The sequence below is a fragment of the Ahaetulla prasina genome, chromosome 1, assembly GCF_028640845.1.
Source record: "Ahaetulla prasina isolate Xishuangbanna chromosome 1, ASM2864084v1, whole genome shotgun sequence".
NCBI lineage: Eukaryota > Metazoa > Chordata > Lepidosauria > Squamata > Colubridae > Ahaetulla > Ahaetulla prasina.
Window position 1 is genome coordinate 96217159 of NC_080539.1, and position 966895 is coordinate 97184053.

The 966895-nt window shown below is 38.6% G+C and overlaps 10 protein-coding genes and 4 long non-coding RNA genes across 45 annotated transcripts; 5 read left to right on the plus strand and 9 right to left on the minus strand.

Moving 5' to 3' along the window:
- Positions 1-14128: 14128 nt before the first annotated feature.
- ESR1 (estrogen receptor 1) lies at positions 14129-264200 on the minus strand. 9 transcript variants are annotated; one of them, XM_058169410.1, is made up of 12 exons: positions 264052-264200; positions 252761-252868; positions 214902-215119; positions 166332-166486; positions 164033-164538; positions 115639-115829; positions 87277-87393; positions 68135-68467; positions 35451-35589; positions 26990-27123; positions 21840-22023; positions 17563-20770 (listed from the first exon to the last, which is right to left on the minus strand). In XM_058169410.1, the coding sequence occupies exons 5-12, from the start codon at positions 164464-164466 to the stop codon at positions 20536-20538; spliced, it is 1767 nt and encodes a 588-aa protein (XP_058025393.1). In that variant the 5' UTR covers positions 164467-164538; positions 166332-166486; positions 214902-215119; positions 252761-252868; positions 264052-264200; the 3' UTR covers positions 17563-20535. The 9 variants fall into 9 exon arrangements, with proteins under 9 accessions (XP_058025420.1, XP_058025393.1, XP_058025403.1 ...); XM_058169420.1 differs by lacking the exon at positions 166332-166486 and adding an exon at positions 179576-179627; XM_058169428.1 differs by lacking the exons at positions 166332-166486; positions 214902-215119 and adding an exon at positions 179576-179627.
- A 20375-nt stretch (positions 264201-284575) lies between these two features.
- Positions 284576-356921, minus strand: CCDC170 (coiled-coil domain containing 170). 2 transcript variants are annotated; one of them, XM_058169459.1, is made up of 11 exons: positions 356673-356921; positions 343292-343423; positions 338139-338395; positions 323739-323883; positions 318194-318379; positions 306659-306964; positions 300308-300508; positions 293715-293888; positions 293271-293513; positions 292697-292933; positions 284576-287882 (listed from the first exon to the last, which is right to left on the minus strand). In XM_058169459.1, the coding sequence occupies exons 1-11, from the start codon at positions 356793-356795 to the stop codon at positions 287730-287732; spliced, it is 2157 nt and encodes a 718-aa protein (XP_058025442.1). In that variant the 5' UTR covers positions 356796-356921; the 3' UTR covers positions 284576-287729. The 2 variants fall into 2 exon arrangements, with proteins under 2 accessions (XP_058025442.1, XP_058025434.1); XM_058169451.1 differs by having other exon boundaries at positions 343292-343426.
- Positions 356922-366680: 9759 nt separating this feature from the next.
- Positions 366681-374547, minus strand: ARMT1 (acidic residue methyltransferase 1). The gene is made up of 5 exons (XM_058169470.1): positions 374429-374547; positions 373189-373294; positions 370137-370372; positions 368879-369044; positions 366681-368485 (listed from the first exon to the last, which is right to left on the minus strand). The coding sequence occupies exons 1-5, from the start codon at positions 374491-374493 to the stop codon at positions 367727-367729; spliced, it is 1332 nt and encodes a 443-aa protein (XP_058025453.1). The 5' UTR covers positions 374494-374547; the 3' UTR covers positions 366681-367726.
- A 177-nt stretch (positions 374548-374724) lies between these two features.
- Positions 374725-402339, plus strand: RMND1 (required for meiotic nuclear division 1 homolog). Of its 4 annotated transcripts, none has more exons than XR_009153495.1 (13): positions 374797-374847; positions 377611-377775; positions 380648-381132; positions 383974-384079; positions 385923-385998; positions 387983-388022; positions 389776-389876; positions 390709-390815; positions 392816-392880; positions 394750-394826; positions 395901-396021; positions 399178-399334; positions 401661-401692. XR_009153495.1 is itself a non-coding variant. In XM_058169504.1 (13 exons), the coding sequence occupies exons 3-13, from the start codon at positions 380662-380664 to the stop codon at positions 401691-401693; spliced, it is 1314 nt and encodes a 437-aa protein (XP_058025487.1). In that variant the 5' UTR covers positions 374802-374847; positions 377611-377775; positions 380648-380661; the 3' UTR covers positions 401694-402339. The 4 variants fall into 4 exon arrangements, 3 of the variants coding, with proteins under 3 accessions (XP_058025495.1, XP_058025487.1, XP_058025504.1); XM_058169504.1 differs by having other exon boundaries at positions 374802-374847; positions 399218-399334; positions 401661-402339; XM_058169512.1 differs by lacking the exon at positions 377611-377775 and having other exon boundaries at positions 374725-374847; positions 399218-399334; positions 401661-402339.
- On the minus strand, positions 401632-410272 carry LOC131191423 (uncharacterized). The gene is made up of 2 exons (XR_009153496.1): positions 410175-410272; positions 401632-406989 (listed from the first exon to the last, which is right to left on the minus strand). It is a non-coding gene; the product is annotated as an uncharacterized LOC131191423 (long non-coding RNA).
- On the plus strand, positions 410106-418917 carry ZBTB2 (zinc finger and BTB domain containing 2). 2 transcript variants are annotated; one of them, XM_058169484.1, is made up of 4 exons: positions 410106-410184; positions 410270-411037; positions 413257-413439; positions 416028-418917. In XM_058169484.1, exons 3-4 carry the CDS (start codon positions 413267-413269, stop codon positions 417385-417387), a joined length of 1533 nt encoding a protein of 510 aa, XP_058025467.1. In that variant the 5' UTR covers positions 410106-410184; positions 410270-411037; positions 413257-413266; the 3' UTR covers positions 417388-418917. The 2 variants fall into 2 exon arrangements, with proteins under 2 accessions (XP_058025467.1, XP_058025476.1); XM_058169493.1 differs by lacking the exons at positions 410106-410184; positions 410270-411037 and adding an exon at positions 412629-412764.
- A 6244-nt stretch (positions 418918-425161) lies between these two features.
- LOC131192917 (A-kinase anchor protein 12-like) lies at positions 425162-429516 on the minus strand. The gene is given in 4 exon segments (XM_058172556.1): positions 425162-426202; positions 426356-426390; positions 426393-426644; positions 429339-429516. Coding segments are annotated over 4 exon segments (657 nt in total). The 3' UTR covers positions 425162-426010.
- Positions 429517-431727: 2211 nt separating this feature from the next.
- On the minus strand, positions 431728-497009 carry AKAP12 (A-kinase anchoring protein 12). Its single transcript, XM_058169669.1, is given in 5 exon segments — positions 431728-435190; positions 436943-441489; positions 441491-449229; positions 465264-465378; positions 495301-497009. Coding segments are annotated over 4 exon segments (12534 nt in total). The 5' UTR covers positions 495442-497009; the 3' UTR covers positions 431728-435190; positions 436943-436950.
- A 3458-nt stretch (positions 497010-500467) lies between these two features.
- LOC131191488 (uncharacterized) lies at positions 500468-587401 on the plus strand. 4 transcript variants are annotated; one of them, XR_009153515.1, is made up of 8 exons: positions 500468-500581; positions 500759-500813; positions 544223-544368; positions 544951-545030; positions 545793-545944; positions 564617-565749; positions 586449-586504; positions 586625-587401. It is a non-coding gene; the product is annotated as an uncharacterized LOC131191488 (long non-coding RNA). The 4 variants fall into 4 exon arrangements; XR_009153514.1 differs by having other exon boundaries at positions 586449-587401; XR_009153517.1 differs by lacking the exon at positions 564617-565749 and having other exon boundaries at positions 586449-587401.
- Positions 559415-697532, minus strand: MTHFD1L (methylenetetrahydrofolate dehydrogenase (NADP+ dependent) 1 like). 8 transcript variants are annotated; one of them, XM_058169615.1, is made up of 28 exons: positions 697289-697532; positions 695776-695860; positions 694667-694717; positions 694523-694576; positions 691930-692054; positions 690347-690447; positions 687832-687971; positions 674833-674944; positions 672610-672701; positions 671913-672010; positions 669400-669573; positions 662000-662136; positions 660287-660333; positions 658647-658754; positions 656071-656145; positions 653118-653220; positions 650241-650317; positions 648038-648178; positions 643397-643465; positions 639636-639747; positions 616639-616778; positions 614071-614112; positions 612273-612373; positions 607813-607990; positions 594020-594127; positions 592162-592314; positions 564094-564209; positions 559415-561925 (listed from the first exon to the last, which is right to left on the minus strand). In XM_058169615.1, exons 1-27 carry the CDS (start codon positions 697495-697497, stop codon positions 564120-564122), a joined length of 2922 nt encoding a protein of 973 aa, XP_058025598.1. In that variant the 5' UTR covers positions 697498-697532; the 3' UTR covers positions 559415-561925; positions 564094-564119. The 8 variants fall into 8 exon arrangements, 5 of the variants coding, with proteins under 5 accessions (XP_058025598.1, XP_058025618.1, XP_058025608.1 ...); XR_009153498.1 differs by lacking the exons at positions 559415-561925; positions 564094-564209; positions 592162-592314; positions 594020-594127; positions 607813-607990 and adding an exon at positions 614516-614652 and having other exon boundaries at positions 612282-612373; XM_058169635.1 differs by lacking the exons at positions 559415-561925; positions 564094-564209; positions 592162-592314; ... (2 more) ...; positions 612273-612373; positions 614071-614112 and adding an exon at positions 640156-640315 and having other exon boundaries at positions 616645-616778.
- Positions 697408-721548, plus strand: LOC131191498 (uncharacterized). 2 transcript variants are annotated; one of them, XR_009153519.1, is made up of 4 exons: positions 697408-697533; positions 701477-701606; positions 720165-720371; positions 720892-721548. It is a non-coding gene; the product is annotated as an uncharacterized LOC131191498 (long non-coding RNA). The 2 variants fall into 2 exon arrangements; XR_009153520.1 differs by lacking the exon at positions 697408-697533 and adding an exon at positions 697635-697747.
- Positions 702040-834534, minus strand: PLEKHG1 (pleckstrin homology and RhoGEF domain containing G1). 7 transcript variants are annotated; one of them, XM_058169565.1, is made up of 20 exons: positions 833994-834091; positions 828372-828515; positions 792887-792961; positions 752583-753115; positions 740663-740763; positions 734243-734312; positions 728192-728238; positions 726524-726674; positions 724143-724274; positions 723256-723438; positions 722376-722471; positions 721557-721643; positions 716021-716054; positions 714699-714794; positions 712909-712947; positions 711559-711581; positions 710262-710447; positions 709380-709493; positions 706822-708484; positions 702040-703224 (listed from the first exon to the last, which is right to left on the minus strand). In XM_058169565.1, the coding sequence occupies exons 3-20, from the start codon at positions 792933-792935 to the stop codon at positions 702173-702175; spliced, it is 4656 nt and encodes a 1551-aa protein (XP_058025548.1). In that variant the 5' UTR covers positions 792936-792961; positions 828372-828515; positions 833994-834091; the 3' UTR covers positions 702040-702172. The 7 variants fall into 7 exon arrangements, with proteins under 7 accessions (XP_058025548.1, XP_058025531.1, XP_058025558.1 ...); XM_058169548.1 differs by lacking the exon at positions 828372-828515 and having other exon boundaries at positions 833994-834534; XM_058169575.1 differs by lacking the exons at positions 828372-828515; positions 833994-834091 and adding an exon at positions 834406-834510.
- A 69711-nt stretch (positions 834535-904245) lies between these two features.
- Positions 904246-916429, minus strand: IYD (iodotyrosine deiodinase). 2 transcript variants are annotated; one of them, XM_058163835.1, is made up of 5 exons: positions 916144-916429; positions 911014-911193; positions 909190-909349; positions 907958-908114; positions 904246-904528 (listed from the first exon to the last, which is right to left on the minus strand). In XM_058163835.1, exons 1-5 carry the CDS (start codon positions 916328-916330, stop codon positions 904346-904348), a joined length of 867 nt encoding a protein of 288 aa, XP_058019818.1. In that variant the 5' UTR covers positions 916331-916429; the 3' UTR covers positions 904246-904345. The 2 variants fall into 2 exon arrangements, with proteins under 2 accessions (XP_058019818.1, XP_058019817.1); XM_058163834.1 differs by having other exon boundaries at positions 911014-911196; positions 916144-916427.
- An 11880-nt stretch (positions 916430-928309) lies between these two features.
- LOC131191512 (uncharacterized) lies at positions 928310-941924 on the plus strand. The gene is made up of 2 exons (XR_009153523.1): positions 928310-928533; positions 940804-941924. It is a non-coding gene; the product is annotated as an uncharacterized LOC131191512 (long non-coding RNA).
- The last annotated feature ends 24971 nt before the right edge of the window (positions 941925-966895 follow it).

Below are 966895 nucleotides of genomic sequence, written 5' to 3' on the forward strand. Positions count from 1 at the left end.
TGAGAATAGACAAAGAGGAAATTATAATAAATTTACGTGGGATGCTATTGAAAAGCATTCGAGATTAAGAATTTTAATATATTGCTGTTTATGGTAGCTCTTAAAGGGTTTTTCTTGACAAAGTTTGAATCATAAGGCTTTAAAGATTTCTTTGTTGATAAGATGGGAAGAAGAAACTTTTGTTTTATTTTTAGTCAAGTTATTGTGTTTTAAAAAAGGAAAGAATTATGAAACTGATTTATTTGATTAAGGTCAAAATTTATGTGTTTTTACTTCTGGTAACTCTTAATGGACTTTTGCTTATCAAGATTGAATAATGAAGTTTTATAATTTGTCTATAAATAAGAGATGAACTACAGGAAGAAAAGAACTTTGCTTGAAATGTTAAAGATCGTGAGAAATTGTACTTGTCAACATGAAGGAGAAGTCATTTCTTTGAATAAACTTTCCTCCTTTCTCTTGTATTTTTTTTTTTAATTTCTGTTCTCATTTCTCTGCACTTTTGAATTTCTTTTTTACTTTATATTTTTCTTGTTAGTTTTTTATCTTTGATTTTAAAACTTGTTTTTTTAAAAACCTTTTCTGTAAGCCTTAAAATAGGCACAAGATATCTTAATAAGCAAAGAAACCTAAATAGCTTTACATTTACATACATACAGGAGAGGAAATAGAAAATCCAACTCTGACTACAGCCTCTTCTGCATCTTCTGTACATCAGCCCATGTCTGGGTTGAAAGAAATGATCCTGTCCAGTAAGTTGTACAAAGACACAAAAACCCTGGATTTGTGATATACCAATAGAGGCATTGGTATAACTGTCAGAAATATGGCTTTATCAGGAAGCACGTCATCATCAATTGGCACTTTAGGTAATAAGAAGTTACATCCCCACATGCATGGGTGGGATTCAGCCAGTTCAGACTAGTTTGGGCAAACTGGATACTAATTTTGCATCTGGTTCGCCGTACCGGTAGTTGCAAGGGCTGTCTGGCCCCGCCCCACCCCTCAGGAGTCTTCACGTGGCCCGTTTCGGATGCCAAGTAAGTGCAGGGCCTGCGCAGAAGCTCCGGGAAGGCAAAAAAAGAGGCCTCCCTGAAGTTCCAGAAGTCTGTTAATGGGCCTGTTTCCAACATCTGGAGCTCAGGGGAGGCTGTTTTCGCCCTCCCAGAGGCTCAAGGAAAGTCTCCAGAACTTGGGGAGGGTGAAAAAGAGGCCTTCCAGAAGTCTGAAAACAGGTCTGTTTCCAGCCTCTGGAACCCAGGGGAGGCCATTTTTGCCCTCCCGGAGGCTCAAGGAAAGCCTCCAGAGCCTGGGGAGAGCGAAATGCCCCACCACCACCACCACGGTGCAGGAGGCTGAGTAGGCCACGCCCACCATGGCCACGCCCACCCAGCAACCGGGCAGAGAACCGATTGCTAAAATTTTTGAATCCCACCCCTGCCCATATGGATGATCTAAACATAAATGCCAGCCATCTGTTCCACCTAGTTCATCTTAAAATGCAGATTCATACACACAGATACATTTCTTTCAAGGAACTCTGAACTATAATCAAGATGGCTAAGATGGTTTCACATCTTAAAACTTAATTTTTTATATTTAAAATTGGTTGTATTGGCACTTTTTATTAAGTGGGTTAGATGGTTTTTTTACACACACACACTCATATATATATGCTGTCATTCCCTTTCATGATGGACAAATCAGATTACTGCAGAAAATTCGTGACAGACATAAATGTATCTGAACTTCCGATTATTGCTACAATGGATGTTAGGCTATGTTCTCCTGTTTCTCCATTTGAAAAACTGTGTTACTCGAGTAAAACATTGTAATTCCATTTTTCACACTTCAGATATACACAGGGTGATTATGGGTGTTATAGCTGGAACTCCAACTTTAAAACTGGAGAATTATTTTTTTTTTTTTTTTTTTTTTTTTTTGCAAAAGTTATTCCTGTTTGAATTTTCTTTTAAAAATTGGCACTGCAAAAAATCAATACATTCTACCTTTTGTTTTTGTTAATATATGAAAAGATAAATAGCTATTCACAGCTTTCAGACAGAAATTGGAGAGAAAAAAGCAAGTTGAAAAGTTTGCAGTGGAGACGACTTCCGGTATCCAGCGGCAACGGACGTCTGGAAGGCTTCTCCTGCCTCCAGCGCCCGAATCCGGCCGCCGCCGAGGCCCTCAGGGGCCAGGTGTTCCGAAAAGGACACCTGCCGCACGGACGGCTCGCCAGGGGTCTCCCAGCCGACATACAGGACTGTGGGGACCGATGCTGGCGCGTCCTAGGCTCGGCGGGGTTCGGAGGCCACAGGCCGCGGCCATTATTTTGGTCGCCGCTTGCCGCTGTGCCCGGTGACCCCGGGGCATTGGATTTATAACTGCAGCAGCCTGGTGGTGAACAGGGCACGGAGAAGAATTGAGGAGGAGAAGGGAAGGGAATATCGGTAAACGTGAGTGGACTGCTCCGGAGTGCGGGGGGGTTTTTTCTCCCCTGCGGTTGGAAGGAGCACGAGTTATTCTGGAGAGAGGAGAACTTAAAATAAGAAGATTACCGGTTTTGTGGAGCTCTGGAGAGAAGAGGTGATGGAGAAATTTAGGAGGGAAGGTTTGAGGCCCCTCCTTCTGGGGAACAGTGGTGGCGCCCAGCTTCCGCCTTCACTATGAGAATTTTGATGACATCACTTCCTTCGGCTTCCTGGTTGACTAACTGTACTCTGGACTCGTTGCTCCTGTGAGTGCCCCTGGTGGATCCGGAGGAAATTACAAGGATACCGTGCCTGCCTGAGGATTTTGTATTTTTTTCCTTAATGGCAAAAGGTCAGAGACCAACTGCTGGAGAGATGGAGAGAATTTTGGAAAAGTTATCTAATATGGACAAGAAATTGATGAAATAAGAGCAGAAATTGTGACTATCCAAAAGGATTTAAAGGATACTCAACAAGTTTCAGCAGAAAACAAGCAGAAAGTGGAAGGTTTGGAGGGTGAGATGCGGCCAGTGCAGAAAAGAGAGGAGACGACAGGCAATGCTGTGCTTGGACTACAGATGGATAAAATGTCTTATTTCCTTAGGTTTCAAAATTTGGAAGAAGTGGACCAAGAAGACTTGAGAGATGTTGTGACTAAATTGTTGGGAGAATTTCTTGGGAGAGGTGTTGATTTCATGAATTGGGATGTGGATCGAGTTTATAGAGTTAATTCGCAATATGCACGCACGCATGCAGTTCCCAGAGAGGTTCATGTCAAATTTGTGAGAAGAGAGACGAGAGATGAAATTCTTAGAAAACATAGGAGTGGGGCACTGATTTACAGGGGCAGGAGATAGCCATTCTGAGGCAGATTCCCAGACAGGTACGTGAAAAAGAAAGAAATATTATTTTTGTCAAGCAAATTGTACCAGAAGGAGTGGGCTTCAGATGGCTGATGCCAGAGGGATTGATGATTTTCCGGGAGGGCATTACGAAAAAATCAGTACAATTATGGAGGCTACGGCCTATGTGGAGGAACACAAAGCCTTCCTGGAATCAGATGACCCAGGAATTGAAGAAGGGGAGGTTATAGATCATGGGGCTGAAGCGGCTGCCGCTGTTGCGGCCCTGGAGTTGGGTCAGGCTGAACCCAGAGTTCTGAGATCCAAAACTAGGAAGTGATAAAGATATTTGGGATTGTGTTGGTTTTCCTTATTCTCTTTTGTACGATATTCTGTTTATTCTTGACTCTTCTTTATTACGTATTTAAAATTTGCAAACTTAGCTACTTCGTGTCACCTGCTTGCCTTATGGCTGTTGTATGTGTTAAAAAATTTGAGTAAAATTCTTATTTTAGATAAGAAAAATGAAAATTTACCATACCTGATATGTATTTGTATAAACCTTTTTTGACTAATAAAAACTTTTTGAATAAAAAAAAAAAAAAAAAAAAAAGAAAAGTTTGCAGTAACTTTCTTTATATTCATAGAGAAGAGCAAACGGTAGATTTCTGTCATTAAACTCTATAATAAAAATTGAGTTGATAATCTTCATCTGTCCTCTAGTACTGGGGTCTCCAATCCTGGCAACTTTAAGATTTGTGGACTTCAACTCCCAGAGTTCCTCAGCCAGCTTTGCTGGGAGTTGAAGTCCACAAGTTTTAAAAGTTGCCAAGGTTGGAGACCCCTGTTCTAGTAAAGCCTGGAATTCTTCAAGAAGTTAGAAATCTTTTAATACCAGAATGGCACAAAATTATAAATATTAAGATGGATAGACCTGTTGTAGAAATATATTTTCCAGTGATCTGTGAGCAAAGCCGTATAGAATTCAGCCAATCAAGAGCAGTGAGCAGCATTTCTTCCTTTAAAACAGTCTGATCTTTATGAAAAGACAGTTGTTCGTGGATGCGGCACAATTTTCTACAGTGAGGAACTTTTCTGTAGATACATGAGCTGGATTACTCCAGCATCATGATTCCAGATTATGGGAAATCAAATATGAAGGCTTTTTGACCTACACTTAATAGTAACATTTATAGAGGATGAGCAACGGGGAACAAGTTTCAGACAAAATCATCAGCAGAAGGGAAAAATGCAGTTAGGAAGGCTATAAGAAATTAAGTAAAACAAAATCTGATAAATATTTTGGGGAACCATTTGGAATTTTCAGGACTATATACTATTAGAAAAGCGCTCTAAGCCATAGTTTAAAGAGCTGCCAAGAAAACTAACTGAGCATGTCTTTGTAATTATTGGGCAGCCAATTCAAGGGATGGAAATGAATAGCATTGTGTTTGTGCACAAAAGAAAGAAAGAAAATGAACGAGACAAGCTTGCAATCCCCCATTCCTCCCCTTTCCTCTTGTCACACCAAACAGTTTCTAATTATCATTTCCACATATCAGTGTGGGGGTGTTTACTATTCTTTCTTCCTGCCCAAGAGAACACCACATTTAGCCATCTCAACCATTTTCACTCTAGAAGTGATGGCTTAATGAGCAGAGCCTGAACTTGGGAATCAGACTTTTTGAACTCAGAGATAATATGGAAAATATATGAATCAATCATCAAGTAAGGAAACAGAAACAAAGAACTGAGAGTAAAGGGCAAAATATGAGTGTCTCTGAATAAGATGCAGCTTCAGTGCAATACAATCTATATATAGGGATTCAAAACTCATCACTTCTGATGGGCAGCGAGAGGACAATATAGTCTTGTGTGCATAGAGTTACCCTATAGTTCAGAGGTCTTCAAACTTGGCAGCTTTAAGACCTGTGGACTTCAACTCCCAGAATTCTCCAGCCAGCATAGCATAGCATAGCATAGCATAGCATAGCTGGCTGGAGAATTCTGGGAGTTGAAGTCCTAAAGTCTTAAAGCTGCCAAGTTTGGGGACCCCCTGCTATAGTTGCTTGCAACAAATTGGAAAATGTTTTCTGATTAACACAAAAATGTAAAAATGTCTTTCTCTTCCCTCATCCTTCCACTGGATCTCTCCACTGGTTCAAATGGATCTTCTGCTTCAGATTCAAGAAGTCTGACTCAGACACATGCTTGCCATATGGCTCAAGGAGATTAAAGTACAGGATTAATAAATTCTTCAGGACTAGAAACAAATGAAATGCTCAATTACTTCATCATGTCCAAGGCTTTTTGAATTTATAGTTATTAAACAATATGCCTCAACCCATATATCAAAGTATTTTAGTTGGGGGGGGGGGAATTATAAGGATCCAACATCCTTGGATAAATCACAAATACACTTCTTTTGATCTTGAGTCATATGTTATAATACACTAAAGGATAGTTTCTGTTATCCTTCAACACACATGGTTGATGGTAAACAAGATCGTCTTCATTAATAATTCAATTACATGATTTTAAATGTAAATGCTTCTATTCTAACCATTGCTTAATTATTTTATAACAAAGGGAAATGTTTCAGATGAGACAACATGTCAAGAAAATCTGCATTTAAGAAAAATGCATTTTGTCAAAAACTTATTTGGTAAGGCTGTTCAAGACTGCAGAGTCTTGACGTGGCTGCTTTTAAAGACCACCTCATCACCACAGAAGCAACGCCCTGAACAAGTCCTGCCTCCCGAAGATCCAACATTAAATCTGTTGAAAGGAAAAAGCAAGGCAAGGCAAACCTTGAGCGATTTTTCTTTTATTTGTTTACTTCGAAAGCAAATAATTATAGAACCACTTGACGTTTTTTGGCTTTGCCAAATAAATAATTGTACTCATAAAAAAGTGATAAATTTAATTCATCTGATCACCAGTGAGCTGTTGATACTATGTCTTGTAAAAACTTCAGTGAATCAGTAAAAAAAAAAAAAGAAAGGCAAAGGAGATACAGATCATCATAAACGTCAACCACAACTCACATCAGATCCAGCCAACAACAGGCTGGGGGAAAAAAGCTACTCTAAGGAACAGGATATGTAGTGCTAAAGAGAGCAGTCCATGGGGTTGTTGTGTCTTTGATGTAGTTTTTTGGATCTTAGCAACTGCCTGGACTAATCCCTGCATTCTTCTTAGTAAGAACTCAGAAGTAGCTTGCCCTGGTTTCTTTCTTAGGGCTGAAAATGACTGGCCCAAACTCATCCAGCTGGTTTTGTGCCTAAAGGGGAATTAGAAGTCACAGCCTCCCAGTTTCTAAGCCTGGTAACTTTAATCACTACACCAAGCTGGCTGTCTAGTCCAATGGAGGGGGGGGTGTTTAAAAAGTGACCACTACCATGCATATATAAAATATATACAATACTTGTATACATATCTCTGTACAAGTGAATTATATGTTATAATGCATATAAAATGGGGGTTGGCTTTAATCATGTGGCGGTACTTGCCATCTTGACTTTTTATGACATCCCTATGCTGCTCAGGGATTGTATTGCTCTTTTTTAGGCAAGCAGTCACTTCACTAGCTGAGGATCCTGCAGACAACAACCTTAAGAGATTGGATTCTTCCTCGTGGCACTTCCTTTTTTCAGTGTCGAATCTTTACATTAAAAATATTTCTTGAAGCAGTAAAACTAGAAGATCTGGAGAATTATTCCTGAGGTCATGTAGTCAACGATGACCACCTGCAGCCTGGTCATCATTATTCTTGTATATTTTGAGACTAATCAGAATTGTGAATCAAAATCCTTTTCTTCTCTCTGAGTTGAACATGTTTTTAAAGCGATCCTACCCTCTGAGTTTGTCTGCAGGTTTGAAGAACTGAAATATAGCATGTTCTTCTGTGCTGATCCTTCAAAGATTTCTCTCACTATATATGGTTATATATGCAGCTGTTTTTTTTTCTAATGACCAGCATGACTAGGTTTGCTTTTTAACACACGTAAAATGGAATTAATAATATATGTTGCTGTGGTTTCAGAAGTCAGGTTTGGTCTACTAATCACTTATTTCTGGTAATATCACTGATCTCTGTCGTAAAGGCAGCAGAGCATAAAACAGAAGGCTAGCTTAAAAAGGAGGCTTCTGTTATTTGCTAAGTTTTTTTCATCCTTAGCCATGGTCAGATGCAAGAATATGGCCGGATTGGACAGACAGAATATGGACAGACTATAATATCCGTCCCAACGCATTAGGTAGAATCCTGCATGACAATTATTTTAATCTAGGTATTTATTTGTTGATTGGTAGGTTTATTTATTGCATATTATATGTCATTTCATGCCCTCCAGCTTTTAAATGTCTCTGTTTTTAATGATTTGATTTGATTTCTATAACCGCCCATCTCAACTCTGGGTGGTGTACATCATAAAAAGTTAGCAATACAAAACAATACAAAATAAATATATAGGTTGCTGAGTAAAACTATTGCCATAGATGTTAATATAGCCAGGAAACGGGGTCCTTAATTCACTCTGTTTTACACTGCATTTATCCCAAAAACAAATGAGTATGGAACATTTTTTCCCAAGCTTCCAATTTATGGGGCAATCCCACCCAGACCCAAAACAGGTCTCCCTACTCCAGTGGCAGCCTCTTTTTTCCTGACTTAGAAGTGCAGTCCCTACAATCCAGAAAATGAAAAGGCAAAGAGAAAGGGTTAACCTGCTACAAACAGAACAAGCCACTGCAAAAAGAGAGAGAGAGAAAGAGAGAGAGAGAGAAAGAAAAAGAAAAAGAAAGAAAGAAAGAAAGAAAGAAAGAAAGAAAGAAAGAAAGAAAGAAAGAAAGAAAGAAAGAAAGAAAATTGTTTCAAAGCTGATGTGGAGTTTGGAAACATCAGAGATGATGGCTCAACAGTAGTATTAATACATTGTTTGAAGGAAGGATTCTTGATCTTAATCATGGTTTAGTGATTTGTATACAGTGCTAAAAAAATAAATGACAACCTGATGAAAGCCATCTATTTAGACTGCCAAATATAAAGTTGCTTCAAAGAGATAAATAAACTGACAATGTTGGTAGAAGCCAAACTTTGCTATGCATTGCAAGCAGCAGATAAAAATCAGAATTTTATGAAATGGCTCTTCATCAGAGTAGAAAGAAACATCTTAAAGGAAAACTCAAAGTGCTCTGTGTTGTTTTAATGTATTTTATTTGAAGAACCAAGATGTTAACACCACTATGTTTGTTCTATTAACATCAGTATTCAAAACTGATAGATTCCAGATGGGATGAGCTGGCGCTTTGGGGAGATGGAACAGGTGGCCTTCTGGAGATTGCCAAATGACAAGTCTCAGCATCAGTTCCAGCCAATAGGGATGATGGTGAGGGATGCTGGGAGCTGTTAATTTCATGAATTTTGGAGGGCCAAAGTCTCCCGGTCCAGGGTTATCAATGTGTAGTACCATGAGAGATGAAATTAATGAAATAGGGAAATGATTATCCTAATATGGGACATATCCACATGCAATAACTTGTAAGGTATAAAATATCAACAATTAGTAATGAATAACTGTTAGAAAGCTTTTCTTAGTCACTGGTAGCCTAGGTTATGGAGACAAAAAGCATTTCCTGTATATAGAATAGAATAGAATTTTTTTATTGGCCAAGTGAGATTGGACACACAAGGAATTTGTCTTGGTGCATATTGGTTTGTTCCGAAAAGAAAAGCAGTATGTCTTAAAGTCTCCATTGCTTGGGGGATTGAAAAAGATTCCAGAATCTTTCTACCCATGAAAGATCAGGTACAGCTTCAAAATCGCGCTAGTGTTTGGTCGCTCCGAACCTGACCGAACACTAGCGCGGTCGCATATTCAGACCTACCTAGTGGCGACCAGAGCGGCGAAGCATAATTACTTCTCCGCTCTCATCGCATCGGCAGATAATCGCCCAGCCACCCTGTTTAGGGTAACCCGCTCCTTGCTTAGGCAGGAGGCTTGGGAGGACCCTCTACAGGGGTGTGCTGAGGATTTTGTACAGTATCTGTCTGATAAAATCGCTCGGATTCGGGACAGATTGGACACTGATTGGATAGATCCGGGTGGGATGGCGGGGACAAGTCTTGAGAGTATTATCTGGGCTGAGTTCAATCCTGTGACTCCCGATGACATGGACAGGTTATTGGGCAGGTTGAACCCCACCACATGTTTATTGGATCCGTGTCCCTCCTGGATGGTACTGGCCACACGGGAGGTTACACGAGGCTGGCTCCTGGGAGTTACTAACGCTTCTTTGTTGGGGGACATTTTCCCCGCCGCCTTGAAAGAGGCGGTGGTGCGGCCCCTCCTCAAGAAGCCCTCCCTGGACCCAGCTGTATTAGCGAACTATCATCCAGTCTCCAATCTTCGCTTTCTGGCAAAGGTTGTTGAGAATGTGGTGGCGTTTCAGCTTCCTCAACACCTGGAGGAAACTGTCTATCTGGACCCGGTTCCAGTCCGGTTTCAGACCCGGATACAGCACTGAGACGGCTTTGGTCACGTTGGTGGATGACCTCTGGAGGGCTCGGGACAGGGGATGTTCCTCTGTCCTGGTCCTGTTAGATCTCTCGGCGGCTTTTGATACCATCGACCATGGTATCCTGCTGCGGCGGTTGGAGGGATTGGGGGTGGGAGGCACCGTTCATCAGTGGTTCTCCTCCTATCTCTCTGACCGTTCGCAGACAGTGTTGGCAGGAGGGCAGAGATCGGCCCCAAGGTGCCTCACTTGTGGGGTGCCTCAGGGGTCTGTTCTCTCGCCTCTCCTGTTCAACATCTATATGAAGCCGCTGAGCGAGGTTATCCATGGGTTCGGGGTGGATTACCATCTGTACGCTGATGATACTCAGTTGTACATTTCCACCCCGAACCATCCCAATGAAGCCGTTGAGGTGATGGGCTGGTGTCTTGAAGCCGTGCGGGTCTGGATGGGGAGGAACAGGCTCCAGCTCAACCCTTCCAAGACTGAGTGGCTTTGGGTTCCGGCGTCCCGGTACAGTCAGCTCACACCATCGCTGACTGTTGGGGGAGAAGGTCTGACCCTCAAGGAGGGAGTGCGCAACTTAGGCGTTCTCCTGGACGATTGGCTGTCCTTCGAGGAACATCTGACGGCCGTCGCCAGGGGAGTATTCTATCAGGTTCATCTGATTCACCAGTTGCGCCCTTTCCTTGACCAGGACTCCCTGCGCATGGTCACTCATGCCCTCGTCACTTCCCGCCTGGACTATTGCAATGCTCTCTACATGGGGCTCCCCTTGAAGAGCACCAGGAGGCTCCAGCTAGTCCAGAATGCGGCCGCGTGGGTGATAGAGGGAGCACCGCGTTGCTTCCATATAACACCTATCCTGCGCGGTTTGCACTGGCTGCCGGTAGCCTTCCGGGTGCACTTCAAGGTGTTGGTTACCACCTTTAAAGCGCTCCATGGCTTAAGACCAGGATATTTACGAGACTGCCTTCTGCCACCGTTTGCCTCCCAACGACCTGTGCACTCCCACAGAGCAGGCCTCCTCAGGGTGCCGCCGACCAAACAATGTAGGTTGGCGGCCCCCAGGGGGAGGGCCTTCTCTGTGGCAGCACCAGCTCTATGGAACAAGCTACCTCCGGGGTTACGACAACTTCCCGACCTCCGGGCCTTCAAGCGTGAACTGAAGACCTTATTATTTCATCGAGCTGGACTAGCCTAAAGTATATTTTTAAACGAAATTTTAAATGGTTTTAAAGCGGTCTTTGACCGTTTTTAGTGATTGGGCCATTAATCTATTTGGTTTTAATTGTTTTTAATATTGTTATTTATTACTTTGTATTTATCGTGTATTTTAATATGGCTGTAAACTGCCCTGAGTCCTTCGGGAGATGGTGCGGTATAGAAATTTAATAATAAATAAATAAATAAATAAATAAATAAATAAATAAATAAATAAATAAATAAATAAATAAATAAATAAAATTTGATTAGCCAATTAGAGTGACAGAAAACTAGTCTAAACCACATGGATCACGATGTCATATCACCTACCCATTTCCAAGAAGAGAATATAAATATGGATAGCAGATTCTTGGGTGTGGGTGCAACTAGCTTTTCCGGGACCAGTGGGATGCAATCTTCACTGTCAGGCCAGTCCAACAAGTATTTTTCAAAGGCGAAGAGATTATGTATGGATTCAACCCCCATGAACCTCGGGACTTGAAGTATGGCCAGTCTCTTTTCCGATTTTTCTCCAAATAGTCTTTTTTGTTTCTGTGTGTGAACTTAGACATATGTACATATTCTCCCTCCTACTACAACTACAAACTGAGAATATACAGTAAATGTTAATGTGGTGTCCTTATAGCTAATAAACATGGGCTCTTATTCTGGAAAAAATCTTTATGCACAATGCCATGGATATGGTCACATGTTCTACCCGTCAAATTGTAGCCTAAAAGATAATTCAGAAGACTGCAGTTTTCTCACATAGTTGTTGTTCTGGGGAGAGTATGAAGTGGAAGGAAAAAATATATGTTTGCAGTCTTTAGTTATTTATAAAACAAATATTAAAGATGGGATAGAAAAAAATTATGAAGAGTCACTAATAGATAAAACCAAATTTTCAGTTCAGTTACCCATATCTGAAACAGTGTAGTGAATCTTAAAATCACAACCTTTTGGTTTTATAAAAGTATACAGCTCTGTGATAATCTGATCAGTCATGATCACTAACTCTGACTCAAAAGTTGAAAAAAAAAAACTCATGCAGATTATGTTTTATAACGTTTAAGAGCCTTGTTTGAAAATGGTTCATTTTCATTCAGTAACATAGCAATGCTGAATCCCACTACTACTATAATACTACTATAATATAATAATACTACTATAATATAATAGTACTATTATAATACTATAATAGTAGTATTATACTACTAATTCCAGTAGATTGCCATTCCCTCAGAAATGACTTGAACAACACTTCGATGGCCATTGCTGAGCAGGACACAGGTGTGCAGGTGATTTGCCACAAACCATTATCTTAACTGCTTCACCTGCTGAGTATGGGTGAAGTTGAAGTATCCATGAAGACGACAATGAGGAGAAGTGGGGGGGTGAAGGCACTGATGGTATGCACTGAGCATAGTTGTTGTGAATGGTTGGATTTATTTCATCAAGGCAACCCAAATTGCACCTTGCCTCAGAATTCTTTGAATTTTTGTCTGCTCGGCCCGAGAAAGTGAGAAATGATGCACAAGAACCTTGGCTTTGAATAACAGGCCTTTCACGACCTGCTATGCTAACTGCAGAATACAAACTGCACCACAGTTCGTTTTTCATATTGGAAAGCAGCTCCGAATGTACGGCCCTTACCCAAAGGAGGGACTAATTGAACTGTAAGGCCTTTTTCAGCTGGATTTATGATCACTTGTGTGAATTGACATAATCTTCCTGTTTGCTGAGGGTTTTGTGACTGCAAACTGCCTTGACAAGCTAATCTGAGTAATATACATGCAGCCTGCTAATTTCTAACACTCCCCACATCGTGTGCCTGTCACCTGAACAATCCTCTGTATTCATGCCAGCAGGATACCATAATGAAGGGGAACTGATCAAGGTATGAAGGGCTACAGAAAAAGTATACTTCGGGTGTTAATCGACTTGCATTCATATCCTCCCAGGCCATGGTTAATTTTTTAATGTATGTATTAAATTTATTCGTTAATAGCTTCAATATAAATTTTAGTTAATTTTAAGACAATTTATCTCATCTCCTTGCCCCGATTTCTCTCCTAAAATGCCCTCCCCTTCATTAACTGATCTGGAATTTACTAATGACTATGTTGGTATAGCATCTGAAAACAAAATATTGTTGCGTGTATGGCTAGGGTACCATAAGACAAGCAATAAATGCATCACTAATAGTAATATTTAGTCTAAAATGGGATTTGTTTTCTTCTTCCCATTTTTCTTCTGTCCCAGATGTAATATTAATGGGGGGGATGGGACCATCCTAAAAAGCAATTTTCTACCATGAAGGATGCTTCTGATCCCTTTGAAATAATCCAAGTAAAGCTATGAAAAGATTGTGTGCTCTTGCCTAATTATCTGATTTGGAAAGCATCATTCAACTATACCAGAACCATCCGGGATCAATATTATAGACACCCTAAATTTAACCCCTTCAGGAATAATGTTAATCTCCTCAATATTAGCAAAACGTCTTAAGCCTGCATGCACAAAGGTTAAAATTAGGATATGCCTCACTTTAACATGTTGTCAGTTAATCCAAGAACTCAACTTCTGACCAAGGAGAAGAAACTCACTTGAAACTGGTACATATCTGAACTCCTAAAGACCTCCAATCCTGAACTGTGCTTCTAAATTTTAGGAGTGCTGCAATTTGTTGTTGCACTTACTGATGGAGTAAGGGACAGATGAAGAATGAGCAGTGTGGTCTTGATGTGAGTAACTAGGGGGTGATTAGAGTTTTTGATTGAAATCAGCCCAAGGTTGTATATTTAACAAATCTGCTTTAAGAGGATAAATTTCAAGTTTTTATCTACACTTTAAAGCCATTGGAATTTTTCTTCATTCTGTTTTAATTATTGTTTGTTTGTTTGTTTGTTTGTTGCCTGTTCTTTTCTTCACATCATTAAGCATTCTATAACATTACTTTCGATTCAAAGAGAAATAAATGCAAACTACAGATAAATGAGACAAATGTAAGTGTAAGACAAATGTAAGTTAAGTGATTTAACACCCTCCGAGATAAATTTAAGAAATCCATCGACATATCCCAATGATGTAATTCACTTTTTTATTTCAACATCAAAGCTGAGAAAATCTTGACAGATCAGGTATCCTGCTGATTTTTTTAAAAAGCTGTTTGTAACATTCTTTCAAATGTGCAAAAAAAGAAACAAAAAAAGGATTAAACCTTTTTTTTCCATTTAACGAAACAACTCTAACAAAACAGATACACCAATTATGCTATTATGTGCTTTAGCAAAAGAGCAGAATAATTCAACAAATACATTATGGCACACGAGCCTCATAATAAAGGGAAAACTTTACAATGAAAAGGTAATGTAGTGCACAAAGCTTCATTTAAAAAAAAAAAGTACAATAATGTGGCATAAAGTAGCCTGTTGGGTTTATTTTCTAACTAGCATCTTTTGACTATTAATGTTTATCATAATCCAGCGGGCACTTCAAGATTGAGGAGCAAACAGCTTTGTTTTAAAAGGTGCATTGCAGAATAACATTCCTACTAAAGACAGATTGGCAGCATGGCAGCATATAAATTCAGGCACATCTGAATGCAAAACGAATAGGTTCATTACAAAAATCTATCCAGGACAGTGCAAAATTGTAAAGTCCCTCAAAAGGCAACAATTGTTTACAAAACATCATTCAAGACCGAATTACATCCAGAATTGAATTAAAAGCATTAAAAGTATTTTTGGTACCTCCAAGGTTTATATGACAATTATACTTCAACAATGTTAGGCTGATAGCTTAAAGGCATTGCATGAAGTTCAGATCTTGACTAGTGCTCACTTCAGATCTGAAGGATCACATTATGAAGCCACAGTGCATTTGAAAAGAGCTTTCAGAAGAGCGAGTTTGCAAGGCAGAACAATTGATTCATTTGACTGATTCTGCAAAAAAATATAGCTTGAGATCCAAAAGTCCACTGGCCAAACAGTTGGCTTCTAGCTTAGGTGTTAAAAGCAATAGCATTAAGAACATGTGTATAAAACGAAGGCTCAGGTTCACACCAAAACATATGGCAAACACTAGCACCAATATCCAGCAAGAGTTGGGCACAGGACCACTGTGTGAATGAAGACACTGCAATGCTTATTGAGGTGCCTTTTAAACCAGATGGATGCATTGTTTGATGTAAATAGGAATGCACATTTCAGTTCAGGGTGATTAATAAGGCTGTGATATATACGATAAAGGCATAGCTGATTTTCAGTGGCGCTGAATCCTGATTTTCAGGGCAGGAAGGATATGGCAATTCGGTTTTGTCCACCTTCTGAAATCATAGCAAACATGATTGATTTCAAAAAGTTGGTCTCACAAGGAACCCTCACAATGATTGCCATTTTTTTCACAGAGAAGCAGAGGCTTTGTTGTATAGGGTTATCAGAAAGCTGAATGAGGACAAATAAGGTTAATTGTTTCACTTTCATGGCATCTGTGACAAAAATTACAGGGGGGGGGGAGCCCAAAAAGCTTAAGCCTACATGTACAAGTATATGAAAATATTTTTCCAACATCAGAAAGACTACTTTTTCAATTGCAGAATGTGCTAGTAACTGATTAAGGTCTTGTCAGTTTCAGATAGCAGCCAAACCAGCAGGACGGTATTAGTCAAGGTCACAGTGTGGAGCTTGTTAAGTTGCTGTTAGCACTCGTTAGGGGAGTGCTGCACTCCGGAGAAAAGCTGCTCAAGAAGTGATAGTTTGTAGATACTCAAAAAGCCAACGATATTTGCTTTTTAAGGCTGTGCCTGCCAGGCAGAGGACCTGAAGACATGCCCTCCTTTTGCCAGACAACTGGTAATCTTATATTTGTACTCTGGTTCCACAGCTGCTTAGGAACTTAATCTGTGTCCATCTGAATATCAAAACATCACAAAAGTTGAATGTTTCTTAGCCCGAGCCTAAGAGGACAATCATGGGAGGGACTGTCTTATTTGCGCAAAACAGAGGGCAATCTTGTCACAAGGGCTTAAAGAGCAGAGAAAATCCTGCATGGGATTGCAGCTGTTAATTTGTGTTCTCTCCCTATTTGCCTCTCACTGAGATTCCTTCATGGTGAAGAATTCTCACTAGTCCCCAAAATTACAGATGTATATGTGGCTGAAAAAGCAGAATGGCTGTTGCCGTTTCACTGAAGGGCACAATTCATAACTAAGTCTCTTCATCCAGGAATCAGTGATCAATCTTTTTATAGATGTGTTGCGAGTAATGGGAACTTGACCAGAGGAGACCAGAACTTGACACTTACTTTGTGTCAGTACATCCTGCAGTGCCCCAAAAGAGGAGGGCTGGAGGCAGTAGAGATGGTTGGCAGGAAATCGGCCTGAGCTAGAATCCACAGTGGCACTCAAATTTAAAGAAAGGTTTTGCACACAGAAAAATCACTCTTATAAAAGCCCGAATAAACATTTAAAGCTCCCTCTTTTCTTCTTTGAGCCTCTAAATCAGAGGTGTCCAACTTCGGCAACTTTAAGACTTGTGGATTTCAACTCCCAGAATTTCCCAGCTAGCAAGGTGGGTTGCAAACCCATATTTGCCTACTACCATGTTTTCCCGAAAATAAGACCCTGTCTTATATTTTTTTGAACCTTGAAATAAGCGATTGGCCTTATTGCCATGCACTCCAAAGCCCGATTGGGTTTATTATCAGGGGATGTGTTCTGTCCTCCTTCGCCTCCATCCGAGTGATGGCTTAATTAGCCAGAACTATCAGCCCTGGCAGCAAAATAGCGAGCGTATGCCAAGTGTCTTTGTTATCTCCCTTGACGCTGATGAGTCACCCAGGAACAAACTTCAGCTCTTAGTTAATCAGTTGATTTGCCTGCTACGAAGAGGCACAGCAGCTCGTGCTGCCTTTATATCCTGTGGGGTGTGGCTCCATGACTCAGCACTTCCTAGGTCTGCCCCACCCCTGCTTCTGTTGCTCCCTCCTCTCCTGCCTACGAAACCTAGGGTTCAACCAAGCCTGATTGCCATCAGCTGGGTCTGAAGGCGTGGCCTGGGGGGGGAAAGAGTCAGGGGATGGAGGCCTCGTTATCTCTTCCACCTGGCCTGCCTCTGGCTCCTGGAGCTGAGCCAGGGAAGCTGGTGCTCCCGAGGTAAGTCCTGACGGCCCTTCCCCCTCACTTTCCAAGTCACTTTCTGGCAGGAGGCCCGGCTCCAAGTCACTTTCTGGCAGGAGGCCCGGCTCGGGGAGGGCGCAGACACAACAGGATGTCTTATTTTGGGGAAAACAGGGTATTAGGAACACATTTGAGGCAATGTCCTTTGGATGTGGACAAAAAGCAGAATTAGCTGCCATGAAAGTCCTTTGTTGAAGGACAAGGTTTGTTTGTTTTTGGTGTTTACTCCTAAACCAAGTGAAGACTGTCTTGTCTCTCAAGAATATTAAATTTGATTGATATGCAATAATGATTTTTAACAATCGCTAAGCCTTAGGCACACCTGATTGCATATGAGAGAAGATAACTGAAAAGGGTTTTTTTTTTCTTGTGGTTTTGTTGTATTTTAACCTGTCGTCTGGTTATATAGAAGAGCTACATTCAGTTGTCTGATAGGTGAGCTTTGCATGTGTGTATTATATGCACAGAAACACACACACTGCATTCAGTAAGGTGCTTTCAACAAACAATAGCAATAAGGATAATACAATGCTTCCAGCAAACTAACAATAATGACAACTAGATATTTTTCTTAAGTTTCACACATTTAACAAAAAGCGATTTCAATTCCCAAGCCGGACCTGTCCCAGGTATGCTGGCATTAAAACTAAAAACTTCTTCCCGTGCTAAGGGCCTAGTCCTATCCCTTGCCATTTCTGGCTTCCTTATTTGCATCCCTTTTGCCTGTTAATGTCAAGGCAAAATCAAGGTTTGTTAGGAAAATGGATGTAGTGTAGGTTCCTTAAATAGACTGAGGCCAATTTTAATCCTTTGCACTGTGTGAGGATAGACAGAAACTGAGTTACGGTTACATATATCTACTCAGAAGTCTACCTAATTGGCGTACAAAGGACCTATTGTAGTCCTGTACTTGAAAAGTTCACCATTCACTTGGATGGGAAGGAAAGCTTCCAAGCATTCTTTCTAGGTCTTAGATGGAAGTTCCAATCCAGCAGAAGTGAATTGGGGCCCGGAGGGTTGGGTCGGGTGGGCAACCAAAGCAACAAATACAATGAAATCTTTCTACCCTTAAGGAACCAGTAGAAAAATAGCAAAAGTGTTTCCCTTTATAAAAATAGAAATACTGAATTATATTACTGTAGCCTGATCCTATGCTTGTCTATTCAGAAGTACTGTATGTCCAACAGCTTCTGTGGGGATAAACTCCCAGTTAAAAATATCTAGATTTGCAGTAAAAGGCTGGATATAAATTTGCATTCTTTGATTATGGCCTTACAAGAACTCCTTTTGTTGTTAATAGATCATGCAATATATTACAATATAATATGGACAATGTAATATATTGTATATACAGCATATATACAGTGTGGGCATTTTGTCTTATTTCAAAGGATACAACTGTACCCATTTTTGGCAAGGCACTTCATATCAAATGTCAAAGCAGGACCATTGATTTTTGTTCTTTTTCTGTTTTGAAAATAGGTACTTTATGCTATTAATAAAAAGCAAGGCCATTAGCAACGAAGTTCAGGCTAGATGTGTTGGCAAGAGCACTATAAAAACAAGAGGAGATCCACAACATTTAGGCATATATTTGGGAAGGGAATACATTTTAACAAAAGTGGTTGCTGTCGATCATTTGTAGATTTTGACCTGCCCTGCCCTGGATGTGTGCGTTTCGCTTTGGAAGGTGTCAATATGTGTAGGACCCAAAGGACAGGATGTGATCTCAGCTGCATTGCAAAACGTTCTTGTCCTTTCTTCGTTGTTCTCTTGCCACCAGTTATGACTCAACATAAGGCTCTGTTGTTTTGTGTATAGAGATTCTCAGTCATCCAGATCATGGTTGTCCCAAAGGTGCTTTTTTTCAAGAGGCAACTGAACTTTCTGGTTTCGTTTTGTTTTTTTGAAGAGGTTTCGCTTCTCATCCAAGAAGCTCCTTCAGCTCTTGTCTGGATGCTGGGGAATGGAAGGAGTTGTCTGAGAAGCAAAACGTCTTCAAAGAAAAACCCGGAAAGTCCAGTTGCCTCTTGAAAAAGCACCTTTGGGACTCTGTTGCTTTGGCAGATACTGGGGAGCATCACATGCAAATCCAGGACCTTTCTCAAGGAGACAGATGACTTTCCTATTGTGGAGCGCTGATTGGATTGAATAGACCTGGAATTTTCTGAAAGTTATTTTCAGATACCACCTAAATATGTGCAGGTGCAGCTCTCCCACAAAGTTACCTCCAGTGGAAAGCGAACAAGTAGAATGGGCAGACCATTCCATTCCTGGTAGTTGGCAGCACGGACATAATTTTTCACCTGATCAGTTGGGTGTTCACAGTTCTTATGTGACCTGTCAGTTAAGGTATGAAGTAGATGGTGTACTATGTATAAACTGATCAATTATATTTTCAGATAGAGGTCCTTAGGTGATTCACAATTAATTGATACAATTTCATATTTTAATTGGGCTATGGTCTATTAGCTTTTGTAATGGTTAGCACAGAAATTCACCCTCCAATGGATAAGGGGAGACATCTGTTACGTTTGGACCCTCATTGTGAATTTGGCAGGCCAATGAATTGAGTTATGCCAGTTTTTAAAAATGATAATATTAATTTTCAGTCCACCTGTTTATCTTTACTATGGTAAGCTCTTTAGGGCTGAGCCATCCCCCCTGGGGATACCCCAAGAGTTTAGCATCTCACACTTATCTTAACAAGTTAACTGAGGGGATTTTTTTGCTGAAATAAACTGGACCATTCTACAAAGTTTGAGGGGAAAGATTAATCTATTTGAATATTGTATATGTGTCACTGAAAGGAATGAATCCCAACAAGGAAATCTTAAATTCATATTTTCCCTTCTCTTTTCTCTTAAATTTTTTTTTTAAATGGGAGTCTAACCAAATCTTAGTCTTAATCACCATTGCTTTGTATACTGTCTCTGGTTGGTATACTTTTCTTGTATCCACCAAACAGCCAATAAACATTAAATGTAAACATCATCTACTCAACTCAGCTGGGATTTTTGCCCAATTGATTTAAAAACCAAAGATCATCCAATTTCTCTATATGATACCAGCAAACAGAGTACAGAAATCCTCAGGCTTGTGTTTTACTAACACAAACACACTTTTTTTGTTTATAAAACCACTTATTATGTCCAAAATTATGAATGTTCTGCCATTAATGAAGTTGACCGTCATTGTTTTGGAAATCACCAGTGATCATTGAGTATTGGAGTGCTTAGACATGATACCAGTTCATCTAAGCCTGGCGTTTTTTGATGGGATGCTCAGAATCCTGTAGGCTGTTGGTAATCTAAATTCAGACTGCTTCTTGCACAGGTTCATCTTCCTGTTTGTTCACATAGCAGGGAGGTAAGGAATGCATTGAAGCAGGTGCCATGGCCAGCTGGTTTGAAATCTCCTCTTCATTGTGGGGCGTGTTCCTAGCTGCAGGAGCATGCAGACGGTGAGCATCCAGCATTTCCAGCAATAAATCGTAAAGTGGGACCACATTCTTGCACTTCATGTTATAGAGGTGCTCCATCCCTTTATTGCTAGAGGTTCACATAAAAATAAAATTAAATACCATTATCCCAAGAGATTCTAAGTTTGACTCTACTCTTGTTTGGGGATTTGTTTTGAATGATGCAAAGCATGTTCAAATATATTGATGACTAGCCTGTCTAAGTGGGGCAGTAAAACATAGATTGTGGATTATACTGGAAAATCAGCAACCTGACTATGGAGAATTTATTCATTTAATTAATTAAATTTAGGGTCCATCCATTTACAGATTACTCCAGTGACTGACAGTTTAAATTATAAAAAAAGAACCATGCACATCCAGGAAAAAAATTCAAAATAAAACACCCAACAGGAGCTCAACACACACCCTGTAAGCCGCCCTGAGTCTTCGGAGAAGAGCGGGATATAAATGTAAAAAAAAAAAAAAAAACCTACCCCAAACCTGGGAGAATAACAGGAATTCAAAGACTTCTGGAATTCACTGGGGAGGGAACTGTACAAATTTCAACGGAGGGAGATAGTACTCCAGAGAGAAAGAATCAGGCCAAAGGAGTCATCTGCAAACCTCAGATTAGTACCCCATTTTAGGAACAAAGGTACTATAGCACTTTTTAAAACAAACACAGAATTTTCTAATCCCATTTGACCTTTATAGTGCATTTGAAAATACTTGGACACTGTATATTAGATGGATCCGGAATGAATGAATAAATTGAAAACATACAACAAACAAAAGAATGCAATGACAGAAGTGTAACATGAAGTACATTTGGCTGTCATAATAAAACTAGCACATTTACCATTGCACTATCCAAAGTAACTGAGGCCAAGAGCAAATAAAACTTGAGAACATCTGACACACCTCCCTTTGCCATTTGCAGCGCAAACGAATGCTGAAGTTTAAATGATTTCCAGCATTCTAGTGGCTCTCAAGGGAATTTAAACATTGGCAAAGTTTACCTTGTACTGTCAATTTTCCCATGACTCTTATCATTCCCTTAAGTTTAACCATAATAGTAAATTTCAGGAAGTGGTCTCTTTTACACAGAAGACAGCACCAAGCAGCCATGTGCTAATGCCCGCTTGGAAACCACTCACCTCATGTGCCTGATGTGGGAAAGGATGAGGAGGAGCTGAGCCAAGCGCCTATGTTGCTGCTGTTGGGAAAGACCAGATTTGGCCATTAAATGCATCAAAGTGTCAGTAATCTTATCCAGAACACGATGGATATGCTCTTTTTCCTCCAGGGATTTCAAGGTGCTAGAAAGAAATGTGTAGATCCCTGTGGGAGTAGAGAAGAATTAGAGGAGAGGAGAGGAGAGGAGAGGAGAATTAGAGGAGAGAAGAGGATGCCTAGCATTATCAGTATATTATAGCAGATTTATTGATTAATCTAATGAACATACATTATATAAAATGATAAAACAATATGGTAATATAAAAATATTCATTTAAATAATTAGGTAAGATCATCCCATAGTACGCTGATCACAATCTGATCTAGATAGATAACTCTCAATTGAATGGCTTTAGCTACAAATGTGGCAGTCTTTCTTACTACCCACGTATTTGAACCTTGGGGGAAGTACGATAAGCTTTTTGATGGGGTCCCAATGGGCCGTCCTGTCAATTAGCAACTTTAAATGCTGTTCTATGGCTAAAACATGTAGTTGGCAGTCAAAAAAGAAATGAGTGACAAGGTAAGCTGATTATTACCGAAGTGCAATTTATCTGTTAGAAAGTTGTTGTTGTTTTTTAAACATAGAATACATATTAGCATAGCTGACCAGCACACTGTGCTCACCTTCAGGAGGTTAGACGAGGAAGGTACTACAGACAGAAGCTTAATTTTGTATACCTGTATCTGAGAGTAAGACTCAAAAAAGTCAATGAGTCATCCTTCTCAATAGGAAGAAAGGAACAAATGTTCAAGGCAACCTTCCTCAACCTGGTGCCTGCCAGATGAGATGGGACAACAGCTTCTGGAGTTCTGGAAGCCTGAATCCAGACATATCTGGAGGGCACCAGCTTAGATAAAATTTTCTCAAACTCTTAGTGAGCTAAATAAATGAAAACAAAACACAACAAACTTGAAAAAAATGATTTAACATAAAAATATTATACAAAAATTATATAATTTGAATTGAGGTTCTGATCCTGACATACACATATACAATAGAAGAAAATAAATGTATGACTATTAGCAAGCCTAGAAGTTGAGCACTGATCAAAACATTTTGTGGTAAGATGTATTTATTTGTTTGTTTGCTTGATTTCTAAAGCTGCCCATCTCGGTAAATGACTCTGGGAGGCTTACAATTCAAAGATGGCACAATCTTGCCATAGGACTTTAAAGCGCTCCATAGGAAATAACATCCTTATGTGACTTACTGGTACGTCAGTCTGTCATATTGAATCACAAATGATCAGCCTATGGCTCAACAAAGTGAATAAATCATGATTAAGTTAATCATAAGTTTCTGCATCATGATGGCCATTATGGTAACAAAGCCCTCTTTCAGAAATGGTCATTTTTGAAACAACAAGCCTTTTATTCAGAGCACACACACACACACAAAAAGGAACAGAAAGAAAAGAGACAACCTAACATAAACATTGATCACTCTCACAATAAGAAAGTCACATTGTCACAGGCTACATGCCCCTTTATCAGATCATCAGTATTCTGGCTGTATAGCTCAGACTTTGCAGCTGGGTGCTTGAACTACAAGCTGAAACACATTAACTCCAGAGAATTCCTATAAAAGTCAGTCCATCCCTTTCACAATATAGGAGGGAGCAGACTAGAAGCCAAGTTCTTAGTGCCATCAGTCTAAGTGCTGAGTATATGCATGTTCGTTTTTTATGCCTTTTCTCTAAAGCAAACAATTTGAAGAATACATAAACTTAGGGCTTTGGTTTAATTTTCTGACCTTATTTCCTGGTTTCAAAAGCTCCATTCTAAAGAAAGTTACTTCTGTGGACACATGATAATCAAGTGCAAAGAACATCCTACTGGAGACTTAAATCTAGTGCAAAATACAATAGTTATAAAGCTTCTCAGTATAAAGTATTTATTTTGGGCTGAGTATCTTGCTTATAGCTATAAGGCATGGCACTCAGAAGAGTCCAATGTTATGTTGCAGAGTCACTTTAAAATGAGATGGGCAGCAAACACATTTAATAAATATGACATTTTGTTTTTATGAAAAAGATTACTTTATGTAATTAAATGGGCAGTATTTATGTATAGTAATCAACATCATGTTTGTTACTGAAATGACATCTTGATTATGCCCTTATATCAAGAAGTAAGCTGTTGTCTTAATACCTGGGGAAATTCCACTTGTGTTGTCTTGAATTGCAGAGTATATGTGTAAAAACCTGCCATATACAGTTTGGGATCCACCACATTTAACCCATTTTAATATGTACCCCATGTTTGCCAGATCTCTTCCAGCTCTCTTTCCCCAATTTTTAGTTGGACAGGACTGGGCAAGTCAAAATCAGTGGTGAAATTCAGCCAGTTCTATCCGTCTCAGGCAAACCGGTAGTGCTGATCCACTTGCCCAGACATCATCACGTCCCATTTTTGATCCTCTATGCATGCATAGAAGCCTCTGTGCATGCGTGGAGGGGGTATACGTGCTCACATTTGCAAACTGGTAGCGAACTGAATTTCATCCCTGGTCAAAATACATAGGTGATGAATTGTATTGACCTTCACAAGACATTAATTGTAATGCTACCAGTTCACTCCGGTTCGGGTGAACTGATAGTAATAAAAACTTGGGCGGACTGGTAGTAAAAAAAAGCTACCGGTTTGTCTGAACCGGTATTTCCGACGATTAGCTGTGCCGTGCAATTTAGATTCACTAGAAAGCATGAAATCATGCGAATCTAAATCACGCAGTACAGCTGCTCCCCCCCTCGCTGTTCTACTTACCTTCAAATGGCTCCTTTTTCCACACAAAGCATGCGTTTGGTGTGCACTGCACATGCGCGCTCATGCAGCATGCATTTGGTGCACACTGCACATGCACCCGTGTGCAGCATGCATTTGGTGCACTGTGGATATGCACACGTGCAGTGTGCGCTTGACACGCAGCGCACATGCGCGGGAAGTGAACCAGTGGCAACCCACGAAGGATTTCACCATTGTATAGATCTATAGAGTTTGTTTCACTTGGGACTGTGGGGACTGTGTTATGGACATTTAAGATACAGTAAATATATTATGCATTATACATGATAATTGTATGTTGGATTTAATCCTGCTTTTTTATGAGTTTACAATAATAATATGATAATTAGCCTGGCTATAAGGTAATTTAACTGAAGTGGTGCTATGTTGCTTTTGATTGTCTTAGTCAGAGATAGCCATTCAAAGTTCATTTTCTGCCTCTTGCTCTTGATTTTCTTAATCACAATAACTGCTGTGAATGCTGTATTGTCTTCTAACAAATCTTCCTCTTCAATCAGTTGCTAAAATAAAGTATGCTTCACAGTTCTGTATCTTGTTCTTATTTAACATTAGCATTGCTATCCTATTTTGTATATATTAATGGTGGTTTGGTTTGGTTTGGTTTTGCTTTCTACGAAAACAGAAGTACTTTCTGCATAATCTGTTCAGAATGCTGATGCCACAATAACTTGTGTTGTTGGTTGCTTTGACTACAGAAGTTTCAATCCACAGAGAGTAGGCTAATGAGAATAAAATGACACTCAACAAAAATGAATAACATGCTATCCTGTAAGCACCTAACATCAAAGTGTTAGTTGTAAACAATAAGGGCCAGTTACTATCCTAATAAGATGGACTTGGAGGTAAGAATGTACTATGGGAGTCCCTGTGAATTTTACTCTCTAGTCGTTGCCGACTATAGGGGATGGTGCTCATTTCCATTTCAAGGCCATTGAGCCAGCACTGTCTAAAGATATTACTGCAGTCATGTGGCCAGCATGACACCATAGAATGCTGTTACCTGCCCACCAAAGTGGTACCTATTTATCTAGTCGCATTTGCATGCTTTCGAACTGCTAGGTTGGCAGGAGCTGAGGCTGAAACAGGAATTCACCCCATTGCATGGCATTTGGGTCTCAAACCTGGGCTCCTGGCTTTCCAACTGACAAGTCCACCATCTTAACTGCTAGCCATCGTGCCATCCCAAGAATGCAGTATACAAAACACATTTTTTTGAGTATTGTTACTCTAAAATAAGATGGTTTTACAAAACATTGTCTTGGCTCCAAAGACAAGTCACTGTACTAACAACAATCAAAGAATTACACAGAAGAAAAATCGTTTCTTCCTTCAGTTGTCTCTATGGGATTTCCTATTTTGTTCAGAACAGCCCAAAAATGTACATGGAGTGTTTTTCATGGAGCATGGGTGGCAGTGAGGAAGAGGAGAGAATACAAAACTTTCCATTCTTGAATACCTGAACTACAGTAGCCACTGTCCATGCTACTATGTCAAAGACAAGCCACAAATAAGGTCAACAGCTTAGAAATTCCTTTGCTCTCTTTCACACTTCAGGTAATCTCCTCAGACATATAGAGGTAGTGACAGTTACAGTCATTCTTTTAGTGACTGTTTGAAGTTACAACGGCAGTGAAAAAAGTGACTTATGACCATTTTTCACACTAATGACCATTGCAGCATCCCACCCCAGGGTCAAATGATCAAAATTTGGATGTTTGGTAACTGGCTCATATTTATGATGGTTGCAGTGTCCCAGAGTCCCAGAAGGTTTTGTGACCTTCTGACAAATAAAGTCAATGGGGAAGCCAGATTAACGTAACAGCCTTGTTACTAACTTGACAACTGCAGTGATTTATTTAAGAATTGTTGCAAGAAAGATCGTAAAATGAGACAAAGTTCACTTAACAACTATCTCACTTAGCAACAGAAATTTTGTGCACAGTTGTGGTTGTAAGTTGAGGACAACCTATATATTGTATCAATGATAAAAGGACAGAGAAATAGAACAGAAACTTGACAGGTCCATAGCAGAATGCCAGGGATCAAAGGACCTTCACAGAACCATCTTCTGGAATCAATCTTCCAAATAAGAATGCCCTATAATATGGTGCCACCTAATAATGCCAGGAAGGATACAATGGTTGGTGATATCTAAAGCCACTGAGATATCCAAGAAAAAAATAATTACATTTTTCTATCCTTCTCCTGGAATAAGTCATCTATTAGGCTCAGTTGTAACTTTAAAGACACATGTCTCACTTACCAGAATTGAGTAGGATGATAGATTTAAGGCATACAAATTCTTCCCCCTGGACGTTCATCATTCGAAAGCGAGAAGAAGTGGCCAGCAGCATGTCAAATATTTCTACCATGCCTTCAACGCACTTTCCTTGATTCCTGCAAGAACAAATGCGTGTGCATGAGTGTTCAACAAAGAGAGCTGAAATGGCCATGTGCCATTGTCCATGGCAGGAGTCTCCAAACTTGACAACTTTAAGACTTGTGGACTTCAACTCCCAGAATTCCTCAGCCACCTCCCCGTCCCAGTTCATTCATAACCATTCCCATGCTAACATTTGAATTTGGATACAGATGTTGGGTAAGATAAATACTAGATTACAGAAAACAATGGAATGGTGTATACAAGCAAGCAATTCATAAATGCAACCAATCATTTTAAATTCCCTTGATTCCAATACTGTAATCCAAATACATGTAGTTGAGAAAATTCCATTTTCATTTCAAAATTCCAAACGCTGAATAACATCTATACAAATAACACCAATTTAATGTTTGACTTATTACCTACTCTTCTTATTCTAAACATAAATAGCCCACTGCTGTAGAAACTATCAGATACTTTTTCCTCCAACTATCCTGTCTACAAGACAAGGCTGGAAATTTACAGTCATTGCAAAGCCTTTCAACATATAGCTGTGATAAAGCCGCATGATTTTTAATTCTCAAAAATTCAATTTTTAAAAAAAAAAATGTTCTTATAGATTGCCAGAGGTAGAAGATTGCTTAAAAAGAGTTTCAGCCACATGTCTTGTATTAGTTAGCTTTCCTCTTTTGCATAGCTTTCAAATCTTGGTTCAAAAATTTCTAAGGAGGCCTGTTTGGTGATGTCTCAACACAATACCCACTGTGAGATGGTAAATCACATCATACAGTCAGAGGCAGATATTTCATCCAAGTGACTGAAGGCATTTTCTTATACAAAAGTAAATGGACATATTTTAAGTGTGTGGTTAGAGAAGTTTTACAAATAGTTTCTTTCCAAAAAAAAGTGGGGATGATTAACAGCAATTATTTATGACTGCTGCTTAGACTTCTGAGCAAATATTCAAGTAAGTAGTCAGCCAATATCTTAATGTTCCTGAAAAAAGTACATTTTTTTAAAGACTGAAAACAATCCTTAAAGTAAATCAATCCCTTTGGAAGGTGTTTCTGCTGCTTCAGGGAGTGGCAACGTTTCTATTGAGTCTTACAACTAGGCCTTATTCTGGTAAACGGTATAGAAATTCTGCAAAATATGACCCAAAGCAGGGGTCTCCAACCTTGGCAACTTTAAGCCTGGCAGACTTCAACTTCCAGAACTTCCAGAATTCTGGGAGTTGAAGTCCGCCAGGCTTAAAGTTGCGAAGGTTGGAGACTCCTGATCCAAAGGACAGAGATCGTGCTATGTCTGTATCATCCAGTATCCAGGGAATTGGATTATGGTTTTTCACTCCCTGATCTCTCAAAAGCAATGTGAGTCTGATCCCTGAATAGATTCACTTTTGCCAACTTGGGTGCCTGAGAACAAAGAACAATATAATTCCTTCAATTGGATGGACAGAAGAATGGGGGGGGGGGTGTCCCTGAAAGCATTTAATCGGTGCTCTGCCTTGCCTATCCCCTTAAGGTCTAGTTAAAAAGATGCATGTCAGCAATTTTGCAACAAGATGATTTTTATTATACTGCCACGCCCAGCTGTTTGTTGCTGTTAGGATCAGAGATTGGGTTAATTTAGGATTGGTGGCTTTCACTGCTTTCAAATTCTTGCAATTCTTCCTAAATGCAGGCAAGCCTAGATGTATCAATTTCATGTGTGAAATTGACAGTGATTCATTCGATTTCCTCTACTTTTCAGAGGGGGATCAGCCAGTTGCAAAAGGAGGGTTACTGTTCCGGGTGGGGGTGAGGGTTTCCCTGTGACTCTGGTCCCAAAATGAAGAGAGTAATGGATGCCTTCGTTTCAGAAGCTAAGTGGCAAGACTTCTCACCAACTGGGAAGCCAGACTACCAGCAAATTCAAGATTTCAAATTCTGCAAAAGGAAAGATTGACTTCACTGGGCTTTCAAATATATTGCGGACAAGCATGTAGTTTTTGGGCCTATGTGGAAGCTACTTGGAACTGGGTTCAGTGAGATGCTGCCCACCCATCATGATAATGAGGTTCTCCTCTTGGGAGTATTTGCATTGTCTTGTGCTACAAAAGTGGCAAATACAATTTAAATAAAAATATTAAGCAATGCTAATTGTTTTCAAAAGCAAAAAAAAAAAAAAAACATGGAGAAAAATCAGTAGACTTGCAGACCTCTTTCTGCAAAAAGGGTTTTAGCTGCAATTCCAAGTTCCAAATCCAATAGCGACAGTAGCAATTTCCACATTCCTGCCAATATTGGGATAGCAAATATTATCTCAGAGACTAAACAGGGAGCAGGGAGAGGAAGCATGAGATTTTGTAGAAAGTGATCTACAATGATGGCAGTTGTTTCCTTGCCACAAGAACTGATACAGTCTAGTTTTATTTCTTTGGCAGTTCATATGGACAGCTCATCCCAAATTAAATGGTTCAAATAAAATCTCTCTTCCCCCATGCTGTTTTCATTTTCCTAATAAGCTGTTGGTAAATGGGAGAGCATATTCATTCTCTTCTTTACATTAAGAAATTAAATTAGCAATACGGTGTCCTTTTAAGATTTGGAGACATTTTAGAGTTGGAATTAGGGGCAAGGGTGATACTTTAAAGCAGGAGGCCTCTGGAAGGCAAACATCTCCCATTCCCACTTTAAAGCATCCAAACCTCGTCAGAACAGCCTGAATCTAGGGCACCCCCTCAAAGTGACCATCTTATCAACAAACTTCAGTAGCATGATTTTAGAGTAGAAGGAGGATACAAATGCATGCTGAAGTTGCATGCAGTCCTATAAATCAGGGGTCTCCAACCTTGGCAACTTTTAAGACTTGTGGACTTCAACTCCCAGAAGCTTTGCTGGCTGAGGAGCTCTGGGAGTTGAAGTCCACAAGTCTTAAAGTTGCCAAGGTTGGAGAACCCTGCTATAAATGACTCAGGTGGTCCATGGGTATGTATCTATGTATGTATGTATGTATCCATAGGTGGATATAGTCTTGAGAGACTGCAATTAGTATCTTTCTATACAGGCAGCATAATGAGGTAGATTTACAGCACCAAGAAAACTGATGTGAAATAATATGAGATGTATTGTATTTGATGTTCTCAAATACTGTGTAAATAGTAGATCAATTTATCCAAGTCTCTAATCCAACTAACCATGGCTGGGCAGATAAATATATTAACAGAGCAGTGATAGTCACTTCTCTATCTTTTTAATTCTCTAAGCTTTTGCCTAAATCCAGTGGAATTGTTGGAAGCTACAGATACATTCTCACTCCATTCTTCTCTAGAAAGTCCTAAGTCTTTTGATTTGACTATGAGAAATTTGCTTTTATGAATATATATAGATTTAAAAATGAATCAGTCTTCATAAAAATCTAAATGTTTTAGAGGGAAAAATAAGTATGGTATAATGTGATTAATCTATGCAAACAACAATTTATTAGCATATGATAATGTTGGCATTATGTTAGAAAAACATGAGTTAGGGTCAGTCAGACATCTTACAAAGTTAAAAAGCTCAAAAATAACAGAGATGAATATGTTATCAACGGTCTAGGTAAGAGAATTCCTGGGACTTTTATCCAGTTTGCAGATGACACCCAGCTGGGAGAAGTGGCTAATACGGTAGAAAAAGAAAAAAGAAGATTCAAAAGCATCTAGATCAGAGGTGGGTTTCAGCAGGTTCTGACCAGTTCTGGAGAGCTGGTAGCAGAAATTGTGAATAGTTCGGAGAACCAGTAAATACCACCTCTGACTGGCCCTGCCCCATCTATTCTCTGCCTCCTAATTCCCAGCTGATCAGGAGGAAATGGGGATTTTTGCAGTAACCTTCCCCTGCCGTGCCCACCAAGTCACACCCACCAAGCCATGCCACACCCACCAAGCCACACCCACAGAACCAGTAGTAAAAAATTTTTAAACCCACCACTGATCTAGACTGGCAATCACTGGCATTTAAAAATATACCTATAAAATTCTGCCTTCTAGATATGAAAAACTAAAACCCTAAGTTATAGGTTGGGCGGGGGAAAACAGGCTTTGCAAAGAGTGCATGTGAAAGAGATCTGGGTGTTTTGGTTAGCAAGTTCAATATGATCCAGCAATATGATGCAATTGCTAAAAAGACCAATGCTATTTTGAATACCATTATCAAGAGCACAGAATAGAGGAATTGTTCCACCCTATTCTTTCCTAGACAGATCCCACTTGCTGCATCCAATTCAGAGGAGGGCTATGTATATAATGAAGGCCTTGTTATCTAGCCCTATCAATGGTAAAAAGATTTTTTAATACAATATATGTTTAACTGACAGAAGAACTAACTGATGGAGCAGTTTAAGGGGTTATCACATAGAAGATGGAACTTCTTGATTGCCCTAGATCAGGGCTCTCCAACCTTGGCAACTTTAAGCCTGGTGGACTTCAAATCCCAGAATTCCCCAGCCAGCAAAGCTGCCAAGGTTGGACAGCCCTGCCCTAGATACAGTGGCTTAAACTACAACAAAATTGGTTCAGGGCCAATATGGGGAGAAAAGAACATCCAGAGTGTATGAGTTGTCACCTGGCAGATTGGACTCCCACTTGAGGTGGTAAGCTCTCCTTCCCTGGAGAATTTCAAACAGAAGCTCTGTGGTAGATCTTGCAATGACCAAGAAGTGGGACTAACTGACTTCTAAGATCACACCCAATGAGTCTCCATAAAAGTGTTTAAGGATAAGGATTACATAGCACTGTAATGTTTTTCTATGATTGCAGGATCATTTACACAGAAACAAATCAATGCACCTGATTAGATGGGAAATGGTAGGTAGGAGATTATTACTGATGAACAGCACTGCATTATGGAGCCTTCAGTTCTCTTCATGACTTAACATGGTGTTGCTGTAAATATTTTCTTGGAGTAATCTTGAACAGACCTGCTAGCTGGTACATTCCAGATGTGCTGAGTTTCCAAATTTCCCAACCATACTGGCCAATATTCTGATTGGCTGGGAATTCTAGGAACACTAATCCCCACACATCCAGAAGGCACCAGGGTGGGAAAAGATAATATTTCATTAATGGGATGAATCACTGCAATCTCCCTGTTGTAAATCAGGGTAGCAAGTTTTCAGTGAAATATATAGCAACTTTTGGCATAAATTAAGGGTATCATCATGGAAGGTAGGGAGTAGGTTCAACTACACTAAAGCATGAAAGAAAACAAAAATTGCCGAGAGAGAAATGGCAGGTTGGATCGATAATTTATTTAATCTGATAATTTTTTTTAAAAAACTGTAGAATTGAGGCACTAGTCAAAACAGTCCAGTTTTTCTTTCCATAGAGACGGTAAATTGCTATTCCATCGTTAGAGGCTAAGCCTGGTTATTGCTGACAAAAATATTTCCTTTAGAAATGAGGCAAACATGTGGCAGTTGGTGTCAAGGGATGGGTGGTCCATCACAACATATCATCAGCATTAAAAAATACTGCCTTCTGGCAAGTGTTTCTCATATTGTTCTCATCAATATCACTCTATTTTGTTTTTACTGAATGATGCTTTATAAATAATCCTCAACAAAATTGCCTCAAAATCTAAAATAGCAACTTGGAACAAAGTCAAGGTAGGAAGTGGACTTCTTATACATTGATTCCTGAAGAATTGGTATCGCTGGTCAGAGTTTGGGCAAATGGAAAATTAATAGCCTTGAGTTTTTTAAAATCAATATTTTTCTTCATGTTAAACAGCCAATAGAATATAATTCTGACCATAATATCATGTTTACTCAAAAATAAACATCCCTGTAATCAATATTGCTTAGTTCTTGTTTAGTGTCCTGAAGAACTGCAGTCTGAATATGAACTTAGTCTTCATTTTTTTTTTTTAAAAAGCATTATACCTTGTTTTCAGTGCCAATACACACAGGGGAAAAAAACATCTCAATGGAAAGTTAGGCAAGGTTTAATTTTTCCTGAAAAAATAAATATTTCTGTTCTCTCTCCTGCCTTACTGTCTTTCATATAACTACTATTTCACTAGTAGACAATATTATTTCAGGAATATATTTCAGTCCAATTATCAGGTAGTGATCCAAAAGCAGAAGGATGAAATATTGTTGGCTAAGTAACAATGCAATCATAACTCTATTTGCACAACAGTAAGTTGCACTGATTTCAATTAGATTTGCTGCTCCAGAAATCTGCTTCAGACATTGACCTAGATACTCCAGATGAAAAGTTCTTTCTATTCATTCTGTTCTCCACAAACTTAGGTTCCATTAAAATTAAATCTATAGTGCCAATCCTGGTTACAGACTAGACAAATTTATTATGGTGTAAGTTCTCATAAGCCACAGCTTACATTTAAAATTATCAGATAATATTTCATAGTAATCATCAAAAACATTTGACTTTCCTAGGGTATCATATGAATGACTAACTTATCAAGGGGTAATTCTGAGGAAGAACTGATTATAAAGGCTCTTTCACCCAAAATTACATTCCTTTGAATCCATGCAATATGGTTGTTGTCTTGCCCTTCATGGGAAGTGGCCCCTTACCCATATACATCATGGCAGCTGTAATGAGCAGTAGAAATCACCTTTAGGTACAGAAGGAAGAGTCGCAATCAAGATAATGAACAGATAAAATACATGAAATAAAGGCTCAGCACGTTTCACAGAAGAAACAAATCTCAGAGCAATAAACAGTTTATGCTGTAATTTTTCTAACAAAAATATCCTTGCAAATGATTGTTCTTAGGTGGTGAATTCTTTTCACCAAGCAGGTGGTGTTTTCAACATATCAAATATTGCCAAGTGAAGTTCAAGGACAAATCTCCTATTTTCATAACAAGGCAGCTGACAGACCGATGGATGGCCTTTTAAACTTTCCTTTTAGACATCCACATAAAACCATTTATATTTTTACATAAATCCATCATGTTATGTTTTACATAACATGCTGGATGGGGAAAATTAAGACTATTAGGCGGTAATTTTTATAATAATTTCTGAGTTGGAACTTTTCAAAAAAAAAATTCACAGAATAGAATAATGGCTCCTGACTCATAATTTAGATCATTTGTAGTAATGGGGAAAAGGGTATTGTCAAAAGAGAAAAAACATGGGAGACATTTTTTTTTCTTGCTTGCAAGTCTTTGAGTACTGGCAACACAGAGAAATGGCTTTAAAATATGTAACAAGTAATGTATTGTTGCTGCACTTCCAAGTCAAAAATCCTATCTTTGCTCAGAATCTTATACTTCATACCCAGAGTAAATTTTCTCTGGGGTTTGAACCTTCTTCTTAGCTGCTTTTGATCTCTGCAGTGGAGTCTTCTTGTAAATAACATTTTAAACAATATTAGTTTTTAAGACCTGGGAACCTCATTTTCTTGATTATTTTAATTGGAATTTTTATAGTTTTGAATCGCAAGATGTTTATTAGTATTATGTTTTATGAATCGTATTGAATTCCTTAGCTATCAAATTGCTTTATGCCACATAAACTCAAAATTTGTATCTTTTAATATTGGTTGTAAACTGCCTTGAAAGACTTAACCACTGAAGTGCTGAGAATGGTTGAGACAGAGGATTGGCTAATTTCCCCCCTTCCCATCAGCATTAGTATTCCTACAGTTCAAGAGACCCTGAGTTTAGAACCACTACTGCAATATATATATGAAACTTGAAATTTCAACTTTATTATGGCCAACAACCATTATAAAACATTACAAAATGTCAAAGGTTTTTCAAAAGTCACATGATAAAGAGGCGGAAGCATACAAAACCACTCCGAGTATAGTTGACAACTGCCTTTGCTGGCACTAATAATCAAATAATAACAAGTCAAAGGTATGAGAATACGTAATAGGCAAACTAATCCTAATTATTTAAATATTACGGCTGCCCATACCAATACGCTATGGGCAGTTTACAGCTTCCTCAGAAAGATAGTACATAAAAATAAAGATACAATGTATAGACTCAAAATAAAACTAGACCCATTGTACAATTATCCTATATAACACTTCGTGATGCATAAAACAAGAAAGTTCATCAGTTCATAGAAAGTGAATCTGAAAACCCTGCCACAAAACAAAAATATAAATGTAAGAAGCGATTTACTGTTCCCAAAAAGAGTTATTACAAAGGAGTTTAAGAGGCTTGCATATTTTAGCAGGTGTTTTTTCTTTTTATTACAGTAACCCTTCTCTCCTTTTGGCTATAGGATCTCACCAGTAGCAAAATGGATAGAAGGTCAAAATGGTTGCAATTATATTGCATAGCATGGCATTTATAACAACAGCAATAGTATTACCAAATTGCAGACCAACCTGTCCAACAATAAGTTGGGGGCAAACAGCAGCTTTCCTGGATGCTCCACAGATCTCCACACTAGACCAATCATCAATATCTCTAACCAGGCACATTCTAGTAGATGAACTTGATCATGGAGTGTTAAGTCCACAAAGCCTAAAAAAAATGGAAAGGCAGGATTTGTTCAGTAAAGAGAACAATTTATGAGAATTATGAGGTCTGTGCCAAACTGCAAAGCTTTGGTTGACTCATTCAATTGCACCAGGTTCATGGATCAAAATGAAAATCAGGGGAAGCAAATAATTCATAAATATATATATGGACAAGACTGGTAATTTGACAAGTTGTTGCTTTTCTGTCCTTTAAAAAAGTAGAGAAATAAATCATACATGTTATCCAGCGGTGGGTTTCTACCGGTTGGCCCTGGTTTGGGCGAACCAGCAGTGGCAGTAGGGGCGGCGGTGGGAGGCTCCACCCACCCACCTGGATGTCATCATGGATGTCATCATCTCTGCATGTGCACATTTCCGAACCGGTAGCGAAGGTAATTGGAACCCACTACTTATATTATCACAGAATCATAGAGTTGGAAAGGATCTCAGAGGTCTTTCAGTCCAACCCCCTGTTCAAGGCAGGAGAACTTATGCCATACCAATCAAATGATTGTCCATCTATTTTTGGAAACCTCCAGTGATGAAGAATCCACAACTCTTGAGCGGCAAGCTATTCAACTGATTAATTGTTCTCATGATCAGAAAATGTCTCCTTACTTCTAGGTTGGGTTTCTCTTTAACAAACTTCCATCCATTACTATTTGTCTTGACCTCCTGTGCTTTGGAGAATAAGTCGATCCGTTCTTCTCTGTGATAGCCCTTCAAGTAGTGGAAGACAGTTATGTTTTCCTTAATCTTTCTTGTTGATAGGCTAAACATACCTAGCTCTCTCAACTGTTCATCATATGATTTCACCTACAGACCCTTTATCATCTTTATTGCTCTTCTCTGCACGCTTTCGATGGTTATGATGTAAACATTATAAGGCAAGTTCCTGTTTTTATAATGGAATCCTAAATGAAATGTGTAGTGGAATAATAGTATTTTTACATTTCAGAACTATTATGTTTTACAATGACTTAGCATTCTAATGTCTTAAACCATGTATTTGGAATCAAGCGTGTATTATATGCTAACACGCAAGTGCCCTACGTGGAATTATGTTTGTATGCATGTGCACACATTCATTTACACTACAGGAGTTATGACTTTTATTATTAGACAATCAAAACTAGGGGCCGGAATAGCTCAGGCTATAAGGAGCCTGTTATTAGAACACAATTGCCTGCAATTACTGCAGGTTCAAGCCCGGCCCAAGGTTGACTCAGCCTTCCATCCTTTATAAGGTAGGTAAAATGAGGACCCAGATTGTTGGGGGGGCAATAAGTTGACTTTGTAAATATACAAATAGAATGAGACTATTGCCTTATACACTGTAAGCCGCCCTGAGTCTTCGGAGAAGGGCGGGATATAAATGTAATAAAAAAAAAAACACAAAAAAACCTTATTTTTGAGCTAGGAAAAATATGATTTAAAAAAAAATCTTTCTCTCTGCCCACTTCCTAACAAGATTACATTATTAGTACTAAGATAGTGGTTTTTTTAGACAAAATATTCACTATGTCCTGTTCATATTCTTAAAGAGGAAATTTAGAGATGAAATGATGGACATATTTCCCTATTGCATAACATCTCTTGATTTATCACTGAATGCAGTATAATACTAGCTCCTTAATATTAAATCTAAAAATCTATACCCTTCTCTTTTTAAGGTACTTTTTAAGACACTTTTTTTCAGATTCATTCTCTGTCTCATTAAATTCTCAATTCTTTTGGCCTCAGTCAGCCAACATTTTATCCATAGGGAATGTTTTGCTTTCCACTAGTAACAGAGGTGGGTTTCAGCAGGTTCTGACCAGTTCTGGAGAACCGGTAGTAAAAATTTTGACTGCCTCCCAAGTCCCAGCTGATCAGGAAGAAATGGGGATTTTGCAGTAACCTTCGCCTAGATTGGGGAGGGAATGGAGATTTTACAATATCCTTCCCCTGCCACGCCCACTAAGCCACACCCAAAGAACTGGTAGTAAAAATATTTGAAACCCACCACTGATTAGTAGCACCCCTCCATGTCCACAAGAACTGAGTGGTCTCCAAGTATTGGATTTAACACAATTAAGAATATATTTCACATTCATGGTAGATCCTATCCACAGGTGCTTGAATTAAAAATAATCCGGACATAGAAATGCTCAGGACCTAGAATACAGATACATGTATTCTATGTCCTGAGCAGAAGTTGGATTATTTTGAGCACTGCTATATTTCCCCACAAAAGCTAATTCTCCATGAAGGTAGAACTGTTGTACATACAGTCCTTGTTTAGCAAATGCCTTGTTTAATAAGTTTAATTTGCAGTTAGGACTTCAATGAAACATTTTCACAGGTCTTTAAAACAAAAGAAAGCTGAAGTAAGATCGTAAGCACAGTTACAGTTTCACTAGTGACCGCTTTGCTTAATGACCAAGTTGCTGGTCCCAACTGTGATCACTAAACAAGGACTACCTATGCAAGAACTGAACAAACAAGTTTGTGCAAAAAGAAAAAGAATCTATTTAATGTGAGACACTAAATAGCCCATCCTTACATTATTTGATAATAAAAAGAAAACTTTAAAGGTAAGCCAGAATGTAGCCAAGTCAACAGTATCTCCTATATCTAAGTCTAGTATAGATTTCTGCTGTAGTTTATACTTGAACATTATACTAATTATAAGTTTAATAGGACACCTGTAATTGATTGCTCAAAGCAGTTAGTTGCGCTATTGATTGCTAAAACTCTACATTCTACAATTGATTGCTTAGAACTAGGAACAGGATGCTTCTGATTAGATCTGAGAACTATATGTCTTCTTCCTGAAGCTGGAAACAAAGCATTCTGCTTGAGGATAGGAACTGTTCCTTCTCCTATTGGAGCTTAAACTGATGAAATATTGTTTCAACTAATCTGTCCATTCTGGTATATGTAGATAAAAATACAGGTATTCCTTTTTCTTCTTCCCGTTCTTTGAAATACTGTTTTCTAGTATATCCAGAGAGTACTAACATTATTGACAATGTGAGAAATAACAGCCATTTAAGGAGACTAGTTATTCAAAAATCTACCAATTACCAGTTAGTGATGAAACAAAAGAGTTACCAGTTAAAATATTTGAGGTATCAGACGTGCCTGTTCATATTTCAATCTTTTAAAACATATTTAAATGAAATTGCAATGTATTCATAATGAACTGAATTTGAGGCTTTATTCTAATACTCCTAGCACCTCTGATATGGGATTGGTTATATTTTTGCACAGCTATTCGGGCATTCTTTGCTTTCAGAAGATATCAGCCAGTGCTGATCTAAGCCAGTTTAAGTCATAAATGAACAAAACTCCATTCAGCTTCCTCCAAAACAAAATGAAAGATCTTACTATATCTCAACCTAATGATAATAGATCATCCATGTACTTGTCCCAAATTGCTGCACGTGTGGTGTGTTGGCAGAAAAACCACACAGAGTAGATTTTCAGAGTGGTTGTAAATAAAGTAATATGCTAAGTATATATGATCAAAGGTCTTATGAATGGTAGGGAGCGGGAGATTGACCAAGAAAGAGCTATAAATAATACACAAATACCATTTAAAGAAATGCCCAGTTTCTGAAAATAGCAAATGAACTGTATGAATTTTGAAAACATTATTGAAATTCCATACAGAGATTAAATGACTCTTCACATATTGTACAGCAACTATTCAACAACAAACCCTTCAATCAATGAGCTGTAATAAAACAAATAGCAAGTATTCACTGAATTTTGAATTCAGATTAACATCAGTGAAATCATTGTGCAGTGGTTTTGTAAAATAATGTATGTATTCAGTAGTATAAAATTTAATATCAATTATCAAATTAGTAGCATTCATAAAAGATATTTAAAAAGATTTGGTAGGTTTAATTATCCTACATGAACAATATTTGAAAACAATCCCATATATTTCTGTGTGGTGTAGATGATTCTTGTGCTCAGTCTTAAAAGGGCAGAGATATTATGTACATGGGGTTCTAATAGCTTTTATAATCTACAAGGTACAGATGGTCATAATTTATATACTATTTGGTTAAAGAAAAGTAGAATAAAAGAGAAATAGCCATATTTAAAAATGAAAACATTAGAAAGGTTGCAAAGAAAAAGAAAAAAACAGTTTGGAAAAAGTTAGATTTATATGGGAAATCATTATGTATAATCAATACACATGAAGTTGTTATAAAGATGTTTTAATTAAAGCAAAAGGAAAAGGAAAGAAATGAAGGTAATGTTTATTTATTTAAGAAATTGTATGTGGTTACTCAACTCATTTCAGTGAATCCAGACAGCTTACAAACATAAAAACCTAATATAAAACAATAAAAAGTAATTACCCCCATTGCCCTGGCAACGACAGTTAATCAAACAAACCACTTGATGGGCCCATCCCACTCTGGGTTCCCTAGGCTGCCTAGGCCCATTGGCAAAACCAGGGCCTTATGAAAAACTGTCGAAGTGGGGGAAATAAATTAACAGTACACGTGAAATGGCTTTTCCAGTTTGACTACTGACCTGCAAATGAGGCATAAATACGAATCTGTACTTTTAATCTCTCAAATGTTAGAGCAGATAATATATTTTCTAAGTTGTGGGTCTCTCCTATGTATAAGAAAGGTGTTTTTTTTTTAATAATCTGCTATTGCTTTCCCCAAAGAAAGGTTTCCCTCCCTGTGCCTTGGGTACAGATATGTGAGGCAATATCAAACTCCATTACACGTAGTCCTTGACTTATGACCACAATTTCTGTTACTAAGCGAGACAATTGTTAAGTCACATTTTAAGACCTTTCTTGCCACAGTTCTTAAGTCAATCACTGCAGTTGTTAAGTTAGCGACATGGTTGTTGAATAAATCTGGCTTCCCATCGATTTTACTTGTCAAAAGTTCGCAAAAGATGATGACATGACTCTGGGACACTGCAACCATCATAAACATGAGTCAGTCGCCAAGTGTCTGAATTTTGATTATGTGATCATGGGGATGGGACATAAGTCACTTTTTTCAGTGTCGTTGCAACTTTGAACGGCCACTGAGCGAATTGTTGAATGTCGAGGACTATCTGTATTGTCAGCCCTCCTGGGTAAACCAGACTCAGGATTAGATGATTGGATGAGTATTTTATTGTTTTTACCTTATTGTAAGGCTACATTAACAGAATCATGCAAGTCTGAAGGTACAAACTTCCAGCTACTATTTTAATCACCTGCTCAATTAAGGGTATCAAACTCAACGCCTGTGGGCCGGATCCAGCCTGTGGGGTGCTTAGATCTGGCCTGTGGGGCTGCCCTGGAAACAGCAAAGGACCTTCCGGCAGTGCCTCTGCCAGGGAAAATGGAGCAGGGAGGGCCACGCACAGCCGTCCCGAGCTCTGTTTTCCCTGGCAGAGGGTTTCAGGAGGCCGTCCCACTGAAAACAAAGATTGGGAGCCCATTTTCACTGGGAGAGCACTCGGGCCGCCACAGGCACCCCCAACACAAGTGACATCAAACTGGCCATGCCCATCGTGGCCATGCCTCCCCCCTGCCCTCCGCCCCGAGGTCAAATACAACCCTGATGCGGGTATCAATGAAATTGAGTTTGACATCTCTGAATTAGATTGTAAACTGACCAGAGTTGTACAACAGTGAGATGGCCAGTGAATACATTTAATAAATAAACAAACAAACACATCTATAAAGTGAGTCCTTCCTAAGTTTCTTCCTCTGACTGTTAAGCCCCAAGACTCCCATTCTGTCATCTATTTCCTAAGCAGCATTTCTTCTACTCGTCTCTCAAGATCATTGTTACATAACATTGCATCATAAAGTATAATTATTTGCAAAGGTAGCTTTTCTCTCTAACCCAAAAACTTCTTCCATCACTAACACTTTCTTTGAGTGACAGTGCCCGAAAGTTGACAGCATGATTTGGAACCAGTATCAAGTTGCAAAGGGAATGATGCAGTGCCACTTTGGCTTTAAGAGCTTGGAGCTGCTGGGGAAATTTGGAAGCATGGAATCAACCTAAAGAAGAAAAAAGTTCTTGGTTCTCAAGTTTTGATGCTTGCAGCAACTTTTTCACCCTTTCTTAAATTCTGTGAGGAGAATGTGACCAAAACAAAACAAGCTGTTTTCTGTCTGTTGATGCTCACCCAGATCCATTCAACTTCAACTCTCTTCCCAGCCAGCATTCCCAAAATAAATTGAAGAGCAACATATCTGGAAAGCATCAGATTGAAGAAAGCCTTTCACCATAAAGTAACGTGTTTCTTATCACCAGGAATTAAGGTACATTTTGTTTCCCACCAGTACACTTGACTAGATTAAATAAAATTAAAAAGATCTTTTGAAATGATCTAAATTGCAAAATCAAATGTCAGGATAAACTAGCAAAAATTTAAATAAATGGACTACCAGAGTCTTCTCCTGTTCTAAATGCAGCAGTTCAAATTTTGAAATCATTGCAAAAAATATTTTCTAATTTCAAAAGGAAAAGACAATCGCACTATTTAGAAATCAGATTGATCAATAGTGTGTCTGTGAATCTGTATCTGAATTCATTTGTGTTATTCAGTGTATTTCAGTGTATTCCTCATAGCTTCATAAGGACAGAAGGAGGGCAGAAGGACAGAAGGAGGATAGAATTCCTTAAATTGAATGTAGACTCTGAGAAACCACCACAACATGGCGCAAGGACCATGACTATTCAAATTGTCGCAAGGACCATGACTATTCAAACTATTTTTGGTATGCAAGCAGGGTTGCATCAGTAGCTGATACTTTGGCAACAACAAACCATTCCAGTCATCCATTTACAGTACAACAGTGCTTCTTTCATTTTAAACTCAAATTCAAACTTTTGGATGGGCTACATTTCCAGTCTGTGTTCCAGACCACCAAGAACACAACTTTCCAGGAGAAAACACCACATTGTATAACTGCTGCCTTTTCCCAAATGTGTATTCCCAGTAGTACAGATTTTTCTCAGTTAATTCCTCCAAATGTACAGAAAAGGTTGCATCACCTATCAAAGGGTAGGTACCCTCTTCCAGACTGCATTTAGTGACTACATTCTCGGTAAGATTTAGCTTTCAGTTAATGCACATAGAGTTATTTGCATTGTTGGTTTGCCCAGCAACTATCTTTGGCCTCGAGAGAAAATAAATGATGATCATTCATAAGAGGACATTCAAATGTCCAAGCAAGGCTTCAATTGTTGAATCTTGTGTATCCTTTCCCACTGTGAAAAGTTGAGACCCTCAGTTGGTTGTTTTGGCTGTGGAAATCACTTTGCCAGAAATGACGAACGAAGCTCTGCCTTTATGTACAAGACCCAGAAAGATTTCTTAGCTAAACTAGCTATGGGTTGTTTAAGAGATAAAAATATCGTTGACAGTTTTACTGTGTGTATATTGTTTTCTGAATAGTACAAGCAGAAAAAAATGAGAGATATAGCTTGATGCTATCAGCAAATGCTAAAAAATCCTATTTGTGGAAAATTGTGGAAGATGATTTCTAAATTAGAGATACCCTATCTTAGCTACAAAACTCCTGGTGATTATGTAGACGGCAGTAAAGAGCTACAGAAAACTCTGTCTTATAAGTGACATCTAGCAACCATCCAGAATGTCTGAGTTCTGATAGATGGAAAGCATAATGACTTTATTTTGTACATAAATAGTCTCCTTTTTAAAGTATTGGTACAAAGACTATCTACTATTGACCTCACCCTATTCCTAAGAGGTCTGTAAGGGGCATGCATAAAAGCACCAGCATGCCTACCGTTCCTGTCGTAATGTTCCCTTTGACTGTATCCAATTCATATGGTTATTTCATGTTTATACTTATATATATTGTTGTGTTTGATAAATAAATAAATAAAAATAAATAAAAATGTGTGTGTAAAAGTGTCATCCATGAGTGTTGCAGGAAAAATAGTCTGTTGCAAATTGCTAGCTCCAGAACTCATCACCTTTTTTTAAGATTAAGACAAAAATGATATCCTAAAAAAAAACAAATTGGCTGGGAGTTTGTTTTGGGCCCTTTCCTTTTTCATCACAAAACAAATCTGTGCGTGTAGAATGAAATCCTTTAAGCCTAATTATTTTGTAGCTTGCATTAGAGTCATGGTCCAAGATACCACATCTGGTGTTAATTATTTTAAAGGATCATTTTACATTTGCTATTATGGACTACCCTATATAAAAGTCAGAAGAAAAGCTTTTAAAGGAAAATGGAGATAGTATTTACAATTGTAATTATAGAGATGGCCATAAAAATTGTCAACTTTGCATTAAGTCCTCTATTTTAAAGGACATGACAACCATTTTATCTAAACTGGTCAAAATTATGACTTCAGCGGAAATTTACACTAATCCATCTGTACAGTGTCCAGAGAGACAGAGAGGGAGAGAGCTTCTTTATATAATCACAGAATATAATTAAATGATTGCTCATTTCATCAGGGTCAGTGCTGGGTTTCAAAAATTTTTACTACCAGTTCTGTGAGTGTGGCTTGGTGGGCGTGGCATGGCTTGGTGGGTATGGCTTAGTGGGCGTGGCCGGGGAAGGATACTGTAAAATCTCCATTCCCACCCCAACAACTGGGACTTGGGAGGCAGAGAATAGATGGGAGCGAGGGCAGTCAGAATTTTTACTACCGGTTCTCTGAACTACTCAAAATTTCTGCTACCGGTTCTCCAGAACTGGTCAGAACCAGCTGAAACTCACCTCTGATCAGGGTACTTAAATATAAAGGAAGAAAGGCAGCAGGATCTTTTACAAAGACATAAGCCAAATTTAAGCCAATGTATACTTGTTTTCAATAACTGTTATAGTTGTACAACATTCTTTAGTTTTAATTTTTGTAATTTTGTAATTTTTAACTGTTCCTCTTGAAGAAGATAGATAGACAGGCAAAAGCCAGACAATATTGTCACAGCAGAAAAGAATCTCTTTAATTACAACCATTTATTGTAATATGTTAATTCATATGTACAAGACAGAATTTGGTGTAGTGGTTACGGCACCAGGCTAAAAACTGGGAGACTATGAAATCTGGTCTGCCTTAGGCATGAAGCCAGCAGCGTAACCACGAACCAGTCCCTCTGTCTCAAACCTAGGAAGAAGTTAATGTCAAGCCCTTTCCAAACAGCTTGCCAAGAAAATTGCACAGACTTGTACAGGCGGTTGCCAGGAGTCAACAATAGCTTGAGGCATGAAAAAACAAAAACCCACAAATATATACCTATTATGAACTATAGCAAGAGAACTTTCTTTTATGTTTGTTCAAAGTGACTTCCCCTTTTATTTTATTGGCAAAATAAATCTGGCATTGTCAACCAGATCTAAAAGAGCAAAATCCAAATTACGTTACTTAAATAATATAGGTTGAGAATGTGACCGACATATTCTTTCCTTTGTCTTAACTCTTACCACAGGAGTGCAACCAGTTTAACCTTTTCTTCACAATTTCACATGTAGCTATTTGGATAATTTATTTCTCTCTCTAGAACTTATTGAACTGTGAAAGTAGTGTTACCTAATTTCGACTTCAAAAATCTGAACTATTATTACTGGATGGTAAGATAAAAAATTATATTACTCTGGATTTTTTTATTGCCGTCTGTAGTTGCCTCTATTTTTTCAGCCCTGGTAGCCCAAAGTTATGCATGAAGTGCAAGAACAATGTAAGAAGGGTTGTGCTGGATCAAGCCAAAGGTTTAAAATTTAAAATCATGGCCTCCCAGTTACCAACTAGATAGTTCCCCCTTTTAAATTGTAATAATATTAAATTGTAATAATATATGATAATACCATATACAGCTACTCCTTGACTTACAAGAGTTCATTTAGTGACCGTTCAAAGTTACAGCGACACTGAAAACAGGGACTTATGATCATTTTTCACAGTTAAGACCTTTGCAGCATCCCCATGGTCATGTGATCAAAATTCAAACACTTGGCAACTGGTTCATATTTATGATGGTTGCGGTGTCCCGCAGTCATGTGATCCCCTTTTGCGACTGTCTGACAAGCAAAATCAACAGGGAAACCAGATTTACTTAACAACCGTGTTCTTAATTTAACAACTGCAAAAATTCATTTAACAACTTTGGCAAGAAAAGTTGTAAAATGGAGCAAAACTCACTTAATAAATTTCTCGTCTAGCAACATCAAATCTGGACTCAATTGCGGTCATCAGTCGAGGACTACCTGTAGCGTTCAGGTGGATTAAATAGCAGCCAACTCATATAGACCACAGTTCCCATCTCCGGTTTACATAAATGTCCATGCAGATGGAAATGCATTAATGGATATTTTCCACACCATTATCCATTTCATTATCTTCAAAGCTGGGCATTTATGAAAAGTTCCTATCCAGTATGAATTAACTCAATATTTGTGAAGCAATCTAGACTAGTAGCATTCACATACTTCCATGCTTTGTAAGTGCTTTGTAGGATAAGAGTTTCATAGTTTTGTATTTTGATCCCAGAACAGTATTCCGAAGCATCTCCATTCAAATCCTAACATTATTTCCAGATTTCTTGGTTAATGAAATGGAATCCTGGGCTACAATCAGTCAGCTTCTCTACTGCCACCTTCCTTGGCTTTCCATTTGCCTACAAACATGCTCAAATGTTGTTTCTTTCAAGAAGACCAAATTTTAATCACCTCATTAAGCAGTATGATTAGTAGAAGGCAAGGTTGCTTACACTTCCCTGCCAGAGGAATGTTTCAGACAAGGCACTGTGTTTATTTTTGTAGTTGGTAATAAAACAATATTTGAACAAAATCCTTCATCTTATTATCATTATCTTATCACCCTCTCTACCAGCCGTAAAAGATGACAGCTACTGAACCTCTCCTTCTGGCAGACAGCAACTGCTACCAAGGGCTTCATGGGAACTTTATAATAGACAGATTAGTATCCAGGGAGACACTATTTTGGAATTTCAAACTGGACCCACAGCACAAAAATGCATTTATTCAATATTCCCATGTCCTATTAAGAATCAGTACATTTGTAATACATTATATAGCAGAAATTTAAACGTAGAGGAATACAGTGGTTATTGTGATATACATTAATCCCACTTTTGATAGGTCAGACCTCGTGGGGGAGGATGCCAGCACGTGAGCCAGGTTTCAGTTTCCTTAGAAGGAAGTCAGCGGAGACTGATGCATGTTCCTGGGCTGTAAGGTTTATTTACCCATAAATACAGGCTAAGTATAATATGTGACGCACACTCAAAAGATGCACCCAAAGGTTTTCTTTACCTCAAAAAGAGGGTTCGGGGGTTGGTTGGTTTTTTGACCTCATTACCTCCTTTCCACGGTATGTTACAAGTTGCTTAAGATTCTATTCTATTCTATTCTATTCTATTCTATTCTATTCTATTCTATTCTATTCTATTCTATTCCACTCCACTCCACTCCACTCCACTCCATTCCACTCAATTCAATTCAATTCTACTGTACACTACACTACACTTATCTGTATTTCAACCATGAGAATAGCATAGAAATTTCTTTTAAAGAATTCCCTACACACTATTTCTTTTTCATCAACCTGAATGAAAGTAACTCAGCACACATTTTTATTGCAGAAATAAAACTTTTTCCCCATCTGACTTCTTGAAGGACTTGGACTTTTAGAGGGTTTTAGGGAGAACAAATACATTTTCTCCATCTTTCCTGGCCTCCTTAACAGAGACTGTTCAGTGGCAAGCCAGGATAGTAGCCACCTCTCTTTGGCTGATGGGACACCTCTCATTCAGGTAACTCCTCATCAGAACACCTTGCTTTGATCTTAACACAGATTCAGTTGGCACATTCCTTAAGGTGTGGAGAGATCTCTTTTCACAGATTGAGAAGTAGCCAAATTAAACTTGACTGACCAGTTTCACTACTTTCAAACAATTTCTTTTCAGCAGCACATATTGTAATACTTGTTTCAATCATTCCACATTACCCTATTTTAAAATAAAGAGCTAACTTGCAGGTTTATTTCTCTCACTTCCATTGCAAATACACAGTGGAGGAAGCAAACGGTTCTCCTTCCTATCTTTCCATAAACCTGATTAAGGCTTCAACCTTATTAACTATGAAAAAAAAACCAGTGTCGACCTTACCAAGACTTCTGAATGACACGTGCAGGATACTAACACAGATTTCTGTAGCATTACCTAAACTCGCTGCAAGTTTCTTCCAAGGCTGAAAAACTGTGCTGCCTTTACTATATGTGTTAGTTCACATTTATCTTGTAGACATAAAGGTTTTTGTTTTTTTTAAATATATTTTTTTAAAACAGTGATTCTCTCTCTGTGAGGAACTTAACTTCCGAAACCAACTTGATTACTCCAGCAATAGCAAACTCTTCCACCAATAAGCTTTTCCATCACACATAATTCCTGGAATGTCCCTGTCCCTAGGCTGGGTGATTGTCACACTGACATTCCAGGAAATGATACAGAAGGAGAAGCCTAAAACAAATCACATAAAACAGATGAAGTAGTAAACCAAATGCACCAAAGAATATGGCATTATGACATAGGCTGTATACTACACGAGTCAAAAAGAGAGCTGTGAAAATATTTACAGACCCCTCGCATCCTGGACATAAACTGTTTCAACTTCTACCCTCAAAACGACGCTATAGAGCAGTGCGCACCAGAACAACTAGACACAAGAACAGTTTCTTCCCGAACGCCATCACTCTGTTAAACAAATAATTCCCTCAACACTGTCAAACTAGTTATTAAATCTGCAATACTATTAATCTTTTCATCGTTCCCATCACCCATCTCCTCCCACTTATGACTGTATGACTGTAACTTTGTTGCTGGTATCCTTACAATTTATATTGACTGTTTCCTAATATGATTTGATTGTTTATTTGTTCCCTATGACTATCATTAAGTGTTATACCTTATGATTCTTGATGAATGTATCTCTTCTTTTATGTACACTGAGAGCGTATGCACCAAGACAAATTCCTTGTGTGTCCAATCACACTTGGCCAATAAAGAATTCTTTCTTTCTTTCTTTCTTTCTTTCTTTCTTTCTTTCTTTCTTTCTTTCTTTCTTTCTTTCTTTCTTTCTATCTATCTATCTATCTATCTATCTAGATTGACTTGACAAAATGCTACACAATATTGAAGGACAGTGTTGTGACATGGCAAGTAAATGTCCCCAGAAAGTAAGCACATCCTTGGTAGACAGCTGGTGCTTTTCCAGTAGCCACGACCATTGAAAACGTTGTAGTTGCTGCTATAATGGGAGGAATGAAAATCTTAGAAGTGCTACAACAACTGGAAGGGAAGCAGCTAGATATATAGCAGAATTTTGTCACAGAATTCATAATGAGAAACAATTGAGAGTTCTGTTCACATTAGATTCATGGCCAAACACTAGCTTTCTCAAGGAGAAAAAAAATCAGCATGTAGTAATGGATTGCACATATATTTTCATTCTAGAACAGGGGTGTCAAACTCATGTCATCACGGTGGCGGCACATGACGTATCAGGACTTTTCCTCCCATCGTTAAACCGGGTGTGGGCGTGGCTGGCACATGCCCTCTGACCTGCAGGCCAGGAGTTTGACAGCCCTGTTCTAGAAAGTATCTGAGAAATCTCCTCATTCTTGACTTTTAAAATATATTGCATGTAAATAAAATAAAGTTTTATCTTGGGAAATTGAAATTTTAGTTCCTAATTTCACAAGAAGCATTCATTTCAAAAATAAATATTAAGGAAATGAAAATAACATTTTAGTAGATTTTTTAAAAAAGTAATTAATGCATTTCTGTAACAATCGGTGATTAGTGGCATAGATACAATGTGATCCTTCGGTTTTATAAAAAATGCAGGTCTATCATATACTTGAATGCAGCAGAGCTTGATTTAGAAAACTGAACATACTGTGCTGTACCAAAGAAATGAAGGATATCTTCAGAGTTCATGGCCTGGTTATTTGTTTAAGTCATTGAAAACTAGAATTAGTCTTTGGCAGAGGCATCTGCAGCTCTTTGATATCTCCTTACAAGTTAAACTTAACCTTGGTTTCAGAATAGCTAGTAAATCCTTTGAGCAGAAAAGCCTCTAGTAAATTAGGTGTCTATTGAAACAGTTTTTAAAACATGAAGAATGAACAACTGAATCTGATGTAGCACAGATTCCTGTCTGATTTGGCCTTTTTTGGGTCTATGCCACAGTTAGCTCTATATTTGTGGACATTCTTAAAAGAATTAACTGAGATTTTAAAGTCTTGTGTTTATAAGCAGTCAAAGGAAACAATGAGCCGGAGTGTTGATTTTTTGCAAACCAGGAGCAGGCAATTTTAAAACTCTTAATTAACCTTCTTTTTTCTTAAAATGCAACAATGATTGCATAATAATTGTCTATTATTGTCTTGCTGTTGGAGATATACTACATGAATTGGAGCATTATGCTGCTATTGTCATACTTTTATTGGAAATTCCTAGAATTATTAATTATACTTCTTATGTGTATCCTAACTGTTTGGAATATATCAGGATGACTGGCAGGTAGACAGGATACTGAGAAGATACATCTACAACTGATTTGCAACAGTAGATGGTTGACATGTAATATTCATCAACATTTGAACTGATTCTTTTCTGCTGGAAAAGCAAGAAAGTGTAATTTTTAGAAAGCTGGTCAAATTTTGTTGACTTGTTTGGTACATGATACAAGCTTTCAGACTTCTTTCTCACGTTTCTAATTTTTTTAGGTTTTTTTATCATATACTGAGTTTACACTATTATTTTAAAATTCAGATAATATTCCTTGTGAGTATTTGTAATAACTAAATATACATTTGCCATTTGTATTTTAATTGGTGCAATGATACCATTATTAATCTGTTGGCATTATTAATAAAGCAAAAAAAGTAAACCATACAGCTTACATATTTAAAAGAAACCTATCAGTTTGTGGATTTATAGATGTAAACACAGATGTAGCTGTATTTTTATCATTCCTACATTATTAATTAACTTATTTTTATCTGTACAGAACACTGATAATTTCAGTGGAGTGGACCAATCAAATATTTACAGGGAAAAAAATCTCAACTTATTCTTTTAAAAAACATATTTTAACATGAATATTCTTTATTGTACAAGAGAAGATACAAAGAACTACATAAATCTGTTTTCTTTGGCTTTCAGGATCAAAAGTTATAGAAAGGAAAAAGCAAAGTAAATTTTAGGAATTGCAGGAAGAATTGCAGGAAGAAAATGCTTCCAATGTTCTATGGGAATTTCACAAATGGATGATTTGTGTTAAGGTTATATTATTATTAACTCTTGAAGTTGAATTGATGGTGTCTAATTTTTACTTTATTTCCTTCTTGAAGAATCAGAACCAGCAGTTCCTAAAAATCACTTGGTTATAAAAAACTTGAATTTCTTGTATTAGATTGACAGTTCCTAAAAATCACTTGATTATAAAAAACTTGAATTTCTTGTATTAGATCGACAGTAACAAAAAAAAATCAGAAAGACTTAACATTGCTCTTCTACAATGTCTCTGAGTTCTATTCTTAGCCACATGTAATATGTTCAATGTAATTGTTACATTTCAGGTGTCCAACTTTTTCAAGAAACTTTGGGCAAAGGATATAATCCTGATTTAATGAGTAAGTAATTCTTCGCAATTTGTACAACTGTGCAGGGTTTCAGATTTGAAAGCAAAAAAGGAGCTTGGAGTCCACAGAAATTTAGTTGGTTTAAGGAGCTGCAGATGCAGTAGCTCCTGTCTCCTCTATCATGTATGCTTCAACTAATAAAACCTTTGACTCTAAAGCATTGCCCAACTTCAAGAATTATTACCAGCATCATCATCCATTTATTTAGATGTTTATCTTATGTTGGGGACCCCTGCCTTAGCAAATTCCTTCTGAGTACATGATCTGGCAAATGGCCCCAGGATAATAGTAATATTTTATTTCCCAAATATGACAGCATGACTTGTGACAATCAAGTCAAGACAATCATTCAAGTGGTTCTGCAACTTTGTTCTCTTTATGCTCTTTCAGTATTTGGAAAATAGGAGATTTGCTACAGGCCGCAATCTCGTTGGGATTGCAAAAATAATCTTCCAATTCAAAATCAGCAAAGTCCCCTAGGAGTCTTTTTCTTCTTGGTACTGCCAATAATACAGAAGTTTTGAGGAGTAAAAGCCTCAGTAGAGGTGTGGCGTCTTGGAGGTGGTTAATGAATTAGACGGACCCCCACCTTCTCCCCTTCCGCACTATGCTCCCTTCTTCTCCATCTTGGTTAATTGAATTTTAACTGAAAGTATGATTTTTATTTATTGTTTTAATGTTTTATATTATAGTTTAATTGTTCCTTCTGGTGAGGGTGGTCCTATTTGTACGGTAAGTGGGAGGGGCAGATACGGCGGAAGGGGGGGATCGTATTGTTTTGTAAGGGCGCGCGCTCGATGTTTACAGGCGATTGCACGCCCCGATCCCTCTGACTTATCCCGTTCCCCGGATGGTCAAGACCCTCAGAGCCTGGGCCTTCGGCTTATGTTATGCAACGCACGGTCCGTGGTCAATAAGGCCCCCCTAATACACGATCTTATTGAGGGGGGCGCCGCGGATCTTATAGGCGTTACGGAAACCTGGTTGGGCATAGAAGGGGGCGTGCCCCTTGTTGAAATGTGCCCACCGGGTTTCCGTGCATTCCATCAGCCGAGGGCTCAGGGTAGGGGTGGGGGGGTGGCGGTTGTGATTAGAGAGAGTCTGGAGCCGGGGGAGACCACTGTACCTCAGATTGCCAGTTGTGAATCCCTCTTTGTGAGATGGGGTCATAGGTGTCAGATGGGCTTGCTGGTCGCGTACCTGGCTCCTTGCTGCGTGACAGCTGCCCTGCCCGAGCTCCTGGAGGTGGGGGTGGCGGTTGTGATTAGAGAGAGTCTGAGCCGGGGGAGACCACTGTACCTCAGATTGCCAGTTGTGAATCCCTCTTTGTGAGATGGGGTCATAGGTGTCAGATGGGCTTGCTGGTCGCGTACCTGGCTCCTTGCTGCGTGACAGCTGCCCTGCCCGAGCTCCTGGAGGTGGGGTGGCAGTTGATACCCCCAGACTCTTAGTCATGGGGGACTTTAACTTGCCATCTTCCGGCTCATCATCGACAGCAGCTCGGGAGTTCACGGCTTCCATGACGGCCTTGGACCTGACTCAAGTAGTCGATGGCCCTACTCACACTGGGGGTGGTACACTGGACCTGATTTTTATCTCTGGTCAGTGGTTGAGAGATCTGGACTTGAAGGAAATAGTCATTGAACCTTTGTCATGGTCAGATCACTCTCTCCTTCGCCTGGACTTTCTGACCGCCATCCAACACCGCAGGGAGATGGAACCAATGCGTTGGTTCCGTCCCAGGCACCTGATGGACCCGGAGAGGTTCCGGACGGAGCTTGGGACACTTCCTGAGGGTCTGGCTCATGGCACGGCTGAGGAACTTGTTGCGGCCTGGGAACGGGCCGCGGCGGGGGCCTTAGACCGTGTCGTGCCTTTGCGGCCTCTGACCCGGCGCAGGTCCCAACCGGCTCCTTGGTTCTCCGAGGAGCTGAGGGGGATGAAGCGCCGGAGAAGACGCCTAGAGAGTTTCTGGAGGTCTAGCCGTTCAGAGGCTGATCGGACACTAGTGAAGTCCTATAATAGGGCTTACCTAGTGGCATTGAGGGAAGCGAGGCATTGCTATGCCTCCTCCCTCATTGCGTTGGCAGATAACCGCCCAGCCGCCCTGTTTCGGGTGACTCGTTCCCTCCTTCACCAGGGGGAGCGGGATGACCCGTTGCAGGGACGTGCTGAGGAGTTTAACGGTTATCTATACGATAAAATCATTCAGCTTCGGGATGGTTTGGACCAAAATTGCGGTGACTCAGGTGAGACATCTGAGGATGGTCTTGGTGACATTGTTTGGGATGGGTTTGACCCTGTGGCTCCCGAGGACATGGACAGGTTGTTGGGTAGGTTGAATGCCACCACGTGTTTACTGGACCCGTGCCCCTCCTGGCTGGTGCTGGCCACTCAGGAGGTGACACGAGGCTGGCTCCAGGCGATTACGAGTGCTTCTTTGGTGGAGGGTGTCTTTCCGGCTGCCTTGAAAGAGGCGGTGGTGAGGCCCCTCCTCAAGAAGCCTTCCCTGGACCCGGCTGTTTTAGGTAATTATCGTCCGGTCTTCAACCTTCGCTTCGCGGCGAAGGTTGTAGAGAGTATGGTGGCATATCAGTTTCCCTTACACCTGGATGAAACTGTCTATCTAGACCCGTTCCAGTCCGGTTTCCGGCCCGGTTACAGCACGGAGACGGCTTTGGTCGCGTTGGTGGATGATCTCTGGAGGGCCAGGGATAGGGGTTGTTCCTCTGCCCTGGTCCTATTAGACCTCTCAGCGGCTTTCGATACCATTGACCATGGTATCCTGCTGCGCCGGTTGGAGGGATTGGGAGTGGGAGGCACCGTTTATCGGTGGTTCTCCTCCTATCTCTCCGATCGGTCGCAGACGGTGTTGACAGGGGGGCAGAGGTCGGCTCCGAGGCGCCTCACTTGTGGGGTGCCACAGGGGTCAATTCTCTCGCCCCTTCTGTTCAACATCTATATGAAGCCGCTGGGTGAGATCATCAGTGGCTTCGGTGTGAGGTACCAGCTGTACGCGGATGACACCCAGCTGTACTTTTCCACACCGGGCCACCCCAACGAAGCTATCGAAGTGCTGTCCCGGTGTCTGGAAGCCGTACAGGTCTGGATGGGGAGAAACAGGCTCAAGCTCAATCCCTCCAAGACAGAGTGGCTGTGGATGCCGGCATCCCGGTACAGTCAGCTGAGTCCACGGCTGACTGTTGGAGGCGAGTCATTGCCCCCGATGGAGAGGGTGCGCAACTTGGGCGTCCTCCTGGATGAACGGCTGTCTCTGGAAGATCATTTGACGGCCGTCTCCAGGAGAGCGTTCTACCAGGTTCGCCTGGTGCGCCAGTTGCGCCCCTTTCTAGACCGGGATGCCCTATGCACGGTCACTCACGCCCTCGTGACGTCTCGCCTGGATTACTGCAATGCTCTCTACATGGGGCTCCCCTTGAAGGCCATCCGGAGGCTGCAGTTAGTCCAGAATGCGGCTGCGCGGGTGATAGAGGGAGCCCCTCGTGGCTCCCGTATGACACCTATCCTGCGCAGACTGCACTGGCTACCTGTGGCCTTCCGGGTGCACTTCAAGGTCTTGGTAACCACCTTTAAAGCGCTCCATGGCATAGGGCCGGGTTATTTACAGGACCGCCTACTGCTACCGAATACCTCTCACCGACCCGTCCGCTCTCACAGAGAGGGACTCCTCAGGGTGCCGTCAGCGAGGCAGTGTCGTCTGGCGACGCCCAGGGGAAGGACCTTCTCTGTGGGGGCTCCCACCCTCTGGAACGAACTACCCCCAGGACTTCGTCAACTTCCGGACCTCCGAACCCTCCGTCGCGAGCTTAAAACACACTTATTCATCTGTGCAGGACTGGATTAGATTTTAAATTTATTGGTTTTAAATGGGTTTTATTATTTATACTGTTTTTAAATATTCGGCCTTGTAGAATAAGTTTTTTAATTGTTATTTTAATCTGTATTTATATGTTTTTATTTGCCTGTGAACCGCCCTGAGTCCTTCGGGAGATAGGGCGGTATATAAATGTGATTAATAAATAAATAAATAAATAAATAAATAAATAAATAAATAAATAAATAAATAAAGTATGACTGTAACCACCTAGAGTCAGCTCAGTGATATGGGCAGCATAGAAATTTAATAATTTTAATAATAATAAATTTTAATAATAAATAAATAATTTCTAGGTAGTACAGGAGCTGTCAGACTAAAAACTGCTATGTTTCGTCATGCAGTTTCCTCTTGAGACTTATTTCGTTGGAAATCTGTAAGGAAACAAGGATGAATTCATCCTCTGATTTGGATTCAAATCAGAAGACTCTACATGTAGCATAATTTAAAAACAAATAAAAATATGTAAATTTAATCCCACATGAATATTGTTATCAGGTCTCTATTATTCTAAGCATTGGATCTTTTGAAAGAATCATGCTTGAAACATTTCAAAGAGAGACTGGGGGAATAAACCTGTTTCTCTTCTAATTTCTGCGATAGGCTTTCATTCACTTAGGGATCAGGTTCAGGTAGGAGCACAGATTTTAACTAAAAACAATTTAGGAAAACAACATGATGTTTTTAGGTTCATTCACGGCCAAATCTAGAAAAGATAAAAACAAACAAGTGGCTTAATCTATTGCTTGAATGTAGGGGCATAGGATGATTTCTGAGAAAGAGTAATAGAATGTTCTGTCACTGAGTATGACAGATGTCACTGGATAAAAAATAATGATATGAAGAATGGCTTTTATTTTAGATAATGTACCAGCTAAATAAGATGGAGATAGAAGATCGTCCTACAGGAGCATACAAAGATTAATGTATGGAGATGTTCTCACAACTTTTATACAGGGTGTGTATTTTTTTTAAACATGCATACTTAAGTCCAGAACTAACTATATTACAAAAAAGTTAAGATGTTAGCTTTTAAATCAATTGCTGCCTACCTACAGGGGCCAAATTTGCATTACAACTCTAGAATATTTTTTCTAGCGTAGCAGATAGAAATATGGTCATGCTCTGTCATGCAAAGAAAAGAATGTTCTGGTAATGGAAGAAAATAAACCAGAGAAGACTCATGAGAACAATAGATCTTCAGATTATTAGTAAGGAAAACTCATAAGCAGCTCTGAAATATAACCCAGAAGGAAGCAGCATGGAGTTTCAAAAGTCTATTCCAGGGGTAGTCAGCCTTTTTATACCTACTGCCCACTTTTGTATCTCTGTTAGTAGTAAAATTTTCTAACCACCCACCGGTTCCACAGTAATGGTGATTTATAAAGTAGGTAACTTTATTTTATAAAATTTATAAAGCAAAGTTATAGCAAGTTAAAGTATATAATAATAATTACTTACCAAATACTTTATGTCAGACTTTTGCTAAGTTTGGCAGAAAAAAACTTTAATAATGCTATGAATTTTTTTTTAAAAGTCAATTAAATTAAAAAAAGGGAAAGTGCTTCAGTATCGGACAAAACCCTTACTGCCCACCATGAAAGCTGGAACGCCCACTAGTGGGCGGTAGGGACCAGGTCGACTACCACTGGTCTATTCCAAGAGCAAATTCCACTCAGGATTAACTAGTCCCATTTCATATGTTATACTGGTTCGCACAGTGGCCAACAGAATGTATTTGGGACACTCACAAGAATTGACTGCATCAAAATGAAATCTTTAAGCAGAAAGGAGTTTGAAGGAGTTTGATTCCTTTAATCCTGACCAGCTCAAGGTTGACTCAGCCTTCCATCCTTCTCAGGTCAGTAAAATGAAGAACCAGATTGTTGGGGGAAATATGCTGACTCTGTAAACAGTTTAGAGAGGGCTGTAAAGCACTGTGAAGCTGTATATACTGTAAGTCTAAGTACTATTGCTATATAAAGTAGTCGATAGTGAAGAGGGGCTAAACAGCCAATAGTATTTTAGCAGCCACTGATAGCCTGGCTGTACATAAAACTACTAGGCTCTTTTAAAATTATGCAAATTAATTGCTGTTCCCACAGTTGCTGACAGACAATTTCTTGTGAAGAAGTACATTAAACCTTAATTTAACAGATGGCAGTTTAATGCCCACTAGATAGCTCAGAGACATTTTTCACCTGGACTTCACCCTCATTTTATGGACTGGTACCTGTTAAATCAAGGTTAAATGAAATTGGCACTATTTATGTCAATTAGGTAATTACACAAATGATGTAAATAGACACAAATAATACATATTGAAGTGTAACAGACACTCTCTGCCCCCAGAACAGTCTATTAAATTTAGGTTTTACTGCATTTTGTCTAGCCTGGAACTCTGTACATTCAGTTTCAATGGATGACCTCAAATTGTAACATTATGAAGAGAGGAAAATATCAAGCTGCTATTTAAGAAAAGAAAAGCATTAGTGTAGTTATTTAGAGCTTATTACAACCCTTTGTGTCCAATTGTGAAATTATCTGTATCTTATTACGGAAGTACAATGTTTTTATAAATACATGAGGAGAAGAAAAGAGGGAAGGAAAGAGAGGAGAAAGAACAAGGGAGGGGAGGGGAGGAGAGGAGAGGAGAGGAGATTTACATTCCTAAGTGTAGATTGGAGATATGGAGCATTAGCCTAATTTCAAAATTACACCAAAAGAGAGATTAACTCCAATCTCTGGAGTGATCTGTGTGGTCTCCAGAGTCTGATATACTAAGACAAAGAAAAACAAGCTGTTAAAAAAGATCTCAGAAATAGGAAAAATGTAAAGGAATGGATCCTTTATGGCTCTAGTTCTTCCTGCCACTTTTTTCAGTCCTGCCCAATGCTGGTATGTAGTCAAATCCTTCACAGATGACTCCCATGAAAATGGAGTTCTCAGTCAAGCGAAGTTTCCCACCCATATTCTAGACAATGGGAGAACTAAACCAAATACATTTGCCGAGTTTGCAAAGCAATTTATAAAATTTACTTTTCAGCAGCAAATTGTTAATTCATTTTTCACAATGCCACTGAAAGACATTGACAATAACATTGCTTGAATTTTCATTCTTTATTTCAGCCAGAAATAAATTTTCTGTATTTCTACAAATGTAAACATTTCTCAGCTACCTAGGCTCTGACTGTGCCTAAATGTTCCTTTCACTATGATCTTGTTAAAACCGTCAGCAATTTGGCTTTCACTTACAATTCATTATAAATGGACTTCGCTCCCAAGGGCACTTTTTTCTGGCTCACCTCTCCCCCCTCCCTTCCTCACACACTTTGGAACAACTGGAAATCCTACCACTCATCTCCAGAGCCAAACATAATTCAGCTTTTTTGAAGTTTATCAGTGCTCAGCAACAGACTTTAAACTGTAATAATCTGTATAACAGACCATAAAGTTAATCATAGCTGGGTTTGAAAATCAATAAAAGTCTACATTCAACAGCTGGATTAGGATTATTCAAATTAAGATACAATTAGAGTTAGGATCATAGAACATAAGAAGCATGAACAGACAAAAGCTAACAGTGAAAGATAAAAGGAAATGACTATGAATTGACCTCTTTGGCACCAGCAAATTGAGATGGAATGGGATGGGACATCTTTAATCAGAACATCACAAGACTCAAGACATGAAAAACAAAGAAGAAATCATTTTATACTTACGAAGAGTATAGCAAGAATAGTACTTGACTACATGCATTCAATGACCAAATAATATCTAGTAGACTTTATGGACAATCCTTTTATATGATTTATCATTCAAGTTTATACTCCAACCACTGAAGCAAAGGATGAAAAGGATATTCCTCTATGACCAAGTTCAATTTGAAATCTACAGAACATGTGCTGCTTCTGATTGGAGACTGGAATACCAAAGTTGGAAACAGGAAAATATAGTTGGATTGTATGACTTAGAAAACTGAAATGAAGCAAGTGGCCGGTTTATCAATTTCTGCCACTCCAATGATCCATAGCTAACTAACCCTGTCTTCAAACAAGCAAAATGATTCCTGAGTACATGGAAATCATCAGATGAAGTACATGGAAATTGACTCCGTTACTACTAAAAAGAGGTGGAGGATGTCAATTATAGCGTCAAAGACATGGCCAAATTCTATCTGTGGAACAGGTCATGAACTTCTCATGCGTGGATTACAAATGAAGCTAAAAAGAAGAAGAAAGCCAATCAATTTTCACAATATAATCTTGAATCACCATTTGCAAGGAATTGCTTTGAAGTCTTAACTTCATTGAGGAATTATGGAATGAACTTAAATGAGCCATTATGGATGGATATGAAAAGAAACTGTTCAAAATTAAGAAAAAGAAGAAAGTAAACTGGATATCAGAACAAACCAAGAAAAGAAGAGAATCAAAGCCAAGGAAGACAAACATCTCAGAAAGGAACTTAACAAAAGAATTTCAGAGAGCTGTCAAAAGAGACAAGACAGCATATTACAATACCTATAAAGACACTAAAGATGGAAACAGACATTTAAAAACAAGAAAAGTCTTTGAAAAAATCTCTGAACTCAGAAGGTTGTTCCAATCTCTAATTGGTATACTAAAGCAGGGGTCTCCAACCTTGGTCCCTTTAAGACTTGTGGACTTCAACTCCCAGAGTTCCTCAGCCAGCTTTGCTGGCTGAGGAACTCTGGGAGTTGAAGTCCATAAGTCTTAAAGGGACCAAGGTTGGAGACCCCTGTACTAAAGGATGCCAATGGATATTGAAAGGAAATTAAGGGAAGTTGGAAAGAATATGCTGAAATACTATACAGTAGAGATGTCAATGCCCAAATTATCCAACAAATTATTCCTTACTTTTAAGAGTCTTTAGTATTTGAAGATGAAGTTAGAATAGCACTATCATCATTATCAAGTTGGAAGACTAGGAACTGATGGAATATCTACTGCAAGCAACAGAAGAAGTATCAATCAAGTTTATAACCAAGCTATGCCAGTAAATCTGGAAGATATAAAAATTAAATTATTATTATTATTATTATTATTATTATTATTATTATTATTATTATTATTATTATTATTATTATTATTATTATTATTACACTGGCCAACTGATTAGAAGATCTGCAATCCAATACCAAAAAAAAGAGGTTTAAGAGAGTGTGCAAACAGTTGTACAATATGCTTAACTCCACATGCTAGCAAAATAATGTCTAAGGATTATCCAATGCAGATTGGAGCCTTACATGGAAAAAGAGAACCCAGATGTTTAGGCTGGTTTTAGGAAAGGGGCATTAGATGTTATTGCTAATGCAAAATGGATAATTGAGAAAGCCAAAGAATACCAAATGAAGTCAACATTTGCTTCATTGGTTATATAAAAGCCTCTGATTCTGCAGAAAGTGTTCAGAAAAATGGAAATTTTAGAAATTGTCCTCATGAGAAACTTATGTACAGGTCAGGAAGTCACAGTCTGGACAGAATTTGGTGAAACAGAATGACTCCAGAGAAATGGAGACCACTTTTTTGAATAAATAAGTGTAGAATATTAAGCCATGCCACACTCCAAAGGAATGTGGCATGGCTTAATATTCTACACTTATTTATTCAACCTATATGTGGAATATGTATTAGGGAAAACTGAATTGTAAGAAAATGAGTATGGTTATAAAACTGGAAAAAGAAACATGGTACTACCTTGATAGTTGAATATGCAAAGGATTTGCAAGCCAAATTGCTAAAGATCAAAGAAATGGGGGTGTGGTGGAATGGGACTAAAATTAAATATAAAGAAGACCAAACTAATGACAATAGGTTGAAGAACCAATCTTAGAACTGACAATGAAGATATCGAAGTAGTAGACAGGTTCTGCTTTTTAGGATGAACCATCAACAGTAAAGAAAAAAGCAATCAAGAAATACATTTCATTTTAGTACCCAGAAAAGCAGTCATGAAGATCTTGGAAAAGATCTTCAAATGCCATGATTTATATCTAGAAAGATCTGAATCATACAAGCATAGTGTGACACACTATGGAAGTGGAAGCTGAACTTTAAAGAACCAGGACTCCTGAGAATACTATGAACAGTCAAGAAAACAGACTGATGGATCATTGAACAAATCAACCCAGAGTTTTCACTCAAGGCACAAATGACCATTCTCAACATATTTTATTCTACTGCGGAGACATTATGCAAAGACCCAGCTCTCGGGAAAAGTCCTTAATGCTGGGAAAAGTGGAAGGAAAGAGAAGAACAAGTTCACAGTGGTGATGAGTGGAGAAGACCTATCTATGTGATCACTAGGAATCAAATATGACTTGATGGCACTCAACTAATACAAATTTCTCAGCCTCTAATAAATAATTTTATATCCTACCCAAGGGAATCAGTAATTTTTTCTTCTTTTTTTTAAAAAAGGCAGAATTAATGAGTTTTCTAGCAAACTAAGTAACTGTTATTGAAAGAAATGCAGAACTTTTTGGCACAGTCCTTATTAGAAATGCTTTGGAAATGATTACTTTACTGAAACAGTCTATACTACTGAGTTATGTGCGCTAATACATTCGTTTCAGAGCAGTGAGGGAAAGCAAGAGATAAAGAAACCTTGGCTACAGGGAGAAAGAAAAATCATGGAGAAAAGCAGAAGAAAAGAAATATAGGGGGGAAAAATAAAGGATATACTTATACTGAAAAGAAGTGAGTTCATTACATTACTTTATTTCCTACTAAATGAGAATAAAATCCTCTTAACGAACAGCAGCAGCTACAGGATTAGAGTTTTTCATGAAAATGACAAAAGCAGCATCACACCTTTGTGATAGAGACTCTGTCCCTTTTATTCATGCATGCAAGAACACATGAACAAAAGGAGTTGAACTCCATTGCCCCATAATGATGCCATGTTCATCATTTTGTCATCCTTGACCCTTGACCACCCACCAATGGTTGGTAAAAGAGACTTCTTTCTATCTCCATTATGTATTAACTTCTTTAAAGATCTTGAATTAATTCGGGAGTTACAGGTTCTGGTATCCTCCAGCCTGAAAGGCAATCAATACATCACCCAGACTGAAATTAGAGCTTTGAGCTAGAGTTGTATTCCGTTTTCTTTATTAGAGTTGTGCACTCTTAAAAAAAAACACAATATAGAAGTAATTTGGCCCATAGCACTTCACTGCTACTCATTAAAGCACTCCAACTTCCTTTCAGGCTTCTAGAATAAAGGTGTGGCTGATTTAACAATCAATTCATTAATATTAATGAGACTCTTAAAGTAGTTGTGTAGAAGGCTGAAAAAACTCACACTTTTCTAGAAATAGCACAGATGTGCAGTGCAATGCACAAGGATCATAGCAATTAAAATATTTTCAAACCATGCACACTTCTTCTTTTTTATTTCTTTTAACATCTTTTAGGAAGTTTATGATCAAATCTGCTGTAAACTGTTCCATTGCCATTATCTAACTATAAACACAGCTGCCTGAAGACATAAGGGGGCAATTGGTGAAGAGATGCAAAATTTCAGAAAGAATTTCCACCCAACTAACCAAGAGATGAATTAGTTACACTAATTAGATGGATCCTGAACTATCACCATCTTCCTGGTATGATATAGAAAGAAAAAAATACATTTTTATTCTTAGGTTGTTTTTTTTTTAGCAGAGCTAAGCAAAGCTAAAGTTCAAAGATCAGTTGTTCTCCTCAAATATCGAGAATATTTCTAAATCTCCAGATTCACGTCAAACAGTGTGCCTATGTACATGTGCACAAATATATCACCAAAGATCTACTTGTGGGAGAAATAGCTTGTGTTACATAGGGGTTGGACAGATAGGTTAGTAATCATTTAAAAACCTGGGAAATTTCATTGTGACAGAAAGGAGGACGAAAATGCTTTCTACCATCCTGTCACATGAGTCTCTCTCTCTCTCTCTCTCTCTCTCTCTCTCTCTCTCTCTCTCACACACACACACACACACACACACACACACACACACACACACCATTTGTGCACATGCCTTCAAATCATTCTCGGCTCCTAACAACCGCCTGGACAAATCCCTGCACTTTTTGGGGTCAGATTTTGGAAGAAGTTTGCCGTTGTGTCCTTCCTAGAACTGAGAGAGAATGATTGGCTCAAAGGTTTTGTGGCTAAGGTGAGACTAGAAGTCAGTTGTCTGGTTTCTAGCCTGGTGCTTTAACTATTATATAAAACTGGCTTTTATATAAACTCCACTTCTGTGATAACCTAACACTTCAGAAGACCTGGGGGAAAAAACACCTCAGGTTTTTCCCTGTCAGAGAGAGTCTCTCACGGTGGTGGAATGCAATTTTTTCCCCCCTACTATGGGCGTGGCTTGCTGGTCATGGTGTGGCTTGGTGGGCATGGCAGGGGAAGGATACTGCAAAATCCCCATTCTCACCCTACTCCAGGGGAAGGATACTGCAAAATCCCCATTCCCTCCCCACTCCTGGGGGAAGGATATTACAAAATCTCCATTCCCACCCCACTCTGGGGCCAACCAGGTATTTGCTGGTTCTCCAAACTACTCAATATTTCCGCTACCGGTTCTCCAGAACCTGTCAGAACCTGCTGGATTTCACTCCTGGTCTCTTGGCAGAAGGGGACAGGAGGAATCGATTTGGAGCAGAACTAGAATAGAAATGGCTAGCAAACCAAAATTAAGTACCGTATATACTCGAATATAAGCCGATCCGAGTATAAGCCGAGGTCCCCAATTTTACCCCAAAAAACTGGGGTAAACTGGGGACTCGAGTATAAGCCGAGGGTGGGAAATGAGGCACCTACCGGTCGGCGAAACCCTCCCTCCCTCGGCCGAGAAGGCTGGCGGCTCCCGCCCGCCTCTCACTGCACCGGCAGGGCTTCCCAGCTAAGCAAAAGCCCGCCAAGTTCGCGCCGGTATAATGTGAAAAAAAGAAAAAAAAAAACTCGAGTATAAGCCGTATATACTCGAGTATAAGCCGAGGGGACGTTTTTCAGCACAAAAAACGTGCTGAAAAACTCGGCTTATACTCGAGTATATACGGTAATAGTGGGTTCCTGAACAGATGCAGGTTTCAGGCTGATTTAAGAATTCCCAAAGAGGAGTCTGCATAGAAATCATTATGCCAGGAGGATAACTACATGGTATGGGATCTGTCTCCTGGTACTGAGATTCAGAGGCAGAAGAGGCTCTGGAGATATGAAAAGAAGATCTAGGTTAGGCTATCCAAGAGAGGTTGCCAGCTAAGCTTTATCTGAAAGCTTTGATTCACTCTTTGGGAAATTTTATTATAGCTATATACTTTTAGGATAGGATGCTGTCACATTAGCAGAAGCAATTTGGTTAGGCAGGGCGCTTATCTTGGAACAGAAAATTTCATGGACAATGCAATTAGGTCATAAAGCAATTTACCACATTTCTTTAAAAGCAGAAGCCAGAAAAGGGAGGGGAGCTGAAGTTCTGGTTGTATAATCTTTGTCTAGTTAATTTCCTAAAAAAATTAATCAGAGAAACTAATATTTTATACTCATGAAATATTACAAATAAAAAAAACAAATTGACCTGGTTCACAAGAAGTTTCTTGTGTGCCGTATCTTCTCTGCTCAATCCTAAAAGTTCACAATATTCACAGCAATGTTGAGTATCCAAGCTGAATTCCACCCAGCATCCAAGACAAAAATATTTGTGCTGCTTTAGATCTTTTCCTACCAGGATAATTAAATTATGGCAAGACATATCTTCGGTACTAATTAAGAAGCACACTGTATTGATTCTAATCTAAATATTGTGTGAATTATTTTAAAAAATTGATTCTCGTAATGACATTCTAGCACTGCATTTTAGGCATTGCAACTGGATAATTTAAAAAACTTGTTATAAATGCACTCAAAGAAGTAGTAACTCTCACTAATATTCAAATGACCTAATTCATGTAAGTATCATAGTATCTACTGCAAACCCCTGAGAACAAATATTTAGGGCATTTTTAAATGCAGAAGGATAAAACTGGTTACTGTAGCCCAGAGTCTCTGGGTATTGGATGGCATATATACTTACTAAATTATTATTATTAATATTAAATCCAAGAGGTAATTTTCAATTATGAAATTTTTAAATCAGGATCATTGGTGTCAGATAAAAACATGTCTATTATTGGTTCATCGTAGTGTTCTTAATTTAATAAAACTGATGGTTAATTAAGACAAATTTCAAATGAAACAATGTCTTTAGAAAACCAGCAGCTTTTTTTTTTTTAAAGCCAGGTATTTATCTTTTCGCTTCAGAAAACCACAAAAAATAACTACAATGCTGTGAATAATCTTGAAACTTCAAAGCCTACATGCCCAATGTAATATTTTAAGGTCATTAAACTACAGAGCTACTATAGTGCAAGTCAATAATTACCCAAGCTCTTTAATACCAATGCCAAACATTTTGCTTTTGATTAACAATAACAAACCCCTCCTCACAAATGGAATCCTTTTTTTCAACTTCAATAGCTACTTGTTAGTACCTGAGCTACAACTGAACATTACTGTCTCCCAAAGAAGAGGATGATAGTGTTGCTCTGTGTGCTTCAGAAACAAATTTGGCTTACACATTATAGTTTATATTGGATTCAAGAAAGAGAAACTGTAGGAAGTGAATCTATTTATGTTGCCTTCTCATAGAGAAAGTTCCAGAACTGAATGGATTTTTCTTTCTCCCATAATCCTTGCGCTACCTCCTGTGTTACTGCAAATGTTTCTGAACATCTGACTGGCCAGAGCTGGTGGGAACTGTAGTCCAAATTATATAACAAGGTCAGTTTGCCAACCTCCGAGCTCAATAGATTGCTACCCAAATTCATTTCCCACTTGCTACCCATGGAAACCTCAGTTGAACCAAGAACATTTTCTAACTGAAAGGAAACTGTTAAATATGACCCTATATAAAGTTGCAAAAGACAATTTAGGTTACCTAGAGACCTTTGCTCAGTGCTGCTTTCTTAGTACGAAATTTAGTTGTGAGGCTATTATCTGCAATGACATATAACTAACTCACGGTAGTCAGCTCTTAAGTTACAGTCCACTATCCCAAAATAAGAAGAACCAGATAATAGCAGTGAGCTGCATTTGGAACAAGAGAAAGAATAACAGGAAGAATCTGCATAAAATGACTAACACGCCCCCCCCCCGGCTTCTGGGTAGTAAGAAAAGGGATTTGACATTGCTGAAAGCGAGGAAAGATGGCAACAATCCTAAAAACGGTCCCTAGGATATGCAGCAAAATTAGACTTCTGCCATGCATTCTTCCCTGATCTATCTTGTCAGGCCCAACCTAAGAACAACACAGAACAATCCGGCCAAAATTTAGTTCTTTATTTGCTCTCATCCTATAGACTAAGGACAGTTTTTTCCCGAATGCCATCACTCTGCTAAACAACTAATTCCCACAACACTGTCAAATTATTTACTAAGACTGTATTGCTTTTATTATTCTCATCCTTCCTATTACCTATCTCCTCCCACTTGTGATTATAAACTTGTTGCTTGTATCTCTACTATTTATATTGTTTTGTTTCCCAGTATGATTTGATTGCTTATTTAGTAACCTATGACTATCACTAAGTGTTGTATCTTATGATTCTTGATAAATGTATTTTTTTTTATGTACACTGAGAGTGTATGCACCAAAGACAAATCCCTTGTGTGTCCAATAACACTTGGCCAATAAATTATTCTATTCTATTCTATTCTATTCTATTCTATTCTATTCTATTCTATTCTATTCTATTCTATTCTATTCTATTCTATTCCGGTTTATCCTATCCTATCCTATCCTATCCTATCCTATCCTATCCTATCCTATCCTATCCTATCCTATCCTAACCCAACAAATATACCCTGGGAAATTCTTGGAAATGGTTATGCTAAAACTTTTCCTCAGACTTCAATCCAGCTCTGGGCTGTATTGTCTCTTGTCTCATCCTCCTCCTTGGAATACACTCCTTCCTTCCTGGGAAAGTGCCACTTCATGGTAGTCCATCATGCCACCTCCTCCTTCAGAGACACAATTCATCACAATACAGTCTACAGTGTATAGTTACGTTAAAATGTGGCTGCCTAACTTCTCTCTGCTTCCAATAGATCTTTTAGCAGTTTTAATTGTTGCCATTTAGTTACTGGGTTAACTTCAAAGGGCTTGTTTTAATTTTTGAAGATTTAAGTCCAAAGAGTTGTGGGGGGATTTTCCAAGAATTTCATTGGTTTTGGCTGGATCTGTTGGGAGTTTATAGACATGCCAGGAAATAAAGCAGGTTCAAAACAAGAAGAAACCATGCCAAATATACAGTGAAGTCCATATGCATGGTAAAGTGAGATAGGCCATAGCTAATGGCTGAAAGCAGTATTATGCAAAAACAACTGAAGTTACAATCTTTCTATATCACCTTACCAAGTACACTTGAGGCCTGTTGAGGGCAGCAGTTCCTTAGTTTTCTAATTATTATTGCACAACAATTATATCTATCTTTACCATGTGATTTACCATGCAATATGGATTCCGCTTTACAGACCATAACCCATTTTAATTACTATTGTTGATGCAAAGATGTGAAACAAACATCTTATGCTGCTATATACCATCTTGTGGGGGAAGGCAGAAAGAACATAGTAAAACCTAGTCCCACATTTACAAAACTTTGGTTGCAATAGAAAAAAATTGATCCAGATATCTCCTTGAAGTTATGGACAAGTCAATTGCATGCAAAAGAATTTTGATGTGGCAGTTAAATTAGAATTAATTTCATCTTAATGCTGTAATATCCACAATAATTTACATCATGATGAAATGATATCATTTATAAAACAATATAGTGAACATGTGTCTTTATGTGGTAGCATGTTTTGAAATGTGGAACAATATGAATAGTTGTTTAAATATCTTTTGCTAGTATTCTTACCTGGAACTCTTTTGGCCCAGTTGATCATATGAACCAGTTCTCGATCAGCAAGGTTGGTCAACAACGTCATCATTGAAGCTTCATTGAAGGGTCTGTTAGGATCATATTCTGAATAGACCACAGGAGGTTCTGCCTCTAGCAAAGCAGAAACCATCTGATCTGCAGAGAGGGAGAGGGCTGGACTGTTTTTTTTACTATGTTTGATCATTAGTGGACTTGGCCAGAGATTTGGGCTCCTTGCCTCTGCTACTGTGCCTATGTTTCTGCTATCAAGTTCTTCTCTTTGACGTTTGTGCTTCACTATTCGGCCACCTCTGCGATCTTTTCGAATTCCTGGAAGAAGATATAAATACAAATAATATATATTATCCACTGACTTCTCTAATGTGCCAGTACTGAAACATAAATCTGGAAACTATGCAATGTTTATTTAAGCCATCTTCAGACATGAGACACCCTGCAGTTAACAACAGTCCATTCATAGCATCAAATCTTACAAAACTATCAGCATCTTGATTATAGAATGCAACAAGCATCATGCAGAAATAAAATATAGGGTACTAACCAGTGGTGGGATTCAGCCAGTTCGCACCACTTCGAGAGAACCGGTTGTTAACTTTCTGAGCAGTTTGGCAAACTGGTTGTTGGAAGAAATCATTAGAGCAAAGAACCGGTTGTTAAATTACTGGAATCCCACCACTGGTACTAACCTATATTTGAGCAAAAAGCATTTTATAGGAGAATTGTGACACATTAATTGCAACATTGTAAAGCACTATGAGGAGCCTAATGCATTGCAGGAATAAAATGCCTTAGGCCAGTTCTGAAATAAATTATTTCATACCAGTTATTTATTCGTTCAGTACCTCCTAACAAAGCGTCTGCCCTAAATTTACAAACAATTTCTAGAATATCTGATCAAGTCATATTCTTCTGTAAATAACATGAAACCAGTCATAGACAAGTAAAAATCAATATTCAAATATACTATTACGTATTGGAGATAATTGCTAGTTGAAGGTTTTATCCTGGTTATCTATTGGACCAGGAGGTACTCCACTATCCATGTTTGCCAATCCCCTGGGCCCATCCTTGTCAGTGCTTCCTTTGCTGATCAGACCATCCGCTCAGCCTGACTGTTGCTAGCAGGATGGAATGGTGCAATCATGGCATGACGAATGCCATGACCCGCCAGAACAGCTTGAACTGATTTGATGTGAGCTGTGGCCCGTTATCTGAAACGAGGAGGTCTGGCAGTCCGTGGGTCGCAAACAGCCTTTTAAGGGTCTTGATCATGGCACCCAAGGTGGTTGATGTCATGAATACCACCTCACGCCATTTTGAGTAGGCATCCGCTACCACCATAAAAGTGATATATTTTCTGATTATTTTCAATTTTATAACATTTGGTTTTGAAGTAAGTCTTCTTTCAAATGAGCAAAGCATACAGCTGACAAGGAGTAATTAGGAATTAGAGAACAACCTTTAGGCCTACCTAAATGGGAAAGAATATGGCAGACCCAAACTCTGAAAGAAAAGATTACATTATTATCTTTTTTTTTAGAACAAGTTTTTATTGATTTTTTAGTTTCCGCCGCCCCCCTACACACATACATAATTTATGAACAGAGTATTGGCCATATCATATCTTATACAATTCAATATATTCAAATATATTTTACTTAGTTACAGTTTTTGCCAAAATATTCTTTTTTCATATTTTTTATTGATTTCCTAATATTTCCCTGCTCATTTTATTAAGTCGCACTTCTTTTGCCCTCAAGTTCTAATTTCTCAATTTTTATTCATATTCATTCCCTTTCATTCTTTTTTTTTAACTATTTCAATTTTTATCCTAATATATTCAAATATATTCGGGGTTGTCTTTCTTCCATTTCCTTTTCACAGCAGTCCTTTCTTCTCCTCTCACTCCTTTCCCTCCCTCCTTTCTTCCAATCTCCTTTCTTCTCTTCTCTCCTACTCCTTCTCTACTTCGCCTTCCTTTCTCCCACTCCAACCTACTTCCTCCCTATCTAACCTTCTGTCCTATTCTTATTTCCCCTACCTTACCTCCTCTCCTGTTCCCTTTCTTCTTTCTCTCTCCCTCCTTCTCCCTTTCCATCTCTCTCCTTCTTCTTATCTCTCTCCATTGCTGTATTTATTTTCAATATTTCTGGTGTCCAGACAACCCCGATTTTCTCATTTATTATGCATATCTCAAATCTCCCCTCCTATATTTTAGTTATTAACGTTGTCTTCATCTTGTTCCATTTGTATCATACAATCAATTAATGCAACTTCCCACCTCTTATTTTCTTAACGTTTTTGTTCACAATTCAATACTTATTATTTTCTTCCAATAGTGTACATCATTTACTAACATTTCAATTTTATTCCCTTTTACATCTTAATTTCAATCATTTTCACTTATAAACCATGCTATCTTTCACATTTCATCTGCTGGATTTTCCATTCTTTAATATGTTTAAAATTTATTTCCTTACCATCAACTTTAATTCTCTCTCATTCCATGTATTCTCAAACACAAACAGAAAAAGAAAACATATATCCCATTATATATTCCACATTTAATTTACTTCTCCTTTTCTTTTTTTAATTTCCCTGATTCATTTCAACTTCATTTTTTACTAGCTTTCTACAATAATCCATATATTTCTTCTAATTTCCATTATTTCAGAAATAAAAGAAAAAAAAGAAAAAGTTTCTAACACTATTTTAGTTTCTTTTCTACTATTCATTTTTCTCCTTCTGTTAATCATTTTCTTTCAGTCTCTCCCAGATCTCATCTCTTATATTTTTCTCCCTTTCTCCCATTCTTTCATCTTCTTCTTTCTCCCTTTCTTGCATTCTCTTTTCCACCTTTCTCTGACTTTTACTCTTTTTAATTTTCCCCTCAATCTTTTCTTTTTCTTTTTTCCTTTCTTTTTAAAATATCTTTCTCTCTCTCATTTTATTAAGTCACATCTTCTTTCGCCCTCAAGTTCTAATTTCTCCATTTTTATTCATATTTATTCGCTTTCATTCTTTTTTTTAACTATTTCAATTTTTATCCTAATATAATCAAATATAATCGGGATTGCCTTTCTTCCATTTCCTTTTCACAGCAGTCCTTTCTTCTCCTCTCACTCCTTTCCTCCTCCTTTCTTCCTCCCTCCTTTCTTCTCTCCTCTCCTACTCCTTCTCTACTTCCCCTTCCTTTCTCCCCCTCCACCCCACTTTCTCCCTATCTAACCTTCTCTCCTATTCTTATTTCCCCTACCTTTCCTCCTCTCCTCTTCCCTTTCTTCTTTCTCTCTCCCTCCTTCTCCCTTTCCATCTCTCTCCTTCTTCTTATCTCTCTCCATTGCTGCATTTATTTTCAATATTTCTGGTGTCCAGACAACCCCGATTTTCTCATTTATTATGCATATTTCTCAAACCTCCCCTCCTATATTTTAATTATTAACATTGTCTTCATCTTGTTCCATTTGTATCATACAATCAATTAATGCAACTTCCCACCTCTTATTTTCTTAATGTTTTTGTTCACAATTCAATACTTATTATTTTCTTCCAATAGTGTACATCATTTACTAACATTTCAATTTTATTTCCTTTTACGTCTTAATTTCAATCATTTTCACTTATAAACCATGCTATCCTTCACATTTCATCTGCTGGATTTTCCATTCTTTAATATGTTTAAAATTTATTTCCTTACCATCAACTTTAATTCTCTCTCATTCCATGTATTCTCAAACACAAACAGAAAAAGAAAACATATATCCCATTATATATTCCACATTTAATTTACTTCTCCTTCTCTTTTTTTAATTTCCCTGATTCATTTCAACTTCATTTTTTACTACCTTTCTACAATAATCCATATATTTCTTCTAATTTCCATTACTTCAGAAAGAAAAGAAAACAAAAAAGAAAGTTTCTAGCACTATTTTAGTTTCTTTTCTACTATTCATTTTTCTCCTTCTTTTAACCATTTTCTTTCAGTCTCTCCCAGATCTCATCTCTTAATATTTTTCTTCCTGTCTTCCCTTCTTTCATCTTCTTCTTTCTCCTTTTCTTGCATCCTCTTTTCCACCTTTCTCTGACTTTCACTCTTTTAATTTTCCCCCTCAATCTTTTCTTTTTTTCTTTTTTCCCTTTCTTTTTTAAAATATCTTTCTCTCTCTCCATTTTATTTTTTCACTATCAATCCCAATATGATCATCTATATTATCCTCACTCATTTCTTTTTCAACATTATATTTTTGTTCTTGTTTCCTCATAATTTTTCCTCATTTATTTTTTTTATTTTTAAGCAACAATTCTGCTTGTTTGTTCCCATTAATAGACTCTCGCGCCATTTGAAGCATCTCCCATAATTCCTCCCAATTCTCCATATTTTTGATATGAGGAGAAAAACTTTTTAGATTTATTTATCTTAACTTATATATAGTCCAAATTCAAATTTGTTACCTTGACTTATATATAATCCAAATTTGAGTCCATATAATATCTCTTTTCTTCTTTTCTTCTTTGTTTCTGAAAATGTCCAATTCAAATGTTCCTTTAAGCTATTCCAATTGAAGTCTTTGTCGATTCCACTCCCTTTTTTTACAATCTCGCTGCAGCTGTATAAACAAAGCCTCCTTCTGACTTTCCCGTTGGTCTAAATGATGTGATACTTTCTTTCCTCCAGCAGATATCTCTCTCCAATTCACAAATACTTCAGCAACAAAATGTCACTTGTTAATCCACAAAGTTAATTACTTCCTGTCTTAATTCTTTTGTTAGCAAACGATGTTTTCCTTCAATTTTCTTTTCCTTTTATTATTTTTGGTTTCTTCCAAAGCCAGTTTTAAATTCAGATGGAAAGTTTCCTTTTGGGGGCTTTAATCACAAAGTTCCGCTTTGCTTTTTGCTTTCTTCTCTTTATATTTCCACATGTTAATTAGCCGCTAATTTCAAGTTGAAAACGCCTTTTAAGCTTTAATAAATTTTCTTCTTACCTATGAGTTGGCCAATCACTCACCTGGTAACAATACTCCATTCAATCACTGCTCCTGCTCAAATCTCTTTGTGTGGCCGCCCCAGCTTTTGACAGCTCTAATGGCTGTCTTCCCGTGCCGTTGAATCGAAGGCTAATGTCAGAGCTCCAGGGAATTTGCCACTTCCCTATTCGCGCCAATCTGTGCATCCCTTCTTCGCTGTCTCTACAAGACAGCTATGGTCCATAAAGAACTACCAAATGGCTGGGATATCAGTCTTTCCTCTGGAGCCCTGGGGACTGCCGCCTGCCGCGATGTTGGCCACGCCCCTCTCGATTACATTATTATCTGAGAACTTTCTCACAAGTGAAAATTTTGTCCTGATTTCTTTCTTAAATGTCAAACTAAAAAAACTTGTTTTATGATTCCTGGAGATCAGGCATAACAGTTTTATTCAGGCTTCATATTGTTTAGTTTCCAAGCTTTGGCATTCTTTAAAAGTTTCACAAAGAATTGTTTTCTCCACATTAACAAATGTGCATGAAACTTTGTGAAACATTTAGAAAATATATTTGCAAGAAAACATATCCCCAGGATCAACAATGATTTAACTGACAGTCACAGGAAGAAAAGCTTATATTTACTTATGTTAGAGAAAGCAATTTTAAGCTGTTTGCACACCATCTAGTTGAATCATGAAAGATATAAAGCTCTGAATATCAGCACATATAGAACAGAAGACTGATCAGAATGTTTATACCACTATCATTTTTCATCTGGTGAACAATGAGGCTGAAGATAATTTTTAAAACTTGTGGGAAATTGGAGGTAAAGTGGAAAACAGAGTTTTGTGACTATTTTGATCAGAAGATTAGAAAAATATTGTGACAGATTATTGGGGAAAATAGCAATTATAAGAACAATTTTGGCTTTTTTAGAAAATATTGATGCTGAGTTAAGAAGCTGTATGACAAGAAGGAAATGAGCAAGGATGAAACTCTCCCACTGTTCTGTTTTATTCAAATATGAAGATAAAAACTTTTTTGAATTGAGCTTGATTCCTAGTGATTACATAGATGGGTCCATGTAGTTTTCTTCAGCAATGATACAGAAATGGGCTGGGATAGCTCAGGCTGTTAAGAAGCCTGTTATTAGAACACAGTAGCCTGTAATTACTGCAGGTTCAAGCCCGGCCCAAGGTTGACTCAGCCTTCCATCCTTTATAAGGTAGGTAAAATGAGGACCCAGATTGTTGGGGGGGCAATAAGTTGACTTTGTAAAAAATATACAAATAGAATGAGACTATTGCCTTATACACTGTAAGCCGCCCTGAGTCTTCGGAGAAGGGCGGGATATAAATGTAAAACAAAAAAATAAAAATAAAAAATAGAGTGCAATTGCATTCTGTGGGAAGTTGTTTACTTCCGAGCTCTGGAATTTCTTTCTTAGGAATTGGGGAATAAATAAATGGAATTTATTTACTTCCCTGTTCTTATAAGTCTATCAGCAAAGGTGGTCCACCAGCAAACTACAAAGTAGATCCTGGTCCTGCTTAGATTTCTGATGTCAACCCAGGTTGGCTATGTGTTGTGATCTGCTACTAAGAAGAAATAAAATAGCAGTAAAGAAGCATATTACTTCCAGTCTATGTTTATTTTACTTTTCAATTATTAAATGATCAGACGGAATTCTCTTTTCTTTTTCCTTAGAGCTAAATCTGTTTCACAGCAAGAAAGAGAGACAAACTAGAACTATTTAATTAATTAGCTTTGCTGCCAATGAGTAATTAAGTAAGAATGCTTAGGTACATTTTTTTTTTCATTTGGACTTATTTCCCTAAAAGAATTTCACCAGCAACATAGACTAAAAGACTAATTCATTTCGAACAATGTCAGATTCTTTAACAAGATTAAAAACTCAAATTACTCATAAATAAATGGTATGTACCTTATATTTTAATTACTTTTGGCTTTCCTAGGTAGTGCGTAATCATTAGAAAGGAAATACATAAAGTTTACATATGAGTACAGTAAAATATGCCAATGTGCTGGAAGTTACAATTGTATAATATATCTCTTTTATTTAAAAAACCACTAACTATTGCCAATGAAACACATATCACTGTCTCTGTTTTTCGCTCTAGCAAACAAATAAAAAGTTGCATATACTTATAAATTTGGTAGAAATTTCCCCTGACAGCTTTTTATGTTGTAATTGTGGGCATGATTTATGTATTCTGTTCCATTTACATCAGCAGTGGAAATGTACTGACTTATAGAAATTTGTATATGCATCACTTGCTCATAAGAGATTTATATGATTTTATTTCTAACTCGTTCTCCATTTATCCCATAGAAGGATAGGAAACAAGGAGACAGCATTATTAATTCTCTGGTACTGAAAAGGGAGTATGAATGCCTTTTCCTCTTGAAGGACAAAAAAAAAAAAGAAGCAAAAAAAATGTTCCTATTTTTTTCAGTTCATCAAATTTTGTCATGAATTCCTGATATAATAAAAAGAGATAGAACCTCAGCAGCAGACAAGAACAGATTCCTAAAGCTTCAAGGGGCAACTGCTATGCTAGCATCTGAATGAGTCACTTCTAGTCCATTCTTTTTCAGAACTTTCAAACTACATTATTTTAAAAAGGAAGGAAGGAAGGAAGGAAGCTAGCTTTCCATTTTATTTTTGAAAATTGTAATTACCACATGTTCTACTCTAATTCTGCTACTCTAAAAGAAAAACTATGCAAAACTGTTGACTTTGTTTAGTTCATTTTTTGCTACTTCTAGGTAAATCAGTGTAATTGTTGCACCTAATTGTTGGACCTAATATTTGCAATATGGCTGTTTTCACATTCTTGGTACAGTACTGGAATACGTTATAAAAGGGAATTTAAATATAATAGTACCTCCTCCAGATTTCTTATTCCTGTTGTTCTACTACTACCACCACTAATCAGCCAGATATTTCCAACAATCTGATAAATATGGGATCCAGCTACAGATCCTAGTACAAGCATAGAGAATTGGTATAGTATAATACACTAAACACTAATTTCCCTGCTTCCTCCAAACAGAAAAGACCAATCCCTTCAGAAAATAATTAGCAAATTCCCCAACTGCACATCAGACTAGATAAAACTATGTATTTCTAACTCTTCAAATTACATACATTGTGATAATCCCCTAGACTGATCCATGCAGTATTTGTTTACAACTACCTCTGAAGAAGGAGCAAAATTTTTGAAAGATGTGTTAAAATACATCAACTAGGCAGCAAATATAAGCTGACACCTATAAGATACTTCTTATAACAGTCAAAAATTGATTTCACAATGTGTGTACAAATTGCAAAAGGCAGCAAATTTAAACTGGAGATTATTCATAAAGTATGGTAAATGAGTAATTACAGTTTTGCTTTGCAGACACTTGTCTGAGTTGAAAATGGACAAATTTAGGAGGTGTGGGAATCTTTCAGAACATAAAATACTCAAGATCAAAAGCAGCAAATGTTTTCCTTTGTTACATCAGTATATACCATATAAATGAGACAACATACATCTGAAAAAGAATCTATTATCTCATTATCTCAAATCTCATTTTTTAAAAAAAATTAACTATTAATTAGATCAACAACTAGCATCACCTGTCAACATTTTAGACAACATTTTAAAGTTTACAAATCACTTTCCCTATTTTCAAGCATCCCAGAGATTTTCCATCCTAGCTGCTTTTGTATTGATCCAAATTTTGATGTTTTTTGCTCTGAGTGTATTTGTGCTCTAGACAGTATGTGGTTTTTTCCAGAAAAGTATTTCCTCAAGCTACTATTCCTGTTGTACTACTTAAAATATCACTTAATGCAGCATCTATTTATTTCTATTTCATAAAATATCAAAACTTTTGTTATTGAAGAGAACTTTATATAGCTAGTATATTGTGATTAGTGCTTTCTTTTTGTAACTCAGTGCTTCTAAGATTATTTACACTCTCTGATTTCTTCCATTTACTTTGCATCTTAAATAAGTTCCCTGCTCTTGAATCATGTTATCTAAATTAAGAAATTTTTCTTTTATCTATTATCTATATATGAAAATATGATTGGTCTACTGTGGTCCTTCTTCGCATGCCTCTATATAAATGTCTACTTGGATACAGATCAGTGGTGGGTTTCTACCGGTTCGCCCTGGTAGAAAGTGTGTGAGTGAACCGGTTGTTAAACTGGTTGAAACCCACCACTGATAGACATAGTCGTCGGATTATGCTACTTGTTCAGCAACTGTTCAAAGTTCCAACAACATTGAACAAGGAAGACTTATAACCAACTCTCAGAGTTTCAGGCATTGCACAATCCCTGTGTCATGTGATTGAAATCCAGGCATTCAGTACTTGGACCACAATTACAATGTCACAGTGAGCTGAGATCACATGATCACTATTTCCAGTGTTTCCTGCCAGATTCCCACAAGCAAAATCAAAGGGGAAGCCTGTAGGAAGTCAAAAGTCACTCCCACTGCTTTTTCACATGTCGTGTGCTCCATAACACGTCCTGCACATCCCCTACCCCTTACAACCCCCCTGCACCTACTTGTGATCTGGAGTACCTTCCCATCCTGCCTGTAACTCTCACCCTGCTTGAATGGGACTCCCATCTCTTCACACTTAATAATCCATATAGTCCTGGGGTTATTAAGCAACTAGGACTGCTGGGATTGCAGCTTTGCTGGCTGAGGGATTCTGGGAGTTGAAGTCCGCAAGTCTTAAAGGGACCAAGGTTGGAGACCCCTGCTCTAGAAGATGCAGTCATGTGACATTGGGCTTTATGATTTCTTTGTTTAGAACTGAAATTCCAGGCACAATTGCTGTTGTAACCCAGACTATCCAGTCTAGCTTTGTAGAATGTTGTAGAAAAACAGAAGGATGGCTTTCTATTAAGTCTATCTACTCTTCTTATTTTGGGGAATAATGAGATGAAAAGATTTTCTCACAAACAAGCATTACTTCTATGGATCTCATTTACAACTAATAGGTAATTATACTATAAGTCCTCCAGATAAGAATTGCAGATGATATTAGAATGGAATGATCTTTAGAGTCCTTGGCTGGTTTTCCTAATCAAGGATTTGCAACTTACAGGTCATGGGCTGTATGTAGGCTCCAGAGCTCTTCAAATTTGCATGACAAAGTTTCAGCAATGTGATTTTCTTTTGTCTTATTTTAACTATTTATCTGGTATAAATGCTGTAGTTTTTGGAGTATAAGATGCATCTTTTCCCCCCATAAAAGAGGGTGAAAATCTGGGTGCATCTTATACTCCGAATGTAGCCCACACAGCTTCTTAAACGGAGGTTTCAGGGGCTGAAAGAAGCTTCAGAAAAAAAGCCCCAAACAGAGCTTCAGAAAAAAAGCCTCCAAATAGAGCTTCAGAAAAGAAACTCCCAAATAGAGCTTCAGAGGCTTTTTTTCTGAAGTTCTGTTTTGGAGGCTTTCAGAGGCAGAAAACAACAACAACAACAACAACAAAGCAAGGCACAGAGCTCACAAACAAGGAACCCATTGCTAAAATTCACCTCTGGGAACAGCTGACTGGGGGTATTCTGGGAGGCCAATCCACCTGCCAATCAGGTTTTTTCTTATTTTTCTCTCCAAAAACTAAGGTGCGTCTTATACTCCAAAAAATATGGTAGATATATTTATACCAGATGTCCTGTGCAAATAAGCCAGACAAAATTTATCATGCAAAAACACAAGAAAGGCTTGAAAATTAAGTCTCTTCTAATCCTGTATCAGCTGTCACACCTCCATGGCAAAGCCATGGAAAAAAGTTGTTCACCTCATATAAATCATCTAACTTACTTAAAATGGCAAGAATACATGGATGAAACAATTTTAGAGACTCAGCTAAAATGTACCAACATTTCCTATCCTAAATTTTATATAGTCATACAGAAGTAATTTATTATAAACCTGTATGTAGTTTAAAAGGTTAAGAGAGTTTTTTTCTTGACCATGTTATAGTGCTGTTCATTCATGCTTGAGTTGACAGAGAAATATACTGGCATTAAAATGTTAGGCTAAATGTTAAGTCAGAGCTGCATTCAAAATGAAGAGAGATGCTACATACAGGCCATAAGAATTCAGGCCATTTGACAGAGTAATTTCAAAACAAATCTAATTGTTTAATATTATGACATCCATCTATCACAGGAAGCATTAATATACAAATTCAGGCATATTTACAATCAGCTGTTATTTACTTGCAATAGCATTTTTCCTGTAACCCAGTACAAGCGAGCGTCTGTTATTGTACCTACTTCCCGAACAGTGTGGAAATTGCCAGGAGCCTGGCATTTCACACTTCCCTTCAATGTTCTGCAGCAGTGCTCAGAAGATTTTCTGAGGAAATTCAAAAAAGATGGTTTCAAGGTTGACTGCAGAGATTAATATCCAAATCCTATCCAAAACAACCACAACAAAGGCTGTGATTAGAATTATGATTAAGTATGCTGCCCATGCAGTGGTGAAATCCAAATTTTTTTCTACCAGTTCTATGGGCGTGGCTTGGTGGGTGTGGTGTGGCTTGGTGGGTGTGGTGTGGCTTGGTGGGCATGGCATAGGAAGGATACTGCAGAATCTCCATTCCCACCCCACTCCAGTGGGAAGGATACTGCAAAATCTACATTTCCTCCCCACTCCTGCGGGAAGGATATTGCAGAATCTCCATTCCCACCCTACTCTGGGGCCAGCCAGAGGTGGTATTTGCCGGTTCTCTGAACTCCTCAAAATTTCTGCTACCGGTTCTCCGAACTCGTCAAAATTTCCGGTATCAATTCTACAGAATCCGTCAGAACCTGCCGGATTTCACCCCTGTGCCTATGGCAGAATCTACTTTCATTGCCTGTTCCTTATGTAGAGATTGTTGATGATAAATTCCTTGAGCAATAAGTGGATGACTTATTTTTGTATACACACCAATATGAAAAATAAGTGTGAGTACTAAATGGAAAATATATTTTCTTTTGCACATAGATGAAACAACCCTATTCAAAATATTTTATTGGAATTTTTCATTTTCAGTATTTTTGCTGGGACAAAATTTGGCATTCACTGAGTTCTGTGGTCCATATAGAGCAAAAGCAGGGAGTTTTCAAATGTTCTAGCTACTGGAAACACCGGGAACTCAGAAGAACCCCTTTGCTTATTTATGTTTACTTCACAGCTACAAAAGAAGCTGAATTCTATTCCCTGCTGACTGTTCCTTTACCACCCAACCTATTAATCCCACCATAGAAGGTTAGGATTAGGCAAAAGAATTCTTCCACAAACAACATTAACGTTGTACTGGTAATAGCAGGGGTGAAATCTAAAAATTTTGCCTACCGGTTCTGTGGGCATGGCTTAATTGGTGGGCGTGGCTTGGTGGTCAGATGACTGGGTGGGCATGGCCAATAACAATAAATAATATAAATAATGAACAAAGTATAAAAAACAATAAGAGGTACCAAAAACCAACTTTCACACTTTACACACACACAACACCTCACACACACACACACACACACACACACACACACACAAAATGCCACATACAGCTTTTTGAGATTTTGTGTGCTTGTTTAGTTAGAGTGAAACTCTACAGAAACACACCAAATCTCAGAAAGCTGCACAAATATTTTATTTTATTTTATTTTATTTTATTATTTTATTTTATTGTGGACTTCAATTCCCAGAGTTCCTCAGCCAGCAAAGCCAGCCAGCATTAGCTGATCACTGGGGAAATAGATTAGGTAAGCAATTGATTCTGTCAGGCTGAAAGTGAAACTGGGGCTTTCGGGCTGGAAAAAAAGCCATGCGTTCATCAGTAATCAGATAAGTGCCTTAGAATCTCTACTCTTACTTGTAGAAAACATGTTTTCTACAAGTAAGATTACAAGTAAGGTTCTGCTGATGAGGAACTCAGGTGAGATCGCCAGAGGAGACTTTAATTTTTTTTTAAAGTTTAAAGGCTCTGCCGATCTCAGCTGAGGGGCGGGATCCTCAAAGACTTTTTTTTTACTTTTAAAGGCATGTTTCGGCTGAAGAAAAACCGGCTTTTAAAAGTAAAAAAACAACCCTCTGTTGATGGTGCGGATCAGCAGAGGCAGGGGGGCAGGGCCAGGGATTTTTGCAACCGGTCCTCCGAGCCATTGCTACCGGATCGCGCGAGCCGGTCCAAACCGGGAGCATTTCACCCCTGGGTAATAGCAACAGTTAAGATATTTTATCATTTGTCAGCTCAATAAATCAACAGAATAAACTCTACTTTGGAAATGCAATATCCGCAAGACATAACAGTATTCTGGTTGCCCACTGCATATACATTAAAGCTCAACAAACCAACAACGCCAATATTATAGTCATTGCATTTACAACTTGAAATCTGAAAAGCATAATGATGTTAACAACATTTATGTAATATGCATATTGCAAACAGCCATATTCTTTGCAACTGCCTGATTCTCCTCTGGAAGATCTCTGTACAGGTCAGAACTCTGCATACCACATGCACAATAATACATGAACTCTAAATTCCATTTTGCAAGGATTTAAAATAAAACTAAAGGGCATTACAGCTATTTACTGGGGAGGCAGGGAACTGGGTGATCTTCAGCAGTGCTAATGCTTTGGATTAGCCACCCAGGACAAACTCTGAATGCAAATGCAACACCCTGTCTGGCTCAGGCAGATCAATAGTTGGGATCAGAAAACTACAACTTCTGTCTCTGAGCATTTATTTATTTATCTTGCAGATTCTGTGTCATTCGGTTCCAATAATAAAAAAAATAGAATAAGGAATTATAAAAAGAAAATAGTAACCAAACCCAAAGATAATACATTTGCTCAGTGGTGAAATCCAATTTTTTTTTACTATCGGTTCCGTGGGCGTGGCTTGGTGAGCATGGTGTGGCTTGGTGGGCGTGGCAGGGGAAGGATACTGCAATATCTCCATTCCCACCCCACTCTAGTGGGAAGGATATTGCAAAATCTCCATTCTCACCCCACTCCTGGGGGAAGGATACTGCAAAATCTCCATTCCCACCCCACTCTGGGGCCAGCCAGAGGTGGTGTATGCCAGTTCTCAAAACTGCTCAAAATTTCTGCTACCAGTTCTCTAGAACCTGTCAGAACCTCCTGGATTTCACCCTGGATTTCACCCTGGATTTCACCCTGGACCTGCTGGATTTCACCCTGGATTTCACCATAACAGCAATAGTACCTGCCTGTGCTTAATTACTTTCCTCTCATTCCCTATTCCCTGACCACCTCATCCAGTCTCAGCCAATACTTGTAGGAAGGGAACTGGTTCCTGTTGGCTATTCTTAGATATTGTTTTTTGGGAGGGGAGTAGCCAGTCACAGCACTTGGAACAGAATTAGTTTTTTGAGGTAGACCAGATCAGGAAACTAGGTCCACAGAAAGGTTAGAACTACACTGTATTGAAACTCTTCCCTCCCTAGAAGTCTATGGAGATCATCCAGGTCACAGTTATCCCTAAAGGTGCTTTTTCAGGAGGCAACTGGACTTTCTGGATTTATTTATTTTTTTTGGGGGGGGGGAGGATGTTTCGCTTCTCATGGATGAGAAGCGAAACATCTTCAAAGGAAAAAAAAGAAAGAAAAAGAAGGAAGTCCAGTTGCCTCCCAAAAATGCACCTTTGGGTCTCCCCTCCCTGTTATAACCCAGGGAGTCAAGGAAGAATCATTATGAGCCTTTTCTTAATGCCTTTTCTATTTCCTAGGCTTGATGCATGTTTTTGTACAAGTTGTGACGATCTCCGAGTAGTTTCTCCAAGGTCATCTCTGTGGCTCCTTATAAATATCCAGAACATTAAAAAATAGCTGATTTTTTCCAAAAACAGAACAATGCATTGGGTTCAGAACAAAACCTAGGAACACAATGTTTTATCATGATCTCAAAAGATGTTCAAGTTGCCATTTTGCACCCCCATTTTGCACAACATCTGTGGGAGAAGTTTGCTAGACCATGTATGTGAAGAGTGGCCAAACCTTGCCCTCACCAAGATGAAACAATTGTAAATCGCTCAATAAATACATATTCCAAAGCCAGTCTTTGGTTAGAAACCAAGAAAAGCAGTTCAATTTCTGAAAAATATCAGGGTATAAGTGCGAACTGGTCCAGACGAGAGTTACAGTAAGTAAAAGAGCTGAAGGAATGCCTCTTCCTGCATTCTTCCATCTTTTCACAACAAACCTCTCCAGAGGGCCTACACTGGGTACCTTCACATGCTAAAGTGCAGCAAATAGCTACCAAGAAGGGGCCTTGTCAAGGATAGGCCACTGTCCTGGGAAAGCCATCCCAATTGAGGTACACTTGGGACTATCTTAATTGTCTCTTTTGTGCCTAATAAAAAAATGTTTATTCCTCCCTGACTTTTTAATAATTTGGTAATGCTGTGGGTTTTGTTTTTGTTTTTACGGCTTTTTTTCTTTTATTATTGTTTTACGGTATATTTTATACCCTATGATTATCATTAAGTGTTGTACCTTAGAATTCTTGATGAACATATCTTTTCTTTTATGTACATTGAGAGCATATGCACCAAGACAAATTCCTTGTATGTCCAATCACACTTGGCCAATAAAAAATTCTACTCTATTCTATTCTATTGTTGTTTATTTTATTCTGGGCATTGTACACAATATCCTCTAATCAACTATTTTACTTTCCATTTGAACTATTTGGATGTTATTACAAACCTGTCCTGAAGTTTTCTGAAGGAAGTGGTATGCTAATACTTAGAATGACAGAAGCACAACCCTGCAATCTGTGATTTCTCTGCCATTCATCCCCTCTGTTCCTCCACTTGGAAGTGATGGGTCTTAGAGATCAAGTTAAGAAATTTAAGGTGCAGATCCGTGTGATGATGCAGAGACTGGATCGGATATAGTTCTAAACCTTTGATCAAGACAAGAATCTCAAATTCCATATTTTTATCCTCTGACATCTCCTTATCTGAAGAGGACGATGAAACCCAGGGCATGCATGTAACCAGGGCATATATGTAGCCAGGAAGCCTTCTTATATGGATCCAAAGAGATAGACAACATTTTCTCTGCTTGAGAGAAGATTATTTTTACTTCAGAAGAGACTAAGATACCTTCAGAGAAATCTGTTTCAATTTTACATTTGGCCTTTATTTAAGAAAGGCAAAGATCTCTACTTAGACTTTACCTCCCTATTCACACTTAATCTCCTAGCCAAATTATACTCACAGGGGCCTTGGCCAGAGAAAAGTGAGAAAAGCAAGTTTATAAACACAGAAGAAAAAAACACAAATGAGCTTGATCAGCCAATAGCCTATTTAAAGTAAACAGCTCCCGCAAAATCACTTCTGCATTTAGTATATCCTTTATACCACGGAAAAGTGAAGAGCTGACATAATCATAGATTTTTCACTGTGACGAACATTTAATTAACAAGCACACTGTGTATGCAGAGGATGAACAGTCCTTTGAAGGAAAATTTATTTTGACAATGATGTTTCAACTAACTGGTTCTGCAAATACACAAGTACTAATAAGTGTAATGATGCTCTTCACCTGTACCAGTTTGCATTTGAACAGATTTATTTTGTAGATATTATAGAGAGTCAGTTCAGAGCAATACAAACAGTTTTCTGCACTTTCCCCTTGTATTACAAGTATACTGTAATACTGCAGCATGTAATAATTGAATGACAAATTAGAATTCTTGGAATCAGTTCAGATGATGCATTAAAATAAATGTATCTTTGTTTCTGGGAAAAAAATAAAATAAAACATCTGTTTCCCTTGTTTTATTTGTCATTCAATATAATCTCATCATAATGACAGAAAACAGGGAAAGGATAGATATAAACTTTTGAAGAACTGTTTTCCACAGGGAATACATGTCCATCTTTAAAGACAATCATTGTGAATTATTAGCTAATGGTTTTAATTTAAAACATTTTCACTGAGTTAAATGTGAATCTAGATGTTTCTCTAAAATAATTAATCTCTGCAAGCTTCTTCAGTATGGACTAATAGTAATTTTTTTTTAAAAAAATGTAATTAATTAACTAATAAACAAACCAGCTTCTAAAAGACTGCTTTTAGGAACAGTGCTTAAATTTAGTTGTACTTGGGTAAGATTAAGATTATGATCTTCAAAATGAAAATAAATTATGAGTTTAGTTCTCTCATAGGCTGACATGTCACATAGCCTTTGTTTTAAACTGGAAAATATACTAGAAAAGATAGTGAGATCTAAGGAATGTTTTCTCTTTCTAACCAAAGTTTATAAGAAGCATCAGTTAAATGATTATTTGTAAACACCAACCTATGGGTTAATAATAGCCATTTTACATCTAGGTAATAATCAGTCATGTTTATTTTTCCATTACAGAAATTGTATTTCCAGTTAAGGGAAATCACTACTTACCATGTGTACAACATTACATCATCAAAACCTAAAAGGACTGTGAATTAGTCTTAAGTCATATTCATTTTCACAGCATTTATTGAAAAAGCATTTAATCAAAAGCACTTGTCCATTTAAAGGAAGATGATAATCAACAGCCTCACTCACAATTTGTATCTAGGTGTTACAAAACAGCAGAAATCCTAACATAAATTAAGTCAGATCCAGAATTGATTCTGTGGGGGGAAAAGGAGGGAAGCTTTACCATATATACTCATGTAGAAGCCCATCTATGGATAAGCCGAACCTCAAATTTTAACAAAAATACCATTAAAAATATACCACCCACAGATAAGACAGCCTGTATTTTTCATAGTATTTTGGTTAAAAATTCAAGGGTGAGCTTATTTGCGTATGGGCTTGTACATGAAGATAGATTGGTACTTTTTAAAAGCATTACCATATATGGCAGGGGTGTCCAAACTTGGTCCCTTTAAGACTTTTGGACTTCAACTCCCAGAGTCCCTCAGCCAGCAAAGCTGGCTGAGGAACTCTGGGAGTTGAAGTCCAAAAGTCTTAAAGGGACCAAGTTTGGACACCCCTGCCATATATGCTCACAGATATAGGCAGTCCTCAACTCACAATCACAATGGAGTCCAAATGTTCTGTTGCTAAGCGAGACATTTGTTAACTGAGGTTTATCCCATTTTATAACTTCTTGTCACAATTGTTAAATGAATCAATGCAGTTGTGAAGTTAGTACCATGGTTGTTAAGTGAATCTGGCTTCTCCATTGACTTTGCTTGACAGAAGGTCACAAAAGGGGATCCCATGACCCTGGGTCATTGCAATCGTCATAAATATGAGACAGTTGCCCAGCATCTGAATTCTGATTACTTGACTGTGGGGATGCTGCAATGGTCATATGTGTGGAAAAACGGTCATAAATCACTTGTTTTCAGTGCCATTCTAACTTCAAACGGTCACTAAATGAACTGTTGTAAATCGAGGATTACCTATGTTGAACTTCATTTGGGAGGAAGTATTTTGGCATTAAAAATTCTTGATTTATCCAAAACTATATACAGGTAGTCCTCGACTTACAATAGTTCACTTAGTGACCATTCGAAGTTACAATGGCACTGAAGAAAGTGACTTATGACCATTTTTCACACTTATGACCATCGCAGCATCCCCATGGTCATGTGATTTACTTTCAGATGCTTGATAACTGACTTGTATTTATGATGGTTGCATGTCCTGGAGTCACGTGATCCCCTTTTGTGACCTTCTAACAATCAAAGTCAATGGGGAAACCAGATTCATTTAACAACCATGTTGCTAATTTAACAACTGCAGTGATTCACTTAACAAATATGGCAAGAAAGGTCATAGAATGGGGCAAAACTCACTTAACAAATTTCTCACTTAACAACATAAATTTCGGGCTCAATTTTCATCGTAAATTGAGGACTACCTGTATGCAGTCTTCTTTCTTTCCTTTCAAAGTGAGATTATGTAAAAACTTCAAAAATAGGAATTATGAATTGAAGATAAGCGTTGATTGAGCTATAACCTGTATTCCAATTTACCTGAAGGTAAATATTACAAGATGCAATGTGATTAATTACTGAAAAGTTAGCCACGTAAGGGATTACAGGGGATGAAAAATATTTGTAAACCAGATTAAGATTAATAGCGCAATACATACCACCTTTCATCATTCCAACTTCGTAGCATTTTCGGAGCCTACAAGCCTGGCAGCTTTTTCTTCTATTCTTGTCAATGGTACACTGGTTGGTAGCAGGGCACATGTAGTCATTGTGACCTATAAAATAAGTAGGGGGGAAAAACTATCATTCTTGAATGCATCTGCAGCACCTTCTTGGTTTAGAGTTTGCTGAATAGTTTTCCCTGAAATTCACTACTAAGTTTGTAATATGTTGATTCAGTACCGAATAAACCTTGAATGTGCAATTTTTAAATACCTACAATGTAAACTGGTATAAGTATGATTGCATTAGCATGTTTTTCAGTGCTATAAATGGTTACCACATTTGTTACCCTCTGGAAAAGCCTAACAATGTTAGATTTATTTTTTCTGATTATAAGACCATAGTTTATCCAGGTCCACTTATCTGTACTGCAATTCTTATGACAATGAATGGTGAATCCCCGAAACATGTACTAGCGTTCACTTTATAATACCAGCATTCATTTTATAATAGGACAGATGTGATTCAAATAAAAAGCAACAAACCAATTCTGGTCATAATACCTTCTTCAAATGGCTACATAGCATCACAAAATGTTTTACTTATTGCAGTAATTTTTTAAACTCAGCTGAGCTGTTAAAGATGGCTGGAACTTGACAGAGCCTGAGTCTGAAGCTTGCACTGAAGATTTTCTTACATATTAAGAAACAGAAATTAAAAAATACAGCTATCAGATTATACCAGGAACATCTGCTGACTTGTACCGAATAATGTGAACTTTCTTAGAAAGCTCCATGTAAATATGTAACTTGTGCCACTCCTACTATGCGTGAAAAAGAAACATTCATTGATAACTTTTATAAAGCAGTAACAAAATCTCAGAAATTAACATTTTCTTAATATTTCATTCTTGACTTTGACCTATAGTTGGTCATATACAGCAAAGTATATTTCCCACTTTCAGAGGCACTTCCGGGAAAGTGTAGAGGGAAAAATCAATATGATGGTTGAGCCCATAAAACTGAAGTTTTACTCACATTTATGTAAAAAAGGGAGTGCAGCTTTAATCATATTGTCATAATAGCCTTATTGACTTTCTCCTGGATGGCCCTGCCCACAGTGAAAATCCTTAGAAAAGAGTACTAATACATAATCATTTTTTAAAAATCACTGCACACAATGGTTGGTGGTATTCTCTTATAAATCATAAACTATGGAAAATCACCGATACAAATTCAAAACCAAAAATTATATTCCAGACCTTTTTCATAGGCATTGTGTTTTCCACCAGAAGGAACAGAGATCATACCAGTGATTGTAAAATAAATTTTCATATCATATTCATGGAAAGTTTTTCTACCCAATAATTACCTCTCATTAATTACTGGATGTACCCAGGGGTGGGTTCCACTTACCTTTACTACCAGTTTGCATCGTGCCCGTGCGCTCGTGCTTGCTCCACTCGCACAGGCTCTTCTGCACATGCGCAGAAGCTTCTGTGCATGCGCAGATCACTTTTGATGACGTTCGGGTCAGTGGGTGGGGCCTCCCGCCAGTTTTACTATCAGGTTTTTTTTTATTTAATTTTGTCACAACAGTATACATAAACATTGTCATAGTAAAAAAAAAAAGAAAAACATATCATTATATATATATATATATGTATGTATGTATGTATGTATGTATGTATGTATGTATGTATGTAAAGGATATGCATAGCTATATTAATTAGATATAATAAAGAGAACAATAGGACAGGAACGGTAGGCACTTTTGTGCTCTTATGCACGCCCCTTATAGTCTGAACCGGGGGTAATCTACCACTGGATGTACCTCTCTGAGCCTTTCCAAAATTTGGCATTGGAATTACAATTTGGATTGTAATTCCTAATTATCAAATGAATGCAGAATAGGCACATTTATGGCTTAAGTCTGCTCTTTTAGCAGCGAAGACAATGAAACAACAGAGACAATGTCTTGACATTCCACTGTATTCTTCAATCCAAAATCAGTGAAGGAAGGCCTACTTATGCCCCCAAAAGCTGCTGAGGGAAAGGTAGCTTATGAATCTAATGCCTTGATGATTAAGCATGATTGAATATTTCAATAGAATCGTATTGGGATAAAATGCAGAAGCCCACCTGAATCAATATGCAAATCTACAATAAAAGTTTTTTCATGCAAGGGGAACAAAGACTCCTTGATATACTGGTAAATACAGACCACTTTAAATTCTTCCTATTATGATATGGTCAATCTTCTCCTAACAAGAAATTTACTATTAAAAAAAATAATTACTACTATAGACTGCCATCAATTTCACTTCACAAATCTTCCAAAACAGCATAAAAGAGATCTGCAATCCTTTTCAGTCTTGCTGACATAAAAAACCTGGGAAGAGGCAATGACTACCATCAGCCAAACAACAATCCTTCCAGTTTCCCACGGGACCATAAAGGAATGCAGAGCAACAATCAGTGTGCTGTCCCCTCAGCTCTAAAAGTAATAAAAATGTCCCAATCCTTTCTACATATTTTAAAAAGCAAATAAATTATTAGTGCTTCCCCATCCATTTTTGAAGTACGTATTACATCCAACCAATTATCTGGCTATTGATAAATTAAATTTAAGACCTATCCCAGCACAGCTGTCATTCTTTCATATATTTTTTTTATTTAAAAGCAACAGGAGGCTTTGCAAGTAAAATGATAACTTTGTTGGTATTTCCCAACATGTTTTTAATAATATTTGCTTATTACAGCTGCATTTTTTTTCCCAAACTGTTTGCAGAAATTTGCAATTCTGTGAAGGTGCACAGTTGCCTGGGCTAAGCAAAAAAGTATGAAATCAATAAGAGTTCTACCTGTTTCCTCTGGCTATATCCCAAAGGAGAAAAACAAACTGCAAAATGCAGGCTACTGGTTTGACACCTTGAAAAGACACATTTTGAAGTTGAGACAGTAGAAGAGAAAATAATGGTTGCTCTCAGTTCTAGAGGCAGGACAAGGCAAGAGTTCATGTATTTATTTACTGCTATATTTTTACATCACCATACTCTCCAAGGACTCATGGGAGCACAGTATTAAAGAAGAGTTCCTATCGATTGGAAAACCAAAACTATCTACAAGCCCAGCATTTCACATGTTGCAGAAGAAAACCCAAAGTTTTACTGTGAATGTCTAATATGATGAACATTACCAGTTGTGCTGTCAAGAATCTAGAGCTCTTTTTGAACTGGTGCAAAAATGTGACCTACTTTTAGTAAGATGTCCACTACTGTAGATATGTTCCCAAATGTGCAGGTTTTTTTTTATTAATATTGATTATTATTCACCATCTTGTCAGTTTGCCATTTGGAAAAAAAAATCCATTTGGAATTCTTCACCATTGCCTCCATTACCACTGTTGCCATATCAACACTGAGTTTACTATTTTTATAAAATAAGTTATTGATTTGGATCCATTAAGATTTTTATAGCATCTATCTTTTTTTTCAATTTCAGACAGTTAATAAAAAGGCAACATTTCTTTTCTAGATGACAGTGATACATATCTTTTTCTCAGCCCACAAAATGTTGCTGGTCCAATTGGCCATTGGTGATTCCAATCTCTGGATTTCTGGCTCACAGTTATGATATCTTGTCTCACTCTTCCCATCTGATAGATCACAATTGCTCTCAGTATGTGGCATATGATCAAAATAACAGCTGGCGTATTGGCATAAGAAAACATAATTAATCATTCATTTTCATTTTTCCTACAATCACCCTTGAGATAATCCACATTTTCAAAAACACATATGGCTGAATAATAAGTTTCATAATTAAGCAGACATGTGGATTACTTTTCTTATGTGCTGCAAACGATCATTGATATCTCAATTTTTGAAATGAATTTTGCATAGTGGCAAAACTGTTGATTTTGTTTTGCCATACTGTTGATACGATTGCCTATAAAAGCTTCTCAAATGGTACAAAATAAATTTGAAGGAATTTACTGTTTGCAGATTAAGCTTTCATTAGCCAATACAACAGGAGTGAGTTTTTTTGTGGTAGAAATGACAGGAAAAATACTCTCTGTTTATCTAAGTTATTCATGCATTACAGTTCTGTGGTAGTTGTCACAGAGGCCCTTTACTTCAATCGCAGATTGAGATATTTTTTTAAAAAAAAAAAGATTTATTGTGCCTTCAAGTCAGTTTTTAACTCTTGGCAACTGCCTGGACTACTGTATTCACTGGAGTTCTTTCAGAAATGGTTTGCCACAACCTCTTTTCTCAGACTGAGAGTGACTGCTCCAAGGTCACCCAGCTGCCTCTGTGCCTAAGGTAGGACTAGAACTCTCAGTCTCCTGGTTTCTAGCCTGTGTCTTAACCATTACACCAAACTGGGTATCTGAAAACAAAATTAGCATGGTGAAAACTGACATTGAATTGGAACTACCATTTTAGCTTTTCTTCTTCAGAATCTGTGGCACCATTTTTTCTTGTGCAATTACAATTACTAGTGGTAGGAGAAGCAGGTAGAATAGCTAAAACCCAAATGGTAGTAGTTTGCAAGAGTGGGATGTATTCACACAAACTGCCTACACTGAAACTATCCCAGACCTTTGGACACCTTATTCTCACTACTGTCTCTTGCTCGTAAGCACATGTTGATCAGATTCCTTTTATTCAGCAAAATCATTTTTCAGCAGGAATAGGAAGCTTACACATTGATCATTCAATGTGTAAGGTTCCTATTAATTCAACTTTCATTCATATTATCTTTCTTTCAAGATGTCAGACAAGGATGATAAGCGACAATAGTACACATGCATTTCTTTTTCACATACTGATATACTGTTGTAATCTTAAATACACCGGATTACATTTATGAGAAATACACTATTTGAAAGGCAAGAATTGTATCATAGAATTGCTTTAGTAACAACCAACAGTTGTTTGTTGAGGTAAACTTTATCTTATCAAAGAAAAGTATTTGTTTCCTTTTTGCACAAACAGGACCAAGTATTGAAGTAATGAACAATAATAATCAATCTAAGCATTAGCAACGTTATTTTGCTTAACTGAACTAAAGCCTAAACAAAGCAAAAATTGAGACAAATAATAAACGTAAAACTTCCTATTTCGAAGAACTGAATTAATAAAGCATGTTGATTTCCCTCATTCTGCCTTCAAATCGATACTTTTAGTTGAATCCCTTTTATCAAGCTGTTTCCCTACTGTTTTTCTTACATTGTGCCATAATAATTTGTACAGCTTCTACTACTGTAATTATAATTTGCATAGCTTCTGACTGTTTATAACCGATTTAACTAAAATTCACTATATACTTTTAAGTGAAGCAATTTTATGCATAGCAAATAAACACTCAAATTGACATCTTGCCGAAGAAATATGTAATTTAAAAAGAATAGATGTCAGTACTTACGGGTATCTTAGAGCCAATATGTAGTTTACATTACCCTAAATTAGATAATAACCTGCACCTTCCATGTAGCTGATTGAGTGTGTACAAACTAGAAACAATATAATTATTTTATCATTAAGGAAACAATTCTAATGCCACAAAACTGGAGTCAAGGTGATTCAGGTGGTTAAACTTATAAGAACAATTACAATTATACTGTAATTCAATAAGGAGGCAGAGAGAGTAGCATGTACAATATTTATCCCAGATAAAGCTATGGAATGAAAACTAGTGTGGTGTGGTTAGCAAAGTGCTAAATAATGGGGAGACACAGGTTCTGGACTATCCTTTGACACAGGAATTTGGGATGGTCACTTTTCTAAATCTAAGACTGAGACTAGCATGATATATTATAATCCATAATCTTCAAATGAAGAGGACTTAATCCTGGAGTGTAATGATTCAGTCTCCTCCTCCACCTCCTCCACCTCCTTTTCATCATCATCATCATCAATCTTGTGTCTCATGAGTGTGCATGCCTTTGTTTTAATCTCAATCTTATCTTCATCTGAATATTCACTAATATTCTGCCTTTCCTCTAGCACAGGGGTGTCCAAACTTGGTCCCTTTAAGACTTTTGGACTTCAACTCCCAGAGTCCCTCAGCCAGCAAAGCTGGCTGAGGAACTCTGGGAGTTGAAGTCCAAAAGTCTTAAAGGGACCAAGTTTGGACACCCCTGCTCTAGCAGCTGAAATCAGTGTATACAGTACTGCAATGTCTGATTGTTGCCATCATGACCACCCTGACAAATAGCTTAGACTGAAGAAAATAGCTCTGACACACAATGATTTACTGAATTTCCAGGGCTGAAGATGGATCTGCCCAGTCCTATCCCAGTATATAATGATTGAAGAAGGCTCTGCGCATGCGCAAGTATGGCGGTTTGCTGGAAGAGCTAGAATCGGCGTTGGGGGCTTTTCCCGGAACGATGGACTTCAGGTGACTCACCAGGCTGCTCATGTCCCTCGGCGCGTTGTGTCATCTATCGGGCGGCCGCAGGAGAGGTCTTTTGATCCTCTCGGATTTGCGGCGGCCGAGAACGGGCCGAGGGAAGAGCGGCGGATCGGATGGCGGCCATCTTTGGGGCGCGAGGGAGGCCTGCTGCTTGCTGCAAGCTCCAGCCTCGATTTCGGCCTGACTCCAGCGGCGACGTGTATTCGGCCCGACTCCAGCTGGGGCATGAATTCCGGCCCGTTCGCCTGTTTGTTTGCCCGTCTGTTTCATCGGCGCTTTGTTGCGCCTGGCGAGGCTTCGGTGGGCCGCGAGGCATCTTTTCCAGCGGCGTTCTGTGCTCCGTGGTTCCATCAGCGATGGGCGTGATGAGGCCGCGATGGGAGAGGAGGCTTGAGGCGAGGCTGCGGTTTATTCCCCTCTACTGGCACTTTCCATCATGTTTTTCATCTGACCCTCTATGGAATGGCCTGCCTTCCCCCCCCCCATCGGATTTCTGATCATCGATGGGGCGAAGGTTTGTGTCCTAGCCCATAGTTGTCCGCCCCTGACTTTTGACTACTGAAGGGGTGAAGGTTTTCCCGGCCTGCATTCGCCTCCTCTGCCTATTTTCATCTTTCCGAGCTGGCTCCCTGCCACGTTGAGACCTGTGGCCTTTGGTGTCAGTAGCTGGCTGTGGATAGGTCTTGGCCTAGCAGCCGGCAGCCCGCCCTCGGAATTTTAGCGGGGGGGCTGGTATGACAGGCTTTGGTGGAGAACTTGACAACCGATATCGATGGTGGAGACTGTGATGTCATCCATTTGTATCCACGGGTTTCTGGACTGGACTATGGACAGACTGATAGTAATTTCTACTTTATTAAGATCTTCTTGTAGAAACTTTCTCCATAGGTTTACCATGGAGGCTGTCGGTTTGTTTGTCCTGGTTTTATCATCTCTGTCTGGTTCCAGCTTCTATTTGTCCTCCTTGACAACTGGACATCCGTTGGAGGTTCCATCTTCTGTTAACGTCCTACCACCTGGGATTTTACCATCTTAGCACCCTTCACCGATTCGTACTTTTCTATGCGTTACGCTGCACATGAACTCTTGCGCCTGCGAGGTGCCCCCACCTCGCAGGAATGGCCCGCTTTGTTACTGAGGGCCGGCCTCAATGACGGGTCTTGGGACCCACAGAGGTGGCATGCGAAGAGGAAGAGCCTTTGGGGTTTTTTAGATAGGGCATTTTTAAGGGGTGGGAGGGAAAGGGCGGGTGTTGGGGGAAACCCGTCAGGTGGGGGTCCAGTTCCTGCGTATGCTCATAGCGGTAAGTTAATAGGTCCGAGGGTCATGGGGGGAGTTTGTGTACTACCGGTAGAGGGTGGTCCTATTTCCACGGTAAGGGGGAGGGGCAGATATGGTGGGAGTGGGGGCTCATATCGTTTTATGGGGGCGCGTGCTCGATGCTTGCAGGCGATCGCGCGCCCCGAGCCCCCAGACTCCTCCCGTTCCCCGGATGGTCAAGACCCTCAGAGCCTGGGCCTTCGGCTGATGCTGTGCAACGCACGGTCCGTGGTCAATAAGGCCCCCCTAATTCATGACCTTATTCAGGGGGGTGCCGCGGACTTTATGGGCGTTATGGAGACCTGGTTGGGCGCAGAAGGGGGCGTGCCCCTTGTTCAAATGTGCCCGCCGGGTTTCCGAGCATTCCATCAGCCGAGGGCCCAGGGTAGGGGTGGAGGGGTGGCGGTTGTGATTAGAGAGAGCCTGGAGCCGAGGGAGACCACTGTACCTCAGATTGCCAGGTGTGAATCCCTCTTTGTGAGGTGGGGTCATAGATGTCAGATGGGCTTGTTTGTCACGTACCTGGCTCCTTGCGGCGTGGCAGCAGCCCTGCCCGAGCTCCTGGAGGTGTTGGCTGGAGTGGCGGTGGAGACCCCCAGACTTATAGTCATGGGGGACTTTAACTTGCCATCGACCAGCCTGTCATCTTCAGTTGCTCGGGAGTTCATGGCTTCCATGACGGCCCTGGACCTGACTCAAGTAGTTGATGGCCCTACTCACAGTGGGGGTGGCACTCTGGATTTGATTTTCATCTCTGGACAGTGGTTGAAGGATCTGGACTTGAGGGATTTAGTCATTGAGCCTTTGTCATGGTCAGATCACTTCCTCCTTCGCCTAGACTTTCTGACCGCCACTCAACACCGCAGGGAGACGGAACCAATTCGTTGGTTCCGTCCCAGGCGCCTGATGGACCCGGAGAGGTTCCAGACGGAGCTTGGGCCGTTTCCTGAGGGTCTGGCTCACGGCACGGCCGAGGAACTTGTCATGGCTTGGGAACGAGCCGCGGCGGGGGCCTTGGATCGTGTCGTGCCTTTGCGGCCTCTGACCCGGCGTAGGTCTCAACCAGCTCCCTGGTATTCGGAGGAGCTGAGGGAGATGAAACGCCGGAGAAGACGCCTAGAGAGTTCTTGGAGGTCCAGTCGTTCGGAGGCTGATCGGACACTAGTTAGGTCCTATACTAGGACCTACCTAGTGGCAATGGGGGAAGCGAGACATTGCTACGTCTCCTCCCTCATTGCGTCGGCAGATAACCACCTGGCCGCCCTGTTTCGGGTAACTCGCTCCCTCCTTCAACAGGGGGAGCGGGATGACCCGTTGCAGGGACGTGCTGAGGAGTTTAGTGATTATCTACACGACAAAATCGTTCAGCTTCGGGACGGTCTGGACCAAAATTGGGTAGATCCGGGTGGGATGTCTGAGAGCCGTCTTGTTGAGAGTGTTTGGGATGAGTTTGACCCTGTGGCTCCCAAGGACATGGACAGGTTGCTGGGTAGGCTGAATGCCACCACATGTTTACTGGACCCGTGTCCCTCCTGGTTGGTGCTGGCCGCACAGGATGTGACACGAGGCTGGCTCCAGGGGCTTACAAATGCTTCTTTGTTGGAGGGGGTCTTCCTGGCCGCCTTGAAAGAGGCGGTGGTGAGGCCTCTCCTCAAGAAGCCTTCCCTGGATCCAGCTGTGTTAGGTAATTATCGTCCGGTCTCCAACCCGCCGCGCGAAGGTTGTAGAGAGTGTGGTGGCATGTCAGCTGCCCCGGTACCTGGAGGAAACCGTCTATCTAGACCCGTTCCAGTCCGGCTTCCGGCCCGGTTACAGCACTGAGACGGCTTTGGTCACGTTGGTGGATGATCTCTGGAGGGCCAGGGACAGGGGTTATTCCTCTGCCTTGGTCCTATTAGACCTCTCAGCGGCTTTCGATACCATCGACCATGGTATCCTGCTGCACCGGTTGGAGGGATTGGGAGTGGGAGGCACCGTTTATCGGTGGTTCTCCTCCTATCTCTCCGATCGGTCGCAGACGGTGTTGACGGGGGGGCAGAGGTCGGCCCCGAGACGCCTCACTTGTGGGGTGCCTCAGGGGTCGATTCTCTCGCCCCTCTTGTTCAACATCTATATGAAGCCGCTGGGTGAGATCATCAGTGGTTTCGGTGTGAGGTACCAGCTGTACGCTGACGATACTCAGCTGTACTTTTCCACACCGGACCACCCCAATGAAGCTATCGAGGTGCTGTCCCGGTGTCTGGAGGCCGTACGGGTCTGGATGGGGAGAAACAGGCTCAGGCTCAATCCCTCCAAGACGGCATCCCGGTACAGTCAGCTGCAGCCGCGGCTGACTGTTGGGGGCGAGTCATTGGCCCCAATGGAGAGGGTGAGCAATTTGGGAGTTCTCCTGGATGGACGGCTGTCTTTTGAAGACCATTTGACGGCCGTCTCCAGGAGAGCCTTTCACCAGGTTCGCCTGGTTCGCCAGTTGCGCCCCTTTCTAGACCGGGATGCCTTGTGCACGGTCACTCATGCTCTCGTGACATCTCGGCTGGACTACTGCAATGCTCTCTACATGGGGCTCCCCTTGAGGAGCACCCGGAGACTCCAGGTAGTTCAGAATGCAGCTGCGCGGGTGATAGAGGGAGCCCCTCGTGGCTCCCACATAACACCTCTCCTGCGCAGACTGCACTGGCTACCTGTGGTTTTCCGGGTGCTCTTCAAGGTTTTGGTAATGATCTTCAAAGCGCTCCATGGCATAGGGCCGGGTTACTTACGGGACCGTCTGCTGCCACCGAATGCCTCCCACCGACCCATGCGCTCTCACAGAGAGGGACTCCTCAGGGTGCCGTCGGCCAGGCAGTGCCGACTGGCGATGCCCAGGGGAAGGGCCTTTTCTGTGGGGGCTCCCACCCTCTGGAACGAGCTTCCCCCAGGACTTCGTCAACTTCCTGACCTTCGGACCTTCCGCGGCGAGCTTAAGACACATCTATTCATTTGCGCAGGACTGGACTAGGGTTTTAAATTTTTAATGACTAAATTTTAGCTTTGGTTTTAAATTGGGTTTTACTATTTATATCTGATTTTAAATATTTGGCCTTTATAATAAGTTTTTTAGTTGAATGTTTTATTTTGTATATTTCTGTGTTTTTATATGGCTGTACACCGCCCTGAGTCCTTAGGGAGATAGGGCGGTATAAAAATACGAATAAATAAATAAATAAAATAAATAAATAATTACTACAGTACACCAAGGAGAGTGAACCATTAAGGAAAGTAGAGTAACTACTGCACTTATTGCATTTTATTTCATATTCCAAATATTCCAAACTAACTAACCTTTCTTGAATACAATGAATCTTGACCTCATATATAGTCCTGGAACTAGAAACTGCCCCATTCTCCTCTGCTTTTGAGAACTGTTATATTATTGTAGATTTTTCCCCAAGACTGGGAATTTTTCTTGGAAAAATTGAACAGATGTTTGGTACCATGCTTTTTTTGAGGAGGGGCAGGAACATCAGATAGCAATACCACTAAATCTCCCTAGTCTGAATTCTGTTCTAAAGACCTGTACAATTTAGCTGCAGCAGTGGATAACAAAATGACATAACTGCTATTATGCAAATTCCATATTTCAAACCTGATATACAGTGTTGCTTCAGAGAAATTTAAGAATCTTTTTTTTTTTGGCTGGGAGAGTGGCATGGGAAGAGTCTAATTCAGCCCCTCCCAACGGTGTATATATATATACACCTTAATGCTTTTCTTGATATTCTTTACAAAGTGATGGGATACAGCATCTGTGGAGAAATGTTTGCTTAGCAAGAGAAATGAACAGTGCATTTTTTCCACTCAGTGCATTCATAGCCAAGGTCCGCCCAAAGATACATGATATTTAATAAGGTAAGCATTAAAGAGAAGAGTAAACAAACAAACAATAAAAACTGAACAGAACACTTTTCTGGCTAGTGAATTAAGGACTTATTAATACAAAATATCTCTAAATGGAAAGATATTTACACTTAAGTGAACCAGGACCACACACAATCATGACAAAGCTCTAAGAAACACAATCAAGCCTCTTGATGAATTCCAGTTGCCCACTATAATTGCTTTTTTGAAATATCTTCCATTAAGTCCTATTTATATTTATTGGCCTAATGTTTTGTATCCCATTTATGTAATGACTCTCAGCAAAATATTGCAGTGTTTCAAATTATGTATGTAGCAAACATGAAGAGATCAAAGAAGCGATATATTAAACTTTGCATGAAACATTATATGAACTAAATAGAGGCTTTTTATTCTTTACTTTAAATGCATTTTATTTCCAACTACAAGTTTTTTATACAGATTGCATGCTAAGTGTTGGTCTGTTGATATCTACTTTGAGTACATTTGGATGAGGAGGTTTAATTCCTTTTTCAACTTGCCCAATGTTGAAAAAGAAAAACTGGGAGACTGTGAAGAAAGTCCTAGAGCTATCCAATGCCTCACCACACCACTGACCTAAGGGCTTTGAGAGCTCATCTGAGTAGGTTGCTTTCCTCCCGAGTACCAGGAAAATCCTGACAACCTGAGAGAGAGGAAAACCCCAGTTATGGCTGTTGGATTTCCAAGTAGTTGGACTTGCAAGATTTCTCAAATTTGTACACCCGTTTCGCCATACACACGAATTCCTAATGCCACATTGATGTCAGCACTTGGTCCTGTTCTACCTCAACAAGCTAACACAATTGAGCTTCCTCTCCATCTAAGTAATGCAAGTTCAGGTTACTTTTGGGGAATGATAAGGTTTTCTTTCACCTTACAAACTGTGAATTAAGATCTTCCTGCTCCTTCACAGAGAGGAAAATGAGAAACTCCCCATGGGGTAAGGATGTTTCTGGGGGTTCTAGTTCTATCATGACTGTGCTAGGATATAAGCATGACAGCTAGATCAGGAAGGAGGGCTGAGCTAAAACAAAATCTCCTCATTTCTTCTGCCCTCCTTGCCAAAGTCATATTTCCATGGCACCTCAGCATCATTTCATCACAGCTGTTGAACTGCAGACCTGTGGCACTAACACTGACAAGAGACAGGAGAATGGAGTTGGCTAGAGATATCAGTTTGACTCTCTCTCATTGTCAGCCGGTTGTTCCTAGGAGGATCGAACATTGTAAGCAGCAAGCACTGGGCAAATATTTCTGCAGATTTGGGGACATGAAACCAGTTTCAAACATGCCCTAGGGTTCATTTAACAGCTTCATTTGGTTGGTTCTCTTTCCCCTTTCTTTCTTTTTCAAATTTTTAAAGGCCATTTATTCTCTCCCCCACCCTTCTCTCTTGTATTTATTACAAACATTGGCGTTTACTCAATCATGGCACTATTTGTTTATTATTTTATGTTAATCAAAGCTTAATTGTAAAGCTGTTGACATGGGAAAGATCATCATTCAAGAGAAAGATGAAAAGTGAAAGATTGTAATACTACATGAATTAAATAGAGATTTTTTTAATATATGCCTCTCAGACTAAACTTCAGAAACATTAAATTTACATTAATATATAAAAGTAAAATAAATCATCTTACAAATCAGTTATTGTAAATTAAATATAAGCTGTTGTCAAACAGGAAAATACTTGTTAATTAAAAATTCTTAGAACCTCTAATGTGGGGGGAGGGGGCGGACCCAGAAAACTTTTATCTGCTATTTATTTAATAGAAAACTTTGATTTATTAACGTGAAAGGGATTGTTTTTATGATAGATTTAAATGAGAGGGTATCTCATATGAGTATATAAAATAAGCAATAATTTATGCTAACTGTATTCATGTGAGATGTTGATTACATGTGGATTATAAACAATTCATTTTATGAAGCTGCAATATTATTATACCAAGCATCAATTAAAAGTCATTATGGGTAATTTCTGAGATGAAAATAAGAACATGGCTAGAAATATAGCTATAAGGAAACAAAAAAACCAAAGCTAATAATATTAATTAATATTTAAAGATGTATGTAAAGGATTGTTTAGAAAAGTCAACAGCAGCAGATTTTGGCTTTACAGAAATTTTGGCAAAGCAAATAGTTATTTCATCTGGATCTGGCCTGTTTTGTTTTTAAACACTGACAGAATTACTGACCAAAAAATCTTTCTATTCAAGTAGCTATGCTAAGTGGGCTTTTTGTATATACAGTACAAAATCTTTAGCAAATATCCAAAATTCATAGATTGCAACATTAATGGTTCAAATACGCTGTTTATTTCTCTACAAAGGAGACTTTTACACATGACTTATTTCTTGCAAATGAAAGATCAAATATCATTCTTGGATCCCTTGAAATCAATACAGTAATATAGGTTTTAGTGACTCAGTTGTTAATAATTTATATAAATATTCTTTGGTTTATTTATGGACAAAAAAAAAATTGTAGGCGGGCCACTTCACTGAATTGTTCACTGGCAAACAGAACTTCTATAATAGTTCCACAGGGTGAAATTATTATTACATAATATATATTTTCCCCTAAGATATTTGTCTTAGTTTCATCTTCAAAATGTCTTTGACCCAGAATGAGCTATCATTCTAAGCACTGTAAGGGAAAAATGCCAGCCACCATCCAAAATACAAGGTAGAAAGTTCTGTAGAAATCTTTGTAAACTGGGGGAATAAGAGCAAGTCCAAGAAATATTATCAGAAAAATATATTCTAATCAGTTTTGGCTCAACTCCCGTTCCAGTAGGACCTATACATTCTTCAAATGTATAAAGAAACAATATGGTAATGTAACTGGTTGAATTGTCTGCAGTTTGGCCCCTGTCTGGAAACCAATTTAATTGCGATTAGTTCCAAATACAGAACTATTCAGTTTTAAGAATAGAAGCATTTGTGGACCTCAGTCAGTCATTTGATAGAACACAAATTTAACGAAGCAAAACTCGTAAGAGTAAATTACTTCCTAAAGCAATCTGGTCCATTGTTGAACAACTTGTACCATTAAGAAATTCTTCCCATTGTTTAGTTAAAAGCTGTTTCTTTGTAATGAAAATATATTGCCTCTTGTCTTCTGAATCAACATTCAGCAGGTCTACTCTATCTTCTACATAACATCTCCTCAGATACTTGAAGATATTTCTCTTGTCTCCTTATAGACTTCTATTCTCTATGAAGATGACGAATGAGACTTCGTCGAAACATCGCCAAGACACTTCCAATTTTACACGGGAGAAAACCCGAACAACCAAAGACATATATATATATATATATATATATATATATATATATATATATATATATATATTTATATATATATATATATATATATATATATGAAGGTATATATATATATATATATATATATATATATATATGAAGGTATATATATATATATATATATATATATATATGGTATAGTACAAGCCCTGCAGTTTGCCATTTGACATGGCCATTATTGATATATACTTGTTAAATACACTTTTTGAACCAATCTCTATTTCTTTCAGTCTGGAGAGAGAGAGAGAGAGATGTTCCCAGAGGATGGGCTCCGGCACAAGTCTGAAAGCTTGGAAGTATAACCTCCTGGTGACCAACTCAGAGTGGATCCTGCAGATCTCTATCCATCTAACATTGGCATAACTTAGCCCACATTTTGTTCTAGAAGGATTTCAGGATGTTCGATGCATTTCTGAACTCCATATCCACCACTCTTCTGTGGTCAACTAAACTGGTTTTTCTATCAAAAGAAGGTTAATTTTGATATGACTCGTTTTTTATAACTGCTGTTCACTCCTCATAAGCAAGGCATTTTTCTAATCTAAATGCTTATGAACTGTTTAATAATCTGATCTAGAATTTTGCTGACTCGTGTCATTTTTTTTTCTCTTTTTGAAGACACAATATTTGTCCTTTTCAAGTTTTCTGCTACCAATCTACCTTCTTTTGTAAATAATGAGATCACTATTCGATAATTACACCTACCTTCTATTTCCTGTATGTATTACTTTTAACTTCGCCTCAATCCAAGATTGCTTGTACATCACCCTTATAACATGTGTGACTGTCACATACAACTAAGTGGACTTTTTATGATTAACAGTGGTATGTCTGGGCTTATGAATAATGTACAAAAACAGATGTGGGCTGGAAACAGATGTGGCACCTTCTTAGCTGTGACATCTGTGTTTGCAAGATGATATGGGACTTTCTTTTCCCAATACTTCAGATTACTGGATTCCTGTTGCTCTCATTCTATCAACACAGGACTTGGATCACTGCCCCTGAACTGGAACATCTGAATAACAATCTACTATTGCCTCAAAAGAAAAAGAAAAAAAAAAGGGGGGGGGAATAAATGAGATATCTTTGAAATCTAGTGACAAAATAGCAGGAAATTATGAATACTCTGTGCTTCTTTTTCAGCCAACTGTTTTGATCTATGATTCATTCAGTATATAAAACAATCATTTTTTAATAGATGTTGTTATGTCACATTTACAAAATAGAAAGCTTTTTGCTTTCATAAAATGAATAATCAGTATGTGTTGAGAATATTCTTCATTTTCTGGGCAAAACTTCAACTATGACTCCAGCCGCAAATGTAGTTTTATTTCTTCCAGAAAACTCAGGCTTAAAGAAGAGAAAATCTGTCTAGATCATAGATCAATTAGTCATGCTCCAACATAAGTGGTAGTTATAAACTACAGCAATGGTTTAAGTACTGTTTGTGATGGTTCCTTTTTCCCTAAGTAATTTTTATGCAAAGGAGATTTAACCAAGCAATAAGCCTAAGTGATTTTGCTTTCTGGCTGCTTCATGGAAACAGCAGCTAAAGCTGAAAACAAACAGCTTTTCTAAAAATACAATGAAATGAAAAGAGCAGGAAGGACTAACAAGTGGAATGATGTCTCTAGTTAACTTTGTGGGGCAATAATCAATAGAAACTCAAATTACACAGACTGGCCTTGGGAACAGAGATGCTACTAGGTTTTCACGCATCACCACAACACAGAAAGGTGTTCAATGCAAGAAAACAGTTAAACACGCAGGTACTTTTGACTTTCAGGAGTCACTACAATTAAAAGGGGGAAAGTTGAGCTAGGCATATGTCAGGGAACAAATGTAGCCTAGACTAAGCCCTACACATATTTGAAGCATTGTTTCCTTTCCTGACATTAATATAAATCTCTATTCATCACTGTTCCAGCAAGCAAATTAAATTGGAATCCATGCAAAAATGATTTCCTAGAAAATTCCAACTAAATCATCAGGAATCATTCAGATATACAGAAGAAGCTTGTGGGGCTGATATGATTGTGAGTAATTTGTGAGTAATTCAAATCATAGAATTACACCTCATATATTTCATAGTTATGTTCATAGGAAGCAAAGCTATATAGTCTATATTCCATTGTTCTTTGGAGTAGGAGAAAATATAACTTTTTTAAAATTCCTGTTCATAGCCCAATCATAAATGTCCTAATAAATTTTGCCATGCTTTTGATGTGTGGAAGAGCAAACTTGCTCCCTTCAAATTCCTCTCCAAGCTTTCCACTCTATGAAAGGGGTGGGGGGAGGATCAGGGAAAAGAGAAATTACCTACAGAAATTGCTTGCTATCTCCCCACAAAGCAGAGGGCTTGGAGAAGAAACGTTTGCATAAGCCACCTGCAGCTCCCAAGCTGCTAACAGGATCACATTGCTTTCAATGTGTTCAAGGGTAGATACAGTAAGTAGACACTTAATTATTCCAGAGGGAGAGAAGGAGTAGCTAGAAGAAAACAAAAGCAACGGGCAAAACGGAAGAGTCTTGTCTCTTTACAGCTGGAAAAAATGCAGTCGAGGTCATGTGATTTCCAACTTAGCAACTGCTTTGCTTAGTGGCAGAGTTGCCATTCAACATTAGAGTCATTAAGCAAAGATCACCTGTTTGTATGTTTATTCTTGGGTGTAAGCCACCCAGAGTTTGGTTTAAGATTGGTCGCTCTAAAAATATTTTAGATAAATAAATGGAAAATGGCTAAAAAACCCCACTTCATTATTTATCAATTCGAGGATAAGAGTGATCAAGAGAGAGTCTTTCTGTTTTTATTCCTTTCATTCCTTAACTGAAAGTTGTAAGAAAAGACAAAATACTAGTTCACAAAGCTTGTATAATAAAAATGCCAAGTGAGTTAACAAGTAATTTAAAATCTATTGACTTGGAATAATGGTGCTAAGAAGGACCTTCTTGATTAACAATTTTTATTATTAGCATCTAATGAAGTGAGTTGCAGTACAGACAAGTAATGTAATCCTCATTTCACTGCACGTGTTAAAAGTGTTCGCTTCAGTATATGGTAGATGAAAATAGACTCAGAGTCTGCAAAAGAGTTTTAAAGAATGTGAATGCCAACCTCATCTCTAAGCAGTGCCACCATTCGTATCCCAGCCCTGTTTCTGCAAAGCAAGAATTTACACAGCCTGCATCTTTATACCAAGTTTTGTGTACTTTTCTTTAAAAAAGAAAACAATGAAAGCACACAATTGGCAAAAAAGAAGATATTTTCCCCTTGTGTGGATCATTGCTACTACTGTTTTTAAAAAATAGCTTTCTAGTGTTTAGTATTCTTACTGGACTGTTGTGTTATCCAAGCTGAAAACAACTCGATTTGTAAAAGATTTTACAAAATTAAACAATCTTTTTCACAGAAGAAAAAAACCCTCTTTTCACACCAGTGATGTCCATAACATCTGCGCAACTCAGATAAACAAGTGATGCTCATCATTCAACAAACAATTAAAAAATAAAATAAAAATAATTAAAAAACAATAAATACATACATTAAAAAGAAAACAAACAAACAAAAATCCTCAAAGGACCACTAGGTCTTTTTCTGCCATCATTTTCTTAAGTTTCTAGGTCCTAGTTGGTGTAAGAACTGCATTCAACCAACAGCTTGCTCCATGGCTGTTCCATTTGGTATTTATAGGAAGTAAATTAACAAGCATAATCTAGGAAGCTTCAGTTGATGCTCTATCCCTTTCTATTTAACATCTACATGAGGTCACTGGGCCAGGTCGCCTATCAGTTCAGTTTCAGATATCATCATATGATACTCAAGTATAAATCTTATCCCTGAGCTGACCAACAGATGCTGTTGAAGTCATGTTCCAGGATCTGGAGACTGTAAGAGTTTGGATGGGACTAACAACTTCAATTCAACCCTAGCAAGACTAAGTCCGTGTGAGTGATTGAGCTACCTGGTGCTAGGGACCTTCTCTCTCTATCCCTGAACAGGTTTGTATAGGTCTAGTGCATAATCTGGGGTCCTCTTGGATTTGCAGCTCCTGTTTGAAGAAGACCAAAAGTGCCTTTTCACAGGTTCATCTTATATGTCAGCTGCACCCTTTCTTGAATTAGGAGTTCCTTCTTATTGTCACTTGTGCCTTAGTCACATCACAAATAGACTTTTGCAATGCACTGTAGTTGGAACTACCTTGAAAACCAATTAGAAACTAGAGCTGCTACAGATCACAGTGGCGTGGGTGGTGTTAGGTGGGTCACAAAATGTTCATAGACTACTCCTGTAGGGCCCCAAGTACTGCACTTATTACCAGTTTGCTTCCAAGTACAATTCCAAATGCTGGCTGTTTAAAGCTTACAAAAGCCTAGTTAACTAAGGGTTGTCTCCCATAGGTTCAGCACCCAGTGTAAGATCTGGCAGATGTGGCTTATCTCTGATCCTGTCAAGTGAGCAATTTCATCTAGCAGGACCCAGGAAACAATCTCCACGTTGTTGGCCTTTAAAAGAGCGTGAAATTATGGTTTCTCCCCCAAGATCTTGAGCTAGGGTGTAGAGCAGAGGTCTCCAACTTTGGTCACTTTAAGACTTGTGGACTTCAACTTCCAGAATTCCTCAGCCAGCAAAACTGGCTGAGGAATTCTGGGAGTTGAAGTCCACAAGTCTTAAAGTGACCAAGGTTGGAGACCCCTGGTGTAGAGCATTTCTATAGAACTTTAGAGCCCAGATGGGTGACAGCAGCTAGCCAATCTTGCCTGATCTTGGAAATGAATCAGAACCGGACCATTTGGGACTTGCATGAGAGACAATTAGGAAATACTAGATTGGGAAGCTAAAAAAACAAATAAAAGCAGTGGGAAACAAGAAAACTAAGTTCCCAACATCACCAGAAGTTCAGCTTGATAGATGGTTTAGCTCTACATTTCCCCCAAAATGTACTTGATGGCAAGCACTATTCACGAAATAACTGCTCAGATTGACAATGTCTGGCTTTTGCTACCAACCTGCCTTCCATTGAGGATCTGTATACTGCACAAGTCAAAAAGGGGGCTGTGAAAATATTTACAGATGCCTCACATCCTGGACATAAATTGTTTCGACTCCTACCCTCAAAACGACACTACAAAGCACTGCACACCAGAACAACTAGACTCAAGAACAGTTTCTTCCTGAATGCCATCACTCTGCTAAACAAATAATTCCCTCAACACTGTCAAACTATTTACTAAATCTGCACTACTATTAATCTTCTCATCATTCCCATCACCCATCTCCTTCCACTTATGACTTTGTAACTTTGTTGCTTGTATCCTTATGATTTATATTGATATTATTTCCTGATCGCTTATTTGTACCCTATGACTATCATTAAGTGTTGTACCTTAGAATTCTTGATGAACGTATATTTTCTTTATGAGAGCATATCCACCAAGACAAATTCCTTGTATGTCCAATCACACTTGGCCAATAAAAATTCTATTCTATTCTATTCAGATCTGCACTTAATGGGTTACCTATATGTGCATTAAGTGGAAACGTAATATGAACGCCTATTATTACTTGTAATAATAGTTTGCACTTACATACCACCAAGGCATATTCAGAATACTTCAAATACATTAACCGGTGGCTGTAATCTTAACAATTATGCCATAAATCAGTATTCTAAATATTATCTCCATAATAGGAGGTTTGAGGAGGTGGAGATTGAGAGAAAAGTGGCTTGCTTAAAGTTCCCATTGAACTGGCAACTATCTGATTTTCTGATTATGCCGCAATGGCAGACATTGTTTTCTGTTTTTGCCTCACGATAATCTGAAGCATGGATAAGTGCATATCTAAGTATTCCAGTGAGAGCACTATACATTTGCAACACTTCATTGCTTATTTCTAGCCCTTTGGTTTAATTTGCATCTTTCTGAACCGGACCGAGGAGCCTATTGGTAACCCCAGTGGTTTCAGAACTGAGGTTATCCTTTAATGGCAAGATTAACCTCTCTGCATTGAATCCAAAGATACTGAGACCAGGACCACTAACCAATCAATTCTATCCTACATGTGGAGATCACTTCCGAATAAGGATTGGAAGTTTCTACAAGATACAGCTGTGTCCACAAGCATTACAAAATTCAGAACATTCACACATGCAAGCTAAAAATAAACTAACACTGGTGAGACTTCCCACTGTCATTGGCTCCTTCTCCATTGACAAGGCAAGATACAGTAGCATGACTTAGCAGATGCGGTCTAGTGACATTTGGAATGTATCATCTCTCCCTCCAGGCTTTCGCAGTAAGTTGCATAACTGAGAGACTTGCTTTTATCACCGCCCTTTCTCTCCACGCTTTTTCTTGGAAGACTAGATAATCAAAATAAGTTAACTGACTAGATTTACATATTGGTACAAAATGTCCAATGGAGTGATCTTTGTGCATGACAGAATCTCTCTGGGGTTAAATTGACCGAGTGAATTGACCTCTCCTTTTTTGGTAACCCTCCCAGTTAAATACATTATGGAAAGAAGGCCACTGAATATAAAGCATAGCTGGTTCTAAGAACTTTGAAAAAGAGGGAAGGATACAAACTGGACATTTTACATCTCCAGACTTATCTTACCTAGTTTGTGGCTTTGTAGGTATTCAAGGTTAGCAGCTCTACCTAGCAGAAGAAAGGGATTCCCTTCCAACTATGTTCTTGTCCCACCTGTATGCACCATAAAAAGGAGTTTTCATCTTAAGGAAAACAAGCAGTATAGTTGAAATATCCAGAGGAACAATGCTAATCATTGCCTAGACAAAAGAAAATTACACTTCTTGGTTTGTAATATGCCAGCTATGTGGGGTCAGATGTTAATTGTCAATGGCCATTGCAGTTGATGAGGTCAGCACACAGATTCTGCCCTTATCATCCTTGTGCCATTGACTTTCATTTGTATTCATGCTGCTGGAAAAACAGAAGATGCACTCAGGGAGGCATATGTTCCACATCAATGTGTATTTCTCACCCCACCTCTCTCTCCCTCTCCCACCCCCACTTCTGTCTCTCTCACACATACACTTTTAAAACCTATTTGTTGAGCAGCACTTGAGCCAGGGGTGGGCTTCAAAAATTTCAGCAAAGGGTTCTCTGCCTAGTTGCTTGGTGGGCATGGGCATGGTGAACATGGCCTAGTTGGCCTTCTGCACCATGGTGGAAGGGGCGTTTTTGCTCTCCCCGGGCTCCGGAGGCTTTCCTCGAGCCTCCAGGAGAGCAAAAACAGCCTCCCCAGACTCCAGAGGCTGGAAATGGGCCAGTTTCCAGCCTTCCTGAACTCCCAATAGACCTGTTTTTCACCCTCCCCAAGCCTCTGTGCACGCCCTGCACTTACCTGCATCTAAAACGGGCCACGTGGGGACTCCTGGGAGGGGCAAGGCAGATTGGACAGGGCCACCCAGGAGTGGGATTTAGGGGTTCTCCAAACTGCACAGGATCTTAGCTAGAGGTTCTCCCAAATCCCTGCGAATTCCCAGCGGTTCACCCCTGACCTGAGCTCAACTGCTAACATAGTGTTATTGTTTTAGTAATATAGCATTATTCAAATTATATCAAAATCATGTGATTAAAAAAAGAATGCCATAAATTTCCAATGACCCAATGTTTCACTGCTATAATCTAGGTTCTTCCTAACTAAGAATAAAGGAGAAATTATTTGATTCACATGTTAATAGAAATGAATCTAATTATTTCAACTTCTCTAGATCACAGTGTAAACCAATATATAATTATCTTTTCATGTTATTGCTTCTTTGAATTTTACAATCAACACACAGCAATCATGGCAAAGTATACATCAAGAAATTTTGCTGATTAAAAAAGAAAAAACAAGAAAAAGTGCACAAACAACACCAGGACATCCAAGCGATGCTGTCAAGATTCTAATGGAAGCTATGGCAACCCCAGAAATGCAATACATAAATTGACATTTGTTTATGTGTCCTTCATAAAGCAGAAAAAAGCAACCATAAAAATAACCCTACCTGGATACTCCAGAGGGGAAATTCAGCAGGTTCTGACATGTTCTGGAGAACTGGTAGTGGAAATTTTGAGTAGTTAGGAGAACCAGCAAATACCACCTCTAGCTGGTCCCAGAGTGGGGTGGGAATGGAAATTTTGCAGTATCCTTCCCCTGCCATGCTCTCCAAGCCATGCTCACCAAGCCACATCACACCCACCAAGCCACACTCACAGAAGCGGTAGTAAAAAAAATTGAATTTCACCACTGGGATACTCATACAGCATTGTCTCCTGCAGCAACATCAGAGGCATCCAAATCTTGGCAACAGTGCTCCTCCACAGGGCAGGAGCAATGATAGACAAGGCAAACTTCATTAGTTCCATAAAATGTCCCTGTTTACTAGATGAGATTCTGAGCATTCCAGCCCTGTTGGATCTTGTTGGGTGAGGATAAGTTAAAAAGTTCATCAAATATAGTAATAGCACTTGGACTTATATACCGCTTCACAGTGATTTTACAGCTCTCTCTCTAAGCGGTTTTATACAGTCAGCATATTGCCCCCAACAATCTGGGTCCTCATTTTACCCATTTTGGAAGGATGGAAGGCTGAGTCAATCTTAGCCTGTGAAAGTCGAACTGCCAAATTGCAGGCAGCTGGCAGTCAGCAGAAGTAGCCTGCAGTTCTGTGTTCTAACCACTTCAAATATCCTAGCTGTGTGCCATGAAGATGACAACCAGGTCTTTGAATTACAGGTAGTCCTCAACTTATAACCATTCATTTAATGACTGTTCAAAGTTACAACACTGCTGAAAAAATGGCTTATGACCAATCCTTGTGCTTACAACCATCGCAGCATTCCTGAAATCACATGATCAAAAATTGGAAGCCGCCGTGATAACGTGAGTTTGATACCCCTGGCCTAAAGTCACCCTAAGGTGGAACTAGAACTCATTGCTTCTAGGTTTTCCAGGCTTATGATGATTTGGAGATCACACATCTGTAGAACTGCAAAATAATGTCTCTATTTTATTCAGGATTTGTTGGTTGACTAATTTAGTGACATTGAGTAAAGAAACATTGCCCATTATCAGTCTTCCAGTATGACTCGTGGTATGATAGTTAGAATGACTATTCGCTTCATGAACCTTTTTTGCTATTATTGTACTGATATTAATTCATGTACGTCAATTCTGCAGCCACAAAAAGACATCTCACATGCTGAGTTCTGAAGTCAGCTGAAAAATTGCCAGAATATTGTCTCCATGAGAACTTGAGACATTTTACATAAAGCCTGGGGTGGGAGGAAACAGCCTAATGCGATAGAAAACCAAAATACATTGGGCAGATATTCCATCTTTCCCTCCTTTTAATGACTTTCTCAAGCCAGAAAGACAGAAGTAATAAAAAAAAAACCAGACAGAATAACTAGGTATGAAAGACTACATAGATTCCTTCTCCACACCATTTCTTCTGTGATGAAAGAAGGCAATAATACAGTAAGAATCTCATCCAAAAATTGTTGTGGATGACTTCATGTCTTCAGCTTCATAGCCTTCTCTTCAAAAAGAGCAGAAGCATTCCAAGATAAATTAGAGAGCTTCCAAGGTACTCTTGTTAAGTAACTTTTAAGTAACTTGAATATCCATGTCTTGTGAAAGTTACAATAGTATTGCCTTGAATGATTTCACAAGTTGTAAGAAAATAGGGGAAAAAATATGAAGACCCATCTATTGGAAGTACCTCAAACAACGAATGATTTTCAAGTACTTCAGGACCTGAATAATGACAGCCATGAGAGAGAGATGATTGAATATAATATCAAGAGAATATGATTGAATATAATATCAAAAAATTTCTTCCATGATGGTAAAATTGAAAATTTGAAACCGTGGAGCATACTTCTATGAGGGTGAGGTAATAGAATAATCTAATCCCTTTTCAATTGCTAAAAACTTTCTTTAAACTAAATTTGTGTACGTAGTGACAATTGGTTCACATGAAAGGGTGCTTCTCCACTGTATTCAAAATATTAAGTAGACTATTCATTGTTACTCATTTATTATATGAAAGAAGTGCAGATACACGTTCTAGCTAACTAACGTTCACATACTTTCTGTTTCTATTAAGGAATAAAATAGATGTACATTTAAAAACCTTTCAGAAGAACTGTTTCAATTTTTTCATAAGTCACAATTCCTCTGCTCTGTATTAAAGCACACCTAACTTTTGTCAGGCTTGTGGAAGAGTCTGCAAAAAAGATGCTGCTGTTTTAAAAGTTGGATTCATTACAATACTGTTGTGCTGTAATGCAAACAGCTCAGCTCATGTGGATGCCTGAAAAAAGACATCAGTGCTTTAATGCAGGGGTCTCCAACCTTGGCAACTTTAAGACCTGTGGACTTCAACTCCCAGAATTCCTCAGTAAAGCAAAGCTGGCTGAGGAATTCTGGGAGTTGAAATCCACAAGTCTTAAAAGTTGCCAAGGCTGGAGACCCCTGCTTTATCGAGTGGCAGAAAAGTGCTTTACTCATGTGAGATCCAAAACTTTTCTTCTAAATCATTTTCAGAACGTGCACAGTCCTTTTAAAGGTTTTTATTTTTCTCATGTTCCAGATTTTCAACATGTGCTTCCTGAGCTTTCTCAACTCTATGAACTCAATCATTATTGCTGAGTTTATTGTTGGGGTAGGATAAGATATTGCAGGGTCTGCTGAATTCAGAACTATTCTATTAGTCCAGGAGCCTCAACCTTTGTGAGGAAAGGGGTAAATATATATAAAATAAATGCCGCACATAAACAGGATTGCAATTTTCACTTATCCCGCATTCTTCTATTTTGAGATTGCTCTCTACATGTTGATATGGAAAATCAATAAAGAGCAACATGTACTGACATGAAACAATATTAAGAATACACATGGCACCCCTTAGTGGCAATTGAGAAAAGCTTTTGGATGAAACAGAAAATCTTAAAGCAGCAGTGAAATTATTGTGGGTGTGGGTGAGGGAACTACAGCATAAGGGATGTACTTTTTTTAAAAAAAAGAACATCTCTGTAACCAGATTACAGTTCACTACATGAGAAGTATCACTTTAAAAAGACAGTGGACAGTAATAGACTCAACTGCAGGAAACTTCTCATGAGAAAGGCAAAAGGACTGAGTACTGGAGCAACTGAACGGAACGTTAAGTAGGAACCTAAAGTAATTAATCACAGAAAGGGAGGATTGAGTGTGTTGGCAAAAATTTGTTCATCCCCAAATCAAGAAATGATAGTTGGGCTAGTAAGAGGAGCCAAGAAGAAGAGAAATGCATGTTTTTATTCTTTCATGTATTTACTTTTTCTTCCATATATGTTCTTTGTTTCTGCTTGAAAGACTTTAAGGCTTTCAGTTCTCATTCATATTGAAAGTCTGCCCAGAATGCTTAGAGAAAGCCAAGAAAGAGGGGGGAAAGGGCAACCCACCATCAAGCTGGTAATACATATAGTCCTTGACTTACCAACACAACAGAGCCCAACATTTTGGTTGCTAACCAAGTGAGTTGAATGAATTTTGCCCCATTTTATGACCTTTCATGCCATAGTTGTTAAGAATCACTGCAGTTGTTAAGTTAGCATCACGGTGGTTAAGTGAATCTGGATTCCGCATTGACTTTGCTTGTCAGAAGGTTGCAAAAGGTGATCACATGACCCCAGACACTCATAAATAGGAGACAATTTCCAAGTGTCTGATGAGGATGCTACAATGGTCATAAGTGTTCTCACATAATCTCACAACCCTGAAGTGAGCCTGGCTGAAGCCATCTTCCATGAATGGAATGGAATGGAATGGAATGGAATAGAATAGAATAGAATAGAATAGAATAGAATAGAATAGAATAGAATAGAATAGAATAGAATAGAATAGAATAACAGAGTTGGAAGGGACCTTAGTCCAATTCCCTGATTAGGCAGGAAACCCTATACCACTTCAGACAAATGGTTATCTAATCTCATCTTAAAAGCTGCCAGTGTTGGAGCATTTCAACTTCTGGAGGCAAGTTGTTCCACTGATTAATTGTTCTAACTGTCAGGAAATTTCTCGGTATTTCTAGGTTGCTTCTCTCCTTGATTAATTTACACCCATTGCTTCTTGTCCTGCCCTCAGGTGCTTTGGAGAACAGTTTGACTCCCTCTTCTTTGTGGCAACCTCTGAGATCGGAACACTGCTATTATGTCACCCCCAGTTCTTCTTTTAATAAGACTAGACATATCCAGTTCCAGCAACCGTTCTTTATATGTTTTATCCTCAAGTCCCCTATTGATCTTTGTTGCTTTTCTCTGCACTCTTTCTAGAGCCTCAACATCTTTTTTACATCGTGGCGACCAAAATTGGATGCAGTATTCCAAGTGGTATTAACACCTCCCGTGATCTTGATTCTATCCCTCTGTTTAAGCAGCCTAGAACTGGCAGCTGCAGCACACTGCTGGCTCATATTTAAGTGATTGTCCATTAGGACTCCAAGATCCCTCTCCTAGTCACCACTATTGAGCAAGATACCACATATACTGTACCTGTCAAAACAATCATAAGCCACTTTTTCCAGTGCCGTTGTAACTTTGGTCACTAAACGAACTGTTGTAAATTGAGGACTACATATATTTCAACATAAGAATCTAGTACTTTTAAACATCTGCCTGGCTACCATTAGGACTAAGAATTTTCCAATCAACTAGCTCACATAAGCAGTTGCCTCATTTCAGCAAACAGTTTGGGGACTTCTTGGAAGCTTTTCCTGGTTTTGAGTTGGAGTTGGGATTTGTAGGTGTCTTACATTTTAGGGGACTCAATAAATCAGAGTAGAGCTGGAAGGGACCTTGGAGGTCTTCTAGTCCAACCCCCTGCTCAAGCAGGAGAACCTATACCATACATACATTGACAATCATCTCATGGAAAGTTTCTTTAGGGAGTCCTGTATTTATTTTGTCTATTATATGTCTGTTATATGAACTGTAATAGCAGCATTACACAAAGATAGGGCAGGCAAGTATTGAAACAAGCAAAATGGGTATTTGGGATTAGATGTGTTATTTACAAATCTACAAAATACTTCAATACAGATAATAGTCCAGAGTAGTCTTTTTTTTAAATTTCCAACTCATAGTTACATACTTCAATCTATTCACACTGTATATGTTAAACAGGGACTAAATGTGCATTTTTAATATGGTATGAACTATTTATTTTGTTTATTTCTTTATTCTAAAAGTTTAATTTTATGAGCCAGTTTCAATCTGTTCAGTAATAAACAACACTCTCATTACTTGGTTGGAATGAACATTGAGCAAGATTGTTTCATGCCAGGTATGTCGATGTTATATTACCTTGAATGCTCCTTTTAAAAAAGGCTTTGCAGCCCTCGCAGGACCAAACCCCATAATGGTAGCCAGAGGCATAATCATTGCAAACAGCACAATAGCGGGTTTCCTTGGCAGACTCCATAGACAGGTTTCCCCTTTCACTGGTGCTAGTCATTCGCTCTCTGCCATTGTGACGTCTGGTCTCCGAGCCAGGCCTGTAAAATGAACAATAGTGAGTTCAACAATAGCTCCGGGTGAAAACACTGGGATCTTAGTAACCTACTTTAGTAATGAAATGTTGTAAGAAGAAAACTAAACTCAGCAAACATCAAGGTCCCAAAATTAGGGAGCCGACTGGTGCTACAAGTCAACACATGAAAGCCTCATTGTGGTTGGGAGTAAGAATTCACCAAGCTAATGAAGTATGATCATTCATTACAAGGAACTATCAAATCTGGGCAGGGTAAATTGATGCCAACTACAAACATTAGGGTGTCCCCAGAAGCTGAGTTCATCTCAATTTATTTACATCTGAAATGAACTGTGTACTGAGAACATAATGCAGGCAAGACTATCGGAACCATTTCCCCCTTCATCCATAAGCAGCAAACCTTAGCACTTTTATCATCGCCATTACTCTTACTTCCTAATGGTGCATTTGGCTATGTGCTCCTCCAGCTTTTTCACACTGATTAATATAACCAATGGAACAAATAGCTTGAAGAGAGTCCCATTTCCCAAATGACTAAACAGGAAGCATAGGGAGTCATTTCTTGAATGTTCTGGCCAAAATCAATACATTTAGATGGCACCATCATGATTAAGCTTTAGGTACCACGACAAGAGGGGGGTATTGGCTATACTATCCAAAGGAGTCCTAGACTTATGATCATTCATTTAGCAACTCTTCTACATTACGATGGTGCAGAAAAAAGTGACTTATGGCCAGTCTTACCAGACCACTTATAACTGTCACGGTGTCACTGGGCTTGCATGGTCATGGCTTGGGTGCTTGCAGCCAGCATTCATTTACGGTCGTTGCCGCATTCTAGGGAAATGTGATTGCCACAAACAAAATTGTTGAGGGAAATCAATTCACTTAATGCCCAGGTGAGTTGCTTATCAATCATGGCAAAAAATGGTCATAAAACCATTCATGGTTACATGATGACTCACTTAGCAATTGCATTCCTTAATGACTGAAGTTCTGAAGTGTGGTCAGATGTTGAGGACTACCTGAATAAGAATAACTCTCTTAGATTCTGCAAAATCTATAGAAATAAAATAAAATAAATAAATAAATAAATAAATAAAATCTGTCTAGTCTACTATCTGACCTTACATAGGATTCCAATAGAAGTTTCCATTTCTTGATTAAACATTTCTTGATCCCAAATGCTCAATTTGCAGGGAAGAAATACCAATGGAATGTTGCTTGGACCCAGTTCAAATGAAGATGGGGCTATTTTTTGAATAGCTGATATTTTGTACTAAAAACTTTCTCCTTCATTCCTACCATCTTTTACTCACAGTCAAAATATGAAAGTAATGTGCTAATTTCTTATGGTTATATATCATCCTTGGATATCTAATAACTCAGCTCGGCCAAAATGAGAATTGTTAGTCATTTCCATTAGAATAAAAATGAATTTAGTAATCCCAACTAATTTAAAGAGAGATGCATTGTTAAAGAAATTAAGTACATAATTCTACACATTCCTGGACACAAGTTTCATTGAAATGACTTTGAAGACACATGTTTATAGCTGAATTTCTACTCAGAGAACTCAAATGTAGGGTATAAAAGTTACAAGCTGCCCTCCCTTCTTGTCCCTTTATTCTTTGTGTCAACTTACTGTAAGAACATAAGACAGACATAAGCACACTGCACATCTTTTCACACAAAAAAGGAGGTTGGAGATATTATGGCATTATATCAAGGGTGAAATTCAGCAGGTTCTGGAGAACTGGTAGCAGAAATTTTGAGCTGTTCTGGCTGGCCCCCGAGTGGGGGGAAATGGAGATTTTGCAATACCCTTCCCCCAGGAGTGGGGTGGGAATGGGGATTTTGCAGTATCCTCCCACTGCCATGCCCACCAAGCCACGCCCACAGAACTGGTAGTAAAAAAAATTGGATTTCACCACTGCATTATATGGAACCATATAACGTAAGAGAAAGGAACCTAGGAAAGCATCTAGTCCACCTCCTTGACCACTACAACAGCCAAATATTACAGCATCCCCAAGAGATGGGCCATCATGAAATGATTGAAGGAGGTATTGCGACATGGCAATATTACCCTTGACAATAGTAGTTTTTCTGATCATGCAACTCCAAATCTCAACCAGCAAATGCTCAGTCTTACATATTGGAAAAAAGAACCTAAACACTAAGTACAAGCTTGATGGACATTACCTTACAGATGACCCCCCACCCTGTTAAAGACCTTGGAGTTTTCATATCAAATGATCTAAGTGCCAAAGCCCACTGCAACTATATCGCAAAAAAAAAGCTTTAAGAGTTGTAAACCTAATCTTCTGTAGCTTCTTCTCCAAAAACACTACACTACTAACCAGAGCATATAAAACATTTGCTAGACCAATTCTTGAATACAGCTCGACTGTCTGGAAACCATACTACATTTCAGACATCAATACAATTGAACGTGTCCAGAAATATTTTACAAGAAGAGTTCTCCACTCCTCTGAAAACAACAAAATACCTTATGCCACCAGACTTGAAATCCTGGGTTTAGAAAATTTAGAACTACGCCACCTTCGACATGACCTGAGTTTAACTCATAGAATCATCTATTACAATGTTCTTCCTGTCGAAAACTACTTCAGCTTCAATTGCAACAATACACGAGCACACAATAGATTTAAGCTTAAAGTTAACCATGCCAATCTTGATTGTAGAAAATATGACTTCAGTAACAGAGTTGTTAATACTTGGAATACACTACCTGACTCTGTGGTCTCTTCCCAAAATCCCCAAAGCTTCAACCAAAAACTGTCTACTATTGACCTCACCCCATTCCTAAGAGGCCAGTAAGGGGCGTGCATAAGAGCACAAGCATGCCTACTGTTCCTGTCCTATTGTTTCCTTTCGTTATATCCAATTAATATAGTTATTATATACTCATGCTTATATATATGCTTATGTATTGTTTAGTTATTTCATGCTTATGCTTATATATACTGTGTGACAAAAAAACAACAACCTGAGATCTAAGCAATAGATCCTTCACAGGTCTTTTTAAACCCCCAGAACTACATGAGTCAGAAAGACAGCACATGTTGAACAATTATACCAACTTGGTTGGTATATAACATAACAAACATTTATGTATAATAACAAACATACATTATTCTAATAAAACCATGGCATGAAAATAACTACAAGATTGTTCCAAATGACTTCAAAACTTAACTTTTTGTTGTTTTCGTTCAGTTTTCTTCTGTGAAGGCAAATGAACTTCTTTCTCTCATACTTGAGGAAAAAACAGCAGCGCGTGAATAACTGAATTGCATGGAGACAGCTCGTTCTCAGCCAAAATACCCAGACGTTTCCCTGTTAACTCCTACTCTCAACGCTTTTGAAGAAATATTAGCCTTACTTGCCTAGCTATCTCCTCGTTTCTATCTTCTAAAGTTCCTGGAAAGTTTCCCACTTTTCTGATACTCATATTCCTTTGATGACTGGTTATAGAGTGCTTAAAACGGGCTTTTCCAAGTACAAATTAAAAAAAATAAATAACTTGGAAAGAAGAAAGATGAAAGACAAAAAAAAAAATCATGAAAAGCTGTACAAGAAAACTCAAAAGGTCCTGAATGCTCCTGTTTATGCTATGATACACCTCTTCAGCTAAGAAATTAGAAGAGTAACCCAAGAGCAATTCTAGCATAAAACAGGGGTATGTGAAAACAGAAAGGAATCACATTAGCATGTGAAAGGAGTTAAATGACCCTGTGCCTTGTTTTAATCACTGCCCTTGGTGCTCTCTGACCTTGGTTGATTTCTTGCAGACGTTCAGCACTAGCACTGATGATGTTACCTAGTTTGGGTATGAAATGTCTGCAGAAAAACAAACAAGTTCAGAGAGCACCAAGGACCCCTCATTTCAACCCTGAACTACAAATATTCTCCTTTATTTAATCATTGCAGTAGTATTTTACTCTAAAGAACAGTGAAAACACTTGTGGTTCACGAAAAGATTATTCTGTTTTAAAATGTAAGAATAATACCGATTGTCGTTGCTCAAAATATTATCTCTTCTTTCATGAATAGATAATTATTCAAGGCATGAATGGTTTTTAATAATAAAATATATATTACATTTAAAATCCTTTTGAGTTTGTGACTGATACCTGTATTTTGGAATAAGTCTTTGCTAGTAAGGAATTAATATCTTTTCTCCCATATATGATTTGAATTGGCTTCAAATTTCATCTCAAATCAGTCAACCCAAATATATTAACCCATTGAAAGCTAACATAATTATAAGATAAGGACATAGGTTAATTAGCAAGAGTTAAGCCTCCATTTAATTCTCATTATAATTTGCAGAGTAACGTGATATTACTTCTGGTAGACTGCAACCTTATGACACAATGAAATTTCTTAGAATTATATTGTAATCATTCATTTCATACTGTCAAGTGCTGTTCTATAAAATCTGGAAAGATTTTGATGATTTAATAGGGCTCATTGTTACAGCTTGTGAGAGAAGAAACGTCTTGTTCAACAGGGACCAATCCTGTTGAAAGAAACTAATCAGGGAGTCACAAAAATTATAGTTTCCAAAAGAAACCTGCATTTTCTTAAGTTTCAAATCACTCTATTAAAAATGAATTGTGTCATGTGCGTGAGAAGGAGGAAATCCTTTCATAAAATACATCTATAATTTGATCAGACACATTTTGAATATTGCAGGTTGAAGATTTCTTCCTAATAAGTAAATATATTTGGGGAGGGGACGGAGGAGAAAACTCTCAGAATTCTGGGAAATTATGGTGTTTTTTTCTCAAAAGCGGGAGAAAAAGTTATTGCTACTTCGGCTAATTGTTAGGTTGCATAGGTTGGGTGCCTGAACCTTTCCCTGAAAAATTACTCAGGAAAATATCACACTCAGGAGACTGAATGATAACCCAGGAGGATATGGGGCATAATAGTGAGCTATAAAGTTGTTTAGTTGGGTGCCCTAAGCCTGTTGGATAATTTCTCTGAATAGCATTTTCATCCTTCATGCATTAGAAAATGTGTTGCCCTTCCATAAGAAATAATGTTGCCTGCATAGCAGCCTGGTAGAAATGGGATACAAAAGATTGTGGAGAGATGGTTTGTCAAGAGTTTCTCTTGAAATCCACAGCTGGATATGTTTTAAAATGCAGAGCCCTCTGTTACAAAGTGAATAAAAAGACTCACTTGAAGAGTATGCATTCACCAAATACTATGTCCAGGGGTGAAATTCACTTACCTTCTCTAACGGTTCGCAAATGTGCATGCGCTCGCTTCACTAGCACGCACCGTCTGCCCATGCTCAAAGCCTTCTGTGCGTGCAGAGAGGCTGAAAATTGTCTCAAAAAAAGTGACATCATGACATCTGCGCGGGTGGGTGGAGCCTCCCACATCCGCCGCTACTGGCTTGCCCGAGCCAGATAGAACCAGCTGAATTTCACCCCTGATTATGTTCCAAAGTTGATTCTGAGACTATCTGGTTTAAAGATAGTAAGAAAATAACTACGGTATGTAAGATTGATCACGTTATAAATTTTTCTGTGAATGGTACTATTTCAGACTTCAAATATATGTTGGTTGCATGCAATTAAACGGCTCCATGGCTTTAAGGGACTTACATCCCACTGCAAATGTTCCTGTGGCTAAGGGACGGATTAACTTCCATCATATACATGTCATTTATTTCATGATTCTTGTATATTGTTAGAGGTCTCTATACTTGGTAACAAGCAATTCTTTACTCTTATCCAGCATTGAGTCCGAGTGGGCACAGGCAAGTCCTGACTCCATTCCCCAGTGAGTTTAGACGTGATATGTAGGAGCAGTGACCATTCCTTCCCAGAGGAAGGAAAGCAAGTGAGCAGGAAGATGATAGCAGCTTGTTGTCATTTACCTATTAACTTGGGTTGGTGAGTGACCAAAAAATAGTCTGGTTAAAAAAAAAAAAGCCAGGTTGTCTATGATTCCATAACATAACATAACAACAGAGTTGGAAGGGACCTTGGAGGCCTTCTAATCCAACCCCCTGCCCAGGCAGGAAACCCTACACCATCTCAGTCAGATGGTTATCCAACATTTTCTTAAAAATTTCCAGTGTTGGAGCATTCACAACTTCTGAAGGCAAGTCGTTCCACTTATTAATTGTTCTAACTGTCAGGAAATTTCTCCTTAGTTCTAAGTTGCTTCTTTCTTTGATCAGTTTCCACCCATTGCTTCTTATTCTACCCTCAGGTGCTTTGGAGAACAGCCCGACTCCCTCTTCTTTGTGGCAGCCCCTGAGATATTGGAACACAGCTATCATGTCTCCCCTAGTCCTTCTTTTTATTAAACTAGACATATCCAGTTCCTGCAACCGTTCTTCATATGTTTTAGCCTCCAGTCCCCTAATCATCTTTGTTGCTCTTCTCTGCACTCTTTCTAGAGTCTTAACATCTTTTTTAGATCGTGGCGACCAAAACTGGATGCAATATTCCAAGTGTGGCCTTACCAAGGCATTATAAAGTGGTACTAACACTTCACGTGATCTTGATTCTATCCCTCTGTTTATGCAGCCCAGAACTGTGTTGGCTTTTTTAGCAGCTGCTGCACACTGCTGGTTCATATCTAAATGGTTATCCACTAGGACTCCAAGATCCCTCTCACAGGTACTACTATTGAGCAAGGTACCACATATACGGTACTGGTGCATTTTGTTTTTTTGGCCTAAATGTAGAACCTTACTTTTTTCACTGTTGAATTTCTCTGGGGCAAGAGTGATAAAATCATCATAGATGGAGTTATGGAAAAGTGCTCCCCAAGCTTGATAGTCTCAAACAGAGAATCATGGCCTTCTCCTCATTTGTTGGTATCTCCTTCTCCTTCTTCCCCATAAGGTAAAGGTTCTCCTCGCACATATGTGACAGTCATTCCTTACTCTAGGGGGCGGTGCTTATCTCTGTTTCAAAGCTGGAGAGCCAGCGCTGTCCGAAGACGTCTCCATGGTCATATGGCCGGCATTACTAAATGCCAAAGGTTCATGGAATGCTGTTACCTTCCCACCAAAGATGGTCCCTATTTTTCTACTTGCATTTTTTACATGCTTTCTAACTGCTACGTTAGCAGAAACAGGACAAGTAACGGGAGCTCACCCCGTTACGCAGCACTAGGGATTCAAACCGCTGAACTGCTGACCTTTTCATTGACAAGCTCAGCATCTTAGTCACTGAACCACCATGTCCCACTCCTCATAAGAATGGATATTTCAAAAATTAAGTTTCTCAAAAAAATTAACTTCCCCAAGAATGAAATGGTATGTTTTGAGAATAATCTGTTATTATTATTATTTATATACTGTTTCCAATGTGCTTGGAAATTTACTAAGCATATGTTCTTGCCTAATCCACCTACAGTTTAAAATCCAACCCAAGGAAAGTGGAAAATAGGGAAGTAACAAGTGGTTTTTCTTGGTAATGCTTACTTAGACTTACATGAATAGTCTGTTACAAAACAAGATTGGAACTAAAATTTCATTTATAAAATGGCAAGTATTGTCCACTCTTTAATGGAATGGGGGTACTTATACTGATATCTGAACAGCAGGACCAACTATACAGAGAAAATTGATTGCATACTGCCACATAATCTATTGGTTGTTTAGAGAATCTCTGACTCAGTTATTCCTTGAAATCTTCTATTATGTCTTGCTAAGAAAAGATTAAATTCAGTAAGAAGTAGCCTAGCGGCTTTGGAAGATTGAAATTGCCAGGAAATGCAATTTTCAGACATTGAGACAAACATCCTTGATTTCGTCTACATTTACTTATTAACTCCAATATGTTCCATCCTGGGTTTTCCTTCTTTATTCTTTTAAGATTCCTTCCTCCTTATTAGCAAGAGAGTAGCAGACCAATAGTTATAAAGTACAATTTAAACTTTAAAATCCCAGACATGAAAACAAAAAATGGTGTGTTCATCAAGAAAATATAACCAGAAAGAGAAGTTTCAGAGGGATTTCTCCTTGGGCACCCATTCAGCCTCCTCAAATAGTTTGATAGCTAAAGCTGGATTAACAGAGAAATAATTTTTTGTTCAGTATATTATAGCTTCAAATCTGGTATACCCAGATAACGCTTTTTAATGTCATATGAGCACCAGCACATATATGAACATCATTATCAAAAACCTCTAGTCTCTATGCAAATCTGTCAGTTTTTGCAAAAACAAATCCAGAAAGCACACACAGGCAGACTGATGCAGCAGGATTAATTAACTTCTTTATATATATATATAATAATACATGAAGTAAATTTACAATACCAATAGCATATTCTTCCAATATAGCAGTTACAAGCAAAACTGAGCACAGAGCTTAATACAAAGAGACCCTCCTCTATACAGGGCAGTTAAGCTTCTGCACAGACTCAGTTGCCTAAGCCACGCCTAGACTTCTAGCTTAAGTTTCTGTTTCTAAACAGCTTGCATTGGCTGAACCTGTGGCCATGCCTATTCATTGGCTGACCTTGTTACCATATCTCCATTCATTCTCCATTGGCTGATCTATTTCAGTCCATGAATATTCATACTCTGACAAAATCTCTATTATTTATTTATTTTTTTATTTTTTTATTTTGTCATAACAATATATGTAACTATCATACAGATAGGTTATATAGTATATAAAGGTATAAGCATATATATATGAAGATATATATATGCTTATATATATATAAGCATATATATATGCTTATATATATAAGCATATATATATGAAGAAGAAAAGAAAAACAATAGGACAGGAACGGTAGGCACGTTTGTGCGCTTATGCACGCCCCTTATGGTCCTCTTAGGAATGGGGTGAGGTCAATAGTAGAAAGTTTTTGGTTAAAGCTTTTAGGATTATGAGAAGAGACCACAGAGTCAGGTAAAGTATTCCAAGCACTGATGATTCTGTTACAGAAGTCATATTTTCTGCAATCTAGATTAAAGTGGTTGACATTAAGTTTAAATCTATTGGTTGCTCTAGTATTATTGCAATTAAAGCTGAAGTAGTCTTTGACAGGAAGGACATTACAATAGATGATTCTATGAGTTAAACTTAGGTCTTGTCGAAGGCGACGGAGTTCCAAGTTTTCCAAGCCCAGGATTTCAAGTCTAGTGGGATAAGGTATTTTGTTGTTTACAGAGCCATGGAGAACTCTTCTTGTAAAATATTTCTGGACACGTTCAATTGTATTGATGTCAGAGATATGGTGAGGGTTCCAAACAGGTGAGCTGTATTCTAGAATTGGTCTAGCAAATGTTTTATATGCTCTGGTTAGTAGTGTAGTGTTTTTGGAAAAGAAGCTACGCAAGATTAGGTTTACAACTCTTAGAGCCTTTTTTGCTATGTATTTGCAGTGGGCTTTGGCACTTAGATCATTTGACATGAAAACTCCAAGGTCTTTAATGGGATGGGAGTCATCTGTAACGTAATGTCCATCAAGCGAGTACTTAGTGTTTGGGTTCTTTTTTCCTATATGTAAGACTGAGCATTTGCTGGTTGAGATTTGGAGTTGCCAAGTTTTAGACCAAGCGGTTAGATGATCAAGGTCTTTTTGAATGATAGATGTATTATCAGTGGTGTTAAATAGTTTGACATCGTCAGCAAAGAGAACACAATTACTTGAGATATGGTCACAAAGATCATTAATATATAGTATGAAGAGTGTTGGTCCAAGGACGCTGCCTTGAGGAATGCCACTCTTGACAGGAACAGGATTTGATAGAGCATTGCCAATTTTGACCACTTGTTGTCTGTTAGACAGAAAAGCAGATATCCATTTGTGAAGGGGTCCTGAAATGCCGTAGGATTTTAGTTTTAGGAGAAGTTTATCGTGTACTACTGAGTCAAAAGCTTTGCAGAAGTCTATGTAGATTGCATCTATTGTTTTGCCTTGATCGAGATTTGTAGTCCGTATGTTTTTACAGTAGAGAAGTTGTAAGTTGCATGATAATTTTTTCCTGAAACCAAATTGTTTATTGGAGAGTAGGTTGTTTGCTTCTAAGTGTGAGGTAATGGATTGGTTGATGATTGATTCCATGACTTTGGAGGTGATGCAGCATAGAGAGATTGGTCTGTAGTTTTTGACTGAGCTGGGGTCTCCTTTTTTGAAGATAGGGATGACTGTGGCCAGTAACCAAAGTTTGGGAAAGGAACTGGTAGGGAAAGCTTTATCAAAGATTATGCTTAGGGGTTCTGCTATATTAGTGAAAAGTTTTTTAAGAAGTAGGCACATAGTCCATCGGGTCCAATAGATAGCAATGGTTTTATGTTATGAAGAGCTTTTCCAACATTTTCTTCTGTGAAGTCTATATGAGTTAAGTCATCATGTTCATTGCTGGTATGATTGTGGAATGTCGGATATGTGTCATCGCTGTTAACAAAAACTGAGCCAAAGAATATGTTGAAGAGGTTGGCTTTAACTGTTTCATCATTGCATTCTTTGTTGTTAGAATCTTTTAGTGGTGGGATGAATCTTGTGTCTTTAAGTTTATTGTTAACAAAATTATAAAAGGCACAATTGGAATTTGTGCGCAGAAGGTCCTCTTCTTGTTTGGTGTGGTAATTTGTGCATTCAGTTTTTATTTGGTTGCATATATTTCTGTAGCGGTTTTTGAAATTTGCTACAAAGCCTTTTTTGTTTCTTTTCCAGAGGGATTTTTTTTTTGATTGAAGCTTTTTTATTGATATGGGTAGTTTGCTTTTCCTGATCATGGTTGTCATTTGTGGTACATATAGTTTAATGACTCTATTGATTTCAAGTAGGAAAACTCTATAGTGGTCTTCAGCAGTTATGCAGTTTGCAAACAGATTTTGCCAGTCCAGAAATGAAAGATCGTTGTTTATAAGGTCATTTAATGACTCACATCAATGGTTCTCAACCCATGGTCTGTGGACCACTGGTGGGGGGATGTCATCACAGAGGATCCGCAAAGGCTTGAAGAAATGTTATGATTTAAATCTTTGGTTAGGTGGTCTGTGCCATGGTCCATGACCACAAAAGGTACGTAAGGGAGGTTCATGGTGAAGAAAAGGTTGAGAACCACTGCCCTACATTATTTGGATATCTTCAGCTTTTAGTTACAAAAAATATGGCCATCATTTGCTTTAAAAACTACCAAGAGTAAACAATTTTATTAGCAATAAACAATAGCCTGATAAGCTCAATAGCTTATTTAGACCATGAAAAATGCATGCAATTTGTTCTTAGCTTGCTTGATTTAACCTTTACACATTAACAGAGCTGTTTTCCACTGGAGGCATTATTTCTTCTCATTTCAAGACATAAACTAGTTATAGAATGTACTCTACCTATCAAACATGGGAGTGACAACTTATAATTCTACCACCAGTCTTAGGCACATACTTTATTTTAGGACATCTCCATGTTTTCCATTCCACTGCCAAGCAATAAAACCAAATATTATGTCTAGACTAAATTTGTGCAAACAAATGCCAAAGAGATCTATGCGTGAATAAGAACACCAACCCTAAACACAACTTGGAGCTGTGGTTCAGTTGCATTCAGTAAACCCTTTCTACTGGAACTTCACTACTCTCTCACCTGAAGCGTTTACTAGCCTAACAAACTTTGTAGCTATAGTTACTAAATGAAGCATTACACAGCAATCAAGGTGTTATGTTCTGGGTGAAGAATAGAGGTGAAGCCAGAGTGATTTCTAACAACTCTTTACTCAGTACTGCCTGTGAGGCGACTGTTGCTCCCTGGCTGACAGCTCCTTTTATAGGGAAGCTGATCAGCCCACAACCAATTAGGAGAGAGTATTTTCCCGCTCCAACAGAGGACCAGACTGAGAACTTCAACTGACAACTATATACAATACATAACACAAGGTACATGAGACCCTATATAAACAGAAACTTGAGCATTTTTTGAGAATGTATTTAGGTTATTTAATTCCAAAATCTTAAAAATAGAAATAGTTGGAGACTATGGGGAGGAGGATGGTGAGTAACAAGTGCCTGTTACCACAATAAGCTCTATTACCTTAAAATAGGGGTAAAAATTATCTCTCGGGTTGCCTGCAGCATCCAGTTACGTTTCAGGGTAACTGACAGAGAGAAAGCTTTGAAACATTACAGAATCATAGAACGTTAGACTTGAAGGGGATTTTTTGGACAGGTAGAACAAGTCACAATGTCAGAATAATGATATGTGCATTACCTGTATATTTGCAATTTCGTATTTAGCTCATGATGTCTGATGCAAGTGCAGACACTGCAGGCTGGTGTTAGAATTCATTGATTTGCCTATCCCGAGTATAATTACTCATAGTTATAGTCATTGAATCTCACATTCACATTTAGTTTAGTTTAGGAATCCTCTGCCAATAGTTCTCCATTCAGACCTCCTCTGAAAAGCTCAAGTGAGGGAGAAGCCATCACTTACTGTACTTCCTCATTTATTTATATGATTTATAAAACCACCCATATCACCTATGTAAGCCATTGGTGGCTTACAAGATTTAAGCATACAAACCCACCAATCATATCCCCTGGCAAAGATAAATAGTTGACACCCACTTAAAGTTCATCTACCCCACACCCAAATACCTGGGATGCCTTTATGAAAAGCTAAAGGTTTGGGGCCTTATGAGTCATTGTGGGGGAGATGCTCTTCCACAAGAAAAACCCATTCTTTACATCTTTTCACAAGTAGAAGTTACCCCTAATATTCAGCATGAATTATCTTTTAATTTCAACCTGTTCATTGTCCTAACACAAAGCAAGTTTGCATGTTTTCCACATAACAAGCTTTTAGATATTAGTAGCATATCTTACTTGGTCTTCCCATTGGCCAGATAAATAAATATACTGAGCAACTTGAACCATTTCTTTGTAAACTTCATTTCCAGTTCTGTTTCATCCTGGTATTTCTCCTCCAAACCCAAACTTCTCCATGCCCCTTTTGAAGGTTGGTCTCCAGAATCAGACAGTAATTCTCCAAATACGATCTAGTCAATTCACTGTATGAGATTACTGTATGATATTTGTATTAATGAAGTTGGCCTTTTCAACAGCTTTAATGTCACTCCTTGCTCATGTCCACTTAGTACTTCACTAAAGACCATTAATCCTTCTAACATGTACCATTGGCAGGACTGTTTTCCCCATCATATACCTAGGCATTTAATTTTTCCTACTTAGTACTGGATCTTACTACTGGACCTTGCTGAAGATCACCTGTTGGATTTAGCCCTGTGATCAAGCTAGCTGAGGTCATTCTGAATCATGATTTTTGTCCTCTAAAGTAGGGATTCTCAATTTTGCTCATGGGCCCTTCTGGGCCTCATTTACCACCTCATGTAACCTCCCTCTCATAGTTGCTGTTAACTGGAAAAAGATAACTGCATTATTTATTAATGTCAACTATTTCATATAAAGACAGTGTTTGTGTGATTTAGGAGAAATTCATCTGGCATTTAAATTTAAGCAAACCCCTAAGAAACCTACCGTGGCCCCTTAAAACTATAGAAGAGTCCAGATGAGAACCATTGTTTTAAAGCAGGAGTCCCCAACCACTGGTCCATAGACTGGCACCAGTCCACAGAATGCCAGCAAGCACGCCATGGAAACAAGTGAAGCCCCATCCATGGGATGCAGGCAGCATGCAAAACCACACCTACCCGGTCCACGCAACCAGTCCTTGTGCCCAAAAAGTTGGGGGCACAACTTAACCAGGCCTATTAGATTGATGTCAGTTATAAACCTAGTTCTGTAAGTATCCTTTCCATTCCATCTCTTGGGTCATTTACAAACATATTGAGCAGCACAGGGCTGAGGATAAAAATCTGGGAAATTGGTATTGTTCACCTTGATGCAAAATCATATGTGAATATCAATAAACATGATTATTCAACTAGTGGCAAATCCACTAAACTACATTACCTGCTAGAAACATTTATCATTTTGCCACAAGGATATCATGAGAGGTCTTGTCAAATATACTTTATTGAAATAATAATAATAATAATAATAATAATAATAATAATAATAATAATAATAATAATAATAATAATAATAATAATAATAATAATTATTATTATTATTATTATTATTATTATTATTATTATTATTATTATTATTATTATTATTAAATTTGTATACCGCCCTTCTCCCGAAGGACTCAGGGCGGTTTACAGCCAGGTAAAAATAGCGTACATAAATATAATACAATAAAATCAAACTTAAAAAACTTATTCAAATTGGCTGATAATTAATATAAAATACATAGCAATATAAAACCCCATTAAAATCCAAATAAAACCCATGTTATGCCAGTCCTGCGCGGAAGAATAAATAAGTCTTCAGCTCGCGGCGGAAGGTCCGGAGGTCAGGAAGTTGACGAAGTCCTGGGGGAAGCTCATTCCAGAGGGCAGGTGCCCCCACAGAGAAGGCTCTCGCCCTGGGGGCCGCCAGCCGACATTGTTTGGCTGACGGCACCCTGAGGAGGCCCTCTCTATGGGAGCGCACCGGTTGGTGGGAGGCATGTGGTAGCAGAAGACGGTCCCGTAAGTATCCCGGTCCTAAGCCATGGAGCGCTTTAAAGGTGGTAACCAGCACCTTGAAGTGCACCCGGAAGACCACAGGCAGCCAGTGCAGCTTGTGCAGGAGGGGTGTTATATAAGAGCCACAAGTGGCTCCCTCAATCACCCGCGCAGCTGCATTCTGGACTAACTGGAGCCTCCGGGTGCTCTTCAAGGGAAGCCCCATGTAGAGAGCATTGCAGTAGTCTAGGCGAGAAGTGACGAGGGCATGAGTGACCGTGCATAAGGCATCCCGGTCTAGAAAGGGGCGCAACTGGCGGACCAGGCGAACCTGGTAAAAAGCTCTCCTGGAGATGGTCGCCACATGATCTTCAAAGGACAACCGTCCATCCAGGAGAACACCCAGAATGCGCACCCTCTCCATTGGGGCCAATGATTCACCTCCAACAGTCAGCCGCGGTTGCAGCTGACTGTACCGGGATGCCGGCATCCACAGCCACTCAGTCTTGGAGGGGTTGAGCTTGAGCCTGTTTCTCCCCATCCAGACCCGTACGGCCTCCAAACACCGAGACAACATTTCAACAGCTTCATTGGGGTGGTCAGGGGTGGAAATGTACAGCTGGGTGTCATCCGCGTACAGTTGATAACTCACCCCAAAACCACTGATGACCTCACCCAGCGGCTTTATGTAGATGTTGAACAGAAGAGGCAAGAGAACCAACCCCTGTGGCACCCCATAAAGAAGGCACCTCGAGGTCGATCTCTGCCCCCCTGCCAACACCGCCTGCGATCGGTCGGAGAGATAGGATGAGAACCACCGAAACACGGTGCCTTCCATTCCCAATCCCCCCAACCGCCGCAGCAGGATACCATGGTCGATGGTATCAAAAGCCGCTGAGAGATCTAGGAGAACCAGGGCAGAGGAATAACCCCTGTCCTGGGCCCTCCAGAGGTCATCCACCAATGCGACCAAAGCTGTCTCCGTGCTGTACCCGGGTCGGAAGCCGGACTGGAACGGGTCTAGATAGACAGATTCATCCAGGTACTGGGGTAACTGATGTGCCACCACACTCTCGACAACCTTCGCCACAAAGTGAAGGTTGGAGACTGGACGGTAGTTGCCCAAAACAGCTGGGTCCAGGGAGGGCTTCTTGAGGAGGGGCCTCACCACCGCCTCTTTCAAGGCGGTGGGAACAACACCCTCCCTCAAAGAAGCGTTGACAATCCCCTGGAGCCAGCCTCGTGTAACCTCCTGTGTGGCCAGGACCAACCAGGAGGGACACGGGTCCAAAAAACATGTGGTGGCATTCAGCCATCTCAGCAACCTGTCCATGTCCTCAGGAGCCACAGTATCAAACTCACCCCAGATCGTCTCCATAAGACCAGTCTCTGTCCTCTCACCTGAATCTACCCAATTTTGGTCCAAACCGTCACGAAGCTGAGCGATTTTATCGAACAGATACTTACTAAAGTCCTCAGCACATCCCTGTAAAGGATCATCCCGCACCTCCTGATGTAGAAGAGAGCGGGTCACCCTAAACAGAGAGGCCGGGCGGTTATCTGCCAACGCAATGAGGGTGGAAACATAGGCCCGCTTCGCCTCCCTCAGAGCCACTAGGTAGGTCTGAATATAAGACCTAACAAGTGTCCGGTCAGCTTCAGAACGGCTGGACCTCCAGGCACTCTCTAGGCGTCTTTTCCGGCGTTTCATCTCCCTCAGCTCCTCGGAGAACCAAGGATCAAAATCAAGATACATTTTATCCACAGCATTTCCTTGGCATACCAAACTAATCTTCAATATCTTTCCTTCTCACCCCTCCCTTCTCTCATAAAAAAAGACAAGGTAAGGTTGATACAACATGCTTTTGAGAAACCATACTGGCTCTTGGTATGAGGGGTCTTTGATACTCTCTTAGTTTGGCTGTTTTTCGGCAGACATGTTACTACCCAAACTAGGTAACATAACCAATGCACTGATGATATTACCTAGTTTGGGTAATAAAATGTCTGCAAGAAAACAATCAAGATAGAGAGCACCAAGGACTCCTCATTTTGACCCTAAGTTACAAATATTCTCTTTTATTGGCTCTGGATAATAATAGCACTGTGAGCATTAAAAGTGCTTGCAAACATGCCTGTAGAAGACTGTTCAATTGTCTTGTCCCATATGGCTGATAAACTAAATGTTTTGTTTAGTTCTGTGTTTCCTGATTGCTGGTTCTTCCCCTTTTGAAATACCAGGAGTCTTCAAAGATTATTATAAATGGTTCTGAGAGTTTCAATACATTAGGATGCAGTTTGGTCCTGAAAACTGATATTTATTTAAAGAAACAAAAAGGGCAGTGTCACTATACCTTTTTTCAGTTCTGAAATGTATACTTCTCCTTTCTTCTGTTGTGTTGGAAATCATGTTTTGATAGCTGATGGATGCAAATAAGTTATTCCACCTCTTTTCTATTGCCTATCATTACTTCTCCACATTTCTTACACGGCAGACCAACAGTCTCTTTGACTCTACTGCCCTTCTTATTATATTTGCATTCCTCACCAACCACATCTCATTCAGAGTTTTAGCCTTCCTGACTCTGTCTGTCAAACCATGCCAGGCATGTCAATAAATCTCAGCTCCCAGACATTCAACCCTATATTCAGGAATCAAACTTCCAGCAGGAGCTCACATACATGCCATGACCAGTTTAATCATTTTTTTTTCTTTCTTCACAAAAGTCAGTTTGGTAGACCAAGGAAATTCACAGAAATAAAACTTTATATACTGCATATCCGTTCTAGGGTTTAAATTCTAGGTCTTTTCCAGTCAATGGAAATTTGACCATCATGCTACCATTCTTGTTTATATTGCTCCTTAACCAATGATTTGGTACTGGAAAAATGGTTTTCAAATGCCAGTAAGTCAGATGGAAATGATTAAGACAGCAAGGAAATGCATTAAATGATTGTACCCATGCAACATCCTCCCCTCTAAAATAATGCTATGCTCAGCCTGAAAAATTACTGGTATTTGGTGACATTGAGGGCAACACTGAGTAGACTAATCTCTTGTGACTTCCTCTACTCAGTTAAGAGGTGGTAGAAGTTTAGCTTTGACAATAATTGGGTAGGGTAGGGTAGGGTAGAATAGAAAATAGAACAGAATAGAATAGAATAGAAGAATAGAGTAGAGTAGAGTAGAGTAGAGTAGAGTAGAGTAGAGTAGAGTAGAGTAGAATAGAATAGAATAGAATAGAATAGAATAGAATAGAATAGAATAGAATAGAATAGAATAGAGCTGGAAGGGACCTTGGAGGTCTTCTAGTCCAGCCCCCTACTCAAGCAGGAGAGGCCAAAGGAAAGTACAAATTATTTCTCATTATGTTTGATTCAGGAGTTGCACTCACATGCTGGCAGAACATTATCAAGTTGAAGTGGAACCCTGGCAAAGAAGAGATTGTCAGTGGAAAGTTCCTGAATGTGGACACATGGCAAAGTGTGGACTTTCCCAAGGGTTGTGTAAATTCTCAGCCTATTCTTGCCAATTTGGGCTTCTACTTCCTCAGAAAGTACAAGTAAGTCTTTTAGGAAAGCTCCTAAATTCATGATGTTATTAGAAACTATTACCAACTGCTAAAGTCCACCTTACCTATGATGGATACTTCATTTTTGCTTTACTGTAAATGTGATTTATGTTAGGCTCTTTTTGAGTATGGTCCAGAAGCTGCAGTCTGTGCAAATTCAGCTGCCAATTGGAGACATTGGGCTCTTGGTTATACATACAGTACACCAGTGATGAAACAATCCACTGGTTGGCTACCCAGGTTCAAGGTTTTGCTATTGGAACTTTCTGCCCTAAAACCTCACACTGAAGTTATTTGGCAGATCACCTCTGGGTATATAGTTTAGAGTGACCATTAAGATGATCAGAGGATGTGGGTTTGTTTGTTTTTTGTGATGCAATTTTCGGACTCTTGTTTGGTTCTTACTTGTCCCTTGATATATCTAAATGCCTCCTATGGTGTGTATAAGAGGTCTACCCAATTTTTCCTAGGTAAGTGATATGTGAAAGTAAATTGCAAATGCTTCCTCCTTTTTGTAAAATTTTACTTTACAAGAAAACTATTTTGACTGCCATAATTTAATGTTAGGTTTTTGACATAAGTGATGTACAGCCAATTAAATATTAGATAATGATATACATGATGTATAGAAATGATATACAACTAATTAAATATGAGGTAATATTCACTTTTCCTAACAAAATAAAATTGGCATTCCTTAATATATAAAGCTCTATGCATGTTTATGTAAAAAGAAGGCTCACTATATTCAATAGTTTTAATCTCAAACCAAGCAAAGATTGTAGCCTAAAGAGATTTATCTAGACTAAATTTTATAAGGAAAATGGATTCTTGACAAGGAAAAGGGATATAACACTACTGAGCCCTGATTTACAATATCAGCTTACCTCTGCCCTTTACAAAATACCAAAACTTACACAACGTTTTTCAAACTATACTGAGGTTCACTAATCACTGAAACCTTACATGAAGAGCCAGGGCCAGAGAGAGTGTGTTTATAAACTTGAATTAATCATTGACTGTGGGATTGGTCTGTCATCCAAAACAAATTAAAAATGTATCATCAAATGTGGATTCTCTGCCGATCCAAAAACCGCCAATAGATAAATTGAATACTAACAAACATTTCATATGACAAAAAGACATATTTATGAAGAGTAATCATAAGTGTAGGGAGAAAACCAGGAAAGAAGATAAAAGCAAAAAAATGGTAACTAACCAATAAGTTGCATAAAATAATATGGTATGATATTACAACCGAGTTTTAAAAAATAAGATGATGGGGAAGGGATGAATTCAACCTATTAAAAATTCCAATTTACAATGTTATCATTATTATAACAATTCTGCAGTCATTGTAATTTGGTAAATAATTTGTAAATAATCTTTTATATTTGTAGAATTCTACATTTCATAAAAATTATAGGTACTTGGGAATCCCATTTTATATATAGTATATACTATATATAATATATACCAAGAATGAGGATATACTCTTTAAATTGTTAATATGGTGAAGAGAACCAGAGATCTCATATCAGAGATATCAGTAAAAAAATAGGGTGGTGATACTTATTTATTTATTAGTTGTTAGGCTTATATTACATCTCTTCCCAAGGAGCTCAAGATAGATTACATGGTCTGTCATTTTATCTCCACAATAAGCCTAACTCTGTGAGGTAGGCTGACTGAGAGGGAGAATGACTATCCCAAAGTCATCCCATGAACTCTTGTGGCTAAGGATGGACTTGATCCTGGGACTCGCCAGTCCTAATCCAACATCTAATGCACCTGACAACTTTAAGACCTGCGGACTTGAACTCCCAGAATTCCTCAGCCTGCCTCACCATATCAAGGGGGCGGTTAGAGGTAGAATAAATGATTTTGCAATACCAGTAGTGTCCTGAAAGATCCATTTCATATACCGTATCTGGAAAACTGAACATTTCAAGAGCTTAAATGATTCATTGTGATAATGTAAAAATAACTAAGTAAATAAATTTATTTTCCACATTTCCTCTGCTCTATTCCTATGAAAGACATTGAACTGAACTATAAGCATCTTGGAGCCAAAACTTATCTTCTCATAGTAGCCATCGATAGGACCATAAGAGTTCACTCCTACCATACCTATTTAGAAGGAAACTCCACTGAATACAGTGGAACATCTCCAGAGTTAAGCATGCACAGAACTAAAACTAAAAAAAAAGATGGCATTTTGTAAATGCTTCCAGTAAAATGCAATTAACAGTTATCCAAATCTTGTTAATATCTCAGTACATCTGTCATTCATACATGATGTTAATGTCTCAGTACATCTGTCATTCATACATCTGACAGTTCATTTAGTGACTATTCAAAGTTACAATGGCATTGAAAAAAATGACATATGATCATTTTTCACACTTATGACCATTGCAGCATCTCCACAGTCATGTAAACAACATTCAGACTTACGACCATCGTCCCCATGGTCACATGATCAAAATTCAGATGCTTGGGAATTGATTCATATTTATGACAGCTGCATATCCCTGGGGACATGTGACCACCTTTTGTAATCTTCTGGCAAGCAAATTCAATGGGAAGCCAGATTCACTTAACAACTGGGTCACTAATTTAACAACTGCAGTGATTCACTTAACAACTGTGACAAGATAGGTCATAAAATGGGGCAAAATTCACTTAACAAACGTCTCACTTAGAAACAAAAATTTGGGGCTCGACTATGGTCGTGCGTCAAGGAGTATCTATACTCGTCTTATATGATTTTGATAAGTAAAAGTATCCTTTAAAAGTAGCCTAATATTTTAAAGCATGTTAGACAACATAAAGATGTGGCAGAGAGGAACATGAAAAGTTCTATCCATAAGACTTGGTTGGAACTCCAATTTTATAGTTAGCTTAAAATGAAATCTGGCTGCAGCTAGGGGAAAACGGATTCTCTGTTCCAGGTTGCAAATATTTACATTTATCTGTAATAGATAGAGAGGAATGACTAAATAAACACAAACAAAGTTGTCATTTTAACTGTTAATTTAAAACACAGAGAATACAGAACCCAGGAGGCTGCTAAAATACAAAATAATGATGATGATGATGATGACGACGACTTGGAAAAGTCACCAGATATCAAGATTTGAGAATCGAATTGCAGAGACTCTGGCATAAACCAGTGCAGGTGGTTCCAGTGGTACTCGGCACACTGGGAGTTGTGCCTAAAGACCTAGGCAAGCACTTAAAAGAAATTGGCGCTGACAAGATCACCATTGGTCAGCTGCAGAAAGCCACCTCACTGGGATCTGCTCGCATAATTCGCCGATACATCACGCAGTCCTAAACACTTGGGAAGTGTTCGACTAGTGATCTGTGATACGAAATCCAGCATAGTTATCTCATTTGCTGTGTATATTTTCATTTTGTGTAAATAAAATAATAATAATAACAATAACAATAACAATAATAATATAATAATATTTTTTTTAAAAAATCAGAATTTGCAATCTAGCCCTTAGATTGGTTTTTGAATCTTTAGCACATTTCAATATTTATGACAGATTGCTCTGATATCAGATCATATACCAAAAAACAATTCATGTCTGCTACTATTTACAGGTTGTATTTTAAAAAAAAGAACATTTCCAAAATCTCTTAAACAAGAGGAAAAGTTTCCAAGCCAAGTATTCGGAAGATCAAAGGGCCTATTTTTTGCGCAACTTGCTTCCATGTATTACAGTACACATCTACTGATAGGTAATACACTCCCTACATTCCTTTTGAAATGAGAAAAAAGCTTTTAATTAATAGCACTGCTTTGCAAGCTTTAGTTTGGTGTTTGTTTTTTAAATAAAGAAGGTGCTTCCTGCCCCTCCAAAAAACAGCGGGAAGCAGTTTCTTTAGTGCTTCCTTCCACCCTTTCTTTAAGGATTTGCTTATTACTAGTCTGATCCCAGATAAACCTTTTAGATATTTTTTCTTCTTATTGTAATATAATAAGGCTGCCATTATTATCTGCATATAATGAATATTTTGGTTCCCTCTGAAATCAACTGTTGTTTTCCAGCTGTTCTAGTTAACTGTTTTGCTGAAAATATATTTCATATTTATTTTTAAAAACAATTGATTAAGGAGTGGGGGGGTTGGAAACGATGTACCATTTCTAAATTGATTTGCTAAGGTAGAAGATAGCCATCCATTCTTTATCTCTTTCTGAAAATTAGATGCATATATTCAACAGAGAATTTCTGATCTTTTACAGCACCATCATACCATTGCTTTATTAATTCATGTCTTACAGAAATTGTGTGTGTGTGTGTATATATACATAAATAAATAAATTTAGGCTGATTACCACTTCTGAGGTCAGTAAAATGAGGACCCAGATTGTTGGGGGCAATATGCTGACTCTATAAACCACTTAGAGAGGGCTGTAAAGCACTGTGAAGTGGTATATAAGTCTAAGTGCTATTGCTATTGCTATGAGTTCTGTAAACAATATTTACTGTAAAGGTTCCAAATCTATAGATTTATACCATTACAGACCTATACTATTGTATATGCAAGGTTTTTCAAAATCTTGCCTAACTTTTTCTCACAACTATAGACCTTCCTTCCTGAAAACTGCATTTGGAGGAGTTTCCTGATTTATACAAGAAGAAAGAAAATTAACATCATTGTGTGTAATATTGAATTCAAGTGTCAACTGCTGACAGAATGGAGCCACGGGTGTGGGGGGGGGAAACAGGGGGGAGGGTTTCTACATGATAAGCTACGAAGTTGACAGGAGTATAGAAACATTTGTAAAGAGGAGAATGCCTTCCCACAGGCAGAGATTCTAAGTTTTCATCTTTTGGAATATTTGGAAAGAAAAATGAAAGGGGGTGGGCAGACTGAATGACATACAGAAGGAAGACCCAGTCAAACTAGCCAGAAATATCTTAGAAAATTAAGATACATTGTAAATAATTCTACATGTTTGTTAATAACTGTCCCTAACATGATAAAACATGTGATTTAAGAAATAAAATGAAGCTTTGCTATTATTCTAAATCCTGCCTATTTAATCTCTATTATGACTAAAACCAGAGCTATTTGCATTTTAACTTGAACTGATGTGGAAGGGTCTAAGCATGACCTTAATCTTGTTGTATTTCAGAACAAAGTATCAAAATATGTGATGTTTAAAATGCATTTTCCATATCTTAGATAGACGTTCTACTTCCTAGCAAAGGTGCAATGAGGACATTCACTAATTTTGTGAAGTCATACTTCGTAAGTCATACTTCTTTTTGGCTTTGAATCCATATAATTGGACAAGATAGCTTGGTGGTCACATTGTTTCTGCAATTTATGAAAGTATAAGCACAGCTTATGGAGGCCACACAATTGACTATCTTCATTCATCATCATTTTAGCCATTATCTATCCACTGACTGCAGGATGAAGGCCTCTTCTGCATGTTTCCAACCAATATGGTTTCCAGCTTTTCTTTGCCAGTTGGGCCCACAATACTTGCTGACGTCGTCGCTCCATCTTGTTTTAGGTCTCTTTTGTGGATGCCTTTTATCAAGTGGTAGCCATTCTAACTGACTAAGTATAAACACAGGAAAAGAACAAAAGTCTCACCAAAGCAGCTGACATCTACCTTTAGATCCAACAAGGATTTGCCTGGTGTGAATCTATTAACACACATTAAGAGCAATCGTAGAATGAAATTTTAAAAAGTGGGTAGTGCAGATAAACAATAACATTGACAGAAATTTGGAAAACGATCTCATTTAATGGGTGGGACTGGAATTTAGAAGTAGAGAATTTGAATGAAGAATGAGGAGAGAAGTTGATCAGCCTCATTCCAGCTGCTTTTCTGTTCTCATCTGAAAATTTCATGGTTGCTTTTCATTTTGGGCAGAGAGGGACTCTACTAGGGGAAGGAGGTATACAGTTTTATGTCACGTCTGGTTTAGCTCTGAAAATAAAACAGTTGCTAAAAAGTTTTTGTGGTTATTTGAATTCCACAGAAATGTTGGACAAAGTCCTCCTGGCTTTCAGAAGCAGGAAAAAAAACTGAAGTGGAGTATTTCCTGTACCATTGATATATTACTGCCCTACTTTATTTGCACCAGCACAATTTGAACTGATGTCCCAATACATACTTTCATTTTGCTGTCTGTCAAAATAACATTATATAACTCCGTGCTCCATGTTCAGAGGATACAGGAGATTATACCTTTATTCTGTATCCTGGGTAACAGCCCTGTATTGCATATTTAATACTAATATAATTTTTGTAATGTCATTTTTTGAGTTTGGTGGATGTATTGCACCCAAGGTTGGCAACAAGGTTCTGTAAGCTTCAAGAAATGTCCTGCACCCCAAGAGGCATTCTTCTGGTGACCAGCTGAAATAGTCACACAAGATTGCAAAATCATGGCAGCTTTCTGAGATATCATATGAGATTGGCAAAATTCTCATAAATACAGAAAACTCATAAGTTGTTGGCATTCCATGAGCCCTCACAAAACTTTTAGGGTTTTATTATTATTTTTTAAGATCAGATCATAATCTGAATTTGCATAATAGGGCTTGGGCTACCAATATTGCCATTCTGTGAGAGAATGGATCAGTTGACAAATATATTGTTGAGGTCAGTCATGAAACAGATTCTGTAACCAGGAACCTGCTAGGGTATTTTTTACATTTCTCCTAGCTACAGACTAAGGATTGAAAACCTTGACATTGATGCAAAGGGAAATAAAACAAGTGTTTCCTTTGAGCATTCCTAAAATCTTGGCAAAAAAATCCACGAAAACTGGATTGTGATGAATCTCAACTTAGAAGACCCCCAAGGAATGGTCTTGAAACACAGGAGGAAGAGATGTGGTCAGATAAAAAGGCCCTAAGCCCAGGCCAAGAAAGTAACTTGAAAAAACATCTCAGATAAGCCACTCCTGAGTTCACATAGAGATAAAGGGAGCGACGGGGAAAATACATTCAGACTCACAACATTTTGTTTCTATAGCGTTTACATCCTGACCTATATGGCATTGGTTTCTTAGTCTAGTCTACAGTGTAGGGTTGACATTCAGAAACATTGGAATAGCCATAAGGAAATGCACGCCGCCTCTATTATGAAAAAATAAGGCATTAGGAAAGATGTGCTAAGTGTAATTATAAAATTCTAAAAAGAAGAAGAAAGTCATATTCACTAAACATAAGTAGATATCAAACAAAAAAATGAATTAAACATAAAATAATCCCAGGCTAAAATATATTTTCCTAAGGGAATTTATTTGATTTATTAATAGGGCAGGCATCTTGCAAATGTAATTCTGGGCAGCTAACAACATGTAAAAACAATTTTAAAAAACAGTATTAACAAAGAGTAAAACCTCCCTTATCTCTTTATTGCTCCTGGCCCAATTGCATCAGAATAAAGTTCAGTTGGTATGAGAAACAGTCCACCTAAAATTATGCCACAGGAAACTAGGCATAAATGGAACCAGAGGTTTTGGTTTTCATTCCAGACACAATCAATATTAATGTTTGTCTGTTTGTTTGTTTGTTTAACCACTCATACCACTCAACATTTCTCAGGGATGCATGATTGCTTATCAGTAAAAAGCAGGGGTGCTGTGTACTGTTTCAGATTTAACATTGAAAATGTTCTTCAGAATGTGCAGGGGCATGAATGCAGCCTTCACTGTGGTGTATTAAAATAGCCACATCTTGCTTTTAAGCTGGCTGCTTCACACTAGGATAAAACCAGCCAAAAATAAATGAAATATCAGAAACTGCTTTCATAGAATCTGTTGCTATCTTCCATAAAGACGCCTAAGGAGATATCTGTACTTGAGGGCAAAAAAACCTTTATTTCAAGAATTCAAGATGCTGATTGCCACCTTTAAAGTCCTATATGACTTGGGCCCAGGCTATCTGAAGGACCACCTCTCCCCTATTGCACCTATTGACCCATCAGGATGGGAATGCAGGGCATGTTATTGGTCCCATTGATTAGGGATGTACATTTGATGAGCTCATGAAAAAGGGCCTTCTTAGTGGCAGGCCCTTCTTTATGAACTGTCATTCCCCCAAGGTACAGTTGGCCCCCACCCTGTTTCTCTGCCAAAAGGTCCTTAAAAAAATGTAGATTTGTCAGTAGGCCTGAGGACCACAAATGGAGACAAGAGCCAATTAAGTGTCTGATTTGATTGTGGTGTTGTGTGGATTTCTTTAATAAGTAAATATTAAATAATTCTTTCCTACTTCATCTCTTTTTCCAACAGAATAGAAATTTCTTCCCAAATTTTATTTCAGTAAGGAATAGTGTGTTTCCAATGATCTAAAAACCAGTTCAAAAAAACCCCTTACATTGTAAAGATCACCAGCATCTTAAGATGAGAGACCAGCCAAACCAAAATTTGCCAGATACAAATCAAGATTTTTCTATGATATTCAAATCAGATATATTTATCAAGCAGTTGCACTCGTCTTTTCCCTCTTTCTTGGTCTTTTTTTATGTTTCATTATTTTAGAAAGAAAACTTCCAACAGACAATTTATGTTTCTTAAAAGCAAACATGAAAGGGACAGGCTTTTGAACCAATTTCTCTAGAGTTTATGAGCTCCTCACCAAAATTAGTTTTCTAGGCAAGGCTCTTCAACTTGCTCATGACAATCAGATTCTGAGTAAATCAAAAGAAAATAGTAGATGGTTGGATGAGGGTAATCCCGCCTCAAAGCTACAGGTCTTGTAAGATTTTATACTGTATAAAATCCATTATCTAGGTGTTACATGGCATTACTGAATATACTAACACTTAATTCCGAGATAAACAGAGTTTCCTATATTCTTAGGGACAGCTTAGGGATAGCTTACCAATTCTGCAGAAAAAAACCAAAACATTCAAGAATGATTCCTGAACACTATTATGTTTTTCCAGAAATATCTGGAAAATCTCTGAGTCCAATGCTGCTGGAATCTGTAAAATATATATGAGCAGCATTTATTTACTGTATTTTTTGCACTATAAGATGCTCCGTACCATAAGACGCACCTAGCTTTTGGGGAGGAAAACAAGAAAAAAAAACCTGCCTCTGCCTTCCAGCATCCAGCATCCATTCATCTGGCTAGCATCCTTGCAGCAAACAGCAAACAGCCTGGTCAGCTTCAGCACGTTAGCCTGATTTAGTATGAACAGCTGATTGGTTGTTGGATCAGCCTTCCGGAATACCACCAATCAGCTGTTCTAGGCTGTGGGGATCGCCACCACCCATTGCCACCACCGCCTGTCACCGCCTCTACAAGTTCTGTTTTCAGCCTCCGTGCGCCCCATTTTGGCCTCTGTGTGTCCCGTTTTGGGTCCTGTTCCAGGAGGCGGGGATCGCCTCTGCCTCTGCCACCAATGGCTGCTGATTGCCACCTATCACCACTACCGCCGCTTATCACTGTTGATGGCAGCCACCTATCGCCTCCACCCCCGATGTAAATAGCAGCAATCGGCAGCAATAGGCGGTGGCAGCAGTGATCCCCGCCACCTGGAATGGGCCAAAAATGGGGCACACAAAGGCTGAAAATGGGGCATGAGGAGACCAAAAACGGGGCGCACAGAGACAGAAAACAGGGTACATGGAGGCTGATAATGGCCAAATGGTGTGTGTGTGTGGGGGGGGGGCTTCAGCAACATTCGCTATAAGACCCACAGACATTTCCATCCACCTTTTTTGAGGGGGGGGTGGCAAAGTGCATCTTTTAGTGCGAAAAATACAGTACTTATTTATTTTGAAGATTCTGCCTCACTCCCAAAAATCAACTAAAGTTTTTGTCAATGATTTTTTTCCCTCAGTCTGATTCTTACAATATGTTTTCAGGTGATATATGTTCTCTAGTCATAAAATGGTATAATCCAGGAGCTTCAAACTCAGAACAGCATGTTTCTGACCTTTCTTACATTGTCATAAAATCACATTATAGCAATCTTAGAGGAGCGTTTTTCCCTTGCATTGGGCGACAAACCACTCATACAAGCAATTTTACACACAGCTGAATATGATTTTAATGGTCAGGAATGATGAATGAAAATTCATTGAGGCCTGTATAAACCAATAAAACAATAAACATTTGGCCTTTGATTGTTATTCTCCTCCGTAATCATCATTTTTCAAAGTCCCTTCTATTCCATGGTTATTTTTACTTTCCAAACCTCAAAAGCTATTGCAAGCAGGCCAATCGCTGTGTTCTCTGTCACCAATCAAAAAATTCTGGTAGCAGCACAAGAGGCAATATCATCACCCAATTAGCTGGCCAAGAAGAGGGTATAAAAATGGCATTCAATCATTGTAGTTTACACTTCATGTTGTGGTTGGCATTTGGTGCTTTGCAAAAAAAACAAAAAAACAACAACAACAACCCTAAGCATAAATAGCGGGATAGAATCAAGATCACGTGAAGTGTTAATACCACTTTATAATGCCTTGGTAAGGCCACACTTGGAATATTGCATTCAGTTTTGGTCGCCACGATGTAAAAAAGATGTTGAGACTCTAAAAAGAGTGCAGAGAAGAGCAACAAAGATGATTAGGGGACTGGAGGCGAAAACATATGAAGAACAGTTGCAGGAACTGTGTATGTCTAGTTTAATGAAAAGAAGGACTAGGGGAGACATGATAGCAGCGTTCCAATATCTCAGGGGCTGCCACAAAGAAGAGGGAGTCAAGCTATTCTCCAAAGCACCTGAGGGTAGAACAAGAAGCAATGGGTGGAAACTAATCAAGGAGAGAAGCAACTTAGAACTAAGGAGAAATTTCCTAACAGTTAGAACAATCAATAAGTGGAACAACTTGCCTGCAGAAGTTGTGAATGCTCCAACACTGGAAATTTTTAAGAAAATGTTGGATAGCCATTTGTCTGAAATGGTGTAGAGTTTCCTGCCTGGGCAGGGGGTTGGACTAGAAGACCTCCAAAGTCCCTTCCAACTCTGTTATTATGTTATGTTATTTGGAGGGATGGAAGCCTGCAACACTGACAAGGTGTTCTTTGCTCAAGAAATCATTTACAATAGCTTATATGTCTGGGGAAGAAAGAGGTGTCAGGAGGCAGAATGGGTTCCACCAACTACATTCCACCAATGAGACAATATGAACTTCTGCAGCAGTCCAGGGTTTTCGATGGAAACTGAGTCAGAATAAACCAGGTCAGCTGCTGAATAGAGATGGATATGGAAGCCGTGCAAAGGGTGCTTGTAGAGATGTCTTATGTTAATTGCACATTAGTAGCAATCAAGAAGACGGAAACAGTTCATATGTGTGTATAGGTATTTTACAAACACTTAACAACCCTTGATCCAATCAATATGATACAACTGGGAGTATGTTTTTTCTTTGACTTCAGCATAAAGATATTCTTGCTCTACTTTTTCAAATTCTTTAACTATTTGTTTTTCACGGCTGCATCATGGATTAAGGCAGGGGTGTCAAACTGGATTTCTTTGAGGACTCGATCAGCATTGTAGTTCTCCTCCGTGGGCTGATGGGGGTGGGGCAGATGCCTCCTGCAGCACCCTGCTGGCCAAAATGGGGCACGGGGGTCCATGTGCACCTCGTTTTCACCCTCCATGGCCTCCTGCAGCACTCTGCTGGCCATTTTCAGGCCAGTTTTTCATGGCTAGTTTTCAGCCAGCAGAGTGCTGCAGGAGGCCATGGAGAGTGAAAGCGAGGCGCAGGGGGGCTGCACGCAGCCCGTTTTAGCCACCAAAGGCACCGTGGTCCGATCATTTGATATTTCCAGGCCGGCCCTCAGGCCAGATTTAAGCATCCCATGGGCCAGATTTGGCCCGCAGGCCTTGAGTTTGACACCTCTGGATTAAGGTCACAATATACAAAAGTATTTAAACAAGCATGATTAATTCTCATAATTTAAATTTTTTTTTAAAAAAAGGTCCAGCATTTTTGTAAAAAAATCCATGTTTCTAAACTCTGAATATTTTGGAGCTATAATGAGATCTACTTTTTCTTTCTGCTGTTTCATAAAAACTCTTTTAACATGGATAATCTGTGTAGTGTAATCCACTTAATTAGCCTAATTATGCTTTAATCATTAATTTAATGATCTTTAATCACATTATTTCAATGTATTGTATGATTTTATAGGACATTCAGTATCTAGGTCAATTTTAATGAAAACCAACTTTTGTCCATATTTAATTTAAAAATGTTCTCTTGAGTTTCCCCACTCAAATAGTTTCCCGTTCAACTGATTTATTTCCTGCTGAATCAGAAAAAGGAATGTTTTCTTCAATACGAAATAAATGCTGCTGGTAAATATTAAGTTTAGGGACATTATGAAACATCTGATCATATATAATGAACTGATAGAAGCAAGCAAATGTATCTGCATCTATAGAAAAGAACTTTTCCTAACCTAATTTTCTCAATATCTATTGAACTACAGTTCCATCTATTCAAAATCTAGAAGGACCCTTGACTAGATACCAAGTTGGAGGAGAATTCATTAATCTAAATTCGAGAGAGAGAGAAAAAAAACAGCAAGATTCCCCCCACAAGCTTTACCAAATATTGCTAATAACTGGTAACATCTTTACCCTCTTAAAGTTGAAGAGAAGTAATATTACTTTCAGGCAATTGAAGTTTCTCATAGGATAGTTAATTCCAAATTCCAAAAGCAAAGATATTGTTCTGATGTCTTTATATTGAGATATATTGAAATAGGATATATCTCGTCATTATGGAGTTAAGCAACCTTGTACGATAGATGGATGGATGGGTGTACGGCATGGCCTATTAAAATTCTAGGCCAGTGATGGCAAACCTTTTAGGCACCAAGTGCCAAACTGCGCAATGAAAGGTGTGTGCGCGTGCAAACCTGTGCATGTGTGGACATGTGCGGACGTGCCCGGACATGAGCACATGTGCAGCAGAGACCTGAGGACCAGCTGGCCGGCGGGAGGTGGGGTATCCCAACACAGGCAGCGTGGCAAGAGGTAAGATAAGGTAAGATCTTTTTCTTTCGTGACCTTCTGTTTCATTGTTTACAGGGAAACAGAAGCTCTCAAAAGAAATGCCACAGAGATCTGACCTGGAATATATGGTGCACGAACCAGCAGAGGGGGCTCTGCATGCCACTTCTGGCACGCGTGCCATAGGTACGCCATCACGGCTCTAGGCAATAAAAGAACTGTATATGAGATGTAATGGAGAACTCTGGGTAAGTGAATGTCTAATTAAGCCTGCTGACTTCTTCATTACCTTCATTAAAAAGGACAGCAATTTGGTAGACATTCAGTATGTGTAATAAAAGTGATCACAGGTAATCCTCGATCTACAACCACAACTCAGCGCATTTCCCCAAGGTTGACTCAGCCTTCCATCCTTTATAAGGTAGGTAAAATGAGGACCCAGATTGTTGGGGGGGCAATAAGTTGACTTTGTAAATATACAAATAGAATGAGACTATTGACTTACACACTGTAAGCCGCCCTGAGTCTTCGGAGAAGGGCGGGGTATAAATGTAAATAAATAAATAAATAAATAAATCTGTTACTAAGCGAGACGTTTGTTAAGTGAATTTGGTCCCAGTTTACGACCTTTCATGCCACAGTTGTGAGGTGAATCTCTGCAGTTCTTAAGTTAGTAACATGGTTGTTAAGTGAATCTGGCTTCCCCACTGACTTTGCTTGCCGGAAGGTCACAAAATGTGATCACATGACCCTGGGACACTGCAATCGTCATAAATACAAGTCAGTTGCCAAGCATCCAAGCATCTGAATTTTGATTAAATGACTATGGGGATAATGCAATGGTCACAACTGTGAAAAATAGTGATTAGTCACTTTTTTCAGTGCCATTTAACTTCAAATGGTCACTAAATGAGGACTACCTGAATTAGTACCAATCCCTCCTTTTCAGGTCTGCTATTTCATTGTTTTCTACAATCCATCAGTATTCATTTTTTGCCTTTATTAAAATCAAAGCACTATGTAAACATACAAATTCATGTTTACATTGGGAGTCAATTTTGTCTTAGGGAAAAAAGGGACTTCCGAACACAATACTTTTCAGAATGAAAATGCCAAGGATTCTCTTTTCAGAATTTTCTCTACATTATTTATAATATAAATGAGTAGCTGATTGAGCCCTAGTGGTGCACTGGTTAGAATGCAGTATTGCATGCTAACTCTGCCCACAGCCATGAGTTCGATCTTGATGGGCTCAAGGTTGACTCAGCCTTCCATCCTTCCAAGATCGGTAAAATGAGGACCCAAATTGTTTGGGGCAATACACTGGCATTGTAAACAGCTCTAAAGCACTATCAAGCAGTATATAAATGCTATTGTTATTGCTTTTTTAAATTCCATTGACTCCTTCAATGATTAGTCATGATTCTTTCCACCTTCCCTGCATGAGCATGCACCATGATTTTTGGACTGCAATATACTATAATTTTTTCTTACTGTACACTTGCTAAATGCCTACATAAAAATGTAATGTAGACCAGAACAAATCATATCCATGGTCAAACCGCCTTGTAGGCATGGAGTCTTGCTTAGGACTTGCAATGGAAAACGAAAGCTAAATAAAGTGGTTTTTTTTAAAGGGATTCAATGCTTATGTTAGGATGTGTAACACCTTTCAAGATTAAATATTTCAAACTGGAACCTACACATTTTAGCATGAAATGCTCTATTTTAAATAAAAGCAGCTGTTTTGTGTGCAAAACGGGGTGTTTCAAGCATACGTGAAGTGTTTAGAGCTTGAAACCTCAAACAGCTCACTCGCTGCTTCAAACAACCCACTCACTGCTCAAAACACTATTTTGTCCTGGAAATTGAAGCATCTTATACTCCAAATACAAAATACATATTACAAAATAACAGTGTTGGAAGGGACCTTGTAGATTATCTAGTCAAACTCCCTGCACTAGCAGGAGACCCCATACCAGTGGTGGCGATCCTCTTACTCAATGAGTGCCGAACAGGTACACACTTCGCACCCTTTGCGTATGCCATCCGTGATAATGCGCAGCTCCTCCCTTTGCACTGTGTGTCAACCGCACCATCTGCATATGTGCATGGCTTTTGCGCAGCTCCCTGCGCACTGCACATGCAGTCACACCACCTGCACATACACGTGGTTTTCGTGTGCGCAATGCACACATATGAATGTCATCTGCGCATGCATGTGCAGGGGAGCTCCAAAGACCAGCTGGGTCCCCTGAATTGTACGCTTGTGCACCGGAGGCCCGAACACCAGGTGGGGGGCACGCGCATGCACAGTTACAGGTAAGTTGGGTGAAGGCTCGCGTGCCCGGAAAGATGGCCCTGTGTGCCATGTAGAGCATTTGTGCGATAGGTTTGCCATCATGGCCCTATACCATTTCTGACAAGTGGCTGTCCAGTCTCTTCTTGAAAACCTCCAGTGATGAAGCACCAACTTCTGAAGGCAAGCTGTTTCATTGGTTGATTAGTTGATTGTTCTCATTGTCAAAAAAATTATCCTTATTTCTAGGCTGAATCTTTCCTTGATCAGTTTTCATCCATTGTTTCTTGTTTTGTCTTCAAGTGCTTTGAAAAATAAGTCCTCCCTCCTCTCTGAGACAGCTCCTTAAATATTGGAACACTGCTATCATGTCACCCCTGACCTGTTTTGAATTCAGAACAGTTTTAATGTTTTTCAATTAACTATTTAATTCCAGGCTTTAGAATAAGCAAGCTATATTTCCTGGATGGATCTAGGGACTTGTTTTACTAAAGATTTTGATATGATATTTTGATATGAACAGTAAGCAATCTTTGATGTATTCTGCAGATATGATCTTAGTCCTTACTGCTGTACAATATTGGTCCAATATTACAGTTTGATACTGAAAGATATCAAGCAATACCCAACCAGCCACATTCCATACACAATCAATATGTCAAAACCAAAGAGAAGGAACATCCCTGATACATTAAGGTCCATAGAAAAGGGAAGGCTAAACAAGGTACAGTAGTTTTCTACAGTAGTTTTTTGATGTACTGCATCAAATGTTGTGCCACAATATTTTTTTCAAGGAGTTCCTTTTTAACAGTATAGTTAGGCTCAATAGCCAAACATAATCTTCTTCTATATAGCTATGACATCTAGTCTCAACATGATGTAAAGAATAACATATGCGTTTGATAACATCAAATTCAACGAAGTAAATATTCATAAATAACTTGGGCTTAAAGTTGGCAATAAATTTTTCAACATTTTCAGCATTTCAGAATGATTAGCAAATGATGCCTGGAGATTTTTGCAATCTTTTTTGAACCGGGGGGAGGGAAAGTAAACTGGGCTTATCTCCAAACCAGATAAGTCTTTAGTATCATTTAAATGAGAGTCGAGTATAATATGCAGCACCTCATCAAATGTGGAAGACTGGCATAAGAGGTACAATCCTACATTAGGATCGAACGATGTTCCCAGAGTCATTTGCAGTTAGGGAAAAAAATACATCTGGGGGTGTCCATGGTGGTATGTATATGTATGTGCGCGTGTGAGTGAGTATGTCTCTGTGTTGATAAAGTCAAGATGCTGATTACAATCATGGGATCTAAGCCCTGCCCTCTTTTCCATAGATTAAACTGGACACACCAGAATGAGGCCAACACAGAAGAGAAATTACTGAGTGGGTGGATCATAAGATAATCAACACATTACCACACATAAAACATTATTTTTTAATCAAACTACAATCTATACTTCTCACAAAGTATAGAAAGGATACCACAAGGTGTTCCTTCCATCCATATGCCATTTGCTTAAAAAACAAACAAACTCAAGTGCAGAAATAAGTTTTAATGCCATACTTTTTCATCCCTCAAAATTATGTTGTCTGGCAAGAAATATGACTTGCTTTGAATGAAGCTGCTAAGTTAGATTTATTTCATAACCACCATTCTCGTGTTCAGTTCTGTGCCATGTATGATTTGCCAACATTGCAATGGAAAATACTTCTAATTCCAATCATGTGGCTTTTTTATCTTTTTATACCAGCTGTCATCCAGATACACAAGAGATAGCTGGAAACTTAAAGTCATTTCTAAAATAAAACAAATGTGGATTGTAGTGCTTTATTTCGACTTCCCTACATCAAAAGATTTTTTCCATGTAATATTTTATGCTACTACTAGTTAAAAAAGAAATTTCCTTCTGACAAGTTTATTTCTGAATTCTTTGCAGAGTCCCTTCTAGTTGACATGAAGAAGATGCCAAAATTCTAGATTTTTTTTAGTGCAACTTTTGAAACAGAGCTCTTCATAGTTACTATTTAATATCTGGACATCCCTGAATTATTAATAATAATGTAATAATTTGCTTAGCAAGTGAGGTATATGAACCAGGCTGGATTTGATACTTAACAATTATCTCAAGGTAGAATTTTTCAGTATTTTTTTTTTTAGGAAGTAGGATTGTCATGCCTGAACTTTTTTCTTCACAACATAATTCTTCTGCTCTTTTATGAGAACTGGGGCTGAGTTAAAATAATTTATTACTAGAGATTTCAGAGTTGAGTGTATTCCACAACTAATAAATCTGATGGCCCAAATATGTCATCTAATCACAAAGTAGGATGGGACTATTTGAGGTAGTTATTGGGGAAAGCATTCTTTTTTAACATCACCTCAATGGAACATCTTCTCTAAAGGATTTTTTTTTTTAAAAAACCATTAGTCAAATTTTAGCATTAAAAATATTTGCTCCATATGTGCATGCAATGTACATACACCAGGGTCCTGATTACTGCTGTTTTGAAAGCTTTCATAGAATGATTTCTTACTCTATTTCAATTTTTTTACATATATTTCAAGTTAATACATTGTTTTATAGAATTTTAACATGTGTAGGGCATCCTGATTGAAGTAAAGGGGAAAAGTTTACCCTATTTCCCCCCAAATAAGACATTCCCTGATAATAAGCCCAATCGAGCTTTTGAGCACATGACAATAAGGCCAAGCGCTTATTTCAGGGTTCAAAAAATATAAGACAGGGTCTTATTTTCGGGGAAACACGGGTAGAAATTACATTGTTTTCATATCATTACTTCTATAGCCATTTTTCATATACATTCTTCTATACATCAAAATATTTTATCACCGTTTTCATTACATAGCTACCTTGGAGGTTAAAGTTATTCATGTCATAGGGGAAGCTCTTCAGTTCAATGGGATAAATCCTTAATATCTGAATTCTTAATATTCAGAACAAATGAAGAGTTTGTCAATATAAAAAATATATACAGACTTTTAATTTCTGCTGATAGTTAATTATGATACCTCTCTGGAAACAGATACATGGGAAGAATGGAGAAGAATACTTCTACTGAGCTATGATAATTCCCCATGCATAAGCATTAGTATATCTATGCTTACAGTATCATCTATGCATATGAGATTTTTCATATAATATATTAAAAAGCCTTAACCCTACTGCAAAAACTGAGAGTTTGGGTATAAGCGAGTTATGGGGAAGGAGGAGGAAAAAAGAAGAGGGGGAAAGGTTTTATGTTGTTAAGAGAAGAAAGTAAAAATAAAATGTGTGCCTTTATCTTGTGACAAGTTATTTGATGCTCCGCATATTGTGCAATCTAAACGTAGTGGACTCTGCAAACAAAATTGTGTGTTTGAAATCTTGGCTGAGCAATGCTGTTTCAAGGCCCAAGTGGTGGAACTGGGAACAGGTAAACTACAGTAATATTCATTTTACTAATGGGCACACTATTTAAATATTAATTATCAATTTTGAGTAGCATAATGATAAGCCAAATTTTCTCACAAATGTACCTGTATTGATATTTCAACAAATGGTGGAAATTAGCCCAAACTCCAGCCCAGTTGAGCTCTTTTTAGTCTTATTAGCTTCAGTGGGACAAATGTAAGTAAAACACTGGATTTAAAAATGCTTCATTCTGTTTCAGTTATGTCCAGTAATAAATTTTAAAAATAGATATTTGGCCATTTCAAATTGCATTAAATGTTGCAGAAAACAACATTTCTAAATAAACAAAAGTGATCATATATTTTAAATACAGCAGATTCTTGCCTTGCTTTCACAAATGATAATGTAATATAACTCTTGCCTTGTTTTCACAAATGATAAAGTAATATAATGAACATGCGCTAAATCTAATCCCATTAATTAGAGCTCCATTAAATAAAATACAAATGTAATCACCTATTTTCTGATGGCCAAATTATTCACGCAAATCGTTAAACTCTTGCCACCCTCACCCTCACATTGCTAACATTATTAATTCCAATGTTATTTTTATAGCTAATTATTTGATTAAACTAGGGTACCTATTATTATGACTGAGAACCCAAGACATAGAAGGTATCAGATTTAGGAAAGCTGTGGACAATCTACCGACCCAACAATGGGATAGGATATAAAGACTTCCTGATCTGGTAGAAGGATATAAACAATGGTAGGAATAATGATACACGGTATTAAGGATTTTAATAGTGAATGATCAAAATAGTGATAGCCCTAGCAATAATACTTAGACTTATATATCACTTCATAGTGCTTTATAGCCCTCTCTAAGTGGTTTACTAAGTCAGAATATTGCCCCCAACAATCTGGGTCCTCATTTTACTGATCTCAGAAGGATGGAAGACTGAGTCAATCTTCAGCTGGTCAGAATCAAACTCCTAGCTGTGGGCAGAGTTAGCCTGCAATACTGCATTCTAACCATTGTGCTACCATAACTCTATAATAAATGTTGCTGTCTAAGGCACAAATACTTCTTTGGACTGTTTTTTCATCCATATATTCGAGAGGTACTCCAATTTCTTACAGGAAGCATAACAAATAGCACAAAAGTTAAGTTTTGTGGCTCCAAGAGCCATAGTAGCTGAAGCCACACAGCTGCCAATGATATGGCCAACCATATCTCCTATCTTAGTTATGGCTAAGCTGTCTCTAGAGCAGGGGTCTCCAACCTTGGTCCCTTTAAGACTTGAGGACTTCAACTCCCAGAGTCCCTCAGCCAGCTGCTGAGGGACTCTGGGAGTTGAAGTCCTCAAGTCTTAAAGGGACCAAGGTTGGAGACCCCTGCTCTAGAAAGCTTTCCACAAAAAAGCAGCTATTCAACAAGACCAAATAAAGATTTTTCTAGTTCATCTTCACCTTAGTGAATATTCCCATCCTGAAAGAACAATGAAAGAACAATATGGGGCAGATGTAAAGAACTGAGAAATGCCCTTCTGCGCATGCCCAAGATGGCGGCCGCACCGCTGAACAGCTGATGCGGCGACGGGCCTATTTCGGGCCGGACCGGGTGGGGGGGGTCTTTTTGACAGCTTGGACCCCCCGCCCGGGTAGAAGAGAGTGCGGTGAGTCGGAGGATGGGCGAATTGAGGCGGGGCGTCTCCGGGTTCCCTCAGGAGGAGTCCCGGAGCGCTCTCCCTCCGGCGGCGGTGTGGCCGACAATGGTGGCGGTGGCGGCGGCGGCAGCGGCCCGGCCTTTTCCAGCAGCGGCAGCGGTCCGGCCTTCTCCAGGCCGGGCGGCAGCGGCCTGGCTGGGCGGCAGCGGCCCGGCTTTTCCAGCGGCGGCGGCGGTGGCGGTGGTGGCGGCCGGTTTTTGCCGGCGGTTCTCCGGCGGCGGTGGTCGGCGGCCTGGCTTGGCCCTGCTTCGGGAGGGGCCTTAGAGCCTTTCTCCCCTTTGTCCCCTCCGTCTGCGGTGCAGGTGGTGTGGGCAGCCTGGCCTTTTCCAGCAGTGGCGGCGGCGGCGGCCGAGTTCTTCGGTGGCGGCGGCGGCCTGGCCTGGAGGCTCTTTCCCCCCGGCAGCGGTAGTGTCGGTGGCGGTGGCGGTGGCGGCGGTGGCGGCGGCCTGGTTGGACCGGCTTGGCCATGGCCTAGCCTGTTGGTGGTTGACTGGGCCCGGCGAACTGTGGCATGACCCAGCAAACCCGGCGGGTGAGTGGCCTATTCCAGCTGGCGGCCTGGCTTAGCGGCCACGAAGAGGCCCGATGGTCGCCTTCTTTGCCATCCTGAAGGTTGTCCACGGGTCTAGGGGACGCCCTCCCTACCATCTAGAGGACGTCTATGGACCGTCTATGGGGGCTTTTTGAGTCCTTTGCCCCCCCCCGGACTTTTGGAGAGAGATGTCTCGTCGGTGGAGCAGCTTGGCCCATTAGGCGCGTGTTTCGGCCTCTTTGTCAACCTGAAGGACGATCACGGGCCATGTAGGCACCTTTTTACCATCTTGGAGGATGCCCATGGGCTGGCTGCAAGGGGATCTTCTGAAGACCTTTGGTCCCCAGCTGGGGGAATTGAGGATGGTCCTGGACAATCCTAGCTTGACTATTGTAGGACTATATCCTTCTCCCCCCTTCCGCGCCCATAGACCACCCCTCGGGATTGGAGATGAGGGGTTGGAGCTCTGACTGAATCATGGCGGTTTGTTTATCCACCGCCCAAGACCTATATCCCGTCTGTCTTCCACTCGGAATTACTGGTGCGTCAATTTCCATCTTGACAGGTCCAGGATGGGTCTGTTTGCTGGACTTTTATCATGCGGACATTTACAGCGGCTGACCTTCTTGCCCTGCGAGATTCCCCTCTCTCGCGGGTCTGGCCCCCCACATTATCGAGGGCCCATCTTGAGGACGGGTTTTGGAACCCCGAGAGATGGCATGCCAAAAATAGGAGACTCAGGGGATTTTTAATTAATTATTTTAATCGGGTTTTTAAGGGGAATTTTAATGGGAATTTTAAGGGGAGGGCGGGAACTGACGGGTTTGGGTTGGAGGGGGAGGTAGTGTCGGGGTGGGTGGGAGGGTTAGGGTGGGTATTGGGGGCAGCCCGTCGGGAGGGAAACCAGTCCCTGCGCGTGCTCGTGGCGATTATTTAGTGGGTTCAGAGGTTATGGGGGGGGAATGTGTTCCTTTCCGTGAGGATGGTTCCATTTGCACGGTAAGTGGGAGGGCAGATATGGCGGAAGGGGGGGATCGTATCGGTCTAGGGGGTCACGCGTTCGATGTCTGCAAGCGATCGCGTGCCCCGATCCCTCTGACTTTTCCCGTTCCCCGGATGGTCAAGACCCTCAGAGCCTGGGCCTTCGTCTTATGTTATGCAACGCACGGTCCGTGGCCAATAAGGCCCCCCTAATACACGATCTTATCCAGGGGGGCGCCGCGGATCTTATAGGCGTTACGGAGACCTGGTTGGGCACTGAAGGCGTGCCCTGGTCGAAATGTGCCCACCGGGTTTCCGTGCATTCCATCAGCCGAGGCCCAGGGTAGGGGTGGGGGTGGCGGTTGCTATTAAAGAGAGTCTAGAGCCGAGGAGACCACTGTACCTCAGATCGCCGGGTGTGAATCCTCTTGTGAGATGGGGTCATAGGTATCAGATGGGCTTGCTGGTCACGTACCTGGCTCCTTGCTGCGTGACAGCTGCCCTGCCCGAGCTCCTGGAGGTGCTTGCCGGGTGGCAGTGGAGACCCCCAGACTTTTAGTCATGGGGGACTTTAACTTGCCATCGGCCGGCTCGTCATCGACAGTGGCTCGGGAGTTCATGGCTTCCATGACGGCCTTGGACCTGACTCAAGTAGTGGATGGCCCCACTCACATCGGGGGTGGCACTCTGGATCTTATTTTTATCTCTGGTCAGTGGTTGAAGGATCTGGATTTGAGAGATGTAGTCATAGAACCTTTGTCATGGTCAGATCACTCTCCTTCGCCTGGACTTTCTGACCGCCACTCAACACCGCAGGGAGATGGAGCCACAACGTTGGTTCCGTCCCAGGCGCCTGATGGACCCGGAGAGGTTCCGGACGGAGCTTGGGCCACTTCCTGAGGGTCTGGCTCACGGCACGGCAGAGGAACTAGCCGCAGCCTGGCAACGGGCTGCGGCTGGGGCTTTAGACCGTGTCGTGCCTCTGCGGCCTCTGACCCGGCGCAGATCCCAACCGGCTCCTTGGTTCTCCGAGGAGCTGAGGGGGATGAAACGCCGGAGAAGACGCCTAGAGAGCTCCTGGAGGTCTAGCCGTTTAGAGGCTGATCGGACACTAGTTAGGTCCTATACTAGGACCTACCTGGTGGCACTGAGGGAAGCGAGGCGTTGCTACGCCTCCTCCCTCATTGCGTCGGCAGATAACCGCCCAGCCGCCCTGTTTCGGGTGACCCATTCCCTCCTTCACCAGGGGGAGCGGGATGACCCGTTGCAGGGACGTGCTGAGGAGTTTAACGGTTATCTATACGATAAAATCGTTCAGCTTCGAGACGGTCTAGACCAAAATTGCGACGATTCAGATGAGGCGTCTGAGGGTGGTCTTGGTGACATTTTCTGGGATGAGTTTGACCCTGTGGCTCCCGAGGACATGGACAGGTTGTTGGGTAGGCTGAATGCCACCACGTGTTTACTGGACCCGTGCCCCTCCTGGCTGGTGCTGGCCACTCAGGAGGTGACACGAGGCTGGCTCCAGGCGATTACGAGTGCCTCCTTGTTGGAGGGAGTCTTTCCGGCCGCCTTGAAAGAGGCGGTGGTGAGGCCCCTCCTCAAGAAGCCCTCCCTGGACCCGGCTGTCTTAGGTAATTATCGTCCGGTCTCCAACCCGCCCGGCGAAGGTTGTAGAGAGTATGGTGGCATATCAGTTTCCCCTGCACCTGGATGAAACTGTCTATCTAGTCCGGTTTCCGGCCCGGCTACAGCACGGAGACGGCTTTGGTCGCGTTGGTGGATGATCTCTGGAGGGCCAGGGATAGGGGTTGTTCCTCTGTCCTGGTCCTATTAGACCTCTCAGCGGCTTTCGATACCATCGACCATGGTATCCTGCTGCGCTGGTTGGAGGGATTGGGAGTGGGAGGCACCGTTTATCGGTGGTTCTCCTCCTATCTCTCCGACCGGTCGCAGACGGTGTTGACAGGGGGGCAGAGGTCGGCCCCGCGGCGCGTCACTTGTGGGTGCCGCGGGGTCGATTCTCTCGCCCTTCTGTTCAACATCTATGAAGCCGCTGGGTGAGATCATCAGTGGCTTCGTGTGAGGTACCAGCTGTACGCTGATGACACCCAGCTGTACTTCTCCACACCGGGCCACCCCAATGAAGCTATTGTAGTGCTGTCCCGGTGTTTGGAAGCCGTACGGGTCTGGATGGGGAGAAACAGGCTCATGCTCAATCCTTCCAAGACAGAGTGGCTGTGGATGCGGCCATCCCGGTACAGTCAGCTGAGTCCTCGGCTGACTGTTGGGGGCGAGTCACTGGCCCCGATGGAGAGGGTGCGCAATCTGGGCGTTCTCCTGGATGAACGGCTGTCTTTTGAAGATCATTTGACGGCCGTCTCCAGGAGAGCTTTCCACCAGGTTCGCCTGGTGCGCCAGTTGCGCCCCTTTCTAGACCGGGATGCCTTATGCATGGTCACTCACGCCTCGTGACGTCTCGCCTGGATTATTGCAATGCTCTCTACATGGGGCTCCCTTGAGGGGCATCCGGAGGCTCAGTTAGTCAGAATGCAGCTGCGGGTGATAGAGGAGCCCTCGTGGCTCCCGTGTTACACCTATCCTGCGCAGACTGCACTGGCTACCTGTGGCCTTCCAGGTGCGCTTCAAGGTGCTGGTGACAATCTTTAAAGCGCTCCATGGCATAGGGCCGGGCTATTTACGGGACCGCCTACTGCTACCAAATACCTCTCACCGACCGTGCGCTCTCACAGAGGGACTCCTCAGGGTGCCGTCAGCTAGGCAGTGCCGTCTGGCGACACCCAGGAAGGGCCTTCTCTGTGGGGCTCCCACCTCTGGAACGAACTCCTCCAGGACTTCGTCAACTTCCGGACCTCCGAACCTTTCGTCGCGAGCTTAAAACACACTTATTTATCTGCGCGGGACTGGATTAGATTTTAAAGTTATGGGTTTTAAGGGGTTTTTATTATTTATACTATTTTAAATTTGGGCAATAGAATAAGTTTTTTAATTGTTGTTTTTTAATCTGTATTTATATGTATTTTAACTGCCTGTGAACCGCCCTGAGTCCTTAGGGAGATAGGGCGGTATATAAATTTGAAAAAATAAATAAAATAAAAATAAATCTAGAGATAAATCACCAGGCCAAAATATGAGTAGGAATAATACAGCTGATCAACAGATTAGTACATGGGAGGACAACACTCTAAAAACAAGCAGTGGAAGCAGATGCAAAATGGTGATTCCAGGAGAACAATCCTGTTGGATTCCATGATCCATGTAATACATATTCAAATAAGATCTTCATGTTCCCACAGATTAGGGCAATATTTCTCAACCTTAGGAACTGGTTGGTTTAGGAACAGGATGTCTGGCTGGGGAATTCTGGGAGTTGAAGTCCACACATTTTACAGTTGTCAAGGTTGAAAAACAGTGGATTAGGGATTGGCTGTCTAATTTAGATTGAGATAATTTAACTCTGATAGTTTTTGAACAATTGGGAGACATTTGCTGTTCTACTGCAAATCGCTTAGAGTTCTACCAATAAATCCTGCTCAATTATATGCCCATGACTAGGCTGATAATCTGGACAATGAAACATTGCAAAGCTTCCTCTCAGCTAAGAGGCCACTGAATTGCATGTACCTTCAGATCCAACAACTAGGTGATCAGTGGAAAGTTACAGAAAAGCAATTGTGAGCTGAGGATTCGAGCACATCTGTTTCCATCTCTGTGATTTATTTATGAAACATTCAAAGGTGGAAATAAATGCTCAAGCTTTATTAAACAAAGCTTGATGTCCTAATGTCATCAAAGCTAATGGGAAGATGAGCAGGGAGATTAGAACTAGATTAAAAAGTGAACCCAATCATTATCTGCGCCAGGTGAAAACAGTTGGATACATCTCATGTTTTTTTCCCCATTTTGCAGCCAAGAAAAGAAAAACCTTGTAGAAGACAGAAGATTCTTCTTTGGCTGCCACCATGAGCTAATTCCATAGAGCTGTGTGCAGCAAAAATGAAGGAATGAAGGTAATGAAGTTGAAAAACAGCATTCCTCTACTATCTTTATGATTTCTGCATACTGAAAAAAGTGAATTCAGACTAGGAGAATAGAAAAGTGTCAGTAGCTTATCAATGTTACCAGTGTACATATTTCAAGCAGATGTGATATTTAAAAAACCGTCTACAACTATAACCTTTTATAGAAGCATCTTCATAAGAGACTCCCAGTAAAAAGTATCAGTAGTAACATTGTCTTTTGTTCTCTGTAGACAGCTTTCAGTTACTATATGAAATTTAGAATTAATCATAGGAAAACATTTTTTTCTGCCCAGTTCCTATGCAACTCTATATTGGTCACTTTGTGAATCAAGAATGCAAGGCTAAACTCTCTCTTGTTTTATTATTTCAACAGCCAAAGATAAAAATTAATATTCCAGCTTTATTGTAATAACATCTAGTCATAATATCTATTACACTACTTAATTTGCATTAGACAAAAATTCATAGGCAAAGCACAACCTCTGAACCTGGGAATAATTCATTTCTAGTCATATAATTCAAGGAAGATTGTGAATATACAATCATTTTGGCAAGGCTATAATCAAACAAAATAGAATTTGTTTTCAAATAAACACGATAATAGAGCCATCAATATATATATAAATTTATATATACATATAAAGTTACATTTAAATTTTCCTGAAATGTAAGTGTGTGTATATATGTGTATGTATGTATGTATGTATATATGTATGTATGTATGTATGTATGTATGTATGTATATAAACTTACATTTCAGGGAAATTTATTTCTGAATAAATTATTTCCAGGATGTGTTATATTACCATTACCAAAAATAAAATAAAATGAAAGAAATCTGCAAAAAAGGAAGCCAACGTAGAAGGAAAATACACAAAAGAAATTTCCTGACCACAAACATAATAAATAACACTTTATCAAGACTAAACTATTTCCCTCAAGGCTAATGAAAATTTAGCTTTAAAAAAAACAGCACCAAATATATAAGACACAGATAGATAAACCAGTAGTCATGTCCTCACTCTTTTTGGGAATAAATCTGAAGGCTATTTGGGTTTATTTTTAAATAAACCTATGCAGAAGTGCACTGCGTAATTATTAAAATAATATCACTGACCCATTCAAGACACAGGTGCTACAAGCACTGCATAGCTATTAAAAGCATCTAGATTAACAAATCAGAGCAGTAATTTAACTTAATATCAGTCTTTAAATTTACCAAGAATATTTAATTAAAAAAAATGAACGGATACAAGACTGCAAAATCTTTTGGACCTGAAGAATGTCATAGCAAAAAAACACACCATGCTCCCTATCACTCCTTAGGTCCTAAGACCTTTCAAAATTCACTTATATATTTGCTATATTTGTTAAAATGTTCCCATTGCCTGAATTAGAAAATTACACCAAAAGGAAATATTATGTCGCACTACAAATGGTAAGATCACATTCTAGAATATCAAGTATTTTCCCTTCCCTTTCCCAGTAAAAATGTATTGAGGAAACAGAACTCAGATCCTCAGGTCCAAGTAGTTGTTTGGGCAAAATTAGAATAGCAAACATCTGGGTAACATCAGAGGCAGGTGTTCCTCCTAAATTCCCTGGCTTGTTGAAAGCAAAAATATATGCCCATTTCAATATGTTGACGGTCCAAATCCTTAAAATGGCCTATACAGTTTTCTCCTCCAATGAAGAGAAGCAGTCATCAATTCAGGTGATTCATCCCCTATTGTCCTTAACATCTGCTATAAATATACTGCCTCCTATACATGGAAGGAGAATGGTATCCTTAGGCTCAAACAAAGAAATCTAGTCTTAGCCTTGAGTCCCTTTAAACTGCCCAAAGCAGCCAATGATAGGGATAGCAGTTTCGTATGCTACTTGTCTGGGGACACCCATCATCTTCTGCTACTAGTTTTAAACAAAGTTTCTCAGCAAAATCCCCACTTTTGAGGATTTGGCCTAATGGAATTACAGGCATTGGGCATTCCTCAAATGCAGTATTAATCAAGTGCTGGTTTTTTTTAGGGCTGCTAAAAAGACCATTGCCGAGAGGAAACATGGAGTGCTTTTTTCCCACCCTACAAGTCACCAACATAGATAATCAAGATATGGCCATTCCTCAAAAGCCACGTGTGGCCTCACTACATATGGCACATTTTCCATTCAGGTGAGAAACACTTTCAGATCTATCTTCCTGATTTCAGTCTTTCATCTGGTAAGTTAAAGTAAGTTTTTCTTGTTATCCCTACAAAATGAGTGCATCTGTTGGATCTGTAACTGACTTCTTTTCGAGTAATGAAACATCTTCAAGAAAACAACCAAGGTCAGAGAACACCAAGGATTCCACAGTTTCTATTCCCTTTCTTTTTCCGTAACTGTCATTGGTTTCATTTCTGACCAATATCTAGAAAGAGTATAATTAGCTAAATGTTTAAAATTAGCAAGGTAAGTATTTAACCCAGAGTTCAAGGATTTTTTAAAAAAATATTCTGCGGTATAAATAGGGCACGAAATCAACCACATACCAATTATGGTTTGTAAAGCAGCAGTCACAAATTTTCTAAAATGTCTAGGAATGGAAAGTGAAAAGCAGAATAACCGAACATTTAACATTTAACATAGGTTCATTTCCACCTATGCAAATTAAGCCCATATTTTATTGCAGAACATTAAACAAAATAACAAATGGAGAACATTTATCCCCATTGGGATATTCTTTTCAATAATGCAGACATATTTTTATGCATTTATGTTAAGTTCTGCTGCCTATTCTCTGTGCGGATGTGTGTAAGTATGCACACACACACATTTGTCCCACTGCCTTTTTTCCAAATTCTCATTCAGGAACCAACGGAGGGTCTCTTTGCTTCTCCTTTTTTAATGGATAGTAACTAGGAAGACAAATAGCTACGAGATGAACTTAAAATCTTTACTCTACATGTGGCGGACTTGACCCAGATTAGGAGCCACACATACTTGCTTTTGAATAATTAGAAAGTAAAAGAGCAACTGCGCACTGCAAATATAGCATGATAGGTAGCTTGATCCTAAATCCATTATGCATAGTGCATATATCTGTATGTTTTCATTTTAATTCTGCATTAGCTAATTATAAACCTGACAGAGTGAAACAATGTCTGCTATGTTTTGTTTTTATTATCTTGACACCATTGAAGCAGCCACCTACTTCAAAGACCTCCAGAGCCTCTTTACAGCTGCAGGCCTACTAAAATAATGATCTGGTATACTCCCCCTTGTTTTCCTAAAAGTGTGTGTGTGACTGTTTAAAATTAGGTCTTAACTCTTCGATGAGAATACGAGGAGTTGTAGAGAAAATACATTTGGAAAAAAACTGTTTAAAATCACTTTCTGTGTGCACAAAGAAAGAGCCTTCCATTCCAAAGCCTTAAACATACTTTCCAAAGGCCGTTTTATACTCTCATTATGTCAGTTATGACTGTTTGTGAAGGTTAATCATCAGGTATCCTGAACATTTTATCTAAAAGTCAATCAGTGCAATTTAAAGGAACAAAATATTTCCGACAATGGAGTGCAAATTTAGCTACATAAATTCAGAGCAGGAACAGCCTGGACTGAGAGGAGCCAAAACCTGAAGTTTGCATCGTTCATTTTAACTTCCCGGTGTCTCCACTTTGGGGAGTTTTTGTTTTGCTTCAGTTTATTGTTTTTGTAACTCAGTATTGGGGCTTCTGTTCTGGTTTTTCCCCAGTGCTGCAGATTTTCTGTTGGAAATCTGATTTGTTTTTCATAAGCCCTTCATTTCTAGCATACACAGCAATAGTAGTTGCTTAATAGTCATAACAGAGATTTTTTAATTTTCAAGACGCTAACACAATGTCTAATTATTCAGCAGTGACTCAACTATCCTGAAGGCATACCCATTCTAACATTGAATTTCCCCCTTCCTTGCCTTAACTTTTTATATACTGTATTTTTTTAAAAGAAAGAGAGAGAGAGAGAGAGAGAGAGAGAGAGAGAGAGAGAGAGAGAGAGAAAGAAAGAAAGAAAGAAAGAAAGAAAGAAAGAAAGAAAGAAAGAAAGAAAGAAAGAAAGAAAGAAAGCAATGACAGGATTTACCTGTAGAACGCTGTTGGGGCAGCTTCCCTCATGGCAAAACTGGCTGCTTCATTCTCAAGGTAATAAGGTACCTGTTGGCTGTGGTGATGAATAAAAGGTGAAAGTTGTGGAGCCGACTGTAAAAAGACAACAGGGCTTGGGGGAACATTGTTCAGGGAATGAAATCCTCCCAGGCTGCTGGTGCCAAACGATTCACTGTTAGGGGCATAACTGAGGCTGCTTGAGCTGTACACTGGAGCGGCAGTGGAAAAATCGTAGGCAGCACCGTCTGGGTAGTTAAACCCCCCAGTCTTGCTGCTGTCCACGTACATTTCGCTTATCGGTCGTTCCAGAGGAATCTTCAGCTGTGGTCTGTTGAGAGGCTCTAATTCATTGCCTTGTATTTGGTGCAATAAGGCAACGCCGGAGCTTTTTGTGTGAAGGGTCATGGTCATTATCAGTGGCAGTGAACACGTCGCATTATCTAGGTTCTGAGCTTGAAGAGGAATCAGCAGCCGGCTCTCCACCTGGAAAAGGAGCAGAAATCGAATGGAAACATTTGGCAAAAGTGTGCTCCTCAACCACGTTATGCAACCATGCATGTATCCAGCTAATCCCAGCCCAGAAGAAGACACAAGCAAGGTGAGTGTAAGCACCGGGAGCTCTTTGGCTCTCTCTTTCTGCCTCGGAGTCTAACTTTTCATCTGAGCTAATATGCTTTACAAAGGTGCTGGCATTGAGCCAGGTATTTGCCTTCCCTGACATTGGTTTAAACATCACTCCAAACACAATTGCTTCTGGATCTCTACCAAATAATTGTTCTACTATTCTAGTCATTTAATTTTTTCACTATATGTGGTTCCAGCAGTCAAAAACAGGCACGGGAGAAAAGTCTAGAGCAGCGCCGATTCAAAGCTCTGTCCATTTTACACTGTATTTAGTAATAAGCTGGCTCCAATTTATCTCCGCTTATCTAGACTCCTTGTTTTGTTCATCTTCATGTTTGCTAGAAATATGTAATGTGTACAGTGCAATGACCCTGAGTAGGACTACAGTGTAACAGAGATACAGTATGACAAAGTCTGTTTGTGTGGCTGCACTTGCTCCTGGGTGCAGCCAGCCACAAACCATCAACTTCCAGCAAACAGAAATGAAAGGGTGGACTATATCTATGTAGGAGAAAAGGCACACAAACATACTTGCTTGCTACAGTTATCCTGATTTCTGTTATTTAGCTACAGCCCAGTACTTTTTAAAAAAGAAAAAAAGAAAGAAAAGGAAAAAGAAAGATAAGTTAAACTTGCTGTTGTTTCATATTCATTATCAGCATAAGTCTTTGATGTGAATTTTAAATGAATCCAAATATATAGAAATGAAAACTAAACATGCACTGGTCACATAATTGCACATGAGCTATAAGAAGAAGAGAAATCCAGCAAAAAACAAAACAAAAACTCATTTGGAGTATTTGAGTTTCCCATTACATATTTAGTTTGGAGATTAAAAAATATCATTTTGGAAATATTAACCTAAATAGATTTTGGCACGCTCAAATAAAAAGTAATTAAAAGAGAATTAGAATATTTATTTTACTATATCATATACTTAACTAACTCTATAAAATAATTTATTTGTCCAGCCTATTTTTGCCAATGGATAACTATGTACTTCTACATCATTCATAAATGTCTATAGTAATATAACAGCTGATACAATTTACTTTTTCCCTGATACTAAAATATTCAAATTTTTGTTAGCCAATTTGAATTAACCAGATTAGGTTATTTCAAAGAAAAAAATTTTATTAGGTACTCTAAGTTTTCTTGCTTAATTAGACATATATTATACATGCACAGGACTGAACTGATAATCAGTTCTGATAAGAAATAGTTTAAAACAATGTTATGAATTATGACAAAAATGTCTCTGTTAAGTATGCAACATACATTTGCCAATTCTGCAGGACACAGGTTAACAATATCTGAAATCCAATGAAGTCCTAGATTTTCTCGAAATATAGCAAAGCAATCCCAACATGGCATTGATCATAGCTATAATTTTTCATACAACTGCTAAAACATTTCTAATTATCATGACTGAAAATTATTTCAAGTATTATTCTAAATCTGAAGTCTTGATCTATTTGTGTAGTTTCTACTGCTCTCATCTAGTTTAAATTTGAGGGGGGAAAGAAAGAAAGAAAGAAAGAAAGAAAGAGAAAGAAGAAAGAAAGAAAGAAAGAAAGAAAGAAAGAAAGAAAGAAAGAAAGAAAGAGAAAGAAAGAAAGAAAGAAAGAAAGAAAGAAAGAAAAGTCACATACCTGGCTATAGAGAGGCAGATCCTAGAGAAATTCTACCAATCTGAATACAGTGCAAGCATGCTTCTGAGAACAAGTGAACCGATCAATGGGTAGGTCTGTGTTCATATATTGACAGTTTTCATGAGACAGCAATGAAATTCTCTGCTCACGATCTTCTGAAATTTGAAACGGAATGGCATTGCTACATAAATGCTCTAAGTTAAAGGCTAGCTAATGCATGCAGAAAGTTTATTTGTTCAGCCAATCATGTAATGTAGCAGTATTATACCCTCCTATAGAAGACTAGTTAAACAAACAGATGTTTCAGCTGGCAATTATTTTGAAGCTGGAATCAATCCTGTAGCAGAAAACAGGTTACAGATTACCACAAATGCAATTACATAATCTCTTAACCATTTAAAAAGACCTGTATGATGAATGGTTGGGTTTCTTTTTTTTAAATGCAATTTTATCAAGATACAAGAAAAAAGGCTCACTTTGAAGTCAAGAGCAAACGGGGCATTAAGGTGTCCACGGAATAGGAGTCTAGATGACTGGAAAGCGATTATAAAATAGTTGCAGCTGTGAAAGAGTGGGAAACTCAGGCTCCATAACTAGCATTTAATCATGTACAACATAACAACATACCAACTATGCCAATTTTGCTGAAATTGTCATTCCGGGCAGCATAGTTGAAATGCACGTAGGCATTCATTGAGAGCACAGAGGAAATGGAAGAGGCTACTGAAAGCAAGGGAGCAAAGTAGGATTCGTTTAGTGACTATTTGAAATTGTAGTAACTGCACTGAAAAAAACTGACTTACAACTGTTTTTCACACGACCATTCCAGCATCGCCATGGCCCCCATGATCATAATTCAGATACATAATTCAACTGGCATGTATTTACAATGGTTGCAGTGTCCTGGAGTCATGTGATCACGTTTTGTGACCTTCTGATGAGCAAAATCAGTGGGCAAGCTAGATTTCACTTAATAACCATGTTACTAATTTAATGTAATTGTAATGTTTCACTGAACAACTGTAGCAAGAAAGGCCATAAAATGGGGCAAAACTCACATAACAACTGTCTTTCCTTAGCAGCTGAAATTTTGGGCTCAATTGTAGCCATAAATCGAGGACAACCCGTATACAGAGGAGAAAAAAAAACCCAGAAAAGGGCTAGTACACTTTTTAAACAGGCCCAAAAATCAGAAACTTAATTATGTGGGACTGAGTGCTTCAAACCTCCATAAGACTTATGACAGAAAGAATCCATAGATGTCCTTGAGTTTGCAATCTCCTGTCTGTAAGTAAGTAAATGAGTGACAGAATAGTAGCTAGTATGTAGAAACAATGGTTTGTGCAGACAAGCACATGAGGTAACTTGTTTCATTACCAGTTGGTTTTAATTTGCTATTATTTAAGTTAATATGCATTCTAATTGTTTTGGGGGCTCCTGCCTTTTTTGAGTTTTATGCATATTTGAGTGTACATTTTTGAAAAATACAATGTGTCACATATGCACTTTTGTTTTGGGTATGACCTGGATTGATTGTGGAGGGAGTTGTCTACTGAGCTGAAAAATTAAGGGAACAGGGTAAGCGGCAGTCCTCACTTACTGACAGCAATAGGCACTAGGAACTCTTTTGCTATGTGGCATGGTCATCAAAATTGATGCTATGTGACCACATCAACTTCTGATGACAGTTCCAGCTGTGGCCTTGAAGCAAATTAACCACAGTCATTAAGTGCAAGGTCATGTGACTGTGACTTGGAACCTCCTGCTGGCTTCCCCATCGACTTTGCTTCTTGGAATCCAGCTGTGAAAGTCTCAGAGGTTAATCATATGAATGTGGGATGCTGCAAATATCACAAATGCACACTAGTTGCCCAGCACCCAAATCACCATCACATGACCATGGGGATACTGATGGCCACAACTTTGAGGACCTGAAATACATCTAGTTCTACAGCTAAGTGCCGACTACATGTAATTTATAGGATATTTGAGTGGGTTTGCATTCGTTTTTTTCCACTGTTGTTCTTTGAGAGTCATTCTGAAATTCAGGATCATCTTCCTTTTGGTGGTATATTCTTTCCTGACAGAAATGGTAAGGCTTGGCATCTGTCATTTGCTCAAAGGCTGCTAAGGTTTTTGCAAAATCATTTGTATGATTGGAGCTGAGTCATTTGTTTCAAAAGTTAACGCTACCCAATACCCACAAGTATTTATAAAACCAAATGGATTTAAATATGGCCATAATTTTTAGAACTGTCCATGTATTCATTCAGACATCCACTGCCAGCAAGCTTTTATAAGTAGGTATTTATGCTTATTGCCTTCAAAGCAGTGCAAAAACTCAGCAAGAGCAAACTGCTGAATAAATATATACATAATGGGGGAATAATAACCCACCAGGTATTTAAAGTAAAACAAATGGCTAATGAGCTCTAGTCAAGTTTAAGTAGCTACACTTCTTGAGACAAAGCAGAAAACAAGTGGTTTATGACAGAAAATCAAAACTATCTAAATATATACCTCTCTTGATACATGCAATAATCTACTGAGCCAAAGAGAGTTTCTGTATCCACTTATTCCTTTGCTACCAATGGTGTATTTATTAATAGCATTTGAGATATAAAATATGAAGTAGTGGGACAGCTGAGAAAAATAACCTGGTTGAGGCAGAATGGCTGCCAAAAAGGTTTACTGAGCAACTTGTTCTTCTCTACAAGTCTTTTCAAGAATATCCTTCCTTGTTAAAAATATGTTCTTTCCAAAAACATTCTCTTGAGTAATGTGGTTACGTTTTATGAGCTTCAGAAGATGGGTTTGATTATGTTGCTTATATTTCCATGGGGGCTGTGACTGTAAGAGTATTCAGTCCTCAACTGGTGTTTTTCAAAAGATTACCCACAAGAACCTCATGAAAAATGGAGGTTTAGGAATCAGTCCAGCAGTGTGGGTCTCCAGGAACAGATGTGTTGTTATAAATATCCTGGAAACAATAGGTGACAAGAAACAGGTATTTTTGAATGATGATGGCCTAGTATGGTGAGACTGACTGGAAGCAGCATTGATCAATTCTTCTAGTTCCTTTTTTCCTGTTGATGTGCTCAACTAAACTACGACTTCAGATCTAGACTGCAAAAATCCTGAGGGCTGCTAGAGGACAGCAAAAAATAGAGGAAGCTCTAAAACTGTCATACCATTACAATTTGCCTTTTAAAAAACCCAACAGTCCTAAAGTCTCACTTGAGTTTCATCATATAAATTTGACTTTAATAAATAAATAAATTCTCTGTTGGGTCATCTTATTTAAGGAGGCATAGGAACTAACTAGAAAGTCTTTTAGAAGAAAGTTCAAATGAAGACATGTCTCCTATACGTTTAAGGAAAATGTTCACAGTTAAAGTATTTAACTTATTTTAGCTTTAGAATTTTAAGTTCATCACTGTTTAAAGTAGACAGCTAAAGAAAGAGTTATCATTACTAGAGGATACCGTAATTATGGTAGTCTTCTTTCTACCAAATGAGGAGTCTTGTGAAACCCTAAAGACTTATAACACAATTGCACAAATTGTCATCATAGTCCACTTAATCAGATGCATGGAAAAGGCAATAGTCAATCTGTAGGTTTTTTTTACATGTCACAAAACTCCTAATTGCTTTTACAAGAAAGGAACACTGTTAAGTAACATACCCAGTCATAGACCTTTCTGTGCATTTTCTCATTATCTCTCTCACCTAATGTAGTGGTTTTTTTTAAAAAAATCAACAAATAACTGCACACTAAATAGCATAAATAATTTTTTTCACCTTAACAAACCTGAAAACAACTGATGTGATTACTTAGCTAAACTTTATAATTTCAGAGGTGAGAGAACTATTTTAGGACAAGGCTACAGATGTTTTAAAATAATTTGCTTTAAACCCATTGGGGGCAGGGGAATCACAAGAGTGTTGCTAAGCAAATATTAATATATAGAATGAGAATGAAGCAGACCCTAATTGCCAGCATTTCCACTGGCCCTGAAAAACAAATTATTGAGATTCTACTCTTTCATGTCTGTGTGTTTTATTATATACTACAATGTTCTAGGTAAGGTTGGGATATGAACTTAGTAAATCTGAAAATAACTACATGTACCTTTATTATACATTATATCTTCCAGCTGGGAGAAGAGAAGGAAAAGGAAGGGAACTATCCTGATTTTAACTTACATTTATGCTGGGAAGAAAACATGCTTAAGTATTCTCCAGAGCAAAAAACTTGAAATTTGACATTTTGATATGAATAGAGGATATTTTACACTGAATCATGCTAATGATTTTTGTTCCCTTTTAAAAAAGAATACATTGATTCCAATAATTAAGTAATGATTGCCATGTTTATCCTGCTCCATTAATAACTAAATATCTAATAATTTTTTTTGAAAGAATAGAAAGGTGTAGGATTATAACTCTCCAGTGAAAGGAATAGGCTTTTTCATTTCGTTTCATTTCCATCAAAGGGAAACGGAATCTCAATTGCTTCTCTTTCACTAAAATGACAAAGACTCACATAAATGTCTGTCTCTAACAGAGCAATGCCAAGATGATGAAATGTGTTTTGTAACATGATGGTGCAAGCTCTGCCCTTTCGTACTTGTGTTGCGATGTTGCCTACAAAAAAAGGGACGAGTTGAGTTTGCATTGCAACAACGCAATAAATTTTCTCACTTGCCTCCTATTCTATCCTGCCTGTGGACATCTATAGGGAATTAGGCTTCAGTTCTCGACTATGTGCTATGAAACAGGAGGGAGTTTGCAGCATTAGAATAGGTATTGTGGTCAAATTATTTCTACACTCATCCACTAAAATATCATATGAAATTGCAAGACGAACTATCATAATTTTTTCAGTAGAAAACTGTCACTCATTCAGAGACACATACAGATAGAGAGACCCTCTAGCTTACTAGCCATGATGAGTTATCAAACTGTGCCAGGCAGTTGTCTCCAGTCCCATTCATCATTGGAAGGGAAACCACAAATAAGCAGCTTGAAGTATGCAACAAAACTCTATCATAGTAGTTAGATATAAAATTTGATTAGTCCCAGACTCTGTCTGAATCTCATCTTGCAGATGCTGTCTTTAGAAGAACAGTAATACACAATGCCATTATGAATAAATCCAGTATGAATGAGACAATATAAAGCAAAAAAAAAACTTAAGCTAAGAGGTAGGGAGCAAAACTGAGACCAATGACACTGGTTTGCTGAAGGTACTAAGAGTTGAATTTTCTTTTTTCACTCATACTCGAACTACAAAGTATAGAAAGCTCATTATGTGTGTTTGCTGTTTTCTAGCATTTGCTCCACTTGATAGCAGTTTTGCACTGTGCCCTCTGCCGTTCACACAATGAAGCAATCAATGCACGTTGTGGCAAAGGGTTTTGTTCTCAGCTAGCTGTCACAGAGCCTGACAATATTTAAGGCTTAAAGGGAATGACTGGCTGGCACTAGTGCAAATGATGGGAGACATTAACATTTGGAAGGTTCATAGCTAGAGAGGGAATAATTACATATCCCCTTACACATCCTGTGTGGCCCTGATCTGCTTCAGACAGGGTCACCAAGCTGGCTTCTGGGCCTAAAGGACAGCTAGAACCTGGGTCTTCCCCCTTAAGCTCCCTTCTGGCTTTCAGAAGACCCATATATGTATCCTGAAGAGCACGAGAAATATTTTGGTGGCAACCAGAGGTGGATTTTAGCAGGTTCTGACCAATTCCGGAGAACCGGTAGCGGAAATTTTGAGTAGTTCGGAGAACCAATAGTAAAAATTCTGACTGGCCCCATCTATTCTCCACCTCCCAATTCCCAGCTGATTGGGAAGAAATGGAGATTTTGCAGTAACCTTCCCCTGGATTAGGGAGGGAATGGAGATTTTACAGTATCCTTCCCCTGGAGTGGGGTCGGAATGGAGATTTATTTATTTATTTATTATTCAAATTTTACAGTATCCTGTAATATTTTACAGTATCCTTCCTCTGCCACGCTCACCAAGCCACACCCACCAAGCCACACCCATAGAACCGGTAGTAAAAGTTTTTGAAACCCACCACTGGTGGCAACATCAAGTATCTGAATTTTCTTTCCAACTGAATTACAACTGGTCCGTCTTCTCATCAAGACTGCCTTTTCTTAGAAGTACTAATGGTTCCATGGGGCTCAGGGTCAAAAAGGCAGGCTCTACTAAGTATGTAGTCAGGCCATGCAATGCTTTACAGCAGGGGTGTCCAAACTTGGTCCCTTTAAGACTTTTGGACTTCAACTCCCAGAGTCCCTCAGCCAGCAAAGCTGGCTGAGGAACTCTGGGAGTTGAAGTCCAAAAGTCTTAAAGGGACCAAGTTTGGACACCCCTGCTTTACAGTCTATTAAATACAGTTGGTTCTTTATAGGACTTTCTGTTTTATAAAGTTGTGGATACTGAACCATTGATCCCAAGGGACATACAGCTCATGTCTTTACTGTATGAGAACTGTAACAAGAACTGTAACTATAACAAGAAGGCAGAGTGTTATCTTGGTGAATCTCAGTTGGAAATGCGAACGTTAAGGCAAGTCAATTTTTTCAGCGCATTTCCACAAATGACCACAGGAATGCTGCAAGTGTTAATTTTTGGGCTACAAATACATTTTAACAAATAGGCAGATTTTCAAATACAGAATCTGCAAATAATTATAATAATTCAATACACACACACCATATTTTGAGGCGTTTAGGAATGCAAACATTTAGTTATTTATGGCATTTATGAGATTTATGAGATTTGAGATTGATAAGATGCCCAATTTGCTACAACACCTGGCAGCTGACAAAGTAAAATACAACACACTATAAGCAGAAAATAGATCATCAAAGCATAGTCTAGAGAAAATTAACAGTCAGTTAAAGGACCAACCCACGCTCTGGCTGCCAGGGTCTACTACCCCTTGTAACTAAGTCTGGGGACAAAGCCAGGTTTTAAAGGCTTGGTTTAAACATTGCAAGAGCGGGAGCCAACACAGCACCTGTCTGCAGCTTTTAAAACAGCTAGGTCTTTTCTTGGAATAGCGAACCTTTTTGGCACCAAGTGCCAAAGTGGGAGTGCATGCACATGGGAGCTCTGGAAACTGGAAGAGCAGCTCCCCAGGGCGCACATGCGGGAGTGCTGGATACCAGAAGAGCGGTACCCTGGTGTGAGCTGAGCTTCCAGTTTCCAGCGTGCACATGCACACCAGTCACCTGGTCTTCCGGTTTCCAGCGCTCCCGCACATGCGAAGACTAGCTGGCCGGCGCTGGAACCCAGAAGAGCAACAGGTGACAGCTGGCATGCCTGGAGAGATGGCTCTGCGTGCCACTTCCTATGTACCATAGGTTCGCCATCACAGGCCTATTGGTTTGTAAATGCAAAAGTCAGTTTTGCAGTCTAAACCAAATGGGGATTGTGGCATGTAATATTTTCCTCCCCGTAAGTCCTCTGAAATTTACATACGAACATATACACGAGGAAGTACTAGTAAATCTCTAAGTGCCAGATGGGAGACACTAAATTTGGGACGTTCATAGGTAGAGTGGGAATAATTAAATCTCTCTTTACACATCCTGTGTGGCCCTGATCCACTTCAGCCATTCTCTTTTTAGTATTATTATTATTAAATAAAAAACAGATGCAGATATACAGTGAGGCTTATGTGACCTTCCAACAGCTTTCTCATAATAATACTATATTTTCCTGGTAAGCCTAATAAATTCTTTTCAGTGATGTTGAGTTGTGAAGGCTTGGACTTGAAAATCAGCTTATAAACGTTTCAAAAATATAAATCAGGCATGAATTCATTTAGCTATTATTGGACAAACCACTATTCTTGTCACTCTCTCTCTCTTTCACACACACACACAGCTGTAATATGGTGTAATTCTTTCCAGGGATTCAAGATTATTGTAAAGATTACTAACATGAAGCTTACCAACTACTTCAAAAGGTACAAAAGGACAAGGCCAGCATCTCTAACACAAGATTTTATGTCTTTGAAAGCAGAAGGTTCCAAGAATGTAGTCATTGTTACTGCAACTCCTAATATGACACATTAGTACATGAGCATCACAAACACGATCTGTTTGACTAGATAACTTTAGGGGTTTTTTTCCCCCTGATCCCAGGTGGAAGTAACATTATCTACCTTCTCCAAACACGGGTCTTGCTATGTGCTTGATTTTGGATACTTTAATGAAACTACAATGGCAGATGTCCATTGTTTATTTCAGCTATGTGAGCATACCCCCAATTCCATATGAGGAATTTGGCCTCTGAGACAATACTTTGACAAGCTCACTTGATTGGCCAGGGGCACAAATGTATAACCAAATGTGTTAAGGGCCCTGCTTCTTGTCTTGACAGGTAGTCCTCGACTTACAACAGTTTGTTTAGTAATCATTCAAAGTTACACTGGCTCTGAAAAAAGTGATTTATGCCCACTTTTCACACTTACGACCATTGCAGCATCCCTATGGTCACATGATAAAAATTCAGATGCTTGCCAACTTGTATTATTATTGTTGTTGTTGTTATTGTTATTGTTGTTGTTATTATTAACTTTATTCATTAAACATGAAACTCCGTCAACTGAACATTCAAAAATGCATCACAAATACCATTGACTGGTGCTAATGGTTGATACGGGTTGCTGCCAGCATCCTAGGTATCAACCAAGTACCTTCTTAAGATGTATGATGTTCCAAGTAGCACAGTTTTTTGCAGTTCCGCTGGTGTTATTGCAGGTAGCTGAAATTTGTTAATGTATTTTATAAAATTCTTGGACATGGTACCAAGTGCCCCGATGACAATGGGTATCACAGTTACATGTTTCATCCATAGCCGTGTAGTTTCGATGGCCAGGCATGATATTTCATGATTCTTTTCCAGTTCTTTTTCTTCGACTCTGTCATCTCCTGGTACCGTGATGTGAATAAATTGTACGTTTCAGTTTTCGGCAACTGTAATATCTGGCATGTTGTGTTCCAAGTGACGGTCCATCTGTATTCGAAAGTTCCACAAGATCTTCACCTTCTCATTTTCTATAACTTTTTCCACTTTATGTTCCCATCCCATTTTTGGATACAGGTAAGTTGTATTTTTTACATAATGACCAGAGGATTAATTTAGCAACTCGGTCATGTCTAGCTTTGTAATCAGTTTGTGCGATTTTGCTGCATTCACATATTAAATGTCTATTATTATTATTATTATTATTATTATTATTATTATTATTATTATTATTATTATTATTATTATTATTATTATAAATAGAAAGAGCAACATATTCAATATCCATATAAACAATGTGTGGTTTGGTTACAATTCTTTTGAGTAATACGCATCATAGTAATAATAATAATAATCTCTAGCAGTAATCTTGTAATGACAGTGCTTTTCTCTCATATTAATATAGATCAATTATTAATACTAATCAAAATTAATAAGTTACAAAAATGAACCCTAATAGTGAAATTAATCTTTCTCTTGTAATTTTAGAAGTTCTAACTTCTGTTTCTCATATTTAACCATCAATAGAACAGATCCTATATCTCAAAATATTCAGTGTCTTCCTTTTCTTTAATTTCAAGTGTTAGTTTATTCATTTCTGCACATTCCAAGATTTTTGTCATCTTTTCTGCTGTAGGGATCTCCTTGCCCTTCCAGCATTGTTCAAACACGATTCTGGCAGCTGTTAACACATGTACTATTAAATATACAATCTTTTTACTGTATTTTTCATTTAGGTATAATGCCCAACAGGAATATTTCTGGTTTTAATATGTTTCTTTATCATTTTTTCTATTCAGGTATGTATTTTAGTCCAATAATTTTTTGCTTTCGGGCATGTCCACCACATGTGGTAGTAGGAGCCCGAGGTTTAGTTGCACTGCCAACACTTGGCAGACATATTCTTAAACGTTCTAGCTAATCTTGCTGGAGGGAAGTGCCATCCATAAAACATTTTGTATAGGTTTTCTTTATAGGCAGTGGACATAGTCAGTCCCACAACTTTTGCCATTTGTCCAATTCTATAGAATACCCAAAGTTTTTAGCCCATGTTATCATGGATTCTTTTACTTGCTCCTCCTCCATTCTAATAGTCAATAGATAATTATAGAATTATTTGTTCATATTTATGGTTGCAGTGTCCTGGTGTCATGTGATCAGCTTTTGCAACCTTCTGACAAGCAAGCAAAGTCAATAGGGAATCCAGATTCACTTAACAACCATGTTATTACCTTAACCAATGTAATGATTCACTTAACAACCGTGGCAAGAAAAGTCGTAAAATGGGGCAAACTCACTTAACTCACTTAGCAACATAAATATTGGGCTCAATTGTAGTCGTAACTCGAGGACTACCTGCACTTAATAATTATTATGATAATTGTCTTGGCTTCTGTATATACTTATTTTGTACTGTTTTTAATACTTTTAAATATTTTAGAATTGTTTGCTGCCAGTCACTTGGTTGAAATAGGTGGCTATAGAAAATAAATAAATAAATCAGCTTACTGATTGGTATTGCATCCAGGACTGATGGATTTCCTCCCCCAGCAATTCCCTGTAGTTGTTTTTAAAAAAGCAGGAAGAGGGCCTTATGGGACTCTAGCGCTAGACCACTCTGTCCCAGCAACACTGACAGTAATTGGCCCTAGAGGAAAGAGAAACATCATAATACACTCCTACTCACAAGTTGGTACCATATTACACCTTTTGGAACATCTGCTTGTTAGAATACGTAAAAACATTTTTTCGAGTAGCCTCAGATGGAGACCTGAGAATTGATTTACTTTCAGTGTATCACTGATGTCACTTAATCTCTTATGAACACCTAATTTTGCGTAGCTTCTTCTCCGGTAAGATTACTACTAACCAGAGCATACAAAACATTTACTAGACCAATTCTCGAATACAGCTCATCTGTCTGGAACCCATACTGCATATCTGACATTAATACAATAGAGCGTGTCCAGAAATATTTCACAAGAAGAGTCCTCCACTCCTCTGCTCGCAGCAAAATACCTTATGCCACCAGACTTGAAATTCTGGGTTTAGAAAATTTAGAACTATGCCGCCTTCAGTATGACCTGAGCATAGCTCATAAAATCATCTGCTACAATGTCCTTCCTGTCAATGACTACTTCAGCTTCAACCACAACAATACACGAACACACAATAAAAACAAACTTAAAGTGAACCACTCCAAACTCGATTGCAGAAAATATGACTTCAGTAACAGAGTTGTTAATGCCTGGAATGCACTACCAGACTCTGTGGTCTCTTCCCAAAATCCCCAAAACTTTAACCTAAGACTGTCTACTGTTGACCTCACCCCATTCCTAAGAGGTCAGTAAGGGGCGTGCATAAGAGCACCAGCATGCCTACAGTTCCTGTCCTAATGTCCCCTTTAATTGTATTCATTTTATGTATTCAATTCATGCTTATACTTATATATATTATTTAATATGTACTCGGCAAAATAAATAAATAAAATAAATAAATAAATAAAAACACTGATTGTTGAACTGATTTTTTTCGAAGTTTCAACCAAACTTGAGAACATTACAATTGGATAAATACCGGTAGTCCTTGACGTACGACCACAATTGACCCAGAATTTCTGTTGTTAAGTGAGACATTTGTTTAGTGTGTTTTGCCCCATTTTACAACAGTTTGCTAAGTGAATCACCACAGTTGATAAGTTAATAACCTGGCTGCTAAGAGAACCAGACTTCCTCATTGACTTTGCTTGTCAAAAGGTCGCAAAAGGGAATCACGTGACTCTGAGTCCCAGCAAAGGTCATAAATATGAACCAGTTGCCAACCATCTGAATTTTGATCATATGATCATGGGGATGCTGCAAAGGTCGTAACTATGAAAAACAGTCTTAAGTCACATTTTTCAGTGCCGTTGTAACTAAACAATCGATTGTAAGTCGAGAACTACCTGTATATTGCTGAATTAGAAGTGACAGTAACTTCAGCCAGTTAATGCAGGGGTGAAATCCAGCAGGTTCTGACAGGTTCTGGAGAACTGGTAGCGGAAATTTTGGGTAGTTCAGAGAAGCGGCAAATACCACCTCTGGCTGGCCCAGAGTGGGATGGGAATTGGGGATTTTGCAATATCCTTCCGCCAAGAGTGGGAGGGAATGGGGATTTTGCAGTATCCTTTCCTTGGAGTGGGGTGGGAATGGAGATTTTGCAGCATCCTTCCCCTGCCATGCCCACCAAGCCACGCCCACCAAGCCACGCCCACAGAACTGGTAGTAAAAAAAATTGGATTTCACCACTGAGTTAATGGTATGTGATACTGGGAGGATCAGGAGGAAGATAGGTTTCCCTATCTTGCTTAATAGCAATAGCAATGCATTTAGAGGTATATAGTGCTCCATAGTGTTTTACAGCATAATGATACAAGGTAATAAGGATTTAATAACAAATGGTCCAAATAGTAATAGCACTAGCAATGGTATGTAAACTTATATACCACTTCGCAGTGCTTTACAGCCCTCTCTGAGCGGTTTACCAAGTCTGCTATTACCCCAAACAATCTGGGTCCTCATTTTACTAACCTCGAGGGATGGAAGGTTGAGTCAACCTTAAGCCTAGGATAGAACTCCAGGCTTTGGGCAGAGTTAGGCTGCAATACTGCAATCTAACCACTGCGCCACCAGGGCTTAATTGTTCAAAGCTACTACAGAGCTCACAATCCATTGCTAGCCTTTCTAAATATGCCTTAAATTTCATCTGGAATTCAACATCTCATGGCTGATTATAATCTACAATCCTCTCTGCTACGAAACCAAGCTGGGAAGGAGGGCTTAGATAGGAAATCAGCATTTCCGGTGTCATAAGAGTTTGTTGATTGTGCTCACAAAGACACAATCCTTATGATGCAGAGATGTGTGTAAAAGCCCTTTGTTTCTAGCAACTGGGAAGCAACCAGATTTGCAGGTAGTATGAAATCAACAATATCACCTCCCAGAATAAGCATCCAATTTTCCTTCTATTTAATAGTACTGTATGGTTATTCTTTCCTGAAAAGCTTTCCCAGACTAATACTACCATTCTTGTTTCATTCAGAGCTTCCTGCATCTAAATGCTGAAACCTTTGTTTAAAGTTGATCTTCTAAGCAAAAGTGATTGGATTTGCTCTTACAGATTGAGAAATCTTTTTTTGTTCCCTTCAACCCACCTCTCCAAATCTGCTTGGGTCCCTCAGCACAAGTTCAGAGCAGAGTTTGACCCTGGGAGGAGGGGTAAAGAGAAAGAATGATAACTTAGGGAGGAAGGAAAGGTTCACTTGATACTGTTAACTGGGGTGGGCTGCTATGGATTCGCCCAGGTTCAGGAGAACCCTTAGCTAACATTATGGCTGGTTCGGAAAACCTCCAAATCCCACCCCTGGCTGGCCCTGCCCGCTCCACCCTGTCCACCCCGACCCGACCCAACCGCTCCCACCCCCAACCCCGCTCGGCCCCTCCCAGGAGTCTCCACGTGGCCCATTTTGGATGCGAGGTAAGTGCAGGGCCCACATGGAGGCTCAGAGAGGGGGCAAAATGGGCCTCCCAGAAGCCCTGGAGGACCTCTAGAGCCTGTGGGAGGCAGTTTTCGCCTCCAAAAATCGGCCCCACACCATGGGGCAGGACGCCGACTAGGCCACACCCACCATGGCCACGCCCACCCAGCAACCGGGCAGAGAACCCATTGCTGAAATTTTTGAAGCCCAACCCTGTTAACTGTCTCCCATTTTGGAGAATACTTTCCTCAGCCCACATTGGAACAAATGTTTGCCTTCTATTGTTTTTTTCTGCTTCTGCAAAGTTCTCTTAATACATAACTGTACAGCCGAGTTTCAACACAGCTAAGGATTTATTACATCAAATAACGAGCTACTCCTTGTATACCGTTCCGCTACTAAGCATCACATATGACTGAAATATGGAATCAGTATTTGCCAAACAGTAAATACTCCAATCAAACTGAGGAAAAAAACAAAACATAACCAAAAAGGCTATCCCATTTTTGCACTGACAAAGGAGCTAGTAAAAATGAACCTTTCTACTAGCTATTTGGCTTTTTTAATGTGTTGTGTAAACATAAGAATGTATTTTCATCTCTCAAGTGGAACAAATAGGACCTCAGAGTTTCAGTAACCATTTCTTTTCTTTTTTTGGCAGAAATCTCAATTCACAGATCAGAAAAGATCAAAGAGCAGAGCAGTGCCAAAGGAGAGAACATCAGGGTTACTTATTACTTTAGGATTGTTTGTTTGTTTCTTTTTCTTTGGTTTGCATTGTTTTTGACCCACAAAAGATGGTATCGCTCCAGGTGTGATTTGGCTTTTCTGATAGGACACAAAAAATGCAGAGTTCCCTTGCTCTCAACATCTCCCAGCCTTTCCTTCTAGCCCACACATAGTCACACACTGCTTTAAAGTATCTAAAGTGCCACTTCCTGCCATAATTTCCTAATTATGAATTATGAATGAGTAATTAGAATTACTAATTCTACCCAATAACCATTTTTCTTTTCTTTTCTTTTTTTTGGCCTCCGTCGCCCTGTCTACCTGATCTTTATGTCCTCGCTATGAACTTTCCTTCTGTGCATTTCCTGTGGGGTTTTTTTTCCCGTCTCTTCTTCCAATCTGTTTTGCCCACTTAGTACTTCTCACCTTATTTCCTGCAAACAACCCACATTGCTTCTCCCAACTTGTCATTAACTTCTCAGATTTCTGTAGCTCTTTCTATCTGACCCCAAAGGACAAAAATGCAGCTTTCTTCCTCATCACAGAGAAGACATGTGACCTTCAAGGTCGCACTCCCTCTAGGGTTGTTTTTTTTAATAAATTGTCTAAAAGACTCTCTCTCTCTCTCTCTCAAAATGCCCTCTGTTGACAAAGAAAAAAAGCTACAGTTTGTTTTTTCTTTTTCGTTTTTTCTATCTTTCCTCCTATCCTTTCTTCTCCCTCCCTTCTTTCCTACCTACCTACCTACTTTCTTCCTTCTTTACTCCTCTTTCCTTACCCTTTCCCTTCGGGAGTGGTTACCGAGCAGCCCCGACTTTACACCATTCCAACTTGTTTAATTCTACCATTATTTCTGTACAATGGCAATCAATCAACTTATAATCTTCCCCTTCCCCCCCCCCAAGACTTCCCAGAACAGAATACAGGGTATTGTAACTAACAAACATAATCTAAAATATAACATAAAACATATTCCATTTCATACCATCACACCATCACACTATCAATTCCCTTCTTTCTTAAACTCAGTTTGTTTTTTAATGTGATTTTACTATCCTTTATTTTATAAAATAAGAGCAAAAAACAGAAATGTTAGATATCGAATAGACTGGTGCGGGAACCAATCAGGAGCCTGTAGTCAGAGCGGGAAAATAAGCACGCGTCAGTGGCTGAAGTCGCGGACAGCTTCCGTTTAAAAAGAGCTGCCACGGCTCAGTTTGGCATTGCTGTTACTGGAGCTGAATAAACTTGTTAACTGGCTGCAAGCGTCCTGTGTCCTTATCTTCACCCATGACGCAATAAGAAACATTTTAAAAATCCAATAATAATTAACCCCTCCCCAAATCCCAATAAATAATTAGAAATATAAAATGTGGCCCCAGCTATTTTAGATTTTGTTTGTATGCATTTTAGAGGGAAGGCCTCCAATGCTAGGCAAAGATCCAGTATGTCTGTCCCAATGGCTGTGATTTTTCAACAGGCAACTGAACTTTCTGGTTTTTCTTTGAAGACATTTTGCTTGGATGAGAAGCAAAATGTCTTCAAAGAAAACCCAGAAAGTTCAGTTGCCTCTTGAAAAAGCACCTTTGGGACAGCCATGACCTGAATGACTGAGAATCTCCATAGACCTCCAGTATGGCTATCAAGTCAACAGAAGTTTTGCTACCTTCTGCCTCAAAGTCCCTAGGGTAAAATAAACAATTTTTGCTTTTTCACAACCTGGTATCTCCAGCTGTGCTGAACTTCTGTTCTTGCAATTCTGGCAGTCACAGTGATTATTAATGCAAACTAGGAATTATGAAAGTTAAAGGCCACCACAGTTGAAGAGCATCTAATTGGAGAACCTGCATGTTCACTAGTCTTTGGGAGAAAGCTCTTTCTGATGCTGAATATGGCACCTTTTTTTAGTGGCTAATAAATCATAATGAAATGCGATTAATTTCTGTCAGGCAATTTCTGCCACGATAGCAATGCAAGAGTTTCTACCTATCCAATTTGATCCAGCAGTTTGGTACAGAGCCAATTAGCCAAAGAGTGTCGACTAGTCAGAGCTAGAAAATTGGCTTTCCCTGCTAAGGGCCCTGCTTGGTGAAATATTCTTCCCTCAGAAGTTAGAATGGTCCCAACCCAGCTGGCTTTTAAAAAGACTTTTAAAATTTAGCTGTGTACCAGAGCCTGGGATTCTGAATATGTTAAGGGTATTTCTTTTCTGGATTGTTTTATTTTTTATTTTTTTAAGAATTATAAGTCAGCTAGAGTCATTTGGCTGAAATGGATTGCTATCGAAAGTAAATGAATGAATGACACTGTGAATCAATGAACGACTGAACAAATGAATACATAATTAAATAAATGCTTTAAAGACTTAACTAACCATAATTTCCCCTCTTACCATCAATTGTCAAATATATTGTCAAGTTTTGGTTGCCACGATGTAAAAAAGATGTTGAGACTCTAGAAAGAGTGCAGAGAAGAGCAACAAAGATGATTAGGGGACTAGAGGCTAAAACATATGAAGAACGGTTGCAGGAACTCGGAATGTCTAGTTTAATGAAAAGAAGGACTGGGGAGACATGATAGCAGTGTTCCAATATCTCAGGGGTTGCCACAAAAAACAGGGAGTCAAATTATTTTCCAAAGCACCTGAGGGTAGAACAAGAAGTAATGGGTGGAAACTAATCAAGGAGAGAAGCAACTTAGAACTAAAGAGAAATTTCCTGACAATTAAAACAATTGATCAGTGGAACAAGTTGCCTGCAGAAGTTGTTAATGATCCAACACTGGAAATTTTTAAGAAAATGTTGGAAAACCATTTGTCTGAAATGGTGTAGGGTTTCCTGCCTGGGCAGGGGGTTGGACTAGAAGACCTCCAAGGTCCCTTCCAACTCTGTTGTTGTTGTTGTTGTTATTATAATATTCAAAGTATATTAGTTTGCTCAAAGACACAATATTCCACAACTTTACTTAGATATTGCACAATATGCTTTAGGAATAGGGCTACACATTGCTTTCTTTTCAGTTTTGAAAAGGTCTTCTGGAGTTTGCGGGGCCGCAAATATGCCATGAGGCTGAAATTTCTTAAGCAGCTATGTCTTTTCCCAAAAGATCCTGGAGAAAGATGCAGTTATGTTAAGAAGTCAAACTTGTAAAAGATTTGGACTCATTCATTCTGAAGCATTTTTTGGAATCAAATACAAAGCATTGCACAGCCGCTCTTATAAATGTGCTACAAGTTCAGCTGGAAGCAGAAATGTTGTAATACATCAAAGCAGTTGGAAGTGAGGATAGACAGTGACACTGCACACATCCAGTTATAAATAATTACTTGTGTATAAAGCCCATTCTTTACAATATTTATGCATATCTCTTCATTCCAATAAAACTTGAACAGAATATAGTTTAGGACAGCAGCACTTTATGTTTTTTTAATGGTGTGATAAACAAGTGGTTCAGTTTTTTCATTACTCAGTCACAGAAAATAGCTGTCTATTTAGGTGCACAAGAAATCATTAAAACAACAATATAAGAGGATATCAAAGTTCTTTATACTGAAACAAGCCTTCCAGAATTGAAAAAAACAAAAATTTGGCAACTGCTTAATTTTTCTCCTGAGCCCTCTTAATTGTCTAAGATGATGCTGGTGAATATTCAATAATCTCAATGGGAATTTCCTGGTGAGTTTCACATGAACAAAATTAGAATTGGATAGGCCACTAATTAATTTATAATAATTTTTCTGGTCGGTTTTTATCTAGACTCTCAGCAATATTCATGGCCATTTGAAACACTATGAAAAGGAATCAATCAGATTGACCCATAATCAGTTTGATAGTTAAAATATATTTAAATAGAATGATATTTTTCTTCATCCCTTGTGAAGATGTAAGGTTAGCTAATTGAACAAGGGCTTGGGAACAGAGCCTCCCAGGAATGCTTTATATCTGCAAGAATCTGATGGCTCCAAGTTGTACTTATATCAAGGGTGAAATCCAGCAGGTTCAGACAGGTTCTTGAGAACTGGTAGCAGAAATTTTGAGCAGTTCAGAGAACCGGTAGCAGCAAATTTGAGTAGTTCAGAGAACCGACAAATACCACTTCTGGCTGGCCCCAGAGTAGGAAGGGATTTTGCAATATCCTTCCCCCAGGAATGGGGAGGGAATGGGGATTTTGCAGTATCCTTCCCCTGCCATGCCCACCAAGCCACACCAAGCCCACCAAGCTACGCCCACAAAACCGGTAGTAAAAAAAATTGGATTTCACCACTGACTTATATGATATCAGTCCTGCAAAGATTACTCTGGATATCCATTTGTTTCTGGGCATAGTGCAGAGAAATGAAGAGTTTTAAAGTTCTGAAGAGTTTTAATCCAAGACTCATCATGGATTACTCCCTCTCATATCAGACTAGTTAGTCATTTCCTATAAATTGCTGGAAAGATCCTTCCGTAGGCTCTACCTGTGTAACAGACCTGTTAGAGACTACAGAAAGAGCTTTTCCAGTAGCCATATTGGATGGAGTTTGGAAGTCTCCATATTGTCTCTGCTGGAATTTTACCAATTTGTTCCTCTGTGGGAAATTATTCTTTCCTACAGCGAAGTAAAAGGAAGATGATATTATCTTTGATCTTTATCTGTTTGTAATTTTAATTATGTATTAGTATAGTTATTAGTTTGTACATGTACATAGGTTTTTGGCTCTGTTTTTCCAAACATTTAAGATGAATTAAATCTGGTAAAATGCACTGGGTAATGTATTGGCATTGGAAGAGTAGCATATCTTTATATAATAGTATTACATATTGATTTATTTGTACACATATATCCTTTTCTACTTTAGTGAACATTCGTGGTAGCTAACAAACTACAGGGGGAAAAATGCCAAGATGTTAAAAACATAAATTAATAATAAGCCTATATGGTACAAAACCCTCACAACAATTAAAGAAATTGCAATAAAACATAAAAAGTAAAGAAAAAAAAAGATAGCAAACATGATGAAGTGAAGCTTCTCGCTCTCCCTCACCGAAGGCACTGAGTTAAGAGCCAGACCTTCTTTTAAACAACAACAAAATTGGGGACATTCAGATCTCAAAGTCTGAAACTCATTCCAGAAGACTGGGGCTGCTACAGAAAAGGTGCTGTTCTGTGACCTGGAGCAATGACATTGTTTAATCAAAGGAACACGCCAACCCTGCAGGATCATATTATCCTGACGGTCCCTCAAGTAATCGGGCCCCTAAAGTCATGTAGATCTTTACAAATAACAATCAATACCTTCAACTGTACCTGGAAGCACACTGGCAACCAGTGCAACTCACAAAGCAGAGGTGTTACACTGACATCTGGAGGCAGGTCCATTGCTGCTTTTGCTGTTGCATACCGGACCAGCTGAAGGTAATTAAAGTAGAAAAATAATCTCAGCCTTAAAAATCTGATGGAAAAAATGTCTCATCTCTAAGCATGGAAAAGGGTGAGCAAAATGTGTTCCTTAGTTTGGAGACTACTATCTTCTCCCACCAGACTGAAAGGCAGGCCTCTGATACATCAATGGAGCTTCAATTAATTAGAGATATTAGAGTTTCATTGTAATGTCAATTATATGGACCAGTGACAAGGCATTGATGAACAAACTGCGTTACAAAACAAAAGCATTGAATTTTTATTTCTAAACACATATCTAAGAAATAGCAACAGACTGCTTTTAGATAGCTTATATCCAGAAATGTGTGTCTCATGAAAGAGAATATGTTTAATAATAATTTAATAATGTTACGCATCATGTAACAGGAGAACAAGGAAAATAGATGGCCATATATCTTTGGCTGTTTCTTTACAATATGTCAAACAATTCTCACGGAACATATCCAGTTCCATGAATAAGAGCTGTGTGGAAATCCTCAAGTCAAGAACAATAAAAGCACTTTGTTTCTGGCAACCATCCATTCCGCTTCCATTAGAGATGCTTGGTCTTGAATGATAAATGGTACCCTGAGAAACAATTAGAATGATTTACAATAGGTGGATATGACAAAGTCTTCAGTTGATTGGGCTTCTCTTCAACGTGGCAAGATGAAGTTAGAGTAATATGCTCCAATTTGGTAGTAAAAGAATTGCAAGTGGTTTAGCACAGATTGACTTAACACTGCAGGCCTATACATGCCTGGTCCTCAGACGTAAAATGGGTTAGCTTCATCAGGGTTTATTTCAGAACAAGGTTAATTCCATCACTAGACAGAATGAGATTGTTCCCAATTTTGGACTCCACAAAAAGATAGCAAATTATGTAATTATTTTAAGACTCGGGAAATGGAAGAGGTGCTTACAGGTAGTCCTCAACTTACAAAGTTCATCTTTGTTCAAAGTCACAACAGCACTGAAAAAAGTGACTTATGACGTGGTGGCTTTTCACATTTACGACCGTTGCAGCATCTCCATGGTCACATGATCAAAATTCAGATGCTTGGCAAGTGGTTTATATTTATGACGCTTGCAGTGTCCTGGGGTCATGTGATCACTTTTGAGACCTTATGACAAGCAAAGTTAATGGGGAATCCAAATTCATTTAACAACCATGTTACTAACTTAACAAATGCATAACAACTGTGGCAAGAAAAGTCGTAAAATTAGCAATATAAATTGCAAATTGGGCTCAATTGTGGTTGTAACTTGAGGACTATCTGGTCATAATTTTTTGTCCCATATGCCAAATTGATGTGACTGGCTTCAAGTATGGGTCTGATATGAAAAGAGGAACAATTACAGCCTTCCTTCAAGCATCAATACTATGGAATAAAACATGGTTCCAAAATAGCTGCACCTGGAACTGATCATACCGTTGACAGCGAACAAAACAATGACTTGTGAGACAAATTGGGTGGGGATAGAATTAGTAGGTAATGTTTGCCTTTTAAGATTGCTGATATGCTGGATCATTGTAATTTCTGACTTCCTGGGCTATTGCGGTAGTACCCATCATTCTTGTGCCTTAAGGGGAAGTAGCAGATTGAATTTCTGTGGTGTTTTTCTTCCTACACACTACAGCTGGTTGACTCTGCTATCACATGTGATATGTAAACCTTCCTCTGGAGGTCCCTGGCAAGTATTACAAGCTTTTGCAACCTGTGTGCACCTGTGTAATGGAACTTTAAAGCCAAAGCTTTTGAGGGAGGGTCTGAGGGTTGGGTTACATGTATTCTAGTGGCTTTTATTTAACCAGATATTGCATATTTTTTCAGCACGAATCTGAAGTATATATACATGTATGTATACATAAAATATGGAACATACACACATATGTGGATGTGTAAATGGTTTAGATGCATGCCTTGTTACTATAATACTTTATAGTGGACTATACATAATTAAAAAAACCCTTGGAGATGTGTTGTTCATGAAAAAGCAGCATTTTATTAAATAGAACAGTTGCTCTCTGAAGCCAAATCCAATCATTTGTTAAATCTCTGGATTAGCAGTTATATTACATACATGAACACACACACACACACACACACACACCTTTGGATCTGAAATGTCTGACCGGAGTGCCAAGTAGAATGCTTCCATGGGTAGAAAGAGGAGAAGATGAACACAGCAGATTCTCTGCAGCCCACACCACTACTTCTTCCATTAGCCCATAATGTCTTCCATCCAGTGGAGGTAATCTTTGATTTACAACCATAGTGAGCCTGGAATTTCCATTCTAAATCATGACGGTTGTAGGCCAAGGTACCAACATGACCAATCCGATTTTACAAGCTTGTTTTGCAATCCAGAAATGGGCACAAAAGGCCGGAAGCTGGCAAAAAACATAAATCACAGTTACATAACTGCAGAACGCTACAACCGATCATAAAAATGAGCTGGTTGCCAAGCATCTGAAAATGCAGTCATGTACCCATGGGGTGTGCCACCATCACAATTCCAGAATGAGGGTCATAAGTACCTTTGGGGAGAGTCCATCATAACTTCAAATGGTTGCTATGTGACTAGTCATTAAGCAAGGACTATTTCTAGAGTTCTGATTTATTGGAATCTATCTGTACCTTTTTCTATTTCTGCTGAATGGATTTTCTTCAAAAGTAACAGTTGTCAATCCTTGCTTTTGTCATACATTTGACAATCTTTTGGCCAGAATATAGCAAAACCAAGGTTCTGCCTCTTCCGTATACACATATAAAATATACAGAACTTAGACTACTAAATACATTTTTCAAATCAAATGCCCTTCCTTTATAACCACTGTCACATCTCCGCCATAGCTTGAACTGTGGCAGGGAAGAGCGGGCAGCTAGGATACTTGATAACATACTTTAGATCACAGGAGAGCTTCATTGGTTATGGCTGCAGATCCTCTTTTTGCTGAGGGCAATTCATCCTGTCCTGGTCAGTATGATGTGATCCTTATAAAATGGCAGCGTATTTAATCTGCCTCAGCCCCGGCACATTATGTGCTTTCTTGTCATCATCACCAAGAGAAAGACAAAGGAAAAGTACCAAGTTGGCCAGGTGCCTTTTCTTGTCTTCGTCTCTAACAACTCTTGTTCCAGATTCTTGCTTACCCAAACTTTTGATCTGAAGAGTCAAATGCTGACCAACAAGTTGCCTGAAAGTGAATTATACAGAGGAGTATACCAGACACAAGTTCTAAGAGGGACTGATATGGGAAGCACAACACATATCTGGTGGAAACCTTGACCCCCTTGCAATGGATATGAGTGAAGACTGAAGAGTTCAGGTCCAACCTGCCTCACTCTTGACTTCTAGAGCAGGGATCTCCAACCTTAGCAACTTTAAGACTTGTGGACTTCAACTCCCAGAATTCCTCAGCCAGCAAAGCTTAAAGTCTTAAAGGTGCCAAAGTTGGAGACCCCTGCTCTAGAGTATCAGTCGGGTCTCATGAATGTTTCCTTACAAACACATCAGACAAATAGTTTCTATGGCCTGCTCAATAGTGGAAATATCAAACTTCCTTTGTCCATGTATGTTGACACCAGCACAATGCTTTCCTCCTCCCTGGTAATGCTGAGTTTCTCTGATTGGCAGCTGACCATATGAACCGTACAAGCACAACAATAAAATATTCAGATTATTTATGTAACTCAAATAATAATGATCTGCATTCTTAAGTGAGTATAACCTTCAGGGAAATCAATCAAGTTTACTTCTAGGGAAGCGTAAGCTGGGTCATGGTCTAGGGCTCATAAAATTGTATTAAAAATAGGAGGATTCTAGTGTAATAATATGGATTTTGAGGAAAGGAAAGAGATCAGCAAGCAGTATTTGTACAGAAAAAAGTCTCAATTTTTGCTTCCTCCTCTTTCATCGGGAAACAATATTTTTGTCTATGTCTACAGCTGGAATTTTGACTGCATATTGTGGATTCCTTTGGAAAACACTGCCTTAGAGTTGGCTTGCCTTTTCATGAAATAATTCACAGGAAGGTAAATGTTGTTTTTACAAAAATGTTATAATCTTTTTGTTTTGTAATTTTTTTAAAAAAAATCCTACCCCTTTTCCCATCCTTGACTGCCCAGTTTCTTTTTCCAAGAGAGGAGAACGAATGAAGCTACAATAAATGTGCAAGAATCCACACAAACACTAAATGGCAGCAAAGAATTCATTTCTTTCTGCATCTTTTCTGCCATTTAGCAATTGTCTACAATAGCAATTCTCAATCTTGACACTTTTAAGTAGTGCGGACTTCAACTCCCAGAATTCCCCAGCCAGCATGACGTCCAGTGGGCATCAAGAAGGCTCCATGAAAAAAATTCCCTTGTATCTATGTTTTATAATAGACGCTTTATTTTATATAAACTCCAATTAATATAAACACCAATAAACTGCACTGGAACTTATATGAGAAATGTCATGCTAAAGCAAAAAGGACTTCTGTTAGTAAGAATCTCCTTTTCATGAAATGCCTGTTCGTACCAATTGATTAGATTTTCAAGTAGTAATCCTAAGTGTCTTACAAATTACACTGTTCTGTGGCATGACCACAAGTATCTGCCTGTCTGCCTACTGGTCGTAATCACTTCATAACAGCCCTACTGGCTTCTGTATGCATACATTTTGCCTGCAAAGCAGTATTTTAATTCACTGAAGTGCAATATCTGGATTTTAATTAAAATGCAAATCACCTTACAAAAGGGTATTTTTAAATGCCAAAGTTCTTAGTTTAGATTTACACCAAGTAAAGCATCACCAAAGGTTTTGCCAGGACTTGAATTGTTTCTAGCGCATGGGTGGATCTGGGCCCAGAACAGCAGAGCCTTCTTGTCAATGACACCCTCTATTTTTAAATCAGCTTAACCGTTAGCATTTGGTAATTACTTTTTGACAAGGGGATATTGCTCTAGTTCAGAATTCTGAGAAAATAAAAGTAAAATCCTAGGAGTCATCCAGTTCTTGGACTCTCGTAAAGCATCCTTTCTTCTTTGCAAGGCTAGGATTTGTTCCAAATCGCCAATATTGCTGCTACAAAGCAATTGCATTTGGGAAAGTATTCTAGAAAGCACACTGATGTTACCAAAAAGATTAATCCGCCACCTTCGACAAGACCTGAGTTTAACTCATAGACTCATCTATTACAAAGTCCTTCCTGTCGAAGACTACTTCAGCTTCAATTGCAACAATACACGAGCACACAATAGATTTAAACTTAATGTGAACTGCTCCAATCTTGATTGCAGAAAATATGACTTCAGTAACAGAGTTGTTAATGCCTGGAATGCACTACCTGACTCTGTGGTCTCTTCCCAAAATCCCCAAAGCTTTAACCAAAGACTATCTACTATTGACCTCACCCCATTCCTAAGAAGTCTGTAAGGGGCGTGCATAAGAGCACCACCGTTCCTGTCCTAATGTTCCCTTTGATTGTATTCAATTCGTATAGTTATTTCATGCTTATGCTTATATATAATGTTATGACAAATAAATAAATAAATAAAAAATAAACTATCACAAAACTCTGAAGTTGGGGTGTTGTTCTTTTGGGAAGGTGTTTAAAAACATTTTAATTTCACTAAGTTTTTCCTCAAATGAAAGCCTTGTATTGTTTTTTCATTCAAGAAACAAGTTGTTTGACTTCACATAAAAGTTCTTTGTCAAACATTTTCCTCTTCCTAATTCAATAAGTATTTTAATAAACACATAACATGCAAATTATAATATTAACAAGAGGCAAACATCTTCATATAGAATACCCTTGCCTACAAAGATATTCTTCACTTGATCCAGCAACATTTCAGAATATTTGCACAAAGGCTTCTATTTGTAAATGAAATTTCAGCTATGTTAATCATTGTTTCAACAGGTACCATAAACCTATGCATATTGATTTATTGATTAAATTCTTTTTTGTCTGCTTCTCAATGGAGCTTCTTATAACGTTATGGTTTCTGAGAATAAATACAATACCTTCTATGAAAGGGGTGTGAAACTCGTGGCCCGCGAGCGCTGGCCATACCCACGCTCGGTTTAGTGAGTGGGGGAAGTTGCAATATATCATGTGACAATACTATGACAACACGAGTTTGACACCCCTGTTCTATGAGGTATGAGGTCAGTAGGAATTGTGGATGACAAAGGGAGCAAGTGACAAAACACTGGTTGAAATGCAAACTCAACCTCTTGTTGAGAGGTTGTGTTCCATTTTGTGATTTTCAGATATTTTCAGATGCAAAAGGTTGAACCTTGCGTAAAGCAACTTCATCATTTGGCTTCATTGTGGTTAGGTACAAATATCTATGTAAGGAATAGCATAACACCTAAAAAAGAAATTGCTAAATGATAGCAAGAGCTAAGTTGTATAGCTTAGTTACTTATATGGTAGTTAGTCCATTAACTGTGCTAGTGTTGTCACCCAAAAACACCATCTAAATAGGGATAAAGACATCAGCTGAATATCCAGCACTGGAACATTCAAGGATAGCTCGAATGCTTTCTGTACACTTAACCTTTTTGAAAGCTGTTAATTGAATGATCTCTCTAGCCATAGATTCCACACATTTCATATAATTATTACACTCACTTAAAACCCCACATGCTCTCCCTCAAGCTATCGAACATTTCCACCTTCTTTCATCTAATAAGACATAATAGCAGTTTACATAACAGCAGCTTTTTTCCACAAAGCAATTTCCAACTCGTCTAAACTAGTCTGACAACATTTCAGTTATCCATTACTATAAGTGTGAAGTGTACCTACATGAAGAAGATTTATGATGAACCTGGTGGGCTATATTTGGTTTGGCCTAACTGTGTTAATGGCCAGTGAGTCATAAAAAGGACGGAAAGGGATTATTGAAGAAAGGAAAGCCTGCAGCATGGGAAAAAAATCATGCAGGATTCTTAACAATAGCCAGGTAAACTGAGCCAAGCATCAGTGGAGAGAGAAAGAGCATTAAGTAAGTAACTAGAATACAGTTCAGTAAGGTCCAAGAATCCATGGTACTTCCAGGGAAGGTGTTTTCAAGCTCTAAGCCAAATCCACAAATCCCATTAGGAGTCTTTGAGTAAGGGATGAGGAATGGAATGCCAAATCCCTTTTGAGTGAAGTTACTTTTTTCTTCTTTCAGAGAAGGGATAAGATTCCCAGGGAACATATTGTTGGGGGTGGGGGGAGAATAGGAAAGAACTCCTATTTTGTCTGTAGAACAATGAGTTAAAAACAATTAATTGTCAAGTGTTACTTGCTTGTGGACAAGAGCTTTGCACAACTGACTGTCGAGGCTTTTCCTGAGCTTGCAGTCACAAAATCAGTAGAAAGATAGTACCATTACCAAGGATAATAATTGGAAGTCTGTAGCACATCTGGAGTAATCATTTTAAAAGCCATCAGAATGTTCAATGTTCTTCCCTTAATAACATATATGTTCCATTCCCAAAAGGTCATTCAACAGAAAATTGAATACTATTCTGAGAACAATGCACGTCTCTCAAGAAGAAGAAAAAACCAGACAATCTGAGAGGCAGGCATCTGCAGTACAGATTGTTAGCTGTACATTTGTAAGATTTTAAAAGGTAATAAGTTTTTGACAACAGTGACTTCTGTGAATCCTTCCTTCTCCTCTTCCTCATTTTGCCTTCCTTTGCAAGAAGTATAATAAACAGATATACTATATTTCTCTTAAATGGTACCTGCACTGCCCCTTATTCTGGGCATTCTCAAACTCTAAAGAGCTTTTCCTAAATCCCTACCAAAGGATTCCCAACTTCTTGGGATCTTTGTACATGAACTTAGCATTTTTCAAAGGTGTCACAGCTATTGTATAAGATTTGCTTGTATTTCTGATCTCTTACAAATAGCAATGATGCAAACCCTATGCCCGCACGTGAATCACAATGAAACAGCAGAACTTGCAGAGTGACATCTCAAGGTACGTTTCCCCACTTTAGCAACCTCATGAATTTGGAACAGATGCCTATGGAATGTGGGATACAGCAAGAAACAGGCAGAGACAAAGCAACTGACGAGATTGAAACAAAAAAGAGAAAGTGGGGATAGAGGTACAGAAACAGATGGTCCTATATGCAAAGGTCAATTGCAAAGACGATTGAAAAGAAAACATATACACAATTGTAGTGGGTGAATCAGAACCAGTGGTAGGATTCAAGTAATTTAACAACAGGTTCTCTGCCCTAATAATTTCTTCCAACAACCACTTTGCCAAACTGCTCAGTAAGTTAACAACCGGTTCTCCCGAAGTGGTGCAAACTGGTTGAATCCCACCACTGATCCATAGTTCTTATGGAGTGCCATAAATTCCAAGAGTAACAGAGACTCTTGGTGATTCATGCTCTTCCACCCAACATCAGCCTATTTCCAATATATGTTTCTCACTACCCAGAATTGTGAGACTTTGCCAGCACAGAAACTGTATTCAAAAAATAACCATTTATAGACCATTTAAAAATTGTAGCCAATTGCATAAAGAATGTTACTGTTATCTAAGTGGTGGAAAAATCAATCCCTGACCCAAAAAAATCAAGAGTTTTCTACCACAAGTATTTTATGGAAGAGGAAAATGATGTTGGTCTCCATGGCTGGTTTCTCCAGGAGCAAATTAAGAGCTAATACTTTTAGGACCATGCAGGAATCTGATAGTGTGATTCATAATGTTCATGGACATGTACATGACACCTGTTGGAATTCCTTAAAACAGGGGGCGGCAAGCCTGGCTCTTTTAAGACTTGTGGACTTCAACTCCCAGAGTTCCTCGCTGAGGAACTCTGGGACTTGAAGTCCACAAGTCTTAAAAGAGCCAAGTTGGCAGACTCCTGCCTTAAAAGAATCCCAGATACAATGATACCTGATTTAAAGACCTCTGATCCCTGTATCCCTAAAAGATTGCATCAAAGGTTTAATGAGTTGCTTAAGAATAGCCTAGTGGGCATGTAGCCCATTTTTAGAAAGACTGCTCTATTCAATGCAGGCGGTATGGGCATGGTATGGATACTGTCAATCTGATGGGAAAAAATGGCTTCTTAAGGATTCCAGATACAAATTCCTGTTCAGTGGATTTCTCTACATATTTGTTCACTTAACCATCAGGTTGTACAGGCCTTTCATGGGTTATTATATATATGCTGCAGGTCAATGCCCAACCCTTGTAATGCTGTCTATAAAACAGGGTTACAGGCAACAATAGAAAGCATCCTATATCTCCTTCAGAGATCTGCAATGCTAAGAAAGAAGGATTTTTCAAGTCAGGCCTGTAATGCTAGTTAATTAGTTAGCCATTATCTACAATCCAAACCTCACATCCTATTACTGGTTGCAACAAAGAAGGATGAGCATACTTGTAACTTTACCCAAATAGAATTGCAGTGACTTCTGTGACAAAACTTACGGACTCCGCATTTCAAATATTTAGCAAGAAGATCAGGTCTAAGAAGTCACCATTTCATGTCCACTCTAGAAAGAAAATGTACTCAATATAACCAGTTAATTATATCAACTAGTTTTTCCTACCAGCTCTTCATATTCAGTGCTTCAAGTGCAACTGGGTTTATCATGCCCAATACCTGGCCCTTACATAGTTGCACTGACCAAGAAGGCATACTTTGTCCTATGTCATATACCAACAATTATGGAAATTGTGCGCTATTATGGAAAGTGTGTGCTATTTCAGCAATCGATTTAGTATACACTAAAAAAAATAAGCAAAGCCAGACAGTTGTGGTTTACAGTAACTGCCTTTATTACTTGATGGCTTATGCTTATCTCCTTACAGTTACATACAATGCTTCAAGAAATGTCAAGTTAAGCCATTTTTTGCTTTTTGAAACAGAGAGGAAGAAGACAGGGCAAAAGTAACATGAGATCAAAACAGGAAGAATTTATGAACATAATTGAAATAAGATGAATAATATAGAAAAGAAGGGATTATTCCATATAGACATCAGTCTTGATCTCTTCTAGGGGACAATGAAACCAAAAGTATTTAAGGCCATTGATTTTAACAGAGAAAGGTGTATTTGTAATTAGGAGAATAGGATAGTCACAGATACTGTTCTATATAGCTTAAAAAGTATATTTTTCACCTGAAATACATCACATAATTTGATGGCTATGTTACTATTGTAAAATCCATTTCCCATACCCAAAAGATAAAATAGATCTCAGGGGTTGCCACAAAGAAGAGGGAGTCAAACTATTCTCCAAAGCACCTGTGGGCAGGACAAGAAGCAATGGGTGGAAACTGATCAAGGAGAGAAGCACCTTAGAACTAAGAAAAATTTCCTGACAGTTAGAACAATTAATCAGTGGAACAACTTGCCTCCAGAAGTTGTAAATCCTCCAACACTGGAATTTTTTAAGAAGATGTTGGATAACTATTTGTCTGAAGTGGTGTAGAGTTTCCTGCCTAAGCAGGGAGTTGGACTAGAAGACCTCCAAGGTCCCTTCCAACTCTGTTATTCTATTCTAGATCGCATGTATTTTGGAAATACTTAAATTTGAAGTATTTTAAATAAATATGAAGGTTTATGTCCTACTTTATGGTGTATAAAGTAGTATTAGTCTTTTTCAAATTTCTGTGTGAAGAAAACATTAATGAGAATTAAAATTATAGTTTTTCCCCTTCATAGGCCAAACCTGTACACTGGTAATCTTGCCAATAAAGGCAGACAAAATAAATCAAGCTGAGGTTTGTTTGTTTTTTACAATCATAAATCATTGCATGAATCAATGGAGCAAGGAAAAAGAAATACAATTTCTGCCTGAAATAAAAATTTCGAAATTTCTCTTTCACTCACTGTTTGCTTCTTCTTATACCTTTCCTTCCTTTTCTGGAGTGGAAGAAGAGCATATTATTTAAGTAGTACATTATTATCAGCCTACAACCTTATTTGGAATATTCTGTCTTCTTCAAACTCTATTTGGAAAAATTTTCAGATTGTGTTCAGTTCAAAGAATAATAGCAAGCTTCTGCTAGAAGTGTATAACATTCCTTTAAGCAATGTGGAGGAAGATAAGTAAATAGATTAATTGCATCGCTACATTATTAGGAAACAAAAAAGCCACCAAGTTATTTTGAAGACTGTACAGGCATACTTCAGAAGATACTGTGGGTTCAGTTCCAGCCCATCACAATAAAGCAAATATTGTAATAAAGCAAGATATACAAATGTTTTGGTTTTGCAGTGCATATAAATGTTATGTTTACTCTATATTATAGTCTACTAAACGTGCAATATTGCATTATGTCTAAAAAAGAACAATGCACATACCCTAATTAAAAAGTACTTTATTGCTAAAAATGTTAATCATCATCTGAACCTTCAGCAAGTTGTAATATTTTTGCTGGTGGAGGGTCTTGTAAAAAAGCAATGCCTGCGAAGTGCAATAAAGCAAAGCAACAATAAAACAAGGTATGCCTGTACTTCTGAGAGTCCTTCAAGTTTTATCATCTTCAGAATCCAATTGTTAAATTTACTTCTAAAATTATTACTTCGGGCTCCAACTTTTCCTTCCCCATGGAGGGAAAAGCCCCATGGAAGACTTTTTCAGTAAATGACCTTGTTCAAGCATCCTAAAATATTTCAGGTCAGATGTTGTGTTTTTGGGTAACAAGCAAATGAGCCAGTTATTGGACACAATAATTTTGCCCCAGCAACTTGCTCTACAGGCCATCTGTGGGGTGGGGAGAGGGGTGTTCAAAAAAAAGCAACGATGATAGCTCTGACTGTGTAATTAAAGGCTCACCTCCTTTTTTGTGGATTGCACACAAAAGTCTCAGCCAATAGCACATCGAACCATTGCATAATTACCAACCTTCAAACCTACTTTGAAGTCCTATTGCTTAATAGAAAATGTAATATGTGAGGGGGGGACACAAAGATAGGGGGGCCAAAACAAAATCTAGGCATGTGGTACTGTGTCTGGGTTCAGTTTTGACAATGGTAGGAATATCTGGGGGAAAGGGGCCAAATTTTAATGGTGGAGGCTAATTGGAAATGTGATGCCCAAAGATCCATCCGTATACCTTAAAGACCTTTATTTTTATGTACTTATATAAATCAAATTGGTAGAGAAATTGGTAAGGATGCCATTGGCTTCTTTTCCAATCCAACTAAAGTACAGGAAAACAGAGTTTTGCCTCTCTTTGTTTTTTATCATGTTGTGTCATTTTCACAAAGTCTTGTTTTAAATTTTATGGAATGTCAATGAGTACTTTTTCTCTCTTAATTATCTCCAGATAACTGAAGTAATGAAAACTGAGAGAAGAGAAGAGAAGAGAAGAGAAGAGAAGAGAAGAGAAGAGAAGAGAAGAGAAGAGAAGTAAAAAGCAATACTTTATTTCTTTTTTGCTTTCAGGTCACTAATAAGATAAACAGGCAGACAGATAAGACAGACAAATGAGCAAATCTAGAAAACACCCCTGTAACCTAGTAAATTTTCTGAATTAAAGCTGTTTTAGTACTTTGATTAGCTTTTTCATTACATTTTTATTGATGATTGTGTTATACAATCTAACACCTTATAGATTCATTTAGTCACATGGTGTGCAATCTAGAGGTCTTCCTAGACTCAAAGCTCCTGCTCAATGAGAAGGTTTGCATAGCTGAATCTGGTCTGCCAACTGAATCATTCCTAGGTGAGGAAACTTCCTCAAATACTCATTCATATCCTGATCACCTCACAGCTTGACTACTGTAATGCTTTCTACATGAGGCTAGATATGTTTATGTAATATCTCTGTTTCATGAGCTGCACTGGTGGCCAATTTGCTTCCAGGTGCAATTCAAGTTGCCGATCATTACCTATAAGCCCTATAAGACTCAGGACCTGATTACTTACATTAACACCTCTCTCTCATTGTATCTACCCAACTATTTTGTTCTAACAAGGGTAGTATACTCCAGGTTTCTCCAATTAAACAATACCATCTATTGGGAACCCAAAAGTCTGCCTTCTCCGTCCCAGTACCTGCCTTAATTAATAATACTTTAATAACAACTCCCAAATTCCCAACTAACATAATGAGCAATATTGGTTGGGAGTTTTAAAACAATGCAACCTTGTGAACCCAATAATGGGGGAAACTATTTTTAAAAGCGTTTTGAAAACAAGAATTAGCTTTCCCCTTAATACAAGTGCATACTCATATGCAAAATTACTAAGTTGATAAATTAGAATTTTCTTTATTCATAGAATTTAACTAGACCAGGGGTGTCAAACTTGTGGCCCACAGACTGGATGCGTCACATGGTGGCCACACCCAAGCCCGGTTTAGTGAAGGGGGAAAAAGTCATGATACATCACATTATCCCGCTGTAAGGACGTGAGATTGACACTCCCGGCCTAGACAATGCTCTATCACAGGGGTCTCCAACCTTGTCAACTTTAAGACTTGTGGACTTCAACTCTCAGAGAGTTTGTAGTTGGTCCACAAGTCTTAAAGTTGACAAGGTTGGAGACCCCTGCTCTATCACATATTAAACATTAAGAGAGATTGTAATAAAGGTTTCTGAACTATATCTTAAGACAAATAGGTTTCAAAATATTTATTCAATACTTACTTCTCAAATACTTTTAAAATATTTTTTGCAGGGTTTGCAACATAAATAGGCTGTGTATTCATCTTGCCATAGTTACCCATATTTACACATCCACAGATATGATTTCTCCCGCGTAAAACTGGAAGTGCCTTGGCAACGTTCTGACGAAGTCTCATTCATAATCTTCAGGCTTCAGCTTCGTGCTTCTGGGAGCAATGTGTGATTGCAGATGTTTCTTCCTTTTTAACTGCTAGTGGGGGTTTGAACTGATTGGGTGGGAGCTTGGCTGTGCTCTGATTGGATGGGGGTTTTTTTGTGCTCTGATTGGCTGGGGTGTATCCTGTTTGGGTGGGGCTTGGTTGTGCTCAGATTAGTCTGATCCCCTGCAACTCAGACTAATCTGAGGACAACCAAGCCCCCACCCAAACAGGACACACCCCAGCCAATCAGAGCACAAAAAAACCCCAGCCAATCAGAGCACAGCCAAGCTCCCACCCAATCAGTTCAAACCCCCACTAGCAGTAAAAAAGGAAGAAACAGTTGCAATCACACATTGCTCCCAGAAGCACGAAGCTGAAGCCTGAAGATGACGAATGAGACTTCATTGAAACGTCGCCAAGACACTTCCAATTTTATGCGGGAGATAACCAAAGACCTACATATATATATATATATATATATATATATATATATATATATATATATATATGTGTGTGTGTGTGTGTGTGTGTGTGTGTAGGTAATATATATATATATTATATATAGAGTCGGCAACGACTAGCACGTATGTGCGAGGGGAACCGAAACCTTTAATCCTAAACAGTACAGTCAGCAAAGCAAGTATCAGAAATGCATCTCCTAACATTTCATATCTGGATAGCAGAGAAATCACAACTGAGATTTCCTCTTTTTTTTTATTCTAAAGGGACAAAACAAATTGTCACAACATGAACCTGAAAGCTGTAGTGTGCATCCTTGGCTACACTTCCATATCTTTCTGGATTTCTCGATTACCTCTATGTTCAGGCTGCTAAAATCTTCCACGTTGAGTTTTCTAATGTTTTTCCAAATATAATAAACTAATTGACAATGCAGTCTGTTTAATCTTAGTCCAGCTGTTCTAAATTTGGCCTATTGCAGAGGTGCTAAGATTTCATTTCCAGAACTCACAACTTTTTGAACTGCCCAATTCCCAATTGGGGAAATCATGAATCTGGGAAGATAATTTGGAACAGCTGAAACGTGACATTTTCTTTGTCAAAAAAATTACAAATAAAACACAGTGTAAACTTCACAATCTGGTCTCTAGTTATCCCCAACTTTTCTTCAGTTGAAGATTATTATCTAGAAAATAAAGTTTGTTCTTGCTATTTTTTAGACAATTAAGAGTGAGAAATTCATCCTTATTTATGACAAATCATAAGAGATCTATAGGATTTCCCATACTTTATTTTATAACATTTGAAATGAGTCTAAAAATTCTTGCATTTGATGAGCATAACATAGATTACTTCGTTGTAACAATAGGCAATATAATTTTCTATTATATTGTTCAAGTAATGTGTCACACAGGCAGTTTTTTTAAAATAAAAGAGAATTTTCACTTTATCACAGCTACTATTAGAAATATCTAGTTTTACCATCTAGTATAATATCTGATTAAACAATCCCCTGGCAGTTCCTTTTCACAGCAATTGTAACTTTTTAAAAAAGCATTCATTATATGATTTTTATTGTCACTAGTAGACAGAATTGCTAATGAACTTATAATGCTTCATTACATGAATAATCTGCAAATATGTTCCTGAAAACTATTTCCAAACCATTGGGCTCAAAGAAATTTATTTCTACACACAATTAAATTGGTAAGGAAATAATACGATTACACCATACACTGTAGACAGTCTAATTATTTTCTGAAATGAATTCTGTGCTTCTAGAACATTAAAAGTGACTGTTGATTTCACAATATTACAGGACTATGAATGACCTTTTAATAAAATGCATTGACTCGTTTTTGCAAAGTTCAGATGATGACTCATAAAAGTTCAAAATCCTAAATGCCTTGCGAATAAATCATGTCTTCACCTAGTATCAAAAATATAACAATATGGATGCTTAGTATACACAACGTTCTATGAAGAAGGAAGATGGCCAGCTGGTTACCAGCCTACATGTATTTAGCTGAGACACCTAAGAAAGGGCCTTTGAAGATAACTGAGGGGTCAAAGACATATAGTTAAGCAAGATGTTCTTTTAAATATTTTAGCACAACCTTTCCTTTGCAGATGTTTTCAGAGACATCAGGCCATGATTAGGCTATATTCTGGGTTTCAGTAAGGGTGTCAAGATTCAAAGCATGCTTTTGCTGTTGCAACCATTATCACTTCTCAACTTGCCAATGAACCAAGAGGAAAGGAAGAGGAGATGGAATGTAGACTCCAGACCAGTGGGGGTTTCAAATTTTTTTACTACTGGTTCTGTGGGTGTGGCTTGCTTTGTGGGTGTGGCTTGGTGGTCATGTGACTGAGTGGACATGGCCAACTTGACATCATTCATGGCCACAGCCATTCAGTCACATGACCACCCCCCCACCTAGCCACGCCCACAGAAAAAGGTAGGATTTTTTTTTAAATTTCTACCTATCTACTTATTTTCTGCCCAGGCCTGACCTAATTTATTGAAGGCCTCCTTCTGCATGCCACCCCACCCTCCCTTTGTCATGTGCACATGTCGCCCCGTTTCCCTTCCTTCAGCAGCATTGTCCCTAGCCCTGCTTTCTCCCCCCACCCCACCACCTCTTTCTTTGGGCTGCTTACCTTCCTCCCGTGGCAGCTGAACCTCCAGTAGTTTTTGGCAGCTTTCAGCCAGCCACGGCTGCTGGGAAGCGGCTGGCAAAGAGGTGGCAGCTGGAAGGCTTCTCACAGTCACATAAAAAAAAAAAACCTTCAGGCCACAGGCTGCCGAAAACTACCAGATGTCGCTGAAAAAGCCACTGCCGTCGCATCCCATTGCCGCTCGGACTGACGCATCCCATTGCCTACTGCATCAGTCCAAATGCAATGCAGCAGGCAATGGGATGCGCTTGCACGGCTGGCACAAAGAACTGGGTGGTGACGGCAGCAGCTTTTTCAGTGACCTCCGGTAGTTTTCGGCAGCCTGTGGCCAGCTGCTGCCTCTTTGAAAGCCGCTTCCCAGCAGTCATGCAGGCAGGTGGGGCAAGTGAGCAATGACCGGGCTACCAGTTCAGGGGCGTGGCCAGCCACCCGTCACTACAGGTTCAGCAACCCAGGCCAAATTACCGCTACCAGTTCACCCGAACCGGTGCGAACCGGTAGAAACCCACCACTGCTCCAGACATCATGAAGATGACCATGAAAGCCAAGGACATTCCAGCAGGTGTTTGCCAAAGCCAAAGATTTTTTTCTCATAACAATACAATGACCCTCAATTGGACAATGTGACCTACACTAATAGGGGGAGGGAGAATCCTATACTTTAATTATGTGGGTTTGTGTGGGAATTAGCTAGATTTGGTTTTTCCCTAATGAGTGCTGAAATGATGTACTCAATAAAATTTTGCATTCAGAGATTGGATCGTCTCGCTCGTGCTTGCTTGGTTGGGTTTGTCAATCAGAACATTAACAAAAGCTTTTTCCTCCAACCCAGATTTCCGTAATTCAATCGTTATTTCTTGCATCTTCTAACATCCTAGGATGTGTTAGTTTTAAGATTTTTAGTGGTGCCTGATGAAATTCATCACAGTATTAAGAATTAATAATCCTCTGTTATGAACAACTCACTCCTACTGGTGCATGCCGACCTTCCTCTTTTGTCAGCTGGAATCCAATCCAGGAAGGCCCCCACTGGCACTTGTACGACATCTGCCCAACAACTTTAACATTGATTCTCAATGGAAAGCCAAATGAGTCACTGAATGCCCATAAATAGACATATAAATGACCCCACAAAAAAGGTGCCGGCCTTTGAACTAACATGTCGCCAAGGACAATCCTGAACAGGAGTTGCACCTCACATTGTGTCTGCCAGGACTCTCCATATAAATGAGATATACTATCCTCCCTTCAATGTGACTGCGGGGTCCTACATCAAATTATAGATCACATCATGACTGGCTATAAGCTGAGGGCATACAGTATACCGGTCTAGTATCTGATTTTTTAAAATATAAACAATGTTGTGCTTCAAGGGTTAGATGGCCGAAACTATTTGAACATAGATCTTTTTAATATTTGTATTTTATTGTGTTTTAACAATCTGAGGACCCAGATTGTTGGGGGGGGCAATAAGTTGACTTTGTATATAAATATACAAATAGAATGATACTATTGCCTTACACAATGTAAGCCGCCCTGAGTCTTCGGAGAAGGGCGGGATATAAATGTAAATAAATTTTAAAAAAATAATTCCAGTGAAATGTTAAGATATATTGCTAGTCCCTGTTTGACATGCCATATGCTAAGTAAATAAATAAATCCTCCTGTGGGAACAGGTTATCAGATCTTTTGTGGGGCTGGACTCCATCTGCTGCAATGTGGAATAAATCTATATTCATCTATGATTTGATAGTAGATAAGGTGCCAACCTGGCCTATATTATTGGAAGTTTGGTGGGTCCTTCCAAATTTGAAAGTATATTACAGAGCAAGATGTTTGTCATGGCTAATGAATGGATAAATTTCCCATATACTAGAACAATCAACACTGGAAGGACCCAATCTAAGTAATGGGCTTCACAGATAGCTATAGTTCAGGGACAAAGAAGAAGACAAAATTTAAAAGTACGTATGCAAGACAAGCCATGTTAATAGTAATGGAATGTTACAAGAAAAATAATAAGTCCAATCTCATCACTAGCCTCTCTTTTAAAGGCTTTTCATATTGGAGGTAATAAAAATGTAATTACGTAGGCATGTATGATTCATTTGGATTCCATGAAATGACCAAATATATACCAAGAACTATTTAGAAAAGTTCAGAACATATCATGGTTGATGTTCCTAGAAGAACAAAATATAGAAGAATAAAAATAAATTACAGAAATGAGGGACAGCTTCTAAGAAAAAAAATGACAGAATTTGAAATTTTCATACTGAATTAAAATCACCCACCAGGGCACATATACAAATTTTTACTCAGATAAGAGCGTACCCAAAAAAATTGTTTTTTTTAATAAAATGGATGCAAACCAGTCACAACACAACAACGAGAAGAATTATGAAACAAATCTATAAAATTTGCTCCAAGTTAAAACTTGAAGGAAAACTGGTATACTGTAAAATGTTTTATAGGTAGTATACAACTCAGTTGGTAAATTGCCAGCGTAGACAAAAAATATAGTAATAAATGTTGGAAATGTCACAACACAAAAATAATATTTTATCACACATAGTGGACATGGTAAAAAAACTTCCAAAGTACTGAAAACAAATACAAAGCACTATTCAGAGAGTTTTAGAAATCAAATATTATATAAAATATGACAATTCTCTTTATTACACATAATTCAAAACAATTACAAAAATACTACAATTTAGTAAGATATATATTTATATCAGATGATCCATGTAAAAGAGACGGACAACCTGACAGATATTTTGGATGATGGATAGCTATCCCCTGACTTCTTTGGTATTGTTGATAAATGAATCAATGCAGTGACAAACACTTGTGCCAGAACAGGACACCCTTTAGGTAGTCACTCATTCTTTGGTCATTTCATGACTGGATTACTGTAACATGCTCTATGTAGGGCTACATAGAAGATCAGTTGAAGACCAGGGATGCTATTCAGCAGGTTCTGACAGGTTCTGGAGAACCGGTAGTGGAAATTTTGAGTAGTTCAGAGATCCAGCAAATATTACCTCTGGCTGATCTCAGAATGGGGTGGGAATGGGGATTTTGCAATATCCTTTCCCTGGATTGGGGTGGGAATGGAGATTTTGTAGTATCTTTCCCCTGGAGTGGGTTGGGAATGGAGTATTTGCAGTATCCTTCCCCTGCCACACCCACCAAGCAACACAACCCCCACCAAGCCACGCCCACAGAACCGGTAGTAAAAGAAATTCAATTCCACCACTGTTGAAGACTAATTGGAAGCTACAGTTGGTCCAAACTATGGCACTATGGGAAGTGTTGAGATCATCATCTGATACTTATGTGACTCACTGCATTGCAAGCTACACAAGTAGCCAACTGCTCCTGGATACAATTCAAGATGCTGGTTAGCAATTCACACCATCCTATGGCACAAGCCTAAGAGAGCTGTGAAAATATTTACAGATCCCTCACATCCAGGACATAAACTGTTTCAACTCCTACCCTCAAAACGATGCTATAGAGCACTGCACACCAGAACAACTAGACACTAGAACAGTTTTTTCCCGAAGGCCATCACTCTGCTAAACAAATAATTCCCTCAACACTGTCAAACTATTTACTAAATCTGCACTATTATTAATCTTCTCATCGTTCCCATCACCAATCTCTTTCCACTTATGACTGTATGACTGTAACTTTGTTGCTGGTAATCCTGATGATTTATATTGATATTGATTGTTCCTGATTGCTTATTTGTATCCTATGCTTATCATTAAGTGTTGTATCATTAAGTGTTAAATTGTACCCTATGACCATCATTTGTGTTGTAAATGTTGTACCTTGATGAAGGTATCTTTTCTTTTATGCATACTGAGAGCATATGCACCAAGACAAATTCCTTGTGTGTCCAATCACACTTGGCCAATAAAAATTCTATTCTATTCTCTACTCTATTCTATTTGAGGCACCTGACTATCACTATTTTTTTCTGCCCATCCAGTACGAGGAATCAAAGTAGGTGCACTCTGCAACCTATCAATTGATCAGGGTCACTTTGTGGCCCCCAGGAAGTATCTTCTATGTTGTTACACATGCCCTTTGCAACAATTTCCCCAGAGATTCATGCCACTCCCATCTTTGTGATGTTTAAGAAACTGTTACAACTTTGCTTGTTCTCGCAAAACTTAGGATATTTAGGGATCCCACTTTTTATCACATCTGGTGAATGGCTTTATATGCTGTTTCCCATGAGGTTTTGTTTTACTTATCTCTCTATATGCTGCATTTCTTATTTTATTTGTAAGCTGCCCAGAATTATCAATTATTGGGTGGCCTCAACATGTGAATTTTAAAAAAATAAAATAAACGAACTACTTTTATCTTACCCGTACAGGCTTATCAAGGAGAAAAACCAGTGGTGAGTTGCTCCCGGTTCGCCCCGATTTGGGTGAACCAGTAGTGGCGAACTGGTAAAGGCTCTGCCCACCCACCCAGACGTCATCAAAAATGCTCTGTTTATGCGCAGAAGCACCATGTGCTCGCATGTGCCCGCACACTACCAATAGCAAACTTGTAGCACCGGGATTTGAAACCCACTACTGAAGAAAACTGTCATGAAATAAAATAGTGCTACATAATTAAAGAAAGAGGACAGATGCAGTTAAAATTCAGCAGATGGACTGCACAATTCCCTTCCCAAAAACCAGCATGCTATAGAAATGAACAACACTGTATTCCAGAAGTCTGCTGATGTGAAGATCTGGGTTTTTTTCTGCCTTATTGTACTACAACAAATATGTTCAGTAGAAATATAAATTAATTCTGTGAGTTTTGTTAAACATACATTATTTTTAGAAATGAACATTAAAAGATCTTTTTTATTATTTTATTTATTTTATTTTATTTTATTAAATTTTTATACCGCCCTTCTCCCGAAGGACTCAGGGCGGTGTACAGCCAAAGTAAAAACAAAGATATATACAGTTTAAAACAACAATTAAAAAGAGCAAATTTTAAAGGCCGATTATTAAAATTTAAATTAAAAAGTTAAAAAATATTAAAAACCCAATTAAAATACATCACTAATTATGCCAGTCCTGCTTTAATGAATAAATATGTTTTGAGCTCACGACGGAAGGTCCGAAGATCGGGCACTTGACGCAGACCGGGGGGAAGTTCATTCCAGAGCGTCACTGCCCCCACAGAGAAGGCCCTACTCCTGGGGGCCGCCAGCCGACACTGTTTGGCGGACAGCACCCTGAGGAGACCCTCTCTGTGCGGCGTCTGGTCGGTGGGAGGCAAAAGGTAACAGCAGGCGGTCTCATAAATACCGGGTCCTAAGCCATGGAGCGCTTTAAAGATAGTTACCAAAATCTTGAAGCGCACCGAAGACCACAGGAAGCCAGTGCAAGCTACGGAGCAGCGATGTCAGGTGGGAGCCAACAGCGGCTCCCGTTACTACTCGCGCAGCCGCATTCTGGACTAACTGCAGCCTCCGGGTGCACCTCAAGGGCAGCCCCATGTAGAGAGCATTGCAATAATCCAGCCTAGACGTAACCAGAGCGTGAGTGACCGTGCATAAGGCATCCCGATCAAGGAAGGGACGCAACTGGCGAACCAGGCGAACCTGGTAAAGGCCCTCCTGGCGGCGGCCGCCAGGTGTCCATCAAAAGACACCCGCCCGCCCAGGAGGACCCCCAGGTTGCGACCCGCCTCCTTTGGGGCCACTAACTCGCCCCCAACAGTCAGCTGCGGATGCAGCTGACTGTACCGGGATGCCGGCATCCACAGCCACTCCGTCTTGGAGGGATTGAGCTTGAGTCTGTTTCTCCCCATCCAGACCCGTACAGCTTCCAGGCACCGGGACAGCACTTCGACCGCTTCGTTGGGGTGGTCCGGGGTGGAAAAGTACAGCTGAGTATCATCAGCGTACAGATGATAACTCACCCCGAAACCACTGATGACCTCACCCAGCGGCTTCATATAGATGTTGAACAGGGTAGGCGAGAGAATCGACCCGAGGCACCCCACAAGTGAGGCGCCTCGAGGACGACCTCTGCCCCCCTGTCAACACCGTCTGCGACCGGTCAGAGAGATAGGAGGAGAACCACCGATAAACGGTGCCCCCCACTCCCAATCCCTCCAACCGGCGCAGCAGGATACCATGGTTGATGGTATCGAAGGCCGCTGAGAGATCTAATAGGACCAAGGCAGAGGAACAACCCCTGTCCCTGGCCCTCCAGAGGTCATCCACCAACGCGACCAAAGCCGTCTCCGTGCTATAACCGGGTCGGAAGCCGGACTGGAACAGGTCTAGATAGACAGTTTCCTCCAGGTGCGGGGGGAGCTGCCATGCACCCACACTCACACCAACCTTCGCCACAAAGCGAAGGTTGGAGACTGGACGATAATTACTCAAAATAGCTGGGTCCAGGGAAGGCTTCTTGAGGAGAGGTCTCACCACCGCCTCCTTCAAGGCGGAGGGGAAAACCCCTTCCATCAAAGAAGCATTTATAATCCCCTGGAGCCAGCTTCGTGTCACTTCCTGAGCAGCCAGCACTAACCAGGAAGGGCACGGGTCCAGTAAACATGTAGTTGCATGTAACCTCCCAGCAACCTGTCCATGTCCTCGGAGCCACAGAATCAAACTCATCCCAAATAACCTCAACAAGGCGCGTCTCTGTCGTCCCGGCTGGATCATCGCAATCTTGGTCCAAACTATCCCGGCTGAACGATTTTATCGTATAGATAACCGTTAAACTCCTCAGCTCGTCCCTGTAAGGGTCATCCCGTCCCTCTTGATGGAGGAGGAACGGGTCACCCAAACAGGGCGGCGGGCGGTTATCTGCCGATGCAATGAGGGTGGAAGCGTGAGGCCGCCTCCCTCATTGCCACTAGGTAGGTCCTAGTAAAGGACCTCACTAGTGTCCGATCAGCCTCGGAACGGCTAGACCTCCAAACACTCTCCAGGCGTCTTCTCCGGCGTTTCATCTCTCTCAGCTCCTCGGAAAACCAGGAGCCAATTGAGATCTCGCGGGTCAGAGGCCGCAAAGGCGCGACACAGTCCAAAGCCCCAGCCGCGGCCCGTTCCCAGGCCGCAACCAGTTCTTCAGTCGTGCCGTGGGTAAGATCCTCAGGAAGCGGCCCAAGCTCCGTCCAGGAGGACACCCAAGTTGCGAACCGCCTCCTTTGGGGCCACTAACTCGCCCCCAACAGTCAGCTGCGGATGCAGCTGACTGTACCGGGATGCCGGCATCCACAGCCACTCCGTCTTGGAGGGATTGGGCTTGGGTCTGTTTCTCCCCATCCAGACCCGTACAGCTTCCAGGCACCGGGACAGCATCTGTCCGGTTCGTTGGGGTGGTCCGCGGTGGAAAAGTACAGCTGAGTATCATCAGGGTACAGATGATAACACACACCGAAACCACTGGCGACCTCACCCAGCGGCTTCATATAGATGTTGAACAGGGTGGGCGAGAGAATCGACCCTGAGGCCCCCCACAAGTGAGGCGCCTCGAGGACGACCTCTGCCCCCCTGTCAACACCGTCTGGTCAGAGAGATAGGAGGAGAACCACCGATAAACGGTGCCCCCCACTCCCAATCCCTCCAACCGGCGCAGCAGGATACCATGGTCGATGGTATCGAAAGCCGCTGAGAGATCTAATAGGACCAAGGCAGAGGAGCAACCCCTGTCCCTGGCCCTCCAGAGGTCATCCACCAACGCGACCAAAGCCGTCTCCGTGCTATAACCGGGTCGGAAGCTGGACTGGAATAGGTCCAGATAGCCAGTTTCCCCCAGGTGCCGGGGGAGCTGCCATGCACCCACACTCTCAACAACCTTCGCCACAAAGCGAAGGTTGGAGACTGGACGATAATTACTCAAAATAGCTGGGTCCAGGGAAGGCTTCTTGAGGAGAGGTCTCACCACCGCCTCCTTCAAGGCGGTGGGGAAAACCCCTTCCATCAAAGAAGCATTTATAATCCCCTGGAGCCAGCCTCGTGTCACTTCCTGAGCAGCCAGCACTAACCAGGAAGGGCACGGGTCCAGTAAACATGTAGTTGCATGTAACCTCCCAGCAACCTGTCCATGTCCTCGGAGCCACAGAATCAAACTCATCCCAAATAACCTCAACAAGACGCGTCTCTGTCGTCCCGGCTGGATCATCGCAATCTTGGTCCAAACTATCCCGAAGCTGAACGATTTTATCGTATAGATAACCGTTAAACTCCTCAGCTCGTCCCTGTAAGGGGTCATCCCGTCCCTCTTGATGGAGGAGGAACGGGTCACCCAAACAGGGCGGCGGGCGGTTATCTGCCGATGCAATGAGGGTGGAAACGTAGAGACGCTTCGCCTCCCTCATTGCCACTAGGTAGGTCCTAGTAAAGGACCTCACTAGTGTCCGATCAGCCTCGGAACGGCTAGACCTCCAAACACTCTCCAGGCGTCTTCTCCGGCGTTTCATCTCTCTCAGCTCCTCGGAAAACCAGGGAGCCAATTGAGATCTACGCCCGGTCAGAGGCCGCAAAGGCGCGACACAGTCCAAAGCCCCAGCCGCGGCCCGTTCCCAGGCCGCAACCAGTTCTTCAGTCGTGCCGTGGGTAAGATCCTCAGGAAGCGGCCCAAGCTCCGTCAGGAACCTCTCCGGGTCCATCAGGCGCCTGGGACGGAACCAACGCATTGGCTCCGTCTCCCTGCGGTGGTGAGCGGCGGTCTGAAAGTCTAGGCGAAGAAGAAAATGATCTGACCATGACACCGGTTCTTTCACTAAATCTCCTAAATCCAGATCATTTACCCACTGACCAGAGATAAAAATCAAGTCTAGCGCCTCCCCAATGTGTGTAGGGCCATCAGTTACTTGAATCAGGTCCAAGGCCGTCATGGAGGCCTGGAACTCCTGAACCACCGTCGGCGACAACCCGGCAGATGGCAGGTTGAAATCCCCCAAGACCAGTAGTCTGGGGATCTCCACCGCCACGCCAGCAAGCACCTCTAGCAGTTCAGGTAGGGCTGTAGTCACGCAGCAAGGAGCCAGGTACGTGATCAACAGCCCCATCTGATTCCGGTGGCCCCACTTCACAAGGAGGGATTCACAGCCAGCTATCTGAGGAACAGTGGACTCCCTCGGCTCCAGACTTTCTTTAATCACAACCGCCACCCCCCCACCCCTACCTTGGGGCCTCGGCTGGTGGGATGCACGGGAACCCGGAGGCACAGTTCGACCAGGGTACACCTTCTGTGCCCAACCAGGTCTCCGTAATGCCCATAAGGTCCGCGGACTCCCTCTGAATAAGATCACAAATCAGGGGAGCCTTGTTAACCACGGACCGGGCATTGCAAAGCATCAGCCTAAGACCCAAGCTCTGAGGGTCTTGACCATCCGGGGAACGAGTGGGGACTGGGGGGCCGGAGCACGTGATCGCTTTTAAACATCGAACACGTGCTCCCAAAGAGCGATACGGCCCCCTGCCTCCGCCATATCTGCCCCTCCCACTCACCGTACAGATGGGATAATGTTCTCCGCTCTGTACAATCCCCTCCCCCCTGTCTTCGGACCAAGTGAAATAGTGTCGTGAGCCCGCGTTGGGACTGGACATACCCTCCCCGACGGGTCACTCCCCCTACCCGTCAATCCCCTCCCCCCCTTTAAAAGCCCCTTATTAAAAAACCTATTAAAAAACCCCCAGAGATTCTTCTTCGAGGCATGCCACCTCTCTGGGTCCCAAGACCCTTCATTAAGGTAGGCCCTCGATAGAGCAGAGGGCCACTCCTGCGAGGCGGGGGAACCTCGCAGCCGTAAGAGCTCAAGCGCCGAGTAACTCATAATAGGATCAGGTAACAACGGAAAAAAAGGGTATCCCGAGCCAGCAGTTCCCTACAAGTGTAGTAAAACCGACCCCCTGTCCATATAAGATGTAAAACGGGGATCAAACTGTCCGAAGTCCGCTGATGGAATTAGCGGACCGGTACACCACTGTCAGGCGAACACCATAAGGAACGACCATGTTTAAAGTTAACTACGTCAGACAGTTGACAGTCATGTCTGCAATGCCGCTGATGACAGAAATAGCGGCCATTATCGTTAGCTTAAAATCAGCCATAAAACTAGGCCTTTAAAGCCTAGGATGGTAAAAGGCCGTCCAAAGTCGTTCACAGTCAGATGATAGTCCCGCTGATGTCCTTCGCGGTGAGGTGAACGCCGAGAGCTAAAAAACCGTCCAAGCCGCCAAGCCCTGCCGATGTCGGGGCCAATGTCTTTTACATTGCTCTAAATTACAGTTTTATAGCCAAGAATATATGGAATGCAAAACTCAGCAGCAAATCTACATTCATCTAATGGTACATTCATGAGTTGTTTTTCTTTTCTACAATGAATATTCCTTACTCTTATCTTCAAAAAGGAATATTCCACTAAGGAAAAGTTGCAATTGTTGATGTTTGTAGCTCCAATACAACCAACTATGTGCAAAGATTACGGCTGAAAAAAGATCAGGAGGTTGCCTCAAACAACCACAGAGACCCACAACAGAAATTGCTGGCAACACAATATAATCTGTGTCTGTTGCCTCATAAACTAAAACCAGTAAACAGCAATAGAGCAAAGTTGTAACTGAAACATAAAGATATCTTATTAAAAAATAGCACTGAGGGCATGTAATGTATTCCAATTTAAGATTCAAAGACTTCAGATTGCCATTGCCATCACCTATTTATAAATTGGGAAAGACTTGTCTATTAGTGATTAATTAGAAATCTTCCTTTCCTCCACTCTGACCTTGCAAAGGAATGTTCTTCCATCAAATTAGCCCATTAGTCCAAATGAGATAGGACTTGTCTGAAAGAGTTACCATGCCAATCTCCTTAGTTTATAGTTTACAAATACAAGAATTAGTTTTGAAAAATAGGCACAAATAAGTACAGCAAAAATAGGAAAATTGTCCAGATATTTATTTTAAACCTATAATATTAGCTTAGCACAGGCTTGGTCCAATCCTAAACTTCCTCCTTGATCTTCCTCCAGCATAAAATAAGAGAATTGGATTGAAAGGAACTGGTTTTTGTTTATGAAACAAACTCTAGTTAATTTTAACCGGAGATACATAATTGGAGTTTGGGATGGCAAAAATATGTAATATCTGCGAACCGGTAGGGAAGGTAAGTGAATCCCACTGCTGGATAGAGGGTAGTGAAGCTGATATTTTATTACTTATTAGCTGCTACATTTGATGCTACATATGTTTTTACTTGCATGTATCCTGGTTTGTGACCATAATAAAGTGGTGCATGCGAAATAAATAAATAAATGTCTCCACAGTCATCACTATTATGGACATCTGCAGTGTGGATCAAAAACAGTCAAGATAGCAATAGCACTTAGACTTATATACCGCTTCGCAGTGCTTTACACCCATCTCTAAGCGGTTTACAGAAACAGCATATTGCCCCCAACAATCTAGGTCCTCATTTTACCCACCTCAGAAGGATGGAAGGCTGAGTCAGCCTTGAGCCTGGTGATATTTGAACTGCTGAACTGCAGTCAGCAGAAGTAGCCTGCAGTACTGCATTCTAACCACCGCACCACCATGGCCACAGATGCCATGGATGGTTGCATTATGATCATTACAGACTCCATCTTGACACCTTGCACACACACCCTTGGGAATCTTCACAGCAGCCACAATGTTTAGCTTACTATTCAGCAGAGTGCATCATGCAACATGAAATATTTCTATAGCCTGTATGTCCAGTTCATACCATAAAATAAATACCTTGTGTTGCATTATGTACACTAAGTAATAGACAAGAGATAAAAGAATTTAATTATATATGATCCTCACTCTGAAAGTTCAATTGAAATATTTTTTTTTAAAAAAATAACAAGGCTCCTCCACTTTTTTCAGCTATTTAATCCAGACACTACCTGCAATTATACCGTTGCTTTATTTTGTAGATGCTTCTTCCCAAAACTAACTTCCGTTGACATCAGCTGGCAATTGATAAGAGGTGATGGGATTTTTTTGCTTTGTTTTGGAAATCAAATGTAGCCGTTTTCTCAGTGGGCAGGAAAATTATTTCTTTTTAGTCCTTTACAATAAAGCTTTGAATTGCATGTTGCTAGCGCTAACTGAATTTCTGTACAGAATTTCTTCTTAAGAAAAGAAATAGGAGCAGGCATAGGGTTTTTGCCACTTTCACAAGGTAGAAGAGTGAGCAGCAATAATTTGTCTTTCAGGGAAAAAAGGAAATGTTCTTTGCTTCAAGTACCTGAAATAGTGTCTGAGCAAGTAGCAATGAACATCTTGTCAAGGCAGAATAGCTTTTCCCTATTTTTTTTTTTTAAAAGTCTCAGTTACCCAAAGAAAAATTCTGTTATAGCACGAGGTTTGTTATTCATCATTTTTCTAATACCATTTTATGCACAGACTTTACCATTTTGCTTCCTTCCATCCATGACATGGATTCAGTGAAGTTAATTTTTTTTAAAGGGATACTGAAACTGCAAGGAAGTTGTTGTTGTTATTGTTGCTGTTGTTGCTAGTGTGCTGCCTGGATCTCAAATGATTCTGGTGGCTTTCCATCCAAATCCTCCCAGGACTAACACTGGCTAGCTTTTCAATATCTGTCAGTTATTGAAATGCTGTCACCATCTATGTGAGAAAGACAATAACAAGAACAACCAAATCAATAGCAATAAACAAATGAATAGATTTGCAACACACTCAAATTTTCCTGCCTGAAGTAATCATTTTTCTTTGCTTGATGGTAAGATGGCCACAAAGGTCTACATTCCACACCCAGGCTCACTACCCTGTTTGAAACCTTATTCATCCATCCAACTTGGAAACTCACACATATTGCACAGAATTTTTACAAAAATGATGGCTGAGACACTCAATTCCACTCAGATGCTAAAGCGCCTTAAATAACAACTGAAAGCAGAGCTAGTAAAATCGTTCTGGTTACCAAATAGAATTTCTTAAAAGGTTTATTCATTGTCCCAAAGGTGCTTTTCCAAGAGGCAACTGGACTTTCTGATTTTTCTTTGAAGACGTTTCACTTCTCATCCAACAAGCTTCTTCAGCTCTTGAAAAAGCACTTTTGGAACAACCATGACCTGGATGATTGAGAATCTCCATAGACGTTTATTTGTTGTATTTCACCTTGTCTATATTACTGATATTTAAATGTTTAGATTAGCCATCCCCAGTTTGGTGCCCTCTGACAGCCATGCTCTGGATCAGGGATCTCCAACCTTGGCAACTTTAAGACTTGTGGACTTCAACTCCCAGAGTTCCTAACCTGGCTGAGGAACTCTGGGAGTTGAAGTCTGTAAGTCTTAAAGTTGCCAAGGTTGGAGACCCCTGCTCTGGATAACCTTAACATATTTGAAAGACACTAGGTTAGGGAACTCCTTGATTTACAAGATGATCTTTTCTTTGCCTGGGGCATGATTGAACTGCAAAACATTCAAATATCACAGCTATTAAGAGTATTCTCTATTCTAATCTATATCACTCTGATACTGTGTTTTTTTACTTTTGGCCCTCATGCCATTATGTTGGGAAATGCTAATGCAAAATAATTATGTCCAACTAGTAGTTGCATGCTAATTAATATCTTTTCTCCTGTGCTTCTGAATCCGAGCTCCAGCTCCAGTCAACTCTAATTATCTTTAAAGTCAAGTTGCTGATCCACTGTCTAAGATACATCCATGGTCTTTTTTGCTGGTAAGAAAAGTCTGTTTCTTTTCTGAATCATCTCATTGCAAAGCAAACAAGCCACAAAAAAACTTTAAATAACCATCCCTCTCAGAAATAGAGGGTGAGTAGTTTATAGAATAAAATACAAGGCATGGAGTAGTACAAGCAAGATGGTTGGCAAGAATACTCATATATATGTTTATATACTATATAATCCTTTTTATATGATGTTGTGACAAAATAAATTTAAAAAAATAAAAAAAAAAGAAGAGGAAGGTATGGAGAGGTATAGTAAATGAATTTAGTGTAAGCTAGTTTTGATTGTCCTTCCATATCTTTTTCTTATCTCAGGCATTTCATTTTGATGGCTTACTATTTCTTAATCCTTTTCCAGGCTCTTACTCATGTATCTTGTCATATCCAATACATGAACAGTGTATTGGATATGTATGTATGTATTATGTATGTAGGTATGTAGGTATGTATTCATATACTGATGTTTTTAATTCCTAAATATGTTGTTTTGAGGTGAAACAAGAATAGAAATCCAGCAGAAGTGATGGATGGATCATAATGTTTAATGCTGCAGCAATACATTTTCACCCCTGCAATCATTAGGGTGACAAAGCTGCAGCCAGATTTCTCTCATTTTAAAAAAATTCTAATGATTAAGACACCAGGCTGTGAGTTCTAGTCCCACCTTAGGAACAAAGTCAGCTGGGTGATCTTAGACCAGTCATTCTCTCTCAGCCCTAGGAAGAAGACACTGGCAAACTAAAAATATTGCAAGAAAATTGCAGAAATTTGTCCAAGCAATCGCCAGGAGTTAAGACTGACTTTGAAGCACCTCCAAACCAAAACAGGTTTTAATTAATATTTGATGTAATATTCTTACCTGAAACCTTGCAAGAGCCAGTATGGCACAGTGGTTAGAGGGTTGGATTGGTCCTGGGGAGACTCAGGTTCCAGTCCACCCTTAGCCACAGAAACCTATTGGTAATTTTCAGACAGTTATCCAAACTTTCAAAATCTAAACCTTTCCCCAGAAACCTGATTGTTATGGGCAAAAGTGAGAGAAGAATGTGTTATGCATCCTGCCCTAAGTACTTGAAAGACACTATATAAGCAGAGGTGGGCTGCTGGGGGTTCTCAGGGGTTCAGGAGAACCTCTAGCTAAGATTCTGTGCAGTTCAGAGAAGCCCCAAATCTCACTCCTGGCAGCTCCCCTGCCCCGTACCTCTCAGGAGTCCCCACGTGGCCCATTTTGGATGCAGGTAAGTGCAGGGCACATGCAGAGGCATGGGGAGGGCGAAAAACAGGTCAACCGGAAGCTTGGAAAGGGCCTTCAGAGCCTGGGGAGGCTGTTTTTGCCCTCCCGGAGGCTTAAGAAAAGTCTCCAGAGCCCGGGGAGAGCAAAAACGCCCACCCCTGCCATGGTGCAGGGCCATGCCCACCATGGCCATGCCCACCCAGCAACCGGACAGAGAACTCCTTGCTAAAATTTTTGAAGCCCACCCCTATATATAAGCCAGGGGTGTTAAACTTGTGTTGTCACGGCATTGTCATGTGACATATCGTGACTCCCCACCCCTTCGCTACACTGGGCATGGGCCTGGCCAGTGCATGGCGCATCCGGTCCATAGGGTGTGAGTTTGACAGCCCTAATGTAAGTCTATAGTGATATAGTGGTTAGAATGCAGTATTGCAGGCTAATTCCGCCCACTTTCAGGTGTTCGATTCTGACTGGCTCAAGATTGACTCAGCCTTTCATCCTTCCAAGGTTAGTAAAATGAGGACCCAGTTTGTTGGGGGCAATATGCTGACTTGGTAAACCACTTAGAGAGGGCTGTATAGCACTATGAAGCAATATACTGAATGGCTACTTCCTATTGTTAATAATTACGTAAATAAGATTAACTATACAAAATGTTGCAAAATTCTTCTGACCATTTTAACATTGTCCAAAAACTGGTTTCCACTTTAAGGATTCCATGGCTCTCATCTGGAAGAGGCAGATGCTTTGATGTTTTGCCGCACTAGACTTTTTATTAGAACTTCAATGCGCTGATTGGGAGGGGAGATAAAATTGACTTGTTTCTGAAACCAGATCATATAATGATATTCATCAAACTGTAAAGTGAATTGTCTCCTGCACTGGTAAGACTTCAGGAAACGCATGCAAACAGCCGTCTGCAAGATTTGGTTTTCAGTGCAAAGATCCACCTTTCCAAGGGATCACAGGAAGTAACTAAAAGTACTAGAAAATAAATAAAAACTTCTTTACCCTAACATACTTGGTGGTGAATTGTTTCTAAATGGGAAGTAGCTCAGTTGTTGCAGTTCTGTGCTACTTTCATTCCTTTTATGTTAAGCAATCTTAAAGAGAAGTCAAGAACTGGAAAGAATTTCTTTCAGTCTGAGAAAGCTTCCAAATAGCTTGATAAAGTGGTTGAAACCTCAGAAATACATTGATGCCAAAAGGAGGGAGGGAGGGAGGGAGGGAGGGAGGAAGGGAAGGAAGGAAGGAAGGAAGGAAGGAAGGAAGGAAGGAAGGAAGGAAGGAAGGAAGGAAGGAAGGAAGGAAGGAAGGAAGGAAGGAAGGAAGGAGAAAGGGGAAGATTAAGAAAGGAAAGATTAGGTATAACTTCAACTATATATAGTAGTCTGCATTTGCACATTTGACATTTTTTATTGGATTACATCCTTAGGTTGTTCATTTTGGGTGATACAATGGTTGATTTCCCCAGTTTGATACAAATAAGGTTTACTATTCTTTAACAATTATGGAAACAGTCTTGTATCTTTTATTATTTTCTAATAATCTGAATTCAGATTAAAGCAAGTTTTTCCACTGCTGTGCTTACAGAGAGAGACAGAGAGGTTCATAGATACATACCCACACAAACATAAAGATATATGTCTTTGTAGCAGAACTGTAGCAGAGCAGTAATTCTTTGCTTTGAGAAGTAATGGCCTCATACAATGAATAATGCTTGTGAAAAATCTGAATCTGTGTTTCTCCAATTGGATACAGCCAACACATAATGCAGGGGTCATTCAAGGTTCCTTGTCCTGCAATCCTTGAGCAGTCAACATCTTATATATCATGTCCAAGATTTTTAATTTAAAAGCCTAGAATTTATCTTTTCTCTTCAAACTCTGATTACTTAGCAAAATAACTGGGGGTCAATGGCTGAAGTAATTATAATGATACAGTTTGTATATGGAGATTGAAAGCACTGACTTGTCCATTTGTTTTGTCTAGTTTTTGGACCCTTCAGTCCGGGAGTGTATGGACAACCTCCTGCCACAATTCATTTTGGTTTTGGCCCTCCAGAGTTTCTGTGCCAATATTCATGTTTCCCACATTATGGAGAAGAAAATCTCCAGCCGGATATGTCCTATTTGGCTGTGATTCTAGAGAATTAATAGTTTCAGACTCACTGTTAGAACCTTATTTTAGTATTTCCTGATTCCATATCCTTGGGCTAGGACAAATGTTCACTGTTCTATTATTTTGATAGGAATTCTTGAGCATTCAGCTGCTTAATAAGCAATAAAAACATTTCTTTCTAAAGGTATACATAAGCATAGCCTTTATAAACTCCAGAAAGAATTATATGACAAGTGTTGTGTATTTTTGACAATAGTAGTGAAAAGAATAAGGGTAATATACAGATTTCTTTTTAAAAACTGCTTGCTTATATTGCTAGTATGAAAATGGTTTCACAAGAAATGCATTGCCAACCAAGAAGATGCCAAAGGAAATGAATTCCAACAAGTAACAACCCCAATATGGGAAGTCAGAATATTGCACTTAACCTGTATAGATAAGACTCCATATAGAAGTTATCCCACTGACATACAGAAAAAATACCAAAGAATAATTGTCATGAGGACCATAAAGACTGAAATACAAAATGCCTGCCTGCCTCCCTTTCCATTTAAGAAAGATAATTTTGCATCCAAGTCAGAAGTAGCTAATTCCAACAGAATGGTTACTTGGGAGGATAAGATCATGGCTTGGCATACCCCGAAGACAAACATACTGTAGAGAACTTCCTAAGATTTATGGTGTTTCCAGAACAGCCAAATTAATGTAATAAATACTTGCTTGAGGAACATGCACTAAACCTCCAAATGAGCCAGAGCTATTTGTTTCAACCACTCCCACCACAATTTTTCTCATTAAATAACGAATTGCATGCAACCATCTGAATTTTGCAAAAAATAAAATCCAAAGGGCCTATTTTGTTTTAATTCCTGGTTTTGCTTGTCTCTAAATGAAACAGGACAAAATGAGAAGCATTCCACTTCTCTTCTCAGGAACCTTTCTGAGTTCAGTTTTCACCCCATAGTTGTAACTCACAGAACTGAAAAAGGAGGGGCCCTCTGCCAATTTACAAGAGTTGGTAAGGCACAGGGTGAGTGTTCAGACAATTTTTAGAAAGCACAGGAATTGTTTTCACCATCTTTTTACGACTTTGTTAAAAGAACAAAAATTGCAGATGGGGAGGAGTGGGCTTTCAAAATATTCTTTTTCAGGTTGAACCTGCCTAACACTGGAAGATAAATCAAATAAAATGTGTGTAAATGCTTATTTATTTAGCCATCTCCTCACCTGTTTTTTCATGTCCTCTTAGTCACAGAAAATCAGATTTCAAATAAAAAGAAATGAGCTATAGAAACCAAATTAATTGATTATGCAGGACTAGCCTCAGTAAACGTCCAATTTAACGTGTAACAGAATATACATGTACCATTCAAAATAATGAACCAAGTTAAAGTCACCCATGTTATACAGCCAGATGGGATTTGACTAACAATAGGTTAATGAGATCTTCACACAGGTCATGTGTAAAAAACCAAGGTAATAAATTAATACACAAGTTAGAATATTCTGGGATGGGAAAGTGATCAGTCAGCATTCTAAAAGACATAGAGAGGACAAAGTGAGTCATTAAGCACAAAAAATGTAAAGTCTGAGCTCGTAAGCCAAACAATAAGTTAAAGCAATACAGAACGGATACATTTTGCTATGCATGTTTACATGTAGTCATGGCTTAGCAACTGTAATTGCATCAACTCAGTTATTAAGCAGTCACTAAATGAAACTGCAATTGTGTTTATGATATTACTTCAGCTTTCCATTGCTTTATAGACCTCATAGGTCACAAATGCAAGGATTGATCATAAAATTACTTGTTCATCATCATCATCATAACTGCAAGCAGTCATCAAACAAGGCAGTTGCTAAATGAGGACTACCTGTATAAGTTCTGTAACAATTCTAGAGCTGGTATTGGCTCCTGCAGCGTAGATTCACAATAATTGCTGGATAAACTTTTCTTGACCTCCTCTACTCTTTGGGTACAGAATCATTATTCTACAACACTCAGATGAAGAGGGCAGTCATAGTCTAGTTTCAAGACAGACAAGCATGGGTATATACATTTATAATCAATTAGTAGCTCAGGGTTTCAGACATGGTTAATATTATGAACCTCTTCACTGGGTTCTTGGAATTAATTCAGAATTTGGTATTCTAATTCTTACTTCCAGCAACTGATTTCTATTATGTACTCATTATTATTGGAGTCAGTCTAACTCTGTGGAAATGCCAAGTCATTATCTAAACTTCTGAGATTGAATTTACAGCACACAGTATCAGCTTTATTTCACAAACCCAGGGTCCATATTATTCCCAACTGGCCTGAACAGCTTCTAAATGTAGATTCAAAATCCATTTCTCTGACTACTGGACTGCTGGATCAAAGATAATCACTCACTGTACATAATAAATGTTTATGTCAAATCAGTGGCAAGGGATAGAAGGCTTATTGTGAACAGTATTCACAGTTGTCCCATAATCATTGAAAAAGAATCTTAATGCCCAGAAAAAACCACATAGATAATAACATCCAGAAAAACAACAGAGGGTCTTAAGAGACTTCCCAAAAACTTGAAGGGCAGTAGCTCATCCCATTGGGATTGGCCGGCTCCACCCGTGACAGCAGTGAAGGCATGCTGAAGGCTCCACTGGGCAGGGTATTTCAGTTGGTGGATCCAGGAGAAGGGCCTTCTCTGCCATTGCGCCTGTCCTTTGGAACATCATACCCCCTGGAGTGAGGTCTGCTCCAACCTTCCAGACCTTCACCAAGAGCCTAAAGACCTGGGTCTGCCAGTTGGCTTGGGGCTCCAAAGGAGGGGATTTATGTTGGGGGCGGTTGATAGATTAATATCAGATCCTACCTCCCCTCCTGCTCATCTTACTCCCTCCTTCCCCATATTGTGTGTGTGTGTGTGTGTGTGTGTGTGTGTGTGTGTGTGTGTGTGTTTGTGTTTGTGTTTGTATACACATACATACACAACACATACGAGGGGCAATGCTGTTCCAAAGGGAAGGGACACAAACAAGACACACCATAAGATGACAACATTTAATTGAAGGGACCCAAAACATACTTATTCTGCCTGATTATACTGGGCAGGCAAAAATTATTATTTTTTGTACCAGACAGGGCATTCCCACAGATAATCAGGCCCTGTGACACGAAGGTTTTATAAGTGACAAGCCAGACCTTGTATTGCATCCAACGACCAGGAGGTAATAAATGCATCTTGAAAGCAACAATGACATATGGGCATAATGAAAAACACGAATACTCCTGCATTTTAACCAGCTGTGTAACTTCCACATGGACGTTATGGTTACCACCTTAAAGCACATTTCATTAGTCTAATCCGAGTCCATGATTAGAGCGTGGATGATTATGTGAAGGAAGAGGCACAACCAGTGATGCGATTCAAGTTATTTAACAACTGGTTCTCTGCCCTAATGATTTCTTTCAACAACCAGTTTGCCAAACTGCTCAGAAAGTTAACAACCGGTTCTCCCGAAGTGGTGCGAACTGGCTGAATCCCACCACTGGGCACAACTGACATACATGGTGTATCTGTGCAAAGGCCTTCCTGTGCAAAAGTGCATGTTGGTCCTGGATCAATAACAGTGATAGATGAAGCAAGAACCAAATGTCAGTAATAATTATTTTTCTTTTTGGATAAACTTGAGCTTGCCTTAAGAAAACAGCAGTTATAATCTACCAGATTTTCAATGTTATTAAGGGACTTTTTATTTTAATATCTCTATTTGCATGGAATAAAAACATTTTTTTTTATTATTCCCTCAAGGCTCATCTCCTGATCCAGCATGTGTCTCTTTTAAAATCCTGGCAAGTTCTTGAATCAAGCTGTGGTAAGCAACAGCTAACTTCTCCAGCTTTAAAAATTGCTAGATATAGTTGGACATTAATAGGGAATTAGTTGAATTTTGATTGGAATCCACATAAAAGACTGATGTTAGGAAGTAACCTTAATCTAGATATGGGAAGAGGGATGATTTATTAGAAGTTTTTGGCCAAACAAAGGATTGAATCAGTTGATTAGCAATGAGTATTTTAATAATTTTTAAAGGTATTATTACATATATATCTCATCATCTGTTTGGTAACGTAAATCAATTACTGATACAACAATATGATTCAAATGTTTCAAAGGAATCCGGATACTTGGATGTTTAATAGATGCTGTATTTGAAGTAAAATGAATAATTCCATTTTATATAAAATTAAGGAATATAATGAAAATTAACATTAATGCCTGTAATAGTATATGTGACCTCTGGAATACGTAGTAAGAATATCCAATCTTGGAAAATCAGCAAGTCAAGCTCTAAATGACAAGTCTACTTCTTGTCACTTAGGGATGAAATTACTTTTTATTTATTTATTAAATTTATTTATTTATTAATTTTTTATACCGCCCTTCTCCCAAAGGACTCAGGGCGGTGTACAGCCAAGGATAAAACTCAATATATATACAATTAAAACCAGAATTTAAAACAAAGCAAATTACAAAAGAAAAGGCCGACATTAAAATTTAAATTTAAAATTTAAAAATTTAAAACCCTAAAACAGTAAAAACCCAGTTTAAAATAGTAAAACTATTATGCCAGTCTTTTTTGTTTTTGTTTCATGTTTACTGAATACTTTAAAAAGGATTATCTGAATTCCTGCACTGACATTGCTGGAACTTTGAGGACTCTTTAACCTATTCTCTTTTGGCTCCCTTTTGGTCTCAAGTTATGATTTACAGTATGTTAATATAATGTTGGAAGAAACCACTATTGTTGAAGATATAAATGTGATGTTGAACTGTTGATTGAATTTCATGATCTATCAGCTAAGAGAATCATACTTTGAAAGCAGAAAGAAAACAAGGCTGCAGGTATCAAAAAAAGTAGATTCTTTGTTAATTTAAAAATATTTCTAGTTATAGAAATGAAATATGGAACATATTGCTGTACTTCTTGGATTTAGCAATAGGTTAACAATACTAAATTAGGTGCATATTCACAGTACAAGTAGTTTTTTTTTTTTTAAAGTTCCATATATGCTACTTACTTTTCCCTCTATATTATTATTGTTATTTTTGTATTATAGCTGTATTATTAATTGATTTACATTTTTAAAAGAATCAAATATTATCAGGACTTGCCAGAGAAGGTCTACTCTCTGGTGGTTTCAGTCCTACCACTGCATGAGGGAACGAACTTTTGTCACTTGCCTCAACTCTTGCCAAGCTAACAGTTTGAAAGCATTGCAAGTAGATAAATAGGTACCATTTTGGTAAGAAAGCTTCAGCATTCCATGTATCGCTGTACGTTCTGTGCTGCGGCATGATGTCATGCTGGCCACATGACCACAAAATCATATTTTGACAGTGTTGGCTCAATGGCTTAAAGAAATGGAGATGAGCATCCACCACCACGACTAGTGGAGGAAAATCCGCAGGAACACTTTTACCTTTATATTTTCTCTTTTAGGAGTCACTCTTCTTAATAGCCTAAGCCAATTCCTTGCAAACAGCTTTTGGAATTTGGTGGTATTGTATAACACTAGATAGAGGAACTATCATACTGTACAGTGTTTTTGAGAGAGCAACAACATAGCAGTTGACTTATTCTTGGTGCAAGTTTAATTTTGCAGATCCATAACTCAATACAGCTACATTTAGAAGAAGACCATAAGTTGCAATTCAGCTACAGTTCAAACTGAAACCGTAGAATTGGGCTAGACAGAGATGCTATGTTACCAGGATGATGGAGAACCATATATATAAAGCTTGCAAGAGCTTTAAGATTCTTTTCATTTGCAGAAATCCACTATGACAGCATTCAGCCTCTCTTTTAATGAAGGAGAGCTTACTATTTCCCAAGGCTGACTATTCTATTGTTGAGCACCTCCCACCCTTAGGACCTCCATTTAAAATCTACACCATGCCATATAAATCCATCATTTCAGGACTATTTTTATTTTATTTGGTTGTTTGTTTATCAAATTTGTTTGCCATCTGTCATGCAGTTCAGGCAACTCCAAGTGACTAGAGTTCCTACAGCTTAACATGTATATTTCACCTAGGCCAGGGGTATCAAACTCAAGGCCCACGGGCCAGACACAGCCCTTGGTGCCTCTGCCAGCAAAAACAGAGCTCGGGCAGCCCTGCTGAGCTCCGTTTTCACAGGCAGAGGGTAGCAGGAGGCTGTCGCAGCCGAAAATGGGGTTCGGGAGCCCATTTTCCCTGGCAGAGCGCTCAGGCCACCACAGGTGCCCCCTGACACGAGTGATGTTGAGCTGGCCATACCCACCATGGCCACGCTCACCCCAGCCCCCCAAGGTCAAACACAATCCTGATGCGACCCTCAGTGACATTGAGTGTGACACCCCTGATCTAAGCTATGTTGAGATGCAAAGGTTGATTCCGCAAATGAATGCATGACTATGTGGGCATCTGTTGGTTTGTGTCCATTAATCACTTGTGCCAAGCAAATCCTCACTTATTTTCCAACTTTTTAAACATTTTCTTTTTTTACTATAAAGCAAAGGATGGTCAAATATGTACGTAAATGAGTAAATAATGCACTTATCAAGCTAGAACAAGATGACCTGCTTTCCTGCAGCATTGCCCATTTTTAAAAAACACTGAAACCAAACAGGTTGGTTTTCCTACTGAGTATTAAAACTAAGATTGCCAGGGCTATTGTATTTTTCTCCATTTATTTCCTCTGACCATTTTTATCTTTCTAATTTAGAGGAGTGATTATTAATTTCTGCAGATGAGAAATGCTTAAACAAAAGTATTCTGAATATTTTACCTACAATTTATTGTCGAGGATAAATAAATATAGATTTTTCTTACTCTCAAACCAAGTGAGACTCTGGGAAAGAAAAATATGCTGTCAGGGAAGTAGAAGCAGGCCCCTAGCAATACTAAGACTACTTATAGGATGATGTCTGAAGCAACTTGTGGGATTTGTTTTCTCACACTCCAGGAAGAGGAGAGCAGCAGCGGTGTAAAGAAAGTGTGTGTGTGTGTGTGTGTGTGTGTGTGTGTGTATGTATATTTTTCTACAAACCAGATGATCAATCTACTAGGCCAAAATTAACAAAAAAAATTAAAAATGCATAGCACGCCACTTTTATAACATCTCGAGGCAGGATACAAAACTAACAGTGCAGGCCCAGAGACATTCTTCTCTCCCTGTTTCTTCCATTATCTAATTTCATGAAATATCTGCTGAGGACCTCAATTTCTTTTATCATAATCTTCGGGGTTGTAGGCACTTTGGAATCTTGAAGATGTGTTGAGGGGTAGTGAACTGTTGTGGAGGGGTGGAGTTTGTGTGCATTCTTGTACTCATGCCTTCATATGATTTTGCTGCTCCTTTCATCTCATCCCGTATAACTTCCTGTTGTCTTCACCCTCAGTTAGACTTCCTGACTGTTCTCTTCCTCCCACTTCCCACAGGTCTTTCTCACTTTTATTCTCTAGCAAGTTGTTTTTTTCTCAGTGTGTCCATACAGCATCACATGACAATCCTTCTAATTATTCACTTACTTAATATTTAATGTTATTAAAGAAGGTCCCTTGATTTCCCTCATTGTCATATTGAAGTGATCAAAAAATTTTTTTGACATGTGCGGAAATTAATGGACAAATTAATGTTGGAATTGAAAAATAAAGGCAAGTCAGATTATTATGAGATGTGGAAGAAATTTTATCCATGGTTGGAACAGAAAGAAGGTATGAAAAATATAAACTGACTAGAACTTATAGAATAGAGAACTAAGGGTATGTATGTAATTACAATAGAATGAAAGAGGATAAGACAAATGTATAAGTAATATAGCTAGAAAAATGAGATCTTTATATATGTAAATACTGAATAGACCAAAAGCATATAAGTAGCAAGGTATATATATGATACTTATTGTTTATTTTCGTATGTATGGCAAAGATAATTCCAGGAAGGTTACACTGTGTCCGATGTTTTAATATGTGTTTAATAAAAAAATTTCCCCCAAAAAATAAGAATGAGAATGTCTTCACAAATCCATTGTTGTCACTCAACTTTCCATTATTTAAATGATGTCTTCTTCTGAAGCCTGTTAAACGAGACAAGGGTTAAGATGTTGCTACAGAATCCAGCCTGGATGAAAGCAATGCTCATTTAATGGTCAGATGCTGTACAGATGTGGAACTTTCATGACCAGAATCTGGAACCCATGCTATGATCAGGTACAGATATCTGGTATCAGAGGTGAACATCTCTGTACAGCTGTGTTTACATCTCTGTCTCCTTTTACTAAATTAGGACTCAGAATTGTTATTTTTCTGTTGAATTGTTAACATCGAAGATTTACTATCATAATGCACATCCACAATGGTTCTTTTGAAAGGTCCCTGCATTTGGAACATGAAAACAGAGCAAGCCATAACACACTTGTTCTGGGTACCTTGATGTTCCAGAACAACTGCTCCTTCCTCTTTTTTTCCTGAGTTTTACTATTTAAATAGATAAGAGTGCTTTGATTTCTGAAAAGCATTTGCTGTATGGAATCTCTTTGGGTGGCCTGTCTCTGCTGTTGGATATCTCTGACGTTTAGAAATATGTTTTTACTTTTTACAAACATTTGCGGTGTGGCTTTCTCCACCACCACCATGTCCTCCTTTGCTCCTTTATGGGTAGGGAGATGTTGCTGGGAGGCATTAATGAAGAACAATTGAAGAATGCAGCAAAAGTATCTACTCTCAGAAGGGTCACTTAAGGTATGAAGGTCATCCTAGTTGTTCCGCTAAAGGAAGCAAACACCTGTATTGTGCAGCTGATATAGGAAGATGCTGGAGGCAAATGATTGCTTTATTGACAAGGGCAAAGACATCCTTTTATGCTGCATAGAGGATGGCAATGGTAAATCGTTCCTGTGTTTTACCAAGAAAACCACACAGATAGATAAGCCAAAATAATTGACGGTATAGGGCAAATTGAAATGGACTGGAATTCAGTCAGAAGATCACATTCTTTATTATTCCAGAGAGAAAAATAAAGAAGGAAGACTGTTGGCTTCATCGTCTGGAAAAATATATCAAGAATCGCATTGGCTACAATGCCATCAATGATTGAATAGTATCAGTTAGATTTGCAGACAATGTATCAATTATATATACAGACAATTGGCCAGGGGCTGATTACAGAAAAAATCAAATATTCATGTGCAATGTACAAGTGGAAAAAGAAAGCCAGTTTCCATGATACGATCTTGATCATATATACCTACCAATTTCAAGAATAACATCAGGAATAGAATGGGACTAAGTTTAGTTATAGGGACCAAATTAATGACAACAGATATAACAACCAACCTTAGAATTTACAATAGCGCAGCAGTGAAATCCGGCCGGATCTATCCGGATCGTGCGAACCGATTCGGCTGAAGAAAATATGCTTTTAAAAGTAAAAAAAACAAAACAACCTCTGATGATCACGCGGCTCAACGGGGCCTGGGGGGGGCAGGGATTTTTGCTACCGGTTCTCCGAACCACCTGCCACCATCACTACCAGATCAGGCAATCCGATCCAAACCGGGAGCATTTCACCCCTGGCTTACAATCCTGTAAAGTAGGATGTGTATCTAAAGTACATGCTCGGTTATACCAACACATGGCTGTTTGGCAACTGCACCATGGATTAACAAAAAAAAAAAAATTAAAATCAAGGTTTAACCGATTTTACAATTGCATTTGCTACAACAGAATTCTATGTTGACTCTGTACCACAACAAAGTCTACTCAAATCATTTTACATACATGGCATGGTGGCATAATTTTGCCCATCAATTACAAAGCAAAACAAGTAATTAAACGGGATACCAAAGGTTCTGACTACAATGAAACTACCATTTGTCTTTGACAATATTACTGGGTTTTGTATATACTTGGGAACATTAAAACTAGAAACGGTCTTTTAAAACCTCCTGCAAGTTGACATCTGCAGCAGGTGCTGCACAATGTTGCATTTCCTTGTTTCCTCGGCCTCTTTGTATTTTAAGGGCCAGGGCCTGTCCAAGACACTGGCATCCCTGAAGTACATCAGCAGGTAGTTCTTCCTGTGATCAACATTATGGTATAATATCTATGTCAATTATTGAAAGTAACAGAGAATCCCAAAACAAGTTGTCCCACCCAAGCTTTAGAGATAGTTCCACCAAGAAAACTTTGCTGCCTTTTTTATGTTGGCTCAAACTTTCTGTTTAGGGCAGCCACACCCACACACTCCTTAAAAGAAGGGTTACCCTTCCTTGAACTGCATGTGGCAATTCTAGAAAAGCCATTTTTATTGGCATGCATGGCCTAGTGCAGTGATGGCTAACCTTTTCCGGACCGAGTGTCCAAAGCATGTGCGCATGCCTGAGCCCCCTGTTCTGTCCCCTCCCGGCCTCAGCCACGCGAGCTGGCTAAATGAGCCAGTAATTGAGTTCACGGTTGCTATCAGTCCTGACAGGGAATCTGCAGCTGCCTGCCAAAGTCTCCCTTATCTTGGGGTGCAGGGCAACCAGGAAGTCAGCAATCCAGGCCGAATGTTCAGTTCAATTCTCTACGAGTCAAAGAGTTCAGCTCAATTTTTGCTCGTCACGGAGCAGAAGAGCAGCCGGGGCTGCTTTTATACTCTCTGGGGTGTGGCTCCGTGACTCAGCACTCTCTAGGCCTGCCCACCCCTTCCTTTGTTGTAGCCGCCTCTCATATCTCCGAAACCTGGGATCTAGCCAGGCCTGATTACCATCAGCTGAGTCTGGAAGCATGGCCTGGTGGGGGAGAGTCAGGGGACGGAGGCCTCGTTATCTCCTCCACCTGGCCTGCCTCTGGCTCCTGGAGCTGAGCCAGAGGAGCCGGTGCTCCAAAGGTAGGTCCTGATGGCCCTTCCCCCTCACTTTCCGAGTCACTTTCTGGCAGGGGGCCCGGCTCAGGGGGCGCAGACACAACACCCCCAAAATGCAATGTGTGCACGGCCCCCGCATGCCCCCCACCCCTGTGCACGTGCCCCCTGCACGTGCCCCACCCCCAGAGCAAGCATCCACGGCCCCCACACATGCCTGCCCCCTGCCCATGTGTGCGCACACACACACACACATACCACACCACACATGTGTGGCAGAAACCTGAAAACCAGCTGGCCGGCGGAAGATGTGCGCATATGCATGGCGGAGCTGAACTGAGGTGATGGCTCACGTGCCCACCCACAGAGAGGGCGTTGCGTGCCACCTCCAGCACATGTGCCATAGGTTCGCCATTACTAGCCTAGTGGCTGCTGGGTCTTTCCCACTATTTGCTGAATAATAGAAAATACAAACATTTCCTTTAGACACCGCTATAGAAGCCTCAAATATTCAGACAGTATTATCTTAATCTAGTGTTTCAATCAATGCCTAACATTACAGAGCATATGGAGCAAATGGTATCCTCTACCCGAAACAATTAAAATATTGGAATGTTTCAAACAGTTTCTGTTTTTATAGACTTAGCCACTTATTTTTTTTGCCAAAGGCAGTATCTCTGTAAGCTTATAAACTTTTTTATTGCTTTTCAGAGATGTAACAGCCCAATAAAATATATCACATTATCTGTTTCAAATTTGCGATTCAGAAATACTGAGTTGCACTTGAAAGCTAATCACATCAATATGACTTACTGAAGGGAAAAAAAATAGCTAAATGAAATGAAATCTATTTGGACAGATATGTCATTTCAAAAGTCTGGGGCTTATCAAAAAGAGATGTGATTGCTTTTCAGACAAAAAAAACATATGAACAGTAGAAGATCATCAAACCAATTTGAGAATATATCGGAGCAAATAGGGAAGAACTCCCACACAACACACACACACACACACACACACCAGAGTAAGATATCATTGTCTGAGTTCATTGTTTGCTTTAGGCAAATTTTATAATTTTTATTCCTGATATAACAAGTATTATATAAACAAAAAAGCTGCATGGTATGGTTTAAGTTTCTCTTAAATTAAATGCGCCAGAATTTTGAAGCCACGGAGGAATAACATTAGCAAACCATCCTGATTCCAACTTTATGTTTAATTGGCTAAGACTGGATCACGGGATGTTTATGGTAACCATTTCCTCTCTTGCTCTTAAGGTGGAGAAGAGGTGGGAGTGCCTGTCATACAAATCTTGGCAAGTGACAATTGTCAAGCACTTAGGCCAGATAATTGGAGGAAGATTGCTAAAACTGGCATTTCTCTGTAAATCACAGCTTCTCAATCTCATTCCTTTAAAAAAAAAAAAAACACCAATCAGCCACATTGCAAATGCACGAGAAACACCATAAGGAAGAGTGACATTACAATAAAACTATTTAAAAGAAACCAGATAATTTTTCCTCTGAGCAGCACGAGTTGTGTTTAGCCTCATAAAAGCCAGGCAAGTCTTAAAAATGTAAATCTGAGGAGCCGTGAACCCGAACAGCAGAACGTGGAAAGGGCTGAACTATTCTGACTTACTTTCATCTCAGAAAGAAGTTTCCATTCCTCCTGCTGTGTTGCAATTGGCTGACCGGGTCACATGACCTTGACAACTAAAATAGAAAAGCTTCACAAGAGGGAGACTGAAGCAGCAGAATGCCGAGGAGTGAAAATGTGGAAGAGCTTCAAAAAGCTCTATGACCCACAAACCAGATGGACCATGAAGAATTTCCAAAAGACTCCCTGTCACGTTCCAATACACTCCCTGAGCAATATCTTTCTAAAATTCCTGTTGGAGCTCAACTTCCAGACTTAGACTTGCCCGATCTGAATTTTGTATTGTTATTGCAAAAGACGTTTTGGAAGCTCTACCTCTTTATTGTCTCTCTGATGTTCATTGCAATTGTTACAGCTTAATTTACACAGCACTCCAGGACAAGCTACTCAAATTACAATCACTCAGACGATTACAATGATTGCACAAGCTCACATTTATTTGGTCTCCTTTTCCGCTTGTGAGAATGAGCAAATGACAAAAACTTCATATTTAATTAAATATTCTCTTTGATAGAGCTGCCCTTTTATTGAGGTAATCTTTGGGAGGATCCTCTTAATGTTCCAAGCAATTTTGAAGTAGATTGGTTGCAACCATGGAAGGATGTGGTTAAATTCTGAAACCTCCTTCCAAGAGATCCCTCATCACTCTTTAACGTCTTTGAAAAAAGTTATTAGGAAGTCCATGATAGTTAAGTTAGGTTGATAGTTAAGCAGTAACTTAATTAGTTACTGTTTCTAATATTTGTTATTGCTAGATGATTATTCCCACTGCTGTTTTGCATATTTTCCTTCAGACTAAGGATTTTTGAGAAAGTTAACTATTTGGTAAATACCTGGAGAATAATTTGGATAAAAGTAATTCAAACAGAATTAATTTAAAACTTATTCATGTTGAGATTTATTTTAAATTTTTAATGCACACATTTTAAAAATGTACCAATGCATGCAAAATTGCTAAAGAATCACAACACAGAGACACACACCAGGGTGGTATTCACTTACCTTCGCTACCGGTTCGCGAATGTGAGCACATGTGCCTCCTCCATGCATACGCAGAGCCTTTTGCGCATGCGCAGAGGGTCAAAAACGGGGCATGATGACGTTCAGGCAGGTGGATGGAGCCTCCCGCAGCCAGTCCTACCGGATCGCACGATCCGGATAGAATCTGCTGAAATTCACCACTGACAGACACCAACAAAACGTATAACAAAAAGATGATTTAGGAATTATAAATGGAACTCCAAAAACACTGACTGGTTTTTCAAAAGGCTTTTTGTTGTTGTTGTTGTGCATTCTAAAACAGTCAAACAAAGCCACTTAATTTCAGTGAGACAAGCTGTAGAGACTTTGGAAAAAGTGCTTTATATCATTTTTGTCTAAATATGGCATTTATTTCCAGTTTTTGGCAAAACTGATCCCTTGTGAACTATTGGTTCACCTAACAACGCAAAAGATCACCACAAAAAAGATATAAAAGCAGGTAGGTCATGTGGCTTTATGACCCACACAACTTACAATCATGAAGACTGGATTCCATTATGGTTGTAGGTTGAGTACTATCTGTATAGCTTTCCAGGGTAATATATTACTTTTTTAGCCAATCCCTATACCTAGACAATCCATAGTTCTTGATAAAGTACCAGTCATCTTGAACAATATTAATAACCCTGCTGATACCAACCTAAAACACAACCATAATAGAACAAGACTCAACCTTATTGATCTTCAACAGCAGTTTGATTACCACCAACCAATATTAAATGTAGTCTTAACTGTATACAAACTCTTTTTTTTGCATATTAACCTCAATTTAAGAAAATACAAAATGGATTTCATATTGTTTAATGCAACCTTCCATTGTTTTACCATTCAAGCTTGTTATTCAAAAGGCTTGATAAAAACCAAAATCAAATCTATCAATTTCTCAACTGAAGTTAAAAGAATGCTCTCTCCTACTTCTGAAAAAAGCAGATAGTTTCATTTAGGAAACTATTTAAAAAACGTTAAGAAAATGCTAAAACTTATCTTAGGTCTGAGAACAAACAACTCTCTATATCTTATACATCTGCTTTTTTGCTTCACTCAAGATGCTTAGCTCCCCTTATTTTAAATACAGTATGCAACTATTTCACCCTTGCTAGGAAAAGAGATTTTTTTTTAGTTTCTTTTTTTTCTACATTTCAGTAAAGTCACATGAAAATATAATATTTTTGTTGATCATTTAACATTTTTCCCAAGGAAAAAAAAAAGCAAAGAAGGTAAAGGTTCCCGTCGCCTATATGGGCTAGTTGTTCCCGACTCTAGGGGGCGGTGCTCATCTCCATTTCAAAACCGAAGAGCCAGTGCTGTCTGAAGACGTCTCCGTGGTTATGTGGCCGGCATGACTAAACACCAAAGGTGCATGGAACACTGTTACCTTCCCACCAAATCTACTTACATTTTTTACATGCTTTCGAACTGCTAGGTTGGCAGAAGATGGCAGGAGCTCATCCCAGGGGTGAAATGCTGTCGGACAGGATCTCACGAGTGAAGCTCCACCCACCAATCCAGGTGTCATTACTTCCTGGTTTTAACCAGAAAGTAATGTGTTTTTTACCTTCTGCGCATGAGCAGAAGGTTTTGCGCATGCGCAGTTCTGTGCGGGGATGTGACACGCATGCGTGCGCACGCAAAGCGAGCACGCTAGCACATGCACTTCCAAGCCAGTAAGGAAGGTAAGTAGATTTCACCCCTGGCTGACCCCATTGCACGGTACTAGGGATTCGAACCACTGAACTGCTGACCTTTTGATCGACAAGCTCAGCATCTTAGCCACTGAGCCACCACGTCCTGTAAAGAACAGTAGCTTTAGATTATTTAAAGTATCTATCAAACCAATTCTGTGTGGGTAGAGATGTAAAGAGACCTATAATCCAAAGCACAGCAGCCACTAGACATTTATCTAGATTCAATTTGCTTAGTAGCTAGCCAAATATTTATCTACTATATAAATATTCTAAACACCATTTAGCCAAATGCAAGGTAAAATGTTCACGGGTTAAGTTTTGGAGTATTAGCTTCATCTGCTTATGATACTCTACCTTTTGTACAGGAATCAAAGCAGTGATGGGTTGGCAGTGCTAGCCCAAAGTCACCAGCTTCTATGGTGAAGGTGGACTTGAAAGACACCTTCTCTTCACCCACTTAAAAAAAATGTTTGCTCCTTATTTGAAAATTAAGCTTTCCCTTGAAGTTTCATTGAATTCAGTGAAGGAATTAAGCTTAGATTTATTGTCACTAAAATAAATTGAACCAGGGGTGAAATCTACTTTTTTTTTGCTAAACATTCTATGGCCGTGGCTTGATGGGCATGGCTTGGTGAGGGTCATGTGACTTGGTGGGCGTGGCTATGTGACTGAGGGATCAAAAGACAGACACTCACTAGCAATGTCCTGCTAGTGAGTTTGCTAGGCAAACCAAAAAACTGGGGGCGGGGAGTCCATTTTTCCTCCCAGCGAACTGCTAGGTTGGCAGAAGATGGCAGGAGCTCATCCAGGGTGAAATGCTGTCGGACAGGATCTCACGAGTGAAGCTCCACCCACCAATCCAGGTGTCATTACTTCCTGGTTTTAACCAGAAAGTAATGTGTTTTTTACCTTCTGCGCATGAGCAGAAGGTTTTGCGCATGCGCAGTTCTGTGCGGGGATGTGGCACGCATGCGTGCGCACGCAAAGCGAGCACGCTAGCACATGCACTTCCAAGCCAGTAAGGAAGGTAAGTAGATTTCACCCCTGGCTGACCCCATTGCACGGTACTAGGGATTCGAACCACTGAACTGCTGACCTTTTGATCGACAAGCTCAGCATCTTAGCCACTGAGCCACCACGTCCTGTAAAGAACAGTAGCTTTAGATTATTTAAAGTATCTATCAAACCAATTCTGTGTGGGTAGAGATGTAAAGAGACCTATAATCCAAAGCACAGCAGCCACTAGACATTTATCTAGATTCAATTTGCTTAGTAGCTAGCCAAATATTTATCTACTATATAAATATTCTAAACACCATTTAGCCAAATGCAAGGTAAAATGTTCACGGGTTAAGTTTTGGAGTATTAGCTTCATCTGCTTATGATACTCTACCTTTTGTACAGGAATCAAAGCAGTGATGGGTTGGCAGTGCTAGCCCAAAGTCACCAGCTTCTATGGTCGAAGGTGGACTTGAAAGACACCTTCTCTTCACCCACTTAAAAAAAATGTTTGCTCCTTATTTGAAAATTAAGCTTTCCCTTGAAGTTTCATTGAATTCAGTGAAGGAATTAAGCTTAGATTTATTGTCACTAAAATAAATTGAACCAGGGGTGAAATCTACTTTTTTTTTGCTAAACATTCTATGGCCGTGGCTTGATGGGCATGGCTTGGTGAGGGTCATGTGACTTGGTGGGCGTGGCTATGTGACTGAGGGATCAAAAGACAGACACTCACTAGCAATGTCCTGCTAGTGAGTTTGCTAGGCAAACCAAAAAACTGGGGGCGGGGAGTCCATTTTTCCTCCCAGCGGGCTTGCTAGGCAAACCAAAAAAAAGGGGGGGAGTCCGTTTTTCCTCCCAGCAGGCTTCAGGGAAACTTCAGGGGAAAACGGACTCCCCCCCTCCCATTTTTTGGTTTGCCTAGCAGAGCCTGCTGGGAGGAAAAACAGACACACACCCCTGTTTTTGGCTAGCACCCAGCTAAGCTGCACAATCATCAAAGGCTTTTTTTTTATTTTTAAAAGCATTTTTTCTTCGGCCGAAAAAATGCTTTTAAAAGTAAAAAAAAACAATCTCTGGTGATCGCACGGCTCAGCTGGGCATGGGCGGGGGGGGGGCAGGGATTTTTGCTACCGGTTCTCTGAACCACCCACCGCCATCGCTACCAGATCTGGTCTGAACCGGGAGCATTTCACCCCTGAATTGAACTCATTCTGCTGTTATACCTATGAATAATTTATATTATAGATAACTGAGCAGTTACAGTAGGCAGTTACAATAGAGAACACTGATCCACCTATCCATGGCTTTTGAGGTTGCTATCAGATCTTATTTTGAATGTGTCACCTCTGTCCTGGGCCCATTGCACACTGTCATGGGTCTCTCTCTCTCTACGGTTGTTTACCCCAAAATCAATTCTTTCTCTGACTTCGTCCACAGATTTCTGAGACTAGAGAGGATTCCAAAAGCTTATAAAGCATGCTGGCTTGGAAATTCTGGGAATTGGAGTGCACATAACTTGAAGTTGCCATGGTTTAGAAACATTGTTCTAGAGGAAGAGGTGGGCTGCTACTCGTTTGTCCTGAACCAGATATTAATTTTCTGAGCAGTTTGGGGAACCGGTTGTTGGAAGAAATCTTTTCCCACTTTACAGGGCTAATCCTGCAAGGGAGACAGGAAGGAAACATTCTTGTATGCCTGTATTTCTAGACTATCTTAATTGCCCTACTGCTTTAAGTGTTTGCAGAAACTGCCTCTGAGTTAAGCTTGTTACATTACAAGCCTTATGCCCAGACTTTCTGTCTGTAGTCCAGTCCCCCCCCACCCCCCACCCCCCCACCCCGAGTTTTTTGTGGTACTTTTATTTCTGGGGCTTGACTTTCTTAGAGATTGTTAAAGGGTTATTTTAAGCTTTTTGGAGTACACTTCCAACACAGCTGGAACAGCTATTTACAGAAGGGTTGGCATAGCCATAGAAGAAATGGCAGAGAGGCAGGATGCAAGCTTTGCATTTTATCTGATTTTTTTTTACTGCCTTTCTGGGGGCATGTGATCTTTCCTTAAATCTGGATGATTACCTAAGGATATCTTGTGAGGTGAGTGACACCAGCTGGTATCTTTTAAGTGGTGCAAATGGATCTAATGATTGCTTCTCCTGGGTGGGAAACTGTACTTTGTCAGTTCACTGAGCACAGGAGTCTCTTGTCTAGGGGGATTCTTCAGTCACCCAGGTCATGGTTGTCCCAAAGGTGCTTGTTTTAAAGAGGCAACTGGACTTTCTTGGTTTCCATAAAGTCCAGTTGCCTCTTGAAAAAGCACCTTTGGGACAGGAGTCTCTTGCATTGCTTTGGAGTGGGCAAGGCACGCGATTACTCACTGATAAGTGGATCCTCCTTCCAATTTGTTTTAGTTTTTTCTCATGATAATATGGCATAGTAACCTGACACCAATTGTAGAAAGATAGCACCCACCCTTCTCCTAGAAGAATGAAATATTTTGAGAAAAAGGAAGAATATATTTCCCTGAATGAGAAATGGAGAAACATGTTTTCTTAGAGGGAGAAAGCAGCTCCCACCTTCCTTAATAGCCCACAGAAGATGTCAGCACTTAAGAGATAAAGAGATAGATAGCTATATTCATAGGCAAAAATTCCTGCAGCAAGGTCTGAACAAAGGCAGAATGGGATTAGCTCTCACTCAAGATGTTAATTTGTCTCTTTAGCTCAGCATTTTGTAGCCCAAATATGCCGACCACTTTCTGGAGAGCTTAAATGACCTCTCTGCTAAAGGGTTTCACTCAGTGGTGGGTTTCAAAATTTTTTACTACCAGTTCTGTGGGCATGGCTTGGTGGGTGTGCCATTGCTTGACGGGTGTGGCTTGGTGGGCATGGCAGGGGAAGGATACTGTAAAATCTCCTTTTCCTCCCGGCTAGGACTTGGGAGGCAGAGAATAGATGGGGGTGGGGCCAGTCAGAGTTTTTACTACCGGTTCTCCGAACTACTCAAAATTTCCGCTACCGATTGACTGGTATTTAGGGCAGCTTTTTGCAAGCAAAGAAGCTTTTTGTATTTTTGTACAGGTAATCCTTGACTTACAACAGTTCATTTAGTGACCATTCAAGGGCACTGAAAAAAGTGATTTATGACTGTTTTTCACATTTACGACCATTGCCACATCCCCACAGTCACGAGAGGGCAGGCGAGGTGAAGCACCCCTCGACGTAAGTGACATCGAGTTGGCCACGCTCATACGCCCATGCCACTAGTCATTAAGGCAGAGAACTGGTTGTTAAAAAATTCACAGACCACCACTGTCTAGAGGACATTGCATGCATGCATGTCCATGTAGCCACACAGATCTGCTGCATCCACTGACGAGAACTGCAGAATTCCAGTGGGGGAAAAAAATTCCCTGTGAAAATCTGAGATTGCAGAATCAGAGTGATTGTATTTATTCCTCATATGTTAAACAGGTAGTCTTCAGTTAACGGCTGCTCTGTTTAGCAACTGTTTGAAGTTAAAAAGATGCTAAAAGGGTTTGTTTATTGATTTATTTAATAGGCTGTTCATCTCACTGTCAGCAACTCTGAAAATGGTAAAAGTAACTTTACAATCCTTATAGTCCTTGTCCTTACAACTATTGCAGTGTCCCTGTGGTCGGGTGCTCTGGTTTTGCTAATTGTTTTCTTCCAAAAGTGTCACCGGAAAAATTCCAGAAATGATAGATATAATTTCAAATATCTAAGCTTGAAATATTTCTGGAGGCATTAAATATGAATCAAAATCACTAGCAATGTTTGAATGTGCAAATAGCAGGAAACTACTGCTCGTATTTAATATTTAACTTGTCCACGCTTCATATTATCCAACTGTGACGTTCCCTTATACTTGTAGGCTTCCTCCTGACAGTTTAGCCATTTGGATTTCAATTTCATTACTGTTTATGCTTTTACGCTAGTTTATTGCTACTGCAGCACATTTCTCTAGGCCAAATTCCACTGCTATATCTGTACTAAAAAATTTTAGTGTTTGTCAAGTTTCTTCTATTGCTCTACTATTGTTTTGGGGCCTTCCGTTTTCTTTTCTTTTTTTTTAAATCTCTTCCAGTTCTGCATCCTGAATAATTTATTTCTGGTAATGAATCTCCTTTAATCTGCTAAATGTTGTTCAGTGATAATGTCCCAATAAATTCTTTTCCACAGTTCAAGCATTTAAGGACGCTCACTTTGTATGTTGTGATTTATAGTAAGCGGCTGTAATGTTACAATTTTCGAACACTGTATACTTTTGTCTTGTCTATGGTTGTTCTTCTAATCATCTTACAGATCTAAGCCCTGGTTGCCCAGCCATACCTCTTGAGTCCTCTTGCCCACTTGCTGACAGATGTCCAGAAACTCTTAACATTTGATGTGACTGATCTGGTATAAGATTCTTTTTCTGTTTTCCATCAACCATATTAAATGAGTTGATGGATACATAGTCTGACTCATTTGCTAATTTGTCTAATGTAGCGATCCTTCTGATAGAATATACTACCACCAGCATAGCTCTCAATCTCATCAAAACCAAGCCCCACCCCTGAACAAGGCTGTAGCACTGTTATTATGATTATGATTGGTTGCACAGTCAGCCAGATGTTTAGACCGGATTTGACATTTTTAGCCACTTATCAAGTCCTTCCCAAGGACCTGGGATAGAAGATGTTGTTATACGATGGTATTAAAAGTATTATTGCAGGATGTAAGCTGTTCCAAGTAAAGGTGCTTTTGCAATTGACTGATGATGATCTTGTCAGTGTTGATGGTGTTCCTAAGTATCAACCAAATACCTTCTTAAGATGTACGATGTTCCAAGTAGCGCAGTTTTTTGCAGATCTGCTGATGTTATTGCAGGAAGCTGCAATTTGTTGATGTATCTTATAAAATTCTTGGACATGGTACCAAGTGTCCCGATGACAATGGGTATCACTGTTAGGTGTTTCATCCATAGTTGTGTAGTGTCAATAAACATATTATTATTATTATTATTATTATTATTATTATTATTATTATTATTATTATTATTATTATTATTATTATTATTATTATTGATTTAATCTTCAATTTGATTCACAGTCTGGGACTGGTAAAAACATAACAGTTCAAGTCCTAACCGAGAACCTAAATGCTACTAAGGTAACATTTGAGTATATAGACAGTTCTGAGTAGGGTGGTTTTTTGCAAAGTCAGAATATTCAGGCCTGATAAATTCAAAATTTCCATGCATCTAGGCAACCCCTTGGATATTGCTTCAAAGGCTCCTAATATTATTGTACAACATTGATTTCTTCCTCCACAATAACAACTTCAATTTGCAGATTTTTGTATTTTTTCTAGTTGTTTCTCTTCAATTTGTGCATCACCTGATATTGCAATATTACTGAACCAACTTTTTTCTTTTCCACAATAGTGATATCAGGTGTGTTGTGGGCTAGATGTTTCTTTGTTTGGATTCAAAAAATCTTGACCTGTTCCATTTTCAAGAACTTTGTCAATTTAGTGTTCCCAGTAATTTTTGCTGTATTTGAAACTAAACTTCTGGCAAAGCTTCCAATGTATGATAGAATAGAATAGAATAGAATAGAATTTTATTGATCACTGTACTGTCAGCCAGATGTTCAGACTGGGTTTTTGTCTACCTATTGAGTTCTTACCAAGGACCTAGGATTGGCTAATCTGGATGTTCGATGGTGTTACAGATATCGTCGCAGGATGGAAGCTGTTCCAAGTAAAGCTGCCTTCTGCAATTGACTGATGGCGAATTTGTCAATGCCAATGGTGTTCAAGTGGTGCTCCAGTTGTTTTGGGATTGCTCCCAAGACGCCTATTACTATTGGTACTACCCTTGCTTGCCTTCGCCATAGTTGTTATATTTCAATTTGTAGGTATTTGTACTTTGTTATCTTCTCCAGTTCTTTCTCTTCTCTTCTGCTGTCTCCAGGCACTACCACATCCACCATCCAGACTTTTTTGTCTTTCTTATTGATAGTTGTTAAGTCCAGAGTGTTATGTGGCAGGTGCCTCTCTGCCTGAGTCCTGCCACTCTTGTCTAATTGTTTCCAAGGCAGCATCTCTCCTCTTTATTCAAGGCTAATTAGGCATTCCATTACAACAACTCAGTGAGTAATAAGAGGGCAGGAAGCTGTGCAACATCTGTACTGCTATTATTCTCCTGCCATTTGATTGCATAGACTCCATTTCATGTGTTAGTTAAACATAACCTAATAAAACCAAACACCTGAAAAATTATTACTTCTCCATTCTCAGTGTTCACATTCACCCACTGATTTAAATATGCTGCTGGGAATACATTCATACATATCTTTTACTCCCATCTGTTCTGTTGAAACAAGAACCTATGTCTTCTATTAAAAGATATGTGCATATGCTTGAAGCCATTTTTCTAAGTCACTTCCACGTGTGAACTATATTGGAAGTTGTTGTCTAATGCTGTGATTATATTGGATATTTTTTTATCCCACCTAGCTCATTTACTCTTCATTCTATCTAACTTAAGCAGCTAAAATGATCTATTCCTATCTACATTTTGCCATGCATGCAGAGCAGGGATGAAATTTGACCAGATCGGACCAGATAGGGCAAATTTTTAGGGACGAACTGGTAAAAATCACCCCTGGTTGGCCCCGCCCATGCCCGTCTGCTCGCCGCTCACCCCTTCTGGCCGTTCGCTCGTCCCTTCTGGCTGCTACAGAAAATGTCACCTTTTTGGAGAGGCATTTGAATAGACTGCAGAAAGATATGAGGTTTTTTTTAAACCCAAGCTTAATTAGGGCAGGAAGCAATACGAACAGCAGCAATAGGTTAGTATGGGGGTGGATTAAAGAACATCTCGCTTTCTAGCCACAACTTATCTCTATTGCATAGGAAAATTTCACTCTGCAAATGTGCTGAATAATCTCATTAGAATTTACTCTTAAATGCTGGTCTGTATAGAACTTAAAAAGGAAACTGCAAAACTAGGAGGTGAGACCATTATAGGGGCAGAACAAACAGTGGTCCCTGTCCTGAATTTTGTAGCTACCAAAGCTTCCAGGTTTGACATCCCTCAATGACTGCTTTCCTGCACCACAATATTTAATTTGCTATTGCAGATGGCAGTAGATATTTAAGTTTGGACTTAGAAGCTAAACACAACTGGGTTTTTGTGGTGGTAATGTGAAAGACCAGGGGTGAAATTCTCCCAATTCAGACCGGATCAGGGGATCCGGTAGCAATGGGGGTGGGTAGTTCGGAGAACCGGTAGCAAAAATTCCTGGGCCTCCTGCCCATGCCCACCCAATCGCCTGGTCCCCACTTGCCTACTTGGCAGTATGCTGCTTTTTTCGGGCTCACTCGCTTTTCCTGCCTTGCTTCGGCTGCTGCAATCAATTGCATCAGCTAGCAACTCAATCTGCCTGCCTGCAATCCATCTCATCGGTGAACAACTCAATCTGCCTGCCTTGTCCTTTCAATTGGGTAAGTAACTGGGGGAGAGGGGGGGAGAGCTTTAAAAAAATAGTTAATTGGGTTTTTTTTAAAAGGAGTTTTATTATTATTTTTTAGACATAGCAATTTAAAGTTAAAGAAGTTTTAAATTTAGCTGCTTTTATCTAAAAATATAAATAATAAAATAATAAAATAAAATATTTGTGCAGCTTTCTGAGATTTGGTGTGTTTCTGTAGTGTTTCACTCTAGCTACACAAACACACAAAATCTCACAAAGCTATATGTGGCATTTTGTGCGTGCGTGCGTGTGAGTCAGTTGTGTTGTGTTGTGTGAGTGTAAAGTGTAAAAGTTGGTTTTTGAGCTTTTTGTGGCTGTGTGAGGTTCCTGCTTGTTGCAGGGGCCATTTTGGGTGAAGTGCAGCTGCTTTTACATTGTGTGTGAGTCAGTTATGTTGTGTTGTGTTGTGTGTGTATAAAGTGTGAAAGTTGGCTTTTGGTACCTCTTTATTGTTATTGGCCACACCCATCCAGTCACCTGACCGTTAAGCCACACCTGCAGAACCAGTAGGGAAAATTTTTAGATTTCACCCCTGTGAAAGACCATTATATTTTGAAGAGTTTAATGACATATTTCTTCATATTAAAAAAAAAGTCTAATGGTTTTAAACTCATTCTAAAGCAGGGTTCTCCAACCTTGGCAACTTTAAGACTTGTGGACTTCAACTCCCAGAATTCCTCAGCCAGCAAAGGTGGCTGAGGAATTCTGGGAGTTGAAATCCACAAGTCTTAAAGTTGCCGAGGTTGGAGATCCCTGTTCTAAAGCCAACCTGATTGTTTTTTGCTCTTGCTGGCCAAATAAAGGAAAAGGCAGGATGGAATTTTCACATAGCTGCACATCAGAGAAAGTCTCGGATTTTGGTTCCCATCCCAGAGCCATGTGATGCCCAGTCAAAGTCATGGTCTTGCAATCTCATGACTATGGAAGGAGGGCCATGAAATGATGGTGCTAGGTTTTGATAAAAAAACAACAACCACCTTAAATTGTCATTTGGAAGCTTTTACACAGAACCTAGCATTAGGTACTATGGAAATTGGCCACCCTTGGGGTATCTCTGCTGCCATTACTAAGGAGCTCCCGACAACGTACAAGAGATTTGGGTATCATCTTGCTTAGTAAGTATGCTTACTATATTATGTTTGCTTGAGTTAATAATAAAGCTTAAAATCCCTATATTAGCTGCTGTGCTTATTGTGTCTGGATCCCAAAGAACAAATTGCCTGGGCATCTGATAAATGCCCTGACACTTGGCTAAAATACTTAGATGATAAAGTATCAAGCTGACTGAAACTAGACTGGTAATTTCTTTTTTTAAAAAGCATCTTGGGAAAAGGCAAGAGCAAACTACTTTAGAACTATTGCCAAAATGTCCAGAAATTTACCAGGAGTCAAATCAATTCAAGAATTTTCAGTTCCAAAACAAAACCTAAAATAAGCTTCTACTAAGCTCACCACATCTATTCTGGGTTTCAAAAATTTTCCCCCAATACCGTCCGAAATGATGTGAACATTCTGAAATGCCCTTTCTATTGCCCTACACAGACCAGAAAGTAATAATAGAAAGCAAACCCTGCCCAGACCAAAATCCTTTGCCTGCTTCTGTTCTATGATTTCAGAATGTACTTTCAAAGTACTGTTTTCTCTGAATAACATTTTTAGAGAAAGCCTCAAGACAAGTTAAAATAAGAAAACCCACAGAATACAGACGGTTATTTGAAAGCGCTCTCTCTCTCTCTCTCTCTCTCAGATGAACTGGCCAATTTTCAAAATCAAGGATTATAAGAAATGAAACTAAGGATCCGCCAAATGGCTGGACTCAGCAAAGCAGAAAACGGGTACTTGTTCGACTATCAAAATTCCCCCCCCCCGAATTGAGGGAATGAAATGTTTCTATCTAAATTATGATAGTTTTTGTACATTTTAAAGCGCTATCCAATAGCCTGTGATGTATGCTAACCATGTCATTTAAAAAAAAATACACAAAAGAAAAACTGCTGTAAAATGCTCTTCTGCATAATACCAGAAACATTTATGCAAAACATACTTTCTAATTAAATATCATATTGCTTTCAAGCTATACTTCTAACTATAAAGCTCTCGTCTTTAGCCAGAAGCTTTCCTGTGCTCCGAGAGAACAGAGTTTTGTTTTGTTTTGTTTTATTGCTTAACCTTTGAAATTGTCGTGCACTTTGTTCTAAGCTCAGACCTGTCATAGACAAACTTATGAACTCCTCACCAATAAAATATATGAGCGAAATACTTCAAATGATATTATGTGAATAGTAAGTCTTCAGAAGTAGCAGGCAGAAACAGGCCAATTTAAAAGGATCTAGAGTGATATCTGTGTTTGCAGGCCTTAAAGCTTTCTTTAGCCAACACCTCTCTCCCGACAGAAGTGTTTGCTAAAATTAGCAAACACATAGGACCAAATTAAATGTAATGGAGCATGTATCTCTCCTATTCAACATAAAGCTGGAGACAGCTAGCTAGCTAGAGAAGGAAGAGATAAGGGGAACTTTCTGTTACAGGTGCAAAAAAACAGCTTTTTCTGCACTATGATTTGTAGAAATGAGTTGGAAAAAAATGCTGTTAAAGCAAACAACACCTCCACATATGAGAGAAGGGGAAGGAAAGGTCCATCATAAAGGCTGAAAACTTTGTATAATTCTGATACAGCCATACAAATGGAGATAGAATAATGGAATAAACGAATTTTCTTTATAAGCCCTATTGCCTATTCTACACCTGACTTCTATTACCTAAGCAAAACATTTTACAGTCACTTTTTTAGAGTTCATTCTGATATTTTCATTCTACTTTATGACAAAATTTATTAATTATATTTCAGTTTTCTAGCACATTGTTTGGCCCCACCCAATTTTCTGTCATCTGCTAATTTGTTAATCCTTCACTTCCCTTTTCATTCAGGTAATTAATAAACACATTGAAGAGTACAGGAATTTGAAAAGAACTTTATGGTGACCCATTGTTCCCATACTCCAGTTCGATGAGGAACAGATGATAACATCATGAATATGATTTTTGAACCAGTTGTCGATCTACTTATCATGCTATCTAGCCTATGCTTAACTAGTTAATCAGTCAGAATATCATGGGCTACTTTGTCAAATGCTTTACTCAAATTAAATCTATTATGAGGGGTGATTAAAAATTAATGCCTTTGATGTAATAATAGTGCTCTTATAAGTTCTGACATGTTCTTTAGTATCTGCTCTGTCACATGCCAGACATTAATTATGAGAAAAGCTACACTTTGTAAAAGGAAACCTGCAGTGAGTATTCCTCTGTGTGCTTTAAACAATGTGATGTGATTGAATTTTTGACTGCCCTCCAATTGAAATTCACTGTCAAATGCAGATTGTTTATAATAACAACTATATTGATCTTAATACTAAAAATATCTGGGCCAACACCCCTCCCCACCATCCCCCACCCTGAACCAGGATGAGCTGATTTGTCTTATCAAGAACAGAAAGGGTGACCTTTGATAGCCACTGACAAGTTTCACTTGAGAAAGGTTGATGAACTTATTAAGGACAATTGGTGGATCACTCAAAGGGAAAGTGCTATCAGACTTGACATTTCATATATTCACATAATATCTGGCTCATATTATGTTCTTCGGGACTAGAAGGTTTGTCTAAGATGAATTCTTCATATAAAAAGGTAAAAGTTCCCCTCGCACATTCGTGCCAGTCGTTGCCGACTCTAGGGGGCGGTGCTCATCTCCGTTTCAAAGCCAAAGAGCCAGCGCTGTCCGAAGACATCTCCGTGGTCATGTGGCCAGCATGACTCAACGCCAAAGGCACACGGAATGCTGTTACCTTCCCACCAAAGGTGGTCCCTATTTTTTTTACTTGCATTTTTACGTGCTTTCGAAACTGCTAGGTTGGCAGAAGCTGGGACAAGTAACGGGAGCTCACCCCATTACATGGCAGCACTAGGGATTCGAACCGCTGAGCTGCCGACCTTTCAAACGACAAGCTCAACATCCTAGCCCCTGAGCCACCGTGTCCCTTGTTCTTCATATACTGATGGCAAAAAATGAAAATTTCTAGAGTTGAAATTTACAGCAATTATCACACCCCAAGGATGATGGTGAGAAATTTTTCACAGCATTGTGAAACAAAACAGCAAAATGGGTTCATTACTTTGAACCAGAAAAGAAAAGAAAAGTTTGAGTTATATCATCATGGAATTTTGTCCTGCAGGAAAAAAAAGCCAAAACTTAGACTTTGCCAGGAAAGCTGTAGTCTTTGGGACACAGTATTGTTCATATGGATTCCCTTAAACCTCACTCCATTGGCTACTCTGGTAGCTGAGTGCCCAGACATAGAAAGACATATAAATGAACCCACAAAAAAAGGTGCCAGGCTTTGAACTACCATGTCAGCAATGGACAATCCTGAATAGGATTCGTACCTCACATGGAATCTGCTGGGATTCTCTGTATGAATGGGGCATACTATCTCCCTCAATGTGACTGTGGGGTACCACGTCAAACTGTAGATCACATCATGATCGGCTGTAAGCTAAGGGTCCAGTATCTGATTTTTTAAAATATAAACGATGCTATGTTTCAATGGATAGATGGCCTAGACCTCGGTATTTGAACATAGATCTTTTTAACGTTTACATTTTATTGTGTTTTATTGATCTAGATCAGGGGTCTCCAACCTTGGTAACTTTAAGACTTGTGGATTTCAATTCCCAGAATTCCTCAGCCAGCAAAGCAGGCAAATTGAGTTGCTGACTGTGATGGATTTCAGGCAGGCAGCTTCAGTTGCTAGCTGATGCAACTGATGTAAAGCATGGCTTTCCCAGCCGGAAAGGAGCAGTATAAGGTAAGTGTTTCATCGCAGCCCAGAATCTCTTAAAAATAGGTTTTCTACAAGCTTTTTTTTTACTTTTAAAGGCATGTTTTCAGCTGAAGAAAAACTGCTTTTAAAAGTAAAAAAAAAAACCCTCTGATGATGGTGCGGCTCAGCAGAGGCAGGGGGCGGGGCCAGGGATTTTTGCTACCAGTTCTCCGAACCACCCAGCGCCATCACTACCAGATCGGGCGAGCCGGTCCGAACTAGGAGCATTTCACCCCCGGTACATACCCCCCAAAAATATTGACAAATGAAGAAATTCAAAGATGATAAATATTAAAGTAGTAGGTGTTATGGGATAAAACTAAAGAAGCTGAACATATTTTGTTTGATTAGATGATTAACAGCCAACAGGGATCCACAAACTTATACAAGCAAGGCTCTTTTTATTCCTATGCTGTTCTGCTTTTGAATGCATTGCCAGCATGGGAGATTTGATCCAGATCTGTATCTTGTAAGGGTGATCAGGAACACATTTTTCATCCTTTGCTTCCTGTCTGCAATGTAAGTTCACACTGAAACAAATATCATTATCTGAAGCTGGATCAATAATACACAACAAGAGCTTTCAGTTTGCATGACTTTTAAAAAGCAGTAGGCAGAACTTGATCCTGAGAAAGCAATTCTCCAGTTACCTTGAAATGAACTGCATAATTTCATAACTGTTTGACCATTTGATACTTTCTCTCATGCGGCATTGATTTTTCTCTTTGAAGACTGAACCCTTCAGGCTTCATTTTATGCTACCAGCTAAAACTGAGTTAGGACATCATCCTGGATCAGCTCAACTGAGCAAATCAGATGAAAATCAACTGAAGTAAAAAGAAATCCATTCTGTTTGAATACAAACAGTTAAGCTAACAGGGTTATAGATCATACTGTAAAAGATCAGATCTATCCCATATATACTGTATATTATTAAAGAGATTTCCGCTTTCTTTTGCAGAATTGTGTAGTGCAATCTGAGACTGAAGTCTGTCACTGTGGTGAAAGTTTGCATTGTGTATTCATTTTGTAAGGTAGGAAGGTATATTAAACATTAGTCAATTGATGAATTTTCAAATCTGAACAGTGTAATCTAAATGTGACAGATTCTTTTATTTCCCCAAAATAAATTAACTGGTCCCAAGTCAGCTGTTATCCATGAGATTCATACATCACCACCCATAACCTGCGCTTGTTCCAAGAAAATGGAATATGTTTGAATTTATGAAGAGTGGGGAAATGAGATGAAAGGAGAGAAAGATATTATATTACTATCAGGTTAGGTGTTCTATGTAGCTGTATAGTTCTTACAAATTTAGCTTTACAGATGCTAGCATAGAGTGTTAACCTGGACCCAGAAAATAATAGATCATTCCCATTATTGCCGATCTTGTCGGCAATAGTTGGAAGAGGGTGCTTCTAAAACTCTAGATGACTTCATGAAATAAATCAGTAGTCCTTGAGATGCAATCACAGTTGAGCCAAAAATTTATGTTGCTAAGCAAGACAGTTGTTAAATGAGTTGTGCCCCGTTTTATGACCATTTTTGCCAGGGTTAAGAGAATCACTTAAGTGAATTATGTAGTCATAAAGCAAATCTGGCTTCCTCCATTGATTTTGCTTAACAGAGGTTCCCTAAAATGGTTTGAAAATTACAAATTACAAGGTTGGTAAATTACAATCCCAGGACCCAGGAATGCTGCAACTATCTTAAATACATGCCAGTTGCCAAGCACCCAAAATTTGATCACGTGACTGAAATGATCATCAATGTGAAAACTAGTCATAAGTCAATTTTTTCAGTATTGTTGTAACTTTGTTAAATGAAATATTATAAATTGAGGACTACCTGTAGTATATTGCAATAGATGTACGTTCCATTTGGGTTTTTTTAAAAAAAAATATCTCCCTAATGCTGTGCCATTAAACATGGTCTAAAATTCTCTCTCAGGGATATTTAGTTAGAATCTTTTATGAGCAAGTCATCCACGAGAGCAGATTTTCATTACACGAGTCCAGCTGAAATCAGTATTTTTGAACTTAGTAATTGCATTTCAAGAATCTCTTGAACCCCTTCTTACCTCTGGGTTGATTCAGCTAAAGAACATAGCTATTTCAATTTTCAATTTTCCAAGCTTAAATCACAGCTGTTTCATTTTGGAGACACACAATCTCACTCTCCTGGGTATTTGGATTGAATACACTAACTCCAAAAAAAAACAACACCCAAAACTTATTTGCTCATAGTTGGCTTGAAAAGCATTAAGATTTACCCTTATTTAAAAAATAGATTAATTTTTCTTCCTGTATATAGAGAGGCACAGAGACCCATACATAAAATAAAATAAAAATATATATTTGCCCAGCAATAGGTTTATATCTGTGGTTTATAACAAAGCTTATAAAGAAACACTTATTCCTTTTCAATATTTTCATTATTTTGCTGCAAATATTTCTTCACTAAATACTAGTGAATACTAGTATAATACTACTCGTCGTGAGCTTAAAACATATTTATTCATTCAAGCAGGACTGGCATAAATAGTTGATTTTAAATTGGGGTTTTAATAATATTTTAAATTTTTAAATGTTTTAATTATTGGCCGTATAGTAATAGTTCATTTTAAATTCTTTTAATTGTATATATTCTATGTTTTTATTCTGGCTGTACACCGCCCTGAGTCCTTCGGGAGAAGGGCAGTATAGAAATTTAATAAAATAAAATAAATAGTAAATAAATAATAACTAAAAAATTAATGCAAATGACCTGCTATGGAGAGTGAAACTTTATTTGGTTATGAGTTGTATCAAGATATTCCCAGTTATATGTTTCTTACCTTGCTGAAATACAACGTATTACATTTGGCATGTAGAGCCAGGTAAAAAAATTGTAATCCCAAATTATCCACATCTCATGAAACATTTTGAAGGAAAATAGCTAAGGGTGTAATTTGATTGCAGAAACAATGTCTTACAGCAATTGTCTCATTCTTTCAGGTCTGTTGGGCAGATTTGAAATCTTACTGTCCATACTTACATAAAATAACTTACGGGAGGCTTGAAAAAAAGATTACCTTGAAGAGCATAAGGGGCGTGCATAAGCACACCAGCGTGCCTACCATCCCTGTCCTAATGTTTTATTTTATTCGTAGCCTTTACACGTATTTATAATTACGTTTCTGTATAAAATACATGCTTGACGAAATAAATAAAATAAAATAAATAAGCATAGCTTGTTAAAAAGCACTGATTAAAAGAATGCTACTGTACCTATTAATATTTCTAAGTTCTCAGATACTCCTTATTAACCCATTTTTGTCCATTTCCTGCGCAGGTAGGCATACCTTTAAACAGCACTGAGCAGGATCTGAGCATCATGTTTATTTCTAAACTTCCAGGCTTTGACTGGAAACTGATGAGCACCAAGATAAATTACTGCATACGTGCCAGCATCTTAAGTACCAGGCTAGTGATTTCAGTTGTAGAAGCTATACATTCTCAAAATAGAAGCAGAGAAATAATGTCAAATCCCCACTGGGAGACAAGATCTTTCTGCATTTTTGAAATCTTGACCTCAGAAAAGAGTATACTTAGGGCTAGCGTACATGAATATATCGAACTCAAGAATTGATGAATCATAAATCAACTCCCATATTTCATGATTTAGATCTGGCAATTTTCCCGCCTGTTGCTTGTAAAGGGAGGGAAAGATTGTGTGGAGCAGTGTTGCTGTTTTCAAAATTAACTCTAAAGAAAGCTACTACAACCATCTCTCCATTCCCATTTCCATCCTGGCAGATGCAATCAGCAAATCAGTTGGTGATGAAGTGTACCTTCTACATCAGAGTTAGGACTGCTTTGCTTACAAATCAACCAACCTACCAAACAATTAAGAATATATTCTGGTGGTGTCTAGGGAAGTCTGTAGACTGAGAAGAAGCATCATCCAAAAAGCAGCATAAAGAAGCTCCTTTCTTGGGAGTCTAACAGGGGATCTTTTGGATCCAAACTCATCTCATTTTCCTGACTTATCACATTATCTTAGACTGATCTGATCTATAAGGGGAAATAATTTGCCTCCCATTGGGAGAAGTGAAAGGAAGAACACCAACAGAAAGATAAGAGATAGAATATCGTGGCACTTCAAGCCTGACAGGTCATTATAGAAGTAATAGTTTGACTACATGGTATTTGTTGTCTCCAAGCCATCCTCTTGCATTCTTGCATCAAGAATGTTGATCAATGGAATATAAGCCAGGCAGAACTACAGCTCCCAGGAAGATGAACTGGTAGACCAACATCAAAAATCTGTCACTAATTACCTTAAAAGGTTCATGGAGTATAGATAGATGAGGATAACCTGGTCACAATTGTTTCAACAAATATTCTGGTCATTTTCTTCAATGAATCCAGTGTACTCATTGTCTGTTCTGAGCCTGCCAGTTTGGTTTTCCCTTACATTTAAACAACAGCAGATGTTGGAAGACAAATATAAAACTCATTTACTTACCTATCTTTTATCTGACTATTCCTATTCCTTTGGGAGCTTAAGGCGACTTACATGAAAGTCTTCTCTAAATTTCTTCTTTACAACAACAGTCTTGTGAAGCGAGTTGTCCTGAAATATAAAAATTTAAGTCAATCAGCTCCGAAGTGAAGAGAAAAACTGAACTTGAACTTTCCCCAGTTCCAGCTCAAAATTTTAATCACTGCTCTCCTTGCATCTGTTGACAAGGTTCTTTTATTTATTTATTTATTTATTTATTTTGTCACAACAATATATGTAGGAATCATACAAAAGATTATATAGTATATAAACACATATATGAGTAAATATAAGGAGGTATAAGCATATATATATATATAAAGAAAGAAGAAAAGAAAAACAATAGGACAGGAACGGTAGGCATGTTTGTGTGCTTATGCACGCCCCTTATGGTCCTCTTAGGAATGGGGTAAGGTCAATAGTAGAAAGTTTTTGGATAAAACGTTTAGGATTGTGGGAAGAGACCACAGAGTCAGGTAAAGTGTTCCAAGCACTGATGATTCTGTTACAGAAGTCATATTTTCTGCAATCTAGATTAAAGCGGTTGACATTAAATTTAAATCTATTGGTTGCTCTAGTATTATTGCAATTAAAGCTGAAGTAGTCTTTAACAGGAAGGACATTACAATAGATGATTCTGTGAGTTAAGTTTAGGTCTTGTCGAAGGCGACGGAGTTCCAAGTTTTCTAAGCCTAGGATTTCGAGTCTGGTGGGATAAGGTATTTTGTTGTATTCAGAGGAATGGAGAACTCTTCTTGTAAAATATTTCTGGACACGTTCAATTGTATTGATGTCAGAGATGTGGTGAGGGTTCCAAACAGGCGAGCTGTATTCTAGAATTGGTCTAGCAAATGTTTTATATGCTCTGGTTAGTAGTGTGGTGTTTTTGGAAAAGAAGCTACGCAAGATTAGGTTTACAACTCTTAGAGCTTTTTTTGCTATGTAGTTGCAGTGGGCTTTGGCACTTAGATCATTTGACATGAAAACTCCAAGGTCTTTAACGGGATGGGGGTCGTCTGTAAGGTAATGTCCATCTAGTATGTATTTAGTTTTTGGGTTCTTTTTTCCTATATGTAAGACTGAGAATTTGCTGGTTGAAATTTGGAGCTGCCAATTTTTAGACCAAGCGGTTAGATGATCAAGGTCGTTTTGAATGATAGAAGTATTGTCTGTGATGTTAAATAGTTTGACATCATCAGCAAAGAGAACACAATTACTTGAGATATGGTCACAAAGATCATTAATGTATAGTATAAAGAGATCATTAATGTATAGTATAGTATAAATTCTACAGTTGACTGACCTGGAATAGCAACACATGGTAATGGTATATCTATTCAGCTATGCATAGCTATTCTATTGCATATAGAAAACTGAAGGCTTGTATTCTGAACATTCCTGAAATATATGAGGTGGTGGTAATGCATTTATCATAAAACTCAGAGTAACAATTGTTTAATCAGGCCACATATTCCAACAATCTAAAGTATCTGGGGAAAAAAGATTCTTGATATCAAAGTTCTTGCATACTAAAGTTTTCTTTTCTATGTTCAGGATTAGCTCAATAGAGCCACAAGGAGATTTGGCTCAGATTCCAGAATCTTCAGAATCACATTTTCAAAAAGCTGAAACAGGTCAATGTGCAAAGAGGGCATGTACACTGATTGTGTCAATACAGCATTAGTCATACATAATGTGTGCCAGCAGACAGTCCAGATTTATTAGTTCTCTATCAGAGTTTCTTAGTGAGGACTTTCCAAGTCTGGTTCCCTCCAGATGCATTTGGATTATAATAAGGTGACCAACTTTCTTACAATGAGAAGGAGGACACAAATAAATTGAAGAAAAAAAGTATCACAAATAAAAGAAACATTTTATTCATTGCAACAATAATACAGAATACACTATAATATGATAAACGCATAATTAAAAAAAACATTTGTAACAATAACATTTTATATTGCAATTAGGCTTACATGTCTATTAATTATTATTTAAATGAGTACTTTTACAAGTTGAATAAACTTGTAAATAAAATTATACATATTTGGAAATTATTAAATAGATAATGAATTAATAAAACGTGGATTATTGTGCTCACCTGTGTATGATTGAATATTCACTGAGGAAGAAGTGTGTCGTGTCGTGTTTCGGTAAGAAGTAAACAAAACCACTAGTGTGTGCCACACTCTTGCGTGTGGCACACTCTCTCAAAACAATTCTCCTGTGCAGAGTGCATGCATCTCATAATCGCATCTCATTGCACTGTACCGAGCCTTGACGAATTGTCATATCAAATACAAATACGTCATATCACACGCAACAGATAGGATCGGCATCGATCGAATACGGAGATTTACAGATTAGTCTACAAATACCGAAAAGGAGGACATGTAGGAGGACACTTTTTGAGAGAGGACAGAACTTATAAAAGAAGAACTGTCCTCCCTAAAGGAGGACGATTGGTCACCTTAATTATAATTCCCATAATCCTAATTGTCCTATTGAATGGTACTGATTTTATATATAAACATTGGGTGTATTTATTTGCTTAGAATGTGTATTTAAAAAAGAACCTGTCAGATTAGGTATAGAAGACGATTGATTTGGCAAAGATTGTTTCCTCTATGGATGTACAAAACCTGCAAAAGGATTCTTTTTCTCACGAGCAGTCAGTCCTTGGTGCTCCCTGAGCTTCACTGTTTTTTCTGGCAGACGTTTCATTACCCAAACTAGGTAACATCCAGGTTCTATTTACCTTTACTACTGGTTTGCAACAGGAGCGTGCGCGTGCGTGCTTCTGCGCAGAAGCGCCTTGATGATGTCAGGGCCAGTGGGCGGAGCCTCCCGCTGGTATTGCTACAGGTTCTATAGAACAAGAGAGAACGGGAGCAACCCACCACTGGTAACTTCATCCTGAGGTTACCTAGTTCGGGTAATGAAATGTCTTCAAGAAAACAACGAAGATCAGAGAGCACCAAGGACCTCTCCTTTCAACCCTGAGCTACAAATGTTCTCCTTATTGATTCTTTTTCTCAGCTGAATAAGAACTAGTTAACATTAACGCTTACGTGTGGTTTCTAAGGCTCCATAAGTTCACTCAGTATGTAGTCTCTGATTTCTTGCCTATTAACTAGGTGTCAATTTCCAAGGCTAATAATAATGTGCATCTAAGGAAAGCCTTTCAATAAATCCATGTGTAAATTGAAGGAAAATCAAGGGAAATGGAGGCAATGCTGCCTCTCTGATTCATTTTCCATGCAGGAGACACCAGTTTGCAATAGAGGATATCTTCTATTCATAGAGGCCGTCCGAGCAAATTGAAGTCCTGGCCTTCCCAAGCTTTGGAATCGCATAGCCAATCTCCAGAAGAGAATGCCTTACATTGTAGAAAACTTCCTTGTATACCTGGAAGCTTTGTTAAACCCTGAAGGAGCTTATTTATAGTCTCTTACTCCTCCCTCAAAAAACCCCAATTATAATAATAATAACAGAGTTGGAAGGGACCTTGGAGGTCTTCTAGTCCAACTCCCTAGCCAGGCAGTTAAACCCTACACCATTTCAGACAAATGGTTATCCAACATTTTCTTAAAAATTTCCAGTGTTGGAGCATTCACAACTTCTGCAGGCAAGTTGTTCCACTGGTTAATTATTCTCTCATGTGACTTGACTCTTAGACACTTCATTCACATGGTCATGTAATAGTATTTGGCAATAATAGGAAGCGCCTTGCCTTTGCCTTTTCTGGATTTTATTTTATGTTTCCATTTTACACTTTCCAGCTTACTTGTCCCGATAATCTGCTCTCCATGTACGAAGCAGATCCAACTCTGCTTCATTTCTTCTGAGATCAGTTCAAGTCCCTAAGTTGAACTTGGGACATCTGCTCTCCTAAAAAATAGTGACTTTGCTCAAAATATAACTGATAATACAACTTGAGCCTCTGTACTGAGCACTTGTCATGGCACTTTTAATACTAGCAGTTATCTATCCTGAGATAATATCTCTGATATCCTAAAATTTATTTCTGAAAAAGTGTGAACAGAAGAAAGATAAGATTTTTTTTAACATAAAGTGTTCTCAAAGATATGCCGAGTTCACATTTCTGCCAGCCCATTGAGATGGTCCAGATGAACAGAACTAATAATGAATATAACACTTCATTTAAGACAACAGTAACAGAATCTTGCATGTATGAAAGTACATCTTCCTTTCCTTGCTTTTACTTTCCCCCAAACCCTTCTGAGACATTTCTACCCCCACTCCAGTGGTGGGTTTCAAAATTTTTTACTACCGGTTCTGTGGACGTGGCTTGGTGGGTATGGCATGGCTTGGCGGCTGTGGCTTGGTGGGCGTGGCAGCGGAAGGCTATTGTAAAATCTCTATTTCCACCCCATTCCAGGGGACGGATACTGTAAAATCTCCATTTCCTCCTGATCAGCTGGGAATTGGAAGGCAGAGAATAGATGGAGGCGAGGCCATTCAGAATTTTTACTACTGGTTCTCCAAACTACTCAAAATTTCCACTACCGGTTCTCCAGAACTGGTCAGAACCTGCTGAAACCCACCTCTGCCCCACTCCTCCTTCTAACTCAGATTTTGTTTAGCAGAGCATTGTCTAGGCCAGCGGTTCTCAACCTGTGGGTCGCGACCCCATTGGGGGTCGAATGACGATTTGCCAGGGGTCGCCTAAGACCATCGGAAATATGGGAAGTATGCTTGCGAGTCGAAGAATCGCGAATTCGGCTTCAGGCACGATGAATTAAAAAAGAGACAAATCTTTGCTCTGATGTCTCCCTCTCAAGCCAGCTGCAATCACTCCCAATCCTAGCCTAATCTGGCTTCAGGCGCGATAAACTTAATAGGGGAGGAGTCTTCGCTTTAATGCCTCTGTCCTCAAGGCAATCGCAAACAGTTCAGATCGCTAGCCAATACGGCTTCAGGCACGATAAATTCAAAAAACAGTTTGCCGCTTTTTTTCCCCTTCTGCGGCTGCTGAGGCACGCTGAGATCGCTGCCTAAAAAAAAAAAATTTTACGGTTGGGGTTGCCACATCGTGGGGAATTGTATTAAAGGGGTCGCAGCACTATAAAGGTTGAGAACCACTGGTCTAGGCTACAGCTTTTACTCCTGTCCCCCAAGGTCATTTTTAAAAAATGCTGCCTTTTTTCATGTACAACTCAAGGAGGCAAAAATACCAATATTTCTTCCTTCTCCTATTTTTTCCACAGCAACAACCCTGTGAGGTAAGTTGGGCTGAGAGAGAGAATGACTGGCCCATGATCACCCAGTGAACTTTCATGCCTAATGTGGGACTAGAACTCACAGTCTCCTGGTTTCTAAGACAGCACCTTAACCACTACACCAAAGTGGCTTTCTATATACCATTACAATTTCCAACAACCACAGCTTTTTTTCAGTAGGCTCTTTGGGAAGGCACAACCTCATATATGCCTACATTTCAGTTTTGCCCTTCTATATATCAGCATGGCAACACAAAGAAATAAATCATGAGCCTCATAGTTTAGCACTTTGCTTTCTGCCTGGGGAAACTGCTTTAATTCCTGTATGAAACCCGCAGAACCAGTGATACTACATCCCACCACATGCAGAATATACAAACAAAACACAAACACTGAGGTAAAGCCTGCAACAGTATTTTAATCATTGCTAGAAGGTGATAGTTCTCAGGTTTAGGCCTTGGGAAAAAATCTTCTTATGAGAAGTATGATCATTTTTAGTGCTGACTGTTAAATATTTTGATTATTTAATTAATTGGTTATTAAGTCATGTTCAACTCCTAGCAACTACATTAAAGCCTTCAACAGAGAACTGGATCTTTCTGCAATGTGTCCTAAATAGGGAACCTTCTCCTGGTAATCTGCGTCTCAAGAAAGAACTGGGGATTGAGTTGTTCAATGATCCATCAATTTGTTTTCTTGTCTACAGTATTTTAGGAATCTTCTCCCACACCAAAGTTCTAGGAGCTGCTGATCCAGTTCTACAGAGGAATTATTGAGTCTGTCATTTGCACCTCTGTAACTGTCTGGCTTGGTTCTGTAACCCAATAAGACAGACACAGACTTCAGAGAATAATTAGAACTGCAAAAAAACACAATTGCTACCAACCTGCCTTCCATTTAGGACCTGTATACTACATTTAGGACCTGTATACTGAGGGCTGTGAAAATATCTACAGACCCCTCACATCCTGGACATAAACTGTTTCAACTCCTACCATCAAAACAACACTATACAACACTGCACACCAGAACAACTAGACATAAGAATAGTTTCTTCCAAAACGCCATCACTCTGTTAAACAAATAATTCCCTCAACACTGTCAAACTATTTATTAAGTCGCACTACTATTAATCTTCTGATCGTTCCCATCACCCATCTCCTTCCACTTATGACTGTGTGACTGTAACTTTGTTGCTTGTATTTTTTTTATTTTTTATTTATTTATTTTTATTTGTCACAACACTATATGTAGGTATCATACAAAAAGATTATATAGTAAATAAACACATATATGGGTAAATATAAGGAGGTATAAGCATATATATAGGAAGAAGAAAAGAAAAACAATAGGACAGGAACAGTAGGCACGTTTGTGCGCTTATGCACGCCCCTTATGGTCCTCTTAGGAATGGGGTGAGGCCAATAGTAGAAAGTTTTTGGATAAAACTTTTAGGATTATGGGAAGAGACCACAGAGTCAGATAAAGTATTCCAAGCACTGATGATTCTGTTACAGAAGTCATATTTTCTGCAATCTAGATTAAAGCGGTTGACATTAAGTTTAAATCTATTAGTTGCTCTAGTATTATTGCAATTAAAGCTGAAGATTTATATTGATATTGATTGTTTCCTGATTGCTTATTTGAACCCTATGACTATCATTAAATTTTGTACCTTATGATTCTTGATGAAGGTATCTTTTCTTTTATGTACACTGAGAGCATATGCACCAAGACAAATTCTTTCTGTGTCCAATCACACTTGGCCAATAAAAAATTCTATTCTATTCTATTCTATTCTATTCTATTCTATAAATGCTTCTTAAAGTTCAATTTTAACTTTCGCTGAGTGTCACGGAGAATACCATGACTTGCATGATTCCAAGCTTTGTAGGTATAGACACATCACAGCATTTGAATACCAATTCCAAAGCCTTTGTGGCTGCATTCTACTGAGTTCTAGTAAATTTTAGTCCCATTTTTTCACTGAGCTGGGAATTCTCCAGCCACTGGGAGTTGAAGTCCACAAGTCTTAAAGCTGCCAAGTTTGAAGACCTCTCGTCTTCGTGCTCATGGCAGGAATAAAACTCACAGTTTCTCAATTTATAGGCTGGTGTTTTTATCCAAGTGGTTATCAAAGTGGGGCCTAGAAGCCAATAATACATATTTTAACATTTTTCAGTTTTAATTCTTAATACAATACATATTGATAGAGATAATCCACATAAACCAAAGCTCTTTGTGTCCTTAGTCATTTTTAGGAATGTAAAGGGGTTCTTTTATTTAGTTTAGCATTTTATTGAGTTCTAAAATATTGTAAAATACAAAAGTAAATAGAGAAGCAGTGGGAAGGAAAAGGGGGAAGAGAAGTGAGGAAGGATAAGAAAAAAAAAAGAAAAAGAAACATTGACTTCCAACTCTCTGTTGCAGTAAAATAAAGGCATTAACATCTAATCACAAGAATGTAAGGGGGTTCTGAGACCAAAATGTTGGAGAACCACTGCATTATACTAAACTGGCTCTCAAAAATGTATTACAGGTAGTCTTCAACTTATGACTACAACTGGGATCAGAATTTCTTTTGCTAAAAAATGGTAATGGTTGAGTCACATCAGTGGTGGGGTTGCCCCCGGTTCGGACTGATTCTATAGAACCGGTAGTAAAACCAGCAGGAGGCTCCGCCCACTGACCTGGATGTCGCCAAAGTCGATCTGCTCATCCTCGTGTGTGCGATCCCGTTGCGAACTGGTAGTAAAGGTAAGTAGAATCCACCCCTGAGTCACATCCGATTTTACAACCTTTTTTTTTTTTGCCACAGTTGTTAAACAAATCACTGCAGCTGTTAAGTTAATTGTGTTGTCGTTAAGTGAATCTGCCTTCTTCCATTTACTTAGCTTGTGAGAAGCCAACAGAGAAGGTAACAAATGGTGATCACATGACCCTGGGACACTGCAATTATCATATAGTGTGTGTGTATGTATGTATATATATATATATGTATGGATGTATGGATGCATGTATATATGTATGTATATATGATATATGTATATGTGTATGTATGTGTGTGAGTGTGTATATATATATATATATATATATATATATATATATGTAATGTTGCAGCTGCAACATTAGCCATTCAAACCCCTCCAATCCATTCATGCAGCAGACTGACACCCACTATGAAGATATATATATATGTAATGTTGCAGCTGCAACATTAGCCATTTCAAACCCCTCCAATCCATTCATGCAGCAGACTGACACCCACTATGAAGATGTAGCACGACCACAAAGCCAAACAACAGCTATGCAGCTCACCAGCTCAAATCCCCTGCAGCACAGACTAGACTGAGCACAGCCAAGCCCCACCAACACAGGACACACCCCAGCCAATCAGAGCACAGAAAAACCCCCATCCAATCAGAGCACAGCCAAGCTCCCACCCAATCAGTTCAAACCCCACTAGCAGTTAAAGGAAGAAACAGCTGCGATCACACATTGCTCCCAGAAGCACGAAGCTGAAGCCTGAAGATGACGAATGAGACTTCGTCGAAGCGTCGCCAAGACACTTCCAATCTTACACGGAGAAAACCCGAACAACCAAAGACCTATATACAAACACCCGTGAAAACCACAGAAAACAAATAAATATATATATATATATATATATATATATATATATATATATATATATATATATATATATATATATATATATATATATATATATATATATATATATATATATATATATATATATATATATATATATATATATGCTAGTTACCAAGCACCTAAATTTTGATCATGAGACTGTCAGATGCTGGAATAGTCATAAGTGGGAAGACCGGTTGTAAGTGACTTTTTTTCAGTGCTGCTGTTAATTTTGAATGCTTGCTAAACTAAACTAAACAAAACAACTGATTGTAAGTCAAGGATTGTACTACATGTAATTAGAACTGATATTCAGTTGATGATGGGGAAGACACTAGAAAACTATTGTCAACTGGAGGAGACAACGAGTAGCCAAGTTGGCAATTAAGCTTAATTCATACAATATGCTAAAATATAATGTGATGTGTTTAGTTATGGCTTAGCTTGTTGTGCAATACCCAACATAGTGACTTGAAAACTTGGGTTTATAATATAGTTTTAGGTAATGTTTAAACCAATTAACCACCAATTAATCTTTTTTTCAATGTATAATGGTTAAAACAAATTAGCTTAGTGTATGCATAGTCCAACTAGGTATAGTGCTATTTACAAGAAAGGAAAAATATATTCAATTTGAATAACAAACATTGCTATGTTATCCAGAAAAATGGCCTTCCCATTGTTCTCCTATGTTGCTTGGAGTCCCTGCAAATGAACTAATATATAAATTTAGTAAATAAATAAATGAGCCTAATTATGCTATGATACCTAAGAGGTGAGTATATTTTCATAGAATTTCTATTAAGCTGCCCCGAATCACCTTATGGGGAGGTGGGAGGCATAAAAAATTAATAAATAAATATAAATGAATAAAATGTTAACTCTTTACTAGCCCGTGCAAAATGAGAGATAGAGAGAACCATAAGTTTGACCAACCATTGTGGCAGAATTTTCTGAACACTTCAGAGATTGCCAACCTAAATCAACATGTGATAAAAACTGACCCTGGACCCATTTAATTAAGTACTGCCTAGGGAAATGATAGACAGATATTTGATAATCTTTACAAATATAATTGAGTCTGTACCATATTTCAACCTTATAGAAATAAGGTGTGTTTTAAGAAACTAAATTAACACAGATTCTATTTTATTCCATGTTATTCCTGAAGTTTTAAGAGATTTTATCGTTATTCCCTTGGCAATTTCTTTTTTCCTTAATGATTTACAATGTATTGTCTAATCAGGAGATAGTTCCACTAAATTCCTTGGGTTTACCACAAAGAAATATAATCTGCTTCCTCCCCAAATTCTTAGAAGACATCCATTCCAACATTTAAATGTTCTGCATACTACTTAAAAGGTGTTCTACGATGTGATATTATGTCAGTAAACACATTTCCAATTAATCATTTAGTCTGAATACTTATTCCAGGAAACCATTTGATACTAGGTTGCAAAGCAATTAAAACAACAATGAACCTTTCTATTGAAGTATTTTATGGTGAGTTTGATTTTGGCTTAGCAGGGTTGTGTGGACCCAGCCATTATGGCTAGTAAACTGAAGTTTATGTATTCCTCTGATTTATGAACTGGGTCACTGAGCTCATTCAAGAAAATATGCTTAAAACAAATCATAAATTAATGTCATGTATGACTGCCTCCACTGCCAAACAACTTCAAACTCACTAGGTTCAAGTTAATTTGGAAGCTGGCAGATGGAAGAAATTTTTGCAATGCCGTGTTGGCCAACGTCAGAGTTGTCTCTTAATAAGATTTTTTTTAAAAAGAAAAAGTTGTCTCAAGTTGGAGCCTGTTGGTTTGCTAATTTGCTACATTTTCTTCCCACACACCTGCTTTACTTACTAAAGTGAAGAGTAACTTAAAGGTCTTTTCTGTTTAAAGGGAGCTTTACATGTGCACATGGTTTCAAAGTTTCATAATACTTGAACACCAAAGCGGTGGACTTTAGTTCTGTGTTCATTCATAAATAACTGAAAAGAAAGATGGGGTTCAATGTATCATTTCCCTGAGGTGAGTTTCATAAGAGAGCAGAGGTTAGTGGTATTCTAACACCAAACTGTTATTCCCTTCCGTGGAAAAGGAAGTACTCCCCCTCCCTTATATTTCCAGTGAGTACTATTCCAGAAGTCTGTTTTCCATAGCAGGAGAAAAACGTTCCCAAAATCAACACCACAGTTGACAGAAGGGCGGAACCTGCCTGCAGTCCTTACAGAAAAGAGATAACTGAAAATTAGACAGACAATTCCTCGGGTGAACTTAAGTTATAGCTAGTTGTTTTTCAGAAAAATGTACAAATACAGCAAACATCCTACCGGGAAAGAAAACAGTTACCTACTTTGACAGGATCGTCTGAATTGCAATCAGTCTTCTCATGTTGAAAGAAAAGCAGAAGCATGAGAGAGATATTAAAATGTCTCTCCCATTGAGTGATTCCTGCCACACGTGTGCTTGTATTTTCAGCTCTGATGAGATCTGCTTGCTGGCAGCTACCAGGAGGCTGATACAACAGGAAAATGAAGATATGTCATGGCTGAAAAATAAAGTACTAGCACCACCATATGCTAGAGGCTGGAAAATTGATCACAGTCCAAAACAAAAAAAATACCCGCTTATCCAATTTTCACTGTTTCTCTTTTCTTTTAAACATCTCTGTGTGTGAGTGTGTTTATTTGTTTGTTTGCTTGTTTTAATTTCAACTGCAGGTAAAGACAATATAAAGCAATGTTGACAGGATTACTAATTTGCCAGGAAAATCCTAAACTGGTCCATCTGAATTTCCCTTCCCAAAGTATAATCCAAGACACTTAAAAAGCCATTAAATGGAGAACAGGAGGGAAGTACATGCTGAAAAATGTGAATATTAGACAAATGCCCAGATATTAATAAAGCTTTCTATGAGTCAATATGCCAATGCTATGTCTCCTTTGGAAGAAAAGTGATTTTATAGCCATTTTATTGCTTCAACATCCCCTCTTTGCTTGCCAAGGAGTACAGCTTTGTCCAAAGTGGCTCTGAAAGAATTAACTTCCTACTTATTTTGTCTATGGAGATTATCAGTCATCTAGGTCATGGTTGTCTTAAAGGTGCTGTTTCAAGAGGCAACCAGACTTCCTTGGTTTTCTTGGAAGACGTTTTGCTTCTCATCCAAGAAGCTTCAGTTAGAGTTGAAGGAGCTGCTTGGATGAGAAGCAAACTGTCTTAAAAAACCAAGAAAGTCCAGTTGCATCTTGAAAAAGCACCTTTGGGACTTCCTACTTATTTATAAGCCCTTTCCATCCGTCACATGAAGGGCCCATTTCTGACCAATTTTTATCCAGTTTATCTTGAATATAAACATAGTCTGTGGAACAGAAAGTAAGCTCACCAGTTATATTTCCAATTTAAACAAGGAAGAAAGGGATGACCACAACCTGGTTTTAAACTGAAAAGCCTGGCTTCTATCTTTGAAATATCTTTTTAGCATGTCTTTAAATTGTTCTTGGTGTTCTACTGCTTTTGTGCTTTTTCCACTAACCTTTTATTATTTTGAGATTTGTTGTGCATCCCTTTGGTGGCCTTTAAGAAAACTGTCTTCCAAAACCCTATGATTTATTACACAGCACATAGATGCAATATTCTGAGGGAGCGCAGTTCTGATGTGCATAAATTATAAATGACTTAGCTTGTCAATAAAAAAAATTCCACAGACAATTTTCAGTCACAATCATTCAAAGTAACAGGACTCAAAAAAGGTTAAGGTTTGCCCGTTAGAGAATTGCTTACTAAGATGCAGTTACACATAACAAAGTGATTCACTTTTATCCCCAAATTTCTCAAAAGCAAAGTAATAGCAGCATTCTACCAATTTTTATTTTAGTTATGTTTGCTACACAAGTAATGGAAAGCAGTAATGAAATCACACAGAACTGGGAATAAGTAATTTTTCCCCATGTGGATATTCAGAGCTGATGGCAACTAGAGGCTTATTAGAATTCTTTTTCTCTTTTCTGTTTTCATACCTCTAACACTCTTTTATTTCACTCATGCATTTCTTTGAAACTTAACTTAAATATAGATAGATGAGAGAGAGGGAGAGAGAGAGAATTTCTTCTCTTTCATATTCAAAGCAATATCTCACAATCTGCACTTTTGCTCAGCTGCAAACAAAACTGAAGATCTCAACGTATTTGTTCATTTAATGTTTCCTTTGTTAATCCACATATATTATCTCCCCTACATGCTTTCATGCACAAATATCATAAACATGTCATAATCATGTCTCCAAGGCTCATAAAGATTCCTTATATTTTGTAGATCCCCTCTATTGCTAATCCAAAGATTTTGGTACCTTCTCTATATTCTATCCTTATTCAGGACTTCCTTTGCTTTGATCAGCTTCTTGAATTACTGCTTTTTTAAAAAAAAAATTAAACAATGGTTTTTATCATTCTACCATGTTTTAATTATATTCATTGTATGATTGTATCATTCATTGGTCGCAGCAACTGGGTATGTCTAGTTTAATGAAAAGAAGGACTAGGGGAGACATGATAGCAGTGTTCCATTATCTCAGGGGCTGCCACAAAGAAGGTGCTTTGGAGAAGCACCTGAAGGCAAGACAAGAAGCAACGGGTGGAAACTAATCAAGGAGAGAAGCAATTTAGAACTAAGGAGAAATTTCCTGACAGAACAATTAATCAGTGGAACAACTTGCCTCCAGAAGTTGTGAATGCTCCAACACTGGAAGTTTTTAAGAAGATATTGGATGACCAATTTGTCTGAGGTGGTGTAGGGTTTCCTGCCTAAGCAGGGGGTTGGACTAGAAGACCTCCAAGGTCCCTTCCAACTCTGTTATTCTATTCTATTCGATTCGATTCGATTAGATTCAATTGCTTAATCAAGGTCCATTAAGAGTTTTGCTGAACATGTGAAAGGAGAAGTACAAATATGGGGTATCCGTTGGAAACCACTTTTTAATACTTCTGATTGAAAATAAATAAATGAATGTTTTATAATTCATTCTACCTAATGCATGTCCATTCCAAAGCTTTGAACAAGGTGTGCAGAACTATTGACATAAGCTTAAGTATTTTAGAAAAAAAAACAGAACATGCTTTATTATTGATTAGTATAATTTTAAAAAAACCTAAAGCTTTCTATCTGATAGAACAGCTGATTCTAGTTCATAATAAGAAATATATTAAAGAACTTTAACAGATATTGCATTCAGTGATTAAGGGCTGTAGTATCTCATGATTTCAAAGTGTTGACTTTTGATTGATCACTTGGTTGAATTGTTCAATTAATTGACTAGGTAGTAAAGATTTTATTGAATAAATCTTCGAACTATTGTAAATATACTGTAGGTAACAACATTAAATACCTATCTTAAAAGGAGACATTATTGTTAAACCTAAAAATTAATCAGTTATAGTCATTACAATTTAAATCTAAACAATAACTATATTAACATTTTAGGTTTTTAGGCTAGGTTAAAAACACAATAGCTTATTTGATTCATGATTAAACCAGATCCATTTCATCTTGTGAACCATGTAGTTGATAGAGAATTGGAAGCAGTGAATAAGACTGCTGTGAAATCAGGTTAAATAAATGAATTTCTATCAAAACCTGGCACTGAGAAATATTAATCCTATTCTCAATCTGAATGGCACTTTGCCTCTCCATTATTACACTTGTTAGAATTTGTTTGTAATTTTTAATTCTGTTTCCAGAAACTTTACAGCAGCAGTTGTTTGCTTAGTGAGAATACATTGCTCTGCCATCTATTTTTTTATTCCCGTCTGTTTTTATATCAATTAAAAAGTGTGGTTTTTTTTAAAGAAATCTTACCCACTTCCATAAATTCTGCTTTGGTCTGCTTTGGTCAAACATACAAATATATCAGCAATTGTGACTGTATAAAGTACACCAGAATTTTGGATCCGATATCTCTGAGCTGAAAACAATAAATTCACCTACTTTATTGTTTCAGGCCTGATATTATTGCAGAAGTTGGCAACACATACTTTTTAAAGACGTTAGACAATGTATTCCATAGAGCACTGTTTCTCATCTTCAACAACCTTAAGATGTGTGGACATAAACTCCCAGCATTCTCCAGCCTGCATGAGAATGCTGGGAGTTGAAGTCCACACATTTTAAAATGGCTGAAGTTGGGAAACTTTGCTATGGAATAACTATCCTTAGAGTTATCTAACTATATATAAAACGTTTTTAAATGCCATTTGTTTTTTACCAGGAAAATATTGCTCCCTTACCAATTGTGGAGTTTGAGGTCTGTTGCAAACCCTGAATTAAATCCACTAAATGGCTTCACTGAGGATGGGATGTTTAAATTCTGTTTACTACTTCTAGACTGAAAAAGCTTCATTGGTTGCAGATTCAAGTGACCTGAGAAAGTCTCAGCTTTTGTTTTAAATGAAGGCAAATTTCATTTTTAAAAAGATGTAAGGCAAGTTTCAGATTGGAGGTCATGCCCATGAAAATTTCAAAAGCCAGAAACATAATGAACACCAATAAGAACTTTTTCCTCTTCCTGGATCCAGGTGAAAGTCAAAATTAAAAATAATAAATATTCAGCACACAAAGTTCTGCCTTTTTGACATCAAGTTATGATTACCAGTACATAAAATTTGGCTCGCAAATCCATCTTTATCTAATAATGATATCTTCAATGCCTAACAGAAGCTGGATGTGAAGGGGAAGCTTTTAAATCTCTATCCAGGCCACTGGCTGAAAGCCGACACCAGTTTATCGCTAGCTTAGCTGTGTCCTGTCCCTGACATTTCTTATGTTTATTTCAGTTTTTCTATTTTTTTAAACCTGCTATATAGTCCACCTCACCATTTTATTATCACAAAAATACTGTTTTTGTGTAGAAATATATTGTTCTCGGTTCCCAATATTGAATCAATCTCTCAGTAGAAAACCTGATTTTATTTTTACGCTATCCTATGCTACCTATAAATTATTTCTTTCAGTCCTGAACATTTCTCCCTTTCACAGTATCTCTACACCATTTTTCTCTGTCTAAAACTCAAGGTAACGATTTCTGGTTGTAGTCAAAACAGACACAAATAAAGGTACTATTAAACTGGATGATCAGCTTGCAATCAAAGTGTGCGTATTGTTCCCTAATTATGTTTCCCTCTCTTCTTTCAGTTCTAGCAATCAAGTTAACCGAGCATTTGTGGGCCATATATATTATATGATACAAGGCTTCTGTGGGTGAAGAGAGAGAACATTTTAACAAATTATTACAAAGGGATTTGATTGCCATGGTATTTCTGAAATTTGTCTCACGGAGAATCATGGGCAATCCTAAACCAGCTACTAATAATTGACGCTCTAGGTCATACACACAATTAGTACCTCCATTCGACAGACAGACAGATTCTCTTCTTTATATTTTTTATTCGAGCTTTGGTACTCAACTTGGTGTCCAATGTGACTGTTTGATTCACATAAATGAGTGAACAACTACTGCTCATAATGAACCTTGAGCCTCTATTTTGATCCAAATGAGTTGATAGATGAATGGATGAATAAATGCATGGAGCAACCGACCCAAAATTTATCCTTTATACTTGCTAACTTTGGTGTTCATATTTCTGAAGATTCATACTGCTTAGGAATAATATATCTGAACTTAACCTTAAATAAAATATATTCCCCAACATTTGCAATTATGATTTTGCACTTGGTATATTCATTTAGGCTATAGTCTAGCATGTTATTTTAACCTGGATGTGGAAATTAATATATGTTATTCTTGGTCCATTAAATACTCCTTTATGCTACTGTAATGCATTATATGTTTATCTGCTCTTGATAACTTCAAAATAGTGGGGGGAAATATGGCAGCTATGATTGGGATTGCACATTGTGAATGCTCAATTTTTAATTAATTTTATTTCTTTCTTTTTTTTTTTATAAAAAAGTTTTATTTTTACAATCATATCAAATAATTCATCCAATGTACAGTTATATACAATTAGTCGGGCCTGCCCAGTCACCACCCCCCTTTTTAACACTCTTCCCTCTTCTACCTTCTTTTACTTTCCAAACCTTCCTCTCCTTCTCTTATCTACCTCCTCTCCTCCCTCCACCCTCCACTCCTTCTCCCTCTTCTACCCCTCTTCCTTCCTCTTCTCCTCTTTCCTACCTCCTACTCTCTCTTTTTTCCCTCCCCACCGTTCTAAAATGGCAACTGGGCAGACCCGACCCTACATTAATTATATTTATACATCTTCAATAATCCCTGTACATTAACCATCACTCCATCACTAGCCTCAACCCCCCAATTCCCCTCCCCCTTACCCCCCACCCCCCACCCCGACTTCCCAGAACAAAATGCAGGGTATCAAAACTAACAATCATAATCTAAAATAATTCCTAAATTATAATCTCTAGTCTCTCCACACTTAGTCACACTCTCAATTCCCCTCTCCTTCAGAAATATATCTAATACAAATTATTTCCTAAATTTACTCATAAGCTATTCGATATTTTTTTATCTGATACTTATTTTGAATATAATCAATCCACATTTTCCATTCTAAAATATATTTTTCTTGTGTATAGTCTTTCAAGTAAGCAGAGATTTTTGCCATTTCTGCCAGATTTGATACTTTAAGTGTCCATTCTTCAATTGTAGGTAATTCTTCTTTCTTCCAATATTGAGCAATCAAAAGTCTTGCGGCTGTTATTAAGTTCAAGATCAATTTAGTCTCTATAGCTGTACAATCCATAATTATTCCTAATAGAAAGAACTGCGGAGTAAACGTAATTTTATTTCTTTATGTGTTAATAAGAAATAATATTATTCCAATTTGCACAATGTTAACTGGCTCTCAGGTTATTTTTAATCTCAGATGAAGGGATTGGTGTTAAACTACTAAAGTCTACCATGATTCACGGCCACAGATCTAAAAATACTCTTTCCAGAAGTTTTTACCCATATCCTCAGATTATCTGCAGAAGTCCTGCCTGGGTGTTTTCCCATGCAAAGATAGAGTGTCAGCCTTACCAGGTGACCAAACAGGAAGTATGACCAGACAAGCTAATTCAATTTCAAATCTTTATTGTAAGGGCACAACATATGTACAATGAGATTGGTTGAGCTCCCTCAGTGCGCGCACACACCCAACATAATATAACTCACAGTGAAGATAGAAAATCCCTAACTCAATAAATCATATTAACAAAACACCCAGTCCTATTGCACCAGTGTGAAAATGTTACATGTTGCACCGACCCTGCAAGTCCATCGTACTACATAGTTACGATGTTATTTCACATTCAGAGTCTGACTGTTGTGTCTGCGCCCCCCGAGCCGGGCCTCCTGCCAAAAAGTGACTTGGAAAATGAGGGGGAAGGGCCGTCAGGACTTATCTCGGGAGCACCGGCTTCCCTGGCTCAGCTCCAGGAGCCAGAAGCAGGCCAGGTGGAAGAGATAACGAGGCCTCCATCCCCTGACTCCTCCCCCCACCAGGCCATGCCTTCAGACCCAGCTGATGGCAATCAGGCTTGGTTGGACCCTAGGTTTCGTAGGCAGGAGAGGAGGGAACAACAGAAGCAGGGGTGGGGCAGGCCTAGGAAGTGCTGAGTCATGGAGCCACACCCCACAGGATATAAAGGCAACCAGAGCTGCTGTGCCTCTTCGTAGCAGGCAAATTAACTGCTGAACTAAGAGCTGAAGTACTGTTTGACTTATCGGCATCGAGGGAGATAATGGAACCACTTGGCAGACGCTTGCTCTTTTGCTGCTAGGGCTGATAGTGCCAGCTAATTAAGCTATCACTCGGACAGAGGCGAGGAAGGACAGAACACTGACCGACCACAGATAAAAACTGTTCTTCAGCCTGTTTGTGGGGCTGGCTATGCTTCTATATCTCCTTCCCGATGGTAGGAGGGTAAAGAAGTGGTGACCAAGCTGAGAGTTTTCCCTGATAATTTTCCTCACTCTTCTAAGGCAGCGAGCCCTAGCGATCTCATCTAGTAGTATCAGAAAACAGCCCACAATGTTTTGTGCTGTGCTTACCACCCTCTGTAATGTTTCTCTATTTGCAACTGTCAAACCAGCATGCCATTCCGTGATGCAATAAGTGAGGATGCTTTCTATTGTGGACCTGTAAAAGGAGGTCACCAGTTGTTATCCCACCCTGTTTTTACGCAAGACCCTAAGGAAATGGAGTCTTTGTTGGAAATGCAGTCTAATTCTACTTTATTATAAAGCTATGTTACAGGTAGCCCTTGATTCATGACTGCAACTGGGATTAGAATTTCCTCATAAATCATTACTGTCATAAAGCAAGTCATCATGTGACCAGATTCAATTTTACAACCATTTTTACCATGGCCATTAAACAAATCATGTGAAGCAGTGATCATTAACCAAATCCAGCCCCTCCCTCAACTGACTTTTTTGTCAGAAATTGTCTGGGAAGGTCATAAATTGCAATCACGGGGGCCGGACTATCAGTTACAGAAAAGTGCAGTCTGAAAGTTGTTTACATCTTCTTTACAGCTGAGAAACTAAGGAGGGTGCCTTCTGAGTCTCTTGCCCCACTCACTATCCAGCTGTAGGCAATGTCTTGTCTGACCATCCCCAGCATCTTCCTTGTCCTGTCTCCCAAGGTCTTTCCCACATACCGTGACATGGAGCAACTGGTTACCTAGTGTTTTCAGTGATGGTACTCCCTACACACAAACACACATCCAAGCTACAGCTTTGAAATGCCTTTTCTGGTCTGATATAAAATCTGGTTATGGAAAAAAAAACATAATTTGATTTTTCTGGCCTTCAAAGTGGCTAGAAAATGGTAATATTCTAATCACAACATCTCAGCGATCTCATTTATTTCACCCTGCAGGTAGGTAAAGGAGTAAAAGGAGGACACAAAGAGATTACAGGAGAGTCGGCACCCTTTTACATCTTGAGCATAGCTCCACACCTAATCTGGGCACTATGGATTTTTACTTATTCCTAAAAGCAGGAAAATAAACGGAATATCTTACATATTGGATACCATCTAATATGCAAGCTAAGGAAACCAACCCCAGTACAAATTGCTTTGAAGGTTTATACATCAATATATTTTTTTGGCAACTTACTGGTTTCCTAACTGCAAAATTGATGTGCTTGGTGCATATTTAGCTTGAGATGTTAACAAGTGAAATTATGGTGTCTGGATTCAATCGGCAATGCTTTTTAGAAATACCTCTGCTTCGAAGTTTTGTGCCTGATCTAAATCCCATCAGATTATCATTTTATAAACATGAAATGAATTGCAAAATTAACTGGAAATATTTGGGGAAAACAATTTGATTGGAGAAACAATTAAAAAATAAAACTTGTCAAAATATTATTTACTGTGTACATCCCTTTTGAAGGGATGATAATTAAATCAAGATGACACAGTGATAAGGCAATGTAGCAGGATGGAAGCTGTTAATTTCAAAATAACACTATTCGTTCCTGTAAATAGTAAACATTTCATGAATATCACATCAAGTGTGCTAGATGTTCCAACCCCACAATCTATTATCCACAACATGTGAAATATTTTTAAATAAATAATACTTTCAATATACTGTAAAATAGAATAAAATATTATTTTTAGATAAAGGTGTAAAATATACCATTCACACAAGCTGCTAGCTCTGGGTGATAGGAGTGCACTATTATGAGGTGTCAAATGCCAAAGCAATTAAAAATGATGTCAAGCAGGGGTGAAATCCAGCAGGTTCTGACAGATTCTGGAGAGCTGGTAGTGAAAATTTTGGGTAGTTTGGAGAACCGGCAAATACCACCTCTGACTGGCCCCAGAGTGGGGTGGGAATGGAGATTTTGCAATATCCTTCCCCCAGGAGTAGGGAGGGAATGGAGATTTTGCAGTATCCTTCCCCTGCCACGCCTACCAAGCCACGCCCACCAAGCCACACTATGCCCACCAAGCCACGCACACAGAACCAGTAATAAAAAAATTTGGATTTCACCACTGATGTCAAGGTACATCTATTGAAGGTTGGAATACTGTTTTTTCTAAGAGTTTGAAAATTCTCGATGTGTATGTAAAAAAAAAAAGCTTGCTTTAATTTCTTCTCTTGAGAGGTCTATAATGCTGGAAAAGGTGGATGAAAAAGAAGAGGATTACCACCAGCAAAATAAATGGACTTGATTTATCATTGCAGTGGATGCACCACTGAAAGATTTAGGGCCAGGTTGGGGATAGACTCTCTTGAACAAGGTCTAACTATGCAATCATTACGAGGTGACCCTGATAGTACATAATCAATTTCATTTTCAAAAAATTGTAAAGTAGGAGGGAAGGGATAAAACAGCAATTGTAAGAGAGTGTCTGAATGTAGTTCTAGACAGAGATGGGTTTCACATATTCTTATAACTGGTTCACACACACACACCGTGCGCTTACGCCTTCTGCACATACGCCCGGCCGTGAAAATGTGGCTAAATAGGACATCTTTATGCCGGGGCAGGTGGGCAGGTGGGCGGGCCCACATGCGATCTCTGCCTGAACCAGTATGAACCAGCTGAATACCACCGCTGCAGAGGTGGGTTTCAGCAGGTTCTGATCAGTTCTGGAGAACCAGTAGCGGAAATCTTGAGTAGTTCAGAGAACCGGTAAATACCACTTCTGACTGGCCCCATCCCTATCTATTCTTTGCCTCTCGAGTCCCAGCTGATCAGGAGGAAATGGGGATTTTGCAGTAACCTTCCCCTGGAGTGGGGAGGGAATGGAGATTTTACAGTATCCTTCCCCTGCCACGCCCAGCAAGCCTCACCCACAGAACCAGTAGTAAAAAAATTTGACACCCACCACTGCACCAGTGGTTCTAGAGCCTTCAGCCAACTGCTTTATACCTATCATTTGTGAAAGCGTACAGAATTCAACGAAAGGGATGATAAATGCAAGTTCAGTAGAAGCAGCATCCAGAATCAGAATGTTGATGTTACATCAGTGGAACCAAACAGTGAACCGAATGTATCTGCAATGTCATGAAAGCAACTTACCTGTACAGAATAACCCAGTGGAGAAAACAATATCTTGATGGTGGTAAAGACCTACTGTCAACTCAAGAAATGTTTTTCTTTTGCAACCTCATACCCCCATACCCTCATATCTTGAAACTTTCTTGCTGCTATGCAAGCTTTCAAGAGCCACCACAGGGGTATTGACTGAGCATATACCATGCAGTTAACTTGCATTTTAAAATATCGTGCCAATCTCTCACAACAAGAAAGAAGCTCCTCTCTTCTTTTATCACTCACAGCTTCTAATTGTTATCTGCTGCTTCTCCATCGTGTATCTGCTTAGTTTACCTCAACAGCTAAACCCAAACTCAGAAAAGAAGTTACAAGGGAATTCTTTCAATCTTCCAGCTTAGTGTACTTTCTACTCTTCCTTCATATAGGAATTCGTACTGTCAAAAGCAGCTATAATCCCATTGCCATGAAGAACTAAGAAAAATAGTCAAAAATTTAGAAACTTGAATGATTTTTCACTTGGCTTTCTAATTCATGGAAAAGGGCTTCATGGAAAAAAGAATAACTTGCTTCAGTAAGTTCAATAACTTCAATAAGAGATTTGGCTTAGGGCAACGTTTCTCAACCACAGCACCTTTAAGATATATAGACTTCATCTCCCAGAATTCTCCAGCCAGCACACTGTAATGAGTAGAGGGTGGTGCTCCCAGTTCACCCTGGTTTAGGAGAACTGGTAGTGGCGATGGTGGGAGGCTCCGCCCACCTACCCAGATGTCATCAAAAATGCTCTGCGTATGCAAACCGGTAGCCCCAGGATTTGAAACCCACTACTGGTATAGGGGTTAAGGTAAATTCAGGAATGATTAAAACCACTATCATTGCCAATATTTACTCTCATGCACTCAAGCAAGGAAAATGAATATTTTTTTCAAAAGCAATTTGCATAATTTGCACAAAGGCAACAGGTAGCATCTTCTCATAGGAGCCGATACTGATTTGGAGGAGGGAGTGCAGAGGGAAGAGCCTTTAGGGACAGGAGGAAGAGCTGCTACCACGGCAATGGTCAGATGAAAGGGGCCTGAGTCCAGGCATACAAGAATGTAACGTGTGCAAAGTCTCAGACAAACTCCTCCCTAGTTCAAACAATGATAAAGGGACTTGCAAGATTATGTTACTATAGTTCAGGGGTCTACAAACTTGGCTCTTTTAAGACTTGTGGACTTCAACTCCCAGAGTTCCTCAGCCAGCAAAGCTGGCTGAGGAACTCTGGGAATTGAAGTTCACAAGTCTTAAAAGAGCCAAGTTTGCAGACCCCTGCTATAGTTCTACAATTAAAGCAGTATTCACCTACAAAGCATTGTTTTGCTAATCTGATTCACCTTGAAGAGGCTGATAGGATGTGACTAGCTCAAAGACACCCAGCTAGTTTCCATGCCTAAGGAAAGGACTGGAACACAGATCTTTCAACTCCCAGTATGGGACCATTGCCACTCCAGCTCTTAAACTTCCACAAAATTCCTCACTTCCTTGCTGACAACTGTCTCTTTTGCTAAATGGGAAAAGGCACAAGAGGATCAACTATTCTTGACATGATGCTAATGGATCTGGGGAATAATGTTTCAGTTGAACAATGACAAAATACTTGCTAAAAGAAAGGTATGACCACTCCATTCATTTTCCTGGCAAAAGCGGAGGACCGCAGCATGGTGAAGAGTCCTCCCTCTTCCTCCCTCATTTCTGCCAAGAGGGAGAAAAAAACAGTGAGTCACTGCCTTCAAAATGACAAGTCATACTTAAAGTCAGCAAGCGCTTTATGGTGAGATCGCTTTTAGTCTCTCTCTGAAAAGTACTTGTCAAGGAACAGGGAAGGATCACACTGCCATTCATGTCATTTCATTTGCCAGTTTAAAAGGAGGAGCTTTGGAGGAACTTGGAGTAAGATACAAGTGGAGCAAAACTCGGGGAGAATGAAGTACCATATTTCCTTTGACTATTACTCATTAACTTATTGTAAACAATTGCAACATATATAAAGACAATGATCATGTAAACTAGAGGGAGGAACCATAGGAGTGTTTGCATTGCATGTGTGTGCTTATATGTATGAATATATAAATAAACGTATGTACATGCATCTGTTTCAAGCATCATATATTCATTTCAAGTGAAATGAAAGACATTCAGCTGGAGAAGTGAAGTCAGTCGAAGTTGACAATTCTGTATTTGATAGGCTAACTCTTTTAGAAGCAACTTGCTTCAAAAGTTGAGGTACATAGATAAAACCAGTGAATTGCTCTACATTCTTATGAAAGTCTGTAGCAGTGGTGGGTTTCAATTTTTTTTACTACCGGTTCTGTGGGTGTGGCTTGGTGGGCATGGCTTGATGGGTGTGGCAAGGGAAGGATACTGCAAAATCCCCATTTCCTCCCCATCAGCTGGGACTCGGGAGGCAGAGAATAGATGGAGGTGGGGCCAGTCAGAATTTTTACTACTGGTTCTCCGAACTACTCAAAATTTCTGCTACCGGCTCTCCAGAACTGATCGGAACCTGCTGAAACCCACCTCTGGTCTGTAGGCATGTGAGATAGCATATTTGGTTGTTCTGTGGGAAGCTAGCTTAAAGGAACCGATTTTTTAAAAATAATAATCTGGCAATTAATTGGTCCACTATGCACAGCTAACCAAGAAAAGCCATAATCTAGTTGAAATGCCCCTTTAAACCCTTCTGCAATAATCAAATAATTGGGAAAGATATTCACAGTCTGTATACATAAATAATTGTGAAACAGATAGACTGCTATTCAGAAATACTTTACTGCTTCTTTAGAGAGATATTAATGTCCAGGTGCTTTTTGCCAGCCGCACTGCAGCTATTTAATGTCTTTGGTTAAATATTTGCTGTTCCCAGAAAACGGCCCTTGATTTCCACAAAGCTCGTTTAAAATGAAGCAGGCAGACATCATTAAGATTTTATTTTAATATACTGTGCCTGAAAGTCCACATCCTTCTCCTTGACAAACTGGAAGGAAAGCTTTGGAGCATTAGCAATGAAACTCTTTCAAAGTAGATTCTTCATTTTGGAACCAGCCTTCATTCGAAAAGTGGAAGTTTGGTTAGAAGTGCCATTGCATACCTACATTCATAATACACACACACACACCGCTGGGATTCAGCATTTGTATCCTATTTAAGCAGAGGAATTTTATTCCAAGGAGCACAATTCTCATGGCTAATACAAATTATTAAATCTTTACTTAAGTACTGTATTCTGTTTCTCTAGATCGTTTTTAATCCATTTTCCATTAAATTTAATTACATATCAGGGTTAAAGTCAACAGCATGTCCAAATCACTTAACGTTCTGACCCTATTTGGGTGTTCAAGAACTGACCTTTATCAGATTGGCAAAGCCTTGGCTGATCATTCTGTTAAAAGATAAATACTTGCCATCTGCTGTCCTAGGAGCTGAGGGGAAAATATGCCTGTATTACAGGTGATTCTCCACTTACAACCACAATTGGAACCAGAATTTCTGTTGCTAATCAATTAAAGTGATTCTAAGAGAATTCTTAAATAAATTTAAGCTTAACTCAGTTAAATGTGCCACACCCAATATTATGATCTTTGCTGTTAAGTGAATCACTGCAGTTGTTAAATGAATGACGTGGTTGCTAAACAAATCTGGCTTCCCTCATCAACTTTGCATGTCAAAAACCAGGTGGGAATTTTGCAAATAGCAGTCAGGATGCCTCAAACCATTACAACCATCATAAGTACGTGCCAGTTGCCAATTACCAGAATTTTAACCACATGACCATGGGGGTGCTGCTATGGCCATGAGTGGGAGGACTGTTTGTAACTCACTTTTTCCAGTACCATTGTAATATCGAACAGTTGAGGATTACCTACAGCTATCTCTAAGAGGAGTGGTCTCCATAATTCAAATGTCTTTATTTTTTATTTTCAAACACATAATGTATAAAAAGCTTGGGGGCAACTACAACAGCATAATTCTAGCACCAGAGTAAAGTCAATTTCATCACCATTATGTGTATTCTCTCAACTTCCACTTAAGGCAGAAGCATTAAAATACAAACATGTCATTTAAGTTGGGAACAGCCTCTTCTGAAAAAAAGTGTTCAAAACTTTCTGGGTGTTTTCGCTTTAAATTTCCACCACCAAGGAGTCTGTTTATTTAATAAAAGAAACAACCGCAAGGCAAAAGCGGATTTTTTTTACAGTATGAAAAATTAGGCCTACCATATGTTGGTGGCAAAAAAACTCAGACCTGTATGAGATGATGGTACAGAGATGCAGAATGACTCTTTGCTGTCACCTTGTGGATCAGACCTGGATGCCTGTCAAAAATAAAAGCCTATTTCTCGTCTTTTTCCTTTCAACCTATTGACAGAATCTGAAACCATTGGAGTGCTTGCCAATTTGCGTATCTCTTACATAGCTCCCATATTCTAATAGAGTTTAATTAAATACAGTCTGGTGGGTTAAACAGTTGTTTTCTCTTTTTGTCTTCTTCTTCTCTCTCTTCTCTTCCATTCCTCATGTTATTCAATTCAACCTCACAGTCTCAAAAGCTAGCATGCAGTTTTATTATCTGGCTGTGGTAGGGTATTTCCTTCTTTCCCTTTTTCTTGGGGTAATAATCATGGAAGTTCCTTATATTATCCAGGGGCGGGTTTCACTTACCTTTGCTACTGGTTCGCTCACGCATGTGCATACACAGATTGTATTTGATGACGTCCAGGCTGGTAGGCGGAGCCTCCCGCCACCACTGCTACCGGTTCGCCCGAACTGGGGCGAACCGGTAACAACTCACCACTGTTATCAATCCTTCTGATTTCTTTTCCTTTCTCTCTGGTATTCATCTCTTTTCCCCCTTTTCTTACCTTTTCTTTTAAAACTTATAAAACTGCTCTCTTCTCATTAGTTCCTGTTCTGGGTCTTTAGATTTAGAACCTTTTTTAAATATATATATATTTATATTTATTTTTTATATGTATTTATATTTATTTGATCCTTCTATTGCTCTAACTTCATCTCTGTTTGTCTTTTTACTGTAGTAAATGTTAATATTTCTCTTTCTGTTTTCTTCTCACTTTTCTTTTAATGATGTTTCAGCCACATGTAAGTCCTGTTCTTCACTGGGTCATGTCATTAATGATTTGTTGGCGGCCAAGGTGATCCCTGCCCTCTCAATACTGGGGCTTTTAAATCTATTTGCCTCATTTAATACCTTGAATCTTCAAACAGAATTAACATAACTAACATCCCTTGGCATTGCTAGTATGAAATTTCCATGTTTTCAGTTTTCTCTCCCATACAGACATTTTCAAATTTATGAAATAGGACCCAATGTTGGGTACCTTATCATTTGTTGTCTTTTACATGTCCTTATTGAATCATTCCTCCTACTCCTCAGTTCAGTTATCAAATGTAACACTGATGATTTGAAAGTTTGTTTATCTGTGGGCCTTCTCTGGATAATGCAAGTGTGAAAATCTCTTTCCAGCTGTCTAGCCAGGATTTCTCATTGGATAATCTTGGTGTTTCTGGCTTAAATTGAACATGCATAAAACAAAGATTATCTCATTCCAGCCACATCAATTCATCCCTCTCTTTGCTTGGTTTTGGTGTTCTTCTGGTTTTCAAAGCTGCCAATAGCAGATCTTTTGGTTTGTGAAGAAATTGGGAGTCCTAATCAGTGGTGGAATCCAAATTTTTTTACTACTGGTTATGTGGGTGTGGCTTGGTGGGTGTGGTGTGGCTTGGGGGCGTGGCTTGGTAGGCATGGCAAGGGAAGGACACTGCAAAATCCCCATTCCCTCCCCACTTCTGGGGGAAGGATATTGCAAAATCTCCATTCCCACCCCAGCCAAAGATAGTATTTGCCAGTTTTCCGAATTACTCAAAATTTCCACTACTGGTTCTCCAGAACCTGTCAGAACCTGCTGGATTTCACTCCTGATCCTAATCCATGATATATTGTCTAGAAATGGCTAGTATATATTATTATGCAAAAGTAAAAAGTCGAGGCTGTGCGTTATTACCTTATTCTACTGCGCTAAAATGAGTTAGTTTTTTCCCTTCCCCTACCCTTTTTCCTCTTTCCCTTTTCCTCCCCTACTTTTCCATCATTTTCATTTTTCTTTGTATTCTATACTTTAATAAACTAATAAAATTTTGTCAAGCCGTATATAAAGATTCGTGCCTGATCCTGCCTCTTGGATTAGTGCAGAAACCTAATAGCTGGGTTGTCCATGATCTCATTTCAACTTTTGGTTCATATCCAGAGGGCTGCTGTTCATAGTAGTCTAGATTTTCTTTATTTTACCTTTATCTCTTTGTATTGCCACACATTATATTGGCTTGCTATTGTTGGTGATAACACTTTATCCCCTGTGTGTTAGCACAGCAAGCTATTTGAAAATATAATGGTTCACAAGCATGTCCTTTCTCCATTAAATATTTCCAAATTTGTTCCCATGCACCTTTTCTCCAACTCCCAGTTTTCCTCAACAGTTGAGACAAGGTTTGGCACAGTAGCTCTTACTAAAAAATACAGGAATAAGATAGGTGTATTGTTGAATATGCTAATAGTCGCTTATTTCCAGTGAAGCATACATTGTAGACTGCTGCAATCACAAACAATCTGTTTCATGCTTAATTAGCTGTGTGGAACTGCATTGATCCATGTATAATTTTACCATATGTTCTGTTGCACTCATCATCTGTGAAAAGACAACGATATGGTAAAGGTAGTCTTAGTTACTGCAATGCATATGTATGCATGTAAGTCTATATGCATTGTGTGGGCAGTGCTTACATGCATGCATTCACACATATACGCTTTATGAATTTAGATCAGAACCCAGTTCAACAAATAATACAGGGTACTTGAAAAAGTCAGATGACCTAATTGGCTATAGAGTTAACGCCACAGCAAGATGTGGAAATCTGCAGCTTTATAGCTTCCATTGAAGATATAGAATACTGGAAGCAATAAGAGGTGGAGAAATGGAATATAAAAGCAGCAAGCATTCGTTTAAAAGTTTAATGCAAGGATGGGAAAACCGAGATGCAAAAAGATGACTTTCAAGTCCATCCAGTTGCTCTATCAATTGAGGTAGTCCAGCATCTGCAGTTTTTCCCGCTCCTGGAAATTTCCACTTATGTAGACACCCCACCATCTTACATCCAGCAGAGCGGGTCCAGATAACTCTCTAAAACACCAGCAGGATGGGCATTTTGATCTAAAGAGGAATCTCATTCCAGAAGGGAGGCATTATGTCAACCTGCTTCCTGGTATAGTGATAAATGGCATGTTTTATTTGAAAGACCTTGAAATAAAATCTGGTGTGCCAAACTTGTGAGCCTGAGTAAGGCAGGTGTACATATGAGAGATAGGTGGTCTCTCAAATAATCAGGCCCTATGCCATGAGGGCTTTGTAGGTCATGAGTAGCACCTTGAATCAGGGGTGAAATCCAGCAGGTTCTGACAGGTTCTGGAGAACCAGTAGCGGAAATTTTGAGCAGTTCAGAGAACCAGTAGCGGAAATTTTGAGTAGTTCAGAGAACCGGCAAATACCACCTCTGGCTGGCCCCAGAGTGGTGTGGGAATGGAGATTTTGCAATATTCTTTCCCCAGGAATGGGGAGGGAATGGGAATTTTGCAGTATCCTTCCCCTGGAGTGGAGTGGGAATGGAGATTTTGCAGTATCCTTCCCTGCCATGCCCACCAAGTCACGCCCACCAAGCCACACCACGCCCACTAAGCCACGGCCACAGAACCAGTAGTATAAAAAATTTGGATTTCACCACTGCCTTGAGTCATATCCAGAAGTGGTAAAGAATGTAGCATGTGGAGCAGAGGTGTGACATCAGCATACCAATACATGCTCATGACTACCTACACCAATTCATTGTGGACCAGTTGTGGTTTGCAAGTAGTCTTCAAGGGCAGCTCCATGTACAGCATGTTGCAATAGTTGAGCCTTGAGATTATTACAGCATGAATGACAGAAGGATGTCCCAGTCTAGAAAAAGGTGCATCTGTTATATATTCTTTACGGATATTTCTACTCATATGGGATGAAATAAAGATCAGCTTTCTTTAACCACTTTCTATGATTTTACTGATTTTATTAATTATAACAGTGATAGTGAACCTTTTACACACAGAGTGCCCAAACTGTGCATGTACACGCCCAAACTGAAAGGTATGTGCACGCAATATATGCGTGCATGCGTGGACATGTGTGCATGAGCCAACATACGCACACGTATGCACAGACATGTGAGGACATGCGGGCATGCGCAGCAGAGACCTGAAGACCAGCTGGCCAGCGGGAGGTGGGGCATCCCAACACCGGCGGGGTATCCCAACAGCGACAGTGTGGCAAGAGGTAAGAACTTTTTTTCTTGAGCTTCTGTTTCGTTGTTTGTAGGGAAACAGAAGCTCATGAAAGAAACCCCACGGAGATCTGACCTGGGGCGACGGCACACATGCCAGGAGAGAGGCCTCTGCATGCCACCTCTGGCACGGGTGCCATAGGTTCGCCATCACGGAACTATAACATGCTTTGAGATCTTACAAAATATGGAAAGTTATAAACATCTTAATTATGTCAGCAAACAATAAAAATTAATCTTTCCTACTGTGTTGAACAATTCCCAGAATCTCCAAGGAGGTTGACAATAAATATGGAAACGTACTCCAAGCCTCTTCCAATCTAGAGCCTCCTACAGAGTCATTATGATGGTTTGCTGTGATTCTTTTTCTCTCTTAAATAAAATATTGTTAATAGAACTTACATCCAACATTTCTTCAAGAACTGAAAGTATATGTGGTCTTCATGTGTTCTACAAATCAGCTTCTGACCTTTAATGCTGCCAAACATTTTTTGCAGTAGATTTTGTTTAGTGTCTCTTTGCTAATTCATTGTTTTCTACATTTCAAAGCCTTTTTTTGTTAAACATTGTTCATGTTGACAGCACCCTATAATTAATTACCTGCAGCATAACCAAAATATTTTGGAGATTGTTCTTTAAAGGACTATCAGTAGCAAATTGGTGAAAAGGTCTATATGCCACTTGATAATTATAAGCAATATTCCTCACATTCTGAGCATCCTCTGGGTAGTAGTAGAGAAACTGCTATCCTTACTTCCTGGTAGAAGTAGATTTACAACAGATAAGGTCCTTTGCAAGTGTGCTTAGGATTGTACATTTACTTTTTCTTCCTGATACCACTATATCCTTTTGCAAAAAGCAAAGCTTATTTTGCATATTCCATCCACATATTGTTTGCTTACTGTTACTTCTACAAAACCCTCTATGCTTATAGTGGGTGGTTCGGAGAACTGGTAGCAAAAATCCCTTCCCCCCCCCCCCCCCGCCCATGCCTACCCAATCGCCCCGTCACCCGCTAGCCACTTCTTTTAAAAAATGCTTTTAAAAGGTAAAAAAAAGGCTCTGATGATCATAGCTGAGCTGTGTGATTGTCAGAGCCTTTTTTTACTTTTAAAAGCATTTTTTACAACCTATTTGGCCGAATAGGTTGTAAAAAAATGCTTTTAAAAGTAAAAAAAAAAATCATGTGCCACAGCTGATCACACGCACACACACACACACATATGTGTGCGCTGTTCTACTTACCCCATGCCTCCTTTTGGTGTGTACTGCACGTATGCGCACCTCTCATTTGGTGCATGGGGCGCACTGCGCATGTGTGCACACAGTGCGCATGCGCAGCCAGCAAAACGGTAGTAAACCAGTTCAGATTTCACCACTGTGTAAAATGTTGCATAGACCTGCAGGCTTGTAAAATAATTGATTACTTTTAAGTTAGTGGCTTGTTGACTGGCATCTTGTAAGTATTCTATAATTAAAGTCACACTCTCAACAAGAGGAGGAGACGGGAATCGGGAAGTGAATGTATTAGAAATTCATTTTCCCCAGATGATCTGGTGGAATGAACTGCAATCTTTTTTCCAGATTAGGTGTGGATGTCAGACCCAATGCCCCCAAACCTCTAGAAAAACTGGAACCAATGACCCAAATTTGGCAGGAAAGAATCAGGGAGGTATGCGAGTAATCTCTCATTTTCCATTCAGCTTGCTCAGTATGTGTTGCTTCCCTATCTCATTTGCTCAGTCTATTTACAGAGGACTAGTTTTAACATGCAGATCTTTGACTTACCTAATAGGTTATAACTAGTCTATCTTCTCAAGGATGCCCTCATTTTCTTTTTTAAAAAAAGTATTCCATTTGTTTGTATTATCATACCTATTCCATAACCACCTTGTTTGATACTGCTGGTTATGTGAGCAAATAAGTGTCATTTATTTAAAAACTTAATCAGTGGGGAAAATGGGTCTTTCATTCTGTCCCCTTGAGATTACAGATGAAGGGGCAAATAACAGATATTAACATGCCAGTATGGAATGCTTTGACCTGGGGAAATAGCCAGGCTCATAGACCAAAAAAATCAGATAGAAGGGATGGGAAGGTGGGGGGATCTGGCAGGTTCACGCCATTATCAGTGACAAGACACTCTTCCCTGCAATTGAAAGAAAGCTTATAAGCCATCCACATATTTCACAGGAAATTGAGCAGCTCTTTTGGCTGCAGACTGTGTTTTCTACTGATCTGACATTCTATTTTACCTGTTCAGTATGTCAGACACGTGAAACTTTAAACAGATATTTAGATATTCTTTTAAAAAATGAAGATATATGATTCAATCACTCTTTACATGTAACCAGAAGAGCAGGAGTCCAAAGTAAATTAAAGAAATTTTGCAAAATGACCCCAAAAAATTCTGTCCAGTAATGATTTATTCTCATTAAAATCTATAGGTTTATTTTTAAAAATGCACTCTTATAAATGACAACTGTTTTCCAAATGTTCTTGCTTCAGCTTTTCTACCAAAGGAAATAGTAGCAGAGACTTGATCTAGATAGACCTTTTTAAAGCATTTTTTAAATTACTGAGGGGGATTTAGTTCAGTATAGTAGACTCTAGATTTCTGAAATTAGCAAAGTATTGAACCTTTAATCTTCTAAATCTCTGCCTGATTCTGAGTTATGAGAACTATCCTGTCATGAATGGATGGTCACTTCTAAATCTCTGATCCTGTAATATTACTAAGTCTTTGCTAATTTGATAAATTAGGGCCGGTGAATAGCGCAGGCTGGTAAAGCCTGTTATTAAGAACACAAAGCCTGCAATTACTGCAGGTTCGAGCCCGGCCCAAGGTTGACTCAGCCTTCCATCCTTTATAAGGTAGGTAAAATGAGGACCCAGATTGTTGGGGGGGCAATAAGTTGACTTTGTAAAAATATACAAATAGAATGAGACTATTGCCTTATACATTGTAAGCCGCCCTGAGTCTTCGGAGAAGGGTATAAATGTAAACAACCAAAAAAAAAAAATTACTAGAAATTCAAAGTATCTATGTATTTAAGTTTCAACATTTCCCTTCCTGTGTTGGTTTTTCTTTGTCTTAATTTGTTGCCACAAAGAGAGAAATAGATAATGTTAATTTAAAAACTAATATAATTCTCCCCAATTCTGGGTTATGGTAGAGCATGGAATGGCTAGGAATACTACTTATTCATAGTCCGTCTTGGCAAATCCAAACACTGGAGAAATACTGAATACGGATATTGCTCAGGAGTGAAATGCTCCTGGTTCAGACTGGTTCGCCCAATCTGGTAGCGATGGCAGCGGGTGGTTCGGAGAACAGGTAGCAAAAATCTCTCCCCCCACATTCCCAGCTGAGCCACGCAATCATCAGAGGTTTTTTTTTTTTACTTTTAAAAGCATTTTTTCTTCAGCCAAAAAATGCTTTTAAACATAAAAAAAAGCCTCTGATGGTCAGGCAATTCAGCTGGGGTCGTCAGATCCTTTTAAAAGCATTTTTTTTACAACCTCTTCAGAGGTTGTAGAAAAAATGCTTTTAAAAGTAAAAAAAAAAGTTGGCCACGCCCACCCAGTCACATTACCCCACCACCACCAAGCCACGCCCACAGAACCAGTAGTAACAAATTTTACATTTCACCGCTGATATTGCTATTATTTCACATATGAAACTTGAGGTATGATGTTTCTCTTTTAAAATGAACATTTCTTTGCTTTTAGAAGCTGAGATTCAAGAAATCTAAGGACCCCAGGGAAACTATTTGTGGATTATGGGACTGAAGCCAAAATGGATGTTTTAAACTTTAAATCAGTTGCTATTTAAATTTTAGCTCCCTGTTAATCTTATCTGCTTAATTTGTGCCAATGTGATATTTCTTTCAAGTAGTATAATTTCCGTATGGAATGTTAATATAGCCTAATGCTCTTCTTCAGATTTTACTAATTCTTTGATGTGTTAAAATTGGGTGCAATTTTAAAGAACTCTTGTAATATTTAAACCACTATTATAAACATATAAAAAAATGGACTGATATCCTTGGGAACTTCCTATACATGTCAGAGACTCAAAACATGCATATTATATACACGAAAAAGCTTCAGACATAGGAACATCTGTTTTGTAACTTCTTGATTACTTGTGAAATAATCTTATCTCTTGTTTTACAAAGCAAATGCACTGACACATGCTGTAAACTTATATCCTAAGAGGATCTGTTGCATCTGGAAAGATGTGTTCACAGGAGATTTTTCTCCTGTGAGAGGAAAAGAGAGAGAGAAGCTGCTCAATATCAGGCCTCTGTGAGATTCCACTTTGATGATTATGAGAATTTTGTTTCATTTTTGATGCTGAGACCATAGGCTGGTCACCCAATTATACATATATTATTTATTAAGATACTTCATTGGTACTTCTTAATGTTCTTTTTCCTTGGATTATGCAATAGTTTAACTCCAACAAAATGTTAACTTTTGGAACATCCAATCAAACTTCCGCTGTTATAATTATTATTTGTAGCAAGAAAGGAGGCACTCAGTGGAGAAGCTATGAAAGTCCATCTTCTTTCACTGACACTTGAAGCAGGCACAAGGAGAGCAATGATGCTGATGAGAATGGATCAACCCCTCGAGACGAGTCACTATTTCATAGTCAGGAAGAGCCACGGTGGTGATATTGAGACCCAGCATGAGAGAGATGACTCTTCGGAAATCTGCCAGCTGCAAGAGCAAAGGAAAACAAATAAAGTAAACTATATGAGTTGTGGTCCGCCGGTGGCCTGCGGAGCTGGCAGCAAAGTCGGACATTGAGAAGGTTGGGGAGGAACACGGGCCAGTCCTGGAGTCTAGGGAAGGCTCGGATGAGTGGTCTGCATTGGAGGCAGAGAAAGGGCCCTCTGTTGTGTCTTGTCCGATCTCACCACAGCCGGGGCCTTCTTATCTGCTTCCGAACACGGAGGAATGTATGCCTCCCGGCCCCAGCCCTGGCTCCATGCCCAGACAGGCTGAAGAGGAGGAAATACCTCCAGCCCCCAGCTCTGGCTCCATGCCCAGGCAAACGGAGCAACTAGACCCCTCCCCCTCCTCCACAGCATGTGAGCCTGAGGGAGATCAATTGACAACAGCTGCCAACTGGAGTGACCCTCGCGTCAGAAGACTTGATAGGCGGAGGCAACAGAAGGAAGGGAGGGGCAGGCCTGGATAAGTGCTGAGTCATGGAGCCACACCCCATGGCCTATATAAAGGATCTGCTTTCTGGCATTCTCTGAGTCAGGCAAAGTCTAAACATATCTTGCTGAAGTCACTTTCTGGTCTCCTGCCTGCCCTGAGGACTTTGCTAGGACTTTGGCAGAGCTGCAGAGGCACGCCTGATTCGGATTTCCCTGACCCGGCCGTCAGCGGAGGAGTGGGACACGACACCCTCTGGGAAATACGTGCTACCTCCAGAGCCTCCAGAGTCGACCTCAGCAAGGCAGAGGAACAGGGGGAGCCTGTTCCCAGTGCGCGCATGCACAGAGCTGCCAGAAAGCAAGAACAGTTAAAACAAAAGGAACGACTTGGGAATAGGGCTTGGAGATGATTGGCCCCTCCCATAAGTCTTAAAAGAGGAGCAAAGGCATGTGGGCCTTTGCAGGAAGCAAAGTTGTTAATTGTGCTCAGTTTAAAGTCTGAAGCTCTGTTTGATTCTGGACTCCGTGTGGCTTTGCCAATTAGGTTTTTGGCAGCATGTCAAGGGAGATAAAGATGGATGATTATCAGCCTTATCCCAAAGGACTCTTTACAACTATTTACAACTATTTGTGAATTCTGTTCATTCACAGCTGTTGCAATAAAAGAGGTTTTTGGGACTACTCATGTGGTTTACTGACTCAGGAAGCCTAGGTCAGAACAATATGGCATGTCTTCTCTCAAATAAAAATGGTGGTTTACAGCAATCTACATCTGAAACTCCTCTAGATATTCCTATTATCTGAAAATATGTCAGGAGTGGCTAGCAGATGACTATGGAGCAAAAATAATTATTTTGTTTGTTTCTCGAGAATTCTCAGTTACAGGAATTGAAGAATAACTAGTGAAACCTAGCCTAAGAGCCCAGTATGTTTTGTAATTCAGTGCAGTAGTGGGTTTCAAATCCTGTCGTATGTGCAGAGACATCAGGCGGGTGGGTGGAGCCTCCTGCCGCCACTACTGGTTCACCCAATCCGGGGCGAACCAGTAGCAACCCACCACTGATTCAGTAGCATATTTTTACCAAACCTAGGGACCTCTGAAGATGATGCGCTACATAGTGTCTGAGTTTCACAGCAATATACAGGCAGTTCTCAACTTATAACAGTTCATTTAGTGACTGTTCAAAGTTAAAATGGCACTGAAAAAAATTATGACCATTTTTCACAGTTAAAACCATTGCAGCAAGTCCATAGTCATGTGATCAAAACTGAGATGCTTGGCAACTGACCCATCTTTATGATGGTTGTAGTGTCCCTGGGTCATGTGATCACCATTTGCCACCTTTTGATCAGCATGGTCAATGGGGAATGCCAGATTCATTTAACAACCGTCTTACTAACAATTGCAGTACTTCACTTAACAGCTGCGGCAAGAAAAGTCATAAAATGGGTAAAAGTTCACTTAACAACTATCTCACTTAGCAACAGAAATTCTGGGCTCAATTGTGGTCGTAAGTCGAGGACTAACTATAGTTGCTGTTTGCTTATTTCTATACCTTCCAGTCAGTGTTGACTCCTGACAACTGCCTGAACTAGTCCTAGCAATTTTCTTGGCAAGATTTTGCCCTTGCTTCCTTCTTAGGGCTGATAGAGAATGATTGGCCCAAGGTCACCTGGTTCACTTTGTGCCTAAGCTGGAAGTAGAAGTCATGGTTTCCAAGTTTCTAGCCTGGTGCTTTAACCACTACATCAAATTGGCTCACATATATATTTACTCACCTGTAAATTATTCTCTCAAAAATAGCTGCCCAAGAGAATACAAATAAAAAAAAACCTTAAGTGTTAAAGTTGCTGAAATCTTGATATTATTATATTTTGTACTTCAATGCTGGTTTTCAGTTTTATATGCTAAAAAGCAGCCAACATAAATTCAACACATCAATCGGTAAATGTGTTGGAACCCTTCTTCATGATATTTTGTAAAAACAACAATAACAACAACAACCTGTGGAAGAATATCCCCCAAGAGAAACTCATTCTCCTTCTCCTGTCTGAAATGGTGGTGCCTGGGCTTAGATTTAACATCTTCATTAAAGTCAGAGAGATGTCAGGTAGATAAATGGATAAATGTTCAATTTAATCTACTTATTAATGCAGGAATTAATACAGGAAGAAAGCTGAAAGTAAATTGTTTTGTGCCAAACATTGGAGCATATTGTGATTTATTTTTTTTAAAAAGAGGGGGAAATTTAAAGTTCTGTGTAATTTGTATGGCAGTCACATATTTAATATTACACACCTCACCGCATGATCTGAATTCATCTTAAAATACATCCAGACCTTTGTTTGTGGTTCAGTGTGTTTGAAAGGTCACATGCCAAATGCTTACAATTATTGCTTGTTCTTTAGTCTTGTGCTATTAAAATAGATGACATTTGATGTAACAGATTGCAATATTTTTTTTTGTTTTTGAAAGAAAGGCAAGTTTTGAAAACTAAGTTCATGTGGCATCATGAAGTAAAACTCTATCTATAAACATTAGAGTTACATTCCCACAGATCATCAGGGGCATCTGTTCTTATCATAAGTTGGCATTTGTGGCTTAAAGGTCTCATTTGATCATTCTGCATTTGTTCCCAGAAACCATTTCTCTTGGAAAAAAGTGTAATAGAGACACTGACCATGGATCTGTGGGTCCTCCCCTTTAGGATGAAATTTCAAAAAACAGTTTGGGCCTAAATTAGATTGTGCAAAACTATAATAATGGCAAAGTCAAGGATTTACTGTAAAAGAAAAACCCTCTCCACGCCCTAGCTTTGTTTTTGGGTTTTGTTTTGCTTAAAATGAAGACTTTTCCAATATAGTCTTGAGACCGTATAACAGAGGTGCAGAGATATATATATAGCGGTGACTCTCAATAATTCATGCTTGCACAAGTCTCCCAACAATAAAACACATCTGACCCCATAGCACAAAGCTGACCCAGAATAATTGAAGCTGTGACTTGGTCAATAATCAGTAGCGGAAAAGGCCACGGGACTGCAACTTTTTATTGCTTTGTCTTAATTAAACCTCTTGAAATATGCTCAAAAACCTGTAGGTGATATTCCATTCACATCTCTCTATTGTGCCTTTGTAATGGGGAGAGTCCCACCTTAGGAAAAGTCTCATGAAGCGCCCAAAACTTTATAGCGACCATAATGGTTTCACTGCAAATTTCTTTTAAGCTTCTGGCATGCCAATAAATCCTATGGGTTGCACTAATGCTTTTGGTAATGCAATTATTCATATTCTTTTCAAGGCAACTGTACATACAGCCTTACTTGTTCCCCAGGTAACACATTAGCATACATGTGTAGATGAGATTAGATGAGGCTCTTACGCCTTACTGCCTATATCCTCTTCCTTGCTCTTTTCAACTGAAAGAGAACTTATAAAATTGCTTCAAAACCCAAGTTCCTATCGGAATTATTACAATGTGCTCTATGTGGAGCTGCCCTTGAAGACCATTTCTTACAGGTGGTGCAGAATGCAGTGCTGTGAATGGTTATGAATGTACATGGCACAGTAACACCAACTACTATAATGTATTAGTGAGCTGCATTGGCCCCATTTGATTTTTGGGTCCAATTCAAGATGTTACCTATTAACCCTAAAGCCCTTCATGGCATAGAGCCATGTTATTTGCAAGGATTACCTGTCTCCAATTATTTCTGCCTATCCCTGACAGGATAAGCATGCTCTGAATCCTTTCTATCAAACAGGTCCTGCCCTATGGAACAGTTTAACCCACCGAGATTCAGATGGCCTCAACCCTGTCAGTCTTTCGTAGGGCATTGAAGAGCCGTTCTTCCCTCAAGTATTGGATCAAGATAATTGGTGAGCTTATCTTCAGGGATAAATTGGTGAGCTTATCTTCAGGGCCGGGACAGCTCAGGCTATTAAGAAGCCTGTTATTAGAACACAGTAGCCTGTAATTACTGCAGGTTCAAGCCCGGCCCAAGGTTGACTCAGCCTTCCATCCTTTATAAGGTAGGTAAAATGAGGACCCAGATTGTTGGGGGGGCAATAAGTTGACTTTGTAAAAAATATACAAATAGAATGAGACTATTGCCTTATACACTGTAAGCCGCCCTGAGTCTTCGGAGAAGGGCGGGATATAAATGTAAACAAAACAAACAAACAATATGATTGTGTGGTATATGACTCACCCTGAATGCAATGTATTGTTCTGATTACTCTAGATTATTTATAGTTCCTTTTAATAGACTGTTACCTGCCCTGTGAGAGGGCAAATATCCAGATTGATGAATGGATAAAGGTGACAAATAACACATACCCCTTATTGGTGATCTTGGCACATACCTGTTTCTCTCTTTTCATGACTTCTTCAAGAGTCGATTTAAGTGCTGTTGCTTCTGCAGTCACAGATTCCAACAAGTGTTTAGCCTTTTCTTTATCTTCCTTTGATTCACGTTCTCTAACATGTAGCTCAGACTGGACCGAGGTTAATTGCTTCTCGGCTTTAGTCTTCATCTTTTCCAGTTTCTCTTGAGATTTGCTGAGTTCTTCTATGGTTTTGTCTTGCTCCAGTGCTTTGAGCTGAACACAAATTCCAAAGAAGAAAACATGGAAGTAGTGTAAGGGAAATATCACATAAGATGCCAAGAAGCATTTCGCTTTTCCCTGAGCCTCATCTACCCAAATAAGGCTCACTTGCAGGAGGAGGGCGGCACACATTTGAAGTTGGGTCAAGTATGAGCTATCTCCTAAATTTCAGGTTCTTGAAGAAGGCACGTTGCTAATCATTTCAAAACTGCTTTGTAGTGTTGAGCAATTGGGATGGACAGGTTAGACATAGATATTATGAAGTGAAATGCAAATCCATTCACTTTTATTCATACCCCTCTTGAATCACACTATTAGCTTTATTACCTACCTTCAGTTCATTCGTGTCAGCAAGTTTAACTTTCAGATCTGTGTGTGTTTCTCTCGCCAAAGAAAGTTCGTTCTGCAATCTGTCTATTTTCTTTTGTAACTTTCTGAGTGTGAGGTTGGCCTCATCCCTTTCTACTGCCAGGGCTGTGCGCACTTGCTTCTCTTCTTCCAGCTGGACGATCTTCTGACGCAAAAGCTTCACATGAAGTTCTTTGTTCTCAAGTTGCTCTTTCTGAGCTTTTACCTACATTTCCATTTTTTTTTAAAAAAAACCATGTCACCTGTGATAGTAAATATTCATTTATTCATATGCTCCATTCTTCCTTCAGGGAAAAGTGGAGCCTACTTCTTCCCCTCTCTTCACTGTGATCCCAGCCCTAGTTTGATATTATGAAAGTATAAAAAAATGAACCAAACATTAATTCCTCTGATGTATTTTTCCTACCTTTCTCTGCAGGTTTCGGACCATGATCTTATTATCAGTCAATGTGTCTCGTTCCAACTTGATCAACTGCTCTGCACGAGCCAGCACTGCATCCAACCTCATGTCAAATCCAATCTCTATTGCTATTCTGTCCAGGTCCATCTTTTCAGAGAGCTGATCCAGAAACTTAAGATACTTTGGAAAGAAAATATGAGGAGAAAGGCATCCAGTTTGCTCGGAACAAAGCTTGCATTCTTAGCCTCTTACAATTACTTTAACAGAAATAAAGATTTATTAATGCAATAAAAATGTTACATTTTTATTGCTTTATGTTTTCTTGCCATGCTGCCTTTTACTATGAAAAGGCATATATTTTCAGACATTTGCAAATAATATAATATGGCTCAAAGGGGTTGCATTTAATCTAACGTGAAAAATATTTTAATTAATTCATGCTTTCTAGAAGACTTTTATGGCCAAGACTAAACCAACTTGTGTAAGTCTTTTTGATTCTTTTTAATTACAAGAGGCTGGACCCAAAATGGACAATCATTCTGTCTCATGATTGTCCACGTTTTCAGATCTTAAAACAAAACACCACCTAATAAAACTGAGGCAGGCAGCCCACCAGAGAATGCCAATATTTAATCTGCATTAAGTACAGCATGCAAGCCATGCCATATTGCAAGTTTTTTCCCCCCTAAAGTTCTGAATACAGATATCACAAGTTTTCCAAATCTGTGTCACCATGACTTCCTAAAAGTCACAGCAGGCCTTCCTTTGGCTTCCGGCAGATTTCTGGGTAAAACTCAAAGTGCTCAAAGTAGCACATAAAGTCCTTTCTTGCTAAGCTCCCAGTATCTTCAAACAACTTTCTCCCATCAGAACTCATCATCCAGTGCATTTATCTCAAGAGAATCTGCTAGTGATGTTTCAGTTTCCTGAAGTAGGGACAGGAGGGTGGAGATCAAGAAATTGTCTTCCTCAGGGATGGACCTTATTCTGTGGAAGAGATTAAGCCTTTGAGCTTTCCAGAAACTGATAAGAACAGCACTTTTCTGAAGAGCTTTTGGCATTGTCTACTCAAATGATATTGTTTTTATATACTGTTGTATTGTTTACATTTTTATGCTGTGAACAGCTTGGAATCTTTAAGTATGCATATACAGTATATAGGAACCTGTATATGTATATGGCAGTATACAGGTAGTCCTTGACTTATCACCATATATTGAGAGACGGTTTGAAATTAAAGGGCACAGAATGAATGGATTTACAACTCCTGCTCAGAGTTATAGCCGCTGCAGTGCCCCCAAGGTCACACAAACAAAATTTGGTTGCTTGGCAATCCGCCTTCCCTTATGCCCAATTGCAGTAATGCGACCTATCCTATCCTCTGGATCCACACAGGCCTTATGCCTGCTTCTCACTCCACTGGGTCCTACCACACATCCCCATTCTCATCATAGCTCAGTCATTTAAGTTTTCCATAGATCTCCTTTGCAAAGCAGCCATTCTGTTGCACAGTATTCCAGCATGGAGGCCCCAGAGTATCATCCTGGAAGTGGGCACCATTTTGGGAGTGGCCACAATGAAAACAATGAAAACAATGAGTTATCACAATGTGGCCATTCCAAAATGGTGCCCACTTCCAGGACAACACCATGTAGCCTCCATACTGTATAGGGAGTATGAGAGGACATGTTGCCTAAAAAAATGTCCAGCACCTGTGCTGCTGTTGCCCTGCCCATTTAAGGCTTCTCCCTAGCCAGAAGGTGTAGAAGCAGTGGGGAAGAGTGGAACAGAGAGCAGTTAGTATCAGTCTATGAGTACCAGGCTGTGAGTGCTTGTGTGGGTGTTTTGTAGGACCTGTGTTGTTGGGTTGGCTCTCTGGTGTTTTGGAGCCCACTGACTTGAAGCTACATAAAAGAGCCCAGAACAGGGAGGTTGAGGGGCAGAGAGGCAGTCTCTCTTTCCTAAATATGATCTTCATTGGAACATTTTTGTTGGAAACTGGCAAACAATGCTGGAAACCAGCAAAAACCCATTATTTATTTATTTTATTTATTTATTATTCAAATTTGTATACCGCCCTATCTCCCGAAGGACTCAGGGCGGTTCACAGGCACATAAAACATTATATATACAATTAAAATAACTATTAAAAAACTTATTCTAATGCCAAATGTTAAAAATATAAATACAAATCTTAAAACCTATTTAAACCCCTATAAATTTAAAATCTAAGCCAGTCCTGCACAGATGAATAAATGTGTCTTAAGCTCGCGACGGAAGGTTCGGAGGTCCGGAAGTTGACGGAGTCCTGGGGGGAGTTCGTTCCAGAGGGTGGGAGCCCCCACAGAGAAGGCCCTTTCCCTGGGCGTCGCCAGACGACACTGCCTAGCTGACGGCACCCTGAGGAGTCCCTCTCTGTGAGAGCGCACGGGTCGGTGAGAGGTATTTGGTAGCAGTAGGCGGTCCCGTAGATAACCCGGCCCTATGCCATGGAGCGCTTTAAAGGTGGTTACCAACACCTTGAAGCGCACCCGGAAGGCCACAGGTAGCCAGTGCAGTCTGCGCAGGATAGGTGTCATACGGGAGCCACGAGGGGCTCCCTCTATAACCCGCGCAGCCGCATTCTGAACTAACTGTAGCCTCCGGATGCCCTTCAAGGGGATCCCCATGTAGAGAGCATTGCAGTAATCCAGGCGAGACGTCATGAGGGCGTGAGTGACCGTGCATAGGGCATCCCGGTCTAGAAAGGGGCGCAACTGGCGCACCAGGCGAACCTAGTAAAAAGCTCTCCTGGAGACGGCCGTCAAATGATCTTCAAAAGACAGCCGTTCATCCAGGAGAACGCCCAAGTTGCGCACCCCTTCCATCGGGGCCAATGACTCGCCCCCAACAGTCAGCCAAGGACTCAGCTGACTGTACCGGGATGCCGGCATCCACAGCCACTCTGTCTTGGAGGGATTGAGCTTGAGCCTGTTTCTCCCCATCCAGACCCGTACGGCCTCCAAGCACTGGGACAACACTTCAATAGCTTCGTTGGGGTGGCCCGGTGTGGAAAAGTACAGCTGGGTGTCATCAGCGTACAGCTGGTACCTCACACCGAAGCCACTGATGATCTCACCCAGCGGCTTCATATAGATGTTGAACAAAAGGGGCGAGAGGATCGACCCCTGCGGCACCCCACAAGTGAGGCGCCTCGGAGCCGACCTCTGCCCCCCTGTCAACACCGTCTGCGGCCGATCGGGGAGATAGGAGGAGAACCACCGATAAACGGTGCCTCCCACTCCCAATCCCCCCAACCGGCGCAGCAGGATACCATGGTCGATGGTATCGAAAGCCGCTGAGAGGTCTAATAGGACCAGGGCAGAGGAACATCCCCTATCCCTGGCCCTCCAGAGATCATCCACCAACGCGACCAAAGCCGTCTCAGTGCTGTAACCGGGCCGGAAGCCGGACTGGAACGGGTCTAGATAGACAGTTTCATCCAGGTGTGGCTGGACTTGTGGTTTCATCCAGGTGTGGATTATGACTTGTGGTTGTGTAACTGTTGAACGCCACAACCTGTCATAAAGCTGATCTGCACTACATACAGTCATGGGGTGGCAGCCCAACTATTTATGTTGGCTGGGGATCTTTATGGGCTGTTAAGGCACTCATTCCATGGTTATTGTAACTTTGAACGTTTGTAAAATGACTGGTTGCCAAGTGAGGACTATCACTTCTTGACTCTGTCAAGAAAACTGAATGGACATCTCCAGGAAGTCATCAGGAACTAAACTTGATGAAAGAGGTATATTTTTCAAAAAAAAAATGTTTGAGATACCACAAAACTCTTGTGTTCTAAACGGTACAACGGTTGTATCTCTGGAGTTCTTCCATTCTTCTCACTTAGCAAACAAAGCTTCCTCTGATCCATAGCATTTATATCGGGGGTGAAATCCAGCAGGTTCTGACAGGTTCTCAAGAACTGGTAGTGGAAATTTTGAGCAGTTTGAACTCAAACTGTTTGAAGTTTGAAGAACCAGTAGCAGAAATTTTGAGTAGTTCAGAGAACCGGCAAATACCACATCTGGCTGGCCTCAGAGTGGGGTGGGAATGGGGATTTTGCAGTATCCTTCCCCTGGAGTGGAGTGGGAATAGAGATATTGCAGTATCCTTCCCCTGCAATGCTCACCAAGCCATGCCCACCCCACCAAGCCATGCCCACCCCACCAAGCCATGCCCACAGAACCGGTAGTAAAAAAAATTGGATTTCACCACTGCCTTGAGTCATAGCCAGAAGTAGTAAAGAATGTAGCATGTAGAGCAGAGGTGTGACATCAGCATACCAATGCATGCATTTCACCACTGATTTATATACATATGGAAGAAAATGGCTTGAGGCAATTTTTACAGCTACCTTGTCTGTTGCTGGCACTGTGATATCCTAGGGAAGGGAATAAGACACTGAGCTTCCCATAGAGATTTTTCACTGAGTCAATGCCTTACTGGAGTGATGAATGTTTCTAAGACTTTCTCAGATGGGCAAGAGTAACAGTGGTGGCTTTCACATTTTGTTACTACCAGTTCGCGCATGTGCCTACCTTCAACGCATGCGCCTGGCCTTCCGTGCATGTGCTTTGCTTGTGCGCGCACCTTCCGTGCATGCGCCTGGCCTCAGATACGTGCCTAAATAGAACGGCATAGAGCCAGGGTGGGTTGACTGGCCCACTTGTGATTTCCGCTACTGGTTTGTCTGAACTGGTCTGAACCGGCTGAATACCAGCTATGGAGCAGGGGTCTCCAACCTTGGCAACTTTAAGCCTGGCGGACTTTGCTGGCTGGGGAATTCTGGGAGTTGAAGTCCACCAGGCTTAAAGTTGCCAAGGTTGGAGACCCCTCCTCTGGAGAATAATGATTCTTGCCAGCTGTATCAAGAGCTACATCATGAAAATTCATTACAGACAAACTTGGGCAGTGCATTCAGAAAAGGGACATTTCTATCTAACCTACCACAGTGCTCTTCTGTGAGAAGGACAGAAAAATCTGCCTTTGCTGTGCTACATTAAGAAGGCATTCAAATGCATAAATAATAGGATTTGAGACAAAAGAGGCAAACTATGCCAAGCTTTTTTGCTAGGGTAAAACTCTTTTATCCATACATTTTATCAACCCAATGAGGATCATTCAACAGAATGAGCAATGAAATAATTGCTTCACTGTCAGTGGGGTTTATTTGCCTCCAATGACTTAGCCCATCCAAACTGGCCATAAGCTGTGTCACTGTGATCGTTATGTGATCATTATGTGATCATTGTAAAGCTAAAGAAGAAAATTTCAGAAAACAGAATCAAGGAAATGTATACATATTCAAATTTGGGATGAGGTTTACATGCTGAAGTTAGGGAAACAAGCCCATATTGATAAGTAACTAAAGTAAAAAAGTAACTAAAAGTAAAAAAAAAAACCCTTAACTGAACAAACATTTTATCTTTTGCAAGGATCTTATGAAACCCATGGAATTTCTGTAAGCGTCAATAATATAATTAGCTGAATAAGACCTAGTTTTGATTCTATTCTTCTCTATCTGGTAAAGAGCTGATAAGGGCCTCTGGTGGCTCAGACTGCTAAGACAGTCTGTTATTAACAGCAGCTGCTTGCAATTACTGCAGGTTCAAGTCCCACCAGGCCCAAGGTTGACTCAGCCTTCCATCCTTTATAAAGTAGGTAAAATGAGGACCCAGATTGTTGGGGGCAATAAGTTGACTTTGTATATAATATACAAATGGATGAAGACTATTGCTTGACATAGTGTAAGCCGCCCCGAGTCTTCGGAGAAGGGCGGGATATAAATGCAAATAATAAAAAAAAAATTCTCAGTAACGTTTTATTTTCATTTAAAATATATTAAGTTCCCCTGCTATGTTCTCTATAGTACTGGCAACTTCCAGGAAAATTTACTTGGGATACTAATCCCAAAACAGATTGGCTCTTGGGGTCTAGAACTGGCAGTTAGAAATCTTATAGTAGCTTACCTCTACAAGAACCAAAACACCAGCACATTTCCTTAGATATTTTCATGGCTTGTTGCTTACAACACTCCCTAAGTGCTCAGACTTGTAGTACTTTTTAATACAGTCCCTGAACACTTATGTATACCAGAGGTGGGTTTTAGCAGATTCTGACCAGTTCTGGAGAACCGGTAGCAGAAATTTTGAGTAGTTCGGAGAACCGGTAGTAAAAATTCTGACTGGCCCTGCCCCCATCTATTCTTTGCCTCCCAAGTCCCAGCTGATCAGGAGGAAATGGGGATTTTGCAGTAACCTTCCCCTGGAGTGGGGCGGGAATGGAGATTTTACAGTATCCTTCCCCTGCCAAGCCCACCAAGCCACACCTACAGAACTGGTAGTAAAAAAAATTGAAACCCACCACTGATGTATATGTTTTATGTTCCAATCACCACCCTGACCATACTGAAAAATGATTTCCCCAACAAATTTTACTGATGTGAATATGACTGCCAACCAGAGCATACATTTACTTTCGATAAAATCAGGACCACATCATTAAATTAAGCTTTCTCTGCCTTGCCTTATACCCTTCCTATAAACGTAAGATATTACTTGTTGCTTCTCAAGTTTCCAAGCATCTCGCATCACATCTCCAGACACCAACTCTCCTTCTAGACGCTTCAACTGATCATGAAGCATTTCTGATTTGTTTTCTGATTTTTTGGCTCTTTGCAAGGCCTCCTGATGCAACATTTTCTGAGCCTCCAGAGTCTCGATAAGTTTGCTGATTTGGGCTTCAAGTTGGGATACTATCTGGGAAACAAAAGTAAACTCAAATCAGAGACTGAGTAGGACACTAATCTGTGGTACAAGAAAATGATCAATTATAGAAGGGCAGTAAAATAATCACTTTCTACTCAACGAACAGGAAAAACATGAACACTTAATCAGAAGGACTTGATCTAGTTGCCATACAGTAGTGTAGCATATATGGACTGTGGCTGAATTCGCAAAACTCACTAAGCTACAATTTCTTATCCTGTCAGTTGAAAAAAAAAACTTTCTCCATTGGTTGAATTCATCTATCACACAAAGCTATAAATTGCAAAAGCTAGATTCACGCAATATGCTAATCCCATCGCAAACAAACCAAAATTAGATCAACTGTGAAGCAGACATTATATTAATATGTATCTTGTAAATTTGAATAAATATTCTGCTAATGAAAATGGGTCAATACATACTCACTTAAAGTTTATTGATAAACAATGCTATAAACCTGCCAGATTACCACTGTTACACTAATGCAAGAATATTTACAAGCATACCGAAATCTGATATTAATTTAAACATGGAACAACATTGTTTTAATTTCTGTTCAATCATGTCTGATTCTTGGAGAACGCCTGCACAAGTCCCCACACTTTTCTCGGCAAGATTTGGGAAGACATTTTCCATTGCTTCTTTCCTAGGGCTGAGAGAAAGTGGCTGGTCCAAGGTCACCCAACTGGCTTTGTGCCTAAGGTGCGACTAGAACTCCCAGTCTTCTGTTTTCAAGCCTGATGCCCTAACCCAAGGGTCTCCAAACCTGGGAACTTTAAGACTTGTGGACTTCAACTCCCAGAATTCCCCAGCCAGCATGGGGAATTATGTAGAGCATTATGTATTCCATTATTAATCTTCCAGTTATGGAAAAGTGAGAAATTAATGCAATGTTTTTGGTGTACAGTGCTTCCCTTATAATGTCCCATGTTTTCATTTAATTCTTGAAAATTCTATAAAATTCACATAAAACCCTTGCTGGTACCACATCTGTCCACACAGCATATATTAGGAACTATTTTCTCCACATGGCAGATGCAGCTTGCAGGAGGAATAAGATTGAGAAATTCTCTTTTTTCATTAGCAAAGTTAGACTTTGGACAAATACCATCTCTTTCTGTATATGAGCATGAAATATCTTTTTTTTAAATTATTTCAAAAAACACAGCATATAAAAGTATAGAGGTTTCCTAAATGGATTAATGAATGATAAGATGATGGGCTGAAAAATAGGACAGAAGTAAAGGTGAGAAGTTATTCAAGATCTTCCATCTGTAGGAACCTGGAATAAAGACATACACATTATAGGTCTCCTAAGGCAGGGGTCTCCAATCTTGGTCCCTTTAAGACTTGTGGACTTCAACTTGCTGGCTGAGGGACTCTGGGAGTTGAAGTCCACAAGTCTTAAAGGGACCAAGGTTGGAGAGTCCTGTCCTAGGGTTTTCCTTCAAAGTTATTATAAATCAGTAAGACCATATTCTGATCTATATCCACACTCAGAATCAAAGATATGGTCTATTAAATCCATTGCCTTGTTACCTACTAAGATATAAGGCAAACGTTTACTGTACTGTCTATAGATAGGTAGGGTTGAATCAGTTGAAATGTAGAAAAACATTTTAAAATTAAGGTTGACATCCTTGTGATGTCACAGATTTTAAGCCAACAGATGGTAATAAATAAAAACTAATCTAGTGGAATCATAGCCAAAAACAAAATAAATCCCATTACACAAAACCATAGAAACAATAACATCTGTCTTAAGTATGCTTTATTACTTGTATGAACCTTCCATAAATCTCCAAATGGATAAAATGAAGATTATTGGATTCTATTCATAACATTGTTCAAAATTAATTGTATTTCTCTGCAGAACTTTATAGCTTATTTTTTTGTTGTTGTTCATATTCAGTCCGCCATCCCCTTGAAAGCTGTTAAAGAGTCACCCTGACTAGCAAATGCTATCCTGTGGTCTGCAGGCTGACCCCAATTTTGCCAGCATTTATGCATACGGTGTTCACTTTCCCCCTAAAAGCTTCAGCATTTAAAATTACAATAATTCAAATATAGATAAGATAGTATTACCCAAGATGAGACCCCAAGAAAAAATATGTATGGAGATGTTAGAAAATGTATGCACAGCAAGTCAGACAAGCAAATAGAAGAACTGGATGGAAACTGAACAAGGAGAGATTCAACCTGGAAATAAGGAGAAATTTTCAGACAATGAGAGCAGTCAACCAATGGTACAGCTTTGCCTTCAGAAGTTGTGGGAGCTTCATCACTGGAAGCTTTCAAGAAGAGACTGGACTGCCATCTGTCAGAAACGGCGTAGGGTCTGCTTGGGCAGGGGATTGGACCACATATGGGTTTCAGCAGGTTCTGACCAGTTCTGGACAACCGGTAGCGGAAATTTTGAGTATTTCAGAGAACCGGTAAATACCACCTCTGACTGGCCCTGCCCCCATCTATTATCTGCCTCCCGAGTCCCAGCTGATCGGGAGAAAATGGGGATTTTGCAGTAACCTTCCCCTGAAGTGGGGAGGGAATAAAGATTTTACAGTATCCTTCCCCTGCCACACACAAGCCACGCTCACCAAGCCATGCCACGCTCACCAAGCCATACCCACAGAACCAGTAGTAAAAAAATTTGAAACCCACCACGGGGTTGGACTAGATGATCTACATGGCCCCTTCTAACTCTGTTAATCTGTATCTATCTATCTGTAACGGCAGCTAAGAACACCAGCCAAACTTTAGGCACAACAGTAACCAGCTTCTAAACCCTGATTTCTCCAGATGCATTAGGTGAGAGCTCTCATTCTTCCCTGCTAACACAGCTGAAACCATCTGTGGAATCCCAGACCCAGAAGATGAATGAGGCCATTTGTTCTCAGCTAAAAAAAAAATTAAAAAAATGGGCAAGGAAGAGAGAAGAGAAAATCGGGCCAATTCTCTACCAAGATGCATATGCTCCCAACACAGCTGAAAACATACCAAAAGGACTTCAGATCAGTGGTGGGTTTCAAAATTTTTTACTACCGGTTCTGTGAGTGTGGCTTGGTAGTCGTGGGATGGCTTGGTGGGTTTGGCAGAGGAAGGATACTGTAAAATCTCCATTTCCTCCCCAATTTAGAGGAAGGTTACTGAAAAATCCCCATTTCCTCCCCATCAGCTGGGACTCGGGAGGCAGAAAATAGATGGGGATGGGGCCAGTCAGAATTTTTACTACCAGTTCTCTGAACTACTCAAAATTTCCGCTACCGGTTCTCCAGAACTGGCCAGAATCTGCTGAAACCCACCTCTGCTTCAGTTGCCCTGCAATATGCTTATAGCCATTAAAATGGCAATGATTCTCTAGCTTGAGATAAGAGGACTTGTTTTCCACAAAGATACTCATTTCCCGGATGTTCAGCAAGGATAATAGTCCAAGCAAAGGAACAATCCATGCAAGTTTTCATTTTAACTCTGTAAATACACCGTGTGCACCATAACATTTTTTTCAGTAATAAGATTGAAAGGAACTGGAAACAGGTGGCTCATTGTAAGTTAGTTCTAACGAAACAAAGTGAAGAACAAATAATTTAAGACATTGCCCCAGGGACAGAAATGATTAGCTCTAGCACAAACATCAGATTGTACTTTCCTTTTGTAAACAACCAGCAAAAATTTGTCCTGCGAGATGCTGAAGCCTGGCCAGATACATGAAATAATTTAATAACAATAAATATTTATACACAATGATATACATAGGCATGTACATGGAGAGGGGGTGTCTACATAGGATGATGTTTCTGTATGTTAACAATTCCATACACTGTTTTATTTCATGCTTTTCTAGATTCAGTAAACCAGTTCTAGCCAGAGCTTACTAAATTTGTGAACACATCCAAACTAACCCTGTAGAACACAATGTTCTCCTGCCACCCACCCCGGAATAATAGCAGAATATGCTTAAGCCCCTTCTGCTGTTGTATAGCAGTCTGAGTTCCTGAGCTTCAAATTCAAGCTCTCCAAAAGCTAAAGTGAACACTTCCATACACATCATTCCGGAGCAATGTAAATAGGGCATACGTCTTTTTCAAATCTATTCTATGCTAGTAATGTGTCAGAGATTTTCAGCAAATGCCTTTGGCTTTTTCGCCCCCCCACCCTTGATTTTTAGGAAAAACTGCAATTTCCTTTTGCCTGTTATAATACCCTTAAACATTTCTGCCAAATGTATTCAGGTTCAAGCCCTTTGCTCCAGTGTCCCCTTGTAGACCCAGAAAAATAACCAATAACCAATCCTAGTGGTGTCCTCTACTTTCACTAATGAAGGCCCAAATCCTCTTTCTGTTGTAACCAAGGCATCCATTCTTCTTCCCATGGGGAGGTCACCTCGGTATGTTCTGATGTTTCTACAACACAAGGGTCCTCAAACTTTTTAAACAAGGGGCCAATTCAAGGTCCCTTAGATTGTTGGGGGTGGGGGCCGGACCTGCTGAGTGGGTGTGGCTAGGTGGTCATCTTACTGGGTGGGCACGGCCAATTTAGTAGTTCATTAAACAATGCACACAAATTAAACTTCAATTTCTTATGCTCCTGGGGGTGGAAAGCAGGTTAGTGAAGGGATGTAGCTGCCGGGGGTGGGGGTGGGGGGGAATTCTGTTTGTGTGTCTGTCTGTCTGTCTGTCTGTCTCCCTCCTCTCTCCCTCTCTCTCTCAGCTGGGGAGGCCAAAAACAGGCCCATTTTTGGCCTGCAGGGCCTCCACGTGTTCCCTTTTTGGCCTCCTCGACCTCTAGAAGGCAGGTGGGGGCCAGTGGGTAGATGGGGCAATGTGGGGAGGGCAGCCCCATGGTCCTGCTTGGGCAGATTAATGGCTTCGGCCCGCCATATCCCTGCCCTCGGGCCATAGTTTGAGGACCCTTGCTATAACATGTCAAGTGTGATGTTATCGGAGGGATTGCATAAGCAGCTTGCTGGATTTGCAAGGTTCCATAAGTTTTATCATCCTTTGCATTTCTAGCAGAACTCTTTGTCACGAGCTGCAGCGTAACTAGGATATTTGTTATGGTTATTTTTCATCTTTCTGCTGCAGGCTGCTTAAAGCCGTTTGGAGAGGAATGGCATAAAAATGTCAGAAATGAACAGGCAACGCTGAAAGCTTTTACAACGTTTTCCCCTTTCCCCTGATCCTGTCCATATGTGCTTGGACTGTAACTTCCAGGATTCAGGTTGGGAATTGTGGGAGTTAAGAGTCCCAAGACAGGCGGCCAGAAACAGGTTGGCGTAAAGTATTTCTGCCTCTCTCTCCCAACCATACATATGTATTTCTCTGCAACTGTACATTATCAGGGCTATTCAGGAAATAGCTGTGGTATTGCAGCATAGATGATTGAGCCAGCTCATTGCAATAAATCACAGAGGCAACTGTTTACTAAACATCAAGCACTCAACTTTATATCCTGAAAGTTTAGTGGGCCTTTTTACTGCACAAATAGCTACACTAAGTTCCCTGACCACAAACTTGGATTATTCAATTGGAAATTTGCTTGTTAAGGAGTTATTTTTTAAAAAGCACTTTTATAGCACATTTGGATTATCCAAAATTACTTAAACTACAATTAGGTCATCATACAGAAAAGCGAGAAATTTAAAAAGTGTCCATGAGCAACCTCTACTGGATCTGTGATGTAGTGAACACTCAATGCAGAGGAAATTAGACTGTATACAGGGGCATATGAGGCACCTTGTAATACTCCTCAACTTACGACCATAATTGAGTCCAAAATTTCAGACTATTGCTAAGTGATACATTGGTTAAGTGAATCCTGCCCCCATTTCATGACTGTTCTTGTTAAGTTCTGAATCACTGCAGTTGTTAAGTTAGTAACGCAGTTGTTAGTGAATCTGGATTTTCCATTGACTTTGCTTGTCATGCAGTCGCAAAAGACCCTGGGACACGGCAACTGTCATAAATATGTGTTTTGTCGGTTCAGAACAATTGTATCAAAGTTCATTCTGTCACCACTCACAATTAGACAATCCTGTCAATTCATGAATTAATTTTTAAAAATTTTCTGACGTGAGCTAAAATAAAATCTATACACAGGAATAAATTAAGCACACTGAAGAAAATAAAACAAGTTTTAACATACTCTTTTTTTGTTCTCCTCTTTGTGGCACAACTCTCGGATTTTTTCCACAATGTCTTCCTTGGATGGAGTCGTCACCATGGGGTTACTCCCCAGTAAAGCCACTATCTGATCTTTGAATTCATTGTGCAGCCTTTTTTCTTCTCTGGCTTGCTCTAGATTAGTTCTCAATTCTGTTTCTTTTTCATTGCAATGGAGCTTTAGTTGGCCCAATTCTTCCCAAGCCCGCTGGCTGGCTGCCAATCTGTCTTGTAGGCTTCTGATCTCCTCCTCAAGATTCTGCTTTGCTCCTGCAATGTTGCTTAGGTCCTAAAATAAAAACAATACTAATATTTACACGTCAGAGAAAAGAGGAAAGCAACCTTTATTTCACAACACATTTCCAGGAGAATAGCAGATACAATGTGCACTATTACTAAAACTTGCTTACAAGAGATGTATGGATAGTTTCTGCTGAAAGGAAATAAAACTATGAATCCAGAGAGTCAGGACCAGTGGTGGGATTCAGCCAGTTCGCGCCACTTCGGGAGAACTGGTTGTTAAGTTTCTGAGCAGATTGGCAAATTGGTTGTTGAAAGAAATCATTAGGGCAGAGAACCGGTTGTTAAATCATTTGAATCCCACCACTGGTCAGGACTATCACCTCATTAGGTGAGTTTGGGTAAAGCTTCAAAGTCCCGCCATTGACTTTTGATATAATTTTCTTTCAATATAATGTAGGCTTGACCCAAATAATTTAATAAGTATAAAAGACTTTTGATTTATGGAAGGCCAGTGTGAATCCAACCCATGGCTTGTTGAAAAGATAGCATTGGGAACAATTGTTATGGAACAGAAACTAGGGAGCTTTGATTTTGATTGTTTTGTCTCTGCCAGTGTGTGTGTGTATGTGTGTGTTAGGAGAGTAGTTTCAAAAGCCAAAATGACATATGAGCTGTGAAAGATCAGAATTTATGTAATTATGCCCATGTTAAATGCAGAATTATTTATTTTTAAAAGAAAACTGTTAAAATACATAGCTGTCACCATTCAAACCTACTCTAGTTGGAGCCATCACAGCCAATGCTATCTGCTTTTCTGCCTCTTGGCAAGCTTCCATTTAATTTAATTTAATTTCCCTGCTACTTTTCTTAAAAGGATTTGGTAGGAAGGGGAAAATTACCCTAGTGACAAGAATTAAATTACAGTTTCTGGGGAAATTAAGGAAACCTTTTCAGATTGCCATATTATTTCAATAAGTCTTTCCGCCTCTTTGCACAGGTGCAGGGCAACATTGTTTCCCCACTCCATAAACCACAGCAACTATCTTATTTTTGAAAAAAAAAGTGTTCTGTATTGATACCATACCCAATGTGATAGGATCCAAGAAGGAGAAGATATGCCATTAATAAGAACCAATCAGTTTACATTAATTGAAAATTGAATTATTACAACATTTGAAGGACCTTCAAACAATTGACTGGATCTCAAAGTGGCTTTTGAGAAAGGGATTATTTATTTATTTATTTATTTATTTGATCGTATTTATATACCGCCCTATCTCCCGAAGGACTCAGGGCGGTTTACAGGCACTTAAAAAACACATAAACACATAAATACAATATAAAAACAATTAAAAAACTTATTCTAAAAGCCCCAAAAATTAAAAATATAGAAATAAAACCCAATTTAAAACCCATAAATTTAAAATCTAGCTCAGTCCTGCGCAATTAAATAAGTGTGTTTTAAGCCCGCGGCGGAAGGTCCAAAGGTCCGCAAGCTGACGAAGTCCGGGGGGTAGTTCGTTCCAGAGGGTGGGAGCCCCCACAGAGAAGGCCCTTCTCCTGGGCGTCGCCAGACGACATTGCCTCGCTGACGGCATCCTGAGGAGTCCCTCTCTATGAGAGTGCACAGGTCAGTGAGAGGTATTCGGTAGCAGTAGGCGGTCCCGTAAATAACCCGGCCCTATGCCATGGAGCGCTTTAAAGGTGGTCACCAAAACCTTGAAGCGCACCCGGAAGGCCACAGGTAGCCAGTGATGAGATCATTATAAGCATGTTACTTATTATTATTATTATTATTATTATTATTATTATTTATTAAATTTTTATACCGCCCTTCTCCTGAAGGACTCAGGGCGGTTTACAGCCATAATAAGAAACAACAACAATATACACATAAAACCATAATTTAAAAAACTTATTATACAAATGGCCGAATTAAAACATTTAGAATAAAACCCCAAATTTTAAAATGTTAAAACATTAAAACTAATTAAAATCCTATTAAAATCCTATGCCAGTCCTGCGCGAACAAACAAATAGGTCTTCAGCTCTCGGCGGAAAGTCCAAAGGTCTGGCAGTTGCCGAAGTCCAGGGGGAAGTTCGTTCCAAAGGGTGGGAGCCCCCACAGAGAAGGCCCTCCCCCTGGGGGCCGCCAGCCGACATTGCTTGGCGGACGGCACCCTAAGGAATCCCTCTCTGTGCGAGCGTACAGGTCGGTGGGAGGCATTCGGTAACAGCAGGCGGTCCCGTAAGTACCCTGGCCCTAAGCCATGGAGCTTATCTCAAGAGAAAGAAAAGAACAATAAAGAGACAGGTAGCCAACCCAGAGAGCAGATTAAACATTCATTTGGCTTTTCTTTTTTCCAAAGCATGGAAAACTACAGGTAGTCCTCGACTTACGACCATAACTAAGTCCAAAATTTATGTTGCTAAGTGCAACATTTGTTAAGTGAGTTTTGCCCCATGTTATAATATTTCTTGCCACAGTTGTTAAGTGAATCGCTGCAGTTGTTAACTGGGTAAAATGGTTGTTAAGTGAATCTGGCTTCCCCTTTGACTTTGCTTGTCAGAAAGTCGCAAAAGGGGATCATGCGACCATAGGACACTGTCATAAGTATGAGTCAGTTGCCAAGTGCCCAAATTTTGATCAGGTGATCATGGGGATGCTGCAATGGTCATAAGTGTGAAAAAAAGTCCCTTTTTTCACTTCCGTTGTAACTTTGAACGGTCACTAAATGAACTGTTGTAAGTTGAAGACTACCTGTATTATGATAGTACGATAAAGTGACAGAATTCACCCTGCGTCCATTATTCTCTACAATTTTCTAACTCACACTTTTCTGAATGGAGGATATTTCCCCTGTATGCAGGTATTTGTTAAATCTACATTCTGTATTTCTTCTTAGTGCTTAAGGCAACTTCCATGGGAAAGCCACTCATTTTACTCCCACAACAGCAATGTTGCATGAGGTGGGCAGGTGTCAGGCCCAAAAGCCCAGGTCCACACATGAAAGTCCAATTAAACTGACTTATTGCTACTTATGCCTATGCACAGGAATCTTTTCAACTAATGGTTAGCACTTGTTTGGAGTTAGGTAAGGGCAGCCGTGGGCTTTGTCAGGAAATTGTTATTTGCCTAACTGGTTGGCCAGGCAATATATAAACTAACTATGTATGTTTGCAGTAAGAAAGGCATGATATTGCTTTAAGGCTGTGCTGCATCATGCAAGCATCCTGATTGGTTGAGCTCTGTAGCCAATGTATAAAAGGACTAGTTAATTATGGCTTGTTTGGGGAATCTAAGGGGAATTACAGAGACGCTACAGCATTGTAAGCTGAAGACATGCTGCAACTGTATATTTGAGCTTTATGATTGTTGCTTGATCATGGCTAGTTACTGATTCCTCAAGATACTGACTGTTGTGAATTGAGCTGTATTTCGCTGAACTGAAAGAAGACCTTGTTTGTTGTTACAAGTCTACATTGATAAGAAGACTGACTGACTGACTTTATATGTGTATGACCTGGAATTGTTTTTGGACTATGACTTTGCCTTTTTCCCTAAAAGTAAAGGAATATCAAACCCCAGTTTGTCTGCAAGTGACTGTTATTGTATACAACCAGTCTCAGTCGTTTTCATGCGTAAGGTACTCTGCTCCACAGTCCACAATCTTGGTTGTGAACCCAGATTACCCTTAATAGGCTTCGCATAATTTAACAACCGGTTCGCCTAGTGCAGAACCAAAAATGTGGGCGCGCATGTGTGCTTTGCACATGCGCCCACCTTCCATCTTGCGCACAGCTTCAAACACACACCGATTTCATGCGCGCGGCTTCCAGAAAACCTCCTTGGGCAGCCATAGTGAGTAGAGCAGGTGAGGCATGGAAATCAGCTGGGCTGTGTGAGCAGGGTGAGAGACAGAGAGTGAGATATATAGGACAGGATAGCACTGGGACAGGTGGGCGGGTCCAGCCGCGGTCGGAACTACCGGTATGGGAGAACTGGTCCGAACCGGCAGCAGCCCACCTCTGGGTAATGGTCAATGGAATTCAAGGGTGGAGGTGAAGTTAATCCACTTGTGGCCACAATGGGATTCTAAGATGCTCCCTCTTTTAACTCTGTTCCAAGATCCTGCTACTCCTTCTTCTTCTTCAGGAGGGCACAGAAAGAATAACTGGCCCAAAGTCACATCGAGTTTCCATAGTTGCATGAATTTAAACTTGAGGCCAAATACAACTTCTTAACTCCTATTCCCACACACAGGGACTATCCTCCTTCCTTTATTGAAGACTTTGTGGAGGGGTGGTGGTTTCTGAATAAATCCTTGTAACATTAAACTCGTACATTCTTATCCAGATTTCCAGAAGTTCCTTCTGCATGCTCTCCTACTCTGCTATCTCCATGACCCTGGATATTTCTGCAAATCTAGAAATATGGTTACAAGTCCATGCATAGTTGCCAAAATGTAACATTACTTTAATCAAAATGAAATAAAAATGAAATAAACCTCATAAATGAGCTAAACAGACATTTGAACTGGAAAGAAATTATATGAGAAAGACAGGAAGAACAGGATCTTTCTGAATGTATTTATGCTGCTTTTGTTTTAGAAACAGTATATTCCATAAAAACAGTATGGTAGATAAGCACAAGAAGTGTCTTGCTCCAAATAAATGGGCAAAATAGAAGCAACTAAACTAAACTAAACCCATAGTTAGGCTCTTCTCACAATATTTTGTTTGTGGGATACATAAAGAAAGGGGGGAGAAGCTTCTAAATTGAGTGCATATGTTAAAGAAACTGATTGTCTGAAAAATAATTTTCTTTAGAATTAAAATGCACCGAGGGAGCTGGTTGGCATGTTTTTTTTTAAATTTGAAATACTTAAGGAAAACAGAACGATTACAGCCAGCCAGCATGGATTTAATGACAGTGAACTAAGCATTCCAGAATACGCTGGTTTGCTTCTTTGATAAAGCATTACAACCTAGTTCTTGGCATTGTAATTTGAACAGCTTACAAAGGGGAAATTAATTAAGGAGCAACATGATAAGAAGATTGAAAGAAATACCATATGAAGCCGAAGGAGTTTTATGTTTATTGCACAGATAAATGTTTTTTCAAACATTTTAAAACTTTGCAAGAAAAAAAAAAAGCAGCAAAGCTAATACATCAGACCAACAGGGAAGTTAAACAGAAGACTTGATTACCAAATCAAAGCACCAAAATAATATAAGAATTCTAATTTCAATTCTATCCATTTTGAAGATGAAGAAATCCTTAGCATCTTTATATAAAAAAAGTTGAGTTGCTTGGCCCGTAGATCTGAGGACTGTTATATCTTCTTTAATGAACTATTTGTAGAACTATTGGAACACACATTGCGCTACTTTGCAAAATCACTTTGTGAATAAAGTCTCACATTTTTTTCTGACTTGGATGCTAAAATGGATAAAAAGCCAATAGAAATGCTACTTGCAATCCTGTGTCTCATTATTAGAGACGTTTTCGAGTATCTGTAAGTTGGACAGAATTCTTCCAGCTACGAGAGCTATTACTTGTACAATGTTAATTATGTACAAAGTGTGTTACTTGCTTGAAAAGGATAGTCTTCTATCATAGGCTAGCTTTGTTGTTATAAGATGTAGTTGTGACACCAGTCTGCATTTTCAAACATAATAAAAATGTAAAATTGTCTTTTTAAAGCAATCTTCTAGAGAAAAAAATATTGTTTATCTGTTTATATACTGTATAGGAATTCCCAACTCTCAATTTATGCATCTGGGTGTTATATATCCATAACAACCAAAAAAAATCAAATCCCAACAAATGTAAAATAAATATAACAAACCATAACTGTATATTCATAAGTAGCAATGGAAATAAATACTCCCTAACGCAACAGAACAGGCTTAGTTATCACCCCAGCCTGATTAATCTAACACAGTTTACCAAGTCATATTGTTTCTGTCCACATAAACATATATTTTTACCTTATAACAAAAGAGAAAGCACAGTTCATCAACAAGCAAATGACAGTTGTGCGAGGAGAAACTCAAATGTTCAAAACATTGCATATTAACATCTGTTTAAGTTTCCAATGCCTCATAAAAGGTTAATGGCAAAAACAAAATAAAACAAAAATGTTCACGTTTGTAGTAAAGTCATTGCCGTATTTTCCATTGTGGTTTTATCCATCTGGCGCCCAGACACACTTGTCAGACAGAGTATATGTACAAAACCTATAGTCCAAAAGGCCACCTCCCTCACTTCAAAAGAATTCGTAAGTGCTCGACAGTTCCTGTAAACAGGGATATCAACTATCCTGATCACTTTTCAGAACTTGTGCTGAAAAGCAAAATTAAAGCCTGTTCCACCTCTGCTCTAGCTACACAATAGTATCATTCCAAATCCAACTATCAGGAAGAGGATTACCATAAATGATAATTTATAATTAGCAAGATTGTCTCCCCAAAAAAGGAAGGTGATCTTTGACTTCTTTTGGTTTGATTTCCAATACTTGACAGGTTTCTGTATTCCACCGAGTTCAGATGAGATTTTAAGGCTTTGGCAGAAGCTAAATTCATGGAAAGTTCAGCTCCTGTAGAAGCTCTGTCTTGACCAAAGATAAAAATATCAAGGATGCAGGGCCGCCGCAACATGCAACATGCTCATATTGGCGCAATATATTATAATGTAATGTTAGGCACATATAGGTATAGAGGAGCGTGTATTTGTTAGTATGATTTACTGGGTTAGGGATTTTCTTTCTTTCACTGTGAGTTATTGAGATGTATTGTGTGTGTGGGGGGGGTGCACTAAGGGAGGCTCAGCCAATCTCATTGTATACATGTGCATTGATAATAAAGGTTTGAACTGAATTGAGTTTCATTAACAATTCTTTGATTGAAAAGGCACACAAACTGCAAAATGGAAGTGATGCCCCTCTAACTATTAAATTTGGGTGGCTCTAAATAATAATAATAATAATAATAATAATAATAATAATAATAATAATAACAACAACAACAACAACAACAACAACAACGCAGACTCTGCAAAGAAGCAGATGAAACCATTGATCACATACTGAGCTGTTGTAAGACAATAGCTCAGACCAACTACAAACAACCTCACAACACAGTCGCTCAGATGTCCACTGGAACTTGTGTCACAACTACCATCTGCCTGTAGCAAAGAACTGATGGGATCATAAGCCTGAAAAAGTGATTGAAAATGAGCATGTAAAACTACTGTGGGATTTCCGAATACAGACTGATAAAGTTTTGGAACACAATACCCCGGATATCACGATTGTGGAAAAGAAAAAAGTGTGGATAGTCAACATTGCTATACCTGGTGACAGCAGAATTGATAAGAAACAACTTGAAAAAGTCACCAGATATCAAGATTTGAGAATCGAATTGCAGAGACTCTGGCATAAACAAGTGCAGGTGGTTCCAGTGGTACTCAGCACACTGGGAGCTGTGCCTAAAGACCTAGGCAAGCACTTAAAAGCAATTGGCGCTGAAAAGATCACCATTGGTCAGCTGCAGAAGGCCACCTTACTGGGATCTGCTCGCATAATTCACCGATACATCACGCAGTCCTAAATGCTTGGGAAGTGTTCGACTAGTGATCTGTGATACGAAATCCAGCATAGTTATCTCGTTTGCTCTGTATACTGTCATTTTGTGTAAATAATAATAATAATAATAATGAGGAGGAGGAGGAGGAGGAGGAGGAGGAGGAGGAGGAGGAGGAGGAGGAGGAGGAGCCTATCAAGGGTTATTAACGTTGAAGACTCAAGATTACTTATGGGCTGGAGGAGAGCACAGAAATAATCAGGGGTGAAATGCTCCCGGTTTGGACCGGATCACGTGATCCGGTAGCGATGGGAGCAGGTAGTTCGGAGAACTGGTAGCAAAAATCCTTCCCCCCACCACTGCCCACGCCTCGCTGTTCCTCTTCTCTGTCCCTGATGCGCTCAGTGGTGATATAGCTGCAAACGGCCTTAAGGGCTGCACTACAGCTGATCAGCGCTGTAGGCAGCTAGTAGACTGGTGCCTCTATTTTGAAAGAAGGTAGACCAGTGCCTGCCAAAAAAAGGTACTTGGTAGACCGGTGCCTCTCAGTAAAATGCAATTGGTAGACCGGGGCCTCTATTTTTAAAGAAGGTAGACTGGTGCCTCTCAGTAAAATGCAATTGGTAGACCGGGGCCTCTATTTTTAAAGAAGGCAGTCTGGTGCCTCCCAAGTTTTGTATACTTTATTATTTTTATTATTGACCATGCTCATTCAGTCACCTGATCACCAAGCACACCCACCAATTAAGCCACACCCAAAGAACTGGTAGGGAAAATTTTTAGATTTCACCCCTGGAAATAATGGTAGGAAAGAGGTAAATCTCCATCTTATCCTTATGAGTACCCTGGAGTTGAATATTGCAAGAAGCAAAATGCTGGATTATGATGAACTTTGACCTAATTAAACTGGGCTGTTCTTAAATTCTATTATTATTATAATCCTACTTTCCACATGTCCGCAGTATTTTCTTCCCATCCTTAAATGTTGCCTTCACAGCCTACATTTACAATGCCTGGTAATGGGGCTGGTTGGTGTTGCTGTCTATACACATTATATAACATGGAAATGTTTCAGGGCAGTGGTTGGTATAATCCCTGCCGTACTTCCCCCTCTCATCCCATATCACGGACTGGTAGAAAACGGAAGGGTCTATGACAACTCGACATTGCTAGCTCAGCATGGCCAGCTAGAGGCGGCCTTCTCACTACTACCAAGTCCCTTCTCTCAGCTTGGTGCTGCCATTTCTTCTCAGGACATGTCAACACCGGAAAGTCACTGTGGGGCACTGGATGAAGAGCCGAGCGAGTGGGTGAGCAAGCGAGTGGGCTGTCAAAGGGTGGCAGCAGGGGTGAAATCAGACCGGATGGCCCGATCCGGTAGCGATGGTAGCGGGTGGTTTGGAGAACCGGTAGCAAAAATTCCTCCCCACCCTGCCATGCCCAGCTGAGCCGCGCGATCATCAGAGATTGTTTTTTTTTACTTTTAAAAGCATTTTTTCTTCAGCCAAAAAAATGCTTTTAAAAGTTAAAAAAAGGCCTCTGATGATTGTGCAGCTCAGCTGGGATCGTCAAAACCCTTTAAAAGCATTTTTTTACAACCTCTTCGGCTGAAGAGGCTGTAAAAAATGCTTTTAAAGGGTCCTGGTGATCAGGCAGCTCAGTTGGGAATGCTTTTAAATGCTTTTAAAAGGCTCCTCTGGCGATCCCAGCCGAGTTTGGGAAGAGGTTGTATAACCTCTTTGGTTCCCAGCCAAAGAAGTTGTAGAAAAAATGCTTTTAAAAGTTTAAAAAAAAAAAAGTTGGCCGGGTCCACCTAGTCACATTACCCCCCCACAAGCCATACCCACAGAACCAGTAGTAATAAATTTTACATTTCACCCCTGGGCGGCAGCAGTAAGTTGTCTCTGCCCCGAAGACCGAACCACTCTGCAACTTTCTGGTGTTGACATGTCCTGCAAAAAAATGACAGCACCAAGTTGGCAGAGGGGATTTGGTGGTGGTGAGAAGGCCGCCTGCAGCTGGCCGCACCGAGCTAGCAGCATTGAATCATCCCATTCCAAAAAGTGAAGCACTAATCACTGTCCTCAAACCTCTGCTTTGGCTCTAACTTAGTTAGAGGCACTGCTTTTCCTTAGAAAGCAACATTCAGCATCACAAACTGCTACATTTCAATCCTGTTTTACATGCTAAGAATTATGCAATGTTTTTAACTACAGGGCTATTGATGCCTCAACATTGCTATGGACAGAACTTTTTAAAAACTGGTATAGTATGTGACTCCAACCTTTGGGAAACCCAAAAGTGCTTTTTCAAGAGGCAACTGGACTTTCTGGTTTAACCAGAAAGTCGAGCTGCCTCTTGAAAAAGCACCTATGGGACGACCATGACCTGGATGGCTTAGAATCTCCATAAGTCTTTGGTGAAGGGGAAAGTCCTTCAGGGAAACGTCAGCTGCTGTGCAGAACAAGGATGAGACGCTATCTTGCAAACTAGTGCAGCCATCAGTTTTGGGTCAAAATGGAAATATCAACCTCCTAGAATACCCTGGCTAGGTTTTTCATAAGTTCAATATTTCCATATGCAAACAACAAAAATTAGAATTGTCAGGTAGTGTCCATTAAATACCTAGTCCATCTGGCAATCTTAACAAGAATGGCCCTGGAGGCACAGATTTCCATCCCTGAGTGCTGTCTTCACAGCCTATATTTACAGTGCCTGGCAACAGGGCTAGGTGGTATTGCTGCCAACACACATTATAACATGGAAAAGTTTTAGGGCAGTGGTTCAATAGGAGGAGCAAACCATGCAGTGAGCCACCTGGAGTACACCAAATTGCCATCCTCTGAAGACTCCTCCATGGGACCTATATGTCAGGTTGCCATATGTTCTTCTGGCAAGACGGAAATTATTAATTAATACTAAAACGGTCTTAGTCCAACTGCAGCCTTCTTCAGCAGAAGGCTAACCATGAGATGGAGATTTTATTATGAGGATGCATCTTCAGTATATGAATATCATACATACGAATGAATCTACTATATGTATTTTTTTTAATTTAGATTACTTTGATGTAAAAGTTGCCTCCAACTTCCATTGCTTTTTATTGAACGGTTTGGATTTGTAATTTTACAAATTCAACTGCAGAATGAGTTGACAGCATAGGATAAACATTTCAGAAAATTTGGGGAAAACATTTTGTGTGAGTGCCAAATTAGATGCACAATTAGTTTAGACTTTGGCTCCTCAATCCCTTATCACTGATCACACAGGTATGATTTGAGGACAGCTAAAATATAAAATGTCAAGAGAGCACCAATCCGTCTAACTTTGGCTTAAAAATTGTCTACAGGTAATTATCCCCCAAAACTGAAAAGCAGCCATCTGGTAGATAACGCAAAGAAAAGAAAAAAAATGGAGTTAAAGTTGGTCCACATCATCAGTGCTGTAGTCCCAATTTGAATAAGAGGTTCCTGTACATCTCAATACTTATGAAAATGAGGGGGGAAAAGATAGTTGTGATCCGAAAGCTCTAGTCCTCCAAACTAGGCAAGGCCTCAGAAAACATTTTGGAATATACTTTACAGGGAATTCACATCCAATGTTATGCAGACTGAATGCACAAACAATCAAGAAACACGTGATATGTAAAGAAAGCTCTAAGGTCATAAACATGCACTAAGAGACATACATCACTTAGCTTTTCTATGTCTTGAGAGTAAGCTGCTGCTTTTTTTTGCTCTTTGTTCACTTCTGACACCAGCCTCATGATGGTTTCTCTGTTAGCTTTCAGTTCCATCTCATGAATTGTGACGGTCTCCCTGAAGGTATCTATTTGTTCTTTTAGCGTGTCGTTTTCTTTACGCAGTCCACGGATCTGGAAGCGTCAAAGTGAGATATGGTGTTCAAACAGGTAATTTAATTGTTGTTTTCAACGTCACTAAATCAAAATTTAAATAGTTTTGCTTTGTCATATTGCAGATCTACCATTAAAAGGGGGATTTGAAATGGAGCATTTGAATGTCTGCACTGCCTTCTATGGCCATATTTAACCTTGGCAGTAGAATTTAATCTAGGCTTCCTCATATGGAGATGCAGGAGAATTCCTATTAGTTTATAAAATAGATTCTTTGCTTGCTATTAGGAACTGGGAAATCATCTGCACTAGCATTTATGTTGCTATTGTAGATTTAGTTCATTTTTACACCACCATTGTCCAGTCTCCAACCACCGATGTTATTTCTCCCCTAATATTCCATTTCGTCCAGACTGTTTTTATGACCATTTTTGCATTTTTCCTTTTCCATGTTCCAGTTGTGCAACTTACATTATAGGTATGATATCACTCTCACCCATGGGACTGGTTTTAATGATAAGAAACATTCTTCTCTGGCTTCCAGAGGGGGAAGTAAGGTCTACAAGCAGGAAGTCACAGATCCCCCTCCACCATTTGTCAGTGCATATGGCCGCAAGTGCACAGCTGTGACTAACCTTCAATCTTTATTGTGAAAAGCCTATATTCCTTGAACAGCTGCTCATATAATTACCAGATCCAAAATAAAGTAAAGCAAAGCAAGATGAGAAGACAATACTTTGTGTGCACTCTAAGAACACAGAGAATAAACCAACTGGGAACCTTACTTCTACTATTACTATTACTCCTACACTGTATAGTATATACCAGGGGTCTCCAACTTTGGCAACTTTAAGCCTGGTGGACTTCAGCTCCCAGAATCCCCCAGCCAGCAAAGCTGGTATATACCATTTGACTGCCTGATAATGCAAGAGATATCGCAGTCCATTCATTAATATGTTCCTACCAAGGGGGCGCAGTGGCTCAGGGGCTAGGACGTTGAGCTTGTCGATCGAAAGATTGGCAGCTCAGCAGTTCGAATCCCTAGTGCTGCCGTGTAACGGGGTGAGCTCCCGTTACTTGTCCCAGCTTCTGCCAACCTAGCAGTTTCGAAAGCATGTAAAAATGCAAGTAGAAAAAATAGGGACCACTCTGGTGGGAAGGTGACCACGGAGACGTCTTCGGACAGCGCTGGCTCTTCGGCTTTGAAACGGAGATGAGCACCGCCCCCTAGAGTCAGCAACGACTAGCACTTATGTGCGAGGGGAACCTTTACCTTTACCAAGGGAAAGAAACTGCTTCTGGGGGGAAAAATTACAATGCCTGAGATACCAAAGTTGGTCTAATGAAGATCTGGTTAGAATTGTCTACTGCTTATAATTAAAACTTGAAGAGAATTATTTAAAATAACGAATCAGAGATTAGAAACCAATAGTGTGCACCCACTGCTAAACAACAACGCTTCTTGGCAACTGGTGTATGAGAAGTGTGTACGAGCAAGTGAGAGCAACAAGCTTCATCCCTCTTATGCGAAGGCCACAGGAATCAAGTGGTCTTCATGCAAGAAGTGCCTAAACAACTCTCTTAAAAGGATGCAAATGACCAGCTGTCTGCAAGGAATATAAAACCTTTCATTCCCTACTATCCAGTCAGAGTTGAAGAAGCTTCTTGGATGTGAAGCGCAATGTCTTCAAAAGAAAAAAAAAAAACAAGGAAGTCCAGTTGCCTCCTGCAAAAGCATCTTTGGGACATGCAAGAGGAAGCAAAACTCCACTCTTTCCTCCTCATATGAAGAAGACTGTTTTCTAAGTAGCCTCTTGAGAGTAGATTCAAGAGTAGAATAAAATGTATCCATTAAGATACGTTTTAGGCGAGACAATTGCATGATTATAGCTCAGACTCAAAAGGTAATCTAGGTTTTGTCTTTAGAGCAGTAAAACTAGAGTCTGAATCTTTCGTTTTGTCATTTCTCGCAGTCTAGATCAAAAGTAGGCATTAAACTACACTGAACATGCCATGGGTTACCTCAGGGGGTTGAGGCAGGGCTCACAAAATATTGATTTGTTACATCAACCACAATTTTCTAGGGTCACCCATTGTGTTAAGCTACAAACTCTAATTTACAAACCACAATGGCTGGTTTTTACAGCATGCTAAGCCACAAAACCACATTATGGTTTTACCTTTATTTTGCATAGGCCCAGTTATTGCCTTCTTTTCTTGTCTTATTGCCATAATTACATCCTTTTTTTTTTTTAGTACATCTTTGAAACCAAAGCTGCCTAGGATTTTTTTTTCCAGGCTCACTACTTCTAATGGTTATTTATGATAATTATAATAGCAATGCTATTCCTGGCTAAATTTATTTATTATAATTTATTATAATATTTTAATTTGTGCTTTATCTGGTGTTGCTCTTACTGATTTTCTTACAGATGTTATACTGATTGTAATCCATTGAAAATGAGAGTCTTAATGTGATGCCTTATGCCCACTTAATATTTCCTATGATTACAATGTATGAGCTGGCGGGGGGTGGGTGGGTGGGTTCCCCCTGGTTGTTTTAGATTTGTTCAGAAACTATAAAATCTTACCGGTGTGTTAAAAGCTTTACTGAATGTCCAGGTGGAAGAGTAACTGTTATTAAATATGTTAAGGAGAATGTGTGCAATAGTGGTGAAAGGTTGCCTTTTTGTTTTACTATTGTTAAATGTATACTATACCGTCCATCTCACTGTTTGGGGCAACTCTAGGCAGCTTGCTTTTAGACGGCCGCCTGCTGTCCCTAGTCTGTGGTTTCATCAATCCTGAAGATACTGATTTTGGATGTCAAGTAACAATAAAACAATAGCTCTCTGTGCTTTAACAGTCCCTCTCTCTGATGCATTGTCAAGATCCAGATAAAAGTAAAGAAGTGTTCAGCAGACTCCAACAATTTCCCCAAAAAGTACAAATAGTTAAGTAGTTAGGAAAAAGTTTTGTGGGTCAACTGAAATTCTGACCTGGATGGAAGTCTACAATCTTTCAAAAGAGATTGCCCCCAAATATGAAGTAAAGTAGAGCCACCAGAACTTGGCTGTAAAACTCTAAATCGCAACATAAATAGGAACAAACAACTCAGTGCTCCATATTTTTCTGCTGCCATCACATAGTTTATTTGGCTTTCTGCAACCAAAATCTGGCACAAATCTGATGATACTTCTGCTCATGTTGAAAATTTGAGCTCCCCAGTGCCTTTAACTTGCTTGCTTGAATTTGTGCATTATTTAAAGAAAAAAAAATCTGGCTGCAGTTAACATAAATTGGTTACACCCAGATCAGATTACTATTTACTCTGAACAGCTGAAAACAGATTAGAACTGTAGGCTGGTACATAAGTCAGAATACATATGGGAACTATGTAGATTGATCATTTAATACCAATTTTACATTATTTACAACCCTAATTCAAAGTGCAAGTGCCGGTACTTAAAGTCCTGAATCAGGTGAGAATGTGTTTTTATTCCCTGGACATATACACACCTACCCAGATTGTAAGAATGGCTTTAATAGCCTGTCAGCTACACCAGGAAAGGTATTTTACAGGTAGTCCTCGACTTATGACCACAATTAATCCCAAAAGTTTTGTTGCTAAGCAAGAGAGTTGCTAAATGAATTTTGCCCCATTTTGTGACCTTTCTTGACCCATTTGTTAAGTGAATCACTGTGGCTCTTAAGTTAATAACACAGATGTTAAGTGAATCTGGCTTCGTCCTTGACTTTGCTTGTCAGAAGGTCACAAAAGATGATCACATGATCCTGCAATTGTCATAAATACATGCCAGTTTCCAAGCGCTCAAATTTTGTCATAAGATCTTGGGGTTGCTGCAACGGTTGCAATTGTGAAAAACCACCGTAAGTAACTTTTTTCAGTGCTGTTGTAATTTTGAACAGTCACTAACTAAATGACTGTAAGTCAAGGACTACCTGTATTGTTCATTTAGATTCAGAATAAAGGCTAACAAATCACTTCCCAAAAGAAAGGTTGCTAAGAGAACAGGCAATTGACAGCTGGCCGGAGGAACGGAGCGGAGAAGAGTGAGGGGAGGGGAGGGGGAAGGGAGGGGAGGAGGAGAGGAGTGGAGGAGGAGTGGGGAGGAGCTAGATGAGGGGGGAAGGGAGGAGAGAGCTACTCTGACAATATGTCTACAATTAAGCATGGAGGAACGGTTAGGTTGGTGTAACTCTTGAAAGAAAAAGACTTCTAAACTGTACTATCTGTTCATGAAATTTTATTTTTGAATACAGTTTTATGATCTCTAAGACACTGCCTTACCAAGAAAGCAGCAGACAGACAAGCAATGTAACATCAAAGCTCAATATACAACCTCTACTTTTATTATTTGGGGATAGTGGCAGGCAGCTGTCCCTAAAATAAGCTTGGGTTGAATTATGCCACATCTATCTGAATTATACCTGAGACGGGACTTCTTCAGTACCAGAGGTAGACCTGTTAGGGCTAAGCCTCACTTTACTGCAGTGCAAATGTGCCCCATCAATTATTTCCACAGGATCTTTGTCTCATCCCCAGTGCACCCTGGAAGGAGTACTTGCTTTACCTAAGCCCCATCCCCCACACTTAGAGGAAAGCGATCACTGATGGAAGGGGACATGAAGCCAAGGGAATTTATTGATTGCTACTCGTAAAGTATAAAGACAAGATCATTCACAAGCTTTATTACTAGGGTAAATTAGAGCCCAGGTGTCAGGATAGGAGAGTGCAAATTATGCAGATATATTGTTCTGCTCACCTAAGGAATAGAATAGAATAGAATTTTTATTGGCCAAGTGTGATTGGACACACAAGGAATTTGTCTTGGTGCATATGCTCTCAGTGTACATAAAAGAAGAAGAGAAAAGATACCTTCATCAAGGTACAACATTTACAACACAAATGATGGTCATAGGGTACAAATTTAACACTTAATGATAACACTTAGTCACCTAAGGACTGCAAGAATACACATTAACACTGCCAGGACTGTAAAACTCTCTTCCCTAATAGCATCCTCTGTCTGGCAGCTTTAGCCAGCCCCTGAAGATTTTATTTTTATCTTTCCTAGCTTTTTATTATCTTTCTCCTGGCCCCATGGTGTTTTCAGGTTAATATTGCATTTTATTATAACAACATTTATAGCATTTTTATAGTAAGGGCCCACCGGAGGACCTACGATAAAACCCAGAGTGGAAATAGATTTAATAAAAAGTCCTGGAAGAAAGATCTTACATCATATTTACTGTAATTCCATTCATATAATAGATGTCTTTAGGATGCTTTGCTACTATTTCTGTAGCTTAATTTGAAGAGGCACATTTTATTGTTTTATAAATTTTAGAGGAAAACCTTGGAGAGCAGATATTCTGGTGACTCTTCGTTTCCTCCTACGCCGAGTTCCAGAAGATGACAGAGTTGTGCAATGAATTCATGTTGTTCTCTGCTGACCTTAGATGCATAGGATTTGCTTTCTTCAGATTTATTCATATATTTTCTAATTAGGATTCAAACCAAAGCAGAAATTATTTTATAGGTAAGAAAAATACGACCTGTTACCATTCTTTAAATTAACTGTATCGTGATACCATTGAGTTAGACCAAGAATACACAATTTCATTAGCTTAGCTAAGCATCTATCTACCACATACTGCTGCAGATTTAATTAATCACATCCTCAACTGTGAATACATAAGAGAATAGATAGTAAAATAAAAGTCAGTTTGGTGCAGTGATTAAAGTATCAGAGTAGAAACCAAGAAAGAGACTGTGAGTTCCCAAGAAAACTGCAGGGACTAGTTTGGACAATTGTCAGGAACAGAGATCGATTTCACACACACACACACACACACACACACACACACACACACTATACTTCTTCTTTTTTTCCTATTCTAAAAAAGTTGTGTGCTGTTCAAAACTGATCTTGCTCCTGTATTCTGGTCTGGAGAATCAAAATGGTCTTTCCCTAAAAGGGATCTTTTGAGAGGGATCCTCTGCTCGCTACAAGTTTATTGTTTTATTGTTCTGGGTAGTCTGTCTCCTGATTTATGCTTTTACTACTTTGCTTGCTATGGCTGATATGGTAAGGGGGTGGGGGGAAGAGTGCTGGAGGAGAATTAGAGAGTTGTCTTCAAAGGCTTGTCTTGTAGGGCTCAGGCTGTAAGAAGCCTGTTATTAAACACAGCTGCTTGCAATTACTGCCGGTTCTAGTCCCACCAGGCCCAAGGTTGACTCAGCCTTCCATCCTTTATAAGGTAGGTAAAATGAGGACCCAGATTGTTGGGGGGGGCAATAAGTTGACTTTGTATATAAATATACAAATAGAATGAGACTATTGCCTTACACAATGTAAGCCGCCCTGAGTCTTCGGAGAAGGGCGAGATATAAATGTAAAAAAAAAAAAAATGTGCTCGGCAGTTGGAAAGCGGGCTGATAACAATCAAGGTTAATGGCCTGATCATACCAGAGGGATGAAACCACCTGAAGATGCACCCCACGTGCCATCTAGGAGGAACATGGATTGGATAAGACTGACCAGACTTGTTGTGCCTCGTCCGCTTTCCCCGCAGCCGGGGCCTTCTTATCTGCTTCCGAACGCTGAGGAATGTCCTAGCATGCCTCCCGGCCCCAGCCCTGGCTCCATGCCCAGACAGGCTGGGAAGAAGAAGCACCTCCAGCCCCCAGCTCTGGCTCCATGCCCAGGCAAACGGAGCAACTAGACCCCTCCCCCTCCCCCACAGCATGTGAGCCTGAGGAAGGTCAATTACCAACAGCTGCAGACTGGAGTGACCCTTGCTTCAGGAGAATTGATAGGCGGCGGCAACGGAAGGAAGGGAGGGGCAGGCCTGGATAAGTGCTGAGTCATGGAGCCACACCCCATGGCCTATATAAAGGATCTGCTTTCTGGCATTCTCTGAGTCAGGCAAAGTCTACCTTATCTTGCTGAAATCACTTTCTAGTCTCCTGCCTGCCTTGAGAACTTTGCTAGGACTTTGACAGAGCTGCAGAGGCACGCCTGATTCGGATTTCCCTGACCCGGCTGTCAGCGGAGGAGTGGGACACGACAAGACTACAGGGAGGAGGGCTTGGCGCATGTTTCTTATATGTGCCAAATACCTCAGAGCTTGCTTTCACTTTGCTTTCAGTTCATACTCAGTAAAAGTACTTTCTCTACAAACAATGGAGTTGGGGTTTTTCTTTCTTGAGTATTGAAAGGAAGCATTCCTGACAGGATCCTAGTCAAAATGGATTTCTCTGTTCACAGGAAAATACCATTTTCAGCTTAGGAAATATCTTCCATGGGACCCAGAGAACACCAATGCACACTAATGAATTTCCTTTCTAAAGAAAAATCATAATTATAATAAGAGTGCAAAAAATGCTGTACAAACACAGAAATGTATCCTTTTATAAAATGTTGATGTAAAATCTTATGCAATGGGTATCCATGAGTGGTGGAATGCTGCCGGTTTAACAACCGGTTCGGTGAGCGCATGCTTTGCGCACACACATTTGTGCGCAGTGCTGAAAATGGAGCATTTAGAAACTCAGCTGCTTACCTTCCAAGTCAGCAATGGTAAGTAGAATAGCCGGGGGGGGGGGAAATCAGCTGTGTCGCGCAATTGAGATGAGCTACTAAGCAGTAAATAAAGGAAAAGATAGAGCGGAGGTGGGTGCGTGGGGCCAACTGATCGTCAGCGTTACTGGTTCACCCAAACCGGTTCGAACAGGCTGAATTCCACCTCTGGTATCCATATAATAAATTATATGTAACATAGAACAGGATAAATTTCATTCATGTAGTATTAACTAATTAATTGTACTGGCAGGATTATTATACATACCATCAATAAAGAGGATTGAAAAACAGTAAGGTACCTTGAGCGGGAGCCTAGAATCTACAATAGTATTTCAGTAACTTCTGTAGGATCTTCTCCAGTGGTGGATTTCAAAAAAATTTACTACCAGTTCTGGGGTGTGGCTTGGTGGGCATGGCATGGCTTGCTGGGTGTGGCAGGGGAAGGTTACTGCAAAATCCCCATTTCCTCCCAATCAGCTGGGACTCGGGAGGCAGAGAATAGATAGGGGTGGAGCCAGTCAGAAGTGGTATTTACAGGTTCTCCGAACTACTCAAAATTTCCACTACGTGTTCTCTAGAACTGGCCAGAACCTGCTGAAACCAACCTCTGATCTTCTCCCAAATGCAACCAAAATAAAATTATACTGACCAGTATTATAGAGCTCAAAGAAAGCTGATGATCAAGCCATTAAAATGAGTTAATGAATATAAAGTGCTGCATACAGTAACTGTTCCTCTAAGAGAGAAGAAATTGTTCCCTCATGCCCTCTATGCTTTCACTATGCATTCTTTCTGTCCATGGAAAAATACACGCTCCACCCTCCCCATTTCATTCCCTAGCTTTACCAAGCAAAGATATTAACGCTGCTTCACATTTCTGAAATTGAAAATGTCCTGTCCAAATAAGAACAAAGTCTATTATCAAAAACCCACTTATACTGGATACGCTCCTGAGGGTCAGACAGATGAAGTGGAGAAATTTATTAAGTTCTAAGCAGCAACCCTGGAATGCAGGAGAAAATTGGCCTAAGGACCACTTCATCATTATGAAAAATACACAAGTGGAAATTAGCAGAAAGCGGTTCCAACTATGCAACTTATCTAAGACAAATTTCAGCAAGCTGTAAAGCCGTCTTTAATCATTAACTGTTGATGAGATCATGTAGTCATAGATTTAAAAAGTTTTCTTCTAAGTGTCAAAAGAGCCCAGCTGAGGTTCCAGCTAAGGAATCTATGCATATGCTTTTAATATGGATAAAAATACATCTTTTCCATGGGTGAAATTCTTACTTACCTTCACAAATGTGAGTGCGTGTGCCTCCACGCATGTGCAGAGGGTCAAAAACAGACGTGACGACATCCAGGCAGGTAGGTGGAGCCTCCCGCTGCCGGGGTGACCGGTTCATCCGAGCCGGATAGAATCGGCTGCATTTCACCACTGATCTTTTCCCTGCACACTTCAACATTATATTCAAAGCTTCTGCCATGCAATTTACATTACTGATGCTCAGACCTTTAATAAAACCTTGTTATAATAATAATAATAATAATAATAATAATAATAATAATAATAATAATAATAATAATAATAATAATAATAATTAAAAAAAAGAGTTGGAAGGGACCTTGAAGGTCTTCTAGTCCAACCCCCTGCCCAGGCAGGAAATCCTACACCATTTCAGACAAATGGTTATCCAACATTTTCTTAAAAATTTCCAGTGTTGGAGCATTCACAACTTCTTCAGGCAAGTTGTTCCACTTATTGATTGTTCTAACTGTCAGGAAATTTCTCCTTAGTTCTAAGTTGCTTCTCTCCTTGATTAGTTCCACCCATTGCTTCTTGTTCTACCCTCAGGTGCTTTGGAGAATAGTTTGACTCCCTCTTCTTTGTGTCAGCTCCTGAGATATTGGAACACTGCTATCATGTTTCCCCTAGTCCTTCTTTTCATTAAACTAGACATACCCAGTTCCTGCAACTGTTCTTCATATGTTTTAGCCTCCAGTCCCCTAATCATCTTTGTTGCTCTTCTCTGCACTCTTTCTAGAGTCTCTACATCTTTTTTATATCGTGGTGACCAAAACTGAATGCAGTATTCCAAGTGTGGCCTTACCAAGGCATTATAAAGTGGTATTAACATTCCCCTAAGGAGGTTGATGTGTGTAAAAAGCTTATATAATAATGGTGAACTTTTATTCTTGATGGAGCAAAAAAAGCCAGGACTTCTTTTAGTTGAAGTTAAAACTTTCTGAGAGGAGACCAGCATTTTTAAAAATCTTTGCGGGGCCACCTCTGCTGACACAGCTCTTCAACCTCTAGTCCAGGTCTGTACCTCATTTTAGAAGATAAAGGGCCAGATTAATAAACTAAAAATCATCACTGGCCACAAACGAATACATGATCTGGCAGCTAGTTGAGCAGCTGAAGCTCCAGAACTGATAGCAAAAATGCCTGAAGGCTTTGGAGGCGCTTGAGAGTGTGTCTTTTAAGAGGGCAGCAGTGGATCTTTCTTGGTGGTGATGGCATTTGGTGACAAATTTACTGACTTTTTTTTAAAGTATTTGTTGGATACAGTAGGGTACACTAGGATGTGAGATGGGAGAGATGTGGCCCACAGCCACATGTTGTGGAGGCCTCCTGTAGTCTATTACACAGAAAGGGATGGGTGGGTTCATGAATCAGCTGATTCTCCTAGAGTGTACCCTGCAATAATCCTGACCTCCTCATTCTAGATATTTTGGAAACTAAAGACACCAGTGCCACTAATATATTTGAATTCTTTTTTGCCTGATTTTAAAAATCTTTGCGGGGCCACCTCTGCTGACACAGCTCTTCAACCTCTAGTCCAGGTCTGTACCTCATTTTAGAAGATAAAGGGCCAGATTAATAAACTAAAAATCATCACTGGCCACAAACGAATACATGATCTGGCAGCTAGTTGAGCAGCTGAAGCTCCAGAACTGATAGCAAAAATGCCTGAAGGCTTTGGAGGCGCTTGAGAGTGTGTCTTTTAAGAGGGCAGCAGTGGATCTTTCTTGGTGGTGATGGCATTTGGTGACAAATTTACTGACTTTTTTTTAAAGTATTTGTTGGATACAGTAGGGTACACTAGGATGTGAGATGGGAGAGATGTGGCCCACAGCCACATGTTGTGGAGGCCTCCTGTAGTCTATTACACAGAAAGGGATGGGTGGGTTCATGAATCAGCTGATTCTCCTAGAGTGTACCCTGCAATAATCCTGACCTCCTCATTCTAGATATTTTGGAAACTAAAGACACCAGTGCCACTAATATATTTGAATTCTTTTTTGCCTGATTTTTAAAAATTATTTATTGATTATATTTTCAGGCCACTTCACCCCAGACTATTCTGGGCAGCTTACATTTTAAAAGTAAAGAATAACATAACAGACAAAAAAAAATAGATCAAATGCATCCAGAAGAAATAGACACAACACCTGCTCTTCATGACAGTCTGGTTAAAGCAATTCTTCGGTGCCTTAATAAGTCAGAACAAGATGAAGGACATCCCTCAGGGCTGGTAAATGTGGTTGAAGTAGAAGGCAGCCCTCTCTGATCTAGAAGGCAGCTTAAGCATGGAATGAAATAAGCAATCTTCAAAATGAGACGCATGACAACAATATGTCTAGACCAGGGCTGTCAAACTCGCAGCCCACGGGCGGATGCATCACCCACTGGGTCACGCCCAGTTTAGCAAAGGAGGGGGAAGTTGTGATACGTCACGTGACGACGCCGTGATGATGTGAGTTTGACACCCCTGGTCTAGAATCTTGACCAATGAAAGATTAGGGAAAAAATTAAATGGTATTGTAAGGTCCTCAGGAGAGAAGAAGAATTGCAACAGACCAGTTGATTTGGTTGGTAAATGCTTGGCAGAACAGCAGAAGTGACTAGGAAAACACACTGGATGTGATATCTACTCGGACAAGAGACCACCCAAAATCCTGTAGTTTAAATAAGCCAAAAGTCCAGCTGGCCTGCTATTGTATCTTTTCCCTCGAGCAAGAAGAATTTACAGCTGGCTGATGGGTTGCAATTCTCCCTCCTGTTCCTAAGGAAAAGGATATGTTGATTTGGAAGGTCATCAATACAAGCCTTGTTACTGAGTACAAATGCTTGGTGAATCCAGGGATCTATTTTCCTGCCTCCAGAGCCTCACAGCTAAAACAGGTGGGGTGGGGTGGGATACAAGGTCTTCTGGTGAGGTGGGTCATAATGGATGAACTATTCAGGATCCTGTAGCCATCAACCTGCTTATCCTTCACCACAAGAACAGTGCTGCTACAATATGGCTTAACATCTGTTGGCAGTTCCATTCTAAGTATTTTCACAAATCCACGAAACTGGAATGTCCATACCATAATGTTTTTACAGCTACTAGAACCGTGATGGCGAACCTATGGCATGCGTGACCAAAGTGGCAAGCAAAGCCCTGTTGCCTGGCACATGCAGGGTCGCCCATTTCTCTCCCGGGTTTCCAGCACATGCATGCACAAGCTAATCTTCTGGTTACTGGTGCAGAGCGCGAGGCTGGCAGGACGAGGAGCCGCCGCTGCCACTGCAAAGATGCTGCAGCGGCAGGCCATTTGCACTGGCAAAGAGGCAGGGCTGCTTTGCGAGCGTGAACGGCCTCCAACGTGGATCCTGGGCAGTGTAGCTTCAGGGCCTTTCCGGGCAGACAGGCGGGCGAGCACAGGGGAATTACTGGCCAGAAGTAGCCGTCTGCTGTGTTTTGGGTTCCAAGTTGGTGCAGGAGGCTTTTCAGGCCCAAAACGGGGCCTGGGGGGCCTGGGGCGCATGCACGGGGAGGGGGCTGAGGCACACGCGGGGGGATCCGTGCATGCGCAGGGTGCATGTGGTGGTGGGGGTCGTACACACATGTGCAGGGGGGTGCCGGCACACACGTGTGCTATCGCGTCCACACACACACACTTTCACCACACAACGACAAAAAGGTTAGCCATCACTGTACTAGAAATTCTGGCACAAGGGTGACAGGGAGAGGAGAACATTTACATAGAAAAGCAACACCCAAACGTAGTGGATAGTGTGAGGTTTTCACAATTAGGCCATGGTGATGGGGAGGGAGAAAGAACTCCATTCTGGCTGGTTGAAGTTGGAGAGGGAACAAACACCAAGTATTTCCAGACATGTTTTGAGACAGGAAGAAAGGAATGGAAGACCAGATGATGGAGTGTCAAGCCAAGAGCCAGGAGTTCTTACATCAGTTATAAACACAACTGGCAGCTTCAAGGCCACCAAGCACTGTCCCAAGAGTCCATTAATTTATGGGGGGTGGAAAAGAACTAAGAGTTTCAACTTTCATAGATACAAGAGAGACTGGCAAACTGACGGTAGACAATCAAGTATTTTGCTTGGCTCAGCTCTTGTCTGCAGTAATAATTCTTATCTAAATAAGCCATGTCTGTGAAACATCTGCCAAATCAAGTAGCAGAGATCTGTGATTTACTCCAGAAACTTGGTCGGAGAAGCCTGGCAGCTGGAGAACAAATTCCAGCGAATGGCCCTTTTGAATTTGGATCTTCTACCCACTGATTTTAAATTATTTGCAGCTAAATGTGTGCAAAGTCTAGGAGAAAGTTGCTTATTGCTCCATGGACTGCTTTGGCATCCTATAGAGTTGTATATCTTAGTGCATTTCAAAACATAAGCAGGGAAGGAGCCGAGACTTTAACTATAATTCTTGAACTTCACCTTGTTCCAGAATTGTCCAGAGGTTTGATCCTACAAGGAATTAAAAGATTGAAAGAATCTGGACTTGTATTCTGTATTCTGGATGGGAGTACAGCCTTAACTTAATCTGTTGTTTCAACGTGCACTATATTCAAAAACTCATTGAAAAGTTTCCATAAAGGAGAGGGGGCGTGGACAGCGCCGCGACGGGACGGGACGGTGTGCCCTGGGGCTCTGGGGTGAATGCCGAAATTCCTGCCGTTCTGGGGGTTTTCAATGAACCATAGCTGTCCTAGAGGGACAGCGAAGAAAGAAGGCACTGGCCAGCATGAACAGGGAAGTTGCAAATTCCCTGCAGCACCAGCATCCAGCCTTGGACCCAACGACAGGAAAGGCAGCCATTAGAAGCTGCCAAAGTCGGGGACGGCCACACAAGAAGATTGTGCAGGAGGCGAGATCAGAATAGAGTATTGTTACCAGGTGAGCAATTGGCCTACTCGCAGGTAAGAAGAAAATCTTTTAAAGCTCAAAAACTCTCCGATTTGAAGTTAGCGGCTAATTGGCATGTGGAAACTTGGAGTGAAAGGAAGCAAACAACAAAGAGCATTTACAAGGCAAAAGCCCTAAAAGATACAACATTCCATCTGGATTTAAAAGTGGTTTTGGAAGGAAATGTAAATATTGGAAGGAGAAGAAGACTGAGAGGAAACATCTTTCGCTAACAAAAGGATTTAATAGAGGATTTATGAACGATATTTTGTTGCTGGAGGCAACATTGTATTGTTTTGTCTAGAGGCAGGAGGAACATTGGAACATTGAGGAGTACTTGTTTGAACAGCTGTGGTAAAGTTCAAGGTTTAAATTGAAACCTGGATGACCTGGGGGGGGGGGACATTTGAACTGGCTTCCATTTGGAAATAGAAAAAAAGGGGGGGGGAGAAAAGAGAGAGACAATATTTTGGACTTGAATTTGGACTATATATAAGTTAAGATAAATAAATCTAAACAGTTTTTCTCCTCATATTGAAAACATGGAGAATTGGGAGGAATTATGGGAGATGCTTCAAATGGTGTGAGTCTTTTAATGGGAACAAACAAGCAGAATTGTGGCTTAAAAATAAAAAAAGAAATCATGAAATAATTATGAGGAAACAAGAACAAAAATATATAATTTCAACAAATAATGTTGAAAAAGAAATGAGAGATGATAATATAGATGATCATATTGGGATTGATAGTGAAAAAAAATGGAGAGAGGGAAAGATATTTTAAAAAAGAAAGGGAAAAAAGAAAACATTGAGGGGGGGAATTAAAAGAGTGAAAAAAATATATGACTACACTGGGATTAGCAGTGATAGAATAAAGAGAAGAGGAGGAAATAGAGAAAAATTGAGGGGGAAAATTAAAAGAATAAAAGTCAGAGAAAGGTGGAAAAGAGGATGTAAGAATGGGAGAAAGGGAGAAAAATATTAAGAGATGAGATCTGGGAGAGACTGAAGAAGGAGAAAATGAATAGTAGAAAAACTAAAATAGTGGTAGAAGCTTTCTTTTTTCTTTTCTTTCTGAAATAATGGAAATTAGAAGAAATATATGGATTATTGTAAAAAGGTAGTAAAAAAGGTTGAAATGAATGAAGAAAATTAAAAAAAGAGAAGGAGGAGAAGTAAATAAAATGTGGAACATATAATGGGATATATGTTTTCTTTTTCTGTTTGTGTCTGAGAATATATGGAATGAGAGAGAATTAAAATTGATGGTAAGGAAATAAATTTTAAATATATAAAAGAATGAAAAATCCAGCAGATGAAATGTGAAAGATAGTATGGTTTATACAGTAAGTGAAAAAGATTGAAATTAAGATGTAAAATGGAATAAAATTGAAATGTTAGTAAATGATGTACACTATTGGAAGAAAATAATAAGTATTGAATTGTGAACAAAAACGTTAAGAAAATAAGAGGTGGAAAGTTGCATTGATTGTATAATACAAATGGAACAAGATGAAGACAATGTTAATAATTAAAATATAGGAGAGGAGGTTTGAGAAATATGCATAATAAATGAGAAAATTGGGATTGTCTGGACACCAGAAATATCGAAAATAAATGCAGCAATGGAGAGAGATAAGAAGAAAGAGAGAGATGGAAGAGGAGAAGGGGGGAGAGAGAAAGAAGAAAGGGAAGAGGGGAGGAGGAAATAAGAGTAGGAGAGAAGGTTAGATAGAGAGGAAGTAGGGTGAAGGGGAAGAAAGGAAGGGGAAGTAGAGAAGGAGTAGGAGAAGAGAGAAGAAAGGAGGGAGGAAGAAAGGAGGGAAAAAAGCGAAAGGAGAAGAAAGGATGCTGTGAAAAGGGAAAGATCAAATGGAAGAAAGACAACCCTGAATATATTTGAATACAGTATATTAGGATAAAAATTGATAAAAAATAGTTTAAAAAAAGAATGAAAGGGAATGAATACAAATAAAAATGGAGAAATTAGAACTTGAGGGCGAAAGAAGATGCGACTTAATAAAATAACCAAGGAAATATTAGGAAATGAATAAAAACTATGAAAAAAGAATATTTCGGCAAAAAATGCAACTAAGTAAAATATATTTGAATATATTGAATTGTATAAGATATGATATGGCCAATATTCTGTTCACAAATTATGTATGTGTGTAGGTGGGGGGGGGGAACTAAAAAATCAATAAAAACTTGTTGGTTTTTTAAAAAAGAAAAGTTTCCATAAAGGAAGAACTTGCTAATCTGGTCTATAAATATGGGTTTATCTTGCAGTTCCTCAATCAAACACAACTTCTGATCAGAGTGTTAGTAGCCATTTTGCCAAATTAAATAATATCAAAGAATCAACCATAAGGGATTTTGCATAGGAAATATTTGTGAGCGTACTGATTTAGGCTGCAGAACTTGTCAATTTTTCTGCCCATACATACATAATCCAGTTTGAAGCTGATGCAAGACAGGCTCTCCTTGAAGCCTTGAATTTTCTGCATAAAGCAGAAGATTCCTTAAGTCTAAAAGACACTGGATGAAACTGTTTTGGACTTCCCCCTCTTTCTGCAGGGATGACTGCAAGAAACACAACAACAACTCCAGAACATCTACCCATACAACTTGAAAACTCAATGACTTTGTTATACAGGAAGTAAGCCATGTTAGTCAGCCTATATATTCATTTGTTTTGAGCAAGCATTGCCCATTTACGTTTCAACACTTTTGTCAAATGATCCAGGAAAAGGGATATCTCACTGCCCCAGGGAACCTCCTTAACTCTTGGCTAAGCATATGGATCTTTTTTCCCCTCCTCTCAGGCTTGCTTGGCACATGTAAGGACTGTAACTGTGCAGCAAAGTTACAAAAAAATTGGCAGGGAAAAGGTAAGGCTGATTAGAGGTTGATTCTTCCCTCTTGTATGGCCACCAAACTGCAATGCAATTTTAAATCAGAACTGATGAGACTTCCTGAGCATGAAAATAATGAAGAAGACAATCCTTGAGTTTTTACAGATTTCTATTCTTCTGGGTCACCCTTAGATTTCTTAGGAGATAGACTTTTGGATTTTCTAGGTGTAGAAGAAAAAGAGAGCCACGATTCTTTTGGGTTCAGAAGAAAAACCTGGACTCTCTTCTTTTCCTTTGTACTTTCTGGGGAGGGAGGTGAGAGCAAAATACACCTAGATTTACTAGAAAGTTCTTGTACTTCTCATCATTGATCACTGATTACTTCCACCCCTTTTCTCATGTTTAAGAACATATAACCATATTTGTCCGTCCATCCATCCATCCATCATCTCTGTCTGTCTGTCTGTCTGTCTGTCTGTCTGTCTGTCTATCTATCTATTTCATTTTTCATGCCACCCATCTCCCCTATGCCTCTAGATGACTTACAGATTAACAATTTATTACAATGAAAATTAAAATTATACAAAAGAAACCAGGAGTAAGAGACAGATGGCACGGGGATGAGGTCTTCTTACCCTATCAGTCACTTGCAGTCATAAATGTCCCCCCCCCAGAGCCCAAAGTCAATTGGCAAAACCAAGTTTTAATACCCTTCTGGAAGGCCCAAAAGATGGGAGCAGTTCTCAGCTCTGGTGGTAGAGTTTTCCACAGGGATCATGGGGCCATGTCAGAAAAGGCTTTTCTCCTTGACCCTGCATGCTAGAATTCCTTAGCACATGGGATCTGTAGTTGGCCTCTTCTGATGGTGTGTGTGGGGTGGACTAGTCCCATTGGGGTGAGATGGTTCCTCAGATCCCTGGACCCATGCCATATAGGGCTTTAAAGGTAATAACCAACACCTTGAATTGGACTGGGAAGCAAACTGGTAACCAATGCAGCTCATGCAATAGCGGTGTTATGTGTGCTGCCCTTACTGATCTCACCATGCTCAATCAGGTCTGCAAGGATTAACGAGGTGTGATTTCATATTCAACAACTTCCCTGACTGGGAAGGGGAGGATAAAAGTAGTTTTGTATTCTCTCAGGTTCAGGAAGAGAAAATCACTTCCTCTATAGCAGTGGTGGCGAACTTGTGGCACGCAGAGCCCTCTTTGTGGGCACGTGAGCCGTTGCCCCAGCTTATCTCCGCCGCACATGCACACGTGCCTTCCGCCAGCCAGCTGGTCTTTGGGTCACTGTCGCGCATTCGCGCTTTGGGCACTTGGTCCAGAAAATGTTAGCCATCACTGCTCTATAGGTTTACTGCTGAAATAACTGCCCATTTCATTGAGGAATGAAAGCAGCTGCGTATCATAATCAAATCCCTATCTCTAATTAGACAGACGAGGAATAGCCCATCAGACTATCTCCTTGTGAGATACTTAGTCCCCTAACTGGAAGAGGAGGGAGGGAGAGAGAAGAGAGAGACAGAGACAGAGAGAGAGAGAAAAGAGAGAGAGAGAGAGAGAAAAGAGAGGGGGAGAGGGACTGTTAAAAAAAAGGAACAGAATAAATTAATCAAATGGTATTGCAAGTTTTTTCTCCAATTGGTTGGGCTAGTCCTGTGGTGGCGAACCTATGGCATGTATGCCACAGGTGGCATGCAGAGCCATATCTGTGGGCACATGAGTGTTGCCCTAGCTCAGCTCCAGCACAAATGTGCATGCCGGCCAGCTGATTTTCGGTCTTTCCGGGCCCACTGGAAAATCAGGAAATGGGCCATTTTTGGCCTCCAGAGGGCCTCTGGGGTGGATGGGGAAGACTGTTTTCGCCCTCCCTCCAGGCTCCAAGAAAGCCTCTGGAGCCTGGGGAGGGCGAAAAACAGGCCATCACGTGTGCCATCACGTGCCAAAAGCGGGGGCAGTGCGGGGGGCTCGTGTGCATGTGCGGGGGGCAGGGCGCATTGAATTATGGGTGTGGGCAAGTGTGGGTGCGACACCCACACCCACACTTCCCCCGCTTTTGGCACGTGACGGCAAAAAGGTTAGCAATCACTGGACTAGTCTAAAGATTCAGGATAATTTGGATAATTTCAGAGAGGCAAGATTGCATTGCTAGAGCAGTGTTTCTGAAATACTTGGCAACTTTAACGTGTGGACTTTGACTTCAATAACTCCCTAGCCAGCATGGGCTAGACCCTATTGTCTGCTGCAGAGGCAGGTGTCATTCCCCAAAAATTAAAATGTCCTCTGTGGGATTCTCAAGCACACAAATTAATGAGGTGTGAGAAAAGACCGAACCACTGCAAGGAGGAGTCAGTTACATACTGACCTCACCACAGCAATGAGGAAATGGGAGTTCCCTACTCTCCCCAAATCCCTTTTTATTCTCCCCCTCCATCTAGGTTTCTCATGATTGTAAATATTTCCAAATTTTCCATTTTAAAAGCCCTGAGAACAGGACAATAGGAGAGTATTCATGATCCAAAGAAGTTAAATAAAAGTCTCCAAACCTAAATCTTGTACCTTACAGCAGAAATGTAACTAATACTAAACAGGTGCTCATGACACAACATGCGGTGCCTTGAGAAAGACTTTTATATCACAATAAAATACTTCCTTTCCCCAGTAATGAGATATCTCCCACTGCCATCAAGAGAAACAAAGAAAATCCAAATGGTTTTTTTGGGGGTTGAGTTTTTTTTTTAATGACCTGGGTTGAAACTCAAGTTTCAGTTTGTTTCACTTAGCTAAAATTTCTCTTGTGTGATTCTGAAGACTTGAGGAGTTACAAATATAAAATACAAATATAAAATACTTCCTCAGAAAAAAGTTCAAATAGCAGCCTACCTACCAGCCTCTACATGCGCGCGCGCACACAAACACACACACACACACACTTCCAATTTATTTAAAAATGTAGAAACGTTCAGACTTAGTCCTTATTTTTTGTAATAAAAAAGAACTCACCTATTTCAGCCCAGCACCCTCACTTAACAATCATAACAAGTACTGTTTTATTTTGCTGCGTGGCAATTATTTTACATTAAAAGGTAACGTTTTCTGCTGTTCTTACCTGATCTGCTCTTCTTGTTCGTAGATTTTCTCCTTTAGCTCCAAGTTCTCCTGGAGAATAGCTTGTGATTTTAGCTCTGCTTGGTGTTTGGCAATGGCAACTGTGCCTGATTCCTTCTCAAGTTCTTGGAATTTGTGTTGCATGGAAAAAAGGAGAGAAGACTGACGAGCATCGTTCTCCTTATAGCCCCCAACTTCAGCTTTGAATTCTTGTATGGATACTTCCTGTGAGGCTATTCTGGATTTAAGATCTAGAATCTATAAATAAAAATAGGTAATAAAATATAAGAGGGATAAAAATATTATTTGATTGTATCCTGCTCTTAAAGACAAATTTAATAGCACTACAATACATGCATCCCGTGTATTACTGAAGCAATTGAATTTTCCATTTACTTTAAATATTTCATATGTGATTAAAGAGCACAACTCAGGCTGAATAGATAATATATAGTAGAAGAACAAACAATCTGAATAACTATTTTCTTATAAAAGTACTGTATTTTTCAGAGTATAAGACACACTTTTTCCCCCTTAAAAGAGGGTGAAAATTTGGGTGCGTCTTATACACCGAATGTAGCCCCACCCACCTGCCCCCACTCTTTGGCCTCTGCCTCCTAGCAATTTGCCTCCTTGCAGCAAACAGCAAAGAGCCTGTTTCAGCTTCAGCACAGCCTGATTAGCATCAGCAGCTGATTGTTGGTTGGATCAGCCTTCCAACCATCGGCTGTTTCAGGCTGCAGGGATTACCATTGCTTATTGCCGCCTCTGCACACCCCATTTTTGGCATCCGCATCCCATTTTCAGCCTCCGTGCTTCCCATTTTTGGCCTCCACATGCCTCATTTTTTGCCCGTTCCGATCCCTGCAACTGGAACCTGTGGAAAATAGGGCACGCAGCAATAGGCTATGGCAATCCCTGCAGCCTGAAACAGCTCATGGCCAGGAGGCCAGTCCAACCAACAATGAGTTGCTTGTGCAAAACAGGCTGTGCTGAAGCTGAAACAGGCTCTTTGCTGCAAGGAGGCAAATTGCTGGGAGGCAGAGGCAGATTTTTTTTTCTTGTTTTCCTCCCCCAAAAAGGTAGTCTTATAGTCTGGTGCATCTTATACTCTGAAAACTATGGTAGCTCTTCATATTAGATAGATTCTGATAGAAACCTTAGTGGAAAAGTAAGTTATATGAGCTGCCTTCTTTGTGAATCTACTCAAATCTTAAAAGTCTTTTTCAGGACTCATATTCTCAAAGCTCCCACAAAATCTGGGTCCAAAGAAATGCATATTATGAATGCCAGAATGCACTGGAGCACCTAGGATTTCATATTTTTTTTTCATGCTTGTTAGAATTTATTGGAAGGGGAAGGGTGTTTTTTTTCTTGTAGTGATTCTTTTAATATTATTTTTTATTGTTAATCATTTGAGTGATAAATCAATTAATTAAATAATTAAGATGGGTAAGAATCAGGAAGAGAAAGTAACTTCACCTCAAATTGTCTTCACCTCAGTTTCAGTGCAGCCAGCACCACTGCTGAGGAGCTTCACCACACCATGGTCAGCCACTCCAGCACCACAGTACAAAATCCCAGCTACCCTATTGCCCTGCACTCCACAGAGTTTGCCACACTCAGCTGACCTTCGCCATCTTCTTCCTGTTGCTGACTAATCACTCCCGGCCTGCTTCATGTAATGCAGTGCTGGCCATGCTAGGCTTTCTTCCTGAGGCCTCACGCACCATTCTCCAAATCACATCTGCTGTCCTTCAAATAGCGCACCATATTCTCGTGGGCCTTCAGAAAACATTTGGAAAGCTTCTGGAGTCTTCCAAAGCATCACAAGAACAGGATGTGCTATTTGGAGAATGGCAGGCACCACATGAGGCAATCTTCTCTGCGTCTCACAAGGAAACCACACTGTGTGCGACTTTGAGAAGAAAACCTCATGCAGCTGGCAACTGACCAACTTGCAAAAAGTCAGGCTGAGTGTGTTTGGTCAGCAGTGGGAACAAGTAGACCATAAAGGTCAACTACGGTTGGAAGGGCCGCATAATGCAGATGGCCAAACGGGCGAAGGTGATCACATGATTGTAGGCAGGGGTGAAATGCTCCTGGTTCGGACCGGATCACCCAATCCGGTAGCGATGGTGGTGGGTGGTTCGGAGAACCGGTAGCAAAAATCCCTGCCCCCCCACCCATGAGGGTTTTTTTACTTTTAAAAGCATTTTTTCTTCAGCAAAAAAATGCTTTTAAAAGTTAAAAAAAAGCCTCTGATGATTGTGCGGCTCAGCTGGGATTATTAGAGCCTTTAAAAGCATTTTTTCTACAACCTCTTCGGCTGAAGAGGTTGTTAAAATGCTTTTAAAAGGTTCTGACGATGCCAGCTGAGATGCCTGATCATCAGAGGCTTTTTTTCTTTTAAAGGCAAAAAAATGCTTTTAAAAGAAAACAAAAGCCTCTGATAAAAAAAAGTTGGCCACTCCCACCCAGTCACATTTCCCCCCAAGCCATGGCCACAGAACCAGTAGTAACAAATTTTACATTTCACCATTGATTGTTGGGGTGTTGCAAAAGCCTTGATGCCCGGACCTTGGTCGTAAATTGTTTTTTTCAGTACATTTGAAACTTCAAATGGTCGCTGAACTAATTGTCATAAGTTGACAATTACCTTTTATTGGACTGTCTGGATCAGGGCCAAGAATTAGTGATAAGGATTGTTTTCAGAAAGTATAATTAAAATGAATTAAATATATAAATGATTATTATCAAACAAAGTTCAGCTCAGAAGTGGATTTAAAAGGGGAACTTTAAACAAAGATATAACAAACTCCTTGTATTTCACCACATAAGCAATTAAACATTATTCTGGGCAATAAATGAACATATTGTTTATAGAAATCAACAGAATTGGCAAAGGTGGAAGTTTGAAAAACTTGCAAACAAATAATAAACATTTGCCTTATGTTGAAATGTTGCATTTTCTCTTTGAAATTTTGGGAGCTATTAACAGAATGAAAGAAAAAAGAAAATTGCTTTTGACTCTCACATTAATTAAATGAATTAAGAGTCTGGCAAGTACAACTGCATGCATAATTCACAATTAATGACTCATGCAGTAAATCTAGGAATTAGTATAATATTCAATATATTCACACAAACAAAAATCATGCAAACAAACAAACAAAAAACCCTAGACAATGAACCAACCCTTGGCAGCACTTATTTTTTTCAGAAATAGTCTAAGTCTCTTAAGAAATTTCAGAACTCTTTTCTTATACAGTATTACTTTTGTGGTGGCTAGGATTCCACTCCTCAACATGCTGGACATATTAATGTGTCCCTTTGTTAGGCTACAGTTCAGTGTATCTAAGTATAAGGCCAAGAGAAGTTGTGAAGACATTACTTGCATAAAATTGGGCTGTGGCACAAGAACATTACAAGGCTTGTCTATCAGAAAAGGACCGAATGGAAGAAGAGGCACTGCTGAAACTGTATTAACTGTATTAACAATCCAAACCAGAACAAATAGACCAGCTCAGATGTCACAATTATACTGTAAAGCTTCTGGTTCAGTTTGAAGGACTGGAAACTTGTTTTAAGCCGATAACTGAGACTAGCAATAGCACTTAGACTTATATACCGCTTCATAGTGCTTTTACAGCCCTCTCTAAACAGTTTACAGAGTCAGCATATTGCCCCCAACAATCTGGGTCCTCATTTTACCCACCTCGGAAGGATGGAAGGCTGAGTCAACCTTGAGCCGGTGAGAATTGAACTGCCGAACTGCAGTTAGCAGTCAGCTAGAGTGCAGTGCTGCATTCTAACCACTGCGCCACCTCGGCTCATATTGCATTCGGTATGAGTATTCATAATACAGCATTCAGAATGCTGAATTCATTTCTACTGTTTTAATGGCTGCTGCTTAATGTTCCTATACTTTTTTCAGATAGGGGTACGTTTCTGTCCAGCCAGAAATCTCAGAAATATTCTAAGTAGAATATTCACTCACACATGTAAACAGAAATAATATTAATTTGGTTCCACCCACAAGATTTTGGGATCATCCTATTCATTTTTGAATCACAGCTGTATGTTTTAAAAAATGTACCTGGTGTCCTAAAAAAAGAATTTATTTGGTAAAACCATGTAAATACAACAATCCTAATATGTAACCCTTGTTTTCTGTATGCCTTTATTAATAGGAAAACATGGTGGTGGCACCTGCTGAAGCACTTTGTCATTTTCTTTCCTTGAGTATTGATGATCTACCAAAGAAAGACCCATTGCAAATCTGCCATTGAAAGAGGCTCATAGTAGACATTTATTTATTAAATATATATGCCGCCCATCTCACTATTGAAGAGGTTTATAAAATATATATAAGAAGCAAAGAACAGAAACGAACTATAAACTTCATAAATCCAAGAACTTGCAAGATATTTCTGAGTGTTACACAAGTCAAATTCAAACACTTATCAGAAGGAGAAAATCAGTGGACTATTTTGATAGTGGAACAAGAAATAGCTGTCCTATACTAGTCTACAACATCTAAAAGGGTCATGAACAAACTGGAGCAGGTTTAGAAGGGAGCAACCAAGGTGCTGAAGGAATTGAAAACCCATTCCTGTGGAACTGGACTTTTTTTTTAAGCCTGCAGAAGAGGACAAGGGGAGAGAAGGAAAGTCTTCAAATATCTAAAAGGTTGTTACATAAAAAGAGGAATATTGTGGAGGATAGGTCTATAACCAATGGTTTGAGACTATAGGGAAGCAGATCCATACTGGTTACTAAGAATTTCCTGACACTAAGAAATTGTGGAATAGATTGCCTCATGAAGTGGTACAACCCCTTTCATTGAAGGGGGGATGAATAGAGAAAGGCTGGACAGCCACTTGCCCAAAAATGCACCAAGCAGGGGAATGGATTAGTTGACTTCTTGGATCCTCCCAAATCTATGATTCTAGAATGCCTGATTGAAAATTTGGAAGTGTTAAAAAAACACACCCTCTAAACATAGGCAGGATGTAATAGCTAAAATGCATAAGCACTGTACCAAAGAAGAGAGCTTTAATTAAGCATTTAATGGTCCATACCATGCAGTAAACATACTCTGTTATTTACAAATATTTTGATGCAGGGGAAAACATTTGTTTCAAAACATACCTCTGCTTGAGCGCATTCGTACTTCACTAGGAGCGCGGCAAGCTCACTGCTGGCTGTTTCTGCTGCATTCCGATAATGGACTAGCTGTTCTCGAGAGTCAGGAACATCCAGTAGCAAATAATTATGAGTTCTCTGCTTTACAAAAAAAACAAGGGTTAATGGCAAACAATCAGAATTCGTCTTATTTGTTTTATTGCTTTGCTCGGTTCTTTAAAAGAGATTGTTTTAAATCGGTTTAGTTTTAAATTTGGATAACTTTAAACCCGATCTTCATTCCAATCTGGGTGGGGAATGGAAACTGCCTTGGAAGATAACTTGCACAAGACAATGGAGTGCAATGGATTTGATTTGCTTGGATGTTTATTAACTTTTATATTCTTAAGTAATGTTTCTTTTTTTCCAATAGTTCTACAGTGGGATGACCATGGCTGTCATCTGTACTAGAGCCCATGTTGTATGGAAGACTTCTATTTTCCCCATGGCCAATAAAATGTGAGATACTTCAGGAACCCAGCACTGAAATCTATATGAACCTCTGGGACACCACCTGGAATCTGAACTGACAATCCGTGGTTAGGGCACACAATTACACACACACACACACACACACCATTTTTCCTTCAAATACTCTCATGCAGATGGTAGAAAACTTGAACAGGTGTCTGAAGACAAACAAGCTGAAGCTTTCTCCAAAAAAGACTGGGATACTGTAAATAAGGTAAGCCAAGAGATATGAATTGCCCACTGAATTTCCCAGCTAGAGGTTTGAGCCTGTATCTCATCATTCCTGGGCCAACACTAGCAATCTCTGATTCAACCAACAGCTGCTAACATTAGAAAATTAGAAAAAAGGGCCTCTGGTGGCTCAACAGGCTAATGCAGCCTGTTATTAACAGCAACTGCCTGCAATATTGCAGGTTCAAGTCCCACCAGGCCCAAGGTTGACTCAGCCTTCCATCCTTTATAAGGTAGGTAAAATGAGGATCCAGATTGTTGGGGGGCAATAAGTTGACTTTGTATATAGTATACAAATGGATGAAGACTATTACCTGACATAGTGTAAGCCGCCCTGAGTCTTCGGAGAAGGGCGGGATATAAATGCAAATTAAAATATATATATATATCTAAACATAAAAAGAAGCCATCTATAATCTAGCTATAATTATTGTTACTTCTTCATGTATTATTTTGCATAGTTTTTAACACTGAAACTGAAGAAGTTACCGTTGCTTATGCATCCATCCAGTGGTGGGATTCAAATAATTTAACAACTGGTTCTGTGCCTTAATGATTTCTTCCAACAACCAGTTCACCAAACTGCTCAGAAAGTTAACAACTGGTTCTCCCGAAGTGGTGTGAACTGGCTGAATCCCACCACTGCATCCATCCCAAATGATGCTTCATTGGCTTGATTGTGGAGATTAGTTCTTACACTACTGACATGGATCTCGGTTCTCAAAGCTGGGATCAGATGGAGCCCCCAAAAGATGGCTGTGCTGTACTCTCTGAAGAACTGGGCTAGAGTTTGCTTTCTTAAATGTTGTTTATACAAATCTGCCTTATCTGAAAGTAATCCCTTGAAGTATTATTAGCTTGTTCTTTCCTTCTAGTTTTATTAATCAGAATTCCTGTTCGCTATTTTCAATACTGACTTGCAAGAGGAAAAGTTTGATTAGGCTGCAGCTTAATGTTTGATATTCTTCAGAAGTGGATATGTCAACATTCACAGTGAATGTTGATGGTGATCACTAAGGTTGAAAGAATTATTTTAGAGCAATACATATAATGTATGTTCCAAACAAAATTGTATAGCCTGCTGCTGAGCTTTATTTCTTATTACTATGACTTATATTAGGGCTATGCAATGCTTCAGATCTGAAGGGGAAATGATGCTCTGGAGTGTACAGAGAAGCTTAGGGAGAACCTGACAACAATTCATTAGAGCGATGCATCTTTTTTTTTTTTTGAATCAGAAATACTGCATCACCCACATTTAAATGACTCCCCTGATTCTATGAGTGAGTCACAAATCAAATGCAACATAAAAATAAAGCCCAGATTATCATTGCTGTTATTGGTTATTTATGACTGTTCAACAGTTATTAAGTGAAAAGAGATACATGCTTTATTTTTTCAACTGCAAAGAAACATATGGAAGTTATACTTCAAAATACGCAACATATGTGCTCGAACTGATCTTTTTTTTATGCTGATTGCAATCAGGGTTTTGGCTAGTATTTCAATGTGTGTACCGTTCTCCCACTCTACTCTTCAGTGTCAAAATCCCGAATATTGTTTCTATTCTGAGAACAGCTGGCAGCACTTATCCCAGAAAGCCCAATTACCTTAAATAAAGCAAGGATTTATGAAAAGAGGAAAGTGAGCAGAATCAACATTGTGTCTTCTAAATGAGTTTTTAACATGATGTCTGCCCAGCTGTTACATTGTCTATTTGCCTAACATTTAGCTTAAAATGTTTTCAGAGGAGAATTTGATTTATTTATTCATTTAACCTTAACAAGAAAGCATAAACAGCGCAACTCTGACTGAATGCAGAGAGATGGGGTTGCGGTGGATTCACCTTTTAAGTGCTCTTCAAATTGTACAAAAGCAGGGGATTTAACTTTTAGCTATAATAATTGATTGTTGTTCCGGAGTTGGGAAGGCAGCTTTTTAAAGATTCTAGCTGTAGAAGCTGGAAAGTTAGTAGCATCACCCGCCCTCCGTAGCCAGGATTCAACGAGGCAATTAGCTTTTTAGTCAGCCAAAGCGCAAAGTGCAAGTTTTTCCTGACAAGGTTAGATTGTGCAAATGTTACTGAATAGACATTGCCTGAATTTTGATTGGAATGGCTTTTCGGGAAGGAGCATTGAAGAAATGGTTTCGATTTCATTGCTCTATGCCAAAGTATACCTTTAGGTGTGTAAATCTTCCAGGCAACACAAAGCTGTGATTACCATTTCCCTGACTTCACCCTCATCCTCTCCCTAATTACAGGAAACTAGTCATATTGCTGAGGGCCAAAGAGGAAAGAGTAGCTGTGGTACTCTTTAGTTGTGGTAACAATCATACCTATTAACATGTAAACTAACTAAGAAGTGTGGTTTTGTTTGAAAGGGTTGTGGCACTTTCTTACCCATTATCCAAAGGGCCTTAAATCAAATTTCAGTTCCCTTCATAATTCTTTCAAACCGCTGTTTGAAACACATAGTTAATATATTGTTCAATACTCTGCCTTTGTTTCCATCCTGTTCTATGTTTTTTAAGCCAGGATAAAAGAAGTGATTGCATTAGAAGCATAACCCTGGTCTCTCCTGTTGGCCATTGTGCCACCTGCTGTTTAAAGTGTTCAGCATCTCTGATAATTCCTTCACGATAAATAAAAATCCCCAATCATTTAAAAACAGCATGAAAAAGGAAAGTAACAGAAAAAATATGTATCACTAAATATGCTTATTTTTAAAATGTACATAAAATTGAACAAGTTTTGTTTAAATTAAACAATACGTTAGAGCTTTAGAAAATTATATACCTGAGACTATAGTACCGAAAGTGTTAATTTTTTTTAAAGAAACCTTTAAATTATCAATATAATTTGTATTGTGATTTTATTCTATGTTTATGCATTTAGATATGATTGATAAATAAAATCACTGCCATCACTGCTATAATATGTGCTGATGAATATAAGTCTGTATCAGTGCTGTATGTATTATTGTTCTGTCATTTTTTCCCCTAAAGAAATATAAATTCTTTAGAACAAGGGGCCCCAATCCCCCAGGCCACGATCCCTTTGGAACTGGGCACAGAAGCTGCGGACGAGCACTTGTATGCAGCTCTATTTGTGCAAGAAGCAGACACATGTGCCCACCACTTGCACAACTGTGTGCATCGGTGCTCGCCCACCACTCACACGGAAACATCCCCTCTCCCAGTCCGCAAAGCTGGTATTGGAAGAAATATCCTAGTGGAGTCCTAGTGGACAACCATTTAAATATGAGCCAGCAGTGTGCAGCAGCTGCTAAAAAAAGCCAACACAGTTCTGGGCTGCATAAACAGAGGGATAGAATCAAGATCACGTGAAGTGTTAGTGCCACTTTATAATGCCCTGGTAAAGCCACACTTGGAATATTGCATTCAGTTTTGGTCGCCGCGATGTAAAAAGGATGCTGAGACTCTAGAAAGAGTGCAGAGAAGAGCAACAAAGATGATTAGAAGACTGGAGGCTAAAACATATGAAGAATGGTTCTACCATGTTTTAATTATATTCATTGTATGATTGTATCATTCATTGGTTGCAGCAACTGGTATGTCTAGTTTAATAAAAAGAAGGACTAGGGGAAACATGATAGCAGTGTTCCAATATCTCAGGGGTTGCCACAAAAAAGAGGGAGTCAAATTATTCTCCAAAGCACCTGAGGGTAGAACAAGAAGCAATGGGTGGAAACTAATCAAGGAGAGAAGCAACTTAGAACTAAGGAGAAATTTCCTGACAGTTAGAACAATCAATAAGTGGAACAACTTGCCTGCAGAAGTTGTGAATGCTTCAACACTGGAATTTTTAAAGAAAATGTTGGATAACCATCTGTCTGAGATGGTGTAGGGTTTCCTGCCTGGGCAGGGGGCTGGACTAGAAGGCCTCCAAGGTCCCTTCCAACTCTGTTGTTGTTGTTGTTGTTGTTGTTGTTGTTGTTGTTGTTGTTGTTGTTGTTATTATTATTATTATTATTATTATTATTATTATTATTATCCTTCTGGGTTCAATTCCAAGTGGTGAAAAAGACACTGGAAACATAGAGACTGCTTGGAAAGAAGGTTTAATGGTGGACAGGATCACATGGTTGGCCCTTTTTCCTGAGCAGAAAAGGGCTGAGATGGTGAGAATTCCTGGGTTTTATAACCTCTCTGGCTTTGAACTTCCTGGGGCACAGGAAAGGTATCCTGATTGATTGCTGTCAGAGGTCATTGCTAGCCTTGCTGGCTAATATGATCACCCCAGGTGCCATATGGGGAGTTTCTGTTGCTAGATGGGTCCTATTGTGTTGCAGATGATGGTCCATTGACAAAGGTGGGGGGGATTGGGTTTCTGCCTCTGGCCCATTAACAAAGGTGGTGGGGAGGCAGGAACGTGGGAGATGCTTTGTCTTTAAAACATGTTTCTCCATTTCTCATCCAGGGAAATACATTCTGCCTTTTTAATAATTCTCAAAATATTTCATTTTTCTAGGAGAGGGGTAGGCGCTAACTTCCTACAATGGAAAGGTTGGAGAACTCTGTTTTAGAAATTTGGTTCACATAGTTTTTCATAACATATACTTATTTATTTATTTATTTATTAAATTTTTATACCGCCCTTCTCCCAAAGGACTCAGGGCGGTTCACAACCAAATAAAAACAGTAAAAAGTGCACAATTAAAAACAGTAATTAAAAAACTTATTAAATACAAGGCCAAATTAAAATCCATTTAAAACCATAAAACCCAATAAAATATTAAAAACTACTAAAAATTCTGCGCCAGTCCTGCGCGAATAAATAGATATGTCTTCAACTCGCGGCGCAAGGTCCGAAGGTCAGGCAGTTGATGGAGTCCTGGGGGAAGTTCATTCCAGAGGGTGGGAGGCCCCACAGAGAAGGCCCTTCCCCTGGGGGCCGCCAGCCGACATTGCTTGGCGGACGGCACCCTGAGGAGTCCCTCTCTGTGAGAGCGCACGGGGCGGTGGGAGGCAATCGGTAGCAGTAGGCGGTCCCATAAGTAACCCGGCCCTAAGCCATGGAGCGCTTTAAAGGTAGTAACTAACACCTTGACGTGCACCCGAAAGACCACAGGTAGCCAGTGCAGCCTGCGCAGGAGTGGTGTTACATGGGAGCCATGAGCGACTCCCTCTATCACCTGCGCAGCTGCATTCTGAACCAACTGGAGCCTCCGGGTGCTCTTCAAGGGGAGCCCCATGTAGAGAGCATTGCAGTAATCCAGGTGAGAGGTAACAAGGGCATGAGTGACTGTGCATAGGGCATCCCGGTCAAGGAAGGGTCGCAACTGGCGAATCAGGCGAACCTGATAAAAAGCTCTCCTGGAGACGGTCGTCAAGTGATCTTCAAAAGACAACCGCCCATCCAGGAGAACGCCTAAGTTGCGCACCCTCTCCATCGGGGCCAATGACTCGCCCCCAACAGTCAGCCGTGGTTGCAGCTGACTGTACCGGGGTGCCGGCATCCACAGCCACTCCGTCTTGGAGGGGTTGAGCTTGAGCCTGTTTCTCCCCATCCAGACCCGTACGGCTTCCAGACACCGGGACAGTACTTCGACAGCTTCGTTGGGTGGCCTGGGGTGGAAAAGTACAGCTGTGTATCGTCAGCGTACAGTTAGTAACTCACCCCAAAACCACTGATGATCTCACCCAGCAGCTTCATACAGATGTTAAACAGGAGAGGCGAGAGAATCAACCCCTGCAGCACCCCACACGTGAGGCGCCTCGCGGTCGATCTCTGCCCCACTGCCAACACCATCTGCGACCGGTCAGAGAGATAGGAGGAGAACCACCGATAAACAGTGCCTCCCACTCCCAAACTCCCCAGCCGGTGCAGCAGGATACCATGGTCGATGGTATCAAAAGCCGCTGAGAGGTCTAATAGGACCAGGGCAAAGGAATAACCCCTGTCCCCGGCCCTCCAGAGGTCATCAACCAACGCGACCAAAGCCGTCTCCGTATTGTATCCGGGCCGAAAGCCGGACTGAAACAGGTCTAGATAGACAGTTTCATCCAGGTATTGGGGTAATTGACGTGCCACCACTCTCTCTACAACATTCGCCACAAAGCGAAGGTTGGAGACCGGACGGTAATTACCTAAATATACATTTTGCATACAGCTTTAAATCTTCTCTAATATATCTTTACCCACTGTGCTTAATGTATCCTTTTTGTACTCAGCTTTAAAACATAGTTCCCGCCCACTTCATCTCCTAATATAGATTTGTACAATATTTTTGAGCTATGAACAGCAAACCTATGGTTTTGGTAGATCATTTACTTTTTTTTTTAACTTGATCCACTAGAATTTTTAAGGACCATCCTACAAGCCAGAGGTTGGCAATAAAGCAGCAGAAGACAACTTGGTACATGTGTCCTTTTGAGATGGGACACTTTTCCTTTTGCTGGATACAATATTTTTTAAATAAATAAAAACATGATTGAATTTAATGATCCCAATCTTGCAAGATTATCAGATCAAATGGGAAATCCATCTGAATTTGTAAGACTATGGACCCGGACTCTAAAATCCTCTGAAATATTGGCAATCAATTGAGATTCTGGCCATATAAAAAGTATCTTTGAGTCCACATTTTATTTTAATTTATATGGCCACTCATCTCAGAAACTGGCTTTAGACATTAGAGACCATCTATGGTACTTTGACCGCAGACTATAAGTGGTCTCTGGGCCATAAGGAATCGATGATAAAAAGAATTCTGTGTTTTTCTTTCGCATTCTTTCCCAAAAGTGAGCTTCAAGATATGATGTTTGGGGACATTTATACATAGTCATCAACTTACAACCACAATCGAGCCCAAAATTTATCTTACTAAGTGAGACTGTTGTTAAGTGAGTTTTGCCACATTTTACGACCTTTCTTGCTGAAGTTGTTAAGTGAAGCACTGAGTTGTTAAGTTAGTGACAAGATTGGTAAGTGAATTAGGCTTCCCCATTGACTTTGCTAGTCAGAAGGTCACAAAAGGTAATCACATGACCCTGGGATACTGCAACCATCATGAATGGGAGTCAGTTGCCAAGCATCTGAATTTTGATCATGCAGTCCTAGGGATGCTGCAATGGTTGTAAGTGTGAAAAATGGTCAAAAGTCACTTTTTCGGTGTCATTGTAACTTTGAATGGTCATGAAACGAACTGTTGTAAATTGAGGATTAGAAATGATTCTAGGATGTTTGCTTGGTTTGGCTCTTATGCCTTTAAGAGGCTTACAATAAGCAATCATACAGTCCTTAGTTCTGATGGCAGTGCTGATAATGATGTAATTTTAGTTGCTTCTGAAGGCATCATGGCAGATAATACAACTCCAAAAAGCAAGAGGTTCCCCCCCCCCCAAAAAAATAAGACATGTTATTTCAACGAATGAGATTCTTCCACGTTTAACCCTAGGAAAAATCCTCTTTGCTGAATGTTTTTCTTTTTTAAAGAACGAAAAATTCATTGCCTTTTTAAAAGCAATGAATGAAAACAGTATATGGTTTGTAGGGACAATAAACTATGGAGAGATAAAATGAATGTGGTTAGGAAAAATCAGATTTCACCATATAGTATAGTATAGTATAGTATAGTATAGTATAGTATAGTATAGTATAGTATAGTATAGTATAGTATAGAATAGAATAGAATAGAATAGAATAGAATAGAATAGAATAGAATAGAATAGAATAGAATAGAATAGAATATTTTATTTGCTAAGTGTGATTGGACACACAAGGAATTTGTCTTGGTGCATATGCTGTCATTGTACATAAAATATACCTTCATCAAAGTGCAACACTTACAACACTTAATGATAATCATAGGGTACAAATTTAACACTTAATTATACAACACTTAATGATAATCATAGGCTACAATTAAGCAATCATATTTCATTTTCTTACCTCATGCCTTCAATTTCTCCAGGTTAATTTTTTTTCTGCATTTTTGCATTTTTTTAAAAGGGAATACTTTGTCACATGCATGTTGAGTTTCTGTTTAATATTCTGTTAAAACTTAAAAGTTCACTGAGGTAATTAAACAAGTTACCTCAGTGTAACTCAATCTCAAGAACTTGAAACTGGGTGGACTTCAATCCAGAATCCTCCAGCCATCATGCTGGTTGGGGCATTCTGGAAGATGAAGTCCACACGGCTTCAAGTTGCTGAGGTTGAGAAACACTCAGCTACATTGTTGGGGTGATGCATGAAAAACCCACATGTTTTCTGCAGGCCATCATCTAAGCATTACCTAGTCTCATAAACATTATCCATATTAACTGCTATATTGTACAACGTTCAATGCCAGAATTACTAATCGTCTTCCACAGCATTCCTACGTAAGCAATTAGGCATTATATCTATTCTGAACCTGTGGCACCATGATATAAGCTAAGTCACATATAATCAGTTGAAGTTGTTCGATGCCTTCATAAGCTGAAATTAGGCCAAAAAAATAAACACGTTTCTATATCTGAGATACTATTTTTAAAATATGGAAGTTACCACATTTATTATCAACATTCAGCACGTTCACAATATATTTTTTTCCTATAAAAATAGAGGGAAATGCAATATTTAGATAAAGGGAATAAACTTTTCAACTATGTTGACTATCCCTATGCCACTTTTTTTCAGAACTATATAGAAGTTGTATCTGCAAGTAGTGGATGCATTATCCTACATTTAACATCCTAATTTTAGGGCCCTGACCTCGAAGGATCCCATGAGAAAGTTATGTAAAAATCTTTCTCTGTTTCTCTGAACTTTAGATCAAAACATGGGTGAAGGAAAGATAAAGAGCAGAAAACCAGTAATCTTAGATAAATGTACTCCCTTTGCAATGTTTAATAAGAAACAGCTCAGTCCTTGAATGCCGAAAGATAAAACTGTACTGAAATATAATTGAAACTATAATTGCTAGGCTAGGCTAGGGATTATGCAAAGTATCACAGCTGTTGAAATAGTGTCCTATGAAGTGAATATTTAACCTAAAAGTACATACAGTAAAACGTTAAGAAACAATGTAGGCAATTTCATTATTTCCAATACTTGCATTAGAACAGCTTTCCCCAACCTTGTGTTTCCCAATACTTTGGGCCACATCTCCCATAAATCCCCAGTCAATATGTCTAAAGGTCCCATAGTTGGACAGCGCAGAATTTGGGATTGCCATTATTGTCTAAATTATTGAAATTTAAATGAAGTAAATTACACTAAAAAAGTAACTAATCGGCTTCTTCGTTCAATAGAGATTCTCCATTATCCGGGTCATGGTTGTCCCAAAAGTGCTTTTCTAAAAGGCAACTGAACTTTCTTTGTTTTTTCTTTGAAATCATTTCGCTTCTCATCCAAGAAGCTCCTTCAGTTCAGAACTAAAAAGCTTCTTGGATGAGAAGTGAAATGTTTTCAAAGAGAGAAAAAAAAAATCAAGACATTCCAGTTGCCTTTTAGAAAAGCACCTTTGGGACAGCTTTGTTGTTCCTTCTTATGGATGGATAATACAGTGGCTAGGTCCTAACCTAGAAGTAAATTTACTAGGGCTTCTGACTGCCCTAGATTTAAGTCACAGACTTCCAAAACTGATTATGAGTATCTTTTTAATATGATAAGGAAAAATAAATAAAATGATTTGAGAGTAATTGTAACAAAGAGCCAGTTGGTTCACTGGTTAAGGCAGGGGTCTGCAAACTTGGTTCTTTTAAGACTTGTGGACCAACTCCCAGAGTTCCTCAGCCAGCTTTGCTTAAAAGAGCCAAGTTTGCAGACCCCTGGGTTAAGGCACCATGCTAGAAACCAAAAACTGTTGAGTTCAAGTCTCGCCTTAAGCATGAAAGCTGATCGGGTGACTTTGGGCCAGTCACTTTTTCTCAGCCCAACCCACTTTTCAGGGTTCTTGTTGTGTGGAAAATAGGAGGAGGAAGAAATATTATGTATGTTTGCCACCTTATAAAGTAATAAAGGTGGGATAAACTAATACATAAATAAAACAAAACTTTTTATTTTAAATATTGCATACAATGCTGCATGCTGCCCAGACTCATATAATGGAGTCGATCAGCTTATAAATTTAATACATTTAAAATATTTCCTCACATAGCAGCTGATACAATCTGGAGAGGCAATAAAACCTATAATATGTAAATCTTTACAATAATAATAAATATATGTTACTGGTACATACTAATGCTTTTCGTATTATCTCAAAGTATGTTTGGATGGAACCAATTATTTCAAATATGGCATGACTATTTGCCAGCAATAGAGTCCAGCCCTGCTTTATATGTTTTTAGAATATAACTGATATTTTCATTGACTTCCCACTCACTTTGTATTTGTTGGCTGCTGGATACCTTAAATAATATACTGGTCTTTGACTGAAATAAACTTTGATAACTTGCCAATCCTCCAGAGTTTTTCAATGTAGAATCTGATTTATTACTGGGCAACCTCACTTTTTAAGTATATTTTTTTATTTGAAGTACGGTACATATGTGACATGATTGTACATACTAAGATTTAAAATTAACATGTAGCACATAGTTTTCATTTCTTGATATAATGCCATGAATTTCTGAAAAAAACATTCTGAGTCTACAGATTGAAGTTTGAGAAATATTCTTAGATCTGGGTAAGACTACTCTCCTGGGAACTGCCAATACTGAGAAACTTCTTGAGCCATGAGATGATTAAGAAAAGATCAAAAAGTTCAACAAGTCAAAGAAAGCTAAAATTAACTATTCCTTAATGTTGAAAGGGATTGCGCAAAATACGAAAACCTTATAGGTTTGACAAGGCATAAGTAATCATAAAGTGTATGCAAGTTTCTTCCCAAGAAAGAGGAATGTGGATAGAAGACTTAAAAGTCCTATGAAAATGTGTAATGATTTACAATGTGTAAATTGGTAAAATATAGCCTGGCGTTGCAACACCTTGCATAGACTTCAAAGAAAAAATATATATCATGCTGCTGTATTGAGTCCAGTGCAACAATGAACTAGCTCTATGAGTTATTTATTGTCATAAAGCAATAGATTAAATTAGATAATATCACTGCATGTGAAAATATTCCCCCTGCCATCCATTTATTGGCTAAAGCAGGCTTCTTAATATGGTTACCCTTCAAATCTGCCAGACTTCAACTCCTATGATCCACTAGTCATCATGGATAATGCATGATGGAACTTAGATTCAACACAACATGTTCAACATAGGTCTCTTTTCTAGACATATGTGTAATCAGAGAGGCCTCTAAGGCATGAATTCTAATATTAACTAGATGTCAATCTTTTTCATCTGCTGAAGAATTTCAGCAGGTAAAACATCCCTATTCTGCTTAATAGTGTGGCTTTTTGTAAAAGGTTGTTTATGTAACCATGTTCTATCATTCTGACATGATTGATTTAGTGCTACTTGTGTAACTGTAGCAGTTAAGATCTATCATTAAGAAGTAATTGTCCAGTTGTAAAAATATAAAATAAGTCAGATTTTAATGTAATGGTTACTTTCACCAGAAGATTTTTTTAAAAAAACTATACTGCACAGATCTTCCTAGCCGCTAAAATCTGGGAAATAAATCACATGCTACTTTGTTTCTCAACAAAATATGGGCTTTACATTTTGCAAACAGATTCACGTTTTCCCCTATCCCATTTCAAAAAAAGAGTAAGGAGGAAAGGGACAGCAGATGGATTTCAGGCTTTTGGGTGGCAAATGAAGATTCAGAACTTTTGGTTTTTTGGGGGGAGGGTGGGCTAGGATGAGGAGAGAGAGAGGTCAAGAGGGTGTTGGTGGCCATATGCTGACTCCGCAAACGGCTTAGAGAGGGCTAAGTAAAGCACCGTGAAGCGGTATATAAGTCGTAAGTGCTGTTGCTACTGAGCAGCCTTGCTCTGCTCGATGCAACAAAATGGCTACATAGGAAGAATTACCAGTGGGGGGGGGATTCGGCGCCCTGAATAAACATTAGAAAAATCTCCATTGGCCAAACCACCTGGTAGGTGTTTGCTGAAGATTCTCAGTCATCCAAGGTAGAGCCGTTGGGAAGCTGAGTCAACTTTTTTTCTTATGGGTTCGAAATGTTTCTTATTTTGCTTATTTCGAACCCACAAGAAAAGAAGTAAACCATAAAGAAAATATGACTTCAGCAACAGAGTGGTCAATGCCTGGAATGCACTACCTGACTCTGTACAGTTTCTTCCCCAAACCCCCAAAACTTTAAGCTTAAATAGAATTTTTTTTTAATTGGCCAAGTGTGAGTGGACACACAAGGAATTTGTCCTGGTGCATATGCTCTCACTGTACATAAAAGAAAAGATACCTTCATCAAGGCACTAACACTTACAACACTTAATGATAGCCATAGGGTACAAACTGTCTACTCTTGACCTCACCCCATTCCTAAGAGGTCTGTAAGGGGCGTGCATAAGTGCACCAGCGTGCCTACCGTCCCTGTCCTTATATTCCTTTTTACTTACTCTTTTCATATATCCAAATTATGTTTATACTTTTACCTGTTACCTTATATATGATTGACCAATAAATAAAAATAAATAAAAGTCCAGTTGCCCCCGGCTCGACTTCCAGAAACGCCGCAGATGCGGCTATAGGGAATGCAAGCCTGAGTGAGGAGCATACCTCCGCTTCGGAAGAGGCTGAGCCTGGGACGCTGGAGGGCGAGCGCAGCAACGGTGCGTTGCTGGTCACGTCGATGAGCCTGGAGCAGGCAGAGCCCGCACGGGAACTGCCAGCGCTTCTCATGCTCCCGCGGATTGATTGCGCCCGAAGACTGGGCTGCTTTTCCTTCGGCGTTCGGACGGCCCGGGGAATAACCCAGCCGGGCGAGTCCCTAAGAGCCAGGCTCGCTTGGCTACCTGGGTTTCTATGTCAACCGCCCCGTGGATACACAGCTGGGGCTGTCGATTAGAGAACCCGCCCTCTCGATGATTCTCGCGAGACGCGATCCTAAAGTTTGGTTTTTATATTGTGGTGTTTTGGAGAGCTTTCCCCTCTCATCCACCTTTGGAAAACGCTGGTGCGTTTCGTCGTTCGTAGGGCCGTCCGTCTCGCAAATGCGACTCGGGGAGGCTAAGAACACATTAAAAATTACGAGATCGGCAAAATTTAAAGACGGGGAAGGTTTCCTTAGGAAACCGGGGGGGGGGGGGGAACGCGATCAGGAATAGTTTTCGCTATTCCAAAGCTGCATTTTTTAAAACAATATTTGTATCCTAGGCATTCTAGAGAAGAATTTATTTGGTTTTTGCTGACTGTTTATTTTTACACCTTAAAAGAATTGTCAACCTTTAAACATTATATATACATACACATATATACATACATATACATTATACATTATATAGATATACACACGTACATATATACACACACATAGGTACATACGCATACGTGCATACACACACACACACACACATATATATTACTGTACATTTTTTGTAGAGGTGGCATTATTCCCCCATTCTTTTTTTAAAAAAGTATTTTAAATATCACAGAATGGGTCCAACATTTTTTTATCTGTATTTGGACTGGGCCCTTTGTTATTTTCAGAGGGTTTTTCCAAAAAGCCTTTCTGACTGGACCTGGCCAATAAAATGCATTTAACAAAAATCAAAAAGGATTGGTATTTAATTATTGCTTTGTGGTCTGAAAGCAACCATCTGGTGGAACTGTTCCTTGCCTCCCCCGTTAAGCTCAGCCTTCCCCCATGTGTAGATATTTAAAAAGGCCATGAATAAAGTACTTTGCAGCATGCTAATTTCCACTATTTAAAAACGAATCTTTAAAGCAGCGGTGCCCAACCTTGGCAACTGTAAGGCTTGTGGACTTCAACTCCCAGAATTCCCCCAGGTGGCTAGCTGGGGAATTATGGGAGTTGAAGTCCACAAGTCTTACAGTAGACAAATTTGGACTCTCCTTCTTTAAAGGAAGGTGGGACAGAGAGCTAAATAGTGACCAATGCCGAGTTCTGTGGCAATGCTTGTCAAGTTAATTCATTTTCTTGCCTACAGAATGTAACTGATCTGTTCTTTATTCCCTTTTGTTATATCAATCCCAAGAAGCATTTCATTTGAGAAACTTTTCTATTCCCAGAAGATATTCAATGTGTTACCTCATAATCTTTTTTTAAAATCATTAGCTTCTAATATGTTACTTAGTATACCGATGGGTTGCTTTTATAGTACAAATATATCCGTCACTTGGCTTAATTGTGCGTTATATATTACTGAGGTGTGAAACATAGTACCAGTCTCAATTCACACTGCTTTTTCACCATTTGTGATATGCTAAATCACAAGGCTGATTCAGAATGTTTTGGGATATATATTTCATAGATCCTTTTTCTTGCATGTGGTTGCTGAATTTAATAATACTGGCTTTTTACATTTGAAAAATAGGTAGCTCAAATATTCTTTTAGGGGATTTTTGAATTCCTGAATGGATTTTCAAGAAAGATTATTATCTTTCCTATGCTGGAAATCTAATAAATTTTATTTTAGTGTGTCCTAGTCTCTCCACTGGTAGTTCTTTTTGGGTTAGTTATTACTACTATGGTGCACCAGTCAGCTTAAGGATCTTAAGGTTTAAAGACATCGTGATATTGAACTATATTCCCAAACATTAGAATTTGTCTATTTGGGTATATTGCCTTTCGACTGTTGCAAAATAATGTGATTATGAGCTCCTGGAAAGAAATACTTGTATCAATTTGAAAGATTAGTTTAGCAAGCTCTCAGCTCTCAGCCTTTGAACTGATGCTTTATTGATGGAAAGGCAAGTTCAAGCAAAGCTATTCTATACTTTAAATTGTTGGTTAGAATTTGATTTGTGTTTATTGTAAAAAAATAATAATAGAGAAATGTGTTGCTCATTCCTTTTATGTTAAGTCCCCTCCCCCCATTTTAATATGTATTATTTAGTGCTCTTTTAAGGATATAATTGAATAGTTTGGAATAAACCATGTAAGTTTTCAATTGTTGTTTTTTTCCACTTAATACAAAATTCAATACGTTGTCTCATAATCCCACTGAATAGAAAAGCAAGTTTTTAAAAAAGGAAATTTCAGTACAAATTTTTTTCACATGCTGTATTTTTAAACATCCTTTTAGTTGACAGCATATTAGGAGTGGACTTAGTAGTTGTGTGTAAAATTCATTCTTCCTAAAGACTGCCTTTTGCACATTTCTACTGGTTCTTCTTTAATGGGAGAGCACCAGGAAATAAAAGAACTGGAGATAGTCTGGAAAGTAAAACAAAGCAAAACTCTGAAGACAATAGAAAGTAACTTTTATATTGTTGCCAATAAAATTACATGGAAGCAGTGATGAAATAATCAAGAACAAGCTTGTCTTGAAGAAGATTCTACTTACATTCTTAAGTGTGGATGCTTATCTTTGCCCTCTTCAATATAAATCCTAAATTACAGTTTATCAATATTTTTCACGCAAAGAACAAGAAAGGACATTTCTTAAAGTTATTCCAATTCAAGTTATTTGTTTCTGAAATATTCCACTTCTTTGGTTTTTGTTGGCTTCTACAATTCAAAAGAATGAAATTGTAAAAGAATTTATGATTTAGCTGTCTACTTAAAAGACATTAACAGTATGGAATTGTTTTCTGTAACAAAACATGTTACAAAAAGTGTTTATTTATATGCTCCATGATTACTCATGTGAAAAACTCACCAAAAAAAGACCTTGGGAGAAATGTAGTTATATTAAAAAATCAGCATCTCTTTGTGATTGTAATTACACAAGTTAAATGTGAAAACAGCCTAAGAAATGCATTACTGCCGAAGGTCATCTTCCTTAAAAAATCATTTTTCAGTTTATAAAGTCTACTAGTAAGAGTTTGTAAAATCCAGAGCACTTAGTAAAAAAAAAATCTTAGATAAGCTTTTAATCTTTTTTTGTGGAAACTTAGAAAGCAGTTTCAATTTTCTACTTTGGCAAATTTCCACTAGAGACTACTATTTTTTTAATTATTTACTAGTAGAGGGAGTGTGGGATTTTCATGACCCTGTTAGATATATTTCAGCTGACTTTTTAAAGTCTGCTAATTTCCTTTCCAAAAGGAAGACTATCCATCCTATTAATAAAGTCAGAACAATGAAACAAAGCCTTTGTTCCTCTTGTGGACCACTTTGCCTGGTGTATGATGATTGCCAGAACTTTGGAGAGGATGTTACAAGCTGATTAAAAATGTTTCTGAGGACTAATAAACATTCCAGCACCCAGAATTTATTAGTTTTTCCCAAAACTTAGGAAGAATCCTGTTTACAGCAATATTTAAAATACATTAAAGAAAAATAAAAGGTCATAATTACAGAGAATGGTAAAACAGAATTTTTCAGAATTCTGGTCATTAAAGAATGAAAATAACGGTCACACAGTATCTTCAGATCTTCTCTTGTTCCAAGAGGCATAGACCAGTGTTTCTAATTTAGGTGATAAAGTAAACAAAGCATGGACAGAGTTGGGGAAAAAATGTAAGTGTGCCTGTTGACCAGAAGTTCAGGCAAACAGCTGTATTAACATGCTGTTCATTTGTGGGTAAGCCACAATCTTGGAATAATTTACTTTGTGAATATTTATCTCTTCTTCATATTTGTTGTATGCAGATCTGTTCTAATGTGGGTCTTTGTGCATATGTCTAGAAATAATAATGTTTCCAAAAATTCTGCCTTCCAATTCCATGAAAACATAACCATAGCAACTCTGCAGAGACATTCTTTTGAAAGATCAAGTTGTTGTGGAGTCAAAAGAAAGCATTATTTTCTGCAGAAAATATATAATTCCTTTTTTTTTCCTAGCGAAGAGAAAGAACTTTAGCATTTACTAAGTACTAGAGTAAATTTTGTGGATTCAATCTGAAGGAGCACAACATTGAAGAAAGCCAGGTTTTGTTACAACCATCATTGAGTACCACCTTTACAAGAGGGATTCTGAAGGATGGAAAGCGAAGTTTTTTATAGATGTTTAGGGCCACAAGGAGAGAAATCCTAGCTATCTGATTTGCTAGCCTCTGGGCAGATCCTTGTCAATATATTTGGCATTCTGTTATTAGGCAAAATGGAGCGCAGGAGGGCAGGAGGGCAGCAGAGCTTAGGGAAGTCCACTGATGAAGGAGATGGAATGTTGAGGTGATCAGCTGATAGAAGATGGAAGGTTGGGGTTTCTCTATGTTGCAATTCCCTTATAAAGCTGCCCTTGGGCTGAGGTGAGGAGCTTCTATTGTTTGGTTTAGATGGCATTGCACAGGGCTTTCTCTATAGAGGCAAGAAGGGTCAGTTTGGGTCTGATACATAGCATTAAATAAAGTGATGGAGTACGTTTAACTCTACTCCTGTCTAAAAGGCAGAGAGAGAAAAGGGTATATAGCTTCTGTTTGTTAGACTTATTTTGTCCATTAAACATAGTTACCTTGTATGGACTTTTGCAAAGTTGTAACCTATTAAATATGCAAAATAATTCCACCACAATTTCATTAGAAATTAATTTTGTGCTTTTGCTTCCATTAAACTCTGCAGCAGCATGAATACCAACATACAATCAAACTCACCTAGCATTCAATTTTTCTGAATCAAAAATCCACCTACATGCAATGGAAAAGATGTTAACCACTGAATGTCATCTAGAAACAATGGCACTTGAATTTAAGGAAAAATTGTGTTTGAAATACTGACATGAAAAAGCTTGCAGTGGCAAAAAAAATGTAACAAAGAATAAAAGGAAGTTACACTGTTTTTTTAAAAATTGAAAAGAAAATTGTGGAAAGCCCATTAGTCTATCCAAATATAATCAGTTACAAATTTTCTAGATTAAAAAAAAAGACAAATATAATTAGCTCAAAATGCATTCCTACTGCATGAACAGTATAGAGTAATAGTTTTACTCATTTACACATACTTAAGATTCCATGTGGCATAAGAACTATTTCAATATTATAGGACTGTTATATACAGATAATATATAGCAATTAAATACTTGTGTGCCTGAATATTTCTGTTTACAATAAGGCACACTAAGCGTACAAATAAAAATGGCTTTAGGTGTATTATATACTGCATTGGTAACATTTAGAGGGAATATCAAACTAAAATTATTTGATGCGTTGTCTGCATTCAGTATAATAACAAAAATGAATTAGTGCCAAACAAAAAAATGAGTGTATAAGCTTTTTGTCTAATGCAGCCAGGAAGAAAAAATATTTCTTTCTGTTCTCAATTGCCACATACAGGCAACATATTGATAAAAGGCTTGATAAGTGTCTTGCTCAGATAAGAATTTCTCATACAGTACTGGCATAAATCAACAGACGAGACATTCTGGTGACTGAGAAACAGGTAAGTGAGCATATACAGAAGCCTTGTATACAGTCACATACAATAGCTTTTATCATAATGAAAATTAATATTAAATGCATGAGGCATTTAATATTAATTTTGCTTCTACTGTAGAGCCTTTGGACATATTAGGTACAATGGAAGCACAGAAATTCTTGAACATCTGGGCATGTTCTCTTTTAGAGTGGTCACGTGCTTTCTAAAGTTGCATTTCTTTGTGGAAGAGTTTAAAGCACCAGGATTGACGGCAAGTTTTAATAGGCTCAAAAAGCATTCTCCCTGGCAAACTATCTTCCTAGCTGTAATTCATGTTCATATTTTTGTTACACTTTATAAGGATTGCTTAAATTTTTAAAAACTTGTTAAAATAAATGCCAAAAAACATAGGAAAAATGAAACAATTGCTAATACAGGTAGTCCTTGATGTACAACTTCATTTAGTGACCGTTCAAAGTTATGATACTGAAAAATGTGACTATGACATTTTTCAGAGTTACGACTTTTGCAGCATCCTGATGATCATGTAATCAAAATTCAAATGCCTGGCAACTGGTTCATATTTATGACCATTGCTGTGTCCCGGGGTCACATGATCTCATTTAGCGACCTTCTGATAAGCAAAGTCAATGAGGAAGCCAGATTCACTGAACAACTGGGTTACTAATTTATCAACTGCAGTGATTCATTTAACAACTGTGGCAGGAAAGGACGTAAAATGGGGCAAAACTCACTTAACAAATGTCTCCCTTAACAACAGAAACTTTAGGCTCAATTGTGGCCATATGTTGAGGACTACCTGTATTATTTAACTTGTACATTCGCCAGCTCCTGGGGTAATTCAGATTCAGGGCGGGCAGGATTTTTGGTTTTAGGGAAGATGTAGACTATTCATGCAGTCTGAACTCTGTCTGCAGTCCTGTACTTCCTTCCTTTATAAAGCACACTTGAAAATTACTGCCTTCAATTCTCAGTTGTTATTATAAAACAAGCACAAAACTTGAGTGTCTTGGAAAGAGCTTATCTTTGTCCTGCTGTTTAAGATGAGAAGGAAAGGGGAGACTAAGAAAAAGAATAGTATCACAACCTCCATTAGGCTCTGTCTCCATCTGCTGCTTGCTTCAGCACTGCCCATCACAATCTCTAACAGACTATCTCTAAGGGAAGGAGAGCCTTTATAGACAAAAAAGAAAATATTGTCCACTCCTGTTATGGCTATCAAGTGATAAAAGTAATAAAACATTACCAAAAACAATTCCATTTTCTTCAATTAAGAATAACAGAATCATTTTGTGAACCAAGTATTCTTTTCCAAGTAAAGGGAGGAATAGAATAGAATAGAATAGAATAGAATTCAATTTTTTATTGGCCAAGTGTGATTGGACACACAAGGAATTTGTCTTGGTGCATATGCTCTCAGTGTACATAAAAGAAAAGATACATAAAAGAAAAGATTTAAGTAACTTAAAGCAGGACCAAAAAGGGTGGTGAGAGCACAGACTCAAAAGGAAGAATATTGTTTCAAAATAACCTTCCCAAGCTTTGTATGTCAGATTGTACCTTCCAGTATTTCCATGTGGCCCAACTTATAGAATAAGACTTCCATTAAAATAATCAAAAGATCACTGTAAAATAAAACTTCGTTTCAGAAATATTTTCTGATTTGAGATACAGAATATATAGTTCTGTTAGGGTATCTGCCTTATCGGCTGAATTGATGGAAGCAATATAAAAATATTCTCATAAGCCTACAGACAATAACTGTTTGAAAGAAACTTTATGTCTTATAAAAACCTTCATCAAAATACTTGGAGTTAATGCTGAGTAGCAGCGATAAACAATTCTCTAATGCCCATTATAACTCACCCACCAGACTTCGGCTGAATTATTGTAATAGCCATGGGATAAATTTATTTAGCTTTATTTAGGAAATAACAATTGACTATAAATTACCTAATATGTAGAATGAATAGAATAGAATAGAATTTTATTGGCCAAGTGTGATTGGACACACAAGGAATTTGTCTTGGTGCATATGCTCTCAGTGTACATAAAAGAAAAGATACGTTCATCAAGGTACAACATTTACAACACAATTGATGGTCAATATATCAATATAAATCATAAGGATTGCCAGCAACAAGTTATAGTCATACAGTCATAAGTGGAAAGAGACTGGTGATGGGAACTATGAAACGATTAATAGTAGTGCAGATTCAGTAAATAGTCTGACAGTGTTGATGGAATTATTTGTTTAGCAGAGTGATGGCCTTCGGGAAAAACTGTTCTTGTGTCTAGTTGTTCTGGTGTGCAGTGCTCTATAGCGTCGTTTTGAGGGTAGGAGTTGAAACAGTTTATGTCCAGGATGCGAGTGATCTGCAAATATTTTCACGGCCCTTCTTGATTCGTGCAGTATACAGGTCCTCAATGGAAGGCAGGTTGGTAGCAATTATTTTTCCTGCAGTTCTAATTATCCTCTGAAGTCTGTGTTTTTCTTGTTGGGTTGCAGAACCGAACCAGACAGTTAGAGGTGCAAATGACAGACTCAATAATTCCTCTGTAGAATTGGATCAGCAGCTCCTTGGGCAGTTTGAGCTTACTGAGTTGGCGCAGAAAGAACATTCTTTGTTGTCCTTTTTTAATGATGTTTTTGATGTTAGCTGTCCATTTGAGATCTTGCGATATGATAGAACCTAGAAATTTGAAGGTTTCTATTGTTGATACTGTGTTGTCAAGTATTGTGAGAGGTGGAAGTATGGAAGGGTTTCTCCTAAAGTCTTCCACCATTTCTACGGTTTTGAGTGTGTTCAGTTCCAGATTGTTTTGGTTGCACCACAAGGCTAGTCGTTCGACCTCTCATCTATATGCGGATTCGTCATTGTCTCGAATGAGACCAATCACTGTTGTGTCATCTGCGAACTTCAGTAGCTTAACAGATGGATCATTGGAGATGCAGTCATTGGTATACAGAGAGAAGAGAAGTGGGGAGAGCACACAGCCTTGGGGGGGCCCTGTACTAATTGTACAGGTATTTGATGTGATCTTGCTTAGCTTCACCTGCTGCTTCCTGTTTGTTAGGAAGCTTGTGATCCACTTACAAGTCTGTTCCAGTACCTGTAGCTGGTTTAGCTTAGTTAGAAGAATGTCTGGAATGATGGTATTGAATGCTGAACTAAAGTCTACAAAAAGGACCCTTGAATAGGTCTTTGGAGACTCAAGATGTTGTAGGATGTAGTGCATATTAACAGCATCATCTGTTGATCTATTTGCTCGATATGCAAATTGCAAGGGGTCTAACAGCGGATCCGTGATGGTTTTCAGGTAGGAAAGCACTAGCCTTTCAAAGGTTTTCATGACTACAGATGTTAAAGCAACTGGTCTGTAGTCATTCAGTTCCTTGATGGTGGGCTTCTTCGGCACTGGGATGATGGTAGAGCATTTGAAGCAAGAAGGAACATAACACATCTCTAGTGATTTATTGAAAATATGGGTGAAGATGGGGGCCAATTGGTCAGCACAGACTTTTAAGCAAGAAGGAGTTATCTTGTCTGGGCCTGGAGCTTTTCCTGGCTTTTGTCTGTGAAATAGGTCCTGCACTTCCTTTTCTGTGATCACTAGGGGTTGTGAACCCAATGAAATGGGGTCAGTTGTAGGAGGCTTGGCTGTTGTTGGTGTGTCTGAGATGGGGGTTGTGGAGATAGGTGGCTGTAGTTTCCTTTCAAACCTGCAGTAAAACTCATTCAGGTCATCCGCCAGTTGTTGATTACCTTCAGCCTGGGAAGGAGGTTTGCCATAGCCGGTGATATTTTAAGAGTTTTCCACATGTTTGCTGGTTCATTTGCTGAAAACTGATTCTTTAGCTTTTCAGAGTAGCTTCTTTTTGCTGCTCTTATCTCCCTTGTTAGTGCATTTCTGGCCTGATTGTACAGCATTTTATCACCTTTTCTGTAGGCTTCCTCTTTGGAATGTCGTAGCTGCTTAAGTTTAGGTGTAAACCAAGGTTTGTTGTTACTGTGTATTCGCAAGTTCCTTGTAGGTACACATAGGTCTTCACAGAAGCTGACATATGATGTTACAGTATCTGTGAGTTCATCCAGGTCTGCAGAGGTATCTTTAAAATATTCCAATCAGTGCAGTCAAAACATGCCTGTAGCTTTAATTCTGATTCCTCCGTCCAGGTTTTCACTGATTTAATTATTGGTTTTATGGCTTTAAGTCTTTGCCTGTAAGCAGGTACAAGGTGAATCATGCAATGATCAGAGTGTCCTACAGCTGCACGTGGTAAAGACCGATAGGCATCTTTTAGTGTTGTGTAGCAATGGTCTAGAGTATTCTTGCCTCTGGTGGGACAATTGACATGCTGAAAGTATTTTGGTAGCTCTTTCCTTAAGTTTGCCTTGTTTAGATCTCCCAAAACAATGGCCAGTGAATCAGGGTGTTTGGCTTCAGCCTCCATGATTTGGTCAGCTAGAGTTCGTAATGCCTTGTTTACACAGGCTTGTGGTGGGACATAAACAGCAATTAGAAGAAATGAGGAAAATTCACGAGGTGAATAGTAAGGTTTGCAGTTGATAATTAGAGTCTCTAAATTGTTGACACAGAATTGACAATTGAACAGTCCAATGTATAAATAGATATCCCCCATGACTGTTAACGATGATTCCTTCCCTTCCTTCCCTCGCTCCCCTCCCCTTCCTCCCATTCCCTCATTTCTGGGACTCATTTCGAATTTTTTTACCCTTCTCATGTCATTAATAATATAAATGAGCATGAGAAGCAGGCAGATGTGAAGATGTAGTCCCACCACCTTGACAGATAGTCTATCATGACAAAGTCTGCTGTCTCTGATCACAGTTTGCCTGCAGTGTTAATTGGTACAGCAAGCCTGACGAGACAAGGGCACTCACGACTGGATTATTTCTTTTTAATACTGTGCAACAACGCATGCAGTTCTCATATTGGATAATTTAATTCAAAGCCTTTAGTTTTGCCATTTGAGAAGTCATTTTATTTAACATCCTTTTTTTCTGAACAAGATTAAGCTCAAGCAGCATTGTGTTTTTTGTTAACACAGCAGAGTCAAACACATGTCAACTAATGTAATAGCTTTGGCTGTTGTTTCTTGTTTTATATTAGTTAAAAATAAAGTACAGTAGAGGACAAATTTGATCTTTTCTGATGATTTAAAAGAGGTCACAATTGCATACCACTTTAAAATAACAGCATGGCTCATGGAAGAAAATAGTAGTGCACACTGAAAATCAGTGGCCTTCCAAATTAGACCATTAATCGGTTTTTAGCACAGTGCCATTCTTCATACTTTGCAAAACTATCAGGAAGTAGCATCAAACTGAATTATTCCATATTTACCAGTTATCATCCACTCAGGGTCAATATTCATGAGCTGTTCACCTTGCCCAGGTTTCAAACCAACCTGAGTATCAGATTTCAATGTTCTTAAGCTACAGAGTGGTGCAGGCTGAAAATTGTTCAAGGCTTGATGGAATGGCACTGTGAATTCCCACTTTCGATCACCTGTTAACTTTCTATAGTTCAAATCACCTTTGAAAATAATTAAGCTTGATTTCTGTAATTCAGTGTATAAATCTGGAGCAATCTGAGCCATACTAGAAAATTCATGTGGCAAAGTCCAGAACGTGTGATCATGATAAATCCAAACACCATTTTTCAGATAGCCCTCCCAGGAGACACCACATCTAGCCATCCATTTATGATTAGCTGCCTTCATCTGTCCAATTGTCCAATCCAGGTCACGTTTTGTAGTATCTGACACATACCATGGAATATTTTTTCCATGAAAATTAATTTCAGTAACCAATTCTGAGGATATCAAAAAATCAGCCAAAACAAGATCAGTAATAAGTTCAAAGCCAGCATTATCCAGGACTATGTCAAGTCTAGTTGGTGTTTTGTTTTTCTTTTTGTTTATAAGCAGTGACCAAAGTTTTTCCATGTGATCCACCAAGATGAATTTTTTAAATTCTTCCACAGATTGTAATGGGTCAGACTTCTGAGAATTATCTGCCCCGGCTGAAATGGATAGATCACACTTATTGCCCCATAATGAAACCTAAAAAAAGAAAAAGATAGCTTGTTAATTTTTGGTAAATAGACAATTCGTTGATCTGCTAAACTTAATCCAATAGCCTGCCAAAGCAAACTGCATTTCTTGCAAAGAAGGGGGAAATGATATACTGTACAGCTTCCTCCCAAATCTCTGAAAAATAATTGAACCAGTGTGGTCCAAAACAAAATCAAAACATTTCCATTCTAGTCCCGAGACACGCTTTACATATCCCTAGCTCTCAGTCATTATTCTGAACAGTTGGGATATTTGTTACTTTGGCTAAAACAAACTTTTTAAAATTCTGATAGTATGTATAGTTTTGCAGCAGTTCTTGGAACTGGAAACATGGTATTGCTGTTTTCAAAATATGGAAATATAAACAAGCATCAGTTTTACCTGAATTAGGTTACAAAATTCCTCTTTCAAACGTTTTTCATCTAAGCCATCTGTATTTTTCAACATCTCTTGGAGACAAGAACATAAAACAATCATGGCTTGCTGAGATTCAAAAAAAGCATGATTCTTTTCTTCTTTAAATACATCAAAGTTGCCGATGGGTGGACTAAACAAAGGATGTTCTTTAGATTAGTTTCTGATATAATTAGCATCTAAAACACACATATATATTAAAATTTTTTTCTTTCAGACTGTATATTACATTGAACATCCTATTAACTACTTTTGACTAAATGAATCTTGTTAGAAATGCACAGCATGAGATTATATTAACATGTTCAATTATACCTAGTATTATTTTTCAATAACAATACATACTGGGAGCATATATTATTTTGTTCCATGTTTGACAAAAGATCTTTCATTTGATCATAATAAGGTTGAAATGGGTACGGACATACATCTTTTTAACTTAAACAAGTTAAAATCGTTTTAATTCTCCCCACTTCTTAATGTTGCTGCTGTTCCTTATCGGTTTTCATCGGCTAAAATAAAGGAATGCTTAAATAAAAGATATATTTCTCAAAAAGGCATATATAAACTCATGTTACTCTATTGATCAACCATTGTATCTAACATAGAAGAGAACATGGAACAGGGCTACCTAGCATCTTTGCATGAGTGAATAAGCAAGAGAGAAAATTCATTATTATTTCTATTTTAACTTGAACTACCAAACAGAATTACTTTACATGCAATCCTGAATGATATTGCAGTTTTGAACAGGTTAATTTTATGACAAAGTCCTTCTCTAGTTAAGTCTCAATGAATGGTGAGTTTGAATCCATGCTCAAGGTCACCATGATAGGATGTGGTTTTAATGGAACTCGGAGGCTCACTTTAGACAAGAGTGAAACCACATCAAATTTGCTTAATTTTACCAGTTTGTACAAATCAAAGAGAGTACTTCAATATTTGTAGCAAGCCATTACTAAGATTAATGATATTTATTAGTCCCCTGTATTTAATACAACCCTGAATGATCTCAAAATCTAAAACAAGTTGAACCCAGTTAATACTGGAATTTTAGGGCTGTTCTCTGGAATGGAAAATCAAGATAGCCTTCGGGGAAAAAGGCAAGCGCTTTTTGAAGTGTGGCTGAGGGAATTGCATGGATCAAGCTTGACTTGAGGGTAATTTTTATGTATCTTTTTCCTCAAATATTTAAACAAAAACAGACAAGATCATACAAGCTTACCTCTGAATAACAGCTTCATGAATTCTACGAAACATGTAACACTCTGTATACAACCAAGGAGATTGAAACCAGCTTGGTGGTTCATTTGATACATTTTTATGATATTCTAAGTACTGGTTCCACAGAGGGGTATCAGGGAGATTATCATTCAATGCAATCAGCGGCTTGTCTGTCTGCAACTCATTCCGCAACTTGGAAAGATAGCCTATAGCTTTCTTTTCTGCTTCAATGCCTTTCTAAAATAAAGTGAAAATGTTTCTAATTCAAGTGTTTACGCTTACTAAATTTACACTGTAATAAAATATATTTAATAATATGTTTTAAGCATATTGAAAATATTGGTATTGAGACTCAAAAATATCCAGACCCAAAGCTCAGTATGGCAACCATTTTAGTGACCATAATGAATTAAACTAATAACCAAATGAGTATTTGTGTTATGCTGAACATGGAAGCAAGTGAATAAATATGGCCTCAAGAGGAAAATAAAAGTGTGATAGATTTTAAAAGAGGGGTCTTTATTCTTAATGTTTACATAAACTGAAAGACTAGAGCAGTGGCAAACAATAAGACAATGATAAATTAAAATGTATCTTTCATGAATCATCAGTTTGTGCTGGTGGTAGGTTTGAACATCCCAATGATGCTATGAGATAGAGTATTGAAAATATCCATACTCAAAATGCTCATCCACAACAGGCAGGTCATATTTAAGGGATTAGATTAAACACAATTCATTGAAGAAGGAAATCCAACACATTCTAGTATTTTGCCAAATGGTCATTTACAATCAGGGCAATGCCAGCATAATACTGACAGTTGACCACAATTGAGCCCAAAATTTCTGTTGCTAAGTGAGACATTTGTTAAATGAGTTTTGCCCCATTTTATTACTTTTCTTGCCCCAGTTATTATGTAAATCACTGCAGCTTCCCCATTGACTTTTGTTTGTCAGGTTACAAAAGATGATTACATGACTCTGGGACACTACATGTGAGTCAGTTGCCAAGCATCTGAATTTTGATCATGTGACCATGGGGATGCTGCAATGGTCATAAGTGTGAAAAATGGTCATAAGTCATTTTTTTTCAGTACTGTTTTAACTTTGAACAGTTACTAAAAATGAACAGTTGTAAGTTGAGGACTACCTCTACTCAGATACAGTCCCAAAAATTGATAAAATAATCTTGAGTTCAATGCAAGTTAATTGTTGTTATAGTGATCCAGTCAGAAATGCAGAGGAAGTATTAGGTTACTGAAATACTAAAATTTAAGTACAGTATTATTTGGAATTAAATGAAAAATTGGTTCTAGCATATGAAACAAAGCGGGAGAAATCAACATGTGTTTTAAGAAGATAAATCACAAATATTTATCACAAATATCTTCTTCCAATAATCTAAAAGATGGTGGTACATATCAATGTCACTGAATGGATTACACCAATGTAAACTATATACTCTGAAAGTAAAGTTGAAGATGCTACATTCAATCAGCAAAAACAAGACTTAGTGCTGGATTTAATACTTAGAATGCCTGAAGATATCTTTAATGTAAGATCATTAAAGATGAAGCGAACAACACTATCTCAAAATGTAAAAAGATGAAATGGCTGTGTGCTATTTTACTGAAAATAATAAAAGGAAGTGAAATGCTGAATACTTAAGATTCTATATATCTTCTTGAAGGGAAAAAAAGGGTGCAAAAGCCAGCCTGCTATTCTACTCTGAAGAGAAGGGACAGATTACGTCCAGGGAAAGCCAACCCAGTGCAGACATAGAAAAAAATTGAAGGGGTAACAGACTTGACCTTCCTACACTCAAAACCGTACAATGAAGATCATAATAGCCATGAAATAAAAACTTATTTACTGCTTGGAAGAAAAACTATGACAGAGCTAGACAAAATATGGAAGACATCAGATTTAGGACCCAGTCAGGTGAGAAAGCACGCCCAAGGTCTGAGGGGACCCAGTGGGATGGGAAGCGGAGTACAGGGTGTCTTGTGTGGAGGAGTTTTCTGGTAGGCCTGAGGCATGCCATATGTGAATTGGGGAGATGCTACAGTTTGGCCATGGGCCTGCACTAGACCTCTCAGGGCCTCCCCCAGCCAAGACACTCTGTGCTCCGCTTAACTACCAAAACAGGGAGAGCAGTGATTGGTATCATTAAGCAAGGGGTTGCAGGCCACTATTGGGAACCCTTGTGCTGTTCAACATATATATAACTGATCTGGATAGATGAGGGATTAGAAAATAGGATTATCACATTTGCAAATGACAGAGATGGAGGATAGCAAACACCCACATAAAAGTTCACCAAGCCTCAAGAGGATCGTCAAGCTGAGTGACTGACCAAAAATCAGCCTCTGGTGACCTCTTGAAGATGCTGCAATACTGGATATCTGTCAGATAGGTTGGACTAAATTATTTCAAAGATTCCTTCCAACCTTTACATACTTCAATAGTTTATAAAGTGCTGATCATTGAGCTAGAAAGAATTCTTGGATATATGGTATGTAATCTAATGAGAATCTTGTATATGAAGGAATGACTAAAATAAATGGGAGCTAAACATCTTTCCTAGGAAAAGAGGCATCTGAATCTTTTTTTTTTAATTTGGAAAAGCTGGCATGGGGCATAACCCAGTAAGATAATTTATTTTAATTTATATTTCCTACTTCTAAATTATTATTCTAAAATAATAGCACTGTTCACCATTCACTGTAAGAAAAACATTTTCCTCTTCCAATGATATTAGCATTCAGATTCATTTAAATTAATTAGCAACCATTACAGATCATAAAAGGCACTTACCTGTTCATGCACAATGGCCTACTATAAGATTCTAAGAGTTGATTAGTTTAGAAAACTTTAAAAGATTTGAAACATAAATGAGATGATGCTCAGCAAGACAAAGGTTGGCTAATGCAGTATACATCTTTATCATTTGAAACAGGAAAACTATTATGCAGAACTAAATATAGAAAGCAGTAAGCAAAGCCAACATTTGTATTCATACAAGAACAAAACAGAAAGGGTCAAGTTTCTTACTTCTCCATGTTCTTCAAAGAACTCATGTTTATGTCGATGTAAAGTATCAATAACACGAGTCAGGATAAGAGGCAGCCTGTCTTTAATGGTATTATATGCAAAAGATCTATAAAAAAAACAATATTTCAGGCTTGTAAATAGCTTGAACATTATCAAATATTCAACATGAATTAGAATGTGAATTTTATTTTTAAAGTTTGGGCCCCTGAAAAGCTTGAAATTAGTGTACAATTTAAGTCTATCCAATTATTCAGAGTCTCAGAGCCTTCCAGCTTTAAAAATAAGGGTGCCTCATAAAGCTGGAGGGCTCTGATACTATGAACTAATTGTTTAGACTTAAATTATATACTAATTTTAGGCCCATCAAGGGTCCAAACATTCAAAATAAAAAATTAACTACCCTATTTTTTAAATGTGCTTGTTATACACTATATATCTTGTTCAGTCTGAACAGATCATATACATGTCTCTGCAATTTTCTCAGCAAGCTTTTCAGAGAGAGTGATTTTCCCAAAGCCGCTCAGTTCGTTTTGCGCCTATGATAGGACTGTAAGTCACACTGTTTCTAGCCCTGCACATTACACCAAAGCAATTCTTGGGAATGAACTGGCTGACTGGAATAATGAAATTCCTGATACATTTTCAATAAATACAAATATAAAATTGGGAACAAGCCCAAGCTGTTATCTATCAGGGTGGCATTTTTATAATTTATGCAAAAAAGCAATAGTGACATTTGCTTAATTTTAACACCAGTAATTTAATGATCATAAGCACAGCTGATTAATTTATACGTGGCCACTTTTAAATTAAGGCAGATATTTTTGTAGCATTGGCCCAAATGGCTGGGTTTCGTTTATGGTTTTAGTGGCTCGTGCAAACTCACAAGAATTGAACACTGAGCACACCATAGTTCAATTAAGCATGGGTAAGTTAAGCCATGTCACCAGAATCTAGACGAAAATAGCAATAAGCAAACTGGGGCAGTCTTCCGCAACCTGATGCCTTCCCAATTGCTTTGGGATTGCAATTCCCCCCCAAAATCCTGAGAGCTTTCGCAATTCAAACAAGCAGCCCCAAAGCAGAGCAGGAAAGAGGATTTCCAGAAACACTCGGGAAGAAACTCCTCGTGTTGTGACACGCCACAATTTCAACCTTCTCAATCCCAACGCTTTATTCCGGCCCACCCCCTTCCTCCCGTTTCCAAGCTACAAGGAGCCGGCGAGGGAAAGAAACGCACCCCTTGATCTTGCCCGTAAGAGAAGCCGGTAACCCCACCAACTGCGGCGTCGCCATTTTAATCATTATGACCTCAGCCCCGCCGACTGCGGCTGCGCAACTTCCGAGACAACTCTCCTTCCTATTGGCGGGTTGGCTTGGTGCGTTTATTGGTCAAAAAGGCGAGGCACGGGAAGGCTGCGGGCGAGTCGGGGCGGGAAGAGGAAGCCAGGCAGAAAGCCACGTGAGGTCACCTGACAGCGAGGCGCGAGCTTTTCTTCCGCGCTCTTAGGTGGCGGGGTGGGGGGAGTTGAGAGGGGTGGATCCAAAGAGAGGCGAGGCGGAGAACATGATTGGACGAAGCCAGCACGTGGCGGACGGGGCTGAAATCGGTGTGGCGTTTTGCCGCTCTTAAGAGGCGCGAGCGGGTTTGGGATTCAGGTAACGGAGCTCGAGCCCGGACGTTTGATATATCTTTCTCTCGCTCTCTCCCTTGAACCTGGCTGCGGCCACCTCAGCCTATAGGAGCTGGGGAGCTTCCTACCTGGGCGGGCCACTCCAGGTCAAGGCCTGGCGGAGGTTGTGAGGAAGGAGAGACACCTTTTCCGATGGGCTGCTTAGCTTCTGTTTTTCTATTGGAATCAAAATATGGCTAAAATGGAAGGGAAAGAGGGGGTGCGTATTATTATTTTTTTGGCGGTCTCTGCTGTTTTCCCCTCACGATCGGGATTAAGGAAGAGATTTAGATTTTTATTCAGTCAAGATGATTTTCGGATGTAATCAAGTCAGGGGCGCTGTTTGATATGTGGGTCCGCGCATCCTTTAATGGGACGAATTTCAGAGAACAACATTACGAAGTTTATTCCTCCCTATAAAAATACCTGCCTATTTAAAAAAAAAAAAAGGTTTTCGGGGTTGGGTCGGGCCTGCCTTCTGAATACCTTTCGGCGAGGTATTCAAGAGTCGTGAGGTATTTATGTCGTCAGCACAAACTGATGGACGAAACAAAAGCTTTGTAGATCGGTAATAGGCAAGCCGGTGTCTTGATGTTTTGAGGATTCACTTTCTACCTGCAGTTGATAAGGCATTGTGAGCAAATACAGCTTCGAACATCAAATTACGATTATAAATTCTTTGCCCGTGAACTAAACGACAATCCAGTTGGATGGTTTGGGCAGCGGTCTGGATGGGACTTAATTAAGCTTTTTTTTTATTATTTCATTTGTCACAACAGTATACACAAACATTGTCATAGATAAAAAAACAATACATCATAAAAGAAAGATATAAATATATAAGTAAAAGTATGCAACAGCTATGTTAATTTGATATACTGAAAGGAACAATAGGACAGGAATGGTAGGCACTTTTGTGCTCTTATGCAAGTCCCTTATAATCCTTTTAGGAATGGGGTGAGGTCAATAGTAGACAGTTTTTTGTTGAAGATTTTGGAATTTAGAGTAGAGACTATGGAGTCAGGTAATGAGTTCCAAGCGTTAACAACTCTGTTACAGAAGTCATATTTTCTGCAATCAAGTTTGAAGCGGTTGACATTAAGTTTGAATCTATTGTTTGCTCTTGTATTGTTGCGATTGAAGCTGAAGTAGTCTTCAACAGGAAGGACATTGCAATAGATGATTTTGTGTGTTTCCCATCAAATGTGCGCTCTGAGAGAGGATAAGATGTTTGGTATAGTAGTTGTAGCTATATTAATACAGTGAAAGCCATTATGTTTCGTAGGTTATGTTACTCCCATAGGATCTGCATTTAATAATTCTTGAAATTGTTTTAGAATGCAGGCGGCTAAACTATTACTTTACTTTCATGTAAATCTATTTTTGATGAAAACATGTGGCAGATTAGGCTAAAACACTAATATTGAACCACTAATACCATAGATGGATTCTTAAAGTAGATGTCATCTAAGAAAATTTAGACTTTACTGAGTGGTCTGTGACTTGGCAATGGAATGTTTTTAGAAAGACCCTTCAACTTTCTGGATTGCTCAACTGAGAAGAATCTAATTTGTGGCCTTATTCAGTTGCACTCGGCTATTAATGGAACAGCAAAAAAAAAAAGGCCTAATTTTAAGAACATGCTCAGGTTTTTGTAAAAATATTATTTTGGATAATTAGCCTCAAACTGTTAAGGTAACTCCATTCAAAACAATATGATTAGCCAATCCCTGTACCTAAGAACAAATCAACTATGGTCTTGTTGAGATGCATTTTAACAATTAGTGGTTCTTATCCAATTCTTTATTGCTTGCAAACTTTGATCCAGAATGAAAGTAGATCCCTTGGGTGTAGAATAATTCAATTAACTTATTTATTCATTTCTGCAAGTCATCTACTGCATTGGTTCTAACTGACTGTAGCTGTGCACATGTTAATTAAAACAAATGCAAGTAGTAGTCATGATATTACAGGCAATAATATGAACACTTCCAAAGTCCTCTAGAAACCTCATATGTTTATAAGCTTTCAAAAGGCCTTGACATTGGGAGCTATCCTTGGGGGGGAGGGGCACCATCTTCAGCATCTCCCAGAAATGTCCAAAGTTGGTTTTTCAAATCTCCATAGACAGAGATGCATTAGTGAAATTGCAAAAGTAGCAATCAGCACTTTGAATTACATTCAGAAATGTACCAATAATTAGTAGCTTCACAGCAATGATGTAATATGCTACTGTGGTAATGTAATTGCCTAATAAGCATATAGGTACTGTCTTTGTAGTAGGTGAAGTTTCTGACCTGTCTTTAAGGGCAGCTCCAGTCTGTTATGATAATCCATGCAAAATGTAATAAAGGCCATGAGAAATTGTTTGCAATGCAATCAGCTGAGGCCTTCCTGATCATGTACTCTTTTAGCATGAGTTGTAAGTCCAGAAGGACCCAATACTGCAAGCAATTCTCTCTGTACTAACCCCTTTTAGGGTCATAATTAGTATTGTCTTGCAGTCAGTAAGTTTCTGAATCAGCAGCTACTCCGTCTTCCTTGGGTTAAGTCTAAGCATATTTTTCCATCCAGACATTAAATAAAAACTTCTGGCACATTTCCCATTGGGTTGGAGGTGGAGATACATAACAGGCTTCATCTATCTACTGATGATCTCTTGCCATGAAATTAATTATTAGCTTCCTCAGAAGTTTCATGTATATATTAAGCAGGATAGGATAAAGAATAAAACTCTGTTTTATAACAGAGACCAAGAGTCCAGCCTCTCTTTCCCTACAACCACTGATTGGCCCCACTCAGGAAAGAAAGAAAACTAAAGGATAAGCATGGGTAACGGGATTGAAGGCTGCTGTGAGGTCCAGCAATACAAGGACAGTCACGCTCCTCCGTACACGTCCTACAAAAGTTAACTGTGAGTACAACCAGTGCTGTTTCCATTCTATGTCCAGGCCTGAATCCAGAATGCCACAGATCCAGATAATCCAAAGATTACTACTATGGTCCAAGTACTCATTAGAGAAATGGATAGTTGGGTGTGTTATGGGTATGTAATCCACATGAAGAACTAACTGCCTTAACTGAAGACTGCAGATATTTTAAATCAAGAAAATACTGATCAAGTGGAATGCTTTAGAGATATGAAGAAATATGCAAAATGAATTTTCAAAATAGATTGAGAGCTTTGGTTTACGAGATAACTTTCTTTGAAATTCTTTTTGTACCATACTCAGGATGAACAAGATAAATAAATTTGACAAATCTCAGTATATGGACAAGTACTATAGGGAAAGTAGGTTACATTTTTATACAAGGAAATATTTTGGGTTATGTTGGTCCTGAACATGGGTTAAAGGGAATGGATCTCCTTGAATTAAGATGGTATAACAGTATTGGCATTTAATTTCAACAAGATGCAGCAACTTTTAACTTAAACCTATTATAAGATCTTGCGGTTTGTGTAACACAGGTTTTCAGCCAACAACATGGCATCATCTATGTGGAAAGGTGCATATACAAAGATGTTCCCATTAACACACTTCTGGCTTCAAGCATTCCTTTTGCTATATATTTATATTTTAAAAAACAGCAAAAAAGACACATATCCCTGTCTTATACTCTGCTCAGTGATAAAATATTTACTAGGTATTCTATTTATTCTTATGCATGCTTTACTTCATTTGAGGGACTGCCTCTTCCTGGTTATTTCGAACCATCCACTCAGGGTTGGCAGGAAACATGGTATAGGCCCCATCTATGAAAGAGTATCATATAGTAGGACAGGACCAAAGGCATTTCTGCTGTGGTACCTGTCTTTTGGAATACCATTCTCCCAAAACTTAGATTGGTCCAGCCTTCAGGAAGGCCGTGAAGATGACTTTGCCACCGTGCTTAGTATTCCAGCAATGGTGGGGAATGTTTACAGTGCTTGTGTTGAGCTGACACAAAGATGGATTGCTACTCACGATGATTATTTTTTAAGTGATATTGAAGCCTTTATATGCTTGTATATTTGTTTTTAACTAGTTTTTATTTGAGTCTTGATTTTTTATTTCTTGTGAGTTATTCAGGTGAGATGAGGCATTACAGACGAATAAATTGTATAAACTTGTTTTCTCATTAACCTACTGAGGAGCAAAATTATGGTCTGCACCCCCATGCCTGGCATATTCAGGCTGCTCTTGAAATGTTGCTCATTTTCCTGTACCCTTTCATTTGGAATTCTACAAGTATTACTTTCCAGCATTACTTAACAATTTTGTCTATAGTTTTTGCATCCATTCTTCCTGCTTTTCCCTTTGGAATAATGCTATTACTATTCCTCTATACAGCTTTTATGCCCAAAACAAGTTACATAATGGCCATATTTTAAAATTTTGCCAGCTAAATCATGTATATATATTATGTTAAAAAAAACTAATTTTTTAAACATTCTCAAAAATGTGTGGTTTCATTTTTATAACTTCTTTCCTTGGTGCTACCATTTAAAAGATTCATTCCAATGTTACTTTTCTGTGTACCGTTAGCACTCATAAATGTTTTTATATTTATATTTTATATAAATTTATATTATAACTTTGTATTTTATCATTAGTACTCCCATACATGCTTTTATATATACAGTATATAATAACAACTTTATATTATATATTATACATTATATTGTTTGCGATGTGTATATTTGAATAGACATGTTTAATTTTCAGAATATTTCCATTTGAGGTTCTTTATTCTGGCATGTTCAATGTGTCCAGTCATCTACAAATCAGAGAACTCACTTGCACCTTACATGTGCACATACACGTGCATTTATTTAAAGGACACTGGCTCCTTTGTAGAAAAGAATGTCTATAGTAAGTCTTAGAAATGCAAGACTTTGTAACATTGTTTCAGTCCCTAGAATTTAATTTTATCTTCCCTTTATCTCATCAGATTTCAAATGAAAACTATTCTTTAATTTGAGACAGATCTAATTGCGATGTTAAAGCAAGTTCCCAAATATTTTGAGATCTGGCAGCTCTTCCCTCCATGTTTGCTATGTTACGCATTGTTTTGAGAACCTGAGATGTAAGAATATATTCCAGCTTGTTTAGAATAGCAGAGTGAGGAGGGTGTGTGAAGCATTTGAAACGGGGTTTCACAAAGTGCATTGAAACAAGCTAAATATCCCTTTTTAAAGCATTAAAGCAAACATGTTACCTGGTAGGCTCATCCTGTTTGTTTGAAAGATTTTGCCCATATGTATGTGTGCATGCACAAGCACTTTTGGTGGCCATCCCAAAGAAGTATGTTTGATAGAGGGAAAATAAATCTCTTCCTTGCTAGATGTTATTCAGTCTGTGAATTATTAGATACTTAATTGGTCATTAAAATTCTTATGGTGGTTAACACAGAAATTGTTATTCCAAAGGAAATTAGAAGTGATCTTAATATAATAAGATCTTTAAGAAAAGGCATGGAGAAGCAGTTACATATGAAAAAGAAACTCAGAAACCCCACCTAGAATGCTAATAGTGTAAACCGGGACAAAGAGAAACTTGGAGAGGTTTCAAGATGTTCTTGTTACACTCTATTATATTAAAGCAGTATTCCTGAATCTCTGTATCCGTAGGTCTGCCTTACCCTAAAGGGTGGGTGTTTCTCTCCCTTGCTGGTTTCTTTAAAACTGAGATTACAAAAACATGGGCTGTAATAATTATTTTATGTAAGATGCTCTGCAAACCTCTTTTGTAAACTTATATTTTTTCCTTTTTAGAAAAGTAATTTTCTGTAATTCTCTTATTTAGATCTCAATGAAAAGATGGCAATGAAACTATTGGGATTCCTGGCTAGATCATCATATACAATAAGCCAGTGCCGATACTTCCCTACTTATGGATATTTAGCATCAAGCAACAACTTGCTATCAGTAAATAGATATCTCAGGCTATGCATCCCAGAGGCAACTCCTACTTTTACTAGCAATTGCATGGACAATTCAAACTGGTTTAGTCCACAAATTACTATTGGTGCTAAAGCAAAAATTATCAATTACTTGACTATGGATGCTTGTCTTTCATCCAGAGAACTTCATCCTCTTAAAGCTTCAATTTTTAAGCAGAAATTAAAACATATAAGAATACTTACTGGAATACCCAATAGATATTATTCAGTTTTATCGCCTAGTAAACTTCAACCAAATCAAGATATTGTACCAGTTAAGCGTCTACCAAAAGCATCAAGGACCAAGCAGCCATCAAGAATTAATCTGCCGCTACCATCTGAAGCTAAGGTAATCTGAACTCAGGATGACAACATTTCATGCATCTAATGAAATACTCTGTCATCCACAAGTTTTTATGACGTATTGAATATGTTATGTTTTGAGCTACTAAAAGATGCTATTGTTTTTGTCACGGTGATGAGGCTTGATTCCTTTTTTAATACGTTCCTTTTGCCTCGTGCTAGATTTCTTGTTTGGTCTGTGTGTGTGTGTGTCTTTTGAGACAATGTTGATACCTGGGTGCTGCCTGGACAAGTCCCTGCAGAGTTCTTGGCAAATTTCAGTGGTTTGCCATTACCTCCTTTCTAGGGCTGAAAGTGAGAGGTCACCTAATGGTGAGACTAGAACTGACAGTCCCAGTTTCTAGCTAAGTGCCTTAATCTAAACTACACTAAATTGGCTTTCCATGCTAATATTTCTGTTTTATTTTTTGATGGTCATTTGTTATTTCTGAACAGAAGGAGAATTCTTAGACAAAATTTGAGATGAGGATTTGAATAAATTTAATGAGCTATACTAGACCAGGGGTCTCCAACCTTAGTAACTTTAAGGCTTGTGGACTTAAACTCCCAGAGTTCCTCAGCCAGCTTTCCTGGCTGAGGAACTCTGGGAGTTGAAGTCCACAAACCTTAAAGTTACTAAGGTTGGAGACCCCTGTACTAGACTATGATCGTAATGAAGATTATTAGATTTGCAGTGGGAAACTAAATAGAGCTAATGGTGAATTGTGCTTCACTAGCAATGTTCCAAAAATTGAGATATTTAGGAAAAGAATCTAATTTTCCTAATTCTGTGTTAATAATTGCAAAATAATGATTAAGTTGAATTGTGTGTTTTGTCTGTTTTAGGGGCTTTTTTCGAATCTTTTTATTCTTCATTAATGAAAGAATTATTATAATGCACTAAAAGTACTGTAATGTGACTGATAATTCCCAGAACAATGTTCTTAAAGTTATCATCGAGTTAAAAGGTAGTTATATATTAGTACAAATATTATATCTGATATACTTGAACAAGAATAATTCAAAGAAAATTCTAGCCTGATACAAACAATCCATTTATATTTATATAGCTTAGAGTTGAAGACTTCTGTACTATAAGTGAAAAGATTTTAACACTGAAAGCTTTTCCATTCTCTATTCCTTTAAGGTCAAATAATGTGTATATTATAGGGTAGTGATGGCTAACCTTTTTGCCGTCGCGTGCCAAAAACGGAGGGAGCGCAGGAGGGTGTCACGTGCACATATGCACACACCCATAATTCAATGCGCCCCTCTCCCCCATGCATGCATGCATGATCCCCCGTGCTACTCCTGCTTTTGGCACACAATGGCATGGTGGGCCCTTTTTTTGCTCTCCCCAAGTTCCAGAGGCTTTCTTGGAGCCCTGGGGAGGGCAAAAACAGCCTCTCCCCCCCACCGGAGGCCCTCCAGAGGCCAGAAATGACCCATTTCCTGTCTTCCAGTAGGCCCGGAAGACCCAAAAATCAGCATGCCAGTGTGCACATGCATGCTGGAGCTGAGCTAGAGCAACACTCGTGTGCCCACAGATATGGCTCCGCGTGCCATCTGTGGCATGCATGCCATAGGTTCCCCATCACAGTTATAGGGTGTGTTATGGCATTAACTTCGGAATAACTAATATAAATATCCAATGGATTGCTGCTATTTATATTTATAATACAATCTCATATTAAGAATGTAACTATTGGGATGCTTTCATAATTGTGACATGGAAAAATATTTCTAAATTACTCTCCATGATTAATGGTTCAGTGATGCTAATAAAGAAGATACACTGCATTTAGGGAACGCTGAAACTTAGGGGGAAAAGCTTTTGTAGGTATAATTTTGTTATGGGGTTCTCCCCCCCAATAATGATAATACAAATTTCAGGGTTGAAAGGATAAAGTTGTTTTAAGTAAAAACTGCCATATAGAAAAGTCTTTTGCCAGAAAAGAACATTGACATAAATGAAACATTTGCAATTTGAAGCATAAATTTGTTCTTTTTACTGAAGAGGAGCACCACCTGCTGGAAATCAGAGTGCCGAGGAAAACCTTATTTTTCCAAAGGCTAGCGTTAATCTTTAGGTATACTCTAGAAAGTAAAATACAAATCTAAGATCTCACTGTAGGGAGATATTTAAAAATCTCTGGTGAATATAAAATTCAATGTCTATTATTATGTGAAATAAGAAATAACCTCTTTTCGAACATGAGTCTTTCATCTTACCTTTAAGGGCAGTGATCTCCAACCTTTCTGGCTCCATGAAACAGCAGCAGTGGTGGGGGGATGGTTTTGCATGTGCACCCACTACTTGCGCAAATGGAACTGCTTGCACACACATCTATTGGTTGCACAGCATGGTACTCAACAGTTTCAGACCAGGTCCAAGCTGTGGACCATGGTTGGGGATCTTGGGTTTAGGGAATAAGAGGCCATACAGGATCACGCCTTATTGGCCTTTAACAAAATATCTTAACATCAATGGCAGATGTTGGAGCTAAACTCAAAGCAGTTAGTCAAACTATATTTGCATATATTTGATAGTGTAGTGTGAAACTTGTAATGAATATATAAACTTGTATCTTTCTCTAAATCATAATCTTCCAAAGTTGCTCAGTAGATCTAGAGGAGATACTTGTCTATCCATGTATCAGTGAAGCAAATTTCAAACTTTTTACATGTAAGGCTTTTGAAAAACAACAGCTATGGTTCCATGCAGAATTTTAGCCATCTAGTGGCCAAATGCTAACAATGAGTTTGTGTAGCCCTCTTTAGTATAGCAGTTCTAGTGAGTGAAGCAATTAAATGTTTTCTAAAGGAAATTCTGTTCTTTTTGGCATAGGATGTGATGCAATGTATAGCCTTTGCAACAGCAGATGCCTATCATCTTGGTAATCTATGCCTTGACCTGGTCTCATCTGGATATGTTGAAATCACATTACCTAGAGGTAGAGCTCTGAACAGTTACTTCAAGTAGATCATTTTTGTTTACTGATGCTTTTTCAGATATACATCTTCAAACAGGTTTTGTACAAACACTTTCTTTATAGAAATGTTGCTTGATACTTAAGTGTGTGCTGTAATGTGGCTTAGATGCTAACATTTACTTCGAAGAAATGAAGTGAATACTGTATTTTTCGCACTATAAGACGCACCGGACCATAAGATGCACATTAGCTTTAGAGGAGGAAAACAAGAAAAAACAATCTGCCTCTGCCTCCCAGCATCCATCTGGTATTCTTCTGGCTAGCATCCTTGCAGCAAACAGCCTGGTCAGTTTCAGCACATTATTGCAGCCCCGGCATGTGGCTCGTCAGGGCTGCGTTCCATTGAGCCCACCACTGGTCAACTGAGCTGAGCTGCTGCCGCCGCCGGGCAACACTGAAGTCTTTGCTGCCGAGCAGCTGATTGGTGGTTGGATTGGCCTCCCGGAATACTGCCAATGTTCTAGGCAACAGCGATCCCTGCTGCACCACCCACCCACCCCCACTATATTTGATCTATAAGAAGCAGAGACATTTCCACCCACTTTTTTTGAGGGGGGAAAGTGCGTCTTATAGTGTGAAAAATATGGTAATTGGTGTAGAAGTACATCTATACAAGTGTTTGTGCATGGTCTGCTTTCAGGCCAATTTTCCTTCCCAAATCAGGGCTCTTTTAAGGAACTAAAAAGTGCATGGAGTTTAAATGAAAACTGTTTTAAGGATATAATGTGGCAGTTACACATTGTAAAGTAATTCTATTAAATGTCATGCATGCATTAATACCTTTGGGTTAATGAATGAGCTAGGAAAGGAGCTAATACAGGACAACACAACACTGTGAAATAATGAAATGAAATAATGACTTACTGCATATAATATAAGTAATATCAGTAATACATGAAAATATTTAATTGTGCAATTTGACAATTCCTAATTATTTTTACTGCAAAGAAAACCATTCTTATTACCTTAAACATTCCTTTCCAGGTGATAGTCTGTTTTACTATGTAATACCTAAAGAGAATCTTGAGGTCGCCAAATTATGAAATTTGGCTCATTCAAATTTTAGAGATGGGAAGAGTGAACAGAGCTGATAGGTGAATAATAGGGCTATAAAGAATTGGAGATACTATTTCTGCCAGCATTAGTAAAAATTAAAGTTTGATTTAATCTGGGTCCTCATTTTACCAACCTCAGAAGGACGGAAGGCTGAATCAATTTTGAGCTGGTCTGGATCAAAGTCCTGGCTGTGACATAGCCTGCAATATTGCATTCTAACCATTGTACCACCACTGCTGATGTTAAGTTTGTAGCTTAATTTAGAATATGTGAATTGCAAATGTCTGTCTTCACTTCTATTCTGATAGTCTGTTGCTGAAAAACTACTGGAATTGTCAGAGTGCTCTGACGGATATATGCTTGCACTGCATGTGACACACAGCACAATTTTATTCATATTTATAAGTTATAAACCCTACAGAACCTTACCAGTTAGCAGCTTTTAATTAATCCTGTCTCAATTCAGAAAGCAAATTGGATTGTCCCATCTTAATATTTCGATGGGATCCCACAGGGAATATGAGGGCCATAAGATAGATGGGAAAATAAAATATCCTGGAATAATGCCATTTTTACAAAACAACAACAACACATAGACTTATTGATGAAGTAACCAGGAGATCAGTTATATTTGAAAGAGACATACTTAATAAAAATTATCTTGGGTAATGACATATAGGGTGCATGCTAAATGTGATTGTTTCTATTTTTTATAATATAATTTCACATAAGATTTTTTGAAAACTAGATGCAGCAAATGTTTTGGTGGTTGGCACAGAAAAGACAGCCAAAGATCATGATTTGGGGATCATATTTTTCTTCAAGTAAGTAAAAACCAATAATGTGGCATATGTGAGCTAAATTTTTCATTTCCACGTAAAGGAAAATTACAGATTTATTTCTTCAGTATCATGCAGAATTTTACTGATGATTATTTATTTACAATATTTGTAGAACTCCTCAATCAAACAGCCTTAGGGCATTTACAAGAAGGAGAAAAGATCAAGCTTATTAAAACATACAGAAATATTATAAGCAACAAAATATAATCAAATGATTGGCCACAGTTTTTCTCTATGAATCAAATATTAGTAAATGGAAAACATAAGAACAGAAGGAGATTTGGTCCTAAATAGATTTGAAAAGCTTCTATGGCGGCTTTTATTGAGAATACCTGCCTTCTAATCCATACCTCTCCTACTTCAGGTGGAGGTAGGGCTTCCAGCAAGCCCACTTTTAGTATTTGGATCAAACAGGCAGAATCTTGTTTGGTAAGCTGGTCCCTGGTAAATCTTGATGCCATGTTCTTTAGGGCTTTAAGGGTAATGACCAATAGCAACAGCACTTAGTCTTATATACTGCTTCATAGAGTCAGCATTTTGCCCCCAACCACCTTGGTCCTCATTTTACCGACCTCGGAAGGATGGAAGGCTAAGTCAATCTTGAGCCGTTCAGAATTGAACTCCTGCAGTGAGCAGTAAGTTAGCCTGCAGTACTGTATTATAATCACTGTACCAAGTCAAGAAGCCTACCAATAACTACAAGTGGTCCTCACAATCATTTCATTTAGTGATCATTTGAAGTTACAATGGCGCTAAAAAAGGTAACTTATTGCCAGTTTTCACACTTATGATTGCTGCAGCATTTCCATGGTTATGTGATCAAATTTACTTCATGTCTGCATTGTTCACTTAACTACAGTGATTCACTTAACAATTGTGGCAAAAACAATTGTAAAATGGGACAAAACCAGCTTAACTGACTTCCTTAGCAATGGAAATTTTAGTCTCAGTTGTGGTCATAAATTGAGAATCATGCGTAGTGCAGAAACTAAAACAAAAATGAAACAAGTATCCATAGCCAGAAAAAAGGTTGCTGTTTCATTTGTGTCATCCTCAGAAATTTCAGTTCTGCTAGGCAGAATTAACTAAGAACTAAGAAAAGAAGAGCAAGGAAAAATGTAAGCAAGACAGGAAAAGTATGTAGATAAAGAAGTGGCTTCTAATCTTGTTTACAGCAGTAATAAATGCATTTATATTTTATTCTCATTATGGTTATATTGTGGCTTCCTTCTTCCCATATTCTATTCTTTCTAATCATCAAACCCATTAATCATAACATTTTTTTCTATTTTCAGCAAAAAGTCCATAAGGGATTTCTAGTCGCTAACAACTATGGTTAATTAACCAAACAAATCAATTTTGCCCTCTGCAAATTCTGTCATCTTCACCAACATTCCTTCATATTGACTATTTCCTAATATGATTTGATTGCTTATTTATACCCTATCATTAAGTGTTGTGCCTTATGATTCTTGATGAATATATATTTTCTTTTATGTACACTGAGAGCATATGCACCAAGACAAATTCCTTGTGTGTCCAATCACACTTGGCCAATGAAGAATTCTGTTCTGTTCTGTTCTATTCTATTCTATTCATTGTAGGTAATTCAGAATTTTTCGACTTTGGGCATATAATAATCTTGCGGATTATCATAAATAATAACCATAAAATAATCTTCTGTAACTCTTTTCCAGTTGTCTATTTGTCCCAACAAGAAAGGTTCTTATTTCAGTTGAATATTAATCTTTAAAAACCTTAGTATCACTAAAATCCTTTGCATCACCCCCTGTTCTAGAGTTCCCTAAAAGAAATATAATTCGGCTACTGTAATAATGGTGTACTGGTTCAACTTTCAAGGCAAACAAGAATGGAAAGGGAATTGCTTCTTTCAAGGAATTGCATTTTTGAATTTTAAAATATAACCCATTAGTTTAACATTAATTTGTATTTTTTTTTCTTATAGGGAAGGGTCTGTTGTGTTTTGGAATGTTGAAGAAAAAACAGTAAGTGGAAGGCAGGTTTCTGGAGGTAAAACTATTTTTGGTGCATGAATGAGGGTAATTAACATATTAATAAATTACTTACAAATTACCTTCTGAAATGGGATAAGGGTTAACTATAATATGTCTGACATAACCTGTTTTCATAGACTATTAGTTTTATTTTTAGAATACTGTAGTATGATACAAACATAAAAAATGCATCTCCTTCCTTGAATACATTGAGAAACAGAAGATGTAATTGCACCTGCTGGAAGAGCATCCAGCTATAGGAAATACCATATGGCTTGTTGAAGTGAAAGAGCTTTACAGCCTTCCAGAGAATGAAATAAAAGAGCAAATTAGCTAATTAATCTGAACACAATCAAATCAGAAAAATTTGATGATTAAAGTAAAGTGAAATTGTCCTACATTTTTGGAGCCCTTATTCTAATACAGAAGGAAACAGGTGAATAACGATACCGAGTCTGTTAACTAAAGTAACACTTATTCAGACTTTATGAAATTAACTGTTAGTTAATCACTGTAACACCATTAACATTCTAACAGCCATTTGAAAAGTCTGAGTTAGCATATTTCTAAACAATATTCTTGTAAAACCATATAAATACTACTTGTATGTTGAAATGCTATCTCCTCAAAACATCTAGCAAGCGTTATTAACCATTTTTATGTTTAACTTTCCAATATGCTCTATTAGTATTGTTCTTTTGTGATGCTATGTCTTCCAAGGATTCAAATTACATAATTTCCCAACTACTTCACAGTGGTTTTATATGTACGTAGCTGCAGATATATATATTTTTGATAATAAAGACTTTTTTTTATATTCATCATGGTAAAATAATCAGGAATGGTATAAAGAGTGGGTTGTGAAAATGCAGTACTGCCAGATTCTAGAAGGAAACTTGCATTGTTTTGAGAAACAAGGATTTCCAAATTTGCCTTCATCAAAGTAACATGAATGTAGTATAAGATAGCATTTGTAGGAAGAAAATACCTAGAAAGTAAGGTTTTTTTAATTTTTGTGATTTTGCTAATTTTCTTTAACAAATTCTTATTTTTTTCTACAATAATAAGGCTGCTTTCAGAATTTTAATACGGTAGCACTAGCAATAGCACTTAGACTTATATACCACTTCATAGTGCTTTACAGTCCTCTCTAAGTGTTTTACAGAGCATATTGCCCCCAACCATCTGGGTCCTCATTTTACCAACCTTTGAAAGATGCAAGTTTGAGTCAACCTTGAGTTGGTCAGGATCAAACTCTTGGCAATCAGCAGAATTAGCCTTCAATACTGCATTCTAACCTCTGTGCTACCATGGCTCTTATAAGCTGAATTATAAACAGATAAATGCACGAGGGTGTTTATGGACACAAATTTACAACCTCTAGCCAATTCTTCCTTGTAAACACCTCTCTATCTTGTGCAAATACTTGTGAGGAATATGGAATTATTTTGTTTTCCTTATTATTTCTTGTTGACACAATTTTCTTCTCACAAGAGATTAAGGGCACTTTGGTCAATAGTCTAAATGTATCTAATGCAGGGGTCTCCAACCTTGGCAACTTTAAGCCTGGTGGACTTCAACTCCCAGAATTTCCCAGCCAGCAAAGCTGGGGAAAGCAAAGCAAAGCTGGCTAGGGAATTCTGGGAGTGGAAGTCCACCAGGCTTAAAATTGCCAAGGTTGGAGACCCCTGATCTAATGCATTTGGAACTTGCTAGCAGCTTTAATTTACAATCTGTTTCCCAGATAAAGAATATTTTTCGAAAACTGGAAAAACATGAGATCCAGCCTTATGAAATTGCATTAGTTCACTGGGAAAATGAAGAGATGAACTATAGAAGAGGAGAGTAAGTATGCGAATGTCATAAACTCACTGAGATTTCCATTTAAGCCACAGGCTAATAAGGGCAGACATTTTGACAAATAATTATTTCTGGAACATATATTTAGATACAAGTTGTATCATAGCATCTAGGTATTTATAAACTTCTTCATAAAAAAACCTGATAATTCCATTGCAAAACAAGAAACTAGTGATGTTCTGGGGAAGCTGTTGCTGACATTCTCTCCACCTCCTTCTCCAGCTGCACATTCCATCACACAGACAGTCTTTCACTCCATCTGCTCAATGACCCAGGCAATCGCTGAACAACTGGAATTGGGAATGCCAGATTGTAGTTGTTGAGTGAAGCAGTTACATGGACATCTCGCTTAATGACAGCTTCACTCTGAGTGAGATTCTGATCCAGATTGTAGTTGTAAGTTGAGGACAGCCAGTATATTCCAGTTGTTAAAAGACTGGCCTTTACTACACTGCCGCAAACTATCAGTGTTCTGTTTGAGAATCTTCAAGGCCAATGCTCTAAATATGTACAAAGTATTACCACTTTTATGTGGATTGAATATGCACTGTTGAAGGTTTAAGTGAAAAGAGATACAATGAAAGAAACAGAAATTCACATGTGGAATAATTCACGTTAGGTCAACTATTCCTAAATTTTATTTTATTTTTTATGAACAGACTGAAGGATACCTGCTCATATTTTATTACACAGTCCTACCGATTCTTCTAATACTCATTTGATTCACTATTAGACCAATGGTAATACTGGCTGGGACTGATGGGGGAGCAGCAAGTTGCTTGAACCTAATGTAATCCATTCATATCTTTTTTCGTAGAGGGCAGTCAAAACTTCATAAAGGAGAAATCTTGATAAATTCAGAATTAGAAATGGATGATTTCATTTTAGAGAAGTTTGCTTTTTCCAATGCTCTCTGCCTTTCTGGTAAGCTGTCCCATTGTATAATTTCATTTAATAATCTATATTATTACTTGAAATCTGGGAGGAAATTGAGTTCATGAATGCATTTATAATGTATAAGGCACTCAAAAAATACTCTGCATGAAACATCTACAGTTACAACTATTTTGAACAATTTGCTCAGTCTCATAGCACTTTCTCTTGCATACTGACTGAAAAAGAGAGAAAGAGAAAATGAAGGGAAGGAAGGAAGGAACCAGACAACCATCCCCTGTTGAGTCATTGTTTCGAAGTTATTTTCTTACCTAAACAGGGAAAACAAATGACCAAGAGTGGGGCAAAAAACAATGGAAGCAGAAGAGACTTCCAATTTCCTGCCGGCTTCCCCATTGTGTTTCCTTGTGGAAATTTGGCAGGGAACATCAGAAATCTCCATTCTCTTCCTTTCTCTCTTCCCCTTTCTCCCTCCAATAGGCAGGTAAGTGGCTGTTGCTGGATGGGAGAGGGAGCAAGGGACTGTGAGACTAACTGGCAAACTGTCACAAAATAAAGATCATGTAACCGCAATAGCAGCCACTAATACTGAAGCAGCCACAACTTTTCCAAATTTCATTTCCTCAAGGAATCATGATGCCAGATTAGGTTAGCTCATTTGAGGGACCTTGGTTCAAAATTTGTTCCTCTGTGAACAGTGTTGCCTAGTTCAAAGTCATGACAACAAAAGTTTTAATATCAAAAGTGATTTTTATTTTTGAAAAGGTGACTAGGCTTTTCAAAAATAAAAACACTTTTGATACAACTGGATGACTGAGAATCTTGATAGATAAAAATTTTAGTAGTACATAGACTACGCCATTGCAAATAATGTATGCTTCACTGTAGACTTGTGACCCTTAATACTACCTTTGAGAGCTAGTTTTATGAAGAGGGTAAAGCATCAGATTAGTACTGTTAATTCTAGTCCTGCTTAAGGCACAAAGGCAGGTGGGTGACTTGGGATAGTCACTTTATCTCAGCCCTAGGAAGGAAGCAATGTTAAACCACTTCTGAGAAACAGAGAAACAATGTGTTTTACCTTTAGTAGACTGCATAAAATTTAAGCATTCCTACTTTGTAGAAAATAATATCATAAAAGTAATGTTTCCCTTTGGGCTGAAAGGGGCATGAAATGGGAGGTTTATAATTGAATCTTATGTAAATTTGATTTGAATAGGGGCAGCAGAAATGTTTCCTTTACTTTTTTAGTAGGGAAGCTATTATCAATTAGAATAGAGCTGGAAGGGACCTTGGAGGTTTTCTAACCCAACCCCTGCTCAAGCAGACGACTTTATATCATCAGGTGGCTTTCCAGTGTTTTCTTAAAAACCTCCAGTGATGAAGCATCTACAGCTTCTGAAGACAAGCTGTTCCACTGGTTAATTGTCTTCACTATTAGGAAGTTTCTCCTTAATTCCAGGTTGCTTCTCTCCTTGATTAGTTTCCATCCATTGTTTCTCGTCTTGCCTTCTGGTGCTTTGGAAAATAAGTTGATCCCCTCTTTGTGGCAGCCCCTCAAATATTGGAATACTGTTATTATGTCACCCCTAGTCCTTCTTTTCTCTAGACTAGCCATACCCTTCCTGCAACCATTCTTAATATTTTTTTGTCTCCAGGCTTTTAACCATCTTAGTTGCTACTTAGAGTAGAGAAATAATTAGTAGGTTCATATAAAATGGTAAAATGGTTCATATAAATAACTATGCCAGGATTTAAAAAAAAATACTTGAAAAAACAATTTTCACTTGATTTGCAAATTATGCTGTATTGTGCAAGGTATAACATAGCAGGTTAACAGAGAACAAATTCCTGTTCCTCAGTTACAATCAGAAACTTGTGCCTACTTTAAAGTCTAAAAGCAATAATCAGCATATCAACATTATTTGTGAAGCATTGGGCAATAAAAATTTAAATATTTTATTTTGTGATAACACTTGGAAGTGTAGCGCATGTGAATAATATATATTTTATGCTTTTATCTAATGTAGTAAAACTGGCCATTTGGGAAGCATCGCTGGATAATTTTGTAGAATCTATCCAATCAATACCTGAGGTACTTACTGTTTTTTTCATTCTTCCATAAAATTAAGTATGGGAAATTTGCAGATTTTTATCACCATAGATGAATGAATTTGGATTGTTGTATTTACCATCTGTTCTTTGGCACAAGAAATAAATTGGGATTTCTTTGCCAGATCAAAATTTCAGTGAAACTTTGTATTAAATTTGAACAGTTAGAACACTTCCAAGTTAACTTCAATGACTTTACAAAATGCTTAATTAAACCCATGTGTCTAAGGGGAAAACCCTGTTGTTTTAATTATACCTATTTTATGTTTGTTGTGGAAAACTATTTGCTTGAATATAGATTGACATGTTTATTATGAATGCTCATATCAATAAGTTTCAATATATAGGATGCCAAGAAGAAAAACCTGCATGCAAATTTGAAATACAAAAAATTAACTTAACTTCTCTTAGTATTGTTTCTTACTCCTTTTGAAAATGATAGAATATTCTAAAGTAGATCCTTTTGTTAGAAAATGGATATCTGTAACAGAGTTAAATATAGGAGTAGAAAGAGGAATAGGCCATCAATAAAAAGTATAGACTGTTCAGAACTCTAGAGAAGGTGCCAGGAAAACTAAAATTTAGATTGGTTGCCATATTATACTAAGAAAAGAAGAAAGTTATTTAGATATGTTCAAAGTAAAAGAAAAAAGAATCAGTGTAGCAGTTGTATGTTGAAGATGGCAAAATGTTGTGTTCCCCAGGTAGTGAAGAGGAAAATGTAAGGACTTGAATTGAACATGATAAGAGAATATCTAATTACCTAGAATAAATCCTGAGGATTTGTCATTTTTGGTTCTGCATGGGCTGGTTTGCACCAGACAGAACCAGTGCACAATCTGGAGGTCCTCCCAGACTCACACTTCCTGCTTGATTTAGACCATTGTGTTTTGGAAAATATTCTTTTTTCAAGGGCACTTCTAATAACGTTGTATGCTCTGCAAGATTTCTCTTGGGAAAAGATATTTTCCATTTAGGATAAAATGCATTCAATATTTATGCACCTGGACAATTCTCCCTTGGTTGGTTGGCTAATTAGCCATGATCGTCAAGGATCAAGAGAACAATAGGGTGAACCATTACTTCCTTGTGGTATACATTCTCAGGCTGAAAAGAATTCCGTTAAACTGGAGAAGACAAGGAATTTGGACCTGGAACAATGTGTTTATATTAGTGTGAAGTATTCTGTTCTTAAGGTGCCATTCAAACCTATCACAGCAGCATTCTAAATGCATTTATTAGGATAGTGTCAACCCTTTAGGGCAGTCAGGATCAAGAAACAGGCACAGCAGTGATTATTATAGATAGAATGACTGAATCTTGCAAGCCTGTCCAAATTTCTCTTTGCCCCGTTTTACCTGAAACAAAATCAAAGCAAGCTTATTTGGAAAAGTCCCGCTCAGCAGTTGACTCACTCTGTCCCCATTTCCAAGCCAGATTTACATTCCTTCAAAATAGATACTACTATAGATTTTGAGTTACTATAAAAGTTTGTTGCAAAGCTACTTGAGGATTCATCCTCATTGTTTCCTGGAAACTTTTGTAGAATGCTGAGATACTCATCAGATAACATAAGTCTTTGTGAATGGAGCATTTTAACTGATCTCTCTGTCCTGTAGGATGGATCTTAATTTAAAGCTAAATTTTGTCAGGAAGTTCTCCAGCCATGACAATAGGGTTATCAGAAACCATCTATGGCAAGACTGCCTAACCCACCTCCCAAACTTTATATGAAAATTGTCATCAGGATTGCTTCTGTCAGTTCAAGTAAAGAATGCAGTTGGGATTGGGGTGGGTAATATTGTACATCTAAAAAAGAATTGATGTTCTTACTGGTTTATTCTTCTTACAGATGCTTAAATTAAGAAAGAAACTGAAACTGTCTCATGCTGATGTTATGCAGAAAATTGGGGAACTGTTTGCCTTGAGGTATCTGAATTTAAGACAAGCAAAAAGATTGCATTTTAGAGTCTGTTTTAAAAGCAATCTTTAACAACAACAAAAAAAACCATGATATTATTCACATATATATGTATATAGTACACTGCCATGTATAATCCGCTTTTTAAATGTATGGTATTTCCAAAGTGATACAATTATATTTCTCTCTGCTGCATCTAGACTATTGTCCTTCTGTCGTTTAACAGAACTAAGTAATGCTTAACAGAAGCCAGAGCTTACATGTATCAATCTAACACCAATAAGCATCTTCTTATTTTCCTGTTAAAATGTGGTTTATTTGCCAGGTCCTTATTTTTGATTATGTGCCATAATAACTATCAGCACAAAGATAAACCTTCTTCAAACTAATCCCATTGTATATTTTTTTAAAACTAGTAGTTTTTTTTCCTGTAGTGATACTTATATTTCTACCTATAAATCTAGCATAGTCTTTTAAAATGTTTTATGTTTATAGCAAAAAGTAACATTTACTCTTCAATTCACTATGAGAACATGCAAATCCTTGTAAGGAGCAAAAACCTAAAGAATAGGAAACAGTCTTAAATAAGTGGAAAGACTCATTACAGCTAAGCCCAAGTCACATGCCGTTGAAATGTCAAGATTGTTTGAATAATTAGCATATGTCCCATGAAATGATGCAAAAATCACTATGTGAGGGGTTTTGTTGAGATGTGACTCATGATATAAATGTATTAAAAACTGAAAGTTTTTAATGCTTATGCCATTAAATTGTAAACTTGATAAATTGTATTTTCTTCAACTCCTGATAGCCTAAGTTTGTAGTAATACACATATATCAGAATAAATAAAAGGTGTTAACATGTTATATATAAAGCTTTAATCAGGTTCTAAAAGAATAGAATATTTACTTGGAGATTGAAAACTATAAGTTCTGTAGCTGTGAGAATATAACAAAGTTTTTTGCTACATAAAGGGTGTTTGTCCAAAGAGTACATGTTTGCCTCAATTTATAACAGTGCAGTATGCAAAATACAATTCATTAACTGACTTTTAAATAAGAATTTATCTTTTATTCCTCAGGCATCATATAAATCTGAGTTCTGATCTGTTGATTACCCCAGATTTCTACTGGGACAGAGAACATCTTGAACAACTGTATGATAAAATGTATCGGTTTCTCAGTATTGATCGCAGAGTTAAGGTATTATTTTACTATTTTTATCTAAGCTTTAGAGGACTTTTTAAAAGACAACTGCTTCTCTTAATAAATCTTATTTTTCTGTTTTTATCCGCATTGTTTTTGAACAAACACTGTTATTTTGCCTGCTGCACTATTTCATTTAGGAACAATTTATAAATATTATTTTCTATTTGCATAAAATAAAATAAAAAAATAAAATTGTAAAATGTTTAGCAATGTGTATGAACTATATTCCTGGATTATTCAGAAGAGCAAGCTAGAATGCTAGTTCTGAGACACTTCTTTCTTGTGATTTTGTATAGCTATTCTCACTACCAGGAGGAATGGTTTAGGCACAATCAGGCAGTGGGCTTCAACATGTTATTGTGAATAAGCCAGATTTTAGCTTTATTGTTGTATGCAAACATAACCAATGCATTCTGTAACTTTCGGGGAGGTTTTATGACAAGTTTACCTTTTTTCTTACATTCATGTAATTCTGACGGGTGGAGGAACAGTTGTCACCAACAATTTAGCAAGTGAAGTTTTACACAGAAACTTGCTTTTACGGATTCTCTGCTGTTTTGCTTTTTCTAGAGTACTTTATGATTAATGGTTGACTCTAAAAATTACTTGAATGTCGTTTCTTAAAATATGTACAATATATTGCTATGAGGATATTGCAGAAGTGTATCTTGGTGTCCCCTAGAAAAAGATGATTTTTAGATGGTAACAAAAAAAAATGTTTAGAAATCAAATCAAGAACTTGTGAACATAAAGTACTACTTTCCACAAAACTCACTTTTAAATAGAAGAGAACATAAGTAGGTCAGGGTTTAACTGTGGAGTCATTGGTGCTCTCTAAGCGTGGTTGTTTGCTTGCAGATGTTTCATTATTGACAAAGTAATATCAGTGCTGAGTATGGGGCTTGCCCTCTTTATATATACAGTAGCTTGCTTTCCTGGTGTTGGTTGAAGTGTAACTTTTTCTTTGGTAGTTCCTTAACTAGAGTATTGCTTTTTACTTGTTTTGTCTGGTGTTAATCCCTGATTAACTTGGGTGTAGGTTGCTGGAGAGAATGTGTTCTGGTCTTTTTGTTTCTTTCTTAGCTTTTTTAATTGTCTCGTTTGAAAGGTGTGTAAATGCAGTTTATCTCTGTGTCTATTTAATGGATGAACTTGTCTGAAAACTAAGCTTCTAGGCATTCCATAGGTTTTTTTGGATTTAGTTTGGTCTAGGATGGTCAGCTTTCCAGCTGAAATTACAGTTCAATCTTTCTGTGCTGCGAGTTTTCATTGTACCTTCCAGTTGCTAAATAGTGTTCATGGATGCGCTCTGCTATCTTCTGCCTGCCAGTCCTATATACTAGCTTTTACAGTCCTTAAACTTTTTTATAGATGAGTCCTGTCATTTCTTCTTGGGCTACTAAGTCATTTCTTTACATAACATGATTTGGTTTGGTTGATTTATGTACTACAGTGATGCCACATGGTTGTTTGTAATTATATTGATTGTTTCTGAAATGTTTTTGATGTATAGTAGTATAGCAGGGATCAGTTTAGCTTTACAGAGCATCATTATTTAGAATGAACCAGCTCACTGGGATAGCAATCTGTAACAATATTCATTAAACTTTCTCTAGATGCCACATATTCTTACCGGTTTCTAGACTATGTTATAGTAGTGTTAGTATCAGGGTTGAAATCTACTTATCTTCCTTACCAGCTTGGAAGTCCACATGGCCCATGTGCGTCACATGCGTGCGCAGACCTTCCGCACATGCGCAGAAGGTAAAAAAACACATTACTTCCTGGTTAAAACCAGGTGGGTGTTGCCAGTGGTTCGGCGATCGCTACCAGATCGCCAAACCACCGGCCACGATCACTTCCGGATCACAAGATCCAGTCAGAACCGGGAGCATTTCACCCCTGGTTAGTTAGTAAATGTTTTAATTTAGTAACAGATTGAACAGGTAGTTTTTGGATGCCCTTGATATAGCCCAGTTGTTTGAAATGATATTAAATAAAAAAAATTATAAATTTGTTTTCTAAGATGTGATTGCTGCCATGACAGTGTTGTGCCTGTGTATGAACAATGAGATTCAGGAAAATGACCTCACTACTGTCTTTAAATTAATGTACATGGATAAAAAAAAATTTTTTTTAAAAACTTCACAGAATCTTCGCAGTCCAATAAAAAATGATGAAATTGACAATTCCATTTGAGGAACCATGGATTTTAAAAAAATAAGGCTTTTTATAGGATTCACATTATGTATAGATTCAAGTATGGCCTGGCCCACAAGATACATAATGCCTGCATGGAATATGTATTAGTAGAAATCTAATAATCATAAGGTAACTGATAAGATACATAAAAGTTACCTTAGGATTCTGCATTTAACTATAATTTCATAGTGAAATCTGACACATTTCTGCCCCATGTATCTCAAAATTGTTTTAAGTTAAGTAATTTTTTTCAGGCAGCAAGTAAAAGAGTACAGGAAGCTTTTTTGCCCCCCTATGTTCCATGATAGAGAACCTTCAGCTATGACTTTTCGGGCATAAAATGCTGCAATTAAGCAATCTATGTGAATATATAAAAATAGATACGTATTCACACTGCCAAATTGAACTGTTTTACATTCAGTTTTATTTCAGGATTTGCTTCTAATTTTATGCTGAAATTCTCTGCTGTTAACTTTATTAAAGGTTTGGGCATATTTAACCCTATTGCATTGTTAGCTGAGTTTTGCTAAACTAGACTTAAACGTTAATTATTATTTGGTGAAGTATACTAGGCTACGATAGGTATCTTACACAATTTAACTAAATGCCTCAGAGGGCAATTGTGATGAGGGCTGACACCTAAATATTTCCTTAAGTTTGATACAAGAAATACTCAAGACAAGGATATTTCTATTTAAGTTTATAAATGCATGCAAGTGGAGAAAGGAAATTAAAACATGGGATTATGTGAGTGATCTACATGTTGCAATCTGTTGTATGAATGTTGAAAAATCACATCTTCCAAGATAAAGAATTGTTCTGAGTGCTCAGTCTTAGCTACTCTAATATATTCAGTTTATAGAAACATTGTGATGTAATTCTCCTTATTTTTGATTTCAATAAATTCACCTCTGGAAGTAACTTATATTAAGGAATTGTTTGTTCAAGGTTTTCTGAAACATCAACTTTTCTGTCCTTACTACTGAAGGTAGTAAATGAAAAGCTCCAGCAGTGCACAGAACTGACAGATCTGATGAGAAATCATTTGAATGAAAAACATGCTCTGCGCTTGGAATGGATGATAGTAATACTCATCACAATAGAGGTTGGTTTACTAAAATTGTTTCCTAAAACATAGGCAGAATGTTGACAAGTTCACTGAAGAGTATTTAAAAATTCAGTTTCCTTAGTCAAGGGACAAGTTTCCAAATAACTTTAAAATAGTTTCCATAATTTTTTTAAAAAATAGAAAAATCAGGCTAGTACAAAAGCTTGTCAATTTTACTATGCTACTTTACTCACAGCCTTATTTTATATCCATATAAATCAGACCAACTTATAAGTTCATTAGAGTGCATGTTGGATCACTTTGTATATTCCATGAGTTGTGCAAGGTATGTAGGCTGAACAAAGATTTAACAGTAATTTAATGTTTTACATACTGTTTACATGTATTGAATATTCTATTGCCTATTTCACTTTGTGTCGCCAGTAGTACTGTTTAGGAATTCAATGATGCAAAACAGTCCCAATCAAAAATACAATGGCAACTTCCTCCTCCGTTGTCATTTGAGTCATGTATACTTTATTAGATATTACTTGTTCAGCAAAGGCCTAAAAATTCTGTCCTCCAGTCTTGAAATTCTTCCTAATTTTGTCTCAACATTGTGTAAATGTTTTGTCTCAACATTGTGTAGGAGCAAGGATTATAGGTTATATCTGAATATCTACTCTATTGAATTGGTGACTAGATTTTAAGTATATTATCATCCCATGTCATTCGCTCACTGTCACCACTCCAAGCTCACAATCTTTCTGGATAATATTGTATCCATACTAGAGAGTATGAAGTTTACTCATGCTGCAGTACCCCAAATCATAGCAATGGCCTTGAGTTTCTCCAAATATATAATGCAAAGGGAAAGGATGAGAATGGATTGAATACGTGAGGAATAATCATAGTAATTATGTTTAATTAATAACATTTATCTTTTGTTTCTGGTTCAACTGAAAGGCTAAATGCTGCTCTCTGGGGGGTAAAAAGCTGAAAATCCCTATCCTAATGCTAAACTCAACTAGTAGACTAATTATTAAAGCCTTTAGCAAGTACAATTTCTGAATACAGGCAAGAATAACTACCCATCCCCCAAAAATAATTTCATATGCAGGCAGACAAGGTGGATAGACAAAAGGGAATAATAGAAAAACTAAATCTCGCCTATCCAGGCCTTCCTAGCAGCAAATGACATCAAAGGCGGCTACTGAAGAACAAATAAATCTGTTCTGGAGGAGGTGGCACTACTACACAGCTCTGGTGTGCAACAGAGTTCTCCTATACTTGGGACTCTAGCTCAAAGAGCAGGTGTCTGTTGCAGCTAGAACAGCCTTTGCATAACTTTGTGGTATGCACAAACTGTGCCCTTTCCTGAATTGTGAGGCCATGCCCTCAATCATTTGTATGTCATTTGGATTATTGCAATGTATTGTACATGGGGCTATCTTTGAATAGTATTTGGAATCTACAATTGATCCAGAATGTAGCAGTGCAATTTTGGAAGCTTCTAAGTGGCATATGTAACATGAGTTAACATAAGTTGCATTGGATGCTGATGTGCTTCCGGGTCCAATTCAAGATATTGGTTATTTAAAGTCTTTAAAGCTCTCCATGGCATGGGTCCAGGATATCTGAGAAATCTTTTCCCAATGGGATCACCCCACTCCTCCTCCTGGCAGGAGGCTACTGCAGATCCCATTAGCCAAGGAATTTTGCCTGTTGGAGTCCAGGAGATTATCCTTTTTTGCCACATACCCCCCATACTTTGGAACTTCTTGCCATCAGAGAGATCTTCCGTCTCTCTTCTGGCATAGGCACCCCAAAGGAAAAGCCATAGGCTGGAAGTGGTTGGTGCAGTTACAGAGAAGGCACCATTGCTGCTCCACTTGAAATCTGTCATGTTTTATTACATTGTAAACCATCCAGTCGCCTCAAACCATGAGATTGCTGACACATAAATTTAATAAATAATAAATTCCCTGGTTACTATTATAAATTAAATAGTCCTGTCCAAGGTGCCAAATAGTTAAAAAGTTTGGAAGGGCTGGATTTCAAAACAATACAGGGAAAAGAAATCTAAATTTAATAAACTTGCAAAAGTGTCTTCGTTCAGGTCTCCACGCATCTTACAACTCTTCTCTTTTCTATAGCCCGTCCCCATTTATTCCTATTCCATGATCACTGTGTAGAATTCAGTATTCATTTTGCTGTTTTGGGGTTTCCCTCACTTCCCCTCCTCCCACTCCCCAAATCTTGTGCTTCTGGTTTGGAGGTTACTGATCCCTGATGCCTTGGCATAGAGCACTTTGCGCGACACCATAAATAGAAAACAGACAAATAAGCACGTAAACTAGCAAAATTCTGTTTTATGTTGCAGGTCATGTTTGAACTCGGAAGAGTGTTTTTCTGATACCAGGAGTACATTGCAACAGACATTTTACAAGACTAGTCGCTATCTGAGCAACAGGTTTATTGGACTTCAACTTTGTCCATTTTGGAAAGTGAGCAAATGCCATGATAAATTTATGGACATTTGCTACAAAATGTTGGAGAGTCACTGCATTTAATTTCATATTTCATCAGTTACTTTGTTTTCGTGGAATTCATAGTGTAAAAACATTATGAGGCTGGTTCTCTCTGATGGATGCAGATTATCTGTTGCATTACATGAAAAGGGTATATACAGTATGTACATTAAGCACTTTTCTGTATATAAGCTGTACATTTTTTTACAATACATTCAATAGAATTAAGAAAAATATGTATATAATATGCCATTATGTATATGGGGAGCCAATGCGTAGAAAACCTAATCCTTATTGTACATTTATGAAGGAAGAAAATTAAAAATTCTCTTCAGCTAAAACAGTAATTTTCTTTGGAACTGCTTAATCACAAAGATTTTATAAATTCAGACAAGTTTCTTCAAGAAGCAAGAGAAGTTTAATCAAAGCAATCTCTTTTGACTGTATTGCCTTAGATTTTCCTTAGTAACCATTATGGATGTATGAACACCAACTGAAAAGCTGTGAAATAAAATAAATGATTGTAAGAAATGCATTAATTTATTTGAAGCAAAATTAAGGTCTCTCAAATCTGAAACTAGATACATCAGAAAACTCATGAAAGCTTTAACTTTGTACCCAGAATCTGGTTCTCAAATAACTTTCCAAAATGTATCATGAATGATAACAGTTGTCAAATTTTAACGTTTTTAAAAGAGGTTTGCCTTTTAGTTTTAGAAAATGGGAAGAATTTTTGTAATTGAACCTATTGTTGAAATTTTATGATGGGACACAGAAAATATACTGATAGCTCTGTTCATAATTTTGTTTTTAAAATAAAAAGCCCAAAGTATTTGTGAGGAACGTACATTTTATCATTTGAATGAGTTCTCAATTTTTTCAACTTTGCATCAATTCTCTAACATGTCCTCAGTAACAATGACACCACACATTATATACAGTAATAGCATACTTGCAATTCTTGAGACAGTGGTGCTTAAACATTTGTGAACCTTTTTCTATTTTTAATATTTTTACATCAATACGATCTAAAATGTGATACTATTCACATCCTAAAACTAGAGAGTCCAATTAAGCAGTCAATATACTTGATCATGTATTGACCATGATCCAAAGCTACGTGTGTGACAAAAAATATACAAACCTATCGGATTATTAGTTCCTTTGAAGGGGAAATTAATCAGATATTTCAGTCAATGAGATGATAAGGTCTTGCCTAACAAAATTCTGGGTATTCTTATCAAAGTCCGTCTTCACAGCATAGTACAGTGATGGCGAACCTTTTCTGCAGAGTGCTGAAAAGGGAGTGTGGGCTCGTCTGGGCCGCAACCCAGAAAAGGAGCTGCCCAGGGGGAATGCACACCCCCGAAAATGAACTTCTGGTTTCCGGTGCACACATGCGTGTGACCAGGTCTTCCAGTTTCCTGCGTGAACATGCACACCGGCCAGCTGGTCGTCATACGCACATGTGTGCCAGAAACCCGAGGAATGGGTGACGCCACACATGCCAGGCAACATGGTTTCACATGCCACTTTGGGTACATGTGCCATAGGTTCACCATCTTAGGCATAGTATATGAAAGTGTCATGAGTTGAACAAGAGATTTCTGGGGACTTCCAAAAAAGTTAATACTCACCAGGCTGGAAAATATTACATACCATAATTATTTCCAAAGAATTTGGATTCCCCGAGTCCACTGTTAGGTAGACTGTGTACAAATGGAGACAATTCAGCACCTGTTATCCTTCCCAGGAGAAGTTGACCAACCAAGGTCACACCAACAGCCAAGCATGTAATATTCTAGGAAGTCTCAAAGAATCCCACAGTAACAGCTATGGAACTAAAGACCAGTTCATCAAGCAGGGAAGCCCACCAATATCTTTTGAGTTGAAGCTGTTTGATAAGGAAGAATAGTTAAAATTCCTCCAAGCCAACGTGCAGGGTTCATCAATTATTATCAGAAATGTTTAATACCAGTGATTGCACCTAATATTCAGCAACACCAATTACTGAAATTAAAGGTTCACTTTTTTCATCCACAAATAAGTATTTTTGGATCAAACATTAGAACAAGTCTAATGTTTTTGATTCATTTGTTTAATTGAGGTCATATTTATGCAGAAATATTAAATTTAGAAGGGTTCACAAACTTTTAAACCCACTTTAAACTGTTAAACAGTTGAAATGAAATAAAAGTATATAAATCTGGGAAGCAGATATTCAATTCATCATTCTTATCAAAATTGTGTCAAACCTTTTCCATTGCTTTAGTATACAGGTAGTCCTTGACTTACAACAGTTCATTTAGTGACCAAAGTTACAATAGCACTGAAAAAAGTGACTTACAACCATTTTTCACTTATGACCATTGCAGTATTTCAATGGTCACATGATCAAAGTCCAGGTGGTTGGCAACTGACTCATATTTATGGCAGGTGCAGTATCCCAGAGGCATATGATCACTTTTTGTGACCTGATAAGCAAAGTTAATGGGGAAGGAAGATTCACTTAATAGCCATTTACTAACTTTAACAACTGCAGTGATTCACTTAATAACTGGTAAGAAAAGTCATAAAATGGGACAAAATTCACTTAAATGCCTCACTAAGCAATAGAAATGTTGGGGTCACAAGTTGAGGGCTACCTTTATTTACACAATTTCATTAACAATTTGTGGCATTCAAATTTTGCAAAGGTAACAAGAAACAATGATTATTAAATATTGCATGAGGAAAAGAGAAAAGCCTCTTTGTTTCTGCTACAGTATCCTGCTGCAGTTGGGTTAAATAAAGTCTGAAAAATGCAATCTTCATAAATATAGCAAGTTGTTTCAGAATGCATTTCAATTTGTAAATAACACAGTATTATCTTATTCAGAAGTATCACATAATGCTGGACAAAACATTAGCAAAGCCTCACAGACTGGCTGATATTCATCTCTGGCAGCTCAACAATTAGTATAGCTAGTTTGTGAAAATTAATAGTAAGGTTACTAGTTTGTATGGAATGTATTTGAGAAAATCACTGACTCATCCTCTTAAATGTAAAATGGAGTGAAGAGTTACTTTCATTTCCCTACTGGAAACTTAAGTATTACCCTTCCTTTACATTTTCTAAATATTAGCAGTTGTTTTGTGGTGACACACCTTTTTAGGATCTCATCTGCCCCATTTCACAAACTTGACTGTGATTCCGTAACTCAGCTGTTTCAGTATGACCTTAGTAGTACACTGGAAATGATTTAATTCAGAAAAGCATTCAATAATATTCCTCTTGCGAGTCTAAAGAAGATGGCTATGCTATGCTATATTACATGGATACAGAACTGGTTGAACTGTTCTGGTAATCCTTGACTTACGACCACAATTGTACCTAAAATTTCTGTTGCCAAGTGAGACATTTATTGAGTTTGCCCCATTTTATGATCTTTCTTGCCACAATTGTTAAATGAATCACAGCAGTTACGTTGGTAAAATGGTTGTTAAATGAATCTGGCTTCCCCATTGACTTGTTAGCTTACAAAAGATGATCACATAACCCCAGGATACTGCAACCATCGTGAGTCAGTTGCCAAGCATCTGAATTTTGATCATGTGACCATTGGGATGTTGCAACAGTTAAGTGAGAAAAACGTGGTCATAAGTCACTTTTTTCAGTACATTACAACTTTAAATGGTCACTAAATGACCTGTTGTAAATTGAGGACTATATTCAATAAATGTACATCAATGAACAGCAAACTGGACATGTTAAAACATATCATGAGGTTCTATTCAACTCTGTGCTGTTTTAACGTGAGGCGTTAAAAATGATTATCAAATTCGAAGATGACAAAGTTGGGGGTTGGTAAACACCATACAGAACAGTATCAAGATTCAAAAGGATTTTGTCAAGCTGGAACAATGGAACAAATCAGCCAAGATGAATTGCAACAGCAAATACATGATCCTGTATCTCTATTATAGGAAATCAAAGTAGTAGAAAAATCAAATGTAAAGCCATGGGATGGGAGAAACCATACTGAACATACACCGCTGTTGTGAAATCTAAATGCTTGAAGCATTACAATCCAAATATGGAACCGTGTGATACATGGACAAAAACTAAAAAATGAATCACAGGCAATAGCAACACGGATGAGACTCCCGTTATGTTCTGTCCCCTCCCAGCCTCAGCCACGCGAGCTGGCTAAACGAGCCAGTAATTGAGTTCACGGCTGCTATCAGTCCTGGCAGGGGATCTGCAGCTGCCTGCCAAAGTCTCCCTTTTATCTTGGAGTTGCCAGGCAACCAGGAAGTCAGCAGTCCAGGCTGAATGTTCTCAGCTCACTTCTCCCCGAGTCAAATAGTTCAGCTCAATTTTTGCTCGTCACGGAGCAGAAGAGCAGCCAGTGCTGCCTTTATACTCTGTGGGGTGTGGCTCCATGACTCAGCACTTCCTAGGCCTGCCCACCCCTGCTTCTGTTGTTCCCGCCTCTCCTGCCTACAAAACCTAGGGTCCAGCCAGGCCTGATTGCCATCAGCCGGGTCTGGAGGCGTGGCCTGGGAGGGGGAAGTCAGAGGACGGAGGCCTCGTTATCTCCTCCACCTGGCCTGCCTCTGGCTCCTGGAGCTGAGCCAGGGAAGCTGATGCTCCAGAGGTAAATCCTGATGGCCCTTCCCCCTCACTTTCCAAATCACTTTCTGGTAGGGGGCCCGGCTCTGGGGGCGCAGACACAACATGTTAATGTATGGCACCCAGTTCTTTGCGCATTTTAGGAAGCATATTAACAAACTGAAGAATGCTCAAAAATAATGGACCTGGAAAGAAAAACTTGCTAAAAACAATTGGAAGTGTTGGGTATGATCAGGCTGTGACTGTTAAAAGACACAACAGCAGTTACCAAGTATATAAAGGGTGATAATGCAAAACTCGGGGCAGTGTTATTCAAAGTTGTTCCAGAAGACAAGATAAGCAGCAATGGGGTTAAATTACAAGGCCATAAATTTTGGGCAGCAAGGGAAAAAATCCTGATAAAAATAAACAATGGAAAAGACTATCTGGGGAGGTGGTCAATCTTCAGGAAAAATACTTAAACAGCAGCTGGGTTGCCATCTGTCAGGATGCTGCAGTAATGGATCCATGCTCCAGGCAGCCGATTGGATAAGGAGATCTTCACAGTCCCCTTCAATTTGTATGTTCTATTATTTAGAGTAAAAGCACTAAGAATATTAGATACTTATACTGAATATATGAACAAAATGAAGCACACTAATATCATTTACCTATTCAATTCTGCACTGGAAAAATTTCCAATACCTTTCCTGAAAAATGAATTTCGCTAGTTTACATAATTAACAAATATGCATGTAAATTTGGTTATTTGAAATTAGCACTTTTGGAAAATGGGCAAAAAATACATGGGGACAGCACATTTATGCCCAAATAGAATAAAAGCAAATACTATTATAATTAGTGGCAAAAATGAGATTAAATTTGAATACTTATAATTTATTAGAAAGGTCCAAATCCAGCCAAAACCTTATTTAAATTAATGAGATCAGTTTTTGCAACTAGTGTATAGTGCCTCGTTATTAGGAAGCAACTTTCACTTCAAAAATGAACTACTGTACTATTTACTGCTCAGCTAATTGGAGGGAATCCAACACCTTACCAAGCATCTGAGTAAACAATTACTGAGATAGTACAAGCTTTGAACTAAGGAGCAGAACACTCCTAATGCATTTCAGCCTAGAAATATTTCCTCCCCTTCCTTTTCTTCAATAACCTAACTTGCCGATAGGATTTGTTTTTATTTAACAATTAGGAGCCAGAAATCCTCGATCAACAAATACTAATCAGTTCTGCCAACCCTGGTTTACAAAAGATAGTATATGTTTAGTATAGCAAGAGCTCCCCACAAAACCTGGATAAAACAGTTACAATAAACCTGGATAAAACACACAATAAAAGGCAATTCAGATACTGATTTATTTTTACATTTGATAGGTAAAAAACTTATCCGGGAAGGTATTTTATGACTCAGTACAAAAGAGCAGTATGTAACTCACTGTTTAAAAAAGTTTAAATCACTGTTCAAATTTAACTGTTAATGCAGATTTAAATTTTAATGCAAACCTAAAAGTTTAATGTTACATACAAATATTAATCCTAATTAAAATGCAGTCCTCTGCTAGTAATATAGCAGTAGATTTACTATACTAGATCAACAGTTCATAAGCATTGGTTTATGCTTAAATGCTCACAAGCAGGGAACAAAGCTATGAGTTTTCATCAGATCACTGGTTTTACACAGCACACTAAGCTAAAATGTTGGGCCAATTTATAGCTCGGACTATACAAACCCAGGCAATTCAGTGAATCACCAATACAAATGATACACCAATGGCACCACCTGGAGGTATATAGGTAGTCCTCCTATAATGACTGTAACTGGCACCAACAGTAAGTAAAGTGAAACTGCAAGTGTGTTTATGATCTTACTTCAGCTTTCCTTTGCTTTACAGACCTGCAAAGGTCATAAATGCAAAGATTGGTTGCAAGGATACTTTTTCGTCATTGTCATAATTGCAAACAGGCAGTTACTAGACAAGAACTACTGTGGTGATGATGATGATCATGTAATCCATGTCTGACTACTGTACTACTTTTCAATACAAAGGTTTTTCTTTCACTAAATAAAATCTACCACTACTAACTTATTTCAAAAGCTTTCAATTGCCCCTTTTAAGAAACTGGGTTGCTTCTTGTATTAACATAAAATTTTATTTGGGATCCAATTATCAATCACTGAACTTCCATGATGGAGTCTGTGGGAGCCAGTAAACTGAAATTGAATCCTTGGAATGCTATGTAGATTTCTTTGCAAAGAAAGTATCCAACCCGATTTAGATGGCTTGCACTCTTCAAAGCATAAGATGGTGATTCTAAAATCCAGTTTATTAGCAGAGATCTTAATAAATTAAGCTGTACATTTCATTAACTGCACCATATCCTTTCCTAGACCAAGACCACCAAACTGGATTCATGCACTCTAAAAGCAATATATGATTAATTATTGTAATATAAGTTTTTATTGTCCTGGAGAAATTAGCTCTGGTCATTATTTTGCTCTGGTAACGTATTTTATTTATATTGTTTTAAACTGAAAGATCCACACTGAAATGGAAAATGGAGGGCTAGGAAAAAGCTGTTAATAGAGGTTAAAACTGTAAACCAAAAATTAAGCTTAAACACACATTTGTAACTAAACACAAATTTTTACCCGTATCTGAATCTTAATTACACAAAATACTAAAAACTCAGTGCATAAGTCAGAGTGAAGTATTATTTAAACTTTCATAGACCCTCTATATTTGTAATGAAATCAGTAGTACCGATCCAGGGAAAATCATGTAGATCTGTAAATCTGAGACTAAATTTCAATAATTCATTCTTCCCTCTTTTTTTTTAGTTCTTTGCTTGTAACTGATAAAAGACAACTACCTGAAACAAAAATTAAACACATAATATTGGATATATACAACTTTTTCAAGAGAACCTTTTTCCAACTTTAAAGTTACAGGTTCCCACCAGGAAATCCAGATCAGATAAACAAACAAACCAATAAGGTTTGTGTTAATGTTTACTAAGAAATTAAGTCTTAACTCTTACACATGCTAACCTCACTGTAACTTACTAAACTCAAAAGGACTAATTTCTGAGCAGTGTGTGTAGAATCATATGCAAATCTTTCAATATAATTAAATATGAAAGGGAAGACCCGATTACATATCTGTAAAGTAAATAGAACAAAAAATGAAGTGTGATCTCCACAGCCTAGAAAAAAACAGAAATAGCTGCTTAAACAATAACAGAAAGCAACTGACAGAAATCAAAGCAAGTTCAGAGATTTAGAAAGGCTTGGAATAAATTCCCCACTTTTCTTCTGGGAAAGGACATCAAACTACTCCAGGACCACAATCCTATTCATATTATTGAACCTTATTAAACTAAAGGAGAGACTTTCTTGAGAAAACCTAATAAAAATTGCTACTGCATACATTATTTTTAATTTCAGAGTTCTTTTACTTTGGTGCAGTTCACTCCATTAACACATCAAACTTATCACTTTGCTTAGGGTTCAGGTTTTTAATAAATTGAATTCCAGCAGTTTTATGTATTTCATATTTCCTACTATGTAACCATACAATAATACTATTTATTTCAGGCTACAGGATTACTGCTATCCATCAAAGAAATAAGTTCACCAGCTAAAAGCATTCAATTCTGCACTTACAAATCTAAACCTATTAATTGAATATTATTCTTCCCACTAAAGCAGGAGATAAATGTATTGAGCTTCCTAAAAAAAATGATTTCTCACCATAAGTCAGGTACTGCTGAAAGAGATAAGCTTCAGATAAGTTTACTAAGTTCAAATTCATGTTATTTGACCATGTTATTCTCACCATAAGTCAGGTACTGCTGAAAGAGATAAGCTTCAGATAAGTTTACTAAGTTCAAATTCATGTTATTTGACCTCTGCACCAAGAAGTGGGATTTAGTATTAAACTACTTAAATGCACACTTTAGAAACACTCGGATGCCAATCGTTTTTTAAAGTTGTCATAAAGAGCCAAAATCAAGCTAAGGGCCACCCGCAGACGGTTAAAATGATCCCTCTCCCTTCTTTTCTAACCGAAGTCCACCTTAGTTAAATTCTGGCCATCACTTCTCTCCCACCTGTATCAGAGCAACGGAAGGCAGGAAAAAAAAAAAAAAATTAATAGGGAGAACGGGGGGCTAAGCTTTAAAAGAACCAAAGCGCCCAGAACGGGCCCCTTTCCGTCGCCCCCGCAAGTACTACTACGGCCGCCAAAGCGAGGCGGCCGCGGCGGCTCGGCTCAGCCCAGCCGGTGAGGCCTACGTCCCGCTCACTGCAAGCGGCGCGCGCCAATAGGCGAAGCCAAGCCAGCCAAGCAGGCGGCGAAGGAGGAAAGCGGGGGAGGGGAGGCTCCTGCTGCTGTTGCCGCCACAGCGCTCGTCGCCGCCTCCCCCCCCCGTCTCTCCCCGGCGGGGGCTCCTCGCTACAGCCTCTCTGCTCCGCTCTCGGTCATGTGACCCTAACGTAACCGGACAGGAAAAGCCGCCGCCGCCGCGCTGACTCCGTTGTTGGCGCTGCTGCTGCTGCTGCTGCTGGGCTGGCGGAGACCGCGGGCCCCCCCCCTCCCCGAAAGCGCGAGCCAGGTGAGTGCCGCCTGATCCCCCTCCCTCACACACATACTCATCCTCCGAGAAGGCGCGGGAGAGGGGCGGGTGGCCGGGAAGGAAAGCGGGGAAGGGGGCGCGTGGCGGCGGCGAGGCCCCTTGCTCTTCCCCCCCCCACCCCCGCCATCTCCTTTCCCACCATTGTACTGGCGGTCGAGTAGGCCAGGTTCAGACCCGGAGGAAAGGCAGGAGGCTCTCCGGGCCCTGAGGGGGGGGCTTTCCCAGCCGAGACCCCGAAATGGCGCCGGTGGAGGCGGCTGCCTCGGGGAGGAGACGGAGAGGTCTCCCGGTTAAGGCTGCTAAAGAAACTCCTGCCCTGGCAGAGCCCGGTCTGATCCGGGCTTGGCTTGGCCCTGAACGCCCTCGCCGAGCTGGGTAGCGGCCTTTTCCCTTTTTTCTCTCACCCGCGGCGGCAGCAGCCCGGCCTAGCAGGAAGGGGGAGGGGCAGGCGCCGAGGCAGCCGCGCGGAGCGGGAAAGGGAGGGAGGGAGGCAGAGAGAGAGAGAGAGGAAAGGAGGGGGGGTGAGGGTGGGCGGCTCCGTCTGCGTCTCCTCAGCAGCCTAGGCGGCCCTGGCGACAGCGGCGGTTCCCGTCTCTCGCGCGCCTAGGCGCCCCAGCTCGCTCGCTCGCGCTGCTTACGTCGTCTCGCGCCGCCGTCCGTACGCCGCCCCGCCGCCTCCGTGCGTTGCGTGTGCGCGCACGCGGCGGCTTCGCGTCGCCTGCGCAGGGGAGAAGGCGGGGCCGTGGCGCGCGCTTGGCCTCGCTGCCTTGCCCCTTTTGCTCCTCAGGCAGCCAATAGAAAATGCCGGCGGGTTGTCACAGTGTGATTCACGGCAGGGGCAGGGGGTGGGGGTTGGTTTTGAAGGAAGCTTGCGGTCCTCCACCGCTGTAGGCTGCTGTTTGCCCGCCCCCTTGGCGTCTGCGAGGGTTTGCTGCCTCCTGAGTGGCCTTTTATTGCAGGCGCTTGGCGAGAAGTTCCTCTCTCCAAAGGGAGGGCCAAGCCTCTCGGAAGAGGTTCTGCCTTTTTTCCTGGGGCGGAAGACGCTTTTGAATTTTGATCCCACCCTTCTTCTGGACTCTTGCTTTTTTTCTGGGCAGGGAAGCAGTGATGCTCTCACAATTATCCTTGTCGCCTTTATTTAATGTTAGATACTGCCTATAAATTCGAAAATTATGAATTTACGTGAGGTCCAGAAAACAGACGTGTTTGATTTTATTTTTAATTTAACCTCAAATGAATGCTGTGATTTTTATCTAAGTCATTTTTCCCGTTTGCTGCAAGTTTTCCTGAACAGTTGACTGAATTTGCTGTGCAAAGCATTCATTACAGAAACAAAATATAAAACTAAATAGAAAAACAGTTGAAAAACTAATCGAGAGAGTAGAACTTAGATATAGCTATACTCAGGACTCCTACAAATATTCCCAAATATTTCAAAATGTTGTGAAGGATCAAGACTTTTAGAATCACATTGGGTTTAATTCTCTTGATCCTATGCAGCATTTCCAAATATACATATTTTAATATTGTAAAACTATGCATGTATATTCTAACACAAATCAAAACCTTCATTTATTTGCTCTCAAGTTTTTAACTCTTGTATTTCAACCTGTCTACAAACTGAAGTATTATGAATGCGATGGCTTTAAATAAATTTGATTTTTTTAGTTGTCTGGAATATATATTGATACATTGCTGGCAAACAGGTAATGAGCATTGTTGTGCTAATTATTATGTTATCTATTTTTGCTTTTATTTCCTTTGTTGATTTTAATTCTATAGATAGTCCTCAATTGATTGAAATTTGAATGCTTGACAGCTCATTCATATTTACAACCACAACATGCACTTTCTTTAACTGCCACCACCATCTTTGCCCCTTTGGCCCCTGTGCATCAAAGTTACACTGCCACCTCCTATCTCCAGCTGATCTTTGCCTCTTCTTCCTGCCTCTGCTGCTGAGGCTCCCCCAACCAGAGCAGCTATTGGCCCTCCAATAGCATGGGTTTACTGATGGAAATTCTAGTCCCAGTTTGGGTTATTAAGTGCTTATATGTTTCTTGCTCATTCACAATAGGTAAAAAAGTAGGTGGTTATAAAAAGCAGATAAATACATGTGAATTGTGCCCTTCCAAATTCACATTCTTGGGGCATATCTTGAAAGAAATATGTTTTCATGAATATTTTCTACTTTACAGATTTTAAAAGATGGATTTGGCCAACCATGGACTTATTCTTCTACAGCAGCTTAATGCTCAGAGGGAGTTTGGTTTCCTGTGTGACTGCACAGTTGCTATTGGTGATGTGTACTTTAAGGCACACAAATCCGTCCTTGCCTCTTTTTCAAACTACTTCAAGATGTTGTTTGTTCATCAAAGCAGGTACTGTATATATTGTCAAACATTAAGTTAGTATAGAGTTACTTTATCTACCTCAATAAGTAACATGCAGTGCAGCCTGCACATCATTTAAGACAATTAGAATTTAAGCCTTGCTAACTTCATTGGTACCTGATTTATGACCCAGGTTCAGCCACTGTAATCCTGAAGAGGTTCTTTTGGTGTAAATTACAATTTCCTAAATAGCAGGAAACCAAGGGTTAATGAGGGGTAGTCCCTGCCCATCCATCCCAGGAAGAACCTAGCTTTCTCTTTATACTGGCCATATGAGAAGCTTTGTTTGTCCTTTCCAGTCAGATAGTGAGTGTTCAAAGGCAACACTATGTGGAATCAGCCAAGAGAATTTAGGACTCTGAATTGCTATTCAAAGAAGATAATTAGGAAGGGCAGATCAGTGTGGCCTGAGGTGGATACTGATTTCAAAATGGGCTTGAATTGTTTGCCATCTGCATTTCATCCTCTTAAATAGTAAACCTGAGGCTTAGTCTACTTTTTGGTTTACTTCTTATGAATCACTTTAAGTAGTAATCATTGTCTGAAATGGAATAAAAGCATGGGATATAAAAAATATTTAATCATTGTCTTTATTCACAGCAGTTGAGATTACAAATATTTGTGATAAGCTGAATAGATTTATATGGTACATTTTGTTCTTTTATAGATCAGTATTCTTCATCTTAAATCTTTACTATTAGAAGATTAAGAAACTGTTCCATTTGCTTTGCTTATTCCTGTCAACTGAAAGTTTTGAGTTCTTCAAGAAGTCATTAATGTTTGATTTTTTAAATGAGCTGTTAACATACTTCTATAGTCCATGCAAATCAAGTTATAGATTCTACAATATCTGCATAGGTTCTGCTGCTAAATATAAATTTGCTGAAAAATTGGCTGTAGAAACTCAGATCCTCATTATTAAGGCATTTAATAGCTAATCTGTTTCAGAGATATTTTCTTGCCAGATTCCTCAGTGCTTTCAAATGGCAGTGCTTCTAATGTATGCAAAAAGTATGTGAGATATTCAGAGAAGTATCTGCCTTGAAAATAGCTCAAATTGAGCTGAAGAGAAGAGAAAGAGAATAGAATTTTTTATTGACCAAGTGTGATTGGACACACAGGGAATTTGTCTTGGTGCATATGCTCTCAGTGTACATAAAAGAAAAGATAGCACAGTCAAAACATTAGGGATTGACCATAAAATATTTTATGATATTTTGTATTATGCCAAAATGCTTTGTGATAATTTGTATGTCATAAAATGTTTTATAAAATTTCCAAAATTCAATTTCATGTGAGTCATCAGTCCAAGATTTTGAACACATTCTGTAAGTTAGCCAATTTGAGATACCTTGGCTCAAAAAGTTTTGCCCTACTCTTTTACCCAGTTAAAGATTACAGACACAAGAGTTTAAGTAGTACATGGATATATTCTGAGAATGGAACACCTCAGCTGATTCCTAAGCAATCATGTAAAGTGGCAAAAATAAATCCCAATTGTCAAAATATAGAAAGTTTTGTGTTTCATTTTTGATGCTTAAGTATTTATGTGGTACTATAAACTACTGTATTCATTTGTATTTCCTGAACCAAATAACATTTATTTAAAATCAGTATGAGTTACGTTATTTCTTTAAAACCGACTTTGTACAAATTGTCTTTTATTCCTTCACATTGAGATCTGAAGGGACCGCAAAAGCAGCCCTAAGTTGTATTATAAACAAGTATTGCCATAAATAAACAATATTCTTTAAGTGATTACCTTTAAAATTGTAGAACCTTCCTATGCCTAATTACTCAGAAGAAAACCACTGAGGTTAGTGAGACTTGCAGGTAGTCCTTGACTAATGGCCAGTTGCTTAGCGACTATTCGAAATTACAATGGACTCCCAAGACCTGGATTTGAAGTTCTGATATCCAGGAGCCCCCGCTGTATCAAGTGGCTGCATTTTGGGCATGTAGCAACCAGCCCCATTTATTGCTGTTTGCAGTGCTGTGTGGTCACATGACTGATTTTCCCGGAGATTGGCATTTAATTCCAACTTCTGGCAAAACCCGCCCCATAACCAACAATGGGTTCAGGCTAACACTGCCCAAATCATAAAATCTGGTCTGGTCACATGGTGACACACTTTATGACCAATACAACTCACAACTCAAATTGTGGGCTCAGTTATGGTCATAAGTTGAGGACTACCTGCAACTTCCTTATCAGTATGTATTAAATGGATGGATGCCTCACAAATTGCATGTGATCCTCTGTTGGAAGACCTGGGGGAAGCTCCCAAACACTCTACCAACTTCATATTACTTAACCGCCCATCTCCCTCATTGTTTGCCAATGTTGATGCTGCAAAAGTATTCCTGTATTTAAGTGGCTGCAGAAATGTAGTGACAGCAAGCAATATGCAGAGGGAGGAAACTTCTGTGGAAAAGCCTATACTTTTTGAGCCGTAAAGTCTGATCATTCCTGATGTATAGGGGATATACTGCTGCCTTGAGTAAATACTATAATACATCTTTAGATATTTTTCCCTCCTTTTTCTTCATTAATAGTGTAATTTCTTTTTTTGCAGTGAATGTGTCCGCTTGAAGGCAGCTGACATACAACCAGATATTTTCAGTTACCTCTTGCATTTAATGTACACTGGAAAGATGGCACCTCAGCTCATAGATCCTGTTCGACTCGAGCAAGGGATAAAATTCTTGCATGCATACCCGTTGATCCAGGAGGCCAGCCTTGCCAGCCAAGGAAACTTTGCACACCCAGAGCAAGTTTTCCCATTGGCATCATCATTATACGGTATTCAAATTGCAGATCATCAAGCAAGAAATCCCACAAAGGCAGTGACAGCACCTGACAAGCCTTTGCGAGAAGCACGGTCCCAGCTCTCAAGAGTGAACCAAGAACAGGTGCATGAACCCTCCCAAATATCCCAGATACCACCACCAAGTTTGCCTCAAGTGCCCCCAACAAATATAGCTCCCCCTGACCCACTGCAATCTTCACTGTCTCCTGAGTTGGTATCAGCTCCATCTCATCCTTCACCTGGAGATGAAACCAACATGGAAGCCTCTTCCTCAGATGATCAAACTGCCTCTCTCACAATAGCGCATATCAAGCCAAGCATTATGAAAAAAAATGGAAGCTTTCCCAAATACTATGCCTGTCACCTGTGTGGTCGACGTTTCAATTTGCGAAGTAGCTTGCGTGAGCATCTCCAAATTCACACAGGAGTGCCCTTCACATCCAACCAGCACGGGGAAAGTAGCATTCCCTTGTCCCTGTGTAATAATGCTCCTGAAAAAGATGCTATGGAAGCGACTGAAGCCGGAATGATCAGTGACAGTGAGCTGCAGCAGGTCTCAGATTCACCCATAATTGATGGGCAGCAGCAAGCAGAAACCCCCCCGCCCTCGGATATTGCTGATATTGACAATTTGGAGCAAGCAGATCAAGAAAGAGAAGTGAAAAGGCGGAAGTATGAATGCTCCATTTGTGGACGCAAGTTCATTCAGAAAAGCCACTGGAGAGAGCACATGTATATACATACCGGCAAGCCTTTCAAGTGCAGTACTTGTGACAAAAGTTTCTGCCGGGCCAATCAAGCTGCTAGGCATGTATGTCTCAACCAAAGCATGGACACCTACACTGTGGTGGACAAGCAGACTCTGGAGCTCTGTACATTTGAGGAAGGCAACCAGATGGACAACATGTTAGTACAGACCAACAAACCCTATAAGTGCAACTTGTGTGACAAGACGTTCTCCACGCCTAGCGAAGTTGTCAAACATTCTTGCCAAAGTCAGAACTCGGTCTTTACTTTAGAAGAGGAAAGATCCATTCTGCTAAGTGGAGATGCTGAAACTACAGAGAGTGATCATTCAGTTTTAGACTCTATCAAAAAAGAACAGGAAGCAGTATTGTTAGACTGATCGTGAAACTTGGGTTTTGTTTTTTTGTAACAACAGGTTATGTTTGTTTATTCATATTTTTTATTAAACTTATCTTCCTCCCTCATCCCCCCACCATAACTTCACTGACATGAAAGGAAGTCTGGCCCTTTTCCCAGCCTAACGTTAATAAAGGGTATTATATCTATTAATTTTAATGATAAGAAAGAAAATATGTAAGAGTAATTCTTTATCTTGGAAACTATGCTACAGTGATAAACGGCTCAATGACAGGACTGTAAACAATTCGGAAGATTGTTTAATTATATGCTTGTATGCACTGAGAAGGTGAGAAGAAAACTCTTGGTCAAGTTTCAATTGTTTATTCTCAAACCTGATTACTTGTTAGAGGAAGATTAGTTAAGCAAATTGAATTACTAAATGAAATACCTATAGTTATGCCTATTAGTCATTTCAGAAACTCCTTTAATAGAAGCAATCCATTTTTTTTAACCTACACAATTTTTGACAAATGTTTACATCAGCTCAGTCCACTGATATTATGTCCATTCACTAAGAATAAGAATATGATCCTAAGCATAGTTGAGTTGGCGGTAGATCCTATCCAAGGCACTCAAACTACTAAGCAAAATGTGCTTAGGATCATATTTCATTAAAATAGCAGTAATAATGTGATGGCAATCATTTTATATGCATAATGTGTGTGCCTGTGTGCGTGCACAAGTGTATATACTTCAGACATGTATGTACCGCATGCACCCTTTTCAAATTGATTACTTTTTTGAACAACTGAACGGTTTTTAATATCAGTAAAAATACACTTTTTAGAAGCGTATTTAAATTACACCGACCATATGACTATTTATATCTCATTGAACGGAAACAAATAATGTTGAAATTTATTATTGCTCAAAACCTGAAGGAAGTGAATTAGAAGAACTCCACAAAGTAGTCTTTGTACCCAACTCCCTATGGGAGTAACAGTTTTCAGCCTGTTTTTGAGATACAGAAAAAAAGAAAAACAATCAAAGCAATTGTCTGAATTCACCTGATTAATATGTGAAAATTAAGAGAAAGGGAAGCTGATCTTATTTTTTAATTACTAGCATCATTTTATAACACAACAAAATAGAAGAATGACCAAATTATATCATGGTTGGTTTTCAGGTTAAAGGGGAACTTTGAGTGGCATCCTCTCTGTTCTTTGTATTACATTTTCTTAGTTCCAGTTTGGCAAAATAGGCAACAAATAAAGGGCACACATTGTACAGTCACTTTTGCTATGGACAGTCTATTCACCATTCAAAATCAGGTTGTTGATTTTTATCTTTAATATATAAATATATGGATATTCTCCAATAGCCTAAAAAAACCCTAAATTGACAAGTGTTTTCTAAAATCCCACTGAAATGCAGGCAAGTATTTTGATGGGGGAGAAAGGGGAGCAGATATTGCTCTACTCTTGTATACATGTTTTGTTTAAGTATCATCTTTTTTGTGTCTAGATATGTTCTCCAGTTTGTAAGTTTTTATACTTTTATTTCACAGAATAAAAATGGTATAAAAAATAATTTTAATTTTTGTCAAGTCAGAATGATTTATTGTATTTCATATGGTACAGACCTTTGACCTAAGGATTTCCAACATAGCCAAAAAGAGGTATCTTGCACTGGTAGCTAATTCTGTGCTGAAGGAGGATTCGCAATCGGCGCTGGAGAAGCAAACCTTGTGCATCTCAGGAGCACTACACAATTGGATGTATAACCCAATAGGGTTGCGCTATGTGCCAGATCTTAAATGTGCTTGTGCCAGATCTTAAAATTATATTTCTGCAATTCATTTGGAAATTTAATTCTAATGGCATATAAAATGCAGCTGCCCTACCATGTGGCAATAAGAGTGGTCAATAGAAAAGTATGCAATATGTTAGCAGGGTTCAGTTTACTTCTTAAATAAATGGAACTATTTCACTTCCACTCAACGCCATCAAATCATTGCATCTGCATAGGTTGAGGACAAACAACACTTAGTACTCCATATACCGTGAGCCAGCAACTTCCATGATCTTCACCTTATTTATACTGATTAGAATGTATCTGGAATTGAAGTACTTCATACAGAAGGCCATAAATGACCCATTCCCTTCTGGGAACGGTTGTTCAGAAATGTGATGAGTGGAATTCTCAGTGGCCCACAAATTCGCACCAAAAATACAGTAGCTCTCTTAGCAGAGAATTGCATTGCACCTTAATATATTTGATGAGATCAGGTTTTGTGGTAACGACTTGTTCCTAGATGATTATTGTAATCAAGTAATTCTGGTTTTACTCAATTCATTCAATAAAGGTGTCTAAGATAGACAAAATCTCTTGAAATTATCAGTAGTGGAAAGATTAAAAATGCAGCAGACTGAAATGCATTTTATTCGTAACTAGCAGAGTAAAACTCAATATCTTAACATCTGGCCTAATTGTCTTTATGGTTTACATTAGCCAATATTTTCAGTGGCTTCCCTTTTTACAGCAGTAGGAGTCAGTCTGAGGACATACTAGAAGAAATCTGAGATTTCTCTAGCCTTTGAAAGCAAGATCAAAATGAAAAAGTTAGAATTTGGTGAAATTTTTTGCTGAAGATCTTGGGGTAGGTGGATGGATGGTAGGTATTTGTCTTGCAATAATGGATACAGGAAATACAGTAAAAAAATACAAGAAAAATATAGAAATTCTCAATTTACTGCTAAATTTAGTTGCATATTGAAAAGGGGCCTGAAAAATATAAATGAAACTATCATCCTTGATATTATATATTATATGTGCTGTTACTACAGGCAGGAGCTCACTTCACAAGGAAACCAATTTAATTTGGCTAAGTGGGAATCAGATTGCAATTATTACCTATTCTAAATATAAATATTTCTTGATTCTAAAGTGCAGTTAAATATTCCTTCTTTAATATAGAATATACTTCAAAATGATTTTACCTAGGACTGCAAGACATACTAAAAAACAAGTTGTTTCTTTTCAATTTTGTGCCTCCTTTCCTGCAGTTTTGAATTTTAATTTTTATTATTTCTTAATAAATAAATACATTTGTGTAATCTATAATATCAACTTTTTTTAAAAAAGCCTATAAGTTAACTCATTCATTGACTTTTGAAAGATAAAATAAACTTTATGAAATGCCACAAGATTGTAGTTAATAAAAGAACTAATAGAAGCTAATATCTTAAACCAGAACAAAATTTGTAACTGAAGATGATATTATAACAAAGAATATTCTATTTGCAGATACGTATTATTGAATATATATATGCTTATACCTCCTTATATTTACTCATATATGTGTTTATATACTATATAATCTTTTTTGTATGATACCTATATATATTGTTGTGACAAAACAAACAAACAAACAAACAAATAAATAAATAAATAAAATTTGTAGATATTGTAAGCACTTAAATAGACTATCTAATTGAGGGAGCAACAAGCTTCTTCAACTACATTAAACTGTCTTATCACGTCTAAGAGGTTCATAAGAAAATGCATTTGTGTAATCTATACTATCAACTTTCAGAAAAAAATGTTCTAAGTAGCCTATAGGTCAGTGATGGCTAACCTTTTCTGGACCGAGTGCCCAAAACGCGCGCACCTGAACCCCCAAAATACAATGAGCATGCGCCCCCCCACGCGTGCCCTCCTGTGCATGCCCCTCCCCCACGTGCATGCATGGCATAGACCCGAAGACCAGCTGGCCAGCAGGAGGCACATGCGCATGCATTGCAGAGCTGAACTGGGGCAACATCAGAGAGGGCGCTGCATGCCACCTTTGGTGCGCATGCCATAGGTTCGCCATCACAACTATAGGTTAACTTAAACATTGGCTTTTGAAAGATAAAATATTTATGAAATGCCACAAGGTTGCATTTAATAAAAGAACTAATGGAAGTGAGAAAGCCAATATCTTGCACCCAGAACAAAATTTTTAGCTGGGGAAGATGATGTTATAACAAAGAATACTCTAATCAATTTGCAAACATGTTAATGAAAATTTTGAATATTTAATGCATTTAAATAGACTAATTGAGAGAACTTTTTTACCTATTCTATCACATCTAAGAAGTTCATAAGGAAATGCATTTGTGTAATCTATAATATCAACTTTCAGCAAAAATGTTTTTTTTATTTAAAAGTTTTTTTTATTTTTTACAACAAACAAACATAAAAGCATCTTCAATCCAGTTACAGTGTGCTGGTGGGTGGTTACACATCTCTTGTACAATTTCAAAATAAACATATCTTTCATTCATCTAATCTTACATTACTTCCATCTAATATCTATCCAAATCTCTTACTCAATCAGTTTTTAATTAACCAGTGGCTGTAACATTTCATGATCTCATTTCATGTTAATTTCCCCAAATTAGTATTTTATCTAATAACATTATTCATTCCATCATCCTAATCAATTTAATTCAATTATTTCTCTTGATAGCAACCTTTCTCAAATCTTTTCTAGCATATCCTTCTTTCTAACCATTGGTAAAATAAATTCCATATCTTATAGTATTGCTTATCTTCTTGTTCTCTGATTTCGAATGTCAATTTACTCATTTCTGCACATTCCATTATCTTCCTAATAATTTCATCTTGCAAAGGTAATTTCTCATTTTTCCAATTTTTAGAAAACATAATCCTAGCTGCTGTTATAACATTCACCATCAAATATTTCAATTCTCTACTATACGCTTCAGATATAATCCCCAACAGAAAAACTTCTGGCTTAAAGTCTATATGTTTTTTAATCATTTTCTCCAACCATGTGTGTATTTTAGTCCAGTATCTTTTGGCTTCGACGCATGTCCACCACATATGGTAGTATGATCCAGGTATCTGATGGCACTTCCAACATTTTTCAGATTTATCTTTGAACATTCTGGCAATTCTGGTCGGGGTAGATGCCACTTGTAAAACATCTTATACAAATTATCCTTATATGCTGTAGACATTGTCATTTTATAATTATATGTCCATAATTTCTGCCATGACTCTAGATTTATCCCATGTCCAAAATTCTTCCCCCAGGCAATCATCGTTTCTTTTACTTATTCTTCTTCTAATTTAACCTCTAATAAATATCCATACAATTTCCTAATTAAATTGTCATCAGTACCTGTTAAAATCTTATCAAAACTAGTCAAATTGTTATAGAAGCCCTCTGTTTTGGAATCTTTATCGTATCTAGAGTGTATTTGCAAATAAGAAAACCAATTCATTTTTATGCCTTCTGTTTCTAGTTCTTGCATAGTTTTTAATTCACCCTTTTTGTTCAACAATTCATTGTATCTAACAATTTGTTCCTTTCTAAATGTTATTGAATATGAGAATGCCTTAATAGGTGATACCCAGACTGGAATTTTAAAAAAATGACTTTTCTTAATCCTCTCCCAGTTTAATAACAAAGCCTCTCTTACAAAATGTCTTCTAAAATATCCCTGCATTTTAGCTTGTCCATACCATAAGAAAGCATGCCATCCCAATAGCAAGTTGTGGCCTTCCAAGGTCAATATTCTATTATGCCTTAAAGTTATCCACTCCTTGATCCACCTTAAATTTGCAGCTTGGTAGTATAATTCCCAGTTGGGTAGCCGAAATCCCCCTCTTGTTCTCACATCTTGATTGCAGAAAATGACTTCTGTAATAGAGTTACTAATGCTTGGAACACACTACCTGACTCTGTGGTCTCTTCTCAGAATCCCCAAAGCTTTAACCAAAAAATGTCTACTATTGACCTCACCCCAAGAGGTCTGTAGGGGGCGTGCATAAGAGCACAAACGTGCCTACCATTCCTGTCCTATTGTTTCCTTTCATTATATCCAATTAATATAGTTATTACATACTTATGCTTACATATATATGCTTATATGTTATATAGTTATTTTCATGCTTATGCTTATATATACTGTTGTGATAAAATAAATAAAATACATCTTGCAATAATTTTAATTTTATCCTCGCTTTTTTACTTTGCCAGATATATTTCAACATTATTTTATTTAATTCCTCAAAATATTCTTTCCCCAATCTAATTGGAATTGTCTGGAACAGATACAAAATTCTAGGTAGTGTATTCATCTTAATCACTGATATTCTTCCAATCAATGTTTTATGGAGCCTATAGGTTAACTTATTTACTGGATTTTGAAATATAAAATAAACTTTATGAAATGCTATAAGGTTTTATTTAATAAAGGAATTAATGTAAATAATAATGTAATACTGTAGAGATATTGTCTCATTAAATTTAAGTTAATTACTAGTTATATGTTTAATTTAGATTAAAAAATTAACTTATAAATTATAAATATCTATCATGTGGAAGTGAAAGCGTTCCATTTTTCTTCACCCTTAAACATGTTTTTCTTTTCAATTTTCTGCTGCCTTTCTTGTAGTTCTGTATTCTAATTTTTCTTGAAATTTATTAAAGCTGTATTCATCAACTTTCAGAAAAAATATTCTAAGGAGCCTATAGGTTGTTTTATTCATTGGATTTTGAAAGGTAGGGTAGCTAAGAGCTAATGAAAGTGAGAAAGCTAATATTTCACACCCAGAACAAAATGTGTAGCTGGAGATGATGTTATATCAAAGAACACTAATTACTTTGGGGATACCTATTATTGAACATTTTAAATATTATAAGCACCTAAATAAATAGACTAATTGAGAGAGCAAGAAGCCCTCGTTTTCGTCTTCAGATAAATTAAATTTTCTTACCTATTTTATCACATTTAAGGAGCTGTGAGACAACAATTCAGAGGTCCAGAAGTAAATACATTTATTATTATTATTTATTATTATTCTATCAACTTTCTGGGGAAAAAATATTCTAAGGGGCTTGTAGGTTAACTTATTCATTGGTTTTGAAAGATGAATTAACTTCATAAAGTGCCACTCAACTGAACAAATTGTTTCATTATGCTCTTCTGTCATGTCTAAAAAAGAACACATAACAGCATATGCAAGTTTTCATTGTTTAAATTTTTAAAAATGTACATAAATTGGAATGAAGAAGCTACTTTTGTTCTGACATAGTTGAACAGACTGTATAACAAAATATTTTAAAATATTTTGATGTGGTCAATGTGATGAAGAAAAGATCAGACTTCATTACTCAAACAGAAATGTGGAAGCAAAGAGATGTCCTTGAATACGGAATGTTATTATGACTAACTTCCTACAGCTCCAACAACAACCCCCTCCCAACTTCCCCAGCTAAAATATGTGGCAGTTAAGAAGCAAAAAAGAAAATTGTCTTCCAAAACTGACATGCAAACTAACAAAAACTCTCTCTTTTTTTGCAATGCTTATTTTTCTCAGCCCCTAGCCTCTCCTGATGTTTTCCTCTCCTTTGTCACAGCACCGGGTTGCAAGGGGGGAAATGTATGCGCGCTATCAAAGAGGATTCTGGGCGCTGTGCTCAGTAGGGAATTTTTTTTATTTATTTACATTTATATCCCACCCTTCTCCGAAGACTCAGGGCGGCTTACAGTGTGAAGGCAATAGTCTCATTCTATTTGTATATTTACAAAGTCAACTTATTGCCCCCCCCAACAATCTGGGTCCTCATTTTACCTACCTTATAAAGGATGGAAGGCTGAGTCAACCTTGGGCCTGGTGGGACTCGAGCCTGCAGTAATTGCAGGCTGCTGTGTTTTAATAACAGGCTATCTTACAGCCTGAGCCACCACGGCCCATGAGAAAGGAAGCTGCCAGCAGTAGGGAAAGGCGAACGGCAGGTAAAGAAAAAAGTGGCTTCCTTCCCTCATGCTGCTCCATTTCCCCTCCCCATTAAATAGGATCCTGGGCACTGTGCTCAATAGGGAAATGGAAAGGGAGGTGCTGGCATGAGGGAAAGGCGAAAGGCAGGCAAAGAAAAAAAGTGGCTTCCTTCCCTCACATGGGCTACGTGGAAGGGAGTAGGGAAGGCAGGCAAGTGGGCCTGGCCACATAGACTGCCGGGAAAGCCATGGGGAAGGCAGGCAAGCATGGCTGGCCCATGGGGGAGCTAGCTGGGGAGAAGCGAAGGAAGACTCACCAGCGATCAACTGGGCAGCGTGGTCAAAGCAAGTGAGGGAACCAGAGAGCAGCAGCAACTATGCCACAGACGTGACTCTAGGCAGGCGAAGTGCAAAAAGAAGTGAGGGAGAGGGGCGGGGAAGGGCCAGTCAGTGGCAGCATTTGCCGGTTCGCCAAACTGTGCATAATCGTTACTATTGGTTCGGGTGAACCGGTCCGAACTGGCTGAATACCATATCTGGTACTGCTTCAGCATTTGGTACACATCATTTGATTTTTGTTCATTTTGAGAAAGTCTTTGTCTGGCTTCTTCATCAGAAGATTAAGTTTTTCTGCTTCTTCTATTTGATGAGCCTACACAGTTTAAAATTTCCCATGATACAGAAGTATCAACTTTTTTCTTGGGCTCCTCTGAACTTTCTTCTATTTTTTTGTTCCTCACCATTTCCTTTAATATATCCTGTCCCATCTTTTTCTGGTGTCAGTTTTTCTTTTTCGAATTCTTTTTCAACAATTATTACTTCTGTTGTCACATCTTTCTCCATTTCCTGTTGTTTTTCTTTCTCAGATTACAATTCTTCTTTAGATTTTCTGAAGCTTGTCCTTTTTCTAAACCCAGCCCAACTCTGGTTAAAAAACTTCCTTAGAGGTGATGCAGTGTCATTGTTTAATGGGCTTACTGGAGACTTTGGAGAGTTAATCCCACTGTTTTTAATTTCTGCCTCTTTGTTTTCTGCTTCAACAGGATTTTCCCTTACTTTCTCAGAGGAGGTTTCTCATTCCAGCTCCTCAGCCTGAATTTCTTCCTCAGTTTTCTCTACAGAGGCAGTGATTTCACTTTGTGTGGCTTCTCCCACTATCTCTGTCTTGAATTGTTTATAGTCTCCAGCCACATCATTTCACCCTTCTGCAACCTCTGTGACCTCATCTAGTAGCTGAACAGGTTCAGTTTCTCTGTTTTATCCTTTTTAATTGTAAATTTAAATCCAACTAATTTTAAAACCTTTTTAAATCCAACATCATTTGATGGAGATACACTAGGTTGGTCTTCTTTTTCTTCTGATGCCAGCTGTTTATGAGCATCATCTGTGTTTTTCTGTACCTCATCTTCATTTGACTTGTCATTTAAATCTGGTGGGCTGGTTTTGATATTTTCAGTAGATTCCTTTTCCAGAATTAAATTTTCAGCTTTTGTTTCACCAACTGTAAAAGATATTCAAAGCTGATAAAAATGTAGATGTGACATTACAGTTAATTAATTAATTAATTAATTACAATGGAGAAATTCAACCATCCCTTATTCTGTTAACTTTTCCTGGATGTAGGTTCCAATCATGTCACAACTATCTGTTGCAAATGTACTAAAGTTAATGAGTATAAGTGGATGTAAGTCTCACTTCATTTTTGAAGTGATAAATTTTGTATTTATAATAGAAAAAAACTGCAATAGACATTAATATCAAAGAAAATTTCAATCCAGGTTTGTTTTCTTGCTTACCATTTTTTCTTGAATGCTTATTATCTCATAATTTTCTTAGCTAAGTCTCATCTTATGCATATTTCAAAAATGATTCAAAATAAATGCTTTAAAAGTTGTGCAAGTAAAGTCAATTCATGATATAATTCTTAAAGAAATTGAAATGTTTCTTTTCAGACTATATGTAAAAAAGATGGTGTGGTTTAACAAACAACATAAAGGTGATTGCACAAGGGTCTTTTCAAAGAATGTACTGTCCTAGTGTGAGGAACGGGCTCTATTTTATTCGGATAATGAGATTGTGAAGTTGTGCAGTGTCAGAAGCAAGCCAGTGGCGTGGCTCACATTGTGTAGTTGTCCAAAAGCACTCAAATTGTGGTTTGATATACAATTTTTGAATGTCTACTTATTGAACACATTCTGGAAATGGTATGCAATTTTTTGCATAAACTCCAGTTATATTCCAAGTCTAGTGTTGCTGGGCCACAAGTCCAATAAACCACAATAGGCCACAAGTCCAATAAACCCTAGCCATGGGGCACAGTGACAGGTGAATGGAGTTACTAAAACTCAATAACAACTACAATGCCATAAATTACTCTAAATTTATTCTAATTTAGAAAATTAAATCTCTACAGGCCTTAACATTTGAAGTGAACAAACCTGTGCAGCATTTTCTGGACTATTGCCAAAAAACCCTACATTCCTCAAAAATCAATCTTTATTATCAAAAGATCAGAACTCTCAACTTTCTTTTCTCTTTTCCGGAATTCCAAAGAATCTTTCCTGTAGCCATAAAACATCTCCTTACCTTCTTCTAGTCAATCTGCCTACTGTTTTTTCAGCACTTCTGGTTTGTGGTTGAGATCCATATGCTCTTTGGTAATTTCATTAATGCTGGATATCTGTCCATTTTTATATAAAATCTACACTGAGAAATGAAATACAAGAAGGAAAAAGTAGAGGAAAAATAACAGCCAGTCAGTTCATAACAATCTTTTAATTTCCATATTTAGTAGAAAGATAATGTATTTTAGAATATGTCTTTTATAGTTTGGAAATCATAAAATGTATCTCTGTGGCAGGTGACTAGATTGCACTTCTCAGTTTTTCAAAGCAGATGCTTCCAAATCAATTTGACAATTTGGAAGAATTTCTGTATATGTGGTAACATCTTTTTAAAACTTATTAACTGAAGTATGAAAACAGATTGATTCTAAGATGAACTGTCTATTGGAATGAATACATTACTATGACATTGGAACGGGAGGATATGTGTATATTGAGTTGGTCTTTTTTAATACACCTTTTTCTTTTTTAATGTCTTGATTGTTTTGTTTCCTCTTGATACGACTAGTTACTACAATTGTAACTAACTAGTTAGAATAATCTAATCAGATCAGATTATAAAGATTAAAACCACCAGACACCATATCTGTTTTTGAGTGCTAGAACAGGGGTCTCCAACCTTGTCAACTTTAAGCCTGGTGAACTTCAACTCCCAGAATTCCCCAGCCAGCTTTGAATTCTGGGAGTTGAAGTCCACCAGGCTTAAAGTTGACAAGGTTGGAGACCCCTGTACTAGAATATATTGAATTTTGTGACAGTTCCTCTAAATACCTACCACCTGTCTATCAGAGGATCAGCTTTTCCATTATGGGCAGTCCTCCCCTTACAACTGTAACTGAGCCTGGAATTAAGGTCGCAAATTATGCATAATGTCAATTGTTTTATTTATTTTTTGTTATTTTTTTTATATCTTGGGAGTTTTGCATTTTAACCTTTTCTTGGATAAAATAAAAATAGATGGTTACAAACAATCCTCACTTTCACCACCAGCAAGAGAAAGCATGTACCGAGGCCAGAGGTTGTTTTCCGAGCTTTTGGACTCGTATTGGAGCCCCTCCTCAGGGAATCTTTCTCCAGCAGTGTGTGCTATGGGGTTTGTGTGTGTGTGGTATTTATATGGTATCTCGTTGTGTGTGTTGGGGGGGAGGGGGTTTGCCGTTACTTCTTCTCCCAGGTATGCAAGTGGGGGAGCGCAGGAGAGGAAGGTGCGGAAGAACCCAGCCAGGTACAGTACTCGGACGCCTTAAATAACGCCTAAGGAACAAGGCATGAAGTGAGATACGAAGACGCCGGCAGGCCGCTACGGCCGAGGGGTCCGACTAAAGCTCTTACTCCTGAACGGAAGCGGAGAGGGCTTCTTCGGACAGACAAAAGGTAAGAAACTGTTTTTTAGCGCTACGCAGTGCCCTCTCTCAGGATAGCACAGTAGGCGCCTCCGCAGCGGCCACGCCCAACCCCTCCTCCCACGAGAGGGAAGGGGGAGGCAGATGCTCCGGGATCCCCCGGAAAGTTTGCGCGCGAAGATGCGAAGCGGAACGTTCTGCAGAAAGAGCTGCTTACGTCCTCCTCGCCAAACTGGCAGCCTCTTCCAGACATGCGCCGTGGAGACAGAGACTCTCGTACGTTGGAGAAGTCCCCCGGCTCTCCAGGCTCGGGCGCCGTTACCGTTGGCGTCTGCCCTCCCGGGCTGGGAATCTTCCGCTGCGGTGGTCTCATCTTGCGGGCTCCGCGGTTCCGTACGGCTCCCATGTCTTTCTCTCGCTCTCTCCCCGGCGTCCGTTTCTCCAACCCCTCGGGCCGAGAAGGTGGGGGGGGGCGACGCTTTTCAACCCAGAGAAATAGGCGCTAGCAATAATAGAGCCGTCCAGGCAGCTGCGCTCTTCGGCGCCTTAACTTCAGCTGCTCGGGAAAGAAACCAGCCCTAGTACAGGTCTCCTACGTGAGCAGGGGGTTGGACTAGATGACCTCCAAGGTCCCTTCCAACTCTGTTACTGTTAAACCCAGGTGGTTTCTGCAAACTCCTTTACAAAGAAAACTATCATTCCCTCATTATTACTAAACCGTGTTGGGAGGACAGTAGTTGAATCGAGACATAGGCTAAAATAGTGTGTAAAATAGACCTATTCTTCTATTCTGTGAGGATTGCGAAAAGAAAAAACGGAAGGGAAGGGAGGAGAGGAGAGAAGAGCCCAACCCTGAAAATTATTTGGTCCTTAAAATTCTAGTTATCTGCAATATTAATACTGGTGTATTTTATGCAGTTTTGCTATAATAAAAAGTACTGCATTGATGGGTTCCAACATTTTAATTAATGAATAAATTGGATACATGTGGGAAGTAATTATGTATGTCCTTGTCATCATTTGATGTGTAAAGTTTAGAGTATATTTTGGGAAGATAAAGCTGTAGTTCTAAATTATATCTACTGATACCAATAGGATCTGATCAATAGGACATATCCACGCTAAAGTGGGTATGTGGATATATATCTACTGATTCCCCTAAGATAAAATTTATTAGCTTAATTTTTAAAGACAGAATAATCTCTTAACCTTAAACCTAAGGACAAATTTATATACCATTATAAATTCTACAGTGTAATTTGTGAGATTCTCTTTGTTATAAAATCAACAGAAAGAGAAAAGAAATTGACAAAGAAAGGTCTCAAACCTTCACATACCAAGATAAACATTTTTTTTCTTTTTTCTTAATTTTCAGAATCCGTTCTGTTATTTCCAAGATCAGGTTAAGTTACAGTTGTTTACAAAACCCAAGTAAGGAACGTGGGATTGTTTGTTCCAATAGTGAATTAATTTAACCCTTTTTCTTGTGAGAGTCTAGTTAATTCAACTATATTACTACATATGAAGCAAGTTTTAACTATCTGTGAAAAATGAAACTACTTTAAATATAAAATAGGACTTTGATAAATGTGTTTAAAAGTGATACTGTTTTATTTTAAAAAGGAAGTGTTTTTGTATAAATATTAAAGAACAATTATAGCCTTGCAAGAAACTGACCATAAGTACCATTCTTTTGGCAGGCAAGAAGTACTATTCTTGCAAGACTGTAGGAGACTCGGTTTTTAAGGTGGTTTTATTTGTGGAGCTTTCTTAAAAAGTGGACCTCACCCCCCTCAGACTCACAAGAATAGTAAACTGCTTGCAGAATAGCACAAGGTTGCCATGAGGTGGCTTCTATAAGAAAATTGAGCCTCATCCCAATAGCACTGGTCTGGCTGTAAAAAAGCTGAACCTTGCATCATATTGGCCAGGTGGCTCTGCAAAAATAGAAAGGTAGATTGTGTGCTGCTTGGTCCTGGAACTGACTGAGAAACAGGCCGAGACCTGCAAGTCCCTTAGGTGGCTGGATGGGAAGCAGGCTGAGGCCTACAACAGGCCCCCTCACACTAGCAGCTTCTGCTGCCTGGCTTAGGTGGCTAATTGGGAAGCAGGTCTAGGCCTACAAACTAACAGCCCCTGCACACAGGTAGCTTCTGCTGTCTGGCTGTTGGCTCCATTCAGAGCAGGCTAAGGCCTTCAGGAACCCCAAGAGGCAAAGAGCAGAGCACAGGGTGCCTCAGGAAATGCCAGAGGTTTTGGGAGGCTTTAAATAATTCTCCAGACCTCCTTGCTAGACTGTTAAAACACCAACTGGTGTATGCTGATATGAATAATGGTGTGGTTCTATGATCAACTCCTTTTTTAAAAATATAAAATAAAAACTATTTCCCCAACTAAAGCACTAAGTCAGGGGTGTCACAGCAGCGTCACATGACATACTGAGACTTTTTTCCCCTTCACTAAACAGGGCATGACCAGCATGTGACGCATCCGGCCCACAAGCCCGGAGTTTGACAGCCCTGCTCTAAGGGCATCCCAAACCCTTCTGCTTAAGCACAGATGCCAGTACTACAATTATATAGAGATTACACCCCCAAGAAATCACAATACAAGAATGAATTATTTGAATTTTATTTAATCCATGAAAATCTACCTTAAAAACAACATAGAAAGTCAAAATATAATCCAATACAATCAATTAGAAGAAACTGCAAAAGCTTGGAGTTGAGGCACAAGCTAAGATTTGCAGCGTTGTCTGAAGTATTTTTGAGGCCAAAGCAACACGCTGTATCAAAGCAATATCTGTGAATGGAGACATGCTCCCTTGCACCATGACAAAAATTCTTTGGGTGCCTTGTTTTTTGTTTTGAGACCATCAGTTGCAAAAAGAATGACTGGTTAGATGATTTATGTCCTTGACGTTGCTTAGAAAGGTCATAGTATCTTTAAAAAAAATTTCCCAAATTAAGCACTTGTTCCTCAACTTCTAGTCAGTAACTATTTACATTGTTATTACCAGGTTTTATTTAAATGTTTAACTTTACACAACTATTAACAATCTTGGAGCTATAAAGGGAGATATAAAGTCCAGGATTACATAGGTCATGCCATCACTGTATTTTGTATTATTTCACTTGCTGCAGCTTTCACAATATGGCTTTCCATAAACAGATTATATTTTGCTTAAATAATTGGTTTCCCATTAGATGTTAAAATGGTGCTATAAAATTAAAGTGGCACGAAAACAAATCTTATTTTGAAGTAGGCTATACATAATAAATATTACCTAATCAATTGGATCACATAAAGAAACTTGATCAGGTAAGAGTGAATTCCAGAAATAGGGGTAAGGGATAGATCAGGTCTTATACTGTAATTTCAGCAGATCTACTAAAAAGATACCACAACACAGGAATAAGGGCAGATGAGTCACATTGCTGGCTCTGCCTCTTCTTTTAGATGACATCGGGGACCCTTGCTCCCCAAGAAAAATCTACACGTTTGCCTGAAGAAAACATGTTAATGGTAAGTGACTTGTATGTAGGGACTGTAGTTTTATATTTTATTTTTTATTGAAATTAAATAGAATTATATTTCTTAATAATAAATACATTTGTGCAATCTATATTATCAACTTCAAAAAAAGAAATGTTCTAAGGAACTATAGGTTAACTTATTCATTGGCTTTTCAAAGCTTTTAACTTTTATCTTAACTTTTATCTTTATTTTAACTTTTATCACAAGATCACAAGGTTTTATTTAATAAAAGAGCTAATGAAAGTGAGAAAGCTAGTATCTTGCACCCAGAACAAAACTTGATGTTAATGATGAAAATAATGTTATAATAAAGTACTGTATATGCTAATTAATTTTGGGACACTTATTATTGAACATTTTAATTCTAATTGAGAGAGCCACAAGCTCTCATTTCCATCTTCAAGTGAATTAAATTTTCTTACCTATTCCATCACACTAAGGAATTGTGGAACAACAATTCAGAGGTCTAGAAGTAAATACATTTGTGTAATCTGTACTACTAACTTTCAGAATTTTTTTTTTCTAAGGAGCCTGTATGTTAATTATTCATTGGTTCTGAAAGATAAAATTAACTTTATGAAATACCACTCAACTGGAGTGAACAAATTGTCTCATTATGGTCTTCTGTCATGTGTACACATTGGAATGAAGAAGCTACCTTTTGTTGGCACATACTTGAACAGACTGACAACTTTTAAATATTTTGATGGTCAATGTGATGGAGAAAAGATCAGACTTTTCCATTCAAAACAGAAATGTGGAAGCAAAGAGATCAAATTGAATTTCTAGAGGGATACTATTTGGTAGGTTCATGATCGCCATTCTGACCAGGAAGAAACTACTCACTGCTGATATGGCCTCTTCTTCCCTTTGGCACCACTTAATAGTTTCTGATGTGGAGGCAGGGCTTATTATCCCTTGTATCTTCCATCACTGATGCCTTTAAAACTGAAAAGGGTGCAAAAGATTTCCTTATTACACCAAAATGACTGATTGATCTTTGGGTACCTGGATTCCACTGGGTTTTGTATCACTGAAGATAATTATTGAAACAAAGATTGAATCAAACATGCTAAAAGAAACAGCCATTTTTAATTTAAAAAGAAATTACTTATATCTTGATATCAACAGATCCAGTATATGACTTTTCTTTTAAAAAAGCAAAGACACCTATTCACCATAGTCTAAGTTGATTTTTCTTTTTGTACAAAAGATGTTAACATCTCTCACTATTAATTTGCACAAAACAGCCCACTGCAATGTCACAATGCATGTACAGGATTGCATATTATTATTTGTCATATTTGCCTTTAATAGCCAAGCTATTCCAGATATAATGTAGAATTAATTGTATGAAACATTTGCCATTCCATATTTTAGCTGAATAAAAGTAGTATTATAAGTAGTATCCTAAGTTATAAAATATGTATAATGACCACTAGATGGTGCAGTCATATCAAATGATCTTTCTGTTTTATTCCTCATTGTGCAGCTCTTAACAGTATGCATTTAGTTTCCTGGGTTCAGTTCAAATAACATGTAATACAGGTAGGACAATGAGCCTGCTGAGCCTTGGAAAAAGCTCATGTAGATAGATATGAAGACTATAAAATGCAATTTGACTGGCTAAACAACTTGGTGACTAGAAGATCAAATTCTGAAAGAAGAATATTTAATGATTCAGTTACTGAGCATTTGAAGCCTGCCCATTTTGTACACACAACTTCTTATGACCTCATATTATGAGTTGCATTGAACAAAATTGAGTGTATTTATTCCAGGCATCCTAAATCATCTTATAATGCATTTATTCTGAATATGAATGCAAATATAAATGTAAGCCAAATCCTTATTTAAATTACTTTAAAGAAATCACAGTTTATCTCACTATTCATGAAGTATGAATTAGATTTACAATTTACCAATAGATCAAGAGAAATTGTTAGGCAATGACCTTTCAGAAAACAATAGCAAATATATCATAAAACATTTATTCTCGCATTCCTCCAAGCAAATGGGAAACCAATGTTAAGTTGGTTGGAACCATCTATGGTCAGTGATCGGTCATTCATAATACCTCTTGGCCCAAACAAGTGAAATAATTTTCTTTCAATCTTTTACACAGAAAGAAGAGGAAACATAAATACACAAAGAATTGCAATCCAGTTTGAGAAGCATTGGTAGAAAGGGAATCACAGAAGATGCCAACTTCCTTTCCAAATTAAGAGACTGACATTGTTTGAACAGAAATACTTCCTATCCCCATTCAATATCCCACCCCAATCTCTTTATCAACAGCAAAAAGAAAGGTAAAATAATATTGTGAAAGGAAGTATTCACAATCAAAACTAAAGGAGGTGGCTCAAGCTCCTGATGGTAGCTCAGGATTGTTAGGCGACTTCCTCAGAAAAACATCTGAAAGCACGGACATGTTCTCACAGCAAAATCATTGGTCTTCAGCCAATTTAAGCAGAATCCATCCTTTTCTGCTACCTTCTTTGGGTACTGGTCCCTCCAAATGTAAGAAGTAGTCTTCAACAGAACTGGTGGAAAAAAAAAATCAAGAATGCCTTACAATCAGAACATCTTAACTAGTAATTTATATCAATAGCAAATCACAATATATTAAAGATAAGGACATGATTAATTGTACTTTTGCCAATTACTGTCTAGCAGTACTCTCCAAAGCTACCAGATGTACATAAATTGGAGATGGAAATCTTGGCCAGACAAGGGACAGAGAACTTATTGTATGACTATACGAAAATAATTATTCCCCATTTTGCCCAGGTAACACCGCTACTCAGCTGCACTGTTTGCCTGTGGTCTTCTGGATGCAGTTGAGAGTGTTGGTTGTCAACATTAAAACCTTAAATAGCTTGGAGAGAGGGAAGAGGTTTGGAGACTTAAAGGTTTTATATAATGAGAAAATGTTTGTGATTGAATTGAAATAGCATTTATTCAATGCAACAAGGTGAATGATTATAAACTGTGTTATGGATTGTTTTAATCTTTAATAAATATCTGGAGTGTAAATCTTTGAGAGTTCATTGGGATTGAAGTGGCTGATTACCCTTGGAAACAACAAAGTAGCCTAAAAGCTTACATATTAAGCTTTACAAATACTTACAAAAAGCTTACATATTAAGCTTTACATATTAAGACTTACAAATACATATTTGTAAGTCTCACAGCACATTCTTCAATAAGAAGACAAGCTATTGTTTGTAAATGAAAGGTGCATCTGTTTCTCAACCATTTCTTTCCTCCTGCTCTTCTTCTACTGTTAGATGAGAGCAATTCATATAGTCCGCTTCAATGTTTCTGCTTCAAGCATTCTTATTACATATGTGCTTAATTTCACATGTTTGAAGAGAATGCTGTAATTGGGACTCTTGCCAATAAGGCTGATAACCTAGTCCACACATCTTGTAACTTACTAACATCTAAGAAACTAATGTGAAAATCTCCAGTGGCCAAAACTTTGGTAGGTGATGATGGTCAATATTTAGATTGCAACTTGGAATGAAATGTATGTAACAGATATAAGAACATATATCACCAAGATTGTTGAATGAACTAACCAAAATAGTTCACAGATTGGCTATAATTATATTATAATGAAAGAAAAAGGACTGCGTTTGAGGAAATATAATACAAAATTATGAATCTCAGGTGACACCAATGGATGAATGGAAATAAGGCAGGGAAGTAAACAAAATGCAATGGAGGCACCTGGAGATCCAAGTATAAATATGATATTATTTGATGAAAAAGAAATCACAATTGCTGTAAGAATCTTGGAAATTTTTAAGATTGCAGGTGCAGATGATGTTAACATCGCATGGCTGCTGTAAAGAAAACACACTAGAAAAAAAAGTAAGGTTATGGAAATCAGATAACCACAGCAAGTGAAAAACATCTAATACGATTTCTTAGTCTGGAAGGCCTTTAGTTATAGCAGCAGTGAAGCAATGGCCATGCAACGTATTTGGGGAACAAGTTGGGAAAAACTATGCTGAAGTCTCCCTCCTCAACTAACTCTGTGGCAAAACTTATTTACTGAAATTGAAACAAGTCCCTCAAACAGAAATTCAAAATACTATCTTAGGCATTTATTTCTTCCCCATTTTAAATCAGGTTTTTTTAGTATAAATTAGTTAGCAATTATGTATTGTTTTCAAAACCAGAAGTATATAAATATATTGTATTTTATCTTGTTGATAAAATCCAAAAATATCTAATTATTTCTTATTTAAACTACTGCAAATGAATTATTTTAGTTAAACACTTACATAAAACCTCAGAATTTGCCAAGTTTTGTCTGAAGCTGAGGACTGTCACCAGATGTGGTGTCTTCCTCTTTAGGCATCTCAGGAAATTCTGTTGATTGGCTGTAATCTTCTTTTCTCTTCCTCTGAGTCTGATGTTCTATTAACTTATCTTGGTTTTCATCTATAAGCCCAACTTCTAAATCTTTTATTGTTGATTGTTCTGTTTCAAGAGATCCTACTGGATGATCTCCTGAGACAATACTTCCTAGCACGATGTTTTGAGTCTCTGCTGCAACAACTACATCTGCTTTTAATTGAGGCTTTGAATCATATTTCTTACTTTCCATTTCGTTTACATTCTCTTTCACAGTTTCATGATCAGCATCTGTCTTTCTGAAATTCCAGTTTTCTCTTTCTTCAGATACTATAGAACATGAAGGTATTCCTTTCGCTACTTCAATGGCTTCTTCCCTCTCTGCATTTATAGTTGTTGGCTGAATTTTATGACTTTTCTCTTCTGCCCTAGAAATTTGCTGACCAACTTTTAAAACTTCTGGAATTCCGAATTCATTTAAACCCTTTAGACAGAGTTCACTCTTCTGCTTTAAAGGAGAAATGTCCTCTTGCGATTGTTGAAATTGAGCAACTGGACTCACTTTCTGCACAATTTTGTAACTCTGAAACACTATTGTTTCAAGCTGAACATATTCTGGAAATTCAGTAGAGGTCTGGACTCCTTCTGAAGTCATCACCTTTTGCTTAGCTTCTTTCTGAGATGAAGATGTTAGCAGCTCCATTTCTGGAGGTGATTGAGATGTACCTGTCTGGAGTGAATCTTCTCTGGTGCATCTTTCTGCTGATTCTCCTGCAAATTCAGCAGAGGGTATTTCTTCTGAAGTCATCATCACCTTTTCCTCAGTTTCTACTTCTGATGAAGATTTTGACAGCTCTATTTCTGGAGGGGATCCAGATGTTCTCATCTGGAGTGTACCTTCTGTAGTGTATTTTCGTTCTAATTCTTTTGAAAAGTCAGTACAGGGGATGCCCCGTGAAGTCATCATCTTTTCCTCAGTTTCTTCTTCAGATGAAAGTTTTGGCAGCTCCATTTCTGGAGGGGATTCAGATGTACCCATCTGGAGTGTACCTTCTCTGGGGCATTTTCCTTCTGATTCTTCTGGAAATTCAGTAGAGGGGATGCCTTCTGAAGGCATCACCTTTTCCTCAGTTTGTTTTTCAGAGAAAGATTTTGGCAGCTCCATTTTTGGAGGGGATCCGGATGCCCCTGTCTGGAGTGCTACTTCTATGGTGCATCTTCCTCCTGATTCTTCTGGAAATTCAGTAGAGGAGATGCCTTCTGAAGCCATCACTTTTTCCCCAATTTCTTCATCAGATGAAGATTTTGGCAGATCCATTTCTGGAAGGGATACGGATGGCCCTGTCTGGAGTGCTCCTTCTATGGTGCATATTCTTCCTGATTCTTCTGGAAATTCAATAGAGTGGATGCCTTCTGAAGCCATCACATTTTCCTCAGTTTGTTTTTCAGATAAGGATTTTGGCAGCTCCATTTCTAGAGGCGATCCGGATGCCCCTGTCTGGAGTGCTACTTCTATGGTGCATTTTCCTCCTGATTCTTTTGGAAATTCAGTAGAGGAGATGCCTTCTGAAGGTGTCACCTTTTCCTCAGTTTGTTTTTCAGAGAAAGATTTTGGCAGCTCCATTTTTGGAGGGGATCCGGATGCCCCTGTCTGGAGTGCTACTTCTATGGTGCATCTTCCTCCTGATTCTTCTGGAAATTCAGTAGAGGAGATGCCTTCTGAAGCCATCACTTTTTCCCCAATTTCTTCATCAGATGAAGATTTTGGCAGATCCATTTCTGGAAGGGATACGGATGGCCCTGTCTGGAGTGCTCCTTCTATGGTGCATATTCCTCCTGATTCTTCTGGAAATTCAATAGAGTGGATGCCTTCTGAAGCCATCACATTTTCCTCAGTTTGTTTTTCAGATAAGGATTTTGGCAGCTCCATTTCTAGAGGCGATCCGGATGCCCCTGTCTGGAGTGCTACTTCTATGGTGCATCTTCCTCCTGATTCTTCTGGAAATTCAGTAGAGGAGATGCCTTCTGAAGGTGTCACCTTTTCCTCAGTTTGTTTTTCAGATAAAGATTTTGGCAGCTCCATTTCTGGAGGGGATCCGGATGCATCTGTCTGGAGTGCTCCTTCTATGGTGCATCTTCCTTCTGATTCTTCTGGAAATTCAGTAGAGGAGATGCCTTCTGAAGCCATCACCTTTTCCTCAGTTTGTTTTTCAGATAAAGATTTTGGCAGCTCTATTTCTGGAGGGGATCCGGATGCATCTGTCTGAAGTGCTCCTTCTATGGTGCATCTTCCTTCTGATTTTTCTGGAAATTCAGTAGAGGGGATGTCTTCTGAAGCCATCACCTTTTCCTCAGTTTGTTTTTCAGATAAAGATTTTGGCAGCTCTATTTCTGGAGGGGATCCGGATGCATCTGTCTGAAGTGCTCCTTCTATGGTGCATCTTCCTTCTGATTTTTCTGGAAATTCAGTAGAGGGGATGTCTTCTGAAGCCATCACCTTTTCCTCAGTTTGTTTTTCAGATAAAGATTTTGGCAGCTCTATTTCTGGAGGGGATCCAGATGCACCTGTCTGGAGTTCTCCTTCTATGGTGCATCTTCCTTCTGATTTTTCTGGAAATTCAGTAGAGGGGATGTCTTCTGAAGCCATCATCTTTTCCTCAGTTTGTTTTTCAGATAAAGATTTTGGCAGCTCTATTTCTGGAGGGGATCCGGATGCATCTGTCTGGAGTGCTCCTTCTATGGTGCATCTTCCTTTTGATTCTTCTGGAAATTCAGTAGAAGGGATGCCTTCTGAAGGCATCAACTTTTCCCCAATTTCTTCATCAGATGAAGATTTTGGCAGCTCCATTTCTGGAAGGGATCCAGATGCACCTGTCTGGAGTTCTCCTTCTATGGTGCATCTTCCTCCTGATTCTTCTGGAAATTCAGTAGAGGGGATGTCTTCTGAAGCCATCCCCTTTTCCTCAGTTTGTTTTTCAGATAAAGATTTTGGCAGCTCCATTTCTGGAAGGGATCCGGATGCCCCTATCTGGAGTGCTCCTTCTATGGTGCATCTTCCTTCTGATTCTTCTGGAAATTCAGTAGAAGGGATACCTTCTGAAGGCATCACCTTTTCCTCAGTTTCTTCTTCAGATGAAGATTTTGGTCGCTCCATTTCTGGAGGGGATCCGGATGCACCTGTCTGGAGTGCTCCTTCTGTGGTGCAACTTCCTCCTGATTCTTCTGGAAATTCAGTAGAGGAGATGCCTTCTGAAGCCATCACCTTTTCCTCAGTTTGTTTTTCAGATAAAGATTTTGGCAGCTCCATTTCTGGAGGGGATCTGGATGCACCTGTGTGGAGTGCTACTTCTGTGGTGCATCTTTCTCGTGATTCTTCTGGAAATTCAGTAGAGGGGATGCCTTCTGAAGGTGTCACCTTTTCCTCAGTTTGTTTTTCAGATAAAGATTTTGGCAGCTCCATTTCTGGAGGGGATCCGGATGCATCTGTCTGGAGTGCTCCTTCTGTGGTGCATATTCCTCCTGATTCTTCTGGAAATTCAGTAGAGGGGATGTCTTCTGAAGCCATCCCCTTTTCCTCAGTTTGTTTTTCAGATAAAGATTTTGGCAGCTCCATTTCTGGAGGGGATCCAGATGCCCCTGTCTGGAGTGCTCCTTCTGTGGTGCATCTTCCTTCTGATTCTTCTGGAAATTCAGTAGAGGGGATGTCTTCTGAAGCCATCACCTTTTCCTCAGTTTGTTTTTCAGATAAAGATTTTGGCAGCTCTATTTCTGGAGGGGATCCGGATGCATCTGTCTGAAGTGCTCCTTCTATGGTGCATCTTCCTTCTGATTTTTCTGGAAATTCAGTAGAGGGGATGTCTTCTGAAGCCATCACCTTTTCCTCAGTTTGTTTTTCAGATAAAGATTTTGGCAGCTCTATTTCTGGAGGGGATCCGGATGCATCTGTCTGAAGTGCTCCTTCTATGGTGCATCTTCCTTCTGATTTTTCTGGAAATTCAGTAGAGGGGATGTCTTCTGAAGCCATCACCTTTTCCTCAGTTTGTTTTTCAGATAAAGATTTTGGCAGCTCTATTTCTGGAGGGGATCCAGATGCACCTGTCTGGAGTTCTCCTTCTATGGTGCATCTTCCTTCTGATTTTTCTGGAAATTCAGTAGAGGGGATGTCTTCTGAAGCCATCATCTTTTCCTCAGTTTGTTTTTCAGATAAAGATTTTGGCAGCTCTATTTCTGGAGGGGATCCGGATGCATCTGTCTGGAGTGCTCCTTCTATGGTGCATCTTCCTTTTGATTCTTCTGGAAATTCAGTAGAAGGGATGCCTTCTGAAGGCATCAACTTTTCCCCAATTTCTTCATCAGATGAAGATTTTGGCAGCTCCATTTCTGGAAGGGATCCAGATGCACCTGTCTGGAGTTCTCCTTCTATGGTGCATCTTCCTCCTGATTCTTCTGGAAATTCAGTAGAGGGGATGTCTTCAAGCCATCCCCTTTTCCTCAGTTTGTTTTTCAGATAAAGATTTTGGCAGCTCCATTTCTGGAAGGGATCCGGATGCCCCTATCTGGAGTGCTCCTTCTATGGTGCATCTTCCTTCTGATTCTTCTGGAAATTCAGTAGAAGGGATACCTTCTGAAGGCATCACCTTTTCCTCAGTTTCTTCTTCAGATGAAGATTTTGGTCGCTCCATTTCTGGAGGGGATCCGGATGCACCTGTCTGGAGTGCTCCTTCTGTGGTGCAACTTCCTCCTGATTCTTCTGGAAATTCAGTAGAGGAGATGCCTTCTGAAGCCATCACCTTTTCCTCAGTTTGTTTTTCAGATAAAGATTTTGGCAGCTCCATTTCTGGAGGGGATCTGGATGCACCTGTGTGGAGTGCTACTTCTGTGGTGCATCTTTCTCGTGATTCTTCTGGAAATTCAGTAGAGGGGATGCCTTCTGAAGGTGTCACCTTTTCCTCAGTTTGTTTTTCAGATAAAGATTTTGGCAGCTCCATTTCTGGAGGGGATCCGGATGCATCTGTCTGGAGTGCTCCTTCTGTGGTGCATATTCCACCTGATTCTTCTGGAAATTCAGTAGAGGGGATGTCTTCTGAAGCCATCCCCTTTTCCTCAGTTTGTTTTTCAGATAAAGATTTTGGCAGCTCCATTTCTGGAGGGGATCCAGATGCCCCTGTCTGGAGTGCTCCTTCTGTGGTGCATCTTCCTTCTGATTCTTCTGGAAATTCAGTAGAGGGGATGTCTTCTGAAGCCATCCCCTTTTCCTCAGTTTGTTTTTCAGATAAAGATTTTGGCAGCTCCATTTCTGGAGGGGATCCGGATGCATCTGTCTGGAGTGCTCCTTCTGTGGTGCATATTCCTCCTGATTCTTCTGGAAATTCAGTAGAGGGGATCTCTTCTGAAGCCATCCCCTTTTCCTCAGTTTGTTTTTCAGATAAAGATTTTGGCAGCTCCATTTCTGGAGGGGATCCGGATGCATCTGTCTGGAGTGCTCCTTCTGTGGTGCATCTTCCTCCTGATTCTTCTGGAAATTCAGTAGAGGGGATGTCTTCTGAAGCCATCACCTTTTCCTCAGTTTGTTTTTTATATAAAGATTTTGGCAGCTCCATTTCTGGAGGGGATCCGAATGCACCTGTCTGGAGTGCTCCTTCTGTGGTGCATTTGTCTGGTGATTCTTCTAGCACCAAATTTATTTGCTCATAAAATGCCAGTTTATCAGGATCAGGATACAGAATTGGAGTTTCACTCTTCTGCTTTGAAAGAGGAATGGACTCTTGTTTAAACTGAGCAATTGCATTCTGGATTATTATCTGCACAAGTTTGTAAGCCCGAGATTCTATTGTTTCAGGCAGAACATCTTTCTGAAATTCAGTAAAGGGAATTCTTTCTGAAGTCATCACTTCTTCCTCAGTTGCTTTATCAGTTGAAGATGTTGGCACCTCCATTTCTGAAGGAGATCCAGATGTACTTGTTTGGAGTGCACTTTCTCTGGTGCGTCTTCCTGATCCTTCTTCTAGCATTGAATCTATTTTTTCCGAAAATGCCAATGCATCAGAATCATGGTACATAACTACAGTATCATATTTCTGCTTTGAAAGAGCCATGGACTCTTGTTGAAATTGAGCAACTGCATTCTGGATTATTATCTGCACAATTTTGTAAGCCTGAGATTCTATTGCTTCAAACTCAACATTTTTGGGGAATTCAGCAGAGGGGATTCTTTCTGAAGTCATCATCACCTTTTCCTCAGTTTCTTCATCAAGTGAAGATATTGGCACCTCCATTTCTGGAAGGGATCCAGATTCACCTGGCTGGAGTGCATCTTCTATGGTGCATTTCCCTGGTGATTCTTCTAGCGTCAAATCTATTTTCCCTGAAAATGTCACTGCATTAGGATCATGACATAGAACTGCAGTTTCACTCTTCTTCTTTGAAAGAGCCATGGACTCTTGTTGAAATTGAGCAACTGCATTTTGGATTATTATCTGCGCAATTTTGTAAGCCTGAGACTCTGTGCTTTCAGGCAGAATAACTTTTGGAAAGTCAGTAGAGGGGATTCCTTCTGAAGTCATCACATGTTCCTCAGTTTCTTCATCAGCTGAAGATGTTGGCAACTCTATTTCTGGATGTAATCCAGATGAACCTATCTGGAGTACACTTTCTCTGGTGCGTCTTCCTGATGATTCTTCTAGCACAGAATCTATTTTCTCTGAAAATGCCAATTTATCAGGATCAGGATACAGAGCTGCAGTTTCTCTTTTCTGCTTTGAAAGAGCCATGGACTCGTGTTGAAATTGGGCAAGTGCATACTGGATTATTATCTGCACAATTTTGTAAGCCTGAGATTCTGTGGTTTCAGGCAGAATAACTTTTGGAAAGTCAGTAGATGTTGAGACTCCTTCTGAAGTCATCACCTTTTCCTCAATTTCTTCCTGAGCTGAAGAAATTGGCAGATCCATTTCTGGAGGGGATCCACATGTACCAGACTGGAGCAAATCTTCTTTGGTGCATTTTCCTTTTGATTCTTCTGTAAATTCAGCAGAGGGTATTCCTTCTGATGTCATCATCACCTTTTCCACAGTTTCTTCTTTTGATGAAGATTTTGGCAGTTCCATTTCTAGAGGGGGGCCAGATGTACTCATCTGAAGTGCACTGTCTCTGGTGAATTTCTCTAGTGATTCTTCTAGCGCCAAATCTATTTCTTCTGAAAATTCCACGGGATCAGGATACAGAACTGCAGTTTCACTCTTCTGCTTTGAAAAAGCCATGGGCTCTTGTTGAAATTTAACAACTGCACTCACTTCCTGCACCACTTTTAAACTCTCAGATTCGATTGTTTCAGGCTGAACATCTTTTGGAAATTCAGTAGAAGGGATTCCTTCTAAAGTTATCACCTTTTTCTCAGCTTCTTCAACAGGTGAGGATGTTGGCAACTCCATTTCTGGAGGGGATCCTGATGAACTTATCTGAAGTACACTTTCTCTGGTGCGTCTTCCTGCTGATTCTTCTAGCACTGAACCTATTTTCTCTGAAAATGCCACTTTATCAGGATCAGGATACAGAACTGCAGTTTCTCTTCTCTGCTTTGAAAGAGCCATGGACTCATGCTGAAATTGGGCAACTGCATACTGGATTATTATCTGCGCAATTTTGTAAGCCTGAGACTCTGTTGTTTCAGGCTGAACACCTTTTGGAAAGTCAGTAGATGTTGAGAGTCCTTCTAAAGTCATCACCTTTTGCTCAATTTCTTCTTCTGATGAAGATGGTAGCAGCTCCATTTCTGAAGGGGATCCAGATACACCCACCTGGAGTGCACCATCTCTGGTGCATATTCCTGCTGATTCTTCTGGTACTGAATCTATTTTCTTAGAAAATGGCACTTTATCAAGATCAAAGTACAAAACTGCAGACTCACTCTTCTTCTTTAAAAGAGCCATGGACTCTTGTAATTGAGCAACTGCATTCTCAATTATTCTCTGAGCAATTTTGTAAGCCTGAGACTCTATTGTTTCAGGCGGAAGATCTTTTGGAAATTCAGTAGATGTTAAGACTCCTCCTGAAGTCATCACCTTTTGCTCAATTTCTTCATCAAATGAAGATTTTGGCAGCTCCATTTCTGGAGGGGATCCAGATGCACCCATCTGGAGTGCACCTTCTCTGGTGCATATTCCTGCTGATTCTTCTAGCGCTGAATCTATTTTCTCTGAAAATGCCATTGTGTCTGGATCAGGACACAGAACTGCCATTTCACTCTTCTGCTTTAAAACAGTCATGGACTCTTGTTGAAACTGAGCAACTGCCTTCTGGATTATTATCTGCACAATTTTGTAAGCCTGAGACTCTATTGTTTCAGGCTGAAGATCTTTTGGAAATTCAATAGAGGGAATTCCTTCTGAAGTCATCACATTTTCCTCAGTTTCTTCATCAGATGAAGATTTTGGCACCTCCATTTCTAAATGGGATCCAGATGCGCCCATCTGGAGTGCACCTTCTCTGGTGTATCTGTCTGCTGATTCTTCTAGCACCAAATTTATTTGCTCATAAAATGCCAGTTTATCAGGATCAGGATACAGAACAGCAGTTTCATTCTCCTGCTTTGAAAGAACTATGGACTCTTGATGAAATTGGGCAACTGCATTCTGGATTATTTTCTGCACAATTTTGTAAGCCCGAGACTCTATTGTTTTAAGCCGGACGTCTTTTGGAAATTCAGCAGAGGGGGTTCCTTTTGAAGTCATCAGCTCTTGCTCAGTTTCTTCTTTAGCCGACAATGACTGAACTGTTGCTTCTGTCAGACTCGCACTAATCCCCTTTTCATCAGACAATTTAATTCTTTCAGCAACAATTTGCAACATTTGCTGTGTTTGTTTATTTAATTCTTCCAGGTCTTGCTCATTTTCCTCGATCTCCTGCACTGGTGTAGCTATTTCTGTAGTATCAGGAGACTCAGTTAGCCTTGAAACTGCTGAAATCATTTCAGTTGTCTCTTCAGCACAAGACATTTCAGTTGTTTCTTTAGCACAAGACACTTCAGTTGTCTCTTCAATGATTGAAGCTTCTTCCCTAGCTGTAACTGCTTCCGAGGTTAACTCCAGGTCCCCGATTATACTATCACCACTAATATCTTTTCTCATTTGTGGCACAAGTTTAGTAACCGCTGCTATTTCTTCAACAATTCCAGTTCCAAAAATCTGCTCAGACTGTTCCTCGTCATCATTCACAAGTTCAGTGGACACGGTCACAGCAGCTGGTATCCAAGAGGGGGACCTTTCTTCAATACTTATAATTGCTCTCTCACCTTCTACCACTGAGACTGCAACTGCATGAACTAATCCTTCAGTGACCTGCTGAGTTATTGATGTACTTTCTGACTTTTCTATATTTTGACTTGCAATTTCCTTATCCATATCATCTTGCTCTGCTTTTTGAGCTTCAAATTTCTCTTGCTCAGCAGCATCATACTCTGATAAAGGAACCACAGCTGGAACATCAAAGTCCTCCTCATTTGTTCCTGTCGTTTCTTCTCCAGCTTCTAGAACAGGAGCATGCTCTGGTATTCCATCAGACTTTTTCTTCCTACGACCAGGCATTAATTTTTTAAATGAAACCCAGGATTCTTCTTTTCCAGTATCCCCATCTAAGGTAGCATGTTCTAAACTTGGAACTGGGATGGGTTCATCATTTTTCTCTTCCATCCTTGTTTTAGATTTTCTTCTTGGGGTTACTAGCCTTTTAAGAGATTCCCATGTTGAAATTCCCTCTGTTTCAGATGGGCTTCCTGCTTGTTCTGGTGAAGAACTTCCTTGTCCTTGATCACTTTCATGTGAGCTAGTAAAGACGGTATCGGGTACTGCTTCTTTATTTGGTGCACTCTCATCTAATTTTTGTTCATCTTGAGCAAGTCTTTGTTCAGTTTCTTCATCAGAAGATGAAGATTTTCTGCTTCTTCTCTTTGATGAGCCTACACAGATTAAAGCTTCCCATGATACAGAAGTATCAACTTTTTTCTTGGGCTCATCTGCACTTTTTTCTAATTTTTGTTCCTCACCATTTTCTTTAATATCTTCCTGTTCATCACTAGGTGCACTTTCAGTTGTCTTATCAAGTTCTTCTTCTCTGTCACCATCAGAAAGTCTCCTAACCCGTTTCTTAGGAGTCACCATTTTTTTAAAAGATGCCCAAGGTGTAACACTTTCTCTTTTCTTCTCTGCATCTGAAGGAAACCCTTCTTTAGCTTCAGGAATCTGTGCAGCATCGGATGACTTTTCTATGGATTCTGTTATTTCTTCAGGAGAAGAAGCAGAACTCTCTCCCCTTGGGTCATCTGGACTTTCTGCAGTATCAGACAACTGCTGTGCTTCTTCTGCTGCTTCCTCTGATTTAGCTTCTTTCTTCCCTTTACGTTTCTTTCTTGACAATTTCTTTAAGCCAGGACCTGTGAAAAGCTTTTTTAAAGGGCTGCCTTGCATCTTGGCTTTTTCTTGAGATGATAGCAATTCTACCTCACTTGTTATTATGCCTTCTGGAGGTTTGTCTGTTGCTGCATCAAGACTGCTTGAATCGGTTTGGATGAAATGTTCCTTTGGTATTTCAAGAACTGTTTCTGTGATTTTTAACTGTTCAACGGTGGGCTGTTCTTTCTGAAAGTCATCGTTTGTTTCCACTAACTGTTCAAGAACTAGTTGTTCTTTTTTAGTTATTTGAGATTCTTCTTCTGTCACAACAGCTCTAACATCAATATTTATCTCTCTAGGTTTTTCATCAAAAATTTCTGTGGCCAGAGGAGCCTTTGGTTCTGGTTTTTCTTCTATTATTTCAGAAGGTTCCTCAGGCTTTTCTATTGCTACTGGAGACAGTGAATCCAATTGGTTTGTTTTTTCTTCAAATGCTTCATGTAACAGTTCTGTTTTTGATTCATGCAACACAACAATACTCTGCTCTATGCCTATTGGACTTTTTTGCACTTGTTCCAATTTTTTCTTGGATTCCAGGTCAGTCAACCTTTTCAAGATTATATCCACTGCTTTTATATTTTCAGCCAGTTGTTCTACTGATGGTTGCTTCCTGGGAGTAGCAGCTTTTTCCAGATCAGTTTCTGATGAGACTTTCCTCTCTTTCTCACTTTCCATTTTTTCATCACTGGCTTCAAAAGAAATTTCTTTATTTATATTTTCAGCCAGTTCTTCTGCTGATGGTTGCTCGCTGGGAGTGGCAGCTTCTTTCAGATCGGTTTCTGTTGGAACTTTGATCACTTTTGTTTCTTCTTTCCTTTCTTTCTCGCCTTCCAATTTTTCATCACTGGCTTCAAAAGAAATGTCTTTATTTATATTTTCATCCAGTTCTTCTGCTGATGTTTGCTCACTGGGAGTGGCAGCTTCTTTCAGATCAGTTTCTGTTGGAACTTCGACCATTTTTGTTTCTTCTTCTCTCTCTTCCTCACTTTCTATTTTTTCATCACTGGCTTGGCAAGAAACTTCTGTCTCATCTTTTTCTGGTGTCAGTTTTTCTCTTTCTAATTCTTCTTCAACAATTATTACTTCTGTTGTCACATCTTTCTCCATTTCCTGATCTTGTTTTTCTTTCTCAGTTTGCACTTCTTCTTTAGATTTTCTGAAGCTTGTCCTTTTTCTAAACCCAGCCCAACTCTGACTAAAAAACTTCCTTAGAGGTGATGCAGTGTCATTGTTTAATGGGCTTACCGGAGACTCTAGAGATTTAATCCCATTGTTTTTAATTTCTGCCTCTTTGCTTTCTGCGTCAACAGGGCTTTCCGTTACTTTCTCAGAGGAGGTTTCTCGTTCCATCTCCTCAGCCTGAGTTTCTTCCTCAGTCTTGTCTACAGAGGCAGTGATTTCACTTTCTGTGGCTTCTCCCACTGTCTCTGTTTTTAATTGTTTATCTTCTCCAGCCACATCACTTGACCCTTCTGCAACCTCTGGCTTCACATCCAATAGCTGAACAGGTTCAATTTTCTCTGTTTTATCCTTCTTAACTGTAAATTTGAATCCAACTAATTTAAAAACCTTTTTAAATCCAACATCATTTGATGGAGATACACTAGGTTGATCTTCTTTTTCTTCTGATGCCAACTGTTTATCAGCATCTTCTGTGTCTTTCTGTACTTCATCTTCATTTGACTTGTCATTTAATTCTGGTGAGCTGGTCTTGATATTTTCAGCAGATTCCTCTTCCAAAATTAAATTTGCAGCTTTTGTTTCACCAACTGTAAAGATATTCAAAGATGATAAAAATTTAGAAGTGCCATTATTATTATTATTAATTAATTACATTACATTACAGAAGTGTAATCATCCCTTATTTTGTTAACCAATAAATTTCCTGGACGTAGGTTCTGATCATGTTGTCTGTTGCAAATGTACTAAAGTTAATGAGTATAAGCGGATGTAAGTCTCACTTCATTTTTGAAGTGATAAATGTTGTATTTATAATAGAAAAAAACAGCAATAGACACTAATATCTAAGAAAATTTCAATCCAGATTTGTTTTGCTTACCATTTTTTTCTTGAACGCTTATTACCTCATAATTTCCTTAGCCAAGTCTCATCCTTTCTAAATAAGTGAAATTCAGATTATGTTTTTAATACATATAGTGTTCAGAATGAAGCTAGAAAGAGTTTTGTAGTACAAAATTGTCTTTGTCTAAAAAATATTTTGAGAAGAATCAGCTTCTTAACTGATTATATGTTTTAGGAGAAAAGGCAGAGTGTCAGTAATGGAACTTACAACAAAAATATGGATATTTAGAAAGATGTACTATATATATATGTGGTAAGTGCAAATACAAATGATTTTGAAGAGTATATATTGGAAATATGCATAAAATATATTATTTTTCAAGTTCTGACATAGCAATTCTTCATCCTTATTCCAAATTTTAAGAGGTTTTAATAATTTTCATGGATTTTAATGGAAGCTATCTGTTATGTTTATGCACACTTCCACAATGTTTTAAAGTAAGAGCTTTAGAACTTGTACAAGTAAAATCAACTTGTGATATAATTTTTAAAGGAATTAAAATGCTTCTTCTCAGTCTTATATGGAAAAAAGATTGTGTGCTTTAACAAACAACAGAGAGGTGACTGTGCAAGGGCTGAAGTACTTCTTCCAAATCATCTTCAAAGGGTGCACTGTCCTAGTGTGTAGGAATGGGCTCTACTTTGTGTGTATAATGAGATTGTGAAGTTGTGCAGTATCAGAAATAAGCCAGTAGTACAACTCATTATTAACTCATTGTGTAGCTGTCCAAAAGTGATCAAATTGTGGTTTGACATACAATTTTTGAATGCCTACTTATTGAACACATTATTAATATCCTGGAAATGCTATGCGTGTTTTGTATACAATTCCAGTTATACTCCAAGTTTAGGGTTGCAGGGGAATAAATCCCATAATCTCTAGTCGTGGGCCAGAGTGACAAGTGAACAGAGTTACTACACTCCATGTAGTAACAACTAAATGCCATAAATTATTTTATTTTAATTTAGAAAATTAAATCTCTGCAGGCCTTAACATTTGAATGAACAAACGTATGCAGCATGTGCTGGACTGTTGCCAAAAAACCACATTCCTCTAAAATCAGTCATGCTGGATACCATGTGGACTTTTTGGACATGTGTATCTAAAACATTTTCAAAGTATTTCTGTAATCCTATATTTCAACTTGCACAATTAAAATATTGTTGTCTGTGAAATCACTATACGTCTAATTTGCAGTATCATTCAGATTAAGCGGGAACATTTTAAATATATCAATTATAAGAAATTAAGTTTTATTTTGAATATGTGTGTGCACGCATGTATGGTGTATGTATGTGTATGTGTATGTATGTACACACACACACACACTGAAAGCACTCTAGCAATGAAATTATAATTTAATTGTTTTGCTTTATATTAGATAGATTTCCTTATGAACAAACATGAACAAACCATAATAAGATTATAATCTATGGCAGTTTGCCCATCAACACAGCTGGCTTCCAAGTCTAGCCATTCTTGTATGATGAAGAATGGGGAGGGAGGATGTACCTTCAAATCAGTCTTGACTCCTGGCAAATGCTTGGACAAGTCTCCACAGTTTTCTTGGCAAGATTTTGGAAGTGGTTTGCATTTACGTCCTTTCTAGGGCTGAGAGAGTGTGTCTCAGTCTTGCAGCTGACTTCGGATCTAAGGCAGGACTACATTCAAGATTTCCAGTGTCTTAATCACTACATGCATCATACTCTCTCTCTATCCCTGTATGGTATCTTTGAAATATTGTATGTATCCAGACTTTCAGAAAGCATTAAAATTATGCAGGCATTACCTTCCCATGTCAGGAAGTAAAGCAATAACTTGATTTGAATAACTTCCTATAAATCAGGGGTGTCAAACTCAAGGCCTGCAGGCCGGATTCGGCCTACGGGATGCTTAGATCTGGAGACAGTGAAGGACCGGCCTGTGGTACATCTGCCAGCAAAAAACGGAGCTCCATTTTCACTGGCAGACGGTTTCAGGAGGCCACTGCAGCCAGAAGCTAAGCTCGCAAGGGCCTCCCGAGCTCCATTTTTGCTGGCAGAGCATTCAGGCCGCCATAGGCACCCCTGACACGAGTAATGTTTAGTTGGCAATGCCCACCCTGGCTATGCCCAGCCCAGCCCCCTGAGGTCAAACACAATCCTGATGCGGCCCTCAATGAAATCGAGTTTGACACCCTTGCTATAAATTAACCTTTAGGAGAAATGAAAATGGAATTAACAATTCAAAGAGCTTTTAATACATATACTCAGTTGGTCAATATTTTATTACTAAGCCACTGGTCCCTAGGCTTTTTAATGAAAACAAAAGTGCCTGGCATCTTGTTTTCACTGAAGACCAAAATTTATTCTGTTACCTGAACTGAATCCCTTTTAAAAGCTTTCGTGCTGCTTCATTTCTAATTCCCAGCGCTGCAAGTTTTGCAAATTCAAGATCTTTCAATAAATAGGGTCTATTTTTTAAATGCAATATGATGAAACATCTTAACTCTGAGCATTTCCACTTGAATGCGCTAAGCAAACATACTACATGTAAAAGTGATTTGGAGACATTAGAAATTGTTGATATTGAAATGATATATGTTTACATTAGTAAACACTTTACATTTAAAATGTCTTCTGGAAAAAGAAAGGTCTCATTCCAGCTCAGCTTTTATAGAAGTTTTCAAAACACAACGAACTAGATTGGTAAATGCAGTAATTATTATAGGGTTAATAACCAAGGCAAAAACAAGATACAAAACGTTACTCAAATAGTGCATGGATATGTCTATATGAAGCGAAATTTGCTTAAGAAACCTCACCTTCCCTTCTCTGCTTCATATGTTGTATATTTTCAAGGAATAATCAGGAAATTATATATATGTAAGAATTTAAATATGCAAGCATAGTTTGAAGTTGAAAATATAACTTTTTTAGTGAGCTGCTTTCCATTTAGAAATAACAGATTACAGTGTTAATGAAAACAGGATTTAAATACTGAAACACATTTCATATTTTAATCTGGTTCAGTCATCATGTGGCTGAAAAATGTGAAACTATGCTTAGCCTCATACTCTCTTTTTCTTTTATACACTGATTTTCCTATTTTGTGTTGGACACATCATTCCCATCCGCAAAATTGTTACCTTCATGGTGCAGAATGGAAAAGGGATTATCTGATGTCCTACTTCCCATCTCTTTTCAGCAACTCTTCTGTACATAAAAGGATTAAATCTGACACAGTCAAAGGCCACTTCCTTTCGGACTGTTCATGCTAATTAACCCCAGCATTCTCCCAGTGGCTTTTTAAAATTGGGGCCTTTCAATATAGATATATTGATAGATATATATGAAATGTAAATTATTGATATTATGTGCTCTGCCCTTTTTATTTTGTCTATTGTTCATCTTTCTGCCTCTTTCTCTGCTTTAACCATTTTTTGCCAGTTAGCTCTTGATAAACTGCTGATACCTGATAAACAGCAAGCTAAATTTTTCCTAGCAAAATTAAGTGTGTGCTTCATCTGATCTGAATAAATGAAAATGATTGGGGATTAGCTAGATGCAAACCTAAGTAGAAATTACCAGTTTATTTATTGCTTTTATATTCTACCTCTTTAGAAAAACTCAAGGCTTTGAATAATAAAACTAATAGGAAAAACAGAATTATAATTAGACATAATTGAATTAGAACTACAATACATTAATAAAGAGACAACCAACTGTTAGAATCATTTCGGCAGATACACAAGTTTAAATACCAATTGTTCACCTAAACAAAATGCCACTAGGGAAAAAAGAAAAAGAAAAAGGAAGCTTGATGGTCCTTGACAAAAGTTTCTAATTATGCATGCAGGCAATGAAAACTCATGGTGGTAGCATTAAGTAAAGGCTAAGAGGGCTGGCACATTAAAAAGACGCCAAGGAAGACTTGTAAGAGAGAAAGAAAAGAAAGAAAAGACGCCTCGATACCTGTACCTCGAGAACGTGGATTTTGGCAATCATGAGGACATATCCGAAGACCCAAATCTTCCTTTTTTATATATAGCACAAGGGTGGAATAATGTATTTTTTTTCCTCTGTTTGTAATGTTAGAAAAAAGTAATAAAAAAAAAATTAAAGAAAAGAAAGAAAACCAAATAATAACCAGTGATGTTGCTCTAGCAAGAGATCACATGCTTCATATAACAAATCCTAATTCCCAAGTTGGTCTTGTTTGGCCTAGGAAACAAACGAAGCAGAAGAATGATGTCAGTTTCTGCCAATACAATGAAATTTTCATGGCTAAGAGAGTCTTCAAACAATTAAACCAAGAGCTCTATAAATGTACATCACCCAAACGAGTGATGTAGAAATTAGTATTGGTAAAAGGAGGTGGAATAACTCAGTTATAACAGCAAAGGTGTGGCCAAAGGCTGAATGTGGGATGTGTTCACAAACTGCTCTTGTTCAAATTCAAATGGACAGATTCTGCCTACTAGGAATCAAGCAACAAGAAGAGGCACCAGAAGTAAGTCATAAACCACAGACTAACCCAGTCTATATTTTAATATTTTACATTTTCATGTATATTTCTACAAAACTACATAAAACAAACATCTATTGTACTTTATTAACAAAATAAACAACAGAGGGCAGCATTTCACTGTTAAACTTATTTTCATCTCCAAGAATTTACAATATTATATTTTCTTTTTTTTTCTCAAGTCATTTTTATGCATTTCTTTCCTTTGAGAATGTATGGATTTGCATTGTAATTTTCTTGTTTTCCCTTTTTCTGTTATTTTTTAATTATTATTTTTTTATAAAAACAACCTCCCAGTGTTTTGAGTCTGTTGCGAAACTGTTGGTATAGGCCCTGGGAGATATTGCAGGTTTGGTTGCAAATCCCTGCAATAAAGCCAAGTGTTGCAATAAAAGCAAGTTGCACACACACTTTTGGGGAGGGGGAATTGGCATGGATAGTCTTTGCTCAATGCAGGGTTGCCACCAACCTTCCATGAGATACACTTCTTCCTAGTTCTAATTAATCATCACCGTTATCTGGATAAATTAGAAAGTACTTAAACATTAAAAACAATGTAAAAGCAGAATGTGAGCATAAATTCTAAACAAATAAAAATAAATAAATAAAAGACACTATTTCAGTACAACTTAAAATCAAAACTGAAAAAGAATTTAATTATTGGCTTGGAGTCAAGCCCAAAATATGCCAGACATAAGGAAGGTACTTTACAAGTGTTCTACAGCTGAGAAGATCCCCTTTATATTGAGATCCAACTCTAAACTAAGCTGTGGTCTCAGTCAAATACTTCATTCCAAGTCCAAGTGATTCAGGAAAAATAATCTTGTGGGGAGATGGGCAGCAAACAAATTTAATAAAGCAATAAAAATAAAAAGCAGTGGCTGTGAAGTGGGGGACAGATCTGAATCCAAACTGACAATCACTTTTTTTGCTCCACAAACACAAAAAGGAAATTGATGGGATCTACAGAAACAAACACTTACCAAGCAAAACAACGCCCTACAGTTAAATCAAAACAGAAAGGAGCCTGATGAAACACACACCATGCAAAAGTAAATAAAACAGCTACCATGCCTACTTCAACCCCTCCCCAGATAAAACATACACATGCACAGAAAACAAACTCCAAATACAAGCTCACCAGTTTATTATTTTCTTGTTTTCTAGACATCTGGGGGTATGGAGCACCTATTGAGACCAGAGGCATTTTTAGGCATGAGGAAATTAAAAAAATAGGAGCTGCAGGAACAGTATGATTAGAACATTAAGAATTTAAAATCTGCACATATCAGATGCTCATCACTGCCAACTCCATCATATAATAAACTATCGTATGAAAGCATCAATTTATTCTCTTTGTATCTATTTTATAACTACCCAAGCTTTATCAAGAAAAAAATAATTTCAAAATACAAGAAAGTCAATTATCAGCATTCTATCACAAAGATTTAAAATCATATTAAATATGAAATAAAATCTAGGTTGTAGTCACCTAGTTGATGCTAGTTGGTTCTCTGAAGTTTCTCTAATTATACTTTTATGGCCCAAGAAGTTTTGTTTTCTTATTTCCCTGGGCAAATATTTTTCTTGAAAAGGTCTGTAGCCTATACCATAATTTAATTTCATGTAATCATGTTATAAATGTTAGAATCGTATTTCCCCCTCATTATTAAGATAAAACTTACTTCAGTGTAAAATAAATATCACATTATTTACTAACATAGTATTTAAAGGTGTTAACTCATATATTTTGCTTGTGGCAAACAGAAGAGGCTGAGGAGGGGGGGGGGGTTCTTCTGTAATCCTCCACTTTATGCTTCTCTTAATACTAGAAGGCATTCTATTTCCTGTGACTGGAAGAACGAACAAAATTCCCAGGCTGAAACAGCTAAATCTGAAACCCCCCTCTTGCGTTTGCAGTCAACCATATCAACATCTGGAGTTGGTTGACTTTTCCCTCCAAGGATTTGTTGCATTGCCCTGGATTTTCTCCATGAATTCTCTGCATTCTGTATCCATCAGATACATGTCATATACACACACCCAGTGTTCCATATTCCAAAACCTTCCATCCACTCAAACCCTCCAAGCACTTTTTAAAATAAAACTGAAGCTTATTTAATATTTAAACATCTAAGGCCAAAATGTGCTTTCTGTTTCATATTTAATCCCCTGATGATCAGTGTTTGCTTAACTGTAAGTGAGAGCTGGCCACTGCTTTAAATATTTGCTTTAAATTGACAGTGGTTTAAGAAACCCGTAACAATTCACAAAGTGATTCTATCTAACATTGCGACATGTTTTATGTGGAAAGAAAATTACCCACTACCTCTGGATTCCATAAAGCTGCATTCAACTGGGCAAATTAAAAATGAACTTGGCCTGATCTATTCTGTAACTCCTTTAAATGCAGGATAATTTTTTTTTAAAGAGAGGGCTATGGGATACAATTATATTATCAGTACAAATATATAAAAGACAAAAGATGTACTTTGAAACTTTTAAGTAAAAGATATCTGACTTCTACTGATGTCAACTCAACCACATATGAAATGTAGGTTCTTGAAGATTGCCAATTCTATTACATTAGTACTGATACAGTGAAGTTAACATTAAAAGATGTCTCCTTCCATTATCCCTACAGAAGAATAGCCACAGACTTAAGATGACACCCACCCACTTTTCTTTCCTTTCCTTTCTTCTCTTATTCATGTCTGTGATAGTTAGGGCACTATCTTATTTAAATCCTAGTATCTGCGGTGGCTCGGTGGCTAAGGTACTGAGCTTGTCGATCGAAAGGTCGGCAGTTCAGTGATTTGAATCCCTAATGCCGCGTAACGGGGTGAGCTCCCGTCACTTGTCCCAGCTTCTGCCAACCTAGCAGTTTGAAAGCATGTAAAAAATGCAAGTAGAAAAATAGGGACCACCTTTGGTGGGAAGGTAATGGTGTTCCTGACCATGGATACGTCTTTGGACAGTGCTGGCTCTTCGGCTTTGAAACAGAGATAAGCACCACCCCCTAGAGTCAGGAAAGACTAGCACATATGTGCAAGGGGAAACTTTACTTTTACCTTAGGGTATATATAAATGGCTTCCCTAGAGTTATTTAAATACCTGAAGTGTATCTCAAAAGGTGAAACAATTGGGTACCAAATCAAACAGTTCCTAAGTATGTGTGCACATATTTCACATATTTTATACTCTTCTCCCAAATCAGCTCAATCAAATTCCTGGTTTATACAAATGTACAAACGTACAAAATGATCCCCAAGCCATTTAAATTATACTCAGTCAGATCTGAAATTATTCTGGTAAATTACAGAAAGAATCTGCACCACCATTTACAAACTATAACCTACTGGATTAGATTCTAGCAAACAACTAAATGTACCTAGTCTGGGATTGGTCCTGATAATCCCATAAACCATAACTAGGGAAAGTGGATACTTATTACAGACTTTTATATTCTTCTCCCTTATGTGTAAATTCCCTTCTTGGTTTTTAAATTGCTCTAATCATAGTTTTCTTTAATATTAGTAAAAAAATCTATGATCAATCTAGAATGAATGAAAGATAATAGTTATGTAAATCTTGGGGGAAATTAAATGGTAGGATAAACAAATAAATTACATGAAAATGCAATAGTAAGCCTTTTTATAAGCTGAAAAAAACATGTAACACTCAAAAATTTGGAAGATTATCAGCACTGTGTTTCTTTTCTGACACTTCCCAATGAATATAGACATAAAATACATAGGCCAATTGTAAATCAATCATCCCAACATATTGTGTACTCTAAAATGCTCTTGGCTTCCTCTGAAAGCAGCATTATGTAAAAACCCTGATTTAAAAGCAGGGAAAAGTTCACAATTTGTACACATGCATATGTATTCACTAAGCATTCATTTTAATGGAATTTATTTCTACATATACATGAAAGCATAAATATTAACATTTTGATGTTTTAATCAAAGGATGGTTTTTGATTCCCGTCAAATTTAAAATACCAGTAATCATTGAAGGTATTTTGTATTTTACTTGGCATGCAAGCCCATTCAATTCAACTGAATTTCCTTCTGAACTGTTAAGATTTCCCTCCCTGTGAATAAGTCAGATGTCTGAGGAAATATTCTAAATTCCTGAATTCTTGGCAAAAATTCTGCAGTGTAAAATCACTACCACACATATAAAATAGCAATCAATTGATTTAAAAATAATTTTTTGTGCCTGTAATAATGATAATCCCATTATTTCTTCCATTTGATAAAAATTAAGGTTTTTTTCCCCCTCCAATGTAGAGGATTCCTTTATTTCTATTTCTCCAACTGAGAAATTTATTGAAGGGAGGGAGGGATAATGAAACTGAAGAAAAGAAGAGCTAAAAAAACACACACATGACTTTCACTGTCTGTTGAAAAAGACAGACTGAAGTTCTGTTTTAGTAGGTTAATCTTTGATGGACAACTCTTTGTGGCCAGCTATTCTTTAATTGCTAACTAGGGAAGAGAACGTGTATCTTCTAAATTTAATATTGAAATCTCCACCCTTTGGTCATCCCTAATGGTTACAGAAAGTTTGGGACTGCAGATCAGCAGAATTTGCTTAAATCAAGCACTGTATAAAATGCTTCTATATATTTACCAGGGGTGAAATGCTTCCAGTTTGGACCGGATCACCCGATCCGGTAGCGATGGTGTCGGATGGTTCGGAGAACCGGTAGCAAAAATCCTGCTCCCTCCCCCGCCCAGGCCCACCCAATTGCCTGGTCGCCCACTTGCTGCTTTTTCCAGCTCCTTTTTCCCACTCAAATGGTAGAAATAGGTTGTGAAAATGCTTTTAAAAGGTTAAAAAAAAAAGCTCTGACAATCACAGCTCAGCCACGTCAGAGCCTTTTTTTTTTACTTTTGAAAGCATTTTTTTACAACCTGTTCGGCTGAATAGGTTGTAAAAAAATGCTTTTAAAAGGTAAAAAAAGGCTCCAACAATCACAGCTGTGGTGCGGGATCGTCGGAACCTTTTTTTAAAAAAAATTTAAAGCATTTTTTACTTATTTGCCCAAATAGGTAGTAAAAAAATGCTTTAAAAAAAGTAAAAAAAAAAAAGCTCCAATGATCACGCACCACAGCTGATCATTCCCCCCACGCGCACTGTTCTACTTACTTTCCTTCCCATGCTTCCATTTGACATGCACTGCGTATGCGCGCACCTCACATTTGGTTCGTGGTGTGAACTGCGCATGCACGCACAGAGCGCATGTTTGGCGTGCAGAGCGCATGCGCAGCCACCGAACCAGTAGTAAACTGGTTCAGATTTCACCACTGATATTTACAATATACTTTCAGAACAAACGCTAAGACAATTTCTAGAAACACTATTTTACAAATCTGTCTTTGTCTCTCTAACATACAGTGCACATATATTCTCTCTCTCTATCACACCAACAGATTATTTCTTTTAGTAACTGTATTATTGAAATTATACTGAAGTCAATTACTTTCAAATTTGCTTTCCTCCATCTTGGGCTGAAGATAATGAGAGCTAAAGTAAAACATATGCATTATTTATTTATTTAGTATTTATTTATTTACTCTTAGACAAAAAAAAGTTATTTAAAGTATACTGTTATTTTAAATCATTTTACTAAATTAATCTGTAGCTTGAAAAATCAAGCATTAATTATTTTACAATATTGTTCTTTGACTAGTGCAGGCAAAAATACTGTATCTACATTTTAAAACAGGTTTTATATTTGCTTGATCCACAAAGCAACTTTAAAATATACTTTGTGGCACTTCCTGTAATAAACTAATCTTCATTTAAATTACAATAGTTGACAGGCACTTATATTTCGGGTAGGCAATTTTTGGAATTTATGAACACATTTGCAAATACTAAGGAAATGTCAAAATACAATTATTTTACTTATCTCACTACTGAGATAATTTTAAATTAATTTGTCACCCTTAGTATACATCTGGAGTCAAATTTCATGCCTCACAGTCTAATTTACAAAGTCTGTATTAGAAAACTCTTACATCTTTCAGACAAGCTCATGAGAGAGCTTGTTTCATTCAGCCATCACTAGTATGCAAGTTATGAATTAGGAGAGTTGGGTTAGTATAGTAAATCAGAAGGACTAGAATGGATGTTTCACTGAAGGAGAAAAAATTGCTTACACTATTTCTGAGAACCAGGGTAGCATAGTAATTAGAATGCAGTATTGCAGGCTAACTCTGCATTCCACTGCCAGGAGTTCAATCCTGATCGGCTCAAGGTTGACTCAGTCTTCCATCCTTCCCAGGTTGGTAAAATGAGGACACAGATTGTTGGAGGCAATATGATGACTCTGTAAACTGCTTAGAGTGCTGTAAAGCACTATGAAGTGGTATATAAGTCTAAGTGATATTGCTCTTCCATCTCCCCCCTGCACTCCTTTTGGGGAGTTGCTTCTTGGTGCAAATAAACCAGAGTTTGAACAGGCAAATTATGGTAATACTGATATCCGTAGAATTGGGTGGCATTTTTTACCCTCTATACCAGGGTTCAGCAACCTTAAACACTCAAAGAGCCATTTGGACCCATTTCCCAAAGAAAAGAAAACACCGGGAGCCACAAAACCCTTCCCATGCCTGACTATTTCCTGAGCGGCACCGAAACTAGCATATGTAGTTGAATTAAACATTCTGTTTTCTTCTGAAACTTTTCTTTTCTTGGATTTATCCCTGATTGGCCTACCAGGAGTCAAAAAGCTCAATAAGTCGTGTGCCACCAGGTGTTGCACATTGGTGGTTGTGACACATATTTTGAGCGACAGGAAGCCGCAGCAGAGGGATGAAACCCGCAGCTGCAGGTTGCTGACCCCTGCTCTATACAACAATGCTAGAGAAGAGGCTTCTTGTATTGCTATGATTCAGTTACCTAGCCATGCCTGCTTTTTATAAGAAAGTTGCCAACCACTAGAGGCTTACACTGCAAACATTTTCCTTAATTTAACTGAAAATATACCAACACATCTCAAAAATGAATGGCTTAAAGGGTCTACTTTATAAAAGATTTGCATGGAATGTGAAACATTAAATATGTGATTTGATATTTAAAAACAAATGTACTATGGCGGGTATCTGTCACCTAAGTTTCAATTCTGGTTTTCCACACTGAATACTTAAAGTATTTAATGATAATAAAACATGGCATTATAATATAAAAATACTCCCATTATTGGAAGAATAACTCAAGTTAATGTATATTATTAATACCTTGCAGGAAGAAATGGAAGTGGTTCAACTCTCACCCATTTGGTATAGTTTATATGATTTGCTCCTCATCTCAAAAATATATCTCAAATTTGGCTCAATTTGCAAATTTAATCTTATGAACTATGGTCTGCCCTGCAGGGAACAATTTCCTTCTACATTACTGTGAAATTAGTACCCTTATGTAGCAGAAGGAAACTAGCAGACATATCTAGCTGGGAAAGATCCTCAGCTGAAGAAAAATAGGATTCCTTCAATAATCTATTGCCTATGCACGGTCACTCATGCTCTCGTTACCTCTCGCCTGGACTACTGCAATGCTCTCTACATGGGGCTCCCCTTGAAGAGCACCCGGAGACTTCAGCTAGTCCAGAATGCGGCTGCGCGGGTTATTGAGGGAGCGGTTCGGAGCTCCCACGTAACACCTATCCTGCGCAGACTGCACTGGCTACCTGTTGTTTTCCAGGTGCGCTTCAAGGTATTGGTTACCACCTTTAAAGCGCTCCATGGCTTAGGACTGGGTTACCTACGGGACCGTCTACTGCCGGCCTCGATCTCCCATCGCCCGGTGCACTCCCACAGAGAGGGACTCCTCAGGGTGCCGTCAGCCAAACAGTGTCGACTGGCGGCCCCCAGGGGGAGGGCCTTCTCTTTGGGGGCTCCGACCCTGTGGAACGAACTTCCCCCCGGACTTCGACAACTACCAGACCTTAGGACCTTTCGCCGCGAACTTAAAACCCTATTTATTTCGTATGGCTGGACTAGCCTGATTTTTATCTTTAAATTTTAAATTGATTTTTGAGGGGTTTTTAGAATTTAAATTTCTGTAATTTTATGGGGGTTTATGTTATTTTAATTATTTGGGCAAAGTTAAATCAGTTTTTTAAGGGTGTTTTTACTATTGTATATGTTTGTATTTTATCTGCCTGTTCACCGCCCTGAGTCCTTCGGGAGAAGGGCAGTATACAAATTAAAATATTCTATTCTATTCTATTCCTGCTGTGGGACTACAATTACTACAATTCTAATAGCAATAGGTGTCATCCCTTAGTGTATGTATAAGAGTGTGTAAGTGCTGCAGAATGTATTTTTCTCCATTTCTTTCCTGATTTGCTAGTTATGTCAGGAAACCTCAGTAATTTTGGCTTTCTTGGTTGTGCCGTGTGTCTCTTTGTTTCTCCTGCATTCTGTTACGGTTGAACACTGCAGAATAAAACACTTCTTGAAATTTCCCCCATCTCCCTTGCCATTCTCTGACCTCCTTCCTCATCTTTCTCACAATGAATTGGAAATTCTGTTCTCTGATCGTCTGGTCTTTTTCCCCACTGATATGAATAGTGTGATAAATTCCCATAAACTACTGCTACTTATTTGTTTGCTATGTACTTAGTACTCCTCACAAGTTGTTGTCTTATTATTTTATTACTTTTATGCCATTAGTCTCAAAAGTCAGTTAAGAAATTGCATTGAATGGTTATTAATTATAGGGTTATTTTGGGGCTTAGGAGCTATAATTTAAAGTTATTCATAATAACTGGAATAATATCAGCGGGTACAGGGTTGCAATTACTGAATTTCACTTTGAATGTTCTTTTTATCCATTATGTTGGATTGGATACTTGGAAATAGTATGCCTCTTACGGTAGTATATATGGATCTGACTTGTGTTCCCAGAGATTTATTTCAAGCTAGTGTTGAAAAACTGGAATTAACCTACCACAAAACTTAATTTTCATGGTAATGTCACCTACCCCAGTATCACTCAGGAATTCGTTATATCTTTTATAACATTAAAACTGTCAGAGATTACTTCAGAAACTTGTTTTTTCTCCCCAAAAGTGACCAGGCAATGAAACTGAAAAACTCAATAAGCTGTTGAAGATAAAATTGGGAGACAGGCCATAAAACACCATTAAAAACAACCAAGACAATTAAGTCAGAGTCCAAAACAGATTCTGGAAATTGTCCAGGGATCAAACATCAAAGAGCTAAGAGGAGTCTGGCAACAAGATCAGAGGCCAATTCACAGGTATTATCTCAGCAGAGACTGTTTGATATTGATGGTTTTTAAAGCCAAAACTTCTCGTATCTAGACCTTGGTTGCTGCCAATCAAAATTCTCTAGAGATAATTCTTCCTTGTAAATTGAATCTAACTTTCAAGTAAGCTTTTATTTGACTTTTTCCCAGGACCATTTCTAAGTCTCAGTAGACAGTTTTGATATTGATTCTGAACATATACTTACCTTTATATCCTGGGATTGGGGAATAATTGAAATTAATCTGGATCAAGTGAAGAACCCTTGTTCACAGGATGAATAAGTTTAAGAATTGCATTGTGTAAACATTTCCGGGAAATCAAAGAGTCTTAAAGGGCCTGAGTTGGGAGTTATGAAATGGGAAGAATCAAATGGAAAACTACCCAAAGGCAAAAATCTATGCGTGACTATTAAACTGCAACTAAATTGACATTGCCAAGTTATTCTTTTTTTCTTGCAACATCATATGCAGCCAAGTTGTTTGAAGTTGTGAATGATTCTTATATCCAGTGAGGAACTGCTGTCAAAATTCATGTATTCGGATCTCTTTTATGCTACTTATTTAGGCTTCCTTATAGATACAGAGGGAGATTCTGGCATAATGAACACTTCTCTTCACATTCTATGGATATTTTCATATTTTAGCTACTTAACAGTAATTGTGGTAAGCTGTAAAAACAACAACACAAACACTGCATCTACTAAACAACACAAACATTACTAAGATCATCACCATTCATTTGCTTTTTATTTAAGCGTTCTGAATTTCTTCATAAAAGTTTGCTTTTTAAAACATTCATTTATTATTTAATTTCTGAATATTACTATTTTTATTGTATCAGTTATGATGAACTGTGGAAACATGATCAATGTTTTTACTATGTAACTACAGAAATGCAATAAGTAAGAAATATAGTTCACTTCTTCCTTCCTGTGTTTTCACTAACATGCCAGAATTAGGGCTCTTCTGAATTTAGGAATTGTTATCTGAGTCGAGTATCTTGCCAGCTTGAAAAAAAAGGAGGTGCAACTACCTTGGAACACATCTGTGAAGTGAATCTGTACTCAAAAAAGCCACAAATAGCACAGATCCTTGTCTAAAAATATAGTTTTCAACTAGATAGCACAAAATAAGTGTGCTTTCAGGTAAATACCAGTTCTTTTTTTCTTTTCTTTTTTTTTTTTTGATTAGGTGTCAACAAGGTAGTGTCAGCTCTTAATGAGCACATAGGCAGACCTTCTCTTCATGATTTGTCTCCTGCTCACCCTTCAAATCTTTCAACAGTGGGAACTATCAATACTAATCTCCATTCCTTTGGAATCCTTCTATTTATAATTTAATTTAATGTCAATAGGGAGGTTACAGCAAGGGCTTACTAGTCCAGTTTATTCCAAATAGCTGACAGTAGTTTTTTTGAGGACTCAACTACATTCGATGTGGGCAATAGCATCACAGTTTCTGTGTTCTATAATGCAATATTTCTAAATGTTTAAGAAAGCTTTGCTCTTTTCATCCTCATTGCACCAAGCATGTATGTATGTAGTCAGGGCTCCTGTACCTTAAAGACCTCTTGATCTATGTGTTATGGAGGTTATTCATGTTCCAGCATGTAACTTACATGGGCTATAAAAAGAACTGGATAGCCCCAGGTGTGCAAATCCTTCTGTTCACTGCAATAGAATTCACCGTACTATTTACATACCCCTGTAAACACCCACTGCACATCAATATTACAACTGTATATCTGAATTATATTGAGATTTCAGAATATCAATTTTAGCACATAATATTTTGGGAGAACAAAAAGGATTGTATCTGCATATATTCCCCCATTTCTGTATAAAAAGATCAGCACTTCCAACTACCTTTGATCTTTTCCAGAATTCCAAGCAATCATTCCTGTAGCCATAAACATCTCCTTACCTTCTAATGTAAGAACTGCCTGCTGTTCTTTCAGCACTTCTGGTTCATGGCTGAGCTCCACATGCTCTTTGGTAATTTCACTAATGCTGGATATCTGTCCATTTTCATGTAAAATCTACATAGAGAAATAAAATACAAGAAGGAAAAAGGGAAGGAAAAATAATTGTCAGTATATAACAACCTTTTAATTCCTTTTTTTAGTAGAAAGAATGTATTTTAGAATGTGTCTTTTACAGTTTAGAAATCATAAAATGTACCTCTGTGGCAGGTAGCTTGATTGCAATTTGGAAAAACGTTTGTACATGTGGTAATACTTTTTAAAAAAACTGATTCATCAACAGAAGTATGAAATCAGATTAGTTCTAAACTGATCTGTACCTCAAATTAGTCATACATACTACATAAATACTAATCCTACACACACACAGATACAAAATCATTTTTAATAAAAGTTTTAAAAGAGAACATAAAAACTAACACAAACTAACTTGCTGGTATCAGCTTTATCAAAATGTACTCTTTCTAGCCATGAACAGTGTGTTAACAAATACAAATGTAAAGACAGCCCAATCAGCAGCAGATAGATTCAACAGATGATATCGTTCTCTGAAACAGAGGGCAGTAAATGAAAACAGTTATATGTGGTACCTCTTATTTTATGTATTCGCATCCTGCCTTTATTATTTTTACAAATAACTCAAGACGGAAACATATCCAACACATCTTATTATTATTTTTTTCCTCACAACAAACACCCTGTAAGATGAGTTGGGCTGAGTTACTAGCCCAAAGTCACCCAGCTGGCTAAGCCTAAGGCGAGACTAGAACTCACTACCTCCTGCTTTCTAGCCTGGTGGCCTCTTGAAGATGTTCACTTTAGCTAATGTTACAGAAGTTCTTGCCAGACTGAAAAGAGATGAGCTGGTTTGAAATTTGCCTTATAAACATCCAGGCCTGCTTCCTCCATTTGTTCAGGTGACACCTCAATCCTAACTCTTAACACTCTCTTCTAAGCAATGCCCTTTTCCTGGTGCAGACAATAATTCCAACTGTTTTGGTCTCAGACAGTTCTCCTTCTCCTTGAGGGCATTCTCAGTTCTTCCCACTGCACCAAAGTATGTTAATTTTTAATGGTCTGAATTTGTGTAAAACACTTCAGCTACTTTAGCTAGTTCAGAGCACATCTCTCCCTCCCCATTTAAAATGCCAGACATTCCAGCAAAACACTGTACCCTACTTGTTCAGCTAAAATGGCCTCTTACCAAACTTAAAGCAAAAGAAACCTTACTATAAATCAACCAATAACTCTTCTTAAATGCTATCAGAAAAATATGCATAATTGTCCTTTTTAATTTTAAAAGTATTTTGTTCATTAAATTTCTACAGTTGTTAACTTTTTTCTAAAGAGAACAACATTCTTTAAAAACAGACAATAACAGCAATGGCAAAAAGAAATAAAAAGCACAAATGGACTAATGCAAAATTAGAGGGATCAAATCTCAAGGGCCAACAGATAACATTTGGTAAATTTGCAAAAAAAAACCAAAAAAAAAACAAAAAACCAGAAAAGCCCTAAAGCTTGCTTTTCCTGCCGACCCTAACCCACAATCCAATTTACAGAGCAAGAATTTCAACTTAGATTATTTAACTGAAAGTAAATCTAGTTCCAGAATTAATGAGCAAGATCCATACTTTGCCTAAATTTAGGAGCATTCCTTTGAAATTAGTCCTCTACGTATGTAAACAATTTTGTGAAATTAATTATTTAATTAAATTCCTCTGGAAAGGAGGAAAACAGGTCCCCTTCTAATTGATAAACACAGGTGAATGAGTGCTATATTAGCTCATTCAGTATACAGTGTCTGCATCCTCTCATGAACAGAAGATCCTTTCAAATGAGAAATTATTCATTCAGTTCTTCATTTTTATCCCTGTGACTCCCATCCCCTGATAACCATCTCATTAATAGCAGTTACTCTCTTCATAAATAGAATCCAAAATTGGCCAGTTATCAAAGCCTGGAGCCAGACCAGCCTGCTGATGAATATGGATATATCTCCTTCCATTTCTAATCACCATCATTCCCAACATTCTTCAGGACAGACAAAGATCCATTCCAAAAATTCCACATGCCAGGCCCAAAGATATTAATGCTAATTTTGCCTTATAGTATTAAAACCTTCCTTACTGGCCTTATTAGACGTTCCTAAAATAAGGTAGTTCCAGTTGTCTCAGTTGGATTAAACTAAACAGCATACTAAAATATTTTTTCTATGCTCTTAGATGACTCAGCAGTACAGTGCATTATAATGGTTAAATTTCTTTCAGCAGGACTGTCTTAATTGTTTCAAAGTAGATCATATCTATGCATTTTATTCTAGTATTTCCCCACGAATGGCAGGGGAAAAAATGACTAATATCAAATAATTATCCTCATCTGAAACAATAAATCCCACAAGAATATCATTTTGGTCTTCTCAGTGTAACACCTTTGAAAAACTAAGCATTTTGTAGAAGCCTCAAAAGATGCAACCAATCTATCAATATGATAGATCTGTCCACCATAGAGTTGTTTGATCTTGACACCAGTGCTTATTTTTTTTTTTTTTTGGTTAATGCTCAATAAGACTATTAAGCAATAACAATAAAAAAAGCACTAGCGTCAAGATCAAACAACTCTATAGTGGACAGAATCACCTCACTTCCTCCTTGGCCGTCTGAGCAGAGTGCTTTGTTTGCTACAGAAGACTTAAGTTAGATAGGTAGGTATTATTTGAAGAAATGGGAGAGAAAGCAGGGGTGCATTTTATACTCTCAGACTTCTCTGATGGTAAATTGAGTATACTCAGTGGTGGGATTCAGCCAGTTCACACCACTTCGGGAGAACCGGTTGTTAACTTTCTAAGCAGTTTGGTAAACTGGTTGTTGGAAGAAATCATTAGGGCAGAGAACCGGTTGTTAAATTACTTGAATCCCACCACTGAGTATACTATTTAAATATTCCCACAAAATACTTGAGATTAATCCTGTGAAACAGGGGTTTCTACTCCCCAGCTTCAGGTAAATGATTCCACTGAGAAAACCGGCAATAGTTTTAAGACTGGATCGGCTTGATGTGTGGTGACTAGACCTTAGCAACATTTTTTAATATATGACATTAAATATAGACAAGACTTGAAGAGAAATCCTTTAAAATTCTTATTTCATCATTAAGATTGCTGTCTGATACAAATATATAGTAGGAAGCCTATTAAATACAGCGGCTCTATTTGGTTATTTTTAAAAATGAAAAATAAGTCTTTAAACTGGAATATTTGATTGTTTAAAACATGTGATTTGTGGGGAGCTTGTTTATTTTTTTCAAGGCTTTCAAATCTCTGATCAGAATTTCATTTGTTTTAGAAGTTCTTCACAGATACTGTTTATCATATTCTAAAAATAAGGTGTTTTTATTAGCACCATTCTTTGAAGCAGAAAATCCCTTATATTTATAATACGCTAGGATTCATTTAGGAAGCACTAGTTATATACTGCTGTAATAGCAATGGTAGAGGCAAAGTCCTCAAGACTGAATAGTTACATTACAGAATTCAGAACTCCCCAAGCAAAGGTTGAAGGCTAACAAATTTATATCTTGTTCCCTTCTTCACAACTTCTCTGCTATGATGTGGTGTTTTCTGTTATGCCAGTCTCCTTTATTGTTTTACCAAAAAAAAGTTTGCCAGCACATTAAATAGTTCAGAAACATACTCACTTATTTCTTACAGATAAACACACACACACACACCCATATGTGTAACCTTTTCTGATATCATTCAAAAGAGCTCCTTGTTCGCCTGTTCTTGGTACGTGCTTCTGTTTATGCCCATTCATTCAGATCTTACCATTAAAAGAAATTATTCAATGTCCAGTGTTGGAAAGGGAGATGAAAATTTCATCCGTATCTCTCATGGGTACCCATCCAATACAGGAAATAAAGCAGTGCTGGGATTCAGCCAGTTCGCACCACTTTGGGAGAACCGGTTGTTTTGTGTCTGCGCCCCCGAGCCGGGCCTCCTGCCAGAGAGTGACTTGGAGCCGGGCCTCCTGCCAGAAAGTGACTTGCAAAGTGAGGGGGAAGGACCGTCAGGACTTACCTCGAGAGCACCGGCTTCCCTGGCTCAGCTCCAGGAGCCAAAAGCAGGCCAGGTGGAAGAGATAATGAGGCCTCCGTCCCCTGACTCTTTCCCCGCCCAGGCCACGCCTTCAGACCCAACTGATGGCAATCAGGCTTGGTTGGACCCTAGGTTTCGTAGGCAGGAGAGGAGGGAACAACAGAAGCAGGGGTGGGCAGGCCTAGGAAGTGCTGAGTCATGGAGCCACACCCCACAGGATATAAAGGCAACCAGAGCTTCTGTGCCTCTTCATAGCAGGCAAATCAACTGATTAACTGCTGAACTAAGAGCTGAAGTACAGTTTGACTTATCGGCATCGAGGGAGATAACGGAGCCACTTGGCATACGCTCGCTCTTTTGCTGCCAGGGCTGATGGTGCTGGCTAATTAAGCCATTGCTCAGACGGAGGCGAGGGAGGACAGAACAGGTTGTTAACTTTCTGAGAAGTTTGGTGAACTGGTTGTTGGAAGAAATCATTAGGGCAGAGAACCAGTTGTTAAACTATTTGAGTCTCACCACTGAAATAAAGTAAGCAGCATTAATTTGTATTTTCTACTATCACATTATGACTTGGCTGAAGCTTAGCATACCTTCTTTTTATACATGGCATTTGTTCTACGTTTGCTACATCTGCCTGGCAGAGAGACAATGCAGCCAAATGAAGGGTAAACACAATCTCAGTGCTTTTGTCAATGGCTGCTGGGAATCCAGCATAGAGCTTTTTGCTTACATTTCCCTCATTAAACAGCAAAATATTTATTTTTCATCCAAATCCTTACAAAAGAGGGTCAGGAATGATGCTGAACAGAGAAACTGCCAATATGTCTCGTCAGATCGACTGAGTCGAAAAAAGGAGCCAATGGAGGCATATGGAGGCATGGCCATCAAAATTATGATTCAGTCTCCAGGCAGATCAGACTGTATCAACCCATTCCTGGCCCATTCCGCAGCCTATAGAGAGAAGAGGCTCCTCTTTTGGAGAAAGACTGGAGGGTGGAAGAATATTCCCTTGTGTACTCTATTCCTCTTCTCTCCCTCAAGAAATCCTTCCTTGGCCTTCTTAAACAAAATTTCACTTCCAAGATATTTGTGTAAGCCTCTGGTTCTGAACAATCAGTATAGAAGGTTCCCTCTCCTTTGTGAATTTTCTCTCAGCACAGGAGAAGAAGAAAGAGTACAGAATTAGACATAAGACAATACAGCATCATTTTCAAATACTTCAGTTTCTCTTCTGGGACAGTACAATGAATGACATGAGGCAATTTCTGTTTTCAAGCACTTATAAGTCTACTGGCTGGTTCCAGCCAATGTCCAATACTGCTTCTAAAAAATGAACAGGTAACTTATTCAAGAGTGATATGACCGATGTTTGAATGGTTAAGTCTTTGGGCATTTTGCAAACTAAAATCTAATTACAAGTAACGAAGTATGGAGCTGTCCGGCAGCATAATAAAAAACATATCAAGCAAAACCCAAACTTCTTATATTTTAAAATTAAAACATTTAAAGCAGTGGTGGGTTTCAAAAATTTTCGCTACCGGTTTTGGTTGGTGTGGCTAGGTGGTGGGGGCATGTGACTGAGTGGGCGTGGCCAACTTGACATCACTCACACCTACATCCATTCAGTCACCTGACCCTCCCCACCTAGCCACGCCCACAGGAAAAGCTAGGATTTTTTTTGCAATTTCCACCTATCTACCCCTGCCCTCCCTTTGCCAATCACCCGTGTTTTCCTTCCCTTTAGTGGCCCCGCCCCTAGCCCAGCTTCTTCTCCCCACCATCGTCTTTTTGTTTGGGCTGCTTATCTTCCACGGTGGCCGGTCCAGAGTCCAAAAGGCAAGCTGACTGGAGTTTTTGGCAGCCCCCAGCCAGCTACCACTGCTAGAAAGCGGCTGGCAAAGAAGCCTCCCAGCCACCGTCTCTTTGAGAGCTGCTTTGCAGCTGTGGAAGCTGGCTGCAGGCCGCCAAAAAGTACTGGAGGTCACAGAAAAAGCTGCTGCCCCTCACCATGTTCTTCGCGCATACGCACCCCATTGGACTTGCAAAGCAATGGGATGCGCGTACGTGAAGAACATGGCGGCGACAAACATGGTGGGTGGGGCGAGCAAACAGTGACCTGGGGACAGGTTCAGGGGCGTGGCCAGGCAGCCATCGCTACTGGTTCAGAGATCTTGGCCAAATTTCTGCTAACGGTTCACGCAAGCTGGTGCAAACCAGCTGAATACCACCTTTGATTTAAAGGTCCAGATTAATAAAATTGAATCCAATGTTGCATCAAGGAATTATAAAGTAGTATTAAGCACATTTCTCTAGAAAAAGCATTCAATAGCAGAGAAATGGAAAATGTTTCCAATTTCCATTATATTTATTACTATATTTTAAATATTTCTGCTGCGGACATTAATTCCCACATCCATGTCATGCGTAAGGCTTTGATTTTGTTCGGTTATCAATCATCAAATCAAGGTTCCCCAGGCACCGGTCCATGGCATGCCAACAACCAGTCCATGCAAACAAGTGAAGCCTCCCTCCATGGGATGTGTGCAGCATGCAAAACCACTCCCCTCCGGTCCACAGAAAAAACTTTCACCATAGAACCGGTCCCTGGTGCCCAGAGACCTGGTTGGGGGTCTCTGCATTAGGTTGCTTAAAAAAAAAATGCAGGGACACATAAAAAATAGCTATTTATCTTCTAAATATCCAGAGCAGTGCTGCTTCATTACAATTACAGCAAAGTGAAGGCAACATTTGACATTGATAAGAACATAAATTCTATAGCAGTAGCTGTTTTATAATTAGCTATTAACAAAAACTGTACTTTTCATACACAATAAATTTTAAAAAGACTATCTATGCTTTCTTTCTTCCTTTATTGTTTTTGTGTTTCACCCTTTGAATTAAATAGATCTATTTAATTCAATTGCTCTGTACAATAAAGACACAACACAGATGCAAATATGATTAAGGAAATAGCATTATGCTATCAAAGTTCATAAAGTAAAGTAAATGAAATGAAGAGATAAGGTTTCTTTCCTAAAACATTGTCCAAAGTAAAAAAAATGTACAAAATAGCTCCTCAGAGCTCATTTGTTTAGAAAACAAAAATAATTAAGCACAATACAGAATGATATATGTAGGTGCTGCTTTCAATCCAAATAATTCCCCCCAACAGCAAAATCCTTCCAAGAGATTAGGAATAATCCCTTCACAAACTTCTGCCAACACATTACAGTATTCTCCACTTCAGTATTTTGTTGGCATTTCTCCTTGTAGCTCCTACACAACTCCCCCAGTCCACTTCCCTGAACTGTAAATTAATTGGGCTTTGCAACTAACCCAATCTCCCTTTTATCAGTCTCAATCAAACCACAACATTTGTTTTTGAGAAGATCTCTTCTCCCCTTGTGACCTCCTCCCTTCAGTTTTGAATTCAGCACTGAACTTTAAAGGAGGATATAGAAACACAAGAACAAGAAACATAGGAGAGTAACAAAGATGGTCAATGATCTAGAAAATAGGTCCCAGGAGTAGAAGCTGAAGGAACTGGATGTATTTGACTGGAAGAAGAAATACATGGCAACATTTTCCACATACCTGAAAGATAGAAAGCAAAAAAGATGTTCAAGCTCTGCACTTGATGGCAGATAAATGAATTTTTCCCATCTTTTCGGGGGGGGGGGTTCACCTGAGACCACAAAAACAGTAGGCATATACTTAACATACTTTGCATAAAACTCTTCCTCTAGCATGGGTTGGGACGGAAAAGAAAACAGAATCACACCCTTCCCAATCAAACCAATTGCCTATTCTGAAATGACTAAAATCCATGCATGGACACAATGTTTGAAGAAAGCCTACACAAGGAATCAACCAAACTACAGTACTTAATTGTGGGTCAAGAGGTTAGTTTTTAGATTCTCTTTCAGACTATTCAGTATGAAAGCATTTGTCTTTGTGGGCTCTAAATTGATACACCCACATATTTGTGGACTTAAGACAATGAACAGGTGCACCAGGTAGGAGTGGAGCAGTAATGCAGACCTGGTGTCTATTATATTTAATCTGAACCAGCCCACATATAACCAAGCATCAGAGCAGCTGTATGTACAAAAAGTTAAAAAACCGTATATCAACAGCTATGTCTGAATAGGTCATTTCCTCCCCCTCCAGATTTCCACAACAGTTAGTTTATAACATCACCTGTTCTAACAATCCACTGGGAAACTGAGTATATAATAGATTTAAAGTACCACAGGGAGCAATAAATTATTTTTTTAAAGAACTCTGAATATTTTTCTTCACTGCTGCATTAACTAAATTGATTTCTACAGAAAAAGCTTCCAAAACTCAGACATATTTGATAAAAAACTTTTGGAGGCGAGAAGCATTTTTGTCTGCTTTTTCTTTTCTTTTTTTAAAAACCAGATTTCCTAGCTTTGAAAGTTCACATGCACATGGAAACCTGTTCCCCACTCTCCAACCCAGCTTCTTTATTTATGATAAAGACTAGTAAGTAGGATAGGTTCCCTTCCTCTTTCTGCCCAAGGAAAAAGAGATGAGTTTGAACAGTAAATTTGCCTTAGGGAAAGGATTAAGCATTCCTTTAATAACTGCCTCTCCTCCAGTCAGACTAACCATTTCCTAAGGTTGTTTTGCTTTAAAGTGGTGGGGAGAAGGGGTTAGGAGATGACTGATATGTATATAAGACCTTTTAGGTGCCCTTTTTGATCTAAGAACAGTCCTTTCAGGGGTGAAATCCAGCAGGTTCTGACAGGTTCTGGAGAACCGGTAGAGGAAATTTTGAGTAGTTCGGAAAACCAGCAAATACCACCTCTGGCTGGCCCCAAAGTGGGGTGGGAATGGAGATTTTGCAATATCCTTCCCCCAGGAGTGGGGTGGGAATGGGGATTTTGCAGTATCCTTCCCTTGCCATGCCCACCAAGCCACACCCACAGAACTGGTAGCAAAAAAAATTTGGATTTCACCACTGAGTCCTTCCCACTAAGGGACTATACCCTGCCCAAATCCCAGACACTATAATTAAAGGCTAGGGTACCTAGAAAAATTGTTGTTTCCCAACAGTTCTTAAGGGAAGATAAGAAAGTTTCAGATAAAGCCAGCTTGTCAATTGCATTTGCAATTAATGCCGCTGCAGATGACAGGTCCTCAACAGTGTAAATGCCTTAATTTAGGATTACAGCAAGTCAGAATCAATCACTGTACACATCTTCCTGTCCTGCTCATTTTATTTTCATCCAAGTTCCTTTATTCTCCCATTACGTACTAGATAACTGGGTTGCAAGGAACAATTTTGAATCTCCCCTTCTGCTTCCAACCCCTTTATAAACCAACTCCTTTATAACATACAATGTTGCCAAGATCACAATATACAATATACAACATCTACTAGGCACAGAGTAAAAATGAGTTTGAAAATTAAGCATACAGACTATTCCTATGAAAATATGATAATTGAGATTTTAAAAGTAAACAAATATTTTGCTGTGTCTTTTTAACTAGGGAAATATATATATTGCCCTTCTTTTGATTGGATAACTTACTATTAATAGCTGCTGATTTCACTCTAAATGAAATTCTTAGCTTTTGACTAGGCTATCAATTTCAGACGTTCTAGTATGCCAAAAATCATCAATCAACTTTACCCTGAAGTTAAGTCTGTAAGTTTTCAAACGGTTTGCAGAATATCAAGGATTGGAATTTACTACAAAACAGTTAAGTTTAGAAACTACAGTACTCTCTGGAAATATTCTTGGTATTCTGTTATCCTGCAATCTTTTCAATCTTTCCCATGACTTTTGATCTTCAAATGCTCTTGCTTGATCTTTCTCCTATCAACAATGCTCTCGGTTGACAAAGATGACAGGAGTCCTTTTTGTATTCACAGTTCCTTGACCAACAATTTAGGTGTGTGTGTGTGTGTGTGTGTGTTTGTTTGTTTGTTTGTTTATTTATTTATTTATTTATTTATTTATTTGTTTGATTTTTATACCGCCCTTCTCCCGAAGGACTCAGGGCGGTGTACAGGCAAGATAAAACATACAATATACAAATTAAAATACAATTTAAAAAACTTATTTTAAAAAATTAGCCTGAGATAAAATTTAAAATATACCATAAACTAAAAACCCCATTTAAAATTAATAAAATTTACAAAATTTAAAAATTAAAATTCAATTCAAGCCAGCCCCGCGCGAATAAAAAGGTGTGTCTTCAGTTTGCGACGGAATGTCCGAAGGTCAGGTATTTGGCGTAAGCTCGGGGGAAGCTCGTTCCAGAGTGTGGGAGCTCCCACAGAGAAGGCCCTTCCCCTGGGGGCCGCCAGCCGGCATTGTTTGGCGGACGGCACCCTGAGAAGTCCCTCTCTGTGAGAGCGTACGGGTCGGTGGGAGGCATGTGGTAACAGCAGGCGGTCCCGTAAGTACCCAGGCCCTAAGCCATGGAGCGCTTTAAAAGTCGTAACCAACACCTTATAACCAACACCTTATAACCAACACCTTATTATCACCTTTATGACACCAGGAAGATGTTGGGTCCCAAATTAAATGAGATAAATTATGTCATGCTCACTCTGCTTAGGTAACTAAAGTGAAAGTCTTTCAGTGGAAGCTTATTATTTGGAGAAAGCCTTTCTCAAACTTTCTAGGTCTCTAGGTCATAGAAATATATGTTGTGAAAAACTGAGAATTGCAAGGTCAGTCCAAGACCTTTCACTGCCTGATGAAAAGTAAGCAACCACATTCCCACGGTCAAGGTGCATAGTATTCCTAAAATACACAATGTTGGGTCTAAATAAAAATTCAACTTCAGAACACTAGCAGAGGAAGCAACAGCTGCACTGATTGGCTCACCTTCACAGAGGACTATAAGTCACATAACCCTGCCCACTAAGGTAGAATCAAACCAATATTTGCTATAAACCACATATATCCCAGCTTTCCTAATCTAATGCTTTTAGCTATCATAACTTCTCTGATGAATATTACATTGAAGTAAACTGAGCTGGGTTTGGGCATATTTTGATTCTTTCCTATCTTATTTTATCTCTTGAGACATCATCACTTGTGCAAATTGATACAATCAGTTTTGCCTTAAGGTGTCTCCATTTTAATTAGTGTATTTTCAATATGTATATACAGTATTTGAAGGATATTAATACAGCAATAGCACTTAAGACATATATATTGCTTTACAGTGCTTTACAACCCTCTCTAAACAGTTTATAGTGTCAGCATGTTGCCCCCAACAATCTGGGTCCTCATTTTACTGATCTTGGAAGGATAGAAAGCTGAGTCACCTTGAGCTGGTGAAACTTGAACTGCCAATTGCTGGTAGCTGGCAATCAGCAGAAGTAGCCTGCAGTACTGCATTCTAACCACTGTGCCACCATGGCTAATATACTCTAGACCAGGGTTCTCAGATTATAGGGCATACCCCCTTGGAAGGGCATGAAGAAATTCAAGGGGAAGGAAAGATGGGAATACTTTTAGCAAATCTCTTCATGTAAAAATACTGTGATTATAAAGGTATTTTCAAAGTCCGAATGGGATTCACATCCTGGCCACCTGTACATTCCCTAGATACCAGAGATAAATTTAGCCTCTTTGTGTCCTTTAGTAAAAATACTAAAAAGTCTCTGCCTTTCACAAGCTGAAAGAAAAGCTGGGTTCTGAAGAGAAAACCATATAATTGCTGAGTTTTCTGTAACCGTATCCAATTCCTTTTCAATAAATCTTGTTAAAGGAAACTCTAGGAAAATCCTGTTTTCAATTGACATTAGCTGCTAAGGCTTTAATAGTAACTTTTAAATGAAGTACCATATTTTTTGGACTATAAGATGCTCCAGACTATAAGACGCACCTAGCTTTTGGGAAGGAAAACAAGAAAAAAAATGTGTCTCTGCCTCCCAGCAATTTGCCTCCCTGCAGCAAACAGCAAACAGCCTGATCAGCTTCAGAACAGCCTGATTTACAACAAGCAGCTGATTGGTGGTTGGATCTGCCTCCTGGAATACCGCCTATCAGCTGTTCCAGGCTGTGGGGATCGCCGTCGCCACCCATTGCCATTGCTGCCTATCACCACTCCGAATGCCCCACTTTTGGGCCATTCCAGGTGGGAGGGATAGGTGGTGGCGGCAGGGATACCCGCCACCTGGAACGGGCCAAAAATGGGACGTGTGGAGGCAGTGATAGGTGGCAGCGGCAACAATCTATGCAGCCCAGAACAGCTGGTAGGCGGTATTCCGGGCGGCAGATCCAGCCACCAATCAGCTGCTCATGGTAAATCAGGCTGTTCTGAAGCTGATGAGGCTGTTTCCTGCAAGGAGGCAAATTGCTGCGAGGCAGAGGCCAAAGGGTGGGAGCCAGCGGGTGGGTGTGGCTTTGGCAACATTTGCTGTATAAGACGCACAGACATTTCCACCCACTTTTGGGGGGGCGGGAGTGCATCTTATACACGGAAAAATACAGTACTTAACAGACAGACAGGTTTGGTGGAACCTCAAGGGAAAGTAGCTGGTAGGAAGAGTGCAAGAAAGACAGGAGGGTAGAGGCACAATGCATAGTTTTACACACACACAAATTGTAGATGGATTTTAAAAGCATTCGAGTGGGGATATGGGAGAATCTCTGAGATCATCAAGCAAAAAGTAGTACTTAAATCAATTTCTATTCTCCCTTCATGAACACACTATCAAGAGTTTCAGTTAAGTATATGTTGTGGGCAACTGGTATCTTAACCCTGATTCACAAACATCTGCATACATGGGTACATAAGACAGGTCTATTAATCCATTTAGAAGTCTAACTGTAAATTGTCTCAATCGATTAAAAAATAATCAACTACAATATAGGGTGAACACAAACTAGTGTATGGACTAGATGTTGAAAACAATAATACCGCTAAATTGCATAATATACCACAAAATGTCAATGCTGAGATATTTTTTCTCTTTCCCCATGTCAGCATTTATGGTAATGGCACGTATAGGAAGTGTAGGTTGACATCAGTATTAATTATAAGCTTTTCTAAAACAGAGATAATGAAAGAAAAAGCTAGGAGAGCTAGCAGTCAAAGACAAAAGTAACCCACTTCCATAAGTTTTCCCCATTAAGACGTCCTAGAGCTGTTAAGCGAAAACAGAGAGAGAGAATGCTCATTATACAAAAAGATTATAATTCAGAGCCTGGCTGGAGCCCTGAGTGTGTAGGTTGGTCTAGAAGAGACACAATATCCAATCAATTCCAAGATGAACACTGTGATCCTATGCTAACTTAATTTTAAGTAAGCCCCTTTACAACATTCCTTTGTATAGTTTTTAATAAACCCACAGAGAAGAGCACAAAGAAAGCAATACTAAGAGAGAGAATCAGCATGGTTCCGGCAAGAAGGGGTGGGGGAGGGGAAAAATTCCACTCGCCTTTTTTGGAAAGCAAGTGGAATTAAAAGATTGGTTGAAGCAGGGAAAAGAGAGGACAAGAGCAAGCAAGCAAGCAAGCCTGAAGCTCTTCCCTCCAGTTATAATTTAGTAAATAGGAGAGGAGAGAAAAACAGAAGCAGAGAGGAGGAGGAATTCAAAAAAAACAGTTAAAGATCCCTTCTGCCTTCTCTAAGGAAATGGACAACAGAGGACTTCAAAATATATTTTGTTCATGGTTTGCTGAACAATTCTGAAACTGCGGCTAAGGGGCAAGCAAAGGGACAAAGCTGCTGCCATCACGTGACACACCCAAGGTCAGCCAGCCTTTCCCAGAAGCTGACAGCTTGAAGCCACATCTCTTTATATAGTGTCCTTCTAGTGCATGGAACAGAACCAGCACTCTCTTTTTGCTATTCTTCTTCTTCTTCCTAATGGGAGTGCATTGCCTTTCCCTAAACATGGGCAATCGGGAACTTCCTACAGCTTCTGATGAGGAATTAAAAGAAGGAATACAGGCCTTGGGCAAATCTGTTTCATTTTCAAAACATGCTGTGGAAGGTTGTCTATTGTCAAACTACTTCTGAATGCAGTCACTACCCAAATGGAAAGAGTTATTATGCAATTATGATGCAGACCTTGGAAAGGAACTGTTTAATTTTAGTTCTTTGCTGTGATGTGAGGTCTGAGAGCACTAAATGAATGTTTACCACTACTAGAATGAAATATAGTCTTTCAATCCTTTCCGTAAACTGTTCTTTTCAGGTATCTTGATTAAAAGAGCAACTAAACAAATGAATTTAATGAACTGCTATATGTAATTCGTTATATGCTATATGAGCTTTAACTAGCAACTAGGCACATGCATAAAATGGGAAATGTGTTTTGTGCTGAGATCAAGATAAAAAAGATGTACCACTCAAAATATTTTGTTAGAACTAAATTAGCCCTGTTCTGATGAAGAAAAACTGAAAATTTGCCACAAGGAAAAATATTTTTTTTAAATAAAGGGGGGAAAATGGAAGCTATAAAAAAAACCTAACAAAAAGCAACAATGTTTTTTGATATCTGTCCTGGACTTATGTGTCTGTGGCCTTTCTCCTGGCACAGCTAAAAAAACAGAAACTGTAGGTGATGCTTAACATTTGGATAAAAAGAATTAACACAACAGTAAAAAAACAAAACTAACAATTGCATTTGCAACTGCCAAGCTCTATTAACCAGCAAGTGTGCATTTAAATGCATTCTGATAACTCAACAAGATAAAAAAATCATGCACAGATTGGATATCAATACAACTAACTAGCCAATATAACATTCTTTTCATATTTAAATGCACTTTAAAATTCAACATTAGAAACACATTTGATCAGGGATTGAAAAAAGTACAACAAACTGATAAGATGGCAGCAAAGAATTAGCTTCCTGGGGGCTTTTTGCTGTCATCTAAGTCAGGGGTCTCCACCTTGGTCCCTTTAAGGCTTGTGGACTTCAACTCCCAGAATTCCTCAGCCAGCTTTGCTGGCTGAGGGACTCTGGGAGTTGAAGTCCACAAGTCTTTAAAGGGTCCAAGGTTGGAGACCCCTGATCTAAGTGATTGAATTTTTGTAGCACAGATCAAGTATACCCCTACACAAGAGCATGAAAGAAAACCCACCCATGTACAAGCCCAACAAACTAAAAAAACAAACTATCTTCCTTTATTTATAACTTAAAATTCAAATAGTAGTTCTAACACTGTAACGAGATAATATTGCTCATATGCACCTTTCCCTCTGCCTATCTTTTTACCTCCACTTACCATTTCCTTTAGCTGGTAACTTGTGCTAGAACAGTGGTTCTCAACCTTTATAGTGCTGCGACCCCTTTAATACAATTCCCCATGATGTGGCAACCCCTTTAATACAATTCCCCACGATGTGGCCACCCCAACCGTAAAATTATTTTCGTTTTGAATTTATCGCGCCTGAAGCCGTATTGGCTAGTGATCTGAACTGCTTGCGATTGCCTTGAGGATGGAGGCATTAAAGCGGAGACTCCTCCCCTATTAAATTTATCACTCCTGAAGCCAGATTAGGCTAGCGATTGGGAGTGATTGCAGCTGGCTTGAGAGGGAGACATCAGAGCAAAGATTTCTCTCTTTTTTAATTCATCGCGCCTGAAGCCGAATTTGGCTAGCGATTTGAAGAGCCTGCAGCTGGCTTGTGGAGTCAACCATTGGAGCGCGATTCTTCGACTTGCAAGTATACTTCCCATATTTCCGATGGTCTTAGGCGACCCCTGACAAATCATCATTCGACCCCCAACGGGGTCACGACCCACAGGTTGAGAACCGCTGTGGTAGAAGAAAACACAGCACAGAATATGCAATCATGAGTGAGTACACAGGGGCAGTTTAATGACGGTTCAAAGTTATGCTGGCTCTGATAAAGTGATTGACAACCTGTTTCTTCCACTTACGACTCTTGCACCACCCCCATGGTCACATGATTGCAATTTGAATATTTGGCAACTGGCTCACATTTACACCAGTTGCAGCATCCTGCAGTCACATGATTGCAATTTACTCCCTTTTCCAGTCGATTTTTGGCAAATAATGCCAATTGGAAAAGCTTAACAATCACATGATTCACTTAAGAACCATATAATTTGCTTAATAACCACAGTAAAAATAGTGGTAAATTTGGGTCCAGTCATGTAATGACTCACTTTGCAACCGCATTGATGGTGGCGGGAATTCTACTCCCAATTGTGGTCAATGACTACCTGCAATTACAAACCACTACAAATCAGGATGGGTACATTAAGCTGAAATTCTCTGAAACATATTGATCCAGGACATGAAAGCTTACATAATTCTGCACTGATCTCATGTTATGCATGCTTTTGGACTTACATGCCACTCACAATTCAGGAGGACTCCAAGACTCTACAACCTGTTCTTACATTTAAAGGTAAAGGTAAAGGTTCCCCTCGCACATATGCGCTAGTTGTTCCCGACCCTAGGGAGCAGTGCTCATCTCCGTTTCAAAGCTGAAGAGCCAGCACTGTCCGAAGACGTCTCCGTGGTCATGTGGCCGGCATGACTAAACACCAAAGGCACATGGAACACTGTTACCTTCCCACCAAAGGTGGTCCCTATTTTTCTACTTGCATTTTTACATGCTTTCAAACTGCTAGGTTGGCAGAAGCTGGGACAAGTAACGGGAGCTCGCCCTGTTACGCAGCACTTGGGATTTGAACGCTGAACTGCCAAACTTTTGATTGACAAGCTCAGCATCTTAGCCACTGCATCATTTAAAAAGGTTTGAATTCTAAAATAGTATAATATAATAATTCTAAAACAGTTTATTTTTTTCTCTCTGAAGCTGGCCATGAGCCAGATAAGAGGAAAGCCCAGCAAGTAGCAACCAGGCTGGACTCTAGTGAATTTGGACAGCAAGATTATAATCAGTAGAGCTAGCAGAGAGATAGTTTGTGCTTTGTTTTTATGGACTGAGATGGAAACCCTATAATTTGTTCTAATGTGTGTACTCATCTGAGATTCTAAGACTGTAGGAAGACCAAGCACCCCCAAAATAGTTATTCATTCCTTTCCTGTTTTTTATTATTCTTTTCCTCTGGAACTTTCATTTAGATCTCTAACCTTGTTATATATAACAATTTAAAATTTGTAGTGAATCGGTGGTGTCAATTCTGGGAAAGCAATCTAGTTTTCCCTGCCAGGCCAAGCTAATGAGAGAAATGGGGTTATCACTTACCTCTTGTCCCAGTAAACAAGGGCATGGAGACTACAAAAATAAAATATTTTGAGAAATATTTTAAAAGGCAGAATATTATATTTCCTCTAAAAGAAAAATAGAAACCTTAAGGGAAACAGAAACTCAGCCCCAGCTCCCTGCCCCAGCAGATATTTGGTGCCCATTAAGAAAGACTGAACCAGCCTATCTACAAGACAAAAGACCTTCAACTCCAAGGTGATGGGATTAAAACATGACCCTCCAGGACAAAGCCATTAAGCCATAATAGGAATTGCCCAACACCCTTTCAGAACACAAGCCTCTTCATTACATCATCACCCTCTAAGCTTCAACCAAACCTGGGAGCTCCGACAAACATGACCCCATAGGAATCTGACAACAGCCAATAGAATACATGTTCTTGCACAGAAACAGGAAGCTCAAGTGCAAAGCCCAAGAGAAAGCCTAAGAGCCTCCCATTCTCAACTCCCTGTGGTCAGCTACTCAGAATCACACGTGCTTAGTTCTGTTCAGCATTAAACCCTCTTTCCAATCAGCCTCCATGTTTCCAGTGTCTTTCTCCTGGCTTGGAATTGAACCACATGGATATTTCTTCCAACAGGCAGAAAGAGTTTTTCTGGAAAAAATGTTTTCCTAAGGTTATTTTTTTTTCATATGCATTAATATACTATAACAGCCTTCTCCATGCACTGTCCACCTGTGGTTTTATTCTAGCATAGTACCAGTGCACTTCTAAGTCATATCCTCATAAATTCTATGCACTTGTGTACTATGTACTTATGTAAGCAAAATAACAAGGCTATATGGAACATGCCAGCTGCAAATTTTCAAATACAATTCCAATAGCTGTACCCATGTGAAAAATATCCCATGTGAAAAAAGTTATTTTCCAAATAAATTTGACTTATACTATAACAATAGAGGATAATTTTCTTTCTTTTTTTTTAATGTCAAGAAGCTTTTCATATATTAAGCATTTCTTAAATGTTTTACTAAACTAAATTTAATGTTTGGACCAATTGAGCATTACGTTTTTAAGGTCCAGTATCTAACCTTAAAACTGGATGGTTGATTTTTTTTAAAAAATGTCAGTATTTTTCCATGTATTCTTTTGGCATTTACAATTAGAACATAACCAGAATTCATCTTTCCCAGAACTGAAATCCATATGAAAAAGACAAGATTATAATTATTAGGTAGTATCATTTGTATGGCATGAAATCACTGCTGAGTTTCAAGCTAACATTAATAGCTTTTCCCCTGAGAATTTTAGTACATAGTGTGATTATTCAAAGCTGGGTGAAGACATAATATTCCCTTGTGTATCCATTTCCAATTAAGGAAAACTGGAAAGAAAGGCAACTACTACTGTGGTCATAATATAACATGAAGCTCAGAACAAATCACAATCAAGTGATTCACTCACTGAAGACAATATAATACATTCTTTAGCAGTAAAATACTCTAATTAAGCACCAAAGTGATACTGGATTATGGAAATTAACTTTGTTTAACATTAAATTCCAAAAGCATAAGGAGGAAGACTAAAGAGAGAAAGAGAATGACTCAAAGAATATGGAAAATACTACTCAGTTTGAAATTCTGCAGTCTTTACACATGGTGAATGAGAAATTGTTTCAAAAATATTGGTAAAAATATAAGACTTTCCTGTAAAAGCATATTTCCTCTCTACTTATATACACAAATAAGTTACCATTGTAAATTTGGAAACTTAAAAAACAAATTTGCAGCATATTGTTAAAGCAAAAAATAATCAACTTTTGCTTCTCAGCTGGCCACAGCTACCAACACATAGTAACTGGTGGATTTACATCTGATTTAAAGTAGTTGACAGCTATTTTGAAAAGGCCAGCACAAACCCATCTCCTCATTATCACCTGTTTCTTGACCAACCATCAAAGTTATTACAACTTAATTGCCCTACATTTCTATCCTTTGTCATCTTTCCCTGTCATTTTCAGTCACCAGATTCTTAGGTGACAATTAAATGTTCAAACTTACATTTTTTTGGTATTCTTCCTATACATTTTGCTGATTTATACAGGGAATATGTAGCCCTGCAGAGGCCCACTGAATAATGAAATAATGTAGCAGGAGCTGACAAATTATTCAGTTCTATATATTACTACGCATTGGTACAAATAATGAAAAGATAATGTATTTTTTTTTAAATACATTTTTAAGTAAATCTAACAATTACACTGCCAGATTTTGCAAAAACCTCTGAAATGCTAATAGTTAAAATTTTGAGACAAATTTATACAACTGACTGGTTTTTGTTCAGATCATTTTAGGCAGGCTTCTTTCCATTAGAACAAATGCATCTTTTCAGCCATACCTGAGCAAATCCCATTTTCTCTGATCAAATATATTCTGATCATTAAGTTAAAGCTGAACAACTATGACCATGGACAAGTTAACAAAACTTATTGAATTCAGGAAGACTTTGCTCTTGATAAAAATGAATTGGAATAGGTCACAAGGATAGAATGTTAAACAGATTAATGTACATCTAACTTTCAATTTGATCCTTGAGTGAATAAAGGCATCACCTAGGATGAAATTGCAAACATTGTGTAAAGGGAAGGATTGGTCCTTTCTCATATTTCACATGGATCTCTCCCCAAATTATTATTTGTCTCTGAGTAAGAAACAGCTGCAAGGGATAATTTCTATTGCCAGAGAGAGAAAAAGGAAAAGCTTCCATGAAGTGCACAAACAGGATTCTCTCCGAAGTAGCTATTTTTTTTTACTTAAGAGCAAAATTATCAAATTGATGACATTTCAGTTACCAGGGCTTGACTAGGAAAATACAAGGATTTTGCACATTTTGCTAGGAAATTTATTTTCTCGCAAAACTTTTATTCATTTTGTGGAGCTTTTTTAAACCATGACCTATTTTCAAAAGCACTTAAACATTCCCAGCATTCTTCCTCATCCCTGAAAGACTATTTATCAGTTGCAGTTTCACAAATGTCCAAAAATAGCTGACAACAGATAATTCTTTGCAAAATTTAGAGAGGGATATCAGTGTCTTGGATTGGTCCAGCATTGTACTTATATCAATTTATACAGAATTATTACCTTCTGAAATGCATTAAAAGATACTAAAACATTCATGTTTAAATTAAAATCCACTGGTATTGCTGGCTTTCAATAAAAGACGCATTGTTTGTATTATTAAAGACTGCATTCCTATGCATCTATGAAAAGGAGTCTGGCTATTTCTTGGAAGAGATAGAAAGGCCAAAAATGTCTGTAATATTACCTCTTGAATGCTTTTCAGTGGAAGATAACAAGATAGTAAGATGTTTTGGAATTGGACTGGGCTCCTTACTGTTCCATGGATAAACACTCTTGATCCCAAATGTCCACATTTCTTCCACAGATATTTTTAGAGATTGCTGATCTCAACCATCATCTGTTCTCCTTCCCTTCTTCAATCCTCTTGAACCTCACCAAGTATAATTCTTCATCTAGGACAGACAGACTGGTTCTTCTTATAGTCTGTGGTACTCTTATTCATCATCTTTCAATCCTTACTTTGAAGCTATCCTTTCTTTTACCTCATTTTCAATGTCCAGTTTTTACACCTATTAAAACATACACCAATGGAAAATCTACTACTTCAATTATTCTGATATTTGTCATAGAAATATTCTTATAATCCAGTCTAAATCCATCATTGTTTTATTCTCTAGCTAGGATTACTCGTATAGTACACTATTCACCTGCATCTATTCTTGAGCTTAAAAACAAATCTACCAACTTCATTTCTTGATTGTTAAACAAGAGTTCACTAAATATGCTGTTGACACTAACTTTGTCATCTTTGTATTAAAATTTAAACCATTTTTTCACTTTCCGTTTTCACTTTCCTTATGAGCTTCTCTAACTCTTCTACACTTTCACCTAACAAAAAGATGTCCTCTATATATTGTATATCACAATGTTCTGATATCCAATTTTAATTCTAGTTCTTATAACTTCCAACCTATTCATTCTGAATACATTTGGTGTACAAATTAAAAATGATTTGAGGATAATATGCATCTTTTTCTCTTTTCAACCCTGAACAGTCTGCTTCTTCAAATTAAATTATAGTAGCTTTTTATCTGTTGTAATAGGATTAGTATGTTTCACATTCTGGACATGATCTAAACAATCAAAGACCTTTCTGTAAGTAAGGAAGAAAAAGCCATCCTCCTTAGATGATCTTACTCTATTATATGCTTTTAAAATCTGTTTTATATTCTGTATCATATTTCTCTGCCCTTTCTGAAGCCCACATTTAATATTTTGCTTTCCATACATGAATCCAATCTTCTTTCTTCCCTATCCCCAGCACCCCAATCCGTAGACCACACTGCCTTGTCCCATATTTATTGACATAATACAGTAAACATTTCAACTTCTTCTTTTTCTGCAGCTTTAAACTATCTGGTGAATATTTCAACTGAGTCTAGCAAGCTGGTTTACTGTCTCTCAAACCTCACTTTCTAAGAATCAGTTGCTGAGTATGTTTTCTCCCTACAAATATTTCTGACATTTTGTAATCCCATTCATAAAAGATTTCAATACAAATTTTCCATATTTTTAAAATTCATTTGTCTGCATTAAATGTTCTATAATTATTCTTGAGCTATCCTAGTTAGTCATAACTTTTCCTCTGATTTCTGATCTCAAAAACAACTCTCATTTTCCTTTTCTTGTACTTTTCCTCCATTCATTGATATTCACTGAAATTACTTTCTTTTTTTTGAAGTTTGAGCTTGAAACTGCATTCAGCCATTACTTAATATTCTTATTGCCCAGGGCTTTTGTCTTCTATTGGTCCCTGATAGGATGGCTTATTTTGAAAACAGTTTAGTTCTTGTCTTCATTTTAAAAAAATGGAACTTTTTTTTTGCTTCAGTTTTCCCAAAGTTTATTCCTATAACTAAGGTACCTTTTTTCCATAAATGAAGTGCACTGATTATTTATGAAATTTATATAGTCGCCCATCTGATAAGTGATTCTGAACAGCATACAACGAAAGTAAAAACCACTGATAGATTCTAAAACAATCAATATTATAATTATTCTTACTATTATTAAAAATTAGAAAAAAACTAAAAAAGAAGAAATATTTGGCAAAGAGATGTTAGTAATAATGTAGCCCCTTAATAATTCACTAGTCCTCTGGTCCTAGGATAGCACAATAAGGATTTGAGGGACCTTTTGAAAGTCAAAAGTGATGAAAGTCTTACTCTGTTGTTTACATTGACCTGAATGTTAGTCTATGTGATGAATAACTTTTCATATATATTGCAGACTACACGTCATCTTTATCGTATTTGTAAAAAATGCAGCCTAGAGTTTACCAGTCAATTTGCTCCATTAACCTGGTGGCAAGACCTTTATACCATTTAAAATCTTTGTTTGGCAACTTGACTCTTAATTTGTCTTCTTCATTCTGCAAGTAAAAGAAGCCATGCATATTAGACTAGCTAAGTACAATCAAGGAGCACATTAATGCATTTCTGAAATCCATACAAATCTAGATGGGGTTTTATGATGCCACAATGGGAATAGCGTTCTAGCACATTTTCAGCTATAGTCAATATTTTCCAAAAATAATTATTGAGATAACTAGGAGATAAATCTAATAAACCAATTAGGCTTAATTTAAAATGGAAATACAAGCTTCTGATCTTCTGGTGGTTACTTCAAAGAACAGAAGTCAAAGCACTCCTGTTTATCATTTGCATCAGGGGTTCCCAACCTGTGGGCTGTGACTCAATAGTGGGCCGTACTGGGCTGTGGGAACGGCTAGCGAGCACAGCACATGTGCATGCCACTCACGCAAATGGAGCTGCATGCACACACGGAGCCATCCCCTCTGTCCTCCCCAGTGGTCCACAAAACCAGAAACATTGGGGAACTCTGATTTACATGACATAGCTTATGGCATAGTACGATGTCTGTTAACCTAAATTCTCATTTCCTCTTTTGTTTCAGGGTTATTTCTGATAACTGATAAATTTTTACATTAACAAAGCAGATTTCTCATTTGTAATATGAGTGGCTTTATTCTTTAAACAAGCTTAACTATCTTAACACCCAGGGCGAACCTTTGGAATGTAAACTGAACATATCATCCAATCCAATCATATCAAGCACACTGCAGAGGAACTAGGGATGTACCAAAACTACACCTACTTCCAGGGACTGAATTTCTGGCTCTCCAAATAGTTTGCTCCAACCAGATCACCACAGGGGGAGATCATTCTGACTCACTCCTTGGATGAAAAGCAAGCTTAAAAAAAACTTCCTTCATTATCTACGTGGAATTTAAATTACTCAAACTTTAACTTTTATTAGGCTAGCCCAACATTTACAGAAAAGTTGGATCACTGTGGAGATGCAATGGTATATGGGAATGACCTTCAGCATCAGGAGAAAGAACTGCACCTAGACAACTAAAAGATAAAAAGATATCTAAGTCCTCAGAAGGAAAGAAAGTATAGGACATTTTTCCAGAAGAGACCCTCCCTGGATTTCTGGACAGTAAAAGAAGTGGAGAGAAAAAATGCTTTCAGTCTCGTAAGATTCTGTTAATGTAATCTTAAAGATAGAGCTAGTATTCATTGTTGTACTCCTTGTCTGGACTACCTTGAAGGGTTAAGAGGGATTATGTATGCCATAAAGGATGAGTTGGTTAGTTGATAAGAAGTGATAAAAGATGGATATAGGTAACAAAAGTGTATGTAACTAAAAAACGGGTGGGGGGGTAATAAGCTAAACAGAAGTTTATTTAGAAGCTTCTAGAACAGGGGTGTCAAACTCTTGACCTGACCTGCAGGCCGGATGCGTCATGTGCTAGCCATGCCCACCCCTGGTTTAGCAAAACAGGAAAAGGTTACAATACATCATGTGACGACAATGTGTTGTCACGAGTTTGACTCCCCTGTTTTAGAAGATACTGTCAAGCCTGAATCTGACCGGGCTGTGGGGTTGTTTCTATCATGGGTTATTCTCACATTAATTCAGGTTGACACAGTTTGGAGCTGAAGGGGGAGAGCAAAGGTGGATGGAGTCTTCAGCCAAAACAACATAGTTGGCTGATGAGTCAGATACATTCTGATGGCTGGCTGGCCAGAAGAGGACAGAACTCACCAAGCACCCAGCTCTCATCCCGATTGGACAATGTGACATATTGTTTTGGGAAAATTAGAAACTCTTACTTAAAGTGGGGTGGAAAGCGCAGGAACTTTTAGTTCTGGCTTTCCACCAGTGCCAAGATGATGTGTCTCAATAAATTTGTTCTTTGAGGAAACAGAATGTCTCGGAGTTCAATTTGTGATGGGTACATTAATTGGAGCCTGACAAGTATCTTATTTCAATGATGAAAAATGGGGGGGAAAGATGGGCTGAAAGGTAGAATTAATTATCTATTTTCAAAGATCTCTCCATTCTAGATTGAGTGGATTGCAAAATTACCTTTTCTGAGGAAAACCTATTATTGATCACTTAATCTAATCCTCTTCTTCCCTCTCTTCTCCACCATCTCATTTAATGTTTTGTCACAATCACAGTAGAAGTTTAGAAACAGACCTGATTTGTTTTGCTTCTGATTTAGAGCAGTGCTGGTTGGATCTATCTTTATTTTTAAGGTATGTCATACACTCTTTCAAATCCTAAATTCCTTTGAATCTGCTCAAGTCAAATGCACTGCCCTTAATAGGAACTATTTAAATATGATATATGCAGACTAAAGATAAGTGCTACATTACTTTGCTCCATTGCAACTGATTGAGCAAAAATATGATATTGAACGGCTGAGTAGTTACACCAGCATTAATTATTAATTTGCTATGATTCTAATGTGGAAAGCAATATATTTTTATGTTATGGTCAGATATGGGATTAATGTATGAGACTGCAATTCTGTATACACGTACCCAGGAATACTTGTTTTATGTAAAATTGCATTACTTATGATTCTGAATTAAACACTGAACATTAAGTAGCAATCAGTATGTGCTCATTCCTCAAAAGCTAAATGTCTTGCTGTGCTAAACAGGTTAAGTCACAATGAATTATGGGAAATCCTGATTCAAGATGTAATGTTAAAATTAAATTGTGCAAGAAGATTGTATTATCATGGACTGATTTTTGAAAGCATCCTTGCCATTCCTAATTCCCAGGAGCAGCAATTCAGAAGAGATATGGGCAAACAAACTTCCCTGAAATTCCTCCCTAGTTAAGATAACTGGTACAATAAACCAGGGGTCTCCAACCTTGGCAGCTTTAAGCCTGGTGAACTTCAACTCCCAGAATTCCCCAGCCAGCTTTGCTGGCTGGGGAATTCTGGGAGTTGAAGTCCACTAGGCTTAAAGTTGCCAAGGTTGGAGACCCCTGCAATAAACTATAATTTATCTCGGGGTGTCAAACAAGCGGCCCATAGACTGGATGCAACCCATAGACTGGATGCGGCCCACACAGGCCACGCCCACCCCAGCCACACAAGGGCAAAAACAATCCCAATATGGCCCATGATGCGATCGGGTTTGACACCTCTGGTCTATCTACTTTGTAAGGTGTTGTTTCCGAGGAGTGAAATGAGTGAATTTAACTTAAGAACTTCAATAGAATCAACAACCCTTAATGTGGTATTACCATTTCTTTTTAAAAGAAAGGAAGAAATATAATTGAAAGGTAATAGTATATTAAGTCTTGTTCTATAAGCAAATACAACATAAGTTCACAAAACTTTCCTAATTTACAAGTATGAAAATATCTGGAAAATGATTAATTATTAAATAAAGACACAATTAACTTTTTAAAGCACAAGATCGAATTTTGTTGAAAAGTCTGGAAAAGAATGGATATAGCCACTTCTGTTGCAACAGAAATACACAAACAGAAATCTAAACATTTGCAGAACTGAACATAACTCAATTAAAACATAGAAGACATAAAAGCTGCATATTTTTTCATATGATTCTCTAATCCACTGTCCAATTTCATTAAACAGTATCCTTTTACAGTTTTTTAGAAGTTAAAATTATCTATGGAAAATGTCATGGCCATTCCACATCTTGCATATTTAAGATCACTAGATACAAACTGCCTATTAACAAATATTATTCCAGTATGACAAATGTCATTTACAAAATGATATATTGACATATTTTTAGTGATTCTACATGCAAAACCAAAGTGATAAATTATTGTTCAACGGAATGTTCTGTAATAATTAGCACATCAGACAATTATGTGATCCAGTGTATTTAGAATTGAAATAGTGTAAATAGGTGTACTGAGCACTTCTAATATCAGTTTCTTATGTATCCTTATTACACACTTCCATACTACATCCAAGCAGAAAGTACTAAGAAACATTATGTTTGGTATGATGGTCAAAAGTATTTCTTTTAAGACTTATTAATAAAATCTTATTTCAAGAAAGTTCAAAAAATATCTACCACACCTAAGTTTTTTAGGATTAAGTTTCATGGATAAACTTATTGATAATACATTTGCCAGGAAGTTTATATAATGTACTATCATTATTAGGTGTCAATTCATCTTTTTTAATTTTCTATCATATTCCAGGCAGGGTAGGCTATATAGATGGCTCTCACCTAGTTCACTGGACCAAGTGAGCAGGATGCAAATTGAGACACACAAGGCAACCTGTTTCTCACTGTGGATCATACAGACTGGAGATGAAGCAAATAATGTCCCTGAAAATATGACTTTACTATGCCTTTACATTCTCCCACATAAGTGAAATGACACGTATACTTTGGCTGCAGTTTTCTCATTCAGGCAAAGGTATTACCACTTCCAAATTTCAATTCTCAATTGTTGTTTCTATCAACAGTAATTACAGATAGTCCTCAATTTACAATAGTTCATTTAGTGACTATTCACAGTTACAAAGGCACTGAAATAAGTAACTTATGTCTGTTTTTCACACTTACGACCACTGCAGCATCCCCATCGTCACATGATCAAAATTTGGATGCTTGGCAACAGACTCTATGACGGTTGCATTGTCCTGGGGTCATGTGATTGCCTTTTGTGACGTGACAAGCAAAGTCAATGGGAAAACCAGATTCACTTAACAGTCACAAAAAACGGTTGTAAAATGGGACAAAACTCACTTAACAAATGTCTCACTTAACAACAGAAATCTTGGGCTCAGTTGTGGTTGTAAGTCAAGGATTATCTGTATGTTGTACATCCAAATCAAATTGGTTGAAGAAGAGGGACTTTTCTTACTTTTCAGAATTTGGAGTAAGTGAAGTGGGTGGTAGGGTAGAAAATTAGGCAGATAAGCAAGAATTTCCCCTTTGAAAACTCAAACCCAATTTTTAGGTTTGCTATAGAGAAAGTCTCTGACATACATGCCCTGTTTGGAAGAATAGATATCTAATAGATTTGGCATGAACATGTTTGCTTTGTCTGAGAGAATGTTTTCCAAGGATAATGGGAGTCCATGATGAAATGGCTCCTTAACCCTTCAAACTTGAAAGTTAAACCATTTTTCTGGTATTGCTAAGATGCAAGATTTAGACTTTTACCCAGTTAACTACATTTGAATACACACATAGGCACATGTGTGTGTGTGTTTGTATGGATGACTTGTTGCCTAAAATAATTTAATTTTCAACTTAAAATTATGACCAATTCCTTTTCTCAAAGAGGATGAGCTAACTGCATAGTTGTTTGTTTGTTTTTTTGCCTTGACATCATGAATCCACATTGATACAAACTTCAGATACTTCCTGGAATTAAAATTCAAGGGAAATTGAAACACAGTAAATAATTTTGTACTTTTCACACAGTATGTGAAGGAGCTGTTTGACCTCAGCAGGTTTTTTTTCCCCAAGCTTCAAGCCTATGTTATTTTATCATTTGGGGCATATATTTCTGATACATTTAATCATTTCAGTTGTCACATTTTTGCAACTAAATCATCTCTTTTACCACCAGCCAGAGAAAGCATTAACTTTCTGTTATTTTTCTTTCCCTGCTGGCTTGTTTCGTAAAATGACAGAAAACTTAAAGTTTCAACTTATTAAATACTTTGTTCCGTTTCGTTAGAAAAAACAACAACACAAATTCCCACAGAGAAAAACATTTTTTAAACTTCTGTCAACAGTATACATTGAAGCACTAAAATTGTAGGGAGTTAAAACCCAAGGCACAAGGTCAGAAAAGCAAAGTCACTAGCAGTTCTTAAGCTTTTGACACACCCACACATTAGATTAGGGAAAGAGCAAGTTTGGAGAATTTCATCTATAGTTCAACACAAAGTGGTTTTTTAAAAAAATTCTTTTAAAGAACCTAAAAGGTTGGACAAAAACATACTATTACTCTTTTTTTAAATATATATATATATATATTTAATTTATTTAATTTAAATATATATATATTTAATTATATATATATATATATATTCTGGGGAAGTACCACACTGCAAGAAATAATTTCTTTCTTAAGAAAAATGTGGTAAGGTGAATTCAAAACTGTCCAACTATTAAGATTGTACCGGCAAAAGCTCCCTGAGGAAAGCGTTCGTCCCTCTCCAGTTATTACATTGCTTCCGGCAGAGCTCGGATCTTTGGGAACGTTCATACAGTAAAGAGAAACTGCAGGCATTTATTTGCTAATGCAAACAAAAGGTACGCAGCGCAGCCCTGGACAGCCCGAGCGCGCTATTCCGCGCACGTGCTGCAAAAGCGATGCTGGGGCGAGAAAGGCGGGGGGGGGGAGGGGGAAGACACTTAGCAAATACAGCGCGAGAGGATAAATCAACGCGGTGCTCAAAAAGACACAAGTTTGCTTTGTTTCGCCCCTCTCGCTTTTGGCACCGCTCCCACCAGCATCTTCCAGAGAGGGCTGCGACTGCAGAAAGCCCGAGGCGAAGGCACCACAAGGCTGACTGCAGGACTGCAGTCAGGAGAATCTTGGCACGCAGCAACCTTCTTCCCCCCCCCACCTCCCTCCCCGCCGCCACCACCACCGTCCAGCCATTGGGTGGGGTCTTTCCACACACGCCACCCCGTCTGTACCATACCCACAAAAGGGAAGCGGGGGAGGTGGAGATGCCCTCACCCCTTCTCCCGGGGGTGCAAGGGGGTGGGGGAAGAGCAGGAGAGGAAGGTGCGAAAGAACCCAGACAGTGCAGGACCGGGACGCCCTTCATCACGCTCAGGGAACGAGGTATGAGGTGAGACCGGGAGGCGCCGGAAGGCCGCACCTAGCGAGGGGCCCAACTAAAGCGCCCCAGCTCCTACTCCTGAGCCTCAGCGGCGGCTGGGGGAGGAAGGGCTTCTTCTGACAGACAAAAGGTGGGAAAGAGTTTATTACTGCGGAGGCGCCGGCTACGCAGTGCCCTGCCTCAGGAGAGCCCAGTAGTCGCCGCCGTCGTCGCAGCAGCAGCAGCCGCCACGCCCCACCCCGCTAAACTTCGCCCCCCTCCCCCCCACCACGAGAGGGCGGGATGGCAATGGGGGAGGCAGGTGCCCGCGCGCTCCCCAGCAGGTGCTCGGGGCTCCCCCGGAAAGTTTGCGCGCGAAGATGAACGTCCTCCAGAAAGAGCTGCTTACGCCCTCCCCGCCGAACTGGCAGCCTCTTCCAGACACGCGCCGTGCGGACAGAGACTCTCGTACCTTGGAGGAGTCCTCCGGCTCTCCAGCCTCGGGCGCGGCTTCCGTTGGCGTCCGGTCTCCCGGGCTCCCGGGCTGGGAATCTCCCGCTGCGTTGGTCTCATCCTGCGGACTCCGCGGTTCCGTAGAGCTCCCGGCTCCCATGTCTCTCTCTCTCTCTCCCCGGCGTCCGTTTCTCCAATCCTTCGGGCTAAGGAGGGGGGGGGGCGCGACGCTTTTCGACCCAGAAAGAGAAATCGGCGCTAGCAATAATAGAGCCGTCCAGGCAGCTGCGCTCTTCGGTGCCTTAACTTCAGCTGCTCGGGAAAGCGGTCAGGCTGCGACTGAACCAACCCAGGAGGTTTCTGCGAACTCCTTTAAAAAAAAAAGAGCCAACAAAATTACCTCCTCCCTGATCCCCCGCCCGCCTCTCCCTCCTGCTCCATCACATGAGCAGAGCCCCGGACACGCCTTGCAGCATCAAACCTGGGAATCAAGGAAGAGCCGGGTGAGGAGGCAGGCCAGGGGAATGGCTAATATCCCAGTATCTTTGGCCGAGGTAGCGCTGTCTGGGTCTCCCTATTGCCCATCCTCGAGGTCGTCTTTCGAACCCGGGTTCAAGAAGATAAGAAGTCACCATCACTCCCATGAATGGACCATCTCTGAATTCCATCATAAAAGGAGTGAGGGTGGGGAGGTGGCTTTCTGAAGCATCTGACCTTCAGCTTTGAGCTGAACAAACCCTCCCTTCTTCCCTCCCTTCCCGGCCTTGAGAGATGCATCTGACTGCTCTACTGTGCCTACTACTCTTCTATCCAGGATGTAGGAATCATGGATTGGATTTAGCGCAACTGTTCTTTTATGTTTAATCTGTGTCTCTATCGCTGTCTCCTAAGTGAGGCTTCTCACACTTAAGCATGGCATAGGTAGACCCAAATTTGGAGTGTAATCTAGTATTAATCTGGTGATTTTTCAAAGGAGGTAATTGGAGGAGAAAGTCAGATCACGTAAAAAAGTGTCAACATCTGTCATCGCTCAAGCCACTGATCTGATATTGCGTAAGTGAACAATACAAAACCAGGGGTATCATGGGATCAAGCAACAGCAAATAAAAATGACAGGTCAGCAGCATATGATTTAGAATGAGATGGAAGGTTTTGTGGGACATGAAATAACTCACTTTATGAATTTCTTTTTAAAAAAAAACACCAGCCATTATCTCATTATTACTAAACTGTGTTGAGAGGATAGTAGTTGAATTCAGACATAGTCTAAAATAGTCTATAAAATTGGCCTATTGTATTCTGTGAGGTTTAAATACTATTGATTTCATTGATCTACTATTATGTTTAAAGTTTTAGCTGTGCTTAAATAAGCCCTGGGATTGCTTTCCATTGTGGATGTAAGAAAGGTTATGAATGCTTGAAAAAGAGTGAAAAGAAAAAAGAAAATATTTTTAGTCAAACCCTGAAAATTAAGTGTTCCTTACAATGCTAGTTATCTATAGTATTAGTAATAATTATCCTTATGACATTAGAATAAATTGTTATATAAACATTCAGTTGTGTTTGGTAACGTTTTACATATTGGGATACCTATAGTCAATTAAAAAAAATTACACAATAATCATAATCAGTGGAGAGGTCAAAAAAGTCAAGATGGCAGCCACAGTATCATGACTGAAGCCCCACAGTAATTTTTGCAGGGAGCGTGGATCCATAGGGGGCAGGTGTATTTTATGCAGTTTTCCTATAATAAAAAGTAAAGTATAGATGGACTATAAACATTTCCATCATTGTAATTAATAATGAATAAAATGAATACATGTTTTGGGAAATGATTATATATATGTCCCTGTCTTCATTTGATGTATACCGTTTAGAGTACATTTTTGGAAGAAGAAGCTGTAGCTCTAAATTTATGTGGAACACAAGTAGTGACACCAATAAGACACCAATAAGACCTGATTTATAAATATAATAAAGTGGATTTGTGGATGTATGTCTGGAGATTTCCCTAAAATAAAATTTAATAACTTAATTTTTAAAGATGGATTGATCTCTTAACATTATAACATTACAAACCATTATAAATTCCACAGTGTAATTTGTTATAAAGCTAACAGAAAGAGAGAAGAAACTCATAAAGATGGGTCTCAAACCCTCACTTATATCAGGATAAATACTTTTTCTCTTAATACAGAATGGGTTCTTTATGTTATTTCCAAGATCAGGTTAAGTTACAGTTGTTTATAAAACCAGGTAAGGAACATGGGATTGTGTGTACATGTAGAACATGTAGATTTAACCTTAAATCTACCTATGAAGCAAATTTTAACTTAAGAAACTACTTTAAATATGAAAAATAAGTTTGATAAATGTGTTTAAAAGTGTTATATTAGTGATTTTAAAAGAAGGGTCTTTTTATGAGAATTAATGAACAATTATATATTTGCCAGAAACTGGCCATAAGTACCATTCCTTTGGCAGACAAGATAGATCCATTACTGAGTAATATCTATGGAAAAATGTTTTTAGCACCACTAGTGGTACTAATGGGGGCAAAAACAAATATAAAAGAGGTACGTTGGGATTTGTAAGATGCTAAGTTTCCTTTTCTTCCAGCATATCCACAAAGTTGGGCTGAAACCATGGTAATTGTGGCACTGATGTTATTTACTTCCCCACTAGAATTAGTAATAAGGAAAATGTAGCATCATTTTTTTGCAATGATAAGAGTGCTGTGTGTGATAATATTCCACATAAATATTTTCATATCAGGAAAAATTATCAGTATTGCTAATAACAGGAATTAAAATATATTTGCATGGATTAATTGTCTCATTGGGCCAATGATTAAGGCAGTGCACTACAAACTAGGACACCACCAGACTAGTCCTCTCTTAGGCATGAAAGTTGGTTGGGGGACTTTGTGCTACTTAGTCTTTTAGTTCAATCCCTAGATGTTCTAGGGAAAATATGAGGCAGAAGCATTATGTGTACTGCCTTGAGTTGGATAAATTAAAGGTGGGATATAATCAAATTAGGTCTATAATCATATCACGTCTCCTCACCCATTTTTAGTAATTATTTTATTTGACTTCTGATTGTAAAATGCCCCCAAAGTGCAGTCTGAATAATATTTGGAAGCAGTTGCTATCAAACTTTTCCACAGAAGCTCAAGCCACATACAAATATTCAGGAATGAACCTAAAACATCTTAAAACATCTTAATTATTACAAGCCCCTAATACAAGGACAGCACAGGACAACAGATCTTACCTACATCTTCTGCCCTCTCTAGATCCTGTTTCTCAACTGTTTTTTTTCTGAATCTTTTCAATTAGGACTTGCATCCTCCACTATAACTAGTCCCCATATGACTGTTGCTTTTCCTGAGTCTCTTAACTCAGGGATCTCCAACCTTGGTCCCTTTAAGACTTGTGGACTTCAACTCCCAGAGTTCCTCAGCCAGCTTTGCTGGCTGAGGGATTCTGGGAGTTGAAGTCCACAAGTCTTAAAGGGACCAAGGTTGGAGACCCCTGTCTTAACTGTTTTTCAGTGCCATGATTCTCCATTGGAATACTAGTGCATCAGTAGAAGGTCAGTTGATGGCATCATTGACAGAGTGGGATTTCGAACATAACAAAGCGTTATCTTTAAACATCAAAATACTTAGTTCCTATATCCACACACCCCATGCAACCAATAAGTATTATGGATTCCCACTCCTTAGGAACTCATATTTATTGGAGAACACTCTTTGCTTATTGTTTTAATAGGGATATTTCCTTTTGGAAGATGCAGCTGGGTAGTACAATGATAATAGTACAATTTAACTGAATCACCAGGGTTGTTAAGCAAACCCAGTTTCTGTAATGGACATTTTTTTTGTCAGAAATGGAAAGTAAATGCTGGTTTCTGATGAAAAAATGTCACAAATTGTGGTGATATGACATGGGACCCTGCAAACAGACATAAATGTGGGCTGGGTGCCAACCCAGTACAGGTAGTTCTCGACTGACAACTATAAATGAGCCCCAAATTCCTGATGCTAAGTGAGACCGTTGTTAAGTGAATTCTGCCTCATTATACAACTTTTCCTTTCACAGTTAAATGAATTACTGCAGTTGTTAAGTTAGTAACATGATTGTTAAGTGAATCTAGCTCCCCCATTGACTTTGCTTGTCAGAAGGTTACAAAACCTGATGACCCCGGGACATTGCAACTATCATAAATATGAGTCAGTTGCCAAGCATCTGAAATTTGATTATATGACCATGGGGATGCTGCAACAGTTGTAAGTGTGAAAAACGGTCTGTCAGCTTTGGAAGCCATACTAGGCCGAAGGCTTCCACACACTGCCACTTTCTCCTATGTGGGAAAGGAGGGGAGGGGGGTGGTAGTACAAGGGATGATTAGACATAACATTCTTCCTGCTGGTCAAGGTCAGGCTGAGCTCGCATCTGGAGAAGGAGTGGCCGGAGTGATGTCTCGAGATGGGACGGTTGAAGATTGGAGCACGTGATCCGCAGAGGGGTCATGAGGGTGGGATTTTGGGGATTGTATTACTGTGGGAGGAATCCGGATCCCCAGATTTGGATTTCCACCAACTGTGCCAGATTACCTATGCTAGTAAAAGAACTTTGAAAGATGTTGGCCTCGGAGTCTTTTCTGCAAGGAGGGTTTTCTGGAATGCTGACACGGTCATAAGTCACTTTTTCAATGCTGTTGTGACTTCAAACAGTCACCAAACAAACTGTTGTAAGTCAATGACTGCCTATATGCGTTTATGTGACCGTGAGCGGAGAGGCAACTGTTGGAAATTTAAATCTAGATCCTAAGTACCTTTTGGGGGTTGGTTGTGATTTTGGTTCCTAATGCCTGGTTGTAAATAGAGGAATAACAGTAGTCAGCCATCTTGAGTGACATAGATTGAGGAGCACAAAATGGAAGCAGAGTGTTGAAAGTAAGAAATCATGTTTTTTGTTTGTTTGCAGCCAGATCAGGTGAACCTAGGCAGGAATGCATAGTCATGCATAGCCACTGGAAGACTGAAACCCAGTCAATTGAGCTATTTTTTAAAAAACATATTTTGGTCTCACCCCCGCCCCTGCCCACGCCTTCCCAAAAAGAACTGGAAACAAAGGGGTTGAAAGATAAAGTATTTTATGACACAGCTCAGTATCAAGCCCCAACATACTTCCCAGAAATTAATTTGCTGCAACAGCCAAGCCACACTTACTACAGCCTGGGGATATCATGAAGCTCTGCCACTAATTTCCTGAGAAAAAGGTTCATAGGAGGTGAGATAATTCCCGGCAAAAATAGTGGGAGATTCTGCATTGTTAAAATGAGCATATGTGATCCAGTTAGTGTGAAGGTGTGCAGAAATTATGGGAATAGTAGGGCTGTTGTGACAACAAATCTATCTAATCAGCAAAACCTAAAATTAAAGTTTCATTTTTCCCCCCCACCTCAAGCATAGGTGAAACCTCACGGTGGACCTCAACCACCAGAAGCAGTTTCCAAGGAGAGGTAAAGTTGGTTGTATTGTAATTAAAGTAGTCAATTTAGTCATTTTAGCTTTGTTGTTAATAGAAATGGCTAGTATGTATTACTATGCAAAAGTAAAAAGTTGAAAGTTATTACCTTATTTTACTGTGCTAAAAAGAGTTGGAAGTCAATGCTTTTTTTCTCCCTTTTGTCTTTTACCCTACATTCTTTCCTCTTATCTTTTTCATTCCTTACTTTCTGATTATTTTCATTTTTCTTTGGATTTTTATAATTACATAAACTAAGAAAAATAGTAGGGCTACTATATTTGAGCTCCAAAATTTGGGAAGACTACTAGATGGCAGAAAACAATTTTTGTGTACCTCCTTGGTTCCATGTGGGGGACATTTGGGGGTTTGCAGCCCAGATTATTAAGATACAGGGCCAGTTAGTGGATAATACTTAAGGTCAGCCTGACGCCATGTTTGCATATAGTGCTCAAAAGCAAGTGCAGCTCCAGAAATCTCTAAAAGTTGTTATGAAGATGAAATCATGTTTTTAAGGCAGTGTAAGGGAAAAATGATTAAAGAGCTAACTGGAGAGTAATCATATTCTGTATTTTATTTTAATTAAGTCATATAAAATAATTATGTTTCTGTCCTCACCCCACTCACTATATTTTCTAATGTAAACCATCTGACTTGATGTTTAAAAGCCAAGTGTGGCCGTCATGTTGGAACAAAATGTACAGCTCTTCCTGAAACCACTTGTTAATTAGAGAATACATTCATAACCTTAGTCTACACTGCCTTAAAGCAATAATTATAGGCAGTCTTCAATTTATGGCCATTAATTTAAGAATGTTTAAGGTTATGGTAGCCTTAGAAAAAGTGACTTATGACCCATCCTCAAAGTTATGGCCATCACACCAACCCCACAGTCATGTGATCACAATTTGGGTGTTTGACAACCAGCTTATATTTACAATGGTGGCAGAATTTTGCAGTCACATGATAGTGATTTGCCACTCTCTGTTATGGCTGCCACATGCAGACTACCTGTGTTTATTTATATTTTCATGTTGGCTTCTCCCCTCCATCACTACTACAGATAGAACCTATTTATCAGGACTTAAGAAATTAGATATCACACTTATAAAGTTTTTGGAAATTACATGGTCCAGAGACTTGCAAGATGTATTCAGAATAGAATCAACAAGAGTAGATAAAAGAACATAATATGTTATAGGAGATGAGGAGAAAAGGGTAGCTATAAAGATCTGGGATATAGTAGACATAATTTATATTAGCTAATATTACTTTATTTATTTATTTATTTATATTTATTTATAATTTAATTTCTATACCGCCCTTCTCCTGAAGGACTCAGGGTGGTTTACAGCCATATTAAAATACAGAAAATAAATAACAAATAGTTGCATAGAATAGAATAGAATTTTATTGGCCAAGTGTGATTGGACACACAAGGAATTTGTCTTGGTGCATATGCTCTCAGTGTACATAAAAGAAAAGATACGTTCATCAAGGTACAACATTTACAACACAATTGATGGTCAATATATCAATATAAATCATAAGGATTGCCAGCAACAAGTTATAGTCATACAGTCATAAGTGGAAAGAGATTGGTGATGGGAACTATGAAACGATTAATAGTAGTGCAGATTCAGTAAATAGTCTGACAGTGTTGATGGAATTATTTGTTTACCAGAGTGATGACCTTCGGGAAAAAACTGTTCTTGTATCTAGTTGTTCTGGTTTGCAATGCTCTATAGCGTCGTTTTGAGGGTAGGAGTTGAAACAGTTTATGTCCAGGATGCGAGTGATCTGCAAATATTTTCACGGCCCTCTTCTTGATTCGTGCAGTATACAGGTCCTCAATGGAAGGCAGGTTGGTAGCAATTATTTTTTCTGCAGTTCTAATTATCCTCTGAAGTCTGTGTTTTTCTTGTTGGGTTGCAGAACCGAACCAGACAGTTATAGAGGTGCAAATGACAGACTCAATAATTCCTCTGTAGAATTGGATCAGCAGCTCCTTGGGCAGTTTGAGCTTACTGAGTTGGGGCAGAAAGAACAGTCTTTGTTGTCCTTTTTAATGATGTTTTGATGTTAGCTGTCCATTTGAGATCTTGCGATATGATAGAACCCAGAAATTTGAAGGTTTCTACTGTTGATACTGTGTTGTCAAGTATTGTGAGAGGTGGAAGTATGGAAGGGTTTCTCCTAAAGTCTACCACCATTTCTACGGTTTTGAGTGTGTTCAGTTCCTGGTTGTTTTGGTTGCACCACAAGGCTAGTCGTTCGGCCTCTCGTCTATATGCGGCTTCGTCATTGTCTCGAATGAGACCAATCACTGTTGTGTCATCTGCGAACTTCAGTAGCTTAACAGATGGATCATTGGAGATGCAGTCATTGGTATACAGAGAGAAGAGAAGTGGGGAGAGCACACAGCCTTGGGGGCCCCCTGTGCTAATTGTACAGGTATTTGATGTGATCTTGCTTAGCTTCACCTGCTGCTTCCTGTTTGTTAGGAAGCTTGTGATCCACTTACAAGTCTGTTCCGGTACCTGTAGCTGGTTTAGCTTAGTTAGAAGAATGTCTGGAATGATGGTATTGAATGCTGAACTAAAGTCTACAAAAAGGACGCTTGCATAGGTCTTTGGAGACTCAAGATGTTGTAGGATGTAGTGCAGAGCCATATTAACAGCATCATCTGTTGATCTATTTGCTCGGTAAGCAAATTGCAAGGGGTCTAACAGCGGATCCGTGATGGTTTTCAGGTAGGAAAGCACTAGCCTTTCAAAGGTTTTCATGACTACAGATGTTAAAGCAACTATCAATAATGCACTCTGCAATTCAACAGACTTTCATGAACAACTGACCCAGCTCCCCAATTAGTCTATTAAAATGAAGTTTTACTATAGGCTTTTCTCCAGCTGAGGTTGGAATCAAGTCTCCGACTACCTTCATTTAGAAAGTTTAAGCAGAGACAGGAATAGTGCAATGGACTCACAGTCCAAGGCACACTGAATTCTGTCTAGCTCTCATTTTGTCAGGGGACTCTGTCTACTGAAAATGGCAAGATACTTGAATACCCATCACTGGAATATTTCTACAGAGGGATTGATCTGTTACAGAAAAAAAACCTAATGCAAGTGAGCAAATTGACTTCAGTGTACAGCACATAAGGATAAAACATTAGCTGCAGCTTAATATATGTTGACGGATCATATCGGAATTTATCAGTGCAGCTTACTTATCTCTGAATTCAATTGCCAGTCTCATCTGGACTGTAATTATTATTTGACTCACTGCCTTGAATCAAATTGGGCATTCCTCAGTTTTCAATAGGGTTGTTCATCTTTGCAAGCAAAAGTTCTTAAGATACATTTGTGCCTAGCCAGCAGAATTAAACAGCAAAATTGAAAACAAATAACAGCAATATGATTTTAATCCTTTAAATAAGCGGATGATGCCCTACTTTCTTTCATTAAACATTTTAAAGAGCAAAAGCATTTCTGATTAGTCTAGACAGGATATACATCTTTTGTTGAACTGAAAGCTGCATTTTTCTTTATATAGCAAAGGCAGAGGCGTGCTGCTGCTAGTTCGGACCGGTTCGCCTGAAGTGGTTGTTCTGATTTTGCACAGTTCGGAGAACTGGCAAATTGGACCACTGGCTGACCCCGCCAAAATCAGACCCAAAAACGGCCTGAAAATGGTCAAAAAGCAGGCCGTTTATCAGGCCGATTTTTGCCAGAAATGTATAACAAAAATATCCTCCAACTTTCTTTTGATGATGATGCTACCCATTCAGTCTTGTGGATTCTATGGACCAGTTTTCTCTTGCACTACTTTTTTGAGTTTTTCTATGCTCTGATTGGTGTTAGCTTTGATGGTGTCCGGTCATTGTGGTCCTTGGTGGCCTGGTTTCCTTTTACAACTTTCTTTTAGTATAAAGAAAACAAATTGACCACTTCTCTCTAAATTTAAACAAATAGCATCAATCTATAAAACATCTTAAAATACTAATAATCAACGCAGTAAAAACCAATTATTCATAAAATATTCTTCTCTTAATTTTATCTAACACATATTAAATTATCAAATGCAATTATCCTTATATTTAAAAAGCTACAATATATCTGTTGTCAAATTCAGTGTAATCTTTAAATCCCAAAGTCAAAAGTGAATTTTTCTTTTTGTCTTGTAAGAAATCTAACAATTGTTTCTAAGTTGCAAAAAATTTAGTCAAATTATTATCTCTAAACGAAGCAGTCAATTTCACCATCTCAATTTAGCTCCATAATTTCAAAATCCATTTTTCCATTGTGGGTATATATTTTCTTTCCATTTTTGGGCATAAAGTAACCTTACCAGCAATGTCATATACAAAAACGAAGTCCCACTTTTCTCCATCTGTTTATCTAACATCTCTAAAAGAATAGCTTCAGGTTTCAATGTTACATCCATCTTCAGAATTTTCTGAACCAACATAGTTATCAGATTACAACATTTGTTTGCTTTCTTACATATCCACAAAAAATGGTAAAATGTGCATTCATATTGGTTATGTTTTCAACACTTCTTTGAGATTCCCTTATATCACAATTTATCAGAACTTAGATGTCATCTATATGTCATTTTAGGGAATTATACCTCCTAAATTAATTTATTTAGATTTGAAAATATTAGCAGGTTTAAAAGAGGACCTGCTTTTACAACTGAAAAAGATACCAAACTGGGCTTATTTCCTTGATGTTTATGTCAGAGATTTATTTCTAAAACCATCTGAATGAAACCAAGACCTTTGTCCTAAAGCTGTATAAAACAAGATAATGTTATTTTTATAATCAACTTATTTTCATGTTTTGATATGTGCTGCAGATTGAAAAGCTTTGACCAAAATAATATTAATCTCAAGCATAAGATAGAAGACCATGTGATATTCTCATGATCTCTATCATTGTTTTTGTTTTCTGTCTAATTTTATATAACTTGTTCACATCACCAGCTTGGAAAGCTAGTGTTGCAATCAAAGATGTATCATCTCAGGGTCCAGACCCAATAGGTACACGTGGCAAATAACTTTGCTATAGCACATATTATTATTAGGTACTCAACAGGTACAAATAGCCAATAGAATGAAGAACAATAATGCAGCATGCCAGCTTTAATATGAAGTTCCCTATGTAAATATTTCTGATGTAACACAAATACAGAAATGTTAGCTGTTTTGCCAAAGTCCAGAAAGGAAAAATACTCCAGGACTTAAAATATGCTAACAGACAGTCAAAACAAAGTTAGTCTTAAAATAACTAACCAACCTCCAACCATCCGTCGTTCACAACCTCCAATCAATTGTCATCCAAAACTAGGTACGCATGCCCCTTATTTCCTCTACACCAAACACTGCAGATCTTAAATGCAAATTGATAAATGCAAGAAGTATTGTAAACAAATTGCCTGAATTTCTCCTCTTGTTAAATACTGGTACATTTGACGTTATATTTGCATGTGAAACATGGCTGAACTCATCCCTCCCTGACTCCATTATTTCAGACAAAGAGAATCATGTTTTTCGGTCAGATCGCGAAAACCGCAGAGGAGGTGGAGTGGGTATCTTTTACAAAAAGTCATTGAATCTTAAAAATAGTCAAGTTGCACATAAACTCGCTCTTCCTGAAACTATTGTATGCGAACTGTCCCTTAACATCACACTTCGCTTCTTGCTATGCTACAGAGCCCCTGACTACGACATCGCACATGCGAACATGTTAACCACACTACTCTTACCCATATCCTTTCATCTTCCTGGTTGACCTCAACCTACCTCTTATTAACTGGATAACAAACGAATGTACAACTGAACCCATCCATACTACCCTGCAATGCTGTTACAAATCTAGGTCAATTATAACTAACAATACAAGACTCAACAACTGCCTTGACCTCATCTTCTGAAACAACGCAAACTCAATTTATGGACTACAAATAAAAGAACCCTTTTCCAACAGTGATCACAGCATGATAGATTTTTGTCTCAATATACGCCCTTACAAAAATCTTCATAATAATGGTATTCCAAACTACAATTTCAAAAAAGCGAACTATGTCCTTATAAACACCGACCTCTTATCTCTTGACTGGCAAAATCTATTCTCAACCTGTATCACTGCTGAAGACCACTATAGAGTTTTCCTACTTGAAGTCAATAGAGTCATTAAACTATATGTACCACAAACCACCACCATAATCAGAAAAAAACAAATTACCCATATCAATAAAAAAGCTCCAATCCAAAAAAAAAAAAATCCCTCTGGCGAAGAAACAAAACTGTCTATGTAGCCAACTTCAGAAACCGCTACAAAAATATATGCAACCAAATAAAAATTGAATGCACCAATTAGCACACCAAACAAGAAGAAGACCTTGTGCGCACAAAATCCAATCGTTCTTTTTATAATTTTGTGAACAACAAACTTAAAGACTCGAGATCCATCCTACCATTAAAAGGATCTAACGGCAAAGAATATAATGATGAAACAGTTAAAGCAAACCTCTTTAACACATTCTTTGGCTCAGTCTTTGTTAACAGTAATGACTCATATCCAACGTTCCCCAGTCGTACCAACAATGAGTACAATGACCTAACACAAATAGATTTCACAGAAGATAATGTTGAAAAGGCCCTTCGCAAACTGAAACCATCTCTATCTATTGGACTTAATGGACTATGTGCATACTGCTTAAAAAAGCTTTCCACTAATATAGAAGAACCCCTAACCATAATCTTTGAAAAAGCTTTCATGACCAGCTCCCTTCCCAAACTTTGGCCACTAGCCACGGTCATTCCTGTCTTCAAAAAAGGAGACCCCAGCCTAGTTGAAAATTACAGATTAATCTCTTTAAGCTGCATCACCTGCAAAGTAATGGAATCAATCATCAACCAATCCATCACCCTCCACCTAGAAACAAACAACCTACTCTCTAATAAACAATTTGGTTTCAGAAAAAATTTATCCTGTAATTTACAACTTCTTCATTGCAAAAACATATGCACTACAAATCTTGATCAGGGCAAAACAATAGGTGCAATTTACATAGACTTCTGTAAAGCTTTTGACTCTGTGGTACATGGTAAACTTCTCCTCAAACTAAAATCCTATGGCATCTCCAGACCCCTCCACAATTGGATAACAGCGTTCCTGTCAAAAAGACAGCAAGTGGTCAAAATAGGCAATGCCCTATTAAATCCTGTTCCTGTCAATAGCAGCGTTCCCCAAGGCAGCGTTCTTGGACCAACACTCTTCATATTATACATTAATGATCTCTGTGACCATATTATAAGTAATTGTATTCTCTTCGCTGACGATGTTAAACTATTTATCACTACCAGTACAGCTACCCTTCAAAAAGACCTTGACTTTGTGTCGGAATGGTCAAAAACTTGGGAACTCCAAATCTCAATCAGCAAATGCTCTGTCTTACACATTGGAAAAAAGAATCTGAACATTAAATACAAGCTTGATGGACATTGCCTTGTAGATGACCCCCACCCCGTTAAAGACCTTGGAGTTTTCATATCAAATGTTCTAAGTGCCAAAGCCCACTGCAACTACATCGCAAAAAAGGCTTTAAGAGTTGTAAACTTAATCTTGCGTAGCTTCTTCTCCAGAAACATTACACTACTAACCAAAGCATATAAAACATTCACTAGACCAATTCTTGAATACAGCTCGCCAGTCTGGAACCCATACCTCATTTTGGACATTAGTACAAATTGAGCGTGTCCAGAAATACTTTACAAGAAGAGTTCTCCACTCCTCTGAATACAACAAAATACCTTATGCCACCAGACTTGAAATCCTGGGTTTAGAAAAGTTACAACTCTGCTGCCTTCGATATGACCTGAGTTTAACTCATAGAATAATCTATTACAACGTCCTTCCTGTTGAAGACTACTTCAGCTTCAATCACAACAATACACGAGCACACAATAGATTTAAGCTTAATGTGAACAGCTCCAACCTTGATTGCAGAAAATATGACTTCAGTAACAGAGTTGTTAATGCCTGGAATGCACTACCAGACTCTGTGATTTGTTCCCAAAATCCCCAAAGCTTTAACCAAAAACTATCTACTATTGACCTCACTCCATTCCTAAGAAGTCTGTAAGGGGTGTGCATAAGAGCACCAACGTGCCTACCGTTCCTGTACTAATGTTCCCTTTGACTGTATCCAAATTTCATATAGTTATTACATACTTATGATTATATATATATGCTTATATATTGTATAGTTATTTCATACTTATGCTTATATATACTGTTGTGATAAATAAAAAAATAAAAAATAAAATACTAGCAGCTTCAGCAAGAAGAAAGTCAGGGCCATAGAATAGTAGCCATTATAAAAGAACAGGAGGCCTTTGGAAAACTTGATGGGCTTGAAAACAGAATTCTTTTTTTTTTTAATATGAACAAATAGATTATTTGTCCAGTTCCTATAATGGTAGTAGGGTTATGACAAAATGTGCACTGATAGTCACCTCTTTAAGGTGCATATTAATAAGATCATATGTAAAATGCAAATTTCCCAATTTCAGAGATGGCAGTAAAAATGGGAGCAACAATTTTTCTACATCTCTTTGCTACCATCTAACAATCTTCCTCATTTTTGCAAACATAGTCCTAATGAGTCAAACCAGCACTAGCAGCCCTAATTAACCAGAAATTGGAAATAGGAACCAGGCAAGGGCAAACCGCTTTTGAAGAAAACTACAGGGACTTTTTCAGGCAGTTACCAAGAGTCAACAATGACTTGAAGGCAAACACACACAAAAAACCATCCAATGGATTGCAGTTCTTTCCCATATCCTAGTTCGGCATGGCTTGGTCTATCTTTTATTCAGCGGTATCTCAAAGGAGAGAAGAAACCTTTAATAGGATACAGCTGACATCTGCATCCTTATCAGGTTGCAGAGATACAAAGAACAGCCAGCTCTAGCAGACAATAACTTCAAGCAAGAAATAGCACTGTGAAAAGAATAGCAAAGGACAGGGATGAGATAAGAAACGAAAACCGGCAATAGAGAGAAAACATATTGAACAAGGGAGGAAAATAAAAGAGATGCAATTAGGAAGCACATGTAATGTTGTTACTCTGCTGTAATTTGGTTCAATTAATCTATCAGCAAACCCAAGACCTACTGTAGTGTTTAACCTGTTTGATATTTGCTGAAATTTCTTCAAATCAAGCTATATCGAGCACCAGATTAAAGACTTTGGGGTATTCCAAGTGGGAATATGTGTATTACAAAGGATTAATGTAAATATATTCACTAGAAAGTTGAAGGAATTGCATGGACAAGGTACTAATATTCCTAATGCAAGCAAATATATGGTTTCAAGCCTAGGGTAGGAAGGAAAAGGAAATGCAAGCCACTTGTTGCCATAAATCAGTAGAAGTCAAGACTGACTTAAAGAAAACATTGCCCTTCTTACAGCAACTAAATGCTTTTATTAAATCTTATTTTTTACATGACTTCCAGGATGGTGTTAAAGCACCACAGACTAGAAACTAGGAAACTAAGCATTTTAGTCCCTACCTTAGCACAAATCCAGCTGGATGACCTTGGGCCAGTCACTCACTCTCAGCCCTGGGAAGGAGGCAATGGCAAACCACTTCTGAAATCTTACCTAGCATGCTGCAGGAATTAATCCAGACTATTGCCAGGACTGGACAATGATTCAAAGGCACAATATATCTGTCCAACTTTTCTCTACCAACTCTGGGCTAGCTCAGCCACGGTTGTGTCAGACGCCGTGAGAAGAAACAAGCCAACTTGGTTTTCTTTCCAATAGTGACTTCGTTTATTGGGTCTGCTACAAACCGGGTCTTAATAAAAATCGAGGTCTCTCTGTATAAAGTCAGTGCTGAGAGCTTCTGCCTCTCAGCCCTTTTTCTGAACTGCTCCATTGATTAGACGCCCGGCCGCTCTCTCCCTCCTCGTCTGACAGCCTCATCTGCCACGTCATCTGCCAAATCCCGGAACTAAAAAAGCTCTTCGTAATGCCTAGCCGTCATCTCTTTCTATCCTGGCCGCCAGTGTGCTGATTCCCTTCCCATGCTTTCCAAACGCAGATTCCTGCATCCCTCGAACAGGTCCCCGATATGTCATCCCTTTGGATCTTTGAAAAAGGGACTGCTCCCATGATCCGGATCCCTGTAGCATCATGTGTTGAGCCGGAGCTGGGCTCTACACCAACTTATTTGACTGACTAGCACCCTCAATTCTCTGTCCTCTGGCTGAAAGCACTTGAAAAATGTTTATTTTAAATGTTTATTAGATGTGAGAGCTACAAGAAAGCTTTATATCTTGTCTTATCTGTAAACAATTACTTATACAACCAACCAACCAATTTTGAAGCATCTTTTTCTGTTTAAATATATACATTTTTGATATGGCAAGTCATTATCCATGACCTATTCCACTACAGCTGAATCACTTATTTTAACTTGCCTGAAATAATATAAATGGGAAAACATCTTTAAAGTCATGTTGTGGATGTGAGCCTTCTACCTAATGTGGAAAGCCTTTTTTTTACTTGGCTCAATTTTTTCTGCTTATTTCTTGGTATAGGCAACATGGTCACTGCCTAATATAGCTGAGCAAGGAGCGGAATTATCTAAAGATGACTATAAGCAGTGCCAACTAGCACTTAATATAAACCATCAGTTCAATTTAAAGAAAAATACATCAGAACCCTTCAATTTGAGTTTCTGTGGTTTCAGGATGACCAAACATAGCTCAATGTCAGGTACTTTTTTAATTCCTTAACTCAAACTTATAGTAAGAAAGAAATTCAACAAAGCTTTTCTGTGGGAAGATATCAAATTGCATCTTAATTAAACAATGACATCCCGTGTTGAAGGCATTACATCATCTGAGCAAACCGGCCTGCTAATCAGACTGTGCAGAGCAGTAATACATTGCCCATTAGCTTTTCTTTCCTTTCTTTCAAGGACAACAGCACAGCAGCAACCCACGAATCTCTTTGAACGGGAGTCTCCCGTAATTGTTGAAATTTATCATTCCTTTTTGAAGTCCTCCCAAAATTGCAATTTTCCTGAAACATCTATTTTCTCAGAAAAGTGGCTGCAAATGGAAAAAGATTTTGCTTTATCCTGTTGCACAACTTCAAAATATATTAAGAAATAAATAGAAATAACAAGGTGTGCAGTACTTTGGATTTGATTGGGAAGAAGTGTTGTGAAGCACATAAGAGTACAAAGAACCTCTGATTAATTAAAGAAGACACAGAATACTAGAAAAAGACATGCATACTTTAATGAGGTACACTGGAGCACTCTAGACTATATAGGTAGCCCTTGACTTATGACCGGTCGCTTAGAGACCATTCTAAGTTATAACAGAACACACACACACCGAGTTATTTACAACCCGGTTTCAAAGTTGAAAGTTTTATTTTCACAAGACTGTAAGGGGTTCTGTTTTTAAGGAGGTTTCATTTGTGTAGCTTTCTTAAAAAATGGATCTTATCCACCAGAGGCTCGCAAGAATAGTAATCTGCTTGCAGAACAGCACAATTCTAAGGACAGGGCATGACCTCTAGGACATAATACGATTAACGCATCACCATTAGAATAACAAAAGGCAAAAGGCTCACTACAGTGCACAACCCCCTGGAGCATCTCAATCATCCCTATAAAGAGCCATCTATTTACCCAGTCAAGGGGTCAACCACCCCAGAAACATTGCTGTTGTCACTGAAGTTTCTGGATACCAAAAAAGCTTTTTCTTGCAGCTAGTCAGCCTCCATTTATGTCCAGCGCCTTTCTCCTGGCTTGGAACCAGACTGGATTTTTCTTCCTATATCTTATGACTCCATTATGGTAGTAGGACTACCTGAATAGACTGTGCAGACAGACATTCATGTATGCTCTTTGGCAATTAAAATTTGGCAATTTTTTCCCAAATGCTCTCAGCAGTATGATATCAAAAACACATCTGTCTTTCTAATGTGTACATTTGAAATATTAATTACAGTTTAATTTTTTTGGGGTGATTCTTGGAAAATATAAACATTACATTTTCTCTGAATTTCATATCACTGAAGTAGAATTGTCTATAACAGCTGTTTTTAAAATAGTACATCTGTATTTTGAAAAGAAAGCATGGTGATGTACCTCAGTTAAGTATTTTTAATATGTTATCAAGTATTATAGAGCATACATTCCTAATTTTTTGTTTTTTTCCATTGAATTTTGTATTGCATTCTTTATTTTTATTTGGGATCAGCTGAAGCATTATGATCCTGGGGAAAGTCTCTGCTATTATTAAGAATGTGGACTGTAGGACTTTGAATTTGATGGATTTATTAGGTAATGCAGATCAAGTCATCATATAGAAAATGTAGGCATGTTGAAGGGTTTTTAAAGAAATTTAAGATCTTATTTACTACACATTTTCAACATATATATGCTTTTCCCTTTTGGTACAATTAACGAAGTCCAAAATCCATTTTATGACTTGGCTCAAATCAGTTACTAGTAAATCAGTAGTTAGAGCCTTCATTTGATACAGAAACTATCAGAAATATAATGTACAATATAGTGTAACTATTACGTTGAATTTCTCATATATTAATGTTGAATTTAAAATACTTAATCACAGGCTTTATAGATTGCCTTAGTCAGAGCCTTCATTTGATATAGAAACTGTCAGAAAAATAGTGTACAATATAGTGTAACTATTACGTTGAATTTCTCATGCTGCATCTCGGGGACTCTCCAACTCACTGAATAAGTATTTTATTTATTTATTTATTTGTTAAGTATATATTAGATAATATACGTAAGTATAAGCATGAATTGAATACATAAAATGAATACAAATAAAGGGAACATTAGGACAGGGACAGTAGGCACGCTGGTGCTCTTATGCACACCCCTTACAGACCTCTTAGGAATGGGGTGAGGTCAACAGTAGACAGTCTTAAGGTTAACATTTGGGAGGTTTTGGGATGTAAAGTATACAAAAGATTGTTGTTGTTAGTTGCGAAGTCGTGTCCAACCCATCGCGACCCCATGGACAACATTCCTCCAGGCCTTCCTGCCCTCTACCATCCTCTGGAGTCCATTTAAACTCATGCCTACTGCTTCAGTGACTCCATCCAGCCACCTCGTTCTCTGTCGTCCCATTCTTCTTTTGACCTCAATCTTTCCCAGCATTAGGCTCTTCTCCAGTGAGCCCTTCTTTCTTTCTCATTAGGTATACAAAAGATACTTTCTTCCAATCTGCTGTTTTGTAGGCTCTGGAATAGAACTATATCTGTCTGGTCAGTTTTTCCCTCTCTTTTTCTCAATATTGCACTCCAGTGAGATTTACCTCAAAATAAAGTTGACGTTATGAAACATAACTTCATAATATGTTCCAGAGACTTAAGATTAATGCAATTTTCTTTTCTGGCTCTGACTTTTTGTGGGGGTGGGGGTGGTGAGAGATTACTTGAAGTAAGAGACCACAAAGTAAAAATTGGTCTTTGCTCTAGTCATGTAGTAGTAAGTTGTATATGTGTTTGGGATATATGTTAGTAAAATGTGTCTGGCTTATCACATTTAGTTTAGCTTCAGACAGCAATATAGAATAGAATAGAATAGAATTTTATTGGCCAAGTGTGATTGGACACACAAGGAATTTGTCTTGGTGCATATGCTCTCAGTGTACATAAAAGAAAAGATACGTTCATCAAGGTACAACATTTACAACACAATTGATGATCAATATATCAATATAAATCATAAGGATTGCCAGCAACAAGTTATAGTCATACAGTCATAAGTGGAAAGAGATTGGTGATGGGAACTATGAAACGATTAATAGTAGTGCAGATTCAGTAAATAGTCTGACAGTGTTGAGGGAATTATTTGTTTAGCAGAGTGATGGCCTTCGGGAAAAAACTGTTCTTGTGTCTAGTTGTTCTGGTGTGCAGTGCTCTATAGCGTCGTTTTGAGGGTAGGAGTTGAAACAGTTTATGTCCAGGATGCGAGGGATCTGCAAATATTTTCACGGCCTCTTCTTGATTCGTGCAGTATACAGGTCCTCAATGGAAGGCAAGTTGGTAGCAATTATTTTTTCTGCAGTTCTAATTATCCTCTGAAGTCTGTGTTTTTCTTGTTGGGTTGCAGAACCGAACCAGACAGTTATAGAGGTGCAAATGACAGACTCAATAATTCCTCTGTAGAATTGGATCAGCAGCTCCTTGGGCAGTTTGAGCTTACTGAGTTGGCGCAGAAAGAACATTCTTTGTTGTCCTTTTTTAATGATGTTTTTGATGTTAGCTGTCCATTTGAGATCTTGCGATATGATAGAACCCAGAAATTTGAAGGTTTCTACTGTTGATACTGTGTTGTCAAGTATTGTGAGAGGTGGAAGTATGGAAGGGTTTTTCCTAAAATCTACCACCATTTCTACGGTTTTGTGTGTGTTCAGTTCCAGATTGTTTTGGTTGCACCACAAGGCTAGTCGTTCGACCTCTATATGAAATTTGACAAAATATATCCCAATAGAAACAGGAAAATAATTCAGTTCTTTTCTTATTTTCCTCTGCCCCTGCCCTCTTAACTTCACTAGGAAGGTTTTGTTCAAAAATCTTGACTCATCTAGGAATGAGCAATAAGCCTTCTAAGTTTATTGAACTCCAATTGTCATCACTGCAAGCCTAGTCAATGATGAGGGATGATGAGTTTATAGAGTCTAACAATATGGAGAGGAATAGTTTATCTACACCTATTTTATGCTATACTGAGAATGAAGCCATATTGCAATCCATATTGTAAAAAGACTGGCCAAAGCCATTCTCTGATTATGCATCTTTAAGTGGATTTCCATTTTCATTGAAAAGAGCTTTATTTCTTTAAAAAGGATTTCCTAATAAATCTGCAGAAATATGATATTTACAGCAATGCTTTCTCCAACATATTTTATGTAGCCAAACTTTGCACAGTCTGGAGGGTAGAGTTCATTTTTTAAAAATCAGCAGAAAAGCTTTTGCAGAGTGAGCTCCCTCAACATTGGTTAACTCAATATTATTGCTATATGTGATAACGTGGTGGCTTTGTTGAGTGCACAAAAGCAAATTTGCACTAGACTTATTTTGACATTGCTTCAGTATATTTTGACATATACTGAAAGGCTATTCAAATATATTTCAAAGATAAGAGAACACGATTGCTGAGAGAGGGCTAAGTGCCATTTTAGCAATTCCTTTAAATTTGAGTGGAAATCATATGCTAGCAGGGGAGAATGAAGAAATGAATATTTAAGCTCCATAAATACAAATCAAATAAACGATTCAAACTTAGCTCCAATTCCTTTTATTCTATCAGGGCCTTTTCAAAATATTATTTTGAAAGGATAAGGGCATTGCTAAAAATTATATTTTGGGGGAAAGGCCAAATAATTTACAGATCAGTTGTAAACTTTGCCCAATTTTAATCCCAAGCATTTCCATTTTAAAGGATTAGTGATCTCAACCACTTCTACTAAAGATATAAAATCATGTTAGACCTTATTAAAATCTGAAAGCCAGGAATGATAGTTAGCGAAGTAGTTTACTACTTCCTGAGGTAGTAAAAAACAACAACATTGTGCTTTCTGGCAGTTTACATCTTCTGTTTCACCAAACATCCTGCTGATGCACATTTACTCTTTTTGCTGAGGTTCAGTTGATTATTTCTGTGCTCCATTTAGTGACCAAGTACTATCCCTTTATATGGAGCCTTACTCTAAACTGACTACGTATCAGACTTTAGTATATTCCTTTCAGACCTCAAAATTCACCTTACAGTTAGAGAATGGCAAAACTATTGAAGAAACTTAAGTTGTTAAAGCAGTGGCGGGATTCAGCCAGTTCGCACCACTTCGGGAGAACCGGCTGTTAACTTTCTGAGCAGTTTGCTGAATTGGTTGTTGGAAGAAATCATTAGGGCAGAGAACAGGTTGTTAAATTATTTGAATCCCGCCACTGTGTTAAAGCAATAATTGATGGTTGGGCACAAAAAATGCAATATTTTTACATATCTAGATTGCTTATTTCCTATTTCAGCAGACTGGAGCATTTCCATCTCTATCCCATTACCTTAAAGTGGGGGGCAGCCCCAGCATATTATTGCTCAGTAGTCCTGTTCAGTGTATGTATAGCGGGCATCTTTACAGCAAATTAGTAAACTGAATGTTGCAGATAGTATTTTGGCAGAGCAACAACACAGACTCTGAAAAGAGAACACTTGATCAATATTTGATACTCCAGTGTTTAGCAGAGAAGTAAATCTCCTGCTCTCAGAATGAGTTTTATGTTGCCTTTATTGACTTAAAGGCATCTTTGATTTGATCCATAAAGCCATAAAGACCATGCGCTTCCCTGAAGCACTGGGATAAAAAGGATGGTTGTGGCATCAGATTCTCTCTCTCTCCCTCCCTCTCTTTCTCATAGAGACTCACAAAAAGTGAAGCTTACAAGCAAATTCCTTTAAGTCTAATTAGCAGTATTTAAAGAGAAGGTCAAATTCAACTCAAATTATTACCTCTGCATTTAACTTTGCATATGTTCCAAGACTGATTTTATTTAATTTTTGGGATTTTTCTTTGTGACTTTTTTCTTCTTCTCTGTCCAATATCTCTTTTCCTGTTTTGTCCTTTTTTTTAAAAAAAGAACCCAAACCTGTTTTGTTCAGCCTGGATATTACTGGTTTAAAAAGGGAGTTTCTTCTAAACTTATTTCATATGCAGGAGCTAACAGCTACGCAATTACCATTTTGATTATTTTTTTTTACTAGATGATGTTAAATCATGCTATTATAGCTCTGGGCAAATAATATCAAAATGTCTTTCTTTTAATGTTTCAGACAGCAGCTAAATTAAAGGAAAAGTTCCTTCAAAGTATTATTTGAAATATACTAATAGGGGTTGTATCAGGAAATTCTGATAGTAACCAACCATAATATTCAGATTGAGTATTTGTCCTCTCCAACCTGAATTTTTATATGGTTTTTATAGAATATTTTTATTTTGATTGTTGTAAGCCCCTTAGAGTCATAATATTTGAGAAGAGTGGCTATATAGATTGAAATAATAAATAATATCTCATCGGAACACACTATTTTAAAATCTGCAACTGGAGGCTGATTTTGATAGTGCTTCATATGGAGACTGCTTTGAGTTCTTTATCCACCTTCCAAAGGAGCATAAGATTGCTGACTCAAAAGATGAATAGTGTGGCTGGTATACATGAGTGCTGGTATAAAGAAGAACAATTACTTTTGCTGAATCTCTTTTTTCCCAATAATAATATTAGTGCCATATGATCCTGTTCAAAGTCATCTTTTGAGAACAGTTTACAGGAGTTTTCAATCAAGATACTGTGATTATCTGAGAGGTTCATACTGAAGATTTGTGTGCGTCAAACATCCTGCAGAGCTGTAGTTGACAATCAGTACCAATGTAGGTGAACAATGTCAATCTCTCCACAAATGAACATTCCTAAAATATTGTTGAAGAATAAATACATGGTTTCTTGATGATTGATCTCTACATCTTTTGAAGCTGTGTCCCTCCTACATTTTAAATATATATCTGTATGAAAATATTGGGTCTCATTGTCATATTTAAAATAACTAGCTTTATCTTTTATTTCCAATTAAAACTAAAGAGGCTGTGGGGATCCAACAGGAAGAATGTTGCTAGTTTTTCTTATTTCAGTATATATGTTGGAAGAAGTTAAAAAAATTTCTTCATCAGTTATCAAATTATTATTTGTTTAAATGTATTTTATAAATAACTGCATTACAAAAAGGTCTTGAAAGACCTTTTAAACGGAAGAAATGCTGAAAGTTAATTAAAATCCATCAAAGATGGATTTTAGTTGCCATGCAGAGCTAGCATCTATGAATTCCAGTTTAGTAGGTACAATTGGAAAATATTTTAAACAATTACGCTTACATTTCATTTATTAGTTGTAAAGCCCTGATTCCTACCAAGTCTTGGTGGCACAGTGGTCAGAGTGCAGTACTGCAGGCTACTTCTGCTGACTGCTGGCTGCTGCAATTTGGCTGTTCAAATCCAACCAGGCTCAAGGTTGACTCAGCCTTCCATCCTTCAGAGGTGGGTAAAATGAGGACCCTAATTGTTGGGGGCAATATGCTAACTCTGTAAACCACTTAGAGAGGACTGTAAAGTGATATATAAGTATAAGTGCTATTGCTATTGCTAATGTATAAATCTATGGATATGTAGTGTAGTTATAGCTGCGAAGAAACCTCAACATTTTTTTTAACCACAGTTCTTGAAAATCTGATACCTTTCAAACCGAGTCATAGGAAAAGCTGCCAAGATTCCTGAAACTTTCTCAGTTAGGTATCTGGAAAAAAACCCAGATAGTGAGACATGTCATTTCTAGTTCCATAAGGGCCATTGAAAGAGAAATTAGTAAGATGCAACCTGTGCCTGGAATTCTTCAACCTGCTTTTCTTTTGACATTTACCAATTTGCATTGGTAGCTGATATCTAGTCAGTTAGAAGTTAATGTGTCTGGCTACCTTGCCTAGGGATCCTAGAAACTAAACTTTAAATTAAAGTTCTTCTTTAATTTGAAATACAAGAAACATGGAGAAAGAAGCAACTTGTCTGGTTTGTATTGGTTTAGCTGTTGATCAATAAACTTATGTAATTACTGAGCTCTGTCAAGTCACATGTTTCCAAAAAAAACTTCCTTTGTGTTCTAAAATAATAATGAGCTTTAATTGTAAGAGAAGAGAACAACTCATACTGTTGTACGTTAATAGTTTAGAAATAAATTTCTTGACACTCTGAGCTATATGCATTTGTATAACTATTCCAAACAAACTTCTTTAAACTTAGAAAACTGGATGACTATGTTAAGACTGTCATGAGGAACCAAGCTCACTCAAAATATAACTTTTTTGAGCTTCTACCTAATAATCTTTTTTTCCTAGTTAGATTAATACAGTATAATAAAACTGATTTTTTTTCATCTTTATTTATATATTTACTTTCAGGTGCCTTCCCAGAACCATCTTTACTGTAAACCTATTTTTTACTCTTACTTTTGTTACAGTTTTAGCACCAATCAACTATTTATAGTATTTTACAACTGAACCCAATCACAACTAAAACTTACATTAATTACTTATTGTCTACTATCAGTTGTAAATGCCAATCTACAGATTTATGCAACTTCCAAAACATAACTTTATGACCTAACATGCTTATCTATTATGCTTACTGTTTTCTAAAACGCTTCTGCCCCAAAGCGTGGGCAGATTTAATCTTTGATTTTTCTTTGGAAATCTGAGGTCAACCAGAACCATACGTTAAAAAACTGATGGAACTAAATGCAAAATGATTCTTTAGAAAGTGAAGCCAATTACCTATGAGCCATATATTGTAGTCTGCATTTACAAGTTAAAACAGATTGCAGCAGCCTAATTTTGGGGTGGAGAAAAACTTGTCCATTATGGCTGTTAGTAGTAATAATGTATAGGAACATTAATGGTGGCTTATTTATTTGTTTGATGTCATCAAAGTAAACCAACATCCTGTTGTGACCCAGGCCCAAGTAGGTAGTAATAAACTCAGTCCATGAAAAAAGAAACAAACTTTATTCGAACAGCTGGGAATTACTTCATTCCCAGCTTCGTTCAACTCAAAGTAAAACAAATGACTCCCAATACAAATTCCTCAGTTATCTCACAAACCTTGGCCCAATTAGGCAAACTGCCAAAGGCCCTTCCTCGCAAACATCCAGAAGCCACAAAAACAAAGACGAAGCAGAAGACGCAACTACATTGTTTTCCGGCAAAGGCCAAACGCCGGTCCTGGTCTACTATTATGGGAGGGGCCAATCATCTCTTGGCCCTACTCCCAAGTTGTCCTCTCTGCTTGGGCTGCTCTTGCCTTCTGGCAGCTCTTCTCATGCATGCATTAGAAACAGGCTCCTCCTGTTCCTCTGCCTCACTACTATCAGCTCTGAGGCTCTGGAGTCTGAACCTCACTTCCTGATGGCCCTGACCTCACCTCAGCCTCATCACTGTCCGACTCCGTTGCCAGCTCCATAGGCTGCTGACGGACCACAATACCCCCATATGATGAAGATGTCATTGTATCATGACCTTAATATTATACATACATACATACATACATACATACATACATACATACATACATATATATATACATACATACATATCATTAAGGTTGTGCTATATTTGGGAAGCAAACCCTATTTTGTGCATTGTGATATAAATAATAGCCTAATGGTGCTTTTAAATTTTGTGGAAAATTAAAATCAGCACACTGAATACAGGAAAAGGGGTCCCTAAAATGCAGCCACAGCCTGCATTTGCTGCTTTCTTTAAAAGGTTTTATTTCTATGCTATTTTAAATCACTCCCTCAAACACAGGAAAAAAGAACTGATAAATCACAGCAGCCCCAAAGTGATTAAGTTAATCCTATTTAGATTTGTTGGAAGAAATGTCCATCTGGGTTCAGTTCCAAGTGGGGGAAAAGACACTGAAAACATGGAGACTGCTTGGAAAGATGGTTTAATGGTGGACAGGATCACATGGTTTGAGTTCCTGAACAGAAAAAAAGGGCGAGATGCTGAGCGCCCCTTGGTTTTATGCCCTCTCTGAGCTTTGAATTTCCTGGGGCACAGGAAGAGTATCCTGACTGGTTGTCAGACTCCCAGGGGATGGGGGTCTTAGCTAGCCTTGCTAGCTGATGTAATCTTCCCAGGTGCCATGTGGTGAGTTTCTGTTGTTAGATGGGTCCTATTGTGTTGCAGATGATGGTCCATTGACAAAGGGGTGTGGGGAGCAGGAAGGTGGGAGCTGCTTTGTTTTAAAACATGTTTCTCCATTTCTCATCTAGGGAAATATATTCTGCCTTTTTAGTATTTCCCAAAATATCTCATTCTTCTAGGAGCGGGGTGGGTGCTAACTTCCTACAGATTCAAATAAGGCCTAAGTGAAATGAAATTCCCAGACTGCCGTACCTTTTGTAAAAATTAAACATTGTTTGCCTATTTTTACCTGAAAATACACATGCACTCTGCACGTTTGCAAATTTAACTGATAAAACAAACACACACATACATATAAACATTTTGAAGCATTATCTGAAAAAAGTTTTATTTCACCTCTCTCCAGCAAAGCCCCTAAAATTTGCATTTTAGTGACTCCTTTTCTTTTTCACAAGACACAAAATAGAGTTTGTTCCAGCCTCACTGGGGGAAGGGGCTATGAACGTCATATCTGACCCAGGGACATCTGCATCATGTGAGGTTTGTTTGCTTTAATGACATCACTGATTAAACAAACAGATAAGCCACCATCCAAGTTAGTATATGCTACTGCTAGTGGGAGCCAGAAAATCTTGCTCTTCTATTGCATATTTTAGAGCAATCTACTCATAGATCCAAATATGTCTTTAGCCCACCCATGATTTGTAGATAGCACAGGGAAAGGGGAATATGACAAGAGTAATGGCAGAACCAACAGAAAAATAGAAAGGAGGGAGCAAATACCAATATTTATTTCAAATTGAAAAGCTCTTTAAGAATTTAAGCTAAAAACTTTAAGGAAATGGAAAGAGAGAGGGGGAAAATAGATGGTTAATCCATTATAATTTGGCAAGCATAGAGGAGTACTTGATCACATAGAGAAACTTAATTTCAATATAAATTAGTCATTTATTCAGGGGCAGATGCTTCCTTTCCTTTAGTCTTCAGTCAAGGAAATGGTCAATTGCTGTTAAAATAGAAATAGAATAACAGAGTTGGAAGGGACCTTGGAGGTCTTCTAGTCCAACCCCCTGCTTAGGCAGGAAACCTTACACCACTTCAGACAAATGGCTTTCCAACACCTTCTTAAAAACTTCCAGTGTTGGAGCATTCACAACTTCTGGAGGCAAGTTGTTCCACTGATTAATTGTTCTAACTGTCAGGAAATTTCTCCTTAGTTCTAAGTTGCTTCTGTCCTTGATTAGTTTCCACCCATTGTTTCTTGTCCTGCCCTCAGGTGCTTTGGAAAATAACTTGACTCCCTCTTCTTTGCAGCAGCCCCTGAGATATTGAAACACTGCTATCATGTCTCCCCTAGTCCTTCTTTTCATTAAATTAGACATACCCAGTTCCTGCAACCGTTCTTCATATGGTTTAGCTTCCAGTCCCCTAATCATCTTTGTTGCTCTTCTCTGCACTCTTTCTGGAGTCTCCCCATCTTTTTTACATCGTGGTGACCAAAACTGGATGCAGTGTTCCAAGTGTGGCCTTACCAAGGCATTATGAAGTGGTATTAACACTTCACATGATCTTGATTGTATCGCTCTGTTTATGCAGCCTAGAACTGTGTTGGCTTTCTTGGCAGCTGCTGCACACTGCTGGCTCATATCTAAATGGTTGTCAACTAGGACTCCAAGATCCCTTTCAGAGTTGCTACTAATGAGCAAGATACCACATATACTGTACCTGTGCATTTTGTTTTTCTTGACTAAATGTAGAACCTTACTTTTTTCACCTTGAATTTCATTTTGTTAGATAGTACTCAATATTCAAGTCTGTTAAGAGCCTTCTGTCTCTTGAGCCTATCTTCTGGAGTGTTGGCTATTCCTGCCAGCTTGGTGTCATCTGCAAATTTGATGAGTTCCCCATCTATCCCCTCATCGAAATCATTGATGAAGATGTTGAAGAGTACTGGGCCTAAAACAGAGCCTTGGGGTACTCCACTGCATACTTCCCTCCATGTAGATGCAGTTCCATTGAGGACTACACGTTGAATGCGGTTGGTCAGACAGTTACAAATCCATCTGGTGGTGATGCTGTCTAACCCACATTTTTCTACTTTATCTAGGGGTAGGTTATGGTTTGTCAAATGCCTTACTGAAGTCCAAGTAAATTATATCTACAGCATTTCTCTGGTCCACTAATTTTGTCACTTTGTCAAAGAATGCAATAAGATTAGTCAGGCATTTTTGTTTTTGACAAACCCATGTTGGCTTTTGATTATTATTTGGTTTGCTTCTAGGTGTTTGCTGATTTGTTGCTTGATTATCTTTTCCAGAATCTTCCCTGGTATTGAGGTCAGGCTGATAGGTCTGTAGTTTCCTGGATCTGTTTTTTTTTCCTCTTTTTTTTTTTGAAGATAGGAACTACATCAGCTCTTTTCCAGTTCTCTGGCAGTTCCCTGGTGCTCCAGGATCTTTGAAAGATATAGTTCAGTGGTTCTGAAATCATGTCTGCCAGTTCCTTCAGAACCTTGGGGTGTAATCCATCTAGTCCTGGTGATTTGAACTCGTCTAGGGTAGACAGGTGCTCACTTACCATTTTCTTCCCTATTTTAACTTGTGTTCCTAATCTGTTTTTTGTGGTGCTGTTTTTGATAGACTGGACTTTTTTTCCCTTTGGGTAAAGACAGATGCAAAAAACGAGCTAAGTAGTTATGCTTTTTCCCTGTTGCTTGTCATCTTCTTGCCACTTTCTCCCACTTTCTCCCAGAAATGGACCAATTGTTTCCTTGACTTTTTTCTTGTTTTTAACATGTTGGAAGAAGCTTTTCTTTGTTATTTTTTTACTTTTGTTGCAAGCCTTTGTTCATTGTGAGTGTTAGCTTTCCTTACTTCATCTTTGCAGGCTCGGGCTATTTGCTGATATTCTGCCTCAGTTATGTGCCCCTCTTTCCACTTTTTATACTTGTTCAGAGTCCCCTAAAATAAAACTAAAGGTTGTCTTTTATAATGTTCAGTCCCTATAAAGCTATTACTCCTGTGAACTAGATCCAAAAATAATTGCTGCCGCTTCTATTTTTATTTTTTTACTTTATTCTTTTATTGCTTTTTAAAATAGTGACAAAAAAGAAACAGAAACCCGCATGATAAAAATGAAAATACATACATTGTCAAAGAAAAACACACACTTAGAAAGTGCTTTAAAAGAAAATGACACAGAAGAACAAGAAGGAAGCAGAAGGAAGGAACAACATGAAGCAGAAACAAAGGAAACAAAAAAATAGATCATTTTAACAGTAAATAATTACAATTCTATATATAGTTGTTTAATGCAATTATTATTTATTATATATTTCCAATACATTTATATAACTATCATTTCTAACCTCCTGTATTTTGTATAAACGAGTCCCATGTTTCATTATATTTGTCCAAACAAAGTCTATGTTTATAGGCAATCTGCTCATAAATGGAAGATCAATCAGGTCCTCAATCCATTGGATAAATGGAGCCATACATTTATATCTTTCCAAAGCCTTTTGGCCATAATAAAGGCATGGAAAATCTATTTATGTTTTCTGTTTGTCAAATTCCAAGTACCAGGTATGTCATTCAAAAGAATATTATTGTCTGATATTTTTAGCTTTTGTCACACAATTATGATTTGTGGGTACTCTATGTATACATGCTGTAATTTGAAGTCTATTGATACGCTTGCTATAGAAGTTAAAACACTCTACCATCGTCTAGTAATATGGGAACCCCCAATTCTTTATTACACTCATATTTTAGGATCTGCATATCAAATTGATTTTTTGATGAGAAATATCTATAGAAATGAATTGTAGTTTTTCTTTAGTTTTAAAGAATTGAACAAGTTGTTTCAGAGGTCTCAGAGGCTGAACATACCTCTGATCCAAGCAACATTGTTAACTGTAAATATTGCCACTGGATTACATCTGGTACTTGATATTTGTCTGTTAATGGAGAATATGTTAAAAAATCATCATCTGTCAGTCCAAAGTCAATATCCCTGCTTCCATCCAATTTTTCCACAATACAGGTAAATCCTTGACTTACAACAGTTCATTTAGTGGCCATTCAAAGTTACAGCAGCGTTGAAAAAAGTGAGTTATTACCATTTTTCACTCTTATGACCGTTGCAATATCCCCATGGTCACATGATCAAAATTCGGATGCTTGACAATGGTTCATATTTATGATGGCTACAATGTCCCAAGATCGTGCAATCAGCTTTTGCAATCTTCTGAGAAGCAAAGTCAATGGGGAAGCCAGATTCAATTAACAACCGTGTTACTAGTTTAACTGCAATGATTCATTCAATTCAATTCAGAATACAGCTGGGAGGAACCTTCGAGGTCTTCTAATCCAACTCCCTGCTCAAGCAGGAGACCCCCTACCAAGTAGCGGTCCATTCTTAAAAACCCTCCAGTGATGAAGCATCTACAGCTTCTGAAGACAAGCTGTTCCACTGGTTAATTGTCCTCATTCTTAGGAAGTTTCTCCTTAATTCCAGGTTGCTTCTCTCCTTGATTAGTTTCCATCCGTTGTTTCTTGTCCTGCCCTCTGGTGATTTGGAAAATAAGTTGACCTCCTCTTCTTTTTGGCAGCCCCTCAAATACTGGAATACTGCTATTTAACAACTGTGGCAAAAAAGATCATAAACTAGGACAAAACTCACTTAACAAATGTCTCACTTGACAAAATAAATTTTGGGCTCAATTGTGGTCATAAGTTGAGGACTACCTGTATTATTTCTTTCCCAATTTTAAAAGTTGGGTTTCCCCATAAAATCAATTTAGCATGGGAAAAAGGTAGTGGTGAAATGCACTTACCTTTGCTACTGGTTCGGAAATGTGAGTATGTGCTTCTTCTGCACATGTGCAGAGCCTTCTGCCCATGCACAGAGGGTCAAAAACGGGACGTAATGACATCCCGACAGATGGGCAGAGCCTCCTGATGCCGGCCCTACTGGTTTACGCGAGCCGGATAGATCCGGCCGGATTTCACTGCTGGAAATTATAAATGATATTCCATAGTTTTCTAACTGATGTAATTGTTTTCAAAAGATATTAGAGTTTTGATATTTTTAGATCCTCATACTGGTCATCTGGTCAAAGGTGCTCTATAAGTAAAATCCAACATTGCCCAAACTGGAAATTAATACCAATTGTTGGCTTCTAGTATTTAATACCGTACAGTAGGATAAGCATGATGATATAGCTCCAGATTTGGAAAACCAAATCCTCCTTCATTAATTGGCAATTATGTTTTCTCCAACGATATTCTCAAAAATAAACAACCATATAAAAAGTTTCTAAACAAAGAATTTATTTTTTGAAAATGTTTTCTGGATACAAAAACTGGAATTCCTTTCAGAATGTAAACTAATCTGGGAATAATATTATTTATTTATTTATTTATTTATTAATTAAACTTTTATACCGCCCTTCTCCCGAAGGACTCAGGGCGGTGTACAGCCAAGATAAAAAGCAGTAAGTATACAAAGTTAAAAATCAATTTAAAATACCTATTCAATAGTGGCCGAATTAAAACCGTCAAATTGACCAACCTAAAATACCCCATATAAAATTACAGAAAATTTAAAAATTTAAAATTTAAAATTTAGAAATTTAAAAAATCTAAAAATCAGTCCAGTCCGCTTGGATGAATAAATAAGTTTTAATTCCGACGAAGGTCCAAGGTCAGATATTTGGCGAAACCGGGGAAGGTCGTTCCAGAGTAGGAGCTCCAACAGAAGGCCCTTCCTGGGGCCGCCAGCCGGCATTGCTTGGCGGACGGCACCCTGAGAAGACCCTCTCTGTGAGGCGTGCGGGTCGGTGGGAGGCATGTGGAAACAGCAGGCGGTCCCGTAAGTACCGGGCCCTAAGCCATGGGCGCTTTGAAGGTGGTAACCAAAACCTTGAAGCGCACCGGAAGACCACAGGTAGCCAGTGCAGACTGCGCAGGAGAGGTGTTACCGGGAGCAGCGGTGCTCCCTCAATCACCCGCGCAGCTGCATTCTGGACTAACTGCAGTCTCCGGGTACACTTCAAAGGTAGCCCCATGTAGAGAGCATTGCAATAATCCAGTCGAGAAGTGACGAGAGCATGAGTGACCGTGCATAAGGCATCCCGGTCAAGAAAGGGGCGCAACTGGCGGACCAGGCGAACCTGGTAAAAAGCTCTCCTGGAGGCGGCCGCCAAGTGACCTCCAAACGACAGCCGTCCACCCAGGAGACCGCCCAAGTTGCGCACTCTTCCCGTTGGGGCCAGTGACTCGCCCCCAACAGTCAGCCGCGGTTGCAGCTGACTGTACCGGGATGCCGGCATCCACAGCCACTCCGTCTTGGATGGATTGAGTCTGAGTCTGTTTCTCCCCATCCAGACCCGTCGGCCTCCAAACAACGGGACAGCACTTGACAGCTTCGCTGGGGTGGCCTGGGGTGGAAAAGTACAGCTGAGTATCATCAGCGTACAGATGATAACTCACCCCAAAGCCACTGATGACCTCGCCCAACGGCTTCATGTAGATGTTGAACAGGAGGCGAGAGAATCGACCCCGCGGCACCCCACAAGTGAGGCGCCTCGCGGCGATCTCTGCCCCCTGTCAACACCGACTGCGACCGGTCGGAGAGGTAGGAGGAGAACCACCGATAAACGGTGCCTCCCACTCCCAACCCTCCAACCGGCGCAGCAGGATACCATGGTCGATGGTATCAAAAGCCGATGAGAGATCCAACAGGACCAGGGCAGAGGAACAACCCCTATCCCTGGCCCTCCAGAGGTCATCCACCAACGCGACCAAAGCTGTCTCCGTGCTAAAACCGGGCCGGAAGCCGGACTGGAGCAGGTCTAGATAGACAGCTTCCTCCAGGTACTGAGGAACTGCCGTGCCACCACACTCTCTACAACCTTCGCAACAAAGCGAAGGTTGGAACTGACGATAATTACCCAAAATAGCTGGGTCAGGAAGGCTTCTTGAGGAGGGTCTCACCACCGCCTCTTTCAAGGCAGCGGAAAGACCCCTCCATCAAAGAAGCATTTATAATACCCCGAGCCAGCCTCGTGTCACCTCCTGGTGGCCAGCACCAGCCAGGAGGGGCACGGGTCCAGTAAACATGTAGTGGCATGCAGCCTCCCCAGCAACCTGTCCATGTCCTCGGGAGCCACAGAATCAAACTCATCCCAAACCACATCAACAAGACGAGCCTCAGTCATCTCATCTGGATCATCGCAATCTTGGTCCAAGCTATCCCGGTTGAGCGATTTTATCGATAGATAACCACTAAACTCCTCGGCACGTCCCTGTAAGGGGTCATCCCGTCCCCCCTGGTGAAGAAGGGAACGGGTCACCCGAAACAGGGCGGCCGGGCGGTTATCTGCCGACGCAATGAGGGAGGAGGCGTAGGAACGCCTCGCCACCCTCAGTGCCACTAGGTAGCACTATTCATTCACCTTGGCTCCTATTTTACTTAATACAGTTTTTTAAAATGTGTAGAAAGTCAACCTATGTACTACAGTGGAGTTGAGTTGAGATTGCTATTGTCAATCAAACAAGATGATAATTTGGCGATTTTAGAGAAGTCATATCCCAGGTAAAGCCACTACTGAATTGCACTATTGAGGAGCTCAGGGGTTCAATGCGGAGTCCTGCATGTGAGTGGGGTTTTGAAGAAGTCTGTGATACAGTTATATTATGTTTCTCTTTTTAATTGATGGTATCAGATTCTCTGTCATGGGTTTTGTCTTCATCATGTCATTTTGTCTTCATCATGTGCCTCAGTGATTCTCAAACAGACAGCAGAGTTCTAATAAAAGAGAGAAGTACCATCATATTTTTCCAACAATTCTTAATGTTTGAATTCCAACAACTCAACATGTAGATTCCTGCATTCTAAAATGCAATGCAGGTAATTGGGGGTGGGGGATATTCTGGGGAAAAAACATAGTAGCATATCTGCTTAAGCACGAATTTCATAAGTTTAAGTGCGGCTGAGGAACACGAAACATTATTGCTGATGCATGCTTGGTAATTAAGAAAATGAAATACCAAATATTACCAACAAGAAGTCAATACAAGTAGTCCTCAACTTACAACAAATTTCTGTTGCTAAGCAAGACAATTGTTAAGTGAGCTGTGCCCCATTTTATGACTTTTTTGCTACAATTGTTAACCGAATCATTGCAGTTGTTAAGTGAGGCTAATGGCTTCACTCATTGACTTTGCTTGTTGGAGGCCAGCTGGGAAAGTCACAAGTGGTGATCACATGACCCTGGCAAGTTGCAACCATCATAAATATATGATACCAAAATATAGCAATTCTATTATAATGGAAGAGGAAGTGAAATGATAATACCCATAGTATGATGTTGTCTGTATTTCCATTGTAACCTAAAATATGCCTAGAAATGTCAGGAAGGGATTGAGAGGAAGGAAGGACTGATTGACTGACTAGCAAAAACCAGGCTATCTGACAGCAGTAGTTTACAGACCAGTGGTGGGTTTCTACCGGTTCACCCCGGTTCAGCCAAGGCGGTAGTGGCAATGGTGAGCTAAGAGCCAACCAGTTCACTCCGACCGTCAACTGGGCCCTTCCATCCGCCCCTGTGCTGTACCTACCTATATTTGTTTGTTTTTAGCCCAGTTGAAAGGCATTGCAGAGCGGTTTGCCATCCCTCAGCTGTTCTGAGATGCAAAGTGTGTACGCAAAGCGAACCATTGTTAACACTGGTTGAAACCCACCACTGTTACCTTGGAAAGGCCTGATACTTAAGGGCAACTGAAAAAGTCACAAAGAAAGTGAAAATATGATCCCAGCTGTTGCCTTCTTCATTTTTATAACACTTAGGCTACAGATGGAATTAGAACTTGTAGAAGAAGAATGAGGAAAAGTTCCACATGAACAGGAAAAAATATATTGCAAATTAGACACACACACACACACACACACACACACACACACACACACAAACTCAACACTGTTGATGGAAATGAGTGCCCAGAAACATGTTTAGCTGACATATGGTCAGTTCATATGGCCAGTTTTCAAAACCTCACAGACTTAAGGATGGCAAAAAAATAATAATGCCAAACAAATATGTATGTATCTATTAATGATGTTATTGCTCCTGGACAAATTAGCAGATGTAAAATGTTAATTTGTTAAGACTGTAATATGGTTTTCAGTTTTATACATTGTTCCCAATTAGTAGCTAATGCTGAGACTTTCAAGTTAAATTAAACACTGCTCTCAATAGTAAATATTCAGTAGTTCTTCAGTGTATAATGAGGAAAATTCTCAAGCTTTCAAAAAACCTATAAACATGACATATATTTTGTATTATATTTTAAAAGAGTTTTTCAAACAAGAGTGTATTTATTCCAAACACTCTGCCGAAGAAACTATTCTGAAAAATCCCAGATTCTTGGCCGCAACGGAAGAATGTGGTAAATTGGTGTTTACAACAGAGGTAGGGTCTGTAGGATTTAAGTCATTCTAATATGTCAGAATTAAGAATTATCTGACAAGAATATGACTGACACTGACTCATATTCTACTCATAACTTGTGGGCCAAACACCTTCTCTATTATGGAAACTATAGATGAGGGATAAGAGGGGGAGCAGTGTAGATACTTTCCTATGCTCTATATCAGGGGTGTCCAAACTTGGCAACTCTAAGATTTGTGGACTTCAACTCCCAGAATTCCTCAGCCAGCAAAGCTCCACAAATTTTAAGTCCACAAGTCTTAAAGTTGCCAAGTTTGGACCCCCCTGCTCTATATTCTATATTATTCCTTTGTTTAAACCATCATGTACCTTCCAGTGGTTATGTCACCTCAATTTACTAGGTGGATTAAGTGTGTGGATGGATTAAATGTGTGGATGGATTAAATGTGTTTGAGGATATTTCTTCCCCCTCTTTCACTTTGCTTGATACAAATTTTGGAGAATTTAAAACTTGCATTCTAACTAACATAAGAATTTACATTCTTATATTAGATTAATAAAGAAGGATCCTTTTTTTATTATTTGCATTTATATCCCACCCTTCTCTGAAGACTCAGGGCGGCTTACACTATGTCAAGCAATAGTCTTCATCCATCTGTATATTATATACAAAGTCAACTTATTGCCCCCAACAATCTGGGTCCTCATTTTACCTACCGTATAAAGGATGGAAGGCTGAGTCAACCTTGGGACTGGTGGGACTTGAACCTGCAGTAATTGCAAGCAGCTGCTGTTAATAACAGACTGCATTAGTCTGTTGAGCCACCAGAGGATCCTAATATAGATTTCAAATTTCTCTTTATATTTCCTTCCTATATTTTCCTTATTTGTTATCAGATGCATTTGGAGTGTCGATTCTTGGAAACTTTTCCTCAACATCACATGTTGGAGCTGATGATAAGTGCTAAGTGAATAGAAGAAAAAGCACATGAAAGACACATAATCATATTAAAGCAGTGTAATGCAGTTTAATGCTTCAACAAGATTTGCTTCTTTGCTTATAGAGAGTAAAGCAAAGCTTCATTATAACTACATTGCTTTATCTCCTACTGTTTTGGCTGCTTTGGCTGGATTACTGTAATACATCCTACTCAAAATACTTACAATACAGGAAGTCCTCAAATTATGACCACTTATTCATTCAAAATTATGATATCACTAAACAAAAGGACTTATGACCTGTGCCCAAAGTTCCAACTGTTGCAGAACTCTGGTCACATGATCTCTAAGGATCTTTGATTAAATAAAACGTTAAGATTTCTAAAACTGCAACATGGATACTATAGAGGAACTGGGAGATGACCTCACTTATGAACCCACATTATGAGCTATAGTGGGTTCCTTTTGAGTGGAAAAGTCTCAAGATGGCTGAGCAACTATACTGTGCAACACTTGCCATGAATGAAAATGTTTCTCTATAGTTATAGACAGCCAGGCCAGGAGTAGCACTCCAAGGTATAGATCCTCATCATTGCACCCTGGTTTGGCAGTCTTATACTGTTGTGGAATCCTAACTGTGGATTGAGTTATAAATGGTTTATATCAAAAAATGAATATAGTTAATGATAAGCCAAGCACAGTTACATAACAACCATCAAGTTCAACATTCAAACAACAATTTACATGAATGCTAAACTGAACAGTGTTCCATTATTATCTGAAGGATTCTCCGGTCATCTAATTGTCATCTGATTCTGTTCTGTGATCACTTGACAATGCAACTGGTAAAATCTGTGCCTTATTTGTTGAATAAATTATATGAACATAATTTTTCACAAGCACAGGACTATAATTTGCTTCATCATCAGGTTAGCCAGCTTGAGAGGTAAAGCCATACAGGGAACATGAAATATATTTTCTTCACCTGATCTGGCTTCCATCATATCAGAGAGTTATACCTGTTCTTCAAACAGAACTCTTATAAAATGATGTTTCCATCTAATGTGGCTGAGTTTTTAGTTTGTTTCTTCTTTTATGAGATAACGGTAAAGGTAACCTATAAACAATCCTATTCTTCCATCTTCCCACTTTATTGCTTTGCAAGAAGAAAGGAAGCAACAGTCGTTTAGTGATTCTGAAAATCACTGCTAAGCCTTTCTAATGAAAATATGGATGTAAGAAGTAAGATGCATCATTTACTTATGATGGGTGTTTATTGAGTAATATATATTTAAAAAAGCATTTAACAATAAAATGGTAAAGTGTGTCCAGCTATTGTAACTACAAGTGGAAACATTAATGAACCAGCTCATGGACTGTTTTGGTTGAATGACAACTGAGAATTCGGAGTTTGCCCGAAGACAAAACCTGCCTTAATTTTTATACTGAATTTAAGCTTGGTGCATATTTCATTCCTTCTAATGGAGCTTGCACAAAAGAATTTTCTGGCAATGTGTTGCTTGCATGAGTTTAGCCACAAATCAAATGAAAATCCCCAGCATGATAAATTATTGCAAGGAAAATATTTCAAGGATAAAAGGTGACATTTTGTTTGCCTCTATCTGAACACATGGATCCTTTGTTTTTGCTGTGGCCTTGTCATCTGTTAGAAAAAAAAATAAGGAATGATAAAAGAAAAGAAAATATCCGTTTTCAGAGAGTTCTGTGTGAATACAGTCAGGGTTTAGAATGGAAGGAAACAACTTTTCTAATTCCACAAACATTTCTTTCTTTGGTTTGCAGAATAGAGTTGTAGAAGATAGCATGTAGAAGTTAGATTGTTACTACCCTGTTTATCAATGTAGATGATTTTGAGAGGATATGCATGTCTCTGAGGCTTATGCTAAGAAAGCAAACAATAAGTAATATATTAAAAACGAAAAGCTCTCCCTGCAAATTAAGTTCATATGACATTTTTAGTGGAGAGAAAAGAGGAAAAGGTCATAATACATAGAGTATTACAGATGCAAAGTGGACATGGGCACAGGCATTTGTTTTAGTTTAGTTTAGTTTAGTTTAGTTTAGTTTAGTTTAGTTTAGTTTAGTTTAGTTTAGTTTATTATCACTGCACATTCATGTCATTGCACATTGCAATGTACTTATAATGTACTTCAGTGTACATTATAAGTATAAAAATAAAAACACAAGCATACATTCTTTACATTCTATATAATTGAAATTGAAAACCTGATATTGCACTATACTGTATAATTCAATATAGTTATTGCCCTGGGATAGAAGCTGTTTTTCAGCCTATTTGTCCTTGTTTTTATTATCCTGTACCGTCTACCAGATGGTAATAGTTCCAAAAAAGGGTGCCCAGGATGAGATGATTCTTTAAGAATGTTTTGAACTTTCTTAAGGGAGTGGGAGCTATAAAGCTCTTCCAAAGAGGGGAGAAGGCAACCAATGATCCTTTGGGCAATGACGTTGATCCTCTGGAGTGCTGTCCTATCTGCCACTGTGCAATTTGCAAACCAGGGGAGAAATCCAGCAGATTCTGACATGTTCTGCAGAACCGGTAGAGGAAATTTTGAATAGTTCAGCGAAGCGGCAAATACCACCTCTGGCTGGTCCCAGAGTGAGGTGGAAATGCAGATTTTGCAATATCCTTCCCCTGCCACACCCACCAAGCCACACTCACAGAACCGGTAGTAAAAAAATTGAATTTCACCACTGTTGCAAACCATACACAGATGCAGTAAGTTAAAATACTCTCTATGGTGCAGCGGTAGAAGGATGCCAGCAGTTTTTCATTTGGTTGTTGTTTCCTGAGAAGTCTCAGGTAGTATAATCTCTGCTGGGCCCTTTTGACCAGTGCTGCAATGTGAGTGCCCCAGTCAGGTACTCTTTTACGAGAACACCCAGAAACTTAAAACTGGCCACTTGCTCCACTCGGTCTCCATTAATAAGCAAGGGCTGGATGTCTGATCTATTCCTTCTATAGTCCACTATAAACTCCTTGGTCTTATTTGTGTTAAAGGTAAAGGTTCCTCTTGCACATACGTGCTAGTCGTTGCCGACTCTAGGGGGTGATGCTCATCTCTGTGTCAAAGCCAAAGAGCCAGCGCTGTCCGAAGATGTCTCCATGGTCATGTGGCCGGCATGACTCAACGCCAAAGGTGCACGGAACGCTGTTACCTTCCCACCAAAGGTGGTCCCTATTTTTTCTACTTGCATTTTTACATGCTTTCGAAACTGCTAGGTTGGCAGAAGCTGGGACGAGTAACAGGAGCTCACCCCGTTACACAGCAGCACTAGGGATTCGAACCGCTGAGCTGCCGACCTTTCGATCGACAAGCTCAACGTCCCTAGCCCGTGAGCCACCGCGTCCCTACATATTTGTGTTAAGGACCAAGTTATTGTCTCCACATCACGAAAGCAACTGTTCCACCTCATCTCGATAGGCAGGCTCATCCCCCCTCCCCCGGAGATCAGTCCCACCACTGTTGTATCATCTGCAAATTTAGTAATAGTATTACTAGCGTGAGTGAAAATGCAGTCATGCACATAAAGAATATGGAGTAAAGACTCAGCACACAACCCTGTGGTGTACCAGTGTTAAGAATAAAGGCTGAAGAGATATCTGACCCTCTGAGATCGGCCAGACAGGAAATCCATAATCCAAAGGCAGATTGAATAAGAAAGCGCAAGATCCATAAGTTTAGACATTAGTCTATGTGGAATTATTGTGTTAAATGCAGAGCTAAAATCTACAAAAAGCATCCTCACATAGCCCCTCTGCTATTCCAAATGATTCAGAGCAGTGTGAAGAGTGATGGCTATAGTATCCTCTGTAGATCTATTTCTTCTGTATGCAAACTGGTGTTTGTTTTCTAGTCAATACGAGTGATAGCATTCTCACCTGTGTGTGAAAACTTTGATTAGCATTGCATTTGTTTACAACTGGGTGGTATTTCTTCTCCTGGGAAGTAAGAGCATTTAATACTGCATATGGACTAGCATTGCTCCATCTTAACTTCCACATATGCATTTGGATTAATTTCTGGTATATAATAAATTTGGGTTGAGCAAGAATTTAATCCCAACCTTTAATGGAGTGGGATGTGGCATAAATTGAAGTGAATTAGCAGGTCAGATAACTGTGTTTTTTAAGTGTTATCTGAAAGGAACAAAAATCTTAAAAAGCATATCCTATGTATTGCTTTACAAATGAGACTTAAATGTTAACATTGGGTAGAATGTTAATAGAGCAAAAACATTTTTTGCTTTACTGGATAAAAAGCATTGACATCATCCCAAATGACAATTATACCATGATAAAGGCCCCTCTGTTTCTATGTTTTGCCATTAGAAGTCCTACTTGGAGATCTATATAGAAATGTGAACTGATCAATTTCTATTTTTTTCTTCTTAACAAATGCGCTTTAATTGTAACTCCTCATTTTTTAATTATATAACATTCTATTTATAAATGAAGGTTAATATGTTTAAGACAAAGCAGAGATTTTTATATATTTTTCTCTTTTGATCTTTTCCTTTTTGTTCACTGTCATTGCATATGATTTAAAGGAAGGGGTGGGTGGGTGGGAGAATATGTCTGGATCAGGTTCCCATCTGAAACCAGTGAGATTTTAACTACCTGTGAGTAACCATACATATTGATCTTAATGAGTTCCAGCCTGGCTACCCACCTTAGGAAGTTAAGGAGAGTCAGTCTGTTCACTGCTTGAATGGGAAACATTTAAGGAATGCCAGGACTGTCAACTAGGCTGGGAAATCAGAACATTTCCCAGCAGATGGGAATGGTAAACTACTTCCATATTATTGCCATGTATCCATGAAGTCATTAGAATGCGCTTATCTATTTATCTAGATAAATAAAGATGCTATCTTAAAACAGTAGTTCCCACCCTTTCCACCTTGGAGACCTGGGGTGTGTGTATGTGTGTGTGTGTGTGTGTATGTGTGAGTGGCAGGCACTTGCACGCATGCACAGCTCCATTGGTGTGAGTGGATGGTGTTCACGCTCGCGGCAATACCTTATGCTTGTGCATGAAGCTCCACTCGTGCAAGTGGAGTGTGCTTGAGCAAAGGGCACTGATATTTGTGCATGAAACTCCACTTGCCCATCACTCGCATGGCCCAATTTGAAACAGGCTGTGGCCCAGTAGTGGGCTGCAGCCCAAGAGTTGGGGACCCCTGAATTAACTAATCATTCACCATAGTGAACCACTGAAGAGAATTCTGGTACCAACGAGTTGGCATTCTAGTGGTAACAAATACATATAACTTCCTCTGTTCATCCCCTGATGATAATCTTATACTCTATGCCACTGATAGCTAACCTTTTTACTGTCGTATGCCAAAAGCAGGGGGGGGCACGTGTGTGTGTGTGCCCACATCCATAATTCAATGCCCCCCATGCCCTGCCCTCCACACATGAATGCATGACTCACCCACCCCCGCACTCAGTTTTGGGCTAGCAGGCCTCCCTGAAATCTGGCCCATTTCCTGACTTCTGGTGGGCCCGGTAGGCTCATTTTTCACCCTCCCCAGGCTCCAGAGGCTTTCTTGGAGCCTGGGGAGGGCAAAAAACAGCCTTCCTCCCACACCTCCAGAGGCTCTTCGGAGGCTGAAAATGCCTTCCCAGAGCTGCCACACGAGCCCTGTACTTACCTGGCATCCAAAACGGGTTGTGTGGAAACTTCTGGGAAGGATGGGGCAGGCGTGGGAGGGGACAACCAAAATTCAGCTGGCCGGTGCACGCATGCACGCTGGAGCTGAGGTTTGCCATCACAGCTCTATGCAAAGATTTATGATTCAGATGACCAGCCTCAAGAGTTACTTTAACCTGTAGACAAATTTGACAATCTTTGAATTCAGCAAGGCTCAGAGATTTAGTTTGACATGTCTAATACATTATTTTATGAATATTTGTTGCTGCTCCTATTTATGCCTCATAAATTACCCTGCAGAATATTTATATAGTTTAAACATAAGAAATGAGCTTCTTATGTGCTTTTCCTAAACAGAATCCTCTTGTGATCACTTACTACGTTGTGCCTGTAATCATTTTCTAACTTGTTTAAATCTACTGTCTAACTATAGGATGGGCACATTCATCATGCATCTCCTAATTTTTTTTTTTAAATCTATCTGAAAGGGAGAGTCCAGGATAAATCTTTTCCTGGCTGAAATACTGAGCATTAAAAGGGAAGTTACAGATATAACTGTATCTGTAGCTGGCACAAAGTAGCAGACATTGAAAAGTAAGTTGCCCTTAATTCCTTAATTAATGCCAGGAAAAGTTCCAGGCCCAGACAAGATAACTCCTTCTTGCTTAAAAGTCTGTGCTGACCAATTGGCCCCCATCTTCACCCATATTTTCAATAAATCACTAGAGATGTGCTATGTTCCTTCTTGCTTCAAACGCTCTACCATCATCCCAGTGCCGAAGAAGCCCACCATCAAGGAACTGAATGACTACAGACCAGTTGCTTTAACATCTGTAGTCATGAAAACCTTTGAAAGGCTAGTGCTTTCCTACCTGAAAACCATCACGGATCCGCTGTTAGACCCCTTGCAATTTGCATACTGAGCAAATAGATCAACAGATGATGCTGTTAATATGGCTCTGCACTACATCCTACAACATCTTGAGTCTCCAAAGACCTATGCAAGGGTCCTTTTTGTAGACTTTAGTTCAGCATTCAATACCATCATTCCAGACATTCTTCTAACTAAGCTAAACCAGCTACAGGTACCGGAACAGACTTGTAAGTGGATCACAAGCTTCCTAACAAACAGGAAGCAGCAGGTGAAGCTAAGCAAGATCACATCAAATACCTGTACAATTAGCACAGGGGCCCCCCAAGGCTGTGTGCTCTCCCCACTTCTCTTCTCTCTGTATACCAATGACTGCATCTCCAATGATCCATCTGTTAAGCTACTGAAGTTCGCAGATGACGCAACAGTGATTGGTCTCATTCGAGACAATGACGAATCCGCATATAGACGAGAGGTCGAACGACTAGCCTTGTGGTGCAACCAAAACAATCTGGAACTGAACACACTCAAAACCGTAGAAATGGTGGTAGACTTTAGGAGAAACCCTTCCATACTTCCACCTCTCACAATACTTGACAACACAGTATCAACAGTAGAAACCTTCAAATTTCTGGGTTCTATCATATCGCAAGATCTCAAATGGACAGCTAACATCAAAACATCATTAAAAAGGACAACAAAGAATGTTCTTTCTGCGCCAACTCAGTAAGCTCAAACTGCCCAAGGAGCTGCTGATCCAATTCTACAGAGGAATTATTGAGTCTGTCATTTGCACCTCTATAACTGTCTGGTTCGGTTCTGCAACCCAACAAGAAAAACACAGACTTCAGAGGATAATTAGAACTGCAGAAAAAATAATTGCTACCAACCTGCCTTCCATTGAGGACCTGTATACTGCATGAATCAAGAAGAGGGCCGTGAAAATATTTGCAGATCCCTCGCATCCTGGACATAAACTGTTTCAACTCCTACCCTCAAAACGACGCTATAGAGCACTGCACACCAGAACAACTAGACACAAGAACAGTTTTTTCCCGAAGGCCATCACTCTGCTAAACAAATAATTCCCTCAACACTGTCAGACTATTTACTGAATCTGCACTACTATTAATCGTTTCATAGTTCCCATCACCAATCTCTTTCCACTTATGACTGTATGACTATAACTTGTTGCTGGCAATCCTTATGATTTATATTGATATATTGATCATCAATTGTGTTGTAAATGTTGTACCTTGATGAACGTATCTTTTCTTTTATGTACACTGAGAGCATATGCACCAAGACAAATTCCTTGTGTGTCCAATCACACTTGGCCAATAAAAAATTCTATTCTATTCTATTCTATTCTATTCTATTCTATTCTATTCTCATATAATAACTGAGAAAGTTAGGACATCCTGAACAAAAGCTTGTCAAACACTGAACTAAATAATAAAAAAGGGTTTCTCCACCCTTGGAGAAGAGAAGCTGGAAGACCCATGTAACCAGTTTCAGTCAGCTGGGCTTATGGCAAATGCCCCCCCCCATTCACCCATTTGTGTTTTCACTCACAATTATTATAGTAGCAAATAGTACTGGAAAAAATTAAGAGTCATGCATACTTACTGTTCGACAAAAACAGGACTGTGCAGTGTTTATAAAAGTGGGCAAACTGCACATATAGACACAATAAATTATTTTAAGGCAATTTATTCCTAAAGGCATGGGAGAGAATAATATCAAATCTGTTCAGTGGTAACTTTTGCAAATTCACAGATTTGGCACAATCTATCCAACATCCAGCATTCTCAGTCTTGACTTGTAATCAATTGCTTTATTTTAGCTGGATTCTTACTCACGGTTTCATGTTTAAATCTTGAAAAAAATAGAACCTCAGCTCTGGTCCAAGAAAATTAGCAGTAGGAACATATATATATATAACAGTCAACTTCAACTCTTCCAAATTTATGATATGGATCAAACCTATCTTTTCTTTTATGTACACTGAGAGCATATGCACCAAGACAAATTCCTTGTGTGTCCAGTCACACTTGGCCAATAAAAAAATCTATTCTATTCTGTTCTATTTTGGGGCTTATAAACATTATCCTCTTTGAAATGTACCTACCGCTCTGAGGCAATGTGCTTCAAAGAAGCTCATATTATAGAATTAACATTTTCAGGGCTCTCACCCAGAGGTGGGTTTCATATAATTTTACCACTGGTTCACCGCACACTGAAAATGTGAGCGGCTTAGAAAATGTGGCTAAATAGGATGGCATAGCACCGTGGTGGGTGGGCGGGGCAGGCCCTCCCGCAGGTCGCCTCTGTCGGTTCATCCGAACTGGTCCAAACCAGCTGAATGCCAGCTCTGCTCTTATCCATTTGGCCTTTGAAGTTTTTCTAAAGTCCTCGAATTGCCAGATCTGATGTGATGCTTGACTCCAATGGGATGTCTGCGCTAACTCAGGGGAAAGGCATTCTTCCTGATTTCATATGATAATCTCACTTAGCTTGCTCTATGGTTGAGGTGCAAAAGTTGGCTCACACGTTATTCTTTTTGAGTCTTAAGAAACTATTGATCTCCAGTCGTTTTGAAGATAATATTAATATGGATCTCCTGCAAGGCAAACAATACAAAGAAACAGAACTCTCTCATACATAGAAGATGGCCACCATCACAAATCCAGTTTCTTTGTGTCTCGGTGGTTGAACAGTTTGTTTCGCGAAAATATCTTTAAAAGACATTGGAGGTTCATCCAAGACTGGATGATGAATATTTTCGGAATTAATGTTAGTACAGACTTTTCATCTAAAAGGTTATTACTTTTACTGGAATTTCAGCAGGCCCCCTATGTGATCTGGTGGGGTGGGGGGGAAATCAAACTTTGAAGAAAAAGAACAATGCAAAGAGATAAAAGCATGATTACGCTGTAAGGGCTGTCTCAGTATCTACACACATTTCAACGAGGGAATATCATCAAATTCCTGATTAACCACAACTGATATTCTTCATAAGCTCTTTAATTTCTTCCAGGCACAGCAGGCCTAAGTTCATTCCTGGTTCAATTTAAACATCATGCAGCTTAGAAAAGAGGCTGACTCAGCAGTGCCCATGAATAAGATAAACAAATATGTTTGAGGAGGGCCCTCTGAAGACCCTTTCAGCCTCTCAAGCAACAGTTCAGATCTGTTTCGGTTGATGAAATTATCCCAGCCCATGCCTACAATTACTGCTTTCAGTTATACTGTATCATCTCGCATCAGAAAAGTAGAGGTCAAGCGGAGTGGAAAATATAACATGCCAGGCACTCCTACAGAGCCAATCATTTATTCTTTCACAAAGCAGTCAAGGCAAATTCTGATGGGAACTTTCTGCTGAGTTAAGAGCTCCTTCAGGTTCCTGGATGCATAATCCTAGGAATGCAAGCCAGGATAAAATTAGCAACAGTGTAAAATATATATGGCATGAAGGGATGTGTTGGGATGCAAATTATTTTCTTTCTGGCAGGGTGAAAGGCAGGGTTATCCTCCATTTCCTTGGCAACCTTCTTATCTCATTACTCTTCTCTCAGTGCTACAAAACGTAATTACCATTGCAGGGGAGGCTGAAAGGAAAGGACACTGATTGTAGAAAAGCATTCCAGTGCCATCCAGTTGCATATGTTAATGAAGAATTAGGAATGTTAGTTTCTAGTTAGAAAAGAATAGAATAGAATTTTTTTTTAGCCAAGTGTGATTGGACACACAAGGAATTTGTCTTGGTGCATATGCTCTCATTGTACATAAAAGAAAAGATATCTTAATTAAGGTACAACACTTAATGATAGTCATAGGGTACAAATAAGCAACCAGGAAACAATATCAATATAAATCGTAAGGATACAAGCAACAAAGTTACAGTCATACAGTCATAAGTGGAAGGAGATGGGTGATGGAAACGATGAGACGATTAATAGTAGTGCAGATTTAGTAATAGTTTGATTGTGTTGAGGGAATTATTTGTTTAGCAGAGTGATAGTGTTTGGGAAAAAATTGTTCTTGTGTCTAGTTGTTCTGGTGTGCAGTGCTCTATAGCGTCATTTTGAGGGTAGGAGTTGAAACAGTTTATGTCCAGGATATGAGAGATCTGTAAATATTTTCACAGCCCTCTTTTTGATTTGTGCAGTATACAGGTCCTCAATGGAAGGCAGGTTGAAATTAGTTGAAATTAGATACTAAATTTTAGGCTTAAAATAACTTTTCCATTTGTGTTGAGACTACAAGTCCCTACATTGCAAATTGAAATGATCTCCCTAGCTAGTAATTCTGTGGTTTGGAATCCCAGCATGTCACAATGGTACCTGATTAGGGAACATTTAATATAGAACCATCATAGTCAATTTAGTAGATAGGATGTCTTCTCGATCAGACTTTCTTAAAGTTAAGGCATATAGCTTTAGAAATAGTTTTTGACCACTAACTTAGTTTAAGTGATCAAATAATTATTCATAATATACAATTACCATATACCTAGATTCCAAAGCAACTTCAGTCCAATCTAATTTTGTCAAGAAAGCTGTTCTTAGTTTCCTGTTGTGTGTCCACTGAGCTTGGCTTTATCTTAATGAAAGCCCATTTGAACATTTGCCATCTGAAATACTGGACAAAATCCATTTTCTGGGATGGGTCCTTGGTTCATATCATCCTTATTGATAGTTTTGCTTCATTGGGTGGGTGGGGGGAGTTGCCTAGTTCCAATCCTTTTTAATTGTTGAATAGTCTTTAATTGAGTGATACTCCGTTAATTAATGTAATTAATAATTTAATAAATTATGCCAGTCCTTCATAATCCTTAGCCCTAAAAAAGGCCTCACCGAGATCGGATAATGTGTCTTTGATTTGGATCAGTAGAGAAACATTACAGTAGTGGTATATTCTGAGTCTCTTTATCTGAGCCTTTTCTGCACCTAAATCCTGCAATATTCTCTGTTCCTCACAAAAAAGCTTTAATGAGGTTTAATATATTACTCCCCAGGATGTTAGAAGGAAGGTACAGTAATATTTCTTTTGTACAACTTATATATCTGTCCTCGAATGAAGCTAAGAAACAGTTGATCATAAGCTGCTGTTCACCATTCTGAGTGGCTAAGCATTAATACCCTCTCATAGACAGACAGATAGACATACACACACACACACACACACAAAAGTTTGGGCCAGTTTGTACAGAGGGTTGTCGGTTTTCTACTAATGCTTCCATTGCTATCTCCATGACATTATATTACATTTTGATCACATTCTGCTTCCTGTGTGCATCTGAAAATATTACACTTTGTTTCCAAATCTGATTAATATATGTAATTATGTAATTATATGTAATTATTCCAAGCAGCTTCAAATTTATTTTAAAATGGTGCCACTTTATGTTATGCTTCAACACAGAATGCATAGAGATGACAATCTCCCTGCAACCAAACTGACAGAGGAAATAGCCCAATCTGAGTTGGAAAATAACCTGTTTCAGAAGGTTGGGTGACCTGAATAACTTATTTGAGTGTTAGGACATATTTTAGTGAAGTTAGTAGATACATTTATTCTTTATGATTTGATACTGTCTTGCTGCATTGGACTTGCAGTTCAAAAGGATCCCTTCTTCTCTGTGATAAACCTACTTTATCAACAACTGTGTCCTTGGATCTCTGACTGCAAGCCTTCGAGTTCCAGTATTACTCTCAATGAAGCTAAAACAACACCAGTGAATGGGAGTTCATTATCTCCACAGGTAATTTATTCAAATGTCAAACACTTCCCAGGATTAGGATGTTTCGTCTAACACTGATATGAAATCTGACTTTTCCTTAGCATGAATCCTGCATTGTGGAAAAAACATGGAATAATTCTTGACTTTCTTTGTGTGGGATCCTTTCAGAAATTTAAAGCGTGCTTTAATTTCTCACCTAGTCTTGTCTTTTCTAAATTAAACATGTTCCTTCAATCTGTTTTCAGAGTGGCAGATAAAGGAGGGAAGATGGCTCATTCTTATGGACAATTGGAATGGTCCAAATGAGAGCTGGCAGTTTAGGATTGTGGTCTGAGAGATAAAAGCTTATTACACACACACACATTTTGTTCATATTTGGAGAAACTATCCTTTAAATGAACCTGCCTCGCATCATTCACTAAGACATGACACAGTTTTCTTTGGCTTAGCATATTATATGAACTTTGTCACTTTGTTTTTTCCAATAAACCATGGTGCAGCAAACTCATGCTTTAAAGTAGGGTACAAATCAGGTAAACAGTATTTCTAATAGGAAGAGCAAGAAAATTGTATTTTATGTTTTTCCTTATTTCATGTATTCAGTCCTCCGCAGTTTGCCACTGGTTCGCATGCGCAGTGCGAGCCAAACGCATGCTTCATGCAGAAAAAGGAGGCTTAAGAAGGTAAGTAGAACATCGAGGGGAGAACAGCTGGGCCAGGTGAGTTAGATTCGCTAGAAAGCAGGATTTCCTGCTTTCTAGCAAATATAAATCGCACGGCACAGCTGTTCATTGGAAATAGCGGTTCGGATGAACTGGTAGCATTTTTTTACTACTGGTTTGCCCGAACCAATAGCTTTTGTTACTATCGGTTCTCCTGAACCAGTGCGAACCTGTAGCATTTCACCCCGATTCATTCTTGTTGTCAGGCTGCAGTTCTTTGTCTTTTACTCAATATATAAGCTCCATTTCAAGTTCAGAGTATTTTGTGGCCTGATGTCTAATTGGGTGACCTCATTCCCTCCATCCGTCCCTCCCTGTTCTTGTTCCTTTAGTTAAATGGACAAGAGAAAGAACACAACCAGCCTGCTCAAAAGACAAAGATAAGATTAAAAGGCAGCAAAAGCTTCTGAGATGATCGTAGATGAAATGAATTACTTATTAACCCTGAAGAGTCTCCCTTGTATTTCTATTCATTTCTTCTTTAGCCATTTCAGCCTAAGCAGTCCCTCCTTTATGTGTTCTCTTAGGACATTCTCTTACAAAAACACAAAATACTTTTGTCTAAAACCAAAGGACATGACATTTTGTGTGTCATGTCCTACATTAGTTTTTTTCAAAACTTGGCAAGTTTAAGGGGGGGAGGCTTTACATTCTGCCTTGCATTGGAGGAAGGAGTGGTGATATTTATCCTTTTTTTTATATTATTCTCGCTCTGCTCCTCAGCATGGGAATCCAAGATGCTTCAGACAGCTAGGTGACTTTCCAGAAATACATAATAGGCGATGCTGGAGAAGGAGAAATCAGTGAATGGAGTCACCTTTGCATTATCCTGTTTCTTTTTTCTACAACAAAAGAAGCATTTGATTTGTATAAAGGTAGGTTATATCAAACCAGATTTTACTTGTTTATTTACATAAATTTATTAGTTATCCAACTCCAATAGACTTTAAGTAGGAGACAAAACACACAAACAACTAAAACATTAAATCAGACTCAAATGATCTAACAAGCAAGATCATCAAAACAAAGCAGTAGCTTCAGACAAGCAATAAACATCAACCCCAGGCCTGGGACAAAAAACATGTTTTCAAAGCTTTTTGGAACCCTAGGAGATGTATTTAACCCCATTTATTTATTTGTATTGCACCATTATTATTTTACAAATAACTCAAGGTGGAGAGCATATCTGACACACCTTCCTCCTCTGATTTTTTCCACAACAACAACCCTGTGAGGTGGTTGACTGAGAGAGTGACTCACCCAAAGTCACCCAACTGGATTTCACGACAAAGGTGGGACTTAAACTCATGGTATCCCACTTTCTAGCCTGGTGCCTTAACCATTAGACCAGTGATGGTGAACCTATGGCACGTGTGCCAGAGGTGGCACACAGAGCCCTCTCTGTGGGCACACACGCCATCACCACTTGCTCTTCTGGTTTCCGGCATGCGCATGTGCACCAGCCAGTTGGTCTTCATGAATCTAAAGACCAGCCAGCCAGCGTGTGCATGCACACCGTCAGCTGATCTTCGGGTTTCTGGCACTCTGGTGTATGCATGTGAGTGCGCATTCCGGTTGGGCACTCAGTGCTGAAAAGGTTTGCCATCCCTGCTTTAGACCAAACTGGCTTTCTAGATCAGCGGTCACCAACTGATGGTCCATGGACCACTGATGGTCCATGAGAAAATTTTGGTGGTCCGTAGAAAAATTATTTGCATTTTTTTCTATTGCACTAAATACTACTTATCTTTTTAAAGAATTCATATTATTGGTCCGTAGGATTTAAAATTATGAATTTAGTGGTCCCTGAGGTCCAAAAGGTTGGTGACCCCTGTTCTAGATGAAACTGGCTCTCCCATTTTATAGAGGATAAATATTTGTTTTTTTAGAAGTGACAGATGCATTTTTTTAAAGTAGTTTGTCTTTGCCTGCTTCTTAGGGCTGAGAGATAGTGACTAGCCCAAAGTTACCAGTTGGCTTTGTACCTGAATTAGGAGAAGACTTTCTGGTCTCCTGGTTTCTGGTTGACTGCTCTTAATCACCACACTAAATTCTTTCTCTTTCTCCCTCTTCCCCAATCCTTACCTCACACATACATTTATACATACCTACATACATTTAGCTGATATTACTAACTGTTTCAAAGTTGCTCACTATCACCTTCCTCAAAGTTGGAATCTCTCTATGAGGGAGACGGGTGGTTCAGAAATGTGAAAAATAAGATATGAAATAAATACAAAAAAGGCTGGCATAAACTTAGCATGTTTCTCAGAAACCTGAATAATATAGCCTGGGATCAAACCTTTACTGTAAGAGGTATAAGAGTCATTACAGACAGCTGATATAGTCATTGAATAGTATGAATTATGACTTAATATCTCAGTTCAAATCCAGTGCACTTTCCCCTGCATTTTTGTTTGTGTAACAGTCTTCCAGCCTTATGTTTCTCACACTCGGTTGTTAATAACAGTTGCGCATTTACATTCTTTGCATTTCTGTTGGGAGAAACTTTTGCCAATGACAATCTCCTGAAGTCTCTGTTGATGTTCTACAAGAAATACATAGTGATATTTTTATAAAGATAAAATGTGATACTCATTCCTTGCATGTTTAGTGTGAAAAAAATAAGTTATGATACAATAATACCATTCCAGCTTGAACTCTGCTGGGCACGACCCAGTGGTCTCAGATAAAACATTTCCTATTTCCACTAAAGTATCCATAACATTGAGTTGAATATCATATGAAGGAGGAAAGAATATAATTATTATTTAAACAATTAGAATAATTGCTTATCTCCCTTGGGTCATCAAAAGAGAGAGGGGGAGAGGGAGGGAGGGAGGGAGGGAGAGAGAGAGAGAGAGAGAGAGAGAGAGAGAGAGAGAGAGAGGCTTCAGCCATTCAAAGCAAGATCGTTGCAATCTATAAAGTATTGCCACAGAAACATCTGATTCTGGTTTCTATATAGGAGCATATGGATTGCGTTCATTAATAATCCAACTTTCCATGGGAAAAGTTATGACCTTCTCTTAGTTACTAGCAAAGTGAAAAAAATGATTAGTTAATATTATTGCTGAAAACATTAATCAGCTAGTGATTCATTGAGCAGTGGATTACATATCAAGCATATGAATTGAATGAATTAGCTCAGGGAAGCTGGACTGCTGCTCTTCTTGTTGGCTGAGACTTGAAGACTGATCAGAGACAGAATGTGAGAACTCTCCAACAGAGTATTAGCACTCAGAGCTCTCAGTAAACAGGAAATCCTATTAGGGCTAGTCAATATATATCATTCTAAACACCATGCTTAAGAAATTAACCAATTTTCCAGTAGCAAACGGGTGGGACATCATGTTTTCACTTATTACATTTAATATCTTGTGCTCTATTTTAGGACACTTTTCAATGATATCATTAACCCCCCAAGCAAGGAAGCAAACAAGAACAACATTTTCTTTCCTTCTTCTTATCAGAACTCCACACACTCCCTTGACCCTTTCATGAAGTGTTTCAAGGATTTTTAAAAACATTTTAAAAATGGCTACTCACATTCAGGATTTGGTGTTTCTGAACCAATTAGGAATCACACAGACATGAAAGCACAGTAAGGTTTATTAATGTTAGTTGTACACAGTGGTGGGTTTCAAATTTTTTTACTACCGGTTCTGTGAGTGTGGCTTGGTGGGTGTGGCATGGCTTGGTGGGCGTGGTTTGATGGGCATGGCATGGGAAGGATACTGTAAAATCTCCATTCCCATCCCACTCCAGGGGAAGGTTACTGCAAAATCCCCATTTCCTCCTGATTAGCTGGGACTCAGGAGGCAGAGAATAGATGGGGGCGGGGCATCAGAATTTTTACTACTGGTTCTGCGAACTACTCAAAATTTCCACTACCAGTTCTCTGGAACTGGTCAGAATCTGCTGAAATCCATCTCTGATTGTACAGTTATAACTTATTAGGCAATTGTTTTTCTAAACTTTGGTGAAAAAAATGCCAGTATTAATAAAAATATTAGAAGGGTTTTCACTCTTCCTATAGGTCTCACTTTTCTGTCTTTGTGCCATTCCATATTCAGAGAGTAATCAATTTGCTATAGTATTGTTTCTGATTCAAATTATTGGGTAGAATAGTCTCTAAAATTCTCAATTAATTGGCAGCAATCATATCTCGTAAATAGGGTTCTTTGGAAAAACATAGGAAGAGCAAATTATTCAGGGTTTGGTGAATTTGATGCAATAAAGATGACAACTTTACCCAGGTTTAATTGTCCCCTCACCCCCTGATTCCAATTTTCTCCAATATGAATAAATTACAATTTGGCAGATTATTATAAATACATTTATAAAGAAGGAAAATGCCTTAAATTGATTGATTTTGAATGGTATTGCTTTTGAATTAATAAAGGAGGGCTTACAAGTCTGAATTTGAAACAGTATGCTATAGTGTTCCTAGCAGGTTTATTCACGTATTTAGAAACAGTACTAATATTCCCGGATTTATATATAAGCTTTAGGTACTGCTGTTCTAAATTAAGCAGTTCCATTTATGAAAATTAAAGATAGTTATTATGGTAACATTGCTGGGCCTTCTTATGATGCTGTATTATAATTTTGGTTTTAGAAAATGGATGATCTGCTACAACTGTTTCCAATACTAAAAAAAAATATCCAATAATCTAATTTTTTTTAACAAAAACAAATACAATGTTAAGTTGAAAAAGTAGAATCTATTTAGAATAAATGATTTATTGAACTAAAGGAAACCTAATCTCAAGATCTGACGAGGGTTTTTTTTTTAACCAGAAACAATAAATATTAAATACGTATCTGTTCTCTGGTGAATTCTAGAAGGAAATATTAGATGATTAATCCAAAATGATTAGCAATCTGTTAAATATTGTAGAGCTGCTATTTTATAAACAAAGTACTTATAACATAAAGATGGAATCAGAATGTTTCTTGCAGTAGAAAGAATGGAAAAATTCCATTGGAAAATTTCCCTGGGGTTTTCTACAAATATCAATATATATATAAATTTATTATCAAGAGTACGGACAATAGTTCTTTCAGAGGAGTGCATTCAAAGGCTGAAGAAGGACAATTTTATACTTATCGTTTAACTGTTAATATTTTTTTTACAAAAAAGAAAAATAGATATCCACCAGATTTGAGTTTAAATACCGATATTAGACCAAAAGTTTTTGTAGTCCAGTGCAGTAATCCGATACCATATATGAAGTCTGAGTTCCTGGTTTGTGATTTGTAACATTACAAGAATTAATAACATTATTTAAATTTAAGAAAGGTTTAACAAAGGCTCCATTAGAAAGAACCATCATACATTTTCTCCCTTGTTTTTTGAATTCACCATGTAAATTGCAATTTCCCAATCCCCCAGCTTCTCTTTCTGCCTAATCAATTCTTGCAATTAATGTTGGCCTAAAATTTGAGCAGCTGCTAAATCTTACTGAAATAATACAAATCATATATAACTGAAGTACTTTGTGTAGAGCCAGCTTGGCATAACAGTTCTGTCATTAGGCTAGAAATAAGGCGATTGACCTAGTACCATTTTAGGCACAAAGCCAACTGATTGAGCTTGGGTCATTCACTCTTTCTCAGCCTTAGAAAGCAGGCAAGGGCAAACTACTCCTGAAAAATTGCCAAGAAAAGGCCATCAAAATTCAGACGCTTGGCAACTGATTCATAGTTATGACAGTTGTAGTGTCCTATGATTCCCTTTTGTGACCTTCTGACAAGCAAAGTCAATGGGGAAGCCAAATTCACTTAACAGTGTTACTAATTTAACAACTGCAGTGATTCACTTAACTGGCAAGAAAGGTTGTAAAATGGAGCAATCCCTCACTTAACAAATGTCTCAGCAGCATAAATTTTGGGCTCAATTGTGGTTGTAAATTGAAGACTGCTTGTACAATTCATTCCAAGCCCCAGTCATTTTTATATGTGCATTGGTATTTCATGCAATACAAAATGTGATAGGATTTGGTTGTACGTCTGCCATAACCATCTTGTCATAACTATCAACCATTTTGATCCTCACTGCTCAATGTCAATTATCATTACATATACATATTTAAGCATGGAGATAGAGTAAATGTGTTTTAGAGCATTTATCTAGGTCCAGAAAGAATTGGCTAGCTTTTATGTTAAAAAAAACAACCTCATTTATTTAGGATGTACAAAGACTGAAAATATTTTACTACTATAATTCCAAACAAACATTTTTTAAAAACTGCTGTTGTTTTTTCTCACTCAGAACTAGAACACAGTAGCCCTTTGCCAATGTTCATACATCTGCTATAGGAAGGAACAGGAATGTTACATAAATTAGGCTACAACCAATCTCAACCATATTTTGTTCACATGCTCTCTGTTTCTTTTGGTCCCCATTCAAAGGTCTTTAGTACTCTAATAAAAACGTGATTAAAATAAAATATAATATTATGTTTGTAAATTGCCCAGAGTTACTTAGGCGAGATGGGTGGTATAGAAATTTAATAATTAAATACATCCCTAGTGTGAAGACTGCCAGCAGCAAATAAACCAAACACTTGTATCTTACTAATTCTTCTTCAGATTTAGAAAATAAAGAAGCACCAGGATTAATCTCTCCACTGAAAGTTTATGCTTTCTAGATGCCATGTCAATAAAATTTAATTAACATTAAAATGCCAGCTTTATTAATAAATAGAACAACACGAGTCATTGTTGGTTGCTTTCCTACCATCTAACCTTAAAAATGTATGTGTTGTGCATTTAAAAAATATTTACTTACATAGATTTTAAAATACCCAACTCCAAATAATTCTGGGTTTTGTACATAAAAATATCTAATAAATACACACTATTCTGCTATATTTTTTTCTTCTATTTTGATTTAGATTTGTATGATTTGATAGCTTATTAGTAACCTTGACTATCACAGCTTTGTTTTGTATGCTTTTAAGAGAAAACAGTCTTGTCAAAGCTACAACATAATACAGTTTATCCTGAGTCCTAGTTAATAGTATTACCTATAATAATGCTTGATAGCAAAATATTTTCTCATTCCTGAACTCAAGAATGGCAAAAGTAAAAGTGATTATATGCTTTGAAGGATGCGATTCCTGCTCCTAGGGTTGATAGCATCTTAAAAAGGTTCCTTTGTAATTAATTCTATTCTTCATTCAATATATAAATTGGGTTCACAAAATTATTGCTAAGCAAATCATGGGCTACCAAATTGTATGAATATAGCCACAGTGAGGCTGCTAATTCTTTTAGCTGTCCCGTATTAAATCACAGTATCAATCGGGATTACATTTATATCATAAAAAATTAGGGTGAGAACCTTTAGTTCTGGAATTATTTGGATGGTCTACATGATTATGGAGCTGACCTCCTTACATTTTATAAAATGATAGAAATTCACCAATATTGATCAAAACCACTGCGAGTATCATTTTGCTTCCCTTTTGCAACGAACAGTGAAGTATTCAGTTGCAGGCCCTATGTCATGAACACCTTCGGAACAATGAAGGTGGTTTATCTAATAGTCCAGCATTTCAAAGCCTAGTTTCTCATAGAGAGCATAATAACATCCAGTCTGTAAATAGGAACAGACTTGTGGCTAAAGATTCTTCTGTAAAAATAATTTTTAAATAATTGAATCTTGTACATAAATTGCTAGCATGTTGGGAAAGACAGTTTAGCCTGGATTTCTTGTTAGCAAAATATTCAAATTATTATTGAAGGTGGTGTAAGTTTGTGAAGTTTAGATCTACCTCTCCACACATGGGCCTCTCACAAAGATAAGTTCACAACTTTGAGTTTTCCATGCATATCAATGTATGCAAGTTGACTCTCCTCCCAGGGCCACTCAGGGATCTACCTCATGTGGAGGAGCCAAGGTCCTTTCCTCATAACAGCAAGTGAGATGCCAATAATGAACTAAGCCTATTCTCAAATGTCTTTTTTTTTTTTTTGTTTACATTTATACCCCGCCCTTCTCCGAAGACTCAGGGCGGCTTACAGTGTATAAGGCAATAGTCTCATTCTATTTGTATATTTTTACAAAGTCAACTTATTGCCCCCCCAACAATCTGGGTCCTCATTTTACCTACCTTATAAAGGATGGAAGGCTGAGTCAACCTTGGGCCGGGCTCGAACCTGCAGTAATTGCAGGCTACTGTGTTCTTAATAAGCCTTAATAACAGGCTTTTACCAGCGTGAGCTAAACCGGCCCTTTTTTAAAATGTTAATATTTATGTTCACCTATGTACTAGAATATTTTTACGTGTTTATCCTGGAAAGATGCCTTACCTACAATTTGAAGGGATACAGTCCATCTGTAGGTTTAACAGTTCAGAAAGAGTAGTTCGTTTAGATTTTTTTTAAAAAAAACTTCAAATATCAAATAAAATATTTTACTTCAACTTCAATATCTTGGAAAAACTGATTTTTGATAAAGGCAGGGTGGATAGCCTTTTATCCTATAGTTTATGGGCTGTAGCATCAATCCCCTGACGTCCATATCTATATAAATAGAGGGATAGAATCTTCAATGAATGTCCAAAAGTTAATGTCTAAGTGTGTGTGATTGGCTGTCAAGTAATAGATTATTTTACTTTTCAAACTTTAAAGATCTCATACAAATGCCTACTTTTACTTTTCTTTTACTTATTTAAATTTTTTATAACCACTTCCAAGCATCTCCAAAGTGGTGCACGATATTAAAAATAGATTTGAGTATAAGGAATAAAACTTGCAAGAGAATGTAAGCACGATAAATGTTTTCACCATGAATTGTAACAAAACAAGATTTAAGCCAATATTTAGAACAGGAACCACAATATTTTAGCAATGCAACTATTTTTGTGATGTCCCCTATAGAATTATAACTATACACTTAGAATTTGACTTTTCCATATTAATAATAATAACATCAGAGTTGGAAGGGACCTTGGAGACCTTCTAGTCCAACCCCCTGCCCAGGCAGGAAACCCTACACTATCTCAGACAAATGGCTATCCAACATTTTCTTAAAAATTTCCAGTGTTGGAGCATTCACAACTTCCACAGGCAAGTTGTTCCACTTATTAATTGTTCTACTGTCAGGAAATTTCTCCTTAGTTCTAAATTGCTTCTTTCCTTGATCAGTTTCCACCCATTGCTTCTTGTTCTACCCTCAGGTGCTTTGGAGAACAGCCCGACTCCCTCTTCTTTGTGGCAACCCCTGAGATATTGGAACACTGCTATCATGTCTCCCCTAGTCCTTCTTTTTATTAAACTAGACATACCCAGTTCCTGCAACCGTTCTTCATATGTTTTAGCCTCCAGTCCCCTAATCATCTTTGTTGCTCTTCTCTGCACTCTTTCTAGAGTCTCAGCATCTTTTTTACATCGCGGTGACCAAAACTGAATGCAGTATTCCAAGTGTGGCCTTACCAAGGCACTATAAAGTGGCACTAACACTTCACATGATCTTGATTCTATCCCTCTATTTATGCAGCCCAGAACTGTGTTGGCTTTTTTAGCAGCTGCTGCTGCACACTGTTGGCTCATATCTAAATGGTTGTCCAATAGGACTCCAAGATCCCTTTCACAGGAACTACTATTGAGCAAGGTACCACATATTATTACTACTATTAATCCACTACTAAGCATGATATATGCTCAGTAGTAGCTATCTGTGAACAAGCCATTTATCATGGGTGTTTATTTTGCGCTAGTGATAGCTGCAGGAATTTGGCATAGCTTCAAGGTTTCTGTACAACTATATAGAATGACCTAAGTGTAAATCTGACAAATGCCAGTGTCTGATTTGAAGAGATATATATCAATAGCCACCATTTGTATGCTGAGGCCAATATACATTTATGTTTAAACAAAGTAGGAAGCAATTGCGCAGTTGGTTTCTGCAGTTTTCCTTGTATTTATCCAAGCTTTAGAAATATTAAATCTGACAGGTATTTTCATGCTAACACACATGTAGGCATGCCTGCCAAGTAATCTGCAATTAAAGTGAAGGGATATTTATATTTGCTACAAATATGCAAGCATACAAAATACTGTTTATGAGCGTATTGTTTACGAGCTTTCCACTTAGCCCGCTTTTCTTCTTTAACAGGACTGTTTTACAGTAGCAATAAATGTTGTAACACCTTAAACAGTACCCAGTGTAACGCAGCATACATTATTAGCTGCTTTTACTCCATTTCATTAAATGAAATGTTGTCCTTTCTAATAATTTACAAAATGGCAGTTATGTTCAACCATTGAAACATAAAGATTGGAAGCCTGGAAACACACCCAACATATCCTGACTATAAACTGAGAAAGTAGGTCCTGTAATTGGCAGGACAAGAAAGGGGAAGCTTATTTCTGCAGGATCTTGAGTGTTACATGGGAGACTACTCCCCTGGGACATGGAATGGCATTTCTGTATACAGTATAGTTGAGGTTGTTGGTCCTTTATTGAACCCATCTGGGGTCTAAGGTGGGAAGCAGCAATGCCAGCATTCTTTAGCATTTGGCTGAGCAGGGACTTAGTCAGTTCAAAAACATAGACACCTGATAGCATTCTCTCAGAGGCAGTTGCTATCTGTCCTAGAACTATATTTAACTTTGTTAATATGCTTTCTTCCAGACCTTGATAGGCAGAAAATCATATCAATATAAATTGCACCGACCTAGTGGTCAAGGCATCTCTTACCTCAGTGATGAGGTAGGGAACTGGTGCTGTTTTGACATCGGGAATTGAAGGGCAAGGATTGGTAGATTTCACTACCTGTATTTCTCCTCCTGCCAAGTGTCACATGCGGACAAGAAAACATCCAGCTGTTGCTGTTCAGGGAGGGTTTCAATGCTAGTTCCTGGAATGGAAGCTTTAGCCACTTTTCAAACTATCCATGTAGTTCACGGATACAGAAATTCTCTGCATGGATCATCTCTTCTGTTTGCGTTAGTTTTGAACACTCTTGGAAAAGTAATCCATCTATATCCTAAAACAGCTGGCATTTCAGTTGAGGTGGGGAAGGGTGCCAGGTTAAAAAAAAATGTTTTCTTGGTTGTCTGTGGTATCATCAGGAGTTTTCTCCAACATTAGTGTTCAAAAGCATCAATACTTTTTTTTTTAATCCTAATTCTTTAAAATTCAACTTTTGCTTCCAGAGAGTGTCATAGGGAAAAATTATTGCCTGAACCATTCTGATCTTTATAGTCCACATGTTGGATTCATCTAAGCATCTGAATATTTCTCGACTGTTAGTTCCTTAATTGATTGTTCATCCAAAAAGACAGAAGCTATCTAGCTCTTCAGTATCTTCATTGTCGGTTCTAAGACTGGTTGCAGCTTCATTATTGTGGTCTTCTTTATATTTAATTTTGGTGCCATTTTCTCCTGCTAAGCTCCTTGACTTTCATTATTAGAGTTTGCCATCCCTTGCATTTTCAGCTATCAAGACTATATCAGGATAGTAGAAATTAGTGACATTTCCCCACCGCTCCAGTTTTAAAATCACTCATCTTTTTCCAAACTAGCTTACTTACACACAAGTAGTCTTCAACTTACGACTGTTTGCTTTGCTACTATTCAAAGTTACAACAGATCCCCTCCAAAAGGTATTTATCATTAGTACATTATCATTAATATACTCATTAGTATTGGTAATTTTATGTTTGTTTTTCTCATTTCTCTTCTACAGCTATCTATACAAGTGATCTGGGGTGGGTTCTACTTACCTTTACTACAAGTTTGCAACGGGAGCGCGCATGTGTGTGCGTATGCACAGAAGCCCCTTGATGACATCAGGGTGGGTGGGCTGGTTCTACTACCGGTTCTTTAGAACTGGACAGAACCAGGAGCAACCCACCAGTGAAGTGATCTGGATCTCCTACCTAGTTTCATTGGATTACTTTAGATTCCAGATTTTTTAGTGAGAAAAATTTTAATCAAATGGTGATTCCTGGTATGATTCCTATAGGCTAAAAGACAAGCAAGAAGATGTTCATGGAAATTCTCAGTCATCCAGGTCATGGTTGTTCCAAAGGTGCTTTTTTCAAGAGGCAACTGGACTTTATGGTTTTTCTTTGAAGATGTTTCATTTCTCATCCAAGAAGCTTCTTCTTCTTCTGAGCTCAAGAAGCTTCTTGGATGAGAAGCAAAATGTCTTCAAAGAAAAACCAGAAAGTCCAGTTGCCTCTTGAAAAAAAGCACCTTTAGGGACAAGCAAGAAGATATTTCCAAGAATAGATGATTATCCAAAATCTTGTTTTGATTCAAAAAGGTTGAGCTTTCTTTGTTGTTTGGAGGCTTAAGTTTTTATCATAGTCTATGAAACAACAGAAGCTGTAAGGAATGCTGGAAATCCAGACAAAAGCTATATTCCTGCTCTGCTTATGAATTAAATAATGTGACATGTGAATAGAAAATAACGTTTGGAGGTTTTTTGCTAAGACTAATGTAAGGGATGAACATTTTGTTCATCCAGAAAGTGATCCTTTCTCTCTTTCCTTCTTTTCAAACTCACAGGCTGCTAAATCAATTTCTTTTGCCAAGCTCTTTATTGTATGACAGCTTATTCAAGTTAATTTCTTCCAAATGTCCTTAAAACCTTTTGAATGAAAAAAGGTTTACTTTTTGAATAAATATTTGACCCTTTACACACAAAACTCCCCTCCTTTTTAAAATGCTCATGAACTCAACTCATATTTGAATGTGTATATAAAAATCTAAAGTTTGGATTAGAGAACAGGGAGTTGCTATTATGGCCATGGTCACAGAAATATTTCAGTTTAGCTGATTTGTTAGATAAACAGAATGACTGGAAACTCACATTGTGCAATTAGGCAACTGTCCCACAGCCTTTGTTTTGTCACCATACGCTTCTAAACCAGTAGCCTTATTTACCAGCTTTACTCCTGTAAAGTTCAATCTTTACTTTTTTAACTGAATGTAATGAAATTTATGTTACTATTTTATTTTTATTACGTTTTTATTTCATTGTTTACCAGTGAGGTAGAAATATATACTATAAAACAAAGTAGCTTAATAAAAGTCTGGAATCTGAGAGTGGCTTTTAAACGAGTCAATCATTGTGGCTCTACTTTATGAAAAACGATGATTTAATTTTCATATATTCTCCTACTAAAAATTAAATGTTTTAATTATGCAGGATGGTTTCATTTAGTAAGCAATAACAGCTGAAATTAAAGATGCAGTTCAGTCTTAAATGTGTACAGGTTCTTAATAGTAATAGTGGCCCTCACTGGCCCAATTTACTGAAGGTATCTGCTCAGAAATACCCATTGTGTTTAGTGGTGCTCATTCTCTTGCAAGTATATTTAAGATGGCAGCTTTACCCATACTTACAGTCTGTCAGCTCCAACGTGCTGGCCGGCCCGGAGCTGCCATTAGGGGTGGGGGGGGGACACGACCACCCAGCTGTAAGGGAAGCCACGGAGGATGCACACCCACGGCGCAGCACTACCTGTTACCTCTGGGAGCAACAGAAATGTTCCAGAGCATTCTGTCGTTCCACGGGGGAGTCGCGCGATCGCTAAACAGCTGAGAGACAGTCGTGCAATAATGACATTATTGCGGGGATCAACGAAGTTGGGAGGAGCTTCCGCCACAATGAATTTGTTTTGGTGATAATTTACGTGGGGACTGTAAAGCCTCCAAGTTCTTATGATCCGTCCAGACCTCAAAGGGGACACTCTCCCCTTCCAACAGGTACCTCCATGTCAACAAAGCCCAACGCACTGCAAACGCCTTTCTCCCAAATGGGCCAATTGCATTCAGTGTCATTCAACTTCTTTGATGTGTACGCACAAGGTTGGAGGGCCCCCTCAACCTCACAAAAGCGGGCAACTGCGAGTAGATAAATGGTGGGCAGCTTAATGGAGACATGAAAGGAACCCACAACTGGGCATCTCCGAGGCAACTGTGATGTCAAATGGCTAATCTTTTCAACCTGGAAACGCTCTGGTGCTCCCCACACAGCTGTAGTAATTTACCCACAGCACAGAGATTCAAATCACCGAACTACCGACCTTTCTGATCGATAAGCTCAGTGTCTTAGTCACTGAGCCACCTAGTCAGGAAGTTAAAGTCGTGTGTGGACTTCAACTTCCAGAATTCTCCAGGCAGCACTATAGTTGGGGAATTCTAAGAGTTGAACTCCACATTTCCTAAAAGTTTCCACAGTTGAGAAATACTGTAATAGGTTATCATTAGACAAAGTCATATTTTATAAGGCTTTTCTTATACAATGGGCTCCACTAATAAAATTAGTGCTGCTTAATATGAAGAAAATGAAGCATATGATCTACTCTATAAGAGTTATGCTTTTGAAATCAGATGAAGTTATTAATGACAAAATGGATGTATTTCAGCAATCAGAAATGCCAGTTACGCAGTTTTGAGGATTAAAAGAAATTTATTTTCAGGCACTTAATGAGTTAAAAGTCCTACTCCAGAGTGTAGAGCATCTGATTGAACCAAAGAGGAAAGTATCTTCCTGGAGGAAATGCATTTGTTTTCTATGTACAGTAAAACTAGTGCAATTTGGTGTATTCTCGGATAATAATCAGCAGCAATGAGGAATAGTCTCTGTTAAAATATATTGTAGTCTGAAGTATTTTCTGCAACCATAATGCTAAATCATTTATTTTAAACTATATGCATGAACAGAAAGGTTCCCATATAAAATCTTGGACTTCTTCCTCTCTATTCTTCAAAGAAGAGGAATAAACCAGAATTTAATTTATTCTGCAGTAAATTCCTGGTTTGTTTAAATAAACTTGAATCAACATGACAAACATGAATGTTCAGTTGTTTCTGCCTTGTTTACAAATGACATTGAATGCCTAATCCTTATATAATGATGCAGCAGGAATCTGCTGAAGCAAATTGAATTTTGGTTTATTTCTCTTCCTAGGCATATGGGGAAAAGAAGGCAGACTTTCCTCAATACAGAGCAGTGGAGCAAAATACTTTATTCCATTTTTGGAAAGGAGACAGTGAATAAATTTAGGGTGGGTTTCAGGCATGAGTCAAACCCTCTGTAAGCCAAAAGTGGGTGTTTTATTGGCTACATCTTTTCATTATTATTATTATTATTATTTATTAAATTTGTATACCGCCGTTCTCCTGAAGGACTCAGGGCGGTTCACAACCAGTAAAATCCGAAATACATATAATATAGTTAAAAAACAAGATAAAAAACTAATTCAATGTATGGCCTAAATTTTTTTAAATACAATTAAAAAACCCAATTGGCCAGAGGTTTCTCAGCTCTGATTTAAAATGTCTTCTATTTGCATGTAACTGACATGTGAACTTAGAAGCATCATTTGCTTTAAGCATAAGACAGCAGCTTCTGCTTCTCTTTGGTACTAATCCCCAGCAAAAGCAGTTGACAACAGTAGAGAAAGAATACAGGTAGTCCTCAACTTACCTCTACTGAGCCCAACATTTTGGTTATTAAGTGAGACATTTGTCAAGTAAATTTTGCTCCATTTATGACCTTTCTTGCCTCAGTTAAGTGAATCACTGCAGTTGTTAAGTTAGTAATATAGTTAAGTGAATCTGGCTTCCCCATTGGCTTTGCTTGTCAGAAGCTTCCAAAAATTGATCATGTGACTGTGGGACCCTGCAACTGTCATAATGGCCACATGTCTGGATTTTGATCATGTGACCATGGGGATGCTGCAACGGTCGTGTGAAAAATGGTCATATGTCCCTTTTTTCAGTGCCGTTGTAACTTTGAATGGTCACTAAATGAACTGCTGTAAACTGAAGACTACCTATATTGTCAATTACAGACACAATGAAGGGGAAGCGATTACTTTTTCTGTTATTCCAGGCTTCATTGGGCATCTACTTCTATAGCACTGGGTGCAGCTTAAAGAATTTTGATTATCAGTCCCCCAAATGGCATGGGGGAAAAAATTTCTCCAATAAAGAAATTCATCTAGAGCAGTGCAGTTCATTTAATTTTGGTGTTCCTTAAATTTACTTAACAGTGTGTGGTTCTGTTATTCTCAGATCTCAAATGCTCAGTTGATAGTTCTGTCCAAAAAAGGGCAAAAACTTCTACCAGGAGACAGACTGAACCTATGGCACATTTCTTTAAAGTTGGAAGCTGCACAATAAATTGTTGTTTACTTCCATTGACTGTAAAATGAAAGAATGCTTGTTATCCTTTGGAATATCTAGAAGAGTCAAACAAAATAGCTCAAGGCACGAAGTCCAAACTGATTTGACAGAAAGCAGTGCTGATGAGAGACATGAGATTATGAGCACTATACTCATTTGAAACCCTAACTTGACCGCCTCTCACTTCTGCTTACGTAGTAATGCCCAAAGCTACACATTTCCATCATAATTTTTATGACATTTCCATGGCTGAATGAAAAAAAGGAGCATTGTGGCTATGAAATGGAAGAAATGTATCAAAAGGCATCATTTCGTAATTTTGCTTTCTTAATTGACATTAACCTCAACATTTTGCCTATTGGTTCAAATATATCTTAAGAGTGGTTACTCCCCCCCCCATTATTATGCATACATCCCTTTTTCATTCCCCACATCTACTACAGTGAACAATTAGTGCGTAAGCAACAGCATGTTCTGCGAAACATTTCATTGCATGGGTTGTACGAAACAATTCAGGTTTTTTTGGTTGTTCTTGCTTTGGTTTTTCAATGTAAAATTCTGTAGAGATGAACTTATTCATCCTGCTTCAATCTAGCACAATAGTCTTCCCAGATAAGTTCTAAGTGTCTTTCAGATTCATTCTTGTTTCTTGTTTCAGGAAGTATAGAAACTGCATTTCCCCCCCCTCAAGACTCTGGAAAATAGAAGGAAAAACAAAGCATTATTTTCTTTTTCATTGTATAAATAATTGAATCTTTTGGTTTTCTAAAAAAGATGCCAGAAATTAACTTTCCTGCAATGAGATTGTGTTGCGAATTAATATGATTGTATTACAATGAATCAAAACAAACTTTTAACTGTTCCAGCTATTAATTTTTACATATTTATTTGGCATATTCATATAACACTTATTTTTAAATTTTCAGGGTGGCTTATAGTAAAAATAATGATACATATATATTACATTTTGTTTGATTAAGAAAAATATTTTTTTCTTATTTTGTACAATTCTGCAATAATATCGCAAACATTAAACAGATATCAAATTCAAAGGATAACTGTAAATATGGCTAGAACCATTTTATTATCAATGCTGCAGGAAATATGGATAATACTGATTTAATTATTCATTCCTTGTTACATTCATCGAATTTGTATGGCTGCCCACCTGCCAAAAAAGAACTCTGATGCTGTACAGCATTTTAAGTAAAAAACAAATATATAAAAACAGTCATTATTAAACGTATAAAAAGCACACGAACAAAGAAAGGAATGAAATTAATTGCAGTAAGCAAGCCTTTGTAAGATCTTCTTGGTCCCCTGGGATCCTAAGGCCTAATGGCACAGCCAGCCTTAGAGACTTGTGAAATGTTAAGAGAGATGTATGTACAGTATGTGTGTTTTATACATGTATGTATGTAACAAAGTTTCACATAATCTATCACAGTTATTTTTCACCATATATTTCTGTCCAACTTGTAACGTAAGTCTATTGCTATAGTTCTGTGAAGAGAAGGAATGAAAAACGATTGCAATAATTTCTTATTACTCTTCAAATACCTGGGAGAATATCACACAACAGAAGGTCAACACTTGCTTTTCTATCATTCCAATGAATGAGACCCAGAAACATGGGTTGAAATTGCAGGAAGGCAATTTCTGATTAAATGTTAGAAACATATTCAGCAATAAGAGCTGTTTGAATGTAAAACCTGTCACCTGTCATCAAGGACAGCTAGTGGACTCTCCTTCATTGAATGTAATTATGCAGATGTTGGATGGTCACTTGTCAGGAGGAGTTCAGTTTAGATTCAAGCATGGACTCTCCAGTCTGTGATCTTACATAGTCCTTTCCAATGATATGATTCTATGATCAGCACATTATTGCGACAGAAAGTTCTGTTCTGTTTGTTTGCTATGTGTATGTGTTTGTTGGCTGCTCTGCACCTTCCCTGAAAGAGGAAGTCATGATAGGATTGATATTGCTAACTACCTCCCTTAACAAGAAGCACCTGACAGTTTAATTCTATTTTACCTACTTAGTGTTTTTGTTCATCACGAAGCACTAAGAATGCAGCTAAGAATGTCCAAAGCTGCATTTGCAGGTATCCGTTGGAATATCTTGAGTCTTGTTATGTCTTGGTTATCACACACCCTTCTTGAAGGGCAGATACATAACATGGTAAAGACAATGATGCCTGTTACATGCATTCTAATAAACAGTAGCCACAGCAGAGCAGGCTGTCACTTCTGCTGGATTGTGGGAGATAAATTTAGCATCTGGAACTTGCTTAATATTGAAACAGGTGGAGTGCCATTGCTCCTAATACACTTCTCTCCCCATAGTTCTGCATCTGATATTATCTGGCCCATCAGGAAGATGTGGGAGCTGCCAGGTTTAGTTGTATATCCTGCTCCGGAGCATAAATATGGAATATATCTTTCGGTAAATCACTCAGACTCATAAATAAATAAGTTAGCTTCGCTTTATAACCTTATATGTATAATCACTTTTGTGTTTGTTTGTAATAAGACAAACACAGAAAAGCCACTAAGTAGAAATAATTAGCAAGTATTAACTCCTTTGCAAACAAACACTTTACGTGCAATGCAAAGTTGTTAAAATTAACAGCTGTTCTGCCACTGACTTTAAGTGGTCCTGAGAATCTTTTAAAAATAAACTATATTAAACTTAAGAGAAAAGCATATATTTTTTGCTAAAATAGTCACTCTAATTATCTGGAAAATACAGCCTGTATTTTTACTTACCCTTTTCTTATTTTATCAAGGAGCTTTGAAGCGAAGTCTAAATACAGAACATTCTCGAAAAAGGGACTTGTAGCATTTCTGTAAGCCACTTACCTGATGCTGTGTTTTAGCTTGAACCTTCAAAACAACCCTTTTACTTGTTCTGTATCAGGGTCCAGGTCAATATCATAGAAGCAAGGCCTTGTGGGCAATCCAGGCATAGTGGTCATCTAAGGAATCAAAGTACCGGGAGTTATATTTCAACAATTGTAACCTGGAAACCTCTCTACACATAGATAGGGTGAAGTAGAAGACCACAATGTTCTTCATGGCCCATAGAAAAGAATTAACCCAGCTCTACTCCAGTTCCTTTTACTAAACCAAATCCCTTGAAACAATTGCAAAGAATTTCTGGGAAAGGAAATGAAAGGCTATAATATCTCAAACCTTATGGGACTAAGCTTATAAAAAAAAATATCTGTGTTTTAAGAGATATAAAGCAAAGGAACGCTATGGAATGTAATAGTTAACTACAGTGGATTGAAAGCAGAAACTTTATAAATACCATACTTTATGTATATGTAGTTTGCATCCGACAGAAGTCTATTATGACCAGCTTATTTCTTTTTATTTTTAGGACCCATTTAGTAGTAAAAGCATTTCCAAAATTATGGTTGTTATCGATTGCAGAAATAATTTGACATGAATCATACTGCTGCAATAATAACTGAATAATTAATTGAAAATAATTTTAGCCTGGATATTACAAAAGTTGGGCGGATATTTTTGTAGCCGATAAAGATGGAATGTAAGTGAAGTATCTGATTTCATACTCTTTTTTTTGGTATAAATTCTAAATATGTTTCTAAATAGACAGTCCTCGATTAATAACAACATTCGGTGACAATTTGAAGTGACAACAGGACTGAACAAATGGTATTTATGACTGTTCCTCAAAGTTATAGCCTTTGCAGTGCCCCATGGTCATGGGAACAAAATTTGGGTACTTGAGAACCAAGCCCAGACTGCAGCATGTGCTTCGACTCCCCACATCTGCCTATCTTCCCACCCCATCTCTGCCTTTTGGCCACCCTACACTCTGCCACCCTAAACCTCCCTTAGCTGACAATGGTAAGTGTGGCAAGGCAGTGGAGTCTTATTTGCTGAAGGGAGCTTGCCAGGCCTGACTAGGGAAGCAGCAGCAGGATGGAGCTGGCAGATTGAGCAGGGCAGGAGACACATGGGGTCCTCACCTAATGACACTGTCCTTGCCTAGTGTCTATTGGAACTACGGTTGCTTTGTAGCGCAGTCACATGATGTTTTGCCTAACAACATCTTCACTTAGCAATGGAAATAGGGTTGTTAGGCGAAGACTACTATAGATAATATTCTACAGACTGAGGAGAGTGTTTGAACTATTCCCACCAATCTACAGGACAAATGTCCCTTTTCTCAAACAGAGAAAGAAAGATACGTGTTTATTATAAACCCTAAGAAAAAAGATCTCCATAAGAAAATATTGCATAAAGCCCAAGGATTTGTGAAACAAAAAATAAGATTCCCAGTACAAAAAATACACTCAGGAATACACTCAGGATCTGTATATTCTTTTCCCTTTCCATGATTCTTTTTTCTCTCTTGTTTCCTTCCCCAGTATTCTTGCATTTCCATGAACTCGGTAAACTCCTATTGACTAACAATTAAGGGAAGCCTCATCAATTTCCAGTTTTCTCTACTCAGAATCTTTCTCCTGATTTTTAATGAAGAAAGTAAGTTTATTTGCATGCTATTCTGAATATATTGCTTTACATAAAGCTAAATACATACACAAATTATACAGGGACTGTACAGTTTGCATCTTAATAGATCTTAAAAGAATTAGCTATAAGCAGCTAATTAAAAGACAGAAATGCCCAGCATCCGTCTTGAGGTAATTAAAACAAGCTGATTATATCCTATGACAAAACAAATGCCGTGACAAAAGTTTGTTGCAAATGTTCTTGGATCCTGGCAGGCTGATCTGACAACAAATATGAAAACAAACATCCAAACAATAGGTAAGAACAACTAGGGTGCTTGAATTGATTGTATTGATACAAAACAGAACCAATTATAAGGTACTTTCTGCTTGTGACACAATCAGACCAAAGAGGAAAATTGCAATAATTAAATGAGCTAAGATACATTTTGCCAAGAAAATAACAATGCAGAAAGTTATGATCTCATTCTAATTAAACACGATGGCAAGAAATTCATAATTAGATCTCTGATTCTTAAAAAAATGTTATTTGTCATCATGAACTTCAATGCTAGGAAAAGAAGGCACAAATCCTTTCCCCTGTATGACATTCTCTGAATCTGAATTCCTCATCTAAGTGTTACAAAGCCTCTAGAGAAAATATCAGTTTGGGATATCCAATTGTGGTAAAGTATTTTGTGGAAATTCATATAAACATAACAGAGAAGTGATAGTTGACGCAATCTATGGAGGGAAAGATTGTAGGAAGGGCTAATAGAGCTAATATTTAAAAATATTTATGTCTTCCTGACCGGAAGACAAAAATCACAACAAAACGTATTTAATGACTCCCATTATCTGAGAAAATTATGAAAACAGAGGAAGGTTTGTGACATTATTCATTATAATTTCCCAAACTGGAAACAACTCATCCAATTGACATTCTCTCTGTACACACACACACACACATACATACAAATACACACACACACACACACACACACACACACACACACACACACACACGCCTTTATAAATTGCCTTATTCAGCAACTTGTAGATAGAATTCTTTATTGGCCAAGTGTGATTGGAATCACAAGGAATTTGTCTCTGGTGCATAAGCTCTCTGTACATACAAACAACAAAAGTGATAGATTATAGATCATAAATCATAAGATACAACAATAAATCATAAGATACAAGAAAAAAAATGATACATCATAATACTAATAGGAGAAGGTAGTAGGATAGATGAGAGGTGAGAAAGATTAGAAGGATGAAAAGTTGGAAAGGATAATAGCAATACAGCCATTTACATGGATTTATGTAATACCTTTATGCAGAATACAGCTGCTCTTCAGCCAGATGCTCGGTGAGTCAGCCCGTCCCTTCCTTCCCGTGGGGTCTGCCTTGCTGGTGAAGGTTATTGGGGCTTTTGAGCAAGGGAGGAGGAACGCGAGCACCGCCTTCGGCGCTGGCATTCCGGGATTTCCCTTTGTTTAGAGCTGGGAATCCTCCTTCCCCTTTGCACTCCTCCTCCCTCCCTCTCTCTCTCTCTCTCTCACACACACACACACACACAGACTTCTAAAGTCGATTGGCACAATGCTAAGCAAACACAGCAGTGGGTCAAGGGTGAAGGGCTAGGAACCTGGCAGGTGAAAGGTTGAGCGACATGAAAGGCAAAGACCACAATTGTTTTAAGAAAGAAGCTTTAGCAGGAGAGGGGATGGGCGGGTGTTCTAACTTTTGGCAAACAGCCAGGCGAACTGTATTGTAGAAGGTCACACAACTGGCCTAAACATTTTAGCTGCTGTGTTTTTCCTCACAATTGCGTTTAATGATAATAGAGATCCTTATTGCCCTGCCAAAAAAAAAAAAAGAGCCACCCCAACGTCTATGAAAATTAACCTTCTCTGCCAAGAGACACTGTGCAGGGTATTTTCACTATTGGTGTGCATACAGGCTTAGATTTGTGCTGGGTTCTTAGTGCTTAGAGCACTGACCTTCAGAGGCACCCTGGTCCCTTGGAAGCTAAAGGAGGACTCATTTTCATGCTTGCAGTTGTATTGTCAATTTCTGTGAGACAATGTTGTTGAAGTAACTCACTCACTCATTCATTCATTCATTCATTCCTTGTGTGTCCAATCACACTTAGCCAATAAAAATTCTATTCTATTCTATTCTATTCATTCATTCATTCATTTTATTTTGTCAAATACATATTAAATAATTATATAAATATAAGCATGAATTGAATACATAAAAGGAATACAACTAAAGGGAACATTAGGACAGGGACGGTAGGCACGCTGGTGCTCTTATGCACGCCCCTTACAGACCTCTTAGGAATGGGGTGAGGTCAATACTAGATAGTCTTTGGTTAAGGCTTTGGGGATTTTGGGAAGAGACCAGAGTCAGGTAGCACATTCCAGGCATTAACAACTCTGTTACTGAAGTCACATTTTCTGCAATCTAGATTGAGAGGTTCACTTTAAGTTTGAATCTATTGTGTTCTCGTGTATTGTTGTGGTTGAAGCTGAAGTAGTCATTGATAGGAAGTACATTGTAGCAGATAATTTTATGAGCTATGCTCAGGTCATACCAAAGGCGGCGTAGTTCTAAATTTTCTAAAGCTGGGAATCCTCCTTCCCCCTTTTGCACTTTTATTGTTTTTCGTTCAAATAAATATTCATGTTATTTTACTTGGCTCTATCTTTATTTTTTACATTGACCAGTAGCTGCCTCATTTCCCACCCTCGGCTTATACTCGAGTCAATAGTTTTTCCCAGTTTTTGTGGTAAAATTAGGTGCCTCGGCTTATATTCGGATCGGCTTATACTCGAGTATATACGGTATGTCTTCCTGACCGGAAGACAAAAATCACAACAAAACGTATTTAATGACTCCCATTATCTGAGAAAATTATGAAAACAGAGGAAGGTTTGTGACATTATTCATTATAATTTTCCAAACTGGAAACAACTCATCCAATTGACATTCTCTCTGTACACACACACACACATACAAATACACACACACACACACACACACACACGCCTTTATAAATTGCCTTATTCAGCAACTTGTAGATAGAATTCTTTATTGGCCAAGTGTGATTGGAATCACAAGGAATTTGTCTCTGGTGCATAAGCTCTCTATACATACAAACAACAAAAGTGATAGATTATAGATCATAAATCATAAGATACAACAATAAATCATAAGATACAAGAAAAAAAATGATACATCATAATACTAATAGGAGAAGGTAGTAGGATAGATGAGAGGTGAGAAAGATTAGAAGGATGAAAAGTTGGAAAGGATAATAGCAATACAGCCATTTACATGGATTTATGTAATACCTTTATGCAGAATACAGTGCTGTAGGAGTTAAGAATCCAGCAGAGTGATGGCATTGGGGAAAAAACTATCTTTGTGTCTAGTTGAGGGCAGAGGTTGAAGCAGTTTATGTCCAGGATGTGGAGGGTCTGTACATATTTTCTCAGCCTTCTTTTTGACTTGTGCAATATACAGGTCCTCAATGGAAGGCAGGCTGGTTGCAATTGTTTTTTTCTGCAGTCCTATCTGTTGAATTCTGCATCTGTCCTATTTGGTTGCTGTTCCAAACTGGACAGCTATAGAGGTACAAATGACAGGCTCAATAATTCCTCTGTAAAACTGTATCAGCAAATCCTTGGGCAATCTGAACTGATGCAGGGAGAACATTCTTTGTTGTGCTTTTTTTAATGATGGTTCTAATGTTAGATATTTGTTTCAAGTCCTGGGAGATTATAGAACCCAGAAACTTGAAGGTCTGTACTGTTGATACTGTGTTGTGTAATATTGTAAGAGGTGGTAGAAATGAGGGCTTCTCTTAAAATCTACTATAATCTACATTTTTAAGAGTGTTCAGCTCCAGATTGTCCCAGCTGCATCACAGGGCCAGTCGTTCTACCTCCCGTCTGTATGCAGACACATCATCATCTCACATGAGACCAATGACTGTTGTATCATCTGCAAACTTCACAACCAAGATGGCGTTAACTTTGAGATCAACTAACATTCTAAACTTTGCAATAAGAATAAATTTGGGCAACAATAGTCTTTTCAAAAATAAAGGAAATAATTAAATTTTGTTTCAAGTCCTGGGAGATTATAGAACCCAGAAACTTGAAGGTCTGTACTGTTGATACTGTGTTGTGTAATATTGTAAGAGGTGGTAGAAATGAGGGCTTCTCTTAAAATCTACTATAATCTACATTTTTAAGAGTGTTCAGCTCCAGATTGTCCCAGCTGCATCACAGGGCCAGTCGTTCTACCTCCCGTCTGTATGCAGACACATCATCATCTCACATGAGACCAATGACTGTTGTATCATCTGCAAACTTCACAACCAAGATGGCGTTAACTTTGAGATCAACTAACATTCTAAACTTTGCAATAAGAATAAATTTGGGCAACAATAGTCTTTTCAAAAATAAAGGAAATAATTAAATTTTGTTTCAAGTCCTGGGAGATTATAGAACCCACGACACCGACTGCAAGGGGGTTGGCTCTGCCAGGGCTTCCGCGATGTCGATGACCTCCGGACCGCAGTGGCTTAAGAAATAAGCCCTTTTTCGGTTGTCTGGAACTCCGTGCAGTTCGTTGGCTTCTAGGAAACTCTCGAAACGGGTCATATACGTTCCCCATTTCTCCTTAGCCGGGTCGAACGGTGCGGGCGGAGTGTAACTGGCCATCTCCGCTTTTCTGCCCTGTAATTGCTGGGTTCGGGTCTATCGTGCTTCAGCTCGGTTCTGGTTCTCCTCAACCTCGATATCCCATCCTCGTCGCCAATGTTATGTTCTGGAAGTGACGAGGCTGGAGACCAGGGTAGTGACAACAGCTCTTTAATATAGGGTGAACCCAGCAACAGGCTGGGGGAAAAACCTCTCCTTTTATACAGTTCTGCTGGAGGCTTCGTCCAATCAGCAACGTGCTGATTTCCCGCTCAAATATTTAAAGGTACAAACATGAATACATAACAAATAGTCTTTTCAAAAATAAAGGAAATAATTAAATTTTGTTTCAAGAGTGTAATTCCTGTATATCCCATACGTTCATTATGTCAAAAATTGCTTTGGAACACACTAAATCAAATTTAGAGATGAATGGGTTTATGGAAATATATTGATTTATTTTTATATTTACATAAACATGAGAATTAAATATTAAAATTTAAAATATTAAAATAACTACTACAATTTTGTTTATATTAATATGGCATTTTAAAAAAGACATTAATGTATTGATTTTATTTTTTTAATTAAAAGCAATGCTAATATTAAACACATATGCATTATTTTCCTATTTACTCCTAACTAGAAAAACATATTCATTTTATTTCCTGTTTATGTGCTGCTACTTGCTTATGTGAATGATAAGGCCACAAATACAAAATTAAGACTGGCTCCCATTCAAATTAGGCAATCTTTCTAGAATACGAATAAGGACATTTTATTCTCTCAGAGAAGAAAATGTATCTGTTCTTCAAACAATATAACAACAATTGAAATTGGGACAGTGTTTATGAAGCTTAAATATTCCAAACAACATTATAAAATATTATCTTCAACATGGGAAGAATTTTCAAAGTTCAAAAACAAAGTTCACCAACAAGGCACAAAATAATCAAACCATTTCATAGACAGAAATTATTCATTCCCAGTGTTAAGTGTAGGAGCTTGAAACCAAGAACAAAATTCTGCATATTTTCATTATGTCACAATACCTTCAAGTCTATCAATCATATATTCCCCCAAGAAAAACCAGAGACTTCATGAACAGATTTGTATGTATATAGATTTAAAATAGTGGTTGGATATAATTACTGTTACACTGAATTTTTTTATTGTGCTACTCTAGGTCTTATAGTTGTTTACATCCAGAAGCTCAACAGGAAGTCTTTGGCTTATAATGGCAATTGGGACCAGAATTTCTACTGCTAAATGGTGTAGTAGGAAAGCATGACATCACTTGACTGTGTTGCTTAATGACGGCAGTAACATCAGTCCCGGTTGCCCTCATTAAGCAAAGACTATGTGGGTTAAGCACATAGTCACCTGGCCCTGATTTATCAGTTCCTGGTGGTTTACCCATTACTTTTGCTTGTGGGAAGTCAGCAGGGAATGTCAGAAATCACAATCACATGATTGCGGGGATGCTGTGATGCCAGAATTTTTGAGGACCAGTAGTAAACGCCATTCATTCAGCAGCATTAAAACTGGTTGCTGAATGAATGGTCGCAACCTGAGGCCTACCTGTACTCAGAATTTTTCCAGTGTTGGAAGTGTAGGGCAGGCAAGCATTTTCCTTTCCTTCTGTAACATCCAGCAACATACATACATATTATTTATTTATTTATTTATTTATTTATTTATTCATTCATTCATTCATTCATTCATTCATTCATTTATTTTGTCACAACTATATATAAGCATCACACAAAAAGATTATATAGTATATAAACATATATATGAGGAAATATTAGAAGGTATAAGCATTGGTTATTCGGGTTTTCTCCCGCGTAAAATTGGAAGTGTCTTGGCGACGTTTCGACGAAGTCTCATTCGTCATCTTCAGGCTTCAGCTTCGTGCTTCTGGGAGCAATGTGTGATTGCAGCTGTTTCTTCCTTTTTAACTGCTAGTGGGGGTTTGAACTGATTGGGTGGGAGCTTGGCTGTGCTCTGATTGGATGGGGTTTTTTTTGTGCTCTGATTGGCTGGGGGGGTGTCCTGTTTGGGTGGGGGCTTGGTTGTGCTCAGATTAATGTGAGTTGCAGGGGGATTTGAGCTGGTGAGTTGCATTGCTGTTGTTTGGCTTCGTGTTTGTGGTCGTGCTACATCTTCATAGTGGGTGTCTGTCTGCTGTATGTATGGATTGGAGGGGTTTGAAATGGCTAATGTTGCAGCTGCGGTCTGACTTCTGGTCCTTGGTCGTGCTTCCTGATCAGTGAAGATCAGAGCAGATTCAGTAAATAGTTTGACAGTGTTGAGGGAATTATTTGTTTAGCAGAGTGATGGCCTTCGGAAAAAAACTGTTCTTGTGTCTAGTTGTTCTGGTGTGCAGTGCTCTATAGCGTTGTTTTGAGGGTAGGAGTTGAAACAGTTTATGTCCAGGATGCGAGGGGTCTGTAAATATTTTCACGGCCCTCTTCTTGATTCGTGCAGTATACAGGTCCTCAATGGAAGGCAGGTTGGTAGCAATTATTTTTTCTGCAGTTCTAATTATCCTCTGAAGTCTGTGTTTTTCTTGTTGGGTTGCAGAACTGAACCAGACAGTTATAGAGGTGCAAATGACAGATAGAGGTGCAAATAATTCCTCTGTAGAACTGAATCAGCAGCTCCTTGGGCAGTTTGAGCTTACTGAGTTGGCACAGAAAGAACATTCTTTTCTGTCCTTTTTATATATTTATATATATGAAGAAGAAAAAAGAAAAACAATAGGACAGGAACGGTAGGCACGTTTGTGCTCTTATGCACGCCCCTTATAGTCCTCTTAGGAATGGGGTGAGGTCAATAGTAGAAAGTTTTTGGTTAAAGCTTTTGGGATTATGGGAAGAGAACACAGAGTCAGGTAAAGTGTTCCAAGCACTGATGATTCTGTTACAGAAGTCATATATTCTGCAATTAAGTTCTTACCAATTAAGTTCTGCAAGCAGTTAACATTAAGTTTAAATCCATTGGTTGCTCTTGTATTATTGCAATTAAAGCTGAAGTAGTCTTTAACAGGAAGGACATTACAATAGATGATTCTATGAGTTAAATTTAGGTCTTGTCGAAGACGACGGAGTTCTAAGTTTTCTAAACCTAGGATTTCAAGTCTGGTGGGATAAGGTATTTTGTTGTTTTCAGAGGAGTGAAGAACTCTTCTTGTAAAATATTTCTGGACACGTTCAATTGTATTCAATTGCCTATCTACAACAATGACTCTGGGCAGCATAGAAAGATTAAAACCATATAAACAATGATCCATGATACCCAAGACAAACAATTGCGTATTATGAAAACCACATCAGCAGCAGAGATTTCCTAATCGTCTGGCCCCAAAGCCTAGGGAAACAGATTTTCAAAGCCCTGTGAAAAACTAATTGGTTAACATTTCCAGCACTTGGAATGAAAGTTGATGGAGAGAGTCTCCTTCCCCCTACAACTAGCAGAAAATTGCCACCTTAACATAACATAATAACAGAGTTGGAAGGGACCTTGGAGGTCTTCTAGTCCAACCCCCTGCCCAGGCAGGAAACCCTACACCATCTCAGACAAATGGCTATCCAACATTTTCTTAAAAATTTCCAGTGTTGGAGCATTCACAACTTCTGCAGGCAAGTTGTTCCACTTATTATTGTTCTAACTGTCAGGAAATTTCTCCTTAGTTCTAAGTTGTTTCTCTCCTTGATTAGTTTAGTTCTACCCTCAGAACAAGAACCCCTGAGATATTGGAACACTGCTCCCCTAGTCCTTCTTTTAATTAAACTAGACATACCCAATTCCTGCAACTGTTCTTCATATGTTTTAGCCTCCAATTCCCTAATCATCTTTGTTGCTCTTCTCTGCACTCTTTCTAGAGTCTCAACATCTTTTTTACATCGTGGCGACCAAAACTGAATGCAATATTCCAAGTGTGGCCTCACGGGGCATTATAAAGTGGTATTAACACTTCACGTGATCTTGATTCTATCCCTCTGTTTATGCAGCCTAGAACTGTGTTGGATTTTTTGGCAGCTGCTGCACACTGCTGGCTCATATCTAAATGGTTGTCCACTAGGACTGCAAGATCCTTCTCACAGTTACTACTATTGAGCAAGATACCACATATACGGTACCTGTGCATTTTGGGGGTTTTTTTGCCTATATGTAGAACCTTACTTTTTTCACTGTTGAATTTCATTTTGTTAGTTAGCGCCCAATGTTCAAGTCTGTCAAGATCCTTCTGTAAATGTTTTTGTAAATGTTTTTGTTTCTTAAAACTTTTGTTTCTTTTTGTTTCTTAAAACTTTTTCAATAAAAAAAAAAGATCCTTCTGTATCTTGAGCCTACCTTCTGGAGTGTTTGTTATTCCTGACAGCTTGGTGTCATCTGCAAATATGATGAGTTCCCAATCTATCCCCTTGTCCAAGTCATTGATGAAGATGTTGAAGAGTACTGGGCCTAAAACAGAGCCTTGGGATACTCCACTGCATACTTCCCTCCATGTGGATATAGTTCCATTGAGGACTACACGTTGAGTGCGGTTGGTCAGCCAGTTACGAATCCATCTGGTGGTGGTGCTGTCTAACCCACATTTTTCTACTTTATCTAGTAGTAGGTTATGGTCTACTTTATCAAATGCTTTACTGAAGTCCAAGTAAATTATATTGACAGTATTCCTCTAGTCCACTAATTTTGTCATTTTGTCAAAGAATGCAATGAGATTAGTCTGGCATGATCTGTTTTTGACAAACCCATGTTGGCTTTTGGTTATTACTTTGTTTGCTTCTAGGTGTTCAATGATTCATTGCTGGATTATCTTTTCCAGAATCTTCCCCAATATTGAGGTCAGGCTGATAGGTCTGTAGTTTCCTGGATCTGTTTTTTTTCCTTTTTTGAAGATGGGAACTACATCAGCTCTTTTCCAGTCCTCTGGCAGTTCCCCTGTGCTCCAGGAAGTTTGAAAGATATAGTTCAGTGGCCATGAGATATCGTCTGCCAGTTGCTTCAGAACCTTGGGGTGTAATCCATCTGGTCCTGGTGATCTGAAGTCGTCTAGGGTAGACAGGTGTTCATTTACTATTTTTTCCCCCTATTTTAACTTGTGTTCCTGTTTTTTGTGGTGCTGTTTTTGATAGGTTGGATTGTTTTTTCCTTTTGTGTAAAGACAGATGCAAAAAATGAGTTAAATAGATCTTCTTTCTCCCTGTTGCTTGTCACCTTGCCACTTTCTCCCAGCAATGGACCAATTGTTTTCTTGACCTTTTTCTTGTTTTTAACAGGTTGGAAGCTTTTTTTATTTTTTACTTTTGTCGCAAGCCTTTGTTCATTGTAAGCCTTAGCTTTCCTCACTTCATCTTTACAGGCTCGGGCTATTTGCTGATATTCTGGCTTAGTTATTTGCCCCTCTTTTCACTTTTTATACTTGTCCTTTTTGTCTTTCAATTTGTCAGATAATTCTTTATGCATCCATGCTGGTTTCTTTTGAGATTTATTATTTTTCTTCTTCATTGGTATTGTGCTAGACTGGGCTTTTATAATTTCACTTTTCAAAATTTCCCAAGCTTCTTGAGTTGATATCAGGCTTCCATTCATGCATTAATAACATCCATCTGAATATTCCATCTCTTATGCATTTTCACTGCAGAAAGCATCTCCATTTATGGACTGTCTTAAATTGTCCACTAATTTTGACCATATTAAAAAAAAACCTGACATATGTATAAAAGCAAACCAACCTCTGATTTTGATAATTTCTACATGCTCTTGCAGTAAAACATTCCCTTAATTTGTCTTCGTTTCCATTAAATCCTTTCACAATGTTTTATGACTAATAAAAGAGTAATATATACCACAGCACGATTTATAACAACTTTACATATGTTTAAGTCTAAGACATGTATAATTCAAATAGCATATTTTAAAGCATTTATTTAACTGCAAAAATATACATATGCTCAATGTAAAAGCAGTCCAGGACAATGAAATGTTAAATCCTTTTAATTTTCCCTTCTTTTAATGAGGAAAATGCAGAGAAATGTGTTCCTATTTTCCTTTTGTGAAAGACAGCATTTGGTTCTAACCTGAAAAATATAGTTATGCATAGTTTTTCATGGGAGGTGGTCATATATTTCCTTAGGGATACAGTACAATACAGTATATTTACCTCACCTTACTCAATAGATAATTTAGTTATAAGCTCCTGCATAATTGAGAGGAAGACTGAAAGTAAAGCATCTACTTGGACAGCTATGTAATGCATTCCTATAATGTGTTTGCAATCAGAGCTTTCTCCTAATATTTGGTTAAATGAAAGCTAATAAAAATGAACTAACTTCAACTTTATCAAGAGCATCCAGTGGAATGGAATATTCGGTAGAAGACAGTAAAGTTGAAGTGATAAAATTGCTCTTAAGTTCTTGGTATGATTTTACTGATAGCCCTTTTATATGCATTGTGTATTAATTTAAGTTTATTGCACATTCACTGTGTGCTTTTTGTGGTTTTATATGTGGAATTTCATATTTATAATTGTTAATATTGTAAATTCTCTGTCTGTCTCTGTGGAAGCGTATACACCCACAAGATACTGCAGAGCCTAAATGTGCCTCTGTTAAAGTAATTTTCTTGCAAGGCATTTGTTCTTAAACCCCACCTCATCCTTACCATTTTCTTAAAAAGCTATTTTAGTTTCCCTCTCCCCTATTATTATTATTATTATTATTTATTAGATTTATAGACCACTCTTCTCCCGAAGGACTCAGGGCGGTGTACAGCCAAGATAAAACATAAACCATGTACAATTAAAAATGAATTAAGAAACTTATTATACAGTTGGCCGAAAAATTAAAATATTTAAAAATCTAAAAACCCCGATTTAAAACATGAATAGAATTTAAAATTTAAAAATCTAGATAATTTAAAAGAAAAGCCTTAAGCCAGCCCCGCGCGAATGAACAGATGTGTTTTCAATTTGCGGCGAATTGAACCACTTTTTAAAAGCATCATATCCAAAATTCAGCAAAATTCACTATTGCTATTTCAGGAGAATTAAAATCAACTGACTAATTTAAATTTATACTAATTTATTTAGTATATCTATGCACATGCTGTCAACATTCAATGAACTATGTGTTTCAAGCTTAAGGCTTTCACCACAAGCTAAATATCTTAATCTTAGATCTGTTGTGCTCTTTCCCTGTCAGTAGATACACTCCTTATTTTAAATAATTTATTCCCTGAAATTATTCATTTCTAAGATAATCATGATTCTTTGTTCTGTTTTGCTTCCCTAAACAGATGAGCATGATGGCTCACATGGTTAGGGTGCAGGGCTGATGATCAGCAGGCTCCCGTTTGAGACCTGGTTGCCACCATGTGGTGGTGGTGAGCTGCCGACACTCACTCCAACACCTGCCAACCCAGCAGTTCGAAAGCAGGTGAATGCGAATAAATAGATGGGTTACCACTTTGGTGGGCACCTTAATGGGGACCTGAAAGGAGCCTCCAACTAGGCATTCCCTGGGCAATGGTAATGTAACCGGATGATCCTTTTAACATAAAAGCGCTTCGGTGTAAATATCGTATAGTATTCCTAAACAGATTTTGCTGAAATCTAATTATTTTCTGAATAATTAGTTTACTTAGTTAATTAGTTAATAATTAGTTTCTGAATAAGCTTAATTGCAGTTTCTGAATTCTAATTATGTAGCTGTCTTCATTTTCATAATAAAGTTAGTAAGTATGTCAAAAAACTAAGGGAAATACTCTACATTTCAATATACCTTTGATAAACAAACATGAACAGACAATAATCAATAACTAAGTAACATTGTTGAATGTATGCTGGAGTTTAAGAACAATTGGAGATCCCAAAGTGTTCCATTATTTTCTATGTTATTATTCACAAACATAGCTGTTATATATATCCAAATCTTTAAAAAAAAAAGCCAACAAATTTGTGAAGATGATGATGTTCCTATGTTCTGAACCTTTAATTAGACATGGTTCTTTTATCGCTGGAATGACCTAGGAAGAAGCAAGTATAATTTGTTTAGGTATATTGGCTTTGGAGAGCAGAGGAAGAAATTAATGGAGTATGATACCATTAAGATATATTAGATCTATAAAGCTGTCTCTATGAGCCACTAATTACGGCTGATATAAAGAATGAATTAACATTCTAACCCACTATTTAAAATAAATCATTTATCGGGGTTGCAAAGAAATGTCCCAAATGTGTTTTTATTTTTCTAGTAGATCAGCCAATGTAATATGGTAAGATATTGTTCATTGATGACCCAAAGATCCAAACTGCTAGAAAGTCAATGCTTGTATTATTTATCACCAGAGCAATCCAGATGCTGTCCATTTTAAAAAATATGCTTTACATCAGGTGTTCCCAAAGTTTTCAGCTCATCAACTCTTTCATGAGTTTCAAATTGTTCATTGACCCCCACATTTATATTATTATTATTATTATTATTATTATTATTATTATTATTATTATTATTATTATTATTATTATTATTTATTAGATTTTTATACCGCCCTTCTCCCAAAGGACTCAGGGCGGTGTACAGCCAGAAATAAAAACAGTAACAAATACAATTTAAAATAAACAGTTAAAAAACTTATTATAAAATTGGGCAAAAATTTAAAACATATTAAAAATTTAAAACCCATTAAAATACATCCAAAAAATTAAAATTTAGAATTTAAAATTTAAGCCAACCCCGCGCGAGTAAATAAATACGTCTTCAGCTCGTGGCGAAAGGTCCGAAGGTCAGGCAATTGGCGCAAGCCAGGGGGAAGTTATATAAATTATATAAGATATATATATAAGATATTATATAAGTTATAAATTATATCTTAATTTTCTAAAAATCTGCTGAAAGTTTGTTTTGAAAAAGGAAAAAAAAACTATTTTAATGTACCAGAAAGTGGTAGGGAGGAGAGATGTTTGTCTCCTTTCCATATGAAAGAAAAATATGAAAATAATTTATTAAATACTACTTTAACTTATAGTATTACTTTTGTATATTTTTGTATACAATACAAAAACCCTTTGATAGGCCCATTAAGCCATGGATGTTAATACTGACCACTTTGGGGAACCCTGCTTTATTATCAAACCAATTCAAATGATGGAATTCAAAGTAGTCACTCTATGAACAATATGTGAATCTTTTTAGTATTTCATGTAATTTTTAAGCTTTTAGATACTGCTTCCTATATTTTGAAAACTATTTTTCTTTTCTTTACAAGTTAAACAGTGGAGAAAGGTTTTTAACTCCCATTAACCTTTGGAAGGATTTTCAAAGGCCATATGTAATTGATTTCAGGCAGTGGTGATTCTGATAGGTAATTGTAGACCCTGGACTAATGGCTTATTGGCAGTTATGTTTCAAAATGACCCTACATTATAATTCAAGTTGTGAAGAATCAAAGTAGAATTTGCCTTTCTCTCCTATTCTTTGTTGTTTCCTGTTTTACAATTGCTTCTACATTCTGCATGTGTTTGGGGGGAAGTAATCTCTTTGCCAGTTGTAATTAAACAAAGAAATTCTCTAAATATGTACAGTTTTGCATTAAAGCTCACTAAAACGCTAGCACTATGGTTCCCACAGGGATAACTCAAAGTTTACTTATACGGTGTTAATGCTAATGACTTGTGTTTCTCATGAAGACAATTATAGTTTAAAGTGAAAATAATAAAACGAGCATCTATAACTCTACACCTGCTTAGACAACCATATCATGTATAATATAATATATATACAGATATTCCTTGGTTAACAACAGTAACTGAGACTGCAGTTTCCATTGCTAAGAAATGTGGTAATAAAGCATGACATCACACAACTGCATTGTTTAGTGATGGCAAACTTGGCACTCCTTCTTGCCATTATTAAACAATGGTTGGAGAGGTGGCATGAGTACAGTGGGGTCATAGTTGATGCTGCCAGATGGGGTAGAGTAAGAGAAATTTATTGGACTAATTTGTGACATGACCTGGCAAAGTCTTCCCCCTGGATTTTGCTTGTGGAAACCAACAGGGAAGGTTGCAAATGGTGATTACATGATCACAAGATGCTACAATTGCCACCAGATTACAATCACATGAAGGCAGAGATGCTGAGATGGCCTGAATTTTATGGACCAGTCATAAGTACCATTTGTTCAGTGCTTTTGCAACTCAAATGGCAGCTGAATTAGTGGCTGTCAATCCTGTATGATTTAAATAAGAAACAATCAAACCAAACCAAACTGCTTTTACATGACATCCCTCTACCAACCACAGTAATAAGAAGAATGATAAGAAAATAAGAATTAAACAACAGTTAAAATTACACACAAGGAATCCATATGTGGATGTGAGAGGGGTCTTGGAGTCCTAGTGGACAACCATTTAGATATGAGCCAACAGTGTGCAGCAGCTGCCAAAAAAGCCAACACAGTTCTGGGCTGCATAAACAGAGAGATAGAATCAAGATCACGTGAAGTGTTAATACCACTTTATAATGCCTTGGTAAGGCCACACTTGGAATACTGCATTCAGTTTTGGTCGCCACGATGTAAAAAAGATTAGACTGGGTATGTCTAGTTTAATGAAAAGAAGGACTAGGGGAGACATGATAGCAGTGTTCCAATATCTCAGGGGCTGCCAGAAAGAAGAGGGAGTCAAACTATTCTCCAAAGCACCTGAAGGCAGGAAAAGAAGCAATGGGTGGAAACTAATCAAGGAGAGAAGCAACTTAGAACTAAGGAGAAATTTTCTGACAGAACAATCAATAACTGGAACAACTTGCCTGCAGAAGTTGTGAATGCACCAACACTGGAAATGTTGGATAGCCATTTGTCTGAAATGGTGTAGGGTTTCCTGCCTGGGCAGAGGGTTGGACTAGAAGATCTCCAAGGTCCCTTCCAACTCAGTTATTATGTTATGTTATGTCATATACTGAGAATCATAATAAAAATACAATCTATACAGATTTTGAAACCCATCTATCTAGTACCATTACTAACAAGAATGATAGCAAAATAGCCCTACTGCCATTCTGACTCCCATCAGTACATTTGCTTTGTAAGTAAATCTCCAAATCCTTTTAAAATGATATTGGAGCTGGAGTAGCAAGAAACAGAATTCCGTAATTGGGGATCCAGTTCCTGAAATGCATGCAAATGAGTTGGAGTAACTTGTGAAAAGAAAATGAAAAAAAAACACCTGTCTATTGATTATATTGGATACAAAAGCTCAGACCTAGATAGGACTTGGGACTGGTGGTGAGAAATAACTATGACAATTCACCATGGCCAACTTGCCACAGCTAACTTGCCTCAGGACAACTCCCTTTCTGAATTCAGAAACCCCTAATCCATTTTCAGAAGGCAGTAAAGAAGGTCCATTTATTGCCACTGCTTTTTCTTCCAGATCCGATAAGGAGACAAGCTCAGCAGTGGTGGGATTCAAATTGTTTTACTACCAGTTCTGTGGGCGTGGCTTGTTGGGCATGGCTTGGTTTGGTGGGCGTGGTTTGGTGGGTGTGGCAGGGGAAGGATACTGTAAAATCTCCATTCCCTCCCCACTCCAGGGGAAGGTTACTGAAAAATCCCCATTTCCTCCCGATCAGCTGGGACTCGGGAACCAAAGAATAGATGGGGGCAGGGCCAGTCAGAGGTGGTATTTGCCGGTTCTCTGAATTACTCAAAATTTCCACTCCTGGTTCTCCAGAACTGGTCAGAACCTGCTGAATGCCACTCCTGAAGCTCAGGGATTAGAACAACCAATTACACATTAAAAATGCTACCGTCCTCAGGCTAGTCTACCTTCACTACCCATTGGATTATTTAGCTTCAAATATGTCAGCCTGGAAATGGGTGGGAAGCTAGTCAGCACTGAGTCCTACACTTTTTTTTAACAGCACTTATCCATATGCTGCCCCAGCTGCCAACATTTCGAACACATGTCCCTCCTCCATTTTATACAAAAAAAAAGGAAGACTGGATTGATGAAAATGAAGATCCTGATTACACATATAGTGTTTAGATGCCCTTTTACCTCGATCTTGCATGTTTCTGTGATGAATGGCACATGCTTGAAACCAAAATTATTGTCATCCATTGCACTCAAGTTTCAAAGCAATTGAATAAACTGCCTAATCTCAGTTTAAATCAAAACTATGACGTTGCCTAAATATCTTTGAAAACATCATATTGTGCATTAACTGGTTTCCTAATGGTCAGTACATCAGCTGTACAAAATAGAAATATCTATTTTACAAAAGACAAAACTGTGGAAATTCAATCTGTTGCAGAACATAAATTTGGCATTCTACGATAACATTTTTCTTCCCATAGTCTGCAAAACTTGAAAGAGATGCTCTAAAGAGAAGTTATTTGGCTTGCATTCTTACAAACAGTATCTAAACATTCTCCAAAAAACAAATACTTTTAGAAGTTTGACAAACACAACTGAGAGTCGCAAAAGACATCAACTCATCTCATAATGATCCTAACAGATAATTCTGGGAAGATTCAGAACCACCCATCTGGTAAGCAAATTTGAGATCCATGTTGGAGTGCCACCATGTGGAAACAAAAGTTTGCAAGATGTGTTTGGAATATTCCAGTTAGCTGTGAGGATAGTTTTTGCAGAGTGAAGAAAGGAGCACCACATGTATCTGATCTGAAGATAACAAATATTGCTGCTGGAAATTTAGGAAAGTTTTACATATATACACTAAACCCAGAATGATAATGAAAGTTGCAACAGCATTTGGTAGACTCAGCATACATAAGTACTGATTTGGTGCAGATTCACCTTCATGTACTTCTACCAGAGGTGGGTTTCAGCAGGTTCTGACCAGTTCTGGAGAACTGGTAGCAGAAATTTTGAGTAGTTCGGAGAACCGGTAGTAAAAATTCTGTCTGGCCCCGCCTCCATCCATTCTCTGCCTCCCAAGTCCCAGCTGATAGGGAGGAAATGGGGATTTTGCAGTAACTTTCCCCAGCCATGCCCAAGCCACGCCCACCAAGCCAGTAGTAAAAAATTTTTGAAACCCACCACTGACTTCTACATACTGAATGCACAAAATATAGGGAGATCATATAACTACATCCAATACTATTGCTATTATCTTCCTAAATTTCACCTCATGAATCCAGTTCAGAGAGATATCTGTGCTCCAGTCATGAGGGAGAAATTGTTTATGAAATTGGACACCCATTAGAATCTTTTTTTGGGGGGGGAAAGCATTTTCTTGTAGCAATTTGCTAATGCAAGTAAATGACGAAGAAAAAAAGTACTAAATGTTTTAATACCAAACAATTACATCCCCAAGGGCATCAAAACAAGTTGCAATTTTGAGGCTGAGGGAGGGAAACACCATTCTCTTTCCTCCATTGCACAGACAATGGAGTAAATACTCCATAAAGACAGGGGAAAGAAAGCAGTCTTTGGGATAACGAAGGCTTCCTTCCCTTTTGCTTTTGTGGATACCGATCTGCAGAGGACGATGGAAACTCCCATTGCTCAGAGAATATGAAACCCTCTTATTACTAAATGGAATATTTATACTTTAGGAGAAACCCTTCCATACTTCCACCTCTCACAATACTAGGCAACACAGTATCAACAGTAGAAACCTTTAAATTTCTAGGTTCTGTCATATCGCAAGATCTAAAATGGACAGCTAACATCAAAAACATCATCAAAAAAGGACAACAAAGAATGTTCTTTCTGTGCCAACTCAGTAAGCTCAAACTGCCCAAGGAGCTGCTGATTCAGTTCTACAGAGGAATTATTGAGTCTGTCATTTGCACCTCTATAACTGTCTGGTTCGGTTCTGCAACCCAACAAGAAAGACACAGACTTCAGAGGATAATTAGAACTGCAGAAAAAATAATTGCTACCAACCTGCCTTCCATTGAGGACCTGTATATTGCACGAATCAAGAAGAGGGCCGTGAAAATATTTACAGAATCCTCGCATCCTGGACATAAACTGTTTCAACTCCTACCCTCAAAACGACGCTATAGAGCACTGCACACCAGAACAACTAGACACAAGAACAGTTTTTTTTCCCGAATGCCATCACTCTGCTAAACAAATAATTCCCTCAACACTGTCAAACTATTTACTAAGTCTGCACTACTATTAATCTTCTCATTGTTTCCACTTATGACTGTATGACTGTAACTTTGTTGCTGGCAATCCTTATGATTTATATTGATATATTGATCATCAATTGTGTTGTAAATGTTGTACCTTGATGAACGTATCTTTTCTTTTATGTACACTGAGAGCATATGCACCAAGACAAATTCCTTGTGTGTCCAATCACACCTGGCCAATAAAAAATTCTATTCTATTCTATTCTATTCTATTCTATTCTATTCTATTCCATTCTATTCTATTCTATTCTAAAAAAGAAAGAAAAAAGAAAAGAAAATGATTAAAAATCAGCCCACAAGGAAATGCATATCAGTCATGTCTCTGGGCTCAAAGTATTTCATTACAACGGAATTAGAACTTCTATCATATCATATCATATCATATCATATCATATCATATCATATCATATCATATCATATATCATATAATGGATGAAATGCTATCAGTTCAACCAAACCGGTAGCGATGGTGGCCAGTTGTTCGGAGAACCGGTAGCGATGTCAGCACAGGGCTCCGCCTACATGCCCGGTCATCGTTACTTCCTGGTTTTAACCAGGAAGTAACCTTTTATACCCTCTGCACATGCGCAGAAGGGTTTGAACATGCGCAGAGGGTGCACGCGTACACGTGACACGCGCGTGCACTTCCAAACCAGTGGGGAAGGTAAGTAGATTTCACCCCTGTATCATATCAAAAATATAACAACAGAGTTGGAAGGGACCTTGGAAGTCTTCTAGTCCAACTCAGTGCTTAGGCAGGAAACCCTACCACTTCAGACAAATGGTTATCCAACATCTTCTTAAAAACTTCCAGTGTTGGAGCATTCACAACTCCTGTATAATGATGTGATTATATGTGAATATAATTATGTGGAATATGATATGCTAGTTTGAACATCTGATTTTCCTCTCTTAAGCATTTATTTTTTAGATAATTCACTACTGTATACCTCTATAAGTTGCCCCTTTAAATTCCTTTCTTCTATTCCTTCCTTGAGTAACTCAATAAAAACAAATATGGCTGACTGATTATGAAGAGAAACTCTCAAAGGGAAGGAAGCTTTCTTTCCCATCTGCTGAAGGCGTGCCAAACATTCCTAGCAATGGATTAGATAAAGAGAGTAAGATGACAGTTTTCCTGGCAGGCAGAGAAAGGAGAACAAAGAGCAAGATATGATCAGAAGAAGAAAGCAGGAAGACCCCAGAGTTTTATGAAAGCTTGTAATGATTCAGCCGTTCTTTCAATCAGAGACCACTTAAAATGAAAAAAAAAACTTTAATATGAAAGCAAAATAATATGCCTATCCAATTTGCTCCTTGCCTTTGTGGTCTCATTAATCTTAATTGGTTAATGTAGCTGGCTGGGATTTAAAGAGACAACTTGATCCATCCTTAAAATGTATTGATTACATCATGTTCTGTCTCCAATATACTTGTCCTGCAATTTACTTGTCCTTAATGATCTCATTGAAATCAATGTCATTTGACTGAAATGAATTCGTAATTTCTCATTCTGTATTATATGAGAAGTATTGGAAGGGAAATGTTATGATCTCAGAGAATAAAGACAAACAAAAGAAGATTGTGGCAGACAGGTGTCCCACTTGTCCTGATTCCCCCTCCCCCCAAATGTAAAAGTATTTTACATAGAAATACTCTTAAAATGAAAGCTATTGAATGAAGATAGTGCATTCCTTTTTTCTTTTGTTATCATTTATATTCTTCAGGTTTTCTGTTTTCTATTGTAATCTGTGAATGAAACTCTGGAACAAAAACTATATCTCAGATTCAACTTTTAAAAAGCATCTCCCAATTTCTTTCTCAGGTTCCTATCGTTCTTTCAAGAAATACATACAAGGAATATAAAAGATGCTTAAAAAGGTACTGAGCTATGAAGGCCTAAGTGATTTATATCTCTACTCATATAAGTTATCCATATTTTGATATAGCAAACATGAATTATATTCTGAATACCTTTTTCTGTTACTTTTTCTGATACAGCTAAGTTCTAGACAATTCAAGAAGCCAACATTTGATGAATTTGAACGAACAGGCAAATAATTTTATAAAGTTTTGCCAGTGCACTTTTAAAAACCTAAGAATGATTCTGGGGGTGGGGGGAATTAATCCCCTTGGAGATTCCTGCCATTCTTCAGATACAGTGAAATAAAGAAGCTATTTTTTTCTACTGTTATTTATTAATGTAATATTTTCAGTTTAATGGAACCGCACATAACTGCCATTGATTGGAGGAAAAGCAACCTACAACTTCTCAGTTGTTTCATAGTTTCATTGCTCCGGTTTCCTTTAAACTTTTATCCTATATATTTCTGGCCTCTAAAAATGACACATTCCATTCTTTATGTCAAACTTATCAAAATTAAACTATTTCCAGCTGCCAAAATAGCTATAAGGGAAAAATGTTATTATATTACATTATATTATATAGTGCTGTTAGCAAGCTGAGGATTTTCCCCTCATCCATTACAATTTAATATATACCCCCCCACCCCGCAAAAATTCCCTGGATAGTACAGTAGATGTGGCGATTATAATAGCAAACATATATGCTTTCTTCACACACTGTATAATTAAAACCAATCGTCATAATCAACTGAAAGAAGGCAAGTATGCAAAGCAGGAAATAGTCTTGACCTATTAGACTAAAAACAAATTATCTTCATAATCCAATTATATTGATGTACTGTATAGCCTATTCTCTCTTGTGTTGATTCTGCTCTTGTATTTGTGATTTATCTTGAACTACAGTTTCACACATAAAAATACAACTTGAATTGTAATTTTTCCCGTCTTTTTTTAATTTGTTCATAGTATACAAACTAAAAATGAGATAAATCAGCAGGCGAAATTCCAAGGGGAAAAAAAGACTATATGTACACTGAGTTTTGTTTAGCCCAAAGGTTGGTAACCTGTGGCCTGGGGGTTGCATGTTGTCCCTGAGCAGCCCATTTGCATCCGCAGGACCCCAACATCACACAGCTGCAATTCATCAATGAAATAGAAGTTTCCCAGCATTGGAATCTTTTTCAATTCCAAATAAAATATAAATTGGAGGAAGTAGCCTCTCAAAGGAAACCATTTCTATTTTCATCTTTAACCACCATTCCACACCAAAAACAATGTGAATTATTCTAGACTAGAACTGTGATTTATCTAGATGAATAGTTCTAATGTTGCATCAGGGTATTCTAAATTTAAAACTGTCTACCATATCATAAACTGGCCACATCATACCTGTGTGTGTGTGTGTGTGTGTGTGTGTGTGTGTACAGTCCCTCTGTCCATCTATCTATCTATCTATCTATCTATCTATCTATCTATCTATCTATCTATCTATCTATCTATCTATCTATCTATTCTATCCATCCATATATCCATCCATCCATCCATCCATCTTTCATCTATCTACAGTATCTCAAAGGTTTCAATTTTGCTTCTGGAGTGTCTCATAAATTATCTCAGAATAAATGTGAAAAAGGGTGACATGAAGATGGAGGTTGAAATCATAAGCCATGTGTCCAATTGCTTATTTTACTGTATTGTGACACTGAGAAATGGCACCTCTCTTGCTTGCCAATCTTTTCTACTCAAAATGACATGATGCAACTGAAAATGTTGATTCTAAAATACCAGAATTTCTGCTTAAAACTGTTGGTGACCATACCTAACATCACACGCAATCTGTGCCTTCATTGAAAGACCCTGTTTCAACAAATAAACCATTAGAAAGCAATAAATAGTGAAGAATTCATTCTTCAAAAACAGAACAACCTATACCGATAGCTTACAAAAGGGAGAGAAAAATCCTTCCTTGATTTATATCCAGCCTTGAATTTTTTTCTTGAGTTACCTATAGATTCTATAACACTGCTGGAATGGATGGTGCCTAAAGAGATCCAGAAAGCTGAGACCAGCATATGAATAAAAAGAGTTAAACTCTGCAAACAGGGAGCTATCAGCAATCCTAAACAATTCATTGGGTGGGTGGGGGGGAACGTCTTAATATTTATAGACTTTTTTCTGGAATGCCTAAGACCTTGTTGTGATTAAATGTTCAGGCATCAACTTTCAGCTAAGGGTCAGAAAATATTTTAGGGAGTGTGAGTCAACAAGACCAATAACCTTCAGCATTCCAAAATGTATGTGACTGTTAAAATAATGTACATTTTTAATGGAAACATTTTCTATTCAAAGCAATATTAATTAGAAATTAACATTTATAAACACAGGGCTGGTTTATCATTTTGTAAAGAAACAAACCAATAAAAAACCTTGAAGCGTCAAACACTGGCTGAATAAGATTATGTTTATCTCAACTTTGTATAGAGGCAAAGAATGCAGCTCTGTATTGTCTCTAAATCATTGTTGTCCTTGGAGTAAGTCAAAGTGGAATTCCTCTGCATTGTGTCGCACAGAGCACTCTCACTAAAGCAGATTAACTAATATGTGGGAAAGTACAAAGCTGCAATAACTTTTGGGTGGGTCTGAATCTCTCACAAGCACAAGAGAATCCAATCATTCCCCACCCATGCATAACTCACTAGTGACCTCACCAACTTCCTAAACAAATTTAACAAGCCTTCCTGCCTGCTTGCCATATAATCAGGTCATCATGTCACAAGCCCACCTGTGAATGTACAATAGTCAGAGTTATTGCAAATGACCTAAAAACTATGGCAACATTTGGAAAAAGCTGTGTGCAGTTTTCACCCCTTACATAGACTTACATGTCCCATAGGAAATTTCAGGGTAAAACAATATTTTATAAAACTGAGTTTCAAAATATTAGAAAGGATTTCGTTTGCTTCTGACAGAAATGTTCAAAATCAATATATGAATATGGTTCCCCTTCTCCCAACAATCTCACCTAGAAAAGGAAGTCTGAACACTAGATTTGTGTATGAATTTGAAAGGAGATCAGAGTTGGCCAATTACTGACCAGTGTTTAGACTGACCCCAATCCTGGAGGTCAAAAGAACTGAACCTGTACACTATTGATGTTAACTTCTGATTGGTCTGTTTTCACCCTGGCTGCTGTTTCTATATGTGTTGCTTTTTGTTTTTGTTTTTCTGCTTTCCTTTTTTAATTTTCTTTTAATGTGTTTAGATCTCAGATTATTAATTCGAGATGGGCAGCCATACATAATGAAATAACAAACAAGCAAATACATATATATATACAGGTAGTCCATTTACTTACAAGAGTTCGTTCCAGTGACATTCAAAGTTAAAATGTCACTGGAAAAAATGACTTATGACTGCTTTTTCACACTTACAACCACCGCAGCATCCCTATGGTTATGTGATCAAAATTCAGAGGCTCATATTCATGACGGTTGCAGTGTCCTGGAGTCATGTGATCACCTTTTGTGACCTTCTGACAAGCAGCCAATGGGGATTCACTTAACAACCATGTTACCAACTTAACATCTGCAGTGATTCACTTAACAACTGTGGCAAGAAAGGTCATAAAATAGGCAAGAACACACCTGTCTTGCTTAGCAACAAAAATTTTGGGCTCAGTTGTGGCTGTAGGTCTAGGACAATCCGTATAATATTATCTCTATAATTTCAGTGAGTCAAATACAATTTATATTTAGCTTTATTCATAATATACCACAAGAGACTAACAAGCCTCTCAGGAGAGCATGAAAGGTTGAAGTCACATTCTGGACATTCTGACATTTTATTGTGCTTGTGGTGGTGACAGGAATGTTTCCTGGCTATATACATAGAAAGCAAAGAGAATCCTCATGACATAATTTCCTGACTTCTCAAAGCACATCTAGTTGGGATTCACTTCCTTCCTTGTGCCCTTTCACTGGTAATGCAGAACAATGAGTCAGAAGCTCTCTATTATTTCCAAATGTCTTGCTCATGTAAGAAAATCAGACTGTGCTCTGGGCTGGTCAGGTAACACTACAAAGGGAAACATTCTTCTTATGATTGCTTAGTGTTTAGGTTATGTAGAAAGGACAGTTGTTATTATTATCAGTAACTTAATATCCAACCTGGATGAAACCATGGTTTCTTATGATGTCACTTCACTCTTCACCTCCATAGAGGTGAAATTTCTATAGCAAGATCTAAAATGGACAGCTAACATCAAAAACGTCATCAAAAAAGTACAACAAAGTATGTTCTTTCTGCGCCAACTCAGAAAGCTCAGACTGCCCAAGGAGCTGCTGATACAGTTCTACAGAGGAATTATTAAGTCAGTCATCTGCACCTCTATAGCTGTCTGGTTTGGTTTTGCAACACAACAAGACAGACACAAACTTCAAAGGATCATTAGAACTGCAGAAAAAACAATTGTTACCAACCTGCCTTCCATTGAGAACAGTTTTTCCCCCGAACGCCATCACTCTGCTAAACAAATAATTTCCTCAACACTGTCAAACTATGTACTAAGTCTGCACTACTATTAATCTTCTCATCTTCTCATCGTTCCCATCACCCATCTCCTTCCACTTATGACTGTATGACTGTAACTTTGTTGCTTGTATCCTTATGATTTATATTGATATTGTTTCCTGATTGCTTATTTGTACCCTATGACTATCATTAAGTGTTGTACCTTATGATTCTTGATGAACGTATCTTTTCTTTTATGTACACTGAAAGCATATGCGCCAAGACAAATTCCTTGTCTGTCCAATCACACTTGGCCAATAAAAAAAATTCTATTCTTTTGAAAAGGGGAAAGTATTGGATAAATGATATGAGAGGATGAAATTTGAAACATGTTTGAGTATGTACCTGACGGATATCTTCTTCAACAAAGATTTGTATGTGGTTTTTTTTTTTGGTTTTTTTTAAAAATTCTATTCTATTCATTCCCACAACTGAACCTGTCATGGTAGTGAAGAAACAACTGCTTATAAGAAAGCACATTAAGACAGAACTAACCTCAGCTTAGATCACATATGTGCCATGTTAGACCTCTGTATGATCACTTTCTATTTTAAATACAATGAAGGTTTCCACAAACAAAAACATGGCTATGCCATGGGTTCACTTGTGTCCCCCATTGTGGCCAATCTCTACAAGGAAGAAGTAGAAACCAAAGCCCTAAACTCCTTCACAGGAATTTCATCCACTCATTGGTAAGGGTATGTGGACTATACTTAGGTCAAAATTAAAACAAATTCATCAACACTGTGGACAGATATATTAAGTTCCCACAGCAAGATGTTAAGGAAAATAGTCACAAAATGGGGCAAAATTCATTTAACAACTGTCTCGCTTAGCCTTATAATCTTTGAACTCCTTATAGTTTGAGAAGCATCCCTGAGATACTGCTGTATGAAGAAACATTAAATCTACTCCTCTCCTATTTGAGTTTGTGCAATGAGTCCTTTACATTTGAATCAATTTACTTGTTCAAAATTCATTCGATGTAAATCCTTATAAATAGATACATCAGAGACGTCTGATTATTTTTATTCTGTTTGTACCACAGGGATTCAAACATAATTTTACAAATTTTTCAAATACGATAGATAGACACTACTCACCGTTCCCACCAGTGGATAAATAAATCCTGCTCCAATACTGGCTCTTACATCGCTGATAGGCAGAACAAACCCAGTGGGAACACCTTTCTTCTCAGGCATGTGAGAAAGAGACAGGTGGGTTTTTGCCATACAAATGGGCAAATTCCCAAATCCCTGCCAAAACAGAAACAAGAAAGAGAGAGAATGTATCTATACCACACTGAAATAACAACAGTTTCCTCTTCAAGGTTTTGCATCCTGTACAATAAACAAAGCTAAATTTTATTACCAGTACATTGCTGACTTCTAGGAATAAGTCTTTGGCTCAAGCTTCAATAGATTGTGGCAAGATGTTATAAGTATACATTTTAATTAATAATAATTTCTTCAATGCCTTCCTCAAGGTCCAGTACAGATCACAAAGAGAGCAATTGTGATATCTTATCTAGTAACTCAACAACTAAACTGCAGTAGCCGGGACTGGGCATCTGCCAAGAAATTCTTCCCTCCTGGTATATATACTTGAGGGTGAACTGAAAACACCGAAAATATTGCACCCACCTCACCTGTTTTGGTGACAATTTCCTTGGGGCCCGTGGAGCCGCCAGATTTTTGTGGTCAGTCCATACCTCGAATGGTATTTTATCATATCACAGGGTATCATTTTAAGCATATGCAGTTGTGTTTGGTTTGTCTCAATAGTTAATATATTGTTTATTGGTTTAGCTATTGAGCTGCGAATTGTTGAGTTACATACCGAACATAAATACATCCATAATTAAAAAGGATTAATCTAGGAATTGCTGAGATTAATTAGAGTAAAGTAAGATAACAAGTCCTTCCACTCACCTGGAACTAAATAAAAAGTTATATAAATCATTTTTAAAGTTTTCGAATTTTCACAGGGATGAAGAGAAGGATGGAGTTAAAATCAGAGTCTCAAGGCCTGGAGTGAGTAACAGAAAGAGAGGACTCCGAAGGTAATGTAAGGAACAAATAGAATTGCAAGAAGTACTCAGGACAACGTCAGGAAGACCATGGGTTTAGAGACCAGAGTGCCCTAAACCTAAGCATCAGTCATAGGCTCTGGTTCAAATCGGGAGCCGGGAGAGAGCCTTGTGGAATGCTGAGATATGAAAGTGGCATAGAAGGTCCAAATACACTTTTCTAGTCGTTTAACCAGGAGCCTTTCCTTTCTCAGGGCTACGCCAATCTGTAATTGTGGAGGCCCAGCAGCATTCTGATTCAGAAACACCTTGGTAATATTAATAAACAAATCATTGAAAGGGCCAGCAATAGTAGGCCCTATAGGATAGGAAAAGGCAAGAAAGGCAGGTATCATCCAGGTCATGGTTATCCCAAAGGTTTAATTGTATTTTGAAAAACATATTTGGTTTTAAAGGCACATACACAAAGATTGGGTCTTGGCCCACAGCAGCATTATACTGTATTCTGGGCAGTTTTTATCCATTGTTTAAACCAGTGCTTCTCAATTATTTTCTGTCATGCCCCCCTAGGAAGAAGAAAAAAATTTTCGCGTCCCCCGCGCGACTTTCTTTCAGGCGTTTTTCTCCTTGAAAGGGAGGAGCATGCGCAGTCACATGTACTGGCAGTCCCACACTAAAGAAGGCTCCGACAGGCTCGTGTCACAAGGGTTTTGGACAGCCAATCAGATGCTCCCGTTGTTCTCTGATTGGATACAGACATAAACACGGGGCTTAGCTTGTTTGCCGAGGTCAAACGCGCCCCCCTTTACGGAGCCTCGCACCCCCCCGGGGGGGCGCGCCCCACTATTTGAGAAACGCTGGTTTAAACAGACACATTTTGAAATAGGAACGGCACTCACAATATATCTGTTGGCATATATTCTTGTTTTTACCTGTTGAGTGTAACAATTTATTTGAGACTGTGCTGCAGGAGACAGCTCTATATCCTGAGCTCCATAGATCTTCTGAGCTATGATTCTTATTTTTTCAACTATGGGAAGCTGTGAAAACAAAACAGGATGACAGAATGTTAATTTGAAGAGTCCCAAGATACTTTCCTTCGTATCAGGACTGCCTAGTTCTCACTGGCAGTGAATTTTCTACAACACTATACTGACCATTCAGTTATGCATTGTTTCCTAAACAAAATATCATGGATGTAAAAGATAGTTTCTGTTGCCTTCCATTAAGAAATCATCATTAACCTTATCTTTTCTACAATGCAGATAGAGAAAAAACAAATTTATGTATACCAGCTTCCTGTAGTTATGCATTCTGAAATGTACAGATAGTCCACAACAGTTCATTTATTGACCGTTTGAAGTTACAACAGAACTGAAAAAAGTGACTTATGACCATTTTTCACACTTACCATCATTGTACCATTGTATCACATTGGACATGTGATTTACATTCAGCTACTTGACAACTGGTTCATATTTATGATGGTTGCAGTGTCCCCGGGTCATGTGACCCCCCCCCTTCTGCGACCTTCTGACAAGCAAAGTCAATGGGGAAGCCAGGCTCACTTAACAACCACGTTTCTAATTTAACAATAGCAGTGATTCGCTTTAACAAAGCAAGGAAAGTCGTAAAGTGGGATAAAAATTGTTATCTACTTAGCAACATAAATTCTGGGCTCAATTATGGTCATCAGTTTTTGTTTTTTGTTTTTTTGTTTACATTTATACCCCGCCCTTCTCCGAAGACTCAGGGCGGCTTACAGTGTATAAGGCAATAGTCTCATTCTATTTGTATATTTTTACAAAGTCAACTTATTGCCCCCCCAACAATCTGGGTCCTCATTTTACCTACCTTATAAAGGATGGAAGGCTGAGTCAACCTTGGGCCGGGCTCGAACCTGCAGTAATTGCAGGCTACTGTGTTCTTAATAACAGGCTTTACCAGCGTGAGCTAAACCGGCCCACTACAGGACTACCTGTATTTCAGAGTTTTGTTTTGCTTATTTAGCAAGGAAGGCAAAAATATGTTGCAGTCACTCACCCAAAACTCAGTTCTGGTTAATCCAGGATGTACATATACTGTATGGTCATGATAATTGGAAAAGGCCCACTCTCATTTTTTTCTATATGCTATGCTCAGTGAATTGTTCTCTCATAAACAATTCAGAAAGACAAGTCCAAGTCCCATATCTGACAGGTACAACTGTGCGATCAACACAAGATGTACAGATGGCCTGCGTTGTGATTCTTCTTAAGCTCCCAGTGGGATATATCTATATAACACCTGAAGATGTGCCGTTTTACAGCACGTAGATGCCCTTGGAAAAGTCTTGCTGAAGTAAACCAGGCCTAGAAAATTTATCTCAAGCTGAACATAAGCTTCTATTATTGAAACTACTCTAGAAAACCTCTAATGGATTACCTCAGAAACAGCTTTCAGCTTTTTCCCCCCTTTTGTTATTGCAGTCAAAAATACATTCTTTACTAAATGGTCAATATACTGTTCAATTGCCAGGGTATATAAAGAAGCATAACGCTAGGCTGACCCTTTATTTCAAAAGTGTCTGCTCTGCACATCCCATTCCCTGCCCCAGTTTAAGTTTAAGACTTTCCCTGTAGAAAGTCCTGCCCCAGTTTAAGTCCTAGATTTTTCTGCCTAGATTGGCTTGCAACAACTGAAATACAGTTAAGTATGAGGTAATGTTAGCTTATCTTTTTCATAATGGAATCATGTATAAAGTTACACTGCTAATTTTTGTACTAATCACGCTGAAGCCTGGAAAGATGTGGGAGAGCAATGAAAATAATTTTTAAAAAGGACAGAATTAATGGCCAAAAGATTCTTGCCTGCCCTATATGTACAGCAGAATTACCACATTCAGCATATACACAAATTAACCACAGCTACTGCCACAATATTTTCTTCTATGATTAAGAAGCCATGATATCTCCTTCTATGATTAAGAAGCAGCCAACACAAATGTTTGGAGCAGAGGGCATTTTGCCACAGGAATCAGTAGCGCATTGATTAAGTACTGCTGGGCTTTTGGTGCCCTAGCTTTGTGCCATCTCTACAGCTCTATATTGTCCTATAGTGATTCATTGCTTTGGTACCAAATGCCAAGGCTCAATCTCATCCTTCAGTTCTGGAAAGATTCTTATTATCACATTCCTTTATTAAAAAAAAAAAAAACAAGGGAGGAGGAAGGTAACCTTAGACCTCACATTAAATCCAAGACAAATTTATCACTCTGTGACAATACAAAATATTTTGGCCCTTCTCTGGTTTTTTTAGCCATTAACATTATGTTCATGATTGTATTTTCATTGGGCAGCCTTGTCCCTCTGGCCTACAACTCATGGTTGATGTTTCAGTACATGTGCTATGATGTTTTAAGCCTCAAACTCTGTTTGCACAGAAATACCAATCAAACTTCTAGAAAGTTTTGATGGATGGATACTACAGTCTTCCAAGTCTTCTATCGACTAGAGGTAGAAATTATAGAGGTTGAAATTGTACTGGATTCTTCTGCTCTACTGAATGTCTCCTTTAAAAAAAAATCATGTTTTTTTTTATTCCAATATGCAGTAGTTGTGTTTAATGTAGGCTTTTTTTCTCTCTATTATTTATTTATTTAGAACATTTACATGGCCACCCACATTAGGCAAATAACTTAGGGCAACCAACAGCACAAAAGTAATGTAAATGATTAGTTTCTCTTCTGTTTTGAAAATACCCCCAAAAGCTCTTTTCTGTGATGATACTGCTTTTTACTTTGTTCGAAGAGTTTCCAAAACTTTAGAAGTGTGGCAATGGTGTGGTTCAGTGAAAGTTCACTTCCAGGACTACTCTGCTTTTTCTTTGTTGTTCACAGATAACATATACAAATGTATGGCACAAACCTATCAAGCAAGTAGATCTTTTCAAATAATAATCGTAATGAAAGTCATAATGATAATAATAATCCTCCAGGCACTAGCTACATGGTTGTAGGGCTTGTGATAATTCAAGGAATTCCCAAAAGCTATCCAGATTTCTATAAACCAGTTCAAAGAAAAAGATACTGATATAAAAGAATAGACAAAAAATAAATAAAAGGAATATAGAACTCAGTCTGATTTACAGACAACACACCACAAAAGTTGAACATTGAAGTATATGTTACACAAGAAAATATTTTCAGATTGTATTGCATTTGGGGATGTATTCTCTTCCCTGATAATGGGATAATTTATGATGAATATATCCAAATTTAAAGACCATCCATACAAACAGGTACTACTGCCTTAGATTCAAAAGGCCAATGCTACAACGGAATTGACATTTTGAATTTCAAGCAGTCTCAAAAGGTCATACTAACATTTGAAGCAGAAAGCTGCTCACTGGTGGCTAGTTATATCAAATTCCAGTTTAATGGGACTTTTAAAAGTAATTGTATTCCAGGAGAATATTTTTGAGATAGAATTACAATAATTGCTTAAGTTCGTATAGAAGCATTATATTAGGCATATTATCTGGTGTCCTGAAATTTTTTTTCTTTGATGGTAAGCAAGTTTCTAGTTCTTATACATGTAAAAACAGGCTTGGAAACCTTAACAGCAAAACCTAGTAAAGCTACAGTATCCAGAAGCTTTTATAATATAATTGGAAACTTTCAGGGCTCTGCAATCTTTATCTTGAAAAATAAATAACTGAAGAAAATCTGTTTCATTTCCATAAGTTACACATATTTCAAAGCATAGCTGTCTTTGTAACATACATACTTCGATACAGAAAACTACAGGTTGTTCGTGACTTACAACTATCCGTTTAGTGGACATTCAAAGTTATAATGGCAATGAAAAAAATGACATGATCATTTTTCACCCTTACGACTGTTGCAGCATTCCCATGCTCACATGATCAAAATTCGAGCACTTGGCAACTGGCATGTAGTGTATTTATGATGGTTGCAGTGTCCCAGGGTCATGTGATCACCTTTTTGGATTGTCTGACAACCACGTTAGAACCTGCATTGGACCTACATTGAACAACCACGTTACTAACTTAACTGCAGTGACTCACCTAATTATTATTATTTTTTTACATTTATATCCCGCTCTTCTCCGAAGACTCAGGGCGGCTTACATTGTGTAAGGCAATTATTAATAACTTAATAATTTAAGTTTAATTTAATAATTGTGGCAGTTATTAAAAGGCTGTAAAATGGGACAAAACTCACTTAACAATTGTCTTGCTTAGCAACAAAAATTTGGGGCTCAGTTCTGGTGGTAAGTCGAGGACTACCTGTATTTAGAAAAACAATAGTGACATAACCAAAGAACCAAAATTCTCTTATATTTCTGTTCCTGAGATGGGAATAAATGCAAAATATTTTGTACCCATTTTAACAATTGCAATGAGACAAAAGTAACTTGTTTTAGTTTAATTTCTAAACAGCTAAATTAAAATCACAAGCTACAGTATATCAGAAACATGGACTAATTCATTCAAAACCAAATGCTACTAAAACATATGACCTGATGATTGGAGTCAGGCTGCTCTGGTTAAAACCAATCTTCTAATTTTCATCCACATGAACATATGGGCAGCTCCCAATCCTCCTTCATGTTTGTTTACAGAGACAACATGGACAACAGCTATTACTTTTTATAAAAGTTCTAGAGCGTTCAAATTAATTCTAGTTAGCAAAATAGATATTTTTTTAAGGGATTTATTTTGAGACTGCTCAATTATATTTAACATTTTTTTGTGTCCAGAACGAAAGTGCGTGGGTTGCTGTTTGAGCTGTGTTCAAATATTTAAGCATCCTAATATTTATTCCAATTATGCCTGCAGTGGGTTTTTCCAAGCACAAGGGAGCCCCAGCAACAAAGCTTCACTAATGTTTCAAAAATTGCAGGGAAGCAGACTAATCAGTTAAGCCTCTGTGAGAAGGAAATAATGTGCATTTACTCCTTTTCTAAACAAAATATTAACTAAATTACAGAATCTCCCAGGACAGGGTGAAGAGGATTTCATTAGAGTTTTCACAGTATATTAAACACATAGTGAACAGGCCATTTATAGATGAATGTGATGTGACACCAACTAACATGATAATAGATTTCAGTGACCCAAGTTTATTGGCAGTTGTATAAACACAATAGTTTACAAACTACGGATTAAGAACTTGATTTTTTTTACATTTATATCCCGCTCTTCTCCGAAGACTCAGGGCGGCTTACACTGTGTAAGGCAATTATTAATAACTTAATAATTTAAGTTTAATTTAATAACTGTGGCAGTTATTAAAAGGCTGTAAAATGGGACAAAACTCACTTAACAATTGTCTTGCTTAGCAACAAAAATTTGGGGCTCAGTTCTGGTGGTAAGTCGAGGACTACCTGTATTTAGAAAAACATTAGTGACATAACCAAAGAACCAAAATTCTCTTATATTTCTGTTCCTGAGATGGGAATAAATGCGAAATATTTTGTGCCCATTTTAACAATTGCAATGAGACAAAAGTAACTTGTTTTAGTTTAATTTCTAAACAGCTAAATTAAAATCACAAGCTACAGTATATCAGAAACATGGACTAATTCATTCAAAACCAAATGCTACTGAAACATATGACCTGATGATTGGAGTCAGGCTGCTCTGGTTAAAACCAATCTTCTAATTTTCATCCACATGAACATATGGGCAGCTCCCAATCCTCCTTCATGTTTGTTTACAGAGACAACATGGACAACAGCTATTACTTTTTATAAAAGTTCTAGAGCGTTCAAATTAATTCTAGTTAGCAAAATAGATATTTTTTAAGGGATTTATTTTGAGACTGCTCAATTATATTTAACATTTTTTTGTGTCCAGAACGAAAGTGCGTGGGTTGCTGTTTGAGCTGTGTTCAAATATTTAAGCATCCTAATATTTATTCCAATTATGCCTGCAGTGGGTTTTTCCAAGCACAAGGGAGCCCCAGCAACAAAGCTTCACTAATGTTTCAAAAATTGCAGGGAAGCAGACTAATCAGTTAAGCCTCTGTGAGAAGGAAATAATGTGCATTTACTCCTTTTCTAAACAAAATATTAACTAAATTACAGAATCTCCCAGGACAGGGTGAAGAGGATTTCATTAGAGTTTTCACAGTATATTAAACACATAGTGAACAGGCCATTTATAGATGAATGTGATGTGACACCAACTAACATGATAATAGATTTCAGTGACCCAAGTTTATTGGCAGTTGTATAAACACAATAGTTTACAAACTACGGATTAAGAACTTGATTTTTTTTACTGTAATCTGAATGTACCTGATGAATTTTTTTTTTTGCAACTCTATAACATCCTGAGTATTTAAAGTCCACGGTAATTATGAAAATGAAGGCAAACACAGGCAAAAGCAAAATTTGATTTGTCACAGTTATTTAGACATGCTCTGGAATTCACCATGTTGATAGGTATGAATGCCAAATAATTTCAGTACAAGAGCCTTTGGCTTATATTATGGATTTTGCCTCCTTTTCAAATGCTGCTATTAAGCCATTAGATAAATTAATCTGACTTTGAGACAAATTTTAATATTTTCCAAAGTCCATAGTTTTTAAAAACTGTGCATTATAACATGAAAAATTATAACCTTCTCATTAGTCCTTCAATATTGGAAAGACAAATTTATGAAATGACCATCAGAGCATTAGCATTTCCTATATTATTATAACATGCTCTGATGCTAATTATTTAGACGTTCTACTCCCCCTCCCAACTTGAAAATATTGAATCTCTGGAGAGAATGGGATAGCATAGGACAGGCTTCTGTGGGGCAAGGCTGAGGAAGAGAAGGGGAGAGGATGGGGAGGATTCTGTGGGGCAAGGCTGAGGGAAAGGAGGGGATAGGATAGGGGAGAATTCTGTGGGGCAAGGCTGAGGGAAAGGAGGGGAGAGGATAAGGGGAGGATTCTGTGGGGCAAGGCTGAGGGAGAGAAGGGGAGAGGATAAGGGGAGGATTCTGTGGGGCAAGGCTGAGGGAGAGAAGGGGAGAGGATGGGAAGAATTCTGTGGGGCAAGGCTGAGGAAAGGAGGGGATAGGATAGGGGAGGATTCTGTGGGGCAAGGCTGAGGGAGAGAAGGGGAGAGGAGAGGCCGATCGTAATTACTCATTAATTTTCAAGCTGTGTCGATTTATCAAGCCTGATCACATAGTTTCGTAGCAGGAATTCTTCACAATTTTAAAACCAGGACCTGCCTGTTTTTTAATCCAGCCCTAGCTCTGAGACATTTATAGGTGACCCTGATAACACTTCCAGAGTTTAATCAAAATTACCTTTTTTAAAAAAATGCCCATGGTTTCGCTTTCTTTCAATAGAAAGAAATGATTTTGAAGTGTAAGAGAAAGAGTGCTGTTCAATCCAATCACTTTTTTTTTTGGATTTGTGACATAACATTTGTAACAGGAGATTAATTAATTAATTAAATTTGTATTTGTTTTCTTATTCCACTGTGGATGGGATTATATACCCTGTTTCCCCCCCCAAATAAGACATCCCCTAATCGGGCTTTTGAGCGTGTAGCAATAAGGCAAAAATGCTTATTTTAGGGTTCAAAAAATATAAGAAAGGTTCTTATTTTTGGGGAAACATGGTATATGCTTTGCGTTTTGACACTACATTTCTCTATCCGCTGTTCAGAAAGAAGCAGATGTAAAACATATGCAGGTTTAAGGCTGAGGGTTATCTATCTCTGCTGTTATAATCTCATAGTTATTTAGATATTACATCTCTACATGCCTTAAATCTGGATACTTCCTTTCCTCCTTCCTTTCCCACATGGGCCAAACCCCAGTATTCTAAATAACAACATTATTTTCTGCACAAGGGAAATTCAAGGAGCCATGAAGAATAACAACTGAATCACTGTATAATGTGAGCACCTTCCTGGATGCTTTCAGATTAAAACTCTTTGATTAGAGTGAAGTTGACTGTTTTTGATTGTTATGTTTCTTTTATTAATCTGTGGTATCACGACAACAAGAATGGCATATACACAGACGCACACATACATGCACATTTGTAAAATAGCCTTGAGCTTGGAAATTAGCATTTCCATTTCTGTGTAGGCTGGGAGAAATAATAAATAGCCCTTTGTCAGAGGCTCAGTGAAGCCATCTTATATCTTCCTTATATCTACTGTCAGGCACTGAGCCAAGACAGAACAAAGTTCAAGGTGCTCTGGATTGAGATTTTAGCCTGGTGCTAAAACAGCAGCTGATTCAGCAGTTTGCAGCTTTCATTTCTTTTTGTTGTCACTTTTCTATTACCCTTTCATAAATCTGTTTGTAATTTCATATTTTTCTTTTTACTTTACAAGCCATGTGGATCACAGAGAGATTCTTACACTCAAAGCACCCTTCTTGGGCAGATCTGGTTTCATAATACAGGGAATAAAGAGCTCATGAAAGTTTAACTGTAACATGAATCTACACCTCCACCTGTGGTTAAAAAAAAAGATTTATTTCCATCTAGCAATATCCAGCCCCTTCCCACCTGGTGCTTGAGAACATGAAAGAAATAGTTCAGAAAGACAAATAATAGCTATCATGTAAAGTCTCTTTTGTTCCAGATCCAGTCTTAAATGAAGCTGTTCTGAATCACAGGAGAAGTTTGGGGTGGGGGGTGGGGAGAGCAAGAGCAGGAAAAGGCCATGGGTAGCAACTGAGAAGAGGAAGGGAAGGGGTTGGGTTGACAACACAGCTACTCTTTGGAAACAGAAAACAGAATAACAGAGTTGGAAGGGACCCTGGAGGTCTTCTAGTCCAACCCCCTGCTTAGGCAGGAAACCCTACACCACTTCAGACAAGGGGTTATCCAATATCTTCTTAAAAATTTCCAGTGTTGGAGCATTCACAATTTCTGGAGGCAAGTTGTTCCACTGATTAATTGTTCTAATTGTCCAGAAATTTCTCCTTAGTTCTAAGTTGCTTCTCTCCTTGATTAGTTTCCACCCATTGCTTCTTGTCCTGCCATTAGGTGCTTTGGAGAATAGCCGGACTCCGTCTTCTTTGTGACAGCCTCTGAGATATCGGAACACTGCTATCATGTCTCCCCTTGTTATGGAATTTAGGGATACACAGAGAATTCCTGGGTGAGCAGAACAGGTTTATTGCACAAGGTTCAGTCGCATGAAAGGTAAGCAATACTGAACACCGATGAGTTCTGACACAGACATTCTTACACTTTTCCAAGTACAGGAAACAGGTAAGAGAAAAACAATTTGCTGTATATGGTTATACATACATTTAACATATCATGACTGGTTATAATGTTGACAACCCCTCATCTCAGCTCCTTATCCCAGCTGCCCTCCCTTGTTGTTATGCTCTAAAAAGCTAAATAACTTGTTCCCTATTTCTAACTAAGGCACAGGTTTCTTGCGAAGCTATCTAAGTTTCCATCCAAGTAAGTTTCCTGCCGTGCTATCTGCGGTTAGGCTATGTGTGACTTTTGCTTCATGATGGTTCCTCTCACAAATAAGCACATTTGTCTCTCTAATATGAGTCCTGTATTAATAGGAATAGTGCTTATCTGGCTTTTGTACCCTTTTCAGCTTATTCACATCTTATTCCATCTTACCATAGTCCTTCTTTTCATTAAACGAGACATACCCAGTTCCTGCAGCCGTTCTTCATATATTTTAGCCTCCAGTCCCCTAATCATCTTTGTTGCTCTTACAAAGATTCTTACAAATCTTCATTTCAAAACTATATTCTGATGGTAAACTGATGGAAACTCAGAGCTTTAGAAATGGTTTTGTAATTTTTTTACAAATGATTTTTTATGGTGGTCTCCAGAATTGTTTTAGCAGGGCATGATGAGTTTCAGGAACTGGAAGGTCTGGTTAGATTAATGAGATTTATATAGGATATGGCTGGCTCAAATCTGCCCTGATAAGGTATTCACATAACTATCCCTATAATAAGAAACAAGTAACAAACTTAGGTATTACTTGTTCAAATTCTCAATAAGATCTACATGAAGCTCTAATAACATTCAATGGAAAAGATATGCAAAAATTCAGAAAATATCAAAGGAGCAAATAATTTTTTTAGATTATGTTAACACTAAAGCATTATTAATTCAGTGCTATATGCCAATTTAATTAATTTGTCTAAAGACTACTGAATTTGGAAACTTGGAAAGCAAATTAAATATAATCCTGATTATAATTATTGAGAGAAATTAACAAATGCTAATGTCTTAATTATAAACTTGCAAGTAAGGCAAATATACATATCCCAGGATAATGTTACAGGAATTTCACTCTCACTAGAATGTGTGAGAATCAGGGGTGGGCTCCTGAGAGTTCGGCAGGGTTCGACCGATCCTCTAACCAAGGATTGCCGGGGTTCGGTGAACCCCCAAATGCCACTCCTGGCTGGTCAAGCCCACCCCTCCCCTCCCAGGAGTCTCCACGCAGCCCGTTTATCATTCCAGGTAAGTGCAAGGGCCATGCAAAGGGTCTGGGAGGGCAAAAGGCGGGCCTACTGGAGGTTCCAGAAGTCCAGAAATGAGCTTATTTCCAGCTTCCGGAGGTCTTCTGGACCCCGAGGCGCAAGGAAAACCTCCAGAGTTTGGGGAGGGCAAAAAACAGGCCTCCTGGAAGTTCCAGAAGTCCGGAAATGGGCCTGTTTCTGGCCTCCAGAGGACCCAGGGGGGAAGCAGTTTTTGCCCTCCTGGAGGCTCGAGGAAAGCCTCTGGAGGGTGAAAAATGTCTCCCCCTATGCTATGTGCAGGCAGGCAGCCGACTAGGCCATGCCCACCATGCCCACACCCACCTAGCAACGGGGCAGGGAACCCATTGCTAAAGGATCTGAAGCCCACGCCTGGTCAGCACCTTGAATTTTGTTCTGTCTTCGCTCAGTTCCTGACAGTAGATGTAAGGAAGATATAAGATGACTTCACTGAAAGTCTTCTTGGAAAGTTAATATGGATTTACAGATGTCTTCTAGTAATCTCCTATTTTGATTAAGTGCCATCAAGTTTATTTTAACTGTTAGCAATCACATACATACATTTTCTCCAGGACAATATATATCTGTCCTTTATGTCTTTCAACATAGCGTCCATCTCCACTGTAACTGAATCCATTAACTTCACATGTTGGTTTCCCTTTTACCTTTCCAAAACATTAGGGTGTTCTGTTTCCCTTCCCCCAATACTCCCAGCAAAGAGTCAGTCAGAGGCCTCTTTTCTGATTTATTTACATATATATAAATGTCCTGGCTACGTCTACCCACGGGCCTGCCAAGTTTCTGGAGATAACGAGGAAATTACAGATAAGGCCAGAATTACTCACGAATATATTCTTCCCTCCGTTGATACAGATTGCCCGCGCAAATTCATTACTTTGTCCAAGACAAAAAACCAGGAAGTCCCGCCTCCTATTTATAGTCTCTGCAGATGTCACTGCATGACAATTATGACTTGGCTTTGTCCCAACTCTTCCGCTGCTGCGCACGCCGGTCCCGTCTTCGTAATCTTGCATCACTCCAAAACTGTTTTTGGGGCGTTGCCAAATCAGAAGGAGGCTCCATGGAATCAGGCTTTGCCGGCCCCTCCTCCTCCCTTTGAGTGGGTGCCAGGGAGGGAAAGGGCTCACGAGAAGCAGGGCTGGCCAGGTCTTCTCCCTCACTTTCTGAATCATCCGAGTCCAGGAGTCCGGGTCCAGGAACTTGGGTCACAACATAGGGACTTCTTAAGACAGTTAGAACTTTGTATAATGTATTTGAAATAGGATAGTTTGGGTTTGGATATTTGTGTCTTGAGTGAGAACCCTGGGCTGATCGGTTGATCTACTTTTTTTCTTGACTATCCATACTGTTCTTGGGAGTCTGCTCCAAGGTTCAAAAGCATCAATACTTTTTCTAAGCTGATTCTTCAAAGTTCAACTTTTGCTTTCTTCATAGAGGGTCAGAGGAAAAACTATTGCATGCACAAATCTGATGTTTGTAGATACAACCCATCCTCGTATCTGAATATCCTTGTCAAGATTTTCAATACTACCCTTCCAAATGTTATCAGTCACATATTTTTGACTATTGCTTTCCTTGCTATTTATCCCTTCAGTATCTTCATTGTCAATTCTAAGGCTGTACTTATTATAATTACTTTGGTCTTCCATCGTTTTAAATTTAAGCCTATGTTTTTCACTATGCTGCTTGATTTTCATTACTAGAATTTCTGAATCATCTGCATGTTCAGCTATTGGAGCACAGTCATCAGCATAGTACAGATTATTGATGTGTCTTCCTCCAATTTTGAAACCATACTCATTTTCTTCCAACATCTTCAGAATATAAATTGAATAAACAAAGTGAGAATATATAGCCTTGTCTCAATATCCCCTACCTCCTTATTTCCTATCTAGATACTCCTAGACATACGCAGCCTCTTTCAAGAATGCTATTTTACAGAACTCCTAAACTAAGTCAAGGTTAGCACTAAATCGTTTCTTTGTAGCCAATCTCATGGGACTTTGCTAAGTACAGCAAAAAGATAAAAATGCTACAGTTCTCCAGGAAGGATGGTCCTACTTAGATTCACCGGTGTCAGAAGATGTGAAGGCAACCCAATGATAAAATGGATAACGATATGAACCGAGAGACAATAGTGTGACATCAGCTTTTGTTAAATAGTAATTTATCACATGGAAAATGAATAGTAAGTAACAGGAGGGAGTTCTATACTCTTTAAAAATACATCTTGGAATAATGATGCACAAGATGATTGTGTTACAAAATTCCATGGAGTTGACAAGAGTGTCAACTATAGATCACACCAGCAACAAAATTTAAAAACATGTGGAGGAGACTAAAGTGCTTACATACATAGACCTCTACGAGAGAAAGAATTATTGGCTGGGATTAAGAAGGATGGTACTCTAGCCCTACGTGAACAGAGAGGTTGTTTCTTTTTTTGCCAATTTTCCATTTAAATGCATCTTTAGCACAGAAACTTTTATGCTTTTGAGGAGGCATGGGAGAGGCTGAATTAGAAAGAGCAGGTAGAAAAGTCTCCGCTTGTCTGGTAGGATCTTGCAGGGTTTTCTGAAGCGCAACCTCAATCAGGGTGTCTCCCATTTTGTTCCTTGTGAGAGGAACTCCCCCCACCCCCAACTTCTGAGCAAAGGTTATATTTAAATTTTACCTTATGTCTCATACTAAAAATGACATTGCTGCTCTCAAAGAAGGATTTGAAAATAAACGAAAGTTTCTTTCTGACTTTTGGCAATTGGATGAAGGGGATAGTAAAGATCTTATGCTTATCCAAAATATTTTCCTAAACAGAAACACACTTGAGTTACATACTGTAAGGGTGGAAAGGGACAGATATTTACTGAAAAAGGGAGTGCAAAATGTTTTAATTCAAACCATCACCAATCTGAAATGCCACATTTTGAGATCAAAACAGTTGTTTTACAGTTGAAGTGGTCTGTTTCAACTACTATAGTAGCGTTTTAATTCCCAAATAGTGATCCGAACTCAAAATAGAACAGTCCATTTCTGAAAAAGCTTGCCAAGAAAACTGCAGGGACTTGTCAAGGCCATCACCAGGAATAAACCTGACTCAAAGGCATGTGCGCACTCACACATGCGCACCCACGTTAGGTACTGCTAGATATAATGACTGAGTGACTACAGGCATCATCATCACGTTTTGCCTCTTGCAACTTTGCTTACCTCCAGGTCATAGAGATATCTGAAGTCGCTCTGTTGGTTAGCAGCTCTCCTTACAGCTTCAGCCAATTCCATAGCTCCTCTGCCCCCCTCTGACCAGTGCCGGCAAGGGACTGCATCAAAAGCTCCAGACTCTTTGGCTATTTTACAGACTAAATTAATCTCAGCAGGCGAATCCGTTCTGCCAACAAAAGAGTTTTGGATTATTTCATTTGCAATGGTATTCATTAATCGTAGGCAGGGTTGGTTTAAGGAATTTGGGGGTTCAATGCAACATCAGGTTTGGAGCCTCCCACCCAGGCTTAGAGTAATATCACAGATGGACTCCTGCAGAATGGTGGAGGAAGAGGAAGGACAATGTGCTTTAGAGGAAGTAGACCTTTCTGCTGTCAGCACTATTCACCATGCAGGAAAACTCTACTTAGCCTCTGGGTGGGCCTGTCTACCTCAAAACCCAGCTACATAGACAAGCAGTTGTACCTTCTTCATTTTTATGCATGTAACACAGATACCTATAGCTTGCTTTTGCCTGCTATTCTGCTTGAGAAGAAATTGTCTGGACTAACTCCATATGATATGGCCCCTTTAAACGGGCTCTGATCACATACACATACTCCTTGACTTACGACCACAATTGACCCCAGAATTTATGTTGCTAAGTAAGAAAATTGCCGAGTGAGTTTTGCCCCATTTTACAACTTTCGTTCCCATTTGTTAAGTGAATCACTGGAGCTGTTAAATTAGTCACACGGTTGTTAAATGAATCTGGCTTCCCTGTTGACTTCGCTTATCAGAAGGTTGTAGAAGATGATCCAATGACCCCAGGAACTGCGACTGTCATAAATATGAACCAGTTGTTAAGCATCTGAAAGTAAATCACATGACCATGGGGATGCTGCAATGGTCTGTGTTATTTTTAATGCCATGACAGGTAAGCAATCCCAGTAAGAGCAAAGTAATTTATACACACATGATGAGCTCAAATATCTACCAATACCTACAAATTAATCATGGCAAAAGACACTGGTTTGCTAAAAAGGTCAGGAGCTGATCTTTTTTCCCCCTCCTTTTCTTTAGCCTCCACCCAATAATTTTCCTGTTCCTCTTAATTGACTAAGAACTAATAGTATGTAGCTCAATAGTAGAAACTGAGCCAACAGTGTGCAGCAGCTGCCAAAAAAGCCAACAAAATTCTAGGATGCATAAACAGAGGGATATAATCAAGATCACGTGAAGTGTTAGTGCCACTTTATAATGCCTTGGTAAGGCCACACTTGGAATACTGCATCCAGTTTTGGTTGCCACGATGTAAAAAAGATGTTGAGACTCTAGAAAGAGTGCAGAGAAGAGCAACAAAGATGATTAGGGGACTGGAGGCTAAAACATATGAAGAACGGTTGCAGGAACTGGGTATGTCTAGTTTAATGAAAAGAAGGACTAGGGGAGACATGATAGCAGTGTTCCAGTATCTCAGGGGTTGGCACAAAGAAGAGGGAGTCAAGCTATTCTCCAAAGCATTTGAGGGCAGGTCAAGAAGCAATGGGTGGAAACTAATCAAGGAAAGAAGCAACTTAGAACTAAGGAGAAATTTCCTGACAGTTTGAACAATTAATCAGTGGAACAATTTCCTCTAAAAGTTGTAAATGCTCCAACATTGGAAGTTTTTAAGAAGAGATTGAATAACCATTTGTCTGAAATGGTGTAGGGTTTCTTGCCTAAGCAGGGCATTGGACTAGAAGACCTCCAAGGTCCCTTTCAACTATTCTATTCTATTCTATTCTATTCTATTCTATTCTATTCTATTCTATTCTATTCTATTCTATTCTATTCTATTCTATTCTATTGCTTTAATGATGGGAAATGTGGAAGGAAAAAACAAACCAGGATGACCAGCAGCAAGATGAGTGGACTCAGTTACAGTGAAGATGGTGCACCATTGGAAGATCTGAAGATTAGGGACAAGATCATACTGGAGAAAAAAATCTATCTTTATGGTCACTAAGAGTCAACACTGATTCAATGGTACATAATTGTAGAGAGAATAAAGAATGGTTTTGAAGGATTGGAGAAAGAGCTGCTATCAAGGTAATGATCAGGTAAGAGGAGCTTGAGCGTGGGCCAAAAGAATAATGTGAGAAAATACAGGCCATCTCACAGAATAAATTATTTTCAGCACAAAATATTTATTGGATTATTTCATTTATTATAGTATTCATTGACCATAGGCAGAATGAGGAAGGGGGAAGCACAGTCAGAATAAAAGTAAGTATGAACTATATGGTATTGTTTTTTTAATGTAGTCTAACTTGTTGGGCTGACATCAATCAATCAATCTCCCTAATTAAGTTGTTACATACATTCAGTGCTTTAAAATTGGAAGTTATAACGCTATTCAAAATTATTAGGAAAAAATACAGGTGTTCTCTGTTCTCATATTCTCTATATGACTAGTCACCATAGTTGCTTCTTTATGAGACAGACATACTCATTTCAGGTCAATTTCAACATTTTTCCCCATAGACCTATCCCCAGGACTGGTTATAACTCATGTCTGGCACAAATTAAGATCTGAATTATTACTTACAGGGTGGGACTTCTTGCCTCAAATACCATATAGCTTTAAATAGAATTACTGGAATTTCCACTTTTATTGCCATTATTATTGTTGAATAAATTCAGCATGATTTTCATCAGCTTTTAAAAAGGAAAATTCTGTATACATTTTGGTGTTACTAATATTAGTAAATTATTATCCTAATTATTATTAGGATATTATTAATAATTATTATTAGGATATTATCTTAATAATAAGAACTATGTCTCAATGCAACATTGGCATCTTAAGCATTTGGACAACTATTCTGTACTTTAGAAGATTATCAACACCTGTATAATCAAAAAGAACCTGTAAAACTGGTATTTGATTGGATGCATTCAACAGGTGGCTGGATGAAAGAGCTACTACCATCTATTCAAGTCTGAATCCAAAAATTTGTATAGTCAATCCAAACAGAAGCTCAGCATGTCTAATTTTTTTTTTTTTTTGCAGAAAACTCAGAACAAGATAATTGCATAGTCTACAAGGTTGGAGGCAGTATCTTTACAGACTTGCAAAAACCAGACAAAATTCTGCATGCATACCTTGAAATAAATATTCCAACTCTTTCTACAAATCGAATAGTTAAGAAATATTCACTAATAGCAAAGAACAGCTTCAGGAAAAACGAAAGAAGAATGTGAAGAAGAATGCAGCCCCAGTCGCTTCTCTGCTTTCGGGTTTTTTAAAACATGGGGAAATTCCAAATAAATAATTCAGATAGATAGGTTGTCTCTTTTTCAGAATTGCCTTTTAAAATAATTAAAATTAATTTCAGGGGTTGCCACAAAGAAGAGGGAATCAAACTATTCTCCAAAGCACCTGAGGGTAGAACAAGAAGCAATGGGTGGAAACTAATCAAGGAGAGAAGCAACTTAGAACTAAGGAGAAATTTCCTGACAATTAGAACAATTAACCAGTGGAACAACTTGCCTGCAGAAGTTGTGAATGCTCCAACACTGGAAATTTTTAAGAAAATGTTGGATAACCATTTGTCTGAAATGGTGTAGGGTTTCCTGCCTGGGCAGGGGGTTGGACTAGAAGACCTCCAAGGTCCCTTCCAACTCTGTTGTTGTTGTTGTTATTTTATTATAAACTATAGGGTATCATTAAACAAATTACAAATTTTAGAAAATAAAATATGTAAAAAAAAGAAAAGGACAGATGATCAACATATGACATTTTTAGTACACTTCTCATATTTCGATTGAAATTAATGTAAGAATTTCAGGATGGATGTCTGCAAGGGAGAGGGGAAAAGAAAGGGCAAGGGTAAGAGACTAAAAGTCACAACATATGCATGATGACATCACCATACCATGCCTTATCTACTTGCATCAGGCATTGGGATGCAAGAATTTAATGATAGTACTTGCTCAATGATATCACTGCATTTGGGTTTTGATATAACTGAATTATGCTGAGGATGCCATTGGTCTCAAGAAAGCAGAGGAAGTTGAAAACAGGTTTACTTCAAAAATTCTATTCTACAGTGTCTACTTTGTAATGGTTAAAAGATGGCTAGAACTTTGAATTTTACATATACTTGCAAAAAATTTTCTCATGGGTAAAACCTTGAACCAACATAGAATGTCTGTGATATGGTGAGGGCTGAATATCTCCCAAATAGTCAGAAAGCTGCTAATTTGCCTTAGTTCTCCTCGATTTCTCTATTTCTACATCCTCTGGGCTGCCTCTTCTTCACTTCTTCACCTATCTCCAATCCTCATACAACTTCTCACAATAGTTAATTAATAAAAATTTGATTGCAGAAGAAAAAATAAAAGATAGAATATTTACATCTAGTTCACATAAAAAAATAATCTCATTTTTTTTCCTTAGGTGTGGAAAAGACAAATTATTTTACCTGAAAACATTAAGAGCCAGAATAACAGGAACCCCAAACTGCTGGGTAATTTGAATTTGCTTCAACAAGTTGCTGCAACCATCTGACACCAGCTTGAGATTCTGTATGGGAAATGACAGAAAACCAACAACAAATATAAATTTGTTGTGTTTGTTTATTCCTAATAGAAAAATGTTTTATTGCTTTGCTTTTAATATACAATATGGATCAGAGCAATGAATTCTGTCTGCCTACATCAATTCTTATGTCCAAGTACCTTAAACCAGTTTTATGGTTTCTACAGAAATGCCTGTCAAACTCCCTGTAAAGAAATGAAAATGTGCTAAGAGAAAAAAAGGTATGGGAAATTGAATTGAATCTTATATATTAATTATTTTCTTTCCCGTTAGGTTGAGGGTAATAATTTATATCTTTCTACCCTCTAGAAGTGTCAAATGGCTTACATAGGGATCTCTGTTCATTTTCTTCCCGTAGCAGCAACCTTTTGAAGTAGGTTGGGCTGAGAGGCAATGACTGGCCCGAAGTCACTCAGTTAATTTCCATAGCTGAGGGGATACTTGAAATATGGACTAGAATGTGAAACCTCTTCTACTGAAAACCTTACAAGTCCATTATGGCTGATACATAAATGGAGTTATATTCATTGATAATATCTACGTAACAATATTTTTAGTGCTATTACTGGCTGATCAAGACGTTTTAATGAATTCAAATTGCTGGTCACATGGACTTCTTGTATGAGGTTTTCAGAGCATTTTGAGGCCATCGCTACCTTCAACGTTTTTGGGAGCCCCACTTAAAAAGTGCATATGTACATGCTCACAATACATTTAAAAAAAAAAATTAGGTCAAGGTCCCAGGGAAGTAAAAAAAAAAAAGAATCAACTTTGGAATCTAAATGGAAAGAAAAAAAATAGTGTGTGAAAATAAAGAAGAAAAATACTGGCAATAGATTATGCAAATACAAGTGTGTGTTTCTGAAAGACAAGAAATATTATCCTTTCACCGCTAATTATTTAAGCAACCCATAACAATATTCAGAACCTTGGACTTTGTTATAAAAATATTCCAGAGACAACTTTGTTTAAATACCAAATTTAATTTCCATCTTCCTCCTCCTACTGAAACCCAGAACAATTTACAAGAAAATAAGAACAGTTTTAAATAAATCATCATATTAATATCATCAACCCTTAAAAATAATACATACAAAAGTTGCAAAAGGCATATTAATATTCTGTTGATGCAGCCTTACAATAAAAATACCACTAGTGTTCCCGAATTTCTGGACTATCTCAAAAGACTAAGGTCAAACTTGCATGGTTCATACCCCTTCAAAATATATTTTTATCTGTTACCTTTCACCTCATGGCAGCCCTACTTGCTACCTATTTTTATTGCTGATATGTGTTTTATGCATGTATGCATATTTAATTTTATTTTACAACTTTTCTACTTCTTATTTTGATTTTTTACTGTTTGCTTATGGTTTTGATAATTATATGATGGTTACTTTGAGTGAGTTTTATTAGATTTTTTTTTCTTGTTAACTGCTTTGGGTCAATCTATGGCTTGCAGCATGTAACTGAACAAAATAATTGAACAAATAAACAAATATTCCCATTCTTAGCGTTGTGAACTGTACTTTCTGGAACTATGAGGAGGGCTCCATAGGTAACGTTATTGTATGAGTTGGATGGCATTGGGAGAAAAAGATTTTTCAATATATTGGATTAAGCCATTTAGTAACAGCCTAGTTCTAAAAATGGATTTTAATAGGGACAGGAAATGTTCTCACCTCTTCCGTATATTCTTTTTTAAGAGGTGCACCAGAGATAACCTGAAATTCAAACAAACAATTAAAGAATAGACAAATATTTAGAAACACCTAAAATATGTGATCTTCATGATTTCTAGAGTGGAGAAATCCCGCAAAACTTTTATTTGAATATTTATAAGAAAACCATTAATGTTACTTTGTACATATATTTTTAATTACCAGGATTTTAATATGGGGATTTTGGAATAGTGTCCCCCCCCTTAAATTGATACTATTGTATATCTGACTAAACAAATCTCTAGCATTTTGCAACTAGATAATATTAGACTCAAGTTCTGAATCTAGTTTTTAAACCTGAAAAATCAAACTATTCCAATGCATTAATGTTTAATCAAAATGTTTTGAAGTTAGAATGCTTAATAATTGACCACATTTTTTGTGCTAGAAAATAAATATTTCTAACCCAATGTTTCCATGGGAACTTGAAGAAGAGAAACAATTGAGGGAGGAATTCTCAGCTCCTTCTTTTTGCCTTGGGAAGTACTCCCCTGCTTCCCATCTGTGCTTCAATTCATGTCAGTCATCCTTCCTTCAGATTTCCTATGTGATTAAATCAACTTAAGAAAAATATAGCGGAGCTAGAGAAACCATATGAAGGGAACGTTAAGGAACCTCAGCTCTTGGATTATATTCTGTGAACTGGTTAGAAGTTTCAGTGGGCACAAAAACAAATGAGACAAGCTACAGTCCTTCATTTGTTCATTCACAAAGCCAGAGTTTGTAATAGAAAAGACTTACAACCTAATCCTAAGTATGATTTAGTCCCTAACTCTGCCCATCACATAAACCCTTTAAAATCAACCTAGTATTGTATATACTACAATATATTAATCCAGTTAATAGATTCCAGTTGCCTACTAAGAAATCATGTTTTTGCCAAATCCTAAATAATCCTATTACTCAAAAATAATTACTAAGAAGTATAAATCTAGTAAACTACACCTGGTAATAATTCAATGGAAATACAAAAAAAGAAAAAAAAGTAAAGTACAGAAAAGAAAACTAATCCTTGGAAGGTGAACTGAAAATGTTCAGGGGAAAACATTTAGGTTATGACTTATTTGTTGGTCAGTTATTTTTCTTGCTTCAACTGAATATCTTATTTAGTTGGAAAATGGTGAAACTACACTTTTAAAAAATCAATTGTGCAGTCTCCTTGATGTCTCAAAAAAATGCATTCCCCATACAAACAACAGGGTTGTCAGGCATAGAACTATTAATATTTTTTAACTGAATCTTCAAACCTCTGTACCCCAAAAAAGTGAAGACAGTACAAATATTAAGGCTGCATCCCAGAATAACATAATATATTACAGCTGCATGCCACCAAGTTGAATGAACTTTATACTTCCCAAAGTGAAAGCAACGGGGCACATTTGCAAAGTATTAATATTTTCAACAGGGAGGAGAGAGAAGAATCAAGAAAAAGTAATTTTAATAAACATTTTAAAAATAAGCATGGAAAAACCAAGACTTGTGGTACTTTTAGCACGAAGTTAAAATATTAAAGTAAAAGATTGCAGATTGCAGTAGCAGAGTTAAGAGTTTTCTGTAATTCTTTGGCATCTTCCAACTTTCTACAGCTCAGATATAGTAACTTTAGGAATGAAGAATGAAGGGGTGAATAAAAAAAGGTACAGGAGAAGCAAAAACAGAGACAAGGTGTAAATGTAAAGGCAGTGATGAATTATAACCAAAGTAGTTACATATAATCTTGGAACAATTAGTACTTGTAGTTAAACATCAGCATCCAGTGGCATAAAAATTTGAAAAACCTTGGGAAAGAGGGGTAGGGTGGGGAGGGAAAGGATCAAGCTCAAACAAGAAATTAAAATTAAATGAAAGTAAAAAGTGAGGAATCAAAAGATAAAAGCCAGACTGCATGCCTGAATGACAGGCTGAGAGAACAGAAAGTAACACGAGAATTTTGGGAGGGAAGACAGAAAATATAGGCTCTAATATATGTGCCGCAAAGTACTGCTACAAACAGAATTTTTTTTAAAAAGATAAAGAAACAGGGTTCAATTTAGTCAAGCTGAGTACTTTTAAATTCCATACAGTTAAATAATTCCCTCCCAATGAATTTAACAGATCAAAGTTCTTAACTTTGATTGGAATCTACCCATAGTTGGCTTAAATAAGGAAATAATTAAGGGGATGGAGGAAACAGACTTAGGAACTAACAGTGGGTGATAGTTCAAACTGTGGGACCGTGAGCCAGTTATTGCAATGTGAAGGATGAACTTCAAGGGTAGATAAAAAAAAAAAAAAGAAAAGTAAAAAAATAGCAAGCAAATTTCATTCCATTTCCTAAATTTCTTAAGTTGTGCTATTCCTTTAAATAGCTCTAAAACTATTGTCTCTTGACAATTCAGAGAAAGAGACTGTTAATTGGCTTGCAGTGCACTAGGAATCATTTCAGCCAGTTTCAAAACTGAAATGTTTATACTTATTTCAAGGGGTTTAAAAAGTAGGGAGTTCTGAAGATTTATTCTCTGTTTTGTTTGAGAGGTAGGAGACACTTACATTTGGCCCCCCTCCATGCATCTTCAAAGCCCTCACTGTAGCCACAAGCACAACCACACTGGGAATCAAGCCAGAAGCTCTACATTTGATGTTGAAGAATTTCTCCATTCCGATATCAGCACCGAAACCAGCTTCAGTTACTATTAGGAATAAAGGGTAATAGATCAGTGAACCCAGGAAATGTTGCTATTTGAGGGCTATCACAGTTTAGTACAGTGGTAGTCAATCTGGTCCCCACCACCCACTAGTGGGCATTCCAGTTTTCATGGTGGGCGGTAGAGGTTTTGTCCGATACTGAAGCACTTTCCTTTTTTTTAAATTTAATTGACTTTTTAAAAAAATTCATAGCATTATTTAAAAACATTTTCCTTAGGTTTTCATAAAATTCCCCGTGACAATTTAAATTTCTGAAAATATGCAATTTATATCGCCCGTGCATAAGTTTAGTTCACGTTACTTAAGTGAAACTAAATGGCACTATAGTGTGACTGCAAACAAAAGAGCCTTGTCCCAGAAGAGCTTGCACATCTCCCCCCACACCACCCAGCTCTAAAAGACAAGCAGAGCTGGTAGCCGGCGCCCGCCCCAACCCAACTCAAGATGCGCGGAGACGCATGTGCAGACGCCGATACACAGCGCATTACTGTGGAACCGGTGGGCAGTTAGAAAATTTTACTACTAACAGAGATACAAAAGTGGGTGTTAGGTATAAAAAGGTTGACTACCCCTGATATAGTATATACACAAGTAGCTTCATCCATGCAGACACCTCATCACGAATGACCATGTTTTCACAGGAATAGGCAGTGCTTTTATTTTTAAAGAAGAGTGGGAGATTCTCCCAAGCTAGAAATTTCAATCAATGCCTTAAAAAAACATTCGTGTTGTACACATTTACGCAATGCCCATATATCATGTACCCATTCCTAAAGGGAAAAAAAATCATCCAATTGTTAAAATGAACGTGTTACTAGAGCAGTTTCGGTATTATACATCAAAGTAATTAGTTAGCCCAGATAGTTATTTGTTGTTTACTTCTTAGATTTATACCTCGCTTTTCCTTTAGAAAAATATATATGGATTTTTATCCTCTCTTCCCCCATCCCACCCCCACAACAACAAGCCTGCACAGAGAGTGATTTTTTTTAAAAAAAAAACAAACTTTAGCTACAACCTGAAGAAGTATACTTCTTATCATTAAAGCCAGACTAGAAAGCTCTTTTCACATATTGAGAAACCTTTTTTGCACAAAGGTTGCCACTTTAGTCCACTTTCACATGTCAGAGGCTTTACAAATCTTGACAAGAGTTTGGAAAATCTTCGCATGATCAGGAATATGACGTTCACATGATAAACTGCCTTAAAAGTGCCTCTCACGGAGACGACTTCCGGTATCCAGCGGCAACGGACGTCTGGAAGGCTTCTCCTGCCTCCAGCGCCCGAATCCGGCCGCCGCCGAGGCCCTCAGGGGCCAGGTGTTCCGAAAAGGACACCTGCCGCACGGACGGCTCGCCAGGGGTCTCCCAGCCGACATACAGGACTGTGGGGACCGATGCTGGCGCGTCCTAGGCTCGGCGGGGTTCGGAGGCCACAGGCCGCGGCCATTATTTTGGTCGTCGCCTGGGCCGCTGTGCCCGGTGACACCGGGGCATTGGATTTATAACTGCAGCAGCCTGGTGGTGAACAGGGCACGGAGAAGAATTGAGGAGGAGAAGGGAAGGGAATATCGGTAAACGTGAGTGGACTGCTCCGGAGTGCGGGGGGGTTTTTTCTCCCCTGCGGTTGGAAGGAGCACGAGTTATTCTGGAGAGAGGAGAACTTAAAATAAGAAGATTACCGGTTTTGTGGAGCTCTGGAGAGAAGAGGTGATGGAGAAATTTAGGAGGGAAGGTTTGAGGCCCCCCCTCCTTCTGGGGAACAGTGGTGGCGTCCAGCTTCCGCCTTCACTATGAGAATTTTGATGACATCACTTCCCTTCGGCTTCCTGGTTGACTAACTGTACTCTGGACTCGTTGCTCCTGTGAGTGCCCCCTGGTGGATCCGGAGGAAATTACAAGGATACCGTGCCTGCCTGAGGATTTTGTATTTTTTTCCTTAATGGCAAAGGTCAGAGACCAACTGCTGGAGAGATGGAGAATTTTGGAAAAGTTATCTAATATGGACAAGAAATTGGATGAAATAAGAGCAGAAATTGTGACTATCCAAAAGGATTTAAAGGATACTCAACAAGTTTCAGCAGAAAACAAGCAGAAAGTGGAAGGTTTGGAGGGTGAGATGCGGGCAGTGCAGAAAGAGAGGAGGCGACAGGCAATGCTGTGCTTGGACTACAGATGGATAAAATGTCTTATTTCCTTAGGTTTCAAAATTTGGAAGAAGTGGACCAAGAAGACTTGAGAGATGTTGTGACTAAATTGTTGGGAGAATTTCTTGGGAGAGGTGTTGATTTCATGAATTGGGATGTGGATCGAGTTTATAGAGTTAATTAGCAATATGCACGCACGCATGCAGTTCCCAGAGAGGTTCATGTCAAATTTGTGAGAAGAGAGAGATGAAATTCTTAGAAAACATAGGAGTGGGGCACTGATTTACAGGGGCAGGAGATAGCCATTCTGAGGCAGATTCCCAGACAGGTACGTGAAAAAGAAAGAAATATTATTTTTGTCAAGCAAATTGTACCAGAAGGAGTGGGCTTCAGATGGCTGATGCCAGAGGATTGATGATTTTCCGGGAGGGCATTACGAAAAAATCAGTACAATTGCGGAGGCTACGGCCTATGTGGAGGAACACAAAGCCTTCCTGGAATCAGATGACCCAGGAATTGAAGAAGGGGAGGTTATAGATCATGGGGCTGAAGCGGCTGCCGCTGTTGCGGCCCTGGAGTTGGGTCAGGCTGAACCCAGAGTTCTGAGATCCAAAACTAGGAAGTGACAAAGATATTTGGGATTGTGTTGGTTTTCCTTATTCTCTTTTGTACGATATTCTGTTTATTCTTGACTCTTCTTTATTACGTATTTAAAATTTGCAAACTTAGCTACTTCGTGTCACCTGCTTGCCTTATGGCTGTTGTATGTGTTAAAAAATTTGAGTAAAATTCTTATTTTAGATAAGAAAAATGAAAATTTACCATACCTGATATGTATTTGTATAAACCTTTTTTGACTAATAAAAACTTTTTGAATAAAAAAAAAAAAAAAAAGTGCCTCTCACACATCAGCTGGAATCTAGTTAAGTTTTAAAGGGAATTATTGAAACCACAGGGACTTATTAATACCAGCTTACTAATTTTAATGCATCTGTTCAAAGCAAGGATCTAACCCTTTGGTGAAGACTTCATGACATTAGCTCTAAAAAGGTCTTATATTGATGGCTGAGGGCTTGTGGCCAAGAGAGAATCTTACCTAAAGCTCCATCTTGGAATTCTTGTTGTGTGTGTGAGACCTTTGGGGAGCTTCAAAATTGGCAAAATGACAGATGAGGCCTCATAGTGCAAACTCCACCTTTTTTGCGCATGTATCAACATTGCATCTTCAGAATGGGCTGCGATTGCTCTGCCTGCCATCTTGTGATTTTGATTCACCTACCCATCAACCCATACCCATACGCAAAGAATTCTAATCCTCATTGGGATTATACACTGCATAATATATAGAAAGCAATAGGAAGAAACTCGTAAAAACAATGTCAGCCTTTTTAAGGCAGATCAGTTCAGGAAACAGATTACGGGAAAGTTGTTTATTATTGTAGGATATAACAACAGAATCTTGAAAGTCTGTCAGATTTTCTTTCCACTCCATTTTATACCAAACAGATTCAAAGCAGTGTTATTTTGAGTTTCTTTCGCATACTTTCCCAGGACTGGGTTTCTGTTTTTTCCTTCCCTATTCCTCTATCAAGATTATAATCTTTTAAAAATAGGCTAATTGCTTCTGAATAAAAGATATGATATAAGTATGCTATGCCATTAATAAGTGTCACTTACTGTCATAGTCAAAACGTAAGTATGAAGTATTTATTTAGTCCATGAAATTTTATCAATTTTAAAAAAGCAATTATAAAATAAGCTAATGCTGCATATACTAAAAGATAAATCACATATTACATTTGCACCTCTATTACTGTATTAATACATCTACTATCCCAATAATGATAAGTTTAAAAATGTATGATTAAAAATAGCGTGATTAAAATAGCTGTTAACAGCCGAAACCTAATTAAGTAATATGGTTCAGATACTGAACCATAGGACTAGTATTCTATGTAAGTAAGTAGCTTCCATTATATGATCAAGGAAAATTTGCTTATGGTTCATCACTGAACTGATATTTACTTACTTCCCGTATATAATTTAAAGAAAACATTATGAATGCACATTTTAAAATACAGTTATTTCCAGAAAACAAATGAATATAAGATTTGGGGTAAAAAAAAAACACCAGACAGCCAATACACATTTATATCTTTTTTATATTATTATCCACTTTTTTATTTCCTCATTTACTTTAGCTTCAATTGGGAAAAACTGCGGTACAAAGCATCAGAAATATTTCATGCAATGAATCTGGGGACTGAAAACATCATAGGTCTGACAAACACAAAATCAGGAGTACAGACGCTCTGACTAGTGGGAGAGGAAGGAAACAGGAAGCGGTGTAAAGGCCACTAGGATGAAGGTAACCAACTGCAAAGGAAATAAAACAGAGAGTAAATGTGAAGATAAAGCCATGTGCCAAAGCCATGTACTTTGACCCTTGTTTGTGCTCAAATATTCAACACAATCACTTTTGTATTATTTCCTGCTGGCAAATCAGAGTGCCAATGAAAATATAACCAGATAGAGGCCAGTAGGACAAAAATGATTCCAGCTAGTCTTTGTTTAATAATCATGTAACTCTGGAGGCTCGTTATGGAGATACAACTAAATAAATGTTCTATTTCAAGGCTCTGTGTTTGTATAAAGCTCTTCAGGCATTCATACTATGCATAATTCTACATATAAGGAGAAGAAATCAAAGCAAGCCTATTAGGTCAGCTTGGCTCTCACATCATCCTCTTTGCTTTCCAGGAGTAGAGTGTGAAATAGAAGGAGTATCCTTTGTGTAAATAAAAATCATAGTTCCAAAAGAAGGCTCTTGCAGCCGACAAGAGCTCTTTCTCCATATGAAAAAAGAGTAACAACAAGAATGAAAACTACATTTGACTCCTGCCATTGGGTTATCTCAGTTATTAGAATCCTTTAAGCAAGCGCTCTCTCTCTCTTTCTCTTTCTCCCCACCTCCCTGGTATGTGTGTGTGTGTGTGTGTGTGTATGTGTGTGTGTGTGTGAGTGAGTGAGAGAGAGATAACAAGACTGATATATAAGATGAGGGAGGAAAGACAAATTAAAGGAAATGCCTTTATTTTTCTTTTCACTAAAGTAGATAACATATGTGAATGCATATAATCCCACTTACACTATCTGGGGAATTAAAAAAAAAACCTCAAGGCATTCTGACAATTCAGCATTTATGATATATAAATGCTCTTGGTGCAATTATTAACATGGAGCATGCTTTTAGAAAATATTTTTTACAGACTACTAAATCATAAACTAAAACTCAGAATATACAGAGAAGAAAGCCACCATTGGGCTATAGCTCAGCACAGTTCCATATGGGGTCTGAATCTAATAGTCAACAATAACATAGTAAGGGACCGGGGTGAAATGTAAAATTTGTTACTATCGGTTCTGTGGGCGTGGCTTGGTGGTGGGGGGTAATGTGACTGGGTGGGCATGGCCAACTTTAAAAAAAAAAAAAAAAGCCTGTGATGATCAGGCAACTCAGCTGGGATCGCCAGAGGAGCCTTTTAAAAGCTTTTTTTTACAACCTCTTCGGCAGAAGAGATTGTAGAAAAAATGCTTTTAAAGGGTTCTGACGATCCCAGCTGAGCTGCGATCATTAGAGGTTTTTACTTTAAAAGCATTTTTGGCCAAGAAAAATGCTTTTAAAAGTAAAAAAAGACGCCTGTGATGATCAGGCAACTCAGCTGGGATCGCCAGAGGAGCCTTTTAAAAGCTTTTTTTTACAACCTCTTCGGCAGAAGAGATTGTAGAAAAAATGCTTTTAAAGGGTTCTGACGATCCCAGCTGAGCTGCGCGATCATTAGAGGCTTTTTTTTTACTTTTAAAAGCATTTTTTTGGCCGAAGAAAAAATGCTTTTAAAAGTAAAAAAAAAAACAACCCTCTGATGATCGCGCAGCTCAGCTGGGGTGGGGTGGGGGCAGGGATTTTTGCTACCGGTTCTCCGAACCACCCGCTGCCATCGCTACCAGATCGGGCGATCCGGTCTGAACTGGGAGCATTTCACCCCTGGTAAGGGACCTTAAAAAAAATCAGATGTTTTTGTTTGGAAGGACACAAAATGAAACGGAAAAGAAAATTATCTACTATTAAAATCTCATGAACAGGTAGATTTCAACAAAACAAATCTTTGCCTCGTAAGCATTTAGGGTCAACACACAAAAACCAAAAAAGCACACTGGAAGAGAACACTAGAAAATATGCATACTAGGCTAAGTTTTAGGACATGGAATAGTGGACGCCAAATTCCAGAACAATGCAAGAGGAAATGGAAATTCTGAATTGCTGGTGGCCATATAATTCTACGATGTAAACACAGTTCTCCTCCTGCAGCTGTCAGCAAGGAAACTACCGAGTTCAAAGTTACAGAAGCACATGAACTTTAACCCCAGGGATCCAAGGCATTTTGGTTGGGGAGCAAGGCTCAGTGTTTCTTGTAAAAGAGCACATTGCTAAACACAACAGCTGCCAAAATAAACCAGGATAGATCAAGATCCATCTGAAAGGATGCCACATTTTTTTTTTTGTTAGAACAGCAAGGGTAAATGAACTAGATGTTTTTACAACATGACCCCACATCTCTTCCTAAATGAACAATTGTGGAATGTGGTACTCTCAGATCTTTCCACGTGTTCCAAATGATTCCATAAACTTGCTCTACTCAGAAATTTCTAATATATTTCAGATGCTCATGGTCCTATAAGGCATGTTTTAAATCATACAAGCCTGGGCTGGAAGGAAAAAAAGACACATATAATTTACCGGTATTACTTTATCTTTATAGAATGCTGTTTGAGGATTCAAATCATTCAACATTCTGAAATAAATGAGAAAATCTTTCCAGGAATAGCAGCTGGACTATAGAGAGATGGTGTCTGTATGGAATTACAGAGGATGGCTACAGAGGATGGACCAAACCACCTTCTCCTCATTCAGATATACTGTCATCTGAAGCTCTTTTTGGTTTAAAATAACTATTTTGGAGGAAAAAAAAGGGAGACACAGAATTGAGAAAGCAGTTCAAGTAACTGACACATCAATATTTGTTTTCAAGTTATGTATATATGCAGTCCTCAACTTACATCAGTTTGTTTAGTTACTGTACAATGCACGGAAAAAAGTGACTTATAACCATTTTTCACAGTTACGACCAATAGTGGGTTTCAAATCCCATTGCTACCAGTTCGCTCATGGGTGTGGGCACGCTTGCGCACTTGTGCAACACTTCTGCGCATGTGCAGAAGCATCCAGGCAGGTGGGCGAACCAGTAGCAACCCACCACTGATTACGACCTTTCCAACATCTCCATGATCATATGATCAAAATTCAGATGCTTGGCAATTAATTCATATTTATGATGGTTGCAGCGTCCCAAGAAAATGTGATCCCCTTTTTGCGATCTTCTGACAAGCAAAGTCAATGGGGAAGACAAATTCACTTAACAACTGGTTACTAACTTATCAACTGCAGTGATTTACTTAACGATTGTGGCAAGAAAGTTCGAGGACTACCTGTAGTGGATTTACCATCAGTGTTTGCCTATCCTAGTCCAATTTTGCTCCTTCTCTGATCTTGATTGGTGAATATTATTTTATTTTTTTTGCAATTTTTGAGTTAAGAAACTTTGAAAATGATTCTGTACGTCCTAAAATATATTTTTCTTGAAAAACAAACCCCAATGTATCATTTTGGCTGTCACTATTTTGTACCATCATCTGACCTATCTTTTCACATATACAAAAAATAACTTCAAATTTTTGTCTAAAGTTAATTCATAGTTGGATTAATGTGATCTAAAACAATATATTTTATCCACATCCTAGGAAATTAGACGCAGTTTTTTCATAGCTCATTGTCAAAAAGGAATTGTGGTTGATTAATAATTATATGTGATTTGGACTTAATCAAAGTGGGACAATATTTTGATGGCTCAATTGCCATTGGGTGGGGAGGAAACCAAACACCAAGAGATTCTCCATATATTTACTGTAAACAATGTTTTTCCCTTACTTTGTGGACAAAGTATTTATTCTATGCCATGTAATCATTATATATTACCATTTCAACTGCAAAATGAAGCCTTGAATTATTTTATCAACATAGGAAACAATGAGAGGCATCATAACATTCCCAGATTGACTATTACATAGTTTTCAATGATAACATAACATAACATAACATCAGAGTTGGAAGGGACCTTGGAGGCCTTCTAGTCCAACCCAGGCAGGAAACCCTACACCATCTCAGTCAGATGGTTATCCAACATTTTCTTAAAAATTTCCAGTGTTGGAGCATTCACAACTTCTGAAGGCAAGTCGTTCCACTTATTAATTGTTCTAACTGTCAGGAAATTTCTCCTTAGTTCTAAGTTGCTTCTTTCTTTGACCAGTTTCCACCCATTGCTTCTTGTTCTACCCTCAGGTGCTTTGGTGAACAGCCTGACTCCCTCTTCTTTGTGGCAGCCCCTAAGATATTGGAACACAGCTATCATGTCTCCCCTAGTCCTTCTTTTTGTTAGACTAGACATACCCAGTTCCTGCAACCGTTCTTCATATGTTTTATCCTCTAGTCCCCTAATCATCTTTGTTGCTCTTCTCTGCATGTCATAAGAACTCTGATGTCATAAGAACTACCCAAGCAAAAATAAACTTTGTGCAAGATGGAAGCAGTTACTACAGAGCTCCAAGAGATTACCCATAAAGGTGAACCAATGATCTTCTAATGAAATGTAGTTGGGTGAGAAAGCTGATTCCCAACTCCAAACTGCTATTTTGACAATCCCAATGGTGCTTTTACAGGAGGCAACTGGACTTCCCTACTTTTTCTTTGAAGACGTTTAGCTTCTCATCCAAGAAGCTTCTTCAGCTCTGACAGGAGCTGAAGAAACTACTTGGATGAGAAGCGAAACATCTTGAGAAAGAAGAAAGTCCAGTTGCCTCCTGAAAAAGCACCTTTGGAAAAACCATGACCTGGATGACTGAGAATCTCTAGACTGCTGTAGAGACAGTTCATATGGAATTTCAGATGCATGCCTGACTCTAGCCTTATTCACAAATATCTAGCTGCTTCCCATTAATGGTTGATTTGCCCTTGAATATTATCCTTCATTTTTGCTTATTATATAAGATAAATTGCACATATCAGGAGGAGGAGGGCCAACTGCTACCATTTCCTGCCTCCTGCATATTTAACTTGAACTGGAGAATCTCTTTATTTTGTGAACTGACAGGAATGAGTTATGAGAAGTAGCTCTTTTCACAGTATGCTAAATCTGATTGAGGAAGGAAGGAAGGAAGAAAGGAAGGAAGGAAGGAAGGAAGGATCGATCTAGAATATTTTGTCTATGGCTGACAATTAGTTCTGTATTAGTTCTATTTTCTACTTAGTCTGATACAGAATGCAGTAGTGCAGAAAGTTACAGTATGTATGTCTCCAGAATAGCATATGTTGCACTTCTGCTCCAGGAGCTGCCCTGGCTGCCAGATTGTTTCTGGATCCAATTCAAGTTGCTGATTTTTATTTTTAAAACCCTTCATGCCATGGGAGGACATCCCTCTCCCTGTTACGTCAGTCTGTTTCCTTAGATTCGGCAGAGGGGGCATGCTGCAGGTACCATCTTCAAGGGATCTACATTTGATGGGTCCCAGTTACAATGATTATTTATATAATATTTATTTCATATTTTTATTTTATTGTTGTAGACTGCCCAGAGACACTTCTAGTTGAGGCTATATAAAACAGATAGACAGACAGACAGACAGTGTTGTACATTAAGTTATAAATTATAATGAGATATGGTGATAATCAATATTTGGTACCAGACATGTACAGAGTAGAATATTCACCCTCTGACATATCAATTTTTTGTAAAGGATAGAAGCGGAAATAAATTTTGAAAAGAAAAAGGTAATTTATTCTTTTATATGACAAACTTCAAGAGGTTTTAAAAACACTTGGCATCCACCAGAACGTTGCTAATTTTTAGGGAAACCCTTCGGTGACTTTGCTTTCGTTATGCAGCGTGCATCTTTGCAAGCTGGCAGGGAATGTAACAGCTGCTGTTGTTACACACTTTGAAAAATGTTCTCACAGGAGACTAAACTGTGAAACAAACCCAATTTGTCTATTATTGTGCAGCCTGTAATACAGTAAGAGAACTTATTTTTTCCCTGGCACAATTCCAAGGATGGACCTATCCTACAAAGCCTTATATAGCATGAAATCTGTAAGATTGTTTTTTATATTCTTGGGTGTTTTGTTTCAGGATCAGATCTTGTTATTAGGATTACAATCATAATGCTCAAGTCTGTGGGTTTTTCTGGAGACCTTCGTAAACAACGCACGGTCAGCTGCAACAATACATGTCTTACTAGCACCTCTTGGATGATCTCCCATTGCTTTAAGCTGCAAATTGAAAAGAATAAGATTGTTTTGTTTGGGCCTGTCAGCTTCCACTACGTCTTCCCCATTTGTCTTCGGAACTCCTAGATGGCCCCAGTTTCTTTCTTGCACAGCCTCAGGCTTTGATTAAATGAGACTTTAGTTTTATTGAGGATGCCTTGACTGTCAGACAGATAGTTTATTGTGATAATCACCTGATAGGTGTTTTCAATACCTTTCTATCTTCCCAAACTTGGTCCAGAAAAGCATCATTTGACTGTTCCTGACCTTCCAAGTTATTTTCATACGACAATGAAAATCCTCAATACAGTCTCAATACAACACTGGATTCTTCCCAGGTTCCTAGTGTCACCCATTTAAACCAGCGGTGCTTAGGTTTACAGATGTTCAGCCGGAAAAAACTTTCTACTCTGGGGTATGTCTGCTCTGATTCTCCCTAAGAATATTTTTTTTCTTCTTTTAAGAGGATCTCCTTCTGATTTTTTGTATACTAACTTTTGTGTTTTTAACATAAACTAACTTTTATGTTTTCCTGTATTTATTTAAGTTATATGTAAAGTCTGATTTTGCGTAACTGATTTTGTATATTGGTCTGCCTACCAAGGAGGGGATGAAAAGCTGAAATGTCTAGTCCCATATCATTAAGGCCCGGAAGTCGCATTATTAAAACAATGCCAACCTTTGTATTTGAGACCTAGCAATCAATAGGAGGGCAGCACAAACTCTGAGAGCTGTTCCTCTCTCACACACTGGGATTAGGGGCAAGATGCTGGATGGGTGTTCTAGACAACTAGTGGCAGCAGGTACTACAAAGCCGTTAACCCACGCAGGAAGCAGGAACTGGGTGTGAAGACCTAAAGTGTTTTGTGTAGGAGAGGTTTGAGACCAGGGGTGAGCTTCAAAAATTTTAGCAAGGGGTTCTCTGCCCGGTTGTTGTGTGGGCATGGCCTAGTCAGCCTCCTGCACCATGGCAGGGGGGGGGCAATTTTGCCCTTCCCGAGCTCCAGAGACTTTTGTCGAGCCTCCGGGAGGGCAAAAATGGCCTCCCAGGTTTCGGAGGCTCTTCCCAAACTTCCAGTAGGCCCATTTTTCACCCTCCCTGAGCTTCCGTGCACGCCCTGCACTTACCTGCATCCAAAACAGGTCATGTGGGGACTCCGGGGAGGGGTGGGCGGGGCCAGCCAGGAGTCGGATTTGGGGGTTCTCCAAACTGCACAGAATCTTAGCTAGAGGTTCTCCCAAAGCCCTGCAGCCCACCTGTTTGAAACTCAGCCTTTCCCTTTAAGGGCTCATCTTTTCCACTATATTCATTTATAAACAGCAGCATACATATAGAAAAGTAAGTAAATCATAAATGAGATATGTAAACAAATATACACTTGCTGAGTGTACAATAGCATATATACATATAGTATTAAACTTGCTTTCCTCCTTATATTCTTTGTTTAAATCTATGAGTTTGCATTTTGTTTCTTAGAGATGAGATTTCATTGAAATAGACTTTTGGGAATCAGCCCAAAGATTCACTTCCTCTACATCACTGTGCTAATGGTTTCATTGGCATCGGTCCTACTGTTATCGATAGGGCCACTCCGGAGTATAAGATCTGGGCTAAGGCAACATCAAGGAGATGAAAAGTTTATGTTATTTTATTGTTTTGTATATTACTTCCACAATAAAGCAACTTTTCAGAGTCTTACAAATGGAGGTGATCGATTTTATGTTTTAAGTAAACAAGTCTACATGTAAACCACTGATTGCCAGGGATATTTTCCTGGAAATTAATTCACACAATAGGAACATTAGAGGATAATAGCAATATACTTTGGGCACTCTTTCACAGGAAACATCAAGCTATGGTCTTCTTTTTTTTGTCTCTTAAGAAACCCAGTTACTAACAGTTTTTTTCAAGGAATGATCTAGCTTTTTATGGTGTTTGGCCTGATAAGGCCGTTTGGGAAATAGTCCTGTATGCTGGAAAGATTATTTCCTAACAGAAATAATTATTTGCAGACAGTTGCTCATGACTTATTAGGGAGGTGGATGACAAAGAAACAGAAGAAAATAAACCACTGCCTTTATGAATAATTGCTAGTCTTCAGATAAAATTCTATACTTTCTTTCTTCGTTTGCAATCTTTTCTATTGTTTTCTGATATATTGTTTCTAAACTGGTCCCTTCCACACTACATTGTTTCTTAAGGACCAACAATTCGAATAAGGATAGAAAACAGCATACAGATAGAGAAAAATAAATAAATTTTATATTCCTTCAATTCCCTCCCTTTTTTACAATTCTTATTAATTAATACATTTATTAATTAATACATTTATTTATTTATACATACACACATACATACTTCATGTTTCTTAATTGCCCATCTCCCTCAGATATATGTGGCTGGCATCAATTTTAATAGCTGTACACAACTGATAGTTAAGTAGGCTATACATTTAACCAACTCGTCTAAAAGGTTTAGCCTACTGTCTTACCAAGAGACATGATTTCCTGCCTCTGCTTACATGACAGAGCATAGAAATACATCTTTTCTCCAAGAGAAAGCTAAATCCTGGAATAGGATTTTTTTAACAGCCTGAATGGGGACTGCCTCTCAGGACATGTCCAGGGAGCAAGGAAATATATGGGAAATACATCTTCCTGAATCTGAATCTATTTTTACTTCCCAAATCCTCTCTCCTCATCCTCTCAGTAGACACAAGAGTCTGGTCAATGGAGTTTAAGGAAGGGTAGGATTTTTGCCTGAATTTTGTGGGCCATGTGGAAATGACTTTCAAGCTTGAGGTTCATTACATATTACAGAGACAAAGGAAACAGTCTTCCAATCTTGAGGGTTTTTTACCTATTACATTTATGTGTATTTTTAATAATAATTAAAATAACTTATGTGTTACAATTGGACGGGAGTTAGTACTCTTCATCAACACTGCACTGCTATCTCTCTGTAAATTATAGGTTTTTTTTTAATACCACCTATTATCTGAAATGCAATGGGAAGTGAGATTAAATTGCAGCTAAATACTAAGAGCAATGATTCTCCTTACACACAATTCTTAATTAATGTTTGATCCAAAATCCAGGGAAAGAGAACTTAATTTAAGATAAAATAAGAAAGCATTACATATTTTCTGACTTAGAAAAAGAAATAGTAGAGAGGCATTGCTACACTACAATATACTACAGCTAGGAGTCTGAGTGCAATGCTCTCTGGAACACTTATCGCACAGTGAATTTTCTGTGAAGTCAGGCAAACACAAACAGCTATAAACAACTTGGGACAATGCAAATATTAAGACTTGTGCTTAGGTTGCCAAAAGGGGTTTACAGCTAAAGAACTGAGGTTTTGTTTCCTTTTTTGGAGAAAGGGCCATCACAAAAGAAACATAGCAAATCCTTTTACATGTATAAGAATGTTTTGGATAGCATCCATTTCACTTAAACATTGAGGCTGCAGTGTGTTTTTTTACAAGGGAATTTATAAACCTGCTCTGGACTTTGGAGTGTGGGTAGGCACAATAAACTGTATGCGTGCTACATAGATAGCTCAGCAACTACCATGAGGTATTTTATTTCAATGATCAATTTAACTGTATCATAAAGCAAATAAATTATTTGGACAGCCGATAAAGGCTCCCTTCTACTTATGTTTACAATGCTTAAAAAGTTTGCCAAAAGTTATCCAGTTATCTGCTATCATAATAACATAAAAAGCCTGTGTGCCAAAGGAGGCAGGGGAAGAGGAGAAGTTATGGATCTTTGTATGTTTTATATATACTAAACCAGTGGTGGGTTTCAAAAATTTTTACTACCAGTTCTGTGGGCATGGCTTGGTGGGTGGGTGTGGCTTGGTGGGCATGGCAGGGGAAGGATACTACAAAATCCCCATTTCCTCCCGATCAGCTGGGACTTGGGAGGCAGAGAATAAATGGGGGCGGGGCCAGTCAGAAGTGGCATTTACCGGTTCTCTGAACTACTCAAAATTTCTGCTACCAGTTCTCCAGAACTGGTCAGAACCTGCTGAAACCTACCTCTATACTAAATAATACAACACCCTTCTTATATTAAAGTCTACATTAAAATAATTATAACAAATAAATAATAACAGGTCAAGATAAAATACAATGCAGTTACCTAAATTTTCTATTCAGTGACTCATTCTCTGTTTTTATTTGGTTTCATTTATATGTCTATTCCTGTTCTTGATTCATGGATCACTATTCTTTAGTTATAGACCATTCCAACAGACTTCACAAGGTTGAAATAATTGCAAGGCCACATGCAGTGTTTCAGTAACATGGATACTAAAAGCCAATACATTTTACTTTCAGTTCCAAAAGAAGAATTAATTTATCGTATTTGTTTCACGTGTGAATCCACTCATCTGAATATTTTTTTTAATAAATATCTCACCAAGTTAGGGAAAACCCCAGATAACAACTTAGTAAATCAGGAATCCACTGGAAATTCAGAATAGTTACAGAATGATTTACCTTGTTATTATTTTCTCTTAGCTTAAACCAATAAATATTTTATGCCAGCAAAATAAGTAAACTCCTAGTTCATAGCAGGCATCTACAAATTATCAGTACAGATTGTTGCAGATACATATAGAATGAGCTCTCAGGGTAGCATGCAGTAAAACATAGCTAAATCAATAGAAACACGTAATAAATCAGTGCCAATTAAAAAAAACTGCTAAAAGCAGCAGAGGTTAAAAACACCAGACATAAAACTAGTTGAAAGCCTAAAGCATCAAGGGACGTTAGAAAACCTGGGAGAATTAGAACAGGAGGTATCAGGCATCCCAGGAAAACTATCTCATGGTGTGTGTGTGGGAGAGTTACTAATGGAAATATCTATTCCAGAGAAGTTATCTGCCATGTTTCAATTAAAAACATTGTAAATTGATTATGCAGAATCAGGTCATCAATTCACTGTAGAACAGACTTCTGGACAGGACCAGAAAGAAATCATAGAGAAACAAATTTAGGCAAGTGTAAGGTAAAGGTAAAGATTTCCCCGGACCATTTGTGCCCGATTCTAGGGGGCAGTGATCACCTTCACATCTTAACTGGGAGAGTCAGCATTGTCTGAACACATTTGCATGGTCATATGGCCAGCATGACTATACGCCAAGCGCACAGAATGGACATTGGTCCTACCTGAATGTCCTTTCTCTGTTGGCGGGACCAGCAGCCAGGCATGGGAGTGACTCGGTCTGTATCCAATGGGATCGAGTCTGCTAGTTGAAAAGCACCTCCTCCTCCTGGTGCCTTCCAGCTTTCGGACGAGGATGATGCGGCAGACCGACGCACTGAGCTGTAAAACAGGAACTGCAAGAATATGTTATTATGCCCTCCCCCCCCGGCATATGACCATGAGAGCCCGAATGACCTCCATAGAAGACAGGAACCGGGCGTTCAGGGAGGGGCTGGCTGCTGGTCCCGCCAACAGAGAAAGGACATTCAGGTAGGACCAATGTCCATTCTCCAGCAGGGCGGGACCAGCAGCCAGGCATGGGACATACCAAAGCAAGTCCTATCGGGAGGGATCCGCCCGGTCCGGGTTAGAACCCCCTTCTAGGACCCTTTGGAGAACCCTGTGGCCGAACGCCGCATCAGCAGATGCATAGGAATCGATCTTGTATTGGCGTATGAATGGATTCGGAGAAGACCATGTGGCTGCTTTGCAGATTTCCTCTAACGGAGCCTGAGTGGCCCACGCAGCTGAAGTAGCCGCTTCTAGTAGAATGCAGTGATGCGACTTGGAACAGGAATTCCCTGAATCTGATATGCTCTGGCAATGCATGCCTTAAGCCATCTACCGATGGTAGAGGAAGATACCTTAAGGCCGATGGTGGTTGGTTGAAAGGACACAAAGAGAGCCTCCGTCCTCCTGAGAGAGGCGGTACGCTTGATATAAATACGGAGGGCTCTCCGGACAACTAGGGTATGCCAGGACCTTTCCAGCGGTGTACGGATCTGGAGAAAAGTCGGGAAGAATGAGCTCTTGTGATCTATGGAACAGTGAGTTAACTTTAGGCAGGAAGGTAGGATCTAGCCGGAGGACCACCCTATCTGAGTGAAAAACGCAGAGATCCGCCCTGGTGGAAAGGGCAGCAAGTTCAGAAATTCTGCGAGCTGAAGTAATGGCTACTAGAAAGGCCACCTTATATGTCAAATATTGCAGGCCACACTCCCGCAAAGGTTCGAAGGGGCCCTTGGTGAGGGATGTTAGAACCTTCGTGAGGTCCCAAGATGGATACCTGTGGACTACCGGAGGACAAAGGTTGGTTGCTCCCCTCAGAAATTGACGGATGAGGGGCCGGTGGGCTAGGGAGCGTTTAGCACCGCAAGTTAAAATAGAAGAGAGAGCAGCTACCTGTCGTCGAAGCGTGTTCGCTGCCAAACCTTGTTCCAATCCGTGTTGAAGGAAGATCAGGATAGTGATCGTAGAAGCGTTGGTAGGGTCTATGTTCTTGCTTGAACACCAGGTGTAGAAGGTGCGCCACGTCGAGCCGTAGATGCGAATGGTGGAACTACGACGAGACGCCTGGATGGTGTTGGCGACGTTGGCAGGTACATGTCTCTTCCTCAGGAGGCTCCGCTCAAGCGCCAGGCGGTCAGCTTGAACCACTGAGGGTCCGGATGAGTCAGCTGCCCTTGGCTGAGCGAGATCTTGGTCTGGGGAAGTTTCCCGGGGGGAGCCACTGAGAGAGCCACCAGGTCCGCAAACCACGGGCGCCGAGGCCAGTGTGGAGCCAGCAAGATGAGTTCCGCCTGTTCCCTCAGCATCTTCCTGATAACCTTGGGTATTGTCGGAATGGGAGGGAAGGCATAAAGGAGGCCGGGGCCAAGGGCTGCGCAGGCGTCTATGCCCTCCGCCCCTGGACTGGGTACCTTGAGAAGAACCGATCCAGTTGACGATTGTCTCGAGTGGCAAAGAGGTCTACCAGCGGGTTCCCCAGGCGGTGTGATCTCGAGGAACATATCCGGATTCAGTCGCCACTCCCCCTGGTCGACTGAGACTCGGCTGAGCCAGTCGGCCTGTGTGTTTGCCACCCCTGATATATGAGAGGCCCGTATGGACCTCAGGTGAGCCTCCGCCCAGAGACCCAGTTGCACTGCCTCTTGCAAGAGAGGCTGAGAATGGGTTCCCCCCAGGCGGTTCACATGAGCCTTTGCGGCCACATTGTCCGTTAATACTAGAATGTCTTGATTGAGAACAATGTCCTGGAACGATAGTAAGGCCAGATGAATGGCCCTGAGTTCTAACCAGTTTATGTTGTGGGTCAGGTCCCTTGGGGACCACTGACCCTGAGCCATGTTTGATCCCAGATGGGCGCCCCAGCCATGAAGACTGGCATCTGTTGTCAAGATTAGGCGTTGGGGTTCCCTGAACTCTCTGCCCTTTGACAGGGCTGGGGAGATCCACCATAGAAGAGAGTGTCTGACTTGTTGTGGAAGTTGGACAAGTATTGGTGACGTAGCTGTGTGTGCCTTTTGATAGGGGAGTAGAAACCACTGCAGTGTCCTGCAGTGGAGACGAGCCCAAGGTACAATGCCGATGCAGGAGACCAGTTTCCCCAAGAGTTGGGAAAGGGTCTTTAAAGGAATAAGGCGTCTCTTGGTTACCCCCCTGACTAGATTCTGTAAATTGGTGAGACGCTCCTGTGACAGATAGACCCGGCCCTCTATCGTGTCTATGATGGCCCCTAAGTGTTGGATTCGATTCGTAGGATGTAAGTGACTTTTGGCCTTGTTGATCGAGAAGCCGTGGGCTTCTAGAACCTGAATGGTTGTGGACAAATCCGCTGCCGCCAGGGTCTCTGATCGAGATTGAATAAGGAGATCGTCCAGATAAGCCTGGATTCTGATTGGAATAGCGCGGAGATGCGCTGTGAGAGCGGCCATTAGCTTTGAGAAGACCCTGGGGCCGAGGAGAGCCCGAATGGAAGGGCACAATATTGGTAATGGAGACCCCCGTGGCAGAAGCGGAGGAATCGTCTGTGAGCCGGAAGGATAGGGACGTGTAAGTATGCCTCCGTCAGGTCTACTGACGTGAGGAAGTCCCCCTCCCTGGTGCTCTCCAAGATGGACTGGAGTGGCTGCATCTTGAACCGCCTGTAGACTATGTGGCGGTTCAGAGCCTTCAGGTCGAGGATTGCTCTCCATCCCCCCGAGGGCTTTGGAACTATGAACAGTCGGGAGTAAAACCCCCGACCGTGCTGATCTCGTGGCACCGTTTGGATGGCCTGAATTGAGAGAAGATGTTTTATGGCCGATGCCACGAGCAGCCGTTTCGTCGGGTTGCAAGATAACGGGCACCTGACGAAATGGCCCGGGGGGGTGGAGAGGAATTCCAGGGATAGACCGAACCTGATTGTCTCCCTGACCCAGGAGTCCGTGGTGGACTCCTCCCATTGGCTGGTGAAGAGCGCCAGTCTGCCCCCAATGGGAGGGACGGGCAAGCAGTCAACGTGAGCGTCTGAATGGGCGACCTCTCACCCCCAAAAGGGCCGCTTGAAGGAACCCCTCTGACCTTGACCTGCCTGTCTATCCTGCCTATCCTGTCTACCCTGTCTGGGGGAGAAGGGTCTTTGGGTTCTGGAGTTTCCAAAGTTAGAATCAGCCGCCCTGAAGGGACGAAAATATGGGGTTGGTCTGGAGTCTGAATGGCGGGACATGCTTGGAAGGATCTTGCGCTTGTCCTTGGTCTCTATAAGTAAAGGATCCAAGGCTGCTCCAAAGAGTGAGGTCCCCGAATAAGGGGCTGAGGCCAACCTCCATTTATTTTTGGCGTCGGCTTGCCAACGCCTAAGCCAGAGAAGGCGGCGTGAGGATACTGTGGAACCAATCGATTTGGCAGCAAATCGAGAAGCATTTAGGGTGGCATCGGCTGAGTATTCGATGGCAGGTATAATCTTGTTTTAGTCCTGGTGTGACCGAGTCAGTGACTGGTAAGCGGTCCCAACTGTTTTAACCATAAAGGGCGCCCTATTAAAGAAAGAGGCCGAGGAAGAGGCCCTAACGGCCCAGGCAGCCGCCTGATGACTTTAATCAGGGTTTGTTCGGCCCGTTTGTCTTCCGGGCGAAGGGTTTCCTCTGGAGGACCTGTGACCACAGATGGCCCTGCTAATGCAACTACTGGGGCATCAACTGTGGGATTTGCAGTAATTTAAGGAAGTTAGGTTCCAAATTATACAAGCGACGGTCCAAGGCATTAGGATTAGGACCAGTTATAGGAGTGTTCCATTGCCTATCGACTACTTCCACAAAGAGCTTGGGGGCAGGCACCTCTTCTGACTCGACCACCGGAACTGAAAACAAGTCCATGGGTGGATCAGTGGTCTCCGAGGTGGGAATTGGGGCCGGTCGGGCCACTCCCAGCCGGGTAGTGACCTTGGCCTTGTGTAGCAAAGACCGAAATAATTGTGGGTTGAAGAGACCCACAAAGGAGGGTTGGTCTGGAACCAAATCCTCATCCTCAGAGAGGTTCTCATCCCTAAGGTCCCCTTCATCCCCCAGTGAGGCCCGAGATGGAGAATGAGCCTGGAAATCTTCAGCTTGAGGTGTGGAGTAGTCCTGCACCAAATCGTGACTAGTTTGGGATGCTACATATTCTGAAACCCATGAATGGGTTCTTGCCTGCCTGGAAGCAGTAATACCCCTCTGAACAGCAGCTGCAATCATTTCTGCCATAACTGCAGGGTCATTAGCCGCTGGGGCAGCTGCCTGGTGACTCACAGGCCCCATCGGAATAGTGGCACTAGAAGGAACCTCTGCTGACTCAAGTACTGGCGGGGCTGCAGGTAAAACCTCCATTTCAGATACAGAAATAGGACAGAATAAATCAGAATTGGGCAGAGGTTGGGATGAGTCTACAGATATATCAGGAGATAAAGTTAATGGAGCCCCAGGAGACTGCACAGGAGGCTGAACTGGTAAGGAGGTGGATTGCTGTTCCTGTATAGTATCAGCAGATTCCCTCACTGCCCTAGCAATGGCCCTATCCATAGCCTTCTGGCGTTGTAGGGCCTTCTTTTCAGAAGTCTTAGAAATAGCCTTTTGGGGCTTAGAAATGGAGGATTGAAGTGTCTCTGACCTTGTGGGTGCATGAGAGCTCGAAGCACTAGGCCCTGGGCTTGGACTGGTCTGATGTTGCTTCCTTTTACTAGGCCGGACTGGAGGAACGGCGGCCATCTTGAAAGGCCTAACCGATAGTTAGGCCTCAAACCCCACGTGGACAAGGCCTGGATGCGAGGCCTATGAGCCTTTAGAGGCCCAAGCCAAGGCCTATTACAGAAATGACCTAGGACAAATTATAATTAAATTACCATTTAAATAAAAATTCAGTGGAGAAATTTTTCCATTCTCTAGGGCCTACTAGGTATTTTGCCACGTGGCTAGTAAAAACCGGAGGTGGCTAAGAAGGTAATCATACTCACAGACTGAAGGCCTCAGTGGGTAGCCGGAGAGCCAGTCGAAGATCGACGCAGAGGCCCTGCTGAGTCACCAAGCGATCGGGAATGAAGCCCGGGAGCGCCCACGAAGATCCGGTGACTGGAAAATAGGCCCATCAATGGCCTGATTAAAGACGCCCCAGAGCTCAGGTAGGGGCAGGCTGGCCGGCCTAGACCCTTTTATGGGTAGGCCGAGGCGATCGGGAAGCACCCGGGAGCGCCCAAACTTAATATTAATTAAAGCCGCCATGCGGCTGTGTTTTAAATTCGGCAGCTGCCGAATTTGCCAGCCACGGGGAGGCGTAATTGAGGCCTATCAGCCTCCCCGTTCTTCCAGCAGCTTCTTATGCTGTCCCCAGCGGTATCGGGCTGAATCGCCCTTTCTCGCTGGGGAGGGGGAGAGCTCACCTACAATGGGAGCCTCAACCCCTATACCAGCAGCTGGGAAGGAATAAATAGGGCTGAATCGCCCTCCTAATTACTTAAGAAAAGCTTACTTTGGGAAGAATTCAAAGGGAAGCAGCTCCGAAGTGCGTCTGTTCCCAATCAGATCGAGTCTGAAAGCTGGAAGGCACCAGGAGGAGGAGGTGCTTTTCAACTAGCAGACTCGATCCCATTGGATACAGACCGAGTCACTCCCATGCCTGGCTGCTGGTCCCGCCCTGCTGGAGAACATTGTTACCTTGCCACTAAAGTGGTACCTATTTTTCTACCTGCATTTGCTTGCTTTCGAACTGTTAGGCAGTTCGGCAGGAGATGGGGCAAGAATGGGAGTTCCTCCTGTTGTGCAGCCGCTCAGATTTCCAACTGCTGACCTTCTGGTCAACAAGGCAAGTCAACTGATCACCACGCCCCTTAGGCTAGGTGTAAGGAGACATTTCTGGATGGTAGGAGCAGACATCACTGAACCAGGTTGTGTCAGACATAGGTATGTTCCCTTTTATTAGAGATCTTCAAATAGAGGCTGGATAGTCACCTGTCTGAAATGTGTTAGCAGATCTTGCATTCGGAAAGAAGTTGCACAAAATGATTTGAAGTCTCTCCTAATATTATGATTCTAGGATTCAGAGCTGTTTTTACTAACCAATTCACTGTGATATCAGAATGGATTCCCTCCCCCCACCCGCTATATATTTACCTGAACAGAGCAGAAAATGCCTTGGTTTCTAGAAAACAAGGCCTATGATCTATCATTATCATCGAGCCCGGCCCAAGGTTGACTCAGCCTTCCACCCTTTATAAGGTAGGTAAAATGAGGACCCAGATTGTTGGGGGGGCAATAAGTTGACTTTGTAAAAAATATATACAAATAGAATGAGACTATTGCCTTATACATTGTAAGCCGCCCTGAGTCTTCGGAGAAGGGCGGGGTATAAATGTAAACAAAAATAAATAAATAACTGAAAACACCTATGGAAGCAGAAATATTATCTTCCCTTTCACTAAGACTACATGAAACAGTGGAATTCACAGTCCTCCTTTCATCTGGTTTGCTCTGGAGCACTACGGAAGTGTTTAAAAAGTACTTCTTTAATGTGTATCCTATGCCACTATGAAAACTGTTTTAATGACATTAATTTTACTGTCTCTAATGTCAGCAGAATTTTCATGTTTTTAATATCGAACCAGAAATAATTAAATAAATAAACCAAACTGAAAATTTCGCAAACAAATGCTGTTAGATAATATATTCCTAAGCATTCATTCCTAAGAATACATTTCCGACTAAACTGTTCCAGACCAACAGCAGTATGCAAAAATAATATTAATTTTCTCACCTACAAATCCTTCTTTGCTGACCAATTTCAGGGCAAGCTTGTCTGCCAAAACTGAAGAATTGCCATGTGCAATATTTGCAAAAGGTCCAGCATGCACAAAAACTGGAGTACCCTAGAAGAAAATAATAGGAACAGATAGACATATTGAATTCTCTATTAAAGCTTAAATCGACATGACATTAAGAACAAGAGAGAGGGGAGGGAGGAGAGGATGTAGATAAGAGAAGGAGAGGAAGGTCTGGAAAGTAGAAGAAGGTAGAAGAGGGAAGAGTGTTAAAAAGGGTGGTGGTGACTGGGCAAACCCGACTAATTGTATATAACTGTACATTGGATGAGCTGTTTGATAAGATTGTAAAAATAAAACTTTTTTATGAAAAAAAAAAAAGAACAAGAAAGCAAAATTTTATGTTAATTTTTAAAACATGAAGTTGTAAAACAACTGACAGGGATGAGGTAGTATATTGGTATAATATAATATATATTTTTACTGATATAATACAAGCAGGCGGTATTCACTTACCTTTGCTGCTGGTTTGCAAATGTGAGCAAGCGCAGAATGTCAAAAACAGGACATGATGGCGTCCAGGCGGGTGGGCGGAGCTTCCTGCAGCCGCTACTACCGGTTCTCCTGAACCAGATAGAACCGGCTGAATACCACCACTGAATAGAACCAATCTATTCTATCAAACCAAACCAAACACAGTATCAACAGTAGAAACCTTCAAATTTCTAGGTTCTATCATATCGCAAGATCTAAAATAGACAGCTAACATCAAAAACATCATTAAAAAAGGACAACAAAGAATGTTCTTTCTGCGCCAACTCAGTAAGCTCAAACTGCCCAAGGAGCTGCTGATTCAGTTCTACAGAGGAATTACTGAGTCTGTCATTTGCACCTCTATAACTGTCTGGTTCGCTTCTGCAACCCAACAAGAAAGACACAGACTTCAGAGGATAATTAGAACTGCAGAAAAAATAATTGCTACCAACCTGCCTTCCATTGAGGACCTGTATACTGCACGAATCAAGAAGAGGGCCGTGAAAATATTTACAGACCCCTCGCATCCTGGACATAAACTGTTTCAACTCCTACCCTCAAAACGACGCTATAGAGCACTGCACACCAGAACAACTAGACACAAGAACAGTTTTTTCCTGAAGGCCATCACTCTGCTAAACAAATAATTCCATCAACACTGTCAAACTATGTACTGAATCTGCATTACTATTAATCTTCTCATAGTTCCCATCACCAATCTCTTTCCACTTATGACTGTATGACTATAACTTGTTGCTGGCAATCCTTATGATTTATATTGATATATTGACCATCAATTGTGTTGTAAATGTTGTACCTTGATGAACGTATCTTTTCTTTTATGTACACTGAGAGCATATGCACCAAGACAAATTCCTTGTGTGTCCAATCACACTTGGCCAATAAAAATTCTATTCTATTCTATTCTATTCTATTCTATTCTATTCTATTCTATTCTATTCTATTCTATTCTATTCTATTCTATTCTATCTTCTAGAGCAATCCCATGTTATGATTGTGTCATATTTCAGTACGTGGCATATTATTAAACACAGTCCCTAAACACATAATTAAGCTTTCTTGTTGCAAATCCAGGTTTGCAACATACACTTATTGAGTTACGTCATAACAACTTCATTATTAATGTGTAGAATTCATTACCTTACTCTATAATCCATAACTGCAGCCTCGCCACCATCTGGTTCTCTTTGTACAGAGCTGCTGTGAACTGCAACTAAGCCCTCTCCTTCAATCAACTCATTGTCATAACTCAGCTTTTTAAAATTAGACCATGTACACCAGGCTGTAATGTATACCTTCTTAAATGGGAGTAAACCTCACAGAATAAAATGGATCTTCTTGCTTTGGGTGCATACATTGAATTTCACAGATAGAAAGTAAAAATGTAATAGAGTACCTGCTAACTCTTTTTCACTCTTAGATCTGTGGGGTTCTCAACTGATTTAATTGATGTAAAATTCCTCTGAGAGACTGCAGCTGCAGACAGCTCTAGAAGTAGCACATTAATTAGATCCTTAAATAATTTGCTGTCTCTAGAGCTCTCTTCAGATTTCACGCGGGGTACAACATGAAAAGCAAACTGGTTGTGCTTGGGGATGGGAACCAGGATCCTTCTGGGGGAGAAGCAGATTTAAATCCCCTCCAAGATAGAATCATATGATCCCAGAGAAATTCCATCTGAATGGAATTATACTCCGTACTCAGATGTTATCTAGAAAGTGGAGGTTTACCTAGATTCAAAGCTTCTCCTTGAAGAACAAATGGCAATTGTGGCTGGAGGCCATTTTCACAGCTACAAACTGTGTGCCATTTGCAACTATTCCTGGACCAAGAGGACCTGTTCAGGGTCATGCATGCCCTACTTATCTTCCATTTCAAGTACCACATGTTCTACAAAGAGCTTTTGGAAGCTATATCTGGTCCAAAATTGCCCAGTAGCCTGGGCAAACATTGCTTGGATGCTTCAATTTTCATTGCTTCAGGAGATGCGTTGGAGCAGGTGTGATTAAAGGTGCTGGTTGTCATTTTTAATGTCCTATTTGACTCTGGGCCTGGACCATCTTCTCCTGTATCTATCTGCACATTGAACCAGATTACATAGATTTAATTCCTTTCGGATTCCATCTGTATGAGACTGTCAGTTGTCAGGCCTCTGAAGCAGTCATTTTCAGTATAACTGCCCTCACTCTTTGGATCACCATCCCAATAAAATTTGCTCAGTTTCAACCCTCTTGCTGAAGAAGAATGTTGAACTTGTTCTTCCAGACAAAGCAGGAGTACAATAACTGAAGGTTAACTGAAGGGGTTTTCAGGCAAATGGTATTTGTATTTCCTAATTTTTTATGTTTTATTTTGTTTATGCAACTAAGGGTTCAGATTATTATTTCAACTCTATTAGCTACGCTCAGCTTTTTAAGAATAAATAGCATACAAGCAAAGTAAAAACACATGAATAAAATTACAAATAAGTACCCATAGGAATTCCTTTTGTGAAAACACAGAAGCAAAACCAGGATTTTCACTTTAGTATGCTGTAAATTAAATATTAAAAGTGGTTATATGTCATGCAGTGTAATAATTTGCACATTCAGGAATAATCTAATGTCATGTGATCAAATGTCAAAGATTTTTTTGTCACACTGAAGAATGTTTGTAGAGATTCTCAGTCATCCAGTCATCATGGTTGTCTCAAAGGGGCTTTTTCAAAAGGCAATTGGACTTCCTTTGTTTTTCCTTGAAGACGTTTCACTTCTCCTCCAAGAAGCTCCTTCAATTCTGAACTGAAGAAGCTTCTTCAGAATTTTTCTTCAAGAATTTTTAAAGAATTCTTCTGAACAATTCTTCAATTTTTCAGAAGAAGCTTCTTGGATGAGAAGCGAAATGTTTTTAAGGAAAAACAAAGGAAGTCCAACTGCCTTTTGTAAAAGCAGCTTTGGGTCACTCTTTTTTTTTCATTTTAAAGACTTCCTTTTCATTTCCCAGCCATCTTTGGCCTCATAACTTTCATGATCCCAGAAGCCATTGGTACAAACTTGGGCAATATGTGGAATGGGGAATTTGTTCTGTGAGTGAACCCCATTTTTCTAGGGGATGAATAGCAGTGAGTGCACCCTTAACATGTTCAATATTTTAAAACATATGCTGGCAATTTAGACTTATGAAGAAAGAAATGAAGCTTTGGATTACAGAGGACTAGACTCACCTCCAAAGTCTGCATCAATGTTGGTTTAATTGCATCCTTCATCAAAACTGCCAAAGCACCAGTTACTCCCTAAAACAAAGAGATTTCTCTTTTATTTTTAAGGTTAGTGTTATTTTAAACTAAGAAGAAGTTCAAGCAAACTAACCTAAGGCATCAAGTAATTTAGGTAAAAACAAACAAACCTAGAATGGATAAAGCTAGAATGAATTATTCTAGCTTTATGGTATGATAGTATCACAACTTAAAAGAAGACAAGAAAAAAGAATGGCCTCAATTTCTATAAACTACAAATAAGTTTCTGATTTACAACATTTTAACATTATAATTTGGAAGAAGTAACTTGTACCAAATGTTAAAATATGTCAAGACACAGGTCAACAAAGTGTTATGTGGTTTAATAACTTGACATTATTCAAGATTACTACCTTTCCCAGGGTTTCTACAAATGTAAGAAGGGGAAGATTTCCCTTAGATTATGTTGGACTCAGAAGAAATCAGAAGTAATTTTTGTAAATTCGGGGTGGGGGCTTCTTTTGAAGAAAAATAGTCTAGCTCAGTGATGGCTAACCTTTTCCGGACTAAGTGCCCAAAGCGCATACATGCACATTTGAATGTGCATGCATTCAACCCCCCAAAATGCAGTGTGTGTGCAGCCCCACATATGTGCCCCCCGTGCATGTGCGAGTGGACCCCCCACCCCCATCCCACCCCCACGCACATGCACGGCAGAGACCCAAAGACCAGCTGGCTGGCGGGAGGCACGCAACCATGTGGCAGAGCTAACCTGTGGCATTGGCTCGCGTGCCCACAGACAGGGCGCTGTGTGCCACCTCTATGATGCGTGCCATAGGTTCACCAGCATGGGTCTAGCTCATTCATGCTACCTTCTATAACCCGCATTGCTGATGGGTTAGCCTGAGGAATTTGAATGTACTGTGGAACTTTCCCAAAATATCTAGCAAATTTCTTGTGCCACCTATAAAGCATCAGCCTATATACATTGTAAGACTGCCATGGGCCCGGTAAGTTTTCAGAGAAAATAAACAACATGGGGAGCTGCATTCTAGTGTTGGGTTTGAGCAGCTCACCTCCTGCCATTAAAAAGGACAAAAGTAAATAAAGACCATAAGGATCTTCCTGCTAGGTAAGTAGTGATGTGTGTGAAGGTGGTAGCAGCTAAGATTCTGATCCATTAGTAGAATGTAACTCTTTGCCTCCCATGCAAGCAATTTATCAACAGGCAAGCACCTCTAGCAGGCATTGTGAGGGCACTTATAAAATGCCAGCAGAAGAAAATCTGGGAGAACCAAAAGATTCCAGTCTCTCCTAACCGTTTTTATTTTTGCGGAGTGGGAGGGGACCAGCTACTACTGAAATTATTAGCATATTATTACAATCGTTAAAACCTTACTGCTTTTCAGATTAAAATGTGAGGCAAGATTTGGAACCTGGATTATGCTCGGTTTTGAACTGGACACTGTAGAGATGGGAAAGAGAAATGAGAAGGATTGGGAAGTTATATAACCTTCTTTATGAGTAACGGTTATCAGCAACGTTGGGGCTTTTAATTATTTTTCTTAAAAGGCAGTTGGATCGGTAAAATCATACCTAATTTGGAAAACTGTATTTCTCAGTCTCCCGTAATGACGGAACCTACTGTCATTCAAGAAATATAGGATATACAAATGGATGGTCTTTTTCTCTCAGCACAGAATTAAATGGAATTCATTGCCACAGTTTATAGTAAAGACAATTAATTAATTCTCTCAATGGCTGCTATTGATTTATGCAAATTCAAGCATAGAAGTAGCATACTTTCAACATTAGCTGAGAAGCTGGAAGACAAATAGGGCATTGCGTTAATCTGCACGTTCTTTAAAAATAACTGGCTGAGATCCAAGATCAGACTGTCTTTCTTTCTTTCTTTCTTTCTTTCTTTCTTTCTTTCTTTCTTTCTTTCTTTCTTTCTTTCTTTCTTTCCCTCCCCCCTCTCTTCCTTCCAGTGGCTATAAATTGTTCAAATAGTAGTAATCTGAAAGCCAAGTTTGCCATGTTTTGGAATTTAGCAATCTGTACCCATGAAGAAAATCTATTTATGTGATCACTAAGAGTTAACAATGATTTGATAGCACATAAGCAATCAATCAATTTCAGTTTTAAAATCTGCAACTCACTTCCAGGCTGCCCAACTTATTTGCAGGTGCTTTCATATACAGATAATTTGTCTGATGATTTATTAATTATCCCACACTGTGTCTTTTAGGTTAAAGCTGAGTTTCAATTTTCAATGAAATTTTCAAAGATTGTCTTAACTCAGATTCATTGTAAAGAATTAGCGAGAGCCCTCAACTTATAGCTTTTCATTTAACAACCATTCAATTATGGTGCGGTTGAAAAAAAGTGGCTTCTGACTGATCCTCACACTTCGTGGTTGCAGAAATATTCTTACCTGTGCATTCTTTGCAAAATGAATGAATAGGTGCATTTCTGTATTTTTCTAAGATATGTAACTTGATAAATGCCATTACTATATAAATAGCTACATATTTATTTAATATTCCTTAAGGCTGCTGAAATACTAATCTTGAGGGTGCTATTTTAATTTACCATGAAGATATGGCATCAATCCATCAAATGTTTTGCTATGATATAGCAGCCAAATTGCAATCTAGTCTTTAAGACTGTGCTCAGTGAACACCGTATTTTGGCAACAAACCCTGTACTTCCATTACTGAGGCAGGCTTTTTAAAAAACCATTACACTTTTGAAAAGAGCTTCTGAGTTTATTAAATATTCAGTTTATCTTTTCCTTCTCTGCCTCCTCCCATCTCCATTCCTTACAGCATCTGGTTTTCATCGGTCAATGTGTATTTTAGATTTCGTTACACTATGCTCAAGATGTGATATAGCACTCTTGAAATTCAGACCAAAGAGAGTTGCTGGGTACATTAAATATTATGCATATCCGAATGAAATAAAAGAAAGAAGGAATTAGTGGTTTTGGCTGAATATTAAATTAGAAATTGTAAAAAACTATGAAAACATTTTATAGAGACGGAAATCAAAGTAATTTTTAAAATGAATTCATATTTGAATATATTAATAAAAATGAGGGGGCGCGATGGCTCAGAGGTTAAAGATACAGAGCTTGTCAGCTGCAAAGCTGACAGTCCAGGTTCGAGACCCAAGCGCTGCATAATGGGATAAGCTCCTGTTTCTTGTCCCAGCTCCTGCCCACCTAGCAATTCAAAAGTATCCAAATGTGAGTAGATTAATAGGTACCACTTCGGTGGGAACACAATAGTGCTCTGTGTGACTTTAGAGTATAGCCATGCTGGCCACATTACCATAGAAAATGTCTTCAGACAAAGCTGACTCCATCGGCCAAGAAACAGAGTTAAGCCCCACCCACTAGAGTCGGACATGACTGGACAGGGAAACTTTTACCTTAATCAAAGTATACACTCAAGTGAAAGTAAGATTTTTTGAGAACAAATGTTTAGGATACAGTTATTAATGTTCTACAAATAGTTGCTTTCAATTGGTCTCCCATGTTCTCCACTCCAAAAGGGGTGAAAGCAACAGAAAAGCAAAGTGATTAAAGTCCTTTTCAAAAAAAGCAAGGAGAATGTATGCATATAGACTAATTTTTGGTTTGTCTGAGCAACAGCTTCATGAATAGGTAGATAGCACGTTATCCCTTACCTGCACTGTATTTCTAACCACCCCCCAAAAAAGATTTACAAAAAGTATTGCATGCTTAAAGCTCATACAAAAAAATGCAAAATGTAATGCTCTGCACATTAACAGGAAAATTGTCATAAAACACCAATACTGTGGGAACTATGTTCCTTACTAGTTGCAATAGTCTTGGCTTCTTCCACCATGTATCCTATATCAGTTGCCAATATATTTTCAGGTGCATTTCAAGATGTTGGGATTCCCTTTAAAATCCTACATGCCTTAGAGGTTGATTGAGATGACTTATTCTAAGCAAAACCTAAAGAGATAGCGTGCTTATAGAGCAGGGATGGCTAATCTTTTCCGGATTGAGCACCCAAAGCGTGCATGGCCAAACCCCAAGGGCAATGCATGCACCCCCACACACGTGCCCTGCCCCCATGCACATGCACGTGTGCCCCCTGCCCACGCCCCGCCCCCACAAATGCTTGGCAGACCCGAAGACCAGCTAGCTGGTGGGAGGTGTGCGCGCATGCGCAGAACTGAACTGAACTCGCGTGCCATCAGAGAGGGTGCTGCGTGCCACCTCTTGCACGCGTGCCATAGGTTCCCCATCACAGTTATAGAGAGTGCTTGGTTTCCATGCCTTATTAAGATATAGTATTTGAAGATGTTTTCCACAAAAGAGTAGCTCCTGTATTCCTGCCAGCTAGAAGATTTGTGCCCTCACTTTTCCAGAATGCATTTGAGGACAGAGACATATATAAGCAGAAGTACTAGGAAACTGATGAGGTTTTGTCTAACGCTATATGTGGTATTGTTTTATGATTCTATCATGTTTGCTTGTATTATTATTTGATAAAATTGACCATTTTTATGATTACTGTATTATTTTATATTACATTGCTGCTTGTCAACCACTGAAACATTATGAAAACATTATAAATAAATAATACACACCAAATCTTCTGCTGTCACAGGATGCCCTTTTGTGTTGTTAGCAACTACAATTTTTCCCAGTCTCTCTTTCATATCGGACAGGCTACTGGTTAACGCTAATATTGCCATAATTTCACTTGCAACAGCTATATCAAACTGAGTCTGTGAACAGAAAAGGAAAGTTATAGAAAACAGACATTCAAAGCTCATAACTAGATACCCTACATGCCTAGCATAGTCTCACAGCTGTCAGCTAGACTGGGAAGTTTTTTAAAAAAACCCCAAACAACCAGAAGACGGTCGTGGAAACCACTTGTATATTCCTGCTAAGAAAACAACAAAGCAATCTGCAGTTTATTTAGACACCATGTCAAGCTCACTTGTAGGAGATTTTATATTGTTCTCTACTGGTTTACTGTCAGGAAATTGTTATTTTCCTAACTAGTTGGCCAGGCAATATATAAACTAACTATGTATGTTTGTAGAAAGACATGATATTGCTTTAAGGCTGTGCTGTATCATGCAAGCATCCTGATTGGTTGAGCTCTGTAGCCAATGTATAAAAGGACTACTAAATTATGGCTTGTGGAGAATCTACAGGGACGCTACAGCATTGTAACCTGATGACATGCTGCAACTGTATATTTGAGCTTTATGATCGTTGCTTGATCATGGCTAGTTACTGATTCCTCAAGATACTGATTGTTGTGAATTGAACTGTGTTTTGCCAAACTGAAAGAAGACCTTGTTTGTTGTGCAAGTCTACGTTGGTAAGAAGACTTGATATTTGTAACATCCCTGACTGACTAACTTTATATGTGTATGACCTGGATTGTTTTTGGACTATGTCTTTGCCTTTTCCCTAAAAGTCAAGGAATATCAAACCCTAGTTTGTCTGCAAGTGACTGTTATTGTATACAACCAGTCTCAGTCGTTTTCATGCGTAGGAGATTTTATATTGTTCTCTACTGGTTTACAAGGCTGGCAAGATCAGCATGGTGCTAGATAACATCCCAAGAGCTCAGTACTTAGATGAGTGCTAGGAATGGAACCTAAATGGTTTGATCCCTATAGCCCTAGAGAAACCTTATAACATATTCTCTCATTTAACATAGTAAAGGACAACATTGCCTTTATGGTTATTTGGAAGACCAATTTCTTATCTAGTTAGTTCTCTAGCTATATTTATATAAAGAATTAGGCCCACCTGCCCATCACATTAAGCTTGAAGGAGGTTGTATATTCCATCTGATATCCTTCTCTTATATTTATTTTGTTTAGCAATAGGCTCTTAAGTGCTCTCAAGGGCATACTGGAATTGCAGGTGGCCATTTCATCCATATTGCTTTTGAGCTAATTTATCAATAGAGGTAACCCATTGTTGTGACCCAGGATCCTGGACCCGGACTCCTGGACTCGGATGATTCAGAAAGTGAGGGAGAAGACCTGGCAAGCCCTGCTTCTCTTGAGCCCTTTCCCTCCCTGGCACCCACTCAAAGGGAGGAGGAGGGGCCGGCAAGACCTGATTCTCTGGAGCCTTCTTCTGATTTGGCAACGCCCCAAGAACAGTTTTGGAGTGATGCAAGACTGCGCAGGCGTGACTGGCGCGCGCAGCAGAAGCAGAGTTGGGATAAAGCCAAGTCATAATTGTCACGCAGTGACATCTGCAGAGTCTATAAATAGGAGGCGGGACTTCCTGGTTTTTTGTCTTGGACAAAGCAATGAATTTGCGCGGGCAAACTGTATCAATGGAGGGAAGAATATATTCGTGAGTAATTCTGGCCTTATCTATAATTTCCTCGTTATCTCCAGAAACTTGGCAGGCCCGTGGGTAGACGTGGCCAGGACATCTATTTATGTAAATAAAAGGAGAAAAGAAGGCCTCTGACTGACTCTTTGCTGGGAGTATTGGGGGGAGGGAAACAGAACACCCATTGAGTTCTAGCTCTACATATTGTTTCAAACTCTATTTTATTCTATGATGAAATGAAATTATTCCTCTATGCTATAGATAGTAAAGCAGATTGAACTTCTGGAATAAACGTAGATTATGCGTAACAGAAACAGAAACAATGATTCTAAACTATATGTCAAGTTATGGTGCAGATTTATTCATTTCTAAACCTTGGTATATCAATTTACTGAAATAATAGCAGGAACGAAGCATCATAAAATCTACATGAAATTTAATCTCAAACATACAATGTATTGGAACTTTACTTACCTGGCGAGAAAATCCCTTCTCTGTATTTGCTTGGCCAATTGTTATTTTTCTAAGGAATCTATCATTTGTATCCACCACTGAAAGGAAAACAAATAGCTGAAACATTTACTAAAGTATCAAAGCTTCTGTTCTTCTACCAAAATTGGGTGGGAAATGTTTGCCTATCTTGTCCTGTTAATATATTATAGGTACAATCTAAGCACCCACATATTTCATTATCTTTAATGTATGTTATTCTTTTGAAAGGCTATGGAAGCGTGGAACTGTAGCAGATAGAGCAACAGAATTTTTTGATAGTTGAATTTTGCTGCAAACTTTTACATGGGACTAGAATAATGACATTTTGTGCAATATGATGATTATAGAAATGTTTAAAATATTCATTTCTGAGTGCAAATTATTAATATTTTAACATAGACACAAAGTCAAAAGGCAATTCAAAATATTGCTTAGCAAAATCATATGAAAAAAACCTATAAAATTATCTGCTCTAAATTTTGTCTTTAGGAAAACTTAACCTTTCAGTACAAAGATAGAATGACCTTTTCTTAGAATTCTCCACAGATTGACTATTTTTCTGAACATTCATCACTGGAACTTCATTTTTCAATTAAAACTATCCAAATTAACCTTGGAATCAATAATTGTTGGAAATAAGGATAATTTGAGAAATTTAAAGACTCTGTTAATATTTGGATGACAGATCACCAGAGAACAACCAAAACTGTAGGTTAGACTGTTAGATTAAATAAAAAAAATGTCCCAGAAGAAGGAAGATCAAGTCACTTCTATATTGCTACCAAGAAAACAACATTGATATGTCCATGAAGTTACCAGGAGTTAAAGCTGACTTGAAAGAGGCTTTACTTTACATTTAGATGAACAATGAGCATGTTCTAAATGGTCTTTTTAAGTGGTATGTTTTTATTTTATTTGCCACCCAAAATTCCTTCTGGTAGAAGGTTATGGTTAAATGAAAATTTGGAAGGACATGCTGTTCTACTGCAATGAAGAATGCAGAAATTTAAGGAAGCCTTTTTGTTTATAAGCTATTAGATGGTATTCAATATGTATACGGAAAAAAACACCACTAATGTACAAAAATCAAACAAGCTTTCCAGTGGTGGGATTCAAACATTTTTACTACCAGTTCTGTGGGTGTGGCTTGGTGGGTGAGGCGTGGCTTGGTGGGTGTGGCAGGGGAAGGATACTGTAAAATCTCCATTCCCTCCCCTCTCCAGGGGAAAGTTACTGCAAAATCCCCATTTCCTCCTGATCAGTTGGGACTCGGGAGGCAGAGAATAGATGGGGGCGGGGCCAGTCAAAGGTGGTATTTACTGGTTCTCCAAACTACTCAAAATTTCCGCTACCGGTTCTCCAGAACTAGTTAGAACCTGCTGAATACCACCTCTGAAGCTTTCTAAAACAACGTTTTGTAGGCCACAAATACAGACTGTTTTAAAAACTCTTTGAATTACAGATATTTTCTTGACACTTTTGATTTGTGCTACTAATTCTGGAAGGAAAGCTATTTTCACCTTGCAACATTGTGGAAGAAGAAAGCAATGACTAACTTATAGGGGTGTCCCATGCTACAACTAAAATGGGGACAAGTTTATAATCTTTTGATAGGAGGTATACATGGACAAGTATCTCAACTTGTGCAACCTAGATTGACCAAAATGTATTTGTTCTATGATTATTTAGTATGCTAAATTCCATGTGCTGAATATATACTGTACTTCTACTCTATGACCAAAATCAGCCTGTGACAGCCTGAGATTTGATGACAGCAGACAGCACAGGGCCACACACAGGGAGAGCCGCACAGGCCTCTTCCAGTCATGGCCAGTCAGGGTCCTGATTACATGAAAGAAACATAAATATCTCCTACAAGCTGCAGCGATGAATAAAATGATGAAATATGTGCTGTTATGCCTTAAGGCAAACCTTCTCCTTTTCTATTTCTTGATATCAGAAAAAATACATAAGTCATAGTTGTGCATGTTCCTTCAACAGATGCCTACTGGAGAAACATTCAGCACTGTTATTTATGATCCCTTCATCCAATTCTAAATGCAGGTTTTTCAGGAAATGGGACCTGTGGATGTCAGAAGTGGACTGTGTCAAAAATACACCATCCTCACAGGATATATGCATTTCTGAGGAAGACACAACATTTTATACTCGTTGGCTTACCTATTACCAAGCCATTGTTTATAATTGTTACCAACATTCTCCTATTTTCAGTTTCTATGATATTATAAAAAAACCAAGGAAATCAAAGATAATTACACTACAGCTTTCCACTACAAATTGCCTATGCTTTTATTCTGGGTGAGAGTGGGATTCTTACAACAGGAGCTTTCACATTCTCACATTCACCAAATTTGCTGAGAATTGTAAAAAGCTTAAGAAATGTGTAGAACATTTACATAGCTTTTATGTTAGGTCTTTGTGGGTCTTTAGCCCAGAGCAATAAAATCATTGAGTTAAAAGAAGAAAAGGGGAACATTTATCATATTTCCAGTTCTCAAAATTCAAAGTACAAAATATACAAAATATAAATCAAGACCATACTTATTATCATGTTTCCAAAATACTAATCAGGATAGTGTCGGATTTTGCTCTGCTTCCAGAGCCCATTATCAAGTCACAAAAGATAGTTAAGCAAATGCACAGATTTCTTTTCCTTTTCACTGAATAACTTAATCAGTTCTGAGAAGAAATGTTTGCCAAGAACTGCATATAAAACTCCGCTTTTTTCAAAAGTATTTGTTTATGTTAGGGTTGAAACTTTCCAGGAGGTATCTAGTTGATGACTTTATGCAAGAGCAAAGTAGACTAGATGGAGACTCCTTTTTTAAAAATACCTACCCCTTTGCCATGTTATTGTAGATGTGTCTATATCAAGTCGCACAAATTTGTTAATCTCATCTGCAGTTAATGTTTTAGGATCTATTTTGGTTATTCCGAGCCTCTAAAAACAAATAAAGAGAAAGAAACACATACAGAACTTACACATCTGTACTCATAGTACTCATATTCAGGGCATATAACTACTTCTCACATATGTTAAATTGTGTCTACGTGACACCCAAAGCCTGATCTGATCCACTGCAGTTTTTCCTAATGTAGAAATCAAGCAGGCAGTGGTTTATGGGACAGACATTCCAATAGACATTTCAGTTTTAATTTTCTTTTCCAGTGGAACAAGAAAGAGGAGGAAAAACAGCAGCAAATATGTCTTGTGATTGAAGTGTGAAACAATCCATACCAAAATTTTTTGAAAGATTATGAAACTAATCATAAGCCCTATCAAACGACTGTAATTGCTGCATACAATGGAAGACAAATATGTCTATGGGATACTGGGTGGTGAAGGTCCTGTTTCCCCAAGGAGCGCAAAATTGAAGTTTAGCCATCTTTACAATAAACCAGATATGAGGTTATGAGAAGGAAGATCTTCTCATAAGGTTACATTGAAGAGCAGAGACTCTTCAGTGTAACAAAATATTCTGGATCCAGCTGCCTACAGGGCTCATCTCCCTGCTGTAGACACTCAGTATACCTAGTAGTGGAACTGCTAATAAGAGGCTCAACAGGAGGCAGTTATTGAATCTCCAGTGTATGTTGTTAAACAATTATCTTGAATGACATGCTTAAATTACTCTCTAGCAGATAAGGCTATTGTGAATGGAGAATAGGATAAGAGACTAATTTCTTTCCTAATTCTGTATCTCCAAGTATTATTCTGTAGCAGATATAAATTTAGACTTCATCTTATCCTGAAGATAAGATGATTATTTTCAATTGCCTGACCTTCGGACCTTCTGCCGCAAGCTGAAAATGCATTTATTTATTCAAGCGGGACTGGCTTAAATTTTTAAATATTACTTTTAATTGGGGCTGTAATTTTATGAATTTTAAGGGTTTTTAAATTTAATTATTTTAAATTTTGGCCGACTATAGAATAAGTTTTTTAATTCTTTGTTTTAATTGTATATTGTTATTGTTTTTTATAATTGGCTGTACACCGCCCTGAGTCCTTTGGGAGAAGGGCAGTATAAAAATCTAATAAATAAATAAATAAATAAAATCCTGTTTTAATTTCCAGAAGAACAACTGGACAGTGCAAAATACAAGTGAAAATAAAAAATAAAGAACAGTACTCTTGGAGTACTGTCTTTGCAGCCATCCAATGCCATCCCATGGTTATCAAAAGTGCTAGCCTGCCCCATAAATTAAGCTGTCATGTTATTTAAATCAACACATTGCAATTATTATTAATCAAAATGTGATCTCAAGTATTATAATTTGTATAATTATAATTTCCATTCTAAACTAAGTTCTTTCTCTTCCTTCACTTTTTCAAAAATATGTTGGACAGCATTTTAGGCAACTACAGTAATCTTAGCATTTGATTAGAGAAATTAAATACATTCAGTGCTTTTATATACAAAATGTATGGCTGGATTGTTTTCCTCTGCAAGACTGAGAATCATAATCAAATTTAGTAATTCCCAGAGAAGACATTTAACTGTTAAGATAAATAGCTGCCTGCCATTGTTTTACAATTCCAGCCTGCTATTTGTAGTCTGTCAGTGAGAAAAATCAAAGAATCTCAGCAAGATAGCTACATAATCTTTTCAGCATCCCTCACCCAAGCAATAAGTGGCATTAATTTAAAGATTTCTCCAGGTTCTTAAATAACTCTGGACCATATAATTATTCTGAATCTACCTTGCTTTTTGCATAGATGTGGGCAGTCTATACATCATCATTTTTCCCATCCTCATGTGGAGATTCAGAACTTGGTGGTTTGCTTGAAGTTGAAGAACCAAAGAGTATAAATATACTGTATTTAAAAGTCAATATTTTTATTCACTTCAAGGTCCTTTGGATTGTAACTTAAAGCTACGAACCACTTTTTAACAGCTGTAAAAATTTGAGTTGCTGAAACCACATGAAAATGTCTTCCCGTTGTTCTCTTTTAGAGGGATTCCCCAACCCCATACAGAATTCCATATGATGGAAGCAAATAGTTACATTTAAAGGTAAAAGTAAAGGTTTCCTCTGTCCAGTCATGTCTGACTCTAGGAGGCGGTGATTATCTCTATTTCTTAGCTGAGGGAGCCAGCACTGTCCCAAGATATTTCTGTGGTCATGTGGCCAGCATAATTATATACTGAGCTGAACAGAATGCTGTTACCTTCCCAATGAAGTGGTACCTATTTATCTACTCACATCTGCATGTTTTTGAACGGCTAGGTGGACAGGCACTGAGGCAGGTAACAGGTGGGTTCACCTCATTGCACAGAGTGTAGGTCTTGAACCTGGGCAGTCAGCTTTCCAGTTGACAGGCTCAGCATCTTTAATTGTGCCCCAGTTACATTTATTTCATCCTATTCTTGTGTGTAGCCAAGCCAGTCTTTATTAGAATCTCCTCCTCCTCTTCTCATTAAAGTTTGTATCAACTTTATTTCTTTTATTTTGAAAAGAAAAGCCCAAACCAATGTCTATAGAGATTCTCAGTCATCCAGGTCATGGTTGTCCCAAAGGTGATTTTTCAAGAGGCAACTGGACTTTCCATTTTTTCTTTGAAGACGTTTCGCTTCTCATCCAAGAAGCTTCTTCAGCTTTGACTGGGTGGTGGGGAATGGAAGGATCCACCATCCAGCCAGAGCTGAAGAAGCCTCTTGGATGAGAAGCAAAACATCTTCAAAGAAAAACCGGAAAGTCCAGTTGCCTTTTGAAAAAGCACTTTTGGGACACCCAAACCAATGTCTTCCAAAAGATTCTCTAAGATATTCCTTAAAGAACTACTTACTTTCATGCGGGCAAGTTGTATAGCTGAAAATTTTCTTTCTCCATGGACTAATGGAACCAATCTATTATATAAGGCCTGCAAAGAATACAACAGTAAATGCCAGTAAGGTAAGTGTTATTCCAATCAGGTACTATAGACAGATAATTCTGTTCAAGCTTTGTATCCATGTTACAAAGCTTTTCTAAACATGCCTCCATTTACTGTAGCTTCTGAGACAATTTTCCTTCTTTTTAAAAAGAAACAAAACAAACTGCTCTAAAACGAGTTGGTGTCATAATTAATAAAATGCACATGAATGAGAAAGGAAGGCTTCAGCAGAGAGATTGTGTAGTACTCCCCTGAAGAGCTGAACTGAAAACAGAAAAACTGAGAACACCAGTAAGTGTCAGGTTTAGGGGACAGAATTACATTTAGTATAACTCTTTCCTTAAGTACAGCATTTATTTAATTACCCCTCCCTCAGTCCTTTTGGAGGTTTTATGATAGGGAATCTAATTTTTTCCTTGCCTAATACTTTAAATAATCTGGCCCTGGAAACTAGGTCTGTTCTTATTTATGCAGCAGATTGGAACTAATTTTTGAGTCATTCAAATGCAGTTTCCACCAACTTGGTTCCCTCCCAAGTGTTGCAACTCCCACAACTGAGAGATGGCCATCACTTTGTCCTGGAGTTCCCATTCCTTTTTTGAGCCAGATGTAAAAGGAGAAAGGAAAAATCAAACTAAAGCTTACGTAATGTTGAATCTAAGCCAAGAACGTAGCCAAGCCTAATCCTATGATTTTGAAATTCTATGCATTTCAAGAGAAATATTCGATCCAACCGTTATTTCAACTTCAAAATGCCTTTTATGAGAAAAAGCAGTGTGTATAACCATCACACTTACAAATATGAAATGTGGCACGTTACAATTAAAAGACTGTTCTGGAGGTCATGGGCATATATCTTTTCCAGCTCAAAGGTTTATGTATGTATTTATGTAAATGCATGGGGTCACTATCAATGGTGCTGCATACTTATCTTTCTCAAAATAAGAATACCTGAATGAGCAACTTGAGCTCTGCATCTCACCAGAGTTTTGGGCTATTTCTAATAATATACCATATGTCCAGGACAGCAATTTTAATATGACAGATTTCATATTAAATTATGTGATCCAAAGTTTCTATAATTGCTCAACTCTATCGGCATGAGCATGACAAACAATTTTTAAATTAAACAAGCAGAAAAGATGAGCCTCTGAACCACAAAATACCTTTGTTCATTGACTAATCTCAAAACCAACGCACTAGGGCAGCACAGTGTTCTTCCCCATTACAAAACTTTTTATTTTCTCCACACAAATCTCAGACCTTCAAATTCAGACCTTCATGGACTCAGACCTTCATGGACCAGCGGTCCATGATGAAATATTTTAATTAAGGAAAAACTTCCTAACAGTGAGGATAATTAACCAGTGGAACAGCTTGCCTTCAGAAGTTGTAGGTGCTTCATCACTGGAGGTTCTTAAGAAGAGACTAGACAGTCACTTGTCTGAAATCGTATAGGGTTTCCTGCTTGAGCAAGGAATTGGACTAGAAGACTTCCAAGGTCCCTTCCAGCTCTATTCTGATTGATTGAAATGTTTAGGGGCATCATTTTCTTGTTGGTAATCTAAATACATAGATTTCTTCCCACTACAGCACAAGTTCATTGAGTCCTAGTCAGACTTCTGGAGCAGAGAAATTCATTTGCAAGATTTCTCAATTCTGGTAACATTAACACATATGAACTTCAACTTCCAGAATTCATCAGTCAGCATATGCTGGTTAGCTGGGAGTTGAAGACCTCATGTCTTAAAGTTGCCAAGGTTGAGAAACCCTTAATTAATGTCTACAAGCATGAGTCAGAGTAGGCACTACCTTCTTTTTTTGAAAATAGTAATAGCCCCGGCCCCCAGGGCCAGAACTGTTCTGTTGTACATGTATTGTTTTTAAAGGATCAGGTAGGATCAGAAAGGGGTTGAAACTTTGAATCATTATGTCATCATCAGGGCCTCTGAATGGCTCAGACTGCTAAGACAGTCTGTTATTAACAGCAGCTGCTTGCAATTACTGCAGGTTCAAGTCCCACCAGGCCCAAGGTTGAGTCAGCCTTCCATCCTTTATAAGGTAGGTAAAATGAGGACCCAGATTGTTGGGGGCAATAAGTTGACTTTGTATATAATATACAAATGGATGAAGATTATTGCTTGACATAGTGTAAGCCGCCCTGAGTCTTCGGAGAAGGGCGGGATATAAATGCAAATTTAAAAAAAATCATTTAAAAAATCCTCTCCTGGATGGAAGAATGGATGGATGTTTGATGGTTGGATGGATGGATGGATGGAAGGAAGGAAGGAAGGAAGGGAGGGAGGAAGGAAGGATGGATTTAAAGGGAACAAAGCAAGGGGAAAATCCAACTTTTCTTTTCTCCACATAAGTCTCAGACCTTCAAACTCCAAGCGGTCAGTGATGAAATATTTGAAATGGTTTTAATTATTATATTCTCAAAATTGCATTTCACAGAAAATTACTGTGGAGTGAAGGATTATTCTTACCTTATCAGACTGAGTGTTCTCGTGTAGAATCCTAGCGTCTATGGCAGCAGCCAGCAAATTATTTGCTGCAGTAATGGCATGAATATCACCAGTTAAGTGAAGGTTGAACTATATAGGAATGAAATATGAAAAAGACATTCTTTTTGCACACTCCATTAAACTAGTGTCAGTTGTTTCAACTCATCCAAACACTTTCACTTCTGGGTTTAGTAGTTCAGATGAGCAGTTTGAAATATTATGGAATCATAACTGTCGTGATTGAAGTGATTTACTACGCTATAGATGGTCCCAGTTCTATGTTCAATAACTTAGTTCTCATGACCTAAGCAGAAATTCATACAGGAAAGTTGAAAATATTACTTTTTTAATGTGGCAGGCTGTGGGTGATTTGCACAGATCCATTTAGAAATCATTTTGATTTATGATTTGGATAAAGAGGAACAAAAATGACATGTGTTTTGAAATAACTGTATGAACCCACCTCAGACTCCGTAAGAAATAAAAATCTAGGTGGAAAGGAAACCTTTTCATATATTTCCTTAATTGAAAAGTTTAATATCTCTGAGAAAATTAATCCAATGAATTAATGAGTCTGTCTGTGTGTCTGTCTGTATATCACTTACCAACATAATTTATATAGCCACACATCTCACAGAACAAGTGACTCTTACAAGTTAAAACAATCAATAAACACCCACAAATGTTATTACAATTATTAACCACTAAAACATCTACAACTACAAAAAACCAAGCTAAAATAAAAATTAGAAGGGACGTTGTCAATAACACAGCCACCTCACTAGCTCACCCACTACCGGGTCCCCAGGCCAAGTCTTGAGTGAACTTCAGAAGCTCGAAGAGATGAGGCTCCTCAGCTCAGTGGGGAGAAGAGTCCACAATGTGGGTACCACTTCAGAGAAGGCCTACTGTCTACAGTCCACTAAAAGTAGCCTCCTAGATGATGAAACCCATAACTTGCCCTCTCTACTAGATCTAGCGAGACAGGCAGATGAAATCGGGGAGAGGTGATTCTCAAATAACCTGGCCCCATGCCATAAGGGCTTTAAAGATCAACACCAGCACCTTGAATTGGGTCTGGAAACAAATTGGTAACCAAAGCAGCTCATGAAGTGCAATCGCTCGTGCCACTGCATTTTGACCAGCTGAATTTTCCAGATGCTCTTCAAAGGCAGCCCCATGTAGAGCGCATTGCGGTAGTCTAACTGAGACATGACTAGGGCATGAGTGACCGTGAGTAAAGCCACTTGATCTAGGATCACATGCAGACTGGTACACAAAATGAAATTTTCAATATGGACCCTAGCAGAGGAACGTTTATTTTTTTGGTGGAGGGCACTAGAAACTAGGGTGTCAATTCTTTCTAGGATTGCTTGGCTTAACCCTTGTTTTGGAAGTTCTTATTGTGTCTGAATCTAGGATGTCCTTCAAAGCTACCAAAGATGAAATGTGCACCCCACATCTGGCAGCAAATTATCTTGGCCCAAGCTGAAGTCATTATTTAAAAATTAAAGTTGGGGTGCTATTTAAATTAATTTCACAGAAAAACTACTCCTTCTTAATGCAGAGGACAATTAGAGCCTCTGCATTATTTAATTTTCCAAGGCAAAATATGTATTTACCTCTTCCATAGGTATGACTTGAGCATATCCACCTCCTGCTGCTCCTCCTACATAATGAAGAGAACATGTTAGCAAACTCTGGAGGATAGAGGTCACAATTTCCCCTCATTTCAAGTTGACATTCCCTCCTTATTCAGCTCAGGATTATGATCAGGAAGCTAATCCAATTTCCTTATACCTCTGGTAGAACCTCTGGTCATGACCATAATTCATTCCATAACTTTGGTCTCAACCCGATTTGATAGTGACTCAAACCTAACCAAAATTAATGAAAAATTAATGCAGCCACACGAGGTTGCTGTTGTTTGGCGCTTACAAAAAAAATGGCATAGAAGAGGAAATCGTCCACGGCTGTGTTTGATCACCACCTGAATATGTGTTCATGACCAGATTCAAAAATTTTGTGAATTTTTTGGTCGGAACCCAATTTGGTCGTGGTCAGAAGCGTTTGTGACCAGAGGTTCTACTGTAACAGATTTGGATTGCCTATTGTCTCCAGCATCTTTCGGGTCTGTGAGAACACCTCAAAACCCCTGGAACAGGGTAAATGTTTGGCGAACTTGGAAGGGTTTGAAGGATTTCAGGTATTTGAGGATCAAAACTCAGGAGACTACCAACACCTTTACAGACTAACACATTGAATTAAAAAGCATCAGCTTTCCTCAACTATAGCTATAGGGATTTAATGAATGAAACAAATTTGTTCCTCTCAAATTGTGTTCCATTTCATATGGGGAGGGGAGTTTAAGAAACAAACAGGGTGTCTAAAGCTTTGCAAAACTTAAGGTGATGTAATGAGCAGTGAAAATAGCATTGAGAGACAGGAATAAGAGTCATAACCTAGAACAATGATGGCTAACCTTTTCTGGACCGAGTGCCCAAAGCGCGTGCACGTGAACTCCCAAAATGCAATGGGTGTGTGCCCCCATGCATGCGCCCTGCCCCTCGTGCATGTGCATGGCCTCATGTATGCACACCCCCACATGCACCTTCCCCCCTGCATGCATGCTCCCCACACGTGCCCTGCCCCATGGGCCTGCATGCACACGCCCGCTGCACGCCCCCCACGCATGCGCAGCAGAGACCTGATGACCAGCTGGCTGGCAGGAGGCACACGCACATGTACGGCACAGCTGAACTGGTGCGATGGCTTGAGTGCCCACAGAGAGGGCGCTGTGTGCCACCTGTGGCACACATGCCATAGGTTCACCATCACGGGCCTAGAGAATAGTCTAGTAAACAAAATTTTAATCCAGAGGATTAATGGGGTGCAATAAGTGTCTTAGAAGAGATGTTTCCTAATTCACTGGAAAGTAAAGGTAGGGAAGGGGGAAGTGCGTTCACTTTCAAACTTCCAAGATGTTACTGCAACCTTAGAATAAGGGTAGTATTAGTAGTCACGGTTTTGGTTTCTTGTCTGGACTACCTGACAAACTGCTAAACCTGGAGTCTCTCCTGGTTGTCAACTTTAAGACTTGTGGATTTCAATTCCCGGAATTCTCCAGCCAGCATGGAGGGCCAAGGAATTCTGGGAGTTGAAGAACAAAAGTCTTAAAGTTGCCATGCTTGGGGACTCCTGTGTTAAGCCATTTCAAAAAGTCCATGACTTTTGGCTCTATCTCTTCTGCTAATAACATGATGTCACCAGCAAACCCTCCTGTGATTTTCAAAGGGAAATTACTGCCTGCTCTTAGATGAGGAGGTAATGCTTACCTTTGACACCAAAAGTAGGTCCTTGAGAAGGCTGTCTCAGGCAGGCAAAGGAATTTATTTTAAGGTGGGCTGTCAGTGCTTGCACTAAGCCAATTGTCACTGTGCTCTTCCCTTCCCCAAGAGGTGTCGGCGTAATCCTAACAATATAAGACAATAAGTCACATCCCCTCAACAAGGCTTATTGGTTCTAGCGTAATTAAATATATTTCAATCAAATAATGATATTTTACCATTCTTATATAAAAATCATCCAGGCAGAAACATATGCCAATCACAGAATAAAACAGAAAGAATATAATCTAGGATGATATATAAATTAGATAACAATTAGTTCTCATAATTAATAGGGATACACCAATGCATCTATACCTCCTACTCAAATTGTTATTATTTTATATTATAAATTATTATTTTAGCAAAAATAAAATACAGTGAATCGTAACATCGGCAAGATAGGATTTCTCAAGCTTTGCAATGCTACGATCCACTGTAATTCCATATAGGATTGACCTTTATCATCATTCTGATATCACTCAAGAATCTGCTCTAAATAATAAAATTGAACTAAAGTTTAAAACCCTAAAACCCTGGGAAAATGCAGTGATTTTGAAATGCAAGGCTGACAGGAAAAAAAAATCTTCCATACAATGAAATCTCTTTTTGCTGGATGGCATTTGATAATAAAAGATTAGAAACTTGGATGACTGAGGACATATGAAAAAACAGCTCGATAATCTTCTTGAGTGTCAACAGTGAGGGTACGAGGGTTAGAGATTTTCTTCTTTATTTAATTTCCCCTTTTTAAACATAATTGATATGGTACACAAACAATAAAATCAGTGTTAAAAGCATTATCAGTTGAGAGATAGCATGCACAATCAAAATTCACTGGCAATACTTCAGCTTAGAATTGGCTTGAGGTAAAGTAATGTTGTGCCTATTGTCCTAGGGGTTCTGAAGTAATGGTCACTAGTTTCAAAATGGCATGCACCATTAGGTGATCGAAGCTCTGCCTCCCTATAACACGTGAATATGTTATGAAGAGTGAAGCTTCAATCACCTGGTGACATCCAGTACCTAAGCTGAGGAGCTGTTTTTCTCCCAGTAGCTAAGGCTAGATTGTCAATAGAGTCGGATACCCATAATATGACTGGAATGTAATCTTTGGGGTCCTCAGTTTTAATGAAATGTTGCTTTATGATTTATGTATTGCATTGTGAACTGTGAAGACACAAGATTGAGCAGGATAGCTGGGTAAATTCATTTAATCAATACATCCCAGCATTTTCAGAATGATTAGAGCAAATGTACAAACTCATATTTTTCCTGCTCTGCCTGGATATGCTAGCTGTCCAGAAAGCCTGGTGATGCTCCTGTTCAGGCTCTGGTTTTGTCAATGCATGCAAGAAATGATTCCCTTCAGATGTACTCCAGATTTTCCTTACCATTCTGCCTGAAGAAGCTCTCTTCTCCAGGCAGAGCAATAAAAATGTGAGCTTTTGCTGTGCTGTTGTTTGTTTAACAAATTAACTAGCTGTCAAGAACTCAATCAAACAGAGCTTAATAGCTCAATATTAATAGCCCAGTATTCCTTACTACAGCCCCTCCAATTTCTGATTTGTGAGATCTTAAAATGATATTTTAATTCAACATATTTTACTGGTGTCAAAGGAAGTCACATGAACCATATGCTAACGATAATGCAATATTGTCTTTTTTAACAATTAACAATTTTCAGTGTATACTATTAATTTCACAAGTTCCCTATAAATTCATCCCCCAAAGAGAAATATAGGATTTTTCCAGTTTCCAATGCCCCTTGGCAATCTTTCGGGACTTAGAAAAACTGCAGTCTGGAGAGCCTGCTTAGAAAATGATAGATATTCCATTCTTACAGCCTGCCCAAGCATTATATTCTTCATCCACCTCCTTCCTACTGAAACTGTGCCTTGCAGAGGATTGTGAAATATAAACAAATAACTTTCTCCCCTTGTTCCCCTTCTCTGCAAAATCATTTCACTGGCTTTCTGATTTCTTTTTTTTAATTAGTATTTTTATTATGTTTTTACAAATAAACAAATTTTATTCACATCTTACGCACAACTGTTACCATTTACATACCATAACATTCCAATTCAAATATACGCTATACATTTTACTGCTACTTCTATTTTGTCTATTTCTTTTCGTTTTTTCTGTTCTCAATCCAGTTGTACCACTTCTCCCATGTTGCTATAAATATTCAGTTCACCCCCCCACACACACATTTCTTGTGTTAAACACAATTTACATCTTTTGTGAGTTCAGTGCATTCAAAGAGATATACAAATATTCAGATTCAAGCTTAGAATGTAATGAATGAAACTCTGGAGCAAGATAGATTCTTTTCAAAATCCAACCTAAGTTTGAACTGGATTTTTTGTCTATTCCAAAAATACCAATTAATTAATTTCCAAATGAGAATTAAAATGGAACTGCATCATGTAAGACATTTTATCATTTTTTTCACAAACTAAAATATGATCAGAATTTTATCCATCTTGGCTAAAAAGGATATTTTATATTTAAAAAAAAATATTAAAATATTCTAGATATTTCATTTTTATTAACTAATATCAATCTAAAACCTAAGGGACCGGTTTGGACAAAACTCAGCAGCACTTTTTTGTGTGGCTGTTGATAAAAATAGGATCACCAACATGATCGCCAATGTCCAATGATGGATATAGCACAACAAGAAGAAGATCAATCTAAATGTTAAAAAATTATTTATTCTTCTGTTGCATGCTGAGATACATTGAAATCATTATTCACAGTCAATGTTTCAAAATGTGCATTTATATTATTTAAAATAATTAAATTTCACTCATACCCTGTCCATTTTTTATACCTGTCAAGCTATCAATCAGATGACATACTGCTTTCATCATTTACTCCTAGCAGTTTTGAAGTTATGATTCTTTATAAATATTATTTTATTGATGGCTTTAGAAAAGGATATAAATCACAATACGTGAAAGACAATATAAAGAGAATTAACAGTAGAAAGAAATAAGTAAACACATGGTCTATAATGTCATAAAGGTTATAGCTTTTCAATATATCCTTAATTACTACAAAGTTATAAAAATGAGTACAATACAGGCATATCTCAGAGACACTCCAGACTACCACAATAAAGCAAATATCACAGTAAAATGAGTCACACTGATGTTTTGGATTCCCAGTGCATATAAAAGTTATGTTTACAGTGTAGTGTAGCTTACTAACTATGCCCCAATGTACATACCTTAATTAAAAAAAACATTTTATTGCTAAAAAAATGCTAATCATCACCTGACCTCCAGTGAATCATAATCTTCTTGCTGGTGAAAGCGAAGCACAATAAAGCAAAGTGCAACAAAATAGAATAGAATAGAATAGAATAGAATAGAATAGAATTTTTATTGGCCAAGTGTGATTGCACACACAAGGAATTTGTCTTGGTGCATATGCTCTCAGTGTACATAAAAGAAAAGATACGTTCATCAAGGTACAACATTTACAACACAATTGATGATCAATATCAATCAATCAAAACAAGGTATGCCATAGGTTTCCCTTTTTTAAAAGGCAATTTATAAATAGCCACCTATCTTCAATTTTGTAAATTTATAACAGGAAATTTAAGGCTGAGTTTGAACCTTTTAAAAAACTGGAGGAAATATAAGACTTTAAAAAGTACTAATATGATGCAGAGAGTAAAGTGATAAAAATGAGTGCATGACTAAGAATCTCTTGGTGAGGGGGATGTGTGTAGAAAGAAAAGCTGTTTTCTTATCTGACAAAACACTTATGGAAATAAGCAGTGCTTATTTAACAGAATTAGACCTGCCTTCTCTAGGATGCCATTGTTCAGATGTGTTAAACATCCGGTCCCATAATTCCCATGTAAATAGGAATTGTTTCTATTTAGCTGTAAAACACTGACCATCATAAATTTGCATTGCAATCAGTGCATTTCTGTAGAGAGATTTCAAAACTACCCAAGCTATTCATCTGGGGCATCTCTTTTATCAGCCAGAGAAAATTCAAGTTAAAAAACAAACAAAACTAAATTACATTTTCATTCACATCATTTCCACTCCATTTCTAACAGAAAATGCTTGCCAAGATATGCTACATTTAACTGTTTAAATCTGTGGTACTTCAGCAAATACAGTGAAATAAGTAGTTTATTTAAGGTATGTGACATTGCGGATTACATTTTCATTCCCAGGGATATACAAGCATTCAGGAAGAAGTGAGCCAAAAGCGGTAACTCCTATTTCATGACCTCCTAAAGACTCAAGCTAGAAATCCACCTCTAATTAGAAACATATTTCCCTGAACTGCAGAGACTTTGCAAAAGGTCCAGCTGTCCGTGGTAGGCTACATTTGCTTTAGGTAAAAGATGCAATCAGAAATATTTTTTAAATTTTATCTTTTAAAAGAACGGGATACTCTGTCTATCATTATTTAACAAAAAAAAAACACATGCTATTTTGTGAGCTCAGAAAAATCAATGTTTTCTGATAGTCTGAATTTCCCAATAGGGCCAAGGGAACCAAGTTATAGGAGCCTAGTTGGAGATTGTTTTCAGTTCCTATCTATCAGCACAACTTTTCTATCTGATGATCTCTTGATGTTAGAAAGGGAACACTCTGTAAATGTAACATTTTATATTTGCATTCTGAACCAAGAGGACAGTTTAAATAGAATAGAATTTTTATTGGCCAAGTGTGATTGGACACACAAGGAATTTGTCTTGGTGCATGAGAACATGAAAGAAAAAAGAAAAAGAAAAAAGAAAAAAGAAGCATACAAGTAGTCCTCACTTAACGAGACTGATCGCTTAGTAACTGTTTGAAGTTATGATGGGCCCCTAAAACGGTACTTATGACCTAATTTTGAAATTCTAGTAGCTGCTCCTTACAATCATATGATCGCACTCTGGATTCTTGGCAACCAGCTCACTTTTACAGCTGTTTGCAGTGTACTGCAGTCATTAATTTCAATTTTTGATTTTTTTTTCTGGTTTCCAGCATTTACTTAGTTTCTGGCAAAAAAAAAAATTGCCACTGCCTAAAACGGATTCACTTAATGATCGCTGTGTTTACTTTACGACCACTGCATTCACCTAACGACTGGCACAAAAAAGGTTACAAAATCAGGCATGGTCACATGATCATGGTCACTTACTGGCTGCAATGACATATTACTGTAGCCAAAAACTAATGTTTTATATTCCGGTGCGTCTTATACTCTGAAAAATATGGTAAGTGTAACACAGCAAAAATTGTTGACAGCTTCCTTATTTGCTAAAGGCAGCACTCATGGAATAAGTAGCACTTACTAGAAAATTAAAGATAGAATGTATTGAAAAATTAAGCATATTTATATACTTATTGGATTTATGTGCTACATACTGTATCTCATCTGGAGACACACACATGCACACGGGTACAGTAGCTCATTGCAAGATAGGCAGCAAATAAATATAACAAATAAATAATAATAAATATAAATATAAAGCCATGTAACAATGGGCCTTCATAATCACAGCAATGAGACAGGACAGGAGGGCGTATAGTTGAAAACAAAGGAGAACAACAAAAGATGCATCTCTGGAATGGAGTCCTAATTCTCAACCAGCTATTTAGCATGTGCTGTTAATTACCTCCAGGATTGACTGGAACCAAAGTGAGCTCTAAGTTAATATATACTGCAAAAAGACCTATTGATAACTGGGGACATTTAAGTGAACATAAGCATCCATTAATGCAGGCTCTTTATGTCTTACATAATATTCTATGGCTTGATTTGCAAAAGAGACAAACTAAGTCCTCATGCCATGACCCAAGCTCCTGCTTTGGGAGAGCTGATCAGAACAATGGCAGTAATCCCTAATTACTGTTGTCTCAGGGAGAGGTAACTTTGGGTTTTCCTTCCAGAATTGCTCCTCAGAGAACCTGCAGTTAACTTGTAAGTAGCAAATTTAACATGTGCTTTGAAGACCAAGCATTGCATCATGGTTAAAGTGTTGGGTCTAGTACCAGGGAGACTCGGGTTCTAGTCTATCCTCATTTATCTAAATTCAGTGGTTGATTTTAGGCCAGTACCTCACAGGGATATTGTTGTGAGGAAAAATGGAAAGTGGAGCTCCACGATTTGTTTGCCTTCTTAAACTACTAAACAAAAGGCAGTCACATAAATAAGTGATAAATATGAATGGTGGCAAACATTCCTCTCAATGATGAAAGAAATGCAAGGCTGCTTAGGATAGTTCACATACATTAATAATGCAAGAGAAAGAGGGAAGAAAAAAGTTTTAAATGTTTCAGACGGGACCATCTCATTCAATAAATGAAAACTGCTAAAAGCAATTGCATCCTTTTTGCCGATGATGTAAAAATATTCAATACTACAGATAATTCTGTTGTTTTGCAATGTAGTCTCGACCATGTGTCTGAATGGTCATCTATTTGGCAAATTTCAAATTTCGATTGATAAATGCTCTGTCTTACTTATTGGTAAACGTAATCAGAGTGTCAAGTATAAGCTAGGAGGCATTGATCTAGCAGATGACCCTCACTTTGTCAAGGACACCTCAGTGTACTTATCTCTGGCAATTTTTGCTCCAAAGTTCACTGTAACAGCGTTGCTAAAAAAGCATGAAGAGCTGTAAATTTAATTTTGCAAAGCTTTTTTTCTGGAAACATTGCATTGCTAATTAGAGCTTATAAAACTTATGCTAGACCAATCTTAGAGTATTGTTCAACTGTTTGGAATCCCCACCATATATCTGACATCAGTACAATTGAGCGGGTTCAGAAGTATTTCACAAGGAAAGTCTTGCACTCTTCTGTACATAATAGAATTCCCTATGCTACTAGGCTCAAAATTCTCGGTTTGGATAACTTAGAACTGCGTCGCTTGCTGTCAGACCTAGGTATTGCATACAAAATTATGCGTAGTAATGCTTTACCTTTACATGACCTTTTCTGTTTTAATCACAATATTACACTCGCGAACCACTTTAAACTCAATGTAAATCGTTCTCAACTTGAGTGTAAAAAATATGATTTCTATAATAGAGTTGTCAAAGTCTGGAATGCTCTACCTGATTCAGTTGTCTCAGCTACAAATTTTCACAGTTTCAGTCACAAATTGACTTCCGTGGACCTTATTTCATACTTAAGTAGTTAGTAGAGGGGGCATGCATAAGAGCACTAACGTGTCAATTGTCCCTGTCATTTTTTCTTTTATTCTTGTTCTTGTTTTTGTTTGACGGATTCTAATAGATAAATATGTAAATAAAAATACAAGCTGCATTTTGTTATCTAAGCAAAAGTAAGGGGAATACATAAACTATTTCTTACCCAGCAACCAGTACATATTTTCCATCTGGCTGATCTTTCAACCTTTCCAGCAGAGAAAGACGTACTTTGGCTTTGGTTTGGCCATAGATTTCAATTTCTTCTGTGAGCAATCCTATCTCTTTGGCAAGAATATGGATAGGTTTTGGAGCCTGTCCCCTGGAAATTTCAATATCACTGCAAAAGCAAACAAATTAAAAATAGGTATACGGTATATACGTGAGTGGATATACAATTGGAGACAAAGAACTTACATTTTAGGACACCTAGATCAGGACTGCCAAAGTCATGCCATCACGGCAGTATCAGGTGACATATCGGGACTTTCCTCCCCTTTGTTAAACCGGGCGTGGGTATGGCCAGCATGTGACACATCCGGCCCGCAGGCCAGGAGTTTGACAGTCCTGACTTAGATCTTTCAAATCATCTTCTACCTTCAGTTTACCTTTGTGGAAATGATCTTGGGGGAAGCTCTTTGTGCTCCAGGAATGTTGAAGAAACAATATACTGAGTTGCTAAAGAAGTCCTTTTTCTGTGGCTGAACTGAATTCTGAAGCTGCCTACACAGGTATGCCATTTCCTTCTTCTCTCTCAACTTATCACTGCTTGGTAATCAAAATGGAAAGTTTTCAGTGGACTGCTTTTACATGTAAAGTTGGTTTCTCTGAGACATTTAGAAAAATACATCATGCAACCTCCTGCCCAGTGCAGGGACCTACTACCACAGCCACGTCGAAAGAAGACCACCCAGCCACATATTAAAAGCCAAGCTAAAGTCAACCACCCACAAAGGCAGTTTCTTGGATTACTGGACAGATTTTATCTTTAAGAAAATCTTCTTGATGTCCAACCAAAAAAAGACTTCCCTGAAGTTTAACCTTAATTGTTCCTTATCTTTTCTTTTGGAATCATGGATCAAATTTGCTCTATCTTTTACTGATAGCCTTCAAATACTTGAAGGAAGCTATTTTGTCTCTCTGAAATGTTCTTTTCTTCAAGCTAAACATAGTCAATGATCCCAACCAGTCTTCCTAGCGCAAATATTGATTTTGGGACTACAAATATATGTTAGCAAGTAAGCAAATTTGCAAATAAGGAGAATCAACTTTGTGCTTTGTATTGTACATCTGGTCACCAGTGCTACGCACACACACACATTTCTGATTCGTGTTTTAAAATTGGTATGCTTTCCACTTTTGATAATACATTTATTAAATCAGAAGCAATTTCAAGATTTCTATAATCATCTGGAAATGAATGTACTTATAAGGAGCTTTTATGCTAGAGAAAATGTGTTTTTTTTTTTAAAAAAGAGAAAGTAGTAATTTCCAAGAGTATTAAGTTTCTGTATTAAGAAAACAAAACTAAGCCAACTATCTGAAGAAATTCTCAAACATTCCCATATGAAATTTCCCACTAAGGAAAATTATACTAGATTCCCTCCAGCCTGGTTCATACTCAATTCCTCTAGAGAATAATAAAGACTTTAATGTTCTGTCATATCATGTGATACAATCATACATAGATATAATTGCTTACAGAAGAAAGTTTCCTCTGTGTTTAAGCAAATCACATATTGATTGTACCCTTCTGTCTCCTTTTATAATACTTGCCAAAGTGCTATGTGTGAAATGGGCTCCTCTATTCATATTGCCACTGGCATTAGTCTAACCTAAAATGCATATTTTTAATATGCAGCTTTCTCACTATACTATCTTGTTCTGAGAAAGAGGGTGAGGGTGAAGAGGGATAAATGCAAAATGAGCCCCCAATCACATGAAGATAGGGAGCTGCCTTCACCTAATCAGACTACTGGTCCATGTTATGTGACTGACATTGGCAGCATGCTTCTAAAATTTCGGGCAGGAATTCTGAAGACTGGACTTGGGAACTATTGCATGTAGACCATGTACTCTTTCCCTGAGCTTCCTCCATCCAAGTTCCTGCATCATAGCCTGAATCTTGAGACAAGAAGAACCATGTATGTATGTATGTATGTATGTATGTATGTATGTATGTATGTAAATTATCACAAATATGCAGTTCTCATTCATAAAGGCAAAATCTCCCTCAAGTTGAACTTGACTCCTGATGACTTTATGAAATGTCCCTATAGTTTTCTTTGCAACAATATGGAAGCGGTTTGCTATTGAGCTTTTCTTCTAATTTCCCAATCTAATCTGTAGTCCCGGGATTTCCTAGTGATTCCAATTAAAATAATAACCAGGCTCAATCCTGCAGCTTTTTAAAGATCACTCAGGGTTGGATAGGTGCTGGCCAGTCCACATTTACAAAAAATACAATTTTGCCAGATTGAAAACTGAAGGCAACTACTAATGACTTGACTAACGCCATCTTGTTTGCCTTAGAGTTTTGTTTCAGCAGAATGAAATTGCAGTCCTTAGAGAAATTAGAATAAATTGAACAAGACAAGCAAATTATACTCACGTTTTAGCAAATGTTGTGCTTTAATACATAGTATCCTGCTGGAAAATAATTTGCTATGCGGTTCCTACCTGGGAACAGGTGAAATGGGCTGTAGATTCAAACAACTGAGATTCCATTCCTTAGACTGCTGGGCTGCTATCTGTAGCTCACTGAGTTTTACCAAGTTCTTTCAAGAAGAAAAGAGAGAAAAATACTTTGCTTTAGTACAATTGCAATATATAGTTTCAATCTCACTTTTTGGGATACATACTTCCAGAGACTATTTTTTTCTTCGCAACTGGAGGGTATGAAAGATATCTTACAGGGAAGGAAGCCTGAAGCAAAAAGGACTCACTTATGCCCTCCAAGTCTGTTTCACTTGCCTGCTGACTTTTATAATCCCTTTGAAATTTGAGGCACTTTGCCATGTTTTCAATTTACATATCTTTTTTACCCCTCCCTGTTTCATGTTATTACTATTTTTCAGTGTATAGTGTTAAGACTCAGCACAAAAAAAGCATCTTAATACCATTGTAAGGCTGGTATTGAATCTGGGGGAAAAGATGCAAAAAGAATCTTGTAAAAAAAATTGCACATGTGCAGAAGTTATCGCTGGTACCTAGACAAATTCAGATGAGTATTTTATTAGTATTTGTAATCCTAACCTGAGTTTGGATATCTTTCTTTCCTTATCCTTTTCCTTCCAAGCTGGTTGAATGCTTGAACCGTGAACCTGCCTTTTGTTTTGTTCCTGTTACATAAAGAGTCACCACGGGACTTACTAACCTGCATGCATATTGCCAATGCCAGATGTTCAACAGCCTCACCTAGATTGCAATCATTGCCTCTTGTTGGATGTCCACGAAAAGCATTCTGTCCTGAAAATGAAAAACAATTGCACCCATAAATCCAGAAGCCTCTTCTTGTGGGAAGATCTTTGGAAAAAAGCTGCAAGAAGATAATTGACACCATTAGCTAAATTGCTGCTGAGCAAAGGTGTCATATGCATTACAGAAAGCATAGAAATGCATCAACATGCAAATAAATAGATACAAGACAAACAGACAAAAATGGAGTGAAAAACTGTACATACTGAATATATAATTATTGCAAAGGTAAAGGACTTTTTTCAGGGTAGGAGTGCCAACTGATAGCATGTATCACAAAGCAGTGATGACTTCTCTTACATTAATTTGGCTGAGAAGTTTTTTCCAGCCACTTAACAGAAACAATAAACTGTTAGGTGCTGGCAAATTCACATAAATATTTGCATGATTTAACCTTGCAGAGATAATTGGGAAGAATTAGGAGAAGCTTGTAGGCTTCAGAATCACCTCCCCAGTATAGGTAGCCCTCACTTAACAACTGGTTGCTTAGCAACCGTTCAAAGCAGAGGTGGGTTTCAGCAGGTTCTGACCAGTTCTGGAGAACCGGTAGTGGAAATTTTGAGTAGTTCGGAGAACCGGTAGTAAAAATTCTGACTGGCCCCGCCCCCATCTATTCTCTGCCTCCCAAGTCCCAGCTTATCAGGAGGAAATGGGAATTTTGCAGTAACCTTCCTCTGGAGTGGGGAGGGAATGGAGATTTTACAGTATCCTTCTCCTGACACACCCACCAAGCCACGCCCACAGAACCGGTAGTAAAAAAATTTGAAACCCACCACTGGTACCCTTGCATGCTCCAAGCATGTTTTTTAAACCTTTGAATTCAAAACCCTGCACAACCATAGAAACCCCTAGCTTCATCTGTTTTTTAAAAATTCTGTATAACTTGCAATGCAACTTAAATATCACTAGATCACAATTCGTTTAAATTTTGATAATGAAGCCATAAAGGAGCCACGAAAAAGATTATAGCTTGAACATTAAACTTTCAAGAAGGGTGGGGGGGTGGGGAATCAACTGGCTTTCATTGTGTTCACACTTTGTTCTTCAAGATCAGTCTTCTGGAAAACGTCAATTTAGATTAGCAGTGGAGAATGTTTTCCTGGAAGTTAAAACTCTGTCTACCCTAGCTATAAATCGATGACTGTCACAATGAAACCATGCTAGGATCTCAGCCAGAACAATAAGAAACAAGAGAGGCCAAATTTGATTCTCTTCTCCCTTTGCTTAAACTTCTGTGCTTCTTCAGATTATTTGATTTGGCTTCATATAACTGTTTTTATCAGTTGCAGAGATAACATGTAGTTGAGTTTCAGAATTCGCCCTGATTGGAAACTGGAGCAGCTGATTTGATGCCAGAGTGGAGCATCCCTGCAGCTGACTGTATGAATGGAGTCCACTGAAAAATATTGTGTGGCATGAGGAGACCCTCTGTAGCATCTCATTCCTTTACACTAGCAAGCTATGCTGTTCTATGGAAAAGTTTCTCCATCATTCAGTCGCTCAACAATATCTGACAGCACAGGCCATTATAATTATACCTACTATTCTAATGCTATCCTGCCTTTTTATTATATATAAAGTGGCAAACACATCTAATACCCCTCCCTCATATTTTCCACATAACAACAACCCTGTGAGGTGGGTTGGGCTGAGAGAGAGTGACTGGCCCAAAGTCATCCTGCTGGCTTTCATGTCTTAGGGAGGCCTAGAACTCACAATCCTCTAGGTCAGCGCCTTAGGTGCTATACCAAGCTGGCTATATATTATGACACTGAAAAATGGAAAATCTATCAACAATTAACCTGGAGGCTCAGAATTCAACACATCAATTAATGGAGAGGCGTGGGGAGAACATAGGCACTAATGGCTCTATGTAACAGCCGGCAAGAATGATTAGTCAGGGATGCCAGTAACATAGTAAACGCAAAAACCATTTTTCCAAAGTAATGCTAAATTAAGACTGTTCGTAGGATTTTTCTGTATCAGTCAAAGGAAGATTAATTTTTCTGCCCTTTATTTTAAATTTCAAGATAGAAGAGCGTACTTTTTTGTCATTAATAAATTAATTCCTGCAAGTTTTAAGCTTTAGCACCCATTACTTTACATCTCCAACAAAACTCACCCCATAAAGTGCTTTGTGAACAATCCACCGTAGTGATCTCAGGATTTTTCCAAGCCACTGAGATCTCTTTTGCTTTGGTACTGCCCACGACCATCATATCAACATCATGAAGCTAAGATAGATAAAAGAACATACACTTGATTGCATTATGGGATATACAGTATCTGGAACTATGCTGAACTATGTTTAGTCAGCTATAATCAGAAAACACATCATTGAGAAATTAATATGCATATGTGTTGTATATGTATAAACTAAGCAACCTCACAAACCATGGTTGAAAATTAGTTTATTTTAATGAGTAATAACAGCAGCACTTTAGTTAACTATCCTATGTACTTCCTGAAACTATGTAAAAGTCTTGGGGGAAAGGAGAAATAAGAGCAAATAGCTACGTCAGCTGTCTTTCCAAATCTGAACCTTGCTGAATGTTGGTTTTCTTTCACAAATGAATTAAAATCCTGTTAAACACAGCAGACAAAACTGGGTGCCTTGCTAAATTATATTTTAGTGTTGTATGAACTTAGATCTAATACAAACAAATTAGATTCCAACCATGGTTTTGCTTATTTATGTGGGAAAGGAACAAGGGCATAGCAAACGCCTCAGAAGCGAGATAACCTGCCCCAATCTCAATGGATTCTGACCTGAATACAATGGCAGGCAAGAAAGAAAAGGAGCAGCTTAACAGTACATTCCAAAGCAAAAAGCAAAAAGAGATGCACTGGGGACAAGGTCTTGCTGAAGTAAACTTGTGCTTGAAATGTTTAGAAGACAGACCAGACTAAAACACCAATGCCATGTAGGCCAGGCATTACTTTTATTGTAAACTTATAGTAACAGAATCATGCAAGTCTAAATGTGCTTCCCACCTCCTTTCCTTTATCTTTATCTGAGCTAGGGAAGGGCTTGTCTGATGCTGTAAGTTTTCTCAATTTATTTTCTTGGCCCTGGCTCAAGCCCCACTTATCTGACTGTCCCTGGGTAGCATTTTTTCCTCCTGTCCTTCAAGGCTACTCTCTCCACATATCAGCAAGGTGGAGTTTACACCATTTTCTGATGAGAGTGAGTGCCACAAGGTGGAGCGTATCATAGACAAGCGTCAGCCTTGCAAGGCACATTAGAAAAGACCAACATTAACTCTTTTTGTATTGTAGGCTTATATTAATAGAATCTTTCAAGTCTGAAAGTACATCTCTCTCCCCTTATCTTTACAGTCCAACAACCTCGGAAGGGTCCCTTCTGAGATATTTGCTATGCCCCCATTCCTTTCATGAGCTCAGCTACTTCTTATATGAGCATCTCCTAGACCAGGGGTCGGCAACCTTCAACAGTCAAAGAGCCACAAAGGTCCTAACCGGAAGCCCCTGGTTCAATTCGTGAGCCAACTAGATGTCCGGTTCCCCCACCATAGATTCCCCTCCTAGCGCAGCATCCTTTTTCCTCTGTTGACCGGAAGTCCAGTTCCCCCCACCATAGAGTCGCCTCCTAGCACCGCATCCTTTTTTCTCTACCTGTCCTAACTGAAAGCCCTATCAATTGTGGAGCCGACCAACAACAGGGAGCCGCAGCAGAGGGATGAAAGAGCCACATGTGGCTCCAGAGTCACAGGTTGCCGATCCCTGGCCTAGACTGTGGCTTTTCCTCCTGTCTGCCAAAGTCATTCCCACATACCATTAAAGGAACTGTCATCTGTCTGTACCCAATGTAACCTCAGGAGGAGCAGAGGTGGTCAATGTGACTTTTGTAGATGACAAGAGGAGTAGACTAAAATCTGATGAAGTGTTGCATCATATATTCTAGGGCTATGCCAGGTAGGACTTTAAAAGTAATCACCAGCATTTGGATTAGGCTTGGAAATTTACAGGCAACCTATACACCAAATTTATTTTGTGCTATTTTACACTGGTAGATATGTCCCAACTAAAGCCTGGCTGCTGCGTTTTTAAAACAGCTGCAACTTATAGAAAATCTCCAAAAGCAGACCTGGATAGTGATAAGGACATGGGTTATTGACATCAGGACAGTTCATAGGGTTATCTTGTTCCTGAAAGTTTAAGTACTATAATACAAATAACATCAATCACATTTTAGGATCTGTTTTTCTATGGTATTCAGAATGACATTAGGATCATTCTGAATTTTGCTACTGCATTTTATTGTGTTATTCCAATATATTTTAGGTTATTTGAAATTTAATAAGCAAATCCTCTTTTTCATTAATGAAAAGCAAGCAGTGCCCAGGCTTTATGAATCAGCTTGCGCTGTCCAGGGTACATTAGTATTCCAACAGACTAATAAGACGTTCAATCAAAAATAATTAAAATTAGTTTGGCAGGACTTGCTCTTTATAAATTAATACTGATAGCTTAGTCAGTAATAACACTATGCTATTTTTGTGCAACCTGCCTGTCAGGTACTTAATCTTGAGAGAGTACACCACAGCATCCTGACACAGAAAAGAATATGGCTCAGTTGTTTGCTTGCAGGCATTTCATTACCCAACTAGGTAACATTATTCAGTGGATAATGAACATTTGCAAGCAAACAACAGAACTCAAGAGAACACCAAGAATGTCACAATACACTATCCCAACTACACAAATAAGTGAAGTACAGCACCCTGTCGCAATGTCTGATCCACCTTGTAAATGGTGTATATTTCATATGTATGTATGTATGTATGTATGTATGTATGTATGTATGTATGTATGTATTTAATTATTTGTCAACAAGTATAAGGAAACAAGTAACAGAATAGACATAGATATGGACACACGAAAAAAAATTGGCACAAAAAAAGGATATAAATTGGCACAACATAGCCATAAACACATAGAATGGTTACATATAATTGGAAACAGTAGGACAGGGACAGTAGGCATGCAAGTGCGCTTAGGCATGCCCTCTTAGGGACCTCTTAAGAAACGTGTAAGGTCCATGGTAGACAGTTTAAGGTAAAAGATATGGGGGTTAGAGAAACTAACAAAAGGATCAGGTAGAGTGTTCTAGACATTTACTACTCTATTGCTGAAGTCGTATTTTCTGCAATCAAGATTAGAGTGGATTACATTTAGTTTGTATCTATTGATAGCACTTGTGTTATTGTGCTTGAAGTTAAAGTAGTCATTAACAGGTAGGACGTTATGGTAGATAATCTTGTGTACTAAGTTTAGGTAAACGGTGTAGTTCAAAGTTATTCAGGCCTAAAATTTCAAGCCTGGTGGTATAAGGAGTTTTATTGCGAGCAGAAGAGTTGAGTACTCTTCTTGTAAAATACCTCTGGACCCTCTCTAATGTATTAATGTCCGAAAAACAGTGTGGGTTCCAGGCAGGTGAACAGTATTCAAGGATAGAATTGATAGAAGCAAAGAAACATTACAAAGAATCTCCCATAGACTAAGCAACGATGAAAAATAAATAAATAATCAAACCCATTTCCTTGCAAATGCACCATACGGTTTCCAATTAGTCCACAAAGCCAACACAAAACACATGCTATTTGTAATTGAAACCAAATGTGATAAAAGACTGACAGAAGTGCGAACATTCATCCAAAGGACAACTAGTTACACATTGTAAAATGTTTTAAAATCCATTAATGAGATCACGCTGCATAGAATGCATAAAAAAAATCATATGAAACAATCGCTTAATCAATTCTTATGAGTGGGGAAAGTTTCCCTATGCTCATTCTCATGGGAATTAATAGTATTTTCTTCCAGCAAACTGGACAAGATTAAATCCAATAAAAATTCTAAATCTTTCGTTCACAGCATTACACAACTTCAGTGAGAATTATGCTAGAAGATTATATTATCTTTGAAGACCCTCCCATTCCCAGAAAGAGCATAAAATGTTAAATCAACACACATTCATGCACTATAAAACAGTATGTCCTCATTAAGACACCGTATTACTGAGAACTGCATAAAGATTGCATTCCTCTACAGTTGACATCAATTTCTTAAAAGTGACATCATAAACTTCAGGATCAAATAATTACAATATTTAAAAAGATGTTTTTCACTACGACAAATGGTAGGTTTCTATTAACGAAATAAAGCAATCAGGTATTGAAAACAATAGGAATTAACGGGAATTTTTTAGGTGCGCTCTCAGCTGCTAGTTATTGACGTAAAGGCTATGGCCAGGGCTGTTTTTGAAACTATGTGGAAATGGCAATTTGTCCAAATGCCACAGTTCAAAAATTAGCAAATCGGGGTCAACACAGTCACATAACATGGTTACTACTCTGATAATGAATAGGTTTCCAGTACAGTTCAATATTGAAGTCTAAACCTGTAAAACCCTGTAAAGCTTGACACTCGGGCATTTAACATTTCAGTGCAGATATCTGTCAATGTCTTTTGATATCAATATCTTTTAAATGGCAAAGGGGGAAAGAGATCCCAAACAGCGTTCCTATTATCTATGATGGAATGGCTTCCCTCTTGAAGTTAGGCCAGAACCTCATGGTGGCCTCCTAGAAGCTACTGAAGACCAAACATTTCCAAAGGGCATCTGGGGAGTGAGCTAAAAGCACCGCATCTATTCGTATTATATCAGCACTTGATTAATTTATTGTAATTTTATGTTCTGCTGTTTTTATGTTTTAGGAAGTGATCCACCTGGAATCTTTATATAGAGTCTGGAGATATGAAAGTGCAATCAATCAATATATCTACGTTTTTCAACTCAAGGAATAATAACTTTTTTTCCATGTTTGCATATCATATACAGGTGTTTCCTGTTCGTAACAGGACAAGAATGCTTGTTTCAAAAGTGGGAACATTTATTATAATGGGATATCCAAAATGCCTTTGAATTAATGAGAATCACTTCCACTCAAGCAAAGCAGGACACCCCAGTTATTGCTGCCCTGATAATTCCATGAGTCATCAAGAACTGCTTACTCTTGCTCTTATCATATTGACAGGTACCAGAGGTGGGTTTCAGCAGGTTCTGACCAGTTCTGGAGAACTGGTAGTGGAAATTTTGAGTAGTTCGGAGAACCGGTAGTAAAAATTCTGACTGGCCCTGCCCCCATCTATTCTCTGCCTTCCGAGTCCCAGCTGATTGGGAGGAAATGGGGATTTTGCAGTATCCTTCCCCTGGAGTGGGGTGGGAATGGAGATTTAGCAGTATCCTTCCCCTGTCATGCCCACCAAGCCATGCCCACCAAGCCACACCCATAAGAACCGGTAGTAAAAAAATTTGAAACCCACAGGTATAATGTGTCTGTCCCTGCTGTCCAAGTCATTCAATTCCACATCATGGCTGACATAGGATGATATGAAACTGATTTGAGAATTATGATTCGTGAGCCTCTCCCACTAGATAGCCTCCAGATGTGAAGGCACTGTTGATTGGGGATTCTGGGACTTGCAGTCCCCATATATCTGAAGATGACTAGATTGGAAGGATTGACTATATTCGAAGGGCAATGTTGATCTTTATATTAAAGAGATATGTTCACAAAAACTAAAAGAAATGTAGTTTTAAAGTATGAATCTCAAAACCAAAATTCACATTATGCTTGGATTTGAAATAGTATTTCACAACAGTTTTATTTTTCCTTTAATGTGGCCAATGATAAGATAAAGGAGTCCCTGTGGATTTGTCCCTGTGGAACAACTCTGCTAGTTGTTGTTGACTGTAGGGAGTGGTGCTTAACTCCGTTTCAAGGCCATTGAGCCAGTACTGTCCAAAGACATTCCCATGGTCATGTGGCCAGCATGACATCACAGAGTCTTGTTACCTTCCCACTGAAGTGGTACCTATTTATCTACTCCCATTTCCATGCTTTTGAACTGTTAGGTGAGCAGGAGCTAGGGAAAGAACGGGAACTCACTCTGTCATGTGGTGTTCAGGTCTTGAACCTGGGCTACCAGCTTTCCAACTAACAAGCCCAGTATCTCAACCGTTGAGCCACTGCACCACCCTTAATGTGGGCCAAGGCATCTCCAAATTTCCCCATGACAATGGAATACAGAAAGAGAAGATTTTTCCTACAGTATTTTGCATATTAGTAAATCCTATCCCTGAAAAGTGAGTTTCCAACATAAATAAATAAATTCCAAGATGGATGCTTACTAAACAACCTTATTTAAATTTATGTGTTTTTTAAATGTTTTATTTTATGAAAAACAACAGAAATTGCCTTTTTTGATTATTCATCTCTATAGAAAAGGTCTCTCGACAAGTTCCTCACCATGCCAACACAAATGTAGAGCTTGACATGTTTAACATTAATAGTGTTTTGCTCACAATCAAGAGAAGAAATCAAGTGGGAATTAAGATCAAAGGCTCTTTATGGCGATACATAAACCACAACCTGAATTGTGAAGAGATTGGTTGCACTCTCACTGAGAACTTGGATGTTTCCCTTTTTCGTGGTGATCTCCCATCTAATATGCGCTTCTTTAGAACTACAAGTGTTTAACTCAAGCACATTAAAGGATAATATGAACATTTTTCATGATGTGGAACTAATTTGGATACTAACAGTATTCTTTTAGAAATTCTGTCACTGTAATTGCAGTATAACAATTCAAAGTGCAATTATCCACATTTTTTCTCAATTTATGTAAAACATTCTTATGGTTCACTTGGACCTTTGGTAATTCAAATGCTGTAAGATTCATGCAGTCTTTTCTAGAAACGATGGGCTATATTAAGAGACTGGCACTATTCCAGCATGCCAAAAAGCTGCATTGAATAATTTGGAATGCATGATAATAATTTATATATAAGGTCAAAGAATATATGATTTGATTTGCACTCAACTTCAGCACATGAATTCAGCTTTGATTAATTTTAAGTTTCTCTAACTACTGTCTAGACATCAAAGAATTTTAGTGTGTAAGTATCCTTCAAAATATTTTTCAGGCAACAATTAAGATTTTATTATTATGACAATATTTTCATGGAAAAAATAAAAGACAAATCTGAAAAGAAAGGCCAATCTGAGAGAGTTTTATAAAGATAAAAAATTGTTTATGTTTATAACTTTGCTTTATAGAGAAAAATTCAAGAGCAAAACCAAGAAAATAATTAAATTAGATAAATCTAAAGGACAGCTTTCTGAAGCAAAGGACTGTCCTTTATAAGGCTGTATGGTCTTATACAGCCTTCCTTTTAAGGGACAAAGCTTAAGTTGTAATTTTAAGAGACAAAGCTTCTAATTTAATTGGTAGGTCACAGGCCTACAACTTTTCCAGGATTATCCTAAAAACGTACAATATTTTTATGGAGATATAAATATGGAAATGGAAATATTTTTAATTAATGAGAATTATTTCAACCACTGAGGGTTCCAGCTGATATAAGGACCATTACAGGAAGGTATGTCAATGCATAACAACAGGTCCCTCTTACTTAGTGCCCACTGCAAGCAGAACTAGTTAAAACCCAGTAACAATTACCCGCAGTTTCTTTAACATCATGTTTTTATCAAAATCTCTGGATTTTTTTTCTCCCTTCTCCCAGGGTCAGAAGCCTACTTTGGGAAGCAAAAAACCCCCACTCTGCTACATTCAAACACATGCCTCATAAAAATGCTATTCACATTTTATCAGATATAATTTAGACTTGTTTTGCATTACTCTCATTTTGGGCTGATATTAAAACTATTATTGATATAATTTTGCAAAGCAAAAAACTTATCAATGTATCTTTTGTAAAGAATTTGAATTTCTCAAGTTTGGAGCAAAGCCAAGAAGATAGTTTTGCTTTGCTAGATTTAAAATCCTGGCTTGCAGATATTTTTTACTTCCAGCATTTAAACTGACTCTATCAACACAGTGGAAACACTGGTAAATATGAACCTGTATAAGCAAAATTTAATTTGTATTGATTGACTCACCGTTATATACTTATTAAGATGTCTATGTATATACAGGTATTCCTCAACTTACAACCATTTGTTTAGTGACTGCTTGAAATTACAACAATACTGGAAAAAGTGACACAATTGTTTTTTACACTTACAACTGTTGTAAGATCCCCATGGTCATGTGTTCAAAATTCAGACTTTTGGCAAATGATGGTTGCAGTGTCCCAGGGTAAGGTGATCACTTTTTACGACCTTCTGATAAGCAAAATTAAGGGAAAAGCCAGATTCATTTAAGAACCATGCTACTAACTTAACAATTTCAGTGATTCACTTAACAACTGTGGCAAGAGAGGTCGTAAAACTGACTCAACAACTACTTGTTTAGCAATGGAAATTTTAGGCTTAATTGTGGTTATAAGTTGAGGACCATCTTACACATAGGTACATATATTTGTTTTCGTTTTGTTTTACCTTTTAGTTTCTTCACTTTGGGAAGTTACTTACACATACTGTTTTGTATTTCAGGAATATTTTCTTCATTTTTTTTCCTAATTGTATATTAAAGGTAAAGTAAAGGTCCCCCTCGCACATACGTGCTAGTCGTTGCCGACTCTAGGGGGTGGTGCTCATCTCCGTTTCAAAGCCGAAAAGCCAGCGCTGTCCGAAGACGTCTCCGTGGTCATGTGGCCGGCATGACTCAACGCCAAAGGCGCACGGAACGCTGTTACCTTCCCACCAAAGGTGGTTCCTATTTTTTCTACTTGCATTTTTATGTGCTTTCGAAACTGCTAGGTTGGCAGAAGCTGGGACAAGTAACGGGAGCTCACCCCGTTTTTATAATTATATTATAAATATATACACATATATATATATGTTTTCTGAGGTTTTCGTGGGTGTTTGTATGTAGGTCTTTGGTTATTCGGGTTTTCTCCCGCATAAAATTGGAAGTGTCTTGGCGACGTTTCGACGAAGTCTCATTCGTCATCTTCAGGCTTCAGCTTCGTGCTTCTGGGAGCAATGTGTGATTGCAGCTGTTTCTTCCTTTATAACTGCTAGTGGGGGTTTGAACTGATTGGGTGGGAGCTTGGCTGTGCTCTGATTGGATGGGGGTGTGTCCTGTTTGGGTGGGGGCTTGGTTGTGCTCAGATTAGTCTGAGTTGCAGGGGGATTTGAGCTGGTGAGCTGGATTGCTGTTGTTTGGACCAGAACTATCGCCAAAACTGAACACTTTAACAACAGAATAATCAGAGAAGCCATCGAGATAGAAAACGCCCACACAGCATGAACAAACGAGATGATACCTCCGCCTACCAGCCATTTGGAAACCCGCCTTATTGACAAACGAGTCCCTAACACGAGGAATGACACCAGACCCACACTCACGAGGTCCACACAGGATGTCACCACCACACATCCACCCAGAAAGTAGACCCAAACCCACACTGATCATGAAGCACGACCAAGGACCAGAAGCCAGACCGCAGCTGCAACATTAGCCATTTTAAACCCCTCCGATCCATACATGCAGCAGACTGACACCCACTATGAAGATGTAGCACGACCACAAACACGAAGCCAAACAACAGCAATGCAGCTCACCAGCTCAAATCTCCCTGAAACTCAGACTAATCTGAGCACAACCACACCCCATCCAAACAGGACACACCCCAGCCAATCAGAGCACAAAAACCCCATCCAATCAGAGCACAGCCAAGCTCCCACCCAATCAGTTCAAACCCCACTAGCAGTTAAAAGGAAGAAACAGCTGCGATCACACATTGCTCCCAGAAGCATGAAGCTGAAGCCTGAAGATGACGAATGAGACTTTGTCGAAATGTCGCCAAGACACTTCCAATTTTACACGGGAGAAAACCCGAATAACCAAAGACCTACACACACACACACACACACACACACACACACACACACACACGTATGAATGTATGTATGTATGTATGTAATTATATATTATAATTATAATAAAATTATAATTGCACAATTATCAAAATAAATAACTAAGTACAATGTGATGCCATGAAAACTAAACAAGTTAGGACAGTTGCCAGAATTTTAAAATTAAAGGAGGCTGTTTCAACATTAGGGATAACAATTATGCTTTTCTAAATTTTCATGAACAAAATGATACAGTAACATCAGCAGCTGTAAAAACAGAATCTTTCCAATGGAGACATATCTTAGCATCACAGCTGTTCGGTTTAGGGAAAACATATTTTATAGTTCCAATTATGAACTCCAAACAGAAAAAGATCAGCCACCTTATTTGACTTGGCTGCCACCTTCTGGAAATCTGTGGAATACTAGAAGCTGGATTCTGACAGAGGCAGAGAAATTGCAATGCTTATTTTTTTTTTTTTGTTACAACAGTATACACAAACGTCAGCATAAAACAACAACACATCATATAAACATATATATAAGCAGAAGTATGCAACAGCTATATTAATTTGATATAATGAAAGGGAACAATAGGACAGGAACAGTAGGCACTTTTGTGCTCTTATGCACGCCCCTTATAGTCTTCTTAGGAATGGGGTGAGGTCAACAGTAGACAGTTTTTGGTTGAAGTTTTTGGGATTTTGAGAAGAGACCACAGAGTCAGATAGTGCGTTCCAAGCGTTAACAACTCTGTTACAGAATTTTGCATTACAGTATGCCAGAATTTGCAGTCAGTATTCTCGAATCAATTGCTGGAGACAAAACATTAAAAGAAAAGCCATTGATGACAAAGCTTTCTTTGATTTCATCAACACCGACATTTACTTTGCTCCTGTTGCCAATGATTTAAAAATTAACATCATCATCATCATCAAGGGGATTCATTTGGTGGCTCTGGGAAGGTGTTTCAACATATTTGATTGATAGAGTATGACTGTATGACTGTAACTTGTTGCTGTATCCTTACGATTTAGATTTATTGTTTCCTAGTATGATTTGATTGCTTATTTGTACCCTATGACTATCATTAAGTGTTGTATCTTATGATTCTTAACAAATGTATCTTGTCTTTCTATGTACACTTAGAGCATATGCACCAAAGACAGATTCCTTGTGTTTCCAATCACACTTGGCCAATAAAGAATTGTATATTGTAACAGTAATCAGACCCTGGTCTCAGAGATGAAACTTGAGTCGGAATGAGGAATTAAAAAAGCATCTCAGAAAGTACCCTCCCTTGTTTTGGGAGAGTAAAAACGAGGGATGGGAGAGATACTTTCAACTTCAAAATTCTTACAATTCTAACTTTACAATAAAGACGGAATCAGTAAGAGAAATGTATGAATGAGAGAAACAAACTTTTTCTTGCTGATTTACAAAAAGCATGTGAAGATGACTTGTGTAAATATGGAGTTGAAGGTTGGTTGCTGAGTATCAGTTTATAAAAGAAGAAAGGCATGTAGGGAAATAAAAGAAATGCTTTGTGAACAGCTCAACATGGAATAGAGAGGAAGACAAGGATGCTCACAATGGGAAATACACCAGGCCGTTGGCATAATGTGTTCACGGCTGCTAGACCCAAAGTATTGCTCGTGTATTCTCCATTGTGAGCCTGCTTATTCTCTTTTAATCCCTTCCTCTCCAATGAATGTAAATAGAAAGATTAATTCCCTTCTTGTTCATTATCCAGGCAGATGTGAAGCTGATTAATCTTATCAGTTAAAGCTGGTTACCACAGTGCCCAAGGGATGAGCTGGGAATGAGGAAAAGGAAACCTGAGTTCTGGTCACGTGATTGCCCATTTAGCAACTGCTTTGCTTAGTGATGAAATTACCAGTCCCAGTTGTATATAGCAAGATATACATAAACGGTTGGAAAATAGAGTACATACATGAATCAGGAAGGGGTAGAGAAAGTTTAATGCAGTATGTGTGGATGTCTATTGAAAGCTAGCGGCATGTGCACCAATTGAATGCTAATGGTATTTGAACTAAATGTTCTGTGTGCAAGAGTGAGTTTCTTCCCCTTTTGGTATGTGAAATGAAAGCGGGTTATTTAAAGAGGCAGGTGTGCTTAGAAAAAGAGAGAAAATCAAGAATAAAGGTGGATTGAATACAAAAGTCACTGACCAGCATAAACAAAGCACACTGAAGGGTTTTTGATCTTATAAAGACAATGAATCAGGATCTAATTAAAAAACAAATACACAGTTGAAATATATACAATGAGATCAAGAGGAAAATTAAGGAAGTTATATTTAATTGGAGCTGATGAGTTCCTTAAAAAGCGAAATGGGAACTGAAGGAACAAAAGGGAATCTATCAAGCAATGCATGGGTGTCATGGAAGAAAGGATGCTTTTCTTGTGATTCCTTTTTTCCCTATCCTTTAATTCCATTGAAATGCTACTTTTTTACTTTTCTGTGTTTTGCATAACATTGCTTTGTGCAATAGCATCATGGATGTGGATGTAAATGGCAATATAAAGCATTTTATGGAGCGGTTAAATTAAATTTTATAGATGATAGAGTTTGAACATCTCTAGAATGTCTAGTATCAATGATTTTAGCTTGGTTCCATTACTGACAAGATAAAAAAAAAACACCACCATGTACTTTAATGTAAGAGGCTTTTTTTGGTAACTTACATGCACCCTACTTGCCTTCCTAGCTAGAATCAGAGCAAAGACAGCAGCCTGGCCTTGCTCTCACTTTGAAAATGCCACACCCAAGAAAGAAGATGCTACCTTTATTTGTACACAATAATTTAATAGCTGGATATTAAAGCCCTTTTTTTATATAGCAGTTTCACTCTCTAGTGCTAAGAGAATGCATGCAATCAAACATGCATTTGATTGTTCACATGTTGTCTTGAACACTAAGTAAAGAAAGAGCACGAATGGAAGAAAGACAGAGCAGTACAGGGCAGTGAATTTTTCAATCCATAATTTATGCCTTTACTGCAATATGTGCACTCAACCAAATGGAACATATTAACAATGGTTAAAAACTAGGACATAGTGAAATGTGGACCCAGCTAGTAAATCTAGAGGTGAAGTAATGTATATTTTGTTTATTTTTGTAAGCCATGTTTTTGAAGTAACAAGCGCTTTTGTGACATATTCAAAATTCTGAATGATCCATAATGATGACAATATAGGTAGCAAACAAACCAGACAGAAAAATATTATATCCTTGATATATTTACCATTGTCTGGAGTTGCTTCATGTTCCATGACAAGCTCATAGTCATGACCCCTTTTCTTTGAAGAAGACACTGCAAGGAAACTTCCAAAGGTCCTTGGACGTCCAAAAGTAATAATTTTTTCCCATCTAGGGTAGTACATGCTGAAAGCAAAAGACAACAATTGTTCTCATTATCTACACTAACAGCAAACTACTAGAGAAACAAAATGAAACAAAACATATTAAAATGGGAGCTTAGTGTTCCTAAACTGATCTCTCATGTGAAAAAAATATCCTATTAAAAAAAAAATAGGATAGACCTGCACTATAGTTTAGGAATTTTTTTTCTATAACCAAAATCAGTGTGACACAGAGCACACTGATTAAGTTTGTCAGACTGAGAGACTAAAAGTAGTTTTTTACGCACGTATATGAAAAAAATGTGGTTTTGGTGTGAATAGCAGAAATATTAATGATAACTTTAACAACATTAATGAAATCCAGTTTGGTGTAATAGTTTAAAGTGCTGGCCAAGAAACCAGGGAACTGTTTGTTCTAGGCCTCCCTTAGGCATAAAAGCTGGCAGGGTGACTTTGGACCAGTCACTCTCTCTCAATCCAGCCCCACCTCACAGGCTTGTTATAATGGGAAAAATAGAAGGAACAAGCATTACACAAGTTCACCTCCTTGAATTACATATATATTTTAAAAAAAGAAATAAAAATATAATAATATGCTCAATTAAAAATAATATATATTTAATGTTGCTTGTTTAACCACCTTAATTTCATCCAGTGCCCAACAGATAGACGTGGCATTCTTTTTTAAAAAAAAATTCCAATTCCAATTTCTTACTTCTATACCCTCTATTTAAGTCTCAGAAGTCCTAGTGATTTGAATAGAGGTCATTCTACATCACACCCTTTCATATTCTATAATGTCCTCTCTTTCATTCATTCACCTACTTCAGGGGTCCTCGACTCCCCGGCCCACTACTGAGCTGTGGCCAATTCAGAAACTTTTTTCTGTCTCTGAAAGCCTCTGAAACGGAGCTTCAGAAAAAAAAGCCCCAAACGGAGCTTCAGAAAAGAAGCTCCCAAACAGAGCTTCAGAGGCTTTTTTTCTGAAGCTCTGTTTCAGAAGCTTTCAGAGGCAGAAAAAAGTTTTTTCTGAAATAGAATTTCAGAGGTAGAAAAAAAGCCCCAAACGGAGCTTCAGAAAAGAAGCTCCCAAACAGAGCTTCAGAGGCTTTTTTTCTGAAGCTCTGTTTCAGAAGCTTTCAGAGGCAGAAAAAAGTTTTTTCTGAAATAGAATTTCAGAGGTAGAAAAAAAAGCAAAAAAAAAGCAAAGTACAGAGCTCACAACCAAGGAACCTGTTGCTAAAATTCACCTCTGTGAACAGCTGATTGGGGATATTCTGGGAGGCCAATCCACCTGCCAATCAGCTTTTTTCTTATTTTCCTCCCCATAAACTAAGGTGTGTCTTATACTCCGAAAAATACGGTATATGGAAATGCTACTCTCCTTAGTTCAAACCTGTATTTCCTTGGGATTGCACAGCTACCTCATGAGCCCAGGAAAACATGCAGTTTTTTTCAGTAGGTACCACTTAGTGAGATCCTGTACATGCACCTATGTCCTTTCCAAAGTATCTTTTCAGCTTCAAATATGAAATGCTATAATATCTTCACAGTACATTAAAAGTCAAAAATATAATCAGACACTCTTAATTCTCTGCCAATATTTAATTGTGTAAACTCACAGCTGGCTCAGATGTTCATGAACAACTCTATCATGCAGAAGTAAATAAGCAGAAAAATCTTGTGCATATTTATGCATGAAACACTTTCCTGCTATTCATTAGTCTCACTAATTTTAACAAATGGCACCTACTTTTCAGACTCCCATGGAAATCTGAAAAATGTTAGATGACATTAAGAAGCAGCAAACAGCTTCTTCAGATCATGTTTGAGACATGCATACACCTAAGTATTATATCTTCTTGTTGGTGATTATTTCAATAATCATGAATAAACTCTCAAACTCACGACCCACAATTTATTGTGGAGTAGAGATTGTGCAAGAAACAATGGGAAGCTCACAGCAAACCAATAAAGAAAGAAGAAGGATTTGGCAATTTACTTCTTCTTTTCATATGCTTTTTTCCTGGGGTTTTTCCTGCTTTTTTTCAGTACTGTAAAGGGAAGTTAGAAGCAACAGCTTTCTCTTCCTTTTTCTCTGAGTAGCATCAACATTTTATGCCCATTAGCAATTCAGATACAAATAAGTGGCCTAGCAGACATCACTGCCAATTCCATTGCAAATGAGCATTGCAATCAATAGGAAGCTAGATTTGTCCCATTTACTTTAATAAATAATACTGATTCTAGCTGAAAAACGAATTTGTAAGGTTGGCTGATTATTTAGACAAGGTGCCATTGAGAAGTTATATTTCAATCAGGAAGGTCAAACATGAGTCAAGACAAGCTAAGAACAGTGATCTGAGATAATAAACATAATTTACTACTGTGTTGTACCTTGCTTTTCCAGAAGTTTGATCACTGCACTGGCAGTAGGGGGAACCACACATTCACCTAGGTCTCCATGTACTAATCTTGCCAAATTAAAATCTGTTATTCTGTAACAAAAATAAGAGAATGTGACCGTCCTCAGCAATTTATGTAAGAAAATGCAAGCAAAAGCTTCGGGATTTTTTTTAAAAAAAGAAAAATCATGAAACAATGCAAAAAAATCATGAAACAATGCAAAGGCTTCAGTAACAAGCTCATCTTTTTGATTAGCATGTGGATCCTAAATCCAGCTCTGCCCAGCTTGGGCCTTACATACTCCTTACCCATGAAGTCTTAGATTGCCTACCCTTGATCTGCTGATGTTAAAAAAAACTTTCTCTCAGTGAATCATTTTAATATCTAAAGCAGAGGTGGGTTTCAGCAGGTTCTGACCAGTTCTGGAGAACCGGTAGCGGAAATTTTGAGTAGTTTGGAGAACCGGTAGTAAAAATTCTGATTGGCCCCGCCCCATCTATTCTCTGCCTCCCAAGTTCCAGCTGATCAGGAGGGAATGGAGATTTTACAGTATCCTTCCCCTGCCACGCCCACCAAGCCACGCCACGCCTACCAAGCCACAGAACCGGTAGTAAAAATTTTTGAAACCAACCACTGATCTAAAAGTATCTCATTTGTGTCTTCTGTCCTTCATTCTCCCTGTCCCACCCACCGCTAGTTCCAATAGCCTAGGCAATTAGCCTGAATACAATTTGGAGGAAAAATGTAGGAGTTACAAATCAGGCCTAAAACCTGGAAACTAAAAACTACACCCCAACACCTGCAAGCAACCACTAACTCCTTTATTGTAGCCTCTGGGTTCCCAAACCAGTATTTTGGCTTTTCTAGGTTCCAATTTCTGCCTCTTAAAACTACTCCCCCACCCCACCCCAAGCTCCAGCCTAGTTTACTTTTTAAGGACAGCAGTTTATATGCTGGGCAAAGCCTAGTGAGACCCCCATGGTCTAAATTCACTTCTGTAAATCACTGGATAGGCAAGTTATTCCCAGTGTTCTTCAGAAGGAGCCATGGCCTGTATCTTTTAAAGGCAGCTGCGAAGCTCTTAATCTCTTAGTCACAATGCTACCTAAGCTTTCACATCCGTTTTGCTTGGCCCCAAGGAGATGGGAATGAAGAATATCCCTAAAACATTTAAATATGGCTGAGAAAAATCTGTTATTTGTTTGTATAATTAGATATATCTGATCTGATTTTATTTTTTAAGTAATTGGCTTTTGTCATTGCTCGTCCAGTTTAATAGTACAGATGCATTTCAGCATCTTGGAATAGGATAAAAGACTTTAAGAAGGGCTTTAAAAACAACATCTGATATCTTTGAGCACTCTCTTTTGTTGATTTGCAGAATGCTATGCTAGGGCTGTGTTCTAACCAACATGATCTACAGAATAGCTTTATATTTAATTTTGGAAAACTACTAGCTTATTTTTCTTACTCATCTGATCTTAGGAAGTATGAAATCCATATGCTTGCACAACGTTTTTCTAAAGATGTAAAATCAAAGGTCTGCTCAGCGAAATTTATGACGTTTAACTTACCCATTCACATCTTTCTCTGGTTTCACAGCATTCAATATTTTGCTTGTGTATGATTCTCTACAAAGGCGGAGGAGAAGGCCATGAATTTTAGGATCCTCGTTGAGTTTTATAATTTCATCTATGACCTAGAACGTAATATACATGGTTAACAAAGCCAAATTTTAAAAGATCCCTGTTACCAATAAAAAAGTTAATTATATATAGTTATTGGAAGTTTGAAATATGAAGAAGCTGCCTAATGGCAAATTGCTCCTTCATTTGCAAAAATATGCTCACAATTATGATTATTTGTAAAAAAAATCAATTATGGCCCTATTGTGCTTATGTCATTTATAGCAGTTACATGAACTACATCATTCCAGTGTCCAGCTGAGGAATGGTGCTCCGTGATAAAGGAACCAAATGAGAATGAGGTTACATGCAAGCAAATTAAGGAGGTATGTGGGAGTCAGATATCAGTACAAAGCTTGAATCTGCAGCAATCCACAAATTCAGACAGTCAACAGAAAGAACAGTCATAGCAAAGTTGCACAATTACTGTCAGGAACATTTGTTCTATTCAGTAAAAAGAAGGCGACAAAGATAAAATCATAATTTCAGCATGGAAAAAGTTCAATAGAATAGAATAGAATTTTATTGGCCAAGTGTGATTGGACACACAAGGAATTTGTCTTGGTGCATATGCTCTCAGTGTACATAAAAGAAAAGATACGTTCATCAAGGTAAGTGAATGAATATTATACATGGAATCTGGACAACATGTTTCACTGGAAAATCCAAAGGTCATGAGCAAACTTGCAGACCACCACAATAGTAGACCTCTGCAAAAATAATAGGATACTCCTTTTTTCCCCTTACTCATACAGCCCATTGTACTTCCCTAAATATTCTCTAGTGGAGTATGGTAAGGGAGGATATTAAGAACATGAAGAAAGTAGCTGTCTGTTTTTTAAGGACTCAGGATCCAAAAAATGGAAGAGGAGTCATATGTAAAGATGTATATCAATATTTTCTTCCCATAAGTGTCAGCCTGGGAAATCCACATGGCAAAACACACCACAGTTGTGTGCTCTTACTCATGTCTTCCAGCAGCTTGCATTCCCATGGCATTCCGGCACACTATCTTTAGTACTTGTTAGCATATGTATATGTGTGTGCATACACACTTATAAAGGCACCCTGAGTAAGTTTATGATTCCTCATGATTGTCTGGACACATCCCTGCAGTTTTCCTGTCATGGTGTTTCTGCCTTCTTCCTAGGACTGAGAGAGTGGAACTGGCCCAAGGTCACCCCTCTGGCTCTGTGCCTAAAGAAGGACAATAATTTATAGTCTCTAGCCTGCTTTCTAAGCTCCTGCCTTAAACACTACACCAAACTGGCTTTTTGTCTCCAATATTGGGGGCAATTAAAAATCATTAAGACTTGACATTATTAAAAACCAATATTCTCCATATTTTTAAACTTACTTTTATTTTTCAGCTTCTCAGAACAGAATGCAGGGGGATAAAGTTATTTTGGAGAACTATAAACAAACAGGCACAAATACATTTGAGCTAACCTACAAAGCAAGTGATAGCATTCAGGCGACCTTGGCAAAGCCTGATAAAAGCTAATAGTTGAATATGGCAAGTGTAATGGTATGTGGGGAGGAAGAGTTGCTTAGGGAACAATCAGATAAGGGGGATGAGCCCACAGTTACATAAGAGAGAGTGAAACAACATAGAAAAGATTCTCCCTAACTTATTAGGCTGTAAAAAAAGATGGTGAGAGATTTCAAGTTTCAGACTTGTACGATTCTGTTAGCATTACAATAAAATAGAATTAGGTCATCTGCTTATGTTTCCTTTCTGATCTACCAGGTAAGGTTGACAGCAAGCCATTGTGAAAGAATAGCATAGTAATTTGACAAAAGCACTCTGAAAGAAGGCACCTGTAAACCAATTCTAGATTACCATCGTGGGTATGTCCATGTGGGCACCAGAAATAAAGTTTACTTCAAAAGAGAGCTTATATTTTCATTGCACTATGCCAACTTGCCAGATCTGAAAACATTGATAAAGTTTTCTGGATAAACTTGCCAGAACATGTACTGTAATTAAGCTTCAGACACATTTAATAGTTTATGTCTAGTTTAATCTGAGGGATTGAAACATGAAAATAATCCTGTGCCGGCAGAAATCATAGCATAACCTTAGGAGAAAATGCTACAATATTAATAATCAAGATTTTTTTGTGGAATCCTGCAGGAAACACTTTTGATAAACTCTGTGTATTAATTTAGCTCTTCATATATATTAACTATGATTCACATTCAATTCTTGATAATATATGTCTTTTCATAAATCCACATTTTTGTTAAAATATATAAAATTGCGTATATATGTCTACACAAAAGCAAGTCCCACTACATTTTATGTGACTTTTTCCCCTTCACTAAAATGGGGGCGGGGGTGGCCAGCACATGATGCATCCGGCCCATGGGCCGTGAGTTTAATACCCCCGTATTAATGGATGGTATCCAGTGTTTTCCAAGTTATCAAAGATTTAATCCAACAATACGAAATATAAGTAGAATTTTTAAAAATGTTTACCTCATTTTCAGTACTGTCATGGGGAAGACAAATATGAGCAATATCCACGCCAATCTAAAAGGAAAAAATGGATTTTAAATAAATTCAACCATCTTTCAAGATTTAATATTTTTTTTAGTGGGGAATTTTTTTTCATATTTTTACCTCTTTAGCAACATTTTTGATAATTTCTTGTCCCAAACAATCATCACCAACCTTGAATAAAAAAAAGAAAAGGAATATAAAATTGTAATAGGGTAAATAAAATCTTCTGGAAAAGCAATGGTCTGCAAGTCATAACTGAAGTAAAAGTGACAAGAAATAATAGATTTGAAATTGAGTATATGATTAACTGAACTGAATAGAAAATGTTTTTATCCCACAGCTAACATATAAGGAGCAAATTTAGGGAGGATTATCAAAATTTTTTTACAACATCTATGATATGGAATTGCTTTGCAAATTTTTGAAATTACTGAAAGTCTGACCCTTTCATATACTTGCAGTAGTACAGAAGCAAAAGAGATAGAAATGGAAACATAGTAGCATGATTTTCATATACATAGCAAAAACAAAACAACAAAAAATGAAAAGAATAGGACCCTCTACAGGAATAGTCTAGCATTTTGACTCTCCAAGGTATAAGGGCAAATTCATAGCAACAAATATGGCATGCCTACATGGTGGTTTCCAAAGCAGAAGGTGAAACAGTGGAGCACAGTAAGAAATTGTAGAAATTTTAATAAGAAATTTTCACACCTGACTCCATAAAGTTGTGTTGGATTTCAATTCTTACAGCTCTAAGGCTGCGTAAACAATTTGAGCATTTGTATTAATTCCCCCAATCAATTTGTCTGGCACTCCATACTGAGTTATGTTCTAAAGCAGCATCCAAAATCCAGACCTGTTTTTTAGGAGGGCTACAAAGGAAGGGATATCACCAGATCCAAAACTGTGTGATTCTTATTGAGGGATAATGGAAATTTAAGCTCATCTGAAATTTGATTGCAATATATTACATCCACCTATTAAGGAAATGTAATAATATATTATTCTTACCAGCTATCTTTTCAACATGCAACAGAAACTCTTACAAAATCTATCTCTACTTTCCAGTTATCACACAGATTTGAATGCCACTGTATATTTATAGATTTTGATTTTATCAGCAGTTGGGAGTCATATGACTATTATGATTCCATAATATTCCTTTCTTCCACAAAACACAACCCACTTTTGAAACTCAAATCCTGCAGGGTTTATTTTTGCCTTACCTGTATAACAGAAAGTGTTGGCTTAAATTTAGGGTGTTCTTGCTTCAGTAAATGCAGAGCTTTTCTTGAGGTTTCAATGATTTCTCTTGAAATAATAATAAATGTATTAATGGGTAAATATTATTTTCAATCATTATATATTGACTGAGCATAACATCACCACCCACAATAAGCCTCAAGTTGCATCATCAGACAACTTCATAAACTAATAATCCATAGGAGTTTATCTGCTCATTTTTGTTTGCCCTTTGTAATTTGTTGGAGAGCCTGTTTGTCAAGCACCTTAATCTAGGTCAACTTTAGTAAGTAAGAGAATAGTGTTTAGTTTGAAGAAAATATTTCCAAAAAATTAGTGAGATAAACTACAAAACTGTAAAAAACTTCTCTATTTATTGCTGCCAGTTTCTATGTCATGTAGCTTTGATGTTGCCTGACAAGAGACCTTTGGTTTCTAAAAGTAGGTCTTCCCCAAATCATAACTGCCTTACAATGCAGTTCAATTCAACACAACAGATACTATATACACTGAAAGCATATGCACCAAGACAAATTCCTTGTGTGTCCAATCACATTTGGCCCAAAAAAAATCTATTTTATTCTATTCTAGGTCCAACGTGAGTAGTTTAAAGTTCAAAAGGACCTGTCTGTAGATTAACGCATATACAGATTTACAGCTGCAAACAAAGAATAGAATAGAATTTTTTATTGGCCAGGTGTGATTGGACACACCAGGAATTTGTCTTGTCTAAAGCCAAATATACCAAGCTGTCAGGCAAGAGGGCTGTTCTCTTCAAAACCGCAAGGCAGTAAACCCCACTCGGCAAGTATAATACAAATTAAACCAAATCTTTATTTATCAAAGACCAGCACAGAGTGTACAAATTATCTAAAAGGCCGAAGGAAAGACAAGATGCGCTATTTCTCTTCGCCAGCTTTTCAAGAAAGTCGTAAAGCCCATTGGACAAGTGAAACTCGATCGATAATTGCCACGGATTTTAAAGGGGGGGGGGAAAGGACAGGAAATTAAAGATGAACAAGCCCTAGATGGCTGCAACCGCAACAACGCAGATCGAGAGCCGTCGCATGTGGCAAACCTTTTGAACTTCCCACTCAGTCCAGGTCCGCTAACATACACGCTACAAGCCGGCAAAACGGGCGGCGGGGGGGGGGGGGGGGAGAAAGAGGGTAGTCACGTGGTCCGGGGAAGAAAAAAAAAACCGCGCCTTTCCCTTCCTTCAGGCTGATTGGCTCTGAGAGCCGCCACTTCCTCCTCCTCCACGCCAATTTAGAGGCTTTATTGCATCAGACCCAACAACGCGAAGGCGGGGTTTGAGTAGTCTCCCACGTGCGGTGCCGGCCGGCCACTTTCTAGTTATGAAAGAACGAGTGGTGGGATTTGGCAGCCGCCACTTTTTATTTATATTACATACATACATACATACATACACACACACACACACACACACACACACACACACACACACACACACACACACACGCGGCAGCCGCCTACCTCAGCGCGGAGCTTTGAGCGCCTTCGCTGCTGCCGCCTTGTTGCTTCTCGCCGCAGCGCCGCGTGCTGCTTATCCCTCGCTGGGGCGAGAGAGCCGCGGGGCCAGCGGTCGGCACGGGGTGCAGCCTTTTGCGAGGGAAGCCACCGAAGCTTTTCTTGGCGGGCCCCGCTGGTCTGCAGAGCAGGCGGCGTAAGGCGGAAAACCTCATTTTTTTGCGGGGAAGAAGACGGCCGACGAGTACCCGGTGCTTCCCGGCGAGGAGGAGGAGGAGCTGGGCTCTGGGGAAGAAGGACGCGCGCGGTGTGGCTGGAAGGGAGGCGGAGTAGGGTTGCTGGCTGCCGGACAGCGCTGGGTTGGCTCCAGCCTCTGCAGGAGGCGAGGCGGAGCCAAGCTCCGGCGGAGGGTGTCGGTCGCACTTCCTTCCCGTATTGCGGGCCGAGAAAGAAAAGGCCTCGCAGGTAACGGAGGGCGCCAGCGAGGCTGCAAATTGGAACGGTGTTGTCCCAAAGGGGCTTTTTTTAAAGAGGCAACTGGACTTTCTGGGGTTTTTTTTGAAGAAGTTTCGCTTCTTATCCAAGAACCACCACCTGTCTGCAAGGAGTAAAAATTCCTTCCATTCCCTGGTGATCCAGTTAGAGCTGAAGAAGCTTGTTGGATGAGAAGCGAAACGTCTTCAAAGAAAAACCAGAAAGTTCAGTTGCCTCTTGAAAAAGCACCTTTGGAACAACAATGACCTGGATTAGGTGTCTCCAACCTTGGCAGCTTTAAGCCTGGAAAGTTCAGTTGCCTCTTGAAAAAGCACCTTTGGAACAACCATGACCTGGATTAGGTGTCTCCAACCTTGGCAGCTTTAAGCCTGGCGGACTTCAACTCCCAGAATTCCCCAGCCAGGTTTGCTTTGCTGGCTGGGGATTTCTGGGAGTTGAAGTCCGCCAGGCTTAAAGCTACCAAGGTTGGAGACCCTTGACCCGGATAACAGAATCTCCATAGAAAATAGAACGGCTTGGATGCGCGCAATCCTAAGTGTGACACGGACCACTCCGTGTCTGGATACTGAGCAGAGGTCTTGGCTTCTTCCGACATGAGAAAAGTAGTTAACTCAAAATTTTCAAGTTGTAGATTTGGAGATAAATCCTACTGAGTCTTTAAAGACAATTTTAAAAATTACCGATTAATTAAAAAATGATGCCCTTCGTGTGTTGCTATGGCCATGTTATCATTTGAAAGGGAAACTATGAATTCCAATGCGGTACAGTTGATAGGAAGATTAGAGAATGGACGTGAGAAAGCTGGAGCAACTTATTCTTTTGTTAAGAGATCATGTGATCATGAAGTAACCAGGATAAAAACTAATTCTGTGGGGTTTTTTTTATATCTACCCCAGAGGAAAATAAGTTGAGTATAGGGTTGCTAGACAGAAATTGCTAGTCCATTATGCACTATAGGTAGTCTTCAACTTACCATTTAGGACCAGAATTTCAGTTGCTAAGTGATGTGGTCATTAAGTGAGTTATCATTTGCACACCCCTGATTTTATGAATATTACCAGTCATTAACTGAATCAATTGGTTAAGTGAATCACACAAGTGGTTCAGGCTTCCCCAATTGACTTTGCTTGTCAGAACCTTGTAAAACATGTTCACATGACCCCAGGATACTGCAAACATTATAAATATGAATCAGTTGCCAAGCATCTGAATTTTTATTCAGTGACTATGGGGATGCTGGAATGGTCATAAGTGTGAAAAACACTTTCAGTGCCATTGTAATTTTGCTCACTAAACAAACTTTTAAGTTGAAGACTACCTGTATTTGAGGAACACAGATCTGAAACACTGGAAAATTTAAAACAGCAGTTAGTAGCCAGCAACAGGCAATGATTGCTGTTGGCATCAGCAGTCAAACAAAAACTTCAAAATGTTTTTCCCCACTATGTTAAAGAATTTGGCAGCTGTCCTTTTTGTATTTGGTTGTATTTGTAGCTGCTAGTAAGCTTTGGCAGCTGGCCAAAGACACTGATAGTAGGTTTGTTTTGTAGACTTTACTCCTGGCCTGTTATTTTAATTTTTCCTAATTAGATTCCACTCCTGGTAGTCTAGACAGGGCTTTTTCCAAATTAGTTGTGATTTGAATATGTCTCACCAGTGCAGGAAAGGTTATTTTGAGTGAAAATATTAATATTCATCTTGCCTAGGCCTTTCACTACTTTGACTAGCTTACTGGGTACAGAAATCCCACATTCTTGCTATGGCTGTTGCATGGACAGGCAAAGACAATAATTGCAGAACTAGGTTGCTGAAGGGTTGGCACAATAAAGCTTTAAAAGATATTTCTTTAAAAAATAGAGCCTCTGCAACTATCTATTTCTGCAAAATTAAAGTAGTTCATTAAAAAGTCTATTGAGGTTAACTGCTGCAAGCAAGTAGTGTTTATTTTTTTTCTACGCAGCATTTACTTACAAGTTTGACATGCTTTAAAGTCAGCTTTTAAGCATAACAAAAGAGAAAAAGGACTCTTCTACATGTACATATATTTTTACATAGTCTTTACAATATGAGTTATGTAAAAGTGCAACAGAGAGGGTCTATTTCTTAACAATAGAATAAAACGATAACGTGTTATGTTGAAACTAGGAAAATTGGTGTGAATTCATCCAGAATAAGCAATTTCATTTTCCATTTGTCCAGTAGTTTAGTCCAGGTTCTACCAGTGAATACAGAATAGATTAAAAAAAATACTTTTTTTACGAACAATATTACCTGGATAAAAATAAGGCTCCTCTAAAATCTCTTCCAAGTTTTGAAGGAGAGCTGTAAATTATTAAAGAGATGATATGCCCACCTTTAGAATTGGACAACGAAGAATGTACAGTACATGTGATAGCAAGCCCTTTACATACAATATTTTCTGGCCCCAATATTCTAATTTTAGCAACCATTTTTACTTTCTCCATATTTTTGTTCTGCCCATGATAATTAATGAAGTAATGTGTCCAGAAGCACTCAGTGGCTTTGTAGGCCTATCTAGTCACTCAAAGGTTAACTTACATTCTGTGGATGAAACGGCACCTACTTGATTCTGTTTAAACACAAGAACTTAGAAAACAATATCCTTGGAGCAGGCTGAAAATCTGAATACAGTTAGCTTTCTGAAACTGTAAATCTATTTAAAATATTTTCAGAAAAATGTGTGATCTTCTGAGTTATTCAACTAACCAAATGCAAACATAATATTCACACAAATGAACAACAGTTTCCTTTCTATTTTGGCTACTGTACATATTTTATAAAGCAGCCCCCCCCCAAAAAAATTAAATACTTTTGTCTAATTTTAGGATAGCTATCTACAATCATGAACTATATAAAAAATTTGAGGTGGGATTCCTCAGCATTTTTTCATCCAGACCAGAAAATAATTATCATTCCCTTTGCTTTTACAAAAACAATGTCTTAGGTGCTCATCCATATTGAATTTCAGCTATTTTTATTCCCTGCCAGCAAGGTTAAAAAGTACTCAAAATATACTGACGCTTGTCCCTTATATGACTATGTTACATATTTCACTATTTTTTCAGATTATTCCTCCCGTATAATAAAGCAGACACAACCTTGTTATTGTATTTGGATATCTATTACTATATTTATATTTTACATATTTTATTAAATAAATCCCTAAATTCATATGAACTTATTTTTCACTTGTTTACTAAACATATTTTGATTTGCAGTCAGGGCAGGTTCCCGATGCAAGAAAAATAAAAGTGAATTAGCATGATTCTACTAAGAAAAAACAACATCAGAATGATGCATTTCAAAGTAATTTAGGGAGCATATCTCTTTCAGTACTTATTTTAGTAGAAGAGATTATGTACTTGTTAAGTTAATGGCTTTGCCAAATCACCAAGTCACCACCACCAAAATTCTGACTGCTGTTATGCTTTTTGGTGGAATGATTAAGAAAGCAAATCCTGCTCAGTAAAAGGTACTTCAGCTGGCACTTAGATCATTACTGTCCTTCATGTAAAATTTGGTTGTATAGATTATGTATCCACATATTTTTTTCAAGTGTTTCAAACTGAAGCCATCTTACAAAAGGGATATGTACAGCAACGTAAGCCAGGGAAAAACCCCTATTCCAACCTGAAGAAGCAATTTAGTTAGTCGGTCTAATTTTAAATTTTTCTCTAGACCCACTTACATGATTGATGTTAAGACTGATAAGGGCGTGCATACATGTCTTCTGACTGGTGGCCAGAGATTGGAACTTGTGCCCAGACTCCTTCAAATTGATGCCAAAGCCAGTGTGAAGACTTTGCAGGTGGGTCCTAGGCTACTGTTGATTTGTGGGTATCAAGTTTGTGAGTTGGAAACATGACTGGAGGTGGGGTAGAAATAATATATTTAGTGCATTGGGGGGGAAAGGGGGATTTTCTAAACTAGAATTCCTGAAAAATGTTCTTGCCTGATCCCAAAGATCCATTTGGTCTGTACCATTTGCAGTTTTACTTAATTAGAACTGTGGAAACATAACCAGTACGTACATATAACACATTAATACATTTTGGTTGAGCCAAAGTAGTTCATTCGTCTGTGTTTAAGCAAATAAATTACGAATACCTAAAGTTTAACCACTGAAGATGTTCTACTGTCCTTCTCGTTTCTCTTTCTATGAAATTCTTGTGTATGTGGCCAGTTCTAATACATACTAAAGTCACTAAAATGACACTATATAGAACAGAATGACACAAATGCAAGGTATTGTTCCTATAATGGTAATTAGAAATATATATGTATATATACAACAATATGACTTACAAGAACTGGTGATCATACTGTAACTTTCATATTAAGGCTGAACAATGGAATTGGGGGGGAAAGGCAACATTAAGCAAAACTACTTGAACTGAGACACTGAAATTTTTCCCTTAGGGATTGGACAATATTCGGCTGATTACTAGATGGCACACTCCACAAGTAATCATTCAATTTGTCTGAATCATCACATGTTGTCAAGAAAGAATCTGACAGTTTAGAAGGATCCAGTAATTTGCCACTGTGAGTTTCTAAAGGAGTAGAGTGTGGATTCACTTTGGGATCCAAGTCCTTTGTTTGGTTATAGAAAGTCTCTAAATCAGATCCCTCATCTTCAGATTTAATTTCAACGTAATCATCATCATCTCCTTCTCCATTGTCAGTATCTTTGAAATTACTAAAATAATTGTGGGTTGCTATTTGTGCATTTGAGGGCAAGTTCCTTTTAACTCTCAAAATTTTCTGAGAATCTTGTAGAATAACGTCTGAGACATTTTCCGAGGTCTGCTTTGTCCCATCGTATGTTGAATGCCCAGGGGTGGCAATGGACACTGATTCTTGACAGTGGTCAGTCAGAAATTTTTTATTGGAATGCAAATTCTTTTTCCTTATTTCAAGTGGATAATTTATTGATTCTTCAGACTTGTTGCGCACAATGGAACAAGAGGACTGCGATTTGCAATATGCCTGTGGCTTTGTATTGTTCTCTGTCCTCCCTAAAGAATTATAAAGGTGGCTGTGATACAAGTTCTCTTTATTGGGCTGATTTATAATAGCACTCCACCTTTGTGCAGGAATGTGTGGACCAAGAGGAGTCTGAAAGGAAGGCACTGAGCAGGTTACAGGTCTCACATTTGGTGTCATCCCCATTTCTATAAGGGAGCTTTTTGTTTTCAGATGAGGACTTTCTGGCCATGGAGAAAAGTCAGAAAGTTCTCCATTACTATATGTTGAGTGCAAAAGCCAATTTTCAGCTTTTAAACATTCTGCAGCTAAGTGAGACGTGGACACAGGTGAAGAATATCTTATGTTTGTTTCTTGAGAAGTAATCTTCTGTGTTTTGGGTGAGGTTTCCCGGAATACAATTTGATCATATAGTTGAGAATACTCAGCAATTCTTGCACCTAAAAAACAAAGGGAAGTTTTAACTAACCTTAAAAAATAATGACAACAAGTACAAGTTAATATTTCCTGATAAATAAGGATATTTTAAAAAAAACTTTTAGTCAAGTGTCTTTAACATGCCATTACTGCAAAACAAATATAGATGAACATCTGATCTTAGACACAGAGATCTTTTTCTCCCATTTCCTATATTTTCTCCTCCCTCTTCTCAAGAAGGATGTCTCTGGAACAAATTGGGGTACATGAAGTTCATGCAACCAGAAGCCTAAGTGAAATCCATCTGTATAACATATGTATCCCTTAATTTTATTTTTGGTTGTCTTCAAGTCAATGTTTACTTCTGGCAACTGCTTGAACTAAATCCATGAAGTTTTCTTGGCAAGGTTTCCTTTTTTAATAGTGATTTGCCACTGCCTGCTTCCTAGGACTGAGAGTGACTGATCAGGGCTCCTCAGCTGGTTTCATGCCTAACATGGGACTAGACGTTATGGTTCCCAGTTTCTAGACTGATGCTTTTAAATACTATACCAAACTGATTGAAACATCTATGGTGACATACTGTGCCCGCTGCAGGAAGAGGGAGCAAGCATGGAGCTAGCCTGGTCACTGCACAATTGCAGAAGAGCTAAGATCAACCTGCCCTGAATTCCTTGAAGCCTTATCTAATTGTTCCTAGGAGTAGGTTGCCAGACTGGGTAGATTCCTGTATTATAGACAGAACATAATTAAAGTAATTAGCTTGAACTGTGCATGTGTGGGTCCAGTTGTTCATGCCTGACAACTACTGCTATACAATTTCTTCTATCATTTCTTCTACATACTTATTCCTGAAACTGCATCCTAAGCAGTTTTCTGTCTCCCGATGCTAAAATCATATGATGGTATCTAGGAAATGCACCTTTTGCAGTGATCCCTGCCCAATGGAGCAACCTCTTCTCTAGTGATCTGGCCACCCCACCCTTTGTCCTCTAACATTTTTTTTATTAAATGAAGTTACACAACTGTTTAGAATTTATGCTAGGCAAGTCCTTAAATGCACTGAGCAACTCACTGCTTTTCTGATTTAAATCAGACGTGGCTTAATTTAAAAGCCAATTAGTTGCCAGTACTATAAAATTCAAATCAGAATAACAGAGTTGGAAGGGACCTTAGAAGTCTTCTAGTCCAACCCCCTGCTCAGGCAGGAAGCCCATTTCAGAAAATGGTTGTCCAATCTCTTCTAAAAACCTTCAGTGCTGGAGAATTCACAATTTCTGGAGGCAAGTTGTTCCACTGACTAACTGTCAGGAAATTTTTCCTTAGTTCTAGATTGTTTCTTTCCTTGATTTCATCCATTGCTTCTTGTCCTGCCTTCTGGTGCTTTGGAAAATAAGTTGATCCTTTCTTCCTTTGTTGCAGCCCCTCAAATATTGGAACACTGCTATATTGGATACAAATATTGGAACACCCCTCCCCACTATTCCTTCTTTTCATTAAACTGGACATATCCAATTCCAGAAACTGTTTTTTATATGTTTTAACCTCCAGTCCCCTAATCATTTTTGCTGCTCTTCTCTGCACTCCTAGAGTCTCAATATATTTTTTACATATTTTTTTTTTTACATTGTTGGAGGGTGTCTTTCCGGCCGCCTTGAAAGAGGCGGTGGTGAGGCCCCTCCTCAAGAAGCCCTCCCTGGACCCGGCTGTGTTAGGTAATTATCGTCCAGTCTCCAACCCGCCGCGCGAAGGTTGTAGAGAGTGTGGTGGCATGTCAGTTTCCCCAGCACCTGGAGGAAACTGTCTATCTAGACCCGTTCCAGTCCGGTTTCTGGCCCGGATACAGCACTGAGACGGCTTTGGTCGCGTTGGTGGATGATCTCTGGAGGGCCAGGGATAGGGGTTGTTCCTCTGCCCTGGTCCTATTAGATCTCAGCGGCTTTTGATACCATCGACCATGGTATCCTGCTGCGCCGGTTGGGGGGATTGGGAATGGGAGGCACCGTTTATCGGTGGTTCTCCTCCTATCTCTCCGACCGGTCGCAGACGGTGTTGACAGGGGGGCAGAGGTCGGCCCTGAGGCGCCTCACTTGTGGGGTGCCGCAGGGGTCGATTCTCTCGCCCCTCCTGTTCAACATCTATATGAAGCCGCTGGGTGAGATCATCAGTGGCTTCGGTGTGAGGTACCAGCTGTACGCTGATGACACTCAGCTGTACTTTTCCACACCGGGCCACCCCAACGAAGCTATCGACGTGCTGTCCCGGTGTCTGGAGGCCGTACGGGTCTGGATGGGGAGAAACAGGCTCAAGCTCAATCCCTCCAAGACAGAGTGGCTGTGGATGCCGGCATCTCGGTACAGTCAGCTGAGTCCGCGGCTGACTGTCGGGGGCGAGTCATTGGCCCCGATGGAGAGGGTGCGCAACTTGGGCGTCCTCCTGGATGAACGGCTGTCTTTTGAAGATCATTTGATGGCTCCAGGAGAGCTTTTTACCAGGTTCGCCTGGTTCGCCAGTTGCGCCCCTTTCTAGACTGGGATGCCCTATGCACGGTCACTCACGCCCTCGTGACGTCTCGTCTGGATTACTGCAATGCTCTCTACATGGGGCTTCCCTTGAAGGGCATCCGGAGGCTTCAGTTAATTCAGAATGCGGCTGCGCGGGTGATAGAAGGAGCCCCTCGTGGCACCCATGTGACACCTCCCCTGCGCAGACTGCACTGGCTACCTGTGGCCTTCCGGGTGCGCTTCAAGGTGTTGGTAACTATCTTTAAAGCGCTCCATGGCATAGGGCCGGGCTATTTACGGGACCGCCTGCTGCTACCGAATACCTCTCACCGACCCGTGCGCTCTCACAGAGAGGGACTCCTCAGGGTGCCGTCGGCTAGGCAGTGCCGTCTGGCGACACCCAGGGGGAGGGCCTTCTCGGTGGGGGCTCCCACCCTCTGGAACGAACTCCCCCCAGGACTTCGTCAACTTCCGGACCTCCGAACCTTCCGCCGCGAGCTTAAAACACATCTATTCATTTGCGCAGGACTGGACTAGATTTTTAGATTTTTAAATTTAGATTTTAATGGGTTTTATTATATATATTGTTTTTTTAATTATTTGGCTATATCAAATAAGTTTTTTAATGGATATTTTACTCTGTATTTATATGTATTTTTACTTGCCTGTGAACCGCCCTGAGTCCCTAGGGAGATAGGGCGGTATACAAATTTGAATAAATAAATAAATAAATACATTGTGGCGACCCAAACTGGATGCAGTATTCCAAGTGTGGTCTTACCAAGGCATTATTAAGTGGTATTAACACATCATGTGATCTTGATTCTATTTCTCTGTTAATGCAGCCTAGGACTATTGGCTTTTTTGGCAGCTGCAACTCATATTTAACCCAGAGTGTGCTGCAGCTGCCAAAAAAGCCAACACAGTCCTAGCCTGCATTAACAGAGGAATAGATCTTACTCATATGAAAGAAATGCTAGCATAAGTATATTAATTGGAATTTTTCAGTCAATTCATAGAAATATTGACCAATGAATGGATAAAGTATACCTATAAGTCATTGTGTTCAAATATTCAACAGATCAGTTTAAAAAATGAGGGAAAATATAAACATACCAATGGCAGCTCCACCTTGTTTCTTCTCTTCTAAAATGGCCGCCAAGTCCTTGTGCTTTGATTTCTGTTGCCGACTCAGAAATTGCTCTTGCTCTGCACTTTTTACTTTCAAAAACTGATTTGCTTTTTTGATTTTTTGACTGTATTGTCTCGCCATCATAAAAACACGATTCTTTGTTTTATCCACAGAATCCAATTCACCATTAGTATTTATTGTATTTATTGTGCAGAATATATTATTGGGAGATTCATAAAGGCTATCAGCAAAATTTCTGTCATTTGAAAGTGAAGATCTGTTGAGATCTATTAGTGAATTTGCTTTATATGATGTTGCCTCTTCAAATTTAATGTTGGCTTCACTTAACCTAGCTACCTTGTTTGGCAAAGTTTTTGACAAAGCACTTTTTTCCGGTAGTGGGAGCATAGTCAATGAATATTTTATATCTTTATTTGATCCACCATTAGTTCTGCTAGATGCTTGATTTTCAACCTCATCTTTGGAGACAGGAAAAGCCGCAAGGACGTGATCTCGTGCCTTTTCTTCATTTTTCTTGATATAATTCTCCAGGTCATTCCAGATTTCATCTACTTCCTCTGATAATTTATCTGCAACAGACTTGTGAGAATGTGAATCAGAATTTGAGGAACTCTCCGCCAAACTTAAGCAGCCACGATCTAATGGAACATAATGATAGGGATTTTCATCTTCACTGAACTGGAGGCTTTCTTCAGAAACAAATTGTCGGAGTTGGTTACAGCATGCAAAATCTGTTTCCATGCCCAGAAAACTTCTCTTTTTGGAACATTTAAGGTTATCACTTTTGAAATTTGACACTGATTCTTCTGGAAGGCCAATGGTATCATAGATATTTTCCTCACTAATCCTTAACTCATAAGACCTTACAGATGAAGCCTCTCTCCTGGGAATGGCTTCATTTCTGCTAGGAATACAAGTCCTGTTTTGAGATAATTGCGTTTTTTTGAAAGAATAGTCTTGGTCATATGTCTCATAGAGTGAATCTTTAGCTGACCCTTGTGGGGCACGGTTGGACTCTTCCCTCTGAGCCAGCCCCATTAACTTCAAATCTTCGAAACTTATATTGTCATAGACATGATCTATGTCATCTATAGTCAATTCTTCTGAAGATTCCTGACATTCTTGAAGATTGTCCATGTCACTTCTGGAGTTTTTAATTTCATTCCAAGAGGCACTTTGTTCATGGTAATTCTTTCTATATCTTGCTCCAGTTTTACTTTCACCAGCGCTGCTGGCCCGCCTCATAATTCTATGAGAATTCAGGTTGGAAATACCGTTTTGATGAACTAGTCCTACATGCCAGCTGCAAGGACGGTTTGATGGGATCCTTTCTTCACATGCAATGGAACTTAAATTGGATGTGGAGTCTGATGGCATGAACATTTGGTAATCATCGTCATCATCATCTATATTGTCTTGCAGAGGACGTCTACTTGGGAACAATGCTTGCCGAATCTGATGGTCTGTCCAGATATTTCTCACTGCAGCTGTTCTCCCCAAAATATTTGCCACAAATGAGTTGTTTTGGGGAGTAAATTGTTCAGATAACTGACTATCCCCATTGCAGGAAAATGAAAGCTTTGTGTTCATCTGGGAAGGAGCGTCATCTGTACATTTTTGGGAGTTCTGTGAAGTTTTCAGATAGAGAATATTATTAGACTGTATTCTAATCACATCAATGCTAATCATGAACTTAAGTTCTAAAATTTCCGATTCTTGTTTAGCCTAAATGACACTTCCTTAAATTGCATAGGAAGGAGGCACTGGTATTTCTGCTGTATTCTAAGGTTTAAGACATACACTTTTATTCATTCTATAATGAAAACCATGACTAAATAACATGCGAGAAACCAGGATACTGGAGAGTTCTTGCTTGCTTGCAAACCTTTATGTTTGTCTGTACACATAAAATGGCATTTCTCAAAAGGCATCTTGTGCCTTTTGAGATCCAAAATTTGGAAAGTTGATGACATGTTCACAGAGCTGGAAGAGAATCTTATAATGCTACTTCATCCTGACTCATATTTTGATGTAAACTTGTTTTAATAACCTAGTAGAACCTATTGATTATCAATATTTTTTCCTTCCCAGGAATAAGTCACAGATAAGGGCATAATAGGATGTGCAAACAGTAACATTAAATGATCCCATATAACTCTTTGTTTTTATTGATTATTGTGTTCCAGCCTCTGATTTTTTCCCCTTTTTTAACTTCATTTGCATCTCTCAACACATGAAAAAAATCAGTTTTCCATGATATTTTTAAAGGAAATTATTGGAATTTGAATGGTTTCATATCCATGTCCACGTAAATTTATTAATATCATTACAATCATGGCTTAGCACTCTCTTACCTTGGATATGATTTCAACTTGCTATTTTAAGCTACATCTCTGATGTTCTCTGGTAAACTCCCATCCAAATATTAAACAGTTAATCCAATCATATTTACTATGGTTGTTTTAGCTCAACCAGTCTTGGTTAAGTGCTGCCATGTTGATTTTACAACTTTTTCAATTACCTGAATTTCACATATGTTGAGATTAAAAGTTCTTCGTTTCTCAAAATTTTCAGTAATTTGACTATTCAATCTTTTGCGGCCTCCCTTTGGTTTTTGCTGTAAATGTTGAGTGTTCTGTGGAAATGGGTGAATATTAAACTATATGTCTAATTTCAGCCAAAGTAAAGCCTAGCAATTTTCTGAGTTCAACAAGTAGATGCTATATTTCAACTGATACCATGGAAGACTCTTTTTGTATGATTCAGCTATCTACACTGACATCTATGATGGTCTCAGGGAGTAAATTCAAACAAGATTTCTTTGGAACTATTGTCATATTAAAATGTTGGTAACACATAAATATATGCAAACAGTGAAATCCATGAATGTTGATAGGATGAAGGAAGATCAACAAGAAGAGGAAATTACATCTTTAGCTATACTTTCTGCATCTCACTTTTTTATATCTGATGTTTCTCAGTCTTTTTCCCTGATTCAGTCTTTCCTTTTGTATTTTTTTTTTTTAAATCATGTGATCATTCTCTCACCACTTTACCAAAATGCTTTCTGTTAGCTCTGTATAACTACTGAGGGTTGGAAGGAAATTCTTTTGAGAGAATTCCTCCCTCTATTGCTAAGCTCCATGAACTAATCTTTGGCAGAGGGCAGAATTCAACAGTGATCGAAGAACTCAGAAATTCCTATTGTATTCCCCCAAAGGTTAGGATGCAGATGTGAAAATGGTCACCACCACTGTTAATTGATTTGGGTTGCTGAAAGCTAAAGCAAGGATACCCCATTGTTTATTCAGCTTAGTATGGTTCATGGAGCCATTCTACATATGATATTGAATATTAATGGATCGATGTGTTTGCTCTCCATTTCATGAAATAAGGCACTTACTTGTTCGCTCTCTTCTTCATCATCAGCATCGATCTGATCTGTAACATCTGTGAGAATATTGTCCTCCTGACCACTGCTATAGGCTGCTTCATTTGAATCTAGCCGTTGGCAATTCAGTGAATGATTCTTCCTGGGACTGAGGAACAACTCAGCCTGAGATGGCAGGGCTCCTTCAGTACTCATCCGCTAGAGGTAGAGGGAGGAAAAATACAGATTTAAGTACTCGCTATTCTGTACTATGCAGTATACCTTTTATACAGCCTAGCTGAGTATCCAGAGCAGCCCTCAATACTCTTCATGCTACTTTTTTGTTAAAAATCATGCTCTTTTTAAAGTGATTTTTCTTGTCTTTATTTTTCAAATGATTTTTAAAAGAATGATTCAATATTCTGCCTGCTGTGGTCCTTGGTGTTCACACCTGACCCTCAGCATATTGCTGAAAGACTGGGGTGGCCTTTGAAATCCTCCAATCCTGCTTTAAAAATATGTCTTGTATATTGTGGTGCGCTCTGCAGGGCATGCATATGCACACTGTTTTTTTATCATTTCTCATATATTCTCACACACAGCTTTTATTTTAGCTCGGAAGATTCATATTATAACTCCTCTTGATTTCTATGATATGCCCTCTGCTGTTTTTGCAAACAATAATCCCCTTCGTTTTAACATTTGATTGTTTGCTCCTGTTCCTGTTCTCCCTTTTTTTACAACATGGTCATTAAAATATGTATATTAAAATGTTCAAAACAGAAAAAAAGGATAAAGCTACCAGATAGAAATTTTTAACTGAAGAGCATAGACAGACAGAGAGAGGTAGTCCTTGACTTACAACGGTTTGTTTAGTGACTGTTAAAAATTACAACAGCACTGAAAAAAGTGACGTATGACTGTTTTTCACACGTACAACCATTGCAGCATCCCCGTGGTCACGTGATCAAAATTCAAATTCTTGGCAACTGACTCAATTTATGATGGTTGCAGTGTCCAGGGTCACGTGATCACCTTTTGCTACCCACTGACAAAGTTAATGGGGAAACCAGATTTACTTAACAACCATGTTACTAACTTAACAGCTGCAGTGATTCACTTAACAACTGTGGTAAGAAAGATTGTAAATGGGACAAAACTCACTTAACAATGTCTCACTTAGCAACAGAAATTTTGAGCTTAGTTGTGATTGTAAGTTGAGGACTACCTGTAAACAGATAGATGATAGATATGCTTTCAATGTGATGGGTAATATTCAAGATTTGGTTTTTTAAAACTGCCAGTTCCTTGAATAAACAATATTGTTTACCTTTTGCAAATTTGGGTCCATTTCTGAAATGATTGAAAAACAAATGTTAAGTATCATATGGTGAGTTGCATTTATACTAACTTTTAGTATACTGCTTTATCCAGGGATAATCAAAAGAAATTTAAGACTGCTTAAATTTATGTTTTGGTGTAGGATGGGAAGGATATTTTAGAAAATATTTCTTCCTTGTGGAAAAACTACTCAACTGCTTAGTTAATTGGATAGAATTTATTCATTGCAGAAAAAAGTGCTTCAGAAACCGCTATTAGGTAGCACAGTAGTGACTTTATTGCCCAACAGAATTAATGGGGTTAAGATAAAAGGTAAATAAAGCAAGCAGTGAGAAATCTTCCTCTTAATAAGGTAAATAGGTCTCTGTGTTTTCTTGTTTTCATTTAGAGGAGGAAATAACACAATTCAGGGCTATGCAGTGTGGGAACACCAATGCAAAACCAGCCTCCAACTCTTTAAAGCAGCCCCATTTTTTAAAACAGCAGTATGAGACAATTAAAGTAACAACAACAACAGAAGTTTAATTACAGCAGAGTACAATCTCATATGGCAGCCTGAAGCAGTGTAAATGAAGCTTTCAGTCCACATGGGTAAATCTACCACAGATGGGTATCTTTTGTTCAGTTACATTTGTAAGGATTGGTGAGTGGATGCCATCTATAGCACTATTTTTGCCATTAAATGCTTACTATTGGATGTGTATGCTTTCACTGTGAACAATTGGAGCTAAATATAATTTAGTCACGTTGGAAACATACTCTGTTTCACCAAGATTAATATAAATATATATATTTGTTTTTTGAGGTTTTTGCGGGTGTTTGTATGTAGGTCTTTGGTTATTCGGGTTTTCTCCCGCGTAAAATTGGAAGTGTCTTGACGACGTTTCGACGAAGTCTCATTCGTCATCTTCAGACTTCAGCTTCGTGCTTCTGGGAGCAAGAAGCAAGAAGCTCCCAGAAGCACGAAGCTGAAGCCTGAAGATGACGAATGAGACTTCGTCGAAACGTCGCCAAACACTTCCAATTTTACGCGGGAGAAAACCCGAATAACCAAAGACCTACATACAAACACCCGCGAAAACCTCAGAAAACAAATATGTGTGTGTGTGTGTGTGTGTGTGTGTGTGTGTGTGTGTGTGTGTAACAAAAACAAAAGCTCAGGGGCTAGAAATGTTTTTCCTATTATTTGTGATACACATCTTTATTAACGCTTGATATTACAATCTATATAAATGCATTTTCTACAGTTAATTACATGAATAATTACAGTGAAATGTGCCATGCTTAAATATGCATTGTAACTAAAGTATATCTTGTATTTTGATATTATGTAACTTACCATTTGATTTTGTGATTTTATGAACTCTGGAAGAAGGTTCTGTGTGGAAAACAACATGTATTTATTAATATTTTTATTTTTTAAAATGTTGTAAAAATGTTATTATGTATTATTTAATTTTATATGCCTCTCATACCCAGCTTTGTTCAGCTTTTATTACTACCAAGCTGAAATTACAAAGATTCCTGGGAATGGAATTCCTAGATCTTCATGTAGCTGCTGAAACCAAACTACTTCAACAGATTTCCTATATAACTCTACCTGAAAAATCAGGGAATCTATTTCAGGAAGAAATCCCTGCACAAAAGTGGGAATCTTTATGGTTGGAAATTTAAAGGACTTATTAAACAATGGGCTCTTTCAGTTGGATAGATAAAGAATTAAACACTATATACTGTATATTTCAATATCATTCAACTGGACTACAGAGAAACTTACCATACTTTCAAAATGTGAGATTTATTAGTGCAAGATTGAAAAGCAGTGTTAATGATAACTTGGTCTTATCCCTTGGTCTTTAAAGGAAATGTCATAGGATAGAGAACATTTGGCCTGTAGGTATTCTATCTTCCTAGAAAAGGGGTGTCAAATTGGTGTCCCATGGGCTGGATGCGTCACATGCAGGCCACGCCCACCCCAGCTCCACAAAGGGGAAAAATGTCACGATACATCATATGATGGCAACCTGACGTCGCGAGCTTGACACCTGTGTCCTACAGTATCAAAGCCCTTCTAGTATCTCAGATGATACTAGATACCTGCAAGTGCTGTTCCATCTCAGCTGCACTCCAAGAGGGAAGTTCCTAAGTCACTAAGTCACAAAATCAAGTCTGCAGACATCCTGGCTTAATATCTGCAGTGGGAACACTACCACAGGCACTACATGGTTTGTTGGAGAGGCTGGCCAAGCTGGGAGAGGAGTCAAGCACAGGATTAGCCTGGACTCTTTACCTAGGCACAAGGCGGCAAGATCCAACCCACTTTGGTTGTCATTGAACCTTATCTAGTCTGGTCCAAACCACCAGTCTGGGAAGATTCCTCTGAAACAGGCATGAGAAATAAAATAACTTATTGATATCTTCGTGTATGAACCTGGTTGTTTGGGCCTGACACGGCTCTTCTAAAAAGGGAAGGCACAAGGCAGCTGAGGCTAGACAAAGCAATTACTGCGTGGATACCAACAGAGGTTTGAGGCCTCTGTAGTTGTATGTGGAAAAGGTGGCTTGTTTTAGTCAGTATAATCAGCATTTATGTAGGGCACAGGGCAAGGAGCCTTTTATTTCAGTCTATCTCATCTTCATTTCTTCCACCAGGAAAAGCAACAATTTTTTGGAGTCTAGTAAATCCAACCAGAAATGATGACTGTATCATATTTCATATTTTATAAAGATGAGTATGTTACAAAGGTATCTGTTATATACTTTATATGTCTGCAGATAAAAATATCACAGATGTATATTATTTAACAAAATGAAGTGTGGATTTGTGAGAGAAACAAATCTGCTCAAATAAGTCATTTGCAGTGCAAACTCATGTGGCTATTCAGTAGCAAATCCCACTACTGAGTGTAATAACAAACTACTGCTAAATTGTAAAATTAAAATATCTTTTTACCATATGTATGTATAAATTCTTTAAAGTTTGTTCCTACTATGACTCGCATTACAACTTTAATATTGCTTCTATTTTCAGTCTTAAATCTGTCTTTTATTCATATGAAATTTGAAACTGTTTCCTCTTAATTCCATTCTAATTGTAAATATAAGCTCACCTAAAACAAAATTTATTACCTGATTTCCTTCTCATCCTTTGTGGAGTAATGCCCTCTTTAGAGTTTGTACTTGAAGCTTTCATTTCTTCTGGACTGTAATGGAACCCCGGATGATCTATTAAAAAAAAAAAAGATTCTCTGATTTTGAAAGTAATGCTTTATGTATAAGGTTGAGCCACAACTACACTTCTGTATGATCTGCCACAATGAAGTAAAATCAGGAAATAGGATTCATGCCAAGATTTATATAGATACATGCAACTAAAGGCAGAGATCACAACACATCAGAATAGGATTCATTTGTCCCTTTCAAGAAAGCCATAATAATAATAATAATAATAATAATAATAATAATAATAATAATAATAATAATAATAATAATAATAATAATAATAATAATAATAAATACTCCACAGATGACCCAATCATTTTAGGCAAGTTTCACATCTCTTGGCAAAGTAGGTATCCTGAAGGCATTCACATGTAGCTTTACAGATGATTGGCAGGTTATAGTAAAAAAATGAACTGAACATAAAACAACAATATCACATAATATTTTTGATCATCTGACATGCTATTGGATGCAAACAAGCCATATCATGGCACAACTCTTTCTACATGTACATCACAAAAACTCCCACTATTATGCAACAAAGTGGAAAATAGATCGTGGACAGATCAATACAAGAATACAAAAAAAAATATTTACAAGGGTCTTCAGTAAATTTAATCCCACTCATATACAGGGAAAAATAAATTGGGTTAAGGGTAGCTGTAATCTGTCCTTATTGCTCAGGAAGCACAATGTCTCTGAACTATATTCCCTGCAAAAAAATTGCTGCACGATAATAGCTCTCCATAGGTACAGACACAGACAAATAATATACACCCACCCACACAGAACCTTTTATTGTATATAAGAGGAAGTTAAAAAGAAAATACCTTAGCAGGCTTTTGAAAGGGTTCTTCTAACTGAAGTTCATATAAAATATCTTCACATACCGGTATTAACACTGTAACTCTTATACTGCAGATTAAGGATGCTTGTGGGAGTTTTATTATACTACATGGGCAGCTAAACAACTTGATCTGCAGTCCTACATTACAAACAGGACGCCTACAAAAGTCACACTGTCTGGAAACAGAGTGAGCCAGTTATCATTTGTGAGTTTGCATAATGCAACATTTTAAGGGAGACATACATGAGTACATCAACAGCCCCCAGAAACCTAGTGACAGCTAACATCAACTATGGTGATTGAGTATCTACATCTCTCAATATTTATTTCCCATCTTTAGGAATAGCAATGCAGTTTAATTATTTAAACAAGGTATACTTACAAATTGCATCCATTTCAAGAATTGCTTGCTTGGCCTGAAAAAGAAATATTGGATATTAATTATTTATTTGATTTATACCATACCTTCCCTGCTCTTGCAGGCTTTCAAGGCTGCTAACAAAATTTGAAATTGTGGTAGAAATATTGAGTTGAATTGAATGATCAATTAGCAAAAATTGAATTATCACAGGATTGGAAAGGAATTATGAAGATCCAGTTTAAATCCCTACCCAGTTATGACTTTAAGATGAATTAGATCACATTGCATTTTGGTCTAGGAGGAAAAGCAAAATATAATCATCATATAAATTTCTGATTCTCTGATAAACCATAGATTAATATTGACAAATATGTATGCCCCAACATATTCAACAACCTAATATGTAGTTTAGAGGATACTTTTAGACACAAGTGATGCAATCCCTTCTTGCCCCTACCTCGCACCCCAAATGCTTCATTCATAACTATTTTCTGACCTATAAAATGATTTCTGATTTTATAGTAAAAAAATATAAAGAACGACCTAGAAAGGCATTGCTGTCAAGGATTAGCAGAGTAAAAAGTATGAAGAATTTCTCTCTCATCCAATGGTTTTCCTGCAACTGCTTCTTCATGCGCAAATGTATATAAATATTCTTAATTAGATTCATGACTCAAAATTTATTCAGAAAGTTATGACAAAGCAACCATCTACTTAGTGACATATATTGACGGCAGCTAGAATTACATATGCTAAATATTGGAAAAATGTGAAAACCCCACCGGATGATGACATAATTAAGAAAATTTAGGATTGTGCAGAAATGGACAGATTAACTTTAAAAATTAAAGATAAAGAAGACTCAAAATATTACAGGACATGGAATAAATTTTATGAATGGATAGAAACAAGAGGTAGAAATGAGAGGGAAGTTTATGAATGTCAGTACAACAAAGATGTATAAAACTATGGATATAATATGGAAAAATTTGTAAATAAGCTAATGTAAGTAGAAACTTAGTAGAAGTTTTCTTTTATTTCCTTTTTTTGTGTATTGTTGCAATTACTGTAAACATAGTACACTTATAGTTAGCATGTATGTTAAGATTTATCATTGATCTCTCTCTGGTTTTGCTTTATTTGCATTGTTATCCTGACATGGCACTGTCTTTTCAATAAAATAAGATGAAAAAGAAGACTCAAAATCTCATATTTATGCTACCATATTATCTGAACAAATTTTCTCCATTAACATTATTCTTAAACCTACAACAGGATTTACTATAGTTGACTGATAAATGGAGTCATAAGGTAAAAAAGGTAAAGGAACAACTCACACATATGTGCTAGTCGTTCCCGACTCTAGGGGGCAGTGCTCATCTCCGTTTCAAAACCGAAGAGCCAGCACTGTCCAAAGATGTCTCTGTGGTCATGTGGCCAGCATGACTAAATGCCAAAGGCACACGGAACACTGTTACCTTCCCACCAAAAGTAGTCCCTATTTTTCTACTTACATTTTTTACATGCTTTCAAACTGCTAGGTTGGCAGAAGCTGGGACAAGTAATGGGAGCTCACCCCGTTACACTGCACTAGGGATTTGAACTGCCGACCTTTCGATTGACAAGCTCAGCATCTTAGCCCCGAAGTCACCGCATCCATTTTAATGGAGTCATATAACACGCCAAACCCAAAGAAACCTGCATTTTGCTTTATCCTCTCTCTGTGTATTTTTAAAAAAAATATATGTTGATGGGGGAAATGCATCCTACATTGTTTTTACATGGCAACATTGTATACAAATAAATCTGCAAGATTAAAGCAGTACTTCAGCTATTGTCCACTAGGTGTAGCAAGTGTACAACCTGAGATGTAAATACCAACCTAACACTACAGTAACTTCATAAAAACCCTTTTATTATTTTCTCTACAAAATGTTATCTCACTCAAAAATTATACGCTAACGTTTGGTTTATGAAAATGATGGCATGTACCAGGTATGGGTGGTCCTCTAAATACTGTAAAACTCAAGTCATCTCACAACTAACAATCTAGTGGATAGTCAGAAATGATAGAAGTTATAGTCTAGTATTATCTGGAGAAGCTTAGCAATTTATTTATTTTTTACTTTATTTTATTTTATCTAGTTGCTTTCCACATACACCATTGCTGCCATTTAGCCAAGTGTTACAGTTGTACAGCATACACACAATTATAGTTCATTATGAATTCATTTTTCTAATATATAAATGTTTTGGCATCATTATTAATTTCATCTCTATTGTTTCAGAGCCGTGGTAGTGCAGTGGTTAGAATGCAGGACTAGGACTAACTCACTGCTCACTGTAGGAGTTCAATTCTGAGCAGTTAGGGTTAGGGTTAGGGTTAGGGTTAGGGTTAGTTAATTAGTTAGTTAGTCGGCCTTCTATCCTTCCGAGATCAGTAAAATGAGGACCCAGGTTGTTGAGGGAAATATGCTGATTCTGTAAACTGCTTAGAGAAGGCTATAAAGCACTGTGAAGCGGTATATATGTTTAAGTGCTATTGTTATTCAGTGCTTCCTCATTGTGTCTTAGGAAATGCCATTTGTCAGAGAACAAATGTGACGGCATCTGTGTCAATATATTTGAAGTGCAAAAATAAACATTCTCCACTGATTCAATTCTGACTCCTGCTCATGAAATTCAAATACGCACCCTGTACCAGCACCTATCTAATATTATCATTCCTTCTGAAAAGAAGTTGAGCATTAGAATAACATTTGGAGTGTTTAAGATACATTGTAGTAGGCTGCATCAAATCTGTGTGAAAAACATCAGCAAAAAAGCAGATGCCCTTTTTTAAACGAGCAGAAAGCCTCTGATATGGAAAAGCTGTAATTATATCCAAGGTTGTTTAATCAGGGTGCCGTCCGCCAAACAATGTCGGCTGGCGGCCCCCAGGGGAAGATCCTTCTCTGTGGGAGCTCCTACCCTCTGGAACGAACTTCCCCCTGATTTGCGCCAAATATCTGACCTTCGGACCTTCCGCCGCGAACTGAAAACACATTTATTTATTCGCGCGGGGCTGGCTTAAATTTTGTTGGATTTTAAATTTATATTATGAATTTTAATGGGTTTTTAGAATTTTAAACGTTTTTTAAAGTTTTAGGCCAATTGTTTAATAAGTTTTTTAATTCTTGTTTTAATTGTATATTGTATTGTTTGTTTTATTTTGGCTGTACACCGCCCTGAGTCCTTCGGGAGAAGGGTGGTATAGAAATCTAATTATTAATAATAATAATAATAATAATAATAATAATAATAATAATAATAATAATAATAATAATAATATGCGGATCAATTCAACAAATGAAAAAATGATTTTCAGGGAATAGAAATAGAATCAGATCCTAGTTCAGTTAAGAATTTATCAACATCCTTTTCTTCCATCCTTAAAAAGGATTAATTTAAAAATTTAATAATGAAGACAGGGTTACTCAGGGGTAGGCTTCAAAAATTTTAGCAAGAGGTTCTCTGCCCGGTTGCTGAGGGCCGTGGCCATGGTGGGCGTGGCCTAGTCGTCCTCCTGCACCATGGCGAGAGGAGCATTTTTGCCCTCCTTGAGCTCTGGAGGCTTTCCTCGAGTTTCTGGGAGGGCGAAAACGGCCTCCCCAGGTTCCGGAGGCCCTCTGGAGGCTGAAAATGGGCCCATTTCCGGCCTTCCCAAACTTCCAGTAGGCCTGTTTTTTGCCCTCCCCGAGCCTCTGCGTGCACCATGCACTTACCTGCATTCAAAATGGCTGGGTGGGGACTCCTGGGAGGGGCAAGATGGGGCCAGCCAGGAGTAGGATTTGTGGGTTCTTCGAACTGCACAGAATCTTAAGAGTTCTCCTGAACCCCTGCAAACCCCCAGCAGCCCACCCCTGGGGTTACTCCAAAAGGTAGGTAGGAGTAGATGTGTGTGTGTGTGTGTGTGTGTACTGGTAACTGATAAGAAATAGAAACACATCCCTTTTCCTCCCCAGATTTTGGACAACTCAGTCATTGCAAATTTTGCTGTATGCGATGTAGAATTTATACTTAAATCACTTTAAATCACTCTTTCATTTCCTGGAATAGATCCTTCCAAGACCTGTACACCTTCCACTTGGCGTAGTAAAAACTTATTTTTCTTGTTCCTTACCAGGAAGCATTTCTCCATTACAGAAAAGCAAGATAAAAATACTAAAAAAATAAATCATTTGACATGGACAAGCTTCCAAGGATTGTTTGATGTACATATTGCCAAAGTAAAGACTCCAGGACTATTTAAGAATTACAGGCCTAGAGACAGACCTCTTGAGTGAAAATGCTGCTTCTTATGTCTCAGTATTGCTTGGCTGAAACAGCAGTGGTGAAGTAAACAGAAGTCAAAGCCAAATGAAAGATAGAAGAATAGAATACAAATTGGTGAAAAAAAGAGTAGATTTTCCTCTAAGCTTCCCATAGTTATGAATTCAATCCTAGGTAGAGGCAGATGTGGGGTCTCCTGCTTGGGCAGGGGGTTGGACTAGATGACCTACAAAGTCCCTTCTAACTCTGTTAATCTGTTCATTTGTTAAAGTTTTGGGTAGTTTTGTAGGAAAACTGGTTCGGTACAGAATAACTCTACAGTACTATTCAAACTGAATTCACTTTGCAGTATGTTTAGTGAATGAAAAACAGCCTGCATTTCTTCCAGAATTGCAAGAATAGATTGGTAATGAAAGGATGATCCTTGGAAGACCACTACTGGCATGCAGAAATATAGACATCTCTGAATATGACAGGGAAACACTCCCAATTGAAACAGCAAAGAGATCATATATGTTAATACCAAATACTGAGCTAGATGAATTAATACCTACTTCTTTTTATTCTTTCTATCTCAATAGATCATTGGAAATACATTATGTTAAGAAGGTCTGGAGACTATCTGTTATCAGAGAATGGGACCAAATCTGGGGTGGCCGGTGAAGTTTGAAAATGGCCCAGATTAGACTGTCAACAACGACAACAACAGAAATGCAGAAAATGTTCCCCAGTGAATTGGGTGGAGGGGGAGAGAGACTTAGGTAGCTGCTCAAAAGAGTAGCCAAGTGCTTCTTTCTAAGTCATCCTGCCTCCCAGTCACATGACACAGAGCAAAATACAGGTAGCCCATCCTGTTCTTCCCAGTGAATACAAATACATACCAATGTAACACAGATCCACTATCTCTCCTTCACTATTTCAGATGCCAAGTGGTATGATAACAAGTGGTAAAGAGATTGAAAAGAATTCCAGGAATCATGCTGTCCATGCTCTCCCTGTCCTAATCTCTGCAAGTATTTTAATAACAGATTTTGCGCATCATAAATTAGGCAGAAGATCAATTACCATAATAAAGTAATGGAATAATATTTTGAAAGGCAAAACTGTTTGAAGTGGCCTGATCCAAAGGAATATTAAATTGATGCTATGAAATCACGTACTATATGTAATGACACGGCTGCACAGATGTTCCTTCACAAGAAAAGTAAAATGCTTGCTTTAAAAAAAAATGATGAAAAGGTTTTACCTTAGCTGGAATTTTAGCAGGATGGTTTTCTAGAATTAATCTCTTCAAATGAAGAATCCAAAGGCGCTTATCTTGCTGTGATTTTGCCTATTTCAAAAGGACAAGACAGTTAGAAAAAATTATAGTTCTTGAAATACCAGAAGGAAAAAATCAGTAAAAGTTCTTGGAATGTGGAGAAGATCTGACTTCAAATTGATATGCTGGCTCTTTTTCCAAAAACGATTAGAATTTTCTTGTTTGTCAAAACTAAAGCACAAACCACAAAATTACACACAGATCACCACCTATTACAGACAATTTTAGGCACAATGCTAGCTTGAAAATACATCCATATTTTTCTATCTCTGATAAAAATGGATTCAACTAAGTGGCAGCCTGTAATCAATCAGTGCTGATGTCAGAAAATTGTACAGGAGGGGCTCTACTTAGTAAATTGGATGAGAGATTGCTAAACAGTCTCAGGATTGCAAACCAGACAGGGAAATTTAAAATACACGCGGAAAGAAGGCAATGACAAACCATCTTTCCATATTATTGCTGGGAAACTTTATTTCTACCTTACCTTTTATTATAAAATCTAAACTTTACAGTAGAATCACATATTTTTCTCCAAAAGATAAGGGAAAAGAGAAAAAAATCTAGATAATAAGGAATAGGAACGACGCACAGGTATAAAGATAAGAATTAAATCTATGAATTTAATTATAGTGCTGCTTCATGGGATAATTATGTAATTATGAGAAATTCAAATTTCATATTATGTTTAATTAATATTTAATTATTTATTAATATATTCAGTCTACGGTGATTTTAAAATACCTGAACGGTATGCTGCATCTTGGGATTTTTATAATGGAAGACGCTGAAGCTAAGAGGTTCTTTCGGTATGACTTCTACCAGCATAAGATTGCCGCACTATAACAAAAACAAAAACCATCAGTTCCAAGAGATGCAGAAAGAAAAATCTAATAGACTCTTTTTTTTTAAAAAAAATGTTAATTTTATTGTGGAGTGTTTAGAAATGTACCAAGTTAGCTGAGTGGCAAAAAAAAAAAAAGAGCCTAGGGAAAGGTAAGAAACAAACCATTAAAAGCAAAGAAAACTGATAAGCAGAGCAATTGTGGAAGGTTTTGATAACAGCTACTTATTCAGAGTTATCCTGAGAAAGGTTCAGAAAAAAAAAAGAAGCAATAAAAGCAAAGAATTAAAAGGATGAAGTCAGAAACAGGAAAGGGGGAAAGGAAGCAGCAAATGATTTTTAAAAGCTGAAGGACTGACTAAACAATAGATCCTATTCTTCATCAGAGTCTATCCTTATACATATGCCAGAATGGTTTTTTTAAAATAAATAAATAGGGTCAATTATTTTTATTTATTGTTGTGTTTAAATTGTTTCAGTGTATAAACTATAGCAGGGGTCTCCAACCCTGGTCCCTTTAAGACTTGTGGACTTCAACTCCCAGAGTCCCTCAGCCAGCAAAGCTTAAAGGGACCAAGGTTGGAGATCCCTGCACTATAGGGAACTTCTATTTTTCCCCGTCTCTGCTGACAACTTACAGAAGAGAGGGGGGGGAAAAAGAAAACCCAGAAGCTCTATTAAAGAAACAATAAGGATTAGCGAAATATCCCACTTCCGCTCCCTTGTAGGATACACACTCATTACACCCTTAATCTTCCCCCAAAGTGCAACCTGCCATACCAAGATATGAGCTTTGTAAGTAAATGTCTCCTCTCTCTTCTTTGTAATAAGCAGCAGTTTATCAAAGAGAAACAACGTGCGTTCATTTTTGGCTCCCTGGATGCGGAAGGTTCCTTCTAGCACCAGCTCTCCATAGCTTGCCAGGTCTGGGCCTTTCCAGTTTGTAAGTAAACTCTGTATTTCCTGAAAGAGAGGGCAGGAGGCAGCACATTAAAAACAGATTGTGCTAGAATATCTTAAGATAATTATTTTCTAATCTAAACCATTACTGTTTGTTCTGATTTAATCCTTGTTTAGCAATAGTTCAGATGTAGTTAAGACCAGTTTGCAAAGCTCTGGCTGGCACAGCTTTCCCACAGCCACATGATCAATGGGGAAGCTGGCAGGAAATCAAAAGTTGCACTTATGTGAAGTCCTCTTTTAACAACCTGCACAATCCTTGCTGGACTTAGAGGTGCAGCTGGAACTGCCGCCTCTAAGTGGCACAATCACAGGTTGTCTTTAATGGCTGTATTGCTTAGTGACAAAAATTCTGGTCCCAATTATTGTCATTAGCTGAGGGCCACCTGTAATTACCAAGATCCCCAAAGTAGTGCACAAAATAGGAATAATTAAACTTTGGGCTCTGTTCGAGGAGATATCTTCTACAGTCTACTATTGAAGCAAATTTGCTGTTCAACTCTCATTCTGGCTTTAAAGAAGCTTGTATGAATAAATCAAATTCATGTTAAATATTACTTTGGAAATGGTTCAGCAAGTGGGCATTTTGATGTTTGAAATACTGAAAACAATAATCTTTTCAATGTGTCAAACATTTGTCCAAAGCATATGAACAAAACCCAAACAAAAGACAGAACATAGTCGATGAAGGATGCATTTTGACTCACCTGTAATCTAATGGCATGTTCATGCTTCCTCTTCATATCATTGATGTGCCATGCCACTCTCTGCATTGTATCAATGGCATCTAACACAACATCATAACCTTCAGTGTCCTTGTCAAGATGGTTTTCTATCTCCTGTTAAGAATCAATTGAAGAGTGTATTGTTTATAACACTTAAACATTTGAAAACAAGATCTGACTGAGAAGTACAATTACCAATTTTTTCGGAATATAAGACGCACCGGAGTATAAGACGCACCTTAGTTTTTGGGGAGAAAAATAAGAAAAAGGCTGATTGGCAGGTAGGTTGGCCACCCAGAATACCCCCAATCAGCCATTCCCAGAGGTGAATTTTAGCAACAAGTTCCTTGGTTGTGAGCTCTGTGCCTTGTTTTTTTTTTGGTTTTTTTTTGCTGCCTCTGAAACTCTGTTTCAGAAAAACATTTTTCAGGGTGTTCATATGGTAAAAGCCACAATATATTGGGCCCTGAGAATTAATCCTTTCTTCCAACTTTCTGGTCCTAATTCCTATTCTCCACCAAAGTCAAAACAGCCTCTGGTGGCTCAGACTGGTAAGACAGTCTGTTATTAATAGCAGCTGCTTGCAATTACTGCAGGTTCAAGCCCCACCAGGCCCAAGGTTGACTCAGCCTTCCATCCTTTATAAGGTAGGTAAAATGAGGACCCAGATTGTTGGGGGCAATAAGTTGACTTTGATTATAATATACAAATGGATGAAGACTATTGCTTGACATAGTATAAGCCGCCCTGAGTTTTCAGAGAAGGGCGGGATATAAATGCAAATAAAAAAACAACAGAATCTTAAATACACAGGAACCAAATAACAAGTGATTGCTATTTTGCCACATGTAAATTTAATCTCATATTGTTGACCCTGTTTAGAATGAACACTGGGACCTACTGAGGGAACTGACAGCCATGAAACTACTGCAAATACTTAATTACAGTTGCTAGATAAGAAGTAGCTTAGTTGACTGGGAAAATATTATAATTATCTGTTGAGTAGGCTCAAAAAGTGCTTAAACACAATAATGTTTCCTTTGATATCAGTGATCTTGGCAAGACACAACAAGCATGCCAGCTTATGTAAAGTATGTGCAACCTGTGACTCGTGAAGCTGAACACAGATCAATAGATCATTTTATGTAAGAAATATCCTTGTTATGCAATCCTTGGTGGGAAGCATCAAGGAGGAGGTTTTATTTTGCCTTCAGTTAACTGCTCTTCACAGATAATTGATTGTGTTTTAATTGGTAAACCCTTTAATAATGCACAGACATGCCTTACAGTAGCTATGCACATATTTTCAGGTCAAGGGCACCAATTAGCACTTGAATGGTTGAGCCAAGGTATGCTGCAGAAAATGGGTGGAACCTAGACAAAATATCATTTGTTTTTAATTTAATTAATTAAAATCAGTTTTACATCCTTAGTTCTTATTACTTTATTTCAAACTCTCTGAGTTAAAACTAGCAGTCTGGAGAAAGTATGAGGAAATACATATGGCCTTGGGGCTTCAGTTATCACTTCATCACTCAATGGCTTTATACTGACAGCTGCCTGGATGGTATTTATGGACATTCAAAATGAATCAGTCATTTTAACATATGGATGCAGTTTTCTTGCATTTAAACCCTGGCTATGAAATTTTAGTGGGATAATTACATTGAGAATTAGGCATGGCAGATACTGGAAACATATACACCCTCTCCAAATTTACATGTCCGGGCTTTGAATTATACTTAATTTCTTAATAGGAAGCATACGATAAAAGAATTAAAAATAAGCCCAGATTTTTGAAAAATGTTTAAATTGTTAAGTAAATAAGTAATCAACATATATGCCAAAAACATTTAAATGCATACTCACATGCTTTAAGGCAGAGAAATACACTTTTAGCCTATATGTTACCATTTACAATAATTTTTCAATGAGAACCTCCCAAGCTACTGCAAAGAAACAGGATGGAATACTATGTAAGCAACTAAAATAATGGTAATGTACTCAAAATATTTGTTTATTCTTTTATTTCAGGAGTTCTCAGATGTTGTGTGGAACTCTTTGTACAAGACTTAGGAGACTGTAAACACACCAGTCACTCAGCATGAGCTGAGGTTACAAACATTGTCAGTAAATGACGCAGACCACACTGGGACTTTTCAGAAAACTCAGGCAACAGGGGGCAAAAGTGGAAGTGAGCAGTACAAATTCAGCACGTTGTAGATCAGGGTGTTCCCGCCCCTCCCCGTGAAACAAAAGTGGCCAATTTAGAGACAGTTCTTTAAAAGTATAAATGTATAACTTAGCTTTTATAGGTTCAGTAGAGTATAGACAAAGGTTTGTTGACAAAGCGTTTTACTTACATGCAAAAGTAAATGGTATTTCAATATTCTTTGAACAGGCTTTAAAAGGTAGGATCCCAAAGGAAGAGAATGTTGTAAAGCTTCTTGTCTTTCTCTGAAAAACTTGGCTAGGGACTTATTCCTCATGCATTCAGTGAGTACAGCCACTGACCTGTAAAGCATACAAACACAGCTTTCAGAACATTATTAACCTGTTAATTATGCAGAAAACCACCCATTCAATGGACATGTTTGCTTATTTGCTTTTCAGTTCCGACAGTACAGCAATTTATAAGCTGGATGATTTGGGAGAGTCTACATCAGAGGTCTTCAAACTTGGCAGCTTTAAGACTTGTGGATTTCAACTCCCAGAATTCTCCAGCATAACATAGCTGGCTGGAGAATTCTGGGAGTTGAAGTCCACAAGTCTTAAAGCTGCCAAGTTTGAAGACCTCTGGTCTACATATCTGAACAGGAGCTTTCGTCTCCTAAAATTGTTTTCTGTTTAGAATGGATTTTGAAGAAAAAAGTTATTATAATTTTTTTTAATGAGAAGAACTATTAGATTCCACCGTATCCTTTCTGAATCACCTCAGGGAAAATCCCCACCCTATTCCAATGATTCTTTCTTTAAAAAAAAGTCTGTAGAAGCAAATCAATACAAGAATCTTCCTCCTTTTTATTTGCCTCACACAAACACTGTCTATCATTTTCTGTACAGAAGCTTAATTCATACTTGTTGAAGGACAAGGAAATTACGAAGACATTTTAAAGATGGAAACTCCCATGCAATTATAAGATATTGACCTAAGAAGCCACCATAGTTGAACCAAACAATATCTAACAGAAATGCTACTTTAAAGATTCCTCCTACCTTCCACAATACATTCTCATCATTCATCATTTAGTTATTTGTTTACTTACTTATCCACGCATTAAATTTAAATAACCAACCACTTCATATTCATGACTCTGGGTGGCTTACAGAGTGAACACAACAAAAAATTAAAACGTATATAAACAAATATAATAACAAAATCCATTAAAAACAAATTTAAACAATTAACTATTAACTAGAGAGCATAAAATGCAGGTGAATGCCAAGCAAAAGCTTATGAACAATTACGTCAAAACTTAGGAAATAACCCCACAAATATTTCATTATTCCTCTATGTAATAAGTATATCAACCTTGCTTAACTTCTTGTACTCAAAATAATGGCTTAGCATATTTGTATGTTCAGACATCATTGTGAAAAGGAGCATCCATCTTCTCTACAATTCCCCCCCACTATACTTTCCATAAATTTTACGAGATTAATTCTGATTAAGTGATCATTTCAAATTTTAGGCAACGTAAAAAAGGTAATATTCATTTTGCTTCTTCAGGATTTTGAATTCCAAGGTAAAAAGGTATATTCATGGGTCCATAAATGTTTCACCTCTCTGCCCCTCCTTCAACTAAGGACATCTTTTCTAAGGATTCTGCAGCAACTATAGAAGGAAAAGCATGAAAGCATAGACCTATGCTAAATACCCATTCCCCTGCACCTGTTTGCCTTCAGTTCCAAAGTGCTCTACAGCCCTAACAAATATTACCTTTTGGAAATATATAGTGGGAAACACAGAGTGATATCGAGACAGATCTACCCACAGGGACACACACACACACACACAAAATTGCTCCTACCTTGGATAATTGGTACAATACTGTGTATATATGTGGAAATCTTCACTCTGTACATAAGCAAATGGAAAGATTTATTTAGAACCTGGAAACATCTATTTGCCAGAAAGTCCACAGAAAAATAAGATAACATGACTAACTAGATTTAACTTGAACTAGCCAGAAATCAACCAGCAATGAGCACAGAAGGCAGTACATTGACATACTAAAATAATACTGGCCAGTCCCAGAGATTAACCATGTTTTCAAAGCCAGTCCAATCCATTCCGTCCCAAAATGTGTGACTGAAGGCCTTCACCCATCCATTTATCGCCAAGAGTTAAAAGGGCAGATGAGAAATGACTTTCAGCTACAAATAAACATCCCTCTAACCTATCAGATTCTTTTTTTATAAAACAGTGAAGTACCTCTGACCTCCATAAGGATCATATAATTTAGAATACAGTATCTTTTATAAAGCATGTTTTACATCCTTGCAATTTGAAGAAAACCCTTGGGAAAGGAAAACCACATATAATTTTATGTAACTTTTAGGTAACAATTAAATTACATTAACTTAAAATTTTATGTAACCATTTTATGTAAAATATATAAATGATCAAAAGCATTATTCTTGTACAGATTCTCTTAAACCAATTCCTCAAAAATCCTCAGGTTAATTAACACTAGCGCATTTAAATATCTTCTTTTAGTACAACCATTTTATGTGCTCTGCAGCCTATGCGCATTAACAGAGAGACTGCAATGTTCATGATGACAACCGAGACAGAAATTGTATTCCTGGTTGCAACTGGAACAGGTGCTACCAAGTGCTGTTGGCCTCACCCTTGTTTATGTGTGGCTGTAGGTGTGTTTTAATGGCCTAAACTATTTTAAATTGTGTAAAGTGGTCAAAACTGATTGGGGAACAGCAGCCAAACAGAAGGATAAACATTCATGGAGCATTTCTCAATATGCAACAATATCTGAGTGTGTATAACATACCTATCTTTTTTTTTTACATAGTATTTCAGGGTTAATAAAAACACTCTATTTATTATTATTATTATTTATTATTTATTATATTTGTATACCGCCCATTTCCCGAAGGACTCAGGGCGGTTCACAGCCAATAAAACAACAGAAAACATATAATACATATAAAACAGCAAAAATAATAGACAATTAAATTCAGTTGATGCCTTAAAACTTTTAAATACAAATTTAAAACCCATTTAAACCCCTGATTTAAAAACCCCAATTTAAAACTACGTTCAAGCTAGTCCTGCTCTTCGAAACAGCAACGTCTTCAGCTCGCGGCGGAAGCACCTGAGATCGGGGAGTTGACGAAGCCCCAGAGGGAGCTCGTTCCAGAGGGTAGGGGCCCCCACAGAGAAGGCCCTCCCCCTTTTCAATTTAGTTGAAAAAGCTGTCTTAATCTGTGACCATCCCACCTAATAATTTAAAAAATTTCCACATAGCCACTGCTGATATTTTATCTTTGGGTTTAAATGCCAGAATTCATGTAGCTGCCCTCATTGGCATGAGACATAATAAGTTTACATCATAGCCTACATATATGCTTTGAACTAAAAACTACTGTAGAAATCTACTGCCTGCAATGAAGTAGTAATCATGTTAACCATAATTTGCAACAGAGACATTACACTCTGTTATTAGCTGGTAGAATCATTCCAGTTATTGCATATATTAAGTTGGGGATTCTTCAGTGTCATCCAAATGTAATGTTCATTGCTGAAGTCACACCCAATCTGTACATAAGTAAGCATTTATGAGCAAAAGGCAGAAAATATCTAGTTCACTATATAACCAAGCTGAACATTCAGAAACACTGGCTATGAATGGACTTTAAAAAAGACATTTATTTTAAAAATTTCCACATAGCCACTGCTGATATTTTATCTTTGGGTTTAAATGCCAGAATTCATGTAGCTGCCCTCATTGGCATGAGACATAATAAGTTTATATCATAGCCTACATATATGCTTTGAACTAAAAACTACTGTAGAAATCTACTGCCTGCAATGAAGTAGTAATCATGTTAACCATAATTTGCAACAGAGACATTACACTCTGTTATTAGCTGGTAGAATCATTCCAGTTATTGCATATATTAAGTTGGGGATTCTTCAGTGTCATCCAAATGTAATGTTCATTGCTGAAGTCACACCCAATCTGTACATAAGTAAGCATTTATGAGCAAAAGGCAGAAAATATCTAGTTCACTATATAACCAAGCTGAACATTCAGAAACACTGGCTATGAATGGACTTTAAAAAAGACATTTATTTTAAAAATTGTTACGCCCTCTTTTGTTTTTCATCCAATTTTTTTAAAAAAATAGTCTCATACTTTACCAAACTGGAAAGAGATTTTAAAAAATAAAGAAATGATCTCAACCAGTCTGATATACATCAATAAAAATGCATCAATAATAGCAGACATTCAATATTACACAGTCACATTTCTACACCTATAACACATTTCTTGCAAACCGTAACGGCTAATTACATCCTTGAAACTGCACCAGAAGGAGCAGATTTGTGGATCATACAAAAGTAAGGAAGATGAATCTGTTCATGAAATTTTAAGCAGAGGTGAAATCTACTTACTTTCCTTACTGGCTCGGAAGTGCACGCGCCCTGCGTGCGCACACCTTGTGCACATGCGCAGAAGGTAAAAAACATATTACTTCCTGGTTAAAATCAGGAAGTAATGACAGGCGGTCAGGTGGGTGGAGCTTCACTTCGCCATTGCTACTAGATCGCGGAACTACTGGCCACGATCGCTTCCAGATCACATGATCCAGTCCGATCCAGGAGAATTTCACCCCTGATTTTAAGCTATCCATTCTTTTGTAAAATGTTTAGCCTGCAAACTGCTTGTTTTCAATTGCTGCAATGATTCCATTACTAATACTTGGCATTTCTATATGAGTGGTTGTTAAAAAATAAAAAAAATGGAAAGTGACTCTGTCCAGAAGTATCCATAAACAAGAACCTTTGCCCTTGCTGCCCAACATTTGATGACCTCTGGCACTCGCTGTGTGAGACTTTTGTTCACTATGCTGTCAGTATTACTTTTCCATGTGATCATCAAATATCGAATATAACATAATACCCAATGGTGCTGGGATCTGCACCACTGCCAAGGGTGGGTGAATAAAGCATTTACTGCAAGCAGGCAGTGCTAATAGGAGGGAGCAGTAAAGTGTTGGAAAACAAATTAGTAGACCATATGGCCAGCCTCCTGGCATCCGTACCAGTTTTAAGATTCAGTTGTCAAGTCAATTGGAGTTCAAAAGCTCACAAAATGAGAGAGAAAAATCATCTTCGTGTTTGACTCAAATGAAGTAAAATATTTGCGTGCTGCCCTTTTTTTAATCAGGTCTTCATTGTGTAACTGTACTGATGCAAGCTAGAAATAGTATTTTGTTGCACAAACTTAACCTAATAAGCCGTACTTTGACTACCACAACCATTGCAATGTAGTCACTGGTGAAATCTGAACCGGTTTACTACAGGTTCGCTGGCTGCGCATGTGTGCTGCACACACGCATGCACAGTGCGCACCATGCACCAAATGCAAGGTGCAAGGTGTGCACTGCATGCATGTGCAAAAGGAGGCATGGGGTAAGCAGAATGGCGTTTAGGGGCAGAGGTGATCAGCTGTGGCGCACGATCTTTTTTTTTACTATTAAAAGCATTTTTTACAACCTATTTGGCTGAATAGGTTGTAAAAAAATGCTTTTAAAAGTAAAAAAAAGGCTCTGACGATTGCGCAGCTTAGCTGTGATTGTCAGAGCCTCTTTTTTTACCTTTTAAAAGAATTTTTTAAAAGCAGCAGCAAGTGGGGAAGTGGGCGACCGGGCATTGGGTGGGCATGGGTGGGTGGGGGGGCAGAGATTTTTGCTACCGGTTCTTCAAACCATCCTCTGCCATCGCTACTGGATCAGCTGATCTGGTCCGAACCGGGAGCATTTCACCCCTGAATGTAGTGCTATTACTGTATTGACAGCCCTTACCTTGCAAATGATAAAAGGAAGGAGGCTATAAGTCAGGGCAAAAGAATACCAGTTCAGATTACTAACTAAAGTTGTCAACCTTTGAATTAAATGATATTTATGGTTTCATTAAAACCTGCACTTCTAGTTTTACTTTCATATATTCCTGAATACAGTACCTAAAAGGCGTTCTTTGATGTTCAGGGTGAACTGAGTAATATGGACAGTGGCCAACAGACAGCCATAAATCTGCAGCCCCCAACTCATGTAAGTCTTAGCAAAATGCAATACTTAAAACAAGAGAGCTACTAACTATGAATCAACATACATTTCTTTTTAGATATAAATATGTCTGGCCAATAGAAACTACTGTGTGAAGCTCAAAACCTCCCTTTGTCAAGGGAAGAAAAGAGGAGAGGATGACTAGCCAAATTGCCTAAACTTGCCTGCTTTCAAGTTTTCCCCTCTGGTGACCAGCTGAAAGGACAAAGCTGTTCTCTTATTTCTAAACATAAACATATCAAAGACTTTGAACCAATTTTAAGCAAGAGTCAAAGATTTCCCATCACAAAATCTAGACTGCTGCTTCTATAATGCACAAGGCCATTGACTTAAATGCCTCAGTCAGCTTTACCAGACTAAGAGAGAAAGAAGAAAGGAAAAACCAATTGTAGAGAGAAAGAGAGAGAGAGAGAGAAAGAGAGAGAGAGAGAGAGGAAGGGAGGGAGGGAGGGAGGGATAGAGTGGGACAGAGCGAGAGGGAGGGAGAGACAGAGAAGTCAACATTAACTGTATTCAAACTACTAGAAAACCAATATAGTTTTTTTTCTGAAATGCAATACATGCGTTCCTCAGTTTACAACCATTTGTTTAGTGACTGTTTGAGGTTACAATGGCATTGAAAAAAGTGACTCAGGACCGTTTTTCACACATGGTCATGTGATCAAAATTTGGGCACTTGGCAACTGGCATGTATTTATGAACATTGCACTATCCCAGTCATATGATCACCATTTGTTACCTTCCCAGCTGGCTTTTGACAAGCAAAGTCAATGGGGAAAGCCTGATTCTCTTAACAACTATATGATTCAATCAACAACTGCAGCAATTCGCTTAACAATGGCAGCAAAAAGGGTTATAAAATAGGGCATAAGTCATTTAACAACTGTTTTGCTTAGCAGCTGAAATTTTGGGTTCAATTGTTGTTGTATGTCAAGGACCATCTGTAGTACATTTCGTATTTGACACTTATAGCAGAAATCCACACTGAACTAAAAATTCATCCCTGCAATTCTTCAACATTTAGTAAGATTCATTTTTATATTTGCAAAATACTAGGATGAGATCTAGTAAAGTAAGGAAAAGAAACAGCAAACTTGGGGTGAATAGGAACTAGCATTGATTTTAAGCTGTTTGATATTTTCCCCATTCCATTTTTAATCTTTTATATAATGTCTATGTATGCAGTAACATTAATCCAGAATAACATTTTAAGAATAAAAAATGGAGTTGCCGAACAAAATTAGTCAGTAAACTTTGCAGAGTAGTATTGACTAAGATGATGTTAAATATTATATCAGTCTACAAAAGGAAAAAGATAACTAGTGAGAAAAATATTTTAAGATGTTCTAATATCTAAAAGAAAGAAAAAATATATAAAGTTTTAGCAAAAAGAGATGAACCAGTTATTTCTATCAAATATGCACATATTTTCAAATCAAATAATTAAAAAAAGAGATGTGTTCTATCTAAACGCTCATCCATTCTAATAGATTTGTGAGAGCCAATTCATGTAAGACTATGGCCAAAGTAAAATTAAATAATGACTTAACTTTGGAATATTTTCATATTGCTTCACCAATTCAGGAAAATTTAGTGGAATGGTAATATAAGCTAACTCCATACAGTAATTTGTAAAAAAAAGATTTGCATCCTATGATTTATGTTTTACAGGCATTTGGGAACTGATGGAATGATCTTCCATTTATATATTCTGAGAATGCAAAATACTGAAGATCTTATTAACATCAAAAGATGATATAATCACTTACCTTAGAAACAAAACACTCCGCTATAGCTACAGGATCATTTTCACAGTTTTCCAAATCTTGCAGAAGTTCACTAGTTCACAAAAAAAGTGCAATTATTATCATCATATGCCAATATATACTGCCTACAGTTAAAATTGGCACTGCAAGATTCTATTAAAATAAAACAGCACCATTCATTGTGTTTCCTACTATAATGTTAAGAAGTAATTAGAGGTTTCTTATCAGTTTTTCCTTTTATAATTCCATTAATGATGTGAATAAATGTCTGTTTGGCTTGCTTGCATTACTGTTTCCCTACTTCAGCTGTTATCTTTATCAGGATAAAAAAAAGCAACTACTGGCTCTGTTTTACAATGATTGTTAAGAACCTGTACATATATAACACATGTGCATCATTGCAATGCTGCCTCTTCCTACGACGCCAATATGCAGTTTTCTGCATCTCTTTAGCATTTAAGGATTTTTCGCTGCTTAATACTAGGAAAGGGAAATGACACATAACTTCATGCAGCACATAGAAACTGTTTTATAATAAATAGGCTGCATATGTGTTTTTTTGCCTACTAGCTGTGAACGGTTTTCAAGTGTATTCACATGTGTTAAGCCTTGGTTTGTTTGAACACAATTTGTTAAACACACTACAATAGGCTGCATTTGAATAAACAAGCAAAGCCATAAATAAGCAAAGCCATAAACAAGCAATGGGATTTTTATATCATGCTAAGGGAAACCAAACAAAACACTTATATGAACCCACTTTTCATCCATCCACATAATGCTATTCTGTACTCAGGGATGTATAGAAACCCTTCAAACCAGGCAAAAGACAATTATACTAACTTACCAACTAGGTTTCTTTTAAACAACATTTGGTATGTTGGATTTGGTTACACTGAACACATTTAAACTCACCAGAACATTTTTTGTTGTCTATACTGCAATACTGTATGTTCAAGCTGCTCTTTCCTTTGAAAATACAGTATTTTTGTTTTAACTTAGGAAAATGAAAAATTAAACTGAAATCATAAACTTGCAGACAGTTTTGAGGCTCTGAATATAGTTAGGATGCTACAGCCTCATGGACAGTTTCAGTATCATCACTTTATCTGTGAGTAAACTACCAAATACAATTTGATCTGATGTATGTTGGAAGCTCAAAGATAATGTGGCTCACTATTAATTTAGCATGTACAGGCTTGCTTCTTCCAAGCTCAGTTACTCATGCTATGTAACAGTTAACCTTTGTCTCCAGCATCTGGATTGCTGTTTTGCATTTGTGCAAAATATGTATGTATGTTTATATGATGGTACCAAAGTAATCTGAGCTGGCAACTGGAAATAAAGAAACAATGGGAATTTTTTTTAATTTACTGTCATCCTCTCAATTATTTTCCAACATATGAAGATATATATGAGAAATGTGATACTTGATTGTTATGGTACACTGACTATGAAACGTATATGAATGACAGGTAGGAAACAATATATTTCTCTTGCACGTTGTTAAACAACTGTTTTCATGATATGGCAAGATTGAGGTAAAGAAAGATTGGTTAAGAGAATTCCATGACCACACATTTTCAGACACAGCTGCTTTCAGTAGTATTTATTGTTTGTGTGGGCTTTATTGTGATTTTGATTTTGGGCCAAGATTTGCAAAACTCTGGGAAAAAGGAATATATTAAAACCTAGCAAAAACTGGGCAAAAACAATTCTGCCTTTACAGAATTCAGCAAGGAAAAAAAATAGAATAGAATAGAACAGAATAGAATTTTTATTGGCCAAGTGTGGTTGGACACACAAGGAATTTGTCTTGGTGCATATGCTCTCAGTGTACATAAAAGAAAAGATACATTCATCAAGGTACAACATTTACAACACAATTGATGATCAATATATCAATGTAAATCATAAGGATTGCCAGCAACAAGTTATAGTCATGCAGTCATAAGTGGAAAGAGATTGGTGATGGGAACTATGAAACGATTAATAGTAGTGCAGATTCAGTAAATAGTCTGACAGTGTTGAGGGAATTATTTGTTTAGCAGAGTGATGGCCTTCGGGAAAAAACTGTTCTTGTGTCTAGTTGTTCTGGTGTGCAGTGCTCTATAGCGTCGTTTTGAGGGTAGGAGTTGAAACAGTTTATGTCCAGGATGCGAGGGATCTGCAAATATTTTCACGGCCCTCTTCTTGATTCGTGCAGTATACAGGTCCTCAATGGAAGGCAGGTTGGTAGCAATTATTTTTTCTGCAGTTCTAATTATCCTCTGAAGTCTGTGTTTTTCTTGTTGGGTTGCAGAACCGAACCAGACAGTTATAGAGGTGCAAATGACAGACTCAAAAATTCCTCTGTAGAATTGGATCAGCAGCTCCTTGGGCAGTTTGAGCTTACTGAGTTGGCGCAGAAAGAACATTCTTTGTTGTCCTTTTTTAATGATGTTTTTGATGTTAGCTGTCCATTTGAGATCTTGCGATATGATAGAACCCAGAAATTTGAAGGTTTCTACTGTTGATACTGTGTTGTCAAGTATTGTGAGAGGTGGAAGTATGGAAGGGTTTTTCCTAAAGTCTACCACCATTTCTACGGTTTTGAGTGTGTTCAGTTCCAGATTGTTTTGGTTGCACCACAAGGTGCAAATCATGGCAACTCTGTCAAGGTGTGTCTGGAGTGTTTTACCAGATATGGATTAGAACATTATTAAGAACTAGTTATCTTTATCATAATGAATATAAAGAACTTTGTTCTGGTTACATCTGCTGGTTGATTGCTGATTTGGCATAATTTTGAAGGGCTTTACCAGGGTTGGTGGGGCCTGGTTGAAAATGAGAATAGATTACACAGAAGATTGACCAAAAAGCCAAAATTGCAAGCAAGTTCAAAAAGAATTCTGATGCTACTTATACTATTCTTTTCCTATGCAAAGGAAGTTTTTATTAGTGATTTCTTGATTGGTGTTGCATAATAGATTCACAAAGGTTGTCATTAATGTAGTTAATTCTACTTCTACCTTTAATTATGACATGCTCAGTGTAACTAACTATGAAGCAGCATTGCTAATATTAGTTCTTATGACACATCAAGATTCATGACCCAAGTCAGCCAAATTCACTGTGGCAGAAAGAAAAAAAAAATTTCCATTTTCCAGGCAGAATATTAGCTACACATATAAAATGGAAAATAGCTAACATTCCAATTTTGATTTTAAAAAAGCTATTCTTCCCCAAAGTTAGAAATAGGAAATGAGGCAGTATCTAAAATGGTTCCCATAGATCCCACAAATTTCCACTGAAAAGCATACCTGGCCAAGAAGTTTGAGCTAAGATTTATTATTATGACAAGTGGTTCATGAAGTGGTAAATAAATACTTAATTTTAAATTAAATATGTTGGAGCTAAATTTGATAAGCCTTTATAAATGGGAGGGTGATGAAAAGCAGACACAATGCAGCTATTTACAGCTGCCTAATTTGCTTTAAAAGGTGAAGTTTAATTCTTTATATAAAATATGTTGACATATTGTTGAAAATGGTTTCCCTGAGGTGACATACAGATTAAAATATAATAAAGTTATAGGCAATTTTAATATTCTGGCAATAGATTAAAAACTGCCTTTAGCAGCAAATTAAAGTAAATTAAACTGCAGAAAAAACAATTGCTACCAACCTGCCTTCCATTGAGGACCTGTATACTGCACGAGTCAAAAAGAGGGCTGTGAAAATATTTACAGACCTCTCACATCCTGGACATAAACTGTTTCAACTCCTACCCTCAAAACGACGCTATAGAGCACCGCACACCAGAACAACGAGACACAAGAACAGTTTTTTTACCGAACGCTATCACTCTGCTAAACAAATAATTCCCTCAACACTGTCAAACTATTTACTAAATCTGCACTACTATTAATCTTCTCAATGTTCCCATCACACATCTCCTTCCACTTATGACTGTAACTTTGTTGCTTGTATCCTTATGATTTATACTGATATTGTTTCCTGATTGTTTATTTGTAGCCTATGGCTATCATTAAGTGTTGTAAGTATTGTACCTTGATGGAGGTATCTTTTCTTTTATATACACTGAGAGCATAGGCACCAAGACAAATTCCTCGTGTGTCCAATCACACTTGGTCAATAAAAAATTCTATTCTATTCTATTCTATTCTATTCTATTCTATTCTATTCTATTCTATTCTATTCTATTCTATTCTATTCTATTCTATTCTATTCTATTCTAAACTTAACCACAAAAAATGTCTGGGATTCCCTATCTCTCACCATTTCTGCCCATTCCCCTACTCTCACAGAATGACCAGGCAAAAGGTCCATTCCCTGAAGCTATATAATTTGATGAGACCTAGGTAGCATAACTTTCTGTGGCAATGCCTACCCTTAGGAATAATTTCTGCCTGCCTGCCCACTGCTGTCCTTCAGAGGTTCAGATGACTCTGACTCTTAGCTAGCTAGAAGGATTTAAAATCCAGTTTTTAGATCTACAAAAGGGCACATTTTATTGAGTTCATATTATATGAATTATAGAGCTGATGAGGTGGGATCTGATTATCTAGCACAACTTTTGTTCCTTCCCAAAGTTTTCAAGGATTTCAACATGTGTGATTTTAATATGCTAGGATTGTGATGGCAAACCTGTGGCACGCGGAGCCATGTCTTCTGGCATGCATGACGTTGCCCGTTCCTCTTCTGTGTTTCTGGTGCACATGCGCGCGCAACAATCAGCTACCCTTTTTGCATGCAGCAGTGCCGGAAACTGGAGGAGCTGATCTTCCACTTTCCTGCGTAAGCATGCGTGCCCACCAGCTGATCGTCACACGCGCATGCGTGCCAGAAATCCAGAACAGTAGCTGGCTGAAACCGGAAATTCATTTTTGGGTGTGTGCATGCGCCCTGGGCAGCTCCTCTTCTGGGTTGTGGGCCAGATGCATACGCACTCCCTTTTCGGCACTTGGTTCGCCATCACTGTGCTAGGAGAAGTAATAATTTAAATACATGGAAAGGATCCATATAAATAAAATTCATAATTTCATAATTCATTTCAATGTTCACTCAATTTTGCAGTGTCGGGGACCGGTTTAGCTCACGCTGGTAAAAGCCTGTTATTAAGAACACAGTAGCCTGCAATTACTGCAGGTTCGAGCCCGGCCCAAGGTTGACTCAGCCTTCCATCCTTTATAAGGTAGGTAAAATGAGGACCCAGATTGTTGGGGGGGCAATAAGTTGACTTTGTAAAAATATACAAATAGAATGAGACTATTGCCTTATACACTGTAAGCCGCCCTGAGTCTTCGGAGAAGGGCGGGGTATAAATGTAAACAAAAACAAAAAAAATTTAAATTAAATGTTTGCTTTGTTACAGCCACTTATAGGTCCTGCTCTCATTTTCAATTTGGGTAGTCTGAAAATGATTGTATACATACAACCAAAAGCTTAATATATTCTCCAATCACTCCAAGAAGTAGTTTATCTTTGTTTTTGTTCAGGGGTGTCAAACTCACGTCGTCACGGCAACATTATGTGATGTATCGGGACTTTTTTTCCCCTTCGCTAAACCGGGCATGGGTCAGGAGTTTGACAGCTGTGCTTTAGTTCCTTCAAAAACCAAAATAGCTGAAATATCCAAGTCATATTTGATATTTGACTATATTAATATTTGACTATAGAGGTATGCAAAGGCAAAATATGTTCCATAATCGAGTCCAGATGTGACAAGGACACATATCTTTGATGCCCGGTCTACGTTTTCTTCACAGGGATATGGTTGACTAAAATAGATATAATTCTCTGGCTCCCATTTGTGCTTCTCTGGATAAGCAAATCCCGAAACGTCAAATTTGAGTTTAGAAGGATCTCTGCAGCTTCAATGAAAGCAAAACATTTTTTTTATAAGTGGAGTGAACCTCTCTGAAGCAGGCTTATCTTGTAGCATAATTAAATGACAGGCGTAAAAGAAACTGAACCTGCAAAATACCCAAATACTTCTCAGTATTATGCACAAATTCTTTAGAAGCAATGCCTTTGATGATTTTGTGACAAGACCACATTCAGAAAAGGAGCGGATATGTTCCTAAACATTCACTGGCATGTGACTCTGTTTATTTCAGTTTCTGGCCATGCACAGGCCAGTCTCAAAATTAAACTAACAACATTTTTAATCACTAACAATATGAAGGAATGTCACAGGGAGACACAACACAGCTCTGGAAATATCTTTTTTCACCCTTTTTTACCCTCACTCTGAAGATTATAATACTGTTAAATCTGTTTCAAGTACTGCCCTCCCCAATTTTCTTTATTCATTTTGTTCAACCTTCATCCTTTAATCTTCCTGAAAGGGGGAAAAAAAACCAGGAAAAGCTTTAATGTGTCATTTCTACATATGCTTTCAACTTTAATATTTACTTACCTATTGAAATGATAAATATCTTTTATGTTTCCAAACAAAGCCGATCGCTCCTCTGTACCCAAAGACAGCTTGGATTGGTCAGTGATACAATCAAGGTAATCCTATGAAATAAATGAAAAGGGTGCCTTAATGTTGTCTGCTCTTTTCTTCCCCAGAAAACGAAACTACCTTTAACTGTGTAAAATGAGTCTCTGCCAGATCAATTTCACTCTATATTACTGTAATCCCTTCAGTGAGTCCATCCTGAACAGGCCTTCTATTATGGGAGATAACAATACTTTATCTGTTCACCAATACGAAAGAAATGCTCTCAAAGACTGAACATACTGTGCTGCTCAGACTATACCCTGTATGTTTTTCAAGTTGCAAATGTATTCAGATTTCACTCCTAGTGACAGTTTAATCATCTCCATTAAATACCCAATAAAATCAATGACATCTTCCTATAGCAAGCCCCCACCCCACCCCCTCAGTATTATTAACATACCTGAGTTTCATACAACTTAAGCAGATTTCTGGGAAAAATATAATTATTTCAGAGCTACTGAAATACATGTTTTTAACATTTCAAAAATGCAACATAAATGTCATTATTGTCAGTTTATAAAGAACAAAATATTTAGCTATCCATATAGCTCTCTACCCTGTTTCCCCCAAAATAAGACATCTCCTGATAATAAGCCCAATCAGGCTTTTGAGCACATGGCAATAAGGCCAAGCACTTATTTTAGGGTTCAAAAAAATATAAGACAGGGTCTTATTTTCAGGGAAACACGGTAGTTACACATAATGTATAATGTGGTATACTAGAATATATTCTCGGGATTTTGTTTGCACAAACAGATGCAAAATACATGAACATAGAGACTATATTTGGGAAGAGATGAATAAGAACTATAAATGAATCACGAAAACAAAACTCTATCTCAGTATATTGTTTTTATAACCATTTTCATTCCTCTTTGATTAAAAGTAAAATTTCCTTAAAGTTAAGTTCACCTCCTGGGGATTTCATGAACTCATTCATTTTCTTGGTAAAAGTATGGAAGTGATTTGCCATTGCCTTTTTCATCAAGTCTAACCCACAGTTTTGGAATTACCATCTAATTTGTCATCAGTTCCGACATGTTTAGTTTTCAAGACCAGATAACATCAGTCATGAACCGTAGAGAGCAGTTCCTGCAGCAAAACTACCCTACGCTCTAAATGCCTTTGGAGTATTCAATAAAGCAAGACTTTTGGAATGGGCTTCTCAGATTCTGGGAAAGAAATTGGCAATTTGCAAAATATTATAAGCCCAGAACGCCTGCACAGTTTTTCTTTACCAAGAAAATGGATAGCTACTTTCCTAGCATATCAAAAAGTGGCTAGCAAGATCAAGAAATCCTTTCTAATTCAGTTAAAAATAATTGAGTTCTAAAGCAGGGGTCTCCAAGCTTTGCTGGCTGAGGGACTCTGGGAGTTGAAGTCCACAAGTCTTAAAGGGACCAAGGTTGGATACCCCTGTTCTAAAGTAAGCATAGCCAAGATTTCTGTATCGTTTCAATAAATTTGGTTAAAGAACACTCAGTGAAAATACTACTTTTCTGATTGCGAGTATCTGCCGAGGTAGCAATAGCACTTAGACTTATATACCATTCCATAGTACTTTACAGCACTCTCTAAATCGTTTACATAGTCAGCATATTGCTCTCAACAATCTGGGTCCTCATTTTACCAACCTTGGAAGGGTTGAAGGCTGAGTCAACCTTGAGCCGGTCAAGATTGAACTGGCAGTGGGCAGAGTTTGCCTGCAATACTGCATTCTAACCACTGCTCCACCAAGGCATTAGCATGAGTCTTGACAAGTGGATTTCCAAAACTATTACACTGTTCTTTCATGGTTTCTGCTTCCTATTTTTTCAGTCTGAGAACCCAACTTCAATATTTCTACTTGCATTCTACTCTACCAGCAGTTTCACACAACAAACTCCATGAATATATATCTATGCAGTTTTCCTGCAAACATTATGAAAGTGGTTTGCTGCTATCTTTCCAAACCTAGATTTTAACAGCCATATGTCACCTGTTGAAACATCAAGACATTTCATACATAGAAACCAAGCTACAATAGTGCAACTTTTAGCTCAATAACCAGGACATAAGGATTCTTATCCAATTATTCCCAGATAACTGTCTTTTGCATAAATCAATTCCCCCTCCAAAACAACTGTTTTGTCTATTTTCCTCATTAAATTATAATTTTACTTCCATTTAAGAAAAAAAGTGAACTTAGGTAAATGTAATTATATATCTACATACTGGAGGTTTTTAACAATTAAGAGCCATGATTTTTCATTCCAATTCCATTATCTTATGACTTCATTCTTAAGATCTGTCCTCTTAAAATATGTTATTGTATTAGGTCACTGTAACAATATCCCCAGGGTTTCCTGAAACTTCCCACTGACCTTTTGTTTTTATTCACAAGCTGCCTTCTACCAAAGATTTAAGAAACTTCATAAAGGAGAAACTATTGCTACAAACATACCCAGAATCTGAATCAGTGAGTGGAAAAATAAGCTAATACAATGGTAGATCTTTCCAAATTTGAAATTTAATACAAATTTGGTTCTACCAGCATGAAATAAGCTTGCTCTAAAAACCAAAATAGAGAGCTACAACTATTGCTAAGCATAATAAAACTTTTTAAATGGTACTTTATAAAGGAATTCATAATTCTTTCCCCCCATATTAGTCCCAATTTGAAGGCAGATTGTAATTATGCCTACAAGAAACTGAAACTAATCATTTGGACCAAATATCCAATTTTACTGACAAGTTGTTGTTTTTTTAAATTGAATATTGTCAGGTTCTGCTTTTTATTTTTGGGACCTTTTGTTTCTCATTCTATTCATTTAAGAGTTTAACAACTGCTTCCGGAGGAAAAGATACAAGTGTGAAGCAAAGACCGTTTACTATAAAAAATGAAGTATCAGAAACCACAGATTGCTCTATTCTTTATGTAAAACAAAGAAACAGAAACTGTATTGTACTATATAGAAACTGGACTGCAGATAATGATCACTCAAGTATGACAATAAGAAATCCATCAAAATGTAAATTGGATTTTGGCATGGCTAACCTAATTTTTCTAATAGGATTTGGAAACAAAGGTGCTGAACTATTTTACTTGAATTCTGTCTGCAAATCATGGTACAGAACTTGCCAAAAAAACAAGGTCAACCTAACACTACTAGACCTTTCCTCAGATTATTATCAAAATTTACAATGCAAAATTAAATATTGTTCAGTTTCTGGGAAAGAGGTGTGTGTAAATGAGGACGTTGCTGCTTCTTCCTCTAAAACATTTGTTAAAATATTTCACATCCAGTCATTTATTTTGAATAGTATATAGCTATAAACAGTACCTCGGTGCACTGAAATGCCAAATCTTAAAAGTTTGGAAAAGTTGCAGATGGGATACTATATATCTATGCATTAAGCACCAAAATGATCATATTAACTCTGAATGCCTCTTTCTTTATGAAGTTATTTAGTTATTAAAGGCAAGAACAAGCAATTGTATCACCAAACGTAGCTATTTTGTCTTACCATTTGAAAGCCCTTATTAAAAAGAAGTCCAACAGAAACTCTACTGGCATGGGAGTTCAACTCTCTTGCCAAAAACAGCGTGTTTAAATTTTATGAGTCAAAGTAATGAGTATCATGGAGAATCAAAACTTTGTTCGCACAGCTCACCCTAGGACTTCCTAACTAACCTTAACTGGGATTGTAGCCACAGAGATGAAAAAAGCTCTATAAAACCCACTTCTGAAGATCATTATGTTCAAAATAATTCATGGGAACCAACCAACCCAATAAATAAATAACTCAAGAGTTTTCAAATTAGAGTTCTGTATTGTGCCTTGTCATTTAATAGCTCCTCAAACTCGTCCTAGAATGCCATTAAAAATGGAACATGATCCCTCAGTCTGTCCTGCATGGAAAATGATCAAAGCTACACAACCATGAGTTTGTTTTATAGCTTTAATCATTTTTTCCTGTTTAAAAATTATTTGACCCAAACAGACCAATGGAAAATACTAACAATATGATAGCAAGCTGTGAATGTTTGAAATCCTGATTTTAAAAAAGTGTGGAAAATCCCTGATAACATACCAGACCATTTATTGTTAAAGCAAACTCAGTATCTGCTGGAAAACAAAAGAAAAAGGCCAACCTCCTAAACTAACCATGGAATTAAAACTAATTTAATAAAGTTTACAGTTTGAGTATTCAAACAATTTAACAAAATAATTTGAAATGCAACCAAAAACCCACTCATTATTCACCCCTTTTGGATTTTTTGAGTTTCTGCATATAAATACCTTACTGATTCAAAACAAGAATACCTGAGTTAATAATACCAAAGTTTCAAGTGATAAGATCATGTAATATGCCAGAATAGAAAAGAAATTAGTCCCTTAAATTATAGCCCCTTAAAGTATACAATATAAATATTGTATACATTACACAATATCCACAATAACACTCTGTTAAACCATTAACTAACAGATTTAAACACCTGTAAGCATTCCTTCAATAATATTAGCCACAGTGCTTCCATGGCTACATACAAGAAGAGATTCTCAAAAGCTCTCTAAAAGAAACTCAGTTTACCACCTTTCAGAAAGCAACCATAGTTGGGGCTAACCTAACATCTAAGGGAGTTTATTCTATAATAGCAACTTCTGGTTTCGTCTACACCACCCCTCCCTCCCTTCAACAAAATTTTAAGGGGTTTTCCCGATGACCAGGCTAGACAGATCAACTCCAGTTGGAAGTGGAATGCCAAACTATACACAGTTTTATAGATTAAACCAGCCCTCTCAACTGAAATTTTCTGGGCAGTTTTAAGTACAGACATAATATGCTCATATGCCAACAAGTATGCATATGGCTTTTGTAGCAAATTGTATCTTCTAAGTGGTCTTCAAAGTCATCTCCAGGTAGAGTACAAGGCAACAAGCTTGTAGCAATGAGGATATGAAACAAGGACTAAACTTTGTTGTAATTGTTCGCTCGGGTTCCTTTATATATGATCATGATGCACAAAAATATAATCTAACAAAAGTTATGTAAAAGATCAGACAATACGATAGGGCAATTATTTTTTTTCATAAAATCATATATAATAGCATATATCTTTCCCCCATCCTGGTTCTGAAATTTTGATGGGCTTTCTTCCTACCAGATTGGACATACTGCCCTGCACAGCCCTTTCAGGGTATTGTAAAAATATGCTATATGTCCATATCAGTGGTGGGTTTCAAATTTTTTTACTACCGGTTCTGTGGGTGTGGCTTGGTGGGTGTGGCATGACTTGGTGCGTGTGGCAGGGGAAGGATACCGTAAAATCCCCATTCCCTCCCCACTCCAGGGGAAGGTTACTGCAAAATCCCCATTTCCTCCTGATCAGCTGGGACTTGAGAGGCAGAGAATAGATGGGGGCGGGCCAGTCAGAATTTTTACTACTGGTTCTCCAAACTACTCAAAATTTCCGCTACCGGTTCTCCAGAACTGGTCAGAACCTGCTGAAACCCACCTCTGGTTCATGTGGAAATGTCTCTGTGAAGTTCTTGAGCCAAATGCTCCTCTAGTAGTCTTTTTACAGGGAATCCTGTAGGGCCGGGATAGCTCAGGCTGTTAAGAAGCCTGTTATTAGAACACAAAGCCTGCAATTACTGCAGGTTCGAGCCCGGCCCAAGGTTGACTCAGCCTTCCATCCTTTATAAGGTAGGTAAAATGAGGACCCAGATTGTTGGGGGGGCAATAAGTTGACTTTGTAAAAATATACAAATAGAATGAGACTATTGCCTTATACACTGTAAGCCGCCCTGAGTCTTCGGAGAAGGGCGGGATATAAATGTAAACAAAAAAAAATAAAAAAAATCCTGTAGACATTTATCTATTCCATTCTGAAGAAATATGCTGGGACAGAGTACAGGTAGTCCTTGATTATAACTTTTCATTTAGTGACCATTTGAAGTTACAACAACACTGAAAAAAGTGACTTATGCCCATTTTTCAGAGTTATGATCACTGCAGCATCCCCATGGTCACATGATCAAAATCCAGATGCTTGGCAACTGATATGTATTTATGACAGTTGTCCCGGGGTCACGTGATCACCTTTTGCAACCTTCTGACAAGCAAAGTCAATGGAGAAGCCAGATTTACTTAACAACTATGTTACTAATTTAACAACTGCAGTAATTCACAACTGTGAACATAAAATGGGACAAAACTCACTTAACAACTGCCTTGCTTAGCAACAGAAATTTTGGGCTCACTTGTGGTCATAAGCTGGGCCATTTCCCTAGGCATATTAACTGAGTGAACAAAAAGAACTAGATTGTTAAGAGGATTTATGACTTACTATATGAATATGTTCGCCTGTATTTAACAATGTGCTATATCACAAATTTGAGCCATCATTATCAGAACAATGTATCAACGTTTATATCACAATATTTTGGCTACTCTGCATTTGGAACAGAACAAAAGTTCAGCTCCTTTAAAAGAGACAAGATGGCAATTGTAGCAGCTTCCCGGTCTCAAATCAGATCACAATTAAGTATCATTTTCAGGCCTGAGTTGCAAAAATTTCTGACCTGGGCAACCAGCTTTGTCATAACTTCTATCAAAACAATATTTTTGAAGAGTAGCAAAAAGTGAATTGCTCCTGAGAAAGAGAAAATTCTTCCCTTATCTTCTGCCATAACCACAAGATTTACTGTGAGATTGGAGGATGGGAGTTGGGGAATTAGTAAATAGAAAACAAAGGAACATAATTCTTCATGAACATCATAAACTCCAGAGATTCGTATTTTCAAGGAAGTCTCTGAAACATCCCCTAATTTACATTCTACAATAAAATTATATGATCAAACCTGTAAATTATCTACCTGCCACTCATGTTCTTTGTAACAGGTTCTTGCAAGTTTTTCCTCATAGTCCTTTAAAATCTATTTTAAATCACTGACAATCAACCAAGATTCAGTAAAGGTCTTTTTACAAGGTAATTCTTGTAACTAGACATTAGTAGGTATAGTTTCTTACACCTTTTTCTCACTTTTTCCAACTTTTGGATTGAGCATTGACTTTAATGGTATTGGTCAGAAATACAAACATAATATCAGTTAGAGCTCTGGGCATTTTTTGTCAACAAAAGACTAAGGTGAATAGTATGAGATACAGATTCCTTGCTCTTTAACTGGACTTGGCCTGAAACAGCCTCCATGCTTAGCCTCCTTCCAGATGGCTGCAGGCTAAAAAGGTGCAATAAAATAAACATAAAACAAGGCTGATCTCCAGAACTGTTCTTGAGGTGTTATGGGGATGAATTCAACTAAATATGGTGAGGTTTTATTTCACCAAAACTGAGATGCTATGAGTAAAGTGATTTGTTCAGTGTAGTATGGTATGTGCAAACAGTTGTAGATGGGACAGCACTACCGCTTAAATATCATCTTTACTCTTAGGGTAAGAATGCACAGCACTATAAAAAAAAATAGGCCTGCTCTCAGTTGCATGTCATAAATCACTAATGTTCTTTATATCAATCTACTTTTGAAGACAACCTGGAGACTTTTCTTTTCAGATGAATATGTAGCTGTCACTCAAAAGCCCAACATGCCTTTCAGGGGTCAATTACTTCTATCCTGAGATTTTTATCAGCCCTCATTTATTTCAGGTTGATATAATTTCTCTTTTTAATGCCCCTACTCCCAGTTTAGGGATATGATCTTATAGTAACTACTGTAAATAATTCGATGCCATTAGCAAATCTGATGTCTCATTGCTCACCCTATTTGCAGATAATATATAAAGACTAGTAAATGCATGCCTACCTTGGGAGTAAAATCATTATCTTCTTTCATTTCAATAATTATTTGCCTGTTTCTATCTACTTTTTCCTGTTGTTTAAACAGGTATCAATCCTAATTCCAAATTACTTTATTAGTTCAAAAGACTAGTCAGAGACTTGGTTCAATACTTTTGAATAGCCAGGTAAACAGTGGTGGGATTCAGCCAGTTCGCACCACTTCGGGAGAACCGGTTGTTAACTTTCTGAGCAGTTTGGCAAACTGGTTGTTGGAAGAAATCATTAGGGCAGAGAACCGGTTGTTAAATTACTTGAATCCCACCACTGCAGGTAAACTATGTTAACTGGTTGTGGAAGTCTCTGTTAGTTTTTATTACTTCTTTTTCAGAAAGATTTGGGCTACACAGTGCTATATAATTGCAACCAAGAACAGATATTAAACCAACTTCCTCCAACTTAACTCTGAAACAAAATTTAGAGGCAAAAATCCCAACTGTGAACAACCTTACTGGGAATACTCAGTACTGAACATCTAATATTTCAGGACTTCAGACTGAGAACATGATAAAACAACAGCCTGGGATTTTCTAATATTCCCTTTGATTCATGTTTGTTTTTTTTAAAATTTGTGGCCACCCATAATAGTGGGCTGAAATTTGCAGGGTTCTTTTTCATGGCTCATCATTCTCCAACTCAATTCAGTCATAAAATTTTGTTCACTTTTTCTCAGTTTTGGCTGTGACTTATTAGAGACTTTTCTAGTATTGAAACTAGGTTTTCAATACTAATTATTTAAATGCTTCTCCATAGTTCAGTATAGCCATACTGTGTATTAATGGTTCCACTTCTTTCAATATGTTTTCCAAATTTTCAAAAGGAAAGCCTTTTTTTTTTTAGAAGAAAAGCTAAGATACTAATATTTTTTTGTGCAACAAATCTAGATGTGGTGTTTGTCTTGTAGTTTGCTTTGTCTTTGCATGCATGTCTTTGCATGCATGTATCAGTCATGTGCAGGATCCAAAATAGGAACTGTCCTAGAGGGAAGCATATAACCCGTTCTCTTTGCTAAAATTTTAATTGGAAACTCTTCCTCACTGTTGTTCACAAGGAAGAAAAGTTACCATTGGCAACAAGAGAGCATCTTTTCTATTGTAAACAGCACTTTGTTGGGTAAACAGTGATTTTAATTAGGGTCATGACAGGGCAAAGGGTTAAAAACCTCTCTTTACATGTTGCTACTCCATGTTGCTACTCTATCCCTTTGCTGTACCATCTGCTATTTATTTTAAAACAAATGAAACAACTTAAAAGCATAATTATTGACAAAAACCAAAGGAACAATCACAGTGTGTTTACATCCAGTAAACAAAAATAATTACAATTACAGTGGCCGTTTATTTATATCAACAACTTAGACACCTTTTTCAATTTCCAGAAAGAAAATAAGTAATTTCTTTCTCCAAAGACATCTGCTGAAAATTAAACTTTCCATTATAAAAATAGAACTTTCTTAATGAATGTAGCTTTGATTGTATTAATACTTGTGCTAGGACCGTGATGGCGAACCTATGGCATGCGTGCCAGAGGTGGCACACAGAGCCCCCCTCTGTAGGCACGCGCACCATCGCCAGCTGATCTTCGTGGGTGCCAAAGCGCCAGAAAATGGCCTCAAAACAGCCCAAAAAACAGCCTGAAAATAGCTGGAAAACAGTCCGGAAAACGGCCAAAAAACAGGCATGCACGTGCCAACCAGCTGGTCTTCAGGTTTCCGATGCTCCGGTGCGCACACATGCATATACATGCATGTGTGTTCCGGTTTGGGCACTCGGTCCCGAAAAGGTTCACCATCACTATGCTAAGATGTCTTTTCTCCTCACCCAAGCATTTTTTTAAATTTCCTCACTATTTTTATTTAAATTTTAAATAAAATGAGCAACTCTAGCCATCGAAATAAGAATATTCACTGACTTGAAACTAGGAAAAGGTATTTGGTCTTTAGGAATAAATGACAGTTAATATTACTATTTGTGATTATGTTACCCAGCCTGGTAATGAAACGTTTTCAAGAAAAACACAAAGAACCCAACCTATATGAGCTACAATTGCAAAGTTACTACTTATTAAAATTAATTTTCTGCTAATTAATGACAAAATTGTAGCTGATACATGTGAAGCCAATTAAATAAACAATTAAAATATAAATACTTAAAACCAATAGCCAAAATAAATTTAACTAATAGATACTTATATCACAGAACAGTAATCGCTATCTACCATGCTATTGAAACACAAAATCTCTAAAATAAAAAAGTAACTATTTCAGGATCTATTGGTAGAACCTTAAGTTAGAAAATCTTCCTATTTAGAAAGTGTTTTTATGCCATTTTACTACTTTCTAAATGTACATTAAAACATCTTTTCTAAAAATCTATTGCTACTAAACTGGCATACATTTCAGAGATTTTCATGGGTTCTGGAATTTGTACAAAATTATAAGATTTTCCTATAAATAAATTCTAGCATTACGATAATTTCATTTTTTTTCTCTTTGACCAAGATTACATCTAGTTATGCTTTCAAATGAACACTGACATGCTTGTTGAAATTCATATAAATACTTTTATTAGTAAGCAGTTATTTTTTTAACTGAGAATAAAGGTATTTAAATATTATGTCAGCAGTATTAAACATTTAAAATGACTCCCTTATTTATACAATATGTCAGTAGCTCTGCTTTATCTCTTTATTTCAGTTTTGTTTAAGGGTATTTAAACTTCTTTCCTGTATGGATCTTACTATACACCAGCAGTTAAGATATCTAATACAGATATGCAGGAAAAGACTTGTTTCTACAGATTAATTCTTTTTCAACATGCCTTTGTATATCAAATCCTGATAATCTGATTTGCCTCGCTGTCTGCTTCTGTGTGCATCATCAGACTAGTATTTTCTTTTCCAGATTAGTGATGTACTTAAAAAGAAAATTGCCCAAAGCCATACATTATAACATTTCCAGATTATGTGTAAAATGTATGTCCGCATTGAAGAAGTCAAAAAATCACAAAAAACAAAACAATAAATAAATACATAATCCCCACCTGTAAGAATATTGTTTAGAAGTCATGAATTAATAGAACCAGTGATATATTCTAAAATCTTGAAATATATGAAGTCTCAAATTATCATCCAGGAACTAGAAATAAATACTATTTATTTTTGTGTAAACAGAGGTAAGGTACTACTAATCCCTGACTTTTCCTTCCATTCAACCTTTAGGTTTTCAGATTCTAAAGGTCTAAGGACTTGGTAACAGTAGAAAATCAAGAAGCTTCTTTTACCAGCCCGATTTAATGAGAAAGCTCTAAGACCAGCCTACTTGCAAAAAGTAAGTTAGTAAAGTCTATTTTCCAAAAAGTGCCTTTACACGGTTCACGTACATCTTGCATAATTAACAAGGATAACTTCAAAAAGGGAAGGGAAGGGAAATGATTTTAGGGATCATAGTAGCTTGTAGACATCGAAGGCTCAATATTATATTCTCTCCCTGGTTCTAATAAGAGTTTTCTTCTCATAAAAAGTACTGGTATAATACAATGGGCAACTTGACATTGCAGCTAGAAAGAAAATAACTTTATCATCCTCAAACTCAATAGTGCTAACTGACTATGTCTTTTGTAGATAGTGATTAACTTTAAAAGTAACAACTATCATTGCTTTGTGTACAATTCATAAAATATCAGATTTTTGTGGGATCAATAAAATAAACAAAACCTAAATAATTTCAATAAAACCTGAAAAAGAACTATTTAACAAAAAGTATTTTAAGTTATTAATTAGTAATGCATACTCTCTGTCTTGAAGGACAACTCTGCAAATGAGAACCATGCTGTTTCAATATAACCAAAAAAGCATGTATCAATTTCAAGATGCCTGGCTTCCCACAGCAGCCAATTTACTGCAAACCTTGATCCTAGTATTCTTTCTATATTAAATTTCAGTTTATACATTCTATATTGTGGCTGAACTTAAATGAGGGGAAAACTCACTTACTTTAACAATACTTCTTAAATCCTGCACGTAAGTTCTTTCAGTCTCTAGAATTTCTTGGACCACTCTGTCAACATACAGGAGTTTTGGACTTGTAGACTCAACAATCAGTGACATGACACAGTTTTTGTTATTTTCCTTTGTTTCAGGTTTTCGTGGCGTATTTGGCTTTCTTCCAAGATTTCCATCCGAGAGCTGTTCTTTGATGGGGTTATTTTTTCTTAGCTCTTTGTTGGGAAACGGCTGGGTTGGGTGCAGCTCCAACTTTATGGCCCCCACTTCCTTATCCTGATTGAACAAACCCAGATGAGTGTTGGAAACCAAGGTTGTTCTGCTACCACAGGAACAGTGGCTATCCCTGGAGGATGCTGAGGAAGATGTTGAGCTGAAGCTAACTGGCCGGTCACTGTCCAACAATTCCATCGCTTTGATTCCACAGTAGAGGAAGTGTCGGTCTTCTCTATGTAGGTTGTTTCCTGTCTTCTTGGGAGCTGTGCCTACCATTACTGGAGGCAACCCATTAAGACTGTAGCCATCTTTGTGGGGAGAGAAAAATGAATATTAATTTTGCATGTATATTGGATTTCATTAAAAGCCATTTTACTTATGCACAGAAAAGTAATCATATGGAAGGCTATCTTCAGATGCTTCAGTGAGTACAAGCAGACCAGGAGGAATCTGTTGCAGAAACACTGCCTATAAACAACAACCCAAGGAATCATCTACCAGTAGGGAGTCCTACCTTTCTTTATTTTTAAACTTCATTTAAATAGCTTTTTTTAAAAAATCAGCATTCATATGTCCATATTTTGCATATCAAGTGCAAAAAACCCACTTGATTTTACACATCTTTCTAAAGTAGATGATCAAAATGATTGCTGGGCCAACATAGACAAAATTGCAAAAAAAACAAAAAACACCCAGAATGAAAGAAAGAAAACTTCAATGGATTCTAAGTTGACGCATAAATAAATAAATAAACCCATTAGTGTAGCTTTGCCTGCCTGAACATAAACAAAACTATAAATCTCTGATCCATAGAAACTTATAAAAGAAATTCAGATATAGCACAAAAAAATAAAAATTCTTACCAAACTGTAAACACTTGATATGACTAGGAAGAACTACTGTCACTAACATATATATAGTGGACCAGGGCAAGGGGACAGACTACAACTCCTAATAATAAATCTTAGTTTGAATTGATTGCTTATTTATACCCTTTGACTATCATCAAATGTTGTACCTTATGATTCTTAACGAATGTATCTTTTCTTTTTATGTACACTGAGAGCATATACACCAAATACAAATTCCTTGTGTGTCCAATGACACTTGGCCAATAAAGAATTCTAAAATCTAAAAGAACAAAAAACAAATAAAGAATATACAGATGCAACAGTACATCTGTGAGCAATTTCTGTGGTGACTTTATCTCTTGCCTTTCTGAGAAGTAGTCTGTTGAGTCCATGTATATCGACAACGAATCAACAGTATCCATAATATCCAAACAAGAGAGAATGCCCAATCTGCTGCAGAAATCATCTGGGAATTGTTTTGAGCTGCATTTAGGGTCAACAGTTTCACTATTATGTATCTGCATGTTGCCATAATTATTTCCCTGTAACCATTATGTTATGAACAACAACTGGATCTCCCAGCTCTCATTATAGAAGAATGATGCTTTGTTTAACTGTTTTGTTGAAAAATTCTGTAAGCATATTGATAATCAAAAATTGATTCTTCTTCTCGTTTTCTTCATTAGATTTATTATGATACCTACTCCAAAAGTTTCTTAATTGCATTATCCAGCTTGTGTATTTGAATTCATATTTTACTGGGCATGTTGCTATTTTAATTCCAGGAAACCCTAATAAGCCATTAATAAAGTAAATGAAATATCTGGTTTGGCTGGAATTCCCATGTTACTTATGCTTATTTATTAAGCTTGCCATATCCATATATCTTTGCATTCATTTTAACAAAAACTATATGAATAGAAGTATTCAAAATTGTTTTCTTTATGTATATTTCATTTTGGAACACACTATTGTTGAAAAGCAGCATAGTATATGAAAATTAACCCCTAGATATTAATATATTATTGTTCAATAACATCTTGGAAAGATCTGCATGTCTTTCATATCCTGATTGAAGTTACTCTAGAAGACATTTTGCAACATATGCATTCATATTTTGATTAAAGGAAGTGATCTGTACTGAAAATCTCCTAAGTTTTGAAAAAACGTAAGTTTGAAGATCAGAAAAAAAATATTAATGGATTGAAAGGCTCTGTAAATTTACTGATAGGTCTGTCCCAAGTTTTACACTTTCTCCTTTTATTACTGTGACTCAATGAAGTCAAGTTGAACCATCAGTTTTATTTTCATTTTCTTGGTTAATCTGATATATGACACATTGTTCTTATTAACCAGATTACATTCCCCTGGCACATCATTTAATAGACATAGCTTCTATAGTAGGTTTGTCAATAATTATATTGGGTTGTTCAAATCTAAATTAGAAATTTTTAATTATTTTTAACATTTTAAGTGTTTAAGTCTACAAGTATTTAAACTAGTTCCTGAAGACTTTAATGGTAAGCCACTTCAATTATCCAATTGGATGGATACAGCCATCAAGAGTTGGATTAAATAAAAGGGCATTGTTATGGTTTATCTATGTAATATGAAGTTAATTATAGTTGACATTATAATTACTGAAAACTGAAGATTTATTATAAGCAATAAAGTATGCATTTCTTCAGCAAAGTAATAGAAAAAGTATTTCCTTTGATTTCTGATCAAGAAATATTTTAAATCACAAAGTAAAGAATAATAACTACTCTTCAGAAGTAGACTGGTTGGAAATCTGGGTAAATGAGATAAATGGAAAACCTTTCCTCTAATTTATCAGAAGACATATAGCTACAACATAAAGTACAATAGACTATATTTGATAAACTGCCTTAGGTATCTCAGCTGAAGTACAGAGTTCCTATTTCATTCAATCATTCTATAGCCTTTCTTCCTGTTGATTGCTATGTCGTCTCAATTACAGACAGCCCAAAAGCACCACTAAATTGTATTTGCTTTGTCAATAGTACACAAAGAGAATCTGAGAATTCGTACAGTTTAACAAAAGAAAAACAGTGTTTAGTCTAATTTTATTCTCCCAAAATGCAATGAAAAATAACTAATAGATTTTAATGTCACAAGCCTTCAGAAACAGAAGCTTGGCAAATAACAAGAGAAAACCAGTTCAAGTGATGAGACCTGAATATAATCGTTTTGTCTCTAAATCAAAGATTATGATTGTGCAAATGCTACTGAATGCTGAGGATTAGGATCCATATTCCTTTTTTAATGCATTTTTCCAGAAACTCAGTGAACACAAGTTGTTATCAAATGTACACACAATGATATGACATAATCCAGACATACAGAGAGAGACCAATGAGTAGATCAGGGGATACTAGTAAATGCAATGCCATTCTTATTCCTCTTCAAACCCTGCCTGCAAACAATATGTATGTTTTGGACTAGATTCCGGATTCACTTATTAAAACAAAAGCCTTGAAACGTGTGCCTGTTGACAGAATTGCTGCTGCACGCTAGCTAGAAAGTTCAGAGTAATATTACATAGTAAAATAATTCAGCATGTTTTCTATTTAGACTGGTCTGGTCTATATCAATTGGCAGCACACTGAAGTACATTTTTTTCATCATGTTATTATTTTTTAACCTGGCAAGGATTGACCTTTTCTTACTTACATCAAAAATACAAATAACTCAAATGGCTAGGTACTGCTGCCTAGCTGCAAATAAGCCTTTAAAGTCTTCAGACTTCAGCTAGAAGAAGAAAAGAAAAGAAAAAAAGAAAAGAGCTAGAGAAATAAGATCCTGCATTACATTATCCTTGAGATTCCTTCAATTTCTGTGACCCTATGACAGGAAAGAGCAATCTGCAACCCAGGACTACACCAGCCTCTGAAACCTTCCTCTTTTTTTGTAGCCTTTGTATTGCCCACTAACCACTACTTTTCAAATCCCAAAACTAAATATCCATCTTAAAAATCAAAGTATTAATTTTAAGCACACACAAACTATAAATTAAGTTATACAATCATCTTGGCATACCCTTTAACTCCCTTTCAAATTCAGGGGGGAATAATCTTTATCCATTTGTAGCATTATCCCATCCACTGAAGTTCATGTCTTCTTCCAAAATATCTACTATAAACCAAAGACATCCAAAGACTCCCCTGCAAGATATTTCTGCAAAACTCCCATCAATGAAAAAGCATAGTAAGACTAACTATGATGCTTAACACAGAGCTTTCGAAGTGGCAACATTTACTCAGTTCTTTTCAAGCTACAACAATTAATTACATAATTCACTTCAATAATTTTCCTATTCTTCATATCATTTGCTATCAGATAGGAGATGAATTTAAATAAAACTAAAATGGGATAGATCATGGTGATGGCACACCTGTGCTGGGCATCTTATTTAACTACAACCTGAAACCTGATTCAGAGGACAGAAAGTCCAATTTTACACATTTTCTTAATATTTTCAATTGACAAAGGTGTGTTAAGTTGGTTTGGTTTGGTTTGGTTTGGTTTGGTTTGGCTAGGCTAAGTGCTGGAAAGAGAACTAATTGCACTTATCAACACTCTGCTAGGAAATGTGGTTTAGTAACGTGATCCTTTCTCACTCATAACTTTCCACAAATATAGTAATGTTCCCCACCCTGTCTGACTTCCTCCCTGTGGGGTTACATGCTGCTTGCTGATATTCTAAACAAAGATTAAACATGCACACACACAGCTGTAGAGATAGTTTCTCTGTAAAATTGAGAATTATGTTACCTCCATGCCCACAGATAACTAAAATTAAAAACATGCATTTTAAAAACACATATGAACCCAGCTTTCCAATGCAATTGATATGAAGTTCTAAAAAGAACTATACCAATTTATGCTTTTTTGATCATGACTTCAGTAATGCTAACCCTTTAACTGTTATAACAATTATAAAAACATCTCTTGTCTCTAGCAACTTCAAAAGTTAAAATATTATAATGTGTTTCAAAGAGCTATTTATATTGAATGGTTAATACTCTTAAATGAATGAAAGTACCTAATTTGGACATTTGTGACTCAGAGGAATACAATATTTTCATGCTTAAATGTCTACAAGTTTAAAATAATATAAGTCACTGCCTGCATTTTTATTTCTTATTTTCGATGGATCAATTGTGTGTTCCAACAGGTTTCATTTCATGAAAACAGGAGAGGCTGTGTAACTATAGGGCATATGCAGTTTGTTTCAAAATGTTCTAATCAAATTGTATTTGAATAGGACAATATGGTATAGAATTGGATCAACACATGCATGCACAAAAATATCAAGCTGTTGGGTCAAGAAAACACTCCCTGACCCCCCTCAACCCAAATCCCTGAATGATAAGGCATGCTCTTAAATACTGAAGATTTTGAATAGACATGGATAGACATCCCTACCATTTCAGTTAGTCTGGGCAACAACAACAAGGCCAATTAAACCCCAAATTATTCAAATAACACAAACAAAATTTGCATTCTTTATGGATTTTATAAATCCATAAACATGCTCTCTTACAGTTTAGCACATTACAGTGATGTACAACAACCCACTGAAAAATACAAGAGTGTCTCAAATGAGGGTCTCCCCCCCCTTTAATTCCCAAGCATCATGCAACCTTTCAACTCCTTCCCAGTTCTCCCAAAACTGAGCAAGAATTCAAGATTTTTAGCAAATCCAGTTGACTTACAGATTCTTACCGTCTTAAGAGTTTTCTGTCATATCATAAAATATCCTGGAGTCCCAAGCACTTTTATGAGGGAGAATTTTCTGCAACACTTACCTCATCACTATGGAATGCCTCCAACTTTTTAAACAATGACTGAACTTCTCCCTCTCCTCCTCCTCCCCCCACCCAAAATGAGGTATAAGCTACCTGTGCAACCAAAGATGAAGGCATCCTTCAGTTCCAGCAGCTGCAAAATTACCACCCAGGAGCCCTCAGGTAAAATGAGTCTTATTAGTCTATATGGCTGCTTTGATAGAAATATTGCACGAGTCAGCCTTTAGCTACTAAGCCCCTTACACACACAAAAGATTTTCCCTGGAACCTGATTCACAACTTTCTCATTGCCTGCACTAAATGCAGTTCTGAGCATTGCTAAGAGCTTTAAATGAAACATGACATCATTCAATTCAAGAACAGGACAATAGACACTACTGTGGGTAACTAAAATGCACACTTCACTGAGCAATCCTCTGCAAATTATTCTTTCAAGCAGAGACCTGAGAAGGAAAAACATTTTAACAGAGTAATTCTTACAGCATTTTGTTGCTTGTCTTCAAGCCACTGCTTCACTCCTAGCAACATTAAAAACACCCAAAGTAAATATGAACTGGAGATAGGTAATTAGTATCTATTTTGTATCTATTGGTATAAAAGAATAAAAAATAGACACACCATTTTGCTTTCAATGGTAAGTTGGGCATATTAAAAATGCAACTTTTATATAGCAAATTATATAATACGGATTTTTTAAATTTTGTTTACAGCATAAACAAAAGCATAAGGAAATTTTGTGATCTCTCTCTCTCTCCCTTCCCTCCCTCCCTCCACCCTCTCTTTTTTGCCTCCAGCAGTGTTTGCCAAAATTGGAAGACTGAGAATGCTATAAAGCATTGTGTTCCTCTTCATTTTCTCCTTCAGCATTTGCCTAAAACACATAGTTTCTGGACAGACATCTTTTCTGGCTCCCACACATAGAGAGGTAAGAGATATGAGGCCGCAAGGCAACACAAAATGTTTCATATATGCAAATAGTACTACCTCTTTCATTCAACAAAGCTCTTCATCGAAGTACTTCTAAGCTGCTTTGTAAAACTTGATATTGGTGTATTGTTAGGATCAGCTTCCCAATTACAGATGCTTTTCTCTCTCCATTCACAACCGACTGCAAAATTAATTAGCATTTAACATCTGCCAAATGCCTACACTCCCAGCTGAACTCAATACTACTCCCTTCTACTTTGATTTAATGGTGAAGCAGAATAGAATATGCCCTTTTATTACCACATTTTAATGAGAAACTGTAAGTCTATTTAGTGCATAAATGTCCAGAGCTTAAAATTTTTTAAAGGCCACAAAGGCCCTAAGACACCACTCCAAAGTGTTTTTCCACATAAAATAATTCCACAAGAGTAGATAATTCCTGCAGAAACAGTCTTCTACGATTTGTGGCAGACAATCCTAAATAATATAAGTCAGTTGTTTTCCCAATATCATTTGTATTGTACGGTCCTGAGGAATTTTTTTCAATTTTCAATAAACTGTCCTGAAGGTCACTAAGGTGTGGCGAGAAACATAGACCTACTTTATCTGATTCTGTTGCCATGAAAAAATTAGAAAATCTCCCAATTAGAAATAAACACCTTTCAACAATTTGTCTCTCTAATGCTTCCATTTATAGCCGATACTCTATTTTCTGTGGCATTTGATCTCCAAAGGCAGTAAAGGCAAAGGAATATCAATATAAATTTGACCCAGCAATTCCTTAGTTGGATGCAGAGATGGGTTTCAGCAGGTTCTGACCAGTTCTGGAGAACCGGGAGTGGAAATTTTGAGTAGTTCGGAGAACTGGTAGTAAAAATTCTGACTGGCCCCACCCCCATCTATTCTCTGCCTCCCAAGTCCCAGTCCCAGGAAATGGAGATTTTGCAGTAACCTTCCCCTGGAGTGGGGAAAGAATGGAGATTTTACAGTATCCTTCCCCTGCCATGCTCACCAAGCCACACTCACAGAACTGGTAGTAAAAAAATTTGAAACCCACCACTGGTTGGATGGTCCACCTGTTTATTTGTTGATTCAGGACTTAAAAGCTGTAATTTTGGCCCAATAGTTCAAGAGTCCAATATTTCCCAAACATAACAAATAATAAAAACCCAAACTTCATTTTGAATAGTCATCATCCTTGAGAAATTATTAGACAATATCATTGCTATCTCAGATCTTACATTCCTAATCAATTTCAATTCCAAATCCCTGTCTTTAACTCCGCTAATGGAACAGAAATCTATCTGAAAACCAACATTCTTACAAACCTCAAAAGCAGGACATAAAAACTGCTTTTTAACCCTAACCCTAAGCTTTTGTCATTGACATAAACTAAACGGTAGTTGCTTCAACAACTACAAATATGGGCAAAGACCGTATACTTAGAAGTTATAGACTAAATACTTCTCATCTTCCCACCGAAAGTTTCATAATAATTTTTGAATGTATTAATATATATTCAAGAACCAAAACCATTTTAAAACTAAATTATAAACTGAAATTATTACTATTTAACTGAGAACATGGGAATCTTAGATCACCTAACATACACACACACACACACCCTTCCCAAATTAAATTTTTGGTGTTCTGCATTACTATTTAATCTTATACATAGATATTTAATCCTATCCATACAACAAAGATTTCAATAATTTTCTTCATAAATTTTCACAAGCTGGTCTCTGATTACTCCTGGATTCATGCTATTGTGTAATTCAGATAGCTCTGAATCACTGTTTTCATGATTTGTTTCATATTTCTAAAGCCTATAATTTGGTATTGCTTTATTACTAAAGTTTATTACTACTGGGTTTTTTATAGCATTAGAATAGAATAGAATAGAATAGAATAGAATAGAATAGAATAGAATAGAATAGAATAGAATAGAATAGAACAGAACAGAACAGAACAGAATAGAATAGAATAGAATAGAATAGAATAGAATTTTTATTGGCCAAGTGTGATTGGACACACAAGGAATTTGTCTTGGTGCATATGCTCTCAGTGTACATAAAAGAAAAGATGCATTCATCAAGGTACAACATTTACAACACAATTGATGGTCAATATATCAATATAAATCATAAGGATTGCCAGCAACAAAGTTACAGTCATACAGTCATAACTGGAAAGAGATTGGTGATGGGAACTATGAGAAGATTAATAGTAGTGCAGATTTAGTAAATAGTTTGACAGTGTTGAGGGAATTATTTGTTTAGCAGAGTGATGGCCTTTGGTAAAAAACTGTTCTTGTGTCTAGTTGTTCTGTTGTGCAGTGCTCTATAGCATCATTTTGAGGGTAGGAGTTGAAACAGTTTATGTCCTGGATCTGAGGGATCTGTAAATATTTTCACGGCCCTCTTCTTGATTCGTGCAGTATACAGGTCCTCAATGGAATCATTTCCAAGATGGCGCCAACGAAGGCTGCCTCGGTGAAATGCTCTCTAATGGTTTCTAGCATTATAGTTTGGGATTATTTTTAGTTGAAGCAAGCTAAAATATAAACAAACAAACTACTATTAATCTTCCCATCACCCATCTCCTTCCACTTATGACTATATGACTGTAACTTTATTGCTTGTATCCTTACAATTTATATTGATATTGTTTCCTGATTGCTTATTTGTACCCTACAACTATCATTAAGTGTTGTACCTTATGATTCTTGATGAACATATCTTTTATCCTTATTTTCCAGAGTAAAATTACTGAAATAGTTTCAGATAATTCATACAACAGGGAGACAAGGAGACGAGAAATGTGGACATTTGGAAGATTATCTTATAAAGAGACAATTTATGACATAACAAGCAGCTTGTGTTTTTGTTTTTAAGTGGCATATCAGGTTTTCTTGTTTCCATACTTGTTGGAGATATTGGTTTGCAATATAAATAAATTTACAGTCTGAGTGCTTGGATGAAAAACCAACTTCCTAAAATAAACCAATTGTAAATGACTGAAGGAACATTGTGGTCTAAATTTCATGACTTGCAAGTATTACATTTCTTTCTTCAGTTTACTTAATAACACATAAATGAACTATAGTCAACAAGATCTTCTGAAGGGCATTGGAACATCTTCTTCCTCAAAATACAGGGTGATGTATTAATAATCCTCTGCAATGCAGTACATGATGACTGAATCTGTGCATCATGCTGCAGATAAATAAAACGCTTTTCATCTGCTGTTGATCCATGAGAACACAGGATATCAAAACACCTTGATAGAACTTTTCAGCAAATGCCTCCATCTTCAATAATTATTCTATTAGTTGCACAGTATACTTTTGTTTGTTGTTAATCATTGTTCCTTCACAGCTGTAAAATCTCTCTCTCTCTCTCTCTCTCTCTCTCTCACACACACACACACACACACACACACACACACACACAGAGTGAGAGAGAGAGAGAGAGAGAGAGAAACTGATTCCTTGCCTAACAAGGGGCAGCCTTACTGTGTTTCTACCTGGTGCTTTTTATCATAGATTTCTCCTCCTTTGCAACATACAACAAAAATAGGTAGCCACTCTCAAGACTTCTTATAAAACTTTTTTTTATTCCTTACCTACAGTAAGCATTCAATTTTCTCAATGTTACTTTAGGCTTTGTTTTTTTTTAAAAAAAATAATAATTCTTAACCATTTCTTCTACTTATCAACTTTTTTTAGTTTAAACTTCAAGATTTATCTCTTTGACAAATAATAACACCTGGGCTATGCATTCTATTGTTACTTCAGCCTTCCCATTCTCAGTAACCAAACAAGACAAGATAAACTTTCAGAAGGTAAGTTGCTCAGCCTATTTCAAATATAAAATGATTTATAAACCTTGATATTTCTAGTTCCTTAACTTTCTAGCTTTAGGCAAGATGCAGTCACCTCCATAAATACCCAGCAGAGACAGCCACTTCATTTTGAAAAGTTCCTGAAAGGTGGGCCTCTCCTTTTGAGCTAATATGACAAGTGAAGCCCATTCGGAGAAGCTGAAGTGGAAGTGGAACGTGCCAAACATTCTGTACAGTTATCACATACATTCAGAAACAAGAGAGAAAACCTCGTTGCTTGAAAGTACTAATGCCATTAAAACATATATTGAAAAAATGGCAAATTTGCAATTTGTGCCTGGGTTGAAAAAAGGATAGCATTTCTCAGTCAAAATACAAATCTATTCATTTTTTTCCTGAAAGTATATTCTGAAAAATTGTATTTATTGTCTACAATAAATTCCAGGGTTCAGAGCTACTCCATAATAGTGCTTTCCAAGAGCCACCTTTTCAATCAATTCAGAAAAACATCCTGAAATACTGAAAGCTACCAGGAGATCAAGGAGTAACAGCATAGCTACATCCCCTTATCCACAAAAAGTGACCAAAGCAAACTCAGTACCACATTTTGAACGAAATCCTGATTAAAATGGATAGAAAATGGAAATAGAGATCGTCCTTGACCTACGACCACAATATTGAGCCAAAAATGTCCTTTGCTAAGTGACTTTTGCCCCATTTTATGACCTTTTTTGCCATACTTATTTAAGTGAACCAGTGCAGCTGTTAAGTTAATAACACAGTTGTTAAGTGAATCTGATTTCCCCATTGATTTCCCCATTTGCTCGTCAGAAGGTAGCATTATCCTGGGACACTGCAAATCATAAGTACGAGCCAGTTGCCAAGCATCTGAATTTTGATCATATGATCCCCAGGGATGCTGTAACAGTGATAAGTATGAAAAACAATCATAAGTAATTTTTTCAGTGCCGTTGTAACTTCAGTCACTTAATGAATGGTCGTAAGACAAGGACCACCTGTAATGACTTTCATCCAAATGAATCCAAAGATATATAGCTATCAGATTAGAGACCAGTTTATAATTACAAGATCTTCTAAGGGTTTCTTCAATAAAGGTGATATAACTATTTCTTTTAGGCAACTAAGATATCATTCACTCAAGAAGGCTTTAGTCACCTCTCAGAACCCTGACCTCGCTGCTTTAATTAATCTTGCAGAGCAAGAATCAAGTAAGCAAGTGGTTGTCCTCACCTCTTCATATACCATGTCTGTGTGCTTAAGATATACAAGCGGAAGATAATTCACATGAACTGAACAAGCTATTTCCAAGGTCACCTCTCTATGATCTGCCCCGTTGTTTTGTCACCTTGATGTTGTTGATCCGAAAGCAACTTGAGTAACCAGCTGCTAGCCTCCCTCCTCTTCTGCCAGGCTACGCCTTCCACCATATCTTCCCCTCCCATAAAGACGTTTGGGAGAGGCTGCAGCAATTATTTGCTCCTTAAATTCATACTGAAATAAACATATTTATACCAATTAAAATACTAAGATCATCCTCCATGGCTACTCCCCATGTCCTGCTATGATGTGTCCAAATCAGTATATATTAGTGGTGGGTTCTAACTGGTGTTATCACCGGTTTGCTTCGCGCATGATCGCCTCGCCCGCATGCCAAACTTGTGCTATGTGCAAGCGCACTGACTAGCTGAACAGCTAAGGCATTGCAATCTGCTCTACTGAGCCCTTCAGCTGGGCTAAAAACAGAGGAATAAAGGTAGGTATAGTGCAGGGGCAGGTGGGAGGCCCCAGATGACAGTCGGAGTGAACCGGTTCGCTCTCACTTCAACTTCTCCGCTACCGGATCTCCCGAACCGGGAAGAACCGGTAGCAACCCACAACTGGTATATATGGATGATCTTATAAAACCAGATGCTCAATAGATAAAGAAAAAGAAGTAAAAATAACACCGAATCCACTTCCCCATAAATTCCATATGTATTCCATATCTGAAAGCAATATGGACCATAGATTGCCAATAATTTATAATTTACATTTTATGTATGTTCCCCCCCCCATTTCTTTCCTTCTTTTATAGCCCTTTCTGGGATCACATGATTAAAAAGCAGCCACTACTAACTCTAGGGAGACTCTTCTGCTGCTATAAGCATCAGTTTGCAAAAACCAAGAGTTATTTATATTTTTATATGCTAATATATATATTTTAAAAAGAAAATATAGCTTCCCTCTATCCCTAAATAGGTCGTGAATTTATGTCTAAATATTTTACTAAGAATCTAGATGTAAATTTGCCAGAGCAGAAATTGGCTATGAAATTTTCACCACCAATAAATGAGATTTACACCAATCTGCTTATCCTTATTCATATACATCACACTTATAGAGAACCGATCATGTTAGATCTGATATTGTTAACCAATGCATTCACACAGCTCTTTGTTGTTGTTGTTGTTGGGGGGGGTTCAATTGGGTGGGAGGAGGTAATGGGAAGGCCTGTTGGAAATGAGTGACTGGTTTTAAAGACCAAGGGAAAAACATCCGAAGCGCTTGGTTTTGAAATTAACAAATGACCTTTTTTCTTGGTTTGCATAACTGTAACTAAGTCAACTAAATTTCCATTGCAGTTTTAGAACTTCATTAAATAAAATTGCTTGGAAAATAAATCAGCCATAACAAATATACAATATACATTACGTTATTATATATGCCAGAAGGAAGGGAGGGAGGGAAGGGAGCTGTTAAGTCACAAAAGTTAGGCTTCAGTTCTTTGGTATCTTCCAGAAAATATACTCTAGCTCTTTCAAATATACCACTGAATCAGTGGTAGGTTTCAAATTTTTTTACTACCGGTTCTGTGGGTGTGGCTTGGTGGGCGTGGCAAGGGAAGGATACTATAAAATGTCCATTCCCACCCCAATCCAGAGGAAGGTTACTGCAAAATCCCCATTTCCTCCCCATCAGCTGGGAGACAGAGAATAGATGGGGGTGGGGCCAGTCAGAATTTTTACTACCAGTTCTCCAGAATTGGTCAAAACTTGCTGAAACCCACCTCTGCACTGAATCCTTAAAAGAAAAAGGATACCAAGTTTGAAAAGAGTAAAGCCAAATATAGCCCACTAGCTTAATCTGAGAAAGCCCAGAGGCACATTGCTATACAAGGCCAATATTTTCCAGATATACTGGTCTCATTTCAGAGCACTATAGAGGAAAACCACATTTCTGAAGTGTGAATGAATATATTGTTTTTACACAATATGTTTCCTTGTGATTGGCAGATATTATGAAAATAGAAGTGTGTAAATCTGAAAAAACTCATACCTGTGCAATAGAAAATAAACCAGTTGAGAGAAGGACCATAGACTGACTTTTTTCTTTTTCTTTCTTTCTTTTTTTCTTTCTTTTTCTTCCTTCCTTCCTTCCTTCCTTCCTTCCTTCCTTCCTTCCTTCCTTCCTTCCCTTTCTTTCTATTTATTTGTTTATTTGTTTGTTTGTTTGTTTGCCATGGTGGTGTAATGAATGATTAGAATGCAATACTGCAGGTCAATTCTGCCGACTGCCAGCAGTTCCATCCTGACTGGCTCATAGTTGACTCAGCCTTCCATCCTTCCGAGGATCCAGATTGTTGGGGGCAATATGCTGGCTCTGTAAACCATTTAAAGAGGGCTGTAAAACACTATGAAGCGGTATATGCTGTGTTTTCCAGAAAATAAGCCCTCCCTGAAAATATTTAAATGCATGCGCAGCCAGTCCCTGCCATTTCCTCTGGTTAGGGTTAGGGAGACAGAGCTGGAAATCAGGTAAGACGGCAAGAGGATCTTGCTCCACGCGCCCCAAAATAATAAGACCTCCCTGAAAATAAGGCCAAGCGCTTATTTCAGGGTTCAAAAAAAATATAAGACAGGGCCTTATTTTCGGGGAAGTCTAAGTGCTATTGCTATTATTTAATTTATTTTTATTAATAGATCATTAAATCATTTTTCAAAATTAGCACATTTTACTAATAGCTTTCTCTCTTTTCCTGAACGTACTACAAATGGTATCAGATCTACAGAATTTCCCTTCTGTTCTGGGTGGGTACAAGAAAGCCTGTTACACAGAGGAAGAATGAGCTGCAGAAAAAGGTCAACCTGTTCTCATTATTTGTCTACATTATTGTCTACAGAATCAAACTTTTTCCAACAAATGTAAAATGCACAGGTTTTTTTTCTTACTTTATACTATTAATACTAATATATATTTTTGTGCAAATAAAGGGTTCACAAATATTAGGAAAATATCTTGGGTATAAACCTGTTATCAGGAGATACATTCCAAATTATCACTTTTTCTATTCGTTTGTTTGTTTCCCAGGCACAATGTAGCATTTATCCTATAAATTACTAAGCTTGGTAATGGTCCCACTCATGAAAACAGAACAAATCTTTTTTTTTAGTAGTGTACAATAACTTTAAAAAGTCTTGTTTCACAGTCATTTGCAGAGAAGCCTTTTCATTTTAATCTTGAACCCAATGGGTTGGCTGCATCTTTTTAAAGGTTTTGTTGCAGCATGGAAACAACCCTTGTAAGAAGAAAGAGATACAGTGATATGCTGTATTTCAACCACAGCAGAGCAAGTTACCAGAATGAAATCATTTTCAGCAATTCAAAGTGACTATTATTATCTTTCAAGCCAGTGGTGGGATTCAATTTTTTTTTACTACCAGTTCTGTGATTGTGGCTTGGTGGGCGTGGTGTGGCTTGGTGGGCATGGCTTGGTGGCTGTGGCAGGGGAAGGATACTGCAAAATCCCCATTCCCTCCCCACTCCTTGGGGTAGGATATTGCAAAATCCCCATTCCCAACCCACTCTGGGGCCAGCCAGGGGTAGAATTTGCCAGTTCTCCAAACTGCTCAAAATTTCCGCTACCGGTTCTCCAGAACCTGTCAGAACCTGTTGGATTTCACCCCTGGTTTCAAGCCCTACATGGAACTGGACCATCTTATTTGCAGCACTGCCTCTCCTTGAAGGTATGTGCAATAATGTTCCTCCAGGTTGCATAGGGTGGACAAGCTCCAAGTCCCTTCCCTCAGTGCTGCCATTTCTGTAGCAGCCCCTGTTCTGTGGAATACCTTCCCCCATCGGAATCTGACAGATGTCCAGGCTTTTTGCCTTCCAAAAACTGTAAAAAGCTAGCAAGCACTGGGATAGTGTTAAGTTGTTTCTGGGGAATTTTATCTGGTGGTGTTTGGAGAATTTTAGTTGAAACATCAGTATCTAGTTTTACTGCTTTTGTTTTTATTGTGAGCCACCCAGAGTTTTGCTACATACCATAGGGGTCATACTTTTAAGTAAATCCTACTAGTTAGACTAGTTCTAGCCAGAAGAAGACATTGCACCATGCAGAGTCAATATAGCATTCTTCTCAAAACAGAATACTGGTGATCTGCTACAGAACTACTTAAAGGAGTAGTTGAGGAGTTTTTAGGTTATGTTTGCTGATAAGCTGTTAGCTAACTCTGAACTATGGGGAAATTGAAGTCACAAAACAAGCCTAAAACTGTCTACTAATGCTATGACAAGTTACAAATATTTCTGCTTTTTAAAATATATATAATTTGATGAATGCAAATGTATCATATGCAAGTTTAGATTCCATACCTAAGTTTCATTAAGGTGGAAACAGCAAGGTGGAGATAGGGATCTGTTTTATAAAAACCAGAGAGTCCTGCCTTAGACATGAAAAATTGGCTGAATGACTTTGGGGCCAATCACTCTCTCTCAACCATCCCACTTCACAGGGTTGTTGTGAGGAAAGCAGGAAGAGAAAAGAGTATTAGATATGTTCACTGCCTGACTTATTTATTAAACAATAATAAAGGCGGGATAAAATCTCTTCATACTGAATATGAACAAATACAGTTTTTCTGCAGTTTTCTCTATGGTGTCTCACAGAAAGTCTGACAAAGGTCAGAGTTAACCAAAATTAGAATCAACAGTGTAACACTGTCAGTAAAATTTAAAAAGCCAGCAGCTGTTATATGCTAAAGAGAAATAAAAATGGGGTGATATGAAGAAAATAATGCATAATAGATCAGTTAACTTGAACACACTAGAATTATTAAAATAATTCCAGAGCTGGCATTTATGTGACAATTTGGTTTAATATAAGATTTCCAATTGGATGCCCTTTGGGTCAGCTGGATTGCAGATCTCATAATTCTCCATTTATAATGAATGCCAACTGGGAATAGTGACCTAATATTTCGGGGGGGCACCAGATTGGAGAAACCTATTTTATCACAATATACTGCTGAACATCATTCCATTTTGGCATTAATTCACAGCATAACATAGATTTTAATTATATAGTTGCAGAGTATTGTATAAGAATTGCTGCCACTTCAATAAAAAAACACCCCCAAATTTAAAAACCATTTTTTTTCACACTGTCAACTACCTCCAAGTATAAGCAAACACCAACCATTATTAATCAAGACTTTGCACTTTGAATAATTTAACACATTCCCTACTGAATAACCTCAAGACTGTAACAACTCTTTGGGAGGCCACTATCAGTAATCAACACTACCAATTAGCTGGGATACTCAGTGGAAAACATAGTTTCTCTGGAAAGTTTAAGTACACATGTTAAACAGCACTGTCTTTTCCAGAGACCAGTGCAAACTTTTTGTTTTCATATCAGATTTATGTAAAACGTCTCTGCCAAAATCCAAAATTTAATTACATGTTCCAAAGCCTAATATTTGCCCAGTAAAAATGGACTGTTTTTGACACTTCCAGTGAGGATTCATGGTGAACCAGATGTGACTGAAGGAATAGGGATGGCATTGCAGTGGAGACTGATGGCCAGGGAGTAAGTTTGCTGCCAAAGTCTCTCCAGAAAAAGGAGAGTTCTTAAGATCGCCTACATATATTCTGGACAGCTGATTCTCATGAATAAACTGCAAGAATTGAAGTTTTTGCAGTCAGGTTGTGACATGAGCATCTGAGAGTCAAGGAATTCCACCCAAGCTCATAGTCATAATGTAGCCTATATGGACACAAGGTTTGCTGAGCATCATTTCTTTGTCAATTTTGGAAATTGCTTAACTGCAGTTTTGAAGAAACCATTTTGACTACTTATGGTAATATGATAAAACCAGTGGTGGGATTCATGTAATTTAACAACTGGTTCTCTGCCCTAATGATTTCTTCCAACAACCAGTTTGCCAAACTGCTCAGAAAGTTAACAACCGGTTCTCCCGAAGTGGTGTGAACTGGCTGAATCCCACCACTGGATAAAACTGAAAATATAAAAATAGCCATGGTGACACAATGATTAGAAAACAGTATTGAAGGCTAATTCTGCCAGCAGTTCGATCCTGATTGGGCTCAAGGTTGACTCAGCCTGCCATCCTTCTGAGGTCAGTAAAATGAAGACCCAGATTGTTGCTGGTAATATGCTGACTCTGTAAACTGCTTAGAGATGGCTGTAAAACACTGTGAAGTGGTATATAAGTCCTACTGCTATTGCTACAAGCAAATTAAATCACTTTGTGTTGGTCTACTGTATTAAAAGTCCTCAAATAGAATAGAACAAAATACAATATACAAACAGTAGTATATCTACTGTCAAAACATTAATTTTTTTCATTTATTTTTCATTGTCTTTTTGTGACTGAAGGTGATGTTGATGGACAGCTTTAAATTAGAATTAAAATGTTTATAGCATTATCAGGGCACTAATTACCTACTAATTTTAAAACCTATCACCAATTAATTGAACTTCATAATGGATTGTTTAATTTGAGCACACTAGAATTATTAAAAGAGTTCCAGAACTATTTTATATCCAGAATTAATGTAACAGTCTACATTAAATGCACTGTTAGTAACTTCCCGAAGACAATAGGCATTATATAAAGATAGTTACCAAAACATAAGCCCCATTGAACACACTAAGAATTATATCTGGGTAAATATTCATAGTATTATTCTGTATTTATGTAACTAAGCCTCAGCAAGTGAAACTCATATTATTAATACATTCTTCCTTGTTTATGTTGTTTCCTCTGTCGATTCCTTGGTATCAGATTTTAGATGATAAACTCCTTGGGGCAGGAATTTGTTTTCTTTGTGTAAAATGCTGCGCTTCTTACTGGCACCAATAAATATCAAAACAATGAAGTATAATAAAATAAATAGGAAATAAAGATTGGAATGTAACATTTGAACTTTTCTGACTGCGTTGGGCCTAGTGGAGAAGTGCTTTGTCTGGAAGCAAAAAATGCCATCCTATTATGTTTGAAAAGACTGTAGAAAGCACTAGACAGAAGGATTACAGATCGGTCCTCTAATGCCAGAGTTTTTGGCTTCGGTCAGAATTTATTAGCAGCACAAGCAATCATGGAATGCAGCTCCATCTGCTTCTTGTTAACTTCATTCATGAAGGCTGCCTTCTAAAAATGATGACTTCTGAGCAGTTATTTCCAGCTCCATGTCCTCACTGAAATGCAAACGCCTTGACAATCTTGTTGGCAAAAGATACTCGCTCCAATAGAGTACTGCAAACCGAAGAAGTCTTGTAAATAGCAAGCTCACATTTTGAGAAAGATTTTATATAGATCGTCAGTCCTTGATCTATTATTATAGATTTAGGCCTTCCTAACTCAAGTTGCTTTCCTGCAGAGCTTTAAAAACAGAAAATTGTAAACATTTGCATTTCTATTTTGAAACGTTTCACTCTTAATGAATGTGGCTTTGCCAGCTCCTTTTAGAGGGAGCAACAGATGCCAAACTGCAATCCGAAAAAGAAAATTAAGGGGGGAAAAAAATCAATGCGCAATTTCTTTTTCTGTAGCAATTATCTGCACCTCAGGACAGTAATGTAGAACAGAAAGCGAAAAGGATTAATTCCTGCCTGTCTTTGTAGTAGCACTTTACCCTTATAAGAATGCAAAGTAGAGCAAAAATATCTGCCAGCAGTTTGATGGGGCTCTGGAGAGATGCTTCATATCGTACTATAGCTAGAAAAGGGTAAATTGGTTCCACTTCTCAGCCAGCAATAAGTATTTTTTTTTTAAAAGTGGAATTTGTAATTTGAGAGGCAGGATGGGAGGCTAAATTAATTCTGAGTTCATAAATTAATGAAAGGCAATCAGGCTGAATAAAATTTGAATGTTTAAAAATGAGAAGATGCCCTTGAGTTGACTTTTGCCGATTGCATATTTGCAGTTCCTTGCGAACAGGAGGGATGCAATATACTTTGCAGTGGCTTTTTCCAGGATGTTTTTTTCAATTCCCATCCTATCCCACTGGGATGCTCAAGTTATTCCCCATCATTCTAGTGCCAGATTTCCCCCCTCCCAACGAAGGTGGACTATGTGCCACATCCTGATGAATACTTGATATAATTAATTTAGGAAAAATTGGGTGCCTTGAGTTTTACAACTCCTTAGTTTATCATGATCAACAAGCCACTTCTCTTTTGGCTACAACAGTTCCTTCGGTAAATTAGTTAATATAAAGAAAATGTGAAGTCCAAAGGAGTTAAATGATGCTCCAATCCTATATTCAGTTTATGATTCTTTTTTGGGTATAATTACCCACAGTTAAAACATAACGATGAGGACAGTTATATACAGCTAATACACACAAACAAATACAGGAAGAAGATTTCAACTTCCAAAGTAACGCTGCTTCTCTAAGCTTCCAGAATCTTATTACCTGAAATACCAATAGATTTTTTTAAATAAAAATCTTGCTTTCCTTCTACATTTTAGCCGATCCAAATCCTTTTATATGCAAAAAAGGGTTGAGTGAGTTTCAACCTGTTCTTTTATAAAAGCAAGACAAAGACGTTCTCATACATGCACAGTCATATTCCTTAGTCCTACTGCCTTCTAAGCAATCCCAAGTGAGATGCCTAAGACTTTCTCTTGAATAAGCATGCCCAAAGTAATGAAAAACTACAGTATGAAAAGGCATTAAACTATATTCATGGAATAGAATTCTTTTTTTTTTCTTTAAAGCTTTCCTTTCCTACTATTCCTATTATTCCTATTTCAGGAAGAATACATCAAATTCTTTATGACAATTATATACATAAAAACATGTAAGACGTCTACAGAAGAAAACAGAAGAAAATAGAGAAGAGGCATCAAGAATCCAGAGCTTACCCTACAGATGTTTCCTCTGCAACAAACAAGCTCATTTTTTCCCCACAGGGCTGGATTGTTAAGGCTACACACAAACTATTAAAATCAATTGTTCATTCTACAAATAGTAATTGGCTTAAGGCTGGTCTTGGGCATTCACTCACACACACAGATGCCGCTGTCTAGAAATACATCTGCAAAGTGAAGTAAAAGCATTTAAATATCAAAAAGACAGCAGAAACAGGAGGCTAATCTCCCTGCAGACCCCTTCCCAACACACAAACAAGCCACATAAATTGCTGTTGAGTAAAAGGTGTTCAGCGCACAATTAACAAGTCACTAAGAGCCACCCTCCGTTTAGATATTAAAGCTGCAGCTTTGGATACCACCACTGCTGGCAGGCAGCCATCACTGCAGGCCTCAGTAGGAAAGGAAAGCTTTAAAGAAAAATAAAGCCTGTTGGGAAAATTCTTCTATACTTACAATTCTGCAGCATTTTAATTCTCTCAGGGATCAAGGGGAGACCATTCATTCCATTGCTAACCTCTCGTATCAAATGTTAGAAAATTAGACAATTTGCATGAAATGTTTAGTTCAGGTAGGAAAAAGGAGACCTGCATTGTTTCTCATAATATTCTTTTAAATACTGACTTTAAGAACAGAAACACTCTGCAATAGAAGAAATATAACCAACTGAGGGAGGGGTTCAAGTCCCCGCCCAGCCATTTCAGACTGCTCATAGTTTTTCAGCCCAATGTGTTTCTTGGGAATATTAGGAGGATAAAACTGGAGGGGAAAGTAATATCCATGGCTCATTGTTCCTGCAGAAAAAGTGATCCGTAATTGCAACAAAGCAAAATACATGCTTTAGTCAAATTTAGGCTTTCTAATATTGCATTTTTTTGCAGACATGAAAGAAATACTAGGATGGTCTTCCTTAGGAAGCTGATAGATTTCAACCTTCTTGTAGCTCATGTGCGTCCATCCATCTGTCTATTTAAAACAACCTGATACAGCTTGCTGGGCTTCTGGGTCTGGGATATAGCTGTTAATGAAATTATGCCTGAAACTAATCATAAGATAAGACTGGCATCATGCTCACAGGAGCAGAAAGGTATGACAAGGAAGAGTTGGTGGGAAATGAGAACCATCAAACCCACAACAATGATTACAACCTCTTCTCTGGCAATGATGGTGATAGTTTTATTTTTCCACTACAACTCTACTCGGAACCAATCACCAGAGTTGTTCCAAGTAGGAAGAGTTGTTTTGTAATTCATCCCCCAAAGGGAAGAGAAGCAAAGCTCCTTGGATGAGTGTTGTGGTTAGTCTGTAAGGAATTTTGTAAATAAAGCTGTTTATTATCATTCTGACTTTGATGTTACAGTTAAAGCATTTCCAGTAAATGTATTTTTGGTATTAGCTTGGGATGAGTCCCATTACATGTGTACAACATCTTTGCCAATCCTGGATAATAGGAATAACCAAAGACGGATTGTTGGAATAACTAATTTAAGTAATGAATGAGTCAATATAGGAAGGAGTACTTTCTACATGTTTTAAAGAGGATATGATAAAGTCCTTGTTGAACAAAAACAAAAAGTAAAACGTATACAAAATGTTCCAAACTCAAGACAGCTGTTCCAATTTTGTAGAAAGTATCATGGTCTAAATTCCTATCATTCTGGAAATGTTGACAGTTCAAGCACTACCTGCATTTTCCAGACCACTCATGATCTCAATTGATTAACACAAATGCTGGCACAAGTTTCTTCTAAAGTGGAAAGTCTGCTTGTAAAGTCCTGCAATGAAATCTTTATGCTCTTGATATTTCTGGAGCCCTGATCCAGGGGTGAAATCTAAAAATTTTCCCTACCAGTTTCTGTGGGTGTGGCTTAATTGGTGGGCATGGCTTGGTGGTCAGATGACAGAATGGGCATGGACAATAATAATAAATAATAAAAATACTAAAGTATACAAAACTTGGGAGCACCTACCTTCTGTAAAAATAGAGGCACTGGTCTAGTAATTGCTTTTTTTGGGAAACACCGGTCTACCTTCTTTAAAAATACAGGCACCGGTCTACCAATTGCCTTTTTTTGGGAGGCACCAGTCTCCCTTCTTTAAAAATAGAGACACCGGTCTACTAGCCACCTACAGCACTGATCAGCTGTAGTGTGGCCCTTTGAAGCGCGCGCGGCAGTCATTTAAGGCCATTTGTGCTATATCACCACCGAGAGCTTCAGGGACAGAGAAGAGGAACAGTGAGGCGTGGGCGGTGGGGGGGGCAGGGATTTTTGCTACTGGTTCTCCGAACTACCTGCCCTCATCGCTACCGGATCACACGATCGGGTCCGAACCAGGAGCATTTCACCCCGCCCTGATCTATTTGTACTTTCTTCTTCCATATGTGGACAACTACTGTTGACTTCCTCAAGAACTTCAGACTAGCTAGTGATAATCTTAAAAGATGAAATTTCTTCCAAAATGCCTATTCAGCATTCTGCTATATATTTGAAAGAGATAATTGATCAATATGGTAAGGTATCTGGATTTAAAGTGAATGAACAGAAGACTAAGATAATAACTAAAAATATGAATATTAAACAAAAAGATAAATTGGAAAGAATAACTGGATATGAAATAGTTAAGGTTAAATATTTAGGAGTATATATCACAGCATCGAATGTGAAATTATATAAAAATAATTATGAAGTATTGTGGCAGAAAGTACAGAAAGAAATAGAACATTGGAAGAATTTACAATTATTCTTACTGGGAAGGATAGCAGTAATAAAAATGAATGTTCTGCCTAGGTTTTTATTTTTGTTTCAAATGATACCAGTACTTAAAAAGGATGCAAATTTGCAGAAATGGCAAAAAGGGATTAGTAATTTTATTTGGATGGGTAAAAAAATGAGAATAAAATTAAAGATAATGCAAGATACATGTGAAAGAGGGGGTCTAAAAATGCCAAATTTGAAATTGTATTATGACGCAGTTGTTCTTTCATTGATCAGTGACTGGTTTAATTCAACAGAGGAAAGAACTTTGAACATAGAAGGTCATGATTTGTTGTATGGATGGCATGCCTATTTATTCTATGATAAGAAAGTGGATAAGAGTTTTAAAAGTCATATTCTTAGAAATGTTTTGTTAAGGGTGTGGAAGAAATATCAATACAAGCTAGATTATAAGATACTAGTATGGGTAATTCCTAGCCATACGATAGAGAATATAAATATAGAACAAAAACAAGAGGTGGTTACTTATAAAGAACTTCTTTTTGTAGAAAAGGGTAAGCTACAACTAAAATCTTTAAACAAACTTAGAGATGAAGGCATGAATTATATACTTGGTTTCAGTATGGACAGTTGCAAGCTAGATGGAGATTAGATGAGAAAATTGGTATTATGCAAAATGAGGAAAATTTGGTAAAACAAATTAGAGATCAAGGTCAAATGCATATTTAGAGGTTGTACAATGTATTGATAGAAATAGACTCTGAAACAGAATTAGTTAAGGATTGTATGATAAAATGGGCACAAAATATTCAACAACCTATAATGATGGAAACATGGGAAAAAATATGGGTTAGAAATGTCAAATTTACACAAGCACAAAGTTTAAGAGAGAATTTTTATAAAATGTTTTATAGATGGCATCTAGACCCTAAAAAATTGACATGTATGTATCCAAATATGCAAGCCAAATGTTGGTGATGTGAATGTGAGGATGCTACTTATTTTCATATATGGTGGACTTGTAAAAAAATCAAAGCATTTTGGATTAAAATATGGTCAATTATGCAGAATATTTTGAAGAAGAAGATAAAATCTACTCCACAACTGTTCTTATTGGGTATAATTACAGACTGTACAGTTATAGAGACTAAGTTGATTCTAAATTTAATAACAGCAGCGAGACTTTTGGTTGCACAATACTGGAAGAGAGAAGATTTATCTACGATTGAAGAATGGACACTTAAAGTATCTAACTTAGCAGAAATGGCAAAGATCTCTGCGTATTTGAAAGAACACACACAAGAAAAATATGTATTGGAGTGGAGAAGGTGGATTGATTATGTTCAAAACAAGTATCGGACTAAAAAGTACCAAATAGTTTATGAATAATGTTATGAATGGCATATATTAATGTATATGTTTAAATGGGAAAGGGGAGTTAAGGGGGTGTTGGAAGAGTGTGAATATGACTTAGATTTTTGTATTTTAGCTTATGATCGATAAATGTTATACCCTGCATTTTGTTCTGGGAAGTCTGGGGGGGGGTTGTGGGGGGAGAAGGAGGAGGGAGGAGGGAGGAGGGAGGAGGGAGGGGGGAAGTGGGGGGGAACAATGGTTTAAAAATTTGTTCTTTGTAAAACTTTTTCAATAAAAAAAACAAAATGCCTATTCAACAATGTATTTACATTATATGCTTTAATAATAGTTTGGGATTTCAGTATCACCAAAACTTATTAAAACAATGCTTAGGACCCTGAACTCTGCAAATGATAATTGATGGTGATGTTTTATGTTATGTTTTAGGTTTCAATGTTAAAGGCCTGAATGGTTTAGGGAACAAGACATTGGTAGGACCAGTTTTTTCCCTTGTAAACCAATAATTAGGCCTTATTTGTACGTTAAAGGAAGAAAACATGTTTTTCAATACAGACATAATACTGCATATTAATTAATTGCTACACTTTGTATCTTAAGGACAACACAATACAGTAGTTTAGTTATGATACAGCAAAGTCCTGGTAAGGTAACTATTATGGTTCATTATTATGTCCAAATACAGCCATTAAAGGAAAAATATATAAAACAGCTTCATTATGTGTCTTAGGGGGAAACTTCAGTCTGGAAGCATGCCAATGGTCCACGTAGTAGAAGATTTTTATAATTAAGTACTTATCATATTTATATAAGCAATTGTAGCATTTTCTTCCTAAACATGATTAGTAAGGTGATACATAAAACTACCTGATTATCACCTGTTAAATTCGGATCACGAATCACATTGAACAACAGTTAAAAAAATTAGCTGTTCACTAACCTGGACTAGTTCATGTATTTCCACAACACACAAGCCAACAAACCAAATAATGGCTTTTCCATCCATGCCCTATACAAATCAATCATATTCATATGACAACTGACAAGTGAGTTAAAGTAATAATTCCAACTTCACTGCGCTTTAGTAGGCCAGGCCAATGGCATGCACATTGTCCTGGTGTTTGCAGAAGCCAGGAAAATTGCAATTAATTTTTACAAGGTTGCTATTAATGCCCAATATAAACTAAAGTATCCAGTGTTTCTGCTTGGTTATCATATGTATCTTTGAATGAAAAAATCTAGTGTATTGTATAAATCAGCTTTATTTTGTTAAACACAATAATTAAATACTTAAGAAGGGAGGAACCTTGCAGAATTTTGCAAGTTTAATTGAAAGAGAAGCTTTGATTTGTGTAGCCAAGATGCAACAGATTAACCTTTTTGCCTCGTATCATATATAAAAACAGATGCTAATATTTTGTTTATGCTCATCTCCATAGCAACAAAAAGATCAAGATTTTTAAAGAAATGCTTTCAGATTTGATTTTGTACAGCTGGTTAATAGATTGTACTGCTTTAAGTTACAAGTATTAGAATAATTGATTATTTGTCATCAAGATGGTGTGAAGCTTTGAAAAACAGCACCCCTGTTATCATCGCTTAGTTTCAAGCATACTTCCTTCTTTTTTCAACATCTTCCTTCAAAAAAGGGAGGGGGGAGTTTGATCATGACAGTTTGCCCTGGAAATTTCCATCTCTTAATTACAACAGCTGGCAATCTATTAAACCAGGAGCAGGTGGCCTGCTGGATTCCAGATTCAGTCATTCCAAATCACTGAAGAAAGCTGTATTAAGTCATGCTTTGCATAAAGACAGATTCTGAAGTTGTATTTCAGAAGAGAGGGAGGGAGGATAGATGGCTTTACCTAAGTGGCGTTCTCCAATCAGACAGTTTAAAAAGGCCCATTTTTAAAAATATAAGATATTTGGTATAGAAACCAATACCTTCCTCAACCTTGTTTTCTTTACCTTTAGGAATGTATTCCTGCTGGAATTTCCAGAGACTGAAGATAGGTCCATAAAAGTGGAACTGACAATCACAGAGAAAAATGACGAGCAAAGCAGCTCTTTGAACCTTTCCAGAAAAATGAAAAAGGATGGGAGATTGCCCACAAGTACTCCAGAAAGGTGTTCCTTGCCAGGAGATGGCCAGATAACATTTTCTGGTGACTTCTGAGCCCTGGCTTTGCTCAGATGCTGGCTTTGATAGGACACTACATTTGCATACTTCCTTTATCACACTTGGGGATTTTTTTTATTACAATGATACTATCTGTTCAATCATGTCTGATTTTCAGCAGTTCCATGGACCAGCCCCCTCCATATTTTCCAATCTTGTATGATTTTTTTCAGTTGTTTTATGCTCTGGCTGGTGTTGGCTTTGATGGTACCTAGTCGCCATGTTTTTGGCAGCCTTGTTTCTGCTTACTTTATTGCTCAATATTCCAAGCATACCTGACTTTTACAGTGAGTTTATTCATATGACATGGCTGAAATAAATAAAGTGGAATTTTGTGGTTTTATCTTCCAGAAATATGTCTGGGTTTATACACTCTAGTATGTGTGTGTGTGTGTGTGTGTGTGTGTGTGTGTGTCTGTGTGTGTGCTTGTCCTCTTTTCTGCCCACAGAATGAATAAGTGCTTTCTCCAGTACTACAGCTCAAATGAATCAATTTTCCTCCTATCTAGTTTTTTCATGGTCCAACTTTCACAATCGTAGGTTACACATCTGCATTGAGTTACCATACTTATGTCCTTACTTTTCCATATTCGACTAACGTTCATCATTGCTGTGCAATCCAATACAAAGTACCCAATACTGTGATTCGATACTTAATTCATTGCTTTATTCAATCTGTGCTTGTAGGAAAGTGAAGTCTTTCATGCACTTGATCTAATCACAGTCAACTGTTGTTATGACATTCCATTCCATTCCATCATATGAGCTGTAGGGACACAGTGGTTAGAATGCAGTGCTGCAGGCTACTTCTGCTGCCTGCTGGGCTGCCTGTTCAATTTTCACTGGCTTGAGTTTCACTCAGCCTTCCATCCTTCCCAGGTCAGTAAAATGAGGGCTTAGATTGTTGTGGGGGCAATATGCTGACTCTGTAAACCACTTGGGCTGTAAAGCACTGTGAAGCAGTATATAAGTCTAAGTGCTATTGCTATTCCTCATGATGGTCATGAGCTTGGTTTTATTCATGTCCAGAAAAGGCCAAATTTCTCATTTTATTGTTTAATCTTTTCATTAGATTTTTCAGGTCTTTTTTGATTTCTGAGCGAAGGGTTGTGTTGTTAACACAGTTGAATATTGTTAATAATCCTTCCTTCAATCTTTATTCCAATTTCTAATTCTTCAAATTCCATCTTCCTCATGATCACTTCAGCAGTTAGGTTTAATAAGAAAGGTGAAAAAATACAACCTTGGTGCACCACTTTCTCTATCTTGGATGCATCAATACCTCCATATGATGTTGGCATGGTGGCTTTTACTTTATTCCACAACTGACTTTCTAAACGGGATTTCCTCTGGAAAGCTGCTGTTCAACCTGGGCATTTAAATCATTCCCTTACCTGCATACATATACATGCTATCATATTTAACTTCGTTTTTAAAAAACTTTCTAAAAAATACAATTTATAATAAAATGCAATTACTATTAGCATTTTGTAGAAATGAAGGTATCTCTGCAAAAGTCATTAGGCAACTTGTATTTGGCACATTGGTGCAAAACAATACATATTTCTAAGCACATTAGATGAATAAAGAAAATGAAAAATAATTTACAACTAAGAGGTAATATGGGTTTAGCTCCTTCCTTTTCAATGTTGTTCAAGAACCAGAAAAAGGAACATTTAAGGAGATCACAAACCTCTTATGAGTCAAATCCTATTCCCAACCTTGTTTTCTTTCCTCATTTCCTCATTTCTACCCAATAAACCAAGAATTGAACTAAAGAAATAAATCAAGTAAATATATGTATTTGTTCTGACAATGCATTTCAAATATAATTTATATTTAATAAATAAAAGATCCAAGATCCAAGATAAAAAAAAACCTAACAAGAGTGCTTTTTTTAAAAAGTAACAACATTACTAGGGAAAAAACCTTATATTCCGAGAACAACAATGATATAGTAAGAACTTTCTATTCTACTCAACATCTGAAAACTTACAGATTTTAAATTATTGTACTGTAAAAGCACAATATCCCCAAACCAAGAAATATATTTCAGTACTTTGACCTATGTAAATAAAACATTAACTGTTTCTAGCAATATTTTATTACTTATATAACATCAATACTGGCTGCTTTTCCTACTCTGTCAGCAAGCTCTTTTAAAGATAATTGAAACCAGAAGTAGTCAATTAAAAAACTGAAATTTAACAATATAGCTTAATACAACAATATCTTTTTAATCATCCGTCTAAATCTAAAGTTCACTGGGATTTTAAAGGTTTTTAAAAAATAGAAAAGTATTAATTGAAAGTAGTTCAGAGTCCAAAAGGCACAGGTTTATTAAATCAGAGTTTTGTCCAAAATATTCCTTTCTGAATAGGGGGAGAAACCATTGCTGTTACATTTTTATTCCAGTTATGTATAAAATGTATACGCTGCCTTTATATCCCTATTCCTGCAGTGGTAGGTTGCTCCCGGCTCGCTCCGGTTCTGGAGAGCTGGTAGGAAAAATCTGCTGGCATTCGGAGAACCAGTAGTAATGGCTGGCTGGCCACGCCCCCGAACCGGTTCCCCGATCATCAGAGGTTTGGCTTTTTTTACTTTTAAAAGCATCTTTTCTTCAGCCAAAAAAAGGCTTTTAAAAATAAAATAAAAACCTCTGATGATTGCGCGGCTCAGCAGGGATCATCAGAACCCTTTAAAAATTGTTTTTTTTAACAACCTCTTCAGCCGAAGAGGTTGTTAAAACAAAAGGTTTTAAAAGGCTCCTCTGGTGATCCCACCTGAGTTAAGAGGTTCTGGGCTGCTATTAGGCAACTTCAGCTGGGATTGTCAGAGGAGCCTTTTAAAATCTTTTTTTCCTCTGGCCCACCCAATCCCCCCTCCCCACTTACATAATTACTGCTCCTTTTGGGCTCGCTTTCTTTGGCTTCTGCAATCAGTTGCATCAGCTAGCAACTGAATCTGCCTGCCTGCCTGCTTGCCTGCCTGCCTGCAATCTATATCCTCAGTGCCTTTGCTGGCTGAAGAACTCTGGGAGTTGAAGTCCACAAACCTTAAAGTTACTGAGGTTGGAGACCCCTGATCTAAAAAATATAAATTAAATTAAATAATAAAATATTTGTGCAGCTTTCTGAGATTTGGTGTGTTTCGGTAGTGTTTCACTCTAACTACACAAACACACAGAATCTCACAAAGCTGTATGTGGCATTTGTATGTGTGTGTGTGTGTGTGTGTGTGTGTGTGTGTGTAAGAGAGAGAGAGAGAGAGAGAGAGAGAGAGAGAGAGAGAGAGAGAGAGAGTCAGTTGTGTTGTGTTATGTGTGTGTAAAGTGTGAAAGTTGGTTTTTGAGCTTTTTGTGGCTGTGTGAAGTTCCTGCTGTTGCAGGGGCCATTTTGGGTGAAGTGCAGCTGCTTTTACATTGTGTGTGAGTCTGTTGTGTTGTATTGTGGGGTGTGTGTGTATGTGTGTGTGTCACTTTGCAAGGACTTGGAGGCAGCTCCTCTGAGGAAAAGAGGTGGCGGTGAAGCTCTGGCTGTCCCCCAGGAGAAACTGCCCTGTCTCTGCAGCATTGGTCCTGTGACTGAGTGGGCGTGGCCAACTTGATGTCACTCACAGCAAGGTGCCGCCCCACCTTGCCCTGAGTGACTTCAAGTTGGCCACGCCTATTCAGTCACATGTCCACCAAGCCATGCCCACCAAATAAGCCACGCCCACAGAACCGGTAGTAAAAAAAATTGGAACCCACCCCTGTATTCCTCTAAGCATTATCAACCATGGTGGCACAGCAGTTAAAATGCAGTATTGCAGGGAAGGTCTACTGACTGCCAACTAACAACAGTTTGGCAATTCGTGTCTCATGGTCTCAAGGTTGACTCAGCCTTCCCTCCTTCTAAGGTTGGTAAAATGAGGACCCAGATTGTTGGGAGCAATATGCTGACTCTGTAAACAAAAGTACAAATTTTAAGAATGAAGGCAATAGCTAAAGTACCTATTTCTTCAGGAGGTTAAGGTGGTGAGCCTGAACAAGACCTTTTATTATATTTAATTGCTTCCTCTGATATATGTATCAACTTAATTATTTACTTTCACTAGCAAAAGCCCTTTGGCATCAACATAAAGTACAAATTGCTAAAAAGTTGAATGCCTGTCTATGCTGTCATCTAAAAATGGAGATCGGACACCTTGAAATGCAATTTAAGTTTGGTGAGCATTATGGATAGTAGCAATTACATGCCAACAATTTCAGATAACATTAAAAAAATTCTAAAGGAATCAAATTTGATCTCAGACACCCTCAATCATTAAGAAATCTAGAAGAATGTTCCCATCCTAACACCTGATTAGAACTCATAGTAAAACCTCCCCATCAAGATTTATTGCATATCTTTATTTTTTTTTAATTTGAATTTATATCCCGCCCATCTCCGAAGACTCAGGGCAGCTTACACTGTGTTAAGCAATAGTCTTCATCCATTTGTATATTATATACAAAGTCAGCTTTTATTGCCCCCAACAATCTGGGTCCTCATTTTACCTACCTTATAAAGGATGGAAGGCTGAGTCAACCTTGGGCCTGGTGGGACTTGAACTTGCAGTAATTGCAAGCAGCTGTGTTAATAATAGACTGCTTAGTCTGTTGAGCCACCAGAGGCCTTTAATGAACTTACTCTCAAATATAAATACTGTAGAACTGTGCTTCCTATTTTCTTTTAAATTAAGAATATATCGCCTGCCTTGGAAAATAGTAAAAATCAGTGGAAAATAAACTATACTCAAATTTCAGGTATTTTTCTGGTACTTTTAAAATGTGGGACACTGATGAGATTATTCCTGTAGTTTTCACATGTATGACACTTTAAATTCACATGTCATCTGAGTTCTATAGACCTGATTAAAAGGAACATTGGATCACAGCTGATTGGAATGCTGTAGTCTTAACTGGATACACACCAAGCAAAAGCCATGGTAACCACTGTATTTAAAGATCCATTTTAAAAGACTCATTAATATTCTCCTCAGGATTTCAACTATATAAGATCCAACTTGGCAACCATCCTGTTAAAGATGTTTTCAGCTAATATTCTTTCCTGAGAAGATTTGGAAGGTTAAAAGGCTCAACTGTTGTTCTCATATACCAGGGCATAAATATCAGTACCCTTGACAAAAGGCAAAATAAATATTTATCAAGGTTTACAAGTGGGAATTATTTAATGCTCAAGTAAGGAGCTGTAATCTGGATATTAAAGCAAAACAGTGTTGGACTTGCTTAGCAAAGTGTCAGTCTTTGTGTCAGTCATGTGAAGCTGTGAAATGTGCTTAGGAAAATGGGAAACCCAGAACATCTCACCGTCCTAATGCAAAATGTATATACAGAGCTCAGGAAGCTGCAGAACTGGGTGAAACAGATGCCTTCAGATTGATTGATTGATTTATTTATTTATTAATCAAATTTCTAGACCGCCCTTCTCCCGAAGGACTCAGGGCGGTGTACAGCCATATTAAAATACATAGATAGACAATGAATTTAAAATAATTTTAAAATGAAATATTTAGCCGGCCAATTGAACTAAAAGTAATAAAACCAATTAAAATCAGTATAAAATTTAAAATTTAAAATTTAAAAGCTAAAAAATCTAATCCAGTCCTGCGCACCTGAATAAGTGTGTTTTAAGTTCACGACGGAAGGTTCTAAGGTCCGAGAGTTGGCGAAGTCCTGGGGGGAGCTCGTTCCAGAGGGCGGGAGCCCAGAACATCTCACCGTCCTAATGCAAAATGTATATACAGAGCTCAGGAAGCTGCAGAACTGGGTGAAACAGATGCCTTCAGATTGATAAACAAGCCGTATTTTCTCCCCTTATTTATTCAACCCATATGTGGAACATATATTGAAGGAAGCTGGATAGGAAGATAAGCATGATTTTAAAAGTCAAGATAGAAGCATCAATAACCTATTCTATGTTGATAAACTTATAGAATAGCATAGCATAGCATAGCATAGCATAGAATAGAATTTTTTATTGGCCAAGTGTGATTGGACACACAAGGAATTTGTCTTGGTGCATACGCTCTCAGTGTACATAAAAGAAAAGATACCTTAAAAGAAAAGGTACAACAGTTACAACACTTAATGATAGTCATAGGGTACAAATTTAACACAAAAGATACCATAAAAGAAAAGGTACAACAGTTACAACACTTAATGATAGTCATAGGGTACAAATTTAACACTTAATGATACAACACTTAATGATAGCCATTAGGCTACAATTAAGCAATCAGGAAACAATCAATTACAGTACAAATCATAAGGATATAAGCAACAAAGTTACAGTCATAAGTGGAAGGACATGGGTGATGGGAACGACGAGAAGATTAATAGTAGTGCTGCAGATTTAGTAAATAGTTTGACAGTGTTGAGGGAATTATTTGTTTAGCAGAATGATGGCATTCAGGAAAAAACTGTTCTTGTGTCTAGTTGTTCTGGTGTGCAGTGCTCTATAGCGTCGTTTTGAGAGTAGGAGTTGAAACAGTGTATGTCAAGGATGTGAGGGATCTGTACTGATGGGATCAGAATAACGATCTGCATGTTCTAATAATAAAAATTAAGGAGCAGAGTGAAAAAATGGGACTGAAATTAAATATAAATATAAAGAAGCCCACACTAATGGAAACAGTTACAATCAACCAGCCTTAGAATCAATAAGGAAGTTACAGAAGTGGTAGACAGCTCCTGCTAATTATCAACAATAAAGGGATCAGCAGCTAAGAAATGCATCACAGATCAGCATTTAGTATGATCAGTCATGACAACTTGGAAAATAAGTGTAGATGCTGTGATATCTCCATTTATACGTAGAGAGATCGAACAGTGCAAGGAATGGTGTTCCCTTGTGATGCTGTATGAAAGCAAAAGCTGAATTCTGAACAAGCAGGATAGAGAAAGTATTGATGCTTTTGAACTTTGGCGTTGGAGCAGAATACAACAGCCAGCCAAGAAAACAAACAAATGGATTATCAAAACAATCTGCCCATAAATGACCAAGCTGAAAGGCATCTATTTTCGGACATATTATATAAAGATGTAGCTCCTTGAAGAATGATCTAATGGATGGTAGAAGGAACAAGAGGACAACTAACAGCAAGGAGGTGGCAAAGATACAACTTTTGAAGTCCTGAGAGATCAAGAAGCAGATTGTCATGGAGAAAAGTGATTTATATGCTCACTAAGAGTTGACACCAAATGGATGGTACATAATTAATCAATCCCCAATTTTCACCTCAAACCATTTACAACATACTTTTTTAAAAAAACGTTATTTTCGGTTAATCTAAAGGACTGGATACCTCCAGGAAGAATTATTGACAGTTTCAGCTTCTGTGTTCAATGTTTATACTGTGCTCTGGACCAGGTAGTGACGAAGTATTGAAACAACTTTGCATGTTTATACTATAAATTCTGCAGGGGTATTAGGTCTGCTTATAATATGCTCAACCTCAGATATGCAGATTATACCACTCTAATGGTAGAAAGTGAAGTGGAACTAAAGAGCTTCTTGATGCAGGTGAAGAAGGAGGGTGCAAAAGTTGACTTGAAAATCAACATTAAGAAAACTAAGATCATGGCATCCAGCCCTCTCAGTTCCTGGCAAATAGATGGGGACAAAATGGAGGTAGTAACAGACTTTATTTTCCTGGGCTTCAAGATCACCGCAGATGGGGACTGCAGCCAAGAAATTAAAAGATGCTTGCTCCTGGGGAAGAAAGCTATGGCAAATCTAGATAGCTTACTAAAAAGCAGAGACATCACCCTGCCAACAAAAGTGCGTACAGTCAAAGCTATGGTTTTCCCAGTTGCATTGTATGGCTGTGAAAATTGGACCATAAGAAAGGCTGAGCACCAAAGAATTGAGGCCTTTGCTGGAGAAGACTCCTGTGAGTCCCTTGAACTGCAAGGCAATCAAACCAGTCAGTCCTAGAGAAGATCAACCCTGACTGCTCTTTAGAAGGCCAGATCCTGAAGATGAAACTCAAATATTCTGGCCACTTAATGAGAAGGAAGGACTCACTGGAGAAGAGCCTAAAGCTGGGAAAGATTGAGGGCAAAAGAAGAACAGGACGATAGAGAATGAGGTGGCTGGATGGAGTCACTGAAGCAGTAGACATGAGTATAAATGAACTCCAGAGGATGGCAGAGGACAGGAAGGCCTGGAGGAACGTTGTCATGGGGTTGCAATGGGTTGGACACGACTTTGCAACTAAGAACAACATAATATGTTCCTAATACGTAAATGCCCAGGAAGATCAGGACAATTTTTATATGAGTTATCTTAGAACACCTGAAAACCCTTTTTCACTTGTGCAGTAGCCAAATTCTGTGTTGCCATTATGAAAATAAGGCATAACTCGTCACACAGGGTTTTTATGTACTAGCTATCTTGTTTTAGGAGATATGTATTTTTATTTCATATATTGTAATATTTTAGATTTATGCTTGTAAAGATAATTAACACACCATTATATTAGTGTATGTTATATTTTTATTATAGAGACTCTTTGTTACACATTACTTTTCTGTTCTTACATAAGCAGCCATCTACTTCAGTCTGTCAGGAGGACGTATTTTTAAAAAGAAGGTATCTGAAGTAAATGTGTGCTTTTATTTTCTTTCTGCTTCATTGTACGTGTTCCTAAAAGTTATTAACTTTAAAGTGGGCATTTTTATTGGCACGGATTTTACCTTGCAACTGTAGCATTTGACAGCATGCATCCTAAAATAAAATCATGACCTATGTTTGAGGGAAAGGAAAAGGATCGAGAGAGGAGGGGAAAGGGAAAAAATTAAAAACCGGGAAGGTAGGGGGATACAAAGAATTTGGATAAATTTATCCCCTGCAGCTGTTCAGGAAGAATAAGGGAAAAGGGGAAAATTGCTAAAATGATTTATTCAGATGCCTTGAAAACTTTGAAAAAATCAAGGGCTAAAATAAGAAGAAAAAAATAGATTTACCAGAAGAATAAGAATGGCTTGTTAGCAAACATTACTACATCCCCAAAATTAGCCAGCTGTGGAGGAAATAGCTTGGCAGCAAACCATACCAGGAAAACAGATCAGGATTTCCTGCTGTAATAGAAGCTGCTGAAACAAAAGTAAAAAAGCAGGTCAAAATGCAAAAAGATGCCCTTATGAAGGGCCATGTCATAAATCAATTTTGTGTCAGCTTAAAATTGAGCTTCCATTACCATGTCATTTTATACTGTACCAATAATGTACCCACAAGGCATAAATTACATCAGCAATCAAATGTCCTGGAACTATTACACTATAAATGAAATGTATGCACAGTTTTAGCTTCTTGGAGGCGAGAAATCATAACTCCAACTCTAAGGATTCTTGAGTGCAAATTTATGATAGAATGCTGAAAACTAAACTGCTTTAAAAACAACAACAAAAAACTAGATCTTAATATTTGCACATTTGCTAAAGTTATAATTTAACTTGCTTAGTAATTGAGCTTTTACTTCATTCAATAACTTGCATTTTCTAGAATATGTGAAAGGCAATTTTTCAGAATAAGGTTTACTTATTACATAAGGTGATTTAGGTAGTAATGGAAGAATGCTTGGGATTTAGGCCCAAAATGTGGCTTAATTAAATTTCAGTCTTCAAGTTTGATTTGTACTTCCAGAATAGGCAATATGATCCTGTAAATTCTGGATTTAATTCATTATTTACACAATGAATCAATGTTAAAATTGAACAAAGCCTTAATTTTTCTTCAAACAGGTTTTTAAAAACATATATTTAGAATTATATATTACTTAGATAAAGGGGAGGCTGAATTTTTTTAGCTTTCTTAAGATTTTTTAAAATTTGTTTTTATTTTATTTTTCTTCTTTGTTTTTCTTTCACTCTAACTAATCTGATATACACTTTTCTTCTTTCTGTTATTTATTTATTTACTTTGACTCCAAGCCAATTGGGGTGGTTCTAACAATATAAAAACAACACTTAGTAAAATAAAATAAGGTGATTAAAGAAATAGTTATTTTAAAAAAAGTAACCATCATTATTTCCTTTGTATTGTATTGTATTGTATTGTATTGTATAGTATTGTATGAGCATGAGCATGTGAAACAACCAGCCAATATTTAAAAAAAAAAAGAGGTGGGGGGTTTCTAATGAAGAGAAATCCCAGAACTCTAGCTAGATTGAGAACTTGCCTTATACACTTTAAGCCGCCCTGAGTCTTCGGAAAAGGGCGGGATATAAATGTAAATAAATAAATAAATAAATAAATAAAAAACTTATGTTAAGAAGGACTGAAGTAAATCAAGTCTTGTTTTTATCCATTATCCCATTTATGATCCCTTGAAAAATCATGTAAGGAGTCTCACGTGCCAGAGACTGGGTATATGGATTTCTCTAAAACATTTCCTACTTATGCTTCATGTTTGCATCTCACTTCTGAGGAGATATAATGAACTAAGTCAAGAATTATGGGTTATTCTTATTGATCAAAAGGATTTTATGTGGAAAAGCAGGAGAAAAACAATATGCCCTATCTAAAAGCCCTCAACTTAAGGCCTATCTTTTAACTAATTCTATTCGTTTTGCTGTTGTTCACTGAAAATTTTAACCTACATGATTGGGTAAAAAGAATATAAACCAGAACATTCTTTAAAATGGAGCTTTTTGGTCATGGAGTTACATGTAGCTTTAAGAAATGAAATTCACTTTCTTTAAAACTGATTACAAAACTGCCATAAATTATCTGCTGAAGCAATAGCCAGAGTCACAGAACATACTAAGTCACAAAGCGGTTTGTTTCATTTCAGCTCAATTTAATGTTTAAAGCCATCTATTGTGATTTGTAGATCATTGTTCATGGCTTATAGTAATGAGTGAAAAGGTCACTATGATCTTTTGTTCAATAAACCACGGTAAAAATAAACCACTGCTGAAAATGGTGTGTAAGCCTAGCCAATAAATAAAACTTCAGAGTTGGTTCATGTATAAGTTGTAAGGTCATGATTTCATGTAATAAGAACATCATAAGCCTTGAACTTACACACACTTACACACTCCTCCATCTTCTGCTGTAAGGAAGAGACTGGGATGTGTATGGAGATTCCCAATTATCTAGGTTTTGGTGGTCCCAAAGGTGCTTTTTTGTTGTGAAAAGGCTTCATGGATGAGAAGGGAAACATTTTCAAAGAAAAAAAACAAGAAAGTCAAGTTGCCTTTTCAAAAAAGCACCTTTGGAAAGAAACTGAATATTTCTGTTTCCTGTAGTTATTAATCACAGTGTAAGCTAAACCTTAAACTGTGATTAAATTTGTCTCTGCTTAGTAGAAACAAGCAATTCAAGTTGTGGTTCAAAGCTATTTTATTTTCATTAGTCATAGTGTATGTGGAGAACCTAAAACCATTTTTTTTGGTCTGAATTTTAAAAAGTAAATTTCTAATATTTAGAGGAAAAAAACAAATTCTGCAATACATTTCTAGTTTAAATATTTAGCAGCAAATAATTACTGAAAAAGTTAAATGGCAAAAATAAGGCCCAACCAGAAAATAAGCCCTAGCATGACTTTCCAGAATGCTAGTAATATTAGCCTTACCTTGCCCCGGTTAAGATCATCAGCCACACAGAAATATTTAGTCTTGAGGCTCATGGGTTTATTAGGGCATTTGTTGGAACCTTCACAACCGTATTTCCCTGAAAATAAGACCTAACCAGAAAATAAGCCCTATTACGTCTTGTGGATCAAAAATTAGTATAAGACCAGGTCTTATTTTTGGGAAAACATGGTAATTTTAGGAAATACATTACAAGTGCATAAAAAAGTGATTTTCCAAATAATACAGGACCTAGAATTCTGGGAAATGTATCTGTAGAATGTGAGACTTGGGAATGTTATGGAATCTGAGGACAAATGTATGCTTGTCATATTTTTCACAATATGATAAAGGTGGCAGCAAAAGAAATAGAAGGATGACTAAAGTTATTGGACAACAACTAAGTAAAGGTCATGAGTAACAGTCAGACTTCTACAGAACTATCACCATAATATTTGAGTATCTTTTTTTTTTTTAAATGTATCTACATTCTCATTCTTCTCAGAAATATTTTTAAGTACCTTGCCCCAAAAATGCCTTGCCTAACGTCCTGCTTATCTTTCAATAGTTTTTCAAGGCAAAAGTGGTAATGTAAAAGAGCACAATTAGATAAATTACTCAAAGCTTAATTTTTAAACAAACAAACTCAGAAAAAGATCAGTTGGTTACTCATTTTATTAAGCTCTCCTATTTCAGTCAGTCATATCTTTTTTAAAAAAAATATCCAAGACAAGAATAGGTGTACTATATGACATTTTTATGAAGACTAAGTGTTTTAAGTTGACAAATAATTTATATCTGAAACTCATCACTTTGCAGAGAGTGGTTGCAGACACAGCGTCTTCCTTCAGAAAGATCTATACTTATACCTGGCAAGATAGCCAAATTACAATGGCTCATGAACATTAGCATTAGGTATGATAAGGTAAGAATAATATAACAACAAAGCAGACTATGAGTTAAATACCATAACTGCATGTTTCATCTAAATATTTTGAATTCTATTCTTTGTTATGACTGCATATCACCATCTTTCAGAAGATGGGGATATCACGAAATTTACATTAACCTCGTAGAAGTATTTTTTCCATTTATGTTATTATATTTGGTTTTCAAAACTCAGTTAGGAAAAATAGATAAACAATTATTCTATAATGCCTCCACTGTTGTTCATTTTGCTACTCTACATCCACCTCTGTGGGATTAAACTCTTTTGAATTAACTGTGATTGGTATAAAATTGGATCACCTAAAATATGGTTCTGATGCCAAAAAAGTATAAATATGCATCATTATAGTATCAGATCTATCCCTCTCTCATATAGCGAAGATTAGACATTAGTATCTCCTTAGCCAACTAGTATTTGGTTGAATTATCTTCTTCTATTGCTATTCTTTCATGGAAACTTTGCAGTTCTAAGTCTACTACGTAACCTTGATCGAAGAAATGTGACAAGGATTATATGTTTCAACTACACTGACAAACAGGGATGTTATCTGTCCTTTAAAAACCTGGATAGGATTATTCAAGAAGAAAACAAAACAATACTGACCTTCATTCTTGGTTAAAGTTTCTTTATTCTCTGGTGTTTTATCTGGCATCTCAGCTGAGAAACATTCAGTGACACCTGAAGGACATTTCAAAAAAAGGAAAGTTTTCATGTTGAAGCCAGTACAGTTAAACAAAATAATACTTTTTTTTTTTTGCTAAAGTTTAGCTTATAATCAAGGATGACATGCTACCGGTTCGGGCTGGTTCACCCAAGCCGGTAGTAAAAAAAAAGTTTTAAAAAAAGTTCCGAAGATCAGTTAAGCGACGTGCGATCATCGGAACTTTTTTTTTACTTTTTAAAGTATTTTTAACTACCCGTTCCGGAGAACCGATAGTAAAAAATGCTTAAAAAGTTTTTTTTATAAAAGTTCCAATGATTGTGTGTTACTCAACTGATCTTCGGAACTTTTTTTTTTTTTTACTTTTTAAGCATTTTTTACTACCGGTTCTCTGGAACCGGTAGCAAAAAATACTTTAAAAAGGTTAAAAAAAAGATTCTAATGATCACAGCTGTGGCACGCGAGCTTGGGAATGTTTTTAAAAACTTTTTAAAAGCATTTTTTACTACCGGTTCCAGAGAAGTGCTTTTAAAAAGTTTTTTAAAACGTTCCCAAGCTCGCTGATTGCCCCCCCACCCCCATTGTTCTACTTACCTTCCCAAGCCTCCTTTTGGTACATAATGGGTATGTGCGCATTTGGTGCCCAACACACATGCACAGCCAGCGAACCGGTGGCAAACCGGTTCAGATTTCACCACTGGTTATAACTTATAAGTGTAGTGCTCAGGGCCTCTAGTCAAACATCTCAAATAGGGTGCACCTATGATAGGACAGTACCTAGGCATTAAGGGCTGCTCTTCAGCAACTTCAGGAGGGTGGATGGGAAAAAGGAAAAGGATGGATATCTGGCCTTCTAAAATCAAGTGCTCATTCAGATTTTTTCAGCTGACAATGCCCATTCTCTTTTCCTAAGGAGGGAAGGAGGAGGAGGAAGAGTAAGTAATATCCTTTTCCTCACTGGTTTACTCCTACTTTCCTCAATTCTCTTTCACAGAGGCTCCTATTGGGGCCCTGCTTTTGAGTTACCGTATTTAGATAACAGAAATATGGACAACCACCAACTATTGCAGCAAAAATCCAGGAACCGCTAGTGGATCATAAATTTTGTTGAACTCATGGGGGAAAAAGTAGGCAGCAAGGCTGAACCCAGAAATCCTGTGCCTATAAACGCCTATTGTAAACCTTCCAGAATCACCTTCATGGACAGTGAAGTGGGCAACATATAAATTTAATAAATAAACCCTAAAATGGCTGCCTCCCATGACTTCACTATATATGTCTCACACCTGTAACTATTCCACTTGCTCCCTATTGCTTTAACATGAATACAAGTCAAACCAGAAAAACACAATAAATTTATAGGAATACTAAAAATTTCCTTTTAAATGCCTATGTAAAATTCCTTTGTACGTCTCAACAAATCCTAAAGGACTTCTTACAAGTCTATTTCCCTGACCATTACTAGTTTCATCTAATGGCCCTAGCCCTCATAACAGATAATTTTTGCACTTTGACAATGGAGAAAGCTGAATATGTGCCTTTTAAAAAGTTTTTTAAAACATTCCCAAGCTCGCTGATTGCCCCCCCACCCCCATTGTTCTACTTACCTTCCCAAGCCTCCTTTTGGTACATAATGGGTATGTGCGCATTTGGTGCCCAACACACATGCACAGCCAGCGAACCGGTGGCAAACCGGTTCAGATTTCACCACTGGTTATAACTTATAAGTGTAGTGCTCAGGGCCTCTAGTCAAACATCTCAAATAGGGTGCACCTATGATAGGACAGTACCTAGGCATTAAGGGCTGCTCTTCAGCAACTTCAGGAGGGTGGATGGGAAAAAGGAAAAGGATGGATATCTGGCCTTCTAAAATCAAGTGCTCATTCAGATTTTTTCAGCTGACAATGCCCATTCTCTTTTCCTAAGGAGGGAAGGAGGAGGAGGAAGAGTAAGTAATATCCTTTTCCTCACTGGTTTACTCCTACTTTCCTCAATTCTCTTTCACAGAGGCTCCTATTGGGGCCCTGCTTTTGAGTTACCGTATTTAGATAACAGAAATATGGACAACCACCAACTATTGCAGCAAAAATCCAGGAACCGCTAGTGGATCATAAATTTTGTTGAACTCATGGGGGAAAAAGTAGGCAGCAAGGCTGAACCCAGAAATCCTGTGCCTATAAATGCCTATTGTAAACCTTCCAGAATCACCTTCATGGACAGTGAAGTGGGCAACATATAAATTTAATAAATAAACCCTAAAATGGCTGCCTCCCATGACTTCACTATATATGTCTCACACCTGTAACTATTCCACTTGCTCCCTATTGCTTTAACATGAATACAAGTCAAACCAGAAAAACACAATAAATTTATAGGAATACTAAAAATTTCCTTTTAAATGCCTATGTAAAATTCCTTTGTACGTCTCAACAAATCCTAAAGGACTTCTTACAAGTCTATTTCCCTGACCATTACTAGTTTCATCTAATGGCCCTAGCCCTCATAACAGATAATTTTTGCACTTTGACAATGGAGAAAGCTGAATATGTGCCTTTTAAAAAGTTAAGTGGCCTTTAAGTGTCATGAATCTTTCACACTTCATTTTCACTCTTGCCAACTTCTAATATTAAGCTTAAATAAATGTTAAAGCAATGTCAAGTAACACTTTGTCCAGTATTTAATTAATTTATCCTTCCTGAGTAAACACAACCGACTGATGAAAGCATTATGTTACTATAGGCACTCACAATACAATTGAGACAGCTTACTGAAAAGCTGAAGTGCTAGGAGACTATCAGAATACAAATCAACAGTACTGTATTTGATTTAGAATTACACTGGGTAAACAATCACACTGCTGATACATTACATATTTAAAGGGAAGAAGAACTGTTTGGAAACACTATCTTTACATATATTAATAATACACTGTTATTGCACAAATAAATGTACAAGAAATCGATATAAATGAAAGGATGGCATCCAATTAACTCATTCCATTGATGAAAACAGGTCCACAAAAGGTGAGTAAATAGAACAATTTGCTCTTACAACCTCCTAAATTCTCAGAACATATTATAGGCAAGGGAGACAATTTATAAGGGCACAAAAAAGAGGGAAAATATTTAAAAGAGGCAGAAATCTGCTTGGATAAGAATGATTTTGGCCAAAGGTAAAAGAAAATAGATCAGTTCTTTGTTATCTAAGGGGTAAAAACACTGGCTGAAAATCCTGGAAACCATACTAGATCATATACTAATAGAAAGACCAATGGTCTAACCTCCCACACTGCTGATCCCTGAACTTCAGTGATATTCATAACTTAAAATGGATTTAAGGGCATTAACAAATCCATTTTGACTACAGTGACAGGACATGTCTAGTTACACAACTGAAATAAGCAAAGTATCTGTCATAATTTTATCTGATGCACCTTCACATACTGTAGTTTTAAAATTGCAACTGAAAAACTGTTACACAAAGTAATTTTTTTTAAATGATAAAATCATTTAGCTGGAGCCACCTAGTAAAAACGGAGAAAATGGTATCAAGAGGAACAAACACATAAGTTCTAGAAGTTCAACAAAAAGGAACTAGATTCAATCATGTGACATTTTCAGAAGGAATTGACATTTTATATTCTACACAGTAGCTCATTATGTTTTGAACTTAAATGGGTTCTGCCCTGTCATATTTTTAGACATATATCTCTACTATCATTATTACAATTTCCAAATACAAGCACTGAATACAATACTAATTGTGTGCAGTGCTGGATATATTGCTTTTGCTAAATGCTGATAATTGAGAGCTGATGCACATTAGAGAAACAGAAGGGTTTAATTCCAAATAAAACTTGGTTTTAGTGCATATTCTACAGATAGTTGTGATTTTTATTGATATCATGTCATAGGGGCTTTGTGACTAGAATGAATCCAGATCACACATCATTTTAGCACATAGTGTGTGTGTGTGTGTGTATTTCCTTTCAAGATAAGCAACTTTATGCAGAGGAAAGAAGTGAAGTAAAGGTAGTCCTTGTTTAACGATGGCAATTGGGGCTGGAATTTCACTGCTAAGCAACATAGTCATGGAATGTGTTGTCACGTGATGCGCTGGTAAGCAACAGCACTTCTGGCTGCCACTGTTGAGCAAATCCCACACTGTCATTAAACATGATGTAACATGGTCACCATTTGCAAATTCCTGCCAGTTTTCCCATTGATTCTGCTTATCAGAAGCCAGTAGTGAAGGTTGCAAACGGCAGTCATGTGACTGGCATTTTACAGTTCTTGCTTGCAAGCCTGTTGCCAAACACTTGCATCATAACATAACATAACATAACATAACATAACATAACATAACATAACATAACATAACATAACATAACATAACATAACATAACATAACATAACATAACATAACATAACATAACATAACATAACATAACATAACAAACATAACAACAGAGTTGGAAGGGACCTTGGAGGCCTTCTAGTCCAACCCCCTGCCCAGGCAGGAAACCCTACACCATCTCAGTCAGATGGTTATCCAACATTTTCTTAAAAATTTCCAGTGATGGAGCATTCACAACTTCTGCAGGCAAGTCGTTCCACTTATTAATTGTTCTAACTGTCAGGAAATTTCTCCTTAGTTCTAAGTTGCTTCTTTCCTTGATCAGTTTCCACCCATTGCTTCTTGTTCTACCCTCAGGTGCTTTGGAGAACAGCCCGACTCCCTCTTCTTTGTGGCAACCCCTGAGATATTGGAACACAGCTATCATGTCTCCCCTAGTCCTTCTTTTTATTAAACTAGACATACCCAGTTCCTGCAACCGTTCTTCATATGTTTTAGCCTCCAGTCCCCTAATCATCTTTGTTGCTCTTCTCTGCACTCTTTCTAGAGTCTCAACATCTTTTTTACATCGTGGCGACCAAAACTGGATGCAATATTCCAAGTGTGGCCTTACCAAGGCATTATAAAGTGGTACTAACACTTCACGTGATCTTGATTCTATCCCTCTGTTTATGCAGCCCAGAACTGTGTTGGCTTTTTTAGCAGCTGCTGCACACTGCTGGCTCATATCTAAATGGTTATCCACTAGGACTCCAAGATCCCTCTCACAGGTACTACTATTGAGCAAGGTACCACATATATGGTACCGTGCATTTTGTTTTTTTGGCCTAAATGTAGAACCTTACTTTTTTCACTGTTGAATTTCATTTTGTTAGATAGCGCCCAATGTTCAAGTCTGTCAAGATGTAGACTGTAACTTGAGTCTATCATCTGGAGTGTTGGCTATTCCTGCCAGCTTGGTGTCATCTGCAAATTTGATGAGTTCCCCATCTATCCCCTTGTCCAAGTCATTGATGAAGATGTTGAAGAGTACTGAGCCTAAAACAAAGCCTTGGGGTACTCCACTGAATACTTTCCTCCATGTGGATGTAGTTCCGTTGAGGACTACACGTTGAGTGTGGTTGGTCAGCCAGTTACGAATCCATCTGGTGGTGGTGCTGTCTAACCCACATTTTTTTACTTTATCTAGTAGTAGGTTATGGTCTACTTTATCAAATGCTTTACTGAAGTCCAAGTAAATTATATCGACAGCATTCCTCTGGTCTACTAATTTTGTCATTTTGTCAAAGAATGCGATAAGATTAGTCTGGCATGATCTGTTTTTGACAAACCCATGTTGGCTTTTGGTTATTACTTTGTTTGCTTCTAGGTGTTCGGTGATTCGTTGCTTAATTATCTTTTCCAGAATCTTCCCCGGTATTGAGGTCAGGCTGATAGGTCTGTAGTTTCCCGGATCTGTTTTTTTTTTCCTTTTTTGAAGATGGGAACTACATCAGCTCTTTTCCAGTCCTCTGGCAGCTCCCCTGTGCTCCAGGATCTTTGAAAGATATAGTTCAGTGGTTCTGAAATCACGTCTGCCAGTTCCTTCAGAACCTTGGGGTGTAATCCATCCGGTCCTGGTGATTTGAACTCGTCTAGGGTAGACAGGTGTTCACTTACCATTTTCTTCCTTATTTTAATTTGTGTTTCTAATCTGTTTTTTGTAGTGCTGTTTTTGATAGGTTGGATTATTTTTTCCTTTTGTGTAAAGACAGATGCAAAATATGAGTTAAGTAGATCTGCTTTCTCCCTGTTGCTTGTCATCTTCTTGCCACTTTCTCCCAGCAATGGGCCAATTGTTTCCTTGACTTTTTTCTTATTTTTAACATGTTGGAAGAAGCTTTTTGTTATTTTTACTTTTGTCGCTAGCCTTTGTTCATTGTGAGCCTTAGCTTTCCTCACTTCATCTTTACAGGCTCGGCTATTTGCTGATATTCTGCCTTAGTTATTTGCCCCTCTTTCCACTTTTTATATTTGTCCTTTTGTCTTTCAATTTGTCAGATAGTTCTTTATGCATCCATGCTGGTTTCTTTTGAGATCTATTATTTTTCTTCTTCCTTGGTATTGTGCTAGATTGCGCTTTTATAATCTCACTTTTCAAAATTTCCCAAGCTTCTTGAGTTGTTTTCCCCGAGGATTCTCATCCATGGAATCCTTCTCAAGCTCTCTCTAAGTTTATTGAAATTAGCTCTCTAAAATCCAAGACTCTAGTTTGACTTTGTTCTACTACTTGTATTTGCTTAATGTCGAATTCCAATATTGTGTGGTCACTTGTCCCCAAGGTTCCTGTAGCTTCAACACCTTCTCTCATTTCATCTCTGTTAGTGAGAATTAAGTCCAGTATGGCTGATCCCCTTGTTGCCTTCTCTATTTTTTGGGAAACAAAGTTGTCTGCTAGGTTTGTTAGGAACCTGTTGGATCTTCCACTTGGTGCAGAGTTTGTTTCCCAGTTGATGTCAGGGTAGTTAAAATCCCCCATTACTACTGTGATGTGCTTCCTACATACCTTAGTTAGCTGACTAGCAAAAAGTTCATCTACTTCCTCTGTTTGGTTGGGTGGCCTATAGTATAGACCTATGGCAATATCGTTTTTCACCCCTTTTATATTGACCCAAATACATTTATCGTTAGAATATGACTCCATAATGCAAAGGCAAGAATGCAAAAGGGCCTCTGGTAGCTCAGCAGACTAAGTCTGTCTGTTATTAACACAGCTGCTTGTGATTACTGCAAGTTCAAGTCCCACCAGGCCCAAGGTTGACTCAGCCTTCCATCCTTTATAAGGTAGGTAAAATGAGGACCCAGATTGTTGGGGGCAATAAAGTTGACTTTGTATATAATATACAAATGGATGAAGACTATTGCTTAACACAGTGTAAGCCGCCCTGAGTCTTCGGAGAAGGGCGGGATATAAATTCAAAAAAAAAAAAAAAGAACTTCAAGGATGGGTTCAAGCATGCATCTCTTAAAGATAAGTGTTCAAGAATGAAAACTTAAGTTTGCTACATTCTCACATTGCAATATTTTGATTTTTCACCTTTCTTTCTTTCTCAAGATGTCATCAGCTACATCCCTCTATATCAGGAGTGTCAAACTCGATTGCATCACTGGCCATATCATGACGTAGCAGGATGTTTTTTACCTTTGCGGAGCTGGGGAGGGTGTGGCCTGCATGGGCCACATCTGGCCGCAGGCCACCAGTTTTACAGGACTGCTCTATATGCTTCAGTCTGTACCATTTTTCCTTCCTTTACTCAATAAATGAAGTACTAAAGTTTAGCATTCTCGTCCACAACCAACATATCACCCACATCATCACAAGCACTCCTTACACATTTATCCATAACTAATCAGTGAACAACTATTATGTAAACATTCCATTTATTCTCACACGTTTCACTTGTTATATATTACTCCTATTACATTAAGCAAGCAGCCCTTTATTCATGCAAAACACTGCATTTTTCATGTCCATTCACAGTGGTGGAATTCAATTTTTTTTACTACCGGTTCTGTGGGCGTGGCTTGGTGGGCCATAAAAACAAATGAACATCATTTGTTTATGTGTAAATTATAACCACCAAGCTGAATTAGGCATTAAATGCAGCCAGATGTAAGAGTTTTTTCCAATCTTGCAATAAGAAAGATAGGCAGATTTTCTCTCTTAGTTCATTTTCTGTCATAAATCACTTTCTCCAAGTTGTTTTTGTGCTCAGGGAAAAAGACACTCAAAATATATAAGAGGTGTAACAAATAACGTTACAAATAACGTTCAGAAGTGTAGATAATGACATGAACAGTGCAGAAGTGTATTATAAGCCTTGATCAGTCAATAAGCCTATCTGATTCCAGAAACCACTTATCATTGGGTAGTTATTGTAATAAATTCTCAAATCCTGAAAAACACTAAATGGGAAAAAGATATCAGGACCTTAAAACAATACAAAACTATCAATGTTAATTGGAATAAAGGTCAATTTTTGCCATTCTGTAGAGCAAATAAAAACAAGAAAAGAAAGGATGCTTACTTTCATATTTTTAGTAATAGTTATACATGAGGAAACTTCTATTTTTGGGATAATAAGAAATTACTCTATTCTACGCTGGATCTTTGTGGGTTAATCATAATCAATGCTCATTCTACTGAAGTTGACATACAAAAATAAGATCATAATCATCTTCCATCTTTATAGGTAGTCCTTGATTTATGATTGTAAACCTGCCCATTACATATGGTCATAAAACAGATAGTTCATGTGACCATGCCTGATATGATAACTGTTTTTGTGGCAGTCATTAAGCAAATGCCACCACAAGTGACTGCTGTGGACGTTCATTGAACCAACTGTTTGCTATTAACCAGGTTTCAGCAAACATGTTGTAAAATGTGGTCATGTGATCACAGAACACTGCAAACAGCCATAAATGCAGGCCAGTTGCCAAGTGCCTGATGTGTGACAATATGACTGGTGGTGTGGGACTGTTGGTACTTCAGAACCAGGTTGCAAGTATCCCAGGGGAGATATGTCAGAATTTTGAATGGTTGCTAAGCAACTGATCATACGTTGAGAACTACAAAATAATGGAGAAACTATAACCTGTTTTTCCCAAAGGTGCTTTTTCAAGAGGCATCTGGACTTTCTGTTTTTTCTTTGAAGACATTTCACTTCTCATCCAAGAAGCTCTAGCAGGGGGTTGGCCTAGAAGACCTCAAAGATCCCTTCCAACCCTATGATTCTATGTTCTAAGTTTTTTCAGCTCTGACTGGATGGTGGGAAATGGAAGGACCCACCATCCTGTCAGAGCTGAAGAAGCTTCTTGGATGAGAAGTGAAATATCTTCAAAGAAAAACCAGAAAGTCCAATTGCCTCTTGAAAAAATACCTTTGGGACAACCATGACCTGGATGACTGAGAATCTCCATAGACATATAAACTGTTTTGTGTAACAAAGCAGTTCATTTCCTTTATGTTTAGTGAGCTTACAATTGATAAAATAGTGAGGATACTATCAGGTCAGCCTTGTCACTGGAAAGAGTTGTGATCTCTAGCAGAGATACTGGATAGCAACGCCAACATTTCAGCAGTGGCTCCTGAATTACCTGGATAATCCTTCTTGTTGGAAGACAGAGCTGTGGATATACTTCATAACTTATCCTGTGCTCCTTGATTAATTTGATACTTAAGTTACAATGATAGATGCTATTTTTCAATCAGTTCTGAAGAAAGCTACAACTATCAGTTCTCTATTAACATCTGTTTATTCAGTGAGGAAGGGTCATCACCAGATCTTTTGCCTCTGGCAGCAAAATGTCTTGAACTGGCTCTGAACTATGAAGGTAGGTAAAAGATATGACAACAGGTTTCTAAGAACTGGTCATCTAACCTTTCATTTCCTTCATTCCAGGGGAATTTGCTAGAGGGTCTACAGTACAACTGCATGTTCAATCTTAAATAAATCTATTGCCAGCTGGCTCATCTGAAAACAATAACTTACTGAATCATTGTCATAATGACCTATGTAAAGATCCCTGGTCAGTGACATTAATGAATTTGATAGTTACTGGTTGATCTATGAAAATATTAATTTCAAGTATAATTGTTGGTCTTCAATCTCATACCATCCTTTTTTAATAAGAAAAATGGAGGTAATGTTCACTGATACAGTGAGTAATCCAATGTCTTGATTCTTTGTCAGTCCAAAGGCAATTTAAGAAATAATGCTATGAAATATTATGTACACTAGAATTATACAGATCTTTTCCCACTGATAAGGTGAAATCACATCAACCAAAGCTCAAAAGATAATCATTGGTTGCTTGCATCCTTCCATGTTACATAAAGAATGGATTAAAAACAAGAGTCAGGCCGATTGGATTTTTTTTTTACAAGAATAAATGTTAACCAGGTCAGTGTGACACATAGCATGTATTCAAAAAGTATGATGTAACGCCACTGGCGTAAGGATATCCTGCCTTCAAGCTGGAAATGGTTACAAAAAATGGGCTGTACAGAACATATCTTTCTACAAATTCCATGCAAATTCTTATCACAAATAATGCTATATATCCCTAATCATTTTTGTGTCTTACCAAAATAATGCAGTTTTTGAAACTGTTCTGCCATAAATGTATTTTTAGATTTCTGGCCCTGAAAAATGAATCGTTTCAAGCATTTGGAAATGTTTTGGTTTTTAGGGTGCTTAAAAATGTATTTTGCATTTAAGATAGGCTAGTTCAAATAAAATAATATATTGCTGGAGCAATATACACAGCAGAGGGCCTGGTTGGAAATAACAGAGCCTCAAGCAGTTAAGAAAAACAGCTTTCTAATCTAAGAGGTGTTTTTTATTTATTTATTTATTTAAGGCTACTTCATAGCCACCTGAACATGGCACATTATTTGGGAAGAGTTTGAAGGTTTGTCCCCACTATCCTGTCAGAGATTTCTTGAAGAAGCTTCTTGGATAAGAAGCGAAATGTCTTCAAAAGAAAAAACAAGAAAGTTCACTTGCCTCTTGAAAAAGCATCTTTGGGACAACCATGACTTGGATGACTGAGAATCGCTACAGTCTTCTGAAGGTTTATACATCTGAAAATGACGAAGCAATGCTCCAGTAATTAAACTGAATATGCCACAACTCACAGCAGTCTGGAAAATTTTTTACATTACCACAAAATGTCACATTTTACATGATCCGTACCCAGCACTTTTTATCACATGACGATCTGAGTTCTTCTTAGTGCTCTATTAATAGGGAATCAATATTTTCCAGAACAGGAGTCTCCAACCTTGGTCCCTTTGTGGACTTCAACTCCCAATGTCAGCCTCCGTGCTACTTTAATTACTTTAATTACTTTAATTGTTTTATTACTTAGTTACTTGTTTTATTGCTTAATTAACTGCTATATTGCTATCTTTAGTGTTAAGTATTGGGAATGGGGTAATGTTCATTTAAGGCTGCTCCGGCTGCCATAAGGGGAAGGGAGGAGCTTAATCCTGAAACGAAACTCATGGATTCAAATTCCAAGAAGTGGGCTGATACCAACGGATTCTGCATACCAGACCAGTGAAACCCATCGGAAGAAGAACACCATGTGATACCTGAGGAGAAATGGATTGGACCTGACTGTTTAACCTTTGGAGGGAGGAGGGATGTATGAGGGATATGTACGTGTAAGACATTCCTACTATTCAGAACTTGTTTTACTTCCGTGCAATCAGTTTATTCTCAGTAAAAGATATATTTCTCTATAAATCATGGAGTTGGGTTTTTCTTTCTTGAGTTTTAAATGGAGGCACGCTTGACACTCAGAGTCCCTCAGCCAGCAAAGCTGGCTGAGGAACTCTGGGAGTTGAAGTCCACAAGTCTTAAAGGGACCAAGGTTGGAGACCCCTGTTCCAGAAAGTTCACGGATGCATTATTTCTGTTCAAAGCCTAGCTGAACAATGGACAAACGTAGGCACATTATTTAATGCACACTATATTAGTATACAATCCATGTAGTTCTGCCAAGAAACTTCTCTTAAACATTATGAATCATGCACACAATAATGCAATTAAAATCTGGTCAGCAAGAATAAGAGCTTCAGTCAAGGCCTCAACTGGGGAAAAGAAACATTGCAGACAAAGGGCTGTGAACAAATTGCCAGACACATATATAGAGAAAGCCTCATTTTGTTCCCAAATTGCTCCCATAAATGACTAAGCAACAAGCTGTTTCCAGAAAGATGCGCAACATGTCACAATATTCACTGATGCTAGTTTAATGAATGTATAAATCTTTATTCCATGTTCAGTAGTAAAGTAATACAATCCAGTTAAGTAGAAGTATTATTTTAAGAATAAGCGTATGCTATAATTTTCCACTTTAGATCATTTCATCTCTAGTACCATAAAGATTTTTAAAAAACTATTTTTAAACATGCATGTATTTATGCTTCCAAAGGCAGTAATAAATGTAATTGTCTCTGTGCTTGAAGTCAGGAGGACCAATATGTCTATCTGTATCAGTGCGCTTCAGAAGGACGATAGATGCTTATACATACTAAAAACCAACAGAGTTCAGTCTCCAAAGCAATTATAGCTTGTGGACACTTTCTGCTGAATCTACAATTTATTAAGAACCACAGTAATGGACTACAGTGTAGAAGACTATCATTCAGCCTAAAACTGTCATTTTCCCAGGCTTGCTCTACATAGAAGCCTCTAATCATCTGCTACGATAAAAACAACCTCCATTTCTCAGACACGGTGGACTGAGATATATAGACACCTCCCCTGCAAATCAATAAAATGCCACAGTGACAAAAACCTATATTTTTTTCATGAAAGTCCAAATGGTTTGGCTCTTGCTAGCTTATTCAGTATTTCCATGTCATGAACATTCAGAAAATTTACATATTTAATACTGCTTAACCAATACACAGTTCAAATCCCTGAGAATGTATTTGCAAAGGCACAAGTCCATAGTTCCATTTTTGCACCCACTCCTAAATGACAGAGTTCAGCTACAAATTCATATCCTCATTATGAGAACTGCCTGCAAAAGAATGATCGTTGAGTTATGACACCTGTATAGCAATAGCAATAGCAATAGCACTTAGACTTATATACCATTTCACAGTCCTTTACCACCCTCTCTAAGCGCTTTACAGAGTCAGCATATTACCCCCAACAATCTAGGTCCTCATTTTACTCACCTCGGCAGGATGGAAGGCTGAGTCAACCTTGAGTCTGGTGAGATTCGAACTGCCAAATTGCAGGCAACCGACAAGTCAGCAAAAGTAGGCTGCAGTACTGCATTCTAACTATTATGCCACCACAGCTCTTGTATAGCCAAGAGACTCTCAATTTGAGGTTCCTAAGACTACGATTTTTGAAGGAAGATATGCCTTACTAGTTTTGTAGTTCTTATACTGCCTACTTGACAAAACATATCACTTGGCATATCAAGACTCTTTCCCAAAGCAGGAAGGAGAATAATTACTGTACTCTCACCAGGCTGGCTGGGAGATAGAATCCAACAATACATGGAAAGTCAAAGATTCCTCACCCTGATCTTCTCAAGTTACACTTCAATATACTGTAACAATAATCTATATATATAAAAGCAAAAACCACTCACGCATTAATCACAAAAGCTCCAGAATCATAAAGCCTACCAACTTGAAATTTGCCATGTATGTTCCTTTTGGCTTCTAGGTGCTCACTAAGAAAGGATTTTTTGAAATGACCATCAGAGCATTAGTATTTCCTATATTATTATAACACGCTCTGATGTTAATTAGTTAGACCTTCTACTCCCCCTCCCAACTTGAAAATAACTCTGGAGAGAATGGGATAGCATAGGACAGGCTTCTGTGGGGCAAGCCTCATGGAGAGAAGGGGCTAGAAAGCCTGAGGGAGAGAAGAGGATAGGATAGGAGACATTTCTGTGGGGCAAGGCTGAGGGAGAGAAGGGGAGAGGAGAGGCTTCTGTGAAGCCAGCCTGAGGGAGAGGAGAGGCTTTTGTGGGACCAGCCTGAGGGAGAGAAGGGGAGAGGAGAGGATCTATGGGGCAAGCCTCAGGAAGAAAAGGAAAGAGGAGAGGACAGGAGAGACTTCTGTGAGGCCAGCCTGAGGAACAGAAGGGGACAGGAGAGGCTTCTGTGGGGCTAGCCTGAAGGGGAGAAGGGGAGAGAAGAGGGCGATCATAACTACTCATTAATTTTCAAACCCGATCATTAATTTATCAAGCCCAATCACATAGTTTCGTAGCGGAGCATAGGTATTCAGCTAGTATCAGAATAGTTGCCATGATTTGCTACAGCCAACTTTCTTCCCTTCTTTCTTCCATAGTTGGTGTATGTTTCATCCAAATCTGAAAACCCAACTGTTAATGAAAAAATATTATTATTATTATTATTATTATTATTAATTATTATTATTATTATTATTATTATTATTATTATTATTATTATTATTATTATTATTATTATTATTTACACAAAATGACAGTATACCCAGCAAACGAGATAACTATGCTGGATTTCATATCACAGATCACTAGTCGAACACTTCCCAAGCGTTTAGGACTGCGTGATGTATCAGGAATTATGCGAGCTGATCCCAGTAAGGTGACCTTCTGCAGCTGACCAATGGTGATCTTGTCAGCGCCAATTGCTTTTAAGTGCTTGCCTAGGTCTTTAGGCAACGGTCCCAGTGTGCCGAGTATCACTGGAACCACCTGCACTGGTTTAAGCACTGGTTGTTTTTTTAAAATTATTATTATTATTATTATTATTATTATTATTATTATTATTATTATTATTATTATTATTATTATTATTATTATTATTATTATTTTATTTACACAAAATGACAGTATACACAGCAATGAGATAACTATGCTGGATTTCGTATCAGAGCACTAGTTGAACACTTCCCAAGTGTTTAGGACATTATTATAATGTCCTAAATATATATTATAAATATATATTATAATAATATATTATTATAATTATTTATTATTATTATTATTAATTTCCTTATTTTATCCTAGGGAAATGAAGTCCCCCCCCTCTGAATAATGCTCAAGAATCTACCACCCTGTGTAGCTGATGAACTGGGAAGACCTAAGAATCTGCATTTACCAAAATAATGCCTCGATCCACCCTCTATATAAAAATCATGTCAATCTTCTTTTATGCACCTCTGCTTTTGAAAAAAAAAATCTACTAAGATGCACAGTATTATCTTAAACACCTGATAAAATAACATGCAAGTTATGAATTATGAAAGTTAAAATCTACAATGTTGGATTTAGAAGCACAAATGATTCAGCTTAGTAGTGATCCTAGGATTTCAGAGAGAATCCTTTTATTGCTAGAGATATTTGTGACTGAGATTTTTCATATGCAAAGCAAATGCTCAGTTATAACACTAAGCTAAGATAGTTAGAAATAAAACCAAAGCCTTCTGATATTTTCCTTTCAGTTGTACAATAGGAGAAAGAAGTGGAAAATTTTTAACTTCAATTCTCATTCATTTAATGTCAAACCATAGCTTAATTTAAAAGTTAATAACTTCAACAGCTTCACAGGTCTAGTATTAAACATATACTATTATGCAGATATAATTACTTCAGAGATTTTTAGAATGCTATTTTTATAATTAACCTGGGATGACAAAAAAATAGACGTCTCTCATTTGCAATTGTATTTGCAATGTTTCAAAGTCAACCACTGATGACAATCATGGATGTATCAATCACTAATACAGGTAGTCCTCGACTTACAACAACTGAGCCCAAAATTTCTGTTGCTAAATGAAATATTTGTTAATTGAGCTTTCCCTCATTTTATGACTTTTTTGCCACAGTTTTTAAGTTAATCAATGCAGTTGGTAAGTTAGTGACACAGTTGTTAAATGAAATTGATTTCCCCATTGACTTTGCTTGTCTGAAGGTCGCAACCCCATTATACAACCGTCATAAATATGAGTCAGTTGTCAAAATTCAGCCATCTGAATTTTGATCATGGAACCATGGGGATACCTCAATGGTTGTAAGTGTGAAAAACGGTCATAAGTCACTTTTTTCAGTGACAAAACTTTGAACGGTCACTAAATGAACTGTTGTAAGCCGAGGACTGCCTGTACATCCAAGTACTGTAGTTTTCTTAACAAGATTGTGAAAGCACTTTGCCACTGCCTTCTTCTCAGAAGTTCTTCGACTCCACCCTCAAATTCCCCAATACTGTGGTCCCCCATCCCAGTTTTAAAAGGCCAGAGAACACTTAACTTTCAAGCCCTGCCTACACAAGGTCAGCTGTGTAAAGAGCACAAACAGATGCCTGGGTTTCATGACCACTGAAAAGGTATCTTGAAGACAGTTTCACCAGAGAACAGGATGCTAAAGACAAAGCAACAGATGTGCAATAATCACAAATGCCCATTCATTTCCTTTATGTCAGCAAATATAAGCAGTCACTAATTAAGAATCTCTATCTCTTGGATTCAAAAGGAAGTATACACATTTCCCACATCATTTGACTAACAATAGAAAATGTCACAGGAAAAGAGCCATCTGCTTCCCTGCAACTAACAAAAAGGTTGACATGTCTTAAATATTACTCTTTTCTTAAGATGTTTAATAACAGCATGTGCATTTCTAGAGATGTGTTGTTATTGTGAATAATCCGGATTCCAAGTCACATTTTCTTATTCCCTTCTTTATTTTTCCTTTAGTAAAAGGCAGAAGATTTATATGATTTGACGAGGAGCCAGAGTTTTTCTTTTCCTTTATTTTAGCTACATAACACTTTAATGGGGAACAACATTATTTATTTAAGAACACTTTTTAATAACCATTCATACTAAAAATACTGGTGAGTAGCTATGTAAAAAATAAGAGCAATACCACATAGCAATACCACGGGCCTCTGGTGGCTCAGACTGCTAAGAAAGTCTGTTATTAACACAGTTGCTTGCAATTACTGCAGGTTCAAGTCCCACCAGGCCCAAGGTTGACTCAGCCTTCCATCCTTTATAGGGTAGATAAAATAAGGACCCAGATTGTTGGGGGGCAATAAATTGACTTTGTATATAATATACAAATGGATGAAGACTATTGCTTAACATAGTGTAAGCCGCCCTGAGTCTTCGAAGAAGGGCAGGATATAATGCAAATAAAAAAAATAGTAATACAAGCAGCTTCATTAGCAGCTGTACACTCAAATGATGTTGCATATTTTTCCAATGGGCCAAAGACTCCATGAAATAAAATAGTTTTAAAGGCTTTCCAGGACCAAGGAGGGGCAAGATCAGGGACATGTCTGGCGGGGCAGCTTATTCCACAGATTGGGTGCCACTACCAAAAAGGGCTCATCTGGAGGTCTTTCCATACCTGCAAGGGGAACTAACCCTTAGGAAATTGTCTCTCAATGTTCAAACCAGATACCCACAATCATCTTAATTAATGCCTAGCTAGGTGGCTCAGTGACGCTGAACTTGTCGATCAGAAAGGTCGGTAGTTCGGTGGTTCAAATCCCTAGTATAGGTCTCTTGCGTGAGCAGGGGGTTGGACTAGATGACCTCCAAGGTCCCTTCCAACACTGTTGTTGTTGTTGTTGTTATTATTATTCTTTATTCATTAAACATGAAACTCAGTCCACTGAACATTCAAAAAGGCATCACAAATACCATTGACTGGTGCTGATGCCACATACTTAAGCATATGAAACAACACTGTTTCAAAGGGATCTCAACCAGTAGCCTTACTACAATGTAAAAATAACAAGGATTCATTATTCTAATGGTAGATTTAACAAATCACATTTAATCCCAGAGGTCCTCATTCAACAGCCCACAACAGAGCTTCTTGAATGTATGGGGGATGGAGAATATGCAAAAATCACTCTTCTCCTCCTTTTATCTCTTTGAGCAAGATTGTATGCATGGGATCCGTTTTCAATCCAGTTTGTTTAAAATACTCAAAAGGCTTGGATCAGGTACAATTAAGGCTGGTAACCTAACTTCCTAAAGAGATTTAGGAAGCCTCCATTGACCAGCTCATGATGTGTGCTCCAAGTCAATATAAATGGCCTTATATGGTAATGTCCATGGCATTTGTGGAATGTCAGAAAGTAAATATGGAATGTCAGAAAAGTAACTTGGAAAGAATGCCAGTTAACGAAGAAAATAGATGAAAGACCATCTTTCATGTACTGTCTTTAAAATTAAGAGAAAGGGAAGGATGTAACAGGTGTAACAGATTTGAGTAAGTCAGTCTGATGGGTGGGGTACATAGGATAGATACATGCAGGACAGCGATAACACAAGTCTAACTAAAGGTCTATGAAGTATGACAGGAATTATGAACTATAGTTTTGAGTACATATGAAAGTAGGAATCAATAGATTGGTAAGATTGGCATGTTGTTGCAATGAATGGTGATAAATCAGATATGAATTCTGGAGGGGCAATTGCAATATTCTGGCGGAGTGCCATCAGACAAGAAAAAGTGATTTAAACAGAGGGATGGGCAGAAGATGAGACAATGGAGAAAAAGAAACTGAATCATTACCTGATCTAAGAATGAACAAATATGATAATATTTACTTGATCTTTTCTTAGAAAAAGTCAGATTATTTTGGATACATGATTTAAGTATGTCTATATGTAGACATGACAAAGAAGTGAATATGAGCTTAAAGGCATGATTGACCTGTTTATAATGAAAGATTGAGAGGAATAAAAGATATAAAACCGATGAGATGTTTTGAATGTCAGATAGATTATTACAGTATTTGGTGATATCAAGATTGAATCTTGGGAAAAATAGAAAACAGTGTGAAAGTACGAGAACTGTAGGAAGAAACAGTGCAAGTCCTGTATGAAAAACTATTAGAAGATAGATTAATCCTTCATGAACAGATGTAAAAAAAGAAAAAGTGAAAGGAGACCTAAAACAGGAGAGTACAGAAAAAATGTAATTAAAAATATAAGTTATTAAATGATTTGGAATAAAATTGAAAGGAAGCAGTGTTTGACTAGCTGTTCATTTGGATATTTGTTAGAAGACAAGAGTTCTATGTCAAAAGAGTCACTGGAAGTCGGGTGGCATATAAATTTATTTATTTATTTATTTATTTTATTTTATTTGTTCGTACTTTTATACCGCCCTATCTCCCCAGGGACTCAGGGCGGTTTACAGCCATATAAAACACATATATATACAGAATAAAACACCAATTTAAAAACTTTAGTTATGATTAGTGGACAACCAGAAATCAAACAAACAAACAAACAAACAAGTCTAACTAAAGGTCTGTGAAGTATGACAGGAATTATGAACTATAGTTTTGAGTACATATGAAAGTAGGAATCAATAGATTGGTAAGATTGGCATGTTGTTGCAATGAATGGTGATAAATCAGATATGAATTCTGGAGGGGCAATTGCAATATTCTGGCGGAGTGCCATCAGACAAGAAAAAGTGATTTAAACAAAGGGATGGGCAGAAGATGAGACAATGGAGAAAAAGAAACTGAATCATTACCTGATCTAAGAATGAACAAATATGATAATATTTACTTGATCGTTTCTTAGAAAAAGTCAGATTATTTTGGATACATGATTTAAGTATGTCTATACGTAGACATGACAAAGAAGTGAATATGAACTTAAAGGTATGATTGACCTGTTTATAATGAAAGATTGAGAGGAATAAAAGATATAAAACCGATGAGATGTTTTGAATGTCAGATAGATTATTACAGTATTTGGTGATATCAAAATTGAATCTTGGGAAAAATAGAAAACAGAGGGAAAGTACGAGAAATGTAGGATTGTGACAAAGTAAGTTTATTGCAAGTCTGCTGAGTTAGAGAAAGCATAAGACAAAGTGAATAAACTTGAATTATGCAGTGTTTTGCATGAATATAACATTGAGAATTGGTTGTCAATGCAATAAAAGTGATACATGACAGAAGTAAAGCATGAATAAAAAAATGGAATCCTTGGTAATGAGTGACTCAACACTAAGCTGACAGTATGATAAGGATGTATGCTTTATGCATTTACTTAATATATATTTAATGTATAATTTAACTAATAATATTAAAAAATCTTGTAATATATATTTAAATAAGGAATGCTTGTGGTTATATTAGAGGTATTTTGATTGGTTATGTGAAAATGGATGTACAATACTTTTCAATGCAGATAATGCCATGTTGTTGGCCAAAACCCAAATGACTTGCAGCAAAGATTACATTACTTATGAGATATCTAGAATATCGCATAAGAAGTTACTCTGGATGGCATACAAATTGATTGTATGCTACAGTATGGATATTAAATAATTTATATTGAAGTAATTTTGATTAATACAAAAATAGTTTGTCATGAAGCAACTGCCTGTAAAGGCTCCTGGATTGGGGCTGAAAGGCAAAAGTGGAAGCAGTATGCTCTGTCCCATATTTGGGTAGACCAGATTGTCCTGATAAAAAACACATAATGCCATGTTGTTGGCCAAAAACCCAAATGACTTGCAGCAAAGATTACATTACTTATCAAACATTACATTACTTATGAGATATCTAGAATATCGCATAAGAAGTTACTCTGGATGGCATACAAATTGATTGTATGCTACGAGTATGGATATTAAATAATTTATATTGAAGTAATTTTGATTAATACAAAAACAGAGTACACAACTACAATGTGTACACTTGTTTTGTAGTTGGATTGCTATTTTATGATTATTTTGCAATTACTTTAATACTTGTTTTGGTTAATTTGTTTGTATTAATTGTTTTTGATGCTTCTGAGTCACCCAAGGTTTAATGGGAGTCAGGAAGCATCCAAATGGAATAAACTGAATAAATATTCCAAATAGATTCTAAATGTTCCAGATGGAATCCGAATATTTCAAATGGGAAGCATCCAAATGGAATAAACTGAATAAATATTCCAAATAGATTCTAAATGTTCCAGATGGAATCCGAATATTTCAAATGGGAAGCATCCAAATGGAATAAACTGAATAAATATTCCAAATAGATTCTAAATGTTCCAGATGGAATCCGAATATTTCAAATGGGAAGCATCCAAATGGAATAAACTGAATAAATATTCCAAATAGATTCTAAATGTTCCAGATGGAATCCGAATATTTCAAATGGGAAGCATCCAAATGGAATAAATAACACTTCAAAAAATCCTAGAGCAAGTACACAATTTTGCATGGCTTGTTATTAGGCTTAATGAAGACAACAAAATGGATCAAGAAATTTTAGATATGCAAATGTTTGTAAAAAAGGGAATAAGTAGTATGTGATTTAAGAAAAAAAGTATTGAAAAAATTGAACACAGCTGTCTACAAGGATAGGTTTTTGCCAACCTTTATAAATGGAAATCAGAATTTGATATATATCCATAGAAACATGAAAGTGCAATAATAATACGATATTTAATGTTGCAAAGGGGAAAAAAGGCAAAAGTGAAAGCAGTATGCTCCATCCCATATTTGGGTAGACCAGATTGTCCTGATAAAAAACACATAATGCCATGTTGTTGGCCAAAAACCCAAATGACTTGCAGCAAAGATTACATTACTTATCAAACATTACATTACTTATGAGATATCTAGAATATCGCATAAGAAGTTACTCTGGATGGCATACAAATTGATTGTATGCTACGAGTATGGATATTAAATAATTTATATTGAAGTAATTTTGATTAATACAAAAACAGAGTACACAACTACAAGTTATACAAGGTGTACACTTGTTTTGTAGCTGGATTGCTATTTTATGATTATTTTGCAATTACTTTAATACTTGTTTTGGTTAATTTGTTTGTATTAATTGTTTTTGATGCTTCTGAGTCACCCAAGGTTTAATGGGAGTCAGGAAGCATCCAAATGGAATAAATAACACTTCAAAAAATCCTAGAGCAAGTACACAATTTTGCATGGCTTGTTATTAGGCTTAATGAAGACAACAAAATGGATCAAGAAATTTTAGATATGCAAATGTTTGTAAAAAAGGGAATAAGTAGTATGTGATTTAAGAAAAAAAGTATTGAAAAAATTGAACACAGCTGTCTACAAGGATAGGTTTTTGCCAACCTTTATAAATGGAAATCAGAATTTGATATATATCCATAGAAACATGAAAGTGCAATAATAATACGATACTTAATGTTGCAAAGGGGAAAAAAGGCAAAAGTGGAAGCAGTATGCTCTGTCCCATATTTGGGTAGACCAGATTGTCCTGATAAAAACACATAATGCCATGTTGTTGGCCAAAACCCAAATGACTTGCAGCAAAGATTACATTACTTATGAGATATCTAGAATATCGCATAAGAAGTTACTCTGGATGGCATACAAATTGATTGTATGCTACAGTATGGATATTAAATAATTTGTTTCGCAGAGTGATGGCCTTCGGGAAAAAACTGTTCTTGTGTCTAGTTGTTCTGGTGTGCAGTGCTCTATAGCGTCGTTTTGAGGGTAGGAGTTGAAACAGTTTATGTCCAGGATGTGAGGGGTCTGTAAATATTTTCACGGCCCTCTTCTTGATTCGTGCAGTATACAGGTCCTCAATGGAAGGCAGGTTGGTAGCAATTATTTTTTCTGCAGTTCTAATTATCCTCTGAAGTCTGTGTTTTTCTTGTTGGGTTGCAGAACCGAACCAGTCAGTTATAGAGGTGCAAATGACAGACTCAATAATTCCTCTGTAGAATTGGATCAGCAGCTCCTTGGGCAGTTTGAGCTTACTGAGTTGGCGCAGAAAGAACATTCTTTGCTGTCCTTTTTTGATGACATTTTTGATGTTAGCTGTCCATTTGAGATCTTGCGATATGATAGAACCCAGAAATTTGAAGGTTTCTACTGTTGATACTGTGTTGTCAAGTATTGTGAGAGGTGGAAGTATGGAAGGGTTTTTCCTAAAGTCTACCACCATTTCTACGGTTTTGAGTGTGTTCAGTTCCAGATTGTTTTGGTTGCACCACAAGGCTAGTCGTTCGACCTCTCATCTATATGTGGATTCGTCATTGTCTCGAATGAGACCGATCACTGTTGTGTCATCTGCGAACTTCAGTAGCTTAACTGATGGATCATTGGAGATGCAGTCATTGGTATACAGAGAGAAGTGGGGAGAGCACACAGCCTTGGGGGGCCCCTGTGCTAATTGTACAGGTATTTGATGTGATCTTGCTTAGCTTCACCTGCTGCTTCCTGTTTGTTAGGAAGCTTGTGATCCACTTACAAGTCTGTTCCGGTACCTGTAGCTGGTTTAGCTTAGTTAGAAGAATGTCTGGAATGATGGTATTGAATGCTGAACTAAAGTCTACAAAAAGGACCCTTGCATAGGTCTTTGGAGACTCAAGATGTTGTAGGATGTAGTGCAGAGCCATATTAACAGCATCATCTGTTGATCTATTTGCTCGGTATGCAAATTGCAAGGGGTCTAAGAGTGGATTCGTGATGGTTTTCAGGTAGGAAAGCACTAGCCTTTCAAAGGTTTTCATGACTACAGATGTTAGAGCAACTGGTCTGTAGTCATTCAGTTCCTTGATGGTGGGCTTCTTGGCACTGGGATGATGGTAGAGCGTTTGAAGCAAGAAGGAACATAGCACATCTCTAGTGATTTATTGAAAATATGGGTGAAGATGGGGGCCAATTGGTCAGCACAGACTTTTAAGCAAGAAGGAGTTATCTTGTCTGGGCCTGGAGCTTTTCCTGGCTTTTGTCTGTGAAATAGGTCCTGCACTTCCTTTTCTGTGATCACTAGGGTTGTGAACCCAATGAAATGGGGTCAGTTGTAGGAGGCTTGGCTGTTGTTGGTGTGTCTGAGATGGGGGTTGTGGAGATAGGTGGCTGTAGTTTCCTTACAAACCTGCAGTAAAACTCATTCAGGTCATCTGCCAGTTGTTGATTACCTTCAGCCTGGGAAGGAGGTTTGCCATAGCTTTCCTCCCCAGGAGCAAGCGTCTTTTAATTTCTTGGCTTTTAATTTCTTGGCTTTTAATTTCTTGGCTTTTAATTTCTTGGCTTTTAATTTCTTGGCTTTTAATTTCTTGGCTTTTAATTTCTTGGCTTTTAATTTCTTGGCTTTTAATTTCTTGGCTTTTAATTTCTTGGCTTTTAATTTCTTGGCTTTTAATTTCTTGGCTTTTAATTTCTTGGCTTTTAATTTCTTGGCTTTTAATTTCTTGGCTTTTAATTTCTTGGCTTTTAATTTCTTGGCTTTTAATTTCAATTATTATAATATTTCTGCATTGTGTGTACAAACTTAGCATTAAAGTTAGCTGAGTGGTGAAAAAGAGCACTACCTTACAAACAGAGTCTGGGGATATGCCAAGGATCATAATCATGAGATAATTTTGAACTCACACACCATGTAAGTGATGGATGCTTTTAAAACATCTGGATCATTATATCCTTGATCTTCTTAACCATATATTTACTGTAGATGGGTTCAGGCAATAATGCTCAATGACTGAACACCAGGCTCAGCAAACAACATTCCATATGTGGCTCTTAAATCCCTCATCACTCCAAAAGTCTTCAAAAAATCCTAGAGCAAGTACACAATTTTGCATGGCTTGTTATTAGGCTTAATGAAGACAACAAAATGGATCAAGAAATTTTAGATATGCAAATGTTTGTAAAAAAGGGAATAAGTAGTATGTGATTTAAGAAAAAAAGTATTGAAAAAATTGAACACAGCTGTCTACAAGGATAGGTTTTTGCCAACCTTTATAAATGGAAATCAGAATTTGATATATATCCATAGAAACATGAAAGTGCAATAATAATACGATATTTAATGTTGCAAAGGGGAAAAAAGGCAAAAGTGAAAGCAGTATGCTCCATCCCATATTTGGGTAGACCAGTTTGTCCTGATAAAAAACACATAATGCCATGTTGTTGGCCAAAAACCCAAATGACTTGCAGCAAAGATTACATTACTTATCAAACATTACATTACTTATCAAACATTACATTACTTATGAGATATCTAGAATATCGCATAAGAAGTTACTCTGGATGGCATACAAATTGATTGTATGCTACGAGTATGGATATTAAATAATTTATATTGAAGTAATTTTGATTAATACAAAAACAGAGTACACAACTACAAGTTATACAAGGTGTACACTTGTTTTGTAGCTGGATTGCTATTTTATGATTATTTTGCAATTACTTTAATACTTGTTTTGGTTAATTTGTTTGTATTAATTGTTTTTGATGCTTCTGAGTCACCCAAGGTTTAATGGGAGTCAGGAAGCATCCAAATGGAATAAACTGAATAAATATTCCAAATAGATTCTAAATGTTCCAGATGGAATCCGAATATTTCAAATGGGAAGCATCCAAATGGAATAAACTGAATAAATATTCCAAATAGATTCTAAATGTTCCAGATGGAATCCGAATATTTCAAATGGGAAGCATCCAAATGGAATAAACTGAATAAATATTCCAAATAGATTCTAAATGTTCCAGATGGAATCCGAATATTTCAAATGGGAAGCATCCAAATGGAATAAACTGAATAAATATTCCAAATAGATTCTAAATGTTCCAGATGGAATCCGAATATTTCAAATGGGAAGCATCCAAATGGAATAAATAACACTTCAAAAAATCCTAGAGCAAGTACACAATTTTGCATGGCTTGTTATTAGGCTTAATGAAGACAACAAAATGGATCAAGAAATTTTAGATATGCAAATGTTTGTAAAAAAGGGAATAAGTAGTATGTGATTTAAGAAAAAAAGTATTGAAAAAATTGAACACAGCTGTCTACAAGGATAGGTTTTTGCCAACCTTTATAAATGGAAATCAGAATTTGATATATATCCATAGAAACATGAAAGTGCAATAATAATACGATACTTAATGTTGCAAAGGGGAAAAAAGGCAAAAGTGGAAGCAGTATGCTCTGTCCCATATTTGGGTAGACCAGATTGTCCTGATAAAAACACATAATGCCATGTTGTTGGCCAAAACCCAAATGACTTGCAGCAAAGATTACATTACTTATCAAACATTACATTACTTATCAAACATTACATTACTTATCAAACATTACATTACTTATCAAACATTACATTACTTATCAAACATTACATTACTTATCAAACATTACATTACTTATGAGATATCTAGAATATCGCATAAGAAGTTACTCTGGATGGCATACAAATTGATTGTATGCTACAGCTGCACGTGGTAAAGACCGATAGGCATCTTTTAGTGTTGTGTAGCAGTGGTCTAGAGTATTCTTGCCTCTGGTGGGACAATTGACATGCTGAAAGTATTTTGGTAGTTCTTTCCTTAAGTTTGCCTTGTTTAGATCTCCCAAAACAATGGCCAGTGAATCAGGGTGTTTGGCTTCAGCCTCCATGATTTGGTCAGCTAGAGTTCGTAATGCCTCGTTTACACAGGCTTGTGGTGGGACATAAACAGCAATTAGAAGAAATGAGGAAAATTCACGAGGCGAATAGTAAGGTTTGCAGTTGATAATTAGAGTCTCTAAATTGTTGTCACAGAATTTGTAAATTATGTTAAAATCTTGACACCAGGTTGAATTAATATATAGGCATAAGCCTCCTCCTTTCTTTTACCAGATGTTTCTGGAATCCTGTCTGATCGTTCAATTTGAAATCCTGGAATGTTCAGGCTGCTATTTTCAATTGATTCATTTAACCAGGTTTCAGAGAAGCATAGGACTGCTGAATTGCGAAAATCAGAATAGTATTTGTTTAAGAGGTATTTCATCCATCTTATTTGCAAGTGAGCGTATATTTGTTAGGAAAATTGAAGGCAGAGGAGTTTTAGTGCGAGTTCTTAGCTTGATTAAGATCCCAGCTCAGCTGTTCCCCCCCCCTTCTACTTACCTTCTTAAGTCTCCTTTTTCAGCGCTGCGTGGTAGTGCCTGCAGTGCACATCCACGCAAAGTATGCATTTGGTGTGCAATATGCATGCGCACACAGCGAACCGGTAGCAGACTTTGGAGGATTTCACCACTGAGCTGTATTCTTTTCTATATGTGTTTTGATCCATTATAATCAGGGGTGGATTCTACTTACCTTTACTACCAGTTTGCAATGGGATTGCGCGCGCGAGCAAGCGAAGGGAGCTTCTGCACATGTGCAGACAATCTGTGATGACATCCGGGTGGGTGGGAGAAGCCTGCCCCCATTTTTACTACCGGTTCACAAGAACCGGTCCAAACTGGGGGCAACCCACTATTGATTATAATATTTCTGCATTGTGTGTACAAACTTAGCATTAAAGTTAGCTGAGTGGTGAAAAAAGAGCACTACCTTACAAACAGAGTCTGGGGGATATGCCAAGGATCATAATCATGAGATAATTTTTGAACTCACACACCATGTAAGTGATGGATGCTTTTAAAACATCTGGATCATTATATCCTTGATCTTCTTAACCATATATTTACTGTAGATGGGTTTAGGCAATAATGCTCAATGACTGAACACCAGGCTTAGCAAACAACATTCCATAAGTGGCTCTTAAATCCCTCATCACTCCAAGAGTCTTCAAAAATCTAAAACTGTAAGAAAAGCAGCTTCCAAATAGTTGCTTTCTTGCCTTTAGCATCACAAAAATGAACCCAGCTATTTTTTCTAGAACTCTGTTATATATCCCACTTTCTACTGCAGCTGTGAAATCAAGCTCTCCCACTTAGGTTTTTGATTAACATTAGTGCCATCTCAACCTCATTTTTTAAAAACTTTAGTTATGATTAGTGGACAACCAGAAAACAAACAAACAAATCAAAGGAACAAAGTACTCAAAGTACTTTGGTACTCAAAATACCAATGACCAAGCTTCAATTATTGTTGTTGTTGTTGTTGTTAGTTGCAAAGTCATGTCTGACCCATTGCGACCCCATGGACAACATTTCTCCAGGCCTTCCTGTCCTCTACCATCCTCTGGAGTCCATTTAAGCTCATGCCTACTGCTTCAGTGACTCTATCCAGCCACCTCGTTCTCTGTCGTCCCCTTCTTCTTTTGCCCTTAATCTTTCCCAGCATTAGGCTCTTCTCCAGTGAGTCCTTCCTTCTCATTAGGTGGCCAAAGTATTTCAGTTTCATCTTCAGGATCTGGCCTTCTAAAGAGCAGTCAGGGTTGATTTCCTCTAGGACTGACCGGTTTGATTGCCTTGCAGTCCAAGGGACTCGCAGGAGTCTTCTCCAGCTCCAGAGTTCAAAGGCCTCAATTCTTTGGCGCTCAGCCTTTCTTACGGTCCAACTTTCACAGCCATATATTGCAACTGAGAAAATCATAGCCTTCACTATACATACTTTTGTTGGCAGGGTGATGTCTCTGCTTTTTAGTACGCTGTCTAGATTTGCCATAGCTTTCCTCCCCAGGAGCAAGCGTCTTTTAATTTCTTGGCTTTTAATTTCAATTATTATAATGTGGACATATCAGGACGAGGCCAAGTTCTTTTAAGAAGGACAAAGAAGAAAAGGACAGCCAGTGGCAAGCTAGGTTCATCCTTGTATTGTGACACTATTATTCAGCCTCATGTCTGAACTAACTCAGACCTGAATGTACATATCAAAAGTTGGAATGAAGGTTTAAAATAGTGGCAAAAGTACAGAGAAACAATATTCATGGGGCACTCTGAACAAGCCACATTTTAACCTAGTAAATTATTAAACTCGTGGAGTTGCATTAACACCTAGTGCGCACTGCACATTTCATGTATAGCCAAGAAACTGGATTCCATAAACTTTGGTTAAACTATAAATGCCTATATAAAGATAGCATCAAAATTCTTCCACAGCCACAGAGGGTTATCATTATATTTCTAATAAAGATATTTTCTCTCCCCTAGGTCCCCACGTGGGTCCTGAGCTGAATATATTACATAACCTTCAAAGCAATGTAAATTCTATTTCGAGGAGTATTAAAAACAAAACAAAGCAAAACCCTAATGTTCTTTTTCTCAGTCTTCCAAGTCATTATTCAAGGTAAGAACCTGGATAAGGAAGAAACATTGTAGATTTTTTAAAAAAATACTTGGAGTTGAAACCATTTCATCCATCTGCAGTTGATTTCCTGTGTGGCAAAAGGCTGCAGGCCTTCCACTAGATGCAAACATTACAGAGGCCTCCTACACATTTACTGGATTTTTCAGACTGAGAAGGTGCTCCCAGTGGCCATGCCGTTCTTGGAACAGAGACTCCACAGATCTTCTAATATCTTTGGCGCAGACTTCCCAAAGCCATAAAAAGTCCCTCTCCAAAAGTTTAAAAACACCATTACCGTTTTATGATTAAAACAGTAAGTTTTATAGTAAGAGGGGGTTTCTTTTTCCCCCTCTTCCCTCTTGCTGGAAAGTTATACAATACAAACAGCAACCAGCAATATTTTCTTTCATACTTTTAGAAACAAACATTGCTATAACAAAGTAAGCCATGGATGAACTTACAAAAAAAGAGGCTTTCAAAACTTTCCAAGGTATTCTTATACCCTGCATGAACGGAGAGAAGCTATTGTGTCTATTTGTTTGTGTGGTAACTTTTAGAAAGAAACATAAGTTCAAGATTCCTGGCTCCGATGTTGAGATAGTCTGGTGGACTTTCTGCAGGCAAGAATATAAAAGAACAAAACAACAGTTCTTTAAGATTAGATTGAAGTTCTATTTCGCCTTCACATCCTGTTTTGAACAATTGTCAATTAAAGGCTCCTAAGAGGTACCCAGTTATTTTCTTTTTCTTGTGATAAACAAGAAATCGCTACTTCCTCCTCAGTCTCTTTCTTTATACAGGTAGTCGCTACTTCCTCCTCAGTCTCTTTCTTTATACAGGTAGTCCTCGACTTACAACAATTCATTTAGTGACTGTTCAAAGTTACAACGGGCACTGAAAAAAGTGACTTATGGCTGTTTTTCATAGTTGTGGCCATTGCAATATCCCCATGATCAAATAATATGAATCAGTTGCCCTGGGCCTGAATGATCAAAATTAAGGCCCATGGTAACTGATTCATATTATTATAACAGTTGCAGTGTCCTGGGGTCATGTGACCCCCTTTTGTGACCTTCTCACAAGGAAAATCATTGGGGAAGCCAGATTCACTTAACAACCATGTTCCTAACTCAACAACTGCAGTGATTCCCTGAATAACTGTGGCAAGAGAAGTTGTAAAATGGGGCAAAACTCACGGTCTCGCTTGGCAAGAGAACTTCGGACTCAATTGGATTGCTTGTATTGATAAGGATTGATACAATTGATAAAAATTGAAAAAAGACATAACCAATGCAGAAGAAAAACAACTTGCCTCCTTCATTACTGGGATTCATCATCATCAGATGGCTATTGTCTCAGCTGGTTTGGGTTTATTGGGGTTCATGAAGGGAAACAGGTTACCATTTCTGTTTCCATAGCTCCAAACTGTGGTTTTGCATAATGCTCCTCCTAATGTGCACCAATTCTGTACTTCCCAAATAAGCCTTGTAAATCTCATTCTTCAAATTATTTCTCAGCCTTTTTTTCTACCAGTAGTTTCTTGACCCCGGTTCTCGTTCCTCTTAACTGTATCATGAGCTATTTCCATGCCTTCACGCACAGAAGTTTCTCATGGCTTGATCTTTTTCTCTCCATTTTTTTCTTCTTGCCTATTTTACTCTGTTCTCTTCTTGACTAAAAGACTATTTAGAAAAGCAGCAGGAAGTGTCTGACTGGAACAAAAGTGTGTCAGATTGCCCAGTAGACACAATTCTAGAGCTGCATTATATTTTATGCTCAGTATGCAAGAGGCTTTAATACAAAAATGTCAATGCCCACAAAAGAAAGAAAAAATCTATACAATCTTACAGAGAACTTCAAAGCAACTTGTCCAATAAAATAATTAAGTTTTCATTGCAACTATGAATTTATTGGGCAATACACTGTACCGCAAGCATTAAGTGGTTATGAAACTGAAATTATATTGCTGACCTATGAGCTAAGATCTGGGGTCCAATGCATTTAAAAAGCAGAGTCCAATGCTAATATCGTAACAGAATGGACTTGAGCATAAAAGATTTGGCAGCGCAATTCTCAGACTACAGTTAGTCCTCAATTTACGACCACAATTGAGCCCCAAAATTCTGTTGTTAAGTGAGACATTTGTTAATTGAGTTTTGCCCCATTTTACAACATTTCTTGTCAAAATTGTTAAGTGAATCACTGCAGTTGATAAGTTAGTAACCTGGCTATTAAGGTAATCTGGCTTCTCCATTGACTTTGCTCGTCGGAAGGTCCCAAAATGGGACTGCATGACCTCGGTTCATAGCAATGGTCATAAGTATGAAACAGTTGCGAAGCATCTGAATTTTGATCCATGATCATGGGAATGCTGCAAAAGTAACTGTGAAAAACGGTCTTTTGTCACTTTTTTCAGAGACATTGTAACTTTGAATGATCACTAAATGAACGGTTGTAAGTCGAGGACTACTTGTAATTTGCAGTTACAATCCCAGAGAAAAAAATAAAGCTTGTGATAGCAATAGCATTTAGGACTTACATGCCGCTTCACAGTGCTTTACAGCCCTCTCTAAGCATGTTGCCCCCAACAATCTGGGTCCTCATTTTACTGACCTCAGAAGGATGGAAAACTGAGTCAGCCTTGAGCCTGGTGAGATTCGATCTGCCAAACTGCTGGCAGCCAGTGATCAGCAGAAGAAGCCTGCAGTAATGCACTCTAATCACTGTGCCACCGCGGCTCCGTGATGCCAGGATTGGATTGGGGATCGTTGCCAACAACATATCCCAATTGAAATAAGCACTATGTTTCATACTCATGCGCTCTGCTTAGCCTATTATGACAACACAGATTAATAATAATAATAATAATAATAATAATAATAATAATAATAATAATAATAATAATAATAATAATAATAATAATAATAATATTATTTTAATTTGTATACCGCCCTTCTCCCGAAGGACTCAGGGCGGTGAGCAACCAAATAAAATACAAACACAGACAGATACAATATTAAAAACAGCCCTTAAAAAACTTATTCAATTTGTCGAAAAAATTTAAAATACACCCATAAAATTACAGAAATTTAAAACCCAATTAAATTAAATTAAAATTTTAAAATCACGCCAGTCCAGCCATACGAAATAAATAGGTTTTAAGTTCGCGGCGAAAGGTCCTAAGGTGAGGCAATTGTCGGAGTACAGGGGGAAGCTCGTTCCACAGGGTAGGAGCCCCCACAGAGAAGGCCCTCCCCCTGGGGGCCGCCAGTCAACATTGTTTGGCTGACGGCACCCTAAGGAGTCCCTCTCTATGGGAACGCACTGGTCGCTGGGAGATAGAAGAAGAAGAATTAAAACACTGTATACCTGAAGCAGTGCACTCATGATATAAAAAATTGTCATCAAATCCAGTCACCACAATTTTCAAGCCAAGCATAACTAAGTCATGCACTTCCCAAACCTTTCTCGCATTTTATGAACTATAATGATTTCACAATAACTTAATAGGCTTTAAAGCATTCAGAATAGATAGGATTTTATTGTATCAAACTCACATTTAGAATGATATTTCCATCTAATTTTCTAGTATTCTGTATCAACATAAAATTTCTTGACATATTTAGGTTCCGCACCATTCAGACTGGTGCAGCAAGACCTTTTATGCGTACTGAATGTAATACACTACAATTTATTTTCACCTATCAAAATAATATTGCTCTCACCAATGCTTCTGGCTCTGAATTTTAACAATCACAAACAAAAGAACCAGAGGCTAAAGATGCTATCTTGCCATTTCCACTATTGAATGCAACTATTAAAAGTAAAAGCATCAAAACTTTGTTTGCATCAAACCAGGGATTACAAACTAAGCAGTGAGAATTTAGAGGTGCTGGATAAAATCTAAAATTGCTGCACTAAAGGAATCCCCCAAATTCAGATTCAGTTTCAGGGAACAGAGCTTGAAAATGAAACTGAATGCACAAATCATATATTTTGTGTAAGTCAGAATAAAACAACCTCACACAAATAATTCCATCACCCATTCCACTAATAGTATTGCTAGATGTGAAAACTTATTGAAGAAAAACCAAAATAATTTATTGGGCATGTATACTGGCCATATATACCACCAAAGTATGGATTAACATCCATCCACTTCTCTCCAAGTCTTTTAAAAGGCATTAAAGACCTGTAGGTTTTTTTTTCCAGACCAGTTTTTCTTAAACTTTTTTCTCTTAGTACCCCTTTTCACTTTTAAAATATTTCGGATGACTCCCAAAGGACTCCCAAAGAACCTTAATTTATTTACCATATTAAACATTGCAGTTGATGCATTCATTGCTGCTATTGATTTTCACAATTGATGAGATTTTAATATTGCATTATTTTTCAGCAGAAATAATTTCGACCTCAGGGGTCCAAGGACCACATCTTAAGAAACACTGCTATAGGCATTTAGTCTGGGAGTGATGTGACCCATGGATAAGTTTTTTCATGGCATTTATGTTTTCGTATGTTAGTCTTTTGGATTGTGATTTCCCCCCATATTTTAATATGAGGCTTTAATATGTACAAATATACAAATACTTGCTATTATTGTTAAAGATAAAATGTGCCATCCTAAATTGTGTGACAAGTAAGGAAGTTGCAGTATATAAATCTAATAGTGGGTGAAATAAATACCCTAAGAAAACAGTAATTCACCCTTCTTCCAGCAATATTTGGTGAGACTTCTTTAAAGTATCCTTAAAAGAAACAAAATCATATGGAAAGCCATATATTTTTCCATATTTCTTACAGACTTCAAAATTACATCAAAAACAAACATAAAGGTACTAACAGTACTGAGAGTATGAAAGCCTATACCAGAAGTCTTGTGGACTTCAACTATAATAGCTGTGTTCCAATATTTGAGGGGCTGCCACAGAGAGGAGCGGGTCAAGCTATTTTCCAAAGCACCTGAAGGCCAGACAAGGAATAATGGATGGAAACGGAACAAGGAGAGATTCAACCTAGAAATGAGGAGGAACTTTCCAACAGTGAGAACAATCAACCAATGGAACAGCTTGCCTTCAGAAGTTGTGGGAGAATCATCACTTGAGACTTTCAAGAAAAAATTGGACTGCCATGTGTAGGGTCTCCTGCTTGGGTGGGGGGGTTGGACTGATGACCTATAACAGGGGTAGTCAACCTTTTTATACCTACCGCCCACTTTTGTATCTCTGTTAGTAGTAAAATTTTCTAACCACCCACCGGTTCCACAGTAATGCTCCGTGTATTGTCGTCTGCGCATGTCTTTCGTGCATCGTGGATTGGGTTTGGGGGGCGCCGGCTACCAGCTCTACTTGTCTGTTACAGCTGGGTGGTGTGGGGGAGATGCGCGAGCTATTCTGGGACGAGGCTCTTTTGTTTGCAGTCGCACTATAGCGCCATTTAGTTTCACTTAGGTAACGTGAACTAAACTTATGCACGGGAGATACAAATAGTATATTTTCAGAAATTTAAATTGTCACAGGGAATTTTATGAAAACCTAATGAAAATGTTTTCAAATAATGCTATGAAATTTTTTTAAAAAGTCAATTAAATTAAAAAAAAAAAGGAAAGCGCTTCAGTATTGGACAAAACTCCTACCGCCCACCATGAAAGCTGGAAGGCCCACTAATGGGTGGTAGGGACCAGGGTGACTACCACTGACCTATAACGTCCCTTCCAACTCTTAATTTGTAAGATTCCAGAATTCCCATGGCTGGCTAGGGAATTCTGGGAGTTGCACTCCTGGCCTATACCTTTCACACCCTACTTTATGAATTTGCCTCCAAATTTAACTTACCAAAATCTCTAGGAGGTATCTAATATTCCCTATGTGTAAAAGTTACATCTCTTACACATACATATCAAGACATTGAGCTGTCTGTCATCTTTTAAAAATGTGTGTCATAACTGCAAGAACTGTGCCACTTCAGAATGTGAAGTATGGGGTCAACTACTCTGAAATTGGTTCCTTGCATAAAACCTCGTTTACAAAATATTAGTACACCAGAAAAGTCATTTTCTTAAATGTTATTTTTGTAAGTAATGGAACTGATTGCATTCCTGACCATATTCTGAAGTGGTCCCACTGTAAATGAGGTACACATGAAAAATAACATGTTATGCTTCCATTTAATTTAGATTACTTTTGTGTGAAACCTGACTGAAGATGGAGGACATAAAATCTTACTGTTAAAGCAATGTGTAGTTTGATACAGCACTATGATAATTTGCTTCATTGCCTCTCCTTTCAAAGAGCCAGGAAAACAGACACTATGGAATGGAAAAATGTGTATTATATAAATTGATTATGTGGCTCAGTGCTTAAAACGCTGAACTTGTCTATCAAAAGGTCGGCAGTTCAGTGGTTCAAATCCCTAGTGCCGCGTAATGGGGTGAGCTCCCATTACTTGTCCCAGCTTCTGCCAACCTAGCAGTTTGAAAGCACATAAAAAATGCAAGTAGAAAAATAGGGACTACCTTTGGCATTTAGTCATGCCTGCCACATGACCACAGAGACGTCTTCGGACAGCGCTGCTCTTTGGCTTTGAAACGGAGATGAGCACCGCCCCCTAAAGTCAGGAACGAATAGCACATATGTGCGAGGAGAACCTTTACCTTTACCTGTATAAATTGATTCATAGAATTAGGACAAAAATTAATTTTCCATTTTCAGTTTTCAAAATATAAAATCATCATCATGAAGCCTAAAATACTTTCATCATGAGGAGAAGTTGATACATAATTTATACAGATATGATCTTACTCTATATTCTGCCTGATATTATCAAAAGTTCTATGCAAAATATTTAAAATAACTTTTACCTGCAAAGATAGCCAAATGTAGTGTATAATATGAATTCAGGACTCCTGAATATCATAAAATTAAGTCAGAAGGCAGCTATAACCTTCCCCTTTCCAACCACAATTACTTACATATCCCATAGCTGCCATTTCCAGATTTAACTTTACTACCAGCAAATAGGATTCCATTATAAATTTAGCCAGAGGACAGCACCACAAGCAGTTGTGGAAATCTGAACCACAAGCCTTAATAACTATAGGCTGTGCACTCTGTGTATAAAAAGGAAGACATGAGAAGATGTCTTATAATGTTTGTAGTATTTTATTATAAAAAGACTGTATCCTAGTTAAATGTTTGACTCCTTACATGTGTTCAAGTATTTATTTGCTATGAATTATCATAAAGCATTGTAGAATGCTTTAATTATTTGTAGTAAGAACTGAAAAAGATCTCAAGGCTTTTCTGTGAATTTCTCCTTGAGAAAAGGGTGTCACTATTTTAACTTCTGTATATAGTAAATACTGCAAGGGATGGTTTAGTCTGCAGCTTTCACACATGCACTTTCCCTCTGCAATATCCTATATCAGGGGTCTCCGACCTTGACAACTTTAAGACTTGTGGACTTCAACTCTCAGCTTTGCTGGCTGAATACATTTGAGCCTAAATTTGCAACAGATTCTACTCAAGTAAGAACATATGAGCTGGTTTGCTCCTGAAGAGAAGGCCTTGCTAAGCATATGGGGAAAATGGTCCTCCACATTCTCCTGGACAGGTGACCAATCCCCTTCCCATTGCTGATATCTGAAGACAAAGACAGATGAAATAGATGAAAAGTTAGCCTGTTCCCTACACAGATAAGTCAAAGCTACAAGGAAGCAGATCATCAAGTTTTTCTAAAAATATGGTCCAAGTTTGTTGCAGTCACAAGAAGGAGCCACTTATATCGTAGGGATTTGCTACTTATTTTTTATTTGCCGTCTAAATCCCAGTGACTTTAGGAGGTTAAATCTGACAAAGTCTGGAATGGAACATTCCAGAGAACTCCAGGATGTGCTGTACCCACTTCCGAACATGATTTTCCAAGATTGGTATCCTTCTACTATTTCCAGATCAGATAATTGATTTCCATAAATGACTGAGCTGCTTCTAGAATAACATGGTCTAGAAAAGGCATGGCATGGCCCAGTCAGGAAACAGAACATTCCAGAGTTCTCCTGAAAGTACCATTGTTGAAACAGTGAGTTCTACATATCCTACTCTGTAGAGTTGCACTAGCCTTTCTTGCACCTATTCTGGTGTCATCTATTTATACTTAGAATATGGACTGCAGAGTTTTTATGTGGCAGTTGCCTGAGAGTTTGTGAAGAGAAGTGAAAGGGCAGTTAAATTTGGAAGGCGCAACCAAATTGAAAACTTCATTCAGATTCCATTTCATATTTTAGAAGATTAAGTTCAGTCACTCAGCTAAGCTGAGCATGAGCCATCAAACAAAGCATTGGCAAGAGAAGAGATGTTCAAATCCAAACTTTCCTTTTGTGGTCTAGCCAGTTCATTTGATAACCAGAAATGTTCCACTGCCACACAGGTACATAACATATCCAAAGTACAAAAGGAAAATGAACAAGGGATTAATGGGAAGCATTTGGTTCCTAGCTAACTTATTACATGCTTAAATTAGAATCCATGCTTATTAGTCTCATTTACAGTGCAATCCTATATATCTGCTCACAAGCAAATAACATTGCTTATACTCAGATAAATGGGTTCAGAGCTGTACCCTTAGAGTTCGAATCATGGTGGAAACTATTTACATCACTCCAGTATCACCACAAGCAAACAGTCATTATCTGTAGGGTTTTATTTCCAATCAAATTCTCCACAAATATATGTGGACTGTGTGCTTGAAATATCAATATTTCTGTCATTATTTTAAGTGCCTACATACTGTCAATATTTGGTTTGACTCTCAAAATAATCACTGGAGATGATTTTTACAGTTTTGGTCCACTAGATGGCCAGTGGAAAACTGTCAACTTCACAAATTCATTGGAAAGTAGCCCAATCAGTAATTAATAATATGGCTTTGAACATACAATGAATGAAGGTAATCATAAGTACAAATGAGTCATGCCTCTGGCATCATATCCAAAGGAAAATATCTTTTCTGCCATGTCACCTAATATTTTTTTTAAAAAATGGACTCAAAAGATCAGGATATCAGTGAGTAATCAGAAAAATACTAAGAAGTCTTCCTAAGAAACTATTTAGCAGAAAAATAAAAAATAAAACTATAGGTACTAATCTGGTTCAGGCATCACAGAAAAGAAGAAGTTGGCCTTAGCAGGTTCCATATTTGTATCCCATCACTGAAACTTATTCTTGTATACTCCAATTCTCTTTTAGGAGGTGCAAAATTCATCAGTTTTGGAACAAAAGATTCTACTATCTCTTCATATTCAGTGTATAAAATTACCTGAATCCCTTTTTTAGTTTGAGCCTTGGAAAAAATAGACCGCCATTTATAACATCTAAACTTTTAAAATGTTAGTATAGTAATAATCACAGCTCTTAAACTGCAAGTGGAACTAAAAGAAACAGCAATTTGCTTAAGATTGTTCAATGAATTCGTCGGTGAATTTATTCTTCTCAAATGTTAAGTTGCATTTGTTAAGCACAGTAACTGTTCTGCCCACAGTCCTATTTCACATGTTCTATTATGCATGCCACGTTCCCACAACTATTTCCTATAAGAGTGCACCCATCTCTCATTGTCCATGTCTCAGGTAATGTCTTAACCTATTCTTGGCCATATATATGCAAAAATAAGAGGATTCTATACATCATTTTTTTGTGATAGGAAACACAACCTTAAGCTATCCATATTGACACTGATAACAAGAACTGTGATCCAGAAAACCAAACCAAATTTTGCTTTAACAAAGTTTACAGAATCCCTGCATTGCAATCCTAATTTGACTTGCAAATTTCTTTCAGTCCTATCATCATTATTGTTGTGTTTTACCTGCTCATTTTTCCCTGTAAGAATGGAGGGTGACAGATAAAAAGCATCAAGAACCACTCCTGCACATAAACCCACAAGTATTTGGGTAAACCCATTTCACTCGCACCTTATTTTTTGCACCTGAAAGGGAAGATTATCCTAACTGACCCTTTCAACACTACTTTCAGCTTAACAGCTTTAAGAATTATCATTTTTCAAAGATTCTTACTCTCCAAGTGCTATGGTGATTTTTTTTAATGAAATCTTTGCAGTTTGATACTTTTATCTTTTCTGATAGAATTCCACGTCATTTACCGTCCATACATAATATCTGAAATGACAAGATTTCTTAGAAAATATAGCATCGGCATGTTCTAGCTTCACTACTGTGTTTCCAAAAAATTCAATGTTTGTTAGATCCCATTTCTGAAGATAAGTCAGCAAACATTAAAGCTATTTTACACAACTTTTTTTTTACACAATACACAACAGAGCTTCTTTCATTAAACAGGAAACTAAACATGAAATAGCTATTAAAAAGGTAAGCTGAAAAAATTGAGATATATTGCACTTTCAACTTCTGAAATGAATGAAGCAACCAAGTTGTGGCTGGAATTTTAGAACTGTAAGTTTTAAAAAGACAGACTGACTTCAAGAAGCAGTAGGGATGAATATTCATAAAATATTACTAAATGGAATTTGAAAGTAACTTGCGTTATCAAAGGAAAAAGAACTTGAGAAACACTCAGCTGGCTGGCCCATTATTTTAACCAAGGAATAGAGATAAGGTTTGTTTACAGCAGAAGAACATTACAAAAATGTAGTCTGACTCTAGACAAATCAACAGGTGGTGATTTTCCAAAGCTTGGACTACCCAGGGGAGTTTATTCAAACCACCTTTTAAAAGAATTCCCCCCCCCCTTAAAAGCTGCAAGGTTTTTCTTGAAACAAGTTCAAGGGAAGCAGGCTGAACACAAATCAAAGAAGCTGCTTAAACACAACCGGGAAGAATAGTTACTTTTTTTTAAAAAAACCAGCTGGTAGTATTTAAACGGTGCCTGTCTCCTTCCCCGGAATTCAGCAGCCTTATAGTCTAGCATAGGCAACAATTTCCCCATATCTTTCATGTACAAAAAGAAAATCAAAGGAACACAGATGGTTATTCCAAGAAGAAACATAATACCTAATTTTCAAGAGGGCTATATAAAACTTCGGTGCACCCCTGTTCTCAGAACTATTGTCCTTCACACACACATCCACAGTACCATATGAACAAGACATGCATACCCTACCAGCAGCCACACATTGCCAATACACACCTGTCACACCGAGCTACTCAAGCCACCTGCTGGCAACCCCTGGCTTCTCCCAGGATATTCCTGGGAAGCAGAACCAGCAAAATCTTTTCCCCAGAACTGTGTGTGTGTACACAAGCCACCTGAAAGGCCGGGGAGGCGGAGAGAAAGACAAATGTAAACAAAATCTATTTCATCCTTATTTCCAGGAGAGAACGGCACAAAATCCCACGGTGGAGAGCCAGCTGCTTTGTTAGCCTTTTAAACACGCCCAGCGTTAAAAGGGCTTTGAAAGCGCGGCACGAAACCGGCTGCCCTAAGCCGCTCCAGGTAACAAAAGACGCGAGGCGAACTCCGGGCGCGCACTTTTCAGAACTCAAGCGAGCTTTTGACCTGGGTGTGTGCAATTACAACCCTTACCGGTTTCAGCCCTTAGTGTGAACAAGAAGGGACTTAAAGGAATCCGCGATGCTGTAGAAAAGAACAATAAACCCAGGGAGGCCGGGGAGCTGGGAAAGCCTCCCCCAGAGAACTCAGAAACACGCAGGTGTCGTCACCGCCGCCTCTCCCCACCACATTTCTGCCGGTCCCCTCTGGCTTTGTCTGGCCTCTCTCCCCGGTTGCAGCTACTTCGAAACTCTTAGTAAGTCAATCAACGGTCGGCCCCCGCTAGCTGGGAAGCGCTTTTCCCCGGGCAAAGCAGCTGCAGGAACAATGCGGACCTCCCCCCCCACACACCCCATTCCACACATGCGCCCCCTCTCAAGAAGCTATGGGGCGATTGCCGCCGCTGCTCAGGAGGCGCCAACTCTCGAGTAGCGCATCTCAAAGAAGGGTCAGGTGGAGCCGGATCAGCACCCTCCTCCGCGTCCCAGGGAAGAGGAGGGGGTGGTGGTGGGAAAGAGGAAGGGGGGGGGATACACACACACACACAAAAGAAACAAAAGCAGATTCGCCCCATTCTCGACCACCCCCAACCACCAGGCAACGCGGTTACTTACGCGGTGGGGCGGGCGGACGCCGGCAGCGCAGACGGTCCCGAGCTGAGCTGCTTTGGCAAGTGATCCCAAGTGCACCCAAAAGGTCCCGCTCCTTCATTCATTGAGAAGAGCTGAGCGGTGTCGGGAGCACCGAGCGGCCAGCCCGCAGCCAGACGCCCCTCAAAGCGTCAGTTGCGCCCGAGCGTTTTGCGGGCGCCCCCACTCCTTCTCCCAGCGCCGTCCTCCTCCCTCTCCCCCCTCTCCCCGATGCTAGTGCGGCCGCTTGGAAGACTCCCCCTCTCCCGACTCTGGCAGCGGCTCTCCTGCCTTTGCCGGCTTGGCCCCTCCTCGGGGAGGGCCCGCTTCGCCTCCGGCTGCAGCTGGGAACCTCGCGCCTGGCAAAAGGAGAGGCTAATGAAGCGCTGGGACTCGCCTGGGGAGCGTAGCCCAAAGCTGGGCGGGCGGGGGGAGGCCGGGCTGGTCGCCGCTTCAAGGGAAACGATTCGAGGCACGCGCAGCAACAACCCGGCTACCGCTCGTCCGCGCTTAGTTCAGGTTTGGCTTGGTCGGGTTGGCCGAACTCCCCCTTTTTCCTCTTCTGGGAAACTCCTCCCAGGCTAATTTGCGGCGGATCGGAGGTTTCCGTGAAAACGCGCCCTCTGTATTAACCCCGCGCGCCGGGCTCTTGTGCTGGGCGGTGGTTGTTGTTTTTTTTAATTGGTTTTTTTAAAAAAACTTCCTCCACTTTTTCTGACTTGGTGAGGTAGAAATTATTCAACAGGTTTAGCCGGGGACTTTCCGCTGCATGAGCGGCTGGAGGCACGATTTATTAGGTATCCCTACCGATGCAGGCATCCGTCTGTCGATGGCGGGCCCGAGCTGACCTTTGAGCAGCCTGGCCCACAGAAAAGAGATGAAAAGGAGATGAAAATAAGGTTTGGTCTTAAGGAACATGAATGCATTGATGAATGCAGAAAACATGGCAGTTCCTTCATACATGTATTATTTTCCTCTTTCTGTTGCTTTAAGCCTTAGTTCAAGGGCAGTTTTTGTGGAGCCTCAGTTTTGCACACCTGTTTTCCCAAAAGCCCTCCTACCTTATGCAGGTAGGAAGGTGGAGAGGAGGAAGACACCTTACAACTTTGTTACTATATGAACACAGCTGTGCTAAGCTTTGCACTGCAATTCTCCCCTTTGTCTGTGTGGCCCTTTGCAGGATTTTATGAAGCCCTGGGTTACTTTTAGTTTGCAAGGGCTTACATTTAAAACCTTTTAACTTTTAAAAGTTAAACTTTTGCTTCCCATTGAAAACAAAACAAAACACCTGCAGCTCAGGGTTGAACTCTGGGATCCTTGGTGCTCTTTGAGCTTTTGTTTCAAATTTGTTTCTGCATATCAAAGTGACAGCAAGTCCAGGATAATATCCTTTTATATCCTCAGGTAAACATACATTCCACATATGTATGTTAAAGGGAAAGTAGGAAGGAAGTGATAATACATGATTTGTAAGTGTGCTGACATTCTCCTGTTGTACCTGGTTGCCTCTTGGAAAGAAATAGTAGCAATTTTAATAGAAATTAAATTCAAGTATCTTTGTTCTTAACGCTGTAGTAAAAATGAATGTAAAATTGAGTCCAGTCTCACGATGACTCAGCTTAAAACCACAACTACCAAGATTGATTCCCAGACTGTATCTAGATATTGATACTTACATGGTTCTTACTCATCACTTCTTGAACTTATCCAGAAATATAAAAAGTGGTACTGTGGTCACATGAATACTATCCAGGAATATAAAAGAGAATTTAGGAATCCTAAAACAAGTCCATGCTTACTAATCAGATTTACTTGTACTTATTAATCATTCCAGTTCCAAGAAATCATCTTGCTGTCCTCCTATGCAGCTATCAACCAAATTTCCATATACTTTTTTTCCTTCAGTCATTGACTCTTCACTCATCATGATAGCTGATTGTCAGATTTAGCATATCCCTAAGTGGTTAAGGATCAGTATCTTAATCACAATTTATAACAGAGTTTCCCTAATTTACTCACTTTAAGCTTGGTTCTTAACATTATCCACAACCGCATATGTTAATCTAATATTTGCTATAGACACAAAGTTAAGAGAATAGAATGGTTCCAATGTTATTCTTTTTCTCTTTTCCGCCATTTCATTACTGCAGGGAAGTGAAGTCAGAAATATGGATTAACTATATATGGATATGGATTAACCCATAAAACTAACATCAGTCCATCAATGAACAATTAAAAACCTGTGAGCTACTTGCCAATCTATATAAACCTAACATGGTAGCTCTTTGGGCTTTGCACCTCATAACCATCAAAGCTTGGTTGAAATATATGTGGTAGTAATGTGTACTGCATAGCTGTCATATTCTTGCCTCTCTTTATGCCTCAGTTAGTTTTTGAATCCTGGCAACAGCCTGGACTAGTCCCTGCAGTTTTCTACACAAGTACCAGTAATTAGAAAAAGAAGTATGCAAAAGTAGACTGGCACTTTGTAATTCCTCTCTGGACAAGGAAAGGACTTGAAATTGCTCACAAGTGCTCCGGAAAGTTGTTCCTTGCAAGGGACACCACAAGGCAACAGTTTCCAGCATGTTGAGAGCTCTGGAAAATGAGGGGAGAAGCATCTTTTCCCTCAAATCATACTCAGCATCTTTTTTAAAAGACACTCTTCATTCTGCTGTAGTCATCAGCTCCACCTTTAGTGGAGCAGTTTTCACCATTTCTTCCTCCCAAGTTGAATTATCTCTTTTATCAGGTGGATTAATTGGCATGTTTCAGCTACACTTATTTTCTCCATTAGATTGCTTGTTAAGAAAGTTTTAAGAGCCACACCTCTGCTTCATCGTACTCTAATGAAATCGGATCTACTAACTGGTAGAAACAGTACAGCTTTGAGGGCAAACAGTTCCACCAGTTTAACAATCTTGAAAGAGTAAAGTCCATCACAACTAGAATTAAGTTAGAGAGTTATGAGACACCGATGTAAGATAAGTAGTTTAATCAGCAGCACCTCCCTGTAGTGCTGAGGATTCATTCATTCTCATTTAAATCATGTGCCTTACTACACTGAGCAGGAATGGTGTAAAATAGCAGAGTGCAAATCAGCCTGTTGACAAATTCAAGAAGGGGAAACTGCTGAAGAACTGCTTCCCAGCCACTCTTGCTATTGGCCATGCTGGCTGGGCCAAGTCAGAATTGGAGCTAGAGATATAGTAAATTCTCCAACATTTATTATAGTATATATTAAATGAGAGAGCCTGTTGGTTTCTACCACATCAGACTAGAAATCCAGAAGCTGTAAGTTCTAGTCCCACTTTGGGCACAAAACCAGCTGGATGACTTTGGGCAGTCACTCTCCCTAAGTCCTAGAAAGGAAGCAATGCCAAAGCTCTTCGGAAAAACTTTGCCAAGAAAATTTCAGAGATTTGTCCAGGCAGCCTCTGAGAATCAAACATTATCAAACCGAAGGGGAGGGAGGGAAGGATGTTAAATACCATTTAACAGAGCCCTGTGACACAAGTTCCATGGTGAACTATAGGAACTGTCTTGCTCTACAGTAGTGACTATGGTGGCTGAAGGCAATGGGAATTGTAGTCCAAATTTTTAGGGATCCTAAGCTGGAGAAGGCTTAGTGTCCCCAATGCTCTTAGGGTCTAGAAATGGCTAACCAAGTAGACAATAATGCATTGGCTGGAAAGAAGCACTTAAACAGTCTGAATAGGCTCAGCACTCTGAGCCTTCTGTAAACAGTACACCTCTTAAACTGCTCTAACATGTTAACATGAAGCCAGTTTTAAGAAAAACCTCCCTTTGGCAGTGGCTTACAAAGGATGCAGTCCAGATTTCAGGCTATTACAAACCTCCAACCCACATTTCCCCTGCTGCTGTGCCATGCCAACTTCCTATTCAAATTGGCAAACTGCTTTCCTTTTTAAGGGCAATTCTTACACTTGCATACAACCTATGACATTAAATAAAATTAAAACATCCAAATGCGCACATACGCAGGTACAAAAACCAAACTTTAAAACATAAAATATTTTCTTGCATTTTTCCTGATTTGGTTCTTTAAGGCCCTCTGCAATTCTTATTGGGCATAGTATAATAGTGATAATATTTGCCTAACATACAAACTGCAAGAAAAAGCCTATTGAGTTTTCCAATAGGCTTTTTTAAAAAAAGAAAACCAATCACTTCAGGTACAAGATCTTCACCCCATTTGCCAAATAGCCAACTGCACAAAAATGAAATGAGGAATTGGTGAACATCTTTTTTTTAAAGCAGAGCAGAAAAGTATAGAGCTCAAGTAAAGAAAAATAACAGAAGAAAATTCTGCCAGCTTTCATTGGAATATGACATTTACATACTTTTTAGAACTACTGTGCTGTTGCAACTCATTCTTAGCAGTTGCTATAGCAGAAATTAGAGAATTACAAGATAGTAACCATTGATCCAAGTGGCTATTGCAAAATTTAGGAGCTACCTAGAAGAAACTAAAGCACAACAGGAAAACTGGACCACAACATTTGAACTAACACAAGCTGAAAGACACTACTGTAAACTTGGAGCAGTTGGTGTATAAACCTTTATGACAATTGGGTTTTTTTAATAGTTTGCATTGTACTGCAAAGTACTAATTTAATTAACTAAATTAAATTGCTAATACAATGTAATTAATATAATTCAACTCTGTTGAACACCTAATTCCCACAGTACTGTCTTATGTCTTACTATATTATCCTTTTCATCTTTCCTTTTATTTTTTACTATTGATATATTACTTTATATGTATATAAAGTATACTATATATATACTTTATACTTTTATATATAAAGTATACTTTCTACTATTGACCTCAACCCATTCCTAAGAGGACCATAAGGGGCGTGCATAAGTGCACAAACGTGCCTACCGTTCCTGTCCTATTGTTTTTCTTTTCTTCTTTCTATATATATGCTTATACCTCCTTATATTTACCCATATATGTTTATATACTATATAATCTTTTGTATGATTCCTACATATATTGTTGTGACAAAATAAATAAAATAAAATAAAATAAAAATGTACACTGAGAGTTTATGCACCAGAGACAAATTTCTTGTATGTCCAATCACACTTGGCCAATAAACATGTTGTTTTTGTTTAGCACTATACTGGGAAAAACCATTTTTGGCACTATTGGCCTTATTATCTAAAGAATAGGAAACAGCTGCAAGCCTTCTTGTCAATAGTTGGGATTTTAAAAAGTAATAATAATAGCTGGTAATTAAACATCTTCATAGTTTTATAAGGAAATCCTCCTGCTTCTAAACTGGGGAAACTAATTTGCCATCTTAACTTAACAAAGTTGACTTTGTATATAATATACAAATGGATGACGACTATTGCTTAACATAGTGTAAGCCGCCCTGAGTCTTCGGAGAAGGGCAGGATATAAATGCAAAATTAAAAAAACAAAAACAAAAAAAACCTGCACTGATACTTCAGAAGTGTTTTACTGTAATACCAGTTAGCCTAGCCACTAAGATCAATAAGAAAGGCATTTGGAGCCGTAGTATACAGGTTATCTAATCCCTTTTCTTGTACATCTGTTTAGAGACATGCTGCATAATTACTTTTAAAAATTAATATTACTATGTATACTTGTATATAAGCCCATCTGCAGATAAGCAGATGGTTCATTTTTAAAAAATAAAAATATCGAGAAATGTGCCACCCATGAATAAGCTGACCTATGCAAGTACAACAAAAAGGTATTACCATATGTGTTAATGGATAAGACCATTCATGAATTTGCAGAGCTCAATTTTGGGGGTGAATTTGGCACCTAAAATTCTCAGCTTATTTGTGAGGATATACAATATAATATAAGGTGGTTCAGTGGCTAAGAAGTTGAGCTTGTCGATCGAAAGGTTTTTTTTGTTTTGTTTACATTTATACCCCGCCCTTCTCCGAAGACTCAGGGCGGCTTACAATGTATAAGGCAATAGTCTCATTCTATTTGTATATTTTTTTTACAAAGTCAACTTATTGCCCCCCCAACAATCTGGGTCCTCATTTTACCTACCTTATAAAGGGTGGAAGGCTGAGTCAACCTTGGGCCGGGCTCGAACCTGCAGTAATTGCAGGCTCTGTGTTCTAATAACAGGCTTCTCTATTGCCTGAGCTATCCCGGCCCCTATCCCGGTTGGCAGTTCAGCGGTTCGAATCCCTAGTGCTGCGTAATGGGGTGAGCTCCCGTTACTTTTCCCAGCTTCTCCCAACAAAGCAGTTCGAAAGCACATAAAAAAAGCAAGTAGAAAAATAGGGACCACCTTTGGTGGGAAGGTAACAGCGTTCCGTGCACCTTTGGTGTTTAGTCATGCCGGCCATGGAGACATCTTCGGACAGCGCTGGCTCTTTGGTTTTGAAATGGAGATGAGCACCACCCCCTAGAGTCAGGAATGACTAGCACATATGTGCAAGGGGAACCTTTACAATATATTAAAAATAGCACGAGCCAGGTAAAAAATTACCTAGTCCTTTAGTTGCTGAAATCATTGTTCTTGCATAAAAGCAGATGAAGTTAAATATTATACCTGAAAGGATTTTTTTAAAAAAATATGAAGACTCTTCCAAGCACTCATAAAAGACCTTTTTTCATAGGTAACTGATTGCTCTCATAATAGTTTTAAGCAATTATACCTAATAGCAGTTTCAGTGGTCATTCATGCAGAACACCTTAATATATAATCACAATCTTCACTAGGTTAACTCGTAAAGGAAAACCATCCAAATTTGTGCTTTTATAATAAAAATGTGCCTCCCAGCTATGAATCACTGCAGTAAAATTAACTTAATTGTTTTAAACTATCATATAATAGCCAGTAAAAAAGTAATAAGCGAAAACAATACATTGCCCAAATTTATTGTCTTCAGAGAAGCCCCAAGCAATTATGGCTCTTGAACCCCTATTTTCTTGTAAGTAATGAGGATCTATAAGATTGATTTTCCCAATTTAATACCTCCAATATGTGGACTGATTACCAAAGTGGCTGATAATTCTGAGAATTTTTCTTTCCATTTGTTCAGTTAAATATGTTTTGCCCTATTAGCAAATTAGATTGCTGGTTACTGTCTGGTTTTTTTCTCATTGAGTTGACAACAGTGCTGTCTAAAAGGAAGAAATGCTGAAAGTAACATTGCCTTGATGTGATACGAGTTTCTGCCTCTTTTCTATATGCATTGTGATGTTATACAACATACAAAACTGGCACAGCTCGAATTGCAATGATGATACTTTCATCCATTTGCATTGTTGATCCTTTGTGTTTGTGGGCTCTGCTATAAGCCAGCTCTTAAATAAGAGATATCTATAGACCTGGAGTTAATTGCCCTGCCTAGCAAGAAGTTAGTTACTTCTTTTAATTCTTTTGATTAAAACATTCAGGGGAAACATGTTAAATGGGGGGAAATTGCTATAGACCAGCTGTTTCTCTCTGCTACACCTAGAAAGATTGTGATATTCTTCTGGGATAATTCATTTACAGATTTTTGCCTTAAAAATGATTGAATGGGTTTATTCACTTTGTCATGTTGCTGAACATTGCAACTGCTCTGCTATGTCTCATTTGCAATGGTATAGCAATGGAAAGCAAGAATTGGAAAGATTGAATTACAATACTTAAAAAACACAGTATTCTGCTTTATCTCCTGAAGGAAAGAAACACCTCTTATTTATGCTCCATTAACTTTTGCCTTGACTACTGCAATCTTTTTCTTCCAGATCTATTGGGTTTGCTTCTTGACCTTTTCACCTTTATCTGGCACTAGGCTGTCAAAGCCATTTTCCTCTCTGCACAGCCTGATCATTTGAGAGTTCATTTGTAATTCCTACAATGATTCCTATTCGGCTCTTTGCCCTTATCTTCCAACCCCTTGCCTATTTCATTACTCCACTTTTGTATCCTGATACTGTACCATGGGCCTTCATTTCTTCAGCACCTCCAGATTTCTCAAAAAAATGCTTCTTTTTCTGAGAAATATGGATAACAAGAATTTCAGTATAAAAATCTTTATTTTTATACATGATTAATGTTATGACATATAAAGGAATTTACAACTCTATATTTTTCCCAGCTGCCATCCATCAGCAGTCATATCAAGTTATTACATGAATCAAATGATGTAAAAATGACACAGATTTTTCTGCAGAATCTATTAAGAAGATGTTGACTTGGTCCTGATGATGATATGCAGAGCATACTTAGAAACTGTGAATAGTTAGGGAGGCAAGCCATGCCTTCAAGGAATATAATGACTCACCTGGTTTTTCCAACTTGTTCTTCTTCACTTTCTGGTCCCAATATCATCTTTTTGCAGAATTGTATGAACATCAGCTGCAATCATTCTGAGATGATGGAAACATAAATGCAACCTGTACTAAAAGACCCATCAACATGACTTGGCTGTAATTCAAGACCATTCCAAGACCATTCCATCATGCTGAACAGTAGTTTTTTTAACATACAGGTAAGTTCTTCACAACCATTTGTTTAGTGATTGTTTGAAGTTACAACAGCCCTGAAAAAAGTGACTTATGACCATTTTTCACACGAGGGTTCCAGCATCCCCGTGGTCACATGATCAGAATTAAGATACTTAGCAACTGGCTCATATTTATGATGGTTTCAGTGTCCCAGGGTCATGTGATCACCTTTTGTGAACATCCTACAAAGTTCACAAAGTCCATAGAGAAGCCAGCTTCTCTTTAAATCGTGTTACTACTTAACAAGTGCAGTGATTCTCTTAATAACTCTGGCAAGAAAGGGTGTAAAATGGTCACCCCACTTCACTTAACAACTGTCTCATTTAGCAACAGAAATTTTGGACTCCGTCATGGTTGTAAATCAAGGACTACCTGTATTGAGAATAAATATCTTGATTTTTTCAAAACAAAATATGTTGCTTTTTTAAAAATCTTGGATCCAAACAGTTTGTGTCTTGTGCCGTGTTTCTGACAATCCTAGCTTGAAATTGAGGACAAGTGTATACTAATGTTTCCTTAGAATGTTCTGTCAGTATATACTGTATGTGCGGAAATGGATGCTAGAATTGGGAGATTGACTTTGGGAAAGCTCTGTTGTCATAGAAAGGTTTCTGGTCTAACTGTTCATATATTCTTCACCATTCAGTGGAACTCTGGAGTCAATTTCATGCACCAAAAGATAAAATTACTGGTGCCAAGGATCTTGATTCACTTGAATATATCAAATCCATATAATTCATGATACAACCTAAAGAATACAAAACAGTCTTGTCATATCCTGAGATCAGATGTCTTCCCTTAGTGGACATCTGATGCCTTAAACTAGCCCTCTCTTTGGATTGGCAATTTACATCACTATATCAGCATATGCACAGGAAAAACAGGAAATGTTTTCTTTACTTGCTAAACAATAAATATTTATGCAGTGTTTTCCCATTGGGAGCGATCATATTTTTGACAGTATTGGGTAAAGTTTACAAAATGAATGAACTTGCTTAGACTGAAGAAGCTACTTGGATAAGCAGTGAAACGTTTCAAACTGAAAAGAAGCCCAGTTGCTATGACTCAACTCTATCTGGATGACTGAGAATTTTCATCAACATACTGTTGAGCTTACAGTTCCTGAGAAATACACTATTTTGGGCCATCCAAGATTATCTGCCAGTGAATTCCATGTCTGGTATATATGTTTTGTTAGAATGAAGAAATGTATTTGTTTCTTTGTTAGGATCATATCCCATGCTTTGATTCAGAAGTTCAAGACAGTGTGCCTAATGCTCCTTTTTCCTGTTTTTCCCCATAGCAACAATCCTTTGAGCTCAGCTGGGCTGAAAGGAAAAGAGGAGGGAGTGGGACTAAATAGCCTGAAGTTGCAGAGAGATTTTGTGTGCTGAGATGAGATCTTCTTCCCAGTACACTCGTACATTTTATCATGCTGGCCCTTTATATGCAATTCAGGTTGGATGGGTGGAGTGTTGAATAGTTCCATAGAAGGGATCAAGATAGAGGAGCCTATAGCATGTGTTCAGCTGTAGAAAATTTGCCAAAACATTCTAGACTATAAGTATAGATGCAAGATTGGCTGTGTTTATGTATATCAGGGGTAGTCAACCTTTTTATACCTACCGGCCACTTTCGTATCTTTGTTAGTAGTAAAATTTTCTAACCGCCCACGGTTCCACAGTAATGCGTCGTGTATCGTCGTCTGAGCATGCCTCATGCATCGTGGATTGGGTTGCGGGGGGTGCTGGCTACCAGTTCTGCTTGTCTGTTACAGCTGGGTGGTGTGTGGGTAGATGTGCGAGCTATTCTGGGATGAGGCTCTTCTGTTTGCAGTTGCACTATAGCGCTATTTAGTTTCACTTATGTAATGTGAACTAAACTTATGCACGGGCAATAAAATAGTATATTTTCAGAAATTTAAATTGTCATGGGGAATTTTATGAAAACGTAATGAAAAAGTTTTTAAATAATGCTATGAAATTTTTTAAAAAAGTCAATTAAATTAAAAAAAAGGAAAGTGCTTCAGTATTGGACAAAACCCCTACCGCTCACCATGAAAGCTGGAACGCCCACTAGCGGGCGGTAGGGACCAGGTTGATTACCACTGATGTATATGCACCTGCTCATGAAAATTGAAGTTGGAAAAAAGGCAATTACAAAATGCATGTGTGTATGAAATTATTGAAATTGATCTGCAGAAATATTTCTTAGAAATGATTATAGTTATTCCTCAACTCACAACCACAATTTCTGTTCTAAATGAGACATTTATTAAGTGAATTTTGCCCCATTTTGCGACCTTTCTTGCCAAATTTGTTAAATGAATCACTATAATTGTTAAGTTAGTAACACAATTGTTAGGTGAATCTGGATTCCGCATTGACTTTGCTTGTCAGAAGTTTGCAAAAGAAGATCACATGACCCCGGGTCACTGCAATCATAATAAATATGAATCAGTTGCCAAACATCTGGATTTTTATCATGTGGCCATGGGATGCTTATATATTTATATTCATTAAATTTAAATATATTGATTGTTTACCAACATATACTGATTTAACTGCCATGTCTGATAGCAGGTCAGCTTGTTGAAATTAAACAAATGAAGGGTCTGTTAAATGGACGGGTAGGATCATTTTAACTTTCAGCAGCTGTATTGGATATTACTCTATGAAACTGCTCTATAATAATAATAATAATTTTTATTTTTATTTTTATTATTATTATTATTATTATTTAATTTCTATACCATCCTTCTCTCGAAGGACTCAGGGTGGTTTACAGCCAGATAAAAATACCATTCATAAATACAATACAATAAAATCAGAATTAAAAAACTTATTCAAATTGGCTGATAATTCAAATATAAAATACATAACATCATAAAAACCCCATTAAAATCCTAATAAAACCCATTTTATGCCAGTCCTGCGCGGAAGAATAAATATGTCTTCAGCTCATGGCGGAAGGTCCGGAGGTCAGGAAGTTGACGAAGTCCTGGGGGAAGCTCATTCCAGAGGGTAGGTGCCCCCACAGAGAAGGCTCTCGCCCTGGGGGTCGCCAGCCGGCATTGTTTGGCTGACGGCACCCTGAGGAGACCCTCTCTATGGGAGCGCACCAGTCAGTGGGAGGCAAGTGGTAGCAGAAGACTACCACTTGCCTCCCATATCTACCATTATGTCAGGACCAATTTTTATTTATTGTTACGAGCATGAGTAGAGACAACCCTTAAATTCTTAAGCATGACTAGTTTAATGAAAGGAAGGACTAGAGATGACACCGTATTCCAATGTCTAAGGGGCTGCCACAAAGAAGAGGGAGTCAAGATATTCTCCAAAGCACTTGAAAGCAGGACAAGAAGCAGTGGATGGAAACTGATCAAGGAGAGAAGCAACGTAGAACTAAGGAGAAATTTCCGGACAATGAGAACAATTAATCAGTGGAATGACTTGTCTCCAGAGGTTGAGTGCTCCAACACTGAAGGTTTTTAAGAAGAGATTGGGCAACCATTTGTCTGAAATGGTATAGAGTTTCCTGCTTCAGCAGGGGGTTGGACTCTCTTATTTTGTTATGTGCCACTTTTCTTTGTATGATGAAACTGGAAACTCCCAGCCTAAGATTGTGCTAAATGTAATGATTCAGATGAACTGGTAATTTTTGCTTTCGGAAAACAATTTCTGCCTACGAATCAAGATTATAAACAATGATTTGGTGTTGGTTTGTGACCTTAACTGCAAGATTTGTAAGATTTGCTGAGTCTGAAAAAGATGCTTTGTCATTAAAATCTTCATGGACAGCACCTAAGTTATCCTTTCCCTTCCACGTTAAACCAACTGTTATGGTCTTTGCTGTATTAGTTACCTCCTCATCTTAACTGGCCTCTGCTGCCCTTGGTTATTATTATTTTTTTGTAATTATCTCTGTATGCACCGTATAGTGTTCCTCTTGTCCTTATTTTTGTAGCAATCATTTCATGTTGTCCATTTTTTTTCCTTATCCATATCCTCTTTCACTTCATCATTTTATCAAGCATCCTTTTTGTCCTTCTCATTAGCATAAATCAATACACTTCTTCTCATACTAGCATAATTTTAATTCTGTTGGGAGGGTAATCGATCTCTATTATCATACAAAACTTATACTTTTTTTCTATGTTTATTTTTTTAGGCCAAGTTCCACTCCTAGTCAAATAAGAAAATCTGTTCCACATTCAGGATTTCTCCTTTATAAATTCTCTCATAAATTATCAAATCATGTTTTTAGATTTATTTATTCCAATTTGTTGCTGCTGCTGAATTCCCATGGACTCAAATGTACATTTATTTTGCCATATGCACCATCTTCTGCTTAAACTATGCATTTGAAATTAATTTATCTTCTAACCAGATATTCATTAAACAATCACTGTTCTGATTTATTTTAGAGTCACCAAATAGAGATCACCAACTGATCTCTTATTAGTTCTCATCCATCATTCAAGTCATCTAGCAAAATATTTTTCTCTCCTAGATCACATTTATTCAACACATTGCACATTTCCCACTGATCTCTGGTTTTATTACTATTCATTGGGAATACTATGATATTTACCAGTAATGGATTCATACTTTCATATGCACTCACAAAGAACTAGATAACACCAATTCATTGTTTCTAGCATATATCTTAACCCTTTCATTCTTAATTATACCCATGTCTTCACTTTTATGCAAGTACTACAGAATACAGAATAATAGCAATAGCACTTAGACTTATATACCACTTCACAGTGCTTTACAGCCCCCTCTAAGCAGTTTACAGAGTTAGTATATTGCCCCCAACAATCTAGGTCCTCGATAGAGTTGGAAGTGACCTTGAAGATCTTCTAGTCCAGTCTTCTGTCCACCCTGTATTATTCCAGACAAATGCCTGTCCAATCTCTTCTTAAAAACGTCCAGTGTTGGAGCACCACAAATTCTAAAAGTAAGCCGTTCCACTATTTAATTGTTCTCATTGTCAGGAAATTTTTGGATCTCCCTTATCGACTATTTTTTTGTCACATTTTGTCTTTTTGTCTTGTCCTCTGGTGCTTTGGAAAATAGGTTGATTTTCTCTTTTTTGTGACAGCCTCTCAAATATTTGAAAACTGCTATCATGTCACCACTTGCCCTTCTCTTTGTTGGGCTAGAGTCACTAGACATATCCAGTTCCTGCAACCGTTCATCGTATTTTTAACCTCTAGAGCCCTAATCATCTTTGTTGTTCTTCTCTGCACCTCTTTCTAGAGTCTCAACATCTTTTTTGTATCATGGTGACAAGTGTGGTCTTACCAAGGTAGTATATAGTGGTACCAATACTTCATGTGATCTTAATACTATTCTTTTGCAGTCTAGGCTGTGTTGGCTTTTTTGGCACTGCAGCACATTGTTGGTTCATACTTAAATGGTTGTCCATTAGGACTCCTGGGTCCGTCTCACAGTTACTGCTGTTGAGCCAGGTACCACCTATTCTATACCTGTGCGTTGATTTTTCTATGGTTATTCATCAACTCCACAAGATCAGACCTTTTTCATTCACATCTATTATATCATTCTTCTTTCTCTTTGTTTCATAGGCAATTTTCATTTCCTGGTTATTTATTTAATACCCTGACACATTTCATATCACAATCAACAAAGAGCCATGGTGGCATACTGGTTAGAATGCAGTATTGCAGGCTAATTCTGCCAACTGCCAGCAGTTCTATCCTGACGGGGCTCAAGGTTGACTTAGCCTTCTATCCTTCTGAGGTTAGTAAAATGAAGACCAAGATTGATGGGGCCAATATGCGGACTCTGTAAACTCCTTACAGAGGGCTGTAAAGCACTGTGAAGCGGTACATAAGTCCAAGTGCTATTGCTATCTTCCATATGCCATGTTGACTCCAGATGGGTCCATAGATATTGCCCTTTGCTGCGTATTATTACTTGGTCAGTCAAGGCTTCCACATACCACTTTTTAGTAGTATTGTGGAGCTGCAGACTATGCTACCAGCATCCCCTGAAAATTATAAGGACAGTATCAGTCAGTTTGAGCCCATTTTGGACTGTCTACCACAACTGCAACCAAAGGCTAATTTTACTCAAGAATGCATATGCTATTTTAAGCAACATAGATCTCTAATCTAGAGATAGTCTTGTAAATCAAATACTACTGCGTGCATCCTACCAACTAGGATGTAATGTACCAAGACACACAGAGTGTGCTAAATTACTGGATACAGAATAATGGATTTAACTCCATGGGTGTAATCCATACTGTGCAAATGTTTCTGTGTGCAAATGATTCTTGTTAAATTATGGTTATTTGTCCCCAGCTCCCCAACTTCAAAGTGCTCCACTCCTGGAAGTTTCAGATGTTTTTGAATTGCACGGAGACACATAGCACTGGCAAGGTTTGAGTTGTAGCATTCCGAATATGGTTCAGCCCACATATTTCAGTCCAGCAGTGCTGAACACACAAAGCCAATGGAATTTCTGGGAGAGCTCTCAAATTTCACTGATACACAGTACTGTGTCTTCAGCGCCAGTGCGGGGGCTAAGCTTTAATCTTCTTTTCAGGCAGTAAACAGAATGGTTTCATGCATGAAAATTGAACTGATTTTAATTCTATTATTATGGAAACTTTCTGTTTCTGGCGAGCAGAGCTATTAAGAATATGTGCAGATTTGTCCGGCACTAATGTATTGGTGACTATACATGGCTTCACCCTAGATTTTAAGTTTTCTATTAAATGAGCTGCTGTAACACTAATAGATGTCTGTCTGCATGTATTCAGTATATAGACATTGTTATGAGCACAAGTATATGCAAGATGGTTATAAAGATTTATCTCAGTCTCCACATGGTTTCTCAGTTGCTCATCAGCTTCTTGGCTCTGGAGTCTGCCAGCAAAACAAAGCTTTTCTTATGCTCTCAGCGGGATTGTTTTTTTTATTATTATAGCAGGACAAATACTCTTCCACCATTTTGTAGGAGGAAAGAAGTTGCCCATCATATTCTCCTATAGAATGGAGGTAAGCATATCTTTGACACAATCTCTATGTTTTAGGTGGAAATCCTACTTTAAAAAGTGGATAATTTCTGATTGAAATAAATTAGGAGCAAAATTTTGGCTTATTAGCCATTTCCTTCTGCTTCTACACATTATTTGAGGGTAATAATTGTGTGAAGATTTGAAAAGATCCTGGAGGTCACCTAGACCAACTAATAAAGGAATTATCACCTCCAAAGGCAATTTGTTCCATCATGGAACAGCTTGTTAGGATTTTTCCCCCTGATATCAAACAAATCTATTTTCTTGTAATTTAAATTATTTTTTTCTTATTCGGTTCAATTTTAATTTATTAAAATTCGTTATAGCCACCTACTCTATTAGACTCTGGGCAGCATACAGAAATATTCCCTCCCCCCATAAAACAATAAACAGTTAAAAGACATGTAAGGAATCATTCCTACATCCCTTAAAATATACTAGGGTTTTCTGATTTACGATTTCAAATTTATTTCTCATACTCAGATTATAGTATATAATACTTCTAATTGCAGCAATATCCTGACATTTTTTTTCCACCAGAACACAAGTCTATTGGATATTCTTTATGGTTTTCATTTTCAACCTAATAGGATTCAGTCTTATATAGTCAATTTTCCCAGGTTTTGCTCAACCTGTCTACTAATTTTCTGAGGAACAATCCATCTCATGCAGTAGCCCAGAATCAGATCGTGGTCACTATGGGCTCCTTTGGGAATGGTTTGGGGTTTTCATACCAAAGGAATGTGTAGTGGAACAGATGCCAATCATACCCCAAAACTGTCTAGTGTCCATCTTTCTCATTCAAAAAAAATCCGCTGGAGATGCATCTTTTTTATATATTTAAGATTTTAAATAAAGAAGTCCAGGAATCACTTCCACTTTTATTTTAAATTTTTAAAAGGTTGGCATATTTATAGCAGCAATAGACTCTTGGTGCAGAGGTTTTTTTTCCCCTGCATTCAGTACTTCCAGGAATGGTCAAAAGATGAAAGCAATGTTATATGGTTATTCCAGGAAGTGCCAGAAAAAGAAAGGTTCTAATGCTGCTGTAAATGTACAAGTCTTTTTTTTTAAGCTGAAAAACGAAAGGACTATTCAATCATTTAGCTTAGCTATTGTATCAGAGATAGATTATTGTTTTAAAAGAAATCCAGAGGAACAATACCCCAAAATTATGACTATGACCTTATAAACAACAAAACTATGACCTTATAAACAACAACCTCTCATATCTTGACTGGCAAAATCTATTCTCAACCTGTATAACTGCTGAAGACCACTACAGAGTTTTCCTACTAGAAATCAATAGAATCATCAAACAATATGTACCACAAATCACCACCAAAATAATAAAAAATAAATTACCCATATCAATAAAGAAGCTTCAATCCAAAAAAAAATCCTTCTGGAAAAGAAACAAAAAAGGCCATGTAGCAAACTTCAAAAACCACTACAGAAATATTTGCATATTTGGTCTCTAGCCACAGTCATCCCCATCTTCAAAAAAGGAAATCCCAGCCTAGTTGAAAATTACAGACCAATCTCTTTAAGCTGCGTCACCTGCAAAGTAATGGAATCTATCATCAACCAATCCATTACCCTCCACCTAGAAACAAAAAACCTACTCTCTAATAAACAATTTGTTTTCAGAAAAAAATTATCATGTAACTTACAACTTCTCCACTGCAAAAACATATGGACTACTAATCTTGATCAAGGCAAAGCAATAGATGCAATCTACATAGACTTCTGCAAAGCTTTTTACTCAGTAGTACATGATAAACTTCTCCTAAAACTAAAATCCTATGGCATTTCAGGACCCCTTCACAATTGGATAACTGCTTTCCTGTCAAACAGACAACAAGTGGTCAAAATTGGCAATGCTCTATCAAATCCTGTCCCTGTCAAAAGTGTTATTCCTCAAGGTAGCGTTCTTGGACCAACGCTCTTCATACTATACATAAATGATCTCTGTGACCATATCTCAAGTTATTGTGTCCTCTTTGCTGATGATGTCAAACTATTTAACACCACCAACAATAGTAATACCCTTCAAAAAGACCTTGATTTTGTATCCAATTGGTCTAAAACTTGGCAACTTCAAATCTCAACCAGCAAATGCTCAGTCTTACATATTGGAAAAAAGAACCCAAACACTAAGTACAAGCTTAATGAACATTATCTTACAGATGACCCCCACCCTGTCAAGGACCTTGGAGTTTTCATATCAAATGATCTAAGTGCCAAAGCCCACTGCAACTGTATAGCAAAAAAGGCTCTAAGAGTTGTAAACCTAATTCTGCGTAGCTTCTTTTCCAGAAACTCTACACTACTAACCAGAGCATTCAAAACATTTGCCAGACCCATTCTTGAATACAGCTCATCTGTCTGGAACCCATACCACATCTCTGTCATTAATACAATTGAATGAGTCCAAAAATATTTTACAAGAAGAGTTCTCTGCTCCTCTGTAAACAACAAAATACCTTATTCCACCAGACTTGAAATCCTGGGATTAGAGAATTTAGAACTCCGCCGACTCTGACGAGACCTGTGTTTAACACACAGAATCATCTATTGCAATGTCCTTCCTGTTAAAGACTTCTTCAGCTTCAATAGCAATAATACAAGAGCAAAAAACAGATTCAAACTTAATATCAACCGCTTCAATCTTGATTGCAGAAAATATGACTTCAGTAACAGAGTTGTTAATGCTTGGAATACACTACTTGACTCAGTGGTCTCCTCTCCAACTCCTAAAAGCTTTAACCAAAAACTGTCTACCATTGACCTCACCCCATTCCTAAGAGGACTATAAGGGGCGTGCATAAGTGCACAAAAGTGCCTACCGTTCCTGTCCTATTGTTTCCTTTCAATATATGTTTCTGTATATAATGTTGTGACAAATAAATAAATAAATAAAATAAATAAAATTGCCAAAAGAGACATATTCCTCATTGGCAAATATTATTGCCTCTGTAATGGAAATACATTTGTCCTATTTCAGACAGAGATTTTTGTGAAATGGGAACCTTTGCAAATGTTCGAGGGAGTATTCATTCAGCCTCTTTCCATTAAGGCAGAGAGAACAGTGGCATGTAATATGTGCAGCAGTAAGAGATTTATCAGGTGCTCTACTAGCACAAATAATAGATGACATGAGTTACAGATGTTGGTGTAATAGGTTGCACATCATAAGTACCAGTACTGTCACTATACTTATTTTTCTGCAGTTCTGGGGAGGATGCTAGGACGTATGACTCATTGGTGAAATTCAATTTCAATTGGTGAAATTGGTTCTATCCGGCTAGGGCAAATCAGGGAGGCTCCGCCCACCTGCCTGGACATCATCGTGTCCCATTTTTGACCCTCTGTGCCAGTGGTGGGTTTCAAAAAATTTTAGTACTGGTTCTGTGTGTGTGGTTTGGTGGGCGTGGCATGGCGTGGCATGGCATGGCATGGCTTGGTGGGCATGGCAGAGGAAGGATAGTGTAAAATCTCCATTCCCTCCCCATTCCAGGGGAAGATTATTGCAAAATCCCCATTTCCTCCTGATCAGCTGTGACTTGGGAAGCAGAGAATAGATGGGGCGGGGCCAGTCAGAATTTCCGCTACTGGTTCTCCAGAACTGGTCAGAACCTGCTGAAACCCACCTCTGCTCTGCGCATGCACAGAAGGCTTTCTGCATGCATGTAGGAGGCATGCACAAGCCCAGATTTGCGAACCGGTAGCGAAGGTAAGTGTATTTTACCCCTGCTATGACTGGATTAATATTTCTAATCCTGTGGTTAGAAACTGGACCCATCAATCATTCAGCTCCACTCTACTCTATCCACTTTCTGCCCATCCTGCTTTTCATAGAGAAACTAAAACAACATAGCTATTTTATGGATGCAGTGTCCTTCTTTCTTTCTATAGGGCTATAAAGCTCTAAATCAGGGCTGTTAAACTCCTAGCCCATGGGCCAGACGTGTCACACGCTGGCCACGCCCATGCCCGGTTTAGCGAAGGAGAAAAAAGTTCTGATACGTCACGTGATGCCATGACGTGAGTTTGAAACCCCTGCCATAACAGTAACTTTCCCAATTCAGATTTGAATGACTTCATAGGATTCCACTTTGTTCATTTGGCCTTTGGTTTAGTGCATAACTGTTGTTTGATGGGGAAATCCAGTAGGTAACTTTTTTACGGGGTTAAGAATAGTATACCTACTAACTAGAGCAGGGGTCTCCAACCTTGGTCCCTTTAAGACTTATGGACTTCAACTCCCAGAGCTTGTGGACTTCAACTCCCAGAGCTTGTGGACTTCAACTACCAGAGCAAAGCTGGCTGAGGAACTCTGGGAGTTGAAGTCCACAAGTCTTAAAGGGACCAAGGTTGGGGACCCCTGAACTAGAGGATTCATTTATGAACCAGCTAATCACAGGTTTCAGCATCATCAGCAGTTCCTTCAGCAAGAAGGTCTACTTATTTTTTGAAAAGAACTTTGGGTGTAAGAGAGATGCAGAGGAAAGAAATGGCAGATGGTTGAAAAGCTGGATCTTTTCTCTCTTCTCCATCAACATGAGTTAGGGTAGGAAAAAATGTCCTTTGAATGATGGAGAATGGGAGATAAAGAGCTTTCCTCACTTAGAAACTGCCTCCTATTTATAGACAGTCCAGCACTGTCTAACCTTACTGACAGCACTTTTCCAAATTTCATTCAGAGATATTTCATGACTCCTGTAACCTGAACTTTCTTATTGGAGATGCCAAGAACTGAACTTGGACATTCTCTGTGTGAAACCTACTGCTTATCAGCTGAGCTAGGTTCCCTGCCACCAGTCAATCAATGCCTAAACTTCATATTTGAATGAAACAGCCTTGTGAACCAACCCACATGACTCCTGCTGCCTCTGTATGGATGCAGAAAAACAAGATTTTTGAAGTCTCACTGCTTGAGATGCTTTTTTAATCTCTTTTAAACAGAAATATCGAAGATTACAACTAGGATCCTTTGTTAAGATGCAGGTTAAACTCCTGATCTTAATTTAGCAGGAGTAAATTACATACACATTGAATAGGCTTATCACAAGCTAATCTAAGTTGGTCAATTAACTTTGCTGCTATTAGTTTAACTGTAGAGCTCAGGGTCAGATTTCCTCAGAGGTATCTTATAGTTGTCACTGCAGCCACAAATCACAACTTGCATTGACAAGTCAGTATGGTCAATGAATAGTGAATTGAAGCTGAGCAAATTCCATATTCCAGGTCAGCTCTTAACTTTCTGGGTGGCCTTAGACAAACTACTTTATTCACCCTGTTTTAAAGTGGGTATAATTACTGCTTACCTCATAAGATAAAGATCATAAAACACTTTCTGCCTGAGTGCAAGGTAACCCCTAAACTATAAATAGCTCTTTGTCAATAAATTCTCCACAGGCCTTCTAGGTTTCCTCCAAAGTGAATGGTGATTTGATGCATAGCCAAACAGAGTTACAGGAGATGAAGTCATTGCTGTTCCAAAATCTACAATAGGTTTTGGTTCATATTCCACCTAAGCTATTGAGTAGGAAGGCAAACAGGCTGACCAACTTTATCTGCTCTCGTGTTTTAAAAAATAAAGTGTTAACACATACCAATAAGGAAAAGGATAAGAAAAGAAAAATCTCCATAAAAGCTGATGTATGTATTATAGCTGTGATGGCGAATCTATGGCACATGTGCCACAGGTGGCACACCGAGCCATTTCTGTGAGCACATGAGCATTGCCCTAGCTCAGCTCCAGTGCACATGTGCATGCCAGCCAGCTGACTTTCAGGCCTTCTGGAATTTCAGAATTTCGGAAACGGGCTGTTTCCTGCCTCTGGAGGACCTGGGGGTGGCATTTTCGCCCTCCTAGAAAGCCTCTGGACCCTGGGAAGAGCAAAAATGAGCCTTCCTGTTCCAATGGAAGTCAGGAAACAGGCCATTTCTGGCCTCCGGTGGGCCTTGGGGGGGTGGGGAAGGTCATTTTCACCCTCCTCAGGCTCCAAGAAAGCATCTTGAGCCTGGGGAGGAAGGGAAAATGGACTTACCTGGCCCATCGTGCCATCATGTGCCAAAAGCGGGGGGAGTGCGGGGGCTTGTGCAAATGTGGGGGTTAGGGGCGCATTGAATTATGGGTGTGGGCACACATGCTTGCAACCCCCCCACGTGACCCCCCACTTTTAGCCCACAACGGCAAAACTTCATAGCCATCATTGTTATATAGTACTGGTCTTTTATTTTCTTACTTGTCATGTTAGATAATTATAAGCCATTTCATAGATCAAGTCTGTTTACCTAACTATTGGGGAAAATATATATTCAAATAGAATATCTGTAATTCAAACCTAACTGTAGATTTCTTTATGTTTTCTTGTTGTTTGCTTGTACATATTTCATTACCCAAATAGATAGCATCATCAGCATGTTTGCTTGAACTGCTAATATTATCTAATTGAATAACAAAGTGTCTGTAAGCAAATAACCTAACACAGAGAGCACCAGAATTTCCACATATAAATTGGTATAGTTAGTCAAAGTGTTTAAATCAGGTGTGTCCAAATTTGGCAACCTTAAAACTTGTGGACTTCTACTTCCACAATTCCCCAGCCAACTTAACTCAATGAGGAATTCTGGGAGTTGCTATCCACAGGTCTTAAATTTGCCAAGGTGCGATACCCCTGGTTTAAATAGTCCTCTATTTACATTTCTTATAAATTCATTCAATATAGAAAGAGAGCTTGATACTTTGAACTGTTGCAGAAGTGTTGGTGTCTTTGTAATATTTGTCATAAAAGAATATAGTCCTGTCTGTTTGATCATATACACAGATGGTATATAATCATTGACATTTGGATACTGAACCCTCCAGTTCCTTGTTTCATGATTCAGTATATGTTGAATGTTTAATTTTCTATTCATATTTATATGTTGTTATTATAGGCTTGTTATCTACCTGATAATGTACTAAATCTAGCACTAGGTGTAGGCCATGTGCGACTATCAAAAAATATATAAGCTGAGTTTTTGCCATAGAACATTTTTGGACAGATGATTAAAATAACAATTCCTTCTAATTGATCTAAAGTATACATTGCAGACTCCAATAACTGTTTTGATATTATCAAGTATAGGTTTCCCGCAACATCAATTTAGAATGATTCCAGGTCAGATTGGAATGAACATATGAGGTAGGAACTCTATACTTTCCAAGGGAGTCAGATGCTTTTACAACTTAGAAGAGATATCTCATTTTTGTCAGTTGCAAATAAATTCATTTGTTTTAGGATTAAAAACTACTTGCTGGTCAAAGAGGAACATGTTCATTGGCCAGATTGATTGATTGATTGATTGATTATAAAACTTATATTCTTTTCTCAAGTTAGCTAGTTAACAAGTTCGCTATATTGGCAGGAGCACTCTCTTAATTGCCATTGAAGTATCTAGAACATGAAACAAATACCATTCTGGAAGAGTGAATTGCAAACAAGGAAGAGGAAATAAGGAGATGTTCCTAAAATAAATTTCTTAAAACATACTTTATATTTTGTGAATAGATTGTTGTATGTCATATTGTATAAGTCATCTATGGCAAAATTATTCATTTTTAAAGCAATTTTTTATTCCAAATATTCAAGTTTAGGTAAAAAATATCTATCCATATTTGTTGCCAATAACAGTATTCTTAAATATTTAATTTTAATACTTAAAAATAAAATCAGATTAATCATCTGAAATACACCTTTACATACTATATTCTCAGTCCAATATGAATTAGCTTCCAGAGAAAACTGATTTTGTGGCCTCCAAATATATCATCTGAGATTTAATTAGTTTAATCTCAGATGATATCTTTGGAGGCTATAAAATCAGTTTTCTGATTTTGCTAAACCATCAATTAGCTTTTTAAACTTTGGGCATAAGAGGATCATCAATAAATACAAATTAATCAACACAATTTTATTGTCCTTACCTGCATATAATAAACTGTGAATCTCACTATTCTGCCAAATGGACATAATAAAGATTAGAAACCCCAAACAAACAATAAAGGAGAGCAAGGATATTCTGCCATAAATCCTTCTCCAAAAAGCAAGTTTCATAAAACTTCATTAGTGCTCATTTATGTTTTCAGAGAGAAAGAAATAATTGTCCATTTTAAAACTTTCTGGCAAAATAAAATTTTGGGGGGAAAAATTAAAATGCAGTCTTAGTCTAAATTCTTTCTGCAAGCTGAAATGTATTCTAGTTCATCACTCACCTTGACTCTATAATATCCACTACCCAGAACTGCTCTTCTGTCAAAGCAAAACAATGGGAAAAATGTTGCTTCCTGTCATGCTCCACTATTAATGGGACTCACACTAATCAATTGACCTTTCTTTTTACCTGTATTTTGAGTATATCTTTAACAATATATTTGCTCTCTGCTTTAATAGCAGAATCATCTCAAGCACATGAGTTAAATAGGGAGGAGACTAATGAGCAACAAAGATGCATGAGTAGTAAGTATTTAAGCTAGATTGACTGGTTTCTCCTAACTCCATATAACTGCTGATATTCCTTAAATTTCATCATTTCTTCCTTGAGTCACAGTTTGTCATCTGGTATGTCCTTTATTTCCCTTCTGACAGTAATTTGAGACTGGGTGGTCAAGGAGATAATCTTTCTGGAGAAATGACATGGGTCACTGCAGAGGTTGCTTGAGAAAACTTGAGTGATGGGAACACATCAAAATCATGACCATAAGACCCGTCTCAGCTAGTTCTTCTGTTCTCACAGTTGCCTTGTGGCAAGATGGGCAGCAAACAAATTTAGTAAATAAAAATTGTTCTCAGATATGCATCAGTTTAACACATCTCACTGTAGCCCACTCTGCTGTCCACCAATCTGGCCACATCTTATTTCTCACTCCACCCAGTTCAAACATGTTTTAACTCAATTTTCTTCAACCACCTGCCTAAAATCATCAAACTAGAGCCAGACACCTGTAATTTTCTCTAACCAATCACTCCCACACCCTTTCTTTGTAATCACGGTAGAATTTAGGATGAAAATTCTTTCATGGCATTGCCTCAAGGAGTCAGAGTGAAGCAATGTACATGAGACAGAAAATCCCAACAAAACAATGAAGAATGAGCAATCTTATAAGCCTGCTTATGCTGTATATCCAGAACTGAACTTTTCTTTCTCGCTCTTTTAATTCAAAATAAATTATACTGAAACTGTACCTGTACCTGTAGCCCAGTGCCCAATTCTTCACTGTAAATTGACCTGCGAAGTACTGCTAAGTTATAATTCCTTTAAAACCTGCAGGCCCTACAAAAAGAGTTTTGCTAAAGCCTTAAACTGAAAGTTTAATTAGTAGACAGAAACAGCTCAAAATAATAACATAGTAAAAATAAAGCTTTAAAGATAGCTATAAGGGAATAGACACTCTCGCTTCTACCAGCATATAATAATAGACTTTTTCTGACGGTAATAATTGACAACAGTGTGGGTAAGCATGGAGGCAGAGGAGGAAAAAAAGAGTTATAAAGAGAAGCACAAATGTTCCTCAATCAATCTTTGTGTCTCTTATGTCTGTCTAATAGAAGAGAATTGAAGGTGCTCCAGAGTCCTTTGCCTATCTTGAAATAGGGAGGAAATTATTTGCAGTGAAGATGTGGAAGGAACTATTCCATTTCTATTTTTCAATTGCATTTACAGTTACTCTCAAACACAAGTTTAAATCTAAAAGTGTTTTTACTTGGAAACTCCAGTTGAAATGAAATAACAGGCAACAATATCTAGTACTGAGTTGTTAATGGTGTTTCTTACATGTCCTGCAAAGAACTTAACCTTTTTGACATATTGCTGGCAAAGTTATCTGATCATTTTAAAAAAACGTTGCTGCTTGTTTAACTGATTTCGTCCAGTATATATCTAAAAAGCACAGTGATTGCTGTCTCTTTAAGATAATAACACAATATAGATACAACTGAAGTATCTCATTCAGTTTTGATACTGAATATATATATATAGCAATATATAAGGAAGGATAAAGGTAAAGGTTCCCCTCGCACATATGTGCCAGTCGTTCCCGACTCTAGGGGTTGGTGCTCATCTCCATTTCAAAGCCGAAGAGCCAGCGCTGACGTCTCCGTGGTCATGTGGCTGGCATGACTAAATGCCAAAGGCGCACGGAACGCTGTTACCTTCCCTCCAAAGGTGGTCCCTATTACTTGCATTTTTTACGTGCTTTCGAACTGCTAGGTTGGCAGAAGCTGGGACAAGTAACGGGAGCTCACCCCGATATGCAACACTAGGGATTCGAACCGCTGAACTGCTGACCTTTCGATCGACAATTTCAGCGTCTTAGCCACTGAGCCGCCGCCTCCCATTTATAAGGAAGGATGGAGTGAGCCTAATAAATTTCAATAAAATAATGAGGCAGGGAAAATCTTTTTCCCATGAACTAACACTGCAATGGAAGTGTCATGCTGGGACATGATTTCATCAACATATCTGGCCTTTGTAAAGAATATGGAATAGTTTATCTGCACAATATGCAGAATTTATGTCAGCCTTTTGATATGGCTAAACGGATAAACTCTTGGATGGCTTGCTTTCAGTTGCTTCACGAACTACGTAATATATGGCTTGAATTAAACTTTAAAATACACTTTTGAACTTCAAAGTTCTGGATAAACCAATTAATCTTTTACAGTGTGTCCTTTTGTTTTCTAATTCATTTGCTTAGTAAATGCAATCGACACAAAATGTTCCCATTTAGGATAAAAGAAACTTCAAAAAAAGAGAGAAATTCTCTTCCAGGACTTGTTTCTGCTTTCCTGTATTGTGAATTAGAGAGCATTCTATAGGATGGGTTTTCTTTATGAACTAGGTTAGAAAGAGCTGTTCTGATAAAGATTATATCACTGACCAGCCTCTGATGACATTATCAGAAACTGACAGCCATAGCAGGTTACGGGAAAGAAATCATAATTTGTGAAAGAAATCACCTAATTCTAAACAATTCTTCAGGGTGTCCCAGGAGGCAACTGGACTTTCTTGTTTTTTCTTTTGAAGATGTTTTACTTCTCACCCAAGAAGCTTCTTCAGCTCTGACAGGTTAGTGGTGAATGGAAGGATTTATACTCCCTGCAGGTAATTTGCATCCTTTTAGAGCAGAGGTCTCCAACCTTGGCAACTTTAAGACTTGTGGACTTCAACTCCCAAATTCCTCAGCCAGCAAAGCTGGCTGGAGATTCTGGGAGTTGAAGTCCACAAGTCTTAAAGTTGCCAAGTTTGGAGACCCCTGTTTTAGAGGGTAGTTGACACACTTGAAGGTTTACCTCTGTCCTCAGGGTCACCTGAGTAGTGCTCCTGGTTCCTGTAGTCTGCAATTTTTCTCAGGAGATCCATTCCTACTCCCACACCATTTGAAGGGTGTTCATCCCAAATTGTACAGCTAACATTTTTCAGAGCACATTTAACTTTGCACATCTTTATACACTGTTCCTAAATGGCGTGGCTTTAAAATAGTCAGGTTAACAAGATTTAATCCAGTCAACAAACAAAAAACTTTACTGATGTTTGTAACCACTAAAAGAATTATACTAATCAAAGCATAATAAATAAATTATCAAAGCATAATAATATAAATAACAAAAAAACTGCAGAAGTTGCAACAGCCGTGAAAAAAAATGACTTGCAGCTTTTTCTCACACTTATAACCATCATAGCACCCCCACCATCATGTGATCAAAATTTGGGTGCTTGGCAGTCGGCATGTATTTAGGATAGTTGTAGCATCCTGGGTCATATGATTCCCATTTGCAATCTACCCAGTCATCTTCCAACAAGCAAAGTCAAGTCAGATTCACTTAATCACCTTCTGATTCTCTTAACTGCAATGATTCACTTAACATCCATAGCAAAAAGGTCACAAAATGGGCATGTTCACTTACCAATTCCCTTGCTTAGTAACCCAAATTCTGGTCTCAGTTGTGCTCATAAATCAAGGACTGCCTGTATTCACAGAGACTAGACTAACTTTTTTGTTCTTTGTTGTATGAACCTAGTGGCTTCCTTATCCAAACCATGATGCAGACGTTAGTCTATTTTATCCTCTTATAGAAGATGACTTAGGCATCACAAATTTATCTCTCAACCTTAACTAGAGGTTGGAAAACTGTTAACTGTTAAAATAACAATTACGAATAAAAAGATTAATAAATATGTATAATTTTTAAAACTAATAATACTGTAATGCTGCTTCATATCATCAATACACAGGAAAGCAAATTTTCAAAGTTAAGCAAGTAAGGTTGAGTAAAATCTTCTGTCTCCCATCAATGTAAGATAAACCTGAAGCATCGGTTAATTTCAATATAGCTATATAAAGAAAAGGAGAAACAAAAGTGGCAAATCTAAATGTCCTCAAGATGTTGAAAATATTTACCTATTTAGTCATTTATTTATTCATTCATCATATTCATACAGCCATTCATCTCACAACATAACTCAGGGTGGCGTACAATAAAAAGCAAGCCATAAAATGAACAATATTAAAAGCATGCTATAATTGAAAACAATCCAATATTATTTTAAGACTAGGAGATAGTGTCTTCTCACCATTTCTACTGCCCAAATTCTTCCCAGCATAGCCTTTTTTAAATTAAGCATCAATTCATTATCTATAGATCATTCCATAACAAGAGTAGGAAATTCAGAGATAAGTGTTCATATGTTGTTTTAATTGCCTGTTTTAATTGGAGTGACTTTGCCAGGTGCTTACTTATCTTCCAGGAAAATAGCTGATTTCCATGAGCTCATCCAGTTGTGAAGAGATAATTTGTCCTGCTAGTTTCATGTCCAAGATTTATGGCCGAGGAACGCCCTTATGAAACCTCCTTGCATTTCACCTTCAGCATGCATTTCTCTTTAGTTCTGCATCTTTTGAGCTGGGTAAATAGAAATGTATTGTGATTCCTTAAAACGAGAGTGTGATTCACTCAGTATACTTTGCTGATTCTCTTGTTCTAGGACCCAACAACCATGCTGGAAAAGATACACAGAATTTTTTTTTTTAATTAAATCATAGATAAAGAAAAAGCCTCTGTCAAGTCAACTGTGATTCTGACAGCTTACTGTATATGTATATATTAACCTGTTGAACTGACCAAGTCCAGTCCTACTTAGATTTTTCAAGATCAGTAAGGGATTATCCGTAGCTGTGACTGCTAAATATTCAAAATAAATTATAAAGCTATTTTATGTCCTAATGTATTTTATGATGATTACTAATAAAAAAAAAACCCTCCCAAAACTTTCAATGGCACCTCTGGAGACATCACTGCAATGATACGGTATTTAATCTCCATTTATTTTTGTCATTCTTATTGTATGCAAAAATAATTTGTGGAAACCTTTGAGCACAGAGAACACGTTTAAACCGAAAGTTTAATTATATTGTTTTATTAGTAAATAGTGTTTAGCATTTTCTGTTTGGTTTCCCCACTTTATTGCCTTCACCATTTATCTTTCAGTGACTTATTCTTAGGTTTAGGATGCAACTGTTCAGGGGGGTCCAGAGAATTCAAAGCTTTAAACAACATGATGGAGTGGTACTGTACCATTATTATCTCCCCATTTCATATGTGTGAATGACATCATAACAATGCTAGGCTACTTTCATCATTTGTCACCTCTGGGGCACACACCACACACCCGGGGTTCACCTTTGCCACAATTGTTCAAAATATGTCCACTTCCAGGAGATATCCTCATGCTTCTGATTGAACATGTGATCCACATTAATGTGTTTTCCTCCACATAAAAGAAAGGCCAACTGGATTATATCTTTTGGCACTAAGTCAGCTAAGAAAATATACTGAACTGCCAGACGGTATTTTGAATGAATTCCATATGAATGGAAATGTGTAACCTTGATGTGAAATCCACATGAATGACTTAAGTTGCTCTGTTGCGACTTTAGTATGATCCGAAGCCAAAACCCCAATAACATGCTGACAAAGAAAGCATAACAGTGCAAAAATGGCACCTGTGTGATAAATTCGCATACGGTGCTTTTTGGATAGACACAAACTGCTGGGTTATTGGGTTGATGGCTTGAAAGTTATTGAAGATATTTGCAGATGTAAGTTTAACTCATTGCTAGCACTTTCAAAATCATAGCTTTTTCCTTTAAATGATGGAAAAATGTGATCCATAAGTAAACATGGGGCAAGGATATCTCCAAATGAAACAGCCACACCAAACTTCTGAAGTTTGTTAATTTTCTCCCTCTCTTCTAGTCCCTATAAACTGAAATGCTCTTTTCTTCTTGGTCAAATCTGTGATGTGAAGCAAGAATTCAAGGTAGAACCTTTAGGAGAAAGGGTAACAAATGTTTGCCATCCCATCCTCAGGTTTGCTGCTCAAAATAGCTGTTGCCTGCTGTTATTGGCAGATGTTAACAGCAATTTTGTGCAGAATTTCTGGGAGGAAGAGAAGAACTATGCTTAAAATGTCTAATTTCTCATTATATTAGGGAGATTGTTCCTAACACATGTTCTGTATTTAATTCCCAGCACAGTGCAAATATGGGAATTCCTGCATGTTAGACTATGATAAATCATAGCATCAGAAGAGGAAAATGTATTAGGCAATTGGCAGATGCTAACACTAGAATGGAAGGCCACGAGAGAATTCCAGGGATGTAGGCTACACTTGGAAATTGAAAACACCCAGGGAAAAAAAACACTTCCATATATAGACAATATACAGAATAACAGAGTTGGCTTGGTGGTCTTCTAATCTAACCCTTTACTCAAGCAGGAAATTATATCATTTCAGACAAATGGTTGTCCAATTTCTTCTTTAAAACCTCGAGTGTTGGAGCACCCACAATTTCTGGAGGCAAGTCATTCCACTGATAAATTGTGCTATCAGGAAACTTCTCCTTAGTTTTAGGTGGTTCTCTCCTTGATTAGTTTCCATCCATTGCTTCTTGTCCTGTTTTTAAGTGGTTTGGAAAATAGATTGACCCCCTCTTCTTTGAGACAGCCCCTTAAATATAGGAATGCTGGTATCATATCATACCTAGTCCTTCTTTTCTTTAACTAGATACACCCAAGTCCTGCAACTGTTGTTTGTATGTTTTAGCCTCCAGTCCCCTAATAATCTTTGTTGCTCTTGTCTGCACTCTTTCTGGAGTCTCAACATCTTTTATACTGTATATTGTGAAAAACAAAACTTGATGCAGTATTCCAAGTGTGATCTTACCATAAAGTGGTACTAACACTTCACATGATCTTGATTCTATCCTATTGTTAGTGAGCCTAGGACTGTGGCAGCTTTTTTGGCAGCTGTAGAATACTGTTGGCTCATATTTAAGTGATTATTCACTAGGAGTCCAAGATCCATCTTGTAGTTGCTCCTATTGAGCCAGATTCCACCTATTCCACCTATTCTCTACCTGTGCATTTGGTTTTTCTTGCCTAAATGTAGAACATTACCCAATTACTTTTCTATATAAAGTTTGACTAAGGGCTGCTTTATTATTTTATCTACCTTCCAATGCTGTGTTTGTAATTATTGAGAATTGGGAATATTCCTCAATGATCTAAGCAATTTCAGGAATTGTTTTTCATTTATCTCTCCGATAGAAGAGCAGGTATATTTTCTATTGGTTCACAAGACATCCAGAAGAACCAATGAACAAAAGAGATTCAACTTTGCAAATCACCAAAAGCATTCTCAGTCGATATTTTGGTTTAGTATAAGATGTATAATAACATGTTGCCAGAGCCAAGTTTGTGTAATTATTTGTGTCGGGTCTAGATTCCAATAGTTCACTGGCTGTAACATTTTTAGCCTAAATCAAGAATGTATAAATCTCAAATTACTGTTTCTAATTAAATCCAGTAAACTGAATCATTTTCAGAAAAAAGTTATGCAATCTGAACATTATTTTTTTCCCAGAAGGAAAGGATGCTAATTTGGCATGGATGTGACACATTTTCATTGGCCAAAAGAAGGGAAAAGCAGAAACATCTGTTGGTTTTTAGTATGGTTGAAATGGGCCGGGCTGGATTTAGTCAGCATGGATGTCTGGAAGAGATGTTCTCTTCCATCCTCATTTAGGCGTCTGGGCAATCAAAAGAGATAATTGCAGCAGAGGAAGCCAGAGCACACCCAGAAGGAATGAAAACAATTTCAGAAGGTTTATGATCATCAAAATGTTTTCTCACCTGAAAAGCAAGGAGTCCTTACCCAGAGGAATAAAACAACAAGGACTGCTGTTCTTGAGCCCAAACTATGCAGTGGTTCCATAATCACATACAGAAAGGAAAGCCTTTCCACCCTCAGGTCCCATAGCAATTTCTAGAACACATTCACACTAAAGTTACTACATATTTCATAGGATTTTAACCATTGTGATTTCAGCAAGAGATTTTGGGTCCTACTGATTGTTAATGAGCTTGGTGGTCATCCCAGACAGCTTCATTAGCCATCTAGAGTTGCCCCAAACGACAAGATGGGCAGTATACAAATTTAATAAAGAAAGAACTTTCCCTAGAACATTGTTTCTCAGTCTCAGTGTTTATTAGTTTATTTATTTATTTATTTATTTATTTTATTCAATTTCTATACCGCCCTTCTCCCGAAGGACTCAGGGCGGTGTACAGCCAAGTAAAAAATCACAATATCAATATTAAAAGAAATTAAAACAAGCATATTATAAAATGGCCAAATTTAAGCAATTAAAATATTAAAATATAAATAACCCAATAAAATTTTAACCCAATAAAATTTTAAGCCAGTCCCGCTTGAATAAATAAGTGCGTTTTCAGCTCACGGCGAAAGGTCCGAAGATCAGGTACTTGACGTAAACCAGGGGGAAGCTCATTCCAGAGCGTGGGAGCTCCCACAGAGAAGGCCCTACTCCTGGGGGCCGCCAGCCGACATTGTTTGGCGGACGGCACCCTGAGAAGGCCCTCTCTGTGAGAGCGTACGGGTCGGTGGGAGGCAAACGGTAACAGCATGATGATATATGGACTTACAGTATACTATTTAATCTACAGTATACTATTTAAAGGGACGCGGTGGCGCGGTGGCTCAGTGGCAACTGAGCTTGTCAATTGAAAGGTTGGCAGTTCAGCGGTTCGAATCCCTAGTGCTGCCTAACGGGGTGAGCTCCCATTACTTGTCCCAGCTTCTGCCAACCTAGCAGTTCAAAAGCACGTAAAAAATGCAAGTAGAAAAATAGGGATCACCTTTGGTGGGAAGGTAACAGCATTCCGTGAGCCTTTGGTGTTTAGTCATGCCGGCCACATGACCACGGAGACGACTTTGGACAGCGCTGGCTCTTCGGCTTTGAAATGGAGATGAGCATCACCCCCTAGAGTCGGGAACGACTAGCATGTATGTGCGAGGGGAACCTTTACCTTTATATTATTTAAACTTACTGAGATTGAGAAATGCTTCCCTAGAACATCAGAAGAAGTCCGTTTATGGGCCTCATTGGAGGTGATTGAAGTTGTCCTGCTTGATTTGGAAACTTACCCAAATTTGCAAGCCCAATCTTCCACAAGTCGCCACCCTCATAGTCACATAACCACATTTCAAGTGCTCAACAACCAGCCCACATTTACGGCTTTTGCAGCATCCTGAGGTCATGTGGTTATGATTTAGGACACTTTTGCCCAAAAACTGGTATTTACTTTTGGTTTTTGGTAAAATCACCCCACAGAGGACAATGAGTACACTTAATCATTAATTGGCTTAATGACTGCTTCTACTGCAAAAAAAAACCAAACAAACCATAAATTCAAATCAGTTGTGTGATGAACCACTTTACAACCATCTTGACTTATGACCATAATTGGCAGGCTCCGTTACAGCCGTAAGTCAAAGACTACCTGTAATGACTTTTTAAGCCCAACTGGGCCAGTTTGGGTTATTAATGCCTATTCAACTTAAAGAGAAGAAGCATGACATTAACGTCTAGTAGGCTGCCGTGTCTTGTTTAGACTTTGATTAAGCCAAGTAGATATTTCATTGATCTCACTGAGGGAGAAAGGGAAGCATCCCGAATGCCAAACTGCATGCTTTCCTGGCGTCGTAATGCAGAACCATGAACCAAAAACCTGCTGGGAAGTTTCTCTCTCCAACAGCAACAGTTCCTCTGCTCCTTCACCTGAAGGAAACCAGAAAGACAGCAGGAGTTCTCTTTGCAGTCATCTGGAGCTGACATGAAAGCGTTCAAGCCGAGGGTGTTTTGCATTAGCTTGCTTGCAAAGGCAGGCCAATCTCCAGCTCATTTCTCCAAAATGCACACAGTCTTGTGGTGGTGGGGGGGGGGCCGGTCATCTGGCAACAGGATCTGAAACCTCTCACTAGGGGTTGCATGACACCACATCTGTTAAACAATGGCATGGAATAGCCATAGTTTCTGAATCAGATAATTCTTAAACAGATCTGTTGCTCACATACATGGGGTGCAGTTTTTATTGCTTGGAGTGTGCTGCAGAGAGGAAATCGGTATTTGCAAAACCTCAAGGAAATTGTGAGCAGCTGTTTATATCTATCGGGCATAACAAAATTGTAAATCCATGGGTTAAATTCCATTTTTTCCTATAATTAAACAGAGCAGGATTAAGTCTCAAAGATCCCTCACAGCTCCTACAAATACATTGTGGGGGGCATTTAGAACAGTGTTAGCAATAGATAAAATAGGATTTTGATAGCAGAAATCAGGTGCTTTAACTCTGATCTACTGTGGTGGCTTAGTAATGAAGAATATTGTAGGCCTTTTCACTCTGACACATGGATAATACTGCAACAGTGTGTTAATCCAAAACACCCATAGTCTTCCATCTGATCTTAAGTCACCTCTGCCCTGGCTCCACTTCATTTTAACCCATCAAACAAACACAAATTGACAGCATTTCCACTTTTAAGCCATTTTATAGGACATACTTAGCATTATTTAGCAACTCAATCACATTTTCTGGACGTGTGACCATAGTAAACCAAAAATGAATTGCACAGTTGGATCTGAAAAGTAAAGTCTCATGGAAATACAGAGTTGGAAACGACCACTTAGGCCACCAAGTTCTAGACTCCTAATTAATGAAAGAATCCAGATTAAATGCCCCAGAAAATTGGCTGACTAGCCTCCACCTGATCACATCCAATGAAAAATGTCTTTCTGGGTAATTGATTCCATGGTTAGGACTTTTTTTTACTAACTTTTCTTGGAGGAATCTGCCTTCTTAAAGTTAACATGATATGTTTTCCCAAGTGCTGCACTCCAGAATAAGAATATACAGATCTTCCTTTAGGTCAATATCCTTGGCTGAAATATAATTGGCAAGTTTGTCATTCAGTGTGTCATATGTACACAACCTAAGCTAATACAATCCTGGGTTATATAAACAAGAGGCATAGAATCAAAATCATGTTTAGTACTGCTTTATAAATACCTAGTAAATACTGCTTTATAAAACCCTAGTAAGACCACACCTGGAATATTGCATCTAGTTTTACATCACATCACATCACATCACATCACATTACAAAAAAGATGTTGAGACTTTGGAAAAAATGCAGAGAAGAGCAACTAGGATGATTAAAGGCCTGGAGACTAAAACATGAAGAACGGTTGCAAGAATTGGATATGGCTAGTCTAGAGAAAAGAAGGACTAGGGGTGACATGATAGTAGTATTCCAGTATTTGAGGGACTGCCACAAAGAGGAGGGAGTCAACTTATTTTCCAAAACGCCAGAAGGTAAGACAAGAAACAATGGATGGCAATTAATCAAGGACAGAGGCAACATGGAATTAAGGAGAAACTTCATAACAGAACAATTAACCAATTGAACAGCTTGCCTTTAGAAGTTGTGGGTGCTTCTTATCACTGGGGGTTTATAAGAAGAGACTGGACAGCCACTTATCTGAACAGGGAGTTGGACTAGAAGACCTCTAAGGTCCCTTCCAGCTCGATTCTGATTAAACCAGGAAATTATAGGCTAATTTCCTGGACATCAATACCTTGGAAAAGACTGGAAAAGATAATCAAGAAGTGGATTTGTGAGCACCTAGAAAGAAGCAAGGTAGTTACTAGAAGCCAGCATGGGTTTTTAAAAACAGACCATGCCCGACAAAACTTATTGCCTTCTTTGATAAAGTGGCTAAATTAGTAGATCAGGGAAATTCTGTGGCCTTGGACTTCAGTAAGGCATTTGACAAAGTTGACCATAGCCTGCTTCTAAGATAGAACCAGTGGTGGGATTCAAATAATTTAACAACCAGTTCTCTGCCCTAATGATTTCTTCCAACAACCAGTTCACTGAACTTCTCAGAAAGTTAACAACCGGTTCTCCCGAAGTGGTGCAAACTAGTTGAATCCCACCACTGGATAGAACAGTGTGGAATAGACAGTTCCACCACTAAATTGATTCACAGTTGACTGACCTACCACCACCCATGGAGGGAAACATGCAATGGGGTGCCTCAAGGTTCTGTTTAGGGCCCGTTTTCTTAAATATCTTCATAAATGATCTAGACAAAGAGCTAAAAGGGGAAGTCATCAGATTTGCAGATGACACCAAACTGAGTAGAATTGCTAAAACTTTGGATGATGGACTCAAGATTCAGACAGATCTTGATCGACTTGAGCACTGGAGCCTATCCAACAAGATGCAGTTCAGTGGTGAGAAAAATAAAGTCCTCAATTTAGGCAGGAAAAACAAAATACACCGGTAGAGAATAAGCAATACTTGTCTCAACAATAGTAACTGTGGGAGGAGTGGACTACCACTTAAATATGAGCCACCAAGGTGGTGCAGCTGCCATAAAAGCTAATGCAGTCTAGGCAGTCTAGGCTGCATCAACAGAGGGATAGCAACAAGATCACAAAAAGTGATAATACTGCTTTATATTGCACTAGTGAGGCCACACATGGAATATTTTGTCCAGTTCTGGTCACCATGATACAAAAAAGATGCCAAGAGCTTAGAAAGTGTGCAGAGAAGAGCAACAAATATGATAAGGAGTCTGAAGGCTGAATCTTATGATGAAAGGTTGAAGGAGCTAGGATAGCCTATCAAAGAGAAGGATAAGGGGTGACATGACCGTTATACTTGAGGGCCTGTCACAGAGAACAGGGATTGACTTATGCTCCAGAAGACAGGACAAGAATATTGTGGTCTGCCAGCAGCCTGCTCAGCTGGCAACTGAGTTTGACATCGATGGAGCTGGGGAAGGCCCTGATGAGGGCTTTGCCTCAAAAGTTGAGGTGGGGCCAGGGCCATCGGGGAATGAGATGCGGACTCCAGAGCCTCCAGAGACTGATAGTAGTGAGACAGAGGAACAGGAGGAGCCTGTTCCTAATGCACGCATGAGAAGAGCTGCCAGAAGGCAAGAGCAGCTCAAGCAAAGAGGATGACTCGGGAGTACGGCCAAGAGATGATTGGCCCCTCCCATAAGCAACGGTGTTTGGGCTTTGCCGGAAAACAACATTGGTAGCTTTGTCTTCTTGCATTTATTTTTGTATCGGTGTCTTCTGAATGTTTGCCAAGAAAGGCCTTTGGTAGTTTGCCTAATTGGACCAAGGTTTGTGATAGGACTGAGGAATTTGTGTTGGGAGGAGTTTGATTTAATTTAGTTGAACTACGCTGAGAATGAAGTAATTCTCAGCTGTTTGAATAAATTTTGTTTGTTTTTTCACTGACTGAGTTTCCTACTACCTACTTGGGCCTGGGTCACAACAAAGAAATAATAGGAGAAAGCTTGTTGAAAAGAGATTCAACCTAGGTACTATGCATTTCTATGCCATGCTATCATCCTCTGTTTATTAGCTGGGCTAGGTGGCTCAGTGGCTAAGGCGCTGAGCTTGTCGATCAGAAAAGTCAGCAGTTTGGCGGTTCAAATCCCTAGTATAGGTCTCCTGCATGAACAGAGAGTTGGACTAGATGACCTCCAAGGTCCCTTCCAACTCTGTTATTATTATTACTGTTATTTCATATATAAATTCATTTGTATATTTGCTAAAACTGGCATAGATTTCTGAGACACATACATACAATATAATGGACACGGTGAGAGCTATTTTGACAGACACTAATATATTCTCCTTTGGATTTATTCTCCTTTGGATTTATGCATAGGCTGATTCCAGTGGTGAAATCCAAATTTTTTTACTACCGGTTCTGTGGGCGTGGCTTGGTGGGCATGGTTGTGGCTTGGTGGGTATGGCAGGGGAAGGATACTGCAAAATCCCCATTCCCTCCCCACTTCTGGGGGAAGGATATTGCAAAATCTCCATTCCCACCCCACTCTTGGGCCAGCCAGCCAGAGGTGATATTTGCCAGTTCTCCGAACTACTCAAAATTTCCGCTACCTGTTCTCCAGAACCTGTCAGAACCTGCTGGATTTCATCCCTGGCTGATTCTATATACAAATGTATACTACTACATTGGAAACAGCCATGTATTGTACCATATGCATTGCATCTATATCAGAGAGCTTCAGCCAGTGATAGCTCCTCCTTAGATGCACAGTGAGTGAAACGAGATGGGTGCAGCCGCTTTGAATATTTATCTCAGTGGCTATCGAACAATTTGGGATGTCAAATTACATCCAGTATATTTCAGTTTAAAATAGCAGCCGGTGAAAAAAGAGTTGCTGAGCCTGATTGGAGCTTCAATGAATACTATCCCAGGAGCAAAATGTAAAGCAACAGCTGTTTGGCTTTTTGCCAGGAGACCAAGGACTGGAAAGCAGGACAGAAAAAGGCTGACAAGGAAAGATGGGATAGGAGTATATTGGTGGTTATATAAGGATATGTTATATTTAAGGCGACGTGATTAGATGTAGGCATTTTGCTCTGTTAAATTGCTCATACTGAAGTGTCGCTGCCCTAAAGAATACTGATGGAAAATTACCTAACAGAAATCTTCAGATATTTATTTATTTATTTATTTATTTTATTTTATTTGCATTTATATCCCGCCCTTCTCCGAAGACTCAGGGCGGCTTACACTATATCCTGTGGCCAGCACACTACCAAATTTTGACAAGGAGAAAAACATGGCTCAAGTCCAAAATAAGCAGAAAGGTGCGTGGCTCAGACAGTCACCTTCTTAAATTCACATTTATGGGTACAGGAAGGAGAGGAAGCACAGCTCCCACACTTACGAGGTTCTATTATTGTAGTCACTCGCAATAAATGTAATCTTAATCAATTCCTTGGAATTGATCCTTGGTCTGCTCTATTTAGTGGATCTGGCAGTGTGGAAGTGCTTAGAAAAATGGAAATCTCAGAACCTGTTCAGTCTGTATTATAGTTTTCTGGCCTGTATAGTATGTTTTGCATGATGTCATGCAAAGCGTATTTTACAGGCCAGAAAATTATAATAAAATACAGAACATGGCGAAAGATTAGAAATGAAGGAGAGAAGCGGCATACTTTTATTTTATGTATTCAACATTTATAAAGAATGCTTGCTTGTTTATTGATGGAAGCTGGGTTGGAAGAAGATGAGGGTAGTTTTAAAATTGGAGGAAGAAACCTCCATAACCCATGTTATGCTAATGACACTAATCTGATAGCGGAAGATATGAATGACTTGCCAACTCTAGTAATCAAAGTCAAGAAGCACAATGGAAGAACAGGACTAGGTTTAAATCTAAAAAAGAACAAACTAATAACAACAGGTATAGCAACCAGCCTTAGAACTGACAATGAAGAGATAGTGTTGGATAGCTTTGGTCTTTTACTATAATCAATTAACACTAACTGAATCAGCAATGAATGTCATAGAGCAGCATTTACTAGAGTAGCCATGAAGACCATATTCAGATGCTGGGATGTGTCCAGAAGTACAAAGATCAGAATCATGGAGGAAATGGTTTTCTCTGTGACAACCTACCCTTTCTTTATGGAAGGAAAAATAGGATACAAAGAATATTGACATTTTTGTTGCTGCAAAAGACCCATGAAAAGGCCACCAATAACCAAGAAAATAACAAATAGGTGATTGATTGACTGACTGACTGACTGACTGACTGACTGACTGACTATGTGCCATCAAGTCATTTTCAATTTCTAGAGATGTATAGATTAATTTTCCCCATGATGATTTCTCCAGTGGTGAAATCCATTTTTTTTACTACCAGTTCTGTGAGGGTGGCTTGGTGGACATGGTGTGGTGTGGCTTGGTGGGCATGGCAGGGGAAGGATACTGTAAAATCTCCATTCCCACCCCATTCCAGGAGAAGGTTACTACAAAATCCTCATTTCCTCCCAATCAGCTGGGATTCGGGAGGCAGAGAATAGACAGGGGTGGGGCCAGTTAGAATTTTTACTACCGGTTCTCCGAACTACTCAAAATTTCCGCTACCAGTTCTCCAGAACCTGTCAGAACCTGCTGGATTTCATCCCTGGATCCCTATCCTCTCCTTTTGGGGTTCCCAACAGTGCACTCATTGCCACTGTAACTCAATCAATATCCATCCAATCCAATTGTCTTCTTTTCATTCCTTCCACCTTTCCCAGCAATATATAGAATTCTCTAGAGAGAACAACACACTCAGAATTAACCAGCAGGCTTGTTCAGACACATAATGCAAAGAACTAGAGTGCAAAGTAAGCAAACATCATATGTCATCCTGAAGCTCAGGCAAGTACATATAGCTTATAGGTGAGATAATTCTTTAGGAGGATGTACAGAGAGAAACCAGGAAGGTGTGGAGAAGAGTAATATTACTTTAAGGCTATACTAAAGGAAGATGTGAATGCAAAAGTTGAGAAAATTCTGCTATAGGAAGTCTTTTGGATCATCTGGTTCTAAATGATTTAGTTTGGGAATAATAACATTTCAGTGCTATTCCTCCTCATTCTGAGTCTTGGCTTTTCTCAATAGCTGGAATTTTGTCCATCTCTATTCATCATTTGTCACAATGGTAGATTTTCTGTACTCCTTGTAAAGAAAGAAAAATACCAGACTTCAGTCCAGTTATTCAAAGTGGCTCCAAGATTGATGGGATTTTTTTTTTTTTGTTATTGTGAGTAAGTGATTGAAGGACTCCAAAAGAAAGAGTTGCTGGAGAAACTGGAAAAGACATATCCCGAGACTGCTTTTGAAGCATGAAAACCAGCAACAGCAGGACAGGAAGTGTGTTACATAAATACATGTTCTCTCCCGGAATGCATCTATTGAGATGTGAAAAGATATCTAATTTTACCACAGGAAACAATAGGAAAACAGGAACAGCTCTAGATAAACTGAGAGAAATGCAAATTTACTTTTTGAAAGAGTTTCTTCCAATCTAGCCTGACAGAAGATTTCAAAAAGGAGCATTTTTCTCCATTCTCCATTTCTCGCTGTTCTCGAGTCAGCAGGAAATCCAAGGGAGAATGGATAACAGAGATTGTTTTCAAGCAGAGAACACTTAAAACTGAAGTTGTCTTTACGAAGATGAAATTATAACCAAGTACTCAAACCTAGCAAGTGTACTGGCTATATTAGAGTTGCATCAATACTCATTCAATATGCCTAACCCCTTAAGCAAACCTTTGACTTTTTTGAAGCTCATGTACATTTCTGAAATTTTGGCAGCTTGTTAATAACATAATTAATAGTTAAATAATTAAATGAGTTAATAGCAAGTTTGCCCATTCACAAAATGGCTTCCATTGGGATATAAGCACTCATTTATTGAAATGATCTTTCCCTTTTTCTCCAACTCCCTTTTTGTAGAATGGACCATTCTAACCTTGTCTTTTTTCTAGATTGGCAGGCCAAACATAGCATACATAGCATTATACGTGGCAGTGGTGGGTTTCAAATTTATTTACTACCAGTTCTTTGAGTGTGGCTTGGTGGGCATGGCAGGGAAAGGATACTGTAAAATCTCCATTCCCTCCCCAATCCAGGGGAATGTTACTGCAAAATCTCCATTTCCTCCCAATCAGCTGGGATTCGGGAGGCAGAGAATAGATGGGGGTGGGGCCAGTTAGAATTTTTACTACCGGTTCTCCAAACTACTCAAAATTTCTGCTACCGGTTCTCCAGAATTGGTCAGAACCTGCTGAAACCCACCTCTGGTACGTGGCCTAGAATGTTTTCTATTTTAGGTCACTGTCTTGATATTCTACTTAGCATTAGTATAAACCACATGGATGCGTATGATTTCTTACATGTGCTAAAAACGTGTGCCAGGACAATCTGGGCCCCCAAATAATTTTTGTAAATAAAGGCGATTCTGAAGGCTATAGTAGGATAAAGAAGACTACAGTTTGCCAATGTTGATGAAAGGATTTATTTTTTTTTTAAAAAAAAATTAAAATCAGTGGGCAGAGAACTTGACAGGCACTAAGGGGATCCATGGACATTTTTGCACTCTTTACACGAGTGGTGAAATTCAGCCAGTTCTATCTGGCTCGGGAAAACCGGTAGCACCGCCAGCGGGAGGCTCCGCCCACCCACCCAGACATTATCACGTCCCATTTTTGACCCTCTGAGCATGCATGGAAGCACGTGCTCACATTTGCAAACCGGTAGAGAAAATAAGTGAATTTCACTGCTGTTACACCGGTGTAACCATAATGTATCCCCCAGCACTAGAGTTTTCAGCTGTTATTCAACTGTGAAGAAATTGTCCCCTCCTTTAGCAGATGTGCATCTAAAACTTATATTCCAAACATTTGGAAGAGCTGTTAGCTATTGTCCTTCAAAAACGACTGTACTATGCAGAGACCAGTGGAGGGAGGATCTTTTCTCTACTTGGCAAAACAGTGAGAGCCTCCCAAGGTTATCAGCCCAGATCCATATCCTTAAGGAACACGTGATCCCAAAGAAACAGATTCATTCACTGCCAAAGGATTCTAAAGAATGTTGCCTGCTTCTAATCCCTTTAATCCTCCCAATAGCTCCGTGAAACAGGTCATTATTGCTCTTAGTTTACAGGCTGGAAAAATGAGACTGAAAGAGAATGACAGTCCCGAGGAATGAATCCAAAGCTTAGCCATGACATGAATAAGGCAGGACAAAAGCAAATAGTAGCATTGCTTTGGTTGGAGAAGCACAGGAGAGGGGAGGGTTGGAAAAGAGCAGCAAAGTTGATCAAGGAAACCAACGGACTGTATAGCAGGCTTTCTGTTTCTGGCACTTTTGAATCAGGCCCCTCCTGCCCCTCCCCTCCCATGACTACATAGACAAGTCCCTGCAGTTTTCTTGGCAACATTTTTCAGAAATGGTTTGTCCTTCCTTCCTTCCGAGGGCTGAGAGTGAAGGATTGGCCCAGCAGGCTTCATGCCCATGGCAGGATTAGAACTCACTGTCTCCGTTCCTAGCTCAGGGCCTTTATCTACTACAGTTTATCTACTTTCATGGTAGACTAGGATGCAGGAATTCCTTAGCAAAAATTGGAAACACAAATGAGTCAGCTTTCCTGGAACCTCCTAGATGTGCCCAGCCAATCAACGCAAAGCTGGTTCTGAGGATGCCAAAAGTGACAGGTATTAAGGGTTTGAGTGGTATCAGCTGAGAGACCAAATATTCTGAGTACTAAAATTTAATTGTTTGAGTTCAATCTGTCTACAGCAATGTATCTCAACCTTGGCAGCTTCAACATAAGTCAGGGCTGATTTTAGGAGAGTCTCTGGGGAGTTGCACTCAAGCAATTTGGAGGTTGCGTTTGACCAAACTGCCCGTGTGCAACCCCCAGAATGTCTCCTAAACCAGGGGTCCCCAAAGTTTTGGACCTCAGGGACCACTAAATTAATAATTTTAAATCCCACGGACCACTAATATGATCTGCCTAATGACCGGCTGGGTGGGCGTGGGAAGGTGGTCATGTGACTGGGTGGGCATGGCCAACTTGATGTCACTCATGACAAGGGTTGCCTTGTTAGCCTCTACTTGCCACTCCTCGCCTTCCCGCCCAGGTTCCTTAGGGCCCCAACAGGAAGCAGTTGTTGGAGTTAAGCAGCCACCATGCGAAAGAGTTGGCAAAACAGCTGGCTCAGTTCAGATTAGATCTAACTGAGAAGGAGGCTCAGCAGAAGCACCTCACTTATGACTATGAGCATAGGCTTTCCAAACAGAGGGAAGACCTGAGGGAGTGCAAGGCCAGGTACCGGCGCCTGGAGGCTCAGCGGGCTGAGATGGTCAGCCAGTTCCAGGCCATGATACAGTCCTATTGGAACAAGGCCCTCTGGCTCTTCGTCACCAGTGGCACTTACCTCCAGCCTTTGCCCAAAGCCCTGCACCAGGAGGCTGAAGCAGACCCCAAGTTGAATTTCTGCCCCCCCTCCGACCCACACAAAAAGACCATAAAGGGGCAGACTCTCTGCAGCAACACAAATGTTCATTGCACATATCTGGCCCAGGGATCATAGATTGAGGACCCATGATTTAGTGCAATATAAGAAATGCAAATAATTTTTCTGTGGACCACCAAAATTTTCTCGTGGACCACCAGTGGTCCACGGACCACCAGTTGGAGACTGCTGTCCTAAACAGTGCATTGTTATTTTTAATGTGTCCAAAGGAACAACTGATTGCTTAAAAATGTAATGGTGACCCTTATCCAAAATATTCTAGTTTCACTTACTTTTTTGGAGAGTGGCCCTCTTTCCATCCTTCCTCAAAAGTTGAATATGGCCCTGTCTTCAATTCAATATTGTGCACCTCTGTTATAAGGACAGGCAAGAAGGCACAGATTTTTTTTAAAAAAAAACATAACACATTCACCACTTCTTTTATGAAAGCAGAACGAAAGTGTATCGTATGTCGGGGTCTCCAACCTTGGTCCCTTTAAGACTTGTGGACTTCAACTCCCAGAGTTCCTCAGCCAGCTTTGCTTTGTCGTGTGTGAACCTTTGGGGACAGAAATTAGGCATAACTTCACAAAATCTTGAACGAATGTTGAAACTGTGGAAATATTTGGAGTACCGCTGTCTGGGGTGATAGCAACAAGAGACAGCACTACAATTTCACAAAATAATTGGAAATTAGTTTTTTTTTCCAGCCAGGATAAAGCAGGAATGCTGTTCACTCTTGGCTCACCCATTCAGAGCTGGAGAAGAACAATGCAGATGAAATGGCTCTTTCTTGCCAGCTCTAATTAAGGCTGAGGATCTCTGTTTTCTTGACCTACATTACATGGGATTTACACTTGGTAGGCAACTCGAATGGCAATCTACTTGGGTTAAGTCATTGCCGGAAATTGGTTGTGATCAGTTTGAAGTGCAGTTTTAATCCATGTCAAAGCAAACAGGAGAGGACCAATGTTTCAGTAAAACCTTGTTGTTTCTGAGGGCTTGTCATCTACAATACAACAGTACAAACACAACTCATGTAAACATGAGTTGTGGGAATCGACATCTTTGGAGCTGACATGAATAGTTTGAGTTCACAAATATTGAACTTTAGCATACTTTATGTATCATTACTGTTGCAAAAAATGTGACCATGTAAGCTACATGGCACAGAATGTTTGATTTTTTTAGGTTACTCTCATTGATATTCTACCCTGCATTAGTATCACACGGATGCAGAAACAGCAAAAACCCTTTTGGTGTCGCTTGCAAAATCGTCCTTAGAATCTTTCAGTGTTTGACAATAATCTTTTTTCTCCAACTCATGTGATATGCTCAAGTATTTATCTTTCAGCTTTGCTTTCACCAAACCCCAGTTCTTCCCTGAGCACTAGTGTTAAAAACAAAACTAAGCCCCCACCCATCATCATATTGTTGTTCTATCCTGCCCACCCTTCATTCAACCCATTTGCTGAATAACCTTTGACATCTCGTTTCCCTTCCCCCATCCTCAGCAATTCATTCTTCTCATCAGAATTCATGCATGATTTGTTTTTCTGAATTCGGCATAGATTGGACGGGCCAGATGCTTGTTCTCTTCTGAGCTTCTGACCAATGTTTGCTGGGGCCTGCATTCCTACCCCCCACCCCCTTGATTTATATCAGTGTGGGGAAGAGCTTGGTGAGTAGCGGGGGACAAAGCTGATTGTTTTCTTGCTTGTTCCAACTATTGTATCTGCTGGCTACTTTGAACAAAGGTGCTAGCTTTTCAAAAAAAGAAAAGAAAGACAGGCAAAATAAAAGCAGAGAGAAGGGGAGTGGGGAGTAAGCAGCAGCTACTATGTAACTGATTGCAAGACGTAATTGTGGTGGTAATCAAATTGCTGTGCACAAAATCCATGAAGACTAGAGAGATTAATCTGAGACACTGTGAAACCTGAAGTCTCACTTATGATAAGCCTCTGTACAAACAAGCTATACTGAATGTTCCCTAACAATCTCCCTTGCCATCTATCTCTGCGTCCTCCTTGAATCCCACTTGTTTCCATGTCCTGAACATAAGACTCTTAAGTTTTTGCTAATTTCACATCCATCCTTTGAGAAATGCACAAGACTTTGGCATCCCTGAAAGCTTGTAGCATCTAAGTCTATCTTACTATAATCAGTAAATACGTAAAATTGCAGTACATATATTCTTCAGTCTACATGGGTTTCTACCAGTGGTGGGATTAATTTTTTTTTACTACCAGTTCTGTGGGCGTGGCTTGGTGGGCGTGGCATGACATGGCTTGGTGGGTGTGGCAGGGGAATCTCCATTCCCTCCCCACTCCAGGGGAAGGTTACTGCAAAATTCCCATTTCCTGCCAATCAGCTGGGACTCGGGAGGCAGAGAATAGATGGGGGCAGGGCCAGTCAGAGGTGGAATTTACCGGTTCTCTGAACTACTCAAAATTTCCACTACCAGTTCTCCAGAACTGGTCAGAACCTGCTGAATATCAACTCTGGTTTCTACTGGTGTCAGTGATGGCCAAAGCCATCTTGAAGCTTCAGTGCTGCCACACTGTAGCTGAGGGATAGGGAGGGGGGGATTAGAGATAGCTGGGGTTGTGTAAACATTTTCATAGGCTGGGGTGCCTTTAAATTTATATAGAATATGGTACTGAGGTAAAATGATCAGTTTACTGAGACTTGTAGGGTCAGAAGTGGGAACCATATTTAATCCAGAGGGGGTTCTTACTCTGAAATTGAGCTGTTCGGAGGTGAAATGTTAATGTAACCGTGCCTTTGATCATCATATTAGTAGTATAATTTGACTGAGGCAAAACAGATTACCTGGGAGATTGAAAGGCAATGCCAATGCTATCATTTTTAGACCCTTTAAATAAAATTCACTCAAGGGGATTTCTTTGGCATCACCTTTGTTCATAGTTAGCATGTGAGCCCAGTCTGTTTATATAGCTGACAAACAGTGGTTCCTGTTGAAACCCTCCCATCACTTCCTGGATATAATATACTGTAGTACTCAGGAAAGGATGGATTTCTGTTAACAGGACCCCCTTCATGAACTCTGCTTCATCATAGAGGAGGCAATGGAAATTTCATAAGAGCAAGTAAGCTTTAGATTGTATTCAAAATCTCATGTTCCTGGACTCACTCCAAGTCCTCGCAAGGTTTCTGCCATTCAACAAATGAGTTTGGCAGTGAAGCTCTGTTTTGAGTCATAACACAAGAATGAATTATTTTGGAACATTTTATAAGGTGGGTTTAATTTAGACCAACTTTAGTTTTGCATGAAATGCAATCATTTCCTTGGTACTGGTATTAGTGCAATTTCAGTAAAGATGGAGAAAAAGTCTTTTTTTGGGAAACAGTTTCCTTGCTTAACAAAAGTAGCAAACACCAAAATAAACCAGTAATCAGCTACATATATTGATCTATTTTAAAAAGCATCTTTGTATAAATCTGTGATCTCACTGCTGCAGCTCAAAATCTAATAATTTTATTAGATTATTCTTTCTGAATTCCATTCAGTTTGTGTGTTATCTCTATCCACTGGAATGCAACAATGCATAATTTTGCTTCCATCCCCTATTTCAGTGATGGCTAATCTTTTTGCCATCACATGCCAAAAGTGGGGGGAGCATGGGGGGGGTCACACACATGTGTGCCCATACCCATAATTCAATGCGCCCCGTGCCCCATCCCCGCGCATGTTCGTGCGACCCCCCCCCTCTGCATTCCCCCTGCTTTTGGCACATGATGGCACAGTGGGCTCAGTAGGCCTGTTTTTTGCCCTCCCCAGGTTCCAGAGGCTTTCTAGGAGCCTTGGCAGGGTGAAAATGGCCTTCCCCCCCCCCCGGAGGCCCTCCGGAGGCCGGAAGCAGCCTGTTTCCTGACTTCTGGTGGGCCAGAAGGCCCAAAAATCAGCTGGAGCTGAGCTAGGGCAATGCTCGCGTGTCCACAGATATGGTTCCGGTGCCACCTGTGCCACATGTGCCATAGGTTCACCATCACAGCCCTATTAGATATATGGCTTGTTAATGTCAATAAGTATCTAGTTATACCTATTTTGCTTCTTGAATAGAAATCACTCATTCTTGATTTAAACAATCTGGTTTATTGCTGGTCTCTAGACATTTATCTGGCAGTCAGTTTTTCAAATTCAGTATGACTTAAACCAGGGATGTCAAACACAAGGCCCACGGTTCAGATCCGGCCCATGGGACTGTCCCGGAAAATGTAAGGGGCTGGCTTGTGTCGCTTCGGCCTGGTCTACCCAATGCGAAGAGGAACCATTGGGCAGGTCTTCAAAGGGAAGTGGTTCCATGGTGTCAGTGTTCTACAGAAAGCAGCGCCTCCTTACTTCAGCTGTTAAGTTCGGGAAGTAACGAGGCTGGAGACCAGGGTAGTGACAACAGCTCTTTAATATAGGGTGAACCCAGCAACAGGCTGGGGGAAAAACCTCTCCTTTTATACAGTTCTGCTGGAGGCTTCGTCCAATCAGCAACGTGCTGATTTCCCGCTCAAATATTTAAAGGCACAACTGTTAATACATAACACTCCTCCCCTCCCAGAAAACACTTGGTCTTATTTACATATTTATTTACATGTTATTTTTCGACGTAGTCACGCAAATAACCTGGGCGTCTCCTAGTTCTTTCTGACCTGCGCGGTTCAGTTCTGGGTGGTGTTTTGAGCTGGTCGGAGGGGCTGTTTTCTCCTCCCAGCTCTTTCTCTGGGCCATCGGGCTCTGGATTATTGGCCGACTCTTTTCTTGGCCATCCGCCTTGGATTAATTTTGAATTTTCCTGCTGTTTCCTCGGGACCTGATGGCGTCGCTGGAACTCTGGGACCTCAGCTAAGTCTTGCGCCTCCCAGGGGTGATTGTCAGCTGTGGATTCAAAGTGGTATTGGTCATTACCTGTCTCTGTTGGTTTGGTTTGGTCAGTTATTCGTTTCCTTAACTGATCTATGTGGCGCCGCCACACTCGGTTGTCTGGTAGCTCTACCACGCACGGTTTTGGCGCTGTTACTTTTGTTACTTGTCCGCGACCCAACTCGGGCCGTCCCCATAGTTTCGGGCCCACACCCGGTCGCCTATGCTCATTTCCCTTGTTTTTTCTAGCTCCCCCTTGTAACCCTCGGGTGTGTAATGGGGGTTCAAACGGTCAAGTGGGCACCGGAGTTTCCGTCCCATTAGCAATTCGGCTGGGCTTTTTCCAGTGGCTGTGCTTGGGGTTCTGTGCTGTACGGCTAGGAAAAAGTCTATTTTTGTTTGCCAGTCACCTGGCTTGAGCCTGGACAATGCCTCCTTAGCGCCCGGACGGAACGCCTGCAAGGCCATTCGACGCAGGGTGGAAAGGTGCAGAGAGGGCATGTCGGATGCCTTCCTCTGCCAGGTACTCTTCAAACTGGGCTGCCGTGAATTGGGGCCCATTGTCGGACACCAGAGTGTCCGCAACCCGTGAGTTGCGAATAGGTGGCGAGGGTTGCGATTACTGCTTCGGCTGTGGTGGACTTCATAAGTATGATCTCTAACCATTTGGAAAATGCGTCCACCACCACTAGGAACGTTTGGCCGTGAAAAGGGCCAGCAAAGTCAATGTGGATTCTTGGCCAAGGCCCTTGGGGCTTTTCCCATTCTCTGACTGGGGCTGTTGGGGTAGCGGTCTGGACTCTTGGCAAGCTTGGCATTTCCCTACCCTCTCAGCAATCTCTGCGTCCATGAGTGGCCACCATACATAGCTTCTAGCTAACCCTTCATCCTTACGATGCCTGGGTGACCCTCGTGGAGGAGGTCCAATACCTTGCCCCTTAACTTAACAGGAATTATTACACGATCACCCCATAACAGGCACCCCCCTTGAGCCGAGAGCTCATCACGTTTCTTAACAAATTCTTTGAACTGCTCGCGCAGCGGCCACCCTCTCTGTACCCAACCGAGTACAGTCCTTAACACAATGTCCCGGTATGATGCCCGAGCCACTTCCTTTGATGTGACTGGGCCAGAGTCCAACGAGTCAATAAGGAGGATGGGTGTCCCGGAGTGGGGTCTTGATCGCCCTGGCAGTGGGCATCGGCTCAATGCGTCTGCATGCCCCACTTCTTTTCCCGGTCGATGCTGCAGCTTGTATGAGTAAGCGGCTAAAAATATAGTCCATCGAGTCAAGCGTGGCGAAAGTGCCACAGGCGTTGGCCGGTCGCCAGCCAGTAATCCAAGTAACGGTCTGTGGTCAGTCACGATTTCAAAATTCCGCCCAAAGACATACTCATGGAATTTTTTGACCCCTGACACAATGGCTAATGCTTCTTTGTCTAATTGGCTGTAGTTCCTCTCTGGGGAGGACATCGTTCTAGAGTAGAACGCTATAGGGGCTTCTGTGCCGTTTGGAAGTCTATGGCTGAGTACAGCCCCCACCCCATAAGGGGACGCATCGCAAACCAGCACTAGGGGTAGTGAGTCGTGATATTGGATGAGCAGGCTATCACTTGAGAGCAGGTTCTTTACTGCTTCAAAAGCCCTATTTTCTGACTTTCCCCAAGACCAAACAGTATTTTTCCTAAGAGCCTATGCAGCGGTTCCATAGCAGTTGCTTTGTTCTTTAAAAGACCGCGTAAAATTAACCAATCCAGGAATGCCTGCAGCTCTGCTTTGTTTTTGGGCGCTGGAGCCTTCCTAATTGCCTTAACTTTGCTCTCAGTAGGGTGAATTCCTTTCTTGTCTATCCGTAGCCCAAGAAATCGACCGATTCGACCCCTATCTGACATTTATTTGTCTTGACTTTTAATCCGCTGTCCGGAAAATGCTCAAGACCTTTCTTAACCGCCTCCCCAATTCCTCCATGTTTTCCCTGAAATTAGGACATCATCAGTAGGGAACTACCCTGGGAGCCCTTGCAGTAGTCGTTCCATCAGGTTTTGGAACAGCCCTGGTGCCACACTAACCCCAAATTGCAATCGGGTGCACTTGAATGCCCCCTGTGCGTCACAATCGTTTGGGCTTGGCTGTGCGGGCGTCTACTGGCAGTTGTTGGTAGGCTTGGGCCAAGTCTAACTTTGCAAAGACTTGCCCTTGCCCCAAAGAGTGCAATAAGTGTTGCACCACGGAACCGTAGCGCTTTTCTGTAAGGCTTTGTTAAGCGTCGCCTTGTAGTCAGCGCAAATTCTAATTGACCCGTCCGATTTGATGGGGGTGACGATTGGCGTCTCCCACTTTGCGTGATCGACTGGCACCAAAATCCCCTGGTTTATGAGCTTGTCCAGCTCCTTATCGATTTTTGGTTTTAGGGCAAAGGACTCTCCTCGCCTTAAGCCTAATGGGGCTACCTGGGGTCTAAGTTGAAGGAAATAGGGGTCCCTTGTACTTGCCCAGGCAGTCCTTGAAGACATCTTGAACTCGTTAAAGAGAATGTCTTTCAAATTGCAGTCACTTCTGTAGATGCCAGTCACTCCCATGCCCAGGGCACGAAACCAGTCTAGTCCCAACAGACTGGGCAGAGTTCCTTCGACGATCGTGATGGGCAGGGTCTTCTTGTGAGGGCCGTACTCGACTCGGACGGAGGTGGTCCCTCGAACAGGGATGCGATTCCCCTGGTAGTCGTGGACTCGTAGTCGTTGTGCTTGTAGGTGGCGCTTCACGACGGACGGCAGCGACTTCGCCAAAGTGTCCCAGGACATGATGGTGATCGCTGATCCCGTGTCTACTTCAAGCCGGCACCGCACTCCCTCTATTTTTGGTTTGGTGAAGATCTTCTTCTCCACTTTGGTCGAGGCGCGGCCTATGACCACGGTTGTTTGGTTGGAATCCGCGCCTTTTTTGTTTGAGCCAATCGCGGGTCGCCTTGCCGATTCCGCCTGATTGGCCGATTTGAATTTGCGGCGGGAAGGTTGGGCCGCTCGACAAACTTGAGCTAGGTGTCCCTTCTTCCCGCACCGCCGACATATCGCATCTTTAAATTTGCAGCGTTGGCGCTGGTGTTGACCCCCGCAGCTTCCGCATTCGTCTCGGTCCCCTTTGTCGCGTTTCTCGGTCGGCAGACCCTTCCTCATCTTCACCTTCGGATTCGGTCTGAACCTCCTCCTGGTGCACTGGCGTTGCCTTCGCTCGCCTTTTGTGGAACCGGTTTCTGTAGCGTTTCTGCCGCTTGGGATGACATTTCATGTGCTCTGGCTTCGTCCAGAGCGTTGGCCAGTGTGAGGTTGCTCTTTGCTAGCAACCGTCGCCGTAAACGGATGTCTTTGACCCCTCGGATGAGTTGTTCGAGGAGCACCTCGTCTAGGTCACGGTATCCGCAGTCCTTGGACGCTCTTCTTAGGGCGGCCATGTAGTCACCTATGGACTCGCCTCCATCTGCCTTCGCCTCCGAATTCAAACCGCCGCACGATTTGGACGGCGCGGTGCGAAATGGTTCTTCAGTAAAGTCTGTAAAGTTGGCCACGACACCGACTGCAACGGCGTTGGCTCTGCCAGGGCTTCCGCGATATCAATGACCTCCGGACCGCAGTGGCTTAAGAAATAAGCCCTCTTCGGTTGTCTGGAACTCCGTGCAGTTCGTTGGCTTCTAGGAAACTTTCGAAACGGGTCATATACGTTCCCCATTTCTCCTTAGCCGGGTCGAACGGTGCGGGTGGAGTGTAACTGGCCATCTCGCCTTTTCTGCCCTGGATTTGCTGGGTTCGGGTCTATCGTGCTTCAGCTCGGTTCTGGTTCTCCTCAGCCTCGAGATCCCACCTTCGTCGCCAATGTTAAGTTCGGGAAGTAACGAGGCTGGAGACCAGGGTAGTGACAACAGCTCTTTAATATAGGGTGAACCCAGCAACAGGCTGGGGGAAAAACCTCTCCTTTTATACAGTTCTGCTGGAGGCTTCGTCCAATCAGCAACGTGCTGATTTCCCGCTCAAATATTTAAAGGCACAACTGTTAATACATAACATCAGCTGTCCTGAAAGTATGGGATTTGAACTTGTTTCTCTCTAGTAGATCTAATTTCTTAGGCCAACGTTCAAAGGAGAAGATAGTCCTCTAAATATCTGATGCCATGTCATTAAGGGCTTTCTTTATAGTCAAAATCAATACTTTAAAATTTTGATTATCACAAGCCAATCAGCAACTAAGGCAGGTGTGACATGTTCCCAATTCCAGGAGTCCAAAATATGCAGGCCACTGTTTTTGGACCAACTGACTGGTAGTTTCTGGATATTCTTTAAGGGCAGCTCCAAATAGAGCTCAGCATGATTAGTCTAATGGGTGATGATAAAGGCATGAGATATTTCAGCTAGTTATTTAAAAAAAGAACCGGAAAATTTCTGCTTAGGTGTTATAAAATCTGGAGTGCTCACCTATTCTTGACCAATGTTGCTCAAATGACACTTCAAAATGTGTTCATCACTAATGCTTGAAAGAGAAAAGCTTTAGCAAGTACTGGCTTCTATGCAAGTGACTACTTGCAGGATCCTGGCTCACAAGGAAGCAAATCACCATAAATCTGTATGTATTTATGGTTCTTTCTCCTACAGACATTCTCATTGAATGAATAAATGTCTACAGGAGATAAGCATCATTTAAGTGAAATTGGGGGAAATGGGACTTCCCAGAATAATCAAGATTTTCTAGTGTTTCAACAGAGCTTCTGTCTTCAACTTAAGGAGCCACTGGTAGTGTTTTTTCTGCAGTGTAGATGGGGGGGGGGGAAAGGAAATGCAATTGGGGGGGGAGGCAAAACCTTCCTTGAGTTGGACTTGCCTCTTAGTGATTTTATGGATCTCAGTTTGAGTTTCTTGACAACAATATGCAAATGGCTTACATAAGATGATGTACCCTTGATATTTAACACCAGATAAGTTATCTAAGATGTATAAAGGCATGTCAAATGAATGTTGGAAGTGTCAAAGTAAATAAGGGACTTTTTATCATCAATGGTAGACATGCAATAAAGCAAAAAAAAATGGAGTATGATTCATATTTTAATACAGAAAAATTTGAAAATGGAGATAAAAATGAAACCAGAACTTTTCCTTTTGGGCCTAATAGAAAAAGAACTGGAGAAAAAAAAATGGAATTTTGTTATCATATATGTTGACAGCAGCAAGACTGATGTATGCACAAAAATGGAAGGACACTTTGATTCCTAATACGGACGAATGGTTGCAGAAGTTGATGGAGTTGGTTGAAATGGCAAAACTGACTACTTTGATAGAACATAAGTGCTTTTTTTCCCACTTGTGGGCTGCTCCTGAACTTCATGCTTGGAGTGGAAAAGAATGAAACTTTGATTTTGGGTTTTAGTGAGTAGATTGATAGATCTTTACAGAAATGGCTGGTTCATATTATTATGAAAAAGCAAAAAGTTGTGATTTGATGTTAATGCCTTATTTTACTGCAACAGAGAGAGTTGGAAGTCAATGTTTCTTTTTCTTTTCTTATCTTTCCTGACTTCTCTTCCCCCTTTTTCCTCCCCACTGCTTTTCTATTTACTTTTCTATTTTGTATTTTACAATATTCTATAACTCAATTAAAATGTTAAACTGAATAGCCAAATGGCTTGCCGCTGCTTTCTGTTAGAATGTTATTTTGACTTTCCAGTCTAGCCTACCATATTTTCTTGATGCTTTGCCATCTAATGATGCGCCTACTCTGTTTTTTAAGGTTGGCTAGATGCTATGAAAGAGAAATAGGAAAAATAGGCTTTGAAGCATTTTCTTAATGCTGTTTTCCTGCCAAAGGTATTGAAAAAAAAGCTATTTACTACAAAGAACACAGCCATAAGTAGACATGTGATTTTCAACAGAAAGCAAGTTCAGGAAAAATTACATTTTTTTTCTTGTGATCAACTTCAATTTCATCCTGTTCTATGACTTCTTTGGGTAAAGAAAAAGACATGAACACATTACGAAATAATTCACATTATGAAATCTGAATAAAAGGTGTTCCAAGAAAGTGTGCATCTTCCACATACTAATATCTATATCTATATATTATAAGGTTTGCTTTCTTTTATGATTGATAATGTTACCTATTCAGCTGCAAATCTTCCATCAATTAAAGGACCTTCAAAATAGCCCCTTTTTCTAGACTTTATAAATTTTATGCATCAGCCAATCTCACTTTGAAAATATGTTGAACTAGCTGCTTTTTCATAAAAGGCTCAAAGCAGCTGCTCCATTGCATTTAGAGAATTGTTCCTTGCTTTTCTCTGATTGGCTCCCTGGGACTCCTTGAGCAACTGTTATGTGCATAGCCTGTGAGGGCCCTTTTCAAACAACTTGGAATTTGTCTAAGTGTGTCCATTATTTATTGTCTAAATAGTTAATTAGAGAGGGAGTCTCTTTAGGTACTCTGCGCATATGCAAGATTTTCATGAATATTCCAGAAATGCAGCAGATCATGAATGTGCAAAATATATTTGTGTTCCTTTTACTGGTTTTGCTCATACTCCCTCAAAATATTCAAGACAGAGCCATTGAATAAAAACTATTAACTGTGAAGTCGGCCAAAACATTTGCTTTTTTAGAAAGAATTCCTCTGAATTTCCCACTACTGTAGGAAAGAAAAGGAGTCATGTGGAATTTCATTAACAAGAACAATAATATCATGTGGCCATATCTTCTACCAGTATCCTTAGGGTTTTTTTCCTTAATACCAAAAAGCAACTGAATTGTTAAAATAAAATGGACTGTCCATCTGCTATGGGACCAGGAAACTCTCTGTGGAACCATGTTAAAAGTCTACTAGAGCTGAGGTAAGGAAAAATATGGAACTGATGCTCAGTTGTTCCATTTTTTAAAAAATATATATAATTTGAGCTATTTTCCACAAAATAACTAGTGAAGTTGTTTAGTTTTATTCCCTTTCAAAAATAAGATGCTTCTATGTACAAGTGAAAAAATAAAAAAGGCCTTCCCAATCTAGATATGTGTGATGGGAGGGGAACTTGTTAGGATTGAAGAAAGGGAACTATTGGCCTTATACTAGCATATTTTTTAGTAATTTGGTAGCTAATATATTCCTTGCCATGAAGAAGAAAGAGAGAGAGAGAGACAGAGAGAGAGAGAGAGAAGAAAGGAAGGAAGGAAGAAAAAGAAGGAAGGAAGGAAGAAAAGAAAGAAAGGAAGGAAGGAAGGAAGAAAGAGGGAGAGAGGGAGAGAGAGAGAGAGAGAGAGAGAGAGAGAGAGAAAGAAAGAAAGAAAGAAAGAAAGAAAGAAAGAAAGAAAGAAAGAAAAAGAAAAAGAAAGAAAACAATTTGGAAGGCATAGTTCCAACTGATTGTAGCTAAACAAGGTCTGTTTTATTTAAAAGACTAGTATGGAATTCTGGACTTCATAGATCATTACCTTCATGATGAAAGTAATGAAAGCAGTTTTATGACAATAGGAAAACAAGTGACTGACATGACATTCTTCACTAAATGCAATCATTAGCTTTATAAAATGATAAGGTGATGAAATTTTAAAAACCACCCGTATCTTTCAGTCAGGCAAATCCACCTTTTTGCAAGCTATATGATTTTGTCACAGCATTTAGAAAGCAATTACTCACCATGCAGGCTTTTTAAATTCAGGGATGAAGGTAGTAATTTGAGATTTGTTATTTATGGAGTATAAAAGAGGTTCATTGACTGTCGTGTTCAAAAACTATAGAAAACACCTTAAAACATTTGGTTTTTTTAAATTTATCTCATGGAAATATCAACTATTCCGTAGTCCTTCCAAGAGGTTCTTGAAAGAGGTTCTTGCACAACCTTTCTTCAGCAAGTCAGCTGCTTGAAGCCACTACAGTTGGAGAACATGATTTTGATGCATAGCAGGAGAAAAAATGGATGCAGGATGCCTTCCCACTGGACTGAGGTCAATTAATGAAGGATGTTGTCCTGCCTTCAAGAAACAGTTACAATATATTAGCACTGCAGCAACTTCATGCATAGACTCATAGACTAGCTTCTTTCTAGCTTTCTAGCTATTTTCTAAGACATAGGACATCTCTAAGCCACCTCTGAGTATGTATGATTTATTGAGGACTCTTGATTAACCAGTAGGGATGTATCTTCCCTATTTGTCTTTCCTGCAATGAAGCTGAATTGAAATGAATCAAGATAACTTGCTTTTTTCATGACTGTCTGTACATTCAATGTCATAACTATTTCAATCAGCTTTGAAAATGTGGAGTTTGGCCTAAAATTGCACATTCCTGAGGAATTCAGAACATTTTTTCTTCCAAAGAGATTTAATAATAATTACCTCCATTGGAGAATCTGCATGTCAGGATTCCAAATAATAGACGCATAGTAAGCAAAACTCCGAGGCAGGTAGATTCCTCAAAGAATACCTTTATTGGATATATCATATTGGTACAGATCTGGTGAAAACCGATTATGAAGGTTCCCACAGTTTCCACCTAATTAAAAGTAAAAACATTCTCTCAAACCCCAAACAATGGGGTCACATGGTCCAATCAAGGCACTGTCTGGTTGCCAAGTGACATCACTCCTTCTTCCTCTGGCCAGGTGTGAGAATGTTCTTGGTTCCCAAGAGAAAGTATTTTATTTTGGCTACAAAACCCCAGCTACCTCTATTCCCCACTCTCTATCTCTCAGCTCCAGTGTTGCAACACTGAAGCTCCAAGATGGCTTTGGTCAGGTCAGCTTCAGGGTTGAGATTGCATCCTTCAAAGCGGATTTATGAACTATAACAGCCTATGATCTGTAAATCAGAAGTCAGAGCAAAGTGGGACATTTCATTCCAATATGTTCATGCCTTTAGGTGTCACAAACTGAAACTGATCTACACTCCAGAGAGAGTCGTAGACATGCCAAGAATGGATTTAATATTAATTATGGCATCCAGATTATGCTAGATGTAAAAGATGTAATCAAGGAGTCAAGTTAATGGTTTAATTTTTGAAGATTAAGATTCCTCTTCTGCTTTTTGTAGCTTTTCAGGCCAATGAAGACTTCTGGAACTCAAAACTTTTCCCAGTTCTTAACTTTGTTGGTCCTAATAAAGTTACTGTCCAACAATGGATCTAGTTTTGTTTTGTTTTAAAAATTCTCTAGAACCAAGCTGTCTCTTGATTTTAAAATAAGCAAAATTAAATTCGCTTGTTCTAAAAATGTTTCTATGTGCAAGATGATAATTTATATCAAACAAATTCTGACACTTCCATATTAGTCATATAGATCAGCTGAAAGGAACCTAAATGACTAAGCTTCCTTCTATTGGCTTCACAATGTGGTATAAGTCACACAGAACTTTAAGGAAATAATTGTATTCAACCTGAAACCATTATTAATTTGATTATTTGTATTGGTGGAAGTACTGTATGACTGAGCAGTTAGTATAAATAGATTACTTTTTTTCAAACTTTTTGCTTTAAGATTCCTGCTCATAAGAATCATCTGTATTTGATTATATCATAGCTTCATACTATAAAAGATTGTGACTTGAACCAGTGTTTAAAATTCATTTTAGATAACAAGGGTGTGTGTACATGTACAGTATGAGCATGTGTTTCCTGACTTGAGGGAAGTCCTGATCATAAACATTTTAAAACATGCCAAAATATTTTTCTGAAATGGTTTTATTTTAGATCTTTTCAGCTGGTCAAGCAGTTACACTGAGATTTAAAACAGGAGGGAAACCTTATGTTGCAAGCATAGTAGCAACATACAAATACATCCCACTTTAACAAAAAATAATTTCAATGTTTTGTATTTCTATTTCCATTTTTATTTTCTGGAAAAGCTTTTCATTAACTACCCAACCCAAAGTCCGTAGGGTAATTTCACATGGCCTTTTGCCATCTGTGTTTCTGAAACAGTGACACTGTATTTTAATAATAGGTTACCTATTGCTCTAATGATGCATTGTTATTAATGCTGTCATGTAATCTGGGCTTTTAAATGAAATTTAATGATTCATCTCTTTAGCTGCGATATGAACAATACTGAATAGATCATCTTGGCTCTCACATAGATCTCCTTCAAAATGGCTTTGGTGGATTTGTAATATCCTCCAGAACCAATTGTGTCAGAAAGATCGTTCACTGATTTGGAAAGCTAAATAGAGTCAAACCTTGGATAAGAATCTATATAATAGTGTAGACTTAGCAATTTAAAAAAAAAATGCCAGAAGACAAATGCTTCTTTATTGACAAAAAAATAAATAACATGAATCTGTCCATGAAGCTCAGGTAAGGGAAACATAGTCTCTACCAAAACAGCCAGGAATGCAAAATGAAAAGGAAAATCTGTTTATTTTGTTATTTATTTTGTCCCTGGTAAGATACCAGCATTATGTACTGTAAACAGATTTTCTTTTTCATTTTTTCCCTCCCCTTTCCCTTCTTTTTTAGCATACTTTTATTTCACTCACTCTGTATTATTGCTATGAGCAGAGACATCCTGCAAGCTCTCAAAAGAAGGAGGGAGGGAGGAAGACATATGCAGAGATAACAAAAAAATAAATAACATGAATCTGTCCATGAAGCTCAGGTAAGGGAAACATAGTCTCTACCAAAACAGCCAGGAATGCAAAATGAAAAGGAAAATCTGTTTATTTTGTTATTTATTTTGTCCCTGGTAAGATACCAGCATTATGTACTGTAAACAGATTTTCTTTTTCATTTTTTCCCTCCCCTTTCCCTTCTTTTTTAGCATACTTTTATTTCACTCACTCTGTATTATTGCTATGAGCAGAGACATCCTGCAAGCTCTCAAAAGAAGGAGGGAGGGAGGAAGACATATGCAGAGATAACAAAAAAATAAATAAATCCAGTACATAGGCTGACTTTTAGAATCCATTATTATATTTTGCTATACCTCTGGGTTTGTATTATTAGAAGAAATGAAGAGGAGCTTGCAAAATTTCAGGAAAAGAAAAACAAAAATATCCCACACAAATACTGTTTGTTAGTGATGTTCAGTTTTCTCTCAGTTTATATCCCCTGTGTTTATTTCTCCAGAAAACACAGTTTACAAACAGTGTAATTCATACTGTGTAGCCACTAGGGAGAACGTTAGAAAATACAAAGAAGGCTCAGAATGAAATCATAGAAGGGGTTGAGGAATGTATTGCGCTAGGTTCATCAGAAACCTAAGGACTCAAAAACAAACAAATGCTGTTTTCTTCCTCAACAACATGGTTGTCCCAGGGCTTTCCCTGTTTCCTGCCTCTCCAACCTCCCACTCCATTTTTGAATTTTAAAAAATCCTCTGAGAATATACTGTCTCTGGGGCTTGTGCAGCTCAGAAACATTTTGTCAACTGTTTCATCCTCAGCCAAGCCAAGCACCTCAGAAAACTTCACTATGCCAGTCTATCCCTCTTACCTATAAACACCAAATTAGCTATTAACTTCTTAAGAAACTTAAACAGATTGATGGTTTGAAGACAGCAGTCGAAATAGTAGTGGATAATAGCTGTGGACTAACTACAGACATCAGTTACTTGCTGTGGCGCCTTTCTTCCAAAGCAGTTCAAAAGAATGAACATAATGATCCTTATTATCACGAACTGTTTCAGGTCTCAACATCATCCAAAGTTCATGCTGCTACATTCAGGAAATAGCTTATGATGTTATTCCTAATTTACTCACAGGAGTATAATTTGGAGAGTACACGAAGGGCAGCTCTTGTCTGCGTTTCAGACCAGAAATGGATGGATTCTGTGCTGTAATTTTCTGCCATTTAATCTGCCTTGCGAAGTCTAATAGATAAATGATTTCTACTTACCGTATATACTCGAGTATAAGCCGAGTTTTTCAGCACGTTTTTTGTGCTGAAAAACGTCCCCTCGGCTTATACTCGAGTATATACGGCTTATACTCGAGTTTTTTTTTTCTTCTTTTTTTCACATTATACCGGATGGCGCAAACTTGGCGGGCTTTTGCATTAGCGCGGGGAAGCCCTGCCGGTGCAGTGAGAGGGCGGGGCGGGGGAGCCGCCAGCCTTCTCGGCTGAGGGAGGGAGGGTTTCCCCGACCGGTAGCTGCCTCATTTCCCACCCTCGGCTTATACTCGAGTCCCCAGTTTACCCCAGTTTTTTGGGGTAAAATTGGGGACCTCGGCTTATACTCGGATCGGCTTATATTCGAGTATATACGGTACGTTTCTTTTTGTCTCTGCCTCTGCAGCACTTGGAAGTCAGAAGCATGACCCCCTCATAAAGTAGTAAAGGTAAAAGTATAAAGTATAAAGTAAAGTATAAAGTAGTAAATGAAAACATATTTATTCATTCAAGCAGGACTGGCATAAATAGTGGTTTTTAAATTGGGGTTTTAGTAATATTTTAAATTTTTAAATCTTTTAATTACCGGCCATTTAGTAATAGTTTATTTTAATTTCTTTTAATTGTATATACTCTGTATTTTATTTCGGCTGTACATCGCCCTGAGTCCTTCGGGAGAAGGGCGGTATAAAAATTTAATAAAATAAATAAATAAATAAATAAATAAATAATATAAAGGCAGCCCCTGAGTCTGCCTTTATATTATTTAGATCTATTTTTTGTGTGTGTTCAGGAGCATTCGCCAAGAGCATTTACCTCAGGTAGGAGATTATCCTACCTTAATTAATCAGGTCCAACCCTGCATAGTTCTTCAGGTCAACTAAGGTCAGCTAGGTTGGCTCACCTAAAAATATAGGGCTGAGAAAAGCAACCAATGGTTGGACCTGATTAATACTTTGGTATGAAGCCACCAAGAAATTCCAGAGATGTATGCTACCTTGGTAAGACTTCAAAACTTCCTGGAATAGGCTAGTGCTATAACACTCTTGTATTGTTGCCAAGAAAATCCTATAACTGTATATGTGAAGTCACCAGGGTTGAGTTTGACTCTAAAAAGACTTTACCAGTGGTGGGATTCAAATAATTTAACAACCAGTTCTCTGCCCTAATGATTTCTTCCAACAACCAGTTCACCAAACTGCTCAGAAAGTTAAAAAATGGTTCTCCTGAAGTGGTGCGAACTGGCTGAATCCCACCACTGGATTAGACCAGATACCTTTTGCAAGCAAAGCAGATGCTGAGATGTCCTTGGTGCTTTCTGAGCTTACTTGTTTTCTTGCAGATGTTTCATTACCCAAACTAGGTAACATCATCAGTGCATATTCTCCTTTAAAAGCAGATGCTTTACCATTGAGGCACATGCCCTTCCTCCATGTGATATCTCTCTCATCTCTGTAGGGTTTGTTTATCCTCATTTAATGACCCCATAATCCCTTGTGGGGTGGAGTCTGGGCAGCTGAATGGAGCTGAGTGTTTACTGGTCGGATGCCCTTCCTGCCACCAATGTGGAGGTTTTTTCCCCTAGCAGATACATTCTCAGCGTGCCCAGAGAGACAAATATCTGCCTCTAGCTAGGATCAAACTCACAGCCTCCTGATTGTGAGGTGAGAGCTCCATCTCTAGGCCACCGCACAACTCCTCTGTAGGTCTTGTGGGCATGAAATTTTGCAGTCATTACACTCATTGAATTTGTTACTTGACACTTTTTGACATGAAAATGTTGTCCCGGTAATCATTGTTTGTTTGGTACACTGCAAAAGGAAGTGGTGGACAGTGCCAGAGGGCAGACAGGAAGTTAGCCAGGCTGGGAAGAACGTCACCGACATAGGAAAAAGGACAAATAGGAAGTCCTTCCCAGCCGAAACAAAGCGTCACAGAGTAAATCACATGGTTTGGTTGATACTCATCCTTTTTAGTACTTGTTGTACCATCTGGAACCCATTAAGGAGGAGGTCCACTATATTGTCTTTGCTTTTTCTGGTAGTAGTGCTGAAGATAGCCATGAGATCTTGGTGACTCTTATTTCCTAGAGTTGTTCACATATGCAACCCAACAAGAAAAACACAGACTTCAGAGGATAATTAGAGCTGCAGAAAAAATAATTGCTACCAACTTGCCTTCCATTGAGGACCTGTATACTGCACGAATCAAGAAGAGGGCCGTGAAAATATTTGCAGATCCCTCGCATCCTGGACATAAACTGTTTCAACTCCTACCCTCAAAACGACGCTATAGAGCACTGCACACCAGAACAACTAGACACAAGAACAGTTTTTCCCCGAAGGCCATCACTCTGCTAAACAAATAATTCCCTCAACACTGTCAGACTATTTACTGAATCTGCACTACTATTAATCGTTTCATAGTTCCCATCACCAATCTCTTTCCACTTTATGACTGTATGACTATAACTTGTTGCTGGCAATCCTTATGATTTATATTGATATATTGATCATCAATTGTGTTGTAAATGTTGTACCTTGATGAACGTATCTTTTCTTTTATGAGAGCATATGCACCAAGACAAATTCCTTGTGTGTCCAATCACACTTGGCCAATAAAAAAAAAAAATTCTAAATTCTATATAAAGAATACAAAATCCTTGTACAAAATATAAGTAGTACTTGGCTAACAACGATTCATTCAGTAACTGAAGTTACAAAAATTGAGTTATAATCAGTCCTTGCATTTATACCCATTGCAGCATCCCTGCAGTCCAGGGGTGGTTTCTACTTTACCTTTACTACCGGTTCACAAAGGGAGCGCACACGTAATAAAGGTAACAGTAGCACTTCTCAATTACTTGAACTATACATTGTAAAATGCACCTTACAACAAATATACTTGAGGTACATTATAGTTACGTTTCAGCAGATGGCAGCCTCCAGCTAATCTTGCCTGAGACTGAAAATGATTATTTGGACGCCCAGGAAACATCAGAGCTAAAAAAAAAAGGAGTCTGGGAAGTTTAAAAAAAGCATCCTGAAAGAAAGCAATAACAAACAATTTTTGTACAAAACAAAAAACAGGTTCTCGGTCTCAGCTTAAGATAATGTATACTTTTTCATAGAAAATATTTGTTACGTTAAATTACCAATTTAATAGCCAAATACCTACAGGACTGGTCTATTGTTTATTGGATTTACTCTAAACAAGTACTTCTCAACCTCAGCAACTTTAAAATGTATGGACTTCAATTCCCAGAATTCCCTAACCTGGCGAATTCTGACAACTGAAGTCCACACATCTTAAAGTGGATGAAGATGAGAAACACTATTTTAAACGAATGTGAGAAACAAAGTACAAAGCTTCGTATTTTTAATGCCTGCAAAAGGGTTGAATAGAGCAAAAAACGGCAGTGAAAAAATTAAGATACAACAATTCTTAAATGATGGTCTAGATTTGATTTGGCCACTCAGAAACAATTAAAGCCTGTAATCTATGTATGCCAATATACGGTTTTCCAGATGTGTTTGACCAATTTTAGCACGAGATTATAAAAACTGGTTTTAAAAAGTGGGAGGATCAGTGCTAGGCATATACGCAGTTCAAGTAAAGCAAATACGCCATCTAGTGGTTTTAAAGTTTATTGTAGTTACATTTGTGGTAACAAGCAAGCACCCAAAAGGAAACTAATTTAGCCTTGACTTAGTGCAGTGTTCTTAACCTTCATAAGATTGCTTGGACTTCAACTCCCAGAATTCCCCAGAATGCAGGTTGGAGAATTCTGGAAGTTGAAATCCATACATTTTAAAATTGCCAAGATGGACAAACACTAGCCTAAGATTTTGCATACCACAGCCTATTTCATAAATGGCATGGAATATTATGCTGGATTGCAAGTATACATACATCATAGTTGTAAAAAGAGAGATCAATGGCCATTCATGAAACATTTGTTGGAAGTGTTTGTATGTGCCTTTGAATCAGCTTTAATTCCTAGCAACTGCTTGGCCATTATCCCTGCAGTTTTCTTGACAAGATTTTTCAGAAATGGTTTGCCACTGCCTGCTTCCCGGGGTTAAGAGTCATCTGGCTTTGTGCCTAAAGCAGGACTAGAACTCATAGCCACCCTGGTGCCTTATCCACTACACCAAACTGGTTCTTGTCTTGTTAGATGACAATTGTAGGTCAAGTCAGAAATGTAAGGGCATCTGTGCTATCACCCTTCAAATGATTTTTGAATGGTTTTTAATCTTTTCTATGTATTAACACTCACACAGATGGTTAAAGATGATGGGATATCCTGGTCCCACCATCTAACCAGTTTAGCAAAAGAATATGTCTTACCCTGGCCTGAATCCTTCCAGCAAGACTGCAATTTCCTGGTTTACCCCTGAAAAAAGGATTAGTGAAAAAGCTTTCCAAGCAGAATCCGTAGCTTTCCCACTTGGACTTGAGAAACAATAAACACAGTGTCTTAATTACATACCCACAACTCGTGTCTCAACTGAGCCAAGGAATATAGATGGATCAGACCCCCTAACCCATCTCTAGCCCATCAATCTATTATCACAGTGGACAGCCAATTGCACAAGGAAGCCCACCAGTTTCCGAGCAGATGGCCTTTGGAAGCAACTACACCCTCATCAAGGCCAACAGCCACTGACCTCCCACATTTCCATGAACTGGTCCCTCGCTTTTGGAAAGCAGTCAACTCAATAGCCAGTACCACATCTCAGGGTAGCAAATTCCAAAACTGAATTAAAGGTTGCGTAATTTCCCCCCCCTCCCTTTTGTCTATCCTGATTCTTCTAGAATTCAATTTCATTGGGCTGGCTCAAGTGGATTTTACGATTACATGTATATGCAGTGAGATTTTTTTACTTCTCTTCTTAATAAATTTCATTCTGTTTGGCTGAACTGGATTAGTCAATTAGGCTGTAAATCCTTTGTCCCTGGGGTAACTTCTCAATTGCTGTAAATTATTTGGATTGCCCACTACAAAGTCTAGGACCCTACTGGGCTCCACCCTTAGCAGAACAATTTTTTAAAAAATAATTCCTTTTTATCAGTATTGCTGGTCTCAGCAGATAGATATTCCCCAGATCATTAATTCCAACTTCAAGAAGTGCATGGGACAGAAGCTAGCAATCCAACCACACTTCCCAGCATGCTTCATCATGCTGTTGGGGACTGCTGGGAATCATGCTGTTGGGGACTGCTGGGAATCGTTTTGCAGCAGCTTTTCAGGGACTCCAGATTTCTCAGTGTAGGGCAGAGAGTAGAAGGATGTACAGATGTCAGTCAGAATACATGCTAGGGAGGGGTGAACACTGAAAATGCTGTGAATTAAACTGGTTCCAAACTAGAAGAACAATCAGCAACAGAAGTGGTGCAGAAGGAAGGGAGGAAGGAAGGGAATCCAATGAAGTCATAGGACATGAGTCTCAAATCTCTCAAGCTCATCAACCCCTTCATTAAGCTTCAGTTGTTCATTGGTCCTCAAATATTTATTATATGAAAATAATTTGCTAAATATTAGCTTAACTAATAGTATTACAAGTCATTATAGTAAAAACAACAACAACAATAATAATAATCAACCCCTTGGATAGATTCATTGACCCTTGGTATTTGATAGTTACCATTTTGGGGACTCTGACATAGGATCTCTCTGTCCATTACTGCTATCTCAATTCTTAGACTGAAACAGGCATTCAAAGGGGGGGGGGGCGAAATCCTGTATATAATACCATTGTGAATGGTAGATGTATTTCTGGTTTATATGATTAATTTTATGGAACGAAAGCCTTTTATTATTACAGCTTCAGCAGCCCGTCTTGTACTACCATCCGGCTTTATTATAAAATTATGTTGGACTTATTGCTGCTTGAGATTTTTTTTAAAAAAAACAACACCAAAGAATAATAAAAGCTCAGTTTTGCCTTAAAGCAGCATTTTTGCATTTTCCCTGCAAGAGAGGATTACTGGGACTGAGCAATGTGGCTCCTGAGGAGCTCTTCTGTCAAGTCTGCTTATCGAAATCACAGAATAATTGCTTTTTCTGCAAAGATTATATGGAGCTTATACTTACAGTGTTAATTAAAAAAATGGTTCTGTATTATCCCCAATATTTTGGGCATATTTATACACTAGTGGCTGCCCTTCCCACATAGGATTAATGCCCATGGAGGCTTCCTCCCAAAACTGTGCTGTTGTTTGGAAATTACGAGAAAAGGTTGGCACAGTGATTAAATTAACAAGTGGATATGATTTTTTTCCCCATCCTACTCTTGGAATAAGGGAAGTAAATGCACTAGAAGCAATCGGTTGTGTTAATTGTGTAGTTATTACACAATAGTTATTTATAGTTATTATAGTTTATGTAGTTATTTATTCCCAAAATAAAACTAGGTCTTATATTAATTTTTGCTCCATAAAATGCATTATGGCCTATTTTCCAGTTAGGTCTTATTATCGGGAAAATATATTACTAAAGGCATCTGTTTGGTTGACGATCTTAACTGGGGCTTATTTCTGGGGGTAGGGTGTATATTACAAGCATCCTGAAAAATCATGCAAGGGCTTATTTTCCAGTTGGGTCTTATTTTGGGGAAAATAGGGTATTTCTGACGTTTATTTAATGCACAGTCAGTCAGACACCATTTTTCTGATGTAATGTTTTTAATCCAACTGAAGGAATAGCCTTTATCTTTTTCCATTATACTTGAAAAAAATAATTCTGCAAGATGGTGTAGTGTAGAGCGGGGTTTCTAACATCTCATTAAAATGGTACCTTTAAGGACTCTGAGGTAGTCATTCTACAGGTAAACACTACACAAGGACTATTTGAGAGGGAGAACAACCATCTGTAACTAAATAAAAATGTTTTTCCCTATGGCAGGGGTGTCAAACTCACAGCATCACATTGTCGTCACATGACGTATCACAACTTTTTTCCCCTTCACTAAACTGGGGGTGGGAGTGGCCAGTGCATGATGGATCTGGCCCATGGGCAGTGAGTTTGACACCTCTGCCCTATAGTATAGGGCAGGGGTCACCAACAAGTCGGACCTCAGGGACCACTAAATTCATAATTTTAAATCCTGTGGACCACTAATATGATCTGCCTAATGACCGGCTGGGTGGGCATGGCTAGGTGGTCATGTGACTGAGTGGGTGTGGCCAACTCGATGTCACTCACATTGAGGTGTGCCTCGCTGGCCTCTACTCACCCTTCCCCTCCCAGCCACTTCTCGCCTCCTGCCTGGGCTCCTTATGATCCCAACAGGAAGCAATTGTTGGAGCAAAGCAGCCATCATGAGAAAGAGTTGTCAAAACAGCTCAGTTCAGATTGGATCTGACCGATAAGCAGGCACAGTAGAAGCACCTCACTGAGGATGACGAGTATAGGCTTTCCAAGCAGAGGGAAGACCTGCGGGAGTGCAAGGCCAGGTACAAGCACCTGGAGGCTCAGTGGGCTGAGATGGTCAGCCAGTTCCAGACCATGATGCAGTCCCACTGAAACAAGGTCCTCCGGCTCTTCATCACCAGCAGCACTTCCCTCCAGCTTTCACCCAACCCCGGCACGAGGAGGCTGAAGCAGATCCCAAGTCAGAATTTCTGCCTCCCTCCAACCCATAGAAAAGGACCCTGAAGGGGGAAATTCTCTGCAGCAACACAAAAGTTCATTGCACATATCCATCCCAGGGGCCATAGGATCCCTGATTTAGTGCAATATAAAAAAATATGTTATAAAAATGCAAATAATATAATATAAAATATTTTATATAATATAAAAAATGCAAATAATTTCTTACGGACCACCAAAATTTTCTCGCGGACCACCAGTGGTCCATGGACCACCAGTTGATGACCGCTGGTATAGGGAGAAAGAAGGAAAATAGGCATGGAAGCAGCACAGGATTAATGGAATTATATACTGCTAAGAGAATGATTGCATTACTTGCCAGTTCTTAAATATGTTTCCACCTTCAACAAAGTTAAAGCAAAATGTTCTTACATTCATCTGTCATGACCACCCAAGAATCTTGTGATACACTATCTGCCCTTATTACAGTATTACTGTAAAGTATAAAACTTTTCTTCTTTATTGTTTCCAGCTTAATGTATTGTTCTGACACAGTATACAGGAACTTCAAAAGCTGGATAGATTTAACAGCAAATTGTTAAAGCTGGAACACAACAGTTCAGTCAAAAACTGGCATAGCTGCTAAGAAGCTGTGATGAAATCCGGAAAAAGCTCCAATTCACACACTGATGCACTAAAATGGTAGAAAGGGCAGGTTGACGTTTACATTCCCACTGAGCTGTGAATCATCTTCTCAATTTATAGAGATAACATGAGTGCAAAGAAAACTATGGACACTTGCTTAAGACCCTGTAAAGAAGTGTAGGGTTCTAATATAGAAAAATTGATAAATTCAGTCAGGTTTTTTTCATAATAAAAAAAGAGAAAAAACCATTTTTTTTTAGTTTTACAGCTAGATTTGTAGGTAAAACAAATAAAACAGCTCCTCAAACCTGTTTCCCCTGAGCTAACTGCCATAAAAGGGATTATTATACTCTTAAACTAATATTTAGAGAAGTAGGGAATCTGTACAAAATACTACCAATGGTAAATCTGGACCTCCCTTAGTGTTAAATCAGTCCCACCCAAACAGCTTAAATCAGTGATGGAAAACTTTTTCGGCAGCGAGTGTCAAAAATGTTGCATGGAAACATCTTGCGCGCACATGCGCTCGTTGGAGCTGTGCTCTGGAAAAGCACAGGTTCTTCCAGGTTCTAGCACAGGTTCTTCCAGGTTCTAGGGTGCATGTGCGCCTGATGACTAGCTGGCTGCACAGGGCGGTTTTCTGCACTGTCACACGCGTGAAGGGATTACGCTTCGGAAAAGCCAAACTTCTGCGTACCCAACAATCAGCTGGCCAGCGTGCATGTGCACACCAGTTTTCAGCACTGCCGCGCACACGGACAGCTGATCATTGTGCACACATGAACACCAGAAATCTGAAAGACAAACAGGAAAGCCTGTGCGTGCCGGGCGACATGGCTTCATGTGCCATGGACACGCCTACCATAGATTCGCAGTCATTGACCTAAATCATGGATACTGGAAGGCTTGTATTGGGAAATCACAAAAAACTTATTCCACACTGGATCAAAAGAAATCGAGTTGTTTGACCCAAATTCTGGATTAAGGGTGAGACGACGGCTGCATGAGCAGATATGTCCCTAAAGATCAGTTTTGAGCGAACGCTCAGGGAAGGAATTGTGGATACACACACACACACACACACACACACACACACACACACAGAAAGAGAGAGAGCAAATGCTTCAAAATATTAAGAAAGTAAATTTAAGTTAAATGAAAATATAATTAGAAACTCTGTTGAGTAAAGTCACTAAAGTCTCACTACAGCCTTTTCCTTGGAATAACCAATAATATTCATCAATGACTATTTTAATCACATTTTGATTGTTCACTATTATATTCCATTGCTTAGATTCTCTTTATTGTAATTTTTAAGGTACCTGGAGACACCTGAAGAAACATGCACATAGAGTCATATTTAGATGCAAAAACACTTCCGTTTATTTGAATGCAGAGTTACAGAAATAATCAAGGAGAACAAATGTTCTTCAGGTGGTTCTTATATCAAAGTATATTCCAAAGTGTTCCGGGTTATATAACCACCATAATGTCATCCAATGGCTTTCTGGAGAAGTTCGGCACAGTGGCGTCTTTCCTGGGGTATCCAACTGGCAGCAGCAGAAGCAACTTTTCATTTGGTGGGCGCTCAAGCAAAACTCTTAAGCGAGGGCCACAGTTCAGTGGAGTAGTAGTAACTGTCACCAGGCCCACATTCTAAAAGCAAAAAGGGAACAAAATGTGAAAACTTTGTATACGAATAGCATTCTTTATCCACCTTGTTCATGTCCTATAAATCTCTGAAGAACATACTGTACATGCTTCAAGTTTTCACCACAATATTTCATTCTCGAATACCTTTTCCCTCAGCCCAAGAGACCTTTTCCCTGTTTAAGATGGCTGTTAAACTGAAACAATTCTTTAAGGATTTTGCAGAAAGAACCAGCTTTAGTGATGTTTTACACATGTTTAATGTTTGTATGTTCTTATTATATAGCAACGGATTGCAAGGCGATCAAACCGGTCAGTCCTAGAGGAGATCAACCCTGAATACTCTTTAGAAGGCCAGATCCTGAAGATGAAACTCAAATACTTTGGCCACCAAATGAAAAGGAAGGACTCACTGGAGAAGAGCCTAATGCTGGGAAAGTTTGAAGGAAAAAGAGGAATGGGACGACAGAGAATGAGGTGGCTGGATGGAGTCACTGAAGCAGTAGGCATGAGCATAAATGGACTTCAGAGGATGGTAGAGGACAGGAAGGCCTGGAGGAACATTGTCCATGGGGTCGCGATGGGTCAGACACGACTTTGCAACTAATAACAAAAATTATATAGCAAACCACTTATGAGTAGGTGGCATACAAACAATTGTACAAATGATTAGATAGATTCATAGATAATAAATAAGTATATGCTTTTTTTTTTTTAATTTATATCCCGCCCTTCTCCGAAGACTCAGGGCGGCTTACACTATGTCAAGCAATAGTCTTCATCCATTTGTATACTATATACAAAGTCAACTTATTGCCCCCAACAATCTGGGTCCTCATTTTACCTACCTTATAAAGGATGGAAGGCTGAGTCAACCTTGGGCCTGGTGGGACTTGAACCTGCAATATTGCAAGCAGTTGCTGTTAATAACAGGCTGCATTAGCCTGTTGCGCCACCAGAGGCCCCCACCTTTTCTAAGGTAAGTATATGCTTGAACATGCATAATCTCTTCAGAAAGTATAAGTACTGCAATTATATACATTTCAATATTGATATATTTTCATAACTGTATAATATAAATTTATGATGCAATACAATTATTTTCTGTTCAGGTTAATACAAAATTACCTGCTCTTCAGTCAAATAGAATTCTTAATGTCCATACATATTTATTCAGGCATTTTAATAATGCATTTTAATAATGCTTACATGTCAATTTGTAATATATATTGCAACATATGCTACATTTAATTCCAAAGGGATTCAGCCTGTTGCTTAAACCCCAGAAGCAAAACCCCAGAAGCAAATTATTAGTGTTGCTTTCTGATTAAATGGATTGTAGTCTATAAAACCTATGCATAAAGGATTACATGAAATATTTCATTGTTTTACCATATACATATGTCTTGTTATTTGTTTCTCCTTTTAGCTAGGGGCAAAATCTCAGCAACTCATACCCTAGGTCTTCTAATGTGAAGCTATTGTTCAAAAACTACAAACTTTGCTTTGCTTTGAGGACACATGGGAAAGCTACTAAAGAGCTGAATTTTGCAATAGAACTGGATAGTGCAACAAAGTTCAAAAGGGCCTTTTATTGAGTCTAACTTTCATTCAGTGCAGGTAACTAAAACAAAATATCTCTTTGCCTGGCTTCCCATCTGAACACATCTAGCAAAAGAAAGCCAAGTAGTTTCAATATTAAACTATTACGGCTTAGATTCCTCCCCCACAAAATTTAATTGGAATCTACCTTCTCATTACTTAAATTCACTGTTTTGTGCCTGAATTTTACAATGATAGAAAATGAGTCCTGGCCTTCTTCCTTGAAACATATTTGATATGCTAAATATTAAATAAATTAGATCTTAGTCATGTTTGTTGTTGGTAGTTGCAAAGTTGTGTCCGACCCATCGCGACCCCATGGACAACGTTCCTCCAGGCCTTCCTGTCCTCTACCATCCTCTGAAGTCCATTTAAGCTCACACCTACTGCTTCAGTGACTCCATCCAGCAACCTCATTCTCTGTCGTCCCCTTCTTCTTTTGCCCTCAATCTTTCCCAGCATTAGGCTCTTCTCCAGTGAGTCCTTCCTTCTCATTAGGTGGCCAGAGTATTTCAGTTGTCATGTTAGATGTTACAATTCTCTAACATATCAAGAGTGTTCTGAATTCTATTTCTGGGGCATTAGCAGTGGTGGGTTTCAAATTTTTTTACTACCGGTTCTGTGGGTGTGGCTTGGTGGGTGTGGCATGGCTTGGTGGGCGTGGTTTGGTGGGGAAGGATACTGTAAAATCTCCATTCCCAGTCCACTCCAGGGGAAGGATACTGTAAAATCTCCATTCCCACCCCACTCCAGGGGAAGGATACTACAAAATCCCCATTTCCTCCCAATCAGCTGGGACTTGGGAGACAGAGAATAGATGGGTGCGGGGCCAGTCAGAATTTTTACTACCGGTTCTCCGAACTATTTAAAATTTCTGCTACTGGTTCTCCAGAACTGGTCAGAACTTGCTAAAACCCACCTCTGGGCATTAGCTATTGCACTGCACTCAATTTTAGATAATCTACAAATTTGATAGTATTCTTCACACTTCTTTATTCAAACCATTAGTAAAAATATTAAAGACTACAGAATTTGGGGTTGATTCTCATGGCAATCATTTATTTTTAAATTTAATAATGAACTATTAACAGTAGTTTTTGAGTATGATCAAAAAATTAGGCAATATTAGTCTAGCAAGAGTTGTTTTTTTAACAAATCCATGCTGGCTTTTGGCAATTATTGCAGTGTTTCAATATATTAATCTCTTTATGAACTACTCTAATAGGAATAAATAGGATTTTAAATTTATCTCAGCTATGATGGTCATTAAATCACTTTCAGTACTCTTCATAATTCAGTATCATTATAAATCTATAAATCAGTCTGTGGACCTTAAATTAGGGATAAGTCCCAAATATGCCTTACACAAACTGTATGCTTAGTCATATTTTATTATTAAAAAATAGTGAACAATTTGGAGAAAGGCCAGTCTTCTGAAACAAAGGGCCCACGTTTGCTATTTTCAGTGCTCAAGCTGAAATATATACAATATAAATTAAGTGTTCAGAATAAATGTGCTTATATTATATTACATTGGCAGATTGTGATGGAATTTTAGTATGTTAACTTTGCTCTAAACTTGCTCAACAGATTTAAATGAAAATCCTCAATCTTGTAAGATTACAACAGACTGTATATTCTGTCAAATATTGTGTACAGCGTCAAAATACTTTTCCATTAAGGCAGAACCAATTCCTCTTTTTGCCCAGATGTGTGGGCTAAGATAAAATATATAGTGAAAGCAGCTTTTTCTAAAAAACAATGGTTGCGCATAATCCTCCACATTGATTATATTTCTTTGTGCTCTTGCTCTTACCCAAATTGCAAGCATACCTGTAAGGCAGCGAGAAGGATGCCACACGCAATAGAAACACTGATCTCATTGTAGTAGTGAGTTTTCTTTTTCCCATCTGGAAGTATTCCATACACCTGCTTGAAAATGAGAATCAAGTATGGAGCGCTATCCAAATATTCTTTGATCCAGTTTGTCCTAAGAAAGAGTCATTTTTAAACAGCTGTTTAGTATTAAATATTTTCACTAGTTATAAAATGCAAATGTATTATACAATAAAATTCTGGTTGAAAACCTTCCAGAAAATCTTTTGAAAGCTGCCAGACATAACACCTACTATTTTTCTACGTACAAGAAAACCCCTTGCATTGTGTTCAGCACCTTGGTTGGGACAATACATCTTTGACTTGTACTGTTTCAATCACAGTTGCAATAAATTGGTTGCCATAAAAATGCCAGGTGAGAAATGAAGTAGATTTGGTATGTTTAAGAATGTGTGTGTGTGTGTGTGTGTGTGTGTGTGTGTGTGTGTGTGTGTGTGTTTTCTGAGGTTTTTGAGGATGTTTGTATGTAGGTCTTTGGTTATTCGGGTTTTCTCCCACGTAAAATTGGAAGTGTCTTGGTGACGTTTCGACGAAGTCTCATTCGTCATCTTCAGGCTGGTATTATCAGCTTCGTGCTTCTGAAGATGACGAATGAGACTTCGTCGAAACGTCGCCAAGACACTTCCAATTTTACATGGGAGAAAATCCAAATAGCCAAAGACATATACATACATACATACATACATACATACATACATACATACATACATACATACATACATATACTGGAAAGAGAGATATTTAAAAGCATAAATAGGCTGAAATGTATTTTCAAACTTGATAGAAAATATAAATAGTGGGGGCATGGTGCAATTTTAGAAATTTGCTAACCATAATTTCAGGATTAAAATAAAAACATTTATTTCATGATTAATTAGATTGTATTGTATATCATTAAATAATTGCACGAATGGATGCATATAGCAAAAGATCATCTTTAGGAATATGTTCTGGTACTTAGGGAAAAAAATGGCACTAATAAGCTAGATTTTAACTGATCCTTATATCCATAACCCAAGGCAGGGGTCTCCAACCTTGACAACTTTAAGCCTGGCGGACTTCAATTCCAGGAGTTGAAGTCCGCCAGGCTTAAAGTTGTCAAGGTTGGAGACCACTGACCTAAGGACATAATCACTCCCTCCAAGTTGCGGCGATCATCCTATTGATACCTTATCCTTTTGATATCATTAACCCATCTGCGCCCCATCCTCTTTATGTAGTTGATTTCTTCCTCTTCTTCAATGATTTCCCGGATCTTATGCTTTACTTCTTTATCGCTGACAACCACAAAGGTCCAAGGTTCAGTATGTGCCCCGCTAGGAGATGTTCCTTTAAGTGAATAAAAAGGAAATATTTGATTTAGAGCAGGGGTCTCCAACCTTGGTGCCTTTAAGACTTGTGGACTTCAATTCCCAGAGTTCCTCGGCCAGCTTTGCTGGCCGAGGGACTCTGGGAGTTGAAGTCCACAAGTCTTAAAGGGAGCAAGGTTGGAGACCCCTGGTTTAGAGAATAGAGCTACCCAGTGATCCTCTAATAGAAGAAAAAATAGACCACAACTTTAAGCCTCATCACTTTTGGAACTAGGATACAATTATGTGCTAAGATTATAGCATTCAGTCAGATAATTGGCTAGATTAACTTCAATTGATTAAAACATTTTGATCACGTATCTCTTCTTTTATGTACACTGAGAGCATATGCACCAAGACAAATTCCTTGTGTGTCCAATCACACTTGGCCAATAAAAAATTCTATTCTATTCTATTCTATTCTATTCTGTTCTAATCATGTAAATGTGTTGCCCCAACGTGAAAGAACAAAGCTAATTTTAATAAAATAATGGATCATAATCTTCCGAATGGCATTTTGAAGAGAAAGCTTTGGGAAGTGGGCACCTCCTGGAACTCATAGAGGCAATAGAAGGGATAACTTTGGCTTCCAAACTATTATTTTATTCATATGTTTAACCCTGCTGTTTATTTTCCAGTTCATCTTATATGAGCTCCCCTATAGTTACTGTACCTTAGAAATGCACTTCCTGAGGCTACATGCTTTACACCAAAAACCTGTGCTATAACTGAGAAACAACTTACACAAGTACAGAGTGACAAGCAAGCATTGTATTTATCTTAATTCAACTTGGTAGACCTCCTTCTTAGCTTTACCATATGGACACATGCTTTTTTCTTACGTTAAATGGACAGTATGGGAATTATTGAGGCAAATTGAAAAGAGTGTCTGTCTGTCTGTTTATCATCATCCATCTATCCATCTATCATGTTGGGAGAGGGATTTTGAAGGATATTGAAACTAACACTGAATTATTATAGGAAGACTGAGTTCACAAAGAGCACCATTTTCTTACTAATGTTGTACACTCCTGTAAAGGTATCATACAATATGGCTTAGGGCCTGGGTACTTACGGGACCGCCTACTGTTACCATATGCCTCCCACCGACCCGTACGCTCTCACAGAGAGGGACTTCTCAGGGTGCCGTCCGCCAAGCAATGTCGGCTGGCGGCCCCCAGGGGAAGGTCCTTCTCTGTGGGGGCTCCCACACTCTGGAACGAACTTCCCCCGGGTTTACGCCAAATACCTGACCTTCGGACCTTTCGCCGCGAACTGAAGACACATCTTTTTATTCGCGCGGGGCTGGCTTAAATTTTATGGATTTTATAGTTTTTATTATTAATTTTAAACGGGGTTTTAATTTCTATATATTTTAAATTTTTAGGCAAATTATAATAAGTTTTTTAATCTTGCATTTTATAGAATATTGTCTTGTCTGTTTTTTATTTGCCTGTACACCGCCCTGAGTCCTTCGGGAGAAGGGCGGTATAAAAATCAAATAAATGAAATGAAATGAAATGAAATATCCCTTTAGGTAGATTGATATTTTCGAAGTGAAAGATAACAGGATGCTATCCTGTTACAATCTAGTTACTCTAGATTTTAATCATTTCCAAGAAATCCATTTACAAAGAGTACTACCTGCAGTTTTAATCACGTTGTCAATTACTTCTCTTGGAACCGGCTCATCACTGATGAATCTAACAGATCGTCTCTTTTTGAGAAGCTCATAAAAATCCTTTGATCTTTTGACCATGTCTTCTTTAGAGTAATGCTCAGTCGAAAAAGGGATGTGAGCTAATTCATTCCATTCATCATCATCTTCTAGAAAATGTGGAGGAGATAATGCAAAAGTAAACATAAAACAGGATAAAGGATTTCAAATATTTTTTCTTGGAAAGAAAAAGTCTAATCTTTGGCCCTATTAACTATCACATCTAACTGTATATCAACAAATAATTTTGGAAGAAGTAATATTTATAGAAGACTATCAGAAGTAATATTTTTTCATACTTGTTGAGTCTTGGGGGGGGGAGAATATACTCTGCATGCAGAAAAAGAAAATTTCTGGCATCTCCATATAGAGCTAGGAAATGACAACAATTCTAGCTAAACTCTTGCAGAACCATGGCCTTAAAATGAATGTAGACCAGGAATGGCCTATGGAAAGTATTACAGTGTAGTTCATTTGTGCTTGCTTAAAATGGGTTTGTAGGAGCTAGACATTAAAATCCTAGAGAACATGTTTTTCTTGCTATAGACCAGGGGTGTCCAATCTTAATAACTTTAAGGTTTGTGGACTTCAACTCCCAGAGTTCCTCAGCAAAGCTGGCTGAGGAACTCTGGGAGCTGAAATCCACAAACCTTAAAGTTACTAAGGTTGGACACCCCTGCTATAGACAATATTTGACTGATCAATCTCTCAGCACCAACTTTATCTGGGAGCGGGAGTGTAAGTAGACAATGCATCTGTGTCCTGAGGCAAACATTTTAATGGCTACCAGTGATGAAGCTCCAGTGCTAAACCTCCCTGGCTGGAATGGGACTTTTTGGCTCCTTGGCCGTGCCTGCTTTTCCGCCAGGGTTTATCCTCCGGGAATTCAACTCTAGCTTTTCCCCTCGGCTGACGCACCCCCATTCATTCGCCCTGGCCATTGGGCCACGGTCCCTCTGTTCCACATCGCTTCGACGCAGCCCATTCGCGTAATAATGAATGAGAAGGGAAGAAGGGTGGTGGTGGTAGTAAGTAAGTTGGCTTCATCCAAAGGGAAGGAGGAGAGAGAGAGAGAGAAAGAAAGAAAGAAAGAGAGAGAGAGACATAGAGAGAGAGAGAGAGAAGGAAGAAAGAAAAGAGAGAAACCCTAGTAGAGAAGCAGGAGTGTCCAAGGGTAGGAGCCGAAAAGTCCTAGACTCTCCCTGGCTATGGTTATTGAAGTTGGAGTAAAGGAGAGGTGACACACAAGTGCTTCTTCCTTGCAACAGCACTGACCCTAAGTCTCATGAGAAAAGGATGAAGGAAGCTAAGAGCAAGCACTGAGAAAGACCCCGAGAGCCATACTTCCATCCTGTACTCCAGGTGTTTCTCAATCACTTCCAGGCAATCCAAATGAGTAGAGAAGGAAGAAGAGGATGGAGGAAGTGTCACTGCTGCTGCTGACTGAAGAAACAGCTAATTTAGGAATGGGATGATTATACTAATATCACTTTGGTACCAAATCAAATGGTTCCTATTTGCCTAAGTTTTTAAATGTTTTCAACTCAGTTTGCCTTGATTTGCTGTTCAGTATAGCTGGTTTGCTAATGAATAGTTGCTTTATGCTCTGATTGCTGTAATTTTATTTTTGCATCATTTAAAAAAATCTATGTACACCACTAGTTTCTCGCAGAAGAAACTGCAGTTTGCAATGTTTTAAAAGTACATAAGAAAATAAAAGATCTTAGAGCAGCTGCAGAATGATTTCTCCCTTTACATTCTAAACTGTACAGAAAAACACATTTTTCCCCCTAAAAAGTGTAAGAATATATTATCGTAGGTACGTTTTTCATGTCTTTCGTGTATAAAGAGGCAGAAAGAACTACTTCCCATTTCTTTAATTTCAAAACAAAAGAATCAGTGGAGGAGGGCTGCTAATGATAGAATGTTCCTCATGCTGTTTAGTTTCTAAGAAAGGCTTCTTATTTTGTCATTTAATTTATTATATACCAAATCATCGATATTTGTAATATCATCGATATTAATAAAATATCTTTCTATCAAAATATAAAGGAAAGTGAAATGATCCATGGGTTAAACATAGGAGAACAAAACAGACTCCACGCAGCAAAATCCATGATCCTAAAACACTGAATTCTTGAAGATAGTGCTCAATGTTGTTTTCTTTGGATGCTGATAGGACTTTAAAAAGTTCTTTAACTTTTCTCATTCTGCCATCATACGCAATTAAGTGACTCTTCTGAATTCACCCAAGCCATGCGGCTGCTTAAAAGCAATGAACCGCTGGATTTGATCAACCTGGATGAGCATGACTAAAAGCTGATCGCAGAATGCAAGTATGACGTTTTCATCCCACCAATCAACGCACTATGTGCTATGACTTCAATCCACTCTCTCGTTTCTTCATTGCAAAGGTTTCTATTACCACCCTCGCAACCTGAACCAGGAAAACAACTGAGAAATGGAAGAAAACTTTTAAGTCCAAGTTCCCGCTTCCAGATTTTTTTTTAACAGCAGTCTTGGCACATGAATTTACATACTCCTACTATTCTTAAATGTAATGCATATTTGGGCCAGTGCCCATGCAACGAATATAAGGATATTCCACGGGAGACCAGCTCCTGAAAGACTAACTCCTGAAAGACTTGAAATTTTGGGCTTAGGCAACTTAGAACTAAGTGTAGTACATAAAATTATCTGCTACAATGTTCTACCTGTCAATGAATACTTCAGCTTCAACCACAACAATACACAAGCGCACAATAGATGCAAACTCATAATAAACCGATCCAAATTAGACTGCAGAAAATACAACTTCAGTAACAGAGGGTCAACGGTTGGAATGCACTACCTGACTCTGTGGTTTCTTTCCCAAACCCCCAAAACTTTAACCTTAGACTGTCTGCTGTAGACCTCACCCCCATTCCTAAGAGGTCTGTAAGGGGCATGCATAAGCACACCAACGTGCCTACAGTCCCTGTAATGTTCCCTTTTATTATTCTTATATAATTCTTATTATTCTTATTTATTATTCTTATATAAGAGGAAGGAGTAGTATTGGCATTTTGCTTTCTACCCCGAGGTTAGTTTGCAAAGCTTATAGGGCTGCCTTCCTCCCAACACAGCCAGCAGTGTTAGGATTGGTCCTCTGGACAAGAGAATCCAGAATCCTCATTTTGGAAATGCATCCAGCCTTGAGCACATAACCACCCTGTCAGAACACATTGGCTTTTTTTTTTTTAATTTGAATTTATATCCTGCCCTTCTCCGAAGACTCAGGGCGGCTTACAATGTGTTAAGCAATAGTCTTCATCCATTTGTATATTATATACAAAGTCAACTTAATTGCCCCCAACAATCTGGGTCCTCATTTTACCTACCTTATAAAGGATGGAAGGCTGAATCAACTTTGGGCCTGGTGGGACTTGAACTTGCAGTAATTGCAAGCAGCTGTGTTAATAACAGACAGACTTAGTCCGTTGAGCCACCAGAGGCCCTTAACTTGAACTTTCTTTCACTTTCTATCCTTCATTTGGGCTTTGGGCTTTTTAGCAGGGATGAAATCCAGCAGGTTCTGACAGGTTCTGGAGAACCGGTAGCAGAAATTTTGAGTAGTTCAGAGAATCAGCAAATACCATCTCTGGCTGGCCCCAAAGTGGGGTGGGAATGGGGATTTTGCAGTATCCTTGCCCTGGAGTGCGGTAGGAATGGAGATTTTGCAGTATCCTTCCCCTGCTATGCCCACCAAGCCACGCCCACCAAGCCACGTCCACAGAACCGGTAGTAAAAAAAATTGGATTTCACCTTTGCTTTTTAGTAAATTAAACCAGGAAAGACGTGGCATGGATAAAAGCGGCATCTAGTTATTTGCACACCGTGGAAAAGCTCCTTGCTTGAGATTAAGCACATTCCATTGCCTTCCATCTAGGAACACGTTATATTGAACTTTCAGGGACATACATCTCAATAAACACTTAGAGTTAAAATGCTTTTATCAATAACTGTTTCTGCTTTCTTTCCCTGTAACTCAGATCAGCTTCACGGCTTCTTATATCAGTTACAGTTATTAATCTATTAATCTACAAAACCAAAAAGGCTCAGACTATGTTAGCCTTGCAAGGTAATTCAGAAAAAAAGCATAGCCAAGAGTAACAGCTCTATCTCAACTGTAAGAGGTTTCTCTCTCCCCCCCCGCCCACCTCTCCTGTTCAATCATATCTGATTCTTGCAGACTGCCTGGACATGTCCCTGCAGTTTTCTTGGCAAGGTTTTTCAGAAATAGTTTGCCATTGCCTCCTTCCTTGGGCTGAGAGGAAAGTGTCTGGCCTAAGGTCACCCAGTTGAGTTCATGCCCAAGAATTCACAGTCTCCTAGTTTCTAATTTGATGCCTTAACCACTACACCAAACTGGTTCTTGCTATAAGGTCACATTAACAGAAACTTCCTTCCATTATTTTCCCCAAAACTAGGGAGGGTCCCTTCTGAGACACATTCACCACCTCTCCTCTTTCAGACTCAAATTGTATTTATTAAACCATTGTCTAGGCTGCAGTTCTTCTTCCTGCCTCCCAAGGTCATTCCCACATATCATTTCTTGCTAATTTTTTATTTTATTTATTTATTTAATCGTATTTATATACCGCCCTATCTCCCGAAGGACTCAGGGCGGTTCACAGGCACTTAAAAAACTCAAAACACATAAATACAATATAAAACAATTAAAAAACTTATTCTATAAGCCCGTTAATTAAAATGTAAGAATAAAAGCCAATTAAAACCCATAAATTTAAAATCTAGCTCAGTCCTGCTAAGAGGCTGCTATTGCCACTTTTGTCTCCTCTTTGGAGTCCATCAAAAACACCAGGCACCATACCAGCACTATTTCATTTCTTCAACCACTCCCGATCTTCAGTGGCATAGGAGTTACAGATTAACATCAAAACACAAATAGTTAAACATTTGTGTAAAGCAGCTTTTCCCAACCTGTTCTTCTCCTATGTGTTGAACTTCAAATCCTCCCCCCCTCCCAATTCTCAGCCAGGAATAGTTCTTCATACCTTCTTCCTCTGCATGTAAATCAGTCCCATCTTTTGAGTCTTCTTCTCCCCATGGGCCAGGCACTGCCTTTTTGCTGGTTGTGCTCAGCTCTGTCTTGGGAGTTTTCCTGCTGTTTCTGAATATTATCCCTATCAAGACACAGATTAGCGCTACCACAGCTGGAGTTAATAAAGAAAACGTCATCATCAATGAATATCAAATGTGGTATCACAAGTCCGCCACGCAGTAAACGCTTCTTGTTAAGAATGAAATTGGAAACAAATAGCCCAAAAGGATTAGAACCACCCCCTTAGAGCGTTTTGCCCTCTTGATTTCCTGAAGCTAGGAATTTTCTGAAACTGCTCTTCAACCTTTAATAAGATCTGGCTTCTTTCCCAGAATTAAGTCTGTTTGTTTTTATACCCGAGTTGAAATCCTATTGCATAATCTGACCCCAAGTTGCATTAAGTTGAACGACACCAATTTAATTGCTACTATGTTCTTGGGAAATCATGAGCCAGTGTATATAGAGTTTGGACAACTCTGAAGGTTGAGCAAAAAAGTCCAATGAAAGCAGTGGTGGGTTTCACATTATGTTACTACCAGTTCTCTAGGTGCCCGCATGCTCATTTCGTGCGTATGTAAGCCAGGTTTGCACACGCACGTGCCTTCCGTGCATGTGCCTGGCCTAAAAAACGTGCCTAGATAAGATGGCATATAGCCACCCACGATTTCCGCTACCAGTTCAGAACCAGTCTGAACCACTTCTGAATGAAAAATACTCAAAACCATCCTAACTGGACTAGGAATGACTCAAGGGTTCCCTTCTAGATATTTTATTGATTTATTGATTTGTTAAATTTATTAACTTACCTCAGGGTATCTCTGATCTATTTTAGATCTATTTTAAACCAGATTAAACCTTTGGTCATCCTACCTTCCTTTAGTATAATCTTAACGAACACATTAAAATGAGCACAAATGAATAGTGAAAAGAATACAATGAAACTTTGGCAAAAGATGGATTTGTTGTAGCAATATAATACTAAAAAGCTTCTTCATACTTTTTCTGGTCTCTGTTTGCACCTCCCCAAGAGAGGTACACCTCACAGTTCAGGAAGCCCTATTTTAGACTGTAAATCACAGAGCAGGTCATAGAATAGAATAGAATAGAATTTTTTATTGGCCAAGTGTGATTGGACACACAAGGAATTTGTCTTGGTGCATATGCTCTCAGTGTACATAAAAGAAAAGATACGTTCATCAAGGGACAACATTTACAACACAAATGATGGTCAATATATCAATATAAATCATAGGGATTGCCAGCAACAAAGTTACAGTCATACAGTCATAAGTGGAAAGAGATTGGTGATGGGAACCATGAGAAGATTAATAGTAGTGCAGATTTAGTAAATAGTTTGACAGTGTTGAGGGAATTATTTGTTTAGCAGAGTGATGGCCTTCGGGAAAAAACTGTTCTTGTGTCTAGTTGTTCTGGTGTCCCTAGCCATCCAAATTGCATAGTACCTAAAGCTGGGGAAATTATGTTGCTGTAGGAAGTAGAAGCGTTCACTGTTCAGGATAAACTGGCTCAAAATTGGAAGCTCTAGGAAACAAATATTCTCACTTATTGCAGAGAATTACTTTGGAGCCTTAGATAATGCCCATAAATACTTCCAATTTTAAATGGTTAAGTTTTGCAGATAAGGTCCTTTTTATGTGAGGGTTTCTGCATTTCCACAGTGTCCAATATATTGAATAGACATTCCTTGGATTTCATCATTAAAGCTGATTACTTTCTTTCTACTATCAATATTTGGAGCCATTGCAGGGCCTGTACTGCACACTGGAAGCCCATAAAAGTCTTCATTGAAAGACTTCTATTTCATAGTTACCTTCACTCTGTCAATAGCAGTCTGGTACTGCTATGAATATGCAAAAATTTAATGCAAATCAAGATGCTTTGCAACATTAATGCAATACTCAGAAGGAGCTCAGACAGATTACCTTCCTAATTCACTGCAATCTAAGAAGAAGAAGCAGGAGATATAGCACAATCAGATGAGTAAGATTGTGTTATGATAGCCTCAATAAAAGCAGTTATAGCCTTCCTGTGGAGTTGGTGATTTGATTTGGTGGACTGACATTTTGTTACATCTTGACCTAGGCCAGTGGCAGACATCATACGACTGTGCCAAATCAAGAGAGTTATTTAGATTTTTTTATTATTGGATTTGTAAAACCTCCCCAATTGCCATTTTGGCATAGTGTTTACCCTATGGCACAGCATCCCCTTGGGGATTTACATAACCCCCAACACAGTCGTAGGTTTCAAAAAATTTTATTACTGGTTCTGTGGGTGTGGCTTGGCAGGTGTGGCTTGGTGGGCATGGCAGGGGAAGGATCTCCATTCCCATCCCAATCCAGGGGAAGGATGCTGCAAAATCCCCATTTCCTCCTGATCAGCTGGGACTCGGGAGGCAGAGAATAGATGGGGATGGGGCCAGTCAGATTTTTTTACTACTGGTTCTCCAAACTACTCAAAATTTCCACTACCGGTAGTCCAGAACTGGTCAGAACCTGCTGAAACCCACCTCTGCCCCAACCCTGATAGCCCTTTATAACAGGGGTCTCCAACCTTGGTCCCTTTAAGACTTGTGGACTTCAACTCCCAGAGTTCTCTGGGATTTGTCCAGAGGACTCTGGGATTTGAAGTCCACAAGTCTTAAAGGGACCAAGGTTGGAGACCCCTGCTTTATTAAACAACAAAGACCTGCCTCCAAATTCCCCCATGTTGTCAGCAACATGAAACAATGGAGTTCTATAGCAAACCACTAGAGGGTGTGGAAACACTGCGAAACAGTTTATCTCACAGAACTGTAGTTTTTAATACCACCAAAACACACAGGCCTGAGGAAATTCAGGCACTTTTCTTTCTCAAATAAGAAAATATTGATAATAAGGTACTGTAAACCATTTCTAAGAAAATGTAGTGCCTGTCTTGAAATAAATCACATAAATATATTCAACTAAGTTCAAGAAACCTCACATCTTATTTATATGTTATCTAGATAATGAACCATGTCTTTCTTGAATTAAATGAATTCTTGAATTAAAGAAATTAAATGAAATTAAATGAAATTCTTGAATTAAATTTAATTCAAGAAATTAAATGAATTTCTTGAATTAAATTCATGGTTTACCTGTGTAGAAAACATGACTGAAGCACTTGTATTGGTTTGCTTTATGCCATTTTTCTCCAATTTCATTAGATGAATATTAAATATGGCTGATAGGATACCTGATCATTGCATGTTTGAAAAATGTAGATGTGAAAATCAGTGTGGTACATTGGTTAAGGTATTGATTCAGGACCAGGGAGACTCAGGTTCAAATTCTGCCTCAATCATGGAAGCTTCTTGGATGACTTGAAATTTGTAATTCTCTCTCAATCAACTTATCTAATAGGATTATTGGTATGGAATAAAAATAAACAAGAGATTGCCCTAAGTTCCTGTAAGTAAAGCAGAACGTGAATTAAATGATCTCTGCCCTTTATCCCTCTAATTTATATTAGAAAGCAATGATTTCCCATAACAGGATACTGCTAGATAAACTACAACAGGGGTGTCAAATTGGCAGCTCATGGGCTGGATGCATTGCGCACAGGCCATGCCCGCCCTGGCTCTGCAAAGGCAAAAAACATCACAATACGTCACGATACGTCACGTGACACGATCGAATTTGACACCCGTGAACTCCAATAATCTAACTGAGTTGTTATTATTATTATTATTATTATTATTATTATTATTATTATTATTATTATTATTAATTTGATTTTTATATCGCCCTTCTCCCGAAGGACTCAGGGCGGTGTACAGGCAAGATAAAACCAACAATACAATATACAGGTTAAAATACCATTTAAAAAACTTATTTAAATTAGCCTGAAATTAAAATTACCGTAAACTAAAAACCCCGTTTAAAAATTAATAAAATTTCACATTAAAAAATCCAATTTAAGCCAGCCCCGCGTGGATAAAGAGATGTGTCTTCAGTTCACGACGGAATGTCCGAAGGTCAGGTATTTGACGTAAACCCGGGGGAAGCTCTTTCCAGAGTGTGGGAGCCCCCACAGAGAAGGCCCTTCCCCTGGGGGCCACCAGCCGGCATTGTTTGGCGGACGGCACCCTGAGAAGTCCCTCTCTATGGGAGCGTACGGGTCGGTGGGAGGCGTGTGGTAACAGCAGGCGGTCCCGTAAGTACCCAGGTCCTAAGCCAGTTGTCACTAAAGAATGCCACATCAAAACAAATTCTGTTTCTTCAGTTCAGAATAGCCCAAATTGGGCAGCAAATTCTTTGGAGAGTGCACATACAACCTCATCTAAGACATACTTCTATTTCTCCTGTGCCATTCCGCCCAATTTTAGAAGAAATCCCAAAGGTGTTGACCCTAGGAGTGAAATGCTACTGGTTTGCTGCAGTTTGAATGAACCTGTAGTAAAAAAATGCTTTAAAAAGTAAAAAAAGGTTCTAACAATCACAGCTGTGCTGTGCGATTGTCGTAACCTTTTTTTTAAAAAAAATTAAAGCATTTTTTTTACTACCAGTTCGGGCAAATAGGTAGTTTTAAAAAATGCTTTAAAAAAGTAAAAAAAAAGGTTCCGATGATCATGCGGCACAGCTTTTTTTTTTTTTTTTTACTTTTTAAAGGCATTTTTTTACTACTGGTTTTACTACTACTAAATACCCATGAGGAAAGAGAAGGAATTTGCTGCAGAAGGTCTTTTGACTCACTATGTGGAAGCAAGTTTAATCTTACAAGTGCATCACTCATTCACATTTAATTTCTACATGGCTTCTGCAGAACAGAACAGTTTGAACAAGTCTGCCCTTCGAGGAGTCTGGCATTTGCAACGCAGTGGCTCACAAATGCCGTTTCTATCCCTGATGCCTCAGGCAGGAGGATGGGGAACCTTTTAGTTCTTGTCATTGTCATCAGACACAAACGATTTCTTTCCCTTGCCATATGTACCCAATGCACTCTGGGCCTGTTGCCTCCTCTGTCCTACTTTCCTTTTCTTTCTTTTTTCAGTTAAATCAGCTCTCTCGATATGATCTTGCTGCCTTTCAAAAACTCTGTTTTTCCTTATGTGAATTTTTTTAGAGGACTGATGGATGCTTGCTGACGATGGCAGTGAAAGTATGAATAGCTGTTGTTAGCTGTTATTGTTCTCTGTTGTTCTCTGTTTTTATTACTACTATGTAGCTGCTTTTGTTACCTGTTGTTGATATGGTTGGTCACACAGTCAGCCAGGTGCTTAGACTGGATTTGGCATTTTTTTTAAAAAAAAACCTATCGAGTTCTTCGCAAGGACCTGGGATAGGCAGATGGTGTCATCTGATGCTGTTAAAAGTGTCATCACAGGATATAAACTACCTTTTGCAATTGACTGAGGGTGGTTTTGTCAATCACAATGGCATTCAAGTGGCACTCCAGATGTTTTGGAATTGCTCACCAGGTGTCTTTTACTATTGATACTATTTCTGCTGTTCATTATTAATAATCTTATTTGCATTCTAGGAATGATACATAATCTCTTCGTGTGTATTTAGTGAATGCCAATAGCTGCTACATATATTACAGTGTTCTTTTGCAAAAAATAAATAAATACCTGAGCATGTAGACACACTGTTTTACATGTTATAGTTCATAATTCATACCGTAATTTCCAAAAGTTGTCCAGTTGGTGCATTGACAGTTCAAAACTAATAGTTGTAGCAGTTTTGTTATGCAGCAATCCCCCACTTCCAGTATCCTCCAGAATTCAAGGGTGAGGAACTATGGCCCTTTTATGACCTGTGTGCTGGCTCAGGAATTCTGGGAGTTGAAGTCCACAAATCATAAAAGGGCCATAGTTCCCCACCTCTGTTCCAGATAAATCAAACTCCAACTTCCAGAATTCTGAGATGGCAAGCTGACTAGGAATCCAGCAAATCTGGAGGACAGTGGTTGGAGAAAGTTATCCTAATGAATACACAGAAGGTCAATGCCATGTAGGAAGGTGACCCCATTTATGAATTACTACAGGAAACTAATAACCCCAATAGAATTGGAAGATTTAAAGAGAAATGGTTAAGGTACCATATATTGAAACAAACCTCATGGTTTCTCATTGTTTGTTACCGTCAAGTGCTAAATGTCATCTTTCTTTCCCTGTTTCTAAGGTCAACAGCTGCCTAGTGCCAATAGCATGGGGGGGGAGGGCAGAAGGGGAGCAGAATGACAAAAGTAGAATTATGGCATCTTAAGCCAAGCCCCCTCCCCCGCTTTTTTTGGACCTGTGTCATGATAATGTATTTGAAAATGAAAGGAGCAGAGCTAGTGGTATGATGTAGGCAGGGATGTTCTAAGTTTTACATGAGGACAATGCCATATTCTGGGATTCTCATTTTCCAGAAGACCTTTCATAGTCTGACATGGTCAACCCAATTGAAGGCTGAAGCACTTATTTCTTTCCTACTAGTCTTTGGCTATCCAGCATAAATCAGCAATAATATCGCTCATTCCTCAACTTTTTTTAAAACCAGCTTGAACATCTGGCATTTTCCTTTCCATCTAATCCATACTGGATGATCCTAAGCATTATTTTAATAACATATGACTCCTATCTAATGGGAACCTGTGATGGCACAAAGGTATATAGTACCTATGGCCACATTGACTGATGGTATCATCTCCTGCCAAGGCAAAAAATTGCAGCTTTAGAACAAATCAGAAGAAAGAGCATCACAGGTGCTCCCTTCAGCTTTCGTACCTTAGGCTCATGCTTACTAGCCTTAGCCCAAAGTGGGCCTTGATGAGAGCTAATTATTAAACAATTGCTTCTGATACAAGGCTACTCTGAGATTTTCTGAATGGAAAACCATGTATGGAAGCCCCTTCCCTCTCCCACTTAATCAACAATGAAATTAAGCAGATACATTTATAGTTAAAACCTGATGCTATGAAATAGGCATTTTTCTTCCCAAATAACCCAACCAGATAAATGCTGTTCTCACTTCCCTGGGTGAAGATGAAATAAGCATACAATCCTTGTCACTAAAGCCTTACAGTTTGCTATGAAATACATAGATGCTCATTTCTCATTTCCTACTAGGGCCAGACCTTACCTCTTTTAGCTTCCAGCCTTTAATCACTGAACTGTCCAAATAAATACAGTACGACATGAAGATAATATAATTCATTGCATTAATCCGCCACTAAATAGCCAGTAAACTCAGGGGAAATTCATTACAAAAAATAAATCAATACAGCAGATACATGTTCTTTGTCAGATTTCTGACTCAGGAATGCATGTTGATTAGCAATAGAATATGTAGATATTACATAGCAAATAAGACAGGGTCGTGCTGGGGACTTTGGACAATATCTGCACGATAAAATCGCTCAGATTCGGGATGGGCTGGACTCTGATAGGGTGGGTTCAGGTGAGATGATGGAGGATGTTCTTGGTGAGGTTTTCTGGGATGAGTTTGAGCCTGTGGTTCCCGAGGACATGGACAGGATACTGAGGAGGTTGAAGGCTACCACATGTTTATTGGACCCATGTCCCTCCTGATTGGTACTGGCCACACAGGAGGTTACACGAGGCTGGTTACAGGGAATTGTAAATGCTTCTTTGAGGGAGGGTGTCTTCCCGTCCGCCTTGAAGGAGGCAGTGATGAGGCCCCTCCTCAAGAAGCCTTCCCTGGATCCAGCTGTTTTATCAAACTACCGTCCTGTCTCCAACCTTCGTTTCTTGGCGAAGGTTGTTGAGAGTGTGGTGGCATGACAACTTCCTCGGTACCTGGAGGAAACTGTCTATTTAGACCCGTTACAGTCCGACTTCTGACCTGGTTACAGCACAGAGACGGCTTTGGTCGAATTGGTTGATGATCTCTGGAGGGCTCAGGATAGGAGTTGTTCCTCTGTCCTGGTCCTATTAGACCACTCAGCGGCTTTTGATACTATCAACCATGGTATCCTGCTGTGACGATTAGAGGGATTGGGAGTGGAGGGCACCGTTTTTCGGTAGTTCTCCTCCTATCTCTCTGACCGGTCGCAGACAGTGTTGGCAGGGGAGCAGAGGTAGACCACGAGGCACCTCACTTGTGGGGTGCCGCAGGGGTCAGTTCTCTCACCTCTCCTGTTCAACATCTATATGAAGCCGCTAGGGGAGATCATCTGTGGTTTTGGGGTGCAATATCATCAGTACGCTGAAGATACTCAGCGGTACGTCTCCACCCCGGACCACCCCAATGAAGCTGCCAACGTGATGTCCCGGTGTTTGGAGGCCGTGCGGGTCTGGATGGGGAGGAATAGGCTCCGACTCAATCCCTCCAAGACCAAGTGGCTGTGGATGCTGGCGTCCCGGTACAGTCAGCTGGTTCCATCGCTGGCTGTTGGTGCAGAGTCATTGGCCCCTATGGAGAGGGTTCGGAACTTGGGTGTTCTCCTGGATGCTTGGCTGTCGTTAGAAGATCACTTGACGGCCATCGCCTGGGGAGCCTTTTGTCAGGTACGCCTGATTCGCCAGTTGCGCCCCTTCATAGACCGGGATGCCTTGTGCACGGTCACTCACGCCTCGTCACTTCCCACCTGGACTACTGTAACGCTTTCTACATGGGGCTCCCCTTGAAGGGCACTCGGAGGCTTCAACTGGTCCAGAATGAGGCTGCGCGGGTGATAGAGGGAGCCACTCATGGCTCCCATATAACACCTCTCCTGCGCAGGCTGCACTGGTTGCCGGTGGTCTTCCGGGTGCAATTCAAGGTGTTGGTAACCACCTTTAAAGCGCTCCATGGCTTAGGACTGGGGTATTTACGGGACCGCCTGCTGCCACTGGTAGCCTCCCATCGACCTGTGCGCTCCCACAGGGAGGGTCTCCTCAGGGTGCTGTCAGCCAAACAATGTCGGCTGGCGACCCCCAGGGGGAGAGCTTTCTCTGTGGGGGCTCCTACCCTCTGGAATGAGCTTCCTCCGGGGTTACGATCACTCCCCGACCTCCGGACCTTCCGACGCGAACTCAAGACTCTCTTGTTTCATTGCGCAGGGCTAGCCTAATGTGTTGTGTTTTAACTGGGGTTTTATTATTTGTTTTTAATAACTTAATTTTAATTGTTAGCCAAAATTTAATCAGATTTTTATAGTGTTTTTAATTTATCTATATATATTGCATGAATTCTGTTTTACGTTGGCTGTGAACCGCCTTGAGTCCTTCGGGAGAAGGGTGGTATAGAAATTTAATAAATGAAATGAAATGAAATGACATGAAATGAAATGAAGACAAGAAGGAAGTGGCCAGTTTGATCCCTCCTGAGATTTTGGACTGAAATTTTGATCATCCCTGAAGATTGGATAGGCTAATTAAGGGATATGAAAATAATGTCCAAAAATGTCTGGAATTCATCAAGCTGTCTGTTCCTGATACAAGGGATGAAAAACCTCTGACCAATCAGTTGAATCTGGCACTCTTCCTTGTCCTCCTATATACACCATAATTAGGATGGTTTTTTAAAAAGAATTTCTAATATATTTATAAATTTATAATATAAGCTAAACCAGAGGTTTAGTCTTCGAGCTTTCAGACTTGTGTTCAATGGTGAAATCTGAACTGGTTTACTACCGGTTTGCTGGCTGCACATGCGTGCTGCGCACACATGCGCAGTGCGCACCACGCACCAAATGCGAGGTGTGTGTGCATGCAGTGCACGCCAAAAGGAGGCATGGGGTAAGTAGAACAGTGCATGTGGGGGGGGGGGTTGATCAGCTGTGACACACGATTTTTTTTTACTTTTAAAAGATTTTTTTTTACAACCTATTCAGCTGAAGAGGTTGTAAAAAAATGCTTTTAAAAGTAAAACAAAAGCCTCTGGTGATCACGTGGCTCAGCTGGGATCATCAGAGCCTTTTTTTTAACCTTTTAAAAGCATTTTTTTTACAATCTCTTCGGACAAAGAGGTTGTAAAAAAAATGCTTTTAAAAATAAAAAATGGCTCTGATGATCGTGCGGCTCAACTGGGCATGGGCGGGGTGGGGGGGCCAGGGATTTTTGCTACCAGTTCTCCGAACCACCCGCTGCCATCGCTACCGGATCGACCGATCCGTTCCAGACTGGGAGCATTTCACCCCTGGTTGTGCTGCAGCCCAACGTCAGAGAACTTCTCTCTCTCTTAGTTTCTTCTCATCACACTTTTTCTCCCCCCATTCACAAAAATGTTATGGCATCCTCTAAGCCAGGGGTGTCCAAACTTGGTCCCTTTAAGACTTGTGGACTTCAACTCCCAGAGTCCCTCAGCCAGCAAAGCTGGCTGAGGAACTCTGGGAATTGAAGTCCACAAGTCTTAAAGGGACCAAGTTTGGACACCCCTGCCTCTTAGCAGGAATCAGACTTCTTTTTGAATGATTCCAGAAAGCAAGACAGAGTATTTGTCTTTGCGTTCAGAAAAAAAAAATATTTAGAAGATAATGCATTTCAGATCACAATAGATGGGGATACACTTAAGAAGAAGAACCAGTTATGACAGAAAGACAAGTAAAGGTTGCCTCGTGATGACTTTACCAGGTCAAGGATGAATGAGAAAACTTGGCTTTGATCCACCTAGGATTCTACAGCTGTTTCAGTTGAGTTCTTCACTGGCTGATATTAAAAAAACAACAACTAATCCCCAGTGTTTATTCTAGTTAGTACTTGGATGGGAAATCTGAGTTATAGGCCAGAGAGGGAAATAGGAAAAATATCTCCAAAAAAGGTATTGGCTAATCCATGGGCATTCACAAGAGGGCCAAGGGGAAGCATGTGATGAAATACACATTTCAGCATCCACCCTTTGAAGTTCAAATAACCCTCCTGCCCCCTTTGGGTATATAGGTTAGGATGGCAGATTAAATTGTTTGTAATAATAATTATTGAATAACACTAGAATGGCCTTGACTACATCCTGTTTTTCTCCTGTATTTATTTTAGTTGCAATTATATTAGTTTTCAATCCTATATTAGCCACAAAAACCTGCAAGTAGGAGAAGATGTAGGAGATAACCAGGCTGAGCCCAAGTGCAGAGTAAAACACATCATCAGTCCCTACACCCCCAAATGAGACCTAAGTCCAACCCTCCTTGAAGTCCATTTACTTTTATTTGTTGCCAAGTTGTCTTGACCATTAGTAGATGAGATTCTTGTATGTCGCATGGAATACACAGTGCTTTTGAACTCTATCCTGGTTTCTTGTGCCTGACAGTAGAACAACTGTGGCAAAAGAAAGCAAATATAGTAGTAAAAGGCACCTTGGATATAATTCCAAAATATCTGGAGCACCACTTGAACACCATCAGCATTGAGAAAATCATGATCAGTCAGTTGCAAAAGGCAGCTTACTTGGAAGAGCTTACATCCTGAACAATACCTTTATGCAACACCATCTGTTTATCCCAGGTGCATGGTAAGGACTCGATAGGTGGATAAAAATGCCAAATCCAGTTTAAACATCTGGCTGATTGTGCAATCAACCAAAATAATGAATTAATATCTAGACTTCAGCATGTAGATCTCCTCAATTGAGTTATATGTTTATGTATTTTATCTGATTTATAGTTACTGCAACTGACAAGACCCTTAAAGTTGCAAATATATACAAAACCATATAATAAAAATTCTGACAAAGACTCCCAAAACTATACATACATACATACATACATACATACATACATACTATTTTCCCCTAAAATAAGCCCCACCCCAAAAAGAAGCCCTATCATGTTTTTGAACGCATGTGCTCAAATTAAGCCCTACCCCCAAAATTAGCCCTAATTAAGACCCTGCCCAGAGGGTGGGGTGAGGCACACAATTTAAAATTAAGCTAGGGTGGGGAAGGGGGTGGGTTAGAGCTGCCCTACTTACGATGCCTCGCACATTCTGACACCTGCCTCATCTTCTCTGGGGCTGCTTCTTCTGCAGTCCACTTTTTCTGCACCTGCTTGAGGCTGCTCACACGTGTTGTTCACATGTGTTGCTCACATGTGTTGTTCACATGTGTTGCACATCACCCCTGGCCTCAGTTTCGTCATCAGAGCCTTCTGGAAAGCCCTCTGCAGCTGAGAAACAGGCTCTGGATTGACACACAGGCAACTCTGTTATCGGCTGCAGAGGGCTTTCTGGAAGGCCTCTGAAGGTGAAACAGAAGCCTGGGGTGCCTTGCGCGTCAATCCAGAGCCCGTTTTTCAGCTGCAGAGGGATTTCCAGAAGGCTCTGCTGGCGAAACGGAGCCTGGGGGGCAACACACGTGAGTGGTGGCAACTGGCCGCAGAAGAATTGGGCCGGCTGCAAGCTCCTGCTGGGCAAGGCTGTTGGTGCTGCCACCACGAGGTGAGTCAATAAGAACCCCTTGAAAGGAAGCCCTAGCCATTTTTGGGGTGGTGGTCAAAAGACAATAAGGTCTTATTTTCAGGGAAACACATTACATACACATATTCTTTGATACTGTGTTTTAAATAATTAAATATTCTTCCCTCTTTTTCCCTTTGTAAGGATAAACTTAATAAACATAACACATGTAATTCATTAATTCATTATTTACTCAAGTTGGGCTTTCAATGATAGCAATTACACTTTATCTGCATCACAAGGAAATCATCCAAAATGCAGAATACACAGAGAGCTTCTCCAGTAAACTGACTCAAGGTGTTATCTAAGCTTTGTATTTGCAATGTAATGGGCATCCCAATGAACATCAATACATCTGAAACTTCACAGTGATTCTGACATATTACTATGTACTGCTCAGTTCAGTGGGCAGGAACATCACAATGTTTGCCAAGATTGCAAACAGAAGCCTTTGAAAACCAGATGGGTGGGAGGAGAGAAGGATGTATGATTGAATGAGGGTTTGGGAGCATAGATTGTAAACAGATGTCTTCAGGCTCAGACAGGTCTTTCAGTGCTAGTCCCTGAATATGGGAACTGAGAGAAAAGCAATACAATGAATACTTGAGGGAACTCCTTACAGGGTACAAGTGAAATAACAAGGATTTGCAAAGTGTGGGGAATCTTGCAGAGGCACGGAAAACATTCCTGCAAAAAAAATGTCTTGTAAAGATCAACCTTTGGAGGCGGTTCACTAGGTGGTTCAGTGGCTAAGACACTGAGCTTGTCAATTAGAAAGGTCGGTGGTTCGAATCCCTAGTATAGGTTTTCTGTGTGACCAGGGAGTTGGACTAGATGACCTCCAAGGTCCCTTCCAACTCTGTTACTGTTACTTCGAGGTTAAAAAGCTTGTGGAATGATGTTAACAGTGCAGGGGGCTCTGAGAAAAAAAATCAAACTCTCTTCAGAGACCTTGGGAAAGGTTCTTCTGGATGATAGCGGTATGATCAAGATACCATAAATGTTCTGCAAATGTGGCACATTTAAAACAATTATTTAAGACGCCGCTTCCCCTATTCCCAGTAGCTTGCAAGTTTCCAAGCCAACACGAAAGTGAATTGCAATTGCAAGAATGTTGACTTGTTCCATTATTCAATTACTTACATTATTTCACTGGCCTAGAAACTATTGTGTTGTTTCTTGCTGTCCTTTTACTGACATCCCTGGGAAGGCAGATGTTTCTCTGGGGAAAGTCATTGTGAAAAATCCTATGTGCCGAGAAATGTCTATAGGCTTTTTAAAATCTGGTTTGGTTCATGCGATCACTTAAACAATTCTGTTTTTCAGAATTGACCATTGTCATTAAAGCAGGGGTCTCCAACCTTGGCAACTTGAAGACTTGTGGACTTCAACTCCCAGAGTTCCTCCTGGGAGACTTCAACTCCCAGAGTCAGCAAAGCTGGCTGAGGAACTCTGGGAGTTGAAGTCCACAAGTCTTAAAGTTGCCAAGGTTGGAGACCCCTGCAATAGAGGATGGATTTGTTAGCATAAAAGATACCATTTGCTTATTTTGGTCCACTTATATTGTGGGCTTAATATCTGAATTACCTTTTAGACAATTGCAGGCGATAATTCAGACAGCAGTACTTGGGTTTGTTTTCCCTGGATCTTTGCTGTTTTATCTATCCAATCTGGGTCAGTCACTGGGACTCAGAGGTGGCATTCACTTACCTTCACTACTGGTTCACAAATGTGAGCTCACAGGTCACCTCCGCGCATGTGCAGGACCTTCTGCACATGCGCAGAGCGTCAAAAACAGGACATGATGATGTCCGGGTGGGTGGGCGGAGCCTCCTGCCACTGCTGCTACCGGTTTGCCCGAACTGGATATAACCAGCTGAATACCACCACTGCTGGGACCAGAGGTTTAGTCTTCTGAACTTTGGGACTCATGCTGGAGCCCATCCCCAGGGAAATTCTCTCTAGCCTAGCATAATGACCACCGATTGGATCCTGCAACATTATCCTGGGACACATATATTTGCCTTCATTCGTATTTTATCAATTATCATATCTGCAACTCATAGTTTCAGGTTCTCCTACGGCAGCAATCCATCCAAATTTTACTGACAATTAAAACAGTGCCAGAAGCAACAGTTAATCAATTAAAACTTATCTTCTCCATCTGGGAAGATAAGCCAACTTATTTCCTCACTATTGATCATTCAGATATGCTTATCGCGACTTTTCAGAATCAATTTGCTTCCGTTATTATTAGATAGGGAAACTGAAAGCGCTCCCTCTCTCTCTCTCTCTCTCTCTCCCTCCGTCCCTCTCCCCCCAGCCCCACAAATAAATAATAAATAAATAATATTTTTCACTTACAGGATTCCTTCCATAAGACCAAAAACAGGCTGCAGGGGCTGCTCTTTGTACAGTGTATTAATGCTGGTAATTTCCAAAGCCAAAACTACCATGCAAGCAATTTTCATGTGCATTATTCTGTGTCTTAGGCAGTGGTGAAATCCAATTTTTTTTACTGCCGCTTCTGTGGGCATGGCTTGGTGGGCATGGTGTGGCTTGGTGGGTATGTGTTGTGTCTCGTCCAATCTCACCTCAGCCGGGGTCTTCTTATCTGCTTCCGAACACGGAGGAATGTTCTAGTATGCCTCCCGGCCCCAGCCCTGGCTCCATGCCCAGACAGGCTGAAGAAGAAGAAATACCTCCAGCCCCCAGCTCTGGCTCCATGCCCAGGCAAATGGAGCAACTAGACCCCTCCCCCTCCTCCACAGCATGTGAGCCTGAGGGAGGTCTATTACCAACAGCTGCCGACTGGAGTGACCCCCACGTCAGAAGACTTGATAGGCGGAGGCAACAGAAGGAAGGGAGGGGCAGGCCTGGATAAGTGCTGAGTCATGGAGCCACACCCCATGGCCTATATAAAGGATCTGCTTTCTGGCATTCTCTGAGTCAGGCAAAGTCTAAACATAACTTGCTGAAGTCACTTTCTGGTCTCCTGCCTGCCCTGAGGACTTTGCTAGGACTTTGGCAGAGCTGCAGAGACATGCCTGATTCGGATTTCCCTGACCCGGCCGTCAGCGGAGGAGTGGGACACGACAGTATGGCAGGAGAAGGATACTGTAAAATCCCCATTCCCACCCCACTCTGGGGCCAACCAGAGGTGGTATTTGCCGGTTCTCCAAACTACTCAAAATTTCCGCTACTGGTTTTCCAGAACCAGTCAGAACCTGCTGGATTTCATCCTTGATCTTAGGGAACTTTAAGTATAGATTTACCTGAATTGTGGACAAAACAGGAAAGAAACTAATATTGTTACAATGACTCTTTTATTATTCATTCCTTTCGAAATGTGGCATATAAATCTAATACCATATAAAACTGTTTAAACTAATAATTATTGAACTAATTTAATTAACAGAAACCCCAAATTTGATAAAACAGCTTGGATAAAGAGCAGTTTGGTTTATTTGCTCTCTTTTTCCTTCTGCTAAGCGTTAGATCTAGATTTTTATGAATGTGTCTGTTTACCAGAATTAAAACCAGGAAAGAGAAAATACCTTCTTATCTTGTTCTTCCATATTTATAACAATAATACAAAAATTATATAACTATTTCAGACTCAATATAATCTAGAATAATTCAGTTTTGAGGGAAAAATCATTATTAATTTTATACTTTTAGATACTTGATAATGATTGCCAACATCTGGTGCCATGGGATGTTACATAATTAATTTATTTTGAATGTATTTATTTTTCAGCAGAAATGTTAATGGAACCACAAATAGCTACCAAAAATTAATGTATTGAAAAAAGCTCCTTTAGGGCATATTCACGGACAGCTTGCCTTAGATTTTTCCTGTATACATTTGGATTATTTTACTTTCTTGATATAGTTGAAGAAGATCATTGTTAGTCTATAATAGCCAAAAATGAGAATAAATCTGTTAGCACCTTTTCCAACTAATAAATAAAAGGCAATATTGCAGATCACAAAGTGACCACTTTAGGGAAAAAAAAGAAATGTCAACATAGCACTCAGCTAGAGACTGCTGAACTCCCATATATCAAAAGTTTTCAAGAATCTTAAAAGTTCTCAACAAACACAATGAGTTTTTAATGCACTTCAATTATCAGTTGATAAGCTACTTGTAATCTGTCTCTCATGTAACCTACATTTGTATAACTAACCTACCTTCCTCTCTTTTGCCCTCCCTATGCCTTTTCCTTAATTAAAGCCTATATGGGTTTAGCTAGCTATTTCACTGTCAAGTGACAAGACCAAGATGTAAACAAACGATTTGTCAGATGTTTCAATATTCAAATGTTCCCAGGCTAATAAACTGGTACTAAACTAATATTTACTGGCAAGATAAGAATTTGTGCAAAGATAATTTTAATATGCAGATATATGCAGATAGTTCTTTCCTTGATGATGTTTAGGAAGTCACTGAACACTGGGCTGTTTTTGCAAATCTTGGGGGAGGTTGGTGACGCAGCCTTTGTCAGATGAGGGTATGTATATTACTCTTTTTGTGGCATTTATTTTTTCCCCTCTCATTTATAGCATTGGTCTTGCTTTTTAAGCGATACGTTGCCCAGAGTCCTTGGGAGTTGGGCATTTAATTGTTTAAATAAATCCAACACACACATAAAGCCTAAAGTGTCTGTAGGGCTAAGGTTTATACCTAAACCTAAAGCACAATTTGAAAAACAGAGTTCTTTTCTCTGACAGGCTAATACAAGGAAAATTACAGGAAAATTAAAGCTTTTATGGCAACATACCAAATTTCATGGACGTCATTCAGGTCTGATTATCTAAGAAAGCTCAGAGTACAGAGTAAAGAGTCCTCCACTCCTCTACCTGCAGTAAAATACCTTATGCCACCAGACTTTGAATTTTGGGCTTAGACAACTTAGAACTACGCCGACTTCGGTCTGACCTAAGCATAGTACATAAAATTAATTAATTAATTAATTAATTAATATTTATTTATTATTTCATCAAGCATGTATTTTATGACAGATACAAGTGTAAACATAATTATAAATACATGTAAATGGTACGAATAAAAGAAAACATTAGGACAGGGACGGTGGGCTCACTGGTGCGCCTATGCACATCCTTTACAAACCTCTTAGGAATGGGGTGAAGTCAACAGTAGACAGTCTAAAGTTAAAATTTTGGGGATTTGGGGAAGAAACCACAGAGTCAGGTGGTGCATTCCAGGCGTTGACAACTCTGTTACTGGAGTCATATTTTCTGCAGTCTAGTTTGGATCAGTTTACCATGAGTTTGCATTGTTTTGGTTGAAGCTGAAGTATTCATTGGCTGATAGGACATTGTAGCAGATGATTTTACGTACTAAAAATTATCTGCCACAATGTCCTACCAGTCAATGACTACTTCAGCTTCAACCACAACAATACATGAGTAAATAATAGATACAAACTCAAGGTAAACCACTCCAAACTCAATTGCAGAAAATATGACTTCAGTAACAGAGTTGTCAGTGCCTGGAATGCACTACCTAACTCTGTGGTTTCTTCCCCAAACCCCCAAAACTTTAACCTTAAACTGTCTACTGTTGACCTCACCCCATTCCTAAGAGGTCTGTAAGGGGCGTGCATAAGAGTACCAGCATGCCTATTGTCCCTCTCCTAATTTTCCTTTTTACTCTTACTCTTTTCATGTATTCAAATTATGTTTATACTTGTATCTTTTATCTTATATATGCTTGATAAATAAAATAAATAAATAAATAAATAATACATAAAATAAAATAAAATAAATAAATAAAATAAATAAAGCTATTTTTTCTTTAGATCTCTAAAGAAAATTCTCGACTCCCCAGGTTTGATTGATTGATCAGACTTACATTCTGCCACAATCAAAATCATTGTTGTTGGTTCCCACATCAATGGAAGTACAATGAAACATCCATGGTAACAGAATATAAAATAACATAACCTAAAGCAACACAGTAATCGGTCACTTTAATGGTATCGGTTCATCTCAAAGATTCTCAACAATTACTCATAGCCTGAGGACAGTATGGGGCAGAATGAGGCAGATCAAATGGGGCAAGGGCTACTCCAAAGTGTACACACACTTGTTCATGCTTTGTAGGCATGCCTTGAAGGTATGTCACTTCCATTACATCAGGAAAGTGGGGAATCACAAACACATTTGCCTATGATGTAAATGGGTCAAGCTCAGACTGATTTGAAAGCACAACTGCTGTTCATTTACTTCAATGCTCTCCGAATCCTTCTCTCCCCCTTTTTTTTGTTTTTCTAACTGTGTTGCCATCTTTTGTGATGTTCAGAGATAAGCAAAGAAAGTTTGGGATTTCATGCAGGCCCAGATTCTGAATGGCCCAGGTTCCAATCTACCTATGTTGAGAACTCAATGCATTTTCTTACGTATTATCCCATTGTGTACTGTCTGATGATGCCATTTTTGGACTTAAATTGTGGTCATATTAAGAACCCTGTTGGATGAGGATAAACTTGTCATGCAAAGAAAATGGAAATGATTCTTAAATTGCATAAAAAACAATTAATACCAACCTGCCTTCCATTGAGGACCTGTATACCGCACGAGTCAAAAAGAGGGCTAGAAAAATATTTATAGACCCTCGTATCCTGGACATAAACTGTTTCAACTCCTACCTTCAAAAGAACACTGCACACCAGAACAACTAGACACAAGAACAGTTTTTCCCCGAACGCCATCTCTCTGCTAAACAAATAATTCCCTCAACACTGTCTAAGTCTGCACTACTATTAATCTTCTCATTGTTCCCATCACCCATCTGCTTCCAATTATGACTGTATGACTGTAACTTTGTTGCTGGTATCCTTATGATTTATATTGATATTGATTGTTTCCTGATTGCTTATTTGTACCCTATGACTATCATTAAGTGTTGTATCATTAAGTGTTAAATTTGTACCCTATGACTATCATTAAGTGTTGTAAGTGTTGTACCTCGATGAAAGTATCTTTTCTTTTATATACACTGAGAGCATATGCACCAAGACAAATTCCTTCTGTGTCCAACCACACTTGGCCAATAAAAATTTTATTCTATTCTATTCTATTCTATTCTATTCTATTCTATTCTAGTCTAGTCTAGTCTAGTCTAGTCTAGTCTAGTCTATTCTATTCTTAAAAAACAATAACACAACTACTAAATACCAGCTGCCCTAGTTTAATTTTTGTGATGAATATTATTATATACGCATCAGCCAGTTTGATACGGTGGAGAAGATGCTAGACTAAGAGTGGGGAAACTTCAGTGCTAGTCTTGCCATTGGCAAGCGAGCCAGCTGGATAACCCCAGGCCAGTCATTCCCTATGAATATTAGAGAAAAGATAGTGACATTTGAAAATGCTGCCAAGAAAATTACATTAACTTGTCTATGTAATCATCAGAAGTCTGACTTGGCAAAAAAAGAAGTATAAGTTCTGTAGTATTGTATTGATTTACAATAGTTCATTTAGTTACTGTTCAAAGTTACAATGGCACTGAAAAAAGTGACTTATGACCGGTTTTCACACTTACAACAATGGCAGCATCCCCGTAATCACTTAACAACTGTGGCAAGAAAGGTCGTAAAAAGGGGCAACATTCACTTAACAAATGTCTCACTTAGCAACATAAATTTGGGCTCAATTGTGATGTAAGTCGAGGACCACCTGTACTGAGGAAGGGGCTCTATCAAATTATTATCATGGCTAATTGCACAGTCCACTACATGTTTAGATTGAATTTGGCATTTTTATTTACCTATCAAGGACCCAGGGCAGGCTGATATTCTTGTTTGATGGTTTTCAAGTACTGTTGCGGGATGTAAGCTGGTCCAAGTAAAGTTGCCTTCTACAATTGACTGATGATAATGGTCAGCGGCTGCCTGCTAGGAACTCTGTGGCAGGAGGCAACAGCTGGCAACCCTCCCTGCCAGCTTTTCTATTGACTTTCTGGGGAAGCCAGCAGATAGATTGCAAATGTAATCACATGATTACTGGCAACTGATCATAAGTGTGAAAAGAATGCCAAGGACCCAGACTGGTATCATGTGACTACAGGGGTGATGGGGCAATGTTTTGTGAAATGCTTTATGGCGTGTAAAGCATCCATTTGGTGCCCTTTGTAATTCTAGAACATTGTTACATTGAGGACTACCTGTGTACACTGACATTAAGTCTTCATCCATCTCTGCTGTTAATTTTCCCATCCTTCAAGATGCATGCCATATATAAACATGCATATGAAGAGGAAACTGGAGACAGAAAGTTTTGCATATTGTTCAAAAAAACATTCCCAAGATTACGAATTATTATGAAGTCTATTATATTCAGAAATCTAAATAGTAGGTTTTTCTAAATTAACAGAGAAGGTAGTATCCTCTGCCATTTCATAGAATAGAATAGAATAGAATAGAATTTTTATTGGCCAAGTGTGATTGGACACACAAGGAATTTGTCTTGGTGCATATGCTCTCAGTGTGCATAAAAGAAAAGATACATTCATCGGGCTTCCGGGTGGCTCCGCTTCGTTAATGGCGGGCTATCTCAGTCCGCCAGTTCTGTGTGATTCTGTAGAGCTGTTTAGACAGCGTTAATCTGTTGTCAACAGCTCGTAAATTTTTTTTAAATCTCTTTTTTTATTATCTTTTTCTTACAGTGTTTAAGAAGAAAAGTTTATTGAGATTTTTTCCCCCTTTTTTTCCCTTTTTTTCTTCTTCTTGATATTATTTAGTTTAAAAATGGCCTTTAAGCAAAGAGATTTAACCACTTCTAAAATATTGGAAATTTCTTCACTTCAGGTACGGAAATTGAGAGAAGATATTAAAGAAAGTCTAAGGAATTTTTTACAGGGTAGAAAATGGATTGATAGTTAATGTACAAAGATGATTGAAGATGTATAATTAATGTAAGATCGGAGCTGCCTGGCTACCACTTCAGAATGATGGGAAAGAAGGAAGTAGAAGAGAGAAGGAGGTAGGAAAGAGAAGAGGAGGAAGAGGAAAGGAAGGAAGAGGGAAAGAGGGAGAAGAAAGGAGTAGGGAGGAAGGAGGAGAGGATGTAGATAAGAGAGGGGGAGGATGGTTGTGGAAAGTAGAAGAAGGTAGAGAAGGGAAGAGAGTAAAAGGAAGGGGGTGGTGACCGGGCAGATCCGATTAATTGTACATGATGGTACATTGAATATGTTATTGGATAAGAATGTTAAAATAAAACTTTTTTATAAAAAAAGAAAAGAAAAAAAGAAAAGATACATTCATCAAGGTACAACATTTACAACACAATTGATGGTCAATATATCAATATAAATCATAAGGATTGCCGGCAACGAAGTTACAGTCATACAGTCATAAGTGGAAAGAGGTTGGTGATGGGAACTATCCTGCTTTTTAGGTGCATAGCCATTACTTTGTATTTATAAAAACGTCTAGCCTGCTTTTTTAAAAAATTAACAGGAATCTAAAATCCACGCAGGGTTTTACCATCTTTGCTACAGTGCAATTTAGCAAGAGCTTGATTAGAAAAATCACAGCCTGTTGTAATCATAAAATGTGTGTGTGTGTGTGTAAATCAAATCTTTATTTCAGTCATAGCGATATATATTTTCACTTAAAGGTTGAAAAGTCAAGGATTGAGATCATCAAGGTCATTGGCTGAAATGAGAAGCCATTTTTCAGTAGCTATTTTTAAGGCTTGGAAGGGGAGGGAGGGGAAATCCTGCCTGAAATAGTGCTTAACTAAGACTTTTTGCACTTAATCTTAATGATTTTCTACAGAACTGGCTGTCTGAATGTTCTAGTCATCCAGGCCGCTAGTCCAGGAATAAATTAAAGTGCAGGGCACAAAAGGAGAGGAAAATGCATTATTAAAAAAATAAAAATAATGATTGACTAAAAGGGATATCAGGGACCTGGTGACTCAGTGGCTAAGCCGCTGAGCTTGTCAATTGGAAGGCCGGCAGTTCAGTGGTTCGAATCCCTAGTGCCGTGTAACTTGTCCCAGCTTCTGTCAACCTAGCAGTTTGAAAGCATGTAAAAAAATGCAAGTAGAAAAATAGGGACCGCCTTTGGTGGGAAGATAACAGCGTTCTGTGCACCTTTTGCATTTAGTCATGCTGGCCACATGACCATGGAGACATCTTCAGACACTGCTGGCTCTTTGGCCTTGAAACGGAGATGAGCGCTGCCCCCTAGAGTTGGGAACGACTAGCAAATATGTGTGAGGGAAATCTTAACCTTAACCTTAAAAAGGGATATCAGAATTCCTTAAAAGACAATTACATTTAAAGAGTTCGCTTTTCATGCAGTTATTTGCAAACACTATGTGGATGAGCATAGTACAGAGGTGTAGGGCACCTTGACCCATCTAGGGAACAGCTTTCTAAAATGCTGAGTTTTGAGATACAGACATTACAACTTGTCATTCCTCTCCTGTAATCAGATCAGAGTTCTATTGGCAGCCCTTACATTCCAAGAGAGGTTGTCTGGAGTGGAACAGAACTAGAATCACTTAACAGCATCCTAAATCAATGCCAATCAACACTGGCCACATGTAAGGAGGAACTATCTGCCCTTCAAAGCATCTTCAGGAATAGCATCTTCAGCTTTTCCTTCCTGCCGGTTTGGTTCCTCTCCCATTTTCTTCACAATATAATGCTGCAAACTTTGAGGAAGAAAGGTTTCCGATTACTCCCACTTCTGCATCTTGGATTTGGGTGGATGTGGAGGGAGGGGAATCAGAGCTACATTGCTCAAAGAAGTCAATGTCTGCAGGACTGGCTCACCTTCTAACTTTGCAAGCTGACTGAGATGGTAGCCTGAGAACAAACAAAGGTTGTCAGCGGAGATTATTCTTCAGCCCTAACCCTAGCCTTCTCTGTTAAGTCAAGGCATTCATCTCTAGGATTTACATCTATGAGATTATTTCAATAGGAACTTTGGAAATGCAATGCCTTCGCAGCCCTTATGCCAACATTGCTTTTTCTTTTTTTAAGTAACAGGCAAAATTGCAGGCACAAATTTAACTAAGCATTTTCATTTATTTTACTCTAACTCCTTTTTCAAACACATTATTACTCATACTCTCATCTGTTGTTTATTTTGTATTGCTGTATATTATTTTTTCCAAATTTTTGGGAACCATTTTAATCTGGATTTTTAAATAGCCAGTACCTCAGGGCACTGTTAGCAGACTGAATTTGGCATTAGAATAGAACAGAACAGAACAGAACAGAACAGAACAGAACAGAACAGAACAGAACAGAATAGAATAGAATAGAATTTTTATTGGCCAAGTGTGATTGGACACACAAGGAATTTGTCTTGGTGCCTATGCTCTCAGTGTACATAAAAGAAAAGATACGCTCATCCAGAATCATAAGGTACAACACTTAATGATAGTCATAGGGTACAAATAAGCAATCAGGAAACAATATCGATATAAATCACAAAGATACAAGCAACAAAGTTATAGTCATACAGTCTTAAGTGGGAGGAGATAGGTGATGGGAACGATGAGAAGATTAATAGTAGTGCAGACTTAGTAAATAGTTTGACAGGGTTGAGGGAATTATTTGTTTAGCAGAGTGATGGCATTCGGGGAAAAACTGTTCTTGTGTCTAGCTGTTCTGATGTGCAGTGTTCTATAGCATCGTTTTGAGGGTAGGAGTTGAAACAGTTTATGTCCAGTATGTGAGGGGTCTGTAAATATTTTCATTATAGACCTTAACTAAGCTCTGTTGCAGAATGGAATCCTAGCCTGGCTTTCCATTTATTTTGCAGTGAAACATAAGACCATATGATAAAGGCATCCACAGATGCCTGCACCTTGTATTTTGTAAACTTTTTTTTTCCAGGCAACAGCTTCTGAACATAGTAGATTGAATTTACTTTTATCTTCTAATTAATGACAAAATCATTCCCCTCCTGTCTTTCTGACAACAGTTGTTAGACTTTACAAGTTATTTTGGCCCATTTTCTTATGATGTGGTTGTTTAGACATTAGCTTTATGATTTTCTTTAAATTCAAGAGTACATTACAAGAGGGAGGAAGAGATGAGTCTAACATATATGCTTATTTGTATTTCATGTCTCAGAATATATTCTGAAATATGATGCTTTTGACGTGTTTATTTATTAGGATTATCTAAATCACTAATTGAATATTAACTTCATGGAACTTTTAATTAAGACAACTAAAACAATTATATTAATCTTGAAATAGGTAAGAATGATCCACTCAACCTCGATTGCTGAGACTTTCCAGAATAATCAGGAAGACAACAAAGGTGCTTCCTGGGATTAATACATGTAGTCTTTATCAGCCAGACATATGTTGTGTTTCTGATATACCCTGCAAAGAGAGAACAAGAGGGAAAGTCCCTGAAGATGATCCTTATCCATTTACTGGATTTACGTAGGTATATGTGGCATTAAAGCAACAAATTCCATTTCAAATCTATAAATATTCTCATTTCAAATCCAAACTTCCATGATATCATAAATGCAGATATACACAAAAATACTCCAAATCTCGATCAGAGCCTTTATGCATGTTACTAATAAGTTCTAGACGCTTAAGTATGACTTGGATGCTTGCAAATAGTAATATTTCCAGTTATATTAAAAGCTCATATCCATACGTATCTGCTTTCCTGGTTTCCTTCAAAGAAACACATGGAAGGTAGAACTAAAAAAAGCAGATGTCAACCCATTTACATTCTTCTACAGGAACTATTGAGTCTGTCATCTGCATCTCTATAACTGTCTGGTTTGGTTCTGCAACCCAACGAGACAGACACAGACTTCAGAGGCTAATTAAAACTGCAGAAAAAACCATTACTACCAACCTGCCTTCCTTTGAGGACCTGTATACTGCACAAGTCAAAAAAAGGGCCGTGAAAATATTTACAGACCCCTCACATCCTGGACTCCTATCCTCAAAACGACGCTATAGAGCACTGCACACCAAGACAAATAGATAAAAGAACATGTTTTTCCCAAACGCCATCACTCTGCTAAACAAATTATTCCCTCAGCATTGTCAAACTACTCACATTAGGCTGCATTACTATTGTTATTGATTTTCTCATCATTCCGGTCACCCATCTCCTCCCACTTGTGACTGCAAGACTGTAACTTTGTTTCTTGTATCCTTACAATTTATACTGATTGTTTCCTAGTATGATTTGATTGCTTATTGTACCATATGACTGTCACTGGGTGTTGTGCTTTGTGATTCTCGATGACTGTATCTTGTCTTCTTATGTACACTGAGAGCATATGCACCACAGACAAATTCCTTGTGTGTCCAATCACACTTGGCCAATAAAGAATTCTATTCTATTCTATTCTATTCTATTCTATTCTATTCTATTCTATTCTATTCTATTCTATTCTATTCTACATGTGTTGCTGGAGAAACAACAGAGGATCAAGTTATCCCCTCTTTCACCTGGGGCTGAGGAGCATTTATCATCTGAAAAGGACTGTGGAAAGGAAAAATTCCATTTCCACAACACTGCATTCTTGACTAGAGAATACTTATTTTTTAATGTATTCAGCCTTTCCTAGAAACAATTTCAACATAGTTCACAGCATACAATAAAAATGACAGTACGATTTGGTTAATAATAAAATGCATCAAACGAACAGTGAAGTTCCATATTCCATAAAAGCACAACAATAAATGCCACAGAAGAGCATTAGATTTATTGGGCTTGTTTAAAGCTGTGATTTAGTAGATTGCAAATTCTTCAATCAGTGGGCTAAAGGAAAATACAGTTTTCTCAGCATAGACAAAAGTGACAAAAAGGAAGCCAAAGCAGGACGTAGCCCAAAGATGTTGGCCCAGAAGCCCACCCAACCTTCTGGTTCCCACAAGAAAAACAGGCAAGATTGATGAAACACATAAGAGGGCCAACGTTTATCACTGCTGCTCGCTAAAACTGAGAAAATGCTACTTTTCTGATATCTCAGACTCCCGACCAAGAAGAGCTCCAAAAATAATACCCAGGAATTTGAACTGGGCTCAGAAACTATTGGAGTATTTGGTCTCTGCTAGGGAATACCGGTTTACATATTCTAAATAGATACCTCTCCCAAAAAAATAGCCATTTTCTGAATTGGTGGAAGCATATAGATGGCTTCATAAAGCTAAAACTGATGTGATGTGATTCCTAATTCCCATTCCTGGATTCTGCAATGCTGGTTATGGTGGCACATGTCCTAAGCTGAACAAATATGCCTTTGGATGGTATAAACTCAAAATATAGTCATGTCTAAAGAATCTCTAAATTATGTAGCAGCTATGTAACAGACAAGTCCTTCAACCTCTGACATGTGAGAATAACCTTGGAAGACAGGGGTGGGAATGGAAGTGAGAAGAGCTGCTGCCTAGGGCAGGGGTCTCCAACCTTGGCAACTTTAAGCAACTTTCCCCCTGAGGGAATGATCGGATCAAAGGGGGGAGAACCTGCAGATGATTAACAGGCAGAGAAAGAAACACAGAAAGGATCTGTCTCAACTTAGCAGAAGGTAAAAAGAAATTATGAGAAATTTGTACCCTCCGACATTGCAAGATTGATGTCAGCCTTCCAAGTAGACCCGAGAGGAAACATTGACCACATGATCTAATTCTACTTTATTATAAGGCTACATTAAAAGATTTGAAAATTGAAAGTACAAATCTCCTGGCTTGGGTTTTATGTTTATTTATTTTATTTATAATTACATTTCTATACCGCACCATCTCCCGAAGGACTCAGTGCGGTTTACAGCCAATGTTAAAATACCCACACCAATACAATATAAGTATAATAAATAACAATATTTTAAAAACAATTAAAAACAAATATTTACTGGCCGAATCACTAAAACGGTCAAAGACCGATTAAAACCCATTAAAATTTAGCTAAAATATATCTTAGGCTAGTCCTGCTCGATGAAATAATAAAGTCTTCAGTTCACGTTTGAAGGCCCTGAGGTCGGGGAGTTGGCGTAACCCTGGAGGTAGCTCGTTCCATAGGGCTGGTGCCACCACAGAGAAGGCCCTCCCCTGAGTGCCGCCAACCTACATTGTTTGGTCGACGGCACCCTGAGGAGGCCCGCTCTGTGGGAGCGCACAGGTCGTTGGGAGGCAATCGGTGGCAGAAGGTGGTCTCGCAAATACCCCGGTCCTAAGCCATGGAGCGCTTTAAAGGTGGTAACCAGCACCTTGAATTGCATCCGGAAGGCTACCGGCAGCCACTGCAGGCCGTGCAGGATGGGTGTTATATGGGAGCAACGCGGTGCCCCCTCTAACACCCGCGCTGCCGCATTCTGGACTAGATGGAGCCTCCTGGTGCTCTTCAAGGGGAGCCCCATGTAGAGAGCATTGCAATAGTCCAGGTGGGAAGTGACGAGGGCATGAGTGACTGTACATAATGAGTCCCGATCCAGGAAAGGGCGCAATTGGCAAATCAGGTAAACCTGATAAAAAGCTCCCCTGGCGACGGCCGTCAAATGGTTTTCTAAAGACAGCCACGCGTCCAGGAGAACGCCTAAATTGCGCACCGATTCCCTGGGGGCCAACAATTTGCCCCCCCACAGTCAAAGATGGAGTTAATTGACTGTGCCGGGATGATGGTATCCACAGCTACTCTGTCTTGGATGGGTTGAGCTGGAGTCTGTTCATCCCCATCCAGACCCGAACGGCCTCGAGGCAATGGGTCATCACATCAACGGCTTTGTTAGGGTGGTTCGGGGTGGAAATGTACAGCTGAGTGTCATCAGCGTACAGTTGACAACTCACCCCAAAACCACGGATGATCTCCCCCAGCGGCTTCATATAGATGTCGAACAGGAGAGGCGAGAGAATCGACCCTTGCAGAACCCCACAAGTGAGTTGCCTAGCGGTCGACCTCTGCCCCCCTGTCAACACCGTCTGTGAACGGTCGGAGAGGTAGGAGGAGAACCACCGAAAAATGGTGCCCCCCACTCCCAAACCCTCCAACCGTCGCAGCAAGATACCATGGTCGATGGTATCAAAAGCCGCCGAGAGATCTAGCAGGACCAGGACAGAGGAACATCCCCTGTCCCGAGCCCTCCAGAGGTCATCCACCAACGCGACCAAAGCCGTCTCGGTGCTGTACCCGGGTCTGAAACCGGACTGGAACGGGTCCAGATAGACAGTTTCCTCCAGGTATTGAGGAAGCTGATATGCCACCACACTCTCAACAACCTTCACCAAAAAGGGAAGGTTGGAGACTGGACGGTAGTTCGCTAATACAGCTGGGTCCAGGGAGGGCTTCTTGAGGAGGGGCCTCACCACCGCCTCTTTCAAGGCGGTGGGGAAAATGCCCCCCAACAAAGAAGCATTGGTAACTCCCAGGAGCCAGCCTCGTGTAACCTCCTGTGTGGCCAGTACCATCCAGGAGGGACACGGGTCCAATAAACATGTGGTGGGATTCAGCCTACCCAACAACCTGTCCATGTCGTCGGGAGTCACAGGATCGAACTCAGCCCAGATATTACTCTCAAGACTCGTCCCCGCCAACCCACCCGGATCTATCCAATCAGTGTCCAGTCCGTCCCGAATCCAAGCGATTTTATCAGACAGATATTGTACAAAATCCTCAGCACGCCCCTGTAAGGGGTCCTCCCAAGCCTCCTGCGTAAGCAGGGAGCGGGTCACCGTAAGCAGGGTGGCTGGGCGATTATCTGCCGATGCGATGAGAGCAGAAAAATAATTATGTTGCCTATTGTAGTGGATTCTTTCAAGTTTTTTTTCCCCTCTGCCCATTAGTCAACTACAGGTTCCTCTTCCTTTTATCTGATTATTCCCTGGGCAGCATCTCTCCTCCTTCCATGTTCCAAAGTCATTTTCACATTCCATTAAAGATCCGTTGAGTCTTCATATTCAGAAACTGAAGAGCTTAACTAATCTCAGTTTCAGCCTGCATCACAGAGCCACGATGTAAAAAAGGATTTTGAGATTCTAGAAAGAGTGCAGAGAAGAGCAACAAAGATTATTAGGGGACTGGAGGCTAAAACCAGTGGTGGGATTCAGCCAGTTCACACCACTTCGGGAGAACCGGTTGTTAACTTTCACAGCAGTTTGGCAAACTGGTTGTTGGAAGAAATCATTAGGGCAGAGAACCGGTTGTTAAATTACTTGAATCCCGTCACTGGCTAAAACATATCAAGAATGGTTGCAGGAACTGGGTATGTCTAGTTTAATAAAAAGAAGGACTAGGGGAGACATGATAGCAGTGTTCCAATATCTCAGGGGTTGCCACAAAGAAGAGGGAGTCAAACTATTCTCCAAAGCACCTGAGGGTAGAACAAGAAGCAATGGGTGGAAACTAATCAAGGAGAGAAGCAGCTTAGAACTAAGGAGAAATTTCCTGACAGTTAGAACAATTAATCAGTGGAACAACTTGCCTCCAGAAGTTGCAAATGCTCCAACACTGGAAATTTTTAAGAAGATGTTGGATAACTATCTGACTGAAGTGGTGTAGGGTTTCCTGCCTGGGCAGGGGGTTGGACTAGAAGACCTCCAAGCTCCCTTCCAACTCTGTTGTTGTTGTTGTTATTGTTGTTATCTGAAGAGGGAAGAAGGCTCAGATGCAGGTTGAGTCAACTGATTGAAAGTTTGAGCTAGACAAGACCCCCAAACGCAGTAATCTGTTGCAAAGAGAAGAGAAAAGGAAATACAGCCATGAACTTAAAAGAAAAAATCACAACTCAGCCATTTAGCTGAACTGATATGGCTCTATAAGAGAAGAATTTGGTCACCAGCTCTCTGGGTGTCAAACAACCCATCTATATGCTGCTGTTGGTTTAACTTGAAACTTAATCCAGAAACATTTTTTTCTTAGAGCTTCCTGAACCTGAGATAGCAGAAAGGTTGGGGTATGCTTTGTGTTACTTTGAGGAAAGATTTAAGACTGCAGTGAATATCTTGAATGTGTTACTAGAAGCTGGCTGTGTGGTGGTAACTGATAGTGCAGAATAGTAGCTGATCTTGGAATCTCAGAAATGCTAAGAATAGTAGGAGAACTTTGCGTGAGATCCCAATAGGGACTATCAAGGCTGTTGTTGTGATCCGCCAGCAGTCTGCAGAGCTGGCAGTGGAGTTGGAGAGTGATGAGGCTGAGGAAGAACATGGGCCAGTCCTGGAGGCTGGGGAAGGCCCAGATGAGGGCTCCGTGTCGGAGGCAGAGATGGGGCCAGGGCCATCTGGGAGTGATGTGCGGACTCCGGAGCCTCCAGAGGCTGACAGTAGTGAGGCAGAGGAACAGGAGGAGCCTGTTACAAATGCACGCATGAGAAGAGCTGCCAGAAGCAAGAGCAGCTAAAGTAAAGAGGACAACTCGGGAGTAGAGCCAAGAGATGATTGGCCCCTCCCATAAGGCTTAAAAGACCAGCAACGGCTCTTGGGCTCTTTGTCGGAAAACAACATTGATAGACTTGCTCCTTGTCTTGCTGCATTTATTTATTGTTGGCATTTTCTGCTTTTGAACTTTTGCCAAGAAAAGCCTTTGGCAGTTTGCCTAATTAGACCAAGGTTGGTGATAAGACTGAAGAATTGTGTTATGAAGAATTTGTTTGGACTACGCTGAGAATGAGTTAATTCTCAGCTGTTCTAATAAGGTCTGTTTGTTTTTGAACAAACTACTACCTACTTGGACCTGGGTCACAACAGCTGTAGACAGTGATATCAAAGACACCTTCTAGAATTGTTTGCAGTGGAAAATCACTTCCAAATTGTTGCCAACAAAAACATGGTCCCCAAGAGTCAAGCTCAATGTGTGCGATACTTTGTCTTTACTTTGAACCCCCATCCATTACTTATTTGTTATGTACCTGCCAGACTGTCAATGTACATTATCCACAAGGGAAAGATGTTCTTTATCACGTATAGAGAGAATCAAATTCTCCTTACCCTTCTATCTCCTGGAAATAGAAGGAGATTGATCGTTTTAAAACTAGCCTCAAAAATGTCAGGGTTGAGGCTGGGAAAGATTATGATTTGCAATTTCCCCATAGTCTGTGAAAAAAGTTTAAAAGCTCAGGAAAAAGTAAAAACCAGATAAAAGGAAGTAGAGATCTTTGTCTTAAGAGAATAAAATAGATTATATGTCCTAATCAGGAGCCATATTTTTATTTATTTATTTATTTATTATTTATCCCAAAGGACTCAGGGCGGTGTACAGGCAAGATAAAACAATACAATATACAGATTAAAATACCATTTAAAAAACTTATTTAAATTAGCCTAAAATTAAAAAATTTCCATACTAAAAACCCCGTTTAAAAATTGATAAAAGATAAAATTCAATTTAAGACAGCCCCGCGCAAATAAAAAGATGCGTCTTCAGTTCGCGACGGAATGTCCGAAGGTCAGGTATTTGGCGTAAACCCGGGGGAAGTTCGTTCCAGAGTGTGGGAGCCCCCACAGAGAAGGACCTTCCCCTGGATTTATGTCTCTGTATCATATCAGAAGGGGACGGGGTGGCTCAGTGGCTAAGACACTGAGCTTGTTGATCGAAAGGTCGGCAGTTCAGCAGTTCGAATCTCTAGTACTGCCGTGTAATGGGATGAGCTCCTGTTACTTGTTCCAGCTTCTGCCAATCTAGCAGTTTAAAAACATGTAAAAAATGCAAGTAGAAAAAATAGGGACCACCTTTGGTGGGAAGGTAACAGCATTCCATGCGCCTTTGGTGTTGAGTCATGCCGGCGACATGACCACGGAGATGTCTTCGGACAGCACTGGCTCTTCGGCTTTGAAACGGAGATGAGCACCGCCCCCTAGAGTCAGCAACAACTAGCATGTATGTGCGAGGGGAACCTTTACCTTTACCTAGCATGCCAGTTTCACAGAATAAAAGCAAAGCTCTATTTCATCTTCTTTGGACTTGAATCACTTACTTGTTCCATTTGAGTGGTTGGAGAGATGGGCTATCACTAGAAATGGCGTTCTGGTACCCAATTCTTCCAACTTCCTCCTTTGCATTGCCTAGTTCAGCAACCTTCCCTGGCTTGGTGCCTTCCACAGCCCCCTAGAGTCAGGAACGACTAGCATATATGTGCGAGGGGAACCTTTACCTTTACCTTTACCTTTACCATATCAGGCTCTACGTGTTCTTTCTTTTCCTGTATAAATCAAGAAATCATACGTAATTCCAATTTTCTAGTCAAATCTCAGATTTATTCATGAAGTTATCCTAGTTCTATGGAATTTTCCTGTAATAATTATTTGAACACTTCTCCAGTATCTCTTCGCAGAAGTTTTTGGTCAAAAAATATTTATTTATAATAGATCAGAATCACCTTGAATCAGTCTGCCCAGAACATTGTATTTTCTTCATGATTCTTTTAATTGTTTTACTTGTCAGAAGAATCATCCCAACTTAGATATCATTTTTCTCCTTCAACATTAAATGTTTGTGTCTCATTTAAAATTAGAATTTTTATGCTTTATCATTTCTTTTAAAAAGAAGTTTCATTTTGTTTGTATCCTATGAGATTGATTTAATTCCCAAGGCTGGGAGGAAGGATGAATAGTTTAATCATATGCCTATACACTATGAAGTCAAAAAGAAATTATTTCAGTATTTCCTTCTTGACTCGAAACCCCTGTTATTTGCACATAATAAACACAGGGGTGATGCCTCTTATACAGTGGCAGCAGTAATTACCAAACATTACCCCTACACCTGTAGTCTGAAGAGTGTTTTTTATACTTTCAGCCTTCCAACTTACTTGCCACATGGTTGAATCTCTAGCCGAAGATCCACCATTCCCCTCTTCACAAATAATACATCTATATTTTGTAGTTTAATTTATCATTTGTTTGCCTACATCTACTCCATTAATAACTATGTATCATTGTCTGGAGTTCAGTCCACTCCAGAAATTAGTAAGCAAAGCAGGACTGCTGATTTTTCTTGTCTTTATGAAGATTTATTGTGAAGGAGAAGATCAGAATAAAACAGTGACAAAAAATACAATACAAAAGATGTTATCCAAGGCCAAGAGTAATGGGGCGGTTTCTCTGTACAAAGAATATACTTTATAAGATATCTAGATATTTAGTTCACTATTTGAGGGAGGTTTACAGGCTTGGAGGAGGAGCTGAATAAAACATACTAAAATCCCAGGTCTCTAGTGATTCTGGTATTGGATTAGAGCAGATTTTCCTTTCTCCAATTTTTCATGGTAGTTGATGGTGTTCTGTGAGTGAGTGAGTGAGGAAGAAATGGGTCGGAAAAGACAAATGTTTAAATAAGGTATAAATTAGGCATTCAAGAAAATTCACCCCTATTTTTAATACATTGTTTAAATAGCTCATACTGAGTTTAACAAACAAGAATAAAAATAAACAGTGGTGATATAATCAGATACAAATATGTAGACACACATATGTAATGGTAATTAAAACAAACTAGAACTTTAAAAAGGGAAAGCAAAAATTTATTTATTTATTTATTTATTTTATTAGATTTTTATACCGCCCTTCTCCCGAAGGACTCAGGGCAGTGTACAGCCGAAATAAAATACAGACTATATACAATTAAAAGAAATTAAAAGAAACTATTAATAAACGGCCGATAATTTAAAAAATTTAAAAATTTAAAATCACTAAAACCCCAATTTAAAATCAACTATTTATGCCAGTCCTGCTTGAGTGAATAAATATGTTTTTAGCTCACGACGAAAGGTCCGAAGATCAGGCACTTGACGTAAGCCAGGGGGGAGTTCGTTCCAGAGCGTCGGTGCTCCCACAGAGAAGGCCCTACCCCTGGGGGCCGCCAGCCGACATTGTTTGGCGGACGGCACCCTGAGAAGGGCCTCTCTGTGAGGCGTCTGGTCGATGGGAGGCATAAGGTAACAGCGGGCGGTCTCGTAAGTACCCGGGTCCTAAGCCATGGAGCGCTTTAAAGGTGGTAACCAGGATCTTGAAGCGCACCTGAAAGACCACAGGAAGCCAGTGCAGACTACGGAGCAGTGGTGTTACGTGGGAGCCACGAGCGGCTCCCGTTACCACTCGCGCAGCTGCATTCTGGACTAACTGCAGCCTCTGGGTGCACCTCAAGGGCAGCCCCATGTAGAGAACATTGCAATAATCCAGCTGAGACATAACCAGAGCGTGAGTGACCGTGCATAAGGCATCCCGGTCAAGGAAGGGACGCAACTGGCGAACCAAGCGGACTTGGTAAAAAGCCCTCCTGGTGACGGCCGCCAGATGTTCATCAAAGGACAGCCGACCATCCAGGAGGACGCCCAAGTTGCGAACCACCTCCTTTGGGGCCACTAACTCGCCCCCAACAGTCAGCTGCGGGTGCAGCTGACTGTACTGGGGTGCCGGAATCCACAGCCACTCCGTCTTGATCCATGTAATGTTAATAATAGTAATACAGAATTGAATGTTTTTAATCAATAGTTTTTTCAAAGTCTGTGTAACAACCCGTTATTGACTATTCTATTTTTTTTAAAAAAATAATTCTGAAGTGTAGTTTGTTGCAATACAAGAAGTATTAGAAGTACTATTTAAAATTATGCGGTTTTTGTTCATGGAAGTCAGCCTCTAAACTGAATCATTTCTGATCAAGAACCTCAATTTACAATAGAAAGTCTATCATAGCTATTAAACATTGAATCCTATGGCTACAATTAAAAGAACATAATATCTACATGCAAAAGCCTAAAGGTATATTATGAAGTATCAGTGCTGGCTATCAATTAATACTTATTCTTCTGTTGCTTTTTCTTTGGACTGTTGAACGCTGACATCTGTTCCTACAACAATGGGCTAAAGCTGTTTTGCACAACCCAAGCACTGCACGCCAGAACAACTAGACAAAAGAACAGTTTTTTCCTGAATGCCATCACTCTGCTAAACAAATAATTTCCTCAACACTGTCAAACTATTTACTAAATCTGCACTACTATTAATCTTCTCATTTTTCCCATCACCCATCTCCTTCCACTTATGACTGTATGACTGTAACTTTGTTGTTTGTACCCTTACGATTTATATTGATATTGATTGTTTCCTGATTGCTTATTTGTACCCTATGACTATCATTAAGTGTTGTACCTTATGATTCTTGATGAACGTTTCTTTTCTTTTATGTACACTGAAAGCATATGCATGAAAACAAGTTCCTTGTGTGTCCAATTACACTTGGCCAATAAAAAATTCTATTCTATTCTATTCTATTCTATTCTATTCTATTCTATTCTAAGCTGTTTTGCACAACCCAAGGCCTTTTTTCTGGGCCAAGGTTATTCTTTTTGATAAAGACAAAGATAATGGGGAAGAGACACTCAATAGCCTTCTTCCCTACCTGCTTGAGGAGTAATGGGTGATATTAGACAAGGCACTGTGCAATAGTCATCATGTCTATTAAACAAGGGGCCTCTGGTGGCTCAACAGATTAATGCAGTCTGTTATTAACAGCAGCTGCTTGCAATTATTGCAGGTTCAAGTCCCACCAGGCCCAAGGTTGACTCAGCCTTCCATCCTTTATAAGGTAGGTAAAATGAGGACCCAGATTGTTGGGGGCAATAAGTTGACTTTGTATATAATATACAAATGGATGAAGACTATTGCTTGACATAGTGTAAGCCACCCTGAGTCTTCGGAGAAGGGCAGGATATAAATGCAAATTAAAAAAAAAACAATTTAGGATGCCTAATTACATCTTAAATTACAGTGGGCTTCTCTTTTCTTTCTACCTCCTGAGTCATGTGTTTTATAATATCATGCAAACCCTCCTAAAAAGAAAAGCGTGAACAATGCTCAAAATAAATTTTGTTAGTAGGAGATAGGATATGAAAGAATGTAGCGCTTATTGCACATTGTTATGTTCTTCTATAGCCAGAGTTTTTCCAGTTATCATCTGAGAGGACAATTCAGCCACAATTAATTTTTCTTTGTCTTCTAGTGATAAGGATTTTGCACAAAAGCCATCTAGTGAGTTGCCAGCTGGATCTCTCTTGATGCAGCTCTTAGGAAGGTTTCAGCTACAATAGGAGTACATGATGCAATTCGAACAAAACAAGCTGTCTTTTTTTTTTCTGCACAACCTCCATCTGGGATGTTGTGAGATATAGCAGATAAATAAGAAAGTCGCATGAGGAAGGACCTGGGTTCACCTTTCTGTTCAAACTGAAACATCACCCAGAAATCTCACAGACAAATAGCAATAGGACTTAAGACTTACATACCGCTTTATAGCCCTCTCTAAGCAGTTTACAGAGTCAGCATGTTGCCCCCAACAATTTGGGTCTACCTTGTTTCCTTTTAAAAGAAAACTGCTCTGTCTTTCAATGTCCAAATCAGATTTATTTGTTTAGGCAATTTAAATATTTTGCACACTGTACTAATCCATGATTTCTTTAACCAGACATATACCAAAAACTGTAACCACATTTTAAAAATATTCCTACGGGTCACCAGGTGCCATAACTCTGCCTCTCAAGAATACAATTGCTAGACGTATCTCCCATCCTGGCCATTTTACACATGAAAAAGGCTTATGTCTGCACATCACACTTGGCCAGAAATGGGGAAAAAAAGAAAGAAACAAAGTAAAATCACATTTTAGCTCATAGCAATATGTGACCTGGGCTCCTATTTCTATATTCTTAGATCTTAAAATACAAACTGGCGGGTAGCTTGTTCATAACATGCCTAATATAAGAGTTATTGAAAAGAAGAAAGCCTGGTTCATTGATTTGCTACTCTGGGTGATGCTAGGACTGAGGAAAAACTTAAAAAGAAAAAAGATTGCAGTTGAATACTTGTAGAGAAAGAAATCTATTCTTTTATCAATCATGATTGGAGTGATATCTTAACGACTTCCTTGATATCTGGAAATACTGAATTTATCAGATCTGAACATCTGATTTTATTAAAAAAAGTACCCTGCTTGAAACTGCCTATATTCTTAGATGCTACTTTAACAATTCTTAGGTTGATTAGGACTTGAATTATTAAGTTTTCATCTTTCTTAGATTGTGAATCTAGCTGTAGTTTACCCACATATAAGAATCCTTGCCATTACTGCTATTTCTACTTTTTCTAGATACTACATTTCTATACCATTGCTGTGCCTTGCAAGATTTGTTGTAGTGTATGAATTAGGCAATAAAGCTTATTGAGTATATGGTAATTATTTTATTTATTTATTTTTATTATTATTTTTTATTTGCATTTATATCTCACCCTTCTCCGAAGACTCAGGGCGGCTTACACTATGTTAGCAATAGTCTTCATTCTATTTGTATAATTATACAAAGTCAACTTATTGCCCCCAACAATCTGGGTCCTCATTTTACCTACCTTATAAAGGATGGAAGGCTGAGTCAACCTTGGGCCTGGTGGGACTAGAACCTGCAGTAATTGCAGGCAGCTGCTGTTAATAACAGACTGCATTAGCAGCCTGAGCCACAGAGGCTCATATTTATATTTATATAAATAAATATATAAATAAATAAATAAATATAAATATATATATTTATATTTATAAAATATAAATATTTTATTTATATTATTTTTTATTTATATTCTTTGTTAACTGAGGTTCATGGCAGATAGAAAAATAGGACATCATCTTTGTTTACAACTACCAGCAACTTTTGAACATTTCTAATTGTTATTTTTTTCTAAATTAGAACCTTACATAGAAGATTATAGAAAGGAAAGTTCAAGAAAATAAATGGGAATCAAAATATGCATATATGTTGTAAATGAAAAGTATTAACACTACATTAATGTAAGTACCACAAATTTAAAAAAATGTATTTAAGAAAACTGATAAATTTTCTTGGTCTAAATTAAATTTGCCATGCAAATACTTTGTACTCAAGTTATGGTAAAAAGATATTCATAAAGGGAGAAATTCTTGTATCTATCTGTTATAATGCCTGACTTTCTAGCTTAGTGTCCATACTGGGAGCAAGACATCTGTCTTGAGCAACCCTCAAAATAGCTTTACTTTTATTTGAAGCCTATGGTGAATTCTCATGCAGGGCAGTATAAAATATTGTATTGTTTTATTACTCATAAAATAATAATAAAATATGTGCAATCTATCATACAAAAACTGCTTAGCAGTGACTGAGTATTCGTTAAGTTACTGATGCAGAGATGATTTGGGAGTTCTTTCTCCTTTCCCTTAAAATTAGGATAAGAGGCTTCAAATGCTGAGAGATGGTTCTCAATGCAATTTAAATTGCATTAAATAATTGATGTGAGAGAGAAAATTGTAGGACTTATCTCTATGCGGTGCATTTAGAGCATCGTTAATGAAATAAAGGTTGGGCTCATTGACAAATGGAGCTAAATGAAGGCCCTCTGAATTATATTTGAGTAATATCATTAGATTCATCCTGCCCTGTTAAGAAGACATGCTTCCATACAAATCAATAGACATAAAAACCAACCACGGAATGATTCTTGTATTGTACCTCCAAGTATTTTTCAACCCAGCCTCCCAGATTGGAAAGTCTCCTGATTTTTAAGGCAGCACCTTAACCACTACACCAAACTGGTTCTCCAATCATGCTACCAACCCATTTATTTATTTATTTATTTATTTATTTATTTATTTATTTATTTATTTATTTATTTATTTATTTATTTATTTAGTATGTATTAGATAATATATATAAGTATTTTTTATTTATTTATTTTTATTTATTAATCATATTTATATACCGCCCTATCTCCCGAAGGACTCAGGGCGGTTCACAGGCATTTAAAAACATATAAATACAGAATAAAAACAATTAAGAAACTTATTTTAAAGCCCGTTAATTAAAATATACAAATAAAACCCAATTAAAACCCATGAATTTAAAACCTAGCTCAGTCCTGCACAATTAAATAAGTATGTTTTAAGCCCAGCGGAAGGTCCGAAGGTCCGGAAGCTGGCGGAGTCGGGGAAGTTCGTTCCAAAGGGTGGGAGCCCCACAGAAGGCCCTTCCTGGGCGTCGCCAGGCGACATTGCCTGCTGACGGCACCCTGAGGAGACCCTCTCTGTGAGGCGCGGGTCGGTGAGAGGTATTCGGTAGCAGTAGGCGGTCCCGTAAGTAACCCGGCCCAATGCCATGGGCGCTTTAAAGGTGGTCACCAAGACCTTGAAGCGCACCGGAAGGCCACAGGTAGCCAGTGCAGTCTGCGCAGGATGGGTGTTATCGGGAGCCACGAGGGCTCCATCTATCACCAGCGCAGCCGCATTCTGGACTAACTGCAGCCTCGGATGCCCTTCAAGGGAGCCCCATGTGAGAGCATTGCAGTAATCCAGGCGAGGCGTCACGAGTGCGTGGTGACCGTGCATAGGGCATCCCGGTCCAGAAAGGCGCAACTGGCGTACCAGGCGAACCTGGTAGAACGCTCTCCTGGAGCGGCCGTCAAATGGTCTTCTAGAGACAGCCGTTCATCCAGGAGGGCGCCTAAGTTGCGGACCCTTTCCATCGGGGCCAATGACTCGCCACCGATGGTCAGCCGCGGATTAAGCTGACTGTGCGGGATGCCGGCATCCACAACCACTCTGTCTTGGCGGGATTGAGCTTGAGCCTGTTTCTCCCCATCCAGACCCGTCGGCCTCCAGACACCGGGACAGCACTTGATAACCGTTGGGGTGGTCCGGTGTGAAAATACAGCTGGGTGTCATCCGCATACAGCTGATACTTCACACGAAACCACTGATGATCTCACCCAGCGGCTTCATGTAGATGTTAAACAGGAGGCGAGAGAATCGACCCCTGCGGCACCCACAAGTGAGGCGCCTCGGGGTGACCTCTGCCCCTGTCAACACCGACTGCGACCGGTCGGAGAGATAGGAGGAGAACCACCGATAAGCGGTGCCTCCACTCCCAATCCCTCCAACGGCGCAGCAGGATACCATGGTCGATGGTATCGAAAGCCGCTGAGAGGTCTAATAGGACCAGGGCAGAGGAGCAACCCCTATCCTGGCCCTCCAGAGATCATCCACCAGCGACCAAAGCCGTCTCCGTGCTGTAACCGGGCGGAAACCGGACTGGAGCAGGTCTAGATAGACAGTTTCATCCAGGTGCAAGGAAACTGATATGCCACCATACTCTCTACAACCTTCGCCGGCGAAGGTTGGAGACAGACGATAGTTACCTAAAACAGCCGGGTCCAGGAAGGCTTCTTGAGGAGGGCCTCACCACCGCCTCTTTCAAGGCGGCCGGAAGACACCCTCCACCAAAGAAGCGGTCGTAATCGCCTGGAGCCAGCCTCGTGTGACCTCCCGGTGGCCAGCACCAGCCAGGAGGGCACGGGTCCAGTAAACATGTGGTGGCATTCAGCCTACCCAGCACCCTGTCCATGTCCTCAGGAGCCACAGGGTCAAACTCATCCCAAACAATATCGCCAAGACCACCCTCGAGCATCTCACCCGCATCACCGCAATCTTGGTCCAACCCATCCCGAAGCTGACCGATTTTATCGTATAGATAACCGTTAAACTCCTCAGCACGTCCCTGCAGCGGGTCATCCCGCTCCCCTGATGTAGGAGGAGGCGGGTCACCGAAACAGGCGGCTGGGCGGTTATCTGCCGATGCAATGAGGGAGGCGTAGCTCGCCTCGCTTCCCTCAATGCCACTAGGTAAGTCCTAGTATAGGACTTCACTAGTGTCGATCAGCTTCGAGCGGCTAGACCTCCAGGAACTCTCTAGGCGTCTTCTCCGGCGCTTCATCCTCTCAGCTCCTCGGAGAACCAAGGGCGGTTGGGACCTGCGCCGGGTCAGAGGCCGCAAAGGCACGACACGGTCTAAGGCCCCCGCCGCGGCCCGCTCCCAGGCCGCCACAAGTTCCTCAGCCGAGCCGTGAGCCAGACCCTCAGGAAATGGCCCAAGCTCCGTCCGGAACCCGTCAGGGTCCAGCAGGCGCCTGGGCGGAACCAGCGTGTCGGCTCCGCCTCCCTGCGGTGGTGAATGGCGGTCAGAAAGTCTAGCGAAGAAGAGTGATCTGACCATGACAAAGGTTCGATGACTATTTCCTTTAAGTCCAGATCTCTCAACCACTGTCCAGAGAAAAATCAGGTCCAGAGTGCCACCCCAATGTGAGTAGGGCCATCAACTACTTGGGTCAGATCCAAGGCCGTCATGGAAGCCGTGAACTCCCGAGCTGCCGTCGATGATGAGCGGAAGATGGCAAGTTAAAGTCCCCATGACTAAAAGTCTGGGGTCTCAACTGCCACCCCAGCCAGCATCTCCAGGAGCTCGGGCAGGGCAGCTGTCACGCAGCAAGGAGCCAGGTGCGTGATCAGCAAGCCCATCTGACACCTCGACCCCATCTCACAAGAGGATTCACACCCGGCAATCTGAGGTACAGTGGTCTCCCTCGGCTCTAGACTCTCTCTAATCACAACCGCCACCCCCCCACCCCTACCCTGGGCCCTCGGCTGATGGAATGCATGGAAACCCGGCGGGCACATCTCTACAAGGGCACGCCCCTTCAGTGCCCAACCAGGTCTCCGTAATGCCCATAAGGTCCATGGAACCCCCTGTATAAGATCACAAACAAGGGGGGCTTTGTTCACCACAGACCGAGCATTGCACAACATCAACCGAAGGCCCAGGCTCTGAGGATCCTGACCATCCGGGGAACGGGAAAAGTCCAAGGGGTCGGAGCGCGTGATCGCTTTAAGACATCGAGCACGCGCTCCCGGAATTTGATATGACCCCTCGCTTCCGCCATACCTGCCCCTCCCACTTACCGTGTCAATAGGACCACCCTCACAGATAGGAACAGACTCCTCCCCCATAACCTCCGAACCTGATAATAAAAAACCGCCGCGAGCATGTGCAGGAACTGGCCCCTTACCCGACGGGTTACCCCCATTACCCGCCCTTACCCTCCCACCCCTTAAAAATTCCCTCTCTAAAAAACCCCACAAGCTCTTCTTTTTCGCATGCCACCTCTGTGGGTCCCAAGACCCGTCATGGAGGCCGGCCCTCGGTAATGAGGAGGCCATTCCTGCGGCGGGGCACCTGCAGGCGCAAGAGTTCACAAGCAGTATAATGCGTAGCAGCTGAGACTAAGAATCGGCAAAGTAGAGGCTCCATCTCCGGATGGCAAGATGATGACTGATGGTACTAGTCCAGAATGAAGGCATACAAAGAATGGAACAGCAATTAGCACCGAATGACAGTCAAGATGGTATTCTGTCCGGTGCCTAGTCCAAACATCCTGGAACCGGGGGTGAGGGGAAATGGTATTCAGTCGCTGGCCACGTCCTCCTCCGTCCTCCTCTGTCCCCAACTAAATCCATGTCCCCCAAGGAGTCCTAATAGGACCAAAAGCGGCCATAGTAGTCTCAAAAAGGCCGAGGGGGCATGGGTGATGTTAAAATAGTCACAGTCATAGACTGGTTGCAGGGGCAACTCCGGGTGCCTCCATCGTCTCCCGCAATCCTCCAATAACCATCTCCAGACATGGCCAGGAGAAGAATCCTAACCACTCCAGAAGCCTCCCACCGACCCGTACGCTCCCATAGAGAGGGACTTCTCAGGGTGCCGTCCGCCAAACAATGTCGGCTGGCGGCCCCCAGGGGGAGGGCCTTCTCTGTGGGGCCCCCACTCTGGAACGAGCTTCCCCGGGTTTCGCCAAATACCTGACCTTGGACATTTCGTCGCGAACTCAAGACTCATCTTTTTATTCGCGCGGGGCTGGCTTAAATTGGGTTTTTAAATGTTGAATTTATTAATTTTAAACGGGGTTTTTTAGTATGGTAAATTTTAATTGCTGGGCTAATTTAATAAGTTTTTTAAATCGTATTTTAAACCTGTATATTGTATTGTCGGTTTTATTATGCCTGTACACCGCCCTGAGTCCTTCGGGAGAAGGGCGGTATAAAAATCAAATAAAATAAATAAATAAATAATAAATAAATAAATCGTTAATGAAATAAAGGTTGGGCTCATTGACAAATGGAGCTAAATGAAGGCCCTCTGAATTATATTTGAGTAATATCATTAGATTCATCCTGCCCTGTTAAGAAGACATGCTTCCATACAAATCAATAGACATAAAAACCAACCACGGAATGATTCTTGTATTGTACCTCCAAGTATTTTTCAACCCAGCCTCCCAGATTGGAAAGTCTCCTGATTTTTAAGGCAGCACCTTAACCACTACACCAAACTGGTTCTCCAATCATGCTACCAACCCATTTATTCATTCATTTTATTTATTTATTTATTTATTTATTTATTTATTTATTTATTTATTTATTTATTTATTTATTTATTTAGTATGTATTAGATAATATATATAAGTATAAGCATGAATTGAATACATAAAATGAATACAATTAAAGGGAACATTAGGACAGGGACGGTAGGCACGCTGGTGCTCTTATGCGGATGAGGAATAGGGTGAGGTCAACAGTAGGAATGGGGTGAGGTCAACAGTAGCAGTCTAAGTTAACATTTTGGGGATTTTGGGATGAAACCACAGAGTCAGGTCATGCATTCCAGGCATTGACCACTCTGTTACTGAAGTCATATTTTCTGTAGTCAAGTTTGGTGCAGTTTACTAAGTTTGTATCTATTGTGTGCTCGTGTATTGTTGTGGTTGAAACTGACATAGTCATTTTGTGGAATATAGCTGGGATATATCATGGCACAAGATTTATGGATAGACGATTGACGTTTTTATTATTGAACTTATCTCCTACTGTTTTATGAAAGGACTAATTAAAATATAAATAAACCATAACCAAAATACTTCTTGAAATAAAACACAACAACCCTTGCTGATTCATATGTATCAACACAAAGCTTCTATTACACGCAAACACATACACACACACACACACAAACACACATTCTTTCATACTTCACATTTTGCCTAGGTGCATCTAAACATTCTTATATTTTGGCTCTTAGCAGCTGTAAAGAAGGCATCTGGAATCTGTGATAATCTGTGATTTCCACCATCGACAATGCTGGAAATCACAGATTACAAGGGATCGATTTTATTCCCTCCGCTGTGTTACTCTTCCTGCAACATGATCTCTGGTTCAATATTGTCCTTGAACATACATAGACTGATCTGCCCTGGTTTTTACTGTTCAGAGCGAAAGTAGACATTTTTTCCTTGTCCTCCATTTGCTTCGTTCTGAGATCCTATTTCACACTTGACTTGCGCTAAATAGCCCATGTCTTTGAGCACGTGGTGGGTCAGGGTCTAGGACGTTGAGCTTGTCAATCGAAAGGTCGGCAGCTCAGCAGTTCGAATCCCTAGTGCTGCCGTGTAACGGGGTGAGCTCCCGTTACTTGTCCCAGCTTCTGCCAACCTAGCAGTTCGAAAGCACGTAAAAAATGCAAGTAGAAAAATAGGGACCACCTTTGGTGGAAAGGTAATGGCGTTCCGTGTGCCTTTGGCATTGAGTCATGCCGGCCACATGACCACAGAGACTTCTGGCGCTGGCTCTTCGGCTTTGAAACGGAGAAGAGCACCACCCCCTAGAGTCAGCAACGACTAGCACGTATGTGCGAGGGGAACCTTTACCTTTACCTAGCATGCCAGTTTCACAGAATAAAAGCCACTCTAAACAAGCAAAGCTCTATTTCATCTTCTTTGGACTTGAATCACTTACTTGTTCCATTTGAGTGGTTGGAGAGATGGGCTATCACTAGAAATGGTGTTCTGGTACCCAATTCTTCCACCTTCCTCCTTTGCATTGCAACCTTCCCTAGCTTGGTGCCTTCCACAGCATCAGGTAATACAGGTAGTCCTTGACTTCCAACAGTTCATTTAGTGACCGTTCAAAGTTACGTCATCACTAAAAAAAATGACTTATGACCAGTGGTGAAATCCAATTTGTTTTACTACCGATTCTGTGGCCTGTGTGGTTTGGTGGACATGGCAGGGGAAGGATACTGCAAAATCCCCATTCCCTCCCCACTCCTGAGGGAAGGATGTTACAAAATCTCCATTCCACCTCACTCTAGGGCCAGCCAGAGGTGGTATTTGCCAGTTCTCTGAACTACTCAAAATTTCGACTACCGGTTGTCCAGAACCTATCAGAACCTGCTGGATTTCACCCCTGCTTATGACCATTTTTCATACTTGCAACCGTTACAGCATCCCCCAGTCATGTGATCAAAATTCAGATGCTTGGCAACTGACTCTTATTTATGGCCATTGCAGTGTCCTGGGGGTCATATGATCACCTTTTTTGCAACCTTCTGACAAGCAAAGTCCATGGGGAAGCCAGATTCACTTAACAAACATGTTACTAATATCACAAGTGCAGTGATTTCCTTAACAACTGCGGCAACAGAGGTCGTAAAATGGGGCAAACTCTCTTAACAAATGTCTCACTTAGCAACAGAAAGGTTGGGCTCAATTGTGCTCATAAGTCGAGGACGTCCTGTACTGTATTACCCACCAAAGTTAAAGACTTTTATCTTTGGTGTTTCCTGCTGCTTCTGCCATGCATTATGGTTTATCTATAAAGCATCTTGAAAGTATCTGAAATGAATGTTGGTGAACAACTGTAATAATTAATGGATTATTAGGGTGGGAAATGCTTGAGATTGAATTGTCATTTTTAGAGGCAGACCCACTTTTGTCTTTGTTTTATGTGCTTCCCTTCAACCTTTTTACAGCAAGATAAAGAAACCATATAGAGGAGGGCAGTGGTGGGATTCAAGTAATTTAACAACCGGTTCTCTGCCCTAATGATTTCTTCCAACAACCAGTTTGCAAACTGCTCAGAAAGTTAACAACTGGTTCTCCCGAAGTGGTGCGAACTGGCTGAATCCCACCACTGGAGGAGGGGTGTCAAACTCCAGGCCTGCGGGCTAGATCCGGTCCATGGGGTGCTTAGATCTGGACCACAAGGCCACCCTGGAAACAGTGAACGACCAGCCCGTGGTGCCTCTGCCAGTGAAAATGGAGCTCAGAAGGGCCAAGCGCGGCCCTCCTGGGCTCCATTTTCGGCCATGATGGCCTCCTACAGCCAGACCTCTGCCAACGAAAACAGAGCTCGGGGAGGCCATGCACAGCCTGTCCAGGCTCCATTTCTGGCCACAACAGTCTCCTGCAACCCTCTGTCAGTGAAAAAGAAGCTCGGGGAAGTCAAGCTCCATTTTCGCTGGCAGAGGTTGCAGGAGGCCATCGTGGCCAAAACAGAGCCTCGACGAGTGACATCGAGCTGTCCACACCCACCCTAGCCACGCCCACTCCTGGCCCCCAAGGTCAAACACAAACCCTGATGCGGCCCTTTATGAAATCAAATTTGACATCTGTGATATAGAGCATGGCTCCTGAAGTTCTTCCCAATTCCTTTATCAGCAGGAACCCATTTGCAACATTAGTGCATTGGAAAGCATATGGCAGACTGCATGTGCTCTGCTATGGGCCAACTGACCAAGAAGGAGCACTTATGAATGTTCCTGTCCAATGCCTTGATTTCCAGTAGGAATGCATCAAGGGGATTTGTTGGGGGGTATTTTTTTTTGCAGTCAGTAGCTTTATCTGATCCATTTTTAAAATCAATCTTTCTTTTGCTGAATGTTTCTTCCATACCAAATTTGCCCCCATTCTGTTCAGTTTTCAGTGAATTCTCATGCTAATAGAGGTTTATTTGTTGTGAATGCTACAGTGAAGTGAAGTCAAGTGATCAAAGTCAAGCTGTTATCTAAATATACAGAATTATTCAATGAAGAGCTTTGCCGGAATAATCTCAAAGTTGTTTATATTTTATATGCAATATTAGGATACAATATCAGGACTTTTAAACTTCAGGAAAGAACTTTCATTATCATCATCATTATTGTCATCACAACTGGGATAGTTGAAGACTTCAACAAAACATTTATCAATTGAGGCTTGGCAGTGACCCATATAGACAAAAAGAATAGGTTAAAATAGGGTTGTCTGTTCATATGATGCATCTGTCTATCTGGACACGCATTGCAATTGGGACCATCCATAGCCATTACAGTTCCAGCTGTCAACATTCAATTATTTGACTTCTGTTTGCTTTTTTAAAAAAATCTGTTTTCCATGGTAAGATGGCACCTGTTAATAAAAAATAAGAACTTAGAGCTCATATTAGGGTGTAGGTAATGAGTGGTGGGATTCAGCCGGTTTGCACCGGTTCGAGAGAACCATTTGTTAACTTTCTGAGCAGTTCGATGAACCAGTTGTTGGAAGAAATCTCCTTCCAACAACCTTTTGTTTTTCCAACTTTACAGGGCTAATCCTGTCAGGAAGGCAGGAAGGAAACATTCTGGTGTGCCTCTGTGTTGTGTCTAGCCTAATCCTGCTTATCTTGAAGTATTTTCAGAAACTGCCTCTCTGGTTAAACCTTGTTACATTCACAGCCCTTAATGGTTCTTGGCAGTACACCCAGACTAGCTAGAACCGCGTCTTTGGAGGGTTTGTTTGTTTGTTTGTTTGCTAGGGGCTTGACTTTTTAAAAAGCTTTTTACACTGCTTGGGTAACTTCCAAGAGGCAGGATACAAGCTTGGCACTCTGTCTGATTTTTTTACTGCCTTTCTGGGGACATGTGATCTTTCCTTAAATATGGATGATTTCCTTATGTTGTGAGGTGAGTGAGACCAGCTGATATAGAATTTTTTTTTATTGGCCAAGTGTGATTGGACACACAAGGAATTTGTCTTGGTGCATATGCTCTCAGTGTACATAAAAGAAAAGATACGTTCATCAAGGTACAACATTTACAACACAATTGATGATCAATGTATCAATATAAATCATAAGGATTGCCAGCAACAAGTTATAGTCATACAGTCATAAGTGGAAAGAGATTGGTGGTGGGAACTATGAGACGATTAATAGTAGTGTAGATTTAGTAAATAGTTTGACAGTGTTGAGGGAATTATTTGTTTAGCAGAGTGATGGCCTTCGGGGGAAAAACTGTTCTTGTGTTATCTTTAAGTTGTGCAAATGGATCTAAGGATTGCTTCTCCTTGGTGTGAAAGGGTGCTTTGTCAAATCACTGAGCACAGGAGTCTCTTGTCTACGAGGATTCTTCAGTTGTCCAGGTCATGGTTGTCCCAAAGGTGCTTTTTTCAAGAGTGTTGGAAGAAATATCCATCTGGTTCAGTGCCCAAGAGAAAGACACTGGAAATATGGAGGCTGATTGGAAAGATAGTTTATTGGTAAACAGGACCACATGGGTTTGAGGTCCTGGGTGGCTGACCAATTGGTTTGATGAGTACATGGATTTTTATACAGTTTGTTCTAGAGCAGTTTGTAATTTAGAAGCTGGTTTTGCGTATTTTGTTATTTGATTTTAATTAGTTTGTCTCACGAAGGCTGGCAATGAGTTGGGGGTTTTAATCTTGTGTAACAAATGTAATTAATCCTAGATGTTGGCTTCCTTGGGGTTTTAATCCTGCCTTGAATGGATTTACCCAATCTGCATTTTTAAAAGGCGATCTCCTCGGTTTCTTTGGGGCTATTAAGAAAGACTGAGTCTGTTTCCTGCCTTTTAAGAGCATGTTTCTCTAGATCTCATTTAGGGAAATATAATTTTCTGCCTTTTTAATATTTCTCAAAATATTTCATTCTTCTGGGGGGACGCGTTGCTAACTTTCTGCAAGAGGCAACTGGACTTTCTTGGTTTCCAAAAAGTCCAGATGCCTCTTGAAAAAGCACCTTTGGGACAGGACTTTCTTTCATTGCTTCCAAGTGGCCAAGGCACATGATTGCTTACTGATAGTAAGATTAAAAAAAAAAAAGAGGTAGAGGTATAGATCCTTCAATTCATTCTCTTATAATAATAAGGCTTAGTAACATGACACCAGGCTTGGAAGTTTTTTTAGATATCTCTGGCATGTACTAATTTTACTGTGATCCTGACAAGCTTGGGAGACTTGAAGCTGAGTCCCCTAATTTGTTAATTTGTCTCTTTAGCTCAGCATTTTGTAGCCCAAATATGCCCACCCACTTTCTGGAGATCTTAAATGACCTCTCTGCTAAAGGGTTTCACTCAGTGGTGGGTTTCAAATTTTTTTACTACCGGTTCTGTGGGTGTGGCTTGGTGGGCATGTCTTGGTAGGCATGGCAGGGGAAGGATACTGTAAAATCTCCATTCCACCCCACTCCAGGAGAAGGATACTGTAAAATCTCCAGTCCCTCCGCTCATCTTGGGACTTGGGAGGCAGAGAATAAATGGGGGCGGGGCCAGTCAGAATTTTTACTACTGGTTCTCTGAACTACTCAAAATTTCTGCTATCGGTTCTCCAGAACTGGTCAGAACCTGCTGAAACCCACCTCTGGTTTCACTTTATGAGCAACAGTTGGCTGCTGATAGCATTGCATTTTAACTATTTTAATTCCTCAAGGTGCCTGATTTGTAACTCTGGGTTGCAGTTATTGCTGATGAAAAGGAAGATATTCAGACAGAATGGTCTAGGTTTCCATGATGGCTGTGGCTATCATTGATCTTCAGTGTGTATTCCCCCATTTCTAATCTAATGGTTGGTATTTAGGGCAGTTTTTTGCTAGCAAAGAAGCTTTTTGTATTTTTGTACAGGTAATCCTTGACTTATAATGGTTTATTTAGTGACCATTCAAAATTACAATGGTGCTTTAAAAAGTGACTTATGACTATTTTTCACACTTATGACTGTTGCAGCATCCCGAAGGTCACAAGAGGCCAGGCAAGGTGAAGTCCCTCTCAACTTGAGTGATGGCCATGACCACCCAGTCACATGACCACCCAGCCATGCCTACCCAACTGGTCATTAGGGCAGAGAACCAGTTGTTAAATTATTTGAATTGCACCACTGAGCTAATTCCTCAACTTCCTTGACTCTGGGCACAGATAAATATCTTTTTGTCATCACATCATGTCTTAACCTTTAGGCTCTCTTCCCCAACCTGACATTGCTCAAAGATGTGAGATCTTGATTAACAGTTGAAGAACAGTCAGTAACTAGTTCTTTCAAAGGAAAAACTGAAATTTCCTCGTCTAAATTAAAGGTCTATAATATGTATTTGTATATGTGTACACACACATATGGGAGGGATGCAGTGGCTCAGTGGCTAAGATGCTAAGCTTGTCAATCGAAAGGTTGGCAGTTCAGTGATTCAAATCCCTAGTGCTGTGTAATGGGGTGAGCTCCCGTTACTTGTCCCAGCTTCTGCCAACCTAGCAGTTCGAAAGCACGTAAAAAATGCAAGTAGAAAAATAGGGACCACCTTTGGTGGGAAGGTAACAGTGTTCTGTGCACCTTTGGCGTTGAGTCATGCCAGCCACATGACCATGGAGAAGTCTTCAGACAGCACTGGCTCTTTGGCTTTGAA

What these genes read in the sequence shown, in the direction of transcription:
- ARMT1 (XM_058169470.1), bottom strand. Translation starts at nt 374,493, where the DNA reads ATGATTAAAATGGCGACGCCGCAGTTGGTGGGGTTACCGGCTTCTCTT. An exon ending in TCTTTGAAGAACATGGAGAA is followed by an intron (nt 370,373 to 373,188) that starts GTAAGAAACTTG and finishes ACTTTATTTTAG; the next exon opens with AAAGGCATTGAAGCAGAAAA. An exon ending in CATGAAGCTGTTATTCAGAG is followed by an intron (nt 369,045 to 370,136) that starts GTAAGCTTGTAT and finishes TCCTTTGTTTAG; the next exon opens with TCCACCCATCGGCAACTTTG.
- ESR1 (XM_058169437.1), bottom strand. Translation starts at nt 164,613, where the DNA reads ATGCATGGTTGCATAACGTGGTTGAGGAGCACACTTTTGCCAAATGTT. An exon ending in GCCCCAACAGCGTTCTACAG is followed by an intron (nt 115,830 to 164,032) that starts GTAAATCCTGTC and finishes TTCATTTTACAG; the next exon opens with GCCTGGCTCGGAGACCAGAC. An exon ending in AGTTGGAATGATGAAAGGTG is followed by an intron (nt 68,468 to 87,276) that starts GTATGTATTGCG and finishes ATCTTCTTCCAG; the next exon opens with GAATTCGAAAAGATCGCAGA.
- MTHFD1L (XM_058169615.1), bottom strand. Translation starts at nt 697,497, where the DNA reads ATGAGGTTTTCCGCCTTACGCCGCCTGCTCTGCAGACCAGCGGGGCCC. An exon ending in AGAACACTCAGTCTGATAAG is followed by an intron (nt 656,146 to 658,646) that starts GTAAGAATAATC and finishes TATTCTTTGCAG; the next exon opens with GCCTTATATAATAGATTGGT. An exon ending in TACAACTTGCCCGCATGAAA is followed by an intron (nt 653,221 to 656,070) that starts GTAAGTAGTTCT and finishes ATTTGTTTTTAG; the next exon opens with AGGCTCGGAATAACCAAAAT.
- IYD (XM_058163834.1), bottom strand. Translation starts at nt 916,330, where the DNA reads ATGATGACGTTTTCTTTATTAACTCCAGCTGTGGTAGCGCTAATCTGT. An exon ending in CAACGTGATTAAAACTGCAG is followed by an intron (nt 909,350 to 911,013) that starts GTAGTACTCTTT and finishes ATTCACTTAAAG; the next exon opens with GAACATCTCCTAGCGGGGCA. An exon ending in TCCTTCTCGCTGCCTTACAG is followed by an intron (nt 904,529 to 907,957) that starts GTATGCTTGCAA and finishes TTTTGCTTTTAG; the next exon opens with AATGTGGGCCTGGTGACAGT.
- ZBTB2 (XM_058169484.1), top strand. Translation starts at nt 413,267, where the DNA reads ATGGATTTGGCCAACCATGGACTTATTCTTCTACAGCAGCTTAATGCT. An exon ending in TTGTTTGTTCATCAAAGCAG is followed by an intron (nt 413,440 to 416,027) that starts GTACTGTATATA and finishes CTTTTTTTGCAG; the next exon opens with TGAATGTGTCCGCTTGAAGG.
- PLEKHG1 (XM_058169548.1), bottom strand. Translation starts at nt 834,090, where the DNA reads ATGAAGGAGCGGGACCTTTTGGGTGCACTTGGGATCACTTGCCAAAGC. An exon ending in CTTACAAAGCTCATATCTTG is followed by an intron (nt 722,472 to 723,255) that starts GTATGGCAGGTT and finishes TTTTTGTTATAG; the next exon opens with TGCGGCAATCTTATGCTGGT. An exon ending in TCTTGAAATGGATGCAATTT is followed by an intron (nt 714,795 to 716,020) that starts GTAAGTATACCT and finishes TTTTTTTAATAG; the next exon opens with ATCATCCGGGGTTCCATTAC.
- CCDC170 (XM_058169451.1), bottom strand. Translation starts at nt 356,795, where the DNA reads ATGAGAAGCGCTGGCAGTTCCCGTGCGGGCTCTGCCTGCTCCAGGCTC. An exon ending in CAGCCTCTTCCGAAGCGGAG is followed by an intron (nt 343,427 to 356,672) that starts GTATGCTCCTCA and finishes TTTTTTGTAAAG; the next exon opens with CAGAGAACTCATAATTATTT. An exon ending in TCATGAAAAGAGAGAAACAG is followed by an intron (nt 287,883 to 292,696) that starts GTATGTGCCAAG and finishes TTGCTCTTGCAG; the next exon opens with CTGGCAGATTTCCGAAGAGT.
- RMND1 (XM_058169512.1), top strand. Translation starts at nt 380,662, where the DNA reads ATGGCAATGAAACTATTGGGATTCCTGGCTAGATCATCATATACAATA. An exon ending in ATGAACTATAGAAGAGGAGA is followed by an intron (nt 389,877 to 390,708) that starts GTAAGTATGCGA and finishes CTTTTTTCGTAG; the next exon opens with AGGGCAGTCAAAACTTCATA. An exon ending in CTATCCAATCAATACCTGAG is followed by an intron (nt 392,881 to 394,749) that starts GTACTTACTGTT and finishes TTCTTCTTACAG; the next exon opens with ATGCTTAAATTAAGAAAGAA.